This window comes from Pan troglodytes, chromosome 13, assembly GCF_028858775.2.
Source record: "Pan troglodytes isolate AG18354 chromosome 13, NHGRI_mPanTro3-v2.0_pri, whole genome shotgun sequence".
Lineage (NCBI taxonomy): Eukaryota > Metazoa > Chordata > Mammalia > Primates > Hominidae > Pan > Pan troglodytes.
The window spans coordinates 55,652,426-56,713,488 of NC_072411.2; the positions used below are offsets into that span (position 1 = coordinate 55,652,426).

Below are 1,061,063 nucleotides of genomic sequence, written 5' to 3' on the forward strand. Positions count from 1 at the left end.
TAAGGTTTTCACTGAAAAGTCTGTTGCCAAACATTTTGGATCTCTATTGTAGGTTATTTGTTTCTTTTCTCTTGCTGCTTTTACAATCCTTTTTTAAAAATAGTTGATCTTTGGGAGTTTGATTATTAAATGCCTTCAGGTAGTTTTCTTTGGGTTAAATCTGCTTGGTGTTCTATAACCTTCTTTTAATTAGATATTGATGTCTTTCTCTAGATTCAGGAAGTTCTCTATTATTATCCCTTAGAATAAACCTCCTAGTCCTGTATCTTTCTCTATCTCTTCTTTAAGGGAAATAACTCTTAGATTTTCCCTTTTGAGGCTATTTTTTAATATTCTGTAGGCATTTATTTTTATTTTTTGAGACAGATTCTCATTCTGTCACCCAGACTGGAGTGCAGTGGCATGATCTTGGCTTACTGAAACCTCCACCTCCCAGGTTCAAGTGATTCTTGTGCTTCAGCCTCCCAAGTAGCTGGGATTATAGGAGTGCATGACCACACCTGGCTAGTTTTTGTATTTTTAGTAGAGATAGAATCTCACCATGTTGGTCAGGCTGGTCTTGAACTCCTGGTCTCAAGTGATCCACCCATCTCGGCCTCCCAAAGTGCTGGAATTACAGGTGTGAGCCACTGTGCCCAGCCCTGTAGGCCTTCTTAATTGCTTTTTGTTCTTTTTTTCTTTTGTCTCCTCTGACTGTCTATTTTGAAATAGCCTGCATTCAAGCTGACCAATTATTTCTTCTGCTTGATCAATTCTGCTACGATAAGACTCCGAGGCATTCTTCAGTTTGCCAATTGTATTTTTTAGCTCCAGAATTTCTGCTTGATCCTTTTGAATTATTTCAATCTCTGTTAAATTTATCTGATAGAATTGAATTCTATGTATGTTTTATCTTGAATTTTTTTCAGTTTCCTCAACACAACTATTTTAAATTCTACGAAAAGTCCTATATCTCTGTTTCTCCTGGATTGATCACTGGGTGCCTTATTTAGTTCATTTGATGAGGTTAAGTTTTCCTGGATGTTGTTGATGCTACTAGATGTTCTTCACTGTCTGGGCTTTGAAGAGTTAGGCACTTATTGTAGTCTTCACTGTGTGGGCTTATTTGTAGCCATCTTTCTTGGGAAGACTTTCCAGATATTTGAAAAGACTTGGGTGTTGTGATCTAAGTTATATTGCTTTAGGGGACACTCCAAGCCCAGTAACACTGTGTTTCTTGCAGACTTGTAGAGCTATCACCTTGATGGTCTTAGACAAGATCCGAGAGAATTCTCTGGATTACCAGACAGAGACTCTTGTACTCTTCTTGTCCTTTCTCCCGAACAAACAGAGTCCGTCTCTCTCTCTCTCTCTCCCTCTGTCTTTTCTGAGCCACCTAATTTATAGCTAACATGCTCGAACCTACATATTTACGAAATGTTGTTACTCATAGTTATCACCGTGGAATACTTTAAGTGTATTCCAATGATGTTACCTCTCAAAACACCACAGCTATCAGTACAAATACTCACCAGTTTGGGACTTTCTTTATAGTCATACCTTACTTTTAATAAAAATAATATGACACAAAAAGATTATACAAGCACCATCCCAATGACTGTATTGGGTCAGATCTGAAGCCAGCACAGCACTGGGTCTTGCCCAAGGTTTGCTGTAACCACTCCCTGGCTACTGCCAATGTTCACTCAAGTAACTGGAACTCTACAATCCACAGGTGGCAAAGCCAGCCATACCTGTGTCCTTCCCTTCAGGGCAGCAAGGTTCCCCAGGCCCTGGATGGGCCCAGAGGTACTGTCTGGGAGTCAGAGACAACAGTCAAAAACCTTATAAGTCTATTTGGTATTCTGTTGTATTGCAGTTGAGGTGACACTCAAACCCCAACACAGTCCTTCCCACTCTTCCCTCACCTTTCCAAAGGCAGAGGAGCCTCACCCAGTACCCACGACCACCTTAAGCCACAGAGAGTACTGCCAGATTACCAGCCAGTGTTATGACCCAAGCTCCTTTAAGTTAGCTTGTGTTGAATGCTGCCTGGCCTGGAGCTCACCCTTTAGGTCAGTGGGCTCCCCTCTGGCTGAGGGAAGGTCCAGAAAAAGGCACATTGATTTTGGATAGTAATACAGAGTGAAACTTGCAGAATTACCTCAATTTTTGGAAGCAGCTTTACATTAATTAGAAGTTAGTTTGGTAAAAAAATGTGTAATTCTTTTGTGTCATATTATTTTTTCTTAAACATAAGGTATGACTATAAAGGAAGCCCCAAACTGGTAAGTATTTATGCTGATAGCTATGGTGTTTTGAGAGGTAACATCATTGGAATGCACTTAAAGTGTTCCAAGGTGATAACTTTGAGTAACAGCATTTCATAAATATGTAGGTTCTAGCATGTTAGCTATAAATAAAATAATTCTTACTATATTATAGTTCTCTCTAACACACACACATACATACACAGTGAACTTTATGCTGATATTATATATAATTTAAATTTCACAGAGATCCAAAGGTTTTATTTACAAAGATCTTAAGTGATATTGACAGGAAATTAGTCATATTCATTTATAACTATGAGGCAAGAATAAGGTTATATTTTGAGATATTCCTGAGATCTGCAAAAGTAGTTTCTTGAATAATGAAGCATTAAAATAGCCACAAAAGCACATTTTTGGCATTTCTTTAGAAATTGAGGGAGCCTGCCCTCTGGAGGTTGAGGTAAGGCAAAGATGATTTGCGTATTTAATTTATGGTCTCGCCAAAGGGCAAGGCACTGTGATTATTGGTTTCTCAGGCACACATAATAGATATGGAATTGGGCATTTCATAATTTTTTTCTAGAAAAGGAGTTCAAATATTTCAGTAAAATACAAACATTATATCCTTTATTACCCAGATATTTACTGAATTGTACACAATTTTAAAAACAACCAAATTTGTATTAATAAAATTTAACTTTTAATAGGAAAGAAACATTTATCATTTTTACAAGCTTCCATAATGAGCTCACTGGTAACTATGTTTTGCTTTTATCTTTATTACCAATATTATGATTACATTAAATGGTAGATAAATAATATGGATTATTAACCCTATATGTAAATGTAACACATGTTGTCTGGACTGAGAATGATTTCTAGGTGAATTAACAAATGATTGCAGCCACCCTTGTTGAAAATAGAAGAGCTTAGGGTAGTCTTGTAAGGTCTGTGATAATACACATTTTCTAGATTTTATGCTTTGTATGTGCATTGAAATGATATGGATATTGTGACTTCTTTATTAATTCTGATGCTTAGCTATTTATTTTTGTGTTCTCCATTGAAATAGACTCCTGAGACAGAGGCTGTTTTTCCTGCTGTAGAAATGCTATGATATGAGTGAGTGGTTTATAATTTCTATAATTCTCTTTTCACTGTAACCTATTAGGGCTCCATTCCAAGATCTATTTCTGACTCCTTTGACATTGGGAAAATTACTTTATACCCTTCCTCAACCTGCTTTCCCTCATCTGTAGAATAAGAAGACTTAGCTCTACTTATCTCAATGGGAAATGTGTTTTATTAAAGGCCTATTAGCTTCTTGAAATATAAAATTGTAGTTTTGGTGGTGTTTCCTTTACTGTGGCACTTGGCACCAAATCTTCTTTTGAAATCTTTATAAATGCTGCTCCATATAAGTGTGCTTTGCAAGGACAAGTGGAAAGTAGTTTGCTCTGCTACAAAAGAAGAAACTGCCTTTATTCTAATAACAGCTAAACCCAAGCAAGTCCCCTCCAAATGATGGCAAATATTTTTTAAGCTTTTAAAATACAATAAAAATGGCATAACTATACATACAGAATGGAACGAAATATAATTATTATGGGACTATTGTGAGATATATATTTTATATATATTATGCTTCAGTTTATTTAAAATTTTTAGCTTGAGAATTTATATAAATGAAAATATTCAAATTTATAGGGACAAGTATATCAGAGGTAAAATTTTAAAATTATTAAAAATGTTGAGTTTCCTACTTATTTTTTTATACCTTCACCAATCTAATTCCTATTTAAGTAAGCAGATATTTGTTTTATAAGTGAGGAATTAAAGAATGTTTTTTAGGGATGGTACACTCCATGGAGCCAATATACAAATTGGCTTAAATGCCGAATTTTCTGCCCATCTCATGCACATGTTGTTTAGAAAAGCACCTTCTCATCATAGGTCCCAAACTTTTTGTTCTAACCATGAACATGGCTATATTTTCTTTAACAATGAAGATGGTGTAGAGAGTGGGTGAGGGAGTTGGTTATGAGAGTGGAAGAAGAAAATGAGATATCTAATTTATTCCAGACTCTTTGTTGATTATTTGAATACATGATCCTTAAGGATTCCAAAGTTAACTGAAAAGTGGAAAGGCTTATTTGATTCCTTATATCTTACTTGAAGGCTTATGATCCCAGAGTAACTCATTCATGAACTGTAATCTCTAGGAGCCTATTTCTGTGTGACATTTGTCTTAAACTGCATTATTGGGCACAGAATCACTCCCTCCATTGTAAGAGGTCTTTACCTCTCCACGCATTGTCCTGTGAGCTGTAGTCCCTCTTTCTGGTGGAGGCTATTTTCCTGACTTTTGGATAATGGAATACAAACAAATATGACATATGTCACATCCAAACAGAATATTTGAAGGAGATCACTTAATACACCTTGGCCTCTTGCTTTTGCCCCTGCCATAAAAACAGCATGTCCCAGACAGCACCTTCACACTGCGTCCTAGAATGGGAAGACATGCAACAGAGCCAAGTAGAGTCCAACAGTGTCTCAGCAGCCACAGCCTGACCACAGCTTACATATAGTGTAAGAGAAACTTTTGAGGCAATTCACTGAGCTATGCGGGTTATTATAGCAACAAAAATGCCCACTTTAGAAAATAGCTTTCAAACCTTGTGGTCTGCTCTAACAAAGATGTCTAATATATGTGACAAAGATTTTGCTGGGCACCAGGAGGAAGAGAGACTTTTTTTTTTTTTTGAAACTGGAAAACTGTTTTTATAGAGTGGCAAAACATTTTGTAGTATTTTGTTTGAGATAGTTCAGAAGACAGTTGATATACTATAAAATGTGGCTTCGGACAAAAAAGTTTCAAAACAGTACAATACTGGCGTTTTGAGTTGATTGTGATTTGTTGCATTTGAGAAGGCACTATGAGAAGACTGAGGTCAGAATAGAATTGATGTATTTGAAAGTAGGAAAGAAAGGAAATAGATCCTAGCAATTCTAAAATTTGCAAAATTAAGAAATGAAATGATTTTTCAATTTTAGTCTAAAAATTTTAATTAGAAAGGCTTTTGAACTACAGTCTCAAGGTAAATACTAAACATGACCATGTTATGCTGCCGTTTTCCTCATAGATTAAGGTGGTCTTTCAGATGAACAAAATGGCTCAGGGGAGAGTGGGGGGAATGGGACAATTCTACAAAACCTGATAGATGAAATTACCTAAAAATTAAGAAAGAGCTATGTTCAAATACAAACAGCGGAGGTAATGATTGCATATGGTACTGACTATAATAATTACTACAAACAAACACTTTTTTGAGAAATTTATGTTAGCAGAAGTAACAAAAGCCTGTAACAAAACACTGTGACAGTTTAACATATCAGTAAGTCCTTGGGCTCCTATTATTGACAGAGAGAAGAAAGAATTTGAAGCTCAAAAAAGTCACACATGCCACAGAATTTGAAAATCTGGGAAAATGCTGGAAGAACTGCTTACCACAAAGTAGGCAGTGATATTTTACGGAGTCCCTGTTCTGTTCTGTTCATTGTTCTCCATGCATTTTGGCTCCATGCTCCAAGAAGTTCTTTCTTTTCTATTATCCTCCTTGACTGTTGCTGAAGAGAAAAAATGGAGAATCTTTATTATGATATCTTGATTCATCTCAGTCTTCTTTTTTTTTCCTGTTCTCTGCCATAAGAACAAAATACCCCAGACAGGGGATCGTTCTGCATTCTTCAGTCTGTGTTCAGAATGAGGAGATGTTGGAGGGCTGGTCAGACCCATATCAGCCATTGCCGACCTACAGCTTGCATGTAATACAAGTGAGAAATGTTATTGTTCATTTCAGCTCCCTGCTGAAATGTTGAGTTGTTCAAAACTGATCAAGGCATAATTTTTCTTATTAAATATTCACAAACTTGTTACTAGTTGCTATTACTCTTTCCATTTTACAAATCATGAAACTTGCTCTAAAATTAATATATTCTTTCAAGAATATAAGATGCATACTCCATACTGTAAGAGACACTACCTTAACTGCTCCAATTTAATAACAAAATTTCTAACTTTCACATAAACCATTGGTTCCCAGATACAGACAAGAAGCTTTGTCCAACTCACTCAATGAAGAAATATAAATTTACTCATGGAGTACACATAAGGTGAAAGGTAGAACGATGAAGAACCCAACATAAAGAGGAGAAACACAACCTAAATATTAAATAGCAACACAAAAGTGTTCACAAAATCTTGTATATGAAGATAATCAAGAAACATAGTAATTCAAAAGGAGAGATGAATACAAATTGTATTTTTCTGAATATGGGCTTTTAAAAATGCAGGATTTCTGGATGCTATGTTATGTTTTATAATGAAATTTTCTGTAAGGATTTACTGTATCTTTTGACTCCCCCCGATTATATAAACTTTTCTCAATTAAACATTTCTTCTCTGAATAGGAACATGCACTACTTATTTGTAGCTCTACTTTCCATGCTTGGCACATAAGAGGTGCTCAATAAATATTTGTTGAATTGAACTGGACTTAGAATAAAAAACTTTAAATACTCTATAGTTTAGCATCATCATTGTTGGTGAAAAGTAATTGGCTAAATCAGGGATTGACAAGCTACTGCCTGCAAGCCAGTTTCAGCATGCACCCAGTTTTTGTACAGCCCTCAAGCCAGGAATGATTAAAACAAAACAAAAACAAGAATGTGAAATAGAGACTCTATGATGCCTGCAAAACCTAAAATATTTCCTGGCTGGCATTGTATAGCCAATTTTTGCTGAGCGCTGGTTTGAATTCAAAGAATACTTCCTGGACTTAATCCCAGACGTGTGGGATTTATGCAATAACATATGTAATAATATTTCAGATTAAGGAACAACATTATAAACAGAGGAAAATGCACATGGTAAGAGGAAATTTGCTGGGAACTTCTGGGAAAATTATTTTCAGTTTCAAAAAGGGATGAGGAATAAGTGCAGCATTTTTCTCCCCTGTAGTCTTTGAGCGTTGTTGTGTGGGAATGTAATACCTGAAGGTGCTTGCAGCCATCTTGAGACTATAAAGGGACAAGCCTGATCATAAAAGCCAACACAATGAGGACTGTACACTGAAAAGATGGAAAAAGCCTTTGTCCTTAGTGATGTCATTAAGCATCAGAATTTCCAAACCTAGAAATATCATAATTATGTATCTTTCTATAAGTGAAAATATTAAAAATTTCTGGTATTTTTAAGTCAATTGATTCAAATTTTATATTCCTTGCATGTGAAAACATCCTTAGAGTTTGGTTGCAAAGTAGAATAAGTAGATATTCTTTTAAATATCTGTCTTGGGTTTGTAAACTGCTTAGAAAATGAGAGGACAACTGGACAAACGAGCAGCTTTTGTAGACTTGACATGATTTATTTAATTGCTAGATTATTATAGTAAACAAGTGAAAAACAGTGTTAGAAAAATCTAAGCCATAATGTTCCCAACACAACATAAATGATCATGAAGTAAAAGTATAAATTGGTGCAAAAATAATTGCAGTTTTTACCATTGAAAGTAATGGCAAAACCCACAATTACTTTTGCACCCACCTAATAATACTCAGACAAGGCCATTGTGCAGCCATGTTTGAGAAGACAGAAGGAGACCCTTCTCAACTGTAAACATGCCTTAAACACTGTCTGACAAAATTTTTAGGCTTGAATTCAGGTAGCGTGATGCCTCCAGCTTTGTTCTTTTGGCTTGGGATTGACTTGGCGATGTGGGCTCTTTTTTGGTTCCATATGAACTTTAAAGTAGTTTTTTCCAATTCTGTGAAGAAGGTCATTGGTAGCTTGATGGGGATGGCATTGAATCTGTAAATTACCTTGGGCAATATGGCCATTTTCACGATATTGATTCTTCCCACCCATGAGCATGGAATGTTCTTCCATTTGTTTGTATCCTCTTATTTCATTGAGCAGTGGTTTGTAGTTCTCCTTGAAGAGGTCCTTCACGTCCCTTGTAAGTGGGATTCCTAGGTATTTTATTCTCTTTGAAGCAATTGTGAATGGGATTTCACTCATGATTTGGCTCTCTGTCTGTTATTGGTGTATAAGAATGCTTGTGATTTTTGTACATTGATTTTGTATCCTGAGACTTTGCTGAAGTTGCTTATCAGCTTAAGGAGATTTTGGGCTGAGACAATGGGGTTTTCTAGATATACAATCATGTCATCTGCAAACAGGGACAATTTGACTTCCTCTTTTCTTAATTGAATACCCTTTATTTCCTTCTCCTGCCGAATTGCCCTGGCTAGAACTTCTAACACTATGTTGAATAGGAGTGGTGAGAGAGGGCATCCCTGTCTTGTGCCAGTTTTCAAAGGGAATGCTTCCAGTTTTTGCCCATTCAGTATGATATTGGCTGTGGGTTTGTCATAGATAGCTCTTATTATTTTGAAATACGTCCCATCAATACCTAATTTATTGAGAGTTTTTAGCATGAAGGGTTGTTGAATTTTGTCAAAGGCCTTTTCTGCATCTATTGAGATAATCACGTGGTTTTTGTCTTTGGTTCTGTTCATATGCTGGATTACATTTATTGATTTGTGTATATTGAACCAGCCTTGCATCCCAGGGATGAAGCCCACTTGGTCATGGTAAATAAGCTTTTTGATGTGCTGCTGGATTTCGTTTGCCAGTATTTTATTGAGGATTTTTGCATCGATGTTCATCAAGGATATTGGTCTAAAATTCTCTTTTTTGGTTGTGTCTCTGCCCAGCTTTGGTATCAGGATGATGCTGGCCTCATAAAATGAGTGAGGGAGGATTCCTTCTTTTTCTATTGAATGGAATAGTTTCAGAAGGAGTGGTACCAGTTCCTCCTTGTACCTCTGGTAGAATTCAGCTGTGAATCTGGCTGGTCCTGGACTCTTTTTGGTTGGTAAGCTATTAATTATTGCCACAATTTCAGAGCCTGTTATTGGTCTATTCAGAGATTCAAATTCTTCCTGGTTTAGTCTTGGGAGGGTATATGTGTCGAGGAATTTATCTATTTCTTCTAGATTCTCTAGTTTATTTGCATAGAGGTGTTTGTAGTATTCTCTGATGGTAGTTTGTATTTCTGTGGGATCGGTGGTGATATCCCCTTTATCATTTTTTTTTTTTTGCGTCTATATTGCATCTACCTGACTTCAGACTATACTACAAGGCTACAGTAACCAAAACAGCATGGTACTGGTACCAAAACAGAGATATAGATCAATGGAACAGAACAGAGCCCTCAGAAATAACACCACATATCTACAACTATCTGATCTTTGACAAACCTGAGAAAAACAAGCAATGGGGAAAGGATTCCCTATTTAATAAATGGTGCTGGGAAAACTGGCTAGCCATATGTAGAAAGCTGAAACTGGATCCCTTCCTTACACCTTATACAAAAATTAATTCAAGATGGATTAGAGACTTCAATGGCTGTCCTCCACAATGGCTGAACTAGTTTACAGTCCTATCAACAGTGTAAAAGTGTTCCTATTTCTCCACATCCTCTCCAGCACCTGTTGTTTCCTGACTTTGTAATGATCGCCGTTCTAACTGGTGTGAGATGATATCTCATTGTGGTTTTGATTTGCATTTCTCTGATGGCCAGTGATGATGAGCATTTTTTCATGTATCTGTTGGCTGCATAAATGTCTTCTTTTGAGAAGTGTCTGTTCATATCCTTCACCCACTTGTTGATGGGGTTGTTTTTTTCTTGTAAATTTGTTTGAGTTCTTTGTAGATTCTGGATATTAGCCCTTTGTTAGATGAGTAGGTTGCAAAAATGTTCTCCCATTCTGTAGGTTGCCTGTTCACTCTGATGGTAGTTTCTTTTGCTGTGCAGAAGCTCTTTAGTTTAATTAGATCCCATTTGTCAAGTTTGTCTTTTGTTGCCATTGCTTTTGGTGTTTTAAATATGAAGTCCTTGCCCATGCCTATGTCCTGAATGGTATCGCCTAGGTTTTCTTCTAGGGTTTTTATGGTTTTAAACCAATAATATCAGTAGTCCTACTTTAATCCCCTACCTCTTAGGATAAAAATTCAGGTATTCATTGTTGTCACCTTTGACAATGTCCAAGGCAAAACAGCATCCTTTGTCCCTCTTAAGAATTATCAAGCTCTAATCTGAATCCTCTCCCAAGTCCCTCTTACTGATATGCTTCCAGAGTTCCTCTGAGTTTTGTTTTTCCTGCTGTAAAAAGCTAAAGAAACCTAACAGTCTTTACTACAGATTTTTTCCTGGTGATTAAAACAAATTAATAGACTTTTTGAAAAATCAGTTTTAAACTCATAGAACAATTCAGCAGAAAGTACAGAGTTCCCATATACTTTGTCCCTAGCCCCCCCTGAGTTTCCCCATTACTAACATCTCACATTACTGTGGTAGATTTGTTACAATTGATAAACTAATATTGATAAGCTACTATTAACTAAAGTCTATAGTTTACATTCCTTTGTGTCGTGGGGTTTTTTGGCCTGTACCAAATGCAAAATGTCATGTATTCATCCATCATTGCAGTATCATATACAATAGTTTCACTGCCTGAAAAATCCCCTGTGCTCCACCTGTTCATCCTTCCCGAACCCCACCCCTTATCCCCTGGAAACCACTGATTCTTGCACTCCCTCTGTGGTTTTACTATCTCAATAGTTTTGCCTTTTTCATAAAATAAAACATATAGGATACAATTTGAATCATATAGCATGTAGCCTTTTGAGAATGGTTTCCTTTATTTAATAATATGCATTAAAGATTTATCTGTGTTTTTTCATGATTTGTTAGCTCATTTATTTATTTTTTATTTCATTTATGTATTTATTTTTGAGATGGAGTCTCACTCTTTTTGCCCAGGCTAGAGTGAGGTGGGGCAATCTCAGCACAATGCAACCTTCACCTCCTGGGTTCAAGCAATTCTCCTGTCTCAGCTTCCCAAGTAGCTGGGATTACAGGCACACACCAATAAGCCCAGCTAATTTTTTTGGTACTTTTTTTTTAGTAGAGATGTGGTTTCACTATGTTGGTCAGGCTGGTCTCAAACTCCTGACCTCAAGTAATCCGCCCGCCTCGGCCTCCCAAAGTGCTGGGATTACAGGCGTGAGCCACCATACACAGCGCCATCTATTTTTATATTAATAAATAATATTTCGCTGCATGGTATACCATAGTTTGTTTGTTCCTTTATACCTATACAAGGCATCTTGGTTACTTCCCAGTTTGGGAAACTGAAATTCAAGGAAATGGCTAAGCATACCTTTAATTTCCAACATATACAAAATAGAAAATATAATCTATGTTTCCCCTATCCCTCAGGTTGTATTTGTGTGCAGTTCAATTCATATTTCTGAATCACACAGCTGAGGATATAAAGTATTCTTCTTAGAAGAAATAAATATGCTTAAGCTAGACATAAAATAAGACATTATCTCACCAAGTAGTCATTTTTTTCCCATTCAATTTACTCCCTTTCACCATTGTAGATGATAATAAACTTGAGCAAATACTAGGTTTTTTCCTTTCAAAGTTTTAAGAATGTTTCATATAGATAGATTCTAGATATATGTTATTTACAGACATTTTGAAGCCATCACCTCTTCCAAGAAATGCCTCCTCTTTGTTTGCCTACTACAATATTTTTCACCATAGGAGACATTTATCACCTGGTGGTGAATTACCTGTTGTAGTTTACCAGCTTGTTCCTCTTTGCCATGTTTTTCAGGAGTGGCTAGCTAAGGTGTCCAGTGAGTGATCTATTTCCAAGGATAGTCTTCTTAGTGTATTTTCAGAATTCCCCAATCTTTGGAACTGTGATGCTAGAGATTTATGAAAGTCTTTATTATGGCTTTGGCATCCTGTATAAAAGCCTCTGAATTTTTCATAGCAAAACATTTATAGTACTTTTTTCTCTAGCATTATGGTTTTATAAATATCTTATTATAATCAATAAAGTCTGTGGACAGAACTGTCAATCTTTTCTTTTAATAATTTCTGATGTCTGACTTAAATTCTACAGACCCTAAAGATTTAAAAATCAAATTAGCTACCTTTTGAGTGCTGTTGAATTAAAGATCATCATTTTCCATCGTCTCATTGAAAGATGTCAGATGTAATGCAGAAAAATTTCCATAACTTTGTGTGGCATATTGGTGAATTGTCAGGAACACAAACAGAAGTTATACAGGGAGTCAGTAGTCCAGAACCACCGGGAAAATTATTTAGTAAATGAGTCACACATAATTTTAAGTTTTATGATTTTATGCAGAAAAAACACTTGAACATAACTAAGAAAATAAGCATAAGTAATTAACCAAATTAGAACTCTTACCTTTTATGTAACCTACACTTATATTCAGAAGAGCACTTTCGTTGAAAATTGTATGAATCATGAAAGTAATAGAATGTAGTACATGTCTATTCAACTCACACTTCTTTCTGTTAATACACTGATGGGACATTTTATAATTGTTCTTGATGACATCTACTCTGAGAGGTAAAGACATGAAATCCATACTCCTAGACTCTCTTCTTCATCCATTCATCCTTGGGAGAAGTGGTTCATTATGATACTAACTTTTGAGTTTGACTTAATGATTGAAAAAAGATGGAAATCTTTTTTTTTTTTTTTTTTTCTGAGATGGAGTCTCGCTCTGTCACCCAGGCTGGAGTGCAGTGGTCCGATCTCGGCTCACTGCAACCTCCATCTCCTGGGTTCAAGCAATTCTTCTGCCTCAGCCTCCCGAGTAGCTGGGACTACAGGTGTGCACCATCACACCCGGCTAATTTTTGTATTTTTAGTAGAGACGGGGTTTCACCATATTGTCCAGGCTGATCTTGAACTCCTGACCTCGTGATCTGCCTGCCTCGGCCTCCCAAAGTGCTGGAACTACAGGCGTGAGCCACCATGCCCAGCTGAAAATCTTTACTGAGCACAAATTACACACTAAGCACTGCTATAGATTTTTTTTTTTTTAACTTGCTTTCTCCTCCTGTGGTTCTATCTTACCTCTGGGAGGCAGGCATCTTGATCTCTAATTTGCGAATGTGAAAACTGAAGTTGAGAAAAATTAGGTGCTAAAGCAGAGTGATTTTAGAAAGCATTAGTTTCTAAGAAGTGTGGAACTGATAACTACTTTAGAGGAAATTTGTTCTTGAAAGCAGGGGGAAAAAAAACCACTTTCTAAGAAAGGCAAATGGAGGTGAGACTCTTGAAGCAAAGCATGTGCTTTATTATTTTCCTTTGATCCTTTGGTAGACCCAGTTTAGGCTTCCTGCCCAGTTGAAACATTTTTTTCTGAGAAATTTTGCCATCCCTCAAGTGGAAATCATAAAAGATAGTACACTACCTTTCCACAATGCATTTTCTTTTGCTTCAGGTAATTTGAAGGGAGTTCCTGGTATTTGCAACCAAGAAACTTTAAACAGATTTTTTTCTAGAACTCTCTACTCATAGTACAGTAAATATATATATATATATACACATATATATGTATATGTGTATACGTTTGTTTTTAACTTACCTTTCAGTCTTCAAGATTTAAGAAAACAATTATTTGGATGACTGTAAGAAATTTCGTGATACTAAAAGTAAATTAGGGCAAGAAGTTGGAAATGTAGATATTTAAAAGTTTATAGCCTAGGATGAATTCTCCAGAGTTGAAGAGGCACCACCCACTGTCTTGGAACTCATTCGTATCTTTGGATACGGAAAGGTCAGGTGGCTCTGTGTCCACAACTACTCTGTGTAACTCCACTAATTTTATGCTACTGACTGGAAATATTCAAATATTGCATATCTGTGGTTTCCCTGTAGCATAAGTCAGTAAACTTCAAAGACTTCACTGATAAGTTTGAGGCTTTAATTTCTTTCTAGTATCATGTTTTTTTTTGTACATGTTTAAGAAAAGGGATTTTGAAATTTCAGATGCTTTGAGGCAGGGGTAAAAAGAAACATAAGAGAAAATGCCTTGTTTGAATGATGTATTAAATAGAAGCTAAATGTGTAAACTTGAAGGATGTATGTGTGTTGATGTGGGATGAGAACACTGTGAAGAGGAAATTCCGAACTCCATGCATTTCTATTTCACATTTGGTGATTACATTTTTAGCATGCTGGGAAAGAAATCAGACACAAAACGCCCGTTATATAAAAAGATTTTTTCTGTCTAATTCCCCCCTTCACCATGCTAACTACATACCCACTTATATTTAATTCCACACACTCAAAATGCAGTCACATTTTGAAGGGGAAAATAGTTTAAACTAAGACAAGCAATTACCTAGTTATTTTTTAATATTCCCCTCTGCTCTCTATTACTGACTTTAATGAAAACCAGAACAGCATATACTACATTTTAAAAAATTAAATATGTCCCAGTGAATAGGTACAGAATCATACTTTATTTAATAGTTTTCAACTGTTTTAAAAACAGAAAGGTGGTATCCTCAGTTGATATTAATGTGTAAAAAGGCTTCTCGTAGTTTTTATTTAATAGGCAGAATTTCCTTTTTGACTGCGGTTAGCAGAAAATAATAATAGTTACAGTTACAAAATGCTTTAAATTCAAACGTTCTCCCACCCCAATCAAAGATCTTGTTAGATAAAATAGGATATTTCTGGTTTTTAAATTTGGAGAAATTGAAGCTCAGTTTTGCAAACTCAAGGAACCTCTCATCAATCATCAAAATAGTGCTGGAATCCAGGCTTCTCTTCCTTCTAGTAGGGCCAGGGCTCTTACTGCTTTCCTAATGCTGTGTACCATTTAAACCCTCTGAAATAACATGTTCAAATATTTGTTCCTCCATTGCTAGGAATTTAGAGGAAAATAGAGAAGAATTAAAGAAATTATTATGGTAAGAAAGTAGAATCTTTGAAGGCAAGATAAATCAGTTGACATAGTCTAGCCTGGAGAGGATAAGGTTAGAAGGTGACTTGATACATGTCTTTAAGTAAAATGATCCTGTGAAGAGGTGCTCTGTATCTCTGTCAAGGTGATAGTATGAATTACAGTGATGAACTACTGGGTCAAATATAAGGTATATTTTATTGACAGGGACTGCATTAAATTCAATAATAGGCACCAAAAAAAGGTGAAATGTCCTTTTACAAAGAAATAAAGAAAATAAGGTCTGAAACTCCATTTTACCTGATTAAATTATAACATCATTTATGGTTATTCAGGCTTGTAATAGCATATCTCTGGTCATATACCAAATTGCTAATCTCTAAAATGCTCGAATCTTATGAATGAGCGTATCTATATGATGTATTAATTCCCTTTGAAGTCCACATTGCCTCATTTCAATTGAATTGAATATTCTAACTGGAAGGAAGCACAAGATACTGCAATCTACCACATGATCTTTAATTAACTAACAGTACCTCAGGGTGAATCCAAAAGCTGTTCTTATGCAGTGGAAATTCCAATTTTGGCTTCCTTTTCCTGCCTTGTTTTGTTTTTTCTTCAGTTATTCTTCATCTACATTTTGTTACTGATAAACCTCTCTAGATAGCAGGATAGAATAAAGAAAAACTGAGAATTCAAGCTTTCCTAATGTTATTACTTCTTATCAGGCTTGTTTTTAAAAAGAGAACACAGGGAGGAGAGAGAAATATAACAGCAAGTTTTTTGCATTTTCTTGGAGCCTTTAGATGCATGTAATCAATGAGTATTTTATTCTATATGCAGAATTTTATGAACACCTGTCAGAAATTGTGTGCTATTAAAGCGCTGTGTGGAGTGTGAAATAAATCTAGAATATAATCTGTGTATGTGTGGAGTTTATAGTAGCTATTGATAAAAATAACCATATGTAATTAGGTGCCAACTGACATGATACAGACTTTAAGTATTGTAGAATCTCACAAGAGAAAATGATTGATTCAGTCATTCAATACGAATTGGGCAAATACTATGTTCATTCATTTATTTCTGTAGTCAATAAAATTTTGTACAGTGCCTACCAAGTACCAGGCATGGAAAATAGAGCCATGAATTCTTCCCATTATGGAGCTAAGTTTTAGTAAGGGTTGCGGGTAAGAAGACAGACAATGAATAAATAGGCTAATAAATAGTCATATGTTGGTAAGTGTTATGAAGGTAATGAAACCAAATTAAGCAGGGGAGGGATTAAGGTGAGATGTGGAAAGGGGTTTATTTGATGTAGGTGGCCAAGAAGGTCTCACTGATTTCCCAAACAAGCTGAAGGAGTAAACCTTTCAGATACACTGGAAAGGGCATTCCAAGAAGAGGGAGGGGAATGGCAAAATCCTGGAGGTATAATGTATGTTTGGGGTGGCTGGAATAGAGTGAGTTGGGATCAGAGGAGATCAGAGATGTAGTGATAGGCAGATCATTTGGCACCTTATATATCATTGTAAAGATATTCATTGGATCTCCAGGAAGGCAAATCACTGGAGGAATTTCAGCAGAAAATTAACATAATCTGACTTGTTTGTAAACAAAATTGCTTTGGAAGCTCCCTTGAGAATGGGAAATATGAAGGCAATAGAGGAAGCAGAGGGATACAAGGAGATAATGCAAAAATCCAGGCAGGATTCACTGCTTGCCTGGACACCAGGGATAGTAATAGAAATAGTAAAAAAGTAGTACAGTTAAGGATATATTTTAAAGGTAGAACATGCAGCAGTGCTGATAAAGAACGGATGAAGTAGGGGGATGGAAGAATTGCTAGAATAGTACATCTCTGAATAGGTGAAAGGGGATGAAATCTAGTACACAAGGAGAAGGAGTGATTGTGAGTAGGAAAATGAAGAGCTTCTCCATAGCAACAAGAGCCAAGGAAAAGTACACAGCCCAACCCTAATCCTGACCTTAAACTTAATTTATATGGCCACTGTCACAGGTAGGTAGGTAGATATACTGGTAAGAATTTGGTGGGGTGGGGGTGTGTGTTCTCTTTTGACACCTCCATTTTCTCAGTGGAAGAGGAATAAATGTCGTTGGCTAAGAGTGAAGATACGCAAGAGATCCTAGTGATTTAAAGAAAATGAAAAAAGTGTCAATTTTTATTAAGGAGAGTAAGAGAGTAAATGGACTAAAACAATGAGGAAGGATTGCTGAGCAGGACCAAGAGTCCCTTGAGCTCATAAAATGTCAACCAGCGAACACATGCGGTTTTCTCCAGTCATGTTCAGTTGCATAGGTCTAGATAGAGTAGTTGGAGAGTTGTTTTTTTTTGTTTTTTGTTTTTTGTTTTTTTTTTTTGGTCAGGCACTGCTGTGAAGAGAGGGATGGTAAAGAGATCAGTAAATACAAGAGGGTGATTGCAATGATGGTACATGTTTTTTAATAGATGAAGAGAGAAGGAAAGGCATGAGGTATGTTAGGTCCAATGAAAAGGAGTTAGGATTAATTGTTCGATATCTTGGTGTAATTAGGCATTTATTGAAGTTAAAGAACAAAATGGGTGGGCTAGAAGAAAAGACACTGGTGAGTGGAAGGGTTAAGATGCAAGAAATTATAATTTTGGAGAGAATACAATAATTGATAATGCCAAGGTTTCTAAGAATATAATTATGAGGAGGCGAAATGAATAATAGAATATGGGAAGAGAGGAATTCAAGGAACTGGGTGGCTAAGAATTTGAAAGACCATGTGCATGAACATTAAAATCACCAAGAATAAAACAAGGTTGTTTCTGACAAGAGTGATAGCAATGTGCAAGAAGTCAATGAGTGAGAGAACGTGACTGTGACATCACTGGCCAAAGAGTCAAAGGTAAGATAATGTAGGAAAGGAAGAATTCTCTGAAAGTGCCAACAAGGACCAATCCATTCCATCGGAAAAACTCACAATAGAGGAGGATGCAAGTGTAAACATTCTCCACTTGTGAGGACTGTAGTTTTAAACTGATTTTAGTTAAAAAACTAAAGGGAAGGAAAATTGTATTGAGGAATTTGAGAATGTAGGAAATTTTGCTGATCACTGGGTACAACTATGAAAATGTTTCAGGAGCTGGACAGGTTTCGGAAATGGAGTCAGAAAAGTTTATGTAGAAGGCAATCTGAGGACTAGAGTCTTCATGGTAAGGGATGACCTGGAAATTCTCGGCTTCCTGTAGTGATATGTCCAGGGATCAAGGGAATAATGGGATTTGTCCTGATGGTCTCAGTGCAGATGCCCATAGAGGGGCTATGAGAGCTAGTAGGAACGTAGGGTGAAGCAGTTGCCAATTCCATTCATTTCTGGAGGCCTGACTTGACCTAGTAATGGTGACATGGAGGTTGGAAAAAGAAGTTTGGTCTCGAATAAAGCACCGAGATCTCTGTGGCTCCCTCTTGTCTCTATCTCTAGAAGATGAGGAAGCTGGAGAATGATAGTTTTTACTGAAGCTCAAAGAGCACCAATATTCCCTCCTGGCTCCTTCCAAAGGAAACCTCTTGTCAGCATAAGACTATTTCATCCAGAGGTAATTGACTACTCCAAGTGTGGAGATCAGAGGCCATATGAGAAACATCTAAGAAAGAGTGGTGGTCCATACTGTTTTTGAGAAAGATTTCATTGTGGAATTACAACTGAGCTCAAATGATCACTACATTTGGATCATAAAAACACAGTATAATTCAATGAGGAGACTAGCGTCAAAGACGTTGCTCAGGGTATAAGAAGTTTGTCAGGGCCCGGCATGGTGGCTCATACCTGTAATCCTAGCACTTTGGAAGGGTGAGGTGGGAGGATCACTTAAACCCATGAGTTTGAGACTAGCCTGGGCAATATAATGAGACCTAATTTTTTTCTACAAAAAATTAAAAATTAGCTGAGTGTGGTGGCACATGACTGTAGTCCCAGCTTCTCAGGAGGCTGAGGCAGGAGGATCACCTGAGCCTGGGAGGCAAAGAGTGCAGTGAGCCGAGATATTGCCACAGCACTCCAGCCTACGTGAAAGAGTGAGACTGTGTCCCAAAAAAAGTTTGTCAGGTGGGAAGTGGTCTGCTGCAGCGGAGATACACATTGGGAAATAGTAGAGAAGAATAATGTTAGCTTAACAAGTGGCAACTTTCTTACTAATTTTGGGAAATTGTAAGGTACAAAGATCATAAAATAGAATTTTTTTTTTCAGCTCTTCATCTTGTCAGGAGACCAAAGACTGAAGGGGAAATCTCTTTGTGGAGTCTAAATGGTATCTCTTTCAGCAGTTTTAGTCTAGGAGCTGAAATATATAAAATAGCAATGGTTCAAGCATTCTTTGCTGAAATAATCTTTTCTTGTATCTAACCTTGTATTAAAGTAACTATTCCTTATGAACCTACTCAATGATAATAGGCACTTCAAACATTATTTCCTTTAAATCTCTCCTTAATTCTATGAGTTATTGTACAGGCTGGGAAACGAAGGGTCTACTCTAATGTAAGCGTAAGAGCCACCCTCTTGTTCATGATACCACATCCTGTATGAAACAGTGTCTCACAGTTGTTAGGTCCGTTAGAAATATTTCTTAAGTGGTTAAAGTTAAGTAACTTAGCCAAACTGACACAGAGAATTAAAAATCATTTAATTTCCATGGATAATAATTGATATTTTTATTGGTTTATAAAAATATTAGTACCATGTTAAGTTTGACATTTCATTTGTTAAAGGTGTTGCTTCCTTTAACCTGAAGGTATTGTTCTCACTCATTCTCCCCATCCCATTTGGAATTGCCCAAGCTAAGAAGCAAGCGATACAAATTTTGACTAGTTGAATTCCATGTTACTGCCTGCTCCATGTTTACTTGTAAGCAGGATCCACTATATGTTAAATGATTATACTTACTGGTGTGGGTCTCAGAGCAGCCCTGTTAATTTATATGGATTTCCCTTATGATTATCAGCTTCTGTTATGCTGAAACAAACATTCACATTTCTGCTTTTCTGAAAAAATATTTTAATTTTCTTTAAGAAAATAAAATATTTTCCTTTGATTATTTTTAACACTTCAAGAAATCTACAATTTATTTGGAAATGTAGAATGAGAATACAGATCAAACTGTATTCTTCTTTTCCAATTTATTAACCAATTATTCCTGTTATAAGTATATTCTATCTCATTCATAACATTCTAATTATAAAATATATGTCATAAAATTATTCTATTTAATAACATTTTTCAAGGATTTAGCATTTTGCTTCAATCATATGTCAAATTATCAAACTTAGAGTTTTTGGTATATATTTTCTATTATCTTCAATAGATTAGGTTACTGTGTCTAGGGGAAGTACTAAGCTATTTAAATTATTTTATCTTCATACCCTACCTTAAAACCTGGATTTTCGAGCCCTCACTCATTGTCAACTCATTGTCATTATTTTCTAATATGTTCTTTACTATGTTAGTCTATTTATTCCAGGCTACTTAAAAACTTTTGATTTTTATTAATTCTTAATAAGTATTTAATGCTTTTCCAAGGTTCTTAATATATTCATGTGGTCTTGTTTGCTTGTGTGTGCACATATGCGTGAGTTACTTTTCAAAGCATTTTATTCTAATACTATATTTTATTTATAAGACACATTTAATATATAAGAACATGGAAAAATCTAAACAAAGAATAAAAATAGAGCAGACAAATACTATAAAAATAGTAGGATGCGGGGCCGGGCGCGGTGGCTCACGCCTGTAATCCCAGCACTTTGGGAGGCCGAGGCGGGCGGATCACGAGGTCAGGAGATCGAGACCATCCTGGCTAACACGGTGAAACCCCGTCTCTACTAAAAATACAAAAAATTAGCCGGGCGTGGTAGCGGGCGCCTGTAGTCCCAGCTACTCGGGAGGCTGAGGCAGGAGAATGGCGTGAACCCGGGAGGCGGAGCTTGCAGTGAGCCGAGATCGCGCCACTGCACTCCAGCCTGGGCGACAGAGCGAGACTCCGTCTCAAAAAAAAAAAAAAAAATAGTAGGATGCAGCTATTTTAATCAGACAAAATAAATGTCAACAACAGTCATTTTACTCCACATTGAAGAAAGGTATAATTATCCAAAAAGATAAAAGAAATTCTAAAATGGTGTGTATCTAATAACATATTTTTAAAAACATATAAAACAGGGCTTCACAAGACTACAAATTGTGAAAAATACAAATTTTGAGAAAAACACAAATTCACCATTATGAAGAGAGATTTCATAGCAGTTTGCAATTTATTGATAGAGCAAAATTCAACAATTATTGAGCAACAAAATAACAAGCTTTCCTTAATTGACAAATATAAAATTTGAACCCACAATTGAAGCACATCTCATTTTATTGTAACCTTTACAAAATTTGCTCATGAACTAGGTAATAAAGCAATTTCTGACAAATTTAAAGTGTGGATCTGATTAGACCAGTTCTTCAATAAAATTTATTTATATTAGAACTTGAAACATATATAAAAACCCATATATTTTAAATTAAGAAACACACATCTAAATAATTGATGTATCAAGACAATTTAAAAAAGAAAACAAAAATCATTATAATTGACTAGTTATTTAAATGCCACTTAATATAATCTGTGAGGTGTAGTAGCTTTAGAAAAATGTACAAATATTAACTTTTATATTAGAAAAATAGTTAATAAAGTTTGAAAAATATAAGTAAATGCAAAAATGAGAAGATATGCAAAATCAAGAGCAAGAATTAATAAAATGGAATATAACAATGTAATAAAGTGAATTCACAAAGAAAAAACATTTTTCTGTAATGACTAGTAAAATAAACAAATTTCTAGTAACTGTGATGTACAAAAGATGGAAAAAGCAAAAATAAGCAATACTTTAGGGTTTTAAACATGGCTATAACTGCATATACAGCAGAAGATAAAGGATCAATAAAAATATCATAAATAACCACATGACAAATATTAAAATAGTACGTGGAAAAATTTCTGAAAAATATAATTTAACAAAACCAATTCTAGATTTGTAAAAGTCAAAATAGTTCTATAAACACTAAATAAATGGAATTTCCTTTAAAATCTGAGTTCAAAGAAACCACCAGATTCATATTCTACCAAATTCTCAAAAAATAAGTTAATCCAATCTCCACAAAATTTCCATATTATAAAAAAAAGTAAGAGTCTAAGAATTATTCTGAGATATTAACATCATCTAATAACGGTTAGAAAAAAAGAGTAGACATGTAAGTCTGATCTCATTTAGCAATGTAGATGAAAAAATTAAAAAGTATTCACAAACTTTTCAGAGTATATCAGAAAATAAATATATCACAATAAATTTTAGTTTACTCTAAAAATGGAATGGTGGTTTGATATTATAAAATCATTTAATGTAATTTATTGTATTACCATATCATTTCAATCTATGCAGAAAAACTTTTTGATAAAAAAGAGTCCTTCACTATAAAAAATTTTGGCAAACTGGCAATGGAAATTTTCTCAACTTCATAACGAATAACAAGAATCTGCAACAGTCATCTTAGCTGTTCTCTTTAACATTCTCTTTAATATCAGGAAGAATGCAAGACTATCTAACTATCACGATTTCTTTTCAACACTGCTCAGGAGATCTTATCAGTATGGTAAAATAAGAAAAGTAAAAAAACTACGAGGAATAGAAAGGAGGGACACTGTCATTATTTGTAGGTGATATGATTGCTTAAATAGGAAACCAAAGTATCTACAAATACATTATTTAAATAAAAATGCTGGCTATAAGAACAATATATAAAATAAATTACATTTTATACATAAGTAATGCAAATTTTTAGTCATTAAGGCTGAAAGCATCCTATCTAATAAATATACAGGAAATAAAATATATTCTGAATAAGAGAGTTCCTTAACTATTTTTCCTCCTGAATAATGAAAATGCATTCTTATGTGGCCCTTTCACCATTCAATTTGATTTTGTTGAAATATTCCCCTCATCTCTGAAGCTTAATGGCTAGGTAGTGTAAGATCATCAGACCAGTTCAGTTATTGCTGTCTCAGTACTGTGGGAAGGAAACTGGAGCTGTTAGCAGTACTAGTAGAGGGAGCTCGGATTTTTGTTTTTTCTCGTGATTATTGATTCCCATGGTTCAGGATATTCAGCATACTACTTGTCCTGGCCCCTACTCTAGCTATAAGGTATATAACTGTCTGACACTCCCCGGCCTCCACCTACCTCTACCCCTTCACCAACCCACCCTACTTCTTGATTCACTGACTTTGACTATCAGTCTTATCGTAAATTCCTACTACGTTGGAATTCCAACCACTTATACAAATGCATTCTCAAGATCAGGTAAAGTGCATAAAAATTCTAGATTCAGATAGGTCCGAGCCAATGATAGGACCTATTTGTCACCATTAAGAGTCTCTTCTTTGGCTTTTTATATTGTTTCTTCTGTCCATTATTCTTCACAAACTAATATGTCTATGGGACAAAATCTGTCAGTATGATATCCTACATATGCCTTCTCTGTACTTACAGTCTTGTTTTTACTATTTCAACATTATGATGAAACATTTGTCAGTGTTTCTTCTTTTAAAATTCATATAAGAGAAAACTATCTGCATATGGCAAGTCCCCAGATCCTCACTATTGTGAAACATTTTCCCTAATTAAAAACATTCATAAAAATTAACTGCAAAGAGTTAGAGGCAAGGTTACTTGAGATTACATCTTATAAGAATATGAAGAAAAATATGCGCTTCATGGTATAATGCTCTCTGCTGAGCAAGAGGCTAGATGTGGCTTTGCTCAAGGCATGAGTTATATACTTAATTTTATACATTAAAATTTAACCACCTTTTAAATGTAATATGCCTTTAACAAACAGCATTTTTTCTTTTCCAATAGCATAATTTCATAGTATTGTAGAAATAATAGTTTAGAACATAGTTGATTTTTTTCTGTATACATTTAACTATTTTTATTAATTTTCAAAAGGTTTTTCTTTAATGGCACTGCCAGTTTTTCCAGTTCTGACAAAATTCTGAGATAAAATGATTTAAAACATAATATATTTCTTTTGGCTTAGAGAAAAATTAAAATTATGCAAATAGAATACTTTTTATTGACTCGTTAAGTCTATCATTACATGTGTATACAGAGCTGTTTTTTCACTCATCATGATTTATGGATTTTGTATATTAAGATGAACTTGGATTAGAGAAAGTGTATTTTGAAATATGTCTCAAGAGGCTTTCAGGGACAACTGAAATAGAAAAAAAGCATTTTTTATGTGGGAGAAATGCTTTCACAATGCACTTATTCCCAAATATTCCTGGCAAGCTTTCACAGGATCTTCATTTTACATTCCTTTTTCCTGTGCAATTTTTTGTTTCCCAGCCAACAAATGAAGTAGTGAAAAGAGGGTTACAGAGCAGCAGGGAGAATTGTTGTTATACCAGGTAGCTAGGCAACCAGCACCCATTCTAGTATTTTACACAAAATGTTACTAAAATTTTACATTTGTGGAGAGTGTTTTACATTTTACAAAATGGGTTCATGCTTACATGATCTCACTTGACTCCTGTTTTGTGAGGTATGCAGAAAAACTATCATTATTTCTATTTTGGTGTAATAATGCCAAAGATGGAGTAGATTGAGGCTATTTTTGGATATTATAGTAAATGGTGAAGATACAACTTAACTCAGGAATTCTGATTTTATATTTATTGTTCTTCCTGTGTACCTTGCTACACACAGTGAAATTGCGAATAGCTGAATGACTGATCACAAACAATATTTTCCCAAAGTTCAAAAGCCTTTATAAGTAATCTTAAGAATATTAGTGACCCCTGAAAAATATTATTTACTAAGATTATAGTTTTAAGACTTTGAAGACATCTGTATCTGCATTTTTATTGACATGGTTATTTACTCCAATTATGAAGGAAAAAGTTCAGCAAGTAAGATAAAACAATTCTGAACTCTGTGCAAGTATTGAAGTTACAATTATTTCTCTTTTTTTGCTTTTATATATATATATATTTTATTATACTGTAAGTTCTAGGGTACATGTGCACAACGTGCAAGTTTGTTAAATGTGTATACATGTGCCATGTTGGTGTGCTGCACCCATTAACTCGTCATTTACATTAGGTATATCTCCTAATGCTATCTCTCCCCCCTCCCCCTACTCCACAACAGGCCCCGGTGTGTGATGTTCCCCTTCCTGTGTCCATGTGTTCTCATTGTTCAATTCCCGCCTATGAGTGAGAATATGTGGTGTTTGGTTTTTTTGTCCTTGCGATAGTTTGCTGAGAATGATGGTTTCCAGCTTCATCCATGTCCCTACAAAGGACATGAACTCATCATTTTTTATGGCTGCATATTATTCCATGGTGTATATGTGCCACGTTTTCTTAATCCAGTCTATCATTGTTGGACATTTGGGTTGGTTCCAAGTCTTTGCTATTGTGAGTAGTGCCGCAATAAACATACATGTGCATGTGTCTTTATAGCAGCATGATTTATATTCCTTTGGGTATATACCCAGTAATGGGATGGCTGGGTCAAATGGTATTTCTAGTTCTAGATTCCTGAGGAATCGCCACACTGACTTCCACAAAGGTTGAACTAGTTTACAGTCCCACCAACAGTGTAAAAGTGTTCCTATTTCTCCACATCCTCTCCAGCACCTGTTATTTCCTGACTTTTTAATGATCACCATTCTAACTGGTGTGAGATGATATCTCATTGTGGTTTTGATTTGCATTTTTCTGATGGCCAGTGATGATGAGCATTTTTTCATGTGTCTGTTGGCTGCATAAATGTCTTCTTTTGAGAAGTGTCTGTTCATATCCTTCACCCACTGGTTGATGGGGTTATTTGTTTTTTTTCTTGTAAATTTGTTTGAGTTCTTTGTAGATTCTGGATATTAGCCCTTTGTCAGATGAGTAGATTGCAAAAATTTTCTCCCATTCTGTAGGTTGCCTGTTCACTCTGATGGTAGTTTCTTTTGCTGTGCAGAAGCTCTTTAGTTTAATTCTATCCCATTTGTCAATTTTGGCTGTTGTTGCCATTGCTTTTGGTGTATTAAACATGAAGTCCTTGCCCATGCCTATGTCCTGAATGGTAATGACTAGGTTTTCTTCTAGGGTTTTTATGGTTTTAGGTCTAACATTTAAGTCTTTAATCCATCTTGAATTGATTTTTGTATAAGGTGTAAGGAAGGGATCCAGTTTCAGCTTTCTACATATGGCTAGCCAGTTTTCCCAGCACCATTTGTTAAATAGGGAATCCTTTCCCCATTTCTTGTTTTTCTCAGGTTTGTCAAAGATCAGATAGTTGTAGATGTGTGTTATTATTTCTGAGGGCTCTGTTCTGTTCCATTGGTCTATATCTCTGTTTTGGTACCAGTACCATGCTGTTTTGGTTACTGTAGCCTTGTAGTATAGTTTGAAGGCAGGTAGCGTGATGTCTCCAGCTTTTTTCTTTTGGCTTAGGATTGAATTGGCAATGCGGGCTCTTTTTTGGTTCCATATGAACTTTAAAGTAGTTTTTTCCAATTCTGTGAAGAAAGGCATTGGTAGCTTGATGGGGATGGCATTGAATCTGTAAATTACCTTGGGAACTATGGCCATTTTCACAATATTGATTCTTCCTATCCATGAGCATGGAATCTTCTTCCATTTGTTTGTGTCCTCTTTTATTTCATTGAGCAGTGGTTTGTAGTTCTCCTTGAAGAGGACCTTCACATCGCTTGTAAGTTGGATTCCTCAGTATTTTATTCTCTTTGAAGCAATTATGAATGGGAATTCACTTATGATTTGGCTCTCTGTTTGTCTGATATTGGTGTATAAGAATGCTTGTGATTTTTGCACATTGATTTTGTATCCTGAGACTTTACTGAAGTTGCTTATCAGCTTAAGGAGATTTGGGCTGAGACGATGGCATTTTCTGAATATACAATCATGTCGTCTGCTAACAGGGACAATTTGACTTCCTCTTTTTCTAATTGAATACCCTTTATTTCCTTCTCCTGCCTGATTGCCGTGGTCAGAACTTCCAACACTATGTTGAATAGGAGTGGTGAGAGAGGACATCCCTGTCTTGTGCCCATTTTCAAAGGGAATGCTTCCAGTTTTTGCCCATTCAGTATGATATTGGCTGTGGGTTTGTCATTGATAGCTCTTATGATTTTGAGATAAGTTCCATCAATACCTAATTTATTGAGTGATTTTAGCATGAAGGGCTGTTGAATTTTGTTGAAGGCCTTTTCTGCATCTATTGAGATGATCATGTGGTTTTTGTCTTTGGTTCTGTTTATATGCTGGATTACATTTATTGATTTGCGTATGTTGAACCAGCCTTGCATCCTAGGGATGAAGCCCACTTGATCATGGTGGATAAGCCTTTTGATGTGTTGCTGGATTCGGTTTGCTAGTATTTTATTGAGGATTTTTGCATTGATGTTCATAGGGATATTGGTCTAAAATTCTCTTTTGTTGCTGTGTCTCTGCCAGGCTTTGGTATCAGTATGATGCTGGCCTCATAAAATGAGTTAGGGAGGATTCCCTCTTTTTCTATTGATTGGAATAGTTTCAGAAAGAATGGTACCAGGTCCTCCTTGTACCTCTGGTAGAATTTGGCTGTGAATCCGTCTGGTCCTGGACTGTTTTTAATTGGTAAGCTATTAATTATTGCCTCAGTTTCAGAGCCTGTTATTGGTCTATTCAGAGATTCAACTTCTTCCTGGTTTAGTCTTGGGAGGGTGTATGTTTCAAGGAATTTATCCATTTCTTCTAGATTTTCTAGTTTATTTGCACAGAGGTGTTTATAGTATTCTCTGATGGTAGTTTCTATTTCTGTGGGATCAGTGGTGATATCCCCTTTATCATTTTTTATTGAGTCTGTTTGATTCTTCTCTCTTTTCTTCTTTATTAGTCTTGCTAGCGGTCTATCAATTTTGTTGATCTTTTCAAAAAACCAGCTCCTGGATTCATTAATTTTTTGAAGGGTTTTTTGTGTCTCTATGTCCTTCAGTTCTGCTCTGATCTTAATTATTTCTTGCCTTCTGTTAGCTTTTGAATGTGTTTGCTCTTGTTTTTCTAGTTCTTTTAATTGTGATGTTAGGGTGTCAATTTTAGATCTTTCCTGCTTTCTCTTGTGGGCATTTAGTGCTACAAATTTCCCTCTACACACTGCTTTAAATGTGTCTGATAGATTCTGGTATGTTGTGCCTTTGTTCTCATTGGATTCAAAGAACATCTTTATTTCTGCCTTCATTTCATTATGTACCCAGTAGTCATTCAGGAGCAGGTTGTTCAGTTTCCATATAGTTGAGTGGTTTTGAGTGAGTTTCTTAATTCTGAGTTCTAGTTTGATTGCACTGTGGTCTGAGAGACAGTTTGTTATAATTTCTGTTCTTTTACATTTGCTGAGGAGTGCTTTACTTCCAACTATGTAGTCAATTTTGGAATAGGTGTGGTGTAGTGTTGAAAAGAATGTATATTCTGTTGATTTGGGGTGCAGAGTCTGTAGATGTCTATTAGGTCTGCTTGGTGCCGAGCTGAGTTCAATTCCTGAATATCCTTATTAACTTTCTGTCTCATTGATCTGTCTAATGTTGAAAGTGGGGTGTTAAAGTTTCCCATTATTATTGTGTGGGAGTCTAAGTCTCTTTGTAGTTCTCTAAGGACTTGCTTTATGAATCTGGGTGCTTCTGTATTGGGTGAATATATATTTAGGATAGTTAGCTCTTCTTGTTGAATTGATCCCTTTCCCATTATGTAATGGCCTTCTTTGTCTCTTTTTATCTTTGTTGGTTTAAAGTCTGTTTTATCAGAGACTAGGATTGCAACGCCTGCCTTTTTTTGTTTTCCATTTGCTTGGTAGATCTTTCTCCATCCTTTTATTTTGAGCCTATGTGTGTCTCTGCACGTGAGAAGGGTTTTCTGAATACAGCACACTGGTGGATCTTGACTCTTTATCCAATTTGCCAGTCTGTGTCTTTTAATTGGAGCATTTAGCCCATTTACTTTTAAGGTTAATATTGTTATGTGTGAATTTGATCCTGTCATTATGATGTTAGCTTGTTATTTTGCTCGTTAGTTGATGCAGTTTCTTCCTAGCACTGATGGTCTTTACAATTTGGCATGTTTTTGCAGTGGCTGGTAGCGGTTGTTCCTTTCCATGTTTAGTGCTTCCTTCAGGAGCTCTTTTAGGGCAGGCCTGGTGGTGACAAAATCTCAGCATTTGCTTGTCTGCAAAATATTTTATTTCTCCTTCACTTAGAAGCTTAGTTTGGCTGGATATGAAATTCTGGGTTAATACCCAGGCAAACAGGTCTGGAGTGGCCCTCCAGCAAAATTTTTTTTAACTAATGACTGTTTTAAATTACTTTAAACAAAATGCACATTTCATCCAAGTTTCGGAAGTATAAGATTAAAACTTGGCCATGATGTACCTTCGTATCTTTTATAAATAAACCTGTAACTTTGGGACTAGCTTTACCAATGTCTGAAGTGGGAGTTTTTATCTGATTGCTGTGAGAGAACAAAATCAAGGGTACAGGTGAAGTAGAAAATTTCGCAGACCAATGGACATAAAGTCTATTATTCAAAATAAATAACTTATAGAGATTTACTGTATGGCATTGTCCCTATAATTAACAATACTGCATTGTACACCTAAAGTTCTTTAAGAGGGTAGATCTCATTTTAAGTATTCGTACCACAATAAAGTAACATTTGAAAAGGAGAGGTTGTGGAAGAAGCAGAAGTGTTGGGATACAGAATATTAAACAAGAGTCTAGAGAATTGATAGGGACCAAAAGTGAGAATCAATGTCATAGAATAAAGTCTGATTCCAGGATGAGAAAATAATTGATAAATATGAATGAGAACCAATTTGGTGGAAGAAGGCAGAAGCCAGGGTTCATACCTAATTATATGGAGCAACTGTTGTTACTTGTAACATTGTGATTGAATGAACAAAAATAGCTCAATGGCTTAGGGCAGTATAGACAGTATCATGTCCGTTGTTCTTTCAATATCTCAGCTGCATTCTCCTTCTCTGGTGGAAGATATCCTGAGCCCACCTGCACACAGCAATTAAATAATTTTTATCATTCCTAAGTAGACAATATACTTGAAATGCAAATTATTCTAAGCATGGGAAGGACAAATCCTCATCACAGTAGTTGGTTGGCATTGAAGCTGACCATAGGGCTGGTGGAACGTACAGTTTCTAATAATGTATTATTTTTCCTTATAGTAACAGATCTGGGCAGAGGTTGAGAAATGGTGATGTGTTAGGAATTTAGGATCCTGACAAGATAAGCAGAAAAGCAAAATGCCATTGGATTGACTATTCATTTCCTAAAATGTATCAGGTGATGATCTTACAGTTTTCATCAAGCAAGAAGATGTGGTATATTTGTTGTATCTGTTATTTTTACATATAATTCTGGTTACCAACTTCAACATAATGTTTGCATAAATTTTTCAGCACCAGTGGATGCTTCTTAAGTGAATGACCTGTAAGCTTCCCGGGTACTATCTAGCTGGTGGAATTCCAAGTGGTGAATAAGTGACTGTTAGAACTCAGGATACAGCAGCAAGAGTTATCATCATTTCAAAAATTTTTTCCACCTAACCTTAATCTAGTCCACTCTAATCTACATATAAATAAAATTATTTCATGTATGTTGCATAGGTCATGCATAAAGTTTGACTAATTACATTTTTATTTCGGTAATATATCTTAGGGTTTAAACAATATATTTTATTATAAATTAGTTCGTTCAGATAATATTTGAACCTATTCTAAAGGTTGTAAAAGTATTTTACAATTAACTTAAACTTGATAATTTTATGAAACAAATGGACTTATAAATTTAGGGGCAGAGGCTGCAGACGGTGACTCATGCCTGTAATCCCAGCACCTTGGGAGACTGAGGCGGGAGGATCACCTGAGGTCAGGAGATCAGCTTGCCCAACATGGCAAAACCCTGACTCTACTAAAAATATAAAAATTAGCCGGGCGTGGTGTCATCTGCCTGTAATCCCAGCTACTCTGGAGGCTGTGACAGGAGAATTGATTGAACCCAGGAGGCGGAGGTTGCAGTGAGCTGAAATTGCGCCACTGCACTCCAGCCTGGGCAACAGAGTGAGACTCTGTCTCAAAAAAAGAAAAAAAATTAGAGACAGAAAGATCAGTAACCATGACTGACACGCACCTCTGCACCCTTGCTGTTAGTTTGAAAATAAAATGCAAAGTCTCACCAGTTTGTCCAAATGTAATTGTCTTCATATGTATTTAGAAATTCTTTCTAGTTCCTTCACCGTCTGATGCAGAATTTCTGCCTCAGCTCTAAAATAAAAACAGCTATATTGAGATTAATACTAAATTGTCAAAGAATTTATAGGTGAATCAGTAAAAAGTTCATAGAAAATATAAAAATGTTCCCTTCTTTTCTTCCTTTAAAAAAACTTAGTTGTAGCTGTTCATAATAAAAATGAGGTAGTATAAGATATATATATATATATGCACACACAGATACATACATATATGTATATGAAAATATATATGGATTTGTATATCGGAAATACATACCTTAGGTGGCAGATAATCCTGAGAGATTAGCCTTGCAATTGAGTCAGGCAGTCAGGTAATTTGAGTTCCAAATTTATCTACTATTTTTGTTATAAGTTGGTTTCTCTAGAACAGATGCTGAAATAACAATTGGGATAAAATACGTTTGTTAGGGATCAACACATGTGAAGACAAGGAGGGGAAGCAGAATTGGATAGAAGAAGTCAAGTGATTCAAGCTCAGCAAAGCTTCAGCTAATCCACTAGGGAGCTTTAGAGAGAGAATTGCCCTTCAGAGAGTCCTACACTGAGATAAAATGGCGAGACCTTCATAAACCTTTCGCATTCATTCATCGGGCATGGGCTTCCCTGGGAAAACCATGACCTTGAGTGAGAAATTATTGTGAAATTATTTAGTTGTTCTAAGGATTGTGCTTGTGTTTGAAAAGGAATCGTATTTTTTAGAATACTTACTAAAATATTTATGGATATAATTAGATGTTGTGTGAGATAAAGTTAAAAAAACAAAAACAAGACAAGGGCCAAATTGCAATTGGTTTCCAATGACCAAAGCTGGGACAATTTGAGTATGCTCTCGCTCCCCAGAAAAAGACCACAAAGTATCAAAACACCTAAAGTCTATGAGTATACATGAGTTCAACATTTGAAAATAACATCATATCACGTGGTTGCTTTAACATCTAATTCATTACTTTGTAAATAAATAAGAGAAACAGCCTAACATTTTTTCTGCCTATCTTATATGAATATATTTTGGAATAATCAAATATTTGAAAAAATTTTATACAAGAATTTCATGTCATAGAGAATAAATGTTAGAATAGAAAAATTATTTTTAACAACCCTTAACAAAATAATGGATTTAGGCAATGATCATCAAAGGTTGCTTAAACATTAAGTAAAATATTGACGTAAAAACTAATTGATGAACCAGGTTGAAGCTACTGAACCACTTGCCCATTTGGGACAATCATATATATTATGCACCCTCCTGATAAGATGCATTAAGATACACATGGCACCCCCCATGTAAAGTAGTGTGATCAAGCCTCTTGATCTAACCGTGAGTACGAAATATGGGAGATAGAGAAACAATGTAAATAGCTGCAAAATCCAAATCCTAAAGAAATGCAGAAAACATTACAAAACACAGTTTTTTCAACAAATAATTGGTGTGAAAAATATAAGGATGAAGAATTATTTTAAATTTAAATAGTCTTATAAGACATACTAACCAAATGCAATTGTGTGGATCTTACTTGGATTCTGATTTGAGCAAATCAACTATATAGAAAAATTGTATCATGGCAAAAGTATTGATGATATTATGAAAATATCATCATTTTTGTAGGTGAGATAATGTCATTGTGGTTATGTTAAAAGGTTTTATTTGTTTGAAATGTACACTGAGTTATTTGTGGGTGAAGTATTTATAGTATACAAAAATCCACATTTTTAAATTGTACACCACCTAAAATAACTTTGTTTACTTCTACCAGCAATACTTCAGTGTAGTATCTCTCCATCCACACAGTCCACATCTGAGGATTCAACCAACTGAGGATCAAAAATATTTGAAAAAATAATAACAATACAGCAATTAAAATCATACAAATAAAAATACAGCATAATTATTTATATAGTATTCACATGGTATTCATTATTATAAGTAATCTAGAGATTATTTAAAATATCCAGGAGCATGTATATAAGCCATATGCAAATACTATGCCATTTACAAAAAGAACTTGAGCATTTGTGGATTCTGGTATAGGGAGCAGGTGATCTTGGAGCCAATTCTCCATGGATACCAAAGAATAACTCTGTATCTATGTGGCACCTGAATCCTTGCCACTTCCACACTAGATATAAGTTCCTGATGTCAGACAGATCTTGCTGTTCTGGTTCCCCATCCCCTAGCATAGCACCTAACTCGTGTTAAGTATTAAGTAAATGGTTCTTAAATGAATAAATACATTTAACTAGTATAACTTGCAAATTCATATTATCAATTTTGATCAACTTTTAGATTAAGGAGAGGTATTATTGAAGTAACTCCTTTTCACACCAAATTCTCTGAATTCTGCATTGGTCAGCACTGCTCTGATTTTTCTTAAGAAAAGCACAGGTTTAGATTGTAGAGTTGATTTATTTATTACACATAATTTATCCACCCCAAAATACTTGAGATATTAAACATTTTTCTGTGTTTTCATTGATAGAATGTAACAATGCTACCAAGCATATAATTTCATCATTTTTAAAAATGTCTGATGACTTTTAACTAAAACGTGATTCTACAGGTGCATTTTCTCTGTACAAATTATGGTCTTAAATTTTAGTATCCCTGACAACCACTTTTGATCCTTTGATTTAAGAGATTTATAGAGGTTTTTGGCAAAATAATGTTGAAATGCTCTAAAATGAGAGATACATGTATTTGTGATTACCAATAAATCGATCCAAACCAATGAACATGAGAATCGTGGATAGCTATGGGTTTGAAAACTCTTATCCTAACTATCAAGAAGAATGGTTCACATGATGACGGGGCAGGTTTTGAAACTCATTCAGAATTATTGATAACTTGAAAATATGAGAATAGAGTATTTATACACTTATGTTCAGAAGGAAACTGAAATCTGGCATTTGATAGAAGCTGGGACATATAGAAACTGATATACCTTCTATAGCTTAATTATTTCATATAAGAAAAAATCTCACTATTATCACTAGAATATTTGAGAAATGTTTATTTCCTTGTTTGCTATTGCTTGGGAGGGGAAGAGTAGTTGAAAACTAGAAAGTGAGACTAAGGTAGATGTTACAAAGTGAGTAAATTTACAGCCAGCAAACATATAATATGATCTGAAACATATCTAAAAGTAAGTCCTTTAATAGGTATAATGTCTTCACATACCAAAAATTCCTACTAGTATTTCACTTACTCTTTATCATTTGAAAGCTTGCCCGCTTTGTTATGCAAACTGTGAATGGTATGTCTCCATAATTAAACATTTTAATTGGCTTATGAATTAAACTCAAAATGTCTTAGTACTATCTAATTTTAAAATGCTGTCAATAGGCTTGCTAATTCTGCATGTATTTACTTAGCACCTATTCTATAGAAGATGTTCTGTCAGATAATGAGGAATAAAGTGAATAAAACAAAAGACAATGAGCACACATTTCAACTATGGAGATTATCCCGGTGCATTGTGATTGCTTTGTTATATGTTTGACCACTTTTGTTTGACTTAAAGAAGTGTGTGTGTGTGTGTGCACATATGTGTGTGTGCATGTGTATGTGCATTCTAAATTATGTAGAAAGTATTCCAACTGTGATCATAAAAAAAAAGTTTGAAAAATACTGCACTTAGCTGTGAGTCGCCTGAGAATAGAGACTATTTCAACTATTTTATCTGTTTCTCTTGAAACCAACACTATAACTGGAATATTGTAGGTACTCCATATTTGTTGAATCTTGGGCAAAAGAAAAAAGGAAACATTTTTGTTAGTATAGTGATAAAGTTCTTGTAGTCATTAAACCTCAAGACAAAGATGTTAGAGCAATAAGGTTGTGTTATTTTTGTTGTAAATGCCATCTAGATTATTTGAAGGCTACCCTTTAGGGAAAAGAAATGTCAAGAAAAAGTTCTATCACGATGGAGAGTGTTATTGGGAGGTGCTAGGTGAGCATGTCAGCTAGGGCTGAGCAGGAGAACCGCGGCATCAAATCTGGTTTGAACTTTCTTGAGAAAGTGGGAAACAGTCACACATTGGGATGAAGTCTAAAAAGAGAGGTTAAAGCGCTAAGGTGCAAGAGGAATAGGAGGTGCAACCCAGCTTTTAGGAGTTGGGGGTTTGGCAGCTATAGCAATGGGAAAGAAAAATTAAGAAGGCAAAGGCAGGATCCTAGATCTTCAGCTGGCTGAGTGACCAGATGCTGATGAAGGAAATGGGGAAAAATGGAAAAGGGATGACTGAGTCTTATAGCGGGGTTGGGCATAGCAGTGAGCATCAGATCTCTATGAAGTTATGGGCTCTACCATAGTAAACACAGAGCATATTGAGATAATGTGAAATCCGTTCAGTCTGGCTCAAACAAAGAGATAGTCTAGGACGATACAAAGGAAAGACAGGTTTTTGATAGGAAATCCGAGGTAAGGAATGGGGGATGTTATTTACAGAAATGGGGGAAGTTATTAAATTTTTTGAATGGGAGAGTTAGAATATGATATGTATGCATTTTGGCAGTGTCCAGAATGAGCAGAAGAGGGAAGAGATAGAAAACAGTAGGGAACTATTGCAATAGATGGTAGAAATAATAACCTTTGCTGTGTGACAGGCATGGTACTTAGCATTATGTGCCTTACCCACATTTAATCTACAATAATCTTATCAATTAGATACTGATTTCACCCCCATTTTACAGTTGAAGAATCTGAAACAAAGACTACATGACTTGCTAAGGTAAAAGAAGCTGGAAGGCAGGAGAGTAGAGTCAGGAAGCAATGCCTGAGGGTATAAACTGAGCCCTCAATTACCAAGCCACATTATCTCTATAGATATCATTCTACATCCAGTATTATATTCCTCATACATTTTAGAACAAAATAGCTCTTTCAATGAAGTTTTTCAAGTTTAAGTTAACTTCTTTTTAAATCTCCAATTAGTCTCTTGTAGCATAAACCAATTAGGCATATGTTTGAGAATAACTTGGCAGATTTCACTATAATATAGCAAGCCTGGGCTCTTATTATCCCTTCCATGTGTGTCCTTTAGAGCCTTAGACACAGTCTTTGGCTGACTTTGGGTATTGATTCCATTTTGCTGCCAACATTCTTCAATTGATGTAGAAAATCCAGGCTGATCTATTAATATACCTAAGTCTGCCTTCTGCAGCATAGGGTTGAAGTGAATTTTTAAAGAACATGTTTGTAGTCAGCTGTATTTCTAGACCTTTTTACATAGGATCACCAACAATAAGGTCCAAAAATTAGATGTCTGACTCATTCAAGACCCCTTCTCAGGGTTCTGAATTCTCATTCAGAATTTTGTATTATAAAACCTCTGCAGCCACAGCTTTCCTATTATTGTACATAAACCATTCATTCTACCTTCTGGCCAAGTTATCCTCTGTTCTTTAAAATGCTTGACTTCTATGCTCCTTTTTCATATATTTACTGCTTATCTGAATTCTATTCATTGTTCAAAGCCAGCATCACATCCCACTTCTGCCAATGGCCAACTACTGAGCCCTGGTGTTATTTCTTATTCACTTCCATGGCACTGATTAGAAGTAGCGCTCATTAGTAAGTATATCTTTGACTCCCTTATGTGGTTAAGCATATTTTTATGTGACCATGTCACTCTTAGTTCAGTAGGTGATAGACACTCCCTTCCCCAACTATAGCAGGGTCTTGGCCTTAGCATTAATTTATATTTCTGATTAGCATATACCATTTTACTTCACACACTGCAAACATACAAGTACTTTTATTTAGCATTTTTAAAAATTATCAAATAGTGCTTATTTTCTTATGATTAAGTACAAGAGAATATGTGACATCTTTATTATAGGAGTTCTAAACTCAGGGAAAAGATAGATAAAAATTTAGCAAGTCATTTGGAGATTACATATGTTGTATAAAATGGGAAAAAAATACTGCAGTATAGGACTGCAGGTGCAAAACTGCCAGACTTTGCTTGCTTTTTTTTTCTTTAAGACAATCCAGAAATTCACATTTTCTTGTAAAATTTATTCAATGTTCAATATTTGCTGAAACAAGTTTTAAATACTATGCAAGAAAAAATAAACACATCTGTTGACCCATTTATCAGCCCACATTTGTGCCTTCTAATGTATATATATTTGTCATTTCAATATAATATTTAGAACACTGTACTCACAAGCATGAAAAAATAATTGAATTTATTAACATACACTATTTGTTTCTATAAACCATAACGTAATACAAAATAAAAAGGACTGAGAACTATTACAAAATTTTATTCCACACATGTATTTCAACAAGATTTTATGAACAATTTTGTATTGCACAGAAATGCAGTACTGATGGGAAATTCAACCATCAATTATAGCATGAATTACTGTATCATTTATAGAAGTATTAATATAGACATTTTTGGGGGCCTAATAGTAGTTGCCAGATTCTATATCTGCAAGAATCAAACATTTCTGTGAAGACTCAAAGAAGTGTGATCATTGCATATCCCCCCCATCCCTTGAGATTAGATTTCAGTTCATTTCAACCAACATATATTAAATGTCTGCTTTGAGTAAGACCTCATCATGGTAGATGCTACAGATAACACAAAAATGAGTAATATACTTTACCTTCTCTGTACTTCTGTTCATATCTTTGCCTATCTAAATTCTTCCTCTTCCTTCAAAGCTTAAGTCTTATTTAACCTTTCCTAAATCTAGTTGATGGGCAAAACACATAATCAAATAAGTATAGTACAAAATACACTATGACAAGTTCTTTAAAGACGACATCCAAAAAATTATCTGGGTGCACAAAAATTGCAAAGTGAGCCTCTACTGGTTTTACCACGATTCAAACTTATTCATTCAAATTATCAGTTGCAATCACATGCAAAGAAAGCATATCCCTGCAAAGACAATGGAAAGCAGCTTTCTGCTGACTCTGAGCGCACTGCCTGTAAGTTAGCCCTGCTCCACAAGGAGCAGTAAATAAAAATACATTTTTTAAAAGAGAAAAAAGCAGCTTTGTACTAATAGGATGAGGAGGCTTGTGATATAATATGAATAACTAAGCCAACAACCAGCCCAGGAGATAGTCTAAAGTATTCTAATTGACATTTCAATATGTTAGAGATGAAATATATTGTTATTCAATCATCTATTAAAAATGCTGGTTGTCTTCCATGGGCCTTACACTATTCTAGATGCTGAAGATGCAGCTGTAAGTAATACTGCCAAGGTTCCCTCTTCCTGGTACATATATTATAGTGACAAAGACAGATAAGCAAGAATGATAATTTCAGTTGGAAAGAAATGCTTTGGTGAAAATAACACAGCATAACATAATAGAAAGTGACCAGGGGAGCAATAGGATTGGAGGACATATATAATATTATATATTATAATATATAATATGGAGTATATATATATATCATATGATAATATATATACATTATATATATATATACAACCCTTGAAATATCTATGGCTTACAAGACCATTTTTCATTCAGATTACCTGTCAGCTGCTACAGTTAAACCACTGTAGATGTGTTCTGTGTGTCATTTTAACCCAAGGCCACATTGAAGGAGCAGTCCCTATTTGTGATTTATTATCCTTATAGCAGAGAGAAAAGAGCAAGAGGTAGAGCCTTATCTTGAAATTGTTCTTAAAGTTTCTGTCAGATGTGATGTAGTCACATATATTGCCATTGGCCAAGGCAAGTCGTATGACCAAGCATAGCAATGGGATGGGACAGCATTGGAGGCACTGCCAGTGAAGCAGCAACATGCTAGTGTACACAGTACTTCACAGAGGAGGGAGTGCATAGCTGGAGGTGATGATATAATCTACCAGGATAGGTATAAATAGGGGAAAAATTGTTGATGAAAATGGCTTCAGCAGTGTACAAATCTCCAGCACTGGATTCTAGTTACAGGTGAAAGAATTATCTAGTATCTAACCTGGCTTTGCCACTAGCAAACTTGTAATCCTGTCCAATTCACTTAACCTGCTTGAGCTTCCTTTTTATCTGTAAAATACTAAGTTTATACTAGAATCACGGAATATTATCTTGGCTTTCAAGAGTTCTTGATTAACAGTGGGTTCACCTAATGACATATAAACATTTTATGATATCTGAGTAGGTACATTTTCTGGAGAAAGGCTACTCAGCTGCTCCAAATCACTGGGACCTGAAGATAACAAATAACTTAAAAACAATACATGATTTGTAAGATTCACAGTGAGCTTTAAATGTCTAGATTCACACCTGCCAAGGCATATCACATCCCCAAGTTTAATGAATCTTTTTTCCAATTCCAAATTTTTTTAGTGAAAGCATACTAATTGTAAGAAGAAAAACAATACAAAGGAACAATTAGCAGTCTCCAAACACCATCTAAATAATTGATATCAACTCCCTGGTATGAATTATTCTATGTTATTTTCCATGAAGATACGGGCATATATGGCCACTTCTATAATGCATAATTTATATCTTGCTTGCTTCATACAAAAGGGATAATGCAAATGAGTTTGGACTGGATATTTTCTGCAACTTATTTCTCCACATAATATGTCATCAATATCCTTCCAGCATAGTATATATAGATTGAATTTATCTTCAATACCTTTATATTTGTTCATGGTGTGCATATTTGTAATACTTTAGACCATTTACCTATTAAAGGACATTAAGATTTTCTTCATAACATTTTCATCATAAGCATGTTGATAGAAATATGTTTGCACATGCATCTTTACACATATGTCTTTATATCTTGGGATAGAGTCTTTCAAGTGGGATTGCTCTGCCAAGAAAATGTGTACTCTTAGTTTTGTTGGCATCGTAGATGTAGATCGTGCACTGCACAGATCTTCCCTTTGGGTCTGTGGCATTCATTTCCAAACTGCTAGGAATGTTGACGTCCGACATCTCTCAGCTGAATTCCTCTCTGGTACTTGTTTTTCATTAAAGAGAGCTGAATAAACCAGGGTTGTAATCTTTTCTTGGGGGCATCCCACACCAAAAGATTCGTTGATGCAAGGGTACAAAGGTCTCATTTTTCCTCCAAATTGGGATAACTCTAAAGGGCTATCCCATGTCCAGATCTCCTGATATGATTGGCTGGGCTTTTGTTGCAACTGCAGCAAAACTCAACCTATCTTTCTGCCCACTTGTGTTTCCTTCATTCTCCCACATATACTTATACAAAGATTACTTTCCAATAGACTTGGTGCACATTAATCCCAGTAATCTCCATCTCTGCTCTGCAGGGAACTTAGCCAGTGACGATGGCAGATTCATGTCTGTAATTACTGCTCAGGCTTCTCTGGCAATCAGGAAGTCAAACCTAACAGCATTAGTCTTGAGGCTTATCAACATAGTGTAGTTTCTATAGGATGAAGCATCCTATCACACAGATTTTCTCAGCACCAACTTGTCTGATTGAAATGAGTCTTCTATAATGAAAATCCACTACAGTGAATGACTTGTTTACTTTGTCCAGTTTCTATAATCAAATTGCCTCTCTGTAGGACATTTATATAATACATTTACTTGATATGAATTTTTTTCTTCAGTGAGCTGTGGGTTTACTATTTACTGTGAATGAAGCAAACATGCTTAGAAAGTACTTACAAAGCCAGAATTTCTGTTTACTAGGTATGGAAAACCAAAAGTCAATGTCTTTAAGATTGCTCTCAATTTCTGTGCACAGCTAGTTTTCCACCATTTTGTCTAAAACCTCAATCTATTCCTCAGAGTTAGACAATTACGTAGGAACTTTCCAAGCAATCCACTCCTGTAGCAGCCTTTTCAAGGTGCTCCCCAACTCTTTTGTGAATGCAACATACAGAATCCACAAAGGGAGACTTGTGAGAGGAAGGAAGAAGAAAGGAAAATAACAAGGATGGGAAGAAGAAACTCCTTTGAAAGCAATAGTAGAAATAAACTCCAGTTGCTTTCTTTGTGAGTAGCTGAATATCCAGTGATAAATTTATCAGAATATTTGATGTTTCAGTAGACATACTTAATTTTAAAAACTTCTATAACCACCAAATATTACCTTTAAAAATGTAAAAACAATGCAAAGCAGATGTATCCAGAAGCCTGTGAAATGTGCTCTGTAAAATCAACAATGGAGTATAGAATAATAACTCTAATGTCATAAAACTAGACTTTTTAAGATTTACTTTAAGTGGGTAAGAGGAGGCCAATGTTGAAAGAATATACTTTAAGTTGATAAGCTTCCTTGTAATGGTCGATAATAAATCACCATTTAATTTTGCCCATGTCAGAAAAAAAAAGTGAAAAGAAAATCTTTACTGAGCTTCAAGCTATTCCATGTGCTGCACAGAAATACAATAGATCAATTTCATTACCTGAAAGTCAGTGATTGACGTTTTGAGTGTCAGTTTGAAATATGGCTGTGACAAACCTCATCCAAGTAAAGAATATCCCCACTCCCAAAGAAAAATTTTCTGCAGCTCCAAACTGGGGGACATCATTGTGCTTATGATAAAGTCCATGGCAGTAGCTGACATTAGAGTTCTCCTTTATTGTCTACATAGTGCCTTGCTAATTAGCTCAGCTTCACTCTGGGAAGAGCTGTCTATCTGGAGTAGGAGAAGTTATTCTTTCTCAGTGCCAGATTGCTCCTAATTCCTTTCTGAAAAGAAAGTGTCAGTCATGCTTAATTGTATTAAATTAGGTGTGATGTTTTAAAACAGCACAGCCTCCTTAAAGCTCAACTAAATCATGCAAATTTTTATTTGCAAGTTTTTATTAGGGATTTCAAAAGGGGAGGGGGTACGAATAGGGAGTAAGTCACAAAGATCACATGCTTCAAAGGGCAATAAAGATCACAAGGCAAAATTAGAATTACTGATGAGGTTCCATGTCCCGCTGGGCACGTATTGTCTTGATAAACATCTTAACAAGAAACAGGGTTCAAGAGCAGACAACTGGTCTGACTAGAAATCACCAGGCTGGAATTTCCTAATCCTAGCAAGCCTGAGGGCACTGCAGGAGACCAGGGCATATTTCATCCCTTATCTTCAACCACGTAAGACAGACACTCCCAGAGTGGCCGTTCATATACCCACCCCTGGGAATGCATTCCTTCCCCAGGGTTATTCCTTGCTGGGAAAAGAATTCAGTGATATTTCTCCTATTCACTTTTTGCAAAAAGAGAAATATGACTTTGTTTTGCCTGGTCCCGCAGGCAGTCAGACCTTATGGTTATCTCCCTTGTTCCCTGAAAATCGCTGTTATCCTGTTCTTTTTTAGGATGCCCAGATTTCATATTGTTCAAACACACAGGTTTTACAAACAATTTGTGCAGTTAACGCAATCATCACAAGGTCCTGGGGCAACATACATCCTCAGCTTATGAAGATGATGGGATTAAGAGATTAAAGTAAAGACAGGTGTAGGAAATTATAAGAGTATTGATTGGGGAAGTGATAAATGTCCATGAAATCTTCATAATTTATGTTCAGCAATTGCAGTAAAGACAGGCATTAAGAAATTATAAAAGTATTAATTTGGGGAACTAATAAATGTCCGTGAAATCTTCACAATTTATGTTCTTCTGCCACGGCTTCAGCCAGTCCCTCTGTTCGGGGTCCCTGACTTCCCGCAACAACGAGTCATGTAAGTGTGCCATTTTACAACTAATTCACCTAGCCCACTTACACCCCTGCCAACATCTGACTGCAACCAAATGAGAATTGCCCTTCCCAAACTTCTGGACCACAAATGGTAAACAAAATGAAATAGTTATTATTTTATACCACTAAACTGGAGTACAATTTTATAGGCAGCAATGGTAACTAGAACAAAAATTTGGTACCAGAGTATGGCAGTCAAACTCACAGAAATATTGAATACCTGTCTAGTTTCTACTTATCATGCTAGTGTATAAACAGGCAAGGAAGAAGTTTTACTCTACTAGCTGGGTGATTGATCCTCACTTTCAATGGGGACTAAGATGCTTTATACAATGGAACTGAGGAGAAGAATGTCTAGAATGGAGAATATCTCCTGAAGTGCTTCCTCTTATGTCCTGTGGTAAAAGTCAAGAAACAATAACAACCCAATATAGGCAGCATTGCTAAAGATGCAGACCTTTTAGAAATGAAGGTTTGGGTCACCCACTAGGAAAGGAAGCATGACCAGCTGAAAAGCTGACTGAGGGCAAAGAGAAAGTAGAATGGGTAATAAAGAAAATTATAAATAATAGCAGAAACAAGAGTCTGCAATAGTTATAATATTTATTCCTTATTGTCTATTAATATATATGTGTAGATGTGAATCAATTCTCTTCCCCCACCACCTCCCCCTATCTAGCATAGAATGTATTAATTCTAGTTATCCTCATATCTTATTACTTAAATTACAAAATATCAAAAGAGGAGAGTGACTCTGCTAGAAGAAGAATACCCATCATTTAAAGATAAAAAGGGGGTGAACAAATGGATGACCAGACTCTGGTCTGAAGTAGGGAGAAGCTGGAAGCCCTGAATGGGGTTGCCAAGCACTGGGACTAATTCCTAGCCCCAAGCAACTCCTAGGGAAGGGTTGAGTTAGACAGGCATGGAGTGGCCTACTTCTGCATGGAACTCTGGAATCCTAGCCGCAGGAGACCCCACAACCCCCATGGAAATTGGAGTTGGCAAGGAGAACTGCTTGGAGAGTTGGCAGGAACAGGACTCCAGGCAGTGTGGAGCCCAGAGTTTTTGGTGCAGGTGTGGCTGCAGTGAAGAATGGACAGGAATGCCCATCCCTCAATGCTTGCCCTGCTCCTCTAGGCAGGTTTGGCTTTTGTTTACTGTCAGATACAGACAAAGCATGGCTGTCTTGCCCATGGGATGAGGTTAGTATGATCTGAACAACCCTCTATCTGACAGGCTCTCCTGGGGTGCCTGCCTGGCCATGTCCACTTGCAGTGCAGCCTTCATTACCCAACCAGGGTGCTTCTCAGTGGCCACTTCCATAACTCCTTTATCAGCAGAACCTGCCTATCCATCAGAGAGCTTCTGCAGGTGGGCCCTCACCCGCACTCACCCACCTGCAGCCTCCCCAGATTGCTTTGCCAGCACATGATTGCCCATTGCCTACCCCTTGCCACCATTGGTGTGCACACACAATTGCAGACCCTGATACCACACTGTCTTCCTGCAACCATCAGCATGCAAGCACCAACCCCACTGTGCCACCGTCCTGCTGCTCCTCGTGTGTACATGCATGCATAAGAGTGGACCCAGTGCCATTGCCCCAAGAAGTGCTTTTGCTAGGACTCCCCATTGGAGTGGTGTTGCCAGCAGACCAGGAAAATCTCAGCCCCTCCAGCACAGCAGGTGCTTAACCTTAAAGGGTCAGAGAACAGAGTGCTGAGCTGAGCCTTGGCCCCCTGAAATTGTCCAGAAATGAAGCTAGTCAACTAAACCCAAATTATACCACCATCGAACCCTCAGATGCATCAAAGAATATAAAATCAAAAAGCCCTATCCAAAGGGCAGCAACGTCAAACCTTAAAGGAACATTGGCCCACACAAATGAGAAAGAACCAGTGCAAGAGCTCTGGCAAGTTAAAAGCCAGAGTGTCTCCTTACCTCCCAATGACTGGACTAGCTCCCCAGCAATGGTTTTTAACAAGGCTGAGATGGCTAAAATGATGGACTTGGAATTCAGAATCAGGGTAGAAATGAAGATCATAAAGATTCAGGAGAAAGTTGAAACTCAACACAAGGAATCTAAGGAGTCCAGTAAAATACAAGAGATGAAAAACAAAATAGCCATTTTAAGAAAGAAAACTCACTACAAGAATTTTATAATACAATTAGTATTAATAGCAGAATATACCAGGCAGGAAAGAATCTCAGTGCTCAGAAATCACTTCTTCAACTCACTTCAGTCAGAAAAAAATAAAGAAAAAAGAATAAAAAAGAATTAATAAAACCTCCAAGTGATATGAGATTATGTAAAGGCCAAACCTACAACTCATTGGCAACCCTGAAAGAGGGAGAGCGATCAAACAACTTGGAAAATATATTTGAGGATATCATCCCTGAACATTTCCCCAGCCTCACTAGACAGGTAAACATTCAAAGTCAGAAAATTCAGAGAACCCCTGCAAGATACTATATAAGACAACCATCCCTAAGACACATACTCATCAGATTCTCCAAGGTCAACATGAAAGTAAAGGCAGCTAGAGAAAAGTGGCTGGTCACCTATAAAGGGAACCACACGAGGCTAACAGAAGGTCTTTCATGAGAACCTCTACAATCCAGAAGAGATTGGAGGTCTATATTCAGCACTCTTAAAGAAAAGAAATTCCAACCAATAATTTCATATCTAGCCAAACTAAGCTTCATAAGCAAAGGAGAAATAGGATCCTTTTCACATAAGCAAATGCTAAGGGAATTTGTTACTGCCGGATCTTCCTAACAAGAGGTCCTTAAAGGAGTGGTAAACATGAAAGTGAAAGACCATTACCAGCCACTACAAAGATATTCTTAAGTACATAGAGCATTGATGCTATAAAGCAACCACAGAAACAAGTCTACAAAATACCCAGCTAACAACACGATGACAAGGTCAAATCTGCACATATCAAAGCTAGCTTTGAACATAAATGGCTAAATTCTCCACTTTAAAAGACAAAGAGTAACAAGCTGGGTAAAGAAGCAAGACTCAACTGTATGCTGTCTTCAAGGGACCCATCTAACAATCAGTGACACCTGTAGGCTCAAAATAAAGAGAGAAAAATCTACCAAGAAAATGGAAAACAAAAAAAGCAGGGGTTGCTATTCTTCAGACAAAGCAGACTTAAAACCAACAAGATCAAAAAGGACAAAGAAGGGCACTACATAATGATAAAGGTCATTACATAATAATTATATATATTCTAAATATATATGCACCCAACACTGGGGCACTCAGATTCATTAAGCAAGTTCTTAGAGACAACAAAGACATTTTGATAAGCACACAATAATAGTGGGAGAGTTCAATGCCCCACTGACAGTATTAGACCATTTAGACAGAAAACTAACAAAGATACTCAGGACCTAAACACAACACTTGACCAAGGGGACCTAACAGACTCCTGCAGAACACTCCACCCAACAATTATAGAATATACATTCTTCTCATCTGTATGTGACACATACTCTAAAATTGACCACATACTTACCTATAAAGCAATTGTCAAAAATTCAAAAAACTGGTCATATGAACTGAAATCTCAGACTATAGTGCAGTAAATAGAGAAATCAATACCAAGAAAAGATATCTCAACATGAGAGGCAAGATGTCCAACTAGATGCAGCTAGGAGGAACACTTGCCACTGAGGAACTGGGACACAAGAAAGACTGACATACTCCAAGTAGATCTTCAGAAGGAGGACATTGAGAGTGGATGGAGGGAGGAAAGAGACACTAGGATGAAGGGAAGGAAGCTGGGAACCAAGCACAGGGCTACTGTGCCCTAGGATGTGTTCCTGGCCCCCACCTACTCCTGGGGAAGGTGTGAGTTGAATAGGTAGGCAGCGACCCACACATATCACAGACCTCTGGATTCCTGGCAGCAGTGCACCCTAGGATCCCCACACACTTGAGATGGCAAGGAGAGCTTCTTACAGAACGGATAAGGAAAGGATTCCAGGCTGTTCAGAGGCCTGAGGGTTTGGCATAAAAACATCTACAGGGGAGCATGGCCAGGGATACCTATCCACCAAGTCTCACCTTGTTCCCCTACAAGACTTTAGTATAAGGGGAACTGTAAGATCAGGACAGAGCAGGAAAATCTTGCATGTGAGATGGGCCCTGTCTGAATTGAGTGCCTTTCTGTCTGCTGGTCTTTCCCAAGGTCCCAGCTTGGCCATGCCTGCTTGCAGTGAGGCCTCAGATGCCCAAGTGGCTGTCTCTTGGGGGCCTGCATTCTAGCTCCTGCACTGTAAGGCCATGCCTGACCATCAGAGAGCTCCGGCAGAGTGGCCCCACCAACACACACCAGCTCATCTGCACCCTCCCCCAACCACAGCCTCCCCATACCACTTTGTTAGCATGCACTCATCCATGGCCACCACCCCCTGCCATTGCTTCGATGGTGTACATGTGCACATGTGAAACTCACCTTCCCTACCACCCCAGTGCATGCATGTGTGTGCACCCCACCATGCCATTGCTTGCCAGTGTAAGTACACTTCTCCCCACATCCACACTGCTGTCTATTGGGTATTATGCTTATTACATTGGTGATGAAATAATCTTTACACCAAACACTCATGACACACAATTTACCTATAAAACAAACCTGCACATGTATCCTTAAGACTAAAATAGAAGTTAAGATAAATAAATTAAATTAAATTGAAAAAAGAAGACTAGCAGTTGCTTCCAAGATAGCCAAATAGGAACAGCTCTGGTCTACAGCTCCCAGTGAGATTGATGCAAAAGACAGGTGATTTCTGCATTTCCAACTGTGGTATCTTGTTCATCTCACTGGGACTAGTGGGTGCAGCTCACAGAGGGAGAGCCAAAGCAGGGTGGGGCGTTGCCTCACCCAGGAAGCACAAGGGGACAGGGGATTTCCCTTTCATAGTCAAGGGAAGCCATGAGTGACCGTACCTGGAGGAATGGTACACTTCTGCCCAAATACTGCACTTTTCCCACAGTCTTTGCAGCCAGCAGACCAGGAGATTCCCTCCTGTGCCTGGCTCGGCAGGTCCCACATGCATGGAGCCTTTCTCGCTGCTAGTGCGGCAGTCTGACATCAACCTGGGACACTGGAACTTGGGTAGGGGGGAGGGGCATCTGCCATTGCTGAGGCTTGAGTAGGTGGTTCTATGCTCACAGAGTAAACAAAGTGGCAGGGATACTCAAACTGGGCAGAGCCCACTGCAGTTCAGCAAGGCCTAGTGCCACTCTAGATTCCACCTCTGGGGGTAGGGAATATCTGAACAAAAGGCAGCAGACAGCTTCTGCAGACTTGAACTTCCCTGCCTGACAGCCCTGAAGAGAGCAGTGGTTCTCCCAGCATGGCGTTCGAGCTCCGATAATGGACAGACTGCCTCCTCAAGTGGGTCCCTGACCCCTGTGTAGCCTGGCTGGGAGACACCTCCCAGTAGGGGCTGACAGACATTTCATACAGGTGGTTGCCTCTCTGGGATGAAGATTCCAGAGGAAGGGTCAGACAGCAATATTAGCTGTTCTGCAGCCTCCGCTGGTGATACCCAGGCAAACAGGGTATGGAATGGACCTCCAGCAAACTCCAACAGACCTGCAGCTGAGGAGCCTGTCTGTTAGAAGGAAAACTAACAAACAGAAAGGAATAGCATCAACATCAACAAAAAGGACATCTACACCAAAACCCTATCCATATGTCACCAACATCAAAGACCAAAGGTAGATAAAACCGCAAAGATGGGGAGAAACCAGAGCAGAAAGGCTGAAAATTCTAAAAACCAGAATGCCTCTTCTCCTCCAAAGGAACACAGCTCCTCACCAGCAAAAGGATGAAACTGGATGGAGAATGAGTTTGACAAGTTGACAGAAGTAGGCTTCAGTAGGTCTGTAATAACAAACTTCTCTGAGCTAAAGGAGCATGTTCTAACCCATTGCATGGAAGCTAAAAACCTTGAAAGAAGGTTAAACGAATGTCTAAATAGAATAACCAGTGTAGAGAAGAGCTTAAATGACCTGATGGAGCTGAAAACCACAGTACGAGAAATTCGTGAAGCATACACAAGCTTCAATAGCTGATTTGATTAAGCAGAAGAAAGGATATCAGTTATTGATTATCAAATTAATGAAATAAAGCAAGAAGACAAGAATAGAGAAAAAAGTGAAAAGAAATGAACAAAGCCTCCAAGAAATATGGGACTGTGTGAAAAGACTAAATCTACATTTGATTGGTGTACCTGAAAGTGACGGGGAGAATGGAACCAAGGTAGAAAACACTCTTCAGGATATTATCCAGGAGAATTTCCCCAACCTAGCAAGGCAGGCCAACATCCAAATTCAGGAAATACAGAGAACACCACAAAGATACTCCTCAAGAAGAGCAACCCCAAGACACATGATCGTTAGCTTCACCGAGGTTGAAGTGAAGGAAAAAATGTTAAGTGCAGCCAGAGAGAAAGGTCGGTTTACCCACAAAGGGAAGCTCATCAGACTAACAGTGGATCTCTCTGCAGAAACCTTACAAGCCAGAAAAGAGTGGGGGCCAATATTCAACATTCTTAAAGAAAGGAATTTTCAACCCAGAATTTCAGATCCAGCCGAACTAAGCTTCATAAGTGAAGGAGAAATAAAATCCTTTACAGACAAGCAAATGCTGAGAGATTTTGTCACCACCAGGCCTGCCCTACAAGAGCTCCTGAAGGAAGCACTAAACATGGAAAGGAACAACCGGTACTAGCCACTGCAAAAACATGCCAAATTGTAAATACCATTGACACTATGAAGAAACTGCATCAATTAATAGGCAAAATAAACATCTAGCATCATAATGACAGGATCAAATTCACACATAACAATATTAACCTTAAATGTAAATGGGCTAAATGCTCCAATTAAAAGACACAGACTGGCAAATTGGATAAAGAGTCAAGACCCGTTGGTGTGCTGTATTCAGGAGACCCATCTGATGTGCAAAGACACACGTAGGCTCAAAATAAAGGGATGGAGGAAGAGCTACCAAGAAAATGGAAACCAAAAAAAAGCAGGGGTTGCAATCCTGGTCTCTGATAAAACAGACTTTAAACCAACAAAGATCAAAAGAGACAAAGAAGGCCATTACATAATGATAAAAGGACCAATTCAACAAAAAGAGTTAACTATCCTAAATATATATTCACCCAATACAGGAGCACTCAGATTCATAAAGCAAGTTCTTAGAGACCTACAAAAAGACTTAGAATCCCACACAATAATAATGGGAGACTTTAACATCCCACTGTCAATATTAGACAGATCAGAGAGACAGAAAATTAACAAGGATATCCAGGACTTGAACTCAGCTCTGGACCAAGCAGACCTAATAGACATCTACAGAACCGTCCACCACAAATCAGTAGAATATACATTCTTCTCAGCACCACATTGCACTTATTCTAAAATTGACCACATAATTGGAAGTAAAACACTCCTCAGCAAATGTAAAAGAACAGAAATCACAACAAACTGTCTCTCACACCACAGTGCAATCAAATTAGAAATCAGCATTAAGAAACTCACTCAAAACTATACAACTACATGGAAACTAAACAACCTGCTCCTGAATGACTACTGGGTAAATAATGAAATGAAGGCAGAAATAAAGAAGTTCTTTGAAACCAATGAGAACAAAGGCACAACATACCAGAATCTCTGGGACACAGCTAAAGCAGTGTGTAGGGGGAAATTTGTAGCACTAAATGCCCACAAGAGAAAGCAGGAAAGATCTAAAATCGACACCCTAACATCACAATCAAAAGAACTAGAGAAGCAAGAGCAAACAAATTCAACAGCTAGCAGAAGACAAGAAATAACTAAGATCAGAGCAGAACTGAAGTGGTGGATAGAGACACAAAAAACCCTTCAAAAATTAATGAATCCAGGAGGTGTTTTTTTTTTTTGAAAAGATGAACAAAATAGACCGCTAGCAAGACTAATAAAGAAGAAAAGAGAGAAGAATCAACTAGACACAATAAAAAATGATAAAGGGGATATCACTACTGATCCCACAGAAATACAAACTACCATCAGAGAATACTATAAACGGCTCTATGCAAATAAACTAGAAAATCTAGAAGAAATTGATAAATTCTTGGACACATACACCCTCTCAAGACTAAACCAGGAAGAAGAGGAATCTCTGAATAGACCAATAACATGTTCTGAAATTGAGGCAATAATTAATAGCCTGCCAACCAAACAAAGTCCAGGACCAGATGGATTCACAGCCAAATTCTACCAGAGATACAAAGATGAGCTGGTACCATTCCTTCTGAAACTATTCCAGTGAATAGAAAAAGAGGGAACCCTCTCTAACTCATTTTATGAGGCCAGTATCACCCTAATTCCAAAGCCTGGCAGAGACACAACAAAAAAAGAGAATTTTAGAACAATATCCCTGATGAACATCAATGCAAAAATCCTCAACAAAATACTGGCAAAACAAATCCAGCAGAACAACAAAAAGCTTATCCACCACGATCAAGACAGCTTCATCCCTGGGATGCAAGGCTAGTTCAACATATGCAAATCAATAAACGTAATCCATCACGTAAACAGAACCAACAACAAAAACCACATGATTATCTCAATAGATGCAGAAAAAGCCTTCGTCAATATACAACAGCCTTTCATACTAAAAACTCTTAATAAAGTAGGTATTGATAGAACGTATCTCAAAATAATAAGAGCTATTTATGACAAACCATGCCAATATCATACTGAATGGGCAAAAGCTGGAAGCATTCCCTTTGAAAACCAACACAAGACAAGGATGCCCTCTCTCACCACTCCTATTCAACATAGTGTTGGAAGTTCTGGCCAGGGCAATCAGACAAGAGAAAGAAATAAAGGTTATTCAGTTAGGAAAAGAGGAAGTCAAATTGTCTCTGTTGCAGATGACATGATTGTACATTTAGAGAACCCCATCATCTCAGCCTAAAATCTCAAGCTGATAAGCAACTTCAGCAAAGTGTCAGGATACAGAATCACTGTGCAAAAATCACAAGCATTCCTATACACCAATAACAGACAAACAGAGCCAAATCATGAGTGAACTCCCATTCACAATTACTACAAAGAGAATAAAATACCTAGGAATCCAACTTACAAGGGATGTGAAGGTCCTCTTCAAGGAGAACTACAAACCACTGCTCAATGAAATAAAAGAGGACACAGACAAATGGAAGAACATTCTATGCTCATGGATAGGAAGAGTCATTATTGTGAAAATGGCCAAACTGTGCGAGGTAATTTATAGATTCAATGCTATCCCCAACAAACTACCACTGACTTTCTTCACAGAATTGGAAAAAAGTAGTTTAAAGTTCATATGGAACCAAAAAAGAGCCCGCATTGCCAAGACAATCCTAAGCAAAAAGAACAAAGCTGGAGGCATCATGCTACCTGACTTCAAATTATATGACAAGCCTACAGTAACCAAAACAGCATGGTACTGGTACCAAAACAGATATATAGACCAATGGAACAGAACAAAGGTCTAAGAAATAATACCATACATCTACAACCGTCTGATCTTTGACAAACCTGACAAAAAAAGCAATGGAGAAAGGATTCCCTATCTAATAAATGGTGCTGGGAAAACTGGCTAGCCAAATGTATAAATCTGAAACTGGATCCCTTCCTTACACCTTATAAAAAATTAACTCGTGATGGATTAAAGACTTAAATGTAAGACCTCAAACCTTGAAAACCCTAGAAGAAAACCTAGGCAATACCATTCAGGAGATAGGCATAGGCAAAGACTTCATGACTAAAACACCAAAAGCAACGGCAACAAAAGCCAAAATTGACAAATAGGATCTAATTAAACTAAAGAGCTTCTGCACAACAAAAGAAACTATCATGAGAGTGAACGGGCAACCTACAGAATGGGAGAAAAATTTTACAATCTATCCATCTGACAAAGGGCTTATAACCATAATCTACAAAAAACTTATACAAATTTACAAGAAAAAACAACCCCATGAAAAATTGAGCGAAGGATACGAACAGACACTTCTCAAAGAAGACATTTATGCATCCAACAGACATATGAAAAAAATGCTCATTATCACTGGTTATCAGAGAAATGCAAATCAAAACCACAATGAGATACCATCTCATGCAAGTTAGGATGGTGATCATTAAAAAGTCAGGAAACAACAGATGCTGGAGAGGATATGGAGAAATAGGAATGCTTTTACACTGTTTGCAGGAGTGTAAATTAGTTCAACCATTGTGGAAGACTGTGTGGTGATTCCTCAAGTATCTAGAACTAGAAATACCATTTGGCCCAGCAATCCCATTACTGGGTATATACCCAAAGGATTATAAATCATGCTACTATAAAAACACATGCACACGTATGTTTATTGTTGCACTGTTTGCAATAGCAAAGACTTGGAACCAACCCAGATAGTCATCAATAATAGACTGGATAAAGAAAATGTGGCACATATACACCATGGAATACTATGCAGCCATTAAAAAGATGAGTTTATGTCTTTGCAGGGACATGAATGAAGCTGGAAACCATCACTCTCAGCAAACTATCATAAGGACAGAAAACCAAACACCGCATGTTCTCATTCATAAGTGGGAGTTGAATAACAAGAACACATGGACACAGGGAGGGGAACATCACACACCAGGGCCTGTTGGCAGGTGAGGGGCTGGGGGAGGGATAGAGTTAGGAGAAATACCTAATGTAAATGAGAGTTGATGGGTGCAGCAAACCAACATGGCACATGTATACCTATGTAACATACCTGCATGTTGTGCACATTTACCCTAGAACTTAAAGTATAATAATAATAAAAGAAGACTATATCTCAAAACTTTAAAATTACATGGAAATTAAACAAGCTGCTTCTGGATGACTGTTGGGTAAACAGTGAAATTAGGGCAGAAATCAAGAAATTCTTCAAAACTAATGAAATCAAAGATACAACTTACCAAAATTTTTGGGACATGGCTAAAGCAGTGCTAAGAGGAAAATTTATAGGCCTAAACACCCACATCAAAAAGTTAGAAAGATCTCATATTAACAACCTAATATCACACCTAGAGGAACTAGAAAAACAGGAGCAAATCATTCCCAAAGCTAGGAGAAGAAAAGTAACAACTACAATTAGCTGAACCATATAAAATTGAGACACAAAAAGCTTTAAAAGATCAATGAAATAAAAAATTAGTTTTTTGAAAGATCAACTAAGATTGTAGACCATTATCTAGATTAATAATGAAAAAAAGGTGAAAAGAGCCAAGTAAACACAATCATAAATGACCAAAAGGACATTACCATCAATTCACCATGAATACAAAAAACCCTCAGAGATTATTATGAACGTCTCTATGCATACAAATTAGAAAATCTAGAATAAATGTATATATTCCTGGAAATATACAACCTCCCAAGATTGAACCAGAAGAAATTGAAACCCCGAGCAGACCGATAATGAGCTCCAAAATTGAATCAGTAAGACAAAGCTAGCCAACCAAAAAAAGTCCAGGACCAGACAGATTCATAACTGAATTCTACCAGATGTATAAAGAAGAGTAGATACCACTCTTACTGAAAGCATTCCAAAAAATTGAAGAGGAGGAATTCCTGCCTAGCTCATTCTATAAGGCCAGAATTATCCTGATATCAAAACCTGGCAGAGACACAACAGCAAAAAATGTCAGGCCAATATTGCTGATAAACATAGAGGCAAAAATCCTCAACAAAATAGTAACAAACTGAATCCAGCAGCACATCAAAAAGCTAATCCATTATGATCATAGTGGATACTTGATCAAGTAGCCTTTCTCCATGGATGCAAGGATGGTTCAACATATGCAAATGAACACATGTGATTCATCACATAAACAGAACTAAAAACAAAAACCACATCATTATCTCAGTAGATGTAGAAAAGGCCTTAAATAAGAATTCAACATCCTTTCATGTTAAATAGCCTCAATGACCTAACCATTGAAGGAACATAACTCAAAATAATGAAAACCATCTATGAAAAAAACACAGCTATAATCATACCGAATGGGCAAAAGCCAGAGACATTTTGCTGGAGCTGGAACAAGACAAGCATGGCCACTCTCATCACTCTTATTCAACATAGCACTGGAAATCCTGGCCAGAGAAATCAGGCAAGATAAAGAAATAAAAGGCCTTTAAATTGGAAAAGAGGAACTCAAAGTATCTCTCTTCAAAGACAATATAATTCTATACCTAGAAAACCCTATAGTCTCTTCCCAAAGGCTGCTAGATGTGGTAAACAACTTCACCAAAGTTTCAGGTTACAAAATCAATGTATAAAAATAGGTAGCATTTCTACATACGAATAACATTTGAGCTTGGAACCAAATCAAGGACACAGTCCTATTCACAATAGACATACACACACACACACACACACACACACAATACCTATGACTACATTTAACCAAGGAGGCGAAAGATATACACAGTGAGAATTTTAAAACACTGCTTAAATAAATCAGAAATGACCCAAACAAATGGAAAAACATTACATATTCATGAATAAAAAGAATCAATATTGTTAGAATGGTCATACTACCCAAAGCAATTTATAGATTCAGTGCTATTCCTATAAAACTACCAATGGCATTTTTCACAGAATTAGAAAAAAAAAACTATTTTACAATTTATATGGAACCAAAAAAAAGCCTGAATATCCAAGACAATCCTAAGCCAATGGATGAAGCTGGGGACATCACGTTATTCAACTTCAAACTATACTACAAGGCTACAGTAAACCAAACAGCATGGTACTCTTACAAAAATAGACACAGACCAATGAAGCTGCACACTTACAACCATCTGATCTTCAACAGAATCGACAAAAACAAACAATGGGGAAAGGACTTCCTATTCAATAAATGGTGATAGTGTAACTGCCTCGTCATATACATAAGATTGAAACTGGACCCGTTCCTTTTGCCTTATAAAACAATCAACTCAACTTGTATTAAAGCCTTAAACATAAAACTTAAAACCATAAAACCCTGGAAGAAAACCTAGGAAATACCATTCTGGACATAGGTCCCAGCAAAGATTTAATGACAGGCTCCAAAAGCACTTGCAACAAAAACATTAATTGACAAATGGTAACTAATTAAGCTAAAGATATTCTGCTAAGCGAAAAAACAAAAAAACAAAAGAAACTCTCAACACAGTAAACACACAACCTACAGAATGGGAGAAAATATTTGCATCTATGCATCCGACAAAGGAATATATATATGTATATATCCAATATATCCAAAGGAATATAAATGATTCTGCCATAAAGGCACATGCACACATATGTTCATTGCAGCACTATTCACAATAGCAAAGACATGGAATCAACACAGGTGTCCATCAGTGGAAAAGTAGATAAATAAAATGTGGTACATATACCCATGGAATTCTATGTAGCCATAAAAAAGAACAAGATCATGTCCTTCTCAGCAACATGAATGGAGCTGGAGGCCATTATTGTAAGTGAATTAATGCAATAACAGAAAACCAAATGCTGCATATTCTCACTTATATGCGGGAGCTAAACATTGAGTACACATGGACACAAAGAAGGAAAAATAGACATGGGGGCCTACTTGAAGGTGGGGCATGGAAGGAGGGTGAGGATTGAAAAACTGATCAGGACTATGCTCGTTACCTGGGTGACAAAATAATCTGTATGCCAAACCTCCATGCAATTTACTCAGGTAACAAACCTACACATTTACCTCTGAACCTAATATAAAAGTTGGAAAGGGGGGAAAAAAAGATGGAGAAATGGACTTGCGTTGTGTCAAGTGGAAGCACAGTTGGCTATTGTATTTATTTATAAGCTTTAAGGATGGTTAAAAGAGTATGGTTTAAATATGATTCAAGTAAGTTGTCAAGGGACAGACGGGTAGGTTTGTACTATGTCAGCTTAGCTAAATTGGAACTACATATCCCAGAATTCCCTCCCTATATGCTTCCCAGTAGGCCACAAAAAACAATAATTGTTGAGAGTATGGAAAATGGAAGTGAAGAAGCAGTCATCTCTTTATTCCATTGGATCTCTCCTTCCTCAGCTTCTCTGGGCCAGGAGCATGAGCAGTCAGGTTATTGTGCGTCCTACCTATGTTATCATGATTGAGGTTGTGAGAGACAAGCATGAGTACTAGCTAGTTTTCAGGGGTTCTTGTTTGTCCTCATGGATTCCAGCTGTTCCTTGCTTCCCACTACATATGTCTTTATTTCCTTCGCAACAGCCAGCCTGTTGACTTCTAGAAAATACCAGATACACAGATAACAGCATTACACTAGACTGCCTAAGCAGCTCCCACAAGTACATTAAGTCTAATTCCTATAATAAATTCCTTGTTCTGTAATACTCACAATGATTATGTTTCTCTGATCAAACCATGACTGATACAACTTCAAAAATTTATAGTAGTAGTTTAATAAAGAGAATTCTGGACTTGTGTTTCTCCTCTGTCTATATAATTCACCCACTACATCATGGCAAATGTCTTTGCCTGAGTTTCTTCATTTTGAAAATGACAACATAAACTCAATCCATCTAAAAAATGTACATGCATTAGGCATAGTACGTGTGTTTCATTTTTTCTATCATGAGTTTTGACAAATCTGTCCAATTATAGTCCTGTTAAACAGAAGACATCTGTGGATGTCTTCACCTTATTATCCTTTCTGAATCTTAAATACATCATATCCAAAAATAAATTAAAAATTTCTCCCACAAATCTTCCACCAATCTTCCACCTTTTTAAAAACTGCCAGCTATATCATGCTTTTACCAGTAATTTAGACCTCAACAAATTATTTTAATTCTGCAAATTATTATGTGCATCCTTTGAATTTGGGACACGATATAACAAATTATCTCATGTGCATTCTTTCTCCATTTTCTCCTCTCTCCAGAGGCCATCCTTTAATCTCAATCCAAATTCAGTGTCTTCAATGAGTCTTGCTTAAACTTTCCTTGGTACTATTTCATACCTGTAAAACAATTTCAATTCAATAACATTTTTCATTATTCTGAATTCCATAACATAGTTTTATCTTCAGTATAAAATTTATAATCTTCCCTATATTATATTGTTTCATATATTTGTCACTTGTCCTTCTACCTTCATCCCACAAGACTAGGGTAGACAACATGCTTCATCTTCCGTTAAGAAGACACTAAATAAATATGTGTTGAATAAATAGATAAATGAATAAATAAATGAATATAGGGGATGTGAATAAAGAAGAGAAATTTTAAAAATGAGTGGAGTACATTGTAAAGTGGGTAAATATTGTGTAATGCCATATGACAGATGAAGAATGGAGTTATGTAAATATATTAGCTGTCTTATCTCTGATTCCACAGAGAGAGAAAATAAATGAGTCTGTTTCTACTACCCTATGGGAAATAAAAAAAAATTCCTTTCCCCTACCTGGAGAAAAAATGATTACAGTTTACAAAAACAGAAGACAATAAATACCAGGTATCACTGTACAAAAATATGTGGGAACTAGGATCAAATTGGAGTTTGCATAAAAGAGAATAAAAATAAACTCAGTTTATAAGTGATAAGATACAGAAATTATAGATCCCCTCCCCTCATAAACTTGCACAAACATATATATACCTTTAAGAAATTTTGGATTGCCCATAGGCTGTCTTAAACTTGATCACATCTGATTTAAACATGAATAAATGCATTTCCTAACTCCTGCTTACACAGTCAGTAAGAGTGATCATGAAAATTCTCAATTGACTGTGGGTGTTATTTTCCTACCTCTCTGTCCATATGGCCCACATTCAGTATGTTCCTGTGCCACAGTCCCTTTCTCTTATTCAAGACTGTAATATTTGTCCATCCTTTAAGAGCTGTAAGAGGTGACTGTGTATGACTAATTTACTATTTTGTTATTTTCACCATGAGTTCACATAATTAAAACAAAGGTTAGAAGTATGCTGTACATAAAACTCAGATACCAATCACTATTAGTTTTTCAGGGATAGCCTTAAGGAAGTTGGATAATGCCTTATTTTCTATCTTCAGGGCCGTAGGCCAAGACCCTACCTCTGGGTCTGAGAAGACAAGGTTATAGAGAAGTCCTCCAACAAAATGGTGCCAAGTCGGCCAAATTCCCTAATGGCACCTGCACACTGCAATAATTCCTCCATTAAGCTAGAAAAGATGCCCCAATTTGTCTGACAAGGCTACAGAAACATTGTAAATAGAGAAATGAGGACAAAGCCCCAGTCCTGCAGGAATTACACCTGCCATAAATTGATGCAATTTCCTTAACATGTGATACCTTCCAGTAGTTAGCCCAAACCAAGTAGATACTAGATCCTGTACTGAAATGACACAATTGTGACCTTGGATTATGTCATGATAATATTAATCTCAAAGATATCTGGGAAACTGGACCATTTCTAAAACTACTTCTCTGAAGTTTTCTTGTGAACAAGAAATCTAATCTTTTCTGGAAAATTATTTTAATATTTAATACCCATTTTCTCTGTTTAATATTCTCCTCTTGAATACTAACATCCTTTAAGTCTACAAATATGTTTATCTCCCCACTCTCTATCATTAAAAGACATGAACGGAATTTTAAAAAGCAACAGAAAGACAACCAAACTTTTCTCTTTATGCTATCACACCATTCTCAATTTCCTGTCAGTATCTCTCTCCTCAGAGAAGTCTTTTGCTACCTCTCTTTCCTCATTCTTCCCCTTTATCACTCATTATTTGACACTTTGCATGTGTCTTCTGTTTTCAAAATCCTGTTTAAAAACACTCTTTTTTATCAGCATTATTTTCCCCACAGTGGCCATGGGGAATAGCCTCATTCAAATAGTTCCAATTTAAAACATAAGCACCAAAGGCATAGCGTTGAGTTTTGCTACACAAGAGAAAATGTTCTAGGCTTAATATGCTGCAGAGCATAGAGTTCTTACAAAAAGACACACAAGAAATTTACTATCACTCAATACTTAGTTTCGGGAGATTATTCTTGATTACCATCTTTAAGCTGTTTCTCCTATGTACCAAGCATAGATGGTGTGAATCTTTCTATTGAGTAAAGCTATCACAATTCTTGCGCTGGCAACTAAGTATTGTCCTGAACGTTCAATGTCGTGGCATATACTGTATACTACTATGCACCATGTGCTATTTGACTTTGGAGAATTTTGTTGAGATCACCTGAGTACATGTTTGGTGGCTTGCCCATAGATGCCCCAAAAATTATTTATTCCTGTATACTTTGCTCTTCTGTCATATTTATGGCATTTTTGTATCAGTTGAAAGGGTTACAACTCCCTTTTTTCAGTCTCCAATTTCTTTTCTTTAAACCCTCCTGCTGATTTCGATTACCCAGACGTCTTCTGTAATATCCTAGTCATATTTTCCTCTTATTTTACTGTCATTCCCCTATCATGTAACTTTGGCCATCAAGTTTATACAGATTCCTAAATCAATATCTTACAAAAGGCTTTCTTCTTGAACGCCAGCTCAGGCATCCAACTGTTTACTTAATTTATTCACGTGCTTATATCACTCCCTCTGCAAACTGTGCACACTTTTCTATCCTCCCAAGACAGTCATAACACCTGCTCTCACATAAATAAATCTAAAACAGATAATGTAGTTCCTTGGAAAAGAATATTCAACATTTTCATCAATGATTACATAAGACCACAAGCGACTTTGTCATGAAATTTGCAGATGGCTTAGTTGTTATCTTGAAATATTTAGTAGATCAAAATTATTTGATGTTTATGATAATATGAAATCTATTTGGACAAAAAGTTAAATCCTCCTCTTGGTCCTAACACATACACCTAACTACAGAAAATGTAATGGCTAAACCGCATGGCTTAAGTATTCTAAAGTAACAAGATTTACTTGTTTTATTTAGTTTAATTAGAAATGAAGTGACTAGCAGACAGGGCACACCTTTCTGGATGCTAAATGGATTAGAATGCATCTGGATTATTATAGTGATTGTTTCTAAATGTAGAGATCTTTTACAAATGTAAAGAAGGATGTTATGAAATCCAGGTGAATGATTAGGAAAAAAAAGGAAAAACAAAATTGAGAATACCTGAAGCAGAAATATGATGCGGCTCCATTGATTAAGATCCTTAAAAGGGTTGTATGCAGATCAGGTAGATATATGGCACATAACTAATGTTTGAGCTCTGATGTCAGAAAAACTTGGGTTCAAATCTTGGTCATCACATTCCACAGTTATGTGAAATTTGAACAAGTGATTTAACTCTCATCCTTCAGTTTCCAGCACTTCATAAAGTGATTGGAAGTATTAAAATGAATAATACAGGCAAAGCGCTAGACACAGTGCCTAGCACATAATAAAATGGTCAATAATTATAAGTTATTATTATCAGTGAATGGAATTTAGAAAAGCAGATTTTAGCTTAACAAATTTTTTTATAAAAAATTGTGGTTTGCATATACCTAAATGGAAAGCCTCACTTTAAAAATTTTATCTTGAGAAAGTTCAAGGTTAACTTCATCTCAACAACTTTTCAGTGTTTTTGAGGGGATTAATTGTACTACACAATGCCTTATGTTTGTTATAATTTAAATCCATTATGATTCTTAAGTGTTAGATATCTAAGACAACATATTTTATTGGAAGAAATGAGTAGATGAGATTAACGTGAAGGCTAGTGAGGGAAATGCCCTTGGACTTTTGATGCCTCTCAAATTGTCCTGAGTCCCAAGGAGGCTCTCTCTGCCCCTGGATACAATCTGCTAACATAGGCTTTGAACTAAATGGTGAAAATATCTTTTGCCAGTTTCCATCGTTTCTAATCTTTTGGGAGTAACTACTTTTTCTAGGATCTGTCTAGCTTCAACAGTAAATGCTTTGATATTTCCTAGGAACTTTTGTGTTTTCATTTTAAACCAGTGATGGCAGAAAGAAGCAAATAAATGGATAAACATGTGTGACAAGAAACAATTACCTCTCACCTCCAGCTATCACTGTCCTTCAGCAACTGGAAGTCAGCATTAAAAAATCACCTGATGGGAATTTCAGGGAAATTAGCAGCTCTCACTAAAGTCCTATATCAATATTTCCTCTTCATGATAATACATATATATATATCCCAGGCCATGGGAATAATCAATGTATTTATTTAAAAGATCCTACATCATTTTACAGGTAGCCTGGGAGAAATTATAATTTGATGTGAAAAATACATAACAAGTGAGATTAGTAGAAGAATGAAATTTGTTATGACAATTGTTGGTATGAATTTTTATATGTTTTCTTTATGTTATTTCCATATTGTTCCTAGCCTATTTCCATAATAGTTTTCTGGGTTACTGTGTCTATATTTTGCCTCCTCTAACTGTCATTATGTATGAGCTCTTCATTGCTTCATAAGAAAAAACAGTATTTTATTCCAGATATATGCTACAATAGGAGTAATGTAACTATTTTTTTTCTGCCTAGGAGTCATGTCACATTGCCTATTAAAATATTTAACTTGAATATCAGGAAGGTCCATTAAGCATTTAGCCATGGGGAATGGTGTCAGGTGATGTGAAATACCAGTAGAATACACATTTATTTGGCCACAATTATTCCCTCAAATTGTGTGTTTATTCCTGATTGATTTCCTTGTTGATGGTGTCAGAAGAATTTTTTTCTGTTTTTTAAATTTTTTTAACTTTTATTTTAAGTTCAGGGGTACATGTGCAGATTTGTTATATAGCTAAACTTGTGTCTTGGGGGCTTGTTGTACAGATCATTTCATCACCCAGGTATTAAGCCTAGTATCCACTAGTTATTTTTCCTGACCTCTACTGCCTCCCACCCTCCATCTTCCAAAAGGCCCTATTGTGTGTTGTTCCCCTCTATGTTTCCTTGTGTTCTCATAATTTGGCTCCCAATTGTGAGTGTGAACACACAGTATTTGTATTTCCGTTCCTGTGTTAGTTTGCTAAGGATAATGGCCTCCAGCTCCATTCATGTCCCTGCAAAGATATGATCTCTTTTTTTTTAAGGCTGCATAGTATCCATGATGTTTATGTATCACATTTTCTTTATCCAGTCTATCATTACTGGGCTATCATTTAGGTTGATTCCATGTCTTTGCTATTGTGAATAGTGCTGCAATGAACATATGTGTGCGCGCCTCTTTATAGTAGAATGATTTATATTCCTTTGGGTATATACCCAGTGGATAGTTGGGTCAAATTGTATTTCTGTCTTTAGGTCTTTGAGGAATTGCCACACTGTCTTCTGCAATGGTTGAACTAAATTACATTCCCACCAACAGTATACAAGTTTTTTCTGGTATACTCCTTTTTCTCCACAACCTAAACAGTATCTGCTATCTTTTGACTTTTTAATAATAACCATTCTGAGTAGTGTGAGATGATATCTCATTGTGGTTTTGATTTGCATTTCTCTAATGATCAGTGAAGTTGAGGTTTTTCCATATGATTTTTGGCCACATGTAAGTCTTCTTTTGAAAAGTGACTGTTTATGTCTTTTGCTCATTTTAAACAGGGTTGTTTATTTTTTTCTTGTGAATTTGTTTAAGTTCCTTATAGATGCTGGATATTAGACCTGTGTTGGATGCATAGTTTGCAAAAATTATCTCCCATTGTGTATGTTGCCTGGTTACTCTGTGGATAGTTTCTTTTGCTGTGCAGAAGCTCTTTAGTTTAATTAGACCCCATTTGTCAATTTTTGCTTTTGTTGCAATTGCTTTTGGCAATTTCATCAGGATATCGTTGCCCATGCTTATGCCCTGAATGGTATTGCCTAGTTTGTCTTCTAAGGTTTTTATGGTTTGGGGTTTTACATTTAAGTTTTCAATTCATCTTTATAAGGTATAAGGAAGGGGACCGGTTTCAATTTTCTGCATATAGCTAGTCAGCAGCATTTATTGAACAAGGAATACCTTCCTCATTGCTTGTTTTTGTCAGGTTTGTCAAAGATCAGACAGTTGTAAGTGTGCGGTCTTATTTCTGGGTTCTCTGTTCTGCTCCATTGGTCTGTGTGTCTGTTTTTGTACCAGTACCACGCTGTTTCAGTTACTGTAGCCCTGTAGTATAATTTGAAGTCAGTTAGCATGATGTCTCCAGCTTTATTCTTTTTGCTTAGGATTTCCTTGGCTGTTCGGGCTCTTTTTTTGGTTCCCTATGAATTTTAAAATGATTTTTTTCTAGTTCTGTGAAGAATGTCAATGGTAGTTTAATAGGCAAAGCATTAAATCTACACATTGCTTTGGGCAGTATGACCATTTTCACAATATTGATTCTTCCTATCGAGGAGCATGGAAAGTTTTTCCATTTGTTTGTGTCATCTGTGATTTCTTTGAGCAGTGGTTTGTAGTTCTCCTTGAAGAGAACTTTCACCTCCCTAGTTAGCTGTATTCCTAGGTATTTTATTATTTTTGTGGCAACTGTGAATGCTAGTTCATTCCCGATTTGGCTCTCAACTTGACTGTTGTCAAGGCATGTTAGTGATTTTTGCACATTGATTTTGTATCCTGAGACTTTGCTGAAGTTGTTTATCAGCTTAAGAAGCTTTGGGGCTCAGACTATGGGTTTTTCTAGATATAGGAACACGTTGTCCACAAACAGGAATAGTTTGACATTTTCTCTTCCTATTTGAATCCTCTTTATTTATTTCTCTTGTCTGATTGTCCCGGCCAGGATGTACAATACTATGTTGAATAGGAGTGGTGAGAGAGGGCATCCTGGTCTTGTGCGGTTTTCAAGGGGACTGCTTCCAGCTTTTGCCCATTCAGTATGATGTTAGCTGCGAGTTTGTCATATATGGTTCATATTATGTTGACTATGTTCCCTTTAATACCTAGCTTATTGAGAGTTTTTAACATGAATGGATGTTGAATTTTATCAAAAGCTTTTTCTGCATCTATTGAGATAATTATGTGATTTTTGTCTTTAGTTCTGTTTTTGTGATGAATCACATTTATTGATTTGCATATGTTAAGCCAACCTTGCATCCAGGGATAAAGCCTACTTGATCATGGTGGATAAGCCTTTTGATGTGTTGCTGAATTTGGTTTGCCAGTATTTTGCACAGGATTTTTTACATCGAAGTTTATCAAGGATATCGGCCTGAAGTTTTATTTGTGTGTGTGTGTGTCTCTGCCAGTTTGGTATTAGGATGATGCTCTTCTCATCAAATGAGTTAGGGAGGAGTCCCTCCTCCTCAATTTTTTGAAATAGTTTCTGTAGCAATGGTACCAGCTCTTCTTTGTACACCTGATAGAATTCAGCTGTGAACCCATCTGGCCCTGGGCTTTTTTTGGTTGATAAGCTATTTAACACTACTCAGTTTCAGAGCTCGTTATTGGTCTGTTCAGGGATTCAATTTCTTCCTGGTTCAGTCTAAGGAGGAATGTATGTACCCAGGAATTAAGCCATTTCTTCTAGATTTTCTAGTTTATATGCATAAACTAGATGTTCATGATATTCTCTGATGGTGTTTATATTTCTGTGGAGTCAGTGGTAATATCCTCCTTGTCATTTCTGATTGTGTTTATTTGAATAGAAGAGTAAATATTTATCTCTTCTGTAGAATGCATTTAATTTCTTTTCCACCTTTTAAAATTTTTTATTTAGCCTGTCACTTATTCATGTCAGTACAGTGTTTTCACAAGTATAACAATTAATAGTAATTTACTAAATCTATGATCCTGAGGGAGCTTCAATAACGCTCTTTACAATAACATAGATCCGAGTGGAATACACCAATCCTATCAAAAGGAAATGATGATTTAGCCTATACTGACGAAGCCTTCTGTCAGCTCCCAAATGTAAGTACCTTTAGGAATTAAAGATTTCAGACTGCCTTACCAAGTTACCAAAAATAAAGAAAGAAAGTAGCAGTAAAAGACAGATTGTGGTATTTTCTTTAGATCTAGCCTTTCACATTTTAATTTATGAAAATTAATAATATTCAATATTTCATATTTACAGAAATACCATAGGAAACAAGTAAATACTAGCATTAACCTCAAATATTGCTAATATGCCAAAGTAACTACACAGTTATTGTTGCTGTTAATTTCAGTAAAATTCTCAAATTATATTTAGGTTGTTAACTTTAATTTAGAATAGAGGTCAGCAAATCATGGTCTACTTCCTGTTTTTTATAAATAAAATTTTATTGGAACATAGCCCCATCTATTCATTTACGTATGGTTGATGGCTGCTATAAAGTACAGTGGCAGAGTTGAGTAGTTGTAAGAGACTGTGTGACCTACAAAACCTAAAATATTTACTACTTGGTCTTTTACAGAAAAAGTTTGCAAATCTGGTCTTAGAAACTTCTTTTGGGAGAAAACTTTCATAGAACATGAATAGCTTCAGAGGCTATTATGTTCTGTGTGACTTTTCCAAGTTATTAGACTCTCAATATCACTAAATACTTTTACTACTTAATATTTTAAAATAAGATATTTTAGTAAAGCCTCTTTTGAAATATGTTTCCAGAAAGTACACACATCATTAGTATATAGTGTATAGTTCAGTGAAATTTTACTTAGTGAACATATCTGTATATTCTTCAGATTAAGATATATAGTATTACAACATAGGTTTTTCTCTTGTTCTTTGAGTCATTATCACCCAAAGGTAGCTCTAAAATTCTAAAATTCTGCCTTGTCTATCCATAGATAAGGTTTGCTGATATCGAACTTCAAGTAAAAGGAATCACACATTATGTTACCTACTTATATCTGGCTTCTTCATTAAACATGTTTGTAACATGCATTCATGTTGTTACCTGTAGCAGTGGTTTGTTTACCTTTTACTGACTTGTGTTCAATTTTATAGATGTAATACAATGTGTTGTTTTATCTTGATGAATATTTAGGTTGTTCCCAGTTTTAGTGCCTGTTGTCAATATTATTGTTGTTACCTTTCTTGAGCATGTATTTTGGTGAACTTCTGCTGAGTTCCTGTTGCGTATATACCGAAAGTGCAACTGTTAGGTCATAGGTAGAGGTAGGGGTGTGTGTTTGTGTGTGTGTGTGTGTGTGTGTGTGTGTGTGTGTTTAGCATTAGTAGATATTGCTAAACCGTGTGTGTGTGTGTGTGTGTGTGTGTGTGTTTAGCGTTAGTAGATATTGCTAAACCATTTTCTGATGTTAATGAACCAATTAATCTTCCTACCAGTGGTAGAAATGTTACTGGTATGAAATATCAGTTAATCCACATTCATGCCAAAACTTTGTATTCCCATTTTCATTCAGATGTGTATGTCAAATAATATGGATTTAATTTATATTTTCCACATGATATATAAGATTAAACACATTGTCATATACTAGGCTATTTGGATATATTCTATTACTTAGTCCTTTTACATATTATCTATATGTTTCTACTGGATTTGAAGGCATTCTTTATATAATCTATTCTAGACATAAGTACTTTGCTGGTTATAATTATTAGAAATAGCATTTCCCATTCTGTGGTTTGCCTTTAATAAATCCCATTTAATAAGTGTTTGTCTAATTCAAAATCATGAAGATATACTTTTTTATCTTCTAGCAATATTACATATTTTGTTCTTCAAATTTAAATCTATAACGCTATGAATTAGATTTTTGTTTGTGGTGTCAGGTAGTTTCATATCTTTCAGCCTTTTAAATATGTGATTCCAATGATTCTTCCTTTATATAATTTCTAATGAAGTCAGAGATCATGCTTAATGTTTTTCCTTTGTAGATGATATGTGGTTTTTCCCTGACTCTTCAAGACTTTCACTTTGTCTTTGATTTCTGCCAGTTTTTCCACAGTTTGCTTAGATGTGTGTTGTGAGGAGCGGGAATGGTGGTGGGCTTAGTTTTCATGGAGAATCTTGAATCTGTTTTTTTCTAAAAGGGACATTCATTTTGTATCTCTTCAGACTTTTTTTGTCTTATTCCCTCTCTCTTTTGTTGTCGCTGTAATTAACATGTACTGGGCCTTTTAAACCATTTTTATCCTCTTTACAATTTATGCTTCAGTATGGATTTGTTAGATTGACCTGCCTTGCAGTTTTCTAATTCTGTTTTCTGATCTGTAAAATCTACAATTAAAGCTATCTATTGAATCTTTTAATTTCAGCAGTTGTATTTTTCAAATCTACTGTGCTCATTTGATTCTTTCCTTATAGATTTCATCTCTTTGAAATACGTCAAATTTTCACATAGTTCCTGAATATATTACTGAGATATTCTGTGCCTTTCAATTGTCTACTTGTACCCTTGTTATTTGCTACTTATACTATTTCCTGAAATACCTGATAAGTGCTGGATATTGTTTTGAAAAACTCAAAGAGGATTTGATGATGCTATCTTTCTTCAAAAATATTTAACTGTCTTCATGCTGGTATTTATAGTCAAGCCTCTCTGATCCAATACAGAATAAGCACAGTTTGAAGCTGGGTTCAAGATTTGTGAGAGATGGTCTGTTTCTGGCTTCAAGAATCTCAATTTAAAGCTTGAAGTAATTTGCTGGGTACGACCTTAAAAATTATGACCAGGAGGTACCCCAAATGCTACCCTGGTCTACCAGAGTGATGGGGACTTACAAAGGTCAGATGATAGATTTATAGACTAACTTATCTTACAGTGGACTTAACACATCCCCAAAACTGTGTGTGACTCTTTGTTTAGTTCCTGAATACTTAATGAACATCTTTGGTGCAGAAATCCCATGCAATAAGAGCTTTTAAAATACAGAGACAAATCTCTCATGGTGTTGTGGTGAATGAGAAACAAATATTCCCCTAAAAAAGGAACCCAGTCTCAAAAACAGGCTTGGCTTCCTTTTAAGACACTGCCAAAATTTGCAGACATATACTGCAGGATGCTAAAGACCTAACATGAAAACACCTGGAGGGTAGAATAATACCCTCCAGACCTGCAAGAGGGTCCTACAGGCTTTCAGGGCTAAAGAGAGCAAACAATCCATTAAGCTCTCAATCAAATGTCCAGGAGAGTCATGCCTGAGGAAGATGGGTAGACCAGACTTGAATGGTCTTACTGCACTTGTAAACCAGCCCTGATCCAGCTCAATCGTGATTGACTGGCTTTCCACTCCTTTTGTATATTTACATTTCATGGCTTGTAGTATTGCTTGTGGAGTACTATAAGCAATGGAATTGACCAATCTGCAACTATGCCCAATTTTATGAATAAATCTCTGAACATAATGTTGAGGCAAGTAAGTCAGAGACAAAATATTATGTATTATATATTTTCACTTATATAAAGTATAAAAACTGACAAAAATATTTTTTGCTGGAAATCAGAATTATTTACCTTTGCCGGGGAGAGAGACTGCAAGACAGTGTGAGGGATATGCAGGATGCTCTTTCTTGATCTAGGTACTATTTACATGGTCATATTCAGTATGTGCACAATTAGTAGGCTTTTGATGTATGCTCCTTTCCCTATGCATATGATACTTCATTAAAAGCTTTTAAGTCCACTGACAGTGTCAGAATATATTTTGATCCTTTTTTTAAATAAAGAACTTGTAACAAGAATGTATAAAAATTCCTATGTGTCAACCTGAAAAAGATAACCATTAGTGAAAAAAATGGGCAAAAGGCTTAATAGCCACTTAATGAAAAAATTAGCCAAAAGACAAATAAACACAAGAAAAAAACCCTCAATTTTATTTGTTATCTGAAAACCACAATATGATACCACTATACACATACCAGAAGGTCTATAAGTGAAAAAATAGAAAATAAATTTTGTTAAGGATGTGAAGCAACTAGAACTCAATACACTACTGGTGGTATTGAAAATTCGCACAGTCACTTTGGGAAACAATTTTTGGCAATAAATAAATATATATACATGCTTTGTAAAAAATTTTATTCCTGGGGAATATGCTCAACAGAAATCCGTACTGATATTCTTAAAAACACATGGATTATAATGTTCAAAGCAGTATTGTGTGAATTGGGTAAAAATGGAAACAGCCCAAACACCAATTTGGAGAACATTGGCTAAATGACATGTAATATGTTTATATAGTGGAATATTATACCACACCACATGTGTATGGAAATGAACAATCTATATCTCCACACACAATGATAGGGATGAATCTCACAAATACAATATTGAGCAAATGAAACAAGCACAAAGGAGTAAATACTACATTATTCCTTTGGTATAAATTATATAAACATATTGTTAGAAATGAGGCTAGGGTTCACCCTTGGGGTTGGTAGTGACTAGAAGGGAGCGTAAAGGGGGTTTCTGAGACACTAGTACTGTTCTGTTTACTCGGAAGCTGGTTACATTTTGTGTTTGTTCTTAAAATTTTATCAAGCCATACACTTAAGAGCATTCCAATTATGTATAATTTAAAAAAACAATAATGAATCCCTGCAAATATCATAGAAATTGGTGCCATCTTCAAAGACTTGAAAGATACATATATGTGATTATTCCTTTTGGTCAGTAGAGAAGACAAACAGGTCTTGGAAACTGCCGGTGTGTTATCATAAAATTAATCATGTCTTGACTCCAGTTGTTGTTATTCCAGATATTGTTTCTTTAGTTGGAATAAATCAACTCAGGCTCTAGTTCCTGTTAGACAGTTATTGATCTGGTGAAAGCTATTTTTTTCTATTGATTAGCAATGGCCACCAGAAGCGATTTGCTTTCATCTAGCAGTGCAGTAGCATACTTTCATTGCCTTACCTCTGGTTCTTTGTTTTAATCTAGTACACAGCAACCTTGATCAACTTCTCATTCCACATATATTGAGGGCATATATATTATCCACTATATTGATGTTATTTTGTTATTTGAAAATGAACAGGTTTCCTGGATGCCTTCATAAGACTCATGTACCAGAGAGTGGAGAAGAGTAAGACTCATGAAAACTCATGGGGTTGCTATTGTGGGGAGGTTTCTAGAAATCCAGATAAAAGGCTTATGTTGAGTTATTACTTCCAAATGAAAACCAATATTTCACATTGTTCTCCCAACATTAAAAAAAGGCTCAAATATTTGTGGGACTTTTTAATACTAGAGGCAATATATAGCAGAACCAAATGTGTTCTACAATACATTTCATATTTAATCCAGCTTTGAGAGCATCCCAGAGAAAGAAAAGACTCTGAAGCTGGTCCCAGAGAGAGTATAGGTTACTCTGCACTGGAATAGTCTAATCCAGCAGATCTCTGGTACTTGAAATTTATGTGGCAGTTAGGAGTGCTGTCTATGATTTCTTGCAAGCCCCAATGGTGGAATCACAATACAGACTTTTGAATTTTGAGAAAAGTCATGGCTGCTCATTTGACTAACTACTCTTTTTGTGAAACATATTCGGATTTAGCCCTGGGATCTAGGAGATATGAGAAGTCTATTGTCAATGGGTTTTACCCTTCTTATCAAATCATAAAATTAGGTGTATATAGCAGTACTGGTGCATCACATGCATCTTAAATTGGGCTAAGCGGGATCTATAGGTTGTAAACCAAAAAGTGACTGAGGCAGATCTCAATTGATTTAAAGGTTTATTTTGCCAAGGTTAAGAATGTGACTCGGGGGAAAAACACACGTTACAATAGAATTCGTGGCCTGTACTTTTTCCAAAGAAGGTTTTGGGAACTTCACTATTTAGAGGAGAAAGGGCAAGCAGGAGGATAAGGGGGAAAAAGGGGAGAGAGGGTACGTGATGAGCCAAGTGGTTACATTCTTGTGAGGCTTTGATTAGCTCTATTCAGTGAATCCACATTTTACATGTAGAAAGAAGGGAGTTTGGGGAAAAGGCAGTAATGCATTCATCTCACGCTCAGTAAATCTATATTTTACATCTAATAAAGCAATCGGCTGGGCGCGGTGGCTCACTCCTGTAATCCCAGCACTTTGGGAGGCCGAGGTGGGCGGATCATGAGGTCAGGAGATCAAGACCATCCTGGTGAAACCCTATCTGTACTAAAATTACAGAAAAAAATTAGCTGGGCGTGGTGGCGGGCGCCTGTAGTTCCAGCTACTTGGGAGGCTGAGGCAGGAGAATGGCGTGAACCCGGGAGGCAGAGCTGGCAGTGAGCCAAGATCATGCCACTGCACTCCAGCCTAGGGAACAGAGTGAGACTCCATCTCAAAAACAAACAAACAAAAAAGCAATCGTGAAATTACTGCTATCTGTTTGGGAACAAATGGAAGGTAGTTTCTTTGTGTAACTCAGTCACGAAGTGTAACTTTCCCTTCGGCCTAGCGAGTTTGGGGTCCTGAGAGTTTATTTTTCTTTCACAAGGTACAAGGAGGCTGTATGCATAGGTGACTCTAGGAGTCCATGGATCTATGTTCATTATTTTGCCTATTCTCTCAAACTACATGTATTACATCATGAAGAATTTCCGATGATCAATTGATAGAACAACTAAAAAGTTCAGGACTGGTTCATTATGTATGATGAAATATAGCAATTGATAAAACTAGTACTATACATAATAACATAGATAAATCTCACAGATATAATGAATGAAAGAAGCCAGGCACAAAACAGGACATATGTATGATTCTATTTTCATGACTTTTGGGAACAGACACAACTAATTTATGGTGTTAGAAATCAGAATAGTGTTTACCTTTGGGAGAGTCTTGATAGAATGATACATGAGAAAACCATCTATGGTGTTAGAAATATTTAATATTTTGCTCTGGGAGAGTTGCACATATTTGGTAGAAAGCATTGAGCTGCATCTTCAAATTTGATTTGCTTAAGTAAAAAAATTTTAAATAAAAATGAAAGATGAGAGAATTTTTACAAATCTGTTCTCCACTTCTATGTGAAGGGAATATCTAAGATACTATGTCTGGACAATAAAGTTTTAAAATCTATGTTTTAAAAATAAGGAACTATTACAGCTACTGGTATGGGAGCCCCCAAATCAACCCCCAGATTCAATGAATTGCTAGGAGAATATATAGGACTCAGCATATAGTTTTACTTACAGATATGATTTATTATAACAAAAAGATACAAGGAAAAATCAGCAAAGGGGAACAGGTACATGGAATGAAGTCCAAAGAAAACCAGGCACAAGTTTCCAAGTGACTTCTCCCAGTAAGTAACAAAGATAAACTAAAGTCTTCCAATGACAAGTTATAACAACACCTGTAAAATATTGCCTACTGGGGAAGCTCAACAGAGACTCAGTGCCCAGGGATTTAATTGGGAGCTTTTCACTGAGGGACCATGTAGGCATGTATCAAAATTCTAGACTCCCAGAGGAAATTAGATATTCAGCATAAACAACATTGTTTATACAAATAGTTTAGGCAAAGTGACTCACTCTTATCAGGGAATGGTGGGAACCCTCTCAAAAATACAAGTTTCTAGATACTAGTCAAGGGCCTAACTTGCAAACAGGCCTTTCTAAATGTAAGTCTTTCTAAGTTTTAGGCCTGATAGATTACCTCTCTTCTGCACAGCAACCACATATGGGCAGGTCTACAACAAGCTCTAATATTTCAGGAATGATTATTTGATTTAGCCCATTAAGTAAGAAGCATGATCAGCGGAATTGATGGGTGAAAGGTTAAGGACACCCTAAATACATGTAGAGGAGAGAAGATATAACTATCCGTTATGGCTTTATGACCAATTTCACTTTCAGAAAGGAGGAAATCAGTAGTGGGTGTTCTCTCCCTAACATTTTAATAAAGTTATTGTTGATTTAATCTATAGATTAAATTATATTTTTATAAATGTTGATTGTAACTAAATTGGAAGGAATAAACATTACACAGAGGATGATATTGGAGTCTCTTTTTGAAGAAGTAAGCACATTTTTATTTCACAAGAGTTAACTGTATCATGTTAGGCAGAAACACATTGCTCTAGATAATTTTTGTTTTGCAAGGATAATGGAGTATACCCTCCTATCCACAGAAGATATGTTTTAAAATCCCCAGTGGGTGCCTGAAACCACAGATAGTATTGAATCCTCTACCTACTCTATTAGTCAGGGTTCTCTAGAGGGACAGAACCAATAGGATAGACGTATATATAAAGGGGAGTTTATTAAGGAGTATTGATACACACAATCACAAGGTAAAGTCCCACAATAGGCCATCTGCAAGCTAAGGAGCAAGGAAGTCAGTCCAAGTCCCAAAACTTCGAAAGTAGGGGAGCCGACAGTGCAACCTTCAGTCTGTCGCCAAAGGCCCAAGAGCCCCTAGCAAACTACTGGTGTAAGTCCAAGAGTCCAAAAGCTGAAGAAACTGGAGTCTGATGTTCGAGGGCAGGAAGCATCCAGCATGGGAGAAAGATGAAGGCCAGAAGACTTAGCAAGTCTGTTCTTCCCTCTTCTGCCTGCTTTATTCTAGCCAACCTGGCAGCTGATTAGATGGTGCCCACCTAGAATGAGGATGAGTCTGCCTCTCTCAGTCCACTGACTCAAATATTAATCTCCTTTGGTAACACCCTCACAGACATACCCAGGAACAATACATTGTATTCTTCAATCCAATCAAATTGACACTCAATATTAACCATCACACCTACTAAGTTTTTTCCTATACATACATGTCTATAATAAAGTTTAATTTATAAATTGGGCACAATAAGAGATTACCAATAGTACTACTAATAAAATAGAGTAATTACAACAATACGTTGTAATATAAGTTATGCATATGTAGTCATTCTCTCTCTTCTCTATCAATCAAAATACGTTTGGACTGCAGTTGACCATGGATAACTGAAACTGCAGAATGCAAAACTGCAGATAAGTGGAGGGGAGGGCACTATTTTATGGTTAGAATATAGATGCTGAGTAGCCTACATAGGGAACTATGCTACTTTTTCTTTCTGGGAAACGCTATCCCTTTCTTGCCTTCTCTCTTTTGATGGGTTGTAAATGTGAGATCTACATTTCTTAGACTCCCTTGTTTCTAATCTAAATTCTGCCACATTTTGCCAAGAAAATACACTCTCAAAAGAAATTATAGAAAAACAGGAGTCAAAGCCATTTTCTAAAAGTAATAACAGTTGTGTGAGCTCCTGAAAATCTGAGGGTTTGCAGAAGCCTTTATGTGTTTCCCTGCAGGAAACCTGCCCCATTGCTGCAGGGCATCTGTGATTTCAGAGGTAGTTCCTCACAGTTCTGTCTAGTGCAGTTGCAGCAATTTCTTACTTATTCATACCACAGTGGCTGTGTTGAGCCTCAAAGCTAGCAGTGGTCTCTTCTGTCTGTTGATCCTCTAGCACCTAATTCCTGATGCTGAATTCTATTTACAATGCCTCCTATGGTGTCTGCTTTATAAGATGTTTAGTCTATGTTCTCTTTGGTTATGAATTCTGCAATCTTGTCACTTCCCCAAATGAACACATTTCCATATTTACCACAGCCAGATAAGAGAGAGATAAGAGCATCCTGGCTCATTCCATAAGTGACATCCCTTTTTGTTCCTATAACTAGTCACAGTCACATGGCCCCCCAAAATTTCAAAGGCCCTGGGATGTGTCACCTCCATCGGCTGAGAAAAAAAAAATGGAGAACTGGATATTTCTGAATGTGATGTGTGAATATGTAAGAGAAAAATATTCTAAACAAGGAAAGAAGCTAAACTGTAGGTTCTTGAGGCAGAAGACTATCTCTAATATTCAAGAAGCAGTGAGAATGCTGTGTGTCTGGAGCTTAGCAATTGAGGCTATAAGTAATATGTGATAAAGTCAGAGGTAATGGGGTAGAAGTGGAAAGCTGATCACAAAGCAATTTAAAGGTCCTAGTAAGAATGCTGGCTTTCAATCTGAATGACATGCGAATGTACTGGAGAGTTTGAACCTAGGGGTGACATGATCTGACTTGTATTTTAACACTCACTTGCATTTGCCACTCTGGCATTGAGACAAGCAGTTGGGAATTTATTGGCATAATCCAGGTGAAAGATAATAATGACTTAGGCCCAAGAAGAAAGTGGAGGCCAATATTCAACATCCTTAAACAAAAGAAGTTTAAAGCCAGAATTTCATATCTGGCCAAACTAAGCTTCATAAGTGAAGGAGAAATAAAATCCTTATCAGACAAGCAAATGCTGAGGATTTTGTCACCACCAGGCCTGCCTTGCAAGAGCTCCTAAAGGAAGCACTAAATATGGAAAGGAAAAACCAGTTCCAGCCGCTGCAAAAACACACCAAAATATAAAGAGAGATAACACTATGAAGAAACTGCATCAACTAGTATGCAAAACAACCAGATAACATTATGATGACAGAATCAAATTCACACATAACAATATTAACCTTAAATGTAAATGGGCTAAATGCCCCACTTAAAAGACACAGACCAGCATATTGGATAAAGACTCAAGACCCATCAGTGTGCTGTATTCAGGAGACCCATTTCCTGTGCAAAGACATACATAGGCTCAAAATAAATGGATGGGGAGGAAAATTTACCAAGCAAATAGAAAGAAAAAAAAGGCGTCACAATCCTAGTCTCTGACAAAACAGACTTTAAACTAGCAAAGATCAAAAAAGACAAAGAATGGCATCACATAATGGTAAAGGGATCAATTCAACAAGAAGAGCTAACTATCCTGAATATATATGCACCAAATACAGGAGCACCCAGATTCATAAAACAAGCTCTTACAGACCTACAAAGAGACTTAGACTCCCAAACAATAACAGTGGGAGACTTTAACATCCCACGGTCAATGTTAGATCAATGAGACAAAATTAACAAGGGTATTCAAGGCTCGAACCCAGCTCTGGATCAAGTGGACTTAACAGACATCTACAGAACTCTCCACCCCAATCAACAGAATATACATTCTTCTCAGTGTTACATGGCACTTATTCTAAAATCAACTACATAATTGGAAGTAAAACATTCCTCAGCAAATGCAAAAGAACTGAAATCATAACAAAAAGTCTCTCAGACCACAGTGCAATCAAATTAGTACTCACGATTAAGAAATTCACTCAAGGGGCTGGGCGTGGTGGCTCACACCTGTAATCCCAGCACTTTGGGAGGCCGAGGCGGGCGGATCACGAGGTCAAGAGATCAAGACTGTCCTGGTCAAGAGATCAAGACCATCTTTACTAAAAATTACAAAAATTTTCCGGGCATGGAGGTGTGTGCCTGTTCACAGCTACTCGGGAGGCTGAGGCAGGAGAATCACTTGAACCGGGAGGCAGAGGTTGCAAAAAAGAAAAGAAAAAAGAAATTCACTCAAAAATACACAACTACATGGAAATTCAACAATCTGCACCTGAATGACTCCTGGATAAATAATGAAATTAAGGCAGAAATCAAGAAGTTCTTTGAAATGAATGAGAACAAAGAGGTAACCTACCAGTATCTCTGGGACACAGCTAAATCAGTGTGTAGAGGGAAATTTGTAGCACTAAATGCCCTTATCGGAAAGCTAGAAAGATCATAATTTGACACCAAAACATCACAATTAAAAGAACTAGAGAAGCAAGAGCAAACAAATCCAAAAGCTAGCAGAAGACAATAAATAACTAAGGTCAGAGCAGAACTCAAAGAGATAGAGTCACGAAAAATCCTTCAAAAAATCAATGAATCCAGGAGCTGGATTTTTGAAAAAAATTAGCAAAATAGATAGACTGCAAGATAGACTAATAAAGAAGAAAAGAGAGAAGAATCAAACAGACACAATAAAAAATGATAAAGAGGATATCACCACTGACCCTACAGAAATACAAACTAACATCAGAGAATACTATAAACACCTCTATGCAAATAACCTAGAAAATCTAGAAGAAATGGTAAATTCCTGGACACACACAACCTCCCAAGACTAAACCAGGAAGAAGTTGAATCCCTGAATAGACCAATAACAAGTTCTGAAATTGAGGCAGTGTTTAATAGCCTACCAACCAAAAAAAGCCCAGGACTAGATGGATTCACAGCCGAATTCTACCAGAGGTACAAGGAGGAGCCAGTACCATTTCTTCTGAAACTATTCAAAACAATCGAAAAGGAGAGACTCCTTCCTAACTCATTTCGTGAGGCCAGCATCATCCTGACACCAAAATTTGGCAGAGACACAACAAAAAACCCCCAAAACTTTAGGCCAATAACCTTGATGGATACCAATGCAAAAATCTTCAATAAAATACCGGCAAACTGAATCCAGCAGCACATCAAAAAGCTTATCCACCACCATCAAGTTGGCTTCATCCCTGGGATGCAAGGCTGGTTCAGCATATGCAAATCTATAAATGTAATCCATCACATAAACAGAACCAATGACAAAAACCGCATGATTATCTCAATAGATGCAGAAAAGTCTTTTGATAAAATTCAACATCTCTTCATGTTAAAAACTCTCAAACTAGGTATTGATGGAACATAACTCAAAATAATAACAGCTGTTTATGACAAACCCACAGCCAGTATCATACTGATTGGGCAAAAGCTGGAAGCATTCCCTTTGAAAACTGGCACAAGACAAGGATGCCCTCTCTCACCACTCCTATTCAACATAGTACTGGAATTTCTGGCCAAGGCAATCAAGCAAGGGAAAGAAATAAAGGGTATTCAAGTAGGAAGAGAGGAAGTCAAATTGTCTCTGTTTACAGATGACATGATTCTATGTTTAGAAAACCCAATCATCTCAGCCCAAAAACTCTCTAAGCTGATAAGCAACCCCAGCAAAGTCTCAGGATACAAAATCAATGTGCAAAAATCATAAGCATTCCCATATACCAAAAATAGACAAGCAGAGAGCCAAATCATGAACGATCCCCTATCCACAATTGCTACAAAGAGAATAAATTACCTAGGAATATACCTAACAAGGGACATGAAGGACCTCTTCAAAGAGAACTACAAACCACTGCTCAAGGAAATAAAACAGAACACAAACAAATGGAAAAACATTCCATCCTCATGGGTAGGAAGAATCAATATTGTGAAAATGACCATACTACCCAAAATAATTTATAGATTCAATGCTATTCTCATCAAACTGCCATTGACATGCTTAACAGAATTAGAAAAAAAAAAACTACTTTACGTTTCATATGGAACAAATAAAAGCCCATATAGGGAAGACAATCCTAAGCGAAATTAACAAAGCTAAAGGCATCATGCTGTCTGACTTCAACCTATACCTCAAGGCTACAGTAACCAAAACAGCATGATGCTGGTACCCAAACAGACATAAACACCAATGGAACAGAACAGAGACCTCAGAAATAACACTACACATCTACAACCATCTGATCTTCAACAAGCTTGACAAAAACAAGCAATGGGGAAAGGATTCCCTATTTAATAAATGGTGCTGGAAAAACTGGCTAGCCATAAGCAGAAAACTGAAGCTGGACCACTTCCTTACACTTTATACAAAATTTAATTCAAGATGGATTAAAGACTTAAATGTAAAGCCCAAAACCATGAAAACCCTAGAAGAAAACCTAGGCAATGCTATTCAGGACATAGGCATGGGCAAGGATTTCATGATGAAAATGCCAAAGCAGTTGCAACAGAAGCTAAAATTGACAAATGGGATCTAAATAAACTAAAGAGCTTCTGCACAGCAAAAGAAACTATCAACAGAGTGAACAGGCAACCTACCGAATGGGAGAAAAGTTTTGCAATCTGACAAAGGTCTAATATCCAGAATCTACAAGGAACTTAAATTTATGAGAAAAGAACAAACAACCCCATCAAAAAATGGGCAAAGGATATGAACAGACACTTCTCAAAAGACATGTATATGGTCAATAAACACATGAAAAAAACCTCAACATCACTAATCATTAGAGAAATGCTAATCAAAACCACAGTGAGATACCACCTCATGCCAGTCAAAATGGCAATTATTAAAAAGTCAAGAAACAAAAGATGCTGGTGAGGCTGTGGAGAAACAGGAATGCTTTTACACTGTTGGTAGGAATCTAAATTAGTTCAACCACTGTGGAAGATAGTGTGGCTATTCCACAAGGATCTAGAACAAGAAATACCATTTGACCCAGTAATCCCATTACTGGGTATATACCCAAGGGAATATAAATTATTCTACTCTAAAGACACATGTACATGTATGTTTATTGCAACACTATTCACAATAGCAAAGACATGGAAACAACTTAAATGCCCATCACTGATAGACTGAATAAAGAAAATATGGTACATATACACCATGGAATACTATGCAGCTGTAAAAAGGAATGAGATCATGTTCTTTGCAGGGATGACTGGCAAAGCTGGATGGATGAAGCTGGAAACCATCATCCTCAGCAAACTAACATAGGAACAGAAAACCAAACACCACATATTCTCACTCAAAAGTGGGAGTTGAACAATGAGAACACATGAACACAGGGAGGGGAACAACATACACTGGGGCCTGTTGAGGGTTAGGGGCAAGGGGAGGGAACCAAGATGATGGGTTAATAGGTGCAGCAAACCACCACGGCACACGTATACCTGTGTAACAAACCTGCACGTTCTGCACATGTATCCCAGAAATTAAAGTAAAATTAAATAAATAAATAAAAAAAGCTTAGGCCTGTATGGTAGATAAAAAATAATAGCTTAGGCCAGGATGGGGAGAAGAGCTTCTGTATATAGTTTGAAGATTTAGACAACAAGATTGATTGATGGACTGGACGTGGTATATGGGAGAAAAAAATAAATCAAGGATGACTTCAAGTTTTTGGCTAGAACAACAGGAATAGTAGAATTGCTATTAGCTTGAAAACACAGTCATTCAAGGAAGCAATGGGGAGAGTGGATATTAAAAGCTTGGTTTTAGACATGCTAATTTTGAGATGAAAAACCAAGCAGGAAGATTAATATATGAGTCTGATATTAAGGACTAAGATCTGTAGTAAGGAGATATACTTTGAGGTAATTAAACATTAGATGGTAATTAAAGGCATGAAATCAGGTAAGATCACTTGATGAGCATAAAAAGACCAAGGATTAAGCCCTGGCACTTTCATATTAAGAAGCTGGGAAAATGAGGAGGACCTAGCAATGAGACTGGGAAACAGATGCCATTGAAGTAAGAGAAAAGCAAGGGAAGTGGGGTCTCCTGGAAGCCAAGTAAGGGAGACGTTTACAGGGGGTGAGTGATTACATGAGTCAAGGGATGCTGATAATCAAGTAATATGAGGCTTGGGAATTGACACTTAGCTTTTGCAATGTGAAGCATCTTAATAATAGCAGTTTGTATGAAATGGTCTGAGTTAAAATATCATAGATGTGTCTTCTCCATACACATTTAATCTTTCCAAATGCTTTACTGTCTTTGTTGTTTGTCTCATCATTAAAATATAATCTTAATTTTTTTATTATAAGTTACTGATTCCATTGCTTACTGTATCTTGTTTATTTAATATTTCATAAGGGTATAAGTGTTATGTTTAATTTGCTTTAATCTTTTATTCTTGTTTCATATTCAGGTTCTTTCCCATTTCTAGATAATATAAACTTCGCTTACGTAAATTTTTCTTCTATTTCCTTGGGATTATGTTTTTTTTTTCTAAAACAGGTTTTTCATCTTTCCTTTCCTCTTTCTTTCTTCCCTTACTTGCAGCCATTTTTCCTGCCTTCCTTTCTTAGTACTTCCAAAGAGTTGCTCTTCATTTTGCATAGCTTGTTCATGAACATCTCTTGTTAGGATTTTATTACCTAAATGTAGGGTAGTTAGATAGTCCTTGATATCTGTTTCTTCTTTTCCCGCCTTGCCTGGTTTCTATGTTTAGCCTTACCAAACCAAGCTGAAAGTAGAATCTAATTAATTTCAGCCTGCATTTCCTTTTTTTAACATGTATTGGAAAAATAGCTCATAGATAGCAGAATATGCTCTGCTTAGAGACTGTGTCAAATATTAGAGAGAACACGCATCACTTCTATTGTGGAACAGCAGTCAAGTCACCTTAATCACTTTGGTGCAGTTTCTTCACAGTAAAATAAAAATATAAAATTTGATTATTTTTAAAGACCTTCCCAGATGAAAATTTCTATGTTTCTAATAACATTAACTTACTCCTCAGTCCTACAGAATACTCTATTTTTCCAGTTCCACAAATGTTTTATTATATTTTTCAGTATATCTTGAAAACACCAGTACATTTTATTCTTGTTAAAAATCTACCCTATAGATTTGTTAATATGGTAAGAATTAGAAAAAAATGACTCACTTTATATATAAGGCATTCCATTATTCAAAACTTTATCTTTCTCATTACTAGAACATTAAAAACCAAACATCACTCAACATTTTGACTCATAGAGGACAACTTTTGGTCCAATTACAAAAATGTATGATTAAATGCTAAACTATGTATAGATATATTAAGTGGGCTTTCTTTCTTACTTTAAAAAATTATAATTAAGGAAAATAAGCCATTCACTGATTGACACTAAGCATGGCTACATTATTTGAGCATCATATTAACTTTTCCTGAAATACTTTCAAATTACCTCTAATTTTATTCTAATTTTCACTGCAAAGTGAGTGGCATAACTATAATTTTCTCATTGAAAATATAATATACTTCTCTCTCAATGTACAAATGCACCTCAGTTTTCAATGCAAGAGTGAAAATCTTTCTTCTTAAAGCTTTGGAGCTTATTGCAATTATAATGAAATAACCAAAGTGGCTATTGTTTGAGTGTGCATGTGATTTCAGAGAACTGTTTTGGAATGAATGATATTTTCATTTTTCTGCTTCTTAACAACAGCTACCTCCTTTCTGAGATATAAATTCCATCTGAACCCATGACTTATTTCCAATCAGATAGAAAATGTAGGCTGAAATCTTGCAGTTAGGTTAATAGAAACCCAAATATTTTCATACAGATTAACAGCACAAAGAATTTATTGCAGCATGAGAATAGAGCATTACGTTTCCAATATTTTTAATAAATGTAATAAGCAGATCCCAGAGGACTGACATCAAGTAAGTTATTAGATGCACTCCTCAGTCGTGTGATAAATATTAACAGTTAAGCTAGAAATGTGGGGAAAATTCAATAACCTCATTTATACTGATAGTTAATTTTGGAATGGTCATGTCAACCACCACAACACTGCATACCTCAGCATTCTTTACAGCAGCCAAGTATATTTGACTGTAGTAAATATTTTGTTGTGTGTATAGATTTAACAGCAGCTGTTGATTTGGTGCAGAAACTTGTACCATATACATAATGCAGATAGTTGACAAATAGTAGGATTTAAAAGAAAAACTTGAAGATAAAAGTTGATTTTTGAAATATGGCTCCACTGACTAGTCTTGAGTAAGTCACTTTCCTCAGTTTCCATTTTTTTCCTGTAAAATAAAGATGATAATACTTTCTGCCCTCTCTAAGTCATAAGGCTTTTAATGAGAGACATAACAGCATTTTCAAGATATTTTATAAAGAAGTTTCTGTTCATTGTTGGAGGTAACACTGTTAAAAGAAAAAGTGATGAAACTATTGCATTTGATAGAAACTACCAGAAAACCCAGTGAGTCACAATAATATTTGTTTATTTCTCTCTTACGTATCTGCAGTTGGCTGGAGTTCAGCTGATCTAGGCTGGGTTTGTTGGGTTTGGCTCCAAACTATAGGTTAAGTTCAGGTTGGTTTCACATGTCTCTCATTCTCCTTGGACAAACAGCTATCTGAAACATATCTGAAACTCAAGGGAAAAGTTAGGCACACAAGAATACAAATTCAGTTGCACAAACACATTTCAGGCCTTTGATCCTGGCACTTCTGCTAACATTGTATTGTCAAAGCAAGTCACATGTTCCAGACAATCCACAATGGAACAAAGAAATATTTTCCACTTCTTATGGGAGGAGGTGCAGAGTCACATGACAGAGGTCATGGATCAGAGGAGAGGAAAGAATTGAGAACAATATGCAGGTAACAATAGCAGGAATTTTGCTTAGCACTATTTCTCTTCAACATTTAGAAATCTATTTAAAATAGCATTTGTCAGAGTATCTTCCTTTTCAACTATCTTTTGCAAAATATATACGCTTTGTATTGAGGACTATATATATATATATATTTTTTTTCTTTATTTTGAGACAGAGCCTAACTCTGTCGCCAGGCTGCAGTGCAGTGGTACGATCTCGGCTTACTGCAACCCCTGCCTCCCGGGTTCAAGCAATTCTCGTGCCTCAGCCTCCACATTAGCTGGCACTACAGGCCTGCCCCACCACGCCCAGCTAATTTTTGTATTTTTAGTAGAGACGGGGTTTCACCATGTTGGCCAAGATGGTCTGGATCTCCTCACCTCCTGATCCACCCACCTCGGCCTTCCAAAGTGCTGGGATTACAGACGTGAGTTACTGCACCCAGCTGAGGACTATATATTTTACTGCAGTCAATTATTTAAATGTATTTCAAAAGGCTACTACCCCATCTCCAAGACCACTGTGAAGAATGACCTTTAAAAATGAAAGCCCACTACAAAGTTGTCTTGAAATTAAAACTGTGGGAATCATATTTCAACTAGAGATTAATGTATTAGATAATTTAAATTTATCAAATGACTTCATTTTAACATTTAACATTACACTACCAGTGAAATGGACAGAGCAAGGCCCTACTCCTCAATCATTTCCAGTAAAGTATACGTGTGTGCACATGAATATGCATATGCAGGAACAGACTCAGTTGGTTGCTTTATGAAATAGACCTTTACATTTCTGGACATATATTTCATATCTGTCTAGCTGAACCCCTTTCTTTGTTGTCTTCCCTATTATTTTTACTGTGCTTATTTTCAACTTCCATTTCAAATTGCAATTGTTCCTTCCCAATATGGCATAGTGGAAAACAAGGAAGGTTGTAGAATCAAGTCCTCTGCACTTATTATTTCTTCAAAACTGAATAAACTACCTAGACTTTCTGAATTGGTTTCCTTAAAGTAACTTGAGGAAAACAAGACTAGTATGATTTGGCTGTCTCCCCGCCCAAATCTCATCTTGAATTTGTATTTGTTGAGGGAGGGATCTGGTGGGAGGTAATTGAATCATGGTTCATGATAGTGCTGTTTTCATGATAGTGAATAAGACTCACGAGATCTGATGGTTTTAGAACGAGGAGTTCCCCTGCACAATTTCTCTTTCTTTGCCTGCTGCCATCCATGTAAGATATGACTTGCTCCTCCTTGCCTTCCACCATGATTGTGAGGCTTCCCAGCCACGTGGAACTGTAAGTCCAATTAAACCCCTTTCTTTTGTAAATTGCCCAGTCTCGGGTATGTTTTTATCAGCAGCATGAAAACGGACTAATACGAAGACCTGGATTGTAAAGTTGTAAGAATAAATGTCTTGGTTTCTAGAATAGTTCCATTGGTCAAAGGTAAAAATGCCATATGCTTGATCTTTATTATTATACACATCATTCATCCTAATACTGAAAAAAGCCAAACCAACCTATAGAGAATCTTGATTATATTTGTGGTTGCTATGAAACATCCATATTTACAAAGATATTTTGATGCACACCTCCTCAGATAAAAGCCCTTCCATTTCCTAGCTTCCTTTATGCATGGATACAAGCATGTGACCTACATTCTACCAATCAGATGCAATAGCACAGTAGTTCAATGTATGTGCTAACACATCTGTGACCCCTTTGCCTCTCCACTGCTGTACTGCCTTGTACAAGCTCACTTGAGAGAGTCACTTTCAGAGAGAAGCAAGTTCTCTTCATGCTCCTCGTCTACCACTTCTTATTATCTGCAAGTCTATCACTAGAGTCATAGCCCATCATGTTCTGTGGGGCCAATTACAAATTCAAACTTGAGAGGGGAACATATCCATGGATAAAACCTGGATTATATGTGTGAGTATGGACTCTGAGGGTGTTAGACCAGGGAGGAATATAATTTAGATCACACTGAGGTTATTTATCTGAGTGTAGTTCCAGAAGGCTTCTGGACAGAATGCATGACCTCAAGCAAGTGGGCCTACTATACCTTATTTTGATTAATTAGACTGAGAAAATTAATCTCTTATGGGCTCCATTAAATGATATTAAGATGCCATAAATTCTTTGGAACAATGAGGAGAATGGATTCATCATGTTAAAATGGTTCTTTCCATACCCCCTACCCACAAGTCTTCCCTCATAGAGTGAGCTCTGGTTCACTTTTATTTCCGTCACCAATTTCTGTATTCTATATAGGGCCCACCTTTGGCAATCTTCATTTTGGAATGAAAAAAAACTATTTTACATCATAAGAGAGACTTAGACTAGATGACAACTACTGGTGTATGTTCCCTTTACATAAAAAGTCTGGATAATGATAATGATATGAATCTCACAGTCTTCATAGGGACATCAAAACAGCTTCCTTCTCCTAGACAATTCTACTTCTGTGGAGTGTGTATGTGAGAGGGCGAGTGAAAGTTTATGACAGGGTGTAAAATAAAACTATCCTCTATTCTTAACTGTTATACAGAATAGTCATAATTATGCATTTGATTGGCTGTGTATCAGGTTAGCTTTATTTTATAGGTATGCACCTCAAAACCTATCATGGCAATCAGTCTTTAAACTTTATCAGGTGAACTAATCACCTGATGAGAATCTTAAAAAAATTGAAAGGACTGTGGCTTTAGTGTAAATCAATGGTTGTCAGGATTCCCTTGCAGTCTTGAAATATTTTGAAGACCCAAAGAGATTTTGTTTATACAGATTTATCTATTTGTATTTAACAATTAAAAATAAAACTCAAAAACAACAAAGCTGGAGGCATCACACAACCTGATTTCAATCTACTGTATACTACAAAGCAATAGTAATTAAAACAGCATGGTACTGCTGTTTTATAAACATTGGCACATTGACCAATGGAATATAATAGAGAACCCAGAAATAAACCTGTATATGTTCTGTCCATTGATTTTGACAAAGATGCCAAAGGGGAAAGGACAATCTCTTCAATAATTGGTGTGGGAAAAACTGGATATCCAAATGCAGAAGACTGAAATTGGGCCTTATCATACACAATATGCAAAAAATCAACCCAAAACGGATTAAAGACTTAACATAAAACTTGAACCTTTAAAGCTACTAGAAGAAATCAGGGGAAAAATTACATGACATTGGTCTGCGCAATAATTTTTTAAATTTGACCCTGAAAGCACAGAGAATGAAAGGAAACCTAGGAAAAATGGATTACATAAAACTAAAAAGATTTGTATAGCAAAGGAAACAGCAAGGTCAAGAAACAATTTACAAATTGGGAGAAAATATTTTCTAACCACTTACATCTGAATGCAAAATATCTAAGGGACTCAAACAGATGAATAGCAAAAAACAACAACAACAACAAAAACAAAACAAACAAAAAAACCCAACTAAAAGAAGGGCAAAAGACATGAATAGACTTTTCTCAAAAGAAGACATATAAATGGCTAACAGATATATTAAAAAGTGTTCCATATCACTAATCATTAGGGAAATGAACATTGAAACCACAGGATATCACCTCACATCTATCAGAATTAGCTATTATTAAAAAGTCAAGTGATAGCGAGTGTTGGTCAGGAGGTGGAGGAAAGGGAATTCTTGTACACTGTTGGTGGGGATTAAATTAGTGCAGCCATTATGGAAAACTGTATGGAAGTAACTCAAAGAAACAAAAACAAGAATTATCATATGATTCAGCAATCTCACTTTTGGGTATTTACCCAAAAGATTTGAAATAAATATGTCAAAGAGATGTCTGCACTCCCATGTTCATTGCAGCTCCATTCACCATAGCCATGTTATAAAATCAACTTCAGTGCCCATCAACAAATGGATACAGAAAATGTGGTATATATATATATGTAATGAAATAATATTCAGCCTTAAATAAGTTCTGTCATTGTGACAACATGGATGAACCTGGAGGACAGCATGCTAAGTGAAATAACCTAGTCACGGAAAGGCAAATACCACATGTCCTCATTTATAAATGGAATCTAAAACAATCAAATTCAAAGAAGCAGAGAGTAAATTAGTGATTACCTGAGGCTGTGGGGTGGACGCAATGTGGAAATGATGGTCATAGGGTACAAAGCCTCAGGCAGAAGAAATAATTTCTTTCTTAGATCTATTGCACAGCATGGTGAATATATTTGATAATAGTGTATTATACATTTCAAAGCTGCTATGAGAATAAATTTCAAATGCTGTCACCACAACAGATGATATGTATGTGAGGTGATAGATACATTAGTTACGTTGATATAACTATTCCACATTGTATTCAAAATCAACACATAACTTCGTACCTAAGAAATCCATACAACCACAATTTGTCAATAAAAATAAAGTAAGCTGAGAACTTTTAAAACATGAAGATACAAAAGTGAACATTCCATTAGCTGTCAAAGAGATGATGTCATCACACGTAACTTCTGAAAAAATCACAGACACTCAGAAAATGAGAGTGAAAAAGTAAAATAATATCTCGATACTATTATGAAAATATTTTTGACCTTGTGGATCCCCAGAAGGATCTCAATAAGTCCCAAGAGTTCAGAAGTTCTTGAACCACATGTTGAGAACAACTGGTGTAAGTAATTTTCTTTCTTCTGAACCCAAATATAATTACCATCCAAACTGCGTACATTAACCTTTAAAGGAGAAGGAATGTATATTTTGATTTCCCTATTAGAATATAGCTCCTAGAGAGCTTATCTTTAAGTTTTTTTCTCTACTGAACGATCATACAACCATCCAACAATCCTTGTTTGTTTCCTCCATATGTTGTTTATTATAATATTACCCAGTTGTCAATAAAGTAATTATCATATACATTGGGAACTATTTAACTGATCAATGAATATGTCATTGATACTACCTAGTTGATACATTTTCTTTCTTACAGATATTGTGTATTTTATTTTTTTTAAACATCGAGTGGTCTTTGACAGTACAACAAAAGCAATGTATAACACAAAAGGTCACTATCCTTCAGTACACTTTTTATTAATCTATTTTCTTTATGAATAAAAATTTTATATGATAGATTTGATGTTTTTAAAAATATAAGCAAATAACACTTTCACTCTAAGTAAAAACATTTGACTTTAAAACAATATTTTAAACCCCTTTTCTCTGAGCCTTGCCACAGGAACTTTGTTGTATAATTACTTAGCTCTAAATTCAGCTCTCCAAACCATTTTCAGTTACTACTAAAGCCAAGTTTTTGAAAGAGTCATTTATCAAAATTACTAAGCTCAGGATGCTGAAATGAATTTATAAAAATTGCTATTATAATTTGGCCTAAATCTATGGCTTTATAACATGCATAGTATATATGGGCTTACATTAGTGGAAACATTAACTAAAATCTGGCCTCAAGTTAGAACTTGATGCCATCATAAGTAACTTGAAATAGCTCAAGCTATAGGCTTCTCTAGGAGATAATTATAATAAAAGCTACTGTATACTGCATAGCTCAGTACCATGTACTAGGAACTATGCCCAGCCCTTTACATCTCTCATTGTAATCCATGCGGCCATGCCTAGAAGCAGCTATCATAATCCCCATTTCATAGGTAATTAAATGGAAGTTCAGAGAAGGTAGGAATCTTGGCAGTCACCTGGATTTCCACCCAGGTTTGACATGAAAGCTGTGTATTCTAATTCCTTAATACAAAGAAGTTAAGTAATTATATGGATCAGAAGTTTAGTTAGTAGTAGTACCAAATAAAGCTGAATTCACAACAAAGATCTGTAGCTCACTTGTGCTACATGTCCATCATGGGTTAGCTGTGGGCTCTCTTCCATGTTTTCGTTACTCAAAAATGCAAGTTAATAAGGGTCCATCCCCTCTATTATCAGTTGTTGCTGCAACAGGGAAAGAGGACATGAAGAATTGTATGCTGGCTGTTAAAGGCATCACGTTTATTCACATTTTATTTGCCAAGTCAAATGGCTAGGCCTGCCTTCAAGAAGGTGAATCCCACTACATGCTGAGAAGAAAACAAGTGATAATCAAAGCAGTCTTTTTGAAATTTTGAGTAAAATACGCTACTTCTCCAAATGTTAGTTCTTTTGACACAACCTGAAATAAAAAATAAAATTGGTTTGGGTTTGTGATCTTTTTTATGAAAATAGACAATTATACCTGAAATTGTAATCATATTCCTTCTTTAGAAACTTCAAGGGTAACTAGTCATAAAATACCTGGAAAAATTATGGAAACTTGTTCTTATACTTCCAGTCCTTTTTAGCAAGATAAAAAATGTGCTTCAATTAGAAGTATAATGTTTATATTATTTCAGTGTGACAGTTATGCTATTAGATGTGACATTCTTAGAGATTACAGCTTGCCTTTTGAAAGAAGCTACTGATTTACTAGTCTGTCAAAGAAATAGCTCACTGAGATTTAAGACATTATATATATTTTTTGTCTCCTTTCTCAACCCTTAGCCAACATCACTCCCTTCTTGCCCTAGGTTCTTATCAACATTGGAGAGTCAGTATCAGGATAAGTTTGTCATCTGCAAGAAAAAAGAACCTCAGTATATTCTTAAATTTTTAGTTCATTTAAAAAAAATGAGCAAATAAGTTATTGGGTTTCAAGTGAATAGGTAGGACATTATGGTAGCGTAGAAAAGTCTAGGGCCTTTTGCCTGGTGATCTGTGTTAAAACCTGTTTCTCTTGTACTTGCAGAGGTGAGACTAGAAAAAAAGGTCTGCTACTCCATTAAATGATTATTTTTCAAATTCACAAGCAACTTTGAGGTATACTACATGGAAATGATCTTTTTAAGTGTAACAGAGACGTCTTTCAAGCCATGGCCATCTCATCTACTATCATTATGAAAGCCATCATTGGAGCAGGTAGTCAGTATCTAACCACTGAAGCTGACCTGGAGAGTCAGCCCAGGCAAAACTATCTGTGCCCCATAGAGATCAAAACATGTATCGGTCCACCATTTTGAAAATCTAATCATACCCTGCCCCACCGGGGAATATTAAATGAATGGATCTATTTCAGCCATTGTAAAAGAATAAGTGGAGTCCAACCAAGTAAGCAATCTGTGCTGTGGGAACCTGTTGTCCAACTGTATAAAAACTACTTCCAAAGCCAATATATAGGTGAGTCACTTCAGGCATTCTGTTAATGGCCTGAAACAAAGTATATGGCAGATACGGAATTTAAATTGTAGAGAAGTTTATATATATGTTAAATATTAGCTGGTATAGTAATATTGTCCCTAAAACTAGTACAAGTACCTCCAAAAATACTTTTATTTTTTAGGTAAAAGATAAAATACATTATAACACTTCCCTTTGTATGAAATAAATAATACCCTTATTCATTTCTCCTGGACTAACTGGCTTGAGAGCCAGCAAAACATAAGCAGCTCTCACAGTGCTATCAGACTCAGGAATATCACTGAAGCTACAAACATCCTGATTCCAGGGTTTCCTTCCTCCTCACTGATGTCTCTTACATTATGATTTTGTTGAAGTCAGTTCTTTTCTACTGGTGACTCTCATGGTTCCATGTTCTGCCATAAGGAGACCATGTCTTTTTTTTTTGAGTTGGAGTCTTGCCCGTTACCCAGGCTGGTGCAGTGGCATAATCTTGGCTTACTGTAGCCTCCACCTCCCAAGTTGAAGTGATTCTCCTGCCTCAGCTTCCTGAGTAGCTGAGACTACAGGTGTACGCCACCACACCCAGCTAACTTTTGTATTTTAAGTAGTTACGGGGTTTTGCCATGTTGGCCAGGCCAGTCTTGAACTCCTGACCTCAAGTGATCCACCTTCCTTGGCCTCCCAAAATGTTGGGATTACAGGCGTGAGCCACTACGCCTAGCCAGGCTATGTCTTTTAGTGCCTATGGAACATTAAAATCAAACATCAATCAAATAAAAACTGTCATCCAGACAACTATTGTACTGCCACTTAGATCTCAAACTCCCCATCCTCCCAAAATGATACAATTTGCTGCCATTTTCATATCCTGGATAGCAACATCCCTGAAGAGTGTAGAGAGTGACCCCACTTTCTCTAGCAATGAATACTACATGCTAAATATTCCTAAGTCTTAGGGAAAGTTCCCAGGGGCTATGCTGAGGGCATTAGATGATACCAGTGTTGTACTGAAACATCACATCTCCATGCACAAATTCCTCAAACCTTTCCTATATCACGGTGAGTTCTTGCTAACTTGGGACATTCCAGGTCCAGAGATTTAGACATGTTTGTTGTCTTTTTCATTTAGAATTGATAGTCCGACTGAGACAGAACACATTTATCATTACCATAATCATCATTGCTTTTTCTCCTAGGAGGAGAAAAATTTTCTCCACATGTAAGAAAAAAAGCTAGAGACCTGTTCTATGTCAAAGAGTTCTCAAAGTCAGTTATTAAATATATAATTAAATAAAATACACAATAGGCATGTATATGGATATCATGTTTTTGATTTTAATAAAGTCTACCTTTTTCTCACCTATTTTACTGCATGCTTTCAAAAATGCTCCGCACATTCAAGAAAACCATCTTCTAATATGTACCTTTAGGCTCTGCCAACCATATTTCTCACTATTCTAAATTAAATGAATATATCATAGCCAGAGACCAATTTTTTTAATGGTGAAACACTGGAACTGTTAAGCTTAAACAATTTGCAATGTTATAATTAAGGTAGAGAAAAATGAACAATTATGAAGTGTTAAAAACACAAAGTACTCAATGTACCTATTCAAGCTTCCAAGAGCTCCCACCAGCCAAATGAAGCAAGGCAAAATGGAAATGGCAAAAGCTAAATCATAGGTCTATACCCTTTGGGGTTCCAATTCTTGTGTGTTATGTCATTCTAATAATTAGTCTGAATCTAGAGTATAAAGAAAAAGAAAACAGAGTAATACTACTTCATACTTAGCCCTTACCTCCTTCTTTTCATTCATTTGAGTCTCAAAGAGTCTGAAATACCCGTGTTAGGGAATACTGCCATAAGCTGTTGAGAGCTAATTAAAATTCAAATGCTACTTGGAAATTTTACAATCTTTTTCTTTAGTTTATCCATAAATGTAAAATATGTGTCTGAAGTAGCTCATTCTCTCTGTGTCTGTCATTCCATCGCACCATGGCTCTGGGGGCATCATTCTTAGTGAACTATCAGCTTGCAAAGAATAGGAGGCATCAGGATTTCACACTGGCCTCACCTCAAAATCCAATTGCTGGCCTCACACAGCTCGGTTATTAACTTCACTGGGATGTGTATAATTTATTATTTATACTGACCTATTAGGGCTAATTGTAATCAGGGGTATTTTTGTGTGCCTACTAAGTGTTAATTGCTACCAGTAGCTGAGGTGGTAATTGGATCTGGGAATGAAGTCTAGAACAAACTGTCTTCAGAAATACCCAGAGCTTCAGAGGTAGCGGCTGATTGCTTTGCAGCCCTCCAGTCTCCTTAGCTCCCGAGGGTTTCAACTGGCTTTGGCCCTTCCACAGTGTGTCAGCAGCTCTCTCAACTGTGACTGGTGCATTGCCTTTTAGCAGCTTTAAATGGTAGATGCTAATGGCTTTGCAGCCTTGCAGTTCTCCCAGCAGGTTTCCGTGCCTTATATTACTTTAAACACAAAGCACTTTGAAAACATACATAAATTAAGACTATAATTCCATCTCTAGTCTTTGGCATGTACTACTTGTCAACTTTTCAAACAGCAAATGGCTGATATAAAGCATTCCAGCAGGCTTGGCTCAGAGTATTCCTTCTCTCTGCTTCCCATTTAGGCTCTAGCCCTTCCATCTTTAATCCACCCATTGCTCTCTCCTTATCATATATTAACATCCTCAATTCTCAGTTCACTTTTCTTTTAGGTTTACATGCTAGCTCCCTCTTTTCTTCTTCTTCTTCCTTTTTTTTTTTTTTTCTGACTCATGGCTTGGATATCAGAGCTGTAACCAGCCACAATTGCAAACTGATGTCTTTTCATTTTACATACATATAGGGAAGAGGGCCAGGACACAGTTTTCTGGGTTAAGGATTTTGGGATCCTGAGCTCTGTTTTTGTTTTCATATTGTTGAAAGGGTAATGATAAACGTTTCATTGGTAACAAAAGTTTGAGAATCGAGAACTAAGAGAAATACAACAACAACAAAAACCTTGCTTGTCTGAGTATCCTTTGAGCTGATTATTTTCTCACCTGTAGCAGGGCCTATCACTGTAAAGTAAAAGAGTGAGTTTGGGAGCCCGAGAGAAAATCAGATGAAACTTAGTTCCATGGAAGAGCTTTAGTCACACTGAATATCTCAGATCCTTGCCAGCTTGTCCAACCCATGGCCCACTGGCCACACATGGCCCAGGATGGCTTTGAATGCAGCTCAAACAAATTTGTAAACTTTCTTAAAACATTATGTGATTTTTTTGTGTGGGATTCTTTTTGTTTTGTTTGCTCATCAGCTATCATTGGTGTTAGTGTATTTTATGAGTGACCCAAGACAATTCTTCTCCTTCCAGTGTGGCCCAGGGAAACCAAAGATTGGACACCCCTGAAAAGCTCACTCAGTGGGAATTGATAGCTCCCAAGCAGCCAAGGCAGCTAGTAATGACATTTCATTCTGAAGTTCAGAAAAACCTCTATGAGTAAGCAATAATCTGAATTGCACACATCTCAGATTAAAATTTTTAATTGTATTGTTGTAGTCATATTGTAATATAGTCTTGCATTTAGGGGTCATTCCAATGACCACCAGAGACCTTTCAATGGTTCACTAATAATTTACTGAGTTTTGAATACTATCCCACTTAACACTACAAAATAACTAGTTATTTCTAATAAACAGGCCTGTGAGTGGTAAAACTACTCTTAATCCCATAGAAAGTAAACTAAAAAATAAACAGCTTTACGCTTTTTGGTTTCTAAAGCAAACCTAATGGAAAGGCCCCCTACTGCAAGCGTGAAACAGAAGGGAAATATTTTCATGTTCTTCTTAAAGAGAATCTGTTCCTTTCAAGATGAATCCTGAATCTTCCTAAAACCACTGACTCTAAATAATGTTAGTTTGCCTGCCTGTCATCTAGCATGCTCTGAACCACACCCTTCTCACTTCATCTATAGCAGGAAGGATTAAGGCATAAGAGGTGTTTTCATAACCATTCAGTATTGCTGGGGCCCTTTGGAAGCACTGTAGCTTCCTTGCCTGGGTGGCAGTGTTTATTCCCCTGACATAAGAGCATTCCCCAATGAACATCTCAAAATAATAAACATTCTGCTTTGCCAATTTTCCCCCTTCTGTTGGCTGTTTGTTGTTCCTAATTGCTAGCAGTGTTGCCACATAATGAAAATAAAAGCGTGTATTAGCAAGTTTCACTTCCATTCTGCAGGGATTTCATTCCACTTTAGTATTTTTTTAGACAATAAGGGAAGCAGACTTTCTGCTACTGCTGTGGCATTTTTAGTAGAGATTTAAGCATCTATTGAGGAAATAACTTCTAAACTCTTGCAGGATACCAATTTATGTACTTGTAGGTAGAATATATTCTGAGCTACCACTCCTAATTTATTTAGCTTTTTTTTTTCTCAGAATAAAACCTTGTACATGGTATTATGTAGAGGATGAACACAATTCAAAAATTATGTTAACGTTATTGCTTATATAAGACAACACAAATTGCGTTCTTGTATTTTATATTTATAGTTAATTTTAAATCTTCTACATATTTTAATTCTTTCTAGACTGGTAGTACATTTCATGCAAAAAAGAAGCACAAATGTTTAATATTTCAATAACATGCTGAGTTTTTAAGGACTGAGGCTTTTGTAATGACTGTTAAACCAATCTAACAGTAGTTGGTTAACTGGATTACTTCGAGTAAAAATTTAAAAGGCTGTAAAGCAACTAGCCAGAAGTCTTATTCAACCATGAAATCAGAATTTTCTCAGCATTTGGTGCTTGGCCATCAATTATTTATGCTAAATTTACTTACCAAGTTCTCAAACCTAGTAGAGAAAATAAATAAAAATATCTAAAAATTAGTTTTTTTTTTAATTCAAAGCCACAGGATGTCTGCAAACCCTCTCCTTTGGTGTTGCTCTGGAATCATTTGAAAATTCTGAGAATATGGCTCACCTCTTCTTTTAATTTAACGATGTCAAAAAAAGATTCATTAGTGTTCTCACTTAATTAAAAAGTCCACACTTCTTAGAATTTTGAAGATAGATTAAAAATCTAGTTTCATCATTGTTACTATTAGAACACAAACCAAAAACATGCTTAAAAAAAAGCTAGGACCATAAAAGAGACGAAACTGTTTGTTAATGGTCCAATGCAAAACACAGAAAACAAACAAACAAAAAAACAGAATTAAGATTGATCCAAAGCCAGGACACAAAGTAAGGTAGTGAAATTTGTCTTGGGTGCCCTTTAATGTCTCTCTTAATCACCCATGTCTGTTCCTGCTCAAAGGTATTCTGGGGCAAGCTTAAAGGGTTTTTTTTTTCATGTTTTTGTTTTGTTTTGTTTTGTTTTGTTTTTAATTTTAGAAGTTATTCTTTAAACATTAGGACGCCTTTAAACTCAACAGGAATAAATCCCTGTTCTGGAGTTTGAGGCTCATAAAAGTAATAGAGGTGAAATTTGCAGCTGATGGGCCTTCTGGTGGCCCACAAGTCACGTTTCATAGCCATCTTCATATTCTTCTAACGCAGTGACATGAGGAGGCAGCAGGTGTCAGGACGGAGCATTAGAAGATTGAGGACTTTTTTCTACCCTCACCAGCTGTGAGAAGTTACAGAGAATAGTGCTATGAACTCTAGCTTTCTCATCTATATGTTGTTAAGAACAATTCACATTCTGCTGACCTCACAGTGTTGTGAAGGTCAGGTTTACAATACACTTTGAAAATTAGAAGGCATTTTAGAAGTATAATGTGCTGTTATTGAATGGAGCATTTAAAGTTTGTATCCAAACCGTATGTTTTTACACTACGTCTAATTAAACACGGGGGTGCTCTGTTTATATAAGAAGAAATGCCGTGAATTCTACCCTCAAAGTCCAGAGAAGGATTTTCCACTGGTCATCATTAACTGTATTAGGTTAACTCCCACTGAGACCCCTACTCTGTTCTTATTCCACTGAATCTCTGTTGATGATGGCAAGGCACCTCAAGCCTTGATTTTCTGTCTTCATATTTAATGTTGATACTGTTAAGTTCATTACAACAACCATCTGATCAATAGTGGCTTGAAGAAGCTGAGGATGCGTAGCTTGGAAAAGGGAAGACCAGGAAAATCAGGTAGAAATTATGGCTTGGGAGTTACCAGCTGTCTGAATTCCTACTACATAAAGATACTTAACTTATCTATAGTCCCCTCTAACTCACTATATTGTATGTTCAACTTACAAAGAACATTTTCCTGAGGGCTACATTGACACTGACTGAAAGGTACCTCTTCAATTTGTAATTGATGATCAGGTATTTGCTTCCATATTTGTTCAAAGTCTCTTTGAAAAAAGCTAATGTGACTAAGATGCAGTAGTTCTTCTTTTCAAAGTCCAAAATAATATAAAATAATGGGAAGCTTTCAAATGATAAATGATAGGGAATAGCTGAGAAAATTTTAAGAAGATTTTTTGGAAAAATGTAAAGTTTATGATATTCTACCCCATAGTGTCCAAAAATCTGGTCCCATGCCACCAGCTTCACAGATGCTACTTTTGAGGAAGATGGATGCCACTGGCAGCTGGTTCCAAAAATATAATTTGAAACTTTAATTGGCATTCCTAATGTGCTGCACAGCTTAATCATATGAAAAAAGAAGTGTTTCATGAATATCCACTTTGTGGAATATTCACATTGTGCTGAATGTTTAAATGATCTTTCCCCCCTCTTTGTGAAATAAATTATAAAACATTATTTATACTATCTTTTGTGTGTGTATACAGTTATCTTAATTAGTATAATAATTTTTAAATTATGCTTTTAATAATTTTTCATATGAAGTGTTACTAGGAAATCCATAGAGTAGCTATTTCTTCTTTAACAACAATATTTGATTATTATGTAAGGTATTATTCTATTGATGAGTATTTTAATGCCAACATAATCTTAAAATAGAGACTTCTGAAAAAAATTTAACATTTTCATGTATATTTGGAATGGCTTTTATAGTCCTTTCTAGAGGTACAAATACACATATTCACATGCATATACAGAAAAATTACAGAAATGTGGTAGACATCACTATATAAATGAACTTTACATATTAGTTATTCAAAATTATAATTTGAGACATTTGGAAAAGTTTAATTCGAATGATTGACTGAAATGTTAAGTCAGTGCTGTCTTTAGTAACTCTCATAGATGTAACTCGTGTCTTTTTAAAAAAAATTGCAAGTTTTTTTTCATGTGGAATCAGTACCTTAGGTTAATTTTTCTTTAACCATTCCTTCATGTAGCCATAATTTGAATGTAATAAAATATGACTTTGTGAGGCACATTTTAATAAAATTCCTGCAAAGTAAATTTGATAAAAGGTACTCCATTCTAGGTGTTGATAGGCAAATAAAACACTTTCAGACAATGAATGCCTAAACTTCTACCTGCTTATTTTCCACATAAGAAATCTCTTTATTTTAAAGATATGTACGAATAAACCACGTCATTTGGCTCATGTACCATTTTTTCCTTGTTAAGAAACATGTATGGCCAGGCGCGGTGGCTCATGCCTGTAATCTCAGCACTTTGGTAGGCCGAGGGGGCGGATCACAAAGTCAGGAGATCAAGACCATCCTGGCTAACACGGTGAAACCCTGTCTCTCCTAAAAATACAAAAAATTAGCCGGGCATGGTGGCGGGCACCTGTAGTCCCAGCTACTCGGGAGGCTGAGGCGAGAGAATCGTGTGAACCCGGAAGGCAGAGCTTTCAGTGAGCCGAAATTGTGCCACTGCACTCCAGCCTGGACAACAGAGCGAGACTCCATCTCAAAAAAAAAAAAAAAAAACCACACACACACACACACACACATATTAGGTTGCTAGCCTGTTTCCTATTCAAAGAGAGTATCAGTAAACCATTGGGTCCAAACTGCTGATCTGAAATCACACAATCATAACTTCACATAGTAATATTGAAACCTATAAAACATTAACTACTATATAATTTTCAGTTATTGGATGTAGACTTTAAAGCTTACCTTTTTTGGAAAGCTGTAGTTAAAAATAACATAATCAAGGTGTTTCTGATTTCTCACATAATATATTGGTTTTGCCTGTTTGGGAGTTTGCCTGAATAGAATTGTTTAGTGTGGTTTCTGGTTTATTTTGCTTAACAAAAGGTTTGTGAGATTTGTCCACATTTTTGTTTGTAGTTGTACATCATTCATTCTCATTGTTGTATATTTCATTTTGTTAAGAGGCCACAATTTATCCATTCTACTGTTGATGCATTTGGTACTTTTTTAAATTCTTTTCTGTAATAAATAGCGCTTTCATGAACATTCAAGTGTACACATTTCTGTTAGAATTGGAATGAAGTAGAGTTGCTATATCATACAGTGTATATAACTGGTCATCTTTAGTAGCTACTGTCAAAGAGTCTTGTAAAGTGACTTTACCAATTGCCATCCATACCACTCATCTATAAGAGTTCTAGTTGGTCTATAGCCTAACACTGGATATTTTCTCCATTTTCTATTTTAGCTATATTTTGGGTGTATAAAACAATCACCTGTGATTTCACCTTATGTTTCTTAATAACTAATGAAGTCAAGCACTTTTTTTCTTTTTTTTTAACTTTTACTTTAAGTTCTGGGATAAATGTGCTGAACATGTAGGTTTGTTACATAGGTATACATGTGCCACGGTGGTTTGCTGCGCCAATCAACCCGTCATTCAGGTTTTAAGCCCGTATGCATTAGGTATTTGTCCTAATGCTCTCCCTCCACTTTCCCCTTACCCACTGACAGGTCCCTGGTGTGATGTTCCCCTCCCTGTGTCCAGGTGTTTGCATTGTTCAGCTCCCACTTATGAGTGAGAACATGTGGTGTTTGGTTTTCTGTTCCTGTGTTAGTTTGCTGAAGATGATGGCTTCCAGCTTCATCCATGTCCCTGCAAAGGAGATGAACTCATTCTTTTTTATGGCTGCATAGTATCCATGGTGTGTATGTGCCACATTTTCTTTATTCAGTCTATTATTGATGGCCATTTGGGTTGGTTCTAAATCCTTGCTCTTCTAGATAGTGCTGCAATAAACATACGTGTGCATATGTCTGCATAGTAGAATGTTTTATACTCCTTTGGCTGAGTCAAATGGTATTTCTGGTTCTAGATCCTTGAGGAATCACCACACTGTCTTCCACAATTGTTGAACTAATTTACACTCCCACCAACAGTGTAAAAGTGTTCCTATTTCTCAACATCCTCTCCAGCATCTGTTGTTTCCTGACTTTTTTAAAGAAGTTATTTGAAACCAATGAGAACAAAGAGACAATGTATCAGAATCTCTGGAACACAGCAAAAACAGTGTTAGGAGGGAAATTTGTAGCGCTAAATGCTCATATCAGAAAGCTAGAAAGATCACAAATCGACACCCTGAAATCACAATTAAAAGAACTAGAGAAACAAGAGCAAACAAATCCAAAAGCTAGCAGAAGACAAGAAATAAGTAAGGTCAGAGCAGAACTGAAGGAGCTAGAGACACAAAAAACCCTTCAAAAAAATCAATGAATCCGGGATCTGGTGTTTTGAAGATTAACAAAATAGATCACTAGTCAGACTAATAAAGAAGAAAAGAGGGAAGAATCAAATAGACACAATAATAGTGATAAAGGGGATATCACCACTGATCCCACAGAAATACAAACTACCATCAGAGAATACTATAAACACCTCTATGCAAGTAAACTAGAAAATCTAGAAGAAATTGATAAATTCCTGGACACATTCACCCTCCCAAGACTGAACCAGGAAGAAGTCAAATCCCTGAATAGACCAATAACAAGTTATGAAATTGAGGCAGTAATTAATAGTGTATCAACCAAAAAAAGCCCAGGACCAGACAGATGCATAGCTGAATTCTATCAGAGGTACAAAGAAGAGCTGGTACCATTCCTTCTGAAACTGTTCTCCGCAATAGAAAAAGAAGGACTACTCCCTAACTCATAGCCAATATCATACTGAATGGGCGAAAGCTGGAAGCATTCCCTTTGAAAACCAGCTCATTTAGATGTCTTCTTATGTAGAGTATCTTTAAAACCCTTTTTCCATTGGATTTCTGACTTCTGTTGATTTGAAAATTATTTGGATATTTTAGATATGAAAACATGTCTTTTCAGATGTACATATTTTTAATATATTTCTTCTTCTGTGGATTAAATGTTCAGTCTCTTAATGCTATACGTTAACAATCACAGGCTTTTAATTTTAATATAGTTTAATTTATCATTTTAAAAAATTAAGGTTACTGATTATTGTGTCATGTTAAGAAATACTTGCCTATTCCATCACAAAGTTACTGTGCTGTGTTTTTTACTAAAAGCTTTCTACTGTTACTTTTGTATTTATATCTGTAATCCCTCTGGAGTCAATTTTGATGTAAGGGTTCGAGTCAAAATTTACTTTGCCCACTTTCACTATTCCTATTTAACATAGTACTGGAAGTCCTAGCTAGAGCAATTAAAGAGGAGAAAATGTAAAAGTCATCCAGATAGAAAAAAGAGGAAGTATTCTGACGACATGATCTTATACCTAAAAAATCCTAAAGAGTCATCCAAAAGATAACTAGATGTGATAAATGACTTCAGTAAAGCTTCAGTATGCAAACCAGTATTCAAAAATCAGTAGCAATTGTATACACCAAAAACAATCAAGCTGAGAACCAAATTAAGAACCCATTTACAATAGCTACAAAAATAGTAAAATATCCAGAAAGAGAACCACAAAACACTGATGAACGAAATTATAGATGACGCAAATACATGCAAAAAAAATCCCATGTTCGTGGAATGGGAGAATCAATATTGTTAAAATAACCACACTGCCCAAAGCAGTCTACAGATTCAGTGCAACGCCTATCAAATTACCAATGTCATTTTTCCCATGATTAGACAAAACAATTCTAAAATTCATATGGAACCGGAAAAAAAAATCTGAATCGTCGAAACAATCTTAAGCAGAAACAGCAAAGTGGGAGGCATCACATTACCTGACTTCAAATTATACTACAAGACTATAGTACCCAAAGAGCATGGTACTGGTTTAAAAATAGATACATAGATCAATTGCAGAGTAGGGAAACTAGAAATAAAGCCACACATCTACAACCAACTGATTTTTGACAAAATTGACAAAATAATACAAATATAACTGGAGAAAGGACACTCTATTCAATAATTGGTACTAGAAAAATCGGATAGCCATAAGTAGAAGACTGAACTGCTTTCTGTCACCATATACAAAAATCAACTCAAATGAATTAACAAATTAAATATAAGACTTGAAACTTTAAAGGTCCTATAAGAAATCATAGGAATAATTTATGACTAAGATCTCAAAAGCAAATGTAACAAAATAGACAAATGGGATTTAATTAAAAAGCTTCTTCACAACAAAAGAAATTATCAACAAATAAACATACAATCTACAGAAAGGATAAAATATTTGTAAACTATGCATTTGAAAAAGAACTGCTATCCAGAATCTATAGGGAACTCAAACAACTCAATAAGAAAAAAACAAATAAGCCCATTAAAAAGTTGGCAAAAAACATAAGCACACATTTCTCAAAAGAAGACATACAAGTGACTAACAAATAAAAATGCTCACCATCACTAATCATCGAAGAAATGTAAATTAAAACCACAGTGAGATATTATCTTACACCAGTCTGAATGACTATTATTAAAAAGTCAAAAGACAACAGATGTTGATGGGGATTCAGACAAAAGGGCACTGTTATACACTGTTGGTGAGAATGTAAATTATAATATATCTCCTGCATTCACACATTTATTGCAGTACTATTCTCAATAGCAAAGTCATGAAGTCAACCCAAATGTCCATTATTAGATGATTGGATAAATAAACTATTATATATATATATATGTGTGTGTGTGTGTATATGTTTGTGTGTGTGTGAATGTCATATATATGACATATATGTGTGTCATTTGTATTTCACGTATATGATGTATTATATAAAACATATTGTCATATATATGTTGCCTTTTGCAGCAACATGGATGAAACTGGAGGCCATAATCCCAAATAAAATAACTCAGAAAATCAAATACTACATGTTCTCATGTATAAGTGGAAGCTAAGTGATGTGTACACGTGGACATATAGAGTGGAATAATAGACATCAGAGATTGCAAAAAGTGGGACGTGGGTGAGGGATGAGAAATTATCTACTGGGTACAATGTACACCATTTGGATGATGAGTACACTAAAAGCCTAGACTTTACCACTGCATGATATATCTTTGTAGCAAAACTGTACTTGTACACCCTGAATCTATTACTGATAATATAATAATAATGTGTAGTGTCCATGGCTCCATTAACTTACTCATTTTGCCATGTCCTCATCCAACAGTGAAGCAGGATATTACTGATGCGTATTACATGACACAGGACTATAAATATAGGATTCAAACTTTACTTGTAGGAGGCATTGGTTGATTAAATATACTTTTTAGATAAGTATTAATTGTTATTGCAAAACTAAGGTTTCAAGCGAAAAATTGGCATAGGAAATATTTTATATTTGCCAATTTTATATTTTGACATTTTTTTTTCTGCAGTGCAGAGCTGCTATAAACTACTATTGAGAAAGACGCTCTCTAAATAAAACTGGAGAACAGATCCTTGCCAGATATAAGACTAAATGCAGACAAGTGTTTTGTGTTGTTTTGTTTGTTTTATATAAAGTAACGTGTTCTACTGTGGTATGTAGCACAAAGACTGATGCTCCGAGAGCTTATAAATAGTGATAAAGTCATGTGTTGCTTTTTTGAAATAAATAGAATGCTCTCTTTTCTCATTTTAGAAAAAGGAACTACATTGTGAGTTTTTGAATTATCTGATACTCTACAGGAGACATACAATGAGTAGCAGATCTCAGAAAATGTATCATTCAGAAAGATTTTCTGGACTAAAACTATCATTAGGTTATATGTAAATTTAGATAAATTTATATATCCTAAATCCATAGTAGGTCATTAAGTGGGGTTCAAGGATACATCTCTAACTTTTCGAGATGGGTCTCACAGAAAACAAATGATACCTTCTTGTTTCAGTGTCTTTTGAGTTCACATTTAGTAGTTTTGAATCATTTGCCTAACTGATGTGATTTAGTATTTGCCTAATTCGTGAGCATGTGAGTGTATAGTACTAATAATATTGAAAGAATATGAACAGAACATTATATATTATAATTTTGTTTGGGATCAGTTACCACCACAGTTGATTCTCATATGTGGTTAATGAGGCAGAGGGCATGGATTTAATTTTTGGAGAGACCAGGTAGTTTTTGTATTGTAATATAACAATGAACTGTACCCTAGCACCTTTAAGACTTAAAAATGTGTACAACGGCTGAATCAAGGTCAAGACCCTTGTAGGAAGGTAAAAATGTGTCTGTTATACTATGCATATAATTTCAAGTATAAACAAATGAGAACATATTCATGTAAGTTGAAGAATCTGCAAATGAGTATTAAAATATGTACAGAAACTATGATTGCTTATCCAAGTATTGTCTTATGAACTAACCCATCTCTGATTATTTTTTAGGTAACAAGTTGGAAGACTTTGGATCTCAAGAAAAGTGGATTTTGCCTCTACCCTAGAGATAGGTATGTGATCCAATACTAGCCAATAAAATATAAGGAAATGTTTGTTAGTAGGAACTTATGGGATGTTTTGATTTGTAATAAAAATAGAAAGACAGAGAAGAACCGCTTACTCTCCTAGCTTTTCTTCCTGCCTTTGAAGGTAGTTGTGTTTCTTTTGAGTTGAAATAGCCATATTGCAAACATGAGGCAACATATCTAAGGATAAAAATTCAACATGTAAAAATGTCAGAGTGGAAGAGTAGAAAGAAGATCTTGATGAATCATTGAGAAGATAAGCTAATGTCAACTACTACTTACCTTCGTATTTCTTGTAATGCAAGGAAAAATAGACCCTTGTTTGTTTGTTTGAAAAACAAACCCATCTGCTTGTTATTATGGGTGAAAGTATTTCTGTCAAACAAAACATTAGCACAATTGGGCTATAGATAATCTCAGTTCTTCATTTATCATGTGTTCATCGACGTAGATTAGAAAATGGAAGAAATTAAGCTACTGAAGTTAGCCTGCCCTTCATGTTGTTCTGAAAACTTCAAGGGTCTGTATTTGTTTATTCATATGCAGCTACTAACACAGTTCCTTATAGCTTCAATAAATATATGTAGAATGATTTTCTTTGTGCCATAGTGAGAAAAATCAGTTGGATACAGCCCCTCTTTTTCCTAATTGTCTCTCCCAATACCCCCACGCACACATATTAGCACATTCATCCTGCCATGTTTCATGATGAACTCTCTATAAAAGGGCTATTTCCTGCAACCTTGCAATTCTGCCCTTTTTAGCAAAGACTTTTAGAATGAATGTTATTAGATCTTAAAGTGGCTTCCTCTCTGTGTAAGGCATTTAAAGCTGCTATTGGGCAAATGGTTATTGGCAGTAACGTGATGGTGGAAAGTGGAAGCCACTGCAGGCACGTAGTGGTAGTATTCATTTCACAGCAGTGAACATGTGGAGTAAGACTTAATCTAAGTCAAATAATTTTGAATAAAGCAACAGTATGAACTCACGGCCTTTAGTGGATTTTCCAGCAGACCATCCTTTTAAAACATCTAAATCCCCTCTGCTACGCAACAGTGTTCTTTCAGATTGCTGAATTCGTCTTAGAGTCATCCCCTTTTTATTTCTTCAATGTCTACATTGTCTTTCTCAGGAAAGCAGTCAGGTTACTTGATTGTCTTAGAAACATTGGTACAGCTCAGGACCGTGTTGGTTGTCTATTTCATTGGTTAAATCATCATGTCAGGTGACTGCCCTAAGGTCAGAAGCCATGTTCCATGCAACTCAATTAAGTTTTCTGGCTTCTGGTGGCCCCCGTGAACACTCAAATGTGCTTGTTTTTCATGTTGCACTTTGAGGTCCTCTCTTCTACACTGTAAGACATTGACCAGTTTTCAGTTTTCATGTGTTATAATGAACACATTTGTTTTGCCCTTTTCTCTCATGTGTGAACTCTTCCTGATAGTATTTACTAGGTAAATCATAGCTTGCAGTGGAAAAACAAAGAGGCAGTCACCTGAATTGTAATTGTTTTGACTTATTGACTTACCAAAACACAGATCTGATAAGTCTAATCTGAATTTCGTGTAGGCAAACAAGAATGGAGTGGAATCTGAAGAAACATAAACAAGGGATCAGGGATAAATTTGCATACAGAAGCAGCCTTCTTAAACTGCAGGCCCTCTAGCTATTCAGTGTTACGCGTTTATATTAGATTGGTACAAACGTAATTGCAGGTTTGCCATTAAAAGTAATAATAATATTTTCGATTGGCTGCAAAAGGGATGGATTCTGCCCTGTAAGTCAGAGCTACTTTTCCTTTTAGGAGAAGCAATGTGGCTTAAACCTGCATGGCACTGATTCCTCCTTAGGCTGTGACTCTAGATGCAAGTGTATCCTGTGCTACTTTTGAAGTCAGAAATTATATTCTGATTACGCTGACATTTTTTGGCCTAATTCATAGTTGAACATCTTGAGATGTAAGTTTTATTATTTTCCCATAATTGTTGGCATTCTGTTTTTAACTGGAAATACCAGCTTTTGCATTTTGGAGAGTAACCTCCTAGAGGGCCAAAATCAAAATGTAGAGCTGTCTTTTCTCTTGCACCTACCTGAGTACCTGACAATGTGGCCTTGAACCGTGACAACTCCTTCAATACCTGTAGCTTCCTGGCTGCCAGACAAAGTGAAAGAACCACTGCTTGATATTACCTGAGGACAAAACATAAGTCACAGCTGCAGGGCTTCCACTCTGCAGTGTTCCATGCCTTGTTTGGAGCTGCATTTCTAAATTTTTATTTTCAGAGAGTTTAATTAATATACATGGGCATGCTCTACCTGATTTTATTTCTGAGAGCCAGTCTTGTTCAACTGAATTTTTAAAGTAAAAGAACTTTGAATTTTGTCTCTAGGGCTTACTATTTTGTTTTTTTAATGGTTTTAGTTTGTTGTTCAGCAGAGAGTATATACTTTTCCCCCCAAGATTTCATGCATCAAAGGCATTAAGTTGTCACTACATAGATTGTAGTGAGTGACACACAAAATAAGCTGCCTTTTTAAGGGGTTGCAATGAAAAATAGGTAAAGTTGATATTACTGAAAAAAATTGTAAATATTCTTTTTAGCATGTTATGATGATACTGCTAGGCCATCTTGATATGGACAGGCACAATGAATTTGCTTTTGTAATAACTATGGTAAGATGACCACCATAATTCCACAGATCTTGCTCAGGCTTCCCCAGTTGTCCTAACAAGGGTCTTTATAGGTAACAGATCCAATCCTGGATCATGTGCCACATTCCATTTTCATATTTGTTGAGGTTCCTTCAATCTAGAAGGTATTCCCAGTTCCTCATTGACATTTAAGATCCCATTGTTGTTTAAGATCGCAGAGCAATAATTTTGCAGAATATCCCTCAACCTGGTTTGTCTGCTTTCCAGGATTAGATTTGGGCCATTTATTTTGGACAGGAATATCACAGAAGTGATGCTGTGTTCATTCCATTGCTTTCTACCAGGTAGTGCATGATTTTAATTTGTCCCATTACTGGTGATGTTAACTCTGATCACTGATCACTTGATTTAAGTTGGTAGTTACCAAGTTTATCGTCTGTAAGATTATTCTTTCCCTCTTTGGAATAAATGTTTTGTGAAAGGGTACTTTGAAACTATGTAAACATTCCATGCCTTATCAAACTTTCATCTACTAATTCCAGCATCAGATAATGTTTTTTTAGTCGAAACAACAATCACCATGACAGTTGCCAAATGATGATGATTCTTCATTTCCCTCATCATTTCTTCTACATTTCTTCAGTTGGCACTCCATCCATCATAGATAAAAGCTTTGTTTCCTCTGCATTTATTTATTAACCCATTCATTTAAATCAGCCTGCACTCATGGATTCTCACTCTACTCCATGGGTTTTAGTCTGTTGCTACTGTTATTTTGATGTCCAAATTATCTCATATTTTGGCCAATGGGAGCCCTTCAGGGTAGCTCCTGTGTCCTTTTGACATGCTGCTTCAATCTTTAAGATGTTGCAAGTTCACCTGTGGTTTCCCTACTTCCCCAAGGTAATCAAGTATTTCTTCCTCTCAAGAACATTGGTTCCTTTTAATAGTGAATTCTGTTTAAAAACAAAGATCTGGGCACTAGATGTGTTTATTGTTATTGGTATATTGCAGTTCCTTGTGCCCTATCAATGCACCAAACTTAAGAACATGTATATGTTCATGTATATTAGCACCCAAACATCCACATTTTCGTACGTATTTCTCTATATCATTCTCTAACTATCTGTCTGTCATTTATCCATCTATTTCTCTATCATCTATTGTTAAAACTTTAGGTTCACACTGACACATCCAAATTGAACCTAACACTAGAGGGTTCATTTTACATTTTACCTTCCCAGGTATTCTTGTTTCTTCCTTCCTTCTTTGACATTATCTTCAGTCTATTTTCATTTTCTTCAGTCTCCCTGCATACAACCTAGCTCCTGTGACTGGCTGCCACCACCACCCACCCCCGCCAAATGGATGCCCTCCTCATGTGGCCACCCACTCCGAGTGCAGTTTCCCTTTTCCATCAACCTCTGACATTCTATGCAGAATTGCTTCTGCCTTTCCCACTGCCACCATCACTCTTCTGGGAGGGCAGTCCTCTGCAAGCCCACTTGGGATCCAATATTCTATGTTGTTCTATCATCGGGCTGGCCCACATATCCACTTCATCCTGTTTATGTTCCAGCAGTCCACACTGGGCCATGCTGGGCCTTTCAAGCATGCGTGCCTGGTGGCTTATGAACCTAACTATTCAGGGAGGAAGAAACAAGCACAGACAGGCAGAAAGGGAGAAAGGGTAATAGGAAGAAAGAGAATTTTAAATGATCAGGAAAGTCAGAACCTAAGAGGTCTTTATGAAAGTGTTGTTATATTTTTTAATGGTTCGATTTTGAGGGTTTTTTACTCTTGTTTTCTCTACTCTTATTACCTTTGTTCAAATATGCTGTTTTTCAGCCTGTCTTGTATATATTTATTGGAATTGTGGTTTTTTTTCAAGGTTTTTTATTTTGGTGGCCTCGTGTATTATCAATTTTTGGACATTCCTTATGTTATTTTTAAAATAAAGCACATTTTTTGTTTTCATTGTGTAACATATATAAATATCTCCTAGGTTGCATACATTCATTATAATATCCAGATTTTCTTCTTCCTTACTTATGTTTATCTACTCTATTTTTAAAAACTTAGGAAATGTATCAAAGTCTTCCTTACATAACAATTCTATTTCGATATCTCCTTCATCGTCTAGTAGTTTTGTTTCATATATCATGAAAAGATATTATTTAGCACATAAAGTTCCAAGAGAGTTTAGCATAATGTTTAAGAGCAGAAAACAGGACTCAGACTTACCTATTGTGTTACTTAAACTACAGTTTCCTCACCTTTAAAATAATAATTATAATTACCTCATGGGTTTTTTATTTGTATCCAATTGCTGTAAAGTTCCTAGAATAATGTCCAAGTTCTAATATAGGCTACTTAAGTTCTATTATAGAAATAAATGTAAGTAATATGTTTATGGGAATTATATATTTAACAAATATACCAAACCATGTTAATCATTTGCTGGTCTACTTAATATAGTCTATCTTGTGTTTAACTATATCTAATGTTAACCTTTCTATCTCCCTTGTTCTGTTTTGTTTTGCTCTTGGTTTTCATTTTTCCAGTATTTCTGCGAAGATTTTTATTTTTCTGAATCTTTTTTCCTCTTACTTAGAACATTATGTGGGTTTGTTTATTAATCATGTTAAACTCCTTGCTTTTAATACATGAATTGAATATACCTGTGCTTATTTTTATAACAAAATTTGAACTATTTTCATTGTAATTTACAGTTTCTGTTTTTATTCTTACTAGCTCTTTCTTTCTATTTCAACCTTTTACTACATTTTCCATGTTTTATTGAAAGTAGCTCCGTGCTCCCCATGTCCCAACATGGAAATTTGAAAGTTGCATAGTTCACTTCTGTTAATCTCATGATTACTTTTAAAGCCTTACATATTTGTGTGTAAACTTACACTTTTTATTTAGCAACTTCTGAAATGTTGCCTCCCTTACGAACTATTTAAAAACTTAATTTGTATTTCTTCCTACTTTCTCTGTCTGTGCCACCTCTGATTTCTCCACAATAGACAATGAGCTTTTTGTTTCACTCTCTTAGTATTGCTCTTTTATTTACATTGGTTTATGCTTTTCAAAAATTGTATGTATATGTTATTTTACAATTAAAATGTAAAAAATATGATATCTACACAACTTCCTTCTTTCTATTGGTTGAATTGTGTCTTTGAGTTGATTTTTTAGGACAAATACATATGCAATAGAGTTTTTGGACTCTTTAATATTTGAGCATTTGTATCTACTGCCTATACATGTTATAATAAATTTATCTTAGTATATAATCCTGGAGTCACCCACTACCCTCAGAACATTATAGAAATTGTTCCATTGTCTTCTTTTTCCTTCAGTTTTTTTTATTATAAAAATGTCCATATGTAGAGCCAAGTCAAAAGAATTTTACAATGAACACCCCAAAACTAACCACTTAGCTTCTACCATTAGCACTTTACCATCTGTGCATGATCACACATGCATCCATCTATACATCTGTGTATCTATTCATTCATCCATTTTATTTTGGGATGCTTTTGAAATAAATTGAATGTAATAGTACATTTCTCCCTCCAAATACTTCACATTTATATAACTAACTGGACTCTAATGTGTTTATAACTTTTAAATCAATAAATTACATTCAATGAAATGTATAAATCTTAAATCCATATTTGCAACATTTTGGCAAATGGATTTATCTGTGTAACCCGACCTCCTCTTTAGACACAGATTACTATTGCCATCACAAAGAGTTCCCTAATACCTCTCCCAAGTAAATTCACATCCTAGTCCCCTGAGTGAATAATTAACAACTGCTTTTTTTGTATCAATATATATTAATTCTGTATTTTTAGATTCCATAAAAAATGGAATTATATACTCTGTATTCTTGTGTGCAAGGTTTTCTTCATTTTCCATACTTTGAAGATGCAGCTAGTTATGAGTATTACTATATACTTTCATATTTGGTCTTCTTGAATTAGATTTTTATTTTATTTATTTATTTATTTTTAATTTTTTAATGTATTTATTTTTATTTATTTATTATTTTATTTATTTATTCATTCATTATTTTATTTATTCATTTTTTAAAAATTAGATTTTATTTATTTATTTATTTTATTTTTATTAATCTTTAATGTATGTTACATTAATTGATTTATCAATGCTATCACATAAACTTACTTTGGATACATTTTACTTGATCATGTATCCATGTATGTTGTTCATTTTGATTTCTTAATATTTGGCTAAAAATTTTTACAACTATTGTCATGAGGTATATTGGTGTATAATTCTCTTGTGGATAATATATCAGGTTTTGGTTATAGGTTTAGGCTAGATTCTATCTTCTAATACAGTTTGAGTTATGTCATTTTTCATTTATTAAATATTTAATAGAACTCACCAATGAGAACATTTGTACTTGGAGTTTTATTTGTGGAAATGTTTTTTCTTCATAAAAATTCTATTTCTTCAATAGGATATAGAAGTATTCAAATTTTCTGTGTGATCTTGTGTCAATTCTGGTATTTTGCAAATAAATGTCTATTTTATTTAAGTTCTAATAATTATTTGCTTAGAGTTCTTCAAGCTTTCTGAATCTTTAAATTTGTCTTTTGCTATACTTGTGAAATTATCTTCAAATATATTTTCAACCTGGTTACTTCTCTTCTACTGGGACTCTGATTACATCTACACTATGTGGTTTGATATTGATGACACAAGTCCCTGAGGCACTGTTCATTCTTTATAAGTTTTGTTTCTATTTTATTCATGTTGGATCAATATTCAAGGTCACTGATTGTTTTCTCTTCTACTGTATTCTGGTATTAAACCTATCCGTGAATTTTAAATTTTAGATATTATATTTTAAGCTCTAGAATTTTTATTACATATTTCTACTCATAACTTGAAAATTCTTACTTTTTCATTAATTGCAAGCATATTTCCTATTACTAAATGGCTGCTTTAAAATTTTTGTGTGCCAATTCCAACATCTAGTTCATTTTGGCATTTGTCTTTTCTCTCGTCTTATTAAATTTTTCTGTACCATTATATGTATAATTTTGGATTGTATCCTGCGCCTTATGAATGTTTTGTTTGTCTGTTTCCTTTTTTTGTGGAGACTTATGTCTGGTAATATTCCTTCGGAGTTTTCGGTGGTTTTAAAAGGCAATTAACTTCATTTAACTCAAATTGCAAACACTGATTTTTGGGTGACAGCTCAAAAGTTGAGTGACAGTTGGGCTAGTTTGTGAATGCTCTGCATATATGCTTTGTTCATTTTCCGTCAGGTACTTGAGCAGAGTTTATGCATATCATTTGGGGCAGCCCCCTTTTAGCTCTCTCCTTTGCAATATTCCTCTTTTACTTTCCGCTCTCCTCTTAGATAAACTGAATTTTCTACCAGTGTTTTAGCCTTTCTGTGCAGTGTGTGCACTTCAGCTAAAAGTTATAAAAGTGGGAGTGTTAGCCACACTAGAAGCAAAAGTCCTACTCCATTGTTTTCTGTCATTTAATTTTGATTAATAAATGAATGCAAGTATCCTCCTTATTTCTCCAGCTTCTTCTATCCATATTTCCTGAGATTCTTTCTTTGATTTTTAAATTTGGTAAATTCAACAATGTAAGTCTCACTATCATATTTTATTTTTTTCTGGATTACTGTGAACTATTTCAATCTATTTATTTATAAATACTATCTGTATTTTCTATCAAATGTACTTTCCTATATCATTATTTCAATTTTCTTCTTCAGTCATATCAACTATCCATATATTAATATGCTTTGCCTTTCCATTCTATCAGCTCTTCTCTAAATCTTTCATGTCTGTCTTTTCCTCTGCTCTTTAAGATATTTTTCTTCAATCGCTCTTATGTAAAATTATACTCTGATTCTCAGAGTTTTTAAATCTATCTTTGACACAATGGTTTTGCATATAGTCTATGTTTATTTTCTTCATTTCTTGGTATTTCTTGATTCCTAATTACCAGGGAATATGAGAAGTACTTAATACATCTCAGTTGCTGAGTAAAGAATCCAGTATATATTAAATTAATGTTTCCCACATTTTATAGTATAGAGGCTAGAACCAATGCCTAATTTCAGTGTTGCTACTGAATACCACTTGTATTTTTGTTTCTATTTCAAGCTGATTTGTAGAGGTAAATTGTAAATCTGTGCATATATCACCATTTTCCCTAGAAATGTGACTTTTAAATTTTTCTATACAACATCCTAATCTGAATAGATAACAATTTGGTGAGTATTCAAACTTCATCTCTTTTTAAAAATTAATTAATCCATTTTATTATAAATTGACAGATCATAGTTGTATAGATTTCCAGGGTACAAAGTGATGTTATGATTTATAAATGTACTGTGGAATAATTAAGTCAAGCTAATTAATATAGCCATCATTTCAAATGCTTATCATTGTTGTAATTAGAACATTTGAAATTTGTTCTCAATGATTTTGAAATGTACAAGATGTGATTATTAACTATATTCACCATACTGTGCAATGGATTTTAAAAAAAATCGTTATTCCTCTCCTTTGATGCTTTGTACCTTTGAACCACCATCTCCCCATTAACCCCAATCCCCAGCCTCTGTAAATCACCATTCTACTTTCTGCTTTTTTGATGTATTTGATTGTTCTAGAGTCTACATGTGAGTGAGAACATGCACTATTTGTCTTTCTGTGACTGGCTTCTTTTACCTTCATATAATGTCCTCCAGGTTTATCCATGTTGTTGCAAATAACAATAAATTCGTAAATTTTTTTTATTTTTTAAGGCTGAATAATACTTCATTGTGTATATATATACCACATTTTCTTTTTAGAAACCTTCTTTTAATGAAAGCAAATTTTTCTTTCTCAAAATTAGTTTAGATTTAGGGGGTACATATGCAGGCTTGTTACATGTATACAATGCATATACATAGAATGGTTTTGCAATATGGTTTGGGCTTCTAGTGGACCCACCCCAAATAGTAAACATTGTACCCAATAGTGATTTTTAAACCCTGACTCCCGTCCTATGCTTCTCCTTTTTCAGGTCCCCAGTGTCTATTATTTCCATCTTTATGTCCACATGTAATTTAGCTCCCACTTATGTGAGAATGTGTGGTATTTGATTATCTGATTTTGAGTGATTTCACTTAGGATAATGGCTCCAGCTCCTCCCATGTTGCTACAAAGGGTGTGATTTCATTCTCTTTTTATGGCTGCATAGTATTTCATGGTACATATATACCACATTTTCTCAACCAGTCAACGTTGATGAACACTTACATTGATTTCATGACTTTGCTGTTGTGAACAGTGCTTTGAGAAACATACTAGTGCAGTTGTTATTTTACACAATGATTTCTTTTCCAAGGGAAGGGAAGGAAAGGGAAGGGGAGGTGAGAGGAGCGGAGGGGAGGGGCAAGGGGAGGAGAAGTGGGGGGGGAGAGAGGGGAGAAGAGAGGAGGGGAGAAGGTGGGGGAGGGGAGGGGAAATGAGGGGGAGGGGAAAGGAGGGGGAGGGGAAAGGAGAGGGAGGATAAAGTAGGGGGAGGGGAAAAGAGGGGAGGGGGAGGGGTAGTGTGGTGGGATTGCTGGGTGGAATGGTAGTTATATTTTTAGTTTTTTGAGAAATCTTCATACTCTTTTCCGTAGAGGTTGTGTTAATTAAAATTCTCACCAACTGTATGAGAATTTGCATAGAATTTACAGGCGTTTTCTTTTCTTCACATCCATGGCAACACATTTTCTTTATCCATTCATTGTTGGATAGACACAAGGTTGATTTGATAACTTGGTTGTTGTGAATAGTACTGCAATGAACGTGGAAGTGCAGACATCTCTTTGGCATACTGATTTCATGTCTTTTGGGTAAATACTCAAGAGTGGGATTCCTGAATCATATAATTCTATTTAGTTTTTTTTAATTTAAATTTAATTTTTTTGAACCTACTTTATTTCAAGAGCACTTTTCTTTGAAGCTTTTTATTTATTTATCTATTTTTATTTTTGCGGGTATATTATAGAGGCATATATTTATGAGGCACATAAGATGTTCTGATACAGGCATGCAAAGAATAATAATCACATAGTAGAAAAGGGTTACCCATCTCTTCAAATATTGACCCTCTGTGTTTCAAAATATTCAGTTAAATTATTTTAGTTATTCTAAAATGTACAATTAAGTTATTATTGACTAGAGTCACCCTGTTTTGCAATCAAATAGTAAATCTTAGTCATTCTTTCTATTTTTTGTACCCATTAACCTTCCCCACTTCCCACCTCTACAACACTCCATGACTCTTTCCAGCCATCTTTCTTTCTACTCTCTTTCTCCATAAGTTCAATTCCTTTGGTTTTTAGATCCCACAAATAAGTGAGAATAGGCCTGTTCATCTTCCTGTGCCTGGCTTATTTCACTTAGCATCATGACCTCCAGTTCCATCCATGTTGCTGTGAATGATAGGATTGTATTCATTTTTATGGCTGAAGAGTACTCCAATCCATTATGTATATGTACAATTTTTTTAATCCATTCACCTGTTGATGGACACTTAGGTTGCTTCCATAACTTGGTTATTTTGAATAGTGTTGCAATAAACATGGGAGTATAGCCATCTATTCAATATACTGATTTTCTTTCTTTTGGGTATATGCCCAGCAGTGAGATTGCTGGATCATATGGTAACTCAATTTTTAGTTTTTTTGAGAAACCTCCAAACTGCTCTCTATAGTGGTTGTACTAATTTACCTTCCTACCAACAATGTGCAAGGGGTCCCTTTTCTCCACATCCTCACCAGCATTTGGTATTGTCTGTCTTTTGGATAAAAACCATTTTAAATGGGGTGAGATGATATCTCATTATAGTTTTGATTTGTGTTTCTCTGATTATCAGTGATGTTCAGCACCTTTTCATATGCCTATGTCCCATTTGTATGTCTTCTTTTGAAAAGTATATATTCAGATATTTTGCCTATTTTTAATCAAATTATTAGATTTACACCTACAGAGTTGTATCTTTTCTCAGCTTTTCCTCTCTCTTAGCTCCGTCTCAATGTCCAAGTGGGCAAGATTTGGTAAACATTGTCAAGGATGGGAAATTCCAGGTTGTTTCTCATCTTGTAGCATCCTGAGCATGACCGAGACCAAAAAAGATACATTCTTTTTAAAATTTCTGCCTTCTTCTCACTAGAGTTGTCATATGGGCCAGATTGAGATGGTTGGGACACAGAGATGGAACAGATCCACTGGAGTTTGAATGCTTTTTGGAAATTGGCAGTATGAGGAATTCTGGATAGACAGATGCATAACAAATGTCAGACTGAGAGTATCTTCCCAGGTGAGGTGAGCTGGTTGGAAAGCCATTAGCATTGATGGAAGTCCAGGTAGGGACACGAAGGCTTGGTGAGGAGTGAGTGACAAGTGAGTACCCTGGTTTGCAGGCAGAGCATGGTTTCAGAAAATCTTAGGATGAACAACAGACCATTGTTCAGAGAAACATAGGCTATCAGCACCAAGCAAATATAGTGAGAATTGATAGACTGAGATCCATTAGAAAAACAGGAAAGGAACACAGATTTTTGTCCAGACAGTGCTTGGAAGTGAAAGAGGACACCAAACAGAATACTCTTGGAGAGATCACTCAAAACAGAAACCCAGTAATGAGAATTGGGTGGTTAGACAAAAACTGATTAACAATGAAGAAGCGAGAGCTGGTTATAAAAACAGGTTATGTACAAAAAAGAGCTGGTTATTTAAAAAATAACAGTAGTTTATAGAAATCGAGTCCTACAGGACTTACGAAACTACTTAATTCTTTGATAGAACTTTTTAAAAAGTTTCCTTAGCTATTTGATTCCAGAATCTGTGGTAGGGCTGAGCCTGTACATTAAGCTTAGTTAGCATTTGGTTTGGGCACCTGATGAATGCAGAGAAATGTGTTAGCTTCCTGAGGTTCCTTTTGAGGTTTTTTCCTCTCATTCTCGGCAGGTAATTTTTATTATTTCTGCAATTTCCATTTCTAAATTCACTGAAAGAAATTCTCAAATGATTGATTGAGCCTGAAATTCTAGTTTTGGATTTATTCTTATTAAGCAAAAGTTTATTTAACATTAAACTTCAAATATTAAGCATAGGTTAACATAGGCCAAAATATCATAATTTGTTTGTTTGAAGCTCCTATTTTTGGTTTGTTGTTTGTTTTTTGAAACATGGTCACACTCTGTCACCCGGACTGGAGAGCAGTGGGGCAAACATGGCTCACTGCAGCCTGGACTTCCTGGATAATCAAGCGATTGTCCCACCTCAGCCTCTCAAAGTGCTGGGATTACAGGCTGGAGCCGCCATGCTTTGCCTGAAGCTGCTGTTCTGTATATTGCAGTTTAAATATTTCACCAGAGTTGTGATTAACATCAGAAAACCTGAAACTGCTACTTATGATACATGGCCATAATATGGTACTGGTTTCCCAGAATGCAATAGAAAGTACGTTTTTAAAGATGTATATACCACCCTTACAATAGTGATACACTATGCTTCAATGAATAAAAGTAAAATTTCTTAATACATTCATTTTATAAATGACATTTTCTGCTCATTGAATTGTGATATACATGAATAGCAGTACAAATATCACAAGTGTACAGCTCAACAAATTTCCAAAACCTGAACACACCTACATAGCCAGAGCTCAAATTATTTTTTAAAAACAAAAATACCAAATAATACCAGCCCCTAGTAAGTATATACCTCCCAAAAGTTACCACTATCCTAATTTGTGGTATCATGGATTATTTAGCTAATGGATTGGTTTTGTTATGAAACATTAATGGTTTTGTTGTGATATATATATGTAGCTATGTATGCAATTATTGAATCATATAGTGTGTCTAAATATTTCTCCCAATATTGTTTTAAAATTCACCTGTAATGTTAAAGAGATTTATAGTTCATTTAATCTTGTTGTGTAATATTTTATTTGGCATATATGCCACAGTTCATTTACACTAATGAACATCTGGGTGGTTTCTGATTCAGCACTATTATGAATAGTGCTGCTATGAACATTTTAGTACATGTCTTTTGGAGAACTCGTGTATTTCTGTTGGGTGCAGTGGAATTTCTGGGCCGTAGGTTATACTTATATTAAATTCTTAGTGGAAGCTGCCAAATAGGCAGGGCTTGAGAGTTTAAGTTATTCTGTATCCTTGTCAATAATTATTACTTTCCATTATTACAATTTTAGCCATTCCAGAGCCTGAGTACTCATGTTATTTGGGGTTTCAACTTTCATTTCTCTAATGGCTGATGAAGCTGAACAACTTTCAGTATGTTTATTAAATATTTGGATATAATTTCTGTAAAAAATATTTGCTCAAGGCTTTTGTTCATTTTTGTGTTTGGTTGCCTATTGTTTTTTAAAATTGATTTTAAGTCTTTTATGTAATTTGATATGAGTCCTTTGTTGATTATTTATGGCACGAATGTCTTCTCCAACTCTCTGGGTTGCCTTTTAATTTTTTTGTAATATTTTAAATCTTTAATCTTCGTGGGTTCATAGTAGGTGTATGTATTTATGGGATACATGAGATGTTTTGATACAAGCATGAAATGTGAAATAATCACATCATGGAGAATGGGGTATCCATCTGCTCAAGCCTTTATCCTTTGTATTACAAGCTATCCAATTACATTCCTTAATGATTTTTAAAAGTACGATTATCATTGACTATAGTCACCCTGTTTTACTATCAAATAGTAGGTCATATTCATTCCTTCTATTTTTTTGTACCCATTAACTTTCCCCACATCCCACCCCCTGAAACCCCCACTACCCTTCCCAGCCTCTGGTAATCATTTTTCTATTCTCAAATCTCCAAAAGTGCCTTTGGTGTTTTTTTTGTTTGTTTGTTTGTTTTAGATAGAGTCTCGCTCTCGCCCAGGCTGAAGTGCAGTGGAGCAATCTTGGGTCTCTGCAACCTCCGCCTTCTGGGTTCAAGCAATTCTTCTGCCTCAGACCCACCGGAAGCTGGGATTATGGGTGCACGCCACCATGCCCAGCTAATTTTTGTATTTTTAGTAGAGACAGGGTTTCACTATGTTGGCCAGGCTGGTCTTGAACTCCTGACCTCAGGTGATTTTCTGCCTTGGCCTCCCAAAGTGCTGGGATTACAGACGTGAGCCACTGCACCTGACCCAATTGTTTTGGTTATTAGATCCCACAAATAAGTGAGAACATGGCATGTTTGTCTTTCTGTGCCTGGCTTATCTCACTTAACATAATGATCACCAGTTCCATTTATGTTGTTGCAAATGACAGGATCTCACTCTTTTTGTGGCTGAATAGTATTCCATTTTATATATGTACCACTGTGTCTATGTATCTGTTGTTAGACACTTAGATTGCTTCCAAATCCCAGCTCATGTAAATAGTGCTGCAATAAACATGGGAATGCAGATATCTTTTTGATATACTGATTTCCTTTCTTTTGGGTATATGCATTGTAAGTATATATAAAATATTAGTTTGGTGCAAAAGGAATTGTAGTTTTTGCCATTAAAAGTAATGGCAATTTAATCTTGTGCAATATTTCATTTGGTATATATTCCACAGTTCATTTATCCTAAGGAACATCTGGGTGGTTTCTGATTCAACACTATTATGAATTTGGAGATTCCTCAAAGAAATAGTTTTAGTTCTTTAGAACTTGTGTGAGCAACTTTCAATATGTTTATTAAATATATTCAAAAGTTGTTCATACCCAGCAGTGGGATTGCTGGATTATATAGTAATATAGTTTTAGTTTTTTTAGGAATCTCCAAATTGTTTTCCATAGTAGATGTAATAATTTATATTCTCACTGAAAGTGTACAAGAGTTCCCTTTTCTCCACATCCTCACCAACATTTGTTATTGTCTGTCTTTTGGACAAGTCATTTTAACTGAGGTGAGATGATATCTCATTATAGTTTTGATTTGCATTTCTCTGATAATCAATGATGAGTACCTTTTCATATGCCAGTATGATATTTGTATGTCTTCTTTTGAGAAATGTCTATTCAAATGTTTTGCCAATTTTGTATTGGATTATTAGATTTTCTTCTATAGAGTTGTTTGAGCTCCTTATGTACTCTGGTTGTTAATCCCTTGTCAGATGACTAGTTTGCAAATATTTTCTCCCATTTTGTGAGTTGTCTCTTCACTTTGTTGAGTGTATCCTTTGCTGTGCAGAGCTTTTTAACTTTATATGATCCCATTTGTCCATTTATGCTTTGGTTGCCTATGCTCATGAGGCATTACTCAAGAAACTTTTTCCACCCTTATTATAATGATACCTGGAAAAAAAAAAGAAAGAAAGAAAAGTTTGCCAAGACCAATGTCCTGGATTTTCTCCCCAGGGTTTTCTTGTAGTAGTTTCATCGTTTGAAGTCTTAGACTTAAGGCTGTAATTCATTTTGATTTGAGTTTTGTATATGGTGAGGGGGAGGGTTCTAGTTTCATTCTTCTGCATATGAATATCCAGTTTTTATAGCATTATTTATTGAAGAGACTGACTTTTCCCTAGTTTATGTTCTTGACACCTTGGTCAAAAATGAGTTGACTGTAGGGTGTATGGATTTTTTTCTGAGTTGTTTATTATGTTCCATTGGTCTATGTGTCTGTTTTCATGACAGTACCATACTGTGTTGATGACTATGACTCTGTAGAATAATTTGAAATCAGGTAATATAATTCCTCCAGTTTTGTTCTTTTTGCTCAGCATTGATTGCTTTTACTCAGATTATTCTGAGTCTTTTATGGTTTCGTATAAATTTTGGCATTGCTTTTTCTACTTTGAAGAATGTCCTTGATATTTTGATAGAGAATTGTATTGAATTTGTTGATTGCTTTGCGTAGTATGGACATTTTAACAATATTCATTCTTCCAATCTATGAACATGGAATACATTTTCATTTTTTGCTATCCTCTTCAATTTCTTTCTTCAGTGTTTCATACTTTTCATTATAGAGATTTTTCACTTCTTTGGTTAAGTTCATTGCTAGGTATTTAACTTTATATGTGGCTATTGTAAATGGGATTCCTTTTTTATTTCTTTTTCAGATTGTTCACTGTTGGCATATAGAAATGCTACTTATTTTTGTATGTTGATTTTGCATCTGGCAACTTTGGCGAGTTTTTCAATTCTAATGCTTTTTTTGTGGCATCTTTAGATTTTTTCAAATATAAGATCATATCATCTGCAAATAAGGATAATTTGACTTTGTCCATTGCAGTTTGGATGCCCTTTATTTCTTTTATCTGATTGCTTTAGCTAGGACAACCAATACTATATTGAAAGTGTGCATTCTTGTCATGTCCCAGATCTTAGAGGAAAGACTTTCAGTTTTTCCCCATTTAGTATGATACTAGCTGTGGGCCTGTCATATATGGCTTTTATGTTGAGGTATGTTCCTTCTATCTTCAGTTTTTTATTTAGGGTATTTTATCATGAAAGGAAGTTGAATTTTATCAAATGCCTTTAATCATCAATGAAAGGATCATATGATTTTTATCCTTCATTCACTTGATACAATGTATCACACTGATTAATTTGAGTATCTTGAGTCATCTTTGCATTACAGAAATAATCCCCCTTGTTCATGATGAATGATCTTTCTAATGTATTAATGAATTGGTTTGCTGGTGTTTTCTTGAGGACTTTTGCATCAATATTCACCAGAGATATTGGCCCATAGTTTTCTTTTTTTGATGTGTGTTTGTCTGGTTTTGGTATCACGGTAATACTGGCCTCATAGAATGAGTTTGAAAATGTTCTGTCCTCCTCTATATTTTGGAATAGTTTAAGTAGGATTTGTATTAGTTTTTCTTTAAACGTTTCATAGAATTCAGCATTGAAACTAAGTCCTGGGATTTTGTTTGCTGGGAGAATTTTTATTACGTTTTGATATTGTTACTTGTTATTGGTGTGTTCACCTTTTGGATTTTTTTTTTATGGTTCAGTCTTTGTAGGTTGTATGTGTCTAGGAATTTTACCATTTCTTCTAGATTTTTCACTTTGTGGACTTACGTTGCTCATAGAGGCCACAAATAATCCTTTGAATTTCTGGGATAGCAGTTGTAACATCTCCATTTTCATTTCTGATTTTATTTATTTGGACCTTTTCTCATTTTTTCTTTGTCTGGCTAAAGTTTGTCAATTTTGTTTAATTTTTAAAAAAACAACTTTTTGTTTCATTGATTTTTTTTGTTTTTTATTTCAGTTTCATGTATTTCCGCTCTGATCTTTATTATTTATTTTCTTCTAATTTTGGGTTTGGTTTGCTCTTGCTTTTATAGTTCTTTAAGGTTTAGAATTAGGTGTTTTTTGAAGTTTTTTCTCTTACTTGTTGTAGGCACTTAAAGCTACAAGCTTCCCTCTGAGTAGTGCTTTTGCTGTATCCCATAGGTTTTGGTATGTTTTGCTTCCATTGTCATTTATTTCAAGAAATTTTTTAGTTTCCTTCTTAATTTCTTCATTGACCCACTGGTCATTCAGGAGCATATTCTCTAATTTCTATGTATTCGTATAGTTTCCAAAACTCCTATTGTTATTAATTGCTAGTTTTATTCCATGGTGGTTAGAGAAAATGCCTGATATTATTTCAATTTTTTGTGTGTTTTAAGACTTCTTTTGTGACCTAACATATGATCTGTCCTTGAGAATGAGCCATGTGCTGAGGAAAAGAATGCATATTGTGCAGCTGTTGGATGATATGTTCTGTAAATATCTATTAGATCCATTTGGTCTCTAATGCAGTTTAAGTCTCATGTTTTGTTTTGTTTTGTTTTTCTCTTTTTCTGATGTTCTGTTTGGAAGATCTATCCAATGCTGAGTGTGGGTTGTTGAAGTCTCCAACTATTATTGTATTGGGGCCTATCTCTCTCTTTAGTTCTAGTAATATTTGCTTTATATATCTATGTGCTCTCATGTTGGGTGCATATGTATTAAAAATTGTGATATATTTTTGCTCTATTGATGCTATTATCATTATATAGTGACCTTTTTCTCTTCTTACAGTTTTTGTCTTGAAATCTACTATGTCTGATATAAGAATAGCTACTTCTGTTCTTTTTTAGTTTCTATTGGCATGGAATATCTTTTTCCATCCCTTTACTTTTAGTCTACATGTGTCTTTTTATGTAAAGTGTATTTACTGTAGGCAATAGATCAATGGGTCTTGTTTTTTTTTCATTCACTCAGCTAGTTGATATCTTCTGATTGGAAAGTTTAGTCCACTTACATTCAATGTTATTATTTATATGTAAGAACTTACTCCTGCCATTTTGTTATTTGTTTTCTGGTTGACATGTGACTTTCTTTCTTTCTTTCCTTCCTGTCTTTTTTTAATAGAGGTAATTTTCTCTGGTGATATGATTTTCTTTCTTGCTTCTCATTTTTTGTGTATTCATTGTATGTTTTTTGGTTTCAGGTTATGTCGAGGCTTGTAAATACTGTCTTACAACCATTATTTTCACCAGATAACAATTTAACACTATTTGCATAAAGAAACAAACAAATAAAACTAATAAAAACTGTATGCCTTAACTTCACCCTGCTTTTAAATTATTGTTATTTCTATTCATATCTTATTTTACAGTTGTGTCTTGACAAGTTGTTATAGTTATTATTCTTGATTGGTTCATCATTTGGTCTTTCTACTTAGGGTAAGAGTAGTTTACACACCACAGTTACAGTGTTACAATTTCTGTGTTTTTGTGTGTGTGTGTACTTGCTATTACCAGTGAGTTTTGTTCCTTCAGGTAACTACTTATTGTTCATTAATGTCCTCTTCTTTATGATTAAAGTGATCCCTGTAACATTTTTTACAGGACAGGTCTGGTGTTGATGAAATCCCTCAGGTTTTGTTTGTGTGGGAAAGTTTTTATTTCTCCTTCATGTTTTAAAAATATTTTCACCAGATATACAATTCAAGGGTAAAAGCTTTTTTTGTCCTTCAGCAGTTTAAATACGTCATGCCACTCTCTCTCTTCTGGCCTGTAAGGTTTCCACTGAAAATCTGTTGCCAGACATATTGGATCCTCGTTGTATGTTATTTGTTTATTTTCTCTTTCTGCTTTTAGAATCTCTCTTTATCCTTTATCTTTGGGAGTTTGATTATTAAATACTTTCAGTTAGTCTTCCTTGGGTGAAATCTGTTTGGTGTTCTATAACCTTCTTGTCCAAGGATATTGATATCTTTCTCTAGGTTTGGGAAGTTCTCTGTTATTATATATTGGAATAAACTTTGTACCTCTATCTCTTTCTCTGTCTCCTCTTTAAGGCCAATAACTCTTAGATTTGCCTTTTGAGGCTATTTTCTAGATCTTATAGGCATGTTTCATTGCTTTTTATTATTTTTCCTTTGAACTCCTTTGTGTATTTTCAAATAACCTGTCTTCAAGCTCATTAATTCTTTCTACTGCTTTATCATTTCTACTATTAAAGGACTCTGATGCATTCTTCAGTATGCCAGTTGCATTTTTTAGCTCCCGAATTTCTGCTTGTTTCCTGTTAATTTTTTCAATCTCCTCCTTAATCTGGTAGAATCCTGAATTCCTTCTTTGTTGTCTTGAATTTCTTTAAGTTTCCTCAATACAAGTATCTTGAATTACCTATACAATAGGTCACATAATTCTGTTTCTCCAGGATTGGTCGCTGGTGCTGTATTTAGTTTATTTGGTGAGGTCACGTTTTCCCGGATGGTCTTGATACTTACAGATGTTCATCTGTAGCTGGGTATTGAAGAGTTAGGTGTTTATTATAGTCTTCACAGCCTGGGCTTGTTTGTATCTGTCCATCTTGGGAAAGCTTTCCAGATATTTGAAATGACTTGAGTTTTGTGATCTAAGATGTATCTGTCCATCTTGGGAAAGCTTTCCAGATATTTGAAATGACTTGAGTTTTGTGATCTAAGATGTATCTGTTTATGGTGCATCCAAAACCCATTAACACTGTGATTCTTGTAGATGCACTGAGGTCCTACCTTGATGGTCTTGGACTAGACCCAGGAGAATTCTCTGGATTACCAGGCAGAGATTCTTGTTTTCTTCCCTTACTTTCTCTCAAACAAATGGAGTCTCTCCCTCTCCCTCTGTTCTGACCCACCTGATCCTGGGGGGTGGAGTGACACGAGCACCCCTGTGGCCATTACCAATAGGACTGGGTCTTGTCTAAGGTTTGCTGTAACCACTTCCTGGCTACTGCCTATGTTCACTCAAGGCCATGAGGCTCTACAGTCAGCAGGTGGCAAAGCCAACCGTGCCTGTTTCCTTCCCTTTAGGGCTGTGAGGTCCTGCAGGACCTAGGCAGGTTTAGAGGTGTCATCCAGTAGTTAGGGACTAGAGTCAAAAACCTTAAACATTTACCTGGCATTCTATTTTACTGCAGCTGAGCTTGTATGCAAACTACAAGATAGAGCATTTCCCAGTTTTCTCTCCCTTTTCTAATAACAGAGGAGCCTCGCCTCATGGCCTATGCCACCACAATTCCACTGTAAGACTACCATCAATGTTTCCTTCAGGGCCAAGGCCTCTTCAGTCAGCTTGTGGTAAATGCTGGTGGCTGGGACACTCCCTTCAGGGCAGTGGACTACCCTCTGGCCCAGTGCAGATTCAGAAATGCCATTCAATACCAAGTCCTGGAATCAGAGACCCCAAGAGCCCACTTGGTGTCTACCCACTTGTGGCCAGGCTAGTACCTAAGATGCAAGACAAAGTCTCTTTCACTATTCCCTCTGCTTTTCTCAAGATGGAGTCTCACATCAAAGCCACAACAGCTGGGAATGTGCTCAGTCTCACCTGAAACCAGCAAGTCTCTGACCCTCAATGTAGTACCTGGGGATATTGTCGGTTATTCAGAGCCCAAGGGCTCTTCAGTTTGCAGGTGATAAATCCTACCAGGACTGGATCCTTCCCTTCAAGACACTGGGTTCCCTTCTGGCCCACAGTGTCTAGAAAAGTTGCACAGGAACTAGGACCTGAAATGTCAGCCTCACAACTCTTGACCAGTGCCTATCCTGTTGTGGCTGAGTTGGTATCCAAAGTGCAAGACAGTCCCCCCACTCTTCCCGCTGCTCTGCTCAAGCAGTAGGAAGGAGTCTCTTTTGGAGCTGTGAGCTGTGCAGCCTGGGGTTAAAGGAGGGATGATGTCAGCACTGCCTTACCTTCCCTGGCTGTCTTAGTAATTTGTGTGCCCTCTGAGTCCTCTGGTTCTAGGCCCAGTTCAACCCTAGGACTCACCTAAAAGTTGTAATCCTTGTTGTCTAAGCTGCCTTTCAAGTTTATCAGCGCCCCAGAGGAGAGCTTTAGCCCACAGTGGCAAGGCTTTCAGGAAGTCAAATTCTGCCTGCTGGAATTGGCAATTTTCCTCTGTCTAGGGCTTGTTTAAATGCTTAAATGCTCCCTCCATGGGTGGATGCCAGCTGAGTTTGATCCAGTTTTGCTTTCTTCTATAACAGGATAGCACTGTGTTCAATGCCTCAAAATTGCTGCACTCTCCCTCTCTCTATTGCACAGAAACACTCCACACCACACTGTTGCTGCCAGAGAATGAGGGAAGAGCGGTGTCTGTAATTTGAGACTGTTTTCTCTACCTCTTCAGTACCTCTTTCAGTGATATGAAGTTAAAACCAACTACGATTGCTCATCTGACTTTTTGTTCTTATAAAGGTTTCTGTTCGTTTGTGTTTGTTTGTTTTTTAATGTAGACAGTTGTTAAATTGATATCCTTGTGGTTGAGATGACAGGAGAGGTTTCTCTTCTGCCATCTTGATCCATCCCTCTCGTCTATTTTTAGTTTTTTGAGGAACTCTATACAATTTTCCATAATGGCTGTGCTAATTTGTATTCCTATCAACTGAGTAATCAATTTCCCATTTGTCCACATCCTGGCCAACACTGTTATCTTTCATCTTTTTCAATATATGCATTCTGACAGGTACTAGATAATAGCTTACGGTTTTAATGGGCATTTCTCTAATGATTAGTGATGTTGAGCATTTTTTAATTTATCCATTGACCTCTTGAATGTTTTCTTTTGAAAAATACCTATTCAGGTCCTTTGTCCAGTTTTAAATAATGTTGTTTTCTTTCTATAGAGTGTTTTGAGTTACTTATATATTTTGTATATTAACCCCTTATCTGATGCATGGCTTTCAGAAATGTTTCCTGAATCTGTAGTTTGTCTCTTCACTCTGTTAATTATTTCTTTTGTGGTGTATTTTATTTTTTTCTTTAACTAGACTACATTATTGTGGTTGGTTATTTAAAATATCTCCTTCAACATACTTACTAGTCCTCCAAGATATCATTAAAATAAGTACCCAAATCTTTATCTCGAACATACCCTCCTCACCAGGCAAAAAGTAATGGACATTTTCTGTAGTCTTAAGTGATTATTCCTGATTAATGTTTATGCCATATTGATTTTGCAAGAAGTTACTTCTGTCATTCTCCGCAACATTTTCAACAAATAATGCCATTAAGCAGCCTTGGAAAAATATATTCCTATAAAAGTCTTTCATCTGTAAGGTAAAAATAACTTATAAGATTATATAGTATAATTGAAGAAGTCTTGTAAGTACACATTATGTCTTTCTTACCTTCTCTGATTTGATTGGGAAATAAATAGCATTTAAGCATGCAATAAAAAAGATGGTCTTCAGAGAGCAATTATGTATAAGATCACACTTATGAATACTATACTATGATCAATTTAATATCTTTTGTGGAAAAGTCAATTATTAAAATAAGCATTTTACCTTATTTAGATTAAAAAGAGAAAAATGCTTTGGTGACAAAGAAAACATATTTATAAACCAAGTAAATAAATATGGGAATATAAGTGCTTATAAGTTGTGCTTTGCTCTGTTAAATGAACCATTTAAAGGAGACAGAACTAGTTGCCATAGCTATTTTATAAAATCAGACATCGATTTCAGTTTACTTTTGTATCCTTGTAGTAGAACTTAATAAGACCAGTAACTCACATTTTATCAGTTCAATTGATTGAAACTGGATTTTTGCTTTTAAATCACATGTTAAGATTGCAAAGAGATGAAACTTGCTTCAAATACCTTATTTTATTTCTACTCATGTTGGACATGAGTGCCTTTATCTTTTAATTATGAGAAACATTTTTCTTTTTTTTGTTTTTCAACATCCTTTCTGCTTTCCAGGTTTACCATTTTAGAATGTACCATTGACTAGACTTTCCATTCCAAACTAGTATCTTCAAAATACTCAGTGAAATTTATCAGTTCTGTATCTTCAGGAAATACAGCTGGGCCTTCCTTGGCCAAAATGTAAACTATCTGCTCCAGTTCTCTAGGCTTTTTTTTCTATTATCCTATTTTTTTCCAGGTGTTTTTGTTTGTTTGTTTTCTCACCTAACCAGTATACCTTTCACCCACTAAACACTTGTGTCACAAATATAGAATCTCTTCCTTTTTTAGACAGTATTTTTTAAAGAACATTTATTTATTTTTGTTAGCTATTGACAAATTATAATTGTATGCACTTATGGAGTACAAAGTGATGCTATAATATTTGTATACAATATGGAATGATTGAATTGAGCTAATTAACATAACCATCACCTCAAAAATTATTTATTTCTCCTGTCTAAATGAAACACTGTACTCTTTTATCAATATCCACCTATTACCCTCCTCCACAGTCGCTGGCTTCTGGTAACCACAGTTCTGCTTTCTTCCGTGTTAGCTTCTTAGCTTCCACATACAAGAACATGTGGCCTTTGTCTTTCTATAGCTGGCTTATTTTACTTAGCATAATGTCCTCCACACTCATATATGTTGTTTCAAATGATATAATTTCCCTCTTTGTAAAGGCTGAATAGAATTTCATTCTGTGTATATACTACGTTTTTGTCCATTAATTGACTGATGAAGGTTTATTCCAAAACTTGACAATTATAAATAAAGCTACAATAAACATGGAAGTGCAGGCATCTCCTTGACATACTGATTTCAAATCCTTTAGATATACTAGTGAAATTGTATTTTTACTTTTTTCAGGAACCTCCATACAGTGTTCACCAATGGTTGTACCAAATTACATTCCCAACAATAGTCTAGTAGGGTTCTCTTTCTCCACACCCTCCCCTACACTTGTTATCTTTCATCTTTTTCATAATAGCTATCCTGATAAGTGTAAGGACATACCTCATTGTTTTAATATGCATTTCCCCAATGATTAGAGATGTCGAACATTTTTTAAATGTATCTGTCGGCCATTTGAATGTCTTCTTTTAAGAAATATCTGCTCTGATCATTTGCCCATTTTTTTAATCAGGTTATTTGTTTGCTTTCTATTGAATTGTTTGCATTTCATATATATTTTGAATATTAACTCCTTATTAGATGTATGGCTTGCAAATATTTTCTCTCAATTCATAGGCTGCATCTTCATTCTGTTAATTTTTTTCTTTACCCTACAGAAGTTTTAAGTGTGGTATAATCCTATTTCTCTATTTTTGGTTTTGTTCCCTGAGCTATCATGGTCAAATGTAAAACATTGTCCAGACAATTATTGTATAGTTTTCCCCTGTTCTTTTTCTCTTTTAGTAGTTTTACAGTTTCACTTTTTACATCAATTTTTAACCCATTTTGAGTCGCTTTTGTATATGGCATGAGATGAGGGTTCAATTTTATTCTTTTGCATGTGAATACCCAAATTTCCCCATATCCTTTATTGAAGAGACTGTCTTTTTTCTATATTGTGTTTTAGACACCTTTATCAAAAATCAATTGACAGTAAATAAATGGGGTTTTTTTTTTGGCTCTGTATTCTGTTCCATTGGTTGATGGATGTGTCTATTCTTATGCCAGTACCATGCTGTTTTAATTACTATCATTTTGTAATATATTTTGAATTCAGATAGTGTAATGCCTCCAGCTTTGTTTGTTTCGGTGTGCAAGATTGTCTTGGAAATTTGTACTTTTTTGTGGTTTTATAGAAATTTTAGTTATTTTTCCATTTCTGTGAAAAATGAATTTACATTTCGGTAGAATTTTCATCAATATGTAGATCACTTTGAGAAATAGGGACAGTTTGTTTATTTATTTATCTACTGAGACAGAGTCTCACTTTGTCACCCAGGCTGGAGTGCAATGGCATGATCTTGGCTCACTGCAACCTCCACCTCCCAGGTTCAAGCAATTCTGGTGCCTCAGTGTCCCAAGTAGCTGGGATTACAGGCCTGTGCGCCACACCCAGCTAATTTTTTGTTATTTTAGTAGAGACAGGGTTTAATATGTTGGCAAGCCTGGTCTTGAACTCCTGTGCTCAAGTGATCCACCCATGTCAGCCTCCCAAAGTGCTGGGATTACAGGCATGAGCCACCACACCTGGCTAATAGTGACATTTTAACAATATTAATTCTTCCAACTTGTGAACATAAAATATCTTTACATTTACTTGTGTCATCAATTTCTTTCATCAAAGCTTTGAAATTTTTAGTGTGCAAATCCTTCACATCCTTGGTTAAATGTATTTCTAAGCACTTTTTATTCTTAGTAGCTGCTGTAAATGAAATATATTTCTTCATTTCTGTTTCAGATTGTTCATTGTTAGTGCATAGAAACACTACTGACTTTTATATGTTGATTTTTTTATCCTGCAACTTTACTATATTCATTTATTAGTTCTAACAGTTTTTTTTGGAGTCTTTAGGTTTTCATACATAAGATCATGTCATCACCAAACATGAACAATTTTCTTAATCTTTTCCCATTTTGAAGTATTTTATTTGTTTCTCTTACCTAATTGTTCTGGCAAGGAGCGCTATAGTCACTTTCAGTACTATAGTGAAGAGGTGAAATTAGACATTCATGTCTTGTTTCTGATCTTATAGGGAAAGTTGCCATTGTTTTCATCATTAAGTATAATGTTAGCTGTGGCTTGTCATGCATGGCTTTCATTGTGTTGAGGTACATTCCTTCTATAGCTAATCCATTGGGAGATTTTATCATGAAAGGATGCTGAATTTTGTCAAATGCTTTTTCTGCCTCTAATGAGATTGATCATATGGTTTTTGCCCTTCATTCTATTAATGAGGTATATCATTCTTATAAATTTGGATTATATTGAATCATCCTTGCATCCCTGTGATAAATTCTATGTGATCATATTAAATGATTAAATGATTCATTTAATACACTGTTGATTAGATATTGCTAACATTTTGTTCGGGATTTTTGCATTTATTTTCATTTGGGATATTGGCCTGTAATTGTTTTTCTTATAATGTCCTTGTCTGGCTTTGGTACCAGGATGATTCTACCCTCATAAAAAAAAAAAATTGGAAATACTCATTTTTGTAAGAGTTTGAGATGGATTTATATTAGTTCTCCTTTAAGTGGTAGAAATAAGCAAAGCCATCAGATCCTGAACATTTACTTCATGGGAGACTTTATTACTGATTCTCCCTTTAATGGTTATTTTTTATATATTTTCTATTTCTTCATGATTCAGACTGAATAAGTTGTATGTATCTACGAATTTATCCATTTCTTCTAATTTATTTATTGGTTGGCATACAATTATTCAAAGTAATCTCTTATGATTCTTATATAGCTATACTATCAGTTGTAATTTTTCTCTTTTTTCTGACTTTAGTTATTTGAATTGACTCTCTTTTTTGTTAGTCTAGGTGAAGTTTCATTTACTATGTTTATCTTCTCAAAAAACTTATTGATTTCATAGATTTTCTTCTATTGTTTTTCTAGTCTCTATTTGATTTATTTCTTTTCTAACATTTATTTTCTTATTTCTTCTAACTTCGGGCTTAATTTTTTCTTCTTTTTTCTTTTATTTGAGGTGTAACATTAAGTTATTCATTTGAGATTTTTAAATATAGAACTGTTTTTGTTGTATCCCATAAGTTTTGGTATGTTGTGCTTCCATTATTGTTTGTCTTAAGTTTTTAAAAATGTCCCTTTTGATTTCTTCTTGACCCATTGATTATTCAAGAATATGTTGTTTAATTTCCACATATTTGTGAATTTTCCAAGATTTCTTCTGTTTTTGATTTATAATTGCATACACTTGGATTAGAAAAAATATTTGATATGTTTTCAATTTCTTCAATCTGTTCAGACTTGTTTTGTAGCCTAACATGTAATCTATCCTGCAGAATGTTCCATGTTCCCTTTCAAAGAACATGTATTCTGTTAAATGGAATGTTCTGTATATGTCTATTACATCCGTTTGGTCTAAGGATATTTCAAAGCTAATGTTTTCATATTTATTTTCTGTCTGAATGATTTGTCCATTGTTGAAAGTAGGGAACTGAAATCCTCACTCTGATTGTATTGCATTTGATATCTCCCTTCAGATCCTTTAAGATTTCCCGTACATATTTAGGTGTTCCAACGTTGGGTGTATTATGTATTTACACTTGTTATATCTTCTTGATAGATTTATCCTTAAACATTATGTAATAAACTTCTTTATCTTTTTTTACTGTTTTTGATTTAAAGCCTACTTTAAGTATAGCTAACCTTGGTCTCTCTCTTTTGGTTTTCATTTGCATAGAATATTATTTTTCATCCCCTCACTTTCAGTCTATGTGTGGCCTTAAATGTGAGTTGAGTCTATCTGGGTAGCATAGAGCTGGGTCTTGTTTTTTAAATCAAGTCAGTAATTCTATGTCTTTTTATTGGACAATTTAATTCATTTACATTCAAAGTAATTAGTGATAGGTAAGAACCTACTACTACCATTTTGTAATTTATTTTCTGCTTTTTTGAGCTTTTATATTTGTTTACTTATTATTTAATTTTAAAAACATTATTATAATTGAGTACTAAAACAAAAACAATAGCAGGTAGTGAACACATTATGATTACAATCCTTCATTCACTCACTACTGCTCATCAAATGCCAGGAGTGAGTGTTACTCACTGGTCCGTTTATGAAGTTTGGCAGTGAACACCACCTCTGGGATGATGTTTATCATCCTCACATGTTTCTCCATTGTAATAGTGCTGTTTTTCCTGATTTGAATCAAAGTACACTAGTTCTAACTTGATCCATTTCATCAATCTCTTCTATTTCCTTCCTGTCAGGTAGGAGTTTACCCAACTAAGAGAGCTTATCATGAGACAGAAAACCATTCTCAGGAAAGTTTACCTTGAATTTGATGATTAGGTGATGCTTTTCATATGGTCTATGAAAAACTGGCATGACTTGATTTAGCACACATTTGATATCTCCATATTTGACAATGTGACCTGGGTGAGAGGTGATGACTATAGTTCAGTAGTCAAGAGTGGATATTGGTTTTTGGAAACCACACAACATTTTAACCAGCTGTCTGTCCATAGACATAAACTAGTCTTTTTGTCAAGTAAAAACAGCATGGTCCTTTTCATCTAACTCAATGATAATATCTCCTGGCTCCAATCCTGGTTCTTTGGCTCTTTCACCATGAAATGTTATCTTCTGGCCATATTTCATGTCTTTGTCAACATGAACTTCTAGAATCTTTTCCCCTCAAACTATCCTTCTTCCATTTCAGTGTTTACATCTGTCTTTAGGACTGATTCATTCTCCATGACCGTGGCACTCCATGCATGCATAGAGACTAAGTATGCTGAACCATCCCAGGCCCTATTGCATGAATTCTCATTTACAGTCCAGTAACTTGGCAACTGGGACAACACTATACTTCTCTCCTCTTTTTTTCCCCACTTCTGTCTTCACATTAGTCACAAATTACATTCTTGTGAAGTACCAATTTTCTTGTTGTACCATCACATACATTTTTTAAGGTTTTTGAGAGCTGATGCACAACAATGTTACTCCTCTTTTCTCTCTGCATTCTTCTTCCTCCATAAATAATTATATTGAAGATGTCCATAGGGGACCCAGAACTGCCACTTGCTCAGCCCTCTTATTTACCTGTTATCTTCCTTTGTTATACAATTCCCTTTTTGTGGCATCAGAAATAACTTTTTAAACTTGAGAAATCTGTTTAAACTTCTCTCCATTTGGATTTTTATCAGGGTGGTACTTCAAGGCCAGTTTCCTATAAGCCTTTTTCAGTTCTTCCTTAGTGGTACTTTGTTTGACCCTCCAAAAATCATGGAAACTGGTTTATTTCACCATTTTCTACAGCTAGTGAGTAGGATGAGGCCAGTGTGAGAAAGCGGAAAGGACTGTAGTAACTTTTTGAAGCTTGGGCAGTTTCCACTTCTCTACATCTCACTGAGTATTCTGGAAAGTTCGGCCCAGTGAACTGAAGCCCTTGTCTTTTGTCTTCTGCTTGTGTTTTATATACATTTTTTCTTCCTCTATTGCCATCATCATTTGTGACTTAATGGTTTTCTGTAGTGAATTGTTTATATTTATATTTTAAAAATCTAGTATAGATATTTGCCTTTTTGTTATAAGACTTACATAAAACATACTTATAACAAACTATTTTAAGCTGATAACAATTTAACTTTGATTGCATTTGCTTTTGTAGAGTTACAAAACTCTACACTTTTATTATGCCCACATTTTATGTTTTTGATGTCAAAATTTAAATTATTATATAATTTGTATTCCTTGAAAATTAAATTTTACCTATTGTTGTTTTGGTGTATTTTTATTAACTATCATACTGAGATAAAACTGGTTTAAACATCACCATATCAGAGTATATTGAATATGATTCTGTATTTCTTCTACCATGAATTTTTATGCTTTTGTATGTTTAAGTTAATAATTAGTGGTCTTGGTGCATTTTAAAGAAGGTCCTCTAGTCATTCCGGTAGGTCAGGCCTAGTGTTAGTGAACTATCTTAGTGATATGATTTGGCTGTGTCTTCACCCAAATCTCACCTTGAATTGTAATAATCCCCATGTGTCAAGAGCAGGGCCAGGTGGAGATAATTGAATCATGGGGGCAGTTTTCCCCATACTGTTGTCATGATAGTGAATAAGTCTTATGAGATCTGATTGTTTTATAAATGGGAGTTTCCCTGCCCAAGCTCTCTTGCCTGCCACCATGTAAGACGTGATTTTGCTCCTCCTTTGCCTTCTGCCATGATTGTGAGGCCTCCCCAGCCATGTGGAACTGTGAGTCAACTAAATCTCTTTCCTTTATAAATTACCCAGTCCCTCATATGTCTTTATTAGCAGCATGAGAACAGACTAATACAGTAAATTGGTACCAGGAACTAGTGGGGTACTGCTATAAGGATACCCAAAAATGGGGAAGAGACTTTGGAATTGGGTAACAGGAAGAGGTTGGAATACATCAGAGGGCTTAGAAGAAGGTAGGAAAATGTGGGAAAGTTTAGAGCTTTCTAGAGACTTGGAGGGCTCAGAAGAGGAGAGGAAGATGTGGGAAAGTTTGGAACTTCCTAGAGACTTGGAGGGCTCAGAAGAACAGAGGAAGATATGGGAAAGTTTGGAACTTCCTAGAGACTTGGAGGGCTCAGAAGAACAGAGGAAGATGTGGGAAAGTTTGGAACTTCCTACAGACTTGTTGAATGCCTTTGACCAAAATGCTGATAGTGATATGGACAATGAAGTCCAGGCTGAGGTGTTCTCAGATGGAGATGAGGAACTTGTTGGGAACTGAAGTAAAGGTCACTGTTGCTGTGCGTAGAGATCGGCGGCATTTTTCCCATGCCCTACAAGTCTGTGGGACTTTGAACTTGAGAGAGATGATTTAGGGTATCTGGTGGGAGAAATTTCTGAGCAGCAGATCATTCAAAAAAAGCAGAGGCTGGGCATGGTGGCTCACACCTGTAATCCCAGCACTTTGGGAGGCCAAGGAGGGCAGATCAACTGAGATTAGGAGTTCAAGACTAGCCTGACCAACATGGAGAAACCCCATTTCTAATAAAAATACAAAATTAGCCAGGCATGTTGGCACATGCCTGTAATCCCAACTACTCAGGAGGCTGAGGCAGGAGAATTGCTGGAATCTGGGAGGTGGAGGTTGCAGTGAGCCAAGATTGCACCATTGCACTACAGCCTGGGCTACAAGAGCAAAACTCCATCTCCAAAAAAAAAGCAGAGCATAAAAGATGAAAGTTGGAAAAATTTGCAGCCTGACGATGTGATAGAAAAGAAAACCCCATTTTCAGGGGTGAAATTCAAGCTGGCTGCAGAAATTGGCATAAGTAAGGAAGAGCCAAATGTTAATCACCATGACAATGGGGAAAATGTCTCCAGGCCATGTCAGAGACCTTCACCTGTAGCCCCTCCCATCATAGGTCCAGAGGCCTTGAAGTAATAAATGGTTTTGTGGGCTAGGCCCAGGGCCCCCTGCTGTGTGCAGCCCAGGGACTTGGTGCCCTGAATCCCAACTGCCTCACATCCAGCCATAGCAAAAAGGGGCCAAGTATGGCTCAGGCCATTGCTTCAGAGGGTGCAGGTGCAAGACCCATGCCTTGGCAGATTACACCTGGTGTTGGGCCTGCAGGTGCACAGAAGTCAAGAATTGAGGTTTGGAAAACTCCACCTAGCGTGCAGAAGATGTATGGAAATGCCTGGATGTCCAGGCAGAGATGTGCTGCGGGGACGGAGTCCTCATGAAAAATCTTTGTGAGGGCAGTGCAGAAGGGAAAGTGGGGTGGGAGCCCCCACACAGGGTCCCCATTGGTGCACTGCCTAGTGGAGCTGTGAGAAGAGGGCCACTGTCCTCCAGACCCCAGAATGGTAGAGCCACTGACAGCTTTCACTGCACCTGGAAAAGCTGCAGACAACGCCAGCCTGTGAAAGCAGCTGGGAGGGGACTGTACTCTGCAAAGCCACAGGGGTGGCACTGCCTAAGCCCATGGGAGCCCAACTCTTGCACCAGCGCGACCTGGATGTGAGACATAGAGTCAAAGTAGATCATTTTGGAACTGTAAGGTGTAATGACTGCCCTATTGGATTTTGGACTTGCATGGGACCTGTAGCCCCTTCATTTTGGCCAATTTCTCCTATTTGAAACATGTGTAATTACCCAATGCCTGTACCCCAATTGTATCTAGGAAGTAAGTAACTTGCTTTTGATTTTACAGGCTCATAGGCAGAAGGGACTTGCCTTGTGTCAGATGAGACTTTGGACTGTGGACTTTTGAGTTAATGTTGAAATGAGATAAGACTTTGGGGGACTGTTGGGAAGGCATGATTGTGTTTTTAAATATGAAAAGGGACATGAAATTTGGGAGGGGTCAGGGGCAGAATGATATGGTTAGGCTGTGTCCTCATCCAAATCTCACCTTGAATTGTAATAATCCCCTCATGTCCAGGGTGGGGCCAAATAGAGATAATTGAATCACAGGGGCGGTTTCCTCCATATTGTTCTAATTGTAGTCAGTAAGTCTCATGAGAGCTGATGGTTTTATAAATGGGAGTCCCCCTTCACAAATTCTCTTGATTGCCACCACGTAAGATGTGACTTTGCTCCTCCTTTACCTTCTGCCGTAATTGTGAGGCCTCCCCAAGCATGTGGAACTGTGAGTCAATTAAACCACTTTACTTTATAAATTATCCAATCTCAGTTATGTCTTTATTAGCAGCATGAGAACAGACTAATACACTTAGCTTTTGTTTATCTGGACGTCTTTATTTTTGTCTTATTTCTGAAAGACAACTTTGTTGGATAAAATATTCTTGGTTGGCATGTGTTTTTTTTTCCTTTAGCAGTTTGAATATATTACTTCAGTCTTGCCTGGGCTCTGAGGTTTCTGCTGAACCATTCTCTTATAGCCATATTGGGACTGTTTTCTATGTGATATGTTCCTTATCTCTTGCTATTTTCATAACTTTTTTCTATGTCTTTGACGTTTGATAGTTTGATTATTACGTCCCATGACAATCTCCTCTTTTGGTTGAATTTAACTGGAGAATTTGGGGATTCTTGCGCATAGTTGTTGGCATTGTTACTTAGATTTGGGAAAATTTTAGCTATTATTTCTTTAAACATGTTTTCTGGCCCTTTTATCCATCTTCTCCTTCTTAAAATTCTATTATGCATGGATTAGGCCTCTTGATGATGTTCAGTAATTTTCACAGACTTTCTTCATTCTTATTTTTTTCTTGGCTTATTTTACTGGTTAATTTCAGATATTCTGTCTTCTAACTAATTCTTTTCTCTGTCTGATCAAGCCTGTTGAAGCTTTCTATTGCACTTTTTCTTACATCCATTATATTCTTTATTCTAGGATTTCTATTTGTCAGTTTTTTTAATGTTTAAAATTTCTTTGTTAGTGTTCTCATTTTGTTCATTTATTACTTTCAAATTTCACTTAATATTTTATTATTTTTACATGTATTCTTGAAGTTAATTAAACTTATTTAAGAGGATTATTCTTAATTCTTTGTCTGCCACTTCATAGAACTCCATTTCTTTAGAGTCCATTATTGGAGTTTTCTTATTTCTTTTCACTTTTTTATTTACTTTATTGTTAAATTTCTCTTACTGTTTTCTAAATGTAGTTTAGATTTACGGGATACATGTGCAGGCTTTTTTACATAGGTATATTGTGTACTGATGGGGATTGGGCTTCTGGTACATTCGTTAACCAAATTTTGAACATTGTATCCAAAAGGTAATTTTTCAAAACTCACCCCATATCTATTACTTTGGAGTCCCTAGTGTCTATTTTTCTAACTATTTATCTATCTATCCATGTATACCCATTGTTTTGCATCCACTTATAAGTGAGAACATGAGGTATTTGGTTTTCTGTTTCTGCATTATTTTGCTTAGAGTAATGGCCTCTAGCTCTATCCATGTTGCTGCAAAGGACATGATTTTATTCTTTTTATGGCTGGGTAGTATTCCATGGTGTATAGATACAATATTTTCTTTATCCAATCAATCTTTGATAGACACTTAGTTGGCTTAATGACTTCACTATTGTAAGTTGTACTGCAATGAATGTATGAGTGCAGATGCCTTTTAATATAATTATTTCTCTTCTTTTAGGTGCATACACACTCATAGGTTTGCTGGGTCAAATAGGAGTTATATTTTTAGTTCTACAAAAAATCTCTGTACTGTTTTCCATAGAAGTTGAACTTATTTACATTCCCACGAACAGTATGTGAATGTTCCCTTTACTCCACATCCATAACAACATATGCTGTCTTTTTACAGTTTAGCAATAGCCATTTTGAATGGCTTTACATGATATTTCATTGTGGACTTAATTTGCATTTATCTGATCATTACTGATGTTGAGCATATTTTTATATGTTTGTTAGCCACTTGTATGTCTTCCTTTGAAAATAGTGTAGTTCATGTTCTTTGCTCACTTTTTAATGGGTTTTTTTTTTCCCTGTTTAGTTGTTTGAGTTCCTTGTGGATTCTGGATATTAGTTCCTTGTCAAATGTATAGTTTGCAAATATTTTCTCTGATTATTTAAGTGGTCTATTTACTCTGTTGATAATTTCTTTTGCTGTGCAGACACTTTTTGGTTTAATTAAATCCCATTTGTCTATTTTTGTTTTTGTTGCATTTGCTTGTAGGGTGTCATCATAAATTTTTTGTCTAGGTTAATGCCCAGAAGAGTTTTTCCTAGTTTTTCTTCTATGATTTTTATAGTTTCAGGTCTTACTTTTAAGTCTTTAATATTCAATTTTGTTTATCCATTCAAAACACCAACAACTGAGTCCAAGAAATTATTTGTTATAATTTTGAGTTTTCTGAATTGATTAAGACTTGCTTTATGGCCAAGTATACGGTTAATTTTGGAGAATGTTCCATGCACAGATGAAAAGAACGTATATTCTGTGGTCATTGGATGCAGTGTTGCATAAAGGTCTTATAGGTACATTTGCTCTATAGTCCAGTTTACACCCAGAATGTCACTGTTGATTTTCTGCCTTGATGATCTGTGTAGTGATGTCACTGGGGTGTTGAAGTCCTGTACTATTATTGTATTGCTATCAGTTTGTTTTCTTAGGTCTAGCAGTATTTGTTTTTTGAATCTGGGTGCCCCAGTATTAGATGCATACATATTTACAATAGTTAAATCTTCTTGTTCTATTGAAACGTTTATCATTATATAATGCATTCTTTGGTGTGTTTTTACTATTATTTAAAATCTGGGACAGGCACAGTGGCTCACGCCTGTAATCCCAGCACTTTGGGAGGCCAAGGGGGACAGATCATGAGGTCAGGAGATTGAGACCAGCCTGGCTAACACACGGTGAAACCCCATCTCTACTAAAAATACAAAAAATTAGCTGGGCATGGTGGCGGGCACCTGTAGTCCCAACTACTCGGGAGGCTGAGGCAGGAAAATGGTGTGAACCCAGGAGGCGGAGCTTACAGTGAGCCGAGATCGCGCCACTGCACTCCAGCCTTTGTGACAGAGCAAGACTCCATCTAAATAAAATAAATAAAAAATAAAATCTGTTTTATCTAATGTAAGGGTGGCTACTCTGGCTCATTTCTGTTCTTCGTTTGTGTTATATATATATTTTCTATCCTTTTACTTTGAATCTGTAGCTGTCTTTAGTCATTACGCCTGTCTCTTGTATACAGCAAATGGTGGAGACTTATTTTTTAACCCAACTTGCCACTCTGTATTTGTTAGGAGTATTGAGGCCATTTACATTCCAGGTTAATATTATTATGTGGGATTTTGTTCTTGTCATAGTGTTGTTAGCTAGCTGTTTTGGCATTTCAGTTGTATGTAATGTTTTCTAGGATTTGTAATTTTTGTACTTAAGTGTTATTTTATGATGGTGAATACTATCCCTTCATTTCCATCTTTACAACCTCTCTGAGCCAGTCAAGTAGTGACAAATTCCCTTAGCTTTTGTTTGTCTGGAAAAGACTTTATTTATTTTTCATTTATGAAGGTTAGTGTGGCAGGATACAAAGCTGTTGGCTAGCTTCCCCCTCCCCCACCCCAGTGCTAAAAATGACCTCCTAAGCTCTTCTGGCTTACAGAGTTTCTGCTGATAAATCTGTTATTAGTCTGATAGAATTTCCTTTACAGATGATGCTTCTCTATTGCCACTCTTAGCATTTTTTCCTTCCTGTTGACTTTGGATAGTTTGATTATCATATGCCTTGGTGTGGTTCTTCTTGGATTGTATCTTTTAGGAGTTCTCTGAGCTTCTTGTGTCTGAATATTTAAATATTTCCAAAAGCCAAGAGATTTTTCCTGAATTATTTTCTAAAATATATCTTCCATACTTTTTTGCTTTTTTCTTCCTCTCCCTCTGGAATACGTATAACTCATAAGTTTGAACACTTTACACAGTCCCATATTTCTCAAAGGATTTGCTCAGTTTTTAAAATTCTTATTCATTTTTGTCTGAGTTAATTCAAAATGCCTCTCTTTCAGCTCTGAAATTCTTTCACTCAATTTAGCCTATTGTTAAATATTTCAGTTGTATTTTGTAATTCCTTTAATGGATTTTTCATTTCTAGTTCTGTTTAGTCTTTTTGTAATGATGTCAATCTCTTCTTTATATTCTGAATTGCTATTGTGATCTATTTGTGTTGCTTTTCAGCTTTCTCTTTGATCTCATTTAGCTTCTTTAAAATGAACATTTTGAGTTTTTTATGTGGTATTTCAAACATTTCATTTTGGTTAAGATCCATTGCTGGAGAGTTAATGTAGTGCCTTGAGGGCAGTGTGACACTTTGGTTTTTTCCTACTTTTAGAGTTCCCACCCCCCCACCCCCACCCCGGCTTTTTCTCCTCTGGATAATTTATCTCCCCTTATTTTTTGAGTTATATTTCATTTGGATGAAATTTCCCACCCTACCCCTCATTGTGGAGGTGGCTATAATGTATGTTGTCTATGGTCCTTTGACTTTGGTCTGGTTGCTTTCAGTGACCAAGAGTCTGTTTTTAAGTTCCTTGGTTATAGATAGCCCTTTTATAGTGCCTTTTCTAAATTCTGGTTGTAGTAGTCATGTTCTAGGCATATGAGCAGGTTCACTGGCACCTATGAGGCTGAAGTGATATTGGTATCAGGAAGCTTATCTTGCTACCCAGTGCTATGCACTGGTGTTGAAAGATTTCCTATTGTGTTATGCTGTTTCTCCTCGAGGCCAGTGGGTGGTGCTCATGGGTAAGAGCCAGAGAACTTCTCCAAGTAAACAAGGATCAAGTATATATTCATTTGCATCAAGGATCAAGTATATACCCATCTACATCATCAGTCACAGCTGATACACATAGGTATGTATACTTATTCCTTGTTTACTGGGAGAAATTTTCTATTGTCTCAGACAATGGGCTGATCTGTATAATGCACAGTAGTCTGAGCTCCGTGCTCAGCCCTGGAGGGAAGGACCAAGATGACTGGGGCAGAGCTGGGCAGACCCACCTACAGGTTCCCAAATGGTAGGCATAGGCATCATCTTTGAGGTGTGGTCTTGTGGATAGCCATCAAGCACCTAGAGGTGTGCCTAGGCATGGAATTGGAAGACCCACATTGCCCTAAGTTCTCTGCATGGGAAGGGGGTGGCCTAAACTTCTAATCTAGAAGAGTTGGTGATCCAGACACCTGGAGATATGTCTGGGTGTCAAGCAGAAAGAACACCACTGCACTAACATCTCTGCAACTGAAAGGAAAGGTGGCTCAGGCTCCTAATCCATGCAAGTAGATGTGCCTAATACATGGAAATATGCCCCAGCAATGATTGGAAAAACTGCTGTTACATGGGCTTTACAAGGGATGGGAGAAAGTACTTAAGTTCCTAATCTGGTTGGGGGGCAGATGTGTCTCAAGGTGGGTGATATGCCCAGGGAAGGAGCAGAGAAACTGCCACCACAACAAGATCTTTGTATAGGAAGGTCAGGGCAGCTCAAATACCTAATATGTGAGAGTGACTGTGCTAAATGCTTGGAGTTACATCCAGGTGTGGAGCAGAAGAAGTGCCACTGCACCAAGTCCTTTGCATGGGAAGGAAATGGTACCTCAGGCTCCTATTCCAGGAAGGTAGGTATACCAAAAACCTGGAGATATATCCAGGTGTGGAGCAAAAAGTTTACCTTTGCACCAAGATTTCTGCAAAGGGGATTGTGTAGTCTGCTAATCTAGGGTGGCTCAGTCTCCCAATCCAGGTGAGTGTTTACTTCGATTGCCTGGAAATGTGTCCCTCTGTGAGAAGGGAAGTTATTACTGCTACAAAAAAGATTTTGTAGGAAAAAGGAGGGGCACCTCAGGCTGATAATCCAGGTGAGCAGGTGTGTGCTGAATGCCTGGAAATATGTCTAGGCATAAAGCGGAGAGGACTCCAGTGCCCCAAAATCTCTGCACAGAAAAAGAGCAAAAACTTACTAATCCAAGTGAGTGGGTGATCCAAATGCCTGGGAATATGCCTGGGTGTGAGGTGGAGAGAGGTTCACTGCACACAGATGCAAGAGAAGGATGGGTTGGACCATACTCCCAATTCAGGTGAGCAGGACTAGAGTCTGCCTTGCTCTTGCTCCTCAAGACTGGTGGGGCACTCTACCCTGGTTGACCAAGGGAGCAGTCCAGGGCACCCAGCAATGGCATATGTAGGCTGGTTCCAAGTCACAAATCTGTCTCTGGCTGCAAATTCCAGATTAAGTCTTGGCTTGAGCAACTCTTCTTGCTGCAGTCTTGTGGCTGGAGAGAGCTGATTCCAGTGCTTACCACTGAGGTGCTCTCCACACTTGCCATTCAATTCTGGCTGTGAGCATTATTCCTCCGTTGCAGAGCAACTACTCCAATCTCTGGCCCTTGACCAAAATGCCTGCAGTGGCTGCCGCTTCCAGGTTACCAAACAACGACTGATGTTCTATAAGCCTGAATTGAAAATGATTTCCTCCTTTCAGTTCTGGGCATCGGAAAATGCCTACAGCTTTTCCCAATATCTTTTCCTCTGTCTGTCTCCTCAAGTTTTCTCCAGGGCTTCAGAGGAACTAGGTGCTCTCTCTTGGCCTGGGTTGCATGGAACCCGAGTGGGAAGGTGAATCACAGCAGGAGACTCTGCTTCCTCATGTACTGGTGCTTCTCTCACTTTTATCAGCTGAATGCCATCACGGGGCTGCTTGCCCACTTTCTCCTCCCTGCGATCTGGGTTGTTGCTCACTATTCCAGTGAATTCTCATTTTCCTTCTTGAATTAAAGCTCAAAGAGTTTATCTTTATGCACTGTTTTGCTATTTCCAAGCGGCTGAGACATGCTAAAAGCCTCCAGTACGCCATCCTGGGGAAAAAAAGGTTTTATTAGCTTTTTCTGGAGCTGTTGTGATCTCCTGATCCCTTATAGTCTTCACGTCCTTGCAGTAATGTCTACATTCGTAGAGACAGCCACTCCTCTGGCTTTTATAGGTATTCTTCTGGCAGAGATAGACCTTGCCTATTTAGTCTAGCCTATGATTCTAGATGGGCCAGATGGTAACAACCCTGGGCAGGCAGGGCTTGTTTTAGGCTCTCTACATGGCTGGGCTGCTGCCCCTGCTCTGATTTTAGGTGAGACTGCTCGCTGGACTCTCTCTGCAGTGAAACCACTGGCTGAGCTCTGCAATTGAAGAGAGCTGCAGGGTGGCCACTACAGTTGCCTTTGACTGGGCCAGGCCACAGAATGTGACTCTGCAATTGGCCACAGCTGCTGGATGGCCACTGCAGTTGCCCCTGATTGGATCTGGCCAATCAGATCTCACTGGGTCTGGCCTGGTATTCCTTGACCAGGTGGTACTGCTATTTGATATTTGTAATTGGACAAGGTTGCAGACTGGGCCCTGAAACTAGGCAGAGTCACTGCTTGGGATGGATGGGACCAGTTTCTATGCTCAGTAGAAATGACAGGTTGAGGTTTGCTTCCCTACCTAGTTCGGGTGGGCTTTGAGGCTGAGCTGAAAGCTCCCAGTGTAACAGAACTCGTTCTGGCACTTGCTGTAATGCGCTGTGGCAAGTTGTCTACCTCTCTGGGCAGGTGACATTCTTCATTTATCAAACTAATTCTACTATAGTATTGGATACCAAGTCAGTCACTTGCCACTTTAATTTGAATAGTTTAGATCAGTGAGATTTTTGTAGTATTGTGTATTTGCATTTAAGCTCTATGTGGAATAGAATATAGATGTCCTTTATTGAAGTAATTTTAGATGTCAGGAAGAAAAGATTTCCCCTCTTTTTCTAGGTTTTTTTTCTCTTTCCCTTACTTTTCAAGAGAAGAATGGTTGTCATATCATTTCCAGTCAATGTAATATAAGAGGTTAACCTCTCTGGAGAAAATATTGCCACTTTTATACTTTAATAAGAATATCTGATACAGTTGTAGGAAGAATGGCATCATAATAGGCTGTGGAAGAAAAGGTAGAATGGAGAGATTTTTGAAGACCTCAACTTACATCTAACTCACAGTTGAACAACTATTTATGGTCTGTCTCTTTTTAACTTTAACTTTTATCTTATCCCAAGACAATTATATATAGCTCAAATTATAAAACTGACCCTAATCTTAACTCTACCTGCAAATTCAACTCCAACTCTAACCATGAACACTATATTAATGTACACTGATGTGCGTTCATTTATTTCTGACTGATATATATTGATATAATCAATTGATGATTGATTAGAATGAATCATACTTTGCCGATGGGGTATAATTTGAATTTTAACAAACAATTTTTCTGGAAAACTAGTTGAAATACATATTCATGTTTTTATATTATAGAAACTATGGTATATTTACAGCCTTTTAATCATGTATATAAAGAATTTTTATTGATTAAAGTAATCAATAAATGTAATACATCATAAATACTAAATCATAAATATTATCTTGAAAAACTCAAGAGTAAATGCTTAGTAAATATTGCTAGATATTTATGGGCTTATAGGTGATGTTTCTTTTCTCTCTCTCCCTTTTCTCTTTTTTCCATATTTTTCTAATATGTACAAATTAATTTTATAATCAGAAAAATAATAGGAGAAGATGGCATTGCAATTATGAAAAAAGTAGAAGCTAAATTATATATCAGTTGGGTTTTATATAAAGACAGAATGCAGAGTTCAAGTAAATGCAGAGTTTAGTTGATTCATCAAACCGTTTATATGGGTAGAAAATCTATATTTATACTTCCCTATAATCCCTTTGACAAGAAAACTTTTTTTTGGTAAAATTATTCTTGTTGAAATTTAGTCAAGAACAAAGATAGACTGGGCATGATGGCTCACACCTGTAATCATAGAAGTTTGGGAGGCTGAGGCAGGAGGAGTGTTTGAGTCCAAGAGTTCAGACTAGCCTGAGCAACAATGAAACCTCATCTTTACAAACATTTAAAAACAAAACAAAACTAAACAAAAAAACAGGCATGGTGGCATGCACCTGTAATCCTAGTTACTCAAGTAGTTGAGGCAGGAGGATTGCTTGAACCCAGGAGGTCGAGGCTGCAGTGAGCTATCATTATGCCGCTGCGCTCCAACCTGGGAAACAGAATGAGATCCTGTCTCTACAAATTAAAATTACAACAATAATTTCTGGTGTTGTACTTCTGATCAAATACTGCACATGCTCAAGCACATTCTCTGACAGTAGAAAACATCCCAATCATGTGTCATTATTACAGAAGTAAAAATTAATTTTTCTGATGCTTTATTATAGAAAGATAAATATTGCCTTAATGACTCAAGAAGTAATGCAAATTTTCCTTTTTTAAGAATAAGTAGATAGGAGAGGATGGGGTAGGGTTTAGAGACAGAGGAGGAGGAAGTTTCTTTACTCTTTAGGACACCTAATATATCACTAAAATAATGTCATACTGACTTATAAAAATAGATCACAAATGCTTTCACTTTCCAAAACTTAGGGCATTCATTTGGATACCATACATTGATAGAAGCAAAACCAAGTCAAATATTAACACAAAATACATTATTAAAAATTTATTCATTTATTAAGTCAACTTTGAAATTTAGTTTTTCAATATATTGCCAGAATTGATATAGAGGTTTCATAATAACTCCTTCCTGCCTCATTCATATGTTGATATATTCTACTTACTTTTCAGATTTCTATTGAGGGCAAAATCCCAAGTTATTAAATGGAAATCAGTCATGTTATCATGCAAACTATTCTCTTACTAAAAATGACTGAAATTTTCTATAAACTTTCTTAATTTTTTTTCATTATAAAAGATACATAATTCCCAAGTAAGATTAGGGACACTAAGTCTAATATCTTTTTCATCACGTACTCAGCTTATGTAATTTTAGTAATCTAATACATGTAAATATAAGTAATATGCCTTTATGCTGCCTTAAAAATATTCAAAGTTGTGCACTTATTTAAGAGCAAGAATCACATCATCTTTCTAGAGCCTTCTTTGGACACAGTGCAACACACTGAATAATATTGAATGACTATGTCTTGTATAATTACTAGAAATTAGGTTCACACTAAATATACTGCTCCAAGATTTGTTTGAAATTTTATTCTTTCTTTTTTTAATCTGCTTTCTACTTGTGTCTTTATTAAAACTCTAAGATTATTCATTAGAAACTTTGTCCATAATAAATTATAAAATCACCTTTGAAATTAGGTGGTGACCTTCTCATTGCAAATCCAAGTGAATCAATAGGAAACTTCGAAGAAATATTTTAATGCAGATACTATAATAAACAATAAGAAAAACCTATTATATCTGTTCAAACACTCTTTTAACTCAGAGATTTGACATAGATGTGAAATATTGTTGTAGAAATAAATCAAAAAACAAATAATGAAATCTGCTGTTTCCTTTGTGGTGCATTTTAAAAAGTGGTTGAAAGTAAACTATTTTTGAAAATTTTATCCAGAATTGTTTTAAAAAACTAAGACACAAAAGAGGGAGAGTTGTTTATGTTTTACCCATCACAGTTGGTTGTGAATACAACTGTACAAGTCTGGTGTTCTTACTCTAACTCAGCTTTGAGAGGCTATAAAATTTCCCTTGAAATGTGTTCAATAAGGCCAAAGAGCACAATGTTTAGATTTCCCTGTTTATCCTTCCCATAGCACCCTAGCTGTCTCCAAGGACAAAACATCTTTGGTGCTTCACTACAGCTATTAAGTTATTTTTTGTAGCTTCAAAATGTCAATTCCAACAAAGCATTAACATCCTAAAGAAGCTTCTTTCAATTTCTCACTTGCCCATGTCTTTCATTCCTGATGCTATCTACCCCCAAAGATTTTTGAACTAACTACCTATAAAGCACACATTTATGAAAGCATTTGTAAAGTGAATGTTTTTTAAAAAAAGACTGTCACCTTCTATAACAATCTTTGTAGCTTCTCTTCTCTGTGCAGCTCTGACATTTCAGTAATTGCTTCAACCTTAGTGCAGCCGGGCTTTGTGCTTTTCCTAGATGAAACATTTCCTTGACTCCTTATTTTAGAACTTCTCTACTTTGATTATTAAGGCACTAAGTTTCTCTTCCTTGGCCAACGCTGCTTTTAGCCTGTCAACATGTCTGAATCAAGTTTTTCCTCAGTGAACAGGGGAGTCTCATGGTGAAAAGTGGTTCTACCATTTCTTGTCTTTTAAGGCTCGTTCTGGATGAACTAAACATACCTGTGGAAGTGTTTTTCCTGTTTTTTGTTTGTTTGTTTGTTTTGTTTTGTTTTAAATTTGATGAAGTAGATGGACATTTTGTAAAAACTACAAAGCTACTGAAAAGACATAGCTATAATATGCAGATCAGATGTTAGTGTCTTCTTTATGGTTTGTGGATAGTCAAGATTGTTTCAAATTGAAATAAAATCCTGCAAGTGAATGTTGATGTTTGAGGAGGAAATAAGCCAAAACAAAACAAATGAATAAGAAGTCACCTCTATTATCTTTGTTTAGGGCAGCAGACACTTTCGAGTTTTTCTGTTACCTGTTTGAGAGGTGGGATGGGGTGGAAATACAGAAGACTTAGATTCAGTGCATTTCAAAGAGGATGCTATGGTCTGAATGTTTGTGGTCCTCAAAAAGTCATATGTTGAAACTTAATCACCAATGCAATAGTTTAAGGAGGTGGGGCTGTTGGTTGGTGATCAGGTCATGAGGCCTCCATCAATCATTATGGCAGAAAAGAGGCAGCTAGGGGATTGAACAGACAATTCATTGTGCCCATGTACAAAACTGACACATTTCTCTTCTACTCACATTTTATTGGCCAATGCAGTAATGTCGAAATGGGAAAAGCTCCTTTGTACCCCTCGCAGGGTGTGCAATGGGGGTGTGGCTTGCTTCTTCAGTGCCTCACTGCTCACACCTCTAGGGGAGCATACAGACAGCAGGCTTCGGGGCTTTGAGACCACAGCAGTGTCTAGGGGTGGATGTTTACAGCTCCTGAAGCCCCAGTGGGTGTGTGTTACAGAGTGCTCTTTTAGTTTAGCCATCCGTAGGTGGCTTGGGTTAGTCAGCTCAGTTAGACTTTCTACCTTGTTGCAAGGACAGAGGGCTTTCTGTATCCCGGGTTCTTGCCTTGGTGTACTGGAAGAATCAGATCACACATCAGCTTGGAGAATGAGTGCAAGGTTTTATTGAGTGGAAGTAGTTCTCAGCAGATGGGAGAGCCAGAAAGGAGATGATTTTCCCTTGGAGTTGGGCCACTTAGCTGCCCAAGCTCTCCTCCGACTGCCCTGGCCAAACTGCCTTGTTCCACAAGTCAGTGGCCTGCTGGCATGCCAGTGTGCTCCTATGCCGGTGTGCTCCTATCCTGGTGTGCTTCTATGCCGGTGTGTTCCTCTCGATGTCCAGCTGTCTGTGTGTTCCTCTGCTGGTGTGCTCCTCTCGACATCCAGCCACCTATGTGTCTGCCTGCTATAGTCTCAGAGTATTTATAGGCACAGGATGGGGGCATGGCAGGCCAGGGTGGTCCTGGGAAATGCAACATTTGGGCACCAAGGCAGGAGTGCCTGTACTCACCTAGGTTTGTAGGCACAGGCCTGGGGTGGAGCCCTAGCCAGGGACCACGCCCTCCTCTACCCAGTACTTCCCTTCACCCCTTCTCCATCATTTTAAAGAACCATGCCCTTCCCTTCCCAGAACTTCTGTATCAACATGACAGGCTAAATTAAAGAGGTGAGGAAGTGCAATTCTCCATTCATAAGGAGAAGAGATAATGGAAACAGTAGAAATGTCTACATCTTTTATGTAACCTACTAAACTCTATTTACAAGTATCTTATGACTCATAATAGAAGACACTTAATACAAAAATGATCACATTAAAAGACTTTTAGCCCTATTCTCTCTGCTAAATAATTCCAACTCTTCTCAATCTCGATTATAATCTCAACTTCTAAACTTTTTAAAAAATTTGTATAAATTTAAGCAGTACAAGTGCAGTTTTGTTACATGGGTATATTGTGTATTAGTAAAGCCTGGGCTTTTAATGTAACCATCACCCAAATAGTTTTTCTTCATTATTTTTCTGTACTCCTCTTTGAAAGCTAGATATTAATTTATATAGCAAAGTGAGAAGGTAGAAAAGCAGAGTAATAGGAAAGCAGGTAAGATTCATATTCAAATCCCAGCTCTAAAATTGACTAGCTGTGTGGTCTTGGACCCATTACTTAATCTCTCTAAACTCAGCTTCCTCAGCTGAAATTTAGGGTGACCTATTATTAAGGTTTTGCAAAGAACAATTAATGTTTGTGAGCTCCTAATACAGTGCCTAGTACATAATAAGTACTGAATAAATGAACTAACTTCAGAGATGGGCACATATCCAGGACAATGTATCTTTCCTTTTTTTTTCTGTGAATAACTCTTGTTCTAGACGCAAAACATATAATTTCATTTATGCTATTTGTTAAAAGTTTGACTTTTGTTCTGAGCCTGTGAAGAGATGCTAGTAAGTAATTAAAGTGTGGGAAGTTGTGTGGTGTTTCTATTAAAAGCAGAGCCAATGGCCCTAACACAATTTTCAAGTTATAGACTTGACACAGTTACTACAAAGACATTGATTCTGCTTCTCAGGCACCTCATTTTACAATGCACTGTTGTGGTTTAATTCTTAAAGTGCATATTCCATATTACACTTGGATTTTAAAACTTTGATAAAATTAAGTACAATAGAATTCATGTAAACTCTCTTTTAACTTCAACTACTGTGATCTACAAGAAAGATTTTTAAAATAGTATATTTATTATTTCATATTCTTATAAGCAGGAATTTCAATGTTAGTCCCAAATGCATTGCTATGTTCCACTTTTATATTATAAAAATAATATGGAAGGCAAAGCTGATCTGTGTATTTCCAGACTCACAATAAAAAGGTAATTTCTCATGAGTGATGGTTTTACTAGAGACCACAGTTTTCATAAAACATCTGGATTACAATAGCTAAACGGGTTCCAATTTTTCTTAGATGTAAATACAATATCCATATGTAGCACAACATGAAGATTTTCAGCTTTTCTTTCTTTTCATCAGCCTCTGAAGTCTCTGAATAAATCAAGAACTGTTTACATTTTCTTCACTGTTCAGCTTCATTTCCATCTAGTTTAACATGTGTGGTGAACGTAATGTATTCATTTTTTTCAAGAAAATTCTCTATTTTTCTGACACCATGCATGATTCAGCAAGACACCATCAGAGTCAATAATAGCTCGGGTGAACTGCCTTCTTATCTCAGTTAGACTTCCTGAATACACTCTTATAAAGTAGCCTGCACGTTTTCTCTCTCATGACAATGATCAATTATATAATGGTTCCATACAGCTTTTATCTCAAATCATCCCATCCTAGGTAACATAATCTTCTTTTGGAAAGAATTGGAAGATATATATTTATACATATATATATCAGAAGCTATCATTCTGTACATTTGACCTTAATATAATTCCTCCTAAGCCTCCGTTTAACCTACTTCTGGAACCACTAAAGTCCTTTAAACTAGCAAAGTGGGCTGCTGATCCCTCAATGCTGTTCTCCGTAATCACATCAGGCAGTCCTTGCTTATGGCTAATCTCTGATTGCTACAAATCTTGCTCAACTTCAAACCCTTGGTTCTGTATTTCCAAGTTTAATCATATTTCTGGTTCTAAGGATTTAGTAGAAATCTTTGCTTTTACCAGCACACTTATATGAAAGAAACTCTTGCTCCGTCTACCCATATCTTCTTGATGTTTACACAGTCATGCTCTAACACTAACCACTAGATCATACCATTGCAGGTATTACAAAATAAGACATCCACGTGGAGGAACTACAGAATACACAATGAATATTTTTTGGGGGGAGATATGCCCCCAAATATATGATATGCCCAAAATAATAGCCTACTTTCCACTCAAATTTGAGAACAGCAAAAATATTGCCTGCTCGTTGTGGCAATAGATTGAGGGGTTATTATGTGCCTAGCACTGAGTTAAGTGCCAGGGATACAGTGATGGCTAAGAGAGACATGATTCCTGTCTCCTCAGGACTTACTTACAGTTTAATGGGTAAGATGGATAATTAAACATGAGGTTACAATGCCATGTGATAAACTCTATGATAATTTGTTGGTGAATGCATGGAATGACCATGTGCCTGTTTCTAAAGAACAATTACATAAACTTGGTCCTGAGAGGCAATTAGGTATTAACAGAGTGAAGTGGTGGGCTTGCAGTAGAGGGTGACAGAGGTTAATAATCCAGGCAGAGGGAACATCATATGCAAAGGCACTAAAGATTTTGGTTCATTCGATTCCATTGAATTTAAGTTTTGTTGCAGAAGATACTAAAATTATCACATAGCCTAAATATTATATTTTGCCACTTTGAGATGCAGCATATTGGATTGAGAACAATTGTGATGTCAGAACCTATAAAACTGTTAGATTAGCTTTGCCACTGAGCAGGTACAGAGATGTGAAGTGACTTTCTATTGCCTCATTTTGCTCATCCTCACCCTGCCATCTTGTCCTGTTACAAGAAAATGCGCTTACATACTTTTTGGTGTCACAGAATTAGAATGAACACATCTGTCGAGAATTGATTCATTTCCTTTCTAGTTGAGATGTATACCATGCACTGGATGATGAAGCTTTGGTACGCATGCTGGGCAAGAATAAGTAGTCAGCTACTCCCTGAAGTGTGAATTCCCTCTCCATGGCAAGAAAAACTCTCTGCCATTAGAAAAGTGGGCTTTTGTGTATACAAATACACAAAATATTTTTTATGTTTACATATCTCAGAAAAAGTACTAAAGATGAGGCACTTTTTAAAATTAAAAACTTGTCTTTGAGTTTAAAAAAAAACTAAATGTAGCAGATTTAACATTTTCTGTTGTTCCACAATTAGTCAACAAAAATCAAAGTTGAGGAAAAGAGATGAGAATTACTCTAAATTCTATAGAGAATTGCAAATGATTTGGATTAGACATCACTTCCAATTAATAGAATATGGAAAATGTCACTTCCAAGATTAGGTTATGAAAAAGTGCTGACTTTGTTTGCTTACTCTCTCTCATTATTTCTCTTGCTTACCTTAAGCGAAACCAGCTACCATGTTGTGACCTGCGTGGACAGGTCCATGTAATAAAGAACTAATGTCTATAGTCAACAACTCAAGAGAGATCTTGAGGCCTGCTATTCTGGGTTGAATTTCATCCCACCACCCCCTAAATTCATATGTTGAAGACCTAACTCCTAGTACCTCAGAATGTGACTGAATTTGGGGGCTGAGTATTTACTGAGGTACAGTCATATATGGCTTAATGATAGAGACACATCTGAGAAATGCCTTCATTCATTGATTTTGTCATTTTGTAAATATCATAGATCTTTCTAGGCATCATAGATCAAATATTTCAGAGATACATTTTACACAAGCTAGATCACATTTCTCAGTTGTATCTTACACAAGCTAGATGATATAGCCTACTACACACCTGGGCTATATGGTATAGCCTATTCCTCCTAGGGTATAAACTTGTACAGCATCCTGTTCAGTTCCTGTAATGAATACTGTAGGAAATTGTAACACAATGGTATTTGTGTATCTTTACACATCTAAACATAAAAAAGATACCATAAAGTACAATATTATAATTGTATGGGACCTCTGTTGCTTATGTGGTCTGTTGTTGACCAAAATGTAGTTATGCAGTGAATGACCAATTAAGTTAAAATGGGTTATTAAGGTGAGTTTAATCTAACATACCTGATATTTTAATAAGAAGAGAAAATTTGGACACAGACAAAGAGAAGACAATGTGAAGATATAGGAAGACAATGGCCATCTACAAGCCATGGAGTCTTGGAACAAATCCCTTTCTCATGGCTCTCAGAAGAAACCAATCCTATGAACACCTTGATCATGGTCTTCTACCCTTTGGGAATCATTATAAAATAAATTTCTGTTGTTTAGACTACCCAATCCGTGGACTTTGTTATAGCAACCCACGCAGACTAAAATATCTGCCAACAACCATGTGAGCTCACTCACTCACATGGTTAGTGAGCTCTTTTGAGGCCTGTCAACACCCAGGTGAGCGTGCTTGAAGGAAACTTCTCTCCCAAGCTGAACCTTTGGAAATGGTTACAGACATACTGGAAACAGGTAGGCCCAGAAGGGGAATCTAGAGTGAGTGAAAATTGAGGATGGTTTGGGCTTAGTGTAAAGGTAGAAGTGAATTCATCCAAAGTGCTGATGGATATTTAAATCTAAAGTTTAAGAGTGAAGCCAGTTCATATTGATATAAATATCTAAATTATGAGGATACATTTCTGAGCTAGAAAATACATATCATGAAAATCAATGTGGCAATAATAAAGCTTTGGAAAATATGCAGTTTGCAGTTTTAGTGTTATAGTGGGAGAGAGGAACCATCAGGAAGCCAAGGAAAGAAAAATCCCAGAGGTTACATATGTCTTGAAACCAAGAGGAAATGACTTCATCTTAAAATTAACAAAATAAAAGAATCATCTAAGAGATTTCTGTTTTTGTTTTTTTTGTTGTTGTTTGTTTGTTTTTCCCAGATGAGAATGTATACCAGAGAAGTCTTTTATAAACCTCATTTTCCTCACCTTCCATATTTCATCAGTCACCTTCAATGGTACCATATTTCTTCAGGCTCCATTTTAATCTCAACCTGGACTTCACACCCTTTTATCTGTTGTCCAGGGCCAAGCTTATAGGGTTTCGCTGTGTGCCCACCCAGAATCTCATCTTGAATTGTAATAATCCCCATGTGTCAAGGGCGGGACCAGGTGGAGATAATTCTATCATGGGAACAGTTTCTCCCATACTGTTCTCATAGTGCGTGAGTTCTCATGAGATCTGATGGCTTTATAAAGGGCTTTTCCCTTCATTCAGCTCTCATTCTTCTCCTTGCTGCCACTATGTGAAGAAGGATGTGTTTGCTTCCCCTTCTACCATGCTTGTAAGTTTCCTAAAGCCTTCCCAGCCATGCTGAACTGTGAGTCAATTAAACCTCTTTTCTTTATAAATTACCCAGTCTCGGGTATGTCTTTGTTAGCAGCATGAGAAGTGACTCATACAGTAAACTGGTACTGCAGAGAGTGGGGTGCTGCTATAAGGCTACCCAAAATGTGACCCATAAATGTTCCAAAGCAACTTTGGAACTGGGTAACAGGCAGAGATTTTAACAGTTCGGAGGGCTTAGAAGAAGGTAGGAAAATGTGGGAAAGTTTCGAACTTCTTACAGATTTGGAGGGCTCAGAAGAAGATAGGAAGATGTGGGAAAGTTTAGAACTTCCTAGAGACTTTTTGAATGGCTTTGACCAAAATGCTGATAGTAATGTGGACAACGAAGTCCAGGCTGAGGTGGTCTCATATGGAGATGAGAACTTGTTGAGAAATGGAATAAAGGTAGCTCTTGCTATGCTTTAGCAAGCAGACTGGTGGCATTTTGCCCCTGCCCTAGAGATCTGTGGAACTTTGAACTTGAAAGAGATGATTTAGGGTATCTGGCAGAAGAAACTTCTAAGCAGCAAAGCATTCAAGAGGAAGCAGAGCATAAACGTTTAGAGAATTTGCAGGCTAATGACGCAATAGAAAAGAAAAACCCATTCTGGGGGGTATATTTTAAATATTGCTAGGCCGTCAAAACAACTACAGATTGATGCATGTCCTTAATTTTCCTAAGTCTTAGGTGAAGTCTAGGCAGAGCAGCCACTCAGGCACACCCAGAGCCCCAGGAGCTTTAAATACCCGGGCTTCCCAGCAAAAGAGGCTGCAACTCTGGCAAAGTAGAAGGTTAAACTCACATACATACCCCTAGGGTTGAATCCAGGGGGCTGCACAGTGACGTCTATAGGCCCCACTTCCACAACACCTCGCAGGATAAGACACACTGGCTTGGAACTCCAGCCAGCCATGGGTGACTACATTACACCTCCCTGAGGTGGAGCTCCCAGAGGGACAGGTGGGCCACCATCTTTGCTGTTTAACTGACTTAGTCGTTGTTGCCTTGGGGCTCTGGGGAATCTGAGACAACTAGGGACTGAAGTGGTCCCCTGTCACAGTACAGCAGCTCTGTGGAGAGATGGCCAGACTCTAGTCCTAGATCTTGGTTCTCTTCACTAGGTGCAGTCTCCAGACTGAGGTGAGGTCTACAACCACCCTCATCAATTTTTTCCAGCCAGCAGCAGTTCCAAACCACCTTGGAATGGAGCTCCCAGAGAGAGTGGCCAAGCTCCATCTTTGCTGTTTCTCAGCCTTAGGTGCTGTTGCTTTCAGGCTTTGGAGAGTCTGAAGCAACTAGGGGCTGGAGTGGACCCTCAACACAGCACAGCCGCTCTCTAAAAAGTGACCAGACTGCTTTTTTATGTGAGTCCCTAATCCTGTTTCTCCTCACTGGGCGGGACCTGCCAACTGGGGTCCCCAACCACCCTGGGCAGTGGGTTCAGATGGGTGACAGGTTTGTGCCTCCCTGGAGTGCAGCTCCCAGAGGAAGGGGCAAGCTGCCATTTTTGCTGTTTCGTAGCCATCACTGTTGATATAGCCTTTAGGTACTGGAAAATCTGAGGCGACTACGGACTGGAGCAGACTCCCAGTGAAATGCAGCAGCCCTAAGGAAGTGGCCAGACTCTTTGTTATGTGGGTCCCCAATCCAGTATCTCCCTACTGGGTGAGTTCTACCAGCACTGCAGTGGCAGTGGCAGAGGGGCTTTCAATTGCCCCTGGGGGCTCCACCTCAAGGAATTTGGAGCCACTGTTACTGGGAGTGTTCAGCCAGTGAGGTGAAGCAGCTGCACTGCTGGCATAAGCTTGGGGGCCTGCTTGCTGGGGAGCTTGTTGGGTCTCCAGCCACACCCTCTAGGGCTATTGAGCCTGTAGCAGCTCTGCAACTCCCTGTGACAGAGCTCCCAGTGTGGGCGTGGGGGATGCCATATTTGCTGTTTCATAGCCCTAGTCCTTGCTGTCTCCAGGCTCCGGAGAGTCCTTGGGGACCAGGGTTTGGTCCTGACCTCCAGCACAGAGCAGCCACCTCACAGAAAAGTGGTCAGACTGTTCCCCATGGAGGCCTGACTTCTAGGGGAGACCCAACAAGCTCCCCAATGAGCAGGGCCCCAAGCTTATGCCAGCAGTGCGGCTGCTCCACCTCACTGGCTGAACACTCCCAGTAACAGCGGCTCCAAATTCCTTGGAGGTGGAGCCCCCAGGGGCAATTCCTCACTTCTCACTGGGCAGGGCTGCCTGATATGGGACTCCATCACAACCACCCTGCCTGTAACTCACCACTTCAATCAGAGGCAGCCCAGCATTTCTCTGAAGAGGAAACCCCGAGTCAACCAACAACCCTTCTGGCACTGCAGTTATAGTGGTATTTATTACCCTAACAGTCCTTGGGATGGGGAAAGAACAAAGAACAAAGTGCGTAGTCACTACGTTGACACCTCCAGCACACTGCAGCCACCATTTGGAGAGGAGTCCAGCCCCTCTTCACCAGTTGGGACTCCTGGCTCATGACTGTGGACCAGTCACCCTACACGGCTGAGCATACTCACTTCTAGTGGCCCAGAGTTTTCCTGGAAAGAGGCTCCCAGAGGCATTTGACAACTCCTCTGCCACTGCCACAGCAGCACTTTAATCCCTGCTGCCCTTGTGGAAGAAACAAAGAGCCTAGGGCTACACTGAGCTTACAGCAACCCACAATTATGACACTGAGAGGAGATCAGTCTCTCCTCCTGGTGAGCCTTTGACCCCCTCCTCCCCAAAAAGCAGGGCCCCAAGCTCATGCCAGCAGTGCAGCTGCTCCACCCCACTGGCTGAACACTCCCAGTAACGGCGGCTCCAAATTCCTTGGAGGTGGAACCCCCAGTGGCAATTGAAAGCCCCTCTGCCACTGCCACTGCAGTGGTACTACCCCTGCTACCCTCAGACTAACAAAGGAGCAAAGACCATAAGTATCTGTCCACACCTCCAACAAATAGCAGTTGATCCAAGGATAGGAGGCCGGTCCATCTTCCATGGGTAACACCCACTCCCACTGTTCATAAATAGGCAGGGAACCGCTGGCTTGGGTCCACAGCACAGGACCCCCATCTTGGGCTAATCACGCTGAGTGGTTGCTAACCTGAATCTCCTGGGGTGGAGCTCCCAGGAGACAAGTAAAAGACCTTCAGCCACAACCACTGCTAAGGTCCCTTCCTCTGCTGCCTCCAAGTTGGGGAGAAAACATAAACCCTGAGATTATACCAGAGATATGATGGGAAGCCCAGGAGTACTAAGCTGTGATCTATGTCCAGCACTCAAATGGGAGGAGAGCCCACACTGTCAGAGCACCAAGAGGGAGAACAACTGCAAATGTGAGGAAATATAGGGGAGCCACACAACTGAGCAAAAGCCTACCAACTGACCGCTACACTTAAGTGCCACCTACTGGATCACACCTCAAAGCTTCAACACCAAAACTACCTCACTAGCATAACCCCCTGTGAAACCAAATATAAGTCAGCTACAAATAAAGACCCTGTACAAAGGCTCAGTCCTGTGAAGATTCAGAAAATAAGCCTACTGACTGTACTCAATGTATATGACATTTAAAGAAATACCCACATTCAGAGATGAGAAACAAACCAATGCAAGAACTCCAGCAACTAATTGGCCAGAGTGTCTTATGTCCTCCAAACAATTGCACTAGTTCTCCAACAAGCATTCTTAACTAGGGTGAGTTTGCTGAAAATACAGAACTGGAATTCAGAATATGGATAAGAATAAAAATCAAAATTCAGGAGAATACTATAACATAATCCAAGGAAACTAAGTATCACAATAAAACAATACAAGAGCTGACAGACAAAATAGGTAGTATAAAAAAGAACCTAAATTATCTGATAGAACCAAAAAACATATTACAAGAATTTTGCAATGCAATTGCCAATATTAACAGCAGAGGGAACCAAGCTGAGGAGGAATCTCAGAACTTGAAGTTTCGCTGTCTGAAACAATACAGTCAACAAAAATAAAAAAGAACAAAAGGGAACAAGCAAAACATTTGAGACATAGGAGATTATGTAAAGAAGCCAAATCTACAAATCATTAGCATCCCTGAAAGTGACAGGGAGAAAGCAAACAACTTGAAAAACACATTTCAGGATATTATCCATGAGAACGTCCCGAACCTAGCTAGGGAGGCCAATATTCAAATTCAGGAAATGCAGAAAACCTCTGGCTTGGGTCCATTCAAAAATAGATCATCCTCAAGATACATAATCATCAGATTCCCCAAGGTCAAAATGAAAGAAAAAATAATAAAGGCAGTAAGAGAGAAAGGACAGGTCACCTGTAAAGGGAAGCTCATCGAACTAAAAGCATACCTCTCAGCAGAAACCCTGTAAGACCGAAGAGATTGCAGGCCTATATTCAGTATTCTTAAAAAGAAAAGTAACTCCAACCAAGACTTTCATATCCAGCCAAACTAAACTTCATAACTGAAGGAAAAATAAGATCCTTTTCAGCCAAGTAAATGCTGAGGGAATTTTTTTTTTTTATCACCAGACATGCCTTACAAGAGCTCCTAAAAAAATTACTAAATCTTGAAAGTAAAGCCCATTACCAACCACTACAAAAACACACTTAAGTACACAGACCAGTGATACTATAAAGCAACCACACAAACAAGTTGACATAATAAACAGCTAATAACACAATGACAGGATCAAATCCACACATATCAATATTAACCTTTAATATAAACATGCTAAAAGCCCCAATTAATAGGTAGAGAATGGCAAGCTGGATAAAGAAGCAAGATCCAATTGTATGCTATCTTCAAGAGATCTAACTCACATGCAATGACACCCAGGCTCAAAATAAAGGGATGGAGGGAAATCTGCCAAGGAAATGGAAATCAGAAAAAAAGCAGAGGTTGCAATCCTAACTTCAGACAAAACAGACTTTAAACTAACAAAGATCAAAAAAAGGCAAAAAGGGCATTACATAATGGTAAAGGATTCAATTCAACAAGAAGACCTAACTATCCAAAATGTATATGCACCCAACACGAGATCACCCAGATTCATAAAGTAAGTTCTAAGGACCTTCAAAGACACTTATATTCTCACACAATAATAGTGGGAGACTTTAACACCCCACTGACAATATTAGACAGATCATTGAAGCAGAAAATTAACAAAGATATTCAGGATCTGAACTCAACATTGGACCAAATGGATATGATAGATGTGTACAGAACTCTCCACCCCGAGACAACAGAATATATATTCTTCTTATTGCCACATGACACATACTCTAAAATTGACCACACGCTGAAACATAAAACAATCCTCAACAAATGCAAAGAACCGAAATGACACCAAACACACTCTCAGACCACAGCAGAATGAAAATAAATCAAGACTAAAAATTAATCAAAACTATACAATTACAGGAAATTAAACAGCCTGATCCAGATGACTTTTGGGTAAATAATTAAGGCAGAAATCAAGAAGTTCTTGGAAGCTTGTAGAACAAAGATGCAACATGCCAGAATCTCTGGGATATAGCTAAGGCAGTATTACTAGGGAAATTTATAGTACTAAATGCCCACACCAAAAAGTCAGGAAGATCTCAAATTAACAGCCTAATATCACAAGTAGAAGAACTAGAGAAGCAAGATCAAACCAACTCCAAAGCTAACAGAAGATCACAAATAACCCAAATCAGAGTTGAACTGAAGATCAAGGCACAAAAGTGTATTAAAAAATTCACCAAATCCAGGAGATGGTATTTTGAAAAATAGATAGGCCACTTGCTAGACTAACGAAGAAAAGAGAGAAGGTCCAAATAAACACCATCAGAAATGATAAAGGAGATTTTACCACTAACCCCCCAGAAAAACACATAACAATTATAGGCTGATATGAACACCTCTATGCACACAAACTAGAAAACCTAGAAGACATGGATAAATATCTGGACACATACACCCTCCTGAGACTGAAGCAGAAAGAAATTGATTCCCTGAGCAGACCAATAATGAGCTCCAAAATTGACTCAATAATAAATAGTCTGCCAAGCAACAAAAGGCCCAGGACTAGGCAGATTCACAGCCAACTTCTACCAGATGTACAAAGAAGAGCTGGTAATATTCCTACTAAAACTATTTCAAAAAATTGATGAGGAGGGACTGCTTCCCAACTCATTCTGTGAGGCCAGCATCACTGTGATACCAAACCCTGGCAGAGACAAAACAAAAAAGAAAACTTCAGGCCAGTATACTTGATGAACATCTGTGCAAAAACACTCAAGAAAATACTTGCAAACTGAATCCAGCAGCACAAGAAAATGCTAATCCACCACAATCAATTAGACTTTATCCCTGGGATGCAAGGTTGGTTCAACATACACAAAGCAATAATGTGATTTATCACATAAACAGAACTAAAGATAAATATTACATGATCATCTCAATAGATGCAGAAAAGGCTTTCAATAAAAAGCCTTTATTATGTTAAAAATAATATAGGCTTTATGTTAAAAAACTGTCAATAAACTAGGTATTGGAGGAACATACCTCAAAATAATAAGAGCCATTTATGACAAACCCAAAGCCAACATCATACTGAATGGACAAAGGCTGGAAGTATTTCCTTTGAAAACTGGCACAAGACATGGATGCCATCTCTCACCACTCCTATTCAACATAATATTGGAAGCCCTGACCAGAGCAATCAGGCAAGAGGAAGAAATAAAAGGAATCTAAATAGGAAGAGAGGATGCCAAACTATCCCTGTTTGCAGATGACATGATTGTCTAACTAGAAAATGCAATAGTCTCTGCCCAAAAGCTCCTTAAAATGATAAACACTTCAGCAAAGTTTCAGGATACAAAATCAACATGCAAAAATCACTGGCATTTCTATACACCCACAAAAATAAATCTGAGTGCCAAATAAGGAATGCAATACCATTCACAATTGACACAAAAAGAAATAAAATACTTAGGAATACAGCTAACTATGGAGGTGAAATATCTCTAAAATCAGAATTACAAAACACTGCTCAAAGAAATAAGAGATGACACAAACAAATGGAAAGATTTCATGATGAAGATACCAAAAGCATGGCAACAAAAGCAAAAATTGGGGATCTAATTAAACCTAATTGTTTTCTGCATGGCAAAATAACTTATCAACAGAGTAAATAGGCATATTACAAAATGGAGAAAATATTTGCAAACTATCCATCTGACAATGATCTAATAACCAGCATTTATAAGAAACTTAAACAAATTTACAAGAAAAAAAGCAAACAACCCCATTAAAGTGTGGACAAAAACCATGAACAGCCTCTTCTCGAAAGAAGACATACCTGTGGCCAACAATAATATGAAATAAAAGCTCAACATCCCTGATCATTAGAGAAGTGCAAATTGAAACCATAATGTGATACCATCTCACACCAGTCATAATGGTTATTATTAAGTTGGTGCAAAAGTAACGTGGTTTTTGCCATTAGTTTTGCACCAACCTAATATTAAAAAGTCAAAAAATAACAGATGCTGGTGAGGTTGTGGAGAAAAGGGAATGCTTATACATGTTGATTGGAGTGTAAATTTCCTCAACCATTGTGGAAAGCAATGTGGCGATCCCTCAAAGAGTTAAAAAGAGAACTATTCCATCCAGCAATCCTATTGCTGAGTATATACACAAAGGAATATCAATTTTTCTACCATAAAGACACATACATGTGTATGTTCATTCCAGCACTATTTACGATAGCAAAATATGGAATCAACCTAAATGCCCATCAGTGGTAGAGTGGATAAAGAAAATATGGTATGTCTACACCATGGAATACTGTGCAGCCATAAAAAAGAACAAGATTATATCTTCTGCAGGAACATGGATGGAGTTGAAGGCCATCATTCTTAGCAAACTAATGCAGGAATAGAAAACCAAATATCACATGTTCTCATTTATAAGTGGGAGCCAAATGATGAGAACACATGGACATAAAGTGATACTGGAGCATACTTGAGGGTGGAAGGTGGAGGAGGGGGAGGATTAGAAAAAATAGCTATTGAGTATTAAGCTTAGTACCTGGGTGATGAAATAATCTGTACAACTAACCCCAGTGACAAGAATTTACCTATATAACAAATGTACACATGTACCCCTAAACCTAAAATAAAAGTTAAAACATGGAAAAAAAAATATTGTTTGTAATCCTACTACATGTTGGTAACCACCATAAACTTTTGGCCTTTATCTTTTCAGTATTTTTCTATATGTATGTAATTAACATCAGTCCTCTGTATTTGGTGGGTTCTACATCCATGTATTCAACCAACTGAGGATTGAAAATATTTTTAAAAAAGATAGTTCCATGGTTGCATTTATACTGAAAATGTACAGACTTTTTTTCTTGTCATTCTCCAAACAATATAACAACTATTTATATAGGATTTACATTGTTTTATGTATTATAAATAATCTAGAGGCTATTTAAAGTATACAGGAGGATGTGCATGGGTTATATGCAAATACTACACGATTTTACATAAGGGACTTGAGCATTTATAGATTTTGGTATTCACAAGGGGTCCTGGAACCACTTCCTAAAGAAACTAATGGCCAATCCTCTTGATTTATTTTAATTATTTAATTTGGGATTATATTTTATATTGTATGATAACCTGCTTTTATCACTTAAAATTCATGCTGAAAATTTTACACATTTTCACATTTTTCCAGGCATGATTTTTAATAGCTACATAATAAATACTTGTATGGGTATACTCTAATTGGTATAATCTGTTTGCTACTTATTGGTCATGAAGGTGATTTTCCTATATCATAGAAATCCTCATTTGTATTTTACCCTCTGTCATTGAGAGAAATTCCTAGAAGAGAATAGGAATATTCTTAAGGCATTTGATTTGTATTGTCAAATTGTTCTGCAAAAATGTTGTATGACATATTTGGGAAGAATTGGGATATTTACAAAATGCATGCTTCCTAACAGAAACATACTAGGTCTCTCCATTTATTTGATTCAACTTTGGTGTTCTGAGGTAACATTTCTTTTCTTTCCTTTTTTTTTTTTTTTAAGATGGAGTCTCACTCTGTTGCCCAGGCTGGAGTGCAGTGGTGCGATCTCAGCTCACTGCAATCTCTGCCTTCTGGGTTCAAGTGATTGTCCTGCCTCAGCCTCCAGGGTAGCTGAGACGATAGGCACATGCCACCATGCACAGCTAATTATTTTGTGTTTTTAGTAGAGACGGGGTTTCACCATGTTGGCCAGGATGGTCTTGATTTCTTGACCTTGTGATCCACCTGTCTCGGGCTCCCAAAGCTCTGGGATTACAGGTGTGAGCCACCGCACCCGGCCCTGAGGTAACATTTCATAGGTCTTAAAGGCTTTAAAAAAAATACAGGTTTTTCTACATTTTGTGTTAAGCTATGCATTTTTTATATTGTTCTTTGAGATAAAAATGTTCTTGCACTTTCTCTTTACAGTCCAAACCCAGGACATCTTTTAAAAACCGAGCACAATATTAGGTACTCTAAAACTTAGCTTCTTAATCCTTTAATGGTGCAGTAGAGTTTCCCAACCCACAGCTCCTCAAATGACATGGGCAAACTATATTATTTCATATTGCTCCTTGACTCTGTTCTCTCACTTCTGAAATCAAAGTTATAGAACTGAAACCTAATATTTTCAGTTAGAAAACACTCTTCTAAAGTTAGACAACAGTGTTGTTATTTTGCTTTAAAAAAAAAAAACTAGAAAATGCCCTTCCCATATTACATGTTATGTATCAAAGGAAAATTCAAATCTTCAGATTTAAGAACTAGTAATCCACCCTGGAAGGGTACAATGAAAGGGAAAGAGCATTTTCTTATACTTTATCCACACAATATTTCATTTTTCTCTATAATACCTATAATAATGCAAGCAAAATAGAAACACATGTTAAACAAATGAATAAATACTCTAGAAAGCTGGTGGTCACAATGATGTAATCTCCCACAGTGTATGTATATTTTCTCTTATAAGGAGGTTGGTCTTGTTAATGCTATATACAGTATATTGTAACACCTCTTAGGGCGGACTACTTTGAGTTTTCAGAAGGTAGAAGGATTGTTCCTTTTGCTATAAAGTATCTGTTTTAACTTTAAATATCAAAGAGTTTAGTTACATTTTAGTCTGGAAGCCAAGAAAAAAAGCATGGGCAGTTTTAATCTTGAAATTCAAAACTATTCATCACAAAGAACTTAATTCTGAGATCTAGGTTAATAAACTTTTAAATTAAACTTCATCTAAAATTTAAAAAATAGAAAAATTTTGATTTAAAAATTATAAACATTAAATCATTATGTAAGGCAATATTTTAGTGTTCTACTTTTCTTTTAATTTAGGAAATTTTACTGGTGGTTCCCTTAAAATGTCTCTCTCTCCTAAGTCATTTATCTTTTAGAGTTAGTTTATTATTAGTTATTCAGAAAAATGTACAGCACCATAAAAGAAAATTTCATACAGCAACCTGCAGCTAAACACAATTGTGTTTAAAAATTTTAAAACCAATGAGTGTTGGCTTGTTTTCCAAGAATACACTGTGTTTGGTCAATTAGAATAACTTTTTTTTTTTTTTTTTTTGAGATGGAGTCTTGCTCTGTCACCCAGGCGAGAATGCAGTGGTGTGATCTCAATTCACTGCAACCTCTGCCTCCCAGGTTCAATCAATTCTCCTATCTCAGCATCCTGAGTAGCTAGGATTACAAGCGCCCACCACTGCACCCAGCTAATTTTTGTATTTTTAGTACAGACGAGGTTTCACCATCTTGGCCAGGCTAGTCTCGAACTCCTGACATCGTGATCCACCCGCCCTGGCCTCCCAAAGTGCTGGGATTACAGGTGTGAGCCACCGTGCCCAGCCTGGATAACTTTTTCTTAATGTGATACTTCAGAAATTTTTTGAAGCAGAAATAAAACAAATTTAAGCAATGATAAATGTGGTTAGAAGAACTGTCATTCATATCTGGTAAAGAAATATTTTATTTATAGACAAAATAATGCTCCAGTAGAGTTAGTTCCATTTTTTTCTTTGCCATAGTTTCAAAACACAGGTAACACTTAAATTAAAAAGAAAGAAACAAAAGGCTAAACAGACCTCACAGGTTTGGCTTTCAGCTGAGCTGGGGAGGGTGGTTGTGAGTGCCCCAGATTTGTGAACTTTTCCTCACCATGTTAGTTTGTACTCATTTCTCTTTCAAATAATTGCACTAGAAATATCTTGCTAGTGATTGACAATTCATTTATAATATTTTAATTTTATAGACAAAATAATGCTCTCACATTATTTAAAGGATTTAGTTTGATTGGAAATCTGCTGAAAATTGAGTCAATTTTTGGAAAATAATTGTACCGTACGTGATTTTGTAGAGACATTCCTTGACTAAGGTAGTGGAAAATGTGCTCCCTGTTTGCTTCCATCAAAGCTAAAAGGGACATTGTCAGTGGAGAAAACCGAGCTGAATTACCGGACCTTGGAACTGACACACACCTGCCAGTGACATGAAACTACCTGATGACCTCCTGGGCCCAAATCAAGTGATTTATTTAGAAAATCAAATCCCAGCTAGGTACTTTTTTTTGTTCCTTTTCTTTAGCTTTTGGAGGGAAAAATGTATCCTGTTTAAAAATAAAAATCAAACTTTGGAAGTTTACTTTATGACCTCTACATAAAATATGCTTAATATACTCTTGGATTCTAGTCAACTTTAGGTTACAATTGATTCCTTGAAGACAGATATTCATGGAAATCCACTGTTGAAAAGATTATTTTACATTTTTACCATCAGTTCTGTTGACTTGTTTGTGTTTTCAATGGCAAAAGATTACTCTCAATTTGATAAGCTTCATACGTTCTCCTACTATATCAAAGAAGAGAGAGCTACGAACACACGCAGTCAATTCACAATTATTTACTTAAGCTATCTGTGGCATATTTTATACCCATAATATGGTATGTATCTTGGAGTGTTCTCTTAGAATTAGTACATGCTCTTTCCTCTGTTCTTGCGTGTTTTCACCTGCAGATCAAATTGTGCCAGAATGCAAGTCAAGAAGAAAGCCCTCACCTGCACCCTGTAGAGTGTTCTTAGTCCAGGTCAGAGAGTTAAAGCGTTCACTTCTACTTCTTTTCCACATACTTGCTACTTTAGCAATGGTGGCCTTTGTGTGAAGATGATTAGTTTTATATAGATGAAGTATTTAATACAGGAAAAGACCCATTATAATGCAAGAGCATCAGTATTGTCTACTTGACTCATTTCCCATGGTCAGGTTTCTGGGATGGCACAGACTGGGAGAATGTGGTGTCAATTATCACAAGAAGAGAGAAAACGCAAGAGTGGGGAGCATTTTCTCCCTAATGCAATGTGTGCCACACACAAAACATGCGAATGGTGACCTGTGCTGGGATCCTGCTTTATGCATTATTTAATAAAATGTATTATATCTGTCATAACTCAAATGTTTAAATTCCAAAAGCAATCAGATGACTTGGTGAAAATGATCATGTCATGTTGGAATAACTAATTTGAAGCTCTATTTTATCAATTGCCATGGTAAATCATCTTTTATAAAAATAAATATTACAGTAAAGTATAACAAAAATTATATCACAAATTTAGTACATTGAGATTTAAAGAAAGCATTCTTGGCAGTATAGAGTGAAATTCAATACATGTATCCAAAAAAATTAGACAATATTGCCATAAAATATATTATTTGGTCAAAATATTCTCTGTTTCTAATGTAGTAAAGTACATATCCATAGAAGTTTGTGTAGCATCTCAGGAAGGCAAAAGTAGACGTGTTGTTTCACAGTACTTTCTTTGGTGCCATAAATTTTAAAAAATATATAATGGCAGGTCTTCTCCTGCCACTTTAGAGTTAACTCAGCTTTTCCATTATGGACAAAAACCATATTTTATAATTTCCACAGATAAATGTAAATCATTAATGGGAGAAAATGAGAAAATGTATCTTCTCCCACGTGTTTGATGCAATAAGTTAAAGAGTTTATTTCTATCATTAATTTCACTTTAGTCACGTTTTTTGATAAATGGAAAGGAATGTTTAAAGCTTTAATCTTATATGATCTGTATTATCAAAGGAAGAGTTAATAATGCATTTAATGAGTATTAACATGAAAGCTAGCACTCAGGCCACAATTAATGCCTACTTCGTCAGCAGATGTAGAAGACAAGTAAATAACAGAGAGCCTAATGGCAAGTCTGTTAGATGTGTCATGGACAGAGGCTTTTTGAAATTCAGTAAAAGCATCTAGTACTCAGTTTCAATCTGAAAGAACAAATGTCCGGAAGCATTGCAATTGGGCTATAAATAACTATTGGAAAGAGGTATGCTATATTTCCATAAATGGTTAGAAAGAATGACTTGGTGATGCTCTTAGTCTTCTTTAAGGTGTTACATTATAATGTGAGCAAAGGCCCTTTTTGAACTATTCTCCGCACTGACAAAATAACAGTCACTTTATATGGGTCACAGAAGCTCATCCATCCTAAAAACTAATCACATTGGCTCAACATGTTTAATCTCAAGGGATCCCTCGAGGACTTTTCCTATCACTCTGCTTCCTATGTCACCTCTAGTCTGCATGGGTAGAGATCAAAGGCTTAATGTGTTTCCCTGAAGAACCCATCAACTACATTTCTTTTGGTAACTGGAAGTGTGTTATAAAAGAATTAGAAACCTCCCCTTGTGATGAGAGGCTGGTACTCCTGTGGGATTCAGTTACATCTTTAGACAAGAAGCTTTGAAGTAAAGATAAAATTATGATAAAGACAGGCAGTGCAGAAGCCTGCTGTTTGACCTTGCTGAGACTCACACTCCATGCTATTGCTGGCCTATGCCCACTGAAGTATACCCATAAGCAGACTGGAAATACAATGATTTTTTTTGTCCAAAGGTGAGGTGGAATGCCTTCTATATTTTACTGTGTTTTTCTGGAGTAACTCTGACATAAGCCCTACCATCATCTAGCACCTGGCTTTTCATGGGCCACAGCATCAGCATTACTTGGAAGCTTGTTAGAAATTAAGAATCTCAAGTTATTTCAGACCTACTGAAGCAGAATCTGCATTTTAAAAATATCCCCAGAATATTTGTGTGCATGCTGAAATTTTAGAAGCCCTGCTCTGCATTGTCCCTATTTGATTGAAGTCAACACAACTCCTTTTGCGCTAGCTGGTAGTTTATCTTGATCTTACAATTCAGGATTTGCTGTGCTTATTCTCCTACTACCCTTTCCCTCTTCACTGGATAAATAGAAAATATTTGATGAGGGAACAGTTTAGCATTTACTTAAATTATTTAGTTTCCAATTAAATATTTGAACAATTTTTACTATTGTATGATAATATGTATAATATAGTTTGAGTAGAGCAATTAGAGGTAAAAGGAAATGTATAAGTGAACTGAATACTTTCTGAGTTTATTACTATATATGTTCTGGTTGCATCACTGTCCAATCATTTATGTTTTATGTGAATTCATCTACTAAGATAAATGCAGTGTTTACTTATACTGACACAATAATTGCAAATTGAATTATAAAATATTTATATGCAAACTTGGAATTTTAACAGGTACAGCATAAAAATGTCCTGGTTTAAGATACAACCAATTACCTCCTGTTTCCTAATAAACAGGGAATAATTCAAAGAAAAACTCCCATGAAGAACCAGTTTTAATGAGAAAAGCTCACTCTAGTGTTGTATATGGAGAAATTATTTTATCTAAGTTGTTATATAACAGATGCATCAATTTTCAAATTGAACTCTTAAAAAAGTTGTCATACTTCTGGTGTATTTCCATGTTATGGTTAATTAATCGTTATTTAGGTTTTACTACCTTTTACTTAGAAGTAGTTAAACTGTTATCTCCACATTTCTATCTGCATAACATTAGCACTATTATTGCTGATATTTTAAAGGTGATGTTACAAATGTTTGTGTATAAGCATGTGTACCCGAGAAATACTGACATATTATTTTCACATCATCTAGATACAAACTCTGTATTTGTTTACTAGTTCTAATAGGTTTTAAGGATTAAAATTTTACAGGAGATGAAATGCAAGCTCACAGGCTGCCTCACTGGGTGACTTAACAGGTGTCCATATGAAGAAAAAGTGGGCATTGTGACCCCCATAAGAAGAAACACAGATATAAATAAATATCATGTCTTTTGGATATTTTCCATTAAAATTTAGTATTTGTGTTTTTTCTATGGTTAGTGTTTAGTTTGTTCTATTTTTGTGTTCTTGCTAAATGTAAAACATTCATCTTGCTTCATCGACCTGGAAAAATGAAAAGGACAGCTGCATAGAGCAGGGATTCTTGGAACTTCTTCAAGTGCTTTCAGACCCTGTGTACCTTCCCCAGCCTCCTCAACCAGAATGGCTTCTATAGTTACTAGAAATTGTATTCATTTATCGACATGCATACCCTGATAGTGTTTGTATATGCTAATAAAACTGGGAGTAATGCAAAGGAATTGGACAAATACCCAGGAGTCTCAACAATCACCATGTCAGGTCTCAGAGGCTGGAAAATCATCCAGAGCACAAGAATTGTCAAGTAGGTGTCCATTGCTTCCTATTCAAATGCTCTGCCATTATAGTAACTATAGTCAGTTATATTATTCTCAGAAGTTATTTGCTATCCATCCCTATTAAATAATTACATTGTATTGGCCTATATCACCCTATCAGGTATGATTCTATGACTTAGTTTGGCCTATTAAATGTGAGAAAACAATTGACAAATGGCATTTCCAAACACAGCCTCTAAGTGCTACCAGTCTTTTTCCTTAGCCATGGGAATGATATGTACCATAGGGCCCGGTCATTCAGCCAGAGTCCTGAAATGAAGGAACGGAACAAAGCTACAACTGAGACACATTGGTATATATTTGAGGGAGAAATAAGCATTTGTTTTTGTTAGGCATCGAACATTTGTGCCATTTGTTACTGTAGCATTATCTTGCCTAGAATGACTGGCATGGTCATCAGCTATTCTATGTTGCTATCAATTGATTTCTCTTATGCTTATTCCATTTAATTTGCACTCTCTCCCTCTCTATCTGTCTCTCTCTCTACACCCCCCACCACCACACACTCATGCATATCTCAGAGAAATTGCAGGTTTGTTTCCAGACCACTGCACACTTCAATAAAGCAAATATTGCAATAAACCAAGTCACATAAATTAGGGGGGCTTTCTTAGTACATATAAAAATTATGTTTACCCTACACTGTACTTTTTTATGTGTGCAGTATTATTATGTCTATAAATTCACATACCTTAAAGAAAAAATAATTTAATAAAAAATCCTAATGATCATCTGAGCCTTCAGTTAGTTGTAATCACATTGCTGGCAGAGGATCTTGCCTCAATATTGATGGCTGCTTACTGATCAGGGTGGTGGCTATGAAGCTTGGAGTGGCTGTGAAAATTTCTTAAAATAAGACAATAATGAAGTTTGCCATATGGATTGATGCTTTATTTCATGAAAGATTTCTCTGTAACAGGAGATGCTGTTTGATAGCATTTTGCTCACAGTAGAATTTCTTTCAAACTTGGTATCAATCTTCTCAAAACCTGCAGCTACATTATCAATTAAGTTTATGTAATATTATACATCATTTGTTGTCATTTCAACGACGTTCACAAGCATCATCACCAGTAGAACCTAACTCAAGAAACCGCGTTCTTTGCTCATCCAAAAGAAGCAACTCATTCGTTGAAGCTTTATTGTGACATTGCCTCAATCCAGTCAGATCTTCAAAGTCTACTCCTAATTCTACTTGCTATTTCCATTACATCTGCAGTTACTTCCTCCACTGAAGTCTTGAATCCCTCAAAGTCACAAAGCTATTACTTCCACATTGAAAATCTGTTGCTTAGTATATCCACCTTTACAAATTATTTTAGCTACATATTCCAGATAACTTGCTACAGCTTCTCCATCAGCACTTGCTACTTCACCTTGTACTTTTATGTTATGGAGATGGCTTCTTTCCTTAAATCTCATGAACCAATCTCTGCTAGCTTCCAACTTCTCTTTGGCAGCCTTCTAATCTCTCTCAGCTTTAATAGAATTAAAGAGAGTTAGGGCTGTGTTCTGGATTAAGCTTTGCCTTAAAGGAATGTTGTGGCTTGTTTGATCTTCTGTCCAGATCACTCAAACTTTCTTGATATTAGCAAAAAGGCTGTTTTGCTTTCTTATCATTCCTGTGTTCTTTGGAGTAGATTTTTAAATTTTCTTCAAAAGTTTTTCCTTTACATTCACATCTTGGCTGTTTGGCTCAAGATGCCTAGTTTTTGGCCTATCTTGCTTTTGACATGCCTTTTTTTTTTCTATGCTTAATCATTTCTATATTTTTGATTTAAAGTGAGAGATGTGTGACACTTCCTTTCACTCGAACACTAAGAGGCCATTGTAGAGATATTAATTGGACTACTTTCAATATTGGTTTACTCAGAGAATAGGGAGGCCTGAGAAGAGTGAGATGAATGAACAGCTGGTAGGTGGAGAAGTCAGAACACACACACATTTATCAATTAAGTTTTTCTCTTGTATGGCCACAATTCATGGCACCCCAAAAGAGTTACAATAGTAACATCAAAGATTACTAATCACAGATCACCATCACAGATATAAAAATAATGAAAAGTTTCAAATATTGTGAGAATAAACTAAATGTGACACAGAGACATGAACTGAGCACACATTGTTGGAAAATTGGTGCCAATAGGCTTGTTGGACTCAGGGTTGCCACAAACTGTCAATTTATAAAACACACAATATCTGAAAAGCATAATAAACAAAGGTATGCTTATGTATGGCTTTTTTTGTATTTATTGTTTCCACTTATGTATGGTATGTATTTCTTCGTGTATTCTTTCACTGTGATTTTATTATTTTGTGTCTCCTGTGTCTTTCTGCTTCTAATTTGTACTGTCCACTCTCTAAGTTTCTCATTAATATTCTCAAGAAAATTAGTCATTTTATCATCCTGGCTGAGCAGAATGTTCATGCCTGTCCAGTTTATTGGCCATTAGTCAGCCATTATAGTCGTGTATCTGAGGACTTTTGTGGCATGTCATTTACTACATGGAGAATATTTTGGTAACAATTTTCATGATAGGTAAAATGTCACATGCCCTTAAGTTTTCTTAGAAATCATGAGTAGTTATTAAAATATCTTTCTTTAAGACTTTCTCAAAATGTTAGCACCTATAAATGGAATAATTGTATTATTGCCATGGATTCTATTCAGGAAATCAGATGTAATCGGAAGCTAAAATACAATTAAAAGAAAACTGAGTGTTTCTAATAAGCTTTCTCTTTATTAACTAAAATACATATTATAATGAAAATCACATTGATCTCTCATTTTAGGATATTTGGTTTGGTTCGTTCTACTATTAGTCACTCTATTAGTCATAGGAGATGAATGATTTCATTCTTTTCCATTTTCTCTGTTATCATTTTCTTGCAAACTTTATAGTAGAGAAAAAGAGTTCTATATAATCTCCAGGCTCTGCTCACTCTGCTGTGCTTATGAGTCCATCTAATCCTTACAACCACATTTCAGGTTGACAATTGTTAAGACATCAGTGGATATGGATGCCAATTTCATGAAATATCCCTGAGAATAACACATCCTGAATTATTTTTGAAACTTAAGGTATTCATCCTGCAGAGGAGAAATAGCTTCAACATTCTTTCATTTCTGTTCAATCAATTTCCACAAATTTGTATTCCAAGGCAAGCCTCTTTCATTTAGTCACAGCATTACAGAAACCAAAAGCTCAAAATACCTCTAAAACTACTGAATGGAATCCTGTCAAAATAGAAGCTCAGGCTCATGCCTTAGCATCTGCCCTCAGAAAAACTGTGAAGTTTTTAGTGGCAACAGAGGAAGAGAGGATGCATTAGAAATAGCACTTGGCCTCACATATTTTTAGAGGAAATCTTGATTCTGCTACTTTCTGGCTGTGTGATCTTCACAACTCAGTGCCCTTAACAAGAACACAAATTAGATTTAATATTCATTACATTCAACTGAAGATTCTTATTTTGATGCCATCCTGGATTCCTCTATTTTAATGCCTGTAATTTCAGGGTGCCACTGGTAAGCTCAGTGTTCCCCTCAGGACCACAGTCTATGAGCCTCAAGCTCGTCTTACCCCATGTCCGAAATTCAGATGGATATTTTCATTGTTTTATTTCAAATAGTTTATTTCAGTATATTAATGCTACAGACGGAATTGTGTCCCCCAAAATTTATATGTTGAAGCCCTAGCCCCCAATATAATTACATTTGAAGATAGAGTTTTTAGGAAGTAATTAAGCTTAAATGAGGTCAATAAGGGTCTGTTCATAATCCAATAGAATTGGTGGCCTCATAAGAAAAGGAACAGGTCTGGCGCGGTGTCTTATGCCTGTAATCCCAGCACTTTGGGAGGCCAAGGCGGGCGGATCATGAGGTCAGGAGATCGAGACCATCCTGGCTAACACGGTGAAACCCCGTCTCTACTAAAAATACAAAAAGTTAGCCGGGCGCGGTGGTGGGCGCCTGTAGTCCCAGCTACTCGGGAGGCTGAGGCAGGAGAATGGCGTGAACCCTGGAGGCGGAGCTTGCAGTGAGCGGAGATAGCGCCACTGCACTCCAGCCTGGGCGACAGATCGAGACTCTGTCTCAAAAAAAAAAAGAAAAAGAAAAAGAAAAAAAGAAAAAAGAAAGGAAAGGAACAGAGAGAGATTGATCTCTCTCTCCATGAGCACGAAGAGGTCATATGAGCACACTGCACAATGGGGGCCACCTGCAAGCCAAGAGAAAAGGCTTCAGAATGAAACCTATCTTGCCAGCACCTTAGTTTTAGACTTCCAGCCTTTATAACTGTGAGAAATAAATTTCTGTTGTTTAAGCCATCCAGTCTGCGGTATTCATTATGGCAGCCAAAATGAACAAATAGAATTAATCCCTACCCTTTCATCCCTCGAACATTTAACCTGCTGCTGGAGTGACCACATCTGCATTTGTCAAGAGCCTCTTTAGACATTCTTAAAACAATGAAATGACATTAACAGAAGAAAAGGAATGTTGGGATTGAGACATGTCAATGAAATAGAAATTAGGGTTAAAATAAAGAAAATCAAGACAAATATAAGTAAGGTTTTTGTTGTTGTTGTTGTTTCTTTTTGAGATACAGTCTTGCCCTGTGGCCGAGGCTTGAGTGGAGTGGTCTGGTCATGGCCCACTGTAGTTTCAACCTTCCTGGCTCGAGTGATCTTCCTACCTCAGCCTTTCCAGTAGCTGGACCACAGGCATGTGCCATCATCAGCTAATTTTCTTTTTATGTTTTAATTTTTTGGTAGAGATGGAGTCTCACTAGGCTGCCCAGATTGGTCTCAGTCTCCTAGGCTCAAGCTATCCTCCCACATCAGCATTCCAAAGTGTCGGGATTATAGGCATGAGCCACAGCACCTGGCCAGTAAAATTCTAACAAAGGGGAATGAGTGAAAGGTGACAAAAGTTATTAGTGAAAACATTATATCTGATGGCTTTCCTGTTCTCTTTCCTTCATTTTCATTAAAAAAACTCGTGACTAATTAAAAGTGAAAAGGAAGAGTGCATTTATTTTTTACCTGTTTAATTATTTTTTTCTTTGAAGAAGTTCAGAGTAAATAACATGGAAATAACTACACAAACAAATTGTAACTGATTTCATGTAAAAATGAGTGATACTTAAGTGTAATGTAAAATCCTATACATTTTATTATAATAAAAGAAAATAAAGAGCAGAATCATGTCTACATAAAATGAAAGCACACCAGAAAGACATGCTTATATAAAACATGCAATTTTACATTTTCTTTCTAAATTAGTGAGAAGACAAGAAGGTTGTAAAATAAAGGAAACACTGTTAATAAGAATTAGAAAAGTTTAGAACGTAAGTGGCAGAACCTAAAAATTTATTACATAGAAAATATTACTTAGAAATTAAAGTAGTCTAAATAAAACACAAGAGTAAATGAGCATAAATTATGAAATATATATGTAATTACGGTATACATAGATTGATATATATGAATTGTTAGATAGAATATAATGTAAATTATGAAACAGAATATTAAAATGAGAAAAATTTAAAAAGAAATGAAAAGGTTTGAGGAGGAAATGAGAACAATTGATAGTCAAAGAAAGCTCAACGTTTAGATAATATGAATCTCTAAAGGCAAAAAAAATCAAAGCAAGGGTATAGAAAAATACTAAAATACAATAAGTAACATATAATGAAAATAATTATATTTTCATCAAAAATTTTAGCACCAATAATTTATTCCAAAATGAAATTGAGTAATAAAATACTCAAGAAATTAAAATGTGAGCCACTAATTTTGTATCTAGCAAAGTTGATTTTCAAATATAAAGGTCACAGACAAACTTTTTGTGACATGTAAAAACTCAGTAAATTGTTTCCTTTTCTGAAGAATCTACTAAAGGGAATGATTAGGCAATCAAAATGACTAGAGAGACATTGACATAACTAGTGATGAACGTTAACTATATAGTTACTTGTAGAATGAATCCTACATGAGTGTTACAAGGAGGAGAATATAATATGCTCAGACCCTGTAGATGTAGTACAACGATAGCAAAAAGCGAGGTGGGGATTATAGGAATAATATATGTAAAAATAGTTTTGAGAGTTCTCAGTGGATGTGGTGATATTAATATTGTTAGTCTAAAACTATGGTATATGTAATGTGTGAAAAATTAGTACTTATGAGATTTACTAATTCTGTAATTCATTGTCCTTTGAAAGTAGGATTCTGATTATGAAGAAGAAAGCAGATACAAGTGTAATACATGTGATTAATTTGAAAAGCCTCTAGTACTAAATTTGAAATGGAAGTATAAATATGGAATTAAGAGTATCCTGATTTATACATATATAAACATATATAATATAGTGTGTGTATGTGTATATATGGTGTATGTATGTGTGTATATTCCTAGCTTTCCTACCAAAGAGCCTAGAAACAATGACCACCTCAGAAACAATGTATATCCCTAGCATCTGACATCTGGGTAGTCTTAAAATACTGTTTCTCATGAAAATACTAGGATTGCTTGAAAAATGTCTCATGATGTATCTGCGGCAGCAAATGTCCAAGCTAAGTCTAAAACATCTTGTTATACCAATTGGTAATAAATCTATCAAAGATTACTAGAGTAATGTTAAAAATTAGTAGATTTATGTCAGAAGGAGACAATTTGAAGAAGCTCCCACTAGCCAAAGATAGAATAATTTGTACTTTAATAAGGATAATTGCAAATGACTTAAATCCATTACTATACTATATTGACAACAGATCAATAAGGGGAAATAAAAAGCATTTATCTTATACTACTGGGTGACTAAATAACAGAGGAGAAGCGTGTCTCTTTATAATAATATTCTAACTAAAATATAGGCGGGAAATTATATAAATGAAATATCACTAATTTGCAATCCCCATTGAATTAATCAATTTAAGCATTGAATATCAACAGCTGCCAATGTCACAGAAAGAAAGGCAACCACAAATTATGTGGCTCTCTAGGAAAGAAATCAATATCATTATCATGATGTCAAAGGGGTTGAACATGAGTCTGATAAAGAGCCTGGATTTACCTGTCAATTTGTAAAAAAAAAAAAAAAATAGGCAGAGGAACATACAAAGCTTTACCATGAGTATAAAATCAGTAAACTTTAGACTCTTTAATGCTGTAGGCCAAATGATTCAGATTCTTCAACAGGTAAATAGTAAGGGAAAGGAATAGAAGGGAACCTGTAGATTAAAGGAACTTAACGACATGCCGAATTTTTAAAAGTTAGTCAATGCCACAGAGCTACAGTGTTTCAAGATGTACACTTTGGTGAAAAAAAATTATAATGAAACATAGAAATGATTACCATAAAAGCTAAGAGCATAATTACTTTATGGGGAAGGCGGAAAAGTGAAGGGGATTGGGAAGGAATAGGGTTTCGGAGGTAGCTGGCAATGTTCTTTATCTGCGTGTTGGTTACAAGGGTACTTACCATCATCATTATTTATGCCCAATCCGTGTAGTAACAGCACAAAATAAAAAGTTAATTTCCTCTTTTAGCAACTCCATCCCTCTTCTCTCATAAGTTATCACTTATGACATACTCATGTATATCCTCCCAGATATTTTTCTGACCTTTTATATTAGATAGATAGACATATATATATACATGTACATATGCAATAATGTATAAATATAAACTTGAATAAGGTTTTTATGTATTTTTTATAGAAATGCAATCAGCCTATATATATTATCCTTTGACTTCCTTTTCTCACTGAAAAATATGTCTAAGCTACATTTTCTATTAGACAACTACCTTTGCCTCATCCTTTTGAATGGCCATATGATATTTCTTAGAATGGCCACACAATTATTTAACTGTTTTACTAGATATTGTATATGTATAAAATATTTATAAAAATATGAAAAATATAAAGACCAGTGATGTAATGAAAACTCCCATCATTAGTTTAAAATATAGCTCAATATCTTTGAAGTTTGCTGTGTATGCCAGACATTATCCCATCCTCTTTCCTGAGTTATTTTACAGTATCAGATTGATTATCCTCAAAGTTTAGTGTTTTGTATTCATATCTTCAAGCTTTTATTACATTTCTTTAAATGTGTTATAATATTTATTTAAATTCTATGTTTGATAATTTCAATATCCATAGTCTTGAGTCGCTGAGATTATTGTCCTGTATTTCATTTGTCCATGAAACTTTGTTTCCTTGTGCATTTTGTGACTTTTTGTTTACTGTGAGTTCATAACTTTTTGGATCTTTATTTATAGGAACTCAGTTTTAGGCATGAGTTAAAGCCTTCGGTTATTTTCTTAGTGGTAATTTTCATATGATTTTGATAAATGCCTAGCTAAGTTACTAACCTGAAACCACTTTCAACTGAATTATCAACTTCACTTCAAACTTTCTCATCACTGGCTCTTTAATGTGCACTTAGGAGCACATGGAACAAAGTGCAAAGTCAATGCAATAGCTCAAAGCGCTGTAGTTAATACTGTGATAGGCAGTTTAAAATATAAGTTACAGAAATGTGACTATGTTTTTTCTTCTATAATACTGGAAGCTTTTGGGGGCTTTCTGTATTATTTCATTCTATACTGAAACTACCTAAAAGGTCAATATTAGCAATATTCTATAGTTCAGCAAACTGAAGTGTGTAAAATTAGGCTATTTTTTTCCCACGGCATTTTCAACTGGTGCTTGTTTTATCTACCACATCCCATACCATAAGCCTAGAGGTAGTATAATTGTCTTTCTTATTTCTCATTACCATTTTCAGCCCATTTTTTCTTTCTACTCTTCAAATCTTGGGTTCTTTGAAGTACCTGCTTGCAGACTAGATCTGCTATTAGCTCTCCTTTTTGCTGTCATCTAATCTCCAGGGTTCTCCCCTCGGTTTTTAACTATCTTAATATCCAGCTCATTCCCTTTCTAACTTTATTCCTGACATTATTTCTTGTGACTTCAGTCTCTTTTGTTGATGTCTTTAATACTTAGCTTCTCAGAAAATCTCATATATAAGAACCCTACTCTGACCACTACATGCTGTCTTTCAAGTTCACATTAGCTTCTTCTCTCCAACAACTCTTTTGCCCACATTGAAACATCCAATGCTTTGACCCAACCTATTTTTCACTGTCATCTGCCTTATCTTTTTTCTTAATTTTCTCTTTACCTATATTAGCCTCCGTGATTAATCACTTTAATCACTGTCTTGCAGAGGCCCTCAACTCCTTGCCTTTCCCTAATGTGTTCAAAATGTGCCTGGCAAAATGCCAAGCCTGCTTAAACTCATAATTCTGCTTATTCTGTGCATACGCCTGAATATCTGAACATGGGTAGAGAAAAAGCACAACCACACTGACTGTTTTACCCTTAAATTTATAGTCACTAATCTTTTGTGGGCACTCAGTAATGCTAAGCATTCCTATTATATTTCCCTAGTAAATTGACTTGCTTTGTCATCAAAATGACTCTCAAATTTTCTCTCTCTCAATCACCTTAAGCTCTCTTCACTGACGGTAAAATCTATTCTTGCTTCACTGATAACATAGATGCCACCAGAATAGAATGCTCTTGTCTTTTTATCATCGAATCTTTCAGTCTACATTAATATGCACACATTATTCGTTGAAACATTTAGGATGTTTTCTCCAACAATCAGCAAAATACACTATGAAAATTCATTTTAAAATGGGTTTTAAAATATCACATTAAAGAAAAACAGAGATGTGTGGTTTCAATATTGATTAGTTCCATGCTTAAAAATATTACAGCTCTGGGTGGCTTCTCTGTGATTCTCTTGGCTATAAGATGGTTGGCACAGTTCCAACATCATGTCCTAACACATCAAAACATAGATAGTAGGAGTTTCTCTTTGCATGTATCTGCTTTTAATCAAAAAACAAAACAACTTCCCAAACTTTTGAACAAACTTTTGCCTGTATATCTTTGAGCAATTTTAATCATATGCCCACCCCTAAACCAATCATAATCAAAAAGGAAATGTGATTGGTTAGGTCCAGTCCATTGAAGTGGGTCTATTAATCCTAGGCATATCTTAACATAATTTGGATCATTTTAGAAAAGATAAAGGAGGAAATAACAATTTTAGAGATAACCAATATTATGTACTACACCTTTATATTTTGCTTTCTCTGTTGTTATAATGGATGACTTGTCTCTATACTTTATTAAAGATCAACTTCACTTACACACTCGATCCCATCTTCTCTTGCTTGCTCAAGGATTTTGTCTCTCAACCCCTATTTTCTCTGTATCAACAATTTCTCCCTTTCCAAACATTTGTTGCCATTAACATATAAATATGCTATAACATTTCTTTGTTTTTTGTTTTGTTTTGTTTTGAGACAGAGTCTTGCTCTGTCATCCAGGCTGGAGTGCAGTGGTGCAATCTCAGTTCACTGCAAGCTTCTTCTCCTGGGTTCACACCATTCTCCTGCCTCAGCCTCTCGAGTACCTGGGACTGCAGGCACGCGCCACCACGCCCAGCTAATTTTTTTGTATTTTTTTAGTAGAGACAGTGTTTCACCTTGTTAGCCAGGATGGTCTCAATCTCCTGACCTCATGATCCACCCACTTCAGCCTCCCAGAGTTCTGGGATTACAGCCGTGGGCCATGGCTCCAGGCCAACATTTCTTAGCTAATTCTTTTGACTTGAAAATCCCCTACAATTACGCCAGAGAAAAAAATTTTTTCAAAGTGTTGTGCGTAATCATTGTCTCTATTTTTTCCTTATTCTCCATAGTCAGATTAAATTACTGGTATCTACATTACATATTAAGAGGTTTAATCTAATTAAAGTTATTATAATTATTGTGGTTTGCTGTCATCACAAGTTCACTGAATGAATGTGTTTTTTTACGTTCCATCAACTTTATTTTCTTGCTTATACATTTGTTATTTTACAATTGTACCCATTCTTTCAATTAATACCAAATAGAAAAAATAAAGCTGGGGAGAGAGAATTGAAGAATAAAGAGATAAAGGAGCTCTAAACAATAGTAGCAAAACGTTTGGAAAAGTATAGGAAAGGATGGGGTAAAAGGAAGACATATTTATATGAAGGTCTGTCAGGGCCATTGATTGGCCTTAGAGAGTGGTAGTCTTTTATCAAATCAAGGAGGAATGCTATATACATTTTTGTGGATCCTCATTTATCTATTAAAATGCTGTGCTTATAAGTAGGTACAGGACACCTATTTGTCAAATTTAAGTTTTCAAATTGTAGAGTATTTTCAGAAAAACTAACCAAACATCACATGTGATTTGTACAACCACTTTGTGAGGTAAAATAAAAAAGAATAATTGTCATTGTTTTACTATATTTGTGATTTCAGGCCAGTCATTTAACCTTTTTGAGCCCTAATTTCATCATCAGTAAAATGCAGATAATGCCCCTATTACTAAGGCTGTGGTGAGAATTGAATTAATTCAGTACCCAGCACGTAGCAAGGATATTTATGTTAGCTATTATTACTATCGTTATCATTATTATTTTAAAGACAGGGAAACGGAGGTTCAGAAAGGTTAGAAATACCCAACTGGAGAATGATGAGTTCTTGAGATCAAAATCCAAGTCTTTTCATTTCGATCTAATGACCTCTCTACTTTACGATACTGTTGGACAAAGTGGGTATCACTTAGGATGGATTATAACATAAATTCAATTCCAGACAAATTTCTTTCCCTTAGGAGACTGACATTTGTCTTCTTTTCTGACAATGGGAATTAAAACACTGATTAGCTTTACCTCTGTTTACTGGTTGCTGAGAAACTGAATCAAATTTAAAGTGTAATCATAGCAATTATCTGTCTTTATTGACTTTATCTTCATTTCCTTTATATGTGTCTTATTTGTGTTCTGATTTGTCTTGGTAATTACTTTTTACATGTACTTTCGTATTAACTGTACTCAGTTTCTTAGGAGGATTGCTCAGCATTGTTGAACAAATAAATCTTTGCTACTACTCTTGTTGGGACTTGCAACATAGAGTGGCCCATGTGAGAAGTAGAGAAATTGCAAGCCAAAGCCTACAGTTTGGAGCTTCCACCCTTGTGGCTCCTTATTTAGAGCTCACAATTGAAACCACTATTTGTTTTCTCTGTGATGTCTTAATATATGCAGAATGATTCTTCCAATTGTCAGTCACACAAGCCTCTTTTGATTTCTAAGGCTCAGCTGCTCTGGGGTACAACAGTAAGTGTTCACACTAGGGTTCTCCAAAATTAACACATTTGCCTCAGAGCTTATATGTTTTCTCAATCTCTATCTCTTTTTAAATTGAGATATAATAAACATATAGCAAACTGTATAAAGTACATTACTCTTACTGATGCAGTTTAAGAATTATTTGCATATGTTTGCATTCTTTTAGCCATCACCTAGATCAAGATATAGAACACTTCCAGCATGCTATAAGGTTGTTTTGTGCCCTATCTTGTCCACACAACCTCCTCCAGGAGGTAACTTGTATTGTGACTTCTGTCATCAACAATTAGTTTTGCCTGTTCTTAAATTTTCTGTAAATAAAATCATGCATATTGTATGAACATTTTTGTGTGTCTGGCTGACCTCTTTTTTATTATTCAACACATCTAAGATTTATCCATGTTTTCTCTTGTATGTGTATTTTGCTGTTTTTTACTTTGTACATTCTATAATGGACATAAATCTATATGATGCAAGAAAAGGCAAAATTATGGAAACAATTTGTTTTTGTTTCCTTTATTCTTAGGTTTCTATTGTTAATTTCCTTAATCCTTTATGTAAAATATATGATAAATATGGAGGTCTTGCAAGGGAAAGAGAAGAGAAACTAATACTTAAAATACCAGAGTTAGAAGGATAGGAGAATTTCACTTACTATTAAAAATATTTCTGTACACATTTATTCATAATAACAAAACTAGTAGAAATTTTAGTTTTTCTTTATAGCCCATTCTTACCTTATTTACTTTGCACCCACAACACAATAGAGGGAAGAGAATGCTTATTTAGCTGTGGCCATTCCTACAGATTATATTTCTTCCAAATTCTAACTTATAGTCCATTCCCTTTAATATTTTCCCCTCTTTCCTTTGTTTATCTCAGGTGGAGGGAAAGGATACCCAGAGCTTTTCCAGCACTGATATTATCTGGACCACACTGGTGATTGCTCTCTACATAAATATCCTGCTTTCCCTATGCGCACAAAGTGTTTTCTTTCTAATCTTATGTAAATGGTGATATCTCACAGGAATGTTGACTGTAAAAGATCCTCCAGGGTTTCTTCTCCTTACAAAATTAGCTGAACCATTCTACATACAGGTTTTGTGTTATCTTTTTCACTGATATTGCTGAGAGATTAAAATGTATAAAAATGATCAAAGTGGTTTCCCCTTCACTTTATCTTTTCTTTTTATCTATACGCTTCATTTCTTATCAGTTTTAATAAAAATCTGATTTCTTGTTGGGTTCATCATCTTATTGTCATTTCTCACTTAGGTTTGAGACTGTATATGAGTTTTGAATTCTTATCTGTTTTCAGTGATTCAGAGTCTAAGTATACACTTTTCTGTTACAAATGAGTAAGCTAATATTACTGAGGTAGAGGTAGGGGTTTGGGGAAGAGTGAACGAGTACGACATACTCTTGTTTAGGATTCCCTGGGAATGAATTTGCATACTGATAAAACAATCTTAAGATATAAAATATTTGCATTGGTAAGTTACTTAAAGTATATATTAAATATTGCTACGCTATCAAAACAGCTACAGATTGATGCATGTCCTTAATTTTCCTAAGTCTTGTAGCCATGCAGCTATAGGTCTCTTCTAGAATCAGAAAGTAGCAGATCACCCAGACCAATTCCCCATTATGAGTTATGGAGAGGGTGGGAGGAAGACATACCTTATCTCATTTTTTTTTCTGTCATCAGAGGACCTAGAAAGGTATTCCTATAGTATTCAATTATTAGAAAAGACCTCAGAGGCCATCCGGTCTGACCTTACCTATCCTATACTAATTTATTTTCTACAACTTCCCGCAAATGATTATAGAATCTCTTCTTGAATACTGCCAGTGGCTGGAAATCTCAATCTGATACAACACATGTGCTGATCATAAGCAGCTAGCATTTCAGAAATCTATTGATATAGCACAATACCATATCATGACTTTAACAACTATAATTTATTATTTCTTACAATTATATAGGTTAGGAATTTGGGCAAGAATTAATAGGGCTGTTTTTCTAGTTTGCATGTTGCCAAGGGGATCACTCGCTCAGCCAAATAGGGCCCAAAGATTCAAGATGGCTTTATACCTGGCACTTTGGTGCTCCCCGATGTAGTCTGTCTCTTTCTCTGTAGTGTCTTATCCTTCAAGCTCTATGTGGCTCTATCTTCAGCATGGGAATCTGTAACTCCTTGTAGCATGGCAGCTGGCTTCCAAGAGAGAACAAGAAAGTAGCAGGCATCTGAAAATCTAGATTCAGAACAGTCACCGCATCACCGATCACTTCTTTCATACTCTTAGTTAAAACAATTTGGCCGGGCGCGGTGGCTCACGCCTGTAATCCCAGCACTTTAGGAAGCCGAGGCGGGCGGATCACGAGGTCAGGAGATCGAGACCATCCTGGCTAACATGGTGAAACCCCGTCTCTACTATAAATACAAAAAATTAACTGGGCGCGGTGGCGGACGCCTGTAGTCCCAGCTACTGGGGAGGCTGAGGCAGGAGAATGGCGTGAACCCGGGAGGCGGAGCTTGCGGTAAGCCGAGATAGCGCCACTGCACTCCAGCCTGGGCTACAGAGCGAGACTCTGTCTCAATAAATAAATAAGTAAATAAATAAATAAATAAATAAATAAAACAATTCATGACCATCCCTGATTTGAGGCGTGAGGAAACAGAAATAGACTCCACTTTTTGAATACAGTAGCCACAAAGCCTCATTGCCAAAGTTGTAGGACGGGAGCTACCATTGCAGCTACCTTTGGAAACACCTACCACATCCAGAAAGTAATGCATCACGCAGAAAGGCCTCCTCTCCCTTACCTACTGCCAATCAATGCTCCTGATTGTTTTCATTATGATGCTCCCTCCAGCCGTTTCAACGATCTTCCAACTCAGGCCTTATAAACTGTAATCCTGATTTCTAATTCTAGCCCAGCTGAATTTGATATATACATGTATTATTCTAAAACACAGTTTTGCTCATTCTTTTAAGTGTTGGAGGTAGAAAATTCCATATCCCAGAGCAAGGAAGGGATGAGAACAATGCTCTTCATGTCATGTTGAGACATCTTTAACTGTCAAAAAATTTTTCTGCATAGAGAACTACAATTCAACCCCCTGTAAATATTATTATTTCCTAGTTCTATGTGTAGGAGATATTTAAATGCTAAATACAGCTAAAATATTCTCAGACAAGCTATTGCCTACTCTTTGCTAAACAACCCTGTCTTCGGTCATTGTTTCCAAACCCTCTGCTAGCATAACAAGTCTTTCTCAGATGGACTTCATTTGGCTGATATATATCTTAAAGCAGACACAGTTTACTTGGAGAGATGATGTTATTTATATTCTAGTTCTGGACACTATAAATCTATTGCCACTGCTGTCTTATTTTGAGCTGGTGATCAAACAAAATCTTTCAATTTTGTTCATACTTTCTGTTCACTCATTTATCTCTCATTCTATAGTTAATATATCCACATTGTTGCATATAAACCTGATATGTATAAACTCAGGTGAAGTGCCTGGAATATTTGGGGGATGTAAACTCACTTTATTCCATTCAGGTAGAGCCCAATTACCAAATTAAGAAATATGCACATCTTCAGATAAAAATTTCTAGATGATACAATTACAATTTTTAATTTCCCTAAGATTTATTCCTTCAGTATCCTTACTCTCCAAACATACAAATCTTGAATACTTTTAGATTGTAGCTGTAAGCTACTTCATAACACGGGAGGGGAGGTGCAGGCCTAGTCATTAGGCAAGATCATTAACTCTGCATGTCTTACAATAACAGTTTTTCCATTCTTAATTTTTTTTCTAAAAGTAATAAATCATTTAGAAAATGGTCTCAAGTAGTCATTTGTCATAATATCTTGAGGAAAGTTTCTCTTATAGGTCTCAATTTCTATTGTTTGGTTTCATTAAAATGTGCTGAAGGTTTATTCTTTTGTATTAAGAAAAGTCTTCACATCAGAAATTATTCATTCTAATACTCACCCAAGGTTTTAACCCTACATCCTAGGATATGTATATTTATTCAGCTAACATGTCAGTCTCTTCTTTCTGCAAGATGACTACCTGTGATTATTCCTTCAGTTTCTCCATTCACTCACTCACAAGTATGCTTGCTGGAGGGTCATACCTGAGAGTCAGAAAGGCCAGTTCCATGTTCTGTGAGGTTTACATTCTTATGGAAGAAAATAAATATGTAAACAAAGAAATATGTACTGTGATTGTGGTTATAAGTTCTACAGAGAAACAAAATTAGAATAAGTAATCAAAAGCTAGGAAAAGTGAATGGGGTAGGAACTACTTTAAAGGTAGTCAGGGACAAGAGCCAACCAAATCTGAGGTCATGATGTTTGGACAGATATCTGACTCCTGGGCAGGAGTGAGTCTGAGGAGATGTGTGGGTGGAGTATTCAGCTCAGGGGTACAGAGGGTGACATGGCCTCAGGATGGATCAACTTTCGTGTGTTCCAGAAGTACCAGGAAAGTCATGGTAAGCAATGAGAAGTGGTAAGAGATAAAGTGTAAGAAATAGTGGGGAAGGGCAGTTCATGGAATGATTTTCATGCTATTGGACATATTTAGCTTTTAGCTTAAATGCAGTGAAAACTGTAGCAGGCACTGCTGCTGCCACATTTAGAAATATTTTCTGATCCATTTATCAGGTGTATTAGGGTTCCCCACAGAGACAGAACCAATACAATGGATGGATGGATAGATTAGATAGATATATTAGATAGATAGATAGATTATAAAAGATTGATAATTAATTATCACATCAGATTACTTAGAAGGCTGCTACTTTTGAGTAGGATCTATAGCAAGAGACAAATTTGTGGCAAGGTCAGATTTTAGGTCAGTCTTACTGCTTGGTCCATATGACCTGGCAAATTCCAAAATTCTAAAAGTATCCACAGTAAATAATGGTAATATGTCACATCTCAGGCCAGCACCAATATATAAGTTAAAATGCAGACTCTTTGGGTTCTGAAGCAAGGTCACACGTTATGCAGAGGAGAGATGTTCACTGTTTAAAAAGCTCCCTTGGAATGGTATTGAGCCCCAGTAGAGACAGTGCCTGACCATGGAACATCAAATGTCTATGTAACCAGAGCCACCCATTTTAAGCTAGTTATTTTCATCCACCATGTTATAAGGTGTGGCAGAAAGAGCAACAGTGCATCATATAAAAGAAGTGCTACATTTAAGATCAGCCCTAAGCAAATGGCTCAGAACTTCATGACATCCCTTGCACCAATGACTCTTCCTCAGTGTAATTACAAGTGAGTTTTCATGGGATGTTCATCAGGACCATCTGATAGAGGAGGTAAAACCTGACCAAGTTCAGAGGTGGGTTTACCCACTGACAAAGACTCTTTGCTTGGCCAAACTTTAGTCAGGCTTTTGAACCTTCTAGGCCTATCTGCATACTTTCTCATAAAATTCAGTTTTAGCAAAGAACCCTGATAAATCAGTTTAGCAAGAAATCTTCACCCTTGATATCTGATCATCCTTCATATCTGACTGGGTTTCTCATCCCCCACCATCTCCCAGGTGATGTCTGATCACCCTGACCTGTCTTCAGCAAAAATCCTGTTAGGATGGTTTAGCCAGAATCTCCCTTATCCCTGATGTTTCCTCTTAGTAATTTTCCATCCACTGACCCCCATTCTGCTCCTCTGCTATAAATTCCCACTTGCTGATACTGTTTTTGGAGGTGGACTGCACCTTTCTCCCCTATTGCAAGATCTCTCTTACAGTGGCCCCTAAACTTATTACAAAGGTCCTGAGTAAAGTCTTTCTTAAGATGCTTTAACAAGTGTCATCGAATAGTTATTTTCCTTAACACCACATAAAATTTTGTACATAAATATTCATAGTAGCATTATTTATAATACCCAAAAAGTATAAACTACCCAAATTTATACCAACTGATTAATAAGGAAAACATGGTATAACCATAAATGGTATATTATTCAACCATGAAAATAAATTAAGGAGGGGGAGGTTCAAGCTGGCTGACTAGAAGCAGCTAATGTGCACTGCTCGCATGGAAAGGAAACAAAGAGTTTGAGTAAATACCACCTCTTCAGGTGTATCATCTAAGAGATCATGCTGGGATTTACCAAGGAAGTGACAGGACCCACAGAGAATGGAGAGGAATAAAGCTGGGCAGCTGCCCACTCAGAACTGGCATGGAACCAGGGGAAGCTCCCTAATATAGGGAAAAGATTAGGTGAGTGAGAGACCCCAGAAGATCCATACTTCCACCATTGATCTTTGCAATTCTGGGAATGAGAGGACCCATGGTTTCCCCCCGAGGGACTCCGGATTGACAAAGAAAGCCACCTGCAGTCTTTGTAGAGTCGCTGCTCAAGCCTATGTGGAGCCCCACAGGTCTTGGATCCCTAAGCAGCTTGGTGCCAGCTGCTGTATCCCCAATAGAGGCCACAGCCACAGTGCTGAAGAGTGGCCAGATTGCCCTGACTACCCCACTGTTTCTCACCAGGCAAGGCTCCCTGTGCAGCAACTCTACCTCTGTCTGAACACCGGGGACACTTCTGGCCCTGTGCTCCTCCAGGAAGTGCCCAGACAACAGACTGTGTGACCCCTGCCCCAGCTGCACCTTGCCAGGCAGGGCTCGTAGGCTTGGGGTCCCAGCATAGTGACTCTGCCCCTGCCGGAACACTGTGGTCAGTCATGGCTCTGCTTTTCTCTGGTACAAAACTCCAAGATAACAGGCAAGGCTTGGCACCACCTTTGTGTGCCCGCAACAGTGAAGTGGGAGAGAAATGCAAGTGTGTCACATGCCTGGCAGCCACCAGTCTCTATTGGCATAGCTAAAGGGTCCTGCCCTCCCCGGTAAAGGCCCACAACACAGCCACCCTGCTCCATCTGAGCATTTTACCTGCATCCCAGAGCCCTTCTGAAAACTCAACCCCCACCAGTCTGTAATATTCCCTCAGGAGGCTCCCACTACCTAAGTATCCTACTTAACCCTGCTTGAAAGTTCAGCCAGTGACCTGAGGACCAGTCCACCCCTCCCCATCACAGCCAGCACCTGAACTTTGGACCAGCCAGACCTGGGTCCAGCTCCTTCAGGACACATACACATTCTCCAGCGGGCCATGTATTGTGCTAGGGACTGAGGAACTCCCTACCCCATTCTAACTCTGTAGCATCTGATCATTTCTCCCAGGGCCTGAGCTCAGGCCGACTCAACCATCCAATATCACCACACCATTACCAACATGTATGGACCCAAAGGTGGAGCCCCCCTTTAAAGAAGCAGCAGTACTGCTATATTTGAGAACAGATAAGCCATAAAGCTACCTGTATCAGGCTGAGTGATGAGGTAATGCCCTAAAACCACACCCACAGAGGGTTGCAAATTCATCATTTCCCATGGCTCTCAATCACATTGTGGTCCAGAGATATGCTACAATGTGCATATGAACTAGGAGTCACAAGCCCTGGAACAAGAATGTGATAGGGAAACATCAAGTTGCTGCCTATCAAGGAAGGGGAACCAGTGCAGCTCCCTCACTCCCACACAGAGACTTCAGTGCACTTCACCAAGGCCTCCTCCAAGCCACCCTTGTCAGGGCTGGTACCTGCACTTGCCATCAGGACATTTGTGGGCAAGTCAGGGGCTCAGCTCTGCCCAGCTCTGTCCCCTTACCCACATGGAACAACACTGTCTAGCCCTTCACCTGAAACAACAGAGAACACCTCACAGTAAAAAAGGATCAGATACATACTCACCTGCTATGCCACAGCTAGTTCTTTCCTGCAAGCACCATCTACTGGCCAGTCCATCTAACCACACAGCCCAATATAAATCCTGTCAATAGAAGTGCATAGGGCTTTACAAGCAAAGCCAAAGATCCTGCCCAACACACTCCTCTCCAGATGGGAAGAAACCAGTATAAGAATTATGTTATCATGAGGAATCTGAATGTTGCAACACCACCAAAGGATCACTCTAGCTCTTCAGCAGTGGGTCCTAATCAAAATGGAAACTCAGAAATGACAGATACAGAATTCAAAGCAAGGATTGGAAGAAAGCCCAATGAGATCAAAGAAAGGGTTGAAAATTGCACAAAGAAACTTCTGAAGCAATCCAGGAAATGAAGAAAGAGATAAACATTTTTAAAAGAAGCTGATTAGAGCTACTGGAATTGAAAAACTCACTTAAGGAATTTCAAAATACAATTGAAAGCTAGACTAAGCAGAAGAAGCAATTTCAGAGTGTGAAGGCTGGTCTTTTTTAAAAACAAACATTCAAGAAAAAACAATTTTAAAAAATGAACAAAGTCTTCAAGAAATATGAAATTAGTTAAAGTGCCAAACATACAAATTATTGGCATCCCTGGGAGAGGAGAAAAAGTAAACAACTTGAAAAACGTATCTGAGAGAATAATTCAAGAAAATTTCCCTAATATGGTTAGAGAGATAGACATCAAGATACAAGAAATCTAGAGAACACCTGCCTGATAATATACAAAATGGTCATCACTAATGCAAATATTCACCAGGCTAAGGTCAATGCCAAAGAAAAAATCTTAAGGACAGTTAGAAAAAAGATCAGATCCCATACAAAAGGAATACCATTAGACTAACAGCAGACTTCTCAGCAGAAACCTTACAAAACAGAAGAGATTAAGGCCCTATTTTCAGCATTCACACACAAAAAAGAAATTTATATCCCACCAAACTAAGCTTCATAAGTGAAGACGAAATAGAATCCTTTCTACACAAGCAAACACTTAGAAAATATGTTACCACTACACCAGCCCTTAAAAGAAATTCTTAGGGGAGTTCTAAACATAAAAACAAAATAATAATACCTGCTGCCACAAAAACACACTTAAGTATATAGCAAACACACCCTATAAAACATCTACACAATCAAGTCTACGAAACAACCAGCTACAAATATGACAAAAGGATCAAAACCTTACATATCAATATTAACCTTGAATATAAACAGTCTTAACATCCCACTTAAAATGCACAAAGTAGTGAGTCAGATAAAAAAACAAGAGCCACTCATTCACTGTCTTCAAGAGATCCATCTGACACGTAATGACACCCATAGGATCAAAGTAAAGAGTTGGAGAAAGATCTATCATGCAAACAGAAGACTTAACTATTCTAAATATATATGAACCCAACATTGGAGCACCCAGATTCTTAAAACAAATACTTATAGACTTATGAAAAGATTCATACAGCCACACAATGATAGTGGGGAGCTTCAGCACCCTACTGCCAGCATTAGACAGATCATCAAGGCAAAAAACTAACAAGAAATTCTGGACTTAAGTTCAACATTTTATCAGTTGGACCTCAGATATCTACAGAATACCCCACCCATTAACCACAGAATATACATTCTTCTCATCTGCACCTGAAACATACTCTTAAGATCGACCACATGGTTGGCCATAAATCAAGTGTCAATGAGTTCAAAAAGTCAAAATCATACAAACTATACTTTTTAGATCACTGTAGAATAAATAATATAAATCAATACCAAGAAGATATCTCAAAACCACACAATTACATGGAAATTAAACTTCTCCTGAATGACTTTTGGGTAAGCAAAAAAATTAAGGCAGAAATCAAAAAAATTCTTCAAAGTTAAGAAAACAGAGACACAGCATACCAAAATCTCTGGGATGCAGCAAAAGCAATGTTAAGAGGAAAATTATAAATGCTAAATGCCTATATCAAGAGGTTAAAAAGATGTCTACAATCTAACATTATACCTAGAAGAAATAGTAAAACAAGAACAAATTAGCCCCAGAGCTAGTAGAAGAAAACAAATAACTAAAATCGGAGCACTGAACAGAATTGTGACCCAAAAATCATATAAAGTATTAATGAAATCAAAAGCTAATTCTCTTAAAGGGTAAACAAGACTGATAGACCACAGTCTAAATTAACCATGAAAAAGAGAGAGAAAATTCACATAACCACAACCAGAAATGACAATGGTGACATTACAACTGATTCAAAAGTAATACAAAGGATCCTCAGAGGCTAAGGAACTCAACTCTGTTCACACAAACTAGAAAATCTACAGAAAATGGATAAATTTCTGGAAACACACAACCTCTCAAGACCGAATCAGGAGGAAATTGAAACCCTGAACAGACAAGTATGAGCTCCAAAATAGAATCAGTAACAAAATAAAACAACCAGCCAAACAGAGCTCTGGACCAGATGGATTCACAGCCAAATTCTATCAGACATACAACGAAGAGCTGGTACCAATCCTACTGAAACTATTCTAAGAAATTGAGGAGGAGAGACTCTTCTGTAACCCATTCTACAAAGCCATCATCCCTCTGATATCAAAATCTGGCAAAGAAACAACAATAAAAGAAAACAGGCAAATATTCTTGGTTAACATAGATGCCAAAATCCTCAGCAAAATACTAGCAAGCCAAATCCAGCAGCACACCAATAAGTTAATTCAACACAATAAAGTAGGCTTTATTCTGGGGATATAGGGTTAGTTCAACAAATACAAATCAACAAATATGACTCACCACATAAACAGAATTAAAAATAAAAGCCATATGATTATCTCAATAGACATATAGAAAGCTTTTGATAAAAATCTCAAATCCCTTCATGATAAAAATCCTGAACAAACTAGGCATTAAAGGAACATACCTAAAATAATAAAAGCCATATGTGACACACTCAAGCCAACATATACTGAATGGACAAAAGCTGGAAGCATTCCTCTTAAGGACTGGAACACTGAATGGACAAAAGCTGGAAGCATTCCCCTTAAGGACTGGAACACTGAATGGGCAAAAGCTGGAAGCATTCCCCTTAAGGACTGGAACAAGACAAGGATACTCACTCTCACCACTCCTGTTCAACATCATATTGGAAGTCTTAGCCAAGCAATCAGGCAATAGAAAGAAATAAAAGGCACCCAAATAGGGAAACAAGAAGTCAAATTATCTCTATTTGTTGATATGATGCTATATCTAGAAAACCCTACAGACTTTGCCAAAAGGCTCTTAGAACTGATGAACAACTTCAGTAAATTTTCTGATTACAAAATAAATGTGAAAAAAATAGTAGTATTTATATAGATCAATAATGTTCAAGCTGAGAGTCAATTCAAGAACATATTCCCATTTACAATTGGCACACACACAAAATAAAATGCCTAGGAATACATCTAACCAAGGAAGTGAAAGTTCTGTACAAGGATAATTATAAAACACTGCTGAAAGAAATCATAGATGGCACAAACAAATGGAAAACCACTCCAAGCTCATGAATTGGAAAAATCAGTGTCTTTAAAATAGCCATATTGCCCAGGACAATATACAGATTCAAAGCTATTCCTATCAAGCTACCAATATCATTTTTCACAGAAATAGAAAAAAATATTCAAAAATTCATACGGAACTCAAAAAGTGCCTGAATAGCCAAAGCAACCCAAAGTGAAAAGACCAAAACCAGAGACAGCAGATTACCAAACTTCAAGCTATGCTACAAGGCTACAGTAACCAAAACAGCATGGTACTGGTACAAAACAGACACATAGACCAATGGAAAAGGATAGTGAACCCAGATACAAACCCTCACACAACCATCTGATCCTTGACAAAGTTGACAAAAGCAAACAATGGGGAAAGGACCCCCTATTCAATAAATGAAGCTGGGATAACTGGCTAGCCATATGCAGAACAATCAAATTAGACCCCCAACCTTCACCATATACATAAATTAACAAAATATGGATTAAATACTTAAATGTAAGACATACCACTGTAAAAACATTTTGAGAATACCTAGTTAATATCATTCTGGACATAGGATTTGCCACAAATGTATGACTAAGCCCTCAAAAGAAATTTTGACAGAAACAAAAATTGACAAGTGGGATCTAATTAAACTAAAGAGCTTCTGTACAACCAAATAAATCATCAACAGAGTAAATAGATGACCTATACCATTGTAGAAAACTTCACAAACTATGCACCCAACAAGTTTTAATATCTTGAATCAATAAGAACCTTAAACAATTCAACCAACAAAAACCAAATAACCCCATTAAAATGTGGGCAAAGGATATAAAAAGATACTTCTCAAAAGAAGGCATGCAAGTGAACAACAAACATGAAAAGAATGCTCCACATCACTAATCATCAGAAAAAATGTAAGTCAAAACCACAATGAGACATTATCTGAAACCAGTCAGAACGGCTGTTATTAAAAAGCCATAAACAACAAATGCTGGTGAGCCTGCAGAGGAAAGGGAAGGCTATACACAGTGTATGTGTGTATATATATATATATATATATATATATATATATATATATATATAGCTATATACACTGTATATAGCTGTACATACTATATACACTGTATATAGCTATACAGCAGTTATACACTGTTGGTGTATAACACACACACTGTTGGTGTGTAACTAATATAAATTAGTTCAACCACTGTGGAAGCAGTTTGGAGATTTCTCAAAGAACTTAAAAGAGGACTACTATTTTACCCAGCAATCCCATTACTGGGTAAAATAAACAAACAAAATAAATCATTTTACCAAAAAGACAAATGCACTTGTCTTTTTGGTAATTATATCCAGCATAATATCACCTTGGACCAAGGAATCCACATTTGTTCAGGGAGTTGTGACAATGGGCATATGACCCTGGGATCCACCACTCCTGTCTTCTAGTATATCATGAAAAAGCTGGTGGATCGATAGAGTAAACATTGAGATGATGTGGGAGGCAAAATTCTAAGATGGATCCCCAAGATTTCCAGTCCCTGGTGTTTTTTCACATCTGATATGATTTGAATCTGTGTTCTCATCCAAATCTCATGTTCAGTTATAATTCCTAATGTTGAAAGTAGGGCCTGGTGGGAGGTGATTGGATCATGGGGGCAGATTTCCCCCCTTTAATGCTGTTCTCATGATAGACTTCTCACGAGATCTGATTGTTTAAAAGTCTGTGGCACCTCCCCTACACCTCTCTGTCCCTCCTGCTCCAGCCGTGTAAGATGTGCCTGCTTCTCCTTTGCTTTCTGCCATGATTGAAAGTTTCCTGAGGTCTCCCCCAGCCATGCCTTCTGTACACCCTGTAGAAATGTATAAATTACCAGTCTCAGGTAGTTCTTTATAAATCACCCAGTTCTTTTCCTTATAAACTACCCAGTCTCAGGTAGTTCTTTATAGCAGTGTGAGAATGGACTAACACAACATCTTCCCCCAGGTGTTCAACCAAATGCTAATCTAGGTATTGCTGTGAAGGGGTGTTACATGTTTGGCAATATTTGAAGACGTTTTTGGTGATCAGAGCTTGATGAGAACTATGCGACTCACATCAGTGGGTTGAAGTCAAAGATGCTGCTTAATGTTCTATAAGGCACAGGACATCCCTAATAATAAATAATTATATGACCCAAAACGTTAATAGTACTGAGGTTGAATAACTCTAACTTAGATCAACATAAATGCTAACCAGTTTTAAAGGGAATATACAAACAGTGGTAGGAAGGAGATTATAAGTAACAATTTCAGCATTAGAATCAATTATAGCAATGGCTCCTGTTGTATTTGTGTATTTAGGGGCTACAACAAGCCACTATCTTAGAATTAAGTAAGTTATTAATAGATTAGCACAGTGCAAAAGTTATACTGTCAGTTAGCTCTCAATGTCTCATCCTTGGTCTCTGGCCACTTAAGTTTTTTAGGAATGCAGGTATGACTTGCAATTACTAGTATCTGTGACTCTTTCCATGAGTGCTGTGTGTGTGTGTGTGTGTGTGTGTGTGTGTGTGTGTGTGTGTGTATCCACTGAAACCTGCTGCACCTGAGTTTTGGGCAGGCCAGAAATGCCAGGGAATTAATCCCTATATCCCCCAGCGAATACCCTTTGCAGGAACAGCCTGAAAAACGACTAAAAAGAGCTGGCTTCTTTGCTCCTCCAGTGGGATAACTGAGATAACATATTCTACACTGCTTCTAGCATTTTGTATGAAGTTCATTTCCACTTCCTCAAAGTGGTGTCTTGCTTGGTGTCTTAGTCTACTTTCTGTCACTTATAGCAGATACTTGAAATTGGATAATGTGTTTATCCTAGCTCCCTGGTACCTCTGCATCAGCAGCTTTCTCCTCCTCATTTTCTCTAGAACATGTCTAATTACTCATGCCAAATTCTGATACCCTTCTCTATCCCCATCTCTTTCATTAGTGTACTCAGTTTCTATCCAACACTACCCAATACATAAAATTTATTTTTTATACTTCTGGAGGCTGGGAGGACCCAGGTCAAGGGCTTGCATCTGGTGAGGGCCTTCTTTCTGGTATAGACTCCTTGCAGAGTCCCAAGGTGGTGCAGGGTATCACATGATGAGGGGGCTGAACATAGTCTCTCAAGCCTCTCTTCCTTTTCTTATAAATCCACCAATCCTGCTGCCTTGATTATAGCCCAGTAAGCCATTATTAAGCCAGTAAGCCATTAACCCATTACTCCCTTACTGAGGGCAGAGTCATGTCTTCTCATGACCCAGTTATTAACACATCTTGAGTGCCTCACCTCTCAACAGTCTCATTGTGGATTAAGTTTTAACATGAGTTTTGGAGAGGACAAACATTCAAACCCTAGCAATTGGTAATATACAATTTATGACTTTATTCCTTTTATTGTCTTATTTCCCCTACAAGTGTTCCCTGGTATTACCTGTCAAATAAATTCTTATACTTTAATCCTTATCAAGGTCTGCTTCTGGAGAAACCCAAAGTAAGACAGAAAATTTTAAAGAGTTTTAAACCAGGAAATGACATGATCTAAATGATATTTTTAATGGGCCCTATAGCTATTTTATGACAAATGAATGTCTGGGAAAGGGTATAATCAGAGAAACTAGATGAAAAGCTCTTTCACTTGTTCAAGAGAGATACAGGGGGCTTGGACTCAGGTAGAAGCATTGGATGGGTAGTAACTAGATACACTAATGCAAAAGTTGGGGATACAGAAGAGTGCCAGATTTTGGCAGTAGTAATTAGGTGTGTTCTAGAGAAAATGAGGAGGAGAAAGTTGCTGATGCAGAGGTACCAGAGAGATAGAATGAAACGGAAGGAAGACAAAATTGTTTTTTGACATGTTCATTTTGTGAACTCAGACTTTGTATTAGTCTGTTTTCACACAGCTGATAAAAACATCCCTGAGACTGGACAATTTACAAAAGAAAGAAGTTTATTGGACTTAGAGTCTCACATGATTGTAGAGGCCTTACAATCATGGCGGAAGGCAAGCAGGAGCAAGTCACATCTTATGTGGAAGGCAGCAGGCAGAGAGAGAGAGCTTGTGCAGGGAAACTCCCGCTTTTAAAACCATTAGATCTCCTGAGACTTATTCACTATCATGAGAACAGCACAGGAAAGACCCACCGCGATGATTCAATTACCCCCCACTGGGTTCCTCCCATGACACATGGGAATTGTGGGAGTTACAATTCAAGAAAAGATTTGGGTGGGGGCTGGGCACGGTGGCTCACGCCTGTAATCCCAGCACTTCGGGAGGCCGAGGTGGGTGGACCACGAGGTCAGGAGATCGAGACCATCCTGGCTAACACAGTGAAATGCTGTCTCTACTACAAATACAATAAAAATTAGCTGGGGGTGGTTGTGGGCACCTGTAGTCCCAGCTACTTGGGAGGCTGAGTGGGGGAGAATGGCGTGAACCCGGGAGGCGGAGCTTGCAGTGAGCTGAGATCGTGCCACTGCACTCCAGCCTGGGCAACAGAGCGAGACTCCGTCTCAAAAAAAAAAAAAAAACGATTTGGGTGGGAACACAGCCGAAGTATATCATTCCACTCCAGCTCCTCTCAAATCTCATGTCCTCACATTTCAAAACCAGTCATTCCTTCCCAGCAGTCCCCCAAAGTCTTAACTCATTTCAGCATTAATTCACAAAGGTCCACAGTCCATAGTCTAATCTGAGACAAAGCAAGTCCCTTTCACCTATGAGCCTGTAAAATCAAAAGCAAGTTAGTTATCTTCTAGATACAATGGGTGTACAGGCATTGGGTAAATACACCTGTTCCAAATGGGAGAAATTGGCCAAAACAAGGGGGTTACAGGCCCCACGCAAGTCTGAAATCCAACAGGGCAGTCAAATCTTAAATCTCCAAAAGAATCTCCTTTGACTCCATGTCTCACATCCAGGTCACGCTGATGCAAGAGGCAGGTTCCCATAGTATTGGAAAGCCCCGCTGCTGTCGCTTTGCAGGGTACAGCCTCCTTCCCAGCTGCCTTCATGGACTGGCATTGAGTGTCTGCAGCTTTTCCAGGCACGCAGTGCAAGCTCTCAGTGGATCTACCATTCTGGGGTCTGGAGAATTGCGATGGGCCTCTTCTCACAGCCGCACTGTGCCCCATAGGGACTCTGTGTTGGGGCTCCAACCCTACATTTCCCTTCTGCACTGCCCTAGCAAAGGTTCTCCATGAGAGCCCCACCCCTGCAGCAAACTTCTGCCTGGGCATCCAGGAGTTTCTATACATCCTCTGAAATCTAGGTGGAGGTTCCCAAGCCTCAAATCTTGGCTTCCATGCATCCACAGGCTCAATACCATGTGAAAGCTGCCAAGGCTTGGGGCTTGCACCCTCTGAAGCCAGGGCCCAAGTTGTACCTTGGTCCCTTGTAGCCACAGCTGGAGTGGCTGGGACACGGGGTACAAAGTCCCTAGACTGCACACAGCATAGAGACCTTGAACCTGGCCAATAAAACCATGTTTTCCTCCTAGGCCTCCAGGCGTGTGATGGAAGGGGCTGCTGTGAAGAGCTCTGATATGCCCTGGAGATATTTTCACCATTGTTTGGGGATTGACTTGGGCTCCTCGTTACTTATGCAAATTTCTGCAGCTGGGCTTGAATTTCTCCTCAGATAATGGAATTTTCTATTCTATTGTATTTTCAGGCCTCAAATTTTCTGAACTTTTATGCTCTGCTTCACTTATAAAACTGAATGCCTTTAACAGCACCCAAATCATCTCTTGAATATTTTGCTGCTCAGAAATTTCTTCCGCCAGATACCCTAAATCATCTCTCTTGAGTCTGAAGTTCCACAAATCTCTCAGGCAGTGCCAAAATGCCACCAGTCTCTTTGCTAAAGCATAACAAGAGTCACCTTTGCTCCAGTTCCCAACAAGTTCCTCATCTCCATCTGAGACAACCTCAGCCTGGATTTCATTGTCCATATCATTATCAACATTTTGGTCAAAGCCATTCAACAAGTATCTAGGGAGTTACAAACTTTCCCACATTTTCCTGTCTTTTTCTGAGCCCTCTAAACTGTTCCAACCTCTGCTTGTTACCCAATTCAAAAGTCACTTCCACATTTTTGGGTATCTTTTCAGCAGCACCCCACTCTACTGGTACCAATTTACTATATTAGTCTTTTTTCACGCTGTGGATAAAGGCATACCTAAGACTGGGTCATTTACAAAAGAAAGAGGTTTAATGGACTTACAGTTCCACATGGCTGGGGAGGCCTCACAATCATGGCAGAAGGCAAGAAGGAGCAAGTCTCATCTTACATAGATGGCAGCAGGCAAAGAGAGAGAGAGCTTATGCAGGGAAACTTTCATTTTTAAAATGATCAGATCTCATGAGACTTATTCACTACCGCAAGAACTGCACAGAAAGGACCTGCCCCCATGATTCAATTACCTCCCACTGGGTTCTTCCCATAGCACATGAGAATTGTGGGAGTTACAATTCAAGATGAGATTTGGGTGGGAACGCAGCCAAATCATATCTGACTTCCATAGTTAGATGCCAAGCAGACAGTTAATTGTGTGTATCTGGAGCTCAGGAAAGAGGTCAGAAAATATAGTTTAGAATAATTAACCTACAAATGGCATTTAACTGATTATTTAACCTAGAAAATAAAGTTTCAAAATTAATATTTGGCAAATTCTATTTGCTGTAAAATGCTTGCATGTTGAATTGAACAGAACTAGAAGCTGATATTTAGAAGAGACTTAATTCCTTTATTTTATTCGTTATTGCAAAGAAAGTCTCAGTCTTTACATTTTGTTTTGAGGGAATAGTGGGGAGATCTATTTGCTCTGAGAATGATTTTCAAGTTCTGAGTATATATTTCCTTTAAACAGATGTGTACTAAAAATTGTATATCTTAGTATTTCATTTTATGAATGGAAAGTTTTAAAAGTATTTTTAGAAGTAAAACAATCATTCACTATTCTGAAATGATTATTTTTATGTATTACCAAGACTCATACCAGAAACATTATTTTGTATTTTGCTTTTTTAAATTTGCATGTTTTGAAAAGTTTCCAAGTTTGTCAGATGTGTATTTTTAGAACATGCTTTTCAAAATCTGCATAATATTTCATCACATGGCACTACCATAACTTTCTTATTGTTAGATATGTAATAAATTCACAATTTTCTTTATTATTATGAAGACATTGAATTTCACATCCTCAAGACTTTGACTGTACATTTGTTCATTTTCTTAGGTTAGATTCCTAGAAATGGGGAAATTCTTTAATTCTAAAATTTTTTTAAGGGTTTAGGACATATATTGCTATTTTGTCTACTGAACAAGCTGTGCACATTTACTACTGTCAGCTGAGCATGGGAATGCCTTTAATATTGCCAGTATTAAGTAGTATTGCCTTTGTCAATTTCATACCAAAAAAGGATACATTTTTATTTTATCTATATCTCTCTAATTGCTAAAGAGGCTTAATTTTTATATGTTCTTTATTTTTAACTTTCTCTTTTACTGTTTGCTCCAATCTTTTGCTCATTTTTCTAAGGAGAAAGGTTTGCATTTGTATTCATTTATAATTTTTTTGGCTGCCAAGAACTGTTATCTCTTTTTGCACAAATTTGTAAAACTTGTTCCTAGGTATCATTATCCCTTTCATTTTTGCTTTGATAACTTTGCTTTCAGAATTATACATTATATCTAATCAATGTAACTCTTCCTTTAATGTTTCTCTTTATATGTTTCTCTTTATATTCTTTCCTCATGCTGAATCCAGTAAATAATAACCATTTTTTAAATATTTTATTGTCTTCATTTTACACACTTGAAATCTTAATTCACTGAAAATAAAATTGGTTTGAAATGTTATACATAAGAAAAGAATATCTCAAATTTCTTTCTAGCAGCATTGGTTGAAAATTATTTTACAATTTAAAGACATGATAGAGTCTGTTTCAATAACTTATTTAATTAATTTACAATACAATCATGTTATGGTTTGGAGTATCGTTTCTCATGCATTTTCATGTCCTTAATATAAAACTACTGTTATTATACTTGTTGACAAACTTTGCCTCTTTTTTTCCTTCAAATTTCAGTTCAACTTAAGTTATCATTATTCTATCACCCCAATCCACTTATATCTATTAATGTACTTAGGAAAAGTGCCCTGCTCCTTAATGCTGGAGGTAGGACTCTGAAAACTACATTTCCTTTCATAGTGTCTCTGTCTGAGTCTGCTAATAAGAAGTGCTAGCAGGAGGCGGCAAGGACAGGATCATGGGGCTTGCTTCTTCTCATCGGCTTCCTGTGGGAATTGTGCTCTTCTCTTCCCATGAGTATCTTCCTAGAATGCTTCTTCCCTTTGGTAGCAGCAATTCCTTCTTGTAGCAGCCACTGTATCCATTTTGCAGATTTCCGAACCCTCACAGAATCAGCCTCATCACGCCTCAGCACCCAGAAACCCAGCACCGTTGCCAATGCCCTCTCTTGACTCTGTGGGAGGCCCTCCTCGACTTCAAATTAATAATAAATCCAGCGTCTTCCCTGTTTCCTCAGCCTTAGCAGTGTTAACTGCTTCCGTTGGTGCTATCTCTGTGTTTCTACAGTTCTCTTTTGAGTCACCCAGTTGGCAGCTTCCTACTTCTACGTCCTGACTGGGTTCATTTGCTTTCCTGAGTGGACTCTCGCTAATAACTGGAAGCATAGCATATCTCTTCATTTATTGTCTTCTTTGAACTCTGTTAACAGAAATTTATAGTTCTTGTTCTATATTCGTGTGACATATTTCTAGTTAATTATGAGGTACTTTATATTTTGTTGTTTGTGTGTATGGGCTAGCTTTGTCATATATCTTTGAGCAGGTCATTGCCAGAATAAAGGAAAACTTTTAATTCCATGTCGACTTTAAGTAATTAATTTTTTTCTGAAGTTTAATGAAAGAAGAGAACTGTATGTTTCAGAGCATAATCACTGGAGATGTTTGTAGCTATGTTAAAAGTTTATGCTAATAGCATAAATGAAGTCTACCTGGTTCCATCAATGCCTGAATAATCTGACTGTATCACAATTGACATTCACTGGGAAAAAATGAAGAAGGCATAATGGAGACTAACAAAGGACAAGGAAGATCACAACAGACTTTGCTAAAAATAAAAATTATTTCCAAAAGAAATGCTATTCATAGTGAATTACATATGTTATTGGTGATGATCTGTGAAGGCATAAAATAAAATTTCATTATTTTAGTATGAGAGTCTCGATAGGTCAATTTTGCCATAATCAAAACAAGTTCAAAAATAAGTGGAGTTTTTATGGGATTTAAGTTGTTCAGGGAATTAGGTATGTAGTTGTAAAAGATCTTTATTTTGACTCCACTACTAATCCGGGGAGTGTGACTAACATAAAATAAAAGTTAGTAGTTTTAGTTACAAAATGGCAGAGTTGATTGTTTGCTAACAGATTTCAATATGAATAAATAATACTGATGATATTGTTTTGTAGCTCTTCATTTCAGCTAAGGTCAAAATGAAGTAATTAAATTAAAGCTGCAGCAGGAGACTTTAGATCAGGTAGAAGGAGCACTTCTGCTACAAGGGCCATTTTGTAATGTATTTTGGGTACCTAGTTATGTTTTTCTTTAGAAAAGGGATAGACAAGCCTTTCCTGTAAAGTGTCAGTAAATATTTAGGCTCTAAAGCCAGACAGTCTCTGTCACAGCTATGCAATTCGGACTTTTTAATGCAAAAGCAGCCACAGGTAATACTAAACACATAGGCATGGATATGTCCCAACAAGGCTTTATACAGTAGTCCCCTTTTATCCTCTATTTTGCTTTCCATGGCTTCAATTGCCTGTGGTCAAGCTTGGTCTGAAAATATTAAATGGGAAATTCCAGAAATAAACAATTCACGAGTTTTAAGTTGCCCACCATTCTGAGTAGCCTGATGAAATCTTGCACTGTCCCTCTCCATCTTGTTCAGGATGTGAATTATCTTTCTCCAGCATCTCCACGCCGACTATGCTCCCTGCCACCTAGTCATTTAGTAGCCCTTTTGGTTATCAGATCACCTATCCTGGTATTGCAGTGCTTGAATTCATGTAATCCTTATTTTACTTAATAATGTCACCAAAGCACAAGCATAGTGATGGTGGTAATTCTGACATGATAAGTAGAAGCTGTAACACACCTTTTTTAAAAGTAGAAACATGAAAGTTCTAGACTTAATAAGAACAAAAATTGTAATTTGAGGTTGCTAAGATCTACAGTAAGAACAAATCTTCTATTTAAAAGTAGAAACATGAAAGTTCTAGACTTAATAAGAACAAAAATTGTAACTTGAGGTTGCTAAGATCTACGGTAAGAACAAATCTTCTATCTGTGAAATTGTGAAGAAAGAAGTCTCACAGTATAATGTTTTAATTGTTCTATTTTATTAGTAATTGTTGATAATCTCTTAGTGTATCAAATTTAACTGAAACATTATCACAAGCATGTATGTTTTGGAAAAAACATGATGTACATACGGTTCAGTACTACCAATGTTCTTAGGCATGCACTAGGCGTCTTGAAATGAATCTTTCATAGACAAGGGAAAACTACTTTATACGAAACAAGCAGCAGGCCAGATTTGGGTCATAGATTGAATATTGCCAACCCCTGTTTTAGAAGACTGGAAACAGAAATTGTAAAATCAACTCTCCAGGTAGAACCATTTTGGGAGATTTATATTTTGCCACGTCTCAAAATATGGTGGTAGCTTGGGGATTCTATGCCACCAAGCTTTCTATTCCTTTTTGATTCCCTTCTTAGTATAATATTGGACAGCCATACCTTTCAGTCTTCAGAATTATCACTCCAAAAAGAGTGGTGTGATTTCTTAACAATGTTACTGATAAAAAATTAATTTTTTTTTGTGATTTAGGCATACTCAATTTTGTTTTTATCATATTAAATTGAAAAAGTTAATATACCGGCTTGCCTGTCTTCACCCCCTTGTAAGGAAATTTGTACCACTTGTAGCTGTTTTTAGTTAGGCGGGTATATTTTCTGTTGTAAAGCTCTCTCACTCCCAGGACCCAGAGAATGTGCTTAATCTAGGGAAGCCCTACCACAGGCTGGACACCATGCTAAAATGAGACTGCAAGATATGCAAACTGGAAAGTTGCCAGAGGCCAGGCAGATAATATAAAAGAATGAAGGAGGCCAGATTAAACAGTAGTTCACTTTCTTCTGCTTAGAAGCTCTTCTCTAAAATATGCCAGGGCATAAAGACAAAGATAAAAGCCAAAGAATCTCAGCCTTATTCTAAGAGTTGGGAGTGGTGGCAACCTGGAGAGCACAGGCTCTGTCCAGGGGACTGTAGCTAATGAGCGCCAAGTAATTGTTAGCATAAACAAAATGCCAAGTGTTGCCAGCTCTTGTTTTTTCAAGGGATGGCAAAAATTAGGATATTTTGGTAAAAGTTACCAATTTATAAATATTGGGAGTTAATTCAATTTTTTAATACTTTAGTGGAGGGGAGGCAAGAGTATCTATGCTCAAAACATATCTGAAAGTTTAAAATGACTATTGAGTCACCATTTACAACTTCTATAGTACACATTGATTTTCTTTTTGGGGAACTTGAATTTGGAAAGATAATGAGGCATACAACAGGCTTATATAACATGTATAATGGGAGGAAAGGAACTGACAAAACATGAGGTGGAGTTGGAGCCATGGCAAGATGAAGCTGCCTGTACCTAGAACATAGTCCATGCCTTGTAAATATTTGCTTTTCAATGGGGATAAGCATATTTTCAACTTAAATATTTGAACAACCATGAAGTGTGAGTAAGCAGAGTTAAGTCAATTGGTAGAAACTCAATTGAGAGAAGAGCAGAAAAGACACGCAAAGAAAAATTGAAACTCAAGAGGAGGTAATTAAGTCTGTGAAAAAGAAGAGAAGACAGTCTGGTCCTTGAAGTTGCCTCCTCTCATGGTACTTTTTCTTTCTAGTTCTAGACTTTTTCCTCTTGTAATCTTACAGCAAAACTTCTTATCCTGAGCTGACTTGGATGGATTTTTTTAATATATATACTTAAAAGAACCTGAACCAAGCATAAAACATTATAGCATATATCTGGTTGTTTTAGGTAGTGAGTACAGGGTCATGGTGGTTAATCTTACATGTTGTATCCCAAGAAAACTCACATGCAAGATAGATACAATTGCAAAACACAAGAATTATTTATGTCCAACAATGTACTTTCTTATTAATTCACTTAAGATTATAATATTTGTTACCTGTCATTCAAAGCATCTGATGCAATATTTGGTACCAGTGATAGTTTGAGTAATAAAAAATAATTAGAATAAAGAATGCAGTCATTTAAAAAATACAAATTTAATGAAAGGGGTTTTGGTTCTATGATGAAATGGTTTTAATGTTATAGTTTCTGGGAAACTGGAATCTTGAAGGTTTTGCTTTAAATTCCTTTAAATTGAAATTAATAAACTTAAAACTTACTTTTAAAATATAGAAATACTTTGATAAAACCCAATTTGTCTATGCTTCATAATATAAAAGAGTGAATTTCATCTACTTATCACATATATTTACATGATTATTTTAGTGCTATCACTTCCTGTCATATTAAAATACTTTAAATATATGTTTCAATAACAAATTTTGGATTTATGGAAACCAGCAGATTAACTCTTATATTTTGATGGGTAATGAGCTCACTTGCTCCATATGACTTGAGTAATCTGGCCATTCTAAGATTGAATATCAGATTACTCTTCTCTAAGTAATATGTCCATTTTAGCTTTGCCATTTTGGGGGGAATAGTGAACCTATCAAAAGCATTGAGTTTGCCTTAATGTGCTCTATGTTATGAAGCTAATATGAATTTATCTTGTCCCCTGATCTATGGTTAAGATAAAATAATTTTAGGAGTCTTTAATCCTAGACTTTCAATCCCAAATTGGCAAATTACCTAAATATATCTGGAAAAGATGCAATCTCAGCTATGTCTTTGACATCTGAATGCAATGAAGGTGAAATAACACATGGGGCAATTTATTGATGTGATAAGACAAGGAGAAAATGTTTTTATTGTATATATTTAAAGTGCACAACCTGATATTTTGATATACCTATATATTGTATAATAGTTACCATAATCAAGCTTATTATCGCATCTATCATCTCATACAATTGCCATTGTTTTCTTGCGGTTAGAACACTTAAAATCTACTCTTAGCAAATTTCAAGTACATTATTAACTATTGTCATCATGCTACACATTAGATCTTCAGAATATATTCATCTTAGAAAGTTTGTACTATATGACAGAAATTCTCTTATTTCCTCCCCCATCCCATAACCTGGCAACCATTGTTCTTTTTTTTTATATTTATTATACTTTAAGTTTTAGGGTACATGTGCACAATGTTCAGGTTAGTTACATATGTATACATGTGCCATGCTGGTGTGCTGCACCCATTAACTCGTCATTTAACATTAGGTATATCTCCTAATGCTATCCCTCCCCCTCCCCCCTCCCCACAACGGTCCCCAGAGTGTGATGTTCCCCTTCCTGTGTACATGTGTTCTCCTTGTTCAATTCCCATCTATGAGTGAGAACATGCGGTGTTTGGTTTTTTGTCCTTGCGATAGTTTACTGAGAATGATGATTTCCAATTTCATCCATGTCCCTACAAAGGACATGAACTCATCATTCTTTATGGCTGCATAGTATTCCGTGGTGTATATGTGCCACATTTTCTTAATCCAGTCTATCATTGTTGGACATTTGGGTTGGTTCAAAGTCTTTGCTATTGTGAATAGTGCTGCAATAAACATACACGTGCATGTGTCTTTATAGCAGCATGACTTATAGTCCTTTGGGTATATACCCAGTAATGGGATGGCTGGGTCAAATGGTATTTCTAGTTCTAGATCCCTGGGGAATCGCCACACCGACTTCCACAATGGTTGAACTAGTTTACAGTCCCACCAACAGTGTAAAAGTGTTCCTATTTCTCCACAACCTCTCCAGCACCTGTTGTTTCCTGACTTTTTAATGATTGCCATTCTAACTGCTGTGAGATGATACCTCATTGTGGTTTTGATTTGCATTTCTCTGATGGCCAGTGATGATGAGCATTTTTTCATGTGTCTGTTGGCTGCATAAATGTCTTCTTTGGAGAAGTGTCTGTTCATATCCTTTGCCCAGTTTTTGATGGGGTTGTTTGTTTTTTTCTTGTAAATTTGTTTGAGTTCATTGTAGATTCTGGATATTAGCCCTTTGTCAGATACTCACCTGGCAACCATTGTTCCATTCTGTTTCTATGAGTTCAGCATTTTTAGATTCCATGTATTTAACTGAGATTATGCAGTATTTGCCTTTCTGTTTCTGGCTTATTCCACTTAGCATAATGTTTTCTAGATTCATCCATTTTATTGCAAATCAGTATTTCATTCTTTTTCTAGGCTGAATAATATTCTACTCTATGTAACTATATCTATAGATAGACATCACATTTTCTTTATCCATTCATTTGTCAATGAATATTGAGGTTGATTCTACATCTTGGCTATTGGGAATAATGCTGCAATGCATGTGGGAATGCAGAAATCTCTTCCAGATACTAATTTTACTTTCTTTGCATATATTCCCAGAAATAGGTTTGCTGGATCATGTGGTAGCTATAATTTTAGTGTTTTAAGGAATCTCCTTACTTTTTTCCATAATGGCTATACCAATTTATATAATAGTTTCAATAATGTACAAGTGTTTCCTTTTCTCCAATCCTCACCAATATTTATTATCATTTGACTTTTTAATAATAACCTTTCTAACAAGTGTGAGGTGACATCTCGTTGTTTTGATTTGCAATTCTTTGATAATTAGTTGAGCACCTTTTCATATACATGTTGGACATTTGTATATCTTCTTTGGATAAATTTCTATTCAGGTCCTTTGTCCATTTTTAACTATTTTGCTACTGTGTTGTATGAGTTCTTTATATATTTCGAATGTTAAACACTGTCAGATATAAAGTTTGCAAATATTTTGTCCCATTCTATAAGTGGCCTTTTCATTTTGTTGATTTTTCCCTTTCCTCTGCAGAAACTTTTTAGTTTGATGTAGTCCCACTTGTTTATTTTTGCTTTTGTTGCTTGTGCTTTTGGTGTGATATCCAAAAAAGCATTGTCCAGACCAATGTCATGTGGTATTCCCCCTATATTTCTTCTAGGATTTTTATGGTTTCAAACCCTATATTTAAGTCTTTAGTTCACTTTGAGTAGTTTTTGTATGTGGTGTAAGATAAGGGTCCAATTTTATTGGATATACCCAATTTATTTTTGGGTATATCCAGTTTTCCCAGCCCCTTCATTGAAGGGACGGCCCTTTCCCCATTGTGTATTTTTGATGCCTTCATTGAAGATTAGTTGAGTTTGTATGAGTTTTTATTTTCCTTTATTTTGAGCTCTCAATTCTACTCTATTGGTGCAAAAGTCTGTTTTAATGCCAGTTCCATGCTGTTTTGATATAGCTTTATAAAATACTTTAAAATCAGGTAGTGTGGTGCATCCAGTTTTGTTCTTCTTGTTCAAGATTACTTTTGGTCTTTTGTCTACTCAGGGATCTATTCAGGAACTCTTGTGCTTCCACACAAATTTTAGGATTTTTTTTCTATGTCTGTGAAAAATGTCTTTGAAGTTTTGATAGAGATTGAATTGAATCTTTAGACAACTTTAGGTAATATGGACATTTTAACAATATTAATTATTCTAATCTATTAACAGAATATATAATTACATTTGTGTCTTCTTCAATTTTTTATCTTTTTTTCTAAGTTTCTGTGTATAGATCTTTCATCTCTTTGGTTACATTTATTCATAAATATTTTATTCATTTTGATATAAATGGAATTATTTTATTAATATCTTTTGGGTAGTGTGTTGTAGTGTATGTAAATGCAACTGTTTTGTAGGTTGATTTTGTATTCTGCAACTTCACTGAATTTGTTAGTTCTAACAATTTTTTTGTGCATATAATGTTTAGAGTTTTGTATATATAAAAATCATGTCATGAGCAGAGAGTTTTACTCCTCATTTCAAACTTAGATGTCTTTTACTTTTTTTTCTTGCTTAATTGCTCTGGCTAGAACTTCTAGTACTATATTGAATAGAAATGCTGAGAATGGACATCCATATTTTGTTTCTGATTTTAGAGGAAAAGTATTCAGGTTTTCACTGCTGAGTATGATGTTAGCTGTGGGCTTGTAATATATGGCTTTTATATGTTGAAGAATATTTCTTCTATACCTAATCCACTGAGGGTTTTTAATCATGAAAAGACATTGAATTTTGTCAAATGCTTTACCTCTCTATTGAGTTGATTATAATTTTTATCCTTCCTTCTGTTAATATTGTATATTATATAAGGAAATGTTAATATTATATATTCCATAAGAAAAAAGTATTAATTATGAATTATGTAAAGTTTTTCACAATATTTCTGAAGTGGAAATCCATATAATAGATTATTCATAATTTGCAACTTCAATAGATGGTGAATTTTTCTGATCTGTTTTGAAATATACATTTGTATTTTTTTAATCATTGGTACAATTAGAGACAGGAAAATCTGGGCCCATGTTAGATGATCTTTCTATTTGAAACCACTTTGGAGACATTGTGTATTTATTATCTAAAAGACTTAGGACTTCAAAACCGGGAGTAAATAGAATACTATATTTTAAGCTAGTAAGTGTACTGCCAAAATAATGAAAAACTGACTGTTTATAGAGCCAGCAGAGGATGACTTAGTGACGGGGCAAACCTAACTTAGAATATTTTTTTTCAAAAGGTGATAGGATAGGAGATGGGGGAAGTTCCTCCTAGTAGGTAACTATACTTATTTTTCTTATTGCCAATTAATGTGGGTGGCACATTGTAGTTATTGCTTGTTTATTAACCCACATTTTTCTATGTAATGTTGCTCTAATGCATTGAAGAACTTTGTTTACAAATAGAAAAATAAACAAACTAACACATAGTTCAGTGTAAAATTCTTTGGCAATAGCATGTCATTGAACAGGTTTTGAAACACTGCTTTTCCCTCTGGGTTTTGAAAATATTTGGTGTTATGTTCCTATAATCTTAAAATATTCATTTATATAGTTTGCTTTTACATTTAAAACTACATTTTAAGAAACAAAATGTTAATATATGACATCATGGCAAGCATGATAGACTTTATGAACATACTTGAGAATCAGGTCATTCTGTTGTAATCTATATAATAAAGCAATAACCTTCTGGGCAGCAACAATATATTTATCATATTGAGAAGGAGAAAATGTTGACTAATAAGCCACAAAATTCTGAGCTCCTTTAATTTTTCCCATATGAAAGATATGGTTTCTGTGTGCATCAGGGTCCTGGCAGAAAAAAAGATGGCACATGCAATTGGGTAATTTGAGAAATGCATTATAAAGGCAGAGCATAAGTAAACCACAAAGGACAGTAGAAAATACCCTGATGCTTATAAAAGCATCTTTAAAAGCTGTGTGGTGAGAATTGCCTGACAGAAAATACAATAAAAAATAGAAAAAGCTAGAATGACCCTGGAGGGAGGCAACAGGGGGACTATATACCCTAACTTGCCTCTTATCTCCCGCTAATGTTGCTCATTGGACAAACCCAACCAGAAGTCTTTCTGGGCACAGAGTAGGATGCAGAAGCATGGCAAGTGCAATTGAAGAGGTAAATTGAACATATTCAGCACATATTCTAATCAGGTATTTCTCAGGCCTTTTTTGGGTATGTAACCTTCGAATATTACTTAAGTATTCTAGATATAAGAATTCTTAGATTTTAAATAAGAGCGCTTATGTTCTAAACTCTCATGATTCTCTGAAAAAAATGTTAGAATCAGTCTTGTCAAAATTGGCAAGGTTTTATATTACTTAATGGAATATATTTTAGTCTCATAACAATTTAAATATTTACTTTCCATTACTCTTAATTTTTAGATGCTCTTCAAAAAGAACTTTAGATATTTAATATTTTTCTTTCTATAGAGGAATTCTTTTGAACTTCATGTTATTCCTCTATAGAAATTCATCGTGTTTTATTTGTAAAAAATTACCACCTTTAAAAATATATAGCTATTCAACTGAATCTATTCCTTTATAATTTTATAGCCAAACATTCCAGCATAATTTGAATTTATTTTTAGAAACTTTTACTTCACTGAGGAAATTATTCAAAAAGAGTATGAATGGGTAGCTAATATTGACTAAGCACTTTGGGTAAAGTTGACTTTGAGTTAAACATTTTATATACATATTTCATTGAAACATACACAGTCATCATAATATATAAATATTACGATATGAATTAACAGAAAAGAAAATTGAGGAGGAGAGATATTACATTCTTGTCACATAGCAAGTGGTCAAACCAGGATTTGAGCACATGTCTATCTCATCCCAAAGCTGAAGTACTCCCTGAAATACACAGCATAATATTTCTGCTCTTCCCCTACTCTCATAATATTTATTATACAAAATGTGCCTATGTTTTGAGAAAATCACAAAAGCATCTGTATTATGGTTAGATCTCAAGTTTAATGTCTAACTTCTGAAAGTATAAAATTATTATAAGGTCCTTCTTTATTAAGTAGTCTATGTTTATAACAATATATTTTTGGGATCCAAAATTACAAGCCAACACTCAAAGCAAAGTGCACAAAAGATGATGTTTACATTTCTGATTTGTACTGTTAGCAGTTCTCAGGGTTAGAGTTCCAGCTTGTTGGTCAAAAGGAAGACAAATGAGGCTAGTACTAAAATTTTAAGGGTGTTCTTTCCTATACAAAACAAAGTACAGTGGGTGGTGGGGAGCAGGGTGGAGGGTTGGGAGAGATTCTGTTTCCCATAATGGTAAAATAGTTTATTGTGGAAAAATTCTGCTATTGAAAAAAAGTATAAAACTGTGGGATGGGGAGGTGGGGGGAGCCGGGGGAATAATCTCTCCTACAGTATCAGAGAACTAGCAAGAGGGCCAGAATATGATGAAAAGGAAGTAAACTGAAATGAGCCCAACATTCTTTATCCCTTTCTTTTCAAAATTATTTGCCAACTAATGTCACTCAGAGTTGAGAGGCTAAAACATTGAACAAAAAAGAGGCACTTGGTAAGTAAGAAACTGAGTAGAAATTTTGACAGCCCCACAGGCTGGTGAGAAAAATATTGGTGATTAGGGAGTATCAAAGAGCAGAGGTCCTGGATAATTCTCAAGATGTACATTTAGGAACCGAGAAGTGTCATCACCTAAGAGTAAGGGTGAACTAGAAACACTCAGTCTCTTACAAAAGACTAAAAAACAACTTCAAACCAACTCAGTCCTAAACTAAATGAAGGTCATCTATTTCTACACACACTGCCTGCTAAAGAGTAAAACTAGTTTTTTTTTTTTCTGAAGAAAAATTAAACTATCCAGAACCTCAATTTATCCTTCATTTTTTAAAAAACACAAGAGCTAGAATGCAAAAGTAAAAACTAAAGCATGCTGACAATGGGGCAAATTACAAAAGGATAACACACACACACACACACACACACACATGCACACACACACACACCTACACTGGACCAACAGGTAACCCAGATGCTGTAATAACCACATATGAACTTTAAGATTAATATGTCTTAGAACATATATGACAAGATTGAAGCATATCTGACAAGATTCCAGTTTTATCAAGAAACTGGCCCATATAAAATAACATATACTTGACATTCTAGAACTGGAGAAAAAGATAATAGTTTCAGATTAAATGAAGAATTTAATACATGTGTTTAGCAGCAAATTAAATATAGTGAAAGAGAACATTTGTAAACTGGAAAATATATTATAGAAAATGTCCTTACTGAAGCATAGGGGATTAAAAAAAAGATGGAAAATACATTTTTAAAAAGCTTAAGAGATATATTAGGCTATTTTTGCACTGCTATAAAGAAATACCTGAGACTGGGTAATTTATAATGAAAAGAGCTATAATTGGCTCATGAGTCTGCAGGCTTTACAGGAAACATGTTGCTGACATATGCTGGGCTTCTAGAAAGTCCTGAGGAAGCTTACAGTAATGGCAGAAGGTGAAGAAGGAGCAGGTATGTCACATCACAAAAGTAAGAGCAAAAGAGGTGGAGAGTGCCACACACTTTTAAATGACCGGATGTTGTGTGAACTCAGGGTGAGAGTTCACTTATCACCAAAGGGATGGCCCAAGCCATTCATGAGGGATCTGCCACCATGATCCAAACATCTCCCACCAGACCCCACCTCTAGCACTGGTGATTACATCTCAACATGAGATTTAGACAGAGACTACTATCCAAACGATATCATTCTACCCCTGCCCCTCCCCGCAAATATCATGTCCTTCTCACACTGCAAAATACAATCGTGCCTTCCCAATAGTCACCCAAACTCTTAACTTAGTCTGGCATTAACTCAAAAACATAAAATCCAAGGTTTCATGTGTAACAAGGCAAGTTTCTTCCACCTATAAGCCTGCAAAATCAGGTGCAAGATACGTACTTCCAAGACACAATGTGGTATAGGCATTGGGTAAACATCCCATTCCCAAAGTGAGAAATTGGCCAGAAGAGAAGGGTTACAGGCCCCATGCAAGTTTTATGGCTGACCCAGCAGGGCAGTCATTAAATCTTAAAGCTCCTAAATAATCTGCTTAGGTTCCATGTACCACATCCAGAGCATACCAGTGTAAAGCGTGGGCTCCCAAGGCCTTGGGCAGCTGTGCCCCTGTGGCTTTGCAGGGGCACCCTGTAACCTGTGGCTGCTCTCACAGGTTGTTTAGTGCCTACAGCTTTTCCAGGAATCAGTGCATCCTCCCTTTGGATATACCATTCTAATGTCTGGATGGTAGCAGTCCCCTTCATACAGCTCCACTAGGCAGTGCTCCATTGGGGACTCTTTGTGGGGGCTCCAATCCCACATGTCCCCTCCACATTGCTTTTTTAGAGTGTCTCTGTGGGGGCTTCTCCCCTGAAGCATGCTTCTGCCTGGACACCCAGACCTTTTCATGCATCCTGTAAAATCTAGGCAGAGGCCGTTCCTTCACTTTTGCATTCTGTGTACCTGCAGATTTAACACTACATGGAAGCTGCTAAGGCTTATAGCTTGCACCCTCTGAAGCTGAAGTGGCAGTTCAAGCTGTACCTAGACCCCTTTAAGCCAAGGCTGGAGCCAGAGCAGCCAGAATGTGGAGAGCATTGTCCCAAGGCTGCAAAGGATAGCAGGGCCCTGGACCAGGGCAACAAAATCATTCTTCCCCACCTAGGCCTCTGGGCCTGTAATGGAAGGGGCTGCAGTGAAGGTCTCTGAAAGGCCTTCAAAGCCTTTTCCCATATTCTTGGATAAGAGGACTTGGTTCCTTTGTAGTTGTACAAATTTCTCTAACAAGTGGTTGCTTTATAGCCTGCTTGTATTCTTCTGAAAAAGCTTTTTCTTTCTTTGCACATGGCTAGGCTGCAACTTTTCCAAACCTTTCTCTCTGCTTCCTGTTTAAACATAAATTCTCACCTTAAGTCATTTCTTTCCTCTCACATCTAAGCTTAGGCTGTTAGAAGCAGCCAGCCACATCCTGAATGCTTTGCTGCTTAGATATGTTTTCCACCAGGTACCCTTGGTCATCACTATCAACTGTAAACTTTCAAATATCCCTAGGCATGAACACAGTGCAGCCAACTCTTTGCTAAGGCATAACATATGTGACATTTGCTCCAGTTCCCAATAAGTTCCTCATTTCTATCTGAGATCTTGTCAGCCTGGATTTTACTGACAATATTATTGTCAGCATTTTGATCACAATCATTTAACCAGTCTCTAAGAAATTCCAAACTTTTCCTCATCTTCCCGTCTTCTTTCAAGCCCTCCAAAGTCTTTCAACTTTGGCATGTTACCAAGTTTCAAAGTTGCTTCCACATTTTCAGGCATCTTTGTAGCAAGGCCCCACTCCCAGTACCGTTTTTCTATATTAAGCCATTCTTGCATTGCTATAAAGAAATACATAAAGAAATACCTGAGACTGGGTAATTTATAATGAATAGAGGATTAATTGGCTCATGGTTCTGCAAGATTTTCAGGAAGCATGCTGCTGATATCTGCTCAGCTTCTAGGGAGGCCTCAGAAAGCTTACAATCACGGTGGAAAGTGAAGGGGGAGCAGGCACATCACATGGTAAAAGCAGGAGCAAGAGAGAGAAAGAAAGAAGGAATGGGGGAAGGTACCACACTCTTTTAAATCACCTGATCTTACGTGAATGAACTCAGATGAGAGCTCACTTATCACCAAGGGGATGGCCCAAGCCATTCATGAGGGATCTGTCCCCATGATCCAAACACCTCTCACAAGACCCCACCTGGTGATTTTATTTTAACATGAGATTTGGACGGGGACAGATATTTAAACTATATCAAGAGACATGATGAAAGATAAAACTTTAGTATTTTAGGGGTTCCCAGAAGGAGAGGAAAGAGAATGAGCAGAAGTGATATTTGAAGACATAATGATAAATATTTTCCAAAACTGACAGTAGACATCAAACCACAAATTTATGAATTTCTTCGAAAATGAAGCAGGGTAAATGTAAAGTACCATATTTTGTATATCACAAAAGTATATACCAAACACAAGTTATAGAAGTAAACAGGAAAAAAAATGTGTATTATTTTCAAAAAAAGAATAAACAATAAGAGCAAGAGCTGGTTTCTCAACAGAGATGAAAGAAAAAATAAGATAGTGAAATGACATCTTTGAAGTTCCGAGAGAAACTGCTAACCTAGAATTTTATGTGTAACAAAAGTAAAGGCAAAGTAATGTGAAGTCTTTTCCAGACTAACAACAATTTGATACTTTTCTTATTAGCAAATAAGCAGTAAACAGTAAAACGCAGTACCAAAGAAAGTAGTTAGGCAGAAGCAAAATGATTCCTTATGAAAACATAAGAACACAAAAATAAATTTGAATACACGGAAAGGATAAATATATGGAAAATCAAAATGAGTTGTTCTTAAAACATTAATACTACTTAAAACATTAATACGAATTGTTTCTGGTGTTTAAATATATGTAGAATTTAAACAGAGGACTGTAATATACACAAGGAAGAAAGTAAAGCGAGAAATGTTTCCAAAAATACTGCCACTGTCATTTTCAGGAAAGAGATAAAAGTAGAATGTATATTGAATGTTTATAGGTATTCACTAAGAAATATTGAGCACATTATTAAGCCAATGAGGGTTAAAAATCATGATAAATATTGTTGGTTCAATTAAAAGAAAAGGCGAACAAGTTGGGGGACTTAGGAAACATTTGTAAGATGTTAGATTTAAACTTAAGCAGAAATCACATTTAAATGTAAATGCTCTAACTAATATAATTTAAAGATCACATTAAAAGATAATATTCAGAGCTAGCAAATTTGTGACTCTCATAAAGATATGAAAATATACACTTGTTAAACAGTTTAACTCATGAGTGAACTTGACATATGTTACAAATTAGTTCAAAAGAAAATCCAAAAAACAGACTCACTTATAAATCAGGAATGATGAAATGAATATGCAGATAGAGGCAAAAATTTTTCCTACAGGGTATGAAGGAAGACAATTGCATCTGCACCAAACCAAGTAGGGCATAATTTGCATGTCTATAAATTTACAGTTACAACATAGCCTAAAGGAGAAAGGCTAGAATCAGATAACCTGAAGAGGTGTCCAAATTAAAACATATTTTTTCTCCAATAAATATTTCTAGAATGAACACACAAATAAAATATAATTTAAGCTGTTTATAAGAGACACATCTTAAATATAAGGACACCTAAAAGTTGAAAGTAAAAGGATGGCAAAATGTATTCCCTATAAAAACTAATGAAAAAAGCTAGTAAAGTCAAATTAATATAGAAAAAAGCAGATTTCTAGGATAAACAACATTATTTATGACAAAGAACACCTTTCACAATGACAAAGGGGTCTGTTTATCAGGATATATTACACAAAAATTATAATTTTAATGCATCTAATATTACCTTCTCTTCAAATTATATAGAAAGAATTACGAGATTTGAGTAAGCAGACAAAACTACGGGCAGTAATAAAAGATTCTGAATACAAATCTTTCAGTAACTTATATAAGAGACAAAGTCATTCAGAATATAGAAGATTTGAATAACATGTTTGACAAATATATGTGCTCATGCACACACACACACACACACACACACACAGAGTACATAATATTTCACCCTAAGGTAAAAAAGAGTGGAAATATAACATATTGCAATGTCTCAACAAATTCTAAAACAAAACCAGAAAAAAACGCATACAGAGTTAATTAATCAAATTGGGAGTAAGTCTAGAATCAATTGCAAAGAGACAACATGAAAATTCCTAGATATTTGGAAATTAAATAACACACATCTAAATAACCCAGGAGTAAAAAAAAATGTAATTATAATGGAAATTAGAAAATATTTTGAGTTAAGTGGTAATAAAAATAAGACGTATGTCAAAATAATGTTACCCAGCTAGAGCAGTGCTTAGAGGAAAACATGTAGAATGTTCCAAGTTGGTTTCTTCCAGAAGTGCTCCTTAATTCAACAATGTATTGAGAAATGCTTCAGAAAGAAAGAAGTACAATATTGGAGACAGCAGTTGGTGAAGTGTGAAAGTACAAAAAATATGGGATTTTACCTAAAGGTTCAGCTACAGTTTGATCCCATGGAGCGCTCTAGAACTAAAATTGCATCTCAATTTGAGTTCCATCTTGAGGCAAGAGAGCTGGCTTATGGAACTCTGAATAAGTCAGTAATTGACTATGGTCTGTTCCAGGGAGACGGAAATGTTCAGGTACTTCAAGCTCTCTCTAAATAATCAAGGCCATTCAAGTATTCCCAAGACAATTCTCTGAAAAAGTCTCAACTACAAGCCAGAAGCTGGAGGATGGGCCAAAGACACTGTAAAACAAGTATTTGGGGGAATCTGTGTGCCATACTGGTGGGATTTAAGCTTCCAAGCGCTTACAGATTTTCATATTGGTGACGCAGTTTAGTGCCCTGTGGGTAATTCTCTGAAGAAGTTTGAAGTTGCTCACTGTTAGTAGCAAAGAACACAGGAACAGGGAATTGAGCACATAGCATGGTAAAAGGGATACAAGGGAATTTACACAAGGCTTCAAAGGTGTTCACTTGGTAGTGTTAGGCTGAAAATCAATCTCTAAGATTCTGTCTCAAGAAGTCATAAAAATAAAAGTAAATTAAATGCAAAGAAGTAGAAAGCAGAAAATAATAAATATGAGTAGAAATGAATGACTCAGAGGTAAACACAAAATAGAGAAAACCAACAAAATCAAAAGTTGCTTCTTTGAAAATATTAATTACTGTAGTAAAATCTGTCAAGAAATTAAAGGAAATACAAATTTCTCAAATCAGAAATTTTAGAAAAGGTGAATATCACTACAGATCTTACAGGTAATAGAAAGATAATATGAAAAATCAATGAAAAAATGCATGCTATCAATATGAAAATTTATAAAAATATACAAACTTTTAAAAAATCTTAATATGGACACAAGACAAAATAGGCAATATGAAGCATTTATGGCAAATTAAATAATTGAATCTATATTTGATTCAATATTGAAAACCTTTCCACAAAGAAATTATAAATCCAGATGTTTTTATTGATGAATTCTACAATGTATGTATAAATTGCGCTAACATTTAAAACTCTTCCAGAGAATAGAAAATTATTTTATAATACAGCAAAATCTTGATCCCCAAAATGACAAGGACTTTACAAAAAAAAAAAAAGAGAAAATTACAGATCAACCTCTCTTATTAATCTAGCTGCAAAAGTATGTAAATATAATTACCAATCCAAATTAATAAAATATGGAAGGATACTACATTAAGACTAAGTTGGATTTATTTCAGAAATGTAAGGAAGTTTTAATACTCAACAATGTAACTTACAAAACTAACAATAAGAGAGTAAAAACCACATTATCATTTCAATACATGCAAAAAACACATTTGAGAAAAGTTAAAACATTTTAATGATAAAACTAGGAGTAGAAGAAACTATCTTAAACTGAAAGATAAAATCCTACCAAACAACATACTGAATAGTGAAATATCTAGTTTTCCCTTAGAGAATAGAAATAAGACTATAATGTCTGCTTTTCTACCTCTAATACTCGATAATGAACAGAATTCAATATTGTATTCTTGCCTAGCAAGGAGCAGCAATGACGCAGCAAAACAGAATAAAAAGAATTAAAATTCTACTTCTAAAAAATGTATGAAACAACACTTTTCAGATAATGATTATTGGTCAATGGAATACAATGATTCTGAGAAAGGGAAAACAAACAAGATAATTCCTGTAATTGCCCCAGTTTGTGGCCATAAGAATATAGGGAAGGATAACCTAGGTGTCTCCCTGAGTTGAGGGGATTGAACCAGGAGTTCTCTCTGCATTAGAACCCAGCAGCCTCCCTGAATAGAGGGGACAGAAGAAGAAGTTCAGGGAGGGCATGGTGGTACAGTTTGAAAGGCAGAGATATGGAGAGTAGACAGCTGCAAAAAAATCTTCAGAAATCTGCAATGTGTTCCTTTAAGTATTCAGGTGAGTTACGTATGAGCATATGTGGCTAAGAAACTATCTGATTCTGGGATAAGAACCACTAAAAAGAAAGGCCGGGCGCGGTGGCTCATGCCTGTAATCCCAGCACTTTGGGAGGCCCAGGAGGGTGGATCACGAGGTCATGAGATCGAGACCATCCTGGCTAACGCGGTGATACCCCGTCTCTACTAAAAATACAAAAAAAAAAAAAAAAAAAAATTAGCCGGGCATGGTGGCGGGCACCTGTAGTCCCAGCTACTCCGGAGGCTGAGGCAGGAGAGTGGCATAAACCCAGGAGGCGGAGCTTGCAGTGAGCCGAGACTGCGCCACTGCACTCCAGCCTGGGAGACAGAGCGAGACTCCGTCTAAAAAAAAAATAAAAAGAAAAAGAAAAGGAAAGAAAGGAAACATAGAGAACAAAGAACAACACTTGCCACTCACACCAGTCCAGGAATAGTTCCTGTTCCTACCAGTAAACACTGGATAGAATAATCAGCATGGTGGTTTCATCTCAGTAGTAAAGAGAAAACCCTAGAATAAAGACTGATTTGTTCCTGCCTATTGAAGCCTACAAGCAACTCTCAAAAAGATCAAACTATTTCCAAACAAATTAACCGTGTCTCAGAATGTAGCCCAAGGCAATTTATAAAAACACAAGAAGTTTTCAGAACTCAAAAGGTAGAATTAACAATGTCTGCCAATCAATCAAAAATTACCAAGAAAGAATCAGAAAAATACAATTTAAATGTGTTGAACAATCGATCAGTTAAAACGTGTAGAAAAGACATGAATCATGGTTAGTAAACATGGACATTAAAACAATTTTTAGAACTATATTCCATATATTTAAGATGGTAAAGATTGAGCATGCTTAATAAACACATAGAATATATAATAGACACCCCATCTAGAGATGGAAGCTAAAAGTTCTGGGATGAGAAAGGCACTGGATGAGATTAGCTGCAGACAATGTAGAAGAAAAGATTAGTTAAGTTGAAGAATAGCAACAGAAAGTAGAAGTAATGATACAGAGAGGTAAAAGGGTAAGAAAACTGAAAAAAAGCATTAGGATATGTGAGACATCTTCAAGTAGCCTTGGTGTAATTTGAAACTCTGAATAAGAGTGATGGTTTCAACACCCTTTTTTTCTCTGTCACCTCCAGAGAAATAAGGTGACAAAGAAAATGTTGAAGAAATAATGAAAGATTGACCAAATTTGATGAAAATTATCAGCCCATAGTTTAAGAATCTCAAAAACCTCAAGCACAAGAGAGAAGAAAACTATACCATAACTTATCATAATCAAATTGTTTAAGTGATAGAAAAATCTCAAATGTATCTAGAAAAAGAGGCCATATTACAAAGAAAGACAAAGATCAAAGTTTTGATACAATTCTTGTCAGCAACAATTCAAGCCATAAGAGAGTGAAGCAATGTATTAAAAATACTTAAAACAGTCATTTTTGAATTCTACAAGGAAAATGCCTTTCAAAAAAGTAGGCAAAATAAGAATTTTTAGAAACACAGAAAGCTAAAACAGTTACCAGAAGACCGTCACTACAGAAAATGGTATTGAAAATCTTTTAGGTAGAAGTAAAATGATATCAGATAGAATTTTGCATTTTCCTGTAATCCCTATGTTTTGGGAGGCTAAGGTTGAAGGATGACTTGAGGCCAGGAGTTCCTAGGCCATCCTAGGCAACATAGTGAGACCTTGTGTTTCCAAGAAAAAAAAAAAAGTAGCTTGGTGTGATGGCATACACCTGTAGTCGCAGCTACTTGGGAGGCTGAGGCAGGAGGATTGCTTGAGCTCAGGAGTTTGAAGTTATAGTGAGATCTCATTGCACTTCAGCCTGCATGACAGAGCAAGAACCTGTCTCAAAGAAAGAAGAACAACAACAAAAAGGAATCTACATCTATACAAATGAATTAATAGCACCAGAATTTGTAAATATATAGGTAAATAATGAAGATCATTTTCTTAGTTAAAAAAACTCTTAAGATAATAGACTGTTTAAAGGAACAAAAATGTATTGTGAAGTTTACAGCATTGAGGAAACAAAATGCATGACAAGACTAGCACAAAGGCTGGGAGGGGAAAACGAAGTATACTTTTGTAAGCTGTATACCATATGTGAATTGGTATAATATTATTTGAAGATGAGACATGATAAGTTAACGATGTATACTATTAGCCTTAAATCATTTGCCAAAATAACAGAGCGTTGCAGCTAATAATCCAAAAAATGAGAAAAAATGGAGGCATAAAACTACGGAAATTGAAAGTAGACAGAAATAGAAGTAAAAAAAATACATTGGACAAATAGTAAACAAAGAATATAGTACACTTAAACCAATATCTATAATTACATTAAATGTAAATGTCCTGAATAATTAAAGGCAGAGATTGCCACATTGGATTTAAAAACACCATGAAACGCAACAACTGTATACTGCCTACAAGAAACCACTTTAAATATATGCCAATCAAAAGAAGGCTACATTGCCTATATCAGGATTAGATAAAGTGGATTACCAAGTAAATGATATTTTCAGAAATAATAACTAACATTTTTTAGTTAATGATATTTTCAAGAATAATAAGTGACATAATGAGGTTAATTCATCTATAGGACGTAATCCTAAAATGTTTATGTATTTAATAAGAGAGATTCAAAATATATAAAGCAAAAATGTATAGAACTAAATGAGAAATAGACAAATTTACAAATAGTTGTATGTTTCAATAATGCTCTCTCAATAACTGATAGAACATATGGAAAATCAGTAAGTGTATGAAAGACTTGAAGAACACTATCAAGCAAGTTGGCTTAAAATTTATCAAACATTCCACACAACAACAGCATAATACACAATGTAAGTGGTATAACCACTGAAGAAAACAATGTGGCAGTTTCTTAAAGCTTTAAACATATAACAGCCATATAACCTAGCTATTTAACTGCTAGGTATTTAGTCAAGAGAAATGAAAGTATATATCCACACAAAGACTTGTTGTATTCGGGTTCTCTTGAGGGACAGGATTAATAGGATAGATGTATAAATGCAAGGGAGTTTATTACGGAGTATTGACTCACAGGATCACCAGGTAAAGTCCCACAATAGGCCATCTGCAAGCTAAAGAGCAAGGAAGTCAGTGTGAGTCCCATAACCTCAAAAGTAGGGAAGCCAGCAATGCTGCCTTCAGTCTGTGGCTGAAGGCTTGAGAGCCCCTGGCAAACCACTGGTGTAGGTCCAAGAGTTCAAAAGCTGAAGAACTTAGAGTCCGATCTTTGAGGGCAGGAAGCATCTAGCACGAGAGAATGATGGAGGCCAAAAGACTCAGGCAGTCTAGTCCTTCCATGTTCTTCTGCCTGCTTTATTCTAGACATGCTGGCAGCTGATTAGATTGTGCCCACCCAGATTGGGGGTGGGTCTGTGTCTCCCAGCCCACTGACTCAAATGTTAATCTCCTTTGGCAACACCCTCACAGACACACCCAGAAACAATACTTTGTATCCTTCAATCTGATCAAGTCAACCCTCAATATTAACCACCACACTTGCACACAAGTGTTAATAGCACCCTTATTTATAATAGTTAAAAACTGGAAACAAATCAAGTATCCAGCAACACGTGAATAAATAAATTGTCATATAAATTATATAGCTGAATGTATGGATTAGATAGCTAGCTAGCTAGAAATAGAGATGATGGAATATCTCCAAGAAATTAAAAGAAATGAACATGCGTAGAAACATAGATACATGCAACAACATGGGTGAATCTCAAAAAAATTATGCTGAGTAAAATAGGTTGGACAAAAGTAATATACACTGTGTGATTCAATTATATAAATATAATTATACAATTGCATAATATCGTATAATTATATAATTGTATTATACGATTGTATAATATAATTATACAATTATATAAATATAATATACACTGTGTGATTCAATTATATAAAATTCTAGAACATACAGTTCTAGTGACAGGAAGCAGAATAATGGTTTCCTAGGAATGTAAATAGGGTTAGAAAAAGAGTTATAAGAGAGGAATTATGAAAACGCATGAGGAAATTTTGTGGGCTGATGAATTGGAATAATGAACATATCCGTCCATCACCCCACAGAATTTACAATCCGTCAGCCCATAGGTATATACATATGCCAGATTCATCAAGTTATATACCTTAAATCTGTGAAGTCCATAGTATGTTAATTATACCTCAATATAACTATAAAATTAAGTGTTGTAAAGAAATACAATTGTAATTATTGCTAATAACATAATTAAGAACCTAAAAAACCCAAAGTAACCACAGACAAACTATTAGGGATACGTTGCTAGATACAATGTTGCCAGATACAAAAATTCATATATAGAAAGCAAATCTTTCTATAAATCCGAAATAATTAAGATATTTTATATAAAAAATATAATTTATATTATTAAAAAATTAGGCCGGGTGCAGTGGCTCATGCCTGTAATCCCAGCACTTTGGGAGGCCGAGGTGGGCGGATCACCTGAGGTCAGGAGTTCAAGACCAGCCTGGCTAACATGGTGAAACCCCGTTTCTACTAAAAATACAAAAAATTAGCCAGGCATGGGGGTGCACACCTGTAATCCCAGCTAGTAGGGAGGCTGAGGCAGGAGAATCACTTGAACCCGGGAGGCGGAGGTTGCAGTGAGCTGAGATCACGCCATTGCAGTCCAGCTTGGGGAACAAGAGCAAAACTCTGCCTCAAAAAAACCCCAAAAATTTATCAGAATGTAACAAAAAATATAAGACACCTTTTCAAAGGCAACTTCAAATATAATTAAAATAAGGCAAGGAAGCATAATAAATGGAAACATATACTATGTTATGTTAAAAGAGTCAATATTTTAAAGATATCAACTCTCCACAAATTAATTTATGGTTTCAATATAAATAAAATCAAGCAAATTTTTTGGTGGAAACTAACACGCTGCCTGTAAAATGTATACATAAATGCAAAGGGCCAAAATAATCAGTTCAATTTTGGAGAGGAAGAGAAATGAACAACTTCCATTACAGAAACAAAAACATTATCATTCTACATTAATTTTGACAATGTGATATTGTAGCAAGCATAGAAAGTTGATATTGTAATGACATAAATTCCATAAATGAGCCAACGTGTATATAAACAAGCCTACATGTATATAAATGATAAAGATTTCACAAACAAGCCTACGTGTATATGCTTACTAGATTTGTGACAAAGTTGGAAATGTGGAACAGTAAGAAATAGAATAGTTTCCTAATAATGCTGCTGAAATAATTAAATATTCATGTGGAAAAAGTTAATTTTAACACACACCATACACAAAAATTAATTGCAACTTATTACAGATTCAAGTGTCAAAGGTAAATAAGTAATCCTTCTAGAAATGTAACATGGGAGAACATATTTATAACCTATAGGTAGGGAAAATATTCTTTAAATGGACACCTAATGCATTAAACATAAAACAAAGAATTGAGAACTTTTATAATTGAATAATGAAAAGTAATCTGACGAAAAATGGACAAGGAAAAAACAAAACAACAACAAAAATGGGCAAAATACCTGGCTAGGCATTTCTCCAAAGAAGATTGCAAATGTCAATAAGCACATGGAAAAATGCTCAAATGCTCAACATTAGTCATCAGAGAAATGCACATCAAAGCCACAATGAGACACCACTTTTCACCCATTAGGATGGCTATAATCAAAAGGACATCATAAGTATTGTCCAGGTTGTAAAGAAATTGTAAACCTCATACATTGCTGGTGGGACTATAAAATGACACAGCTGCTTTGAAAATTAGTCTGGCAATTCCTAAAAATGTTAAATGAAGTTACCATATAACCCAGCAATTTCACTCCTAGGTATATACACAAGAAAAATGAAGACATACATCCACACAAATACTTACAAGTGAATGTTCATAGCAGCATTTTTCATAATAACCAAAACAGTAGAAATAACCTAAATGTTGAATGAATGAATAAAATGTGGTATATTTATCTGATTAAATATTTTTAATCTATAAAAAGGAATAAGTGCTGATGCATAGCACAATGTGGATGAACCTTGAAAACATTATATTAAACAAATCTCACAAATGATCGCACAGTGTTATGATTCCATTTATGTGGTAAGTGCAGAATAGGCAAATATGTAGAGACAGAAAAAATATTTCTGGTTGTCTAAGCCTTGTGAGGCATGGAGGATATAGGGAGGGATTACAGATGAATGTGGAATTTATTTGGGGGTGATGAAAATGTTCTAGACATAGTTGTGGTGATGGTTACACAGCTCTGTGAATATATTTAAAACTATTTTGCTATACAGTTTAAATGGGTGAGTTGTAAGTGTTATAAATTGTATCTCAATAAAGCTGTGATAGATAGGTAGCTAGAAATACAGATGACTGATAGGTAGGTAGGTAAATAGATAGATAGTTGTTTTAAAGTGGGAAACTTCTGTTCATTAAGGATTTCCATTAAGAACATTAAAATACAAGACCCAGAGTGGAAGATATTTTTAACACACGTGATCAATAAAGGTCTAGTATTCAGAATATATAAAAAACTGCAAACGACCAACATTAAAACATGGATCTAAGGTTTGAATGACCATTTCACAAAAGAGACTATCCAAATGTTTCAATAAGCATGTGAAAATATGCTCAATCTCACCAGTCGTCAGGAAAATGCAAATTGAAATCAAAATGAGGTAAATCAGAACTGAATGCATAAAATCTGAAAAGACAAAATTTCTTGTCTAGGTGAAGATATGGAGAAACTAGAATTTCCATACACTCTGAACAATAGTGAACATTTATACAATTACATTTGAACAATTGTTGACAGTTTCTAATAAAGTTGATTTATCCTTTGATTGGGCAGTTCTTTTCCTAGGAATCTACACCACATAAATGAGTACATGTGTTAAACTAAGGACAAGTATATGAATTTTTATAACAATATCATTGATAATAACCAATACTAGAAACAATCCAAATGATTGTCAACTCTAATGTGGATCTATAAATTATAGAACTGTATGGGATAGTATACTGCACTGAAAATGAACTACTGCAACATATGGATATATCTCATGAACACAGAATTGGGCAAAAAAAGGTATATGCAAAGGAGTGTGAATAATTCCTTTATATTAAGTTCAAAATAGGTGTTAGAAATTGGGATACTGGTTACTTTTGGGAAACTGTGAAGGGAATTTTATGGTGGGACTTGGTTTTTAGTGATATGCTATAGCCAGCTTGCATCAATGTGTAAGGATTGTTAAGTTTTCAAATTTTGCAGGCTGATCGATGTCAACTTGGTAATTTGAAATTAGCCATATTGGGAGTATTCACACATGAAAATTGAGTTTTTTCAATGCGGTGTGTTTTTCTTTTCCAGTGGAGGAGCTGGTTGTTATATATTTACCAGCGTACCACTGATACAAGGATTTATGCACCTGTGATTTGTGACCTTTTCTCTATTTATGTTATAGTTCAAGACATAAGTTAATTCATGTTTTAAGGAAGGGAATAATGAAAGTCACTGTAATTTCAAAAAAAAAATCTGTATCACATAATATAACCCAAATCCAGGGAAAATGGGGCAGCAGAACCAAGTAGGCAGCTGTGAGAGAAGCAACAGGGCCAAAGCACTCGTAAAAAATCATTGATTTCATCTCTGCTTTAACCACTTAGATCAAAGGTCATGATCTTTTGTTTTTACAGAGGTCTGATGAGTTATAGAAAAATCTTTGCATATTTATTCACATAGGAATATTCTGCACTTCCACATATATATTTTTTAAAACTTTTTCTTGAAAATCACATACCTCTTCTTGATATATCTGAAACTTGGTGATTAAAGGATTGAGAACTGATGTTGGACTGCCAGCGTTTAAATACAGGATTTTAATTTTTTTAGGTATGTGATCCTGAGCAAACTATATAACTCTTGCTTCCAGTTTCCTCATTAGCCAAATGGGGAAAATAATCATGCCCATAACTTATTCATTGAGACCAACTTTCAGAGTAAGACTTATGTGCCAGGTATGAGTCTTAGAGCAAGCAGGGTATGTAGTAAGAAGTGAAATATATGAAGATCTATTATGTTAATTTAAAACTGCCTCTATAATAGGAGGGAACACAGAGAATAAATAGGATATATAAGTAAAATCTATAGGAGGTAATAACCATGGAGGAAAATCAACTAGGAGAGAGAGATAGGTGTATCAAGGTATAAATTAGGTGATCTTAAATTAAGTGGTTAGTTTTTACTGAGAAGATGACATTTAAGTCAAGTCTTGAATGAAGAGCAACTATATGGGATAAGTGCATCATAGGAAGAGGGGACAGAAAATGCAAAGGCCCTAAGGCACAAGTAGGCCCCAATGATTTGATAACTAGCATGGAGGCCAGTGTGATTGAAGCAGAGTAAGAAAGGGTCAGAGATAGGCCACTGAAAGGACTCTGATATTTACTCAGACTGAGATGTGGAGGTGTTCAGGGTTTTAAGCAGAGTGGTAATAAGATCTAACTTGGGTTTAAGAATAGATTCAAGGAGCGCAGGGAGAGAAACAGAAGGTGATTACAGTAGTCCCCTCTTATTTTTGGTTTCAGTTGCACATGCTTTCAGTTACCTCTGGTTCACTGCAGTCCAAAAGTAGGTGAGTACAGTAAAATAAGACCATTCTGAGAGAGAGAGATCATATTTATATAACTTTTATTTCAGTGTATTGTCACAATTGCTCTATTTAATTATCAGTTTCTGTTGTTAATCACTTAATGTTCTTAATTTAGAAATTAAACCTTATCATTGGTATGCCTGTATAGAAAAAACCTAGTTTATAGGTTTTTTTACTTATTTATGATGATTATTATTATTTTTTGAGACACAGCCTCGCTTTGTTGCCCAGGCTGGAGTACTGTGGCCTGATCTCGGCTCACTGCAACCTCCGCTTCCTGGGTTCAAGCAATTCTCCTGCCTCAGCCTCCCTAGTAGATGGGATTACAGGTGCCTGCCACCATGCCCAACTAATTTTTGTATTTTTTAGTACAGATGGGATTTCGCCATATTGGCCAGGCTGGTCTCACACTCCTGGCCTCAGGTGATCTGCCCGCCTCGGCCTCCTAAAGTGCTGGGATTACAGGCATGAGCCACATGTCTGGCCAAGTTCATGGGTTTTTAAATGGCATAAGGTTAAGTACTAGCTGCAGTTTCACGCAACCATTGGAGGTCTTGGAACTTCTTCCCTGGGAAGAGGGTGTACTACTGTAGAATAATCCATGTGAGAAATGATGGCCTCTTGGTCCGGTTAGCTTCTTTTGCGTTTGGCAAAGTAGGTTCAATTTTTCTAGATCTAATTTTAAGAGAAACCAAATATATAGTATCCTAACAAATATCCTAATTTTCTGATGTTGGATTAATTTTGTTTTGTTTTCTAACACGCAAAGATACTCATACACACAATCTATATCTACAGATTTTTAACTGGAATCAATCCTGTTACTAGAATACTGTTCCTAACCCTTTTGACTGCTCTTTATGCTAAGTCTTTTTTTCATAAACCAATGAATCTCAAACCAGGGTCTGGCTTGATTTCTCTCCTTACTTACTTCATACCTTTGGTGCTGGCTTTCATTTTTCTGTCCTGAGTCTTAAAATATAACAAATTGTTTCATAAATATTTCCCTTAGTAGAAAAGACAAAGAGGAAACAAATAAGACAAATGAGAAAAATAAATGGACAAGTATAACATTGTCCAACTTTTCTTTAATATTAGGAGGAAAAAAGCAAAAACATGTATTCACCCTGAACCACACAGATGGTGGCTATGAAATACAAATTGGAGACAACTTTCTAGATATAACTGGAATATCCACCTAAATTTTGATGTAAAGAATACATATTTACTTAAAAATCTAGAAGTTATCACTTCTATACTTTTTAATGGAAGACTTTACAAAGACTTGTAGTAAATACTACCGTACATTCAGCATTAATAGTCAGAATAATTGGCTGAGAATACTACCCAAATAGTTTTATAGGAAGGTGTATCACAAGTGAAATTCATAATTTACATGTATAAAATTGGTTCCTCTTTTCATTGGTACTAATAACAAAAATGTCAATCACTAAAAGGTAGATTTTTTTGAAGGTGAATAAAGAAGTCCTATACAATCCACTTCTCAATAAAGTAAGATAATTTGAAAGTCAATTACTTTCATGTATTCATTTATTGAAAGTAAGTTACTTTCAAATACATGAATTTATTCAGACATTTTGTACTTTCTTCTGAAACTTTGGAAATTGGGTTGCCAAAAGGCAAGATATTATGATAAAATAATGCTTTGTAAAGAAGAATTCTGAATTTTCAAAATGTTGAAGTTACTATCAAAGTGCTTTGAGTCCTGACGAACAGATCATGCTTCTATTCCTGTTCCTTCTTTTCCTTCTCTTTCATATATTAGCCACTTTAGGACATCCTTGTACTTGCCCTAGTGAGCAAAGCAAAGTTCAGAACAATCGAGGGATAGAGGATATAGTTGCTTGACTATTTAGGAACAAATCAGTTGACTTCTATCCTCTTTTACTATTTAGGACCAAATCAGTTGAATTCTATCTTCTTTTACTATTTAGGACCAAATCAGTTGACTTCTATCCATATGCAAAGCTTATGGAAGGGTCAGCAGGTGGTTGTTGGGAAGCCGGTCTTCTCCATAGAGAGAAGCATTCACTTCCTAACTACAAAGTGGTTATATAGGAGACAAAAATATAGAACTATATGATGACCCATGCTATTTATCGGGCTCTCATTAAGTGGGAGGCACTCCATTCTATCTATTAGGGATATTTCTATGACCAACGTGACAAAAGTCCCTGGGGCTTACACTTTAAGTGGGAATCTGTGTGCATATGTGTGCTGATGCATGATCGTGTGTATGATACTCACACAGAGGACAAATGCAAATGATAGGAATAGTAATTAGGTCTAGGAGCAGGAGAAGGAGCTCTCATAGTACCAATGTTTATTCTGATTCTAAGTTAGGATCATTACTGAGTTTAGGGATTTGAGGAGGCAGAAAGCAGTGAGAGCAGTGATATGTATCTAAAGAGTTCTGATCACCTGGACTGCTATTCCTAAATTTTCCCCACAGCAAGGAGCATGAAACCTTTCTGGATCCAACTTAAGCCTCTTTTATATTTTGGAAATGACAGCAGTGCCTTTTAAAAATGCAAGGACTTAGACATAGCTACCATTTACTGAGTTCCTAGTCTAAGCAAGGTAATATACTAGGGAACCTCCATATACTGCATTATTTAATTCTCAAAATATCTATTATTATATGTAGTGTATACTTATTTTACCAACAAAATAACTACTTCTCAGAGGGTACATACCCAATGTCATATAGCTGTGAAATGGCAGAATTGGATATTTATTCCATGTCTGTTTTAAAGTCTACAGTTAGTTTGTGGACCCTTGGCCTGAGAACGAATGTGGTATTTAGACAAATAAAATGACAACTTTGTGTAGACTGGTGAATGAAAATGAGAATAATTGTTCATTTACTATTTTCTATGGTTTATGATGAAAATAAAAGTAGAAGTTCTGCTTTTTAAAAGCTGATTTTTTCTTTTTTCTCTTTCTTTCTTTCTTTTTCTCTCTCTCTTTCTTTCTTTCTTTCTTTCTTTCTTTCTTTCTTTCTTTCTTTTTTTTTTTTTTGATAAGGAGTTTCGCTGTTTTTGCCCAGGCTGGAGTGCAATCATAAGATCCTGGCTCACCGCAACCTCTGCCTCCTAGATTCAAGCGATTCTCCTGCCTCAGCCTCCTGAGTAGCTGGGATTACAGGTGCCTGCCACCATGCCCAGCTAATTTTTGTGATTTTAGTAGAGATGTTTAGTAGAGGGTTTCACCATGTTGGCCAGGCTGGTCATGAACTCCAGACCTCAGGTGGTGATCTGTCCGCCTCAGCATCCCAAAGCACTGGGATTACAGGCATGAGCCATCGTGCCCAGCCTCCTCTCTTTAATGGATGCCTAGAGGCCATGACACTAGGTCTTATATCAATTTTTAAAATCTAGCTAATGGTGGCTCACGTGGTTTGCAGACTGGTGGGGAGGAAGTACTATTTTCAGTTTTTACTTTTAACCACTCTAATCCCAAAAGATAATATAACAACGTATGTGTCACATGACATATTTAGTCCTATTGTATGTTCTATGAGAGGTGGCTATAAAAGTGAACTTTCCAAATTCAATAATCTTATAGCAATTACACACTTAGAAAGATAGCTCTGGGTATTTGCTTCTTAAAAATAAATTGTACTACAATTTAAAGATTCACACACACGTACACACATGCTTATATAATAACCTTTTGTTCAGAGAAGCAGCACAAAGGTGTCAGTCAAGTTGATATAACTAAAGGCCTGGAAAAAAATCTTGCAGAACTGTTTCATATATCTTGGAGCAAAAATACACTTAAATGTTTTCAATTCTATTTCTTTATAAATTTGAGTGACTCTTAATATCCTATACTATAAATTGTGAAGGGTGAATTCTCATGTTTATGGAATTCTTCATGGAGAGAATAATACTATGTTGTTTATGGCTAATAGATTTCATTGCTTTTGGATTATACTGATGACTATTTCAAGGCAATAGTACTTCAAAATAGTGTTACATATTCCACCCTAATATTTCTTTCCTAACACTCATAAATTAGGCATCTCATTTAAATATTTTACAATTTTTCCTTTTTTATGTGTTAAATTTTAATACTATTCTTATTTTACTATACCTTACATTTGTAAAACGCTTTATATTTTCCAAAGAAATATACATATGATGTATTTTATAGCATATATATATTTGTATGGTTCCTTTTCATATATGTAAGATAATTACTACATACATCTGAATTAATGGACTGTTATGCATTCTAGGCTAATGAAAAATTCTAATATGTTATATGCTTATATTTAATCTGTACTGTAATATGAACTTCTAATATTTTAAAATAAAGAATATCCCTTTATTTAGTTAGCTAAGTTTCACAAAATTCTTCATAGTTAATGGTAGTCAACTTTTCCTACTGGATGAGTCATTCTTTTTTCATTTAATGTTGAGAAAATTGCCTCTTCACATCAATTTGGCCACATAGGTGAATTTTATCCATATCGTAACCAGATATTTAGATGGGATGCAGGACCAAAATTTGTGACACTCCACTTAATACCTTCTACTTCTTCTCTGTTAAAATTGAATAATGTATTAGTTTGTCTACTTAAAATTTTCTTGTCTGGTACACTTAAGTTTTGTTTAGTACATTATGTTACGTATAAATAATTACTTTGAATGAGATAGGTGAAGCAAAATAAGCCTTATGATGAAAATCCAATATGATTCTTGGAATCCTTTTAAATATTTAAATTTAAAAAGAGGCTTTCATACTTTTCTTTGTTCCCCATATCTGACTCACTCTAACTCTATAAGTCATCAATGCACAAATGTAAAATTATTGTCTTAGGAAGTTAGAGTGAGTCAGATATAACCTATATGTTGGATAAAAGACGTAATTGTTATAGTTAGTATGCTGGAATTATGAGTAAAGCCTCAAACAACTAATTAAGACACACTAGAAAATGCTGCATATAAGAGGGAGATATTTTAAGTACAGCTTTAAAATAAAGTCCAAGTGAAAACCAATAAAATGTATTATCTATTGAGCTATTTTTGATAAACATTCATGTTTAAAATTTAAATAGTGAAGTATTAGATACTTAAACATGAAAACAGTTTTGCCATTCTAATGAATTATTCATAAGCTTTAATAAGCAATCGAAACATGCTTGACATAATTATGCAATTTAATATATATATTTAACGAAATAATAACCATGTACTATGTGCCAGATATTGTACTCAGTCCCGTGAAGCAATGATACAGTCTCTACCTTCCTAGGATTCACACTCAAAAAGAGGTATGACCATATGGTATATGTAAGTGAAAAAATCTTGAGAGATTGTGTATGTGTAATTGCTTCTTACATTGATTCCTGATGGCACTTAACATTTTACTTCATATCTGCCTTTTGATTTGCAGAAGTACACGGAAGTTACAAAGCAGCAAATCCACATTGCCATAACTGAATGCCAATACTTTTCCACATTGTCCTGATTTCTGCCTAGTTACTTATCTCTGTTTATGAATTCTGGACAGTAGTATAATAAGTCTTTTCCATATTGTCCTACTTTCTATTTAGTTACTTTTCTCTGTCAATGAATGCTAAATAGGATACATAGTCAGGCTGGCATTACCACAAATTTTGTTGGCAGTGATTTGTTGCTCTCCGTGGTATTGAAATATCATTGTGGGCTGAAAATTAGTTGTTTTTTCCTAATTCTTTGACAGGAGTGATTACTGCCCAATCAAGAACTCAAAACATGGAGAGAAAAGGTCTGATGGGGGGAAGGAAAGATCAAAAACAGAAAGTCTTAAAGGAAAGATTTAACTGTTCATCAATAAATGGTTGGATTTATTTATCCATTCAACAGGAATTTACTGTACGAAAGGCACTGTGCTTTGAATAAAGTTACAACCACCACCTCCCTATACAAACAAATAAATCTATTTTTTTTTGCTCTCATATATCCTACTGTATAGTGGAGAAAATATATACAAATCACCGTCATAGAAAAATGTAAATTTGCCACTGTGTTTGGTGCAAATGACAGATGATATAAGGCTTTATGGATCATAAGATAAACTAGAGCAAATTTGAGTGTATTAGTCTAAAGCTTAGTTTAAAACTAATTATACTTTCTTCATGTTATGAAATTATTGTTACAAAACCTATAGTAATAAGAAGATATATTGAATCATAAGACTTCCAAATAAAACAAATAAAACTTTAAAACTTTTAAGGAGATATTGCTTTCATAAAGTCAACATTTTAACAAAAGATTTTATGCTTGAAGTAGCTATATTATTTACTGATTGTGACATTTTAAATGATTGTATAATAGGTTTATCATCATAAATGATGAGAAAATTTGTTTGCACAAGTATAGGTGAGAAAGATTGTAAACATTTGCTTCTATGACCAAATATTTACATCAGTTAAAATCTTATTTAAAATATATCATCTCTACTTTTCTTTCATTAATTGATTCAAATTTTTTGTGGCTATCCATGGATTTTATCAAATCGATTCAACATAATGATAAAGCTTGAATATGAAGAATGCCCGTGCATTATAAGAACAGTCAACCTGCAGCTGACATGGTTACCACTAAAATAACAAATCAACTATATATGAAATAGAATTACTTAATCTTTATGTTGCTAAATCTTTGTGTTATTAGCTGAAGCTATACCCACTAGCAGTTTCTGCTCAACCTTGCTTTCCCACCCACAATGGGCTATACTTTGAACTGCACATGCAGGCCATTCTTCAAGAAGCCCTTATCAAGTTTCTTATGATCCAGGCTATCTAATTACGGGCCCTAGCAACTTGAGGCTACACTACTTGGCTACTTCTGATGGGTGTAGTGATTGATATGTTATGGCATATCTATAAACTATTTGTGGTGCATGAGTTGAAAAGCTCAACTCTTAGCCTATTTCAATTTTCTTCTAGAATTTATTATCACCTGACGTAAATACACACCTACTTATTTATTTGGTTAGGATAGCACTCCCCAACCTTTTTGGCCCCAAGGACCAGTTTTGTGGAAGACAATTTGTCCACAGACTGGGAGAGGGGATGGTTTCAGGATGATTTAAGCACATGACGTTTATTGTGTACTTTATTTCTATTATTATTACATAGAAATATATTATGAAATAATTATCTAACTCACCATAATGTAGAATTAGTGGGAGCCCTCGGCTTGTTTTCCTGCAACTAGATGGTCCCATCTGGGGGTGATGGGAGATAGTGACAGATCATCAGGCATTAGATTCTCATAAGGAGCACAACCTAGATCCCTCACATGTGCAGTTCACAATAGGGTTCACACTCCTAAGAGAATCTAATGCTGCTGCTGATCTTACAGGAGGTGGAGCTCAGGCAGTAATGTGAGCAATGAGGAGTGGCTATAAATACAGATGAAGCTTCACTGGCTCACCCATCCCTCACCTCCTTCTGTGTGGCCCAGTTCCTAACAGGCCATGGACTGCCATAGGTCTGTGGTTCGGGGTTGCAGACCTTTGGGTTAGGACATACCTCAGCAAAATGTAGTATTCATGAAGGCAGGATCTATATCTTTTTTCTCACTGCTAGACAGTGCTAGGCATTTTCTTCTTCTCACTGGTAGGCACTGGGAATATAGCAGTGAGCATTAGCCTTAGCTCACTGCTGTATTCCCAGTTCCTAGTAAATAACTGTCATTCTGTAAGTGCTCAATGTATATTCACAGGATGTATGACTGAACCCTAAGTTTTGTGCAGGCTGTCTTTACTTTCCTCTTTGTCTTGAAAACCTACTGCAGTGCTTAGCTCATTGTAAGTACAAAGGAGGTAAGCGGAGCCCCAGAGTACAAAGGTTCTTATAGGGCATGTTAGAGATTTTAGACAATTTCTTAAAATCAATGAGAAGCCACTTAAATGTTATAATTAGAAGAAAATATTATTAGATTTCATTTTAGAAAATAAAGTTATTGCTTTCAGTGTCCCTTAATAATGGCATCTCCATCATCCTACTCATCCAATCTTAATCTCTTAAAGTTATATATTTTCCTTTATCCATCATTCCTAATAATTTGTCAAAACCTGGTAATTTAATTTCAGCAAGACATAACTATCTCACCCTTTATTTCCCTTTAGAATGAGGGCCTTGGTTAATCACATAATGAACAATTGTAGCTGCTAAACTCATATCCCTGTCTTTAGTATACTCTGTAGCTAAGTTCCTACACATTTGGCCTTATATTGGCCAATAGACATTGTTGGCCTGGTAGCCATTGTATTGGCCTTATAGCCAAGAATTGTACAGTATTGGTCTTACCATTTATCTAAGCAAATACTTGCAAATAGCTCCACTTTGATTAAAGATAAATGCGTAACTTTCTGTTTGAAAAAATATGACTTTTTAATAACTTTCAACACTCATTCAGATAAATTATTGTGGTTATTATTCTTATGAGGTAAATAATGATAACTACCTGATTTTTAAAAAAGTATTTAAACTTCAAGAAATATTGCAAAATTACTACAAAGAATTAACATATACCCTTCACCAAAATTTACCAATGGTGTTATAAAAGGTTGCCACATTTGCATCATCATTCTCTCTATAGGTATTTCTGGACCTTACAACCTCTATGTTCTTTTTACTGCAAAATATTTTATTATATTTTTTAAAGATCAAGGGCTTTCTTATATATGATCACAATACAATTAAATTAGGATGCTTAATATTGATATAAAACTAATTTGATTATAAATGTCATACAGTTTAGATATTATAGTTTTTATTAATATTTTGAATTAGATTGTCTCAGTAATGCTCTTTATATTAATAGATATTATTCCCAGTTTGCTATCCAATTCTGGATTACACATTGCATTTAGTAGTCATGGTTTTTAAATCTCCATTAGTCTGGAATATTTCCTCAGCTTTTCTTTGACTTTCATCACAGTGACATTTTTGAAAAGTATAGGCAAGATATTGTGTAGAATTTTCCTTAATTTAAGGCTTTCTTTGCTTTCTCATGATTGCATTCAATTGTGCATTTTTTAATCTGGAATCCTAAATCAATAATGTTATGTACTTCTCAGTGCATCATATCATGAGGCTCATGATATCACTTGGTCCCATTATTGGTGACTTTAACCTTGGTCAGTTGGTTAAGGTGATGTTTACCAGATTTATCCACTACATGTAATTTATTATTCGTTTGTAATTAAGGATCTATAGTATATTATAAAAACAGCCTCAAGTTATTTTTGTGTATGCATTCTCCTTGAAATATGGCATTATAGTTTCTCCCATCAAGACATGGACTATATTATCTATGTTTGGGCCATGTAACTTCCTTGGCTAATGAGACACCAGCAAATGTACATCCACAGAATCTCAGAGTGCTCCACATTGGAGCTTGCACTCCCTTGTTGCTTTTTGGAGCCCTGCAACTACGACTACTGCTAGCCTATTGAAGGATGATGGACTAGATTAAACAAAAGACAAAACATTGCAGCTGAGTCCCACACCCTCAAGACTAATAAGTATGCCACACCAGACAAGTGAGTGAAGCCATCCTAGATCTCTAAACCAAACTGAGCTAGCCAGGGCAGAAACCAACCTGACAACCCACAGAGCTTTGAGAAATTACAGATGTTTATTGGTTGGGGCTAATAAGTTTTGGAATGGTGTGTTATGCACCAAAAGCCAATACTTTCTAGGGTGATACTTTGGGACTATGTAAATATCCAATTACCCAAATAACTTTTACCAAGTTTATGATTCTGCCTAAGTTAAATATTATCACAAAGACTGCAAAATGGAATTGCGCCTTTTTTTAAGAGATGAAACATGTAAGAATGGGGGCTTATTTGTCTTTGAAAAACATAGGACTAGTAAGTAGCTGTATCAGCATCAGAACCCCAATCTTTTACCTGGTCCACAGTTTTTCTCAGTATGCCATGTAGAGGTGAGTGACCTGATGTTAGGACTGGAATTCACTAGAGGGAGCAGTAGAGAGACATTCCAGAGTGTTATGAGTGGGACCCTGTGTACTCACACATGCACAGAAGCATCTCTGGTAAATGCTCCATAATTGACGGTAGGGCAGGATGGACAATGTAGGAGGAGACATTAATACAGTTATTAACATAGAAATTTAAATGATACTTGACTCACGAAAAGATATAAAGATAATATCTCTGGAAATTGCCTTTCATGGGTATAATCAAGAATGGCATTGACATACTAGATTATGATTAATAGTGTCATATGTTTGTCAAACGTGGCTGTTTAATATTTTTATGTAGTCGTTATATTCTCCCCCAATTCTGCCAAAAACATCCTATAAGATGTGTGAAGTGACACTGTGAGAAGCAAGGAACCCTGTCAGCCCTTATTACAAACAAGACAACTGACACCCGAAGGGCCAAAACTAGCCAAGAGCCACAGTGAATAAATTGCCAAGCAGGCACTTGAACTCGGCAATCCCAATTTCCTAGAAAAGTTCCTCTCCCATTGCAGTGGGGGACAGGTCCCAAGTCTTTCAGATGCTAATAATGTCTGCGTCTTAGGTTTCTGCCTTGTGCCAGGCACTGTTCTAAAATCTTTACATGTATTTAAACTCAGTACCATGGGGGTACTGGTACTACACATTAACTTAGACATTCATACGTCCAGGTACTTCGGAGTGGGTGTGTGTTTAATATCATACCTACTTGCCTGAGAAAGGAATTCAAAGCCCCACTTTTTTCTTTACCTCTTCATAAAAATTTGAGAGCCACAAGGAAGCGCTCTGTGTTTCCAGTACTCTTACAGTGCGTTCGGTGGCAGTAGTCACCGCCAACCAGAACACTAGGATCCTGCCAGGGTGTAGATACTGTAACCAACAAGAGGCCCACCTCCGTCCTTTCTGCGGAGGGCGCCGAAGCGTCAAGTACCCCGCAGCATCTCTCGGCTGGAGAGCCGACGGCAAGGGTGGGGTTGCCGGCGCTTTCTCCGAGGGCAGTCTCTGATCCTCCAGCTCCCCTCTAAGAGGCTCCCTGGTGCATTGGGCGAACGCGGTGCACGCAGGCCGGCTTTGGCGTTGTGGGGCCCCAAAGCGGCCAGGGGTCGCGAGGAGCCCTCCGGCGAGAGGAGCTGACCCCAGGGTTGCTCTTGGGGGCCGTGCCTGCCAAGTATCGCGGGACTTGTGCACATCGCAGAAGCGCCAGCTCCAGAAGCAGCTGGAGCGCGCTGGGTGCGCACCGCCCCAGCCCGGGGAGGAGCGGGAGCAGGGAGGGAGGAGGGCTGGGGGTGCTGGTTACGTAAATGATACTAGCCCAGTGAGAGGCCTCCAGGCTGGGGCTACGAGAGGAGGAGGGACCACGCGAGGAGGAGGGACCGGGAGGCGGCGGGCTGGGGTGGGAGGGGGGCGGGGGCCGGGGCGAAGTGACCAGGCGGCGGCGGCTCTGCTGAGGTGACAACGTGCTAGCAGCCCTCGCTCGCTCTGGGCGCCTCCTCGGCCTCGGCGTCCTCTCTGGCCGCGCTCGAGGAGCCCTTCAGCCCGCCGCTGCGCTATGAAGGCCCCTCTCTGGGGCTGGCCGAGGCTGGAGCCGGCTCCCTGTGCTCGCGGGCAAGTGTGAAGAGAGAGGCGCGGGCGGGAGCCGGGGCTGCGCGCGGCGCTCGCGGGCCGGCGCGGGTTCCAGGTGAGCGCGGACTCGGCGAGCTCCGCACTCGGCGCGGCCGGCCGGCGCCTGCTGGGCTTGATCTGAGGCTGAATCCCGTGTTTGGACCGCCGTTCCCTCTTCGCGGGATCGTTGGCCAGAATAGCAGGTCTCCGTCTCTTTCTCGCTTCCCCTCTTTTCCTCTTGATTGTCCGGGACGAGCTCCCTCTGGGCTGCTGGAGTGCCCGGGCTAGGTGCCGCAAAGTCCCGCGGCGAGTGCCAGGGCGCGGAGCCGAGCGCCCCGGGCCGGTCCCAGGGCAAAGGCAGGGGCGCGGGCGGACCTGGCGAGGCGCCCTCCCGGGAGCTCCGAGTGCGCTCGCCTGCGGGGCTGCAGGTATTGCGGGAGGACCGCGTGGCGCGGAACTTTCTGCCGCCGCCCACCTTCTGCTCTGCTTTTCTGGCTACCCCGCTGAGTTGTGGGGGGGGGGGGGGGGCGGCTCTGGCCCCCTCTGCGTTCTGGTGACGTTCCTCCGCGGGGGTGGCTCGGCCTCCAAGCCCAGACAACTTTCTCGCACCAGCTGCAGGCAGCCCCGGCTGCGTTGCGGGCATTTCTACTCGACCCGACACCAGGCGCTCCCTGGGTCTTGGGTGTCATCCTCGACGGTTGCCTTCGTATCGTGCCCCCTTTGCCTCGCTTTTTCAGAGTCCTCTTGCCTCTCATTCTCGCCCTGTGTGTCTCTGCCTCTGTTTCTCTTTCTGAGCCTTGGTCCCCTCAGTCCACACTCTCCGGCCATGTATCTGTTTTTTTCTCTTATTCTGTTTCCCTCTTTCTTTCTTGGGATGTCTGTGTCCCTGTTAATCTGTCTTTCCTCTTGTCTCTCCGTTTTGCAACATTTGTTCTCTTTCTGTGTCTGCTTCTCGCAGCTTATCTCTGTCTCCCTCTGTCATCTCCCTGCCCCGTCTTCCCGAACACCAGCCCCGCGATCCCGAAGCGCCTTGGTTAGGGGAGCAAGCCCTGGCGCATCTAATGGGTATCTCCAGGTGCAGAGATTTCCTGCGGGGTCAGTGGGGACGCGGAGGAGACAGCCTGCCCTTGTCCAGGCTGCCGTGGACCTGAAGGAGGGGCGCAAGGGGTTAGAGTGGAGGGCACCGCGGCAGGCTCCCCTTGCCGGGTCCGAGGGCGCTGCGCTGCTGCGAACCTGAGCGCACTGAGGCTGCTACTCTGGACAGCGAAAGCTGCGCAAGCCCCTCCCGCATACCCGATTCTTTGACTATGGTTAGTTGAATTTCCAGGAGGAGAGTCTGCCTCCCCAACCTTTATAGCCAGCTGCAGAAGAACGGACAGTGGGCAGGCAAACATAGACGCTTTGGGGTTCAGGGAAACTAACCTCGAAAGGGTGGGAGCTTTCTTCAGGCAAAGGTGTTGCTAGCAGAGGAGAGGAGCTTTGGGGACTGAGGTATTCCTGCCTTAAACTACCATGCATTCATTGCTTAGGAAAGCGATTTCCTCAGAGAGATCGTGGTCAGCCTTTCCTGAAACAACATAACAACATAGAGGTTTTATTCGCAAGGCTAAAGGCACTTGGCTGCCAAAGCCCCCTTGAAATTTCTGGTATCCTTGAATATTTTCAGCTTTATGTGAAAGCTGCCTTTCCTCAGAGTCTCAGTCCGTCTCTCTCTCTTTCTCTCTCTCTCTTTTTCTGTCTCTCTCTCTCTCTCGCTGTCTCCCTGTCTCTCTCTCTCTGTCTCGTTTGCGTTCATGCCCTCTAGTGTTAAAGAAACCTGCTGGTTCGAGAATATTGAAAAGTAAGGTCAACCTATTGGTTATTTACTTTTGGACCTCTCACCTTCCGGGATAATTCTCCTTGTATTACACGCATCCTTTCCTTTTCCTCAATGAATGACTTTTGCATTACATTACTAATCTTTCTTTCCCCCCGCACCCCCCTCCCGCAATCTCTGTTTTTTTTTTTTTCTTTCCCCACGTCTCCTGCAGAATAAGAACCTTCATATTGAAACCCTGTTCGTTTGATTTAGGAATTGGATAGATCTGGAGAATTTGCGTAGCCTAAGGCAGACTTTGAACATTAAAAAGATGCATTTCTCTGCACTGTTTGCCATAAACCAGGATTTCACATCTCTCCTTTAGCCCCTATCCACCTTCAATTCCATGGAGAATTTTCCTGGCTGCTTCTGCTTGTTTAAATATATGCTTTTATTTCACCATTTCTGTGATGCTTATCCCATTCCAGGGCTTAAGGTACTTGCTTAAGTAGGGGCACTGTGTCTCGGATCCGCTTTGGAGAGGAAGAATAGAAAGCTTTTCCAAAGGAATTATAGGGTGCTGCTGGTATAGATTAATTCCAGTTCGGAAAGTCGTGAGTGGGAATGTGAGAATGGAGGCTGTCTCAGATATGTAGTCCCTAGGACAGTGTGGGGAAACTAGTAAGTGCTTAATAAAACTTGTTGGTTGATTGATTAGCATGCAGCGGATCATAGGCTTCCAAGTTACGAGCTATGCTAAGGAGCCTGCAGCTAAATTCCACCTCCCCACTCCTTTTTTGGGAGGTTTCATTTAGATTTTTTATGAATGGTAATTGAGAACTAGTAGAAGGGATATTGAAACAGGAGTCTTCTGCTTCTTTGTAGTTCATGTTATTGCTTGAATTTGCCCCTTTTTGCAAGTCTACAACTTGGCTGGTGTTCTTTAACACGGTCATTGCAGAATTGAAGAAATGAGTTTAGAGGGGCCCTGAAATGTGACATCTCTCAATCTCCTTACCTGAAAGTAAGTTGGGACATGGCATCATTTTTGGGTGAATACTTTCATGTGGTTTCTAACAAGTGAAAAGTTCTCTCTTTTAATATAAAGAACGAATATATCAGCTTAAAATACTTGGGGGCTATATATTGATCTGTAAGCTGGATCACTTACCCTAAATAATTTATGGATTCCCCTACTGCTTCATATATATATATGAGATGTGTGATACTGCATGAATGTGAGAATTTCCTAAAGTACCTGGAAACATAATGCCTCCTAATTCAAAGTAATAATAGAAATCCATGGGCAGCAATACTACTTTCTTGATGATATGCTAGTCACCTCTTAAAATAGTTGCTAATTTACCATGAGTATGGTGCAGGAGCATGTTCAAAGCAATTTTTCTTTAAAAATATTATTTATAAATCACTTGATACTCTACCCAATTTTTATATTTAAAAATGGCAAAGACATAATGAAGGTGGAAAATCTGATATTGTTTGAGAGACCTTCTATTTGTTTTACAGGTTTAACTTATGCATCTAACTTTTTAACTTACTGGGCAGTCATTTCAGTTGAAACAGTTATGTCAGAGTGAACTATGTTGTTATCATGCCAAGTTGATTTCTAGAAATAGTAGTCGTAACAGGAACATTTTCATGTAATAGAGCTTGTACAGCTTATAAAAACTTTGGGATCTTAGGAAAGGGGTGAGATAAGAAGTAACAGTAACAAATGGGTATTTTTATTCTTTATGAATGGGCAGATGAAGAGAATCCTGGTGTTTCTGAATAATAACAGTCGAGAAAATGCTTGAGAATAAAGTATGAATAGAATTAAGTCTTACTGTTGAAAATAAATTATAATGCTACATATCTCTGTTACGTATTGATTGTCCTTTTAAAAATGGACACTTCATATAGTTATGACCTTTAACTAATTTGCCTTATTAGACATGATATTTTAAAGAGAAACCTCTTGCAATAAACAACACATTCTTGACAGCGACTCTTAGCACATCACCTTCTTGTATTTGTGTCCCTGTCAGAAGGAACATGTAGACATCTTAAATCTAATGGGATCTAACAGGATCACTGCTTTGAAGTCTGAATGACCATATGCCTAATTATCAAAGGATTTAAACTGGGCTTTGGTTCTAAATCCTTCCCTCTGCTCTTGTCATCAAAATAAACACATGTGAAACATCAAATCAAGTCCTACATATATATACTCATATTTATTCTGACAACCTATTTAATGACATTTCTAACAGCAACCCCCCCACACTACACACACACACACACACACACACACACATATACACACACAGTGGCTAAGCATATGTTTGAAAACGTAAATCACATTTAAAGATCTGGCACTGTCTGCTTTGATAAACCATTTATTCTTTTATCAGATTAGACTTCTGTTTACAATTTCTATCAAGGCACATTGTTGAAGGACTTCTGCCATTCAAATATATACATACCTGTGTTTGAAAAGTCTGGTTTTTCATTGTGAAATTTAGCTTTTCAAGGAAATTTATGAAAATGAATACATTTAATTCCGTAATAGTCATCCGTTTGGGGCATTATAAACAATTATATCTAGTTTTTGGGAGGAGCAGTGTAAACCAAACAGACTTTAATCACTTGATATTTGTTTCTTCTTGATTTCATATTTAGACCTGTGTCTGTGTTTTCAGTGTAGTATATCTATTATAATACATTTAATTGGTGTTAGCTTGATTACCAAGAAATGATTACAGGTGGCTAAAGACATCTGTGTGATTCTGATTACTGTGTGCTCTCATGTCCCTAAATTCATTTATAGCTATGAGCTTTTCAAGCTGTTTTTAGTATGTCTTTAGACTTATACATTTAAATGAAATTCTTAATTTTTAAAAGTTATCACTACAGAGATTGATGGGATCTAAAGTTTAAATTGTAAGTTAAAGTTGGGAGACATGCTTTTCCTTTAAGGGCTCAACTTCATTCAATGTCCACGTAATTAGAGTCCTCATGAACTGTCAGGCTCTCTCTTAATGTCTACACTACCATAATTACCTACCCTTCAGAACTGAACTCAAACACAATTCAAAATATCAGTTATTAAAAATTGTTCCAGGTTAATGGTTAATCCTCTCAAGATAGTTTGAGAGGGATGTAGGGAGAAGAATGACTATTATTACCATAGATATGAACATATTTGTTATCATCTTGTAGACTATGTGAGAAAATTAAATACAATGTCCATAATAAATACTTAGATTTCTTTCATATTTTTTAAAGATATGCTGATTGTTAAGATATATGGGGGCTGTCCAAGATATATCATGTTAAGGTTTTAACATGAAGAGGAATTAATTGGGACTCTGTTTCACATATTCCACTACATTGAATTGTCACTTAAATCTTATTTAAGCTCTTATACAACATTTTAGGAAGAGTGTGATTAATCTGCTTGTTGACACATTGGTGAACATAATGCACGTGGTGAGTAGCCACTGTAAACAGAAAGAATTTAAAAGCATAGCACAATCAAAAATCATCCAAATAACATCTTGAAGATAGTAGTAAATGTCAACTTAGTCTCTTGTCTTATATTAATTGCCTTGATATTACAAGCAAAGCACCTCTTTTTTGTTAATAAAGTGGATTTTGACATATGAGGAGGATTATGTAGCTGAGAAGCATAATAACTGACTTAATTTCCTCTTGAGATTATTATTATATAATTAGTTTCAGATAGAGAGGGTGAGATTTATATGACTATCAAAACCCCAATGAAATACAACCATTAGTTTAAATAAAGAAAAATGGAATAAAATATATGTAAAGGCGTATCCATTCCAGCTTATTTATGAAGAAGGTAAGATGGTGTATTGGGTTATAAATTGATAAAGTGGCTAAAATTTGTTGGCTGTTTACTTTGTATTTGTACTGTGGTAAGTAAACATCTGGCAGGTCTTAACATGTTTTATCTTTATAACAACAATATGAGTAATAGTATGTTACTGTTGCCATTGTATAAATGAGGCCTCACCTTCTCCGAATCACACAGCTAATATGTGTGAGCATCAAGGATGACACCAGTTTATTCTGCCTTGAAGCCAATAATCTAATAGTTCTGAGTCTGACATTTTCACTGACTGATAATTTAAAGAAATCAAGTGGTAAACTTTATGTGATTATTTTCTTTTGTACAGTAAGAATGATTGAAAAAGTCTACTTCTATCATCACAATTTTATAAAAGTGGATATTTTAACACCAAATAACATGGAAGAACTGAATCTCAAAATAAATAATAGTTATTTAAAGAGAATAAATTAAGCTCCCTGTACATTTTTCCACATTGTACTCATTTTCCTAATTTCACCCAAGACTGATGAAAATTTCATCACAAAAAATTTCCCGTAGATTGTGCTTGGATGCCCATCTTACTCTGAACCACTGTGATATGCTGCCTACTCTATGCACCCACACAGCTCTGGCCGGCATGGTCATCATATTCATGACTTGATGACATAATGCTTATAGCTTATTCCATTCTCTTCCTAGTTTCAAATAAAATTTGGACCTAGGAAAGATGCTAGCACTTGCTTTAGCCTTAGTTTACTGTGTTAATGTTTGTTGAAATGATTGGAAGATTAGGGATGACTTGTTCCTTCTTGGTAGTTAACTGCCATTTACTGACACTAAGATGGTGCCACTCTGTGTCTTGGGATTGGAAATGAATATTGGGCAATGACAAAAAGAGCTTGTCACAACTAATTTCTCCATCTTCCCTCCAAAAAAACGCATCCCAACTTGTACGGGTCAGTTTGCTCCATTTTTACTTCTTTGCCTTGGCGAAAGTGAAGCAAGTTTGCTTAGTGCTTTTATAAAACTGGCGGTTGGTTTTACATCCCAGGTTGCTTTAGATAGTGTCTATTTGGGCCATCAAAGAGGAAAAGAATACTGGTGGAGTGTGTGAAATGTGGCTAAATTGACCTAAGACATTAGTTTCATTTCTACCAAAGCAGGTTGTAAATCCAAATTACCTTGAGTTTATTTATTCATTTTAGTTACAGGTGTTCAGGTCCCACTGATACAGAGTCTCATTTAACTGGGATGGATCCACAGAATCTACCTTTATACACATTTTCCTATGTGATTCTGAGGTGCAGTGACATTTCAAGCAACTAATCTGCTTGTAGTATATCACTTAACAGATTTATTTAACAAAACACAGCAATTACTATGCTCCAGAGTTGTTCTAAGTGCTTTGCAGATATTGATTCATTTAATCATAAAGACCTTCAAAAGTAGATTTTATTAGTATTCTTATTTTAGAGACAAGGAAAGTGAGTCACAGAAAGGTTAAGTAAGTTGGCCAGTGTAAGAAGATCGGTGGAAGGGCAAGGATGATGTTAATTTTGATAAAATAATTAAAACTACCTACGTGTGTGTGTGTGTGTGTGCATGTGTGTGTGTGTTCTGAGACAGAGTCTGCCTCTGTTACCCATGCTGGAGTGCAGTGGTGCAATTATAGTTCACTGTAGCCTTAAACCCCTTGACGCAGCCTCCGAAGTAACTAGGACTACAGGCATGTACTGCCATGTCAGGCTAATTTTTAATTTTTTTTTTTTTTTGGTAGAGACAGAGTCTCACTATGTTGCCCAGGCTGGTCTTAAACTCCTGGCCTCAAGTAATCCTCCCGCCTCAGCCTCCCAATGTACTGGGATTACAGGCATGAGCCACTGATCCTGGCCGTGCTTTGAGCCACAAAACTTGAAGTAGCAGAATTGAAAACAGAACACAGATTTCTATGTCTTTTCCCTATTTGAGTAAGTTTTGCCTTTGAAAGTGAAGGAAGAAAAGCTGATATTTCTCGAGTTGGAAAATTTTTAAAAAGTTTATATTTTAGAAGTTGTTGCACCAGATTAAGAAATAAATATAATTATGAATGGGATAGTAAACATGGAAAAATCAGAGTGGTTTTCCTCAAGTAGTGTCATCATTGACTTGGCCTCTAATTAGACCAAAACAATATTAATAATCACTAATACATAATGTTGCAGACAAGAATATTTTTAAAAGATTTGGAAAATAAACAGCTGTTTGTTTCAATCCATAACAAAATAACCATATATACTTCAAATACGTAACTAAGATTTACATCTTTATACTAAATAAGAAACAATTTATTTTCCTGTAATGCTTCTCATAAGATCTTTAAGTTACATTAGGAAATATTCATATTTATGGAAGGATTGGGGAAATTCTACCTAAATTTATGGATTTTTTCTCAATAATTTTTGTAACTTTTGTATAAGATGGAATATTTGTAATTTATAATCACTTGTGAAAACTGATGTATTAATCTTTAACAAAGTACATTTTCTCCTTTCTGTTATTTAATATTTTTGTTTAATACACTAAAATAATCTTGTAAAATGGCTTTTCTTTGGCGTTTTTTAAAATGAATTTTATTTTAGACCGATGTTTGATTAAATTATGTAAATTATTTGAATTCTAAACCCCCAATAATGAGTCATTCCACTTGTGTGGTTTAAAAAAGAGTTAAAAATCGGCATTTAGAAACAATGTGATTTCCAATTCAGTAAATGATTTAAGGGTTTATGGGATTACTGACTATTCTACTTTCAAGACTCACTACCATCTTTTCTCTTTTTCTTATAGCAAATTTCACCAGGATTCCTGAGACTTATATTTCTTCGATTCTCTTGATCATTCAGTCTCAAATAGGATTATATATCACTTGTCCTGAAAAATATTAGAAACAGTCTGTCACTGAATATGGTGCAGATTTTATTCATATGTTATAGATTTTAAGCATACCTTTTGATTTTTTTCTTAAGGTAAATACTGTATTTATTATTTTTTAGTGTTCTTTTTCTTTGCTTCATATCTTGTTCTTTGTTCTTCTTTCCATTCTTCTTCATGGTGCTTTTTGCTTTAAATTGTCTCTCTTTTATGACTTAATAAATCTTCATGTAGCCAGACTGAACTATGTATTGGTTTCCTTGATTCTGGTAAAACAAAACAAAACAAAACAAAAAACAAAAAAGGAAATTAAAAAAAGCTGTTCATTTAATCATTTAGTTTCTGAATAGGTAAGAGACACTATAGCTCTTGCATCTAGGTCATTTAACAGGTGGACGGGGATGCTAAATTTGCATCTCATTACCTTTGTCTACTTTTAGAATTGTGTGCTTGGGCCCTGTGGTCAGTTGGCAGGTGGCAGGCCATGGCTCCAAAGGAATGCCGTGTTATTTGAGGGGATGCCAATTTCACTTGCCACACGGTTCTCACATTACTTGGTCAGATTTTTTAAAAATAAAACAACCAATATATGTTTCATTATTTATGCTAGATTACTGACTTCACGTCAAAAATCATTGTGATATTGATAGGCTGTGATAAATAATTTTAACAATTTATATTCTGTGGTACCCACTGTCAGACTTATGGATAGTATTTCCTCTATTTTGGTAACCTAGAGCAGACATTTTGTCAAAAATTTTTAAAAGACTTTTATTGTTGTGCACTAAAGTTGAGATGAATTGTAGGTAATTGGATGGTACAGCTGAATTAACACATTGAATTGCTAGTTACGAGACACATCATTTGCTGTTGCAGACAACAATAGGCCCGTTTTTGCTTCTACAATGCACAAATTCTTATTATCTATATAAAATGCTAATTCAAGTGGGATAACATGTATACATCATTTCCATTCCTTTTGTAAGGAAAACTAACTTCCACAAATGTAAAATATTTGCAAATATCTCAAATAATTTTGAACTTCAATTAATCTTTTTTTGCAAATGTTAATCAGTTTTCTCATTTTCCACAAACAGAACAGGATATAAGGCATTTCAAACATGAAATCAGTAGTATCAATTTTACCCTGTGTCCCTTAAGGTCTGTGCAGATGGGCAATTCACATTTATCTCAACAGAGATCCTTATTTGAATCATTCTGAAGAACATTATTACTATCATGATTATGGTGACATGCAATAGTGTAATAATTTTGTTGGCTCTTGGTTTTTTTTCATTTTAGACTTTTTAAAGTATAGCTTCTTCGTTTTCAATAGATGAGTATCCATTTTAAGAGGAAGGAATAAGAACTATTTTTATCTAAACTATCTCCTGAAAACTCATTAATTCAAGCATTAAATGGAGGGATTAAAAGTTATAAAACTGTTACAAATTGTAGAGAGTAAAGGAAGGCAAAGGAAACTGCCTAGAATGTAGTGGGGGGTCGAGGCAGGGGGAGGTGGGTTGGTGGCTTGAAGTTGAGGAGATTCACTCTGCCCATATTAAGCCCCCAAAGGCCTGAGGCTCAATAATGTTGAAAAAAGTAGAGAACAGAAATGAGAGTCTGGGGCTAAAACAAAATAATTTATCAAACATGTGTAGATGAAATAGCCTTGTATTCACAACTCTATTTTCTATGTAAACATCTCTATAGTAAGTTTTTCTCACTCACTCACCTAACTATCCACTCTTAACATGTACTAACTACCAAGGGACAGCAAGGGCAACTAAGGATGGGTCTTAGAAATACAATGCCTCTTTTATTTTGGCACTTACAGTCTTTAAGCCTAATGGTCAGCTTTTTGCTTGCCCTAAAGCAAAGTCTTTTAGTCAACAAGACCCACTCAAGTTCACAGAGATTTGCATTTTTTATTCCTTTATATTCTTTACTTTTTTTTTTTTTTCTTGAGCCAGGGTCTCTTGCCCAGGCTGGAATACAGTGGCATGATCATAGCTCACTACATGTAACCTCAAACTCCTGGGCTAAAGCAATCCTCCTGCCTTAGCCTCCCAAGGAAGTAGGGCTACAGAAACGTCTCACCACACCCAGCTAACTTTTATAATTTGTAGAAATGGGGGATCTTGCTATGCTGCCCAGGCTGGTATTCCTTCATTCTTAAATACATAAAACAGCAATCAAGGATCACAGACATTTAAGATATAATGTAGGAACAAAAATTTTAGAACATCTGCAACATGAAAAATAAAGAGACCAAGTTAAAGAAACCAGTAACAACAAAATGACTTTGCAAGAGACACACAATTAGAGGACCATAAAAGAGACAAATATATGTTATTTTTATATATATATCTATATATACACACATATATGTATATTATATATATATATAATTCTTGAAAAGATCCAGGAAAATATTGCATTCATAAAACAAGTGGATGATATAGAAAAGGAACACTAAATGAGTAAGAAAAACTCTTGGAAATTGAATATTTTCAAATATTTTAAGGGAACATTTGTGATTTTAAATGGAGAAAAATCTGTCAATTCTAACAAAAATGAAACAAGATGGAAAATATGAGTCACAATGAATCTCCATGAAGCATGACTTCCTAATTGGACGTCTAGTAAGAAAACAAAAAATACAGTTAGAGCAAGCATTAATGAATTGAGGATAATTATCAAATTTCTGAGGAAAGGTGATTTACAACTCAGCATACCATACCCAGTCAAAATATCCCGTGTCAGGGTAGAATTAAGACATTTTAAGACATATAAAGACAAACATTATCTTCTTTAAATATAACCTTTCTTGAAAAGTTACTCGAGGTTGAACCTCAGCAAACTATGGTTAACAAAAAGAGAAAGACATGGCATGATGGCTATGTGAAGTAGTCCAGGAAGGTGAACAAATTGTGTTGTTTCAACCTGGTATAGGATTAGTAAAAAGAAATGGAGGGTTTGGTTGGTGGGAGGATTTGGGACAAAAAGGGGACATTATAGAATATTTAATGTTTAAGGAGTATTTAAAAAGACAAAAAATGTACAAAGAAAAAAAGTAGAAATGTCAGGTAAAACAAAAGAATATGCAAAAAGGGAAAATAACCATAGGACTTTAGTTGGCTCCAAAATGAATAATATTTTTATATTAAATATACATGGTATTTACTGATTTTCAGTCAATCTTACTTAAAATGTGGAAGATAATTGTGGTGATAGAACAAAATGCAAATATTAAGACTGACAATGTCACGATAAACATACAGGGGGCTGAGGCTGGGAATTAGGTATGGGGACTGGAGAGAGTTGAAGGAAAGGTTAGGGATTGGAATAGTAGCATGTCACAAAATAGGAGTCAAGAGATAGTGTCTATAGTTAATATAAGAAATAGCACTGATATAGTCCTTAAAGTTACAAAGATAACCAACAAGAGGAATAATGACTACATTAGGAGGAAAGATACAGAGAAGTTCTGAATATGATGTGAAGTGACTTAGATAATGGCTAAACTACTTTGAGTTTGCTTGGTCAAAGTATGCTTTAATTTTTTTGAAAAAGAAATGTGATTATGCTTCGATGAGTGTGTACTTCCCAGATTTCCACAGATTCCAACCACTCTCTGTGGAGGCATCATGATCCATAAAGATACTGGGATTTAAAGGTTCCATTGTAGAGCTAATAAACAATTAAAAGTGAGTTCCTCTGGGGAGAGGAACTGGTTGGGGTTGAGGGGGTTTACTATATAAAGAAATATAAATTCTTGGCACTTTTGTCACTGAACGTGATAGCAATAATTCCCTATAGTACTACATTATGGGGCTAAGAGGGGAACATTGGATTTAGTCCTGATAAATCCATTAATAAACTCTATAACATGTCATTTAAGTTCTCTGAATGTCAGTTTCCTCATCTTTAAAGCAACAGGTGCTGGATTTGTAATCCCAGCACTTTCGGAGGCTGAGGTGGGCGGATCATCTGAGGTCAGGAGTTCAAGACCAGCCTGGCCAACACGGTGAAACCCAGTCTCTACTAAAAATACGAATATATATATATATATATATATATATATATATATATATTATATATATATATATTTTATATATATATGTGTGTGTGTGTGTGTGTATATATATGTGTGTGTGTATATATATATGTGTGTGTATATATATATACACACACACATTTTTTAGCCGAGCGTCGTGGCACGCACTTCTAGTCCCAGCTACTCGGGAGGCTGAATGAAGAGAATCATTTTAACCCAGGAGGTAAAGGTTGCAGTGAGCCGAGATTGCACCATGGCACTCCAGCCTGGCAACAAGAGCAAAACTTTGTCTCAAAAGATAAAATAAAATAAAATAAAATAAATAAAAATAAATCAACTGATATTAAAAACTCCCCAGTACCACTTTGTAGTCTAATGTTTATTTTATGAAGATAGGTCTATCATTTTATTGAGAATAAAGTGAACTAGAATTTTTCTAGGTATAAAGCCTAAGACTGATACAGAGCTCTTACTTGCTCTGGGTCTTTATTAGACTAAAGGTGTTCATTGCCTTCTTAACAATGATCTTCAGTCTCTGTCCTGTATCCTCTAAGTTTGATTCTTTACTTTGTGTCTAACTGACTTTACCAATCAAATCAGAATCATACATCTTTAGTTTTATGAATGTGTGTAACCAGATCCTAAATAGAATTGTTTTAATAGAACTTTTTTCATTCTTCAAGGCCTTATTTTCCCATAGCTTAATGTTTTTTTTTTTGCTGATGTAAAAATGCACATTACAAGATGATTCTTTAAAAGATCGTATCTCCATTTCACCTGTTTTCCTAAACACTTTCAAAGCACTGAGGAATAATTTGAAACAACATTTTGTAGTGGATTCCAGATAGAGGCAGTACATTTTATAGTTCTCTCTGTTTTTAAACTGTATCAGTTACTGTGAATACCTGATGTGCTTGCAAATTTACAGAAGAATTGGTAAATGAAGGATGGCCATTTCAGTGTTCACAGATGTGAAGATATTGCCATCTTAGATCAGCAGCTGCTCTTGAAATGTTCACTCCTTAGTATCCTTGGGCTAACACTAATTTTGTAGCTGATCAAAATAATTGCTGTAAAGATACTAGCTATTCCTAATTAATGTGAGCATATGGGTAGTTCCCGCAAAAAAATTTACTAACCTGCCGGTTGTTGCTGTGTATGTGTTCATGCTTCAGCATTCTTAACTATGAACATGAATCAGCAAACTAAAAAATAATCATAGTTAGCTTTCTATGGATAGAAATGGAAAGAGAGACAGAGAGAGAGAAAGAGAGAGAAATGAGGAAGTTTCTAAGTTTCCCCCCATAGTGTAGGATACGTATACCACAAAAATATATTGTGGAAAACTGAGAAAAAATACTTTATTTAGTTTATGTGGTAAAACCTAGTCTTTCATAGTATAAAAGGATAGGGGATTCTGAACTGAGAAAAAAGCAAATTAACAATGAGGCACTCTTTTTTTTAAAATTATATTTTAAGTTTTAGGATACATGTGCACAGCCTGCAGGTTTGTTACATATGTATACATGTGCCATGTTGGTGTGCTGCACCCATTAACTCGTCATTTAACATTAGGTATATCGCCTAATGCTATCCCGCCCCACTCCCCCCACCCCACAACAGGCCCCAGTGTGTGATGTTCCCCTTCCTGTGTCTAAGAAAATGTGGCACGTATACATCATGGAATACTATGCAGCCATAAAAAGTGATGAGTTCATGTCCTTTGTAGGGACATGGATGAAGCTGGAAACCATCATTCTCAGCAAACTATAGCAAAGACAAAAAACCAAACACTGCACGTTCTCACTCATAGGTGGGAATTGAACAATAAGAACACATGGACACAGGAAGAGGCACTCTTTAAAGCTGTGAATATCTGTTTTCTCTTGATAGTTTGTGATTACCGTCTCTCTTGGTCCCCTCATTTTACCATTTTCTGGGTGATCTTGATTTGAGGACAGTAACTTGTGGGCAGTTAGAGCTCTTTTGTCCTGTTATTTTATGTGGTTGGTGAATCTAGGGTCCATTAAGTTACATATTAAAGTTGAAGTTCTTGGCAATTAATTAGGACCTTTTAGCGTATTAACTTCCTCTTCATTCTAAGATAAGATAAATGTAGAGATTCAAGTTAGGAGGAGACAGTAAAACACAAGTGTTAAAGACACAAGTTTAATTTTGTGGTGCCTGGAATCACATAAATGTAGTTTAAAAATTCTTATATCTAATTACTAGAAGTATGACAGAAGACAGTTACATAGCCTGCATGGAACTTAGTTACCTCATCTTTAAAATGGAGATAATAGTCATAGTAGATAACATGAATACAACCCAGGTCTCTTACTGGGCAAGAAGGTCTCTTTTAAGTGCTTTACATAATATTAACTCATTTGATTCTCACAGCACTATGAGCTAGATATTCTCATCCACCTTATAATTGTAATGACATGAGGGTTGAGGTGACAATGCATGAAATGTACTGACTGTTGTGCTTGGCACTTAGCAGGTGCTCAATAGATGTGAGCTGTTATTTGTGTATCTCCTCTTCGATGGTCCTCTCTTGGTATCTAGTGTGACAGGTGCCTAGTAAATTTGGCCTGCTTAACCGATTTTCGAAATAAAATCTCAGACCTGGAAGAGTTATTGTAAGGAGTTACTGCAAAATTGGGCCCCAAGTGCCAATAAATAAATAGGAGTTAAAGATGGGACTGAAGCCAAGTGAAGTAGAAACAGTAAAACTGTGTTAGTAAAATATTGAGAAATCTTACTTGAGAGAAGGGAAGATAAATGTGTGAAGGCAAAGGTGCATTCATTTCATGATAAATATTATGATATTATACACATTATACACAATGATAAACAATGACCTACCACTTTGCAAAAAAGTGCATCTAGCTGAGAACAAGGATGATATCTTCTATTTGGGAATTTCCAACATCACCGCTGATTTTTATTAGGTGTTCTGCGTTAAGTGACAGCCATCTTGCATTTCCCCCTTAGTTATTTGATCTGCTTTGACTATGTTGTTTTTCTTGTGGAAGAGGCTTAGAGAAATTGAAAGATCAATGCTTTTTGTGTGTGTAAAACAGAGAACATTTTAAAACATTGCCATCCCACCCTTCATTTCTGAATGAAAAAGATGAAACATTGTATATTTCTTATTATTTAAAGACACAGATTTTATTTTCGGTATGTGATATCTAGTTTTTAATGATTTTTATACATGCTTATTTGGAGACTTTCTGCTTTTTTAATGTGGAAGAAAGCATAATTTGAAATAACAAATTGTAATTGATTTCCCATTTAGAAATATTTGAATTCCAGTTCTCTTTTCTTATCAAGTGAGGAGAATATGTTTTGAGCACTGGTATTTTGTCATTTCCTTCATAATAATTTGTGCAAATGATAATTATACATAAATTAATAAACTGCTGGTGGGAATTTAATGATGCATCATACTGTTTTTGATTTATTTCCAAATCATTTGCAGAATGTTGAAATGTACAAGGACTAAGTTTTAAATGTAACCTACAACTTCCTCAGCTCCAAAAACATATTCAGTAAAATAAAATAGTTATTTTAAAAAATGGTGGTACAGAAATAAATTGCATTATGTTTTGTGAGCTTATTATATGAGGACATTATAGGTTATTAAATAGTATTGTATTTATCTGTGTTTAAAAAATGTTTCATATTGCAAGTAAATGAATTATTTTTAAAACCTATTAGAACTTTTGCCATGTGATTCAAGCAATTTTCTAGTGCTGCCTAAAATAATGTTGGGTCCTCATTTGCATTTCCTTAGTGCTCCTGTTTCATTCCATCTTGAAGTTTTGTGTGCCACTTGAATATATTTTAAAAGTAATTAAAAATAAAATTTTGTTACAAGCTTCAATAACTTTGTAAACAATTTCTACATAAAATATATTTAAAATCAAGTACTAACTCCTGCCAATTCTGGGGACCATGCATGAGGTTAACCATTTTCAACCAAGGTTACATGTACTCACAGACAGACAATTGATTCATTTTCTTGTATTATTGCATCTATCTGCCAACATATTACACCAATTATCATTATTTTATTTATAGAGTGATAGTCAATTGATAATTAATCCTGTAAGTTCACTTTCAGAACAGTCTTCATTTTATTCAACACCAAGCACCTTGGAAGTTAGTAAGTCACAAAAGATGTTTTCCATAGTTATAAAATATTTAGCAATATGATTAATTTTACAGTGTATTTTTCACGAGCATGAAATCAAAGATACACTGTTTCCTAGCACAGGGCAGAGTTGATGCAAACTACCTGTGTGTGTGCTTTTCTGCAAAGTGCTCCTATGGAAAGTTGATTTTTCATTTTTCTAAGTTTCCTGGCAGTTTTTAAGTGTGGTCCTCCACGATCTTGGCCTTGGACACCACTAAAACTAAGTATAAATTATTGATCTTATTTTATAATTCAGATTCATTCTTGACTTTCAGTTGATTCATTAACTCTAGAGTTTATTTTGACCTGATATTAGATCAAATTAAATTTTGCCAGGGGGATTAAAAAAAAAAAAAAACGCTGCTTATCCCAAACCTTACATTCAGTATAACTTTCTTGTTAGGTTCTAATCAGTTTTAAGTTTTTAACCAACCTCAAAGCCTTCCTGACACTCTTTTATCCTTCCTCACCCCGCACTAACACACTCTAAAACTGCTACATGTAGTGGGAGTTACTTTCTGTCTGTTTGCTTTTTATAAAATCTCATATGTATTTATTACTTACCATTGAAAAATTTTATTATGTGATTTTAATCATGTTGTATTATATGCACTTGTTATTTTACTATAATTCACTAAATACCGATGCACTTTTATTTGGCCAGAGGCCTACATCTCACAGTAACTGGGTATATAAAATTGTGGGCCAGTAAAATGCTGCTACATTTTAATATAGAAATGACTGTACTTTATTGATGCATGAAATGATTCCTGCTTAAGCAGTCAGTATACATAATCAATTAATAAATGTAGCCAGTGATTTTGAGATCTACATAGTTTAAGGCACTATGTAAATGCAAGATCAGGCACTTCCAATTTATTGAGATACATACTTACCAGTGGGTTTTCAGCAGTGGGTTCATGCTCATGGCATGCAACTATTGAATGCTTTTTGCAATTATAAAACCCTGGGGGTCCACTGGCCAAAATTTAGTTTTGTGGGTGTGTCTGCACTTCTGCTTGCTTCCTGTGAAGTGTCTGCCCTACTGAAGTCTCATACTATCAAGATAATTGTTCTCTCATTCCTGCTTCTGAGAATTATTTTCTCAATCAGGAAAGAGTAACACCTGCGAAATAGAGCTACATGTTTTCATGAGGCTATTCTATCAAGAAAGGATGTCTTTGTAACATAAACAAACACAAAAATCATCTGTCTATATGAACAGTGTTCCAAATGTATGAATCATGAATTACAAATGTATAAATTACATGTTGTTATTTTGTAGAATTTTTAGTTTTCCTTTTCTGTGTTTTTTAGTAAATGTGTTCATATTATGTTATTTATGGTTGTATTTTATGGGAAAATATGTGCCTCATTCATTCACTTATCACTGTGCAGGGGTTCAAGGACAGGGAGTTTTGTTAGTATCGACAGTTGTGATCTCATGATATACTTGGCTGATTGCCATCAAACCAGTCACTCAGGGGACTTAAGAATTCTGATCTCATACACAATGTACTTGGTCTCAGGGATAAAATTCACACTGCACCCCAACTTAAAACTTTTTCCCGTGTTGCTTTCTCAATCCAGGTTCACACCTTCTATTTATTAGAAATGGTATGAGTTCCTGCCTTTTAGCTGACACTTTTAGCTGGGTCTCCCTCTGTAAGGCTAAATGCCCTTGTTAGAATGGCACAACAACAACAGCAACAAAAACAGAAGAGAAAACAAAAGGAAAGGAAAGGAGCTTGTATCCCCAGACTCATGCTGTGCGGTGGCTGGTTTGTTTCTTCTTTCTTCAGCACATCACTCCTGTGACATGCTGTGCCTCAGACTGCTTGACTGACCTTGCCGTTTAGAGCTGTTAAACCTGAATAGAGCAGAGCTTTTCTTTTCCCTTCCAGTAGGTCTCAGGAGTGAGATCTGGTCACTGGCATTTATTCTCTGACCCTTAACTGTGGTTCCCCTTGAAATGGAGCTAATCAAGGTGTTGTTCCACTTATTTATTGATGCTCATGAAGCATTCATTGTTGGTACATATAATTTTGCCTATTCCTATACTTCAATAAATTCTTTCTTCTACCTAAACTATAGATGTATGTCTACATCTATTTGCTATTTGTAGATTAGAAAATCCAGAAAGGCAGTCTAACAGAATTCTTTTTGTGCTGTACCTAGCAAAATGCTCTACACAATTAAGTCCTTACTGCATGCATTTAGCTACATGCATTTAATTAGATTGCATATGTACAGATAGGTCCCTTGGGCCTTCCAGAGCAGTAGAGGCTACTTTGCAAAATGATGCAGGCCAAAAAGGATTTAGGTCAGTCAAATTTTTATCTGGCTTTCCCAGTAGGATAGTTGAAACTGCCTTTCTACTTGCTATAAGAATGTCTTCCATGTGACTTTTTTTTTTCTTCTCAAATTCCACTGTTAGCTAGTCAGAGATTGTGCACTTTATATGCTTCTTGTCAAACTCATTTGGTATTTGAAATCACAACGCCTTTATGATTTTCACCCAAGTGGCTTCAGAGTTCTGCCACTTATGTCATTTATAAGAATTTGCCTGGAAATTGTTTCCTTTGCAGGAGACATAAGTCACAGGGTTTAAGATTGAAAAGGATCTCAAGGGCTGATTCTGTCACTCCTGCTAGCCCTCAGTCAAGGTTGTGCTTAATCTAAACCCAAGACTAACATGTTTCTCTAAAATAAAACTATGCCTCATCATTGGTTTGTTAAATACTCTACATTGTCAATAGAGGGATCTCTGAATGAGCATGTAACTCCTGGGTGTTAAAAACCTTCAAAAGCTCTACAGGTTAAATTTCAAATTCTTTAGCATATCATTCAAGGCCCTTCTTAGAGATCTATTCCAAATGACCTTTTTGGCCTTGCGTCTCACTTTTTACCCCCTCTTAATCTATTTTCAGGATTCACTGAATTGATTCTCTGTTACCTGGACTTATCATAGAAGTCCATGATTGTTTCTTTGCTCACATTGCTTTGCAGCCTTGAATTACCTAGCTGCTCATTTCAAAGATCAGCTCACATGAGCAAATCCTTTTTGAAGGATTTCTCCAAATCCCCAAGGCAAAATTATTCTATTTTCTGTGTTCCCATAGAACCTTGTTCCTATTGCTGTTGCTAACTTTCAACCTGTTACCATAGTGGTGCCCTCACATGTCTCCCATTTTAGATGATAAGCTTTTTCACAATGGAGACATCACATTTCTCATTGTTCCTCTGAGACCTACCAAAGTCCATAATACAACCATTCATTCTATAAATGTCTTGAAAAATTGTTAAATATTGATGCAGTAGGATAAAGGGCTATGAATTTAATGATGCTCTATTGAATGAATCTTTGTGACATGCCTTGTATCTTTTTCTGGAATATAATGAGGATATAAAAATATTAACATAATCTCTTGCAATGATAATCACTACAAGTTTATAAAAATCATGGGTCCAAGAGTATGCTAAAAAAAAAAACCTATTTCTTCCATCCCATGTTTATAGCACACTTCTAGTTGGACCTTTATTTGAAAGGCCCCAGATTTAAAGTTAGGTTTAAAGATGTTCTAAAATGTCTTCACTTAAAAAACAAAAAGACAAAATTAATATCTAAGCAATCTTTAATTTCTAGAAATTTATTTTTACAGTGTAGTATAAGCTCTCCTGGTACTGTTAAAGCTATTTCTTTACTTATAATTTTAAAAATAACTTTTCACATTACTAAAAACAAACTACTAAACATTTTTTTATGAAATATAAATTTCTTTATTTGGGTCATTTTTAATGTATCCTAATTTTCCAACTGTTAATTCTTTCCATTTCTGTCCTCTGTCTTCATTTTAAATATGATTCGACATGTGAACCCTAATGTATGCTAGCCAAATACTCATTAAACCCATGACAAAAACATTCTTTAATTTTATCTGCAAATTCTTAGATAATGTGTATCATTTAGGAATTGTGCTCAGTGTGTATCCAGAGTGGCCTAAAGAAATTGGTACTTTATTTTTCCCTCACAAGATATGAAGCCTTGATCTTGGTAGTCTGCTAAGATGACCTCTGTAATGTTACCAGAGATCTTGGATTCTTGCATTCATTCTAGGATTCTTGTACTCAAAATAGCTGTCAGGGTTCCAATCATTATAACTACATTTTGAACAGGCGAAGGTCAAAGAGCATAAATGTGCCAATAGCAGCTAAGAAAGGAGAGATTAGACACTGGCGAGGCACCTTTCAGGTTCAACCACATTCGTCAAAAAATCATGTTTTCTTAACTTTTGGAAAATTGATTTTGTTTCTTACTTATGTTGCAACTTTGTACTATTTTCCAGCTCTTTGTTGAAGTTCTGCCTAACTTATAGCTGTGTAATTAGTTCTTACCTATGCACTTTGTTGCTTTTTTTCACTTTCAGCTTTTAAACTAGTATTTTTTTGGATTATAACATGATATGTATTTTTTGTGGAACATTTGGAAAATTAGAAAAAGTGTAAAAAAGAATATTAAAATTACTTACATTTTTACACCATTTAGACGTAACAATGTTAACATTTCACTGTATAGTGAATTGTTATACTGAATTTATATACATATATAGGCACATATATTTACATATATGTAAATTATGTAATTTACAAAACAACTTTATTCTCCATATTATTTTAGAAATTATTGATATTGTTTTGAAGATTAGATTTCGGAATATAAATAAATATTATTTGGGACATTATTTTTATGACTACATGGCATTTCATCATGTGGACAAGCCATAATTTACTTAGTTGATCCCTAATTGTTGCTTTTATGGATTTAAAATTGTAGCATTATAAATGACACGGATGAAGTACTTTGAACATGAAATTTTGCCTGTATATCTTATTATGTCTTAGAATAACTTGATGGAAGTGGAATGGGTCAAAAAGTAAGGATATGCAAAGGAAAAGGCAGCATTTCTTCAGAAACTAGGAAATAATGAAGCAAAAGGTATAAATTATGCCACGCTTTATTGTGTGTTTACTGGGAATGGAGTGCAGTGAACAAAGCAGAAGTGTTCCAGTTTTCATCCCAGAAGACAGAAGAGCCAATATTTTCTCCTGTTTCTTCAGGTAGAGAGGGGCCAGTGGTGAAGGAGCTGTCATTGAACACTCTTCACGTTGGCTGGTGACTGCTTGGAGCAATCATTTGGCCACTTCTTTAAACATTCAATGAAAAAAAATGAAATGAAACAAAGGGAACAAAGAATTGACAGAGAACCCACTTGAATCTCTCGAGACCCCACTTGAGAACCCACAGGTCTCTGGCCTCTCCTCAACTGGTTGAATAAAAAGGAGGAATGGATGATAGAGTATTCAGTTAGGAAATGCAACAACATGGCATCTAACCATGATGTAAAGACTGGATATGGAATTACACAGTGATATAAATTGGCTGATGGAGTACAGAGAGGTTATGTTTAAATATTGGTTGTGTGCAAATCAGGGGATCCTGATTTGTCATGCCTATGATCGAAAATATCATGAGATCATTATGAAGTAGTATTTACAATAAGAAAATGTGCAAGGAAGTTAGTGGCCTTGAAGGTCAAATTAAAAGAGAGAGAGAGATGGGGGTGACAGGGAGGGAGGAAAAGAGGGAGGACATGCTAGGGATGACTTTTGAAGTTATAGATTAATCAGTTTGCTTTGATATTTATGAAAATAATAAGACAAAATGATGATTGATTTCCATACACTTCTAAGAGCAGAAAAAATGGGGTAACAGCCAACATGTCTGAGAGAAGTAAATAACTCAGAGTTAATGTAATTTTCTTCTCTAACACAATAACAGAACTTAAATATGAGAGGACAAAAAGTTCATATATCTTTACTTCGGTAAGGTTTAGTTTTTGTCTGACATGATGTTCTGATCAACTAGCAAAGAATATGTAGTCTTGTGTAAAGGGAGGCATAGCTTGTTACTTGTCCCTGAATCAGTGACCTGGTAGAGCAAACAAAGTAAGACTAAAAGTGTTTATTGGGGACTTATACTGAATAATATTTGTAATAATCTCCATAATTTAATAATACAAAATGTGGAATCTACAGACTAGGAAAATTGCTAAATCTATGGGAATTTGCAGGAATCTAAAGTGAATATGGGAATTAAAAAAGAGGGACTGAAATAAGTTGGCTGTCTATGAGAACCATTGATTAAAATGGCATTAAAAATAGTAATATCTAGTGTTGCTGAGGCGTGTTGACGCATTGTTGCTATAAATTGGTGATGAGACCTGGAATAGTTGTTTGTATTGTTCAGGGGGATTTGTAGTGTTTCCTGCCTTAATTACATCCCTTATCCTGTAATGACCATTTTTTTCTATGTTCTGAGTTTCAAGATTGTAACACATCTTCCTCTATTTGTAAGCATTTTTCTTTTTTTAGCTCAACAAAACGAATAATTATTTTACTAAAGTTGCTTTGTTTCCATGCCTTTCCGTATAAACAATTTTTCATTTCAGTGTTACCTTTTTGTGTAATCTTTTAGAAGACATTTTAAAAGGTAATTAAACTCAACATGTAGAATACCTAGAGTGCATACAAGTGAAATGAAGGCATGACCATATGCAGAACTAGGGTCAAGTTGGGGCATCAGCAGGCAACAAACACTTTGTCATGACTGTAACTGGCTGCAGTAATTGTAAAATATAACCTGATTTGGAAGATGGTCAAATAGGAAAGTTGGGTATATCAGTTTCATAAAATATGGTTTAACAAGTTTTAACAGTCTCATGCTACTTGACCCAGAAATCCCAGTTCTGGGCATTTTATCCTAAGGAAACAATCATGCTGTGGCAGAAGATATATGCACAAGGACCTTCACAGTAACTTCTTTTTGCCACAAATATTTGATGATAATTTATATTCAGAAAATAAGTAAATGATGGCATGCCATAGCAACAGGATATTAATCAGTGATCTTGCAATGTAATGATAAAAAAAGATATTGTCACACAAGAAATTCACAATTAAGTAAAAAGAGAATATAATCATGAAATAGTTTGTATGATATAATTATTTAAATAATAGTCTGCGAGTAAGAACAGGATAGTTGTTTCTGGAATTAAGGATGATTTTATATTTTTATGTTTTTTCCTAAATTAAAAAAAACTTGCCACTTTCGATTTAGAAAACTAATTGTATAAGGAAAAACCACTTATATTGGTAATCTTTAAAGACTGATAACCTTTTGTCTTTTTTCTTTAAGTCCTGACTACTTTCACTTATTTTTTGATTACCATTTTATTATTTAACTTTACATTGCTTAATTTTCTGACTATAATATAATGTTGTTTGTGTGATTTATTTTAAAACTCTAAAGTTGATTTTACATTTGTTCTCATTCTCCTGTAGTTTATATATTTAATAGGTATATATCAAAATGTAAGTTATGAATAAATATATCTTTCATTTAATCTGAATATATAAATATTAAATATCTATGAAGATGTAAATTGTATATACATAAACACTAAATGATATATAGTATGTAAGCTATCACTGGATTTCTCACTATACTAATTATTCAAAAACATTTATGATTTTGAATTATTTTTTAACCTTTACTTTTTTTCTGATTTATTTATTTTTAACTTTTATTTTAGCTTCAAGGGTACGTGTGCAGATTTGTTATATAGGCTAATTGTGTGTTACAGGGGTTTGGTGTACAGATTATTTTGTCACCCAGGTAATAAGCATAGTACCCGATAGGTAGTTTTTTGATCCTCACCTTCTTCCTACCTTTCAGCCTCAAGTAAGACCCAGTGTCTGTTGTTCTCTTCTTAAAAATACTTTCTCGATATATGTTTGAATATTATTATGTAATTCCTAAATAGAAATGTCTAGATTAAAATAAAACCTTTTATTTTTATTTTTACCTTGTTGCATAATTTTAAATTTTGACATACTTTCAAATGTACAGAAAATTTATAAGAATTGTGTTTAAGAATACCTTTTGTTCAGATTCAACAGTTGTTTACAATTTTGCCTCTTTTGCTTCATTTCTGTCTGTGCTTTCTCTCTATATACTCATGTGTGCATGTGCACATGTAGACACACCACATTTTTTTCCTGAATCATTTGAGAATAAGTTGCAGACATCATGCTTCCTTAACTGAAGTGTTTAAGTGTACATTTCCTAAGAATAAGAATATTGCCCTCTATAACCAGTGTGTAATTTTTAATGCAATATTCACAATATATTACTTGTATTGTGTAACTCACAGTATATATCCAGGATCCCAGGTGTATTTTGTTGTCTTATCATTAAAAGTCCTTTTATCTGGAACATTTCCTCAGTCTAATTACTTGGTCATTATAAGAGTTCAGATCAGATATGGAGTGCAATATTCTCAATTTGGCTTTACTGAATGTTTCCTAATGGTTAATTCTGTTTTGCATTTTTGACAGGCATACCACAAAAGTGATGTTGTGTTCTTCTCAAGTGCATCATACTTGGAGGCATGTCGTATTTGTCTGATTATTGATGATGTTGTCTTTGATCAATTTGTTAAGGTGGTCTCTGCCAAGTTTCTCCACTACTAGCTACTATTTTCCCCATTGTAATTAATAAGTAATTTGTGGGAAGATACTTTTAGACTGGAAATACCATGTTTGTCATCACACTTTCATGCGCTGGTGCTGATCCACTAATGTTTTCTTTACTGATTCAGGTACCTAAAATATTATGGTGGTTTTCTAACTCCGTCAGTCCATCTATACTTTTTAGGTGACATTATACTCGAAGAAGGAGTTTTCCCTTCTTAATTTCATACTTTATTATATTTTTCTTAATACAGTTTAATCCATTACAATAATTATTTATTTCCCAGTTGTCCCAGATTAAACCAGTAAAAGCCTCTTGAAGCTAGGACCTGTGTCCTTTTGACATATTCCCATCATTTTATAAATGCCTTACTTGCTTTTCTTCCAGAAAAAAATGCCACCTCAAATTTCATGTATTTTTAAGTCTTCTCTCTGTGTCCATGTTCTAATATGCCAGAATAGTTTTTCAGAATTTTCATAGGTTGAGTGGATTTTTTGTGAGTGATTTTCATGTCACTGTTAGGAACTCTGGTATCCTTTACCTTTTTCACAGTTTTTCTTGACCCTATATATCTCTGTATATAGTGGGAGCTTGAAAGATAGCTCTGTTAGAAATTGGTGTCTAATTTTCTGTTTACATATAATCTGACATGTTTATTATTCTCCAGCTTCCAGTTGTGCCGAAGGACTTGGATTTGTGTGTTTTAATTTGTTTTTGTTAGGTGTATATATTTTTTAGGATATGTGAACAGTTTCAGATTTAGGTGGCTCCTACTACCTGAGTTCCTCAGAATGCCAGTCCATATTTTTATGCATTCTGCAAAATATATTGATATTTGAAGACAATTGCAATATGCCATTGTTTAACCAAAATTTATGGATTGTATAGCTTTACCTTTAGCTGTTAGTGTTATCTTAATCCAGTTTATCCAATTAAATTGAAGTGTTTAATGTATCATAATTATTTTATTACATAGTATGCCTATCAATCCAGGAAATAGCTCTCTGAAAGGCATGTCCATGGTAAATATAAAATTATTATATGAGGTCTCATTCTTTCACTTGATGATGTACTAATCAATTATGTTTGTAATATTTTTCCCTTAGCTATGAAAATTATCAAATATATATTTAAAAAATAAAAAATATTCAAACCCACAAAATTTTAAAATGTATATAGATTGAAATAAGATAACCAATCAATAGCATGTGATTATAGGAATCTAGTGAAATGTAGTATTGTAAGTGGTTATTTCAATTGACAAAATACATTTTTTGAGAATAATAAAGGTAAATTCTTCCTCCAGTTGCACAGCAAAAAAAAAAAAAAAAAAAAAAAAATCATGGCAATTCTTAATAAAGGAGGGCTTGGATCTGGTGCAAAACACTCCAGTATTTAAAATTGTCAGAGTAAAAGATGGTTTGTAAAAGTAGGAAGTAGATGAGGGGCAACCATTTTTCTGTTCCATACCTGAGTCTAGCCTTATAAAAATCTTCACTTTTTCAAAAAACCTACATATGAGGATTTTTTATGAGAAATCTTCTGCTTTTGAATATTATGTAATATTTTTAAAACCATGGTGTGGGACAAACGAAATGTATCAGTAAGCCAGATGTGGTTTTCATGCCCCCAGTTTTCAATCTCTGCTCTGGATGCAACCTAGAAACTAGCAGATATTGCAGTAAGATGAAACCCAGGTCAGAAAAGCTGGTTTTGAGCCCAGGCTTGCTTCCTATTGGCTGTGTCAGACTGAGCAAGTCATGTAATTAGTGTTCACCTCAGTCTTCTTGTCTATGAGGATGAATATGCTAAAGTATGAAGAAATATAGAGATTTGCTAATTGTTATAACTTTATAATTGTATTGAATTATATGTGAAGAAGAATATATATCTTTTATTATGTTTTAAGTTTTAAACTTAGAAAATACAAAGTTTCTTGGGCATTTCTTGATTTTTTTCCATTTAACTATAAACTTGCTAACTATATTTAGTTTTCTCTGTTTGAGAGGTTCTGTGTGAAACGTTAGTGAAATCATTTATTCATGGGCCAGGTAGAGACCTGTGCAATCCCAATGTCTTTAACATACTAGAGGAAGATAAATTAGATTTTATATTCAAAATGCTTGGTCTGAATATTGAACTGTTGATTTGGTTACAGTTGGTTTTGGTGAACACAAAAGCACAACTTCTGTATTATTTAACTGCTATTTCTGCTTAGTACCATCAAGACCCAGATCTCAGCAGAAATTCTGTTTGTTGCTGAGAACTTAATATTCCTTTAAAGATGTTTGGTACTTAAGGGGATTTTTATTTATATTGTTCATAGTCTGTCTGATCTGTCTGAAAGAACACACTGTATTTTTAAAGGGAGATATATACATATACATATATATATATATATATATATTTTTTTTTTTTTTTTTTTTGAGATGGAGTCTCATTCTGTCTCCCAGGCTGGAGTGCAGTGGCACGATCTCATCTCACTGCAACCTCCACCTCCTGGGTTCAAGTGATGGTCCTGCCTCAGCCTCCCGAGTAGCTGGGACTACAGGCACTCACTACCACGCCTGGCTAATTTTTGTATTTTTAGTAAAGACAGGGTTTCGCCATGTTGGCCAGACTGATATTTTCATTAGGTTGTATTTTATTATATGTCTTTGAACAGTTCTTTTATAACACCGTATATGCTCAGTAGCGTAAAACCCATTTAATTTGAAATATTTTGAGATTCAAAATCAATATGCTCTTTCAAAACCCTACTCTAAAACAAATTAATTAATAATGCTTGATTAAATCACTTTCTCCTCATAATCACATTGATATTCTGAAACACAGAGAATGGACCTGTTTGTGTATTTTTGTGGGGTATGCAGGTCGCGTGCCTGCATTTTTCTCAGTGCATGGATTTCAATTAGAATTTAAATGCAGTTACAAAGTGAATTGGTGCAACTCTCTGGATAAATCAAGCAAAATTCTTTTCTAACTCAGTGATCCTCATATATCAGATAATAGTACCTTTTAAAAACTTGAAATATTTGAATAATCACCTCAACTCTCCAAGTATATTTACTTATGAACATCTCATATTTTTGAATTACTTTTATGCCATTCTGCCAATATTCTGGGGGCACTGTGTTTCTTGCATATAATATGAAGCTAGTATGCAGACTTCTCTTACCTCTTTCTTCAAAGTGTTCTCCTTGACTGATGTTTTGGAATATTTGCATATAGTTGGGAATACTTCTGTTCATCAGCCCATTATACTTTGGTAGATATATAGTCTACATTTTGTAAAACCTATTTTAGCACGTTAAAGTGTATAGTGTTTAAGTGTGTGTTGGTCTGTATTAGTTTTTCTGTGATCTTGACAAATTGTTTACTCTTTTGGATTTTTTCTTCCTCCACAGATGCATTTTTGTAGAAGCATTTTGAGGATGAATGTTTGCAAATCATTTTGAAATTGCCAAGTGCCACATACAGTAAGTAATATTTTTATTTTTCTACTCAATTGCAGTCATGTTCGATTAATTTGGCAGACAGTCATGAAAGAACCCATTTCTATTTACAGTCTTTGATATTGTCAACATTGTTAAAGATCAGAAGGTTGTATGTGTGCAGCATTATTTCTGGGGTCTTTATTCTGTTCCATTGTTCTGTGTGTCTATTTTTGTATCAGTGCCTTGCAGTTTTGGTTACTACAGCCCTGTGGTATAGTTTGAAGTTGGGTAATGTGATACCTCTAGTTTTTTCTTTATGCTTAAGATTGCCTTGGCTATTTTTGCTCTTTTTGGTTTATGAATTATAAAATAGTTTTTCCTAATTATATGAACAATATCGTTTGTAGTTTGATAGGAATAGTAGTGAATCTGTAAATTGCTTTGGACGTCATGACCATTTTATCAATCTTGATTCTTCCTGTCCATGAGCATGGGATGTTTTTCTATTTGTGTCATGTCTAATTTCTTTGACCAGTGTTTTGTAGAGAACTTTCTCCTCCTTGGTTAGCTGTATTCCTAGGTATTTTATTCTTTTGGGGGTTACTGTGAGTGGGATTGTGTTCTCGTTTTGCTGTCAGGCTAGATATTGTTGTTGTAGAGAAATATTCCTCTGCCCTGATGAAGTGTTCTGGCCAACACTACCCATCAGAGTAAATGAGTATTTTATGACTGAATTTCAAATTTAAAAAAATAACAATTGCCTTATATTCAGTATCAATAGAACCAATCAGCAACCCAAAATGAGTTGCCTTGAACAAAATGCTATTTGATTAGAGAAAACTTAAAAATATATAACAGCTCCTCCCCTAATGGCAGATACAATACCTTATTCTTCTATTATACTTTTCAGAATTTGCAGTGGCTGACCACAGCCTTTTCTTGCACTCCTTTTTAGTTGCTTTTTGCAGTGAAGAAGAGATTGCAATGAAGGGTTGAGCTTGACTTACCATTCTCTTCCCTCTTTATTATCTTCAGATGTGTAGTGTTCATAGTACTATCCTTTACATCACACTGGCCACATTGATGCTTTCCCTTTTGGACGCTGGTGATCTTCAAATTCTTTCACGTTAGCCATCCATTGGTCCTAACCCCTGTACACTTTATTTCTTGAAACAAATCATCAGCAACATTTTATCTGGGGACATTTTCAGAATTACTAGTATTTAAAAGATTATTGCTCTAAAATTGAATGGATTAAATCGTTCATGCTCCCACACTACTTTTGGTTTTGAGACTGAAGGATTTACGGAGGGATGAGAATGAAGAGATGAAGTCTCCATTTCTAGATTTGACCTCTGGAAGACAAAGCTAGTGATTTTGTTTAGTAATTTTATTTCCTTTGGTTCAATTAATAGTCCATGCTCCTAAATGTGAGAGGTACTGTGTTAGTAAGGACTAGAGTAAGTGGGAGAGAAAGACAAAAAGAACTCTCAAGGAAACTTTGTCGTTAGTTTGAGGAAACTATTTTTCCTCAAACTAGGAAAAAGGTATTTTTAAATGTTATTCTGGTGATATCTTCAAACTGGATTGCAGTTGGAAGACTTGTTGCAAAAAGATCAATTTTTAAGCATTTGTAGAGGGATAAGAATGAAGGGATGAGGGCAAGACCTAAGGTCATAGCAGTGGGGATGGACTGGCAGGGGTTGGAGCATGTGAGATTTATTTGGAAGTAAACAGGTTCAGGGAGTAATAGTAATAATTAATGCTTGTGCAGGATTCACTGAGTACCAGGGTTGTTTTAAATGTTAATGACTAATGTCATCCCCATTTTGTGCAAGAGGAAACTGAGAGAGGCATCATTTAAGCAAATTGTCCCAGGTCACAAAAGTAAAACATACCATGCCTGACATTTGGGGCCATTTAGTCAAGCTCCAGAGTCATTGCAGTTTACCAGTGTACCATCATTTCTCTAAAAAAATAACTGAAGCTTCCAGGATTACTGAGCTGGAAAATGATGTTGCCAATAATCAGAGAAACATATTTTGTTTACAGAGTTTACCCTTTCTTTAGATAGGTTTTTGGATAGCCAGAAAAATCTTGATCTTTAGGGAGAAATGTACCTTATGGTTAGTGATAAAGCTCTTGTATATATTCACTTGTTGGGCACTAGCAACAGTAATTTATTATATTATTCAATTATAAGTTATGATAGTAAACATGTCATCTTAATCTGATTTGTCTTCCTTCCTTAGCAGAACTTAAAAATGAAACAAGGATAGAGTGGTAAAAAAAAGATTTCGTATCTTGGGTCCGTAAAAGAAAGCACATTTTAGACTTAGTTTACCGATCATGCAAAACTAATTTTGACAAGGGAAAAACGTAACACTCAGCATATGGAGTATCTCTTTTTCTATTAGGTTGATGTAAAAGTAATTGCATTTTTGCCATTACTTTGCAAAAACTGCAATTACTTTTGCATCAACCTAATATACTGGAGAAGTAGAATAATATACTGCTTAAGACCATGGTCTCCAGGACCATTCTGCTTCATTGATTCATGTTCCAAGTAAGGCCCATTTGCTGTGTGACTTTGTGTCAATTATTGATGCTCTCTGTGTGTCAGCCTCTGTACCTTGAAAATGTGTTATTAATAGTACTGTGTCTTCTGGATATTGTGAAGCTTAAATGAGATAAATCACCTAAATGGCTCTTGGTACCAGTGAATTTTAAATAAAAGTTATGTTTATTAAAATTTATCTCAGGTAACAGTTTTCTATTTTTCAATTTCACCTACATAATTATTGCCTTTTAAGCTTTTTGCTTTGAATTTTTACGCATTAAGGAGACAGAGCAATGATTTTCACAAGCAAAGACCCATGTAACCATCACACAGGTCAAGAAATAGAACAATTGCTGCATCTCCAATCCTACTTTTTCTGCCTGCCAGCCATTACCTCCTTTCCATCAGTTTCCCGTGGATGACATTATTCCTGATATTTGTGGGAATTACTTCCTTGCTTTTCATTATAGTTTTAACTTTAAATAATGTATCCTTATATGCAAAATGTTGGTTTAGCCTGATTTTTAAATTAATGTACATAATATTCATATGACACACATTCTTCTGTGTATGGTGTCCTTTTCTGAATGTATGTTTGTTTTTAAGTTTCTTTAATGTTTTTGTGTGGTTCATTAATTTTCATTGCTATATAGTATTCCATTTTATAGAAATACTACAGAATATTTATTCATTGTATTGTTGATGGACATTTGTGCTCTTTCTAGGTTTGGGCCATTATAAATATTGCTGCCATAAACATTCTTTTAAATGTGTTTTTGCTAAATATGTACATATATTTCTCTTGAATATATACTTAGCAATGGAATTTCTTAGTCATATTGCATGCAATCTTTCAACTTTAGTAGATACTACCAGACAGTATTCCAAAGTAAGTATACTAATTTCACTTCATTCATTAGTGTGTAAGAGTTTCCATTGTTTCATCTTTACCAAAGATTAGTATAATCATTTCTTTTAATTTTAGCCATTCTGGTGAGAGTTTGGTTTACATTTTCTTGTTGATTAATATGATTATGTCATGTAGCTTAATAGCCATGAACATATTATTGTCTATAAATTTCCTGTTCATATGTGTATTTTTCTATTGTGTTGATTTTTAAAATTGTTAATATTCACAAGTTAGTTACACTAGATTAAGAGCCTCCCATCAGTTAAATATGCTGCAAAGTTCTCCTTTTCTATGATTTGGTTTTTCAATTTCTTAATGAGGTTTTTTTGATGTTCCTAATTTTAATTTTAATCATGATATCACCTCATTATGTTTATATCTTTCCACTTGCCTTCGTTTTTGTGAGTGATGTGAGGTAGAAGTCAAGTTCTAGATATCCAGTTGTTATAGAATCATACTGGACAATTCTCTCCTTTGCCCACTGTTCTTTAATGTCATATTTACTATAAATTAAATTTCTATATATGTCTGGGTCTTTTAGGAGCCAACTTCTATTTAATTGGATTATTAGTCTCTTCTTACCACTTATAACACTATTTTAATTATGGCTACTTTTTAAATATTCTTAATATCTATTAAAACAAGTTCTTCTACCACATGTTATTCAAAGGCATGTTGACTTTGCCTTCTTTCATGTAAATTTTAGAATTACTTTGTCAAGTTAACAAGAATAATTGTTGAGATTTTAGTTAGAATTGCATTCAATCTATTGTTAAGTAAATTTTTAAAGAACTGGTGTAATTACAATATTAACTGATTTCATTTATGAACATAATATATACAGCATTTCCTCCTTATTAACTGGGGACACATTCCAAGATCCCCGGTGGATGCCTGAAACTGCAAATAGTACCAAACCTTATATATAGACTATGGTTTTTTCTATATATACATACCTCTGATAAAGTTTAATTTATAACTTAGGCACAGGAAGAAATTAACAACAGCTAATAATAAAATAGAACAAGTATAACAATATACTGTAATAAAAGTTATGTGAATATAGTCTCCTTGTCTCTCAAAGTATGTTATTGTACTGTACTTAACCTGCTTCTTGTGATGATGTGAGATAATACAATGCCTACATGATGAGATGAAGTCTTGTGAATGATTTTGGTCATAACTTTCATAGTTTGAGGTACAACAGCAAAACTAACATAAATCTCTTGTTCTTTCTTCACAATTTCAAGGACAGAAGAAGCATTCTTACCATAGAGCTTAGCAACGTGAGCAAACAACTTTTTCCCTTTATTATTTTCTTAAAGGAAACACTTTATGGCTTCTCTTTGGCATATTCAAATTGCCAACATCACCAGTCTTGTAATTTGGGTCCATTATTAAGTAATATAACGGTGACTTGAATACAAGCACTGTGATACTTTAGCAATCAATCTGATAACCGATATGGTACTAAGTGGCTATTGGGTGGGTTGTGAATGTAGCATGAGGATGCTGGACAAAGGAATGATTAAAGTCCTAGGAGGAATAGAGCAGAGCCGTGGGAAATTTCATCAAGCTACACAGAACAGCACACCATTTAAAATTATAAATTGTTTATTTCTGGAATTTTCCATTTAATATTTTTGGACCACAGTTGACGATGAGTAACTGGAACCATGGAAGGCAAAACCATAAGTAAGGGGGGACTAGTGTACTTTATTTATTTTGATCTTTTAGTTTCTCTTAATCCCATGTATGGTTTTTTTTTTAATGTTGAGTTCAAGCTAATTTTTCTTTTTTTAAAAATTTTATTATTATTATACTTTAAGTTTTAGGGTACATGTGCACAATGTGCAGGTTTGTTACATATGTATACATGTGCCATGTTGGTGTGCTGCACCTATTAACTCATCATTTAGCATTAGGTATATCTCCTAATGCTATCCCTCCCCCCTCCACCTGCTCCACAACAGTCCCCAGAGTGTGATGTTCCCCTTCCTGTGTCCATGTGTTCTCATTATTCAATTCCCACCTATGAGTGAGAACATGCGGTGTTTGGTTTTTTGTCCTTGTGATAGTTTGCTGAGAATTATGGTTTCCAGTTTCATCCATGTCCCTACAAAGGACATGAACTCATCATTTTTTATGGCTGCGTAGTATTCCATGGTGTATATGTGCCACATTTTCTTAATCCAGTCTATCGTTGTTGGACATTTGGGTTGGTTCCAAGTCTTTGCTATTGTGAATAGTGCCGCAGTAAACATACATGTGCATGTGTCTTTATAGCAGCATGATTTATAATCCTTTGGGTATATACCCAGTAATGGGATGGCTGGGTCAAATGGTATTTCTAGTTCTAGATCCCTGAGGAATCGCCACACTGACTTCCACAATGGCTGAACTAGTTTACAGTCCCACCAACAGTGTAAAAGTGTTCCTATTTCTCCACATCCTCTCCAGCACCTGTTGTTTCCTGACTTTTTAATGATCGCCATTCTAACTGGTGTGAGATGGTATCTCATTGTGGTTTTGATTTGCATTTCTCTGATGGCCAGTGATGATGAGCATTTTTTCATGTGTTTTTTGGCTGCATAAATGTCTTCTTTTGAGAAGTGTCTGTTCATATCCTTTGCCCAGTTTTTGATGGGGTTGTTTTTTTCTTGTAAATTTGTTTGAGTTCATTGTAGATTCTGGATATTAGCCCTTTGTCAGATGAGTAGGTTGTGAAAATTTTCTCCCATTTTGTAGGTTGCCTTTTCACTCTGATGGTAGTTTCTTTTGCTGTGCAGAAGGGTTTTTTGTTTAGAGGTCTTATGTATTTTGGTTAATTTGTGCCTAGAAGTTTAATGCAGTTTAATATTAAGATTAGATATATACACACACACATATAATTATATACATATGTATCATATACATATAATTACATACATAATAATACATACATATTATATACACTTTTTTAACTTTTATTTTAGGTTTAGGGGTACATGAGCAGGTTTGTTATGTAGGTAAAGTTGTGTCATGGGGGTTTGTTGTACAGATTATTTTGTCACTCGAATACTAAGCCTCGTACCTAATGGTTATTTTTTTCTGTTCTTCTACCTCCTGCCACCCTCTATCCTAAGGTAGAGTTCAGTGTCTGTTTTTCCCTTCTTTGTGTCCATGTGTTCTAATCACTTAGCCTCCACTTACAAATGAGAACATGTGGTATTTGTTTTCTGTTCCTGCCTTGATTTGCTAAGGATGATGGCCTCCAGCTCCATCCATGTTACTGCAAAGGATATGATCTAATTTTTTTTTGTGTGTGGCTGTATAGTTTTCCATAGTGTATATGTGCCACATTTTCTTTATCCATTCTACCATTGATGGGCATTTAGGTTGATTCCATATCTTTGTCATTGTGAATAGTGCTGCAATTAACGTATGTGTGCATGTGTCTTTATGGTAGGATAATTTATATTCCTTTTGTATATACCCAGTAATGGGATTGCTGGGTTGAATGGTAATTTTGTTTTTAACTCTTTGAGGAATCATGACATTGCTTTCCACGATAGTTGAACTAATTTACACTCCCACCAGCAAGCAGTGTATAAGTGTTCCCTTTCGCCACAACCTTGTCTGTTCTGTTATTTGACTTTTTCATAATAGCCAATCTGACTGGTGTAAGATGGTATCTCATGGTGGTTTTGGCTTCCATTTCTCTAATGATCAGTGATAGTGAGCTTTTTCATGTGATTGTTTGCCACATTTATGAAAAGTGTTGGTTCATGTCCTCCGCCCACTGTTTAATGGGGTTGTTTACTTTTTCATTGTAATTTAAGTTCCTTATAGATGCTGGATATTAGAGCTTTGTCAGATGCATAGTTTGCATATATATTTCCCATTCTATAGGTTGTCTGCTTACTCTGTTGATAGTTTCTTTTGCCGCACAGAAGCTCTTTAGTTGAGTTAGATCCCATTTGTCAATTTTTGCTTTTGTTGCAATTGCTTTTGGTGTTTTTGTTGTGAAACCTTTAACAGGTTCTTCATCCAGAATGGCATTTTCTAGGTTGTCTTCCAGAGTTTTTATAGTTTTGGGTTTTACATTTAAGTCTTTAATCCATCTTGAGTTGATTTTTCTATGTGGTATAAAGAAGGAGTCCAGTTTCAATCTTCTGCATATGGCTAGCCTGTTATCCAAGCACACGCCCATTGAATAGGGAGTCCATTCCTCATTGCTTTCTTTTGTTGACTTTGTGGAAGACCAGATGGTTGTAGGTGTGCAGCCTTAATTCTGGGCTCTCTATTCTATTCCATTGGCCTATATGTCTGCCTTTGTACCAGTACCATGCCATTTTTTTATTGTAGCTCTGTAGTATAGTTTGAAGTTGGTAACATAATGTGTCCAACTTTGTTCTTTTTGCTTAGATATCTTGCCTTGGATATTTGGGCTCTTTTTTGGTTCCATATGAATTTTAAAATATATTTTTCTAGTTCTGCCAATAATGTTATTTATAGTTTGATAGGGATAGCATTGAATCTATAAATTGCTTTGGGCAGTATGGCCATTTTAATGATATTGATTCCTCCTATCCATGAGATCCATGAACATGGAGTGTTTTTCTATTTGTGTCATCTCTGATTGCTTTGAGCAGTGTTTTGTGATTCTCATTGTAGAGATCTTTCACCTTCCTGGTTAACTATATTCCTAGGTATTTTGTCACAGTTGTGAATGGGATTGCTTTCCTGACTTGGTTCTCAGCTTGGCTGTCATTGCCATATAGGATTTTTAATGTGATTTTTGTACATTTTTTGCTAGTTTGTACAGATTTTGCTAGTAATTTTTGTACATTGACTTTTTATCCTGAAACTTTGCTGAAGTTTATCAGTTTAAGGAGCTTTCAAGCTGAGATTGTGGGGTTTTCTAGATACAGAAACACATCATCTGCAAACAGGAATAGTTTGACTCCCTTTCTTTCTGTATGTATGTGCTTTATTTCTTTCTCTTGCTGGATCTCTGTGGCCAGGACTTTCAATACTATGTTTAATAGGAGTGGTGAGAGGGGGCATCCTTGTCTTGTGTGGCTTTTCAAGGGTAATGCTTTTGCCCATTTATGTGATGTTTGCTGTGGTTTTGTCATAGATGGCTCTTACTATTTTGAGGTATGTTCCTTCAATATGTAGCTTGTTGAGAGTTTTTAACATGAAGGGATGTTGAATTTTGTCAAACATCTTTTCAGCTTCTATTGCAATAAACATGTGGTTTTGACTTTTACCTCTGTTTTTGTAATGAACTACATTTATTGATTTGCATATGTTGAATCAACCTTGCATTCCAGGGATAAAGCCTACTTGATCATGGTGGATTAGCTTTTTGATGGCACTGCTGGATTTGGTTTGCTGGTATTTTGTTGAGGATTTTTTAATCTATCCTCATCAAGAATTTTGGCCTGAAGTTTTCTCTTTTGGTTGTGTCACTGCAAGGTTTTGGTATCAGGATGATGCTGGCCTCATAGAATGAGTTGGGGAGGAGTCCCTCTTCCTCATTTTTTTGGAATAATTGCAGTAGGAATGGTACCAGCCCTTCTTTGTATGTCTGGTAGACTTTGTCGGTGAATCCTTCTGACCCTGGCTAGGCTTTTTTTTTTTTTGGTTGGTAGACTATTTATTACTGATTCAATTTCAGAATTCATTATTGGTCTGTTCATGGATTCAGTTTCTTCCTGGTTTAGTCGTGGGAGGGTATGTGTGCTCAGGTATCTATCCATTTCATGTTGATTTTTGAGTTTGTGTGAATAGAGGTATTCGTAGTAGTCTCTGATGGTTATATATGTGTGTTTCTGTGGGGATAGTGGTTATTGCCTTTGTCATTTCTGATTGTGTTTATCTTCTATCTTTTTCTCTTTATTAGCCTAGCTAGTTTCTATCCATCTTTTTAATTTTCTCAAAATGCCAACTCCTGGATTCATTGATCTTTTGAATGGTTTTTTTATGTGTCAATCTCTTTCAGTTCAGCATTGATTATGGTATTTCTGGTCTTCTGCTAGCTTTGGAGTTGATTTCTTCTTGCTTCTCTACTTCTTTTATTTGTGATGGTGGGTTGTTAATTTGAGATCTTTCTAAGTTTTTGATGTGGGCATTTTGTGCTTCAAATTTTCATCTTAACACCGCCTTATCTGTGTCCCAGAGATCCTGGTACGTTGTAGCTTTGTTCTTATTAGTTTCAAAGAACTTCTTGATTTCTGTCTTAATTTCATTATTTACCCCAAATCATTCTGAAGCAGGTTAATTTCCATGTAATTGCATGGTTTTGAGTGATTTTCTGGAATTCTCTTTTTTTTTTGTGCTGTTGTCTGAGAGAGTAGTTGCTATGATTTCAGTTCTTTTGCATTTGCTGATTGTTTTATGTCCTATTGTGTGGTTGATTTTAGTGTATGTGCCATGTGGCAATGAGAATAATGTATATTCTGTTGTTTTTGGATGGAGAGTCCTATAGGTATCTATCAGGTCCATTTGGTCCTTTTGAGTTCAAGTCCTAAATGTCTTTGCTAACTTTCCGCCTTGATGATCTGTCCAGTACTGTCAGTGGAGTGTTGAAATCTCCCACTATTACTGCATGGAAGTCGAAATTTCCTTGAAGGTCACTAAGAACTTCCTTTGTGAATCTGGGTGCTTCTCAGTTGGGTGTATATACGTTTAGAATAGTCAGGTCTTGTCAACCTGAATCCTTTACCATTATGTAATGCCCTCTTTTGATCTTTGTTGATTTAAAGTCTGCTTTGCCTAAAATTAGGATTGTAACCCTAGTGTTTTTATATTTTCCATTTGCTTGGTAGACATTTCCCCATCCCTTAATTTTGAGCCTGTGAGTGTCATTGTATGTGTGATAGGTCTCTTGAAGACAGCATACCACTGAGTCTTGCTTCTTTATTCACCTTGCCACTCTGTGTCTTTTACTTGGAGCATTTAGCTTCTTATATTCAATGTTAGCATTGATATGTGTGGATTTGATCCTGTCGCAGTGTTTTTAGCTAGTTTTTATGCAGATTTGTTTTTATAGTTACTTTATAGTGCCACTTGTCTGTGTACTTAAATGTGTTTCTGTAGTGGCTGGTAACAGTCTTTCCTTTCCATATTTAGTGCTTTTTTCAGGAGCTCTTATAAGCGAGTTTGGTGGTAATGATTTCCCTTAGCATTTGCCTGTCTGAAAAGCATCTTATTTCTCCTTCGCTTATGAAGCTTAGTTTGTTTGTAAATGAAATTCTTCGTCAGAATTTATCTTTTTGTAAGAATGTTGAATATAGACCCCCAATCTCTTCTTGCTTATAGTGCTGTTTCTGAGAAGTTGGCTGTTAGTCTGATGGGCTTCCTTTTGTGGGTGACCTGTCCTTTGTCTCTTGGTGCCTTTATCATTTTTTATTTCAGCCTTGGAGAATATGATGATTATGTGTCTTGGGGATGGTCTTCCTGTGAAGTATTTTGTGGGGGTTCTCTGCATTTCCTGAATTTGAATGTTGGCCTCCTTGGCTAGATAGGGGAAATTCTTATGGATGATAACCTGAATCATGCTTCCCAAGTTGCTTCCATTCTGCTTATCTCTTTCAGGGATGTCAATAAGTCATAGATTTGGTCTCTTTATATAATCCCATATTTCTCTGAGGTTTGGTTTGTTCCTTTTTATTCTTTTTTCTTTATTCTTGTCTGACTGTATTATTTCAGAAAGTCAGTATTCAGGCTCTGAAATTCTTTACTCAGCTTGGTCTAATCTATTGCTTTTACTTGCTATTGCGTTATGAAATTCTTGTAGTGTTTTTTTCAGCTCTATAAGGTCAGCTTCATGCTTTTCTATACTGGCTATTTTGTCTATCAGATTCTGTGTCATTTTATTATGATTCTTAGTTTCCTTAGATTGGGTTTCAGTGTTTTCATGAACCTTGAAAATCTTCATTCTTATCCTTATTCTGAATTCTATTTCTGTCATTTCAGCCATCTGACCTCAGTTAACAACTCTTCTTGGAGAACTAGGGTGGTCACTTGGAGGAAAGAAGACACTCTTGCTTTTTTTGAGCTGTCAGAGTTCTTGTGCTGGTTCTTTCTCATCTTTGTGGGTCTGCTGTTCCTTCAGTATTTGAAGTTCCTATCATTTAGATTTTTTTTCTTTTATCCTATTTAATGACCTTGGGGGTTTAATTGTGGTATAAGGTGTATTCAGTCAATTGGATTCATTTCTGCAAGATTTTAGGGAGTCAAGGCTTAGCTCAGGACTCCCAGACTATGTTTTCTAATTCTGGGTGACTCTTATTGGGCACTGGCTTTGTTTTCTGGCCCCTCATGGTTAGGAACCTGTTGCACAGGATAGGCTGAAATGTTCCTGAACTGCTGGTCACAATACTTGTATGCATGGTGCCAGCCAAAGCTCTTTGTAGGGCAGTGGCAGTGGAATCTATCCTCATTTGCATGTGCTAGCAACAGTGGCAGCAGCAGCATGGCCAAGTGCACACTTGTCAGCTGTGGCAGGGTGGTAGTGGGTGCTGGGTAGCCAGCAGGTGTTTGCAGCAGTGGTGATGGCAGTATTACTCAGGGAGACAGGGGTCCTCCACTGGCAACTGTGCATGTGTTTATGCCAGTGTTGGTGTTAGCATGGTGGTGGGGGTGCTGGTGGGCGCATGACTGTGCATGCCCTCTATGCATGTTCACACTGGTGGTGGTGGCTGCCTAGGTTGTGGGCAAGCTGTCTGTTTTCCCTGCCTAGTTTCACTTCGGCAGCAGTGTCAGTGCAAGTGGTGGGTGCTGCTGGCAGCAGGGCAGGCGGCTTTCATGCCTGCCAATGCTCTGAGGACAATGGCAATGTGACAGGTGGGGTGGGGGGCAGCATGCATCCATGTCAACAGCAGTGGTATAGCAGGGTGCCTGCACACACATATGGTGGCAGGGAAAGGAAGGGAAGGTTTGTCTGTGCACACATGTCCTGTCTCATGGGCAAAACAGCCCTTCAGAGTTCAGGTTGGACAGTTCCCCTAAGGCTAAAGTCTCCTATGGAAGCAAGTCGAGCCCAGGGGAATGGGCAGCCCTGACCATGCTCCGCTACAGACACTCCAACACCAAACCCTCTGGGCTCTGCATTGGCTGGAGTTCTGGCTCTAACACTTTCCTAAGTTACTCTTTCTGCCAACTGAAGGGTCCATGGTGGTAGAGGGGTTTCCTACTGCTGGGATTCCAGAGGGCTGTGATGAGAGCAGCTTGCTCCTTGTGTGTTCAACTCCTACTTTCTGCAGGAGTTCTTCGGGGCCAGGAATAAGTCCTGGTGAACGGCAGTCCCATGCAGGGTGCCCAGTCCCCTCTCCCTTCAGTCCAGCATCTGTGTCTTCCCTCCATCTGTTCTCAATGCCTTGCCTCTGAAGACATGCTCAGAGGACTCCAGTCTTTCTGATGTTCTGGTCCCTTGGAGGGAGATGTTCCTCCTAGCTGTGTCTAGTTGGCCATCTTGGGGTAGGCAAGATATATCTTAAAAAATTATTTTCTCTTTGTTCCTTGTATAAAAATACATGTTTAAATATCGCCATTGCATATAGTAGATTGTAAACTCATTAATTCTAGTGTGTTTTTCAGTGGATTATTTTGAATTTTCTATGTAAACATCCATGTTGTCTGTGAAGAAAGATAGTATTACTTAACACTTTCAAAATCATATAGCTTTATTGTATTTTCTGTGTCTTATTGACTTGGCTAGAATGTCCAGAACAATGCTGAATGAACACAGGAAGAATGAACATTCTGATCTTATTCACAAATCAAAGAGAACACTGTCCATCATCTTACTATTAAGAATGATGTCCATGAGGTCAGGAGTTCGAGACCAGTCTGGCCAACACAGTGAAACCCCTTCTCTACTAAAAATACAAAAAACTAGTCGAGTGTGGTGGTGTGTGCCTGTAGTCCCAGCTACCTGGGAGGCTGAAGCAGGAGAATCATATGAGCCCAGGAGGCAAAGTTACAGTGAGCTGAGATCACGCCATTGCACTCCAGCCTGGGCAAAAGTGCGAGTCTCCGTCTCAAAAAAAAAAAAAAAGATGTTTACTGTATTATTTTGAGAAAATAGCATATATTTGATTGAGAGAATCTAGTTTTATTCTGATTTTGTTAGGATTCTTAATTATAGATAGGTTTTTAATTTTTATCAAATGCTTCTGCCTGTATTGAGATTTTCAAATTATCTCAAACCTATTGAGATTATCAAATTATCTCTTTTACTTTCTTATCCTATGATTTATATTGATATTATTCTACCCCCCAACCCCCGACAGGCTTCTTTGCTTAGTATGGTACCTGGGGCACATGATAATTTTTTCAGTGTTTTTTTTCCAACCCTTTCCGTCTTCCTTGCATGTTTGCATAGGGGAGGAGACCTCTTATTACATTCTGGACAATCCTCCAGTGGTAAATTGCTGTTGCATACTAATATACTACTCCTGGTGGGGGACAGGAGGGTGCCTGGATCCTGTCCTCCAGTCTTTATCTTAGACATGGCCTGTGCACCTGTGCCTTAGATGTATGGCTCTTACAGAATACCTACCCATTCCTCCCATGGGGCCCAAGCTCCTCCTGGAGTCTGGGATTCATGAGTGGGAGAGGTGTCCTGCTCTTCCCCCAGTGTTAGCAGACCTCTGTTTTATGTTAGCTTAAGATTCTGGGCACAAGAAAGTTACCTGCCCATTCAGCAAGGTTTGATGGATCATTCTACCCCTTCCTGAGAAACTATAGCTCTTTTCCAAGGTGCTGGGAATATGAGGATTTTTTTCACCCTAAAAGGCTAAATTTTGCTTTGTATTAGAGAAAATTTTGGGGAATTGGTAAGGATTTTGTGACTTTATACCTCCAAAGAGTTCTCACTGGTCTCTACCCTGGACTGAATCTTTCCTCATAAAGAAGTTTATGAATGAACACATGTTTATTTGTATATAGGGGATTCCTGGGTGTCTACACTGTTCTGTTGGCCAATTCTGATCCTTAAGTATTTGTTACACTTTTAGCTGTTTTCTTCTTACCTACTTTCATGGTGACTACCTCATTCTCTCTTATTCTGTTAAAAGTGAAATAGTTCATATGCCCTGTCACTCCTCAGAGTGGCTGTTACCCTCTGAAATTTTGTTCATCTCTTTGCCTGGTGACCCCTGCCCTCTGCATAGAGGAAGCCTGATCATTATCATCATGGGCTGAAATTATAGCTCCTAGATCATTAGGAATCTAGTGTCCTTTTGTAGTTCTTTTCCACAGTCTTAGCTACATAACTTCATACACAAGAGTTTTCCAGTAGTTTGAGATGACTTCTGCAGCCTAGCCATCACATGTGTGTTCTATGCAGCAAGAATGAAAAAAAAATGCAGTGACAAATGAGGCATGCAGCCAGGTGATTTACCCCTCATCAAAGAGATTACCTGGAAACTCTTTCTTATATTTTCTACCTACCCATCATTACTCTTAGTTGTAAAGGAGACTGTTGCACGTAGTGTTGTAGCTGCACACACAACTGTTTTGTTGGTTACCTAGTAAGGATGAAGGGAAAGATAGATATTTAGTAAGCTCTTAGTGGTCATAGTCACAAGGAGAGGATAGGAATTACATTGAGGTAATCTGATCTTTTCTTTTCTTTTTCCTTCCTTCCTTCTGTCCTTCCTTCCTCCCTTCCTTCCTTCGTTCCTTCCTTCCTTCCTTCATTCCTTCCTTCCTTCCTTTTTTCTTTTTTCTTTTTTTTATAACGTCTTGCTCTGTCACCCAAGCTGGAGTGCAATGGCACAATCATAGCTCACTGCAGCCTTGACCTCTTGTACTCAAGCAATTCCCTTCCTCGGCCTCCTGAGTATCCGGGATGATTGGTGTGTGGCATTGTGCCTGGCTAATTTTTAAATTTTTAGTAGCAATGAGGTCTCACTATGTTGCCCAGGCTGGTCTCGAACTCCTGGCTTCAAACGATCCTCCTGCCTCAGCCTCCCAAACTGCTGGGATTACAGGTACAAGTCACTGTGCCCAGCCTAGGTAATCCGATTTTTGAGGCAGGATGGAGTGGGTTAAAATGCACAGGTTCTAACATCATACAGAACTAGATTCTGATCTCAGTTCAGCAAATACTAGCTGTGATACCTTGAGCAAGGTTTTTATTTGGTTATACCTCCTCAGCTGTAAAAGGGCATGATATAACTGTGTTTAAATGTTTCGGTGTGGATAGAATATGATAATATATTCAAAGGGTTCATTGCATAGGAAATAGTCAAGAAATGGTATGTTTAGTTTACCTATCTTATATTAGCATAAATTCAGTTTAAGAGAGGACGGTGTCTATAAATGACTAATACAGATTGATAGAGTACAAAGGCAACTAACCTTGTTTCTCTTGAGTAGAGCTTTACCTTTTAGATAGGATTGAGTCTCAATTTCTGTTCTTTGATGTATAATTTCTATACTTTGAATTAAACTGAAAGATTGCTCAAAGTTAAGGTCTATGATAGCAGCACTTTATGTAATGTCAAACCAAGAAATAGATAAGAATTTAAAGGTTTCTCTTTAACCTTTGCCATTGGTAAGTTATGAAACTGACGAAAGAAATTATACACCTCTGGGCCTCAGTTTATTCAGCTGACAAATCACTTAGTTGATGAGATGACCTCTACCACCTATTTAACAGCTTTAAAACACCGTAATTCTGTGCATTTTTTTTTGCCTAACACAGATTCTTTTGCCAAAAGAAATATCCTTGTCTCTGTTTGTGTCTGTGTGTATGTATTTATTCATATTGCCATCATCTTTAAAATATCTTGAATATACCATATGTGTATTAAGATGTGTAAAGTACACTAATATTAAATATATGGATTGATGGGTTTTTACATAGTTATATGCCTGCATTACTGCTACCTATAGCAGTAATATAGAATCAAGAACACATAGAATATTTCTAACCCCCAATAACTTCCCTTTACATCTCTTCCCCATCAATAACCTTCTGGTTTTTATTATTTTTTATTTTGACTTTATGATAATATAATTTGAAAAAGGTATGCAGTATTTTGAGGGGTAATTCAAACTTAAAAATTTTTCTAGGAGTATTAACAATTATGATAAAACCAAAAACCTCTAAATAATGCTGAAAAGTGCAATAAACTATAACAATGATGTTATAAGTAATAAACTTAATTGCACATCCACTAGAATGAAACAGAATTGCAGTGTGAAAAATCTCTTAAAATTCTATCCAAATCTCCCACCTGTAAGCCAAAAAATAGAGCTACCACACAGGCTGGTGAGTATTCTATCAGTCATGTTGCCAGGCAACCTTAGTCAGTATGAGAGACACCCAATTGAGCAGCCTTGGAGTCAAACTAAAAGGTATCTTGGAAACAAGGGTTCAACTGATAGAGAGGGAGGAGAGAAGCAGAGAGAGAGAGAAAAAAGAGGCAGAATGTCAATTAGGCAGTTATCTGTGTTAATCATGACCACAGTTTTTTTTTTTTTTCTAGTAAAATGCAGCTAGCTTACAGCAAAATTACTTGGATTTCTACTTCCTTCTCTCTGTTTTCTCCTGCATGTACACATGTGTGAGTGCAAAGGTTTGGCAAGATGTATCATCATTACTTTTTTGGAGAGAAGGATGTTAAAAAGCATTTTTAGCATACTCAAAACATGTTAACTAGGAGTTCATTGAGATTTTATTAATTCAGGATTATGTTTGATTCAGCCATGTTTAAAATAATTAATCTGATTTTTAAATTGAAATACTGTGTGTGAAAAATTGGGAATACAAAGCAAAAATATCTACCTACCACTTGAACTGAAATCCTTGGAAGGTAAAAGAAATGGAAAGGGAGATGCTCCTAATTCTCTCTGGGTGAACTTCAGTAGAGATAACATACACCAATCAAACAGGGTGAGAATTTGGGATGACAAAGTCAAGTAAGCCCTTGACTCTGCAAAGCAACTCTTAATGTGGTTTTCTAGAGCGGTATCTTCCATTTCCCACAGTTTCATTTTCATAGCCAACCTTTGCTACTCCCCTATGCTCTAACCCACCACCACTCTTCTCCCTTCCTTCTTAACAGATCATGTGCAGAGAAAATAGCATCTGTGAGACAGGAAATTTTGAGATTCCTACTAACTTACCAGTGTCCCTAAATCCTTTTATTCTCCCCTTCTATTGATGCCTCTTCCTCTATAAACCAATTCTTTCATCAGTGCTCTGGATCCTACAGCTATCTGTGCATGTTCTAAGGGTGCTAGTTCAAATGAATATTTTCATTTTGCATGTTCAACCTTGTCCCGTTCTCCTGATTCCTTCCTCTTGGCATTAAACATGTAAAAATATCTTTCCCCTTAAAACCAAAAATGCATTTGTGCATAAATCTTCACCTTATTTCAAGTCCATTATTAGCTACACTGTAACTATTACCTCTACTCATAGCTAAATGTCTCCAAGATTTTTCAATATTTTGTGTCACATTCATTCACACCTCAACACACTGAGGCTTTCCTTGTCTGGTTGTCTGAAGCTGCTTCAAGCTCACCAAAGTTAGTTGTGTGACTTATATTGCATATAGAATATACTTCTTTGCTCCCTTAGCACAATTTTGTACTATTGATCATTCGTTCTATTTCAGAATATTATTTTTTGATGAAATCTATATTATTGTACTTCTGTCTTTCTCCTCCCTTGATAGCATTGCCCAATCTCATTTGTGTGCTTATCTTTCTTAAAATACATATTCTACAAGATTCTTTATGGCACCCTCATTTTCTATCATACTTAGATTCTCACTGAACAAATTTTATCAACTTCCATGTCTTCAATTTCCATTGACTTGCTGACTCCCTCATCTTTACCTCTTCTGATATTCAGTCCCTATACTCACCTGTCTTCTAGGCAGCTCTGCTTGTATATCCCATATGAAATTCAAAAATTATTAAAATCTACCAGCAAATTTGTGAATACCACTATTTTTTCTGTTATAAATAATTAAAATATATGTGATATTGATATATATAAACAACAAAATGAAAATAATAAAATTAATGTTCTTAACAATGATGCAGACCCCAGAAACTTTAATCTTGAGCAGGCCTTTGATTTTATTTAGAACTTCTAGATTATAAACCGTGAGGCAATGTGTCTCAAGCACCTAATGTGGGCTAGGGTTGGGAGCATATTATGTACTCAAAAATTATTTGGGAAATAAATAAAATAAATAGCTTAATATTTGAATGAATCTTAAAGGATTTTCTTTTTCCAAGTTGTGTTAACAAATTATTTTGCTCATCCTAATATTGATTACAATAATAGCAATGGCTAACATGTACTGATTAATTACATTGTGCCAGTTCCTCTGATTGTCATTTCATATATAATCTTTACCAGAATTCTATAAGTAGATATAATTCTTATTGCTATGTTATAAACATGGGAACAACTGGAGTTAACTGGGCAAATTAACCTCTTCAGTATCTTCAAACTGCATGTGTATAGGGGTTGGACTTGAATCAACATTGTCTAATACCCCATTATATATAATACAGTTATATTATATATATTATAATATATAACAGTTATATATATTATATATAGCTAAATATAATTATATATATTTATATATGAATTTTTAGAAAAAATAGTACCTTCTATATTCCTGGTTCTTTGATACAGACATTCATATTCTGATGTTTTTGCTATTAGTAGGCCTCTTCGGATTCTCAGTAGGTGCACATGACTTAGGTGTCATCAATTACGATTATAGTTTGGATTGTCTTGAAAAGATAACTTAGAATATGCATTCAGAGGCTACAGTAATCAAAACAGGATGGTACTGGTACAAAGACCAACACATAGACCAATGGAACAGAATAGACAACCCAGAAATAAGGCACCTCACCTACAACCATCTGATCTTCCACAAAGCTAACAAAAACAAGCAATGGGGAAAGGACTCTGTATTCAATAAATGATGCTGGGATAACTGGCTAACTATATTCAAAAGATTAAAACTGGGCCCTTTCTTTATACCACATAAAAATATCAACTCAAGATGGATGAAAGACTTTAATATAAGACCCAAAACTGTAAAAACCCTGGAAAACAACCTAGGAAATACCGTGCTGGACGTAGAAACTGGCAAAGATTTTATGACAAAGATCCCAAAACCACTGCAACAAAAATAAAAATTGACAAATGGGACCTAATTAAACTAAAGAACTTCTGCAAACCAAAGGAAACTATCAACAGAACAAACAGACAATCTACAGAATATGAGAAAATATTTGCAAGCTATGCATCGAACAAAGGTCAAATATCCAGAATCTTTGAGGAACTTAAGTGTATAAACAAAAAAACAACCCATTAAAAAGTGGGCAAACGACATGAACTGACATTCTTCAAAAGAAGACATATATGTGACCAACAAGCATGTGAAAACATGCTCAACATCACTGATCATTTGAGAAATGCAGATCAAAACCACCATGAGATACCATCTTACAGCAGTCAGAATGGCTATTATTAAAAAGTCAAAAAATAGCAGATGCTGGAAGATTGTGGAGAAAAGGGAATGCTTATACATTGCTGATGAGCATGTAAATTAGTTCAGCCATTGTGGAAAACAGTGTAATGATTTCTCAAAGAACTTGAAACAGAATTAGCATTCAACCCAGCAATCCCATGTTTGAGTATATATCCAAAAGAATATAAATCACTCTACCATAAAGACACATGGACGTGTATATTCATTGCAGCACCATTCACAATAGCAGACATGAAATCAACCTAAATTCCCACCAATGGTAGACTGAATAAATAAAATATGGAACATATACACCATGAAATACTATACGGACATAAAAAAGAAGATCATATCCTTAGCAATAACATGGATGGAGCTGGATTCTACTATAGTAAGTAAAATAACACAGGAACAGGAAACCAAATACTGCATGCTCTCATTTGTAAGTGGGAGCTAAACAAGAACACATGGACACAAAGAGGGGAACAACAGGCATCAAGGCCTGCTTGAGGGTGGAGTCTTGGAGGAGGGAGAGGATCAGAAAAATACCCATTGGGTACTATGTTTATTCTTGGGTGATGAAATAATCTGTACACCAGTCCCCTGTGACAAGCAATTTACCTGTATAACAAAACTGCACATGCACCCCTGAACCTAACATAGAAGTTATAATAATAATAAAAAAGAATGCTTAAGAGTTTATGTAAGAGTAAGGGAGATAGAATGCAAGTAGAAATTATGAGGAAATATTGGAATGGCCGAGAGATACAGTGTTTTCTCCATAGTAGAGGAAGAAAATACAGTAAATTTGGAAAAGATGGCAGAAACAATTGACACATGGACAAACAACTAACAAATATATCCTGCAGAGCCAATTAAAAACTGAAATATAAAATCCAGGTCAGATGGTTTTTATAATTGAAAAAAGACTATGGATGGCAAATAAGATGAATAAAAAAAGGATATTAGAAATATAATAAGGATAAACATAATTTAAATACGTTAAAATACATCTATAATTTTAAAAATATGAGGAGTGGAATAACCAGGAATTAAAATGACATATAGAAAAAAATCCATGTATCGGTTAGTGGGTTTTATTAATTTAGATTGCTGTCTTTGTACATATCTTTCCCAGAAATGTGAAGCAAAAAGGAAAATAAAATGTTGATTGCTATTCTGCTGGAGTAGAGCTGAATGGATGTGGGAAATCAGAGAATTTTTGTACTGATTATGGTTTTTTGCAGGAAGGGGAATCATACCAATATTTTCTTCTCAGTTTGAACACAGTTTCATTTCACAGAAATTAATAGATAAGATACTTTGAACTGGAGTACACCTACTGATTTCTTCTGATGTCAGTCAGTTGTTAGAATGTATTTACTATGCTTTTCAAAATCAAAAGAAAATATTATCATCATTGAGCCACATAAACAGTGGAAGATTTTCCTTGGACTAAACAGATCTTTTGATCTTGAAGCTTTATACCTTTCCCATTTAAGCTATGAAAATATATAATCTTTACAGAAAATGTATGGACTGTTTCCTTTTAGAATTTTATCCTTGTCTCAAAAATAAAGTATAATTAGAAAAGCTGTCTGTTAATAACAATTGCTTCTCCCTGCTATCAAACCAATTATAGAGACTAATTTTAAGAAAGGAAACTTTATAGTTGAGGCAAACTTAGGTAGGTGATAATCCTTCCTCCCCCAACCCTTACTCTCCACCTTCCCCCAGTCCACTATCATGTTTTGCACAGCTAACTTCTGGTGGATAATATGGAAAGAAAAATTGTTTTCAGAAATTGCTTTAATTAGCAATGACTGGCATGAAGTGATAAATGGAAATGAATATTTTAGAAACTCAGAGATATATTATTTAATAATTATATTAAAGTAATAAGGTCATTTGAAGTAGCATTTTTATTTTTATTTTTTATTTTAATTTTTAAATTTTTTATTTTTTGAAACAGAGTCTCCCTCTGTCACCCAGGCTGGAGTGCAGCGGTGTGATCTGGGCTCACTGCAACCTCCGCCTCCCGGGTTCAAGCAATTCTCCTGCCTCAGCCTCCTGAGTAGCTGGGATGACAGGCGCCTGCCACAATGCTTGGCTAATTTTTGTATTTTTGATAGAGACTGGGTTTCACTATGTTCACCAGGCTGGTCTCAAACGCCTGACCTAAGGTGATCCTCCCACGTCGGCCTCCCAAAGTGCTGGAATTACAGGCATGAGCCACCGTGCCTGGCCTGAAATAGCATTTTTAGATTAGACATTTAAAAACAGAATAAAATGTATGTATTAGTTAATAGGCTTTATTAATTCAGGTTGCTGCTTTTGTACATATCTTTGCCAGAAATGTGAAGTGAAAAGGAAAATAAAATGTTGATTGCTGTTCTGCTGGATTAATAGCAAATTATAATAGAACCAATTACATTCATTATATACTACTACTTTATTAGTTATGTACTTTTTTGGCTTTTGAATAAAATCATACTCTACCTTGCTTACTTTTAACAGGGAGAGTATTTTCTTCATGTTGATTTGATTTTGGAATCTGATTTTTTTTGTTAAATCTCAATCATGATTGTTTTTATTTTTTTTTATTATACTTTAAGTTCTAGGGTACATGTGCACAACATGCAGGTTTGTTACATATGTATACATGTGCCATGTTGGTGTGCTGCACCCAGTAACTTGTCATTTACATTAGGTATATCTCCTAATGCTATCCCTTCCCCCTCCCCCAACCCCACAACAGGCCCTGATGTGTGATATTCCCCTTCCTGTGTCCAAGTGTTCTCATTGTTCAATTCCTATCTATGAGTGAGAACATGCGGTGTTTGTTTTTTTGTCCTTGTGATAGTTTGCTGAGAATGATGGTTTCCAGCTTCATCCACGTCTCTACGAAGGACATGAACTCATCATTTTTTATGGCTGCATAGTATTCCATGGTGTATATGTGCCACATTTTCTTAATCCAGTCTATCATTGATGGACATTTGGGTTGGTTCCAAGTCTTTGCTATTGTGAATAGTGTCGCAATAAACATACATGTGCATGTGTCTTTATAGCAGCATGTCAATCATGATTTTTTTAAATTTCCAACTTTTATTTTTAAATTCAGGGGTACATGTGCAGGATGTACAGGTTTGTTACATAGGTAAATGTGTTCCATCGTGGTTTGCTGCACAGATCATCCCATCACCTTTGTATTAAGCCGAGCATCCATTAGCTATTCTTCCTGATGCACTCCCTCTTCCCACCCCCACCCTCAGATAGGCCCTGGTGTATCTTGTTTGCCACCATGTGTCTATGTGTTCTCATCCTTCAGCTTCCACTTATAAATGAGAACATGTGATATTTGGTTTTCTGTTCTGCATTAGTTTGCTGAGGATAATGGCTTCCAGCTCCATCCATGTTCCTGCACAGGACATGATCTCATTCCTTTTTATGGCTGCATAATATTCCATGGTGTATATATACCACATTTTCTTTATCCAGTCTACTGTTGATAGACATTTAGATTGATTCCATGTCGTTGCTATTGTGAATAGTTCTGCAATGAACATGTGCCTTTATGTATCTTTATAAAAGAACAGTTTATATTCCTTTGGGTATATACCCAGTAATGAGATTGCTGGATCAAATGGCATTTCTGCCTCTAGGTCTTTGAGGAATTGCCATACTGCCTTCCACAATGGTTGAACTAATTTATACTCTCACCAACAGTATATAAGCGTTCCTTTTTCTCCACGACCTCATCAGCATCTGTTGTTTTTTTACTTTTTAATAATAGCCATTCTTATTGGTGTGAGATGATATCTCACTGTGTTTTTGATTTGCATTTCTCTAATGATCCGTGACGTTGAGCTTTTTTTCATGTTTGTTGGCCACATGTATGTTTTCTTTTGAAAAGTGTCTGCTCATGTCCTTTGTGCACTTTTTGATGCCATTGTTTTTGGCTTGTAAATTTGCTTAAGTTCCTTATAGATGTTAGGTATTAGGCCTTTGTCAGATGGATAGATTACAAAAATTTTCTCCCATTCTGTAGGTTGTCTGTTTATTTTGTTGATAATTTCTTTGCTGTGCAGAAGCTCTTTAATTTAATTAGATTCCATTTGTCAATTTTTGCTTTTGTTGCAATTGCTTTGGCATCTTTGTCATGACATCTTGGCCTGTGCCTATGTCCTGAATGGTATTGCCTATGTTTTCTCCTAGGGGTTTTATAGTTTTGGGTATGTGTTCAAATATTTAATCCATCTTGAGTTGATTTTTGTATATGGTATAAGGAAGGGGTCCAGTTTCAATTTTCTGCATATGGCTAGCCAGTTGTCCCAGCACTATTTATTAAATAGGGAATGCTTTCCCCATTGCTTGTTTTTGTCAGGTTTGTCAAAGATCAGATAGTTGTAGGTGTGCAGTCTTATTTCTGGGTTCTGCATTCTGTTCCATTGGTCTATGTGTCTGTTCTTGTACCTGTACCATGCTGTTTTGGTTACTTTAGCTGTGTAGTATAGTTTGGCATCAGGTAGCATGAAGCCTCAAGCTTTTTTTTTTTGCTTAGGATTGTCTTGGCTATTTGGGCTCTTTTTTGGTTCCATATGAATTTTAAAATTCTTTTTTCTGATTCTGTGAGGAATGTCAATGGTAGTTTAATGAAAATAGCATTGAATCTGTAAATTGCTTTAGGCAGGATGACCATTTTCACGATATTGATTCTTCCTATCCGTGAGCATGGAATGTTTTTCCATTTGTTTTGTGTCATCTCTGATTTCTTTTAGCAGTGCTTTGTAGTTCCCCTTGAAGAGGTCCTTTACTTCCCTTGTCAGTTGTATTTCTAAGTATTTTATTCTTTTTGTGGCAGTTGTGAATGGAAGTTCATTCGTGATTTGGTTGTATGCCTGTTGTTGGTGTATAGGAATGCTAGCGATTTTTGCACGTTGATTTTGTATCCTGAAACTTTGCTGAAGTTGCTTATCAGATTAAGAAGCTTTTAGGCTGAGATGATGGAGTTTTCTAGATTTAGGATCATGTTACCTGCAAACAAAGATAGTTTGACTTCCTCTCTTCCCATTCTAATACGCTTTATTTCTTTCTCTTGCCTGTCAATCATGATTTTTTTCAAATTGTGGTACACTATTAATAGGAGACAACGCTTTTCTAAAGCAGAAATCACTAAGCGTCTCAGATACCTCAAGTTGCATGTGATTTTAATTTAAATAATATAAAAAAGAATAATGTTCTAGGGTCCAAGTATATGTTTTCAATATATTAAAATTTATTTACATGAGATGAATATACAATGTATTAATGTTTTTTTCTTTTCTGAAGATTTAATTGGATTTGAGGGAAATACAGGCTGCAATGGTGGGAATAGTTAAAAGTAAGTAGTCTTTTCCACTTTAAATAATCACTTTTAAATATGGTCCTGATGGATTTAAGGTTGTATTTGTTTAAACAAAAGCCACATATACAACTAGAAAGAGATAGTTCCTGAATTTTGGTTAAGAGTCCAGGTTTGAAAAGTTAGCCATTTTCTTCAAAAGAATGTGGAGTTTTAAAATAATTTCACATTTGAGGCAAATTCTTATCTTTCCAGAGACTGTAATACTAGACACTAGTAAAAGTTAGAATTTTGGAAACAGATTACTTAAATCAGGCTTCGTTTTAATGGGGAATTCTGTCTTCCTTTTCTTTCTCATTTATTCTGTTTTGTGAATAACCCTTGACAGTCCTTTGGGTCTGTTGGTCTATATTTGCACGGTTTTCATGACTGTGTGCGTGCCATGTACTCACGTACACATCGGCACAAATATCAGATGAGTCAGAAATTTAGTCCGTATCACTATTATTGGTGATTTTCTTATTACTTTAAAATAAAACATATATCTTCCCCATTATTCAGATAATAAATACTATTTCTAGTTACTATATAAAATCACAAAACGCATTAGAGAAGCACAATGAAAATTCCCACATTTACACGTTTTTCAATGCTTGTATATGAATAAGTTAAAAAACAGTTGCAATCATAGTGCATTCATAAGTAGACATTGCAATTTTTAAAAATAGTGTCATAATATCTCTTAACTTAAAGTCTTTTCTCAATATGGGGTATTTAAAACAGTGTTCAGTGGAGAAATTACTAGTTCAAAGTATATGATAATTTTTAAGAAAATGGGTCAAAAATCTTATTTTTAATAAACGCTATTTCTTTCCAAAAATGTTTTTACCAATTTATGTTTCTATCTGCAAAGAAAGAAAGGACCCATTTATCCCATCTTTGCTAAAGTATAATTTTGTTACAAATAGTATTTAATTTTGATTTATAGTCCTTTAATATGCACAATTATTAATTAAATTAATTAGAAGTTTTGCAGAATGATAGGGGAAATGTCGCTTTGTTTACAGGTTGGCTTTTCATGTGCTTGTACACATAATGGTAATCTCTGCTTACCTGTTATATCTCGCATTATATTTTTCCTTTTCTCCTATATTTATGGCAGATTTTCTTGTTTTTTAGCATCTGTGTTTTCTATTAATGGATTATACACTCCATTATATTAGTTGCTTTATATTGATTGACAAATTATCATCTTTAGCAATATTATATGACAAGTTTTCTTTGCTAATAAGAATATGAATTTTAAGTCCATGAGGACTTGAAACTTTTACTTTACTGTTAATTAATTGGAGAGTATTCAATATTTGGAATATTTAGTTCTTTATGTAATTATTTACTTCTTTCCTCTAATTGCCTGTCTTTTAAGGCACTTAACTTATGATTAACAACTTTACCAGGAAGTTTGCAGGAAAAAAACCGAAGCTCCAAGTCAAATTATTAAATATGTTTATATAAGCTTTAATGAGTTGTTTTGTTTTTTCCCCTGTGGAAGAAGACTATTTCACCTATTAATACTTTATTAACTAGTTTAAGAAAAGAGTGCATTTATTCCATGGATAAGATGTTGTTAAAAATCAATCATAAAAATATAGGAGCAGACAAATAAAACTTTGTTTACATTTGTGCAAGTTTAGTATACCTCTAGAGTACCCTGTAAAAGCCCCTTCTTCATCTCCCCTTTATGCTACTGGGGATTCTTTTGTGTCTAGGGTTCTGTGCTTTTGTTTGACTTTATTTCACTTTCTATCCCCCATTAATTGTCAACCAGACTAGTCAGAGTGACTCTGATACAATTTTACAAGATAGTATATTATTCCTCATTATTTTTCTACAAATAAATGCCCCCGTTTTGAAATGGAAGCCTAGATAAGAAATAACCACATTATTCTACATATTTCAAAGAAAGAACACTTGTAATATATTTCTTACATATTTTGTCATGAAGAATTCAGAAGCCTCAAGGCCAACTAGGAAGCTGCAGTTTAGATTTTCTAATGATTGGATGTCTCAGTGGAAACATTTATTTTCTTTTTAATCAGGAGATTTATGGCAGAAGATGGCCAGCTAGCTGATAGATGTCTACTGGGAACTGTCTAAATGCTCTAGTGTTGTTTTAAATCTCTAGTTTTATATCTACTTGAACATTCTGAATTTCTCCCTTCCCCTCTTGATGACTATTAATGAACAAGCTTGAATCATTGGTTTGCCGTGTTATAAGATGAACACTGAGCAGTCATTAAATGCTATATCAAATGAACTATGATAAATTTTTAGGTTGATGAATAGGATTTTTAAAATCACTAAATTTCATTATGTTTTTGAGGCCCATATATTCCTTTTTAAAAGCTTTCTTTATGAGGACTTCTTAATTTCATTATATTTTAATAATAATCTATTCCTTTTAAAGTCCCAATATCATATATTTTAGGTTTTGACAACCATAGCATCTTCATAGAATGAATATCCCTAAATTCAAGCATGGCTGAAGAGAGCTATGTGTAACAAATTGCCTTGACACAGGACATCTGCCTTATAAAATGTTACCGCTTTCTAAACATTCTCTGTAAATTTATCTCCACCCTTATTTCACTCACTCTATGGCCGAGTATTGTTTGTCACTTCATTCTCTCAACATTTGTAGTTATGTATAAAAACTATCTGTTAGGAGTTTTACATATTGGAATTACTCCATATGTTTCATACATCATTTTCTTATCCCTAATCCACTGCTTTTGTATATCTCCCCTCCTGGATCCTAAGACAAAAGGCAGGAATTCTGTCTTGTTGTCTGTTTTGTTTTGTTCTCATATTTATTTTTATTTAATTCAAGAGAAAAGTTGAAAATACCTCACAGTACCTGCCTATCAGACAATGTGAGGTCGAGTGGGCCACAGCACTGGCATCACCCCAGGTTATTAGACATGTGCTATCCCCGGCCTTATCCCAGCCCTACTGTACAGAAATCTGCATTTTATTTTATTTTTCTTTCCAACATTTATTTTAGGTTTACGGGGGCAGGTGGAGGTTTGTTACATGGGTAAATTACATGTTGTGGAGGTTTGGTGTGCAGATTATTTCGTCACCCAGGTAATGAGAATAGTACCCAAAAGGTAGTTTTTCAGTACTTAACCTCCTCATACCCTCCACCTTCAAGTAGGCCCTTGTGTCTATTTTTTCTTCTTTATGTCTATGTGTACTCAATGTTTAGCTTACACTTATAAGTGACAACATGCTGTATTTGGTTTTTCTGTTCCTGTATTAATTCTTTTAGGACAATGGCCTCCAGCTCCATCCACGTTGCTGCAAAAGACACGGTTTCATTCTTTTTATGGCTGTATAGTGTTCCATGGTGTGTATTTAGCAAATTTTCTTTATTTAGTCTACCAGTGTTGGGCATCTAGGTTGATTCCATGTCATTGCTATTGTGAGTAGTGCTACAATGAACATACACATATATATGTCTTAATAATAAAATGATTTATATTCCTTTGGGTATATACCTACTGATGAAATTGCTATGTCAAATGGTAGTTCGGTTTTAAGCTCCTTGAGAAATCTTCAAAATGTTTTCCCCATTGGCAGAACTAATTTACATTCTTATTAGCAGTGTATAAACATTCCCTTTTCTCCACAATTTCGCCAGCCTCTGTTATTTTTGAATTGTTAATAGCCATTCTGACTGGTGTAAGGTGGTATCTCATTGTGGTTTTGATTTGCATTTCTCTAATTATTAGTGATGTTTATCATTTTTCCTTATGTTTGTTGGTCACATGCATGCCTTCTTTTGAGAAGTTTCTGTTCATGTCTTTTGTCCGCTTTTTAATGGGGTTTGTTTTTTGCTTGTTTATTTAAGTTCCTTATAGATTCTGAATATTAGACCTCTGATGGATGCATAGTTTGCAGATACGTTCTTCCTTTCTGAGGGTTGTGAGGGTTGTCTGTTTGTTGTCTGCTTGGCAGAGGCTCTTTAATTTAATTAAGTCCCACTTGGCAATTTTTGTTTTTGTTGCAATTGCTTTTGGCATCTTCATCATGAAATCTTTGCCGGGACCTATGTCCGGAGTGGTATTTCCTAGGTTATCTCCTAGAGTTTTTATAGTTTTAGGTTTTGCATTTAAGTCTATAGTCCATCTTGAGTTGACTTTTACATATGGTGAAAGGAATTTCAATTTTCTGCCTATGACTTGCCAGTTATCTCAGCATCATTTATTGAATAGGAAGTCCATTCCTCATTGCTAGTTTTTTTTTTTTTACTTTGTTGAAGATCAGATGGCTGTAAGTGTATGGCTTTATTCCTGGGTTCTTTCTTCTGTTCCACTGGTCTATGCCTGTTTTTGTACCAGTAAGTACCATGCTGTGTTGGTTACTGTAGTCTTGTGGTATAGTTTGAAGTCAGGTAGCGTGATTCCTCTGGCTTTGTTTTTCTTGCTTAGTATTGCTTTGGCTATCTGGGCTCTTATTTGGTGCCATATGAACTTTAGAATAGTTTTTTTCTAATTCTGTGATGAATGTCCTTGGTAGTTTGATAGGAATGGTATTGAATCTGTAAATGGCTTTGGGCAGTATAGCCATTTTATCAGTATTGATTCTTCCTACTCATGGGCATAGACTGTTTAACCATCTGTGTCATCTCTGATTTCTTTCAGCAATGTTTTGTAATTCTCAATGTAGAGATATTTCATTGTCCTGGGTAGCTGTATTGCTGTATTCCTAAGTGTGTGTGTGTGTGTGTGTGTGTGTGTGTGTGTGTGTGTGTCTATTGTGAATGGGATTGCCTCTTTGATTTAGATCTCAGCTCTGACATTATTGGTGCATAAAAATGCTACTGATTTTTGTACATTGATTTTGTATGCTGAAGCTTTGCTGAAATTGTTCATCTGATCTAGTAGCCTTTTAGCAGAGACTGTAGGGTTTTCTAGTATGAAATCCTATTGTCCACAAACAGAGATAGTTTTATTTACTCTCTTTCTATTTGGATAGCTTTTATTTCTCTCTGTTGCTTGATTACTCTCACTATGACTCCCAGTATGATGCTGAATAGGAGTAGTGAGAGTGGGCTTTCTTGTCTTTTTCTGGATTTTAAGGAGAACGTTTCCAGCTTTTGCCTATTCAGTATGGTGTTGGCTGCGGTTTTGTCATAGGTGGCTCTTATTTTAAGGTATACTCATTTCATGCCTAGTTTGTTGAAGGTTTTTAAGATGATGCCATGTTGAATTTTATTGAAAACCTTTTCTGTGTCTATCAAGATGATCATGTGGTTTTTATTTTTAGTTCTGTTTATGTGCTGAAGCACATTTATTGATTCACGTATGTTGAACCAACCTTGCATCCTAGGGATAAAGCCTACTTGATCATGGTGGATTAGCTTTTCAATGTGCTGCTGGATTCAGTTTGCTAGTATGTTGCTTTTACCTCTATGAGGATTTTTACATCTATGGTCATCAGGGATATTGGCCTGATATTTTCTCTTTTCATTGTGTTTGTTTTTAGGTTTTGGTATGATAATGATACTGGCCTCACAGAATAAGTTAGGGAGGATTTCTTCCTCCTCAATTTTTGGGAAGAGATTCAGTAAGATTGGCACCAGTTCTTTATATGTCTGGTAGAATTTGGCTGTTAATCCCTCTCATCCAGGGCTTAATTTGGTTGGTAGGTTTTTTATTACTTATTCAGTTTTGGAACTCACCCGGGAATTTATCCATTTCTTCTGTTTTCTAGTCTGTGTTAATAGAGGTGTTTATAATAGTCTGAGGTTTTTTGTATTTCTGTGGAGTCAGTGATAATGTCTCCTTTGTCACTTATGATTGTGTTTAATTTTCTCCCCCTTTTTATTATTCTAACTAGTGGTTTATTAATCTTATTTATTTTTTCAAAGAACCAACTTTTGGCTTCATTGATCTTTTCTATGGTTTTTCATATCTAAATTTAATTTAGCTTAGCTCTGTTTCTGGTTATTTCTTTTCTTCTGCTTGCTTTGAGGTCAGTTTGCCCTTGTTTTACTCGTTCCTTTAGGAGTGATGTTATGTTGTTAATTTGAGATCTTTTAAACTTTTTCATGTGTGCTATAGACTTTCTTCTTAATACTGCTTTAGCTGTGTCCCAGAGATTCTGGCATGTTACTTCTTTGTTTTTCTTAGTTTCAAAGAATTTCTTGATTTCTATCTTAATTTCATGGTTTGCCCAAAAGTCATTCAGGAGCAGGTTAATTTCCATGTAATTGTATGTTTTTGATAGATCTTCTTTTTCTTTTTTTTCTTTTTTTCTGTCTTTCTTTTTTTTTTTTTTTGAGATGGAGTCTCGCTCTTGTCGCCCAGCCTCGAATGCAGTGGTGCAATCTTGGCTCGCTGTAACCTCCGCCTCCTGGGTTCAAGCGATTCTCCTGCCTTAGCCTTCCCAGTAGATGGGATTACAGGGGCCTGCCACCACGCCTGGCTAATTTTTGTATTTTTAGTAGAGATGGGGTTTCACTATATTGGTCAGGCTGGTCTCCAACTCCTGACCTCAGGTGGTCCTCCTGCGTTGGCTTCCCAAAATGCTGGGATTACCGGCATGAGCCACTGTGCCCGGCCTGACAGATCTTCTTAGTTTTGATTTCTATTTTTATTGCTCTGTGTTTTGAGAGTATGGTTGGTATGATTTCAGCTTTTTAAAAAATGTGTTTATAATTGCTTTATGGGTGAACATGTGATTGATTTTAGAGTATTTGCCATGTACAGATGAAAATTATACATCTTCTGTTTTTAAGGGATGAAGAGTTCTGTATATGTCTGTTAGGTACATTTGGTCAAATGTTGAGTTCAGGTCCTGAATTTCTTTGTTAGTTTTCTGCCTCAATGATCTGTCTAATACTGTTGGTTGGGTGTTGAAGTCTCCCATTACTATTGTGTGGTTATCTAAGTCTCTTTGTAGGTTCCTAAAAAGAGAACTTCTGTGCCCCAGTGTTGGTTGCAAATATAATATTCTTCTTTTGTCTTTTTTGATCTTTGTTGCTTTAAAGTCTGTTTTGTCTGAAATTACAATAGCAACTCAATATTTTTTTGGCTTTCTATTTGCTTGGTAGATTATTGTCCATACCTTTACTTTGAGCCTATGGGTATCATTGCATGTGAGATGGTTCTCCTGAAGTCAGCATATGCTTGAGTCTTTCTTCTTTATCCAAATCTTCACTTTGTGCCTTTTAAGTGGGGTGTTTATCCTGTTAAGTGGGGATGTTTAGCCTCTTTATGTTTAAGGTTAATACTGATATGTGTAGATTTGATCCTGTCATCATGTTGTTAGAGTAGCTTGTTGTTATGTAAACTTGATCATGTAGGTGTTTTATAGCGTCAGTGGGCTATTTATTTAAGTTTGTTTTTTTTTTTTTTTTTTTTGGTGGCCAGTAATGGTCTTTCATTTTCATGTTTAGCACTCCCTTAAAGACCTCTTGTAAAGTGGGTCTGGTGATAACAAATTCCATTAGCTTGTCTGAAAAGGATTTTATTTCTCCTTCTCTTACGAAGCTTCATTTGGCTGGATAGGAAATTCTTAGTTGGACTTTCTTTTCTTTAAGAATACTGAATATAGGCCCCACAGTGTCTTTTGGCTTATAAGGTTTCTCCTGAAAAGTCCATTATTAACCAGATGGGGTTCCATTTGTAGGTCACCTGCCTCTCCTCTCTAGGGGCCTTTAACATTTTTCTTTCATGTTGACCTTGGAGAATCTGATGACTGGATGTCTTGGGGATGGTCATCTTTTACAGTATCTCAGAGGATTTTTCTGAATGTATCTTTAATGCCTTAGCACAGTGTTGGCATTTATGTGGGCACTAAATTATATCTGTTGGATAAATGAAAGGAATATTTTAGCTTTATAATTAAGGTGGTAATTTTATTCTTAAAGTAATACATGATTGTAGCAAAAATTCAAGCTTGCAGAAGACTGTAAATTCTGTTGTTCGGAGATTACCAAGTTTAGTGAGTGTATCTATAAATTTTCTGGGAATGTGAAAATTTACACAGACAGACACACATACATATTTCCTGCTTTTTTTGTGTGTGTGATGATCTCAGGTCTGTGAAGGTTCTGGAATTTGATTCTACCTCACATAAAAGCTAAAAGTTAGCTTGTTATTATGTCATGGATTTGGGCAGAATGGACTTCTGTATTAGAGTGAAGGACATTTTTTACTCATGGCACAGGAAGTACACGAGCCATCAAATGTCACGTGTCAATGCAGTTTGTCACATATTGGTCTTTTAACACATGCTTGCATATACGGATATCCATTCTATGAAGATGCCATGACTATAAAAGTACAATATATGTTTGTGTGTGTTCCACTTGCTTCCTGTGTCCTATTGAGGGTATGTGGATAGCCCCAGTGGATTCCTACTTACATGGTGGGTTGCATTACAGAAAAAGACCAATAACCTTAGATAAGCTACTATTTTATAATAAACATTTTTCAATATTCCTTACTGCAAACACAGTTATGAAAAGTGGCCTGGCTGTTTGGGGCCTTGCATTCTTGGCATCCCCAGCAAGAAGTATTAGGAGTTTATGAGAGTGGAGGAGTGTCTCTCAATGATATCCACTTTTGATCTTTGATCATGTTGGCTTCTGGTGAAATTTCATGTGATTATGGCACTCCATTGAACACCCTAAATAATATGACAGTGGCTGGGGTCAGATGTATTTAGTTTTTCTCCTACAGTATTTATATAAGGCTATTATGAGCAGAACTTCTAACAACAGGATTAGGCCAACTTGGAGTTTTGACTTTACTCATGTTTCCCCATGGTCCGGGACTCAGTCACTGTAAATAAGTCTAAGAGGATATCAATAGGTTTTATTCTATAAAGCCAAACTGTGGTAGTCTAAGAACAGTGTATTATCCAGCACAACTGACACAAGGGAGTTTACATAGAACTGCTTATCTTTGGTTATCATTGCAGTAGATGATTTAATAGAATCTGAATTTCCATGGAGAGATAGTCCATGGCTCACTCAGCCCATATACAAACATATAGCCCAAAGGGACACAAATCTGTCCAATCAGGATTTTTTATTTAACTTTATTTGGATCATCATTACATTGGTCTGATTAAGCATGTGCCATGTCACTGAAGAGTTGTAGCCTGGATTGTTTACATGGCATAAGCCAAAGTGCTCAGACATCAGGAGAAGCAAGTGAATTTCTATCAGCCAGATAGAAACAATGTTATGCAATTCCTGTGTTTGTTTAGGTGGGAGGAAGGGTATCTTTTTGGGAGCAGCCATTTATGGCATCAGGCACAGCAGAGCAGTTTAGGACTGGCCATGCCCACATGAGTTTTTCTGTTTCATAGCACTTGGAAGAGATGACAAATGGAACAGCAGGCTGGATTGTCAGCCACAGATGCTACTTCACTCAGGCAGGCCATATGATTATTTTGCCAGGCTCTGATTCTGGATCTAGGTGACAAACAGAGCATTAATTAACCCATCCTCTTCCCCACAACTCTTGGTGTACAAGCCATTTCTTCCCCAGATGTCAGAGTTATTGCTTTCTCCACAGCCATGAAATTTTGTGTGCCCTATTTCAGTATAACTTTGCTTTACTTCTCTCCAGTCCTCTATTAATCTAACCCAGAGCTTTGATATGAAAGTATTAAATGCAAGTGGAACAGAGACATTTTTACAAAATATACAGAGACTCATTATACCTCCCATGTTTGCCCACATAGGCCATTGTAGAGGGATTCAGTTAGCAGTAGAGTTAGCTGTCTGTGTCTGCAGTTTCTGCATTCGCAGATTCAAGTAACCTTGGATTGAAAATATTTGTGAAAGAACACAATAAAAATAGAAATACAACAATAAAATCACAGATAAAAACAATTTAGCATTAACAACTATTTGCATAACACTCACATTGTATTAGGTGTTATGAATAATCTAGAAATGACTTAAGGACTACAGGAATATGTGCATAGGTTATATACAAATACTATGCCATTTTATATAATGGACTTGAGCTTTGAGTTTGGAAAATCTAATACCTTGACTATCATTTTATTATTAGGTGGCCTTTGCAACAAATGGCACAACATTGCCAGACTGTAGATGGTCTGGAAACCAGCAAATATGACCCAGTTTAGTTTCATGGGCCACAGTGGTATGGCTGGAGGTGACTGATTGGCCTGAAACAGCAGCCCTGTAACCTGAAACCAGGTAGGATGGTGATGTAGGCACCTTTATCACAGAGAGCCAAAAATAGTCTTATTCCTGCCATCCCTTCTTAGCGATGAACCATACTTGTGTTTCAGGCCAAGGATAGGATTTACAATTTATTTTAAATGTGATAGAAGCTGTTGATCAATAATGAGCAGAACAGGGAAGATATCTAATTAAATTAAATTTTTTTTTTTTTGAGACAGTCTCACTCTGTCACCCAGGCTGGAGTGCAGTGGCATGATCTTGGCTCACTGCCACCTCCACCTCCCGGGTTCAAGTGACTCTCCTGCCTCAGCCTCCTGAGTAGCTGGGACTACAGGCGTGCGCCACCATGCCCGGCTAGTTTTTTGTATTTTTAGTAGAGACGGGGTTTCACTGTGTTAGCCAGGATGGTCTCGATCTCCTGACCTTGTGATCCGCCCACCTTGGCCTCCCAAAGTGCTGGGATTACAGGCGTGAGCAACCGTGCCTGGCCATTAAATTTAAATTTTAACAGGAACCACCTGCCTTTTGTGTGAAGACTAGATTATAATGGGGGTGCATTTAAGATGCTAAGACATAGCATATGATCAAGCAATTCTACACCTAGGTATATACCCAAGAACAATGAAAACATATGTCTACAGAAAATTTGTACCTAAATGTTAACAGCTTAAATTTTTCATAATAGTCAAAAGGTAGAAACAACACAAATGTGCATCAAGTGATGAATGGATAAATAAAATGTGTATAGCTATACAATGGAATATTATTTGGCAATAAAAAGAAATGAAGTACTTGTATATGCTACAATATGAATGAACATTGAAAACATTGTGCTAAATGAGAGAAGACAGTCATGAAGGCAACATATTGTATGATTCAGTTTGTATGAAACATTCAAAATAGGAAAATTCATAGCCAATAAATCAGATTAGTAGTTACCTATGTCTATGGATGATGGTAGGATTGAGGGTTCTAGCAAAGGGGAGTGGTTTACTTTTTGAGGAAAGGAAATGCCCTAAAATTGATTGTGGTGATAGACACACAATGTGTGACTATATTGCATTGTATACTTTAAATGAGTGAATTATCAGATATATGAATTATATCTCAATAAAACTTTTTTAAAACAATCTAAGGCAGCATTTCAAAATCCTAGTGGCTGCTTGGTCTATAGTTGTAGTGGTGGAATTGGTGAAAAGTGGCACAGAATTTGCTGCACAATCAAATATGGAATGTGAAAGAAACAAGTTGCTAGAAAGGAGTACACGGTTTATGGCCAACCTATACCAAATGCTGCTGAGTATTTATGTAAGATAATGATTAAGAATTGATCATTGGATTTGACCGTGACCTTATCACATGAGGTTTCCATGTAGTGGCAGGACCTAAAGCCTGTGAAGTTTAAGAGAGAATGGGAAGATAGGGATGTATAGACATACGTAATTATTGTCAAAAGTTTTACATTAAGGGTGAGTAGATGGATGTAGGGATACCTGAAGAGAGGTGTATGGTGAAATTACTTTATTCAAAGATTATTATTAATATAACATCTTTGCATATTGGTAATAATGACTTGTTAGAGAAGATAAACTAATGCAGAAGAGAAAAGTGCATTAGTCAAATCCTTGAATATGTGAGGGCAGAGGGTATTGCATTCTTTAAAGGGACAGTTCACCAGGGTAACAGTTGGACTTGTAGAATTTGGTATGGTAGTAATGGAAACAAGCAAGCAATACATTTAACATGGCAGTATGCAAAATTCTCTTCTGATTGTTTATATGTTCTCTGTTAAATGTAGATGCATAGTGATCAGCCATGAGAAAAAGAAAGTGTGGAGATGACAGTATGAGGAAGTCAAATAAGCTGCAAAATTGTTGTCTGAAAGATGGAGATTGATTTGGACTCCACTGCAGTGTGGGCTTATAGATTTAAAATGAGAAGTGGTGGAATAATTTGGGAGTTTCATGACAGCCATGTTCACCTGTTTGCATGTAGAAGTGGAGTATAGGAAAGTGAATTTAACTAGCCAGTGTATTAGTTTGCTGGGGCTGCCCTAATGAATACCACAGACTGGGTGCCTTAAACAACAGAAATATATTTTCTCTCACATTTCTGGAGGCTAGAAGTCCAAAATCAAGATGTCAGCAGTGTTGATTTTATTCTGAGTCCTCTTTTTGTGGTTGGTAAATGGACGCCTTCTCTCTGTGTCTTCACAAGGTTTTCCTGTGTCCTAATCTCCTCCTTGAAGGGTACCAGTCATATTAGATTAGGGTCCACCCATCACACCTCACTTTGTCTAATTACCTTTTTAAATCCCCTATTTCCAAATATGGTTCCATTCTAAGATACTAGGGGTTAGGACTTGCACCCATGGATTTTTGGAATGTGGCAGGCAAGGGCAATTCAGCCCATAACAACAAATGCTGGAGTTTTAAAACTTAAATATATTGAAGTGAGAGAGGGCGTATGTAAGAGAAGCGTAATCCTGTTCTCATATAGCTTACCATTTAAGAAAGGGGGACAAATAAGAAACAAAAAACCCCCCACAATTTTTCAATAAATTGGGGGTGATAATTGCTAAGAAGGAAAATTAAGTGGGGTGAGAAGACAGTGAGTAAGGTGTGTGTGCTGTTTTGTATAGGCTGATAGGAAAGCTCGTGGTGATGTGACATTTGAGCAGGAAGGAAGGAAGATCTGAAGGAAACAAGAGCAGGGAGCCATGAACCTATGACTGGGCAGAGAAAGCACAATCGCACATGCCCTGAGGCAAGCTAGTAATTCGTATATTTAAGGAACAGCCAGGAGACCTAAGTGACTGATGTGAACATGGTAGGAAATGAGATCAGAAAGGCATGAAGTAGAAGCTCTCTTATCTGGTGAACTTGTGACTACAATTTATTTAATCAAAAGTTGATGATATCAGGGAATCATATGATACCTATTTACCTTTAAAAGGGAGGTACAATTTACATTGAGTGAAATGCACTGATCTTAAGTGCACAGTTCAATGAGTTTTCACTATTGTAAAACCTTGTGTGACTCATACCACATTAGAAACTACATCTAAAATAGTTCTGCTTTGTGGTACTTTTGTTATCCAATCCCCTGAACACCTATACACTGAGCATGCAATGATTCTGCAAGGGTGGGTAGGGAGAATCCTCATTGTTTTTTCTTGCTCTTAGAATGATGTTTCTGATGATAACAATATGTGTTACTACTAGTAATAATAACTAATCTATATTGAGTTCTTATGTGCCAGGCACTGTTATAAGAGGTTACGTGTTACATCCCTGTACTCATCCTAGCCTTACAAGGTAACTACTATTCACATTTTGTGAGTAGGAAAACCAAGGCATTAAACATTTAAGGAACTTGAATCAAGTTGCACAATTAGTGAGTGTTGGAACCCAGACTCAAATCATGACAATGTAACTCTGAAACGTTTTCTTTTACAGCCTATGTTAGGTTCCCTCCTGAGAATTGAATTTTATGGTATCATCAATATTCTCCCTTTCCTTAGTGTATATGCAAATGAGGGCATTTTTTGTTGTTGTTTTTTTCAGTTTTGTTTATTGCTTCTCTTCTACCATCTTTCAGTAAAAGGCATTTATTTAGCATTATATTTGTTGGCTTCTTTGTCTCTTAGTTTAACCTTTAGTGTGATGTGGTTATTACAGTGGACACTTTGGTTTAGGCTGTGAGTGGATTTCCTGGGTTTAACTTAAGTTTTTGTCTTTTTTTTTTTTTTTTTTTTTGACAGAGTCTTGCTCTGTTGCCCAGGCTGGGGTGCAATGGTACAATCTCGGCTCACTGCAACCTCCGCCCCCCAGGTTCAAGTGATTTTCCTGCCTCTGCCTCCTGAGTAGTTGGGATTACAGGAGTCCGCCACCACGCCCAGCTAATTTTACATTTTTAATAGAGACCGGGTTTTGCCATGTTGACCAGGCTGGTTTCGAACTCCTTACTTCAGGTGATCTACCTGCCTCAGCCTCCCAAATTGCTGGGATTACAGGTGCGAGCCACCGTGCCCGGCCAATTTCATATCTTTATTCATACAAAGATCTGTTTTCCTATCAGTCAGACCTGAAGCTAATTTATGGTATTTTTTCAGGGCTTACTCACTACGTTTATCAGCCCATAAACCAAACTGCAAAATTATCTGGTCATTAGTTCACAGAAGCTCCTGCCTGACTATTTAAAACATTTAAAGTATGCTGAGTGCCTGAAACTTCTGGAAGCATTACCAGCAGCCTTACACTAGTTTCCAGGATCCCTTGGCAGCTTCAAGGATAGCCTCATAAAATAGACTGAAAACATTTGCTCCCATTACACAATTTTCTACAAAAGAAAGTTTATGACTATAGATAAAAATATGTCTAATAGCAAGTAAAATAGATTCCCTAAGTAATAACTTCCTAATTAAAAAAGAACAACAAATAAAAAACCAAAGCAAAAACAAAAGCTTTTTTCTTCTTAATTTAACAACATAGTTACAAAACCCTAAACTTTATCTAGATTTTATTTCTTATATTTAACATCAAAATTTTTTTTTGAGATGGAGTTTCTCTCTTGTTGCCCATGCTGGAGTACAGTGGCACGATCTCCGTTCCATTACAGGCACACGCCACCTTGCCTGGCTAATTTTTGTATTTTTAGTAGTTACAAGGTTTCAGTATGTTGGCCAGGCTGGTCTTGAACTTCTGACCTCAGATGATCCGCCCGCCTCAGCCTCCCAGAGTTCTGGGATTACAGGCATGAGCCGCTGTGCCTAGCCTTAAAATCAATTTTTAATAAAGATAGGAAATATGGTACACATTTTCAAGTAAAAATCCTATAACATAGACAATCTTGCTGATACCATTACTTAATGTTTTTGAAACAATTAGGAAAAGGGTAATAGTATTGGATAGAAAAGTCTGTAGTTTATGCAAGTTGCTCATGCACTACACTGGTTTGGCAAGCCAGGGATATTGAAGAACTTGGATTTTCTGACTGAGAAACAGAACAGTATTTGCAAATAAGTAGGGGTTTCCTGGAATAGAAATATAATACAAATGCTGATTCTCTTAAATAAACCTGGGCCACCAACTGTGCTTACATTGGTTAGTATTCTGTGTTTAAAGTACCATTTTTCTGCTCAGTTTTCTTCTCTTAAGAGGAATATTGAAATACAATATATAAGATTATTATTTTATAAGTGCCAGGGGATTAGATTTCTGTGAATGATAAAGTTTAGCCTGTTTTCAAGGTGTAGGTGTTTTCAAAATATAGGTAAATTTCAAAATAAAAAAATACAAGCAGAGTCTGTTTCATAATTACATAAGAAGTTTAAACAGCAACTTAGTTTTTCACATGATATAGTTAGAATTCTTTCAGTGCTAATGTCTTAATATATAGCACTAGCAGGCTATGAAATTAGGATAATTTGAATACTGCTTGAAGTGGCAATAATATGTAATTTTGACTTTTTATCATAAATAAAGTTTAAGTTAAATTCTCAATAACCTCAACTGTTAGGCTTTTATTAGGAAATGACTTATCTTAGACATTTCAATATTTAATTAATACTGAGTGATTTCAGATTTTCTATTATAATAATATTCTTCATCTTTTCTTGAACGATTTTTTAAATTCTTTATCTTGATTAAGCCTCACAATATTTTGTGAGATTGATGGGGCAGGAAATATGTTATAAACAAATGAAGCACTGAGAAGCAAGATACCTACCTAAGGTCATCCCTTTATTTGATGACAGAGCCAGAGATGGTGCTGTTTACGTCTTCCAGGATCATTTATGTATATGGCACTCCTTATAAACTTGGGAATGGCCGTGTAGTGACCGTCAATGTTATAGGTACTTCTCCATGGAATTATTTTCTACAATAAAGTGAAAGGATCTACCCTATCTTAAGACTGAAGACAGAACATTTGATAGCTTGAATTGTTTCATATCTCAAATTTAGAAAAGAATGTACACGGTAACAGGAAATAAATATGGGATAATCATTCCTTTATTATCAGGTTTAGAGGCTGATTTCCAATATTTAGCTATCATTTTTATAGAAAATTAAAGTGGAAATGAAACAAAGTAGATAATAACATGTTACTTTTTTCTAAGAAAAAAAAACCCCAAATGTCGTGTATTCTTCGGATTTACATATATCTCTCCATTATATATATATATATATATATATATATATTCTGAATAAATGTAAATGTAATTTTTTTGTAATTACTAAAATAAAATCTGTTACAATAATTATTTTGTAACTGGAGCTTTATGTGAATTTTGAATTTGTTGCTAGTTTAGGTTGGTTATAACAGGCAACAGAATTTCTGTTGCTTTATGGTGCTGTCAGCTGCTGTTAATTTAAAGAGCTTGTGCTCATCAAATTATACTTTGATGTTTTTGAGACAAACGTTTATGAAATATTTCAAGTGTCTTTGTATTTAATACTGTTCACCCCAATTAGCTCTGTCAAAACTTCATCACTTATCTTATTCACATCAATAAGTTTACATTTTACTCGATATTATTTAAAATGTAACAAATGATATCAGATTATGTTTTGTCTGATTTACTTACTTTATAGATAAAAGTTGGTTAACCAGGTAGTTAAACAAATGTAGTAGTATAAATAAAATGCTCAATGTAGTATAAATAAAACAAATAAGTGTAAGGTATTCATTCTACACTTACCTTGAAAAATGTCTCTTAATAATTATGTACATATCTTTGTTATAGCCTTTAAATTCTTGCTCTGATTATTTTAAATCATTTATGTTAATATATTTTTCCGCTGATAAATTGGATGCGTGCTATCTATTCTAAACACACATTTATTGTAGATACTTTCTCTGCAGATCAGCTGGGATTTTAGAGGCTGTGTAATTGTTGATCGTGTCTTGCAATTGCTCTACTTAAGAATATGAGAACAATTTTTTCTGTTTTATGTATTTATTTTATTTTATTTTTATGTATGTATGTATTTTTTTTTTTTTGAGACAGAGTTTTGCTCTTGTCACCCAGACTGGAGTGCAATTGTGTGATCTCAGCTTACTGCAACCTCCACCTACCAGGTTCAAGTGATTCTCCTGCCTCAGCCTCCTGAGTAGCTGGGATTACAGGCACGTGCCACCATGCCTGGCTAATTTTTGTATTTTTAGTAGAGACGTGGTTTTACCATGTTGGCCAGACTGGTCTCAAACTCCTGACCTCAGGTGATCCGCCTGCCTCGATCTCTCAAAGTGCTGGGATTACAGGCGTGAGCCGCCGTGCCCAGCTCTGTTTTATGTTTTATTAATTATCTGTTCTGCAAGATGCTTTATAAATATGATTCTACATAATCCTCATAACAAATGAGGTTTAGCGTTGGCATTTCTATCCACATTATACAGATGAGGAAACTGTGGCTTAGAAAGTCTTCTATTCTTAGGAGATGTACAGACCCAGATGTGTCTGTCTATGAAGGCCAGATTTTAGTCACTATAATATATTGTATCCCAGGATGATTTCTATTTCAGAATTATTGGCTAGTCAGAAGTACTGAATTAGAATAAAGTCAGAATTGCACTATTTGACAACCTGGAGCTATAAAGAATATCATGATATGACTTTAAGTTCATTACAATACAACTTAAAGGAATCAAGTAGTTTGTCAAGGGCCTAGCAGAGTAGTGGCAGATCTAGTATTAGGTATTAAAATGTTAGCCAACCAGCTTGCTAGCAACTTTCATTTATTTAGGCTTTTAATTTTGGATTCGAAGGCTTGAGTACTGACATATTTGAGAACATTAAATAAGTCATACATTTCATGTTATATGTTCTTTATCCAAAAATCTATGTGTACAATTAATGAAATTTTCTTCTTTTTTTAATGCAGTGGAATGTATCCTGCTTTCATCTTGGAGTTCACCTGTGTGGCTTGGATTTATCACAGTAGCATTTGTCTTCAATCTGTGTGTTAACTAGAAATCAAGGAAAGACATGAGGAGATTTGTCTACTGCAAGGTGGTTCTAGCCACTTCACTGATGTGGGTTCTTGTTGATGTCTTCTTACTGCTGTACTTCAGTGAATGTAACAAATGTGATGACAAGAAGGAGAGATCTCTGCTGCCTGCATTGAGGGGTAAGTGCTTATGAAGCAAATACTGTTTTTATAGAGATGAGAAAAGTGGTGCCTTGACAAAATGAGAAACTTCAGAATCAGAAGAGTTTTGCCTTAGTGAGTTAGAAGAGCATTTTGGCAGCACTATTAATGCATGTTTAACCATGGGGTAGTTACTTTACCTTTCTTGGTCTTAGGCGTCTTCTTGGAAGAAATAAGAAGAGTTAGCTAACCTCTAAGATACCGTTCAACCTAATAAATTCTGGTGTTCTGTGACTGTATGAAAAGAACAGTTGAGTGAACGTTCAAACTGGGCAGAATTTTAAATCTAGGCTGCTAGAAGCCAAAAGCCTTTAAAGACCAAGCACATAACATAAAACGGAAAAGCCACTAAAGTGAGACAGGTGGCGATTTTAGCAAACGAACTGTGCATGAATGACACCGCTAAAGACTTCCAAAACAGTTGAAATAAAACAACCAATTTTTAAAACAAAACACATGGTGGTATGCAGATTTACCAGATTGCTGGCTGTATGTTAAGTGAAAAAGATAATTTCAAGTATACTATAAAATTACTTTAATTCAGTATTTTCCTCTTGAGGGACCAGTTTCAAAGACTAAATATGAATGTAAACATAATAATTTGTACGAATGGTTATTTATCAAGTAAAGCCACAGAGATTTGTTTTCTGTGAAGTTATTCCAGTTTTCTCTATGCTTTCTTTTTTGTTAACTTCAAGATCTATAAATATATTTCTAATGTATTCCTAGAAAATTCAATACTTCTAAAATATGTAAGAGTACTCAAAATTAGTTTTATTCTCATTGAACTAACATATTCTCTGTTTGGCAAAAGTTTTCTGCATAAATATGACAAAAAGCAAGCTTCAATTGAAGTATCATGACATGTTTGTACCTTTTGGAAAAGTGAATCTAAATTATCAAGTTGAGATTTACATTTATTTAATGAATATGATCTGCTTTTAATGTTATACATATTTTTGAGATATTTATTGAACAAAATATTTAATAAACAGAATCTCATTAACACTATCAGGTTACACGAAATTTAGGGAAACAGAAGAGCATTTCCAAAATTTAATTTTTGTTCAAAGAGTACTTTAGACATGTTGAGTTTGCTTTAGATTGCAAATCAAAGATTACTTTAGACAAGTTGAATTTGCTTTAGATTACAAAAATACTCTTGTTCATTTAGAGAAGTTCTGAATCGCTTCCTTGTCTTTTAAAATGGAACTTACATTTTAGATTTTGACTAATACAAATAATTTAAAAAAATTTGCAAGTGACTGATGCTAGACCCATTTAGGTAGTTTACATGCATTTTTTTATGCCTTTATACTTCAGTTATTCTGAGAGGGGAACATTATAAGTCCATGTTTTTGACAAATGAACATGGGGAATGATTTGCTGATCTTTAGTTAAAACCCCAGAATTAATCAGCCTTCTGAGCTTCTTTGTCAGAATCAGTTGAGTTGCTGCTTGGCTGAATGTAGAAAAGTGTTTTTGATGGATTACATCAGTTTGGAATGATCACTCTGTCATTTGTTGAAGGAAACCATCTAGGTTCGTCACACACAAAAAATGTTATAATCTGATTCAGCAAAACTTTGATAGCCTTTTCTGCCAGTAACACAAAGGTACAGTTTTGCTGATTTATGTCCTTAATGCTCCTTAAGTCTTAAATCTCAAAATGTGAAATTTAACAATGCAAGGCAAAAATAACTTTTCCTGGTACTTAAATTGTAAAATTAAACTATTGTTCTCTTTGTTTATAATACTTGTTATTTTACTTCATTCAGGTTGTTAAAAAAATATAGACTTGGTGGCTAACAAGGAACAGACATTTATTTCTTACAATTTTGGAGGCTGGGGATTCCAAGATGAAGGTGCTAGCAGATGCAATGTCTGATAAGGGGCTGTTCCTTATAAACAGCTGTCTTCTCACTAACCTCACTAGGCAGAATAGTTGAGAAATCTCTCTGGGGCATATTTTATAAGGGCACTAATTGCATTCGTGAAGGTTCCACCTTCATGACTTAATCACCCCCCAAAGGCCCTATCTCCTAATATCACTTTGAAGGTTAGGATTTCAGTATATGAATTTTGCAGAGACACAAACATTCAGTACATTGTACTACTTTAAAGTTTTTTATTAATACTATTTGTCTGGAATAAATGGAAAATAGACTTGAGGGTTTTAATTTCATTTTCAGTTGTCACTTGTTATTTCAGAATTTTTACTTTAGTAATTTGCGCCTTGTTTTCAAAATATTTTATTTGTAAGCAGATGATGCTGTGCAAAGTGTACCTAACTGAAATTTTCACATTTTAGGTCTGCTAAAAACAGGCTTGTTTACTTAAAAAAAGATCCTTCTGGCCCTGTGCATCTCCATTATTAAAGCAAAGGTTTTGGAGTAGGCAGTTTCTAAGTTCCCTTATATGTCTAAATTTTAAACAATTCCTAAGGACCCAATATTAACATACACTGTTAATGAATTTTTGACATATTTTCATTCATTCACTCATTCATTATTTATTAAGTTCTTACTCTATGCAAATCCTGGGGATATAACTGAGGTCCCTGATGTTTGGGACATAAGGGAACAAGGCTCCCACCTGCCGTGGAGCTTAAAGTCAAATATATAGTAAACATTTTTCTCTTTCTGTATGTATTTATGTGACTGTGTGTGTCTGTGCATGTAATCATGTGCCATATAATGATTTTTTGCTCAACAACTGACTGCATATATGATGGTGATCCCATAATATTTTAAAGTAATGATCACTGATGTTGAGTTTTTTTTTTCATATGATTGTTGGCTGCATGTATGCCTTCTTTTGAGGAGTGTCTGTTCATGTCTTTTGCCCACTTTTTAGTGGTTTTTTTTTTCTTGTAAATTTGTTTTAAGTCCCTTATAGATGCAGGATATTAGACCTTTGTCAGATGCATAGATTGCAAAAATTTTCTCCCATTCTGTAGGTTGTCTGTTTACTCTGTTGTTAGTTTCTTTTGCTGTGCAGAACCTTTTTTGTTTAATTAGATCCCATTTGTCAATTTTTGCTTTTGTTGAAATTGCTTTTGGTGTCTTCATCATGAAATCTTTTTCTGTGCCCATGTCCTGAATGGTATTGCCTAGGTTGTCTTCCAGGGTTATTATAGTTTTGGGTTTTACATTCAAGTCTTTAATCCATCTTGAGTTAATTTTCCATATAGTATAAGGAAGGGGTCCAGTTTCAATTTTCTGCATATGGCTAGCCAGTTCTCCTAGCACCATTTATTGAATAGGGAATCCTTTCCCCATTGCTTATTTTGGTCAGGTTTGTCAAAGATCAGATAGTTGTAGGTGTGTGAACTTATTTCTGGGTTCTGTATTCTGTTCCATTGGTCTATATGTCTGTTTTTGTACCAGTGCCATGCTGTTTTGGTTACTGTAGCCCTGTAGTATAGTTTGGTGTCAAGTAGCATGATGCCTCTAGCTTTGTTCTTTTTACTTAGGACTGCTTTGACTTTTGGGCTTTTTTTGGTTTCATATGAATTTTAAAATAGTCTTTTCTATTTCTGTGAAGAATGTTAATGGCAATTTAATGGGACTAAAAAAAAAAAGCTCAACATGACTGATTATTAGCTAATTGCAAATCAAAGCCGCAATGAGATTCCATCTCACGCCAATCAGAATGGCTATTACTAAAAAGTCAAAAAATAACATATGCTGGCAAGGTTGTGGAGAAAAAGGAACACTTCTTTCCTGTTGGTGGGAGTGTAAATTAGTTCAACTATTGTGGAAGACAATGTGGTGATTGATTCATCAGAGACCTAAAGACAGATATACTATTCAACCCAGCAATCCCATTATTGTATATACCCTAAGGAACATAAATTGTTCTATTATAAAGAGACATCCATGCATATGTTCATTGTAACACTATTCACATTAGCAAAGACATGGAGTCAACCTAAATGCCCATCAGTCATAGGCTGGATAAAGAAAATATGGTACATATACACTATGGAATACTATGCGCCATAAAAAAGAATGATATCATGTCCTTTGCAGGGACGTGGATGGAGCTGGAGGCAGTTAGCCTTAGCAAACTAATGCAAGAACAGAAAACCAAATAGCTCATGTTCTCACTTATAAGTGGGAGCTAAACAGTGAGGACACATGGACACGTAGACAGGAACAAAACACACTAAGGTGGAGGGCAGGAGAAGAGAGAAGATCAGGAAAAATAACTAATGAGTACTAGGCCTAATACCTGGGTGATGAATAAGTGTGTACAACAAACCCAAGTGACACATGTTTACTGATGGAACAAACCTGCACATGTGCCCCTGAACTTAAAATAAAAGTTAAACAAATTATAACATTTTACTGTACCTTTTCTATGTTTGGATCTGTTTAGATACACAAATACAATTGTGTTATAATTTCCTATAGTATTGAGCATAGTAACATGTTATACAAGTTTGTAGCCTAGGAGCAATAGGCTATACCATACAGCCTAAGTGTGCAGTAGGCTATACTATTTAGTCTTGTGTAAGTACATTCTATGATGTTTGCACAATGATGACATCGCCTAGTGATGCACTTCTCAGAAAACTTCCCCATCATTATGCAACGAATGACTGAATATATATTCAACTAAAAAGGAAAAGTAAGTTAGAAATGATTATAAAACATAATTGATATTAGGATCAGGAAGAAGAGGACACTGGATCTAGAGTATTAGATAAAATTTCTCAAGCCAGGCATGGTGGTGTGTGCCTGTAATCCCAGGTACTCAGAAAACTGAGGTGGGAGGATTGCTTGAGTTCAGGAGTTTGAGTCCAGGCTGGGCAATATAGTGAGACTTCATCTCAAAAAAGAAAACAAAAAAAACCTTCACAAAGGCTGTAACATTAAAATTGAGGTTTACAGCATAAGAGTAGGAAATAACTAGTAAAAAGCAAAAAAATACTAAAATTCTAATAGAATGATAAAGATTCCAGAAAGCCCAGGATACTTGTAAAGGAGAAAAATACAGAGTGGGGATGTGACAAGTAACAGCTCTTAAAATTTAGTGTAATTAAGGCTATATAATTGGAACAGAGAAGCACAGGGGGAGACAAATTGTCCAAAGGAAGAGAATTAGCCCTCTGATGGCGAACCACATGTGTACATATGTTTGGAACATTCTTTATATGACAGGAGAGGCACTGCAGATCAGTGGGGAAAAGAGAGGCTGTTCAATAAATGGAACCGAGAATAAAGTGGCAATCCATGTGGAAAGAGATGAAATTGGATGCCTAACTCATGTCATGAAGTTTGGATTTAGGACTTAAATGTCAAAAACAAAACTTAAACTTTAGCAGAAATATATTTAGACATCTATAAGACCTTGGAATAAAAAAATTCTTAAAACATAAAAAAATTACCGCAAAAAATATTGATAAATTTGACTATGTTAAACTTGAGAAAGTTAGTTCATTCAAATGTACCTTAAAGAAGATAAAAAGAGAAGTTAAAAATCGTAGAATATATATAAAGCAAATGCAACTGACAAATTATTAACTACGTATAAGTAACTTGATTGTTATATATATCAAGTATAAATAAAATTTTTTCTATAATTAATAAAAAAGCCCAAATAACCCAATAGAAAAAAATGGGCAACAGAACTGAAGTGACACTTCATAGAAAATGAAACACATATAGCAAATAAATTTGTGAAGAAACAATTAACATGAGCTTTACTTGGAAAAATGCAGATCAAGGCTGCAGTGATATATCACTTATATTTAGTCAGTTGGCAAAAACTATAAATGGCTGATAATACCAATTGCTAAAGGTGATGTGTCTCTACATTTTTATAATAACTTCAGATAACAGTTGGACATTATCTCTGAAATCTGAACATTCATATATAACTCAGCACTTATAGTCATATACCCAAGAAAAATTTTCACATAAACAAAATATCCATAGCACTACAATTCATAAAAATAAAGCCTGAAAATAATCCATAGATCTATTAATGGAAAAGTTGATTAATAAATGTTGGTATATCAATACAAGGAGATCTTATATAGTAGTTTAATAGTTACAATGAATGCACGTCAGAGACTTCCATCAACATGATTGAATCTTGAACATATAATAGTAAATTATGTACAAAAACTACCTATTGAGTACTATGTTCACAGCCTGTGTGACACGATAATTTGTACCCCAAACCTGAGCATCACACAATATATCCATTTAACAAACTTGCACATGTACCCCGAATCTAAAATAAAATTATAAAAAAGAAAAAAGTTGTATCCTTCAAAGATTATATACAGTATAATACTGCTTAAAACACTAAAAATAACTAAAAATTAAAAAATGCAGTATTTAAGAATATAGAAAAATACAACAAAACTTTACAAAAGCCAAAAAAGGCTAATTATGAATATGGGAATTAGGATGTTGTCTGTCATGTGTACGGGAAATTGGGGTGTGAGATGGGGGTCAAAATTTTGACTGAATGTAGGGTATTATTACAGTCCTAGATTTGATTTGGATATGGGTTTGATGTGTCTTTTTCTCTATGTGGATAACTAAATAAGTGAATAAGATACACTGAATGGATTTTAAAAGTGGGAAGCCACTGAATGGACTTAAAAATCAAACCAAACAGGATAAGAGTTGTGTCACAGAAAGATTGCTGTGGATACAATGTAGAGAATGGATTAGAGAAGAGCTATTCTTTCCAGGAGGTCTGGGTAGGAGTCTGTGGCCGTGTTCCATGTATTCTGTGTAGGAAATGATGTCTGCTTAGAGCAAAATAGTACAAAATGAGGTGTAAGAGGAGTAGGTAAAACCAAGAGGCATTTAAGATATGAGATTAAGAGAGCTGGATTGCTTGCTTGATTCTGGCAGGGGTAGGAGAGGGGAGTGTCAAGGTCAAGTCTCTGGATTTTTGCAGGAGTTTGTTTGATCCAATTTCCTGAGAGAAGGAAGGATGTAGGAGATGATTTGAGGGTGGACTTTGAGTTTGTTTTGGACACATTGAGTTTGATATGCCTGTTAGGGCTCTGAAAGGAACTGTTCAGTAGGAAGTTGGCTATATCCTTAAACTCTAAATATCAAACTTGAAAAAACAGTCACTTTAATGGACATTTTTCTAAAATGGATTACATTCTCATCTCCTTTTATTAAAGTGAAGTTTATGGACTGTAATGGAATCTTTGTTACAGAGTCAGTATTATCATTTTACACATCAATTATCGAATGATGCTGTAAAAAAGAAATGATTTCAGTGACTTTATGGGAACATGTAGATCTATTCCAATATTAGATACAGACCCATGAATGCTATTTGTTTTTCTGTTTTTTAAAGGACTGCTCTTGGGCAACATAAGTACTTGTTAGGGGATGATATTAACCCTTTCGTGCCACTCTGATGCCACCTGGAATTAAAGTGCACTAAAAATATTTCTGACTCCTAAATGGTATGGAATACTAAGTGCTGCTACTCCTAATTTGGCAGAGTTAGAATAGGTATTTGAGAGAATAGGTATTTAAAAAGCCCAATGATGCCACAGTGCACCTGCAAACACTTTGTGGAAATTTGAGGGCATGTGGTAGGTTTGCATGGGCGTTATGACATAGTGGATCCTTGTCCTGGCTCCCCCACTCATATTCTCAGGCAAGTAGATTAATCTCTCTGGGCCTCAGTTGTAATATGTAATATGAAATGAATATGAATCATGATTTTTAAAATCATGCCAGTCCGAAGTGAATGATTATATGTTTCTAGCTTTAAGAAAATAAGCCTATAGTAAACCAGCTATTTTATTATCTAGCCTTTGGTTAGTCTACAGATAATATTTGGTTTGAGATGAGAAATGGTCATGCAGAGAAGACACAATGGGAAAGGATCTGCTTAGAAACTCCAGAGGTTTCTTATTATCACAGAGGGCAAAAGGGATATGATGTTTATGATATGTATTAGTCACAGAATTATCTAGAGGGACAGAACCAATAGGATAGATGTATATATAAAGGGGAGTTTATTAAGGAGTATTGACTGACACATTCACAAGATGAAGTCCCACAATAGGCTATCTGCAGGCTGAGGAGCAAGAAAGCCAGTCCGAGTCCCAGAACCTCAAAAGGAAAGCTGACAGTGCAGCCTTCAATCTGTGGTTGAAGTTACAACAGCTCCTGGCAAACCACTGGTGTAAGTCCAAGAGTCCAAAAGCTGAAGAACTTGGAGTTCAATGTTCGAGGGCAGGGAGCATCCAGCACGGAAGACAGATGAAGGCCAGAAGACTTAGCCAGTATAGTCCTTCCACGTTCCTCTGCCTGCTTTTATCCTAACCTTGCTGGCAGCTGATTAGATGGTGCCCACTCAGATTGAGGGTGGGTCTGCGTCTCTCAGTCCACTGACTCAAATGTTAGTCTCTTTTGGCAATACACACACATATACACCCAGGATCAATACCTTGCTTCCTTCAATCCAATCAAGTTGACACTCAATATTAACTGTCACATGATATTCTAGAAGGGAAGGACACCTACCTTTCTTTGTCTTATTCTGAACCTTAAACATATGACATATGCATAGGAAATGAAATGAAAGTTACCTGAAAAAAGGGAAATAGCAAAGCAAGAATTTCTGATTCTATAGAAAAAAGATACATACATTAGTCAATAATAATAACACAATAATAATTGTAAGTATTAACTATTCTAAATTATTTACAAGTGCTACAACTAACACTACAAGTGTTAGTAAATTCTCACAAAAAAGTCTGTAAAGTTGGCATTATTATTATTATTATTATTTTACATGTGAGGAACTGAGACAAAGAGAGGGTAAAGAGATCTGCCAGAACTTTTACAACCAATGGAATGAGCTTTGGTTATTATAGTGTAAGTTCACAAAATGATTCTGTCATCAGTAAATACCAGTTTGCATTGGAATTCAAGTACTGTGTTTTCATTTGGATACCAGTGTGGAGATACACATTCTGAAAACTCCGTGTTTTGTCTTTACTCTCAGAGACACTCTACACCCTCCAGGTACCCCTAGCCTGTAGGATGTGTAAATCTCAGCCAGGAAAATATTTACTAGTGATCTTTCTGCTTGCAGATAATTAGTAAGACAGTTATCACCTTCTCTGGCATTTTAAGTTGCTCTTATTCACTTTTGTCCCTCAGACCTCCCCAGTGCTGCTCTGAATTGGGGGAAATCAAGAAAATGAGTGGAATTGCTGACCAATGACTTCAGTTCAAAACATTTACATTTTTCTTGGTGCTGCCAGGGAGGCTAAGGTTTCTTCTCATAAATCCAGGGAGACAGATGGCCTTGCTCTCTTACATGTTTGGCAAAAGGCTGTTGTGTCAGCCTTTTCTTTTTTTATTTTTTTAAATTATCTCCTCCTTATAGCCATGCACTCATTTATTAAACAGCAAATGTTTGTTGATTTTGTCTGATTGATCTTTGGTGCTTTGGGGGAGAATTCCTATGTTTACATAAGGGAGAACTAAAGAATTAAAGCAATAAATTAAATTAAAGCAATAAACTAACAGCAAATTTTTAAAATATATGGCTTCATCTTTTGCAAGATAGGTAGAGGGTACGATTGATTAAAATGCATTGTCAGTTTTGGAATTGCCCTTAATAAGTTATAATGACCACTGGAATGTTGAGATTATAATATTTATTATTGTAAAACAGTGGAATATACCCACACAATTGATTTGGATTAAGGGCATATATGTCCCAGATAATTTTCAATCAGTTCTATATACAGTTTCCCAAAATTAATAGGCCTTATAAAATTTTGACTGCTGATATTTGCTTTGCTCTTTCATACTCTTATCCACAATTCACTCTGACCCTTCTGCTCTTCTACATGGGCATAGTAATGTCAGGAATAACAATTAATTATAATCAAGATAATAATTTATTTATTTTAATAAATAATTATATTTATTGTAATAATAATTTATTATAATAAATAAATCATGAAAAATTATTAGGTTTACTGTGCTAGGTGCTTTACAAGCAATATTTTGAGTAACTTTAAAAGCATCATTAAAAGGAGGTACTATTATTATACCCATTTACAAATGAGAAACTGGGCTATGGAAAGATTATTTAAATTCCCCAAGGTTACAAACCTCTACAAGGACTCACAGCTGGTTTGTCAGACTTTTGAGCCCGTATGTTGAAATGGTAGACTGTGTTGTGCCCCTGACCCAGGCATGCCTAGACTCGTTTTTGCCAAAATAATCATAACATTTATATACTATGTATGAACTATTTATACAAACAGGAGTATTTCTGGAGGATGTAGAAAGAGGTGGCCACTGACTTTGGGTAAAAAAAAAAAAAGTCTTATTTAATAGAAAAGTGAAAAGTACCTTTGCCAGGCTCACCTAGCCTTATTTTAGACTAGCAATTTTGCATTTATTGAGTCTCTAGAGCATACTGATTAATTTAGATTGCAGTTTTTCTCAGCAGTGAGTTTTGGGGTCAACCTAACAAGTCTTAGAAAAAATAGTTAAAAATTGAAAGCAATAGTGAAACACCAATTTTTCCGCAAAGCTTAATAAAAATATTTGATACCATTCATTCATTCAGTAGAGGTACTGGAGATTTGATGTGTTCATAAATAATACATTACAAAACAGAAAGTGGTAGCTGCTGTAAGAGAAGCACCAAATAAACTTGAATAAGAGTTAAGAGGCCTTGAAATGTGTGAGTTTTATGGACATGTGAAAATTGGAAGGGAAGAGATAGCAGAAGGAAGTGAGGTACCAGGAGAAGCATCTTGCCTTTCCCAAAATATGGATATGAGAAATCAGTGAATTAGTTGATAGGAGCAGAATCAGTCATAAAAGGGTTTCTAGATTTTAGGTTGAATATCAGGAGAAAGATTTTAAAGGGCTGAGTGCTGGGGAAAGGAATTTTAACCTTGTTCTTTACAAAAAGGGATCATTGATGGTTTCTCTAAAAAAAGTGTGGATTTGATGCAGGACCGGCAAGCCCTAGAGTGGATCTTAGCCTGTAAAGGTTCTCAGTTTTGCCCAGGAAAGGATTCAAGGGCAAGCCAGAGGTGGAAGAAAACAGTTTTATTGAGCAGTGTTACAGCTCTGATGGGGTTACAGCTCTGTGACTGCCAAGGAGTGCTTGCCAACCTCCACTCTCATCTGGCCGAGAACATCCAGCTGACTACAGTTCCCCTGACTTGAAGTCCTCTGGCTCTGGGGGCCCTACCAAGGGACACGATGGACCCGAAGCAGGCAGCACACTACCATAGCATTGGTACAGGACAAAATAAGAGCTTGGCCATTGACACTGCCTTCAGCACACCCTGGCAAAAAAGGTGGGCTACAAAACAAAACCCAAAATCCATAGGCCAAAGGGAATGGAGTTGAGCAAGCACCTGCCAACCTCAAAACCCTTCTAAGCAAAAACCAAAAGCCAAAATGAGGTTACACATTGAGGAACACCAATAGCATAGAATTAAGTTATGTTGGGAGAAAACACTGTTCCCACAGACCTCTAAGACAAAATACTTTAGCATTAGGCACAACAGCAGTCATAATCAGAGGAGAAAAACTCAAAGGAGCTGACAAAAAAACTAATGGAGAGAGCTACCTGAATCTCAGAAGCTTTCAAAAGAAGTAGATCACAGGATTGAAAATAAAAATTTCTGGTAATTTAGCAAATTAATACCTTAAGAAAATTTGGTTCAGATATAGAGACCATTTTCTAAAAAGCCTGTTATAGACAGTTTCCTTTTAATACTTCCATACATTCTCCTTTACAAACTTTTCAAGACTTATGCAGATCATCTATAACATGCTAGAATGTTCTGACTTGTCCTATGCTGCCTATTTCTTAAATAACCAGTCATTTTACTCTAGGGCAAGAATTTACTATACGAGATCCCTTCTCTTATAAAATTACTCTTTCTTTATATCATTCCTTGCAAAATAATAATAAATCTTCTATTCATGACGTTCTCTACATCTCTCTTTTTTACTCACTGGCTCCCTCATATTTTGAACCTCCCCTTTAATAACTACCAAATTAGACAAAATTATTTTTCCCAATAAAGAATACATTTCTTTGGCATGTTTTATATAAACCTAGGAAGGAAGAAATCCTAGCCCACCAGACACTGGCATTGTATAGATAAGAATCATTCTATCATTTTAAGATGTTAAACCGCATAATAAGCTCACTATTTAAGCGTCTATTCCATTCTTTCACTTTTAACAGTTTTATGTAGACTATCTCCGAGAACCAAGTTGCTATGCAAATCTAGTCACCATTTAAAGCCATTTTAACCATTTTAAAGCCTATATCAGTGATTTACCAAAGTAAAAATCTTAATGTCAAATTTCAGAAGATGTAACATTATCTTCAAACTAATCAACTTTGACTAGTCATTTAATTTATGAAGATTATTTATAAACCAATTTGATAGCATGCTAGACAAAACATATATCACAATACTTGTATATATGCCTAAACAAACACATTAAATAAAGTTACCTACACAAGACAACTGGATTCAAGTTATTTACAAAATTGGAACCATCTACTTGGCCAAATTTTGTTTGCCTCAATAGGTTTGAAAACAGGAAGAGGCAGGGAAAGTGATCCAATAGCATCAAATAAGAAAGGGAGGTAGCAAACAGCATTGCTCAAGGGGAGACCCTGGAGACCCTGAACTACCAAAGAGCACAACCAGCAGTGGAGTCACTGAAGAAAAATGTTCAGGCAGCTGCTTGTCTGCCACTGTGGGAAGCCATCTGCAGGGACAATGGTCCAAGACTCCCAGTAAACTTACTTGAGTAAGACAGTTTGTGGGGGCTAGTAGAAGAAGGTTAGCTCTAGAATTGATGGAGAGCTTTTTTTCTCTCTCTTACCAGGTATAGTTAGGACATACTTATTGCCAAGGGCCCTCTTGCTTATAGTAGGTGCACTCATTCTGGCCCAGGGGCAGGCAAGTTGGGGGCTCTTGTCTAGGCATCCCATCCCAGATGCCAATTTCGTAACATTTTCTCATGATAGAGAACTCTTAGGGGGCAGGGGACTTAGGCAACTGCTAACAATTGTACTTTTTGGCTATTTCTTTTTTTTTTTTTTTTCCTATTGCCCTGAGATAGTTCTCTAACTGTGTCATAATTGACTGGCTTACCCATATACTTTTTCCTTTGCTTTTTTCCCACAACAGAGCAAGTAGATTATTTGTAAGTCATGATGAGTTAAATCAAAGAACATGGTCAACTTAACAAACTCCTCTATACACTTTACTGGATTTTCTGAAAACTTTCTATGTTTTTCCTTGTGTAAAGCCAAATTAGACATTGAAAATGGCACATGTACTCTAAGTATTCCCTCACTTCCGTTAGGTATCTCCTGCAATGGACACAGGTTTGACTTTAGGAGCTGGTATGGGGCTGACTCCTGGTGGTACTGGTTGGGCTTACTTTCTAGGGCAGCAAGGGGTATAGGCTGAGGCTAGTTGGATAAGGATGAGGTGTGCCTGATGTCCTTGGGGTATAGTCCTTCCTTAGAGAACTGGTGGGACCCCTCCCCAACCCACTGAGAGTTGGGAGACTGAGGAGACCCTGGAGGGGGAGTAGGCCTCCAAGGGGAAGCAGCTGGGAGGGGATCCTTTAGGCATGAATTTCTGTTGCCTGGAAGTAACATGAGCCAGTAAAGGTCTATAAAAGCCTGTACATAAGGGACCTCTTCCCGTTTTCTTTCAGTTTTAGAAAAGAAGTCTAATTGTAAAGTATCATTATAACATATAGAACCATGTTTAGGCCAAATGTGTTGGTTTGCCAATTTGTGTTGAACGCAAATATTATTGCCGTACTAAATGAGTTTCTTCTTCTGTTAGCCACATTTGAATTTGCTCCATTGGCCTAAAACATACCCCAGTGGTGGGTCCTCTGGGATGCTTGCTGTTGCACCCATGTCTAGTAAGGATCTCTACAGAGGGTTTTGGTTAGCCTAAGTTTAGTAAATGCCAAGTTGCTTTTTCCCTTTTACATTCCCACTTTTCATAGGTAGCAAGGTGTTACAAATTAGATTACAAGCTACAAAAAGGCAGTGGGATGTTGAACTTAAATTCCATAGAGAGAGGGTTACACAGAAAGGGAGGATAAACAAATGGCTGTGGAAGAGAGAAAGGAAAGGGTAAAACAGCGTTGCCCAAGGGGAGACCTCAGAGGCCCTGAATTGCAGGAGAATTTACCCAGTAGTGGAGACACCAAAAACAAAAATATCTGGATGGCCACTTGTCTACTGCTGTAAGTGGCTGTCCATCAGGCCAGGGGCCTAGGAACTCCCAGTTCCTTTGGCCAAGAGGGGCTTGAGCAAGGCACTTGTTAGAAAGCACACAGGAAGAACTTGCAGCTGGCTGTTGGGAAAATAATACTTCTAACTCTAAGGGCAGAAAAAGGCAAGACCAATATTCCCCTAGGAGGAGGGGCTATAACCCACAATACTTAGAAAGAATGTCAGTGCTGAAAATCCCAGAGCATATTGGGGGGTGGCCAAAAATACTAATGCTGAAAACCCAGAGTTACTGAGTATCAACCAATGAGGGTCCCCTCACCAAATGCTGAAAACCTTGGGGCAATCAGGGGGCAGCCAACAGTGAACCCAAGACCAAGTTGGGGGTCACAGAACAGTGTGACTCTGGCATCCCAGAGTCAACACAACAGGGGACCTCTAACAACCAAGTGTACTGCCTTAATTGTCCACTCACAATTAACAGAAAGTTTAAAGCAAATGTAAGAGTGCACATGAAACACATTTTAAGGCATAAATCATTTAAGAAAATAAAACAAATGGTGGAGCAATAAAATGGAGTTAGAAGACAAAGGACTTGGAGAAGGGGTGACAAGGACGTGTTTCAAGGCACCGAAACTGTGAGGAACTGACAACTTAGCCAAAGGCTTTTATTCCCTAGCTTTACCAAATATTATGAAAGGAAGGGCAGAGGGGATACCACCCATTCAGCAGAAATGGCACAGACTGTGGAACCTGGTGAAGATCTCTCCAGGATACCTCAGCTTGGGTGAGTTTGGCAGGGCTGCCTCAGAGGGAGAGGCCTGCACCAGTTTGGTAATCCACCCATTACTAGTCAGAGAGGCGGGCCCCACACAAACCAGATGGCACTATGGCTGCCCCCCACCAATGGACTTTACTGCTGGGGTGGGAGAGGCCTGTACAGGCAGGTAACTGACAGGGCTGCCTGTCAGAGAGTTGGGCCCCACACAAAGCAGACAGCATCACAGCCGTCTCACCAATGGGCTCAGCTGCCACAGTGGGAGGGGCCTGCATGGCCAGTAACCCACTGGGCTGCTGGTCAGAGAGGCAGGTGTCACATGAGGCAGCGCACTATGGCTGCTTGTTCATCTGATCATCTCCACTGCCTGCCAGGGAAAATAGTGGCTCTGAAAAGAGCTTTGGTAGTGACAGACCTCAAGTGTTACAACTCTGTTTTGCTGCCTCTCCGATCCTCAGTCTGCTAATCACTTTTTGCCACCATTGGCTCTGCTGATCACTGTCCCATTAATCCTGCCAATTGCTGCTTCCCTGATTGCTGACTGCTGCCTCATTAATCACCCATTGCCATCTTCTGTCTTTGCCCCATGTTGGGTGCCAAGCTGATGCAGGGCAGGAGAGCCCCAGAGTTGAGCTTAATCCATAAGGATTCTTGGCTTTGCCCAGGAAAGAATTCAAGGGCAAGCCAGAGGTAGAAGGAAACAGCCTTATTGAACAGACAGTGTTATAGCTCTGGTGGTGTTGCAGCTCTGTGACTGCTCCTGCAGAGCAGGCCCATCCTATAGACAGAGAGTAGCAGCCAGGGCACTTTTGCAGTCACATTTATACCCATTTTTAATTGCATACAGATTAAGAGATTAAGGGGTGGTTTATTCAGGGAAGGGGTGGTAATCATTGGGTCATTGCCATGGAAAGGGTCAGCAACTCTGGGGTATCGCTATGGCAATGGTAATTTGACATTGGCAGTGGTGGGAATGTCTGAGTGAAAGCTTCCTTTTACCTGGCCTTTTTAAGCTAGTCTTCAGTATGGTCCGGTGTCCGAGGCCTGCCTCTGTAGTTGAGTCTTGCCTCCTATCTCAGATTGATTATTTGCTGATGTTTATAATACAATAGCACTAAAATATTTTAGTATTTATTTAAATAAAGATTCATACTGAAGTTTTATTCATTAATTAAAACCACTCAAATTAATAACTAAATGGAATACTGTCATTTAAAATTTTTACTTTACAAATTAATTGGTAGGAGAAAGAAAGATTTTCATCCTGTAAAATTGAGTTTAGATATTATTTTTAAAGGTAACTACTCAAGTCCAAATTCATCAAAATGTATGCATCAAATATGTATATTTTTGTATATCAATTATACCTCAATAAAGTATAAAAAAGTAACTACTCAAAAATCTTTACTCATGTAGTATAAGATGAGACAACTTATCCAAGAAACATTACTTGAATACTGATTGTGACAAAGCCTGGAGATAGAAAGAGGAAGAATACATATTTTTGTTTTCATGTTTAGCAGGGAAGAAAGGAATTTGGAATTAAGTGAATGAAATGTCAGCACATCAATGCTGTACTATTAGGAGGAGAGAGACTATATGAAATTAAGACCAAAAAATCAATAGGATGCTATCTGTCTTTTGAAGGCAAGGTCTAATATTCTTTTTTTGTGATATTGAACAGCATATTCTATGCAAATACTTAATAAGTTATTACAGCAATGTAAATATCAGGCAGATATTTTCATTCACATTTATATAAGGCAAATGCATTAGTTAGTGTAAAGGGAGGTACTACATAATAATAAAGGTAACAGTCTATCAAGAAGACAGAACAATTTTAGACATGTATATACAACACCCTTTATATAAAATTAGGAAAAATTAGAATTACAATGAAAAAATTAGCAGACCCAACTTCATAGTTGAGTATTTAGCAAAATGCTTTCAAAAATTAATAATCTTTAAAAAATGGAAATAAAAACTATAGAAAACAAAATTTACAAGCTTGAAGATCAAATTTTCAATTCCACAAATACTTGATGGATTAGAGAGTGGGTAACAAAACTGTTTACCAAATTGTCCACCAATAAAATGGGAATGGACAAATTTTATCTCTACTCAGTAGAAATTATTGTAATTAAAGGGCCATGATGTACAGAGACAACTGGCTATAATAGAATTTTGTCCACTTCTATCTTCGTCACCTAAAACAGTGCCTGGCTTATAGTGGGTGCTCACTTAACAATTGCTGATTGAATAACGAATGCATGATAAGTTTGGTACCATTTTCATGACCATAGAGTAGCCAGTTTATGTATATGATTAAGAAACTTGATGTAACTTCATTATCATGGCCCAAATAGGCTTAAAAATTGTTTACCTTACACACGACCCAAGTGTAGAATATTTTCTTGTGTCTCTTCTTGGCCCATATAATTTGATTTATAGCACAAATTGGGCACATTTATAGCCTGGAGATGATATTTTTTCCTTCAGAACCTGCCTTATGTTACATTGCATATACTTTCACTGTCTCCACGGTATACAGAGGTTTTCATAAGATCATTGCATATTTACATTGTAGTAGTCAATAAGTCAAGAGAGTAAAGCAAGTTCTAGATGGAATAGACGTATCATGTGGAGTATGTGGAATGAATCAGTACATGGAGGACTCAGCAGGAGCACTCATGAAAATAAGATTGAGGAACTTTGAAAAAGATGGAGATAGGTGGTATGTTTGACTTACGTGTAAAAAGCAGCTAATAAATGGAGACAATAGCAAATGAAAATAATAAAGTAATCATGGAAAGTTTTAAGAGTGAAAAATTCAATCAAAAAGGAAAACTACTGAGAGTAAGGTGATTACATTGTAGAACAGAACTCATGGTTTAGCCAATAAGTAAAACTCCATGTAAGTATAGCTTTGGGAATAATTAAGGAACTTATTTCCAAAATCATCTTTATTAAGGTATATTATAGAAAGCTCCATTTTAATTTTACAGTTTCATGAGTTTGGACAAATGGATCCCAGATTTAATCTCACAATCATGACTCCCCCTGCACAATGTCCCTCATACCTCTAGGCAGCCCATTTCTCCACTTGTGGCCTGATAACCACTGATCTGGTTTTTGTGATTATTGATTACTTTTGTCTATTCTAGCAAATCTTAAAAGTTGAATTGTACTACTCAGCATAAGTGTTTTGAGATTAATAATGTTATTGGGTGTATCTGCGGTTCTGTTGCATAAAAATATTCTGTGGTATGGTTTCTTTGTTTCATGCTGCTATAACAGAACACATGGGACTGGGTAATTATTAAAGAACAGAAATTTATTTCTTACACTTTTGGAGGCTTAGAAAGCCAAGACCAAGGTGCAAGCAGGATTGTTCTCTGGTTCTAAGTTGGTGCTTTGTTGGTTTGTTCTCCAAAGAGGAGGAGCATTGTTGTCTTTATGTGCCACTATAAATCCTATTAGTAGTGGCATTAATTCTATTAATTAGGACAGAGGTCTCACTATCTAAACACCTAAAAGTCTTCACCTCCGTATACCTCCATACTGGGAAACATTTAGACCGTAGCATATGGATGGAGTACAATTATCTTTATTCTTGCACTGGCTGGTGGACATTTAGGTCGTTTCCATCTTTTCATTATTATGAATAAAGCTGCTACATTCATACACAAGTCTTTGTGTGGACATATGTTTTCACAACTCTTGGGAAAATACCAAAGGATGGAAGTGCTGAGTCATATGCCAAGTGTATGTTTAATTTTGTGAGATACTGCCAGTCTGTTTTCCCAAGTTGTTAGACTATTTTCTATTCCCATCAGCAATGTAGGAAATATCTAGTTAGTTCACATCCTTGCCAACACATCATAGCCAGAATTTTAAATTTTAGCCATTTTACTGAGTTAATTGTGCTATCTCATTGTGATTTTAACTTGGATTTCCTGATAACTATTGATACTGAGCATCAATTTCTCTCTCTCTCTGTCTCTCTCTCTCTGTCTCTCTGTCTCTGTCTCTCTCTCTGTCTCTCCGTCTCTCTCTCACTCTCTCTCTCTCTCTCTGTGTGTGTGTGTGTGTGTGTGTGTGTGTGTGTGTTTGGCCAGACTTGTTTTATGAACTATCTGTTCAATCTTTTGTTCATTTTTAAAATTGGATTGCCTGTGGCTTGCCTTTTTACTTTTCTAAATGAGGTCTATGAAAGAGCAGAAATTTTTAACTCTGATGAAATCTAACGTATTTTTTTATGCTTCTTTTATTGTTCTAGCTAAGAAATATTTTCCAATGCCAAGGCCATGAAAATTCTTTCTGGAAGACTTATGGTTTTAGATTTTAAGATTTGATTTAATTTTGGTGTAGAGGGTGAGGAGGGTTAAAGTTCCTTTTTTTTTCCCCCAAAAGAAACCCTCCATTCATTCAAAAATATATGCCCCTTGAAGATAAGAAAGGCATGAGTTTTAGAAATAAGAATAGCATTTTTGGCCGGGTCCCAGTGACTCATGCCTGTAATCCCAGCACTTTGGGAGGCCAAGGCAAGGGATTTGCTTGAGCTCAGGAGTTTGAGACCAGCCTGGGGAACATGGCGAAAAGCCATCTCTACAAAAAATACAAAAATTGGCTAGCCATGGTGGTGCATGCCTGTAATCCCAGATACTTGGGAGCCTGAGGCACAAGAGTCACTTGAACCCAGGAAATGGAGGTTGCAGTGAGCCAAGATCATGCAACTGCACTCCTGCCTAGGCTACAGAGCAAGACTCCGTCTCAAAGCAAAAAAAGGAACAGCATTTTCATATATTTCTCAGTACTCTCTTATACGTTTTTCTGTTACTAATATGAATAATTTAGTTATGAATACTGAGGTTTATTTTTAAAAATTCATTATGTATTATATGTAATGATATAAAATTCATTAGATAACTTGAAAAATATGTAATTGTTACAGACTGAATCTTCTCTAGGTATTTCATTGAAGGATAATGAAAAATATATTTTGTTAAATTTCTTTCAAAAAAGTACTATTTATTTTTCCTAATAAAATTAATATTCATTGTAGAAAAAAATAAAATATAAATAAAAATAAAGAAGAAAATTAAATTTGAATTCCACCTAGATGTTGCCCTCATAGTAAAATGAAATTTACTTTTTAAATTAATATATTATGGGCATTTTGTCTTTCATAAGATATCCTTTAAAAATATGGTTTTAATGGCCACATAATATTATATCGTATGTCTATATGGTAGTATTCATAACTATTTGTCATGAATTTTCATGTAGATTGCACCCAACTTTTTACCACTGAATAATGTTATTATAAATATTTTTATGAAGTTATCTTTGAAAATGTGATGAATTTTTTATGTAATGGAAAGTATATTTCAATATTTTTATGGATACATAACAGTTTTACATATTTATGAGGTACATGTGATATTTTGATACAAGCATACAGTGTGTAATGATGAAATCAGGGTAATGGAGATATGTATCACCTCAAGCATTTATGATTTTTTTTGTGTTAGGACCATCCCAATTCCTCTCTTCTAGTTATTTTTAAATATACAATAAATTATTGCTAACTATACTTGTCCTATTGTACTACCAAACACTATTCCTTTGATCAAAAGTGTATTTTTGTACTCATTAACTAATTTTTCTTTTCTACCCCTACCACATTACCCTTCCCAGCTTCTGATAACCATCATTCTACTCTCTATCTTCATGGGATCAATTTTTTTTAACTCCCAAATGTGAGTGAGAAAATTTAATACTTGTTTTTCTGTGCCTGGCTGGTTTTATTTCAGAGACTCTCCTCCTGTCAGAGGAGAATCTGCGAAGGGACAAATGACAAATTCTGCCATTTGTGATTACATATATAGAACAGGAGGGTCTTGTTTTTTGGTTGTTTCATAAATCCTTTCTTTTCTTCTTCTTAATGTTTTTCTTTATGGATACGTAATTTTATTTGGTAGAAAATTTTAATTTCTTGGTATTTGTTTTTTGTGTATCTATTTTAGGTTATGCTTTGTGGTTACCATAAGACTTGTAGATATTATCTTATAATCAATGATTTTAAAGCAATGACAACTTTTCTCTGGTCACAATGAAAAGGAAAAAATAAGCAAAAAAAACAAACTAAAAAACTCTACATTTTCATTCCATCCCCCTAACTTTAAGACTTCTGTTGTCTCTACTTATATATTTTATATTATCGATCTCATAACAAATTGTTTTAGTTACTATTTTTGATAGGTTGGTTTTTAATTTTCCTACTACATATATGAGTGACAGTCTGAAGTTACAGTTTCAGGGTATTCTGTATTTTTTTGTGAACTTACTTTTGCCAGTGAGTTTTATACTTTCATATCATGTTGTATTGCCCATTAGTATTCTTTTGTTTCAGATTGAAGAACTTATTTTAACATGTCTTGTAAGAAGGGTTGATGTTGAAATTCTCCCTCTTTTCTTTGTCTGGGAAAGTGTTCATTTCTCCTAACTTTTCTGGAAACAATACTCAATATTCTAGGTTGGATTTTTTTCTTTTCTTTTTTTTTTTACTTTAGCATGTTGAATATGTCATCCCATTCCCTCCTGACTTACAAGGTTTATACTGAGAAGTCTGGTCCTAGATGTATAAAAGTTTCTTAATATGCTATTTGCCTATTTGCTTTTTTTGTTGCTGTTGTTGGGATTCTTTTTTTTGTTTGTTTTTTGAGATGGAGTCTTGCACTGTCACTGCAAGCTCCGCCTGCCGGGTTCACGCCATTCTCCTGCCTCAGCCTCCCAAGTAGCTGGGACTACAGGCGCCCACCAAAATGCTTGGCTAATTTTTTTTTTTGTATTTTTAGTGGACACGGGGGTCTCACCGTTTTACCCAGGATGGTCTCGATCTCCTGACCTCGTGATCCGCCCGCCTCGGCCTTCCAAAGCGCTGGGATTACAGGTGTGAGCCACCGCGACCGGCCCCGGGATTCTTTTTTTATCCTTGACCTTTGAGAATTTGAATATTATATGCTTTAAGGTAATCTTATTTGTTTTGAATCTTCTTGGTGTTCTTTGTTGTTCTTCTACCTGGTTATTCGTGTTTTTTCCAGGTTTGGGAAGGTTTATGTTGTCATTTCTACCTTGATCCCTTTCTCTATATCCTCTTTAATAAAATAACTCTTAGATTATCCCTTTTGAGGCTATTGTCTAGATTTTGTGGGATTACTTCATTCTTTTTTTATTTTTTCACCCCTGACTGTATATTTTCATACAGTCTATCTTCAAGTTTACTAATTCTTTATTCTGCTTGATCAATTCTGCTTTTGAGAGACTGGCATTTTTCAGTTCGTCACTTGAATTCTTTATCTCTAGAATTTTTGCTTGATTTAAAAAAATTATTTCAATCGCTTTGTTAAATTTCTCTGAGAGGATTCTGAATTCCTTCTCTGTGTTATCTTGAAATTTGCTGAACTTCCTAAGACAGGTATTTTAAATTTTCTGTCTGACAGGTCACATGTCTTTGCCAATCAAGGATTGGTCACTGGTGCCTTATTTAGTTAATTTGGTGAGGCTATGTTTTCCTAATGTCCTTGATGCTTATAGATGTTTGTTGATATCTGGGCATTGAAGAGTTAGGTATTTATCACAATCTTTGCAGTCTGAGCATATTTGTACTCATCCTTCTTTAGAGAGCTTTCCAGGAATTCAAAGGGGATTGAGTGTTGTTACCTAAGCTTGTCGTCACTGCAGCTGTTTCAGCAGTAGGTGGCCCCCATAAGCCCAGGAACACTGTGGCTCTTCACTTAATTAAATACACAGTCTTGGTGGATTTGGGGAAGACAGAGTATTCCCTGTGTTCCTAGGCAAAGCCTCTTGTTTTCTCCCCTGTCTTTTCCCCAGGCAAAAGGAGTTTTTCTCCATGTGGCACTGCCTGGAGTTGAGGGAGGGGTGATGTGGGTACTCCCGTGGCTCTCACAGCTGGTATCATGAGGAGTCACACCTGAAACCACTGCCTTCCAGAGCAGCACAATAGTGGTGCTCACCCATGGACCAAATCTACTACTGTCTGTCTGCCCCAGATATTTTTGTCAAGGCCCAAGGCCACTTTAGTCAGCAGAAGGTGATTCCTGCTGAGACTTGGTCCAACCTGTCAGTGCAGTGGATTCCCTTCTGGCCCCAGTGGGTCTAGAAATGCCCTTCAGGAGCAAAGGTCTGGAATTAGGCACTTCAGAAATCTTCCTGATAATGTACTTTGCTGTGAGTGAGCTGGTACCCACGTTGCAAGACAAAGTCCTCTGTACTATCTTCTCTCCTGACCCAAGCAGAAAGAGTCTCTCCCAGTGCTGCACTGCCTACTCTTAGGAGGGATTTGACACGGGCACTCACTTGGCCACCACAGCTGGTGTTGCTCTGGTCCGTACCCCAAGTCCACTGCCTCTGAGACCAGCCTAGCACCAGAGCTGGACCAAGGACTGCAGTCACTGTGGCCTGGTTGCCACTCAAAGTTATTTGGAGCCCCAGGCCATTTTAATCAGTCACTGGTAGAGCTGACTAGAATTCAGTTTCCTCCCACTGGGGCAAAGGATACCTCTCAGACCCAGTGGTGTTCTAAGTACTCCGTCTGTGAGCACCAGCAGAATTTTTCCCTGTGTTGTGCTTTACTGTGACAGAATGGCCCTGGCTTCAATGCAAAGTCCCACACTTCCTTTGCTGTCCCTTCTTCAAGCACCCAGATTCTTTCTCCAGGCTGTGCCTCTTGGGGTTAGAGGAGGGGTGTTGTAGGCAATGCAAAACTCTTCTTCCTATCCACTTCAATGCCTTTTTCTTTGTTGCTATGCTGAACCTAGGTATGTGGTCCTTACCTGCTTATCTGGTTTTTATGAAAGTGCTTCCTTGCATAGATAGTTGTTGAATTTGATGTTCCTGTGGGCAACAATCTCTAGAGGGTTATTTTGGTCAGTTTGTTCTACCTTCCTCTGAAAAGTAGTTTCTGATTATATTCTTAGACTGGATTATTGGTATTGAATTTTTAAAGACATGAATATTCTTTTAATTCTCTTGATAGAAACTTTCACTGCTTTAAATATCCTTGTTTGTAATAGTTTAAAACAATAGTTTAATAGTTTTAATAGTTTAAAAACAAGGCTATTGATCTTCTTATCTCATCATCAGTATATGTGTATACATATCTCGCCACAGTATTTATCATTTCATTTAAACACATTTGTGAGCTAAATTACTTTATAATCAGAAATTCTTTGAGTTTTTCTTTTTTTAGTTTTTTTCACATTGAATAATTTGATCTGTATATATTTTTATTTAGAGTGATAATGAGGATGAATTTTAATTTTTTGATAATGATTCACTTGTAACATATATTGAATTGTCTTTGCTCTCATTACTTATTTGTAATGTTAAAATTAACATGTAGAAAATCTTTATGTATACCAGGGTCTGTATACTTCAAAGTCTGATCCAGATATGATCTCACTTCCTCCATTTTTTGAGGATTAAAGAGGTAAACTAAAAAAATGCGTTAGGCATCACAAAGGCCTCTAGAGAAAAATATTAATATACACACCCCATAATTTACCTGAAGTTAATAGTTTAAAAACAAATCTAATTCCTTTAATTAGAAAAACTTAAAAATTTTTTTAAATTAAAAATTACCTAAATAAAATATGTGATTTACTTTTTAGAAGACTTATTCTCCTTTTAGGTTGCAATAACACATGATCTCTATTTAAACATTTTGTTCAATATAGAAAAATAGAAGAAGAATATAAAAGAACTTATAAGTCCAATACATACAGATTGTTAAAATTATAATCTTGGTTTATTTTTTATATTTATAATAGAGATCTTGCTTTATTTCATTTTTACATCCTGCTTTTATTGTCTGAATTTATATTTTGGACATTTTCTTACAGTATTAAATTTTCCTTAAACCACAGTTTTACTGACTGTACACTATTCCACCTATTACAGTTTGCTTAAACATTTTCCTCTGGATTTTCAAAGGGATGATAAAAGTTTAAAAATCTTTCTTTACTAGTTCCTCATTCATAACTATCATTATTTTCTGCCACATAGTATGGTTCTATGTGTTTTCCTTTTCTTCTTTAATCTGTGTGTTATAATTTATTTCATTATTATTTTACTTATTTGGGGCATGCCTAATCCTACTTACTGTTTATTATTCAAGATGTGAGCTGGACCTGAAAAGATGGATTGCTGAAGGTGAGAGATTGTTCTTAAGGAAACTGGCACTCTTGTTGAATTTGAAGGTTTATGTGCATTATTATAAACATATTCACCATTATTAGAGCTACCACTTATTAGGTGTTTACTACATACCATGCCATGAATTCAAAGCACAAGTGCTGTATCACTTAGTTTTCAAACATCGCTATGGAGAAGTTCAGACAGAATCATCTTGACAAAATTTTCTGTACTCATGGTCTCTGAATTCAGTTCACAGTTTCTTTTGTAAAGATACTCCAAGCAGCTTCTTTTCACCATGACTTCATCAGAAATGCTTTTATTAAGACCACTTATTGTTTCCATATTGCTAAGTCCAGTGATTCTCAACCTTTATTTTACTTGACTGTCAATAACATCTGAAACAGTTCATCATCCCTGCCTCCTTGTATTGCTTTTGTTACTTGTCTTAGAGGCTGTCACACCCTCCTGGTTTTCTACCTCACTGACGACTTCTTCACAATATCCTTTGCAGGTTCCCTGTCTTCACCTTACCTCCTAAAGTTGAGGTAGGCCAGGAAGAAGAATTAGATTTATCTGTTCTTTTTCTGTACTTATTCCTTTAGTGATCTCTTTGAATATATTGTTCATTTATATGCCTTATCATAAATTTATCACTTCAAACTTTACATAGCCATGTTATACTCCTCTCCTAATTTTTAGACATTTGTGACCAAGGCTTACTTGATGTATCTTTTTGGATTCTAAGAAACATCTCAAACTTACCATATCCAAAACTGAATTTCTCATCTTTCGTCAAAAGCTTTTCTCTTTGTCATCTTTTCTGTGTCGATTTTTAGCAGTTTCATCACTCCAGCTGCTTAAACCCCAAAATTTCAGATATTCTCAACTTTTCCTTTTCTCTCCCATTTCACATTAGCACATCCTGTTTGCATTATTATATGCAAACTTTCTTTAAAGTATATTTAGAATTCAGACTTAAGTCAGATCATGCCATTCCTCTGCTCCAACCTCTTTGCTAGCTCCCCAATACTCAGAGTAGAAACAAAAGTTATTATGATGGCTTACTCAAGTTCTGTGCCTTGAGCACTGGAATCACATTGATTTTGGGTCTTGGTATTCTCCCCTTATTCATTCTGTTCCAGTCATGTTGGCTTTCTTGCTATTCTTGTAATGTGGCAGGTATATTTCTACCTCAGTACCTTTGTCTTGCTAACTCTTCTGTATGTAATACTCTTTCTCCAGTTTACTTCATGTCTTAATTTTCTATCTCACCTTATTCAGGCATTATCTCAAATGTCAGTGACTCAGTATAGCCCACATGGCCACACCATTCGAAAAGGTAAATTGTTCCCCATCTCTACACTCGCTGTCTTTCTTCTCTGCCTTGTTTTTTTACCACTGTATTTTTCACTGCATGACATATCATGTTTTACTTATTTACATTCTTTCTTTTCTAGTCTCCCTCTCTGCCCAATAGCAATCCTGTAAGTCTATTTTACTGCTGTATCTCCAGTATCTAGAAGTGCCTGACACATCAGATATGTGAATGAGGGAAGGAATACTGAGTGAATATTTGCTTAATGCTGTCATGATAGAAGAATCTGCAGAGCAAGAATGCAACTTTTGTTCCAATAATAATTTACCACTAGAGAGACTTATTTCAAGAATTTAACTAGAAATCTATATACAACATAAACAGAATATAAACATGCAAAATTTATAGAGAAAGCATGAAGTCTTCAAATATAGGTTTTCCAACAGCTGAAAGCATCACAACATTTGCTTTTATGATGTAATTTTATAGTGCTGATAAAAATGCATGCATTCTTATCACCTGTAAATCTTTTCATATTTTATGCAAATTGATAAAATATATCATAACCATTATAATAGGTTGAATAGTGTCCCAGAAAAAACATCATGTCAACCTGGACCCTCAGAATGTAACATTATTTGGAAATAATGTCTTCTCAGATGTAATTAGTCAAGGATTGAGATGAGATCATACACAATTAGAGTAGGCTCTAAATCCAATGACCAGTGTCCTCATAAGAGGAGAGAATGCAAAGAAATACATAGAAGGGAGAAATTTATGTGAAAATGAAGGCAGAGAGTATAGTTATGTTGTCACATACCAAGGAATGCTTTGGGGTCATCAAAGAAGATGAACGAGACAAGGAAGGAGTTTCTCCTACTGCCTCTGGAGGGAGTGCAGCCCTGCTGACATCCTGATTTTGCACTTCTAGCCTCCAGAACTGTGTGAGAGAATATGTTTCTGTTGTTTTTTTTTGCCACCAAGTTTGTGGTAATTTGTTTTGGCAGCCCTAGGAAACAAATATAGCAACGAATAACAATTTTTCAAATGTTCCACAGTCATAGAAATACAGGAAGAGTCAAAACATGCCTTGTACCAAATCGCAAAGTGATTCAGTCCGGATATTGATGTGACAATAAGAAGTCTTTACTCCTGGTTCAAGATGCTACCACAAATATCCTTCTCCATCTTTTTAACTTTAATATTAGGATAAACAATTTATAGTTCTATAAAAATATAATACTTTTTTATGGAAGTCCCCTTATTAGAAAAACAATAACTACATATTGAGAATGTATAACATTTACCAACTTATATAAGTAGGCTGCTGCTTATATTTCATAATTTGCAGTCATTACTTCTAATGACAAAAATGCTACAGATGAATTGGGGATGATGTCATAATATGTGCATATAACTCTATATTAGGTACTTGCTGTACCTAATATAAAATAGTGTATTCATATTAATATAAGGAAATTTATTGCTTCAGCTTGTGATGCAGATACTTCCCGCACCTAACATGGAGTTATATGCCCATATTATGACATATATGTCAAGGTATTTCTTCCTTTAATGAAGTAGAACTTACTAATTTAGGTAATTCAGGATAACCTATGAAGTGGCCTCACTGATAGAATTTGTGTTATGTAACACTTTAGAGTTAGTAATCCTGTGACAAAGAATAAATGAAAAGAATGATATAAAGGTAGTCATTGAGTTTTAGAACTGGTCACAATCTTAGAATTCATGTAAGCTATTTTCAAACTTCTGAAAATTCTCAATGACATAGAATACATTTTCAAATAAAATCTCATGTAAATACAATTTATTAATTGATAAAATATTTAATTCTTCTATGTAAAGAGGGGTTAGTCATTCATAGCCCCTTTTTTTTTCCTAACAAGGAAATGGAGATACGAGGAAAGTACATCAATTATCAAAGTTAGACAAGTAGTAGAGGCCAAGATAAAACTACTGAGAGCTTTGAGGATTCTGACCTAGAGCTCTATTTAAAAATTACAGTGATCGTGAAAAGACCTCTGTAATTTACAACCTTGCTTTTGATCTCATTAATTTTATATCTTTTTCTGAAATGTGTCAACATCATCCTATCTGCTGTGCCAAATATCATTAAGAGTTACTGATGTTTACAAAGAATTACCACAAATCCTTTAGTACACTATTTTTGATGTACTGGTGGAATATATTTTATAACTCAGTTACTAGCAACTCACTGAAGATTTCTGCAATGCCAAATTTACAGCAACCCATTTCTCTTCTCAACTCATATAGTACCTTATCTAAACTTCTCCCATTATAATCTTTTTATAAAAATTATAATATTTTTAGCTATTTATGTGCTTTTCTTTTTTCTTTTTTTTTTTGTGCCTTACTGACAGCAGTTTGAGTTCAGAACCTATGATTGATCTGTGATTTAAGGAAAGCATCTAACAAAGTATCTTTCATATAGCAGGTACAGAACCAACGTGAATGAATAAACTTTGATGTAGTTTGGACATCGTTTCCTCCTTTTACTTTTTAGATGTTCTTTGAAGATATTTAAGTAAGTTTTTCATGTTATTCACATGCATACCTAGTGGAATTAGATGAACATGACCATATACAGATGATCTTGTCTTACCAAGTGACTTACAGTGTCTGGTAGAGTCTGTTGATGATGGCTATGAACATTGCATGCCCTCAATAAATATTTCCTGAATGATCGTTTGTAATAAGTCCACATCTCAAGCTGAAGAACAATTTGATGTTACCAATGATTTATAGACTTTTACTTTGAACTAGTTCCTGAAATTATCTTGACATTGTGCTTTTTCCTTTGAACCTTCTTGCTGCCTTGATGTTCTTCCCCTACCAATCTTTTCTCCACACTGATGGCAGATAAATCTTCCTGAAACGCTATTTTGTGGCTGTTACTTGCCTGCTCAGTGTCCTTCAATAATTTCCAACTAATGGCAGCTCTAAGTCATAACTCCTTACTTTGGCACCAGAAACTGTCTATGGTCTGGCTAGACATAGTCTTAGCTTCAAATACTTTCCTAAATATTTACTGTATAGTGGTTAACAATCGTACTTTTGTATGAGACAGATTTGTATTTTAATCAATCTGTCATTACCTGAAGGTCTGACCTTGTTAAATTCATTTGCTATTGTGAGCCTCAGTTTTTTCATCTTGAAAATAAGAATAATGACCACATAGATTTTTATTCCTTCCTTCAGTAAATATCTATTGAGTGTTTTTTATGTGCTAGTCACTTCTCTAGGTATTGGGATGAGTCAATAAAGAAAGTAGGCAAAATTATTTTGGAGCTTGCATGCTAGTGGAGGAGATAATAAATATAACAAATAAATAACCTATAGAGTAGGCTAAAAAGCAATAAATGCTATGTAAAAAAATAAGTGGGTATGGGGCTATTAGGAATGGAGGAAAAGTTCTGGAGAAGAGGAAGGATGGAAATCAGTCTAAGCATAAATGAGATATTCTTCCTGACTTGATTTCCAGAAGTCATGGTTACCAGAAGAATTAAGACTTTTAGAGATAGACTAATTCAAGCTTCCTATTATTTGTTCTGTCAGTAGGTCCTAGGAAATTGGAGTCATGTGTAAGGAAAAGAAAGTTAGTTTTGACAGTCTTCCCATGTCTTTGTGATGTAAAATAGTCTAGAGGAAGGAAATCTGAATTTTTTTTTTCTTAAGTGATAAGTGGGAAACTTTCAGAATCTTGATTAGTGTATTATATGGGTAGCATCATTAGAAAGAATGGAAATTATTTTATACCCATTCCTTTATTTGCATATGACTGTCTTTGTTGTTTTCTTTGTGTTTTGGGTATAAATAAGCAAATTAGGTAGGAAATATTAAAAAGAATTTCAGCAAAGCTTTTATTCTTAATTTAAGGAAATGTATTTTGACATTAATGTTTTTAACCCTCATTATTAACCCTGTGATGGCATCTCTTGGCCTTCTTATCGTGCCTTCAAGTGTGTGATTATTCATTTCTAACAATGGTTACATGTCACATTTACCTGGAGGATTTGAAAACATGCTTTTTCTTAGATACCATTCACCCCTGCTCCTTTTTTACTGGTGCTTTGTCAAATTTCTCAGTTGATTCTAATATGCATCCTGACCTGAGAACTACTGACTTACATGGTCTGGCACATGCCTCTCTCTCTAACCTTATCACCTCCCGTTCTCTTTATCACTTGCCTTTCTCTGCACTCAGGCCTTTTCATTTGCCCAAATTGCAAGTTATGTTCATATCAGTCCCTTTGCATTTTCTACTCTTAACTACTCAAAATGCTTTTCCACAGAGTCATTCATTTAACACTTCAACACATATTTGTTAATTAATCACCTATTCACTCTACCATGGATGAAACTGAAAAAAAATAACAATTCCTCTTAATTTGGCTGCTTCCCTCTCATCATTAAATGATTCAATTAGAGAGTTGTTGGCCGAAAGAAACAAAGTTTCAGTTACACAGGATAAATGGGGAGATGATGTATAGCTTGGTGGCTACAGTTCAGAAAACTGTGTTGCATACTTGAAATTTGCTAAGAGAGTAGGTCTTCAATGTTCTCACAGCACCACACACACAAAAAAACGGTAACTGTAAAGCGATGGATATGTTAATTAGTTTAATTGTCATAATGATTTCACAACGTATACCTATATTAAAACATCACATTGCACGTCCTAAATATATGCAATTTTTCTTCGTCATTTATACTTCAATAAAGCTGGGGGAAAAAGAAAAATAAATAAATATCACATCCCAACATACCTCACCTGACCATTCCAGCTGACATTGCCACTTCAAAATTATTCTGTCTTCCTTATTTTATGACAGCTCTTACCTTGTTATATATTTTGATTTTGTCTTACGTATGTGTGTGTTATTGTGTTTACAACCTTTAGAGGATATGTTCTATAAAAGTGAAAATTTGTATATCTTATTAGCCATTTTATCCTCAGTGCTTAGATTAGCATTGGCTGGAACATAATGGGTACTCAATAATCAATCAATTAATTAATCAATCTGTTTTACAGTGTAACTAAATGTGGTTTCTGTAGTTCCTAAACTGAATCTTATCTACCATGAAGATACTGAAGTTTAAGGTTTAGCACCCATTTTAATCATGAATCATTTCCAATCAATTTTATCTTTGTAAAGCAGTCCTTCAAAATTCACAAATTTCAAGCCTTATAATAAAATCTGGATGTCTTCTGTTCCTAAATTTTCTTCCAAGCCAATTAGGTATTAGTTTATCAGAATAACATTTGTTTTATTTCAGTTAAAGTAGTAAAATAATTCTGCTCTAAAGAACAAGCTATATTGGAATCATGGTTTGAGTGAATAAAACATTTGGAACCAATAATAAATGGTTGAGGTAATAGCTCATTTTGGAAAACAAAAGCCATTCATTTAGCTTTTCTTGTAGAAATAGATTTTTTTGTCAATCGATTATGTTGGGTTACTTATAATAAGTAACATAGTAAATACATTTAATTCCATATTACTAAGTGATTAATTCCCACCGCACATTTGATATTTTTAGAAAATTTGCATATTTTTGTAACAATTGGCAAAAAATTAATATGGAAACATGAAAAATTATTGATATGGGTATGCATTTAAAATAAACTTGAGCTTAGTTAGGAAATAATAATTGAAATAATTCCATCTACACATTTTTTAAGCACTTGCACTATACCTCCTCTTATAATAGAGGGCATACTAGTCATAATTGAACTGATAAATCACTTTATCTTTAAGTTATTTTTAATATTGCTTTTGTCAATGAGGGAATATTTTTCTTTGAGAAAGCAATGAAAGCAAACTTTGTGCTTGACATAAAATCTAGGTGTAGTAAGCTGTCATTCAAGATCCTTTATAATTTGACTTAAATAAACCTTTCCATCAACTGCCTCTCAAGGAAAGGGTACTACTGACTTATTCAAAGCATAAATGATTCTTTTATGCCCATATACTTGCTCATATTATTTTATGTCTAGCATTACCATGCTACTTGTATTAGTATGTTCTCATGCAGCTAATAAAGACATACCTGAGACTGGACAATTTGTAAAGGAAAGAGGTTTAATTGACTCACAGTTCCTCAAGGCTGGAGAAACCTCAGGAAACTTTAAAGCAGAAAGGGAAGCAAACACATCCTTCTTCACATGGCAGCAGGAAGGGGGAGTGCTCAGCAAAGGGGGAAGCCCCTTATAAAACCATCAGATCCCGTGAAATCACTAACTCACTATCAGAAGAACAGGATGGGGGAAACCACCACCATGATTCAATTACCTCCACCTGGTCCCTCCCACGACATGTGGGGATTATGGGAACTACAATTCAAGATGAGATTTGGGTGGAGACACAGCCAAACCATATCACTATTCGAAGTGTAGTTCTCAAACCAGCATCATCATCATTGTCTCAGAGCATTTTAGAGAAATGCAAAATCTCAAGTCCCACTCAAACCCACTTAATTAGAATCTGTATATTAACAATATATCTGAGTTATTCATATGACCATTCAAATTTTAGAAGTAAGGTCCAAAATGCCCTTTTCATTAACTTTTTAATTTTTGAAATTCTAACTTCTTCTCAAGACTATACTCATATCCACTACTTATTGAAGTCTTCCTTGAATATTCTAGAGAAATACGATCTTTCAATCCTGGGAATTATTGCATTAAAAAAAACAGTGCCTTCAATTACAGCTATTTGTAGATAATCTTCCTCTTTGAGGATGCTATTCATGCCTCAGCTATCACCTAGAAAAATAGATTTAATAGCTTTTCCAAAAATGTTGTTTCATTAATTATAGTCATGCTTTCCAAAACATTACAAATGAGGTACTGAATTTAATGCAAAGTAAATTTCTCAGAGATAAGAAGATAGAATATTGTCTGTTTATTCCCTAAACTGCTGCTTTCATGCTAGGATTGCAGGTCCTCAGGGTCAGAAACTTTCTTTCTGCTTCCTGAAAGACTAAGATAGTAGCATAAGAACAGAAAATTGAAGAGGTTTCCTACATTTTCATTATGACTGAAACCTTGAATCATCATCTCTACTTGCATTCAGCCTGGGTGTGAATTTTTGCTTTCCTCTTTGTTTTGTGTGACCTTTGTCAAGTATCATAGTTTTCTATGTCTGATATGGTTTGGCTGTGTCCCCACCCAAATCTCAACTTGAATTGTATCTCCTTGAATTCCTATGTGTTGTGGGAGGGACCCCGGGGAGGTAATTGAATCATGGGGGCTGGTCTTTCCCATGCTATTCTCGTGATAGTGAATAAGCCTCATGAGATCTGATGGGTTTATCAGGGGTTTCTGCTTTTGCTTCTCTCTCATTTTTCTCTTGCCACCACCATGTAAGAAGTGCCTTTTACCTCCTGCCATGATTCTGTGGCTTCCCCAGTCATGTGGAACTGTAAGTCCAATTAAACCTCTTTTTCTTCCCAGTTTCGGGTATGTCTTTATCAGCAGCATGAAGATGGACTAATAAAATATCTTGTTTCTTTATCTATTAAATTGAGCTGGGCATGGTGGCTCACACAGGCAGTCCCAGCTACTTGGGAGGCTGGGGTGGGAGGATCCTTTGGGCCCAGGAGTTTGAGGCTGCAGTGAGCTCTCATTGCACCACTGCACTCCAGCCTGGGTGACAGGGCAGCTGAGCTAGACTCTGTTTCTTAAAAAAATAAACAATAAGGAAAGATAATAACAATACAGTAATATGCTCCTTACGTCATAGGTTTATTATTAGGATTAAATTATGTTACATCTACAGAAAATTTTGCATAGTTCTTAATATATAAGAAACACTCTGAAAGGTTAATAACAATAGTTATTATTATTATTTGAGTATTTTAAATCTAGGTTACTTTTATTGTAGCTATCCAAGAAAAGCTCACACACAATTTCTTAAAATAAACTATTTAATTTACATTTACTTATAATGAATTACCCCAAATCAATAGTTTTGTACTTTGAGGATGGTTGTTTTTTCATAAATCTTAGTGATTCAGCTAGCCACACTTATTTAAATAATATGCTGGGTTGCTGAGGGGCACAGGATCAAAAATTAATGTGGCAATAAAGGCTTCCTTGCTTTTGAACAGATCAATATCTGTAAGTGAACTAGAGGCACTTACAACTAAATATCCAGGAATGAATTAAAAATAGATTCACTGATGCTTGATGGAGTTAAGGATCTGAGATTATGGTCTTTGAGAAACTTAGTGACCTGAATACATATTCCTCTTCTACCATCCTCCTTTTCTGCAATGCTCATCAATTTCAATAGGTATTGATATGCCTGGTTGCATAAAAGGACATTGAAGATTTGAGCTCTTTATTCTAATAGATTTTAAAATACAAATGCGGATCATAATTATTCTCTAGTAGAATCTTTGTATATAACATCATATGCACAAATAAAACATTTATAAGTATGATTATAAACATTCTTCAACCTCATTACAGATCTAAGGAAGCTGACAAAGAGTAAAGAAGGGCAGATTCAGCATCTACGTGAGGCTGATATGTATGCTTTTTGCCGAGACAAAAAAGATTAAAATGTTTAAGCCTCGTCAAAAGTCTGTGAGAACCAAATGAAAGGTAGATTATATTCTTCCTCATATTCCAGATTATTATTTACTAATTCAATGGATAGAGACTGATGGAACGCTATTCAGTGCAAGACTTTAAGTTATGTGCTGTGATATGAGAGTAATCCAGAGAGTTCAGCTAATATTAAACATAAAAGTTAAAGACAGAATTGCATGTTGAATTACAATTGTGATATATATGATAGCATGTAAACGGATAATATGATCTCCTTTGTGCCAAGGCCCTAGGCAAGGAGGAATTAACAGTATTTCGGAGACAGGGAGAATGCTAATACTGCTGGAGCATAGGTGGACCAAGGAGGCTAGTGACATGGTCAAATCATTGTAGACAATATTAAGAGTTTGTTTTTAATTCTAAAAGCAGTGGAGCACCACTGAAGGATTATAAACAGGGAACCTTAAACACTAAGGTCAGATATGCACTGAAAAGGATTACTAATTGCTATGTGAAAAAATACGTTAGAGAGCATGAAAAGTGGGTGGGAAGGAAGACCCGTTAGGAGATATTAGAGTAGCTTGGAAATGTACATAATGGTAGCCTAAATAAAGTTAGTGAAAAAGAGAGGGAATAGGAAGAGTAGACTGAATCACGAAAGAAAGGTTTAGGAGGAATAATAGGCATAGTTTGGGATGTTTGTAAATTGTTTATGAGGTGTCGCATGGGTGATCATGATCTTTGCTAAGAAAATGAGTTTAGTCTTGGATAGGTTGCACTTGATGTTCCCTTTAGAGATTCATGTAAGAGTTTTGAGTCGGCAATTGGATACATATTTCTGAATCTTAGAGAACTAAGGGGCAACTTTAAAAATTGAAAATTCTTATTTTAAGACAGATGAATGGAAAAACTTCTCTACTCATATAAACCTATTAAATTTGTCTTCTCATGTTTATTGACATGTGAGTATGAAATAGAGGTAGGCTTCCAAATAATTTAGTCATGCAGTGGTTTGCAAGCTTTGTTTCTTAAAGCCGTAAGGTATCGTGAAGGTGGCTCAGAATACCTCGTATATTGAGGAGATACCTGTGTATAGGAAGCCAGGCTCTTCCTTTTCAACTAAAGGAGCTTTACTTTTATGTAAGTTGCAATCTCAAATGATATTTTATTCATTTAAAAAATTTTAAAATATCTTTATTCACGAATGGAAACTGTCTGCTACATTATTAAATAGTGAGGTATCTCAGTTCACACCCTAATTATTTGAGAATGAAGCCATGAAAGGCAACTATCATAATTATCTCCAAAATTATTTCTTTAAAGACTAAATACTAGATTGGAGCTACTGCTTATTTGGTCTCATGCAAAATTGTGTTCATCCTTGTGATATTTTAGAAATATAGTTTTTTTATTATACTTTAAGTTCTAGGGTATATATGCACAATGTGCAGGTTTGTTACATATGTATACATGTGCCATGTTGGTGTGCTGCACCCATTAACTCGTCATTTACGTTAGGTATATCTCCTGATGCTATCCCTCCCCACTCTGCCCACCCCACAACAGGCCCTGGTGTGTGATGTTCCCCTTCCTGTGTCCAGATGTTCTCATTGTTCAATTCCCACCTATGAGTGAGAACATGCGGTGTTTGGTTTTTTTGTTCTTGCGATAGTTTACTGAGAATGATGGTTTCCAGCTTCATCCATGTCCCTACAAAGGACATGAACTCATCCTTTTTTATGGCTGCATAGTATTCCATGATGTATATATGCCACATTTTCTTAATCCAGTCTATCATTGATGGACATTCGGGTTGTTTCCAAGTCTTTGCTATTGTGAATAGTGCTGCGATATAGTTTCTAGAAACTATAGGCAAAAGTTGCTTAAATTCACAGTTTAACACTTTGAATTTTGCTTTGTCACCTGAGATCAGCAATTCATTGAGCCAGGTTATCTCCTTTGGCTTTCAGAATTTTTTCTAGCTCATGGTATACAGATCTGTTGTCTATATCCAACAGTCCTCTCTCAGACATAGAATAGCCTGATATGTATATTTTTCTTGCTAGTTATTTTTTTCTCCATTATTATTATTAATTTACTATATATATTATCATGTCTATTACTATAATGTCAGTTGTGGCATTAGTGAGTAGTCTTGTCCTTTTTCTTGCTATGAAGGGCAAATAATTACCACACAAAGAATGCCCCTCTGCTAGAAACTGAAAGGTAATTTCAGCTTTCTGATGCTCTTTCAAACTGACACTCAACTGTAACAAATGTGTGCTAGGAGAAATTAACATTTTTTCTCTCATATTTCACTATAATCCACAAGAACAAACACAGTACCAACATTTATCATTTTAGTTAAGTGAAATGCTAGGAATCAAAGTGACAGGCTCTGAGAGAAGTTATACTGTGGAATAAAACTTTATGATCCATTTGCAAGGATGGAAATGTACTTGGCTCATCTTAGTAAGTAAATAATGCTAAATGTATTTAAATATTGATCTGTTTTCAGTGGAAGGGTGAAATGAATTTCAAAATATAGAGGCTGTAAATGTATACAAAGCATTTTCTACTGTACTACCAATATTGTGCTATGTCACTTTACGAATCTGTGAATAAGTTGCTGAAAACTGCAAATTTTGTTATAAGTTGTAGTAGTCATCTATCACCAAGTTTGTATGTTGAAGTCAATGTACCTAAGGAAAAATAGTGACAGAGACAGATTAGTTTCTGCATAGCATCTGTCAGTGTAGATAGCTCTCACCATTTTATAGGTGAGAAGCTTAACTATCTTTAACAGGTAATATAGGGTCTATTCTAAGATCCACTCTCTATTTCCTTTAACAAGCACCGTGATGAGGCTCTAACTTCTACCTTGATGTTTGGAGACATGTTCAATAATCTTAAGCAAACATAATACTTCATTTTTATTTTTCAAAAGATTTACAAATTATCAAATAAATTTAATTTTATACAAAAACAATCCCAAATGACAGACATATTTAATCTGTCTGGGGAAAAAAAAGAATATGCAAAAGGAAGTTTTGGTATTTTCTCTGCCGTGGTGCTGAGGATATTTAAGTTACCGGGTATATTTAAGGTGCTGAGAATTTTTGTTAGAATTTGAAGAGAAAAACACAGACGGACTAAATTTTCTTAATATATTGAAACAAGAACTATTTTTATCTGGAGATAAATTAGACAATAATAACAATTTTATAAAGTTAATTTATCAGAAAACTAAAACGACATTGAAGTAAGTCTATTCTGTTTATAAACTAATTCTGTCTTGCATAGAGTGAAATTTGATGTGAACAGCAAGTAGCAAAATTTGCTGTAGTTTCTTCAATGTTTGCTGAATTTTTGAGTAAATATGAATGTTATTTTAATCTTTATGAATTCTAGGCTGAGATAGAATTTTCAAAGAAATCTGATGCAGGGTCTTATAGTAGCTTAGAAAATATAATTACTTATGGTATGAAAATATTATCAATTCATTCAATTTTTTTATTTTAAAAAATGTATCTCAAAAGTTTCTACCTAAAAGTTGTGATAAATGGTAATTAATATTGATATTTATTTATAAACTCTTTAAGTATTAGAAACCACAACTTAGATTTTGCATTTAAAATAATGTAATTTAATTCTCTTCCACCTCTTCTCTTCCTTTAATTTTTGGGTTGGTTGGAGTTATCTGGTAAAGTGAATCTATGACATACACTGAAACATTAAATGGATGGTTTTATGTTTGCAGTAATGAAAGATTTAAGCTTTAAGTATTCTCTCAAACTCTGATTTCCAAAAATGAAAAATTAAAATGAGATTCCATTTGCATAATAAAGTAGTGACAAAGAATTTGAGTGTAATTTATTTCATTGCAACCCTTTATGTCCTTGGCATTCTATCTCATTACATAAACATGATGTTTAACATGTGGCAGTGTGTATTGGTCTAAATGGTATGAACATATTTCATTCTGTGCCCTTTGTATTGTGCCATACTGGCATTTTCAATAAAGGTATCACTTACCTTCTTCCTTCTGGAGAAAATACTGTGCTTCTTCCTAAAGGAAAGCAAAGATAATGTGAGAACAAGACAGGTAAATGTTTAATGGTATCACAGAACTGCAATAAATTTTGCTCGTTAGCTTAAGGAAAGATCTATCATATTTTATTATACCTGTCATCTTTAATTTTAAAGTCTCTTTCTATAATAAAATTCTTCTTAAGTGAAATCCATTCAGTGCTTTTTTTATTTATAGAAGCTACAACTTTAGAAGTTTAATGAAATACCCAATTCTTAAACTATATTATCATCATGGAGGTTTTACAATAATATAATCTGTTTTTGAGTTCTTGTGTCTTAACATTTATTTGGAATTTGAAACGAAAAAATCATAGGTTGGGTTTATTGCAGGCTTAAATTATTTTTATAATTGACTAGATTATTGGCAATAGTTAACATCTTCAACACAGTCATTATGTGTGCAATCTTGTACTTGTATTTGAAAGTGTATTTAGGGGCTATATAGTAAAGGATACTAGCTCCAGAAGACTGTAGTATACTAAAGGTATCCAGAGAAGTTAACATTCAAATACATCCTAACAGTGAAATTTGGAGAGACCAGATTTCTATCACTTTTAATATTATTTAAATATTATTGGAATTATATAAATTATTTTTTATTTTTATGTTAGATCAACCATCTTTTAAGCCAGATTGTGAGTTATCCATTTGGTTATTTTTTCCTTTAATCAATTTTATTGAAGTGTAATTTACAAACAATCATATACACCAATTTTAAGTGTGCATTATGATGTGTTTTGACAAATGTATACAGTTATATAAGCAACATGATGCCTTCCTCTCACCCCAAGTCCAGAAATTTACTGATCTATTTTTAATAATTATAGCTTATTGTTCTACATATTCCTGATGCTTCTCTTTACTATTTGTTTTATATTTCCTCTCTTTTTTTTCATTTTGGATAGTTTTCAACACTATCAGGTTCACTGATCTTATCTTCTGCAGTATTAAATCTGCTGTGAATTGTATCCAGTTCTTTACTTCTATTGTATTTTTCATCTCTACAAGGAGTTCTGTGATAAAATATGCATAATTTTTCGAATGACTAGGGGGTCAAATCCTGTTGCTGATGCTTTCATTTGAGGAAGTTCCTTAATTATTCAGTGCCTTGCAATCTTTTATCTGAAAAATGGGAAAACAGTTCCATCTGTGTTGTAAGATCAACTACAACTATCTATATGTAACACTTAAAAGTAAAAAGTAAACTTTCCATAAGTACCAACTATTATTTTTATTATCAGTTAGTATTTATGACTTATTAAATGCCCATTCTTAGAAAAACTAAATATGCCTATTATTTGTAATTCTCAGCTAAGCGCATCACGTTCCTAAGAAAAAGACCCTTACATCCTGCTTAACTCCTCTTCCCTCCAAAATGTAACTGTCCATTTCTCCTGAAGTCCATTTGGCTGCATCCTGCCCAGACTCTTATCTTCACTGTAATACATAGAACATACCTTTTCTATTGTTATTGAGTTGTGTCAAGAATTTCCTTCCTGTTCAGTTGTATTTCTCTTGTATATCAAGCTTTCCATTCTACTTTGGTAATTTACATATGGATTCCTTTTCATAGGACTGTGAGTGACTGGAGAGAATGGATTTTCATATCATTTGTTCTATTTTCAGCACCAAACTCAGTACCCGCCATAATAGTTACCTAATTCTGAAAGACAAAATACAAAAATAAATAAATAAATAATTATAGGAAAACAAACACATTATGACAGTTTTAGTGGACTCCATCAGCTTAATACATTAATGGGCTTGCTTCTTACCTGTCTTGGCCAACTGTGAAAATGAAGAGCTGACCCCAACCACTGCTTGACATCACATGAAAACATGTCCTGACTGAAGGTCTCCCAGAAGAGTTCCAGGCCTATTTGCCTGATGAATTTTCCTGTTTCATTATTTATTAAAATGCTATTCAGTAGGAAGCTGAATTTGATGATAGTTTGCAATGTTGCATTTTTATTGGAAATCTTTGGCTGTATTTAGTTTCCTTGGTGTAAGTTGTTACGTGATCTCAGCATAATTGTTCAGGTCAGAGCACTTTTGTCCTTTTGTGGTAGTTCTGAAACTGGCACTTGGCCAGATTAATAAGTGTATCTACAAGAAATGTGAAATTGCTAGATAGTATTACCAGTGATGAGGTACGGAAATATCGGGCATGAGACTATCTGACTCTGGCAGTAAAAAGGCTGTAACTCTGTGACTTTGCCTCCTTTTCAAATCAGTACCTCATATTTACTTTATATGCTAAAAAGCTGGCTTCAAACCGTCAAATGGTACATGCATTAACATGGAGAAGGTTTATTTTGGAAGAATCTCATGTAGAAAAGGCAACACTTTCTTTTAAAATTTTGACTTCTAAATCAGAGGAAAAATGTGTCATACTCAAAAATATATATCCCTGATTTAAAACAAAAGAGAAAGACAGGTATTGTTCTAAATGAGATATTCCTGGGTAAGTCAGATATCACACAGTAATCAATAAGTGCTAGGATTACAACAGTATACTTGGTCATATAATACACATCTGCAATATTGATACTGGGATTTGATAGTTATGCTTTTGAAAATCACTACCTAGAGTCATGATTTTGGCAGCAGTTTCTCAATTCGAATTTATGGACTTCACAATTGTAAAGTTGCTTTGAGTAGTTATTTTTTAATCCCCTGCCCTCAAATCCTTTTAGCCCAAGTTTATCCCAATCACCGTGACAAGATTTTCATGTCACAATAGAAGACTCTTTTCTGTACTAGTGCTGTAACTAGCAAAACAGCCTTTGTTTGTTGAAAGCCTCTGAAAGGGCTCAGAATGCCTAAGGAAATGAGTCATATTGGGTGTAACAAAGTGGATGAAGGGGAGAATTATAAGAGAGAACTATGAAAAGCTGGGCAAAAGGCTGCTTGTGCAGGATCTTCTATGTCCTGGTAAAACTTGTATTTCATCTGAAGTACAGTGGGAAGCCACTAAAAAATATTAACGATAGAGGAAGGGAATGAGAAGAAATAATATAATCAGATACACATTTTAAAAATTTCCTTCTGGATGTTGTTTGGCAGTTAGTTTGGAGGGAAATAAGAGAAGCGTAAGAGCCAGTAAACAGGGTATCACAGTAGTCCAAAGAGAAGAGAGGAAGGTGGTTTGAACTTAGGAGCAAGGGATTCAAATGCCTAGAGTTGATATCCATTTATACACACAATAATATGTCTTGGTATTAGATTGGATCTAAAGGATAAAGGAGTAGGAAGAATCAGGATGAGAGCCAGATCTCTGGCCTAAGCAAATGTTTAAATGCTGATTTCATTTAAATAAAATCGGGCAAGTCTGTGGGAAGAAGAATTGGCTGGGAGTAAAAAGAGATAGGGTTCTTGAGAAACTCAAGTTCGTTGTTGTCTGTTGGATTTGAGAGCCTCATAATTCATCTAGGTGGTTAAATTCTAGTCTGGGCTTAAGGGAGAGGGGCCTTTACTGCCTCTATCTTGGAAACAAGACAACTGTTAAGCAAGAAGGTACCTCTTTAGATACAAAGTAGATAAATATTATTAGACTCAATCATTGTATTGAATGATCTCACGCTTCAATGGGAGAGATTAAATATGTATACACATGTTAAATGTTCCCATAGTAAAGCCTAGTCTTATGTTTATTGTAATGAATTTGGGCATATTAACTTATGAAAGAGCAAGAAGCTAGGGATTATATTAGTCTAAGGCGTCTTTGGAGGAATCATACTACAAAATTAGGTGCTGACAATTGACCTCAAAGACTTGACCACATAGATGAAAAAAGGAAGATAGTTTGCCCTTTAACTTCCTGGGCATGGCACTAGATAGGATGATAACTCACCCTGAGTTGGGAGATAATTGACTTCAAGCATCTTTGCAGAGAAGGATGCTATGAAATCATTTATTTAGTTTTCTGACCAAAACTATTGCATTATTTGCAACAGTACTAAATTAATAGTATTGATCAAATAAAAATAGTTGCAATATTAAAAGGTCTGAAACTATTCCTACAGTTAGGATTAATCCCATAAGTATTCAGGGGAGAAGAGCACCATAGAACAGGATGTTTTAAAAACTATTTTTAAATTAATATTGTTTTGACAAATAATTGTATACATTTGAGGGTAGGAGGTGACATATATATATATATATATATACACACACACACACACACATATACAATTTAGAATGATTAAATCAAGTTAATTAACATATTCATTGCCTCTTTTACCTATCATGTTTTATGGTGAAACATTTGTAATTTACTCACCTAGTTATCTTGCAATATACTGTACATTGTCATTGACTATAGTCATCCTGCTGTACAATGGATCTAAAACTTATTCCTCTTATCAGAAACTTTGTAACCTTTGCTCAACAACTTTTCATTCCCTCTCACCTGCTGCCACCTGCCCAGCCCCTAGTAACCACCATTCTACTTTCTACTTCCATGAGTTCACCTTTTTTGGATTCTCCATGTAAGTGAAACGATGCAGTCTTTGTCTTTTGTGCCTCGCTTATGTCACTTAACATAATGTCCTCCAGGTTAATCCACATTATAAAAAATGGTAAAATATCCTTTTTTTGAGGCTGAATAGTATTCCATTGTGTATATACACTGCACTCTCCTTATCCATTTATCTTTTGATGGGCACATAGGTTGATCATGGACCATAAGTTTTAAAATATGAGCAACATTGGAATAAAGCACTGACAGTGATTATAAGTAGCTGATGTTATGCAGTTGTCAGAAGCAAGGGCATTGGTAGCCCTCTTGAGTAATATGCATCTATCTAAACCCTTGGTGAAAATTTAAGAGGATGATGAGGATCTAAATATGTAATAAAAGTGACATATTTTTAAGTCTTTGGAGTATTTATTTATATTAAGTTCAGGTGACTAAAGTATGATTTTTTTGCATAACTCAGGAAATAAATTGAGCCAAGTAAACAGTAAATGCCAGAGATGGTAGTAAAAATGGAGAATTCCTTCTCTTTTTGAGGTTCATCATGTTGAATTTAAATTGAACCTTAAAAGTGGGATAATTTATGTCAAATTTTGTTAATCTCAGCCATGCCACATGCTTGTAATAATAGATAGAGGTGCAATTAAGGAGTAAAGTTACATATTACTGTTAAATTTTTTCCAGTGCCTTAAGAATGCCTGTATCCTCTCCTAGTCAAACATTTCAAGGACATTTCTAAAGAATTAATACAAAATGATATAAAATTGAGTAAAGCAATACTTTATGCAGCTAGATTTAATCTTGTTAAACATGCGTTAACTTATTTTTTGGCCTATATAATCTAGAATCAACATACGGTCATAGATCTGCATTGTATATGTTTCAAACTCTTAAGTATAAACCTAAATCTAAAATCATATCCCTCTACTGCTTGAAAAGGCCATATCCTTTAAGGCCAAAAATTAAGAGAGAGTGGAAAGTTCTTAGTTTGCCTGATTAATTATCTATATTCCCTCCTTTAAGGCACCAATCATGATATATATGTGGTCTAAATACGTTGATAAAAGCCAACCAATATAATTTTCCTCTTTTGGGTTTGTGTGCAAGGAATCCTGGAGATTAAGTGAAGAGTACTTCGTCTTTGAAGCTAACTTAAAGGCAGAATTTAGATATCTGCAAAAATGTGGAAGAGTACTCTTGGCAAGGTGGATTACGTAAGGAAAGGTATATGGGTGTAGCAAGGCACAGGGTAATTCCAGGGAGAAAGTGAATATCACAGATAACTGTTGAGCATTTGCCATATTTATGCACACTACAAAATACTACAGCAGTCAAATATGCACGTTCCTTTTCCTGCTCTCATATGTCAGGGATTTAGTTGGAAATGCTAGGAAGTGAAAGATATTGATTGAAATGATGTTTTAAGGCATGTTGATATGATCTCAGAATGCATGGTGTTTTGGATATAGAAAAGTCCAGAGGCAAATAAATTTGTCAGAAGACAATAGAATTAACTCCAGTATCAAATGGATGATATTTACCTTCAGAGATAAAACAAAACAAAAAAGGATCAACAACATATGACAATATGCTGGTTGAAATAGAACAACATATCGAAGTAATTTTTCTTATCCCAGAGGAGTCATAGAGTAACATAAGTAGCATTTATTGGAGGCAGCTTATGAAAAATAGTTCTATATAGTATTAGTATTCTTTCATTTAATCTCTCTGTAGACTGGTGCTTTTTTTCATTTCTGTTCATCAGATGTGAAAAATTAAGGCCTGAAAAAATTAAATAACTTGCTCAAAATCAGACAATTAGTAGATGGTAGTGTTGGCATTCTGAGTCAGGCAGCTATCATTTTAAAAATGATGAGGAAGAGAAAAAGATGTAAGAAAGGTGACAAGTTGTCGCAGAAGACCAACAGAGAAGATATATTTGCCAATGGTGTGTTCTTTGTGTTATAATTTGTATTTAGAAGACTTTCCCACACTTAATTATGTGGATTGCCAATGTTAGCATCCTGTGTCTGTGGTATAAGGTCTACTTGTAAAAAATAAGTGAGTAACTAATATGCACTTTCAGTTTTTTAGAATAAAGTCTTTACACATTTAATGCAGAAATGAAAATAAGTCATCGGAGAATGATAAAGTTTAGAAATCCTTGTTACAAGGGAATTACGCTCTTTGAGTCGTATTTTGAGAATGTGTTTCAGAGTCTGGCATAACATTCATTACATTGAGTGGGGCTCTGTGACTTTGAAAATAAAACAAAAGGGTAGGTTTGAGAATATGGAATGATAAATATCCCAAAGCAGTGTTAGCAACAAGTCTAAATGAATAGTTTAATGTGCACTTTCCTAGCCATACAGCTTACAAAGCAAAACTAAAAACTTTCTTCTGCAAATGTGAACTAGTTCAGATGAATATTTTAGAAAATTGGTGTACAAATGGTGATAGCTGTTGTTTCAACATTTGAGAAGCAGATTGAAACACAAAATTAGCTATTAGCCTACAGCTTAAGTACTCTCTAGGAAGAAGAAAACAACTGAAGCTAGCAAATTGACTTTCATTTGGGAGGGGTGCCCATGGTTCTGATGAAACTCTCATGCAGTAACTTCCAAATCTCTGGGGACATATGTTCAACTGACCTTTGGGAAGTAGAGCAAAGAGAAGCTGGGCAGCTTTACACAAAATCACCCTTAGCATTTCACTCAGCAAAACCTTCTCCACCAGAACACAGCATTGCATAGATTTCAAAGAAATTGAAGCCTAACTGGGAGAAGAACATAATAATTCACTCATAATGTTTGGAATACTGTTTAACACATTCCAATAAACCACTGGCTGGGCAGGGCTAGATTGTGATGGAGCAAAAAACGTGAGAATGAGCTGACACCTGGTCAAATCGAAGGATTGAGGATTCAGGGACCTGAAGATAAGCCTGAATAGACAGCTGGAGTGAGGGACAAGGAATCTGGAAATTCAGTCCGAGTCAGATATATTATGAGATGTGAGGCTGCGCTGGAGGATGGAAGCAAGATTTGGAAGAGAAAAGAGTAAACACTGTCCAGAGGTTCCAGTGAAGGAGGAGTGTATGGGCAGGAGGATATACAACATGTCTTCTTTAGGGATTAGGCCTTGATTCTTAAAAATATATAATGAACCATCATTAGAACACTCTTTGGCCACTTTACAAGAAAAGAATGAACTTAGTGTAGGTATGGTAGTGAGGGGCTTATTAACTAGTGGTAAATATAGACATCCAAGCAAATAATTACACTGTATTTTGTTAAACAGGGACAATAGTATGAAATGGTTAAAGGGGATAGGCTTGACTATATTTAATTCTCATTTCTGCCATTACTGGTTGTGTCACCATCAAGAAATTGTTTAATTTTTTTAACATCTATTTATACTTACTTAAAAGGGGGAAATAATATTATCAATGTTACTGGGCTGTTGTTTTGGATCAGGGTGTTGAAGGTCATCATCATCTGATGATCACTCCTATTTTACTAAGGACAAGCTTGTACTTAATGCCAAAGAGAGAAATAAATAATGTGAAAAGGCTGCTGCTGGTGTCAACAATGTGTTTGAAATCATGGGAGAGTGGATCATGAAAATGAAACATTAATCTGATAATTGTTACCCTTTTAAAGGGGAAATAAACCTTTCAGGGAAATAATAATATCTGATAATTTTGTCCTAGGGCTTTATAATATAGTGACTTACCATTGTTATGTTTTTATGTTATGTTTTCAATCCGTAAGTTCTTCAAATAACTAGAAAAACAGCAACCACTATGTTGATTTAAATATTTCAGTATTGTGAAGTAAAAGAATTAGAAATGCAATGGTAATTAATAGTTGTGTGTTTTAATGTATCATATGCATGTTTATAATTAGTGTGCTAAGATTATATATGCTTGTTCATTTAACTAATTTCTAAGGGAGAAGTTCAGATACAAACTGTGCTTTGATGAAAATAAAATAAAAGTGAATGTTAGGAGTCTTTAATGCTATTTATAATGCATGTTGGCACTTTACTGTATAGGAAACATATCTGGACCTAAAATGGAACAGGACCGAGTAATTTAATGCTAAATTTTTCATTTTACATATAATTCATTGAAAAATACATGTACGAACAAAGTTCAACCTGAACACTGAATGATTTGATTGTATAACTTGCTTCTGGGCATCTAGATTCATGAAGCTGATTCCCTAATAATGGTAAGTCATTCTGGAATAAGTGTATCCCCTTCTAGTAATTTCTAAACAACAAATTGCATTTGCAATACATTGTCATGGGTTATAACTTTAGTCTGTGAAAACAATACCATGATACTTTTTAAAAAAAAATTTAGAAAATAAAGTGGAACAAAAAAGCAGAAAACCAGTGGCAGCACTAACAGTGAAAAAGTCAATCTGCTCTAAGTGCTGCCTCATCACCCTTGCCTATTAGGCAAATTATTTTTATTGATGCTTATAGAAGTAAACTAATATTCATTTTATTTGCACATCTTATATCTAATACCCAATTTTCTTTCATCATTAAAACTTTAAAATCCTACAAATATTTACTTTAATAGAAAATATACTGTGAAATTAGACATGATAGACTCTGGGGAAGCATTTATTTGATTAGGAAAGGTTAGTTCAAGCTGTTCTTTATGAAGGAATATTAATAAATTCAGAAGATGATATATTTATGACTAATATATTTTATATTTTTACCAAGTATGTGAAGTCAATTTATAAATCACAGAAAATTATCAAGATAAACACCAATCATTTACAACTATTGTATATATTAAGTTTTTATGTGCTATGTTTGACAACTTTAGATATTTACTATAAATTAAACATCGAGTTCATTCTGAATAGATGTGTACAAATAAAGTGATTGTAAATTTATTGAATAAAGTGGAATAAAGTAGTAGTAGTATTTAGAATAATATACTGAATTAAAAAATGATTTCTTCCAACATTCATAGTAGAAAGCATTATTAATATGATAAATTTGGCCAGGCACAGTGGCTCACACCTGTAATCCCAGCACTTTGGGAAGCCGAGGCGGGCAGATCACGAGGTCAGGAGATCGAGACCATCCTGGCTAACATGGTGAAACCCTGTCTCTACTAAAAATACAAAAAAAATTAGCCGGGCATAGTGGCGGGTGCCTGTAGTCTCAGCTACTCGGGAGGCTGAGGCAGGAGAATGTGTGAACTTGGGAGGCGAAGCTTGCATTGAGCCGAGATCGCGCCACTGCACTTCAGCCTGGGCGACAGAGCAAGACTCCATCTCAAAAAAAAAAAAAAACGATAAATTAAGCTAAATTCTTCTTGACATATTAGATGATTTGCAAAAGGATGCCAAATTTTGGTGGTAATGACTTTTATTCTTTTACTTTTCAAAAAATGTAGGTAAACCCCCTGTGCAACCATGATCATGCTTCAAGTACTTAGATCGTTTTTCTTTGGAATTAACTCTTGTATATTCAACAGAACACTTAATTGTTTTCTTTTTTTTGTTATTATTATACTTTAAGTTCTAGAGTACATGTGTACAACATGCAGGTTTGTTACATATGTATACATATGCCATGTTGGTGTGCTGCACCCATTAACTCATCATTTACATTAGGTATAACTCCTAATGCTATCTCTCCCCACTCACCCCACCCCATGACAGGCCCCAGTGTGTGATGTTCCCCTTCCTGTGTCCAAGTGTTCTCATTGTTCAATTCTCACCTATGAGTGAGAACATGCGGTGTTTGGTTTTTTTGTCCTTGCGATAGTTTGCTGAGAATGATGGTTTCCAGCTTCATCTAAGTCCCTATGAAGGATATGAACTCATCCTTTTTTATGCCTGCATAGTATTCCATGGCATATATGTGCCACATTTTCTTAATCCAGTCTATCATTGATGGACATTTGGGTTGGTTCCAAGTCTTTGCTATTGTGAATAGTGCTGCAATAAACATACGTGTGCACATCTTCTTATAGCAGCACGATTTATAATCCTTTCGGTATATAACCAGTAATGGGATGGCTGGGTGAAATGGTATTTCTAGTTCTAGATCCTTGAGGAATCGCCACACTGTCTTCTACAATGGTTGAACTAGTTTACAGTCCCACCAAAAGTGTAAAAGTGTTCCTATTCTTCCACATCCTCTCCAGCACCTGTTGTTTCCTGACTTTTTAATGATCGCCATTCTAACTGGTGTGAGATGGTATCTCATCGTGGTTTTGATTTGCATTTCTCTGATGGCCAGTGATGATGAGCATTTTTTCATGTGTCTGTTGGCTGCATAAATGTCTTCTTTTGAGAAGCGTCTGTTCATATCCTTCGCCCACTTGTTGATGGGGTTGTTTAGTTTTTTTCTTGTAAATTTGTTTGAGTTCTTCATAGATTCTGGATACTAGCTTTTTTTCAGATGAGTAGATTGCAAAAATTTTCTCCCATTCTGTAGGTTGCCTGTTCACTCCAATGGTAGTTTCCTATGCTGTGCAGAAGCTCTTTAGTTTAGTTAGATCCTATAACTAAACTATTTTAGAGTTGATCAACAATTTCTGTATATGCAAATAATTTAAGTGTCTATACTAATGTAAGAATATCCATGACAATATTTTTTATCTTATTGAGAAATATATATCACCATTTTATTAAAGATTTAAGCTTTCTTAGATGATTTCATGTTTTATAATACAACTAAGAAAACAATTAATTAGATTAGATCTCATCTAATATAGTTTAGTTATAAACATTTGCATATCTATATTAAATACTTTCCATGTTTTCAGCTTTTTTGTATTTAATGTAAAACCCACATATTGATAACTTGTTTAAAATGCATAAAATCAACGCCTTTGATTTGCCTATTTAATAAAGAAAATTGAACTCTCTGTTCATTTTAATTAAAACATTTATTTTATGTTTAATTTTCTACACTCAGTGCTGTGTTATACATAAAAATAAATACCACTGCCTGTTCATTTTGGAACCAAAGAAGGGTTGTATGTAAATTAATAAGAATAAGACGTTGTCATTTCTCTCAGGAGCTCAGGGGCAACTTAAAGATATTTTCAGTTATTTCATAACTATCATTTAAATTTTCTTTTTAAAAGTTTTTGTTTATATTTGGCACATAATTTTACATGTTTATAGGGTACAGTGTGTTGTTTCAATACATGTATACATTGCATGATGATCAAATCAGTGTAGTTTTGATCTATCCCTCAATGTCTATCCCTCAATCCTTGATCATTTGTCCGTGGTGGTAACTTTCAAGATTTTTTTTCTAGCTACCTTGAAATATGCAATACATTGCTATTAGCTAAAGTTACCCTATTATGTGATAGAACATCAGAACTTATTCTTCCTCTCTAACTATAACTTTGATAAACCAACCTCTACCCTACCACTCCCACCTTCTCCCTTACCTCTTCAGCCTCTACCTAAACACTATTCAACTCTCCACTTCTATGAGATCAACTTTTAGAAATTTCATCTATTAGTGAAATCTTGCGGTATTTGCCTTTCTGTACCTGGCTTATTTCACTTGACATTTTATCCTCTAGATTTATCTGTGTTGCCACAAATGACAGGATTTCCTTCTGGTTTTAATAGCCGAATAGCATTCCAGTGTGTAAATATACCACATTTTCTTTATCCATTCATTGGTTGATGGATGCTTAAATTGCTTCCATCTCTTGACTGTTGTGACCAGTGCTGCAATAAACATGAGAATGCAGTTATCTCTTCAGCATACTGATTTCATTTTCTTTGGATAAATACCCAGTAGTGAAATGCTGAATCATATAGTAGTTCCATGTTTAATTTTTTGAGGAACTTCTATACTATTTTTCTATAATGGATGTACTATTTTATATTCCAACTAACAGTGTATAAGAGTTCTTATTTCTCCACACCCTTGCCAACATTTGTTATTTTTTGTATTTTTGATAATAGCTATTCTAACTGGGATAAGGTGATATCTTATTATGGTTTTTATTTGCATTTCTTTTGATGATGAGTGTTGTTAAGTGTTTTTATCCTATATCTACTGGTCATTTGCATGTCTTCTTTTGATAAATGTCTATTCATGCCCTTTGCCCATTTTTGGATGGGATTTCTTTTTTGCTATTGAATTGTGTGAGTTCTTCATATATTCTGGATGTTAACCCCTTGTCTCATGCATAGTTTGCAAATATTGTCTCTCATTATGTAGGCTGTAACTTCAGTATGTTGACTGTTTGCTTTGCAGAAGTTTCTTAGTTTTACATAATTTCATCTGCCCATTTTTCTTTTATTGCCTGTGCTTTGCAGGATCTATCTGAAAAATTCTTCTTGAATCAATTTTGTGAAGTGTTTCCCCTATGCTTTTTTGTAATAGTTTTGTAGTTACAGGTCTTATATTTGAGTCTTTAATCCATTTTGAGTTCATTTTTGTTTATGTGAGATAGGGTCCAATTTCATTCTTCTACGTGTGGATATCTAGTTTTCCTGGGACCAATTTTCTTTAATTGAATGGACTGTCCTTTCTCCAATGTGTGTTCTCAGCACCTTTGTAAAAAGACAGTTTACTGAGATGCATGGATTTGTTTCTGGCTTCTCTATTCTATTCTGTTGGTCTTTGTGTCTGTTTTTATGTCAGTACCATGCTGTTTTGGTTACTGTGGGTTTGTAGTATATTTTGAAATCAGGTAATTGGATACCTCCATCTTTGTTTTTTTGCTCAAGATTCCTTTGACTATTCTGGGTCTTTTGTGGTTCCATACAACTTTAGGATTGCTTTTTCTATTTTTTGAATGAATGCCATTGGTGTTTTGATAAAGATTGCATTGAAATTATATATCACCTTGGATAATATGGACATTTTAATAATATTAAGTCTTCCAATCTATAAATATGTAATATCTTTTTATTTATTTGTGTCTGCTTCATTTTTTCATTAGCATTTTTTCATTACTGTTTTATAGTTTTTATTGTAGTGATCCTTTACCCCCTTGATTGACTTTATTCTTAGGGGGATATTTTTGGCTATTATAAATGGGGTTACCTTCTTGATTTCTTTTTTACATAGTTTGCTATTGCCTTAGAAAAAATGCTTCTAGATTTTCTGTGTTTATTTTGTACCGTGCAACTTTACTGATTTCACTTACTAGTTCTAACAGTTTTGTAGTGGTATTTTTAGTATTTTCTACACATATAATTATGTCATCTGCAAACAGGGACAATTTAAGTTCCTTTTAAAAATTTTTTTAAACTATACTTTAAGTTCTGGGATACATATGCAGAACGTGCAGATTTGTAACATAGGTATACATGTACCATGGTGGGTTGCTGCACCCATCAACCTGTCATCTACATTAGGTGCTTCTCCTAATGCTATCCCTTCCCTAGCCCCTGACCCCCTGACAGACCCTGGTGTGTGGTGTTCCCCTCCCTGTGTCCATGTGTTCTCATTGTTCAACTCCCACTTATTTGTGAGAACATGTGGTGTTTGGTTTTCTTTTCTTTTGTTAGTTTGCTGAGAATGATGGTTTCCAGCTTCATCCATGTCCCTGCAAAGGGCATGAACTCATCCTTTTTTATGTCTGCATAGTATTCCATGGGGTATATGTGCCACATTTTCTTTATCAGTCTATCATTGATGGGCATTTGGGTTGGTTCTAAGTCTTTGCTATTGTGAACAGTGTCTCAATAAACATATATGTGCATGTGTCTTTATAGTAGAATGATTTATAATCTTTTGGGTATATATCTAGTAATGGGATTGCTGGGTCAAATGGTATTTTTGGTTTCAGATCCTTGAGGAATCGCCACACTGTCTTCCACAATGGTTGAACTAATTTACAGTCCCACCAATAATGTAAAAGTATTCCTATTTCTCCACATCCTTTCTAGCATCTATTGTTTCCTGACCTTTAATGATCACCATTCTAACTGGCATGAGATGGTATCTTATTGTGGTTTTGATTTGCATTTCTCTGATGACCAGTGATGATGAGCTTTTTTTCATATGTTTGTTGACAGCATAAATGTCTTCTTTTGAGAAGTGTCTGTTCATATACTTCGCCCACTTTTTTGATAGAGTTGTTTGTTTTATTCTTGTAAATTTGTTTAAGTTCTTTATAGATTATGGAGATTAGCCCTTTGCCAGATGGATAGATTGCAAAAATGTTCACCCATTCTGTAGGTTGCCTGTTCACTCTGTTGATAGTTTCTTTTGCTGTGCAGAAGCTCTTTAATTAGATCCCATTTGTCAATTTTGGCTTTTGTTGCCATTGCTTTTGGTGTTTTAGTCATGAAATCTTTGCCCATGCCTATGTCCTGAATGGTATTGCCTAGGGTTTCTTCTAGGGTTTTTATGGTTTTAGGTCTTATGTTTAAGTCTGTACTCCATCTTGAGTTAATTTTTTATAAGGTGTAAGGAAAGGGTCCAGTTTCAGTTTTCTGCATATGGTCAGTCAGTTTTCCCAACACCATTTATTAAATAGGGAATCCGTAACACAAACAAATGGAAAATCATTCCATGCTCATGGATAGGAAGAATCAATATTGTGAAAATGGCCAAACTGCCCAAAGTAATTTATAGAATCATGCTATCCCCATCAAGCTACCATTGACTTTCTTCACGGAATTAGAAAAAAATACTTTAAATTTCATGTGGCACCAAAAAAGAGCCCGCATAGCCAAGACAATCCTAAGCAAAAAGAACAAAGCTGGAGGCATCGTGCCACTTGACTTCAAACTATCCTACAAGTTTACAGTAAGTAAAACAGCATGGCACTGGTACCAAAACAGATATATAGACCAATGGAACAGAACAGAGGCCTCAGAAATAACATGACACATCTACAACCATATGAACTTCCTTTTTTTTTTTTTCCAATTTGAATGCCATTTATTTCTTTCTCTGGCCAAATTGCTGTGGCTAAGACTCCCAATAGTATGTTAACCAAAAGTGGTGAAAGTGGGCACCTTTGTCTTGTTCCAGATCTTAGAGGAAAAACTATAAACTTTTCCCTATTCAGTATGTTATTAGCTGTGGGTTTATCATATAAGGCCCTTACTGTTTTGAAGTATGGTATTTCTATGCCTAATTCATTGGGAATTTTTATTATGAGGGGATGTTGAATTTTGATGTTTGATTTTTCTGAATGTATTGTAACACGTGTATGATTCTTCTGTCCTTGATTTTGTTAATGTGATTTATAAAGTTTATTTCTTTGTGTATGATGAACCATCCTTTCATCCCTGGGATGAATCCCACTTAATCGTGGAGTATATTCTTTATAATATATTGTTGATTCTGGTTTGCCAGTATTTTGTTGAGGATTTTTGCATTCATGTTTATTAGTGATACTGGCCTGTAGTTTGTTTTGTTGTTGTGTTCTTGTCTGGTTTTGGTATCAGGGTAGTGATGACCTTGTAGAATGAGTTTGAAAATATTCCCTCCCTTTAAAGTTTTTGCATGAGTTTGAGAAGAATTGGTATTAGTTCTTTTTTTTTTAATGTTTGTTAGAATTCAACCCTGAAGCCATTAGGTCCTGGGCTTGTCTTTGACAGGAGAGTCTTTCAGACTGCCCCAATCTTGTTATTTGTTATTAATTGGCTCAGATCTTCCATTACTTCATGATTTGATCTTGGTAGCAGTTAGGCAAGAGAAAGGTTGTATTTGTCCAGGAATTTACCCATTTCTTCTAAATTTTCCAATTCGTTGGTATATAGTTGTTCATAAGTATCTATTATAATTATGTGTATTGGTTATAGTACCTTCTTTTTCATCTCTGATTTTATTTAGTTGAGTTTTTACTCTTTGTTTTTAGTCTAGCTAAAATTGTATCTGTTCATATTTTCAAAAAATAACACTGTTCATCGGTCTCTTATACGTTTTTATTTCTATCTCATTTATTTCTGCTCTGATATTTGTTATTTCTTCCCTTCTACTAATTTTGGGCGTACTTTGTTCTTTTTCCTTTGTCTTGAGCTATAACATTAGGTTGTTTATTTGAAACCTTTCTTCTTTTTTGATGTAGAATTATATTGCTCTAAAATTTTCTCATAGAACTATTTTTGCTGTATCTCATAGGTTTTGGTATGTTGTGTTTCCATTTTCATTTGTCTCAAAGAATTTTTACACTAAAAATAATTCTTCATTGATTCATTCATGTTGTCAAATGTCTATGTATTAGAGTTTCTAACATTCCTTTTGTCATTTATTCCTAGTTTTATTCTACTGTGGTGAGAAAATATAATTGATATGATTTTAGCTTTTTAAAAAAATTGTTAAGACTTGTTCTGTGACCTAAAATATGGTCTATACTGGAGAATGTTCCATGTGCTGTTAAGAAGAACGTATATTTTATAGCTGATGGATTGAATATTCTGTAAATGTCTGTTAAGTCAATTTGGAAAACAGCACAGTTTAACTGCAGTGTTTCTTTGTTGATTTTCTACCTGAATGATCTTTACATTGCTGAAAATGGGGAGTTGACATCTCCTACTATTATTATATTGCAACCAATCTCTCCCTTTAGGTCTATGTATATTTGCTGTATATATTTGGGTGCTCTGGTGTAGGATGCATACATGTTTACAATTGCTATATTTTCTTGTTGTATGGATGCCTTTATTATTATATAATGGCTTAAGTTTGATATTGTTGTCATTCCTCTCTTAAATTTTATCTGAAACACATATAGCTACTTACACCCTTTTTTTAGTTTCAGTTTGTGTGGAATATCTTTTTGTGTCACTTCACTTTCTATCTTTGTGCATCTTTAAAGGTGAAGTAGATTTCTTGCAGGCATCATTTATTTACACCTTTTTAAAAAATGTTATATAGTCACTCTATCTTTTAATTGGACAATTTAATTCATTTACATTCAAAGTTATTGTTGATAGGTAAGGGTTTATTACTGACATATTTTTACTCATTACTGACTTTTTTTGATCCTTGCTATCTTTGTGGTTAAATGATTATCTTTATTAGCACATCTTGATTCTGTATTATTTTTAATGCATCTATTATAAGTTTTTGCTCTGTGGTTATCATGAAGCTTACAAAAAAATTATATAGTTATAACAGGTCATTTTAAGCTGATACCATCTTAACTTTAATTGCAAAGAGAAGAAACTGAAACGCAATCTACAGTTCAAACACCATCCCTCCACACTTTTACTTTTTGATGTTTCAATTTACATAATTTTATATTATATACCTCTTAAACAATTATGGTAGCTATTATAATTAATAATTTTTGTTTTAGTCTTCATACTAATGATAGTAGTGGTTTACAGGCCACAATTACAGTATTGGTGTATTCTTAATTTGTATGCTTTTACCACAGAGTTTTATACTTTCACATGTTGTTTTGATACATGTTAGAATGTTTTCCTTTCAAATGGAAGGACTCCTTTTAGCATTTATTCAAAGACTTGTCTGTTAGTGATGTATTTCCTTAGCTTTTGTTTTTCTGGTAAAATCATTCCCCTTCATGTTTGAAGGATAGCTTTTCTGGGTATAATATTCTTTGTTGAATGGTTTTTTGTGTGTGTGTTTTGTTCTAGCACTTCTAAAATATTATCCCAGTCTTTCTTGGAAGGTAGGGTTTCTGCTGAAAAATCTGCTGGAAGCTCTATTGGGGCTCTATTGTATTTGGTATACTTCTTTTCTCTTGCTGCCTTCAGTATTCTTTGTCTTCAAGTTTTAATAATTTAATTATGATGTGTCTTGGTGAATTCCTCTTTGGATTGAATTTAATTGTTGACTTCTGAGCTTTCTATACCTGGATGTTGTTGTTATTCTCCATATTTGGAAAGTTTTCAGCCATTATTGTCTTAAATAATCTTTCTAGGCTGTTTTTTTCTTTTGTCTCCTTCAGTAATAGAAAGGTTTATTCCCTTTATGGTGTTTCATAATGCTTGTAGGCCTTCTTCACTCTTTCTTGGTCTTTCTTTTCCTCTTCTCATTGGATAAATTTGTGTGTTCTGTCTTCAAGCTCACTGATTCTCTTCTCTTTTGGTCAAGTCTGCTGTTGAAGATTTCTGGTGAGGTTTTTAATTCATTTATTGTATCTATAATATAAAATTTCTATTTTTTATTGCTTTTGTCAAATTTCTGCTTTTATTCCTAGGTTGTTTTTCTTAATTTTCTATACATATTTTCTTGTGATTCTCTGCATTTCTTTGAGTATTATTCTGAATTCTTTGTTAGATATGTTACAGATCTTTAATTCTTCTGGCCCCATTACTGGAGCTTTGTTAATTCTTTTGGTGAAGTCATGTTTCCCTGATTTTCCCTTGTGTCTTTATATTCATTCTTGTGCATTTGCTGAAATAGCCACCTCTTCCTTCTATTGCAGTTGTTCTTTGGTGGTTTTAGACTTTTACCAATTGTTACCAGAGTTTAATCATGGGCCCATTTGTTGCTTCGAATTCTAGGGAGGCCTTATAGTGAGCATCAGAACTAAAATATGGCACCAGAACTTACTCACTGCCCTTCCGCTGTTTCCCATGCTGAGGATGACTTATTGCAGTCTGAAGAAAACTTAAGCACACATCAGAATTTAATTGGTAACCTTTTAGGTTTTGCAAGTTAGGGGATTCTTGACACAAATACTTAGGCTTTGTGAGGAACCCAGCCAGGGTTTTGGGCCTTCACATATACTAGGCTCCCTTTAGCACCAAGATACCAGGCAGCATTCTCAGCATGGCTTCCCAACTGATAGGAAAACGGAGCAGATACCAAGATTTTCATGCTTGTCACTGCAATCAGTGTCCCCAGTCTTCTTTCCAATTTACCCCACATCATTGAGCCCTGTTGGCCCTCCCATTGCTTCCTGTGGAATGAAATCAGTTTGGCCCCCCATGAAGATTCCCAGACTGGTGAGGAGATTAAACATCCACCTTTATTTCTTCCCAAGAAACTGTGAGTCTAAGGAAATTCTCTGAGAGTGGTGTTATGCCTGCTTGGGAGACGTGGGTGTTTGCCAGCTGTGGCTTCTGTCATTTTTGTGGCTCAGGGTATTTTTGTGCTTCTTTTCCAAGTTCTTGTGAACTCAAGGTGGCATTCTTGCCTTTGAATACTTTCTAGGTGTACTTTTGTTGAGGGGAGTAATGCTGAGGGGTCTTCTATCCTGCTCTCTCGCTGATGTCACTCCTCTTAATTTTCTTTTAAGTATTGTTGAATACAAAGTCTTGTTGCCTACTGATGTGGTTTGTCTCTGTGTCCTTACCCAAATCTCATGTTCTTGTAATCCCCGATGTTGGAGATTGGGCCTGGTGGCAGGTGATTGGATCATAAGGGAGGTTTCTCATGAATAGTTTAGCAATATCTCTTGATGCTGTTCTCATGATAGTGAGTGGGCGAATTGTGAGATCTGGTTGTTTAAAAGTGTGTAGCACCTTCCCCCTCCTCTTCCTCCTTCTGTGACCATGTAAGACGTGCCTGCTTCCTCTTCACCTTCCACCATTATTGTAAGTTTCCTGAGGCCTCCCCAGAGGCAGAAACCACTATACTTCCTGTACAGCCTGTAGAACCCTGAGCCAATTAAACTTTTCTTTATAAATTACCCAGTCTCAGATAATTTTTTATAGCAATGAAAAAACAGACTAATACATACCTTTAATTTTTCTAATTAAAGGACTAATACTAATACCTTTCATTAGACCTTTAATGAATTATAGACTAATTCTAATTATAGACTAATTCTAATACATTTAATTTTTCTCCATAGAATTATTACTAATTGTTATCACTTTGCTATAGAATATCCAGATAAAGTGTTTAATTTCCTTTAATTTTTTTTTGTTTTTTTTGAGACAGAGTCTTGCTCTGTCTCCAGGCTGGAGTGCAGTGGCGTGATCTCAGCTCACTGCAACCTCCACCTCCCAGGTTCAAGAGATCCTCCTGCCTAAGCCTCCCAAGTAGCTGGGACTACAGGCATGCATCACCACGCCCAGCTAATTATTGTATTTTTAGTAGAGAGGGGGTTTCACCATGTTAGCCAGGATGGTCTCGTTCTCTTGACCTCATGATCTGCCTGCTTCGGCCTCCCAAAGTGCTGGGATTACAGATGTGAGCCACCGCACCCAGCCAGTGCTAAATTTAATACATTGAAGGAGAGATTCATTTCTGACAGAACATGGAACTTAAAATGAATATGAGTCAGCCTTTCTTGCTACATATTGTAGATTGATCTCTTAGTGTTTTGATCGACAGCTAGTATCTCAGTTGTACCATAGATCAGTACTCATCTCTGATGCCACTAGTGTCACAAAAATTGATCTGCCATTACTCTGTTACCTCTGATCTTTGAAGTGGTAGGGTATTAAACTTTTCTATTGGTGAGGAACATAATTTTGGCACAGTTCTGTTTCAAATATATGTTATTGATTGCAAAGAGAATGAATCTTCACACAATGCTAAGCAAACAAATACACATACCAGGTAGATAGTGACTCAGTGATATCAGCATTTTACATATTAAATTATTGCTTGTAGTCTCAGAAAATAGTATTTAATCCCTAAAGTATACCTTTAAAATTAGAAAATATAGTATGGCAAATTTAGTAACTTTTAATAAGGGCTCAATATAATCTGTTGCTTTAGAATTCCATCACTGTGCAGAAAATTGACCTTATTTTGTGCATGTTTCATTTTTCAAATTGTTTTTCTGCATTTTACCTCTGTAATTACTACATATGTTTTGAATTTTGTCTTCAGTCATTTCAGCTAATTGAATGTAAAATTTATATGATGGTTATATTGAAAATGATTTAAAATTATTGGTTGGTGAAATTGCTGTTATATTGGTATTGATATACAAGCAATAATTACCTTACTTTGTAGAGTAATTACAAGGATGATACTCCTCTACTTATAGTTGTGGGAGTTTGATTCATATTATATTTTTTATTTGTTGCGAATTTTATTTTCAGGTTTATGCATTTATTCTGTGTGATTTTTGGCATCCTGGAAACCTGTGCCCACTATGATATTTTTTAAATACCTTAAAAAATTCTTCACTACATAATCTGCAAGACTGAAGTTCTAGTGTCTTTGATTTATTCTTCAGTTGTTTGCAATGTGGTGGAATTTATGGCCCCAAACCATAATGTGGAAATGAGAAACAACACTGGAATCTACATTCAAGCTTGGGCCCTTTGCTCTTTTCTCAGAGGCTTATCCAAGCACACAGCGAGTTTATTATCCCTTTTCATCTTGATGGGACAGCTTAAATTGACTAATTCCCAGATGCGTACAAATATAAGTAAGGGGAAAATGTTACTTAAATACTTCGATTTATTTTTTTTTGTGGTTAAAATAAAAACAACTGCTGCTATCAAGAGAAGCTAGGTATATGTTTCTTTAACTTTTGTGTGCATAAGAATCACCTGGAGAGATGGTTCGACACAGATTTCTAAGTATAACAGTCAGAGATTTTGATTCCGTACATTGAGCAGTTGGGTGCTTTAGAATTTTCCTTTTGGATTAGCTACAAGTTGCTGATGCTACCTGTCCAAGGACCATATAATGAGTAGCCCTGTGATGGATGATAAGCAATCAGAGGTATCTTCCTAATGTTTAAAACTTTGAGGAAAATGGGTACATTCATTAAGTAGCCACACAAAATATCTTCCACATATTTGGGTATTAATGATAAAGAGAACTTCTAGGGTGCAAATCTGGTGGTAACTATGCTGAACATATATTTTTTCACAGACATTTTACATTAGAATAATCCTGTGAGATTCTTAATTACCAAAACTCATTGGACTTCAAATGGAAGTTGCATTTATTAATGATTAGTTATCAAGAAAATTATTTGAATTACTGATTGTTTTATAGAGAAGATTGTTTTAAGAAGCATGTTTGATGTATACATTAAATTTTTTGCTAAATGTCCTTGGGGTTGTGGGGTATTGTAAATCAAATTTACATTAAGTGGATGATTAAAATTAAAAGCTGATTTTTAATCTGTTTTCTAATAATTCATCACAAATTTAACTAATTAAAAGAAAACTTGCTTTCAAATTGTACCAGTTGATAACTTTTTATTGATGTACTAAATCTTGTAAATTGGTTATAACTATTTGTGAATAAAATCTCATAACATATCAGAAAAATGGACTGTGGGTTCCAATAACAGTGGATTATCCAGTTGCAAATTAGCGTTTTAATGAGAACTACCAGAAAAACTGGTTAATATTTTTTAAATAAAAATAAATTTTAAAACACATCACAGCGAATGTTTGAATATCAAACAATGACCATGGTAGGGAGCACAGGAGAGGCCCAGATACTGGATTTATCTTGCAGGTAATTGTCAATTTGCACGTGAAAATTACCAGGCTAAGAAGCCGGGAAGAAGTTTTAGCAGCCTTCAAATACTATGATGTTCAGAGCATACCAAGTAGGAACTTAACTACCCAAGCTTTCAATTGATACCACTAAAGTGTTACATCTTGGAATTGAGATTGTAATGGGAAGACTTGTAAGATGGCTCCCAGTGACCCACATTTTTTGTCATTCCCTCCCTTTGAGTATGAGAGGACCTATGGATGTGATGGGATATTATAACTGTGACTAGATTCAATTTCGTGACCAAGATGAAGAGATTCTGCAGATGTATTAAGGTCCCAAATCAGCTGGATTTTGAGTTAATTAGAAAGGAGATTATCTTATGTGCATCTGATTTAATAAACTCTTCAAGGAGTGACTGAGACATTGCTTGTGAGAGAGACACTTCTACTGGCCTTGAAGTAGTAAGCTGCCGTATCATAATAGGGCCCTGTGGTGAGGCACTGTGAGTGGCCTTTAGACTTTGTGAGCAGCTGTCAACTGACAGCCAACAAGAAAACAGGGACTTCATTCCTACACCTGAAAGGATTGAATTTGTCACCAATCATGTGAGCTCAAAAGATAATTCTAAACTCCAGAAAGGAGCAAGGCCTGGCCAACACCTTGATTTTGGTTTTGTGAGCCCCTGAGCTGATGGCATTGATAAACTGCCCAAATGCCTTACCCATAGAAACTGTGGGAACCTTAAATGGAAAAATGAAAGGTTGCGATTATTCTGTATAGTTCCTTTCATTTCTAAACATTATATTTTCAAGTTGTGTTAGTGTTATATTCTGAATTGAGTTTGTTAGAATTGATTCCATATGAGGAATATGTTGTTTATTCATCAAGAAGGTATTTATATACTTAGGGAAAGGCCTAGAAATATGTTCACCAAACTCTCAAAAATTGATATTATATTTACATTATATACCTATGTTAGAGTATAGGATAAAGAGGCAATGGTTGGGAGATAGAGAAGGGAACGCTTACATTTTGTTTATGCACTTCTATACTTTAGATTTTTTATATAGAAGGAGCATTGTTTACTCTTTACTGTTTTTACACCTGAATATCAACTTTAAGACAGCAATACAACACATCAGGGACAAAATTGTTTCCATATATAGTCTTAGGTTGTCTATTACCAACTATGGCCTAATCTAGACTTGAGGACACATTAGGAAATCTATCTTGTATTCAACGCAAAGATAGAACCCTTCATATTTCCACTCCTATTCCATCCCTACCCCTCCATCAGTGCCCCCCAACTATTCTCATGGTTATCAAATTTTAGTATCTGGATGTTCATCCTCAACTTGTTATTTGCTTTATTATGCTTAATTAGAATCTCATTACAGTTGGTTGGGTCAACTAAAATTTTTCTCTCATAAGAGACAGGATCAACTCCCAAATTCCAGTACTATTTTGAATAGAAGTGGTGGGAGTGGGCATCCTTTTCTGGCTCTGGTTCTCAAAGGGAATGCTTCCAGCTTTTGCCCATTCAATATGATGTTGACTATGGTTTTGCCATAGGTGGTTCTTATTATTTCGATTCATATCTTTTCACTCAGTTCTCCCTTAGGAGTATTTGGGTTATCCATTATCTTGGAATATAATTCTATATCATTTTCCTATCTGACCTTCGTATATTACCACTTGTGCTAACAATTTCTCTCTGGGGTTACTTTTTATTATATTTTATTTTTTTAAATCTTTTATTTTAGGTTTAGGGGTATATGTACATGTTTGTTATATAGGTAAATTGTGTGTTATGGAGGGTTGGTAATACAGATTATTTAATCACCCAGGTAATAAGCATAGTACCCCATTTGTAGTTTTTTGATCCCCACCTTCCTCCCACCCTCCCTGCTCAACTAGGCCCTAGTGTCTATCTTTCCCTTCTTTGAGTCCATATGTACTTAACGTTTATCTCCCATTTATAAGTGAGAACCTGTGGTATTTGGTTTTCTCTTCCTGTGTTAGTTTGCTTAGGATAATGGCCTCTAGTTCCATCCATGTTGCTGCAAAGGACTTGATCTCCTTCTTTTTTATGGCTACATAGAATTCCATGGTATATATATGTATCTATATACCTCATTTTATTTATCCAGTCTACCGTTTATGGGCATTTAGGTTGATTACATGTATTTACTATTGTGAATAGTGCTGAGATGAATATACGAGTGTATGTGTTTTTATGGTAGAACAATTATTTTGGGGGAGTATATACTCAACAATGGGATTGCTAGGTTAAATGGTAGTTCTATTTTAAGTTCTTTGATAAATTGCCAAAGTGATTTCAAGAATGGCTGAACTAATTTACATTATGACCAACTGTGTATATAGTGTAAGGAAGGGGCCCAGTTTCACTCTTCTGCCTGTGGCTAGCCAGTTATCCCAGCATCATTTATTGAATAGAAAGTCCTTTCTCCATTGCTTCTTTTTTTTTTCAATTTGTAAAGAAGAGATGGTTATAGGTGTGCAGCTTTATTTCTGGGTTCTCTATCCTGTTCCATTGGTCTGTGTGTCTGTTTTGTTCCAGTACCATGCTGTTTTGGTTACTGTAGCCTTGTAGTATAGTTTGAAGTTGGGTTATGTGATGCTTGCTGCTTTTTTCTTTTTGCTTAGGATTGCTTTGGCAATTTGATGTCTTTTTTGGTTCCATATGACTTTTAAAATACTTTTTTTTAAAAATTCTGTGAAGATTGTCCACTGGTAGTTTGCTAGGAATAGCATTGAATCTATAAATTGCTATAAGGTGTTATGGCTTTTTTTTTTTTTTTTTTGAGGTGGAGTCTCACTCTGTTGGCCAAGTGCAGTGGCATGATCTCGGCTGACTGCAACCCCTGCCTCCTGGGTTCAACCAGTTATCCTATCTCACCCTCCCAAGTAGCTGGGACTACATGTGCCACCACCATGACTGCCTAATTTTTGTAGTTTTAGTAGAGAGGGGGTTTCACCATATTAGTCAGGCTGGTCTCGAACTCCTGACCTCAGGTGATCCACCTGCCTCGGCCTCCCAAGGTATGACCATTTTAACAATATTGATTCTCCCTATCTATGAGCATGGAATGCTTTTCCTTTTGCTTGCATCATCTCTGATTTCTTTGAGCAGGGTTTTGTAACGCTTGTAGAAATCTTTCACCTCCCTGGTTAGCTGTATTCCTGTGTTTTTGTGGTTGTTTTGTGGTTATTGTGAATGGGATTATGTTCTTGATTTGGCACTCAGTTTGGACGTTGCTGGTGTATAGAAATGTTACTGAGTTTTATACATTGATTTTGTATCCTGAAATTTTGCTGAAGTGTTTTTTAATCAAATTTAGGAGCTATTGAGCAGGAATTATGGATTTCTCAAGGTATGAAATCATATAGTTGTGAAGAGAGATGGCTTTACCTCCTCTTTTCTTGTTTGGATGCCTTTTATTTCTTTCTCTTGCCTGAGTGCCCTTGCTAAGACGCTTCCATCTTTTGCCCATTCAATATGATGTTGACTATGGTTTTCTCATAGATGGCTCTTATTATTTTGATGTATGTTGCTTCAATGCCCAGTTTGTTGAGGGTTTTTAACATGAAGGAATTTTGAATTTTTTTGAAAACCGTTTCCATGTCTATTGAGATGATCATGTGTTTTTTTTTTAGTTTTGTTTATGTGATGAATCACATTTATTAATTTGCCTATGTTGAACCAACCTTGCATTCAAGGGTAAAGCCCACTTGATCAGGGTGGATTAGCTTTTTGATGTGCTGTTATTTGGTTTGCTAGTATTTTATTGAGGACTTTTGTGTCTATGTTCATCAAGGTTATTGGCCTGAAGTCTTCTCTTTTTGTTGTGTCTCTTCCAGCATTTCATGTTAAGATGATGCTAGCCTCTTGGAATGAATTAGGTTAGAATTCCTTCTCCTCTGTTTTTTGGAAAAATTTCTGTAGGAATGGTACCAGCTGTGGTTCATATATCTGGTAGAATTCAGTTGTAAGTCAATCTGGTCCAGGACTTTTTCTGCTTGTTAGGCTTTTTACTACTCATTTATTTTTGATATTTATTATTGATCTCTTCAGGGTTTCAGTTTCTTCCTGGTTCAATCTTGAGAATATATTTTTCAATGTAATATTATATATTTCTTATATCTTTTTTAGTTTGCATCTATAGAAGTATTCATAATAGTCTCTGAGGGGTTTTTGTGTGTGTGTGTGTGTATTTCTGTGGGGTCAGTGATAATGTCCCCTATGTCATTTCTGATTGTGTTTATTTGGATCTTCTCTGTTTTTTTTCTTTATTAATATAGCTAGTAGTCTAGCAATCTTATTTATTCCACAAAAACAAACTTTTCGTTATGTGACCTTTTGTATTTTTTTTCTCAATTTCATTCAATTCATATCTGATTTTTTAAAATTTCTTTTCTTTTGCTAGTTTTTGGGTTGGCTTGCTGTTGTTTTTTGAGTTCCTCAAGCTGTTAGGTTAGGTTGTCAATTTGAGGTCTTTCTAACTTTGTGATGTAGCGATTAGTGCTGTAAACTCTCCTCTTAATGCTGCTTTAGCTGTGGCCCAGAGATTCTGGTATGTTGTGTCTTTGTTCTCACTGTTTTCAAAGAAATTCTTGATTTCTGCCTTAATTTCATTGTTTACCCAAATGTCATTTAGGAACAGGTTGTTTAATTTTCATGTAATAGTATGGTTTTGAGTGATCTTCATGGCTATTTTTATAGCACTGTGGTCTGAGAGTGTGGTTGGTATGATTTCAGTTTTTTTGAATTTGCTGAGAATTGTTTCATGGCTGATTGTGTGTTTGATTTTACAGTACATTTCATGTGCAGATGAGAAGAATGTATATTCTGTTGTTTTGCGGTGAAGAGTTCTGTAGATTATCTGTTAGGTCCATTTGGTCAAGTGTTGAGTTCAGTTCCTGGATATTTTTGTTAGTTTTCTCCCTTGATGATCTAATATCGGCAGTGGGGTGTTGAAGTCTCTGACTGTTATTGTGTGGTTATCTAAGTCTTTTGTAGGTCTCTAAAAACTTGTTTTATGAATCCGTATACTCCTGTGTTGGGTGCATATATATTTAGGATAGTTAGGTCTTCTTGTTGAATTGAATTATATGCAATTATGTAATGTGCTTGTCTTTTTGATCATTCTTGGTTTAATGTTTGTTTTGTCTTAAATTAGAATAGCAACTTCTGATATTTTTAATTTTACATTTACTTGGTAGATTTTTCTTCATTTCTTTACTTTGAGCCTCTAGGTCTCCTTGCCTGTGAGATAGGTCTCTTTAAGACAGTACTGTATAGTTGGGTGTTTATTTTGTATCCAACTTGCTGCCACTTTATGCCTTTTAATTGGGGCATTTACCCAGTTTGCATTCGAGATTAATGTTGATAAGTGGGTATTTGATTCTGTCATCATGTTGTTAGCTTAGTATTATGCAGACTGGATTGTGTAAGTGCTTTATGGTGTGAGTGGACTATGTACTTAGTTGTGTTTTTGTGGTAGCCAGTAACAGTGTTTTATTTCCCTATTTAGGACTTTCTTAAAGACCTCATGTAAGGCAGGTCTAGTGCTACTGAATTCTCTTAGTACTTGCTTGTCTGAAAAGAATTTTATTTCTCCTTCACTTATGAGGCTTAGTGTGGCTGGATCTGAAATTTTTGGTTGGAATTTCTTTTCTTTAAGAATGCTGAATATGAGTCCCCCATCTTTTCTGGTTTGAAGGGTTTCTGCTGAAAGTTTCATTGTTAGCCTGACGGGGTTTCCTTTGTAGGTGACCTGCCCCTTCTCTCTAGCTGCCTTTATTTTTTCTTTCATTATGACCCTGGAAAATCTGATAAGTATGTATCTTGGGGATGGTTGTCTTGCATAGTATCGTGCAGGGGTTCTCTGTATTTTTTGAATATGAATATTGGCCTCTCTGGGGACATGAGAGAAATTTTTGTGGACTGTATCCTCAAATATGTTTTCCAGGTTGCTTGCTCTCTCTCTCTCTTTCTGCCATGTCAATGTGTTATAGATTTGGTTTCTTCACATAATCTCACATTTCTCTGAGGTTTTGTTCATTCTTTTTTATTTGTTTATATGTCTGATTGAGTTAATTTTGAGAACTAGTCTTTGAGCTCTCAGATTGTTTCCCCAGCTTGGTCTGTTCTGCTGTTTATACTTTGTGATTATATTATGGAATTATTGTATTGTTTTTCAATTCTATCAGATTCGTTTGTATCTATCTTAAAACGGCCATTTCTTCATTCAGCTCCTGTATCTTTTTATTGTATTTCCTGGATTCTTTGGCTTGGGTTTTGACTTTCTCCAGGATCTTGATGATCTTCATTCCTATGTATATTTTGTATTCTATGTCTGTCATTTCAGCCTGGTGCAGAACCATTGCTGGGGATCTAGTATGGGCATTTGGAGGTAAGAAGACACTGGCTTTTTGTGTTACCAAAGTTTTTATGCTGTTTGTTTCTCATCTTTCTGGGCTGATGTTCTTTAAACTTTGAAGTTGCTGTCCTTTGAACGAAGCCTTTTGCTTTTATCTTCTTTGAAGCCCTTTGGTGTTTGATTATGGTATAGGGTGGCTTTAGTCTTCTGGCTTTGATTATGGAAGATTCTAGGGGGCCGGGAAGCCCCCAGCTGTGTCTTCTGGCCCCTTGAGTTTATGACCCTGACCGCTAGAGGTGCTGAAGCGTTCCTCATAAGCTGGCCCCAAAACTTTAAGGGGAATGCTGGCTGAAGCGCTTCGTAGGGTTGTTGGCAGTGGTATCAGCGCTCACCTGTGCTTGCCAGTCACTGTGGCCTTGCAGTGGAGTGCTTTTGTGTCAGTGGGGTGGTGCACCAGTATGGGTGAGGTGCTGACAGGGGCGGGCACACCGGTGTACACTGAGCTCACTTGCGCCAGAGAAGAAGCGGCACAGCGGGGGTGGGCTGCTGGTGGACGCGAGGTTCTGGAATCTGTGCACGCAGTTGCACCCACCGCTGTGCGGTGGGCTGCCCACACCTCAGCGAGGGCGCAGTGCTGGCAGGGGTGGGCAAGGCAGCAGAGTGTGCTCATGACAGCAGCGGTGGGGCAGTGGGGTGCACACTCACATGCCTGCTGTAGGAAGAGGGTTGGCGAGGTCTGTCGGCCCTTGCGCACACACTGCCAAAGCAGTGAGGAGAGGCTGCAGTGAGAAGAGGCTGTGGGTGGGCTGGTTTTGTCGGCAGAGTCCAGTCTGCTGGACTTCTGTGATGGTTAGGCATGGACTGCCAGCGAAGAAGCTATCATGAAGGCATCTGGGAAGCACCCTGGTTAGGCATTTGATGCTGCATTGCAAGCAGGAGCGATCAGGCTGGGGCTCCAGGAGAAGCTGGCAGCAGGAGAGGCTGCTCAGATAGAAATGGCTCTGAAACATGGGCAGGACCGCCCTGTTCCCAACCCGACTGTCACCCAAATGCAAAAGCCACTTAGAGGAGCATGGTGAGCCTTGGGGGATAGACATCCCTGGCCATGCTCCACTGCAGCCATTCCTCCGACAAACCTTCTGAGCTATGCCCAGGTTGGAGTCCTGGCACTGGCATCTCTCAAAGCAGCTCTCGCTGCCAGATCAAGTCGTTCGTGGGGGTCCTGAGGTCTCCTGCAACTAGGATTACGGGGGTCTGTGGCAAGGATGGGCCACTCATCACATGTTAAACTCACCCCTTCCCCAATATTCACTGGGGGCCAGGAGTGGGTCACAGGGCTCAACAGCCCCGTGCAGGATTTCCAGATTCCTCCCGCTTCAGTCCAGTATCTTCATCCTCCTTCTATCCACTCTCAATGCCTTCCCTCTGAAGGTCTGCTTGAAGTGTGCTAGTATTCCCAGTGCCTGGCTGTGTCAGGTCAGCCATCTTGGCTCTTTCCTCTGTTTTTTTTTTTTTTTTTTTTTTCTACTTTTTGTCTTTCTGATAATTCTCCTTTTTTTTTTTTTTTTTTGAGATGGAGTCTTGTGCTGTCTCCCAGGCTGGAGTGCAGTGGCGCAATCTCGGCTCACTGCAAGCTCCGCCTCCTGGGTTCACGCCATTCTCCTGCCTCAGCCTCCCGAGTAGCTGGGACTACAGGCGCCCACCACAACTCCCGGCTAATTTTTGTATTTTTAGTAGAGACGGGGTTTCAGTGTGTTAGCCAGGATGGTCTCGATCTCCTGACCTCATGATCCGCCCGCCTCAGCCTTCCAAAGTGCTGGGATTATAGGCGTGAGCCACCGCGCCCAGCCTCTGATAATTCTCTTTATCTACCTCACCCAAAATATACTTGTAGTGAAAATACACAATTTCCCTTATTGACATATACATTGAACAGAAAAATAAAGCAAAACATGCATATTATCTTCTGAAAAATATGTATCCATTTTCTATAGCTAGATAAATATTTAATGGAAGAAACAATGCCTCATATGTGTGGGCAGAAGTTAAAAAAGGAAAAATAAAAGATATAGTACTTCTTTTCTAATACCAGAGTTTGAAGTGCTTCCATTCTTATTCTACTTTGTTTTGGTTAGCAACTTAAAATATGAATTATTGCCATCAGAATAAATCTGATTTAGTGAATTTATTTTAAGTTGTATTTGAAAAAATAGCAATATTTGTTAAAAATTTAACAATAAAAAATTAAATTAGTTACTTCCTGGTCTTTGATAAGTCCTAAAGCATGACATCATTGTTGAACTTAGAAAATCTCTGTGCTGATGTAGGTACTTCCAATCATTAGGTGGGATTCTGCCACTGTATCAATAAGATGTGTCTGGTACACTGATATTTGTTGACGTCACTGATTCCTAGTTCTCTCAGGAGTCTCTCTGTGGCTTTCCAACATTCCCCTGGGAGAAAACGCAGCTATCATGGACAACTTTTCCCATTTTATTCTGAGTTTTTAAACTATTTTCTGTCCACTTGAAAATTTATGTTACTCATCACATTGCCTTCTCCTACATTAATTATACTGTGTTTGGAAGAAATGAATGAAAACTTAAATTTAAATCACATAATAATATCTATAGGAAGCATCTTACTGTCACATATTTTGAATGTTCCTAGTTGCAATTAGTTTTCACCCCCAATATTTAGCTTCTCAGTGTCATGATTTTGTACTCTCCTGCCTAAAAAGAAAATCTACATTCTTTCTTTAAATTTCAAAATTATATTTATCCTAATATTTTACGTAACTAAGAACACATGACTGTAATCACTTGAAAGGTATTGTGAAAATACGAATGTTTTAGGTACAAACTCAGAGGTGCCAGACAAAATGAAATTAATCAGTATCTACTTGTGTTGAGCAGTTACCAGCACAGATGGTAGGAAATTAGCTTATTCTTTGTCTCAATATATTAATGATGCAAAATTACATGTATTTCACTTTGGACAAATATCTGACAGACTAGCAAGCAATATTTTAGAAACATGACCCCTTGATTGATAATGGAGCGAAGCATTTAATACCTTAAGTCTAACTTAAATTTAATACATTCTATGTCATTTTAGATGCCTCCATCTAAGCTTTTTAAATTGGGACATTACACAAAGTGATCAAAATAGAGTTTCAGTGGCTTTGTGGAGTATAGAATTAGAATTTTGAATTCTTCATTCATAAACACAGGGGTGATTTTTAAAGATTATGTTTGGCACTTAAGTCTTGATGGTTGTCTCCTGAGTAGCCTCTAATCTCTACTCAGAAGATTTATATTGTACTAGATTGTGTTTTGTTTGTTTGTTTGTTTTTGACAGAGTCTCGCTCTGTCACCCAGGCTGGAGTGCAGTGGTGCGATCTCAGCTCACTGCAACTTCCGCCTCCCTGGTTCAAGTGATTCTCCTGCCTCAGCCTCCCCAGTAGGTGGGACTACAGTCATGCGCCACCATGCCTGGCTAACTTTTGTATTTTTAGTAGAGACGAGGTTTCACCATATTGGCCAGGCTGGTCTTGAACTCCTGACCTCATGATCCGCCTGCCTCAGCCTCCAAAAATGCTGGGATTACAGGCATGAGCCACTGCGCCTGGCCTAGATTGTTAAATCAACAAATCAAGCCAACAGGATGATTTGAGGATTTATATAAAACAACTAGAAAACTGAACAACAATAATAATTTTTATTTTTTAATGAAATATATCAATAATTGAATGTTAAAAGGTGTGATGTAAATGATCATTGTTGAAAAGAGAGTGATCGGTCAAGGGATTTTTGTTGTTGTTGCTATGGGCTTAAGAAATGAAGAATGTGGAATTAATGAGAAGTTGAGAATTTTCTGAGGGGGTGGGTAAGAAACTACAAGAGATATAGAGAAATACAGTATGTGAACAGAAAGTAGTCTTTTTTTCCTCTGGAAGATTAACATATAGACAAAAGAAAACCAATGAGGAACCCACAATCTTGGGAAGAACAAATAACAGAGTATCCACAGGGAGCTGTATCCCAGAAAGGGCACGAGATGAGAAATGCAGACTTCATTTTTTCATCTATAAAATGAGAACTTTTCATTCTCTTTAGTCTGACTAATATGACTTTCATGGAGATATTTTAAAATTGTAAATGATATGAAATATAATAATAGATAATAGTGGCATTATATTAGTTATAAAGTAAAATCATATCCACATATAACTTCTCACATCCTTGTATGAGTAGGAATGGGCAGCACTAGCTTTGGAGCCATAATGTCCTCATTATTTGAAAAAACTGTCAAAATCCACTCTCTTCCTAAATAATTGGTTAATATGATATTAAAAGGTAAAATGAAGAATACTCTTTGAAAATTACACGATAAGTACACCACTTTAGTACTTACTTAAAATTTTGTTCTTTATGGATTACTAGGGTGTTATTCATAAGTGCAACATTGAGAAATTTACATATTTTCCCAAGAATTTGGGAAGAATATAATGAATGTTTTTTTCTTGCTTAAAAACACTCACAAATTAATTTGCAACTTATTATTGACTATAAAGTTATTTGTATCGCTCTGCCAAATGAGTAAACCCAGTTCATATCTGAAATATAAAACTTTTCTTTCTAAATAAAGAACAAGTTTTACTGTTTTTGAAACATCCTATTTATGGCTTATCACTACGAGTTAATATGCACATTGTGGAGTTTATTTTTGTGATTCGTAGGGAGAATTTTAGGTATTGTAGCCACCTTCTAAAGATCTGAAATGAGTTTTAGTTGTGACATATATTGTCTTTAGGTTCTATTTATATTTTCAGTTTAAGTGGAAATAGTTCCTTTTTGACACGTCCACTGCTTACTTTTTGTTATTATCCTTTGCTTACTTTTATGCCTCCAAAAGTTTGTTGCTTTATAATTGATTTGCCTTTAATTCACTCTAATCTTCATTGCAATAGAATGAAGTAAGCTTGTCAGGTGTGATTCCTAGCTCTTTTTATATTTAGGAATTCAATGGCAGTAGCAACTTGAGAACTGTCTTTTCAGAAATCTCAGTACATTCGCAACTGCAATCTCATATACTCAGTAAATATATGAATGGAAACATTTTTTACATTTCCATTTGTTTTGTTACTATTCCAATTGCTATTTATTGTCAGGGTTTATTCCGTCCTGTAAACTACCACTCCCAACCATAGGAGAAGGAACCACGTTTGCAAAATGCAATTAAAGTAGCCACTTCCTCCAGCTACCTGGACACAGTAATTGTCCACACCTTGTCCAAGCTGGACCAATAAGATTCTCTCAGAATTTGGAATTGGGTCTCATAGATATCAGTCTCTGCGGTCACTTGAATTAAGTTATTGTAAACTCAAGATGAAAGAGTTCAACCTTTTTTATTAGCTTGTGTGTATAGGAAAAAAAACAGAGAATGCCAAACCAGCGAGAAGATAAGAGGATGGGGGAGAGGGAGAGGGAATGATGAAAAAGGTGAGGGGATAAGAGAGAGGGAGAGAGAATGATGAAGAGGGTGAGGGGCTGAGGGAGATGGTGAGAGAATGGTGGAAAGGGTGAGGGGATGAGGCAGACAGTATGATGAAGAGGGCGAGGGAATGAGGGAGAAAGAGAGAATGAGAGAGAAGGAGAAGAGAGGAGGGAGAGGGACGGGGATGAAGGAGAGTGAGATGGAAGATGGTAGAAAGGATGAGAGAGGAGGAGGAGGAGAGACAAGAAGAGGGGAGAGGAAAGAGAGGAAGAAGGAAGCCTGGAAAAAGAAGAAAGGAACAGGAGAGATGAAGGGAGGGAATAGAGAGAAATAACAGGGAGTAGGGAGGAAGAAAGATAAATGAGAGAGAGAGATTGACTGTAGGAAAGAGATGTATGAAGAGCAGAATCAAGACATTAGGTGTCTTCAGAGAAACAGAAAGAAGCTGAAGCTTCATGCCTCTTTTTATTTCTTGATGCTAGTGCTAGAATCTTGACTTCACTCTCTGCTCTTGGTTTCCTTGAGTTCCACCCATATTGTTTATTTATTTTGCATCACTCATTCAACCCTTAGAAACTTAACCAAGATATAAATTAAATCAAAGCTTACTAATACCATAATTTAAAAATCAAATGGATTGTTTAGGTTTTTGAACATTTAAAGCCATTTAATATCTTGTTTTGCTATAGAAATCATAATTTCTTTAGCATATTTGAAAAATACATACATGGCCAGGCACAGTGGCTCACACTTGTAATCCCAGCAATTTGGGAGGCCAAGGCAGGTGAATCATGAGGTCAAGAGATCGAGACCATCCTGGCCAACATGGTGAAACCCCATCTCTACTAAAAATGCAAAAAATTAGCTGGGTGTGGTGACGCACACCTGAGGCAGGAGGATCGCTTGAACTTGGGAGGCAGAGGTTGCAATGAGCCAAGATTGCGCCACTGCACTCCAGCCTGGCCACAGAGTAAGACTCCACACACACACACACACACACACACACACACACACACACACACACAAAGCAAGAAAAATGCACATGTTTAAATGATTTTTTTTGTTTGTTTTTTTCATTTTATTACACTTTAAGTTTTAGAGTACATGTGCACAACGTGCAGGTTTGTTACATATGTATACATGTGCCATGTTGGTGTGCTGCACCCATTAACTCGTCATCTAGCATTAGGTATATCTCCTAATGCTATCCCTCCCCCCTACCCCCACCCCACAACAGTCCCCAGAGTGTGATGTTCCCCTTCCTGTGTCCATGTGTTCTCATTGTTCAGTTCCCACCTATGAGTGAGAACATGTGGTGTTTGGTTTTTTGTCCTTGCAATAGTTTGCTGAGAATGATGGTTTCCATTTTCATCCATGTCTCTACAAAGGACATGAACTCATCATTTTTTATGGCTGCATAGTATTCCATGGTATATATGTGCCACATTTTCTTAACCAGTCTATCGTAGTTGGACATTTAGGTTGGTTCCAAGTCTTTGCTATTGTGAATAGTGCCGCAATAAACATATGTGTGCATGTGTCTTTATAACAGCATGATTTATAATCCTTTGGGTATATACCCAGTAATGGGATGGCTGGGTCAAATGGTATTTCTAGTTCTAGATCCCTGAGGAATCGCCACACTGACTTCCACAATGGTTGAACTAGTTTACAGTCCCACCAACCGTGTAAAAGTGTTCCTATTTCTCCACATCCTCTCCAGCACCTGTTGTTTCCTGACTTTTTAATGATCACCATTCTAACTGGTGTGAGATGGTATCTCATTGTGGTTTTGATTTGCATTTTTCTGATGGCCAGTGATGATGAGCATTTTTTCATGTGTTTTTTGGCTGCATAAACGTCTTCTTTTGAGAAGTGTCTGTTCATATCTTTTGCCCACTTTTTGATGGGGTTGTTTGTTTTTTTCTTGTAAATTTGTTTGAGTTCATTGTAGATTCTGGATACCAGCCCTTTGTCAGATGAGTAGGTTGCAAAAATTTTCTCCAATTCTGTAGGTTGCCTGTTCACTCTGATGGTAGTTTCTTTTGCTGTGCAGAAGCTCTTTAGTTTAATTAGATCCCATTTGTCAATTTTGGCTTTTGTTGCCATTGCTTTTGGTGTTTTAGACATGAAGTCCTTGCCCATGCCTATGTCCTGAATGGTATTGCCTAGGTTTTCTTCTAGGGTTTTTATGGTTTTAAGTCTAACATTTAAGTCTTTAATCCATCTTGAATTAATTTTTGTATAAGGTGTAAGGAAGGGATCCAGTTTCAGCTTTCTACATAGGGCTAGCCAGTTTTCCCAGCACCATTTATTAAATAGGGAATCCTTTCCCCATTGCTTGTTTTTGTGAGGTTTGTCAAAGATCAGATAGTTGTAGATATGCGGCATTATTTCTGACGCCTCTGTTCTGCTCCATTGGTCTATATCTCTGTTTTGGTACCAGTACCATGCTGTTTTGGTTACTGTAGCCTTGTAGTATAGTTTGAAGTCAGGTAGCGTGATGCCTCCAGCTTTGTTCTTTTGGCTTAGGATTAACTTGGCGATGCAGGCTCTTTTTTGGTTCCATATGAACTTTAAAGTAGTTTTTTCCAATTCTGTGAAGAAAGTCATTGGTAGCTTGATGGGGATGGCATTGAATCTATAAATTACCTTGGGCAGTATGGCCATTTTCACAACATTGATTCTTCCTACCCATGAGCATGGAATGTTCTTCCATTTCTTTGTGTCCTCTTTTATTTCATTGAGCAGTGGTTTGTAGTTCTCCTTGAAGAGGTCCTTCACATCCCTTGTAACTTTGAAGCAATTGTGAATGGGAATTCACTCATGATTTGGCTCTCTGTTTGTCTGTTATTGGTGTATAAGAATGCTTGTGATTTTTGTATATTGATTTTGTATCCTGAGACTTTGCTGAAGTTGCTTATCAGCTTAAGGAGATTTTGGGCTGAGACAATGGGGTTTTCTAGATATACAATCATGTCATCTGCAAACAGGGACAATTTGACTTTCTCTTTTCCTAATTGAATACCCTTTATTTCCTTCTCCTGCCTGATTTCCCTGGCCAGAACTTCCAACACTATGTTGAATAGGAGTGGTGAGAGAGGGCATCCTTGTCTTGTGCCTGTTTTCAAAGGGAATGCTTCCAGTTTTTGCCCATTCAGTATGATATTGGCTGTGGGTTTGTCATAGATAGCTCTTATTATTTTGAGATACGTCCCATCAATACCTAATTTATTGAGAGTTTTTAGCATGAAGCGTTGAATTTTGTCAAAGGCCTTTTCTGCATCTATTGAGATAATCATGTGGTTTTTGTCTTTGGTTCTGTTTATATGCTGGATTACATTTATTGATTTGTGTATGTTGAACCAGCCTTGCATCCCAGGGATGAAGCCCACTTGATCATGGTGAATAAGCTTTTTGATGTGCTGCTGGATTCCGTTTGCCAGTATTTTATTGAGGATTTTTTCATCGATGTTCATCAAGAATATTGGTCTAAAATTCTCTTTTTTGGTTGTGTCTCTGCCCAGCTTTGGTATCAGGATGATGCTGGCCTCATAAAATGAGTTAGGGAGGATTCCCTCTTTTTCTCTTGATTGGAATAGTTTCAGAAGGAATGGTACCAGCTCTTCTCTGTATCTCTGGTAGAATTCGGCTGTGAATCCATCTGGTCCTGGGCTTTTTTTGATTGGTAAGCTATTGATTATTGCCACAATTTCAGAGCCTGTTATTGGTCTATTCAGAGATTCACTTCTTAGTCTTGGGAGGATGTATGTGTCGAGGAATTTATCCATTTCTTCTAGATTTTCTAGTTTATTTGCATAGAGGTGTTTATAGTATTCTCTGACGGTAGTTTGTATTTCTGTGGGATCAGTGGTGATATCCCCTTTATCATTTTTTATTGCGTCTATTTGATTCTTCTCTCTTTTCTTCTTTATTAGTCTTGCTAGCGGTCTATCAGTTTTGTTGATCCGTTCAAAAAACCAGCTCCTGGATTCATTAATTTTTTGGAGGGCTTTTTGTGTCTCTATTTCCTTCAGTTCTGCTCTGATCTTAGTTATTTCTTGCCTTCTGCTAGCTTCTGAATGTGTTTGCTCTTGCTTTTCTAGTTCTTTCAATTGTGATGTTAGGGTGTCAATTTTGGATCTTTCCTGCTTTCTCTTGTGGGCATTTAGTGCTATAAATTTCCCTCTACACACTGCTTTGAATGTGTCCTGGAGATTCTGGTGTGTTGTGTCTTTGTTCTCATTGGTTTCAAAGAACATCTTTATTTCTGCCTTCATTTCATTATTTAGCCAGTTGTCATTCAGGAGCAGGTCGTTCAGATTCTATGTAGTTGAGCGGTTTTGAGTGAGTTTCTTAATCTTGAGTTCTAATTAGATTGCACTGTGGTCTGAGAGACAGTTTGTTATAATTTCTGTTCTTTTTCATTTGCTGAGGAGTGCTTTACTTCCAACTATGTGGCCAGTTTTGGAGTAGGTGTTGTGTAGTGCTGAAAAGAATGAATATTCTGTTGATTTGGGGTGGAGAGTTCTGTAGATGTCTATTAGGTCCACTTGGTGCAGAGCTGAGTTCAATTCCTGGGTATCCTTGTTAACTTTCTGTCTCGTTGATCTGTCTAATGTTGACAGTGTGGTGTTAAAGTCTCCGATTATTATTGTGTGGGAGTATAAGTCTCTTTGTAGGTCGCTCAGGACTTGCTTTATGAATCTGGGTGCTCCTGTATTGGGTGCATATATATTTAGGATAGTTAGCTCTTCTTGTTGAATTGATCCCTTTACCAGTATGTAATGTCCTTCTTTGTCTCTTTTTATCTTTGTTGGTTTAAAGTTTGTTTTATCAGGGACTAGGATTGCAACCCCTGCCTTTTTTTGTTTTCCATTTGCTTGGTAGATCTTCCTCCATCCTTTTATTTTGAGCCTATGTGTGTCTCTGCCCGTGAGATGGGCTTCCTGAATACAGCACACTGATGGGTCTTGACTCTTTATCCAGTTTGCCAGTCTGTGTCTTTTAATTGGAGCATTTAGCCCATTTAGATTTAAAGTTAATGTTGTTATGTATGAATTTGATCCTGTCATTATGATGTTAGCTGGTTATTTTGCTCGTTAGTTGATGCAGTTTCTTCCTAGCCTTGATGGTCTTTACAATTTGGCATGTTTTTGCAGTGGCTGGTACCGGTTGTTCCTTTCCATGTTTAGTGCTTCTTTCAGGAGCTCTTTTAGGGCAGGCCTGGTGTGACAAAATGTCTCAGCATTTGCTTGTCTGTAAAGTATTTTATTTCTCCTTCACTTATGAAGCTTAGTTTGGCTGGATATGAGATTCTGGGTTGAAAATTCTTTTCTTTAAGAATGTTGAATATTGGTCCCCACTCTCTTCTGGCTTGTAGAGTTTCTGCCGAGAGATCCGCTGTTAGTCTGATGGGCTTCCCTTTGTGGGTAACCCGACCTTTCTGTCTGGCTGCCCTTAACATTTTTTCCTTCATTTCAACTTTGGTGAATCTGACAATTATGTGTCTTGGAGTTGCTCTTCTCAAGGAGTATCTTTGTGGCATTCTCTGTATTTCCTGAATTTGAATGTTGGCCTGCCTTGCTAGATTGGGGAAGTTCTCCTGGATAATATCCTGCAGAGTGTTTTCCAACTTGGTTGCATTTCTCCCCATCACTTTCAGGTACACCAATCACACGTAGATTTGGTCTTTTCACATAGTACCATATTTCTTGGAGGCTTTGTTCATTTCTTTTTATTCTTTTTTCTCTAAACTTCCCTTTCTCGCTTCATTTCATTTATTTCGTCTTCCATCACTGATACCCTTTCCTCCATTTCATTGCATCGGCTCCTGAGGCGTCTGCATTCAGCACGTAGCTCTCGTGCCTTGGTTTTCAGCTCCATCAGGTCCTTTAAGGACTTCTCTGCATTGGTTATTCTAGTTATCCATTTGTCTAATTTTTTTTTTCAAAGCTTTTAACTTCTTTGCCATTGGTTCGAATTTCCTCCTGTAGCTCGGAGTAGTTTGATCGTCTGAAGCCTTCTTCTCTCAACTCGTCAAACTCATTCTCCGTGCAGCTTTGTTCCATTGCTGGTGAGGAGCTGCATTCCTTTGGAGGAGGAGAGGCACTCTGATTTTTAGAGTTTCCAGTTTTTCTGCTCTGTTTTTTTTCCCATCTTTGTGGTTTTATCTACCTTTGGTCTTTGATGTTGGCGACATACAGATGGGTTTTTGGTGTGGATGTCCTTTCTGTTTGTTAGTTTTCCTTCTAACAGACAGGACCCTCAGCTGCAGGTCTGTTGGAGTTTGCTAGAGGTCCATTCCAGACCCTGATTGCCTAGGTAACAGCAGCGGTGGCTGCAGAACAGCGGATATTGGTGAACCACAGATGCTGCTGCCTGATCGTTCCTCTGGAAGTTTTGTCTCAGAGGAGTACCCAGCCGTGTAAGTTGTCAGTCCGCCCCTACTGGGGGGGTGCCTCCCAGTTAGGCTACTCGGGGGTCAGGGACCCACTTGAGGAGGCAGTGTGCCCATTCTCAGATCTCAAGCTGCATGCTTGGAGAACTACTACTTTCTTCCAAGCTCAGTTGGAAATGCAGAAATCACCTGTCTTCTGTGTCACTCACGGTGGGTGCTGTAGACTGGAGCTGTTCCTATTTGGCCATCTTGGCTCCTCCCCCCGTGTTTAAATGTTTATCAAAAAATAAAGTTTACCTCTGATCTCACCATCTGGAAGTAGCTTTCACTAATGTTTTAGTACATTTTCTTTTACTCTTCTGTGCATGCCAGTACATACACACACACACAGACACACAACACATTCATTCTTTATGGACGCTAATCAACAGTATGTACAGTTTTACATTGTGTTATTTTTATGTAACAAAATGAAGTTTCGAAGACATGGTTTTTATTCAGTATTATCCCACTTAATTAACCGTTGTTCTATTTATAATCATTCTGGATTTTTAATTTACACAGTGTTAATTGTAGCTTCATTAGTGCTATGATTTTTTATTTCTTCATTTAGTCAACAAATCTTTATTAATTACTCACTCTGTACCAAACATTTTGACACAACTAACCAGCAAGATGTGTGTCTTGAGGAGATTACAGCTTTACAGTGAGAAAGACTAGTAAGCAATACCTTCATTCAATTCAGGTCACTCAATTCTTTGAGGGAAAGGGGGTAAGCAACTACTTCCTAGGGGGTAACTGGGTCTTGAACTGAGTCTCAATATATGAATAAATGAGAGGAGGATACATGTGAAGTAGCAGGAAATAAATTAGAAAGGCAGGCAGGACTCAGATCATGGGGAGGGAGGAGAGAGAAGGGGAGTGAAGGCTTGCTTGCCATTATATAAGGAATGGGTATCACTGAACATTGCAAATGTGCATGGTGTTTTGGGGAGGGGAGTAAGAACATAGTAGATTTGCATTTTTTAAATGATTATATGACAGTAGAAGATTGATTTCTCAGGCATAAAACTTAAAGTGGGAAGGTTACTTGAAGTGAGAAATCTACTGGAAGAGTCCACATAGGAAATGAGATCTAATATTACACTACTAGAGGAGAGAGATTAAGTTATGGCTATATTGAGAAGATAGTTTATGATATTTGACAACTAGTTGGCTGTCAGAAGGTGAAGGGTAAGGAGAGACTCAAATTGCTCTCAGTCTTCTGGCTTGCTATTATTTTATGAGGTGTAGAATATAAGAGGAGGGGCAAGTTCAGTAGAAAGTATGGATTTGGGTGTGTTTGGCCTGTGTTCCCTGTTGATCATCCAGGTAGAGGTGACTAGTTGTCAGCTAGTGCTGCCATCACAGAATATCACAGACTGGGTGGTATAAACAACAGAAGTTTATTTTCTCCATTTTAGGATCTGGAAGTCTGAGATTAGGGTGCCAGCATGGGCAGGTTCTGGTCAGAGTCTTTTTCCTGACTTGCAGTGGTCACTTTCTCTCTGTGTTCTCACATGCAGGAGAGAGTGCAAGTTATCATTCTACCTTTGTCTTCTTATAAGGTAACAGTCCTATTGGATTAGGGCCCCACTCTTATGACCTCATTTAACCTTAATTATGTCCTACAAACCCTAGCTCCAAATACATTCAAAATGTTTAGAGCTTCAACCTATGAATGAATTTGGGAGAGTAGGGATATTTCAGTCCATAACAGCTAGACATAAATCTTGAACTTAGTGACACCTAAGAATTGGAAGTATAGTTGGGTATGCCTCATCATGAGAATGGATAGGTACACCCAATCGAGCATCCGGAGAAGGAATGGAAAAGGTTCAAGAACTGAAGCATTTATGTTGTTCTCAGGAGAAGAGAAGATAGCAAAAAAGACTGAAAAGGTAGGGTCAAGGAGCTGGAGGACAAGCAGGAAGCAGGATGCCTCTGCATGTAAGGAAGCAGATAATTTTATCTAGAGTGGAAGATTCAAAAGTATTAAATGATATGTAGAATATCATATTCTTTTTACCTATCTAAACAACTATTTTACCTATCTAAGCAAGTCAGATCCCAATCTTTTGCTCTTGACAGCTTATGGTATTGGGAATATTCACTCATTCCTCACCTCTTCCTTGTTCCTAGTTTCTTTTTAGCTATTCCATCTGCCTTGTTTATCACTGTTCTGTGTTACATTGCTTGTAGTGAACAATGTCAGTAACATAACATTGGACTACTTAACAATATAGAAACATTGCTTTGTGTCTGCTTTACCATATTCAGTAGATTGATATTTTTAATGTTTGATCATTTTTAAAAAATGATCCCTGACTAGAGATAGCATGAGATTAGCAGGGCAAACTGTCGAATGGACAACATATACCTAATTAATGAAAATATGTTATAGATGAGTCACACTTCAGACGTTAATCCATAATGGGTCTCTATTTGGAGTTGTTTGAATGACATGTGAGATATATAATCCAAAAGAAATAAGCTTAGAACTGTTTAAGCATGACCTTTCCTAGGAGAAATAAAAAATAAATTAAAAAGTTATTTTCAGAAGGAAAGATATTAAAGTCATTCCTAGAGTTAAGAAAAGAATGTTAGGAAAATATTTACAAAATAAATTGTATAATATCTATAAATATCATGGGGGATAAATAAATAGGAACTGGGAATACATCTCCAGGTATTTTCACAGAACAGCTTAACGACAAAGACATTTCCTAAGGCTTAAATGTAGCATTATTTTGAATTGTAAAAAGACAACAAATTAAACAGTATTTGTTGTAAAAATGTATCTCATATATTATTACATATTGCACATCAAGAATATTTGTAAATAAAGTGAATATTATATACTCACTTTTTTGGTAAATATTGCCTAAGTAAAACATACAATTTTGGCTTTTGCTCTCAAAAACAAGCCTTGATGTGCACACAGTTAGAGCTGCGACTGTAGAGCACGATTGCCAAAGGAGGATGGTAAACTTTTCAGTAATGCGGAACCTACTAGCGTGTGAGGGCATTTAGCATACTGATAGTGATATGAACTAAAGGAAATGTTGACACTGTCCTAAACAATATTCTTTTTATTTTTAAAGTTACTTCCTTGAAGGCAAAATCACAACCTGCGTAAGCTCATAGTACATTAAGGCTTATTATTTTGCCTTTGCTATATTGCTAAGAAAATAAATTTGGTTATCCTGATAAATTTATTCTTCACAAGGCCATGAATATTATTTTTTCCCAATAGCTTATAATTTTATTATAGCTTGCAAGTTGATTGTTTTCTTTTGTTATTGGCTTCAGTATTTCCCCAAGCATAAAATTTTAGATAAGTATTCCACTTGGGGGATTATTGTGCCATCCTCTTCTTTCTACTTAAAGATGCACTTTTTAAAAAGGCAATGTATTTGTCCTTCTCTTCTTCCAAATCTCAAAAATATTCAATGAATTCTAATAAATAATAGATAAGTTTTCTGTGATTATTTTAGCCAGTTCATTAGGGAATTGGGGTCTTGCAGAAGTATATAAATTTTTTAATTGTTTAATTTGACTCATATTTTTATTAGAATTTGTTTATATTTTAATCAAGGCTTTTCATTCTGCTGCATTTTGTGGGGCATAATTATGTTTTCATAAGGACATATATGATACAACATATGAATTAATAACTAAACAGGAGACTTAGACTTATTTCCAAATCCTGTTTGAGGATAAAAAAATAATGGGAAAGAGCATCACTTCTAGCTGTAGAACAGCAAGCAAAAAAACTGGAAAGTTTGCAGATTCACAACTTTTCTTGGACTCATCAGAGAACTAAGGTCGTAGGGCAACCAACTAACCTGAAACTTAGGAGGAGACATGAGCACTTGTTTTCCTGGAGCAGATACTGCCAGATAGCAGTAAGAATTTAGCTGAATTTTTAAATCAAATTGGTAAAGCCAGTTGTGCACTAGAAAGATAATATAGCAACCCTATTGACTGCAGATATGAGGGGAATTTGCACTGCAGTCTTTTCTCCATAGACTTCAATGTATACTTAATATCTATAATATTTATAGATATTATACAATTTATTTTGTAAATCAAAAAAAAAAAAAAGATTGTCTACAGCCCTCTGAAAGCATCTCTTCTGATACAGGCATAGCGTAAGAAGTACAGGAATCACTCCGAGAAAGGCAGGAATCATCACCTGGATCCTTCTCCCCTTCCCCCTACAGAAGAAAAGCCTTAAACTGCTAAGTGTAGGACAGCTATTGTCTGAAAAACAGTGTAAAAGGAAGACCTAAAGTTGAGAGTGGAGCAGATACTCAGAAAAGAAATGGCTACCCATGTATTACCCATCCTAAACACAAGAGAATACTAGAGGAATTTGAAGCCTGTGATGCCAGGTAACTTTGGTAACAACAAATCCCAAACCTAGCTTAACTCCTGAGTAGAATGATTCAAACTGCAGATCTAGCAGAAGGACAGTCATTCTCATTTAAAGACATAAACACTATTTACTCATTCTTTCATGTCCTACACAAGATATTTAGTTTTAAACAAAATGTACAAGACATGTACAATGGCAAGAAAAAAATGGGCACACTGCCAAAATAAAAAGAATTTTATAAAACCAAAGATATGACTTACATAATAAAACTGTGAGACAGAAAAGTTTTAATTACTGTCATTAATATTTTAAAGACTCAAATGGAAAAAGTGAACAATATACACATCACATAGGTAATTTTAGCAGGCAGCTGGAAAGCATAAGAAAGAGTCAGATGGAAATACTAGAACTGAAAAACATAGCAACAAAAGTGAAGAATGCATTTGATAGGCTCATCAATATGGTTGGTACACCCGAGGACAGAATTATTATACTTGAAAACAGGTAAATTGAGAGCTGAGGTAGAATAGTGTATTTGCAATCTTCTGGGAAGTAGTCTTAAATATGTGTACTTGTAATCCCAGATGGAGAAACAGAGAACAGGACCAAAGAAATATTTAAGGAAATAATGGCAAATAATTCTCTGAAATTAATGACAAAGAAATTAATGAGGATTTAATGAGAAAAAATCAGTGAGAGACACCAAAACAGATTGAAGAAGCTCAGAGAACAATACACACATAAACACATGTATAAAAAGGAACCCATACTCAAATTGCTAAACACCGAAGATAAAAAGAAAATTTGGAAGACATCCCAAGAAAAAGACATATTATGTACAGTGGACTTGTTATCAGAAACAAGGCAAGTCAGAAGACAAAAGGGTGACATCTTGAAAGTGATGAAAGAAAACAACTCTCAGCCCCGAATTTTATAACCACGGAAAGTTATCATGATGAAGGAGAAATGAAGATGTTGTTTGACATATAAAAATGGAGAGAATTTATTGTCAGCAGATCTTCTATATAAGAAATATTAAAGGAGGTTCTTTAGGGATATGGAATGTAATACCAGAGTTAAACTTGGTTATTGATATGGTTTGGTTCTGTGTCCCCACCGAAATCTCACATCAAATTGTAATTGCCACATGTCAGGGGAGGGACCTGGTGGGCAGTTATTGGATCATGGGTGCAGATTTCCCCCTTGCTGTTCTCATGATAGTGAGTGAGTTCTCATGACATCTGGCTTTTAAAATTTGTAGCACTCCCACCTTCACTTGCCCTCTCTCCTGATCTGCTGTGGAAAGATGTACCTTGTTTCCCCTTCACCTTCTGCCATGATTATAAGTTTCCTGAGGCCTCCTAGTCATGCTTCCTGTCAAGCCTGTGGAACTGTTTGTCAATTAACCCTCTTTTCTTCATAAATTACCCAGTCTCAGTTAGTTCTTTACAGCAGTGTGAAAACAGACTATTATAGCTATACAGAAAGAAGTGAAGGGCGCTGAAAATAAAATGAATGAAGGTAAAAATAAAACATGTTTCTCATATTTTTAGTTGCTCTAGAAGATAACTGACCACTTATTAAAAAGTAATAGCAATGCGATATTTATTTATCTTACATGTAAAAATAAAATATGTGACAAAATACTACAGATGTTCTGTAGGAGAAGTAGTGGGATATAGTGTCACAACATTCTTATAATACATATTAAACAATATAACATTTGGGAGTTGACTAAAGATATGTAACTTAAACTAGGGTAAGCATTAGACACATTTTGAAAAATTATGTATTGTAAGTGAATACCAGACGTAATATGGTATCATAAAATATATTTAATCAAAAAAAGAGAAGAGGAAAAAAATAAACAACATATGGAACAAGTAGAGAACAGACAGAAAGATGATAGATTTTTAATTTAACAGTGTTAATAATTACATTAAATGAAAATAGTCTAAACACATTAATTTAAAAACTGAATGACAGATTGGGTAACAAGAGCAAGATCCAAATATATACTGTGTACAAGAAACCCACTTAATGTGTATGGATATATATAGAAAAGTAAAAGAATAGAGAAAGACAGATTATGGAAACATCAACCAAAAAAACTAGAATTGCTATATTAATATCATTAGACTTTAAATAAAATATATTAACAAGGTTAAACATGAACATTAAATAATGACAAAGAAATCAATTTTCCAAGAAGACACCTTCAGTCCCAAAAAACTATTTAAATATATATGTACTTAACAACATAAATTCAAAATATATAAGGTGAAAATGAATAGACTTGAAAGGATAAATAGATAAATCCATAATTATATTGGAAGGCTGTAACAGTCCTTTCTCACTAATTAATAAAACAACCAAATAGGAAATGAGTAAGTATAAAGAAGACCTGAGCAACACAATAAGCACGATCAGCCAATTTGATCTAATTTATATTTATATAACAGTCTAAGCAACAATGCAGCTAAAGCAACTCTTCAAGGAAAACTTTATAGATTTGATGCTTATATAATATCAGAACAGAAAAAAAAACTAAAATTCATGATCTAATCTACCATCCTAAGATACTATAAAAGTAAGTGCAAATTAAATCCAGGACAAGCAGAAGGAAAAACTAATAAATATAGAAGCAGCAATCAAATAAATTGGAAACAGACTAATCAAGAGAATGAATGAAATTAAAAGCTGGTATTTGAAAAAAGGCATTAAAATATAATAAACCTATTTTTGAAAGATATACAACACGAACTTTCACTAAAAATATAGGTTATGTGAGTAGTCCTGTTTGTATTTAAAAATCACTTAATGAAGAAGCCTCTAGGCTCAGATAGATGAACTAGTGAAGTCTATTAACCTTTTAAGAGAAAAATAATATAAATTCTACCCAGTCACTTCCAGAAAGGAGAAGTAGCACTTTCAATTTATCTAATACTGAAACCAGCCACAGACATCACCAAGAAAAGAAATTGCCAACCAACACACCAATACCTCTCATGAATATACACACAAGAATCTTCAATAAAATTTTCAGAAAAATCATCTAGTAGCATATTAAAAGGATATTATATTATGAGAAAATTGTATTTATCCAGAAAATCCAAAATTGATTTAACATTAGAAAATCAAACAATGTAATTAGTCATATTAATAAAGAAGAAAATTCGTATGATGATCTCATAAATGCAGAAAAAGCATTTGACAAAATTCAACATCTATTCCTGTTAAACTTCTCAAAATACTAAAAAATAGGAAGATAATTCGTTAACCTTAAATAAGACACTTATTATAGAAATAACTGGCATCATATTCATTAGTGAAAAGCTCAGTGCTTTTCCACTAAGATCAGAAACAATGTATATGAACCTACAGTTCCTTTTTTTTTTTTATTTACATTGTCCTTGTGGCATGCAACCTTACTAAAATCACGTATTCGTTTTAGGATTTGTTTTATAGATTGTTGGGGATTTTCTACATGGAAACCATTATTGTATGTAAATAGATATTGGGTGGGAAAGATACAGTCACAGAACAAACCTATACCATTATTATTAATTAATTTTCTTAAAAAGGTGCACAAAATTCATAGAGAAATGTATATTCAATGAACTGTGCAGAAAGCAATTAGAGATCTATATCTAAAAAATGAACATAGATCCATGTTCACACCTTATATAAAGGTTAAATCAAAATGTATTATAAGTCTGAATGTAAAGCAACATGTAAAACTTTTGAAGAAATACAATATTTGTAACTTGGAGTTCAACAAATTCTTACATATGATACCAAAGTCATCATCCATAAAAGAAAATATAAATATATTTAACTTTAACAATATAAATTTTTGCTCTTGAGAAGACATTATTAAGACAATGGAAAGCAAACCACAGACTGGGAGAACATATTTTCGAGTCAATTAATTGACAAAGGATTTATATTCAGAATATATAAAGAACTCATACAACTCAATAATAATTAAAAACTATCTAATTAAAACAAATGAATAAAAAATTAACAGGTACTTCACCAAAAAAAGACATATGGATGGCAAATAAGCACATAAAAATATGCTCAACCTCATTATCTGTTAGGAAATGGAAATTTAAAACAAAATGAGATACCACTACACACCTATTATTATAACTTTAAAAAAACTGAAAGGGGCCGAGCGTGGTGTCTTACGTCTGTAATCCCAGCACTTTGGGATGCTGAGGCGGGTGGATCATGAGGTCAGGAGTTGGAGACCAGCCTGGCCAATATAGTGAAACCCCATCTCTACTAAAAATACAAAAAAATTAGCCAGGCATGGTGGCAGGTGCCTGTAATCCCAGCTACTCGGGAGGCTGAGGCAAGAGAATCTCTTGAACCCGGGGGGTGGAGGTTGCAGTGAGCTGAGATTGTGCCATTGCACTCCAGCCCTGGCGACAGTGCAAGACTCCATCTCAAACAAACAAACAAACAAACAAACAAACAAACAAAACCCTGAGTGCTGGGGAGAACCTGGAGTGACTGGAGCCCTCAGACATTGCTGGAGAGAATGCAAATGGCTGTCATGACACTTTGGGAAACGGTTTGGTAGTTTCTTATAAAGTTAAACTTACTTTATGACTCAGCCATCACACTACAAGGTATATACTCAAGAGAAATGAAAACTTAGGTTCACACAAAATCTTATATGTAAATATTATAGCAGCTTTATTTATAATCACCAAAAATTGGAAGCAATTAACATGCATTCAACCAGTGAATGCAGAAACATATGGTGGTATAACCTTAAAATGGACACTCAGCCCTAAAACTAAATGAACTATTGATATACACACACAGGGTAACAAACTACATTTTTCCATTTATATGACATATTGGAAAATATCATGTAAATAAAATGTTTTGAACAAAATTAGAGTCAGTAGGTGCAGTTTTGGTTTCACTTGGTTTTCTATTTTTTATTATTTGTATAAATTTAAGGCATACAAGAGCAATTTTGTTACATGGATATATTGCATAACGGTAAAGTCTGAGCTTTTAGTATAACCATCACTTGAATAGTGTACGTCGTACTCATTAAATAATTTCTCATCCCTCACTACCCTGTCACACTCCCATCCTTTCAAGCTTTTCCACTGTCCATTATCCACACTCTGTGTCCATTTATTAATGTACACATTGTTTAGTTCCGACTTATAAGTGAGAAAATGTGGTATTTGGCTTTCTGTTTCTGAGTTATTTCACTTAAGATAATGGCTTCTAGTTCATCTGTGTTGATACAAAAGATATGATTTCAGTCTTTTTATGGCTGAATAGTAGTCCATTGAAAAAATGCTCAACACCGCTAAAGACAGATAACTGCAAGTTAAAACCGTCGTGAGGTATCATCTTACACCAGTCAAAATGGCTATTATTAAAAAGTCAAAAAATAACAGAACTTAGCAAAGATAAGGAGGAAATGGAATACTTATAGACGTTTAGTGGGAATGTAAATTAGTCCAACGTCTATGGAAAAAAATATGATGCTGTCTCAGAGAACTAAAAATAGAACTACCATTTGATCAAGCAACCCACTACTGGGTATATTCACTTGTATATTTATCACAGCACTATTCACAATAGTAAAGATATGGAGTCAACTAAGTGTTTATCAATGAATGATTGGATAAAGTAAATGTGAAGTATATACACACACACACACACACACATAGACACACTTGGATTTCTTATTGCTCATCTCGTCTCTTACGGTATGTGCGTTTGTATGTTTGTGTGATGCTTTTATTAGTAAGCATTTTACATTAAAATATTATTTGCCATATAAATGAATGCGAATAACCTGTAGCTTAATTATTTTTATATGGTATAAGTATTTATTAGAAATCAAATGGACGTTGAAATTTAGTATCATATAGAACTTTAAATTAACCCCGGAAGTAAGTTATATTTCCTCCACACTCGTTAATGTCACTGCAAGTTGTTTCTCCATCACAGAACTATAAATGGGAGTATATAGCAAATGTCTAGCATGCTATGTACAATAAATAATGTATGATTAATTAGTCATTTTTTCAGTGGAAAATTATTTTAAAGTAGTTTGAACTATGATTTAATTTTTAAATACACTTAAACAGTATGTTAGATTAGCAAGGGCAGAAATATTTTCATCACTTTGTTATTTATTGATGCCTAGACCAATGTTTGGAACATAGTAGACCTCTGATTACTATTTGTTGAATTATTTATTGAATACATTTGGAATAATTATACATCATAACTAAATATAACAAAACCATTTTTCTAAGGTATACTTTAGGAAAATCTAGAATAAACATGAATTTTGGGGTTGTAGCATTGTTATTTTATGAATATGGATTGAACACTCATTAATAGGAGAGAGAGGAATAAAGAATAAATAATCTTTGAGATGAAGATATTTCCATGTCTAATATTGTAGGCAACAAAAATGATAGACTTATATCTTTTAGAAAGACTTACCTGGCTTTCTATTATGTACTGCTTTTCTGATGATTTCATTACTTTAGTATTTTTAACTTGTTTCTAATAAGAGCTGATTGGTTATTTCTCCCCATAGTATATATAAATGTATCTATTCTAAATAATCATTTATTAACACAAATTACATTTTTATTTCATTTGTTGATACAGTTTGCCAGCGATTAGTGTCCGAGTTAAGAAATACTGTTATAGCAACAGCGATTTCCCTAGAGGACTTCTTAAATCATAAAGTGAGAGTATTTCAAATTATATTTGCTTCACTTAAATGTATCTGTTCTGAAAATGGCAACATTGATCCCATGATATACCTGATATATTCTAATTGCCTAGAATGTAAACCACAAATTCTGCATTGCAGATACTATCACAGTAAATGCTGCTTAACTTATGCAAAATTTATAGAATGATGACAAAACAAAAGCTTCTGAGAGGATAAGTGTTTCACCACAAGCGGTTTCTGTATCTGACTCCATTTCTAAACTGTAAATCAGCCTTAAATTATCATTGAGTCCTATGATAGACACTAGTAATGGTAAGAAAATATGCCATTTTAAGCTATATTCTTATTGACCTGTATGTTTACATGAGTGTGAATATGTGTGTACCTGTGTGTACATGTTTATGTATGCACACCTTTTTTTACACGTTATTTTTTAACTAAAATATTTTTTCTTTACTTTACTTTACACCATCATGCATTGTTACTTTGACCTCTACAACCTAACAGATATCTGCCCTCTAATCCAATGGGAAGGAACAAAATCCTGTAAGAGTGTAGGAAACCTGAGGATGGTCTACAAGGTTGGCTGCCCATTGGAAACACTTGTGGAATTTTAAAGAGATACCGATATCTTTGTTCCACCCAAGGAATTCTGATTAAAAATTTATTGTATGTACATTGGATATCAGTATTTAAAAAAAATCTCCCCAAGTGATCCTAATATGCAGTAAAATCTGAAAATCCTTCCTCTAGAATACAAAAATAAAAGTGCCTAATAAACAATGATTAGTGTGTATTCTGAAACCAGAAACAACCATTTTCTTAACCTTTTATGGTTTAAAAAAGTATGGTAGGAAAGTTATTTTAAAAGGAATTAAAGGTGATTTTTGTGCCATATGTTTATTTTTTTAATGCAGTCTTCAATATAATGGTTTTGAATTAAGGTATAACCTGTTTTTCTTGTGGAGTGTATGCAATAGAAAATCACCCAACTTAAGAGTCAGAAAACATGAGTGTGTGTGGTGGTTCTGCCACTTCTTAAATATATTGCCTTGGCTGGTTCTCCTATAAGACTTTGTTATTGCCCATGGTAGTATAATTGTTATAGCATTTCAAAAATTAAATAGTGTGTTTATAATAAAGGCTATATATAACAAACCCAAAGCTAACATGGGTTTCCCATACTGAACAGGCAAAAGTTGAAAGCATTCCCTCTAAACACTGGAACTAGACAAGGATGCCTCCTTTCACCGTTCTTACTCAACATAGCACTGGAAGTCCTAGCCAGAGCACTTAGGCAACAGAAAGAAATAAAGGTATCCAAACCGGGAAAGAGGAAGTCAAATTGTACCTTTTTGCACATGACATGATATTAGATACAGAAAAACATAAAGACTCAACCAAGAAACTCTTGGAACTGATAAATGAATTCAGTAAAGTTGTAGGATACAAAATCAACATATAAAAATCATTATCATTCATATACATCAACAATGAATTAGCTGGAAAAGAAGTCAAGAAAGTAATCTTTTTTATAATAGCCACAGCAAAAAATTACATACCTAGGATTACATTTTACCAAGGAGGTGAAAGATCTCTACAATTAAAAGTATAAAACACTGGTGAAAGAGGACATAAAAATATTGTAAGATGACTAGGCACAGTGGCTTATGCCTGTAACCTCAGCACTTTGGGAAGCTGATGCAGGAAGACTGCTTGAGCCCGGGAGTTCAAGACCCACAACATAGCAAGGGACAACTCTACAAAAATTTTTTTAAATTAGTCAGGCCTGGTTTCATGCACCTGTAGTCTCAGCCACTGAGGTGGCAGGATTGCTCGAACCCGGGAGGTTGATACTTCAGTGAGCCATATTTGTGCCACCTCACTACAGCCTGATAATAAGAAAAGAAAGAAAAAATAGTAAGACAACCCACGCTCATGGATTGAAAGAATTAATATTGTTACAATGGCCATACTACCCAAAGCAATCTCAGGTTCAATGCAATCCCTATTAAAATATCAATGACATTTTTCACAGAATTAGAAAAAATATTAACATTTGAATTGAACCACAAAACACTTTGAATGGCCAATGCCAAGCAAAAATAACAAAGTCAGAGATATCACATTACCTGAATTCAAAATATATGACAAAGGGATAAGTAACCAAGCAGCATGATATTGGTATAAAAACAGACACATAGACCAATAGAACAGAATAGAAAACTCAGATATAAATTCATGCATTTGTAGCCAACTGAATTACAAGAAAGGTGCCAAGAATGTGCTCTGGGGAATGGGCACCCTTTTCAATAAAAGCTAGGAAAACTGGATATATGCATGCAAGACAACGTAAGTAGACTCCTGCCACTTGTGAAATACAAATATCAACTCAAAATGTATTAAATATTTAAATGTAACGCCTGAAAATATAAAATCACTAGAAGAAAACATAGGAGTAATGATTCAAGACATGAGTCCAGGCAAAGATTTTATGGGTAGGACTATGAAAGCATAGGCATCAAAACAAAAATCAGCAAAAGGGACATTATAAGCTAAAAACCTTCTGTACAGCAAAGGAAAAAACCGAGTCAAGACACAACCTGCAGAATAGGAGAAAATATTTGCAAATTATTAGTCCAAGAAGGGATTAATATCCAGAATATATAAGGAACTCAAACAACTCAATATTTCCCAAACAAATGATTCTATTAAAAATGGACAAAAAAATCTGAGTAGACATTTCTCAGTAGAAGACATACAGATGGCCAATAGGCATATGAATAAATGTTCAGCATCACTCATCATCAAGGAAATGCAAATCAAAACCACAATGAGGTATCACCTAACCTCAGTTAGAATAGCTATTCTCAAAAAGACAAATAATAACAAAGGCTGCTGAGGATGCAGAGAAAAATGAAGTTTTATACTCCATTGGTGGGAACATCAATTAGTACAGCCATTATGGAAAACAGTATGGAAGTTCCTCAAAAAAACTAAAAATAGAACTACCATATGATCCAGTAATCCCACTAATGGATATTTATCCAAATGAAAATAAATCAGTAGATCAAAGAGTTATCTTTACCTCCATGGTTATTGCAACACTATTCACAATAGTCAAGATATAGAATCAACGTAAGTACTCCTCAACAGATAAATGGATCAAGAAAAATGTGATATGTATACACAATGGAATATTATTCAGCCATTAAAAGAAGGAAATCAGGTCGTCTGCAGCTACATGAGTGAACCTGGAAGACCTTATGTTAAATTAAATAAATCAGGCACAAAAAGATAAGTACTGCATGTTCTCACTCAAGTGGAAGCTAAAAAAACAAAAATGAGTTTATAGAAATAGAGAGTAGAATTATGGTTGTTAGAAGCTGGGATGGGTAGCAGGGAGGAGAGGATAGGGAGAAGTTACCTAATGGATGCAGAATTACAACTAGATGGGAGGAAAAACTTCTAGTGTTCTGTAGCACTGTAGGGTGAATATACCTAACAATAATTTATTGTATATGTTAAAAATACTAGAAGAGAGGATTTTAAATGCCTCCTACAAAAAGAAATGAGAAATATTTGAGGTGATGGATATGCTAATTACCCTAATTTGGTCATTACACATTGTATACATGTATAGGGATATTGTATGCTCCATATATATGTACAATTATTATGTGTCAACTAAAAACAAAAGAAAAAAGTGTCTATAATTATTCAGGTATAATTTTACACTGTTATCTGTAGCTTACTCTGGCCTCTTATGTTGACAAAGTGTGTTTTTTAAGTTCACTTTACTGAATGACATATTTACTGTTAACTCATTTCATGTAGTTTTTATTAAATAATTATTCAATGCCTACTACATGTCTGTCAGACACTTGATAAGTGTTGAATGCACAGTGTCACGTGAGACATGGTTCCTGTCTCCAGTGAGTTATTGTCCAGTGCAGAAGAAAGATACACACACACGCACATGTGTATTTTGGAGGATGGGGTGAACTAAAAGTCCAGGATTGCATAAGTAAAATGTGAAAATGCTCAAATCAAGAAGGTCATTGTGAGTTCTTTAAAGCCAAACCAAATGTGTTCAAATCTAAGTCATCTTTCTGATGTATCTTAGGCATTGAAGTTTTGGTGCACTGAGTAGAATACATCGTGATTATGAAATGTTTTCATTGGGAGGTAGTATAAATTAATTGATAATGGTAGAGACTTTGAAATCATATTGTCTTGGTTCAATTTTTTCCCCTCAACAAATCAACTGTATGATTATGGATAGGTTTTTAACCTTTGGGTTTCACTGTCCTCATATGTAAAGTAAGCAAATAGTGCTAATACTTCTTGGACTTGTTATGAGAATGAATAGGTAATACCTACAAAATGTTTTGAGTGTTGTCCTTACACATAGGGATTAGACAATATCCACTATTATTTTAAGGTTACTTTAATGATATTGCTTATTTGGGAAGCAGATTTTTTTTGCCTTTTCTATATCAGAATGGTTAGTTGAAAGTATTTTACTTTTAAAATAATTATTGAACTGGGAAAATGATTTCATCAGCAAGATACGGAAAAAAGTTGGCAAAGGTAAAAATACTTTTATTTTGCATCAAAATATTAATATATTATTTTTCTGATTTATGGCTCAGACCTATTCATTATTATTCCTTAGATGCTCGAATCCTCCATACAATGTGGTACTTTTAAAGAGAACATCTGTTTTTGTACAAAGTGTTGCTATGAAACTTCAGGAGGAAAACATAGCAAACACATATACAAAGTTTAGTACTGCAGCTAAGGCATGGGATTATATTGGTTTGGTTTGTTCATTAAAAAAAGGAAACAATTATTAGCTAAACCACACATTTCAGATGAATAAGGATAAGAAATTCAGGGATTTTTTTCATGGATGAAATTGGAAACCATCATTCTCAGTAAACTATCGCAAGAACAAAAAACCAAACACCGCATATTCTCACTCATAGGTGGGAATTGAACAATGAGATCACATGGACACAGGAAGGGGAATATCATACTCTGGGGACTGTGGTGGGGAGGGGGGAGGGGGGAGGGATAGCATTGGGAGATATACCTAATGCTAGATGACGAGTTAGTGGGTGCAGCGCACCAGCATGGCACATGTATACATATGTAACTAACCTGCACAATGTGCACATGTACCCTAAAACTTAAAGTATAATAAAAAATAAAAAAAAAAGAAAAAATAGCTGTGATACTATATGTAAACTTTATATCCTGATTTTTGCACTTTACATTATAATAAAAGTACTTCCCATGCTGTTAAAAAAAAAAAAAAGAAATTCAGGGATTATATTGTTCTTTGGCAAAAAGTCTTTGTTTTATAGATTTCAGTGCCTTGAAGGCTCATAGGAAATGTAGCTTCTTTTATGTCTAAATGTGTTTTGTTATAGAAATTACTCAAGCTGTCTTAAATGAAGACCTCAATTGAAGTTTTTAGACTATATTATTTTGCTTGTATTCCACAATAACTGTTATTACTTCCAATCTTTGATTCTGAGAAATCTGGCCTTTATCTTTATTTTTTAGAGAGAGAAAATCTCTTGAGAGTTTTGAGATATAGTGTAGAAATATGCAATTTTTTATTCCTTCTAAATTTCACGCTTTTATATTAGAAGATGTTCTGTGAGGTTTTTTTCTGGACAGATATTAAGACAGAATCAATCAAAACCAATGTAAACACACTGTTAAATTCACACACAAGAAAAGAGGTGTGTCATCAATTAATTTACATAAATTATCCAGCTGGCTTTGAAACCTATTGACATGTGAGAAGTTCAGAGTTCCTTCAGCATAGGGCATTCTGTTAAGAATATACATGTTTAAACAGACAAAAGAATTTATATAGATACCGTAGACATTTTCTGTAATGATATGAAGTATAATTTGTATTTACTTTCTTCAAATATGGGAATCTCTAATGTCTTTCAAAATTACCATGATGTTGAAGACAATGTTTATAGTGATATCATATACAAGTATAGATTTTACCGCTCTTTCTTCTTTGTTTCTGTGCAATCTGTTACACCAACCAAAAATAAGATTGAACTGAGATATGATTTTTAGTAAACGTGGTGCTTAGTACATTTATTTAGATACTTAGTAAATTAACTAAAATTAATTTAGTTGTTTAGTATATTTATTGAATGAAATCTAGCCTAATATTTATAACTGGAATGTTTTATAATTGATTTATAAAAATCACAAGTGATGTTCTTTTTATACAATATCTATGTCTTTATCAAGTCATAGAGATTATATACTTAGTATAAAGAGCAACATCAAAATTTTGATGGCTGGAAAGAACACTAGAGGAGGACCCCTGAATATCCATTTTCACTTAACTTATCTGAGTCTGTTACCTTGAGCATAAAACGGAAACGATGACATTACCCCAGTAATTATAGTTTTGTGTTTTTCCCCAGTCACCTTAGAAATATGTGCTGAGTACCTCATTATGTGCTGCTCATAATTTTAAATACTGTACTGAGGATTTGCTCCCTACTTTCAAAGAAATACCTTATAGTCAGTGGGGGAAAAAAAACTAGCAGACTTTTACTACAAGGTAATATGTTATGACATTATAATTTGGTTTTATTTGTTGGTCGCAGCTTAAATATCACCTCTTCAGAGGAATTTCCTGACAACCCAGTCTAAAGCAGCCTTCCAGACAATATCATAATCTTTTTTAAAGTGCACAACACTATCTAAATTTTCTTTCTTATTTGTTCATTATTTTTCTGTCTCCCCTCAAATAAAATGTCAGTCTTATGGCTGCAGATACTGTGTTATCTTTTCACTTCTTTACCCTAGTCCTTATCATTATGCCTATATATATATACATATTAGGTTTTCATTAATATTTATTGAATAAATGAATGAAAGGAAACTTAAAAATACTTGTGCCATGGCAGCATAGATAGAGACTTTATTAATTTAAATAATTTTTTTCTACTATGTTCCAGAGACATACTGTTTGCCCCGGGGAATACTTTGTTAATCTTAGTCTGGCGGGAAGGCATTGATCAGCTTTATAATTGCAAACAATTGTAAGTGCTATGGAGAAATAGTGAAGGGTGGCATATGACTATGTTGAAGAATAAGGTATTTCCCTAATATGGGAGATTAGAAGCCTTTTGAGGAAGTTTCACTTGAGCTGAAATTTGAACTGTTTGAACTAACCAAGTAAAAGCAATGAGAACATCATATGCAAAGGCCCTGTGGTGATGGCAGCAGTAGTCTTTGAAGAAAGTGAAAGAAAACCAGTATGGATTAACTGTAATGGGTGGGCACTTGGTAGAGTGGGAGAGATATGACTGAAATGCTGGACACAGAACTTGTAAGTCACTGTGCTGGCCGTATTAGTAGTTGATATCAGAAAGCAAAATGTATGCAGGAGAAACAGTGTAAATAAAGCAAAAAAGTAAAAAAAAGTTAGGGATGCATACAGTGTTTGTCCTTTGGCATAACTGGGTTACTCTGAAATATCAACATTTTCAAAATCTCTTCTGTCAACACTAGTATAAGGATGTTATATATATATATATATATATGTATACATAAAAACATGTATTGCAAATAGAAATAAGGTCTCTATTTAAAAATCTAACAGTTATTTGCTAATCACTTATTTTTATACATATAGGCATTAGAGAAAAAATAAATATTCATCAAAGTGAATTAAAAACAAGTTTACAGTATAATCAGTAGAGAATAGGTCACATTAAATACAAAATGTATAATTAAGTCAAAATATTCATTGAATGTCTGACTTGCATAGGAAGAGACACAAAGTCTAGTACTATTTTCAAAAAATCAGCTGAGACATAAAACATACATGTGACAAGCATCATAACAAACATGTGACCTACACAAATATAAAAGGAAATAGCTGAGTAAGATCTAGGCTTGGCCAGGTGCAGTGGCTTATGCCTATAACCCCAGCACATTAAGAGGCCCAGGTTGGTAGAGGGGGGCCAAACCCAGTCTGTACAAAAAATTCAAAAATTAGCTGGGTGTGGTGGTGGTGGCATGTGCCTGTAGTACCAGCTACTCACAAGGCTGAGGCAGAATATCACTTGAACCCAGAAGGCGGAGGTTGCAGTGAGCAGAGATGGCACCACTGCACTCCAGCCTGGGTGACAGAGTTAGACTCTGTCTCAAAAAAATAAAAAATAAAAAATAAAAAAATATAAGATTTGGGCTTAGTAAATATAGAAGGCTTTGTAGGGGATCAAGTTTGAATTGAATTTTAAGAAAAGAAGATGATGAATATTAATAAACAAGTGAAGTGAATGGGAGAGAGGCTAGTAATCAAAGGCATGAAGCCCAAGCCATAGAAATAAGAACTAATGAAATGTGTGAAATTAACAGATATTAATTTTATGGAAAGATAAAGCTCAAGATTAGAGACCTTGATTAAAAAGATACCTCGTCAATTATCTGAAGGATAAGGGAAGAAAGAGCATTTCAGATGGAGGCACTCCCTGCGTGAAAGCTTGGATCATTCAGTGTCAGTCATGTAGCAAGATGATGTTAGCTTGGAGATGTAGCTATGGTAGAGGCTGACCACTACTAAAGGAGCTAGGTCATTATAGGCCGGGTCATCTTGCTATAGAGCTGTAGTCTGATGCATTGAAAAAGTACTGAGTGAAACAGAAGGGAGCTAGGACATGATTACAGAGGGCTGGGAGGGAGATGATGAATATAAAGGAAAAGGGAAGTGAGGAGAGAAACTAGATGTTAGAGGTATTTAGTCAATTCAATAGGATTTAATGATTTATTGCAGACAGAATGAAGGGGAAGGAGAATGAAGGATAATTCTTATGTCTGTTTAGCTAATTGAACACTTAAGGGGAACGCTGGGCCAACAAGGTTTTTCTTTTTTTAATTTTTATTTTTTTAGAAGAGATAGTGAATTAAATGTTATTTGCATTTAATCCAAGGTAATTGAGATACACAGGATGAGATATCTAGAGGGTAGATAGTCAGGTCCAGCCTTGGTGTTACCCATTTGGAAGCCATAGCATCGTAATGGATTAGATTTTAGCTGGGCCTAGGAGGATGAGGTGTGTTATTGGTCAGTACCAGGGAAAAACAGAGGGCTTCTGAGCTGCATGGTGACATGTCCATGGAATAAGGAGAAGACAGGTATCACTGAACTCATCATGTGCTGGAATAACATGTGATAAGGATGAATCATGGATCAGTAAGGTGAGGCAAATTTATAGATGGAAGTAACAGAATAAGAGGTGCTACACTTTTTAATTGAAGCAACTTTTAGAAAAGGAAGATGAAATTACACAATGAATGAACTGCTTAAGGATGAATAATTGGGTAGACATTGGAAGACAGGACTTTATTTCAGTCAAGTCATGTGAATTGTGGTTACTGTGGTTTGAAGACATAGGAGAGGTACATAATAGCTGTCATATAAGAGACAAAGAATAAGAGTAACATGGAAATGTATGCTCAAATGAGATGGATCAATAATTGTATTCATGATTTACCGACACGAAATGCTCTTTATTGCCTGTATCCCAGGTCTACCTTGTTTCCAGTTAGCTGTGATTTCAAAGAAGATACTCCTTTGTGACCCTTGCTTCAGTCATCTTTCCATTTCTTTCTTTTCTCTTTGTTTCTGCTAACCTGCTGAGGAGGCTGACAGCTCTGGACGCAAGTGTTTTTGCTTCAGGAGTAAATGGGAGAAAAGCATGTCCTGTAGTTATAATGCTGCTTTTTCCTAGGCAGGGAGAAGCAGCCCCTAAATTCTAGAAAAAAATACTGCCTTAATTCAATGTAGCAGTTCTGATATTTCTGTGAGTTTAAGAAAAAACAAACAAACCCTTCCTCCACTCACCAAACCAAGCAATAACAAACCAACAAACCAGAAACCTTAAAGCAGAGGAAATCCAGATTGTACGTACTCTTCTTCTCACTCACGAAGAAAAGGATTCACCACATTTTTACTGTCATGGCATTATTGCCATTAAAGTCTTTTTCTTTCTCTGTCTAGTAAGTCTTTTTTTTCCGGTTCAATACAGTTTTTTTTTTTTGCTTGTTCATTTTTTTTTCCAATCTAGTGGAGAGAACATTGCAGGATTATGAATAAGAACCTGAGCTGGATGTCGTGGCTCATGCCTGTAATTCCAGTGTTTTGGGAGGATGAGGCAGGAGGATCACTTGAGACCAGGAGTTGGAGACCAGCCTGGGCAAAATAGTGAGACCCCATCTCTACCAAAAATAAAAAAATAAAAATAAAAATAGAAGATGGGCATGGTCATACATGCCTGTAGTCCTAGCTACTTGGGAGGCTGAAGCAGGAGGATTGCTGTAGCCAAAGAGTTTGAGGTTTCAGGGAGCCCTGATCATGCCACCAAGTACAGTCTAGATGACAGAGCAAGACTTTAAAAAATTAAAATTGAAAAAGGACCCTGATAACCATTTGTAGATACCAACACATTTCAAGTTGGGTCTGGTGGGCCGTTTTCCTTTAGGGTTCACCACTTGTGGTGCCATGTTGCAAAGACACAGTGCTATTTATCATGTAGCTATCTTACAGATCTTTTGTCTAATACCTAACAAACCGCTCTTTTAGTCCTCCAGGAAAAAGTTCTGGGCACTTTAAGCCCCATGCCTTGTTCAGAATTGCCCTTGCTATATGCTGTGGTCTAAACTGTGATTCTCCAAAATTCATTTCATGAAGCCCCAAAGCATAGTAGCTTAGAATGTAACCATATTTGGATATAAGACTTTAAAGATGTGACTGCTTTACTATGAGCTCAACAGGGTGGGGCCCTAATTCAACGCGACTGGTGTTCCTATAAGAAGAAAAGACACTGTGGAGAAAAGAAAGAAGAAAAGGAAGATTAAAAGCCATCTGAGGATACAGGAAGAAGGTGGCCTTCTGCAAGCCAATGAGAGAGGCCTGAGAAGAAACCAAACCTGCTGACACCTGGATCTTGACCTTCTAGCTTCCAAAACTGTGACAAAATATATTTCTGTTGTTTAGGCCTCTTAGTCTGTGGGGTTTTTTTTTTTATGTCTGTCATAGAAAACGTAATATGCAGTACTTTCTGGTGAGTAAGTTTTTATTTTCCCTGAGTGAATTTTTAGTAGCACATATCTTTTCTGTGCTGAAAATGTGAGACCTCTGATGATTTGATGAGCCCTTCTCTTACCCTAACTTGCTTTTACACTTGTAATATTATACCAAAACTAAGTGCTTTCTATTCTTATTTTCTTGTTAGTGTGATGTTTCACTTAGTTGCATTTTTCATTTTGCTAGAAATTTTGAATACATTTGCTAAAGCTGGAATGAAAATCTCAATAAATGAATAAATAATGATTTAGTGACATCTGCTGTGTGCTTGTTCACTCATTGATCTTTAAGAATGAAATTTTCCAAAAGAGACTGATCATTAGGGGTTTCTGTAGATCTTAAGTATGATGCTTTTTAAAACCTTTTATCAGAAACACGCTTCTTTGATTAACATGAATATAATATAGTGATGTAGTTAAGAGTATATGGTCTGAAGTTAATGTGCTATGGTTTAAATCCTGGCTCAGCCTCTTGGAAGCTGGGTAACAATGAGTGAGAAAATCAATTAAATTAGAGCCTCATTTTCCTCATCTGTAGAACAAGAGTAATAATAGTTGTGTTCAACTCATAGTACTGTGATGAAGATTGAATAAGTTAATAAATACAACAGCACCTGGTTCATCGTAAATGCTCCCTACATTTGGGCTATTGTTATTATTTTTCTAAATTGCTTGCTTGTCTGAACATCATCTTGGGTTAATATTGTTACTACTGGAACTTTATTGTGATATTAACTTAAAGCAGATTTCTCACCTTTGGCTCTATTGACGTTTGGGGCTGGATAATTCTTTGTTGTGAGTGCTCTCCTGTGTATGTAGCATGTTTAGCATCTGTGGAGTTTAACAGCGTCTATAAAGTCTACCTACCAGACCCTGGTAGCACACTGCCTCCTCACCCAAGTTGTGACAACTGAAAGTGTCTCTAGATGTATTCATCCATTTTCACATTGCTATAAAGAAATGCTAGAGGCTGGGTAATTTATAAAGAAAAGAGGTTTTATTGGCTCATGATTCAGTAGGCTGTTCAGGGAGCATAGTAGCTTCTACTTCTAGGAAGGCCTCAGGAAAGTTTTAATCATGGCAGAAGGCGAAGGGGGAGCAAACACTTCACATGGCTAGAGCAGCAGGAAGAGAGAGATTGGAGAGTTGCTACACAATTTTAAAAAACTAGATCTCATGATAACTCACTATCACAAGAACAGCACTAGGGGATGGTGTTAAACCATTGGACCTCCATGATCCAATCACCTCCCACGGGGTTTAGGTGGGGGCCCACCTCCAACACTGGGTATTACAATTCTGTATGAGACTTGGTGGGGACTCTGAACAAAACCATATCACCAGACATTGCCAAATGTACTCTGGGGGTAAAACTACCCCCAGTTGAGAATCCCTAAAAAACTTTGATTAACAAATAAAATACTGTTTGGGAAAATATATCTAAAATCTGCTTCTTACATGAGCTATACCTGATGCTCGATTTATTTTGACTGATAGTCTTGAGATTTTGTAAGGTAGCTTTTCTTTGAAAATATTATTAAAGGAGGTCATCTACAGTGTAACTCATAATTTCTCTCACTGTGTCATAAGGCCAGAATATCTTGATATGTCTAATTCTCTAAATTAGAATGCATAGCCATGAAAAACATAATTGACTTAAAAACTGATCAAATATGTTTTCATGAAAACATCTAGTAGCTGAAATAAATTATACCTGCCACTTATTAGAGATAACTCAGATGTTATCAGAAATGGAATTGTAATTACTTACTTATATTTCTCATGGTGCTATAGAGATTTGTCTAAAGTAGAATTGGGAGTAGGAGGGAGAAATTTAAATATTCATGGAAGTGTGATGTCATATTTCATGATTAAAGGTATGGAAAGATTAAGTATATGGATAATTTTTAAAGTACCATAGAGGTATTTTTCTAGAGAAATGAGACACATCACAGTCAAGTACATGTGGATGTATATTATCTTTATAAATTAAGATATTACGTGGAACTTACTATGGTTCAAGAACTCAGTAGGAATTTTTTAAAAAAATAAGTATGCTTGCATAAATTCCAAAGTATAATGACATCTTGTCTCTGTCATCCCTTTGTAGTCCATCAAAATGATTAATGCCTGTCAGTTGCCATTCATTACTCTTTTGCTGACTGGAAGTTGCAGTGCCTCATCTGATACACTGATACACTGATCAATGTGGAATAGGCTGAAAGTACATTTTGCGGGTTTGTGGAATTTGTCTTAATACTTACTCTAAAGTATTTAAATACTTAAATAATTAATATTTATTTTACAATAAATACTGTTTTATACTTATATGTGTGTGTATGTATATATGATATATATAATTTAAAGAATATATATCACTATATAATGATATATATAGATATATGAATATATGGATATAATGGTATATATACCATTCACTGTGGTATATATATATAATGGTATATATATTTCACTGTGATATGAAATATATATAAATATATTTTAAATATTATATATATATATATGTATCACTACAGTGTTAAAGTCAAGAAGCATGGGAAGCAAACAGATCCAGAATTCAGGGAATACACCACATATAATAAATGATATCTAGCTCTCTTTCTCCACTAAAAAATATGATTATTGTAGTTTAATAGCCTAATGGGATTTTCCACATACTTAATAGTTACCACATCATGTTATCATGCTAAGGACAGGTTTTCTGTAATCCTTTACTGGCAAGGTGACAAGCTGGAAAAGAATGGGTTGTCTATTACTGATTATGTAGTCTCTAAGAAATCTTTTTCTTTTGTTGACAATTTGAATGCCATGTCTTACAGTTTTTGTCAGTGTGAGAATTTTTTAAATTACTTATTTTATTTTTATTTTGTTGGATGCTTTTTCTGTTTGACCAATACCAGCAAGTCCTTCCAAAATCAGAATATAGCTAAACATATCTTCCTTTCTCAATTGTATTAAATGTTTATTATATTATTAATTGGGCGAATTTTTGTATTAATATGTTATTTAAAATACACCATTTAAAATTAGATTCAATATTTATGTCAGTTTTACTTTCTTTCTCTTTGTCCTGATTGTTTTATATAGTCAACATTGAAATTGAGAATAGAGAGAAAGAGAAACAAGGGATTTTAAAGGATAATAGTAATAAGCCTTTGTATAATTTTTTTCATACATGACTTTTTAAAATTTCATAATAGTGAGGTGATGTGGATGTACCTTCCAACATCATCACATTTTGGCAGTGAGGAAAGTGAGACTATGCATGGGAAAAAGGGAGGCTTAGTAAGTGAAGCAATAAAGTGGAAATGGTACTTTGTCTAGCCCCTCTGACCCCAGACCCTGTGCTCTCATGCTACATCACAGTGTCTGTGGAATAAACTTTTATCACTTTTGTTGTTGAGAAAATGAACTTGAGGTTTCTTATTATGATGTGTAATCTCCCCTGGGAAAATCCTTGATAGCTTGATAAAGACAGCCAAGAGTTTTGGAGAATGATTAAATACCACTCTTCACTTTTTTTTTTTTCTTTTAACAAGGCTTTGAGGATCTCTTCTTCTGATGCTGAAAAACAGCAGCCAACTCAAGGGGGGAATAATATGAAAATATAAATACATATTTTAACATATTTAAGTATCAGATGTTGTGGAGTACTCAAAGAGTGTTTTTGCCCGGTTTTAACATATGCACATCTGTATTTTTCTTTATAAAACAAATGTAGTGAAATAGTTTAATACTGAATATTTTATTACCTTTTTCTACACACCATCTTCAAAATTAATCAACCTTCACTTCAGGCATACTGTATGTGGTCTTATACTAGAAAATACATAAATATATTGTTTAAAGGATTAAAAGAAATGAACCACATGCCATTTGTTTCACTAACCAAAGCTGAGTAGTTTATGTCTGTTTTATAGCGCATACACAATACTTGACCTCCCCCTCCCAGGACTTAGGACAATATGAACTCTGAAATAGAAAGTCTTCTCAGAAACTTTGGGAACATTGTGTCAGACGGAGAGATAGTGCTCAGATAAGAGCCAGTGGTAGTTGTAACTCTCAGTAATAATATCCATCGTATCATCTCGTGGATCAGTGGTTGTCTTAGTGGAAATCAGAAGATAATGCCAAAGAGACATCAAATGTTCAGAAAGTCCTGCACTGTAGAGTATAACTTGTTAAATTTCACTTCTGTTTAAATCTCAATTACTGGAAGAAGCAGGTGGTGATAATTATCTTACTCCTTCTTGAAGTTTAAGCTATTTAACAATTAATTATTAATCAGGGTTAGAATCAAGTTAAATAATCTACTTCATTTAGATTTTTCCTTCTAAACCGAGTATAAATTCCCATTGGTACTGTTATTAAATGGAACAATGACATTATGATCTATAGATACTTTCCTTTCTGGATAAACATATTGTAAATTCACTGCATATAGCATTCATATAGCATGTGAGCTATATGTTCTAAGTAAACAATGTGATTCTCCTATTTAGCAAAATATTTCATTCAGTGTATTGTCTTATCCTAACTCTGAGCTTTCCAATGTATATTTAGAAATGATATTCCTTTGTAAAAGACTGTATTTCTCAGTGTGCATACCTGTTAGAAAAATCAAACATAGGGTGCAAGAAAAAGTGGTGAATGTTTTTTTTACTTGTTCCTGCAGTTATACTCATACTCCTCTGCTCATGTAAACATTTCAGCTCCCCAAATTCAACCTGACTGCTTGAAAATCTTTACTAATAATCATTACCTCTTGAATAAAATCCAGATTCCTAATCCTTCAGACTAACCTCCATGAGAGCAGACACTTTGTGGTTGTGCTTGTGGCTAATATCATCAGTGCTTGCTATTGTGCCTGTCCTACAGTAGGTAATCAGGAAATGTTTGTGAAAGAAAAAAATATCATAACCAAGTTACTATGCTATCTGACTTAAATGTACTTTCCTGAGGTCATCTTACATAACTCATCTCCATACATTCTATGTTTGAATACAATGAGACTATTTTTCTTGCACCTTCAGATGACCCCATTATCTCCATGTATGAAACACCAGTTCAAGTGTACTCTCTTCCTAAAGTTTTTCTTATCACCTCATTTAGATTTTTTTCTTCTCAAACTGTCTTAGAATTTTGTGTTTCTTTTACTAATTTTTTTCATTTTTCATTGAATCACAGTTACTAAATGTATCCTTTTTCAACTCCTTGAGTTGAGTGAGTATAAGAGAGAGGAGAGTATCTTAACTCTTCTTTCTTCAACAGTGCTCAGCATAGGACCCTCAAGTGTACTGGTGTCCAATACATGTTGGTGTGTTGTGTTGGTGTTCAATATATGATTGTTGACTGAATGGACACTTCTTTGTTCACTTTACTACAGAGTTGACTTTTTTTTTTTTTTTTGAGATGGAGTCTTGCTGTCTTGCCCAGGCTGGAGTGCAGTGGCACGATCTTGGCTCACTGCAAGCTCTGCCTCCCGGGTTCTCGCCATTCTTCTGCCTCAGCCTCCCTAGTAGCTGGGACTACAGGCGCCCGCCACCACGCCCGGCTAATTTTTTTGTATTTTTAGTAGAGATGGGGTTTCACCATGTTAGCCAGGATGGTCTTCATCTCCTGACCTCGTGATCCACCAGGCCGCCTCGGTCTCCCAAAGTGCTGGGATATAGGCATGAGCCACCGTGCCTGGCCAGAATTGACTATTTTTTAGTTATCACTTTTTCCTTTAGATATCTTAAAAAACTTCCCACAGCTGATGTAATTTGATAGAAATTCAGTTGAACTTAGTTCTTAAAGATATCTGACAAACAACTTTTGACTTGAAATATAATAAGAAAGAACACTGAACTTGGAGGAAGAATCTTGAGTTCCAAAACTGGATTTCTGTGAACTGGTTGAGTAAATTTGACATCAAAATCAATTCTTCACATTAACATCGTATGCAAAAGAATTTAATATGGTACATGGCGATAGCTATACCTCAATAAAGCCTCCTTTCATCCTTTTCCTATTATTATTTCCCTTCACTTTACTTTTTTCTTTTTCCTTTTCCTTCTTGCCCTCTCCTTTAAAAATCATAAATTTATTGAATGACTTTTAACCTTTTATGACCTAAAACTTTTCTGGCCTGGATTTTATATTAAATCAGTTCAGCCTGCTTTATTAGTTTATTTGATTTCCCATATACAAAAATTGGAAAAAAAATTCTATTTGCTTTATATTGAAAAACAAAAGACTAACCAAACAATAGTGCCTTAAGCTCCTGTGATGAAATATATAGAGTATTTTTAAAAACATCATTGGTTAGCAATATCTAGGTATGTTGCTAGCATCTACCTTCCAAATCCACTTTGGAATGGCTTTGTTGCTTAGATTTTAAAGAAACAAAATTTAAAGAAACTTATAGTTTGAATCTGGGCTGACAATGGGTGAAAGGCCAGGACTGAGCATCTTTTGTAAGGTGAGTCAATCTTCTTAATGGTGAAATGCCCATTTTATGTAGATTTTTCTTTTTCTTTCAAGTGCATCTGTTCTGTGTTTTAGGTGGTGTTTAAACACTGTTAACAGAATGGATAGATTTTCCTATTATTTTATCTACAAATAAACACCTGGTTCTTGATACTTCTCTTTCTCCTTTTATAACCTTTTGCCTAAGGAAATCTAATTTATTCATTTTGCCTGTATTTTATACTCACAATATTTTCTTTTTTGCTTTTACCTTCTGCATATAAATACAAAACATTATGTATGCTTGCACAGAGCTCTTTTTTTCTTGCAAACACATTTACTCTTAATATTTTATCTTTTGAGTCTATATTATGCTGATGGGAAGTTTTTCATATAGGATTGTTTCATTTTTATGATACAGGTTCACTTCTTTCTCTTCATTGCCTTGTTTGTAGTTTTTTTCCCTGCAGAATGTTTTGTATGCTACCTTTCTCTTTACTTTTTCCAGAATACTTTCTGAACAAGCAGATTGTGAATTTCAAATAATTCATTTTTATTTTTATGTTATGAATTGACATTCTTTTCCTCTGCTATTATTCAGATGAGGAAGAAAGATGAAAGTGATAAAAGGAACATAAATTCTGCCATAGAAGTTACCGCCAAGTGAATACGTATTCTAGTATATAGGAGTTTTACTCATGAAATATTTTGCCTTTACTTAAGAAACCTAAGTTAAATAGGAAAATGATTATTTTCATTTTTAAAAAATTAAGGTATAAATTGTGTGTGCAAGTATATGCACAGTCTCCCCAAATTATATTTTTCTGTGTAAATATTTACAAAATTGAATATCCTTCTTTTTTAATGACTCCTTCTGTGCAGACAGGAGGGAGGGTACTTCATAATTTTGGTTCATAACATCCCTTAAGGAATTCATTCTAGTGGTCAAAAGAGCAACACCTTTGTAGGAGGGAAACAGGATCAATCAAGTTAACAAAATTATTGTTATAAGTTTCTTCACAGGAAGCTTTATGAAATAAAAATTATATTCATAATAAAATAAGAAATTATTAATTATGAACTCATCTTAAAATGGTCTTTAAATGTTCTGAATGATGTCAGTGGGCCACACAACTTGTTCAGTTGATAAAATAAGATTAATTTTATCTAATTATGTTGATAAAATAAGATTATCTAATTTTATCTAATTATGTTGATAAAATAAGATATGGGACTTTTTTTTTTAGGTGAAATAATTTCCATTGTAACTTTTTGCATATGTATGCCAAATTATTCTCTTTATGCAAAGTTAATTGGAGGTTTGATCAAGAATCTAGGCTCTCTCTTGTTCAATAAATCCTACATAATTATTTATTCATATTATTTCCCTCATAAGTAGGAATTTTTGTCCTATCATTGTTATTTTGCTATGTTGCCTGTGTAGATACAGCTATCAGTTTGAAGCAGCAGTTCTGTCTATGAGAAGATAGAATAATATCTTTGATGGGTTTCTCCATGTCAGGGTTCCTTCACCTTCAGGCATGTTTTCCAACATGTAGTTCTTTTTTTTCTTCTTAATTGAATCAGTATTGCTCATAAATTACAATTGAGTGCAGATTGAAGGAAATGCATTGTCTTCTTAGGAGAGTGTGTCACCTAGTATTTATAATGTAATCACAATGTTCACAGAAATTTAAACGTATTCTTTCCCCTACAACATTTACACTTTAACAGAGACAAAACAAATATATAATCATTAAAACTGTTAAAGGTAAGCAGGTAATTATAAGATTGCATTGAAAATCAGCTATAAGAATGGGAGTGACTAATTTGAGAAAGTATCCTACAGCTATAATTTTAGGGGAGAAAGCCCTGTGGATAGAGAAGAGATGCTGTTCTAGGTAAATAAAATGGTCTGAGTAGAGCCAAGGAGGTTCACTCTTAAAAGTATAAGGAGCTAGTACAGGTAAATTTCAAAGGCAAGCTAGTATCCAGATTCAAAAACATCTTCTTAAATTATATGGTTTTCTCGCCACAGATTTAGATTCATTCTCATTAGAAATATTGCATTTTTAAGTATGGCTTTTAGAGGCTTGTGGCTTAACCAGAGCAAAGGCAGTAGGGTATGATCTAAAGGTCATTCTGCAATTTTAGCAGAGTATAACTGTCTCCTGGGTCAAGATTTGGCTATTCTCTCAAGCAAAGGAGGTTAAATGACATCTAAATGGTATTGTTAAGTAAACCAATAAGAAGTTTTATCTTTGTAGTTATAATTCTGTGACAGGCTTTTCTTCATGTCAGAATTACTGATCCCTCATAAAGACAAAAGCTTAGGTAAGAAAATGTTTTCATCTGATTTAGTTTTATTGCTTAGAGCTGTGCAATTTTTATATGCCTATTTAAAAAGGAAAAAAGGAAAAAGCTCAGAAAGTTATTTTTTTCTGGGTAAAAGATAATTGGAAAGCATTTCAACCAAAAGTCAATATAAGCCTGTTGAGTTTGTCATTCTCCAAATATGCCCTCAGTTTATTTTTAAAAAATCTTAAGTTGACAATGCATTTTATTTGGCTATAATAATTTAAGTAATATTAGACATCTAGGCTTATCATATTCATCATAGAAATATTTTGGTAGCATCTTTATATTTTTAATCTAAAGCAAAATATTGATCAGCCTATCCTAGGATGTAGTTAATACATTAGCTGATCAATTTAAATGCCATGATAACTTCAGACTCATAGATCAAGTGCTTTTTATAGTACTTTGGAAACCCTTGAGTTTTTTTATTCTTTCTTGGACTTGAATTAATTTTCAGTCTTTCTTCTTCCTGTACTTAAAGTTTTTGACAGTGGAGCCATCATTAAATGAATGGGAGTTTGACCTCAAACTTATAGCTGATATTGATAACAACTGCTTAAATTTTAGTGAAACAGTGAAATGTGTCTTTGATAAAAACATCATGACCTAGGTTCCCTGAGTATGTTAGTAACTCCAATTTGTTAGAGTTTATATGTATCATGGTGTTCCATGGGTGATAGAGTGCCAAAACAATACAAACATTTACATATTTATGGACATTTTGGAAACAGTCAATTACCTTCTTGTAATAAAATACTTAATATTAGAAAAATTGAAGAATAATATAAATTAATTTATTTTAGTTTTAGGTTGAGTTTCTTTGACTCAAGAATTTCTACTTATGTTTTTCATTTCTCTTACTACCTAAAACTAAAGAAAACATTAAGAAAAAGGCAGGAAAGGAACCTAATTCTTTTTTTAAACTTTTTATTTTTATTTTATTTTATTTTATTTTTTGAGCTGGAGTCTCGCTCTGTCGCCCAGGCTGGAGTACAGTGGCGCGATCTCGGCTCACTGCAACTTCCGTCTCCTGGGTTCAAGCAATTCTCCTGCCTCAACTTCCCGAGTAGCTAGGACTACAGGAGTGTGCCACCACACCTGGCTAATTTTTTGTATTTTTAGTAGAGACGGGGTTTCACCATGTTAGCCAGGATGGTCTTGATCTACTGACCTTGTTATCTGCCTGCCTTGGCCCCCCAAAGTGTTGGGCTTATAGGCGCGAGCCACCACGCCCGGCCCTAAACCTTTTATTTTAAAACAATTTTAGATTGGCAATATGAGTATAACCATTCAAAGAAGCAAAAACAAAATGTACTGTGAGATTCAAGGCACTGTCTTATTCCCTTTTTCTCTTCTTTTTATTCATTAAATATTTATGTAGTACTGACTTTAAGTGCTGGGGAAACTAAGGTGAATATAATAGCCATTGCCCTGGAAAATTTCATAATCGATTGTGGAATAGAGACACATTAACAGATAACCCAAATCAACTGTATTAAATGCAATAGCGGAACAAAGAGAAGTAGGATCACATAATCCAGCTCTGCAGCAGAGGTGAGGGTGGAGAGCAGCAACAAAAGAGAGCAATGGCAAGGGAATTTTTTACATTTTTGCACATGTGAAATGTCTGTATAGAAATATTTCACTAAGATTTACTCAGCAATGAGAAATTGTTTTTTGTTTGTGCCTATGTAATTGTATCATTACGATTTCAGTATCATTTAGACTTTATGGATAATCTACACACTGAATGTTTATTAGGGAAGGAAAAGTACTTTTAGAATATGCAACAATTCTGGTGACACTCAATATATTTTTGTTAAATATATTAATTTATCAGTTTATTCAACTAATATTTATTGAACAGCTGCATAGTGCTAGTCATTGCACTTGAGTCCCAGGAAGATATTGTTATGGACTGAATGTTTATGACCTTCCAAAATTCTATGTAGGCTCCTGCCCCCAATGTTATAGTATTTGGAGATAGGACCTTTATGAAGGTAGTTAATGTTAAATGAGATTATAAGTGTGGGGTCTTGATCTAATAGGAGTGGTGTGCTTATAAGAAGAGACACCAGAGAGCTCATACTCTCTCTCAACCATGTGAGGACATAGGAAGTTGGCTTTCTGTAAGTCAGAAAGAGAGCTCTTACCAGAACCCAATCATACTGCCATTCTAATCTCCTCCAGACTCCAGATCTGTGGCAAAACAAATTTCTGTTGTAAAAGCCACCAAGTCTGTGGTATTTTGTTATAACAACCTGAGCTGATTAAAACAGCCATAAATAATAAGTGTAATACATAAATAAGGTTAATATAACAATTGCATTATTAACATAAAGTGTAATACAGGTAGAATATTATAAGGCAACGACTTGTGGAACACAGGAAAAGTGGAAAAGAGATAGGGAATAGGAAGTGGTGTGATGAAGGGAATCTTACAACATTAAGTAGGAGGTCTGGGTAGGCCTAATTGAAAATATGACATTTGAGCAAACACATGAAGTTTGTCCTGTGGATATTTGGGAAGTGCGCATTCTAGGCAGTGAGAACAGCCAGGGTCCTGGACCTAAGGTGGCATCATGTCTGCTGTGTTTGAAGAGTTGCAAGGGGCCAGTTTGGCTGGAGGAGAGGGATACTGGAAATTAATTAGTAGGCAATAAATTTGGAGATCTAATAGGAGAGAGGTACCTCAGGGCCTTTTAAGCTATTATAGATTTTAGGTTTTACTTTGAGTGAAGAGAGGAACCATTGTAGGGTTTTAAGGAGAAGGGTAATGTAGTGAAGGGATTTGTCTGACTACTGTATTATGAATAGATCTTAGGAGGGGCCAGACAAAACAATAATACCAATTAAAAGGCTATTATAGTAATCCAGGCAAGAGAAGATGGTGGTTCTGACTAGGGTGGAACAGTAGAGGTGATAAGTGATTAAATTCTGTATTTTGAAATAAGAACCAAGTGTATTTACTGATGGTTAAGATTTGAGGTATGAGACAAATATAGGAATCAAGGATGACTCCAGGATTTGGAACCTAAGCAACTGAAAAACTGCGGTTACCGCAAACTGAATGAAGGAAAATATTTGTCTCCGTTCGCCTAACCTTCTGTTATTAATCACTGGTAGAATTCAGGTGGCTTTGGTTGTAGAATATAAACAGAATATTTTGAGAAAAATGAAAGGAAGATAAAAATAACTAGGGAAAATAACCATGTTATGGTATTTAAGTTGCTTTTAGCTATTTTAGTCTTCATTTCTCTTGAATGAACCTTAAGGTCTTCACCATGGCTGCAAGGAGAGTGATAAAATTCAAGTGATAATAATTTACAATATAAAGGCTTGATCAGAAATAGCATGGACTTCATTTTGTTTTTAAGGCTATGCTTCCTGTATCTACATATAAATATTTAATTCCTACCAAATTGTATATGCACCATTATGTTAAGCTATTCTGTAAAATCTTTTGAGAAAATGTGTGATGCTATCTTAACACAATTAAATTAGTTTCATCCATTTTTCATCTGCAAAACAGCCCATGGAGATATTTCAAAATGATTAATTTTTCATACTTATTCACAAAGCAGTTCTACTAATAGTTGGATTTTTGTAACATATAGTTTTAAAAATATTTCCAGTATGTAAATACATTATATTTTTCATAGTGTTTTCCTTCTTATTAGAATTATGTACCAGACAAGATGCCTGTGGGAAAGAGATAACACACTCAAAAAGAGTGACTAAGGAAGGTTTAATAAAGGTAATATTTACCAAGGTGTGGGCACGGTTAAGAGAAGTCAGCAAGGGATGGTGAAGCTTGGGGAGCTGGTAGGGACTGAATTTTTGTGTCCTCCAAAATTCATATGTTGAAATCCTAATCCCTACTGTGATGGTATTTGGAGATGGGGGTTTTGGAAGGTAATTACTTTTAGATGAAATAATAAAGGTAGGGCCCCTGTAGTGGGATTAGTGCTCTTATAACAAGAGGAAGAAAAACCAGAGCTCCCCTGCTGCCCTCCACCTATATGAGTGAACGTTTGCAAACCAGGAAGATGGCTGCCACTAGGAATTGAATTGCTAGCTCCTTGATCGTGGATTTTCCAGCCTCCAGAACTTAGGAAAATAAATGTCTGTTGTTTAAGCCACCCAGGCTATGCTACTTTGTTGTAATAGCTTGAGCTGACTAAGATAGTGAGTAGGCTCACAAGACCAAGATTGCTGTCTTGGTTTTTCAGGTACCTGGAGATAGAGTTATATCTTTATTTTTTATATTTATTTTTATGTTTTTAAGACAGAGTTTCGCTCTGTCGCCCAGGCTGGAGTGCAGTGGCGTGATCTCATCTCATTGCAACCTCCACCTCCTGGATTCAAACGATTCTCCTGCGTTAGCCTCCTGAGTAGCTGGGACTAAGAGCACATGCCACTACGCCTGGCTAATTTTTGTGTTTTTAATAGAGACAGAGTTTCACCATGTTGTTCAGGCTGGTCTCGAACTCCTGAGCGCAAGTGATTTCCCCGGCCTAGGGCTCCCAAAGTGCTGGGACCACAGGCGTGAGCCACTGCACCTAAGGCCAGTTATACCTTTAAGTGTAGCTGTATCTGTATTAGAAGACCATTGAAAAGAAGCAGTAAACTTGGGTAGAGGAACAAATCCTGGAACAGAGCTTGACCTAATGGGGCTCACACATGCTGATTCTGCTTGCATTTTTAATTGACTAAACACAAGAAAGTATATTAGGAAAGGGAACCCAATTAATATAGTTCCTACAGGTCAGCCTCCAGGGGGACACAGCAAGCTGTAGAGACCTGAAGAGTAGATTTGGAGAGACACACAGAAAAATCTAGCCGACATGAAATTATTATTTATAAAGGGAAAGTTGATTTACATCAAGATCAACAAATATATCAAGCATTATGAGTCAACACCCCTAATTGTGCTAAGTAGTCTTCTTAGCTTATATATATAAAGTTTTTATTAGAAAATATGTTCAAACTTACAAAAAAGTGGCCAAATAAGAATATTACAAAGAATATCCATATCCCCTTTAACCAGATTCACCTATTGTTAGCATTTTACTCCATATACTTTATTATATGCTCTGTGTCTCTTTTTATCTTAGTAATATATTTTATGTTATTTTTCTATTATAAAAGCATTGTCAGTTGAGGCATTGGGCTGAGTCCTTGACTGCAGCTCAGTAATTGCAATGTGTTGGCTATAAATACCAAGTCTAGTGTGGGGATGGTAGCTTTCCGCCATGTGACCTGACAGGTAAAAGCCTTTGTAATTGCCTGTAGTTAGGCCTCAAAGATCTCACTCAGGATTTTGGGTCAGAGCTGGACTCTTCAATCCTTTGTCAGAAATTTTAATTGTATCCATATTAATTTTTATTCATCATTCTTCCTCTGTTTTAGCTTTAATTCTAAAAATAAACATGGAATGCTCAACATCAGTCCTTTTTTAAAGTTTTTTCACTCCTCCCTTGGTTGGATGAAGCTCCCACCAGGTCTGTCCCCCAACGGAATTACAATTTGACATGAGATTTGAATGGGGACACAGAGCCAAACCATATCAACATTTCTAGCGTAGTTTTGATACTTCTAATTCAAAGTGTTTTTAATGACCCCAAATGTTTCAGGATGTTTAATTCAATATGGAATTTTTTTTTATTTTCATTTTCTGGCTTTATGTTTGTTTTTAGGAGAGTTTTCATTAGGAGGAATTGCTTTCATCATAATTTTAACAGTCATTTAGCATCGATGTGATCTGCTTTTTCTAACATTATTTATATTGTAAGTAGGTTCCTCACTAAGAGTATATGTGTACAACATCCCTGGGCCTTTGTACGTTCAAATCTGCTTTTTATAGACTTGATACATGAAACACAGTTTGACTGAATGTATCTTTGGCTCATACTTTCATTTTTTTTAACTTTCTTGAAAATATCACTATACTTGTACCTTGCTTTGTATGTTGTTTTTCAGAGAAGTTTGATGAAATTCCAATTATTTTGCATTTGTAAGATATTTTCTCTCTTTGCCTAACAGTGCTGAGGATGGTATCTTCAAACTCTAATAGTTTTGCCAGACATGTGCCAGAGTTTAGTGTTCTGAGTCAATAGAAATGATGTGTCATTCCTATGGGTGGAATCCAGTCTTACTTTATTTTGGGAATGTTTTTCATTATAGTTGTAATAAATTTTTATGTGATTCTATTTTCTCTTGGTAATATTTTCCTTTTATCTTTATTTCTGATATGAGTTATTCTTTTTCTATTTCTTTCTGAAGTCCATTACATTCTCTTATCTTTTCTTCTTATTTGACCATTTGTATTAGTCTGTTCTCACTCTGCTAAAAAGAACTACCTGAGACTGGATAATTGACTCACAGTTCTGCAGCCTCTACAGGAAGCATGGCTGGGAGGCCTCTAGAAACTTACAATCATGTGGAAGGCAAAGGGGAAGTAAACACCTCTCACCATGCAGGAAACAGAGAGAGAAGGAAGCGGGAAGTGCTACACACTTTGAAACAACCAGATCTCATGAGAGCTCACTCACTATCATGAGAACAGCAAGGGGAAAATCTGCTCCCATGATCTAATCACCTCCCACCAGATCTGTCTCCCAACGGAATTACAATTCGACATGAGATTTGAATGGGGACACAGAGCCAAACCATATCAACATTTCTAGTGTAGTTTTGATACTTCTAATTCAGAGTGTTTTTAATGACCCCAAATGTTTCAGGATATTTAATTCAACATGGAATGTTTTTTTTTTCATTTTTTGGCTTTATGTTTGTTTTAGGAGAGTTTTCATTAGGAGGAATTGCTTTCTTCATAATTTTAACAGTCATTTAGCATCGATGTGATCTGCTTTTTCTAACATTATTTATATAGTGAACAGCATTCCTAATTCAAGAGTATTCTTTTTTGTTATTGTTGCTGTTTTCTTTTTTCTTATTTATTTATTTTTTACAGAAGGGTGTTGGGGAGAGGAAAGAGTTAATGTGTTTTTGTCACCCTTTTTGTTTCTGCAGCAAATATGTATTCCTTATTTTTCTTCACTGCCTCATTTCAATCCCTTATATATATCACATTCTCTTAAGGAAGCAGTGGTCTTAGAAGGCCGCCACTTTGATCCTGCATACCATCAAGGGTCTTCTGTATAGCCAGTGTTATAACCAAACAAATGCTGACCCATGTTTAGTATTTTAGCATTTAATGCTGCGGTTTGTCTTTTAGGGACTGATTTGGTCTATGTTTCATTGATAACCTCTACTGTCCTCATGTTTTTCATGACATCTCTTATGCCTTCTCTTTTGCAAATTCCATACCCACAGATTGTAATACTAGGTGACTTGGTAGAAATTCTGCTGGAATTTTCTTCTTCCCTTTTCTAAAGGTCATATTTTTCTTGGTCTCCTAGTTAAATTGAAGTCCTGGGTTATGCTTGGATTATTTTGCTATTATTGATTTTATAATTTATTTGGAAGGGTGTGGAGGAGATTCAGAATCAATGGCCCCATCACTGTTATCCAACACCAGAGGTTGCTACTTATCTGTATTTTGAACTAGAGCAATCACAAATTAATTTAAAGCTATTTTGTTTAAATAATAATACAATTTTACTCTCATAAATGATGAATATTAAATGAGAGGTCTAGTTTCAAAAGCAAGAGGTTTTTTGCAGTAAAATATGAAAAATAACAACTTTTATGGGAAACAGAGCAACATGGCTGCACAGAAGCCTCCACTGATTTTCCTTCCTGCAGGGACACCAAATTTAACAACTATCTGCACAAAAAAGCAGCACCTTCATAAGAACCACAAGTCAGGTAAGCCATGATAGTACCTGATTTTAACTTCATGTCATTGAAAGAGGCACAGAAGAGGGTAGGAAAGAAAGTCTTGAATTGTGGACATCACTCTACCCCTATCTGCTGGCAGCAGCCCAGTGGCAGGGAGAATCTGTGTGCTTGCAGGATGGAGAGGCCAGTGATTATAGGACATTGCATTAGAACCCAGCACTTCCCTGTCACAACAGAAAGCAAAAACTTGTAGAACTTAGCCGACACTGATGGAAGGAGCATGTACACCAGCCCTAGACAGAGAAGAATCTTCCATCTCAGTGGTTGGAACTTGAGTTTGGCAAGCCTCACTACTGTGGTCTAAGGTGCTCTTGAGTCCTAAATAAGCATGAAAAGCAGTCTAGGCAACAAGAACTGCAATTCCTAGGCAAGTTCTAGTTCTGTTCCGGGCTGAGAGCAAGTGGAATTCGGGAGCATGTGATCTAATGAGACACTAGCCAGGGTGGCCTAGGGAATGCTTGCACCACTCCTTTCATAACTCCAGGCAGCACAGCTCACAGCTCTGAAGGCTTCTTTCTTCTGCTTAAGGAGAGGAGAGGGAAGAGTAAAGAGTACTTTGTCTTGGAACTTGGATACCAGCTCAGCCAGAGTAGGCTACAGCACTGGGCAGAGTCATGATGGTCCCATTTTAGGCCCTAGCACCCAGTGATATTTCTAGACACACCATGGGTCAGAAGATTACCCACTGCCTATAAAGGAAGGACCCAGTCCTGGTAGGATCCATCACTTGCTGACCAAAGAACCGTGGGACCCTGAAAATCACCAGTGGTAGCCACGTAATACACCCAGTGGGCCTTGGGTAAGACTGAGACATGCTGGCTTCAGATGTGATCCAGCAATTCCCAGCAGTGGTGACTATGAGGAAAGATTCCTTCTGCTTGAGAAATGCAGAGTGAAGAGTAAAGGGGACTTTGTTTTGCATCTTAGGTACCCGCTCAGCTGCAGTGGGGTGGAATACCAATCAGGATCTTGTAGTCCTCAATTCTAGGCTTTGGCTCTTGGATGGCATTTCTGGACGTGCCTTGAGCCACAGGGGAGCCCACTGCCCTGAAGGGTGAGTCCTAAGCCTGGCATTCAACACAAGCTGACTGAAGATCCCTTGGGCTTTCAGTGAACATTGCTGGTAGCCTGGCACAACTCCTTGTGCGTCTGTGGCAGTGGGGACCACAGGGAGAGACTACTTTGCTTGTTGAAAGGACATGGAAGAGTGGAAGGACTTTGTCTTGTGGTTTGGGTGCCAGCTCAGCTGCAGTAGAATACAGCACCACGTAGATTTCTATGGTCCTGACTCCAGACCCTGGTTTCTGGATGGCATTTCTGGACCTACTCAGGGCCTGGGGAACTCTCCATCCTGGAGGGAAGGACACAAGCCTGGCTGGCTTTGCTGTCTGCTGATTGTAGATCCTTTGGACCTTGAGCAAACATAGGTGGTAACCAGGTAGTTGTTACAGTGGAGCTTGACTGAGATCCAGTGCTGTCCTGACTTCAAGTCTGACCCAATACATTGCCAGTGGTGGTACCTGCCACCCCTCACCCAGCTCCAGGCAGCTTAGCACAGAGAAAGATTCCATTTGCTTGGTAGAAAGTAATGGAAGAGAACAAGCATCTCTGCCTGGTAATCCAGAGAATTCTTTTGGATCTTATGCAGTATCACCAACGCGGTACCTCTATGAGTCCACAAGAGCCATAGCATTACTGGGTTTGGGGTCCCCCTAATGCAGATATGGCTGCAGTAACCAAAACTTAGATCAAAACACTCAAGTCCATTCAAAATCATAGGAAGTCTTCCCTAGAAGGACAGGTATGAACAAGCCCAGACTGTGAAGGCTACAATTAATTCTGAATTCTGTAATGCCCAGACACTGACTAATATCCACAAGAATCAAGACCATCCAGGAAAACATGACCTTCTCAAATGAACTAAGTAAGTCACCAGTGACCAATCCCAGAGAGATAGAAATATGTGATTTTTCAGACAGAGAATTTAAAAGAGCTTTTTTGAGGAAACACAATTCAAGATAACAAAGAGAAAGAATTTAAAATCCTATGAGATAAATTTAACAAGGAGATTGAAATAATTAAAAAGAATCAAGTATAAAATCTGGAGTTGAATAATGTAATTGACATGCTGGAGAATTCATCAGCGTCTCTTAATAGAATTGATCAAACAGCAGAAACAATTAGCTTGAAGGCAGGCTATTTGAAAATACACAATCACAGCAGACGAAAGAAAAGAAGAATAGAAAAGATTGAAGCACACCTACAGGATCTAGAAAATAGCCTCAGAAGGGCAAATCTAACAGTTATTGGCCTTAAAGAGAAAGTAGAGAGAGAGATAGAAGTAGAAAGAGTTTTTAAAGGTATAATAACGGAGAACTTCCAAAACATGGAAAAAGATATCAATATTCAAGTACAAAAAGGTTATAGAACACCAAGCAGATTTAGCCCTAAAAAGACTACCTCAAGACATTTAATAATCAAACTCCCAAAGGTGAAAGATAAAAAAAAGGATCCTAAATGCAGCAAGAGAAAAGACAAATAACATACAATGGAGTTCCAAGTCTGGCAGCAGACTTTTCAGTGGAAACCTTACAGGCCAGGAGAGAATGAAATGACATATTTAAAGTGCTGAAGGAAAAAGCATTTTGTCCTAGAATAGTATATCCAGCAAAAAATATTCTTCCAACATGAAGGAGAAATAAAAATTTTTCAGTACAAACAAAAGTTGAGGGATTTCATCAACACCAGACCTGTCCTACAAGAAATGCGAAAGGGAGTTATTTAATTTGAAAGAAAAGGATGTTAATGATCAATAAAAAAATAATCTGAAGATATAAAACTCACTGGTAATAGTAAGCACACAGAAAAACACAGACTATTATAACACTTTAATTGTGGTATATCAACAATGTATATCTTAAGTAGAAAGATAAAAAATAAATCGGTCAAAAGTAATAACAACAACTTTCCAAGACATAGCCAGTATAATAAGATATAAAGAGAAACAATAAAAAGTTAAAAAGGTTGGAGACAAAGTTAAAGTACAGTGTTTTTATTAGTTATTGCTTTTCCTGTTTGTTTGCTTGTTTTTGTTAATGTAATAAGTGTCAAGTTGTCATCAGTTTAAAATAATGGGTTATAAGATATTACTTGCAAGCCTAATGGTAACCTTAAATCTATAAACATGCAACAGATACATAAAAAGAAAGAAATTAAACATACCACCAGAGAAAATCATCTTCACTAATAAGGAAGGAAGGAAAGAAAGAAGACCACAAAACCACTATAAAAGAAATGGCAAAATGGTGGGATTACATCCTTACTTATCAATAGTAACATTAAATGTAAATGGACTAAACTCTCCAATCAAAAGGCATAGAGTGGCTGAATGGATTTTAAAAAATGACCCAACAATCTGTTGCCTACAAGAAACAGACTTCACCTATAAAGACACATAGACTGAAAATAAACAGATAAAAAAATGACATTCCATGCAAAGTAAAACTAAAAAAGAGCAGGAGTAGCTATACTTATATCAGACAAAGTAGATTTCAAGACAAAACTATAAGAAGAGACAAAGAAGTTTATTATTTAATGATAAATGGGTCAATTTAACCAGAGGATATAACATTTGTAAATATGTATGCAACCAACACTGGCACAGCCAGATATATAAAGGAAATATTATTAGAGCTAAAGAGAGACAAAGAAACGTTGGACTTAATCTGCATTATGTCTCACCATATACAAAAGTCAACTCAAAGTGGATTAAATACTTAAAGCTAAGACTTGAAACTATGAAATTACTAAAAGAAAAATTTAGGGAAACTCTCCAAGATGTTGGTCTGAGCTAAGATTTCTTGAGTAATATACCACAAGTACATGCAACCAAAGCAAAAATGGACAAGTGGGATGTGTCAAGTTAAAATCTTCTGCACAGCAAAGAAGATAATCAACAAAGTGGGAAGACAACCCACAGAATGGGAGGAAGTATTTCCAAACTGTTATCTGACAAGGGATTATAAACCAGAGTATATAAGGAGCACAAACAGCTACATAGGAAAAAATCTAATAATCCAATTAAAAATGGGCCAAAGATCTGAGTTGATATTTCTGAAGACATACAAATGGCAAACAAGTACATGAAAAGGTGGACAACATCACTGATCATCAGAGAAATACAAATTGCAATAGCAATGAGATGTCATCTCATCTCAGTTAAAATTACTTCTATCTAAAAGACAGGCAATAGTAAATTCTGGTGAGGATGAGGATAAAAGGGAGCCCTCATACCCTGTTGGTCAGAATGTATATTAATACAAGTACTATGGAGAACACTTTGAAGATTCATCAAAATACTACAAATGGATCTGCCATATGATCCTACAATCCCACTTCTAGGTATATACCCAGAAGAAAGGAAATCAGTATGTCTGAGATATAGACATACTCCCATGTTTATTGCAACACTATTCACAACAGCCAGGGATTGGAAGCAACCTAAGTGCTCACAAACAGATGAATGGATAAAGAAAATGTGGTATATATACACAAAGGAGTAATATTCATCCATAAAAAAAAGAGTGAAATCCTTTCATTTGCAAATGAGGTTATTATGCAAATGAATTAGAGATCATTATGTTAAGTGAAATAAGCCAGGCGCTGAAAGAAAAGCTTCCCATATTCTCACTTATTTGTGAGAGCTAAAAATTACAACAATCGAACTCAGAGAGAGAGTGGAATGATGATTACCAGCAGCTGGGAAGGGTAGTGGGGCTGGTGGGAAGTGGAGATGATTAATGAGTACAAAAATATAGTTAGAATGAATAATCTCTAGTATTTGATAACACAACAGGGTGACTACAGTCAACAATAATTTATTGTACATTTTAAAATAACTTTTAGTTATTTAGTATCCAGTATTTTAGTTATTTAATATAATCAGATTGTTTGTAATACAAAGAAAAGATAAATGCTTGAGGTGCTGGATACCCCATTTACCCTGTTGTGATGATTATGCATTGTGTGCCTATATCAAAATATTTCATGTGCCCCATAAATATATACTCCTACTAAATACTCAGAAAAATATTTAAAAAGTAAAAAGCAAAAACAATGAAATTACGTCTTTAGAGGGCCAAAAGGAAAAAAAAGTCAATGTAGAATTCTATACTGGATAAAAATATTCTTCAAAAATAAATATTATTTAGACAAAACTGAATGCATTTATAGCAATCTTCATTACAAGAAACACCAAGAAAGTTCTTCGGCTTGAAGGAAAATATTTGTAAATGGAAGCACATAGTATACAGAAAGAAGAGAAGAGTTCCAGAATGTTCAACCATAGATACAAAGTCAATATTAAAAAAAATAACTGTACTGTTAGAGACTAGCAGCAAACGATTACATAAATAAACCCTTAAAAATGCTATTTATAATAGCATAAAATCATGAAACACCAAGAGAGATTTTAATAGATGTTTGAGACCTCTATTTTGAAAATATTAAAATAGTGCTTAGAGAATTTAATGAACAGAGAAATAAATGGAGATCATCTATAAATTTATTATGATTCTAATCTATATTTAAGCATGTTTCTTTTCTTTTGCTGGACATTAAATAATTTTAATATTTATATGAAATTCAAAAGACATAGCTAGAATAATGTTTAAGAAGAAGAATGCATATTACCAGTTTTTAGGATTCATTATAAAATTAGAATAGTTAAATGACTATGGGATTGGCACAAGGATCACATCAAGAGGTGGGATAAACTAGAGTATAGAATAGACCAACACCTATACATTGAGGAAAGGATAATGTTTACATGAAAATAGTAATTTATTCTTTCCATATATACAAATTAACTTGAAATTTACAAAATACATGTGTGTAGTAGCATTCATGTTTGTCCCCAAGTAACTAGCACATTTCAAGGCACATGATGGATATTGGATAAAGAGTTGATGAAACAGTGACAACATAAACTTCATTACTGAGAAAGTTTTATTAGAATGCACTACTAAAATAAAAGAAAAATTAAATTTAAAGAATGCACTACTAATAACAGCAATAAGACTGATCCTGCAAGTTTTCTTCTTGAGGATTGAAGAAATATAAATGAATGCTGATCCTACTGATGGTTGATATGTGGCCCTAGATTTAAATTTAAGGGGATTTACAACTGACCTCCAGTCTAGGAATTCATAGTCACTCATTTATTGAGCCTATCACAAAGTAGAGTTCTTTATTTGGTGTTGAAGGGGCCAGGGAAAGAAAGAAATGGAAAAGTGGTGTTTCATGTTGCTTCCTTGTTACTAAACATGAGAAACTGCATTATGTAAAGTGATTTCTAAAATTTCTATAGTTCCACATATTATCAGTATCAACATATACTGTCATATGGTTCCATGTATTGATAATACCATTCAAAATAGTTGACTTGAGAAGTTTTAATCTAAATTAGCGTAAAAAGCAAATATGGAAGAAACACATATGGATGAAATATTATGGAGCTGGTGTCTTTTAGTGAAGAACAGAAGAGATCATGAAAAAAGAAATAAACAAAATATGTTAAAATTCACCAAAAAGAAAAATAATAAAATGATCTGCTATCTTCTCCTCTTTTATATTGTGATAAACAGAGATTCAAGTTTTTAAAAAGAAAAATTGGGCCAGGTGCAGTGGCTCACACCTTTAATCCCAGCACTTTGGGAGGCCGAGGCAGGCAGATCACTTGAGGTCAGGAGTTCAAGACCAGCCTGGACAACATGGTGAAACCCCATCTCTACTGACAATACAAAATTAGCTGGGTGTGGTGGTAGGGGCCTATAATCCCAGCTCCTTGGGAGGCTGAGGCAGGAGAATTGCTTGAACCCAGGAGACAGGTTGCAGTGAGCCGAGATTGCACCACTGCGCTCCAGCCTAGTTGACAGAGTGAGACTCTGTTTCAAAAGAAAAAAAAAAAGAAAAGTTGGATCACTTAGCTATATATAAGGAGACAATAAAATACTTACGGATGGTTTAAAATGGATACCAATAAGGTTTTTCTATAAGTTGGATTTCTGTATTTGGTTGTCTTTTCTAAAACTTCTGGAACTAATCAATCAGGGCCATACTAATTTGCTAAAAATGAAATTTCAAAATAATATTGAAAGTTTCAAAAATCTTTTCTGATTCGTGGCTTATTTCTTGCAAGTTGGTGCTTTCTCTTTATTAATTCAAGCATCATGGCTTCTTTGCCAATATTTTATTCAATCCTGAAAACTAGCATAACTGACATCTATTTATTTTCATGAGACTGATATAGGGGGTTGATGCCATTTAGATGAAGAGCTCAGAATCAAAATTTTATAGAATTTCTGGGTCTTTGTGTTACAGCATGTGTAACAACTACTTTAATATCCTTAATCCTAATATAGGGTCACATGACCTTAAATGTAGGAAATTAGTAAATGAGTGCTTTTATTGCGGACAGAAAAAACATACATGCAATTTCATCTTTTTGTTGTGGATTATATTTTTATAATTCTAAATATGTTTGAACTTTAAATACTATGTTAGCACAGTTAGTCCTCATTATTTATGGATTTCATATTTGTGAATTTAACTACTCACTATGAAATATGTTGATAATCCCCAGGCCAATACTCATGGTGTGTTTGCTGTAATTCACGGACATGTACAGAACATTGAAAAATGTGAATTGTTCAAACCACATATTCCAGTCGTGTGAGAAGAAGGCAAAACAGCAGTCTGCCTTCTTGTTTCAGCTCTCATGTTATAAACGAGTGTCCTTTTTGTAGCCTAGTTAGTGCCAAGAGCTTTGAATTTTCGTCCTTTTACTTGGTGATTTTACTTTTAAGATGGTCTAACCATCTTAACCCAACCAGCGGTGAAGTGCTGTTTATGATGAAATAAACAAGAAGCACAAGAAGACTATGATGTGCCTTACAGTGAGAAAATATGAGTGTTAGACAAGCTTTGTTTAGCGTGAATTATAGTGCTTTTGGCTGTGAGTCTAATGTTAATGAATCAACAATACGAATTTCCAGAAAAAGGAAGAGGAAATTTGCAGAGCTGTATATGAAGTTGCTTCGTAAAGTGCAAAACTAACATCTGTACCACATGATAAAACTATGGAAAACATGGAAAAGTGGCTAAATCTGTGGATTCATAAAATGACAGGCAAGCATAGAGAATAGCATTATTTTGATGTGGATAGCCAAAGAAATTTATGCTCATGTTATTCAGGATTTTAAAGATGCTATGCTAAATCCTTCTGGACTAGTGCTACATGGCCCACATGTTTCAAAGAGTGATAGCATGAACATGATTGACTTGCAGGTGAGGCATATTCTGCAGATAGGAGGCTGTGAAAAACATTTTTAAAAGAATTCTGAATTCTTTATAATTATGTTTATGATGGAACACATTTATGTTTAGCTTCTAGTTTGTTTTTTTATGATCAAAGAGACTGGAGCTAATTGCAACTTACTCTCTTTTCATTATAGTGTATTTAAGATTTGGCTCAAAACATCAATCTAACCCTCTAGCTCATAACTATTACTGGTTTTCCAGACTCCAGACTCCAGACTAATACCTCCCTGTTTCATGCTGTCTCCTTTACAATGTGTCACCCAAAAGATTACAAAATGTTTTGAAAAACCCCTAGGACATTGCTGCCTGGTTATATGTAGTAGAGTACTGATGGTACCTATCTGTCTACTCCTTACAGCAACTGGTGGTAGGGCTGCAACTACAAGAATTAGATAAAATTGATTAATGATACTGTGATCTGCTACCAAGTTTGCTATTGGAAAATAGTTCACTGATTGTAAGGAACACAAAGAATTAAATGAAGACAGGAGAAATTTCTTCTAAAAGAATAAAATGAAGTGTAATAATTTCCTGCCTACCTCAGGGAGATAGGGATATGAAAACATTTTCATGACTTCAGGATATTAATGTGGCCTATGTCAGCGATTCTCAAATTGTGATGTATCCCTTAAACCCTTTCTGAAGGTCTAATAGGTCAAAACTTTTTAAAAATAATAATAGTATGATGGTTTTGTCTTGTTCACTTTGTTGACATGTGCACTGATTGAGACAGGAAGTAGTGGTTAAAATTTCTGATGTCTACATTTGAAGGAAGACAGTGACTACACATCATTTATAATGAAATGCAAAGTAAGTGTAAACAATACTGGCTTCATCCTCATTTGTGATGAATGTCTTGAGTAAAAGCACTTGTGCGACTGTTTGAGTTGCAAGATAAAGTAGCTAGTTTTTCGTAGAACATCATTTTTAACTGAAAGAATTACTGTGGGTAATTTAACTGAAAGAGAATCTATGGATGTTAAAACTTGGGTATTTTGCAGACATTTTCTGTGAAAATATAGGAAGTGAGTCATTCGAATAAAACAAGTAACTATTTATTGCCAATGGTAAGTCAAACTTTCAAGTGACAATTTGAATTTTAGAAAACTTGTATCCATGTTCACTGTGACCCTGATAGTTTTCCAATAAAGATTATTCTGAGAAAAGTTATAAACAAACGTATTTTCATATTGCATTTGAAATGTGTCAAAATTTGCTAAATCTGTGTAGCCCAAATAACCAGTATTTTCCAAATGACTAATGCAGAATGTTACAAAATCATGAAGAAATTTAAAAATTCATTCAAAATGCAAGATAAATCAATATATTTAACCAATTAGAGTATGAAATATTCATTGTTAGCGCTTTTATTTTCACATTGCAAGTAAACTGTAAGGAACTATTACTTGCTGAGTTTTGATGTAGTATCAAAGCAGGATATCTCAATTATCTGAAAAATCTGCCAGAATACTATTCCAATTTCTAACTGAATATATGTATGAAACAAAATAACATAACAAAAACAACATACTATAGCAAATTGAATTCAAAGGCAGATTTGAGAATCTGGCTAGTTTCTAATAAGGCAGATACTAATTTTTTTAAATGAACAAAATGCCATTTTTCTTACTGGTTTTTTGATAATAAAAGTATTTGATATTTAAATATTTTATGTATCTTAATGTTTTGGGTTTATTATTTTTACATTCAAAATTCAGAAATATTTTGAAATTATACTGTTAAATTTAATACAATAAAATGTTTATAGATGTAGCCCAAACAAATGCTCTTATAGGCCTTAATCATTTTTAAGAGGGTAAAAGTGTCCTAAGATAAAAAATTTTGAGAGCTGCTATACCACATTTTGAAAATCATAGTATAAGGTTTTATTATTATCTTAAATAAGTTATGCTTAAAAGTGAAATGGTAGTTAAAAAGGATAATCAAAAGGAAGATCTCAGAACTTGCTTGAGATTTGGAGAGCCAGTCGACTGGTATAACATGATACAAGGACTCATTTTCAAGTGTGAATTACAATGGTAACATTTATTGAGGACAATTAGGTTTTTACATACATAATTTTGTTTTCTTTTCACACAACTTGTTGAGGTAGATACTATTACCATAATTTTGTAGATTTGAAGAACATAGCTCACTGAATTTTGGTAACTTTACTGCACACAGAAGGAGAGATTTGAGAATAAGATAAGGGACACCTCCCTGACTAATTCATTCTATGAGGCCAGCATTCTCTTGATACCAAAATCTGGTAGAGATACAACAAAAACAGAAAACTTCAGGCCAATATCCTTGATGAACATAAATGTAAAAATCCTCAGTGAACTACTGGCAAATTGAATACAGCAGCACATCAAAAAGCTAATCCACCTTGATTAAGTTGGCTTTATCGCTAGGATGTAAGGTTAGTTCAATATATGCAAATCAATAAATGTAATTCACCACATAATAGATGCAGAAAAGGCCTTTGATAAAATTCAACATCACTTCATATTAAAAATCCTCAACATACTAGCCACTGAAGGAACATACCTCAAATAATAAGAGCCATCTATGACAAATCCACGGCCAACATCATACTGAATGGGCAAAAGCTGAAAACGTTCCCCTTGAGACCTGGAGAGAGACAAGATGCTCACTCTCACCACTTCTATTCAACATAGTACTGGAGATCCTAGCCACAACAATCAGGCAAGAGAAAGAACTAAAGTGTAAACAAATAGGAAGAGAGGAAGACAAGCTATCTCTCTTCATGGATGAAATGAGAGGTGAGAGGATCAAAAAACTACCTTTTGGGTACTATGCTTATTACTTGAGTGACAAAACAAGCTGTACTGAACCCATGTGACGTGCAATTTACCTATATTAGAAACCTTCACATGTACCTCTCAACCTAAAATTAGAGTTTAAAAAAAGATACTGTCAAAACAACACAGTTCTTGCTATTTCTGTTGTACCACTTTGTAATATCAAAGGGTCCTTTCTTTTCCTCTTTAGGTTTCGAGATACATCCATACCATACATAAAACCAAGTATAGTTGATTTTTATACTACTTTTTCATTATAAAATTAATGCATGTAAAAAAGTATCATTAAATATTCCTCTATAACAGTTTTAGTTACTAAGTAGAATTTAACTGTATGGCTATACCATAAGTTATTTAATTCCTGTCATTGTTGATCGAATATATTTTCAACATTTTGTTATCATAAGTGATGTAGCAATATACACTCTTCAATTATAATTTTGAATATATCTGTAATTCCTTCACAACATGATTAAAACTAGAACTATTAAAATGTACCTCTAGATTATACTGCAGAAATATTGTTGCTGTTAATATTAATCTAGTCTAATATTTATTGTCAGTTCCCTACTGGGGTAAATACTTTTGTTTTATTTTTGTTTGTTTGTTTTTATCTCTAGTATCACTAACTAACTTTGCATTGTTTCATGTGATCATAGGCTATTTGCTTTGTAAAAGTTATTCACTATTGAAATGGTATGTGTCAGTCGTTGCTCTAAGTGTTTTATATATATACACATTACATATATATACATATACATTTATATTGACACATTTATTTCTGAAAACAACCCTTTGAAATAATGTACCCATCAGATTAGGTGAAGATATGCTGATATAATGAGCAACACTAAAATCTCAGAGGCATGCAACAACAAAATTTTGTTGTTGCTCACATTACATATTTATTGTGGGCAAACAGCAGCTCTGCTCTCCCTCTTCTTCATTATAGTACCCAATCTGAAAGATTAATTCCTATTGGAATTTTTAAAATCTTACGGCAAATGGAAAAGGGAGGGGGCTTAACCACAAGATGACTCTTAACATTTCTGTGTGTAAGTGGTTCCCATCATTTTAGTGCACATTGCTTTGACCAAAAGAATTCAAATGGTTAAACACACCTTAATGGGATTATGATTTTTAGTTCCTCCATATGGAGAAGGATCAGAAATCGCGGTCATGATATCAATGAGCAACAGAAAGTATTCTTCCAAGAGGGTGGCAAATATTTGAGAACAAAGACATAATCCACATTTTGTAGATGAGAAAACTGAGATACAGAGAGTTTGAGTAACTTACCCATACTGAGAGATTTAATAAATGGTGCAGCTGGGATGCAAGCCTGAGCACTCTGGTTTCAAGGAGTGTGCTCTGGTCCGATGATAGAAGATAAAATTTATCCAGAAAAAGTTACCTAGCACCTCATAGTATTTTATAAATATGACAACCCTAGAAATTATTGTCCAAAGTTGGACCCTTTTTCTTGGATAAATGCTAAATTGGGTGGGATATATTAACTAGTTTTAACCTGGGATTGTCCCAATTAAACCAAGATGTGAGGTAAATCTTGAGGCAAATTTTATAAAACATTATACTATTGGGTAGTAATTAAGGGTTTTGGCAAGCTTGTTTAAGAAGTACCAACCAAGGAAACACTTATTATAGAGGCTTCACTGCAAAATACGTTATATAATACCCTCCAGTGCACACTAAGTTTCTGAGTTGGTTTTGCTTCTTTGCTATATTCTGTAAGTGAAACTTATTAACGTTTGCAGCATTTCCTAAGGTGGTCTCTAAAATCTGCTCTATTTTAGCACTTTTAAACTACCATTTGAAGTAACAAATATTTCTAAAGGAGGCCAAATAATAGTTGTAAAGTTTGAATAAAGCAGGATAAATAATAAAACACACTAGGAATTTATTAGTATAACAATGAAAAGAAGCAAAACTTCTAGACTTGAGCTTATATGCCTATTGTTTTGTGTGCTTAGTGGAGGAATGTATAAATGCGGCTGAGTATACAAACTATAAAATCTCTGTAGTTTTAACATTGCTTGTTTATATATTAGGAACTTTTAGGGGAGTTTTGATTTGCAAGTTTTTATAGGTTTACCAGACTTATTAATTGCCTGGGAAGAACTTTACAGGATTTCCTTTGGTTTATGTCTAATCTTTGAAATTGGAAAACTTAAAAGTGAAATATAAATTCCTCATGGAGAAGTGATCATGAGGTCTGAATAGAATCAGGTAATTCCCAAGAGACATGCAAGATAATAATAATAATAAAGACACAAAAAATTATTCCATATCATTTGTGACCTTATTTGTGAGTAAAGGGGTGGAAAATAAAATAAGATGTCATTTTCATCTATTGAATTGGCAAAGATTTTAAAATATAATATTGAATGCTTGTAAGGGAGTGGTCAAATGAGCATTCTCTTATATGGCTGGTGAGAATTTAAATAGACACAAATTTTGTGGCAAGTAGTTTAAAATGAAAAACAAACAAGAATTTATACATGTTCTTAGTCATTGACATCAAGGAATTTATGCTTTGGAAATACCCACAGATTTTAATGACATATTTATCTTCTAGAATTATTTTTAGTGTTGAAAAACTAGAGGCAATAATGAAAGGTTAAGTGAATTATGTCTGTCCACATGGGGGAAAGATACACAGCATTTTTTTTTAAATCATGCTTTCAAATAATATATCTTAGGAAATTTTAATTATTCAATCTTGAATGAAAATAGCAGTCTGCAAAATTGTTAAACAGAGAATGGTCACAATTTTTAAAAACAGAAGGAAATATAAACATGTATCAGATTAACAGCAGTTGTAAACTGTGTTGTAGAAAAATGAGAAATGTTTGCTTTTCAAAACTATGGATATTTTCCAAATACTCTGCAGTTTTCTCATTATAATCAGAAAACAGTTATTAAACAAAGTGAAAGAAATTAAAGTTTAAATTTACCAGTATAAGTTGCTTCTTTGGAGGGTATATTTTAACTTATTGACTACCATCAGTTTTACTAAATATCATAGCACGTAATTTCATTTAAATTCACCACACATTACTTTTCTATGTAGTTCATTTACCACAGGTATAGTATTGACATTTGTATTACTAGTAGAAATTATACTTAATACATTGAATTTATGCCATAGGAAAAAGAAAATTAAAATTATTTTCTTTTTGTATATGCACATATTTTCTTCTTGATAAGGGATTTCTCTCAAACAGATTGTAATGACAGGTGATAGATATAGATAGATAGATAGAGTAAACATGTAAGCTACTACAAGGATCCAATTAGAGTGAATTTAGGTTGGAAGAAGGTTCTTTCTTCATCTTTCTTTATCTCTGAATAATTTCAAAGTTGACAGACCATGGTTGCTGACATCTTTATTGAGAAAACAAGAGTTTTGCCTATGCTTATTTAAACGTACTTATATTTTCCTGTTTGCTTTACATATTACATATGATGAACTTTTGAGGATGGGGGTCATAATTTCCTTTTTTTTCTATCTTTCTGAACTAAAATACATATGTAAGAACTCAATAAATGATAGAGAATTAATTACTGAACATATGTTTGTATTCACACAGAAAGGCGGTAAATATAGAAGTTGATAGGCAGCTTCTAGAGCCAGATCACTTGTGTTTAAATCCCGGCATTGCTATGTGGCTTCAAGAAAGTTACTCAATTTCTCTGTGCCTCAGTGACTTCAATTCAAGTATAACATGAAGAAAAAATGCTACTCATCTTTGGAGTGGTGAAGTGACTTAATGCTTACCAAACACTTAGAATATGCTGGCACATGGCACATTTAGCTATTATCATTTCAAGATAATTTCCTTGCTAAGTGACTATAATGATTACAACACATAACTGTAGCTTTGAGGAATACGTACACATATTCAAAGCTGGGAATTGTTTGTTGGCAGCTCTACTGGTATATGGAGGGATACAGAAGAAAATCATCATATGTACAGCTAATCACCAAGAGATTTATGGATATAAAGAAATACATGGTAACAAGAATGTTTATTGATGAATTTATAATTAGTGAGGTAAAATTTACAAATGGTATGGGATATCATTAAAAAGCTTTTAGAAAAGGAAATTCTTATGGGGTACACAAAACAGTATGAAGATAAATATTTGTGAACTGGAAAAAGCTGGCCTTTCAATCTAGACAGGATATATTATGCAAGTAGTCTCTTAATTGAGCGTTTCCTTTTTCTGATTTAGATAATTGATAAAAATATATATATTTTTATTTCAGAGCAGGATGGAAGTTTATTTAACAGCTTTATAACAGGAAACAAAGGAAAGTACTCTTGGAAGAGACCCACACAGGCACCTTGGAGGTCAAGTGACCTGTTTAACCTTGCACCTCAAATTTTATATGCTGGACTACTTCTTTCATCTTGTACCCCTTTCCCTTCATTCGTCCCTCATGATGAGTCACCCACATGCATGGTGCCCTCCTTATACTCCAGAGATGAGCATGCAGAGTGTGATTACGAAGTTGCATGCATACTTACCTCAGGCTTTCTTCCATGATACAAAGGATATTTTTGAAATACAAAAAATAACCTTTTAAGTAATTTGCCAATGTAAGGCATTATGATGACTACTACTTTTCTTATTAATAATCATCATCGAACATAGAAAATTAAAGCAAAGTAAAATTAAATTACTTTGCCCCTCCATTTGAGAAGGAATATTAAGGAAAATTTACATTACATTTTATTCTCTTGTTTATTTTTTATATAGTTTTTGGGAGTGCATTTTTTGAAGTTGAGTATATTTGGGTATAATGTGCTTTAATACGTTGAACTTCTTCCACCCCTTTGTTTTCTAAAGGGCTTTTTTGTTGAATTTTAAAGGAAGTTTAGATTTTTAAAACCCAACATTGTTGTTAATAGAGTTGAAGATAAGTGCGTGTGTTATTTCAACAAAGGCTGCTGGGTGGAATGTGTACTGTGGGAACCTTTATTTAAGCAATTTTGCTGCTTTAGTTGCATCCTTTATTCATTCTGCAAAAAATTCACTAGCCATGAGCTGGAGTACAGCTACTCTTTTCCCATTCCCCCACTGTTGATCAAATAAAGCTATGGAAAAAGAAGAAGGAGAGGGAGAAGTAAAAGGAAAGAGAAGAAAGAAGAAGGATTAAGTATTACCTTCAGGACCACAGAGTTGAAGTATTTTCTTTAACATTTAATGAAGTAAATAAAGGGAGTAGAAAGTCAAGTAGCAAGAAAAACTTGAAATGCACGAGGGCAGGAAATTGCTCTGTAAATATGATTAAATTCTAGACCCAACATTCAGTGGAAATAAGTTTTAGAATTTTTCCATTAGAGATCATTAAAAACATTATTTCTCTCAAACAAGGTGACAAGTGGAAGAGTGTGCACTTGATTTCTAAATTGCCACCCTCCTTAGATTCTTCTGACATACTAGCAGTGGCCAAATTCCAATATACATTCATAGTTCAATGCACCTTTTCATACTGTGGAGGCACCTGCATATCCACTTTCTCCCTAATCCTTTGACTATTCAGATAATATTATCAATGCACAATTATGTCAGTGATTTTTCTTCATGAATTGTAACCCTGTGCTAGCTAAAGTATGTCACCATCATTTCAGTGCTAGTAAATATTGTGGTTCCTTGGGTGAAACTCAAAGACTTGTATTCAGGATCCTTAAACATGTTATCCATCTAGTTTCTAAGAGGGAGGACAGGAAAGGTTTAGTTTTAAAGTTTAATTTTCTGTGTTTTTCATGGCCTGTAGCATAAGTCCCCATGTTGCGTAGTCACACTGAAACTTGATATTATATTTTGTGGTTGCTATGCATCCAAGATTCCTTTATACTCCTCACATATAAACTGAGTTTTATGTCCTTACTGCCTGAATTTTCCTTAGAAGTCCTGTAATCCAAATGATTTTAGCATCAACTCCACAGAGAAGTCATGAAGCCTGTAGACCATACTCTATGTAAATCTCTGGTTCATTTCTGGTTGCTAATCTCCACCCTCGTACCCTTCCCTTGACTTTTTCACTTGTATTTTTCTTTTAAACCCCTTCCATATTTAAAACACCACAATATTGACATGTGAGCCATCTTCTTGAGAGAGAATCAGGCATTCTCTTAGCCTTCTACCTTCTGTTGCCGTTCCAAGGCTATTACTGTTTAGAGCTTAACTTCTTGTAATAACTTGCATCACTCCCCTTGTGTCCTCTTAACAAACAATCACATCACTGCTCACTCATCATTTCCCTCAATGTGACAGTATGAAGAATTCAATTTTAGTCCTTGCTATACGGGAGTGACAGTAGAAAACTGGGCCATGATGGATCAAGCATTATCAATTCCACAGATGCTCTTACCCAAAACTCAGGTCATAAATACTGTGAACGTGCCCTGAAAATACTTTCTACTTGTATCCTCACCCAAATTATACCCATTTATACCATAGCGCAATATATTCCCCCATACTACTGAGGAAATTCCTATATCTATGAGTGCTACAAGAGATCCAAGTGTAGTTTGCTTTGAAGGTAGACCATTGTCAAATGACCGTTGATTAATCTTATTTATGCTTTGATAATATGTATAATGTTTAACAGCTTGAAGTAGCCTCAATCTTTAATGGACATTTGTGGTGAAACCACAATAAAACAGTGCTTGAGCCTTGGGTTTTCATAGTCTCTAGGCTCTAATTCAAGCAATTTCCTATCCATACAACCAATAGATTCTTCAAATATCTTGTGAATATGACAAATTTCTTCTAAAATAGCATAGCTTTCTAGTTCCTAGCTTCTGTTTAAAATCTAGAAACCAATTTATTATTCCCTATCCAAATAGATTCCCTAGGTACATGACCCTATATCCAAAGGTTACAGTGTAAATATAAAGAGAACTTTATCAATGGTTTTATGATGTGTATTTTTAAATGAATTTTCTCCTTTGTTTTTTAAAACAATGTAACCTATATGAATTTAGTTTTCATCTTAAACCAAATGAAACTGAAGTAATATATCTTACCTAGGGTCAGAAAACAAAGATACAATGGAGTTGAGATTTGGCTTGGTGGTGTTGTCTTCACATTAGGGATTTGCCTCTGTCTTATGTGCCAGAGTAGTTGAGAATTCTATATGACATTAAAAATCTCTTAATTTTTAGTTCATAAATATTGAAAATTAATTTGATTATTGATTCTGTTGATTAAGGTTGTTGCACATAAACGTGCCTAAAATTCCTTAGTGCTCCTACTTTCTGAGTTAGCTGGAATGCTTGTGCTTTGGGCATACCTTATGTGCAACTCTATTGTGATGAATATTATGAAATGTAACTGTTTCTTCACTGAAAGGAACAAATGATAAATATTTCATCGAATGAATACGTACTATTGTCGTTGAGCTTTCTGAGTTGGAGAAACAGCAGACTTTCTTGAGGAAGTGGTTTCGAATCAGAACTAGAAAGATGAGAAAGACATCTTCCTTCCATTTTCCATGGCCACCTCTGCTTCAGACTCACCTTTTTTCTGTTCATATCCTTTGCCCGCTTTTTGATGGGTTTGTTTTTTTCTTGAAAATTTGTTTAAGTTCTTTGTAGATTCTGGATACTAGCCCTTTGTTAGATGGATAGATTGCAAAAATTTCCTCCTATTCTGTAGGTTGCCTGTTCACTCTGATGATAGTTTCTTTTGCTGTGCAGAAGCTCTTTAGTTTAATTAGATCCCATTTGTCAATTGTGGCTTTTGTTGCCATTGCTTTTAGTGTTTTAGTCATTAAGTCTTTGCACATGCCTTTGTCTGGAATGGTATTACCTAGGTTTTATTCTAAGGTTTTTGTGGTTTTAGGTCTTACATTTAGGCCTTTAATCCATCCTGAGTTAATTTTTGTATAAGGTGTAAGGAAGGGGTCCCGTTTCAGTTTTCTGCATATGGCTAGCCAGTTTTCCCAACACCATTTATTAAATAGGGAATCTTTTTCCCATTGCTTGTTTTTGTCAGGTTTGTCAAGGATCAGATGGTTGTAGATGTGTAGCATTATTTCTGAGGCCTCCTGTCTATTCCACTCGTCTATATATCTGTTTTGGTACCAGTACCATGCTGTTTTGGTAACTGTAGGCTTATAGTAGAGTTTGAAGTCAGGTAGCATGGTGCCTCCAGCTTTGTTCTTTTTGCTTAGGATTGTCTTGGCTGTATGGGCTCTTTTTTGGTGCCATGTGAAATTTAAAGTAGTTTTTTCTAATTGTGTGAAGAAAGACAATGGTGGCTTGATGCGGATGGCATTGAATCTATAAATTACTTTGGGCAGCATGGCCATTTTCATGCTATTGATTCTTCCTATCCGTGAGCATGGAATGTTTTTTCATTTGTTTGGGTCCTCTGTTATTTCCTTGAGCAGTGGTTTGCAGTTCTCCTTGAAGAGGTCCTTCACATCCCTTGTAAGGTGTATTCCTAGGTAGTTTATTTTCTTTGTAGCAACTCGCCTTTTTATGACTTGCACCACTGATAATTAAGTGACGTCTTTGTGTCTTCTCACCAGACAACCATGTCCCTGCCTGACCTTTCCTTTTATATGGCAGTAGCAGCAGTTCTATTTTAGTTCCTGCTGAAGTGAAGAAAGTGAAGTTTTAAAGAAAGTAATGGTTTGTGAATTGGGATGATATGACAGACTTTAGTCATAAGAGTAGTTTGCCAGCGTTGGAGAATCCTAGAAAATGAGTAACAACTGTCATGAAGAATGATTCAAACTTGATGTTTTCATTGATAGGAAGAGAGAATGATCATATTTGCAACCTAAGGACTAAAAGAGCTGATGTCTTGGGCTCCGTATCCACATAGGCTACCTCTGGAATACTAAAACAAATGTACTTCTCAATATTTACTGGAGAAGAGATGCAGCTTAAACACTACCACAGACTTAGTATTTTTAGTGTCCCAAACAATAATGGTCCAGATGTGTTATTTCAACTATAAATTTCACTTTTTATTGTAAAAGGTTAAAGAACTTTACAAAATAATTTTTATTAAGTTTCTTACATTTGTTTTTCTGGCCATTCTCTCTATAGTTTTCTAATTATAAATTAATGATGGGAAATTTATTACCAAACTGGTTAACAAGATTCTTTGTTTACATAGTTTCTACTATACCAGTTTGACCTGAATTATAAAAATTAGGTTGATATATCTCGAGTATGAAAGGACCCTTTAAAATTCAATTAAAGGGTGTGAAACAATATTACAATATTACAACTCTAAGGTAAGCCTACTAAATTTTAGGAAATTGATTTTAAGTAGAGTATAATGTAATCCCTAAATTATTTAAGTCTACTTGGAAACATATTTTATACTGTAAAACTGCTTACTACAATACTAATGCTTTCACTTGCCTCTCTTACAAATGCTGAAAAACTCATATTGAAACAAATCTATCTTTCATGCCAACTATAATACAGATATTGTGTCTTAGTTAAAATAATAGGGAAGCGTGTTAGTGCCCAGGTAAGATTTCATGCTAACAGTGCTGCCTAAGAATAACTTTATATAAAGGTTTCCTTCTTCTTTCTGAAAGTTATTTTTTAATTGCTCAACATAGACCAATCCTTAGTGACATTGTATTTGAAATTGTTTAAGAATCTTTTTATATTTTGAGTAACTTATCATGATTAACAAGTTTGAACATTTGCCTTAAATTTCTTAAGAAGGAAATTTCTATATTCTCTTTCACTGTTTACTTTTTTCTTCCTCAGTAAGGCAATTTAATTGCTTTCAAGTAATTTCAAGGTCATCCTTAGTTTTTGGTCTTGTGCATGTTCCCAAGAACTTAATTATAGAAGATTTTCTATAATGAATATGACAGAGAACCCAACTCTACACAACTGATCTATATTTATGTTCCTACTGAGGCATGGTAGTCCTCCTTCCCCACACTTGCCTGCCCATGAGATCGAAATATTTGGCAGGATTAACTCTCAAAAGATAAAAACACTCTAATTGAAGAAAAGTATCAATTCAAATCATATCTTTTAAGAAGAAATATATTCTTTACTTTCCTGCTTAAATTTGAAATAGTAGCAGTTGAAAATTGTGGATTGGAACTCATTACTGATTAAAACAAAGTACACCTATGGTTTTTAATAGAAGCAGTAAGAGTAATGTGTAAATGACTTTTCTTTGTTCAGGGAAACCATTGTGGTTTTCAGGTGCAGCTTACCTTCACAAAAGCTAATTGTAGAGATAATTACATCCAAATGCACAAATTGGGGAAAACACAGAGAAGCTTCATTCAGAATTCACTGACACTATGAAAGACAGGATGGTATAAAAGAGTTAGTGTGCTCTGAAAAAGGAAGTTCTTAAAAACTTTGGAACTCCAGAGTCTTGGGTTTGATTTCTGCTTCCATCATTTAATTGAATTTCAGGCAGGTTATCTAAACTCCGCCTCAGTTTGCTCATTGTTCATGCAACAGAGTTTCTACGCAGACTACACATAGTAATATATTTTAAGCTTTAGACATAAATAGAGTTCATTCCTCACTGACCGATTTTCTTTTAATAAATAATTCATTCTTAAAATTTCTTTTCTTGAAGTACGTTATAGGTCAGGTACAATAGCTCATTTCTGTGCCAGCAATTTGGGAGGCCAAGGTGGGAAGATGGCTTAAGGCCAGTTTTTCAAGACCTTCTTGGACAACAGAGTGGGGATCCATCTCTACAGAAAAAATTAAAATAAAAAATAAACGTAAAAAAATAAAGTATGTTGTAATTTGGCCTGTTTAATTTGACAATGCCATTAGTAGTATACACTGGAAAGCTGTTATACTATGGTTGTTGCCCATTGTCAGTAGACGACATTTCAATGAGCTGTAATGTTAAACTGAAAATACCCTTTTTCTTGAGCAATTATGTGCTATTTATATATAATATATATTATGTGATTATATATCATATAATAAAGTATATATTATATAGAATATATATTATATAGAATACATATAATACATTTACATATAATATGTATAACATTTTCTATAATGAATACGCCAGAGAACCCAATTCTACACAACTGATCTATATTTATGTTCCTACTGAGTCATGGTAGTCCTCCTTCCCCACACTTACCTGCCCATGATATCGAAATATATAATTATATAGTATACATATTATATAGCAATTATATGCATCACATAATTTTCTTTATATATCACCAATTATATTTATATTATATATGTAAATATATAGAGTATATTTATATGTAAATATATAGAATATATGTAAATATATTTATGTTATTTATATAAATCTTAAGATATAGGTATGGGCAATTTTGATTTTACAAACTTCTTCAGGGTTCTGTATATCCATTTGCATAAAGTTTTGATTGTATGCATTTTTATATGAGACACTGACTTATTTTTCATCCAATAAATGGTAAATTTCTATCCATTAGAGGATTTACCTTTGATTTCGTTTTGGTGATACTTTAAATCATAGGTCAGCTATTAGAAAACCAATTACAAATTACAACTTGGTAACTAAATGATATTTACTAAAGCAAAGCATATCAATTGATATTTTTAAGTTATATGTTAGCATACGCGCGCGCACACACACACGCGCGCGCGATAGGATCCAGATTGATGCCCTAATAAAGTAACAAGTTAGTTAAAGATGAAGTGAATTTATAAACATACCATTATATAAAACTGTCTAGATAGAACAAACAAATATCACTTGTGATGAAATACTTGAAATTTAGTTCACCACATGCACTGTTGCCATCATTTTTTTTTAATGAGAGGATTCAGCTATTGTATCAAGTGTTTGCAAGCGTGAATTCAGAATCTTGGTAGGAAAAAGGTAAAAGACAAATTGCTATCTTCTGAAAGGAGGTGTGAATTGTTCATATATGCAGATTTTACATTAACGAGAAACCTTAACTTTCTCAAAAGAAGAAAGGCATTTCTAACAATGTTACGTATAACATATTTTTGTTCTTCTGAAAACTTGTGTTTCATTTTCTTTTAGGAAAAAAAAAAGATCAGGCTCTTAGGCCAATTTTTCAGACTCTTCTATAGATTACTTGAGCAGATATGAAATCACTAAGACCTTAGGTAAACAGTATGGTACATACTTTTTTTAAGTCTCTGATACACTGAGTCTCAAAATATGTTGCACATTAACCAAAGACATGTTTGTAGAATTCATAGCACTTATTATATCTTGATTATACTGAAACATTTTTAACTTTGACAATTATAAATCCATCTTTCAGTTTCTCCAAATTCATTTTATTTTAATTAGCTATGATTTGACATCATAGTCCATTATACACTTACTTGAATAAGTCTATGCTATCAGTTTTTCTACAACCACCACTTCCTATCAGTAAATAATTGAAAGGCTTTATTCTTATAAAGCACAATTATGTTCGCTTGATCAGTAGTCTTCAACTATATCTGCTCGTGTCCCCTAAAATAATTGAGAAAAATAGTATAAAATCAATAACTTTTGAATTCAATACATTCAAGCAATGATGTCATTATATATGTGGTTCATCTTCCTGACACATGGGAGATGTTTCTCTTAGACCTCAGTGCCAGAACAGTATAATTTCAGAGCAACAATACTATTTTCTTGGAATATAAATGGGAAGCTCACAACTATTCATATTTCTCTCTTTGTCAAGAAAAGCTATAAGGTTTAACACAATTATGAAAGCCAGAATACAAATGTATTTTTGTAGCACTTTTGTAGAAATTCCTGGCTTTATGTTACTGTCTCTCACTTTCCAATAATGCTTTTTTAAAATAATAGAATTTGTTATGTGTTTCTGCAAATTGCATGATACCCTTTGTGAATGAAGTAGATACTAATTAACTATTTCTAAACAGACCGCTACAATACAGTGTGAAAAGTTTTACCATAACTGAAAATGTGTTAATAAAGAAGTGGCTACAGGCTGTGTCTCATACACTGTAATTCTTTTCAGTAGCCTTGCATCTCTAATTGATTTTGCAATACTAAGGCCTTCATTTCTTCTGTTACATTCCAATATTCTTTTCTCTTGTTTTATCTTTAGCATTAATAGATATGAAGAAAAAAACTATCCTGTACTTTAACTAGATTCAGACGCTATTTCCGTTTGTTCATTAATCCTACTTTAACTCTCTATAGTCTGTATTTTAAAAAATGTTTGTACATGCTTTCTAGAAAAGTGCTATATATCCAGCTAATCATTTCTATATACAGTTAAAAAGTAGAGGTAACAGTGCTTATTTCTTTATTTATATATTTAGAGGCGGAGCTTTGCTCTTGTTGCCTAGGCTGGAGTGCAATGGCACGATCTTGGCTCACTGCAACCTCCGCCTCCCAGGTTCAAGGGATTCTCCCACCTCAGCCTCCCAAGTAGTTGGGATTACAGGTGCCCGCCACCACACCCAGTTTATTTTTTGTATTTTTAGTAGAGACGGGGTTTCCCCACATTGGCCATGCTGGTCTCGAACTCCTGACGTCAGGCGATTCACCCACCTTGGCCTCCCAAAGTGCTGGGATTACAGGTGTAAGCCACCATGTCCAGTCAGTGCTTATTTTAAAATGAAACATCAGGAACATTTTGAAAAACATTTTTGCATAAAGTATCACGGCTATGTTTTTGTTCTTGATACCAATTGCCAGCTGATTGCATTATTGTGTTTAAAATTATCCTGGGGCATAAATTTATCCAGAGTCTGATCTAATTAATTTTAGGCTCCTTTGCAGATAGTTTTAGGGACCAATCATGTCTGAGATTTTTTGTGAACACAGGAGGGCTCTTCTTGATTTTCTCTTTACCTGATTATCTGTGGTGAGTGAATAGCTGACCCACAGTTTAGCTTGATACTCTCATGGAGCTACTATCCTCTCTTAATCTCACTTCCAAAATCTCTATTATTATTCAGAGTGCCTTCAAGTTTAACCTTCCCCACACTTTATTCCAAACAAGTGAGTTCCTTTCAGGAGAGCTTTGGAGCTCTGTTCTTATGGACTGCCTACTCCATGGGCAAAATTCCTGTGTCTCCCTGCTCTGTAGTTGGCTTCTGGACAGTGGTCTACTTCTCTCAGAGTGATACTTTGGCTTTACGAGCAGGGTATTCGGTGGAGTGATAACATCTGGTCTTCCTCTTATAGCTTGAAACTTTCCTCCTATAGCATGAAACTTTTGCCCTGTGAGTGAGTAGAGGCAAGGGTGATCAGGGCCCGCCCATTCGTTTTCTTGGCTTGCCATACCTGGAGTAGAGCTTTCACCATAGAAGTCGGGGGTCAGACAAAGGAATAAAGCCTAGACCTCTCAGCCATTGTTGCCTGGAAGAGATTCTGAAACAGAGATTTGGGAATGGGGGCTGAGAAACACTGGCGCTCTGCCCTTGAAGAGAAGATACCACCTCTCTTGACTAGGAATGGATGGATAGGGAGCCCTATGTTCTTGGCTGCACCCATCTGGAGTGGCGCTTCTCTCATGCTCAGCTGTGGGTGAGCTGTGGGTGTTTGTGGCTCAAATTCCACAGACTCTTGCTGCTCTTACTAAGATTTAGCAGAATTTCTAAAATAAATGTTTCTTCCTTTACTGTCTGCTCTTAGGACAATTTCCAGATATTACCCTTTTTTTTTTTTTTTTTTTTTTTTGGTATAACCTTCACCACTTACGGTTGTTTTGCTGTGGAGAAGGTCCACAGATTCTAGATTCTGCCATCATTCTGGAAACCATCTCTTTGCTGCCTACATTATTAACATCATTTATTGTATCTTGTTTAAATGAATACATATATTTACGTGTCAGTAATTGGGCCAGATACTAAGAGGAAAAAGATGACTTTGTCATGAGTGTTCCTTGCGAGAAGCACAAGTTTAAACTGGAAAAATGTAAACAATATTATCATTTGTGTAAAATACAAAATGATGTCAGTACATAATATCATTGTGAAAGATATCCATGCATAACAAGCTAAACACTGGGTGATAACTTTAGTGTGGAATGCTCCTTTGAAGAAATCAAAATATGGGGATATTTATGTTTATTGGAAATAAGGTGAAATAACTTTACTAATATGTTATTTTCTGGAAATAGGTGAAAGTCTACATCATTCTATGGTTCCCTTATTTTAACCTGTAATGTCAGCTCAATTTCTATTTTATGAAATGCAGATATGAATTAATCAGCTTTTATTTTATAATATTAAGAAAATATATAGATTTTAAACATTGTTCTAATAGAAATTGCTATTTTCAACAACTTAAAATTTATTTTATAAATGTAAGCCCAAAATATCAGCACAAAAGAAACGTCAAACTTGATTTACCCATTCCATTCTTTGGAAAACCTAGATTTTCTATCCTACAGAATGTACCTTCAGCACTTTTCTCAGTCTATTTTAAAATAACCTCTGTGATTGAGCTTCTACCACAGTCTCAGGAACCTGTTCCATAATTCATTTATTGTTCAGACTCAGGAAATCGCTTCAGATATTCAACTCAAATTTCCGTTACCATTATAAAAATAACTTTCCTCTATTAGGATATTTTATATTTATCCTATTCACTGCCTCTAAGTTTTTCCCATGCCACACAAACATGTATGTCACAAATATTTATATATTTGTGTGATTTAAAATATTAAAAATCTAAAATACAACATTTAAAAAACCGAATCTACAGTATTGGGTAATATTTTTGGTTATAGAAAGCAATCACAAAATTTTCACATTGGACTCTTTTGCATGAGGATTTAGGGTTCTTAATTTGATAAGCCAGACAAATTATTATCAATATTATTTACAAAGATGAAAAAAAAAACCTCAGGAAGGCCCAATTGTTTGCAGTAGCTATAAAAATGGCCTAAATTATCTTAAACTGCATAAACAGGTTATAATATTGTGATAATATGCAGTAACTGACCCTTTGTGTATTTTATTACTAGGGCTTTATTTGAAGTCTAGTGCTCAGATATTTGATGAAGGCTCTTACAATATTCTTGTTGAGAAGATCTCCATTTGGGAGTGCAGACAATGCAGTATAAGCTGGATTATGTTATGTTGTAAAATTTTATTTTTAATGTGTATAAATTTATGTACTCGTATAGCCATATAAGGAAATTTTATTTATATTTAATTTTTAATGTTCTGTTCTTACTACTGACTTGAATGAAGACAAAGAGTGTGTTTATTATGTGTGTAAAACATGGTCCATTTTGAAAGGATATTGATTATAATGGCTAAAAACTCAAGACTCAAAATAATTTTCACAAGCTAGAGAAAATAACCTTACCAATATAAATAATTTGTATTAAACATTACAAAATATACTAAAAGGATGAGTTATTACCTTTTATTATTTTTATAACATACATCATACTTTCTGAATATATTTCATTCTTAAATGTATGCCTTTGTTAGTTCTAAACACTAGAAATGAAGGTATTTATCAAATTGTTTATGTCATTTTCAGTGTCTTCTGTAATATGGGATTATTGTATTAAATCACTTATTTAATTATTTATAAAAATGTTAGTAAACTGCTTATTCAGAATCAGTCATTTCTGTTAGAAGATAAAAGTAATGGTTAAACTGAAAGGCCTTTTATTTTTTTCCACTATACTGAGGTAATTTTAACTATTCATTGAGATAAGAGATACTAACGAATGACTTTGATGAAATGAAACAAATGACTAGTTAAGGTAGGCTCTATAGTCAAAAACTAAATAGATCATTTAAATTACAGAACTGCTTTAAACTAATCAGATATTTTATTGTACCCTGAGAGTTTATTATAAAAATTTAGATAGGCAAAAGCCCCATCTGGCAACCGTGTTACTACAAGCTAAGTACAGAGAATCTTGCTGCCAGCAGAGGCATTTCATGCTTCCTGTCTGGAAAAAAAAAAAAAAAAAAAAAAAAAAAGCTATAATTTGGTTGTGTACGCTTGTTCAGATGATTTCAAGTTGGTGCTTTTGATAGTGCAAGTTCCAGCTGCTCAGGCCTATGAGTCCTCTTGTTAAAAATTATGAAATCCCAGCCAAGTTAACTGCAGTCGTTTGATAGATCTCATGTATATTGGTAGGAATTGCTCTACGTTGCTGTCTTTAGAGCTAATGTTGTTTTAAAATAAGAACTATTTAAAATCATTAAGAAGAAAATCTGAGGCAAATATTTGACATTTTGTATGCATTAAATGGCTGTGTCATTTTTGAAGGTATTTTGCTAGACTAAATGAGATGTGCAAAATGCCTGTTATAATATGGATCTTTTGGAATTTAAAAGCAGCTACCCAATTTGAAATGTGTACTCCATGTAGGCTATAGCTCCTTTAATGCTGAAAATATCTTCCCCAATTAACTTAATTAACTGGAAACTGTCACTGTTGGCACTGCACTGGCATAGCCAAATACTTAAAAATGTGAAATTATTCTTGCTAGAATAAGAAGTGGCTTGAAGGGTAACCAGGAATGTACTTAGGGGCTAGTTAACAGTATCAAGCCTAAGAGAAATTTACATTTACAGAGAAACATCATTTACTCCATCATCATCATGAACAGTGGTAACTGATGTGAGATCAGGTGAAGGAGCACGTTATTTGCAATAGGAAACATATATTGAGTGTTCTTGTGAAGTAAGAGGCATGAAGTACGACTACAGGGAATATTGTGGGGTGCAGGCAGCTGAGGGTAATTCTTTGCTTTAAAGGATTTCATGCAGAGAAAAATGACTCTAGATTCTTTGCCATGCCCAAGGAAGAAGCTGGATTTCATCCCAGTGCTTGTTCAAAAAATAAATGTAAAACGCACAACACGTCTACTTTTAAAGCACTAAGTAGAAAAAATTTAAAATATAAATTTAAGTACTTGAAGTGAAATACTCAAAAGATTTCATGTACCATTACATGAAAATAATGTAGCCCTACTTATGTCTCAATAGAATCTCAATTGTAGGAGAAATAAAATAATATGAGTAAAGAAAATGAGATGTGAGATAGGTAGTAAATGGTGAATATTCATTTTAAACTGTATCTTTTTATAAATTATTTGATTATAGGGGATTCTCTTTTACTTTCTTCTTCTATGATTACTTTTTGTAATATCTATAACTAGAATGCCAATGATTGCTGAGTGTTAAAAGAAATTCAAACATATGATTAATGTTTGGAGTAAAGAGTAATTAATGCCCATAAGCATTTTTTTCAATTTTAAATTTTAGCTAAGTACAGTTCAACAATATTTATGTAGCATCTCTAATGTACCTGCACTACACTCTACCTTCACAAAAATGAATCGAGCATAGTTGTGGCGTGTGGTGAGTGTCCAGCATACTGTGGCACCACAAAGAAGGAAAACAGTTCAAACTGACAGTTTAGAGGAAACTTCCTGCAACAGTTGCCACATTAAAGACGAAATAGATGAATAAAAAATAAATAAGTTAAATGATTAATTAAATGACCTAAAACGTTTAAAGCATTTTGCCACACATTATTTCTTTTTTTTGTTTGTTTCATCAGAATTTCAGATGCTTCACAGGATATTTTTCTCATTTTGCAAATGAGAAAATTGATAGTAATGCAGTGAACATTCTTGTCTAATGTTCGTATAATCCAGTGTACAACTAGTGTATTAAAGAGCATAACTCAAAGCCAGGTAATAATCTTGCTCTAAGTATATTCTCCCTCCTTCCCATGCCCCATCAATCTGCTTGTTAAACTCGATAAAAGCTGTCATGTAATAGGCAGTAAGTCAGCTGCCTATTGACTTGTCATACAGGTAAGATCTTTTGGTATGATGGTTTTGGTGCATATTTCCTATCTGTGGAGACTGTCACTGTTTAGAGTTTGGCATTTAATTTTCACAAGATATTGCATAGTTATCTCAGAGTTTATAAAGTATCTTTAAAACATGGTTTATGCAGATAAGTTGTTATTACTGTTTTTCCCAGGCCAATTTCTTATGTTTAATACTCAGTGTAGTTGAGCAGCTCATTAAAGCCAACTGGACAAGGTCCTATGAAACTAGGCCACTAGGCAGTTTCCAGGGTAGCAAAGTATAGTTCCTTTCCAATGAGTAAAGCAATAGGTGCAGATCGTGAAAGGAAATATTTGAGCCATGTCCTGTTCACCTCTCAGGTTGCTTGCTTAGCTGTAAGCTTTGGTGCAATGCTATACAGATTCAACATATATTCTTGTCTATCCTTTATTACTCCAAACTCTTATGGTTACTAAGGCACTCATTTTATAACACAATAGGATATAAAATAAATAAGAATTAGTTGCCAGAAGTAATCCCTGCCTTAAATTTGACAACTCAGATGAATTCTAAATGCTTATTTTGGTGAGAAAAAAGTATTTGTCCAAATGAAAAATTAAGATTTACCATTTAATTGATGTATATTCAATATTCTAATTAATCAATACTTCTCTTTTTCTATTTTTGTCTCCTTCCAAACAAATTTTTATATTTAATTTAGCACTGAGTAGTCATACATAATATTTAATTGGCAGACTACCTTTATTTTTAAAGGCAAATATTATTCATTTAACACATTCTCTTTGTTTAAATGTCAACTACTCATCTCCCAGTTAGTTATCTTGCTTACCTTCATCTTGAATATTTCCATTTTCAGATTTCTTAATCTTATGCAACTTACTTCATAAAGTCCTAATTCATGTGTTGGATTAAGGAGAAAACATGAATAAGTTAATTTTTGAACATAAATAATATAATGTATATTATTATTTTTGTCACCACATAATGCCTTCTATTGATTAAGTTCCCAATACTTATATTTTTGTATTGAATCCAGGTCCAGTTTAAAAAACTGAACTCTTTTATTTTCAGTAGAGAAAATACTTACATATGGAAGATGAATGTCTTCATCAGCTCTGCTTGATACATAATTGACTAATGTTAGAAATGTTTTCAAAGGAAGAATTCCTACTGCAAATATCCATGGCTTAATAAATCTGGCATGTATTGTTCATATACAGCCGGTTAATTGGTGTCCTGACACATAGCTTCTGTGTAATTCCTTCCGGTGTTAGTTCATTGTCCAGATGATTTAATATCTTTGAGTATCATTCGGTCTCATCCCTACTTTAAAATAACCGGAATTATTAGATCTGCTACTAGATGATGCTATAGGAGATATTTACATAGAATAATATATGTTACCGTATCACAAATTTGTGTTTTAAAAATGTTTGTGATAACTGTAGTTCAATGTAATTGGGTGTTTTTTGCAACCCTACACATTTTCACTGGAATGCCGAAGGAATCTGTGGAACAAAGAAAGGTCAAGAACCCCTATTTTAAAATTGCCAATAACAAGTTAATATTCACACGTCACCCCCAATTCATTCTTATCCTTAACTGTTTTTTTAATTATGCTTAATGCCTATGGTTTCCCTACAGAAGAGAAAAAGAAAACAACAGTTTTTTTCTTAATATGTGAATAGAATGTACTTCTATATTTATTCAGTCTTTACTTCCAAATATGCTAATTACTAAGCTTAATAAGTAACATGGATTACTTCTAGGTTAACTGAGAATTGCATAGTTTTATCTGAATGAATTTTAGGGCATTAAATAATTCACACATTTTAACATATACTGGCTTTAATATTTAAATCTTGAATACACTGGTTTTGATTTTGTCCTATGTTAAAGATTTCAGTATTGATAATGAACTCCTGAAAGTTCAATATTGTGATTTTCAAAGTGTGCTCATCAGCTCCTATAAACCACAAAATACATAGATTAAAGTAATCTCTGGATACCACATCTATAAAACATGGTCTTGTGGTCTTATTAGCAAAGTGCTGGACAAAGTAGCGATTTGAAGTTTCTTTCGACTCTGAGAACAGGTATTATATTCTATATAATGCCAATATATATGTATGTATAATAAGGATGAATATTTATATTTATTCTTAATATATCACTTTTAGTACGATACATATTTTTACACAAACAAATTGAAATTGAATTTGAAGTCTTCCAGTGGAACGTACCTAACATATTCAAATAAAGTCAAATCTCAAGTCCTGGTAAGTGTTTCATCATCCCCATCACCAACTCTGTTACTGGTATTTGGTATTAGGTACATATCCAGTCCTCTTCTGGCTTCTGGCTCTGGGACATACCCAGCTGGCATAATTGGTAGTGTGGAGAAAAGAGACAAATAGTCTTCCTACAAACCAGAAGAGGTTCATAAGAGGCATTCCACCTTTCCAACCACTGTGACATTGAGATGGCTTACAGTAATCTCATGCTCAGTTAAAAATGACAAAAATATTTCTCAACACTAAAATGATTCTCAAAGGCTTCTCATTTCTTGTATACACAAAGACTCAGAGACGTGCATACACAGATAAATTTATCATCTCTTACAGAATCTTCTCAACTGATATTCTTGCTTTTTGATTTCTATCATAAACAACCATTTCCCTTGCTACTACTGATTAGTTATAAAATGCCATCCTTTCACCATGTAGTCCAGATACTATTAATAACTTCTTGTTGGCTCCAGGACAAATTCAACATTAGTAGCATAGTTATCAAATCTTTGGTATTAATGACTATGAAGACCACCAATAAATAGCATGCTTCTTCCCTGTACAGGTTCTAAAAAATTAAAATATCTGAAAAGGTCTTAATAAAACGTGACTTTTATTAATGATAAAGATGAAGTTGGAAGATACAGCTTATTAAGAGGGCAAAATTGCCCTGTTAATTGAATCAGAGAATCAGGCAGATTTAGCCAATATGACACAGGGTATTTTTGTCCTTTGGGAGAAAAAATTCCACATCATCAAAATAAACTAGTAAGTGAATAAGAAAATAAGTAAGTAAGTAAGTAAATAAATATTTTAAAGCCTTAAAAGACATAACATCACATTCTGAATTTACTGCCAATTTTAAGAAATCTTTATTTTTATAGAGGATTTGCCATAAATATATACAATTTTTCCTTTAAATTAATGCTAGACTATTGTTTCAATGAAGTGTTATTGAGTGCTTACTATGTTCAAAGCATTAGCCTAGGTTTTAATGGAGAAACGAAGACCAGGAACATCTCTTTCCTCGCTTAATTCATAATCTAGTGGGTAAGATGAACACATAAATAAAACCCACAATAACCCAAAACCTCTTGAATTATGCTAAATATCAGAAATGCTATTACAGGTTAATGATGTGCTACACCAATAGGTGGGAAGAAAAGTTAATTTTCTGTTCAGCAACAGATCCTGCTTAAAAGAAATATGTTAAAATAAATTATAATTAAGATGAGGCCTGTTTCTGTACTTATCTTGATAAACCTAACATAAAGATAATATACACTGTTTATTAAAACAAACAAAATTATTAAAACATATCTCCAGAAATAGTTTGCAACTTAAAACTTGGGTAATGATTTAATTATGACACTTCATCCGATAATGCAGTACTCAAAATTTTTATTAAATATACATGATCCAATAACCATTAGACTCTGAAAGCTCCTTTGAAACTAGACCTTGGCTCAGAAAAAAAAAAATACATATAAGGAATTTAACAAAATGTTTTCTGAAAAATAACTTTTCACTTCTCCTTAAGAAACGTCCATTACTAGAATGTGGAAGACAAAACAAATATTTTCATTTTACAGCATAAGAAAGAGCAATAACCCCGGTAAATTTTTTCATTTCCCTCAGTTTCTTCATTAGCAGTTTCTTTACCATGTGTAGTTTAAAAATAGGAAGGTAACCTAAGGATAACAACTAATTTAATCCTGCATTTTTAAAGCTGAGAAATCTGGTGCTCAGAGGGAGTCACAGCTAGTCAGTGGCAGACTGGAGACGTGACCAAACTCTGGAGTCTCCCTTGAGTACCCTTCCTAGGAGGCAGTGGTGCTCTAGGGCTCAGTGTGTTTCTCTGCTTGTCTTTTTTTTTTTTTTTTTTGTCGGCAGTTTTAAATTTGAATCTTAATGTATCTGGAATGTCGTCAAACATTATTAAATATTTTGAACGGCACTGACATGCCATTACCATATGATGATGTTACCAGCTGAGTGAGGATTCAGATTTGGCACATGGTTATGAGGTTAACATCTCTTCAAGATACGACATGTAAACTAAGGTGTGTTTTATCCCCTGTTTATCTCCCTCCTCCTTCTATTATAAAACCTTTTGAATGGATTATTTTTTTTTCTTCGTACTCTTTTCTTACCTTTTAAGTTGACTTTATTCAACTTCTAGAACTTGTTTAAGCCCTCTTATTTTTCAATGAAAATGGTTTTGTTTACTTATTTTTAGTATTATTTTATATTTGGGGGTACATGTACGTGTTTATTACATGGATATATTATGTAATGGTGAGATTTGAGCTTCTAGTGTACCCATCTACAATAGTGAGCATTGTACCCAATAGATAATTTTTCAACTCTTATAGGTACTTTTCAGTACCTATTATTTCTGTCTTTATGTTTATGTGTACCCATTGTTTAGCTTCACTTATAGGTGAGATCATGTGGTATTTGATTTTGCGTTTGAGATATTCCACTTAGGATAATGACTTTCATTTCCATCCATGTTGCTGCAAAGGACATGATTTTCTTTTTTATTTCTGTGTAGTGTTCCATGGGGTATATATACCACATGTTCTTCATCCAGTAATCCCTTGAAGGACAGGTTGATTCCATGACTTTGGTGTTGTGAGTAGCACTGTGATAAACAAATTAGTGCAGGTGTCTTTATGTATATAATGATTTTTTTTTCCTTTGGGTAGATACACTGTAGTGGAGTTGCTGAGTCAAATGGAAGTTCTCTTTTTAGTTCTTTGAGAAATTTCCATGCCGTTTCCCATAGAGGTTATGCCAATTTACATTCCCACCTACAATGAAAAGTATCCCATTTTCTCTGCATTCGTACCAACATCTGTTGTTTTTTGACTTTTTAATAATAGCTGTTCTGACTGGTGTAATATGTATTTTATTGTGGTTTTAATTTGCATTTGTCTAACAATTAGTGATGTTGAGCATTTTCTCATTTTTATTGGCTGCTTGCATGTCTTACTTTGAGAAATGTTGGTTTATGTTCTTTGCCTACTTGTTAACGGGATTATTTGTTTTTTCTTGTTGAGCTATTTTAGTTCCTTGTAAATTCTGGATATTACTCTTTTGTCAGAGGCATAATTTGCAAATATTTTCTCCTATTCTGTAGATTGTCAGTTTACTCTGCTGATTATTTCTTTTGCTGTGCAGAAGCATTTTAGTTTACTTAAGTCCCATCTGTCTATTTCTGCTTTTGTTGCTTGCACTATCAAGGTCTTCATCGTAAATTATTTACCTAGTCCAACACCCGGAAGAGTTTTTCCTAGGCTTTCTTCTAAGATTTTTAGTTTCAGGTCTTACCATTAAGCCCTTAATCCATCTTGGTTAATTTTTGTGTATGGTGAGAAACAGGGGTCAACTTTTGTTCTTCTGCATATGCTAGCCAATTTTCCCAGCACCAATCAGGCACGGAGGCTCATACCTGTAATACCAGCACTTTGGGAAGCCAAAGCAAGAGGATTGCTTGAGCCCAAAAGTTCAAGACCAGCTCAGGAAACACAGTGAAACCCTCTCTCTACAAAAAATTTTAAGAAATTAGGCAAGCATGATGATTCATGCCTGTGGTCCCAGCTACAAGGGGAGCTGAGACTAGAGAATCACTTGAGCCTGGTAGGTTGAGGCTGCAGTGAGCTGTGTTTTCCACTGCACTCCAGCCTGGGCAACAGAGTGAGACCTTCAAAAAAATTCCAGCACCATTAATTGAGAAGAGAGTTTTTGCCCCATTGTTTATTTTTGTTGACTTTGTTGAAGAGCAGTTGGCTATAGTTATCTGGCTTTATTTCTGGGTTCTTTATTCCATTTCATTGATCTCTGTCTCTTTTTGTACCAATACCATGTAGTTTTGGTAACTATAGCCTTGAAGTATAATTTTAACTCAAGGAATTATATGCCTCTAGCTTTTTTCTATTTTCTTAAAATTTCTTTGGCTATTTGGGCACTTTTTTGGTTCCATATGAATTTTAGGATTGTTTTCCCAACTTCTGTGAAAAATGGCATTGGTAATTGGATATGAATTTAATTGAATCTGTAGATTTCTTTGGGCAGTGTGGTCATTTTAATATTGATTCTTGAAATCTTTGAGGATTGGATGTTTATCCATTTGTTTATATCATCTATGATTTCTTTCAGCAGTACTTCGTAGTTCTCCTTGTAGAGATTATTCACTTCCTTGGTTAAATATATTCCTAGGTATTTTATTTTATTGTCAGCTATTGTAAATGAGATTGAGTTTTGAATTTGGTTGGTAGCTTGAATGTTATTGGTGTACAGAAATGCTGCTGAATTTTGTATGTTGATTTTGTACCCGGAAATTTTACTGTAGTCATTTATCTAGTCAGGAGTCTTTTGGAGGAGTCTTTTGGGTTTCTAGATATAAGTTCATGTCGTAAGTGAAGAGAGATAATTTCACTTGCCGTTTTCCAATATGAATGCCTTTTATTTCTTTCTCTTACCTGATTGCTCTGGTTAGGAATTCCAGTACTGTGTTGAATAGGAGAGGTGAGAGTGGGCCTTTTTGTCTCTTTCCAGTTCTTAGGGGGAAAGTTTTCAGCTTTTCCCCATTCAGTCTGATACTGGCTGTGGGTTTGTTATACATGGCTTCTAATATTTTGAGGTATTTTCTTTCCATGCCTAGTTTGTTGAGAGTTTTTATTTATGAGAGGATGTTGGAGTTTATCAAGTGATTTTTTTATATCTATTGAGGTGTTTGTATGGTTTTTGTTTCTAATCTTATTTATGTGGTGAATCACGTTCATTGATTTGTGTATGCTGAACCACCCTTGCATCATGCAGTAGAAGCAAATTGATCAGGATGAATTATCTTTTCCATGTGTTGTTAGATTCTGTTTGCTAGTATTTTGGTGAGGATTTTTGCATCCGTGTGTATCAGGGATATTTTTGTTGTTGTTGTTGTTGTTGTATCCTTCCCTGATTTTGGCATCATGGTGATACTGGATTTGCAGACTGAGTTCGGAAGGAATGTTTCCTCCTCAATTTTTTTGGAATAGTTTCAGTAAGATTGGTACCCGTTCTTTTTGGTTGTAATAATTTTATTACAAGTTCAATTTTAATGCTCATTCTTGCTCTTTTTAAGGTTTCTATTCCTTCTTTATTCTATCTAGGAAGGTGGTATGTTTATAAGAATGTATCCATTTCTTTAAGTTTTCTAGTTTGTGCACATGGAAATGTTCATAGTAGTCTTTCGTGATGTTTTGTATTTCCGTGGTATCAACTGCACTGTTATCTTTGTCATTTTTGATTGTGCTTATTTGAATTTTGTCTCTTTTATCTTTAGTTAATCTAGCTTGTAGTCTATTGATTTTGCTTATCCTTTCCAAAATTAACTTTCAATTTCATTAATCTTAGTATCATTTCTTTATTCTCAATCTTATTTAGTTTTGATCTGATCTTTGTTACTCCTTGTCTTTTCTTAGCTTGGTTTTGGTTTGTTCTTGTTTTCTGTTTTCTTGAGGTGTGATTATAAATTATTAATTTGATATCTTTCTTTTTGATGTAGACATTTAATGCTGTAAATTCTTAGTATTGCTTTTGCTGTATCCCAGAGGTTTTGATATGTTGTTTCTCTGTTTTTACTCATTTCAAAAGATGTTTTGATATCCACTTTAATTTCCTTTTTCACCCAAAAGTAATTGAGGAGCAAGTTGTTTAGGTTCTGTGTACTTTTTTGAATTTTAAGAGTTCCTCTTGGTGTTGATTTCTCATTTTAGTTCACCCTGCTTCAATAAGGTACTTGATATGATTTTGATTTTTTAAAATTTACCAAGACTTGCTTTATTGCCAGGTATATGGTCAATTTTGAAAACTGTTACACAGATGACAAAAATGTTTATTCTGCAGTTTTGGGGTAGAATGCTTTATAAATGCCCATTAATTAGTTCCATTTGGTCTAAAGTGCAGTTTAAATCCAGAATTTCTTTGTTGATTTTCTATCTCTCTATGATAATCTATCTGGATATCCCCCTTCTACAACCACAGCTAGTGCTCTCTTGAAAGCACCACCGCCTGGCTGGAGGTCAACCAACTCAATCCATTATAGCAACTCAGAAGAGAACAACCCTGCTCCAGAGAAGGAGAAAACAATAGCTAATTCCACTGCCTGTAACACCCTAGCTAACCAGAGGTCCTGAGTCTGTCTACATGACAACTTTAGTGCTAGCATAATTAGCATTCAAGAAAACCAGTGCACTAAACATGAGGACACAAAGGCATGAGAATAGTATAATGGACTCTGGAGACTTGGGTAAAATGGTGGGAGTGGGGTGAGGGATAAAATACTACCCATTGGGTGCAGTGTACACTGTCTGGTGATGGGTGCACCAAAATCTCAGAAATCACCACTAAAGAACTTATCCAAACATCGTAACCAAACATGACGTGTTCCCTAAAGACTATTAAAATTAAAAAAGACTAAATATTGATTTCACAAAAAAAATCCAGTGAGATTAGTGAAATGTTGAAATCTCCCCCTAATATTGTCTTGCTGTCTCTTTTCTTAAGTTTAGTAATATTTGTTTTATGAATCTGAGTGCTTGGGTGTAGAGTACATATGTATCTAGGATAGTTAAACTTGTTGCATTGAATGCTTTATTGTTTTATAATGCCAGTTTAGTATTTTTATACTGTTGTTGGCTTAAAGTCTGTTTTATCTAATATAATAATAGGTACTGCTGTTTGCTTTGGTTTTCCATTTCTGATTATTGCCTTGTTGATATTTCTTTTGTATAGTATTTTCCAGGTGTTCTCTGTCTTTCTTGTATGTGATGTCTATATCTCTAGCAAGATCAAGTATTTTTTTTTCATTATTCCTTCAGATATATTTTTCTAATTTCTTTTTCTTATTATCCCTCAGGAATGCCTATAAGTCATAGGTTTGATCACACCACATAATCCTCCAAGGCTTTGTTCATTAAAAATATTTTTTCTCTATTTTCGTATGACTGGGTCATTTCAAAAGACTGGTCTTCAAGTTCTTAAATTATTTCTTCTGCCTTTTCTAATCTATTGTGAAAGCTTTGAACTGTATTTTGAAATTCCTATAGTGAATTTTCCATTTACAGAAATTGTTTTTTAAAAAATATATCTGTCTCATCTTTTATATTATGAATTGATTCATATATTATTTTGTGTTGGTTTTCTACTTTCTCTTGGATGTCTTGTGCTTTCTTATAGTCCATGTTGTCAATTCTTTATCATTTCAGAATTTATATTTTGGTTGGGATCCATTGATATACAGCTTGCATTATCCTTGGAGATATTGAAACACTCTGTCTTTTTGTACTGCTGGAGTTCTTGGGCTGACTCTATTTCATCTGAAGAAGCAGTCACCTGTTTTTGAAATTGGTATTGATTTGATAGGACTTTTAAATTTCTTATTCTTTTCTCCCTTGTGGATATCACTGTAGGGTATGTTATATATGAGCGTTTGGCATTGTTTCTAGGAGCTTTCAGAGAGCCAGTGTTCTGTTTGAGTTCCTTGGTTATTATCTTGTACAGTGGCTTTCTCAAATTCTGGTTGTTGTGGCAATGTATTTGGCGTATGAACCCACTCACCTGCTGTGGGAATGAGAATGTGGATGTCTCACAAAGCTTCTTTCATACTCTAGCATGATTTCCTTCTGTCATCAGATTTTTTATTTAGTGTTCCCATTTGGTCTCCAGTTCAGTTGTAGGCAATAAAGATTGGGTAAACCAATGATGAGTGAAAGCACCCTCCCTGACCCCTGATTGGAGTAGAGTAGTGTGGGAAGTTCATGGTGAGATGTGCTGAGGCCCAGGTGCGGGAGGAGACTACACCAGCTTGGGTGCAGACGGACACATGATCCACTTCTCTATCATGCTCCTGTATAAGGGCTTGCCATCTTCCGTTCACAGAGACACTGTCCTTTATCTTCAGGACATGATGCAACTGAGTTCCATGGGGGTGGGGGGTTGGTGGGGAGGGGTGTGGCAGGGAACCCATCTGGCAGCAGTAAAATGGCCAGGGGAAGAACCTCTTCAGTCAGTCCAAAACAGATAGATTTGCAGCTGGTCTGCCCTCCGATGCAAGGACACTTCTGCTCTGTGTAGAGAGGGAGAGGTGAGCCTTGCCCTCTGTGTGAGCACAGGCAGTGGACACACTTTTAGTGAATGTGCAGCTATTGTGAATAGCACTGGGAAGGTTGTTTTCAAGTGCAGTCATGCCAGCCTCCAGAGGGAAAAACCTTGGCTACATCCATAGCATGGACAGGGGAAGTCTTTTGAAGACTTGGACTGCATCTGTGTTTCCTTTTCTCAGGAGGTGCTTTGGCAGCTTGCCCTTTCATTTTCCATAGGAATGGCACATGCCATACACTAGATCTCCAGGTATCCCACAGCTCTCCGGGACCTACTAGTCCCTGTGTTTGCCAAAGTCAGAGTGTGTTCTAGGGTGTGTTTGTGGGAGATTTAGTGATGCAGTAACATAAAGGCTGAGATTCCCTGGTCAAAGCAGTGGCCCAGAATGGGTGCACAACCAGTATGGCACACACTGCCTCAGTTCAGGCTGCCTCAGTTCAGGCTTGTGCAGAGTATAACCACACGTGTGCAAGCAGGCCATCTGGTGCTCTGCCCCCAAGAAGTTCTCAAACTGCCACAGTGTTGCCCAGACTTGTGAGGGCAGAGGGGCTCTCTGACAATTTGGTACTCAGTAGGCTGTTGCAGGGTGAAGGGGCCAAAGAATTACTTCCACCTACCCTTTTTGAGGGACTCCAGGTTCCTTGCGGATCAGTCTCTGCCATATTCTTGCTACCCTCCTTTTCTGCACCACAGATGCTTCTTGTGGGTTTTCCAACTGGTTTTGGCACTCTGCCCTCAGCTTTCCAGTAGGGCCGTGATTGTTCACCTATGATCTCGTATCTGATGGAGGAGAACTTGTATCTGATCTCTGTAGCTAGCGATTTTGAATAAAAACTTTACTTTTGAAAATAGTCATGTACCACATAAGGACATTTCAGTCAAGAATGGGCTGATTATATGACACTGGTCCCATTAGATTATAATACCATAGTTTTTCTGAAACTTTTATTATGATTAGATATGTTTATATACATAAATGCCATTTCTTACAATATCCTACAGTATTCAGTAAAGTAACATGCTTGTAGTAAAGTACAGGCTGGTAGTCTAGTTGCGACAGGTTATACCATATAGCCATGATGTGTAGTAGTCTATCCCATCTAGATTTATGTAAGTACACTCTATGATGTTCCTAGAATGATAAAATTGCCTAATGACACATTTCTCAGAATGCATACTCATTGTTAAGTGATGCATGACTGTATTTATAATAAACTTTGACAAAAATACAAGTTTGTTTGGACAACATTAGAGAATCAAGACAGTGCTATCCCTTAGAATATTTTGCGTTGATAGAAATGTTCTAAGACTTATATTGTCCAATACAGTAGCCCCTAGCCCCATGTGAATATTGAGTACTTGAAATGTGCAGTGAAGAGACTAAATTTTTATTTTATTTCAATTAATTTAAATTAAAATAGTTGTCTCTGACTAGTACCTACCGTAGCAGACAACAACTGGATAGCGTATTTCTGAAAATTAGCTGTGGCACTCTTATATAATCAGTAAGTCAAGGAAGCAAAAAAATGACAAACTAAGAGAAACTAAAGAGACTTATGTTAGTCTCTGTCACTCACTCAGCTCTCATTCTCCCCTTTCAGTGCTATTTTGATCATTCTTTGTATATTTTGGGTAGATGTCCTTTGTCAGATATAGGTTTTGCAGTTATGTCCTCACTGTCAGTGGCTTGTCTTTTTATTCTTTTAGCATGGTATTTTTGTAGCGCAGAAGTTTTTAATTGTGATAAAGTGCAACTTATTTCTTATTTCATGGATCATGCTTTTGTTGGTATATTTACAAACTCATAATCAAACCAAAAATCATGATGATTTTACCTTACTTTTTGAGAAGATTTTTAGTTTTGCATTTTTATATTTTAGTTTATGATGCATTTTGAATTCATTTGGTAAAACATGTCAGATCTTTATCTAGGTTTATTTTCTTTTGCATATGTATGTCCAAGTTCTCTAGCACCATTTGTGAAATGACTATCTTTTTTCCATTGAATTCATATTACTTCTTTGTAAAAAATCTGTTGAATATATTTACATGAGTATATTTGGGGTTCTATATTTCTTTCTTTAACCTATGTGTCTCTTCTGCCTAATACCACAGTGTGTTGATTATTATAGATTTATGGTAGCTCTTGAAGTCAGGTAGTGTGAGTCTTACATTTTTTTTCTTTAATGTTGTGTTCCTTTTTGTGGGCCTTTCCATGTAATCATTTTTAAATTTCCAGATGTTTTACTGTAAATTGATAATTTATAATTATATATATTTATGGGGTACATAATGATGTTATGCTTCATAAGTTCAATGGGATACGTAAGTCAAGCTAGTTAACATATTACTCTGGTTTGGATATCTCTTTCAAACCTCATGTTGAAATTTGATCCCCAGTGTTTTAGGTGAGGACTAATGGAAGGTGTTTTGGTCAAGAATGCAGATCTGTCACGAATAGATTAATGTCTTCCCTTAGAGAGTGAGTGAGTTCTCACTCTATTAGTTCCCAGGATAGCTGGGTTTTTTTGTTTTGTTTTGTTTTGTTTTTCCATCTTTTGATTCTTCTCTTACCATGTGACCTTTGCACATGTCTACTCCCCTTTGCCTTCGACTTTGAGTGGAAGCAGCCTAAGGCATCACCATAAGCTGAGCAGATGCTAACACCATGTATCTTGTGCAGCATACAGAAACGTGAACCTAATAAACCTCTTTTCTTTATAAATTATTCATCTTTAGGTATTTCTTTATAACAACATAAAATAGATTAAGACAAATATCTGTTAACTAAAATGCATTTGTTATGTAAAAAAATTGAAATAGCTGGGCACAGTGGCTCATGCCTGTGATCCCAGCACTTTGGGAGGCTGAGGTGGGCAGATCACGAGGTCAGATTGAGACCATCCTGGCCAACATGGTGAAACCTCGTCTCTATTAAAAATACAAAAATTAGCTGGGCGTAGTGGCGCGTGCGTGTAGTCCCAGCTACTTGGGAGGCTGAGGCAAGAGAATCGCTTGAACCTAGGAGGTGGAGGTTGCAGTGAGCCGAGATCATGGAACTGCACTCCAGCTTGGCAACAGAGTGAGACTACATCACAAAAAAAAAAAAAAAAAAAAAGAAAGAAAGAAAAGAAATATACTCTCTTATGAATTTCCAAATATGTAATACTCTATAATTAACCATATTTATCATGAGGTGCAATAGATATTTTTTAAAAACCCACATATTCCTTCTGTTCATCTGAGATTTTCTACCCTTTGACCATCAACTCCAATTCCCTCCACGCTCCAATTTTTTTTTTCCTGTAAAAGCACTCTGTTCTCTGCCTCTATGAGTTTTATTTCTATAGATTCCATATGTTAGAGAGAACATGTAGTAATTGTATATCTATGCCTGGCTTATTTTACTTAGCATAATGTTCTCCAATTTCATGTAGTCAAAAATGACAAAATTTATTTCCTTTTAAGCATGAATATTTTGTCATTGGGTATATATACCACATTTCTTTATTCATTTGTGTGTTGATGTACACTTGGGTTGATTCCATGACTTGACTATTGTTAATAGTGCTGCAACATACATGGGGGTGCCGACATTCCTTTGACAAATTCAAATCTTTTGGATAAATACACAGAAGTGGGATTGCTTGATCACTTGTAATTCTATTTTTTGGTTTTTTTTTTTTCTTTTTTGAGGAATCTCTGTAAAGTTTTCCATAATAGCTGTAATAATTTACATTCCCACCAAGAGCATACAAGGGTTCCCTTTTCTCCACAACCCTGCAACACTTGTTATCTTTTAACTTTTTGGTAGTTGCCAATTCTGAAAGGTGTGAGATAATATCTTATTGTGGTTTTAATTTGCATTTTTCATGATTAATGATATTGAGCATTTCTTATATTTCTGCTTGCTATTTTCATTTCTTTTTTGTGAGATGTCAATTCAACTTTCTTGCCCATTTTTTTTTGTTTTTGTACTGTTGAGTTCGTTCAATTTCTTACATATTTTAGATATTAAATCCTTCTCAGATGTGTGCCTTGCACAAATTAACAGTGTGATTTTCACACTGTTAATTGTCTTCTATGCTGTTCAGTAGCTTTTAAATGTGATTTAATCCTATTTGTCTATTTTTATTTGGTTGCCTGTGCTTTTGGGGTCAAATCCAAGAAAAATAATTGGCCAGCTCTTTCTTATGTAATTATTCCGTGATTTTTTTTTTCTTCTTTTAGTTGAACAATTTCTGGTCTTATGTTTAAATCTTCTATCCATTTTAGGGTATGAGTTTTGTATACAGTATTAGGTAAGGATCCAATTTCATTTTTCTGCATGTGGATATTCAGCTTTTCCAACACTATTTATTGAAGAAACAGTTTCTTTCCATTGAGTATTCTTGGCATGTTTATTGAAAGGCAATAGATCATACGTGTGTGGGTTCATTTCTGGTGTTTTAATTATCATAGCTCTGTGGTATACAGAAGTTTGTAATTATGTATTGCAATAACTTCAGCGTTCTTTTTTTAACTCATGATTACCTTGGTTATTTGAGGGTTTTATTAGTTTCCTATGTAAATTAGGCTTAATTGTATTTATGTGAAATATGATATTAGAATTTTGATAGAGATCACATTAAGTGTTTAGATCACTTTGGGTAGTATGTGCATTTTAATAATATTAACTCTTCCAATTCATGAACATGGAATATGTTTTCATATATTTGTGTCATCAATGTCTTTCATCAAAGTATTTTAAGTTTTAGTATACTGATTTTTCCTCTCCTTAATTATTTCTTGATTTCTTTTTTAGATAGTTTGTTCTTAGTGTCTATAAATGCTACTGATTTTTGCCTGTTGAATTTGTATCCTGTAGCTTTACAGTATTTACATATTATTTCTAACAATATTTTTGGTGGTCATTTCCTATACGTAAGATCATGTCATCAGCAACTATCAACAATTTTACTTCTTCCTTTTCTATTCAGATGACTTTTATTTTTTTTTCTCTTATCTTATTGCTCTGGCAAGAGTTTAGAGTACTTTGTTTAATAGAGGTGGTAAGAGTGAGTATTATTGTCTTGTTCCAGATCTCAGAGGAAGGATTTCAATTATTCACCATTGAATATAAATGTTAGCTGTCAGCTTCTTACATATGGGCTTCACTGTTGTGTTGAAATGCATGTCTTCTATACCTAATTAGTGACGTTTTGGTGATGAAAGTTTGTTGAATTTTGTCAAATGCTTTTTCTACATTTAATGAAATAATCATATGGTTTTTGTTCTTTATTCTGTTAACATATTTATTGATGTGTGTGGGCTGAACCATCTTTGCATCCCATGGATAAATCTCACATAATCTTGGTGGATGATACTTTTAGTAAGTTGTTGATTTGGTTTACATTCATTTTGATGATTATTTTTGCATCTGTATTCTTCAAGTATATTAGCCTCTAATTTGTGCACATGTGTGTCTGTTTTTTCCTTGTTCTGGCTTTGGTAGCAGACAGTTCTTGCCTCTTAAAAAGAGTTTAGATGTATTCATTTCTTTTCAATTTTTTTGGAAGAGTTTGAGAAAGATAGATATTGTTTCTTCTTTAAATGTTTCGTAGAATTCAGCAGTGAAGGCATCATCAGGTTTTCTTTGATGGATGAACTGATTCAATCTCATTTGTTATTGATATGTTTGCATTTTGTATGTCTTCATGATTTTGTTTTTTGTTGTTGTTGTTGTTGTTTTAGTTTTTATTTCCAAAGGTTTGGGGGAGCAGGTGTGGACTAGTGAGGGTTCTCTAGAGGGACAGAACTAATAGGATATATATATATATATATATATATATATAGAGAGAGAGAGAGAGAGAGAGAGAGAGAGACAGAGAGACAGAGAGAGACAGAGAGAGAGAGGAGTTTCTTAAGTATTAACTCACATGGTCACAAGGTCCCACAATAGGCCGTCTGCAAGCTGAGGAAGAAGGAGAGCCAGTCTGAGTCTCAAAATTGAAAAACTAGGAGTCCGATGTTCGAGGGCAGAAAGCATCCAGCACAGGAGAAATATGTAGGCTGAGAGACTAAGCCAGTCTAGTCTTTTGACATTTTTCTGCTGATTTTATATTCTAGCTGGCAGCTGATAAGATGGTGCCCACCCTGATTAAGGGTGGGTCTGCCTTCTCCAGCCCACTGACTCAAATGTTAATCTCCTTTGGCAACAACCTCACAGACACACCCAGGATCAATACTTTGCATCCTTCAATCCAATCAAGTAGACACTCAGTATTAACCATCACAAGTCCACGCCTTCTCAACGTGAACTCATACACATCTCCTGAGGTTATACATAATCTTCAAATAAAGTCAAGAGTAAGGTCATAATTACTCCTAACATAATACCTTGTACATCCAGAAATGCATCAATCCTGAACCCAAATACTATTACATAAAGTTAGCAATACTTAAATAATGATATAAAGTCAATAAATCTTATGTCACATGATAAAGGAGAAAGAAAATGAAATGAAGATATTTTCCTAGTACAAGTATACACAAACATGTTTTTAACAAAAGAAGGAGGAAATACTCATGACAATTCCAGTCCTTGTTTCTTCAGCTGGTCATGTGTTCGTAGTTGGTATTGATGACTACCTTCTACTACTACCCATTCTGTATTCTATTTGCCTTCAGCAAGTACCTCAGCAGGTCATGGTTTTTTTCCTGGTGGAGTGACCCAAACTTTCATTCTTGAAGGGTCTGGGACATTTGTAGTCCTGCTTGGATTGGGCTGTTGTAGTTTCCCATTGACCTTAATCACAGGGCATGGTAATATTAAGAGACACCCTGATAGATCTCCTATATATCATGCATATTCTTCCTTACCTCTGTTGTAGAGTAGTAAACTGATTTCATCTTGATAGTCCGGGTCAGTCACCCCAGCCAACACTGTAACTCCCTTCTTGGCCTGTTGACCTAAAGGTAGGAGGAGCCCAAAGTGTCCAGCTGCCAATGTTAACTTCTAGTTTAATGGAATCATTGTGTTTCCTGGTGGCAGCATTCCTCCCTCTGGAACTAAGACCTCTAGGCCAGCAAAACGTAAGGTCACGGGAACAGGAAGCAAAAATTTTGCTAGTAGATCACTAGAGGTGATGGTCAGTGGTCCCACTTCCACTTCCACCCCTTGATTCCTGGACCGATGAATCCTGGCTTTGGGAGAAAGAGCACCATATATTGGACGCTGATTCAGAGTATACACAGCCTTCTGGAGAACTTTACCTCAGCCCTGCAAAGTATTGTCACCTAGTTGGCATTGTAATTGTGACTTCAAAAGGCCATTCCACTGTTCTATAAATCCAGGTGCTTCAGGATGATGGGAAACATGGTAAGACCAGTGAATTGCTTGAGCATGAGCCCACTGCCACACTTTTTTAGCCATAAAGTGAGTGCCTTGGTCAGAGGCATTGCTGTGTGGAATACCATGATGGTGGATAAGGCATTCCATGTGTCCAGGGATGGTAGTCTTGGCAGAAGCATTGCATGCAGGATAGGCAAACCCATATCTGGAGTAAGCATCTATTCCAGTGAAGACAAACCTCTGCCCTTTCCATGATGGAAGAGGTCCAATATAATCAATCCACCACCAGGTAGCTGGCTGATCACCCCGAGTAATGGTGCCATATGGAAATCTCAGTGTTGGTCTCTGCTGCTGGCAAATTAGGCACTCAGCAGTCACTGTAGCTAGGTCAGCCTTGGTGAGTGGAAGTCCATGTTGCTGTGCTGAGCCCACGTATAACCTCAGTACCTGCCACCATGGCCACTTTGTTCATGGGCCCATTGGACGATAACAGGAATGGCTGGGGAAAGAGGCTGAGTGGTGTCCACAGAGCGGGTCATCCTATTGACTTGATTATTAAAATCCTCCTCTGCTGAGGTCACCCATTGGTGAGCACTCACATAGCATACAAATATCTTAACAGTTTTTGATCACTCGGAGAGGTCCATCCACATCCCTCTTCCCCAAATTTCTTTGTCACCAATTTTCCTATCATGCTTCTTCCATGTCCTTGACCATCCAGCCAAATCATTAATGACAGCCCATGAATCAGCATATAATTGTACATCTGGCCATTTCTCTTTCCATGCTAAGTGCATAATCAGGTGCACTGCTTGAAGTTCTGCCCACTGGGAAGATTTCCCTTCACCCCTGTCCTTCAGGAATATCCTAGAAAGAGGCTGTAGTATTGCAGCTGTTCACTTTCAGGTGGTGCCTGCATATCGTGCAGAACCATCTGTGAAGCAGGTCCTAGTTTTCTCTTTCTCTGTCAACTGATCATAGGGAACTTCCCATAAGGCCACTGGTGCAGGCTTGGGGAGAGAAGGCAGGGTGGCCCGGAGTACAGACCATGGGCATTTGAGCCACTTCCTCATGTAACTTCCTTGTGCCTTCAGGACCTGTTCAAGCCTGATCACATATATACCACTTCTATTTAATGATGGAATGCTGCTGCACACAACCCACTTTATGGCTAGATGGGTCAGAAAGCACCCAGTTCGTGATAGGCAGCTCAGGTGGCATGGTGCCTTGATGACCCGTAGGCAAACATTCAGTTTCCACCAAAGCCCAGTAACAGGTCTAGAGCTGTCTCTCAAAAGGAGAATAGTTATCTGCAGAAGATGGCATGGCCTTGCTCTAAAATCCTAGAGGACTCTGCTCTGATCCACCAATGGGGGCCTGCCAAAGGCTCCAGTAAGCCTCCCTATCTGTCACTGACACCTCAAGCACCATGGGATCTGCTGGATGATATGGCCCAAGTGGCAGAGCAGCTTGCACAGCAGCCTAGATCTGTTGCGGAGCCTTCTCCGCCTGGATTCCACTCCAAACTGGCAGCCTTTCGGGTCACTTGATAAATGGCCCAGAGTAACAAAGCCAAATGACGAATGTGTTGCCTCCAAAACACAAATAGACCCACTGGGCTTTGTGCCTCTTTCTTGCTTGTAGGAGGGGCCAAATGCAGCAACTTATCTTTCACCTTAGGAGGAATATCTCAACAGGCCCTACACCACTGGACCCCTAGAAATTACTGAGGTAGAAGGTCCCTGAAATTCAGTTGGATTTATTTCCCATCCTCTGGCACTCACATGTCTCACCAATAAGTCTAGTGTGTTTGCTGCTTCTTGCTCACTGGATCCAATCAGCATAATGTCATCAACGTAATGGACAAGTGTGATATCTTGCAGAAGTGAAGTGATCATGGTCTCTCTCAATAAGATTATGACACAAAGCCAGAGAGTTGATATACCCCTGAGGTAGGACAGTAAAGGTGCATTGCTGGCCTTGCCAGCTGAAGGCCAATTGCTTCTGGTAGGCCTTATGGACAGGAATGGAGAAGAATGCATTTGCCAAATCAGTGGCTACACACCAGGTACCAGGAGATGTGTTAATTTGCTCAAGCAATAAAACCACATCTGGTACAACAGCTGCAACTGGAGTCACCACCTGGCTTAGCTTATGATAATCCACTGTCATTCTCCAAGAGCCGTCTGTCTTCTGCACAGGCCAAATAGGAGAGTTGAACGGGGATGTGGTGGGAATCACCACTCCTGCATCTTTTAAGTCCTTGATGGTGGCACTAATCTCCACCATCCCTCCAGAAATGCAATATTGTTTTTTATTTACCATTTTTCTAGGTAGAGGCAGCTCTAATAGCTTCCATTTTGCCTTTCCCACCATAATATCCCTCACTCTACCAGTTAGGGGGTCAATGTGGGGGTTCTGCCAGCTGCTAAATATGTCCATGCCAATTATGCATTCTGGCACTGGGGAAATGACCACAGGATGAATTCAGGGACCCACTGGACCCACTGCAAGTCAGATCTGAGCTAAAACTCCATTAATTACCTGATCTCCACAAGTTTCTACTTTAAATGGAGGCCCACAATGACGTTTTGTGTCCTCTGGAATCAATGTCAGCTCAGAGCCAGTGTCCAGTAGTCCCTGAAATGCCTGATCATTTCTCTTTCACCAGAAGTCTCCTTGGGGAAGGATGGAAGAAATATTAACAGCATAAATTGTCAGTAGTGTAGTGGGGTCCCTCCTTAAGGGGAACGGGACTCCCCTTCATTCAAGGGGTTCTGGGTCTGTAAACTGGATCAAGTCTGGAAATTGATTGAGGGGCCATGATTCTCTGTTTTTATAATCCAAATTGGTCTTTTGTCCATTTGACCTAGAAGTTTTCTGCTTATGTAAATTAAGGAGGAATGCAATAGGCTTCCTATTAATTTTACTTATAGGAACACTGTGATTAATTAGCTAATGCCCAAACTCTACACAAGTCAGAGTATTTTTAATGCTGCTTTGCCTCTGCTGTTTATTACAGTAGCTATGCTCACCTTGATTTTGATGGTTCAGTGCCACCACTTGGCTTCTGCTGCCTGGGATCCAATTATTCCCACTGTATTTAAATTTTGTAGTTGAGTGACTGTGGTTCCCACTGTTAGATCTGACATATGGAGAAGAGCAATTACAGGGTTTTTTAAAGATGCAGATGCTGCCCTCATAAACTTATTTCACAAGGCATTGGTCAAGGGTATGTCTTCTAGACACTCCCAGCCGGGATGAGTATGTCTAAAGTGACTAACCCACTTCATCATCCCAATCTCCCTAAGTCTTGGGATCTCTTCCTCTACATTAAACCAAGGGAGATCAGGCATTTTCAGCTCACTCAGTGTGGGACATATTTTAATCCATATTTTAGCTAACTAAGCAAATAAACTATTAGAATTTTTTATTTTTATCTATTTTTATTATTGTTAGTATTATTATTATACTTTAAGTTTTAGGGTACATGTGCACAATGTGCAGGTTTGTTACATATGTATACATGTGCCATGATGGTGTGCTGCACCCATTAACTCATCATTTATCTATTTTTTTTTTTTTTTTGAGATAGAGTCTCGCTCTGACACCCAGGCTAGAGTGCAGTGGCACAATCTCAGCTCACTGCAACTTCTGCCTCCCAGGTTTAAGTGATTCTCCTACCTCAGCCTGCTGAGTAGCTGGGATTACAGGCACCCACCATGACACATGGCTACTTTTTGTATTTTTAGTAGAGATGATGTTTTCCCATATCGGTTAGTCTGGTCTTGAACTCCTAACCTCAGGTGATCTGCCCATCTCAGCCTCCCAAAGTGCTGGGATTACAGGTGTGAGCCACCATGCCTGGCCTATTAGAATTTATTTTTAACTTCCTGATCTGCAACATTAAATGCAGAGTCCCTACTTAGTGGGCCCAAATCAATCAGTTCAGCCTGATCCAACTCAATGTTCCATCCATCATTATCTCACACCCTTAATATTCATTCCCATGCTTGTTATCCAGATTTCTGCTTATATATATTAGAAAACTCAAGCAGTTGTTTTCAGGTGTAGCATACCTCCTCATGGGTCACACTCTGAACCTTACCTCTAGGAGCCCGCTGGGACTCTATTCTAGTTATAGGTCTAGAGGCAAACAGGTATTAGGGTTGGCTTGTGAAGAGAATCAACATTATCTTGCCTGGCAACTGCCTCCGGGGAGGCCATGACTGTTGCCTCAGGCAGAACAGGGTTTATCTCCTTAGACAAAGGTGGAAAGGCTGATGGCAGCATGGGTCGGGGAGGGGATGTTGCCACTACTAGGGATGGGGAATCTGTTTCTTCTGGCAAAAAAGGTGCATCAGTGTTTACAAAGTCAGTGTTCCCAGCTTCATCAGAGTCCTCCCACACATCCTCATTCCAAGTTTTAGGGTGCCATTCTTTTCCAATCAATGCCCTCACTTTAACAGTAGATACCTGGTGAGGCTGTGCATGATGCACCTTTCACTGCAGGTCAGCCACTTGCATGATAAGAGCTCGTGTCCTGTTTTCCACAATTTCAGCTCTTTCTCTATAGGAGGTAAGACTCTCACTCAGGGCAATCTAAGCAGATTTGAGGCTTAGTGTCTGCTTCTGAAACAGGGAGTTGGAATCCCTGAGTTCATAATTTTCTTCCATCACTTTGTCCACTGAACTAGGAGCAACCAACCAGCTTCATTGTTTTTTGGTTCTCTACATACAGTCAAAGATATTATGTGCAGAGTCACTAAACTCCTTGCCTCACATGAGCTGTGAATCTGGAATGTCAAATGCATTTAGTTTGTATAACTCTCCAAACAGTTTACACCAAGGACTATCAGTGTTCTCCATACTATTAGAAGTAGAGTCCTTAGCATTTTGGGGTTTAATCATATTAAGCAGTCAACTTCAGAAACCCCCAAACCAATGAAAGAACACCATCCTTAATATTCTGTTTCTCTAGAATCACTCCTGGTACCAAAATTTGTATTAGTCAGTGTTCTCTAGAGGAAAAGAACTAATAAGATAGATAGATAGACATAAAGGGGAGTTTATTACGTATTCACTCACACACTCGCAATGTCCCACAGTAGGCCAGCTGCAAGCTGAGGAGCAAGGAGAGCCTATCCAAGTCCCAAAACTGAAGAACTCAGAGTCCTATGTTCAAGGGCAGGAAGCATCCAGCATGGGAGAAAAATGTAAGCTGGGAGCCTAGGCCAGTTTATTCTTTTCACATTTTTCTGCCTGCTTTATATTCTAGCCACACTGGCAACTGATTAGATGGCGTCCACCGAGATTAAGTTTGGTTCACCTTTCCCAGCCCACTGACTCAAATGTTAATCTCCTTTGGCAACACCCTCACAGACACACCCAGCATCAATACTTTGCATCCTTCAATCCAATCAAGTTGACACTCAGTCAACACTTAATCATCACAAGGTGGTATTTGGTTACATGAATAAGTTATTTAGTGGTGATTTGTGAGATTTTGGTGCACCCATCTCTGGAGCAGTATACGCTGAACCCAATTTGTAGTCTTTTTTCCCTCACCCTCCTCTCACCCTTTACCCTGCATCTCCAAAGTTCATTGTATCATTCTTATGCCTTTGCATCTTCATAGCTTAGCTCCAACATATGAGTGAGAACATATGATGTTTGGTTTTCCATTCCCGAGCTACTTCACTCAGAATAAGTCTCCAGTTTCATTTAGGTTGCTGCAAATGCCGTTAATTTGTTCCTTTTTATGACTGAGTAGTATTCCATCATAAATAGACACATTGACCAATGGAACAGAATAGAGAACCCAGAAATAAACCCAAGTATTTACAGCCAACTGATCCTGGACAAAGCAAATAAAAACATAAAGTGGGGAAAAGGACTCCCTGTTCAAAAAATGGTGCTGGGATCAATGGCAAGCCACATGTAAGAGAAAGAAACTGGATCCTTGTCTGTCACCTTATATGAAATAAACTCAAAATGGATCAAGGACTTAAATCTAAGACCTGAAACTATAATGTCTTCATTTAATCTTCTGAAATTTGCTGAGGCTTGTTTTGTTTCATAACATATGATTTATTTTGGGGAATGTTCCCTGCAGTCTTTAGAAGAATTTGTATTCTGTTGTTATCTGTTGGTTGGAAGATTCTATACATGTCTGTTAGATCCATTTTGTCTACAGTGTTTTTTGAACCAATTACTCCCTTATTAATTTTCTGTTTATAAGTAGAGTATTGAAAGTAGGGTATTGAAGTCCCACCTTGTTATTTAATTGTGATCTATCTCTCTTTTCAGCTCTTTTAATGTTTGTTGAATATATATTTAGCTTTTCCAATTTTGGGTGCATATATATTTACAACTGATATAACTTTTTGATGAATTGACCTCTTATCATTATATTATGTCCCTCTTTGTCTTTTTTTTTTTTTTACAGTTTTTTACTTAAAGTCTATTTTTTTTAAGTATAACTATGCTGTCTATCTTTTGAGTTTCACTTGTGTGGAATATCGTTTATATTCCTTCACTTTCAGTTATGTGTGCCCTTTATAGTAAAGTCAATCTCTTTTTAGTAACAGGTAGGTATTTTTTTTAATCCATTCAGTAACTCTGTTTCTTTTTGTTGAGAAATGTGATAAATTTACATTCCAGGTAATTACTGATGAGTAAGGACTTACTACTGTCACTTTGTTTTCTGATTGTTTTGTAGGTTTTTTTTTTTCTTTCTCTCTTGCAGTCTTTCTTTGTGGTTCCATGGTTTTCTATAGTGGTTCATGCTTTAAATCATGTGTGTAATTCCTGCTTTGAATGCAGGCATTCATGCTTTGAATTCATTCTATTTTTTTTTGTTTGTGCTCTACTAAAGATTTTTGCTTTTTTATTACCATGTTGTTTACTAGAACATCCTGTACTTATTGCATTCTATTTCAGTCTGATAAGAACTTAAATTTTATTGTATACAACAACTCTGGACTGTTACTCCTCCCTTCACAGTTTATGTTTTTGATGCCAGAATTGATAACATTTTTATTATGTATCCTTTGATAATTTATTTTTGCTATGGTTGTTGTTTTGCATTTTAATGCCCATACTAGGAATAAAATTGCATTACACACCTTACACACACATCATTAAAATCCTAGAGTACTCTGAAAATGTTGTTTTACTTATACCATTAGGTTTTGTGCTTTTGTATGTTATTGTTGCAATTTAAATATTAATAACTCCCATTAAGATTCCTGTAAGGCAGGTCTAGTGATGTTATTCTCCCTTAGCTTTTGTTTGTCTACAAAAGTTCTTATTTCCCCATGACTCTGAAAAGACAGTTTTACTGGATAAAGTATTCCTCATTCGCAGTTTTCTTTTTTCTTCAGCACTTTGAATATATTATTCAAATTTCTCTTGGCCTGTAGGGTTTCTTCTAAGAAATATGTTGACAGTTCTATTGCCATTCATTTGTGTGAAATGTTTGTCTTGTTTCTTGCTACTCTCAGAATAGTTTCTTTGCTTTTGATAGTTTGATTATTATGTATCTTGTTGTAGTCCTCTCTGGGTTGAATTTGATTGAGCTCTGTGCTTCCCCTACCTGGGAGTTTACATCTATCCTTAGGTTAGGGAAGTCTTCAACCATTATTTCTCTAAATATGATTTCTGGCTGCTCTTCTCTTTCTTCTCCTCCTGCAACTGTTATTATGCAAAGACTTGTTCTAGTGAAGGTGTCTGAATTTTTAAGAGGCTTTCTTTATTGTTTTTTATTCTTTTGTCTTTTTGCTCCTCTGACTGTATTATTTCAAATTGTCTGTTTTCCACTCACTGATCCTTTGATTTGTTTGTTCTATTCCGCTGTTTGAGCTTTCTGTTGAGTTTTTCAGTTCTGGTGTATTTTTTATCTCTAGGATTTCTATCTGATTCTTTTTTATTGATTCTATTTCTTTGTCAAACTAATCATTTTTGTGTATTGTTTTCCAAACTTTATTACGTTTTTCATCCATATATTCTTGTACTTTACTGAGCTTTTTAAATGAGCATTATTTTGATTTCTTTTTCAGTCATTTCAATGATATTTATTTCTTTTGGATTTACTATTGTAGCTTTATTGTACATTTGGAGATGTTATGACTCCCTAATTCCTCATAATTCTTGTTTCCTTGCATTGTTGTCTGTACATTTGTGGAGACTTCCCTCTCTTTTGTTTTTAAGTTTTTTTTTTTTTTTTGTCAGGGATAGATCTTAACTATTTAATATAGCCTGTGATTCTGGAATGGCAATCTGGTAATAACCCTGGCCTGGTAGAGCTTGCTGTCAGTTTTCCAGTTGGCTTGGCTACTACTTTAGCTGTGATGTCAGGTGGAGCTTCTGGTTGGGCTCTACTATCAAGCATAGCTTCTGTCTCAGGACTGCAGTGTCCTCTGGTCAGGCTGGTCACAGCATATATTACCTGGCTGGGCAATTCTGCTCTTTGCAATCTGCAGTTGGGCAGGGCTGCAGGCTGGGCTTTGAGTTAGGTGCAGCTGCTACTTGGAGGGACAAATAGGACCAGAGTCTATGCTCATTAGAACTGGAAGACTGAGAATAGTTTTCCCGTTAGGTTGAAGCCATGGGGTGAGCTTTTGGCTAAGTTGAGTGGCTGTTTGACTTTCCAGGTCAAACCAGTGTAGCCCGTTTATTTCTCTGGAATGTATGGAGGTAGAAGTCTCCCTGGCTCAGCAAGGTCATTGGGTGGGCTTTCGTGCTGAGTGGAGCTACTGCATAACTTCCCAGGTCAAATCAGTTTAGCCTTTGTGCTTTTTGTAAAATATACAGAGGTGGGAGTCTTCCTGTCTTGGTCAATCCAAGGGCATGGACACTAGCTGCCTAGGGACCCAAGGTAAGTTAAACTTCCCACCATATTTTTGAAGGCAACTAGGTCAGTTTTTTAAGTGCACTGAGAAGTTGACTTGTAACTCTAATCTGGTGCCACAACTGGCAGGAAAACAGAGCAACCACCAAGATTCATGCGCTAGTCACTATGACCTGCACTTCCTTCCTTTGTTTCTGTCTGAGTCTGAGTATTCTTGCCATTCTGTTTTCCCTAGTGTTCTCCATGAGGTGAATTTAGCATGGACTTCCTGGAAAGAATCTTGGAATTCTAGGGAAGCTGGAAGACTGCCTGTCATTTTCTTCTTCCTTTGTAGAAACTGTGGGTCAGGAAAATCCTCTCTGTCTGGTATTGTGCCGACTTGGGGAAGGGAATAAAGTGGTTTAGTTGAACTAAGACCATTCTTCTTACCCTTCTAATTCAGATTTAATTCTGTTCTATGGAACATATGGATGTTTCAGACATATTTCCAAGTATTGGAATTTTCAGAAGGTTATTGTGGTCTGTGGAAAGTTGCTAGGTGAACTTTCTGTTGGGGGTGGGGAAGTGGAACTTGAGACTTTCTATTTTGCTGTCTTGCTGATGCCACTATTTATTTAGTCTTTTGTATCAGTATTAATGTATATACAATAGCGTACTGACATTTTGATTGGAATTGTGTTGAATTTGTAGATCAAGTTGGGAGTAATTTATTCCACAGTGTTGTCTTCTAATCCATGAAAACACTATTTCTAAATTTATTTGGATGTTTGATTTGTTTTATCTGAATTTTGTAGTCTAACATATATAGATTTTGTACATATTATGTAACATTTACACCTAAATGTTTAATTTTTTGGTGCTATTGTAAATTTAATTGTTAAATATTAAGAGTACATTTACTAAATGTTTATTGCCATATTTTGAGTTTTGTGTATTGTGACTTTGCTATAGTCACAATACTGTAGCACCAAATACACAATACTATAGCACTATTTGCTATAGTCATTTATTGGTTTCGGGAATTTTTTTTTTCTATTGTAGATACATTGTGATTTTCTTCATAGACAATATGTCATGTGCAAGTAATGACAATTTTGTTTCTTTCTTTCCAATCCATTAAACTGATCTTTCTTTTTCTTGCCTTATTGGTCTGAGATCCAGTACAATGTTGACTAGAAGTGGTAGGAGAGGAATTCCTTGCCTTGATTCCAATCTTGTGGAGGAAACCTTCTAGTCTTTTAATGTTCATTTTGTTGGTTTAGGTTTTTGTAAACATTTTTATTGAAGTCGAGGAATTTCTACAATAGTAATTCTTGATTTCTATTGTCTGAAAGATTTTATGGTGAATTGCTGTTGGATTTTGAAATTTTATGCGTTAGTTAATAAGTTAATTTGCGAATTTTTTTGGCCTGCTTATGTGGTGGATTTCATTCATGTTTCAAATGTTGAATCGGCCATACATACCTAGATTAAATGTGTGCTACATGTTTATTTATTATATTTTTTTGTTATGGATAGATTGAAATAATCTTTTTTATTATAAATAAATTTAAGTAATCTAGGATAAAAAATAGCTTCAATTTTTATTCAAATTGGGTTTAGATTGCTGTTTTAGTACCATTTTGTCGAGGATTTCTGTGTCTATCTTCATAAGAGGTATTGGTCTATAATTTTTCTTTTTGTACTATTTTTTCTGGTTTGGTATTAAGGTAATGCTGGCATCATAAAATATTTTAGGAAGTATTTCCTCTGCTTCTTCTTTCTGGAAAAATTGTGAGGAATTGGTATTCTTTTTTCTTAACTATTTGGTAGAATTCACCAATGAAACTACTGGGCCTGGTGCTTTCTTTGTTGGAAGTATAATTATTGATTCAACTTCTACAACAGGTATAGGATTATTCAGGTTATGTATTTATCCTTGTGTATTTTGATAGTTTTGTGTGTTTTGATAGTTTTGTGTGTTTTGATAGTTTGTGTATTTCAAGAAGTTTTTTTCATTGTAACTAAGTTATAAACTTGATAGATGTAGCCTTGTTCATACTATTTCTTTATTGTCCTTTTGATGTTTATAACATCAGTAGAACTAATGATTTTCTCAAACTACAGATCTAAGTAGTGCAAGAAACACTAACAGGATAAATACTAAAAGTGTACATTTAGTCACTTCATATTCAAACTGTGGAAAACTAAAGACAAATTGAAAATCTTGAAGGCATCCAGGGGTTGGGGGTAAATGAAAAGGTAACCTCACCTGTACAGGAACATGGATAAGAAATACAGCAACTTTCTCAGTGCTAACTATGTGAACAAGAAGAGAATGGAATGGATTATTGAAGTATAGAAGGAAAAATGAATAATTTCATATCTAATGAAATTATCTTTCAAAACTGAAGAAGTAATAAACATTTTTAAACAAAAAGCTGAAGGAAGTTTTTTCTAGCAGACTTGTCCATAAGAAATTTTGTAATCTATAGAAACTTCTGAGATCAAGGAACTTGGAAATGGGACTATGGTGAACAGAAACACAGAGATGCATAGGTATGCTACCATGATGTCAGCATTGAGAAAGTATTTTTTTGTTCATGTGGACATTGTGTGTATTTCTATAAAGTTATATGTAAAACTGTTCAAGTAATGTTTCCTTGTTGATGCTACTATTATGGTTCAGTCTAGGCTGACCCTCAAATATTTGCAGGATGGGGATCAAGATGACAAAATAGACACTCCTAGTATTTGTCTAAATATTTCCTATTCATAAAATCAATAGAAAATTATTAAATATATATTAGACCCTTTAAAAAAGGCACACTGAATAACATGGCTACACACTCAATAACATGGCTAAAATTAGAATGAATGATAATATCTTGCCCTGTGAAAGGTGTGTGGAGCAGCTGGAACTCTGACACATTTCAAGTGAAAAAGTGCCTTAGAGAACGGTTTGTCATTTCTTATAAAGTTAAGAAATGTACTACCATTTAATCCAGAAAATGACTATTGATACTCTCAAAATATAGATGACTCTTAAAAAACATTATGCCAAGGGAAGGGAATCAGGCACAAAAGGCTGTATAATTCTATGTGTACAAATGCGAGAAGAAAAAATATAACTTATAGTGACAAAAGGCATATATCAGCAGGTCTGAGAATTTGCGTGGGCTTCACACAGAAGGAGCACAAGGATTCCTTTAGAGTACAATGCATATTTTCTACATTTTAATTGGAGCAGTGTTTACATGGGTATATACATTTGTCTAAACTCATTGAACTGCAAACAAAAAATATTTTCTATCTTATTGCATTTGAATAATACTTTAAATAAAGGTAGTTTGAAAAAATGTTTCTTAACTAAGAGGGCCAAGAATTAGCATTAAATTAGTGACAGATCTGGGTTTTATATTTTCCCCTACGTTGCTTGAAGGTGCACATAAATAGAATCTACATCATTTTATTTTAAAAGAGATTTAATCATCCAGATGAGACCAATCTGGTTTCCATGGATGATAAGGAAGCTGTATATCTGTTATATAGATGTGATTAAAAAAAGAAATTAAAAAGAGAGAGACATGTCCTTAGGTTTCTAGCCAGAAGGAATATGTTCATAGTCTTTGAACAATGGATTCAGAATTTGAATCGAGTATATTTCCTATTTTATATTAAATTGACTTACTCTGATGTAGCAATGTTTGCTGTTTTATATTTTGTTATAGATCTGTGTACAACAAATAATATTGCAAATAAAGCCAGTATTAAGTGGACTTCATTTCCTACAGAAATAATTATAGTTATTAAAAAATGACTTCTTTTCATTGGATGAAATATTTTGATTTTTTGATGCCTAGACCACCTGTTTTCTATTCTAACCAAGAAAAGTCATGGAATTAGAAAGTAGTAAAATATATACACTATTCTTGTAATATTACATACCTCTCACTTGTAGGGAAAGTTTAATTATTTTTAATAGGTATGGATTCTATGATTTAATATGAAAAATAATCAGTTTGGTATTAGAGACATTTTAAATCAATGACCATGAGGTTAAGTTAAATCGATTAAGAATATATTGTGCTCTGAAAATTCTTCAATGAAATGTGATACCCTTAAATTAATTTTTAATGTATACCATAGTTTTGATTAGATGAGATTCTGAATTGAGTTTTAGGTTGCTGTAGAACAAATAATGAAAGTAACTACATCAAAAGGAATACTACATAAGCCTTTCTGGAGAGATTTTGAACATTTAGTGGTAAATATTAATAACAAACTGAGGGTAGGCTGCCTGGGTTTCATTAGAATGTCACTTAGTAACTGGGAAAGCTTGGAAGATGAGTGAGTGCAAGGGGCTTTCTCTTTTGTCACACTGAGATGATTATAAATAATGCCCATCCCATAGACTTGTTATGTAGCTTAAATGAGTTAATATATGGAACATTTTAGAACAGTGCCTAGCACATGAGCACAGCATAAGTGTTACCTCTTTCGTTATTGTATATGTTGGATGGGAACACAATTGGCCATTGAAATTTTCTAGTGGTACTAGAGAGAAAGGATATCAGAGAAGAAAATGAAAACTTGTGGTAAGTGAAGTAGAGCTATGGAATATGTTAATATTTAGGCTAAGATGCAAGAAATAAAGGTAAAGGTTTTGACAGTTTTCTTACTAGCATACTCCAAGAATCACAAATAGAGGCAGGCAAATAGTAGTCAACAAATACTTGTTGAATTGAATGGAATTAATCTTTCCCAAAACTTAATGTTCAGTTATATCTGAATAGTTATAATTAAATGTGTAATTTACATAAAAATAGAACTTGGAACTATTTACTGAAAGGCTACTGCAAACTTAAAAGGAAATTATGAATTAGATAATCTGCATGTACAAAAATGCAAAAAAGTGGAGCAAAGAGGTGACAATAAGTCATTCTCATTAGATGGGAAAAAATAGAAAGGGATGGAAAAACTCTAAGGAAAAAGATTTTTTATCAATCTTAATGAATTAACTGTTAAACTTGACGAAGTTTGGTTTCATCTTGCCGGTTTCCTTTTTTGTAATGTGAATCACTAAAAGATGACCAGTAAGAATGGAGGTTGGTAAATAACTACAGGAAAACTAAATTTTATAACTCCGCTTTGGACCCCCACTCATAGCTTGCTTTAAAGTCCCAGGAAAAAATATTTTTATAAGAGTAGAATGCCTTCATTTAATGACCTCAGATTCTTTCTTACAAGGGATACAATCTACCTTCTGTAATACCTCAGCCTGGGGATCCATGACTGTTTTTCAGTGGGTGAATATCCATTCAGGAGGGAGCACATGAGGTCTGTTAATAGCCAAAACAATAGTAAGTTGCTACTATCATGTGGTTCTCTTTAGTTGGGTGTGGTTACTCAAGACACAAAGCCAATTCATTGCATCACTCTCCCTTCCCTGCTCTTTCATCAATCTACTTTTTCCCAAGACCACATAATTTTACTTTTGGAATTATCATAAATGATTGCTAAAATCATGGAGATGAATTTGCAAGACTGAATTGCAAGGTAAACTCAACTTTATTTTGTAATTAAAGGACAGCTAGGGTAAAAAAAAAATACTGGTGCCAAACAATTCTATATTCAAAACATGTTTGTGCATTAGAAATGAATTAATGGGCCAGGCGCAGTTGCTCACGCCTGTAATCCCAGCAGTTTGGAAGGCCGAGGCGGGCAGATCACGAGGTCAGGGGATGGAGACCATCCTGGCTAACATGGTGAAACCCCGTCTCTACTAAAAATACAAAAAATCAGCTGGGCGTGGTGGTGGGCGCCGGTAGTCCCAGCCACCACGGAGGCTGAGGCAGGAGAATGGCTTGAACCCAGGAGGCGGAGCTTGCTGTTAGCCGAGATCGCGCCATTGCACTGCAGCCCGGACGACAGAGCGAGACTCCGTCTCAAAAAAAACAAAAAACAAAAAACAAAAAAAGAAAAGAAAGAAATAAATTAAAGACTGGTAAATCCACAGTCTTGAGATTTTGTGATTTTCTAATTCTGTAAGATGTATATGTATGTGGTTTTTGAAGAATGCAAGGTAATGTGGGCTTAACATGCAATGCATGTACCAATGGAGGTTGACTTTTTTTTATTCACTTAGGGGTCTCCCATATGGGAGTGCATGAAATACCACAGTACATGGGAAAAAAGAGGCCAGAGTGAAGAAATAGTGATATGAGTCAAAAAAAACAATATCTGAGGGATAATGATAATGTTTTTATTATGCTGCAATGGAATAAGAACCCATATTTGATCAATAAGCAATCTTAAAGGTCATTTCTAAAAGAATACTCAGCTGCACTTTAAAAGATAATTTTTAATTGCTATTTTTACGTCTCTGGACTATAAAATTTAAAAAAAGATTCAAATTAGTTTAGTGATGCAGGGAGAAAATATTAAATAACCGAAAATTTAACAATATAATGATATATATTAGAGTTTACCCTCCCCAGTAGCATGAATAAAGAGCCACTAAGCATAAATTGCAATGGTACCTAATGGGTAGTATTAACCCATAATCTAAATAAATATTAAAGCTGTTTTAAAAAGTGACCACTGATATGTATTTCTGTAGAGATCTTAACTGATTTCTAGACGTTGGAAGCCTACTGTGCCATAATAAACTACTTTTTTCTTGCTTGAATAAATTCACACTAAACATTCCTCAGAAGGTTCATAGTTATCTTGAAAGTCAAACATTATTGCAGAATCTTCAGAAATAAATTAAAACCACATTGATTTTGCTTAAAGTAGTACAGGATTTAAACTAGCAGTGTTTATATGTAAGGAAAATTAAGTACCTCCATAAGTAGTTGTGAAGAGGTGAAGAGGAAATATCAAATATTATAAAACAAAAAAAGGAGTGTCAATAAAGATATTTTAGACCTTCTAAAAATATAGGAAGAAGTTTGGGTATGTGTGTGTAGATATGGATATATATGGTCATACATATAGTCATATATATATCCATATCCACACACACATTGTGTGGATATGGATATATGTGTATATGTGCATATATGTATATGGATATATATATCCATATACACACACAGAAACTTTTAGATTTGCATATATTTCTGCATACATATGCAGAAATATAAACCTGCATGCATATATGTATATGCATAAATATATGATATGTTTATTACATATAATCAGGTAAAATGTTAAGGATTTTAAGAGGAAACTATAAATAGGGCAAGTTTATTACTTATCCTTAGAGCACTGTGTTATTTCATATTGGTTTACAATTCTATGATGTAATCTTAACTTTTCTACAAAAGTAAGTACACACGATATGCCCTTGACCTTATGATGTAACCAAAATTATTTTATTAAAGCAAGGCTTACATAAAAAAGGCCAGGGTATGTTTGACAATGTTCTATATAGGTCTGATGAGTTGTAAGAAAGAGTATGTTCATTTAAAGATGTACCTACTGGTAATTTAGCTTTGTGTTGATGTTTATAACAGCAATTAAGTTTTGGAACTAGCATATTTCTTTGGCATACTCAGTAAACACTTATTAAATAAGTGTTTACTTATTGTTTGGAATTTTTTAGTTCCTAGAATATTTAAATACTTGAAAAAGGATCAGGAATAGTATATGACCAATTTCTTAATTTTTAATGGCATGCTTGCATTATTTAGTTAGCACATTCAATTTAATTATTTTGATTATTAAAGTAGGTTTTCCTTTTTATGGTGTATTATTAGTATCCTGGTTCTTTTTATTAGTATTAACTAACAGAAAATGTCCAGAGGCAATGAAAAACGCAAAACCCAGTGTAAATTAATAATGAACAGCAAGATTTATAATGACTGTGAGTAAATACAAAGATCAGCAGCTGGTTTATACAGATGGTCAATAAAATGTTGGAATGCCCAAAACATAAACATAAGGGGTGATGGTAGGAGGCAGGTAGTGATTAGATATGTGATCACTGAGGTTAACTGTTAGTTTTGGTAGAACACTGAGCTTTTTTTTCTTCCACTAGAAATTTCCTTCATGAAAAACATTATCAAAATGCTCCAATTCAAATTACAATGCCTCTTACAGCATGTATACATCAGTTTATTTTGATAGCCTGAAATGGCTGCTAGAGCATCTGAAAAATATCTGATTTAAAAATCAAGTAATCATTTAGGTCATAAGACATTTAGGTCCATTATTTGACAGCTAAATTGAATAATTGATATAATTTCATATTTCTGAATTTAGTGGTAAAATATGTGGGCTTCCTCTCAGAATTACATCTAGTCATTTGGAAATGCAAATCTTACAAATATTTATTAGCCTTATTTTATTGTTTTTTTTTTAGCATCACAGAGATCAGTGATATTTTAACCCTACCTCAAGCAATATATTCTGATTAATATATAAAATTAAACAATCAAATTGTACTTTTAGGATTCCACTATATGTGCCTCACCATCCTAAACTACCTTTTATGGTTTTTGTATCCCCGCCATCCCAATTACCACACACACCAGAGTACACGCATAGATACAGTACCTTAGCAAACCATATTCTATGAAAACTGACAAAGTGATTATCAGGAAAGAAAGCAAAGCATGCTGGTCATTTGAACTTTATCCCTATTTTGGCCCTCAGAAATGTCATGCAGTTAATTTTTTCTTCTTCTTGATATTGTGCCAGTAATAATAATCAGTAAGAAAGTCAACCCCATGCACAGCATGAATAGGTGAGTACTAAAATAAAATAATACCTATATAACAATCAATGCAATGTAACAGCGAAATGTCTTGAGACATGTAAAAATGTGTGTTATCATCACTTTACCTATAGCAATTTTCAAAGTATGGGGTTTGCAACCCAGGAAATGTGGAAGATGCTTCACTGAAGTGGAAAAAATGAAACACTATTTTATTTTATTTTTATATCCTTATATATTATATATAATACGTAAAGATACACGTCATCTTTATATTTATCTTTATATTTTACCTTTTAATTTTCTATTTTTGAGTTAAAGTGATACCTATGTTAATTCCCAACAAACATGATTCATTACAAATTCATACTCAAACATTTTTAATTGATTAATGAACATGGGGCCTGTTGCGAGAGGACTGTTAATGTACTCCTCCATGAGATCTCCTGATCATCAATTTTCCAATCATGTTCTTTGCAGTTCCCTTACCAGCTGGCGAACCTGTTAGCTACTGCTCACTGGTTAGTTCAGGTTCCTACCTCAAGCCATCTCTCCCTTCACACAGTGCTCAGTCAAATTTCCCCTCTAAATTTCTGCCTGATGGAATGATTTCCTTTCACTCACTGACTTGCAGGACCATGCATCAGTAGGGTTATAAAGAAGCAACTGCTAGCAGTTGCTAGCATATCGGTGAATTCTTATTTAATCTAAGCTTGCAATTTTTCTTCCTTTATTAACTGGTCATAAGGTACTCCCTGTGAAATTATAGTTGTGGTTGAGAGAGCCAACCTTAGCAACCCCACAGAGAAGAACTATGGAAATAAATGCCTTGACCTCATTCATCTTCTGTCTCCTAATACTCCATCATTGCCTTACCAACCAGGAGTCAAAGGGAAAGGGACCCTGGCTGGTATGGACATAGAGGTCAGCAACCCGAAGCACGGAGCTGGAGATGGTGCAGTCAGGCCTGTGGAGCCAAATAAATAGCATTCAGCCCAACCGCCCTCAACAAAGTTTCACAGTCCAGCATTAGATTTAATTTTATAAATTAAAATACTTTAGAGTATTTGAGGTGATCCATTTTTCGGTTCACACTTAGTCCAGTATTATTTTATTGATAATTCGTAATTGCAAATTTTGTGAAAGATATATATATTTTTTACTTCCAAAAAGGACTTGTTAGAGCCTCCTAATACTTGCCTCATGCTTTCTGTGACTAAATTAATGTTTGGAGCTCTGTTAGATATTTTATGAAGGTTTATAATAAATAAAATGTTACATCCAGAAATTATTTTAAAAATATATGTCCACTTCCTAACTAGATGCATAGTCAATGAATGCAGTACTCTTTTCTTTATGACAAAAGTGAGTATATTTTTCAAACATGATGAATCCAGATACGTGATGATATACTGCATGCTGCTCAAAGCTTACTATTTTCTATCTGTGGAATAACTCACAATGAATATTGGATTATGTAAAGAGCTTCTGTAAAATGGCCCTTGTTTTACTTGAGATGTCCTCTTCCAAAGGGCTTCTCAAAACATCCGGCAGCCAGATTGGTGCTTTTGTTTCCAAAGAATTCATGGTTGTTTCAAAAAAAAATTTTTTTTGGCAAAATGGGAAGAATGGGGAAGATAAGGATATTTCCTGTATAAAGCTGAAACTAAGGCCATTACTGGAGCTATTGCAAGATAAGGGCCTTTTAAATATTTTTTATTGAGGAAGCTCATTCTTAATACATAAGAAAATAATTTCATATTTCAGCATAATTTTATTATCTTAGTGAACACTTTAAAAGTTGGGTCAATGGTTTCTAGGAAACATTTGTGACTGTAACATGTGCCAAACAACCTCTTATTGTATATAAGAAGCGTATGAGCTTAATGTGTATTAGTAGAATATATTATAAGGATGATTGTGAAAGGAGTGGTAAACATTTTTATAGTAATATAGGAGTGTGCTTTTTCCTAAAAAGGAAACAAGGACCTTGCTACTTATTTTTTCTCAGCTACTAAATATTTTCCTTATCTGTAAATTGTAATGAATTTCCTGTGAGGAACTTATATCCTAGAACAAATCGTATTTCTTTATAGGTGCTCCTCTGCCCGCTTCTCATCTTATGTCCATTAAGAAACTGTCTTTCCATGGAACTCTGATCCTTTCTTTTTCATTCCCCAACATCTACTGACTCCACTTTGTACCTGTCACTATAAAAGCCAGGTTATATTCATTTTCACTGAAGCCAGATTTTTCGTTAATACGTAGCTAAAATTACCCTAGTGGGTGTATTAGTCAGGGTTCTTTAGAAGGACAGCATTAATAGGATAGATGCATATATAAAAAGGGAGTTTATTAAGGAATATTGATTCACGTGATCAGAAGGTGAAGTCCCACAATAGGCTGTCTGCAAGCTGAGGAGCAAGGAAGCCAGTCCGAGTCCCAAAACCTCAAAAGTAGGGAAGCCAACAGTGCAGCCTTCAGTCTGTGGCCAAAGGCCTGAGAGCCTCTTGCAAACCAGTGATGTAAGTCCAAGAGCCCAAAAGCTGAAGAGCCTGGAGTACCATGTTCGAGGGCAGAAAGCATCCAGTACAGGAGAAAGATGAAGGCTAGAAGACTCAGCCAGTATAGTCCTTCCACATTTCTCTGCCTGCTTTTACCTAACCACGCTGGCAGCTGATTAAATTGTGCCTGCCCAGATTGAGGGTGGGTCTGCCTTTCCCAGTCCACGGATTCAAAGGTTAATCTCCTTTGGCCACACCCTCACAGACACACCCAGGAACAATAATTTGCATCCTTCATCCAAACAAATCAAGTTGACACTCAATATTAACCATCATAGTAGGTAATGTACTGATTTAGAAAATATAGATAATGCAAACGAAAGATGTAAAAGGCCCTTTAATTAAATGAACCACTGCTAATCTTCATTGCTGATATATGCATATACTTCATTTAACTTTTGTTTTTCCAAAAATAGGCTTATTTTATAACATTGTTTTATAATCCTTTTTTTTTTACTTAGTATAACATGAACATCTCCCACATCATTAAATATTATTCTATGCATCATTTTAATCACTGCATAGTTTTCTTATATGAATGCAACACAATTTTTACAGTACTGTATATAAGATATTTGTGGGGGTGATGATATGTACACTTATAATGGGATCCATGCACAAACACACATGCATATACAAGCTACTTTAATCATGTATGCAGGGCTGGGCGCAGTAGCTCATGCCTGTAATTCCAGCACTTTGGGAGGCTGAGGCAGGTGGGTCACCTGAGGTCAGGAGTTCAAGACCAAGCTGGCCAACATGGTGAAACATGAAAAAATAACATGAAAAAATAAAAAAAAAATTATCTGGGCGTGCTTGTGCACGCCTGTAATCCCAGCTACTTGGGAGACTAAGGCAGGAGAATTGCTTGAACCAGGGAGGCAGAGCTTGCAGTGGGCCAAGATCACGCCATGGCACTCCAGCCTGGGTGACAGAGCAAGACTCTGTCTCAAAAAAAAAAAAAAAATCATGTATGCAGGTAAATCTTTGGACAAATCTATATATGTTTTAGAAATATTTTTAAAGGGAATTTGTGAGTCATAAGTTACAAGCTATGATTCACTTGCTTGTATAGAACAGTATGGGAAGGTGTGATGTGGGCATCCACTGTAGTGCCTATTGGCTTTGGCATATAACCTTCCATCTAAACTAAATGGTGAAATTATTTAAATATCTTATTTAGGAAGAGATTGTGAGCAAGAAGGCAGAATAAATGATCCATGATTGTACAGCAAATAGCTGACAATATTTAATAAGCCCCAGTTTGTGTTGAGGTATTGTTGAGACTCCTTTGTAGTAGTTATACAAAATATTATTTTTATTAAAAGTTACTATTGGGGCATTGAAATAAATTAATCATGGGCTTTTTAAATTTAAATGGTGATTTGCTAAATCTCTACTTATGATCTAATTTGTGATCTAATTAAACCCATTAAGTCCATAGTCTCCACACATTTTCATTGTGAGTTGCTATGATTAAAGATTTTTGAGCTTGTATTAACACATATCAATTTATTTATAATGTCTATACATATAGTAATCTCAACTCAATTCATCTAACTTTTTTTCAGTAACATAACAGACCATTTTATATATATATATATCTGAGATGGGGAAAACCCACGTTAAAAACTTCTATTCTAATTACTTTTTCATCAGTCTTTTGATAATAGAACTAGATTGTCTACAAATTGCCTTCTACTTTAAAAAAATTATTCACTGATTGAATGGACAGTGGCAAGTGCTGGGATGAGCCAAAATTGATGCACAATGCTTTGGGGAGGCTCATAGACTAACGGAGAAATGAAATAATTATATTAATAAAAATAACACTGACAAGTATAACAAATAGACCCAAAATTCTAATGGTTTAGCAAAATAAAGTTGTTGTTTTGTTTTGTTTTTCATGTAAATTTTGCAATGGATATTTCTCATGAGCAAATGGCTCTCTTCCAAGCAGTGATTCAGACATCTAGGTTACTGTTGGTAGTGTCGACTGCTGTTTTCCACACATGGCTTCCAAAGTTGCTACAGCAGGGGAAAGTACATGGAGAACCACACACGGGAAGTTTTTATGAGCCTGGCCTTGAATTGGCACATATCATTTCTATTCTCGGTTAAGGACCACACCTAACTGCAGGGCAGGCTGGAAAATGTTGCATAGCTATGTGTCCAAGAGGAACAGCAACTACATTAGTTCAATAGTTAGAATCTGTGTGATAACATGCAAAAAATGGAATTGCAACATTATGAAAAGTATAATGGAATGATGTAAAAGAGCTATAAAATTATAAAAGAGAGTTATCTTACCTGAAAGTTGAAATTGGTCTTCAAAGATGAACAGGGATTATTTGAGTGATCAGAGGTTGAAGGAACTTTCTGGCAAAAGAAATATACAGAAAGTCAAAGAGATGAGAAAAGGAATAATTCTAATACAGCATGGTTCATTTTCAATTCACCCATTAAATTTCCACTACTTTTTCAAAAGGTATTTTCAGGCAAATTTACAAAGATGTATACATAAGGAAGAATATTAATTGCATTGCTCTTTATAATAGATGTGATTGAGACCAACATAAATATTCAAAGAAAAAGCATTGGTTAAATAAATGATGGTGTATCCAAACTTTGGAATATTTTGCACCCATTAGAAAATAAGTATGGATTCACATATTTATTTGGAAAGGTTTCCACAAATGTTTTTTAAATGATAAAAATTAGCATGTACAGGCTGCGCATGGTGGCTCACGCCTGTAATCCCGACAGTCTGGGAGGCCGAGGTGGAAAGATCACCTGAGGTCAGGAGTTCGAGACCCGCCTGGCCAACATGGCAAAACCCAGTGTCTAATAAAAATACAAAAATTAGCTGGTGACGGGCACCTGTAATTCCAACTACTGAAGAGGCTGAGGCACAAGAATCGCTTGAACCCAGGAGGTGGAGGTTGCAGTGAGCTGAGATCGCACCACTGCACTCCAGCCTGGGTAACAGAGGGAGACTCCGTCTCGAAAAACAAACAAACAACAAATTGGCATGTAAAATAATGTTGAATGAAATTATAAAATTCAGCATATATGAATAGTCCTATTTTAAATACATATGTATGTTTATGTACAGATTATTGCTGACTGTTCATTCAAGCAGTAGTTTAATTGATTTTTCACTGTTTTTCTATAGTGGCTTCCTCCTTTGCTTTCTTCCTTCCTGCCTGCCTGCCTTCCTGCCTACCTTCATCCTTGTAAATGAGCATGCATTATTTTTATCATAAAAATAATATATTTTGAGTAAAAAAAAAATGTTGGTGATCAGTGTTCTCTTGTTTCTGTGGATAATCTCTCTTAGCTAGCTGATATAAAATGCTACCTTATTGATTATCTAATAGATGACACCCTTCTGAGAAGTAGTAGCTAATATATGCTAGACTTGATGCAGCCGGGGCTTGCTATTTACAACTTTCTACGTAAGAAATGAAAAACAAATCTTACTGTCAGATGTGTCAGATTTATAAAAGTTGTATATAGTTTATTTTCAAAGGGATGCTAAATGAATTGCTACTTGTCATACATTAAATAGAATAAATTTAGTTGTTTAATTTATAGGTTAACTATCATATTGATATGTGAAGTCTATTTTTGTTTCTAAGAGAAATGGGCCAAAGCAAGTGTATACTGAATCCCCTTATTTTATTAAGAATTAACCCTGAGCCACGTGTGATGGTGGGTTCTTGTAGTGTCAGCTACTCAAGGAGGCTAAGGAGGGAGGATCCCTTGAGCCCAGAAGTTCAAGGTTGTAGTGAGCTGTGACCGTGAAACTACACTTCAGTCTAGGTGACATAGAGAAAACCCCATCTCTTTTAAAACAATGAAAAAAGCAATTACTCAAATAATTATCCTTGATAAACTAGAGCCTTTGGACTGGCAAAAGAGCATGATCTGGGTAATGGTGAGTGGAGGGTAAAGTGGTTTTTGTGGTGGGGGGTGGTGGAAAAACCAGTATGGTTTTCTTATCTTCTGAGTCATCTATAAACAGATAATTGATTGACAAGACCAAAAGCATTGTTTTAGGGAAACTGATTTATTGGTAGCAGAGTATGAGTATTCAAATATGAGAGGGACTAAAAGTCAGTGTTTCTAATTTATTACAATTGTAAAATTGGAAGTAATGAAAGTGAAAGATCTACAATGCCAATGAAAAGAAAGATTTTAAAGGAAAATATACAAAAAGTAACAACTGAGTAGATCTAAGAATAGAAATACAATTTGAGAGATTTTTTTGACAAGCAAGGCATATGGGATATTATTTAGATTTTGATTCAATGTTATGCTTGTACCATTATTCATCACATATTACTATGTTCTCTAACAGAATAAAATTATTACTTTAAAATCAGTCAACTTGAAATGTTTTTTGTTGTTTGTTTTTGCTTCAAGCTTTTTCCTAGATATAGACTAGTTCATTTCTCTTTTTTTCAAAGAGACACTGCCCATTAATAAAGGGGTAATTATGCAAATAAGAAAATGTTCACAATGTAATATACATAAGCAAATAATACAATTGATAAATAGTGTTCTTTTTGGTAGATTTATCAGTTGGTTTGTTTATAATATGATCATCTTCTTTAACATTGGGAATTCTAAGATTAAAATAAATGTAAATTAAATTTTTTCAGTAGGTTCTGTGTTAGAGAAAATGAAAGGTATAAAATGATTCTGGTTTTATAATATTTCTAAAAGCTTTATAATGTCATTTTGAGTCAAACTAATTATTTTTTTAAATAATTTCACTATATAATTAGGAAGAAAATAGCTCATAGCATAATAAATTAATCTCTTTTTGAAGTCTACGCCAGCTTTGGTATTTGAACATTTCATCCATATTCAAATCAACAATAAAAAAACCACATGTAGATTTGCTTGCCTTCTGCATTACATTTGCCTGTTAGAGTAGATAAATAGCACACATATTTAAATGACAAGTGTTTTTTTTTTCCTCTGACTATGGGGAAGCATGATATTTTGTGAGTACATGAGTCTCTTTGTGTGTGTGCTATGTAAAGGAAATCAACAGGTGAGAAAAATGTATAGAAACTGATATTTAAAGGTGCTTAAGACCAGCGATAAGTCACAACACCCAACTGCTTATTCTTTCCCATTTGTTATTTATGCTATTTGAAGAATTAGAAAAGTGTTTTCTTCTGGTAAGATGCCTTCCTCCAGGTAAAAGCCAGAAAAAGTAAAAGGCTCGTTCCCCACTATAATTACTTAGCATTCTTTTTGCTTGAGCAAAGTGAAAAACACCAATAGGCCTGCTGATACACAAGCAAAACACACACACACACGCGCACACACACACATTTTAAAAATGTCAAATATATATTCATTAGAAGCTGTAACAGAAAAATGTATTTAACTCTGGGGAGAAGACGCTTAACCTGATATTCTTTAAGTTGTTACCTATTCTCCACTAAGAAAATGAGAATAATTAGGAGAATGACTACATGTTGTTGCAAGTAGTCCTTAGGTATACAGACACTGTTTATGACCATTTTAATTTCATTGATTATGATACCAAAACATGGCACAATTACTCCTGCTACCACTGACAAAACTATAACTTACATAATGTGAAAATAAAACTGTCACGCCTTTGAATATATTGCAAATATCAAATACTTCTGTGTGCTTTAAATTGACCTTCATAGCTTAAGGTGTTAGAGTTGGGCCCATGTCCTTTCCACAGAGCGAAATTTTAATCCTATCTGCTTCCTAGTCTTGGAAGCATTGTGTTGATTATGGTGACTTTCTCTGCAGCATGTCTTTTTATCAGTTTACAGACGGTGAAAGGGATCAGAACATGCATTCCCAAATATGCCGCTTTGTCATATGGGTTATTTTAAGCTGCAGGCTCTTTCTTAAGAAAGAGCACATGCAGGAAGCTGTTTCTGATCTCCCTGTTTCTGCCTAAAAGAAGGTCACAAAGTTTCCCATGATACAAATCCCCCCACCCCTTCCCACTGTATTAGAAAGCAAAAATTGTTCTCGTCACCAGAAGTTAGGAGTCAACACTGGAATGGACCTATGCAAACAAGCTCACTAAAATAACCCTAATCTCCTCATAGTTTTCCCCATATATTTCCCAGTTACAAACCCGCAGTTTACTGCCCCTAGCTCCCTACCTAAATCTCCTTTGTATTATCACTTACTGACAATTTATTATTCTTTGTTTAAAGTGATATATAAGCTTTTGGGCCTAAAAGATTCTTTGACCTTCATTTTCCTTCTGAAGACTCCTGTGTACACATAAAAATACATTTGTATGCTCTTCTCCTATTAATCTGTATTATGCCAGTTTAATTCTTATATCACCACAGAATGTAAGAGGATAAAGAAGGTTTTGTTCCCCTACAAAGATATTGTAAACAACTGTAAACAGGGAATTTCTTTCTTAATTTCCAAAAATTATTTTTAAAAATGTACCCCAAATTATTTAACCATTCAAAAGAATCACAAATTTTCAAAATGTTAAGAATCAGAATATTTTTTATACCAGGGAAAAAGTATCTCTTTTTTATGGAATTAAAGTTACAGTCCAAAATATGTTAAAAAATAAAAAAACCTAAACTGAATATTTATGGTTAATAGGAGCGCCCATGTCACCTGTTAGTGTTCTTATTTCAGAATTAGAAAGACTCACAAAGAAGCCACATATAAATTCATTTATTACTTTCTGTAGACTAAAAATTTTTTTTAATCTTACAAATGAAAGATACCTTAATGTCATTGTCTCACCGACATCACAAATTCATCCAAAGCCAAATCCAATAATGTCATCTGAGTTTAGGGATATTACATATACTAACACCTAAAGAAAATTATTTTTATTGGAATTTTATTTCTTAAATTTAGAAAAATATACCTTCTCATAAAATTTCTGCCATTGTTTCTATTTTTGCTTTTTAAAGTGAATGATAATCTTTGTAAACTTTATTTTCATGACAACTTTTTAAATAGTTTGAAATTGAATACATTTTTTTTTCTACATTCAGTGTTTCCAGTTCTAACTATTTTTATATATGTGAGAGGATTTCAAGGCCAATCACTTTTTTTTACCCATATCTAAAGGTCCTTAGAGATGCCTATTCTCTTATATGGTTTGACTCATGCCATTACAAAGTCATCAACTGGATGGTCAACTGTGTATTCATGTTAATAATACCAGTTTTGCTGTTTTGTGACTATGATGGTTGGCTCAGAGCAAAATTTGCTGGATGTGTTCTATCCTAGTTTTTACCATATTCATACATTATTTTAGAATTTATATTTTTAATGAAATGTTCTAACTTAAAAATTATTTTCATATGCATTATAGTCCTTATTTTTTTCAGTATTTCAAGGTATGCTGTGCCTAAATATGTGCCTTTTAATGTATATGGAAATTAAACTCAGTTAGATTAATGTGTTAGGAACTATAATATAGCAGAACATTGGAAGAGTCAAGACATTGGAAGAGTCAAGACCAGAACCACATTCCTTTCACTTTAACCTAATTTAATATCACTGTGAAGAGTAACTTCAGGATGCATTTGGGCCAACTGGCACTTTGTCTTATTACTATATATTAGCATGCATACAGGTATGTGTAGGCAACACACACACACACACACACACACACACCCCTTGAAACATATACTTTAGATCTAGAAGGGACTTTAGTGTAGTGATAACTTGGGAGAAGTGGCGAGAAAATTAGCCTATATATCAAATCCTGCGTTCTCTTCATGAATATTCAAGCCCAGAATATTATTGTGAAGTTTCAATTATAGAGCACGTAGTATCCAAATTTCAACTTGACATTTGAAGTTATGTGTCACCATTATGAAGCTTCTTTTGACGCAATTCAAAATGTTTTGACAAAGGAATTAAATTATTATGGGATTAAGGCTTATTAGTTTTGTTTGCCTTTATAAAGATGTAATGGCAGTAGATATGTGAAATATCAAAACATATAATTGGATGTGAAAATAAATTAATCTTAGTATTCTTTAAAGTTCTTTTATTTTGCATTATTTTGTCTGCCTAGTGTTCAACTTCAGTTTTCTCTAATAGCGTATGAAATATATGACAGAAGTTTTAAGATTGAGTATTTTGTACATTTAGAATTATTGTCTTAATGTTTAGTCATCATATAATTTATCTAAACTTGGAAGATAATACGCAGAATTGATGTTTTTCTTTAGCAGATTGTGTGGTTTATAATCAGTAAAATCTTGATCATTATATTATAAAACCTGTATGTAAATAATATGCTTCAGAATCTAATCAGACACACAAGTTTATTTATTCAGTTCATTATCTGTGTGTTTGTATGTATGTCTGTATCTCTGTATGTCTTACAGCTGTTATTTCAAGAAACCAAGAAGGGCCAGGAGAAATGGGAAAAGCTGTGTTGATTCCTAAAGATGACCAGGAGAAAATGAAAGAGCTGTTTAAAATCAATCAGTTTAACCTTATGGCCAGTGATTTGATTGCCCTTAATAGAAGTCTGCCAGATGTCAGATTAGAAGGGTAAGTTTGCATTTGTTATATAATCTTTTATATTCATGATCACCATATTTCAGAATCTCAGAACTTGAGCTAACTCAGATTATATCAATTCTAGCAATGTGTGGTTCTGAGCACCTATCACATAGCAGGAATTTATTGCGCATGCATATGCTGAAAAAGATGAACTATTTTCTTCCCTGGCAAAGCAAAATACGTTACTTGCAAAGATGCTGCAAAATACTCAGGCCAAACAGGTTTTTCTATGTGAGATGTTTTTTGTTGTTGTCATTTTGTTGTGCTTTCTTTATCATACCAGATGCAGAGCAAATATGCTCTTTAGTAGATTACAGTCGTGTATTGCTTAACACTGCAGAAATGTTCTGGAAAATATGTCATTAGGCAATTTTGTCATTGTGTAAGCATCATAGGTGTACTTACACAAACCTATATGGTATAGACTACTACATTTCTAGGTTATATAATGTAGCCTATTGTTTCTAGGCTGTAACTCTGTACAGCATATTACTGTACTGAACACTAGAGATAAATGTAACATTATGTTAAGTATTTTTGTATCTAAACATAGAAAAGGTATAGTAAAAACACGGTGTAACAGATAAAAATTTGTATACTTGTATAGGTCATGTAACATGAATGGAGCTTGCAGGACTGAAAGTTGCTCTGGGTGAGTCAGTGAGTGTGTAGTGAATGTGAAGGCTTAGGGCATTACGCTACTTGTAGACTTTATAAACACTATACACTTAGGTTATACTAAATTTATTTTTAAAATTTCTTTCTTCAGTAATGAATTAACCTTACATTACTGTGATATTTTTACTTCATAAAGTCTTGAATTTTTTCACTTTTAAACTGTTTAGTATTAATACTTACCTTAAAACACAAGCATACTATACAGCTGTAAAAAATATTTTCTTTCTTTATATCCTTATTCTATTAGTTTTTTTCCGTTTTTAATGTAATTTTTAATTTTTTCTGTTAAAAACGAAGACGCAAACATACACATTAACCTAGGTCTATTCAGGGTCAGGATCATCAAAACATCACTAGGCAATAGGAATCTTTCTGATTCTTTATAATCTTATGACACTCTCGTCATATATGTGATCTGTCATTGGGTAATGCATGGCTGTATTTGCCTTACTGCATAAAAAGGTCCATATACTTTGCTTATAAAAAGTATACCTGCATTGCTTTTCCAGCACAAAAATAGCTCGTTGTCTATATGACTCTTTCACCCTATAAAAGTGGTTTATTATGGTTTCCAGCAATTTATACTGCTGTTTATAATTAGAATGCTTAATTATCAGCTATGGAAGAAATATGCACTTGGAAATAATATTGCACAAAAAATGATGTTGAAAAATTCAACTTTTATGTGATTAACTGTAAGCTATGCTCTAGATAGTTGAACATGTTTTAAACAGATGTAATAAAATGAAAGTATTTAGTGGCAGAATTGTTATTCTAATATATGGTCCTTGTAAAACAAACTCTTGGCATTAATAAAAGATGTGTCTTGAGATTTTAGAAAATCTCCAGGTTTACAAATATACTGCAGGACACACTTCCATGTAAAGAGAAATTGTTCTTTTGAGCACTTAGTGATTTTTCTCTACATGCAATAGAACATAATTAATGCAAATAAAATTTGCCACCTCTAATGGGCTACATTACACTACTGTGTCATGATATTAGCATCATATTTACTAACTCTTATTTTTTTCTTTCTGAATTACTTCATGTAATATGAAAACCTTGGCTGGGCTTGGTGGCTCATGCCTGTAATCCTAGCACTTTAGGAGGCCAAGGCAGGCAGATCACCTTAGGTCAGGAGTTTGAGACCAGCCTGACCAATATGGTAAAACCCCATCCCCACTAAAAATACAAAATTAGCCAGGCGTGGTGTTGCATGCCTGTAATCCCAGCTACTCAGGAGGCTGAGGCAGGAGAATCGCTTGAACCTGAGAGGCAGAAGTTGGAGTGAGCCGAGATTTTGCCATTGCACTCCAGCCTGGGCGACAAGAGCGAAACTCTGTCTCAAAAAAAAAAAAAAAAAGAAAAAGAAAGGAAAAGAAAAAAGAAAACCCTGTTGAGATTCCAGGGCTTGTAATTGTCAGAGGTTTATTTGGTATCTTAGCAACTGCTTTGTGACAACCATTGTATACTTTTGAAATGTCTCTCTCAACAAAATCACAAGTAATTACATATTGTGGACATTTTTGGCCCCTGGGAAATAGTTCAACATTTAATATTAAATTTGTGCATTGCAAATTATTATGTAAAAATAATTTTACATGTAGTCCTGTGCATATGTGTGTGTGTGTGTGTATATATATATTTGTTTGTATATAGATACATTTAAAAGTACATACAATAAGCATATACAAAAAATATATACAATAAACATAGTCTTCGAAGCAATTTTGAGCATTTTAGATGCTAAGTTTATAATGTTTAAACATTGCATTTATTACTTTGTTTTATATGCTGTAGTATGCTGTAGTGCAATGGTCCCCAACCTTTTGGCACTGGGGACCAGTTTTGTGGAAGACAATTTTTCTACAGATTTGGAGGTGGTGGGTTGGGGGTTGGGGGTGATTTCAAGACGAAACTGTTCTAACTCAGTTGATCAGGCATTAGATTCTCATAAGGAGCACACAGCCTAGATCCTTCGCATGCGCAGTTCACAATAGGGTTTGTGCTCCTATGAAAATCTAATGCAGTGGCTGATCTGACAGGACACTGAGTTCAGGTGATAATGCTTGCTCTCAGGCAGCTCACCTCCTGCTGTGTGGCTGGGTTCCTATAACAGGCCAGGACCAGTACTGGTTCTCAGCCCCAGGGACCTCTGCTATAGTGTGATAAAATGAGTGGCTATGATACTTATATATTCCAGAAAACTAGGTAAACACTATTTCAAATTTTTTAAAAATCTCAACTTTCAACTGTCAGAATACAAATAAATCAGAACCATGAATTTAAAAAAAAATAAGTCTTCATTGAGCTAATGTTTAAAATATTCATAGCCAGTGATTTTTTTTTTTTTTCTTTTAAGAATCTCTGCCAGGCACAGTGGCTCACACCTGTAATCCCAGCACTTTGGGTGGGAGGCTGAGGCGGGCAGATCACCTGAAGTCACGGGTTTGAGACCAACCTGGCCAACATGGTGAAACCCCGTCTCTACTACAAATACAAAAATTAGCCAGGTGTGGTGGCCCACGCCTGTAATCCCAGCTACTCAGGAGGCTGAGGCAGGAGAATCACTTGAACCCAGGAGGCAGAGGTTGCAGTGAGCCGTGATTGTGCCACTGCACTCCAGCCTGGGTGACAGAGTGAGACTCTGTCTCAAAAAAAAAAAAAAAAAAGAATCTCTTAGCTCTAGTTTGTTGTCTTAGTCTAAGAAAAAAAGGATCCCTTAGCATACTAAGTTTATGAGTAAGTCTTAAACTGTGGAGCAATCCAACATTTTAAATGAATAATTCAAGTTGCTTAGCATGTAAAGTACATAAAATCCTGTATATACTGTGGTTATTATTGCTTGAATTTTCATATTTTACAAATAGTCTCTGAAATAATATTAATGAAAAAACTTTTCATTTTATTTTTATATAAAACTACAGTATATGTTTTAAGTAAGAAAACAGTAATACCATCCAAAATTCCTAGACAAGTCACAGTATATGACGTTTACCAGGGACATTTGCAAGTCATCTTGAATGACTCAATTGTAGGACTGCCTGGGAACAACTAATGTTGAAAAACTTACCATGAGTCACATATCCAAACTGTTATTTAAAAGATGTAGAAATGTTAATACTCATTTGATCTAGAAAATATTTCTATAATTTGATTATATGCCAGTTACAGTTCAGTTTTTGGATAATTATATCTTAAAAAGATATAGATACATTAAGCTAGCACAAGTGATGACTGATGTAAAGATGTAAAAAGAATAGGATTCTAAAATAATTAATTTAAGAAGAAGCTGAATTTATTTTAGTGGAAAACTTGAGTTGATACTTAGAAAGTGTCTGAGTCATCCAAACTGTGAATTCATTCAAATATCTAATCATATTTTACTGCGTTATACCTTTAAACTATTTTGGCTAAATTCAGAAAATTGTCCAAAATGTTTAATGTTATGTTTGACGCTAATATCAATTTACAAATATTGGAAAACGTATTCGGGGAATAAATCTAAGCATATATGCTATGTTTACACAGAGAACAGACTAGGTAAAAATAGTTTTTCTTGGAGGCAGTTGTGAATAACCATCAGGACAAATTGAAGTTCTGTTCTGTAATATCTATCCCTAGGAATGTTTAAATATTTATAAAAATTTACTTAAAGTATTTAATTTTTTAATACACGCAACACATTTGTATGTAATCCTAATTTTTTTGATAGAAGATGCTAGTTACAAAGAAATTATGTTACTTTTATATTTTAAGTACAATTAAAGGCAGATGCCTTATGAAATGTTTTACCTTCTTGAAGGCCCTTCATTTCTGGGATACTTATGTAGTCTCTCTCTCTCTCTCTCTCTCTCTCTCTCTCTATATATATATATATATATATATATATACACACATACTAAAAATTTACATATAAATTTACATATAAATAATTTATACATATAAATAAAATTTTAGACAGCTGTGACCAGCCCTCTCTCTCCTTTGCCCATTCCCCCACAAATAAATTTTTTTAAAGTAAATGTCTTAATAGCCTATCTGATTCAGAATGTTGAGAAAAATGACTATTAACTAATGGCTCAGCATTAGAGATTTGTTAGCATGTTTCTCATCAATTATGGGGCTAAGATTTGTAAATTTGTATATTTTGGATTTCAGAAGAGCAGGGTTTAAATGCTTCTGTTGTCAGAAAGTAAATAAGTAGATGCCATTTTGTTTGGCTTTTAACCTAAAGTCCTTTAGCATTTACTTGAATTCAGTCATTTAATAACACTTCAAGGGCTGGTATTGAGTGTTTTTGAAGGTTATAATGCAGCTAGCATTTAAATATTTTTCATCAGGAAAAAATTGAGAAAATAGGAAATTTATTTTAGCTTTTTATATCCTAGGCCAAATAACTGCTTCTTACATATGCACACTTTCAAGTCAATAAAGAGGAAAAGACTCTAGCAGCCTTACATTATTAGTGGAAGAGGAGCTGTAGCATACAAATTTTGAATAAGTTGCTCTCAAAGGACAAAGAATTTATTTACTACATAAAGTAGGAATAAGACATAGTATATATTTTTTCTGTGCTCAATCTCGTGAGTACGTGTTCATTTATAAGGTTTGCCTTTCCCATAAATTAAAATATGATAAATGTAGCATTGATTGCACAAAGGAGAAATAGAAAATGAGAATATTAATTGGATTTCCAATCTCTGTTCCACATCTTTTCTTTTTAATTTGAGAATTATTGCAACATTTATATGCTGGTAAAAATCTTCCCTGTGAAGATAATAATAATTTCTTTAATAATTTGATTTATGTAATGTGCTCATGTGTAGAATTAATTTCACTATCCAAATTAAAAGTGGTATGTTAGAATGCCTGTATGTTTACATATGCACAATGTATGTATATATGTATGTATGTGTGTGTATATATATATATATACACACACACACACATACATACACATACACACACACATATACACACACACTTGAGGAATGTGGATATAAGTATTATTATCATTTGGGGGATAATAATACTGTTACACTGTAAGTTTCCTTTCAAATAAGAAAGTAGGGTAACACATGTCTAGGCATGTTCTCAGAGACACATTTAAGTACATTGTATGTAGAAAACATGCCACATAACCTTTATTTACACTTGAACTACCCCTCCATAGTTTCATTATGTAATTTAATTTTCTGACACTACTACCTTCAACTTCTAAAAAAAAGTGGTATTATATACATAACATAAAATTTACCATTTTAACTATTTTAAAGCACATAGTTGAGTAATGTTAAGTATAAAGGACATCAGAATATGCTACCCTAAAATATGCGAATTTAGCATAAAGATCCTTTTGAGCTGAAGGCAATTAAGGAAAAGCAGGCACAGGAAACCTCTCTACTCTTCCCCATCTACCTAAAAGTAGGGCATACATTTGACTTATAAAAGCATCCCCCACTCTCATACCAGGAGGAGAAGAGCAACCTTTATTAGCAGAAATAGAAATGCTGTCAAGATAAGCCAGCATAAACAAATCTCACTAAATAACCTTTATTATCCATTAGTTTCCCTCCTGCATTACAGCATTTCCCACCTTAGAAGCCCCAAACCCTTTTCCTTTGTCTTGCCACTTCTCCACAATTTATCACCCTTTTTTAAAACGTCATATAAACCCACTGAGTGTAACTACTTGTTTGGGTCTTCACTTCTTTTCTATGAAGGTCTCCGTTCATGTGAAAATCAAATGATTATAATCAAATAAAATGTGTATGCCTTTTTTCCGGTTAATCAGTTTTTTGTTAGTTTAATTCACAAGCCCCAGTTATAGAACCTAAGAAGGTAGAGGAAAGATTTTTCTCTTCCCTGTAAGTGAATTTACATTGTTGTGCAATGAATCTTTAGCATTATTTTCATTTTGTAAAACTGAAACTCTATAGCCGTTAAACAGGAACTCCACATTTCCCCAGCCCCTACCAACCACCATTCTATGTTCTGACTTTCTAAAGTTGATATTTTTAGCATTTATTGGGACCTAATTGTGTACCAATGAAAACTAAAATATAAGGTTTTACATTAGAGAATGGAATGAATATATACATATATATATGTATTTGAATGGAATATATATATATTTGAATGGAATAATATATATTTGAATGGAATATATATATATTTGAAAGGAATATATATATATATTTGAATGGAATATATATATATTTGAATGGAATATATATATATGAATGGAATATATATATATATTTGAATGGAATTTTATATATATATCTCCTAGTATGTGGCAGTGTGAATTTAGAAGTGCCATTGTATCAAGGCGTGATGAAGGACAGTTTTACAGGAAGGTGTATTTGGAACCAAGCTTTGTAAGATGAATTTGTGTAGAACTAGGCTGACACAGAAAGGAGACAGCAGAAAGGAGAGTGTAGACAAGCAAGCCAGTTCTGGTTAGAGGAGGGCCAATGAAACTATTTGCTAGGAACGTGCATCATAGGTAAACAGGTATGGAGCCTGGCTACTATTTTATTTATACACTTAATAATTCATATATTCAAGTTTACCAAATACCTATTTGTTTGTTTGTTTTTGCAAATTCTAATTGAGAAAGCAGAAAATCTAATTTTCACTTTCTAAATCTACCTGGTAATCATATTTTTACTTATGTTTTTCCTACTTGAGTTATATAGCCCTGAAAGGGTTTTTAAAATATTATCCACTCTCATGGTTGTTAATGTGTTCTTGTATTTCTTTTTTTTTTTTTTTTTGCTGGGATTTTGCTTTTATTTTTTAATCTTTATTTTTTATTTTTATTATTATTATACTTTAAGTTTTAGGGTACATGTACACAATATGCAGGTTAGTTACATATGTATACATGTGCCATGCTGGTGTGCTGCACCCATTAATTCATCATTTAACATTAGGTATATCTCCTAATGCTATCCCTCCCCCCTCCCCACAACAGTCCCCTTCCTGTTCCCCTTCCTGTGTCCATGTGTTCTCATTGTTCAATTCCCACCTATGAGTGAGAATATGCGGTGTTTGGTTTTCTGTCCTTGCGATAGTTTACTGAGAATGATGATTTCCAATTTCATCCATGTCCCTACAAAGGACACGAACTCATCATGTTTTATGGCTGTATAGTATTCCATGGTGTATATGTGCCACATTTTCTTAATCCAGTCTATCATTGGTGGACATTTGGGTTGGTTCCAAGTCTTTGCTATTGTGAATAATGCCGCAATAAACATACGTGTGCATGTGTCTTTATAGCAGCATGATTTATAATCCTTTGGGTATATACCCAGTAATGGGATGGCTGGGTCAAATGGTATTTCTAGTTCTAGATCCCTGAGGAATCGCCACACTGACTTCCACAATGGTTGAACTAGTTTACAGTCCCACCAACAGTGTAAAAGTGTTCCTATTTCTCCACATCCTCTCCAGCACCTGTTGTTTCCTGACTTTTTAATGATTGCCATTCTAACTGGTGTGAGATGGTATCTCATTGTGGTTTTGATTTGCATTTCTCTGATAGCCAGTGATGATGAGCATTTTTTCATGTGTTTTTTGGCTGCATAAATGTCTTCTTTTAAGAAGTGTCTGTTCACGTCCTTCACCCAGTTTTTGATGGGGTTGTTTTGTTTTTTTCTTGTAAATTTGTTTGAGTTCATTGTAGATTCTGGATATTAGCCCTTTGTCAGATGAGTAGGTTGCGAAAATTTTCTCCCATTTTGTAGGTTGCCTCTTCACTGTGGTGGTAGTTTCTTTTGCTGTGCAGAAGCTCTTGAGTTTAATTAGATCCCATTTGTCAGTTTTGGCTTTTGTTGCCATTGCTTTTGGTGTTTTAGACATGAAGTCCCTGCCCATGCCTATGTCCTGAATGGTATTGCCTAGGTTTTCTTCTAGGTTTTTTATGGTTTTAGGTCTAAAGTTTAAGTCTTTAATCCATCTTGCATTAATTTTTGTATAAGGTGTAAGGAAGGGATCCAGTTTCAGCTTTCTACATATGGCTAGCAAGTTTTCCCAGCACCATTTATTAAATAGGGAATCCTTTCCCCATTGCTTGTTTTTGTGAGGTTTGTCAAAGATCCGATAGTTGTAGATATGCGGCATTATTTCTGACACCTCTGTTCTGCTCCATTGGTCTATATCTCTGTTTTGGTATCAGTACCATGCTGTTTTGGTTACTGTAGCCTTGTAGTATAGTTTGAAGTCAGGTAGCGTGATGCCTCCAGCTTTGTTCTTTTGGCTTAGGATTGCCTTGGCAATGCGGGCTCTTTTTTGGTTCCATATGAACTTTAAAGTAGTTTTTTCCAATTCTGTGAAGAAAGTCATTGGTAGCTTGATGGGGATGGCATCGAATCTATAAATTACCTTGGGCAGTATGGCCATTTTCACAGTATTGATTCTTCCTACCCATAAGCATGGAATGTTCTTCAATTTCTTTGTATCCTCTTTTATTTCCTTGAGCAGTGGTTTCTAGTTCTCCTTGAAGAGGTCCTTCACATCCCTTGTAAGTTGGATTCCTAGGTATTTTATTCTCTTTGAAGCAATTGTGAATGGGAGTTCACTCATGATTTGGCTCTCTGTTTGTCTGTTATTGGTGTATAAGAATGCTTGTGATTTTTGTACATTGATTTTGTATCCTGAGACTTTGCTGAAGTTGCTTATCAGCTTAAGGAGATTTTGGGCTGAAGCAATAGGGTTTTCTAGATATACAATCATGTCATCTGCAAACAGGGACAATCTGACTTCCTGTTTTCCTAATTGAATACCCTTTATTTCCTTCTCCTGCCTGATTTCCCTGGCCAGAACTTCCAACACTATGTTGAATAGGAGTGGTGAGAGAGGGCATCCCTGTCTTGTGCCAGTTTTCAAAGGGAATGCTTCCAGTTTTTGCCCATTCAGTATGATATTGGCTGTGGGTTTGTCATAGATAGCTCTTATTATTTTGAGATACGTCCCATCAATACCTAATTTATTGAGAGTTTTTAGCATGAAGAGTTGTTGAATTTTGTCAAAGGCCTTTTCTGCATCTATTGAGATAATCATGTGGTTTTTGTCTTTGGTTCTGTTTATATGCTGGATTACATTTATTGATTTGTGTATATTGAACCAGCCTTGCATCCCAGGGATGAAGCCCACTTGATCATGGTGAATAAGCTTTTTGATGTGCTGCTGGATTCGGTTTGCCAGTATTTTATTGAGGATTTTTGCATCGATGTTCATCAAGGATATTGGTCTAAAATTCTCTTTATTGGTTGTGTCTCTGCCCAGCTTTGGTATCAGGATGATGCTGGCCTCATAAAATGAGTTAGGGAGGATTCCCTCTTTTTCTATTGATTGGAATAGTTTCAGAAGGAATGGTACCAGCTCTTCTTTGTACCTCTGGTAGAATTCGGCTGTGAATCCATCTGGTCCTGGGCTTTTTTTGGTTGGTAAGCTATTGATTATTGCCACAATTTCAGAGCCTGTTATTGGTCTATTCAGAGATTCACTTCTTAGTCTTGGGAGGATGTATGTGTCGAGGAATTTATCCATTTCTTCTAGATTTTCTAGTTTATTTGCATAGAGGTGTTTGTAGTATTCTCAGATGGTAGTTTGTATTTCTGTGGGATCGGTGGTGATATCCCCTTTATCATTTTTTATTGCATCTATTTGATTCTTCCCTCTTTTCTTCTTTATTAGTCTTGCTAGCGGTCTATCAATTTTGTTGATCCTTTCAAAAAACCAGCTCCTGGATTCATTAATTTTTTGAAGGGTTTTTTGTGTCTCTATTTCCTTCAGTTCTGCTCTGATTTTAGTTATTTCTTGCCTTCTGCTCGCTTTTGAATGTGTTTGCTCTTGCTTTTCTAGTTCTTTCAATTGTGATGTTAGGGTGTCAATTTTGGATCTTTCCTGCTTTCTCTTGTGGGCATTTAGTGCTATAAATTTCCCTTTACACACTGCTTTGAATGTGTCCCAGAGATTCTGGTATGTTGTGTCTTTGTTCTCGTTGTTTTCAAACAACATCTTTATTTCTGCCTTCATTTCGTTATGTACCCAGTAGTCATTCTGGAGCAGGTTGTTCAGTTTCCATGTAGTTGAGCAGTTTTGAGTGAGTTTTTTAATCCTCAGTTCTAATTAGATTACACTGTGGTCTGAGAGATAGTTTGTTATAATTTCTGTTCTTTTACATTTGCTGAGGAGAGCTTTTCTTCCAACTATGTGGTCAGTTTTGGAATAGGTGTGGTGCGGTGCTGAAAAAAATGTATATTCTGTTGATTTGGCGTGAAGAGTTCTGTAGATGTCTATTAGGTCCGCTTGGTGCAGAGCTGAGTTCAATTCCTGGGTATCCTTGTTAACTTTCTGTCTCGTTGATCTGTCTAATGTTGACAGTGGGGTGTTAAAGTCTCCCATTATTAATGTGTGGGAGTCTAAGTCTCTTTGTAGGTCACTCAGGACTTGCTTTATGAATCTGGGTGCTCCTGTATTGGGTGCATATATATTTAGGATAGTTAGCTCTTCTTGTTGAATTGATCCCTTTACCATTATGTAATGTCCTTCTTTGTCTCTTTTGATCTTTGTTGGTTTAAAGTCTGTTTTATCAGGGACTAGGATTGCAACCCCTGCCTTTTTTTGTTTTCCATTTGCTTGGTAGATCTTCCTCCCTCCTTTTATTTTGAGCCTATGTGTGTATCTGCATGTGAGATGGGTTTCCTGAATACAGCACACTGATGGGTCTTGACTCTTTATCCAGTTTGCCAGTCTGTGTCTTTTAATTGGAGCATTTAGCCCATTTACATTTAAGGTTAATATTGTTATGTGTGAATTTGGTCCTGGCATTTTGATGTTAGCTGATTATTTTGCTCGTTAGTTGATGCAGTTTCTTCCTAGCCTCAATGGTCTTTACAATTTGGCATGATTTTGCAGTGGCTGGTACCGGTTGTTCCTTTCCATGTTTAGTGTTTCCTTCAGGAGCTCTTTTAGGGCAGGCCTGGTGGTGACAAAATCTCTCAGCATTTGCTTGTCTGTAAAGTATTTTATTTCTCCTTCACTTATGAAGCTTAGTTTGGCTGGATATGAAATTCTGGGTTGAAAATTCTTTTCTTTAAAAATGTTGAATATTGGCCCCCACTCTCTTCTGGCTTGTAGAGTTTCTGCCGAGAGATCCACTGTTAGTCTGATGGGCTTCCCTTTGTGGGTAACCCGACCTTTCTCTCTGGCTGCCCTTAACATTTGTTCCTTCATTTCAACTTTGGTGAATCTGACAATTATGTGTCTTGGAGTTGCTCTTCTCAAGGAGTATCTTTGTGGCATTCTCTGTATTTCCTGAATCCGAATGTTGGCCTGCCTTGCTAGATTGGGGAAGTTCTCCTGGATAATATCCTGCAGAGTGTTTTCCAACTTAGTTCCATTCACCCCCTCACTTTGAGGTATACCAATCAGACATAGATTTGGTCTTTTCACATAGTCCCATATTTCTTAGAGGCTTTGTTCGTTTCTTTTTATTCTTTTTTCTCTAAACTTCCCCTCTCGCTTCATTTCATTCATTTCATCTTCCATCACTGATACCCTTTCTTCCAGTTGATCGCATCGGCTCCTGAGGCTTCTCCATTCTTCATGTAGTTCTCGAGCCTTGGCTTTCAGCTCCATCAGCTCCTTTAAGCACTTCTCTGTATTGGTTATTCTAGTTATACATTTGTCCAAATTTTTTTCAAAGTTTTCAACTTCTTTGCCTTTGGTTTGAATTTCCTCCTGTAGCTTGGAGTAGTTTGATCGTCTGAAGCCTTCTTCTCTCAACTCATCAAAGTCATTCTCCGTCCAGCTTTGTTCCATTGCTGGCGAGGAACTGCGTTCCTTTGGAGGAGGAGAGGCGCTCTGCTTTTTAGAGTTTCCAGTTTTTCTGCTCTGCTTTTTCCCCATCTTTGTGGTTTTATCTACTTTTGGTCTTTGATGATGGTGACGTACAGATGGGTTTTTGGTGTGGATGTCCTTTCTGTTTGTTAGTTTTCCTTCTAACAGGCAGGACCCTTAGCTGCAGGTCTGTTGGAGTTTGCTAGAGGTCCACTCCAGACCCTGTTTGCCTGGGTAACAGCAGCGATGGCTGCAGAACAGTGGATTTTCATGAACCACGAATGCTGCTGTCTGATCATTCCTCTGGAAGTTTTGTCTCAGAGGAGTAGCCGGCCATGTGAGGTATCAGTCTGCCCCTACTGGGGGGTGCCTCCCAGTTTGGCTGCTGGGGGGTCTGGGGTCAGGGACCCATTTGAGGAGGCAATCTGCCCATTCTCAGATGTCCAGCTGCATGCTGAGAGAGCCACTGCTCTCTTCAAAGCTGTCAGACAGGGACATTTAAGTCTGCAGAGGTTGCTCTTGTCTTTTTGTTTGTCTGTGCCCTGTCCCCAGAGGTGGAGCCTACAGATGCAGGCAGGCCTCCTTGAGCTGTGTGGGCTCCACCCATTTCGAGCTTCCAGGCTGCTTTGTTTACCTAAGCAAGCCTGGGCAATGGCGGGCGCCCCTCCCCCAGCCTGGCTGCCACGTTGCAGTTTGATCTCAGACTGCTGTGCTAGCAATCAGCGAGACTCCCTGGGCATAGAACCCTCCGAGCCAGGTGCGGGATATAATCTCGTGGTGCGCCGTTTTTTAAGCCCATCGGAAAAGTGCAGTATTAGGGCGGGAGTGACCCGATTTTCCAGGTGTCGTCTGTCACCCCTTTCTTTGACTAGGAAAGGGAACTCCCTGACCCCTTGCGCTTCCTGAGTGAGGCAATGCCTTGCCCTGCTTCGGCTCACGCGGGGTGCACTGCACCCACTGTCCTGCGTCCATTGTCTGGCACTCCCTAGTGAGATGAACCCGGTACCTCAGATGGAAATGCAGAAATCACCTATCTTCTGTGTCGCTCACGCTGGGCGCTGTAGACCAGAGCTCTTCCTATTTGGCCATCTTGGCTGCTTCGGTGTGTTCTTATATTTCTAATATTTTGTTTTGTTCCCTATATTTTTGTTCCATGTGACTTAAGGCAGAAATACTCAATTATTTAAACCTCAGTAAAAATTAGAGTTCACAGCAATTAAATCTGATAGTTTTTTCCAAAAAAATAAGAAAATTTAATAAAGAAAAAGTAATTTTTAAAATGCAGAAGGTTTGGATAACCAAGGAATGGAAAATGATGATACAGTTCAGACAGAAGGTATGTGAGGCCTGTGAGAGGAGAAAACAACTCAATTAGAAAGTTGTTAACTATCTATCCAAGCTCATTGGCCTGCAGAGGATGATGAAGAATCTTAAAAACAATTTTATTTAGACATGTGATAGTAGGCAACAAGGAGATTTTAGAACAAAAACATGGTGTGATGTAAATGATATTTAGGAAGCGTTATTCTTGCAGTATTATTTAAAAGGTATTATAGATAAGAGAAGCCTGAATTTAATAAGATTCCCTATTGACTATTATAGTCACATAGATCTGATTGGATAAGGAACTTGTCCAGGACAATGGCCTTAGAAACATAAAGCAATATGTAGTAATTAATTAAAATGAAGAGAAAGGAAAAACACCGAACTTAAGATAGCTTCAGGAGGGATGGGCATGCGGTTGAATTTTCAACTTTATTTGTATGTGTAATTATTTGTGTATGTGCATTTATAGGAAAGACAGAAAGGAACTGTAAGTAAAAATTATCCTAAGTATATTTTCAACTGATTTTCCAGAATTGGTGACTTACTAGATATAAGGGAAGTCAAAATATGACTTTAATGTTTCAAATTGGGTGACTAGGAGATTTGTGGTTTTGCTGATTGTTTATGTTTGTGTGTGTGTGTGTGTGTGTGTATAAACATACATATACAAAGAGAAACACATAGATGCCACTTTTAGTATGGATAGTAGAATTAATTTCACACAAAGAACATTAGATAAATCAAACTATTATGGAAACTATTATTGTTGTCTTCAGAGGCAAGATTTTTTACCAGCTTATGAAAGCTCTAGTAATTCTCAACTTGAAAATAAAAGATGTGTACCAGAGATCAGAAATTCAATTAATATTCTCACTTCTATTTCATCTTTATGAAATCAATGCTGCCTTTATTGTATATTATTAAAATAATTGTGCAAAATATAATTTTTAAAATCAGCCTTTGAAAGTCAGTCTTTGTGGTTAAAATGTGTATTTTTTTATTCGTCTCATGGAAAAAAAATCTAATTTAAAAAGCAAAGATTTGTTTTAGTAAACATTTGCAGATTGATTCAATTTAAGAAAGCAGATAGTTCTGTTATTGCTAGAAAAATCCTATGTGGAGGAATATTTGACTTCTGTATTAAATTACTTCTCACTATTTTTTGCCCCAGATGTTTTCTGTGCACATACCAGTTTCTTAAGGGAAGGGTAAATTGTTCTAATGCCAGCTTACAGTAGTATTTTGCTGAGGGAGAATGTGATTTTATAGTTAAATAGCTTAACTCATGATAGTAAGACATAGTTTTGTTGACATGAGAGATGTTAGCATCTGTCTAAAAATTCTCGTTGTATATTATAATTAATATTCTCATCAGCTTACAAAGTCTCCCTGTAGAAGCCAGTATACTTTCTGTATGGTAATTGCTGTTTAAATTAGAAAATTTATATTTGGACTTTGAATTTTAATATTTAATGTTGCTATGTAATTTTGTTCATTAAGAATATTGAAAACAAGGCCAAAAATAAGTTGCATTTTGTTACATTCCAAGTCCAACTTGAAATAAATGGAGCATATGTAATGGTTATACTTTTAGGATAAAACTATATATGTACAAATATATTTTCTACATATATTTATGTATTGCATAATACATATATATATTCTAAGTATATTTATGTATTGCATTTATAGTGTCTTATTTTATTTTTTCCCTAACATAAAGCATTCTTTCTATTATTTTTTAATGTCTTTTATTTGTGAGTTATAGTGTAGAAACAGATAGAGACATTTTCACTAAAATGTCATAGGAGACTTTCTGGTTATATTTGACCAGATAGTTAATTTTCTAAGATAGTGTTCTATCTTCAAATAGAAATGGAAAGATCAAATAGAATGTGATTGTTTTATCATCATACTATATAAAATGGCATTGAATTCCACAATATAAATTCTTAAATTCACATTTTGTATTCATCCAGTGTCTCATTTTTAAGCTATATTTTATAAGAAATTTAAAAACAAGTGTAGCACATAGTTCCTATCCTTGATAAGCTTACATAGCATAGTGATTAGGAAGATATATTTTCCCCCATGACACAGTTTAAACACATGAATTAATAAATTATGTGATAATAGTAAATGTAGCTAAATATCAATATTTATTGAATTTTTAGTATGTATCAGCTATATATTAAGTAGTTGAACTGAATTATGACATGGAATTTTCAATCAAAGCCCAATGAAGTATATCATATGCTTTAATGTATTTGTTTATAGATTAGAAAACATACTTAGAAAGGTTAAGGAACTTCCTCAGGGTCATGCAGCTGACATTTGAAGTAAGGCTGTCTAATTCTGAGTATTTGCTCTCAACCACTACAGAACACCAAAGAATATAAAAGGGGAAAAGACAAGATAGAGAGTTACATTACTAGGAACTTCATGGAAAAGATGAGGCATGGGTTGGCCCTTGAATAAAGGTTGGAACTTATATAGATATAAGGGAGAACACAAGGGTTCCAAATGGAAAGACAAAAGTCCTTTATTATTCCATCTCCTCATGCACAGAATAGAATGATTAAATAGTGTGTTGAAGAGACTGATCTAATATAATAATGAGTTTATTTGGGAGACGGTTCATACAGTCATGCTGACTTGTCTTAAGTTAAATACTTAAATCACTACTCTGAGGCAGGCTTTAATGCTGTCCATCAGTCATACGATATTTCCCTTGTCTATCCTTTTTTCCACTTCGTAAATTATTATTTTATAAATTCATCACTCCCCTCCCTCACACCTATAATACTTCCTCTCAACCCTCATTCTCATTATCTTACCTTCTGTTTCACTGAGAAAAATAGATGCAAAGAAAACTCCCCCTAGTCTCACCATGGCATCTACCCATCTACCCACTTACTTGAATTTGTAGCCCTTTACTCTGCTTTCTCCACTGTTACTATGAATACATCGTCCATGTTTCCAGTTACAACCAGCCCATCCTCTAGGTGTCCTTTCCTCTTACCTCTTAACTGCTTAAGCACAAGTGCACTGTTCCAACAATTCTACCCACTTTTTTTTAAGAGGTGGGGTCTCACTATGTTGCCCAGGCTGTATTTAAACTCCTGGGCTCAACCAATCCTCCTACCTCAGCCTCCTAAATAACTGGGACTACAGAATCCTGCTTACTTCTTTAATCAGTTTTCTCTCTTCGGTTATTCTTACCAGAATGCAAACATGCTGTTTATCCTCCCTTAAAAACAAATGTATAAACAAAATACTTCTCTAGCGAATGCTTATCGTGGATTTGTTCATTTTTCTTTTCTTATTCCAAAAACTTCTTGAAAGAGTTGGCTGTCACTCTCTTGAGCCATCTCCCCACCACCGTTTTGTTTTGAATTCCCTGCAATTGACTTTTATCCCCACAATACAGCAAAATTGCTATTGCCAAGGTCACTAATGATTCCTGTGGTGCTATATTTAACAGTCAATTTTCAGTTCTCATATTGACTTGCCAGCATAATTTGACACAGTTGATTATGATCTCCTTTTTGAAATAAATTTTTCACTTGGCTTTTAAGTCACTACACTGGAATATAATTTTCTCCTACTTTTCTGGTGATTCCTTCCCTTCATTATTTGCTGATACCTTTTCACCCTAACCCCAAGCGTAGATATGTCCTAAGGGTAAGGCCTAAGGGTAATGAGCTGGCTGATTTTCTGTGGCAGTCATTCCCGTGGTAATTTCATGTAGTGTGTCAATGTTCAATATCATTTAATCTGCAGCCCAGACTTCTCCCCTGATATCGAGAATTGAACATCTCATGGTATTCTGGATATCTTCCCTTGACTATCCAACACTCATCTAAATCTTAAGCACCAGATAGTCCCAAACTCAGCACCAGATAGTCCCCACAAAGCCTCATATTTTCAGGAAGTTAATCCTCTTAGAAAACAGAAACTCCATTCTTTCATTTGCTCAGGCCAAACCGGGAAGTCTCATTGCACCATCTCTTTCTCTTACTATCAACATCTGACTCATCATCTCATTAAAAATATTAACTCTTATCATCATCTTCCCTGCTACTATTAATATTTTAGTCTAAGCTGCTGATATTTTTACCTGAATCATTGTAGCAATCTACTAATTGTTTTTGTTTGTTTTGTTTTGGTTTTTATTTGTTGTTGTTATGTTTAATTTTCTTTAGCACCTTTCCATCTCTGATCAACATAATAGTCACAGTGAGCCTATTAAAATATAAAGTCCTGTTAAATTGTAAATCAGTTTTGTGCTTATTTCTCTCACTCCAAGGTACAGGTGAACCATACCAAGAACAATTCTACTTTAGGACCTTTTTACTTCCTATTCTCTCTGCCTGGAGGTTTCTCCTGAATATCCACATGGTTTGCTCCCTTACCTTCAATCTCTTTAATTATGCCTGAGGTTGCAATTTTTTTGAATTTGAAAAATCAGACCTTGGCAATGACCTTGAGCAGTAGGATATAAATAACTCCCATATGCTGAGCGTTCCAGTAATGGAACAGTAGTCATAAATGGGTTAACCCATTTATCATCTCTCTAAATTCTTCTTTGGCCACATTATATAAAATTACTCCAACCCGTGACACTTTCTACTCCCTTATTCTGGTATATTTTTCTGCTTTGTACTACTGACTACCTAATATAATGAATGTTGTTTTACTTACTTCTTTTCTTTATTATGAATAAGGAAATAAAACATATTTCTTTTCTCACTAAACATAAGTTCATTTAATGCAGTGGCCTTTTTTATTATTTATTTCATTTATTTATTTATTTATTTATTTATTTATTTATTTATTTATTTTTGAGACAGTCTCACTCTGTTGCCCAGGCTGGAATGCAATGGCACTATCTTGGCTCACAGCAACCTCCTCCTCCTAGGTTTAAGAAATTCTCCTGCCTCAGCATCCCAAGTAGCTGGGATTACAGGCACATGCCACCATGCCAGGCTAATTTTTGTGTTTTTAGTAGAGATGAGGTTTCACCATGTTGGCCAGGCTGGTCTCGAACTCCTGACCTCAAGTGATCCACCCACCTCAGCCTCCTAAAGTGCTGAGATTACAGGCATGAGACAACGTGCCTGGCCAATTGCAGAGGTCTTTCTAGGGGACTTTCATCTGTATGGTGGGCACTCAATAAATATTTGTTGGGTGAATTTATAAATTAATAAATGATGATATATATTCTGATTGCACACAGAAGATGTGACAGGCAGAAAAACTTGACTTTGATTTTGTAATCAAAAGTAAACTTAATAGGTTTTTAGAGACATACTAAGATGATGAAAGAGGTATAGATCTGTATTGGGATGAGTTAGTGTTTTTTTTAATCTATTTTTTTCCCAGCAGGACAGTTTAGCCTGGAGCAGAATAAGAAAAAAAGAGAAATTGAAAATAGTCTAATGTTGGGGATTACTACAGTGTGCACTATAACAAATCAGAGTGTAATTGAGGTAGTCGGAATTTAATGATAGCTAAGAGAAGACTAACAAATTATTACAATTAAAGTTGGAAGTCCTTTTTATAGCTTCCATTTATTGAGCAACTACCGAGTGCCCTAGGTGCTAAGTCTTCTGCCTTAAATCTTCCTCTTCAATCCTTAAATTATGCTTAAAAAGTAAATTGCATTATTACCATTTTATAATTAAGGGAACTGAGGGAAGAAGAGATACTTTTATTTGGGCTGAACTATTGGAAATGCTTTCTCCTGTACTTTCCTCTAAATTTGCTGCCAGACTTCTCTTCCCAGCCTTTATTTGATTTATCTGAGGTTTTTGGCCATTTTCAGCTATTTTAAAAGTCTCGTTTTTAGATACTATGGTGCAGCCTAGTTTTTGGCTAATACTGGTTGGCCTTCATACTCTCCAATGTGGCATGCATTTATATTTTCATTTTTTGTGAGAAGCATTTTGGAGACTACTTTACTGTAAAATTTCCAGCAGACCAATGACTCCCACCTGATTTCTTTCAGTCTCTCTCAGTTCCTGCTTCAGACAGAACACCACGCAAGAACTTGCTTCTGAGGCTCTCTTACCTTATCAGACAGCCCTATAGAGGAGAGACTTGAGTGCAATAATTCTTACCATATCCACTTCCCTGTAGAATTCATGACTCCTTACCACATCCAAATTTGCAAAGGTACTTCTTCAACCACTGACTTTTCCCTACTCAGCCCTTATAATCTTTTTCAAGATGATTCCTGCCTTACATGTCTCCAAACATTAAAAAAAACCAAGTCATGTTACTATCCCATCACATTCTGTCATAACCCAAAGCGTTACTTCAGATTATAATTTTATGACCATTAAACATTTTTGCAAGAGTGAGATGCTGATTTCTTAAAAGCAGTTACAACCTCTGAAAATACATGTTTTAAGATTCCCGTCACTTGGCTTAAGAGATAAGAAGCACACTTCTTCCCTTCCCTAGAAGTAGAAAATACCACCATGTACCCAACGCCTTTAAATTCCCTTACTTCATTGAACTGTTCTTCAAATTTCTTATCTTCTCCCACATAAATTAGAGATGTATGATAGATTCACTGTTACAATATCAGTACTGCTGTCTTTCCAATGGCTTCTTTTAGAATTTGGGGGTAACTTATCATTGGCTAGCCTCACTTTTCATACTTGCTAAAATTCTAGGAAGATGAATTTTTCTTGTCTCTATGCTTACCACATTTATCTATTATCGCACAGTATACAAGCCTCAAAGTCAGGAATTGAACAAATCTCTCTGACTCCAAAGTTTTACTCTTTCTTCTGCTTCCTACTTGAGTTTCTTGAGAGGGTAAAAGACACTGAAATATGCATGCGATAAGGAGGAAATGGTCAGGATACTAAGATTATAAATGTGAGCATAAATCTGTGAAATGCTGCAGTGTTCTTGGTTCAACAACTGTATTCCCATTGTCTAATAAATGCATTCTATATTATTAATGAATTTTCTGCTAGAATGTATATTTCTTCATTTAAGAGATCTAAAAGTTCATGACAATTGCATCAAGATGATTGAAGCAGTCTGGAGTAGAAAAAAAAATAAATGTGAGTCCCACACTGGTATCATTTTAGGGAGTTCAGAATTGGTATGCATTGTGGTAGGAGTAGGGACAGGAGAGAACAACAGGAATGATTACGTGGGTGGCTGAGACAGATGGTGTGGACTTCAAATAAAGAAACCCAGAAGGTGGTGGATAAATAATGATGAGAGTAGCATCGGAGAGTAAGGAAAAATTGGACAGTTCTATCTCAAGAACTCAAGGAATAAAGGATGAAATCAGACTTTTAAATGTTTACTACCTTTAATTATTTAAATGATGTGACAACAAATAACACTTGGAAAATCATTTTTCAATGTTTTTGTTATAACCTCTTATAAACAAGAGGATTCGTTTATAGGAAAAGACAAGGCTGAGCAACATAACAAAATCAAGGGTATTTTTTTTTTTTCAGACAGTCTCGCTCTGTTGCCCAGGCAAGAGTACAGTGGAGCGATCTCAGCTCACTGCAAGCTCCACCTCCCGGGTTCACACCATTCTCCTGCCTCAGCCTCCCGAGTAGCTGCGACTACAGGTGCCCGCCACCACACCCAGTTAATTTTTTTGTATTTTTAGTAGAGATGGGGTTTCACCGTGTTAGCCAGGATGGTCTTGATCTCCTGACCTTGTGATCCGCCCATCTTGGCCTCCCAAAGTGGTGGGATTACAGGCTTGAGCCACCGTGCCAGGCACAAGTGTATTTTTTTCTTTTGAAAAATTATGTTGTGATTTTACATTCTAACATAAATACTCTATATCAGAAATAAACAACCACTAGAATGAGAAACAGAATGTCATTACACTGGAATGTGGTAAAAAAGAAATTGTTGTTGATAAAAGAACCACCAACTTGTGTATGTGGGGAAATATCTATTTAACTGTTAAAGTTTTGTGTCATGTAGAATTCTTAAATAACATAATAATTTTTTAAAAGTCACTGAGTGCCTTTCATCAACAGTTTTGATAATCTGAGAGCCTATTCACCTGTGAGTGATTTTAACCAAAGTAAATTGCTTCAACTCTGTGCTTAATAGATGGTGTCACAAGATTGTGGCCCAGAAAACAGGATGCTGAAAGACATGAGATGTACATGAGATACACATGTTTCAGTCATAGCCTGAGTATGGTAGATCTAGTCTAGGAGAACTTGGCTGGGAACACAACACCATGTCTTCATATTCATTTCGAATGAGATGGGGGTAGACAGAGATAGGGTCTTCCTAAAGAAGTATATTAGTTTGTTTTTATATATGCATTGAGTATTTGTGTCTTATAAAGAACAGTGTTAGATAAAGAGACAGAGTTAAATACTGTAAGATTTTTATTCTCACTGTGCTTAAAAATAGCAACCAAAAATATTTGTTGGCAGAATTAATCATATTATTGTCAGTTTTACCATTATAAAACAGTACTAACTAGAGTGTTAGTTTGGTGCCACTTTTAAACATATGAATGTATTTTACACCTTCTTTTTTGTGTAGATGAGGTAATGGAAGTCCACAGTAGTGAGCCGAGTTTTCCAAAGTCACTTATGAAAAAGAACAAAACTCTGTCTCAACCCACATTCTTTTTTTTATTTTATTTTTCTATTTTTATTTTCTTATATTTTTTATTATACTTTAAGTTTTAGGGTACATGTGCACAATGTGCAGGTTAGTTACATATGTATACATGTGCCATGTTGGTGTGTTGCACCCATTAACTCTTTATTTAACATTAGGTATATCTCCTAATGCTATCCCTCCCCCCTCCCCCCACCCCGTAACAGGCCCTGGTGTGTGATGTTCCCCTTCCTGGGTCCATGTGTTCTCATTGTTCAATTCCCATCTATGAGTGAGAACATGCGGTGTTTGGTTTTTTGTCCTTGCGATAGAAGGAAATAGAGACACAAAAAACCCTTCAAAAAATCAATGAATCCAGGAGCTGGTTTTTTGAAAAGATCAACAAAATTGATAGACCACTAGCAAGACTAATAAAGAAGAAAAGAGAGAAGAATCAAATAGATGCAATAAAAAATGATAAAGGGGATATCACCACCGATCCCACAGAAATACAAACTACCATCAGAGAATACTATAAACACCTCTATGCAAATAAACTAGAAAATCTCAACCCACATTCTTTAGTACGGTGTTCTGTTACCCATCTCACTGCTGTTGTCTGTTTGACTGACTGTGGCAGTTGTGCTGATTGGAGCAGTTTTCTATTTGGCCTGCAGTAGCGAGGATGGCTGTGTGTCCTTTCATATTCTTTAGCATAATCAGAATCATATCTGTACAGTAACAACCCCGAAGCTATCTTAGGATAGGGATAGTGAATATAGATGAACACCCTAAGAAATAAGTTAATAACAATGGGAAGTTAGTAGAAATGGTGGAGTTTAAGTAGGAGCACATAGAAATATCTGTCGTAAACTGGGTTTTTAAAAAAATGGACAAGAATTCAGGATAACATTTCTAAAAATAGCTTCTCTGTCATAAGCTGTTTTCCTCAGTTCTCACTCTGTATTTCATAGGTCTTAGTTTTTTTGTTTATAAAATAATAGTATTGACTTTGATATCATTCAAGGTTTCTTCTAGCTGTAGGATTTCATCTTAAAATGAAGATGTCTTAAGATATAAACTCCTCCTAATTAAGATTACTGAACCATTTGGCATGCCAAATAGTGCAAAGCTTTATATCATACTGAATCACAGATGCTGAAGTATTTATAAAACATTTTAGTAGGCATCAATGTAGGCATAGTGTAGGCATTACATAGAATTATTCTAATGTCCCAACATATGAGACAGGAAAAAATAGTTAAGAATCGAGCATGGAAAAAAAAGGGGTGAATTTAGAAATTCACAATCTTTATCAGGAAAAACTGGTAATAGGGGTAAATTACCATATAGATGATCACCCAAAAGGTGATCTTTGGGCAATTAATTGCTTAAATATAAGTGAAATATCCATAGATCATCTATAGCATTCTATTTCTGTGTAACATTAATTATATTTGAAATTTGGAGTTATAGCTTAAATTCTTCAAATATTTATAAGATTTCAACAACTAGATATATTTTTTGACAAGAGGTAGTAGAAGCATGAGATACTTGTCCTTCAAGGATAGATACGACAGATTTATTACAACACACACAAAATCTAAACTTGGTATCCAGAGAAACAACATATATAGGATGTGAGATTCAGGAGAACAAACTCTGTTGACTAAACAGAGAATTGTTATGTTAAGTTAAAAGGTTTTTTCAATTATCTACTCAAAAAGTTTATTTAGCTTTAATATTGAAAAGTTCTTTGTAAGGAACATAAGAAAACATGTGACGTGGCAGCCTCAAATACTAGAAATTTAAATTTAGAACTTGATTATAGAATGAATATTTGAATTTGAGCACACACATGTGCACAATCTATACAAATTTAGAATTCAGAAAATCAAAAAATCAACCAGGTTTATAAAAACTAAAAAACACGTTTTTGGTTTATAATAAGTCTTAAGTTTAAGGAGGACAGCAGTTGGGTCTTGTTTCTCTTTCCCCCTTTAATACAATTCTAATATCTAGCAAAGTATCTGAAAAATAGTCTTTACTGAATAACGATATCTTTAATACGTTAATAAACACACTGTTTGAAAAACTGAAATCAAAGTGAAACTCTAACACAAAATGAAAAATGTGTCTACTGTCCCAAGAGTGTTCCAAAAGCATTTCAAAGGAGAAAAGCACAGGGAAATAGTAAGATGCTACTTTCTCATTTTTAAGTGAGTGTTAATGTGAGAGAACAATCAACAAAAATATTTCTCTAAAGAATAGAATAATATAATCTAACAGGTGTCAATTAGAAGACTGATATTTTTCCTTGGGGAACTTTTACCTCCTTCACTGTCTTTTAAGACAAAAATTCATCAATAATTTGAAGGAACCATCCTGTTTGTCTGTTTTCCTTTGAGGAAAGTCCTTTCTGTTTAAAGTTTCTTTTTTTAAATTTTTCTTGTTTTCTTCACACATTAGGTAATTATCACCATTTTCAGAGATTGGTAATTAACTGAGGCATATGTACATGCTTACACTTACGGCCTCAGTATATTATCAAAATACAAATAAAATTAGCTTTAGAAAGGATGAACCATTGATTTGGGAATTTAATCATCTTAAGATGTGCTTGAATTGTTTATTAACATTTTATTATTTGTGTTTATATTAAAAATTAGTTTTCATTAATATTTAGAATTCTTGCAATTTAACTTAATAGGAATAGATGCAGCATAACATTCTGATTCCTCATAGTGAAAGAATTTAAAGGATATTCTGGATCTTTCTGTTAGAAGAAGAGGAAATCTAAAAGAAGGATTACCAAAGGGCACTGATTGTAGTTTTGAGCTGGAGAAAGTGAAATTAGACCAAGATCTGGACTCCAAGCTGAGAAGAAAATTACACGAAGAGAAAGCTATTAGCTGAACTCAGTAGAAAGGATATCACTGGGTCAAACTCCACAGGTGGAAAAGATTTTCGATTGATTACCAGTTCAAGAGAGTATTGAACAGAGTCACTTTTTGCTTGGCATCTTTGGGCACAAGGTGTTTATTATTTAAAGCTCTGTGTAAGAAGTTTGGATGTCATGATCTGTGTCTGGTACACTGGTCAATTTTTCTTAAGGTCTCACATGTCTAAACAAAATAACTTTTTATTTGTTCCAAAAGACTTGTCTAGAGGAACTCAATTCAGTCATTAAATAAAAATTGTTGGCTGGGCACTGTGGTTCATGCCTGTAATCTTAGCACTTTGGGAGGCTGAGGCGGGTGGATCACCTGAGTTCGGGAGTTTGAGACCAGCCTGTCCAACATGGTGAAACCCCATCTCTACTAAAAATGCAAAAATTAGCTGGGTGTGGTGGCATGTGCCTGTAATCCTAGCTGCTCAGGAGGCTGAAACAGAAGAATGGTTTGAACCCAGGAGGCAGAGGTTGCAATGAGCGGAGATCACGCCACTGCACTTCAGCCTGGGCAATGAAGTGAGACTCCATCTCAATAAATCAAAACCACAATGAGATACCATCTCACACCAGTTAGAATGGCGATCATTAAAAAGTCAGGAAACAACAGGTGCTGGAGAGGATGTGGAGAAATAGGAACACTTTTACACTGTTGGTGGGACTGTAAACTAGTTCAACCATTGTGGAAGACAGTGTGGCAATTCCTCAGGGATCTAGAACTGGAAATACCATTTGACCTAGCCATCCCATTACTGGGTATATACCCAAAGGATTATAAATCATGCTGCTATAAAGACACATGCACACGTATGTTTATTGTGGCACTATTCACAATAGCAAAGACTTGGAACCAACCCAAATGTCCATCAGTGATAGACTGGATTAAGAAAATGTGGCACATATACACCATGGAATATTATGCAGCCATAAAAAAGGATGAGTTCATGTCCTTTGTAGGGACATAGTTGAAGCTGGAAACCATCATTCTGAGCAAACTATCGCAAGGACAGAAAACCAAACACCACATATTCTCACTCATAGGTGGGAATTGAACAATGAGAACACATGGACACAGGAAGGGGAACATCACACTCCGGGGCCTGTTGTGGGGTTGGGGGAGTGGGGAGGGATAGCATTAGGAGATATGCCTAATGTAAATGACGAGTTAATGGGTGCAACACACCAACATGGCACATGTATACATATGTAACAAACCTGCAAGTTGTGCACGTGTACTCTAGAATTTAAAGTATACTAATAAAAATAAAAATAAAAAAGAAAAATAAATAAATAAATATTGTTAGGGGCTATCAGGTTCCAGGAATTGTGCCAGATCCTGTAATTGCAAATATGAGTAAGGCATATTCCCTGCCATTGCAGAATTTACCTTGTAGTTGAGCAAAAGTGAAAAGTACACAGAAAACACCTTGTATATTAGAAAACATAGCATGGTCAATTGATCTGTTTCTCTAATAGGCACATATAGCACTTTTAAAATTGTATTCTTCTAGGGTTGATAGAGGAATTCTATTACCAACTGAACTTTGTTGATTAAGCAACTTTCAGATATTCGAATATTTGAAAGTCTAAAAAAAAGGCAGCCTCTTCTTTGAACAAACTTTTAGGAGTGATCACTCTAACAGCAAACATCTCCTTTGCATGTAAAATTAAGCAAAAACTTTTCTTTTACTCCTTTCCTTTCCATTCCCCTTTTTTCCTACCACTTCAGCCCAAAGCCCTAAGGTGGCACTGAACACAGAGGGAGGGCAATGGTCAGTGTGAGTAGAGAGACAGAATTTAATGTAGGGAGAGAAAGGCATCCATGTGTGACCACATATGTGGGTATAAGTAGGGCAACCACATGGCATCAGAGCCCAAGCAGGTTGAGGATAGAGTCCTGATAGAAAGGCAGCCTTGCTTGGGGGGCGAGAACCTGTGCAGGTTGGTACCAACAATCCTATGGATGGTACCCTGGTATGGCATGTCAGAACCTGAGCAAGGTAAAGAAGGCATCCTTGTAGGAGGACTTTTCAAAATGCAGTGTAAGAGCCTGACCAGAGTAAAGAGTATTTTCACATGGGAAGGGTACTTTCACCCAGCGAAGTTGGAGTGCCAAAGCCAAGTCAGGTGGGGAGGGCATCAGTGCATGGAAAGAAAGCAGTCTGCCCTTCGGATCTGGAGTCCAAGTGGGGTGGGTATGTTGTCCATGCAGTATCTGGCCCAGGCAGGGTGTGGTATGGAGCCTGGCCAACGTGAAGTGGTCTGGTGTATGGGAGGGTAGTGCAGAGCAGCACGTCACAGAGAGATTTATTTTAAGGAATTGGTTCACATGATCATAGACGCCGACAACTGCAGAATCTGCAGAGTGTATCGGCAGACTGGAGACCCAGGGAAGACATGATGCTTCACTTTAAATTCAAAGGCAGCCTACCGGCAGAATTCCCTCTTCTTCAGAAGAGGTTAGTCTTTATCTATTAAAGCCCTCAACTTATTGGATGAGATGCACCCACATTATGGAAAGTAATCTGCTTTACTCAAAGTCTACTAATTGACCTAATTTCATCTAAAAATACCACTATAGAAACATCTAAAATAATGTTTGACCAAATGTTTTGGTCCATTAGTGTTGCTACAAAGGAAAACTTGAGACTAGGTAATTTGTAAGGAAAGAGATTTGGCCGGGGGTAGTGGCTCACACCTGTAATCCCAGCACTTTGGGAGGCTGAGGCAGGCGGATCACAAGGTCAGGAGTTCAAGACCAGCCTGGCCAACATAGTGAAACCTCATCTCTACTAAAAAAAAAAAAAAAAAAAAAAAGTAGCCGAGCATGGTGGTGGGTGCCTGTAATCCCAGATACTCAGGAGGCGGAGGCAGGAGAATCACTTGAACCCGGGAGGTGGAGGTTGCAGTGAGTGAGATTGCACCACTGAACTCCAGCCTGGGTAACAGTGCGAGACTCTGTCTCAAAAATAAATAAATAAAAAAGAGAAAGAAAAGAGATTTATTGGCAAATGGTACTGTAGTTTCTAGTCCATACAAGAAGCATGGTGCCAGCACATACATCTGGAGAGGGCCTCAGGCTGCCTCTACTCATGGTGCAAGGGGGAGGGGAGCCAGTTTGTGCAGAGATCACATCATGACAGAAAAGACAAGAGAGACAGACAGAAAGGAGGGAGGTGATAGGCTCCTTTTAACAACCTGTTCTCTCAGGAACTGACACTGCAACACTCCCTCACTCCCCCCTACCACCACAGGGGACATTAATCATGAGGGATCCACCCCCATGACCCAAACATCTCCCATTAGGCCTACCTCCAACCTTGGAAATCAAATCTCAACATGAGTTTTGGAGGGGAGGGGTCAAACAAACCATATCCACACTATAGCAACAAATATCTGAGTATTTTAGCCTACTCAAGTTGATACATAAAATTAGCCATCACATTTGGGAAATAGGCTCTGAGGTATAAATAGTCTCAATATGGCTGATTTTAAGCTATCAACTTCACATCACTGGATGTAAACTACAGAAGAATTATATGAACACAACCAGCTCTTGTGAGCAGGTATTAGCCAGCAGCAGCATACCACTGAGTTGACTTGAGTTATGAAGTCTGAATGGAATCTTCTTCCAATCCTATGGAGGGTTTTGAGAATGTGACACGACACCCTTCTAAACTGCCCCATATTGGCACTAGTGAGTGAGTCAGATCACTATGCCCTGAATCAATCAATCATTGGATACAGGCTGCCTTCAGAAGGGGGCAAGGCTTTGAGAAAGGCAGCTCTCTTCAATTTAGGCAGTTTTCAAAGCTGGGCTGATAACTGGAGCTGTTCACTGGCAGCACTCCCGGTAAGTTTGGTAGTAAGTTACTTAATGGTGAATGAGGATATAGGCAGCACATCGTAGCTTCATAGCACCCACCATATTCAATGATGAGTCTCCGTGATTGCGTCTCACTAAATCCATAAAAATAAATTGGAGGCTGACTCTCTCTCTCTTTCCCTTAGAGAGAGAGAGAGTAAGAGAGAGAGAACCCAGTTACATCCAGAGTTCTAGGGAGCAGAAGCACAGTGCTGCAAGGAAGGAACTTCAGCTGAATTTCAGGCAGACCAAAGCTCAAATTCTAAAAGTATTATTTTCTTATTACCAGCTTAGTTGAGTCATAGAACTAGTCTTTCATCATAGAAAGTGTATACTTTTAATTGTTAGGGCTACTGTTTTAATCAGGGTTTCCAGCTGCAGAAAAGAAAGATTATTTGCCTTTTTCCTGCCTTCTTGTTCTATCTGGGACCTTAGCCAATTGGATGGTGCCTGCCCACATTGGATGAGGGCGGATCTTCCTTACTCAGTCCACTGAGTCAAATGCTAATTTCTTCCAGAAACACCCTCACAGATATGCCCAGAAATCATGCTTTTCCAGCTATTTGAGTTTACCTTAATTCAGTCAAGTTGACACATAAAATTAACCATCACACCCACCAAAACTGTATTCAACAAGGGAAAGGTAGGATATTTGATGCTGGACTGCTATCCACGTTGTTTACAGTGACCATATATATGATTGACTCAGGTCTACACCTGCTGCCTGGAATAACTATAATAACTGCTCTTTTACTCCCCAAAGAGCCCAGTTTGAGCAATAAATTACACTGTTATCCTAATATGATTGCTTCTACAAGACAGGCAGAATAGCAAGCATAGTGCCAGATGTCACAACCTTTCACTGCCATCTGAAACCTGGGAATAATAATAATAATACCTTTTAAGACTGTCATGGGAATTAAATAAGATAAAATATGCAAAAATATACATGCTAAATTATTGGAATAGCACCTAAGTATTATTATATTTTCCTTGTGATGGCATTTTATATTGCCCCAAAATGAGTAAATATTAAAATGTCCCTACAATAGAATTCCAACATGAAAATATCCAGTGCCAATAATAAAAAGAAAGAAATGATTGATTTTTAAACAAATGAATAATACTCTGGAACAACTTGGGTAGTTTGCTGGAGAAGCTTTCAATGCAGAAGTCTTGGGTCAAACCCAAAATCTTATAAGCAGTAGTTGTTTTTGGGTAATTTGCTTAAACTTTCTCAGCCTTGGGTCTCTCAATTATTGGGTTGTAAATTATCAAAAGAATATCTTTAAAGCCCGTAGTATCTTCCTGGCCTTCTTAGACGCTCAGCAATGTTAATTTCCCTCTCCTGGCTGAAAAAAGTGACTGAGGTTAGGAATATTTTTCAGACCAAACAAATACATGGAGGGCTTGGAAGGAGTCTTCCAAACTCCTCAAAGCAGAGAGGCTTCCATCCTCAAACTCTCCTTATCAAATAATAAAATTCTCATTTATGGGGAAGGATGGGAGGGAATTAATACCACCTACTACTCTAGAAACTTGTTCTCAATTCCGCTTGCCTTCTACCTACTCCACCAGAAACATTTCCTCATGGCTTGAACGACAATATGTAGAAAAGCATACTATAAATTTGTGTGTTTTCAATTTATAAAAATGGTTTCATATATTACACCTCAGTTGAAAATCAAGACAATGCATGAGTTGTCAAATCAGGTATTAGTCCCATTTTGCAGATGGGAAATATGAAATCCCAAGAGGTTACTTGACTTGCCTGGATAATACAGTTAATAACTGGAAGAGACAGGCAGGATATGAACGTACTTTTCTGAACTCTAAAGTGAATGATTTGTCTGCTTTGGAACACTCTGAAGTCCCTGACTCTGAAATGGGAGCTCCTGGATGTGTTATTAAGACAGGCACAGTGAAGTATGAATACATAAGTGCTAAACTGTTTCTCAGCTTCACAGCTTGTTTTATCAGCTATTTCAAGACTATTTCCACTTGAGAGTTTTGTACTTCTAGCCTGCTGTGAGTCACTAATGATATAATCCATTTCGGAAATGGTGGTAAATTATGGGTTGTGGTAACTCTGTTATGAGCTTATTATTATTAATTACTTGCCATCACTTGCCATCTCAATTGTGTTTTGTTCAGTAAACATAATATACATGCTCAATACAAAAATTAAATCTTTCTCTCTCTCTCTCATACACACACACACACACACACACACACAATGCTAAGCCAATAATAAATTTTACTTGACCTTAAGTTAGAGCCTCAAATATGAATCTGGATTCCTGAAAAATTGAGTTTCTAACTATCTTTGCCAAATAAATATTTTTGAGGGTGAATTTCAAATGACCATGTCTAATAAAAATATTATTTTAAAACTTACTTTTATTTTCTACAGATGCATAATAGATGTACATAGTTTGAGGGTACATGTGATAATTTACATTCATAAAATTTGTAAAGATCAATCCATCACCTTATATATTTGTCTTTTCTTTGTGCTATAAACATTCAAATAGTTCTCTAGTAGCTATTTTGAAATCTACTATAAATTATTTTAAACTATTATTACCCTACTAATGTGTCTAACATTGGGTGTCATTCCTTCTATCATACTGCTTTTTGTACCCATTAATCAACTTTTCTTTATCCTCCCTCCCCACTACCCTTTCTGGCCTCTGGTAACCACCAATCTTTTCTGTCTTCATGACGTCCATACTTTTAGCTCCTACTCATGAGTGAGAACACGTGGTATTTATCTTTTTGTTCTTGGCTTATTTCATTTAACATGACGTCAAGTTCCATTCACGTTGCTGCAAATGATAGGATTTCATTCCTTTATATGGCTGAATAATATTCTAGAGTGTGTGTGTGTGTGTGTGTGTGTGTGTGTATGCGCATACATACAGAGCACATTTTCTTCACTTATCTGTTGATGGGCACTTACATTGATTCCATATGCTATTGTGAATAGTTCAGCAATAAACATGGGCATACAGAGATCTATACAAGAAAAAACTATACAACATTGATGAAAGAAATTGAAGAGTACACAAAAAATTGATAGATATTCTATGCTCATGGATTGGAAGAATTAATATTGTTAAAATAACAATACTACCCAAAGCAATTTATGGATTCACTGCAATCCCTATCAAAATACCAATGGCATTATTCACAGAAATAGAAAAAAAATCCTAAAATTTATATAGAACTACAGAAGACCCCAAATAGACAAAGCAATCATGAGCAAAAAAGAACATGAGTAAAGCTATAAGCATCACATTACTTGACTTCAAAAGTTACTGCAAAACTGTAGTAACCAAATCAGCATGGTATTGGCATTAAAACAGACATACGGACAAATTGAACAGAATAGAAGACCCAGATATAAATCCACGTATTTACAACCAACTTATTTTCAACAAAGGTATTGAGAACATACACTGGGGAATGAACAGTCTCTTTGATAAATTGTGCTGGGGAAACTGGATAACTATCTGTAGAAGAATGAAACTAGACCCCAATTTCTCACTATACACAAAACAAATCATTTAATTTGATTTTTAAATTAAATTTAATTAAATTTAAATTTTTTAATTAAATTAAATTAATAGATTTAATTAAAGACTTAAATCTAAGACCTGAAACAATGGAAGTCTTAAGTCTTAAAGAAAGTCTTAAAGAAAACATTTGGGAAATGATCCAGCATATTGTTCTGGACAGTATTTTCTGTGTAAGACTTTGGAAGCTCGAGTAACCAAAGAAAAATAGACAAATGAGATAACAAAGCTAAAAAGCTTCTGCACAGCAAATATAACAATCAACAAATTGAAGGGACAACCCACACAATGGGAGAAACTGTTAGTAAACAATTCATCTGACAAGGAATTAATAACCAGAATATATAAGGAGCTTAAACAACTCAATAACAAAAAATTATCTGACAAAAGGTCTGAATAGACATTTCTCTAAAGAAGACATACAAAAGGCCCTCAAGTATATGAAAAAATGTTCAACATCCCTAATAATCAGAGAAATGTGAAGCAAAACTATAATGAGACATTATCTCACTCCAGTTAAAATTACTTTTATTAAAAGACAAGGAATAATAGAAGCTGGAAGCTGGCACAGATGTGGAGAAAGGGGAATGCCCACACACTGTTGGTGAGAATGTAAATTAGTACAGCCGCTGTAGACGATAGTGTGGAGGTTCATCAAAAATCTAAAAGGAAAACCAGCATATGATCCAGCAAGTTTACTGCTGGGTATATATCCAAAAGAAAGGAAATCAATGTTCTTTGAACTTAAATTAGATATAGATAATTTAATTGTGATGAGTTTGCAATTTATGATTTTCTTGATTTGTTGTTTGCAAAGATAATTTAAGGTACATTAAAATTATGCAGTCTCAACCCTTTCACTGATTGGCTGGATGGTCTAAGTGGATTTAGCTAGACTACCTCAGAGTGTTTTCAAATGCTTAATCAAATACTGGTATTCCTGTTAAGGGAATGTGAATAGGGCAGATGCAATTACAGTTTAAGCTGGGGTGAGCAGCTCTACTCTAGGGCACTACATCTATGAAACCACACAAAAGGCAGACACTGATCTATATAGTCAAAGACTCTAAGAAACAAGTGAACTCTGGTGTGTAGAGGGTAATATTAAATTCAGGGAGATAAATCTGAGGATTTTTTAAGCTAACATAACAGTTCCATGAGCAACTTGGAAAGCATTTAATGAAATAGATACACACGACCTTTGAAAAGTGAACATTAACTTGTCTAAAATAATCCTTTCTAGTCAAAGAAGGTTTTTAAGCAAGAAGAGTTTTGGAGTGTTTGAGTTTATTAGGTTTACTTAAAGATATAACCTTTATTTCCTTTCTTCTATGTAAGGATATACAGGAAACTTGACATTTGGTTAATTGACTTTTTACATTTCTCATTGGGAAATAAGACTGAAGCTTTATGAAAATTCAAATCAATTACATATATGGGATTTTTGTTTCTGCTATGTCTCATTTTTCATTGATGACTACAATAGAATATTATCACGTTTTTCTAGCTGCACGTCTATTATAATAATAAACGTTTTCAGTCTTGGGAAATGAAGAAAATCTTCTTGTCAACATAACTATATTGCTTTCCATATACTTGATTAGAAAGCCTTTGCATATTAAAAAGAGATTTACTGAAGTTCTTATGAAAACTTGAGCTGATATTTCATTTCAATGTGGTTATAATAACTAGTATATTTTTCTTGAGCAAATAATGCATAATATTCCCTATCATTTTGTTAATTTGATTAGACGGGTTGTAAATTCAGGTTTTCTAATCTTTGAAAGAACCAGTGAGCCAAACATCTGCATATTCTTACCCAATGAATACACACCTCTGTTAGGAACTTAAGTCATAATTGGAGGAACTCTAGCATTCTCTTTTCATTTTCTGGAACATTTTAGTTTATCCAGTAAACACATCAGTACATGACATAGTTAATCTGTTCTTTTCAGATGTTCTCCTGATCAATACTGTGATCAAATCAATTTATAAACATCCACATAGATCACATAACAAGACACTTTCAATGTAATGAGATTCATTCATTCTGTGGAGAAAGACATGAGCCTTTCTACTGTCTGAATAACCACATTTCCATACAGATACTCAATATGAAAGGTGTTAGTCAGGTGACAAAACTGAAAACTATTCTGGAGGGAATAATTGAAGCTAAATGGGATTCTTAGTGCTAATTTGGAACAAGCAGGATATTTTACCAAGCTGTTTGGGGATTCTTAACCTTTAAATGCCACAGGCTCCTTGGAAAATCTTGTTAAAACTATAGATACCCTCTGAGAATTAATTTTTAAATGTACAAAATACCAAAAAATATATATATTGAAATATGGTCACCAAAATAGTTTAAAATAAATGTGTAGTAGGGTAATATATACTGGAAAATTATCTCTATCTTGAGGTACTTCTAATAACTATCATAATTTCAAAATAGTAACAAGCGTACATGATAATCCCAGACACTTGGAACTATAATGTGCTTATGAAAAATCTATGATTTATATTATGGATAAAGTACCAGGTATTGCAGTATGTCTATGGTTTGCTGCTTATAGTCATAATTAAAGTAAATGTTATTTCTTACTTAGAAATTAAGGAAACATATTTTCCCCATCCAAGTTTATGAATTCTAAACATGGACCACTGTCAAGGTAGTAAAAAAAAGGATAAGAAACCCTGTGTTAATGATTTCTCTGAGAGGCAGAAGTGATAACGAAAACATTAGACTATGCTACATAGATCAAATATACACACAGACACAAAAGAGAGAACATAACCCATTTTGTACTAGAATTTCTGGTTCTTTGTTATAAGAATCTGTGCCTCTTAGAAGTCAGCATGATGCAGAGTATGTTTGTTTAAGGTCTAGTAGAACATATATATTATTTATTTATTTATTTATTTATTTATTTATTTATGAGATGGAGTCTCGCTGTGTCGCCCAGGCTGGAGTGCAGTGGCGCGATCTTGGCTCACTGCAAACTCCGCCTCCTGGGTTCTCCTGAGTAGCTCGGACTACAGGCGCCCACCACCACGCCTGGCTAATTTTTTGTATTTTTAATAGAGACGGGGTTTCACCGTGTTAGCCAGGATGGTCTCCATCTCCTGACCTCATGATCTGCCTGCCTTGGCCTCCCAAAGTGCTGGGATTACAGGCATGAGCCACCACACCCGGCCTAGAACATATAATTTAATTAATAAATATTCATTTTAAGAATTCCTGATATCAAAAGAATAACAAGACAGCTATTTGGTTTATGGTACATATTTATTATGGATAATGGTATGAATGATGTTACATAAAACCAGGAAGAGGAAAACCATGATTAAGATGTTCATTTAGTTTGTAGTGTTTCTATTATGGCTATTGTGCTATCCATATTCCCCTAAAATGCTGATTTTTGAAAAGGTGTTTAATATATCTCATTTAACATGTCAAAGCAAAGGGAAAATTCTTAATAAAAATACTTAGTGACTTCATTTTATTTAAATATTTTCTTAGCCCAAATTTATGGTTTTGGTTATCTAGACTATTGTTACTTAAATTGTGGGCCAGGGAGCAGCAGCATCTGCAACTGCATGGGAACTTATTAGATATGCGAATTCATGAGACCCCTCTCCACTCCAAACTTACTGAGTCATCATTTGGAGGAGTATGGCTAAGGAATCAGTCTTTTAAGGACCATACATAATGTTCAACAACAATAACTGCCAATTAACTGCCAATATTTAAACTTAGAAAGATTTTATATTAAAAGAATTCAGAATTCTAATCTCAAGAAAAAAGAAACAGACAAAACAAGGATCTGCTGTGGTACATCCAGACAATGGCATATCATTCAGTGATAGAAAAAAATGAGCTCTCAAATGAGAAAAAGACATGGAGGAACCTAAAATGCATATTGCTAAATTAAAGAAGACAGGCTTAGAAAGGCTATATATAGTTGAAACTCTATGGTTTCAACTATTTGACATTGTGGAAAAGGCAAATTACAGAGACAGTGAAAAAGCCATGGTTGCCAGGAGCTGGGGAGGGGGAATGAATAGGTCGAACACAGGATTTTAGGGCATTGAAAATACTCTTGTGATACTACAATGGTGGATACATGTCATTATCCAATGGTGAATCCATAGATTTGCCAAAACCCAAAGAAAGTACACCACCAAGAGTGAACCTGATTGTAAACTATGGACTTTATAATAATGCATCACTATTGGCTCAACCATTGTAACCAAAGTAGCACATTAATGCAAGATGTTAGTAACAGGGATACTGTGCAGTAGGAATAGTGGGCTAGTGGAAAGGGAATATATGGGAATGCTCTCAATTTTTCTGTAAACCTAAAAGTAAAAATAATGCTATTTAATATATATGTACATACATGTATGTGTGTCTACATACATACATATGAGGCAGAGAAAGACCAGACCTGAAAAGAGACCTGGCAACACAGGACTATATTTTTGTGTAATTCTGCAGCTGAGTATTAGCTACCCCTTTTTGAAGGGCCAAGGACACACCAACTTGCTTCAATGCTCAACTTGCCATTTTAAGAATTTGATTTATATACTTCTGGCTTCTGAACCTTTATGACTCAAGTAATGCAAAAGCAAGTTTTAGGAGCAGAATTGGTATTAATTCATTCAGTAATTGCAAATTATTTGCTCTTGAGAACTCTGGGAGAGGATACCACTGTCACCGTCTTCTGTTACTACTGTGCTTACCTGTGATTATTGCTGCAGCTGGGCCAGGAAACATGCCAACCCTTATTCACCACTATAAGATAGGTGCTAAGATAAGGTAGAAACTTGCTGGAGGTCACACAAGTACACTGACTGGAAGAGGGTACTCAGAATCACCAGGCTATGCCAAATTGTTTCTGGTTACTTTTTCATTTGATAGATTTGGCAGGTATTTTTCAAATGGAAATTAGAATTTAGTGTGATGAAATGTTATCTAAAACATGGGAACTGCTAAGGGAATTGAGCAATGAGAACACATGGACACAGGAAGGGGAACATCACACACCGGGGAATGTTGTGGGGTGGGAGGAGGGGGGAGGGATAGCATTAGGAGATATACCTAATGTTAAATGGCGAGTTAATGGGTGCAGTACACCAACATGCACATGTGTATATATATGTAACAAACCTGCATGTTGTGCACATGTACCCTAAAACTTAAAGTATAATTAAAAATAATAATAATAATGTCTTCCTCTCGCTCAATCTGCACACGGAGTTGGTCACAAAGTCCTTAATTGTATCAATTAACATATTCTTCAAGTCTTCTCTCACTCTTCCAGTTCCATTGTCCTCATCATTTGCTGCCTGAGGGTTTGCAATAGCTTCTTAATTTATCTCCCTGTTGCCAGCATCATGGTCAATGTCCTTTCCCATTCAGCCAGCTCCAGTTTCTTTCATGAGTCTGCCAGAATTGTCTTCTAAATGCAAATAGTAATCATGTGGCTCCCTTCCTAACATCTTTCACTGATATTCTAGTCTAACTGCTTTAGCAACATTTAAAACTCCTTCAGACAGCCTTTCTAAGTTTATCTGCAGCCTCAGTCCCAAAGGTGCCTTAGGATCCAATCACACAGAACCAATCTGAGATTTTTAGAGCTCTCAGTTTTTTCTTACTGATAAAACTCTTTTACCATGGTGTTCCCTTTGGTAAGATTTCCTTTATTGCCACATCTGCCCAATAAACTCTCACTTATCCTTCATGTCCCAACAAAATTATCCCTGTCTCTGAAACTCCTTCTACTCTCTTAACTCTACCCCAGGTATGTTAAGTAGTAACCATTACCAGAACATTCTGTTTATACCAATATTATATAGTTTATTATGGTTAGTTTTACCTGTCAGTTTCCCTCATCTAGAGAATACATCAGAGACTATTTTTTGTCTATTTTCCTAGCATATAGTAAATACTCAATAAGTATTCCATGAACAAATAGATATGAGTAAATGAGTGAATGAATCTGCATGTGAAATATATAATGTTGTTTTGCTGATTTCATTACAAATAAATTGTGAAAAGGGAAATTTGCTGGTAAATTACATGTATGATTTAACTTCCTGTTGATTCTCTCATACTCATTTTAAAATTAAAAGTATATACAAAATGTTCTTAACGTCAGGAAGTGTGAGGCGAAACTGTCAAATGTGGAATATCAACTCTGAAAGCAGCCTGATTTTTGCAGCCTGATCTTTGAGTATTAAAGAACTTTACTAACATTCATTTGAAATATAATGTCTTGGGTTTTCATTTGTATTATGAAACAGGCCACAAAGACGTACTAAATGCTCATCTTTAAGGGCTTTCTTTTTCTCATCTGACCTTTATAACTGAAAGAAGCTTCAAGTACAATTTCATAAGCAGCAAAGCAGCTTCTCCAGAAATGACATTTGTCAGTATTTCTGGTTTGGGGACCCTCTTCCAAGATAAAAAAAAAAAAAAATCTTAAAAGGAGTGTTTTCAGCTAACTCAAACATGATTCTGTTTGTTGCTTGAGTGCATATCCAATCAGATACTCAGGGAGGCAGATGTTTTGGACACACGTTTCTCTATAGCTGACTTAGAGTGCATTTTATTATGTGCTTGGTTTGAAAACAAATTTCACAGCAAACTTTACAGAAGTATGCTGCTTAGTTTGTAATGCAGTTCACACACTCAGCATGAATACCAATTTATGAAGGTGTCATCAAGTTGTTTAAACCAACCCAAACACACATAATACAGATGGCATCAGTGCCTGAAAAATAATTTGTGACATCTGTAGCCTTCTCTAATCATTTCAGGTTTTTGTGCTTCTTGTTCAGTGACTCTTTTATGCCATTTCAAAATAAAAATAGACTCATAACAATATAGAAATTGTTTTTTGAGCATTAAAATGAAAATTTTATTGTATATAATTATTGTTATTTTATTATATTTACTTTAACATAGCTAGTATATTAAACATTTTGGTAGGTCTTTTTTTCTCCTTGCCTTTTATGGATCTTTTTGTCAGGCAGTTAAACAAACCACTTATTTAAAAAAAAATACAAATATTGCTTTTTAAATTTACATTTACAATTTCTTGCTGAAAGATGTACGTTTCTACAGTTATAAGTACCTGTTAAAGAATAGATTTGTTTTTTTCTGATTATAAATGTAATTAATGCATTTTGGAAACTTTTTTTAAAATCCACAACCATGTATAAGAATTCTAAAAATCACCATGCATAATAAGCATAGTTAAAATGTTGCTATTCATAATTCTCACCTTCTTTTTCTAAAATAAAGTCCCTATAGGGGTATATCTATCAGCATATCTAAATTAATCTGTGTGTTAAATATTTTATGGTAGTTGTTTTATTTTTATTTTTTCCTAATATGGTCTATATACTTAATTTCATTGCTCTTTTTTAATGTCATTAACTGGAGATCTTTATAAGCATGTTAGTGATAAAACAAGTGTTAAATGAAAATATAGTTGACCCTTGAACGACATGAGTTTGAACTGCACTGGTCCACTCATCTGCAAGGATATTTAAAAAAATAAAAACCATCAGCCCTTCCCATTGGTGGGTTCCACATCCACAGCCACGGGTGAGTGGTATTGTCAGGATGCAAAACCTGCCATAGGAAAGAGCCAACTTTTCATATCCGTGGTTTTCACAGGGCCAACTGATAGACTTGAATATGTGCAGATTTTGGTATCCACTGCATTCCTAGAACCAATTTCCCATTGATACCAAGGAATGACTATATTGCTTTGAATTTAATCAATACTTTATTGTTGTATATTTAGTCACTTTTATGATTTTGTAAACCATATTGACAGTAAAGTGTTGATTATCAGTAACACTTCGGGCAACAGATTTTAGCACTAGGATGAGAATTTAGAAGGAAATTAACAAAATAAAAATGCATCACTTAAAAGAAAAATATTTTATCCTTGAAGAGAAAACAATCCTCAGCCTTGCTACCAATAAGGCATTTATTTAATACTTATATTTATAGCATTTCTCATATTTACATTAACATTTTTCTCTCTGGCAGGTAATTGGTAAAATAACAATTTTATGTTTTATTACTTGATTTAAAGTGAGTATGTATTTTCCCCAAAGGAATAATTTAAAGTTGAAACGAAACAGTGCTATTTTGCTTTTTGAAAAACAAGTTTGATAAATTTTTATGATATGATATATATGTATAGCCTTTAAAGTTTTAACTATAAAATACATTCTTTTTCTGTTCACAGTAAATATTTACTGGATCTCATAAGTAAAAATAGAAGTAACTAATATTCTTATTAATCCTGGATGACTGCAGGTTACCTTGACATATCTCTTACAGGTTGCTCAAAGTATTTTTTCATACTTTAAAAATAAATTACAAATAAATATTTAACATAAATAATATTTCACCATTTTAGTCAGTTCCTTAGTATCTAAGCTAATATTACAAATGTCAAAGTCTACTAATTAGTGTATTCCTTAAGAACATTATTAGATTTTCTCTCTCTTTTTTTTTGTTTATATGTTATTGGTTATCATTTGTCTCTCTTCCCTTGTAAGAACTTTTAATATGAGAGTCTAATAAGATTAACAGTGATAACATAATTGAAATACTCACAGATATTTAGGGAATTCTTACCGAATATCAAACACTATGCTAACTATTATATATGTGTTGACTATTTAATTTAGAACCCACTCAACTTGTACTATTTCTAGCTCCCTTTGCTTATACAGAAACAAACGCTTATAGAGGTTAAACAAATGGCCCAACCCAGCAGTGCTAGTAAATTGAGAAATAAGAGTTTCAAGCCCAGGGTGTCTGATTCCCAAAGATATGTTAATCATTTGACTACTAAATTTGTAACCAGACAATGTTTCATTTCTGCAATGCATTTCCAGTTGCGCATACTGAAAAGCATAAATTGCTGTTTTTTGTGTGCGCATTTGGTAAAAGTACTTCTACATATTTGAAAGTTGTCAATGTATTCTAAATATCATGATCAGATATATCTGAGCTTCAAATGGCTGCTTTTTGTGTACAATAATATTGGTTCTATTTTGTGGTCATTAAGGATCTTTCTTTCCCCCTACCATGTGGAATAATAAGCCAGTAGTTCTCAAACATTCATTTAAAAATTATTGAGGAACCCAAACACTGTTTATGTAGGTTATAACTAATTTTATCTGTTTTATAAGAAATTAAAGCAGAAAAAATATATATGTATTTATTATGTGGTATATAATATATAAAAATATGTATTATATTTATATAATATAGGATAATATATTTATTATATTTGTATAACATATAAAATATATTTATTGATATTGGTGTTGACCCCTTTTTAAAATAAGAGTAGGCCTGACACAGTGACTCATGACTAATCACAGCACTTTGGAAGGCCCAAAGCTAGAGGATCACCTGAGCCTAAGATTTCAATACCAGCCTGGGCCATTTGTTTCTCAGGGACAAATCCCACTTGATCATTGTGTATGGTCTTCTTAATGTGCTGTTGAATCCAGTTTGCTAGCATTTTTCTCAGAATATTTGCTTTCATATTTATTAGCAATATTGGTCTGTAATTTTCTTTTCCTGTAGTATCATTGTTTTGGTTTGGTATCAGAATAATGCTGGTCTTGTGGAATGAGTTTAGAATTGTTCCTCCTATTTAATTTTTTTGGAAGAGATTGAGAAGCATTGGCATTGAATCTTCTTTAAATATTTGTTAGAATTCATCAGTTAAGCCATTAGCTCCTAGACTTTTATTTGTTGGGAATAAATACCAAATCAATGTTTTTAGTTGTAATTAGTATGTTGAGATTTTCTGTTTCTTCCTGGTTCAGTCTTTGTGAATTGTATGTTTATAGAAATTTATCTCTTTCTGCTAGGTTATCCAATTTGTTTGAGTATAATTGTTCATAGTAGTTTCTTATGATCCTTTATACTTGTGGACTCTCTTTCATTTATAATTGTATTTATTTGAGTCCTCTCTCTTTTTCTGTTGTTTAGTCTATCTAAAAGGTTGCAGACTGAGTATGGTGGCTCACGCCTGTAATCCCAGCACTTTGGGAGGCTGAGGCGGTTGATTGCTTGAGCCTGGAAGTTCAAGACAAGCCTGGGCAACATAGCAAAACCCCACCTCTACAAAAAAATAAAAACATTAGCTGGGTATGGTAGTGCATGCCTCTAGTCCCAGATACTTGGGGGACTGAGGCAGGAGAATCACTTGAGCCCAGGAAGTAAAGGCTGCAGTGAGCCATGATCATGCCACTGCACTCCAGCCTCGACAACAGAGTGAGACCCTGTCTCAAACAAACAAACAAATTGAAAAAAACTTGTCAATTTTGATTCTCTTTTCAAAAAAAAAAAAAATTCTTAGTTTCATTTTTCTTTTGATTGTTTTTCTAATCTATTTCATTTATTTCTGCTATTATCTTAACTATCTTTACTATGTTTTTTCTTCTGCTAATTTGGGGATTAGTATTCTTTTTCTAGTTCTTTGAAATGGAAAGTTAAGTTTATTTGAAATTTTTCTTTATTCTTAATATAGACATTAATTGTTATAGACTCCGCAGGGTCTTGCTGTGTTGCCAAGGCTGGCCTCAAAGTCCCAGGCTCAAGAAATTCTCACTTGTTATAACCTTATCATGAATTAACCCATATATTATTTGAATTTATAAATTTATAATATATTTGAACTTATAAATTTATAATAATATATATTATATAATATATATTATATATATAATATATATAATATATAATATATAATATATATATTATATATTATATATATGTTCATAAAATATATTATACGAATTTACCCATAGATTATTATAGAATAACCTTCTTTATCTCAATTGTGACAGGTTTTGTCCTATAATCTATTTTTTATATACATATACCTGCCTCTTCTCACTTTTTGTAACTCATAGAATATACTGTTTTACCCTTTGCTTTCAACCTTTGTGTGTCCTTAAGAGTAAAGTGAGTCTCCTGGATACTGTTTTTAATCCATTCAGTGACTCTCTGTGTTTGACTGAATAATTTAATTTCTTTATACTTGAAATAATTATTGATTGAGAAGGATTTATTATTGTCATGTTAATTGCTTTTCTGTTTTTTAATTCCTTTGTTATTTTTTTCCTATCTTGTTGTCTTCCTTTGTGATTTTTTTCTTTTCATAGTGATATACTTTGTTTCCTATTCTGTATCATTTACAGTTTCCTCTTTGTGATTATCATGTGTCTTAGTCTGTTTAGTGTTGCTAAGAATACCTGAGGCTGGGTAATTTGTAAAGAAAAGAGATTTATTTGGCTCATGATTATGCAGGCTATATAAGATGTATGGCAAGAGAGAAAACAAGAGTAGGGAGTAGAAGTGCCAGGCCCTTTTTAACAACGAGCTCACACCAGAACTTATAGAGCAAGAACTCACTTATTACTGCAAGGACAGTGCCAAACCTTTACATTTTTTCATATAATATATCATTTAAAAAGTTATTGCAGCTCTAGTTATTTGTAATACTTTAATCTTAACTTTTATATTAGAATTAAAAGTGATTTATATACCACCATTACAGTGTTAGAATTTTTTTAATTTGATGATATACTTACCTTTGCCAGTGAGTTTTATGCCTGCATATGTTTTGACGTTGCTAATTAGTATCTTTTCATTTTAACTAGAAGAACTTTCTTTAGCATTTCTACTAAGGCAGGTCCAGTGATGATAAACCTCCTTAGATTTTGTTTGTTGAAGAAAATAATTATCTTTTTATTTGACAGCTTTAGTGGTTATCAATTTCCTAGTGGGCAGTTATTTTCTTTAAGCACTTTGAATATGTCATTTCACTTTGACCTGACATGCAGAGTGTTGGCTGAAAAATTTACAGATAATTTTATGAAGTTTCCTTTGTTTGTGATAAATTGCTTTTCCATTACTGCTTTCAAAATTCTCTCTTTGTCTTTGACTTTTGACAATTTGATTATCATATGTTTCAGTGAAGATGTCTTTATTCTCAACTAATTGAAATTCTTTGGGCTTTATCAACCTAGATGTTCATTTCCCTATTTGTATTTGAAACGTTTTTTGTCATGAATTATTTAAATAAGCTTTCTACACCTTTCTCTTTCTCTACCCCTTCCGAGATTCTCATAGTATACATATTAATTCACTTGATAGTGTACCATAAGCCCTGTAGGTTTTCTTCACTTTTTTATTGTTTTTAATTTTTGTTTCTTTGACTGGATAATTTTAAATTATCTGTATTTATGTTCTCTGATTCTTATATTTGATTAAATCTGCTGTTAAAGTTCTCCATTGACTTTTTCAGTTCAGACATTATATTTTTTAGTTTCAGAATTTCTATTTTTTTAATAATTTTTATCTCCTTGTTGAACTTCTCATATTGCTCACTTATTGTTTTCCTGATTTTATTTAGTAATCTATAAGTTATGTTTCTAAATGATTATTTCTAAATGATTACCTACAATGAAGAATCTGACTCCATATCAAGGTACTTTCTATACTCTGCCGTATTAAAATGTATTGCCTAGCTTGTAGTTCAAATGGATATTTTCACTCATGCTAAACTTTGTAATATTATTTACTGTTCATTTGGAAAATATTTTTTACTTAATTATTACAGTCTTCCAAATATAGCATATTTCATATTACACTAGTTGGTAGATTTATGTCATAAAATTACATTGGCTAATAGCATCACCAATCTCATCAGAGAATTTTTTTTACACATTGTAATGCTTTCAAGCTCAAGGTGAATGATACAAGTATTCTTAAATTGTAATTTTTGTTTAAAATCTTGAATTTTTATTATTTTTAAAAATCTACTACTGTCAGCTCTTTACATGAATAGCAGCATTACTTTGTTAATTTTGAAGAAAATATTAGGCAAATTCCCAATTGTTAAATGATAGTTTGTCTGTCATCCATCCTTTCCAGTAACAATGTCATTAGATGAAAAAAACAGATATGTTGGTTTGCAATTCAAACAATCTCATGATTGCTTATTTTAGGCAACCATTATATTTACGTATGTAGCAGAAGTTCTTTGGGCATGCTCTCCGTTTCATCTCACAGAATTTTCAAAAGGTACATGTTGTTGCTGCTCACGTTATTTTTACTGGGAGGTGAAGTATTTAATGATCACTCGTATAGTTTGCTGCCAACTGGATTTCTCTAAGATGCCAGCAACTTACCCACCATTGATTTTACATCGTCAGTACAAATGTCAACTCTGTGACAAAGGCAAATATCTTAGTTTTGCTTTGAAACTAGTTGAGAAACTCTACAATAATCCATCAAAACTTCTTTGCTTGGTTCTACTTGAAACCATATGCCTATGTTGTTGAGCTAAAGTAAAATTGTTTTCTCACAATCCTAGTAGACTTACAGGTTAAGCCCATGACTTTGACCCTGAGTGCACAAAAGGACTAATTTAGAAGAATGTGTTGCATTAATTGTGATTATACTCTTTGCCTTCAAACTTAAACCAAATCATATAGGAAGCCAGATGTCAAAGAAGCATTCTATCATTGCTTCAAGTTTATATATGGTACCAAACTATGTATTGAGAAAGTATCTTTCTGATCATATGCCATTAAGTCTGAGTAGAAATAAGAAGCAAGATTAAATAACAGAACCAAAAAAAAAACCCAGTTTATTATGAAAATAAAATAGTATCAAAGTAATCTTACAACTTTTCTAGTTTTATCCCTCTTACAGACTCAGTCTGAATTGGTGAGTTTATTGCCCTATAGAAAACTTCATGGTTATATGAGGAAAAGTGAATTCTGGATTACCAGTTCATATTGTTTAATCAAGATCTGATAAAGCTCTTCAACTTGGTGCTTTTTGTCAAACATATCTGATTTTACTGTATTTTAAATTAAATTTAAAATATTTTAAACACATAAATGCACTTTAAAAATTATGTCTAGTATAATTTTAGTAACTTTTTTTATTTAAATATTCTTCAGAAACTTCTTGGAACAGCTAAGTGAATGAGTAAGAAAGAGATAGGAGAAAACACACACACACACACACACACACACAACTTCTAAACATGTTTGGAAACCTCAGGTGGAATCCACTCTGAGGGGTATCAGCCATAACAAACATGTTAATATATCTCTGTTCACCTCATGATGGTTTCGAAAATTTCCTTTTTTTGAATATGCAGATTTGGGCTAGTCAGCTCAATGGTACATTTATTAACATGTAAGTTTAAGTCATTGTTTTATTACTTATCCTTATTACACTGCATGACTCATTAAAGTTATAGGCATTCTAGGAAGTTAGAGAGACATGTGAGCTCAAAACTGGATGTAGACCTAAATAACTACCTGAGAGCACAGAAAATAAAAACTAGAGATGGGGAAAAGAAAGGCAACTAATTTACTGCATACATACAAGATATTAAAATGGCATTTTTAATGTTATAATTAAAATAGTTTTTTTGGTGTTTCTGTGACATTTTATTAGGGTTTTTCTGACCATAAGTGCCAGAAATGCAAACCCTACTAGTTCATCAAAAATAGATATGTAATGAAGATTGTTCTTTTCTCTTAGTATTGATGAGAAGAATTCCCTTGGTGATTTCACAGAAAAAGTAAGCCAAGAAAAGAGTAGTGATGTAGCTAGGCATCAGGCATTCTCTCTCTCTCTCTCTCTCTCTCCTGTTTTTCATTTATATTAGCTTCATTCTTTTCTCACAGCGGTGCAACTTTCCCCAAATGGTGGAAATATGACCTCCAAGATTTCCATCTCTAGTAACATGACTCTTTTGAACAGATGTACAAATGTCAGGGAAGGAACTCATTTGCCTTTGGTCAGATGAATGCTCTGTAGCCACGCAGAATAATGATAAGAGGTCAGAGTAAGGGCAGTCCCTGCTTGAACTATATGGACTGAGTACAAGATGTCAACAGTCCCCAAATAAAGAGTGGTTATTGTAGCTGAGGAAGGGATGGCTACTAGGCAGACAAAATATAAGTTTGCACTACAGAGATTCATTGTTACAAGATTTTAAAAATCAGGTCAATTAAGTTATTATAAACTATAGTTATAAGATGTATCCATGCTGAATAAAAATTAAATCCATTACTAGGCCAACTGCCAGCTGAGGAAAACAAAACACAAAAAGATGCTATGATTGTGAGCCTAGCAGAAGCTTTGCATGTAAATTAATTAGTATTTATTAATGTTAAAGCAAAAAAGATAAGAATATTAATCTCCTAACAGCAAAGAATATTTGATGAACAACAGACTATTTTCAAATTAGATTGCTGAATATTTCATTTGTCCTTGTATATAACAAATGGAGTAAGATGTGACCTTTTTTTTTTTTTAACTTTAATGTTATTTTGGAAATAAAAATTATCATGGGGAAATGTATAGGCTATTTCATTCTTAAAGTACAAAGCATATCTCATACTCAAAATATAGTATTTCATTTTTCTGCACATTTCTCTAGATAATATTTTTAAGACTGTAGTTTGACAGCTTACTATTAGGTTGGTGCAAAAGTGATTGCCTTTACTTTTAATGGCAAAAACTGCAATCACTTTTGCAACAACTTAATAACTGTAATAGTCTTGAATCAATTATTTAAATTTACTATGCCTCAGTTTCCTAACATAAAAAAAAACAGGCTTAATAATCCAATCCAAAAAAATTAAAATTTTTGAATTAGGTGATTTAAGGAAAACATTTGGAACTAAGATAATTAAAAAGCTGTTCTTATTCATATAGTTGTACTCTGACCATTCAGACTAGTGTATAGAGATGGAATGGAGATGCTTTTAATTATAAATAGGACATATAAAATTTAAAAGTTGGATAATGTTATGGACTGAATGTTTATGTCCCCAAAATTCATATGTGGAAGCCCTAACTTCCAATGTCACTGTATTTGGAGATGGAACCTTTGAAAAGTAATTAGGTTATTAGGGCAGGACCTTGGTCTGATGGGGCTAGTGGCCTTATGAGAAGAGGCACCACAGTGCTTGTTCACTTTCTCTCTTCTCACGTGCACACCAAAAAAAAAAAAAAAAAAAAGGCGTGTGAGCATGCAGCAACAAGGAAGAGAGTCCTCACGTCCGCACCTGAGCAGCCATGCTGGCACCCTGATCTTGGATTTCCAGTTTCCAGAACTGTGAGAAAATAAATTTCTGTTTTCTATGGTATTTTATTATGGCAGTTGAAGCGGACTAAGACAGATGCAAATTAGAGGTTTACATAGAAAAAAAAAGAATGATTTGAAATGGTAAACATAACAGTGCTGTCAGCTTCCATCCCAATAAATATGTCACTAACCACATTTTATTCCGCCATCCACTCCTACTATGGTGGAGTAGGATAAGAATGGATTAGTAATAAGTAAAGCTGTTTGATCTACATTAGTAAAAGTAGCCTCACCTCGTAGGAAAAAAATGGAAAAAGATTCACATTTTTATACCTATAACAGTGCTACTTAAATTGTTCTATTATTAGCTTTAATATGTAAAATACAGGTGGTTGTTAAAACCATATAAAAACCTGAATTTAAAACATTTTTTAAAGCTAAAATGTCAGGTCATAAAATACACCGTATTTGGTGTCCTTCTTGTGTGTGTTTTTCGTTATCTTGTTCTCAATGAAATTCCCTCAAATGCTCCTTAGAGGCAGGTTTGCTTGCAGCAGGGTCCATGATGTGAGAGGACTGTAACTCAATTTTCTGATTTAATAGTGCAGTGTTATTCAAGCATGAAATTACCTATTCATGTAGAGCAATGCCCTTTGCCTGGCAAGTCAAGGCTCAAAAACTTGATGTCTACTGTGATTACAGCTGTTGACCCAAACAATTGTTGCTAGAATCAGAGTTAAGTTTTTCTGTACGCCCCACTGAGGAAAATATGTCTCTGTGAACAGCTAAAAGGTGAAAATAGGTATGTAGCTCTCCTTAGAATCGCAGCACTATGTGATTAACATGCTGGGTTAAAAAGAACCAAATATGATTATAGCACAAATGGAAAGTATATTGTTTGAACTTTTATTTTAGGTTCAGGGATACTTGAAAAGTGTATTTATTTAATTGACATTCGGTTTAAACAAGTTTCTTTTAACAAAAATTCTACCAGGTTTAAGAATTACAGAGGAGGCAAAGTCCAACTCAGCTTTGTCTGTGACCATCTGCTCTATAGGAAACAATGAAAAACAATTTGGTTTTCCTCATTAACCTAATCAAACACCATAAGTGCAGTTGTTTAGCATTGCAACCTCTGAAGTATGAAAATTCAAATAGTGCAAACCTGTCCAGGAGTAATTTTGAGCCAGAAATTTTAGCTACATATGTAATTGTATTTTTTCCTAGTAATCACTTCAAAAAAGGAAACAGGTGAACCTAATTTTAATAATTTATTTTTCATTTATCCAATTATCAAAAACATGATTGCTTTCAACACTTAACAAAAAACATGTCTGATGAGATACTTTATATTCTTTTATTCATACTAAATCTTTGAAATCTGGTGTGTATTTTATACTTAATGGACATCTCAATTTGAAATAGTCATATTTCAAATGCTCAATAGCCACATGCTTCTATCATATTGGACTGTGCAAATCTACCATCCTTAAGATCGTAAAATATTCTCTCTGAACTCAAGGGTTTTCAGAACCTTTAAGTGGCAAACACTGGAGATATGAAATGATTGAGAAGAACAAACAAGGCTATCTGCTTTAATGAGGTGTTTTCAATATGATAAGCCTATCTAAAAAGTAAGTTTTCTTTTTTTATGCAATGGGAAAAGTCACAAATATTCTCTTACACACACATTTGCGCACGCACGCACACACACACACACACACACCGCTTAAATTTTTGGCTCACTGACTTCTCTTTTCCTGAGCAGAGTAATGGATTAAGAAGTTTAGATTTATTTAGACTTTAGACTAGACACCTACCATTTCAGATGAAAGAAAAGAGCTTGGAAAGCTGCACTTGGAAGCAAGAAAATTGTCATTTTTGGATGAGATTTAACAGAGTGATAGGAGAGATTGAAAACATCAACTGTAGGAAGAGAAATTCAGAGGGGTAACATTTTATTGTGCGGTATGAATGTAATCAACCTGAGTAATCCACTCCATAGTTTTTGGTAAAGTTTAAACCACTTTTCAACTTGGAGAGATGCTTAACTGATGGTTTTCTGAAAATAACGTGATACCTATGAAACGGGAAAAGTTCCCTTATCCCCCTCACAGGGCGTGCAGTGGGGTGTGGCTCGCTTCTTCGGTGCCCCACCACTCAAAACCCCTTGGGAGAGCAGGCAGATGGGCAAGTTGTGGGGCTTCGACCCCACGGCAGTGTCTAGGGGTGAATGTTACAGCTCCTGAGGCCCCAGTGGGCGTGTGTTACCGTGTGCCCTTTTAGTTTAGCCAACCGCTGTTGGCTGTGTTTATCAGCTCAGTTAGACCCCCCCCCCGCGTCTTACAGCAAGCACAGAGGGCTTTCTGTATCCCAGGGTTTCTTGCCTTGGTGTACCAGAAGAATCGGATCACATGTGGGCTTGGAGAATGAGTGCAAGGTTTTATTGACTGGAGGTAGCTCTCAGCAGATGGGGGAAGCCAGAAGGGAGATGGAGTAGGAAAGGTGGTTTTCCCCTGGAGTCGGGCTGCTCAGCAGCCAGGCTCTCCTCCAACCGCCCCGGGCAAACTGCGCATCATTTCACCAGTCATGGCTTGACGGTGCCTGTCAGTGTGCTCTTAGGCCGGTGCGTTTCTCTCCACGTCCAGCCACTTATCTTCTTCTGTCAGTGTGTTCCTCTCCATGTCCAGCCGCTTGTGTGCCTGCCCGCTAGGGTCTCGGGGTTTTTATAGGCACAGGATGGGGGTGTGACAGGCCAGGGTGGTCTTGGGAAATCCAACATTTGGGTGCGAAGCCAGGAGTGCGTCCTCACCTAGGTCTGCGGTTCCAGGCCCGGGGGTGGAACCCTACCCAGGGACCCGCCCTTCTCCTCCCAGCTCTTCCCTGCCCCACTCCTGTCTATCACCTACATTGACCATGAAGTCGGCCAGGTTTATTTGGGTTATATTTACATTCACATGGATTGAATGACATATATATATATATTTAACAGCATTATGAAATAAAGTAACTTGTCCGTTTGTGTGTGCAAACAAACATGGTGTAAAACTTCAGATTTATCTTTATAAATTTTTTTTATCTTTGTTAGCCAGCAATTAGGTCCATTTTTATAGATGTTTCTGGTAATTTGTTTGTTTTAGTCACATACTTGAAATTTTTAGAAATATTATTTAAGTTATTTAAAGGCTGATCTTGAAGGACAAACGTTTTCAGAGTAAAAATCTAAAAGTTTTAAGGTTGTTATCTTGTGATTTACTTAAGGCTTATGTGTAGCTTGAAAAAGATGTTAAAATCTCTTTGCTGTCAAGAGCTAGTTTCAATATTTTAGAAGCACATGACTTAAAAATCTGCACTAATAATTCTCATTCACAACATTGAAACTTGGGATTTGTTGAGTTCTTTAAATTGGCTATAAGTTCCATTTCTTGAGTAAAAAGCTATTGAAAAAATAATTAGAATAGTTAGAGTAAATGTCACATAAATTAAAACATTTTGACTAAACTATTAGTGTGTGTTTGTGTGTCAGATCAACATAGTCATGTGTTTCTTAGCAAGGAACTATACACATATGTTTTGCTTCTGCTCAGGATAAGAGTACAAATCCCTCTGGCTCTTTCTGAACAATTACAACAAATAATTTTATTTGAAAATATTTCATAAATAATTTATAATTGTTATACACACAAATATTATATGTGTTTATTCTTATGATTCACTTCAACTTTCTCTGACAATCTCAAATGATAACTGATATCTCTAGCTGCTTAGTTTTTTATTCTTATTAAATAGAACTCATGGACTCAGGTTTGGAGACATCCAAGTTGTGTTGTTCAGTTGCATCTCCAGAATTAGGTCATCTCTCCTTAGGGGACAGTAGATGGCCTCCCTCAGAACTAACCAGTCTGCAGTTTTGTTTCCTGAAGAACCGTGACCATGACGAAACATCACTTGAATGTTGAAAGTTTTTATTTCTCTGTAACTTTTCTCCAGCAGCCTGATTACCTCCAGATTCCTGGCCTGATCAGTGACAGCCTTGTCCTGACAGAGGCTGATGAAACACACCACCTTGTCCCAAGAAACTCTTGATTCAGTGCTGCACCCTAGTACCATAGCAATAATAACTCATGTAATTTACCTCCTCTTATTGCTTGAGAGTGAATGTCAAAAGTTTACTTTGCTTTCTAATGTTTATAGGTAATACGTGTGAGCAAGCTTCTTGGGTTTTAATACCAGCTCCACCTCTGACTATCTATACTGTTTTGGGAAAATTACCTAGCCTCCTTAACCTCAATTTCCAAGTCTGTAAAATGGGAATAATAATAGCAGCCTATTTTGGAGGATTACTGTGAATATTAGATGAGTTGAGGGCAAGATGTGTTAATTCCTGTAAACCAAGTTGAATAGGACCTGGCAAATGGTAAGCAACAAATAGATACCAGTTATTATTACCATCGTAAGATAAGTGTATTTTTGCAGCAGTGGCTCTAGACTGCACAGCAGAATCACCCGATGAAAATTTTAAAAATCAAGCTACTTGTGTCCCAGCCTAAACTTACTGAATTAGAACCTCAAGAGGTAAGTCTCATCATGTGTTTTTTTTCTTTTAAAGTTCCAAAGATGATTCTGATATTGCAGCCAATTTTAAGTCTTATTGCTGCAAGAAGATATTATAATTCTAATTGGTGTCCAGTTTTTATTAATTACAAGTTAATCATATACTAACACTGACCATTCTGTGCTTTACTGACTCTGGACCATTATTCAGTGTAATTATTAATGTAGATATCTCAAATGAGAGGTTGAGACCAATTTTTTTCCTATGCCATTTACATGCCATTTTTAAAAAGTAGAGTTGGGAGGAAGAGCCCACCAGGTTGAAGTTTAACTATGAAAATACAGTGTAGACAGAAAGGGAAACCTAGATTTTAGTTCAGCCTTAGAGTGAACAGTCATTTCCTGGGGAATTGTTGGTGAAAGGTTGAATTTACATGAACCGGATGGTAAATCTGAATTTTGTTGTATCTTTGTTTCCCCCAGTATTTCCACTGCCCCTTTAGAGCACAGTTGCACTACAGTCAGGGTAAACTTTTTCAGGTTTGCCCCAATATTGTTATTAGGTAAGATTTATTAAAGGCCCTCTGTTTTAGGGGCTTCATATGATTTTATCTCAATAATGCCACGAACTAGGAACTAATTAATATCATCATTTTACCTACAAGGAGGCTGAAGTCAGAGAGATTAAGCAACTTGCCTAAAGCTGCAAAGTTTATAAGTAGTGTAGCCAGGATATCGGCCTGGACTCTAGAGCTGTATTTTTTTTTTTTTTTTTACTTTAAGTTCTGAGATTCATGTACAGAACGTACAGGTTTGTTACATAGATATACATATGCCATGGTGGTTTGCTGCACCCATCAACCCATCATCTAGGTTTTAAGCCCCACGTGCATTAGGTATTTGTCCTAATGCTTTCCCTCCCCCCTTGCCTTCCATCCCCTGACAGGTCCTGATGTGTGATGTTCCTCTCCCTCTGTCCATGTGTTCTCAAGAGAGCAGTATTCTTAACCATTGCTCTGTACTGCTGCCTCCCGCAACTGCAGCTCTTCAGCCCATCCCACTTGAGAATAAATACATCATCTTAAAGATGACTATTTTGGGTAAACACAAATATTCTTCCTCTGGGCATTTCTTTCTCTCTCCGGACTTTTGTCTTCTGCTGCAGGTTTTGGCCACTACTCTACCTTCTTCATTAAATTTGCTTTTCTTAGCATTTCAAGTTAACAGTGCTATTAAAAACAGTTTTTCATTTTCTTTTAAAAATGTACCGTGGGAGAAATGCAGCCGTCTTTCCTTCGGGGCTCTTTCTTTTAGACATGATTAAACAATCCACATCAATAAATGACTCAACTAGGTGAAACAGAGAATTCCTAAGAAACCATAAATCTCACAAGTTCCAAAGGCTGCTACTCATTTCACATTGTTCAGAGGAAATATATCACCCTAAATTCAACTTTAATCATATTATTCTGATTGTCTTTGCTCCTTATACTTCAGGTTTTCAACACTTTGGTCTTTTTAATTTTTGGTCCATCCTTTGTTTAGTGCAAGGCCTTCCACACATATAGGAGCTCATAGCTTCTTTGTGGTAATTAAAAATGAGCCTCTTCAAATTTTGAAAAAAAAAATCTTAGCTATGGGGCTTAAATGAACTACTCTGTCTCAGGTTTCAAACAATTTGATAGTGATATTTTCCAAACACCCTGCACAGCCAAGCACTTGCAGTGAAGTGATTTTGCCACTGGGGAGCATCTATTCTGGTGCCCCAACCCCTGCTCATGGTACCAGAACCCTAACTCCATTCTGCAGAACTGTACTGCTCCTATTCATAGATCTATGATTAGGATAATATTGACACACCCAAGCTAGAAACAGAAACTGTGAAGTCCAGTCTTTTGTTCAACTTAATTGCATCAGGCCTGGGCCTGTGAGTCAGTTCAAACCAATGAGACATTGCAAATATTTGCTGGTGTCTTTTGGGTAAAAAGCTTTTCTTTCCACTGAGACCTATGAACACAATGTTACCTCTTTACTTCTGGACATTGAAATACAAGATTATAAAGCCTAGAACTGTTGCAGCTATTTCTGATAAAAAGAGAAAAGTCAGTCTTAGAAATGATCTGATACTCAAAAAAATAAAACAACTCTCATGAATTACATGTGAGAATTCAGATCAAACCATAGTCAGAGAACTCTGAGCTTTTTAATTCCTTTTTATGCTTAAGGCTGCATCATCTGTGATTTTTGGCTACATACAACATAAAGAGTTCAAATTATATTTCAAGAGAGAAACAGAAGAGTTCATGCTTGAATTATAAGTGTTCATAGAAGTTCTTTTATTTGTTTTCTTTAATTTTTTATTAATCTACTGGTGTTGGTCGTACCAAAGACACAGAGAAGTGAAATAATTAGCTATTCATAGATTCAGAGGCAGCATAAAGATAGAAATAAAAAGCAAGCTGTAACAAAATTTAATTCCTGTTTAAAGGCTTTGATTCAATCAACATGATCATTAATATGTATTTGAAAGCGTAGGTGATTCTAATAGGAAGCTACTACCGGTCACTGTTAAGTGAGTTTGTTTTCAGTTGTATAAACTTTGTGATAATTATAAATTCAACCATGTTTCAATAGTCACAATGTAATTATAGATTTGGACTTTCACAATCAAAAGCTCTTTGGTTGCTCTTTGAATTCATATTTCCAAGATTAGGTTCTACTAAAATTATCATTTCATGACCTCTTTGTTGAAGGCCCTTTGGCAATATCTTTGCTAGGTGGTCATATATCCTATGCTTAAGCATCATGGGTTCTAATCTTGATTGGTTTTTACTATTACTATATGCGTCCTTACTCTCAAGAGATGAATCATCTGATTGCTATCTCATTCCCTAAGTGCCATATAGAAATTATGTGTACACATGAAAGCCTTTTCGATGTTCAGAGATGTCCTTTATAACTTTTATTTATTTTTAAATTATCTTCAATATCTTCTCAGGATAAATTCCCCCAACATCCTTAAGTTATTTGATTTTTTAAAAAATGCCAGGCAGAGGTTGCGGTGAGCCGAGATCGCGTCATTGCACTCCAGCCTGGGCAACAACAGTGAAACTCCATCTCAAAAGAAAAAAAAAAAAGAAAGAAAGAAATGTCTCTTAAGACATTTTCTTTAAGCCAAAAACATGAATGACAGTAAAATATATAAAAGAAAGGTGGATAAGGGACCAGAAACTTTCATTATTTGTAGATAATATGTTTCTCCAAACAAAGAAGCCCAAAGAAGCCTAGGGCAATGACCACGCATTGCATTCCAGGTGGTAAAGGATGGACTTTTCAATCAACTGAGCTGATAAAGTTGACTTTCCCTATTCAATAAGGAAAAGTCTTTCCCTATTCCAAAAGAGTCTGTTAGAAGAAAATAAATGAGTACATCTACCTCACGTGATACACATAGTAAATTCCAGATGGTTAAAGACTTCAAAGTAAAAAGTAGAACACTAAAACTATTATTAATATATTTAGGAGAATGTTTTATCATTTCAGGATAAAAAAGAAAAATTTTTAAAGAACTCAGAAGAGAACATAAGCTTTGAAGTAAAAGACTGATATTTTAAATTAATTTAAAATTAAGCACATCTATTCATTGGACAGCATCCAGTAAAAAAACAAACAAACAAACAAAAAAACACTAGCCATAAATAAGCAGAAGATATGTGTAGCATATATAACTGATGACAGATTAATCCAGAACATACAAAGTCTAGTAAGTAATTCTTAAAAGACACTCATCTAGTATAAAAGTATCTAGATAACAGAAACACAAATGGTCCACAAATATATGAAAAGAAGCTTAACTTCATTGAAATCATAGAAATGCAACTAAAAACCGTAATGAAACCCAATTTTATATTCATCAGATTCGCGCAAATTAAAAAAGAAAAAAATAGCAAGTGTTGGCAAGGATGCAAATCAATAGATATTCCCAGACATAACATTGAAGAAAAAACAGCAGCAGATATATACATGTAAGATAAATTACATTTTTAAGAAATTACCTTTTTAAGAAATTAAAAAGGTAAAATGATTTTACATGTTGTTTAGGAGTACATGCATATGTATTCAAAGTAGATACAATGCATAGAAAAAACACATTTAATTCAGAGCAGTGAGTAACTATTGAGACGGTGAGATGGGGTGAGAGAGAAGCAATGCCATCAGAATAAGTTACCAGCAGGTTTAATTGTACCTCACATGCTTTAAATCTTTTATTTTCTTTTTCTTTGTTGTTTTTTGTTTTGTTTTGTTTTTTTTGTTTTTGCTTGGTGACTTTTTTATTGTGGTAAAGTATATACAACATAAAATTTACTATTTTGGTCATTTTATGTGTACAATTCAGTGGCATTAGGTACATTCATAATGATTCTGTTTTCAATAAAGTAAAATTTTTCCCCTTATGGATGTGACTACCAGCCTGGAACAGAAAATTTGGGTGGACAAGGCACTGAAAATGATTGTAACTTCTTTAACTTACAGGAAACAAGACTTGGAGTCCCTACAAGTACCCTATAAGGGGTACTTGCAGCATATAACCTTTCTGGCTGAAATTACAGAACAGAATATAAATGTTATTAACTTTTTGAAAAAATAAAAAGTAAAATGACCCAGTAACAAATTAGAATATGGGTAGGAGGGAACTGAAGGGTCAAGGACTTAATAAGGTTATCTTACAAAGTGGAGAATTAAGATATACTGTCTGTGGTTGTTATAATACAAAATAGAGGTTTAGATGTGCTACCTAAAAATATACAAATACAGTTACTAGAGTAATATAGCCTTAGTATTATAAATATATCAGAAAAAGGAGTAGGATCTAACTAAGCTAAATCTAGCATAGCAGAATTTCAGTGGTTAATGCTGACTTTTCCAACAAAAATATATGTATATGTTCCAATGGAGAAGTAAGAACAGAAAGAGGTCGAAGTGCTTGCATCTAAGGAGCTGGACTCAGGGTGGGGAACTTGATCAGGAAATTGTGGCTTTTAATGATAATTTCTTCTGTATTTTTTTTAAGTAACATGCTTGTATTCTTTGATTAAAAATAATCATCATGGTATGTTTAGAAAACTGATTCTGTTCTGCTCTGAACGTTTCTCTCAGATTTATATCTAAATTTTAATTATTTATTATTGACAGTAGTATACCTATTATAGTATTACTGTAAAAAATGGAATGCAAGAAGAAAGGGGAAGCATTTTAAGTCTAGGAAGTAGAACAAAATATGCTGCAAAAAATGTTTTAGGTTTAGTATTCCTTGAAATATAATTCAATCTTGATGTTCAAGAGAATTTTTGACTGTATCAGTCTTTGTATATAATCAAACAGAGCACAAAATGGGTACACTCAACATTAGGAAATTTGAGGTTTAGTAAATTTTCCTTTTTTAATATCTTACCAAAAATGGTTGTGTTAATTTTTTATGTTCATGCAATTTACTTCCAAGACAAGGTGGTTAACGAGGGTTTTGTAGTTGTTTGACAGTGGAAGCTAAACAAGATATGTCTCAGTGGAGTAATTATTGCTTATGTATGTATTTGAATTTATCTATTAGTAAAAAAATTCAGTCTTATAATTATGTCATAAAATTTGATTAGGGAGATAAAACTGGAGATTGTAATACAATTAGAGTGCAGGGAATCTGCAATTTTCTAAAAATCTAATTTTGGAATGTGTCTCTTTTGGATACTAAATACGGAATTTTTTGACCCTAGGGTAAGTAATCTTTTATCTGAACTCTTTCTTGAATTTTCTAAGACTTATAATAATCAAGGCTTGGATTGAAAGCATAATAAATTATTCAGAGATGCATTATATCCTTGATTTTGTAATTACCGAGCAAGAATTCCAGAGATATGCATAGTTGCATGTTCCATATAGACTCCTCAGAAATCATATCTTCAACATAAGTAAAATAACTTCCACTAGTAATTTATTTATTTTTTGTGAGGGATGGGGGGATTAATTCTTAAATATTAAGGCATTAAAGTTTCTACAAATTGTTATCCCTGTAAGATTTCATTTTAGGAGTCATGAAGACATATTGGGTAGTAAACATAAAATTAGATTTTGTCTTTGCATATTCAAGTCAGTCCTCTAAGTGTGATTGTCATTTAACTTATGTAATGCATAATTTTTCTTATCTCTTTCGAGATAAGAAAAGAATTTCAATAGAATTACTGCATTAACTATGGAGATGGGGTGGTGATTAAGGGGAATATCCCACCAAAGATATGAACTGTGGTCTGGTAAGAGTATGGCAAGAGGAATAGAAGAAATGCCACTACATTACTTTTAATGCATTTCCCATGAAGATTGTCTTAGTCTGTTTGTAAAGCTATAACAAAATATCATAGAATAATTTATAAATAACAGAAATTTATTTCTCACCTTTGGAACTTGGGAAGTTGAAGATCAAGGTGCTGTCAGGTTCAATGTCTTGTGAAGGTCCTGGTCTCCACTTCCAAGATGGCAGCTTGTTGCTGCATTATCTGGAAGAGAGGAATGCTATGTCCTCACATGGCAGAAGGTAGAAGGGCAAGAGGGCCAAGTATTGTGTGAAGTCTCTTTTATCAGAGCCTTAATCCCATTCACAAGGGAGGAGCCCTCATACCTGATCACCTCTTACACACCTCACCTCTTGCTACTGTCACATTGGCCATTAAATTTTAACACCTGAATTTTGGAGAGGACACATTCTGACTATGGCAGAGATTAAGCTGTAAAACTTGACTAACATACACGATGAGACAGTTCATCTATTAAGATTTATTTTGAACTGAAGAGGCTTTGGGAACTAGCCTAGAAAATGTATATCTTATATAATTTTGTTTTTCCAAGAAAATGCAATTCTATTTTACAACAATTAAAAGAACTTTAAGAAAATACTTTTGGAATATTATCAGTTCCTACATTTGAAGTCTCTTTATATGTATATGTGTGTGTAGTCACATCAAGTGGTATATAAAATATGCTTTGTATTAGTTTGTAAGAGCTATTATCAAGTTCAGCTAGCCAACTGAAGAAATTGTGGTCAGCCTACAAAGAGTTGTCATGTGTATTAATAATGTAATCTGAATGACTGCAGAGTGATGAAATTATACAGTTAGTAGTTAATAAAGACAATAGAAAGTCTTCCATGACTGTGTATTGATGACAGCATGAGAGAATAATTCTGTCTAGTTACACTTTGAAATCCTGGCATGTCATAGAAGCTTTGTTTGATTTGTTGCTGTTGCTTTCTTGACAGAAATTCAATTTAGGGAGAAACTCTGAGACCAACGCATCTCTTACCTGTTTTGTGAAGCATGGCATTGAATACTGTCTTATACCTATTAGCAATCATGGCAAGAAGACATTAGTAATGATGACACACATGCATAGCATCACCTTCTTACTTTATTTAAAGTGTCATGCAATTGCGCCCCTTAGATAACTATTTCAAACAGGTTTAGACAATTTTGCAGTTTAAACATACAGAGGCTACCAAAACCACTGACCGTAAAATGTTGTTCTTTAGATCACATTTTTAAAAAAGTATCCTTGGTTATCTCCTCTTTTCAAAGGCTTCCTTTATCTTCATTTTGTTTCGATAATGGTAAGAGTTAATTCTAAATGTTTTTGCCATAAGCATGTGTGTTTGGGAATTCTTTGCTTTTTACTTACAGAACAGGCATCTAATTGAGCAAGTATGTCCCAAAAGATAGATATGTGTCTGGCAGTGCTTGCCCTTCACCTAAGTCCTTGTTCCATTAGAGTGACTATTATTGACAGACAGCACCATCTTTGATTCTTCCTTGATGCTTCAAGACTCAGCGAGAGTCACCTAATTTTATTATTGCTGTTTACAATTTGTCCCTGACAGTTACATTTTTACAACTAAGACACATTGATGAAGATAACTTTCTGGCATTTATACTGCTTACCCTTAGATTTAATTCAATCCAAAATACTTTTGTGAAACACCTACTTTGTGCCTGGCTGCAGGCAAGGTTGCTCTCTGTCTAGCAGGGGAGAAAAATAACTATATTATAGAAGAATAATGCAGACATATGTAAGATGTTAATAGAGTGTCTACTGTGGAAAAGATAAAAACTTTTGCTTTCATGGGAAGGGGCTAGATTGGGGTATTCAGGAAAACCCCTGTAAGGTAATATTTGATCTAGATTTTGAAAGATATATATTTTTTAATTACATATAGTAAGTACTGTATGTTCCCTGATGAAGTTCTATTTTTCAGGGAATGCTGCTGCACTTAGCGTCCTTGAGATCACACTTCTACTTTTGGATTAGTAGAAACATGAATGGAGGTAGCATTTTTTAAGGCACATATTCTTAAGTGGACACTTTACAGATTATGATTATGACTCTCAGTATCCTCTTTCTTTAGCCATGGGCCAGGGAGCCAGGGTAACTTAAAACAATATAGGAAAATAATACATTAGAAGGCTGGAGAAAATTTAGGAGATTTTACTTGTTATCTGATGGCTAACACCAAGATCCAAGCTTTCTTCACTATGAAGATTTTATAAGCATATATTTATTAATCTCCCATCTTTCACCACCATGACACTCTATTAAAAGATATTAAGCAGCTTTGTTTATGTTTAGGTCCAGTCTCTTTTGATATCCCAAACAGGCTAAAATCATATACTTCAGCATTTCAGCCTATGTAACAATTATCCAAAATGACTACCATCGGTGATTCCAAGGTAACTGTGCATCTAGCTATCTCAGGGAAATTAATAAAAACACAGAATTCTGAGCCTAACACTGGATGTTTCGCTGCAATAGGTCTGGGCTAGGAAAATATAATAAGGATTTTTAATATGTAATTTCGGTGAATCTGATTCAGTCATTTTATGAAATGGGGCCTGGAAGCCGTTAATCTAGATTTTATACACCTGCTAACAAAAATATACTTTTGAAAGTTCCAGTCTGTACTTGTGTTTTTGGGGGCTATAACTGGCCCCCAAGCAGAAGTATCCCAGAATTTAAAACTTATTGTAACCCAGTGTGAGGCATGGGGAGGAGGGAGATACAAATTAATGAAATTCATTTTGAGCACTCATAACCAGTTAGCCATTTTCGCCTTGAGCAACCCTGGCAGAAAATTATGGGAGAATAAATGTGAGTGTTTTGTATTCCTCTTATTCAATTCCAATTCTCTTTTCATGTTTAACATCTGGATGATTAATAACTTATTAATATTCTGCAATAGGAAGCTCTCAATTTATCAATGTTGAAAGCCTTACTGTCAAGCTATCAGAATTGGCATCCCGAGTTGTAACAGAATTGTCTTTCCTATGAACTGTCTCATGTCACATTTTCTCTCTCTCCATATAGATAGAAAGATAGATAGATAGATAGATAGATAGATAGATAGATACATAGATAGATTTTTAATGACTTTTTTTTTCACTATAAAACCTCCTCCTAGTCGTGTAATTCCTTTCAAAGTCATTCAGACAAGAAGTCTGGAGGATCTCCCTAACTCCTGATTTCCAGGGAACCCCCAATTCATCCATTCCACCTCCAGTCTTCCCTGTATCAGCAAATGACAACTCCTTGCACCTGGTGCTTTGGAGAAAATTCCAGGAGTCTTTCTTGATTATTTTCTTTGATTTATACCACATCCTCAATTTCCACTACATGAAAGCCCTATTCATCCAGCTCTATAATGTAGCCTGAATTAATTCACTTCTCTTCCTTTCCTGTAACAAATCTCTGCCATTACCATTGCACCGTTGTCTACCTACAATCCATTATTTATGCAGTAACAAGAGGAGACTATATAAAAACTAAGTGGGATGGGGTCACTCCTTCAATAGTGATTCTCCAATAGGTTCAAATTGCTTTAAATAAGATGCAAAATCTTCACCTTACCTACTATGCCATCAATCTCTGACTTCTGCCCACCTCTTTAACTATATCTCTGGTTTCACATTCCCACAAGCCCATTTTGATCCAAACACACAGGCCATAATTCTGTTCTTTGGACTTTGGGACTCATTCACTCTGGACCATTGCCATCCTTTCTCTGACACATTTTATCCTGGACTGCCTCCTCATTAATAAAGTCTAAGTTCAAACATCAACCATCGTTCACTGATCAGCCTAACTGTGGTGCTACCATTCTATTCTCTCTCTCAATATATTACCCTATTTAAGTGTTTCATAGAACTTATTTTTTAATTGTATAGTGATTTAATCCAAGTTTTTCCCTCTAAAATATAAGATGTATCTGTCTTATTACTATATTTCTAAATCTAGAGAAGTCCCTTATATACTGTAGGTATGCAATAAATATTAACTGAATAAATAAAATAATACATTTCAAGGCATGATAACTTGAATTATTTATTTTCATTTTTCCAATTTAAAAGTTCCTGAATTATGAGAGGACTTTAATATTTTTTAAGACTCACAATTATTCTAACAATTCTCCTTTTCCCAGTTGAATCTCACCACATTCCATCTTCCACAGAGTTGCCAAAGTTAAATTTCTAAACCAATAAGGTGATGGACTTTTTGCCATTCTCCAAATCCGTAAGATAAAGTCAAAAGTCCTGAGCAATGTCTAAAGGCTTTTTATAATTTATTCTCCATCTGTATTTTTAGCTTCATTTTCTGCCTCTTCCCTTTGTACTCTACTATCTAACCACATAAAACTTGAGTAGTCTCAGACATATCATGTTATGTTGTGATCCATGCCTTCGCCAGTACTAGTATATTATTCCTTTTGAAGTTCACTTCAAGTGTCAGTTCTCCCCTCTTCATTGACAGTTAGCTGTTTTCACAAGCCTCTGTCTTAGTGTTTAATACAGCATATGGTAATTATTTATTTATATGCTGTGTTAGCCCTGATGGCTAACATAGTGTGCTCAGCATATGTCCCATATGTGTAAATTGAATGAGTGATGGATGAATGGGTGGATGGGTGGATGGGTAGATGAATATATGAAAGATGTCTTCTACTAATTCATAATCATCGGGTGAATAGGATCCTTTCCCATTCATCTGAGTGTTCCCTTGACACTGGGCTTTAAACATGGTAAAGACTTTACATTACTTATTAAGGGAGTGGATAAAATAACTGTACTTATTTATCCACTGTACTGTAATAAAAGTACCTATTAAGAGAGTGGCTAAAGTAATGGTATTCACATACTTTTACCTAAAGAAGCATTATCTTTGTCTTAAAAAGTTTTTTATTTGTGTGTGTTTTCCACCTGTGTTCTCTAACTGTGTAACTAGTAGCCACTAGTTATTTGAGGGTACTGAGCACTTGACATGTTGCTAGTCCAAGCCAAAGTGTGCTGTAAGTATAAAATATATACATTTAGTAGAAAAAAAGATTGTAAATTAGCTAGGCAATAACTTAACATGAATTATATATTGAAATGTTAATAATTTGGGTATATTGTCACATAGACACTGTATTACTTCATTTTCATGCTGCTGATAAAGACATACCCAAGACTGGACAACTTACAAAAGAAAGAGGTTTGTTGGACTTACATTTCCACATGGCTGGGGAGGCCTCACAATCATGGAGGAAGGCAAGGCGGAGCAAGTCACATCTTATGCAGATGCTGGCAGGCAAAGAGAGAGCTCTTTCAGGGGAACTCCCATTTTTAAAACCATCAGATCTCGTGAGACTCATTCACTATCATGAGAACAGCACAGGAAAGACCCTCCCTATAATTCAGTCACCTCCCTCTGGATTCCAAAAGATAATTTATTTTTAATTTTGGAATAGGTCCAACTTTAGTATCAGAAAAAAAATTCTCTAGTTTTCTTTGTTTAGACTTCAGCTTTCTTTATTTAAATGTTTTACTTTGCATTGTATTTTATTTACAGGCTCTGACATACATGTTTTGAAACAATTATGATTTTCCTTTTATTATTATTATTATTATTATTTTAAGACAGAGTCTGGCTCTGTCACCCAGGCGGGAGTGCAGTGGTGCGATCTCGGCTCACTGCAAGCTTCGCCTCCCGGGTTCACTCCATTCTCCCGCCTCAGCCTCCTGAGTAGCTGGGATTACAGGCGCCCGCCACCACGCCCGGCTAATTTTTCTATTTTTTTTTTTAGTAGAGACGGGGTTTCACCATATTAGCCAGGATGGTCTCGACCTCCTGACCTTGTGATCCGCCTGCCTCGGCCTCCCAAAGTGCTGGGATTACAGGCATGAGCAACCGAGCCTGGCCCTAATTTTTATGATTTTTGTAGGAAAAATTTTGGTTTTGAAATCATATATATATATAGATATATCTAGAGAGAAAGAGACAAATACACTTTTTTTTTTTTTTAGTTGAAAGTTGTGGTTTTAAAAGAATCTGCTTACTTACAAATATTTACCTAGTAAACATTCTAGGTTTGGAATCACAGTTATCTAGGGGTACAAGAGGAACGGGGGTCGGGTGCGGTGGCTCACGCCTGTAAACCTAGCACTTTGGGAGGCCAAAGCAGGTGGATCAGCTGAAGGCAGGAGTTCGAGACCAGCCTGACCAACTTAGGGAAACCTCTACTAAAAATACAAAAACATTAGCCGGGTGTGGTGGTGGGTGCCTGTAATCCCAGCTACTCAGGAGGCTGAGGCAGGAGAATTGCTTGAACCTTGCAGTGAGCCGAGATTGCCCCACTGCATTCCAGCCTGGGTGACAGAGGGAGACTCTGTCTCAAAAAACAAAAACAAAAACAAAAACAAAACAGGAAGAGGATTTGAGAGGTTAAGGAATAAGTCTAAGGTCAAGAACATGGTCATTTCACCATGCATTTCACCGTGCAAATCAGCAATCAGGATTTATTTATCAAATTTGATCATCTTTCTCATCTCTGATATCATGCCCTGTTCTAGAGCTTTACTACTTTTTACCATGATAATTTCAACAATCTCCTGTTATCCTTCTCTCCAATGTTGTCTGCATTAAATCCATGTTCCACACTGCTACCAGAGATGATTAAATATTTATAATTTAAAACTATCACTTTCCTAAGTGAGAGCCTTTGTTAATCACTAACTATGACCCCATTAAATACAGGGATAAAGTCTAAATCCCTAGCTAAGGTGTACATATCCCTGTGTAATTGAAATCTGGCTACCTCCAATATCGTGTCTTGTTTGATGCCTCCCCTAGCTCCTGCTACATGTTCTAACAACACCAATCTTGTCTTCCTCATTCTCATCTCCATAACCTGCTCTTCTCCACTTGCCTTTGCTGACTCCTTTTGTTGCTCTCCTATTAATAATCTGTTGAATTATGTATCATTTCCGTACCCAATTTTGTTATGAATCTGTTTGTTATAAATTACCCAACAAGACTGCTTGTTCTGTAAGGCAGAGATCTTGCCTTATTCTCTGTGGCTTGTTTTCCTCATCAGAAAAATGAGAATGACTCATTACTTACATTGTAGGAGGAGTGAGTTAATACATGTGCCTGGCAAATAATCAGTGGTCATTAAATGTTATATCACTTAACATAATTATTGTAATTTATCCATATTAATAGTAATTTGTTACTACCACACTGTTAAGCACTCAGTAATGTGTATATAGTAAATAAAGATCAGGTGATTAATTATATTTAGGATCCCAGGAAAAAGGGACAGGGAAGAACTGAGTTGAATTAAGAAGGAAAAAATTCAAAAAGCAAGCTTGAGACCAGAAGTCTCTAACTGGAACTACTGATTCCTCTGCCCTGGTCTAAACCTTGATCATTCAATTAGCTTACATGCTAACTGTCTCCTGAGGAGTCATTTTTCACATATTCATTGCAAGTTCCCTCAGAGAGCATAGTAAGTATTAGATGATGTCGCATAGGACTAAGGCAACATATGTGGCTTTGGAATAGGACTTTTCAATGTACCCTCTTCAGCATTATCCTGATTTACTTCCTGTAATTCTGCACTGCTAATTTGGCTCTTTTCTATTTCAATAATAAATACCTAGGGGATTTTTTTAAGCAACTAAGAAGGATGTTATCAATTTTTCATAAGTTCCAGTTAGATCAAAGAGGAAATCTATCATGTAGTTGGTAAAAACAAAATTAACCAAAAAGTCATTCCAGAAAAAGCTGTAAAAAGAGCAAGAAAAATCTCATATCACTTAATTGGTTATGATTTAAGTAATTAACTTGTTCTTACTTTTTTCTGGCACTAATGATATTCAGTAAGCATAATATATTGTTATACAACAGACCTAGTTCTTGTTTTTTTGAGTCATTATGAGAAAAGCAGAACTTAGAGTCAGAAAACTAATCTGCATATTGCATTTGTATACAAATAAATATATTTTACATAAAAATAAATGGAAAATCACTTCATACATATTGCTGCAAATATGTAATGTAGTGTGTGAAATCTAATATTAGGTAATAGTTACTGAGAATCTATTTTTTCATATGTAATTGTCATTATGATCTGGAGCTCAGGTTGTTTCCTGGAGTCATGCAGTGGCAGAACCACAAAATTCAACAGAGATCTGTTTGACCCTGGAGTCTGATATCTGAAGCACTGCCTTGTCTTATTTTAATCACGTTTGCGTGTCTGTGTGTGTGTGTGTGTGTGTGTGTATGTGTAGCTAATTGAACTTTTATGCCTAGAACAGTGCTGGTCTAACATTAGATAAGGACCATATACTTTTATTACCTCAAATGCCCATGAGTATCATATTTTTATAATCACTTATCATACTTCAGCTACCCAATCTCTGAAAGTACATATATTTTAATCCTATAGAATATTTTTATAATGAGATCCATGTCTGTATTACCTTCATTGAAGCACAAAGAAGTAGAAATTCTTTTTATTTCAATTAATTTTGTCTCTGTCCTGCTGCAAGAGATACCTACAATAATGGTATTTAAGGATTCAGTAAGTAGGTCTGTATTTCCCATTTACAATTTCTGTATGGCTTTATAAACATTGAAGACATCCCTTCTAAACTGCCCTAATTCCAGATCAAAGACTCATCTTCGGTGTTTTTGGTTAGAACAACAAAAACAGGAAGAATTATATTTTTCTTAAAAAAAAAAAAGGTGTTTGTTAAAGTTCAGGGAAAAAAAGAGAAAGAGTACCAATAAATGAGAGCAAGTGAAGTTTCCAACTAGATAAAATGAGAATATCCAAATCCTTCTTAAAAGCAAATTTAATTAAATCTGAGGATACAGTGGGGTTTTGTGGTGGTGGTGGTGGTTGACCTATTTTTAGGTCACAAATCTCAGTGGAGAATGTAATGAAAGCTAAGGATTTTTTCTTCCAAGCAAAATGCTTGCTTGCAAATAAATACAAACTTTTTTCATAAAATTTCAGGGAATAGGGCCCAAAGGATGGACCTTAGGTTAATAACTTCTGACTGAATCTATAAATTAGGATTCACTTTACTGAACTGAATTCAGTTTTCACTCTCTCCTGCTAATGATTGTGTCTTCTAAAGCTATAACATGTTTTACTGCTTTACCACTTGATGTCCCCTCCTATCATTTACATAATGCTGATGCTATTTCATCTCTCTAACTCTGCTAGACATTTTTTTCATTAAAAGTTTTAGAAAACATCCAGCCTTTTAAGAATTGTCCCACATGCCTACTACGTTATTTGAACATTATCTCAGAGGAGTTATTTCATGTTCCCTTTTTAAATTGTTAATTGACAAATTATCATGTATGTTTTTGTGAGGTAAATTGTGATCTTTGATATATGTACATATGTGGAATAATTAAATCAATCTAATTAACATATAAACCACCTAAAATACTTGTCATGTTTTGTGATAAGAACATTTCAAATTTAATCTCCTAGAAATTCTAAAATATACCTTAGTTAACTATAGTCACCATGCTGTGCAACAGATCTCACAAAAACTATCCCTCCTGTCTAATTGCAACTTCGTAGCATTTGTCCAACATGTCCCCCTTTTCCACCACCTCTCAGCCTCTGGAAACCACTGTTCTCCTCTCTGAGTTTGAATGTTTTAGATTCCACTCATAAGTAAGATCATGTGGTATTTGTCTCTCTGTGGCTTGCTAATTTCACTAGCATAATGTCCTCCAGATTCATTCATGTTGTCACAAATGACAGAATTAATTTATTTTTTAGGTCTGAAGAGTATTCCATTGTATATTTATACCACATTTTCCTTATCCACTCATCCATTGATGGACACTTTGGTCGATCTCATATATTAACTGTTGTGAATAGTGATGCAGTGAATAAGGGAAAGAGATACCTCTTCAGCATGCTAATTTCAAATCTTTTGGATATATACCCAGAAGTGGGATTGCTGGATTATATGGTAGTTCTATATGTAGCTTTTGAGAAACCTTTATACAGTTTCTCATAATGGCTGTACTAATGTACATTCCCACCAATGAGAAAAATATGCCTTGAAGCCAGAAAGATCCTGACACAGTTAAGGAACTGAATGAAGGCCAATGTACCTGCTCATATAAATTACTGGGAGAATGTCAGACAATGTGGTTTGATAGAAAGGCATGGTCCATATTACACAAAATCTACAGGGTCCTATTTAAGAGTTGTATTTCATTTAAATATAATGTGGGACACTTAATGGTCTTACACTGGAGATTGATATGATCATAATTTAATTTTTAAAATACCATTTTGAAGGGGTTAGGAAAAATGGAATGGAACTGGCAAATATGGTGGCAGATAAACCATTTAGGAGATTGTTTTTCTAGTTCTGATAAGAGAATTATGGTGGTTTTAGCTAAGAAAGTATAGCGATGATAGATAAAAGAAGATGGAATCAAGATATATTTAGGGAGTAGATTTGATAGTTGGGAGGTGGAAGCAATGTTAGAAATGACTCTTAGGTGTCTAGCTTAAATAATTTAATGAATGTATGTATTATTATTAGAGATGTTGAAAATACGAAGAGAGGCAGGATTTGTAGTTCAATTTTGGATATGTTAACTTTGAGATGCCTGTGAGACATTCAAGTGGATATATCTAATAGTTCAGAGTAGAAACTAGGGCTTTATATAGAAATGTCTGAGTTTTCAATATCTACACTCATGCATTGCTTAACAGTGTGAAATGTGTCCTTAGGTTATTTTGTCATGCAAACATCATAGAATGTACTTACCATATAGCCTATTACACATCTAGGCTATATGGTATAGCCTATTGCTCCCAGGCTACAAATCTGTACAGTGTGTTACTGTACTGACTACGGTAGGCAATTGTAACACAGTCATATTTGTGTATCTAAACATATCTACACATAGAAAAAGGTACAGTAGGCCTGGCGCAGTGGCTCACACCTGTAATCTCAGCACTTTGGAAGGCCGAGGTGGGCAGATCACCTGAGGTCGGGAGTTCCAGACCAGCCTGACCAACATGGAAAAACCCTGTCTCTACTAAAAATACAAAAAATTAGCCAGGTGTGGTGATGCATGCCTGTAATTCCAGCTACTTGGGAGGCTGAGTCAGGATAATCGATTGAACCCAGGAGGCGGAGGTTGCAGTGAGCCAAGATTGCGCCATTGCACTCCAGCCTGGGCAACAAGAGCGAAACTCCATCTCCAAAAAAAAAAAAAAAAAAATGAAAAGAAAAAAGAAAAGAAAAGAAAAAAAAGAAAAAGGTACAGTAAAAATGCAGCATTAAAATCGTATGAGACCACTATCCTATATACAGTTCGTCCTTGATGGAAACATTGTTATGCAGTGCATGACTGTAAATGGCATTTAAAGTTATGGTCCTAGTTAAGCTATCCCAAGAAGTGAGTATGAAAGTAGAAAACAGAATTCAATATTAGCCTTGAAGAGGTTTAGAGCATGGGTCAAGAAAGACAAAACAAAAAAGTAAACTAAGAAGAAATGAGGGTAGGTCATTTCCCACAGAGAAAGGGTAGGTCAAGAAGGCTGCGAGAAAGGAGTGGTAATCTGTGAGATATGTACCAAAGAAAAAACTAAAAATATTGTCCATTGAGTTTGGAAAATTGCATCTTTGGTGATACACTCTCCAAAGAAACTTTACTAGCATATTAAGTTGAGAAGCCAGATTGAATTGTGTTGGAAAGAGAATGAGAAGAAGTGGAGACAGGAAGTGTAGGCAACTTTTCAAGAATCTTTGTTCTGAATGTGTACAAAATGTTTTGTGGCAGGGGTGCAGGGGGTAGGGGGTAGCGTTTTGAAGAAATTCAATCAGGAATTTTTTTTTTTTTTTTTTTTTTTTTGAGACGGAGTCTTGCTCTGTCGCCCAGGCTGGAGTCCAGTGGCGAAATCTCGGCTCACTTCAACCTCTGCCTCCTGGGTTAAAGCGATTCTCCTACCTCAGCCCCCGAGTAGCTGAGATTACAGGTGCTCGCCACCACGCCTGGCTAACTTTTGTATTTTTAGTAGAGACAGGGTTTCACCGTATTTGTCAGGCTGGTCTCGAACTCCTGACCTCAGATGATCCACCCGCCTCAGCCTCCCAAAGTGCTGGGATTACAAGCGTGAGCCACTGTGCCCAGCCCAGGCAATTTAAATGTACATTCTTCTTATCTTTCTCTCTCTTCCTCTTGCTTCTTTTTCTTCCTATTCTTTTTCTCCTTTTCTTTCTCCTCCTCCTATCCCTTTTCCTCCCTTCTCTTCTCCTCCCACTTTCCTTTCTCCTTCCTCTCCCTGTTCCCCTCCTTTTTCCCCCCATCCTTCTTCTCCTTCTAAGGCAATGGATACTAAAGCAAGTTTAAATGTCTAGAGAAATAATCTGGTGGAATAAAAGGAGGTTGCCAGTGAAGGTAATATAATCCCTTAATACAATGGTTTTTTTTTCAGATTTGTGCATTTTTTTTTCACTTTGGTACACACATTTTATTAATCTCAATGGTAGAAATAGAATAGGATAGATCTCAAAGTGTTATCTGGCCTTAAAATATACAGAAAATGTAACATTCATTTGGGATGTGGAAATCAAAGGACTGAGTTAGTGTTTGAAGATCACTTTTAGAATTTGACTTAAAAAGGAAGAGTGGCTATATTTGCCTTAAAGATGAAGTATGAACTTAGGAAAAAAGGAAGTCAGGTTTTTGTTCGTTTGTCCATTTGTTTTTGAGAAGGTTCTGGCTCTGTCACCCAGGCTGGAGTGTAGTGGCACAAGCTCAGCTCACTGCAACCTCCACCCCCAACCTCAGCCTCAGTGGCTGGACTACTGGTGCATGCCACAACACCCCGCTAATTTTTGTATCTTTTGTAGATACGGGGTTTTGCCATGTTGCCCAGGCTGGTCTTGAACTCCTGGGCTCAAGCAGTATGCTTGCCCCAGCCTCCCAAATTGCTGGGATTACAAGTATGAGCCACTCTGCCCAGCCTGGTTTTCTTTATATTGAAGTTAAGGTGGTCAAATGACTTTGAATTTGAAAGTAAACGTTGCAGACAGACTAATGGAAAGCAGATTGTACATATGAATTTATAAACCATATTTATGAAGTCAGTTCCAAGTTAATATAACAGATATCTGGAAGATAGCAGATTAGAAAATAAAAAGGACTAGATGGGTATGAAGAATGAGTAAGAGAGACAGAAGAGAATCCTGCTTAGAGAGTGAAAAAAAAAAACGGAATAGACACAGGCAGACAATAAGATTTTGGATGTGTATATCACAAGAGGAGATGGTGGCTGAAACTAAAGCTTGGAAGCCATTTTTCTGAAAGAAGGGAGTGGGAAATCATGTTTTTATAACAAGATAGATAATGCTTCAATAACAGGATTGATGAGACGAATAAATATTTATTCATTATTGTTAATTTTGTATTTACCTAAAATCAATTCTCATGTTAGAATTTATTCATAATTATCTGGTAAGAGTTAGAGTAATAGTCATTCTCACGTACTTCTCTTCATCTGTTCTGCTCCTCAGTATTTTTCTTCTTAACTACACAAACTTTTCATTATATTCTCATTTAAACAATTTTGACATCAACTTTTCCAGATCTCTTTCTGAGGTCCACCTGCCTACTAGAATATTCCACTAACGTCATTATATAACTCACCAATGATGTAATGAATTATTGATAAATTATCATAATTGATGATAATTGATAAATTTCACTTGTGAATCCACTGTAAGATCCTTTCTCAGTGACTAACTCTACCATTGTCTACTCACTAACACGAGGCACCAATAGTCAATCCTTTCCTCTTTCTGACAACCAATAACCAATCCTTCATCAAATGCTGTCCAGTCTTCCTCTTTGTTCTAAGCTTGTATTGAATCCAAATGGATTTTCCATCTCCTTGGTTTCCACCCTCATTTACTACATGGTATATTAAAACATTCTACCTAGTGATCCACCTTTGCTTGTTGTACTATTGTTGTATTTGCCTCTCATTCTCATTCCCTTCTTATTTAAACAACATCATTCCAGTTCATAATTAGGGGAACCAGCCTTTCCCTATTGATATGGTTTGGCTCTGGGTCCCCATCCAAATCTCACCTTGATTGTAATAATCCCCACGTGTTAAGGGTGGGATCAGGTGGAGATAATTGAATCATGGAGGTGGTTTTTCCCCTGATGTTCTCATGATAGTGAGTGAGTTCTCATGAGATCTGATGGTTTTATAAGGCTCTTCCCCCTTCACTCAGCACTTCTTCTTCCTGCCGCCATGTGTGAAGAAGGACATGTTTGCTTCTCCTTCTGCCATAATTGTAAGTTTCCCAAGACCTCCTCAGCCCTGTGGAACTGAGTAAATTAAACCTCTTGCCTTTATAAATTACTCAGTCTCAGGCAGTTATTTATAGCAGTGTGAGAACAGACTAATACACCTATTATCAGTGTGTGTAATTGGAGTGGACTTGTGCTGGCTGTACCCTTAAGAGCAGTCTGTTTCCGTAGCACAATGCTGGATTCACAGATGACATGAATAAGATGATCTATGACAGCACTCACTCAAACTTTGATTTCGGCTGTTGGGGAAAACAATATTTTTCAGAGGTATTGCTGAGCTGTGTAGTGTATGTAAGCCAAAAGTTTCTGGTGGTTAATTCTGCAACCATATTTGAAGAGAAAAGTCAACATAGAAGAAAATCAAACCTAGATGAGAAGACAGGCACTTGACAGCATTGTTTGCACACATGGATCCAGCTGTGTACAGAGCTCTCACTCTCCCTTGACTTTGGAAGTTATATGCGCCAATAATTTCCCCTTTTATGCCTGAACTAATTTGAACTGAATCTCTGTCATATGTAGCCAAAATTTTTAATATACCACTTCTATATGTTGACCTTCCAATCTAATTTTTACTGCCACCAGACAAATATTTCTAACATAGAAACCTGGTTATCAAACCCCTCTGCTTTATTTGCATAATAGAGCCCTTGGGATAAACACAGTGCCTCACTGTGACCTGACAGATACCTTCATGATCTAACCTTTGACCTACCTTTCCAACTTTGTCTCTTGGCACTCTCCCTCCACCAAATTTGTCCACTCATTCTTCTACGTATTCTTATATTTAATTTGCTCTGCCTGAAATGTCTTTCTTTTCCAGCCAATAGGTAGTAACTATTTGCTCTCCTTTACTCATCAGGTTTTATGTTTAAAACCCTTCTTCGTATCCAGTAGCTCTTGGTACATTCCTTTATGAGACCCCATAGGATTTATTTCTCTTTCTTTCATTTAAACTTCCATAAAGGGAAGAATTTTTTTTTCTGAATCTCCAGCTCTTACCAGATCATTTGGTCTATTAATAAATGTTTACTTAATGAATGCTTGGAGGAGCAAATGAATAACAATCTTTAAAAGGCTAAAATAATAAATTTACAGTGCCTTTTCAATGGGAGCAGGTTAGAATAGTTTGCTGTGCTTCAGAAGCCTTGCTCATTTAACCTTAGGCATCAGAGTCTAAAGTTTTAGGGAAAACAAACTCTTATACATTTTGTAGTTAGAATAAATTTTAAAATATTTATATGAAAAAAGATTATATTTTAGAAATATAAAACAAATTAAATAATAATTATTTTACGTTTGATATTTTCTTTACCATTTGTTAACTTACATTACAGTGAATGTAGGCATCTTTCTTACATATTTTATTTTTGATATATACACACATATCCTTTTGAGCTTCCTGTACAACACATCTTATGTGTAGTAATGTCTAAAATATTAATGCTTTATTTAGGTTTGAAAACTCCCCAGGAAGATTTGACATTTAAGACTAGATTCAGAGTGTATTATCATGAACATTGACAGCTGAGAGTGTGACTGAAGGGTCTTTGTCCGTACAAACTAAAAGCCTATTTATAGTGCATAATGAAACACTAGAAAGCCATTTTCCTTACATGTTTCTATATACATCATTCTCTACAAAAACTTGATTGGTTTTGAGTATTTTTATTTAACAAAATTTAAGACATTGGTGAAGATGTAGTTGTTTTATAGATCCCATTTTCTCAATACGAAGCAAATTTCTTGTTAATTTTTTATTGATTATAACAAATTATGAATGTGAAATGTACATGGCTTGCACTCGAAAAATGCTTCAGATATTGCCCCTTTTTATTAAAATGAGATTAAATCAAGATGGTCTAAAATATTATAAGTTTACTTTTCTTTGTTCTTAATTTAAGACAAGTTAGAACTTTCAAATGAACCACTTTACATAGATTTATATTCATGCCCATCTGTCTGCATATAATAATTAAGAAAAAATATTAAAATGATTCATTTTCCCTACTTTAAAATTATTTTAAAAGGCAAACACTTCATTTACTTTCATTTATCTCTCTCTTTCTTTTTTTTTTTTTTTTTTTTTTTTGAGACAGGGTCTTTCTCTGTTACCCAGGCACAAGTGCAGTGGCATGATTATAGCTCATTGCCTCAAAATCCTGGGCACAGCCTCCCAGGTAACTAGGACTGGAGGCATGGACCACCACATCAAGCTATTTTTTTAAAAATTTTTTTAGAGATGGGGTCTTGCTGTGTTGCCCAGGCTTGTCTCAAACCTTTGACTTCAAGTAATCCTTCCGCCTCAGCTTCCAAAAGCACTAAGATAACAGGCTGAGCCACCTCACTAGCCTCATTTCTCTTTTTATTAAACTACTCAAGTTGCTTCTTACAAAAAGACTTTTATATTCTCTATTATTGGGGATAGAAAAAATATACCCTATCATTTGCCTTATCTCTTATGAATAGGATTCCTGAAGAACATGACAAATAACAAATAAAATGTAAACTCCAGATTCCAGCAATGAAATTCTCATTATTTTGTATATAATTCACATTTAACTTCTTATTTTGAAACATATGAATGAGCAAAGTGCCATTTCTGGAGGGGACTACATCTGGCCATTCATTTAGAAACCTGCCTAATGTGTTTGAAGGGAAAATAAAATTGTGTAAATTAGTGGAAAGAAAGGTTATCAACAACATTTTTTTAAGTTTATGTTTTAATTTTATGTATCATATGTTCTATTCTAATTTACATACTTTTTGTTTTGAATGACATCAAATGATGTTATATACATCTTCTGGCACTTGTTAGCCTCATGAGTTTTATAGACCATGCTGACGTTGTTGATCCCCTTATGTATACAAAGCTTTGGAAATATTTATCAAAAAAGGAAAAAATCTTCACTGAGGAATTAGCATTCCAGTGACATGAGAATTATGCAATGTTAAGATTAAAATAATTTTCTTTTTTCATGAGTAATGCATGCTTATAGTTATAAAAAGAAAATAAATTAAAACTGCATAGAAGTATATAAAGTGGGAAGTAAAACGAAAAATATGCTGTCCTCACAAAACATATTTTAAGATGTATTTTCAAAAGAGTGTGTGTGAACAGAATTTATATGCACTTAATCACCTCTGGACTTAGTTTAACAATCTACGCAGTTGACCGGAATGAGATCTAGGTAAGCAGTAAGGGTCTAGGAGGCTTAAATGACAGGAAAAGATCAGGATTATTTTCTGCAAGATATCCAACAAGCCTATACTTGTGAGATCATGAGGACATTTCAGTTTCCAGGAGACCAATATATCACATTAGCTTTGGATTGATATCAGATTCCAGGAAATAATAATAGAAATTTGACAAAACAGCTAGTCAATAAAAGGGCAAATATGTAGATAAGTGAACCCAGAGAATGGTCTGACTTTCATCAGTTTCTCAGCAGTGAGCCTGAGCATTAACATTCAATCAGTGTTACATTTACTGTTTCCTCAAAGGCTTCGAACAGGTGATTCCCTATATATCCTAGAATCAGCCATTGACAGAGATGTGACAGTAACTACATTTCCTCAGTCTCCAAACCCTCCTTCTCTCCTGACTCTTGGCCTGTGAACATTCTCCCATTGTTTCAGCCATCTAAAGAGGCAAACAAACCTACATACAAGAAATATGCCCTCCCTTCACCTCCAATCCTCCTCCAGATGTTGTACTATTCCTCACCTTTTCTTAAGAGCCATTGTCTTTCAAAGAGTGATTGTCTTTACTCACTCATTTCCAATTTATTACTCTACTCACTGTAATCTGGTACCCGTTTTCCAAAATCATTATTGGTGCTCCTCTCCCAAGTGTCACAGAGGGCCTCCATGTTGGGAAATCCAGCAGGCCTTTCAGTCTTTCTCTTACTGTGTACTTCTGACTAAGCTTCCATCAAATCACTTTATCTTGAATCTTAGCCATATTTTCTCAGCATTACGTTTCAAGCTCCTCCATAAGTTCCTCTTTCGCCTTTCATACCTTAAACATTAGTATTCATTTTAGATACACATTTCTTATCTATTATGCCTAATTTTGTGAACAATTGTCTGTTGATTTTCCATTATCTGTCTCAACATTTGACTAATTCCAGAGCTTCAAAGTCAAACATTTTATCTTTTGTATGACATATTGTCTTGCATCTATCCAAGTCAGATTGTGCCCTATGGTTATGCCTAAGTGCTCTCTTTTGACTCTCCCATATCAGTTCCTCATTGGGTATCTCTTATCTCTATTAATTATAATTGAAAATCTGGAGTAATCTCAACTCCTCTGTATCTTTCACCAGAGTTCAAAATTAATCACCAAGAATCTAATATCTCTTAAATGTTTTCTTAATTTTTATATGCTTCCTAGCCTATTTTAATAATGATGATAAATAAGAACTATTTTAATAATATTAGCTAACATTTATTGAGTACTGACTACAATGCAGGCACTGTAACAAGTGCTTTACATGTATTCATTCATTTGATCTCCCCTACATTCTTATGAGGTAGGTGTTATTAGTGATTACATTTTAAAGATAAGGAAATTAGTCAGAAGATGATTAAGTCACTTTACCAATCTTCTACCCCAAGTAAATCAGAGTCAAGATTTGAATTCAGGCAAATCTGGTGCCAAAGCCTGCCTTTTAATCTCCTTACCTTTCTCCATTTTCATAGTCTTACCATTCTTCAATCCTAAATCTACATGTAAATCTTTCTACCCATATTATCTTCAAGCAATATTCATACTATCTGGAAATCACATTAATAGTATATTGTGCATCACTGGCATGCCTCAAGTTCTGTTTTTTAATTTCAAAGGTGTCTTACAAATTCGCCACTTCAGCTCTTTGTTTATAATGAAGTAATAACTTACCAACCCAATCCTGCTCCAGTTGAGCAGTCTTCAGAAGGCATGGGCCAGGGGTACTTTTTGGGAATGGAACTATTACAGTACCAGAATATCTTTGTGATGTCTAGCCCTTAATGTGCCATGGTTAGGCCCCATTCCCTGATGAAGAATGCCAGTCTCCACCTGGGAAGTGATCATTCCTAGCAGACATTATGATTTGCAGAAACTTTAAGGGCTGAAGCCTTCAATCTATGGACATATATGACCTCAGATGCCTGATGCACAGAAACAGGGAGACCCTCAGCAGGGAGCAACCTAATTTCTGGTAAATGAAGAATGAATAAGGACACATATCATATATATCATATATAACTTCCAGGGCAGATCCAGGTGTGTTGTGCCTCATACTTAAACTAATTGGGGATATTCTTTAAGAAAACTAATAAAAACTCTGAATATAAAATTAGATACAGGGTACCAAATGGGCTATGCAAGCAATGGGCCCTAATGATTGAGATTCCTTGGCTTTATGGACATCTACCTCTGTCCACTTCAATGAGTACTAGAATCATGTTGACGCAATTTCCCTCATGAGTAAATGTTCCCATATATTCCAAGCACAAATTTTATCCATGAGCCATAAATGAAATATTTGGATGTGTAGTAAAAGAAAAGCTTAAAGTCATTTGTAGAAATTAGAAAGTAGAGAAAGAACCTGTAAATAGATGTTAAGATTAGTAAAAATCTTGGAATTCAAAAGACTGAAGAGAAATTAGTTATTCTGATGACATACCAAAGAACTAATCGCCTGCTTTTCAGTATATTCATTCTCAGCAATTCTAAAGTCATATTCTACTAGGTCTTAAGCTCTTAAATTAATTTCCTGACTTTCTGTTCATTTTCACTTCAAATCTTAAAAATACATGTGCACATATGCATACACACATATTTCTGAAGAAAAGAAAAGTTATTTTAACTTACATATTTATATTATGAACTTGGGATAGAAGCTGTTAAAATCTTGATCTTGTACAAATTTTTTTTATCATGGGTTTATTATTTTGCAATGCCAGTAATAAAGCAAGTTGTCATAAAAGTAGTCAACAGTGAATCATCTTATAACAATCAAGGGAGTAGGTGATACTTATTAAATCCTAGTTTTTAAAGACATTATGCTAAGAAGGCCCATTGTTTATAACATTTAATTAATGAAAGATTGCAGAAGTTTGTAAAGTTTAAATAAGACACTTGTGCTTTAGTTTCTGGCCCAAATACTTGTCCTAATTCTCCAGACTGTCACCTTTTTGTTTTAGATGAGCGCAAAGAAATAATGGCATTTTATAGACAGACCAAATTAAATTATATTAATTTGTTTACTCACATTTTAAGCACATAGTGCACTGGGGCTTAGAAAGATAAAGGAATCATTTTCTCTGGACTCCAAAAGCTTCTAATAGGTTTTTACCACTTACCAATATATTAACCAATTCTTTCCACCTGCCAGAATATTCTAGTAATAAAATGCACAAATTAGTATTGTCAGTCAATTAACTTAGCTTTCTTGAATACAGGCTGTTACAGTACTTGTTGATGCAAACAGAAAAATGCAAAAATGAGAGCCTGCTTTCCTTATCATATGAATAATTATTAATAGAAATAGTAATGTTTATTTTTCATTGTTATATCATGTATATTGTATTAGACAATAATAATTTTTAAAGTGAATGATCCTCACCACTGTGTTCAAAGCCAGGATCTATTATTATTAGAATTCTTATTTGAATAACTCCTTGACTTAGTAATTCAACTAATTACATTGTTTTGTTTTGCAGGTAGATATTTCTTTTGACTGTTGGCTTGAGGTTGATTTTGTTCCCTAAAATTAGAATCTGTAATTATAGACTAATGTAACATTTGAGATCTAAGACAGCAGCGATCTTGAATTTGTAATAATTTGACAATCACAAGTGCAGTAGGTTCTCCTTAGAGAATGAAAGGCAATTCTATTTGAGGCTTCTAGTAACAGATTCCAAAGACAACTTGTTCCTTTCTGCAGGATATGGAAAAAGGAGTTAGAGTTCAGATACTAACCCTATTCATTACTCTTGAAATCTTCCTTCTGACATGGAAATTCTCTTTTAGAGCACAGAAATTGACATTCAAATGAAGTTTGTTCTTTTCCTCAATGAAAACATTACTTGTTTATCTTATTATGAAAATTCATTTGTTTTACCGTTCATTTTTGTTTGAAATGGGGCACAGAGTAGGCTTTCCTTTTTCCCAAGACACCACACCACTGTAATTCTCAAAGAGAAATGGTGGAACCACCCCAACATTTCTCCAAAATAGTTTTCATTTCTTTTATAGTTGCTTGAATTCCAGCTCTATTTGTTATATTAGGAAAAACTTAAAATGCTATGGGTGGGTGCATTTTTCTAGCATTTCAGAAAATACACCTTTTAAAAAATATTTTTTTCTCACCATTTATTCTTTACATACCATTGTTCCATTTCTGCCTGCTCTTTTTGCACAATTTACAGGTTGATCCACTCTCCTTAGGAAAGAAAGCATTGGGTATTTTGTCTACAGATCCTATGTAAGAAGTCTTACTGAAATCAAATAATCTAGATAAAATTTAAATTCCTAAAAGAAAGTTATAATATCTTCCACAATTAATAATACAAATTATTAGCCAATGAGGCAGATCTTTGAAATGTTTCCCTACTTTTCCTCATGAGTACTATTTTATTTTCACTGAAACTATATTCTGATCAGCCAATATCATGAAAGATAAAGAGGCTTTTATAAGAAAACTGAATAGACCTTAACAGAAAATAAAACAAAGTACCTTATATTATTTTAATCCCTAAAATTATTGTTGATAAAACACAGAATGAATTTTGACCTGGCCTATTCCTTTTGTTTTTAATCTGTGATTTGTTTCATAAAAGGTGAACTGTGTAGAACCTTTGCATTTTATGGGTACATTTCCCCTACAGTAGCTCCTAGACACCCTGAAGAGGCAAGGTCAGTGATTGGAGAATTCAGAGACTTGAATTCTGGTCAAAGCACAGCCTCTAGCTATTTATAATACTTTTGTCACATTATTTTCCCTGTTTGTGATGCACTTTCCCCATATGTTACCTCCTCAATCAGGGACGGGTTGAGGATTTATGTATGAGTTCATGGAGTAAGTTGGATTCGAAAGAGAAGCATCATTGAAGTGGTACCTGTGATTGGTGTCAACAAAAGAGAGACAAACTTTTTCTTTTTTAATTCTGCTTTATTTCAAAAGGATTTAAGGACAATGTAAGCTATGCTGTTTAAATAAATAATAAAGTAGAACAAATTAAGAAAAAAATACCAGCTCTAGTTCAGAGTTTACGTGTAGCGAGACAGGAATACTTGATTTAAACATGTAACTTCTATTTATTAAACCAAAAATTATAGCTCTTGGTTAAATTATTTGAAGATAGAATCTGGGATTTCTTTAGCATATAAAACTATAAAACGGTCCACCTTTAGGTATGTAATCAAGTGGTCTTAAATCTTCAATATGATTTTAAAGGAGAAACCTATTATTTTGATATTCAATTTATTTTTCAGCCCTTTTCATAGAATACAGATGTGAAATTATTTAATAATACAATTAAATAAACACACACCATGTTTCATACAGCTAAATGTAAGAGATAGCAGTAACATATAAGGGCTTCTGGATAGATACTGTATCTATTTGGGAGTGATTAAGTTCACTATTACTTTTCACTATGTTATTGTAGATGGAAAGCTGATCCACTTTGTTGAAATTTATTATTTATTTTCTTTTCTCTTTTTCTTTTTTTTTTTTTTTTGAGACAGAGTTTTGCTCTTGCTGCCCAGGCTAGAGTGCAATGGCCGGATCTCAGCTCACTGCAACCTCCGCCTCCTGGGTTCAAGCGATTCTCCTGCCTCAGCCTCCTGAGTAGCAGGGATTACAGATATGTGCCACCATGTCTGGCTAATTTTCTATTTTTAGTAGAGACAGGGTTTCTCCCTGTTGGTCAGACTGGTCTCAAATAAATTTATTATTTCACTTTTAATAAATCATTTGGAAATTATCTTATCACAGGTAAAAGTATTTATCACCCGGGATTTTCATTCTTCAATGGTAATAGCTGCTCTTAACTAACATTACATTGAAATTAAAGATAGCTATATTTAACATTTTGATATTGATTGCAGTCAGTGAGGCATGATATTTTATATTACATTTAGCAATTACAACTGAAGCTCAGGGCATTTATGAGGTGTTCATGATGGGAAGGGAGGAGTTGACATATGGAGATTACTTTGACTTCAGTTATTCATTGCACTTCAGAAAATGCTTAGTAATAAGGTCATTCTTCAGAATTTTAGGAAAAAAAGAAGTTTACATTATTTATTTATTTATTTGTATAGCATATGTGTGTAGACAGATAGAAATAGAGAAAATTATAAAAGCCCTTTACAAAAGAGTATATACCTTATGATATCATGGCAAAATAATTATGTGGTGATAAAAAGCAAATAAGCCGTTGATTCGTAGGACAGAAAATTTCTTGTGAAGAAATGTAGCTATGATAATTCTTCACATTTTAATAGGAGTTTAGGTTACACAAGTGTAAGCATTTATCAAAACTTAGGAAATACACATTTAAGCTATGTGCATTTCATGGTATATAAATTTTACATAAAAATACTGAAACAGAAGTCAAACTCTAGTTAATAAAGCACACATCAAAATTTAGGGAGGAGTGTGCCTATACTCTGATAAGCATAAAACGTTCGATGGATCAGAATGAATAAAGGGGCTCACAAGAAAAAAACATGCTGAAATAGCTAGGAAAGCAAAGAAAAAAAGCTACAAGGGAGAATTCGTCTTGCTGGATATTAAAAGATAGTATAAAGTTTTATAATTAAAATAATGCCATAGAGGAGCATGGATAGACAAAATGAATGACATAGAAAATATACAGATAAATACAAAAATAAATGGAGGTTTAATATATGATAAAAATGACAAATCACTCTTCTAACACTAATAACTGATGCTGAAACAACTGGTTTATCATTTGATAAAAGATATAATTTGACACAAATCTCACATCAGAAGAAAAGAATAAGCTGCACATAAATCAGCGTTCTAATGTTTTTGAAAAAACTATCTAAATTCCTCTTAACCTCGGTGGAAGGAAATGCTCTCTGTCTGTGGTGATACTGCACATGCAACAGAAGAAAATATTGATACATACAACATTTTATGTAGCAAAGCAATAAGTTAAATGAAAAGACAAACGTCAAACTGATAGAAAATATTTCCAGATATGTCACAGATGGAGTGCTAATATCACTATAAAGATCTCTAAAAAATTGATAGGGTTCAAAGCAAGACAAGCAAATAAACAAAAACCCTCCAACACAATAATGAATGAAAGACTAGAAAGGACATTCACAACACACATGGAGAGATAGATGATAGATAGATAGATAGATAGATAGATAGATAGATAGATAGATGATAGATAGATAGATAGATAGGTAGATAGATAGATAGATACAGAGACTGAGAGACTGAGAGAAAATTGACGTTTCACACATTCAAAGATGTTTGACTTCATTCTTAATTTTTAAAAATGCAAGTTAAAACTGTACTGAGATACGTTTATTCACCTAGCAGTTTGCTGAAAACTTTAAAGTATGATAACACATTCTGCTTGCAAGTCTATGGGAAAACCAAAACTGTTCACACATTGATGATGTGAAAGTAAACTGCAACAACCCTTGTAGTGAGAGATTTGGCAATACCTAATAAAACTGTATATGAATTTACCTTTCATTCAGCAATTTAATTTCTAGGAATTTACCCTCAAGATACAGCTCCAAGTATGTGAAAAAATACATGCACAAGATATATGTTAAAGGAAATAGTTATCAATAGATGACGTAGGTACAGGAGAAAAACTTCTTCGCCCTCTTGAAGGTTTGCTGAAAATCGCAGACAAAGGGAGATTAATAGGAAAGAAAAGGCATACAGTTTTATTTTATCATAGTTTTACGTGATATGGAAGCCTTCAGGATAAAAGCCCAAAGATACAGGGGAAGTTTGTCCATTTTTATGCTTAGACTCAACAAAGTATGAACAGCTGTGTAGAATATGACTGGACAGAAAGGGGTACGATATAATGCCAATACACTGAGTGGGGAAACACAACAAAGGCTGTCTGTCTAGATTTTTACCTCTCTGTGCAACAGTCCTTCCTTATGGGTGTGGGGCAGGACCCTCTCCAGAATGGGGATCTTATGATCTGTAGTTAAACAACGTAGGTCAAATATTTTCTTGATGGACAATTTTTACACAAAAAGTTAAAGGGTGGGGAGTTAGAGGAATATTTTTAGGTTTTGTGACTGGCTTTGGGGAAACGGGGTTCTGTTTATTATGACCCACCTTGGAAAAGAGGGATTCTGGCTAGCCTTGGGGGAGAATGAGTGAACAGAGACAGGAGGGCAGGAGAAGGTCGGAGAAAATCTTTTATTATGAAGCCTTTGTTTTGGTGTATCGTTTTCTGAGCTCCAATAATGATATAACTGGTGAGTGAAATTTTGATAAAAATTGAAAAGTTTACAAATTCTCACCTTAAGTGATCAAAGTTAACATTAGTAATGGCACAAATCACATTCTCTGTCAACTTCTATGATGCACTAAATACACAGTATCACTTCTCTTGCATTCTTGTCAAAAAATGCTTCCCTGAATGTAATGATGTGTAAATACCAGACAAATCTCTCTTCCTCCCAAAATGATGTTCCTATTATTGTCATTTATAACAATGATTGTACTTAATGAGAATAAAATACAAAGAGAAAAAACAATGTATTTATTCTTTAAAACTGTGCATGGAGAAATATGCAAGAAGAGAAATTTATGATGCATATAATCTTTTAATTGACACTTAATTTAGCAGCAATTAAACCTTGCGATTACTATTTAATATTTTTTAAATTTTATTTTAGTAGGTAAAACAACATGATTTCTCTGCTTTAATTTTTTAACTTATTTCACACACAAAACTGATATTAATTGTTCTTGTTGATGGATTTAAAATGTTTTTGTAAATATAACAAGTAGTATTTAAGTTTTTATGCCACAAGAACAAAGTTGTTCCTTGAAACATTTCTTTAGTGTCAGAAATTCATGATATTCAATTTCAGAGTATTATTAAATACCATTTATATTGATTTTATATTTATTGGCATTAGTATATAGTGCTATATAGTTAACAAAGATAGAAATAAATGGAAACAATATCTATTCTCACAAAGCCCCCATTTTTGCTGTATGCAGAGAGACTCTCCTCATTGACCCTGCTCAAATAAAGTGCAATTATCTGCATGACTTTCTGCTCCACTTCATCTAAAGATGCAACTGTTCCTCTGGCAACAGAACATATCATCTCTCGTAGTCAGGGTGATTTAAGGACTTCTAGGCTCAGTACATCCATGCAGAGTGATCCAGTGTGTGTACTGCACAAAGACACCAGCTGAAGAAATGAGTGGGTGCACTCTGCTGATGATGTGGGGAGGGGCTGTCTCACTGAGAAAAGGGTGACTTTTTCTGGATGCAAAGGCTTCATTTGCTTTTAGGTTTGTGATAGCAGGACTCCACTGGCTACCTGGGGCACATTTTTCTTTTTTTCTTTTTTTTTATTATACTTTAAGTTTTAGGGTACATGTGCATAACGTGCAGGTTAGTTACATATGTATACATGTGCCATGTTGGTGTGCTGCACCCAGTAACTCATTATTTAACATTAGGTATATCTCCTAATGCTATCCCTCCCCCCTCCCCCCACCCCACAACAGGCCCCAGAGTGTGATGTTCCCCTTCCTGTGTCCATGTGTTCTCATTGTTTAATTCCCACCTATCAGTGAGAACATGCGGTGTTTGGTTTTTTGTCCTTGCGATAGTTTGCTGAGAATGATGGTTTCCAGTTTCATCCATGTCCCTACAAAGGACATGAGCTCATCCTTTTTTGTGGCTGCATACTATTCCAGGGTGTTTATGTGTACCTGGGGCACATTTTTCTAATCACACAAAAATAGGCTGGTTGTGGCCTTCATTCTAGCTTAACCCATTTCCCGTTTGCACCTGCAGTACTCACCAGTGGCGCTTGTGGCTGTAGCGTTTACCCTGAGATAACTTTGCCACGAAATATCTCACTTTTATTATTATATTTGCATGGCTCTAGTATATTGACTTTGGAAACAATAGACATCATTCTATTTATTGAATTCTGTTTTTAGTAGTGGTATTTCCATTTACAAAATATGGTAATTCTCAATCACTGTAAATGTCAAATCCTAGAAAACATAGCAGTCCTACGTGTGATGTTAACATTGTTCTCAAACAGTTTGCTGGCTGAAGATTCATTTGATGAATCCAATTTTTCTGAAATAGATGATTCTTATGATTCAGATGATTCTGATGTTAGTTCTGTTTAGAAATAACTCCAAAACAGTTTTTATATTTCATTTTCACATTAAAAATCAGTCAGATTTGCCTCAGCCTCAAAGAGCGTGTTTATGTAAAATTAAATGAGTGCTGGCAGAGATCTACACTTTTTTTTCCCCCCTAAATGGGAAAGGGTTAATAAGCCCATTTTACGTCTTAATTGACCCTATCTCTTTAGGTTACTGCTTTGGTCCTGAGCTCTAGTTCCCACGTTGCACTGTGATCCATGAACTGATTCTGTGTCCTGCACTTTTGTATGAATATCTTGCTGCAGCAAAATCAGAAGCCCTGTTTCTCCATGAGGGAATTATTTTCTCTGGGACTGTGATCTATTTCTGAAATCGTCCCCTGGATGTGGTCCCTGCTATTGTTACTGAAACACTAGAGGTTTGCTGTAGGACCTGCTGCTCACCTTGCAGAAAGCCAATGACTGAGAAGATTAATATTGCCAAGGAAGAAGGCTTTAATTGGGTGTTGCCACCAAGGAGCTCAGTCTCAAATCTATCTCCCTAACTGACTAAAACTAGGGGTTTTTATAGAAGGGAAGAAATATAACAATGTATGAGAAAACAGGAACTAGGGAGGAGTAAGGAAGCAAGCATGATGAATGAGGGGTCTGGAATCTCATTTTCAGGATGTGGTGATCTGGTGAGTTTCAGTTCTTTGATGCTTTTTTTTTGAGAGGCTTGAAGGTCCTTTCCTGAGGAAGGAATTTAGATAAAACAAATATAAGTTTCAAGCTTTAAGATCAGAAAAGTCAATTTCTATGTTTATCAAATGGAACAGTTGATGGGACTATTTGGGTCAGTTTCACTACCTGCTACCAAACTCTACAAATACCATCAATTTATCTGTTAGTATCTCTTCATTGTGCTTGTTGCTGTATACCTGGGGCAAGCCTCTTGTCCTTTGCCAACACTGGGCTGTTCTTAATGTAGTGTTTTTCTTGGCACTAAGGACATAATGTCAGTTCTGTTGCATTCTTGACCAAAAAAAAGAAAAAAAAATGCTTCTCTGAATGTAATGATGTGTAAACACGGGACACATCTCTCTTCCTTCCAGTCATAGCTTATCCTAATTTACTCTGGATACAGAGCTTCAATTGACAATTTGACTTTCGTTATCAATAACTACATCTTTCTTCAAGATTGTATGGCCCATAGCCAACGTTATGTTTAGTATATACTAATTCTCAAACTTTTGCTGAGTATGTAATTATATATATATATATATATATATATATAATTTTAAAAATTCTATGGGTGAATAGTCTCATTAGAAGAATCCTAAGAGGAAACGGATCTTTTCAGAGAATCTTTCATATTTTGCACTGAAAACAGTAGTTACACTACCATCAGGAATTTTCCACACACTTCAGAATGACTTCAACCTCTCAGTGAGTTTAATTGCCCAATATCCTATTTATATAAGAAGGAAAGGTGAATAAATATATAAAATATACTGGGAGATGAGGAGAGGGAATAGTTGAATGCCAATGGAGAAAATTAGGATTTCTGAGAGGAAGTGTGACTTGAGGCCTATCTTGGGTAATAAACGTGAGTTCTGCATGAAAGAAAGCATTCCAGATAGAAGGCATTCTACAGCTAGAAAGAGTTAAAAGCATGAGAGGGCTTTGTTCCCTGAAGAAGCATTGATATGTTCAACATTGCTGAAGAGTTGAAAGGCAACAGTGAAAGGAAAAGATAACATGAGATGAAGCTGATCCAGATCCTGTGAAGCCTTTAGACTTTATCATTAGGAAAGAAGAGTCATCAAAAACATTTGAATAAAGGAGTGGATGTTTTAGATTTGCGTTTTTGTCTGCCATGAGGAGAATATATTTTGAGGATCAAGAATACTCCACAGATGCACTATACTGATTCCATGCAATAATTTAAGGATTTGTTGATTCATGATGTCAGCATCACCATTGTAATGTCAACATCAAAGTTTCTGGCTTTGAACTTGGGTGGATGGTGGTTTCATTGTCTCAGAGAGGTAAAAAACATGAGCCCCTGAGTGGTCAGTTGACTGGGATAAGACCATAAATGAGAGCAGAAGCAAAGCCCAGACCAGAGTCCAGACCTGCTGATAATAAAATCCAGTGTTATTATTACTAACAAAAGTAAAAATTTAACTTATGAATTGCAGGAGGAAGTTTGCTGCAAAGTCACTTTAATTACAGTTATCACAGGCAATAAACATATTTATTCCAGGCAACTAATTGTTAACTACTTCCAATAGCATGAAAGAATTATATTCAGAGGGAACAATTCCATAAATTCCTGTTCCAAAACAACAAAGGCCACAACATTTACTTGGTGTTCTTTTACTTTTATTAATCATTTATTTCCAAAATTCAAGAGAGTTCTTCACAATAGAAAGAATATAAAACTTGCTTGCATAATACTGTAGGTTATCTCCCTCATTTTTACGTGCTAGATAAACAGGCTGTTTTAAAATCATTGACATTGTAGAAATAACTCCAATGGTAATATATGATTGTTATTTATTTAATAGAAATTATATTCATGACATTTTATTTTTAAAAATAACTTAGACATCACCCTAGTGTACCCTCTATGTTAAAGTCCAGATGAGGTCCACTGAAACCCCAGAAGAATTATCTATGGATGTTCAGAGAGCCATGCAAGATTTATTCAGTTCCCTGGTAGACTTAAGTGTTTTGTGACTGCTTTTGTTACTGCTTTCTCTGCTCCTCAGAGTTCAATCCAGATACTAAATTTGGCTTTTTTCTCACATTAATGACATTGCCATGACATTGCTAATATAATGCATTTATTAATAGGCTAAATTCAGTGGACAATAAGACAGGAGGTGGGCTTGTATTGCAAAATTGTAGTGAAACCTGAACTTTAGACAAAACTCATTTTTAGATTTCCTCCAGCTGTCACACCACCACTGAGGAGCTCACTGGCCTTTTTAGCTTCACATCATTTGACTTGCTCCTTTCCTCATCATAGTCTCTTTTTACTCCTTTCTTTAGTTTTCCCTACCGTAAGCCCCTACCCTCCTGGAATAAAGCAAATATTCCCCTTATCTCATTCAAAGCAGCTATTTCCTCGGTTTCCTGGCAATACATACCTCCTTAAAAGAAATTCTTCCTGTCAAAGGCAATTTCTTTCATAAGTGGGTTGCCAGTGCTAGTTGTTAAAATAATAATGTGTTTACTTTCTTAAATAACCTATCTGTGCTTACGATTTAAAGACATGGGGGCCTCTTCAAAGCACTCACCTTAGAAGAACTCATGTTTCTATTGGTGATGTTGCTCTTATAGATGGATTTTGTTTTGTTTTGTTTTTATTTTGGGTTGCTCTTTCATTACTACTCTGGTGAGGCACTTAATTTATTCAAAAATGCTAAAGAAGTTTTATTATTTTAAAGAACTTCAATTAGCACTTTTATTTTAAAGAACTTCAGTTAGACTTTTCAAAACAAGTCTATAAGGGGTGACTATTTGACTATTCCTTTTGAAGTTCTATTTCTACAGTTTCAGTAAAAACCACAAGGTGCAGTGGAAGATAAAATGTCTTTCCTCACCAATAGTGTTGAATTCACTGGGCCATATGCTATTAGGTTGGTGCAAAAGTAATCGCAGTTTTTGCCATTACTTTCAATGGCAAAAACTGTGATTACTTTTGCACCAACCTAATATCTAGCCTATTTTGTTTGGTTTTATTTTTGTATAGATTTTTAAAAATTCAAATAAGAAAATTATGGCTATATACAATAAAAAAGCACCATGTAATAAATTTACATATATGTTATACTATATTCTAGGCACTGGCCTACTTTACATTTACTGCCTCTTGTCTCACAACTCTGTGAGATAGATGTTATTATTCCCATTTTACAAACAAAGAAACTCAAGCACAGAGAGTTAAAACAAAAGAGAGAGAGAGAGAGAGAGAGAAGCCCAGTCTAACTCTAGGCTTATGCTGCCCTGGATCATCTCAGATAACATTCCAATTATAACAATGCTGAAATGTAATTGGTGAGTTGATCTAATAATTCATGCAATGCCTGCCTCACTGTGAAGCTTTCACTCATTCAACCTCTTATTAAATATATTTTGTGATATGAAAATACAACTAGTAAATATGTAGTAGCACATTTACAGCCTCTAAAGTTAATAGTATTGATCCTGTCAATGTTCTGCTCTGTTCTGCTTCTCTCATAGTGTCCATAAATTTATTCCCATTTGTTCCCATTTATTCCCAGTGAAGGTTACTTCACTGTTTTTAAGGCACCAGGCCTTGATGGACGTTACTGCTTTAGACTTTAAAATCATCATCACTCTAATAATCACTGTAGACTTCTTTATATCTAAGTCCTATTTATTTCCATTAAAGTATACTGCAACAAAAATAACGTACGATCTTTATTTACCATGTGGCTTAGTTAAGATGGTGATATAACTACCATTATTATCAGAAACACTATCTGAACTAGTAAAACACTGTATCCCATCAGGAAATAACTTTTGAAATCAGATTGCATGGGTTTGAAACCCAGCTCCACTACATAGAAGCAAGTTACTTAACTGATTGGAACATCAGGTTCTTTATTTATCAAGTGGGAGCAATAGTATAATTAGGTTGGGTGCAGTGGCTCAGTCCTGTAATACTAGCATTTTGGGAAGCCGAGGTGGGCAGATTGCTTGAGCTCAGGAGTTTGAGACAAGCCTGGCCAACATTGTGAGACTTTGTCGCTACAAAAAAAAAAAAAAATACAAAAATAAGTCGGGAGTGGTGGCATGTGCCTGTAGTCCCAGCTACTTAGGTGGCTGAGTAGAAGGATGCTTGAGCCCAGGAGGCGGAGGTGGCAGTGAATCAATATCTTGCCACTGCACTGCAGCGTGGATGACAGAGTGACCCTGTCTCAAAAAAAAAAAAAAAAAAAAAAAGAAAAAGAAAAGAAAAAAAGTACAAATGGTTCATAAGGAATATTGTAAGGATTATCTTTTCTGTTAACGCCACAAAAGACCACCAGAATAACCTGATGAAGAAGGAAACTGAGTTTATTTCCTGATCACCACCTTAGCAGATGTCTTAGTAGTCATAGAAAGGAGAGGCCAAGGTGGATATTTGTAGACATGGGGAATCTGGACTTAAGTAGTTTAAGGAAGGTCTTTTAATGTATTGTGTGAAGTATGTAACATAATAGTTTGGGATGGGTAGACATAATAACGAAGTTCTGGAGGTTAATTGATAAGCAACCAGTTTGTCTAGTTAGGCAATATATAATAGTCCTATGAAACAGGCTGTTTACCCACGTGAGCAACTTACCCTCCTGAGAATGAGGCTGTTTGAACAGTTTATTGTTTGAATAGATTTATTTCCTAGTAGTTCTTGATGCATGAAATGAAGTTGTTTATGACTTTTAAGCCTTATCATAGTTCTGATAGGTAATCTGTGTGGTTGCTGGAAGTCTCAGTTCTGAACAAATGGCATGATCCATATAAAACACACAGCACAATAGCTGCTATATAATTAGTATATCCACAAATGTTAGCCATTTATAACTGCCTCTTGTGTTATGATGTTTCTTAAATCAGGGCTTGATAGATGGGAGACCTAGCCTAACTCTGACAAGATGCAAAATTTGGTAACCAGACAGAACAATAGAGTGGAGAAAGTGGTCGGGGACGGTCCCAGTTGTGCTTAGTAGGAGGGGGTGCAAGATGGCAGATAGCTCATGGATGGTCAGGAGCAGGGAAGAAGCAGAGATCTAAGCAAGCAGGCAAAGTATGACCCTCTGGGTTCTTCCAGCTGAAAATATTAAACAGAGATTAAAGTGAGTAAGCTGGAAGATCTACCAGCAGGCCAGATAAATTTAGGATTAGGAGCTACACATGATTTAAAAGAGCTGAAAGGGAAAGAGGCAGGACCCTTACTCCATACTGCTACATTGGACAAACAGGTAAAGCTTCCCTCAAGCCTAGATGGTCTAGTCACCAGATCTATTACTGAAATTTTTTTGGAAATAGTGAATATGAAATAAAAGTTTGACCACAGAAATTAAAGATAAAATACAAGATATTAGAACTGTGTCAATGATCAGAGTCCTACTAGCAGCATAGCTGACCCAAATAATTTTAGAGATCTTATCTATAATATTCTGTACAGTGCTTCATATTATGAGAATATTATAATAATAAATTACATTCATATCATTCCATTATAATTTCATATGTTCTCCTCCAAACTTCTGCAATGTAGATATCGGAGCAGTTTTACTCTAATTTAGGTGATGACAAAACTGAAGCTTAGAGAGTTTAGTCACAGATTTTAAATGGCAGAATGGGGAGGAAACTACAGGTTTTCCAGACACAGATCTTGTTCCAATATGTCCAAATAGTAATTATGTTACTGAGGTTTGAGGGGAATGTGTTACAATTGGATGACTTGCAAACTCATTTTCATATACTCTTTCCCTTTCCCTTCTCTGTCTTTTGCTCATTTTTGGTTATAGAAAAAATCAATTGAAGATATGAAAAAAATGTTTTTTTAAAAAGGTATTTCTACACTTCTATTTCATCTTGTAATAATGCAGAGATATGACTGGGGAGTTGATCTGATAATTCATACAATATGACTCCTCATTGCAAACCTTTCATCCATTCAACCCCTTATTAACAATATTTTTGTAACATGCAGAATGCTAGATTCTGGAGAGGCAGAGATAAATAAGGTGAACCTTCCTTCTGTTCTACTTTTAAAGAATCCCCTAGTCTATTGGATTTGATAGATTTATTGTGAAAGAGTATAAAAAAGTAAAAGATTAAGGCATATAGAAGGTACAAGGCCAGGGAAGGGGGCCGTATATTCTAATATGGGATTAGGGAAAAGTAGAGAAATTCCTTGGCTTCCTGTTCCTATTTTGTCCAGCACCGCTATCTCCCACCTGAGATTCCTACGACATATTTCCAATGGAAGCCAAGAAGTATGGGAGCGTTGGAAGTACATCCTGCCCAATGACCCTCTCACCCCATCCCCACCAATAATCAGAAGAAAACAGAAGAAGCAAAGAATTGATCTGATAGCAAATACACCAAAGATGAGTACGGCATCTCCCTGGATTTTAAAATAAAGATGTTTGGAGCAGATGAATACCAATCTGATTTTTTAAAAATTTGAATTACCCAAGTAATTATGACATAGAAACTTACTTTTGGAAGATTTAACACATTGTAAATATAAACCAACACACAGAAACCCATGCAAAATTTAGTGCTTCATTTTACTTCAGGCCCCAAGCTGCTCAATTATTATGAAACAATCACTTTTTGGTTGCCCAAGTTTTGTTTGCATGGATGCATGGGAGAACAATGAAATTTCTCTCTCTGAATATGAATGTTAATGATTGGGAAACATAGAAACCACACAGAATTCTGCAATTCTCATAGCTCTTAAAATATATAGAGGACTTGCATTGCAAGTCTTTATTTTAATTAGTGTTATTAATATTCATTGACTGAGGTAGTAAAAGGCAACCACTGGCTCAATGAGCAGCAGTCCAACAAGTCATGCAAACTCCAGTGTTGACAGCCTTTGTTTGGAGTCCTGAATGGATTGTGTCTAACTAAATCACTGTGTAATCATGGATCCTTTGTGATTTCACATTCTCATCTTATAGTCAATTTTTATTTCTCTGATGTGGCATGTTGTGTTCAGTAGCTTATCCGAAAACATCAATATGGTTTTGAAAGGATAAAATCAAATTGTAACAGTTTATGTTTCTGTAATGTGTGCATAGCCTAGGGAAAAAGTGATAAATAGGAATACTATTTCACTGTATTGCTATGTTACAGACATTGGAAATATGATTCTGCCTCCATATTCTTTCCAAAGTAGATCAGCTGGATTTATTTTTTATGTATTTATAAATCAACAGCTAATAGACCATTAGAACAGCGTTAGTGTACATCCAGATGACAGAAGAGATTATAAAAGAAGTGGAGAAGACTTTCTGACTTTCCCTGCTTTCGTGACAGTAAATATTGTCTTCTTGCTTTTATATGACATAAAGGTAATCTTCCTACTTTTATAAGATATAAACACACAAAGAGATGTTAACCTCATGCATCATATTTTAAAATGTTGGCATAAGCCTAAAGGTTTTACATGTTTCAAAGAGTCTATCTTTATGGTAAAGTACTTGAGTAACCATTCTCAACTTTGGCTACACATTTGAACTTCCAAAGAGTTTTTAAAAAATATTTTCACCTGTAGACACACTCAGACACTTTAATCAGAATTTCTGTGACAGAAACTCTCACACCTATAGTTTTTTGAGCTCATGAGACAATTCCAATGTCCAGCCAAGATTAAGAGCCACAGATATATTATCATAGAATTAAAAAAATAAACTTTCACTTCCTTGCAAGTATTACAAATTCAGCATGTCAATATAGTGTTAACTGTTGCCATGATAAAGCTTATGATTTCACTGGAATACCAGATTTCAGGCTCTTAATTTGGACATCAAATATTCCTTTCAAATTGATGAAAATTGCTATTGCCATCTGCCACTTTTACTCTCAAAGTTAATTACATATACATTGTGCTCTACAATAATGTCAATTTTGCTAATCCCATTTAGATGTTTACATAAAAGAAAACAAATAATAACTTCATAAGACATGTTGCTAAAAGGGTTATTTGGTCTAAATATACATAATTTCAATTCAAGCTGACATTTTATACTTAGTTTTAATGAAGTGATCCCAGGGAAATTGGTATTTTCCTATCTGATATAACGATATATATATTTGAATGCAAGATTAAGGCACATTTTAATATGCTTTATTTGTTTCTAATTTTTCCAATTAATTTTTTTACAATTAATGTCATTTAAAACTTTTGATATAGCATTATAAAAGAATCTCAGGCAGAAATCATTAGTATTACTAAATTATTTTTATTGCATTATCATTACTACTTTATTATAGTACTGAAAGAACTATGCAGCTTGAGACTTGTATTCTGTGAAATGAAACTTTGAATTAGCCAACTTTGAAAGTCCTTTCCAGTTCCACCATGTGGAGATTATGAGCTTTACTCTGCAGCGTATACCAAGGAATGTCTACCATACATTTCAGATGAGACCTTTGAGATTGCCTACCTTAATCTTATTATGTAAAAGATATAAAAACTGAGGTGAAAAGTGGTGAAATTATCCTTTTCATATCACAAAGAACAAATTGTCTTGTCTCAAGTAGAATAGATTATTAGCCAAGTTCTATCTATTTGTTTTATTTTAAGTACTTATCCCCACTTCCATCATTTGTTCCTTGTTCATGTTGTTGTTCTTGTTTGTTTTGAATTGTTTCCGGAAATAACAGTGAGTTAAAAACTCTGCCAGCTTTATATATATATATATATATATGTAATATTATATATAACATATTAGATATTATTTATAATATATAGTATAACATATAGTATAAAGGTTTTTTTACACAAAACTTTAAATGCATTTTCTTGTCTAAACAAAAGAAATTATTGTATTCACATGTGTTAAGATGTGCAGTTTTTTCATTTTATGTGTCTGAAATTAGCATGAGTTTTTCAAACATGGTCACAGCTGTTCATATAGCCATTGCTTCATCTAAATTATGTGTACTCTTTGTACTGCATGTATTGAGTTTAATTGTCATTCACTATTTTTTCAAAAATATTACATTATTGTTCAATATTAGAACAAAAAGTTATTGTCTGAAGAGAACAAGATATGAAAGAACAGCAAGAATTAAATTTTATATGATTAAACAAAGATTTGTTATTGGAGGCATCATTACAATCCTACATTTGCCTGTTAATCAACAGCTGACTGATTTATATGGCTTTTTTCTTATCATGTCAGCCAAGGAGCAGGAGTGTTGGCACCACCAAGGATGGTATTATAAATGTAGAATCATGAGTTCATACCAGATCTACTGAATCAGAATCTGCATTTTAACAAGATCCGCACATAATTCATTTGCACCTTAAACTTTAAAAAGCAGGGCTTTATAGTACCAAGGAAGATATCCACAAGAGGTTGACACTGTTTTAGATTTCTTGAGTTATATGCTAAATGTTTGCCCCTCATATGATAAGCAATACTATTTAAAGGCAGAGAAAGCTTAAATACATGGAAGAAACTTCAAATCTACAGGAAAATGATGTGACTGATTCATAAGTCAAGCATAACAATATTGATAGAAATCTAAGTCCAAATTCATTTAAAAGCTTTTTCTGTAAGCTCTATTTAAGTATTAAATGGACTCTAGTGATAAGAAAGCATTGTGCTATAATTTGACCACATTTTTTTCTTTCATAATAGTAGATAAAATCATATCTTCCCATAGATGGAACATTAACTTTGGTAAAATACAGACAATAATACCAGTTCATTGTACCACAAATTCATCAGAAATAATGAAAATCATAACTCTTGCTTATATAAATCTATGCATTTAAGATAACTAGATAAACTGACATAGAAAAGAACTAATTTGTGTCACTTTAATAGTACAGAAGGAGTCTTCTTTGCTGAATGACTTTATTTATTCAGCTTTATTGAGGTATATTTGACAACTAAAAGTTATATATACTTAAGGTATACAACTTGATGTTTTGATACACATAAACATTGTGAAATGATCAAGTTAACACGTCTGCCAGCTCACATCTTTATGATTTTTTTTTGATGTGGTGAGAACTCTTAAGATCAATTTCTTAGTATATTTCAACTACAGTATACAATACAGTATTATTAATTATAGTCACCATGCTGTGCATTAGATCTCCAGAAGTTATTCATCCCCCATAACTGAACCATTTTACCCTTTGATGAATGACTGTTTACACAGGAAGAAGAGGAAGAATTAATTAAAATATTAGCCCTATTTTATTTTTATGCTACATTAAATAATGACAGTGGAAGTTTTCTCTAAGTAAACATGATAGCTACATTAACAGTAAACTAATTCATTATAATTTTGACACATAAAATGAATATAAAGGTAGCATTTGTGAGTGGATTTTTTTAATCACAAAGTAAAGCTTGATAGAAATACTTTAAGATGCTGGATCGAAATATCTGCTTTTAGTTTGACATTTTAAATCATTTATTTAATTGTTGGCATTTCGTGTAACATACAAAAAATGTTGATTGAAAAAATCTTTTTTAAAAAATGATGCTGAGTAGACTTTATTCACTGTAGTCCTTGAGTGAAGCCACTAGTTGTTGGCTGTTGGACTGCTTTTAGCCTGTTTTTCTAGTTGTACTTCTTTGAGGAGGATGATGATCTTTACCTTACTCTTGGCTTTGCATGCTGAAAGTGATTAGGTTTTTTTAATGAGGCAGAAGAATGGAAATTTGAGGAAAATGGTAGAGAGAACTCTCTCTCATTTACCAAGATGACTTTCTAAGTTTATTTAGTGATGAGCTACTTGGAGATACAAGTCAAATGATGAAGTTCATAGAAATCTTTTGAATCTTGCCACCAGAAAGAGATGACAATAAATCCAACTACTTTTCCCATGCCTTACATTTTTATTTTCTTATATGCACAGTATCTTTTGTATTATAGATGCTTAATAAATCTTTTTCAAATAAATGTATGCTGGAAAATGTTGTAATTGAGGTAAATGGACATTTTTAGCTGGCTATATTGCAGAAGACTTTATTGGGTAGGTGATCTTTTAGACGGTTTTAAAAAATAATGAAGATCTTAACTGGCACACAATCAAGTATCTATTATATGCCTTCATCTTCCACATTTTATTGTATTTTTTTCACTCCCTTGTGAAGGAAACTAATTTCAACAATGCTGTATGTGTCATGCATTAACCCATTCATAATTAGCAAGAGGTATCTGATTCAGTTTATATTATGGTACTAATTATCTAGCTCTTCAGAATATTTTACATTAAAAAAAACCTCAGGTGAATAAACTTCTGTTTCTGCTCCAGAAACCTTTTGACATTTTTTAATAATCTGTAATCACGATGACTTAAAATGACATGACAGAAATGCCTGAATGTTGACGAGTTGATGGGAGCAACAAACATCAGCCTGTTAAATTTGGGATCACCACCTACAGCACTACACATATCATTGATCCAAGTGTACCTTGATTGATTGCTTGAAAAGAAAAATCTGGACTTATTTGGATTTATAAGCAAAGTCAAAAACATTTTTCAAAATGTTAAGTTCTAAAAGTAGTAATAATTATGGTGTAGCCCCTTACTAATCAGTGTGCTCCGGGGACCAGCAGCCTCTAAATCATCTGGGAGCTTTTCAGAAATGCAGAAACTTCACCCTAGACCTAGTGAATTAGAATCTGCATTTGAATAAATCTCCAGGTGATGCTGAAATGGGAAAAGTTGCCTTCTCCCCCTCACACGGCGTGTGATGGGGCTGTGGCTTGCTTCTTCAGTGCCCCTCTGCTCAAATCTCTAGGGCAGTATATGGACGGACGGGCAGGTTGTGGGGCTCCGACCCCACAGCAGTGTTTAGGGCCCTAGTGGGAGCGTGCTACCGTGTGCTCTTTTAATTTTGCCATCTATAGGCATCTTGTGTTAACCAGCTCAATTAGACCCTCTACCTTGTCACTACCTTGTCACAAGGACAGAGGACTTTCTGTATCCGGGGTTCTTGCCTTGGTGTACCGGAAGAGTCACATCACACTTGGGCTTGGAGAATGAGTGCAAGGTTTTATTGAGTGGAGGTAGCTCTCAGCAGATGGGGGAAGCCAGAAAGGAGATGGAGTGGGAAGGTTTTCCCCTGGAGTCCGGCACCTCAGCGGCCTGGGCTGTCTCCTCTGACTGCCCCAGCCAAATTCCGCCTCCTCCTACTGGTCAATGGCTTGCTGGCTTGCCGGTGCCTGCTGGTGCATCCCTCTCCATGTCCAGCCGCCCGTGCCTTCCTCCGCTGACTTGCTCCTCTCCACATCCAGCTGTCTGTTTCATCCAGCTATCTGTGTCTTCTTGGGCAGATCTGCTCTTCTGGAAGTCCAGCAGCTTGTGTGTCTGCCTTCTAGAGTCTGGGGGTGGTGGAGGGGGGGTGGTTATAGGCACAGGATGGCAGGCCAGGGTGGTCTTGGGAAATGCAACATTTGGGCAGGAAATGCCTGTCCTCACCCAGGGTCTGTAGGGGTGGAGCCCTAGCCAGGGACCACGCCCTCTTCTACCCAGCACTTCCCTTCCCTTCTTCCCTGTCATTTAAAGGGACCACGCTCTTACCTTCCCAGCACTTCCATATCAATGACTGTGCACATTACAGTTTGAGAAATGCTGGTAGTCCATTCCCTTTCCTGATCTCCAAAACATAAGGAAATTTTAGAGGCCAGGATGCATTTAGTAGATTCTGAATCTAGAGGAAACCTAAATCTTTCCTTGGAAGTAGACATTGTTTATAGCATCCTCAAATGGAATTAAAAGCATATATGACTAGATTTAGAACAGAAAAATCTGTTTTACATACTTCAAAACCCTTTGGACCCGTGTCTGTTTATGTTCCTATGACTTCTTGAGTTATACATTTTTATTAACAAATGATAAAATTATATTCACTAAATGAACTCGTTTGTACCTGTTTTACCAGTTTCAGAATGTTATTTTATATTTCTTAGGTTTTTCTTAGACTTGTAGAAATCATGCTGCTTTGTTCCCTGCAGGAGTTAAAATAAAAATATTAGTAATTATGCATATTTAATTTTCAGAATGCCAACTGATTACTCACAGCACTTATAAAAGGGAAATGATTTTAGATATTCATAAAACATTTCCTTAGTAAGGGGCTTTCAAGTCTGAAGTTGTGTTATTATGGATATTTCTTTTTATAATAATCAGGATAAAAAATGCATTTATTAAGATCCCTCTTCTTTTTTCTTTTTCAGATGTAAGACAAAAGTCTACCCTGATGAACTTCCAAACACAAGTGTAGTCATTGTGTTTCATAATGAAGCTTGGAGCACTCTCCTTAGAACTGTTTACAGTGTGATAAATCGTTCCCCACACTATCTACTCTCAGAGGTCATCTTGGTAGATGATGCCAGTGAAAGAGGTACAAACTGGTTTTTTGTTTTTGTTTTTTTGTTTTGTTTTGTTTTGTTTTATATTAGAAAGCTTTATTATGGCCAAAAAGATAACTAGGCAATTATCTATATTTGCATTATAATTTTACTAGCCCTGCCACAGCCTATCAGATTCTCATCAATAACCTCATCAATGCCAACTCTAGAAGCAAATAACTAATTCTTTCACTTTCTCTCATGATTCTATATGGTTCTTACTAACCTAAAATTTCAGCCAAAATGATTTTCAAAAATATATCTTTTTTTCCAACTCAATTGATTATATTATTGAGCATTCTCATATGATTTTATGGATACTTGACATTAATTAACTCATGAAATCTCTATTATTTTATATCTAAGGCAATAAATACTGATAGGAATTGGCCACCATTTCTGTGTGTTGAATTTCCATCTTGGTAGTATCTCTGCTATTTCTTAAAACAGTTTCAAAAATTTTTCTTATAAATTCTTATACATGTTACAGATTTTCTCAAGTTGACATTAGAGAATTACGTGAAAAATTTAGAAGTGCCAGTAAAAATTATTAGGATGGAAGAACGCTCTGGGTTAATACGTGCCCGTCTTCGAGGAGCAGCTGCTTCAAAAGGGCAGGTCATAACTTTTCTTGATGCACACTGTGAATGCACGTTAGGATGGCTGGAGCCTTTGCTGGCAAGAATAAAGGAAGACAGGTAAGAATTTATGTGTTCTGTCTGCCTGGGTTATGACTGAACCTCTTAGGACAGTTCCAGATGTCCATCAGAATTTCTCTTCCAAGTTGCTGTTTTTAGAAGGTTTATTTTATAGCTTTTCTTAAAAGCAAGTTTTCCCACTTGCTTGATAAATAAGACTGCCGTATTCATGCTGGACATAGATAGTTGATTAAGAAATAGTGAAACAATTCAAATAATAAAAACGTGTTAAATTACTTTTTAGGTGAAGGAAATAAATATAATCTAAAATAGTATAATTGTGTTACAAAGCACATTTTCAAAGCACCTTTTTGTGTTCTGACAACCACCCTGTGAGGTAGGTACTGTAGATATTCTTATCTATAACTTATAATGAGGAGGAACAAAGAAGCTACATCTAACTTGCTCCAGTCATTGGAAGTGCTGGGAACAACAATTCAGCTCTTTCCAGTTCTCTGCCAGTGTTCTGTAAACTACACGAGCACCCTTAGTCAGTCTAGTTCAAATTCACCTGGAATGTCTTAAAAATGCACACACACACGTACACACACAGCACTGAAAAAATTATAATTAAAAAAAGAAACATAAGAGCACAGCTATAAGAATATGTTTAATTATTTCAACAATATTGTCACCTTATACATACACATTTTGAAATCTGGAAAATTGAATAAATAACACTTATAGAAATTAAGAATCCTTATACATACCTGAAATTCCTTCTGTTGTTGATGAAGTACAAGCATTTTTTAGCAAATATTTATAAACACTGGTGATAAGAGAGTATAATTTCTAAATACCTAATGAAGATAACTAACATTGAATGCTATCTGATACAATAACAAAACATTACATAACACCATACTTGCATAGTCATTTCATCTATAGTAGAAAATTCCTTCTAGAATTGACATTTTTAATTAGACACTCAAGATAGGAGCTACTTAGTCTGAGCTAGTCCAGCCACATCACTTAAACAGCAGGATTTGGTACTTGCCAGGAAGATGGATGGAAGCTGTCAGTAAAATGAAGCACAGCAGTTGAAGAAAGCAGTAGGAACCCTTTAGTCCATAGAGTGTTGTACATGGCTAATAACATTTTTCCACTCTGTGTATTGTACAGTACCCACAGGACAATCAGACTGGCAAAGTAAAATGAACTTAAAAATGAATTTCCTGGCAAATTTTGGTATATTATGTTGTTTTTTTTTTCCACATGTGTTTCATATTCAACTGAATGAGCTTTTAATGTTTCAATACGGTCATACATAGGCTATTTATTTTTTGATCTAACAAGATAATTGCACTGTATTTGCATATGATGAACCCTATTGTCTTGTCCTGATTATAAATTTTAAAACTACCCTAAATAGACAGTCTGTTCAAGATTTTTAGACCTAATTTCTTCTCCTCACAAGTTAAATCATTAAATCTAATAAAGGAAGTGAGAAAAATGTTGATTTTTCTGGGGTCCAGAGTCACCAAGAAGGTTTTCCAAGGCTAGAGGAGTCTTGTTGATTGCAGATAAGTTGAGGCTCTGGTCAGTTGTGTGGAATATAAGACTTCAATTGAAAATAAGTATTGGTGAAACTGGTGTTACAAAACAAGTATGAATAATGGACATTTATGTGCTTTTCATATCTAGGGATGATTCAGAAGCTTATTTGTGTATTTACCTCCTACCAAATATGAAAAACCAACTCTGGTCTTCAGAATTAGCTACAACCAATACAATTTGAGTAGGCCTGAACATTTACTTGTGGAAATCACAGAAGGTTGGTCCCATAATAAAATAAATGAACAGGCGTTAGATCAAGAATTAGAGAAGGCACAACATGGATTAAAAGTATACCTAATGATTTTCCCAAATGAAATTTTCTACCATAGAAAGCTACCATTAAGAACACCAACCTTTTGGCTCTTACTTTAAGAAAAATGGGATAGGCCAGGTGCGGTGGCTCACACCTATAATCCCAGCATTTGGGAGGCCAAGGCAGGTGGATCACCTGAGGTCAGGAGTTCGAGACCAACCTAGCCAACATGGTGAAACTCTGTCTCTGCTAAAAATACAAAAATTAGCCAGGTATGACGGCAGGCACGTTGGGAGGCTGAGGCAGGAGAATTGCTTGAACCTGGGAGGCAGAGTTTGCACTGATCTGAGATCTCCCCACTGCACTCCAGCCTGGGTGACAGGGCAAGGCTCTGTCAAAATAAATAAATAAATAAATAAATAAATAAATAAATAAATAAATAAAACACCAGAGATTAAAGTTGCTTATCTTTCCCTATCTTAAGCTATCATCTAGATTATACATGTAAACTCTTAATTTGAGGACATTTTACTCAGAAACGGTCATGACCCTATCATCTTTCATCGGAAACATTTACTTATACTGACGGATTATGATTTTTGTTGTTGCTGTTTGTTGATTTCTGTTTGTTTTTCCTAGTAGGTGTTTTCTCCATGAAGATGTTCTCAGAACGCTCTAAACTAACGTACCCTACTTGAAATGCAAACTACCAGATCTAATTTGCCATCATCCCTTCTTACCTCCCTGAATGCTATTGCTTTTCAATGGATTATAGCTAAAATGATGCATAATCTCAAAGCAGCTCTACTAATCATGCTGTGGGTGGAGGTTTTATAAAAAATAGACCCTGCTCATCTTGCTGAGTTAGTACTTAGAATGCGTTTGGAAATAAACTTGTTTAGATTTCAAAAGATAGCATAAAGTAAACTGTAAGGAATATGTAGTCAAAGGAAATAGTTCCATGGACTAATAGGATAAAATGAAGCTAAAGGCATATTAAAGTAACAAAATAATTAAATTTCCTCATATCAGCTATAATCAGTTTGAAGAAGATAATGTAACATTTTAATTATCATGTGTCTATAAATTGGTTTTAATTTCTCTGCAGGAAAACGGTTGTCTGCCCTATCATTGATGTGATTAGTGATGATACTTTTGAATATATGGCTGGGTCAGACATGACTTATGGGGGTTTTAACTGGAAACTGAATTTCCGCTGGTATCCTGTTCCCCAAAGAGAAATGGACAGGAGGAAAGGAGACAGAACATTACCTGTCAGGTATGTAGATCATATCTCTTGAAGATTATGTATATCCCCCTAAAAATTAAGGAATATTATAGATTTCTGTTCTAATGTTTAATTATTTAATTGTATCCTTATTATTCAATATACATATACATTATGACCTTTACATAATCATATAAGGATCAATGACAATATTAAATCTAATTTAAATTAGTATAGGCAAACTTAAGTATTGGCAAAAATGCTAAATATCTTTTGAAAGTTTATGTATTCTTGTATTCAAAATATATTTACTGTGAATTTTCTATGTGACAGAAATGTGCTAGCCTTGACACTTCAAGTAAATGTGTGTCTTACCTTAAAGTATAGATTTATAATAGAAATGTTCTCAAAACTGAAATAGCCAAAAATGTTTTGGTAAGTATTCTAAATATACCACCTTTAAAAGGTTATCTTCCTTATAGATTCCATAGGTCCATTTGGAAAATATTAATGTATTCAAAATTATGAAGGGCTTATTATCCCAAATTACTTCAAATACTACTTAAGTTGAAATACTGATTAGTAAAATATGTGCTTACTTGTAATAAAAAATATCATATACATCTCGAATTGTCTGTATAAGCATTACCCACTTTATTAACACAAAAGTATCATCTTCCTACTTAAACACATTGTGGACCTCTTACCTGAAACTAAAAATCGATTTCCTGAAAAATACTTTCGGAAGTATTCACTAGTTTAGTTCTTTAAAGATGAATTTGGCAAATCATCCTTCCTTTGGAACATGAGAGAAATACCCTAACATTCTAGAAACATACACTTTAAGTCCTCACTTAGCATTGTCAACAGGTTCTTGGAAACTGCAACTTTAAACAAAATAACAAAAACACTGTCATCAATCTTATAATGGAAGGACATTGAACTAAAGGATGTTACTCGAGGACCTTTTGTTTGTCATTTCACTTAAAGTTGCAACAACATTAAGTGAAGACTTACTGTATGTAAAATCCATGATCTGAACAAGAATGTCTGGTAACCTACTGAAGGGATGACTTATCTATTGTCACCTACTTAATTATATAAAGAATTAATTAAAATTAAACTCTAAAAATAGGCTAATGGAAGAGAATGGCTAAAGGTATTTGTTACTGAACAATTAAATATTAGGGATGTTAACTTCTAAAGAAGATCTATTACATCAAAGAGAAAAATAAAATGTGACTTCTAACATTTGTATAAAGTCATGTAAGTTATCCTGTCAGTATTTAATATGTAACTTAGTAGTCTTAAGTCTTGTATAATCTTCAAATTCACCAAGTCTTATTGATACTTACCTTTAACAAACTGGGAAAATATAGTGGCTCATGTTACCATCATTTATTAGATATTCTATTTTCCCAAATTGTTTTCATTTAGTGTTAGCTGATTTTTAAACTTTAGATTCCAAGTGAAAACTATCAGAATGCTTGACCAATACATTTACATATAGATAATGTTTTTATTCATTTGAAAATGCTGTTTATAAGAAGGCATGTTTATACTCATTTAAAAAAACACATTGGCAAAATCATGCTTTATTTACGTTCTCACAGAGTCAAACGGAAGATAACTAAGAGGTAGCCAGCATTCACAGTAAGAAATTACTGATCTCATTCATAAAATAAAGATCTATGTAGAAATCAATCATTATTACTCATCTTTCATTAACTAAAACAAAAGATGAATCATCTAACTTCCTATATTTTAACCATAATTTATGTGGTTGTATTGCAGTAATATGAGATCTGATAAAATCTCAGTATATTTTGTTTGCTGCAGTAACTGCACATCATTTTATTTTCTAACATGCTGAGGAAGCTGAAGCGAGAGAAACAGAGAAACCTCAGTCTTTGCTGAAGTTTCTAGATTTTTGTGGCAAAAGGTTAATTAATTCATGGGTTCGGTTGTAACAGCCTGCAGGTAATTTTCATCAGCATAGCTGTAATGTGAACGTTCCTTCTACTTGTAATCTATTGCTTGAAGATGTGATCATTTTTCTCACATTCGTACAAATAGATAAATCATTCTAGATGTTGAAGACAATTTTTTTCCTACTTGATTAACAGAATTCTGAATAGCTAAAGTGATGAAAATGAAGCTGAAATTTTAGTTTTCTTAGTGGAATACTTCATTTAAAATGTCAGTTATGACAGAACTTTGTAGTCACCATAATTGGCTAGTCATCATTTAGAAATACAATCATGCATCTGCTTACGTTGAAAGCCAAGTTGAACTTGTGACCTAAATCAGTTATACTACATCTAAAGTAAAGCTTAACATGGTCATTCTTATTTTTCTGGGCTTTGGTATTTTCATTTTCATAATAAATGGAGTTTGTGAAATACTTGTTAATTTTCATATTATAACTATGGAATAATATACATAATTACGAATATATATTTTCCTTTAATCAGTAATATATAGTTTCCTTTAATCAGTAAACTTTCCTTGACATTTAATAATCAAATTATATGACTTTTCAAAAATATTTCAATTATATGTGCAACAAATAGTACTTTTTAAACTGGAGGTCATAAACTAGGACGTTTTGACCAAATATTCTCTGTAGAAGTGTTTTATTTGGCATACATAGTGTTTTACATTTTCAAAAATTACCAACACTTTAAAAATGAGATATTTTAAATAAAAATCTGGATTTCCATCTACTAATAAGTCAGAAGATCTTGCTACAATGGACCAGGATTCTTACCTGGCACCATCAGGTGGAGTTTAGTAGAAACTGCCCATGTAGAAATGGCATAAAAACTTATCCCAATCTCCACAACTCCTTCTTAATTATGTTCCTGACTCTGAGGCTGAGGGTCATTTGACATTTGTCAATATTCTTGAAATTGAAGAAATATTTCTCTGCACCTGTGTCTTGAGGAAAGGGGGAAAATATATTTATTGTAACAAATCCACTTTATATAATTATCTTTATCTGGCTATAATCTTTTAAAGTTTTGACCCTGGTCTTAGAGGCTACTGCCTGGGAAATGGCTGAGTTTGAAACTCATCAAGCATATCACCCCTGTATAACTATGCATATATATTACCTAATAGAGTAGGCAACTAGTAGCAAAGTTACTTGATAATGCAAATAATACTCTAGATCATTTAATTAATTTGGGGATGAGTTATGCATTTTTTCCTAACACATACAAATGGGAGGTGATTTGGTTTAGGCTATTGAAATAAGTTTGATTCCATACAAAAACAAACATACAAACTGTTCTATTTGTATTCCATGCATACAAACTGTTGGGCGCTGTGCTAAGTTCTGCACGTACAAGCATGGATAAGGCTACCTATGCTGTAAAGTTGCTCACTGTCTGGCACTGGCCACAGGTATGCTCGATGAGGGAAAGAGTCTAGTGTAAATGGTCCAAGTGTGGATGTACAGGAATAATTATGTCTACTACTAAAGTGGTGTGGACCTCTAGAAAGGAGCCTGGCTTAAGTCTTATTGATTGCTTTAGTCTCTTAATTATGCCCTGTAAGTGAACCTCAATAAATAATTATGAAGATATTCATTTCCACTTTAATTTCACACTGATTAAAATAGATTTTTTAAATGAAAAACCTACTGGTAATTTCCAAGTGAATTTAACTTTTTTCACCCTTCACATCTTACCTTATGGACTCTTTTACCTTTAATCATCATTAATATTTTTAATATGACTGCCTTCATTTTTACTTCAAGTGCCATGTTGAGTATATTTCTAAAGTAAAACAAAAGAGTTTTAGATGTTCTTTTAATTCTGATATAGTAATAAATCAAACATAAATGTTATTGGTTTTTATTTCAGACCTATTTTACCTAATTTTATATTCCTTTTTATTGACATTCAGTTGATTTCATGCATTTATTTTTCACTCAATTAGAATTAGGAGTTTATGAAGATCAAATAAATCAAATAACATCATTAGTATCTCTGATTATAATTGTATTTTATTGTGAAAAACTCATAGAATGTTCACATATATTATCTCCTCTATCATTCTAGTGTGATCATAGAAGAAGCATTGAAACTAGCCTTGGAGGATCTAGTTTTATTTCAAGCTCCTCCAATTGAGAAATTACCTAGTCTTCTCAACTATAAAATGGAAAATTATTCTCCCTGCTTTGCTTAACTCATGAAGTGCTATAAAATATTGAAATGAGCAATGTCCTTGATATGAATTAGGTTTTAAATTTATATCTGATAATGTAACATATAAATATTGCAAAATAAATGTGACAAGTACCCAAAAGGATGAAGAAGCAGAACACCAATGAGCCATCTCTTTTAGAATTTGGTTGTATTTGCTTCTAAGGCTTTTCTATTCAATTTCTCTACAATGTAAATTTGATATATCATCAATATTTTTCTATGCCATTATTTTTCCCCACATAGGTTTTAATGGCTGCTAATGTCTCAATTACTTACGATGTTTCTCTATTTTTTTTGTTGACTAAAGTTCATCAAGAGTTTGTTTGCACTTCAATTTTTTTATCAATTATTTCTTCACCTAGTTTTTGCATACAAAGTGATTGCTTTAGAATTATGCATTTGAATATGAAATTTGTTTTAATATTCCTGACACCTTCTGCCAATTTAATTCCTCCCCAAAAATATTATCACTGAATCAATTTATAATTTCACTAAGTATAATAAATTAAAAACACAAATGTTACTCTTTAACATCTTATACAAATATAAGACAAAGTTTCTTATATTTAGTAGTAACAAATAATTTACTTCTTAATTTTTATCAGATTGTATTAGACTTTTCTCAATCCAACCATAATATACGTTTGCATTTCAGGAAAGAAACAGAAATAGATATCACCAAAGCCTTTAAAACACTTCTATAAAATAAAAGATATGAAAACAACAGCACAGGGAAAGGTCAACGCTGTGAGCAGAACAAAGACTGAAAGAAATAACTAACTTTGGAATGCTCAGCTAGTCAATGCTCTTGCTTACTCCTGTTAAAATCTAATGTATGTTGATTGAGAGAAGTAAAAAATTATCTCCTCAGATAAAAATATTTGAATCTATATTCTATGAAAGAAAGAGTACTTTTATATTATATTACTTTCTAATAGTTTAGGGGATAATTTGTGAGACTTTCTTAGCAGCCTGTTGGGATGAGAAGAAAACTAGAGTAAACTCTAGAAAACTAGAGTGCTAAGTTAAATATTACATTTATATACTGAATAATTTTGTCACATTAACCAAAATATTTTATGACATCTGATCCCAGCTGGCCCCATTGTTTATTTTGATCCCTCGTGAGCATGAAATGAAAGTACAATGAAAGATTAAAATTTGCACCAATTACTCTACATCCTTGTGGAAGCTTAGGGTTTTATCAGGTCCTAGGAATTATTAAAAAGGATTTAGGGAAAAAAATAACTACTCCTTTATTGGAAATATAGATGTTTAAGCACAAGTTTAAGTATTTGATTCTCATGCTTATTGGTAAGTGGGTTCTTTGGCAGCAAAACAAATCATTTGCCCATACTAAGCAGAACATTATATTTTTCTTATTCCTTAAAAATGACACAAATTGTTTGTGTTTCATCGACTCTGCAGGATTTTAGTAAGCTTCCATGTCTAGAGCCTAAGCCAGCATAAAGTCTTAAAGTAACAATTTCTTCTCTACAGAAAGCCACATCTTCATACCCAAACACAGGTTCAGATGATTGTAATAGTGTGCGGTATCCACCAAACTTCCCATTTTTATCAGTAAAAACTTTAATTACATTCAGCATTTAATTATTCATCACTCTGATATAAAAGCATTTGTGCCTCTGCTTCCTTTCTCTTTCCTCTGCTTTCTATTTTGGTTATAGTGCATAGAATAAGGAAGAAAGGAGAGAAACTCATAGCATTTCATTTCCTTTGGGTTCCTAAACCTACAAAATGATTAACCTAATAAAGCCATTAGATTTTATAATTTAAAAAAAATCAGACGTGAAGATTTCACCTATTCATGCTCATATTTGTAAATGTAAAAAAACCTTATTTTTATTACTTATCTTTATTAATTTTATAATCTATGGAAAATGTAATTAACACAGATCTAAATACTAACAGTGTAGATATTGTGTTATTTGAACATTATAAATAATAGCCTAGAACTAAGCTGTGGTCTCTCAAACATTCTTAGGAGTTTTTCCTCCAAGGCCCTGGATTATTTGCCAAGTAAGATTAAATACAATCCTGATGTATCCAAAGAAAAAAATAGAAGGAATGATGTTTCCAGAACTTTGAAATTGTTTATGAAGGGCAGTCCAAAAATTCACAGGAAAACATGGTACATAAACATGGAGCTTGAAATCAGGAAACATGTACTATTTTAATTTATTTTATTTTATTATTATTATTTTTTTTTTTTGAGATGGAGTCTCGCTCTGTCGCCCAGGCTGGAGTAACAGTGGCGCCATCTTGGCCTACTGCAAGCTCCGCCTCCCAGGTTCACGCCATTCCCCTGCCTCAGCCTCCCAAGTAGCTGAGACTACAGGCGCCCGCCACCACGCCCGGCTAATTTTTTGTATTTTTAATAGAGACTGGGTTTCACCGTGTTAGCCAGGATGGTCTCGTTCTCCTGACCTCGTGATCCGCCTGCCTCAGCCTCCCAAAGTGCTGGGATTACAGGCGTGAGCCACCACTCCCCGCTAGGAAAAATGTATTTCTAATTAACTACCCCCAAATATTTTGCTGTATAAGGTATATGGACGAATGGAAAAAGATAGATAGATAGATAGATAGATAGATAGATAGATAGATAGATAGATAGATAATAGATAAGGAAAGGAGAGGAGAGAAGAGGAGAGGAGAGGAAAGGAGGAAAGAAAGAAAGATGACTTTTTTATCCATGCTACCAACTAGTTAGGGGTCCTTGAACAAGGGACTTAAACACATTGCAACTAAATTTTTTGACCAAAACTGTAGGGATTTTAGAGCTCTGAAATATTACATATCTGAAAATTAATTGGACCCAGAAAACAATAAAAATGAAGCAACTTATAATCTTGGTAAACAGAGATGTTTCTCCTTTTTTGATAGATAATATCTAAAATGTATACTATAAGCTTTGTGCTGGTATTGTGTCAAGACTGTTACATGTATTAACTCACATGATCCACATTTTATAGGTGATGAAACTGAGGCACAGAGTTTAAGTGACTCAATGACAGTCAAACACTGTGGGGCTGGGGTTTGAATCCAATCTAGCTATGAAGTCCAGACTTCTAACAGCTAAATTTGGCTGCCTCTTGGGGTCTCATTACCTCTATACAGGGTGATTATCCCAGCGTGAAATACAGGATATGTTGTCTTCTTGGTGAAAATACAGACATTATATTTTAGCATTACTGAATAATTAAATGTATTCTGTCACAATTTCTGTTGATTTACCAACTTCTGGTGAAAAACTCCAGCATTTTTCCATGTCAAATGCATACTTTTTTGAGACTTTTACTATTTTACATAGTTACAAAGCTTCATATCTTAAATTCTAAAATACTATCACAAACTAGGCACTGTAGCATGCACCTGTCATCCTGAGACAGGAAGATAGCTGGAGGCCAAGAGTTCGAGATTATCCTGGGCAGTATAGTGAGACCCAGTCTCAAAGTATAACTAACCAAATAAATAAATAAAATACTATCAAACTCAACCCCTAAAACTCCTATTAGATGATAGAGCCTTTGAAAATCTTGCAATTAGTGAAATCATCTTTGTTACTCATCAATTTAGCAGGTGCGAGCAAAGAACATTTTTGGAATTTCAGAAATAAAATTGCAGATAATTTTAACTTTCAAATAGATTGTTCTGTGGCTATAGAGATACATTACTCATTTGTTTGTTATTCAGTAAATACCCATTAATAGTCTAATACTATTAAACCAATGTACTGGGTATGCTTATAGAAGTGGTGAAAAGTACACAAATAAATATAATACTATATACAATAAGAAATGGCCAGTTCCTTGAGATACACAGTGATAAGGGCTTATAGAAGAAGGTGGAAGGGGAAGAATATGTCTTGATTGAGGGAGCAGGGGGACGGGGCAGTGGTGTTGAAGGCAGGCTGCCTAGAGTGTATAACATTTGTATTAGACTAAGAATAATCAAATTTGAACATATAAGGGGAGTTTTCAAAGAAAAATCCAGGTGACCAATGGATGTGAACAAATATACCAAGGCACAAAAATGTAAAGCATTTACCAGTAACAGCTAAACACTTTACATGCAGGGAAATAGTTAAAGGGGGTTGAGAGGAGCTCGTTGGGTAGCCCCATTGTTTATTTTGATCCCTCGTAATCAAATGGCTAGATTACTGATGCCAGGATAAGAAGCTAGATTTATTTCCTTAACATAGATTTTTGAACATCTATTAACATTTTTAGAGGATCATCGATTTAGAGAAATTAATCTGGCTATGGTTTTTAGGATAAATTTCAGAAGCAGAAGAATCTAGAGGCATCCAGATCCTCTCAGCATCTAAGCATCTTAGCATCTAAGAGGACCCCATTATTAGCAAACATAGAAGACTAAAAGTATCACTATGATAACAGAGATGAGTCAAAAATACTTCAGAAAAAAAAGAAGTATTTTGGAAATAATTGAATTAGGCACAAAAAAATGTGGTTTTTCATTTTATATTAAGAGACTGGAAAGAAATATAAGACATTAAAAGAGAGGCAGATAAGTAGCAAATTTTCAGGTCTATGATGTACACACTGAACAGAGTCAAAGGAGTTTTTTGGAGGAATCATCTAGCGAGTAACTGAAAAAGCACAACTTATGCAGAGGAAACAAGTATGGAAACACAGTTTAGGAGTGAACCATAAAGGTGACAGTGAAAGGTATGTGATGAATGATCTGATCTTACCCACATAAAGAGCATAGAAGGAGAAAAGTGCCCCTGAGAGACCCTTGGGAGGACTAATTTCAGATGAGAGAAGAAATTATTAAATGCATATATCCACAAAATAATATTATAATGGTATATTGCACCCACGTGATAGATATGAAACTAAGAGCTTGTCCAAAGTCTGACAGCAAGGAAAAAGGAGGGGAAGGGGATGTCAATAAGAATCATAAAATTAACAATCAGATTAGTAGAAGGGAAACCTCTACAGAACAATGCAATAGGAGCTAGAAACAAAAATGATTTCAAGCAGGAAGCCTGATGTATTGTGCTATATACTTTCAGAGGAAAAAGTTAAGGACAGGTTATTGGAGTTCAGAATCAATGGGGACCTTTCAGAAAGAAGTTATTGTAGAGGCGGGAGCAGGATCTAGCTTCTAGTTGAAGGTTAAAAGTTGCTAAGGGGGTATGTAGAAAGCATCCTTTCAAGAAGGTTACCAGGGAAGGGAATAGAAAATACATGTCTCTAGTTTAACAGAGTAGTAAGGTGGAATGAAAATGTTTTTTGGTTTAGGATAGAACTTAATTCAGCAGGCTTGTAAGCTCAAGGGAACAATCTAGAAATCCAAGGCATAAAACATAAATGTTAATAGTCGATGAGCAAGGGCCTGAAAGAGTAGTCAGGAGTCTGTTGAGGCCACAAGCATGAATGCTAGCCCACAATGAGAGGAAAGGAGCTATTCTTTTCTATGAGACAGGAGGAGAGAGGAGGCCATGAGGAAGACACATTTTTAAACATGTTGAGCTAGAGATTGAAGGAGTTTAGATTTCATGATTGAGAGAATTTAGATTTCATGCATTTCCTTGATCCCCAGATGGTTGAGAAGAGTCCAAAACTTTTGGAAAGACTCAGGCCAGGTGTGGTGACTAACACCTGTAATCCCAGCATGTTGAGAGGCCAAGGTGGGCAGGTCATTTGAGCCCAGGAGTTCAAGATCAGCCTGAGCAACATAGCAAAACTCTGTCTCTACAAAAAATACAAAAAGATAGCTTGGTATGGTGGTGCATGCCCGTAGTCCCAGCTATTCTGGAGGCTGAGGTGGGAGAATCATCTGAGCCTGGGAAGTCGAGGCTGCAGGGAAATCTGATTGCACCACTACACCACTCCAGCCTGGGTGTCAGAGTGAGACCCTGTCTCAAAAAAAGAAAAAAAAAACTCAGTTAAAAATAAGGTAAACAAATAGAGAGCAGGATTGTTAGCAGTTTGTGAATTAAGCAGAGAATCAATAATGTGGACTTGTCCTATAACCAGTTAACCACATCTTATTACTTTCCCAGTGTCTTAATAGCAGAAGTAAATGAAGTGAAAGGTAGATTCACCCAAGCACCAAAATTAAAAAAAAAAAAAGCGAGAGAGATAATTGGAAATTGCAGAAAAGCAAGCACAGAGAACCAAAGTTCCTAAGCTAGTGTTTTGCTGACATGGCAGAGCCTTGGAAATGGATTGGAAGAAGGCAAGAAGAAATTCCTGAAAGTTGTTATTAATGTGAGACTATGGATTAACTAAGGAACCATAATCACCAATAAGGGATAAAATGACTTCTTATGAAAATAGGAGGGGTTAAAGAGTAAGAAGTTATGCTCTGAGGCAAATTTCAGTCAACATCTTGGATATGAGGTAGTTCTAAATGGTTTTGAAACCTAAAGTGAGGGTATATAGAGAGAGAGGAGCCCAAATTAAATGAAGGACAGCAAGGATTTTGCTTAAATGATTAACATCAATAACAACAACAACAAAGATAAATTACCTACCCTTATTAACTGTTGGTTATGTGTTGAGAACTGTGTTAAGTGCTTTACTTCTGTTAACTCAGTTCATCTTTCCTACTTACTATGTGTGGTAGGTAGTGTTCACAGTCATTGAGCTGACTATTCCCCTCTCGTTCAATTGACTGTTGGGTTGCTTGGTTTGACATTGTTTAGACACAACCTTGAAAAGCAAATAATTTCAGTTAATTTAACCATAATCAAGATTTTTCATTTTCTAGATGCTCTGAACACTTAAGGTGCACATGGGCATATGTAAATATTTTATTAGGCATATTACAGGGCAGTTAACTTAGAACAGAACGTGTTGCATAACATTGGCTATGGCTATAGGTATTAAACATTATAAGGCACAGTCTCCAATCTGAGAGAGCTAACTGATATTGCAAACACAAAAAAAACTATCCAGGAGTATCTGTCTTCAGAAAATACAGGAGTTTCTTGAAGAATTGTAATTTTATCTTATTATTTTTATTATTTTCAAGCATAAGTAAAAGTTATTTGAGTCTTTCTCAATAGTATAAATAGCCACTTATACATTTCTCACATAGAAGAATGATGACCAACTGTAAGCCGAAATTCAATACATGTTATTTAAATTAAAATGTGCCAGTACTTTATCAGTAAGTAGATAAGTAGATGGGCACTCTGAACTGATTATTAAAAATGCACCACTTAACAATATTAAGCATTTGGTTACATTATGATAGGATAATTGCAGCAATATTGGTTCCTAATTTTATCAAATAGACTCTCCAGCACTGTAATATCTTATATAGTTATTGCCATAGTGTTCCAAAACCCACATCAGGTGAGGGTCATGGCTACTTCCTAATAACCATCTGTTTAGCTTTGTTAGTGTTTCTCATTATAACTCAGAAGGTCAATGATACTGTTCATGATAGGAACCCAGCAAGACGAAAAGTAATAAAATAGCTCTGAGACTAAGCAAGGCTCTGCTACTCCAACTGATGGACAGTTAATTACCTGAGCATAAAACAGTGAGAGCACTGGGAGAAATAGAGAACTTTGCAATATGGTAGATGTCCAAGTGCAATATTATTTGGTGGTTTTTCAATGAACAATTCTGTTTAATTAAAACATGAGCATAACCTTTGGCAGAGGAGAATGTAATTTTGACAAAAGCAAAACATTTGGTTTTTAACAACCTCACAGACTACTTAGATGAGCATTCCAAATCTAAGTTTCTATAGCAGTTTCTCACCCTTGGCAGTACATTAGAAATACATAGAAACTTTATATAATACCAAAGTCGGGCCCCACCCCAAGCCAATTAAATCTAAATCTGTGGAGGGTGGAAATTAAACATGCCCATCTTTTTTTTTAAAGGTGGCTCAGATACTGCTTTTGTGCTTTGAAGGTTACAAACCACTATATTACAACTAACATTCAAAAGTCGTCATTGCCATTATGGATCTATTTGTGAACAACTACAATCTTCTTTTTAACCTCTAATTTGCACTGCTTTTATATAGAAAGACTTGTGTAGCTCACTCATTAACCATTGTCTTTAATTTGTCTTTTAAATTATCAACTAATTAATCTTTTAAAAACTTCACATCTGACTTCTCAGCTCCCATGGAGGAATTTTGAACGTGAAAACCAAAAGGCATTTATTCCTAGAAAAAAGTTTTAGAATCCCTTCGAAGTGTCCTTTCAAACCTCTGAATAACAGAAATCCCATAAATCCTATGGGATATATGTTTATCCATAGAATTAGATGATTAATTCTATCATTTTAATTAGTAAAGAGAAGAATAAACAATTAGATGTAAAGCCCTTATGTTAAAAAAATACCTTTGTAACTATCACTAGATACTTATTTTCTATAAACATTTTATAGAATTTATTTTTTTTTATTTTTAAATAGGCTATGGATCTTTTCATGGTGAAACCATGTCCACAGATTTCTAGAGTTTACATAAAAATGATTTACATTATGTGACCTAAGTTGACACCTGATAGTTTCATGACCAGCTAACCACTTCAAGGACAGTGCAAAGGGCAGAAACCTCTCTTCGCTATGATTTTCAGAGGGAATATAGAAGTACCAGTCTTCCATGGCCAGTGTCACTTTCATCTATCTATTTGATCACCTGTAAAAAAAAAACAAAAACTAATATGGGTTTTAAAGAAAATGTGAAAAAAATGCTATTTCTTAATTTTAAAACTTCTTACACCTTGACTTTGTGTTTTTAGTTTGAGATTTTTTAAATATTTAGAATGTCTCAAAAATACGTGCTACAGTCTCATTAAACTCCACACATTGTTTTCAAAAGATATTCTTTTCTTTTTGTTTTTTTTCAACTAGGACCCCTACTATGGCTGGTGGCCTATTTTCTATTGACAGAAACTACTTTGAAGAGATAGGAACTTACGATGCAGGAATGGATATCTGGGGTGGAGAGAATCTTGAAATGTCTTTTAGGGTAATTGCATTTTATTTTATTTTTTGACGCTGAACATACAATGCTGTAGCATGCACATACCAGACCCAGTAATTTACTGTCAAATCATTTTTGCTGAGTGATGCAAATTACTGATCAATTGGTCATCTTAATTCACATTTAGATTTGACAGAGCCCTATTGCATGCAATATTTACTTCTAAATGGGAAATTATAGGTAATTTTTGTTTTCAAAAATAATGTTTTTATTCACAGTAAAAATACATTAGGACTTTCAATTGCTGAAATAAAGAAGGGTTTTATTTTTTAATAAAGTGTTGCTCTATAAAATCACTTTGTGTTTTTGAACTGAAACTTGGAAGTATTTATGTAATCTGAATTTGCAACTACTGCCTCAGGTTGTTCTCAGAAAACTTTAAGAATGAACTGTGGTCAAATGAATTTGGATAATTCTGCAAGTAGTATGACCATTTTCACTAACATTATTGTTGGATAAGTCAGTTTGAATAAAGCAACTTCATTTAATAAATGGCCTTCCACGTAAATAAAAATTGAGGAATAAGTCCTTACAAATATGTTATTAGGAAATGTTTAATAATAATTTAAATAATATTTTGTTATATTCAAAAAATTTAAAAATGAACACATAAGTTTTCTTTCATGCTAAGCAATTGATAAGCACTGACATAGTGGTTTTGTTTTTCAAATCACTGCTTTTTTTTCTACCTAAAATTCAGTGTAAACTATTTGTGAGTGTTTTTTGTTATTGTTGTTGTTGTTTTTTGAGATAGAATCTCCATCACCCAGGCTGGAGTGGTACAGTGGTGCAATTTCAGGGCTCACTGCAGCCTAGACCTCCAGGGCTCAGGTGATCCTCCCACCTCAGCCTCCCTTGTGGCTGGGACTAGAGGTGTGCAACACTACTCCTAGCTATTTTCTTTTTCTATTTTTTGTAGAGACAGGGTTTTGCCATGTTGCCCAGGGTGGTCTCAAATTCCTGGGCTCAAGCAATCCACCCCCCTCTGCCTCCCAAAGAGTTGCGATTACAGGCATGAGCCACCACACCCAGCTTCAGTGTAAAATATATGAGACATTCCATCTTCGCCCAAAATATTTGTACAATAAAATTATTAGAGTTTAGATATATTTATCTATGAAGTTTAAAAATTATGCCTTTTAATTTCTCATTTCAAAAGTAAAGTTTGTTTTTCATTATCATAATATAAATATGTGTGATGTTGTGTAAGAAAATGTTAAAATTTGAGAATGAGTTACCTTGAATTTCTCTACTGTAGAATTCAGTGGAACTTGGATAAATTATTTTAAAATCAGTAGGATGGCCTAGTTATATTACTATTTTGCCTGTAAACTTTCCTGATAGCCAGATGTCTGAGACAAACCTTAGTTAATGGAATTTTATTATTTTTGCATTTGTCTATATGCTTATATTCTCATGAAACTTGCCAAACCAAACTCAGCACCACACTCAGGAATATCTTCTTGCCTTCAGGTCCATGGACAGTAAATCTTTGCAGAAATTTTGAGGACATTTAAGAACCCAAAATTATTACCTGTTATGGTTCTTATGGTGAAAGAAATAAGAGGTAACAGAAAAAGAAAAGAAATCAGTATATTCAAAAGTTTAGAAATCACTTTGGGAGGCCGAGGCGGGCGGATCACGAGGTCGGGAGATCGAGACCATCCTGGCTAACACGGTGAAACCCCGTCTCTACTAAAAATACAAAAAATTAGCCGGGCGTGGTAGCGGGCGCCTGTAGTCCCAGCTACTCGGGAGGCTGAGGCAGGAGAATGGCGTGAACCCGGGAGGCGGAGCTTGCAGTGAGCCGAGATCGCGCCACTGCACTCCAGCCTGGGCGACAGAGCGAGACTCCGTCTCAAAAAAAAAAAAAAAAAGTTTAGAAATAATTTGCTTCTATTCTTAGAAGTAATAATGAGAGAATTTACTCATTCATTAACTGATATTCTTCGGGTGCTATGCTGGGTTACGTAAGAAATAAAATCAACACAGAAATACTGCTACTATATAGGATCCTCTTGCTATTTTTTCTCTTGTCTTCCTAAAATTAGAATTCACCTCTTTCCTCCCTACCTGTTAAGCTTGATTTTCTGCCAATGTACTCCTGTTACTTTTATCACATATCTCCCAGATTGGAGGGATGCTCTTTATCTAACTGGTTGAAAGTAGAATTCAGAAAGAATTTAGTGGAATAATATGATAAACAAGGAGGACCTGATCAGGAAATGTAACAGAGGTATAAATGTATAAAAAGGAAGACTTGAGGATATGATAGATGATGCAGATACCAAGGGTACAGAAGGAATGCAGCTAGGGGCTGTAAGAATAATCAAATCCCTCAAAAATGACACAGGAGGTTTTCTGTGATTGGTTATTGGGATTATTAGGAAATAAAATACTTATCAGTGACTATTTTAAAACAATATCAAGTGTTTTAAAATGTATTATTATCTTTAGTTTCCATATGACTTTAATAGAAACAAAATATGCATTTTGCTTTTTATTAGACTCTTAATTTATGTTTTACTTTCTTCTCTGTGACATGAATATGTTTGCTTAATAGTTTGTACTGTAGCTGAGGTAGACATTGATAAGGAAAAATGCTAGAATAGTGCATTAACAAAAGATTGAGACCACTCATCTCTCTTTAATTTCATGACTTGACTAAATGAGAATATGTTGAGCATTTATAATCACAGGGTTTGAATCTAATATCCAGCTCAATCATTACACAACAAACATACATTGAGCAAGTGATATGTTTCCAGGTGCTGACTTTACAAAGATGAGTAAAGCATGATGCTTCTTTGCTCTCAAAGAACTGCATTCCTGTGACAGAGATGCGTAGGTGTTATTGTCAAGAAAATGTGATAATTTCCTTTATAAATTTATGTGTGAGGTTTTTTGTCTCTGTCATGTGAGTATAGGTGGACATAAACTCAACTGTAAAAAGGTGATTATAATAATAGTGAAGTTATTGTGGTTTTGTAGCTGTGGTCTACATAGGTTCTAGTCTAAGTAAAGAAGATAGAAATATTTAGGGCTTGCAAAATGTTAAGATTCTGACTCACCCCAAGGTATTTTAAGCCAAACCAAAGGAATACATTGCAAAGACTTATTTGTAACATATCACTTGATCGCTGTACTTAAAGACATTTGAAAATTTTATGAAAGCTGTAGACTTCCTAAGGAAGATGTTTCCAACCTTTTAAAGACAACAGATTTAAATACAGTTTCAAAGTGTTTAAAAATCTCTTGAAACCTTAGGAGAAAGATCCTTGGCATATAATAATAGTGACTATTAGTATTTATAGTAGCTAGTAAGTGGAATAGCTAAGAGTTGACCCGCAGCATTCTGACACCAGGGACTGTGCTGTTAAATACCATACTGTTACCTCCTCATTAAGGTTCATCTCTCCATAACATAACGAACCTAACAGTTGATGGTATTATTAGGAGAAAAAAAGACGCTAACATGCAAATACAAGCTTCCTCCACAATTCTGAGATGGTTCTCTCATCTATAATCTTATCTTCCTCTTATAGGCTATAGCCTCTAATGGAAGATAATACACATTCAATAGCAGTGAGAATATCAGGTATATCTACCAGAGAACAGCAGTTAGGTCTTAATGCTTCTGAAAGCTGTTTCAAATATTTCTCCCTACTGCATTACACAACAATCACTGCAATAACATAAATCCTAACAGCACTGTCTAAACATAAGCATTAATTAATTATGTTTAGACAGTGTTATGTATCTGCTGGGGATACAGTAATGAACAGAACAGACAAAACTTTGTGCTCTTATGGAACTTAGATTTTGGAGAAAGAGACAGACAATAAACAAAATAAATAAAATTTATTAAAATATCAGTTATAGGTGTTAAAGAAAAAATATAAGGAAGGAAAGATTATATGAAGTGTTGGATTTTGGAGGATACATAGGGGTTGAAATTGTAGACAAGAACTGAGAAATTGATACCCAAATAAAATAGTGATAAAATGAACCAAGACAATTATGAATTACCATCAAAAAGTATCCTCTATCTTTAAATAATAACCGTGTTTCAGGATAAGTATCAACCAACAAGCATCACCACCAAAAGTCCTTGTCTTTTATAAGCAATATCATGGGGAGCAGCATTCCCAAGAGTACAGATCATTTTGCCCATTCTAAAATGAAGAAAACTGCCACTATCCAATCAACTCAGAGCATGGGAAAAAATAAATAAAGGAGCTTGATGACAGCAAAGGACACAGAAATCTGTCTCACAGCCATGAATGGTTACAAGTATGGACTGGGATTCAGATAGCCTGCATTCAACACCCAGCTCTGGCACTTACCATCTGTGTAAGCTTAGGTAAGATAGCACATATTCTAAGCTTTAGTGTGTCCATCTCTAAAACAGAAAGATAACAGTACTTTCCTCATATTTTTAGAGAAAGATTAAATGATATTATGTATATTGTGCTGAGTACTCCACTCAGCACATAGTGTGTCATTCATGGCAGCTGTTGTGGTGATTGTTATAAGCTGTGCAACTCTGGGCAAGTCATAACATTCCTGAGAATCACCTAAAAACAATCTTACCTTTAATAATTTGGCTTTGATCATGGTTAATCACAAGAGAGAATGTAGAGAAAAAGTCATTTAAACCCAGAAATGCAATATACATTAAAGTATAATTATACTAAGTGTTAGTTGAGATGTAGTGCTAAGGCTCCCCTGCTCAAAAAATATATCAAATTTTAAAAAGGAAAAGAAAAAACACACACAAAAAAATACTTTTTATACTTCCACGACATCATTGGAGTTAATTACTGACATCTAAGAATCTAGGGTGGAAAACATTTTTCTACACTCATAAATCAGTTGGAATGAAACAGTTGTTAATTTTTAAAAGTATGTATCATCTAGACTTGGAATAACAAGTACTAGATTTACCATTCTCCCCATCATTCACCTGAATAAATTAAAAAATGGACAAAAATACATGAAATAACACTTTCAAGACATTGAACAGCAGTCACCCTGAGAGATGGGAAACAAACAAGGAAAGCCTTACAATTGCCTCAGCTTACTGCCTTGTGAAAGATTCTAGGCCTTAGTGATAAAAGGGCTAGATCCTGACAGACTCCATGACTTGAGGAGATGAAGCTGAGTGTTTGGGGAGACCAAGCCTGCTGGAATTTGGTGAACAGAGTAATGGAGTTCTGGGCAGAGCATTCAAGAGATATACAGAGGTTTCTGTGGGAGTATTCAGCTGTGTCTTCACACGTGTGTGAGCAAACAATCCAAGTCTGAGGAAAGAACCTTCAGAAAAGATTAGAGGTCTCATTGCCCAGTGATGACTCAGGAAAGTCAATAGTATCTGTATCCTCCAGACAGATTGATTCATGAGGTAAGGGGTAGAGGAAATATTGAGAAACTACATAACATACTTCTTAAAAACCCATGGATAGGCTGGACGTGGTGGCTCATGCCTGTAATCCCAGCACTTTGAGAGGTCGAGCAGGCAGATCACCTGAGGTTAGGAGTTCAAGACCAGCCTAGCCAACATGGTGAAACTCTGTCCTTACTAAAAATACAAAAAAAAAAAAAAAAATTAGCTGGGCATGGTCGTGGACTCCTGTAATCCCAGCAACTCGAGAGGCTGAGGCAGAAGAATCGCTTGAACCCAGCAGGCAGAGGTTGCAGTGAGCCGAGATCATGACACTGCACTGCCGCCTGGACAACAGAGCGAGACTCTGTCAAAAACAAACAAACAAACAAAACCCACAGATTAAAGAACAAGTAAAATTACCACTATTTGGAATGTAATGAAAATGAAAACATAGCACATCAAAATGTGTAGTAACACTAAAGCAAACTTAGGAATTATTTATAGCACTAAATGTCTATATTAGAAAAGAAAAAAAAAAAAGAGCTAAAATCAATGACCTTAGCTTCCACCTTCAGAAACTAGAAAAAGAAGAGTTTTAATGCCAAAGTATCTAAGAAAAAGGAAATAATAAAGATAACAGCAGAAATAAATGAAATATAAAAGGAATATATATAATATTCCATATATATGATACCTATATGATAAAAAAATATATTTATGGAAAAGCAATGAAACCAAAATTTGTTTCCTTGAGATCAATAAAATAGATGATATTTTAGCCAAATTTGGGAAAAATAGAGAGATGACACAAATTATCAATGTTGGAAATCAGAAAGGTGGTATGACCACCATGGATTCTACAGATGGCTAAAAGGATTGGAATGGAGCATTATCATTCTCATTATGCCAATAAACTTGACAACTTAGATAAAATGGACAACTTCATTAAAAGATACAAATTATCAAAGCTCACAGAAAGAAAAAATAGACCAAACAGCCCTGTATCTAGTAAATAAATGAAATTTATTCTAAAAATTTATAATTTTTAATACTTTAAAAATAATTTTTACAAAGGAAACTCAATGGCCAGATAACCTAACTGGTGAACTCTACCAAATGTTTTGGGTAGAAATCAGAAGAGTTCGGGCCAGGCTCAGTGGCTCATGCTTGTAATCCCAACACTTTGTGAGGCTGAGGAGGGCAGATCACCTGAGGTCAGGAATTCGAGAACAGCCTAGCCAACATGATGAAACCCTGTCTCTACTAAAAATACAAAAATTAACCAGGTGTGGTGGCGGGCACCTGTAATCCCAGCTACTTGGGAGGCTGAAACAGGAGAATCACTTGAACCCAAGAGGGAGAGGTTGCAGTGAGCCAAGACTGCACCATTGCCCTCCAGCCTGGGCAAGAAGAGCAAAACTCTGTCTCAAAACAAACAAACAAACAAATGCTTCCACAAAATTGAAAGGAGGTAGTACCTCCCAATTCGTTCTGTGAGATCAGCATTACACAGATACCAAAACTTGACAAAGTCGTTACAAAAATAGAAAACTAAAAATTAATATTCCTGGTAAACATTGATGCAGAAATTCTAAATAAAATTAGCAAATCAAGTTTCTCCGTATGTCAAATAAATAATATATCAGATTAAGTAGAGTTCATTGCAGAAATGCCAGGTTGGTTTAGCATTCAAAAATCCATCAAGGTAATTCACCGTATCAAGAAACTAAAAAAAAATTGATTGGTCATCTGAATAGAGTCAAGAAAAGTATATAACAAACTCAGTCTACTCCTGAATTTAAAAAGAAAACAAAAAACAAACAAACAAACAAAAGCCCTGAGCAAACTATTTATGGAAAACTCATCAACCTGATAAAGGGTTTGAGCAAAAAAACCTACACATATTTAATGTTAAAACATTGAATGCTTTCCCTCTAAGATCAGGAATAAATAAAGATTTTGGATCTTACTACATCTACTTAGCATTATACTGGAAGTTTTAGGCACAGCAACAAGGTCAGAAGAATAAATTAAGCCATCCATATTAGGGAGGAAAAATTAAGACTATAATACCAGAAGACAAGATTATCTACAAAACCCAATGGAATCTACAAAAGTATTGCTGAAACAAATAAGACAGTCTTCTTATCAAGGTTGTAGAATATAAGAACAATGTATAAAAGTCAACTTTATTTCTATACACTAGCAACAAACAGCAGAAAACTGATATTAAACATTATCTAAAATAATGTAAAAAATATGAAAAAGTGATAAATCTGACAAAAGATGTGCAAGACCTCTATGCTAAAAACTGCTGTATATTACTGAAATTAAAGAAGACCTACATGAATGAAGATAAATACTATTATTTATTAATAGTTAGTAGATTCAATATGATATTAAGATGACAATTCTCCCTCAGATCAATATAGATTCACTGCAATAGCAAGTGTATTGTATTTACTTACTATTGCATATCAATATAGATTCAATGCAATAGTTAAGTGTATTGTATTTACTAAACTATTGCATTGAATCTATATTGATAAGCAATAGTAAATAAAACTTATTTTGTTAGGTAGAAATTGACAAGTTGATTCTATCCATATAGATATACAAGGGATGTATAATAGCTAAAAATGCATTAATAAAGAAAAAAGTTAGAGAATTAACAAAGTAGGATTTAAAATGTATTATAAAGCTATAATAATCAAGACTGTGTGTTATTAACATAAAGACAGACAAAGGAACAGAACTGAAAATCTGGAAATAAACTTACACATATATGGACAACCGATTTCTAACAAATATGCAAAGGCTGTTTAGTAGAGAAAGAATAGTAGTTTCAATAAATATTATTAGAACAACTGAATATCTATGTGGGGGGGGGAAAACAACTCCAATCCATAACTTATACCATGAAAATATTAATTCAAAATGTAAAAATATAAAATTATAAAAGAAAACATAGGAGAAGAACTTGTGTAACCATTGATTAGACAAATATGCCTTAGATATGACACCAAAAGTATGAGTCATAAGAGAATGGATTGGTAAATTAGATATCATTAAAATTTAAAAACTTGTGCTTTTCAGGCCGGGCATGGTGGCTCACGCCTGTAATCCCAGCACTTTGGGAGGCCAAGGTGGGCAGATCACTTAAGGTCAGGAGTTTGAGACTAGCCTGGCCAACATAGTGCAACCCCATCTCTACTAAAAATACAAAAATTAGCCGGGCGTGGTCGCGGGCGCCTGTAGTCCCACCTACTTGGGAGGCTGAGGCAGGAGAATCACTTCAACCTGCGAGGCGGAGCTTGCAGTGAGCCGAGATAGTGCCACTGCACTCCAGCCTGAGCAACAGAGTGAGACTTCATCTCAAAAACAAACAAACAAACAAAAAAACTTGTGCTTTTCAAAGCCACTATTAAAAGAAAGAGAAGTCAAGGCACTGACAGAAAAAAGAAGTTAGCAAATTATATATCTGATAATGGATTTGTATCTTGAAAAAAAACTCTCAAAACTCAGTAATAAGAAAACATTCAACTCAATAAAAAATGAGCAAAATAACTTGAATAGACACTTCACTAAGAAAGGTCTACAAATGGCAAATAAGCAATTGAGTAAATCCTCAGCAGTTAGTGGGGAAATGAAATTTAAACCACAATGAGATTACACTATGCATTTATTAGAAAAAGAAAGGTTAAGAAGGCTGACCGTGTTGGTGATAATATGGAAGAACTGCACCTGCAATGCTGGTGACGATGTACAATGGTACACTAAACTCCAAAAAACAGTTTTAGTACTTTTTAAACACTCTTGAGTATTTACTCAGTGGAAAGGAAAATGTATATTCATACAAAGAGTTGTATGCCAATATTCATAGCAGCTTTATTTGTAATACCGAAAGCCAGAAACAATCCAAATGTCCATCAGCAGGTCAATGAATAAACTATGCTTTGTCCATACAAAGAATGTGTGCAAACTATTAATGCACCCTACAACTTTGGTGAATTTTGTAATAATTATGCTGAATGAAACAAGCCAGGCAAAAAGATTACATACTATATGACTTCATTTGTATAAAATTTTAGTAAATGCAAACTAATCTATGAAATCAGATAACTTGTCTGGGGACACGAGATTGAGGTGGCAGAGGGAGGATTGCAGGGAGGGATTACCAAGGGGAGCATGAAAACTTTTAGTGGTAATGTATGTATTCATTATCTTGATTGTGGTGACAACCTCACAAGTTTCACATATGACAAAACTTCTTATTGAGTGGTACAATTTAAATATATGCAGTTCATTATATGTTAGTTATGCTTTAGTAAAGCTATTAAGAATTAAAACACACACACACACACACACACACACACACACAGAATGAGAGAGAGACAGAGAGAGAGAGAGGCATACTCCAAAGAGAAACAAATGAAGGAAAAATGTAGTTCAGAGTATCTACTTAACAGTAAACCTCTATACTTCAGGTTAGATTCTCAATATATCATAGTCCAGTTACTTTTAAATATCCCTGTTGATCTGATTATAACAGTCTACCTCCCAGGACAACTGTATTCATTAAATGAAGTAATACTCATTAAAGCTGTTTATAAACTGTATGGCAATGTTACTTTTTATTATCGTTACCCTTAAAATAAGCTCTTTTGTCAGTAACTAATATTTTAATTAACAAGATCGAATTTACTTCAAGTACCCCAATTTTCTTTTGCTTGCAAATCACAATGAAAACAATAGTATATTTACCTGAAGAATATAGCCAAGTGAAATGTCTTCTCATGTGAAATCCATGTATTTCCAATTTGTACAAGCAATGAAGTGGAAAAGAAATGAGAACTGACATAATAAATAGTGGAAAAATGAAAAGCAGGGGTTCCTATTGAACAGAATAGTATGGTAAATGAGACAATGAAATTTGTCAGCCTTTAGGGGCTTATAGTATCCAGACTTTTTAAAAATACTTAAAGAAAGTAAAGAATTTTCTAAGCAATGTCTACACAATTCAAATTTTGACAAGTGAAAACATCAGCCATAATAATTTATTAGAAATCATTTTAGACAAAAATCCAGCTGATTTATTTCTCTTAGAGTTCTTTGCCTTTTTGTAAACTTAATTCATACAAATCTGATGAAAGTAAGTTATTTGTCAGTGTGTAAAACTTGACTGGTTTTTTTTTTGGATCAGTCATAGAAACCAAACTATAATAGAAATATGGAGATGGTTTTGCAGGATACTTTTCTTTAAATATGATAAATCACTCTCTTAATGGTAATATAGAGATTTATTAGCCTTTTTAAAAAATCCTATGAAATCATAAACTGACATCATGTGTGTGTAGTCTCCACAGAGAATGCAGACCAATCTTAATGATTTGGTTCAGCAAATGTTTCTCTTGTTCCCCATTTGGTGCAGGCTGAACCTTAAACATATTGAAGAATAGCTTGAATTTTTAGCTTCTGTGCCTGCAACTAGTTTTTCTGTCATCTCGGCCACCACTTTGCTTTGAACCATTGTTTAAACATATAGTTTCATTCAAAGAAGGCTTTTTAAATTTAAACCACAGAATAAAAATATTTCTAGATAAGAGGCAATGAGACAGTGCTACTAAAGACTGTCATATATATATGTGTATATATATATATGTGTGTGTGTATATATATATATATATATTTCTAAAGCACAGGGTGAGTAGGTGTCACAGAATAATATTTCATTATGGTTCCTAATAGAATTCTGTTTATCCAAAACAAATGTGTTAGAATTTTATTTTGAATATTAACTGCTATAAATAACTGGCTTCGTATGCTCCTTTAGAAAAAATAAGTGAACAACAGGTAAATTAGACATTAATCAAGCTTTAGAAGAACATTAGCAAACATTAACAAAACTTGTATTGCTCTTAAAATTATAATAGCATAAGGCATCGTAATTTCAATAACTACATTCCTCCATTAATATTTTTGGTTCAGAAAACTGGAATATGAGAAGAGCTTTATATTAGCCTTTGATATGATGCTTTACCTTGTAAACATTCAATTTGGAGACATGCTTATAGTTTTAGAAACATAAAGCACTTAAAGTTGTTTAGATGCACTAAAACTTGGTATTAATCTCTGGTTCTCTTTTATATTCATTTAATTATTTCTTAAACTAATTGAAAATAATTTTGAGGCGGTCGGTACCACCCATAATTCGTTTTTAAAGCACAACCACTTATTTGTACCTTTTCTATTATTTCTAAAATCATCCTAAGAGATTACTACCATGAAAATTCACAATTGAAATGATTCAAAACAAAGCAACTGAGAGGAAAGATGAAAATGAAGGGCAAGGGAAATAAAGTAACAGGAAAATGGGATAAACTAGTCACATTGAATAATCAATAACTTTATTCAAATATTCCTGACAGCTAAAGTGAAAATAAATTAGTAAATAAAATTGCACTGAACCTTTTTTTTTCTTCAGATGAAAGGAACTAGATTCTGAAAGGCATTGCCCAGTAGACACAAAGCAGTTGATACGTTAGACCATGTTTTAGCAAACATCCACTAATGCCTTTAAATGGATAGTGGGTTTCTTGGGTGCACTAAGAGAAAATTATCAATTTTATTGCTTTCCAGTGATTTGATCTCATAAAGGAATATATCTTGAAGACAGAGTATCATTTGGGGTTTTTCTGTAAATAAAACTTATCTAAATTCAGTCGAGCTTAAATGTTGGTCAATTCACATTTGAATTATGTTAGCATTCTTTTCTCTTAATAAAAATAGAACTCACATACACAAGATGCAGGGATGTAGATACTAACATTAGTGGCTGGTCATGAAAACTATGATATAAACTTTTTCTCCTACTCAGACCCATCACATTTCTTCACAGGTTTGGTTCACAGGGTTGCTTGTGAATAATGTTATTAGAGAATGGATTTGCTTGGATACAACTTGGTAAAGAGATTAAAATGTAATAAAGATACAAATTGTCTAGATATTTTTGGTTATGCTATTTGTTATCTGTGCAACGCATAGAATAATTGGCCATTACTGGCTACAATGAAATATCTATGCCAGCTTGTAACAGCTGTCTTGGAACTAAACAAACTAAAAATTTTGGAGAAGTTAAATATGAGCTTTGTTAGGCAATTTCATGAGGATTTAGATGGTAAAACAAATCCTAGAGTTATGAGAAGATAGGTGATGTTTGAACTGAGAGTTAAAGAACTGACAGAAGTTAGCTATGTCAGGAATAAGAAAGGCATTTGAGGAACAGAATACCACATCTATGGAATTAGAATATGTGTCATAAACCTAGCCCTCTTGCATTAATAACATTCATTTCTTCTCTTTCATGACCTCACAAAATCTCATCATTTGAGTGTTTCTCTGGAGAATTGTAAGCATATACTGTATTGGTAAACCAACAAAAATACTCATCTACTATCTAACCAATCATGAATACTATCTGTTTATTTTATTCATCTATATATATCTATCTAATTTATGTGCATGTGAGTCTATGTTAGCGTAAAAACTAAATACTTATGAAGGCCCAAAATGTAAGTCTCTAGTGGTAGTTACTGTAGAAGCTATGTTGTAACAATGATATATGGATAAAAATTTTACAGTATTAGATGTCTCTATAAAAATAAATGTTGAATGGTACTCGCAAGACATCCTGAATGAGTTGGAACTAGGATAGTAAAGGAAATTATAAAATTATGGAACCCTGAAAGATGGACAGGAATTAAATGCATAAAAAGAAAAAAGAAATTGAATGAAAATTATACAAAAATAATAATGTATAAAGTATACATTTTCATTTCCATTAATAAATAAAGAAGTGAATGATATTTTATAGGGCTTATCCAGAAATACACACTGGAAATGTTTTGTTGGAAAAATCAATCTAATTGAGAAAGTTTTTCTGTCTTCTTGAATGATACCATTAGATGGAAATAAAGGTACACACAAGAAAAATAAACAATTAACTTCTGAACCATGATAAAAACACTTTTGAAAATATTATTCTTTAACAGATACAAGGATATTTTAAACATACTAAGCAGAATGTCCCTGTATATAGCAATAAGCCAGGAATACCTGGCTTTTTAGTGAGTTTCAGTACATTAAGTAACCAACACTCTTATTAGAGACCAATGTCTAAAATGTCGACTTTGAGAAACATACTTCATTGCTGTGGCTTTCTGACCCTTCTCTGCTCATATGAACAGATATTCCATGTGCATGTTACCCTTAAAAGTCTTTATAATCTTTCTGATCCCAAACATGAAGGACTTAAATTCAGCGGTTTGAATTTATGGCAATAAAAACAGCTATATGAAGAATGTTAATGTGCTCAGAATTAGTGAACAGACAAGTTTCATATCCCCTTAAGGCCAAATTTCACTAGAGCCTCCCATTGAGTGTGCTTAATCAAACAAAATGATGCTGAAAATTAAGTCAATTATCCTGCTGATTTACATTTGAAATGTCCCTGAAATATTCTAATAAAGAAATGTTTAACTTTCTTTTAAATCTAAATATATGCTGCTGTGAATTGACTTTTAGCTATTTATTTTACAAATTAGGGTTTCATTTTTCTTACATGGAAAGTGAAAGTTAAAGTAAATAACTTGTAAAAAAATAGCTTTAAAATTTTAAAAAGCATTTATACAGATTGGGTTTGATTAATGAGCTACAACTGCCATTAAATTCAAATGAAATGTGCAAATAAGTTTAAGTCAGGAAATTTACTGGTTAATTTTAAAATGTTTGTCAGTTCTTGGGCATACTCAGTCCCTGGTCTCGGTTTCCTAGAACTTATGCTAGAGGGAGACCATAGACAATAAACGAGTAAGCAGAAATATTATTCTGTTAATTTCAGATAAAGTCAAGTGCCTAGAAGAAAATAAAATAAAGTAAAATGTTGTGAATGACAGAGGTGGAGGATGAAGGGTAGAGAACTACATTACCTAGAGTGGTCAGAGAAACCCTCCCAGGGGACATTTGGGCTGATACCAGATGACAGGAAGCATCTATCTATGCAAGGATTTGCAGGGGGGAACATTCAACATAGAAAAAAATGATAAATGCAAAAGGCCTTATGCAGCTATGAAGTGAGCTCAGTTCTGTTCCAAGTCTATAGGATCACAAATAGCCTAAAGAATTGGGAGGGTTAGGAGAGAGGTCATCCTCTCAGAATAATGTTTTGGTTGACTGATTTGTTCAGCATACAATTAATGTGTACCTATTTGCCACATACAATCACACACTACATAATTGTGTTTTGGTCAACAATGACACATATACAATGGTGGTCCCATAGGATACTACTGTATTTTTACTATATCTTTTCTATATGTAGATATTTTTAGATACACAAATACTTACCATTGTGTTACAGTTGCCCACAGCATTCATTACAGACACGTGCTTTTCAAGTTTGTAAGCTGTACCATCTAGGTTTGTATAAGAACATTCTCTAATGTTCACATGATAATGAAATCACCTAATGGTGCATTCCTCAAACTGTATCCCAGTCTTTCAGTGTTGCATGTACACCGAGTACAGTTACAAAAGATGTACAAGAGATGTTTTCTAAGAGTTTATATTTTGATGAAGCCTTACATTTGAATAATACATAATAAATAAATAATAATAAAATCATTTTACAACTATTGTTATAATGGATCTAGTATAGATTAAATATATAAGAAGGTTTTTTCTCATTATTTTGTTTCTTATCTTGAATGCATTTTGTAACATTTGCATTATACTTCAGATCACCTCTAAGTATCAGCCAGCTATAAATCAACCCTCATTTTACCTATCAATCAGTATAAAAATTCACATACCTAAACCTGCAATAGACCCTGTGGATGGCATATACGCAAGGTGTGGTTCTTGATTTCTTTCACTGTGTGGGTATGTAAGATAGCAAATAGCACCTGATAATGTACTAAGTTCTAGGTATCATTTGAAGATGCAGATATATAGTGCATTAAGTTCAAAGGAGGGAAAGATTGCTGTGGTCTAAGACATTCATGGAAGAATTTATAAATAAAAAATTTAAGGGTATATGTAATCTTGTGAAAAGAAGCAGAAAAGCATGGCCTGGAAATCTGTGTACTCTCAGTTTAAAAGTTCTCTGCTGCTGTGCTCCTTGATATAGTTTGGCTGTGTCCCCACCCAAATCTCATCTTGAATTGTAGTTCCTATAGTCCCCACATGTCATGGAAGGGATCCAGTGGGAAGTAATTTAATCATGGGGGTGGTTACCCCCATGCTGCTCTTGGCACTTCTTGCTTGGCATTTCTCCTTGCTGCCGCCATGTGAAGAAGGTCATGTTTGCTTCCCCTTCCACCATGATTATAAGTTTCCTGAAGCCTTACAAGCCATGCTGAACAGTGAGTCAACTAAACCTCTTTCTTTATAAATTACCCAGTCTTGGGTATGTCTTTAGCAGCATGAAAATGGACTAATACAGTAAATTGGTACTGGGGGTACCAAAAAGATACCAAAAAATGTAGAAGTGACTTTGGAACTGGGTAACAGGCAGAGGTTAGAAGAGTTTGGAGGGCTCAGAAGACAGGAAGATGTGGGAAAGTTTGGAAGTTCCTGGAGACTTGTTGAATGGCTTTGAACAAAATGCTGATAGTAATATGGACAACAAAGTCCAGGCTGAGGTGGTCTCAGAGATGGGGAACCTGTTGTGAACTGGTGTAAAGGTCACTCTTGCTATGCAAAGAGAGTGGCAGCATTTTGTGCCTGCCCTAAAGATCTGTGGAACTTTGAACTTGAGAGAGATAATTTAGGGTATCTGGCAGAAGAAATTTCTAAGCAGCAGACCATTTAAGACGAAGCAGAGCATAAAAGTTTGGAAAATTTGCAGCCTGTTGATGCAATAGAAAAGAAAAACCCATTTTCTGTGGAGAAATTCAAGCCTGTTGCAGAAATTTGCATAAGTAACAAGGAGCCAAATATTAACCACCAAGACAATGGGGAAAAGGTTTCCAGGGCATGTCAGAGACCTTCACAGCAGCCCTTCCCATAACAGGCCTGGGGGCCTAGGAAGGAAAAATAGTTTAGTGAGCTGAGCCTAGGGCCTCCCTTGCTTGTGTGCAGCCTTGGGACTTGGTGCCCTGCATCCCAGATGCTCTAGCTATGAGTAAAAGGAATCAATATACTGTTCAGGCCATTGTTTTAGTGGGTGCAAGCCCCAAGCCTTGGCAACTTCCACATGCTATTGGGCCTGTGGGTTCACAGAAGTCAAGAATTGAGGTTGGGGGACCTCTGCCTAGGTTTCAGAGTATGTGTGGAAATGCCTAGATGTCCAGGCAGAGGTATGCTGCAGGAGTGGAGCCATCATGGAGACCCTCTTGCTAGGGCAGTGTGGAATGGAAATGTGGGGTGCAAGCCCCCACACAGAGTCCCCCCTGGACATTGTCTAGTGGATCTGTGAGAAGAGGGCCACTGTCCTCCAGACCCCAGAATGGTAGCTCCACCAACAGCTTGCACTGTGTACCTAGAAAAGCCCCAGACAATCAGCCCCAACCCATGAAAGCTGACAGGAGAGGGACTATCCCCTGCAAAGCCACAGGAATGGAGCTACCCAAGGCCGTGGGAGCCCATCTCTTGTATCAGTATGACCTGGATGTGAGACATGGAGTCGAAGAAGATCACTCTGTAACCTTAAGGTTTAATGACTGCCCTGTTGGATTTTGGGCTTGCATTGGGCCTGTAGCTTCTTTGTTTGGGCCAATTTCTCCCATTTGGAATGGGTGTATTTACCCAATGCCTGTACCCCCATTGTATCTAGGAGGTAACTAACTTGCTTTTGATTTTACAGGCTCATAGGCAGAAAGGACTTGCCTTGTCTTAGATGAGACTGTGGACTGTGGATTGTGGATGCTTTTCTTTTCTTTTCTTTTCTTTTCTCTTCGTTTCTTTTCTCTTTTCTCTTTTGTTTTCTCTTTTCTTTTTTTTTTATGGAGTCTCACTCTGTTGTACAGGCTGGAGTACAGTGGCACAATCTCAGCTCACTGCAACCTCCTTTTCCTGGGTTCAAGCAATTCTCATGCCTCAGCCTCCCAAGTAGCTGGGACTACAGGTGTGGGCCACCACATCTGGTTAATTTTTGTATTTTGAGTAGAAACAGAAAATGCAACATCTGCATCTTCACCATATTGGCCAGGCTTGTCTTGTACTCCTGACCTCAGGTGATCCACCCACCATTGCCTCCCAAAGTGCTGGCATTAAAGGCATAAACCACCAGGCCCTGTCAGACTGTGACTTTTGAGTTAATGCTGAAACAGGTTAAGATTTTGAGTTAATGCTAAAATGAGTTAAGATGCCTCCTCATTGGGAATGCATGATTGCTTTTGAAATGTGATGACATGAGATTTGGAAGGGGCGGAATGATATGATTTATGTGTGTCCTCACCCAAATCTCATCTTGAATTGTAGTTCCCATAATCCCCTCATGTTGGAGGGATCTGGTGGGAGGCAATTTAATCATGGGGGTGGTTAGTTGAGTGCTGCTGTTCTCATCATGGTGAGTGATTCTCATAGATCTGATGGTTTTACAAAGGGCTTTTCCCCCTTTTGCTGGGTGCTTCTTGCTGCTACCATGTGAAGAAGGATATGTTTGCTTCCCCTTCCACCATGAGTGTACATTTCCTGAGGCCTTCCCAGCCATGCTGAACTGTGAGTCAATTAAACCTCTTTCCTTTATAAATTACCCAGTCTTGGGCATGTCTTTATTAGCAGCATGGGAACAGACTAATATACTCCTACTTTGTTCTTTGAGGCATATCTAAGTTTAGAGTAGAACATCTGATTTCCTGCCTTTTGTTTTCCCTATGGAAGATTACATGAATGAAGTATTACTAAAGCATTACATGTGTATCTTATAAAACTAAGATTTAAATGGCAGGATTAATAAAGTATTTATTAAAAATTCAATAAATTGAACCTATTATTTTTATATACCTATATCTGATCCCTTAAAGACATCTAGGACAAAATTCCAAATCTGTTGTTTTTGTATATGTTCAGTTAGGAAACCTACTGAACCTCGCTCGTCAAAATTAATGCATTCAAAATTGAATCTATGTATTTTTTATTAAAGAGCCAAATTTAAATCTCTATGGTAACGACTGCAATAAATGTGCAACATCTTAAGCTATGATTATATTGTCACACTTAGTGATGTCTATCTTCAGTACATGACTACCAATCGTTTTACTGTTGTTCTAGTCAACCAGCAATGTAGTTAAAAAAGGAAACCAATTATGAGATTTATTTAAATAAGACCGAACAATTTCTGCAATAACAGATTCTAGATACTAGGACTGACTCTGAGTGTGTAAGATAATGTTAAGGGGAGAATTTCATCCAACTGTAAAAAATTGACTGGTAAGTACCAATACTTAATTACTACTGAGAAATTAAGTATAATTGAAAAGCTAGTTGTTGATTTTCAGTACTACCCTTAAAAATTATATTCAACCAAACAATATTTACAACATTTTCAAAATTCCAAATTTGATGCATTAGGAATTCTAAAGATGTTTTATAATTGTCAAGCTAACCATGTGGTTACACTGCAAATATGCCAAAATTGAAATAAACATTTTTGGTGTGGAATTATTAGCATTTCTGTACTGCCACCATGATACACCTGCATGTGATAATATATTTCTGCATGCCCTACTCTATCATCAAAGTTTTGGCAACATTTTCCCACTTACTTGCTTACTCCATAGCCTAGTAATATGTGATCCCTGACCAAAATATTTTTTCTCTATTTTAAGTGGTCAACCAAATTCTATATTTACTTTTTAAAATCCTATATTTTAGTTGGTCAACCAACTTTATATTCCATATTATTAACTGGCCAATAAAAGCTATTTGCATTTGAGAAAAGCATCATAACTTATGGAATTCCTAAACTAAGATAAAAATCTATACAAAACTTTAAGCGTACTGTGTCCCACACTAATCCTGTAATGGTCTATTTGGATAGTAATTAGACCTGATGGAAGACTACTGCTCCTTGATCATTTCTCTGACCCTACAAGAGAAGACCTCAGGAACTGCAAGATTTCTTTTCATATTTGGGGAAGAAAATGGAAGCTCTTGATTCTATAAAGTTATGGAAAGTTAAAGATGTACCAGGAGCAGTTGGAAATGTGTTGCAGGGTTGAGGCAAAGGATAAGGAATTAAATGGGTGTATGAGGATTGATTAATTTGCCAAGGAAGAAAATAGGGAGAGCAAAAGAGCAAGGCATTTCCTTAGGTAGCACCTACTTTAGGGGTGGGAGAAAGAAGAAAAAGTGATTGCTAAGTCAAAACTGTCAGTGAAGAACAAATAAAATGTCACAAAAACTTAGAAAGTTATGGTGATTGTCAACAGTGTCAAATGCTACAGAGAAGTCAGGAAGTAAGAATAATGTAAGCTCATAGAAAGTTTCATGAGCAGTTTCAGATGATGGATTCAAGATAGTGGAATATAAGATGTTAAGATAATTGGATTGTGAAAACATGTAGTGGGGGAAAAATCTTTTTAAGACATTTGCCAGCAAATAAGAAGGAAAGATCATAGTAACTTTAAGGTTAAATATGAGCAAAGTAATTATTTTGTATTTTCTATCATTTCATTTTATCATAAATTTAAAATAAAATATCATCTATTATATTTTAGATAGGTAAAATATCTAAAAATGAATAAGGAACTATTTTTAAATATGAGGTGATATCTAAAAAGAAAAAGGAAGGGATAATTGATGAGATAAATACCTACAGGTATTGGACAAATGGTATAGCAATAAAGAATATCTGTGTGACACTTAGTTTACAGTGCAGTTTCACACTCATTATTTTACTATGTCCTTACCAGAACACTCTCGATGAGTTCTTATTATCATCTTATTCTATAGTTGAAGGTTCTGAGCCTCAGATAAATTGTCATGTGCCTAGAAATTGGCAGGGCTAAACATCAAACTCACATCTCCTGACTCCAAGTCAGGAACCTTAATACGAGTTCAGGAGACCAAGGGCAAGGGTGAACTTCAGAGAAGAGGATTGACTTTCTTTCCTAAAATGGAAACAAGAAACAGGATATTTGAGACATTTCGAGGTAGAAATGAGTAGAAAATCAGGTCAGCTCTTTTTGATCTCAAGGAAAGTGGAGGCAAGAGATTATTTTCAGAGAAGATAGAATTTATATGGAGCTTGATAACAGGTGAAAATTTTGGATTAATCACAGCTTCTTCAACAAGCATTTGAATGAGCATTTGATGTTCTCTATGGAGCAACTTTTAAATTTCACAAGAACAACATTTTGAAGTACTAGTGTACCAAGGAAATTATCTTTACTGGACTTTAAGCATCATATCTAAAGAAATAAACTTTGCACTCCCCTCTCCTTGTTTGTGACTGACAAGTTAGCAAAGTAATATGCCAAATGTTGCTATTTCATGGTTATTTCTTTACTCTTCTAAAGTGTAATGTAACCTTCATTGACTATTACCAATTAATTTTTTTAATAAAAAACTGTCAAAAGTAGAGTATTAATTTCCTTCTTAGGAGGTTTGTGGGTTTCTTGAATAAGTACTTGAGGTGACGTTAACATGGATATTTTTAGGTGTTTCACATTGGTTCTTGCCAAACACTATATAGCAAAAAAAAAAAAAAAGTGCCTGTAAGATGAGTTTTGAGAGGTACTCATATTTTCCATTGACAGCATTAGAATTTTAGATATGCCCCCTAGGGAAAGTACTTATTTGAAGCAAAACTTACAGCTTTAAAAAATAATGTCTTAGGTTCTTGACTAGAAACAAAATGACTCTAGCTGATTAAAAGCCAGGAGAAAGGCATCCTGTCTATCATGATGATGGGGGTGAGAAACTCTCAAGTCCCCTTCTTGTAGGCATGAGAGACTGTTTATTTATTTATTTCACTGTCAAATGCAAACTGATGACTAGACTTTAACTTTAATATGCCTAGTTTTGACATTCACAACTAGACTGGCCTGTAAGCTACTGGAGAGCTATGTATTATTATTATTCTTTTTCTATGCCACAGAGCCCAGCATTGTGCTTGACAACACACAAAGTAATTGGCTAATATATATGTGCTGAATATATGCCAGCCAGGATCTTAGAAAAAAATTCTCGAGAGGAGACAGGTTGTCCTATTTCCTCAAATTTATCACAATTCTCTACATTTGGGACACACATGACCACTTTACAAATTACACAGGAAATTTAATTGAAACTGAAATTCTGTAACTCCAATTAGGAGAGGTGGACATTTACAGATGGAGAGACTGAAGGAAAACTTTTTCTGAGCTACCAGGTTTTCTTTTCCACTCAAGTTCTTTTTATGTATTGCTGGCATCTGTGAAAGAGCAGGAGATGCCATATATTGCAGCTGGGTACCCAGGTGGTCTACTGATATTCAAAGGGGACTGGTTTGGCATGAATTCTAGGGCAGCGTCATGCAGCTGACATGAGCCACTCTGTGGCTAGAAGCAGCAGATGTTACTGATATCTGAAAGGCATTCACATCAGACATGGGAGAAGACCAATGTAAAATGCAAAGTATCTGACCTACATATCATTTAAGAAATCACACACATTTTCCATTCAGTTTTCAAATTTACATCCACATACAATTTTTTTCACAGTTGAGAGTAATTGATAGGCTTAATTATACAACGAGGAAAATAAAAATTCCAATAATTCTACTTTTAATAATCACTTAAATGTACTGAAAATACTTTCAAAGCCTCCAGGATGTATTATACCTTAACATTATTAATTATCAAAAGATGAAAAAGTGTTACTGTATCATATATTATGTTTGTTTCCTTTCTTCATGAGTTACTGTTTGAAACAATCTGTGCTCATAAAAAAGCAATGCTTGTTTATAATGTGAAAACCTAAGCATTAATTTCTTAAGCAGAACCATCTTATATTATGTAGGATTTCTAATATCTGACGGATGGCCTTACATTTTTTATTTCTTGCCTGTTATATTCATACATTTTATTTACACAGAGAACGGAAGATTTGCCATAATACAATCAGAACCATGTGTTGTATTGTTGATCTAAAGGACAACTGGGATTTTCTGAAATATCAGCAGCCCTAATAAGATGTGGAGTAATGACATGTAACAATTTTTCTGATTCCAGAAAACACAGAAGCCATAAAGTGTGGTGATCAATCCTAAAGGTCAGAAAACTCCAAGGCAAAGAAAGTTGTTGAAAGGCAAAAAGTGACAGTAGATTATACATTATGAAATGTTGGCATGTGTATTTTGGGGGTAGCTTCACTGTGTTTTTGAGCTGCTAGGAGTGGGTTTCTGGTTTTGAGAGAAGTGGGAGATGAGATTAAAGGCTCTATCTGTGATCAATACCACTTCACCATACCTCTCACACACACCGGTTCGTGCACATTTTGTTCTTAAACACATCCTCTCCTTCAACTCTACATTCAGTCTATACACACCTTTGCATTCTTTCACTCTACTTTTTCCTCTCCCTTTCCGCACCCCCACTCTGCCCCCACCAGCTGCTCCCTCAAAAGTCAGTTGCTAGGCCTTTGGAAAAGCAAAAGATAAAGTATGATTGAGAGACATCCTTTAAAAAAACCTACTTCAAGGTCAATTTGCTAATTCCTTTAGAAAATGAGTAAGTATGAAAAGGATCATTTTGAATTTGGGGTTTTCAGGAACTTCATTACTAAATTAAGACAGAAAGTACTTGATAAGGGAAAATACTTGATAATTGGACATTTTAGAAGCAAACTGACATTGGTGGGATAAATACATGGGATGGATTCAACTCAGCATTGTCTATGTTTAATGCCAACTTTAACATCTCCAAATTACCCTAATAAGGCTATGACCTGAAAAATTCTCCTAAAGGAGAACAAAAGTGCTCTTCCATTTTTTCTCATTTTAAAACATCTGTGAGCTTTCTAAACGAGAGGAATTCCCATATTTGAGGGGGAAAAACACATTTATTGCCTCATAATAAGTTTTATAGTCTCAGCTCCTTTATTCTTTCTCTTGTTCATAGAATCATATTTTTATTATGTTCTTTTAATACAACTAAAGTAAAATAAGCTTGCCTAAGTAGGAAAAGTTTTATTTAAATTTCGGAGGGTTATATCATTCCCATCTAAAAATATGATCTCTACAAGTGGTTTGTGTACCCTAGGTAAAAAGACTAATCTAAATCATAAATATATGGCCAAAAACACAAAGCCATCATCAACCTCATTCCCTCTTCTTCTGCATGTGAGTTTTCTAAGGACTCTCCAGATTAAATGACTTGTTCCAAATTCTACAATCAGTTTGTGTCTATTTCAAGAACAGAATGCAGCTTTCCAATTTTAAATGTGATGCTTTTTTATTTTCCATGCAAAATATTTTGTTTAAAAAAAAATTAAATTATCAAGTATTGGAAAGAATCCTCAGGTGTGGTGAATCTCCCTCTGGCTTCTGGCAGGTGACCACTTAAAGGCTACAATAACTTGATGTAGAAAAATCTTCATCTTGAGATGTTATCATTACCTCAGACTTCAACTCCCAAGTAACATAAATCTAGATTACACTGTGAAGTTAACAATAGGTCAAGAGTCAACCAAACAACTAACAAGGCATTCTCTCAATCAAAATGACAATGAAGAAAAAGTGGCAAGTTTCATATCAAGAATGAAGAGAAAAATGCCTACTGTAACCTTTATGCCTGTTCCATTTGAATGACTTTCATGCCTTTTGTGTTTGTGCATGCCAGTTTGTCAAGGATCATAGTGCCTTCAGCATCTCAATGAAGGCCTTTTTAGACTTTGTTTCAATTCTAAGAATTACGGGATTTGTCATCAGCCTACTTGAATATATGGAAAGTGGAGAGTTGATATACTGATAGGGATTTTTGTTATTATTTTTGAAGCAAACAGGAATATGGAACAAAATATTTTGAAAATTAAGTCACCAGTATCTTCAAGTTTTCCCTTTACCAAAATTGAGAAAATAACAGCTGTTTTTCCTGATTCCATTACATGGTAGATACATTTTGTGTGCCTTGTGTAATTTTTCTCATTTTTCTTTATCAATATTAATAGATCAATGACCAATTATTATTGAGCACTGATATGAGCTAAACTTTTTTTAGACTTTGCAAACACTGAGAGAATGGTATCTTTAATTTCCGATTTTTTTACTATGTATAAATTATACTTTGAGATCGCACCACTGCACTCCAGCCTGGGCGACAGAGCGAGACTCCGTCTCAAAAAAAAAAAAAAAAAAAAAATTATACTTCAGTTTCATAATGTAGAAACGTGATGCTTTTTCTTAAAGAGATAACATGAGTGGGGCTATAAGGCTAATATATACAAAATACACACACACATACACACATCTATATGTGTGTGTGTGTATATACACACAAGCACATACACACAGCCTCACATCCATATACATATACATGAACATTTATCTAGATGACAAACTATAGAATTGAGAACTCAATGGGGTGATATAGAGGTAGATAGATAGTAAGTTCTATAAATCAGTGAAAATTTGAGATCAATGAAAACTATCATAGTCAAAAACTGTTTATAGGAAGAAAACAAATGTGGGCTGTGCCTGATAGGGAGGACATAATAGGTAAGGGAAAGTACATATATTCTTTTATTTTTATGTTTATTTGTAATTAACACATAATAACTGTGTATATTTGTAAGATACATTGTGTTGTTAGATCTGTGTATACATTATAGAGACAATCAAGTCAATTAACATATCCATCACCTCCCCAACTTATTTTTATATGTATGTGTGATGAGATGTTAAAATTATACTATTTAAGCAATTTTGAAATACCAAATACATCATCATTAACTGTGGTCACCCTGCAGTGCAATAGATCACTAAAACTTATTCTTCCAGTCTAACTGAAGTTTTTTGTCCTTTGACCAACATCTTCTCTTTCCCCATCTCTCCCCGATTCCCTGTAATCTACTTTCTCTTTCTATGAGATTGACTCTTCTAGATTCCTCATGTAAGTGAATTTATAAAATATTAATCTTTCTGTGCCTGGCTTATTTCACTTAGCATAATGTGCTCCAGTTCCATCCATATTATCACAAATAACATAATTCCCTTCCTTTTTTCAGCTGTGTAACATGCCATTGTGCATATATATATGTGTGTATATATATATCTGTATATATATATATCTACACACACACACACACACACATATATATATATATATCTCACATTTTCTTTATCCATCCAGCCATTGATGGCAGGTGCTTTGGTTGCATCTGTATCTTGGCTATTCTGAGTAATGCTGAAATCCACATGAGAATGCAGATATCTCCTTCATATATGAATTTCAATTCCTTTGGATATATACCCAGAAGTGGGATTGCTGGATCATACCATAATTCCAGTTTTAGCTTATTGAGGAACCATCAAACTATCTCCCAAAATAGCTGTACAAATATACATTTCCACCAACAGTGTACAAGGGTTCCCTTTTCTCCACATCCTCATGTGGAGAATGAGGATTCGGAGAATAACTGTGAAATATAACACTTATTATCATTCATCTTTTTTATAATAGCCATTCTAATAGATGTGAGGTGATATCTCATGTGGTTTTAATTTCCATGTCTTTAATGATTAGTGATGTTTCACATTTTTTCATATATGTTAGCGATTCATATCTTTTTTTGAGAATTATCTGTTCAGATCACTTGCCTATTTTGAAATTGGGTTATTAGTATTTTTGCTGTTAAGTTGTTTGAATTCCTTGTTTTTGATACTAGCTCTTTATCAGACATATGGTTTGCATATATTTTCTCCCAGTCCATGAGTTGTCACCTCACTCTGTTGTTTCCTTTGTTATGCAAGAGCTTTTTAGTTTGACACAATTTAATTTGTCTCTTTTTGCATTTGTTGCCTATACTTTTGGAGTCCTAGCCAAGATATCATTGCCCAGACTAATATCATGGAGTTTTTTCCCCATGTTTTCTTTGAGTAACTTTACAGTTTCAAGTCTTATATTTAAGTCTATATTTTATCTAATTTGAGTTGATGTTTGTATATGGTGTGAAATAGTACAGTTTTATTCTTTTGCATGTGGATATCAAGTTTTCCCAACGTCACATATTAAAGACATTCTCTTTCCCTCATTATGTGTTCTTGCCACCTCTGTTGAAAATCAATTTATAAATACTTAGGTTTATTTCTGGGCTTTTGATTCTGTTTTACTGGTCTATGTGTTTGTTTTTATGCCAGTCCCATGCTTTTTTTGATTTATAATAGCTTTATAGTGTATTTTGAAATCAGGAAATGTGATGCTCAAGCTTTGCTCTTTTTGTTCAAAATTTCTTTGGGTATTCAGAGTCTTTTCTGCTTCCATATGAACTTAAGGATTATTTTTTATATTTCTGTGAAAATAACATTGCAATTTTGATAGGTTTTGCATGGAATCTGTAGATTACTTTAGGTAGTATGAACATTCTACCAATATTACCTGACCATGGGATATATTTTTATTTATCTATGTCTTCAATTTTTTAGTCAATGTTTTATAATTTTCAATAAACACATCTTTCACCTCCTTGGCTAAATTTACTCCTAAGTATTTTTTATGTTATTGTAAATGGGATTGTTATATTCCATTTCTTTTTAAGATAGCTCATTATTAATGTGTAGAAATACAAGTGATTTTTGTAGTTTGATTTTGTGACCTACAAATTTGTTTATCAGTTCTAACAGTTTTTTTGGTGGAGCTTTTAGAGTTTTCTGCGTATAAGATCATGTCATCAGCAAACAGAGATAATTTCACTTCTTCTTTTCATATATGATGTCTTTGGCTTATTCTTGCCTAAATGCTCTGGCTAGGATTTCAAGTGCTACGTTGAATATAAGTGGCAAGATTGGGCATTCTTGTTGCTGACCTTACAGGACAAGCTTTCAGCATTTCACTGTTAAGTCTGATATTAGCTGTGGCCTTATCATACATGGCTTTTATGGTATTGGGGTACATTTATTCTATACCTAGTTTTTTGAGAGTTTTAAACATAAAGGGATATTGAATTTGTCAAATTTTTCTGCTTCTACTCAGATGATCATGTGCTTTGGGTTCTTCATTTTGTTAGACATGCCTTACAAGAAATACTAAAAGGAGTTATTCAACCTAAAGGAAAACATACCCCTAAGTAGAAACAAAAATATATAAAAATATGGTCAGAGTGGATGCAGGTGTGAGAGGGTCCAGCAGAAGGAAACATGGCTGCCAGCATGTTTGAGTCTATTAACAAGTTTGGCCTGGCCTTATAGCTGTTGTAGGAGGCATGGTGAACTCTGCCTTATACAGTGTGCATGCTGGACACAGAGCTGCCATCTTTGACTGATTCTGTGGCATACAGGACATTGTGGTACAGGAAGGGACTCACTTTCTCATGCCATGGGTACAGAAACCAATTTTCTTTAACTGATGTTCTTGACCATGTAATGTGCCAGTCATCACTGGTAGCAAAGACTTACAGAATGTCAACATCATACTTTGTATCCTCTTCTGGCCTGTTGCTAGCCAGTTTGCGCACATCTTCACCAGCATCGGAGAGGACTACAATGACTGTGTGCTCCCATCCATCACTACCAAGACCCTCAAGTCAGTGGTGGCTCACTTTGATGCAGGAGAACTGATCACCCAAAGAGAGCTGGTCTCCAGGCAGGTGAGTGATGACCTTACAGGTCATCTTTGGGCTCATCCACCCACCTTTGGGCAAGCAGCCACCTTTGGATGGCATGTCCTTGACACATCTGACCTTTGGGAAGGAGTTCACAGAAGCGGTGGAAGCCAAACAATTGGCTCAGCAGGAAGCAGAGAGGGCCAGATTTGTGGTGGAAAAGGCTGAGCATCAGAAGAAGGCAGCCATCATCTTTGCCGACGGCAACTCCAAGACAGCAGAGCTGATCCCCAACTCACTGGCCATGGCGGGGACAGTCTGATTGAGCTGTGTAAGCTGGAAGCAGCGAGACATTGCATACCAGCTCTCATACTCTGGGAACGTCACCTACCTGCCTGTGGGGTAGTCCATGCTCCTCCAGCTGCCCCAGTGAGGGCCCACCCTGCCTTCACCTCTGAGGGCCCACTAGGCCACAGCCCAGTAATTCTTAACAATGCTTCCTTTTGCCCCCACCCCAGATTGGATGATTTCTAAATGACCTGTTTTCTAGTTCATCAATCCTTCTTCTGCTTGTTCTACTTGGCTGTTGAACCCCTCTTTTGAATTGTTATTATTATATTCTTCAGCTCAATAATTCCTGTTTGGTGTTTTCTAATATTTCCTATCTCCGTTTTAACGTTCAGTTTGCTCATGTGTTGCACTCCACACCTCAGTGAGCATCTTTATTACTGTTCTTTTGAACTGCCTATAGAGTAAATTCTATGTCTCCATTTCATCAGGGTTGGCTTCTAGAGATTTATCTTGTCTTTTACTTGAAACATATTTTCCTATTTCTTCATTTTCCTTGACTCTGTGGGATTCAGTACCTTAGATAAAAGAACCACCTCTCCCAGTCTTGCTAGACTGGTCTTGCGTTGGAGATATTCCTCCCAATTAGTATAGCCGGAGATTCTAGGTGCCTCAAAACACTTTGTTTGTCCAACCTGCTTTGCTGTTATTGGTCCCTGTATTAGTCCATTCTCACACTGCTAGTAAAGACATACCCAAGACTGGGTAATTTATAAAGGAAAGAGATTTAATTGACTCACAGCTCCACATGACTGGGGAGGCCTCACAATCATGGTGGAAGGCAAAGGAGGAGGAAAGTGACATCTTACATGGAGGCAGGAAAGAGCACTTGTGTAGGATAATGCCCCTTTATAAAACATCGGATCTCGTGAGACTTACTATCACAAGAACAGCAGCATGGGGGTAACCACCCCCATGATTCAAGTACCTCCCACCAGATTCCTCCCACAACATGTGGGAATCATGAGAGCTACAATTCACGATGAGATTTGGGTGGAGACAGAGCCAAACCATATTGTTCCACCTCTGGCCCCTCCCAAATGTGAGCCCCTCATGTCCTCACATTTCAAAACCAATCATGCCTTCCCAACAGTCCCCCAAAGTCTTAACTCATTTCAGCATTAACTCAAAAGTCCACAGTCCAAAGTCTCATCTGAGACAAGCCATGTCCTTTCTGCCTATAAGCCTGTATAATCAAAAGCAAGTTAGGTACTTCCTAAATACAATGGGGGTACAGTCATTCAGAAAATACAGCTGTTCCAAATAGGAGAAATTGGCCCAAATGAAGAGGCCTACAGGCTTCATGCAAGTCTGAGATCCAGTGGGGCAGTCAAATCTTAAAGCTCCCAAATGATTCCGTTGACTCCATATCTCACATCCAGGTCTTGCTAATGCAAGAGGTGGGTTTCCATGGTCTTGCACAGCTCCACCATTGTGATTTTGCAAGGTACAGGGTACAGCTCCACTCCTTACTGCTTTCACAGGCTGGCACTGAGTGCCTTTGGCTTTTCCAGGACATGGTGCAAGCTGTTGGTGGATCTACCATTCTAGGGTCTGGAGGATGGTGGCCCTCTTCTCACAGATCCACTGGACAATGCCCAGGGGGGACTCTGTGTGGGGGCTTGCACCCCACATTTCCCTTCCACACTGCCCTAGCAAGAGGTTCTCCATGAGGGCTGCACCCCTGTAGCATACCTCTATCTGGACATTCAGGCATTTTCACACATCCTCTGAAACCTAGGCAGAGGTTCCCAAACCTCAATTCTTGACTTCTTTGCACCCACAAGCCCAACACCATGTGTAAGCCACCAAAGTTTGGGGCTTGCACCCTCTAAAGCAGCAGTCTGAGCTCTACATTTGCCCCTTTTAGCCATGGCTGGGATGCAGAGCACCAAGTCCCAAGACTGCATAAAGCAATAAGGCCCTGGGCTGGCCTATGAAAAGTTTTTTTGTCCTAAGTCTCCAGGCTTGTGATGGTACCAATTTACTATATTAGTCCATTCTCACACTGCTAATAAAGAAATACCCGAGACTAGGTAATTTATAAAGGAAACGGGTTTAATTGACTTACAGTTCCACATGGCTGGGGAGGCCTCACAAAATGGCAGAAGGCAAAGAAGGAGCAAAAGCACATCTTACAAAGCAGCAGGCAAGACAGCTTGTGTAGGGGACTCCCCTTTATAAAACCATCAGATCTCATGAGACTTATTCACTTTCAAGAGAACAGCACAGGAAAGACCCAACCCCATGATTCAATTACCTCCCACTGGGTTCCTCCCACAACACATGGGAATCATGGGAGCTGCAATTCAAAATGTGATTTGGGTAGGGACACAGCCAAAGCATATCAATCCCCAAGAACTTAGTGATTGCCAAGTCATGCTATTGCCTTGAGAGAGTTGGAATAGCACCCAGTCTCTTGGGATTCAGCTAGAGAGGCTACAGTGTTAGAGGTGTGTTCCAGTTTCTTATTTTCTTGCAGAGAAGCTGAGAGCCAAAGTTTGTCCCACTTATTCTGTCCTTCACCAAGGAGACAGCCTGAAGCAGCTGCCTCTGCTCATAATCAGAATGCTCACTTTGAGTCTAGTGAGAGAGATGCTGAATATTTCCAAGTTTAAAAGTCTTTTCTTGTTCCCTGTGGTCTAGGAGACTCAGGAGTGCAGAGCTCTGTCAACTCCCATAGCTAGGTGATTTAAGAGCCATTCCCTTGGGTAAAGGCTATAAAAGTTGGGGCACTCAATGCATGCAGAAGCTACTCCCAGTAAGAGTCTGCATATCTAGATTTACTGCCGGGGCAAGTCAGGGAAAAATATGCAGGGAGAGCCCACTCTCCCATTCAAACAAGTGGAAGTCTCACACCCTCCTAGCAGGGGAAGAATGTAGTCCAGAATTATCACTGAAACAAAGCAGGGAAGAAGGTGCAGGGAATGCCTACTTTTCCAATCAGGAATGAAGAGGTCCCCCAGTCTCTCTTTAATGAGAGATTGCAGAAATTTATCTCAAAAGCAAGCCAAGGAAGGAAGCAAGGGGCATGCCCACTCTCCTGTTAAGGCAAGCAGAACTTTTACATCTCTCTTGCCGGGGTAGACCGAGATTACAGGAATTTATCTTAGGAGCAAGCCACAGAAGAATGTACATACAGGACATGCCTTCCTTTCTGTTTAAGCTGGAGGTGGCTTATTCTTTATTTGCTATGTAGGCTCCCAGATACTGGCTTGTTAAAAGGCCAGAACCACAGGAAGCTGATAGGAAAGCCTGAGACCACATTTGGGGGAATTTAGAAGCTGGGCCAATCCTCAGTGCTATAGCTGCTAGGAGGGCTCATGTTGTGTCCAGAATTGGGGGCTTCTTGGTCTCACTGACTTCAAGAATGAAGCTGCGGATCCTTGCAGTGAGTGTTACATTTCTTGAAGGTGGTGCGTCTGGAGTTTATTCCTTCTGATGTTCGGACGTGTCTAGAGTTTCCTTTTTCCGGTGGGTTCATGGTCTCACTGGCTTCAGGAGTGAAGCTGCAACCTTCACAGTGAGTGTTACAGCTCTTAAACGTGGCACATCTGGAGTTGTTTGCTCCTTCCATCCAGAGTTGTTCGTCCCTCTCGGTGGGTTCGTGGTCTCGCTGGCTTCAGGAGTGAAGCTGCAGACCTTCTCGGTGAGTGTTACAGCTCATAAAGGCAGCCCGGACCCAAAGAGTGAGCAGCAGCAAGATTTATCGTGAAGAGCGAAAGAACAAACCTTCCACAGTGTGGAAAGGGACCCGAGTTGGTTGCCACGGCTGACTTGGGTGGCCTGCTTTTATTCCCTTATCTGGCCCCACCCACATCCTACTGATTGGTCCATTTTACAGAGAGCTGGTTGGTCCGTTTCACAGAGAGCTGATTGGGCCGTTTTGACAGAGTGCTGATTGGTGCATTTACAATCCTTTAGCTAGACCCAAAATTTCTCCAAGTCCCCACCAGATTAGCTAGACACAGAGCACTGATTGGTGCATTTACAAAACCTTTAGCTAGACACAGAGTGCTGATTGGTGTGTTTACAAAACCTCTAGCTAGACACAGAGTGCTGATTGGTGCATTTACAATCCTTTAGCTAGACAGAAAAGTTCTCCAGGTCCCCACCCTACCCAGAAGCCCAGCTGGCTTCACCTCTCAATGGCACTCACTGGGGGACTTTGCGGCACCTAGCCTGGGCACTCTGGCAGCCCAGAGAGAGCTCCTCCCCCAGTCAAGCCTAGCAGGTGCTGGCCGGCCACGCTGAGTGCGGGGCCCACCGAACAACCCATGCCCACCCAGAACCCGGGCTGGCCCGTGGGCGCTGCGTGCAGCCCCAGCTCCTGCCTGCACCTCTCCCTCCACACCTCCTGGCCAGACCAAGGAGCTGGCTCCCGCCTTGGCCAGCCCCAGAGAGGGGCCCCCACAGCACAGCGGCCGGCTGAAGGGCTCCTTGAGCTCAGCCAGAGCGGACGCTGAGGCCGAGGCTGAGGAGGTGCCGAGAGCGAGAGAGGGCTGCTAGCACGTTGTCACCTCTCGATGTGATTCAAACCTTTTTGTTTTTTCCTTTTATGCTTGAGATAAATCTTCTGATGCCCTCTTCCTGTGGTTCATCAAGCTTGGTTATTGAAGAGCCAAGCCCTCTGTAAAGACTGCAAAAGTTGGCACTTTTATGTGTCGTACAAGCAAGCCCCTTACCCCTCAGGAAGAAGCTGGTAGTTGAGATTTTTCTTCTCAATTGTAAGGCTCTGTGCTCTGGGTGGAGCTAGTTTATGAGTGTATTTCTGCTTTCAATATCTATTTTGATTTGAGTATTTCTCAGTAGTCTGGCATGTATGGGTCTTTCATCTGGATTTTGGCTTTCTCTTGAAGAGAATTGACTCATGTTTAGGTGTATACTAGATGTGTCTGTGGGATGAGAGGTAGCCCAGAGCCTGCTCTTTCACCATGTTGCTGACATACCCTCATATATTATTTCATAATTTTAATTTCCCAAATTGTATCAAGTTATTAAATTCCTCTCTATTTCACTGCCATCACCTTGGGCAAAGTCATTATCATCTCTGTTCTAGATTGTTGCAATAACTCCTCAATAAATCACTCATTTACTCCATTCCAATTCATTTGCCAAATAAAAGCTAAGTATCTTTATGTGAATTAGTTTGCCTTAATCCTCATAACAATATTCTTTTACCAGGGTTGTTGGGCTAGATTCTTCTAGTTTCATTTTATTATCTGAGACCCAAATCACAGAAAAATGACATAACTGAGGTCACCCAGCTAGTAAGTTGCAGAGCTAGGATATAATATCAGGAGCTATAGCCTCTGCTCATAATCATTGTACTATATGGTCTCCATTATTGTTTGTTTTCAATAAGACTATATTAAAGGATGACTTCGTGCCAGAGATAGTATGTTTATGGGTTAGGGGAAAGATAAAGATTAATATAAAAACAAGCAGCTGCATGAATTTGGTACAACAGCTGTAAAATTAGAAACAATAGTCGCACTAGAACTGAGATTGCAAAGTGGAGCTTATGAAGTTTATGAACTTTAATTAAAATGTCACTGATGTAGGTGCCAAAAATCATGAAAAGGATAAAGTGTGTTCGTTAATTGTCTCCTAGCAGGGGAAATAGAGTAGATAATCAAATGAGCAATGGGCATTTTACATTTTGATTAAGAACCTTCTCCATCATAAGACATTTATAAAAATATCTGAGAACAAAGACAAGCTTTAATTCCATGTGGATGATAGGATAGTTTATGTTGTACACATGGTCAAATTTACTTGAAAGAGATAAAATATAAAATGTTAATCTGTTGAAAGCCTAGAAAATAACAATCTGATATACTCAGTGATACAAAGTAATTCAGATATCACTTGTTCATATGAATGAGACATCATGTTTTATTCAGCTTATACAGTTTGTTCAGACACTGTAAAATAATTTCAGGGAATAAAATGCGGTATTCTAATTAGAAGCTAATAGACTATTATTTTAGACTCTACACAGTGTACATAACTCCTGGACATTGATGTTGTAATTTTAAAGAAACACAACATTTTTAAGACCTGAATAAAATTCTTTTTAAAAAGCAAGAATCAGCTAGTAATCTATAGATGTTGATTTCCCTGAGAAATTATGGCAATAAAAGTTAAATAATATCCAAGTATCATTTTACTTCATCCCATATCAAATGCCAGGCATAGTTCCTTGTTTCTTTACACATAAAATCTTATTAGAGTCTTGGAAGTAGTCATTATTATTCCCACTTTCCACTGGGAAAGTTAAGGCCTTGAAGACTTAAATAATAATTTTCACAAGTATACATAGCATGTGACAGAGCCTGTAGAAAAATTCTGTTTGTTTATTTCATAGCCCAAGTTCTTAATGACTGGGTCATAATGTTCCTTCTTTCTTTTCTCACTGCCTTTTAAAATGTTGAGGGTACAATAAAGGAAATTATCGAGGTAGTCATTGTGGACTCCACTCAATTTGAGTTCTTTCTGCTTTAACATTAATTTTTTTCACATTACCGTGGAGTCTAAATATATGACATTTATCTGGTCAATATTTCATAAGTTAAATGTTTTATTCTTGTATTAACTTAGTATTACTATGAGTAGATATTAGCCTAATTAACACATAGTGTTATGCATTTCTACCTTAATCTTTTTATTTTTGTGCAAATTTTGAGGAGAGGCTTTACCTAGGAAATGCAATATCAGCATTTATCTACACATTCTGTGAGCACAGATGCCTGATGGGAGAAGCACTTACATTATTTCAAGAGTCAGTAGCCTATGGCATACAGGCAAAACATGAGCCAGTATCCATTGAGTTATGGAACAGTTGCCACCACTTCTTTGTATCTATCCTCAATATATTTAAGAAATGCCTTTATCTGTGAGAATCAAAGTCAGACAGGTTTTCCTTGTCTTACAAATATCAATGCTTGCAGCATTATACCTGTATATGTACATAAAAATGTCATTGCATGTCAGGAGAATAACATAAAATCTGAACTTTCGTATATCCTTATCTTTGCCAATTAAGATGGAAAGGAGTGAGACCATTGAAAACCTACTTTAAAAGATTTCAAACCAGATTTCATTTCCTGTTCTGTGTGCACGTTCAGGATGTAGGGGAAAACAAAACAATATCTTTTCCCTGCCTGTCACAAGGTTTATGACCGACACCCTTATACAAAAAACAGACAGATTCACAAAAGGAAATCATGACAAATTTATTTAACCCAAGTTTGATGTCAAATGAGAGCCTTCAGAAATGAAGACCTAAAGATCCAAGAATTTTCATCCTTAAGCATCTGTTTCATAACTCAATGACACTTTTATCCTTAGGATCCAAGAAGAATGGACAGTCATATATAAGTATGATTGGACAAAAATTAAGTGTGATCTAATGGAATTAAAGGAGGCGGGGCACTTAGCAAGGTCTGTTTGTTCAGATTCTTCTTAGCCTGCAAATATAGGGCAGAACCCCTCTGAAACTAGAGTCTTATGATCTTCTTTCAGGAAAAGTAAGTCAGAGAATTTCTTTATGGCTATACTTCAGGGTAGAAAGGTGGGAGAAGGTCAGAGTGGCCTCCTGGCTACGGCAGTTTTTTCAGTTGCCAACTTGACATATTTTGGAGTATTATGTTCAGAGCCCTGATATTGGCAGAGAACCAATAAACCCACAACCTATGGGAGGACCAAGAAGCAACAGAGTGGAAATAAAGAGCCCTGTGCATCTAACTCACACAACCATAGTGCTAATCCATGTTTGTAAAAAGGCAAATGGAGAGTCCTGAGGACAATTGTCAGTCAGTAGTTTATGTTAAACAGGGCTTAGTCTGAATTTAGTGGAGTACAGATTTAAAATGGCTTTTTTTCCCCAATTATTGCTTTTATGCTCTGAAGAATACTCGTTTTCAGTCCTTAATGTTATTTAGCACTGATTTTATAGCTTTGTAATCACTTCTTGTTATTGAAAATTCTTTTTATTTTATTTATTTATTTATTTATTTGCGATGGAGTCTCTGTCACCCAGGCTGGAGTGCAGTGGCGCAACCTTGGCTCAATGCAACCTCTGCCTCCCGGGTTCAAGTGATTCTCCTCCCTCAGCCTCCCAAGCAGCTGGGATTATAGGCACCCACCACCATGTGCCCAGCTAATTTTTTGCTTTTTTATTTTTAGTAGAGACGAGGTTTTACCATGTTGGCTAGGCTGGTTTCAAACTCCTGACCTGAGATGATTGGCCCGCCTGTGCCTCCCAAAGTGCTAGGATTGCAGGTGTGAGGAACCATGCCCAGCCATTAGAGAAAGCTCTAATGTCCACTGTAAAGCCTTGATTTTTGTAGGCACACATAGCTCACATTCTCTTCTCTCCCTAGGCCCATGATGAAAGAGGAGCTTGGAATGAGAGAGGGCAGGGGTTTGCGGGTTGCCTTCCCCAATGGGTAGGGTGAAATGGGAAGGCTAGAAAAACGGCAGGTCTTTTCTGATAAGTTTGATGATGGCTTGCCGTTGTTGGCTCCATATGGTTCCACTTGCTATTGGTGGCCTTACCCAGGTGATTATCTTCTATACATAGTTTTACTGTTTTCTTAAAACTGTGCTCAGCTTCAGTCTTTATTTCTTCTCTTTTCCAAGGGCCTTTTGGAGAGGAAGATCTTAGTCTCTATTTCACCCAACTGCCTTTCTCAAAGTGTGCCTCCTTGCTGATCTGCCATATTGTTAGTTCCATAGCTCATTCTTTCTTTTCTATGTTCCATGCTCTATAGAGCCCAGAAATGACTGAGGTCTTGTCCAGATGCTATTAAAGACCACTTCCTCCAAGGTTCACTGCATCACTGGACCTATCAATTCTGCTGGAACAACCTGTAAAATAAACCCCAACCATAGCTTCAGAATTCACTAGATTGGGAGTGGTCTCTCTTTTACTAGGGTCATGTAGCTCTCTGAACACCTTCTTCTCTGCTCTAAAGGCAGCACCAGGATAACGTGCTAATTTGCTGTACAACTGTCCAGCTGGGAGAGAAATACCAGTCTCTCCATCCAGTTAGCTCCCTTGTTTGGGTGAAGGAGGAAAGAAGCTCTTCATTTATGAGTATTCCATAGGAAGGGAGGGAAAAGCCTCTTTACCAAACACCTTGCATTTTTCACAATAAAGAGAAGACCTTAAATTCCGTCTCATGTATAACAAGTCATGTGTCATTTCTTCTGAAATTGGAGCACCTTTTACAAAAGCCTGGTCACAGAATGAATGTTGAGTACTCTACTAAATCATGTCTGAGAGAGAGAGAGGAATACAAATAAACAAGTTACAGATTGTGGTAAGCAAAGAGGGAACTAAACAGGGTTCTCTTAGAGAAAATAACTGTGGTGGGGCTAATTTATTTTTATTTTATTTTTTTAAAGATTCTTTTTTTTATTATTATACTTTAAGTCTGGGATACATGTGCAGAATGTGTAGGTTTGTTACATAGGTATACACCTGCCATGGTGGTTTGCTGCATCCATCAACCCGTCAGTAATTGGAGAAGATCTCTCTGATGAAGTGATGTTTCAGCTGAGATGACAAGTATGGCAAAGAGGTAGCCAAGGTGAAGTGCTGACAGAATTGTATTCCAGGTACAGGGGAAGGAGATTTGAGAATTTGGTGTGTGAAAAGGTATGTGGTATGTTACTCTAGAATGTGGCAGAAGGCCAGTATCACCAGTGTTTTTTGACAGAGAGGGAGAATAAGGTATGGTCTTAGAGGCCCTGCTAAATGATTTTGTTTACATTCACAGTGCAATGAGAAACCATTCAAGGATTTAAGCAGGGAAGTAAAATTAAGTAATTAAACTTTTAAAAGACCACTTTAATTTCTCACTACAAAACAAATTGTAGAAAGCAACACTGAAAGCAGCAAGACAATTAAGAGTCTGTTGAATTGACAGACAAGAGATGCTGGTGATTAGGACAAGGATGGTGGCAGCGGAAACAGAGAGGGCTCCCACAAAATTCATGTATTGAAGCCTTCAATTACCGCCTCACATATGGCCTGTGAGGAGGGAATTGAAGATAAATGAGGTCAGAAGGGTGGGGTCCTAATTTATAGGACTGATATCCTTATAAGAAGAGAAAGAAATACCAGAGTGCTCTCTCCATGATGTAAGGACATAGCAAAAAGATAGTCATCTACAAGTCAGCAAGAACACCCTTATGAGGAACTGACCATGCTGGCACCTTGATCTTTAACTTCCCAGCCTATAGAACTGTGAGAAAGAGATTTCTGTTGTTTAAGCCTCCCAGGATTTTGTTATGGCAGCACAAGCAAACGAAGACAGATGGCTATATGGAGAATTATTTTACAGAGAGCACTACTAGGATTTAATAATGGATTGCATATGCATACAGATGATGAAAGAAATAAGTCAATGATATGTTCTAGTTTTATTTAGTTATGTATTTTACTTTACTTATGTATTTATTGGTTTGACTATCTGGGTGAATGTTGGCACCATATACTATCAATTGGAAAAAAAAAAAAAATAGAAAAAAATAAGACCTGGCTGACAGAACAGGGGTTAATCAACAAACCAAGTTTGGACATTCTGTTTGTATGTTTCTGGGACATACAAGAGGAGGTATAAAGTAGATGTATGGATACACAAGTCTGGATCCCAGAAAAGAGGTCTGGGCTGAGATGTAAATTTGAGATTGTTGGCATGCAGGTCCTATGTAAATTAATAGTAACAAGTGAGACCACCCATGAAATGTATAAAGAGAGATGAAGGCCAACATTTAAATATAAATTTAAAGTAAAAGTGGATAAACATATAAGAAGAGGAAAATCAGGAGACTCCAAGAAAACAGTCAACAAGATAATAAATGCATCAAGGGATATTTGTTATTTTGACCAGAGGAATTGTGAGGAGCTACATAAATAAACAGTATTTTTTACAGTAGGTCAAAAACGAATGTAAATTGAGGAAGGGAAAGAACATATATCACTAAATACATATATAATATCACTAAATTACATAAATATAATTTATATAAATATATAATTTATATATAAAAATATATGAAATATATATAATTATATATAATATATAATTTATATATACATTATATATAAATTGTATATTATATATAATATATATATGAAATATATATATTATATATAATATACAATTTATATATACATTATATATAAATTGTATATTATATATAATATATATTTATATATAAATTATATATATTATATATTATATATATTATATATATAATATATATAAATTATATATATTATATATATAATATATATAAATTATATATATTATATATTATATATAATTATATATAAATTGTATATATAAATTATATATGTATTTTACATATATAATTTATATATACATTATATATAATATATATAATTTATATATTATATATATAATGTATATAAATTATATATTATTATATATATATTATATATATAATAATATATAAATTATATATACAATATATATAAATTATATATATAATATATATAAATTATATATGTATTTTATATATACAATTTATATATAGATTGTATATATACAATCTATATAATCTATATATACAATCTATATATAGATTGTATATATAGATTGTATATATAATTTATATATAGATTGTATATATAATTTATATATAGATTGTGTATAATTTATATATAGATTGTATATAATTTATATATAGATTGTATATTTTTTACATATATAATTTATATACAAATTATATATTATTTATACATAATTTATATATAATATATAAAATATTATTTTATATAAATTATATATAAATATTTGTTGTTGTTGAGATGGAGTCTCGCTCTGTCGCCTAGGCTGGAGTGCAGTGGCACATTCTCGGCTCACTGTAAGCTCCACCTCCCATGTTCACGCCATTCTCCTGCCTCAGCCTCCTGAGTAGCTGGGACTACAGACGCCCACCACCACACCCAGCTAATTTTTTTGTATTTTTAGTAGAGACGGGGTTTCACCGTGTTAGCCAGGATGGTCTCAATCTCCTGACCTCGTGATCTGCCCACCTCTGCCTCCCAAAGTGCTGGGATTACAGGCGTGAGCCACTGCGCCTGGCCACTAAAATATATTTTTACCATATTAGTGATACATGTTCTTTAGGAACATGGCACCATCTCTCTCTGTTTCGACTGCCAACATCCTTGTCCTAATCCCCAGCATCTTTTGTCTGTCAATTCATTAGAATCTTAATTGTCTTTCTGCTTTCACTGTTGTTTCCTAAGAACACGTATCGCTAATATACTAAAATTACATAATTCATAATTTTACCATGACAAAAATATAAAATATATATTACAGATACAAATATATATAAAATATAAAATGTAGATAAAATATATATTTTATATTATTTAATGGTAAAAGGAAACAGATAGCTAGGATATAGATATTAAACAATTGATTTTTTGTGTGTTTTATAAATTTTTGAAGCTATTTGAAAGATAGACGACTTTAGAAGGTATTATGCAAAGATAGGCATAATCTAGTAATGAGAAACATTAATATTTCAGGAGAAAAGCAAGGGAAATGACTAAATTAGTGACATCCTTAAGAAAGATACAAGGGATATAATGGAGGACTGAAAAAGAATATTGATTTATCTTTGATAGGATAGCGATTAACTGCCTCCATTTTAACAGGAAGAATGTAAAAATGTGCGTAATCAGAAGAAGGTTCGTATATTTCACGAAGCTAGGAAGATGAGGAAGTTATCAATCAATGAAATACTTTTTTTTTTTTTTTTTTTTTTTTTTTGAGACAGAGTCTCACTCTCGCCCAGGCTGGAGTGCAGTGGCGTGATCTCGGCTCATTGCAACCTCCGCCTCCCGGGTTCACGCCATTCTCCTGCCTCAGCCTCCAGAGTAGCTGGGACTACAGGCGCCCGCCACCATGCCTGGCTAATTTTTTTTTTTTTTTTTTTTCTTTTTTTAGTAGAGACGGGGTTTCACTGTGTTAGCCAGGATGGTCTCAATCTCTTGACCTCGTGATCCGCCCACCTCGGCCTCCCAAAGTGCTAGGATTACAGGCGTGTGCCACCGCGCCCGGCCTGAAATACGTTGATTATTTAAGAATGAGCTTCCCTGTCTTTTAAGGGGGAGGAAGGTTTCTATTCTTCTCGTGTATTCATCTGTATTTCAGTGTTTGTTGGACCTATTTTTCTGCTAGCATTACACTATTTAAAAATTATAAAATAAAAAAGAATAGATTTACATGAAATGCACAAACCATTATTGATTATTATGACTTATTATTTATCATCTTTTATCTTCTGATAAAAAAAGTGGTTGTCTCTTACTGCTACCCAAGTCCAATAGCAGCTCTTTTGTAAGCTAAATGTTATCCTAAGGGTCAGGTGAAAAGACAGGTTTTTTTTCTTTCTTTCTCTCTTTTTTTTTTTTTTTTTTTTTTTTTTTTTTGAGATAGAGTTTTGCTTTTGTCGCCCAGGCTGGAGTGCAATGGCGCGTGATCTCGGCTCACTGCAGCCTCTGCCTCCCGAGTTCAAGCGATTCTCATGCCTCAGCCTCCTGAGTAGCTGGGACTACAGGCGTGTGCCACCACATCCGGCTGATTTTTGTATTTTTAGTAGAGACGGGTTTTTGCCATGTTGGTCAGGCTGGTCTCAAAGTCCTGACCTCACATGATCTGCCCACCTTGGCCTCCCAAAGTGGTGGGATTACAAGTGTGAGCCACCGCACCTGGCCAGAAATGGCCAGAAAGATATTTTTCTTTCAAAAAAAAGTAACTCTACTTAAATCAGATATATCAAATGAAAACAATGTTAGTTATAGTATAAAACCATGTTTTCCAAATTTTTTATAACACTAACTATGACTTCTATTTATTGTGACAAGAAAATCTGTAGCATATATGTAATATATATATATATAATTGTATGTATAGTATTGTGTGTGTATGCACATATATAGAGAGAAACAGTATAAGCTATGATTATACAATGTAATTTCATAGAAATCAGTATTTTATGGCTAGTTTGCATAATACTTAGCCTCAAATACACAGTGAATTCTAGGATACTAAGAAATATATGGTATATTTTCTAAGAATTTATAGTTTTAAAGGAGTGATAAGGAAGTGAATAATTGTAATCAGTCCTAAAAGCATGCTTAAAATACAAAAGGTACACATTACTAAATCTCCCCCCAGAGCTTTCTAGAAGAAATGATCTTGGTGAAGATGAGTTTTGAAGGATATGTAGACCTTGAGCACCTATAAAGGTGTCCTAACACATCTTAATAATAAATCCAAAGGCTTAAGATGCAAGGTATATGACCAGCTTAGAATGAATGATCATTTATAATTCCAGATGGATGGAGAATAACTGATTTTTCTCCAAATCAAATTTAGTTTTTGACAATGGCATGTAACATGTACAGATTCATTAATAGCAGATTTGGGTACCAAATCTACTAACTAGCAATTAGGTTAACTACTAGAAACTAGAAATTAGGTATTCTAATAAAGAGACATACATTAAATGTATCTTACCTCCATAATTCCAATGCTACAAGTATTTAAATATATCAAGATCTTCCAAATTCGCATCCTTTGCCAAAAGTAAGTATAGTGTACTAGTTCTAAATTTTGCATCAGATATTTGCTTGAAACATGTGAAATACGAAGATTTGGCCTAAGCTTCAGTTGCTTCGTCTCATACAATATTATTGCGTTATTTACAATGATTGTTCCTTTTCCCAGATTTGGCAATGTGGAGGCTCCTTGGAGATTGTTACTTGCTCCCATGTTGGTCATGTTTTTCGGAAGGCAACTCCATACACTTTTCCTGGTGGCACTGGTCATGTCATCAACAAGAACAACAGGAGACTGGCAGAAGTTTGGATGGATGAATTTAAAGATTTCTTCTACATCATATCCCCAGGTACACAATTCTGACATTTTTCTTTCTCTACAGGAGAAAATAAAATTGAAACATACTGAATATGTGTTTCATTATTGCTGTTATTCTTCTAGTTAAAATATTGTTTATTACCATAATATTGCAGAAAACGGCATATGAGAAAGTTGTACTATGAAGTAAATTTTGATGTAAAATAAGAACTGTATTTCAAACACCTAAATATTATCTTTTTTTTTTTTTCTCAACCCAAGTGTTATGCTGGAAAAATGGAGCAAGCCATACAGAGAGATCTATATTTATTATTAACTCGAATTAAGAATATTTTTAAAAATATTTTAGTAGGGGAAGATTAAATGACTTCGTACAGAAACAAGATGGAAAATTATGCAGATATTTAAATTTATATTTCTGAAGAACATAGTAAATTATTTATCAATAAATATGTGTGAAAAATAATATGATTAAAACGTTTTCATACTTTAGTTACAGAGAAGTATATATATTGAAATAGAAGTAAACATAGGCTATCAGTGGGTGGTAGGATTATGGGTAATTCTTTTCCCTATATTTTTATATATTTTCTAATATTCATACATTACTTATTTTAAGAATTGAAAGTCATTAAAAAGGAAAAAAATGAGAAAATCCTATTACTGGGTGGTGGGATTATTAATGATTACATTCTCTATAATTTTCTAGATTTCTGCAATAGCTACATTACTTAAAACAAAACAAAAAAAGCCCAAAACTGAAGCATTTAAAAAGGGAGAAAAATAAGGATACAAAAGGACTCAGTTTTTATATAGGCCTTATGGTCATTAGTGTCATTATTGTCATTATTATGTAACCCATCAGGACAACAACAAAAATCCAGGCCTACATCCTCTTTCTGTAATACAATCTATTAGCTGGCTTAGAAAAGCCTATTTCATTTTAATTGGCATGCTCTGATTTTTGAAGGTATATTTAAGTGTCAATGAAAAGAGTCAAACTCTGTAAAACATTTAGAGCTTTACTCTGAACCAAATTTGAGTGAACCTGGCCCAAGGCACAGTCTGGAGAGTTCCAGAGAACATGTGCCCAAGATGGTTGGGTTATAGGTTGATGTTACACATTTTAGAGAGACGTAAGACACATCAGTGAACTCATATGAGGCATATATTGGTTTGGTCAAGTTATTGTCTAAATACCTAGACTCAATAGGAAAGAGTGACTGGGTTAAGATAGGAGATTGTGGAAACCAAGGTTCTTATTATGCAGATGAAGTATCATTGGTGGCCACCTTAGAGGCAATAGTTGGCAAGTGTTTCCTATTCAAACCTTTAAAAGGTGCTAAACTCTCAGTTAATCTCCTCAGGTTTGGGAGGGACTGGAAGGGGAAAGATCTAGATGCAGATTTTTCCCCTACAAAAGATGTCTTTGCAGGGCCATTTCAAAATATGGCAAAGAAATATACTTTGGGTTCCTTCTTTATCTGTCATATGTTTTTATGCCAGAATGAGATTGGCAATGAAGCGGCTACGTTGTCTGGAGTAAATACTGGGGGTTTGTCCTCTCATGCCAAGAAAATTTAGGACAGGGACACACACGAGGAGTTTTGGAGTGGAGGTTAAATAGGCAGAAGAAAGAAAAAGGAGGACAGCCCTCTCTCTGGTGAGAGAGAGGGCTTCCGAAAGGGAAAGACCACCAGAGTCGGACGCGCGCGATTTTAGAGGCAGGCTTGAGGGGGCTGATTTACTAGGGCCCACAGAATGGTTGGATCAGGTGCGCCCTTTACATAGAGTGCGGGAAGGCTGGCCACCCCACCCTAATCTTATTATGCAAATAGACTTTCCACTCCACTGGCGCCATCTTGTCTGCTCCTTACTGTACATATGGCTGCCAAAGAGAAAAGGGAAGATGGAGTCGCTGTTTTGAACATGATTGGCCCAGCTGCTAGCATCTATATCTGCAGTTCAATTTTACAAACTGCTCTTTGTTAGAAAATGATTTTAGGGCTGCTTTTCATTAAAAAGGAAAACCTTACCGAGGACTCCTGTACCCTCACTGTCTGCCTAAGTAATTTCATCTTAACTCCTATATCAGCGACTAACCCACATTACACAGGGTTAAATAAACCCATCTGATGAGATTGTATGGTCAATAGGGCATGATAGGAACTTGGACAAGAGAGGAAAAGGTCCAAGTTTAGTCCTCATAAGGAAATTCAAACTTTTTTTTTTTTTTTTTTTTGAGATGGAGTCTAACTCTGTTGCCCAGGCTGGAGTGCAGTGGTGTGATCTCGGCTCACTGCAAACTCTGCCTCCCGGTTCAAGGGATTCTGTGCCTCAGCCTCTCCAGTAGCTGGGATTACAGGCGCCCGCCACCATGGCCGGCTAATTTTTGTATTTTTACTAGAAACGGAGTTTCACCATGTTGGCCAGGCTGGTCTTGAACTCCTGACTTCCAGTGATCCGCCTCTCAGCCTCGCGGAGTGCTGTGATTACAGGCTTGATCCACCGCGCCCGCAAAAACTTTTTTATATATAAGTACCTAGAAGAGAAGGAGCAGAAGGAGCAATATGAAGTTTCTTATTAAGATCCAGCATCGCTATATAAAGAATGGGGGCATTGTATGTTTAAGTGTGTGATTAGGAAAAGGACTTTTTCACACGTTTTCAAGCCTCTTCTATGTTAAAAAGCTATTACGAGGAACACCATTTCATGCATAGATGTATTTCCCTTTACAGTAGAAATCTAGTCCATATGTTCAGAGTTGAATTCAGCAAGAGCGTGTAATATTCAAAGCAAGGCAGTGACATTTATATAACCTTTTCATTTTCTTTTGATGATACTTTTTGAATTCAAATCATTACTTGTAGAAATATATAAGTTCAAATATGAATAAAGGAGTAATGGAGGAAAAAAGTGTGTTATGTGTGATTGCATGCAATGTACATTCAGGAATATGAGTAATTGAGAATAATTATAATCACATGTATTATATTCATCCATGATGAATATTTGTGAAAAGTAATGTGCTAGTCTTTTGTATAATTTTCCACTGAATGAAAAAGGCAGATAAATGATGGAACCATTTCTCAAATTATAATGAAATGAATAACTTTAGAATGTAAAGCATGGGAAAAAATGCCTGCTATCTGGAACTAATGACTTTATGTTGCACAATAGGGACTGTTTGTATATCCTGGAAAGTGCAGTTTTTACATTACAATAAATAATATTTGGGGTTATTGTTTTATAAAATGGATTTATTTAAATCTAGAAAAGTAGTTTGGGAGGCAGAACAAGGACTTTTGGGGAATGTGTTGAAGATATCTAAGAACTTCCTAAAGGGCGTTTATGTTTACGTGTGTCTCAGAGACAGTCAGTGCAGCTAAACAATGTAGAATCCACCAGCAATAGTGTGGGCAGAGGGAGGAAACCCCAAACCTGAAACACAAAACAATGAATTGCTTCTCCCTGAAAAAGGAAGAATGGACGCAGGCTGGAAACTAGTACTGGATGTCTAAAACAATTTGAGCCCTGGGAAGATTTCAGATCATCCAAAAACAGATAAAACAGGTTGCATTCAGGAAGTCAGAAATCTATTATTTTTATGACAACAATTTCAGCCATTGTTAATTTAGGCTAAAACAGCAGTGGTCATTTTAATTTAAAATCAAAATCATACACTTCTTTGCTATCCTCTGGAATTTTTGATTTTCTGTTTTTCATCACTTTGGGAATGGATGAGTTTGTAAAGAGAGAATCTGGTGTGTATGTTCAGGAAGGAGGGGTGGGAGCTACATGCATTCACATCCACAGTTAGGACTATATCCTTTACTATAATACACACGCACACACAAACACACACACACACACGTATTTATGAAAAACTCTAAAGAGTTTATGAGTTTATATTGAGCTTCCCAGAACTTCCTTAACATGGTGAAATAAATAATACTTGTTCTTTCTAGAAACTCCTCTATATATTTGTTAATTTTTCCAATATGTTTTGTGAGATTTCTACTTTTTACATGTGGGCTTCTACTCTGAGATTGTATTCTTCACTTAGGCAGTTTCTCAAACTTCAGTCTTTAAGTGCTGAGCCTTTATAACTTGAATTATGACAATAACTTACTTACTTTCAATATACTCTATAAAATATCACCTGCCTACTGTATTGGTTGGCTTCAGGAATGTTTCAGCTCTATCTGTCTTGAACTGTCTGGGCATTCTTTCTCTCTTTGTATTCCTTGAAGTTTGATAACATGGGCAAACCATCATCACTTCTTACCATATTGTTTTAATTTTTATTACTTGTCTCTATATCCAAAGTAGTTCAGAGACAACTATTTACAGTGCCTAGCAACTTTCCTGTCATTTTGTTTAAAAAAATTTTGTTGAATAACTGGAAGAATGAATGAATGAATAATTTTTAAAAGAGAGCCACATTTGTTTCTTTCTGCTGAATTATCCATGGGTGTCTGGTTTATACCAGGGAGACTCTTCACAAGAATTGTGGCAAATAAGCCTTCGTCCCACCTCTCTGATCCAGCCCTGGATAAGGACCCTCTGTTAAAAGAGAGGTGAAGGGTCTTCCTCATAAATCTCTTTTATTATTATTATTATTATTATTATTATTATTATTTTATACTTTGAGTTCTGGGATACATGTGCAGAACATGCAGGTTTGTTACATAGGTATACACGTGCCATGGTGGTTTGCTGCACCCATTAACCCGTCATCTACGTTAGGCATTTCTCCTAATGCTATCCCTCCCCTAACCCCCAACCCCCAACAGGCCCCGGTGTGTGATGTTCCCCTCCCTATGTCCATGTGTTCTCATTGTTCACCTCCCACTCATGAGTGAGAACATGCAGTGTTTGGTGTTCTGTTCCTGTGTTATATCATTCTGTAACCACACAGCAGGTTCTCCTTGCCCACTGCCCAGACATAGCTGATTTATCAAGACAGGGGAATTGCAATAGATAAAGACTTTAAGTCACATAAAGCTGGCTGTACAGGAGATCAGAGTTTCATTATTACTCAAATCAGTCTCCCTAAAAATTCAGGGATCAAGGTTTTTAAGGATAATTTGGTGGGGGGGGGTCAAGAAATGGGGAGTGCTGATTAGTCAGAGATGAAATCATAGGGTATTGAAGTGGGTTTTTCTTGCAGTCTTCTGTTCCTGGGTGGGATCACAGAACTGGTTGAGCCAGATTACCCATCTGAGTGGTATCAGCTGTTGCATCAAAATGTAGGGTCTGCAAAATGTCTGCAGCAATGATCTTAGGTTTTACATCACAACAGTGATATAATCCCCAGGAGCATTTTGGAGAGGTTCAGAATCTTGTGGCCTCTGGCTGCATGACTCCTAAACCATAATTTTTTATCTTGTGGCTAATTTGTTAGTCCTACAAAGGCAGACTAGTCCCTAGGCAAGAAGGTGGTTTGTTTCAGAAAGGGCTGTTATTTTTTTTTTTTTTTTTTAGCGTTACACTAAATTCACTCCCAAAATTAGTTTGGCCTGCACCCAGGAATGAACAAGGACAGTTTGGAGGTTAGAAGCAAGATGGAGTTGGGTAGGTCAAATCCCTTTCACTGTTACAATAAAGGCAGTTTCAATTCCTCTGAGTTTTCCGTAGGAAAAGAAAATTCCTTTGGTTTACATTTGTGCTTAGGGTTTTATGATTTCACCATAATCATAGGTACACACTGTAATATAATCTTACCCTCCAGGGCTAATACAAAAGTCTAACAGGCACAATAAAAGCAGACAATAAAATTGTCTAACAGAGCAACATCATAATACAAGAGCCCACAAACCAAAATAAGGTTACTTTTATACATTTTGGTATTTATATTTCTTATGACTCCCAATTAATTTAAAGTTAAAAATGAGATGTATAAATAGCTTCATGTGTGAATACCTTTATCTGAGTTTTTTCACAATATTTACTATATATCCTAACAGTCTTGGCCTATGCTCATTAGCCGTTTGGTAATACTGACAAAGTTGGTAGAGTCTACTTATGTCTTCTAAATAGATGTGTAAATAAAGAATAGACATACTTTGAAATAGTGTTCAAGAATAGATTTTTTTTCACATTTGTTTAGTTTGATTTCTGGCTGTCTTCTTAAGGATGCAAATACTATATAGCATCAAATATTATAGCATCATTTATTTTTAAAGCCCTGTAGGCGGTTAAAGCCTATGGCAGTTTTTACAAGTAATTGAGCTGTTTCAGCTTGAACCAATCTGATTGTCCTAGCAAATCCTTTGAAGTGAAGTTATGTAAGCAAAAACTGCTCTTCACAGAATACCACATTATAAAAAGCAACATTTTCTTTTCCTCTTGGTCACAGGTAAAAAGCTTAAGAACTTTAAGATAAACTATAGTCATAATACTTTCTGTATATTTGATATGCTGGATGTTTTATAAATAGTGGTTTTCTTTTGAGGGGAAGGTAGATCTCTAGCTGTAGATCAACAGGCATGGTGATTAGAAGCAGCAGTTTTTATATAACGCCCAGGTTCTTCTTCCTTTACTTGATGGACACTCTTGTTTTGAGCAGAAACATATTAAAATTAAATTTAAAGGATCCCAAAACATACCTTAAAAGGTATTTATATGTGACTTGGAAAAATACATTATTTTTTCTTTGGCAATATTGTAGTTTGATCTGTATTCCAGTTGAACACAAACCACACAATTACAGAGGACTCCTTGAACTTACTTTGAAGGTTAACTCCCTATTCGTTAACCTTTTAAAAATGCTTAAGAAAAATCAACTCACCAAAGGCAGCCTTTGTTAGCAGCATCTTTGCATTGTTATTAAAGTTTAAAGCCTATATTCATTTCCATCTCTTGAAATTTCTATCTATGAAATACTAGTGTTTTTGACATGCTGATATTTTGAAAAATACAATATTTAATAACCAGCTCTTTGAATGTGGGGCCTAATTTCTTCTGTAAGTCATGAAAATGTTCCAGGCTGATTTTGCAACCACATTTTGTTTCCAGCAAAATGTGCAGTGTGAATATTTTTGTAATAATCTAGGAATATTAGCTTTTGGTTGGATTAACAGGAATTCATCTGAAAATAGTATAGCACTTCTGAAAATAAAGTACATTTGTACCCATGAGTTTTGAACTTTTATTTTTTAATACATGCTTTTTCAGCAGCAGCAGCAGCCGTAGTATCAATCAGGGATTGTGGTATGATGAGGAGAAAATTCTAAATTATTTTAATGTGCCATGTTATAATAACACATAATACATTATTTGTGTGATGCCCTAAAATGCTAAATATTGAAAATAAAGAATGACAGCTATATTCATCAACTGCTTTTCCTTGCTACAATCATATAAAACAGTTTTGGATTCTATAATTCTTAAAGGCATTGGGTCAACATTTATTATTGGTCCTTTTATTGGTATTCTGTGGGATTTTATTTGTATTTTTATAATAAGGATACTGCCATGCTCTGTCTTCACTTGTTAAGTGCTTATTAAGTTCTTGTTTGTTACTATGTCAAGTAGGAGGGACTATGAACACTTTTAAAATGTTGTCTTTGCCATTAAAGAGTAAACTATCTACATAAGCACATGTAATTAGTTTAAATGAAAAATAAGATTAAATGCTTAATACATGGGAAACACATTTTCAAGAATTAATGTGATTCTTATGTGAACTGCTTACATTTTCCTAGATTCTTCCTTCTCGCCCACAGTCTTCAAATGAATCTCCAACTCCTTTCTTTTCCACCTTCTAATTGCTCTCAAATCCATTCATTTGTCTTCATTTCCAGATTCACCTTCATGCAGACAACCTACTGATTATCCTGATGGGGCTCTGTCCTAGTCTGTTTTGTGTTGCTATAACAGAATATATGATGCTGGGTAATTTATAAAGATAAGAAGTTTGACTCACAATTCTGCACGCTGGGAAGTCCAAGATCAGGCAGCCCATCTGGTGAGGGCCTTGTGCCACTTCAACTCATGGCAGAAGGTGGAAGGGGAAATGGGTATGTGCAAGGAGACCAAACATGAGAAGAAACAACTCACTTTTGAAGTAACTAATCCAGTCTTGTGAGAGCAAGAACTCACTCCATGAGATGGCATTAATCTATTCATGAGAGATCCACTCCCATGACCCAAACACCTCCCACTGGGGCCTACCTTTCAACACTGCAACATTGGGAATCGAATTCAACATAAATTTGGGCAGGAACAAACCTCATCCAAACCACAGCAGCCTCCCTTCTCAAAGCTTGCCTACTCCTCTTAGAGCGCTGCTGGAGGACCTTCCCAAACCAAATTATCACTGGTCTCTTATTTTCCTAACAACCTTTTAATGACTTAACACAAAGTCAAAAGCCATGAACATGGCCAATAAGGCCCTGTGAGATCCAATCCTTGCCCAACTTTCCAGTCTTTTCTTGTACACTTTCTTCCCAAGAATTCCACATACCTGCCACGTGGAACTACATTCATTGGGTCTCCAAGCTTAACATGCTCCCTTTTACCTTGAAGGTTTTCTGTATGTCTAAAAGAGTATTTGAGTAGTTAATGAATACTGCCACCTTTGCTTAAAGTACCATAATCATCCACCCCTATCAGTTGGGTTTGATGTAATTCCCCCCAGGGACTCCAGTGGTTCCTGTAATTTCCCTAATGTAGCATTTATGCACGTTTCAAGTATTTCTTACCCCCACTAAATGATGTGAATAAAAGGACTATATCTGTTTTATTGTTTTTTGTTTGATTTTGTCTTTAGAGCTTACTGAGCTCAAATCTATTATTTTTGTACTATTTTATAACCTATGTCAGAGGCAAATGAAATATATAAGTCCCAATCACCATTACCATGTATCCTTCAAATCTTTTTCTTATGCATTTACATACATATACAGACACATATTCATATACATAAAAAAACAGTATTGTTGTAACTCCTTTACTTCTACCTTAATATTATGTCCTGCAGTGTTTTACATACTATTTGCTTAGAATTATTATTCCATTTTGTAGAGAAATAGTTTTATATTGCATGGATATATCAAAACTTATTTAATCATGCCAATATTGATAAGCAGTTAGGTAGGTTTCAATTGTCCCTTACTACAAAAAAGTTACAGAAACCCTCCTGTAACAACTTCTTTGTGAACCCAAGAGGATATTTCTGAGGGATGTGGAAGCATTAAGAATGAGAGCACTGGAGGCAGACTACCTGGGTTAATTCAAATCCTGACTCTACTTAATCTCTCTTTACCGAATCTCTGCACTTAGTTTGTTTGCTATAAAATGGGGATTATAAAAATATGGCCTTCCACATAAAGTTTTTTGAGAGTTAAATGAAATAAGATATATAAATCACTTAAGACAATGTCTGGCAAGTATCAAACAATTAGCTGTTATTATTATTCATATATATTCATAGAATATTCTATGAATATATATGAATGACAACACAAAGTTTACTTAAATTTATTAGATCAATGGATATGTAGATTTATATTTTGGTAGATATTGTCAAAAATTCTTAACTTCTTGAAGTACTTTTTTATCACTCTCACCAACAATGCTTGAGCACTTACTGTATACTATCAACATTCTAGATTATCAATCTTTTTGTTTTTGCATATATATGTGTATAGACATATATGTACATATTTATTTATATTTGTATAGATAATTGCACAGATATATCGGGGGTCCTGCCCCGATAATCACGTAGGTTCTTTTCTATTTTCCTAAGCGTCAACTGGCTTGAGAAATAAAAGGACAGAGTACAAAAGAGAGAAATTTTAAAGCTGGGCGTCCGGGGGAGATATCACACATTGGTAGGATCCGTGATGCCCCACAAGCCACAAAAACCAGCAAGTTTTTATTAGGGAGTTTCAAAAGGGGAGGGAGTATATGAGTAGGTGTGGGTGACAGACATCAAGTACTTAACAGGGTAATAGAATATCACAAGGCAAGTGGAGACAGGGCAAGATCACAGGACCACAGGACCGAAGTGAAATTAAAATTGCTAATGAAGTTTTGGCACCATTGTCATTGATAACATCTTATCAGGACACAGGGTTTTGAGATCAACCAGTCTGACCAAAGTTTATTAGGAGGGAATTTCCTCTTCCTAATAAGCCTGGGAGCGCTATGGGAGACTGGAGTTTATTTCACCTCTGCAATTTCGACCATAAGAGACAGGTACGCCCTGGGGGGGCCAGTTCAGAGACCTACCCCTAGGTGCGCATTCTCTTTCTCAGGGATGTTCCATGCTGAGAAAAGGAATTCAGCGATATTTCTCCCATTTGCTTTTGAAAGAAGAGAAATATGGCTCTGTTCTGCCCGGCTCACTGGGCGGTCAGAGTTTAAGGTTATCTCTCTTATTCCCTGAACAATTGCTGTTATCCTGTTCTTTTTTCAGGGTGCCCACATTTCATATTGCTCAAACACACATGCTGTACAATTTGTGTAGTTAACGCAATTATTACAGGGTCCTGAGACGGTATACATCCTTCTCGGCTGACAGGATTAAGAGATTAAAGCAAAGACAGGCATAGGAAATCACAAGGGTATTGATTGGGGAAGTGATAAGTGTCCATGAAATCTTTACAATTTATGTTTAGAGATTGCAGTAAAGACAGGCATAAGAAATTACAAAAGTATTAATTTGGGGAACTAATAAATGTCCATAAAATCTTCACAATCCACATTCTTCTGCCATGGCTTCAGCCGGTCCCTCCGTTTGGGGTCCCTGACTTCCTGCAACACAGATAATCTGTTTTTTTTCCCCAATTGCCGGTAGCAATGAACATCTTTTGCAATTTTCTATTGACATTGGGATTTCTTCTGTAAAGGCTAGTCATCCTTTTTATTCATATGCTTTGTTCATTTTGCCATTGAATATTTTTGCCTTACTTTTATCTATTCGTAGATCTTCATGTATTCTGGTGATAAATTATTTGTCTGTTATATACATTGTCAAGGATTTTCTCTGAGGTAATTACATGTGTGTGGTAATTTGATCGATATACAAAAAGATATTTTAAAAGAATTTAATTGTTGAAGTAAAGTCTATCTTAGCCTTTATGGCTTTTTTGGTTTATACATTGTTAAAACAATCTCCCCCAAGTATAGCACATTTTATGTGCCCCAGAAATATTTGTTAAATGATTTAGGCTTGAGTTGAACAAAATTAATGCTTTGCTTGTTTGTTTGATTTTTAGTAAAGTCAGTGGTCTCTCCGGGCAATAACCATGAAGAGAATACCAGAATCAGATATCTTTCCTTATGAAAAGGGGCTTTGTTTGTATACATGGAACAAAAATAAAATTATTAGCTTGACAGTTAAAGTTTTAAGTAAATCTATTAATGTGATTATATTACAGTAATTCTTCCTAAATATCTTGAATTGTATTCATGAAATAGAACTAATAAGCAGACGGTATAAATATTATTTGTTGAATATTACAAAAATATTGAATTGAAGATGGGTAGACCATTGCATCCTCATCAACTTTGATTAGCATTTCAACAATTATTTTGAATAATTATGTTCTCAAAATAATTTTATCATAATGAAATCTGGATAGTTTCCAACTATTTCTAAAGTGAATAGAACTTAAGTTCTAGTGTATATATACACATATGTGTATATATATACACACACACTATATATATATTTCTGCATATGTATATATATATATACACACACTAGAACTTAAGTTCTATTCACTTTAGAAATAGTTGGAAACTATCCAGATTTCATATATATACACACTATATATATATATTTATACATATATATACACACTATATATATATATTTATACATATATATACACTAGATATCTATATACACTATATTTATATATGTATATATACACCCAGTAGAGAGAGAGAGAGAGATATACACACACACACAATATATACAAATACATATATTTAGATGGAGTCTCACTCTGACGCCAGGCTGGAGAGCAGTGGTGTGATCTCGGCTCACTACAACCTCCACCTCCCGGGTTCAAGCGATTCTCCTGCCTCAGCCTCCCAAGTAGCTGGGACTACAGGCATGCACCACCATGCCCAGCTAATTTTTGTATTTTTAGTAGAGATGGAGTTTCACCATGTTGGCCAGGATGATGTTGATTTCCTGACCTCGTGATCTGCCCACCTTGGCCTCCCAAAGTGCTGGGATTACAGGCGTGAGCCATCATGCCTGGACCTAGTATATGTTGATTCACAGAATAAGTACTACCTTCTAGGGTTCAGATACCATGATCATTTATATATCTTGCTTCTGATTCTCCTTCAAAGAAAACATGGATACCTCTAGTCTAATCATTTTTTTGTATGTGCAACCAATGCAATAGTCTGAAATTTTATATTAATAAATTCTACCCCAATTGGATTGGATGGGCCCTGATTACTTTCCATTACCCTAAACCTGCTGAATTAGTCAAGGTAGGAAATTACAAAATTTTTCAAATGATCAAGAACACTTATGAAAAATGCATGGATTTTTGGTCAGTAGTTGGCTGAGTTTTTGTTTGATGTAGGAGTACTACGTCTGAATTAAATATTATTCAAATACATACGGAGGCTTTATTATAACTCCTTTCATCTTTCAACCTACTCTTCAGAGTACCTCAGTTTTACTAGTTAAATCTAAGGTAACTAAAACTGAATAGCTTAAAATTATATGAGTAATTACACTAAATTTCAATTCTAATTTCTTAACAAAATTGAAGAGATCACTCTGACACTTAGTAGCAGTCATTTATATAATGTTATTGGTGTAGGTGGTTACACATTGCAGATTTCTTATCTCTCATACTCTCAGCTAAGTCCCCCAAATTAGATATTCTGGTGGATTGCATTTGTTTGGATTTATACTCATTGTCTTAGTCTGATTGTGTTGCTATAAAGGAATACCTGATGATGAGTAATTTAAAAAGAAAAAAGGTTTATTTGGCTCACAGCTCTGCAGGCTGTACAAGAAGCATGGCATCAGAATCTGCTTGGCTTCTGATAAGGGGCTCAGGCAGCTTCTACTCACGGTGGAAGGTAAAGGGGAGCCAGCATGTGCAGAGATCTTGTAGGGAAAGAAAGGAAGCGAGAGTGAGGGAGATGGGAAGTGCCAGTTTCCTTTTAACAACTAGCTCTCAGGGAAACTAATTGAGTGAGAACTCAGTCATTACTGCAAGGATGGCACCAAGCCATTCATGAGGGACATACCTTCCTTCACTTCCCATTAGGCCCCTACCTCCAACATTGGGGATCAAATTTCAGTATGAGGTTTGGAGTGTCAAATAGCCAAACTATAGCACTCATCTTTGCCTGGATTCCAATGTTGAAACACACTCTTCTTTGCCTAAAACTCTTCTTTGCCTAAATTCCTATGTTATACTCATTTTTTGGCTATTTTAAATATAATTTGAGTTCACATCTGGAATGACCCAGCTACACATACTCTTAGGAAAGTGATGCAAGAATGGCTTAAAGAATTAAGAAACCCAGTCTTTTCTCTACCAAATAATAATATAAGATGGATAAATTTCTCAGATGTGCTAAATTGTCCCTTTAAAATGGTCACTTATAAAAACAAAACAAACAAACAAACATACCACAAACTTTTTTACAGGACATTAAACTCTCAATGACAGATTATCTCAGGACCCTAATAATTTACATTCCCTTGGTAGCAGTTCTTCCTCAGGATATTAATACAAATTATCTAGAAAATAAAAATTCTATACTTATTAGATATCTTTATCAAGTGGGATTATGAGTTTGAGAGCATTGCAGTAAATCTTCAATAGGAAAGAATGCTAGACAATGGATCCAAGCTGGGATGAAAAGTTGCATCAGGGAGGCAGGGCTAGGGCTTTAAAAACAGAAGGGGAAACAATTTCTGAAATAAGAAGTTTATTTAACAAATAAGCCTTCTGCCTGATTTTATCAGAAGCACTATTAATGTGGAATTCTTGATGCCTAAAGGCTGGTGCATAACTGCCTTGCTATGAAATATCTGGTGTGAAAGGTCTACTTAAGACACATACACACACGTATACATGATTCGTTAACACATCCTCAGTGTGGTAGGTACTAATTGTATATTGATTGCCTAAAAATGTTTATGTTTTAATTACAGGAAACATTCACCAAAATTAAATGATGGTTATATTTTACAAATTGATTTAACTGGAGTTTCAAAATAATGAAAGACTTATTGTTGGTTACTTCAGTTCAGCAAGTGAATTGTAAATTACATATAATATTTGCATGCTGAATTAAGATATATTCTACGCACACAGGGACACTGATAAAATGTATCAAACCGGATCACAAGGTCAGGAGTTCCAGACCAGACTGACCAACATGGTCAAACCCTATCTCCACTAAAAATACAAAAATTAGCTGGGCGTGGTGGCAGACACCTGTAATCCCAGCTACTCAGAAGGCTGAGGCAGTAGAATCGCTTGAACCCTGGAGGCAGGAGTTGCAGTGAGCTGAGATCGCGCCACTGCACTCCAGCCTGGGTGACAGAGTGAGATTCAGTCTCAAAAAAATAAAAAAGAATTTTTAAAAATCAAACAGTTAAATGTTTATAATTCATATCATTGAAAATAAGATAAATGAAGTTAGAATGATACTATTATTATTACTGAAAGGTGTTGTGTCAGAATTGTCATTAGTAAGTGAGCTGTATTATGCCATTTTAACTTTCTAATTGTTTTGTTTTATAAACTTTGCACATTCTTAGTGTAACGTCTGTCGTTAACAAAAACAGAGCAATACATTTGAAAATTGTGATCAACTAGGAATTTTGTACAACTTAAAAATTTAGAAAATTTTGTCATTTTAGCATGATTTAATTATGTTTTCAACAAAATTTTTTTATTAAAATTAAGGAATATAGATTACAAGTTCCTGACTAAGTTTTCAGTTTTTCAAAGTGAACACAAAATCAAATATAACTAAATATAAAACTAGCTGTCTCAGTCCATTTTCTTTTGCTGTAACACAATACCCGAGAGTGGGTAAATTATAAAGAAATGAAGTTTATTTAGCTCATGGTTATGGAGATTATGGGAAGTCCAAAAGCATAGTGTTGGCCTCTGTTGAGGGCCTTCTTGCTGCATCATAGCATGGCAGAGGGCAAGGGAATGCTCGTCAGCTCAGGTCTCTTTTCTTCTTCTTTTGCCACAAGTCCCAGTGTGGGGGTCTTACCCTGATGACTTTATCTAATCATAGTTACCTCCCAAAGGCCCCCCTCCAATCAGCATATAAATTTGTGGATTAATTTTCTAACACATGAAATTTGGGTGACACATTTAACACATTCAGCCTTTGCCTATGTTATATAAACAACAGTGAAAGGAATGGAGCTTTGACTTGAAAATACAGGTGGGCCAGCTGCGGTGGCTGATGCCTGTAATCCCAGCACTTCGGGAGGCCAAGGCGGGCAGATCACTTGAGGTAAGGAATTCAAGAGCAGCCTGGCCAACATGGTGAAACCCCCACTCTACTAAAAATACAAAAATTAGCTGGGCGTGGTGGTGTGCACCTGTAGTCCCAGGTAGGAGGCTGAGGCAGGAGAATCTCTTGAACCTGAGAGGCAGAGGTTGCAGTAAGCTGAGACTGTGCCACTGTACTCCAGCATGGGTGACAAAGCGAGACATCTCAAAAAAAAAAAAAAAGAAAGAAGAATGGTGTAGGGTTTTTACTAAAAGGAGCTCTTATGAGGAAGAGCTTAGACATTTGTACAGATTGAGAAGATAAGAACATAGATACAATTTTAAATTCTAGATCAATAAGCTTTCCAGAAAATGTTGTATTCGGAATTGATTTTTAGTGCAGTAAGCTACAAATTGAGTAATATCTAGAAATATTCAAAGGCTAGATGTTAATCTTTTAGCGATGTTCTAGTGAGAATTGAATAAGAAGCTGGATTTGATTTCTTATCCAAACTTTCTAACTCTCAAATTCTACCATCATAGAAACTTATATATCAATGAATAAAATCACATTATATTTTTTCTAATAGACTCTATTAAAATGGAAAGAAAATGGATTTCGACTCAGCACGAGAATCTTCTAATAAAAAGCTTTTCAACCATGGGACAGGAATCTTTGAAAGAAGGCAGCTATACATCCCTGTTTCTCTGGGACTCCTGGTTTATGCTTGTTTCTGAAGATAATGATATATAGCTCCTCCATTCACTCACCACAGTGTCCTGATTTTTGAACAATAAATTACATAGTCATTCTACTTATAAGGCATGGAGCACACTGACCCTGGAGGTAACTCTCTCTAGAATGGACTAAGTGGACTGTCAAGGATAACAATCATTCTGACATTGAACAGGACATAGACTCTTATTCATCCAGATTCTTGTCCTACCAAAATCTAAAAAAAAAAAAATTATATAAGTCATTTAGGCTTTTGCAGACTATCAGTTTGTAGATAACTGCTCTACCTCAGTAAATTTCTTGATACACAAGACAAATGCCCTTCTTTAAAATACTACCCAGAAAGAGGTAATAATTAAAAATACGCTATCTCTTTGGACATAAAATTATATCACTGAGTTTTGACAATTTTTTGGAAATGTATTTGCTCTCATTTTCTTATTAATTTGTGTGATTGATTATCCCTGGCTTTATGATAATAAGAAGTCAAGTTCTAAATGGAATACTAATGTTTCTAAGTTTAAAGTTTGTGATACCTCAAAGTATCTGCAAACATTTCTACAGGAATTTAAATATTCCAAAACGCCTTAAAAAACTTAATGAATATTACAATGCAATTTAGTTCATGATATAACATTAGAACGAAGGAAGGAGTGATGAATTAGTAATTTCACAGATTAAACCACAGGATGTGGTAGCTTAAAGAAATTTAGAAATTATTAGATTAGTCTGGGTGCAGTGGTTCACGCCTGTAATCCCAGCACTTTGGGAGGCTGAGGCAAGTGCATCACCTGAGGTCAGGGGTTCGAGACTAACCTGGCCAACATAGTAAAACCCCATCTCTACTAAAATACAAAAATTAGCCAGGCGTGGTGGCATACGCCTGTAATCCCAGCTACTTGGGAAGCTGAGGCAGGAGAATCGCTTGAACCCAGGAGGCAGAGGTTGGAGTGAGCCAAGATTGCACCATTGCACTCCAGCCTGGGTGACAGAATGAAACTCCATCTCAAAACAAAAAAAAAATCGTTAGATTAAAATATGATCTGAAAAACAGAAAACAGCCAGGATTAGTGGATTCAATTATTCATGGAATCACCCAATGGTTAAACATGGTTGTACATGCCTCTACATTTTATCTGTATTTTAAGTATACACACGCGTGCGCACACACACGCACACACATATATATACACATATATATACACACATATGTATACAGAGAGCATATAATAATCATCCAATGAACTGGTAAGTAAAGACTAATTGAATATTCATTGTACTGGTAAAGTTCAAAATGAAGGCTAAATAGAGCTATTTCTTTTCACCACAGTTTTTGTTTACTTAAGTGCAAGTGAGGTACATTAAAAAATAAAAACTCAATGGACACCACACATAACCCACGTTAATTGTTTATATTTAAACTTATCTGTGTAAAGTATGGGGAAATTATGAAAATAGAATAGGAATCTGAGAAGTTAAAAGTACATAAAATAAATGTATACGGACATTTGAACAACAGGAGCTTTTGTTTCACATTTAAAAGCATAGGGAAAATGAATACTAATACATAATTCAAACAAATGAGTATACAAATTACTGAACAATTCTATAGTGAATGTTACTGGAAGAATTGGCTAGCATTCCTTTTGATCAATCCTTAATATAGGCCAAGTGTAGTGGCTTACGCCTGTAATCCCAGCATTTTGGGAGGCTGAGGTGGGTGGATCACTTGAGGTCATCAGTAAAAGACCAGCCTGGGAAATGTGGTGAAACCCCATCTCTACTAAACATAAAAAATTAGCTGGGCATGGTGGTATGTGCCTGTAATCCCAGCTACTTGGGAAGCTGAGGCAGGAGAATCGCTTGAACCCAGGAGGCAGAAGTCGCAGTGAGCCGAGATCACACCACTGCACTCCAGCCTGGGTGACAAAGCAAGACTCTGTCTGAAAAAAAAAAAAAAAAGAAAAATATTTCTTAATAATGTGATCCCATTTTAACTGAAATGTTGCTTCGATGATACTTTATTCTAAAAATATCAGTTAAATTGAGCATTAGTTGAACAATAAGTATTATATTGAACTAGAAATATTACTCTTTTCATTCAGTAACATATTTTGATTTATTTTGTTTGTAGTAGTTATTTTTTCATCATTTTTATATACAGTAATTTAAACTTTCACTTCATAAAAAATGTAATCTTATTTGACTTCTTACTTATAGCAGACATAAAAGAAAAACTAGAAAGACTAAGTGCTGACATATATATACATATCCCAATATATTATATATATTATGCATATATATATATATCCCTCATATATCATGAGTCCTAATTTTGAGTAACTTATGTAATAACAGACTATTATTTCTATGGATACTGTGGATCTGACTCTTAAAAAATGGACATTTTTAAGGGTAGCTATTTACCAAGATGAGGTTTTTCTCTGCCAAATGATTAAATGTACAATCAGAACATATTTATCGTTTAAAGTTAAAGTTAATGGTTTACCAATCTAGAATCTGCACCTTTAACAATGAAAATATAATTTCTTCATTGTCAAGGGAAAATAAGGAAACTTGGAAGTCAGTATTAAAGAGCAAAAGAACCACCTACTAAGACATTACATTTACTAAGTTCTATTTTCTTCCATTATACTTTCCCATGTTTAGAGTCCTTATGTATTATTAACATGGAAGTAAACAGAGAAAGTAAGCAATTAATTGATGGGCTTCTTATCAGCCTTCTGAGTATAAATTCAGTAGGGATGTTGCCCAGAAATGTTTATTTTTGTTAGGGGCTACATTGTGCTCACAGAAGTCTTTTTTTCCACTGCTGTCAGTAAAGAGTAGTAAAGAGTGGTGGCTGTGTGGGAAAAATTTCCAATGCATGATGTACATGAACAATAGCATAAAAGTTGTGTTTTATTGTAGAGTCACTGATGTCCTCCATGACTGACCTTCTCCATTCTCACAGTCCCAGGCCTTCTTAATCATCTTTCAGGGACCACTCTAGCCTGCCTTACGCATGGACCAGAAAGGCTGAAGAAGGCTCTTTCTTTTTTCTACTTTCAGATGCCATCTTATTCTGGTATTCACAGCCAGATCTTTCTCTGTATAAACCTAATCATCCAAAATGCTAATTGGCAATGAACTTTATCCCAAATCAGACTCCTAGGGACAGTAACATTGAAAAGATCTTCTTTTCACCTTGTAGTAACTTTTCCAATAAGAATTACTTGATATTCAGATTTTTTATTTTCTCTGGTATTTATTGACCTCATTCTGGAAAATCCTCAAATATAGGTGGGAAAGGCAATACACAGGAACCATCTTGGGAAATGTGTTAGCAACTGGCATCACAAGGGCACTTTGCTGAGTTGCCCAGGAAAATGGAAAGATGAGAGGGGATACAAGGATCTGCAGTAGGCAGTTAAGGGAAAGTAGAACAGGGAGGAGTAGAGGTACAGGAGGAAAAAAAGACCATGGTGTTGTAATTCAGGGCTCAGCCTGGCTACATCATGATGGACACTAAACCTAGATGAACTAAGATTTGGAACAATAGTAGCTGTCTTTCACAGGTGGAGCTTTGGTCATGTGACTCATGGTCTTTCTTTCTCCTATCCTATAATCTTTGTCAAGTGATCCCTATATTGCCATAGCTGCTTTCAATGAATTGCATTCTACCATCTTTTAAAAATGCAATTTATTTGAATATAACCAATAACTGCTATTCCTTTTCATCCCTTTGTCTGTAAATTAAGACTTTAACAGAAAAAAAATTTAACTTTTTTGATCAAGCATGTATTAATACAGAAATAAAGTCATAATTCAATACTAGCAATGTAACCTTGGACAAGTTACCTAATATCTGTATACTCTAGTTGCTACCTCTGCAAAGTAGGAATTTTAATATTTACCACAGAGAATATTTGTGAGTATTAATGAAATAAAGTATGTTAAGATATTGAAACTGTATCTGAGACACACTAAAGACTTACTGAATTGTAAATAATATATTAAAAATATCTGGAGAAAATAAGGAAGCACTGGCTAAGGATCAAATATTTGATATATGTGTATATATTGTATTATGTTTAAAAGCCATTATTTAAAATGTCATTAAGTAACATATATGTTACATTTTTGTGCATAATAAAATGACACATTCATTTATATAAGCATATATTTCTGGATTTCTTTAAGGTGATGTTTCTTAACCTGGGGCAGGGATAACAAACTGAAAATCTGATAAAGTCTGTGAAATTATTCCTAGGTATATACATATTTGCCCAACTTGATTTACACAAATTTGGCATTCATGGAAGCTTTGGTTCCCATTTATGGAATTCACAGGAGTCTAAGACCAAAGGCCTAGGATTCTAAAGGCAAGAAAGTAACTTAGAAATTTTGAGTTTGAGTTTACTTTCTAAAATATGCACTTTTTTTTTTTTTTTTTTTTTTTTTTTGATATTCTGGGATACTGACCTAACCTCACAGGCTTTAAATATTTTCATTTAAATTGGCAGTTGTAAAGGATTATTTCTAATTCCAACTTCACCTTCTATATTCTTATGCAATAACTAGCTTCTCCAATCCTTTTGAAATACAAGACCATTTTCTCCCACTTGATCATGCTGGTATGAGTGGGATGATTCAGCAGCACTCACTAAAGAAGTGCATCTTCCTCTGACTCTGGCCTTTTAAATTGGGACATGGCACTAGGGGCAAGAGCCAAAAGTAGAAAAGACAAGAGGCTTGCTCACAGAGACTAAAAGGACAATTGAATAAGGATGTAACTGTATAACTACATATCAGTGGCAGCCTTGGTTTGGAGGAGTCTGACTCAGAGTGGGAAACAGCTTTTAAGTGTGTTAATATCATTTTGTTTATATTTGACTTTTAGTCCTTCGTATTTTTAATCCCTGACTCCTTGTCTTCAAAACTAGTGGTAGTCAGGTTGTGTTGTTTGTCTTGGTTCTAGTTTTCTCTTACTATATAACAAATTACCCCAAAAATTAGTGGCTTAAAATAACATTTTATTATATGGCAGGATTCTGTGGGTAAGGAGCTTAGGCTGGACTCGACTGGATGATTTCTCTCCCGAAGCCATTGACTAAAGTCCCTCAGTGGTATTCAGCTGGCAAATGGGCTGTTCTGCAGGATCCAAGATGGCTTTACTTACATGTCTGGCATTTTGATGTAATGGCTGGAAGACTTGGCTGACCTAGAATGGTCAACTGAAATGTTTATCTGTGACTTCTCCAGAATAGTAATCTCGGGGTACTCAGATAACTTTAAAGGAACCTGGCTTCCCCTAGAGCAAATGTTTCAAGGGGCCTGCACAGGAGCTACAAGAATTCTTTTGAGCTCATCTCAGAAATTCTAAAATGACTCAGATTCAAGGAGATGGATTATAAACGCCATGTTTCAAAGGAAGGAGTAGCAGCTGAGCATAATGACTTCTGCCTGTCATCCTAGATACTTGAGAGGCTGAGGCAGGAGGATTCCCGGAGCTCAGGAGCTTGAGCCTACAGTGAGCTGTAATTGTGCCATTGCACCTCACTCCCTAGTGAGATCCTGTCTTTAAAAAATAAAAAAGGAGAGGAGTAGCAAAGTATTTGTGTCCATCTTTAACCTACCACAGTTTTTCCCCCTAAACTTTGAGTAAAGAGGGTTGAGTTCTCAGTTTATTGCACATTAACATTTTGGTCCCTAAATAGCTTATTTGTTTGCTTTATCCCCCATTATAGACAACTATTGCATTTTGTTTAATATGTATATTTTATTTGAATGTTTTACTGAAAAATGTGTATTGTTTGGGGTTGATTTATTTTGGATTAGCATGAATGGCATTGAGTTATGTATCTTACTACTCTTCTCTTTATCATACAACTTTATGTGGTTAAAATTAATTCCTTGTTTCTAAGTGTGCATCTTTGTGTTGCAAAGTCCACAGTAGTGGGAATCCACTGCATTTTAACTATTCACCCTTCCAGTGATAGTTACCCAGAGTATCTCCAACTTCCTGTTACCATTAGTTTCAACAAATAACATCAATAATTTTCTGTGTTCGGGCACTATTCTAGGTAAAAGCAGCATACGTATTCTTATGGACATATGTCCATAAGAATGGGGAAGGTGGATTTCTTTCTATGAGCAAAAGTTCTGAGTCATAGAAGTTTGTCAGACGGTTTTGCAGCATCCCAGCAAGTATTATCTCCCAGGTGCCAATTAACTTTGTCCATGGTGTTTATTTTATTAAACAAGATTCATTTAAAAAAATTTTAAATACCCATCCTATTTTGGATGTATAATACATTCACATGATTCCAAAGTAAAAACAATATAGCAAGATCAACATTTAGAAATCTTAGTGCCATCCTATCTCTACCTACTCCACTCTTTTCCCACACCTTGTATTCATTTCTTCTCTATTGTTCCAATGAGAATTCCTCGATTTTGTTGAAATTGATTTTTTTTTTTTTGTCTTTTGGTTTATGCTCTTGAATTTTTTTTAGAACATATTTTTAGGGTTTTTAAATTATTTTAACATTTTGGTTCTTCGTCTTTTTATTATTTTATTGTCTTTAATAGTCTCAATTAAGTCTTGTTTCTAATAATTTTAAAATTACATGCAAAGGGTATAATTTTGTTTTATTATTTTTTACTAGATAAAATCTCAACTTTGTCCTCTGGAGGATATTCAGCAATACAACATGTGATGATTTTGTATATTTATATTGTGATATATTTAACTTACTAATTTTGAGAAGCTTCTTGTGAATTAGTTGGCAAATGCTACCTCTACATCTTTTATGAAGCTTTGGTCCATGCGGATAGGGTAGGTTGATTTGCATGAGGAGTCTATGGTTTTCCTGAAAAGAAGGAATCATTTCTCTCCAAGTTTCAGGTTTAAAGGGTTAAATTAGGGTGGCTACAAGGAAAGTAGGTTGCAGAGAAAATAGGGAGAACCAGTGGGCCAGTCTTGCCTCTAAATCAGAAAAGTGGAAATAGAAAGAGTGGTCCTGGTGCACAGAGCAAAAGATGAGATCACTGATTATAACTGAGAGCCTCCAGGACCAGATGCTCACCGGCAGGAGTGTGGTTGCTTGGCACCAGCCAGTGGGTCTATTTATAATAGGTGGAAATTCTTCTGCCTCACCACAGTGGTCTGGAGATGGTCCTGAGAAGCTCCGGAAGTAGTATGTGTTTTTCAGTGAAGAGACGCAACCTTATTTGTAAGATGTCTCACCCTGTTAATAAGTTTGCCTTGTTTTCTTTTGTTCGTTCATGGGAGACCCAGCCTTCATTCTTCCCTGAGCTCTGCATGCAGTGGCACTGTTTCACTGTAGCTGGAATCTCTATCATCTCATCTCCATGAGGCCAAACCTTGGGGCATCCTAGTTCCCTGTGTGAGTGGCTCAGTGAGAAAGTAAAAAAAAAAAAAAAAAAGCTTCATATTAGAGAGCTGGGGCCAGTTTGAACAGGAACATCCTTATCCCTGAACCTAAACCTATGCCTAAAAAATGATGAGGCCCTCCTCACAGGAGAGGAAAATACCACCTGTTTTCATGGTCATCCCAAACAGAAAACTTTGCTTCTGTTCTAAATGTGAAATGATTATTCAAAGCCATCTTAAGCTCTGTTACCAGAATTCTCCACCACTTCCACATTACAGGAACTAGATCGGGTTCCTCCAGATTAAGGCCCTCAAATACACTAGAGTATGTTAAGGTAAATGAGGTGAGGCCTTGGAATGGGATAGATCTTGCTACTACTGCTACTGGGGTACTACAATCTAGGAATTGAGTTATATCATTTGTACTTGTACTTTTTACTTATATTAATCATGTATCCCCCTAATTATAGGTATTTAGATTTTTCTTTTAACCTTTATTTTTTTAAATTTTAATTATTATGGATACATAATAATTGTATACATTGATGGGGTACGTGTGATGCTTTAATATAGTCATATAATGTATGTCACAAACAAGAGCAATTGAGGCATCCATCACCTCATGCATTGTAACTCATTTTTAAAACTAGATACTTTTATTTAATTATATATAATCAAGCATATATTTCATTTTTTAATTTTACTCTTTCAATATGGTATATAACTAGCTTAGGCATATAGAGATCAGCTGTGAGGGTAACTCATCCACTAATTCTGGATTCTCACATTAGCAAAATGAGCACCACCTGGGAACTTATTAGACCCAAACTCCGAGGGCGGGGCCCAGGAAGCTGTGTTTAATAAGCCCACCAGGTGATTCTACATGCACTAAATTTGGAGAACCACTGTGCTCATCCCCTTCTATTCAGTATGTGTTGTCATCATCTGTGCTTATTAGTCAGGCACAGTCTAAGGCCCCATTCCAGGCCCACAGCATCAGAATCTGCATTTTAACAAGATCTCTGGTGATTCTTGTGGACAGTTGAGAAAAACTAGTCTGATAAAAATTGTTTGTTCTCATTTTTATCTGCTCTGGTTGGCCCTGTCTGGTGTTGCCCTTCTGGCCTCTGTAATAAATGCACAGGTTTTTCCAACATTGAATCCTTTAATTCTAAAATCACTGAGCTTCAAAATATGATTATATAGAAGGGGATTTCTGCAAAAAAAAAAAAAATACAAGTTAAATCTGAATGTCAGATCAACAGTAGATAATGTTTTAATGTATATATGTTTCATGTGACATTTGATACTTGGAACATAGTTGTACAAATAAATTATTACTTGTTGATGTGAAATCCAAATTTAACTTGGAATTCTGTGTTTTTATTTGCTACATCTGGAAATTCTACATATATATATAAATTATCTCCTAGGAGAACCAGTAATTTCTGCCAACATCAATATGAATATTTGCTAAAACAGCCCTGTCTTGTTACATAACAATTTTTCCGTTCCTTTGGAAAAAAATGGAATCTGAAATTCTGATCTCTACTTCTAATAAGCCAGAATCTATATCCCTTTTTATACTTACAAAAGATAAAATCGAGCTTAGCCTTATTATCTTAAATAAGAACTGACCTAAGAATCAAAATAGTCTGCTATCTGAAGCTAGTAAGAGGGAAGGACAAAAACAAAAATCATTTTTGAGAAGCATTGTCTAACACATAAAAATTAGTATCAACTAATTCTCTGCAGTAAGTTAAATTTTTCAGGTGTTGAGGTCACATTTTACAACTAAGTCATTTTGGTTCGTCCATCAGGAGTTCCTATGGATGCAAATTTGATACTTTCTGCTGGATTATTTCTTAGAGGTCTGATATGGTTAGGCTTTGTCTCCCCAACCCAGATCTCATCTTGAATTGTAATCCCTATAATCCCCACAGGTCAAGGAAGGGACCAGGTGGAGGTAATTGAATCATGGGGCAGTTTCCCCCATGCTGTTCTCACTATCACTATCCCATAATAGTGAGTGAGATCTCACGAGATCTGACGGTTTTATAAGGGGCTCTTCCTCCTTCGTTCCTTTGTTCGGCATTTCTCCTTCCTGTCGCCTTGTGAAGGTCGCCTTTGCCTTCCACCATGGTTGAAAGTTTCCTGAGGTGTGCCCAGAATGCTGAACTGTGAGTCAACTAAACCTCCCTCCTTTGCAAATACCCAGTCTCGGGTAGTTATTTATAGTAGTATGGAAACAGACTAATATAAGGTCCCTCTGGTCTTGGAGGTTAACTGGTAACACCTGTTCTGACTTCTTGTTTTTTAAGTTAAAATTGTCTGCTATGATCCAAGTTGGGGATTTGCAGGTTAACACAGGTTTGGTGACAGAGGGGAACTAATTCACTTCCCTAAAGAAACCTCTTATTGGTCATCCTTGGGCCCAACTCTATGTAGATATGAAGTGCACTTTTATTTGGATGGAGTACTCTTTAATTTTAATAATATATTCTGAAGCCTGTCCTGCTTATCTGGTTTCCAGAACTTACATAAGTGACCTTAATCGACAATATCACATTACTGCAATTTAAACTCTTACACAGGAATACTACTGATACATACTTTGTATTTTCTACCAAAAGTCTTACAGAAGACAATTTAAGGGATATACTGCTAACAATGTACTCCTGTACATTTAAAGACAATCATTGGATCAAATTAGAATACCAGAGAGCTGTAAATTTGATATTACCTTGGAAGAATCTTCCTTTCTAAATTAGCTTTTTAAGTTTTCCCTTCAAATTTTATCAATTGTCACACAAGATATAATTTCATACATTTTGATTTTCACTTTATATTTTGTTAACCTCACTCTCCTATTTTATACACTTGTATTTGTTATATTTTTAAAAGGAGCATAGTGTATAGCACTTCTGTTTTTTTATTATAAAAACATTCATATGATAAAATGCACTTTAAAGAATTACACGAAAATGAATATCTTTGTCCCCAGCATGCTGTTTTAAAAACTAGGTACTGATTGTACCTTAAAAGCACCTTTTCTGCATCTTAATTGTATCATGTTGATCATCCTGCTGCTAGGGTTAAGTGCTATCTTGAAAATTGTAATAAACTTTCTTTTGCTTTCTTTCCTTATTGAGTTTATCACACATATGTTTGCTTGCTTTTGATCTTTTATATAACTGGACTTTATATTGCACTGAGATTTATTTTTTGCTCAACATTGTTTTTGATACTCATCCACACTGATTCATTTTCACTGGCATATAATGTTCTATGGTGTTACTGTATCATAATTTATTTTTCCCTGCTGCCAATTATGGATATTTGCATTGTCTCAAACTATATGTTATTGTAAATGATGCTGCTGTGATCATTATTTTTCATGTTTTCTGGTGCATAGCTACCAGAGATTCTCTGGGGCTTGGTACTGAAAGTGTGCAGTCCAGGGACTAGCAACATCAGCATCACCTGGATCTTGTTAAAAAATGCTCCACCCTACATCTACTGAATCAAAATTTGTATTTCAATCAATCATTCCATGGCATATACCTACAGGTGGAATTGCTGAACATGTTTGATTTCACAAGATAATGCCCAGTGTTTTTCTAAAGTTGTGCCAACATTACTACCCACAAAGTCCTCCTTGCTCCAACATTTTCTCCCACAGTGGCATTCTCAGGCTTTAAAAGTGTAATGTGAAAATGAGAAGATGATCTTGTTAAAAATGTTTGTATCAATTCTGTCTGTAAATGCAATTGATGTGCTTCTGTGCAGCCATCTTGTTCATGACATTAAGCATCAATTATTTTTCAGACCATCAATATTTCTCCCTCTCTTGAAAGACTGCTCACAATTTCGTTCATGTTTTATTTGTATTTTATCTTTTCCTTATTGACCTTAAGGTATTCTGTATACTTTGTACTACTACTTTGTTGGCTTATAGGTGTTGAAAGTGTTTTTTACCCAGTTTGTGGTTTGCAATTTGGTTCCATTTTTCTTTTTGTTGAGATGAATCTAGCTCTGTCACCCAGGCTAGAGTGCAATGGTGCAATCTCGGCTCACTACAACCTCTGCCTCCCTGGTTCAAGAGATTCTCCTGCCTCCACCTCCCAAGTAGTTGGGACTACAGGTGCTTGCCACAATGCCAGGCTAATTTTTGTATTAGTAGAGACAGGGTTTCACCATATTGGTCAGGCTGGTCTTGAACTCCTGACCTCAGGTGATCTACCCGCCTCGGCCTCCCAAAGTGCTGGGATTACAGGCGTGAGCCACCATGCCCAGCCTGAAATTTTATTCTTTATGCTGTTGTTGATTAAAGTTATTTTTAAAACATAGTCAAATTTATCAGTTTTTTATGTGGTTATCAGTGTTTTGTGCTTTGCTTTTGCCAGTTTGGTTTCTCTGGACATCTAGTTTTTCACATTTTGGAAACAGAAGACATGGTGAATTTCTTATAGTGCAACCCACTTCATATCCCAGCAGCTATAGTTGGGATGTTTGTCCCCTCAAACTTCATCTTGAAATGTGATCCCAGTGTTGGAGGTAGAGCCTAATGGGAGGTGTTTGGGTCATGGGGGGTGTATCCCTCATGAATGGATGAAATGTCCTTCCTAGGGGAGGGGTGTGAGTGAGTTCTCACTCTGTTAGTTCCTGAGAGAGCTGGTTGTTAAAAAAAAGGCCTGGCACCACACCTCTGCCTCTTTCCTTCTTTCTCTCTCTCCTGTGATCTCTGTGCAGAATGGCTCCCTTTCACCTTCTGCCATGGTTGAAAACAGCCTGAGGCCCTCACCAGAAATAGATTCTGGTGTAATGCTTTCCTACAGCCCACAGAACCATGAGCCAAGTAAACCTCTTTTCTTTATAAATTACCTGGCCTCAGGTATTTCTTTATAAAAACATTCAATAGACTAAGATATCAGCCAATTAGTTCCCAGTAGAAGTACTATACACACAAGGAAATAATAGCCAAATGGGAAATATCACCTTATGGTAGCCAGGCAGATGATATGCACCCATCCTCAAAGCAAGGAGACACAATCTCATCTAGGAACCCAGGCTAGTAAATTTTAAAAATGCATTTTAAATACAGAGAGAATGACCAGCACATGTTTTCTAACCACAAGGGAGCAGCAAGTGCTGGAGGGGCTAAAGCCTCTATTCCTGATTGTCGAGTCCAGGAAATCCATTCGTTAGTATAACACCCTCAATGAATGTTTGGGAACTGAGACCAGTCAAATTTGCAATGCCTTCTTCCACAGCCAGGGAACGAGAGAACCACAAAGGCAATGAAATGAATATAAGTGTTCTCATGTTCCTTTACCTGTTGGCCAAAGCTAAATATGGTAAGACAGACAGATAGTAATCACCTTGCTCCCTAATTTATATACAGCTGATTTCTCTTTTCTCTCTTAACTGACGAGGCTGTGGTTAACTAAGAGAAGCTTCTCTGATTCCCAGCTTGATAATGCTCCTCCCCTGCTCCTTCTGATTATCCAGGGACCAGTGATTTGGCCATTCAGCACTTGCTTCCAGAAATCTCTGAAACAGATCTTAATAGGATATTAACATTTCACTCAGACCACGCTACACCATGGATCAAAAATTCATAGTTCTAAACCCAAGTTTACAGTGGGTTCCATTATGCTAATATAGTGAACCTGAAACTGCACCAGTTCAAATAACAAAATGAATAATGTTCTAAATTTAAACAACATAACCCTTCCTCACATTAATAAGTTTCTACTGACTGTTCTAAAATTCCCTTTGATATCATGTAAATTCAAAGGAATTGTAGTACAACTTAATTTTCATTCACAATTTATGATTTCCCTAGTCTCAGCTGGAAGAGTGATAAGGACAAAAGATATAGGAGTAAACTTGAAGTAATTAATATGCCTGGACACTGTTTTGTATGTTTGTAAACATTATGAGGACTTTAAAACTTACAGCTCATTATACATATTCCCTTTATAATATCCCCTTTACAATATTGTGCCATATTATTAAAATGCTACGCAAAATAAAAATTTAATCAAGGCAGTGGCTATACATGAGATAAAAGTAATACAAGCTTTAGAGAAGGGGGAAATATGTGGCAACAAGCTGAAAAGATTATCGTCTGAAATAATCTCCACTAAAAAAAAAATCTATTCAGTAACTACATTTTTTTTTAACTGTTCCCCTATGTCTATTAAAAGCACTCTTCATTGCAAGTAACAAGCTGCCTGGTTTGGAGTGTGGTAGAATTATCATAGCTCACTGCAACCTCCAACTCCTGAGCTCAAGCCATCCTCCCACCTCAGCCTCTCCAGTAGCTGGCATCACAGGTATATGCCACCATGCCCACATAATTTTTTTTTTTTTTTAATGTAGAGACTAGGTCTCGCCATGTTGCTCAGGCTGGTCTCAAACTCTTAGCCACAAGTTCTACCTCGGCCTTCCAAAGTGCTAGGATGACAGGTGTGAGGCACTGTGCCTGTCATGAAATTTTCATGAAAATAAATTTCTAGGGAGTTAGTTCAGAAGAAGGTAAAGCTATCTAATTTTGACAAGGTAATGTTAATATACTATTTTATGTAGTTTGGATATGTGAGTTTATTAATAACCAGGATACATTACATGTGGGCCTCTGTCTCAGAGTAGTGAGTACTAATTTTAAATGACTTTTTAAACTTTTTTTTTTCTCCACAACCCCATATATCTAGCTCTTGGAATAAGCTGATAGCCACTTCTTGCTACAGAAATAGAAAACTGTAAATGTGTTATTTGCGAAAGACACAAGAGCTCTGGAAGCAAATGCCCAAGGCAGTCTTTATTAAGGAATAAATTCATTTGACTGGTTTGAATAATTTGAATAGCAATGTGCTGTCTCCATGTGATCTATTTCAGGCTTGAATGCTGTTGTACTGGGTTGAATAATTTACAGAAAATATTTGAAGCTATTACCTCTGGCATTCAAAATACCATGCTTCTCATACATGGATAGCAATCCAGACACACTTAGCCTCTGTATCTTTATATACCCTTATGACCTTTTCTTTTATCTCAAAAAAGTAAAAAGGAAAAACTGGAGGAGAAAAGAATTGAGGTTGTCCTTGAGTACATATGTTTTATAAGAGACAGAGAGATTGTGTTTTCTACCTCTGCTGAGCCTAAAAATAACAAACATAAATGCTGACCTTGAGGCCAGAATGTTCAAAGCTTGGTTTTTACAAGAGTTCCCTAGTTTTGATAAATTCTTGAATCTCAGTGAGTCTCCTCGGCAACATCTGTAAAATGGGAACTGATTCTGCCCCTTGCTATCCCACCAAAAAAATTGAGTATCTAACCAGGTAAGATGTTAAAAAGACATGAGGGGTGGTCTACAAAGCCCTCCTGCATGGTTTAAAATGAAATTAAAAAAATAATATTCTTTATGGGACCCATTTGTCTACACACTGAATGCTCAAACCACAAGTTGAGGAACCTCTTTATAAGACACCTACGTCTTCTAGTTTTTCACCCAGCAACAAATCTCTCCAGAACATGAATCTGTCTTCCGGCTATGTGAGCTGGTTGCCCTGTTTACAGACTTGCCAGTAGCTGTGGCCAGTGCCTCCTCTTTCCCAGAGAAATGTTACTGATTGAGCAAAGTTATGAAATGATATTTAACTCAATCCTAAAGGCAAATGCTGAAAAGCCATCAGTTTTCTTATGTGATAAAAGCAAATGAATGAAGAATAAGAACTCTATCTTCTCATATACATATTTTCACTACTTTCAGTTATCTGAATGTTTTGTCGTAGAAACACAAAAAACCCATAGGTGTATGCCTCTTGGAATCTTCCCTACACATCATATATCCTTTTCCTAATTTTTCCTAAGCAGAATTAATCACTTCATTCTCAGTGTTTCTGGAGAATGCTTCTGTAGAGTTACCTTGGTTTTCAAACGTCACATGGCTTTAGAATGACCTTTTGATGAGCCTACCTTCCCCCCAATTAAGGAATGATTTCTAGGAGCCCCATCTTTTTCTTTCTGTATTGCCAGGACCTCCTTAGCCCTGCACCTGTGACTCAGTAGAGCCTAAGGACACCTAGAGGTTAGAAAATAAATACAAGAATTTTCAGTGATTATCACTGATATTGGAGTTATAGTTGTATTGGAAACTATATATAAATGTATACATATATGTAAAAAAATACATAAATGTTTTTCTAAATAGAGACATGTTTTATAAAAGAAATATGAATTATTAAAATAGTTAAATATTTTATTGATTATACAAAGCGATTCTGTAGCCAGAGATTCTAGTCCTGCGTTAAAGAACATGTATAACTCTTTTATCTAGAAAGCTTTATTCTTTGAAAGTAGGAAACTCAATTACATTATTGGGTTTGAAATAATGATGTTTCTCATTTGCCATTAGTTGAACAAAATAATTGATGAAAGCAAAAACAAATTTCACATCTTCAATTGTGTAAAACATTTTCAATGACTTGTCTTTCCCCTATTTTATATTAATTTTTAATTCACTTGAAATAGCAATGAATTCTTTATACCTGTTTATAAAAATGAAAAATGTTTCAAAATATCAGTTGGGCAATGACTAATAGCAATTATAAATGCACAGCTCTTGCTATTGTAAAGGGAGTTGGCAGCTTATCCCTCCTCCTAGACAAATTAAAATGATGACTATTTCTCCCTGTTAAGAGAAAATGATAGTAGTTCTACTAAATCTGCAAGTGGCAGCTCGTGCTTCATTTGAGACTAGGCTTTTGTTTTTAACAAATGAAAATAATCCAGTGTCTTTGCTTGGATACTAATCATGGAAGATAATATCAAATTGGCCTATTTCTACAATTGTCGTAACTTGCAAAGCTTCACAGACAGCTGAGTTCATTATGTTGAAATTGTCAATCACACAGGCAGTCGTTTATATTCCTTTTGAACTCTGTTATGTTTCCTCATGGATGACTTTTTTTTCTCTTTTATATGATGTTAAAACATTCCATTCTATCTCCTTTACATTGACATTCTAGAAAATACCCATAAGATTTTCTTTGCCTTAACAGAGAAATACAATACTTTGTTCATTCAACTAATGTTAGAGATATGATTCCTTAGGCTAATCTCAAACTTTTGAAATCACATTTTACTATTACATTGAGAATTTCTTTCTACCTGCCTTATGAAAAACTATAGGATGCAATAGCATTCGACACCCTGTAAATTCATTATAAATTCACATAGCATTCACCAAGGTAACTCATTTATATCTATGAAATCAATAGACAGCCTTTAAACTAAACTGGAACTGAAAGTATTATCAATACTACAGAAATTTTTAAGCTGTAAATATGATGGAGAGAGCAATGTTGAATAGCTGATGTGGGTTTTTAGTTCTGATCATCTAACCTCCACTACATCAAAACAGTTTTGTGGGGTCCCCATTTCAGACAAAGGCAGTAACCACTTATTTGCTTGCATCAGAAAACTTGCCATCATTCTTCTCAGTTACAAACTTTCTAGCAATCACTACAGTTTGTTGTTCCTAACGCCAGAATATTCCTGGACTTTGTGTATATCTCTCCATTCTCACTACACAGGTTTGGGCAATCAACATTGATACTTGGTTTATTATAATACACCTTGCATCCTCCAATCTTCTCTCCACTCCAATTCCTTTTCCAGGTAACAGCCAGAGTGATTCATTTTCCACCTGTTTCCTTAATTCACACCCAGTTGCCCTTTGAGATAAATTTCAGGCTGCTGCTTAACTCTTCCAGTGATATTAAATTTCTCATTTTTGGTTCCTAGACAGCATCATACTCTTAATTCTCTGCAGGGACAAACTGTGATCCTTCTGGCAGAAAAACTACATTTTCCCACTAGTCGTCTTTTACCTAGCTAACTTATGCTCAGCATAAAAGTCTCTTCACTCAGAAAAACTATTATGAGCTCCTACAAGTATTTTCAGAAGACTTCCTATATGTTCTCTTGTACATTTTCATTCTACACCCTACTTTTCAACTGCATCCTAATTGTTTATTTACTTGTCTTTATTTACTTCTATGTGGTAGCATTAAAGAAGATTTGGGGTATAATATTTTCTTCAACTGTTGAAGAAAAAAAGAATGGAGTCACGATTTGACAGCAAAAGGCATTATTAATATACATTTCATCATAACTCGAATGTATTGACAAATGAGCAGAACTATCTAATTTTCTTCCAGCTCAGGACTTTCAACTCCTTAGCCCTATCCAGGTATCTAAAATAATGTCATTATTACAAAGGCTTTGCAGTTCTTTTATATTGTTCCAAATGTGTTTTCTCCCCTTTTCAGGGGGTGGGGAATTTTCTGCTTTCTGGACAAATAAAATCCACTTTTCTCTCACAATCAAGTTTCCTGTTGTATAGGTGAGTTATTACACTGCCAAAACACCAAGGATATTAAATACAATAGACTCCTGGGACCCTTCTCTGTAATGGCCCTTTGTTGTTCTTCTAGGTAGAGGAAAAAACAATGCATATACATTGAACATTTTTTGTTAGAAGTTATATTTATGCTTCATTAATTATAACGCATAATATTATATGGATTAATCAAAATTATTTATCCAAACCCTCATTACTAGGATTCTCGGTTATGTAAATCTGTTATAAAGAGCATAACAATGAATATTTTTAAAGTAAATGTTTGCCCATTCCTAACATGTAAATTACTAGAAGTTAAACTGCTGGAATAAGTAACAAATATAACCAAAAGAAGCAAGTTTCCTCTTGATTTGGCAACTTTATCTCTTATATTTCCACTGTCTAAATTTATGTATTTCTTTTAGTGTTTACACCTTAGGTATTTACTTGGTACTTTGTTAGAAATCTTTTAGGAATTCAAAGGTGACTAATATATAAAAATGCATATACCTATTAGGATTAGTGACAAATACAGAATACCAAAAGACTGAATCCACGTGAATTGTGGATTAGAGAAATAATCCAGTGTCATCCACATATAAAATTTCCTAGCACACTTACAAGTCTAGTTGATTAAATAAGCTCCTTGCTTTGTTTGGGATTAAAAGAACAGACTGTGTGGGGCAATCCAAATGGTTAATGGTAGAGATATTTTAAATAATCATTGCAGTTTATGAAGACCAGAGCCACAGACTGTCTGGTCTTTTGAAAGTGGTCCTAGCCTAACCTACTCAGTGATCATCAGGAATACCACAGGCCTTTCCCAATCCAGAGAATTAGAAACCATGCCCATCAGTGAGGACTACTGCATTCACGTCAGAGATATTCTTGGCTTCCACCTCATTCATGAGACCACAGGGGCCAATTTAAATTTCAAATCATCAATAGGGCTCATTTCATTTAGAATCTCCTATGAAGCATGGAAAGAAATGCAAAGTTACTGTGTTGGCGAAGCATTTTATTTAAAGTATGGTTATATTTAAATAATGCTTTTATAATTTAATTTTGAATTCAGAAATCCTGGAAAATGCCCATCAAGCAAATAATAAAACCACAGATCTTTTTTACTATAATTATAAAATTAGTTTCACAAAGGTCAAATTTATTTTCTTAGTAAAAGCCCTTTGTAGTAATAGTAATTATAACTTGGAATTTGGTTGTGGTTGTTTAAAGTTTTAATGTCCTAATGCTTATTAAGGAAATCTACGGTGAAATTACTTCTAGTTAACTTAGCACTCTCTCTGCAGTGGGACTTCTTGACTACAAGGTCCTTTTGGTACACAACTGGGTAAACCACTGAGATAAGAATCCTAATTTGTTCAGAATATTAGACTTTTTTCTGGTTCAATTTTTTGAATAATATCTAAGCAGAAGTTATTATAATCAGAGTAACTTTTCAAATATACCATCTCCAATTATTAATATAATTTTTAAATTGTTAAATTATTTCTCTATAAAAAGATATACATGTATGCCTGTTAAAATAGGCCTGATATGCCTGGCAGTTTCTGGTAAAGTACCAGGCCCCCCATAACAGGTATTCCAAGTTAGGGGCAAGGTTTAAATTGAAATGCTTAGTTAATAATTTGTAAAATGGAATATAGTGATGCAGGCTCATGTTAGTTCAATATGAAGAGACATTGTAATACCATACCAAGTAAACTTAAAATGTGGTCTTACTGATTACAGAGTAATATATGTTCACTGTAGAAACCTTTCTAAAAAGTACATATGAATGATAATTGCTTTATTGGTAAATTATGATGAGGAAGGAACAGGATTAAGTGAAGCTTTTAGCTATGTTTCAAATATTTTATTTTTTAAAAAGACAGAAAACTCTGAAGCTAATATGTTAAAATAATTGACTTTGTTACATCTAGATCATGGGTATATAGTTTAATTTCTCCATTTTTGAAATGTTTTAAAATTTAAAATATTTTAAAACCCATAAGCATACCACATAGTGATAATTATTAACATTTTAGTGCTTAGCATTTCAGCTTTTGTTGTATGAATTTAAATGTACATTTTGTTATAAATATGGAATTATAATTGTTAAATATTTTTGAGCAATGTATTTTACATTTTTCCATAGGCCATATACAGTAACTATTAATTGCCCAAGTCAAAATAAAAATATAAACACAAATCTAAATTTAACATTCTTTTGGGAAGAAAGAATTGCAATTTGATGCATACATAAAGACCAGGTGGTCTTTATGTCTGAAGAACAAGAGAAAATTGGGGGTATTATAAAAAAGAATGTTGTCGGTGGTTGGAGAGAAAGCTCATTTATATTAGTAAAGCTTTGGGGAACTCGCAAGCTTAATTGGTGGGTGATGGCAGCAAGCAAAATTAGTTCCTAGACTTGCAGCAAGTTATCTCAGTAGTTATAGATAAAACTGGTCTCAGGTTATAACAGGCAGTTTCAGCAGCCAGACTTGCAGAGAATTTCTTTTCTAGAGCAATGCTGTGTGCCCTGAGTACCTTGTCCCCCTGGCCTCTAGACTCTGATTTAGTTGAGTATGATAAAAATAATCCAATTTGCATGATCAACTTTCACATAATATATTTTTAACAGCACACTATTCCATTAGGCATTTTAGCTAGCTTTTTAAAATTAGAAGCTGAGTTAATTCCTGCAATATTGGTTTAAGTATTACCAAAGTGTTCTACAGTGTTTGTACCAAATTATATACAGAATAACCAATTTAAAATCTTAGTCAACTTTATACGTGAAAAGTCTTTCATTGTTTTTTTTTCCCTACTTTTTTTTCCCAATATGTGGAGTTGTTTCATTGCCAGCGTTTTGAATAGAAACATTTTCATTGAGGAATTATGTTTTAAGGCTACCTAGGATTTGTTTCAATTAGGGATGGCCAGATAGGCAGACATGGAAATTACTATCTTGAAGGGAGGAGTTTTACTGTACTCACAGATTCCTGGAAACAGGAGGCATGACACACCATGCAGGGCCACATGAGGCAGCCCCAGGGTCAGTCAGGAGGCAGAGGGAGGTGGTAAAATGTGGGCAAGAGCCCCTATTGTGGTTTCCATGAGAAGAAATGAGCAATGACCAGGTTTAGGATCAGCTAGTTTGAATAATTTCCGTAGGCATAAGGACAGTTCCTAGTTGTCTGGTACCAGGGCCTGGGAAATTTAGGGCTGGTGGATAATGGCCTAGAATTTGAGAGCCCTATAGAGAAGGTAGTTAGGGTGTGGGGTCTGTCATGGTTGCTTTGCATTTGAAAGGCAGGCTCCCTCATGAGTTGTCTACTATATCTAGGAATTGGCTAACTAGGGTCTGCAGGGCCTTATACCTCAAAGTATCAGAACATAGAAAATAGAAAAACATGGTTAATGCAAATTGGTTTTAAATATGATATTTCTAAATCCTGAGCAGAGGTGCATAATGCACTTTGGAGAAAAGAAATTAGACCAAAGATAATACGGTTGAAAAAATTCTTTATTAACTCATTAGGCAAATGTTTACCAAGCATCTACTACATATTAGGCATTCAATCATGGGCAAAATCAGATCCGCATACTGCTCTTACACTCTGAATTTCATTTTCAAATACATTATACTGGTGTGGATTTCTCATAGTTTCTATTAAAATATTTCAAAACCAAGAGTAACTAATATGCAGTTGGTATATCTATCATTATCTTCTGTCTTCTACATAGGATGGTTTCTCCAGACTTTCAGGTTTCCCTTAGTCTTAACTGTAATAATACTGTTGTATCATTGGTTGCTTCTAATTTGGAGGAACTTTGGATAAGTAACAAATTTTTCTTTCAGTGACTCAAAAAAATAGTGGGTGTACTTTAGGCTAGAATTAACTCTGTGATGTGCTTTAGTACTTGCCACCCTCTGTTAATAAGAACTGTGTTGGCCAAATGTGATATTTGAAGTATAGTCATTATTTGGAAGGAAATTGCTGGAATTTTAAAATATAGTTCTTATAGAGACATGTTTGATTGGAAATAATTAAATGAACATAAGGAATAGCATTTGCTGTGAAGTTTTACAAAGAGTTTTAATATTGAATTGTGCTCAGTTCACACACAGAAATGGGTGTCTACTTTAGTGACAATGGATATTAAATGATTAGGTTTTTTTCAATTATTTAAATTCTGATTTCCAAGGAATCATTTGAACAGCTTTTAGTAGTAAAAAACTTTATTTTGATAATCAATTTTGGTTCCTGAGCTTTCTCTCTCTGTATATGACAGATTTTCTCAAATTGATGGCTTATTTTGCAGTGAGTGGCTGGAAAGGATTTTATGTTCAAACTGCTAGAGGTTTATCAGCAGGTGAAATATACTGTCAGTTGCAATGCATGTTTTGTAAATATATATTTTATGTTTTCTACCACAGAGGTATTTTGCAGGTGTATTAGGTCATATTACACAAACTGATTTTTAAAAGTGTCTATTCTAATTCTGTCTTCAAAATGGTAGAATGGAAAGAATCACAATGTTGTATATGGCTTTCAAATAATAGACTCTGACATTTCCTAAGACAGCCAGGCATAGTATTATTTCCATTGGCTGTGCAGATCACTATTGCTCCAACTCTCTAACTTGGTCAAAATATGTTTCCCTCATTCTTTATGTTCTACTTGCATCTTCCTTAATCCTCTTTTCTCATCCTTCTTCATTTATTTGCTTATTTACCTTTTAGAGACAAGATCTCACTATGTTACGCAGAGGGCCTAGGACTCTTGAGCTCAAATGATCATCCCACTTCAGCCTTTCCTGTAGCTGGGAACTACAGGTGCATGCCACTGTGCCTGGCCCTCCTCACTGATAAAACATACATATATTCTCCAAATGCAATGCAGGAAAGTTGTTTGGCTCTTAATGTCACTTCACACTGAGTTTTCTTGATGATGACTTCAATTTAATAAAATGTTTTTTTGATTCATTTCTTTATTATTCCGTGTGTTGCCTGATATAATATATTGCTGTTGATGGTAAAAAGGAATTTTTCTAAGTCTCTTCTTCCTTTTCTTCCATAGCTGAGGAAAAATCATTATACCATCATCCTAAATTTAGATTCAGAACTAGTCCCACATTAAATTCACATGACAAAGTCCATGGGACAAAAATAAATATGTAAATGTAATTGAGTTATTGCCTAACCTAAAAAGATTAGTGTAAAAATACATAGTATCCTCCCTTGGTAATGATCTAACATTGAACAACTAATAGTTTACCAAATATCCTTAACACGTTTATAAGATTTTATCCTTCCAATAATAGTTAAGTTAGGCAGTCACAGATATCTTTGTTCTTTGTGTGTATGTGAGTGTGCGTGTGTGTGCCAGCGCGCTGCGCACGCCTGTATGTGTGTGTAGTATGTGCATGTATGTGTACATTTATGCATATATTCATATATAACACATAGATATTTTAGTCATAAAGATAAAATTTCAAGTCATAGACTTTTGAACTGACCCAAGAAGGCACACATATAAAGTAACATATCAAGGGCTAGAACTCAACATTTGTGTATCTTGATTTAAAGTCTGCACTAGCTTTTTTTCCTTTCTAATAAAATATACAGGCATGTACAAAGGAAAAAAATAAAGATCACCCACAATGCCTGTATGAAAAGGTGTTCACTTACCCAGCAAATATATTTTAAATTCCTACTATGCCACTTTGCTACTAGAGAGAGCCATAGTGAAACAGGTTTTAAAAAATCTATGCTCTTGTATAGAGTTCACATTCTAGTGGCAATGATTTAAATCGCTAAAATGTGCAATATACATTAAGTGATAATGTGATGGAAAAAAATGAAGCTGCTGAGATGGAGGTGTGGAATGCAGTGTTAAAAGATCCATAATCAGGGAAGGCCTCGTTGGGAAAATAATGTTTAAGCGAAAAACTTTGTTACAAAAAAAGATAGTATATTCCAGACATAGGTGGGACTGTCATGTTTCAAAAATATCAAGGAGACCCATGTGACTGCAGCAAAGTGAGAAGTTGTGGAACATGGGGTCAGACAAGTTGGGGAAGAAGGAGGAGAGGAAAAGAGGCACATAGGCCACTGACATAGGGCTTTGTAGGACACAGCAAGTACTCTGGCATATTTTTCTGAGAAAATTATCTCCTGTTCTGGAAAAAGGAGTGACATGATGTAACTTAAGTTGTAAGAAATCACTCTGAATCCTCTATGGAAAATAGACTGTAAATAGCTGAGGGTAGAACATCAAGAGCAGTTGGTCTTATTGTGATAATCCAGGTGAGAGATTATGATAATAGTAACAGATGTCATGAAATGATTGTATTCGAGATATATTTCCCAAAGATAGAGCCAAGAGTGTTTGCAGGTTGAACAGATATGTGTTGTAAAACAAAACATTTAAATATGACTCAAAGTTTTGAGCCTGAACAAACAGAAGGAAGATTGGGATAGAAAGACTTGGGGAGGAGACTGGTTTAGGAAGAAGATTGAGTCTAGTTTTGGATGTGTTCAGTTTGAGATGTATTCATATAATAAAAACTCAACGTCTTCATTTGAGTGGAGTCCAGGGTTTAGGAAAAAAGTTCAGGCTGGAGATATAAATTTGGGATCCATCAATGTTTAGATAATTTTAAGGTCAGGGCACACTGGATGAGCTCACCAAGAGAATGGAGGTAGGAAAAAATGATCTAATAAGGGTTGAGTACTAAGGTAATTCAAAGATACTAACAATAAAAGAGTTATTTCACCTCTCAAAATGTGATTGAGTTCTTAAGTCAGCACATAAGAAAGACAAACTGTAAACATTAATCTTAAACTCCTTAAATCACCTCTAAATTTCAGTATATGTGGCTTGGTTTATACCAGAGGTTAACTATGGCCATAGAACAAATCGAGGCTGCTGTCTGCTTTTGTTTTGTTTTTTTATGGCCTATGAACTGAGAATTCGTTTTACATTTCTAAATGATTTTTTAAAATCAAATTAAGTATATTATATCAAAATTCTATCAAATTCAGATTTCAGTATTCATAAAAAAACTTTAATTACAACACACATGCTTATTTGTTTCTGTGTTATGTATGACTGTCTCAGCTCTACAACAGCAAAGTTGAATAAGTACAACAGAGACTGTATGTCTCGCAAAGGCTATTTACTCTCTGGCCCTTTACAGACAAATTTGCCAACCACTGGTTTATACAATTTTATACAGTTGTATCTATATATACAGTAAAGTGTATTATATAATTAAGAGTGTGCGTGTGTGTGTGTGTGTGTGTGTGTGAATTTCTTAGGGTATTTAAGCTTTAAAATATTTAAAGCATTTTTTTCTTATGGAGCTCACTGTTTCAGTTGCCTGAGGTAAGCTCACTGTTAGTACCATATTTGAACATCTGTTTACCAAGTACATTGCAAGCATTATATTTAGTATGAATTTGCCACGCCCATTTTAGAGACAAAGAAGTCAAGGATCAGAGAGGTCAAAATATTATGAGAATACAAACTTGGGTGGATCTGGGTTTTACATCTGGGATCTCTTTTACTTTACCACAAACCCTACCCTGCCCTTTGGAGCTAAACATGGGGGCATCAGCTCTCGTTCCAGCCAGGTCTCAAGGAAGATACCAGAGACTTGGAGGATATTCTGAGATTTAGATTTGAAAACTCAATGAAATTAGTTTTAAAAAGAAAATGTTAAGGAATTGTTACCTGCCTCAAGAGATTGGAGCTATCTGTTTAGGGAAGGGGAACAACTTAGTAAATATATATATTTGCTTATTCATAAACTTGTTTTAAGAAAGTGGTTGTTACTGGAGATAAAATGGTGAATGACACATTAGGAAAACTTTCAAACTGGCAAGCAAACAAGCAACTTCATTATGCAAGAGATACAAATAGGATGTGATCTCATAAGCCTACTATTATACAATAGAGTGCTAGAGCTTTTATTTTTTAAAGAGTATATTTGAGTATTCATTACTAATGTTTGAAACTTACATCAAGTCAGTCAATAAACTACAGGCATGCCCCTGTCCAGCATGCCTTTTGTTGCACAGTTTTTTTGACTTGAAACTTACCTATGTTGATCTTGAAGATCCAAGATCTTCTTGAATATGTGATCTCAAATCATGGCTGTAACATTGATATATACAGTGAATCAAGTTCATCCCTAACTACTGATATAATCAGAAAAGGACAAGAGTCCTTCCAGGGATTTTGGTTGAATGAAATGAGGTAATAGATTAAGAAAATATTTTAAAAACTTTATGAGCTATTCAAGCTTGGGAAGATAGCTGCTCTGACTGTTTTTACTGTGACTAATTGAACCCCTAAGAAGAACATTTTGCATTTTGAGAGGATATGTGATTCTGTCACTTGTGTCTATTTATAGATAGAATATTTCAGCAAGTGGCACCTTAGTGGCTTGGAAATATGAATACAGCTCAAAAGGGACAGTCTTTTCTCTCTCCTTGTGAGTCTTATGACCCATTACTTGATAAAATATGTTTCTAAGAAGGATTTTATGTATTCTGTCTCTATGATCTTTACAAATTCCTTAGTAGATAGTGTCATTAACCTCAGATCTAGAATTTTCTGCTTTTAAAACACAAAAGACTGTTTGCAAATTGCATAATCACATAGTAGGCATTTACTAAATTTAAAGAAAATTAATGCTACATAGTTAACAAATAGAAGGAGATCTTGCCTGTTGACTCGCCTGACAAAGACTTCCAGCAAACCATCATGTTATTGTTCTGTCATCCTTTTATCTTCCAACTAACAAATAACATTCTGACAGTGTTAAAGGACATCAGAATTTTTCGCAGAAAACAGCCCTGAGCTGACATCAATGCTTTCACAAAGGAATAAAATAAAACTGTGAAGATATTAGCTTGACATCATGGGGAAAAAATTGTTGAAATGGATTTACATCTAAATCCATTATCCCATTTAATCTTCGCAAAAGACCCTGTGATGTAAGTGTTGTCTTCATTTTTCCTATGAAGATTCCAGCTCAAGCTGGTTTAATAATGCCTGTGGATACATAATTAAGAAATTGTGGAGAAACAAGACCTAGGTCTCTTATTCTAGTTTTTGTTCCCTTTAAATGATACAATCTTGCAATACTACCACCCCCACAACCAGAAAATCTAAATTCTCTTATTTCTAGAGCGTCTCGTTATGCCATCACTATTAATCATGAATTGCTCAGGTAAGAATTAGTGCAAATAGAATTTGAGAAAGGTATATTTTGAATTCTAGATGGAGGGAGAGAGAAGGAAAGATTAATTTTGAGCTTTTAGAAGAGTTAACTGGGAATTATTGATGGGATCTATGCCCACTGGAGGACACCTTAGGACTCCTCCAAGCACTGTGTGGCTAAAAATAGGGGCAAAAATATAAGAAACTCAGAATATGTGGCTGTTGCTAAAAAACAAACTCCACATGCTTTACAACTTTATCTCTAATTAGAAATGCCTTAGGATCCACTATATGGGGAATTGAGACAACAAGGACAGAAATTCTTAGGAGCAGCTTTTGTATATCTCCTAAATAAGGCTTTGAAAAAGACCTTAGATAAATAAGTGCTTCACTCCTAAAGATATTGTTGATTAATGAGTGATTCATACTTGCCACTACTATTCTTTCTTGACCTCTTAGTAGCCAGAAAGTTCATAATAATCCTGAAACACGTAGAGCAAAAGACCGATGGTCCCTGAGATCAAGAATAACCTCACAAAAGGATTCAAGCTCACCAAATGGTTCAACAGTTTTCCATGTTCCCCAGGTTGAAGGTTTCCTCCTTAGAAAAAGCAGCCATAATCTAGGAAAGTTGTTGCTCAAGAGAACATTCTGTGATAATGAAAATGTTCTATAAATTTGCACTGTTCACTATAGTAGTTACTAGCTATACCTGGCTTCTGAGTGCTTAAAATGTGCCTAGATTGATTAAAGAACTGAATTTTAAATTTTATTTACTTTAAATTTAAATGTAATTATTCAGACAGCACAGTTCTAGAAAAAAGAAAGGGTGATATGCTAGACCCAGAGCATACCCTAAAATTGAATTGCTTTTGAGACCCACTGAGGAATGTTTGAGTGACACAAACTCCTAATAATTATAGAAATTCAGCCTCTTCTGGGAACTCCACCTAATTCTGGAATGGAGATCCTTGGAGATAAATCATAACTATAGGCTCAGGTACAAATGCTCATTTCTATTGTAAAGACTTTCAGGTGAGAATTTCCAGACCATCGTCTCATTCACTTCTTTAGCAATCAGTAGGACCTTTTACTGTAATATTCTCAAGAGAATAAAAGCTAAAGAAAATATTTGTAGATATTATCTTTCTCTTTCTACTGCATCCAAATTATACTAAACCTCTATTCAAAATTTCCATTTTAGCCTATAGTAACACTCCATTCCTATAACTGAAGCTCATATATTAATATTTTTATTACAGTCCAGCATCATACAAAGTATAGAACCTTTAGTTCTGAGACTCAGGTTCAAGCCTAGCTCAAGTCTTTGCTGTCCCTCTGAATTTAGTGTAACCATTTAACCTCGCTCAGTTTTAATATTATCTGTAAAAGGGAAATGATATATATATATGTCTTTTACAGAATTATTGAAGGAATTAAATAAGATAAATATTTATGTATTTATTTTAAATAAGAGAAATAAATGCTTTCCAAAACTAAATAAATAAAATGCTAGGAAAATGTCAACAAATATAATTACTGTCAACCATCTGTCCTCTCTCTCACAAACTGAACCTTCTTCCCATTTCTAAAGTTATATCCTGATACAGTTTGGCTGTGTCCCTACCCAAGTCTCATCTTGAATTGTGGCTCCCATAATTCTCACATGTTGTGGGCGGGAGCCAGTGGGAGATAATTGAATCATGGGCATGGTTTCCCCATACTGTTCTTATGGTAGTGAATAAGTCTCACGAGATCTGATGATTTTATAAGGAGTTTGCTCTCTTGCTTGGCTCTCATTTTCCCTTGTCTGCCACCATGTAAAGTGTGCCTTTTGCCTTCTGCCATGATTGTGAGTCCTCCCCAGCTATGTGGAACTGTAAGTCCATTAAATGTCTTTCCTTTATAAATTACCCAGTCTCAGATATGTCTTTATTAGCAGCATGAGAACAGACTAATACATATCACTAATAATATCCTATATTCACATAGAACACTATATTCACAGTCTGCTTTTAAATATAAGATACTGCATGTATTTACTGCCTAATGTCACCTAGATTCTCTCCTAGACCCTGGTCAAATAGCCGTGCAAATTACATCTTCTAGAAATATTCTGAAAATAGATTTGATACATAATTGTTGTATACAGTAAACAACCGTGGGTTTCATGTGTTCTCATCCTGGTATGAAAATTTTTGTCAGCTACTCCAAAGCTGTTAATCTAATATCTAATTATTTTAAGTAGCAATTCCAGTTAAAAATAATATTACCTCATGCAGAAAATTTGAAAGTTAGGGAAAATACAATGCTAGAAAGTTAGCATTTCATTGGGCCTCACCACCAGCAATAATGATTGTTAAAATAATTAACAAGTAATTAATGCTATTATTTAATTTCTATGCTTGGATTAATAAGTTCTAGAGATTTTGCTTTGTTTGTTCAGTACTTGTATTTCCTCTTCTATATACTCTGCATCCTTGCTATTGCCCGTTTATTTGTCAGGACCTTAGTATATTGATTATCAATTCATGGGAGCACATACTGCATAAAAGATGATAATACCACTTGATCTTTCATGTTTGTTATAATATTTTATTCCCAATGCCTTTTTAAAGCTTTTAACATAAGTTGAGGATCTAATTTTTAAATTTTTATGTACTTAAATCTGCAATTATGCTTCTCTCTAATTTTTTTCTTTATTTTGTAAATTATCTGCTCTCCAGTAATTTGACCAATTGTCAGATTTGGTCTCTCCATACCAATATGTCACCTATAGATTTTGTTTTTTCTCAACTGTCTTTGCTCATAATATTGGAGCAAATACAATTAAGAGCTCAAATTGTCAGACAAAGTCATAGAAGGAAAATGTTTGGTCTTTTCAATTCTGCCCAACTTGAAATGATGGACAAAGTTTATAATCATAGATTTTCAGTGAAGGCAAAAGGGACTAGCCACATACTGCTGTAGGTGTGTGGTATGTGTGACCTTCTTTCATGTTCAGCACAACTCTCAGAAGTAGTTAGTATTCTTATTTACATGGTAAGAAACTGATGCTATGAGGGACTAAGTAATATTCTAAGATCATACTGCTAGAAATTAGTGGATCTGGCTTCCTTATCCAGGTTCAGTTGGTTCAAAGTCAGTATGCTCTTCCCTGGACTGTGATATTTGGAAGGCCACTTACCTTATCAGAGGTGTTTTTAAAAAATCAAGTACATTCATATTAGTGATTCGGTAATAACCACTAATTATCAAACTTTACTAAGAAGGAGTTCCTGCTTAAGACCTGTCATGCTTTATCTTATTTGAGATTGACTGTAATTCTATAGCATTGTGTTATATCCCTGTGTTAAAGATTAGGAAACAGAAGCCCAAGGTCACAGAATTATCAAGTATTGGAGAGAGGCTTATAATCTTGGTCTTGGTTCTAACTCCTGGCGCTTAACCACTGTGCAATCCTGCCTCAAAGTACTGTATACTGTGTCATACTTTAAATGACTTCCCAGTCATTTGAGAGTGGGAAGAACCTACCCAAATGAATGGCTACCCAAACAGCTACTTTAGCATATTTGATAAATTAGGCACTTGTTGTATACTCACTTCCATTTGAATAGTGTTAATAGTGGTTAATAGTTTCTCGGTGTTACAGTGTGCTTTGGTTGGTTGGTTGGTTTTAAGTATACTTTCTATTAGTCAGAGATTAGAGTCAAAAGGGAAGAAACACCCACACAGTCATAGGTTTCCTGGCATGTCCTAGAGCTCCTTTGAAAAATGTGTTCATTCCCTCCTGACAGGAGCCCTGACCCCGAAGTCTATCATATTCATAACAAAGCCATGGCATCTATTTTATGTTTGGGGCTGGCCCATCTCTCATGTGCTATCACTTGCTTCCCAAAGGTGCATCCCAGCAGGGGAATCTATTTGAGGAAGTCCCAATGTCATTTTATACTAGATGGTAGGAAAACCTTCACAAAGCACTCTTTGTCACTGTTATTCTACAAGGTCCTGGAAATACACTTGAATATCTAGCGCTCCGGAGTTTGCATGTTATTCAGAGGTGAGCATTCAGGATGAAAGTGCATAGTCAGAATCAAACAGAGCCTTTCCAGAACTTTTTAAAGGGTCATGGAAATGAAAAGACTAGTGAATTCTTTCAGAGAATTCTGCCTTTCTACATTTCTCACTAGATTTTTAGAAATGAACACTGAAATTTCAAGATAACATTTGTTGCAGGTTCACTAAACTACCTTAAATACCAAATTATTTAAAATTACCACAACATTTAAGAGATTGTAACAACTCATATGTGCTGTATTAATCAAATGCAATTTTAGAGAGTACCAAGAATGTCTCCACAAATGTCCACATGAGCAATCGTCAGTAAACAGGCACGTATAATCCCAGGAGAGAGCTATAAAGCAAGAGCCTAAGGATCTACATTTGATTATCATCATCATTAATAATTAGACACATAATTGATGGGATATGTCATTAGATTTACCCTGTTAAATTTTCCTATCCATGAAATGTGGATAAAATACAACTGTTTTAACTGGTTTACAAGAACATTGCAAGGATCATCTAAGTACCACCTAAAATAGTTTAAAGCACTTTTTAAATGAAAGAAACTAATTTCTAGGTTTTGCTCCTCCCTGACCAAAATATAAATGAACAAGCTATAAGTCTTGAATCATAAATATATCCCTTAGAAACTGGAAAAGTCAGAATGTTCTATTGCATAAAATCAAATTATTCACAAACAACATTGCTGTTAGGTCAAACACTAAAGCTGCCACAAGTCATCTTTTAGTATGTGGATGAGCATGGCAATTTACTATGATATCATTCAAATTGGGAAAGGCCCTAGAAATGGATGTAAATCCAAACCCTAGGTTGACACAGGTGCAGAGAGAGAAGCCAGGAAGGGAGGAGATGGGCATATCCAGAATCAGATGCTGGGATGATGTCCAAGCCAGTAAACAGACTTAATAACCTAAATCTCTGGACACTGATAAGTAAGTGCCATTCAGGCCCACAGGCAATATAAATTGGGTCCAGTGTTAAGTAACTCAATCTTCTTGCACATGTTTGCCAAGCATGGCAATGCTGGATGGAAAGCAGAAGTAGGACCATATTAGAGGAGTCCAATGGAAGTATCAGGAGTCTAGCCATTAGACTGTGCAGTTCAAAAACAGATGTCAGTTCTAAGTGTTGCTAACAGCAAGGTAGGATTTTGGTAACCTAAAGTCTATGGGATTCAAGGACAAAAGAATAAACCAGAAGAAATTTTTATCAAAAATAGAACGTTAGTTCAGAGTGAGAATAGTAGTGTCTAGTTTATTCATTTGTGCATTCAACAAACATCCATTAACTCCTGTGATGGTTAATATTGAGTGTCAACTTGATTGGATTGAAGGGTGCAAAGTATTGTTCCTGGTTATGTCTGTGAGGGTGTTGCCAAAGGAGATTAACATTTGAGTCAGTGGACTGGGAGAGGCAGACCCATCCTCAATATGAGTGAGCACCATTTAAATCAGCTGCTGGCACAGCTAGAATAAAGCAGGCAGAAGAACGTGGAAGGACTAGACTGGCTGACTCTTCTGGCCTTCATCTTTCTCCCATGCTGGATGCTTCCTACCCTCCAACGTTGGACTCCAAGTTCTTCAGCTTTTGTATTCTTGGACTTACACCAGTGGTTTGCCAGGGGCTCTCGGGCTTTCAGCCACAGATTGAAGGCTGCGCTGTCAGCTTCCCTACTTTTGAGGTTTGGGGACTTGGACTGGCTTAGTTGATCCACAGCTTGCAGACAGCCTATTGTGGAACTTCACCGTGTGACTGTGTCAGTCAATACTCCTTAATTAACTCACTTTACTGTATATATCTATCCTATTAGCCCTATCCCTCTAGAGAACTCTGACTAATACACTCTCTACTATGTGCAAATGAATATGCTAGTTTCAGTAATGTGTGGCGGGGGAAGGTACAGTAGCCCTCATATGCTCATGAGGGTGAGCAGAGGGCAATTAGCATTGTGTAGCGGCAGTGGAAGGCAGTGGGGACCAAGCAAAAACTTAAGAGAACTTCACACTTGAAGCAGGTGTTCAGTGATAAGTAGAAACTAGCAGTTCTACTTTGAGAAGAATATTTAGAGCAGAGAAAATGTGTTTTTAAATTCCTGTGTTATTGGAGAACAGTAAACAGTTTGATGTTGATGAAGATTAAGGTAGGTATGGGAAACGCAGTGGAGCTGGTGGCAGGGTAGTTGGGGACACAGGATTTGCAGCTGCAAAGACAGGAAACTTACAGGTCCGTGAAGGTTCACGTGTGCCATGTAAGAGCTTTAGTCTGCATCAGGAAGCACATGAGGAGGCCCTGAAGGACTTGCAACAACAAAGAATGACTTTGCACTTTGGCTGTGATTCAGTCAAAGCTTTAATGGCAAGACCATGGAATATCTTTTGGAAATGGTGTCATAAAGCTTGATTTTATTATGTTGAAGGATCTCAGAGTGAGTAAAGCTGAATTTGTCATTTGGAAATAAGAATTAACTTTATCATATTCTTCTTGCATCTTGTTGATGTTTGCCGTTGTGAGCTTCAAGAACTGAATTGAAAAAAAAATGCAATAGACCAGAGCTCTGGCCGGGCGCGGTGGCTCACGCCTGTAATCCCAGTGCTTTGGGAGGCCGAGACAGGCGGATCACGAGGTCAGGAGATTGAGACCATCCTGGCTAACACGGTGAAACCCCGTCTCTACTAAAAATACAAAAAATTAGCCGGGCATGGTGGCGGGCACCTGTAGTCCCAGCTACTCAGGAGGCTGAGGCAGGAGAATGGCGTGAACCCTGGAGGCGGAGTTTGCAGTGAGCTGAGATGGCGCTACTGCAGTCCAGCCTGGGCGACAAAGCGAGACTCCGTCTCAAAAAAATAAAAAATAAAAAAAAAGCCAGAGCTCTATTTTATGAGATCACTCTGTCACTTGTATACAATACATTTTGTATAAGACCATATCGATCTATGTATCTATCACAAGGAATAGTGTAAGTTCTAAACACTTTGATCAATAAAACAAGTAGTTTTATATATGCATGTAAAAAGGAAGAAATAAAACATATTAATCAAGCATAGACTATAAAAACTTCACCACAGGGTTCATTTTTCTTTGAAACAAACTACTAGATGTTTTAGGAAATCTAATTTCATGTGAAGTTTTGCTGCATTTTAGTTCCATGAGGAAAATTTTTCATTCATACTTTTTCAGTGTCATTTGATAACAATACAAACTAGTTCATGTATTCTTTTAGAGAATGTACTTACACAATTTGATTTGGTTGCAATGTTCATAATATGCTACCAAAAAATTAGTATCCCTTTTAATAAATAAGTTGAAGTTCAAGGAAATACCCAGTATTGCTGCACCTGCCTCAATCCCATTTCTTTACATGAACCGGCCTCATCTGTGCACTAATAATAAAGCTGAACCATGGACATGCCACTGCAGTTGGCCTCCCATAGCTCTGCACTACCTGTTTCTGTTCTGGGACAGTTTATAAGATTATGCCAAGACTGGTTTCCCCCAAACTTGTCTTTGAGTCTCAGGTAGATAAAACAGGTATTTACTTTTCAGAAAAGTAAAGTCCATAGCTATTTATTGAATGCTTGCTAATATTGTTAGACACAGTTCTAGGTGCTGTTCATGCATTGTCACATGTAAGGCTCACAATCAATGAGGTAGGTACTTTTATTACTCCCAGATTACAAAGGAGAAATTTGAGGCTCAGACAGGTGAAATAACTTCTCAAAGTCACCCACAGAAGAAGCAGTTGTATACAATGAGCTTGAATTGAATGCAAGTTAGTCAGGCTCCATAGCTCATAACTTGCCAACACCACATTCTTCTTATACTGTGGTCAATACTATGAGAAATGTTTCCCACACTACATAAGTTTCTTCAATGTACCTCCTAGGGTTAGTACTTTCAATGTGCCTCCCACTTAGGGTACCTAGTCAGTGTCCTCACTGTCTTTCAGCTCTGTCTACTGAAATTTAGCCTCTCCTTGGTTTCTGTGGAATTTGGCAAGTCCAGTGCAGTGTCTAACTGGGACCATCTCCTTTTGGCAGCATCAAGTTAGGCTTACTGTCAGTATCCTCCAAACTTGTTGCTCTGGTTTGCTGGCAGCTGGAGTCTAGCTTTGACAGTTACTCAGAAATGGAGCATTGGCCTTTTTTCTCTAGTGACTCGGTAGTTCTTTGAAGAAAGTCATGGGAAGAATATGAGCTTTACACTACAATGACCTGAATGCAAACATCAACTCAGCCATTTATTGTTGTGCAGCTTTTGTCAAGTGATTTGACCTCTATGAGCCTCAGTTTATCATCTATATAATGGATATTAAAATATATACATCATTAGGCTTTTTGTCAATTTAAATTAAATAATAGAATCTCTCTATATTCATGGAACCCCTGTATAGTTAGCACTCAATGAACCTGCCTTGTTATAACTTTAAAAAAATTATATTCACTTAAAAAAATTGGGTATAACTGAGGTTTACATATGAAGTTATGGGATACATATAGATAGTAAAATGGTTATTACAGTGAAGCAGACTAACATATCCATCACCTCACATAGTTACGTGTGTGTGGTGTGACAGGAGCAGCTAAAATCTAGATATTTAAGAAAGATCCCTAATACAATACAAATTTATTAATAGTCCTCATGTTGTATATTACATCTCTAGACTTGTTCATCCTACACATCTGCTACTTTGTATTCTTTGGTATTTCCCCATTTTCTCTCCTCCACCCTGGGCCCTGTTAGCCCTAGATTTTTTCTGCAAGTTTGACCTTTTTATTTTAATTTCACATGTAATTGAGATCATGCAACATTTTTTCTTTCAGTGTCTGGCTTATTTCACTTAGCATAATGCCCTCTGGGTCCATCCATGTTGTGGCGGATGGCAAGATATCCTTTATTCTTGCTGAATAATATTCCATTGTGTAGGATGGGTATATATATGCCACATTTCCTTTATCCAGTTGACTTTGGTCGTTTCCATGTCTTGGCTATTGTGAACAATGCTGCAGTGAACATGGGAATGCAGATATCTTTACAAGGTGGTGATTTCATCACCTTCAGGTATATATCAAGAAGATGGATTGCTGGGTCATATGGTAATCTATTTTTAACATATTTAGGAACCATCATACTGACTTCCATAATAGCTACACCAATCAACATTTTCACCAACAGTGTATAGGGGTTTTCTTCTCTCTACCCCCACCACCGTTTGCTATCACTTGTCTCATTGATAAAAGCCATATTAATGGGTGTGAGGTGATATTTTTATAGTGGTTTTCATTTGCATATCCCTGATGATTAAACATACATTTTCATATACCTGTTGGCATTTTTATATCTTCTTTGGAGAAATTTCTGTTCAGGAATTTTGCACATTTTTTAATTGGGTTGTTTTTCTGCTATTGAGTTGTGAGGGTTTTAAATTTTGAATATCAATCCCTTATCAGATATGTGGATTACAAATATTTTTTCCACTCCACAGGTTGCCTTTTAATTTTGTTATTTCCTTTGCCAGACAGATAGGTGCCTTTTAGTTTGATGTAGTCCTTTTTTTTTTTTTTTTTTTTTGCTGTTGTAGCTGAGCTTTTGGTGTGATATCTAAAAAATCTTTGCCATGGCCATGTCAGTTTTTCCTCTACGTTCCCTTCTAAGACTTTTATGGTTTCAGATCTTACATTTAAGTCCTTTGTTCATTTTGAGTTATTCTTTGTGGATGGTGTAAAATGGTGGTTCAATCTCACTTTTTTTTTTTTTTGAATGTGGAAACTCACTTTTGCAAGCACCGTTTATCGAAGAGACCACCCTTTTCCCCATTGTGTTCTCTTGGTGCCCTTGTTGAAAATTAGCTAATCATAAATGTTTGGATTTATTTCTAGGTTCTCTTCTATTCCACCGATCGATGTTTCTGTTTATCTGCCAGACATCATACTTGCAGACATCACACTTCGTGATTTTAAATTATAATTTGTAACCTTAGTTTCTCACAGCAATTCTCTCTACTGCTTCTTCATGTCAGGGTTCTTCTACTCGAATGCCAGTGTTTCTATACATAGAATTTCCCATTGTTTTCTCTGACACTAACTTTCTACCTGACTGGATTTCTGCCATTGCCTGCCATAACCCTTCCCATTCAGAAATTAGATTCAGTTGGAATTGAATCACAATCCATTTAATTTTTACCTTTTCTTTTGTGGACTGATTTTGGCCTTACAAATGACCTTAAGCTTTTCAGACCCCACTCAACTGCCATTAGAATACTACACAGCAGCTTTGTCCCCAAGCCCAGCCACATGTTTTTCTCCTTCCCAAGCTCAGATTGTATAGCCTGTAGATATTCATACCTGACCAAGTACTTTTGGATGTGCCATCTCATTTAATTTTTGCAGTAATTCTGTTGAAGAACTGTAAAAGGTCACATGAGATAACGGAGACTTGCCTTTTAAAAATATTTAGTTAAACCACATGACATGGCTGATATTTGGATATCTTTGACCTACAAAAACAATTTCTTAGGATTCAATCTAATCCTTCCTTGAATATGCAAGATATGAGTTCTTAAATAGTTTTAGTTCACGAAGTGCATCAGCACAGGTACATATAAATGTCACACTTCATTCTGATATTGTATTTGCCACACTAAAATGAGGAAAGGCATCTTATGTTTTCTTTTGGCATAAAGCACAGGATTCCAAGGGACTAAGATATAATATGATATAATAAAAGCTCATTGTAGAGCTGGGAAAAGTAAGTCATTCATTATCATTACTGCTAATATGTGTAACTGATAAGCCCAGAGTTTATTTATAAATGTAGCAAGTATTTCTCACAGCATCCACAAGACAGTTTTTAGTTCGAGAGGCTGCATAAAATGAGTACTTTCCCAATACCCATTTAGGCAAAATTATCCACTCAATAAAAATGTTCTAGAACTTTGGACACTGTGTTCTGAGGTCGGATTGTTTTTGATAATGGACTGTGAGGTCATGTTTTTCTCTTGTACCAGTGTACCAAGAAGAGGATTTAAATTTTCTTAGTGACAGGAATCTCAGTCTGGGCCTTCTGACTTTCTTCCTGCCAGTATCTTTAATTGCCATGTGTTCTTATTGAGAAGAAAAGTTGTCATCAGGTTCCCTTTGATATTAAAATGGTTTCAGACACCTCGATTTGATTTAATTTAGGTCTGATATTACTAAGCCTCTACTAAACACAATTTCAAATGATTTCTCTTTGATCACTATTCTATTGGTGAGATAAACTTCTCAGAAGTGGCTTAAAATATGTTTGCTTTGTTTTTTGACAAAGTTATCTACAGATTTGCCCATTAGCTTTTTCCTATTAATCAAGTTAATTTAAATCTAACTGCTAAGTAGGTTTTCCTTAGAAATCTTTTTAAAAAAACTATTGAAGAAATGTGTCTCTGGTGGATTATTCTGATTTCCTAAACTCAGACTCTAAAATTGTGTGTTTTCATTTAAGATTCTGAGAATTGCTAGTGTTCAATTTGCTCAGATTGGATTTTAGTTATGAGAAATCTGGACACATGGAAAAAAAGTGCTTTTTAATCAGTTCTTGCAATCAATATAGCAATAAAGCAATACATGAGAAATAAATTATTTTGAAAAAAATTGTATAGGGTGGATGTCACAGAGTATTCTACATGAATACTCATTTCATATCTTGCATGAGGTACTTTATCATTTACACTAAATTATTCTACTTAGGAAACTTCATCACTGGCACATCTTTTTGTAAATAACTACCTTTCCTCAATTTTATATGTCCAATGTATTCTACTTTAGGTCAGTTTTTCCCAAACCTCCGCCATTAATTTACTTACCTTTTTATTACCTTTGCCATATTCTAATCCATATTTATTTGTTTCTTTAAATTGATTTTCAATCTTCTTATACTTCTAACTGAGCCTTAAACTATAAAACTATATGTTGATGCATATTTTTCAAATGTACATTAAATAAATACTTTGCTGTTAGCACATAAATTGATAACCATGTACTACCTATAGTTATTATGTCTTCCACTAGACTAGATACCATAGGTATCTGTTTAGGAAAAGCTTTTGGTGGTCTTATATGATCTATATAAATATAGATATTTGATAATACCTGTTTTTATTAACCTGAAGATTGATTGAAATGAAATAAAACTGTGGGAACTTAGTGTATAAAAAAGAACATTATATTTGGTATTACATGAACTAGAAGATCTATCTTCTAATTGCTTTTGTACCTCTTGCTTGCAATATAGTTTTGGGGACGTACATTTCCAAGGTCAAATCAGTTGCTGCATCTACACATTAAAGACATAGAATCATTAAAATAATCTCTAAGATCTCTTTTAGCTCTTAACTTTCTAGGAGAGTCAAAAATTCTTTGTAGCACTCTTGGATGACTTATTTGGGGCAATATGTATTCTAAGCTGCATTACTGCTATATTTTGTAATTAAAATATTTTGTATTACTGGTGAGTATTAACCTTTAATTTTCATATTTCATGTGAGTTGTCTTCTCTTTATTAGAGTTAGATGTTTGTCCTGGTGTCCCAGTTCTATTCCCACTTTCTCATTCAACTACATGCACAGTGTAAGAAGTGGGGTGCTGCTGACATTTAAGGCGTGTAAAAAGGCATGCAAATTATTTAGCTAGCTGAGTTTAGTCACTAGCAGGTAGTAATCATGAGCCATTGTGCATAGTGGATGACAACGGCAAAAATACCTGACTTGTATCTTTCCTATGACATTAGGCAAACTTATCAAATATTCTGATCCTCCATGTTGTCACCTGAAACAAAGCTTCATTACTGAAGGATATGGGTCAAGGGATGACTGGTCATTCACTGGGATAGTCATGATACTCATTTATATCCCAGTATCAGTCACATTTGACATTCAGCTGGAGTGATGGCAGATGTAGATAACATCGGTCTTTCAGTGTATGCTTCATTGAGGATAATGATGGTTTGCAGCTATTATGTTCAAATGGGACTTAGAAAATAGCCTACTAATTAAATGACTAAATCAAATAAAACTACACATTTTAAAATTTCTCCTTTATTTAAACTTAGCAAATTATATTTTTTGATCTTCTATACTGAGTTTCTGACTTACTCATCTCAGCACAATTTGTGTATATCTGAGCTTTGAGTGGAATGTGCCCTTCCAAACTATAATACTTCTATAGAATGTGAATATTTTTACACGTTGCTTATGGAACACTCGACTTCTTGAAATTCTCATCTGATTTGCTTTGCTCTTACACAAATTACATGTGCTACACATATATACATTGAAACAAAGCCACTTTTCCAAACAGCAAGTTCTCTTACCATGGAAGTGTGATCCAGTTATCTTTGATATTTCATTTCTCTTAAATATCTTTTAGCAACACACATCTTAGAAAGTGTTGTCATTTTTTATAAGGTGATATATTTTAGGTGAATTTTCATATTTGCAGAAATCTATTTTTTCCACTCTTCACTAAATGAACTCAGATTTGGTTACTCATACTAAATGCTCTGGCTAAACATCAACGAACAGAAATCATTTATCAGTCTAAACCAACTTTATATGCATTTATAGAATATATTCACTTTCATATAAAATTTTACTATTCCATATATATTAAAGCACTATCTGGACTCAAAATCACTAAATTTGAAGTTTCTATGTAATATAATAACTTCTAAAATGGGAGGTTTATACAATACTACAAAGGAAAATCATATTTGGATCTATGGGTTTTATTTGCTTTTTTGATTTTTTTTCTTTTCAGGATTACAAACAATAAGTCTTACTGTTTTTCAAATTATATCCTTATTTGCTAATTTGATTTACAAATGCACATGATCTTTGAGCACATTTTCTTTGCATCATTCCAATGTTTACGCGGCTAACTTAACTACTTAGATACTTGCCACGTACAGTCTCTAGCTCTTTATGAGAAGCTACAATGGAAGAAATGTGTGACTTGCATTCATAGTACTGTGAATCTGTTCACTCACTGAAATTCACTAAAAACAGAACCTGTTTTCAGCCATTCCTTGTTTCAATCTGCATTCCTTGTCTGAATAACTGTAATAAAATAGGACAAAACAAATTTTGATGGGCAATTTCATCGTAGCCCATCTGTTCAGTTATGCTGGGAGGCAGGAACCTAGTCTTATCTGTCCTGCTGTTTGCAGGGCTGTCTTAATAAAGTTTGGTGAATCAGAACTACAAGGTATTTCATTTACTTCTATGTGTATTCCTGTGTTTTGACTTTCCTTCCCCTGCCCTTCACAGTGGAGTTAAAGCAGGAATCTAGTGGCATCAGAGATAGGAGTCTAAATGAGGTTGAAACTAGACCGGGTATCCTATTCAAGGTAGTCTTGAAAATAGAGCACCAGCGGGACAAGTCCCAGGTAGCCACTAGGGAAAACTGAGATTCAAACACTAGGAAACCAAATATATACTCCAAGTTCAAATGACAAGAGAAATTTAAAGTGAAGTTTCAGAGCCAAGAGTGAGCAGGTGGGCAGAGACCAGATCAGCTCTGGAGCTGACCATAATCCAGTAGGGAGAATTGCTGCCTGTAGCCATGGGTCCGGGAACTACCGTTCACCTACTGGAGGCTTCCTAGAATTGAAAGATCATGAAAATGTGAACAACTACCTTAAGAGCTAAAACGAGGCAAAGGTGAGACTTATGGTCATCTCTTACCTTCCTGGTAAAATTTCTCAGATCATCTGATACAATGTAAGACAATCTGCTTGTGAGCCATAGGCCACTCGTTCTTCCTCCAAAATGGCCTTGTACATGTTATTATATTTTATTTGAATGTAAACACAATTACCAAGCAGTAAATAATGATTTTCCTTACCCATTGATTAGTGCATGTTGATACTGAAGATGCATTGATTTGTACAAGCCTAGCTTGAAATGGAGCAGATGGGTATGTAAAGGTTTACTCAAAATCAATGTGAATTAGATTGCTGCTCCTCAGTAAAATGAATTATAAGTTAGAATGGCTATTTTCTTTAACTTAATGTAATAGAATGCTGTCTAAGGCAATCTGTTAAGGTAGACTTACTGAAAATGTAGCCTTTGATCTCAAAAATAAGCATTCCCAAAACAACATGATTTAATGAGCAAAGACAATATTATGTCTAAGAAAATGTAGTTAAGGCATTGTAGCAAATGTCCTGGAAAAATGTTTGACAATAAACTTGTTTTCTTTTAAAAAATAATAATCATGTTCTTTCGAGTTATACAGTATTGCACTGACTGCTTTTTTTCCTTGATTGTTTGTAAATATTCACATATACATATGTTACAGTGGTTTAATCACTGTACTGCTCACAATGCAACAGTGCTGATGGATAGCTTTTGTTAAAGAAATATCATTAACATTTATATCCTTGTTTACTGCTGTTGCTTACAATGTAAAGAAAACAATAATCCATTTATAGTCCACTGGCTGTATATTCAGGCTTTGTTCATTCCTTTAAAAAGAATAGTCCAACCATTCATGTTCCTGAAATATTAAGGGAATAGGCCATTCTTTGTCCAACTTCTTAAATAGATCTTTGAGTTTCGGAAAAACTATAGGGGAGAGAAAGGTGTCAAAGGAAGTACCACAGACTGTGTTTTATCCCAGTATAGGGTGCTGCTTTCATAGAAAAGCGAAAAACATTCCCAAATAAGAGTATCTTTTTGTTTTTCTACTGGAATTATTCCTCAGATGGCTTGTGCCTGTTTTTAGAGTGATACAAATTTGCAACGTGTACCTATGTGTGGATGGATGTCTCATAAGTCTATTGTCATAAATGTGACTATTCAGTGTATCTTTATTGAGCACGTATGTTGTACCAAGTAACATACTGTGTACTAGAAATTTAAAGAAATAGAAAGCACAGCTCCTGCTTTCAAGGAACTCAGTTTGATGTGGCACCATGATAGCTCTCAGGCAATTTAAGTCTATACAAGAATTCAGAGAAGGAAGGATGAGATTAATCCAGCCAAAAAGGGTTGAGGCATTTGACTTGGGATTATAAAGATGAATCATACTTTAGAAGCATGGGGAAGGGGAGTGAAGATGGGGTTGGTTAAAAACCTAGGAAATTTGAAAACAAAAAATGAAAATACAAAACACAATTTGGAAAGATGGGTTATGTAAAACAATTGGAGTATGGAGTGAGTGGTGGGGAAGAAAGTAAAGTGATCTTGCATAAATAGCCTAATTTCTCTACATATTTTTCATATTAAACACCCAAAAGAACAGCTTATTTTTGTCTGATATTTGTTATGTTTATAAAGATTTTATTGAGCAGAATGTGATCAACACTGCTGGTATTACAAAGCATAGGGGCATATTGTAAATTAATTTGTATGATGTATCCATATACGGTTTATATGCATATATAGCATAAACGCTTCCTTCAAGATTGGTATATGTGTAACCTAAATTAGTCTCTAGCTCCAATTCTGATATTGTTTAAGTATGTAACATTGGCTAAGTTATAACATTTCTAAAATGTAACTAGACGGTCTATAATTCTTTCAGCCAAAACCTTTTGGAGTGATCTTATGACTTTGTGATTCAAGGCTGAATATTTGGAATCAGACTGTCCTGGATTGAAATCCTAGCTCTCCTGCTTGCCAGTTGTGTAAACTTTATCATTTTGCTGTAATACAGTGTATTCTCTAATCCTCAAATCCCTCTTATATAAAACTAAAAATAGTGTCTATCTCATAGGATTGCCTTTAGATTTAGTGTAAAGTGCTTAGCCCATTTCTGTCACATAGTGAGTACTTAACAGATGCTGCCTATTACTATTGTGCGATTCCATACTGATTAGTAAAAGAATCATATCCACTTAATTTCTGGGCCTTTGAATGTCAAAAACTAGGCCTGTGTCATTCTAATAAGCATGATTAGGCTTTTTAAATAAACATTATTCACCTCAGTCTTGGGCAGTGATTCCTCATGCTTGAATTTTAGTTCTGGCTTTCCTAAGACTTCATAGTTTAGCTTCTGGCACTCTTTCCAAGACTTATTTATTTTGGAAAACTAATACGACTCATCTCTCAAGATAACTGGCCCTTGACTGCCATACTTGATTTAGTTTGCCCACAGTTCTTGGTAAAAGATCCTGCTACTACTGAGCCCAGTCCCATGGAATCAGCGCTAACTAAGCTATCACTTCAGACATAGAAGAGTAAAGAACAAAGAGTAAAGAAGGCAATGAAGATAAACAACTGAGTGTCCACAGGAACTGGTGGCACCTATTTTCACAAAAGAATTGGCATTAAGAATTGGAATGGTCCTTGGAAGTTTCTATTCTAACACATATTTTCAGAGTGTAAAAAATGATCACAAATTCTACCCCCACCCCCACCCCACCCCACATCAAGAAGTGAGTCTATCTAGTTTCTCGCTTCTTGAGTCTGGACTAGTCTTATTACTTGCTTTTCTGACATACATGACATAGAATAAAATAGAGTAGGTTTTGATTCTCAGACTAAAGATTTGTATATTTCATCTGTGTCTCTCCCCCACCTCTCCTTTCATCTTTTCCTCTCTCTTTCTCTTTTTCTCTCGGAGAATGTTTAGCATATGAGCAAGCCAGTTTAACCTATTGGTGGGTGAGAGACCATGTGTAGAGAGGTCCCATTCATCCCAGTCTTTCTAGTCAAAGTCATCTTAAACTAGCCAACCCCCACCCAACCCAAAAGCTCTTGCCAAATGCAAGAGAAAACTTGATATACAAGAAGAAAAAATAAAGCCCGGCTAAGCCCAGACAAATTGTTGACTTACAGAATTATGAGCTAAAAAAACTGGTCATTGTTTTATGCAATAAGTTTTGCATAACTGCTATACTAAGCAATGCATGAATCACCTCTAAAATACTGCCTACAAGTGGCCAAATAGCTATTGCATTAAGGAAGAAATTTTCTCCCCACATTCATTTTCATGAGTGTGAGGATACTATATGGCTCAATAATTAGCGTAGGTCAACCTTTCAAACCCTTTAAAGTATTAAAGTAATCACGTGAGTTTTCATTATAACAGATTTAAATCACAAATGAAATTGTCAGTTTATTTTTGAGTTACCAAATTCCTTACACAGCTTTTAAAGTTTCATTGTACACTGTTTTGCTTTCTCATTTACTTTAACCCAGAAATACTTTCTAAGCTTAAGTACATTCAAAACTTGTTTTTTCTCACCTGATTCTACTGATCTCTGGGATTTGTTATTTTCAGAATCCATTGTTTTTCTAACTTTTTCTCGCACTGTATTACCTTTCTTGGCTTAAAAACCCAATAGGCTTGGTAAGCCAGATGTACGCCTGTCCAACCAGCTCACCCCAGTTTGAATCACTACTCTTTCATCTTCTCTGCCTTCCCAGTATGGCTTAGATATTCTCAAGCCTTGGCTTGCTTCCAGTCTTTTCAGAACAGTATTCTGAATTATGTCTATAGCATTTGTTTTAACTTTTTTTTGTGGAGTGGGGGAAGCTCAAATGTTCTGATTATTTATTCTGTGGATTTCTGCAGTGGACCAGTGAGGATTCTGCCTGTCATAGTTATCTCCATCAATCCATCAGCTAATTGCACGACCTTTTCTTAAAAATGCAATTTTGTTGCAATCACTGTTCTGCACACTCTGACCCATTATGGTGATGAAAGAAAATTAAACCACATTCTAAAATATGAAAAAAAGCAAAGAACAGTATGATGAAATGAAATGGTTATGTCTATATGCTGAAATGTAAATGTGGGCAAATTCTTTTTCTGTAGGGAGTTTTTATGTGAAGCTCTTTTGGAATAAATATAACAGATAAAGACTGGAGTTAAATAGAAGTGTTGAATTGACTCCCCAGACCTATGCCTTCCACATCATGTTTATGCAATTGTGTTTTTAAGTCAATGTCTATATTTATCTGAAAATATCACCCAAGTGCTTTATCCCATCTACAAAAAGAATCATATTTGAGAACTGCCTAGTGGGTAGGCATAGACGTCTCAATCCCTGCATAGCCTTGAGATGAAAATATCTAGGGGGTCTAAAAAATGAAAGTCTTCAACATATATCTTTCAATAATTATTTTTTGTGTTAAGAACATTAAAAATCCATCATCCTTGAATTAAAAATTGCATGAGCTAAAAATCACACAGGTTATATATTGAATGGAATAAAATGAGAAGTATACTATATTGACCAGAGATAAGATACTGTTGTATTATCCTTACAGAATTTAAATGAAATCATAATTTCTATTTATAGGCAAGCTGTATGGTATTGAGACAAGGAAATAATTTACAACTGTTATAGTAATAGAAAGGTTATTTCTAATTTTATCTCATGGAGTTAAAATAGAAACTTAATTTTAAGTTAATCTCACTTTTGGGAGTGTAATAGTGCAACCTCTTTGTTAGCAAGAATATTTTTAACCTAACTGTATAAAGCATTAACACATTGTGTAATATCACTTATCCTGTAGGAAATCATCAAAATCTGATGATTATGGAAGACTGGCTTTACAAGTTCAAGGGAGAATATCTCGACTCCAGTAAATTCCATCAAGACTGAGAACAGTGTGATGGGCAGTTAGAAAGTATAGCAAATTCATATCCTTAGGCTGCTTTCTAAGGATATTAGTGAAAATGAAATCAGACCTTTCTTAAAATGCTGTTTTCTAACACAGTATTTTAGAATTAAACTTTTAATCTGTTTTCTTATATGACTATTGAGTATTGTTATCCTTCACTTTTGTTGTTTTGTTTTGTTTTGTTTTGAGACGGAGTCTCACTCTCTCTCCCAGGCTGGAATGCGATGTCGCGATCTTGGCTCACCGCAACTCCACCTCCCGAGTTCAAGCGATTCCCTTGCCTCAGCCTCCCAAGTAGCTGGAATTACAAGCTCCTGCCACCATACCTGGCTAATTTTTGTATATTTAGTAGAGACGGGGTTTTGCCATGTTGGCTAAGCTGGTCTTGAACTCCTGACCTCAAGTGATTCGCCCGCCTCGGCCTTCCAAAAGTGCTGGGATTACAGGCGTAAGCCACTTCACCAAAGAGTTATCCTTCACTTTTTATGTACATTTGCATTCTTGTACTTTTTGCAAAAATATAACTGCCAGTTTAGCACCTACTAGACAAACTAGTTCAACATCGTTCAATTTTCACATGAAAATTAGCATCCCACCTAGTTGGGGTGATCTTCCCATTCTGTTCTTTTTTCTTTTCAAATGAGTAAAATCATTAACTTCATAGAGGCTTTATTTATCCATTTATCCTACTCACTGAACACCTTTACCAAGTGTGTTACTAGTTTAGTCTCTGGGTTTCTAAGAATAGATACGTTTTTTCCTAAGCAGGTCACAATCAATTGTTGGATATAAATGATTTTCATACAACTAATTCCCAAGCATACCCTTCAATTTAAACCAGAGCAACACAGCTACCCACCCTCAAAGACAAAAGGAAAAATATATTTGTGCTCTATCTATAAATTGCCAATATTTTAAAAAGAGAATGAAAAACTTTGACCTTATGCTAGAACTTGCCGTTTTTATTATAAAAAGTTCCACAATTTCATCTGTGCATTACTATGATTCATCCCAAAATTGTTTTAAAGGGTAAGTATTCCCAATAAAATTAAGATTCAATTTGGAAACAATATATCTATTTCATAAAGTAAGGTGGACTTCTGTGACAAGATCATCCTATAGATGAATTGAGACTTGACTGAAGTAAGGAAATGTTTCTTCACCAGCTTTATTCAGAGAAAGTGGCTTAAGTCATCGACTTAGGGTTCCATTGTCTGCATTCTTTCCTGTTAGATACTCAGTAAATATAATTAGATTGATTAACTGACTAAACAAGTCTTACTTACTGCATGAGAAGAACTATCTCTGTAAAAGGAAATCTCCCTTAGCAGCCAAATTTTCTGAATGATGTCTTCAATGTGAAGAGTATTAAGTATTTTCCTCCACAGAAACCTGACCCAATATCAGCCTGGTGAAGAGACCTAGACCTCTGGCCATTAGTGTGTGAAGTCAATGCTATTGACAATCATCAAAGATTTTCATCCTTTCCACTAGAGTACTTAAGAACTAAATATCATTGGTGAGAACTAAAGCCTGTTGATGTGTTCCTGTAATTTTAATTAATAATACATTAAATTTTTTTCCTGATTGTATGAACATATATCATTTAACAATGATTTATACCAAAGCCATTAGGAAAGATTTAGTGTCATATCACAGCCAAAGTTATTCTCTTTTCTTCTTCCTTACCCCTAAAAAATGTCCCAGATGCAGAAAGTCATAATCTGATATTCAGATATTTACATTTAAAAGGTTCCTGTCTTTTAAAGAGTTTTCAAAGTTCTATCTTTGTCTAAAATATATAGTTTAGAAAATATAATGTACATGTGTATTGCATATATGTATATTACAAATTTAAGGATGTATATGTCACTCGCTATATATGTAATTAACATATTTAATCATGAGCACTATGCCTTGCATATGTAGCACAGCCTCAGACATAAGTCATACCTAGAGAGGAGTGTGATGGAAACAACCAGAACCTCGTAACAAGATTGAGTAAACCAACTGACATCTTTTAGACTGAGATATCAAGTACAATGAGTTAAACTGTTAAAGCAAATTCAAATCTGCTCCAAGTGAGCATTAATTTTTAACATGTGTTATACATGTCACGAATTCTGAGCAGTGTTAATCAGGTGAGAATTCTCAGATGAGAACTAAGGTTATATGTCAAGGAAGCAGGAATTTGTGCACCGTGGGAAGAATTCCTCTGTATGATGGACAGAAACAGAGTTGGAGTCCAACAACGATTACTGTGTGGAAAGTGATCACCAGAGAAGAGGGAAGGCGGAAAGTATAGTTACACAAAAAAGCAAGTCTAAGTTTCAATCAGGTGATCTCAAATAAGTCAATTCCAAATGTCACTTAAGGTACAGGGACTCCAACAAACTGTGTCAAACATTTAAGGTGAGCATATAGGGACTGATTAGACTGGATTATGAATGATATATAACGGAAGAAATACCATGGAATACTCTCCCTTAGACCAGGTTGGACACTGTGAAATGAATGGGTTTCATTGTTGCTACTTTTTATGTTCATTATTTTAGTTAAATAAACTCCTTTTTTTAAAAAAAATTGAAATTATATGACAGAGTAAAAATAGAATTCACTTTATACAGTGTAGAGAGTTTCTGGTTATAAAACAGCTGAGATGTAAACCATAAATGAGGAGATGAAACATAAGTGATTCGAACATAAGCGAGATCATTCTAAAAATAACTATCAGGGAACCCAAGGGAGTTCAAGATGTTAAGATCCCTTATCTATGTGGAAAAATGGATGATAACTTTGTCAATCCCCTCTCTAGAAATGAAAACAAAGAAAAATTTAAAAATGAAAAGGTTATTAGCAAATGGCCCAGAAGTAGGCCAGGCAGTAGAAAGCATAATTTTGTTAGCCATTAGTTACATAGAGCAGGTTATGTACGTCCCTACCTGGAAAGTCATAAAACATTCCTGAAAATCCTAGCTGGCATTTCCAGCAAATTGTGAGAGAACGCAGTTTACATTCTGAAGCCCAAGAAGCATTGTTTTTTTAATATTATGTACCATTTCACTACTTACCATTTCAAGAGTATAAAATAACAATAGAATTGGCCTTCTCATTCTGATATTTTAGAAAATTCCACATTTTCACGGTTCCTATTGCAAACAAGAATAAAATCTTTTGGCAGAGCCTGACTATAAAAAGATCTAGAAGCTATTCTTATAATGTAAAAAAAGAGTATGTTTTTATGACCTTGCCAATTTCTCTATTGATAAAGAGTAGGAAGTGTGGATATGATCTATAAACATATTTTTAAATGACAGGCATAGATAAAGAATTCTCTGAAGCAGAATAATTTATGGAACAAAAGCAGTTAAGGATGAAAACATTTATCATGGGAAATGGGAATACTGTGAGTAAAAAGTTCAAGAATAAAGTATGATTTATGATAATAGAGATTCTCACAATATTTTCAGAACTATAGTTGAATAAAAATATGTAATATTTGACTGAAAACCAAAACAGTGGATTAATGTAACTAGAAAAGTTTGGGTTTGGGCCAACAGCGGATATTGAAATATGAGTATATTTTTAGAATAAACATCTGTATATAGCTCCAGTGAATTCACTTTGATTAAAAGATAATTCAATGGATAAATTGGATAAAATATGTAAAAAAAAATTCTCTGGCTCTGATGACAAAAAGGCAGTTTCACAGATTTGCTATCAGAAATTACTTTTTCATAGAAACCTACATATATTTCTCTTTTATTCTGATATGAGCTTCTCATGTGAGATTAGTCAGTGCGAAGGCCAGTATAGCTCAGACAAAGCTGACCACAGCATAGAAACCCCTGCCAACACTAAGGTGGTAGCAGATCCCTCTCTGGGGGTGTGACTGACCAGATGCAGGCCTATCTTTCCCAAAGAACCATGGCTGCCACTTCTGTGGGATGAAGGCCTTTTTTAATGGAGAATATCTAGTCAAATGTCTCCGTAATATTACCTTCATTGTTCGTAGAGTAAAATGTAAAGGGTTTTAACTTCAGAGGAACTGTGCACAGGCAGGGAGGTGGGTGAAGTTGACCTAATGCAGAGATGGGGAGCCACAGCTTAGAGTCAGGTTTGTCATCTCTTAATTCTGTTTATGCCATTGACTTGTTATTGGATGGTGCACAGGTAATTGATTTATCTGGCTAAGTTTTCTTATTACTAAAATGATGTTAACATCTGCATCATACAGTTATAGGAACAGGGCCTGGGACAGAGGAAACTCTCGGTAAATGTTGGCTATTGTAATTATTACCTTAGTATGACATCCTCCCAAATTCTTCATAACTTTTTGGTAACTGGTAAGAGATGTTAAGGGGTAACAAGATCCTGCTGGGGTACCATTCTCCTTGACTTCCTTCAAAGGTCAGATTTTGCTGGCCTTAAACCACAAGTCATCAGTAAATGTACCATTGTGTTCCGGAATTGTAAAGTATCTAGTGGAGGCTTTAAGAAGACACCAAGTTGTTGTTGTTGTTGTTGTTGTTGTTTTCAGGATTATACTTAATTTAGTCAAGACAGATTTCTTGTGATGTAGGTTCCGTGTCTTGAATAAATAAGTACAATTCTGGAAAAAAAATGTTTCAAATAATGGTAATATTAGGGAGACATATAAAAAATTTAGGGAGCCCTTAAAAAGCCTGAGATAGAATTGGTTTCAGATGACACTAAGTATCTCGTATTTCCAAGGTACTTTGGGAGAGGCAGCATGGCACTATAGAAAGAGCACAAACTTTGTAAACAGACTGGACTAAGTCCTGCTCACTTACATGTAACCTGGGGTAAGATTCATTAATAGAAGCTTCAATTTTCTTGACTGACATAATACATATGTGCCTGATTTCTGTGAAAATTAAGAAATGAATGTACAATACCAAAATAATACTTAAGTGTCAGCTCTCAGGAAAGGAAAGGAAAGGAAAATCAAAGACCTCTGTTTAAGCATTGCATGTTTGCTGATACCATGTCAGTACCACACATAGCTTCCTCAAACCATTTGAGTAATTCTTAGATCCTGGATTCTCTTGGGTTCTATGGTTTGAATATTTGGCCCCTCCAAAGTTAATGTTGAAATTTAGTCCATCCATAAGGACAAAGCCCTCATGAGCCAGTCTCCTCTTAAAGTGCCACAGTGGAGATTAAGTTTCAACATGCGGTTTAGAGGGGGCAGATATTCGAATCACAGCAGGCTGCTATAACAGAATACCATAGACTAGGTAGCTTAAACAACAGAAATTAATTCCTCAAAGTGCTGGAGGCTGAGAAGACCAAGATTAAGGTGTCAACGAAGTTTCATTCCAAAGCATCTTCTCTTGGTTGATAGGCTTCTCGCTGTGTGCTCACATGAATTCTTTACAATGTGTGTGTAGAGGGGGAGAAAGATATTTAAATTTCTACCCAGTCTCTTGAAAGATCACCTTGGCTTTCATCTCATAATTCTCACCTGATTCATACTGTTCAGAAGTCTTAACATACATAATCCATTTTAGAAATGATGTGGCCATGAATCCTATTGGATTGGAGCCCTGCCCTGAGATTTCATTTTTTAAATTTTCCTCTGAAAGACTATTTTCAAATATAATCATATTGGGGGTTAGTGTTTCAACATATGAAGTTTAGGTGGGGGATACAAGTCAGTCTCATTGAAGCTAATAAGGCATAATTACTGAGGGGGATTTATATATAGGTAGAAAAGTAGAGTGGGAACAGATCTTGAAGGTCTTCTAGACTAGTCTAAGGGGTTTGATTTTATCCTAAGAGATCCAAAAATCATTGAACAGGTTTAAAACAACAGAGTCTGATATGCGTTTTTCAAAAAATTACTCTGGTGGCTATGTGGAATATTAGATGTAAAGAGGAAAAAGCATAAACAGGAAAACTAGTTAAGACTACTTCACAGTCAAAAAATAACTTGGGTGAGGACAGCAGTAGGAGAAATGGCATAAGTGAAATGGGCTAAGATATGACATAGAGTTAGTCAACAGGGTTTGTGAATAAAGTTAATGAAAGGGAATGATGAAATAAATAGAAGCACAAAGTCTTCTAAGTTTGTTATGAGCTGCTGTGTGGTTAGAGGTGCCATTTGCTAAAATGGAGAAGATTGAAGGAAGAACATTTTGGGGTTGGGTTGGGCTAGATCCAGAGTTTTGTTTTTAGATTTGTTGAGGTGCCCTTCTAGATATTCAAGTGTAGGTGTCAAATAGGCAGACTTATAAATCTTGAGTTAAATCAGGCTTAGTGTTAACTTAAGAGTTATAGATAATATTTAAATCCATGTAACAATTTGAAAATTATAGCTAGTATTTAAATCCACTGGACTAAATGAGATGCCCTAGGAAGAAAGTTTCCATTAAAACAAAAGAGTCTCAGAATTAAGTCTCAGGGCACAACATTTAGAAGGCCAACATAAGAGGAGTCACCAACAAAGAGAACCAAAGATGGCTATAAAGTTAGAAAACCAGAAGAATGTGGTGTCATGGAAGCCAAGAAAAGATAAGCTAGCAAGAAGGGAATAGGCACCTGAGTGAAACCCTGCTGAGAAGGGAAGATGAAGACAAAGAAGTGACTATGAGATCAGGTTACATGGGAGGAATTGGTGACTTAGAGGAGTTTCAATGGAGTGGTGTTGATAGAAGCCACCTAAGTGTAGATTGAAGGCAGAATAGGAAGTGTGGAAATGGAAAATGACAACATAGGCTAGTGTCCCTTAACCCCAGATCCACCCATGGAACTTTAGAGAATTTCCAATGCCTGATCCCATACCAGAAGTAGAGGGATGAGCTTGAAAGTATTTTTGAAGCTGGAGTATTTTTAATGAGTTTCCAGGTAATTATAATGTTGCTGTCAACGTTGTGAATCACTATTATAGACAAATGTTTCTAGAAGTTTTTGAGTGTGTGTGACAGCAGAGGGGTGACCATGTGGCAAGAAAAGTATATGTTGTTATTACTGTAGTTTTGATTGTATTTTTAATAGAAAATACAAGAGGATATTATGAATTCATGAGGAAAATCCTATATAAAGGGAGAGAAACTGATGATTCAGGATTAAGAGGAAACAATAGCAAAAGGAAATTTCTTGAGGAGGGCAGAGGGGACAGAAACTCTGCATAATTTTAGAAATCACATCTGATGGTAACAAGGGTAGGCATTTTCGTTTTAACCACTGGAGGAACTCAACTTGCTTGGTTTGCACCTTCTGATCCTGAGTAGGGAAAGGTAGAAAACAAGGCCTTAAGCTTTTTGTGTGTGTGTGTGTGCTTTAATTAAATCTTAATTTCCGATAGAAACATTAGTCTTGGAGTCATGATCAGGAGGTAAGTCAACATACACATAAAAATACTCACCTATCCTTTATTTAGTTAAATAAGAATGAACAGTCCATTAATCTATTTAATACAGAACTTTCCAAAGTTTAAGAACACAAGTTTAACCACTTATACCTGACATAGACAAATATATAAATAAAATGAAAATTCATTGCCTAAACTGATATTCAATGAGTTATTACAACATATTAGGAAGAGATGCTCTCATCAAGAATGGGAAATAAAGGTTACTTTTCAGTGAATAGTACAGAAAGCTTTGAAGATTCTAAAGCTTAATGTCTTTATAAAAAATTAGTCTTTTCTCAGATTGTAAAGAAGTTACCTGGATTTGCAAAGAAAAGAAATGGTTTAATTCAACCTCCAGAATCCACCAAATTGAGTGAGATTTTATTGTCACACTATTTTGAAATTCGTCTAGTTCAAGAGAGGAATAGAATTTGCTCAGGGTTGTAATCTAAAGAAGTCAAGACCTCAGCATGTGGAAGAATCCTCTAATCCCCCTGATGTACTGATTGATTTGTGCGGCTGCAAATTTTTCCTAACAACTAGAGGCAATAGAAAATAGATTTCTGGTCCCTGGAGCCCTATTAAGAAATAAGTTTGCATTCAGATATCTATGTACAAATGCATTCATGCCAATGTCATTTGTAATAATACTTGCACATGGATAAAATTTAACAATCAACGATAGGGGACCAATCAACTAAATCATGATACTTCTATTAGGTTATGATACAGCCATTGAAATATTTACAAGGTGTCTTTTATTAAGAAATTTCTTAGGAAGTGAGGTAAAATATAAACACACAAAATATAGTATGTTTTTAGCTAGCCGAAAAAGACATACAAAATAAATATCAAAGGTAATGTTACATATGCTTATTTTTGGGTAGTGAAATTGTCTGTGATTATTACTTTTTATTCTTCCCTTTCAGCATATTTGAGTTTTCACAGTGTGCATACATTGCTCTATATTTGAAAAAAAATCATTCCTTTTACACATAAACCTAAATCATGAAAATTGTATAAACTCCATTTACTTTTTGCCCTTTTCAATTGATAATTTTAAAATAAATTAAAAGATAAACCCAGTTTTTTATTTAATCATTAATACTCTGTCAAAAGAATTCTTAGAACACTTTCCTTTTTAAAGGACACTATTCCTAGGAGCTAAGATAACTGAAATTATATTTTGGTTTTAAAAAGTCAAAATATTTTAAAAAGTATTTTAATGTCAAAGTCAATTAGAGTACTGAAAACTTATATAAAAAATGAATCATTTGCAAAAATATTTCCTCAGTTTTCATACATTTTATGGTAAATCTTCAACACTTATTTATTCCAGATGCTAAGATTAAGACATCTGGTACAGTGTGAGGAAACACTATTTAAAAAGAAAAAATACATTGAATTTAGTTGTGCTAGTAACCAAATTAAGTATAAGAAATGTTATAACAAAACTGAGGTTGTATTACATATATGTACTTGTCATTTAAATTGAGGCTTGAATCATAATGGCACCAGGATTTTCTGTTCCCTTCATCTTTGATTCTGACTGTCCATGTCTTGATCATTCAAAACCTTGAAGATAATTTTAAATTCAAATTCAAAACCTTGAGAGCTGATTGTCTGGTTCAGACCTTCAATCTGCTAAGAAAAATGATGTCCAAAAAGATATATTATTTGTTGAAGAGCATATAGACAGTAAGGGATAGAACAGACAACTTCATCACTGGACTTTTTGCCCTCAAAAGATCTTGTATAAAAATCAGACCTGCTTTTAAAATAAAAGAGCATCCCATGTTTCCACTGCTTTTTATATTGTCTTTACTTACATCATCATTAAGTCAAAAGACATAAAACAGGTTTTGATTGCAGAATAGTAACAACAAACGTTTTCCCATATTGGGCACAAGTCTTCCCTTGGCCTTGTAGTAGCCACTTAACAGGTGTGGCAGGAGTACTGTTTTAAGGACTAAAGATTCTTACAGAGTGTGAACAATAACAAAGATACTCAGAGCTCTGTGGGTTTTGTTTATGTTTTGCTTTATTTTATTTAAGATTTCATACTTCTGAGTGCCATTTTTTGGTCTCAAGAAGTGAGGCTAAAGTTGTGTTCAAAATTTGCTACAACTCCTCAAAGCCTTTTGTGAGTGCCTCCTTCAGACTTGTCAACTGAGACAGTTCACCAATTATAACATGAAGTACTGTCTTTACTCCCAGCCTTCTTCCTTTCCCGGCTTCCTTCCTTCTTCACTCTTGTGCAGTATAGAATTGATGTTATGACTCGGGAGACTGAAACCTCCATTTTGCAAATTGGTAATATGATTTAATTATCTATATTGCTGAAAGCCATTGAGAAATTCATTGAGGGTGAATTTCTAATATTCGGTAAGCATCATTCAAATATTTTATCTAGATCTCCCTTTGTTGAAGAAGGAATACTTATTAATCTGGAGAAGTTGTGGTAGTTGTTGTTTTTCAAATCTTAATTAAGCATTATTGCCTTTTTGTCCTTAAAAGCATATGGGGAGACAGTTAAATGAGTTTTCAATGAAACGTGAGCTGATGGCTCTTGTTTAGTACAAGGAAAACCGATGAGCTGTTGGAAGAGTTAGAAGCCATTACCAGAGATAAGGCTCTAAATTAAAGCTGAACTATAAACTTCAAAATTGAGTAAGGAAAAAAAGGATGGGAGAACCATTACCTATCTAATTATGATGCAATTCAGTGGCAAGTATGTAAAGTTTATTTCAAGTACTCTAACTATACCAGCAGAAGTTGTCATTGCACATAATTGTTTCATTAGTTATGACTTGTAAACACATGGAAACATGATTCAACTGCCCCTTTTGCAGTCAAAGAAAAGTGTGGCTTCCCTGATGAAGTGTTGATTCCATATTGAGGTTTGAACTGACAAACCCAGCTTATACTGTACTTTGAAATGCTCCAAGCCCAGATTTTTATTTTTTTAACTACCCTTGTTTTAAATATCTTTCAAAAAGACAACGAGCTAAATAACCAATCTAATAGATGGATAGTGATTTAATTAACCTCAATGATTAAATCTGATCAGTTATTTAGAATATAGTCATTCATTTCCTGGACAGGGAAATGTAAATATAATCTATAGTTTTTCACAGAAATAATTTTGTTGTTGTTGTTGTTGAGACAGAGTCTCGCTCTTGCCCAGGCTGGAGTGCAGTGGCGCAATCTCGGCTCACTGCAAGCTCTGGTTCCCGGGGTTCATGCCATTCTCTTATCTCAGCCTCCCAAGTAGCTGGGACTACAGGCGCCTGCCACCAAGCCCAGCTAATTTTTTATATTTTTTAGTAGAGACGGGGTTTCACCATGTTAGCCAGGATGATCTCGATTTCCTGACCTTGTGATCTGCCCACCTCTGCCTCCCAAAGTGCTGGGATTACAGGTTTGAGCCACCGCATCCAGCCAGAAAAAAATTCTTAAGACTAGTAAGAAGACAGAGAGGACAGGCCCAAGATAAAAAGATAGAGCTATACATAGGGACAAGAAGGAAACACAGTCAGTCTTCACTTTAGCATCACCCTCCGGAAAAACCCTGGGCTACTTTCCTTTGCTCATTCCAGGAGGATCTAATTTAGAGTGTCCTTCTTCGCTCATTGGGTGCTTGCTTCCAAGGAACGATAATGGACGGAAAGAGATGTAACCACTAGCCTGGGAAATTTATCACTGAAAAAGGGCAACAAGAACGTGGACACTAATGCAGGAAGACAAACAAACCCACGCAGCCACCAAGAGACTAGCTTCAAGAATCAATTTATTCTTCCCATTCTCATTCACCTCATGGGGGTCAAGACAACTTGACTTTAATAATGCGATTTTCAAACCACTTACAAATCACGCAAACTGTGGTCTTTCTGATATGCTCTTAGGAGAGGGACTGTTTTTTGCACCGAGGGGTTAGCAAATCCGACTGCATGTATGCTTTTGAAGCAGCTTTAAGTTTTAAAAGGGAAAGGCTTCCATCTACTGGATACTTTGAGTAATAAAGACTATGAGAATCCACATGACAGATTTCCTTTTGTGCCGGCAATGCATAACCTGGCATGTTCACTTAGAGGTTTTGTAATTCTTTTAAAATACATTTTGTTGGAAGAACGTAGTTGTTACTGAATACGTTCAGCTTTTACAAAATACAAAGCCCACAATATATCACAAAGGAGAGACAAAAGGAATATATAATTTGCCCTTCTTTTCATTTGGAAACAATTGCATGGAACAGTTAAATACCCAACAAAGACATTCTATTTGTTAAGAAAATCCACAATAAGCATAGCTTTAACTGGAATATGAAGATGGTTGAAACAGAATGGGGTGTTTCAGTCACCTCACTTTTTATCTTTTCTAAAAATTGTATTACTTTTAATGAGCAAATCTCATCTTCATTAGAGTCTGCCTATTTTGAGTTCAGCTACTTCTATTTAATGACACATATTTTTGCTAATATATTGCATTATATAGTCAGATAAGAACACGAGTCTTTTCCTGGGCATATTTTGTAGATGGGATACATTTGAGCTAAATCATGTAATCTTTGTTCAAGTCAGCACATAAAGATAAAAAATCTTTTTTCCAGCAGATAGATTTTTTAAAAGAATGTAAGAATTTAATGCCTTTATTTAAAACAAATTTAGTTAATAAATTTTTTAAAAGTACACAGAGTGCAACATTTTAGTGTCTGAGTCTTAATGAAATCTCTTAAATTTATATAGAAGTCAAAATTAATATCAAAATTGTACTGAATATCTTTTATACCAAAGAAAACAAGCAAATTACAGGTTAATAGTGTCAACTTATAACTTAACTATGAGAATATTATGGCAAAAAGGACAAAACTGAAAAATCATGAGAATTTTTAAAATTCAAACTCATTAATATCTAGGACAGTATTATTCGTGGGTTTTCCATGTTTCCATAAAGTGAGGTTGAAGAAATAAAGCAGAAAAATCTTAAGACTTGCCCCCTAAACTATAGTAAATATCTAAGGATTTGCAGATGTGTTCTCTCAGCTTTATACCTTCCTTTATAAATTAATAAATATATAATCCCTCACACCTAGAAAAGACTAAGTCTTGCTAAAGCAGATTCCTGTCAGGGTTACTGTAGAACTTATTTTGAATATTCTTAGTACCAGAACCTGGAATATAATACAATGTTAGGATCTACCTAGTTCAGATATATCTTTATAATTCTACCTGCAGGATTACCTCAAAATAGTATTTTTGAAAACAGTGAAATGATGTGCTGAGAATAATAGGCAATGTAAATTGTTCATATTTAAATATATATTAGCTTGGTAAGTATATACAACAAATATTACAGAAGATACTATGATAATTCCTCTTTGATAAGGACCTAAATCTTTTCATTCAGTGATATCTTTTCTGGGTTGTCTGGGTTCTGTTCATTGTCTTTTTTGTGACCAAGCTTTTTTACACATTTATGGCCCATGCTGATTGACAATGGAAATGTTTATTTCATTTTTGCAACTGAAAATTTCTTGGCATTTACAGAAGAAAGAAAAGAAAGAGGATGGAAAGAAGGCAGGCAGGTAGGAAGGGAGGGAGGGAGAAATTAGCCTTTTCTTTGCACTTGCTCCTCTAACTAAATCAAGCCCAGAACTTCTAAATATAACAATAAAGGAAGAACCGCTCATAGGCTTTAGTCCATACATTCACCTCAAATTATTCAAATGAGACTTCGCTAAAGCCTAGGGGAGAACACAAAAGAAATAAAAATGAAAAGTTACATTGGCGTAGTTAATCTGACTTAAAAATAATAGTTCATTCATTCATCATTTATTATCTAATATGTCCCAGGCATTCCTCTAGGTCCTAGGGATCTAGAAGTACATGAAACAGACAAAATATTTTTTCTTCATTGTACTTACCTTCTAGTATGAAGACAGACAATAAATAAGATTATGATAGTAGCTGAGGAAATTAATAGATCATGAACAGGAACTGGGTGAAGAAGCAAAGTCATTTTAGATAGGGTAGTCAGAGAAGGCTTCACAGAAAGAGTTTAGTGTTTTTATCATATGATGCTGTGACCTAGAGGAAATCAAAGCTCAGTCTCTAAAGACGTGCCACCCTTTTGGAGTGCATTCCTTTTTGGCTGGATTATCTTGGCTTTCTTCCTTGTGACTACATTTATATGACCCTTGTCCTTATGGAGTGCCCCCAACCTCATATACGCTGCTCAGATTTCAGACCCACAGACTATTTTACCTTAAGTTCCCTGTCTGGAGAACGAACACAGAGAACGCCAATTCTCTGTAAAGGAAACACACCACATTTAAGTACAACCCACATTCAAGAGGTTCACTGGGATCGCAGGAGGAGGCTGTTCTGCCATACTTGCTCAATATTCAGATTAAGAAGTAATCATTTATCACAAACGTTACTGAGACTCCTTGGTTGACTATCTTAGGAATGATTTGAGATGTGCAGCCTTGTGCCTTCACTTGAGACAATAAGGAAATACGTAACTAATATTTTAAGTTAGGGAGAAGGACTTACTTCCACACCTCCTGCTATTAGGAAACGCTTGAGCTCTAGGAAATATATTTCAAAACCATTATCCATCTTCTCTGTTGTAGGCAACTAATTTAATGTAGTTTACACATGCACAGAATTGCATTTTATTCTGCCTATGTTTAACAATGCAGACCGCAGATTGGTTGCAACAATTTGCTGTCTTACAAAAGTATGTATCAAATGTGAGTTTTTAAGTCACAGATAATTTTTCTTCGTACCCATTGACCAACCTCTCACATTCCTCCCCTCCCGATTCTCTGGTATCGACTCTTCGGCTCTGCTTCTATTAAATCTTTTTTTTTTTAATTTCACATATGAGTGAGATTAACCCTGATTTGATCATTATACAACATATATAGTATTAAAACATCAAATCGTACCCCGTAAGTATTTACAATTACAAAGTGTCAATGGAAATAATATAAATATTTTTAAAGATACTTTTCCTTGAATGAACAATTGATCTGCACCATTTTGTCATGATGCCTCTGCTTTGGCTTGGATTGTCAAGACTCTTCTCTCTTCATTTAACATTTGATAAACTATGACTTTAAAATGTTTCAGGCCCAGTCTCAAGGAAATTTCCTGTTACAGTACGTAAAATGAAACCATAATAACGGCAGTAATTTCAGAGGACGTAGAATATGTGGCTAGAAATACATAATGTGTGCTTAATAAATGATGCTAGCCCTTTTAAAGCAGAAAACAAAACTACATTAACTATGATATTAAAAAAAACTAAATGTTATGTCATTCGCTCATCTTAGTAAAACGGTTAAAAATTTTGTATTTTCATATGATAATAAAGACATATCATATTGACTAAGGACTACCAATATGTCTTAATAAAATAAACTCACCTTGTAAAATGCTATGTAGCTTTCTCTACTTTTTTTAGAGCCTTAAACTAGATTTTCATAAACCAGGTTTTATCAAATGTTCTTAACATTTTCTTAATCTTACTACAGACTATCTTTAATAGTAGATATCATGGTTATGAAGCTATGAATGAAAATTAAGATATTGCTTAAGTGCAAATAATTTTAAAGTAATTCATTTTTGGTCTATTAACACTGTCTAATAGTCTCCTACATATTCAATTCCTTAGAAGGCTGTTTGATTCTCATGTATTTAAAACAAACTTTAAAAGTAAATTATCTAGAAACTACTTAAAATGTAAAAACATACTGATGTTTTAATAATTAATGAGTAGTCCTATAATGTCTGTGTTCTTAAATATTGAAACTCAGCATTGGTTTATTGTCAAACAGAAATCTATAATTACACTATGTAGTAACTGTACAATTTTAATGCTGTTAAAATTTACAATGAATTCTGCAACATTGCCTTGCTGAGTAACTCTTAACTCAGTAAATACTGAATCCTGGGCAGGAAAAAAATTGCAAAATTAAGTATGTATTTAAAAAGATTAAAGGAATTAAGATTACTGAACCCCATGAAAATATTAATAAAACACTTATCTTAATGACTGTTATGTGAAGTAGCAAATATCTTAATCTATGACTAAAATCACTGAAAATTGCTTTCAAATTTTTTTATCTAGCAGAAGAAATAAAATTAAACTTAAATATTTCTATTTATGTCTAAAAATTCAAAAAGTGGAATAAATAAGACAGTAACCTGTTATTAGATTATGAAATACTTTACTGTAAAGTTTTTATAACTGAACAAAAGGTATTTATCAGTTTTTTGACACGAGTTAACATTCTTTAACTCTCACTGTGCCAAATACTTTGTATATATCATTCTATTTATTTCCTCATGATAATCCCATGAAGTATTAAAAATTATATGTTTTACCCAGGAGTACAGCAACTTATAAAGGGTCATATAGCTAGCATATGATGCACCTGAAATTCATACTCAGAGGGATCATTCACATGAATGAAATTAATAATCTAAGTCTCCATTGCTTCATGGTTTTCTCCCTAATGCTTTTTAGATTCTAGGATGACATTTTGGTAAAAGGTGATAGCATATCTTTTTTAATGTAGCCTTAAATAGTTATGTGTTAATATTTCCAAAAGTTCAACTCTTAAAATATTTTTAATGTATATATTAAGAAATTAAATGATGACCTAAACAACCTTATAGTCATCCTTCCAGAATTTTTTTCTTCATTTTCTGGGAGATTTTCATAAGATGAAAAAGGACTTAATGCTCTCAGCATCAAAAGACATTCCAAGTGAAATCTGAAGACACAAAGGGGCAACATATTGTCTATTATGTACAAATATGTGTACTAAATTGCCACGAACTTGGTGGCTGAAATCCAGACATATTTATTATTTCTCAAGAGTCTAGGGATGGCCTAGCTGGGGCCTCTGCTTCAGGGTCTCTCACATGCCTGCAATTAATGTGTTGATGGGGGCTGCAATCTCATCTCATGGCTCAACTGGGGAAGAATCTGCTTCCAATTTTACATGTCAGAATTTAGTTCCTTGGAGATTGTCAGGCTGAAACCTTTAGTTTCTTGTCTGTTTGCCAGCATTTTCTTATGTGGCCCTCTCCATAAGGCAGCCTACAACATGGCAGTTTGCTTCACCAGTGCCAGAAATGCAGAGAGTAAATAGAGTTCCTGCTAACAAGATGTAATATAATCATCAAAGTGACACCTCATCATTTTTGTCCTATTTTCTGGATTAGAAGCAAGTCATAGGTTCTACCTACACTCAAGGGCAAGGGGTCACACCTAGACATAAATATCAGGAAGTAGGGGTAATAGCCTTTTTAGAGTCTCTTTGCTACAGAAAATAATGTGGAACCAAACAAGTAAACAGTCCTTGGAAATAGCCAAATAAAAACCACTTTTTATCAATAAATTCCCAAACAATTAAACCAGGAGGCACTTTCTGTAATGCTCACCCACTCTTCTCTATCTCATTTCCCCTACCTTTATATCTCAGCTCAAAGATCACTTTCCTCAGAGAAGACTTCCCTGACCACCCCTTCCTGACCACCAGTGAATCAGTTGCCTATTCTTTGCATTTATTCTCTATACATCTCTCAAATAGACTTGTAATCTCACATTTGTTAATTTTTGTGTGGGCTATCTTATTAAATCCTGATTAAGCTGATGAGGAAAGAAACTGTATAGAGGTTTTGTGGAACATTGTATCCCCATCACCTAGGACAGTGTGTAACATAAGATGCACAACAAAACGTTAGGGAAGGAACAGATGTTAAGGACACTAACCTGGAAGTCAGGAAACCTAGTTTCCAATGTGGGTTCTTTCACTTACTAGCTGTTCTGTTTCACCCAAGTCCAATCATATTTCCAAGCCTCAGGTTATTCATGTGTGAAAGGTCGTTTTCTAATGCAAATGGTTGGAACTTTGATGCAATTTTTTGATTTTATACTGTTGTTAATAGTTACATTTTTATTGTATTGAAATTTTTTCCCCAGAATCTTTTGGCAGCTGCTGCCTTCATCTTTTGACCAGTGATTTTGAGATATGCCCAAACAGTTTGCAACAGGCAAATTTAGAGGATAAGAGAAGTAATGTGAGAAGCTTAAATCAACATTTGTAAATTACATATATTTTAAGAAACACTCCTGATGCTCTTCAGAGTTTGTGCATTTGAATGCCACAGCTATGATATAATTCAAAATGTTTTCCTTTCCCCTAGACAAATGAAAACCTCACCAGAAAACAAACTACATTACACACATGTTTCCTTTCAAGATGTTGGCATCCTGCCTTCCCCTTCAGCTGCCCAATCCCCTCTATGGACACAGAGGGTTTGTTAAATTAAATGGTAGCATAGTCCTAGACCAATGATATCTTGAAACAAATATAAAGCTCTAAAAAAGAAGAGAGGCACGTTAGAATTCTCTATGTAACAGAGAACTAGACTATTATGTAGAAGAATATTTTAGCATCACAATAGTACAGCTGACATGCTTGGCCTGCTTTCATCATGACTGAATGTTACCCTTATTTAGTGATTACTGAGAAGTTCTCATACCAAGCAGTGTTAAGTTCAGTTTTTGAAGTGTATCTTATGTATGCAATAAATAACTTTGCATTGTTTTCGGTATCAATTCTTTGACATGACCAGTGCTAGAAGAAGATAAATACTGCATGGGAAACCCAGGAGCAGTATGTTACTCTACCATTCCCTGAAGTCATATGTCAAACTCATGGTTATTGAAATTTTCCTCATAGATTGTTCCACAGTTAACAGTGCACAGTGTCCTCCGGGTAACTAATGATTCTCCTGTAGCCTTTTCCAGCTTACTCATTTATAGTAGTTTAGGACAGAAGGGGAAAATTGGTTGACAATTGAGGCCATGAATACTTTTTACAATTGTTCTTTCAATCCACAAATAACATATTCTCTTAAAACGTTTTTTTTTTTTAAATATAAGTTTCTACTGTTCTTAGTAGTGTGTCTTAACTGAGAGACTGTGGTTATGGAATTTGTGTTTTTCTTTGTTACTGTGTGGCGTTTGTGTCAAAATCACCCTGGTACAGAAATGTAGATAGGAGAAATGGCAAGTGCAGAGAGGTGGGGAGCATCAGTTTCATGTTTATTAGTACTTTGGGGTTAGAAAAATCCACGGGCCAAGACCTTAAATGATACCTCTAAGAGTGCGATTCTGAGACACACTGGAGGTGAGGTATAGTATGCTGCTCATTGAAAAGACATCTGAGCCAGAGTAAGTGGTTGATTTCCCACTTCATTCATCTGGTATACAACAGAAGTACACAATCCCAGAAAATAGCCTAGCCTACTCTTCTGTTAGGAGATGATGTACCTCTTGAGGTGCATATACACAAGAAAACAACAGACATAATGGGTAACATTTAGTGAGTATTTACTATGCATGATGCACTGTTTGAGTGTTTTGTATGTTAACTCATTTCATAATCATAGTAGCACTCAGTAAAAGGTGCTATTATTAGCACTGCTGTATAAATAGAAATCTTTAGATGTTATAAAGAACATTCCTGCTGAAAAAAAAATTATATGCCCTATGTTTACAGTCTGCCTAGATAGTCAACAATTGACTATTCATAGTTATTTATTTCCTTGGTTTGAGTTAACATGTTCTATAATATAATCTCAGATGCTCCTTGAGTTGCTAAATTGTAACAACAATTCACAGTAGTCTTCCTGGGTCATACTGTGTTTTTTCTTTACTAACTCATAATTTTAAAACATAATTAGATTTTCTTAACTGCTTTGCAAAACAGAATGCTGACTAAATACAGACTAGACCAATGCACTTTAATAAATATTAAAATATTACTGTTATGATATTCTTTTATCAATGAGGCCAACTAATACTTTGAAGCCGATTTTTCATAAACTTATTGCTATCTATATAGCTATATCTATATACTACAAGAGTAATATAAAATATATATCTGAATAAGTCCAAATCACTTTTTAGTAAGTGTAGGTAGTAATTCTAAGACATAAAAGCAAATATATAGAGATATATTTCTAAAACATACATATATATGTGTGTGAGAGAGAGAGAGAATAAGACAGAAGAGAGGGCACATGACAGAGCTCTGCAAATAGTAGTTCAGCTAATATTTAGAGAATGTCTACTGACACCAGGTACTGTTTTAGGAACTGAATGTAAATACACATATCAGCAAATATGTGTTTGCTACCATTGTCTTGGTTTAATTAAAACTTTGTGATTACAACTTGTTAATGGAAGAATTTGAAAAGTACATGGAAGGAATTATGTTTTGTTCAAAAAGATTTTTCTCTAATGGGATCAATTTATGTTTTGCTAGTGACTAATATTTTTGGTTAAATATAGAAAATACAACAAAGCTGTGTTTCTCAAAATATTTTCAGTGGAGCACTGTTGTCTCAAATTCTGGAAAGCGGAAAATGAATCTAGAAAATGTGAACACCTTTGGTTATTCATGATGCACTTTACCATAGTAAAAGTTCTAAGTCCTGTTTAAAGACACCTATTTAACTTTGTTTTACCCATTCTTTCCATTAAAATATAAGCAGATTGTAAATAATTAAAGAATAAATATATTTCATCTAATTTAGACTGCCATCAATTGAAAGATCACCATTATATAATATATCTCTAAGAAAAAATTGTTTAAACTATAATGCAAAACTTCCTTTTTACCTAGAATTACTTTGTCCCTATTAAAGGAACTCTTTTAGACATAACTAATTCAAAACCAGCTTTTAAATCATATGTCATTCATATATATACATAAAAATATAAGCAAAGGAATTGATCAAACAGCTTTATATTTGCAGGATGACTCTTTTGAATCACTTTTCAATGCAAATTAACTGATGTTCATGTGTTTCCTACCCACTGTCATTCTCAGTGCCATTAAGAAGATTGACAATCCAGGCTATCTTAAAATCATGATTCAGTATTATGCCGGGGATATTCTTTCAAGTCCCTGAAACCATTCAGGAAATTTTTATCTTGGTACTTTTTAATTTTACCAGAAGGGATCAAAGGAAGCTTTTTCAAACAACAATTAGGATGCATTAAAATGTCCCCTAATTTAAATGGCCATAATGATCTACTGAAACTGCAGTTGGCTACTGATTTTAGAGATGGGAAAACATATTTGCACATGCTAAAGCAGTGACGACTACAACAAAGTTGCTTTCTCACCAACAGCAATGGTAAGATATCATTGATTATAAAACATAGCACTATTTCAGAAAGGTTCAAATAAGATAGTATGTGGCATATAACTGAAGAAACAGTTATATCTAACTAGCTTCCTGCAGCACTAGTGATGGATGGGGCACAATTTGTAAAGCACTTTAGGAAATATTTTCGTTTGTCAGTCAATTGCACACTGAAATCTTCTGGCTTGTATTTAATTGTCAGATCAATAAAGTAACTCATTATATATGAATTTAAGTTTGGGATCTTGGATCAATCACACTGATATTAGGTCAGGGAGAATTTGCAACGTGAGTCCTATCATTCAAGGGATGATAATTACCATGTTCTGTACCCAGGAAAATATTTCCCTTTATAGGTTTTTCAAACTTTCCCCAGTTTCATGACCCATTCTAGTAGAGTGAACAAGAGCATGGATTTTGATATTAGATAAAAGTGAACAACATTTGACCCTACTTCTGCTATTTTCTAAGTATACTTAATAAAGTTATTTAACCATTCAAAGTCTTAATTCTTTCATCCTTAAAACAAGTAACAATAATAATAGATTAAAATGCTATATAGACTTAATGAGAATGTGTATCCAAAAGTGCTTACTATGTAGTCGGGAACATGAAGTCCCTTAAGTAATAGTTTATCTGTTGTTCCAGTACTTCCGGTGCCTAACTAAACCATACTACTCCATGAAGGGATAGATGAGTGTCCTCTTTCAATAATGGTCCAATATGGCTTTCTACATTCTAAATTCTTATGATACATGGGAAGAATATAGAGGGATACCTCATCAATTATAAAGTTAGCAATATTTGTCAGATATAGCAAGTCAGTTGCTAAGGAAAAACACAGCTTTTCCTGCTTCTGAGTCCACAAAAGAAATTACTCTTGAGATTTCTAATAAAAACAAAATGCAAAACAATAGCAACAACATGTATGATAAGATAGTCAAAGGCCTCAGCATAACACAAAATGCTGGTACAATAACAAGTTTGGTGTCACTATTTTTTTTTGTACTGACTCTCAATATCTTACCAAGACACCAGAAATTCAGTCTTAGGTCCTGCTGGTTGCTGCACAGAAATTCAATCACCAAGACAATGAGTATTGCCAGGGAAGAAGACTTGAAATCAGTGATGCAGCTGAGGAGATGGGAGATAGTCTCAAATTCATCTCCTCAACTGACTAAAATTAGGGGTTTATATAGCAGGGGGAAAAAATGTAACCATGTGTGGGAAAACAGAATAAGGGAGGGGTAAAGAAGTGGAGTTGATCCAAAGGAAGCAGGTGGTAAGTAAGGCAATCATGATGGGTCAGTGGTCTGTCATCTCATTGTCCATATGTGGTGATCTGGTAAGTTTCAGTTCCTTGATACTATCTGGGTGGCCTGATGGTTGGTTTCCTGAGAAAGTACTCAGATAAGACAAATACAACTTTCTCAAGTTTCAAGACTGGGAGGGTCAGTTTTTATGCTTATTCAAAAGAAATGATAAGCATCAGTTCTGTGGGACAATTGGACCAGTTTCAAATGAAAACCAATATCATAATTCCAAATCCTCATTTAGACTTGATAGGGGTCAAGATAATGCTGAAATATACAGCTATATATTAGACTAAGTTAATTCTAGATAAAATTTTGATAGCCTGCAGACTGTTCAGTCTGTGTTTGTCTCAGTGGATATCAAATTGTTCGTTTATTTTAAAAGACTACTGCAAATACTCACTTTTCTTATTTCCCATATTCTCAATGATCTTGGACCAAGCATTTGAATATGAGATCTTTATTGTCAAACTGATCTGAAGTTTGAGGTAATTGCCTAGAAAACTCAGCCTCAAGACCTGCTGTAACTTTTGACTGTGGATATTAGAGTTAAATGAATTGAAAGTTGTCTGATAATCCTCTTCCTGTGTGACAGCTCTGTGCAGAAGCTATGATTTTGTAAAATTCATTATCTCATTTTTATTCCATTAAAATAAAATTGTGGTAATAATAGCAAATGATAAATTCAACAGATAATCACTATGTATTATTAGTTGGAATAGGCAATCAGCCAGTTAATGTAGTTCTGTCCACTGACATGCTAATGAGAACTTATGAGCCTGGGTAATTTGTATGGACATAGGGAATAGATAAAAAGGTAGATTAAGGGAATAGTTTTAAATTTAAAAACAACAGTGATAATTCCAAGAAATCGCCTAAACCTCTGAAACAATACAGTATCTATTTATGTACTTACAGGCTTATTCATATTTTTAATTGACAAGTTTTAACAGTAATCATAAGGCACAATGTGATGTTTTGAGATTACACCTACAGACACAAACAGTATGGAATAAATAAATCAAGCTAATTAACATAGCCATAACTTTGCTTACCTATTATTTTTAGTGATAATGTCCTAGTTATTTGAAAATACACAATGCATCGTTGTTGACTATAGTCACCTGATGAGCAATAGATCCCAAAACGTGTTTCTCCTGTCTATCTGAAATTTTATAGTCTTTGATTAATAACTCCTCATTCCTCCCTCCTCATGCCTGTAGCCTGTGGTAACCATCATTCTATTCTCTACTTCTGTGAGTACAACTGTATTAGAATCTACACATAAGTGAGGTCATGTGGTATTTGTTTTTCTGTGCCTGGTTTATTTCACTTAGCATAATGTCCTTCAGCTTCATTCATGTTGTCAAAATGATGGGATTTTCTTCCTTTTTAAGGCTAAATAGTGCTTCATTGCATAGAATACAACACTCTCTTTATCTGTTCATCTGTTGATATACATTTAGGTTGATCCCATTTCTTGGCTATTGTGAATAATGCTGCAGTGAACAAGCGAGTGCAGATATCCCTTTGACATATTGATTTCATTTCCTTTATATAAACCCAGAAGAGGAATTACAGTGTCATGTGGTAGTTCTATTTTTAGTTTTACAAGGAAGCTCCATACCACTTTTATAATGGCTGTACTAATTTATATTTCCATCAACAATATCTAAGAATTCCCATTTCTCCACATCCTTTCCAACATGTGTCTTTTATATTTCTGATAAAAGTCACTCTAACAGGTGTGAGACGATACCTTATTGTGGCTTTAATTTGCACTTTCCTAATGATTAGTGATGTAAGCATTTTTTTCATGTGTTTATGGGCCATTTGAATGTCTTCTTTTGAGAAATGTTTGTTCACAACCTTTGCCCATTTTTAATCAGGTGTTCTCTTGTTTTTGAGTTGAGTTCCTCATGTATTTCAGATTTTAATCCCTTATCAGATCCATGGCTTACATTTGTAGGCTTTCTCTTCACTTTGTTAATTGTTTCCTTTGCTGTGCAGAAGCTTTTTAGTTTGAAACCATCAAACTTGTCCATTTTTGCTTTTGTTGCTTGTGCATTTACAGTCAAATCCAAACAATTTTTGTCCAGACAAATATGGACTATTTCTCCTGTGTTTTCTTTTAGTACTTTTACAGTTTCAGATCTTAAATTTAAAATTTTAATCCATTTTGATTTGATTTTTATATTTGGTATAAGATAAGAATAAGATCTAATTTCTTCTTTTGCATGTGGATCTCCAGCTTTCCCAATACCATTTACAATTTGGTATTTAGATGCAATAGAATACAATAATTGCTAGCTGGATTAACAATGGCTTATTATTATATTATTTTAAAAAGGAGAAAAATGCAGATTCTTATTCATGAAGTTCATAATTACAATTACTGAGAGTAAATAACAAAATAAAGTCCACTTTCTATTTGGAATTTAGAAAATATCACAAAAAAATTATTAGCTTAAACTGTATATACTGGTCTACTCCTGTAATGTGAATATATATCATTAATATGACATACATAACAAACTTTATAATCAACTGCATAGTTTTGACTGTTAAAGGTAAAAAGGAGCTTTATCTCAATTTTTTATTATTTCATATATTTTAATTACAATAGCTGTATAATAAACATTCATTTGGCTTAACATTTTTCCATATTCTTATATAGACATAATTATTTTAATACGAGAGTTGTATTTTGTCAACCAGATATAACTTTGATTTACTTAAGCATTCTTTTTGTTTTGTTTTGTTTTGTTTTTGTTTTTGGGGGGGTGGTTTTTTGAGATGTGGTCTCGCTCTGTCACCCAGGCTGGAGAACAGTGGTGCCATCTCGGCTCACTGCAACCTCCACCTCCCGGGTTCAAGTGATACTCCTGCCTCAGCCTCCCAAGTAGCTGGGATTACAGGCACCCACCACAATTGGCCAGCTAATTTTTTGGTGTTTTTAGTAGAGACAGGGTATCACCATCTTGGCCATGCTGGTGTCGAACTCCTGGCCTCAAGTGATCTGCCCACCTTGGCCTCCAAAATTGCTGGGATTATAGGCATGAGCCACCGTGGCCACTTAAGCATTGTTTATTGAATAAAAATAATTTCCCTTTTAAGTTATGCTGCAATATGTATTCTTGTGCATGAAATTGTAAGTTTTAGCATGCATTAGGGTATTCTTTCTTCAGGTACTTTGATTTTAGAGAGACAGAACTATTAGACTTACTAGACATCTACTAGGGGAAGAATTTAACTGAAATAATTATTATCATTGAAATGCCAGGGGTTTGGTCTAAGGCCCATTGCTTGCCTCACAGAAGTTCAATCCCTGAGACAATGAGTATTGCCAGGGAAGAAGGCTTTAACTGGGTGCTGCAACCAGGGAGACAGGAGAGCAGTCTCAAATCCATATCCTCAATTGACTAAAATTAGAGGTTTATATAGCAGTAAAAAAAATGTAATTATGTGTAGGGAAAACAGGAATTAGTGAGGGGTATTAAAGAGGAGCTGGTCAACAGGAAGCAGTTGGTTGGTTTAGGCAGTCATGATGGGTGAGGGGGTCTGGTGTCTCACTGTCCAGATGCAGTGATCTGGTAAGTTTCAGTTCCTTCAAAATGTCTGGGTGGCCTGATAGTTGATTTCCTAAGAAAGGAACTTGGATAAGACAAATACAGTTTTCTCAAGTTTTAAGACTGAGAGGGTGAATTTCTATGTTTATATAAAAAAATCATAAATATCAGTTCTATGGGACAGTTGAGCCAGTGTCATTATGATCTTCCATCTAATATCTATTTAAAATTTAAAACATGATTTCTCTAAAGAGTGAATTTAATACTATAATGCAATAGACTTATTATGAATAAAAGACAGATTTTTTTATATTTAAATTCAGGGTGCATGTACAGATTTGTTACATGAGTAAACTTGTGTCAAGGAGGTTTGTTGTACAGATTATTTTATCACCTGGGTATTAACCCTAGTACCCATTAGTTATTTTTCCTGATACTCTGTCTCCTCCCACCCTCCATCCTCCAATAGACTACAGTGTGTATTGTTCCCCTCTATGTGTCCACATGTCCTCATGAGTTAACTCCCACTTATAAGTGAGAGCACGTGGTATGTGGTTTTCTGTTCCTGTATTAGTTTGATAAGGATAATGGCTTCCAGCTCCATCCATGTCCCTGCAAAGGACATGATCTCATTCTTTTTTATGGCTGCATAGTATTCCATGGTGTATATATACCACATTTGCTTTATCTAGTCTATCATTGATGGACATTTAGCTGGATTCCATGAAAAGACAGCTTATTTAAAAAAAATAGGAACCCATAAATTTTATCATTTACCTATTAATGAAACCTGCAAACCTGGAATTAATTAAAATACTCTTTTGTTGGTACTCATTATGCATCTTTATTTCATTGTCAAAGCCTTTACATGGCTTTTGCAAGTTCCATTGAAAGACTTGCCTTAAAAACTTATAAATTTTTGCTACAGCATGTGTCACCTTCTAATGTATTTACTGTTTATTTAGGTCTTTCTCCAGTAGAATATAAACTCCATGGAGGAAGATAATTTTGTTTTGTTCACAGATATATCCCAAGTGCCTAGAAAAGTCCCTTGTACAGAGCTTGACCACAGTAAATATCTGTTACCTTAATCTTGGCTTGGCCTCTGCTGTCTATCTTTAGATAGTCTTCTCTTTTACGCTCACACTCTATATCTTTCCATATGTGGATTTATCTTACTTCTATATTGGTGTCACTTTCATAGGCCTTTGTTGTATGGTAGCCCCAAAAACTCCAGGCTTAACTCATCTATACAGCTACCCAGTTCCAGAGGAAATAGAGTTTCAACTTTCTGATAGCCCTAGTGTATTCTCAAGGGTATGCTTTTATTAGGCTGACTGGTTTATTTGCCCATTCCTGAGTCAGTCATTGTTATCTGGGTTATATGTAAGGATGAGAAATAGAATGCTCTAGTTATTTTGGGTGCTAATCAAAATCCGGACTGAGCAAAAGCAGGATCCCTTGGAGCTTGTTAGAAATATGGACCCTAAGGCCCCCACTCCAGACCAACTGAATCAATTTGCATATTAACTAGATTTTCTGGTGATGTGCCTTTAGTCTGTGCTCACAGATGGAACTGGAAGAGTGGGGAAGGCAATGAAACCAGCCCCATCCAAGCTGAAAGTGAAGTGGGAGTGGTTTCCCAGAGAAACTCAAGTGCTTTTACCAGAGGGCAGAATGGATGTCAGGCATGCAAAACAACAGCTATCCAATGCAATATATGATGTGTATTAGCAATTATTATATTCCAGTCATTGTACTAAACCTTTTCCAGGCATTATTTATTTAGTAGTCACAATATCTTGTAAGATATTATCAGGTAGGATACCTTATCCTTCAAAAAAGATAACTCATCATCCAAAGTTTTTGTTGAGAAGGCAGTGAGCAAAGTGATCTGAAATATGATATCAGATAGTAATAAGTGCCATGGAAAAAAATTAAGCATGATAGAGGGATAAAGACAGACCTAGGAAGATGAGAGAAAGTGATCAGTTTTGATAGGAAGATCAGAATAAACCTGAAGAAGTAAATTTTCAGCAAAGACTTGGACCAAGTAAAGAACAACTCATGAAAGTTGCAGGGTAACACCATTACAGACAGAAAAAAAGAAGTATAAAGCCTTGAATTGTTGAATTATGAATGAACGTGGGATGTTTGAAGAAATGTAAAGAATGAAAAAAAAAGTGGGGCTTGAATGAAGATGTTACTGAAACACAGGGGTTCTGTCTGTGTCCTGCTGCTTGCTGCACTGGAAGTCAATCACCAAGACAACCAGTATTTACAGGGAAGAAGGCTTTAATAGGTTGCTGCAGCCAAGGAGACGGGAAATCAGTCTCAAATTCATCTCTTCAACTGACCAAAATTAGCGGTTGATGTAGCAGGGAAGACATGTAACCATGTATGGGAAACTAGGAATTAGGGATAAGGAAGAGGAATTGATCAACAAGAAACAGGTAGTTAGGCAATCATGACAGGTGAGGGGGTCTGGTGTCTCACTGTCCAGATGTGGTGATCTGGTAAGTTTCAGTTCCTTTATATTATCTGGTTGGTTTCCTGAGAAAGGAACTTAGATGAGACAAATGTAATTTTCTCAAGTTTCAAGACCAGGAGGGTCATTCTTTCATGTTTATTCAAAAGAAACCATAAACATCACTTCTGTGGGACAATTGGGCTGGTTTCAAAGTGAGTATAAATGAATTCAAAAAGCCAGCCAAGAGCTATTTTCTAAAGGATCTTCAGGCAATGGTTAAGACAGATTCAATTATTCTTAGTATTATGGAAAATCACGGTACACTTTTGGGCAGGGGAGTAACATGATTTGATTTGTATTTTAAATATATTGACTAAGGAACAGGCAATAGTGAATAAAATATAGGTAGAGGAATGTAAAATGTTTTGGGGCTAGTTAGGAGACTATTGCAATGCTAGTGTAAGCAAGAGATAGGAGAAGTTAGGACCAGGATGGTAACAGTAGAGTGGCTGAGGATATATTGTGAAGTAGAGCCAACAGGAATTCCTAATGAGTTAAAAATGTATATGTGCGAGAGAAAGAAAATTATTTGTTTTTCCTTGAGAAAATCAGTGGATATTTGTGCTAGATACTGAAATGAAGAACCTTGGAGATGGAGCAAGTTGGAGAAACAAATTTTTGTCTTGTCAAATTTGAGATGCTTAGTATAGATCCCAGTAAAATTATTGGGTAAACAATTGGATAACCTACTTTGAAGAGGTTTGAGTTGCAGATAAGAGTTTGGGGAACAAGTAAGATTACATATCAAACCATGGATCTGAATAATCTAATTCAGGCTTTACAGTCACTAAATCATACAGTACAAGAAAAGTCTCTCCATCTTGTAGCTGCACCCACTGGGATACAAGTCCTCCTCAGTCCCTGTGGCAAAGGAAAAGAAAGCTCTCATACTTGCTTTCCTGTCTTTAAAATCAGAAGTGACATAACCCCTTTCTCTCACAGTTTGTTGGCCAGGACCAGTTAGATGTCCTTACCTAACTGCAGGGACCTGAGAAATGTGGAGGAGTACATGGAGTGTTTGTGAGGACTGTTGTCTCTTAATATGTCTCACTTCTAAGAAGAAAAACATGGATTCAGAGAGAAAAAGCCATTCTCACCAAAATGTTAAGATAGCCCACCATATTTTTTTGTACATTTCTAAAGGTAATTTAGCATAATTATCTAGGATTAGAACAAAAGCAAGTTGCAGTGGAAATGCCAGGGGGCGGCTTAGAGGTGGCAGGATAAGAAGGCTTTTGCTTTATTCAGTAATCTCTATAATTCCCCATTAGCCACTTTTTGCCAAATCTGAAGTGGACAATTAATGTTTTCTCTGACCTCATATAAAATGGTATGCAAATGAAACTTTAAATTTTCATTTCAATCAGATAACTGCTCAGAAAAACCTTCTAGGACTTTATCTTTCAGAGCAGAGGTTGGCCACTGTGACCCATGTGCCAGAACCAGCTCACTGTCCATTTTTTAATGACCCAAGATCTGATTTTAAGTACTTGAGGAAAAGTCAAAAGAATAATATTTCATGACATGAAAATTATGTGAAATTCATATTTCATTGTCCATAAATAAAGTTTTATTGGAAAACACATGCACAAAGAAACCCTTCTAGGAAGATATTATGGAGCCAGAACTACCAAATCTTAACATGATGAAAAAGGGAGGATGTTGATATTAAATAAGCTACCTCAATTAAATCCACCCACCTCAAAAATGAAAACAGAACACTAAAATTGACTATTAAGTCCTCTGAAGATACAGTGTTTTGCCTCCTCACCAGGCACAATGACATCTCTTTATATGATTTTGAGGAAAATGTATTCAATTATTTCAACTGTAATAATACTTACCATAATGAGAAATTCTTCTAGTGATTTATTTTTGTAAATACTAAATTGTTTTGAGCCTCTTATTTTGAAGGTTGCATTCCGGATTGGAAGTTCTGAATAGAATTATTTCGAAAGCAAATATTTATCTGTTTAAAAAGCCCAAAGACCTTGTTTTTTCTGCCCAAACACCAGCTAGGAAAATCAATATTTTCTCTTGGAAGGAAATGGTTTGGCTGCTTCAGCATCAGAATGCTTTCTAATGACACTATGGCATTTAATTTTGAAAAAACAAAAGTTCTGAAGAGACAAGAAGGTTGGAGCTAGTGAATGATGAGTTTTGAGAGTGTTGCTGCTTTGGAAAATAGTGGCTTGGTAATGGCATTAGTTAAAGACATTTAGATTGTCTAAACACTTGCTCTATTTTAGACAACAATTGGTTGGCTTTGTTACTTGGTTGGGATAGAATATCCTAAATACTAGGCCATTTTGTGCCAGCATGTTGCATAGTGGCCTTAAAGAAGAGAGTTAAACATTGAAATATTTTCAGAATATTGTAAGAATAATTGCTGTCTTGTCACAGTTATTAGTTATTTCAATCAAATGCCAATATTAATATTGAGCAAACCAAGTTGTCATAAAATTTTATATAAAAATTAGTAGCATTATTATTTCTCAACTAGAAAACATTCTTTTCTGATTTTCAGTGGAAATATTCATTTAAATATCAAATATTCTATTATGTGAAATAAAATTAATCATTTTTCATATATACATGTGAATATATTTCTGTTCATTTGCTTGTTAGTTTCTTTACACTTAGATATTTACTAACTTTTTCAAGGACAATGGTAGCTTAGAATAACTCAATAAATCAATAAAAATTAAGTTTATGGTAACTAGATAGAAGTTCAAGAAAAAGAACATATGTACAGTCTATTACGTGAATTATTCTATATAAATTTCTTATAAAATCTACAGGTGGTGAATAAGTGACTCTATGGGGAAAGTGTGAATATTAACAAAAACATTGGCACTACTAGAATTTTTTATTAAGGAGAAACAGACATATTACACAGCTCAGTTAAGCTTTGATTATGAGATACTAAATACCAATTTACATTTAGTTAATTAATTATTTAATCTAAGTAGTACAAGTACTTGGTGATAAATATTTGTATTTGAAAAGTCATAACCAATGGGAGAAGTGTTATTTATATCTATTTAATGTACTAATTCGATGGTAGTAAAAATCCAGTGTAGTAGCAGCTGCATATGCAATTGAATTTGCTGGAATTATGAAGAAGAAAACTGATAGCAAAGTAAATGTAGTAAAACAGTACTAAAACAAAAATAGCACAAACTGATTTGTGTTTCTCTGAAAAATTCCAGGTGTTGTCAAAGTGGATTATGGAGATGTGTCAGTCAGAAAAACACTAAGAGAAAATCTGAAGTGTAAGCCCTTTTCTTGGTACCTAGAAAACATCTATCCGGACTCCCAGATCCCAAGACGTTATTACTCACTTGGTGAGGTATGAATTATTTATTTTGGTTAAGTTATAAATATATTTTGCAAATGGAGCAATTTCTAAGGAGCTCAGTATTTTTTATGTTATGAAAATGCTGTAAGGGATTTTTAATTAGATCTATTTTAAACAACTTCTCATATTTCAAGGACCATGAAGTCTTCATCATAAGGAATCATAAAAATGAGCAGAAATTTTAACATTGAACAAAAAAAAATTTTTTTTAACAGTTCTAAAGCTTTTGGTCATTTACATTCTTAAAATTTACTGTGTACCCCAAACACCTTTTGTTCATGTGGGTTACAACTATTACTAATATTTACTGTATTTAAATTAAAACTGAGAACTTTAAAACCCATTTTTTAGTAATTAAACGTTATATAATAAACAATTACATGTTAATGTAAGTAACATATTTTTGAAAAGTTAATATATTTTTTCCAAGCAAAATCAAGTAATGATAAGAGAGTACCATTGATTGTATTTTTGTAAATTGCATTAATGTCTGGCTTAATAGAAGATAGCTGGATTGTCATATGTGCTTCGGTATTCCATCTATTGCTGCAATACAAGGCAGTCTATTACAATAGCCTCTAGAAAACTCTTATACACTCAGGAGAATGTGAAAGTGAAAACTGCAAGTAATATCTTGGTACTATAACAAAAGTGGTATTGACGTTGTAGACACTCTGAGAACCATTGATCTGCACCATTCTTTTCTACGTATCTATTTTATCTTGAAATACAAAAATGACTTCATTATAACTATACAAACATGTATATAATGTATGTATAATATATAATATATTCATACTATAGATAATTATATATAATATATTCCTGTATTCATCTCATAGATTGATGATTATATATAATATATTCCTATATAGCATATATATCTCAATTGGTCAAAACAAGAATTATATTTCCTTTATGAATTATATCCTCCATATTGATAATTTTCCACTGAATAGGAATCAAAGCTACCTTAATATTGGTTGTGATTAAAGCATTTCAAGAGCAATAAATAGGCCGGGAGCGGTGGTTCACGCCTGTAATCCCAGCACTTCAGGAGGCCAAGGCAGGCGGATCATGAGGTCAGGAGATCGACACCATCCTGGCTAACACAGTGAAACCCCGTCTCTACTAAAAATACAAAAAAAAAACCTAGCCAGGCGTGGTGGCAGGCACCTGTAGTCCCAGCTACTCGGGAGGCTGAGGCAGGAGAATGGTGTGCACCCAGGAGGCGGAGCTTGCAATGAGCCGAGATCGCGCCACTGCACTCCAGCCTGGGCGACAGAGTGAGACTCCAACAACAACAAAAATAAAAGCAATAAATATGCACTTAGGAAATAATTATCAAGTAAACATATTCTTAGATTTAAAATGCCATTGTTGTAGACCATAATGGTAGAATATCTGAAAATGTATATGGTTTAATCTAATACTTTTTTGGGTCATCTGCCTTAATGCTCTGTAACTTTATAAACATATCTTACTTAACAATTAACTAGAAAAAATGAAAGAAAAAATACTTGAGGTGACTGGAACCCTAGCTGAATCGTTTTTAATGACTGATTTAAGTGCCATATTCATGCCTTATTGTCCAAGTCTCCACTTCCTCATTAGCCATATAAATATCTCTCTATAGAGCTTGATTTACATATATTTAACTTTCATCTGAATAATGTAGTGAAAAATTTCACGTGTAATAGCATTGATTTACCACTTTGTAAGTGTATGACTTTAGGCTAGTCACTTAGTCCTGTACCTCAAAGTATTTTTTTGTTTGTTTTTATTGGAGAAGGGTGTATTGTTGCTATCATTTTCAAATGTGTAACATCCTCATGTTGGCACTGATCTCACAGGGATTTATATTTCATGCAGAAAATATACTACAGTGCTTTTTAAAATAGAATAGTCCTTGCATGTTAGTTATTATAAATCACTGAAGATCTCTGATAAAATATCTAATACCCTTATCACTTTATTGAAAATTTGTTTGAACATTCATGAACCTGACTATATCCTCAGAAGAAAGGAGTTTTTCTATTCTTATTATAAAATGTTTCTGTCACTGTTGTCAGTGGACCCAAATCATTAGTAAACATCGATTCCTTTTTCTAAAAGGAGGAATGACCAAGGGCTATAACAGGACAGAAATGAGCAAAGAGGACTTTTGGAAATTCTCTGGGGCCACCAAGGTGACTCCTGAGAAAGACTCAGGGCTCTGTAACAGAACTAGATGTTTAGTTCCAAGTTAAAAATCCAATTTTATGCTGTCCTGCACTATATCAAGGAAACCTAATTCACTTTCTAAAATGTAAAAATAAAATATAGTGTGGGCAAATTCCTTTGTACAAACTACTGATTTCAAATTAGCTATCTTCTGCAATGGATCAGGTGACCATATTTTAATCTGTAGAAATACTTTAGGAAAAGATTTTAAAGAGAGGAATTGAGCCTTTCATAGCATCTAAAAGAGGCAGTATGGTGTATTGAAAACATTCCAGCCCCTGAAGTCAAGCATAGGAGGGTTCAAATCCTAGCCTTACAGCTTTGATTTTGAGTGGCATTAAGTATCCTCTCTACTATCTCTGTCAACAGAATAAAGATAATAATACTGGGTTATAGTGATGACTGAAGACATAAAACATCTAGCCCAATGCCTGACAAGAATAGTAACATACCAGTAGTTACAGTTATTATATCTACCATTTATTGATTTCCTATGCCAACAGTTATTCTAGGTGCTTTAGATGAATTAAGTAGAAATTAGAACAACTTTCATGACTTGGATTTTATTATCGCAGGGTTAATAAGGAAACTGACACACAGAAAGTTTATGTGCTTGGCCTATAGGTCACACAGCTAGTTAACTATTGAAGTTAGGATAAATTACGTGCTAGTCCAACACTAAGGCTCACTTTTTCTTATAACTAGAAGGAGAAATCGATGATTTTATTATATTTTAATCATTCAAAATGTTTTTATTAAATAAATAAGAGCATGAAACTGAGTGTGTTGGCATGTGCCCGTGGTCACAGCTATTCAAGTGGCTGAGGCAGTAGTATGGCTTGAGCCCAGGAGTTCAAGACCAGCTGAGTAACATAGTGAGAACCCATCTCTATTTAATAAAAATAAAAAAAGAACTTGAGCTATGTCTTAGTCCATTAGGGCTGCTATACCAAAATACCTTAGATTGGGTAATTTATAAATAATATAAATTTATTTGTCATAGTTCTGGAGATTAGGAAGTCCAAGATCAAGGTGCCAACCGATTTAGTGTCTGGTAAAGGCTTCTAGGATGGCACGTTGTTGCTAAGTCCTCATATGGAAAAAGAGGCAAATGATATATCCTCACATGGACAAAGGGGCAAGACAGCTCCCTTCAACCTCTTTTATAAGGGCACTAATCCCATTCATAAGGATGAAGCCCTCGTGACTTACACACTTCCTAAAAGTCTCCACCTCTTGCATCTTCTGATTCATAGTTAGACATGTTATCTCTTGGGCCACTGGTCCTCTTGGCTGCACCTCTTAATACCACTACAATGGGGATTAGATTTCACCATGAATTTTGGATAAAGGCATTCAGACCATATCAAACTAAACCTTTTGTTATATGTTGAAAATACAAAGTCAAATAAGGAAAGACCTTTACTCTTAAGCCTTTCTACCAAAATAGGGATGCAGAGGTGGGTAGGGCAAGAGAGAATCAAACAAGTAAAGAAATTCAGTAGAAGTAAAAGATGCCCTGCATGGGTTATATGGTATAACGGCTGTTTAAAAAACCTGATACATTTAAGAGATAAATTAAGTTCTGTGCTTTCTGGAGTATTAATGTACTGTAGTTTTCTACTTTAAAACTAGCCTTAAAGAAATGCAATCCAGCATCTGTTTCCATGGAAACAGAAGGACAAATTCACCAAGCACTACCTCCTAATTCAATTTTGCATGGCCACGTATACATAATTTAAGATGGACATTTTGATAATGAGTTAGAGTTGAACTGTTAATGAACAACAGTCATTTTCTAAAGCTTTTTCCTTCTTACTGCCTGTTATTAACCTTTATTGGAAAAATGTAAAAAGATAATCTTTCCTTATGTATAAGACACTTTCTCTTAAATAATTAGAGTCCCAAAGCAATATCAGGTGTTCAAGCTACTTGCCATCAAAACAAGAACAATATTTCTTTGCAGTATATTCATTTGTTCTTCTCACTGAGTTTGAAATGAAATTGTGTGGCTTTAACAATTTATATATTTTTAACTTCAATATTTTTCAAACTCTATTTGATATTGCTGTGTATTGGTGAATAAAAATGTTTCCTTGTCAATTTCCTTTTATAACTTTCCTTGCTGTATTGGAATATATAGAGGCAAATATGGTATTCAGTTTCTCTATTATATACCACCACCAAAGTCAATAGTTATTGATATCAGATATCTGTATCTTAATTTGTTTTATGTTTGCATCTTACTCAAGTAATTGAAATATTACTTTATCCAGCCCATGAATTACATGCAGTTTCCAATGGGAAGTTAAAAGCTGTGCAATTGCTTTGAACTAAAACCTTTAAGTAAGTTAATGAAGCATGTGTCTTTTAGACTCAGTAAGCAGATCATAATGGAATAAGGAAGTTGAGCTCTTTGCAGCATTAAATTCTCTCTTAACTAGCCCTGAAGCTTATGTAGATTTAACATGCTGGGTTCTGATCTTGTAAATTTAAGTTTAAGATTGAAAGAAATGGCACTCTAAAATAGAATGTCTCAGCCCAAATTTTTGGGTTATGACAGGCTTTCTGAAAAAAAAATACATTGTGAACTAAAATTGAACACAATCTGAAGGCAAATGAAGGAGATGAGGATTTCAGGAGCCAAGTGACAACTCTTGGTGCTTAAAATTTGCATTTGCATGTTGCTTTGAAGATGTTTCGACATTAGTGTACGCATTTTGTATTGTGTACTTAACCTCAGGGTTTCTTTTTCCTCTTGTATCCTTTAGCCATAGTAAGTAGTTAAAGTTCTTGCATATATTGGTATTGTATTCCTTAAATATTGCTGAAGAGCAAATTTACATAATGGAAAATAGACATCCATGAAGCTGCTAGGCTGCAGAGATTAAGGGTAAAATCAGTTACTGCCAAATGCAGAAGCTAAAACGCTTAAAAGTTTACCCTTTCTGTTGGTAATCAGATCTATTTATAGATTCACAGTCTTCTTGGCCCTTTAATAGGATGACCAGCAAGAAAGCCTTATTTTAGGTGACTTACGTAAATGCGGACATTTTTCTGTTCATTTTATTTCCAAAATTCTTGGGGACTCAGTAGCTAATTTTTATCCCAGGGTTTCTGAATATGTGTATGTGTAAGGAGAATATGTCACCCTTTATTGGATGGCTACCTTAAAGTATGTTGGGCTAGGCAACTCACCTGTGAACAAAGTGAGCTATTTTTATTACTTGAAAATATTGTATTTTTTTAACTTCATATTTCTAATAAACTAAAATTCATTCTAATTTTATTACTTAAATGTGTACTGGCACAAACAGCTGCAACAAACTATATGCCAGTTTGGCATTTATTCAATTCTCTCAGGATTTTGGTTGTCACTGTTTTTGTTATCCACCAAATAAATTAAATTGTTTATTTTGCTATGTTCTTTACTTTTGGGGGGAAGGGATTTCAGATATCAGATAACAATAATTTTTGAATCTCACAGTCATTAATCAAGGACCTTCTAAATCCAGTTCTGCATAAGTGAAGTCAACTTGAATTGTTTCAATATACAGATTTTGTTCTCATCTTTCTGATTTATTCACAATTAGATTAAACAGAAAATATACTTTAAATGCATATCCACAAGAGCAATCATATTATGGAAATATTAACATTAAGCTCTGGAATTCACTGCAAATGTGCTTATTTCTGTCTTTACAAAGAAAAGAGAAAACAAATGAGGTTGACATTTGTAAAATAATGATAAAAAATAATATGCAATTGAAGGATAAACGTATGTTGGGATAATTAAAGTAAAATAATGCTAGTTTAAGTTTAGACTGTCTTATCTTTAGAATGGATTTTCTATGAGTTTTTAAAACGGAAAGATTGGTGGTGGGGGCGTGGGCAGTATATATCTCTCTCTTTTAGAAATGGAATTCTCATTGCTACTTGCTTTTACATTCCAGCAGAGGGAGCAAAAGCTAGTGAACAAATTATATAAGTGATACGAACACTACCAATGATGCTGCAATGCACAGAAACATTTAGAAAAAGTCTTGCTGATTTCAAACATCAAAACACAAGTGGGAAAAATGCCCTCAAGTCTGTGTCATTAAGAATTGTTTTCAAGCAATAAAAGATTATGTGTAAACATAGAAATCTCAAAGCAGACAGCCAATTAAAGTTAAAACTATCTTGGCCTTGTGCCATATATTCAAAGCTCTACTGTAACATAAAGAATGAGTCAAAAAAGTTTACCAGATCTTAGAGCTACCAGTGTGCGCTACTATTTTGATTCAAGTTCTGGAACAGACTTTGTAAAGAATTTTTAATGGATAAAGTTCTTTAGTTGTTGGTTGCTTTGATTTTTCTCAGGATTAATGACATGACCAAGCCATTCTTACTGTCAGGTAATATGGTACCGGTGACAAAATTGCATCTTTTCTGAAATTTTACTTCTTCCCTTGAACAACATTCTTTGTGAATATATATTTGAGGTCTCAAGGTGTTCTTAGAAAAATTCTGATTTTAAAATTATACATGATCCTCCTAAATTTGATTATCCTTTACATCTCAAAAGATGAGATCCATAGTTTCAACTCTCCCATATGCTAGTATTGAGATACACGTTAAGATTTGTTTGTTAAGAATTGTTAGAAAACACCAGTGACCATTTTTGTATTTTGAAGACAATATAGCAGATGCCTACAGGGTTGGGCTCGCTCACTCGGGAACAATTTATGTGCTTCTATCTGCCCCTTAGGTGTGCATGGCTTTAAAAAAATCTGAATATTTTAGGCCTAGTGATAAAAACCTTTCAGATTTTAGGCCAGGCATGGTGGTTTACGCCTGCAACCTAGCACTTTGGGAGGCCGAGGCAGGCGGATCACTTGAGATCAGGAGTTTGAGACCAGCCTGGCCAGCATGGTAAAACCACATTTCTATTACAAATACAAAAATTAGGCAGTTGTGATGGAATTCCATGCCTGTAGTCCCAGCTAATTGAGAGACTGAGACATGAAAATCACTTGAACCTGGGAGTTGGAGGTTGCAGTGATCTGAGATCACACTGCTGCACCCCAGCCTGGGTGACAGAGCTGGACTCCATCTCAAAAAAAAACAAAAACGAAAAAAAAGCTTTCAGATATTGTCTCTATCCCAGGTGATATGTCCCTCTTATTTGTTTAAGATGGCAATTGATATCCTGATTTCCTGACACTCTGTCCTCCACACTGCTTATCTCTCAGGTCACCCTGGACATAGATAGAAATTATTTGCCTGACCTCAGCTCATCAGGATGGCACTAAGCATAAAGAATACTTTGTTTTTAGGCTTTTTGACCTGGTCCCAGGCCTAATACCAGGTTGCCTTTATGTATCTTGTTTCATGTGTCTTCACCTGTTGTCTAGATAACCTCTGGTTAGCTCTGTTCAAGCAGAACTGAGTCCTCCCTTGCTCCTTCCAGGCCTCCGTTCTAACAAACACTGCCTGCCTGTCTGGAAGTCAGGACTGGCAATTCCCAGACTCAATAGAATACCTTTAAGTTTTGTTTTGGCAAATTAGTTAACCTCTCTGTATCTTAATGTTTTTGTTTGTAAAACGGGAGTAATAGGTTGGCACATACAATTCAAATAGTTTCTAATTTATATTATTATTATCATCATATTGGAGGTGGTAGTGGTTGTCTCTCTTTTCTCCCTGTGGCAGGTTTCCTAAACCATTGACTCCTGTCTATTGCTATTCTCCCAGATTCTACATCCAGCCAGACTTGACTTCAGTTCCTATTTTGTATCCACTTAGCACCTGCTGCATTCTGAAGGACAAGTAATATTACACATCCACAAAGTACAAAACCACATTGAATGTGGAGTAGTTAGAATGTGCCAGAAATAGGATAGGCTTCTTTTCATGCAGTCTTCCCAAGATAAGTCTATTCTGGAATTCTGGAAAAATTGGTGGCAGCAATGACATTATGTGTGAATCTCTGAATTTTCCCATTAAAACAGAAAATGACTAGAACAGCAAAACTTAAAAAAATGACAAACAATTTTGACAACAAATTTAGGTGGCAAAGTGTTCTCACAAATTCTCAAATATGAGCTGACATTGTCATGACCCACATGATACTACAATTTTTGCAGGAGACAACAGAGGAAAGCAATGAGGTATATGATGGAAATGAGGTCAGGATAAACACCCAATTTTCTAATAGATACTCATGAGAAATTGTTTCAGGCCAATTGGATAATAGTAGCTGAAAATGGGAGAAGTACTTTGCAGGTGAGAAAAAAAACTCCTCTCTAATATCTGAAGGGTCTGAACAGTCTGCAGTCTGTGAATTCTTGAAACTCACTAGCTGAAGCTCCTTCTCAGAAGACACTTTGGGGAATAAAGCCCAACTAGAGTGGGAGGAAAAGGAAATGAATGGTCCAGATTAAAATGGGTGAGGTAAATGGGGTCAGGAGGTCTCAAGAAATAGAAGGGTAATTTTTTTTTAACACTTCAAAAACTACAGAAAATGTGTTCTATATTTGTGAAATTAGAAATGGTCTTTTGATCAATCATTTCCCCTTAAAAGACTAGGAAAATTGATCTTATGCAAAAAAGGAAAGAAGGAAGAACAAAAGGAAGAGAGAAAAGAAAAACTAGAAAAGCATGACTGATGTAAGAAAAAGATAGTAAGAAGTAGAATGGTATCTCTGCAAACAATGCAAGCACACCAGTACTTTATGCTCATAAGACAGAGGAAAAGTGTAATCTAATATTTCAAAAGATGCTAAAATAAATGCTCTAAATGATAGAATATAGAAAAGAACAACATAAATCAATTTAGAAAAACTGAAATGCGCAACTATAATGCAGGAAAGAATCAGAAATCAAAGACTAAATCATTTCAGAAATGAAGGCCAAACTTGTAAGAACACATGAGTGAATAATACCAAGAGAGCATGCCATAAGAATTTTAGAAAAGAAAAAGGAGCAACTAAAAAAATAAAAATTGGAAACTAAATTGTTCAATTGAAAGTGACACATATAGAAGATAAGCAACAAGAACCAAAATATTAGGATTTCCTAAAGAGAAAAACCAATGAAATAAAATGAACATTAATAACTCTAGGCAGGGTGCAGTGGCTCACACCTGTAATCCCAGCACCTTGGGAGGATGAGGCTGGTGGATTACCTGAGGTCAGGATTTCGAGACCAGCCTGACCAATATGATGTAACCCCATCTCTTCTTAAAAAAAAAAAAAAAAAAATTTTGACCAGGTGTGATGGTGGGCGCCTGTAATCCCAGCTACTTGGGAAGCTGAGGCAGAGAATTGCCACCACTGCACTCCAGCCTGGGCGACAGAGTGAGACTCTATCTCAAAAAATAAAATAATGACTATAATTCCGGGAAACTTTTCTGAAAATAAAATTGCAACGATATTGTGAAAAGGAACACTACATCCCTGCGAGAGTGATCCATAATGAGTAATGTCAAGATACATTGTAGTAAATCTCCCAAACTTAAAAGATAAAAAAATCAGTGTGGCTTCGAGGGAAATAGATACTTGTAAGAATGAAGGGGGGAAAATCCCAGATTGTCATCAGAGTTTTCAAAGGAATCCTTTACTCTGGAAGTAAATGGAGTAACATTTAAAAGGTAGTCAAGTTTGGTGAGTCATGGATTTTAGATCTATCAAAGTGATTTTCAAGTATAGCAGCCACAGATATAATTATCAACATGCAAGAACTCAAGACTATTGTTCCTGGTAAATAGAAATAGCATTTGCCCACTTGTTCAGGCCCAAAGCTTGGCATGTTTCTTGATGTCTTTATTTGTCTTATAACTCACATTCGATTCAATGGAAAGTTCCAGTGGCTCTACCTTCAAAATATATCTGAAATTGGACCTTCCACCCCCATTGTTATTCTGTTAATCACCATCATCTCTTGCTGGCATGACTACAGTGGCCTCCTTCCTTGTTTCTCTGCTTCCAGTCTTTCTTCCCTCTAGTCTGCTCTTTGCACAACAGCCACAATAAGCTACTATTATACCATGCCTATGCTAAAACTCTCATGTTTCCTTACATTACTTAGTCTGGGATACCTCTCTAACCTGCCCCTTGCTCACTGCAATGGTGGTACAAGGCTAGTCCGTTATTTCACTCAGTACTGTCCAACTACAGGGAGCATCCGTTTGCTGTTCCCCTGCCCAAAATGTCCTTCCATAGATGAAAATATGGTTGCTCTCCTCTTCATTAAACGTCTTTTCAAGTGTCTTTATTCCAACTGACCTTTCCTTTCTAAAATAGTACCATCTCCTTCACTTTATCTACCCTTACTATGCTTTATATTTCTTCACAGGACTTCTTGATTTTCTGACATATTACAAATCTATTTATTTGTTGCTCTCTTCCCTTCTAAAACATAAGCTTTATGAAGGAAGAGACTGTGTTTATTTTGTTCCTTTCTGTCTCCTCAGCACCTCAGGTAGTGCCTGGTATGAGATATACATTTTCCTGATACTACTACTCAATTGAATAAATGAATTCACAAGAGGTGTTACATACTAAAACATTAAAGTGTTATCTTTTGTAGAAAATAGATCAATAATAGGTTGTTACTGAAGACAAAATATTTTGGAGCCATTCTTAAAGGTTTTTCTTAATTTGTCAAAGAGTAAGAGGGCATGCATCTCCGATAAGTCCCTTTCCAGTACCACTGTCAGAGTATGTACTAGGCTGAATATGGCTTTGAATTTTCTGCTTTCCAGCAAAGAGAGAAAGCCTTACAAACAATTCAAGCTGTAACCCCTGTAATTATTAATTAGTGCCTATTCAAGTACCAAGTACCTAGCAGAGATTCTTCTAATCAGATTGCATACCTTACATCTAAAAATGAATTAGTCATTTTGTGAGATATGTATTTCTCTAAGTATAATGGCATTATACTGTCCTACACTCTTTTAGGAACTAAATGGCAATAATGTATAATCTTATTTTCAAGAAATCTTCCTTTTATGAAAAGTCAATAAAACTGATGTAAGGGATTTAAAAATAATTCAACTTATATAATTTGATCAGACTATGTGCAACCTATACCATCCTATTTACTACATCATACTACAATTTATCAGTTGTTACCTTCCTTAATCCTCTCCAGCTGCAGGTCCTGAAAGGTCTTTTGCCTATAGGTTCAATCCCTTCTAGTGTCTGGACCACCTGAAATCAGATTGAGAATATATTTCAGCCCTATATGAACTGGTACGGGTTTTGCTTCTAGAAGCCCGTGCCCTTTCCTTGTAATATTCAGTGTGCGTTTTGTCTTTTTTAATGGGTTGCTGCTCAGACTTTTTTATGAAAACACATATAACTCTGTTCTAAATCTCAGCCCCTTGAAACAGGGCTTGATGACTCTGTCCAGCTTTTTCTAACTTTTACCAAATGGAAATTCTGATCCATACTATTCTCAGTTATTGATGGGGGCCTTAATGCAAGTCATACCACTTTCCCCAACTCCAGGTACTAGTACTTGGCCATGAGGTTCTGCACCACAGAAAAAGTGAATTGTATAAACCAAATTCATCCTCTATATGTTTATGTAATAAGTTTCTCATCTTATTCATTAGCCAATGTGAGGAAACACATACTCAGAGCATAGATAAGTAAATATATGTGTCCAATAATTCTACCAAGTGAACAGTAAAATATGCATGTCTATGGTTCAGAGATACAAACTTTTCAAAAGCAGAGTGGACAAGCATAAATACATACTTGGGGTTGAGACTAAGTAAAAATCTGAAATATCCCATTTATTAGAAGGTTGAAGGTTTTTTCTTTTTTGCATTCATTTGTTCTTGATTCAGTCAGATTAGTATCTTTAAAGTCAATTACTGGTTTTGTAATTACATTTGGCACAAATATGTATTAACTTTATGTTAATTATGGGACTAATGCCATGTTAGAATGTAAACCAAGAACTTTATGTCTGTAGTCAGCAATTCAATCTTGCTTTTGAGGAATTTGTAATGTGAAATCACTGTTTAGCATTGTAATAGCTTTCCTTAGGGTCAAGCACTTCCCAATAAGTTTGACATTAGGCATGAAACAAGATGCATGAAAATGTTTTACTCACAGATATAAACAGTGTAATCTTTATTAACACACAGAATGGAACATACAGTAATGAAGCAATCTAAAAAGAACATAAATTTCAATATTTAGCCAATTTGTTTTTATTTCCTTCCATGCAATAGTATAGGAGTTCAAGAATAGTCGATGGTTATTTGAGTGGAATATGAAAAGTGTGTCCTAATTTTCAGAGGATTTGGGGAAGAATTCCTAATTCATAATATGCAGCTGCTTCCTTCTTCTGTGATACTATGCTATAAACAGGGAACGTTTCTTGATTAGATGCCAGTGCCAATTCTGTTCAAAAACTTCAGGAGGAGTTTAGAAATGTATACAGGTTAAGAATGGACACAGAAAAAGACAAATATTTAAAGCAATATGTTTTTCTTGGAGAAATTTTCTTATGAAGTTGTATTATTCAGTTAACAATAGTTAGTAACATAAGAAGGATTTGATGACTTAAATAACTGTCTGATTTATGTTTTATCCCCCCCTTTTGTGTGTTTCCTTTAGATAAGAAATGTTGAAACCAATCAGTGTTTAGACAACATGGGCCGCAAGGAAAATGAAAAAGTGGGTATATTCAACTGTCATGGTATGGGAGGAAATCAGGTAAACTCTCCCTTTTTATCAGCTTCATATTTTAGAGGAAAAATATTGTTAAAACTATCAGTGGAGACCATGGCTCACATGTTAATAACTATAAACTGAGCTTAATAAATAAATGTGCACTCAAATCTAGAACTAATTTGGCTATTTTATTGTCCCAAGGATCTTAAAGGAGAGCTGAAAAATTAAAATAAAAAGAGCAACACTTTCAGTGTGCCTACAGTTAATGAAGATATCCAAATATTTTAGACACATCTCATTTTACCATGTATTAGCAAATGAGGAGTACATTTTGTTCTGTTAACTGAATATAGAAAATAATTCCTCACTATCTGTGATGTTTTCCCGATGGTTATTTTTATCCATTTCTTTTCAGATTTTTATGTATGTTATGATTTTTAAGAGCTTTTGAAGTTTAATAAAATGTTTAAGTATATAGTTCAGTGTTGAAAGCTGACTAAAAGTCTTAGACAGCCTTTCTTGTGTGTGACAAGAGTTCTTGTGCTCTTCTTAAGCATTGGAAAATAGCTTTGCATGGTGGGCCACATGGAGGCTATTTGGCTGTGAGTCTTCAGGACAGAGCTATTTTACTGCCATGGCCACTTTGAGAGGTAGAATTTGGAGTTCCTGGGAACTATACCAACAAAGCAGAGTTTGAGGTAGCTGATCCTCTGTAAACAAGTTATCTACAGAAGTTTAGGAGAACCAAAAGTTTTTTATCCAGAGGTAGAATTTCTGAGTTAGTGTGAACCGAGGTTGCAAAAATTATCCTGTCCAGCACAATTATGGTTATATTTGTGTCAAGATTTATTACAGAAATACTTGTTGATTCTTGTACTATAAAGAAGAAAATGAACTGTGTTGAGTTTTGGCGCACCATACTTCAAACAGGGCCTGTGTTATTTAATGGAGAACATTAAAAGGAAGTTTCTCCCTTAAAAATTCTTAATTTAAAAAATCCTAATTAGTGTTCCAAACTGTCAATTTGAGCAAGAAAATATTTAAACCAAATTTCTAAATTACAGCATGGGAAATTGACCTTATGGAGGAAGAGGATAGAAACAACATAGGCAGACTAATGACAAAGCATTCAGAAATGATTCCATTTATTGTTTCACTGATTCATAATGAATGTGACGGGCCTCTACTGCCAAAAACCAATGAAGTCCTGATGAATTCAGCTGGAAACAACAAAATGCTTAACTATAAGAGGACTAAATGTGTGAGGGTTTAATTTTCTCACATAATAAGAATTCTGACATTTGTTTAGGACCTCAATGATTTCATAAAGAAACCAACAACTTTATATCTTTCCATTCTTTAGTGTTTAGAGTTAACTTTTATCATCAGCTGGTCAGAAGAGGACTACTGAAATTCCAGACATCATATCCACATTCAAGGCAGGAATATCAAAGTCAGGGAAGAACTGCAATAGCCATATCTGTTTTTCTTTTAGGAAAAGCAAAAGCCTTCCTAGAGGCTCTACACATCTCAGTGTATCTCTCTTTAGGTAAAAATGTGTTACTTGGACATCCCTAGTACAACAAAACACTGAATATTTAACCCCACACTCACAAGTAGCTGCTTCTCACAGTTCATTTACCAAGATATTGGGGGGACATTTAGAAGTGCCAGCCATAATCTGTTTAAACAACTTATGGCAAAAAAAATCAGCTAATTATCTGCTCCATAATGTCATATAGAATTTAAAGAAACACTACTTATGATATCTCTCTCATTCTATTGCTTGTGAAAATGAGAAAGGTACCCCAGATGAATTCTCTACATAGAATCATTACAGTGTCATATTAAAAATTACTTTATTCATCTGCACGTTTTCAAATACCCAGAAATAAGCTATCTCACTCTACTGCAACCTTCTTGCTGGCAGTCCTATATCTTACTCCTGTTTTCATACCCAGCACCTGCTGCTGTCTTGGGACATGGTGAGCACCTAACAAATACTAGGCAAGTAAATAGATGAAAGATTGTATGGTCAGAACAGTAGATTTGTACCTTAGAACTTTGTAGACATTGCCAAGAAATAATGAGCTGTTATTTTCATAGTAACTAAAAGTATATAAAAACAGCTCAGGGATTCATAAAGAAAGTGATCAAATAATAATAAGCATAAAATCTATCCCTACTTTTATTCTAATGTGCTCTACAAGATCAATTTAATAACAAGATAAAAATTAAAACCATTATTTTTCCATCTACATACTTAATTGCACATACACACACACACACACACACACACACACAAATGTTTTTGGAGCCCTTTTTGTTAAAACACAAACAATAGAAACAATTCAGTATTTACCAAGAGGGGAATGGTTAAATAAAGCATGGTATACACATAGTATAGAAAGCTGTATACCATCAAAATGACTGAGGGAGGTCTGCATGTGTGTAACTAGAACTTCAAAAGAGAAAAACAATCCAGACAACTTATTTTCAATAATCTCATTTATGAAAAAATATTTGAACATTTTTCTATATATAGTATCTGTATATTTATATGGATGCTATGTAATCTATTACAAATCTATAAAAATCTATCTGGAATATAGATTGTATGTGGCGAGTGGATATCTGGAAAGAAGACTGAGTTGGAAAAGAAATTTTCCTTTTTACCACACATTTTTCTGCATACAGTAGTACATGTATTTCCTTCATAATTAAATAAGAATGGGGAAATTTAAACTATTGAGACTAGAAGAACATTGTTGTGTTGCATTACCCCGATCTGATTAATTGGGTAACTTATGGCAAGTTACATAATATTTTTGAGCTTTGATATTGATTGTCCATAAAATGAACAAAAGATTTCACTCAAATTTTTTCTACCACTAGGAAAATTCATTAAAAAAATTAACACTAAACATGGCACATACTAAACATGCAATGTGTATTGATCCATTGCCATTAATTAGCTCCTTTACTTGCTATTTCTATTGATGTTGTTAATTCTCTTATTTCTGAAGTTAAAAAATGTTCGTTCAGTGGCTAATGTTACAAGCAAGATAAAAGCACAACACTTCATTTGGTACTGTTGATTTCAAAATGATGAACAACCTCTCCTGTAACTCTAACAAATACAGATTATGGAAAAATTTAACCATCATATAAAACTCAATTATTATGAATTCTGCTCTGATGGAATTCAATATTTCTAAGATAATTAATACTAGGAACCTGTTTCAGGTTTTGTCTTTCTCACTTTAATAAAAAACAGATTTTAGAATTTTATTCTCAGAATTACCCTCCCTGGTTTTATTGCTATTCTTTTATGTTACCATGGAAGCAGCATTTATTTTTACGGTTATTTAGTTTTGACTGTTTTATAAGTAGCCCCCAACCCATAAAAATCACTCAAGCTTCTCTCTCTTGCTTTTACACAAAAATCATAACAAATGTTAAAATCCTTTTTTAACTTAGTTACATTTCTAAAAAAAGGTGTTTTTTTTTTTGTTTGTCGACAATTATACCTTAACCATTTCTCCTTGCATAGGAGTTTTGATAGTTTAGGGGTTTTTTAAGGCCTTGGAAACATCAGGAAGAAACTTACTTTTCAGTAGTTGTTAGAAATAATTTTCTTAAACAGTCAGATTTCCAGCAAAATCTAAATGGAGTTAATGAAAGTTTTTGTAGCAGGAATACTGCAAAAGCTAACAACTGGAGAATTATTATTCAATTCAACATGACCATTTTGAAGTGCTCTTTTTTTAAAGCCTTATAAATAAAAAACGTCTTACTCAAAGAATAACAAAATTCAGCACTCCATTTATATCTATTCTTGCAATGATTTCTTTTCATTGTCAAGCAACTTCATGATAATCATTAACACTTTGAAAAGAATAAGAATAATTTGATTAACTTGAATATAAACTTTTACAAGTGAAAGAAGTTACAATTTACTGAAATAAAGTATAGCAGTTGTGAGAGTGTCTTCTCTGTACTTCTGAAAGATGGCATGGATTCCTGGAAGCACTTCCATGTCCCGTACAATGTTAGTGACTCAGATTTACATGTACAGCCCCAACCTCTCTCCTGAGCTCTAGAATCTATAGCCAGTTAATTATCGTTAATGTCTGCAGACATCTCAAACCCACCTGTTTCCAAACTGAACTCATTTCCTTTCCTTTCACACAATCATCCAAAATGGAAACCTAACATAGAAACTTACTTCTGAAGTCCGATTAGTCACCAAATCCCAACACTTCTATGGAAAAATGTCCCTACATCTTAGTCCTCTTATAACCAGGATCTCTGCCTTTGTTCTAGCCTATATCTACTTTTACCCATATGGATTTAAAACCTCATTATTTTCATGACTCATAATTCATGCTACATTAGTTTAACATCTCATTAAATTTTCAGCAGCTTTCCACTGCCCAAAGAATAAAAGCCAAATTCTTTCCTATGATATACAAAACCCCTCATAATTGTATCCCCATCTGGTTTTCCAGCCTGATCTACCTTGATGTCCCACCGGTCTCCTGTGCTCTAGACATATGTCTCATAATTTCTCATTCCTTGAATGCTTTCAGTGTTTTCCTATCCTAGCAGTTCACTTACACTGTTCTCTGAAATTGAGCTGTTGGCTACACTCTGCTCCACTAAAAAACTTAAGACACACTCACTGTTGAAAACCCAATAATTTAGCTTCTCATTTGCTAGCTATTCATTAGCAACTCCTTTACCTAAACAGGACACATTTTTAATGGATAAACTATAATTGATTTATTCATTGTTTTATTGTTTAACATACAATATTTATAAAAGTTCATTGTTGTAAACTAGGCCCATCAATTTCCTTGTATCTAAAATCTGGCGATCGCCAATATTTACTTCTTTAGAAATATCCCTAGAAGTACATTTGCTACAGGACACATTTTTAATGGATAAGCTATAATTTATTTATTCTTTTATTGTTTAACATACAATATTTATAAATGTTCAGTATTATAAACCAAGCCTATCAATTTCCTTGTAGCTAAAATCTGGTGATCACTAATATTTACTTCTTTAGAAATATGTCTAGAAGTACGTTTGCTCAATCAAAGGTTATGCAAAATTAGAAGGCTTTTAAGGTATAGTAACAAATTGTTCTTTTTTCTTAAGATTTCAGCAAATAAGACTAATAGCTAAAATAAAAAGGACTCTGATAAACATTTAATACAAATCACCCTCTTTGAATCTTACAATGATCTTTGAAGTAGATAGTGTTATTATCTTATTTTACTTACGAATGTAATGGAAATCTTGAGTGATTAGTATCATGATTGAAATGGTAAAGCCAGTGTGAACCTAAGTCTGATTCCACACCAGGTTTATAGTCACTGTATTTGCATTGATTTCCAACCACACTTTCCAGGATTATAATCGCAGTGGCCAACGCTGTGTATTATATATTTTTTTTGTTTTTTATCTTTGCCATTTTAGTATGGGAGAAATATTTTATCTTGTTTCAACCATATTTCTAGCATTATCAATGCATTTAATGATTTTTAAAACTGGCATTTAAACATTTCAAAAATTGTTATTGCAAATTTTCTAGTGATATTGTTGCTTATGTTTCCATTGGGGGTTGAAAGGGGTCTTTTTTCTGTTGTCATTTATAAGAATACTTTGTTAAATATTATCGTCCTTGTCATGCATTTTGCAAACATTTTTCTGACTTTTTGTTTACAGTTTTTTTTATATACAGACTTTTCAAGTTTATATATTAAAACCAATGTTTGCCTTAATACTTTCTCTTTTTTGTGTAGAAATGCCATTCATTTTTAAAGTGCTTTGAAACAACATTTATATCATCATAAAGGCATAATATCAAAATTGGTACTCAGATCATAGTCTTATTAGGAATATGTTATATCTACTCAAACTGATACTAATTTTTATTTAAAATTTACATAAAATAGCTGGGCATGGTGGTATGCATCTGTAGTACCATCTATTCAGAAGGCTAAGGCAGGAAGATCTCTTGCACATAGGAGTTTGAGTCCAGCCTGGGAAATGTAGCAAAACCCCATCTCTAGAAGAAAAAAAACCTCTAATACATAAAATATATTCATAATTAGGTAAAAATTAAATTAACGTAACATTTATAAAATAAACATTTTACTTTGAAATTAATCACTATAACAATTTTAAAAATTCAATGCTGTTTCCCTCTGAATAACAGCATATCTTTAATTAAAAATGAATAAAAATAGCCCCATACACATTGTACCTTTTCCTTTTAAAGGCAAAAAAATGTAAAGTAATGGAAAAATATTCACAACCCTAGTGAATGCATTTATAATGTTTTTTTTTCTCCCTGGAGCCACTCATTTGAAGACAGCTAGAAAGCACGTGGAAACATTCCATATAATTTATTGCGGTAAATGATTCAGAGCTATTTTTCAAGGTAGCAAGCCTTTAAGGAAGCTTATGCTAGCCATTTGTTAAAATGCTGTTTTCTGCCAAGATTAAAGAAGAGATCATTAGGTATGATCTACACTTTTATACAAATATCTCCTCCTCGTCTAACATCTGATTACTTAAATTGAATCTAATCTTATGACAGGTGTATTAAAAATTTAGAGAGTAAACAAATCCTTTGTTTCATTACAGATCCTCTCCTAGAGAAAGCTTAATTATTTTATTAATATGTTCTAATGTACTCACAGATTGTAATGAATACATTCAACAGATATGTATTCATTTTAAAGTTTGCATTTTTATAAGTACTGTAATTACTTAGAAGCCATTTCAATACTAATTTGGTCCCTTTTTAGTAGCTTGCACAGTGGAATTAAAACTTACCAGGGATTTCACAGAGTAAATTTGCAAGTTAAATAGAATGGCCTATGAGGAAAGAAGGAAAATCTACCATTCATTAAATGTTTAAATGAGTTGGATACATGCAAGCTAGAAGAAAGCAGGGTTACCACAACTTCTATAGAAACAGGAATTATTACAAGAGCCTTTCATTATCATTAATGCTTGACTGGGAGAACTTCTCTGGTCTTTGCTGACTTTGTCCTCCTGTCAGGAGATTATACTATACTTGGGATGGAATGCTGTCTTAGTCTATCTGGGTTGCTATAATAAACATACAATAAACTGGATGGTTTAAAAACAACAGAAATTTATTGTACACAGTTCTGGAGGCTGAGAAGTCCAAGATCAAGACACCAGCAGATTTGGTGTCTGATGAGGGAAAAGTTCATTGAGCCTTCTTCTTGCATGCTCACATGGTGAAAGAGAAGAGCTAGATCTCTGGGTTTCTTTCATGAGGACACTAATCTCCTTCCTCGGGGCAGAGACTTCATGACTTGATCACCTTCTAAGGGCCCAGACTTCTAATGCTATCACCCTGGGGACTGGATTTCAATGCATGAATTTGGGAGGGGGGGGACTCAAACATTTAGACTACAACAAATGATAATTTCAGTCAATCATTCATCCAACAAAACCTGATTATCCTAGTCAATAATAAACACTCTAGGTAGTATATGACTAAGGGGAAAATATCCAAAGAAAAGAAACATTTCACTTTGGCTAGCTTTTTGGGGGATCATGAGTTATCTCTTGACCCTCAAGTTCTTCAAACAATGAAGTTTGAAGTTTTCTTTCAAGTAAATCCAATAGGCCCTGTGATCATTTGATCAGTCAGGTGTCAACAAAGTCTTAGGATACTTTTACATGTCAGTGAATCTCTTATTGCCATGCTACTGTTCATTCTTGATTCTTCACATTTTATTTTTCTACAAAATTAATCCCCTCAAGTTTAAGGAGGCATCAAAGTTGTACCATATCCTGGGCTTGCAGCCATTGTTTCAAACTCAATGTGTCTATAATTACCTTATCTTTTGTCCCAAGCCTTTTGTCCTCTAATCTCTTTCTTTCATCTTTTACATTTTTCTCTCTCATCTTTCATCACCCCATGCTCACTACAAACTGGACCTAAGCCCTGGGGATTCATTCTACTAGTCTTTTTAAAATCTATTTCTTCTTTTCTTCCATTAATAACTCAGCTTTCTAAATTTGAGCCTTGATTGCCTCAGACTTGAATTGCTACAATAATTTTCAGTGTAGTTTCCCCAAACTCCAGCCTGTCCCTATCTTCATTCCACCTTCCTTAAATAATTAAGTGATGACTCCGTCGAAATTATCGCTCCCAGTTGGAAAAACATACAAGCACCAAAAAAAAAAACCCTGAAAGAGTTCCTAGTTATTACAGGATAAAATTGGCATTGTTTACACAACTTTGACCCCTTTCTGCTCTACTCCATCAACTTTATGGACCCTGACCAGACTTGTAAAAAATTGTTATTGTTAGTTGTTGTTTTTCTTATAGCTTTGCCTTTTCTTAAACCCGTTTGCCATGACCTTTCCATGCTTTTATTTTTATTTATTTATTTATTTATTTATTTATTTTTTTTTTTTTTTGAGGCAGAGTCTTGCTCTGTTGCCCAGGCTGGAGTGCAGTGACACAATTTTGGCTCACTGCAACCTCCACCTCCCGGGTTCAAGTGATTCTCCTACCTCAGCCCCCCGAGTAGCTGGGATCACAGGAACCCGCAACCATACCTGGCTAATTTTTGTACTTTTAGTAGAGACAGGGTTTCACCATGTTGGCCAGGATAGTCTCGAACTCCTGAACTCAGGTGATCCACTCGCCTCCACATCCCAAAGTGCTGGGATTACAGGTGTGAGCCACTGCGCCTGGCCACTTTTAGAACTATGTAAATTCTATCAATCTAGTAACACTTCAAAACCCACCATCTCTATATAGTGCTGTATTTTTTCTGCTTTTCAATACACATTTATATTTCCTTTGAACTTAGACTGCAGAATTTTTTCTCGTGTTTTTAACTTATATATTATTTCTCAATATTTTATTCTTTAATCATTATGTTGTCATTCAATTATGTATGTTTCATTATCCTATCTGCAAAAATAAATTGTAGTCTTTTTTGGAAGCAAGAATTTGTTGTTTTTCTTTTTTAAAAATCCCCTTACAGGAATAAATGCTTATTAAAAGAATGAACAAGTAAACAATTGTTATAAAAATGTTTAAAGTTACACAAGAGCCTGTTATCATAAAAATAGCTTCAAAATTCTGACTACATAAACTAAAATCATCTTCCTGGAGGATGAAATTGTTCCTCTAGAAATGTGTGGATTTGGGGCTTTGGTAACTGAAAAATGAATATCAAAAGATACCCATGTTCTAACCCCTGGAGCCTGTGTTTTACCTTATGTGGCAAAAAAGATTTTGTAGACATGATTTTGTTAAAGATCTTGAGATATGGAGATAATCTTGTGTTATCTAGATAGCCGTGCTACCACATGTATCCTTATAAAAGGGAAGCAGAGGGAGAAGAAAAGGTGATGTGACCATAGTGGCAGAGCTTGGAGTAACGCGGCCAATAAGCCAGGGAATGGTTGTAGTCACAAGAACCTGGAAGAAGCAAGGGCTAGATTTTCCCCCAGACCCTCTGGAGGGAAAGAGGCCCTGCTGATACCTGATTCCCATCCAGTAAAACTGATTTTGGACTTCTGGCCTCCTGAAATGTGAGAAAATAAATTCCTGTTTAAGCTTCCAAGTTTGTGATAATTTGTTTTATCAACGACAGGAAATTAAGGGCTCACAAAGAAAATTCTAGAAACAGTATAGCTCAGAGTTCATAAATAGCCAACTTCTTTGGACAAAAAGTTCTAAGATACTAAACCTTCCTTAAAGTTGGAAACATACATGATTTCATCCTGATACTTCTAAACATGTTCTGATAGCTAGAAAGAATGGACCTCTCAGTTATATAGTACTGATTCTTCAGAAAGTTTTAATTTTAGAATTTTTGTTTTTAGAGATTCTATTTTAACTCAAATTTTTGTATTCTCTACCATCATAGTAATTGTAAATAACATTGTCAATTATAAATCCTATATTAATAAAAATATAAAATAACTAAAATGAAATCCTTAAAATATTAAATGATAATGGCTCCTTCTGTTAATAAATCCTGCACAGGAGTGTTAAAATTATTTTATCCAATAATTGAGCAAAAAATCAACAAGTAACATTTTCCTAATTCAAGAAAATTATATTAGAGGAACTTCTATGAAAACTTGGAGTTGATAAAAACTTGTAGGAACTTGTGATCTGATCCTGCCGAGTGTTGCCTGGCCACAGTGTTTTCTAGCATAGAAACGTTAAATATGTCATGTTTGGCCCTTTTCTTTCCCTGACAAGAGTTACTCAAATATTGTAAGTTTTTGTTTTCTTTCTTAAGGTCTCCTAAAAATTGAAAACTAGTATTGGCTGTTTTTTAGATTTATCTTTTAAGTATTGTAGAGTCTCATTTTATGTTTCTACATTTTGATTGTTAACATCTACCATGTAAGACATTTTTTCAAAAGTGTTAGAAAAATTGTCAATTCAAGTCAATCTAGAAAACACCTTTTCCATTTTCATAAGATATTTAAAATTCATTTCATGGGATCCTACATTCATTTAAATAAGTCACAACTTTGCCTCTATGCTTTCTAGCTATGAGCACAAAGTTGGTTATATGATTCCTTGTGTCCATAATATTAAAAAACAGCTTCGTAAAAGTTCAGATATTCCTGGTGTTAAAATCATAAGGATGTCTACTGTGATTATTGATAAGAAAAGCAGTACATGGAAAAGGGACTATGGCACCAACAAGGGAAGGACACCAGACCAAATTGGAGAAGACAGTGTCTAAGAAGGCATCTTAGAAAATAGCAAAGTATGTCAGTGCAAATAGTAGGACAAAATATTATTCTGTTGATTAATTGGTTAAAGTATATCACCATCATCCCATGCATAACTGAGATTAATATTACATTTCTATAAGGCTTAAACATTAAAATGATATTCTGTTTTTTAATGTACATAAATGTGTATCAGTCTTATTAATGGGATTCCCAGAATATTTGGAAAAACTCCCCTTAAAGTGAAATATCACAGTAAGTGTATAAAGCAGAAAGTTTAATACTACCCTGGTTTAATAAAACCCCACTACATACACACACACATACACGTAGACACAAAGGCGTACCTCAACCATCAGGACAACTTTTCTTACTGAAAATGGGAATTTTACCTGAAAAATTTACTAAAAGGAAAATATTTTGCTATTAACAGCATCCACTTTGTACCCATTGCCCACCAATTTGTCTCCTCTAAAGCTCTTGTTATATACAGATGGACTGCAAGCTCTCTGCTGACTTTACCAAGATGAATTTGTCTCCATTAAACTAGATATTTATTTCCAGCAGAACTTATTACTCCTCTGTACTCTTTAATCTTCTGACCCTCATTCTTTTCTCCACCTTGTCTTCAAATATTTTTCTCCTGTTTTATGCCTAATTCGTTTTGACTTGAGGCTATAACCTTACTCATTACTGTGAAATGTATCCTTGTTCAAGTAACCTTCCGGCCAACATTTTATCATATTTAATACTTTTTTAATTAAGTGACTTGAATGCATGAGTCTACTATATGTGAAGAATATTAAGGTCTTTTGAAATACTCTTCTATTCTCCATCACCCTTAGACTAGCTGTATGCCTGTTTTTCATCGAGGACATAATTATTTTCACCATAACCATTTTAAGCACTCTATAATAGATAATATAACTTTATCTTGGCTTAATCCATGTAGTAAAAGTCAGTTTATTATTTTCTAGGTAAGGTAAATAATGTCTGTGATTTCTAAATTAACAGTGTTGCCTAGCCCACTTTTATATTCTTGAGAAGCCAAGCAGAATCCATACTTATGATTAGTTGCTTTGCTGTATCTGTGATTGTCTTCATCTTACTGCATTTGCAATTCCATCCTAGTTATTAAATTGTTACAGTTTTGGAATAAATTAGGCAAGGGTATTCCTAGTTTTTTTTGCTTTTTAAATATGAAAACTTATTTTTTCAGAAATGAAAAGATAGCACAATAAAGCCAAGATGACATAAAACTATACAAGAAATTCATGTTCAAATATTTGACTAGGCAATGATAATACTTTATCCCAGGAAGAGAAACATTAAGTTAAGAAGACATCTGAAAAAATATGCAAGTGAAATGAAGATATTTGATATATTTTATAGCACAAAATACATTTTATATTCTGTACAAGATTTTTAAAAGATTCCTTGCTTAAAACTTACCAATTTTTAAAAGGAGTCATCAAATATAAAATATTATTGAAAGTAGCCCAGTGTAAGTAGACTAATCAAGTGGAAGCTACACATCGATATGGCTAAAACACAATGTTTTAGATATGTCATTTAAAGTTAACTATATATCCCATATATATTTTGCCTTGCTACAAATATAGACGTAGTAGTCATACTATGTCAGCAAAATATCTTCTATTATAGGTTTTACATGCCCTAATTATATACTCATGATGTCAAAAAGGAATTGGATCTGAGATATCATGAGATTGTCATTTTTCTGTGTAAATGATGAAGAAAAATTATTTCTAATTTTTTTCCAAATTAATCTATTCTTAACATTAAAAGCTATCTTTATACTGAAATATGTCTAATACTTTTTTCTTTGCACAAGAAATATGTTTTCTAGGATTTTATTGCATTCTACACTAATTTGAAGCATGTGTTAGCAGTATGAAATGGGTTTTTTCTTTTAATTACATCATATATAATTACACATGCAAGAAATATATATATATTTGTTATAGATAGATATCGCTGTTTAAATCCACTTTGAAACAAGATGTAATATAAATAGGCACACAAACCATATACTCAATCTCATAGGGAATACAAAAGAATCATTAACAATACAGCAAGCATTCATAATGCTCTACAGGAGGCATTCAGGAAAAGTTCTGATAAGGACAGGAATGGGTCTAAAAGACTCCACAAAGCACTCAGCGTGCACAGAGAGCAGAGGGTGAGTAAGGACAGCAAGGACACTGCCACAAATGGAATTGAAAGTCTGGAGTGGGACAGTGGAAAATTAAGTTTTATAAGTAGAAGAGCTAAGGTTACAATAGAAGGTAAATGTCAAGCAAGGGAATTTTGACTTGAGGGGACAAAAGAAGCAATGAGCTTTCAGACTACAAAGGTTGTCAAAGGATCGTGCGTAATAAGCATCATGAAAATACTTGGACATGCACTTTTGTTATTAAAAATGACACTGTGAATTCAGCCAAATATGAAAAGGGCTTCTTATTCATGTTATTTAGTGTTGAAGTATAATTTCACAGCAAGCAGGGGCAGACTGTAGAAACTTTTTCAATTCATTTCTTTTATTCTGCTATCAAAGGATTTGATCCAATACAAAGCATGAAGCTACATGTGGTGTATACAGAAATGATACCTTTCCATTAAAGGAAAAAAGCTTCAGTAGGTAACCATGGAAACAGCCTAGTGTCCATTCCAATTTCGAATAGAAAATCTTAGTCTTCTAATGAAAACCTACCAGATAGACATACTTCTACTCCAGCTCTCTAGTTCTAACTCTCTAAAAAGGTTTGGAATATTCATTTCATTTAAGAAAGTAAAATATGTGTTTATGACTGTAATATGCAAAATTTGATTTTTTCTTTTAGCCAAAAAATTCAAAGGTGCATTTTAAGATCGTAACACCAAAGAATGATCAAAGTAGTCTTGATAGCTCACCATAGCCAGTGTCCAATTCATGGTTTACACATTACTGAGAGCAAGTGTCACTTCTGGGTGGCAGAAATTGTCATGTTCCAATCCACCTAACAAAGAGACCTGATTTTTTTTCTTCACTCAGTGAGTTAACCAAGTGACCCGTGAGGTGGACTTATTTTTTTTATTATTATTATACTTTAAGTTCTAGGGTACATGTGCACAATGTGCAGGTTTATTATATAAGTATGCATGTGCTATGTTGGTTTGCTGCGCCCATTAATTCATCATTTACATTAGGTATTTCTCCTAATGTTATCCCTCCCCCCTCCCCCCACCCCACAACAGGCCCTGGTGTGTGATGTTCCCTGCCCTGTGTCCAAGTGTTCTCATTGTTCATTTCCCACCTATGAGTGAGAACATGCGGTGTTTGGTTTTCTGTCTTGTGATAGTTTGCTGAGAATGATGGTTTCCAGCTTCATCCATGTCCCTGCAAAGGACATGAACTCATCCTTTTTTATGGCTGCATGCTATTCCGTGGTGTATACGTGCCACATTTTCTTAATCCAGTCTATCATTGATGGACATTTGGGTTGGTTCCAAGTCTTTGCTATTGTGAATAGTGCCACAATAAACATACGTGTGCATGTATCTTTATAGTAGCATGATTTGTAATCCTTTGGGTATATATCCAGTAATGGGATTGCTGGGTCAAATAGTATTTCTAGTTCTAGATCCTTGAGGAATCACCACACTGTCTTCTACAATGACTGAACTAGTTTACACTCCCACCAACAGTGTAAAAGCATTCCTATTTCTCCACATCCTCTCCGAGCTGGACTTATTTTTTAAATGTATGAATCTTAATGTGGTGTTACTTATAAATCTAACATAAATACATGGCCCCCAATTTCTTACTGAAGCTTTAAGAGACAAGTTAAAATTGATCTCTGGGATCCCTTGTACAGAAGAATTTCATATAAGTTTTGTAGCTTACTCCAGGAGGTATAACATAACCTTCCCCCTTCCCTGGCATGTGTGCTGTGTTGACTTTCTTCCAAAGATTACAATGTGGAAGAGGATAGTGGCAACTTTACAATGGAGAAATATTGGCAAATACTACCTTGAGTATGTAATCAAGATTCTATAATGTGAGTCATAGTGATTCCGTGCACCCTTGGTGTGATGGGAATGACACTGTACCTTTGTGGTCTTCCACCCCCAACCCTAGACCCCTAATCCAGCCATGAGATAAACATTAGAAAAATTCAAACTGAGAGATATTCTATAAAGTGCCTGATAAGTATTTCTCAAAACCATCATCAAAAAGATAAAAGTCTGAACATCTATCAGAGTAGGCTGAGGGCATATGATGACTAAAAATATATTGTGGGATGGGATCTTGGAAAAAAGGAGCATGGATTGGATTCGTAGGGGAATATGATGGAAAACCTAATGAAATATGAATAAACTCTAGAGTTTGAAAAGTATCACCAAGAAGTGAAATGTTAATTGTGTGGAAAGAACATGGGACTTGGAGCCTGACAGACCATAGTTCAAAGACTGGCTCTCCCACTTGCAAACGGAGTGACTTTGTAGAACTTCTTTAACCTTTGCAAACCTCATAATCCTAATTTGCAAAAAAGGAATAATACTGTATGTGCCATATCATATTTAATATACAGTATATTTTAAATGACCACTGTCTTTCGTAACACACAACAGTTGCTCCCAAAATGTTGTTTCTCCCCTTGCTTCCAGCCCAACATCAAAAGGCTAGCACCTCTGACCCTCTGGGGGTCTGTTAACCAAAAGAGGCTGCTTTGCCCATCAGTCACATTAAATTCTGCTCCCTGGAAGCTCACCTCAAGCAAAAGCTGAGGGCAGATGATGTATAAATATCTCAGCCCTGTCACTCTTTGAGGGACTGACTCCGACGTGCTTATTCTACACTGGTTGCCAGGGATCCCCAACAGAATTAAGCTCTAGTTATCCACAGTGTAACTAATTAGATAATTTACCATGTATTAGCCTTTTTCTCTTCCCTACCACCATACTTGTCTTTTCTGAGATCATATTCCTAATGAACGACTTGCACTTGAATTACTGTCTCAGTGTCTGCCTTTGGGGGAACCCAAACTAAATAGACCCTGCTCTTAGTTTGTAGCAATACTGACAGATGCTATAAGTAAATAAGATTTCTTTAAACTTGAAGCCATCTAGAAAACTTTGGCATTATTTGCACCCGATGCAAGCATTGTGGTAATAATTGCAAGGTAAATTTTGAATATTGTGTCCGGGGAAGAGTACTCTCCCTTTACAGATAGAGAGTTGTAAACAATACATAAGTATATCATTGTGCCATTTAGGATATTATAATTTGGCTTTTCAGAATCTTTATATATGTAACAATTTTATCTAATTACATGCCTGAATATATCTGGTATAGTATATACCAGAGTTTTAGGAAGTGTCTAAAGATATAAGTGAAAACTTTTAAAATTATATGAAATGTTACAAAAACACCTGTAAAAGACATTCAGATGGGATAGCAAAAAGTCTTTTATCATTATTTTTCAGCTATTGAAACAAACACTAAAATATAATAGTTTATCTAGGTGTCATGTGAATGATATATTTATTGTTGTTATGTCTGTTTTACATTCACATGCTTAGATCAGTAAGAACCTCAAAGATCAGATATCTTGCTGCATAATGGTACCAACTAATGAGACTGGCATAAAGGGAAACTATGTACGCATGTATGTTGCCCATTGCTAAAGAAGAATATCTCATTTAGGAGTCAGTGTTCTTGCCTTGAAATATATGTTCAAAAGCCAGTTCTTCATAGAATAAATACTTAAGGAATGATCCAGTTGAGAAAACATAGGTGAATATACCATCAATAGAAAGATAAGTTGCTAGAAGACCATTACAAAAAGAAGAGAGTTCAAATGAGGTTGGAATAGTGGGAGAAATTCTTACAGAAATGATAACACTCGGTTAGATGTATGTGTATCGAATTCAGCAGTTCATGAAGGTGATGTGTAATTTGGATAAACCAGACAGATTAAACACACAGAAAAGTATGTTGAATAAATAGATGATTGAATAGCTGAGAAACAGAATGATAGAGATGGGTCATGGGAGATGATGTCTCACATGGTGAGAACAATTCTAGTTTTTGCATGTTTCCTTTTTCCTGATGGTCCCGTATTCGTTTTCTATTGTTTCATAACAAATTACTACAAATTTAGTGGCTTAAAACAACACCAAATTATTATTTCACAGTTTGTAAGAGGAATTCAGGCACAGTGTGGCTGGGTTCTCTGCTCAGGGTCTCACACAGCTGAAATATAGGTGTTGGCCAGAGCTGTGATCTCAACTGAGCCTCAGGGGATTCCTCTTCCAACCTCCCTGGTTCCTGGCAAAGTTCAGTTCCTTGCAGCTGTAAGACTGACTTCCTATCTTTCTTTGTTGTCTGGCTCTCTGCCAGGGTTGCGCTCTGCCAGCAGCTACAGGCTGCCCTCCGTTATGTGCCATGTAGCTCTCTCCAAATCATGGCAGTTTTCATCTTCAGGCCAGCAGGAGAGTCCCTCTCTTCAGTGCTAACCCAAGGTTGTATCTAATATCTTTGTAATATAATGTAATGTGATCTTGAAATGACTGTGCTGTCATGGTCACAGTCTGTCTTGCACTTAAGGGAAGGAGGTTATACAGGGCATGTATACTAGGGGATAGAAACCTTTGGTCATCTGCAAATTGTACATCAGTCACATAAAAAGCAATATGTGTACATTCAAGCATAACTCGTGGGATATATTTTGGAAGGGATTCCCAACTGAGCTTAAATTTGCAATTTATATTCTTCAATACTGCAATAGTAAAATATAAGCATCTGGAGCATAATGTTTATAAATTAGATTTCCCAAATTGTAGACTTCCTTTAAAACCCTTCAGGGCAGAGTCAAGTATTAAAATTACATAAAATTTAACATTGGTAATGTTTAAAATGGGAAGATTTAACAATGAAGTAGAATAGAAATGTCAGTCACATTTTGTTATTATATTACTGCATATGGCTTATTGTATTATCTTGCACTCTTGCTCTGTTTCCCATAAAGACTAGGGAATTTCAAAGACAAATTATTTTCATTTCAATTCAATTCGTAATTGTTGGACACTACTCTCCTACTAGAACAGTTTCCATAGGGATTCAAAATATATCCTTAGCATTGTTATTGAGTCCACAAGATTTTTTTAAAAGAATATAAAAACCAATAGGAAAAGATTAGATAGAATATAATCAAATGTAGATTTTATGCATGAATATTGCACAGATAATCACTAATATTTAGATATTACTTGAGGCAAATGCTTTGTTTAGAGCTTACATGAATTTGGCTTATTCAGTCTGTAAAATAGCCTATGAAAGAGGAGGCATATATTTATCCCTTTTCTCAGATGAGGAATCCAACATTTTGACAAAGACTCCCAGTAACCCTGGTCCTGAGTCATACCTCTCAAGCTTAGGTTTGTGTAATCTTCTAGAGCTCATTGTTGCAGTATTGTCCAATTCCAAATATATACAGATATGATACCTACCTGCGGTACAATGGCAGATAAGCTATCTGGGTAAAAATGGTAAGAGAGTGCTAAATGAAAAAACTGAAGAATGTATGAAGACTTTAAGGAGATTAGCCTTTTGCTTGGCAAAGCGGAGTGGGAAGGATAGTCCTAGTGATGTGATCAGCACATACGAGGTCAGGGATGGAAGAATAAGCTGGCTTGCTGAGTGCAAATTAAGCATCACATTGTTATATATTGTTATATTGAGGTGAAAGCAGAAAAAGGGACGCTTTACAGATGATGTTGAGGACAGGATGAGAATACTGAACATAAGATGCATACCCACATCCTGTTTTTAGTTGTAGAATTTTAGAGCATTAAAGCTGTAAAAAATAAGTGATATCATCTAGATGTGTAAGAGTAAGTTAAGAGTGTACAGCTAGATGCTACTTACTCCTCCTGACCCTCTGAACAAACCGCTGAGCTAACAGCCTATAGATGAAACCTGAAATCAATTCAGGCATAGGAAAAGGTACTGTCTGGGAATAAACTTGGCAGCTCCACTGGTGACTTCAATACCATCTATGAATTCTCCATGCTGACTTCAGGATGGTGTGAATATGGAGGAAGATAATCTTTTTAAAAATAATTCACATTGCTAAAGGTATAATTTTTGTTGCTAAACAGTTATCTCTTTGATTTCAATACAAATTTTCTTGGGTTATTTTTACAGATGAGGGAGAAAATCATTATGACAAGTTTATTTTCTTACAAGTTTTATTTCTGGATTTTTGTTGACACACTTTTCAAATTGACTGCGTTCCAAATACCTAAAGAGATCTCCCAGAGGATGCAAAGGTCCAAAATGACTAAATAATGGGTGTGTAAAGAGAAGTTTAAGCACGTGGACAAATAGTGGCAAATAGCAGAGCTTCAGGTTCAGAGAGACCTCCGTCACTAAGCAGCTCGGACATATTGGGAATCCTGTAACTTCTTTGGCTTCAGTTTCACTTAGCGAAGCAGTTGGCATAATTCGATATATATCAAACTGTGAACTTTTATAGTAAATATTGTCCTGATGAACTCGCACAAGAAAAGTATTTTATAATTTAAATGTAGGGAAATCAAAACCTATATGATAGAGCTGCACCAAATATACATGTAGACATTTTGAATTCAAATATATATTCATTTGTAAACTATACCTTAATAAAAATAAAACAAAAATGAATACATGTATATGTATCTAGGCATACATTGTTTTATTACTCTTTGCTTTATTGTGCTTCACGGATATTGCACTTTTTAACAAATTGAATGTTTGTGACAACCCTACATGGAGCATGTCTATTGGCTTCATTTTTCCAACAGCATGTGCCCACTTTATGTCTTTGTGTCAAACTTTGGTAATTCTCCCAATATGTTAAACTTTTTCATCATTATTTTATCTGTTGTGATGATCTATGATCAGTGATTTTTTTTTTTTTTTTTGAGATGGAGTCTCGCTCTGTCGCCCAGGCTGGAGTGCAGTGGCGCGATCTCGGCTCACTGCAAGCTCCGCCTCCCGGGTTCATGCCATTCTCCTGCCTCAGCCTCCCACGGGCGCCTGCCACCACTAACTATTGTAATTGTTTTGTGGTGCTGCAAACTGTACCTATATAACAACAGTGAACTTAACTGATGAATGTTGTGTGTATTCTGACTGCTCCACAGACTGGCCATTCCCTATCTCTCGCTCCACAGGGCTTCCTGTTCCTGAAACACAACAATATTGAAGTTAGGCCAGTTAATAACCCTACAATGGCATCTGTGTGTTCAAGTGAAAGGAAAGTCACATGTTTCTCACTTTAAATGAAAAGCTATACAAGATTAAGCTTAGTGAGGAAGGTATGTCAAGAGCCGACACAGGCCAAAAAGTAGGCATCTTGCACCAAACAGCTGGCAAAATAGTGAAGGGAAAGGAAAAATTCTTGAAGGATATTGAAAGTGTTACTCTAGTAAACACATAAATGAAAAGGGAGCAAACAGCCTTATTCCGTATATAGAGACAGTTTTAGTAGTTTGAATAGAAGATCAAACAAGCTATGAAATGCCTTTACACCAAAGCTTCTTCCACAGCAGGGCCCTAACTCTAATTCTATGATGGGTGAGAAAGCTGCAGAAGAAAATTTGAAGCTAGCAGAAGTTGATTTATGAGTTTTAAGGAAAGAAACATAACATAAAAGGGCAAGGTGAAGTAGCAAGTGCTGAGGGAGAAGCTACAGCAAGTTATCCAGAAGATCCAGCTAAGATCATTGATAAATGTGAATACAGTAAACAACAGATTTTCAATGTAGATAAAACAGCACCCAATTGGAAGAAGATGCCATCTGGGACTTCCATAGCTAGAAAAGCGAAGTCAATGCCTAGCTTCAAAGCTTCAAAAGACAGGCTGATTCTCTTGTTAGGAAAAATATAGCGAGTGACTTTAAGTCAAAACCAATGTTCATTTATTTACCATTCCCCAAATCCTAGGGCCCTTAACAATTATGCTGAATCTACTCTGCCTGTGCTCTGTAAATGGAACAACAAGGCCTGGATTATAGCACATCTGTTTGCAACATGGTGTAGTAAATATTTTAAGCCCACTGTTGAGACCTATTTCTGAGGAAAAAAAGATTCCTTTTAAAATATTACTCCTCATTGATAATTTACTCAGTCACCCAAGAGCTCTGATGGAGATGTACAAGGAGATTAATGTTTTCATGTCTGCTAACACAATATGCATTCTGCAGACCATAGATCAAGGAATAAGTTCAACTTTCAAGTCTTACTATTTAAGAAATACATTTTCTAAAGTTCTCACTGCCATAGTGATTCCTGTAATAGATCTGGGCAAAGTAAATTGAAAACTTTATGGAAAGTATTCACAATTCTAGATACCATAAATAACATTTGTGATTCGTGGGAGGAGGTCAAAATATCAACAATATCAGGAGTTTGGAAAAAGTTAATCCCAACCCTCTTAGATGACTTTGAGGGGTTCAAGACATCAGTGGAGGAAATAATTGCAGATAAGGTGGAAATAGCAGGAGAACTAGAATTAGGAGTGGAGCCCGAAGACATCATTGAATTTCTGCACTCTCAAGCTAAAACTTTAATGAATGAGCATTGCTTCTTATTAATGATCAAGAAAAGTGGTTTCTTGAGATGGTGTCTACTCCTATTGAAGATGCTGTGAACACTGTTGAAATGACAACAAAGTATTTAGAATATTACATAAACTCAAGTCGATAAAGCAGTGTCAGGTTTTGAGAGGATTAATTCAAATTTTGAAAGAAGTTCTACCGTGAGTAAAATGCTATCAAACATCACATGCTACAGAAAAATCTTTAGTGAAAGGAAAAGTTGATTGATGTGATAAACTTCATTGTTGTCTTATTTTTTAAAATTACTACATCCACCTAACTTTCATCAGTCACCACTCTGGTCAGTCTGCAGCCATCAGCATTGAGGCAAGACCCTCCATCAGCAGAAATATTACCACTCACCGAAGGCTAGGATAATTGTTAGCATTTTTAACGATAAAATATTTTTAATTAAGGAATATACATTGTTTTTTGAGACACAATGCTACTGCATGCTTAATATGGCTACAGTATGGTGTAAACATAACTCCTATGCACAGGGGAACAAAAAAATTCATGTGCCTTGCTTTAAATGCGATACTTGTTTTATTATAGTGATCTGAAACTGAACCCACAGTATCTCTGAAGTTTGCCTTTGTATATGCATGTATATACATACACACTCACACCCCTCTTCATCTATGGATTAAAAAAAGGAAAGAAAGAAACCCTGTGGCAAGATAAAGCAAGTAAAGGGCATTTAATTCCTGAGATCTTTGCAGAAAGAGACAAGATTCAGGTCCCAATAATACTGCAATGCCTTTGCTTTCTTACTTTGTAACGTGTACTGCTGGAACAAGGTTTCATTAGCACAGGCTCATGCTAGAGATTTGAGCAAACGTTTGTTTGTAGTTTTTCTAAAGGGTCATGAAAAAAGAGTATTTTAAAAGAAGTAACTATACATATATTAGGATTTTAAACATAATACAACTGGGAAAAAAATGTGGACACCTAGTCTTTCATCATATAAAATTAATTTAACAGAATATTTTAGATCCTTCTCACAGAAGTCCTTGAAATTATTTAGATGTTTTAGGTATTTGAAGAATTGTAAAATGTCTTTGGACATTCTCCCTAAAAAGAAAAATCCAGAACAAACCATACATGTATGTGAAAAAGAAAGAATGCTTACCATCTGATATGATTTGGCTGTGTCTCCACCAAAATCTCATCTTGAATTGTAGCTCCCATAATCCCCACGTGTCATGAGAGGGACCTGGTGGGAGATAATTGAATCATGGGGGCAGGTTTTTCCCGTGTTGTTCTCATGATAGTGAATAAGTCTCACGAGAGCTGATGGTTTTATAAAGGGCAGTTTCCCCGCACACGCTCTCTTGCCTGCCACCATGTGGGATGTGCCTTTTGCTCCTCCTTCACCTTCCACCACAATTGTGAGCCTCCCCAGCTATGTAGAACTGTGAGTCCATTAAACCTCTTTCCTTTATAAATTACCCAGTCTTGGGTATGTCCTTATAGCAGTGTGAGAACGGACTAAAACATCATCTATGAAAAGAAAAATACAGAGATTAAAAGGAATTGAGATTTGAATTGGCTTTATATGTAGTATCATCCATTATAGATAGTACTCATTTGATTACAATATAAATTCAGAAGCAGAAATCATTACGACTTCAATAAAGTATACATAAAATCAGGAAATCACCTAGTCACATTATAAAACACCTTTATGAAGATACAGCTATAATATAAAAGTATTTTGAAAATGGTTGATTTTATACTATTGGAAAGTATAACTGGATGTTAAAATTTCAGCCCAGATACCAAGATACAATAAATGTGAAATGTAAAATCAGATTTCCCTATGCAAAATTTGCAATGACAATCTAAAATCAGATTTTCCTGTGCAAAATTTGCAAAGACACTTTGGAAATCTGATTTCGTGACTTTAGACACTTCAACCAGCATGAGGAGGAAAAGGAGGTATGTTGGTTTGCTGGAGCTGTTGTATCAAATTACTGCAAACTAGGTTGCTTAATAGAAACCTAGTAAATTGCTTAATAGAAATTTATTGTCTTATAGTTCTGGAGGTTAGAAGTCTGAAATCAAGGTGTCAGAAGTGCCATACTCCCTCTGAAACCTAAGGGAGAATCATCTTTTTCCTCTTCTAGCTTCCGGTGTTTGCCAACAATCCTTGGTATCCCATGGCTTGTAGATGCATCATTCCAGTCTCTACTTCCATCATCACATGGCTGTCTTTTCTCTGTCTCTATTCTCTCATAAGGACACCAGTCCTTTTAGATTAAGGGCCCATCTTACTCCAGTATGACTTCATCATGAGGACTATCTCCATAAGTGTGCACATTTTGTGGTACTGGTGGTTAGTACTTCAATATATCATCTGGGGAGCCACAGTTCAACCCATAATGGAAAGTATCAGAATATGGAGAAGATTACAAGATTTTGCCTGGAGAGATTAGTTGCCCTCCCTCTAGAGGAGATGGGCTGGGATTCTAGCTTCCAGTAAGAGGAGGATTCAAGGCCAGGAAGTTCTTGGGCTTGCAACCCATGCAATCACACAGATCCCTACAATCTTGGAATTCTTGGTAATTTTATAAAAATAAGTTCTGCATTTTCATTTTGCACTGGGACCTGCAAATTATGCAGGATGCCAGTTGGAGAGCTTGGTATATGCTTCTGGTACTTGAGAATATGGCAGGCTGTGGCCTGACTCACACATGATAAGGCTGGCTTGTGACAACTGAATACAGGGAGCTGACTGCACTGCCTAAGGTTAGCCTGCCTCCCAGAGTTTTCACAAAAAGTGGCTCACTTATAAAATATGCATTGTCCTCTCTCTTTGCACTTCAGTTAAGAGGTGCTCAGAGATGGGAATCTCTAAGAAAATCCAAATGGTCTCAGGACAGGGAGCTTTAAATCTCTGGCAGGCCAGAGAACAGGAAGGAGTTATACAAACCAGTTCAAGTAAGACCTCTCTTACAGCTTTGCCACTCTGGAAGAATAAAAAAATAAAAAATAAAAAATAAATTGATTAGCAGACTGGGTGAATTTGGGAGTGGGTAGGAACAGTGAGGAATAAAAAAAAAAAAGCTTAAGTCGTAAAACAGAAAAAGCCTTTGCCTCTGCAGGCTGCCAACATAAATTAGGCCCAATGTGAAGAAGGGGGAATTATTTGATATTACATTACATTTAGAGTTTTGATTAGTACTACTAAACAGTATATTCTAATTTCTGAATTGAATCCCAAGGTGATCTAAACAGGTTGGCCAAAAAAAAAAAAAAAAAATTCATGTACACCATGTTTTTCATTTAGGAATAAGGAAAGATATGTTATCTACTCCAATACATTGTAAAGGGTTAGTGCTGTTGTGGCCTGAATTGTGCTCTTCTAGAAATTCATATGTTGAAGTCTTAACCCCCAGTTCCTTAGAATGTAACCATATTAGAGATGAGTCTTAAAGAATTTTGGCATCATTAGGGTGCCCTAATCTAATGTAACTGGCGTTTTTATAAAAAGAGGAGATTAGGACATATGCAAACAGAGAAGGAAGACCGTGTGAAGACACATGGAGAAGATCCCTCTTACAAGCCAAAGAGAGTGGCCTCAGCAGAAACCAACTCTACTAAGATCTTGATCTTGGACTTCCAGCCTCCAAACCTGTCAGGAAATAAATTTCTGTTGCTTAGGCCACCCAGTCCATAGTACTTTGTTATGACAGCCCTAGTGAACTAATACAACAGTAAACAATAAAAACTGAGTTATTACAGTGATTAGTTTGTTGGTTTGTTTGTTTTTTTTAGAGGAGTCTCACTCTGTAGCCCAGGCTGGAGTGCAGTGGTGTGATCTCTGCTCACTGCAAATTCCGCCTCCCGGGCTCACGCCATTCTCCTGCCTCAGCCTCCAGAGTAGCTGGAACTACAGGCGCCCACCACCACACCCTGCTAATTTTTTGTATTTTTAGTAGAGACGGGGTTTCACCGTGTTAGCCAGGATGGTCTCAGTCTCCTGACCTCGTGATCCGTGCACCTGGGCCTCCCAAAGTGCTGGGATTAAGGCATAATAATCAACAAGGTCCATAAAATGGAGCATAGACATCATCACCTGTATCATTATCACCGTCTTATAAGATAGCTGAGATTAAAAGAGTTGACTCAAAAATGGCCGTTTTAGTGGTTGTTTGTAGACCTAGCTTGACTGAAGGACTACATGAGAATATATGTGATACTAGACAGCTCATAATTTTACAGTTTAGACAACATGAACATTAAGTGTGAAACAGAATTTTAAAAACACTATAAATTACTAAATCCATAGGATTCATACAAAGAGCTCTACATGTTACATTTTGCAGTACTGTAAGTTGGTATACATTCATAGAAATATAAATGTAATTGCACAATAGAAGAATAGAGCAAATTTATTTAATGTAATATATACGAAGCATAGAACACATTTTTTAAAAAAGGTAGTGTTCAATTAATGTTAACTTTCTCCCTGTTTCCTCTTTTATAATGGAAGGAAAGGCACAGAAATTGATTGTTTTTCCCTGCTTCTAGTCACCCTAGCTTAATTAAAGTGATTAGACTTTGAACCAATTAATTGTCATTAAAGTCAGGCTGCCACTGGAACAAATGGAAACATATGCTAAATCTATGGTTCATGTAACACAGTTCTGCTTTACTAAGTATTGGTAACCGATGATAAAGCAATTTGAGAGATAATTAGAAAAGGAAGAAGAATAGTTTCCATTATTTTAAGAGAATGTACAACGAGATTTTATTAATGAATGAATCAATCTTGTATAGTGTAGTTATCAGCATATGTGATAGTTTAAGGTAAAGTGCTTCATTGGTGTGCAGGTTAGAAATACTTTAACTCACAGAGTCAGGCATAAAGGTTTCAACCACAGCAAGGACAGGCTGGGCCTTACACATACTAACTGAGAGTGTCTGTGGAGTAGTGAGATGGAAAAACAAGCAACAGCTATAGGGAATAGCTGCTTCCTAGGAAATACAGCATGAGATTTGGAGATTGTCCCCAAAGTCATAAAGGAACTCATAAGTAGTTAATCTAGAGGGTCATAATACAATGCTGAAATTATCAGAAACATCTGTCATCAGGTATTATAAACTCTCTCTCGGGACTTGTGTAGTGGCCAAGGGTCAGCACAGACAGGCAAGAGCAAACATTGCTGGACCCTTATACTAAAATTTCTTGGCAGTATTGGGAAGAAATCCTCAATTTGGGATTAACTCCAAGACTGAGAATAATAACTCTAAATATCAGCTACTGAATTTTGTCTGTGTGCTAGAATCTCTGCAAAGTATTTCACATATAATGTTTTCAGTATACCCAAAGTGAATTCCATGAACCTTTCACAGTAGTAAATATGAAAAAATTTTAATAATGACAATTATGGGTTAAAAAGCTAATGGATATAAATGATAAATAATTGAGATCAAACCTAATAATTTCCAGATAAAATCAAGAAGGATATGTATATACTGACATGCACTGACTTTTTATTATTATGAAGAGTAAAAGACATCCTAGAAACAAGCATACAAACGAGATTATTTCCCAGGTACACAAAGCAAATTAATCCTGATTTTACATTAATCCAAGAAAAATAAGGAAGCATTATCTACAGATTGTTTTTAACAAAAATTGCTTGTGAGCCAAATATTTTAACATCTGTTAATTTTTTTTCAAGTACAAAGGCCAAAAAAAATTTAGCAGACATATAATTTATATACACATATAAATGCAGAAACTGTTCTACAGATATATCTTTCTTAAATGTACATTACTTATAACTGTAACAATCACAAATGAATCTAAATTAGAAATTGAGGATCAAGGGATATATGGTAGACTGCTCTCTGAAAGTTTCAACAGGTACTGTTTCCAAACTATCTTAAGAGACTGGAGAAGAATATACTGTATAAAAACGGCCTGAGCCATTAGAAAATTAAGGCTGAAATGGATGTTATGATGTTTCCTTTTACACTGGCATTTGTACACTTTAAAAGGAAGCAATTTTAATGTCGAAGACTATCCTTCAGTATTGAAATAATCCTATAATGAACAAAAGAAATTTCTCTAGAAATTTTCTTCTCTCAGCTTAAGATTCTCACTTGTGTAATTAAATACGTTTGTAATTGTGTTTAAGATAATACTGTTTGGGGAGGATATGAATATTTCTGTTTGATGGGTTTTTATTTTATTCTTCTTAGGTGACCAGATGTTCTTCATAAAACATGTGTGAACATGAAAAAGTAAAGAACCTAGAAAATTTATTTGTGAATTGAATATATGAAGTCTGTGTTATATTTTACATAATTCACTTAAATGTACTTCACATTTCTCAAATTTGTATATTATTGAGAAAATGTATAACCGTTGTGAAGAATTTTCTGGTTTTTGTTGTTGTTGTTGTTGTTGTTGTTGTTTTGAGACTGGGTCTTACTCTGTCACCCAGACTGAGTGCAGTGGTGTGATCATGGCTCAAGCAATCTGCCAACCTCAGCCTCTCCCACTCAGCCTCCCAAGTAGTGGGGACAACAGGCGTGTACCACCATGCTTGGATAATTTTCTTTTTATTATCGTTTGTACAGCTGACATCTCTGTATGTTTCCCTGGCTGGTCTCAAACTCCTGAACTCAAGCAATCCTCTCGCCTTAGCCTCCCAAAGTGTTGGGATTACAGGCATGAGCCACCGAACCACCGACCCAGCCCCTCATAATTTCCTTTTAAGCGGTTGGCGGAAAAGGGTATTTGTGTTCTGTCATTGATTTTGCCGCTTCCTCTCACCACTTCTTGTGGTTTTCATAGAAGTTCTGAGTAGCAGTGCTGCAGAGGCAACTCTTCCAAGACTAACTCGTTCAGCTTACCGAGCTCCAGAGTTTATGTTATTTGTAAAGCTGACTTCCTCAGATTTCATCAGATATCTTTGAGAAACAAAAAGACCCTGACATGACCTTTCTCATTATGTATTCTGTTGACATTGCAAGGAGAAAGAAAAACCCACAGAATACTGAACAATGCTTGTCGTAGTTAAAAGAAGAAAACACATTCTATAATTATGTGCTTAATAACCCTCATGAGGCTGGGCGCGGTGGCTCACACCTGTAATCCCAGTACTTTGGGAGGCCGAGGCAGGTGGATCATGAGGTCGGGAGATTGAGACCATCCTGGCCAACATAGTGAAACCCCGTCTCTACTAAAATACAAAACATTAGGCTGGCATGGTGGCGCATGCCTGTAGTCCCAGCCACTTGGGAGGCTGAGACAGAGAATCGCTTGAACCCGGGAGGCGGAGGTTGCAGTGAGCCCAGATCACGCCAGTGTACTCCAGCCTGACGACAGAGCAAGACTCCATCTAAAAAAAAAAAAAAAAAAAAAAAAACCCTCGTGAAACCTTAATAATCAATGTTGTAAATAAATTATTCACACCAGGAACAAAATAATAAAGATTATTATAGTTCAATTGAATTATCTAACAAAGAGTCCATAATCCACCGTGACATTTCTTGGATATTTTCAGAAGAATTGATGTAGTTAAGCTTGGGCAAACCATATTAGAGAGATAAGTGTAGAGCCTACCTTTAATAAGATCTCTAGAGAAGATACTTCTACAACTTTCAGAAGCTCACTGACAGTATTTAATAAAACTTACACGATGTACTTATGTTATCAGAAGAAAGATTTAAACTTCTGTATGAAAAAATGACATTGTAGAATTGGAGAACTGGTCATACAATAGTAGGAACAGGGACTGCCTTCACTGAGCTCCATGCAGTTTGCAAACTTTGTTTTATTTAACCTATTGTGAGCTTTATAGTGCAAGTATCATGCAAGAAATACAGTGCCAGCAAATAATGGGTATTTAAAAGTTTGTTTTGTTAAACTGAGGCCTCACCAAAACATCATAAAACAGATGACTTTGTCCCTATTTTGCAGTTGAGGAAAAAGACTCAAAGAGATGAATTAGCTTTCTCAAGATAACATACCAGCAATCGTTTGAAAACACAAGTTTATCTGATACGAAAGCTTCCATGGATAGATCTGCTCTATTGTGACATTTTAAAACATACGTATTATTTTATTAGCTGAATTTTATATTTTCAGGTATTTTCTTACACTGCTGACAAAGAAATCCGAACCGATGACTTGTGCTTGGATGTTTCTAGACTCAATGGACCTGTAATCATGTTAAAATGCCACCATATGAGAGGAAATCAGTTATGGGAATATGATGCTGAGGTATAGTATTTTCTTAATTTACTTATTATTTGATGCTTAAGCTCAGTTATATATTTCAACATTCAACATTTAAATCTTAAGCTGGTTTTTATCTACATTGGCAGAATTAGATTTTCAAGCATGCAGGCTCATATCCGGTAACATTAGGATGGCATATCATATAAACAGGTTTCACCAAATTGGTCCATTAATATAAAATATGAATGAGGACAATAAAATCAGTTTTGTGTATGACAACTTGTTATCTCCATGTACATGCCAAACATAAATTAGGCAAGAGGTAAGCTAAGCCTATCTGAGAGGTTTGTATGAAGATGTGCATACAGGATAATATTGACAATATGTCCATATTTTCAAATTTTAAATTTTACAATACTAATCACTGACATTTATGTTCCTCAACTGGAAGGAACAATATCTGACAGGATTAACAAGATTTCTTTACTGTTTACAATTGTAAATATTTTGCAGAATTCAATAAACTAATTAGTCACATAAAAAGTTGAGTAGCCTCTTCTCAATATAGCACACCTTTCTGACAGAGAAGAGGGAGAGAAAACCACAAAATTACTGTTGGAAATTTATCTCCAGGCAGTGTGTAAAAACCAGATCAGCCATCAGATGGAGCTAATAAAAAAGAAATATTTTCCTTTGCATAAGGAAGCTTACTCTTGAAAACAGCTTCATTTCTTTCAGTTTTCTTTTTTGATTAACAAAATGAATTGGTTGTCTGTGTTACATTTCCCACATTATTAAGTGGTAGGTGATTTATTTAAAAGGAAAACTAAACTTCGTTCTGCTTAAAAGATAAATGCTACTATAGAGGTAAATGAGTCTCACAGATGCAGTATTCCATGCAAGCCTAAAATTTTCTACAAGAATAACATTTTAAAAACCAATCTACAGAGTTTTTGGTATTGTTGATATTTTAGCAAGACCTTTTAAAAACCTTTTTGAATGTCATTTTAATATTTGCATGAGTCTGTAGTTTCTTAAGTTGAATATTAGAAAAATTTACTGAATTCTCATAGGATTTGAAACTGGTTATGCAGGGTTAATTTTGGGCCTAACACTCATACAGTGTTACCAGGATCTTAGGACACAAAATCATCTTCTGGGCCATAATTGAGGGCAAACACTGAGAATTCTTCCTATGTTGTACCAGTGTGTTCTATTAAGATGCTATTGCCTTCGCTATATCTTACTCACCTTGTCTGACCACCAATTTTTTTCTCTTCAACTATTATTTATTGTACCATCCTTGATATTAAGCCTACAGAAAACAGTGCCTTTGCAAAATACATGTAGGTAAATCCTTCATCAGTACTCTCTTCTATGAGGAAAAGTGCAGTAAAATGTACAGATATAGTAGAAATCCTGTAAGTGATATTTGTTTTTAAATAAAACTTGTTCTTGTTGTTGTTACTGTTCCGTTTCTACCAGGAACCTGGGACTCTACTGAGCTTATGCTAAAAATAAGAAAATCTAGAATATATTTATTAAGAAAGGGGAATGATAGTATACATTTTTATAAAAGCAAACAGTGTGGAATTTTAGAATACCACTTTTAATCTTTAAACTTTTCCATAACTCTTGAGTGAACGATGTCATAACTCAAATTCTTTCGTTTCTCAAATAACTAGTGTTAACAATTTGGTGTATATTTTGGTTTACATTTTCTGTCAGCTAGTAGCAATGCTATTGAATACTAAGGAATTTTAAGTAAAAAGTGAAAAAAAATAGGTAGCTTCACATAGGTAGATAAATAAATGATTTCTATAAATTTACTCTTTTGGATGACTAGTAGTTATCTGTTGCAGTATTTCAGAGCACTATAATATTTTGTGTCATGTTTACTTTGACTTTGGAACACACACACAAAAAGCTTATAAAATGCCATAAATATTAAGAAATTTTTATTTTAAATAATTTGATCATCTGAATTATATAGCTTAATTAAATTCTCTTATATGTTTATGTTTTCAAAATTAACTAGTGATGTTTACATTGTCTAATGACAGCACTTTGCCAAATTAAAAAATGCATAGATCATAATCTAATAAATGACACGAGAATAGAGCAATTGTAGGAATAATACATTGCCTTTCTGGAAATTTCAGCTTTGATGTGCGATTATATTTTTGAGAAGGTCGTTAAAAAGGATTTTTTTGAAACATAATTGAAATATAACATTTATTACTATGCTTTTAAGTTTTACATTTAGGGTTTCTTTAGTTCACAGAATGGTTCCACCCCTTGCTACCCACAGGGTGATTCCAGGAGTAGTAGCGTCACCTGGGAACTTGTTAGAAATGCAGGATCCGAACCCGTGCTAAACACACTGAATCCAAGTTTGTATTTTAACAAAATCTCCGATCATTCATATACACATTTACATTTGAAAAGGACAGGGTCAATTATCTATGTATCTTCCATAGTCTTTTTATACACTGATTAAAGAATGTTACAAATTTAGGAAAAGGCATGAATACAATTTGGAAAATGGCAAGGCCTCCAGAGGGGAGCAGAGAGAGGGAAAGGGAGCAAAAGGATAAGAGGTGTTGAGATGAGAAAGAAGAATAATTGCTCAGTGGTTCTATTCTTCTCATATTCCAACCTGTGGAAAGTAAATGCGCACTGCTTACTACTTTAACTCAATTCTTTATCTTTTGCTAGCAAGGACAAAATTATTCTTTGAAAAATCTCTGAGGTGGTGCAGGTTCAAGGCAGAATAAAAATTGTTGGAGTTCATAGAATTACAGAACTGAAATGTACCTTAAAGTTCTCTCCTTTAAGCCTTTATCAGGAGGAACTAAAGCGGAAAGATTACACCGCTAGCAGCAGAGCTAGGATTCAGGTCCTAATAAAGTATTCCAAGCAAGCTAGCTATCAGTACAATTGTGAATCTCACCATGTGAACAGCACAAATATTCCATCACCTTATCTCCCATAGTCCTTTCAATCTTAGAAAAGAAAGTCATAAATAGAAGCAAGATTGTTGGAATATCCAGAGAAAAATGGAAACAGTGTCATGAAGCCTCAAAAGATGGAATCTATCCAGCTACTTTGGTTTTGTTTACTTCTTAGGTGAGTGGGGGAAAAGAGAAGGAATACAGTTCAACACGTATTTATCTGTTTTCTCATGCAATTCTTACAATAGTCTTATAAGACAGATATTCTATTTTTCACATTAGTAAAATGAAGCATAGGGTAAATGCCTCGTTTAAGTTTGCACTGCCAGATTCTGGCAGTAAATCCAGCAATTTTTCTACTACACTACATTGCCTCTTGATGTTATCGAAAGACTGGAAATAATTAGATTCTTTCAGTGGTTAAGATATAATAAGCTAAATATACAGTATTTCAAATGGAATAGCTAAATGCTATCAGTTATTTGTTATGCCAAATTTTGAAATAAAATTTCTCATTTTTTTAATAGGGGGAAAGATGTTCTACAATAAATATAGTCTATTTAGCTAAATAAGCAGTCATAAAACTACTTTGTCATTTTGCTCTAATTGCTTACAAACTTCAGCTATACATATTCATAATATAATATCTAATTGCTTATCCTTGTAATTGAATGAAACTAAGCACGTGTTAGTAATAAATGCACTTCTTTGGTCAACTTTGATTTCAAATGTAGTTTCTCACACCCCTAACTAAATAGTTCTTAAATAACCACGAATTCAATTCACTGTCATCTTATATGTGGCCTAACCTGTTTGAATTGAGGGCATCCTGGGCATCATTAGCAAAATTGTGGGGTACCTACGTGGTCTGGAAGCTTAAATAAATTGCACAAACCCTTCTGTGCCATGAAATGCCTATTGCCAGGATTAAATGAAAAGAAAAAAATTCATCTCACTGAGACATTTTAAAAATTATTTTTATAAAGTGCTGTCATCCATTCATTCTATTGTTTTCAGGTGTTCTTATATTCTGTTTGAACATTATAATTATGTTCCAATCAATTTAGAATATTTCCCTATGATATGTGCACATAATTACATTTCTTTTTGAATAACTAGGCAGCTACATACAGTGTGAGAATCTAATTTTAGATCAGAACACTTATGTTCAACAAACACTATGCAACAAAGAAAAAAAGGGAGAAAAATATGCTAAAAATAACTTATTTTTCATGTGACTGAGCAAGTTGACTTAGAAAATACTTGTTGTGAATTCTATATACATCTGTATCAAATAATTTCCAGAGTCACAATATAAGGAATTTTTTTCCATAGGTGAAATGTGTTAGATTAATATTTAGACTTTACTTACACTACCATCTTTTATTTACCTTTATTAGAGAGCAGGTAAATGGGATTATAATTTCAAGGTAAGTGATCTTTAAGTGCATCCCAGCCATTCCCCTGTGTAGCATTCCTAAGAAAAACAATGGCTCAATTTACCTTTTGAAGGTTGTGTGCATTACACAGGTATTACCTTTCCATATTCCTTTTGACCCATAGCTGTGATTTCTTATTAGAAGTAGTGAGTAGGAATTTCAATAGATTAGCGTCATATTTGTAGTTCCTATATGTTAAATGATTACACTTCATATTTTATAATATTTCTGTTCAACTGAATGCGTAGATTACCTTGTCTGGAGATCATAATTAATGTTTTGAGTAACAACTTTGTTATATTAATTTTTAATTGTTATTCTATGCTTGATTAACAGAAGAACTCCTATTATCTTTGCTATTAAATTAAATATAATAGTACAAATTTATACTTATTTTGTATATGATTATATGTAATAACATAATTGATTGGGTTTTATTTTAATCTTTTACTATACCAACTTTTAAACTGAGACCTGTGCGATTGGCTCTTAAATCAACTATGCAGTCAGTTCATTAAAATATCTACTTTTTTAAATTAGTATGTTTTAATACCAAGGTATGGCCTAATTTTACAATATTAATGGCTCTTATTTTGTCACCAAAATTGTTTAGCCTGATTCCAGTTGGCTTTAAGTAGGAATTATATATTTGGAAGGGTAAAGTTAGAGATACTCCACGCTACATTTTATGTTAGTCAAACTTGCAAATATATTTAAAGGCACGAATCGTTAATATTTTTCTTATGTATTTTTACATGTTATGATTAAAATATTCTACATTGCAGGCAATACCAAGGCTTTACATTCTAGAGGAGAACAATAAAGTAATACTATATTATTAACAAAACTCAATACTATCTTAGGGTTTAGATGATCCTATTTTTAGTCAATATTTTAAATAAAGCTATAGGAAAATATATTTGGCAGTAAGTTGCATGTCAGCCTGGATGTCACATTGTCTTCAAAGTTGAGTTAATATAGCTGGATGTAGTGGCATGGGCCTGTAGTACCAGCTACTTGGCAAGCTGAGATGGGAGGATTGCTAGAGCCCAGGAGTTCGAGGCCAGCCTGGGCAGTATAGTGAGACCCTTTCTCTAAAACAAAACAAAAGTAGACTAATTAGGCATTTGCAACAAAAACAGATATAACTAAGGGTTGATATACCTAATAAAGAGCATATCAACCCTTAATTACTATACTTTTTGAAAGGGAAATAGTATACCACATATAGAAATGTGCAAGGACTTGAATAAACAGCATAGTAGAAATGTAGCCAAAGAAAATGAAAAAAAGTTTTTAAAAAACATAAATAAAAATCATTTTATGTGTGTTACTCTATTCATTTCTTGTTTATCCTTTCAATACAGCAAGAAATGTTTTTAGCAGCAACATGTAATATTGGTGAAGATGCAGTGAGACTGACACCCATAAAGTATCCTGGCAGATAGCAAGCACAAGAAGTGTTAGCTGCTGCTGCTATTATTACAAAATTACTGTTATAGATATATTTTAAAGGACTTTGCTGATATGTGTTAAAGTGTTCGTGTATTTGACCTTGCAATTTCACTTCTAAGAATCATTTCCAAAGAGATAATGACAGATGTAGACATTGATGTTCAGAGATATTTGCCATGTGTTATTAATAAGGCAAATATCTCTGAATATCAATATATTGATCAAATATCTCTGAAATACAATATATTTTTGTTATTTGCAATAGCTCCAAATTGGAAAGATATTCCCTGCAAATAAAAAAGTTAAATGGATTTTGGAAATTCATTTTAGAGAAATAGTTTATTTCTTAATAGTATGTTTGTAGATTATTTTAATGATAGAAAAAATGCCCACAACATGAATAAAAGAATATTTTATTATATGACCTCAATTATATAAATACATAAAATTATTAGAACATACATACAATATTAATAATTGTTATCTTTTCAAACAGTATACTGAGAAAAAAATGAACTATGCTTTGTTTTCAAGCAAATGAAGACACTAAATAATTTTGTGTGTTTTTAAATGAAAAATAATTTTTGTCTCAATAAGAACAAGATTTGTAATTTTTCTTCTGGGCTATGGCTTTTTAGAAGTACCTGGAATGAAAGTTCTTTGACTATTTTTTCATGGCCATTCATTTGATAAACACCTTTGGGACATATGTTACAGTCATTTTTTTTAATGAAAATTCTATATTGTATTTATGCCCTGGGGTCATGTTTCCAGAGGATAAGCAAAATCATTTTGTTTTTGTTTTATGTCATAAAAATAATTTTTCTTCTATATTCCAAATGAAATTAACATCATTTACACTAATATCTTTGATGTTAAAGTGGCATTTTCCAAGAAAATTCACTACAAGGAGAAATATCACTGAGAGTAGAGGATGATCTAGCCTAGCAGTTTTGAACAGTATGGGTGGAAAATTCATGTTTGGTTTAAAAACAAAAATATAAACTAGTCTTCTTAAAAAAATCAAGCTATATAGTTAACAATATTATTTATAGTTACAGTTTTAATATTAACTACATAGTTAATATTATGAACACAGTGTTATTTTTTCTTTCTTTACAAATTATATACTATTTTACTGTAGAAGATAAATCCTTGAAAACATAAATCCAATAATTTGTGTTCATTAAGCTGCCTGAGAGAAGTAGCTTAATTTTAACAGGATTTATTGTCTGCACTGGTCTTTCACTAAGTGTTTGAATCAACAGACTTACTTAGTGTCTCCCAAGGGCAGGCACTGAGCTTCAAGATGTAGGTGGCCATAGTCTGTGGCTTTCCTGGAGCTTATGTTCCTATGGAGGAAATAGATGGAGAGCAAGAAACAGACAGATAAATTAATGAATTAAAATTGTTTGGAGAATTAGATTAAGAGTTAATCTTTTTCTTTTTCCTCCCTTCATTATCTACCTTTCTAATTGACATCTAACAAAGGTGGCAATGTACATGTGGAACACAACCAGGTTAGCCTTGTAAAAACATAAGTGGGAGCAATTTGAGTACCATACTGTTCAAAGTAAAGCCTTAAAGCTAAATTATCCTCCGAATTTGTCCCGGATATTTATTTAATTTTAGGGTGAAAGAATGAGGAGGCCAAGGACCATAGTTGGACTAATCAACTATTTTGAATATCCACTCACAAATAACTCATCTGGTATTAAAAAGCATTGTATTACTAGGATGAAGGCTGAGAATATAATCTTTTATATCTAAAATAACCTTTTGCCAAAAATATTTCATTATTTAATCATAAGCCCCTCTCCATATTCTCAGTCTTATCTTCATTTACTCCTTCCTTATAGGGTTGATATTAAAGCCATCTAAAAAAATATGGCTCACAGCTCCATGGATACAATTATTGTGACATGTGCCTTCCATCTTTATCCAGTAGAAATTGCATGTTGCCTAGGATGATTGATTTATTACTGTCTTTGTACTTGATTTTGTCATTATTCATTATTTTCTTTGTCAAACAGACCCACACTCTTCTTCATATAATCACCCAGTCTTGTCTCTCAGTGAACAAAGTAGCTGATGGCTCCCAGCATCCTACTGTGGAAACCTGTAATGATAGCACTTTGCAAAAATGGCTACTAAGAAACTATACAAGAATGGAAATTTTTAGAAATATTTTTGGGAATTCTACTGATTACATTCTCTAATGATTTTTGGAGGTTTGTGTTGCAGATTTTATTAAATTTATTTTAGCATTTTTGTTATGTTCAGTTATTGAAATCTGGAAACTCCTTTAAAATGTGGTTAAGAAAAATTTGTGTGACCTTTTCTCCATGGAGTTAACTCTCTGTCTTTTACTTCCTAGCTACTCATTAATTTGGGGACTGCATATATTAAGTTGTGTTTAGTCTATCCTTAATGAGTAGGGTTTTTTTTTGTTTTTTTTTCTTTATTTTAAACATATATATGCATAAATATACTTGATGAACGATATTATGAAATATTAGCTCTCTTTGAGGCAAACTATAGCCATGTCTATATGACAACAGGTTCTGCGTCATCAGATATGAAAAAAATCAATTAAAAAACTAACAGGGCCAAAGAAAGTATTGTTTCTAAGACACTGAAATCATTTATTTTTGTTTCTTTTTATTCAGATACTTTGGTTAAATGCAAATATAGCATATCCTTTCTAAAGTATCTTATTATTTTAATTAAAACACTAAGCAAACACATTATTAAAGACTAAGATGTGATTTTTAATACCTTTATAAAGAAAATTATTTGTAAGCATTTCTTTGTGGTTGCCTAAGTGAAACAATATTTTTTTAAGTTGTATCTTTTATCTCTCACTTGTATGATTTTTGACTATCTTTTCAGCAAGCAATAAAATGAATCATTACACCGGTCAAGTCAACAAACTGATATGGAATTCTTGTAAAGAGTGCAAATAAGAACATGTCCTAGCTTTTAGTTTTAAAGAGTGTATTATCCAATAATTAAAGGATTTTACTTTGTCCCAGACCTTACAATGAGAACACAAGGAAGATTGGGGCATTTTTCTGGTTCAGATGAACCACTTAAAGATTGTTAGTGGAGGAAACAATTGAGCTCAGAAGTCTTGGAACAAGGCTAGAAATGAAATTATGGATGAGGGGACAACATATAGGGTACTATTTTACTTAGAACTGTATTCAAGCCAAAGACATTCCAAATGTAAGAGTTGGTGAAGCTGGAAAAGTCTAGGTCTTTTGCACAAAGAGAACTTATGTACAAAGCAATTTATGTATATTATCTTAGTTTGCTTTCAGAGCAACCGATCCTGATACGTGCAGTGCCAAAAAAGGAAGCTTAGGCTTAACTAAATATTTATTCTCACAAGTCTACTATAGAGTGCTAGAGCAGAGACCACAGAGTGCTTCTCTGCATAGGAGAAATTGGAGCAGTTCCCTTAGCAGTTCTTACAGCCTTCTTTACAGGTGAGAGTCTGTTGCAAGGAGATGAGATCCACATCAGGCAGATGTCAAAACCATCCTGGCTTATTGGCCTTATCCTCGCAGAAGATGATGTTTCCTTGTAACAACTCCATAGGCCTAGCTTCCAGGAACCAAATAAAACATTTATAATTACAAGTCTGCATTTAGAAAAGCCCGAAGTTTGCTTTTCTGTTAGTATATATATGCAATTTATCAGTTGCAGATGCAGTTTATCAATCAGAGTTCACTTTTACTATAAACAATGTAGCCTAGAAACATAGTTAACATTTTTACCCTTTCAAGGTTGCCAGGGGATTACAGTTAGATAGTTGACTGAAGGTCAAATTTTGTAAACAAAAGGGAAAAACTGTATTTGTAAGCATGTTTAAGTCTAAGTATTTTCTGACAAAGAACATGATTCCTCAGAATAATTTGAAACATGCCTGAGTGTTCACAGCCAGTAAGTAAAGGACAGGAATTTACCTGAGCCTAAAAGGTCTGGTTTTCCACTGCACTACATTATAAAGGAGAAGTATTTAGTTCTTTGTCTCTGCAGCAATGGGTTTTGACTATTAGTGAATTCCTTCAAATAAATCATATATTGTTTAGAAAGAACAATAATAACTAGTGTTTTTAAAATTATTATTTGTGCAGTTGACAACATCTATTCAACATGTTCCTTAAAGAAAAATCTCAAGTCTGTGCTATATTTTGAACTAAGGTAACTGATAATTGATCAAAGCATTCAACTACTATGATATGTGATCAATTGCAATAAGACACTGGGAGTGCTTTCCGGGGTAGCTTAATGGGCAATGACATATTTGATATATGAAAAATCATACTTTTTAAAAAAAGGGATCTAATAGAAGTATGCAATGGTAAGTGATATTTTTGAAAGAGAATATATACACAAAAGACCACAGGTATGTAACAAAAATGAAACAATTTTGTTGATTTTTAACTAGAACTGTCTAGAAAAAATACATATTGTTTTTGTTATGCATCTTTATTTTTTCAAGCGGGCTACTGGTTGAATTTCTGGCATAATAAGCATAAATCAGCCATCTTCTTGCCTATCTTTGGCCATTTATTCCTTTCTTTGTTTTTTAGTGTAAATAGCTTGATTCCAAGTTTTGAAAGAGCAGCAACAAAGGTCTAAATCTTGAAATCTCCTTTGTATCTAATTGCCTTGCTCTTTTAATTTCCTGCTTGCTGTCTCTTAGGCCTCTTCCGCCACAAACCTATTCTCCATTCCATCGTTTCTTACAACAGTGCAGTCCACGATGTTTTCAGTCCTAATCTAAGCAAACTACAATCGTCTGGCTGCTGTTCCTCTACCATTTTTATGGCCCACCCCTTACATTTACTTTCATCCCATTTTCAATGTAGTATCAAGAGCCAAAAAAAAAAACCATTTTCTTTGCCTTTAATTTTGGTAATTTGCAAAAAAAAAGTATCTAGAGTGCTATTTTCAAGATATATTTGCAAATCATCTCTCATACATTCAAATACTTCGCTTCTGGTTGGAGAGGTTTTCATATAATATGATCCTAGGTATTGCCCATGAAATAGCAGAAATATATATAATTAGTATGTATACATCATGTTGATTTAAAATGTATATCTGAAAAGTCCAAAAATGTGATTTCCAATGTACATAAAAATGCCAAAGAGAAGATATATAATGACTGGTTAACATACAATTATTGGAATTTATGAAGAAACTAAAATATAAATATAATGTTTAAAAATATGTGATCATCATGCCCCTGTTTTTATGTTATATTTTTAAGATTCTTAAAAATACAGACCAAACTATTGTAAGGATTTTATCAAGTAAGACAGATTATTTTTTGCTCTGATAATCACTTTCTACAATGAATGTCTTACAGTCACAGATACTATAGCTTGTTTAGTATTTTGAAATGGGAACATCTCTAGCAGTTTTGTTCATTTGGGTCACAGCTGTGCCATCTATTTGCATGTTTACCAAATGGTTACTGAATAACACATGCCTAAGAAAACTAAGCTTTTGCAAAAGCTTGTTAATATTTGCAGTCCTCAACTGAACTCGGAGCTCACAAATGGGCTTTTTGCAAAGGAGCCTGAATTCTTGGCAATGCTTGATAAATGTCAGTCAGTTTCTTTAGCCATCTGCAAATAAAGGTATATTAGACAATGATGACTTCATAACAGTCAAAGTTGTATAATAATTAATCCAGGGACACCTGTGCACAGTTCCTTTTACAAAGCTATCACAGTGTATTATACTATAAAAATCATAAAGGAGTTTTTAAAGAACAGATTTTTTTTTATCATACTTTAAGTTTTAGGGTACATGTGCACATTGTGCAGGTTAGTTACATATGTATACATGTGCCATGCTGGTGCACTGCACCCACTAACTCGTCATCTAGCATTAGGTATATCTCCCGATGCTATCCCTCCCCATGCCCCACCCCACAACAGTCCCCAGAGTGTGATATTCCCCTTCCTGTGTCCATGTGATCTCATTGTTCAATTCCCACCTATGAGTGAGAATATGCAGTGTTTGGTTTTTTGTTCTTGCGATAGTTTACTGAGAATGATGATCTCCAATTTCATCCATGTCCCTACAAAGGACATGAACTCATCATTTTTTATGGCGCATAGTATTCCATGGTGTATATGTGCCACATTTTCTTAATCCAGTCTATCATTGTTGGACATTTGGGTTGGTTCCAAGTCTTTGCTATTGTGAATAATGCCGCAATAAACATACGTGTGCATGTGTCTTTATAGCAGCATGATTTATAGTCCTTTGGGTATATACCCAGTAACGGGATGGCTGGGTCAAATGGTATTTCCAGTTCTAGATCCCTGAGGAATCGCCACACTGACTTCCACAATGGTTGAACTAGTTTACAGTCCCACCAACAGTGTAAAAGTGTTCCTATTTCTCCACATCCTCTCCAGCACCTGTTGTTTCCTGACTTTTTAATGATTGCCATTCTAACTGGTGTGAGATGGTATCTCATTGTGGTTTTGATTTGCATTTCTCTGATGGCCAGTGATGATGAACATTTTTTCATGTGTTTTTTGGCTGCATAAATGTCTTCTTTTGAGAAGTGTCTGTTCATGTCCTTCGCCCACTTTTTGATGGGGTTGTTTGTTTTTTTCTTGTAAATTTGTTTGAGTTCATTGTAGATTCTGGATATTAGCCCTTTGTCAGATGAGTAGGTTGCGAAAATTTTCTCCCATTTTGTAGGTTGCCTGTTCACTCTGATGGTAGTTTCTTTTGCTGTGCAGAAGCTCTTTAGTTTAATTAGATCCCATTTGTCAATTTTGGCTTTTGTTGCCATTGCTTTTGGTGTTTTAGACATGAAGTCCTTGCCCATGCCTATGTCCTGAATGGTAATGCCTAGGTTTTCTTCTAGGGTTTGTATGGTTTTAGGTCTAACGTTTAAGTCTTTAATCCATCTTGAATTGATTTTTGTATAAGGTGTAAGGAAGGGATCCAGTTTCAGCTTTCTACATATGGCTAGCCGGTTTTCCCAGCACCATTTATTAAATAGGGAATCCTTTCCCCATTGCTTGTTTTTCTCAGGTTTGTCAAAGATCCGATAGTTGTAGATATGCGGCGTTATTTCTGAGGGCTCTGTTCTGTTCCATTGATCAATATCTCTGTTTTGGTACCAGTACCATGCTGTTTTGGTTACTGTAGCCTTGTAGTATAGTTTGAAGTCAGGTAGTGTGATGCCTCCAGCTTTGTTCTTTTGGCTTAGGATTGACTTGGCGATGCGTGCTCTTTTTTGGTTCCATATGAACTTTAAAGTAGTTTTTTCCAATTCTGTGAAGAAAGGCATTGGTAGCTTGATGGGGATGGCATTGAATCTGTAAATTACCTTGGGCAGTATGGCCATTTTCATGATATTGATTCTTCCTACCCATGAGCATGGAATGTTCTTCCATTTGTTTGTATCGTCTTTTATTTCCTTGAGCAGTGGTTTGTAGTTCTCCTTGAAGAGGTCCTTCACATACTTTGTAAGTTGGATTCCTAGGTATTTTATTAAAGAACAGATTTTATCTGATGTGCTAGCGAAGCTAAAGATGAAATAAGCTGCACTGATTATTGGTTATCTTTTACAGAGACTCACGTTGCGACATGTTAACAGTAACCAATGTCTCGATGAACCTTCTGAAGAAGACAAAATGGTGCCTACAATGCAGGACTGTAGTGGAAGCAGATCCCAACAGTGGCTGCTAAGGAACATGACCTTGGGCACATGAAGATCATGTCCTCCAAGCCATGAAAGTGTCTACACTTTTGTTTTTCCATTATTTCAATTGGGGGAAAATATTAACTTCGCTGAATTGAAAGTTTTAAAAATCCTTTTAGTATTCTAAAACACAATTGTTTCTAATTCATTTCTAGAAATGTTTGCTTATTTCCCTACTAAAATTTGTATCTGATCAAAGCACATAAAAATATAAATAATAGCAAACTATTATTAAACAACAGAACAACTTGTAAAACAAATTGTGTTTGCTTTAAGAAAAATCTTTATTGCACTCATGTCATAGGGTTAATTGGAGGTTATTTTATTTTTGGTTGTCATGGTGATTGAAAGAGATAATGTAAATGCCTTATAAAATCTTCATTATGAAATATCAGTTGCTTTATAAACTCACTCTTTTTATGGATCCTTCATGGAAACATGTTTGATTTCTGTGTCTACAGCAGGGCCACATATTAAATTACTTCTGAATGGTGAATTCATCTTACAAAATGTTCCAAGTTTTGGACAAGGAAAAACATTACATTGGATATTGAATTCATAGAGCCTTTACAGAAGCATCACATTTAAACCAATGTGAATTCAAAAAAGAGAAGGAAACTTTTTAAATTCAATTTAAAGTACATAAAAAAGTCCGTGAAGCATTGAGGGGAACAAGATGAGTCTAATCCGCAGCACTTCGATCACTGTGAGAGAACTCAAAGTGGGTTGCAATCATTCCTAACACAGGCTGAAACTAAACAATCTTGCTCCCAAAGTTTATGTTGGAAACTCAATTCTTAACCAAAATCTTGGTCTCCACAAACTCTACCATCCCTTTTCTCTTCAATCTATAGACAGTGGCATGCCATTGATGCTGTACAGAATTGCAGGTGAAAGGGAGAATTTTAGACTTAATTTTTAACTCTATTGCACTTAAAGATTTTAGTTAGGTTACCACTGTCATTTTCATTTTCTATGTTAAAGAATACCTTTCAGTGCTATGCTCCAGTATCTAAAAATTTTATCACCAGGGGAATAAGCTCAATACACATTCATTAAACTTTTATTGTAATTAAACTGCTATATATTGTTTGCCATATATTATGGCCCAAGGAATATAGTTATAATCAGGCTAGATTCACATTTTCTTTTCTCATCTTAAAACCCTTTATGTTCAAAATACATTAGCAGAGGCCATGAAAATGAAAAAAAATCAGATTTTTGCTAGTAAGTTTTTATATTTGACATCATTTTAAATGCTCAAAGAGTTGCCCTATATATGCATGTTATTCATTATAAATGCACTCAGCAGCTAAGAGAAATTTGAGAGGAAAAATGGAAGAAGTGTTTTCTGGAGCAGAAGATTCCACTTCTTTGGTCCTCATCTTTACTTAAAAAGCTCTTATAGAAAGGATTAATCATTTTGACTGCATACAAACTATGTCTCTGACATGCACATACACTGCTTTATAATGAAAACGAGGACACTTTCTGATGGTCAGTAAAATCTTAAATGATTTTTGCAACTGGTATTCCTTCCTCTTTTGACTTTTTATTGGTACAACTGTAGGGAAGAATCTACAACCTGGAGCATTTCAGGTTTGCTCTTTAAATATAGACACCCCTCACCATGAGCTCTCTGTGAATCCGTGAATTTCCTAAAATTGTAAGCAAAATGTTGAATATCAGGGCATTTTTTTTTTTCTGAGGTGGGAGTATGTCACTCACAGCAAACTTGGAAAGAAGGCTATGACTCCCAAGAGGCAGTGAACCATTGCCTTAAATTAATAGCAGCCTCTCAAGTCCATTGAGGCCTCATGTAAAATTCCCATTTTTCACTTTTACACTCCTTTTCTTCCCTCATTTCCTCTTCTCCTTACTAAGGTAAAAAGACCCTGCACAGCATTATTACTTAAGTTGAAAAAGCTTCAACTCTCAAGGACTCATGTATACCATATGTTCCACTTATTGCTTTGTCAGTCAAAATGCATGTTATGTAGAAAATGGTCAATGGCAAATTTTTATAAATACAGCTACCCCATCAAAGCTGAACTTGAAACGTTTTAGCAGAATTTTAAATGTGTGAAAGTTCATTATGGTCATGGTGAGAAAACTAAAACTACATGAGTTTCATGTTAGAAAAGAATTTTTAAACAATCTTCAGATGGCTTGAACACGTGCCATTATAGTATCTAACAAAAAGTGGCATAAAATATTACAAAACATCCAACACTAGAAAGCAATGACTAACATTTAATTTGTTTACAAAAATGTTTATTGTCTTCAGTACAAAAAGTTAAAACCATGATTGGATTCATAATGCACTTGTCTTATCCCTTATTTATGGAGCTAGACTGACATATTTCAAACCAATGTCTTCTGTGGTCTTCTCCATCTCAGTTAATGCAACTTCAACCTTCCAGATGCTCAGGTCAAAAACTGAAAGTTGCTTTTGACTCCTCTATTTCTGTTTCAACTCTCATCTAATCCAACAGCAAATCCCCTTGATGCTACCTTTGAAATATAACTAGAAAAGAATGACTTGCCACCATATCCACTAGGTGTCACTACCTCTAACCTTTTTAATCGCAATATGCTTATTATTTAGTTCCCTAATTTCCCAGTCCTTGTCTTGAACAATCTTTTCTCAGTACAACAGCCATAGTGATTCTGTTAACCATGAATTTGATTGTGTCACTTCCCTGCTCACAATCTTCCAATGACTTCTCCCTCCGGTGGCCTTCAAGGTCCTTTATGAGTGTTACCCCTCTACACGTCCACACCACTCACCACACATACATACACATGCACACACACACACATGCGATTCTACCTTTTTCTAACACCATCTCTTATCTCTTATTATTCTGCATCTTACTTACCCTATTATGGCTCCCAAGAAAGTTCCTGCTTTAGTGTTTTGTTCCCTCTGCCCCAGAGAGCTCCCCTTAGTGATCTCAGTTCAAATATTATCTTATCAGTAAGACAAACCCTTCTCCCATCTGCCTTCCCTATCCCCTGTACCTGACAATCTATGAGTTTGCTTCTTTATTTCTGTCTATACTTCCCCCTCCCTGGCCCCAAACATGCCCATCACATGCCCTAGAAGGTAAGTCCCATGAAGGCAGGGGCTTTGTCAGTTTTGTTCATTTGGTATTTCTGGCATATATATTCTCTAAATATTTCTTGAATTAATGAACTGAAAAATGTGTGTTAAAGTTGCTAAGTGTTACTGTATCATACTTTTTTTGTATTTTAAATTTTAAAATAAAGGCTAATATATTTAGACAGGATTTCCAAAAACTTTGTCTTCAAATTTTAATTTTCTTCCTAATATTCTTCACATTAAACTATGGACTATAATTTTCTGGATAAAATATCCTGCCTTATGGAAATGAAATATGAAATTTTATTAAAATGCTGCTATATTATATAAGTTGCTTCATTAAGCTAAAAATAGTTTTTATTTTTTGGTTGTGCCCAATGGCCACTTGAAGGTATAAGATTTTGACTTTCAGAGGAGAGATATCACTGTCTTAAAAATTATGTATTTTCATGATTTCTTAAGAACTATTACTAAATTTATCTTCTAAGTGCAGTCAATGGAATAAACACAGAGATTTTTAAAGGACTTTACAGATGACCTTGTCTTAGTTTCTCTGTTTATAGATAATAAGGCTGAAACCCAGATATGTAATATAACTTTTGTAAGGATCATATATCTAAAGTGGTGTTGCCTGGACCCCTTATTGTTAATATAAACTAAAACTGTCACTCAAAAAATTATAGAAATGGAACAATAATGGAAAAATATCTTCATTAAACATGTTATGGGGCCAGGCATGGTGGCTCATGCCTGTAATCCCAGCACTTTGGGAGGCTGAGGTGGGCGAATCACTTGAGTTCAGAACTGCGAGACCAGCCTGGCCAACATGACGAAACCCTGTCTCTACTAAAAATACAAAAATTAGCTGGATGTGGTGGCACGCACCTGTAATTCCAACTACTTGGGAGGCTGATGTGAGAGAATTGCTTGAACCTGGGAGGCAGAGGCTGCAGTGAACCAGGATCACACCACTGCACTTCAGCCTCAAGACTGTCTCAAAAAAAAAAAATTATGATTAGTATATTGATTCTTTAGAAATATTTAAATTCTTACTAGTAATTTAAATAAAATTAGTTCTTTAAAATAATACAAGCACTAAGACCTACCGCAGAAATAAACTAGAAACAGCATGATTACAGGAACATCCAAGCGTTATTTGGCAAACTGGGTTTCAGGGAAGCAAAGCCTTTTCAGTAGTAACTAATGGAACATACTCACTTTCATTTTCCTTCTAATTATCTTCAGGTTAAAAGTAAGGTTTGGCCTACAGCTTGCACAGAGAATTAGACCATCTATTACTGTGAAGATTGGGTTCTATGTTATGGAGCTTCAAAGACTGCAGGGAAATCAGCAGAGATTTCTAGGCTTCCCAGTGGAGCTCTGTAAACTCTGGTAAACACAATTCATAAATTTGATTTTGCCATGGTGCTTAGAAACAGTCTAATAAAAAGGAAAAAAGTGTACAGAGAGAGAAAAAATAACTACACTAAAACAGAACTGTTTTTACCTTTTTAAAAAATTTGGTGGGAGGTTAGGATCATATTCTGAATTAGTTCGGTAAACCTCAAAATACTGTCTCCCACCACACATGGTTTCACCACTTAAGAAATGATGATCGTATCTGCTCACAACCATTTTACTTGCATCTCATTTACAGATGCTAAATCTAGTCTCAGAGGAGGCAAAACATGTATGCATTCTTAAGTTATAAACTGTACTGATTTCACAAATATGAAGAATTTTAGAAATTCAAGTTTTTAATGGATGTGTCACCATCTACAGCTGTCATCCTGCATGGCTGATATCTGCTGCAAATCTTGAATAAATTTCCAGTTCAGTTGGGCAGCAAAAATTCAATTAGATCTAAAGGCAGCTTGTGTTTCAGGATTCCGCCACTGCCCATTTTCCCCAATATGTCAAAATATGGAATAGGTGAAATCAGCCCCTCTTATGTATAGTACATGGACACATCTGTTGTGACTACACCATGTTCGAACTGCTACTAAATATCAGCTATTGTATGAATTTATGGTGTTGAATGAGCACCAGCAATGTGTTTTAAATAATTTGTGTATATTTGTAGCCCAGTTTGTTTTATATTGGTCAGTAAATTCTAAAGACAATTTTCACTGTATTTGTTTTAAAAGAAAAATCCCTCTGAAATACTACTGAATTCAGGCAGCTCTTTTCTTAAGGATCCTTTAAGATAAAGACCACTTCTGCGATACTTGTGTTACATTATATAAAGTTATTTTGTTTTTGTTTTTAGCTAGGGAGAACAAATCACTCAATATTCTGTTTTTAATGAGTTAGAATGAGAATGGAAAATTAGATGATTAAGGCTATATCTATAATGTTTTTTAAAAATGAGATTTTCATCATGCATTCCATTGGTGTGAAAACGAAAGTAAGCTGCTGCTTGATTCCAGTTGTACTGAAATTTCTGCTAAAAATAGCACAAGGGGGAAAAAAGAACTTGATGATTACGTCTTTTTTTGTTTTTTTTTGTATTTCAGCTTTTTTTGTTTTGTTTTGTTGTTGTTGTTGTTGTTGTTGTTTTGGTCAGTGTAGCCACAGCTAGAAAGGAGTAATTTCAAAAATGTTTTAGATATATGCTTGGCACATGGTTCTTTAACATTTATAAAAGTAGATTGTGCATAATGACAGATTTTAAATACTGTAAGCATTATTAGATGATACAATTGTTCTTTTGCTGTAAATTTAAATATTTACACATTTTTGTAGAGTTAAAATATGCCAATTTAGTTTTCCTTTGGTATATATTGCCTTTTTGGAAAATAAATGGTTAACATTTCAAATAGATAAACAATGTCACTATTTTATGCTTAACCTCCATGTTTGTAGATTATTTAAATAAATGATTAAGTGCCTATGAATATCTCCTAGCACCAAGAAAATGTTGTGTTCCCAGTACAATTTTGTTATCAAAATATATAAAATAGAAACACTAAAATATGCATGATTTTAAAGCATTTATTTTTATTTATTTTTGATTCTGAAATGATTTGAGGTGGATTTTTTTCTTTCTGTTTTATAAAAATGACTAATAGAAAAATTTAAAAGTCTCACATCAATGATAAAAATTATTTTTCAGAATATAGACCATACCCAATACCTGGCTTCTGAGACTGGAATCCTAAGACAGTCTGTCAGGGTGAGAGAAGATGGAGAGAAGCTGCCCACTCCACAGCACAGCGCAGGATCAACTCTTCAGTCTTAACCACTAAGATAATCAAAAAGAGCATTTAATTTTCTAAGGTGGAGAAAGGAAGGAAGGGAAGGAAGAGGAGGGAAGCAAGAATAAAGAAGAAGGAAAGGAAAGGAAAGGGAAGGGGAGGGGAGGGAAGGGAAGAGAGAAAGACGATTCTAATAATCTGTTTTCATAATTTCATTCTGAAGAGACTCATCTGAAATTTCCTGTTCAGAAGTCCATTGATTTGCAAACATGAACACCTCGCTAGTTTTCCACAACTTATAACTGTCAGCAAGTGCAAAGGACATTTCTAGATTTTGTCCCTTCTTGGCTTTCTGTAAACCAAGTGTGACTCCAGATACCCAACTCTGTTACTCTCTTTTCGGTTACTCTTGTCCACGCACAGCATACATTTCCAGCAGTAACCAGGTACTCGAGTATAACCTAATAAAGTAACCCCACCCACTTCAGGTTTTGATAGATCCATAACTTACCCTGTCTTGCTTTTCTTCAAGCACCTGGTAGAAACAGAATGTGAGCTCTCATGCTCAGAACTGTGCTTTCGTCTTCCTCCTCAGCCAAGGAGACTCTTAGGTAGGGTTTCTGTTGACTCACTCATTTTCTGACATCATGAATTTTTTTCCCCCGCAGGACAGAGGATATTAATCACCAATCTCTGCTTCCACTGTGGGAAAGAGGTGGTAGGTAGCCCACTGAAATTCTTTTGACAGAAGTCTCTTCACCAATTTTTTGAAGTGAAAAACTAGGTAAATATGCAAACATCTAAAACAGATTTTACAGTTTTCTCTGCAACACAAAACACCTGAACTTACTGCAGCAAGCACTCTATCTACTACATGATAATATATATAAGGTGGAGGCTGTGAAATCAACATTGTCTAAACAATTGAGGTCAGAATTTAAAATACCCTTCCTTAAGACTAATGGGACCTGTGTTCTCAGCCCTGAGCCTGCAGCTTGCTTTCCCTACCTGTGAAACATTTTGGCTTTTAAACAATGACATGAAGCTAAGTTGCATATATAAAAGCACTTCAAATTTCTTCCTTTATTTATATGGACCGAAGCGGGTGGAGAATCCATTTTTTCCCACATACTTAGCTTTTTAAAACTCTAGTTTCCATTAGTGGATTTAGAATCATTTGCCTCAGCAGCTCACCAACTCCTCCTTTGGATATTCTTTCTTCATTTTTTGGTTTTCCTTCCACCTCATTGGCCAGTGATTTCCAGTTTTCTTTGCTAAGCTTTCCCTTCTTTCTCCCATGTCTTAATATTGGAGTGCCTCGAGGTGCAGTCCTTGGCCTTCTCAATTTGCATTGACTCTTTGGTGATCTCATCCAGAAGCACATATTTCAATGTGTCCGATGCTGATGACTCCCAAATATCTCTATCCAGTTCAAAAACTGCCTACTTGACATCTACACTTGGATAACTAATAGACACCTGAAACTTGGTTTGTCCAAAACTTAACTTTTTGCCTTCTCCTACAAATCTGTTCAACCCAGAGATTTTCCATCTCAGTTGATGGCAACTCCATTTTGCCAGTTGCTCAGGCCTAAAATCTTGGTATCCTTGAAATCTCTCTCTCCATTAGAAAATCTCCTTGATTCCACCTTCACAGTGTTTGCTGAATCTGACCACTTCTTAACACCTCAGCTACTCCCATTCTGGTCTGTACCACCAACTAAATGATAGCCGGAGTCTCCTGACTGGTTTCCAAGTTGCTTCCACCCTTGCCTCCTCCATAGTCTGTTCTCAAAGAGAGCCTTAAATTTATATTTAAAAAATTGTTTAAAAGAGAACCAGAATAATGATATAAAATGTAACTCAGATATGTCTCTCTTCTGCTCAAAATTATCCAGTGGCTTCCTGTTTTGCATAAAGTAAAAGGCTATGTCCTTATAAAAGCCAACAACACTGCATGCTGATCTGGCCCCTGTTAACTCTCTGACCTCCTCCCATACAATGTTTCCCCTTATTCACTTCATCCCAAGCACTGTGTCCTTGCTGTGGATCTGAACAAGCCAGGCATGTCTTTGGTTTAGGGCCTCTACCTGGAATACTTGTTCCTAGATGTCTACGTGGGAACTCATTAGCCTTGATCACAACTAAATTCTCTATGAGATCCCCCATCTACTCTTTGTAATACTGTAGTCTAATTTACTTAGTTATCACTTTTAATGCTTAGTTGTTTATTGCCTCTCTCTCTCTACCCCTCACCCCTACCAAGCACCCTCACCCCTTGAATAAAAGGTACCGCAAAACAGGAATCTTAATTTCATTGTGATATACTGCAAGTATCTAGAATAATACCTGGCACATTCTAGGCACCCAATACATATCTGTTGAGTATCAAGTGAATTTCCATCCTTCCCTTCTATTGGTGCATTGTATTCCATGCAAGGGACTTGGGAGTTGGTGGGAAAAGGGTTGGAGGCAGAGAGAGAACTTTAACATTTTTCTTGTTCTTCTTTATATTGATACAGTTTAACCTCCACTACACTTTTTAATGTCCTCCTACTAATAGGGTTATGTCATTTATCTTCACTGCAAAACTATTAATTTTTAAGGGAATGGATGCATTTGGAACTTGAGACAATTCCATAATCATACAACTATTAGGCTAATTATATTTGATATGACCCAGATGCGCATTTTTTTCTCTAATGGAAGGATGGTTTGGGGGCATAGAATAATGGAATGTTAGCATGACAAGGCAGCTGGAGATGTCATTATAAAAAACTAAAAAAGTTGCAGTAGATTATTTGTACAAATTTATTGTGATGTCTTTCTAAGGCTTATTTCTGAAAACTACATACTTAGACATTCCTAAGGATACATATGTTTAAAGGAAATGCATAGTATAAATTTATAGATTCCAAGTTAAAATAAAATACTGAAAATTACATCCTCCCTCCTGTGCTTTTTATTAGGGTCACCATTTGTGTGCACAAGTCTCTGGAGATAGGTATGGAGATGGGCTTCTCTCTCTGATGTTTGTCAAAATCTTAGGTGGTGTTAGCTCTACACTAAATATGACATTCTCTTATCTTCCATCTACTATGGACAGATCCAGGAGGTGCTAACTATCCTACCACAATTGGCAAGAGGTGGGAGTACAGGTTCTTTTTAACTGCATTGCAGGACCAGGTTCTGAAGACAGCTGCTTAGATCTAACAGCGATTTCTTTCAGTAACAATCAAGTAGGAGAAGAGCCACATTTGCTTAGGTAACTGCTCAGTTCAGTTTTCTTTAACTTGAAATAGAATCTGACCTTTTTATCCTATAGGTAGTATAGTAGGAAGAGTATGGACTTTGAAGCCAGGTAACTAAAGTTGTCATCCCACATGGGCCACATACCATCTAAGCTGACAGTTGTACTTGTCCATATCAACACCAGTGCCCACCTCAGGCCCACCTTGAAGGGCTTTTGTGAGGGTTAGCAATGATTCAGGTAAAGTGCCTCTTGCAGCAAATGTTAGCTACATAAGTTTACTTCAGTCTTCTATGTTCATTGTAATTCTTCCATGTAGAAGACTAACTGACACAAAAGCTGCTTTTAATGAATAAGAAATATCCAGGCATTTTGTTTTTCTTTTCCCTCATTTTCCCATCATGTATAGAAATTGGCTTCTGTTTTGCATCATAAGCAGACTAAACACCCTGTGTTTTGTCCCTCTAGGCCTGCAAGTCAGTGGAGGAGGACTTAAACTACAGCACCCTGCAGCAGACACATTTTGGAACTTCAGCTATTTATGTAAGAAGCTCTTGAAATCAGCTTTTCTGAAAAGTGGCACCTTAGATTTACAGAAGTAAGCCCAGAATGCAAACGGTTTTAACCATTCTTCAGTAGCTACCATACTGATATCCAAAACTCTGTTTATGATAAGCTATGTTGATCCTTAAAGCTGTGCTTTATAGATAAATATTTTGAAAGGATTTCCAATGCTGTTTGACTTATTGCTGCTTTGTTTTTCAAAAGATGCAAGTAGCAGCAGAACTCAAATTAATGTACATGTGCCAGTACATGAGTCATTACGTAACTTACTTTTGACTTTAAGAGCTGAAGTTGCCCATGGCATTGAACTAATTGATATTTTTATCCTTAATTATTCTCAAAGACTCAAAATAGAACCATTTATTTTTCCCATAATAGTTTATTAGCATATTTTCTTTTTTTTTTTAATGTTTAATCTATTTAGAGAGAAAATCGCCAAGTCAGAAACAGTTGCCAACAGATGAATAGTACATCTTAGGTAAAGTTCATGCTTTCAAAACTCTTATTGGGTTCGAGTAAAACTCTGGATTCTCTTTTTTATTTTTATTTATTTATTTATTTTAACTTATATTTAAAGTTCAGGGGTACTTGTGCAGGTTTGTTACATAGGTAAACTTGTGTCATGGGGCTTTGTTGTACAGATTATTTCATTACTCAGGTACATTCTTTTATAAGGAAAGAAATTCTTAATTTTTAATAATCTGAATATTGCCAGAAGGCTCAGTATAGAAACACTTTCCATGCAAGTTAGTGATGACAATGCAGGATGTGAGGATTTTTTGTGGTTGTTGCGCTGTGCGTTATGATTAAACGTCAAATATTGGTTATTATGTGATTAGTTATTTAATGTCAACATGTAAGAATTAAAGAAACATGAAGACAACAATCTATTTGCATTTTAACAGTTAAATTTAAATTAACTAATCACATTGTAATCTTCAAATAGAATAAGGGAGCCAGTCAGGCAAAAGAGCTTTCTTCATTCCCTACTCAGGCAGAATATTTCAACCCCATTTTCCCTCCTCAGTGCCAACATCTGTCTCCACCTACATGTCAACCAGATGCATGTTTAGGAAGGTGATATACTTTTGGCATTCTCTGGGAATTTGCCAAGATCTTAGGCAAAAGGAATTAGGGTTAATGGGAAATAAATAGAAAAGTGAGATCTTTTTAAAAAAATGAAGTTCTCATAAATCTCAGTGAAGAAATATTATCCTGATTAAAATAACATGCATAGCTTATAAAAGATTATCATCAGCTAATCTGAGTGTATTGAAACCAAGCAGGATATATTAACATGTATCCTTATGCTTGCATGCTATGTTTTGTGATTAGAGAATACGGTTTGAAAAAATCCTTTTCAAATTAAAGCTCTTGGGCCAACAGCAATTAGATAAATCTAGTTTCTGACTAATGCTCTATATTCAGATTGCTGCTTGGATATTAAGGTGGAGATCTGATGGGTAGACAGATAGAAAGGCTCATACATTTGTTATGATGTTGATTCATTTTGTGACTTCTTGCCTATTACATCCACTATTTATTGCTCCAAAATAAGAAGTCTCTCTTCTAGGTCAAGTTTGACAGTCAGAAGAGAATGTCTGTAATATTCCTTCAGTTTAATTCAATTGTAACCTAAAACCACCACATTTATAGCAAATATGTTTTACAATAACAAGGTGTATTAGGAAGGGTAGGCTTGAAATATGTTTTACAATAGCAAGGTGTATTAGAAAGGGCAGGCTTGAAATGGATGAATCAGAATCCAACTGACAATTCTAGCAATGAGAAAGTTCTTGAAAGCTATGGTTTTCATGTGCTAACCATTGCACTGGTCCCCACCTCCTTCCCTCTGGGAACACATGATCAGGAATGAGCCAATCATGAACCCCTTTGCCCCTCTGACTCTAGTGATTGCTCCAGAGATAGACCTATGATAGAAGCGAGGCTAATTAGATTTCCGTTTTTTTCTGTTTTATAAGTGTCTTATTTGGAACTGGAGGATAATCTTCCCATTTCCTCTTATGGTGAATTAAAGAAAAAAGACTGTGTCCCAAACTCAAGCATGTGAGGTTTCCTACTCACAAAAAGTGAGTAAGAAAGTAAAAGAAAAAAAGAAAAAAACGAGAATCAAAGTTTAGGTCCCTTGAACTAAGTGCAGTGCAGTTCTGCCCTTATCGTTTCTTTTGTTTAGATAGTTTTTCAAAAAACTCCTGTCTTGCTTAAACTGGTTCAAGGTTGGGTTTAAGCACACACAGATGAACGTGTACTGGGTAATCCATTATTTAAGCTAGCTGAACATGTTTCATCATTTGAAAAACGTAAATGATAAAATGGTCATCATGGATTTCTTGTAAAAGTGTAATCTATGCAGAGAGTCTAATTGTGCATGAGTCAAGGGGGTGCTCAATGGAAATTAGTTTCCTGATGCCACTTTTATTTCCAACATGCCACAGAAAAAGAACTTGTCTAGCAGACCTTATTATATGCTCAAGTGAAATATTTACACACCACTAATATATCTAGAGTTTAAGCTAACTGGCTGTGGCTTTCTTGGAAGTGAGGGGCCTTAATTTTTAGTACTTTATCATAGTAAAAAAAAAAAAAAAAAAGTAGGCCTAGTGACACAATCCCTCTCAGTTGAGGTTACTTTTTGTTTTAATACAGAAAAAAATATTACAGATTATATTAGTTACTTTTCAAGTGTAATGCCTTGAAGTGTGAAAGTGTGCTTATTAAATAGCATCTATGGTACAGTGATTATGCACTATTATTCCCCCCACAGACCTTACCTCTCTGTTAAAGGATTGCCTTGGCCAAGGAAGCCATTATATTTCTAACTCTCATAAACTGAGTTTTCAAATGACAGCATGTGAAAAAAAGTCTTTGTAGAGGCAGGGCACAGCTAGAAATGCATTTCAGCAATGACTGACAAAGAATATGATTGAATCAGAGGGATGATGGGACCTATATTTGAAAAGAAAAAGTTAATTACTTTGCATTTGATTACAATTCATTGACTATATTCATCACAATCAAAATTATTTGTAAGCACCTATATTCTAGAGACTAAAGCTAAATTTTTTATGCATGATTTGAATAGACTGAGACCCTACTTTTTGGGAGCTTATGAGTTAAGATGGTAAAATAATGACATTAGAAACAGACATCAACATCATCAACACCTGTGCCTATCTTGATGTGCCATCTGTAAATATATTAACTTAACTATAATTTTATTTAGTATAATGGACTATATGTAATATTGGAATAGTGTAATATTATTTGGTGTAATGCCTTCAGGAAGGAGTGGCATTGGGTCAGTGTTTAAAAGATGAAACAGAAGTAATTTTGTGATAGCAAGAATGGAAAATCTCAAAGGTAATCCCTCAGATACAAAAAAAAAAAAGCTAGTGTTTTTGTGACTGATGTTTCTAGTAAAATTTAAAATCAAGATTCCTAATAGTAATAAAATGTAGGCCTAAAATCAATTAAAGAAGTCATAAATTATAAAATATTCTTAACTCCTTTTGAAGAAAAACCTTTCAAAATCACTCATCCATTATTGTGTATGCGTGTGGTTGTGTGTGTGTGTCTGTATGTGTGTATGTAGAGTATTCTTATTTAAAACATGATAAATAGGCATCTTACAGGCTTGGAAGCAGGCTAAAAATATCCGCTAAACTCCCCTAGGTTTCACGGCAGAGGCTTAGAGCTCAGAGTTAGATAACTGAATTCTGTTTTCAGCTAAACCCCTGACTTCTGAGAGTAAGGCTTCAAGGAGCTGTTGTTGTTGCTAAAGGCACAGTAAAAGGCATGAAGAACAGTGGTGCTTGCCGTGAAGATTTTCTAATGGAGGTGGTCCAACCCTGCTGTTTTCTAAGGCTACTGTTCACTCTCAAGCTGCCTTCATGATGCTTTCTCTGTGTATTAATTTCCTAGGGCTGTTGTAACACAGTAATAAAAACAAGGAGGCTTACAACAACAGAAGTTAACTCTCTCACAGTTCTAGAGGCTAGATGTCTGAAACCAAAGTGTCAACAGGGCCATGCCCTCCCTGATGGTTCTAGGGGAGAATCCTATGCCTCTTCCAACTTTTAGCATTTGCCGGCAGTCCTTGGCATTCCTTGACTTGTATGAATGTGACATTCTAGTCATGTGGCCGTCTCCTCCCTGTGATGTCGTCACATCATCTTCCCTCTGTGTCTGTCTGTCTGTGCATCCAAAATACCACTTTTATGAGGATATCAATCATAGTGGATTAGAATCCACACTAATGACTTCATTTTAACTTGATTACTCCTGTAAAGACCTTCTTTCCTTTTTTCCAAATAACGTTACCTCCTGAGGTACTGGAGGTTAGAACCTCAATACACATTTTTGGGGACACAATTCAACCCATAACATTTGGGGCTTATGCCTTCCTTTAAGGTTGACTCACAAAAATAGGAGTCTAAAGGGATTCTTGGAGCAATTTTCAGCACCTTCACTTTCCGTGCCATTCTTATTCATGTTTCTACACTTTATACATTTCTAGCCTTCTCACACCACACTCCCTTTTCTTCTAAAATCATACATACTGCATTATACTCAGAGTTTATTTTTCCTTGTAATACTCTCCTCTACCTCCCACCCCCTTGATAGAAATACTAATGACCTGCAATCAGAACTTCCTATAAAGAGTCATAAGAGGGAGATGATATTATTTTTAAGTGTGTTTCTTTCCACTCCACCTCTCACCTATGCAGTTTCAACTTCCACATGGACAGGATTGGTGAGTAGAATAGGATGGAGCACCTACCCAGTTGTATATTGGTTTCTTGCCAAAAATACTTTTCTTTTTCCACTTTGTCATGATGCACCCTAAATCCCTTACTAGAACCTCTCCAACTAAATATTGTGTTAGTCGTGCTGAGAAGTTGATATCCTTCAATCTTTGGAAGACAAGTGACACCACCTTCTGACAAATGGTGTCCAAGCAGCATTCTACTTTGCCCAGCATGCCTTATAAACCATATTCTAATTATCCATGTGTGCTGTCACATGAAGCATTGCTCTACACTGATAAAGAACAGTGCCCAGGGACTACCAGAAACCCACCCATAGTCAACCAAAATTAGGTTTATTAACCTGCTTCAGCAAAGAACATATATTGTAGTGAACACTAAGATGTGTCAGAAGTTAGTAAGCAAGGAGGGAGAACTTTCTGAGCAGAAGAAGCAAGAGATGCAAGGCATAAAGTTATGAATCATGATGATGTGATTAAGGAGCTATATGAAGTTTGCTATGGCATAAACTGGCTCACATGGAGGTAAACAGAAATGAGAAATAAGAAATAAGCTGTCTGGGACAGCTTTGCCTGCCGGATAAGGGCCTGGGACTTTTTTCCATAGGTAATGGAGTGCCATTGAAGAATTAAAAGCATGCTGGTGATATAATTATATTTGGATGTTGGAAATTGCTCTTTAAAATGAGAAGGAAGCACAGGTTTGAGGGCTTGAGACTTTCATAATAGTTTAGACTAGAACGGATGAGACCTTGAAATAGAGCTGTGGCTTTAGGAATGATTTTTGAGTTATGTCAGACAGAGATGAAATTGTATGGCTTAATAGGTGATGAGGATGAAGTAGAAGGAAGAATCTAGGGTAGGAATATTAAATCGATTTCAACACAGAATGATAACTGATGAATTCAAAGTGCCTGCTTGGAGTGCTCAGTTCAGACTCATTTTATGGCTATGGGAGTACATATTAGGAAAGCGGTGAATTAACCACAGTTTCCATGGCATGAGGAGGGAGAAGGAACACACTCATCATGTGAAAATGGCATTGTGGCTGCATAACTAGATACCATTTCATAATTCTCTCTTCCTTCCAGATCTCCAGTTTCTTTTCAGACAGCCACTTTTATATTTTATGTTCTTTAGGAAAAGGGATCATATAGGGCAACTTCAATGGATATTCATAAAATGTCACTCATCTCCTTTGCAGAGGGATTGTCCAAGAGCCTAGGCCTAAGCACATCAGCCCCCGTCACTTCCAGAAACAAAGAGGTTGGTTTAGAAGTGGGCATGTGATGCCATTCAGTTCAATGAGATGCCAAGAGAGCTTTTCCAGAGGCTTCTGGGAAATAAAGTTTCTTGCTCTTAAGAGTAAGCTGGGGGAAAAAAAAGGGTAAGCTAGGATTAAGCCAACTGTAGTAGACCAATAAATATCCATATTGTTTAAAGCAGTTTGAGCTGAGATTTCCATTACTTGTAATCAAAACACATTACTTATTGATGCTTTTGTTGTCCTTCCTGTAGCACAACTCCCAAGTTCTTATTTTCAGTGACTAGGTGGATGTTGGTTGCATTCATCAAGCTGGACAACAGAGGAGGTAAAGATTTTAATCCTAGGTTGGTTGGATTTGTGACACATATAAGACATCCAGAGAAAAATAACTAATAAATAATGTACATGCTCATCTATACTTCAAGAATGAGATCTAGCATGGAGTTTTAGATTCGAAAATTACTCACGTACAATAGGGGCTTTAAACCATTGTGCAAAATGAGACAGAATATTAACTTACAAGGTAAAGGGCAGTATTTGTGTTTTTTTCAATGACATACAACATGATACTTAGAGTTGAACAGAAGATAAAATATTAATGTATATTGAATGTAACAGGGGAAAATATTGTTTTTTAAAATTTCATTTAGTTATAAAGCTGTGTGCTCTGGATCATAATATAAGATATATTTCTTACTATAAGTAGAAGTCAAAATAGCTTTCAAAACACTGATAGAGAGGGAGAAACTTAGAAAGCTAAGAATAAAACCTGGGGACCATGAAGGGGAGAGCACGAGAAAATAATTCTAAACAGGGGAGACTGAGAAGGTAAAATCCACATAGAATGCTCTCACCATTTTAAATTCATCTGTATTTACCTTTTAGCAGAAATTTCTGATGCAACAAGAGTGATGGAGAGTCAAATTTGGGTAGGAACAACATTAGGTTTAGTAACTACTCTGTCTTACCTATCTTGCACCTAGAAGAATATGCCTTTCCTTCATGCACACTGATCCTTTACAGTTTGGACTCCTCCAGTCTCCTATTCCCCAAAACTCCATCTTTTCTCAACACCCATTTCTTTTTCCCTAGTAATGTTTGAATATTCAATAGCTCCAAAATTTTATATTCAGCTTCTTTTCATATCAGCTTAAGAAGTCTCTACTTGTAAAGAATTGTAAACTTTTTATATGACAACACCTTGGAGTGACTAGGAGTGTAAAAAAAAAGCGAGGAAAAATCCTAAGTTTTAGTTAGCTGAATTATCTTATATAAATATGACATTTTTAACAGAATTCGCCCATGTGAACCTAGATTAGACAGACTAAATCAGTTTTTTACTTGAATCATAGGAAAAACCTCATTTTTCACCTAGGAAGTGAGAATGTGAGTTATAGGAGATCCCCGGAGACTCAGTTGGATCAAAATTCAATTCTGTTTTTAAATAGATTTGAAAAGTGTGGATCACTGTTTTCAGCAGCATCCCACGTAATCATAAAAATTTCATGCTGGCATCTCACAAATCAATGGTGTTTTTCAAGACTTTCTTTTTTTTGTACATTTGTTTGAGTGGCTAGAAGGATTAATTTGTTCTCATCAGGGTACAGACCACACAATACTGCAGAATGAACATTCTAATACGGTTGTCTATTTAATGATTGCTTCTTTCTTGTATAATGTGTATTATAATTTTGAAATATATCTGAGATGTTTGATTTTTATTGTATGTTAATTTACATTTCACATGCATTCATCTAAGATTCTGTGAAGAAGAGGGGCTCATCTCAAGGAAAGAACGTAATATTTCATTATTTAAACTGTATCTGAATCACAAAAGCAAAAATAGAATATTTACAATGCATATTTTTACCCTGAAGATACAAAAAATAAAAACAAAAAGGAGCAATTTATGAACAAGTCTACTTATTACAGCATTATTTGTATAATAAATAATTTTGTAATGCAAAATTACTTTGTATAATAATTCAAATGACCTTCATTAAAGAGCAGGTTGATTGAGCTATGATATAATCGCACAATAGAATAATATCCAGCTGTAAAAATAATGAGAAAGATATGTCATTATATGACTCTATAGTAATCTCCAAGACATATTACTAGGTAAAAACATCAAGTCGCAGAATGGCAGATTGCATTTTCCAGGAGTTGTGTAACTTTTTTTCATCCAACATTCCACATGTTCTTCAGAACCCAGTTACTTCCCCTTCAATAAGTGGAGTATATGACCCCTCCCTTTGAAACTTGGGAGACTTTTTGACTGTTTCAACTAATACACTAGTGATAAATGCTACTTTCAAGGCTAGATTTTAAATAGTGATTGAGCTTCTGCCAGCCACCATGTCAATTATTTTAGATCACATTCATCATGTGAAGAGTGCACTTTATTTTCACTGGAATAGACACTAATTCTGTATGTGGAATTGCTTTTTCACAATTCTTCCAATATCACCATCCTTGCATTTACAACATGCTTTATTCTCCTTCACAATGTCTCACATGGCATCACTTCTGACAAAGAAACTCACTTTGTAGAAAATGTTGCAGTGGGTTCAGGTTTATGGCATTCATTGGTCTTACCATGTTCCTTATTACCCTGATGTATCTGGCCTGTGAGAAGGGCAGATTAGTCTTTTGAAGACTCAGTTATGGAGCCAGTTGGTTGGCCACACCTTGTGGGTGGGGTGTATATTCTTCAGGATGCAGTATATACTCTGAATGAGTGACTATGGGTACTGTTTCTCCCATATTCAGGACTTATGAATCTGAGAATCAAGGACTGGAAATGATAGTGGCCAATCTCCCTATAACCCCACAGATGTGTAGTTGCTTCCTCTGTCTGTAACACTAGCTTCTGCTGGTATAGAGGTCTTAGATTACAAAGGGAGAAATGCATCTTCTGGGACATACAGTAATAAATCAAATAGAAAGCGACAGGCAAAAATGAGATTTATTGTATTTGCTAGATTGATCTTGAATATCAATGAAAAATTGAGTGAATATCAATGAAAAATTGGGTTACTACTACACATTGGGGATAAGGAAGAGTATTCCTGAATTCAGGATATTCCATAGGGTATTGCTTAGAACTCCCATGTCCAGTCGTTAAAGTCAGTGGAAACTAGAATGACTCAATAGAGGCAGCAGTTCTAATGACTACACCTTCAAAAATAAAGATTTAGGTCACCCTACAAAGCAAGGAAGCATCACCCATCAAGGTGCTTACCCAGGTCATAGTGGATATAAAAGGTATATTGGAAAATGGTCATTATAACTATCAGCTATGACAATTTTTCAAGTTGCAGAAAGGAAATGATAATCATTAATATTTCTTCCTTATTTTGATATGAATATAAATACATACATGTGTGTATACACATATGTAACTCATTTTCTTTCTTTCTTATACATAAGTCATTTTTTTTCATTCTCCCTCCCGTACCTCTACCATCTGACATGTGTTCATAGTAGCAAGCATTATATCTAAGCATTTGAGAAAGCATGGTTCAGTAAGAAGAGGAATAAATATCAGCCAAAGATGGCTAAAAAGACTCTGAATCCTCTTTTGGGAAAGGGGAGTGAGTTTTGGTTATACAGAGTATGGTTGAATCCTATTAGGTAGACTCATGATTTTGCCATTGCATTTATTTGGGAGTTTAGTATAATTAAAAGAGGGATATATATTGGACGATGACTTCACAAAAGATAGACTGTGGTGGCTTTGTAAAGTGTCAGGTTAGTTGGATCTAAGTTTCTCAGTATTCTCTTCCATGTTCAGTTCTAAGTTAAGATTTGCCACAAGTGAAATTTGCATGGAATTTAAAGTCTAACTGGAATCCAGCAGCCAGAATTACACTCAGACCTGTGTGGGGTCACGCACTGTTGCTGCTCACACAGTTTATGACATTGTGGTGGATCTGCATAGTGCAGCAGCTTGGTTGGCAGCTTCTCAAACTGCCCCTGGATCTCCTCCTTCAGTTTTTCTGAAAGCTGCTCATGTCAGGGGCTGATGTTTTGGCAATTTGTTCAAGCTCTTTTGCAGAACATCATCAAAGTTGGAGGCTTGGAGGTGCTGAGATACCACTGCCAGTTCAGCTGAGAAACAGATATGGATGCCAAGTTTATCTTCACAGGTTCCACTTTGGTCCTGCCCTCCTCATTCCTTCCTAGTCTTACAGACTTCAAGCCCAGCTCCAGTTCTAGGGGTAGCAGGCTCACATAGCTTAACTGGCTCTCTCAATTGTGTAAGGGGTATTCCAGCAATAAATTCTTAACATTGCTTGTAGTGGTTCAGCTTCTCTGTTCAAATTCTAAAAGATTTAAGAAGAATTTTTATTGTATGCTGTTTTAAAAAGAAAAAGTGAAAGATAATCTAAAAATTAGTGAAAATAGTTACTCTGTAGAAAGAGAACAATAAGAAAGAGAGAATGCAGACTTTGAAACTCTGAAAGTATTTTAGTTCATAGTTTTGACTTTCAAATCACGTAAATATGTTTCATGAATTAATAACCCAAATTAAAAGCAAACAAAAACCAAAGTATTCTGTTATAATGGAACAGTATATAAAAAGTGTGTGTATGTATATACATATAAAAACACATGTATATATACACACATATATAGTATATTCAAAGAATATAGTATAAATTCATATATAAGCAGTTGCTATAGTATATAAAATATGTAAAATTTGCCAGGCGTGGTGGCTAATGCATGTAATCCCAGCACTTTGGGAAGCCAAGGCAGGTGGATCACCTGAGGTCGGGAGTTCAAGACCAGCCTGACCAACATGGAGAAACCCTATCTCTACTAAAAATACAAAATTAGCCAGGTGTGGTGGCACATACCTGTAATCCCAGCTACTCAGGAGGCTGAGGCAGGGGAATCACTTGAACCCAGGGGGTGGAGGTTGCGGTGACCCGTGATTGTGCCATTGTACTCTAGCCTGGGAAACAAGAGCGAAACTCTGTCTCAAAAAATAAATAAATAAATAAATAAATAAATAAATAAATAAATTATGTAAAATTGATGAAATAAACAGACATAGAACTGTTCTTTCAAATGACCTTAAAAAACACAATGCTTTGATTCAAAAGGTGGACGTACATATTCCTCAGTTTGGGATATTAAAAAAAATTTGGAAGTATATATTCTAAAATATAAAAAAGAAAAATCAGATGTTTTTATTTTAATTAAAATGTAAATAATTTTATTTTGAAACTATATAATACACATATATAAACTTATGCAACGGTGAAATGTGGCTTTCTATCTTGATCAAGATTTTCATGTAATATTAAAGGATAATGAAAGATTTTTGTTTGCCTCTTGAATAAACTCATGAAATAGAAGGAAAAGACAAGAGATAGATTGTTTGGAAAGCTAAGTCTTCCGTCTATCAATGAGTAAATGTTTTTGCCTGTGTAAAACTTTTGAGTTATCATTTTGGCTAAATGAATGACTTATTGTGACGTGGAATTCTATTTTATAATGTCAAGTGTTTTAAACCTTTAACGTATTTGATAGGCTTCCCAAAATCAAATTTCAACTTTAAAGTGGTCTTTTCTGACCTCTAACTTTGGTACAATACAGAGGGCCCCTGAAGCATCCAAAAGAGAGATAAACAGGATTATTTGGCATGTTAAGTTACATGGAAGCATTGTCAAAATAAAAAATAATGCTTAATCTTCTTCAGGTTATATTTTAGTCAATGATATTAATATATGTTCCAAAATTGTATGGAATTTCTAATAATAAAACCTTATAGACAAATCAATTTAATATTAATCAGTTTGGCCATAAGGTGAGAGTCTCACAAACCCTTTATAATCCTTTACAGATCTTTGTTTAAGAGCGGATCAGTGCTCTAAGAAAACCCTGTTATGCTGTTATTCCAACATTCAATTCCTGGGAAAACTTAACAATACCCTTTAAATTTAGCCAATATGTTCACACACAGAATTTTTTTACAAGATTATTTTTCCAAAAATCTTCCTCAACTTGCTTAAACCTTCAGCTTTATCCTAACTAATTTAAAACAATCCTTTAACCCTCTAAACTAGGAAAAAATGTATATTCCCATGACTTACAGTCTTTCACTAAAAGCACATTTTGCTTTCCTCACACACCTTGCATGTAAAACTGTTTTTTTCAGTGGTCTCAATTATATGTTACAATGTTAACTCTTAGCAATTTTTATTTTTGGTGAAAAACCTAGTAAGTGATTTTAATTATCTATTAGGTGTGGAGCCTAAGACACCAGACAAAAGTGCAGATAAAGTCTGACTCTTTCCAGCATAACCAAGGGGATTGGCTAACTCTACATGTCTCCAGGCCTTACCTAGAATCTAATAGCTCCAAAGCAGTTAAGTTGAAAATTTTTCCAAAGTCAAAGAAGCAGCTTATTACCTTAAAGCATTTAGTAAACCTAATATTTGACCTGCCTAATTTAGACCAAGTGTTTTTATTTTACCAATAATCTTTAAAATTCTTTATATTCTTTATTTCTCAAAGCTTACTAAAGTCATGTGAACTAAAAGGCATTACGGTTTTTATTTTTCTGACAATATATTTAAGTGCTTATTACTTTCAAGCCAATTAATAAGAGCTCTTTCATATCTAAACTTTATACATATAACACATATGAATACACAGAAAGACAAAAGGAGATCCAATAGTTGTAAGATTTTTTATTGGTCAGTTTTTAAATTTCTTAATCCAGTTACTGGCTTCAGGGTAGTCTTCAGAGGAACAGGGCTAGGAAAACATGCAGTTTCTAGGGCCTAATAAGCAGGCACAGCTGTAAGGCAAAACTGTACCCTTGAAATTCAGGGTAGCATTTTTATACTGGATCCTGGCCCCAAAAGAGAAAGGCTATGGAACAAGACAATGTAATGATTTCACCCTGCATTTCATTGCAAAGCAACTCAAAGCTGATCAGCCCATTCTGTGATTAACCCATCCCCACAGAAGTCTTATCGCATTGAGGGGTGGAGACATTTCCATATTTTCTAGGTGACCAAGAGCATACTTCTCTGATCCAAACGTGCAAAGAAATGAGTATTTCCCCATAACTGCCATTTGTCATCCCTAAATGTGTATTTGCCTTAGATTTCAAGAGGGATCTATCTGCTTTCAATTCCTTGGGTTTCACAAGGAAAACAGAAGTTTTTCCCAAAACAGGCTCTATGGCGTTTCCTCTGTTTTTCCCAAGGAATCCAGGCTATTAAAACTTGAAAGTTCACTTTTAATTAAGCTGGCTTTTAACCATAACACTCTTTAAAAAATATTTTAAATCTCTAATTATCCAACTTTAGCCAGGCCAAATGGCTAATATTTCTGGCTGTTGAACTTTACTAAAGGTAACCTCCCAGATGCTCAAAAGAAGGAAAATTCAAGAAGGGAAGCCAGAAGTTGTATATGGAGGGGAAGAGTATCAAGAAATGGAAAAGGTCACACAGATATCACCCAGAAAGCACTTATACCCTAAGCCAAGATTGAACCTGGGCTGCCATTGTAAAATGGCAAAGCCTTAGCTGCTGAGATGAAGCATGGGGTGGTTTCCATTGCTCTTCCCATAAGGAGCATAGAGCAGTCAATTTTGAGCTTGCAATGGCTTTTAACTGATCTAGATAATTTTTAGAGCTATCTATGGCATGAGCCCCCAAATTCCTGTTTCCTGGATGTTAGAGACCAAGAGAAATTACTATCACGTGGTTACAAGGTCAAGCCCCCAAAGACATAAAACAAAACAGGATGGAAACCTCATCCAGTTGTGTTTGTTTGTTTTGTTACCGACCAGCTTGCTGAGCTGTCTTGAACAGCCAGATTATGGAGCCTAGGCCTGCATTCCACCCTGTGGTACACCTTTTCATGGCAGAAGGATGTAGAAAGACCAGGTCATAGCATAAAGTACACCAGATTTGCTACAGCTTCAGACTAGCCTCACAAATCCTTTTTCTCATTAATTAAAACTTTGTAAGAGATAGTAATTTTTACTAGTCCTACAATCACTTTGCACAGAGGAAAGGGAAGGGAGAAAAGCATTGCCTGCAGCAGGCTGGGGAAGAGGAAGAGCTCAGGGAGGCCAGAGAAAGACCCACCCTTTGCAACAACACGGAATCAAAAGTTCAGGCAGCCGCTTGTCAGTTGCAAAGGGATCTTTTCCAGGAGTCCCATTGGCTCTCAAGTTTCTCCCTTTGAGGAGAAAAAACTCCTCATGTCCTGTGATCCCATGCATGCCTAATCCTGTCACCCATAACCATCAGCAAAGAGTGCAAGGCAGATTAATCCAAAGAGAATAGCAGTTAACATGCCATAGTGCCAAATCAATTTTTAACCAAGAGGGACTTTTCTCGGGGAAGGGTATCTAACCCAATCCCATCCTTTACCCAGGTAAAATGTACCCCATTAGTTATTCAAAGTCAGCCAATTGGTGCTGCCGTCTATATCCTTGAATCAGGATAGTAACTAAGCTAAAAGGTTAGCAGATTTAATGTTTTTAATCAATTAGTCATTTATGCTTTTTATTTGCCTTTTGTAAAGTCTTTAAATAAAAATATTGAAATTTTCTTAGATGTTTCTGCATATCAATAGGCATCCCTAGATGAGACTAATTTGGGAGCCCTCATTTTTAAATGCATGTCTGTGCAGTGTTGTTCATTTGGAACATTCCACTGTAAGTTAACTTTAGTAAGATTTCACCATTTCTGTAAGAGTTTGCTGCTTAGTTCTTCAGAAATTAAGGACCTCATTTTTAGCTCAAATATTGGCTTTACTCTCAAGTTTCCTGGATCAACTTAGCCAGTGATTTTTTCCTATCTAAGCACATAAGACAAGTGAAACAAATGAATAGGACACAAAAATTCCGGTGAATTCCCAGAAGCCAAAATTTATACCCCCTGCAATACTGGCATTTATTATCAGTTTTTTTCTAACCCAGACAGATGTAAGAGGCCTCTAGTTGGATCCAAGCCAGTTAATTACTGGATCCAATCCAATCCTGGACCCACTCTAGTTTCTGTCATGACTCCTAAACCCAGTTTGAATCAGAAATTTGCTCAAAGAAACTCAGAGGTCTCAAAACACAAATCCGTGGAGCTTCAGAATATGAGAGAGAGCTTACCACAATCCCCAGCTGCTCCAAGAGAGCAATGGGCACAATGGGCCGAGTAGGAACCACGCTCAGCGCTCCTGGGGGTTGTTAGAAGCTGTTCTTTGGATTCCACTTCTGACACCATCTGACAAAAGAAAAACTTCAGCTGAATTAAAATTAAAGGAGTTCACTTGAGCATGGACAATTCACAAATTGGGCAGCCTCCTGAGCCAAAACAGGCTCTAAGACCCCAGCACAGCCACGTGATGAAAAAAGATTTATGGACAGAAAAGGAAAGTAACGTACAGAAAATAGAAGTGAGGTAGAGAAACAGCCGGATTAGTTACAGCTATGTGTTTGCCTTATTTGAACATGGTTCAAGTAGTTGGCTGCCTTTGATTAACCAAAACTTGGTTATTTGCACAAGTGTAGGTTATGGTCTGTTTACACCTCCACCTGTTATAGTTTACAATGTACAGAGAAACTTTTAGGCAGAACTTAAAATATGTAAGGAGGCAGATTTAGGCTAAACTTGATTTAACAAGTTCTAGAAGCAAGGAGCAGCCCTTGTGCCCAGACTGTCATCTCTAAATGTAACTTTTCAGTGTAAAGAACCAGGACTCCTTGGACAAATGGCTAATCCAGAGTCTGGAGTAGAAAATGAACAAGATGAAATATCCTGTTGTATTTGAAAGCAAGAAATCCATCTAAAAAAAGGGGACACTACAAGCCACTGATCAAATACGGGAGAGCTTGAGAATCACCAGTAATAATGACTGCCATGGACTGAAACCATAAACTATGTTAACATCTATGGGTGCCTAAAACACAAGGAAAATAAAACAGACAGAGCACAAATTATAGGTCTCCTTAGGGGTTGACTAAGGGACAAATTAATTATTTTAAAAATAATTTTAAAAATGAGAAAGAACCAAGCATTTATCTAGCCTTTCTTCAATCAGCTTTCAGAATCACAAAACTGTTGATGAAGAAAGATCTTTATGTAAGAATCAAATCAAAGCAAGTAAATGCAGGAGAATGTTAAAACTAGAAGGCCACTTTTTTGCAATATCTAATTGATACAGTTTGGATTTGTGTCCCCACCCAAATTTCATGTTTAATTGTAACCCTCATATGTCTGGGGAGGGGACTAGCGGGAGGTGATTGGATCATGGAGGCGGATTTCCCCTTGCTGTTTTAGTGATAGTGAGTTCTAATGAGATCTAATGGTTTAAAACTGTGGCACTTTCCCCTTTGCTGTTTCTCTCTCTCACCTGCTCTACCATGGTGAAATGTGCCTTGCTTCACCTTCATCTTCTGCCATGATTATATAAGTTTCCTGAGGCCTCCCCAGTCATGTGGAACTGTGAGTCAATTAAACTTCTGTTCTTTATAAATTATGCAGTCTCAGATAGTTCTTAATAGCAGTGTGAGAACAGACTAATACAGAAAATTGGTACTGGGAGTGGGGCACTGCTATAAAGATACCTGAAAATGTGAAAGAAACTTTGGAACTGGGTAACAGGCAGTGATTGGAACAGTTTGGAGGGCTGAGAAGAAGACAGAAAGATGAGTGAAAGTTTGGAACTTCCTAGAGACTTGTTGAATGACCAAATTGCTGATAGTGATATGGATAGTGAAGTCCAGGCTGAGGTGGTCTCAGATGGAGATGACGAACTTATTAGGAACTAGAGTAAAGGTCATTCCCTCTATTCTTTAGCAAAGAGACTGGCAGCATTTTGCCCCTGACCTAGAGATCGGTGGAACTTTGTACTTGAGATAAATGATTTAGAGTATCTGGCGAAAGACATTTCTAAACAGCAAAGAACTCAAGAAGTGACCTGGCTGTTTCTAAAATTGTATGCTTATATGTATGAACAAAGAGATTATGTGAAACTGGAACTTATATTTAAAAGGGAAGTGGAGCATAAAAGTTTGGAAAATTTGCAGCCCAGCTATGTGGTGGAAAAGAAAAACCAATTTTCTAGGTAGAAATTCAATCCAGCTGCAGAAACTTGTGTAAGTAATGAGCAGCTGAAGGTCAATAGCCAAAACAATGGAGAAAATATCTCCAGGGTATTTCAGAGATTTTTCACCCATTATAGTCCGAGAAGCCTAGGAGAATAAAAGTGGTTTTGTGTACTGGGTCTCAGGGCCCTCTGCTGTATGCAGCCTCAGGACATGGCACCTGCATCCCAGCCACTTCAGCTCTAGCCATGGCTAAAAGGGGCGAAGATACAGCTCAGACCATGGCTTCAGAGGGAGCAAGCCCCAAGCCTTGGCAGCTTCCATGTGGTGTTGGGGCTTCAGGTTTGCAGAAAGCAAGAACTGAGTTTTGGGAACCTCTGGCTAGATTTCAGAGGATGTATGGAAATGCCTGTATGTCCAGGCATTTCCTCTGCTGCATGGGCGGAGCCCTCATGGAGAACCTCTAATAGGGAAATGCAGAAGGGAAATGTGGGATTGGAGCCCACACACAGAGTCCACAGAGTCCTCACTGGGACACTGCCTGGTGAAGCTGTGAGAAGAGGGCCACCGTCCTCCAAACCCCAGAAGGGTAGATCTACTGACAGCTTGCACCTGCCTAAGAACTTGAGAGTCTACCCCTTATATCAGCGTGGCCTGGATGTGAGATGTGGAGTCAAAGGAGATTTTGCAGCTTTAAGATTTAATGTCTGCCCTGCCTGGTTTTGTACTTCCATGGAGCCTGTAGCCCCTTTGTTTTGGCCAATTTCTCCCTTTTGGAATGGGAGCATTTATTTAATGCCTCTTTCCCCAAGTTAGTTACCTCTAAGAAACTAACTTGTTTTTGATTTTACAGCCTCATAGGCAGAGGGACTTGCCTTGTCTCAGATGAGGCTTTGGACTTGGACTTTTGAGTTAATGCTAGAATGAGTTAAGACTTTGGGGGACTGTAGGGAAGGCATGATTGGTTTTGAAATGTGAGGAGGACATGAGATTTTCAAGGGGCCCAGGCTAGAATGATATGATTTGGATTTGAGTCCCCACCCAAATCTCATGTCAAATTGTGATCCCCACATTTCAGGGGAGGGGACTGGTAGGAAGTGATTGAATCATGGGTGCAGATTTCCCCCTTGTTGTTCTCACGACAGTGAATTAGTTCTCACGAGATCTGATCGTTTAACAGTTTGGCACTTCCTCCTTCTCTCTCTCTCTCTCTCTCTCTCTCCTGCTTTGCCATTGTGAAGATGTGCATGCTCCCACTTCACCATCTGCTGTGACTGTAAGTTTCCTGAGGCCTCCAGTCATGCTTCCTATTAAGCCTGTGGAACTGTGAGTCAATTAATTCTCTTTATTTTTTTTTAAGTAAATCACTCAGTCTACAGTAGTTCTCTATAACAGTGTCAGAATGGACTAATACATGAATCAAATAATGTCTCTAGACAATTACATCAACAAATGCTAAATCCTTTAGGTGAATATTTGAAATGCTAAATCCCTTAGGTGAATATTTGAAACTCTATAAGAGTCGAATGACATTAAAGATTTCTATTACTGTTACTATTGATGAATCTTTACAATTCTAAAGTCAAACAATCAGATACAATGTATCTCTTTGTAGAATGCAGCGAGATGCTTAATTGAATGTTCGTTAGCTACCTATTTACAGAAAATTCAGAAACACAATAAGAGAGAGAAACATGTTAAACAATACCAAAGGGACATAACCTATCCAATTCAGAATGTGTTGAAATTTTTACAGGACAAATGACCCACTTTTGTAAACATATAAATGGGAGAGAGTGTATGAGTGAGAGAGAATGAGAATGAACAATTATACCATTAAAAATGATATAAGAGACATATCAGCCAAATGCCATATGTGGGTAGACGTTGTTTGGACCACAGTCTTGATAAACCAACTAAAGATGTATCAGATATTGCTATAAAATTTTTCTTAATTATATTGTCATAATATATATAAAATTTCCTTATCTGTTATATATATTACTTGAAGTATTTATAGGGAAAGCTATGTGATATCTAGAATTTGCTTTAAAATACTCCAGAAAAACATAATGTATTATGAGGATTGATAGAACATTTAGGACAGAAAGTTGATCATTATTGAAACTTGGTTAAGGGCACGTGGGAGTTTATTTGATTAGTCTCTCTACTTCTACATATATTTGCAAATGTCCATAAGAAAAAGCTGTGCATTTGTTAAAAAAAAAAAAAAAAGAAACACACACACACACACGCACACACACACAATGGTATATTTCAGTTTCTAAAAAAATCGATACAAAATTATAGCTGAAGAAATAATTCTTTTAGGAGCTATCTAATTAAAGGCTTTTGGAAAACCTGAAAATTGCATGGTTCCTTATTTCTCTTTCTTTATTATCATATCATAAAAATGGTATGTATGTTATTCTATAGTGAAAGTTTGGAATAAGGAGGATGTTGCACTTGAAATGAGAATAGAACTCAGCAATAATATTTCTAATATGTGTCCAATGTGCAGTTACTTTAAAGGAGGGCAAAACATTCTTCTAGTTCAATATATTGTTTCTAAAATTCATATTTTATAACAAACTATAAAATGAAAGACTTTTGCTTTATCTTACTTTTCAAAAATCTTTTAAAAACTTACTCATAAACACTCCTTATTTTTCAGGTATAACACTACAGTTAATTTTGTTTTTTGTTTTGGCAAAAAAATCAGATTTTGACTATTTCCCCTTTTTTGGTAATTTCTTTTAGCAATTAATTTCTGAGGATCTGTGTCTTCTTAATGAGTACATTTTACCTCATGAGCTTGAAACTGCCTTTGCAAAAGCTGTATCAGTGAGAAAATTATAACAGTAAACTAAGCTAACCCAACCCCCATCTTTCCTTTTCCTTAATTATTCCTGGGCTATTGGGCCAAGCCAACTTTGGCAGACATTTAAGCTACAATTTAAATGATAGTAGGCTTTGCCCACAACTCAGCCACTTTTGTAAAACCAATAGGAGGCCATCAGGCTGAAGGGAGGAGAGGAGCCTTAGTCTTGATAAGGTCAGCTATTATTTCAGAGGTTATAAAATATGCAACTTCCTCAATTACTCCTGCAAATAGCACCACTATTGTAGATTGGCCTTTTGAGATATCTTTTCAGGTTTTTTGTATGTCTGACTCCCAGGGCTCCACCTGGACCCACAACACCCCCCCAAACCCCCACTCCTGTGGCCCCACCTAGAAGCAATTCCACCTGCAGGAGAACAGCTTCAACCCCCTGTGATTTCATCTCTGCCCCAACATATCAGCAGCAAGCACCTGTTACCTGGCCACTCGCACCCTTCCCCACAAACTGCCCTTGAAAAACCTCTAACCCAGGAGCCTTGAAGGTGATGATTTGAGTACAAACTCCTTCTCTTACCACATGGCATGGCCATCCTTGTCTATTAAACTCTTTCTCTACTACAGTGCCATGGTCTTTCTTTAGGCAGAAGCAGGAATAACCTCTCAGGTGGTTACAAGCTTAGAATACTTGGAATATTCTATAACGATTTCAAGATTGATTGAATTTGGGAAACTCTTCCTAAAATTCCAAGTTGCCACTTTATATGTGACAGGTAATGGGAGACCAGATCAAACTTCCTAACAGAGCCAACTGCAAACCCATTTTTCTAAAAAAAGACTGTATCCTAATGATTTATTTTTAAGTACAGGATTCGTGCCTTGCTAATTGCTCTTTTTGTTCTCCAACCAACCTGAAAACATTGTACTTAATAGGTGGTCAATTAATGAATGAATAAACTAGTATGGGAAAAATTAGCGATCAGAATGCATAGTACAGCTCTAAAAGGTTAAGCAACTAACAGTTAAAAGAAAGAAATGCTGAAAAAGTGAAGCACTAATCACTACAGCCACATCAGGGAATGTTTTTCCAAGGCAGTTGCACAAATACAGTATACCCATAGGGGTGGGGCAGTTTTCACCCTGCAAATGTTTGGAAAATACATCCTGTTGGCTTCTGCTTCCTGCTGCAGATCCATAGGGTATATTAATGGCTGGCAAACAGTAGCATGCTGTGTCTGATTGCTCAAGGCATTATTTTTTTTCTCTAAAGTTTGCATCAAGGAATATTTTTCAAAATGTTTCTAAAGGTCATTTGGAATCTTCTTGAAACTAAGAAAATAATGAGATGCCTGGAAATGCTGAGAAACTTCCTTTCTAATTCATAGCTGAAAACACAATAAGCCTTTATGTATATGTCATTTTCAAGACAGCCTTCATTTTCTGCACAGATGCTCACATACCTGAAACTAAGAGTTCAGTATAATCAGGACTGAAATTTTTAGAATATATGGTTCTAAACTCCTATCCTAAAGCATTTTGCATATTTCCAATAATATAATTTCATTCCTGCCACAGGAGATTTCTAATAATTAGAAAAGAGTTACTAAAATGCAGAAGATGGCTGGGCATGGTGGCTTCTGCCTGTACTCCCAACATTTTGGAAGGCTGAGGTGGGAAGACTGCTTGAGGTCACAAAGTCCTCACAAAGGTGCAGCTAACGATTCACCCTATGTTGACTTTAAATATCTCATTCCACCACCCCCCCGCCCCAAGTAAACAGCAATATCATTTAATGTAAAATTCCCTGCAAGCAATGCTTTTCAATTCTAATGAAATCAGTAAAGATGATGCAGATGATTAAAAATGATTTTGCTTCCATTTGTGAAGTAATATTTACTTATGAGCAATTAAGTATGTGCTATTTACTGCTTATAAATTAACACAAACTATTTACTGTGCTAGCTTACAATTATTAAAAAAAACCCAAAAGTTTGACTTAATAAATTTGACCCTGTTAAAAATTGTGTCAAAGTATTCCATTCTGAGGAAAGTGTGAGAGGGAAGACATAAAAGCAACTTTAGAGCTGAGATGAACCACTGAGCTAATTTCATCTACCCTCTTACTTTTTTACAAGAGGAAACAGGAGGTCCAGAGAGGGGAATTTATTTGTTCAAAGCAATTAGTCTCAATATAGGGACTGGACCCCCTTAAATAAGGAAAACAGAAAAACAGTAAGGTTGAGAGAAGGTGGGTGTATTAACATCTCTTAGGGCATATAAATCTGGCTTTCCAACTTGGGTACAGCAGTAGCCATTCCTCTCCTCTTCAATTTGCATTTCTTCCTTCTCTGTATATTTACTCTTTATGCCATTTCTAAATGCATGGGAAATGCAAGAGGTGAAAAAGGATTGAGGCAGGGGCACTTAGATCCAAGGGGATACAGGCTTATTTGAGCTGATTAATTTAGGTTGGACCTGCTCTGTCAGTATTCACAGTAAACTCTAATTCCTCTGTGCAAATAAGAACATAAGATGGGCAAGACATAACGTAGATAACAGCTTCCTATGGATCAGATGCTGTTCCAAAGCCCTCTACATGGATAATCTCATTTAAACTGCTAAACTCTATGAAGCACTTAGCATACATGATAAAAGAAAAGCACATAAAATTTTAATTGAATTACACAAATCACCTACGTAATTAATGATTGAGTCAGAACTTCAACCCAAACCAGGTGATTCCAAAGACAGTACTCTTGGCAATTATTCCATGCCAGATCTAAAAACTATGCCAATTCTATCATTAAATATTGTACTCATAGTATTTCTATTATTTGGGTTAATAATTTCAACCACACGCAGCATGTATTTTAACATAATTCATAAGAAGTAAATGTCACTGATAGGATCTTTAGTTCCTTTGTCTTGGAGGTGGGAGGTGATTCCTGTGGAAATGAAATTCATCAGTCTATTCAACAAATAGTGCCTGTTTTACATATAACACATCAGGCATGGAAATACAATGGGAAGGAAGAGAGATAGAGAGAAGACAGAGGGTATGATGAAGAATCAGTGACAATTAAAAATCCAAGATAATTTTACCGATTTATATTATATTGAGATAATTTTCATAAAGTAGAAGTAGAAGAGATGGTAATGTGAATAAAAAAGAAAACAAGGTAATCTCTAGAAGCTGAACTATGAAGAATAATTTCCAAGTAATATTGAGTGCTGCCAACAGTGAATGTTGAAATCTCCATTCTTCAATATTGATTAGAGTAGAAGGAAGACAAAAACTCTTTTTGAAGGTATAATCTTTAGAGAGATTTCACTGGGACAGTTAGTAAGTAGAAAAAGAACATCTCTTTCTTTAGCTCTCAAAAGGACATTTTACCCATTTTTATTTCTTACTCTTCCCTGAACTAACAATGAAAAGGTCAAGAAAATTTTTTTAAACCTCCGCTATACACCTATAAGAAGTTTCTACAGCATTTGTTAAGGAATGACAACATGATTAACAGACAGTATGACCTTCTAGAACATACAGCATGAAATGTGATTTTAAAACTTTTTTTTCTCCCAAGATAAATCACAATACTAGAGGGGGAAATGAAACTTCCTATTAACCCTAAACTGGGCAACAGCAGGGGACTTGGCACTGACTTTCATTTACCTTATTCCTCTAACCCAGTGTACTTTTCCTTCATCAAACTGGAAGTAAACATGTTCATGTTCATGTAATCTCCACATAAAGTTGATTGAGAACTTCTGGGCTGTTTTCTAAAAAGATATGTGTACATGTCCATATTAGCACATTAGACTTAGATAGAAAAAAAACTGCTACATTAATTCTCTTTGTTCTATTCTAGGACAACACATGTAATTATCCTTTAACTAAAGCTTGCTGAGGAGGGTGACTCATATTCAAATATGTCTCTGCTTCCAGAGTGCAGCAGTGAAAAGAGTGATTATCACCTCCAGTCTCTGCCTACTGCTTTAAATCTCAGCTCCCAAAAAGTGGAGGAACTTAAAATTTTCCCTTTCTTTTAGTCCTTTGGGATTAATTCATTGTTAATTTAATCTTTATAAAAGAAACCACCCTTAAGGATATAGAATTGGATTCATTTGCTGTGATTTGATTGGTACTGAATGGCAATTGGGCTTTAATACAAAAAAAAAAAGAAGAAGGAAATTATAACAGTCTGTGTCATACACAAGGTTTTCACATTTAACACAGCTCCTGTACATGGTAGGTGCTTCACAAATATTTGTTTAATGAATTGATGAATCCCTTTCGGTCCAATAGTTCAGAAGTACCCTATCAAAGTGCAACTAGAGCAAGTTAAAATCAAGGCCCTTAGTGAACTGATCAGGTTAGGCCTCTACAGGGGCAGCGGAAGGTGAGCTGAGCCCTTCAAGGTTATCCACAGGCCAGTGAATTCAGAAGAGAAGATGTCAACGATGAAACACTCTCAAATTAACTGCTTTGCACAGCGCCTTGGATAGAAGGCCATAAAATCATAAAATTATGTCTGTGAACCTTGTAAATTATAATTATTTTTTGACGATGCTGGTTTTAATATTATATAAACAGGAACTGTGCCAATGATGAAATTACTGCTCTGAGAACAACACTGGCAGTGAGTTATTAGAAATGACAGTCGAGGGCTGGGCGTGGTGGCTCACACCTGTAATCCTATTGCTTTGGGAGGCCGAGGCAGGTGGATCACGAGGTCAGGGGTTCGAGACCAGCCTGGCCAATACGGTGAAACCCCGTCTCTACTAAAAATACAAAAATTAGCTGGGCATGGTGGGCCACTCCTGTAGTCCCAGCAGCTTGGGAGGTGGAAGTTGCAGTGACCCGGGATCGTGCCACTGCACTCCAGCCTGGGCAACAGAACGAGACTCTATCTCAAAAAAAAAAAAAAAAAAAGAAAGAAAGAAATGACAGTTGATGATCTGATTATCTCAGGGACAAAATAGAAAGTTATTGTGTTTAAGGCACTGCAGAGAATACAAAGAAATACAAGGAGACAAGAGGGCTTCTCCCCTGTGTAATGTACATTACCTTATTTAATGCTTGATAACAACACTCAAAATGGGTGCTATTTGCCCTTATATTACAGATGGGCAGATGAGGCTCAGACAGGTTAATTACCTTGTTTGAAGTAACATAAATAGCAAGAAAATGAACTAACAAGCCAGATGCACATTCTTTATTATTCTACTCTGAAAACCCATACTAAGCACCAATACCCTTGCAGATATCTGAGTACAGAGAAAATCCAAGGACTGTGCCATGTATTAGCAGCATCTAGGCACATAATAGGCTTACCTAAGAAGTTAGTGAATGAGGATGAGAAGCACATTTTACAAATTGGTTTTTGAAATACTTTTCACTGGTTTCTGTTACTGAGTTAGTACTATCAGAATACTCCTCCTCCAGTTTTGCCTAAATTAGCTGAATGGTTACTTTCATCTCTAGTTTCATATCACCTGAAACGATTTGGTTCATTATTTTGTCATTATGGAATCTGCATACTTTAGCTACCAAGGAATGAACTGTTTAAGGTCAAATTTAAAAATTATCTTCTTATGCTCTGATATGGTTTGCTGTGTTCCCACCGAAATCTCATCTTGAATTATAGCTTCCATAATTCCCACCTGTTGTGGGAGAGACCCAGTGGGAGGTAATTGAATCATGGGGGCGTGTCTTTCCCATGCTGTTCTCGTGATAGAGAATAAGTCTCACAAGATCTGATGGTTTTATAAAGGGGAGTTCCTCTGCACAAGCTCTCTTGCCTGCTGCCGTGTAAGATAGGACTTTGCTCCTCATTCGCCTTCTGCCATGATTGTGAGGCCTCCCCAGACATGTGGAACTGTGAGTCAATTAAACCTCCTTTCCTTTATAAATTACCCAGTCTCGAGTATGTTTTTCCTAGCAGCCTGATAACAGACTAACACATGCTCTATCCTTTAAACAATTTTGGGTTTGAATTTTCAGACACAGAAACCAAGTTTTGTTATTTCCAAAGTTACACAAGAGCATGAAATGCAGTCTTTGAAAGACAAAACTAAAAAGAAAATGCATTCTCACTCTCAGAACATTCTCAAGTTTATTAATACTTCCCATAGCAAGCTGAAACTATGATTTCAAATGCCCTTGAGGAAGTTTGTTTAAAAAGCAGGAAAGGGGGTGTGGACTTTGGGCTATTTTTATGCCTCCCTAGAAATTCTCTATGGTTTTCTCACAAAGTGCTGATAACGATGGCAATACTAATTTCTTTCTAGTTTATGAATTTATTCGTCCCTGCAGGATGCTATATTGAATTTTTGGAGAGAAAGTGAAACATGTCTGGGTCTAAGCAAGAAGTGAATATCTGCTTGGAGATTCTGTACAAGATGGTGGGGCTAGAGAAACAACCTAGAAAGCAGGTGGATTGACTTGTTACCTGAAGTACTTCATGATTCCTAGCGAGGGGAGGGCATTAAAGAATGATACCTGGGAAGTTTGCTGCTGCAAATATTTGAGTTTATAAAGAGAGAAAAAGAGTACACTAAGAATTTACCTTCCAACTCAGCATGCTTAATCACCTTTTTAAAAATGCAGCTATCGATAAAGAGTTACATGCTTTGTGCATAGGTAGGAGGAAATTCAGAGCACACACTGAAGGTGAAAATCCCATTCTAACTCTTACTAACTGGACCACCTTGAGAAGTTACTTAGTCTCTTCAGGCCTCAGTGTTTTCCTCTGTAAAATGGAGATCGTAATAATACCTACTGCATAAAATTATTTTGAAGGTTAAATTAGAGAATTCATGTTTACTAATAACAAAGTCTGGAATATGAGTGCCCAAAAATGATGACGATTATTACATTCTTGTAGAACTCAAATTGTTTATAATTATACCTATGATCTTATTTTTCCTCAAATTGGTACAAAATAAATAGTGACTTCACTTTCTGATATGGTTGCAGAATAAGATTTCATGAAACCAAGAAGGAAGTACTATATTATTTTTTCAAAAACTGTAAAATTAGAACAGAGCAAATAAGGTTTTCTTGCATTGGTGCATTTAAGGTTGTGTTGTTCTACCCTTAAAAGCTAGAGGAAGGCCATGTGCAGTGGCTCACACCTGTAATCTCAACACTTTGGGAGGCTGAGGCTGGTGGATCACTTGAGCCCAGGAGATTGAGACCTGCCTGGGCAACACTGCGAAACTCCATCTCCACAAAAAATACAAAAGTTAGCCGGGGGTGGTGGCATGTGCCTGTAGTCCCAGCTACTCAGGAGGCTGAGGTGGGAGGATCGCTTGAGCCCAGGAAATAGATGCTACAGTAAGCTGAAAACTTTTTTTCAAGATAAATCACAATACTAGAGGGGAAAATAAAACTTCCTATTAACCCTAAAATGAGAAACAGCAGGGAACTTGGCCCTGATTTTTATTTATATCACTATCACCTGGACGGCTAGTGAAACCTTGTCAAAAAAAAAAAAAAAAAAAACAATGGAAGAAGGGCTAAATAACCCCCTCTTGTTATATTTGATAGTAATGTTTAGTAAACTGTGAATAAGTGACTTCTCAGGGTCACAGAAACGTAATAACAGGTGAAGACAAAAGCCTCACGTATGTTAAATCCCCAAGGTCAAGTCTGTATTTTTATTTTTACATTGCTCTTTCTACTTCTTGACAGTTGGCTTTTTAAATACACTAATGAAATTTTGAGGCTAAGAATACTTCAGATTGTACTATATACTTATTGGGAATTATCTGTCACTACACGTAATGGCAACACAGATGATAAATAATAGGGCTCGCGATCTTTGGGGCACTGCAGGTGTATGAGCCAGACTAGTGCTGTATGCATTGAGTATCAGGCTGAGACTCTAAACCCAACAGACTTCACAACAGGGGGAAAACGTGCATTTAATATAAAAGATAGGACTGTAAGCAAAATTTGTAAGATTGCGTCTGCCACTTTAAAAACATTTTACTACTCCCTATCCTTGTGACTATGGTCTTGCACATTTTATGTGATTGTAAAGATCAAACTGGCTGAAAGCTGAGCTGCCTCTCTTGCCATGGATTTTTATTTTCAAATTACAGCGGTTATAATGTGTTATTTAGTCATCTTGGCTTGAGTTAATGTTGAATTAATCTTACCTGGTTAACTCACTTAACCTTTCAGACTTCTCTCTTCCTGTCACCTCTTAGGGATTTCGTGCTTGGTCCCCAGTCAAGGTCGGGTATCTTGCTCTAAGTGCCACTCTCCATCAATGAACAAACTCGGATCCTTTTCTTTCAGGGAACTTTTCTTCACTAGTAATTCACATTTGTTACTGTGGTTACTTCATTAATGTTCAACTACCCATTAAACTATAATTTCTGTCAGAGCATTAACTGTGTTCCTTGGCTCACAAATATTTCCCCAGTGCATTATAGTGCTGGGCACCAAGTAGACACCCAGCAAATATTTGATGAATGAACACTTGCTTTGGATTTGATGGAGACATAACTCCTGGGTTCATCATAAATAATTTACCCATGTTCATTTTGAGAGAAAAGTTTATATGGAAATAGTATTGGTTCTATGTTTTAGTCTTCAGGAAACTTCTCATCAATGAAATGTCTCAGCCCTTTCATCTAAAAATAGATCTTTTATTTTGGGTACAGGATGTCACTGAGTTTGTGTTTATAGTGGTACTCAACAAATGGATAAACCAATAAATTGAAGTGACAGACTGGTGATTAGCCACCAGTCGTTTGGTCACGGTTAAAAACTTATGCGATACTAGAAGTTGCCTCATGAGTTTTATGTGTAAGTGCAGTCCTATTACAGCCTAATGTACTCTGCCGACAGTTCCATGGAGAACATCTTGATGACTCAACCAGACATAGATATCTGAGAAATAGTAGTGCTAGCAGAAAATCAACGATCTATGCACTGCCTATGAAATGTGAGCTCTTAAATATCTTTGTTTTTACTGGTTTATTTTGGTAATTTAATTACTCTTTTATCCCAGAAATCTGCTGACTTGACAGCCCCTCAGAAGTTCCAGGGCACAACTAGGAACTCCCCAGTTGTTTCTAGGCCATTACCAAAGTGATACCTCTTGTGTACCTTCAGCTATTTCTGTTGGCTTCTGTACCACTGTAGCTTCTTCCCATTCTGCTCTGACTCCCTGTTGGATTATTTTTCCTGTTGGAGAAATTTCACTATTGTGGTGACCTAAATGAGAATGGCACTACCATGCCAAGGGCTGCCCTCCTCACCTTGCCTTCCCCGCCCACCTTCCCCGACTCTCTCTGCACCAGTAGTCAAAACGCTGGAACAGTGTTGATTTCCATGCAGGACTAGGTAGATGTTTGCTCCAACTTCTTGACATACCTACCTTCCTATCTGGGACATGAACTTCCACAGTCTCCAGGAAATGATTCCTGCAGATTTGGCCTATATTCCTACCTATAGGCACCCAATTCTATTGAACACATAAGCCAGACATACTGTCCTACACTGACTAAAAAAGGGAGGCTTATGCATGCTAGTATCTTGTCAGTTGTTTTCCTTTACCCCTCCTCCTTTCTGCTACAAAGAAAGAGTGAATGGGATATAAATACAGAAAATTGGCGCTTAAACAATTGACTTCTTTAAAATTAATTTTACTATCTTACCTTAGACAACAGTGCCTGCAGCAAGAATTTTCAGGGGTACCCTAAAAATAGACTAATTTTACCTGTCACTCCCTTTTCTCCTGCTGTTATTTCTCTTCCTTGTTAAAATTGGGACTATCTTAGTGCTCAGTGTTTAACATTGTTCCCTGAATATTTCTGGCTGTCCATGTAGCTGCATATTATTTTTTAGCCTTGAGAAGTGAAACGTTCTCTTTCTTCAGTCCTTAGCAAGCTAGGTGTGAATCTGATGTTAATAATTCACAGTAAGCAATAAAGAAGGGTAGATAGTGTCAGGAGACATTTCCATTTGAAACATTTGCTAGCACAAGTGTATTTCAGATAGAAGAATAAGTGAAAATGGTGTTATTGAGAAAAGTCATTTGCTCATTTCTTCTAGGAAGTGACACATACAGAATCAAAACTTGAATCACACAATCTCCTTGCAAACTAGGATCTCGTCATTTCACCTGATTGTGCAACACTGAGGTCATTCAGTAAAGGGAATAAGATGGGTGTTAGTTATGAGGGGTGGGATCCAGTAAAATGTTGTATTTTGAAACCTAGCATCATTTTTTTTTAATATAAAAGCACCAGTGTGAGCAAAGGAAAGTAAATTTGAGCAAAATTTAAAGAAACAAACATCTGGTTATCTTTATCAATTCTTAATTACTAATAACTTTTTATTTTAAGCCTAATTTTCTTTTTGGGGGGGTTTAGTGTTTTTCATACACAGTAAAAAAAAAATGTATATTGTTAAATATTAAATTTCCTTTATACTGTCTCTTAAGATTTTCTGTCAATGGAATTGCTTTTACTCAGATTCCCCTGAGGAGTACATCATTTTTATCCTCTAATTGCCGGAGATCCATGATGGAGACCTCGATTTCCATCAGACGGCAAACCTCCTCTCTCATTTTTAGGCTTGGCCATGAAAAAGATGGTTTGGATAGGGCTGTGGTAAGTCCATCACTACATTCATCCCCCTGTTTTTTTTTTTTTTTTTTAATCGGCCAGGAAAGCTTTTCTATGGCAACTGAATTTATCCAGTCCTTATATGCATCTATCACAGGTTATAACATGTCCAAATTTGGAGTCAAGAATTATAACAAAGAGACAGGTAAGAAGAAAAAATCCCCAGGGAGGCTTTCTTTTGTGGGAAGCAGGCCGCCACAGTGCTGAATATTGGAAACCTTTCAGCCAAGCAGGTGGACTAGAATTGGCAGAGTCCAGCAATAGCTCTTAGTCTAATTAAGAGTTTTCTTCAGTGACATTTAAAAAGTGTAAATTCAGTTAATAGTTAATAGGCAACAAACAGTAATAAGAACATTCAGGAATTCAGTCAGGCAGTTAGTTTAAAGAAGAGAAGTGAATAAGCCATAGGAGCTAAGATATTTATTATTTTATTTCATGATTGACAAAATTGTGTATATCATGTACATGTTTTTATTTGAAACATGCATATATTTTGACATGGCTAAATAGAGCTCATCTACATATACATTATCTCACACACTTAACATTTTCTGTGGTGAGAACACTTAAAATTGACTCTCCCCAATTTCCATAAATATATTGTTCTTAACTCTAGTCACAGTGTCGCATGATAGACTCCTTGAACTTATTTCTTCAATCTAACTGAAATCTTGTATCCTTTGATCAACATTTCCCTTTCACCACCCCTAGCCTCTTTTACCATTATTCTACTCTCTACTTCAAGTTCAACATTTTTAGATTCCTCATGTGAGATCATGCAACATTTGTCTTTTTGTGCCCGTCTTATTTCTCTCAACATAATGTCCTCCAGGTTCATCTATGTTGTCACAAATGACAGGATTTTCTTCTTTTTAAAGGCTGAATAGTATTCCATTGTGTATAGATCACATTTTCTTTATCTACTCATCCAGTAACTGACACTTATGTTGTTTCCATATCTTGGCTCTTATGAAGCAATGAGCACAGGAGTGCAAATATCTCTTTAACATAATAAATTATTTCTTTCTTTCTTTCTTTGGGGTATATACCCAATAGTGGAATTGCTGTATCATGTGGTTGTCCTATTTTTAATATTTTGAGGCGTTTCCATACTGTTATCCATAATGGTTGTACTAATTTACATTCCCACCAGCAGTGCACAAGGGTTTTCTTTTCTCTATCTATTCTCCAACACTTGTTATTTTTTGTCTTTTTGATGACAGCCATTCTAAGAAGTTTGAAGTGATATGTCATAGTGGCTTTAATTTCCATTTATCTGATGATTAGTTGATGAACATTTCATATACCTGTTGGCCATTTGTGTGTCTTTTCTTGAGTAACATCTATGTGGATTCTTTGCCCATTTGTAAATTGAGTTTTTTGTTTTCTTACTACTGAGTTCAATGAAAGAACTCAGATAGATATACTTTAATATTTTAATGAAAATTGAACATATAAAAGTATATTTATATACTTTTTTATATTATACACTACATATCCTAAAATATGTCACATGGTCACATAGAAAATATACTGAACTTAGATTTAAATGAGGGGAATTTTATCTTGTTTCCTCCAATTACCATCTACCTGGATAATGGAAAGCATTTCTTTTTCCAATGTACTTATCTATGAAAGGGGTTTATGTGGCCTGTCTTCCTCATAGGGTTAGTATGAAGCTCAAATGAGAGGATGCAAAAAACATGCATTTAAAATTAAGTACTAAGAAGAGGAGTAAATAAAAAAGTCCAGAACCAGTAATAAGGTGGGTGGCAGGTGTAGTGGAGTAGAGGAAGAAGTCCACAGAAGAAATTCAATTCTATATTCAGATGTAGAGAGAGGTAAGTTAGAGCAGGGCGTCCCCCCATGGTACCAGTCTGGACCATGGCCTGTTAGGAGCCAGGCCACACAGCAGGAGGTGAGCAGCAGGTGAGCGAGCATTACTGCCTGAACTCCACCTTCTGTCAGATCAGCAGTGGCATTAGAATCTCACTGGAGTGCGAATCCTATTGTGAACTGCGAATGTGAAGGATCTAGGTTGTGGCTCCTTATGAGAATCTAACTAATGTCCGATGTTCTGAGGTGGAACAGTTTAATCCTGAAACCATCTCCCCCTACCCATGAACGTGGAAAAATTGTCTTCCATGAAACCATTCCTTGGTGCCAAAAAGGTAGGGGACTGCTGTGTTAGAGAGATGTGATGAAAAAGATGATAAGCCTACAGGAACATTCTTTTGTTGCCTTGAGAGATGAAACCCAGATTATAATCACCTCTTCTCATTGTCCTGAAAATGTGAATCAATTAATCCTGGATTTCAGTACTTCATCTACTCTGTACTCTTAAAACATAATTAATGTCTCTAGATTAGTTAGAGCAATCCACATGAAGTGAAACTATTTTCTGGATGGTTGTATTAACACATAGACCACTGTAACAGTGTAGACCTATAATAAATAAAATGAAGTTTCTTGAAGTCAGGTTGTTTAATCTTTATCTGTGCACATATTTTCCCTCAGAGGATGAAAGAAACAAGCAACTACTGGGTGCCCACCCACCTTAGGTCAGGAAGTGTGCCTATCTCAGTGAGTCCTCATGCCCAATTCATAAGGAAGGTCTGTTAACATAGGGGAAGATGAAGGTCTGTTGAGGTTAAGTAGACTGACAGTAGGTCTTCTAGAGACAGTTGGAAATTGTTTTTTTTTTTTTTTTTTTTTTGAGACGGAGTCTCACTCTGTCGCCCAGGCTGGAGTGCAGTGGCACGATCTCAGCTCACTGCAAGCTCCACCTCCTGGGTTCATGCCATTCTCCTGCCTCAGCCTCCTGAGTAGCTGGGACTACAGGCACCCGCCACCACACCCGGCTACTTTTTTTTTTTTTTTTTTTTTTTTTTTTTAGTAGAGATGGGTTTTCACCATGTTAGCCAGGATGGTCTTGATCTCCTGACCTCGTGATCCACCCGCCTCAGCCTCCCAAAGTGCTGGGATTACAGGTGTGAGCCACCGCGCCCAGCCAACATTTGGAAATTCTTAATTCTGATTATGTTTTTAAAAAATTGCACTAGACAAGATGAGCAAACATTGACTTTATTCCGATACTATTGCCTGAAATAGGGCAGAGATATAGATCAAGTCTCCATACCCAACTCTGCTGAGGCAAAGGGCAGGAGGGTTTTTAAGTGCTGAGTGCTGAACTCTGAGCTAGGGAAAAAGTACTGGAGGACCTCAGGGAAGATGTTGATCAATGGGATATATTGAATGCATTGAGTTATAACTGAGTTTGCAAATGTTTTCTCTGTGATTAGGCTCTCTGTGTTTGCTAATTGGTGACTATTCCATGAAGATATGCTGCTACTCTCCCAAAATGACTGAGAAATAGGGATGCTATCGCCTCCTATGTTCAGATTTCAAAGAGATGGTTCCCAGATTCTTGAGGATGACATTTTCTGAATTATAAAACTAGCAAAATATTTACATACATTTCAAAGGGACAGAGAAAAATTTACATTTGTAAGTATTCTAAAGTAAATGTTCTAAGAAAAGAGAGTTTGGCAGCCTATTGTCAGGAAGAAACCTGTTTAATGTAGTCAAGCTTAGGCTTTTTGGGTCAATTACATTCAAAAATTGCCTAGGAAATGTAAAATGAACAAACCTACCAAAAAACAAAACAATCAAACACATAAATTCCAGGTCCTACTGTGGACCAATTAAATCTGAAAATTAGAATCTCTAGTGACCTGGGCATCAATATTTTGAAAAGCTACTCAGGCGACTGGAATATGGACTGAGCATCATATGTCTATATGCCTGTCCCATAACATTACACTCCAACACCTCTCCCCTAACTGAGCCATAATGGTCTTTAGCCCCATGATCGGCTTATTGGCTAGGATTATTTTAGATGTATTTTTAGATGTAGTGATGGTTTGTAGGGGCAAAGGGGAAGTTTTATCTCTGAAGTCCTCTGCAAATCAACTGACGAAAGGCAGATTAATAAGAGAAATGGCATAAAAATTTATTAATGCGCATAGGGAGAAATCACAGAGTAATTGCCCCATCACAAAAAGGGGTACAGATGATTAATGCACCTTTCTTCTTAGGCTAAAGGGAGATGGGGAAGTATGGATGATTTTAGGGAAGGTAGTAAGTGATTTTTAGGGGAATCCAATGGGCTTGAAGAACATTCAATGGTTTATGACAAAGTCTGTTGGGCCCACAGAGCAGGCAATGGTTCGTGACAAGCCTGTGTGTTTACAGACTTCAGTCTTTCTTTCAGGGATATGAGTTCAGTTAATGAAAACTCAGAGAAGGTACCTGGGTTAATTATTTTCTTCTGTGGCAGGCCCAGACTTTAATTACATAAGGGAACTTCAGATAACAACTTCATTCTGTGCTTTAGGAGATAAATGAGGGACAGGAGAAGAAAAGATCAGACGGACTTTGAGGCTTCTTCAGTTCAGTGAGTCAAAGCACCATATTTTGGAGTATTGGTTTCTGAGCTCAACGGTGTAGTCATTTCAGTTTGGGTGATTGCATAATCTAAGTACTTAGTTACATGAATGTGAATGTGTTCTCACAGACACTGTTGGTTGTCATCTGCCTCCCTTCTATAAACTCCTTTGATTTATAGATTCTCAGTTTTGTTTGAGCAGTAACACTCTCAGGGAAAGCATGAACCTCCACAGCTTCAGATAATATATAATGTTTGGCCAAAGACAGGTAAAGTGAATGTTTCCCCATTTGCTAAATGCCCATTTATAAGTAAACGTGGCCCAGTACTGACAAATAAGATGTAAGAGAAGTATTCCGGGGACCTTCTGGGCAGAATATTTTCCCCGGATATAAAGAAATAGTGAGAAATCTTGCCTCTTTCTTCTACTTTGGATGGGTTGTATAGCACGTAATGCTTGAGGCAGGCATCTTGCAACCAAGAGGTAACAAGCTATAATAAATGATTAAAAGTCAAGTTCTCCAGTAGAGTGGAGAGTTAGAGCCTGGATTCTTAATGATATCATGATGTTCTGTACAACAATTAGAACCACTTACTTCCAGATTATATTTTGTGTGTGTGAGATTTCTTTCTCTCATTTAAGCCAGTGTTAGTTAATTATTATTGTGCTTGCAACTGAAAGCATTCTACTTGATAATGTGTCATAACATGATGAGCAAAAGCTGAGATTTATAAAGAGGTTGCAGAAGTCATCAATAATGGAAAAGACAGTGCTTGTTCTATGTTTCTGCACATAGCCAGAATTCATCTCTCCTTCTACATCTTAATAATAGAAATACTTACCAGAGTTTCCCTTGTTTTAAAATTGTTAATGTGCATTTCTGTTCCCTACTGGACTGTGGCTCTCTGGAAAATGAAGACTATGTGCTATTTATCTTGGAGTCTCCTCCAGTTCCAATTTAATGCTTTGCGCATGCTATTTGCCCAGTAAGTGTTGAATCAAGTGAACTGAAGTTTGAGTTTGACAGCTTAGTGATTTATGAGGAGCTGAATGATATGTGAGTTGAATAAAGTTCTCATGGAGATAAAAATGTTGGTAGGATTGAACATGTCTTCTGTGAAATGAGTGACATGGAATCTCCTTAAATTGGTCTTTGTGCTATCACCATTAAACATCAGCACTTGAATTATCAGGTGTGGGTTGAATAATCTAGAATTAGTTAGAATTAATCTAAAATAATCCCTTTAACTTTTCATTTTCTCAGTAGTAAACTTCTGGTATGCCTGAATAGTTCATTAAAATCAGTGTTTATTTTTTTATTACCATTCTTTTTGAAAAGCTGTCCACTATCCTTAAGGATCATGTGAACTAAGACTGCACCTCAATCCCTTTCACCTCAGCAATAGAATCATCATGTCATTTTGGCCCATTTTTCCCTGCAAGGACAGTCATGTGCATTGATAGTGAAGTTAAAAATAACTCTCTCTGTCTGGAATTCAGGATTGGTAGAAACCTCATCAGCCTACAAGGCCACAGTCTTTCAGAACTGTCAACTGCCACTCAAGGGAGTTAACATAGCTGCAAGGCATTTTAATACCAATATTTTCCTCACAGTCTAAAATGATTCAGGATTGTGCATGAGGGAAAGAAATCCACTAAGGGTATGAACTCAAATGGTCTTCTTTGTTAAAGTCATGTGAATTTTTATTTAACATTATTATCTAATTGCACATAGAGCTCTAAGTTATCCTAGGAAGCTCTACAGTCATGTAGCCTTTTGACTCTAGGGAGATCAGTGCCTATACCATCCTCTACAAATTATTGGCTATTCAGTTTTTAAAGGTTGCCAGACAGGGAATTTTGCTAATATTAAACAGAACCTGACTCTACGTTAATTAGCATTAAAGAAGTTATTTCATCTAATCAGTTGAGCTCTGTGATACTGAAATAAATAATATATCAATATGACAAGGGCAAAGAAGTAGCCATTTTAGGTAAGTCTAAAAATAAAGTTTTAAATTTCATTACAAAAAACTTAGCAGATTCTTAGACCTCATTCTCTCTGATAATATTAGTCTCACCCCAAGTCCTTCTCAAGACAGGTCACTCCAACCATGATCCTACTACCACCCATCATTCCTACCCTTACCTACCCTTAGCAACCATATCAACATGAACCACAGGAGATTTCATTGTCTGATTTTATACACAACTGTTTGTATGAGGGGTTAAGTGTGTTTCTTTCCTCTCTATGAAATGAAGTGTATAGTTCTTGTGTCTCAGAAAATGTGTTTATGTGGTCTCTCAGCCAGAGACAGACAAATCTAACTAAATAATGTCCCAGCTCTGTACACGAAAATCTACAGAAATTTGCTGGGATAAATTTTATAAGACCCAAATAAATGGTCTTTGCATTGAGTCCAGTGACTCAATATTCTTAAGGTATCAGTTCTCCTCAAGTGGATCTGCAGATTCAAAGCAATCTCAATTAAAATTCAAACAGACTTTTTTTTTTGGTAGAAATTGACAAGTGGATTCTAAAATTTTTATAAATTTTAGAACATTTCTTTAAAAAGAATGATAAAGTTGGAGGATTGACCCTATCTGATTTCAAGACTTATTCTAAAATGACAGAAATCATGAGTATGGTGTCAAGGCTGACAAGTAGATTAATAAAACAGAATAGAAAATCTAGAAATAAATCCATATATATTTGGACAATTGATATTTGACGTTTCAAAGGCAGTTACTTGGAGAAAGAATGTTCTTTTTAACAAATGGTGCAGCAACAATTGTAGCTCTATATGCAAAAAGAGGATAAAAAGCAAGAAAGAATCTTGATTCACAGCCCACATCATTTACTAAAATTTAATTTAAAAAGTGAAGTCTAAAACTTAAATTTCTAGGAATAAGCAAAGGAGAAAGATTTGTGATCTGGGCTACGCAAGATTTCTTAGCTATGGCACTGAAAGTATAATTTACGAAAGAAAAAATGATGAATTGTACCTCATCCAAACTAAAATCTTCTGCTCTCAGAAAAACACTATTAAGAGAATCAAGAAACAAGAAACAGATTAGAAGAAAATATTTGCAAATTATAAAACATGAATTACATCCAGAATAAAAGAAGATTGTTCCAACTCACAAATATGAAAATAAAAGGGCTAATAAAAATAAGCCAAAAACTTACACATACTTTTAACTAAAGAAGATATTTGGATTGGAAAATCCAATTTCATTTGTTTTTAGACAAAGTCATTTTAAAAGTCACTCTGTGTTATCCTGAAAAGCTTATTGGGATAATTGAAATAAAAAAGACTAGCCATATCAAATATTAGCAAGGATATCGAGAAAATGGAGCTCTCGTAAGCTGCTGATAGGAATATAAGATGGTACAACCACTTTGGAAAACAGGTTGGCAGTTTCTTAAAAATAAATAAATAAATATACAACTACTATATTATCCAGCCATTCCACTCCTAGATATTTATCTAAGAGGGTATTCACACACAGACTTTTCCAAAAATATTTATAGAAGCTTTATTTGTAATAGCCTCAAACAACCCAAATGACCTTCAACAGAAGAACAGATAAGAAAATTGTAGTATAGCCACATAAGGAACTAATAGTTTCTTATATGGCTATGCTACAATAGTACTAACCCACAAAAACAAACACACTATTGATACAGACAACATTGTGAATGAATTGGCCCCAAATCATGCCATGTGTTAAAAGCCAAGAAAAGAAAGAGAATATACTATATGATTCTATTTTTACAAAATGCTAGAATATGCGAATTAATCAACAGTAACAAAAAGTAGATTAGTGCTTGTCTGGGAAGAAGGTTAGACGGTATAGGAGGATGGGATTGGTCAGGAGAAAATGAATGGGTTTGATGGATGTTAATTATCTTTATTGTGGTGACGGTTTCTTAGATAAATATTTCAAAACATATCAAATTGTACATTTAAGTTTGTGTGGTTTATTCTGTGTAAATTAGACATTGGTAAAGCTTTTTTTTTTTTAAAAAAAAAGAATCAGTAGGAGATTTTCACTAGTTGTATGTGGGCAGTAAGATTATCTGCCTAAGTTTCTACTTAGGAGTAGAATAGTTGAGTTAGCAGAGGTATATTTAGCCTAAAACTTAAATGACCACCACCACAACAAGGGTAGAGAAACAGGGTAGTTGGTAGTTATGAATGAATGAATGGGTGAATCTCTAATCTACTTACCCCTGGCAAGTTCCATTTGAGAGCAAAGAGCCAAGGAAAGAATGCTAATGAGAAGTCTTGCCTTGCTGGTGCTAGTTATCCAGCACTGGGTAAGAAAGTTCATATTTTTTTAGCCTTAGTTTCTTCACCTCAAAGAGGAGAGCCATGATATCTGCTCTGGTATAGGCAAGTTTTTGGTGATGATCAAATTTGATGATTATAGAAAATTATTCCATAAGCTATGAAATGCCATATAAACATGAGCAGTTAAAAATGTATAACCAATTTATCAAATGAAAAGGACACAGTCTGGACCCAACAGAAAATGAATTTGTTATTTTTTCCCCATTACTCTTCTTAAAAACTTGGTCAAATCCTTTTCCTATTTTCTGGATCTCTCAGATGCCTTAGGTTTTCCAGACTTTCTCAGGAATTAACAAATAATCTCATTTTTCCAGGTGTTAAAACATTAACCACATCCGTATAAAAACTCCACTCTCTCATTTGATTGGAAGCTTGGTCCTCCTCCAGTCCCTCCCCCAACACCTAGGCTTGTTGAGATCAGAACCCTGCGTGGGAAAGGCCATAAAATTTTGCCTCACTGTTTCTCTCTGTCTTCTTTGCTACTAGGGAGTTCTCTGTTTCTTACCACCACAGTTGGAAGTGGAAGGTTAGCCAATTTTGATTGGACTGGTGTTCTTTAAATTTGTGTTTGGAGTTCTCTATTTGTGAGTCCTCAAATACTGCCTTTCTCATATGGTGATTTTGTAGCTTCTTAGAGGATGTACTCCCATTTCTACCCTTTACCTCCAATAGCAGCCTTTCCTGTCTTCAGTGACACATTCATCCACCTGGCTGTTCATAACTTCTTCCTCAGCTCCTGGCTTCCATGCAGGAAGGCTTTTTCTGTTGGGTTGACCTAACCATGCAGTCAGGTCTTGTATGTTAGCATGAGCTAGGTAATTCAGTTCTAGCTCACTTCTGCAGGTGGCACAACTGGCTTTTGGAAAACAGTCACCTCTGCCCTCCCAGGTAGAAGGCTGACATGTTTCTGTTGAAGATATATTGCTTCTCTTCATTACAGTGGCAACTCCCACCAGAATTTAACCTTTAAAAATTGTATACATATGAGTCAGGTATCAGTTGTTGTGGCCACCCAACTTCAAGAACACATACCAAGCTCTCTAAGGGGTTCTCTCTTGAACACCACCCAACTTAATTGAAGAAGACAATAATAATTGCCTTCTCTGAGCAGAAAGGCAGGAAGAAAGAAAGAACCCTTTGACAATCTTCACAAAGGAATTTCCCCAGACATTTTCACTCCTGATGACTCTGAGCCTGCTTTTATGCAGCCGGAGGGTGGAAAGAGGGCCAGTTGTAACTATTGCTTTAGAAAGTGAGGGTTCATATGTTTGTTGGCTGTTTGGTTGTCTTCTTTTGAGACGTGTCTGTACGCATCCATTGCTCACATTTTAGTAGGGTCTTGTGTTTTTTTCTTGTTGACTTTTTTAAGTTCCTTATCGATTCTGGATAGGTAGTTCATTTTTGTCAACTTTGTCAAAGATCAGTTGGTTGTAGTGTGCAGCTTTATTTTTGGCTTCTGTATTCTGTTCCTTTCTTCTATGTGTCTGTTTTTGTACCAGAACCATGCTGTTTTGGTTACTGAAGCCTTGTACCATAGTTTGAATTCAGATAATGCAATGCCTCCCACATTGTTCTTTTCACTTGGGGTTGTTTTGGCAATTCAGGCTCTTTTTTTGGTTCCGGAGAAATGCAAATCAAAACCACAATGAGATACCAACTCACACCAGTCATAATAGCTATAATTAAAAAGTCAAAAAATAACAGATGTTGGCGAGGTTGTTGAGAAAAGGGAATACTTATATACTGTCAGTAGTGATGCAAATTTATTCAGCTTCTGTGGAAAGCAGTTTAGAGATTCTGTAGAAAGCAATTTGAAGAATTAAAAGTAGAGCCACCATTTGACCCATTACTGTATATCTACCAAAAAGACACCTGCACTCATATGTTTATCGCAGCACTGTTCACAACAGCAAAGACATGGAATCAACCTAGGCGCCCACAAATGGTGGGATGGATAAAGAAAATGTGATACATATACACCATGGAATAGTATGCAATCATAAAGAAGAGTAAAGTCATGTCCTTTGTAGCAACATGAATGCAACTAGAGGTCATTATCCTAAGTGAATTAATGCAGAAACAGCAAACCAAATACAGCATATTCTCACTTATAAGTGGGAGCTAAACCTTGGGTACACATGGACGTCAAGCTGGGAACAATAGACACAGGGAACTCTAAAAGGGGGAAAAGAGGTAAGCAAGGATTGAAAAACTACCTGCTGAGTACTACGCACACATTTTGGGTGATGGGTTCAATACAAGCCCAAATCTCACCATTATGCAATATACCCATGTAACAAACTTGCACATGTACCCCCGAATCTAAAATTAAAAAAAATCACAAAGAATGTAAGGGTTTTTTGGCATATCTGTTCTAAATTTACCTTAGCCAGAAACCACAAATAGTACCTCCTTTTTAAAAGACTAACATTTCATTAAAGAATGAAGCAGAAAAATGCAGTAAATGATCTGTTGTAAATTTGTATTAATGTAGTTTTTATGTGTTGGTAGCAAAGCCAAAAAATAATCTCTTTGCATTCTCTAATAATTTGTAAGACAGAGTATTATATAAAGACTATTGAGTATGCAATTTTTTGACTTGAAAATATAAAGTGAAAGGAAAGTAATGATTATGGGAAAAGATGGAGAATTAATCCATTGTTTTAGTTTTCAGACTAATTCTGGGTAGTGGAGCCTTTTTCATAAAACTTAAAATTATAAAGATAGTTTTACTTACCCTCATCATTACTATTTTAAAAGTATGAACTAGCCAGGTATCTGTAATCCCAGCACTTTGGGAGGCCAACGTGGGAGGATCCTGGGCTTGAGCCCAGGAGTCAGAGATCAGCCTGGGTGACACAATGGGACTCCATCTCTACAAAAATTTTTTTTAAAAATTAGACAATCATGGTGGTGCATGCCTGTAGTCCTACCTACTAAGGAGGCTGAGGTGGGAGGATTACTTGAGCCCAGGAGCTTGAGGCTGTAGTGAGCTGCAATTGTACCACTGCACTGCACCCTGGGTGACAGAGTGGGATTTGTCTCAAAAATAACAACAAATCTCAATAAATAAGAGCAGGAGCTAATGGGATTGATGTCAACATCAACAACAATAATTATTATTTTAAAATATTAATCTTATTGCTTTTATGTGCTATGATCAGTAAGTTTCCATATAAATTTAATACGTCAGAGGGATAGACCTATGATCGAAAGAAATGATTTACATCTGATATTGTTTGGCTGTGTCCCCACCCAAATCTCAACTTGATTTGTATCTCCCAGAATTCCCCTGTGTTGTGGGAGGAACCCAGAGGGAAGTAATTGAATCATGGGGGCAGGTCTTTCCCGAGCTATTCTCATGATAGAGAATAAGTCTCACAAGATCTGATGGGTTTATCAGGGGTTTCCTCTTTTGCTTCTTCCTCATCTTCTCTTGCTGCTGCCATGTAAGAAGTGCCTTTCATCTCCCACCATGATTCTGAGGCCTCCCCAGCCATGTGAAACTGTAAGTCCAATTAAACCTATTTTTCTTCCCAGTATTGGGTATGTCTTTATCAGCAGAATAAAAAGGGACTAATACAGTAAATTTGTAGCAGTAGAGAAGGGCATTGCTGAAAAGATACCCCAAAATGTGGAAGTGACTTTGGAACTGGGTAACAGGCAGAAGTTGGAACAGTTCGGAGGGCTCAGAAGACAGGAAAATGTGGGAAAGTTTAGTACCTCCTAGAGATTCGTTGAATGGCTTTGACAAAAATGCTGATAGTGATATGAACAATAAGGTCCAGGCTGAAGTGGTCTCAGATGGAAATGAGGAATTTGTTGGGAACTGGAGCAAAGGTGATCTTTTTATGTTTTAGCAGAGACTGGTGACATTTTGCCCCATCCTAGACATTGGTGGAACATTCAACTTGAGACAGATGATTTAGGGTATCTGGCAGAAGAAACTTCTAAGCAGCAAAGCATTCAAGAGGTGACTTGGGTGCTGTTAAAAGCATTCCATTTTAATTAAAAAAAAGAGCATAAAAGTTCAGGAAATTTGCAGCCTGATGTTGCAGTAAAAAAGAAAAACCCACTTTTTCAGGAGAAACTCAAGCTGGCTGCAGAAATTTGCATAAGTAACAAGGCAAGAATGTTAATCACCAAGACAATGAGGAAAATGTCTCCAGGGCATGTGATAGGTCTTCATGGCAGCCTCTCCCATCGCAGACCTAGAATTCTAGGAGGAAAAATGGTTTCATGGGCTGGGCCCAGGGTTCCTATGCTGTATGCGGCCTAGGAACTTGGTGCTCTGAGTCCCAGCCACTCCAGCAGTTGCTAAAAGGGGCCAAGGTACAGCTCGGCCCATGGTTTCAGAGGGTTCAAGCCCCAGACCTTGGCAGCTTCCATGTGGTGTTGAGCCTGTGGGTGCATAGAAGTCAAGAATTGAGGTTTGGGAACTTCCACCTAGATTTCAGAAGATGTATGTAAACGTCTAGATGCCCAGTCGAAAGTTTGCTGCAGGGGCAGGGTCCTCATGGAGAACCTCTGCTAGGGGCAGTGCGGCAAGGAAAGTGGGGTTGGAGCCCCCACACAGAGTCCCTACTAGGGCACTGCCTAGTGGAGTTGTGAGAGGAAGACCACCATCTTCCAGACTCCAGAGTGGTAGATCCACCGACAGCTTGCAGTGTGTGCCTGGAAAAGCCACAGACACTCAATGCCAGCCTGTGAAAGCAGCCAGGAGGGAGGCTGTACCCTGCAAAGCCACACCAGTGGAGCTGCCCAAGACTATGGGAACCCCCCTTTTGCATCAGCATCACCCGGATGTGAGACATAGAGTCAAAGGAGATCATTTTGGAGCTTTAAAATTTGACTGCCCCGCTGGATTTCAGACTTGCCTGGGGCCTGTAACCCCTTTGTTTTGGCAAATTTCTTCCATTTGGAATGGCTGTATTTACCTAATACCTGTACCCCCATTGTATTTAGGAAGTAACTAGCTTGCTTTTGATTTTACAGTCTCATAGGTGGAAGGGACTTGCCTAGTCTCAGATGAGACTTTGGACTGTAGACTTTTGGGTTAATGCTGAAATGAGTTAAGACTTAAGGGGACTGTTGGGAAGGCATAATTGATTTTGAAATGTGAGAACATGAGATTTGGAGGGGGCCAGGGGCGGAATGATATGGTTTGGCTGTGTCCCCACCCAAGTCTCATCTTGAATTGTATCTCCCAGAAATCCCACATGCTGTGTGAGGGACCCAGGGGCAGGTAATTGAATCATGGGGGCGGGTCTTTCCTGTACTATTCTTGTGATAGTGAATAAATCTCACGAGATCTGATGGGTTTATCAGGGGTTTCCACTTTTGCTTCTTCTTCTTCTTCTCTTGCTGCCACCATGTAAGAAGTGCCTTTCACCTCCCACCATAATTCTGAGGCCACCCCAGCCATGCAGAACTGTAAGTCCAAGTAAACCTCTTTTTCTTCCTTGTCTTGGGTATGGCTTTATCAGCAGCCTGAAAACAGACTAAGACAACATCCAATATCTCAAAACCGTTGGTGTATATACATAACATTTAATAAAGTCAATAAACAGAGAATGGTTGTGTTTAACATTATTTGTAAATACTTTAAAACATAATAAGTTATCCTGCCTTGATTATACATCATAGAAACAGTATTTAACATCACTTTATATATAATAAATGGATAAGTTTTGACTGCTGTTCTTCAAATCTGCTAATGTGAAAACTGTGACTTAATTGTTTACTTTCATCACTAGTCAAGGAAGAAATGTTTACAGTTTACTTACTAAGAAACTGTCATTCTGTATTCTTAGGAGGCCACCTCTTGTCAGACAACTAATGCTAGGAGGATAAAACACATGCTGGAAAAATGACACCTAAACAGCATACTTATGTTACACTTTCCACAAATTAAATTATGTGGTACTAACATCTAATCGCTCTTACTTCACTACAGGCAGTGTTTTAACGTTTTTTTGTCTTAATGTTTTAATGTCTTCTATAAACAAAGACAAGGAGGGAATTATAAAACATGTTACATATCATGGTAATTATTTTATATCTGGATCTAGACTTGGATCAAATACGGGGCACTCTTGGTCCCCACATCCTACAAATGTGGGGTTGTATAGTATTTGGCTTGACTTGGTCAATGAACAGTTAGGTAAAAACAGACTTAATTTCAAATGCCCTAAAAAAATAAAAAAATTGCAGATTTATTTTTAACTGGTTAAATTATTCATATACCAATTTCATCTTTCACATTTCCCCATTATACAGAATTGGGATTGTCTGCATTAGCTAGACCAAAACACTCCATCCTGTGGTTTTTGTTTGTTCTACCTGCATCTGTTGCTTCTCCTTTGAGGTCCACTTCCTCATCTCCTCCACATTTTAGATGTTAAAGCCCTTCTGTTCTCTTCGTGGCTCCTCCTCCTTTCAAAACTGGAAAAGCATTTATTTCATCTTTTTAAACTTGTTAATCAATAGTCTGGTCATTTTTTTTTTTCATTTCAAGGAGTTTCAGCCAAAGCTTTAGCTCAGCCAATCACTTGTCTTTCAAACTTTTCATTTCTCATCAGAAATGTGAATATCTTCAAGCATATGGCAAGGTATTTTGAGGAGCGAGTAGGTCCCTGAAATCATACTATAGCAAATTTAAAAGAATCTTGTTGAGGATTAGGATGACTACAATGTGTGGATTGGCAAGGAAGTAGGAAGGCAGAAAGACTTGTCTCCCAGATAATCTCCTCAGAAATTTTGGAATTGAGACCAACTGCATCCACAGAGCTTAATGTGGAATAAAACTACCTCTGTCAGTTTGACTGCAGCATTTATTTGAGGAGAAAGAAATGTTGGATTTCTTTTTTATGCAGAAAAAATTCTTTTGTATTTCTCTTTTATGCAGGAAAATGATGATATAAAATAATAAATGACTTTAGGAAATTCCTGAAAATCAGTTTTTCCAGACAAATAATTTCCTCATCTGAGTAAACAGGTTTAATAAAATTTTGTCCAGCAAAAGTTTAATAAACCTAACTTGAATCACTGTGACGAAACCTAAAACCCTATAAAAATCTTTATTTGCCCTCCCTTTCTGAGACACTATTGAGATTATCAAGATGTTGTTCATCCTTTCTGAAATAACTTTAATAAACTTTGCTTTGCTTGATCAACAGGGTAATCTGGTGGTCGTTTGGGAGTGGGGGAGCATTAAGGTAGCTGACAAGTCTTAAGTACATTTGTAATGGGGATTGCTTCTGCTATTATTTTTTTCTGAAATTGACTTGTTCTAGCACAGATGGCCCTGTAGGGGCCTCTAGGGCCTCTTCTCTGTGCTAAAAACACTAGGGAAATATTCTGTTTCTAAAGCTATTGCAATTTTATTTTTACAAACCTGCCCTAATTATAAACATAAACTTCTACTTCTTGGAACACTTTCCCATTTCTGATTTCTATTTCTAGAAACTACATTTCTGATAGAGTTGTCTAAATTTAGGTAATTTAAATAATCATTTCTAGCAAGGGATTTTAGGAATAGATAACAACTGAGGTTTCTTTGAATGCAAATATTTCAAGATTCTCTGAGCTTGTAATTGGATTTGTTCTCTTTATGAATAGGCAAGACACTTGGACAAAAATATCTGTCACTCAACTAATAATCGTGGTTGATTTAGCTGTTTTGCCTGACATAGATTTACTTTTCCTCTTACAAGAGCTACATGGAATCTTCCTGAATCTGAGAGTTTATTTGAAATAATAACATTTTAGTAGTGATTTATCACATTGTAGAGTTCAAAGAGCAGAACAACAAAAGCGTGTACTCCAGATTAGAGATCTGTGAGCACAATGCAATTACTTCTTTACTTTATACTTTCTACGGCCTAAATGAAATTATAATGAGAAAGCGCTCACTTCAAAATAACTTCCAACAAAAAAAAATTAGAAAGTTATCATTATTAATATGATCTAAAAATTAGTGAGGAACGGACAGGCTTCAATGAATAAACACTTTTGCACCTACATTCAGAATGATCAGAAATTACATGAAGCCATTGGGCTTTAATTTTTGGTTTATAAATACATATGTGATATGTTTCAGAAATGAAATGAATTGCAGCATATGGTACCTTGGGTTTTTTGTTTGTTTGTTTTTTGTTTTTTTTGAGACGGAGTCTCGCTCTGTCGCCCAGGCTGGAGTGCAGTGGTGCGATCTCAGCTCACTGCAAGCTTCGCCTCCCGGGTTCACGCCATTCTCCTGCCTCAGGCTCTCGAGTAGCTGGGACTACAGGCACCCACCACCACGCCTGGCTAATTTTTTTGTATTTTTAGTAGAGACGGGCTTTCATTGTGTTAGCTAAGATGGTCTTGATCATCTGACCTCGTGATCCGCCCGCCTCGGCCTCCCAAAGTACTGGGATTACAGGCATGAGCCACCGTGCCCGGCCGGTACCTTGGGTTTTAAGATAACAGAAAATATTTACAGATTAATATTTTCTGAAATTTAAAGTATTTTTATAAGAGATATACTGTTAACAAATGACTAGGAAAGAGAATGTAACTTATTTTAGAGAAAAGAATACTCAATACACAATGAATCCTACAAATAATATGAACATTTAAATGGAAAACAGGGAAAAAAAAGTTAATTATAGACATTGAAATATAAATGGTTAATAATTATATAAAAACATTTAATTTTGCTAGTAGCTACATAAAAATTAAAATATCAATCAGATAAAACTTTTCAGCAGTCATATTGGTAAAAAATTTAAAAGTGCAATTATAAAATTTTAGTGTACACATAAATACCTGGGAATGTTTTTAAAGTGCAGATTATTGTTTGCTGGGTCTAGGAAGGGACCTGAGAGTCTGTATTTCTAACAAGCTTCCGAAAGATGCTGATGTTGGTCTGAGGTCCACACACTGAGAAGAAAAAGGCTTAACAGACACTTAACCCACTAACTTAAAAAAAAAAAATTCTCCCTTAAGCCTGAAAATAGTGTCTAAAATCTCATATGCAATAGACATTCCTTTAGGTTAATTCATTATTCCTAAGAGGGCAACATTAGGTTTTACCATAGCTAGATGACATTATACAATGGAATCTCATGAACCAATTAGCATTGGACTTCATCAGATTAGCTAGTTTTTAATGAAACATGACATTGAAAGAATGGGATACAGAAAAGTTATGTTCCCATTGGAAACTGAAAAAAGAGGCAAAGATCTAGAACACAGAGATGGCTAGGTGGAGGGCTAGCAGGGCCTGTGTGGCAAAATGACAATGTCCTTCCTATCTGTACAGGGGATCTCTTAAAAGGACAAGGAGCAGCATTAGGAAAGGGAAGGGTGTTAGAGATGGATTTTCATCCTAGACATCAGCACAGAAGGAACTCTGAAAAATGTGAGTACAGTATAAACAGTGGGAATTAAAAAGGTAAACACTTTCTGGTTGTATCTGTTTTTAAAGACAATGACAACTACTGTATAATGTTGGGGTTTAAAAAAGAAGTGTTTGGAATATAAAATCATTCTTTGGTTTAAAAATACTGAATTTAATAGAATTGATTATTTTCACACTAGAAATAACCCACTTGCCTACCCTAGTGAAAAACTAAGAAATACGAGGAATTAAAAGCATGAATCAGGTTATTATTGCTTTATTCTCAAAAACCTTGTGATTACAAGCAGATTCTAAAAATTAAGTTTAAATCCACTATGTATTGTTCAGTCCAGATTCTTAAAATTAAGTTTTAATCCACAATGTATTGCTGTGCTCAACAAAGCCAGTTTAGTAGATACTGTGATTTTCTGTAATGTTCAGCATCAGCCCTCCTCATGGGTAATTCTGCTCAGGGCCCGGCATCCCAGGGAAGATAAAGCAGCAGAGCTATGTCCACTTCCTGGTTTTGTCTATATCACACTCCTCAGAACGCCCTTAGAATTCTGACTTTCCTGTCAAGAGAGGACTATACTCACAATAAGGGTCTATTGGCTGGCCTAATGTCTGAATAAGACACACAACATAAAAAGATTCAACAGGGCTGTGGTGTTTGTATTTGTATGACATCTACATAATGCATTTTTAAGAGGGATTGTACAGTAAATACAAAGATGTCAAACAGTCTCATTATCTTTCAAAGGAGGCCTGTCAATACTCCTTTGAAACAGAGCTATGGATTAAAAGCTAGCTGAGGGATAAAGAAAAGTTAAAGTGTAATCATTTTTGATGAATGAAGGGGAGCTATCAAGTGGAGTGCTAAAGAAATCCGTGTGAGACCTCACATTTAACATTTCTCACATTAATCACCCAAAAGAGAAGGTAAACATACATTAATTAAATCAGCAGATGATACTAAAGCTCATCATTAACTCCAATACAGGGCAATATTTTCATAAAAGAAACTCTTTGAGTTGGGAAATGAGAGCATAAAATTCCTAAGTCAGATTTTGTCATTTTAAAACAATGCATGTTTATCAAGGTATCAGCATCTTGCAACAGAAAAAAAAAAAAACAAAAAAAAAACTACAATGTCTTTTCCTTCTCTTCCTCCACCTCCTCCTTTCCTAACTGTTTATTATACAATGTTCACTATGGACAAAATTGAAAATATATATAATTAAAAAGAACAAACATTAATAGCTATCATCAACATTTTGCTTTTTATTTTCCAGATAATTTCCTTTATGTATATAACACATTCACTTATATTTTTTAAAGTTTCTCTAAATTTAAAATTTTTAATGGCAATGTCTTTCTCTATTAAGAAAGTTTATTTAAGTATTTTGTATCCTGTCTTCAAGATTTATCCATGTTAGCATGTGTCAGAATGTTCTTCCTTTTGAAGTCTGAATAACATTTCATTGTATGTATATACCATATTTCTTTATCCATTCATCCATTGATGAACACTTGGGTTGCCACCTTTTGACTATTTTGAATAATGCTGTTGTGAACGTGGATGTAGTCCCTGGTTTCAGTACTTTTGGAGATACAGCCAGAAGTGGAATTGTTGCATTACATAATAAATTCTGTTTATAATTTCTTGAGGAACTACTATACTGATTTCAAAAAAAGCTGCACCATTTTACATTCTCACCAGCAGTACACAAGGATTTCAACTACTTTTCTTTGAAAGATTGGCGATTCCATTTTTTTTCCACTAATATGTAGTAGAAAGCTTTCTTCCTAATATCTGATACCCTCTATTAAAATACTACATTTGCTTTAGTAGAACACTTTGCCTTTTTATATAAATAGAAAGGAACTTATAGATGATAAAGAGGTGCAAATGTAACATCTGCCAACTCGCCATTGCTTTGATACTGACCTGGTATACTCTATTTTTCAGTCTGCCAAAAAGATCCCAGATGTTTGTCAGCCATGAGGAATACAAACCTTTGTGATTAAATATTTTAAGTCTTTTAAGAAAAAGAATTCATAGAAAATTTTAGGTATAGAAAATGCACTTTGTTGTGTATTTTACTCACTGCCAAAGAGCCAAAAAAAAAAAAAAATAAGCAAGAGAAATAAATAATACTCCAGAAATTAAAACAATAGCTTAATGAAATCTATTTTGGTTCCATCTATTATTGTATAACACATAAGCATAACTATCTCTCAATTGCTTAAACATTTCTTTCTTTCAAGGCCTCTTCATAATGATCATATACGCTTCTGTGGGTATTGATTGCATGCCATTGAACAAAGGAATACATAGAACACTAATCTGCTTGATATTTTTACCTAGTACACATGTGATTTCAAATTATTTCAATTCTTGTGGCAGGTTAGTAGGGCATAACATTAATAGACGGTCAAGCACACAAAACCTCTCATCCATTTCAGTGGTTGTAAGCCATTTCAACAGATATCTGTAATTGCTGACTGCAGGGTATGCAGGAAAAAAAATAAGAACCAAATGGGAAGATTTAAACAGAACTGTGGTCAATGAACACATCAGTAAAGTGAAAGTATCAATTGTCCCATTACTGCCTACAATTAAGAAGGCTTCAAAAGATCTTGACTTTTGCTCCTTATCTAAAAATTTATATTTGACTTGATTTACCTGATTTACTAGTTTTTTATTCTAAGCTCTCAAATCAGGGTAAAATTACAGACTCCTAGTTTTGTCTGCAATAGGACTAACATATGTGGAGCATGTGGGATTTGTGAATAGTGTGCTTTGCTGGGCCAACAGCCTCAATGCCAGCCTAATTGATCCAAGTAGTAGTTTGTTCCTTAATGAAGATTCCACAACGTAATTGTTGTAGAAAAATAATGATTACTTTAGGACAGATGGCAAAGTGGCAAGATGGGGAAATTGTCCATATAATTCTGAGTCTAAATCCTGAGCTTGATGAAGGATAAGTGTTTGAATACTCCAGGAGAGGTATTTATAACAGCTCTGAATCACCGACTTACTGCTCAGCTCTTCATTCTCTTTTCCTTAAATAATGTAAGCTTTGCCTGTAGGGCTGAAAAAATGAACGACAATATTAATCTTTAAACTAATTAAATACTTTGAGTAATGCCAAAACATTGTTATATTTGTGCCTGTGTGTATTCTAAATTCCAAAATGCAAAAATAAAAAAATAAAATTTAAAGTCCAGAAAAATGTATTTTAAAAATTAAACCATAAATGGCTCACTCAACCATCTGGATTATTTTAGATTAAATGTGAATACCCCTTGTTTTGGCTTTTACATTTGTTTCTGCGGCTGTAGGCCTATGTTCAAACATCATCCAGTTCAGCACATACCTCTCCAGAACTATGAGCATACAGACACATTTTTTATTTAATGTAATAAAGGAAATATTTGGTACATTGCATCAAAAACTAATTTTTAAATGATCCATTACTATTTTTAAACCAATAATTTGCTTTTTGGCTATATCATCTACTCTAATAGAATATATGACACTGTTAAAATTTTTCTTGATGTAACTTTAAAACCCAATTAACCAAGCACAAAGGAAAGTACGGATTGATTATAGCAGAAATTTTCAAGCTAAACTGAGTAAAATACTGAAATATTATATAAAAATTTATAAATGTAAGTTTATATACACATTATTTTTCTAAAAGTGGTTTTAACATTCATTTAATTGCCATAAGAGTGGTCTGTAATTCAAATCAGATTAGGACTACCAAAATACATACAGTGTTACGGTATACATGCTTTTCAAAGGATTTTGCCTAATTGTTTCTGAGGTTCTTTTTTTTCCATGTATCTGCCTAGAGGGGACATATATAAATCAGAGTACACAATAATTATCTCATTGGTTCAGTACATGTGTTCCAATTGCTGTATCAGCCATTTTTATTAACCACCACTACTGCTTAGCTATTGACAATGTGGGTACTTTACTTCACAACCTCCCTTTGTGTTGATAGATCTGTCTAGTCATGAATGATATATTACAACACATTTCTAGCATTCATTCATTCATTTTGGAACATTTTTTGAGCACCACTAAATATCATAGGAAGTGTTCCATGAGCCAAATTAGGTGAAGATAAGATCTAGTATTAGAAAGGTAATAAGAGGTCCTACCTTCAAAAATATGCATACCAGGCTAAGGATTTGGGCATTTATTTGTAGAGGATAAGAAGGTATTGGAGGGTTTTTAGCTGAGAGATGACACATTGAATTTGCATTTTCCATGGATCATTCTGGCAGTAGAATGAAAATTGAATTTGAGTTCAGAAGCAAAAGTGTGAGAGATAGAGACAGAAAACTCACTTCTGCCAAGTGGAGGCTGGAATCTAAGAGAGTGGACTGATTTCAGGAATATTTGAGAGAGAAAATTCACAGGACATAAATCAGTTTAGCTATAATTGAGATAGAGAAGATAGAGGAAGAAATGATATTGGAAGAAAAACTAACATTTCAGTTTAGGGTTTTTGTTTTGCTTTGTGTTTTTTTTTTTTATTTTATTTCCAGTTGGAACTGTACAGCAGACATCTGCAGATGCAAATTTTAAATCTGGAGAATAAGTTTAGAATTAAAGGAAATTTGAAAATGATCATTTTTATAGTAGGTAAATCATACAAATACGTAAAATTATGAGAATACTTAGAATGAGAAGAGTAATAGGACAATATCTGAGTCCTGAATTTTATGACTTCGTAAATTTTCAAGGGTGGGCATGTGAAGAAGGGGTCCTTGAAAGAGAAAGAAAAGGAATGATCAGAAAAGTTGAGGATCAACAGAAGATAGACTATCATTAAGGCAAGAGAATAAAGAGTTTAAAGGAGGAGGGAAACTTCAATAGTGTCAAGTGATGTAGGTATGAACAGAAAAACACTTTTAAATTTGGTAGTTTATGAATTGCTACTGATCAATGAAATCATCTTCACAAATCTGCTTGCCTCTTTCAACAGACTTAACAAATTATATGAAAAAAACCTAATTTTATTGATATTATACTATTTCCATTTTATATGAGGAGTCAAACCAGTATACATGTTTATGTAATGTTATTATATATTCTATATTTTTCCAATTATGTTTACTCAGATAGTTCAATTGCTAAAATGAGTATTACGAGCTCATTCAATGAGAGATTTTATATAACAATATATCATAATTTTCCTGATGTTTTCACTTCATCATAGAAGAGCAGTTGGGGGCAGCAAGGGGGAATGATGGGATATTTACATAAGCAAAATCCAGTTATTGGATGAGGGTTGCCTTAGAGAGTGGTGTAATTTAGGACAGGCATAATTTCCCTTGACTGCTTTGGTCAAGGGAAATTCATGGGGAGGGACTAGGCTTCCCATCAGTGAGCAACACTCCCAGCACCTAGGGGAATGGTGCTCAGTCCTGAAACCAGGGTTCTGGGCAACACCACAGCATTTCCTCGTCATTCTTGTAAAATAAACACACAGAACTTGGCATATAGTATATACTTAGTAAATGTTAACTGATCTTATTACATGTTTGAATAAAATACCTAAAGACTTTACGTGGCTACAAGACTTTACATTGCCTAGCCCCTACAAAACTCTTCATCCTCAACTCGTACACTTGTTCAAGTCTCCCTCACCCCCTTCTACATTTTGTGTTTCCTAAACTTGTCATCCTCCTAGTCTGCAAATACAAAGTTTCCTTTAACTGGAATCCACCCCTACCTCCCAAATTCTTAATTACTTTCTCTTAATTCACAACTCAAAACCAAGTGTCACTCTCCAGGGAATTTCTGTTACTCCCAAAACATGGGGTTTCTCCTGCTTGATATACTTATGGCGTTATGTGACTTTTGCTTCAAAGCACATATGACCATTGAAACTAGACTGATATTTGGTTGACTGTTGATTAATATAATAGCTATTACCTCCACTAGACAGGAAGCACCATGAGGGCAGGAAATACATTTGTTTCTTGCCTCAATACCTAACAATAAAATTGTCCTTAGTACCTAGCAAGAAATAATTATTTGAAGAAAGGAGTTAATGAATAAACCCGTGTTGATTAAATGCTCTGAAATGAATAAACATTTTCTATAATATATACAATAAAATTATAATAATACTATTAATAGAACAATCAAATCCCAAAGTTCAGGATTTTGTTTCCTCTATCCGGTCTCTTTTACAACACTGTATTTAAAAAATAACACTAATGAGTGTATATATGTAAACAGGGAACTGATCCTAATTAGTTGTGATCTACTTAACTATAGGAAGGATTCATTTAGTGAAGTAAGGGGTTCCATTAAATAGCAGTAGCATTTTTTCTTTGTTTTCTATAGTGAACTAGGAAAAGTCTGCAGCTACGAGTAGGTAATTCTTGCATACCTAGCTGTAATCTGGACCATCATGACAATAAGAGTGTGTTATTCTCTTGCTAAATCTTTTTATCTTCACAGCTGAAAACATGTTTCTGTCTCTAAGATGAAATATCTCCCTTTGATCCAATTTACTGAAAAATGCTCCAATCAAATTGAGTATATATTTTCAATTACAATTGGATTCTAGTGTAATAATTAGTGCACTAAACTAAAGGTTCTTCCTGATTAAAATTAATGAGCTAGAAATGCTATAGCAGCTTGGCCTGCGAAGGGGGTTCTGGGAGGCTTTGGATGTGGGTACTAACATGAACACCAGCTTTACCCACTTCTAGAGTAGAAATATTTATAAACAGCATGAGTTAACTGCTCAGCATGAAAACTTCCTGAAAAGTTTTATCTTCCTGCTATATAACAGTCTTTGACTGTGGGCTCTCAATATTTACTATGCTTAAGAATCACCTGGAGATCTTGTTAAAAATGCATATTCTCAGTTAAAAATGCAGATTCTTAGCCCCGCATCCAGATACTTTAATTTGGTTGCCTTAACACCTTAGGTAATTCTGATACAAGTTTCCAGAACAAGGAGATTATGTTCCAGCTCCTCAGATTAATGCCTGTGGAGCTGTCTAGCCTGGCACCCACCCTGCTTCCTTCCCAACCAACTTCACACTTACAGGAAGCGCTGACCACAACATTTAGGTTACTTTATGACCTATGCCTTTCTTCATACTTTCCCCTCTGCTTTGACTGCTCATTACCACCCACCTTCTTCATATTTAGGTCCAGTTTCAAGGGTCTTCAGAAATGTCAATGATCCTTTGAAAACCTCTACCTCCTCATTGTGCACCTGTTCTGCACCACAGAGCAGAGACAGCAAATAGACAACATGCAGACTGACCCTCTCCATCCCAGGCCTATGGCAGTCATCACCAGTTGATCATGTTGTAGACTCCTTTTCACATCCTTCTAAATCATGCTCTAGTAGCTATCATCAACCTATGAAGTTTGGTAGATGAAATAAAACCTATTGGCCATTCCAGTTGTTAATTATTTTATTATAACACCTATAGTATTCTATTACATTCATTTCTTTATATATGTGTCTTCTATTAGAGAGAAATAGCTGGCACAGAGTCAACCCATAATCAAGATTTGATTAATTAATTTATAGCTGAATAATACTTCTTTCTTGCATAAAAGAATATACATTTTCCATGTTCACCTATATTTTGGAAATAGTTTCTGCTTTTATTCCTTAGATTATAGCTTCACTTAGTTAATGTCTTCATAATCATTCAACTGAAGTCAATAGCTAGATGCAAATGAGTCTGTCTGACGGATATTTTTGTTATGTCATTTGTATGTCATGAAGATCTCTAAGCCAAAATATATAGCAATGAACTCTTTCTTACTGGTGGTTTGAGTAAAGAATTTAGATTGCTCAACTCACAAGCATCAGGAATTAAAAGAAGATGAGAAATCTGAGACTAAAGGCTCCTGTGTCTTAATTCCCACTTATCTTTGGGTCATTTTATAATCATTACAGTGATAACATTTATTGAATATCTTCTAAGCCTCTGACTTTTAATATATGAAGCTTTTACACACTGACCTGCCCTTAAAGAGCTTTAATAATGCTTATTCTTTTTAATGAAGTGAGATAAGATTGCATTGGAATAGAATATGCGTAATCAGAAAAAAGGAATCAGGAGGAGCAAATGTTCAGAGCATAACAGGTACCGTTAATAAGTACTTCATAGAAGCATTAAAATTTCCAAAGACCTTGTTAATAACAAGAACAGTACCATTTAGAACATTACTGTGGATTTATATAACAAGTATCCTTCAAAAAGCTTGAAATAAAATGAATTTGCTAAAGTTGTTCAGTTGATGAGTTGTCTCTCCAAAGTAAAGTGGGTGAGGGAAAACACACACACACACACACACACACACACACACACACACACACACAACCAGTAACTTCCTGAGCCCTCAACTATGATTAGGCATCAGACAAATATTTAGTGAGAGAATTAGCTGGCAAAACATGTGCTGGTATATACATTTGTGGGATCTTTCTTTTTCTTTCTTTCTTTCTTCTTTCTCTTTCTTTCTTTCTTTCTTTCTTTCTTTCTTTCTTTCTTTCTTTCTTCCTTTCTTCCTTTCTTCCTTTCTTCCTTTCTTCCTTTCTTCCTTTCTTCCTTTCTTCCTTTCTTCCTTTCTTTCTTTCCTTCTTTCTTTCCTTCTTTCTTTCCTTCTTTCTTTCTTTCCTTTTGCTTTTTTTTTGACACGGAGTTCTGCTCTTGTTGCCCAAACTGGAGTGCAATGGCGTGATCTCGGCTCACTGCACCCTCCAGCTCCTGGGTTCAAGCGATTCTCCTGCCTCAGCCTCCCGAGTAACTGGGATTATAGTCGCGCGCCTCCACACCTGGCTAATTTTTTGTATTTTTAGTAGAAATGGAGTTTCACCATGTTAGCCAGGCTGGTCTCAAACTCCTGACCTCAGGTGATCCGCCCGCCTTGGCCTCCCAAAGTGCTGGGATTACAGGAATAAGCCACCATGCCTGGCTGTGGGATGTTAGTTTCTAAAGAGTAATGCTGCAGTTGTTCTAAAACATCAAGAGCTTCATTACAAAATAAAGGCTCTTGAAGGCTATTCTTGATTGCCGCTTTAATTGTCCTCACATCCTGTTCACCCTTCCTTCTAACATCAGACCCTATTCGTTTTGTCAGTTTAAGAATTGCTCTAAGCTGAATATTCAGGTTTAGACCACTTTGCCTAATGGAAAATACCATAGTGAGAAATTGATGTGTTTCAAAATGCTCTTTCTTTTGTCTTTAAAAAAATTATCTCAAAGTTACAATTGCCAAGAATGATTATTTGTGTCCGTGAGAGAGATATTATGAAGAATGAATAAATCAGCAGGGTTTGAGACAAATGCAGCATGGGGTAAGTACAAGGCGATTAGTCAGAGCATTGGTTATGATAGCAAGTGATTGGGAATAATCTAAATTATGAATTTCTAAATTAATCTATTGATTTCCAACTAATAACCTAAGTGTCCATCAATAGTAGACTGGCTAACAAATTGTGATACACCCATATTATGGAAAAGTAGGTAGCCATAAAAGAAAGTTTTTTCCTAAGCTTGTATTGAAAATTAGTTACAAAAACAACAAGTTATAGAGGAATATATATTATATGATACTTTCTGTTTAGAAAGCAGAGATTATATATGCACATAGATATACATATTTGCTTATGTATGCATTTTTTTTCTTTTAGGACACATAAAAATCTGCTAACATTATTAGGACAGGTACCTAATGCATGCAGGGCTTAAAACCTAGATGATGGGTTGATAGGTGCGATGAACCACCATGGCACATGTGTACCTATGTAACAAACCTGTAAGTTCTGCACATGTATCCTGGAACTTAAAGTAAAAAAATAAAATAAAATAAATTACTCAGTATAAATTGCAAAAAATCTGCTAACCGTGATGGCTAACATTTGCAATTTGAACCATGTGACTATAAAACTTTTTTCAAAAACATAGGCAAATACATTTTTAAAAATTAAATTATAAATACAAGGATACAGTTGCCATAATTTTGCCTGGGTTTGAAACCTGGATCCCCTAATTCCAGCTGTGTAAATCTGAGTAATTTCATTTAACCCTTGTGAATCATAGTCCTTATCTGCAAAATGAGGTTAATATAGTGCCTACTCCACATCTTTTGGGAAAGATTAAATGAGATGGTATATGGAAAGCATTTTCTGACAAATGATAGCATTCAAATGATATTGTCATTATTTTTATAGCATTTCAATGGGCTTATTTGCCTGGTTTAAATAATCCTTTCTTTTTCAAAAGTGGCCCAGAATTCTGACTGGCGAATTTAAAGAATTGTCCATTTCCCACCAGCCAGAAATTATAAGGAAACTGGAAAATGAAAAAGCTGCTTATGTTGAATTCCAAAATCCTTTTTTGAAAGATTTTACTGTGGTTAGTAGGTTACATACTCCTTGAAATGGAATTTCTCACTCTATGAATTTGAAATCTTGAAAGTTTCAAGTGACCTCCTAATTGTTAAAGGTAAGTTCTTTCTCTCTTTTCATTCTTTTTTTTTTTGAGACAGAGTCTTGCTCTGTTGCCCAGGCTGGAGTGCAGTGGCGCGATCTCGGCTCACTGCAACCTCCATCTTCCCGGTTCAAGCAATTCTCCTGCCCAGCCTCCTGAGTAGCTGGGATTACAGGTGCCTGCCACCATGCCCAGCTAATTTTTGTATTTTTAGTAGAGACGGGGTTTCACCTTGTTGGTCAGGCTGGTCTCGAACCCTTGACCTCGTGATCCGCCTGCCTCAGCCTCCCAAAGTGTTGCGATTACAGGCATGAGCCACCGCGCCTGGCCTCTTTTCATTCTTTAATGATTATTTTTTCAGTTTTTAATTTTGGTGGGTACATAGTAGGTATACATATTTATGGGGTACATGAGATATTTGGGTAGCGGCATGCCATACATAATAATCACATCATGGAAAATGGGGTATCTATCACCTATGTATTTATCATTTGTGTTACAAACAATTCAATTACACTGTTTTAGTTATGTTAAAACATGCAATAAATTATTATTGACTGTAGTCCCTGTTGTGCTGTCAAATATTAGGTCTTATTCATTCTTTCTAATTATTTTGTTTTTGTACCCATTAACCATCTCCACCTATCCTTTCCCACCCCAACTAGCCCTCCCAGCCTCTGATAACCATTCTTCTATTCTCTATCTTCATAAGTTCAATTGTTATGATTTTTTGATACCACAAATAAGTGAGAACATGGGATATTTGTCTTTCTGTGCCTGGCTTATTTCGCTTAACGTAATGATCACCAGTTCCATTCATGTTATGGTAAATTACAGGACCTCATTCTTTTTTATTATTGAATAGTACTCCATTGTGTATAAATACCACAGTTTTTAAGCCATTCATCTGTTGATGGACCCTTGGCTGTTTTGAACAGTGCTGCCACAAACGTGGGAGTGAAGATATTTCTTTGAAACACAGATTTACTTTCTTTTGGGTATGTACCCAGCAGTGGAATTGCTGGATCATATGATATTTCACGTGCGTCCATGTGAAGAGATCACCAAACAGGCTTTGTGTGAGCAATAAAGCTTTTTAATTACCTGGGTGCAGGCAGGCTGAGTCCAAAAAGAGTCAGCGAAGGAAGATAGGGGTGTGGCCATTTTATAGGATTTGGGTAGGTAGTGGAAAATTACAGTCAAAGGGGATTGTTCTCTGGCTGGCAGGGGTGGGGGTCACAAGGTGCTCAGTTGGGGAGCTTTTGAGCCAGGATAAGGAATTTCACAAGCTAATGTCATCAGTTAAGGCAGGAACCGGCCATTTGCACTTCTTTTTGTGATTCTTCAGTTACTTCAGGCCATCTGGATGTATACGTGCAGGTAACAGGGGATATGATGGCTGAGCTTGGGCTTAGAGGCCTGACACTATAGTTCCATTTGTAGTTTTTGTGAGGAACCTCCAAACTGTTCTTGATAGCGGTTGTACTAATTTACATTCCCACTAACAGTGTACCATGATTCCCTTTTCTCCACATCCTCGCCAGCATTAGATATTGCCTGTCTTGGATATAAGTCATTTTAGCTAGGGTGATATGATATCTCATTGTAGATTTGATTTATCTGATGGTCAGTGATGTTGAGCATCTTTTCATATGCCTCTTTGCCATTTGTATGTCTTCTTTTGAGAAATGTCTATTCAAATCTTTAGCCCATTTTTAAATCAGATTATTAGGTGTTTTTTCCTACAGAGTTGTTTGAGCCCCTTATATATTCTGGTGATTAATCCTTATCACATGGGTAGTTTGCACATATTTTCTCCCATTTTGTGAGTTTTTGCTTCACTTTGTTGACTATTTCCTTTGCTGTGCAGAAGCTTTTTTAACTTGATGTGATTTCATTTGTCCATTTTTGCTTTGGATGCCTGTGCTTGTGATGTATGACTCAAGAAATTTTTGCACAGACCAATGTCCTAGAGAGTTTCCTCAATGTTTTCTTTTAGTAGTTTCATAGTTTTGGGGTCTTAGATTTAAGTCTTTTATCCATTTTTATTTGATTTTTGTATATAGTGAGAGATAGTTTTATTCTTTTGCATATGGATATCCAGTTTTCTCAGCAACATTTATTGAAGGGACTATCTTTTCCCTCGTGTATGTTCTTTGCACCTTTGTCAAAAATGAGTTCATTGTAGGTGTGTGGATTTGTTTGTTGATTATCTATTCTGTTCCATTGTTCTATGTGTCTCTTTTCATGCCAGTACCATGCTGCTTTAGTTAATATAGCCCTGGAGTATAATTTGAAGTCAGATAATGTGATTCCTCCAGTTTTGTTTTTTTGTTTAGGATAGCTTTGGCTATGCTGAGTTTTTTGTGGCTTCATATAAATTTTAGGATTGTTTTTTCTATTTCTATGAACAATGTCATTGCTATTTTGACAGGGATTACATTGAATCTGGAAATTGCTTTGGGTAATATGGACATTTTAACAATATTGATTTTCCAATCTATGAACATGGAATATCTTTCAATTTTTTGTGTCCTCTTCAATTTCTTTTGTCAGTGTTTTATAGTTTTTATTACAACCATCTTTCTCTTTTTTGGTTAAAATAATTCCTAGGTTATTAACTTTAATTGTGGCTGTTGTAAACAGGTTTACTTTTTATTTCTTTTTCAGATTGTTCAGTGTTGGCATATAGAAATGCTACTGGTTTTTGTACATTGATTTTGTATTTTGCAACTTTACTGATTTTGTTTATCAGTTCTAATAGGTTTTTGGTGGAGTCTTTCAGTTTTTCCATATATAAGATCTTATCATCTGCCAACAAGGATAACTTGACTTCTTCCTTTCCAGTCAGTTTGGATGCTCTTTATTTCTTTCTCTTGTCTGGTTGCTCTGGCTAGGACTTCTAGTACTATGTTCATTAACAGTGGTGAAAGTGGACATCCTTGTCATGTTCCAGATCTTAGAGGAAAGGCTTTCAGTTTCTTTCCCCATTTAGTATGATACTAGCTGTGGGTCTTTCATATATGGCTTTTAATATGTTGAGGTATATTCCTTCCATACTCAGTTTTTTGAGGTTTTTAATCAGGAAGGGATGTTGATTTTGGTCAAATGCTTTTTCAGCATCAATTGAAATAATCACATGGTTTTGGTCCTTCATTCTGTTAATATGATGTATCATGTTAATTGAATTGCATATGCTGAAACTTTTTTGCATCCCTGGGATAAACCCCTCTTGGTTGTTATGAATGATCTTTTTAATGTATTATTGAATTCAATTTGCTGTTTTGTTGAGGAGTTTTTCATCAATATTCATCAGAGGTATTAGCCTATTGTTTTGTTTTGTTTTGTTTTGTTTTTTGGTGTGTCTTTAATTTTGGTACCAGAGTAATACTGGCCGCATAGAATAAGTTTGGAATTATTCCCTCCTCCTCTATTTTTCAGAATAGTTTGAGTAGGGTTGGTATTAGGTCTTCTTTAAGTGTTTGGTAGAATTCAGCAGTGAAGCCACCAGGCCTTGGGCTTGTCTTTACTGAGAGAGTTTTTATTACAGCTTTGATTTCATTACTTGTTAGTCTGCTCAGGTTTTGGATTTCTTCATAGTTCAATCTTGGTGGATTATATATGTCTAGGAACTTCTCCATTTCTTCCAGATTTTTCAATTTGTTGGCATGTAGTTGCTCATAGTAGCCACTAATAATCCTTTGAATTTCTGCTGTGTGAGTTGTAATGTCTGTTTTTTCATCTCTGATTTTATTTGGATTGTCTTGCCTTTTTTCCTAGCCAGGCTAAAGGTTTGCCAATTTTGTTTAACTTTTAAAAACCAGCCTTGTATTTAATTGATCTCTTGTGTTGTTTTCTTCATTTCAATTTCATTTATTTCTGCTCTGATCTTTATTATTTCTTTTCTTCTACTAATTTGGGTTTAGTTTGCTCTTGCTTTTCTAGTTCTTTAAAATGCATTGTTAGGTTGTTTATTTGCAGTTTTTCTTCTTTTTTAACATAGGAACTTTAAATTGTAAACATCCCTCTTAGTACTGCCTTTGCTGTATCCTAACAGGTTTTGATATGTTGTATTTCCATTGTCATGTCATTTGTTTCAAAAAAATTGTCAATTTCCTTCTTAATTACTTCATTGATCCACTGGTCATTCAAGAGCATATATTTAATTTTCATATATTTGTATACTTTCCACAATTCCTCTTATTAATTTCTACTTTTATTCTATCATGGTCAGAGAAGATGCTTGATATCATTTTAATTTTTTTGAATGTTTTAAGACTTGTTTTGTGACTTAACATATGGTCTATCCTTGAGAATGATCCGTGTGCTGAGGAAAAGAATGTGTATTCTGCAGCTGTTAGATGAACTGTTCTGTAAATATCTATTAGGTCTATTTGGTCTATGGTACAGATTAAATCTGATGTTTCTTTGTTGATTTTCTATCTGGAAGATCTGTCCAATGGTGAATATTGGCTATTGAAGTCTCCAAATATTCTTATATTCAGGTCTATCTCTTTAGCTCTAGTAATAATTGCTTTATATATCTGGGTGCTCCAGTGTTGGGTGCATATTTCTTTACAATTATTATATCCTCTTACTGAATTGACCCCTTTATTATTATATAGTGACCTTTTTTCTCTTCTTATAGTTTTGGTCTTGAAATCTATTTTGTCTGATACAAGTATAACTACTTCTTATCTTTTTTGATTTCCATTGGCATAGAATATTTTTTCCCTCCCTTTATTTTCAGTCTGTGTGTGTCTTCATAGGTGAAGTGTGTTTCTTGTGATAACAGATCATTGTGTCTTTTTTAAAATTCATTCAGCCACTCTGTCTTTTTAATGGAGAGTTTAGTTCACTTACATTCATTGTTATTGTTGATAAGCAGGGGCTTACTCCCGCCATTTTAAAATTTGTTTTCTGGTTGTTTTGTTGTCTTCTGTCTTTCTTTTTTTCTGTCTTCCTTTTAGTGAAGGTGATTTTTCTCTGGTGATATGACTTAGTTTCTTGTTTTTTATTTTTTGTGTATGTATTGTTTGTGTTTTGGCTTGAGTGTACAATGATGCTTGCAAATACTATCTTATAATCTGTACATTTAAGCTGATAATAACACTTTTTACATAAACGAGCAAATGAAAACTAATAAAAACTCCATGCCTTAACTTCATCTCCCTGCTTTTAAAATTTTTGTTGTGTCTATTTATCTTATGTTACTGTCTATGTCTTGAAAAGCTGTTGCAGTTGTGATCTTTGATTGATTCATCATTTAGTCTTTGAATATAAGATAAGAGTAGTTCATACAACACAGTTACAGCGTTGTAATTTTCTGTGTACTTACTATCACCAATAAGTTTTGTACTTAGGGATGATTTCTTACTGCTTATTAACATCCTTTTCTTGTAGGGTAGGTCTGGTGTTGAGGAAATGCCTCAGGTTTCGTTTATATGAGGAAGTCTCTATTTCTTCTTTATGTTTGAAGGACATTTTCATCAGGTATACTATTCTAGGGTAAAATATTTTTTTCCTTCAGCACTTTATTTTATTTTTTGAGGCAGGGTTTCACTCCTGTTGCCCAGGCTAGAGTGCAGTGATGCAATCATGGCTCTCTGCAACCGCTGCCTCAAGAGCTCAAGCAATTATCCTGCCTCTGCCTCCCGAGTAGCTGGGACTACAGGTGTTTGCCACCACCCCCAGCTAATTTTTGTATTTTTTGTAGAGACAGGATTTCACCATGTTACTCAGGGTGGTCTCTAATTGCTGAGTTCAGGTGATCCACCCGCCTTGGCCTCCCAAAGTGCAGGGATTACAGACTCCTTCAGCACTTTAATTATGTCACACAACTCTCTCTTGGTCTGTAAGGTTTCCACTGAAAAGTCTGCTGCCAGATATATTGAAGTTCCACAGTATAATATTTGTTTATTTTTCTCTTGCTGCTTTTAGAATTATTTATCCTTGACCTCTGGGAGTTTGAATATTAAATCCCTTGAGGTAGTCTTCTTTGGGTTAGATCTGCTTGGTGTTCCATATCCTTCTTATACTTGAATGTTGATATCTTTCTCTGGGTTTGGAAAGTTCTGTATTATTTTCCCTTTGAATAAACTTTCTACCCCTATTTCTTTTTCCACCACCTCTTTAAGGGCAATAACTCTTAGATTTGCCTTTTGGGGGCTATTTTCTAGATCTTGTAGGTGTGCTTCATTGTTTTTTATTCTTTTTTTTCTGCTCTATGTATTTTCAAATAGCCTTTCTTCAAGATCACTAATTCTTTCTTCTGCTTGGTCAATTCTGCTATTAAAAGACTGATGCATTCTTCAGTATGCCAACTGTATTTTTCAGCTCCAGAGTTTCTGCTTATTTTAAATTATTTAAACCTCTTTGTTAAATTTATCTGATAGAATTCTGAATTCCTTCCCTGTGTTATCTTGAATTTCTTTGAGTTTCCTCAAAACAACTATTTTGAATTCTCTTCCTGCAAGGTGACACATCACTGTTTCTCTGGGATGGGTCCCTGATTTCTTACTTAGTTCATTTGGTGATGTCATGTTTTCCTGGATGGTCTGGATACTTGTAGATTTTCTTCTGTGTCTGAGCATTGAAGAGTTAGGTTGTTTATTGCAGTTTTCACAGTCTGGAACTGTTTTGTACCCATCCTTCTTGGGAAGGCTTTTCAGATATTCAAAAGGACTTGGGTGTTGTGATGTAAGTTGTATCTGCTTTAGTGGGGCATCCTAAACCCAGTAATGCTGTGATTTTTACAGACTTGTAGAGGTACCACCTTGATGGTCTTGGACAAGATCCCGAAGAATTCTCTGGATTACCAGGTAGAGACTCTTGTTTTCTTCCCTTGCTTTCTCCCAAACAGAGTCTCTCTCCCTCTGTTCTGTGCCACCTGAAGCTGGGGTTGGAGTGGCAGAAGCACTCCTGTGGCCACCAGCACTAGGGCTGCACTGGGTCTCACCTAAGGCCTACTGTAACCACTCCCTAGCTACTGCCTATGTTCACTCAGGGCTCTGAAGCTCTATAGTCTGCAGATGGCAAAACCAGCCAGGCCTTTGTCCTTCCTTTCAGGGAGACAATTTCTCCCAAGCCCCAGAGTGGGTCCAGAGGTGCTGTCTGGGAGCCAGAGACTAGAGTCAAAATCCTTAAAAGTCTACGTGATATCGTATTTTACTGCAGCTGGTCTGGCACTCAAACCACAAGACCTAGTCCTTCCCACTCTTCCCTCCCCTTTCCAAAGGCAAAGGAGCTTTACCCTGTGGCCACCCCCACTGTAGGCCCAAGGGGAGTACTGCCAGACTATGGCTGATGTTCCTTTTAAGGCCCAAGGACTTGACTCATCAGTCAGCTTGTGGTGAATGGTGCCTAGCCTAGGACTCATCCTTCAGGGCAGGGGGCTCTCCTCTAGCCCAAGGAAGGTCCAGAAATGCTGTTCAAGAGCCAAGTCCTGGAACTGGGGACCCCAAGAGCCTGCCTGGTGCTCTACCGCTCTTGGCCTCAAGCTGATATCTTAGCGGCACCTTAGGGGGCAAGGTAGTATCTAAGGTACAATACAAAGTCCCTTTACTTTTCCTTCTGCTTTTCTCAAGCTGAAGGAGTATCATCCCATATCCACCACAGCTGGGAATGTGCTTAGTCTCACTTGAAGCCAGCAAATCTCAGTCTCACCCAATGCCTTTGATGTAGTACTTAGATATCACATCGGGTTATTCAGGACCCAAGGGCTCTTCAGTTTGTAGGTGATTAATCCTCTGAGGACTGGGTCCTTCCCTTCTAGGCAGTGGTTTCCCTCCTGGCCCAAGGTATGTCTGGACTTGTTGTCCAGGAGGTAGGGCCTGGAAAGGGGGACTCACAGCTCTGACCAGTGCCCTCTCCTGCTGTGGCTGAGCTGGTATCCAACTCAAGACAAAGTCCTCCCCACTCTTCTTTCTCCTCTCTTTGAACAGAAGGAAGGGGTCTCTTTTGGAGCCACAAGCTGTGCAGCTTGGGTTTAGGGGAAAGGTAAGGCCAGCCCTCCCTCACCTGCCACAGCTGGTGTCTCAGTATGTCCTCTAGTCCACTATCTCTGGGCTCAGGTCAGCCCTAGGGCTCACCTAGAAGTTGCAGCCCTTGTGGCCTAGACTGCCTTTCAAGTTTATTTGGAGCCCAAGAGCACTTTAGCCCATGGTGGTGAGGCTGTGGGAACTCCCGTTCAGATGCTGGGATCAGGGATTCCCCTCTGGCTAGCTTAAATGTTCCCTTTGTGGGTGGACATCAGCTGAGTTTGGTCTGGTTTTGTTTTCTGCTATAACAGGGCAGCACTATGTTCAGTGTCTCACAGCTGCTGCGCTTTCCCTGTCCTCAGTGCACAAAAATGCTCTCTGCGCCGCCCTGCAGCTGCAAGGGGATGGGGGAGGGGGTCACATCAGTGATTTGAGACTGGTTTTCCTATCTCTTTCAGTGATATGAAGTTAAAACCAGGTACTGTGAATGTTCACCTGGCTTTTGGTTCTTATAAAGGTGGTTTTTCAGTGTGTAGATAATTGTTAAATTGGTGTCCTTGTGGGAGGGACAATCAGTGGAGCCTGCTATTCTACCATTTTGCTCTTCCCCCTCCTCCTAAAAAGACTGAACATTAATATTAAAAATACACTAATACAAAACTAAAAATTTTGGTCCCTTATGTTAGAACAACAAGGTTTTCTTAAATTATTGGTTGGCTTTTAATAAAAATACATTTTTAATTAAAAATAAAAATTACATCTTTAAATTTTGTAATCTGTAGCTTTTTGAAATGTCTCAGATATATATCTCAGAAGTTCAATTTTTGCTGTACCTTGCTGCATGTGATTTGTGGTCATACATCATTGCCTTCTGTTCTTTCTCCTCTTAAAAAGATACATTTTCTTGTTTGTTTGTTTGACTGGGATGATAACTCTTTCCTTCAACATTTTTGTCAATTCCTGTAGCTTTTTTCCTCTGGTTCTAACTTTGCTGTCATGGCCTGATGCTGAAATGTTTATTTTGAAGGTCTAGAAAAGCAATGTTTTCTTCACATGTAATGTGATCTGTGCACCTGGCTTTGCTTGGTATGTCTAAATTGGTCAATGTAACCAGGAAGCTTCCCAAGCTGTTACTAAAAGCCATATATTTCCCATTTCAAGGTACTAGTTTTCTTGTTTACATTCCTCGAAAATATAATGTGTACTTGTAACCCTGAACACGGTCTTTCTATGTCTAATTAAATTCAAGTATCCTTTTCATCAGTTTTGACTTCCAGCTTATCCAAATGGGCTTCACTTAAGGAGCTGTAATCACAATACAGGAAGTTTTTCTGGACCTTTTTGATACTGGCATAAAAAACAAAGATTTTACATTTTATCAAGATAATTCCTGTGTTGTCTTATTTCGATTTTTTTATTATTTAGGAAAACTGAGCTTTCAAAGGTTGAGGTTTTTGTGTCTTTTGATTATTGCTCTAGTTAAATAAATAGTTATTATTTTACGATGACCTGTGATTCTGTTTCGATTAAGTGTTTTAAACCTTTTGACATTTTTGGCAGCTTTCTCCAGGATTAATATCCTAAATTAAGTCTCTTGGGTCTAAAATTAACTTTTAGATTTTCCAATTGGGCTTCTGAGGAAACTCACAAAATGTCTCTCATCTTGCAGAGATTAAATGATTAGATTATTTGGTAAATTTTATGTAAAATATTATCAAATGATAGATTACAGTAAATATATAAGCTTTTGTTATCCATAGTTATTGTTCTAAATTTTTCTTAAAAACATTTGCAGTCAGCTTCAGTCTAAAATTGCTTTTCATGAAAAAGAATCTAATAAGTATAGGTAAAAAGAGGAGACAATAATAATACAATTAATGAAAGAATATGCAACTGTATGTCCTGGTTTTATTGGATGATTATCATGTTTTTTATTTTCAATCCTTAATTCATTTTGATTTTATTAAGTATATTCTGCTATATATAATTTATAGTATCTTTGTAGTAGTTCCGTTAAATATTATGTTAAGTGCAGGAAAAGACAATGTTATGTTTGGTGCAGAATAAAGGTGAATAGGCAAAACTTCACTCCTGCTGAAAACCAAAGCACATTTCAAAGCCAATTCAGATTCAGCAGAAGAGGAGATAGTCTCCACTCATTGATGGAGAAGCAGTACAGAATTTGTGGCAGTCTCTAACCCACTACTCTTTCCTTTCAAGCTGACTACTCTCACTTAAGTTTCTCTCATTTGACAGACCCAGCCCCTTCTGCTTATCAAATCCTCTCTTTTGTATGGTTTTGGATTATGTTAGCTAAATGGGAAATTGCATGAAGTTTGGAAGGTGGAAATTAAGTAGTAATCCTTACTCTCCGAAGATCTCTAGTATTAGCTGTGGTGACAAGACAGACTCATGAATGGCAAGATTCCTGCTTGTCCTCACTTTCTTCCACTCCATGTTCAGCTCCTACAGAACTGCGGATCCTGCTAACCAAGAGTGGCCCCAAGTCCCTCGCTAGACACTGGCTGAAGACCCATAGAATCAACAGTTCCTTAAGAACTTCTCCACCAGCTCACCCTTTGTAGTTCCACCTCAGTGCCTGCACTTGCTGACTTCTTATAGTGACTGATGGGTATCTCCTCTGATTCTTCTATTCTCTCTTTCAATACTATCCTTACCCATTGCCCCCTCCAAATGTGTAAAGCCTAATTTCTATGACAAATCCCTTATCCCATAACTCTTCAGAGCTCAGCTTCTCTGATTAATCCCTGACAGATACACCCAGATAACTATCTTCTTTAAAAACTTTACAACTAATTTTTAAAATATCTGAAATGCAACATTTAGAATGATATAAGGAAGAGTTGTAGAGCATTATCATTGATTTTATTTCTATTGCAATAAAATTCTGGGGCCAATTATATTTAGGGAAAAATAAATACAAAACAATATAGACAAAAGTATTTATTGATTACAATGCTTGTATAGAGACTACACTGTATACTGAGGAGAAAACTGTAAAATCAACTGAATAAATAATCCCTTACCAAAAGTCACTTGACTAACTTAGAAGACTCTATTATTTATAATCTCAGCACCTTAACACATAAAGGTTTACTTTTGCTCTCACTATGTTTCCAGTGTAGGCCACTTTGAAGATTTGCTGTATAGCATCACTTGGGTGCACACGCCAATAGAGGCTCTACCATCTTGGAGCTGTGCCATCTGGCACAGGAAGCCTTATAGTGGTAGAGACAACTGGTGAGTTGAACTCCCACTCTTCTATACTTTTGCTCAGAAGTGACACATTTCACTTATTTTCCAGCCAAAACTATTCACATGGGTCTATCTAACTGCAAAGAGGTAGGGATATGTGAGGCTGAAGATGGAATGTTTGATGAGGGCAACTCACTCTGCCATAGAGAGGGAACAAACGTTAAAACCTGAAAGACATTTTCACAAAATATCTTAAAGTACAAATAAATAATAAAAGAAACTCTGGGAAGAATGATGAAAAGAGTGATTTAAATTAGTTGATGAATTATTATGGCTAGAAACTTTCTTGAAAAATGAGGACCACTGAGGCAAGATGCAAAGAATATGTTGAGTATGGATTAGTGTTCGTAGATAGTCAGACCCCCTGGTAAAAGCAGGAAGTTAGAGGTTGATGATGAAATGCTGGAAATTAAGTTCCTATGAGAAAAGATTCTCCTACAGGTAAGACAATAATGAGAAAAGTAGCTTAAAATCAGTCACCCAATAGTTAAGGTAGGATGGTTGATGAGAAGGGCTTTAACTGTATGTATTAGTAATTTGGCTCTGCAGGTTAAAAAATTCTAGTGGATTCTGGAGTGTGTGTACATGGCCAAACTCAAAAAAAAAAAAAAAAAAAAAAGAAAAGAAAAGAAATTAGTAAGAAATTAGTCTAGCGACCATGTGAAGAGTAGAGACAGAAGGCTGACAGTCAAATACATTAGTATGTTCTTACAGGATATTAAAATCTCATATCTGGCTGGGTGCAATGGCTGACACCTGTAATCTCAGTACTTTGGGAGGCCAAGGTGGGCCGATCACTTGAGATCAGGGTTTCAAGACCAGCCTGGTCTATATGGCAAAACCCCGTCTCTACTAAAAATACAAAAATTAGCTGGGCATGGTGGCACACACCTGTATTCTCAGCTACTCAGGAGGCTGAGGCAGGATAATTGTTTGAACCTAGAAAAAAAAAAAAAACAAACTTCTTATCGCTATGAAACAATTTTTTACTGAAACTAACTGTAAAGTTGTCTGCTGGGTTATATATAGTCTTACGTTCTTGGACAAGTATTTCCTTGAACAAACAGCTAAGTCTTGTTGACATAGGTGGCCTCAGTTCTCAGTCCTAATAGTTGAGTTGTTGATAAAAGTGGTTTCAAATCTCACAAGGAAAGTTTGTAGAGAGAATAATAAGACTTAGCAGCAAATTGACTGGAAAAGGGTTGAAGGAGTCTAAATTGACTCCAAGAGTCAATTTAAGAACTTGGAGGATCAGAGGATGCTTTACGGGAAGAGTCTGTGATCTTTATTGCTAATATAAATGACGTAGAAAAATTATATAGCCTCATGGTTATGAAAACAGGAAACTGAAAATTTAGTATTCAGTCTCCAATAATTGACAGTTGAAATCCTGTGAATGAGTGAATGTAGAAGGAAGAAGAATGGGAGTGAAAGTAGTGAAAAAATAAAGACTTGAAAATTACCTCAGGGATGATAGTAGCTAATAGCCAGTAATGAATAATAAATTAATGCCCGAAAGGGAAAGAAGATAAGAAGGAGAGTGCTATTATGGAAGTTACACACGATAGGTAGATTTATGGTATAAAATTAAAGAGATAAATGTTTGGCTGTGGTCTAGTATGAGACTTTTATTTCACAAATTAGAAAACTGAGATTAAGAATGACTGATTTAGGCAAGACCATTCCACTGGTTACCAGCAGAGCTAGAATTTAAAGCAGGTCTTAGTTTTTGGCTGGCCTGTGTAACACACCGGCTGGCCACGTCCGTGCAAGTAAGACATCAACATGTATAAGCACTTAGAAGAGAGTGCTGGCTTTGCCCTGGAGGAAAGTAATAAATGACACTCAACTTAACACTTGCTGAAAAGTTATGACAAAACAGACCTGAAAGTGCTTGCCTTGAGGAGTGAAATTGGTGAGGAGAATAAGAGGTAGTGGATAGAGACTACCTATTTGCATAGCTTAGGCAGACTGGCCTGATAATTAAGAGGCATTTGTTTGTATTTAGGTCATCTTAGCTGAATTAAGGCTTAAGCTTTTTTAAGTGAACAATGTATATATTTCATATTTTTAGAACTCTCCAGTTTTATTTCTTCCAGATTTTCTTGTGGCATAGCCTGTCACAAAATTCAACCTTAAAAAGGTCAAACCTATTATAAAGCAAAAGTGTATGAAATTTTTCCTTGATCTTTCTTTATGCTTTCTGTCTTAATTTTGAATGGTTAATTGGAAACCAACTTCAACTTCAAATGCCCAATTCTAGTTGAAGACAAATGCCCCTTGTAACATGGCTAGCTGACTGTCAGATCTGCTCAGCAAAGCTATGTCCTTACTTATTTGGGGGACCTTGAGAGTGAATTTAACCAATAAAACCTAGTTCATCAGTGTAAGGGAGGGCAGGTTTGCTTTCAGCTTTGCTGTCAGTAGATCAAGTACGAAGTAGTCCTTAAACAGTTTCCTCTGTTAGTGTTAAAAATTTCTTTGAGCTAAGGTGCCTGATTTTTACTGTAATTATGAAGGTCCCACTACTGTTAGCCCCCAAATAACCCTGAAATCTGTTTTGCCTGCAGGTATAAGGCCAGGCGCTTATACACTCAACAGTCTTTTGGGGGCAAGTTTACGCCTCTCTCTGCCTAATACCAGGGCTTGTGTTCTCAGTCAGGGAAATCCTGGATCCTTTATTTACCAGCCACTATCGTTAGTGTGAAACATATTTTACCGGGGGGCCATTGTTTTCAACTGAGCTCCTGCACTAGGCCCCAGCAGACCAGACAAAACTAAATAAGGCTTACTTGTGCAAAACGCTACATAATCGGACTGAAACTTTAAGAAAGCTGCTAAATCCCTAAACAGACGGGTTTTCCCTAAAAACAGGAGATTCAAAGCAACCAATTAGAAAAGGCACAGTCAACCTAAATTATCATAATAAGGAAATTCTCTCTGCTCTAACCCTTACAAGAAAAATAATCTGAAGTAAACTGATGTTAACCAGTCCAATTTGTTCTATTATTCTGTTTCTGTGTTCCCATCTTACAAAAACCAACTGTTCTGCCATGACCAGTGGAGCACTCATTCTATCTTGTGGAATAAAATGCTGCCCAATTCTAGAATTACAAATAAAAAACAATTAGATCTCTAAACTAAGTTTGTTGCAATTTTATCTTCTGACATTAGGTAAAACTCTCTAGTCTTTACTTTTTTCCATTTTAAAATTGAGCTAGTAATAGAACTTGTTGTGCAAGATTATGTTGAAGATTAAATGAGAACACATTTGCGAAGCCTTCAATATATTGACTAACGATGAAAGCTTCAAAACTAATAAATGGTGGAAATTGGATTCACACTCAGTTCTATATCTTTCCTTCACAGTAAATATAATATCTGTTTCATAAGTGTAGCTGGTTACTATGGCTGTAATTGTTGTGTGTAAAAAATCTGTAATTCATGTGGAATTGCAAAAGTTAATTAGACCCTACTCTTCTCTGTATCACCATAGTATATCACAATGCAGTTGAAGAGGGGGGATATTCATAAAAGTGACAAAAACTACTCAGGAGGCGGTAATATGTGCCAACTGAACAGTGGACATTGGCTGTGTGAGGGAAACTGAAACTATTTCATCCCAAAACATACTTTTTTGACATATTTCAAGATGGCTATTCAGAGGAGCTAGAAATACAAGACTAGCTAAAAAGCTGTCTTCTGAAGAAAGATTTGCATCTGTAGAGGAAATAGTAAAGTAAACGACAGATGCAAACAGACTTTCTCTGAAGGCCCCCTTGTCCATATCTAGAAACCTTTAAAGGTGTGACAAACATTTACCACTGGCTACCATCTATTCCTTCTGAGAGCTGCTACCTGTGAGAATTCATCTGTACCTTATTTAGGGAGGAGAATAGGGCCCGTAGCCAGGGAACCTAAGGATTTCCTAGAACTAAGTCAAATGGAAGCACATCAGCTATGACAGGAAACATTCTCTTCATTTACGTAGGGCGTACGCTGAGTAAAAGACTTTGTAACTTTACTTCATCCTCTTCATTTACATAGGGTATACACCAAGCAAATAACTTTGCAACTTCACTTTAGCCTCTTCATTTACATAAGGCATACACCAAGTAACCAATGGAAACCTCTAGAGGGTATTTAAACCCCAGATAACTCTGTAACTGGGCTCTTGAGCCCACTCATCCCACTCTCACTCTGTGGAGTGTACTTGCATTTTCAGTAAATCTCTGCTTTTGTTCCTTCATTCTTTCCTTGCATGTTTTGTCCAGTTCTTTGATCAAGACCCCAAGAACCTGGACACGCTCCACTGATAGCATTATCTGTATAAAAAGAATGCCTTTTCTGCAGGTCTTTCCTCTTCTTCCCATAACCTGTCTTTGCCATGATCCAATCCTCTATTGTTTCTGTAACCTCAAGATGATACAAAAGTGTCAGCATCTTGCCTTTCTTTGGGTTTTTATATTTTGTATGAATCTTGTGTATATAATAAAATTTTTATGCCCTTTTGCCTGGTAATCAGTCTATTATCAGTTTGTTTTACAGACTCAAATTATTGAAACTTCAAGGGAAAATTTTAAACGTCCCTACATGTGTTAAGATTCAGATTGAAGGAGAGATATGTGAACAGGCAAACTTCATGAAGAAGGGACTTGAGCTAGACTTAGAAGGGGTGGTCAATTTTGAATAAAAAGAATGAAAAAGGGAGAATATTCCAAGCCAGAATTAAGTACAAGCAGAGGAGCTTGTATGGACCAGGGAGATTTGGCTGCTGGAGTGATTGAGTAGAGAAACAAGGAGAAATACATAGAAAGAGAGAGGCAGTGATGAATGGTAGAGCACTTTGCATGCCAGGCTAAAAGTTTGACTTTTCCATGAACAACGGTAAATTGATAAAATGGTTAGTGCTGTTGCATATGTGTTTTATCTTCTGATCAAATTTTCTTAAAACTGCTGTCTGAATTTGTGCCATGTTTTCAGCTGGCATTGGCCCGAATCTTATTAATTAGCTAAAAATCACAATTTCTCTAAGTTTAGTAAGATTTATCTGTCCATCCATTTTATAGTGAAAGCAGAAATCAAAAATGCAGATTTGAAACCCCCTTAGAAAATATTTAAATAAACTACTACAACAGAAAAATTATGAAGAAGAAAGTTCCTGACCAAATTATTTTCGATAGGAAAAAGAAAACCTTTATTTATAGAATAACTAAAAAATTGTTTATGTGGAATATTTTCTTTAATATTGTTAGGATAAAGCTACATTAAATCTAAAGTCTAGAAACATAATATTGTCATTGTCCGCTGCTAGTTTTCTTTTCTGTTTTGTTTTTTGTTGTTTGTTTTTTTGAGACAGAGTCTCGCTTTGTCGCCCAGGCTGGAGTGCAGTGGCATGGCACAATCTTGGCTCACTGTAACTTCTGCCTCCCGGGTTCACGCCATTCTACTGCCTCCCGGGTTCACGCCATTCTCCTGCCTCAGCCTCCTGAATAGCTGGGACTACAGGCGCCCACCACCACACCCGGCTAATTTCTTTGTGTAATTTTAGTAGAGACAAGGTTTCACTGTGTTAGCCAGGATGGTCTCAATCTCCTGACCTCGTGATCCGCCCGCCTCGGCCTCCCAAAGTGCTGGGATTACAGGCATAAGCCACCACACCTGGCCCTTCTGCTAGTTTTCTATAGATTCTAACTTTGTTGACATTATAGGTGATTCATAAAACTAATCATAGATATCACTTGATCAAACAAAACCAATACTACTCCTAAGCCTACACACTCACACCCTTTCTATCATATTCTATAATTCTTTTCTTCTCCATTTTAACAAACCAATCATCTAGAATTTTTTTTTAAAGTCTGGTAAGTGTTTACAGGAATACATTCAGCTCTGTATTTAAAGTTCACCAACAATTTGTCCTTATAAGTCTCTATTTTTAGAGGTTTATCACTTAGCAAAATAGAAATACTGTTATAGTTTAAAATGTGGTGTACGTGCACTCTGTCAAGAGAAGTTGGTCACACAAGCTTTTGTTTCTCTTTAAAAGAGGTTATTTTGACTACATGTTAGTTTCAGAAAAGCTGAGCTAAAATGGGAGATTGTCATTTTTACACTTACTCTCTCACAGCTACTAAAAGAGCTCCACTTAATTGAGAAAAACCATTTTAGGTCACTACACTGTTAGGTGGTGGGAAATATATATAGCAGCAACAAGAAGTTGACATTTTAAAGGTAGATAAATTCTGAAGAGTAATAGGTTGCTGATTGACTACAAATATACATATACTAAGAAGAGTTTAAATAAGGGTTATTTCTTGAGAATATATTTTGTACCATCTCAGAGTCATAGACTCTTTTATTCAAAATTCACTATAGTCATCTATATGTGCATATGCCTTTTAATATATTTTCATTTTTTAATTCACAGAGGCTTACATTTATTTAAAGAGTATTAAAAGGCTATTGTTTGGTTATCAGGTTTAATATAAACATTTTTGTTATTCAAAGGAGAAAGGTCAGTGTTAAAAATATTATGACAAAAAGGAGTTTATTAGTAAATTGTGGATATTTGGTCACTTAAATTCTATTGATAATGTTATTTACAGTTTATAAAGCTTAATAGCTTTTAAATCACATTCTAAGAAGATTTTGTAACTTTACCTTCACAATAGTAAGGAAAACAGAAGAAATGTTATTTCCATTTTACAGTAAATACAAATAGAAGCTTCAAAATTCATACTTCCTTTTATTCAGTCACTCTTACCTTTCCCAGTAGTCTATTATGAAATCAGAGTCTATTTCTGGATATAAATATTTCATTGCTTTGTTTCTGGCATCAATAGCTCTCTCTCCTTACATCATCCATGGCCCTAATATTAGCTGGGAAATGAGGTTGAGACATTGCTTCTCTAAACAATGGGAGCATCTTGCTATCCCCCAGCCAACAGAGCTAGGTAGCCAGAAGCAGAAGGTGGGAGCTACCCTAGCTGTTTAGTCAATTTCCTCTGTCCTTATTTTGTTCAAACTTGCTTCCTGGATTAATATCCTTTCATTTTCTTCCTTACCATATTACTGCCAATTTCTAAATTACCTGATTATGCTGTGAACACAAAAACATTCAACAGTTTAAGGCAGGTTTTGTTTTTGTGTATGTAGTTAGTAACACTGCTGCAGTGGTTGTTATAGTAACCAGTTCTCTTCAGCAGGGAAAGGACTATGGACATTTGACAATGCTTAAGATTTAATAGAATGAGATTAAGTTTCTAAATTTCATATTTTATTAGGAGATGAATCCAGGGCAAATGCTGTCTTTTAAAGTCTCTATTTTTAAGTAAACAGTAAGTTAAAAGCAGGTGCTATCTATTCTTTTTCCAAAATTAACCTGGATAAATGCAGTCTCCATCAGACACTTTAATTGGTTTATGTAGTTATTCTGCAAATGCATATTCAGATATTTCACAAAAAAGTGCCCAAGTGCTATGGTTTGAATATTTGTCCCCTCCAAAACTCATGTGGACATTTAATCCTTAATGTAGCAGTATTGAGAAATTAAGCCTTTAAGAGGTAATTGGGTCATGAGGGCTCTGACTTCATGAACGCATTAAGCCATTTATGGATTAATAAACTAATGGTTTATCATGGGAGTGGGACTGATGGCCTTAGAAGAAGTAGAAGAAGAAGAAAAGAGACCTGAGTTAGCACACTCAGCCCCTTTGCCATGTGATGACCTGCCCCCCACCTTGGGACTCACATAGTCCACAACAGCAAGAAGGCCCTCACCAGATATGAATCCTCAACCTTGGTATTAACACTAAAGCAACTCCACTTTGCATGCTAACCTGCCGTCTTTGTTTCTGATTAACTCCTGTTTCAGGAAGACCTGTAAGATTTTCAGTTTGTCTATTGTTCCTTCTGTGAGAGCACATATTTACCATAAACCTTGCCCTTAGATCAAACAACATTTTACGTGATCATACTTCAGTTGTCCTACACATCCTTTCTGAGTCACCCTTTCCCTATGGTAGATAAGCCCTGGTTCTGGGGGGATAATGGCGTGGGGATCCACCATCTCTCTCTGCTGCCCGAGACACAAACATGACTTCTGTTCATAAATTCCTATTAAATGTTTCTTTCTAAGAAACGGATTCGCCAGCTTCTTTCTTCACAGAAAGTCAGCTTCCTTAGACTTTGGGGGTAGGTTTACATAGGCCTACATACTACAGAACACTTGGATTTCTCAGCCTCCATAACTGTATTAAGTAAATTCCTTTTTGTTACAAATTATGGCTTCAGATATTCTGTTATAAGCAACAGAAGACAAACTAAAGTACCAAGTTACCCAGAAAAATGAGCACATTTCATAAAGTCAGTTTTGTATGACATGGCCACGCAGAGCATACAATTTACCAAGAGCAAGCTTTGCAGTGAGCACTGCCCTCTTTTGCTTCTTTATTTTTTATTTCAATAATATTTTCTATTGGTTTGAAAAGTTCTTTACTCTCTTTTTATTCTCAATTGTCTCCCAGAAATAGCACCATTAACAGATCTATTTTTATGCAATTATAAGAATATGAATATTTAGGCCAGGCCCAGTGGCCTCCCAGCACTTTGGGAGGCCGAGACGGGCGGATCACGAGGTCAGGAGATCGAGAGCATCCTGGCTAACACGGTGAAACCCCGTCTCTACTAAAATTACAAAAAAAATTAGCTGGGCATGGTGGCTGGCGCCTATAGTCCCAGCTACTAGGGAGGCTAAGGCAGGAGAATGGTGTGAACCCAGGAGGTGGAGCTTGCACTGAGCGGAGATCGTGCCACTGTACTTCAGCCTGGGCAACAGAGTGAGACTCTGTCAAAAAAAAAAAAAAAAAATGAATATTTATAGCTGTTTTGTGCTTAAATCAATGTTTATACAAACAATAGGAATCAAAAATATTTATATTTGATCATAGGGACTTTTTATTCACCTAATATATCATGAAATAATTTCCATGTTTAAAGCTATACCTTATTAAAATAAACAGTGTGTGGTATGTTTTGCTGTAATTTATGTAAGCAGTGCCTATTAATGAAGAGTTAGGTGCTTTCTAACTTACTGCCCTGATGAATCAGGGTTCTGAGTGCTCTCATCCCCAGAATATGTATTGATAGATGAACTGCTGGATCATAAGATAGGAAATCTCATATTTTATAGAAATATTTATAAGTTGCAGTGAGCCGAGATCGTGTCACTGCACTCCAGCTTGGGCTACAGAGTGAGACTCAGTCTCAGAAAAAAAAAAAAAAAGAAAGAAATATTTACAAGTTAAGATTATAAATGATTTAACTGCTATCCAAAGTATGTCACAATTCACAGTGCTATTAATTATATATAAATGTGCTAATTTCTTCATACCTTTATCAATGACAGATAGTATCTCTCTTTCAAAAATACATCACCTATCTGGTAGGCAAAAAAAAAAAAAAAAGTTACATTGATGCCTTTACTTATACTTCCCCTTTTTTGGTTTGCTTTTAGTGGGGTGTGGTGGTTCACGCCTATAATTCCAGCTACCTGGGAGGCTGAGACAAGAGAGTTGCTTGAACCCGGGAGGCAGAGGTTGCAGTGAGCCAAGATCGTGCCACTGCACTCCATCCTGGGTGACAGAGGAAGGCTCTGTTTCAAAAATAATAATATTAATAATAATAATATTTTCTAAGCTGTTATATCTGTTCACCTAACAGAAAATTTAACATTTTTGTTGGCTGATCCTCTATCCAAATAACTTACTAAATGACTATGTTAGCTATTGTTATATTTTACAAAGTACTCGGTAATGAAAGTGTTTCTTATATTTTACCATTTAAATGCATGCTGCCATAAGTTTCTATGTGATATATTTTATCAAGTTAAGCAAGTTGTTTTTCTTATGCTAAAATACTTAAAAGCACTTGTTTGGTGTTAAGAGTGGAATCGTATGAACTTCTTTTCAAGTGAAAGCTGATTATATTAAAATTCTAGTCCCAGCAACATAGAGAAGCTTATGTTGGACTAATTCTCCCACACAAAAAGAGCATAGGCTCTGTATGAGTATATAACTTTTTGAGGACACTGAACAATATAAAAACAGAAACTAGAGGAGTTGGATCCTTGAAAGATGGGCAAAGCACTTAGTGAGATCTTTTACATGTATATGGCTTTTCCCCTGTAGCACTCTGTAGTCTCCAAGAAGGGAGATTTAGAAATGAGTTTTAAAAAAATCACTCTTTGCCTGACCGCTAAGTATACATATATAGGCACAACTCCAGGGAGCTCAGCAGAAAGCAGTAGCTTGAGGAAAAAACAAAACAAAACACAAAAAACCTAGGCATATATTTCACATTTTGCATAATTAAAGGGACATAGAGTTCAGAATATGACTTCAGCCAAGTTAGAGACTGTGTGTAAATGTCTTGGTTTTGCAATGAAAACTTATGAAAAATCACAATAGTAAACACTATGTAACAGAACAAAGGGATTTACCTTGGACTGAGGGCTAAATTGAAGTAGACAAGCATTAATAAAATTTAAATCAAGTCTCCAAAATTTCAACGTGGTCTGTACATAATTTAATAGAGCAGAATTTATACATTTCAGAGGACAATAACAGCCTGTACAATGTGTCATCCACCATAATTAGGATACAGCAAGCAGAAAATTACTAAACATGCCAGGAACAAGGTTATGCGATCCATAATATTCAAGGGGAAAAACAGTGGGTCGAAAAACAGCCACTGTGACTCAGAATTGTGATTGGAAAATAAGAAATTACAGGCAAGGATTGTCTTCATAAGTGAACATGAGGATTGGGAAATGTCAGGAGAGAAACAGATTATTATACTTTATTCTACCTGAGGAATGGAGAGAAAAAAGAAAAACAAGTCTTAAAAGACATGAGGGGCAATAAGGAGCAATTTACTAATAACATACATATGATTTAAATTGCAGGAGGAAAAGACAGATGGGACAGAAAAATATTTGAAGAAACAATGGTCTAAAATTTCCTAAATTTGGTGAATAATATCAAAAAGCTTAATGAATCTCAGTCATGATAAATGCTAGGAAAACACACCTAGGTGCTTCAATTCCATTACAAATCAAAGAGAAGAGGAAATCTTTAACGCAGCTACAGGAAAAAAATAGGATACATTTCATGTAAGGGAACAGCTATAGAAATGATGCTGACTTCCCATAAGAAAAGTTTGCGGCCAGAATAGAATGGAACACGTTTAAAATACTGGAGGAAAAAAAATCCTGTTATACTAGAATTCTATGTTCAATAAAAATATTCAAAAATGAATAATAAAGTTGTTTCAGATAAATAATAGGTGAAAAAAATTGTCAAAAGCAGAGCTGTTCTATACAAAGTACTTAAGGAAGTTTTTCAGGATAAAAGGGAATGATAGATGGAAATCAAGTTCTACACAAACAAAAATTACTAAAAAGAGTACATATGTTATCAGACAGCTTTTACTCTATTTTTATATACACATATTAATCTCATGAAAGACATTTATTTTAAAATAATAGCAAGGAACATGTATTTGAGAGGAGGTATAGAATTAATATATATGAAATAAACAAAAAGTGGGGGAATGCTAATTGGACATATAACGACATTTCTACATTGTTGTTATTTGTGAAGTAATAGAATAGTTTTCGAATGCAGACTGTGGAAAGTTACAGATCCACATTCTAAATAAACACCAAAAAATACAAAAAGGTATGGCTAAAATGTTATTAGAGGAGATAAAATGGAACATTAAAAATATTTCATTTCCATACAATGGCAGGGGCATGGGAACGGAGGAACAAAAAGCAGCTGTGACAAATAGAAATCAAATGCTAAAATGCTGAAATTACAGCCAAACTCGTCAATATTTAAATTAAATGTAAGTAGATAGAATACTTCAAGGAAAAGCTTTTCATACTGGGTTTATGAAAAACAAGAACCACCTATTTGTGTTCTACAAAAAAAAAAAATTGGAAAACACAAAAACACATACAGGTTGAAAGTAAAGTAATAGAAAGTATTAAGAAAACTGTTGTGACTGCCAATATCAAAGAAGACTTCAAGAAGAATGCCAAGTAAAGGGTTCTATCGTGATGAAAAAAGAGCCAACTAATTGAGAAAATACAACTATTAAATGGGTATGAAACCAATAACAAAGCTTTCCAATTCATAAAGAAAATTATGTCAGAACAGAAGTGAAGTATCTACAGATTTATATTAATATCAGAGATGTACTCCATTTTCAAATAGAAAAGGTAGATCCTCCCAAAAAATATAGATCTATATGATTGAACAATACTATCAACTAACTTTTTGCTAACAAACTTGCCCTAATTGACATTTACACCCAACAAAAATACTATGTGTGGCTCTTTCACCAAGACTGACCAAATGCTGAGCCAGAGTGGAATTAAATTAGAAATCAATAACAAGTAGATAACTTACACAATTCTAGAGATTTTGAAACATGGAGATTTGAAAATGAGCTACTAAATGATCCATGGACTGAAGAAAAATTATAAGGTAAATGTGAAAAAATATTTTGTGATGAAAAAAATGAGAACACAACATATAAGAATATGTGAGATTTAGGGAAAGCAGTCCTTGGAGTGACATTTAAGTTTGAAATGCTTAAAAGAAAAAAGGCTTAAAACTAATGCACTGTGCTTCCACCTTAAGAATCTCAAAAGAAGAGCAAAGTAAACAAAATTAATTTTAAAAGGAAATGATAAAAATCAGAACATAAATCAATGAAGTAGAAACAAACAATAGACTAAATCAAAGAAATCGTGATTCTTTGAAAGATTTCTAAACATGATAAGTTTCATGAGTTACAAGTTATAAAGAGAAAAAAATTTAGCAACATAAATTATGAATGAGAAGATATAAACAACTTTATAACTTAAATGATTTTCCTTGAATAATAGAAATTATAAGAATTTAATAAAAACTTTAAAATGTAATAGTTCCATATATATATTTAGAAATTGAATTTATAGGCCAGGCGCAGTGGCTCACGCCAATAATCCCAACACTTTGGGAGGCTGAGGCCAGAGGATCACGAGGTCAGGAGTTGGAGATCAGCCTGGCAAACATGGTGAAACTCCGTCTCTACTAAAACTACAAAAATTAGCCTTAGCTGGGTGTGGTGGCAGACACCTGTAATACCAGCTACTCAGGAGGCTGAGGCAGGAGAATCACTTGAAACCAGAAGGTGGAGATTGCAGTGAGCCGAGATCATGCCACTGCACTCCAGACTGGGCAACAAGAGCAAAACTCCGCCTCAAAAAAAAAAATAAATAAATTTATAATTAAACTTTCTACAAAGAAAATCCTGGGCATGTATGACTTCACTGATGAATCTTTAAAAATATTTAAGGAAGAAAAAATATCATTCCTACACAAACTCAGACAAAAGAGGCTGAAGAATACTTCCTAATTCATATTAGGAAACCACTGCAGCTCTGATACCAAAACAAATAAAAACATCCCAAGAAGAAAAAAAAATTAAGACTAATATCTTTCATGAATATAGACAAAAAAATCTTAAAATATCAAATTGTCCTACAATATGTAAAAAGGATAGTACACCTCATAAGATTGCATTCACAATAGGAATGCAAGGTTTAATATAGAAAAATTAATATAATTCATCATTTACAGACTAAAGGAAAAGTTCATATGGTCATTTAGTTAGAAGCAAAAATAAGCTTTCTAAAAAAATACATAAAAAGCCTCAGCAAACTCTGGATAGAAGAAAACCTGCTAAAGAACATTTACCAAAATCCTATAGCTAATATTGTATTTAATGATGATATATTAAATGTCATCCTCCTAAAACAGAGAGAAGGATAAGATTGTCTGTTCTATTTCTATTAATTTTGTACCGGTCATACTAACAGTGTAGGGGACAAGATAAATACAATTTAATATACAGACAGGATGAAGTAAAATAGCCTAACCTCACAAATGACATAATTTTGTAGGCAGAAAATCCTTAACCATGTACAAAGACTACTACCAATAAAACTCAAAGCATCCCACCTGTCCATCAACAGAGGAATGTAAAAACAAAATATGTTATATTGATAGGATGACAATAGTAAGCAAGAATGTACTTCTGACACAAAAATAACATGGATAAATCTCAAAAACATAATGTTGAGTTGAGTAAAAGTCCCATATTAGAGAATCCATTGGCAGGATCCTGTTTCTACAATGATGAAGAACCAGCAAATAGAAGTCAGAGCAGTGGTTGTTAATGAGTGGCAGTGTTTGAAAGGGAACATAAGGAAACTTACTGGGGTGATGGAAATTTTCCTGATCTTGATGGATTAATAGGTTGCATGAGAAATTACACGTATCAAAACTCATTGAAATTCTTAAAATTTGTGCATTTCATTGTGATATGGTTTGGCAGTGACCTCCCCTAAATCTCTTCTTGAACTGTAGCCCGCATAATCCCCATGTGTCATGGGAGGGACCAAGTGGAAGGTAATTGAATCATGGGGGTGGGTTTTTCCTGTGCTGTTCTTGTGATAGTAAGTCTCACCAGATATGACAGTTTTATAAAGGGCAGTTCCACTGTGCACACTCTCTTGCCTGCCACCATGTAAGATATACCTTTGCAACTCCTTCACCTTCCTCAATGATTGTGAGGCCTCCCCACACATGTGGAACTGAGTCCATTAAACCTCTTTTTCTTTATAAATTATCCAGTCTTGGGTATTTCTTCACAGCAGTATGAAAATGGACTAAAACAGTAAATTGGTACTAGTAGAGTAAGGTACTGCTATTAAGATACCTGAAGCAACTTTGGAATTTGGTAACACGCAGAGGTTAGAACAGTTTGCAGGGCTCAGAAGAAGACAGGAAGATGTGGGAAAGTTTGGAGCTTCCTAGAGGCTTGTTGAATGGTTTTGACCAAAAAGTCCAGACTCAGGTGGTCTCAGATGGAGATGAGGAACTTGTAACAACTGGAGTAAAGGTCACTCTTGCTATGCAAAGAGACTGGTGACATTCTGCTGCTGCCCTAGAGATCTGTGGAACTTTGAACTTAAGAGAGATGACTTAGGGTATCTAGTGGAAAAAATTTCTAAGTGACAAAACATTCCAGAGGAAAGATAGCATAAAAGTTTGAAAAATGTGTAGCCCAATGGCTGGCTGCATAAATTTACACAAGTAATGAGGAGATGAATGTTAATCACCAAGACAATGGGGGAAAATGTCTCCAGGGCATGTCAGAGACCTTCACAGCAGCTCCTCCCATCACAGAACTGGAGGCCTAGGAGGAAAAAATGGTTTCATGGGCTGGACCTAGGTCCCCCCTGCTGTGTGCAGCCTAGGGACTCGGTGCCCTGTGTCCTAGCCACTTCAGCCATGGCTAAAAGTGGTCAAGGTACAGCTCAGTCTGTGACTTCAGAGGGTCCCAGCCCCAATCCTTAGCAGCTTCCACGTGGTGTTGAGCCTGTGGGTACACAGAAATTAAGAATTGAGCTTGGGGAACATTTACCTAGATTTCAGAGGATGTATGGAAATGCCTAGATGTCCAGGCAGAATTTTGCTGCAGGGGCAAAGCCCTCATGGAGAACCAATGCTAGGGCAGTGCAGAAGGGAAATGTGGGGTCAGAGCCCCCACACAGAGTCCCCACAGGGGAACTGCCTGGTAGAGCTGTGAGAGGAGGGTCACCGTCCTCCAGACCCCAGAATGGTAGATCCACCAGCAGCTTGCACTGTGCACCTGGCAAAGCTGCAGGCACTCAATGTGTAAAAGCAGAAGGGAGGAAGGCTGTATCCTGCAAAGCCACAGGGGCAGAGCTGCCTAAAGCCATGGGAGCCCATCTCTTTCATCAGCGTGACCTGGATATAAGACATGGATTCAAAGCAGATCATTTTGTAACTGTAAGGTTTAATGACTGTCCTATTAGATTTCAGATTTACATGGGGCTGGTAGCTCCTTTGTTTTGGCCAATTCCTCTAATTTGGAATGGGTGTATTTACCCATTTCCTGTACCCCCATTGTGTACGGGAAATAACTAACTTGCTTTTGATTTTACATGATCATAGGTGGAAGGGACTTGCCTTGTCTGAGATAAGACCTTGGACTCTGGACTTTTGAGTTAATGCTGAAATGAGTTAAGACTTTGGGGGACGTTGGGAAGGCAAAATTGGTTTTGAAATGTGAGGACATGAGATTTGGAAGGGGCCAGGGGTGGAATGATATGGTTTTGCTGTCTCACCACCCAAATCTCATCTTGAATTGTAGCTCCCATAATCCCCACATGTCATGAGAGGGACCTGGTGGGAGGTAATTGAATCATGGTAGTGGGTTTTTCCCATGCTGTTCTCTTGATAGTGAATGTTTCCTGAAATCTGATGGTTTTATAAGGGGTAGTTCCCCTGCACATGCTGTCTTCTTTGCTGCCATGTAAGACATGGTGCCTTTGCTCTTCCTTCGCCTTCTGCCATGATTGTGAGGCCTCCCAGCCATGTGGAACTGCAAGTCCGTTAAACCTCTTTTTTCTTTTTCTTTTTGTTTTTTTTTTTTTTGAGACAGAGTTTTTGCTCTTGTTGCTCAGGCTAGAATGCAATGGCATGATCTTGGCTCACCGCAACCTCTGCCTCCCAGGTTCAAGTGATTCTCCTGCCTCAGCCTCCCAAGTAGCTGGGATTACAGGCATGTGCCACCATACCCGGCTAATTTTGTATTTTTAGTAGAGACAGGGTTTTTCCATGTTGGTCAGGTTGATCTTGAACTCCTGACCTCATGTGATCTGCCCGCCTTGGCCTCCCAAAGTGCTGGGATTACAGGCATGAGACACCATACCTGGCTAAACCTCTTTTTTCTTTATAAATTACCCCCTCTTGGGTATTTCTTCATAGCAGTATGAAAATGGACCAAAACGTGCTATGTGTAAATTATATACATATGAATATGCTCATGATTTATTCTTTCAATGCTCTAATCTATACAAATTAGAAATAGTGTAATGAATTCCTGTCAGTTCATTTTACAGTTTCCTAGGATTATTGCTATAATTCTTCTCCCTTTATTTATTGAATCTTAGTGTCAAAATTCATTGGAAATTCTTGGGAAGAAACTCACAGGTGTGTATGTGTGTGTGTGTGTGTGTCAGAGAGAGAGAGAAAGAGAGAGATAGAGAATCCATTTGCATGTGCTGTTTATTTTCTAGAAATTCCTCTATTTCTGTCTCATTCTGACAATGCTATCTGGTTTATAGAGTGGCTCTGGATTGATTGTGTTTTTTCATTACCTTTTCAGTCATTTCTGCATTTTTATGTTTGTTTTAAGTCAGTTATCTTGAATTTGTAATCCTGCACCCATCCCTTTTAAAATCCAGATGGAATTTCTCTTGTTTCTTTTCCCTAAATGAATGTTTTTATATGCAGGGCCTTGTGGGAGGTTTGGTGGTTTAGAGCAGCAGTTAGGTAGGAGAAAGCAGGTCTCAAGAAGATACTGCCTTTATCAAAGTGCCTACCTAACTTGTGTATCACTTATTCACATAGGATATTTTGGAAATCAGGTTTAGAAATTCTCTAGCGCTATTTAATAATATTCTTATTGGATCAAATGTATTTTAGAAATGTAAATCAAGGAAGGAGGTCAGTTTTGTTTTCCTGTACTAATTTTATTATTTTTATTTTTACATTACCCTTTCAGCACATCCCAGTTACTTTGGTTCAGGAGAAATTGCTATGTTGCCTTGGCAACATTTCATATTTTGGGCAAAATTTATTGCTAAAAATTAAGCAATTTAACAAGCTTATAAAATATTACTTTGACCAAATGCTTTTTTATAGCATGCCAAGGGAAAGATGAGTGATGAACGAGACTATTATTCTTTTGTGACTATTTAAAGTACTGAAGTGAGAAATCTGCAGCTTGAAATAGAAAACAAATAAATGTAATCAATGTTCTCATAGCAACAAATGCTCGAGCCATTGTGTTCGCTCATAAGCTACCATGGTACAGGAATGGTGTTGTGGGGTGATATTCATTGAAGTAAGTGACAACTACCCTTGTTTGGTTAGAAATACCACTATGGAATTATTAATTCTCCTACCTCTTTGATTCTTACTAAATATAATGTAGTCTTTCCAAGTCAAAAGTGTTTTGGAGTTTGCAGACCCATTATTTAACACTGATAATTTTATCCAAAATCATTCATTTTCATTTGCCATGGATTTTGGATTTTGTTGGGGATTGAGATGAGTAAGTATTTTGAATCAATAAACACAGTCCCAATCTTTTCTAGACCAGCTGCTCACTTTGAGATCTTCAGAAGGCAAATCAGTGTATTTGGAGCTATTATAAGACTAAATTGTGTGTGTGTGTGTGTGTGTGTGTGTGTGTGTGGCCTAGATTTGGTAGGGGTACAATAAATGTTGCTTACTTTTTATTTTGTTTATATGCTTTATATGAAGTATCAAGTAATCCTGCATTATTCATTCATTTATTTATTAATTAACTGAATTACCGCTTATTCAGAACTGAAGAGAAAAATAATAATATCATGGAGAAAGAGAGAAAAATGAGGGAAAATGGAAAGAAAGAAAGAAATATCAATTTGTGAAAGAAGGTCATGTGCATTCACAAAGGTTTTTATAAACTTACATACTAACAGATCCAATTGGTTGTAAATTGCAAAAAACCTTTAAAAATAAATAAAAGTAATGCTTTGGAAATAAATTCTAGGACTTCCAGTATAAACAAGGTTGACTGATCCCAAGGATTTATTTCTATTCCTTTCCCAAATCCCACTGAAAGTACAGGAAAAAATGTGATTTGAGAATAAATTAAAAATAGCACCAGCAAGCTGGAAAGGTGCCATCAGCAAGCTAGAATAGATGGGAATTCAGAAAGTTACAAAGCAGATGCTATCAACTTGAGAGAGAAACCCAAGAGAACTGAGAAATCTGCTACCTCATAAAAATGAAAATGGAAACCTCCTAAAAAGCTGCATTTCCCTGGTAGAACATCATCAGAGGTGCTGTGGGCTGACCAAAGGGGTAGAACAAGTGGAAGAACTTCAATATTTGTTACATCATTCTCCAGTTAAATTTGTGCATATAATTCTCCCAATAACCAGGGTGTTATTACCAAGGAGACTTGCAGAGTTGGCTCTGGGGCCAAAGTGGAAGAACAGTGAGAGCCACAGATTACTTAGGCCACCAGAAAGCAAATTATCATACCTAGAGTAAAAGATAAGCTACCCCCAATACTGGAAGAAAGGCTTCCTTGTGGTAAGCCTCACTTTCCCATATGGGGAAAAGGGAACCGGCTTTGGGCTTCCTGTGAAGCTCCGTTTTCTCTCATATACAACCAACACTATTCTCCTGATTAGCTCTTCTCTAATTCAACATTTCAGTGTCATCTTTTGGGGGAAGACTTCCATGACTACCCTACTTAAAGCAGACTCCTTTTTGTTATTCTCTAGCTCAGCTCTTGTTTTTTAAGTGCTTGTTATGAATCGAGATTATTTTATTTTATTGCTTGCTTATTTTACTGCAAATGGTTTGTCTGTCTTCCACAATCAAAATGTGAGCCGTATCACTGTGACCTTGTTTTATGTCCGTGGTACTATCCCCTTTCTTTCCCAGAGCTTGGCACAAAAAAAAAAAACTGCTCAACAACAGTTTGCTGACTGAATGAGTGAATGAATAAGGCACTCATAAAACATTTCAAAATAAGCCACGTTTTTAGTTACAAGAAAAGTATTTCATTAGAAATAATATAAAATATGTTTTAGTAAGCAATGTAATAGTCTAGAAATTATCTCAAAAAGATAACAAGAAATGAAACAAACAAAATCCACCTCTATCCAACTAAGCCCCTTATAAGTTAACTCTAAAGGTAAAAACAATTTCTGCTGAAATTACAGATTTTAGAAATGAATGGAAAACACTGACTGCATACAAAAACTGAAGGAATGAGCCTTAGTACATATTTTTGAAAATATGAGTTTTTCAAAAAAAAAAAAAGTTCACTTTGAGGAGCTAAGGTAGATGAAATAAAATTTAAAATACAAGAAACAATAAAAACAAGAAAACTAAAGATTAAAAATGTAAAAATAGATTTTATAAATAAAACTAAAAGTTGGTTTTAGGGAAAGGAACAATAAAATAACAAGGCTTTGGTATGTCTGATCAATATAGGTGTATTAGCTTGCTAGGACTGCCATAACAGAATATCACAGACTGGGGGGCTTAAACAATAGAAATTTGTTTTCTCACAGTTCTGGAGTCTGGAAGTTCAAGATCAATGTGTTAGTAGTTTTGGTTTCTCCCGAGGCTCCTATTCTTGCTTTGCAGATGGCTGTCTTCTCACTGCGTCCTCACATGGCCTTTTCTCTGTGTGCCCATATTCCTGGTGTCTCCTCCTGTATATACTAATCTTCTATTTTCACAAGGATTCCAGTCAGATTGGATTATGGTCCACCTGAATGGCCTCATTGATATGGTTTGGCTCTGTGTCCCCTCCCAAATCTCATGTCAAATTGTAATCCCCATGTGTTGGAGGAGGGGCCTGATGAGAGGTGATTGAATCATTGGGGGGACTTCCACCTTGCTCTTCTCATGATAGTGAATGAGTTCTCACAAGATCTGATGGTTTAAAAGTGTTTGGCACTTCCCCTTTCACTCTGTCTCCTGCTCTGTCATGGTAAGACATGCTTGTTTCCCCGTTGCCTTCTACCATGATTGTAAGTCAGGACTGTGAGTCAATTGAACCTCTTTTCTTCATAAATTACCCAGTCTCAAGTAGTTCTTTATAGCAGTGTGAGAATGGACTAATATACACATTTTAACTTAATTCCTTCTTTAAAGTGATAATATGCAAATATAGTTATACTATTAAGTACTAGGGGTTGGGACTTCAACATGTGAATTTTTTGGGGGAAGGGGACACAGTTCAGTCCCTAGCATGAGGCAACAGATGTTAAGAAACTATATTAAGTGTTAGAAGAGGGTTAGAACCACATATGTGGATAATTTAAATATCTTATTAAATTACATTAAAATTTGTTATTTTGTGAACGATTCACTAAATCTCATAAAATGAATATGTCCAAACTTGATTAGTAAAACAGCATAAAACTTGAATTCTCTGCTAGTTCCAAAAAAAACGTAAATGGTAGCCAAATCTAATACACCATCCCTAGTTTTGCCCTTAAAGTTGCTAGACCCAGGCAACATCAAGTAACATGGTTTCTATGGATATATTTTTTTTCCAAAACAAAGAAAACAGAGTTTCTCAACATGCTGTATCAATCAGTGTAATATCCTTAACTCCTCACAATAAAACAAGAATGTTAGAAATATAATATCCCAAATTAATTCAAAATAATTACAAATATTCCAAATACACAGTTGTTTATGCAATCTAGCAGAGGACTAGAGGACTAGTACAACATACCTACATAGTTATTCCAGAAATGCAAGGAGATTTAGCACTAGGCAATATGGTAAACTTAATTAGATTAATAAATTAAAGTACACACAAAAAATTCAATAAAAGATAAAAATATATTTGATATAACCTAGTAAGCCAGAAAAAGAAAATCATGTCCAAACTCAATAGAATGAAATATATGAGAAATATTATACTTAGAGTCACAATGTTAGGATCATTTTCTCTAAAGTAAATTAGTGAGTCTGGAAAAAGTCTAAATGTCCTAGCCAATTGAGTAAAGCAAGGAAAAGTGCGTATAGAGTAGATTTCTCTTTGAACAATATTCTCTCTGGGATACTGTTCTTTTAACATTGTAACCTTGACTTTAATATGCCTAAGTATTTGGGTATGTGTAGACAGACACACATATATGTATGTGTAAACATCCTTGCAATATATTTATATTTATATACACACGCGTACTTTTGCACATACGCAAGTTGTCTACCTAAATATGTAAATATTATTTGAAGTAGTTTATTTGGAAATTCATGAATCTAGTGACCATTTCATCATACGTAAGTGTTTACATGCTTTAGAAACTACTACAGTGTAAAGCACAAGCAAGGATCAAAAAGCTATTTTTAATATAAGACCTTAATGGAAGTAGCCATCAGTAGTTTGTATTACAGGTCCTATTTGTGCCTGTGGCAGCCTCAAACCAAATAGTGATGAGATATTTAAAGATCAGTTGATCTTTACTAGACCTATATTTGCTCATGGCATCATTTGCTGTTTTAAATGTGTAAAATTATTCCAGTGTAAAATACAAGCTGGTGAAAGGGCCTGGGGGTTCATCAACAACAATCTAACCCTACTCTTCTCAGAATGCTGCTTCTGATAACCATGCTAGTGTAGCACACACTTCTCATGTTATATAACATGCCTACGTACCTTAATATTTTTTCCAGGCCGGTACCGGTGGCTCATGCCTATATCCCCAGCACTTTGGGAGGCCAAGGCCGGTGGATCACCTGAGGTCAGGAGTTCAAGACCAGCCTGGTCAACATGGTGAAACCCCATCTCTACTAAAAATACAAAAAATAGCTGGGATGGTGGCGGGTGCCTGTAATCCCAGCTACTCGGGAGGCTGAGGCAGGAGAATTGCTTGAACCCGGGAGGCAGAGGTTGCAGTGCTGAGATTGCACCATTGCACTCCAGCCTGGGTGACAGAGTGAGACTGTGTCTCAAATATATATATATATCCTCCAAAATAAACCCGAAAACATAATTGCACAGTATCTCTTTAGAAATACTGCATAAATAAATGTGCCAAATATTTATCTGAGTCCAATCTCATACTCTCCTTGTGTTATGAGGGGCTAGAATTTTAAATTATATTTCTTGGACTCCCTTGTGAACTGTTTGCCGGTTAGATTCTGCCAAAAGAAGGCACTTGTTTTAGACTGAAATTTTATAAAAAGTATAGGCCATATTGTTTCTGCATAGCAGAATACTGGAGGTAGCCATTTGCTCCAACAATGGGGAAAGCCAGCAGCATCTGTGGGAGAGTGGACTTCAGGCTCCTGCAGTATCATGGTGTGCACTCATAGCTGCCTGCTAGGAAGCCACTCTGATGGCAAGGAAGCCACAAAAAGAGCTGTGGGTAACACTACTTTCTATTTCACTCTCTAAACCTCCTAACACTTTTATAGCCAATTCATCTATTAACTATTTTTTTTGTTGGAAATACCTAGAGTGGTTTCTTTTCCCCAGCGTGGACTGATATAACACAAGATAAAAAGGAATTTGAAGACTTAGGGAGTTATATAAAACAGATGTGAAATCTGAATAAACTATGACATACAGTGTTGTTAAGGCCTTGAGAATTACTCTCAAACAGAACTTACTGCAGATAGCTGTTAGTTTTAGGAGATGTCTTAGTCTGTTTTCTGTTGCTATAGCAGAATACCTGAGATAGGGTAATTTATAAGAGAAGAGTATTTTTTTTTTCTTATAGTTCTAGGGGCTGGAAAATCCAAGATCAGGCAGCCACATCTGGTAGGCTTCCGGTAAGGGTCTTGTGCTGTGTCATAACGTGATGAGAGGCATCACAGGGTGAGAAGGCAGGAGCCTGCCACTTCAGTTTTCTCTTCCTTTACTTATAAAGCCATCAGTCCCATCATGGGAGCCCCACCTTGATGACTTTATCTAACCCTAATTATCTCCTAAAGGCCCCACCTTTTAACATCATTATAATGGGGATTAAGTTTCCCACACATGAAATTTGGGGTGCATATTCAAGCCATAGCAGGAATTACAATAATTGGAATTTCTAACTCCCTGTATATAGGCTTTTCTTATACTTTTTCTATTATATAACAAATTGGTTTGGGACAGCCCTAGTAAGTTATCACATTATTGTCTACAGCTTGCATGGCTTTGCTAGAAAACTATGTTTCCCTTTGGCATGTAAAATTTTCAAAAAATGAGACTTTAAAAACACCACCCTAAAATTAGCTATAAAAAGGAAAATCTTCTTGCCAAACTATTTACCAAGAATTTATGACTCAAGATCAATATTCATCTCAGCAATTATATTTTTGTAATTGATATCAACTTGTATTAAAGTGCTTTCCATGTGGAGCTTCAGAAATCATTTGCTTTCACAAACTCCATTAATTCTAAGGAGTTTTATCTTTTCCCAAAATTTGTATAAACTTGCTTTGTTTTGTGATTTTCAGATTAAACCAGAAGCCAAAAGAAGGTCAGGGATGAGTGTGGAGAGAGGTAGGGAAGATTTCTGTACAAGAGGTTAAATTGAGGAATTACAGTATGGAGTTTTATGTGAGTTAGATGGCATAAAGGTGATGAAATTCATAGATTTTTATAACTGGAAAACTTATTATTTGAAACTGTATATCATTTTCCTAAAATATGTACTCCATATATACAGATCTGTTTCAAATGTATAGTGTTTGTTAAAATATGTGCAGAACTATAATATCATACACATTACCCAAAGAACCATATACTTCAACCTAAAGTGTTAGAATTATCCTACTGAGCAAATGACTCCTAGCAGAAGAAATAATGTTATATGAGCTATTTTTAAATAGTCGGATGTGTCACAGAAGCTCTTCAAGAAATACATATTTTAAAACCTAAGTTATATGTATATATAAAGTGTGTGCTAGTCCTCTAAATAGCATATCTTATACATAAAATAGAAACTAGTTAATTTAAGCTCTTAAAATTTCATATAACAAGTCTGCTGGAAATTTTTGTAGAGTTTGGTGATGAGAACTTGGCACAGGGATTGGGAATTTATGTTCTAAAGATGTCTAGGATTGCTTTATATGGCTCAAACCAATTGTGGTGGCTCCCTTTGCTTATTCAGGCAATGAGAAAAAAAATACCAGCCTTTCATTTTCTGGATGCAGTTTGAAAAATAAAACAAACTCTTTTATTGATGTTTTATAAGTCTCAATTTTTAAATTGAAAAAAAATAAATGCAAATAACTCTGTTAAAAAAATCCCTAAAGACTGAAATATGAAACACTCAAGTCTACAGTATTAAAACAGCTCATAATTAAGGGTGCTATCTTAATATATTCACAGTTGTTTTTCTGGGCTACATGAGGCACAGGCATTAAGAAGCACCTGTTAATAGGTTACCTAGGTTACTTCCACTCTAGTCAGGAGGAAGTGAACTTGCAGAGCTCTTTCGGTTTGGCTTGAAATGTCTTGAGCCTTGCTCAACCACAGACATAGTCTCTGGAAAATGAGCTCTTCATTGGAAGACAGGCTTCCCATTTGGTTTTCCCACCATTAAGGAAAATTATACAATATGCAGAACTTTAGCAATAATGGATTCTGGGGAAAGGATGTTTAACTTTCCTGTCTCTGATATACAAAAATATAAAATAAATGAAAATGAAGATACTAAACGATTATATACAGCATGTATGTAGAATAAAAACAATGTATAAACTTATTTTTAATCATAAAGTGTTGACATATATACTGTAAATTCTCCTCCATTTTTCACAGTTGATTGTTTTTTGCCTCATTTGCTTTTTAGCCAATAGGAAATTTGTGATGCAGAGCTCTCGGGGGAAATATCTGTGGAAAGTAAGGAAAGGGAACAAGATTGGGCAGTGGAGTAATTTGGCCAAGGGAGTAAAAAGTGGCACCTAAGTGGTTCACTTGAGTGTGAACCATGTTCTTTCATGCTCCCATTGTGTAATAGTAGCCAAACTTTCTCCAATGATCAGCGTCAGTAAATCACTTCAGAATGATGACTTTTCTATCTGCTAGTCCCTTGACATGAAGAGTTAAGTGCTCCTGTGGTATTTATAGTTTATAGTTCAATGAGATTCTTGCCAAATCTCTGGCTGAAGCATCCCCCAGCAGAATCATTCATTGTTTTGTTAGAAATTTGAGAGTTTTTAAAAGAATTTTCCAAACCAGAATATTTTGAGTAAAAAGGGGTAAATAATAATGGGCAAACTATGCTATCTGGTTACTATAATCATGTATGACAGTATAAATAATTGTGCAACTACTGCTAGAGAAGTAAACCTGGTTTAATATAATAACACGTAAGGTTATATTTTAATGGAGTCAGGTTGATTTTTCTATACTTCCATTATGTTATGTATGATTATGAATGGCAAGTTAACATGAGGTATAGATCTTTTTGTGTATTATGTTAGAACATCTATGCAAAACAAATATTTTGGTAGGTAGGTAAGCACTCAGGCCTTCTCAATTTTCACCATAACTCAAAAAAATCATTTTAGACTACGACTAATTTCATTTTCTCCAACTTATAAGAGAGCAAAACAAAGACAAAAGGAAAGAAATAATCCACTACAAATAAAGACATTCTTGCTTTGAGAATGTGATCTGAATGACTGCAAAGACAGAATATTTTCCATGGAATAGAGGACTTTTTTTATATTGCTCATCTGAATATTAATTGTCTTAATGCTTTGGAACATCTCAAAATGCTGAATGAATCAAAATTCCTCATTTGTGCAATGGAGGAATAAGAAGGAAAATTAAAAGATTATTATATTAAGAAATCATGAAGTTTATTGACATTAAAGTATTTATGAAAGTTACATAATTATGCATATATAGGTGAAAAGAAATTGTTATTGTCTAAAAGTGTGGATGTAGTTGAAGTTATACTCACTGTTGACTGGGTATACAGGAGAAACCAATGACTGATTGGAATTTTCTGGGTGTAATCAAGCACTAAATGTACTTGCACTCTTGCACTTTAAAGACCAAAGTCTATAATTTTTGACTACTGAATTGCCTTTATAATTCTCATTTTCTCATATATTCTCTATTGCTTTCCAGTGTGTTTATTTTCTTAGTTTTTCTTTTCAATACAGCATCAAGTTAACTATCTCCTGTTCTTCCAGCTTCTGGGGCAAATAAGGAAACTTTCCCCCAAAGTTAGTTTATTTGGGGTTATGTTTATAGGATATTGGCAAGTTGCCAGCATCTGCATGATAAATGTGAATGTTATACTCTCCTGACATTTCTTACAAATGATTTGTTTTTAACTATAAAAGACAGATGTATTCGTATGATCGAGTATTCTACATTTTGCATAATTTTGGGGAATGAATATTCCTATTGTGCCAGAATAACAGGCACAGAATTTTCTGTGTGAGATTTGAAAAAACCTTGTGTTTTGCCCTTATTGATAGATGAACTAAGTAACTGCAACAAAAAAGTAACCCAGTGATAATTACCACTTGTTTTGGATTCCAAATATTATTGTAGAAAAGTGACATCATCTCTACTGCCTGCTATTAAATTATCATTATTTTTTCTTATTGTAACTTTGATGTAATTTAATATATTTTTTCAAATAGGCTGCATCTCTAATTATGTATTTATAAGAGAATCTTCATTAAGGAGTTGTACTAGAAAATTTTAAACATTCAAACAATTTTTGCCAATTATTGAGCCTCAATAATAAGTGCTTATTTGGTACTAAGAGCACTTAAAAGGCCTTGTCAAAAAAATCTATCATTCCACCAGGCGCAGTGGCTCATGCCTGTAATCCCAGCATTTTGGGAGGCCAAGGCAGATGGATCACCTGAGGTCAGGAGTTGGAGACCCGCCTGACCAACATGGAGAAATACCATCTCTACTAAAAATACAAAATTAGCTGGGTGTGGTGATGCATGCCTGTAATCCTAGCTAGTTGGGAGGCTGAGGCAGGAGAATCGCTTGAACCTGGGAGGCAGAGGTTGCAGTTAGGCAAGATCACGCCATTGCACTCTAGCCTGGGCAACAAGAACAAAACTCCATCTCAAAAAAAATAAAATAAAATAGAATAGAATAAAAAATAAAAAAATGTCTGATACCTGCTCCTCTTTGTACCTCTGGCAGAGTTCGGCTGTGAATCCATCTGTTCCTGGGCTTTTTTTGGTTGGTAGTCTATTAATTAGTGCCTCAATTTCAGAACTTGTTATTGGTCTATTCAGGGACTCAACTTCTTCCTGGTTTACCCTTATGAGGGTGTATGTTTCCAGGAATTTATCCATTTCTTCTAGATTTTCTAGTTTATTGGCATACAGGTGTTTATAGTACTCTCTGATGGTAGTTTGCATTTCTGTGGGATCAGTGGTGATATCCCCTTTATCATTTTTTACTGTGTCTATTTCATTCTTCTGGCTTTTCTTTATTAGTGTGGCTAGCGGTCTATCTATTTTGTTAATCTTTTCAAAAACCAGCTCCTGGATTCATTGATTTTTTTGAAGGGATTTTCGTGTCTCTCTCTCCTTCAGTTCTGCTCTGATCTTAGTTATATCTTGTCTTCAGCTAGTTTTTTAATTTGTTTACTCTTGCTTCTGGACACAGGGAGGGGAATATCACATACCAGGGCCTGTCAGGGCATTGGGGGCTATGGGAGGGATAGCATTAGGAGAAATACCTAATGTAGATGAGAGGTTGATGGATGCAGCAAACCACCATGGCACGTGTATACCTATGTAACAAACCTGCACGTTCTGCACATGTATCCCAGAACTTAAAGTATAATAATACAAAAAAACTATCATTCCTATTAGATAAAAATGCAGGAGATAGTTTTAGATGATAAAGCTAGGTCAAAGTCAGAGGTATAAACAAGCTAGCATTTCTTCAAAAGCATAGGTCACAAGTACTTTCACATGGAATGATACACCTATTGGAGCAGTATACCTGGGATTCTTTTGAAAATTAAGGTTCATGTCTGTTATATAATTGCTTTGTGATCAGGAAACAATATATTATGAGATGTTTGGATTCTGCTAAAGTTACCAAATAAAAGATAGCTGATTATCTTCATCATTGGTGATGTAATTGGAAGTCAATTTTTTAATATTGGATAATTCTTTGATTATTTAAATAGCATGTTCCTTTTCACAGTACCACACCATCTTTTAAAAACTGCAAAAAATAAAGAGAAACTTAGCTGTTTCGTGCAATTTGATATAGATATAGACATACAATGTGTAATGAATCAGGGTAATTGGAGTATCTATCACCTCAAACATTTATCATTTCTTTGTGTTAGGAACATTCCAGATCTTCTCTTCTAGCTATTTTGAAATATACAGTAAATTATTGTTAAGTATAGTCATGCTACTGTGTTATTGAACACTAGAGTGTATTTCTTCTAACTGTATTTTTGGACCAATTAACCAACCTCTGTTTATCTCCCTGTCCTCACTTTTCTCAGCCTCTGATAACCTTCATTCTACTTTCTACCTCCATGAGGTCAACTTTTTTAGCTCTCACATATGAGTGAGAGCATGCAAAATTTGTCTTTCTGTGCTTGGTTTATTTCACTTAACAAAATGTGCTCTAGTTCCATCCATGTTGTTGCAAATGACAGAATTTCATTTCTTTTCTTATGGTGAAATAACATTCCATTAGGTATATGTACCATATTTTCTTTGTCCATTTATTCACTGATGGACAGTTAGGTTGATTTCATATTTTGGCTATTGTGAATACTACTGCAAGAAACATAATAGTGCAGATATCTTTTCAAATACTGATTTTCTTTCTTTTGAGTATATACCCAGCAATGTGATTGCCAGATCATATGGTAGGTATATTTCTAGTTCTTTGAGTAACCTCCATACTGTTTTATATAGTGACTGTATTAATTTACATTCCTGCCAACAGTGTAAGAGTGTTCCCCCTGTCTGCATCCCCATCACCAACTGTTATTTTCTTTCTTTTTGATACCATTTTAACTGGAGTGAGAAGATATGTCACTGATTTTGATTTGCATTTCCCTGATGATTGATGTTGAGCATTGTTAAATGTTCTTGTTGGTCATTTGTGTGTCTTCTTTTGAGAAATGCCAATTCAGATCATTTGCCCATTTTAAAATCAAATTATTTGGGTTTTTTTTTTTTTTTTTTTGGAGTAGAGTTGAGTTTCTTGTAATGCCTTGTCAATGGATAGTTTGCAAATATTTTCTCCCATTCTCTACATGCTCTAGGTTGTTCCTCACTCCGGACTGCCTGCCTGCTTGCCTCCCTCCCTCCCTCCCTCCCTCCCTCCTGCCCTCCCTCCTGTGCAGAAGCATTTTATCTTGATGTAGTCTTATTTGTATATATTTACTTTTGTTGTCTGTGCTTTTAAGTTCTTACTGAAAAAAAATCTTTGACCAGAACCATGTCCATAAGCATTTCTCCAAAGTTTTTATCTAGTAATTTCATAGCTTCAAGTCTTATGTTTAAGTCTTTAATGAATTTTGATGTGATTTTTTGGTATATTTTGAGAAATATGGGCCTAGTTTCATTCTTCTGCATATGGATAGTCAGGTTTCCCAGCATCATTTATGGATTAGATTGCCATTTTTCCAGTGTATGTTGTTTGCACCTTTGTTGAAAATGAATTGGCCATAAATACATGGATTTAGTTCTGGAGTCTCTATTTTGTTCCATTGGTCTATATATCTGCTTTTATAACAGTATCATACTGTTCTGGTTACTATAGCTTTTTAGTGTATTTTGAAGCTAAAATGTGATACCTCCAGCTTTGTTCATTTTTCTCAGGATTGCTTTGGCTATTCTGGGTCTTTTGCGTTTCTATATGAATTTTCTGTTTGTTTTTTTCTACATTTATTAAGATTGTTATTGGTCTTTTGACAGACACTGCATTGAGTTTGCAGATTGCTCTGGATAGTGTGAACATTTAAAAAATATTAACTCTTCCAATCCATGAGCATAGGATATCTTTCAATTGTTTCATGTCCTTTTCAATTTTTCATCAGTGTTCTATAATTTTCATTGTAGAGATCTTTCACATTTTTAGTTGAATAAATTCCTAGGTATTTTTGGTACCTATTGTAAGTGAGATTATTTTCTTGATTCATTTTGCGGATTGTTGTTGGTGTATAGACATGCTACTGGTTTTTGTATGTTGACTTTGTATCCCACAAATGTACTGAATTCATTTATCAGTTTTAACAGGTTTTTGGTGGCATCTTTAGATTTTTCTAAATATAGGCTCATGACATCTGTGAACAAGAATAATCTGACTTCCTTTGCAATTTGGATGTCCTTTATTTCCATTGCTTGCCTATTTTCTCTGGGTAGGCCTGCCAGTACTGTGTTGAATAAAAATGGTGAAAGTGTGCAACCTTCTCTTGTTCCAGAATTTAAAGGAAATAATTTTAATTTCTTCTTATTTAGTGCATTACTAGCTGTGAGTTCGTCACATATGGCCTTATTATTTTGCAGTACATTCTTACTATGCCGAGTTTGTTGAGAGTTTTTATCATGAAGGGATGTTAAATTGTATTGAATGCTTTCTTAGCATATGTTGAAATAATTATATGGTTTTTCTTCTGATTCTGATAATGTGATATATCATGCTTATTGACTGCATATGCTGTACCATCCTTGTATTCCTGGGATGAATCCCACTTGATCATGATGAATGATATTTTTAACGTTGTGTTGAATTTTGTTTGCTAATATATTGCTGAGAAATTTTGCTTTTATGTTCATCAGGGATATTTGTAGTTTTCTTTTTTTTTTTAAATTCATCCTTGTCTTGTTTTGGTATCAGAGTAATGCTAGCCTCATAGAAAGAACTTCAAAGTAGTCCCTTCTCTTCAATTTTTTGAAATAGTTTGAGTAGAATTGGTATTAGTTCTTCTTTAAATGTTAAGTAGAATTAATTAGTAAAATTGTCTGGTCTTTCCCTAGGCTTTTCTTTGATGGGAGATTTTATAACTTCTTCAAACTTATTATAATTATTGGTCTGTTCAGGTTTTCTATTTCTTTATGGTTCAAACTTGGTAGGTTCTATGTATTCAGGAATTTATCCATTTCTTCTAGGTTTTTCTAATTTGTGGGTGTATAGTTTATAATAATCTCTAATGATCTTTGTATATCTGTTGTTTCATTGTAATGTATCCTTTTATATTTCTAATTTTATTTATTTGGGTCTTCTCTCTTTTCTTTGAGTCTAGCTAATGTTTTGTCAATTTTATCTCTTTTTAAGGAAACGACTTTTTGTTTTGGTGATCTTTGTATTTTTTAGACTTAATTTTATTCATTTCTGCTCTGATCTTTATTCTTTCCTTCCATTAATATTGGGTTTGATTTGTTCTTGCTTTTCTAGTTTTTTGAAGTGCATTATTAGGCTTTTTGTTAGAAGTCTAATTTTTAATATAGGCATTTATTGCTTAAACTTCCCTTTTACATCTGTTATTTCTGTATCCTATAGGTTTCAGTAGCTTTTGTGTCCATTTTCTCTTGTCTCGAGAAATTTTAAAAAATATTTTAAAATGTCTTTATTAACCCATTTGTTGTTCAGGAGTAAGTTGTTTAATAACTATGAATTTATACAATTTCTAACTTTTTAAATTGATTTCCAGTTTTATTTCATTGTTGTCAGAAAAATACATGATATTATTTTGTTTTTTCAAAATTCATTAAGACATGTTTTGAGGACAAACATATGGTCTATTCCTGGAAAGGTTTCATCGTGACATGGAGAAAAATGTTTGTTCTGCAGCTATTGGATGGAATGTTCTATAAATGTCTGTTAGGTCCATTTGGTATAGAGTACAGTAGTATAGAGTCCAATGATTCGTTGTTGATTTTCTGTTTAAATGATCTGTCCATTGCTGAAAATGGGGTTTTGAAGTTCCCTACTATTATACTGCAGCCAATTTCTCCCTTTAGGTGTATTAATATTTGTTTTATGTATTTGGGTGTATTGATGTCAGGTGTATGTGAGTGTGTGTGTGTGTGTATATATATCTGCAATTGTTACATTCTCTTGCTGTATTGATCTGTTATTATATAATGGCCTTATTTGTCCTTTTTTTATTCTTGAATTAAAGCCTATTTTACCTGATATAAGTATAGCTACTTCTGCTCATTTCGTTTTTCATTTACATGGCTATCTTTTTCCATCTCTTCACTTTCAATCTGTATGTGTCTTCATAGGTGACGTGAGTTTCTTGAAGAAAGCACATACTTGGGCCTTGCTTTTTTAAAATATCCCTTCAGCCATCGTCTATCTTTTAATTGAATTATTTATTTCATTTATATCCAAAGTTATTTTTGATAGGTAAGGATTTACTACTGCCATTGTGTTACTTGTTTTCTGGTTGCTTTGTGGATCCTTTCTTCTTTTTTCCTTTCTTACTGTATTCCTTTGTGGTTAAGTAATTTTCCGTAGTAGTATGTTTTGATTACATGCCATTTTTTGTATCTATTATGTGTTTTTGCTTCATGGTTATTATATGGTTACAAAAAAAGTACATAGTTAAGTTATTTTAAACTGAAAATGACTTAACTTTGATTGCAAAGAAAACTAACACAAACAAATTCTGTGCTTTAACACTAGTTTATCCCCACCTTTTGCCTTTTTGATGTTTTTATTTACATTTTTATATTGCCTATTTCTTAAACAATGTGGTTATTATTGCTTTAAATAATTTTGTATTTTAGTCTTTATATTTAAGATATAAGTGATTCACTTATCCCAATTACAGTATTAGAGTTTTTCAAAGTTATCTGTTTTCTTTCTTTTGCCAGTGAGTTTTATACCTTCAGATATTTTCTTGTTACACTTCAGTGTTCATTTCTTTCAGAATGACGAACTCACATTAGCATTGCTTGCAAGACAGTGTTGGTGCTGATGAGTTCCCTCAGCTTTTGTTTTTCTGAGAAAGTTTTTAGCTCTCCTTCGTATTTGAAGAATTGGTTTTTTGGGCAGATTATTCTTTGTTGGCAGTTATTTTCCTTCAGCCCTTTAAATACGGCAATCCCCTCTCTCCTGGTCAGCAAAGTGTCTGGTAAGAAATCCACTGAAAGCCATATTGGTCCTCTGTTGAATGCCATGTTTCTTTTCTCTTGCCCTTTTGAGTATTCATTCTTTGTCTTCAAATTTTGCTACTTTGATTATGATGTGTCTTGGAGAATTAGTCTTTGAGTTGAATTTGATAGATGACCTAGGAGATTTCTGTACTTGTATGCTGCTGTATTTCTCTAGATTTGGGAAATTTTCTGCACTATTTCCTTAAATATGCTTTCTAGGCCATTTTTGCTCTCATCTTCTGTGAAAATTACTATTACGCAGAGGTTAATTTGCTTGACAATGTCCCATAATTCTTGTAGGCCTTCACTTTTAAAAATTCTTTTCTTTTCTTTTGATGGAGTCTCTCTCTGTCACCCAGGCTGGAGTGCAGTGGCATGAATGATCTCGGCTCACTGCAACCTCCACCTTCCGGGTTCAAGCAATTCTCTGCCTCAGCCACCCAAGTAGCTGGGATTACAGGCACCCTCCACCATGTCTGGCTAATATTTGTATTTTTAGTAGAGACGGGGTTTCAGCATCTTGGCCAGGTTGGTCTTGATCTCCTGACCTCATGATCCACCGCCTTGACCTCCCAAAGTGCTGGGATTACAAGTGTGAGTCACCATGCCCAGCCTTCTTTTCACTTCTATGGTTGATTAATTTTATATGTTCTGAGTCAAAGTTGCCAATTCTTTCCTTTGTTTAACCAAGTGTGCTATTGAAGCTTTCTAATGAGTTTTTCAGTTCAGTTATTTTATTCTTTATTTTTATGATTTCTATTTGTTTTTTTGAAAATTGTTTATATTTCTTTATCAAAGTTTTCATTTTGCTCCTGAATTGTAGTCTAAATTTTATTTTGTTTTCTAACTCTATTTCCTGTGATTTCTCAATCTTCTATAAGAGGATTATTCTGAATTTTCTGTCAGATATTTCATGCATCTTCAATTCTTCTGGGTCTATTGCTAGAGCTTTGCTGGTTTCTTTCGGTGGTATAATATTTCTCTGAGTTTTCATAATCCTTGAATTTTTACATTAATGCCTATGCATTTGAGGAAAGAGCCACTTTTCTCAGTTTTTGAAAGCGTTCTTGGGTGGTGTTAGAGCTTTGCTGCTTAGTATGAGAACTTAAACACTCATCTGTTCTTGCTTCATGTTATGGGCAGGACTTACAGTGAGTGCTGGAACTAAACCTACTACACTGGAACTAACTTGCTGCCCTGATGTTGTTTTCTAATATGAGGAAGACTTACAGTGAACTCTGGAACTTCAATATTTCTCCAGAACAAAATTACTGCGCCTCTGTTGTTTCCCATTCTGGGGAAGACTTAAAGTGAGCACCAGAACCTAAATGTTGTCTTAGAACTATATTGCTGCCCTGCCGTTGTTTCCAGTCTTGGGAAGAATTAGTGGACACTAGAACTTTATCCTGACCTTTTAGTTGTTTCCAGGCCTGAGGAAGGCTCCATATGAGCACCTGGGAATTGTGGAAAATCCTATTAGGTATTTTCATGGATTGTGCCCCTGGAGTGCTATAGCACTAGCCAATCTCTTCAAAGAGTTGTATCTCCATTGATTAGAGTGCAAGTAGCCATCAATATCTTCGTGACAGTCAGTGAGCTCAGCACCCCACTCTTTGTCCCCAATTCACCCCACTTGGTTCAGCCATCCTGGCACTTTCAATGGTTCAAATGGAATAGGACTGAAGTAGGCTTCCTGTGAACATTCCAAGAACAGAGGGGAGATTAAACATCCACATCTAATTCTCTCCTCTTGCTTAGAAACTATGAGTCTAGGAAAATCTGTGAGTGGAATTATGCTAGTTTCGAGGAAGGGTGACACAGTCTAAAGTAACCGTTTCTCTTACTTCTCATGGCTTCTCTTGATTCTGTGGGCCCAGTGGGTTTCTTCACTTCTCCCCAAATTCTAGTGAATTCCCGTGGTAGTCTTATCTTTGAATAGTTTCTAATTGTATTTTTGTAGGACGGAGTGATCCTGGGGTATTTTTTAATCGAAATCATGCTGACTAACTCCTTGCACTATGCAATTTTTTATCTCAGGTCAACTATCAATAACTCAGAAAAGATTTACCTAACATAAGATGTTAATTCAACTATCTAAATGTTGTATTATTACAGGTTCAACGATGTTCACTTCTTAATATTTATCACCGTTGTAATTTTACATTTTATGAAATTATTTGATAGCTGGCTCTCCCACCAGATTGTGAGCTACACCACAGACATTTTGTTCTTTGGTTTTCTTTTCTTTTCTTTTTTTGGTGGGAGTTGGTGGGAGGCAAGATGGTGATTTTATCATCCTACAACTAGTGCCTAGTAGAGTACACAATAAATAGGAAAAAAAAGTATTTATTACCTCATTGACTGAATAATAAATAAGGATTGAAAATCATTACTGATTTTAATTATCTAGGCAGTTGTGTTTAACAATGAAGAGGACCCAGTCAACATAGCATCCTGCAGTTATTTTAGTATCTCTCCATAAAACATCAGAGAAAAAAAAACAGTGAAATGTAAAGCATATAAACAATAAAAAGGATTAGTGGTCTAAACAAAAACCAATAATACAACAAGTTAAACACTTACGTAGACCAAAAGTAGAAAAAAACATATACCAGTAATCTTGGCCAATGTTTTAGACTTACTCCAAGCTTAAAAGAAGATGGAGGTGGGTAGTAAAAGGGAGCTCAAAAGCAACATTTTGGTGGCAATGTCCAAAGCCAAGAGGAAATTTATAAAAAACAGGCCAGTAAAGGCCTGTGCAAGAAATATAAAAAGATTGTGATTATTATGTGAGATCAACAGCCTTGAGCATTGGTAGCTTTTAAAGTTTCCTAAATTAATCTATTGTATTAATATTACCAAGGTTGAGAACTATAGGTCTAAGAAAAGTTATTTTTAATATATTTAAGTCAATATGTAACGTATGTGTAAAACACCTTCTACAAATAGAAACATGGACTCTTCATGCTAACATTTCAGAGAGAAGAAAATGTGTAAGTTCATAAAGTGAAAGTATATAAAAATATATTCCAATTTACCAGTAATCAGAGAAATGAAAATTAAAACACCATTGAAATATTCATTTTCAAGGACTCATAAGTAGGAAGAAAAACAGATTAAAATTGGAAAGCTTGAAGAAATAGAAATTTTATACATTATTGGTGCTAATGTAATGAAATTATGGGAACCAATGTAGGTTTATATAGTGAAATTAAAATTTTCTTAGAACTTCTCAGTTTTCTTTCTAAGCATATACTTCAGAGAAGTTCTTACTCATGTACTCAAAGGAGTCATGCTCATTGCATGCAAATTGGACACAGCCTAAATATCTATCAATAAGGAAATAAATACCTACATAGTCATATATGGATCTGATGGAATACAGGTTCATAGTTTCTTATCTGTATTAGCTTTTGCTGCATAATAATACAGGCTTAAAATTTAATCATTGAAAACAATGCCTATTTATTTAATTCATGTTTCTGTGGGTAGGCAATTTAAACCGGGTTCACCTGAAAACTTCTTTTGGTCGTGGCTGTGCTCAACCATGCATCTGCAGGCAGCTGTTGGTATGTGGCCTCATTCACAAGTCTGGAAGTTGGCAGGCTGCTGGCTGGGGAGAGGGAATAGAAGAGCCTTGTGTCTCTGATCAGCAATCAGGCAAGGCCAGGCTTTTTGTCATGGTGGTAGTCACAGGATTTCTATGAACAGCAACTAATCAAGATCTGATATGGGGTCACCTTTCAAGCTTCTGCTTGTGATCCATCACTAACCTGCTACTGGCCAAAGCAATCAAATAGCCAATCCAGACTAAAGTTGTGGATAAATACACACTACCTTCTCATATGAGGAGTTGCAAATTATTGAGGCTATTTTTTTCAGTCTACCCTTGGGGTTAGAAGTGCCTTCAAATTCAGAAATTTTTCATTTTAGAAAAGTGATTAACTGTATATATTAAATATTCACTGAGACCTCAAGCAGAATCTGGAATAGCTCTCTATATTCAAGCTCATTAATATACAGTAAAATATATAGCTATTGATAAAGGTAATAAATTACATCAATGTAAATTCAGGAGTTTTGTTAAAAAATTAGTTTTGTTATCAAATTGACAAACAACACAATAGCAAACTTTTGGATTTAGAGCTTTTGAGGTGTCAGAATTGTAAGTGATTTTGGACCTTGTAAACATGAGTTAAAACTAAATGAAGTTGATCATATATACTAACTTTGATAGAGCCGAAAACCATAGTTTAGATGAAAGAAAGCAAGTTGCATAAAGATACTTATCACAGTTTAACATTTATATATAATTTTAAAATCAGACAAAATAATTTATATATATGTGCATTAAAATATAAAAACACAAATTGAAATAATATACACAAATTTCAAGGGAGTACTTAGTCCTGAAAACAAAAACAATGACAGACCAGGCTGGGGGTAAATAGAAAAGGAAAATTATTTTAAAACAATCTAAGGCAATACAAATAAGTACAGATGGAAGCTTATTATATATTATATCATGTACTATATGATGCGAATCTCAAATCACTAGGGAAAAGTCATACTTTTAAATAAAAGGAATGAGGAATTTGATGGCCATTGGAAAAAAATTGGAAAATTGGACCCTTACCTCATACCACACACTAGAATAAAACCCAAATAAGTCAGAAATTTCAATTGTAATAATCAAGCCAAACAATTACTACAAAAATGGATTATTTTATAGACTGAGAGTGGATAAAAGCTTTCTAACTGTGATTAAATTCAGCCATGAGAATTAGGAGAAAGATCTTATATATTGAATGTGTGAGATCTTTAAGACATATTGCTGGGAGAGAAAGAAAAGTGTAGAATAATATATGTAGCATACTTCCTTTTGGATAACAGAAGAAAAGGAAATAAATAATGAAATCTATAGACCCACATAATTCACTTAGTTTCAAAAAGGAACACGTGTCTATGGCATGGGAGGAGGTAGGCAAAGTGGAATAGCAATGGATGCAATACTTCTTTTAATAGACTATTAAATATAGCTTTGACTACAACCATTTAAATGTTTTTTTCAATTAAATAATAAAATTAGTTTAAAAAGAAAACAAACCAAACCCCATACTATTGAATACAAGAGGAAGCAAATCACTAGTTTTTATCTCAAATTTACAAAAAACAAAGTAGCAAACTTTTGGATTTAGAGCTTTTGAGGTTTCAGAATTGTGAATAAGTGAATAGTCTATTTACAGTGTGATATAGTTAGGATATTTGTCCTTGCCCAGATCTAATGTTGAATGGTAATCCTCTATGCTGGAAGCCGGGGGCCTTGTGGGAAGTGTTTGGATCATGTAGGCGGATCCCTCATGGCTTGGTGCTGTCTTTGGATAGTGAGTTCTTGTAAGATCTGATAATTTAAAAGTATGTGGCACCTCCCTCACCACTCTCTCTCTTGCTCCTGCTTTCGCTATGTGATGTGCTTGCTCCCCGCTTGCTTTCTGCGGTGATTGTGAGCTTCCTGAGCACTCCCCAGAAGCAGATGCTGCTATGCTTCCAATATAACCTGCAGAACCATAAGCCAATTAAACTTCAGTCTCAGGTATTTCTTTACAGCAGTGCAAGAGTGGCCTAATACACCACATTTGTAACATAGCCACACAGACAAAAATTTCAAGACTGCACTGTGTGTATTCTTAGAGGAACATATCCTGAAGACATAAACAACAAAGAAATCTTAAACTTCAGACAGTATCTTATTTTTCATATTATGGTTGATATTCTAGAGTAAAACCATTTAATTCATACATTGTAGGCAAATTGCAGAAATTATCTTGTGATATTTTGGAAACAATGTTTTCAGAGAAAGAAAATACATATTAATATACTAGTACGCTAATAATATATTAGTGCACTGATATATGTTTATACATATATTCTAATATACAATCAACAAAATTCAGAAAAATCATTTTGATGTTTGAAAGTGAATTAGAAATACTAATGTAAACTCATTATTCTATTTTTCAAAACATATATTCTAATTTTGTCACTGAAAGGGCCTACAAACAGTAAAGCATCCCTAGGGCCCCAATCTTATTTTTTAAACGTAATATTCCATTGAAAGCAATTAGAACTCCTTCAAGAAATAGTTGATTCCAGGTCTAGGGAAGGAAATGTTCAAGATATACGTAGTATAAATTATGCCAAAAAGCAAGGAAATGCTCAAAGAATAAGGGAGTGTATCAAAAGGATATAGAAGTAAGTTTAACTACATGTTAATTGCTTTAAGTGTTGGATCCTGAAAAGACTGCCAGGACTCCAGTGGCTTCACTCATGGAATAGCTTTCTTATAGGCAAAGGAGGCAGTACAACGACTGCAGGGGAAGGATATGGATTGAAAGGGATATGGAGATCTCAGGGTTAGGCTTCTTTGATTTTCTACCACTGGGTTGCAGAGGAAGCACTGACAAATCAAGACAAATCTTCAACTTTGGATCATGGGTGGCATGCTTGTGAAGCAGCTTGGTAGCAGGAAACCCAGTTCTGCTTGTGAGAAGAATCTCTTATATTAAGCAAGTCTTATAGGTACATTCGAATTCTATAATCAACCTTAACCATCAAAACCCCTGAGTCTCTAATAAAACCATGTGTAAAACATGAGTCCAATTATCATTGCCAAGTAATGCTGATAGGCAGGTATGTCCTGCAGATCTGTAATTAAAGGACATCACTTATCTGTAGTTAATGTAATTCACAGATTGGCCAAGGGATTATCATATTCCAGGCTTTTCTGGGGCAAAGCACATGATTAATTCAAATCAGCTGAGTAACTCATGCTATGCAAAAGAATTCTCATTAGCTCAAATCAGGGCATTTCAAGCACTAAAAGAAACAGTGATAGGCAACACATAAAAAGTTTTTTAAAATTACCCATTACTCAAAATGAAAGTTTTATTCATAATTTATTATTTTTTCAGTTTTTTCTAAATATTTTAATATTAATATTCAAAAACATTGGTACACACTAAAGCAATAGTGTAATGAACACCCATATATCCAATTTTTAACACTTTGCCACATTTGCTTTATTTATATCTATATTTTTTTCTGAAACATTTCAAAGCAAGTTGCGAACATCACACTTAATTTCTAAAATTACATTTTACCACTCCTAAAATAAGAACTTACTCTTATATGCTTGTATATCATTATGTCACATAAGATAATCTTAATTGATTACAATATCATTTAATTCACAGTTCATATTCAAATTTTCCCATTGCACAAAATAATTTTTATTAATTTTTTCAATAAATCTTACTAAGTTTCATGCATTTAATTTGGCCATGATTTTGCTTCCATTTCTATCACTCTAGAATGACTTTTTTTCATGACCATAATTTTTTAAGAGAATAGGTCCATTCTCTTGCAATTATAACATTATTGGAATCATGTGATTGTTTGCACATGGTTTCATTTAGCTTTCATCTCTAATAATTATATTACACAGGCATTCTAAGCTAGAATTGAAAGCTTATTTTTTTATATGTTTTTGGCAAGAGTATTTCATAGGTCATACTGTGTATTTCATATTATATCATATCAGATAGCAGACAATGTTTAGGTGGCCCCACTATTAGTGGTAACAGATTTGATCACTTGGCTATGATAGTGATAGCCAGATTATTAGTTTTGGGGAAAGATTTTTTTTTTTTTTTTTGCATTTAGAACACAATCTACTGGATAATATTCTGCAATATCCACTTTCACTCAGCCTTTCACCTAATGGTTTTAGGATCCATTAATGATCTTTGTATGAATCAGTTACTTCATTGGGTGTTACAAAATTGTGATTTTCTAATTCTGTCATTTTTCCCCCTCATTTTAGCTGACATTGTTACCTGATAGAGTTTGATCATCAGCCACTGTGGTGAACTCCAAAGTCTTATGAAAAGGCAGACTAAATAGTTAATTTTGTATCTTTAATTTTCAATGTCAGTGTAAGGAGGTCCTATAATAATCTCATTCGTGGCATATGAATTTTTTCCTCTTTCTTTTTGATTTTCATTATGGGTTTTTAAGTATCGAGTGTGTAAATATCAACTGTAGATGCTATTTATTTGATATTTATATTTTACCTAATTTGGCCAGTGACAATTCCAGTAATAATTCCATCTGGGTCCTGGGTCCATTTGGTATAGTATCAGCAGTCTTTGAACTCTTCCTTGTCCTCTGGCATAACAAGATGTCCTACAATTAAGGTATTTTTTTCCCCCTTACATGGAATACTAATTTCTCCAGGAAGCTCTGATTTGTTTTAGTTAAGAATAATATTTAAAACCAAGATTTATATACAAGGAGCTCTCATTGCTATTGAGACAACTTCAATTCTTTTTACATTCAGAGACCAGAGCTAGAAAATTTTTTTAATCAACACCTTATGATCATATTGATTTTTTTTACTTAATTTGGTTGATTTTATATTTGCATCTTTTTTTTTTTTTTTTTTTTGAGATGGAGTCTTGCTCTGACGCCCGGGCTGGAGTACAGTGGTGCAATCTCAGCTCAGTGCAACCTCTACCTCCTGGGTTTAAGTGATTCTTGTGCCTCAGCCTCCCGAGTAGCTGGGATTACAGGTGCGTGCCACAATGCCCAGCTAATTTTTGTATTTTTAGTAGAGACGGGGTTCCACCGTGTTGGCCAGGCTGGTTTCGAACTCCTGACCTCAAGTGATCCACCCACCTCGGCCTCCAAAAATACTGGGATTACAGGCATGAGCCACCGCACCCGGCCTGCATTATTTTTTATTGCACTGAAAACCTTGTTTCCTAATATAATTAATATATTAACATAATTATTTGTTTTCTTTATTTTACACAGGTAGCATATTTGGAATAGTTTCAAAGTTACCATGGTGATAATATTATTAGCATTATACCTACTGAGTTAGATTAAAGACTTCTTTGCTGGTTTTTCTTTTCTTTCTTTTTTTTTTTCAGTCCTTCACATATGTGTCACCAAGAATATACAGAATACAGTATTTAAAAGTCTCTTGAAATAATGTTTCTGAGATTGCACCTCTGTATTAATGTGTCCAAGTTGATAAGTAGCTAGGATTGTTTCTTTCTATTCATTATTCTAAGTTTTAGCATTTGCTTTTTCATATAACTTTATATTTTTGAGTAGATAAAACATACATATGTGTCAAAATTATATAAAATATTGTATTTAGGGAAGTCTCTTTTCCTTTTTTATCTTTACCACACAGTTCCTCCTGCCCTCTGTAGTTGTCTATTTTAGCTTCTGGTGTATACTTCCATTGTGTGTGTGTGTGTGTGTGTGTGTGTGTGTGTGTTTGCAAAAATGGACAAGTATGCCTGTATTTTGTATATTTATAATGTATAATTATATACTTAATTTATATAATTTCTTTTTTATATGGAATATGTAACTACTATATGAACTGTTCAGTTCTTTGCTTTTTTAACTTTTGATACATTGAAAATTACTAGAAATTGTTTTCTAGAAAGCAAACAAAAATAAGCTCATTTATTATTGCTCTTATTTTATTATATTTATACAAAGCAGGTACATTTACAATATATATTATTCTTTTCACCTTAGTAATTGTCTTCAAAATCTTCTCACACATTAAGCTGTCTTTCCATCCCACGCTCAAAAGGTAGCTTTTCCACTATCATTAGTGCCCATGTATGAGAAATAGCTTGCTTTACTGAAATAGTCATTCTACCTATCTTTCAACAACTGATATCATATTACTCTCTTTTGAGAACTAACTGGAGTCATTAAAGTTTAAGCAAGAATCTTTAAAAAAATTCTATAAAAGTAGTATTAATTAATCAAGGCAAGAAAAAGAAAATTAGCATTGCTCTGTTAAACATTAGCATCTGAGAAAATTGCTTAATAACTCTACATCAAAAATTTTAATTTATATAATCAAAATATGACAACATTCCATGCACTATTCATTTACATTTTTTTCTTTCAAGCATGTTATTGGAATTAAATAAAATTCATATGATTATACTCAATTTGCAGTCAAATTTCAAAATGAAAGAACACAATTTTTTTCAATTTTTTGAAATTATGTCTTTTTTAAAAATCAGTTTCTTTCTAGAAGTTAAGCTTATAGCCCCAGGTACAATGATGTATTTGATTTGAATACTGTTTTTCCCTAAAATTTAGTATATAGGCCATTTCTTTAGTGAATTTAATTTACCTGGTCTACGTTTTCCTTGTATTTGAAAATTGATTGATATTCAGATCTAGTTATAATCTTGCCATGCAAAAAATAATACAAATCAATCCAAAAATGAATATTAATAGTTACAATTTATTGAAACTATATACATTTTCAAAAACTAATCCAAATAATATGTGCAATGAAGATGGGTATTTTAAATTTGCTATCTGTTTGCAATTTGTTTCAACGATTCACCTTTTGATTCATACAATACAATGATCCATATAAGGTCTGAACACATAAACCAAATTGGTAATTGCTGAACTTTTTACCCTTTCTCACTGTAGTCTGAATTTTTTTTTCCACAAAGAAAGAAATGTAAATGAGAGATAAGTTACCTCTTCACTTATAGGTCAAAACTCTTGGCTTTAAGGAAGACATAAGTAAAGCTAATATTTTAAAGAGAAAATTAAAAGTACATGAACATATATGTTATTTGCATTATGTTAATACATGTTATATAACATAAAATATATAATAATATTTTATATTAGTAATGCCATTCCAAAATTCCAGAATAGAGTGAAAAAGCCCAGATATGGGAGCCGGAAAAACCCTCACCAAGTTCAGCTGAACTTGCTGTCGCACCGGAAAATGAGATGTGCGGGGTAGGGGGCAGGGACGAGGGGGAAAGGGACCACTCGGGTCGTTTTTAAGATGAGAGAGTAGTCACAGGGGAACAGAACCAGGAGTCTAAACGAAGTAAAGCATGACGGGCGTACGTTTCCCTATACAAGGTCCTATTTAAGGGCACAGGAAAAGTTACAGAATGACAAAAGAGGTGAGCAAGAAGGTCTGCAGGGTGGCTGTTTTGAACCCACCACCAGTTTAGTTTAGAAGAGGTCCAATCACTAGGACGTGGGGTATGACAATCTAAATACCCGCAACCTTCATGGTGCCAGAAATTCCAATCAGGTGAACGTTCTTCACACCTGACTTGCCTCTGGCAGAACAGACAGGACTGTGCTGGCCAGCCTAAACGACCGATGAGAAATTTAACCTCTTGTGACAAAAAATCAGCACTAAGGACCTTGAAGAAGTTTTTATCCAGACGTCGTGGACAATATCGACGTCCTGACACGTAACACCTTGACAACCACTAAACAAGACAATAGACACCGAACAAAACAATAAACATAAAACAAACAATTGACCCTAGGGCATGTAAAGAATTATGACAGTTTTCCTATTTATTATTTTTTATTAGACAGAGAAGGGGAGGGGGTCCCGTGGTGGGATCATTCAGGTGCCTGCCCGGCCACTCCCCCTGAGGGAACTTGGGCTCCTCTTAGCATTGGCAGGCCGGTAGAAACCCCCGGCTGGGATGGAGCTATGCCTGATGCTGCCTTAAGCCTTATGAGGTCGCCACGGAACCGCAGGTGAGGGCCCACTCGAACTCCTTAGCTTTTGTCGTGGAGCTACAAACTGGAAGACAAACCGCAAGCCTTTGTCCTCCCCACTCACTCACCAGTCACACAGAGTTTATTGCAGTTTTTTTTTTTTTCTTTTAAACAAAGATACCCAAGATAAGAGGTAGGAAAAAAGAGGGAGGGAGGGAGGGAGAGAGAGAGAGAGAGAGAGAGAGAGAGAGAGAGAGAGGAGAGAGAGAGAGAGAGAGAGAGAGAGAGAGAGAGAGAGAGAGAGAGAGAGAGACCGGTCTTCCAGAAACCAAGGCTCAGCTCCCCAGTGTCCTGGGTCTTGAGATGAGTCAACGGAGGGTCCTCGTCAGGACCACTTCCCACCCAAACCAAGACACAAAGGCGCCTACCAGAAAACCAAGGCTCAACCCACTAGTGTCCTAGAGTAACAGGCTGAGTCAAAAGAGGGACACCCTCGTCAGGGCCGCTTCCCTCTTACCAGAAACGAAGTCAAATCTGAACTACCTGACCCCGGGGTCAGAAGCTGAGGACTGAGATGTTGAATTTCAGGGCACTCACACGGTAGTCGATCTGCTCTCCTCTGGAAGACGGTCGCCCTTCGGGGACCTGAAAATTCTTTTCTCAGGTGGCACCCCCCCTACAAGCCGGCCGTCCTTCCGGGGAGCCTGGAGCGAGACCGGCTCTCGCCTGGTGGCGTTAATATATCTCGCTGGGGCATCCAAAATGTTGTACCCGAGCGAGTTAGAAAAACAACACACTTTGAGACGAATTAAGAATCCTTTATTAGCCAGCGATTGAGAGACAGCTAACACTTAAAATTCTCTCGGCCCCGAGGAAGGGGCTTGATTAACTTTTATACCTTGGTTTTAGGAAGGGGGGGGGTCTAGTTAAAACAATTTTACAGAAGTAGTCAAAAAGTTAAAAGGATAAATGGTTACAGGAAAGTAAACAGTTCCAGGTGCAGGGGCTTTAAGACTATTACAAGGTGATAGACCCGGGGCTTTGGGCCTTATTAATCGGACGAATTCCTGGGAACCGCGGATATAGCTTGCCACAGTATCTTATCAGTTAATTGCATCCTTGGATGTGCTGGGAGTCAGTTTGCGCAAGTTAAGTCCTTGAGGAAGGGGCTGCCAGTGAAAGAGCCAAGGTGGAGTCTGTCTGGCTGTCTTAGCTAAGGGAGAGTCAATTCAGGTGGAAACAAGGCTAGGTGATTAAAGGAAAAGGGAGAGTCTAAAAACAGAGTTAGTAAAAACCAGGTTGGGCATTACAACAAGAATATACTATCATAGAGACAATTAAATCTCTTCATTTAGTTAACTGTTCTGAGAAACTGAGCACTCCGTTGCTTATTTTGATGAGCCTTATTGGTCATCCTACACTTGCTTATGCACCACTTATTTTTCTCAACAAAGTCATCTAGGCTTTGTTGCCCAGCTGAAGGCAAGAGAGTCAAGAATATAAAACCTATGTCCCCTTTCTCTCTGCGTTCTGTTCTGTTTGGCCTCTCAATTTACTCACTCTTCACATGAATGTGGTCTGAGAATGGGGTTTCTTTCAGCCAGTAGTAGAAGCTCTCTGCTTCTTTTAATTTACCACCCTTGGGTGGATGTGCATGAGAGTTATTAATGTTTCTTTTCTACATTTCTGTAGTGTTTTGCAAAATAAAGTTTCACATGCCCTTTCACAGTCCTAACTACCCTGAAAACTAGATAGGCAAGTATGATTATTCAAAATCACATGCTCAGAAATTTGGGTGTGAACTACTTTGAAAGAGATCCAGCTGGTAATTAATGATCAGTATGCAAATCTGCATTTCAAACACCTAGTCCAGTGCTTTTGGCAACATACAACAACAGAAGAAGTTACTGTAGTATGGGGTCATTTCTTTCTTAGCTGCCCTAAATAATATTTAAATAACTAATTTATTAAGGAAAATAATTTCCTGGCAGTTTCCTTAAAAAAGTAAACATAAGATAATATTTATCTATTGTTTTATCTTAAATTTTAAAGCAAAATAAAAGCACATGGTACCATAGGAATAAACTGCCTGCCATCCCAGTCTTAGGCTCAGTAAAAATGTTCATTAGAAGAATTTTCTCAGGATAATTCCTTAGAATCTGGAAGCTACTGCAAATGTTTTAGGTTTGGCATAGAACTGAAATCAACAGAACATTTAAAAATTGATTGGAGCCTTCTGGATTTACCTCTGACATGTAACAAGCTTAGAAGTCATTATGCCCTTCCTAATAATAAGAAAAACCTGAACAAACTGAAAACAATATCTTTATTGGACCTGTCAGGGGACTATGGTCACAGGGAAAATCACCACCCTGAAATCTGGAAAGACAGGTGAATAGAGTCACAGCTGAGATTGGCTTGCTCTGGACCCATGTTTTTTTATTGTCTATTCTGATTATTTGACATCTGGGGCCTTGCTGCTCATGGAGGGACTGCCATTCTCAGGGTTCATCAATTCCTAGAGACAGTTAACAACTCACGTGTGAGTGCACTTTTTAAATACAAACCAACCAATCCAGAGCCCACACCTCAACCACTCCCTTTAATTGAAGTCTCTTACTGAGGATGACTATCCACCTGACCTCTTTGCCACAGGCCTAGATACCAAGAACATAAAGGACAGCCTTTATGTTCAGAGTTTGCTGAAATTATTCAAACTAGCCAATCCTAAAACTGCTTACTCTGTGTTTCCTGTTCCTTCCCACAGACAAAAAACACAATAAGGCTTTTGCCAATAGTTTTCTCCTCTCCCGCTACCCCTTGACTGATCCTGATTCTTCTTCATGTGGCCCCTATGGCATGGCACACCCTCTCTTCTTGGGAATTGTAACTGTCTTGTCAGTAGCAATCATCTCCTGATATGTTGGCCTTACTGTACCTCATTTAAAAAATTAATACTGTATATTTTAAAACAAGCCATGAACTGGTAACACTTAAATAGGAATTTTGACAGATTCCTAGAGGCGGAGTGTGGACTAAACTGAGAGTGACAAACTGCTGGGGGCACTTGGTGAAGTAGCCACATTGGCTTCTCATGGTGAGGAACAGAGAATCCCACAGTGGCTCTGGCAGGTGGAGTGGAAAAGTAACCATTTTGAAATAGACCAAAGCATTCTCAATAACAGTTCTACTCACCAGGGAAAAAGACTTTACCAGGGCCTTCTCCACTGCTGCAGAAGGGAATTTCTCCAACTCTAGTACCCTTTGGCCTTCTTGTCTCCCCAGTATGGGAGAGAGAAGGGGAAGGGAAGAAGACAAAGCCAAAAAATACTTGTGAAAGTCATAACCAAGGGGGATCGGCCCATTGAAAGAGGCAAATTCAGCTATAAGATTATAGTGTGCTTCCCTTCTCTTGTACCTTACTGCTATATCAACAGGCCTTCAGTATAAAAACAGCAGATTACAATTGAAAGTACTTTAAACACATACTCCATTTGAGTAGGACTTCAAGGAAAGCCCAGAAACAATAGAGAAGATAAGAACAAAGACATTATAGGAATTTGAAGTCTCTGGCACCTACAGCTACAGAAAACATTAACCATAGGATGTCTCCTTGTCAGATTAACATAAGAACCTCACGCTAAATACTTATTTACCTCAGTTCAGTTACCCAGTTTGTTATATCCAGCTTTCAACCAAGAATTACAAGGCATTCTTAAAGGTAAGGAAAATAGTCTGGAAAGAAAAGCAAATATCAGAACCAGACTCAAATAGGAAACAAATGTGGAATTATCAAACAGTGAATTTAAATTATTATGCATATGTTAAGGGCTTTAATGGAAAGAGTGAACAACATGCAACAACACATGGGTCATGTGAGAAGAGAGATGATGGAAACTGTAAGAATCAAAAGGAAATGCTAGAAATTAAAAAACACTGTCAGAAATGAAGAATGTATTTGACAGCTTTATCAATAGACTGGACATGAACAAGGAAAAAAATCAGTGAGCTTGAAGATATGCCAATAGAAACTTTCCAAACTGAAATGCAGAGGGAAGAATGAAAATGACAGAACAGAATATTCAAGCACTATGGAACATTTACAAAAGGTATGACATACCTGAATCAAGAAATAAATATTCTGAAGAGACCCATATCTGTTAAAGAAATCGAGTCAAAAATTAATAATTTTTCAAAACAGGAAGCCACAGGCCCATATGGTTTCACTGGTGATTTCTACCATACACTTAAGGATTAAATAATACCAATTATCCAAATCTCTTCCAGAAAATAGAAGTGGGGGGAACATACCCACATTCATTCTATGAGGCCAGCATTATCCTAATACTAAAACCTAATAGAGATATTTTGAGAAAAGGAAAGACAAATATTTACTTCTGATAAATATAGATCTAAAAATCCTCAATAAAATATCAGAAAATTTATCTAGCAATATATCAAAATATCTGGTTAGTATTCTTCAAAAATTTCAAGATCATAAAAAACATGGGAAGTCTGAGAAACCATCACAGCCTAAAGGAGTCTAAAGAGACATGAGGACTAATGTCTTGTGGCATCTTAGATGGAATCCTGGAGCTGACAAAGGAGAGCAAGGAAAAACTGGGAAAATCTGAATAATGTAAGGACTTTAGTTAGTAATAAAATATCAATATTTGTTCTTTAATTGTAGTACACACATATACTGAGGTTCTAGATGTTAATAATAGGGAAACTGTGGAAATTGGAACTCTGAATTACTCTTGTAATTTTTCTGTAAATCTAAAACTTTTCTAAAAGGAAAGTTTATTTTAGAAAATATATCAAAAGTATCAGATATCAACCTCAATATTTTTCAGTGTTGTGCTTATAAGTCTTTATCACAGATTATGCCTTTGCTTGCTATTGACTATCAACTTTGGTCCATGCTCAGAGGTTCTCTATCTTTATGGTGCTTTGCTTCTTTGTTTATCACTTTTGGGTAGAGAGGAGGTGAAGAGTTTAGGAAACCTTGTTGGTATTTGTTTTCTACTGAAAGCTTGTCTTGTTTTATAAGAAAATCTGTTAGTTATAAAATTTCACACCCATTTTCAAAAAGCAAGAAACCTTTCTTAACAGTGAAAAAGCACTTTTTAAAAAATAGTAGACCAGAATGTTTCTTTATATCCATTTCTTCCATATTAGGTCTTGCCTTTTCTAGATGTGTTCAGCCACAGGCACTGAGGCCAAGTGCTAGATTCACCACTGCCTTGTTTCTGAGCCTAATTTGTTAGTCTGTTTCTGAGTCCTAATTTGTTAGTCTTCTGATATCAGCAGGGTAAAGCTCAAGTTATGGAGCCTTGGACATGGTTAGATAGCAAGTCAGTTCCCATAGACTTAATTCCCACATCCACTGGCTTCTTTCTCTTTCCAGAATTGCCCATATAATCAAAATACCATAATGCTTTCAGGCTTAATGGAAGTAATGACAAAAAAAGAGAGCAAAATATTTTGTCACAAATAGTAATCTAATCCCAGTTTCCCACGAGGGTTGTTCAATATTTGAAAATATTTATCAAGTCATTATCCAGAAATGGCTTTCCTCTAGATTAATTATGTGCATTTCTGGACTTCCACAGCCTTGATTGTATTTCCATAAAGGACATCTCTTTCACTTGTGTCTGTGTGAGGAGACCACCAAACAGGCTTTGTGTGAGCAGCAAGGCTGTTTATTTCACCTGGATGCAGGTGGGCTGAGTCCAAAAAGAGAGTCAGCGAAGGGAGATGGGGTGGGGCCATTTTATAGGATTTGGGTAGGTAAAGGAAAATTACAGTCAAAGGGGGTTGTTCTCTGGCAGGCAGGGGTGGGGGGGGGGTCACAAGGTGCTCAGCAGGGGAGCTTTTGAGCCAGGATGAGCCAGGAGAAGGAATTTCACAAGACAATGTCATCAGCTAAGGCATTTTCACTTCTTTTGTGGTGGAATGTCATCAGTTAAGGCAGGAACGGCCATCTGGATGTGTACGTGCAGGTCACAGGGGATATGATGGCTTATCTTGGGCTCAGAGGCCTGACATTCCTGTCTTCTTATATTAATAAGAAAAATTAAATGAAATAGTGGTAAAGTGTTGGGGTGGCAAAAATTTTGGGGGGTGGTATGGAGAGATAATGGGCGTTGTTTCTCAGGGCTGCTTTGAGCAGGATTAGGGGTGGCATGGGAACCTAGACTGGGAGAGATTAAGCTGAAGGAAGATTTTGTGGTAAGGGGTGATATTGTGGGGTTGTTAGAAGAAACATTTGTCGTATAGAATTATTAGTGATGGCCTGGATACGGTTTTGTATGAATTGAAAAACTAAATGGAATAAGAGAAGGAGAAAAACAGGTATTAAAGGACTAAGAATTGGGAGGACTCAGGACATCTAATTAGAGAGTGCCCAAGGAGGTTCGGCATAGCCCTGCCAGAAAAAGATTATTTATTTACTTTAAGAGTTAAGAGTGGCGGGGCCGGGCGCGGTGGCTCACGCCCATAATCCCAGTACTTTGGGAGGCCGAGGTGGGCAAATCATGAGGTCAGGAGATCGAGACCATCCTGGCTGACATGGTGAAACCCCGTCTCTACTAAAAATACCAAAAAGAAATGGCCGGGAGGGGTGGTGGGTGCCTGTAGTCCCAGCTGCTTGGGAGGCTGAGGTGGGAGAATGGCATAAATCCGGCAGGCAGAGCTTGCAGTGAGCAGAGATCGTGCCACTGCCCTCCAGCCTGGGTGACAGAGCTAGACTCTGTCTCAAAAAACAAACAAACAAAAGAGTTTAGCACCAGGAGATATCAGCTGTGATGGCTTGGGGAAACAGTGTAAACCGGCAGTGTAAACAAGAGCAGGGCATTTATGAGTAGTTGAGAATGGTGAATAGGAGTATGACTAGACAGAAGATAGTAGGGATGACCAGTTTTTTGGGTGGCAGTCCAAGTTGGTCTGGTGTCTGGAATGAGACTGGGGCCTAATGAAAAGGAGCATCTATACAGGAGCTTAAATGGGCTGTACCCTTTAGCATTCCAAGAACAGGCCTGAATTCTGAGAAGGCCAAGTGGTAAAAGTATTGTCCAGTCCTTTTTAGGTTGGTGGCTGAGCTTGGTAAGGTGTGTTTTTAAAAGACCGTTAGTCCGTTCTACCTTTCCTGAAGATTGAGGACCGTAAGGGGTATGAAGGTTTCACTGAATACCAAGAGCCTGAGAAACTGCTTGGGTGATTTGACTAGTAAAGGCCGGTCCGTTATCGGACTGTATAGAGGTGGGAAGGCCAAACCAAGAAATTATGTCTCACAGAAGGGAAGAAATGACTGCAGTGGCCTTCTCAGACTCTGTGGGAAAGGCCTCTGCCCATCCGGTGAAAGTGTCTACCCAGACCAAGAGGTATTTTAGTTTCCTGACTCGAGGCATATGAGTAAAGTCAATTTGCCAGTCCTGGGTTGGGGCAAATCCCCGAGTTGATGTGTAGGGAAGGGAGGGGGCCTGAACAATCCCTGAGGAGTAGTAGAATAGCAGATGGAACACTGAGAAGTGATTCCTTGAGGACAGATTCCCACGATGGAAAGGAAATGATAGGTTCTAAGAGACGGGCTATCAGCTTGTAACCTACATGGAAGAGGTTATGAAATGACGACAGAATAGAATGGGCTTGTGAATCTGGAAGGAGATATTTTCCTTGGTCTAAGAACCATTTGCCTTGTGTGGGAAGAGATTGATAGTTGGAAGTTTCAGCGGGGGAGTAGGTGGGAATGGCCAGATGAGAAGGAGAAAAACTGCTGTGAGGGACAGAAGTTGGGACTAGCTGCTTTTTTAGCTAACTTATCAGCATAAGCATTGTCCTGAGTGATGGGATCTGATGCCTTTTGATAGCTGCTTTTTTAGCTACCTTATCAACATAAGTGTTGCCCTGAGTGATAGGATCTGATGCCTTTTGATGGCCCTTGCAGTGAATGACTCCAACTTCCTTTGGAAGTAAAGTGGCTTTGAGAAGCATTTTTATTAAAGATGCATTAATGATGGAGGACCCTTGCATAGTGAGGAAACCTCTTTCTGCCTATATAACAGCGTGGTGGTGCAGGATGTGGAAGGCATATTTAGAGTCAGTATAAATATTGACTCATAGTCCTTTTGTAAGAGTGAGGGCTTGAGTTAAGGCAATGAGTTCGGCTTGCTGAAAGGTAGTGGAGGGGGGCAGAAAGTATATGCATCAGGTGTGAGGAAGAAAATAGATTTTGGAAGTTATGAGAACTGTAGAGGGTGAGTTGAGCATAGTTTGTGATTTTGAGGGCCTCTAAAAGCATTAAAGCAGTGGCAGCCGCTGCACGCAGACGTGAGGGCTAGGCTAAAACAATAAGGTCAAGTTGTTTGGACAGAAAGGCTACAGGGCGCAGTCCCAGCTCTTATGTAAGAAATCTGACCACACTAACCATGCCTAGGAAGGAAAGGAGTTGTTGTTTTGTAGAAGGATTGGAGTTTGTGGTATTAGCCAGACATGATAAGCAGGGAGAGCACGTGTGTTTTCATGGGAATTATGCTGAGATAGGTAGCAGATGAGGAAGAAATTTGGGCTTGACTGAAGTAATGGGGGCTGTCTGTGAAGCCTGGTGGCAGTACAGCCCAGGTAATTTGCTGAGCCTGAGGGGTGTCAGGGTCAGTCCAAGTAAAAGCGAAGAGAGGCTAGGATGAAGGGTGCAAAGGAATAGTAAAGAAAGCATATTTGAGATCCAGAACAGAATAATGGGTTGTGGAGGGAGGTATTGAGGATAGGAGAGTACATGGGTTTGGCACCATGGGGTGGATAGGCAAAACAATTTGGTTGATAAGGCGCAGATCCTGAACTAACCTGTAAGGCTTGTCTGGTTTTAGGACAGGTAAAATGAGGGAATTGTAGGGGGAGTTTATAGGCTTTAAAAGGCCATGCTGTAACAGGCGAGTGATAACAGGCTTTAATCCTTTTAAAGCATGCTGTGGGATGGGATATTGGTGTTGAGAAGGGTAAGGATGATTAGGTTTTAAGGGGATAGTAAGGGGTACATGATCAGTCACCAAGGAGGGAGTAGAGATGTCCTATACTTGTGGGTTAAGGTTGGGGGATATGAGAGGAAGATGCGAAGGAGGCTTTGGGTTGGGAAGAAGGGTGGCAATGAAATGTGGCTGTAGTCCAGGAATAATCAGGGAAGCAGATAATTTGGTTAAAATGTCTCAGCCTAATAAGGGAACTGGGCAGGTGGGGATAACTAAAAAGGAGTCTATAAAAGAATATTGTCCAAGTTGGCAAGAGAGTTGGGGAGTTTTAAGAGGTTTAGAAGCCTGGCCGTCAATACCCACAACAGTTATGGAGGCAAGGGAAACAGGCCCTTGAAAAAAGATAATGTGGAGTGGGTAGCCTCTGTATTGATTAAGAAGGGGACGGACTTACCCTCCACTGTGAGAGTTACCCAAAGCTTGGCGTCTGTGATGGTCTACGGGGCTTCCGAGGTGATCGGGCGGCGTCAGTCTTCAGCCGCTAAGCTGAGAAGATCTAGGAAGGAGTCAGTCAGAGAGCCCTGGGCCAGAGTTCCGGGGGCTCTGGGAGTGGCTGCCAGGTGAGTTGAACAGTCCAATTTTCAGTGGGGTCCCGCACAGATGGGACATGGCTTAGGAGGAATCCCGGGCTGTGGGCATTCCTTGGCCCAGTGGCCAGATTTCCAGCACTTGTAGCAAGCTCTGGGGGAGGAGGTTCTGGAGGAACCCCTGGCAGCTGCAGTTCAGGCGTTTGGAGTTCTTGGGTGCTGGAGATGTGGCTGGGGTTTGTCTCACAGTGGAGGCAAGGAATTGCAACTCGGAAATACATTGCTACTTGGCTGCCTCTACTCTATTATTGTACACCTTGAAGGCGAGGTTAATTAAGTCCTGTTGTGGGGTTCGAGGGCTGGAATTTAATTTTTGGAGTTTTATTTAATGTCAGGAGTGGATTGGGTAACAAAATATATATTGAGAATAAGACGGCCTTTTGACCTTTTAGGGTCTAGGGCTGTAAAGAGTCAGGGTTGCTGCCAAACGAGCCATGAACTGGGCTGGATTTCTATATTTGATGAAAAAGAGCCTAAACTCTATCTGATTTGGGATTAAAAAAAGGAGCATTAACCTTGACTATGCCTTTAGCTCCAGCCACCTTTTTAAGAGGAAATTGCTGGGCAGGTGGGGAAGTTCTCCACCTGTCCAGTGACCATTATATTACACTTTGCAGAACATTCAGGGCATTCAGGGAAACTCATCTTGTCCACCTATTAGCAATCAAATGCCTCACTGTTAGTAACACAGAAATGTGGGTTGAATAACCAACTTGGACACCAAAGAGTTCTAAATATCCATTGTGGTCTAAGGTAACAAAGAATGAATCCTTTAAGCTTCCCATCCATCCCAAATGTGGGGCCAAGCTGGCATTAAAGGTTGTGGAAAACAAGAAGTCTTAATCATAATCACTGAAGACTCTTAGGGTTCTAATCTGACCTTCTACAGCATTCACTCTGACCACCAACTTTGTGAACAGATGATTTTGAATCTTGGTTCCTCTGAGCTGTCTTTCTGATAACAATAATAACTAATTGTATAAATCAGGGTTTTCCAGGGAAACAGAACAATAAGAAACAGAACCCAATAAGAAATGTGTTGTAGGGGAAGGGGTGAGTGGTGTCAGTGTATATACATATATTATAGAAAGAGATTTACAATAAGAAATTTATTCATGTTATTCCAGCTCCAGCAAGCTGAAAACCTAGAAAAACCAATGGTATAGTTCCAGTCACAGTCCAAAGGCCTAGTAAGCAAGAGAGCTGATGGTGTAAGTTCTAGTCTGAGTCTGAGTCTGAAGGTCAGAGAAAACTCTTTTCTCAGCTCAAAGACTGCAAATTCTCCCTTAGTCAGCCTTTTGACCTTTTCAGGCCTTGAACAGATCAGGTGAGGCCCATCCACATTGAGGGAGACAATTTGCCTTACTTAGCCTACTGATTCAAATGTTAATCTAACCCAGACACACCCTCATAGACATACCCAGAATAACATTTAATCAAATATCCAGGCACCTTGTGGCCTAGTCAAGTTGCCAAAACAATCAACCATCACACTAATATTTACTGAGAACCCTATATATCCCTGTCACTTAAGCCGGACTCTAGTCCTATTATATTTGATTTAATCTTTTCAGAAACTCTAAAAGGTAAGGTACAATTACTGTCTCCACTTTTCCAGTGACAAATAGTAAGTACAATGTTGTTAAATATTGTTATGAACTGAATGTTCCCCCAAACCCACACCTAAAATTTATATGCTGAAATCCTAACCTACAATATGTTAGGATTAGCTCTCGTGAATGGGATTAGCACTGTCTTAAGAGGAGACATGAGAGAGATGCTTTTTTTATTTTTTTATTTTTTTATTTTTTATTTTTTTGTCCATGTGAGGATACAAGAAGACAGCCATCTGCAAAGCAGGAAAAAGGCCCTCACCAGATACCAGGTCTTGCATTTCCAGCTTCCAGATCTTTAAGAAATAAATTTTTAAGCTACCTAGTCTATGGTATTCTTTTTTATAGCAGTACAAGCTGACTTAAACAAATCTTTTCCAAAGATCACACTTCTAAGTAGTGGAACATCTGTCTAGCCCCAGAGCTGACTCAACTATTACGGACTAACTGACCCTAGTATGCTTGTTTTTTTTGAGTCCAGCTGAGCCAGCTGAAAGGACAACAATCCCAGCTTTGGTAGCAATGGTTGCTCTAATGAAAGTGAACTTCAATCACGCTATTGTTTATATATTTTGTCTGGTTAGCATGGCTGAGGACCTGGTATCCCTACTTTTCTAAGGTGACTGTGGGGAAGAAAAATCACAAGGCTTTTTGAATGGTCTAGAATGTTTATATTATAAAAAAAATCTTAACGACAACCAAATTTATACTCCATATTCTATTGCACCAAACTACTACCTGCTCACATTTCCACATTGTTACATATCTCTACTCAGTGATATACTGCAGTCTGCTCTTACCTGCTTGCAAGGGCCAACTGTGCACATTCCTTCCCCAGAGCCCATTGTTAGACATTTAGCAGCCCACCACTGACTTTATTCCTTTGTTCATGCTGATCACTTTTCTTCCATGACCTTCCTTGCCATTTTCACTGGGTTTAATTTTCAAAGGTCCTCATTCATCCTGTAAAAGTAATGTGTTGCCTATGTATTGCCTATGTAAGCAATTCTTAAACTCCTTTCTTGATGCTTTTGCAGTACTTCATGGTATGTATGTACTATTGCTTTTTTATTGTTTTAAAATTATTTAGTTGTTTGAGCTTTTGAAAGATAGAGCCAATATTTTATTTATTTTTATATTCCCAGGATATAACAGAGCTCCCAACATGTGGTTGATGCTCAGTGCATGAATCTTAGGCAGGGGATCTAATAAAAGTTTTTGAACACAGGAGAAATGTGATCAAAACACTAGTTGGAGAAAATGACTTTGGCAGTGGTAGGACAGGTGAATTAAAGTGAGGAAGATTGAAGATCAGAAGCATGGTTAAGTGTCTGAACCAGGATGGCTACAGAAGAAATGATGTTGAAAAGTCCATGAAGAAAGACTCAACAGGATTTGTTAATAATCAGCTGTGATATAAACCCTTGCTACAGCATGTGTGGAGGCTGAGCTAGCAGTATCAGCATCTCTTGGAAGCTTGTTAGAAGTGTAGAATTACTAGCCCTACTGGAAACCCAGTAAATCAGAATTTGCATTTGAACAAGATCCCCAGGTGAGTTATATGCATATTCAAGTTTGAGAATCCTTGGTCAAAGAAGAGGAAAGAGTATAAGATGACAAGCTTCAATCCTTTGTTTTTTAATCAAAGGCTTTCTCAATATTTCCTTCTTTTACAGATGCCTTTACTGATTCCTGTGAAGTGACTGTAGGACAGGGACAGGTGAAACATTGGTTCTTGCAAAGAAAAATGGAAATAATTGAGATTTTTGGTGCATGTGTGGAAAATAAAGCCCCTTTATCCATAGAATGGATGCATATCCTTAAACAGCTCATGGAAAAATGTGCTGCATTGAAGCTTGTTTTCTACTGCATTTTTGTGGCAAAATATCAACTATTATGTGTAGAGATCCCTAAGTCCACGAGTAGCCTTAATTCTCAGGTATTACAGTGTGTCCTTCAACTCAAACTTATCTTCCTCATGGGAACCGTTTCCAAATAATTTTTTAACCCATTATTTCTAGCAGTCTTGTTCCTCAAGGCCATTTTTGAAGCTAAATTCAATTAGCTAAACTGGTAGATTAGTTGTCATGTGACAATGTTAATAGTAATAGTAACAGTGATCATACACATAAAGCTTATAATACGCCAAGCACCGTTCTGAGCACTCGACATATATCAACTCGCTAAATCTTCATAACAACATTATGAAATAATTATACAGCTCTACCACCCTGAATGTGCTTGATCTCCTCTGACCTTGGAAGCTAACCATAGTTGGGGCTGGTTAGTACTTGGATGGGAGACAACACTAAGAAAATGTAGCCTACATTTTACAAAAGAAGAAACTGAAGAATAGAAAAATTAAGTGATGTGCTTATAGTCACACTCCTAAGTAGCAGGCTTGGATTCAAACTCAATGACTTAAGAGACAGTTTTCTTAATGACTCCGCCAATTGTTCTGAAACTGTAGCATGCATCAAAATTACCAGGCGAATTTGTTAAAACACAGGTATCTGCCTTCCCAAGAATTTCAGATTCAGTAGGGCTGGATAATTTGCATTTCCATAAATTTCTAAGGTGATCCTGTGGCTGCTGGTCCAGGCATCACTCTTTGAGGATCACTTAATTGTGCTACATATGACCTCTCTGTGTTTGATAAATTTTAGCTTACCTAATTATGCTTTAAAACAGCCTTTTTGTAGAAAAATAAAAACTAGACCCAAATGAATGATATGCATTGAGAATTCCCAGATGCTTTGAAGAAAACATTTTCTGATTAAGCAAATAAATCTTTTGGAGTGGCTTGTACCACAAACAATTCATTGCCTTTTCTTTACAACTAACCCTTTTTGGTAATTCCATTCCAGTGAGAAACAGGACTAGCTGGATTTCCTAGGCTATCTAAAAATCCCTAATACTAGGGAATATAATGATTTCAGTATGATGAGTTAGAAATAGCAGGTGACCTTGATACTCTACTTGTTTCTGTTTTGTCATGAATTACCTTCATGCCCCATGAAAGATCACATGACCTCTATTTCTTTACCTGTTACATGAGAGTCTTGGACTAAGTTTACTTGTTTCCTTTGTCTTAATCCCATAAATGAACAATTCAGGATTGAGGGCCAACAATCTCCCATCAGAAGGAGATTAGAGGCCCTACTGCAGAGTTACTTTATGTTGTTGCAATGATGCCCATGGCTTTCTTGTTGCCAAAAAGGAGGAAATAAAAGAGAACTCTGTCAGCAGTGTACTAATCATGAATCTATGCAACAGTGACAGTTAATCTTCTCTTCCTATTAATAGATGCAGATGCCTAAGGGCTTAACATTTTCCTACTAGCTTAATAAGGAGAAAAAGATTGAAGGGGAAGCAGAGATGCCTAATTGCATAGCCAGCAGCTATTACAGTGTTGCTCAAAGGGAGAAACTCAAAAAGAAGAGAAAGAGGCAAGATGGAAATTCAGCATTGGCCATGCCAGCAAGTTGTCCCCTAAGGAAATTAAAAGAAAGTCGTTTTGATCTGTTTTGGTGCATCTCTAGGAGAATATTCAATTAAGAACCCAGATGAGCTTTCACTCACTGTGGTGCCTGCACAGCTGTATAAAACAAAGCTGAAGATGTATTGATCTTCCTGAGTATGCCATGGAATACTTACTGCAAGTTCACAAAAGAAAAATAAAGCTAAGTCTTCCTGGCTTTACAAAACCATTTTGATTTTCAATTCAGGAAGTCATCTTACTGTGCTTAGGTGTTTCACTGGCATTTGAACATAGGAAGGTTGTGACAGGGAAAGGGACATGTATGCTTATAAAATGAAAAAAAAAATTCACGTGTGACTTTGAATTTTTTCTAGTTTCATTTATAAATTAAATGGATTTCTGTTACATCTCTAAGTACCATATTCTGACAGTCACTCTGGATTTCTCAAATAATGTATTCCCAATAGAGGAAAAATAGTACCTTAAAAATAACATATTAATTAAGAAATAGACAGTTACATAAAAAAGCTAACACATTATTTACACATTAAATATACTTACCTTTAAACAACTTCCTCACTAACGAATAGCCACTATATAGACTATTAAAATGATGCTTTGTAAGCTCCTATTCTGAGATTATAAGTAATGTCTTGATGGACCACATTGAGTAGCAATTAATCAAATTTAAATTAAACAATCATGCTTGAGTGCTTACTATTGATATTGGTGGGCTCGGAGAGGTCCCCAAATGCCAGTGGGACCTCGATCCCAGTTAGTGTTCAGGCTTTTGACACCATTGTGGGAATGAATTCCGGGCTGAGTCAAAAAATAGTGAAAGTATGACAATTTCTTGCAAAGTGAAAAGTACACACTCAAGAAAAGGGAGTGAAGGTATACTCAGAGAGTCTCATACAAGGGGGTTTGGGGCTTCTTACCTTTATGGGTTTCTTCAACCCAGGGGTGGAATATTGATGAAGATTCTTAGAAAAAGGTGAAGATTTTTTGGAACTGTGATGCCACCCATTTTTACACCAACTATAGATGTTTCCAGAACTGTCATGGCACTGGTGAGTGTGGTAATTTAGCATATTAATGACTGTGTAATGAGGTCCTAGATGAAACCTGGGTCAAATCCAACACCATGTTGGGTCCAGTGAGTGTTAGCCAGCTTGGCCCATATCTTGTTTTTCAGGATCTTATAGGCCCCTAGCTTATGAATCTATTTCAACAGTTTCCTTTTGCTAGTCATGTGAAACTGCTGCCTAGAATTTTTCTATTCTCTGGCGATCACTCTGTATTATTCCTGTCTCACTATGAGCCAAGTCTTCTGCTAGATGCTGAGCACACAGATATGAAAAAGAAAATTGCCTAGCATCCAGTGAGTTAGTGAGGAAGCAATTCCATTTAGAAATAAGAAAACCTTTGAAACCACCTTTGCACAAATTATAGAAACGAGAAAAGGATGACAGTGGAATATACCTGATCTAACCAGCCCCCAACTTACCTATAGCCTCCAAACTGCCCTTAATCATCACTAGGCTTGGGCCAAGCTAACTTTGGGAGAAATTTAGTTTATAGTTTAAATGATAATAGCCCTTCCCCAAAACTAAACCACCTTGGAAAAGTTAATGAAAGGCCTGCCAAGTTAGGAGGATGAGAGGAGCCTGAATCCTGCTAAGGTGTAGACATAAAGGATTACCAGCCATTATTCCAGAAGCTGTAAGATTTGCAACTTCCCTAATTACTCCTGCAGATAATATCACAATTGTAGAACTTAAGATTTGGCCTTTTGAGATGTCTTTTCAGGATTTTGCATTTCTGATGACCAATGGCTCCACCCAGACCGCCAACAAATCCTGTGGCCACAGGCTGGCTCAGTGCACATGAGGACCATTTTCCACACCCCTATGATTACATTGCCAACCAATCAGACGCAGACATTACCTTACCCGCCAAATTATTCTTGAAACCTCTAGCCTCTGATTTTTGTGGGAGTCTGATTTGAGTAATAATAAGGTCTCTTGTTCAGCCTGCTGTGTGTGAATTAACCTCTTTCTCTGTTGCAATTTTCCTGTCTTGATAAATAGCCTCTATCTGGGCAGTGGGCAAAATAAACCCATCGTGCAGTTACACCTTATCTACTTAACTTCTCATATTTCTCCAATGTGGGAAAGGTGTGTTTGAATTCTGGGAAGCATGAGGTGACTCATATTTGTTACAACACTAAAAAAAATTGTGAATTTTCATTATTCTGTTATTAATTTCTGCTCATGTTTTAATCTGTTGTTTGTCTAGTGTCTTACATTACTATGTCCATAATTTATTAATCTGTACTATAGTGTCTTGTACATATAAGCTCCCTGTTCTATCCAAAGTTGAGGTTCCTCATCTCTAATATAAAGATTATATAATATATTTAAGGGATTTTTATGAGAATTAATAATATCATAAAAAGAAAATGTTTTTTAGAAAACCAAAAAGCACCTTAAAATGTAGGCTTTTATACAGAAGTGTTTTGTACTATGGGCAACAATTTAAGCTCACAAGATGAATACATTATGATCTTGATAGTTTAATATTTATTTGTTATTGTGTTATATCCGAAAGAGGTTGTCAACATGGAGATGACTATTTCATTACTTTTTGTGGAAAAATGAATTTCATCAGAGTGATCACACCTTGACTGTAATTTATAAGTATTTACTTACAACTCCCCCTTTTCATTGCAACAATGACTAATCATGCGTCATCTAAGATGGATTATATGAGTGATTTAAGAAACATTGAATTATTTAACCTGATTGAGGGTTTAGATATTCAAGAGAGTTGAAATTGTCAAAAGAGATACTTGTGAATAGGAGAGATTGCATTGTTCATATTTAAAATTGTGGAGCCTAAGATACCGATTTTTTTTTTTTTTTTTTTTGAGATGGAGTTTTGCTCTTGTTGCCCAGGCTGGAGTGCAATGATGCTATCTCAGCTCACCACAACCTCCAACTCCCAGGTTCAAGCAACTCTCCTGCCTCAGCCTCCTGAGTAGCTGGAATTACAGGCATGCACCACCACACCTGGCTAATTTTGTATTTTTAGTAGAGATGGGGTTTCTTCATGTTGGTCAGGCTGGTCTTGAACTCCCGACCTCAGGTGATCCGCCTGCCTGGGCCTCCCAAAGTGCTGGGATTACAGGCATGAGCCACGGCGCCCAGCCAGAAACAGATATTTTAAACTAAACTTCTCATTCTAGTCTTGTTGACTTTGCATTAATTGCAGTTTTGTACAGATACTCTTTTGCAGTAAGAAAGAGACTTGGGGAAGTACACTCTCGTGTCATAACCAGCTCATGGGGAGAAATTACTTTGGACATTATTTGAACCAAAATATATTTATTGTTTGAATAAAAATATATTATAGGAATGAATTTCAAATTGAGATTAATATAAATCTTTTTATTCAGATACTATAAAAATGATCTATAATATATACTATATTATTTCATTTTTTAAAATGACATTTTCATAAGCTTACATAAAGTAGATTTCACCTCAACTCTTCAGTTTGCATTAACAAGTCAGTTATTATTGTGTTTAGCTGTAGGGAAACCATTAGGACATTGATAAGACATCTTAACTGTGATGAGAGCAATTGTGAATGTAAGGGGTAGCAGTTTGTAGAATGCAGTGAGATTAATCTGTAGTGTACTTCATAGGGATTGGTAAAATCAGGCAATTCACCAGGACACAGTACCTTTCCTAAATGACTCATTTCTCTGTTAGAGAGAAAATAGTTTAATAAATAAAAGACACTTTGTAAGAATTAGTTTCTTTAAGAGCAAAGACCAACATATAAACTGAAAACTTGATGCCTTTCTCTGCTCTTTTGTTTGCACTTTCTTCTTGTGGTGTTGTATTCTCCTCGTCCATCCAGTGTGAGAGTAATCTGTTTCCCAAGGACGTATGGTAATAAAATGTAAAGAGGGGTTTTTAAAGTATAACAGTGTATTTAAGCTGTCTTTTCCTTCCTATGCAAAGTTATTTACCTTTTTAAAACAATTGAATGGCCTTATGGTATTTCACAGTAACATGATTTAATGCCATTTCCCTATTAATAAAATTTTAAGCTCTTTCTGTATTTTTACTATTGGAAACAATGTGACAAGGAGCACACTTGTATTATTGTGCACAACTGACTATTTGTATAGAATAGATTCCTAAATAATCTTTCTGGGACAAAGAAATGTATATACAGAATTTCACAGATATTGCTAACTTTCCCTCCAAAAAGCTTATGCCAATTTATACAAAAATAAACAATTGAACAAGGGCAACTTACCTTCCCAATATTTTCAATCCTCTTTAAGAACTTTTTAAATATGTAGCCTATTTCTTTTAAAGCTGTGAAGTCATTATTTTACTTGATAGTTTTATGCTTAACATTATATATTTCTACAATGAAGAATTTTCTTTCTAGATAAGTTTCTTTCTAGATAGGAAATTTCTGAAGGGGGATGAGAATAGCATTGGAATTCTCCAAAAAGCCAAGTTTGTGGTTTTCGGAAAACATTCACTTGTGATATACTAACTTTGTTAAATAAAAGGTGACTTCTTAAGGTGTGTGATTGTCATTATGATGTGTATATATGAAGGATGTCTAGGATTATGTTTGAAGCATTGTATAATACTGCAATTTAACTTGTCTCTTAAGAAACAGAGAAATAAAAATTAATCTATGTTGGTTGAACCAAACATAGTGCTTACAATTATTAGTCAGACACAAGAAAATAAAGTTGTTATTCATTAAAATGGCAAATTCAAAATTGGCCTCATTTTTATACTTAAATCTCTGTATGTACATATATTTTTGCATAAAGAAAGACTTTCCTTGAAAGAAGAGGAATAACACAAAAGGGTAGATACTGTGTGATTCCATTTATATGGTATTCTAGAAAAGGCAAAATAATGAGACAGAAATTAAATCAGTAGTTGCCAGAGGCTGGGATGGGGGAAGGAGATTGACTGCACAGTGGCCTAAGGGAACTTTTGAGGTGATGGAGATGTTCTATGTCTTGATTCTGGTGTGGTTACCTAACTGTCTGTGTGTCAAAACCAATCTTACTGTATACTTTAAAAGGGGGAATTTTACTGTATATATCATATCTCAATAAACCTCCCTTAAAATCTTTTTAAAGTTTTAAAAAAAGACTTCCTTACCAAATTCCTGGGTATAAATGATGAAACAACATTTATATAAGAAGAGTGAGGAGAAGGCTGTTTTTCAGTACATTAAAATGATTTTTTTTACCCCCAGAATAGCTCCTGGCCTTATAAATTGAGACACTTATAAAAGAAATGATTCCCTAGCCTTGGTACTTGACTAATGTTATAACACTAAAGACCAGTTGACACTGCATAATGATTACATGTGACACTGGCTTTCTAAATATGTCCCTGATTTTTCCTTGAAAACCACTTTAGGTTTTAGAAACGCCAGCTCTGAATAAATGTTTCTGTAATATACTTTTACTTTCAGGTTTTGAGATTTATTCATCACAACTTGCTGTTCTGAAAGTTCTCACAGTTGCAAGTCACTAAACATTACACACGTTACTAAATAATTTTATGCAATATTAGTTCTTCTAAATAAATTTTCAATGTGTTTAAACTAAAAATGGAGTGTTTTGAGTGTGTTAATGAGATAACAATATCTCATAAGATATTATTTTAAAATTTTATTATAGAAATTATAGCACTAAATACTATAAGTAAAGCACCCATCCCCTTCAAAAGCTATTGTTAATATTTGGTGACTTTTTCTTTGTTTTTGGGGGGATGGAGTCTCGCTTTGGCGACCAGGCTGGTGTGCAGTGGTGCGATCTTAGCTCACTGCAACCTCCAGCTCCCAGGTTCAAGCAATTCTCCTGCCTCAGCCTCCTGAGTAGCTGGGACTACAGGCGCACGCCACCATGCCAGCTAATTTTTGTATTTTTAGTAGAGATGGGGTTTCACCATGTTGGACAGGATGGTCTCGATCTCCTGACCTCATGATCCATCTGCCATGGTGACATTTAAATCTAGTATTTTATTCTAGAAGAAATAAAACCATGTTTACATAAAAGATTGAATTGTCAAAACAGACTCATATGAATCACAATTAACCAAAAAAAAAAAAAAAAAAAAAACTCTCACTGGTACTACACAGAATACATATGGTCAATGACTAGAATAGTGACTAGCTATTGTTCTGTAAATCCTTAATTTCTTCAAGATTTCTATTTGTCTTTAAGTCAGTTTTTATAAGTTGGATATTTCTGGAAATTTGTCAATTTCACTCATATACATTTTCAAATTTCTTGGTATAATGTTCATTCAAATCATATTTTGATGTTTGTAATCCATATATAATCTGTAATATATAATATATACATATGTATATATAAATATGTATGTATATACTCTATATAATATGTAATCTATAGTAATGTACCCATTTTCTTTCTGAAATAGTTTTATGATGTTTCCTGTTTTTTTTTTTCCTTGCTTTCTTTTTTTCTCTCTTTTTTTTTTTTTTTTTTTTTGAGATGGAGTCTCGCTCTGTGGTGTAGGCTGGAATGCAGTGGTGTGATCTCAGCTCACTGCAACCTCCACCTCTTGGACCTAAGTGATTCTCCTGCATCAGCCTCTGGAGTAGCTGGGATTATAGGCATGTGTCACCATGCCTGGCTAATTTTTGTATTTTTACTAGAAATGGGGTTTCACTGTCTTGGACAGGGTAGTCTCAAACTCCTGATCTCAAGTGATCTGCCTGCCTTGGCCTCTGAAAGTACTGGGATTACAGGAGTGAAGCACTGCAACTGGTCCCTTTCTTGTTTCACCACAGGTGTGTAAATCTTATTTATATTGTCAGACAAATCAACTTTTAGCTTTGTGGATTCTTCATTATATGATTGTTTCCATTTCCTTATTTTCTACTTTCATTTTTATTATGTCCTTCCTTCTAGTTTCTTTTAGGATTTGTGTGCTGGGTTTTTTAATCCTCTAACTCTTGAGAAGATTGCTTTATTAATAAAATTTTTTTATTTTTATTTTTGGCCATGATAAAAAGTCAAAAAAACAGATGCTGGCAAGGCTGCAGAGAAAAGGGAATTCTTATACACTGTTGGTAGAAATGTAAAATAGCTTAGCCACTTGGAAAGCATTTTGGAGATTTTTCAAAGGACTTAAAACAGAGCTACCATTCGACCCAGCAATGCCATTACTGGATATATACTCAAGGGAAAATAGACTATTATACCAAAATGACACTTTCATGCATAGGTTCATTGCCATTCATTACCACAATATTTACAACAACAAAGACATGGAATCAACCTAGGTGCTCATCAATGGTGGATTGAATAAAGAACATGTCGTTCATGTCTATAATCCCAGCACTTTGGGAGGCCAAGGCAGGTGGATCACTTGAGGTTAGGAGTTTGAGACCAGCCTGGCCAACATGATGAAACCCTGTGTCTATTAAAAATACAAAAATTAGCCAGGCGTTATGGTGCACGCCTGTAATCCCAGCTACTAGGGAAGCTGGGGCAGGAGAATAGCTTGAACCTGGAAGGTGGAGGTTGTAGTGAGCTGAGATTGCCCCACTGCACTTCAACCTGGGTGACAGAGCAAGACTCTGTCTGGGGAAAAAAAAAAAAAAGGACATGTGGTATGTATACACCATGGAGTACTATACAACCATAAAAAAGAATGACATCATGTCCTTTGCAGCATCATGAATGGAGCTGGAGGTTATAATCCTAAGCAAATTAATGCATGAACAGAAATCCAAATGCTGTATGTTCTCACTGATATTTGGGAGCTAAACATTGCGCACTTATAGACATACACATGGGAACAATTGATACTGCCAACTAATAGAGGAGGGATAAAGGGAGTAAGACATGGGTCAAAAAACTGCCTATGCTCACTACTTGAGCGCAAAAAACCTACACATGTACCCACATATCTAAAACAAAAATTGAGAAAAAAAGTCTTCATTCATTTAATAACATAGATTTATCTTGATACTTTTCCTTCAAACTAGTATTTTAGCTGTATCTCTTGCATTTTGATATGTTGTGTTTTCATTATGGTTTAAAATACCTTTTAAGATTCTATGATCCATTTGGTACTTATATTTGTATTTGAAACCTACCAAACTTGGAATTTTCTAGTCATCTTATTGATTTCTAGCTTAATTTCATATGTTCAAAGAACCTTTAACAAGTATTCTACCACATAAATATACAAATCTGTTTACTCTTTCTATGGGTAGCATTTGGATATTCACAGATTTGTGGTTGTGTGTATGTGTTTATTCAGTAGATTTGTGGATTTGTTTTTTAGCTTTATATGACTGTAGCCTTATAGACTTTGTATAATTTATATAGTTTTGGATATAACATAAATTTATGGGTAACATTTCTTTAGACTTATATTACTGTAAAGTTCTGCTTCATTGATTTTGAAACTATTTTATTATGTTCATATACATTTAGCAATGTTATATCTCTTTGGTGAACTGAAAGATTTTTATTAGCAGTATCATTCTAAATTTCTAATTGTGCTTTTTTGAGTTCAAAGCTATTTTTCCTTTTTACTAATATAACTAAAAAGGATTTAATTTGAGCAGTCTTTGAATGTTATTTTCTATTTCTTCACATTAAACTTCTGTATGAATATGTTTTATATATATTTCTCATAAAGGACATGTAATTTTGTTTTTAAATTAAATATATCATTCTGTGCTTTTTTAGCTAGTCCATTCATTCTTGTCATTTGAAATGGGTGTCATTAATGACCTATTTCCATTTGAGTTACCCATCTTATTATATGTTCCCTGTTTGTCCCTGTAGTTCTGTGCTTGTCTCCATTCAAAATTTTTCTTTTATAGTAAGAGTTTTAATTTTTTTCTTCTGCTGCTTGTATAAAGTTATAGTATCTCCTTTTATTTTTGTTTTCATTGTAGAAATTAAAACATGCATGCTTAACTAAATATTTTCTCACAGTAGTCAATATATATTACTCTTCTCAGATGTTACAAGTATCTTTGAATATTTTAACATCATTCCCAGAGCTCTAAACGTTCTCTACCCGTGGTTATTCAATCAAACACTAATCTAGGCATTACTGTGAAGAGATTTTGCAGATATAATGCAAATCACAAGTCAACTGACTTTCAGGTGCTGAGATGATCTGGGTGAACCTGACCCAATCAGGTAAGCGCTTTAAAACCGAGAATTTTTGCTGTCTAGTGGTAGAAGGGGAAGGTAGATTCCTAATACCAAAATGATTTAATATGCTATTGCTAGCTTGAAGATGGAGAGGCTCCATGTGACAAGAAATGAAAATGACCTCAATAAGCTGAGAGCAGCTTGTGCTGTTAGCTAGCAAAAGACCTCAATCATAAACCTGGCAGGAACGGAATTCTGCCAACAACCTGAATGAACTGGATTCATCCCCACTTATTCATGCTTTTCTGTATCCTTATGTAACTGATTATACTTTTGTGTTGCCTTTGCAAAAGAATATATGAGTCATTTTTTAAGGTTGCTACCTGGATGACTGGGGGGGCTCAACTGGACCCTTTCTTAGGCAGGCTTTGGACTTCGGCTTCAGTCACGCATTGGCCCTGGAGTTCATCAACATCAAAGCTCAATTCACCACTCTGTTTCATGAATATTGATCTCCTAAAGTATATTATTTAATAGTTTCTCAACAAATTTCTGGGTTACTAAGTGCTTGCAGCTCTTAATTGTCTGAAAATATCTTTATTAGGTAGCCTTATTCTTGATGTTAGTTTAGCTTGACATAAAATTTCAGTTCAGAATTATTTTTCCTCGGCATTTGAGATTTTTTTCCTGAGATGTAGGCTATTAACTACGTGGTTTTTCCCTTCTAAGTAATCTGGCTTTTCTGATCACTAGTTTTCATGTTTTATTTCCTTTTGTACATTATTTTATTTACTTTTATAATTATACCCTAAATATAAATATGTTTCTACTAGGCGGCTTTTGTTGAATCATTTCAATGTGAACATTAATATTCTCAGTTCTGTAAAATTTCCATTCATTATCTTTTCAAGGCGCAATCTCTTTCAATCTAAAACTCATGACAGAAGTTTGAAATTTCTTCATTTCAAAATATTCATGGAGATTGTTTTTGTCTTTTGCTAATTTAAGGTGGAAATGTATAACATTTCTAACATCTAAATGGTACACTTTCTTTTTTTGTTTTTATCTTTTCGAGATGGAGTCTCACTCTGTCACCCAGGCTGGAGTGCAGTGGTGCAATCTTGGCTCACTGCAACCTCCGCCTCCCGGATTCAAGCGATTCTCCTGCCTCGGCCTCCCGAATAGGTGGGACTACAGGCATGTACCACCACACCCAGCTAATTTTTGTATTATTATTATTTTTTTTTTGAGACGGAGTCTCGCACTGTCACCCAGGCTGGAGTTCAGTGGAGCGATATCGGCTCACTGCAATCTGCGCCTCCCGGGTTCAGCCTTTCTCCTGCCTCAGCCTCCCGAGTAGCTGGGACTACAGGTACCCGCCACCACGCCTCGCTAATTTTTTTGTATTTTTAGTAGAGATGGGCTTTCACCGTGTTAGCCAGGATGGTCTCAATCTCCTGAGTTCGTGATCCGCCCGCCTCGGCCTCCCAAAGTGCTGGGATTACAGGCGTGAGCCACCATGCTCGGCTCTAAATGGTACATTTTCAATGCGTATTCTATTCTTGTTTCTCTAGATTTTTAAACCTTCTACTCTTATTTTGAGAAAACCTTTCCATTATTAATCTCTTTGATGGTTTTTGCCATAATCACATCTCCACAGTCACTTTTGACATATATGGTACTAATCTCAGGAATTAAAATGTGGATAGAGTGGTTGGGGGGCATAATTTAGTGTATGAACTCCATTTTATTTTATTGATCTATTTCTCCATCACAGTGTCTTATTTACTATAGCTTTAAAATAGATCTCAATATTCAAGAGTGGAAAAACTATTCTTATTCAAGACTGTGTCATTTTTTGCTCTTTTTATTTACATATAATTTTGAATATCAGCTTGCCAGTTTCCACACATATGTACACCTACTGAGATATTTATTTTGAATGCATAGCATTCATATATTAATTTCACAAACTTTAGCATCTACACATTTTTGTCTTTAATAATTGCATGGATTGAGAAGGTACATTTAAATTTCTAAATAATTACATCTATTTTGAAAAAAAAAAAAAACCTGTTAAAGCAGACTAGCCTTGGGGAGGTCAGAATTGTTCAGGACATGCACAATTTGTTTTAGAACATTAAATATATCTGACTCCAGTTACACATGCACTTACTGATTCAATGTTAACTTGAAATAGTTCCTGCTGGTAAACTTGCATCATCATCTTTTCTATTCACCAACTTGCTGAGGTCAACTTTCTTCCTTGGATCTTGGTTGTCTAACTTTATTCTTTTCATTTATATTTATTCCTAGCTTTTTTGTATGTGCTCCTGATGAGTATAAAGGAAACCAAAGGCTCTCAGCAAAGTTGCAAAACAAGAAAAGACTGATTTGTAAAGACATGATGCAGACATATTTTCTAGAATATAAGTGCAGAATCTCTGCAGCTTCACTACCTGTACTAAATATGTCTACAGATGCCAGAGACTTAAAAATATTTTTAAATGATTTATGTTATTTATTGAGTCAGGTTCCCTTAGAAACAGACTGAAGTGAGAATTTGTGTGCATGGAAGATATCTATTAAGGGTGATCTTAGGCAAAATCGGCAAGGAAGTGAGGGGAACTAGAGAGGATAAGGAAATAGCAGTACAAGAGCAAGGTGTCAGGGGACGTCTAGCTTCAATCTGATTCATCCAGAAACTTTGATGCTCACATTGCAATGCAGATTATGTTCTAACTGTAGTCAAAGAGGCTGGACTTCTGTAATTCAGACTAGTCTGTCATGAATATACCCTTGGCTGTGTAACCCTAAGACAACTCCCAGAGAAGTGGCTCCAAATGGCCAAGGGTGAGCCTCTGAAGAAGTTGCTGGGTAGTTACAGGTGTGAGCCTTGTGCCCACTGTGGGGATGGACACTCAGCAAGTACAAAGTTTCCTAGTTGATTTGTCCTGGAGCCAACATCATATTTTACATGTTTTATTCCATTGTGAGCTCTCTTTTACATGAACATTGCTTATAGCAAATACTGATCTCATTGTTAACCATGATTTCTCAGAGTATTTGATATTCTTTAATTGTATGAATTGATTTATAAGAAATTTATTAATCTGAAGGTATACATAATTTTAGAAGGATATTCTTTGGCTTCTTACATGTGTTTAAAAATTACATCTTGGGCTCAAACATTTTTAAAGAAACATACATTGAAATTATAATGTAAATTAATAGGGTATTAATGGAATTAAGAGGCTACAGATGACACTGGCTAGCTATTTACCAAAGCTATTTTCCTGTTCTTTCTTTTCTTCTTAAACTGTATTTCCCAGCCTACCTCTACTGAGAGAGTTGTTACGAGGTTATGCCAACAAAATGTTCATGGAAATTATGTATGCGACTGCCAAGCCTGATCTTCCATACAATCCTCAGGCTTGCTCTTTCTCTGTGGGCTGGTTGGATCTCAATGCCCAGGGTGACCAAGGGGTGGGGGATGGGGCGGATGTGTTCAAGATGGCAGAGCCTCCAGCCATCTGAGTTTCTGAATTAGTAACAGAGCATGTCACATCCCTTGCCTCTAACTGGACTCTAAAACGAGCAAGTAATGAACTTTAATTATACTAAGCTGTGGAGATTTGAGGGTGTGTAGCTAATGCAATTACTAGTATTGTCTTATTTAACATACATACCAGAATATATACACAAACGTACTTTCAGGAGATTATAGACCCTAAAAATTGTTAAACACACTTGTGTATGTATATCATTAGTATATAAGGGTAAATAGTAAAATCTTAAGATTAAAATCCTTTTCTATTATGTCATCCTTATTGGTAATGTATTTTAGAATTCTTTTCACTGTAAATACTATTGCTTAATATCTTGAAGCCAGAATCTCCCTTAGACTTATATATTCTACCTAATGCTTAAAATAATTGTTGAAGAACAAGAATAGCAGTAATTTTAGAGGTCAAAAGAAGAACATTTTAAGAATGGCTGTAAAATTTCCCATGAAGTTTTGTTTTATTTGAATTTGTCTATGCTTGATTTTTTTTTTTTTTTTCTGGTATGAAACCCTGAGCCACAGTAGGCATTCGATAATTTGTTTTTCTGCTCTCAGCTTATACAGCTAAGCAGCAAACCAGCTCCCCAAGGAAAATTGGAGAAATATCCATTCTTTCAGCTACAAATTTGACTGCAGTGAACTCACCAGGCACTTTAGGTGTCCATGATTAATGGGAAGTCAATCAGCTCAGACACAATATCTTATATTATTGACATCCCACTAATTAAAATAATTTGAGGGATAGCAAATAATTTGAGGTAGAATTTCTGGAAATATCATATGAAAATAGGATTATTAGCTGGTAACTCAGTAACATTCATTGACACAGTAGCTTGGTTTGCCAGACAAATTATCATCAATGAACAGGATATGAGATGTGATTTAGAGAGGTTTTAAGAAAGGGAACATAAAATCGAAGGTCTGTGTTCAGTTTTTTTCCTGATATCCTGGGAATAATTTGTGCTGCTTGTAACCTGATGTTGGAAAAGAACAAGTCTAGGGACTGTGGAGGACAGGACAACACCACAACTTCCTGCTACAGAATTACAGCTAGGACCAATCTTTTTTCAAAAGAAATACAGAACTTGGTTTGTCATTACATTATCTCTAAGGCATTTTTATCCATGTGGCCATGCTTGGAAATCGGAACATTTTTCAGTAAAAATCTACTTAATATGATAAAAGATGTGTTGCTAGCACCTGGGTCATTGTGACTTCAAAAAGAACATTATTTGAGGAATAATTAACACAGTTCTTCCTTTCCAGGATACGGTCCCCAGAAACATAATTTTATTCATAATTATGCTTAGAAATTATGTATGATGTTCAGGAAATTAAATGTATGTTTTATTTTGAAAGGTCAAAACATTGTTTCCAAAACTAAGTATTTATTAAATATCCCATTTAATTCATGACAAAGAATAAGAACATTCTAGAATTATAAATGTGTTTAATTTCATTTCCTATATTTAAATATGAATGTGGTGATTTGCTTTATTTCTTCAAAGGCCACTATAATAAATCTTTCTTCAATGGAAGAGTTCTAAAGATCTAAATTATGGTGGGTTTTTTTTGTTTTGTTTTGAGAAGTAGTAATTGGCTTTGTTGCCCTTTTAAGTGAATTATGTGGGAGGAATCTCTACATGTTTTCTGAGACCTAGAAACAATCAGATAGCAGTTGGCATGTCTATTTTTAGCATCATTGAGATTTTATAAAATAAAATGAAAGCCCACTTATAATTATTTTTATTCCATTGGTGAAAGGGTCACAGATTATATTTTTAATAATTTAAGCTTTTTTAAATCCTTAAGGTCATAAAAATTGCTTAGCAAATTGCTAAGCTGAGAATGAAAGATCCTAGGTTGTCATTTAGGTCTAAGCAGTGTCTGCTCTCTTAAGTAAAATAACACCTTTTCTGATAATACACAGGATATTTATCACATATCTGCTGGATATTAAATGCAAGGTATTCTTTCAAAGATGGCTATGAGATATGGTATGGTATGGTTTAGATACTAACCTAAAGATTTAATTCTGGATAATTGGATTATTTGACGGACGGCCATAGAGATTCATTTGCTCTCCTAAATCCATAGCCTTATTTAGATAAAATTTAGGTTTGGAGATGTAAGTCAAGATGCAGAGAGTGCTTTGGACATGTATGGGTGAAAGAAAAACTTATACATATTTAACTGATAGTATTTACCAAGATTTGAAGCAGGTACTTTATATACTACATTTTATGGAATCTCCGTAAGAGCCATGTGAATTAAACATTGGTTTTCCTATTATACAATAGATGATCTTCTAGTGTTACCTGTAAGAGAAATTCAGAGATATAAATTACAATGGGATCTTTTACTTGGGACCATGCCAGCCTTCTTACTTAGTGTCTTTTACCCAGCACCATCTCCTGGAGGGAAAGCACTTCTCTCTTGATCATTCTTAGGCTCTTCTTTCCTGAAATTTTCTTTTAGTGAGAGAGGGGAAACTCATTGGAGCAAATATTTGTGGCAACACTGACTAAGGCCTACTTGTTTCTTTGTGAAGCTATTTACCACCCGAGGAATTCTCACAATTGTATAACCACAGAAAAACAAACCTATTTGTGGGCTGCATGACCCAGGCAGTTCCTGTCAGGTGGCCAAGCCAGGAGGAACACTTCTGACACCCAAATTTCCCGGATGACTAGGGTTCTAGAATAGCAGGTTTCTCATATTAGTAAGGCCCAACCCTTGATCATAAAGCTCCAGGTTTTCCAACTTGATTGCATCCCCACTGCCAAATCCAACTCTTTGTAAACATGTGTTTCTAAACATAAGAGGCAGCAGGGTATGAGATCCCCTTCTAGAGAGTCCAGTTGTGGTCGACCCACATATGTCTCTCCATGTTGTACTAGAGCTTGGGGAACCCTGTCATTCACCAGCCCTGTGCCTGAGGATGTCTGTTTTGAGATTTTTCCTGTGGATTATTTGTGCTGCTTAGCTTAATTCTCAATTCAAAAATAGCTTAATGGAAATTATTTTCCCCATCCTGTTTTTTTGTGTAACTGTAGACATGGCTTGGGACAGAATTTAGGAGGAAAAACTCAATATTGACCTCTACCTGTGTAAAAAAGACAGAAAGATTTCCTTTATGCTATTTGCTTTACTATTTCTTAGCTTAGCACTTCACATTTTAAATGGAAATATTTCAAAGCAAATAAAATACCTAAAAAGTAGTCATGGCATTCTATGCAGTAAAAAGAAACCTATCAGCAGAAAGGTGGGATTTATATTTCTGCAGAGTGTACCTTCTGAGTTACATGAGCATTAAAAAAGATGGGGGAAGAGAAAGAGGTACTTCAACTATACAGGGATAAGTGTCACAGTATTTTTAATTAAGAAAAAATACTGACTAAGGAGCTAAAGGGAGAGCTCTTGTTTTGGTAGTATCAGACTGTTGATGAGAGTAGAAAATAGTCTGCATGTGCCTATTAAGTTATTTTTTCTGCACCCTGCATCAATTCATATTACAGCTGTCAGAGTTGGTACAGGTTTTCAAGCAAATTCAGGCAATGCATTCACTTTTCTTTTTCCCCATTTATTCTTCTCTCTAACATAGGGCCTTAAGTTGCCCTCAGATTTGCATCCTGCCTTATCATAACTAACCATGATATTTCTAGCAAAACTGGTGTCAACCTACTTGAAAGTACATTTCCATTTCTTCAGCAAACTAATTGTCTCCTTCAATCCAACATCTGCTTGCAGAGATTTTAAATTAAGCCCCAGAAGATTAAATAAGTTATATAGTTATTAGCAAAAGGAGATGGTACCAGAATATATCAAGAATTTAGCAAAATGCAAATGCTATACCAATATCAAGTATAACAAAGTGAGTCTTCCAAATGCAAAAGCCTAACAGAAATCTATATATTTATTTTATTGTGTAGATGTCAATATAACACTTGTTAGTATGTATGAAATGGTGATTTGGAATCTTTCCTAAAGCAGCAAATGATAATTATCCATGGATGTCTACACTATTTCCCTATTGACTGGCAATCTAATATTTAACTAAGCTAGCTTAAATTGAAGTACATTTCAATTGCACAATTTCCTTTGAGAGCAGATTGCAGTTTTAAAATTCAGTAGGCTGAGGTATATCAGATATGGCCATGCTAAGGGAGAAGACTGATTTTCTGTAACCAATTGCCTCCTAAGAAAGTGAAATAATAAAGAAATAACCTTGAGCTTTCACACTGTAGACACAGAATATTTGTTTCAAAAATAACAAAATAACAATAGCAATTAAAAAACTGAATCCCTGACTTATGAAAAGTGTATTAAGATCTATCTAAAAAAACCGATTAGACTTTGTTAAAAAATTCTTAGAGAATACCTGAGGCTATTATTTCCATAGCAAAAAGATGAAGATCTGGGTATTTACTCAGTTATTTGCTTATAGACTCTTTTCTTTATTTATGCATTAATAAACATATATTAAGCATTAATTCCTGAAACCTGGTATAAAAGGTAAAAGATTACTGGCAATTAGTTATATCAGGTTGCTAGTACCTAAAATGGTGGGAATCATAAAATAATCAAATAATAAAAAGTAACTTGTATTTTAAATTTACAAAACAGTTTAATGAATTGTTTTTATTAAATATATGTTTGTAGCCATAACATTCATATCAATATAAACAGATATATGGCAGTGCTTGACTAGTTGTACCAAGTATTACAATTTTACATTTAATTTAGCCAGAAATTGTTTCTAATATATGCTCAGAATGCTTTAAGCACCAAATGATATCACCTGCGTTCAGGCCCCCAGAACTGGGGTTTGAAGCACTAAGCTGTAAAATATATTGGGCTTCTTTTTCTTTTTCTGATGTTAGGAACATCCTAAGACTCTTTGAAATTGAGTGGTGCTATTTTCAGAAGACATTAAATGTGTGCCTTTTCAAAATCTTTTGATAGTTTATGCCACTTTTTTTTTCCACAATAATAATTTTAGAGCATTCTGGTATTTTTCAACTCATATATTTCTTCTTTCCTACTTCACAGTCTTGAAGTCTTGTCAGATTTCCCCATATGATCAACTCACTCCACATTCAGATGAATAGGTATGAGATCCATGCTGCCCAATTCTTCTATATGCCCAGCATACATAAATAAGGAGCTATCATTAAGAGCTTCACTGCTATACCACTTGTTCATATAAGTTATTAAAAACAGGAGCAATTCTGTTCCCAAAAATGTTTCCACTGACAGCTCTAGGGAAACTAGAAAGCAGTAGCTGATATGAATGTAAAAAGGGGAGTGACTTTACAATATATGTCTTTCTGTCTTTATTTCCTAGGCTATAAAACTATGTCGAATTTCAACTTCATATTTGATTTTTATTGCATTGAAAAACTTCAGTAGTTATTTTTAACAACAAATTTTTATTCTTTCCCATACATACTGGTTGAAAATAAAAGTAATCAAATCATTTCATTATATTGTTCTTCAGACTTAATGAAATAAAAGTTTGATAACTTGTGTCTTTTATTCTTTCCCCCTTCTTTATCTACTTCAGGAATATTAGATTCCTTTACAGTTTTTTAAAAATTTTAAATTTATGAGTAATACATTTCTCTATGTTTTCCAAGAGGTTTGCATCTTATACTACTTTTTTGAGTAGACATGGTCAAGTATCATTGAAGGGGCAGCCAATTCCTGCTCTGTGAGGCCATTTTAACACCGCTGTCCCTCACCCGAAAATGCTTGTGTTACCATAGACATTAATTATCAGGTCCTTCAGCAACATAATGTCAAAATACGCACTTGGTATATTCAAATAATTCATTGAAAAATAAATCGACAGATTTCTTGGCTTCAGTGGCCAGGCTTTTAAATATTCTTTTTTTTTTTTTTTTTTTTTTTGGTCGGAGTTTCGCTCTTGTTGCCCAGGCTGGAGTGCAATGTCGCGATCTCGGCTCACTGCAACCTCTGCCCACGGAGTTCAAGCCATTCTCCTGCCTCAGCCTCCTGAATAGCTGGGATTACAGGCGCCCATCACCACGCCCAGCTAATTTTAGTAAAGATGGAGTTTTGCCATGTTAGCCAGCTGGTCTTGAACTCCTGACCTTAAGTGATCCGCCCGCCTCGGCCTCCCAAAGTGTTGGGATTACAGGCGTGACGTGCCTGCCCTTAAATATTTAAATTTTTTTTTTTTTTTTTTTTTTTTTTTTTTTTTTTTTTTGAGACAGAGTCTCGCTCTGTTCCCCAGGCTGGAGTACAGTGGCGCGATCTTGGCTCACTGCTCACCTCCACCTCCCGGGTTCACACCATTCTCCTGCCTCAGCCTCCCGAGTAGCTGGGACTACAGGCACCTGCCACCACGCCCGGATAATTTTTTATATTTTTAGTAGAGACGGGGTAAATATTTAATTCTTTAGCATCTCACTTTTGTATTCTTGGGTTCATATTTATGCCCAGGTCTTGACACTGTGTCTTCAAGTAGCCTCTTGACTCCTGCCACAAATTACAGCTGTATATTATGTTATCTGAATTATCTAAAATCATGGCTATTTTCCTTTTTTAAGAAAAACAAAATCAGTTTTTGAGTACTTAGATATTGGTTTTAAACAAAACACAATAATGAGAGCCTTTACATATTCAGTAATTTAGCAGTCCAATTATGTCCTTCTGTCCTCTAAGTCAACATGTTTTAAAAGTGAGAGAATAGTAATTTTATATCTACATATGTGGAAACCATGTTTTTTTTTTTTAAATACAACCTTTTAGCTTTGATATGAGGCAATTATGTTTTTCAGTAATATCTGGGATCTATTCTACCTGTGACAATTTTGTGTGTCGTAATAAGCCACAGAAAACTGTTGTAGGAATTGGAGGGCTTGGGAAGTAATGCCTTTGACTCTTTGCTTGCATAACTCCCTGGCAGAAATTTTTCCTTCCAGTAAAAATATAATATGAAAAGCTGATTACTGCTCAAATCAGGTGTACCTGGGAGCTCGGTAGATAAAGGAGATTTGTGATAACAACTGAAAGAATGAAAAAAGGGGAAAAAGATAGTAGTTTAGAAGGTAAGTAGAATAATGATTTCAGCTTTGTTTTTAAGAAAAAAGGACTCATTCCAAATTAAATGTGGTTCCTGTTATCTGTGAAAACATTGAAAAGTTTAAGGTTTCTATTTCTGAAGTTTTTGTATTCTACTAATATCACTTCCAAGTTAAAAACCCAAAATTTTTAAGACAAAGTGTGCATATCATTTACTTTAAGGATAACTGTTGCACCTAAGAAACAACAACAAAAAAAGATATTTCTTGAAAAATTTTAATTATCTTATCCTCAAATATCTTGTGATTACATGCTGGAATCAAATACACAATATTTTTATAGATCATAAAGCAGTATACTTAATTCTATCAAGGAAAAACTATTCAACTTATATACCCTTCATATCTAAGGTTCCCTGAATCAGAAGGTTTCTAATTCAGGAGGTTGCTTGGAAAGGCCGATGTATGAAGTGCTCTAATTTCCACTTGCATTAGAATGCTGAGGTCCATTCCTTCTAAACATTTTCCAAAAACATTTTTGAGTATGTCATTTATTCATTCATCCTTTCAGTTGATCTGACAAATATTTATTGAGCTCCAACTATATCCTATGTTCTGTGTTTGGGATATCGCGGTAAACAAGAAAGGCAAAATCAATTTTGCTCTCAAGGGATTTATACTCTAATCAGGGAAATCCACATTTGTTTATATGCTTATATAAACAAATATGTTTGTATCTTTATGTGCTTATGTACGTTATAATCATATACACAAATTAATAATTAAAATAACTTTAGATATTTTAAAAAATCCTGGATATTAGCCATGATGATCTGGCAAGGCCATTTTAAGAAGAATGCATTTCAGCTGCGTCATGAATAAGAAAATAATAAGCCAGCCAAGCAAATGTCTGATGTAAGATGTCTTCAGATAGAGGAAACTACAAGAGCTAAACTTCTGAGGCTGGTGCAAGTTAAGAGATAGAAGTAGACAATAGTGGCCAGATGGAAAAAGATCTTATAGGCCTTAAAAGTAAGGAAGGGATTTCCTGGTTTCTTTGTTTATTTTCTTTTCTAATAATATTATAATAAGGATTTTAATCATAGGAAATAAGGGATTTGATTTATACTTTAAAAGATCAAATGGAAAGTGAGCTGTAATTAAACTAAATGGAAAGTGGACTAACTCTGGTAAGGTGTAGATTTAGCTATGTTAATCTATCCTAGCATTGTTTCAGTATAAAAGACAAGGTACTGTGTTAGTATAATTCTTTGCACAATCTTTCATACTAGAGGTAAGAGAAAAAAAGTTTCAGTCAGAAGCCTCTAAGAGTGTTCCTTATCTCTGGGCCTTACTAAGATATCCTTTTCATTTCTTTCTAGCCTTTCATGCCAGAACAGGGAGAAGCTTTCACCCAATGGCATAGGGACCAGCTAGTTGGTTCATGTCTCTAGCAAACTTTCCTTTTATTCCACCACCAATTCCAACCACCAAATTGGGAATCTATGAGCATTTGGTTCAAAGAGCTCACAGCCTCATTCACAACCAAAAATATTTCAGAGTGTACTCTGCAGTAAGAGCTATACCATAGTGTGAACACATTGCAAAAAAAGAAAGAAGGGAGAGAACACTTCTGTCTTGGGGAAGTTAGGGAAGACAGCATAGAGGATGTTGTGTTTGAGTGAGGCCTGAAGACATCTAAAGTGGTTTTAGGCAGAGAAAATATAAATATAAAATTTTCTCTAAATTACAAGGAAAAGTAGCATGAATTAGAGCATGTAAGTATGATCATATATGATTTTTAGGTAAATGGAAAAGCACACGGCTTCAGAAAAAGCGAAGATTTTTATGTCACTGGCAGTGGTAGGAAAGAAAATTGAAAAATTTATTATTTGTACCCATGGTACGGAATATGAGCATTAATTTTCAGGCCTTTGATGGAAAGTCTGCAAATAATTTTTGAGCATGAGGGTGACCACCAAATTTGTGTTTTACAAAGATAATGCTAAGGAAGAGTGTAAAGAATGGATTGAAGGAGCAAAAGGGCAAGAGACTAGCAGCAGAAAAACCTGTTAGAAGTCTTTAAAGTGATCTAGATTAGATATGCTAAGGGGCTGGACAATGAGAGATGGAATCAAATAGGGCAGAAGGATAAATTAAAGAACCATGTTGGTGTAGAAATGATAGGGTTCATATGTGAATCAGGTTTATCTGCAAGAATAAGTGACGTTATTGAAGTTTATAAAGCTTCAGGCTTGGACTACTTACTGCATGAGGATGCTGGCAACCTACTAACCTATGACCTGGCCCAGGTATTCCAAGGATTATAGTCATTTGATAGGCTGGAACTTCACCTAAATCTCCCCATAATCATCCTAACTTCCAGTTTCTTTTTTTTTCCCCTTGATGTTTGGTATTTGAATAATGAATGTACCTTTCTTCAAGTAAGATGCAATATGCTTTATGTTTTAAGTTGGAAATATCTCCTGCCTACCAGTTTTGCCAGTGTGTTTAATGTTTGTTTTATTTTTCAAAGATGAATTAATTTTGGTTGAGCCATTGCTCCTAATAGGCAATACAGTCACATATTGTTTTCAGTCCTCCTTTATAAAGCAGCCGTATTTTTCACTTATGGCTGATTCACATCTTCTCATGAATTTAAGTTTCTTCCATCCACATTAATTATCTAACTAAAGATGATATGGAGTTGTAATATATCAGTGACATAAATTGCCTATTACATAAAGTTAAGATATAGTCAGTTACAAACAACAAAAGAATCAACACAACTAATTTTTAATGAGAGATTTTTATGTTATATATAAAAAGAATAGTGCAACCAGCAGGTTGGTTAATTGAAAGGCTAAATATAAAGCAAAGAAACAGTTTCCTTCAATCATCTTGCACTGCTATTTTCATCACACCAGGTTATCTTTTTAAGGTATCACAGATACCTTAAAAAGACATCACCTGTTCTGATAAAAAGATACCACCTTTTCTGTGATATCACTTTTTAAGATATCACAGAAAAATGAATAATTCTTATAATGTGTCCCTTTACAAGAGTTAGAAAAACTTTACTAGATGGTGTTGTCTAGACTTCCTCTCACATCTCATTGGCCATTTATACAACACTTGCTCTGTCTAAGCCAGTCAAATGTGATGACAAGAATAATGAAACCACCATGATTGGCTTAGACTCATCCTTCTCTGAAATGCATGACCATCTAATACCTGAACAAAATCAGGGTTTTATGTGAAAAGATGCAGGAACATGGAGGATGGTTTTCTAAATAGGCTACTAATAGTATTCACCACTGCAGTATTCCTGAAGGATGTTTCTTTTGGAATATTTTAAGATTTGTCAATTACATACCATGATCTCTGGGTAGATAATGCTCCCTGAATACCTTTCCAACCTTGGAGCTTTCAGCATTAATTGGTCACTCATTTGGAGAAGACAGAGGGAAAAAAAAGTCATCAGAGTTCTTACCTATTGCAACACAGTCTCAGGAATTTGAACTGGGCATTGGCAAATTTCAATATTGGTCCTTGTTCAACTGCCCTTCCAGTGCCATCCACCATGCTATTAGGAATCTTGTCCATACATGCTGTTCTGTGGCTGCTCAGAAACTCCCTAGCAGAACTTTAAGTATTTTCTTCCAGTTAGTAGCCTTCTGTTTCAAACTCATCTATTTGACCAAAGTGTAACTGTCTTCTAGTCTCAGAAGCATTTCTGATTCATATAAGAAGCTAAGCTCTATCTTTGTATTCACTGGAAGTAATGGGTTAAAAAAATTCATTTCTCAAGCAACAGAAATGTATTTTGACAAAGATCTGAAGGTTCTAAAGATTATCCAAAAGAGGACACTGTTTGAAGCAGCATTTTCTAGTTTGCTCCCTATTTGACATTTGGCCATGCACCGATTATATCACATCTCAAAAGTAGCACTTGCTTACCTGCATTTCTGTAATATGCCATTGAAATAATACATGTGAGAGGGCACTGACATTGTGAGGGGCTGCTCCAAGAAGTTCTTGGGACCTGGGGCAGAAGCTACAGATTAGAAGACCATGACAATGATGAGTATTGTTTCAGGCATTAGCTAGCTTCAGTTTTTGGTGGAACCAAAGTGTCGAAACTCCAGGTAGTCAGAGTGGTGAAATTATTAAATTATGGAGTGATCATCTTCTTCACGTCTCCCAGAAGTCATGGAGTAAATATTTTACAAACAACTAATTTTTGATCTCCAGTTACGTAAGAATGATCTGATTAATTTCTGTGAGTGAAAAGTTGTGGTATAGTGATAACAGTCAAAAAATGAATATTCTAATGATTATTGCAAATGTCATCTCTTCATGCAGGAATATAGCATTAAAACAATTGGGGCTTACTAGCTCTGTATATATGTGGAAGCACAAAGAAATTCTAATGAAATCCCACACTAGTGTAACAAATGTTTTAGTTTTGCAATCTATATATTTCCTGAAATTCAACAGAAAGCATGTCCTCAGTGTCCTGAGCATTTAAAACAAGAAGAAAACTTTATTTAAAAGGTTTTGATGGCAGAAGAGAAAAGTTAAAGTTTCCATTTCTTTCATCCTTTTATCTCCCTTAGTTTTTCCACATTTCACATCTGTCTTTCTTCTCTGAATACCAAAAGTAATTGATGTTAACTTGATAGGGTCTCAAAAATAATTTAAATTATTAAAATGTAGTTCTGCAGATATAAAGAATTTATATGTGCCATTTTATTCTTCACTGTTTCAGAATGACGTTCTGCCCTCCTACCCATGGTGTAGCCTTCTCCACTTGTCTGAACACAAATGACATCTTTTATGTGTAAAGACTAAAGTGAAGTTCCATGAATCATTTCTTTTTTAATATTTCCCATGGAGCATTTCCTCTCCCTGTCAAATAGAAATCCACATTATTCTCTTTTAGAGTTAAACCTTAATGTATTTTCTTTTCGCTTGGAGTACTTTTCTATTTTACTTGGTTACTGCATTGCTTCTTACATCAGGCTCATTTGCTACATCACTCTAGGTGCCCACGCTATCTTTTTGTAACCTTGCCTTGTTCAGGGAAATCGTTCTCTCAAAAGCACTAAGTGTCTGAAACCATGACTGTTTATAATAGGATGGTACACAGCAAGGATCCCCAAACCCCGGGCCTACTGGTACTGGTGCGTGGCCTGTTAGAAACTGGGCTGCACAGCAGGAGGTGAGGTGAGCAGGCAAGAAAGTGTTACCGCTTGAGCTGCGTCTCCTGTCAGACCAGCGGTGGCATTCGATTCTCAGAGGAGCACAAACTCCACTGTGAACTGTGCATGCGAACGATCTAAGTTGCGTGGTCCTTATGAGAATCTACCTAATGCCTGGTGACGTGGAGTGGAACAGTTTCACCCCGATACCATTTCCCCCGCCCACTCTGACCATCGTGGAAAAATTGTCTTCCACAAAACCAGTTCCTGATGCCAAAAAGGTTGGGGACCGCTGGCACAGAGAGCCAAAACATGATTATGAATTGTAAAGTTTTATAAAATTTAATAAATGAAACCTGAGAAGTAACGATTACAATTACAAAAACAAAGTAAAGTTGTACATCTTTTAATCAACCATATGTATAGTGTAATAGAAGAAATGTTTACCATGGAGTCAGAAGATGCCCCTAACAAGCTCTATGAACTTACACAAGGCTTTTCTCAGCCTTGTCGTCTGCTTCCACATTTATAAATATATGGAAATATGTGAATCTTGAACTAAATGATCACTATGACCCTTCCAGGTCAAATGATCTTGATTATCAATATAATAATAGGTTATTTTATTTTAGGTTATTTTATTTTCATCTTAATCAACTGGAAATGGACTTTTTAATAAAAGCATTAACATGGAATGCTTCCTCTTCTTACGTGGAAACAACTCCTAAAGCACAAATTTGTAATTATGGTGCAGGAGAGTCTTATCATAGGTTGCAGATTTTTAGGCAGTTTTCCGTAATGAGTTAGAAATTATATTAGGGGAGCTTATGATGGGGTCAGTTACTTATAATGCTTATTTTGTTAGAGAATATAGTATACATTTTGATGGAATAAAAGCTATTTGGGAGGATATTGCCCTGTTCTCTCACTCCACTTCTTACATGTCTTTTATTCTACAGTTGCTGTCTAAGTCTTAATATCAAAATTTGCTCCCTATGCGGAAAATCTGTTTGGTAACTATCTATTTGCTACCTAATCTGGGTAATGTTGTAGAACAGGTCTGTTCTCCATAATATATCCCTGTCTATCCAAATCAATGTTGTCTTTAGTTTGAATAATGAATATTTAGATAAATAATTTGAATAGAAATGGATATAACTAAAACTATTCAGTTCTGGGGTTTTGGTTAGTGAGAGTTCAAAGAGCAAGGGTTTGAATGTGAAGGAGGGGTTGGGTAATATTTTCTTGGGGAAGCAGAATGCCTTAGTGAAAAGGGTACAAGAGTTCATATAAGGAAAGATAGACTCATTCAATTTCTTTTTCTTCCACTTGCTATCTGGGTGACCTGGAGCAAAGGAATTGGCCAGATATGTATGTTAGGATTCACAGTTGTAGGTAGAAGAAACAAACTCTGGCTGATTAAGTGCAACTTGATTCATTAGAAGGATTAATATATGGCTCAGAGAAGCAGTAGAAGAATAAGTGTTGCATTTCCATTATAATTACATAGAATAGTAATGATGGTGTGTGGTAAATATACAATTTTTGAAGCTGGTGTTACACTGATGCTGTTTGACATTTAGTACTAATACTTTATAAACGGCTATTCGATAAGAACAGGAAGAACTTAAATTGGACATTAGCTAGTGAATGACTAGAAATTCTATCAGGATCTGTTCATTTAATTTTGTCTTGTCCTTTCAGAAAATGAATCTATAATTTATAACTCTCAGGAAAAAATATTGAAATCTTCACATAGCTCTATTGATTCAAATTTTAAGATATATAGATGTTAAAACAATCTTATAATAAAATTATCACACCATTAAGATGGTTACCAGAAAGACTTCAGCATTTTTACTAGTTCTTTGTTTTACTTTTTTCTCTTAGTGGTTTTTTTTTTTTTTCCCCCAGTCTCTCTAATTATCACCTATTCCATCTATAGGCATCTTAATCAGTTTTGGCCATACACATTTACTCAGAATTCCAGAAGAAAATTAGATTGTATAATACATGGTTGATTTCCCTTTATGTTAGCTTGACAAATAGCAAGTGACAAGATTAGCCATCCAGGAATCCACAATTAAAGACTATGGTTTAATTATAACCATGTTAATCAGACTGGCAGAATTTTTTGCCCAGTCCTCTGATAAACCAATAACAAAAATTACCAAAGTCTTCTTTGGTATAAAGAGAGGCAAGGATAATTTGTGAAAATAATAGCTTTTGCTTGAAAGATATAGAGGTTTACTCATTATGTTTTCTAGAATGTTTTCATTATATTTTCTAAAATAAGAGAATTAGCTTATGGTGTGAGATTCGGGGTTCTGGATTTTTAGAATTTTAACTGCTTTCGATGAAAAAGATTCATTATGCACAATACTGTTGTTATGACCATTTTACTTTTTATTTTTTTATCATTTACAAACAAGGACAGCACATGTTTTAAGTGATGCTTCTTTGCACTATCCATGATCTGTGAAACTGCTATTACCATCAGTGAAAGGATGAAGGAAATCATCTAACCTTGGAAAATAGTAACCATTTACCTTTAGTCACCAACACTTTCTTGTGATGAGATGTTCTGTTAGTGGCTGTACTTATACTTGTTATCTCAGTGTAAATGACTATGTACTGTTTCCTTCATACACTGATTTGCAGATGTGCAAATTAGAGAAGTCTACTAGCTAGCATTCCTTTTCACCCAAACTGCAGAGGAGAGATGCTTTCACTCTGTTAGTTATATGATTACTTTGCTGAGACCATTTAATGCTAATATGCGCTTTTGTCTGCATTCATCTTTTTGCTTTTAGTTCTGCCAGCATAGTCAGTTGTTACCCCCTCCTCATGTGCCTCAGCCTTGCTATTGGAGCCATCTACCTAGCCAACTTAATCTCTATTTCCATAGAAAATAGACATGTACAAGTTTAGTAATTCCCTATGACATTGGCAAAAAAAAAAAAAAAAGCCCTGTAGAGACTTGTAAACTATTCTTTAAAAGCACCTAAGAATGAAATGTCACATTGCATGATAAGAATAGTTAGTGATGCCTGTAATCCCAGCACTTTGGGAGGCTGAGGCGGGCGGATCACGAGGTCAGGAGATCGAGACCATCCTGGCTAACACAGTGAAACCCCGTCTCTACTAAAAATACAAAAAAAATTAGCCGGGCGCGGTGGCAGGTGCCTGTAGTCCCAGCTACTCGGGAGGCTGAGGCAGGAGAATGGCGTGAACCCGGGAGGTGGAGCTTACAGTGAGCTGAGATAGCGCCATTGCGCTCCAGCCTGGGCGACAGAGCAAGACTCCGCAGCTCCCCCCCACCCCCCCCAAAAAAAAGAATAGTTAGTGATGTGACACAATTAATGGTCTATGCTAGAAGTGCCATAGTGAGGCTTTTCATATTTTTAGTCATCAGTCATTCATTGAATATGTATTAATACATGTGTGTATTAGAGTTCTCCAGACAAACAGAACCCATAATATATATAAAGATATAAAGAGAGAGACGTATTAGGAGGAATTGGCTCATGAAAGATTACGGAGGCTGAGAAGTCCCACAATCTTTCTGCAAGCTGGAGGCTCAGGAAAGCTGGTGGTATAGTTCCAGTTAAAACCTGAGGCCTGAGAAGCAGTGGAGCTGATGACGTGCTTCCAGTTAAAGGCCAAAATCCCGAGAAGCAGGCAGCTGCTAGTGTCAGTCCTGGAGTCTGAAGGCCCAGGAACCAAGAGCACTGATGTCTGAGGGCAGGAGAAGATGAATGTCTCAGTTTAAGCAAAGAGAGCAACTTCGCCCTTTCTCTGCCTTTTTATTATTTTCAGGCCCTCAATAGGTTGAATGGAGCCCATTGGTGAGGGCAGATCTTCTTCACTCAGTCCGCTGATTCAAATGCTAATCTCTTCCAGGAACACCCTCATAGACGCACCCAGAAATAATGTTTTACCAGCTATGTGGGCATAGCTGAACTGACACAAAAGCTGACACAAACTGACACAAAAGCTTAACTCTAACAACAACACATCTTTCTTTCTTTCTCTTTCTTTTTCTTTTCCTTCCTTCCTTCCTTCCTTCCTTCCTTCCTTCCTTCCTTCCTTCCCTCCCTCCCTCCCTCCCTCCCTCCCTCTCTCTCTCTCTCTCTCTCTCTCTTTCTTTCTTTCTTTTTCTTTCTTTCATACCATTAACTGTTCAGTCAGAAAGTAAAAGTCATAATAAAGTACTTTGATAGACAGTATAGTCTACATTCAGACAGACCTATGTTTGAATCCTGACCCATTCTCTTACTAGTAAGTTTACCTAGCTTCTATGAAATGGGTTTTACCTTTTGGGATTATTCTGAGGATATGATAAATTGATAAGCTTAAAGTGGCAACCAGGGTCTTACCGAATCTGGGTGCCACTCTTGGGTGTGTAGTTGTGGGAAATAAGCTACTTCCTGAAGCTCTAATGCAGATACATTTATATCGTAGATTCCCTGAGGACTGTAAATCACATCGCTATGTTGAAGATGTTTGGTGGCAAGGACATAGCAGTACAGGATTGTGATGCCATGGAGCTAATATAAATAGGATAAGTAGTTTCATTCTATGTATAGCCATGGGCAGGAGGAGGTGGATGTCCCTTTGGATATTTATGTCATACCTTAAAAAATCACTTTGCTTCAAAAATAATTTTCACTTTATAATTCATTTATACTTACTTTTTTATTAAGCAACTTTCAGTCATATAAAATAAAATTTACAATGGTAATGATAATAAAAATAGAAAATCACTAACTAGTAAACAAGTGATCAATATTATATATAATATAAAATTATATATTATATTATATATAATGATATTAATTATTAATTATTAATTGATATATATTTTAATATGATATGATATATATTATAAATGTAAAAATACATAGGTTTTTATGTGTGTGTGTGTGTGTATATACACACACACACACACACATATATTTGCCTTTATGTTAGTTTCCAAGCTCCTTTTAACCAGGGTAAGATTGGCAAAACAAGTTGCAGTATTTTATTATCAGAAGGGAGGACATATATATGTGTGTATATATATATATATATATATATAATTCATTCAGTTGAAATAAGAAAATTTTTCACATGGGACTTCGAAGCAGACATATAAAAGGCAATCTCATCAATGATAAATTTATGAAAAATATAGAAGCAAATTTACTATGACTATTTCAACTACTTTACAAATTCTGAAGATACAACAAGTGTTTACAATTCAGTGAGAATTATACTAAGAAGCACTAAGATAATGTGATCCAGGCATATGTCTTTCTGGTGGTCCAAGCAAGAAGTGAATGCAAATGAGAAAATACTGATTGTAGTAGATAAAGAATGGAAAGTATTTCCCTTAAACAACTTTCCATCTGCTGAAATTTTAAGAGTGAGTGATTTGATGTGGCTTAGTAATGTCAGTGTTCTACAGTGCTAAGAATAAAATTAGATTCTTTAGAGACTGAGATAACATTAGGAAAGTCAAGAAATATATCTATTGTTCTGTCTTCATTAAATATCTTCTACCTCTATGTATGTGGTTCAAGAGAATCCCAAAATTGTGTTTAATAAAGGTTTTACAAATAGCTTTTCTACATTCCTTTATCTGTTATTACATTTGATTGGTTTTTAATTGTTTTTGATTGTCTCCCTTTCCCCTTCTTGGAGCATCTCTCGCTGTACTCTCCCCCTGACTCTCAGTGATTACCCAGGTCCTACTTCCTTAGTAGATTAGGCCTGTGTTCTTTAGTTCATCAATTGCTTACACTTCTAGCTATAAACTTATCTGATTCTCAACTATCTCTGTCTCCTTGCCTTTAATCACAAATGGTGCAGGGTACTTCTCTTTCTTCAGGTCAAACCAGGTCAACTCAGGGCAATCTCCTGTGATCCTGACTTCCATCTCTTAAGAGACTGTGAGCTCTTCAAGGTCAGTTATTATGTCCTAACCACTTTGGTCTTCTCTAGCAGGTGTATAGTTGGCCTCCTTATGTCCCCTGGGCCTTACCATCTGAATCACTAAACTGGACATTCTTTGCTTGGGCTTGCTCTAGCACCTGTGCACTCTAGTCACATGCACTGCATGTGGAGATCCTAGAGAATTAATCCCTCCCTTCCCCCAACCCAGGTTCAGCCCTCAAATGATGACTTCTAAAAGTTGGTATATACATATTCCAGCCCTCTTGCTCCTTAGGTAGGATAACTAGGATGAACGTGCTCTACACTGGCTACCAGGATTCACCAGCCTGATTCAATTCTAGTTGACCCATAGTAATGCTTAATAATGTACCTTTCATCAGTTTTCATCTTTTCCCTGTTTCTCTTTGCTTTCCACTTCCCCTACCCAGGTGTTTCCCTGGATCACTTCCCAAGGAAATAACTTGCAAACAAATCTTAGTTTCTGGGTTTGCTTTCAGGGATATATAAAAAAAAAATGTTTTCTACACCCAACTCTGAGACTATCACATAGAGCATTATAAGTGTTTGTTGAGTGAATAAATGAATAAAATTAACAAATCATGAATCTTGCCATGTTACTTGAATTCATATGAGCTAAACTGTATTTTAAGGTTTTAAATAACTCAGCTACTATTCTTGCCATATTTGCACTACACGTTATTCAGTATCTTGTCTGTATTGTAGTAAACTTCGATTATCTTTGCTATAAATTGCTTTACCATGTCAATACATATTCTTTCATGTTAATATTTTTCTAGATTGTAAAACATTCCCAGATTAAAGCACGTGCAGTCTACATGCCAGGAATTGTTCACAAATAGCAGAAGTTTAAGCTAGTAATGCCAGCTTTATCTGCAAAACAGATCACAATGACAATTGCAAGCTTCTGCTGTTGATGTTGAAAACATACGTTTGCTGTGCCTCCTAAATAAAAATAAAACCTAGTCACAGAAGACACATTTGTGCTAGGCAAAGACCTCATTGGAATCCCTTATTACTTCTCAGCTATCTGGGGCCAAAATACCCTTGAATATTTTTTTGATCATTGCCTCTCTTAATTTTTCCAAAATTGTAAAGTAAGTTAGGCACCATGTAAAACTTTAGGATTTGAAGATGCTTTTTCTCTTTGTCCTCCACAGTCCAGCAGAGGGAGCAGTGTGTCACCCAGAAAAGCTTCAGCCACACACATACTTGAGCACTGGATTCTGTGAGACAGACAGATGCTTGGATTTCAGTGAAAAGTATCCTTGACATAAGCTGAGAGCAGAGGCGCAAAAATGCTAGCGAAAATGGAAAGGACAGTCACATACACAGTGAAATTTGAGAGACTGAGTCAAACATATCTCAATCAAAATCTGCTTCCTAATCAGTTCTCTTAATGCACTGAAGATTCCTTGGAAAAAAGAAAATATTGTTTAGAGGAAGAGAAGGCCACCCTAGAGCATTACGACTCATGAAAATCTTCAAATGGATTAGTCAGTAGGAAGCAGTGAGTATGATGACTAGCAAATTAAACTTTGGAGTCATGCTGTGGACTCAATTCCTGACTTTCACATATTAACTGTGTGACTTTATTCAAGTGATATAATACCTTGTACACTCACACTCTTTACCTTAAAAGTGGGGATAATAATATCAACATCATAGTACAGTCATAAGTATTAAATACCATAAAATGGCTTAGCATAAATCATCAATAGTATCTCAGTAAATGTTAGCCCTTCTTGTTCGATTGATTAAAGTTATTTACCATGACCCTCAGGAAAAGAAACAGGCCAATGTGAAATCCAGTGCAAATAATGAAAAAAGGAAAATTACACAGGTGGAAAATTCTAGGGATGAGATAAAATGATAGGTCTTGAATTTTGGAGGCTGCCCAGTGTGCATCCACCGATATTAGGCACCAGAGAGTAGAAATATGAGGGTAGGAGAGGTCACCAGAAGCAGCAGGAAGTAATAGTATTTAAGTCAAGTACTGCCTCGCTTACACATTTATCCGGCTTGATTGTGCCAGGAAAGTCTTCTTTCACTGGGACCAAAGGGTTCAAAAAGAGGGTGAAATAGCTAAACTCAATGCAGAGCTTTCTTCAAGTCAAATTTTCTTGAGTGTACAAAACATTAAAATGTTGGCAAAGGCATATGAATACTTGGCATCAAGGGCAACTAGGAATAAAGGTAGACTGAGCTTCCTTTTTTGTGTGTATCAATCTTATTTTAGCTCTGTTTGGATATGGGCCAGCCCTTGGGACACAATTTTTCTCCTGCTCTTACTTCAAAAATCATCATTGTGTCCATTATCCTTGCCTGTCTTTCAGGAGTATCCTTCCTCTGTGTTAGATTTTTTGGAGGTGTATCCACAGCTGTATGGAACCAGAAATGACCAATGCTAAAATAGTTTATCCATGCTGCAATCCGATCCTTTCCTCTTTCTCCATCTCCCTCTGACTTCTTATTCCTCCCTTGAAAATCAACTGTTTTATTTCACAGTCCGTTGCATTTTACCTGTATTTTTCCCCTCAATTTTGTGCATGTATATCGAAGGGTTGTTGCTGTGGCAACCTTCTGTGAGGAAGCTTTTGAGCTGTTCTATTACTATATATTAAGGTAGATTATAGAAGGAATCATTTTTAAAATAGAAAGAAATTTAACCAAATTTATATCTAAAAATGTTAGAGCACCAGGACTCTGAGTGTAAAAATCTTCTGTAATTGAGTTCATTATTTACAAATATTATTAGTGTTATTACTCTTTGTGTTCATTTTTACCTTGGGTTTGGAGAACCATTTTCATTTTTTTTTTCCTTTTTATCCTAGAGCATACTGCAAGTTGGCATCTGGTACAATTGTTCTCAAGTGTATTTCTCAATATGTGCTATAATAAGTGTCTCTCTCTTTATTTTCTTTAGTTTTCAATAAATATTTGCTCATAATTTTTCTTTTCCTCTTCTCAATTACTCTCTGTGTAGCAAAACTTCTATGTATAGAATGTGTACTGGATCCTCTCTTAGATGAATCTGTCATGTATCAGGCCATCATGCCCTCAGAGTGTTATGGAACAGCTGTGATTTCTGACCGTGACTCTCAGGTAGGTATCAAGAAATAGGAATATGGAAAGTGAAGTCTAGCCTTCTGTAGTTTCTGCAGTTTTTCCTTTTCCTTCATTTCCACAGCTTCTACTTATGAACTGGAATCCTCTTGTTCTTCCACCAGTGGTGTTTATGGCACATGCACACACACAAACACACACTCCTCATTCAGAGAATTGTAGAGCTGACTAAGGAATTAACATATTGCTTTCAGTGGGAAAGGTTTAAAGTGCGTCTTCCTTATGGTTTCTTCTTCATGGCTCTCTTTTATCCTCATAGTCTACATTTTTCAAGCCTGTGTCTTTAGAGTCTCATAATTTTTAGGTGCCCTAGACCAAGAATTCCTGAGAAGAGAAGTTATAGCTTTCTCATTTTTAACATACCCTAGCACAGGATCTGGCACATTAAAGGCACTTGGTAAATGATTTGTTGTGTGCCATAATGAAGGTCATACAGATACTATATATACATAATTTTAAAGAATCGTAGCCATTGTATTATGTCCATTGGAATTAACAATGTGCAACACAGTGTGTCCCCCATGTAGCAGTGGCATCAAATATATGGGCGTTGGTCAGGCCTGGTGACTTATGCTTGTAATCCCACCACTTTGGGAGGCAAAGGCAGAAGGAAAGCTTGAGCCCAAGAATTTGAGACCAGCGTGGGAAACATGGCAAAACCCCCAAAATACAAAAATTAGCTGAGTGTGGTGACACATGCCTATAATCCCAGCTACTTGAGAGGCTGAGGTAGGAAGATCACCTGAGCCTGGAGAGATTTAGGCTGCAATGAGCCGTGATCACACCACTGCACTCCAGCCTGGGTGACAGAGTGTGCAGAGTGAGACTTTTTCTTTCATATGTATATATATGTATATATGAGACAGAAAATTCATATATATATATATATGTATGGAAGTTAATTCAGTTCATTTTAATATTTGTTCTACATTTTTGGACTGATTGAATGGCTATCCTAAATAATTTGTCTTTACTAGCGTTTGTATATACATCCCTGCCAGTACTGAAATGTGTTGAAGTGGTTTGGCACTTCAAGGAATAGTTCATGAATTCTAAGGAGTAAGGCCATTACCCTACCTGACATATTTGGTACAGAAGTTTTAATCTCTAAAGTATCAAGCTTATTATTAAAATTAAGGTTTTGCTTTAGTATATATTTATATTAGAAACTTCACTTTCTCAATTCTTTGAGTTTAATATAACAAAAAGCTTTAAAATACCCCAATATATAAAAAAACTTTAATGTTGATGTTCTAATTTTAATTAACCATTTAAATTATAGAGTAAGCCATTTCCCTTCCAACTTTATCAATATCAGAATTACAGAATTGCTATTTTAATTTTTTAAGGTTAATTTTAAATTTATCTTTTTGAGACAGAGTCTTGGTCTATCACCCAGGTGGGAGTGCAGTGGTGCGATCACTGCTCCCAGGTTCAGGTGATCCTCCCACCTCAGCTCCCCAGGTAACTGGAACTACAGGCAGGCACTAACACGCCTGGCTAATATTTTAAATTTTTTGTAGAGATGGGGCCTCGCTATGTTGCATGGGCTGGTCTCAAGCTCCTGGCCTCAAATGGCCTTCCAACCTTGGTCTTTCAAAATGCTGGAATTATAGGCCTGAGCCACCATGCCTGCCTCAATTTCGATTTTGGAAAATATAAATTTAGTGCTTGCTGTTCAAAAATATCTTCCATTTTAACATTCTTGATGTGTTGGCCATCTAAGCAGTATTGTCCTATGTGCTGGCAATATATAGCTAGTGGGAAAATTAGATTTATAATTCTGTACTTTAAATTTTTTATTTCTCCTTCATCCATTTTTCAATAATTATTAAATTTGGGGTTGTGATGTTTGTTTTCCCATTATACTTTTTTCTAGGAAATTATATAAAAATCATAAGTTGTTTCTTTGACCATGAATTTTCAAATATTTCAGAATAACAGATTATAGGCACATATTCATTCTAAAGTGGACAATTTGGCAACATGGTACTAGGTTTTTGCAAATGTATGTACATATGTATTCATATTTTATATAAGGCTTAAAAAGTCATACTTTTATAATCTCTGGCCCTCACCTCTTCACCTGCAAAGTGAGGGATTCAATTGAATTGTTTTTGCACAACTGCTTCTGGGCTTTAATTGCCTTATTCTGAGAATAAATTCATCTAAAACTCATGACTACCTTTCAGTTTGACTCTCAATGCTCTTCCATTACTCCTTCTTTCACTGATTATCCCCACCATTCGTATTGCCTTATCAGTCAGAAAAAGAGTATTTCTTGAAACAGTCCTCTCTTTCTCATCTTTAATATGTTATTGACTCTTGTTTGAGTTTATTCTTCAGTGTCTTACATATGTTCCATATCCATTTCTCCATAACAGTCCAATCCATAATCATATATTGCTTGGAAAATTGCAGTAGCCGCCTAAGGGGGTCTCCTTGAATCTCTTACTCTATTCCAATCTCCTCTTAAATGGTACTCAGAGATATCGTTTAAAATTCCAATTGCTCATGTCATTTCCTGCTTGAAACACTGCATTGGGAATTAAAAAAACAGCTATGTTCACTGGTCATGCTACACCCTAATTAATCTATTCCTACTCCTATCTGTTTCTCCACTTCCATCTTGGTACATTTACTCATCTTTTTTCCTTCAGTTTTCCATATTGGATGTCTTTCAGTTCTTCAAACATGCAATATTTTCATATGTCTCAAGTCTTTTGCTACTCTCTTCTCTGTCAACATCTTATTAGCTCATCCTATTCTACTTTTACTAGTCAACTTCTACTTAGTTTCTGCTGTCCACCCCAGAAACACTTAGCTAGGGGAGACTATTGAGACTCTGTACTAGACCAAGATGCTATTACACACTCTGCTTATTTTATATGATATCTCTGCTTATTTTATATGATACCTTAATCTGCCAGAACTCATCAAAGTGCTAAATATTTTATAATTCATAAATATATTACTTCCATTAGATGAGAAACTCTCTGAAGAAGGAATTGTGTCCATTTCATTCACCATCAGGCATTAACTATTAAGTCCACTGTAGAAGTAGAGAAGAACCACCTATTGGTAAGCTGGTAATGTGTACTGCATTACAGATGACAAGTCTCAACATAGGATACAATCATCCATCCCTGTAAAAGAGAGCTTTATAAAAATAGAATTATACAGTACATACCATTTATAACCTGTTGTATTCACCTGCAAATTCAGTAGATTGTCAATATGTACATGTTCTCACAAAAATCTGCATCGATTTTTGTAAACTCTATAGAAGTTAATCATAGGAATTGAATACTCTTACTATTTTTTACCTGTTTTGTTTGCTTTGTGTTTTGATTTTTTTATTAAAACAATTACATAATCATTCAGAAAACTATATATTTATGTACTACTTTGATCATTTCAAAGAGCAGTGTTCTACAAGTTGTTCATTTGGTGTATCCCTAAGGCAGGGGAGAATAGAAGAATGCTAGCCACACCTGAAGTGGCTCTTATAATAATGGAGGATTTTATACACACATAATATACATATATTTATATTATATGTATGCTATATGTGCATACATATGTAATATTTTCTGTAAATAAAAGCAGGTAAATTTGAAATACAATTTATAATCTGTGTGTTCTGACAATATATTTGAAAGTGTTTACAAAAAATACTAATAATTGCCTTGCTGCTTCACTGTGTAATTAGTAAGATATTATTGCACTGAGTCTATAAATTTTTGAAAATGGAATCAAATTACGTGGCCTATAAGATCCAACATCCTGCTAACTTTTGTATTCTTCTTTGTATTACGATATTTCAAGAAACTAAACTCACACATATATGTATGTACAAATGACAATAACATTTTCATTACTTTATTCTTCTTTTATAATAATTCATGAAAGGGAATGGCAGATTGCTGCCAAAGGACAATGTACGGTCTTTTCAATGTACTCTTTGAGAATATCGATGGGTCTCATCTTGGTTAGATGTGAAGACACTTGAGTATTGTGGTGGATTAAAAGAATATCTCAACTACTTGTCAATCTATTTCAAAATCCAAAGCCCTCTCTCTTTCTTTTTTCTTATGCAAATAAGCCAAAATTCACTAATAATTCATGATATCCATCAGCAAGGCTTATCACTTATGAATCAAACTTGCTTTCATTGTGTTTTGTCATGTGTAGTAAAAACAGCCCCCATTTGTCACTTTTAATATGCACAATTTTAACAAAAAAACTTTAAAATTTATGAAATAAGTTAATTCAATACTTATAATTTATTATTAAGGTTGGCAAAATTTTTGTTGATCTTAACTGGATGTTTTCTCTCTTTTTTTAAGTGTTCTTTCTTTCATAAAAAAATCAATACAACACATAATTTAAAAATTTTATCAGAACATTCTTTCACATTATGTCAGCATATAGCTTCCTAGGAGAAATTATTCTTAAATTTATCTCCATTTAATTAAAAAAATATCACTTTAAAATAAATATTCAAGACTTTTTACCCCAAAGAAAAAGCATATTTTTTATTGTGTTTAATTCTATTGAGCACAATTAATAAACAAAAAAAAACCTTTGATGCAACATATATTTGATGAAAAATTATGAGGTGGATTCCGATACATAAAGGTTTGGATGAAAACTATCACTCCACAGTTCTTTAGTGTCAAGTTCATTATCTAGAAGCCTCAGATCAAGACAATGACAAACAAGATTTATGATTTTATGTACTGCATTTTCCTACCTATCTTTTCCATCAGAGTTTAAAGTTATATATCCAATTTCTATTTTTAACCACAAATCTACATTCTCAATTAAATTATACTTTTAAAGTGCGTATAAAAATTGATATTAAAATTACTAGCCTCACATGTTTTAACCTTTGCCGTTAATAAGTAACTCAAAGATAAAGTATAACTAGGCTGGGTGCAGTGGCTCAGGCCTGTAATACCAGCACTTTTGGAAGGCCAAGGTGGGATGTGGTGAGGAGATAAAGAACAGCCAATGCAACATGGCAAGACCCTATCTAAAAAAAGAAGAAGAAAAAAAGAAAAAAGCCAGGTGTGGTGGTACACACCTAAAGTCTCAGCTACTCAGGAGCCGAGGCCTGAGGATGACTTGAGTCTAGGAGTTTTAGGCCGCCGTGAGGTATCAATGCCACTGCATTCCAGCACAGACAACAGAGCTAGACTGTGTCTCTAAAAAAATAAAATAAAAAAATAAAAACTGTAACTAATTGCAACATTCACAAGGGGTTGATTTGGTTTACTGGAATATATGATTCTTGGCGCCGGGGGGTGTGAATCAAAACACAGAGAAAAATTATAAATGACAGGGACATATAAAAATATGAATTTTAGTAAACTCTTAGGACTCACTAAGAAATCACACAATCCAGCGTAATTGTGCAAAGGAGTGGAGAGTAGCCATTAGCCCAATTCACATTGACTGCATTTTGCAGGTTCATTAATATGAAAGTTCCACATTTGTCAATCTGTGCTTATAGAAATGCTACTTTTTTGATGTCAAGAAAAGAACTAAATTCTCCTGTATCAAATCAAGACGCTGATAATTTGAATATATTTTAGTATGCCATCTCACTATCTTGTAGATACACAGGAAAGTCAAGTTTGAGAAGACAATCTTAGGATACATTTTTAGAAGTGGTTTTCATCACTGGGTCAAAGGATACTTCTAATTAAGCAATTCATTTATCTTCTGAAACTGCCCATTTGAAAGGTAGTACAATTTTATACTTTCACCACTAATCAATATGTGTTTGTTTTCCTTCCTGTAACAGCATCAGTGGGTTCTTCTGCTTAATTTTTTTTATATGAAGCAATCTGTTATTATGAAGGGAAGGCTAAGGATAAAAACAGAAACAATATCGCAATTGACAGTGTGAATACTATAGAAAGAGTAAGGGTTTTTAACTTGGATATGATAATTAGGTGGACAAAATGTACATCTGTAATCCTCTAGACCTTTTCAACGATTCCCACCCAACTGTCATGGTCAAATCGTCAAAAGGCTGTTCAAATCAGCAGCAGAGTCTTGTTGTCAGCACACAAATTTATTCTGGAAAGACAAAGGAGTTATTCCTTCTACACAAAGACCATCAGTAAGTGCCACACATTCAGCATGGCCTAGTGAAATTATACCACATCTCATCTCAGCTCCACCAATACACCTAAAAGCTAGCATAATACATGGCAGAAAGCATACACTTAATATTAGAATGTATGGATGGATAAATGAAGGGGTTTGTATATGGATGGAAGGGCAGATGTCCTTAAGATGTTATATTGATTTAAAAACTTGAGTATCTTGGGCATACAATGAAGGAAAGAGAAAATTTTGAAAACCTATGTATATTTTGTCTGGTTCTTTTATTTGCTTATGACTTTTCAAAATTTGGAATATATGAAAAATGAATTTTAATAGTTTTTTTCTAAATAGAATTACCTATGTAGTCCTGAAAAATAATAAAGATAATTTATAATATTTCACTTTTCCAGGTCAAGGAATTCTATTTTGAGGGAAAATATCCAAGGAGACATTCTAAAATTACCAGTAACAGTATCAGAAAAGCAAAACCACATATTTAAATGTCCATAATTTTTTAAAACATTTAATATCAGATATTTTACCTAAGTAACAGTATAACAAGATCTTAAAAGTCTTGACAAATAGTTCTTCAGGTTTTCTCAATGTGGACAGATCTAATGTCATTTATTTTCACCTTGTGAGTTATGTCTAATGTTATATTTTATACTTCAAGATGTCTTCATTCATTTAAGCGGCACTTCTTTTTATTTCAATTTATAATTAGCCTTAATCTACACGTTCATTCTTATTAAGTAGTTGAACAGATGACAATTTTTGAAGGGATTTCATAGTACACTGCACAAAAGAAGACAAAGTTTCAGAAGGGAAATTTCTGGCAAAAGTAAAAGCCTGGGTAAGGATAAAAATATGTGTCATTGCTTTTCTTGGAGCAAGTATGGTTTAAAATTATTTCTGAAATGTCTGGAGATTAATCCTCAAACGTTGTCTACATCTCCTCCCACCAGCATTTAAGTCTGAGTTTCATATAACTCTATCTAGAGCTGAATCTCTTGATTAAATTAATAATAATAAAAGAGTCAGGTATAAATATACCATCATCAAATAAAAAAGGATAAGTTAAACATCATGAAATATTCAGCTTCAAAAAATCAGATGCACTAGCTATTTTGGTTTTGTGAGAGAATAGTGATTAAGGGCATTAATCATATTAATTTCGAAAGCTGTTTCCAGAATTTATTTTCAAAAGTGGGAATGTCTGTCATTGGATTGAAAAACATTCAAATTAAAATTAAAAACACTTTCCCACTTAGGAAAAAACATAATTCTATAGCTTCAAAGAATATGTTATCATTTCTTGCATTTCTATTCTATTTTCTCCATATGTGATATTATTTCCATATAAATATATATTTAAACTACTATCGGCATTTTTTTTTTCTATTTTGAAACTAATTTTATTAAATAAAATTGGGAAATTTGGAAAAGCATACAAAGGAGCAGTTAGAATTCTTTGTGTATATATGTTTCTTGCTCTCTCTCCCCCTTTCTCCAGTCTACACTGTGCTATATTTATGACTTAATATCCTACTTATTTTCATGTAATTGAGTAATAAGATTAGTAATTCCTCATGATCTCATAATTGTTTACAACTTGAAGAAGTGGCAGCATGATATTCCATCAACTGGAAATTATATTTAGATTGCTTCCAACTTTGCTCTTACAAACAAAACTTCAGTGCATATTTTCATAAACATATTTATGCACAAATTTCTGATTATGTTCTAGATATATGTGTAGAATAAGGTGTATGATCTTATTCTAAAAGTCTGTGTTATTTGGCAAATTGCTTTCCAGAAATATTCTGATTTATGATTATACCAACATTTGAGAGAATGCTTATCTCACAATGTGTTCGTATTATCAATCACAAACTGAAAACTATACCTCAATTTGTTTTAGTTATCATTTAAGCTGTTTATTTTTTATATTTATAAATATGAATTCCATAAATTGAATTATGTTTTTGATCCTCATAGTGTTACACTGAATGATATATATACTTTAATATAACAAGATATATGTTTTAATATATCAAAATTATGTACACATTTTAATAGATCTGTATATATTATAAATAATATGTGAATATATACTTTATGAAAAGACATTAATTTTAATCATAGGATTATATGTATACATACATCTATCTTTACAAATCTTTACACAGATTAAAGCTACATAATATCTTTGTGTTTTACTTATTTTCATCTAACAGTGTAACATTAACAATTTCTTATGGTTTTTAACACTGTTCAAAACAATGAAAAAAGGCAGCATAATATTCTATCAATTGGAAATTTATAGTGAGATTGAGTGAAATGTAAAACTTAAAATAATAAAATGACAAACTAAAAAGATGTGCAAATATAAAAACAAAAACTTTTTTGTGTTTTCCCTTCCCTGACTGCCTTTGGTTTGAGTCTCTGGCAAAGGCTGGCTCTCTTGCTGTAGGATGCTCTGAATAAATAGGTTCTGTTCCCATTTTGTGATTTTCATTTCTTTTCATTGTAACATGTATCTTGAACCTGAATACTTTGTGGATTTTTGAAATTAGAATCATATAAATTTATCATCATATATCCGGCTGTAGATTGGTCTTTTATCATTAGTTTTGTGTGGAATTCTGTGATTCCTCTTGATTTGTATATATTTTTTTTCCATATTATGTCACATATTGTTGCTTCTCTTTCTGTCTTTAGATTTCTTACTTGCAAGCATCATTCTTGTTTAGGTCTTAGATCTCAGAACTCTGTATCTTTTGTCTTCTCTGTCGTAGTTTCAACATGTCCTTTACTTTCATATTCTTTTCTGTTTTCTCTCCAAAACAGTTTGTGTACTTTTATTCTACTGTTATTAGATAAATTTGATTCTGTCACTGTCTTTTGGGATTTCCTATACTCTTATTTCATCACTCATTCTTTCAGTCTCCCTGATCCCATTTAATTTAGTTTTCATCTTACCATTATCTAGACTATGTGCTTTACAATGGTTTTGAGAGCATCATGCAGAAATCTTCCTTTTTTCCCCTATTTACTTCATGTAAGTACTTTTAAAACTGCTAGCTATAACACTAAGAAAACATTATAAAATCGTGGTTAAGAAAGAGATGGTCTTCAAGGTCAAATAACTAAAACATGACCTCTGGCTCTTCCTAATTGTGCTGGGTTGGGTCGAATTTCTTAATTTTCTCACCTGAAAGTGGGAATAATAATACTTACCTGTTTGGGACCACTGCAAATTTTTCTTTTGAAGTTTGTTCATAAGGTGGGCACTAATCAAAATATTTTTCCCGTCTTCTGTTTGTTCGTCTGTGACAGTGATTCTCAAATGTCTGCAGGCATAAGGACCACCTGGAGCACTTGTTAGACCACTACCCACCCCAGGTGGCTGGGCCCCACCAACAATTACTAATTCAGAGGGTTCGAAGTGGGCTGGTGAATTTGCATTTCTAACAAGTTCCTAGGAGATGTTGCTGCTGGTGGTCCTGTGATTCTGAGTGCACACTCTGAGAACCTCTGGGGTATGATTTTTTATTGTTGTTTTTTTGTTTCCCAAAGATGGGTTACTTGATGCATAACTCAAGCCTCTGCTTCTCAATACATTATCAACAATAATAAAGTTAGTGAACTTCCTTCTGCCTGTTGTTATAAGATTTTAATTTGATCTTTCATTCCAGTGCTACTATTTGGTTTTGGCTTTTTGGATATATTCACAGGCATTTTAAAGGAAGTGTAGAGGACAAGTATGACAACTGGAAAATCTTGCTACCATATTAACTAGGGAGTCCTATATTTCTGTACAAAATTACACCATATGTACAGTTGATTTTTTTTTCTGATTATAAATTCATTGTTAAAAAGCCCATGTTTTAGACCCAGGTAGTGATGTATTATAACTTACAACTGAGAAATGGTAAGCAAAAAGTAGTTTTATTCTTATTTCTTTGCATAGCATTTTATACTTTACCAGTTGGTTTCACATATGCAATCTCACTTAACTATCACCACAAATATGTTATTTTTGTTCTATTTTCGCCATTTAAAAGTAAAAGTACCCTGTTGGTAAATGATAGAACGTGGCAAAGCAGAGCTTATGTCCGTGATTTCTAATTCCAAGGCTCTCTCAACCACAGAGCAGGTAGTGTGTTACAAAGTTCATATAAAGACCATAGGTGAACAACACTCTCAAAAAAATAGATAACAAAATATGCCAGTCTGTAAAATATTCAGGCACAGAACTATTTGCCACATCACATTTGGCTCCTGTCCTGAGCTGTCGCAGCATACAAAGCCAATTTAACCTTGAATCTCGTATTTATGGTGATGGGTACTACAAAACCTGAAAGCCATTGTGAACAATTTGGCATTGTTTATATGACTTTTAAAATACCAGTTAAAACTTTGTGGACTATATGTGCACATATGTAAAATTTATACATATTACTTATATAGTATATGTAAGTATGTAGTACTATATACTATATTTTATACATATTACAATATAAGTAATATGTATAAAAAAGAAAAGAAATACACATAATATATATGGCATATACATATAAGTATATACATATGACTTATATAGTATATATAAGTATATAGTACTATATACTATATTTTATACATGTTACTATATGTCTTATGTATAAAAAGGAAAAGAAATACACACATTATATATACATGCCTATTATATATATGCTATATATGCCACATATATATAATGTGTATATTTCTTTTCCTTTTCTTCTGAAAATGTCCAGATTGCCTATATATATTATGTAAGTATATATACTTATGTATACTTATATAGCATATATTAATATATAGGCATATTATATATATAGGCATATATATACACACGCACACATATATAGTTTCTGTGTGTGTGTGTGTGTGTGTGTGCGTGCGTGTATTTCTTTTCCTTTTCTTTTCTCCTAAAAAAGTCCAGATTGTCTCCTTTGGTGGTTTAGCCAAATCAAAGGGGAGAGATTACAGCATATTAAACAGTTCTAAAATGTGTCTCTATTTCCCATAATTTTGGGGCCTACTTAAGTTTCTGTAGTACAGTGCCTTCTCCTCTTGCTTGCAGTGTTGGTGAGGAGATTCCATTTCTAGCCTCTCTTCTTTTGTATCGAGCTTTCTATTGTATGAATGTTTCATTCTCTTCCTCAGCATGACTCACATAAAGAGCTTTTCCCTACCTAATATGTTAACTGAAGGTGGAAGTTGGACTTGATAAATTATGAAAGCATCAAGTGTTGGATTTCTGAACTTGTTTTTACTGATAAATGGGATTTTCAAACTTTAATGAAATGTTTTCTATCTTAAGCTCCTGGGATTTTTACTATTTAGCTTTTGAGATTGGATGAGGATATGTGATTTTTATTTGCCAATGAAAGATTAATTTTTTTTGCTAAGAGGTTGATTTCATTCTGCCTTCTGAACATATTTTACTTCTTAGCTCCTGTAGGAATTTGAAAACTGGATAGCATTCCATCTCATGGTGAGTTGGCAAGGATCCCTTCACTTGATATGGAGATATTCTAGCAGTGAAAGCATAGTGTTTTAATTCATACCCCCTAAGCTGAAATTTTCTGCTTACTCCTCAGAGTAACCTTTTCATTGCTCATATAAATAGGGGCAAACTGATTATTAAAAAGCATTAATTATACTTTTAATTAGATGATTCAATCACATATAAAGCTATTCCAGGCTCCCTTTTGGGTGACTGTATAACCTACTTCTGCCTTCTCTGGGAACTACTCATTGCAGTTTCATTTGTATCATGAAATATTGTCGACCTGACCGTGACTTACTGATTAAGTTGGATTTCTGTTGGACTTCAAAATAACCTTTAATAACTTACTCATATTTTTTTTTAGGAAGTGCAAAATTTCACTGTTTTAAACATTCAGGCCTCTATTTGCTCTTGTGTATTTTTAAAATTCATTTCGAGTATACAATTCAATGATCAGATAATGTTAAATTAATAGAAAGTAGGTAAAGATAATTTACAGGTAGATAGTTTCTGAATGTTTAAGATGATTATGCACAAGTGCAAATGGTATGAGTAAAGGCTAAAATACGTTTCATCATTGGAGACCATGTGTTGACCTCAGCAATGGGCAATGAATTTTTTCACCTTTTTCAGAATGTCAACAGTTCTCCTTGGACAATAGTAAAGAAGAGGCAATTTGCATAGTGGTCAAATCTGTAGGCTGTGAAGCTGGACTGAATTCTATTACTAGTTCTGTCACACACTATCTGTGTGCCATTGCACAAGTTGTTTACATATTCCATAATTCCCTTTCTCTAAAATGTCTATAGTAGCAGTGTTTTATTTCTGAAGATTCTTATGAAATTCAACATTCAAACATTAAACATTCAAAGTGCTTAAAATAATACAGTACTGGACACATAGGAAGCATTTAATAAGTTATTATTACTATTATTATCATTATGAATGCAGAAAAAATCTAGTCTAGATTTTCCCAATTATTTTTCTTACTAAAAATGTTTAGAATTTGGATACAATATATACATATGCCTCATATAGGCTATGGAGTTTTACAGCTGTATTCTAACATATATTCATGAGGGAACGTGTGTTTTATTCAGAACTGTCTCATGATAACAATTTGGGTTTCATTTCCATCAGGCTAATTTCATCATTTTCATAAATGTGCCAGGCCTACATGGAACTCACAAATTATATTCTCATAAACCATAAAAAGGCTCCTGATCCTTGTGCCAAGACCTTCATGCAAGAAAGGGCAAAGCAACACTTTAAAAGAATTTAGCACCATTACAGAGCTACTTAGAAGTACAGCAAGTAATATTTGGCTGCAAACCATCATCTCTGTTAGCAAGCTTGGAAGCAGAATATCACCGTGTCCCACAAAGTGTTATAGCACATATGGTAACTGTTCTTTATGAAGGCTCCTGAGAGGTGATCTGTGTTTGGGTCAAGATAAGTTTGGCTCTGCCTTCTCTACTCTGCTCTGGCAAAACAGCCCCCATTATTGTAAAATGATTTTATTCTGGGAAAAGATATCCCAATACAGCTGTAGTGGAGAGACATAAAAGGCATTTTATCCATTTATGTTTTTATTGATTTTATTTTAACCCTCATTGCATTTCGTAGATATGCATATCACGTATTTTCACCTCAGCCTTAGGATGTGATAGTTTATTTTTTAGAGTTCATGCTTATCTTTATTTTTCCCTTTAGATCTAGGAGATAGCTATGCACTTTTTGAGCTTTTGGCTGGAAGAGGAGTTTCCAAGTTATTTGTCCTTGAGGATAACCTGGAGGGTGAGGTAGGATTGCCAAGTGTTACAGAGTGATGATAAAGTACCAGTGTAGTCCACAAACTAAAATCAATACAAAATCTAAGTCTTTCCTGAGAAAGTGTGGGTCTCCCTCTGGGTAGTGCCCCAAGAGATTCTGTAACTCTTTTCTTTCACAAACTTTTATTAAAACACTATTATGTTATCTGGTGTGAGAGATGCATGGGTGAATAATGCATCCTTTTTCAGAGCATTCATGATTTAAGAAGAGATCTAGATTCACAAACCTCAATTATAATATGATGCAGAACATGTGATTTGAATGCAAGACAAAGAGAGATGAATTCTGCCTGGGAGGTGAAATTGTTGCTGAGGAGAGGTTTTCAGAGAAGCTACTGAGTTAGGTGTTGAAAATAAGTAATTATTTTCTAGGCTAAAGAATGGAGCTGTTTTCCAGAACAACTAAAACTGAGGAAGAAACATACCTAACTGCATGGAGTCAGGAGGAAACATGGCATGCTTGTGACAACAGTGAGACATTCAAAGTGGTCAGAATCTAGAAACGTGTGAAAGGATAGTAGTAGAAGAAAATCAGCTTAGAGAGGTGGAATGGGTTCTGGTTATGAACAGCTGTGGAAGACATACTGAGCAATATGATTATCCTGTAGGCAAAAAGAGTGAATAACGTTTTGATTTAGAAAGATTACTATGGCAATTGTGTCTGAAGGATAGACAGAAGGGAAAAAAATCACGGCTGTGTGTTCAAACAACAGGTGATTGCAACACTCCATGTGATTGATGACAAAGATCTTGGCATATACAGTTACATAATACAAAGCAGAGAGGAAATAAATTCAGAAATATTTTTGGAAGTAGAAAAGACAATTATGCATCACTGATTGGATAACGCTGGAAATGAAAGTGGAGAATTAAACTTTCAAGTTTGAAGCTGGGTGAATGACAAGAAATGAGAATATGGGTGGACAAAGAGATAATACTAACATAGATGAGAATTTCAATATTGGACTGCTAATTTTGAGAAGCTGTTGATTCAGGAGGACATGGCATTTGGAAATAAGAATTTGGTGCTCAGTAGTGACGTCTGACATGGATATGTCAACACAAAGAGGGTCATTAGAGTGGGGGGAATATATGACATCAACCGAGGAGATACTTAGATCAAGAGCAAAATAATGACCGTGAACAGAATGATCTGATCTAATCATATGATTAGAAAGAAATGCAGAGAATGGTTTTCTTAAATGACGTGCTTTTGTATACAATGAACAAAAATACTGATTTAACCTGGCTTAATCAGGAGAGGAATTAATTATCTATAATGGGAGAATGTCCTTACCTAAACTTCCCAATTTTTGTCACAATGATTTTTCAACTTTAAACTCTTTCCTGGCCTGGCTTCCCTTATCAGTATAAAATGGCTGCCAGAAGCAATTGGGATTGTATGCATGAGAAGAGAGAGACACAGAAACACTCCCATAGCCATGAAAATAAAATCTTCCCTTCGGATGGATAGGACCAATTAAACCATCCAGTCATCCTTGGTCAAATAACAATCACTAGGGAAAGGCCATTTCAGCTCGTTGACAGGTAGTAGAGGATTAACGTAATTGGGAATAATTAGGACCTACTGAAAATAACGTACAGTAGAGGTGAAAATGCTGTGAACTTTTCTTGAGTCACATAGGACGGATGAACTGGGAGGGGTAGATTCCTAGATAAAATGTTGATTATATTAGAAAGGAGTAATAAAGGCAGTGGTTTCTAGATAAGCAATCAACATTCTCTACCATATTGGTATTGTAATAAAATGTGCATTTTATGCTTACCAACAATTACTAAAGTGCAGTCGTGTTGGTGTGCACTCTATATATAACATTAGGAATTTTTTAAGGGGTTAAAAAATTTTTAGGGCAGAAAGGAAATAGGACTGTATGTGGGACAATAACACCATGACACCACATTCGTTTTCTGAGAGCAAGACCTCAAGCACTATTTGTAGATAGTATCTCACATTTGTTAAGTGCTGTCTCAGTCCTAGATATTTTGCAAAGTTCTTTACATGGGTTATCATAGTTAATCCTTTTAACACTATGATGCAACAGTTACTCAACTTTCCATAGGACCATATCGCCAGCATATGATAAAATCAAGATTCGAACTCAGTCCAGATCAAAGAATTAGGGTCTATTCTTATTTCTGACATTCCTGTCATCATGTTCCACCACGATTCACCACCAACAAATGAAACAGGGGTTTAAAAACTATGTGAGTTATTGGGTACCCCAACAAATGGGTTGAAGTTTAAGATGGTTTGGGCAGAACCCCAGCTGACAAAAGGAGCAGCAGCCAACATGGCTGAGGTTAAGGGAAGGACACTGTGTGACCCGCAGAGAGATTTCCAGGGTTTAGCCCCATATTTGAGGCCAGATAAGACTAATGTCAAACCCGCCTGCTGAGGGATGGAAGTTCCAGTCTGAGCTTGGATTGGCTCAAGGACTTGGAGAGAACTTTCGTGTAAAGAACATAAATATGTATGTATGTATGATTGCAAAGATCTAGGGAAGATGAGTTTTGATAATGCACTCAGTCACCAGTTGCTAAGTCACCAGTTGCACCAACACTGACTAATTGACCGACACTCAGTCACCAGTTGCACAAACGCTGACTAATTGCCAGCCACCAGCCTCTATCCTCCCCTATAGAGGAGTTTACCAATAACCTCACCAACAGGTTAGAAACCACGCCAGTTCCCAAATCAAACCTTTTAGCACACTAACTTTTTCTCAGCCTCTTAACTTCCTTACTTCAAGTAAGATGAGCCCTTTTTAATCCCATAGTAAGGAATTTTTTTTTTCGTGTAATTCTGACTTGTAACTTAATATACTAATGCTATCCACTGAGTCCTCTATTGTCACCTGAGTTGCAAATTCAGGCTGGGAACATGAAGGAGGGGCCAAGATAGGCTCCTCTGGCATCCTTGTCCCTCCTTCATGTTCCCAGCCTGAATTTTTCTATATCCTCTGGTCCATGGTTCAGACCTTATTTTGAGATTCTGTTTCAAAAACTTCTAGTGTTCCTCAAACTCCTTTAAGAACTAGACATCTTCTGGCCCTCTCCCTAGGAGCTTGAATCCTGATTCATACCACAGTCATGTGTTGCTTAGCAACAGAGATACATTCTGAGAAATGTCTTTAGGCAATTTTGTTGTGTGAACACCATAAAGTGTACTTACACAAACCAAGATGGTGTAGCCTACTACATACCTAGGCTATATGGTAAAGTATCTTGCTCCTAAGCTACAGATCTGTACAGCATGTTACTGTACTATATAGGCAATTGTAACATAATGGTGAGTATTTGTGTATCTAAACATAGAAAATGTACAGTAAAAATACAATATTATAATCTTATAGTACCACTGCATATGTGATCCATCATTGACAGAAAGATAGTATTTCAATTTGCCCCGGGTCTGAATAGTGAGTGGAGGTTTCCAAACAGCTCACCTGCTATGTTGAATATTCATTACCCCTCAGGCCCCTTCTAAGTACCCATGTTATCTCAGTGGGTAATTCTAAGGCTAAGCCTAGGCTCTTCTCTGTACCTGAGATATCTGACAACAAGTAAACTACTCTGCATCACAGATGAACGCTAAGAGAAAGCACATGTCATTGTCAACCCCACTGCCTCTGTAGCCATAAATAAATTTTCAGAGTTCTATGATCCAAAAATGTGTCTATATCATTGATTTTAAAGAATACATATTATCTGAAATATACTAGTGGCTTAATATTTTATTTATTTTTTGCATAGAATTGAATTGATTTTTAAATCAAAGGCAGGAAATATAAAAAATAACTTTCAGAAGAAATTCGTATATTACTTGGACTCAATCTATTAGTTAATTTTACTTTATGTAGTTGAAAACGGAGTAATTATGCAATTTTTAGAGCTAACACAAAATTCAGCCTGGCTAGTACTATTGAAGAATCATGACTCTTCATATCTAGCAGCTAGCAAATGTTAAAAAAAAACAAAGCAAGTTAAAAACTCTAGATGCCATCTATAAAGAAAAAGATACATTTTCCAAACCACTTTAGCAAATCTGAATTTATGTCACTAACTTGGTTACAGATGAATCTATATTGCCTCTGGCTTGACAGGACCTCAGACTGCAATAACTTTGGTTCTTCTGGGATTCTGAGGCTGTCAGGAGGCCAATATTTGTGAAACATTTTAGAGAAATTATGTTTATATCAAATAGGGGCATTGTTCATACTATTGATTGTGCTTGATTTATGTTTTGTCTTTTAAGCCAGGTAAATGTTGGAAACTACTCTTTTTAATAATTTTCTTCTCCCTGGTCCACCTTATATACAGGATGGTTCAAAAAGAATCAAATGCTTTAAAACATGTATTACCCAGTAAGTCGGTCATATATGAGCATGGAGTAACAAACAATTTGAAAAGAACTAACACAGGTATTGTTACACATGTTCAATATTTGGTCTTCATTGCACGGGGCACACATCAATTTTTGTGGCCTAATCCTATATTCCTTTTATTCCTTCCTGTATCCCTTTTATTACACATTGTCTTTTATATTGTAATAGAATCCACCCTGTGTGTTTTTTACTCTCTCTAAAGCTTTGAGAAAGAAGTGGTGGAACACTAAGGTTATTAATTTATTCCTCTCATAAAGTCTTGCGGTTTGCTATCTCAGGATCTGAGTGGCAACTCTCTACTTATTGCATGCGATTGTATACACATATTTTTATTTTCAGATATATTACTCATCATAATTAGAGGTGATTATGTCTTATTACAGTAGAATAAAAGTGAAAATTGTTATATTTCTTGACCACTGTGAGAAGATATTGAACAAATATTTATCTTTCTGATTTGGCAGACAGGGTGAATAATTTCTTGAATATTGAAGGTAGGTAATAAAATAAATTAGCTTATTCTAATTGTAAATACGTTACATATAGCAAGAATAAAGGAAATTGGGAAACTGTAAAAAGTAATAATTTTTGAGATGCTATGAGAAATTAGCACTTTTTTATCATATGTTGATATACCTAGGAAGTCTTGAAAATGATCTTTCCCAATAAGCAGTCCTAATCCAAAAATGCATTGCAAAAGTGAATTATAAAAGTAGCAAGTAAAAAAAGTGCATAATTTTATATAACATAGATCATTAATTAGTTTATCACCCACAGACATAAAGTAGATGAAAAATAGTTAGAAGTTAGCAATACAAAGATGACTAGGAGAATCAAATTTGTTATTAAAATGCAAAAAAAGTATATACACTTTACCATAATTTATAAGGAAGACTTGATTAATGGCGACCCCTCAAAATTGCTAATTTCATAGAACTAAGTGATACACTATATTTTTACATCGGTGTTTTGATATAGTAGATAAACACAGAGATGGTTGTGTCAAAACCATAAGAGAAGATGTCTTTGACTCAACTTCAACTTTACAATGTAATCTCTAATTTTTATATATGCTTTACTCTTTATTCTATGTTTTCCTTAAAACCATCCAGATTTAGTCTTTGAATCGTCCAATATCTCACGATTGGAAGTCTTAAAACTATTTAGCAAATGTTTACATTCATGTGATAACAAGCATGTAGTTATATTATTGATATTATTGATATCTGTTCAATATTATAATATGGAAACATGTTACTTTTAAAAAATCATAATGCACATATTAAAAGAAAACAACTATAAAGTCAGAATAGTCTCTAAAAGTCAAATGAATGCATTTAGCTTTGCTTCATGCTCTGTGCAAGTTGCAAATTTTTAAAGGTTTCCACGATATGAAATTCACTATAGCTGTTAGAGAACAGAAGGGAAGAGACACATTAATACTTGGAGCTTGATTTTAAACACACATGAGGTAATTATTATTAGCCAAAGCCACCAACCTTGGAGGACTTGGAAAATCTAAAATGTTATCTGGAAGATTAGAATAATTGAATGGTTATTGAAGTGTTATGGTGGAAAATGAAAATATCATTTTAGTATGGTAGAAAGATAGTAATGAGAATGATTACAATTACTGAAATAAAAGCCAATACTATATACTTGCAGAATTACTTTTTCTGTCATTTCTCGTCTCCTAGGAATAGATTCCAAGTATATGCTGTATATAAGATTACCTAAAATTATCACGTAAACCAGGACACATCTGATCATGAATGGAAGTGCTATTAACAATTACTACAGACAAACTGGCATGTATGTTCATCCTAGGTGGCAAAGGTATTTTCAAAGACAGCCTAGGCTAAAATTCCATTCCAACTGTTACCAGTAGTATAACCTCTCTGGAAATGTTGCTTAGTTTCTATATGCCTCAGTTTTCTCCCCAGTGTAATGGAAATAATAATAACACGTTGGGTTGTTGTGTGGAAGTCTGGTTGTTGTGTGGAAGTCTCCTAGAATTACCATATTGTTTACTAATTTACTTTGTTTTACTAATTTACTTTGTTTCATTGCTGCTTTGTGTTCCATTAATAAATACACATAAGTTATTTACCCAATTTAGATTGTTTCCAATATTTTATTATCATAAACGATGCATCAGTGTCATTGCACTTATGTCATTTCACACATGTGAATATAAAGATGTTTGTAATTTCCTAGATATGGCATTGCTGTGTCAAAGGGAATATGCATTAAAGGTGTTTAATGAACAAACTCTAAAGTTTGTTCTTTGATTTTAAATACATAAAGATATACATTTAGTTGTGTCAGAGGTAATCTAGTCAAGGAATCATGTCATGTACACATTCAGTTCTGAACGTTTCCTGTTATAAGGATTATTGAATTTTTACATGCAGAGAATTTCATCATGGGTTTAATACTGCATTGCCAACTGATGATGTCTCATTACGTATCTTCCCCAATATTTTTTCTGCTTGTTCAACTTTCATTTTAAGCTTTTACTTTAAAGAAGTATCTGATAGAATTTTGTGTTTGAGATGGGGAATGAGGAATAGAAAAGGAAGGTAAAAGAACATGGAAAATTGGTTATAGTAGAGGAAAGATACTTTTATAACAGTAACTGCCTTTTTAATTCACATCGTTAATTCACATGGGGCTCAGAAACAATTCATTTTCTTCATGCTTGGCAGAATCATTTACATTTATTAAGTGGTTTCTTGAGCCTTGCTCATATCACTCCTAAGATGACACACTCATCCCAATGGTGTGCTTTTCATATTAAGTACCAATATCTAGCAGCTCACAGTAATTGATGCTTATTAACTATATAAAATGAAGTAAATGAATTGAGGCAAAAATCAATATATCACTATTATTGCTCAAGTAAACTTTAAAAAGCTGGGCAGGGAAAGGCCCTGGAAAGATCTGAGTCCAGTCACACATACCTGGCCTTTATGGTCAGATTCTTTGTTATGGATGTCATGCTTTCAACCCTTGTTTTCAAGCGTTTTAGTGGGCTCTAGCGTAGCCTTTACTCTAAGGCTGGTTTCAGTCCCAAGGTATGACTCTAATCAAATCTTTACTGGATGTTCCCATGCGTCCAACAAGATGTCTTCACTCTGACTGGTGGAAACTCGAATGACTCTTGGCCTTATGTGAGTTCTTGAAATTATTTGACTTACATTATTTTTCTTTCTCTTGAAGTTCTTTTCTACTCAGGCTTGTAGGCTTTCACTCTATATGTGTGAAGATTAATATTCATCCATGTACTATAGAACACTCTGTGGTCCTGATGATCTCTGCTTCTTGTTGTTAAGCCCTTATTGTCCCCTGTCCTTGAGCTTGGGCAGGACTTGTGACTGGAATCTAGCCAATAAAATATGGCAAAGGTGATGAAATGTCAATCCCACAAATACTTATGCTATGTAAGACTTTTTCTTTTGTTTTTGTTTTTGTTTTTTTTTTTTTTTTTTGAGACGGAGTCTCGCTCTGTCGCCCAGGCTGCAGTGCAGTGGCACAATCTCGGCTCACTGCAAGCTCCGCCTCCTGGGTTCATGCCATTCTCCTGCCTCAGCCTCCCGAGTAGCTGGGACCACAGGTGTGTACCACCACGCCTGGCTAATTTTTTGTATTTTTAGTAGAGACGGGGTTTCACCGTGTTAGCCAGGATGGTCTCCATTTCCTGACCTCATTATCCACCCGCCTCGGCCTCTCAAATTGCTGGGATTACAGGTGTGAGCCACCGCTCCTGGCCTACATAAGACTTTTTCTTAGCAGGCTAGAGAAGAGACTCATTCTCCTACTGCTCTTAAAGAAGGCAACAACTGTTTTTGGGAACTCCTTATCCAGAGGGCCATCAGGCAGGGAACTATGGGTGGCTTCTAGGGCCTGAGAGTAACTTCTAGCCAACATCCTGTAAGAAGCCAGGGTCCTCAGTTCTATGGCCACAAAGAAAGAAATTCTGCCAACAACCTGAGACCCATCTGAAGCATATCTTTCTCCAGTTGAGCTTTGGATGAGGCCACAGCCCCAGTAGTCCCTGATTGGAGCCTGGTGACACCATGAAGCAGGGCCTGCATTTACTACTTTAAAAAAGCTGTGAGATAATAAATGTGCATACTTGTAAGCCACTATATTTGTGGTAATTCATTATGTAGAATAGAAAACAAATAGAAATCCAAATGTAGATTTCTGGAGCTCTGTGTCTGACTAGCTATCTCCTTTCTAGTACCCTGCCCTGCAAATTTTGGCCACCTCTGGTGCTCCAACCACTGTCCCTGCAAAATATCAAGAGTGCCTACTTCTGTTTTTGTTTGACTATTCTGCATCGCAGAAATTGCCACCAGGTCAAAAACTGAAACAAATAGAAGGTTCATTTATTTGTGTCTCTTCCTGCAAGGATCACAGTTTTGTGCTGTGTGTTGCTCGGTGTTTTAAAATAGTTGTTTATGTATTTTTCCCACTTTTTTGTTTATGTCTAGCTCTGTTATTCCATCATGTCAATAAGCAGAACTTATCTTCATTTTTGAAAACTACATTCTCTGAGTACCAGTTTCTAGGTTGCAGGTTCTTCCCTTTCAGTGCTTTGAAGAAAGTCTATAATATTCTAGCTTCCATTTTATCTGCTGACAACATGGCTGTCACTTTTGTGGTTGCCCCTTTGAAGACAGTGTCTCTGTTTCTACATACAATTCTTTTTAAGATTATCCCCTTGGCATTTATGTTCAGTTATTTTGCTATGCTATTAATGTGATTTTCTTTTTATTTATTGTGCTTGTGGTTTGTATTGCTTAAGTCTGTGGCTTCATGTTTTTCACCAGTTTGAGAAAATTATTAGGCATTATCACTTCATCTATTTCTCCAGCATTGTGTTTTATCTCCTTTCTGGGACTTCAATTGCACTTATGTTAGACATTTTCACTTACTCTCATACTTTATTGTTATCATTATTTCGGTATTCCTTTTGTCACTTTGGGCATCATTATGGGTATTTTCTTATGCTCTGTATTTTAGTTCAATAAATCTCTTCACAGCCATTGGAGTTCACTGTTAAACCAGTATTTTTGAGAGAGATCTTAATTTCAGTTAGTGTGTTCTTTTTGGTTATGCACTTTGCATTTGGTTATGTTTTATGGTTCAGCTTCTTCCAGACATCTAAATCTTATATTTTATTTCCTTGAGAACATTAAGTAAAGTTATGGTGACTCCATTATATGTCTTCCTTGTGTGACAAGTGCTATTAATATCCTGCCCATATCCCCTAGGCATTTATCTCTAAATATCCAAACACTCTTCAAACATCTCTTCCTCCCAGCCTTTTCCCCTTTGTTTTGCCAGTTGGAGTATGCTTGGTTTATGCACAGTGCAAACTGCAAACATTGAAGGGGGAATGCCTGTAGAAGTAGCCCTTATCCAGTGATTGTTGGGAAGTTGATGGACAAATACAACAGCTTTCTCATCCCTCGGTTGGGATAACTCTGATACATGTTTTAAAATGTCTCCTTAAGTTTCCCAGAGAGATTGAACTCCAGTTATCCTTAGAGAGAATTGGTTCAGTAATGCATCTGGCATGAGTTTTCTTTTTTCTCTCTTTCTTACCTTTTCACTACTCTAAAAAGTTTTCTAGGAACAGGTACATACTCTCAAAAATATTTGTGCCTGATGCCCGTTCTCAGGATCTGGTTCTGAGGGAAACCCATATCACTTTGCTTCGTCTTCCTTTGTACTTTGTTAATTTTGATTGAGAGTTAGACATTATATATTTAAAAAATACAAGAAAAAAACTGAGGTTGTGAATGATGTTATCTTCCTTTAAAGATGTTTATCTTCCTTTAAAGTTGATTAAAGTTATTTGCTGGTGAGGAAACTTGTCTAAAGCAGATACTGGCAAACGTTTTCAATACAGGCCCAGGTAGTAAGTATTTTAGGTTTTGAAGGCCATGTGGTCAGTTCTGCAACTGTACCAAGAACACAGCCATAGATAAAAAATAAAAATTAAAAATTAAAAAAAAAGAATATGGCTGTTATCAAGTGAAACATTATTTATTTGTTTATTGTATTTATTTTATTTTATTTTTAAATGGAGCTTTGCTCTTGTTGCCCAGGCTGGAGTGCAATGGCCTGATCTTGGCTCACTGTAACCTCCGCCTCCTGAGTTCAAGCAATTCTCCTGTCTCAGCCTCCCGAGTAGCTGCGATTACAGGCGCCAGCCACTACGCCTGGCTAGCTTTTGCATTTTTTAGTAGAGATGGGGTTTCACCATGTTGGCCAGGCTGGTCCTGAGCTCCTGACCTCAGGTAATCCACCCGCCTCAGCCTCCCAAAGTGCTGGGATTACAGGCGTGAGCCACCGTGTCCAGCCTGAAACATAATTTTTAAAGACAGGTAGAGGGCCAGAATCTACCTATAGGCAAATCTGTAGTGTCCTGACATCTGGTCTGTATGAACTTGCAATCCAAGATAATTTTAATCAAATCAGGGATTTGGTTGAGCTAATTTAAAGCTGAGCATCTGTCTCTGTGAGAGCCAATATAGTTCTGATTTATGCTTGTTCCTGATAGACTTGGAAACCTCCTATCCAAAGCCTGGGAAGATTTTCAGTACCTCCTCCAATCCTTAGTAGCATTTAATCTTAAATTTGTAACCTTAGTCTTGGTAGTATTGTAAGTCCTTACCCTCTTAGAATTTTTTTTTTCTTCAAATATTGATGGTATCTCTTTGAGGAAAGCAATCCCAAGTTCTGGGTTACCTCTTTGGTTTTTTTCTTACCTCTGGTGGTCTTAGCTCATAATTCTTTACTGTCTTTGCAGCTCTCTAATGCTTTTAAATAAGTTTTTGTTGTTGTTGTTGTTTTTAAATATTTTGAGCAATTCTAGCTCTTCTCAATGAGAGAGTTACTCCATATTCCCCAGTCTTTCATTATAAAAATTGGAACTCCTCTACTCCCCTGTAGTCATCTGTGGTCAGGATCTCTCATTCCTTGAAGATTTCTTGGCTCACTGTCAATAATTCTTGTACTGCAAAATTAATATATATGATTTTTCCAATCTACTGCCCTTTCAGACACTTGCCCTTGTTTTTGCCAGTGATTGTGTCCTCCACCATGAATACACTGATCACTTTCATGATTGCATCTTACCTAGATATTGTCATTATTAAGAACTGCTTTTCAACCTCAGACCAATATCCCTTCTCTTTCTAGTTTATTACCTCTGGAATCCCTTCTTGGCCTTTAATGGTCTGTTTTGCTATTTCTTTCTTATTTCCCAAATCTCTAAGTACTGTATGGTCTCAGAGTTCAGTGACCTTGTTTTTATGTACACTCCCTACTTTCATGACCATTTCCAGTCCAACAGTTTCCCCTCAAAGAAAGGCAGGAATCCATAGGAGGGGGTGTTCAGAGCAAGTCAAGAGACTTGTCCACAACCCAGGAACTTGGAATTAAATTTAGAGTTGTGGATTTAAGTCTAGGTCAAAAATGGTCAGAAACAAAGATAGCAAAGAAAAATGAAGTCTTGAAACTGGAGGAAATCTTGCCTCAGATAGAAAGCTTTCTAGACAATTTTTGTTTCTGTGGGAGCAAATTAATGAAATCTTGGGGCATTATTCTAGGGAATGAATAGTATAAATGCATTGGGAAAATAATAAATACACTTAAGTAAAATAAAAGTACTTCTAAAGGCTTGCAAACAAACTTCCTTTTCTCCCCCTTACTCTGTAAACAAACCAACTAATTAGAAACAATCCTCTTTTGTAGTTTTCATTCCTTGGGATTACCAGTTATCATATTGAGGACAAAGAAAAACTGCAGATATTACCTCCAAGAAGCCACCTAGTTACATTGGATTAGGTGCAGAGTTTTCTATAAGTTCTAAACAATTCTTTCATGGTAACATTTGAAAACCTTTGTCCTAGATTAGTCCCTTTCCACTATCATAATAATAAAAAATACTAACCTATAATTGTCACTGTCTGGAGGCAAATAAAGAGCCCTTCATTTCAACTTGTGTCATCAGGGGTATCTACTCTTGTAGTTCTCAGTGAAGAATCTTGCCTTATTCTTGTGAAAGTTTGAAATGTTATGACACACGGTGCCATTCCTTCCACCCTGGAAAAGGTTCTAGGTCTATCTGGGCTCTCTGACACCTTGGATCCAGAGGTATTCCTAGAGCGGAATACTAGATTAATAATTCCTACACATCAAGGTGAAGATTCTTAAAACAAAATAAACAAAATGTAGATTATCGTCTTTTAATTCTGTTTATTAGAAAGTAGGATTATACAAAAATGCCTACATTCTTATTTCTATGAAGATAGGGAAAAGTACTATTTAAATAACATTTGACATCAGAAATCTCCCTCTCCACCCCTCATATTCTAGTGGTTAGTTGCTTCTGCTAGGTCTCCATAGCAAGTTTTCATTATTTAGGAAATGATCGGATAACAGCATGGAGAATCTACCTGGTATAAAGGCCTGCTTACATCACATAATAGCACTATACTGGAACAAATGTTTTATATTTCTGCCTAGATAAGCCGATCTGCAAATGGGTTGTAAGGATTAAATAAGATAAACACTGCAAAATGTTTCCAACAGTGCCTGGCATATAAGGAGCACTCAATTGATATAATTGATCATCATCACCATCTTCATGTTGGTAATTTTTATAATCATTATATTATCACACACTTTTGTAAAGAACAGATAAAAATTCACAAAATGTTTACAATAACTGGGAAAAATTACAATGTAGTATACTTAATGTAACTACATAAAACATGTTAGAAGGTAAAGAACCATGCAGCTATTTGCAATCATGAACACAGTTTTATTACCATGGATTTTTTCCTAATTATAGTATTTGATACATTATTGTCTTAGTTGTAAAAAATCGTAGTCTCTTCTTGCTTTTAAACTAATCTTCCTCACCTACCAATAAATTAAGTCCAACTTCATTTTCAATTTGTTCAGTGAAAATGTGCAGTGAAATTCCCCTTAGGAGAACTCTAGATTAGTGTTACTGCACTAATCCTCTATCGACCATGCTTGAAAGATATTTTAATCTCCTGGTGAATGCTTCCATGTTACTCATCCTAGGGCAGAGAGTTCTAATGGTTAGAAAATGTCTCCTTCTGCCGAACTTAAATCTCTCTCCCAGTTATGGGCATCGATTGATTCCAGTTCTGCCTTCTGAAGCTGTACCAGTAATTCTAACATGTTCTGAGAAAAATATCCCTTCACTCTTACAATAGGGGATTTTAAACAAGCCTAATCAAACAACGTGTCTATGGATGTGCGTGTCTGTTTTATTCATAACTTCAACAATGAGGAAATAATATAGTATTTACACACAATGTTATGACTACATTTTATACATCTTAGGATTCTAATTTTAATGTGATTCATAATATTAATTATGTAAAGAAATTATTTCAATAAATGTTTTTAATAAATACATTTTTCTGTTTTAAAATTTAAATGTAAATTCAAAACTAAACTTAGGTTTGCAGTTGAAATATCTTGAAAGCACTTTCTGTCATTAACTACATATAATGTGCATATTAAGGAGAGTGTTACAAGCTTCCAATTTATAGAAAATGAGGTTTTTATCTTCTCTGCTGGATCTGTAAAATTTATGTTTAATTTTTTTGAACTTCTGAAAGGAGAAATGCTTTTTGGTACACTAACCTTTCAAATGTCAGCCCAGCAGGAGAATTTTTGGAGAGCTCTGAATAATAGAAAACACAGCTTACTAATCACAGTTATCTTGCTGGTAGGTTTTCTTTTGCAAACACTGTTATACACAGTGGTTCCAAAGATTACTAAATTGCCAAAAATGGTCAGAAATTGAATCTGAAGTAGTTCTCCTAAATATTTGGTAGTTTAACCTGATTTTTATCTTGGAATGTACTAAAAGTATAACACTACCTGAACTGAACATGCTTATTTTATAAATATAGTGTTTAGCTGGAGGTTAGTGTATTTTTTATTTTAGAAAGAGGGCATTTTATTTAGTTACCCATTTTTACAGTTTTTAAAATTTACAGTTAAATAAATGGAGTAAAAATGGTACTCTTGCAGCATGGTAATTTTACTTCTTGCCAAGATTCTATGATCCTTAAGTCATATTTAGAGGTTTAGGATTTTTTTCCTTCCTTGAATACATAAAGACAAAACAGAGTAGAGAAAAGATGCAGTTTTAAAACTACATTCTGTAACAGTTAATTTATTTCACCCTTGATGTGACAAAATGAAAGGTCAATACCGTCAGTCTTATGCAAGAATCATCAGGTGGAAAGTTTTTGTTTTTTCAAAACATTTTTTTTCTCCTAATTTGGTCCCTTATGTATAGGTTGAAATTAGAGTTATTAAATTAGCCAAGAAAGAGAATTTTATGTGTTTTTATAAAGCAAGTAATTTTTTATTCAATAGACCACTGGATACAACCAATATTTTTTAAGCATCTGCTTTCTGGTAAACTAGGTATTTTTTATAAACCCATTTAATCGTATGAATGAAAATTACTATATCCATTATCAAACAAACAAACCTAGGCAAAAGGAATATATAATTTTTCTAAAATTATATAATAAATTTGGAGCATCAGTGCTAATACACATAAATCCTAACTCTAGAGTTGTGACATTTCCCTCTGAACTATGCTCCCGCTACAATAAGATACCAGATAATCAAATCAGTATGTACAAAACCGGAGTTCCTATTAAGACATTCCTGATGTAAAGCCTCTGGAAACTGTACATCCTGAACCTGTCTGACACTCTCTAAACGATTATAATATGACATAGTATTTAATGTCTTATATGGATGCAAAATATCTTTGTACATAGAATAAACACTCATTCTTGCAATAATACTGTTAATTGAATGGGATGGTTATATACTGACCACATAATTAATAGATGAGAAAATGGATGCAAAGAAGGCTTAGGGTTATCAGTATAGAATGAAAAGGGCAAGAACATTAAGAGAGTCTCAGAACATCTCCTGTCCTCCATCCCTGTTTGAAGAATCAAGATATTTCTGCATTACCACCACTTAACCTTACAAATATAGCTCTCTCTCTCTCCGTCTCTCTCTCTCTCTCTGTCTGTCTCTCTCTCTCTGTCTGTCTCTCTCTCTGTCTCTCTCTGTCTGTCTCTCTCTCTCTCTCTCTGTCTCTCTCTCTCTCCCTCTCTCTCTCTCTCTCACACACACACACACACACACACACACACAGTTTTCTTGATTTCATAACTTGGATTTGGACATGGTACCAGATGGTACTGAGCTCTGTTAGTTTTGGTAGGATCTATAGAGAATATGTAAAACTTCTTCAGAAGTTGTTTAAAGTATTTACAGGAAGTATTATAAGCAAATTTGTGTTTATTATGGCTGACATTTCAACTTTCAATTTTTGTGACCATACACACTTCTAAAAGTTCATCATAATTTTCTTAATATAAATTTGTAGTAGTTCACCGTTGATTATTACAGTACATGCAAAAAGATAAGTGCTTGGAGATACTGTGGACTGGTGAAAATTTTGTTCAATTGTTCTCTTTTTTTATATAGTTTTGAATTTTGTTGCCTCTGCCATAATATGACATGGGCATAAGGTTTGACAATGAAGGACATTTAGGTCAACAGATCCAAGAGCCCTAAAATAAAACTGTATAACACTTAAAAAGGATTCTTTCTTTTACCTTCATTTGCAAACTGTGAAATGCAAAACAACAAGTGTGCCTTAGGGATAATTTTAATATTTATCTTTCTTCCTTTAAGAACTATTTTTTCTGAATATGCATTCTCAGCAAATATCCTGTTCTTGTAGACATGGCTGAGCAATTCAGTTTTTTACTTGGTTGGGTAATTTCTTAAAATGCCTCTATAATCCAAATGTAAGTTTGAGTATAGCTTATTTCAGAGGTATTGAGTCTCAGGATCTCATCCAGCAATGAATGGAATTTACTATATTCTGATACACAAAGCACACAATATTACAGTTCTAACAGACATAAAGAATTTCATAGTGCTTCGGACTTGTAAAATTATACTCAAGCAAGCACTAGCAGCCCACTATTGTTCCCTCACCCTTTCTTAATATTCAGGGAGCAGAACATTATTTTGAGGTTTAAAAGTGGAGTGAACCCTATTTTCTTGAATGTTGAGAAATGCAGCTAAAAAGACTGGTCGAAGACAATGCTTAACAGCAGTGACACACATACATTTTTCTTGGTACCTGATCCTCTTTGTCTACTGTAGTAAAAATAAAATAATCACATTTTACTTGTGGATTTTAAATCACGTTTTACGTGATTTTATTTTTTGAGACAGAGTTTTGCTTTGTCTCTCAGGCTGGAGTGCAGTGGCACGATCTCGGCTCACTGCAACCTCTGCTTCTTGGGTTCAAGTAATTCTCATGCCTCAACCTGCTCAGTAGCTGGGACTACAGGCACACGCCACCATGCCTGGCTGATTTTTTGTGTTTTAGTAGAGATGGGGTTTCGCCATGTTGCCTAGGCTGGTCTCAAACTCCTGAGCTCAGGTAATCCACCCGCCTTGGCCTCCCAAAGTGGTAGGATTACAAGCGTGAGCCACCGCACGTGGCCTTAAATCACATTTTAAATATTAAATTTTTAATAAAGAAATCCTATCTATCATTTATCTACAGAGAATTGAACCACCATAGGTAGAGAGAGCCATTTTCCTATTTTACAGATAAGTGAAAAAAAAAAAAACCATTTACTATACCTAAAGTTAACATTAAAAGGATACTAGCTGAACGGTGGTATCACAAAAGGAAAAAGACAACCTGGTAAATGCTTGCCACATAATCTTAATAGCTAACACATGCTTTGGGTCAAAATACATTGAGATGATACATACCTTACATGTATCATCTTATTTAATAGAAGAACCATATGATAGGTACTACTATTGTTCTGATTTTCAGTGAAGACCATGAAAACTTGGAAAGATTAACTGTACAGCTCAAGTTTTTTTAGTAGTTAGCAGATCTACATCTCCAAGTTTCTCTCCCATTTCCGAGCCTATGCACTTAACCATTCAAATGTAAACTTGGGTAAATAGTGTTTTATCTTCCCTCCACTCTAGCTAACACCGTTTTGTTCCAGTTCCCAGGATAGAGGAAAGATGAGAAGGGATGAATGAGAACAACTGTTCATTAGTCCACCTTATTTCTGGGTCATTCCACAAGACCCCAAGTGTTTGGCACTTTTGTACTTTATTCTGAGATTTTGTAGGTCCTAAGGCTTTGCTTCTCGGCCTTCCCAGAATTAAGGTTTTACCTGACTGCTAGTTTTCCAAATAAAATTATTTCTAGGACTGTATAGAATCCCTCATTAGAAATGCTAAATATTAAATTTAAAATGAGATGAACAAGGTGGCCTTGGTCAAAAATATAGCTATAACATTTATTAGAGGATAAAACACAGATATTAAATCAGATGCAATTATGTGTCATTGCAGTTAGAGTCACCCTGGGTGAATTAACCAGTTAATTTAGAATGTTGCTAAATGTATATTCTTGTTTTGAGTGGATCCAATTTGTATATGCATTCGTTTGTTATTCATTAGATTAAAAAATAGTTAATGGGCTCCTACTATATTCAATAGATTGTGTCCATCATGAGAATGCAAATATGACTACTAATGAATTTAAGAGAAAAAATAAATATCAGTGTCATGAGTTTTACAAATGAGTGATCTTTTGGATATCTTTGGTAAGATGGGACAAAAACTATAAAAAATGAGAACGTAACTTCTGAAAAATTTGATGTCTTCATTTTAGTTGTAAAAATCCTCCTTTTCACATAAATGCTTACTAGCTCTGCTATAATGCTACACATATATTTGATCTGAATTTCAAATTTTGTGCACCTTCTCATGAATATTAATGTGAATATCGCTAAAAAATTTCCAAAATGGGTAACAGTAGAAAAAAAGCAAAGAAAAGAAGTTACCAGCTTGAATAAATCTCAGATTTACTAATAGAGTGAAACAAATCAAAGAGCAGAAGTCAGACGTCAGACTCTGATTTGTGGGGTAACCTTTCAAGGAGCTCACCAACCAACGAAAGAGGATACGAGATGGTCTAAAATTCTCTTTACAGTGCAATGATACATCAGAAATTTTACTGGTGCCTTAAGTCTCAGAGCTCTAACTGGCTAACTGTGAAAAAAAGAAAGAGTTTTTATGTTCATTCTTTCTTTCTTTTATTTATTTATTTATTTTTTTTAATGAGATGGAGTTTCCTTCTGTCACCCAGGCTGGAGTGCAGTGCTGCAATCTCAGCCCACTGCAACCTCCACCTCGTGGGATAAAGTGATTCTCCTGCCTCAGCCTCCTGAGTAGCTGGGATTACAGGCGCCCACCACCATTCTTTTCTTTATTTTATGTTTTAAATTGACAGATAAAATTGTATGTATTTATCATGTACAGCATTATGTTGAAGTCTATATACATTGCGGAGTGGTTAAATCTAGCTAGTTAATAAATGTATTAACTCTCACAGTTATCCTTGTGGTGAGAAGGTGTAGCATCTACTCCCTTTGCATTTCTAAAGAATACAATATATCATCATTACTATAGCCACTATGCTGTACAATAAATCTCTTTAATTTATTCCTCTCATCTAACTGTCATTATATATCCTTTGACCACTATTTCCTCACCCTGCCTTCCCTGTAATTATCAGACTCTGATAACCACCATCCTGATCTCTACTTCTATCAGACCAACTTTTTTTTAGATTCCACATGAAAGTGAAATTATGTGATATTTGTCTTTCTGGGCCTGGCTTGTTTCACTTAACGTAATGTCTTCCAGGTTCATTCAGGCTGTTATACATAAGATTTTGTTTCTTTTTCATGTCTGAATAGTATTCGATTGTGTATATGTAACGTATTTTCTTTATCCAATCATCTGTTGATCATTTGTTGATGATTTCGATGATTTCATATTTTGGCTATTGTGAATAGAGGGAAAGGTATGTCAAGCAAACATTAGGGATATGTCCTTAGCGATTGTGGGGATGGGGTTTAGATATCTGATCTTGTTAATCAGATACTCATGTGCATTTGGCCTTATTGTCTCTAAATATTTTTGTAATGAGGAACCGGGAGAAGGAGAGTTTTACTGCTGTACACTCATCTTCACTACATTGGCAATGCAATCTAATCCCACACATGGAAATCACAATTATACAACATGGTGCCACTCCCACTAAAAACTAGCTCTGGGGATTGCAGATCTGTTTATTACTGTAGTCTCATTGCTTTACTTCTATTTCTTATCATCCTTTTCTTTATTCCTGTGTCTAACTGAATGCTGAACCTAAGACTTTGTGTCTCACTCTTTACCCATACTCACCCTGGGAACAGCTTTCTGCTTTTGATCTCTTAAACTCTTATCTATGATAGTGTTTCTGATGCCACTGCATTTGCTCCTGGCAACTCCGTGTAACCACCACTGGGGAATGAAAACCCAATATTTTCCTCAAATCTCACTGTCTGACATTCACAGCAATTTTCTGCCTTCCCCAGCCTCAGCAACTCACCACCTTTCTTTTCCATCTCACACACACCACCTAAAAATGACCATATGCACAACCCAGCAGTATCTCTTAATTCCAGCTTCCCAAAAGAGGATAAACTGGAATGTCGTGGCAGACCAACAATTCAGGGTAGGTAGCTGAAAAATGATGGGGTTTCAAAATAGCAGGCAGAATTGGATTTGATTTGAGAGATGACTGCGAAAGTTTCACAGACTGAAGTGTGTATTCATAGACTTTAAAGAAAATTTGGGAGGACTACATTCACACAGGAGGCCAGGCCATTACATTAGATGATGTTTGAAGTGATAAGGAATTAGACTAAATGATTTGAACTCTGAAAGAGCTTTTGTGTTCTATTCTAGCTACCTATTTATTTTCTCTATTTACTATTGAAGCATGGATTACTTAACTGGCAGAAAAGAGTCATTTACATATAATCCCAGAGTATTTTTGCAAAATATATACTAGGTAGATTTTGATTATCAACCTCTTCCACATTTGACACATGGGGCTTTATTTTCATTGCAATTGTAGTTTCAATTGCTAGAAGTTCACAATCAAATAACGCTTGTGTTGACCGTTGAGGTCAATTTTGATTTCATCCAATTGATTTAGAAAGAATATTTCATGGAGAAATATACATTTCTGAGTGGCCAATTATTTTATTTATACTTATCACATTTTATGCTTTTTGAGTTTCCTTCGCTCCCTGAATTATCCTTGTAACTATGAATAAGTGGTTTTACTTTTATAGATGAGTGAAAGGAAGTAGCAAAGTTGTCAGTATCTCATATGCAATAAACCTTGCTAATGTAGAAAAAAATAGGTTTTCATATTATATTTTGGTAAGATCCAAAATATTGTAGGTGAAACAATGAATTATTTTCTGGTTGGGTAACATTTTTCAGGGCATTTGTGGGAAAGTTCTTATCTTGTAACAGATATGATTCGTGGCTCTCTCAGATGACCTTCCAACTAAGAATAATCACCAATAGTATGTCATGTAAAACTTAAATAAAAATGTGAAGATGAAAATTTGTACATAAACTAATTAAAATACATTATAAAAATGTGTTTAGACTCAGTATATAAAATGAAATTAAAATATTCATTTCAGAAATCATCTATTTCTAAAGTCTAATTGTTATGTATAAATAAATCCTATTGATTTAAAAGTGTTAAATAAGTCCTCATATTGCAACAATACATACTACATGTTTATAAAAAGGAGAACTTTTTTAAAAAAATGGATCTCATGCTACCTAAAAAAATAGATCCAAAAATAGTTATAAGAATTCAATATATTTCTAAGTATTTACTTGATTTCCAAATTGTTTGGCAATATGTTAACAAACCTTGTACCTTTAAAGAATTATGTAGGTGAATTAAAACATCTTCCTCAAAATTAACATAATTTGAAATAAATATAAACCTAAGTTATCTCTTACTACAGTATTATCACATCAGTTATCTCTTATCACATCAGCTTTCATACTTCAGTGACTTTGTTCACACAATTAAATGTAGCTTCCAATAACCCTTAAACTTTTTTCAGGGTTTGTAAAATCTACATATTTTTTAAAGGGTAGCTCAGATGTCATTTCTTCTTGCACACTCTTTGTGATCTGTCCTAAGACAGAATTTTGTATTTACTTCTAATTGCAAGAAAATAATCATATAATAATATCCTTTGTAGACTTAAAATATTACACAAGGATCTCTGTTTTCTAGTAGGATGTAGTGTGTTGTATCAAAGAAATGTTCACTCTACATCCTGTAAAAAACAAAACAAAAACAACAGAATTATACAAAAAAACCCATATTTTAAAAAAATGTCAGAGAGCTGTGAAATCAATGCAGACTATATCAACAAAAATGCTGGATAAGGGAAGAACTTTTCTGAGGTGAGCTGATGATTGCCTGGCAGTTTGCCTTTGAGAATACTAGAGATTACATACTTAAGTCAAGGGCCTCTACTGAGAACAAGAGAAAACAGAAAAATGTGTAGTGTTGGACAAGACTGAAGTGAACAATTTGATTTTGATGGGCCACAAATGTCCGAAATGCATGGTTGATTTTAAGCACTGAATGCTTGCTTTTTCACGAGGCTTCAAGAGAAGTTGGGAAGTTAGCCTAAATGCTTCTGAATGACAAAGGCAATTATCTGGTAGTTCCATGGCATTTAGGAAAAATTCTTCTGGGGAAAATAAGTTGGTCTAAGCCCATGATGAGACTCTCACTCAAAATGTTTGTCAGATAACTTCCATGGGGCTGGAGGTAGAAGGGCTGGACTCAGAAGTTCACATACCTGGGAAGGGCATCTGAAGAGCATAGATAGACTTCCCATGGTCTTTCAGGACTGGAAAAAGCTCAGAAGAGCTGCACCCTAGGAACCGAAGGAAATTAGAGGTAGACAGAACCTTACTATAATGTAGCACAGCCCCTCCTCAGCTCAACTACGAATATTGAGCTGATCAATCTTATCTACTTAACAGAGTAAATAAATATCTTCCTTTCTGGAATGATATCACAAGAATAACATAGCACAGCCCCTTCTCATCTCAACTACTAACGTGATTGAGCTAATCAATCTTATCTGCTTAACCGAGCAAAAAAAAAATCTTTTCTGGAATAATATCATATATATATCTCTAATATATACATATAAAAATGCAAAAATAGTCAACATAAAAATAAAGATAAATGAAGTAAAATCATGGATGACCCTGATATTGGTGAAAATGGAAATGAATATTAAAATCACTGTGTTTATTATATAAATGTAAAGGGGGAAAAGTTGCACAAAAAGAAAAGAAAGGACAATTTTACTAGATATGTTAAATTTATAAAAATAACCAAACATGCATTCTAGAAAAATAATATGTTAGTAAAGTTAGTAACTTGATATATGTGTTTAAGTGCAGATTGGATACAGCAATAGACAGAATTAATAGACTGGAAGACAATTAAGTAAATATTGTCCAACTGAAGCAAAAAGAGAAAAAAATGAAAAGAAAAATCACAGTATAAGAGACATTTGGGATCTGTTCAAAGACTTTATATGTAAAACTGGATTCTTGGAAGGAGAGCAGAGAGGAAATGAGGCAGAAGCAATACTGGAAATGTAAATGACTAAGAATTTTCCTCAAATGTTAAATTATGTATACCCACAGATTGAATAATCTTAATGAACCCCAAGTATAATAAACACAAAGAAAACCACACCCCATTACATCATAGTAAAATTGCTAAAAATCAAAGACAAAGAGAAAATCTCAGAACCAGCCAGAGAAGACACATGATCTTAAAGAGCAATAATAAAACAGACAGCTGGCTTCTCAAGAAAAACACTGGAAGCCTGAAGAAAATGAAATGGTATCTTTAAAAGGCTTAAAAAATCAACTTAGATTTCAATACTTGGTAAAAAAAATATGCTTCGAAAATAAATATAAAATAAAGCTTTTTTTAAAAAAGAGAAAAACTGAGGAAAATGCCAGATTCCTGAATAAAAAGGAATTCTAAGAGGAATTCTTTAAAGAAAAAAAAATCACGTTCAGAAATTTCAAATGAAATTAAGAACAACAGAAAGGGTAAATATGTAGATAAATATAAACGAACATTGAGAGTATACAATTATTTTTAATATTGTCTAAAATTTAAAATATATCCAGAAATAAACTGCATAGCAATAATAATACAAATAGTAGAATAATAGTAGAATAAAGTTAAAAGAGTCTAAGTTTCTAATGATAACAGGGAAATGTTAAAGCAGTGTTTTGTATGAGACAGTAAGTGATTATTAACTTTACGAGCCAACTTGATTGGGCTAAGAAGTACCCAGATAGCTGGTAAGGCATTATTTGTTGGCATGTCTGTGAGGATGTTTCCAGAAGAGATTGCTATTTGAATCAATGAACTAAGTAAGGAAGATCTGCCCTCACCTAGTGTGGGTGTGCATCATCCAATAGGTTGGGCTTAGGTAGAAAAAAAAAAAAAAGAGGAAAGGTGAATTTGCACTTTCTTTCCTGGAGCTAGGACACATATCCTTTCCTGCCCTTGGATATCAGTATTCCAGTTTCTCACACCTTTTGCCTTGGACTGAGAGTTTCACCTAGTTCTCAGGCCTTCAGACTTGAGAGTCGAGTGATGCTACTGGCTTCCCAGTTTCTCCAGTTTGCGGATGGCCTCTTGTGAGACTTCTCAGCCTCCATTATTGTGTGAGCAGTTTCATAACAAATTCCCTTTTATGTATTTACATCTATATCTATATCTACTACGGGTTCTGTTTCTCTGGCGAACTCTGACTAATAAATCGTAGTACAATAAGGTTGCGTTCCGTAATGTCTAGAGTAGTGGTGCTCATGGTCCCCAGACCAGCAGCATCAGCATAAACTGAAAATATAATAGAAATGCATATTCTTGACCTCATCCTACAGCTACTGAATTTAAAATTCTGAGGATAAGGCTTAGTAAAGCTCTGTTTTAAGCAGCTCTCCAGGTAATTCTGATTAATATTAACATTTGAAATTTGAAATTAAATCAAATATATATTCAAATCAAAGTGTATATTATATATAAATAATATATACATAAAACCTAGTATATAATAATATATAACTAAAAAGTTAATAGAAACTAAAAAGTTAATAGAAACTAAAAATGGAATAATAAAAAATGATTTATCCAAATAAAACAATTAAGGAGAGGAAAAGGACACAACCCACGTGGACCAAATTAAAATTAGATGCTAAGATGGTAGGTAAAATCTAAAATATATTAGATAGTATATTAAATGTAAGTAGACTAAGTACTCTAAGTCAAAGATTAAGATTGTCAAACTGGGTAAGAAAATAAAACTCAAATATATGTTGTTTACAAAAGCCACACTTTAAATATAGGACAAAAATATTTGAAAGCAGATGGTTGAAATAAATATATAACCTAGACATTAACCAAAAGAAAATTGGCATTTGTATTCTAATATCAGATAAAATAGCCTTTCAGTCAAGAGGCATTACTAGATATACACAGAGATATTGCTTAATCATAAAGGGTCCAATCCAAAATAAATATATCACACTCCTACTGCACTAAGTATGTTCTCTTTACCACAGTGAACTTAATCTAGAAATAAATAACAAAAAGAGAAGTTAGAAAATCAAAACTACCAGGAAATTAAACAGTATACTTTTAAATAATCCACTGATTATTTAAAATCAAAACTAAAATTAGAAAATATTTTGAACTGAAAGTTAATGAGGGCACAAGACATCAATCATGTGAGGTCCAGCTAAAGCAGGCGTTACACAGAAATGTGTAGGCTTGAATGAATCTCTTAGAAAGGAAAAAAATGACTCCTCTTATGAAGGTTGTAAAACAATTATACATCCAATTTAGGCAAAGTATTAGAAAAGAAATAATGCAAGTAATTTCAGAATTCGATAAAACAGAAAATAAATTTCTTATTGAAAAAATTAACAGAGTTGATTATTGGAAAAAAATAGACCCTAGTAAGTCTGGATTTTTTTAAAAAAGATAAAAATACACAAATCACTAATATCTAGAATTGAAAAAGATTTACTACAAATTTTAGAGACTTCAAAAAGTAAACAAGAAAGCATTAATAACATCTTTATATTGATGAATTTGAAAATATGTATAAAAAAGACAAGTTTCTAAAAACAATACAAACATCCAAAGTAGATAAACAATAAGTCTGAGGAATTTTGTGTTTATTAAGGAAATTGAATCAATTATTTAAGAAAATTTTAAAGAAAGAAAACAAGTCTGGCTTCACCAGTGATGCATTCCAAAATTTCAGGGAAGAAATCACAAAAATTTTACTCTTAATATTCCAGAGAAAAGGAAAATTTGGAACACTATCTTTTTTAATTAGTCCAGCATAACTTTTATTCAAAATTTAGCAAAAATGTTAAAAAATGAAAATTATAGATTAATTTCCTAACTAAATAGATTTAATTGATTTAAACATTTTATCTAATCAAATCAAGGAATACTTATAAAAGGAAACTGTGTCATGACTAGGTAGCTTACATTCTGGGAATTCAAGGTTGGTTTAACATTCAATAATCAATCAATAAATTTCACCCTATTAAGAGAAAAACCGGAAAAACCATATGAACATCTTGATAATTACAGAAAATAACTGATGGAATTCAACATAAACTTATTATAATACTAAATGAACCAATTTTAGCAAATAGATACACAATGTCTACCAATAAATGTATAAAAATAGTATATGTGATAATGAGAAATTGAATTATTTCCCCTCAGAGACAACAAGGTGAGTAAGCCCACTATGACTTCCTATGGAAGTCTGAGCCAGTGCAAAAAGTCAAAAGAAATAAATAATACATGAATTAGAAGTAAGGGATTAACTGTCGTTATTGTCAAATGACGTGCTTGTATCTCTAGTTGTTTACAAACTATGAGAATTATTAAGTGAGTTAGTAGGGTTTCTGGATACAAGGTCAATGTTAAAAAATCTATTAAACTGAGTGTGGTGGTATGCAGCTACAGTACCACTGCTTAGGAGGCTGAGGCAGGAGGATCACTTGAGCTGGGAGGTTGAGGTTGCAATGGGCTGTGACTGTGCCACTGCACTCCAGCCTGAGTGACACAGTCAGACCCTGTCTCAAAAAAAAATCAATTAAATTTGCATACGCCAGTCTCAAACATATAACATTATAACTTACAATAGCAGCTAAGCCCATAAATACCTAGAAATATATATACTAAAACATATGAAATATCTTTATATTAAAATATATAAAACATGTTGAGACAAATTATAGAAGACCTAAGTAGAAAAGGGATATACTTTGTGGACTGGAAGTCTAAATATTGTGAAGAAGCCAAATCTCCCAAAATTATCAATATATTTGATAGTAGCCCAATATAAATTACAACAGGTATTTTCATGGCAATTCTAAAATTCACGTGGAAATGCAAAGGTCAAGGATACCCAAGCCATCATGCAGAAGTGCAACAAACCTGGAAGTGTTATACCAGCAAGATCCAAGACATACTGTAAAGCTATAGTAATTAAGACAGTTTGGTTTTGGTACAAGTTTGGGAGGGGCAAATGACCAACAGAACAAAACAGAATCTAGAGACACTTGCTATTGTCTGAATGTTTGTGTCCCTTCAAATTTATGTGTCAAAACCTAATCTCCAAGGCAGCATTATTAAGAGGTGGGTCCTTCAGAATGTGAGGGCAGAACCCTCACGAATGGTATTGGTGCGCTCATGAAAAAGACCTTAAGGAGCTTGTTTGCTCCTTCCATGTGAGGCTATAGTAAAAGGATGTCAGACTGTGGGGAAGAGGGCCCTCACCAGACACCAAATCTGCTGGGGACTTGATCTTGGATTTCCTAGCCTCCAGAAAATGTTAGCAATAACTTTGTTTTATTTATAAGCCATCCACTTATAATATTTTTGTTACAGCAACTTGAATGGACTAAGAAAAATACCTTCATGTGCAATTGTTTGATTTGTAACAATGCAGTGTTCTTAATGTGCTGAATCAATTGGATATTTATCTGGAAAAAAATGAATCTTGACTCCTTCCTCGCACCACATACACAATTTAATTCTAGATGGATTACAGATGTAAACATAAAATATGAAACAATAAATATGATACAAAGGAAAACGTAGTAAATCATCTTTGTGACCTTAGAATAGGCACAATAGACTTATTAAATAGAGCCTGCAAATCACTAACTATAAAAGAAAAAATATTGATAAATTGGACTATATTAAAATTAAGGACTTCTGTCATCAAAAATCACAAGAGTGAATTTATAACCCTCAGAGTAGCAGATATTTGCTATTTCTGATAAAGGGCACAAAACCAGAATATATAGACAGCTCTTTAAAACCAATAACAAAAAGAAGGGACACACAAGAGAAAAATGAACCAAAGATCCTAACAGACGGTTCATAAAAGAGTATTTTCAAATACAAATAAACCTATTAAAATGCTTTTTAATAGCGATTTAACTATTGCTTATCAAGAAAATGGAAATTGAAATGGTAATAGGATGCAACCGCACACCCACCTGCATGAATAGAATGAAAGGTCTGAAAACACCAAATGTTGGTGAGGATGTAGAGCAATCAGAACTTTTATAGACAGTTGATTGAAATACTAATTTCTTGAACAAATATTTGAGAAGGTGTGCTAAAGCTAAACATGTACACCCTGTGACCCAGCCATTGCACAACTTGGTATATGCTCTCTCCTTAACTGCATGCATTATGTTAACAAAAAGATGAGTCCTAAAGTGTTCATAGAAATGCTGTATGTGATCATCTCAAACTGAGACCTATGCAAGTGTTAATTGTAAGAATAAATACATGTGGCAGATTCACACATGGAATAAATATCTATTCAGCAAAGAGAATGACTAAAATCCAACTACATATGTCCTTGCAGATAAATGTTAGAAACATAATGTTGAGCAAAAGAAACCAGACACAGAAAAGAAGTTTTTGTATGATTCTATTGAATTGAAATACAAATCAGACACATTTATCTATGCTGTTAGAAAACCACATAGAAGTTACTGTTGAGGGACATTTAGTGACTGGAATGGGACATGAGACAGACTTCTCTAGTATCAGTGTTTCATAGGGTATCAATATTTTATAGGTGTATTCAGTTTATAAAAAGCCATCAAGCAGAACACTATGGCATGCCCTTTTATATGTGTGTATTATACTTCTATAATATGTTAAATATCAGAGATTAGCTAAAATCCAATTTTACCACTATCCCTAATGATGTCTTCCTTTATCTGGGTATACCATTTCACATAATAATTTATTTTGTGTTTGCATGAGATCTACCTCATTCTTGGATAAGTTAGTTTTTCACATGCTGATGGACGCTCAGTGAGTAAATATGATTCTATTATTTGCCCTTTCAGAAAAGCCTGAACTAAACACCCTTATACACTGTTTTCTGTGTACATTATTTCTGTTTAGCCAAGGTAAATAAGTAGAAGCTGAATTGCTGTATAATACGATATGATTATTTCAATTATGATACATATTGCCAATTTGACCACCCCAGATTTATACTCTCACCAGCAGTATTGAGTACAAGTTTCTTTACACATTCATCAAACTTATCAACCTTTTTTTTTCTTTGTTTGCCATAACATTCTTGTTTTAATCTGAATTTCCATTGGCATGGTGAGGAGCTTTTCATTTGTTTGGCCTTCTAATTTTAAGGGAGAGTCTACACTGCAGTCTTCTACTCCTTATATTTAATCCATAAAAATGATAGAAAAGAACATATAAATGCATAAAGACCTAAGCCAGGAAATGAGAAGACAGCCTCTTCACAGAACAGAGGCTGAAAAATACCAAGTAGAGTTCATTGTCTCCATTCATCTTTCTTCTTCCAGGATGTTGCTCGAGTCTATATTTTAGCACCAATTTAATTCTGCTTACAACTATAGTTGGCTAGTTTTATGTCTATCGACTCCTACTAGTTAGTAAGCAAAACATTAAAAATGTTCTATTACTTTGGAACTAGCAAATATACAATAGAGCTCTGCCTATTTTAGACATTTAGGAAATATGTGTTGAGTAATATAACGTTAAGAATGGGAGAAAATCTTTCAAACTGGATATACTAGTTTTAAAAGTATCTGAATTTACTTACCAAAGCCTATTAATACTTTTATAATCCAAAACTAAATTTATTGTTCTCAGAGAACCATACAAAGCCATGTTATATTGCTTCATAATATTAAAATAATAGTTCACTGAGTGTGTAATCCACAAGACAAAGGAAAAAACACAGTGAGAAAAATATCCCTATTTCCAACAATCTCTGTGAATCAACTTTGCATGAGAAAAAGTTGCTAATACAATTTGAATATTCCATTTGCAATGTTAGCTTATGGCGGAAATACCTGGAGAAATTCCAGAGGACTTCTCCACTGTAGACATTTCCAATAAATATTTTCCTAAAATACAAATCAAACAAAGACACCCCATAGTTGAGATAGGATGAGTCTTTGCACTAAAAAGGAAGAAATATGGTGAGATGACTAATGGATGAAGATATATCTTTGAAAATTATTGTCAAATATTTAAGTTACAGTTTTTGGAGCCCAAATTGTGACCTAAAAATAAATTGTTCCTTTATCAATAACAGTCCATTTACAACCTCACAAAAAATATTGACCTAAAGGACTTATTAACATATCATACAAGAAGTTGTTTATTTTAGAAGTTATTTTAAAAGCATGAAAGGACAGAAAAGGAAGTTTCCAGTCCAAAAAAACATTATATTTTCAGCACCATAATTATTGTCATTTACAGTGCTGTAAAGCTTTAATCCAGGGGAAACTCATCAGTGGAATATGACTCAGTTTGATCTAAAAGTCCTTGAGAGGAGAACTGTCTGCAGATGGTTGCTCATCTGCATCTTGTAATTACAGTATATGTTCGTTCACACTCTAATAAACCTAAAAATATATGAGGACCAATATAGCCAATCTTCTGAATAAGCAATAACTAATGAACAAACATCTGGAAATGGCTACATGACTTATAATTGAGTAGATAATTTCCAGATCAATCAATGAAGTGTTGGCTGTTAATTTCTTAGTGTAAGTACTAGAGTACCACCTAAGCATTTAAAATCACTAGGCCTGTTTGAAACATTTATTTGTGCAAATTATAATATTCTATAATCCTAAATAAGTCTGTATGAAAGTGAACTTTTTGAAGATGGACAACTACATGGTTTGGTGAGTGACTGGAAACACCAATAAAATGCTTCTAGGAAAAACAGTCTGCTTAGTGGGAAAGTAAATAAGTTCTGTTTGCATACGTCCTGTAACTGTAGCTGAGCTACAGACAGGAGCATCCCCAGAAAAAAAGACTCAGGCCAGTCAGGAGTAGCCACAATTTCAAAGACACCTCACTTTCTGTTGCCTTTCTAATTTGGTTACACTCAACATTATTATGGCATTTGTGTAAAATGAATTACTAAACTTATTCACTGGGAATCCTGACAATCTCTAAGCTAATGATTTTCTAAATTGCTGTTTCACTTTTGTGCTCTAAGCTCTTGGTTTCCAGACTCTGCTTCAACCAGAGTAGCTCAGTTTTTACTTGTTTTGTATTTTCAAATGCTATTAGTGCTTTGTTTTTGAGGAGGCATTGTGCTACCACTGGAAAGGGTTTAAAACCTACTCTTTCTTTTTTTTAATTTATTTTAATTTTTTAAAATTATACTTTAAGTTCTAGGGTACATGTGCAGAACATGCAGGTTTGATACATAGGTATAGATGTGCCATGTTGGTGTGCTGCACCCATCAACTCGTCATTTACATTAGGTGTTTCTTCTAATGCTATCCCTCCCTCAGCTCCTCACCCCATGACAGGCCCCGGTGTGTGATGTTCCCCGACCTGTGTCCACGTGTTCTTATTGTTCAATTCCACCTATGAGTGAGAACATGCGGTGTTTGGTTTTCTGTCCTTGTGATAGTTTGCTGAGAATGATGGTTTCCAGCTTCATCCGTGTCCCTGCAAAGGATATGAACTCATCCTTTTTTATGGCTGCATTGTATTCCATGGTGTATATGTGCCACATTTTCTTAATCCAGTCTATTATTGATGGACATTTGGGTTGTAAAACCTACTCTTTCAAGTATTTTTTTATTTTAAAGAAGACAGATCAATTTTTGAAATCAACTGATGAATTATGAATGTGAAAGTTCAGGAAAATAATATGGTACACATGAAAAGTAGATGCTATTTTTTGAAAGATGGTATTTCTGGTTTTCTGATGGATTTTGCACCAGAGACAAACTTTGTAACCTGCAGGAAACATTGAGACAGCTCTCACAGAAAGGAAAGGCAATATGTAGGTTTTTCAAAGAATTAAAAATAAAACTACTATATGATCTAGCAATTCCTCTTCTGAGTATGTACCCAAAGGAAATATCTGAGATATCTGAGCTGCCATGTTCATTGCAGCATTATTCACAACAGCCAAGATATAGAAACAAATGTTTATCAATTAATCAATGCATAAAGTATTATGTGTGTGTGTGTGTGTGTGTGTGTGTGTGTAATGGAATATTATTCAGCTTTAAAAAAGGATATATTGCCATTTGGAACAATATGGATGAGCTTGGAGGATATTATACTATGTGAAATAAGTCACAGAAAGAAAAATATTGCATGATCTCACTTATGTGTGGAATCTTAAAAAAGAAGTTGAGTACATAGAAACAGAGAGTGGACTAGTGGTTGCAAGGGAGGAAGAGGAGAAAGAAATGGTGAGATTTCAGTTTGATGGTACAAACTTGCAGTTATGTAGAATAGGTAAGTCTAGAGATCTAATGTAGAGTGGGAAGATTACAGTTAATAATGTTGTATTTTATATTTAAAATTTACTGAGTAGATTTGAGGTGCACTTCTCTGTCCCACCACCCGACCACACACAATGGTAGCAATGCAAGGTAAATAATATGTTAAGTTGTTTACTTGAGTAATTTTATTATGAAAATGCATATCAAGACATCATGCTGTACAACATAAATGTATATATTACATTAAAAAAGAAAAGCACACAATGAAAATAATAATGAAAACGGCAATAATAGTAATTCTGAACTTAGATATGATTTCCACATTTTTGGTTTTCAAAACTTGAAATATTACCTCTCTAGTTTTTAGATAAAAATGAAAATGAGAAGAAACTGAAGGAGCGAGAGTCCTTTTTAAAAATCCTGTTATGGGTGTTAAGTACTTAATAGGCATTATCTTACTTAATCTTTACAGTAACTTGTTTAACCTTCGTAAAACTAGTAAATACTATTTCTATCCAATTTAATAAATAGAGAAACTTGACCTGAACAACTGGATCCTTCAAAATTTGTGACCAACAATATTTGGGTTCTAAAGTCACTTCTTTCACAGTTTTATTTTTACAAGAAGATGATTCTTGAAAAGGATTAAGAATGTGGCCTTATATAAGTAGACTAGACTTGTCTGGTCTTATGTTCATATTTTTCTTACGAATATGAACAACAACAAAAATTAATTCTGTATATTGTAGCAAATTCAAAACTTCAGTACCTGTTACTTTAGATATACAAACATGATAAAGAAAAATCTTTTCAAACTAACATAGTGGTCAATGTTTATGCTTTTCCTCATGTAGACAGTTCTCATTGCATCATTTATTTTGGAGTAGTGATGATGCAGAAGACAAAACATGCCTTTTCCTTCATGAGCTAGTAAAAGCTCCCAATTCTATACCTTAGGTTTTTAGTTTATTATAAATTTAAATTTGTATATAATATTCACCTATTTTTAATTACCAACCAGTTGCTAAGAAATAAAAATGTTTAGTTTTATTTACAAATAGATAATTTTGTTTCCTTCACTAGATATGGTCATCATTTGGTATTTTACAACAGATTTTTTTCCCTAGTCCTAACTCTGATAAATTTATTTGGATGTTATTTTAAGTAGTTTTTACCTGATAAAAATATTTTAACAGCCTTCATCTAACATTTTGGTCTTGATATTTAAAAATATCATGCTTGGTTTCTGTAGTACACATATTATCCTGGCCATGTGGTGCTGCTTTATAAGTTATTTGCTTTGATTTCATGAAACTGAAATAAATAACTTCTCTTCTAAGTTGTAGTTTATGTAGTGTATTAGAATAGTTATTATTATAAACTGAATTGTATCTCATAAAAATTCATATGGTGAAGCCCTAACCCTCAGTACCTTAGAATGTGACTGTATTTGTACCTTTAGAGAGGTAATTAAGATTAAATGAGGCAAATGTGAGAGTGCACCCCTAATCCAATATGACTGCGTCCTTATAAGAAGATGAAGAGATACCAGGGACATGTGCACATGCACAGAGAATAGGTCACGTGAGGACACAGTGAGAAGGCAGTAATCTGAGGCAGGTGCCTCATGTTGTTTCCAGGTACTTTAAAAAAGTTCATAACATTAAACAATTTCTTTGATTATCAATATAACATTGACATGACATAATATCGTATGGTATCATAAATGCCTTTTCTTTTGAATTAAAAGATATTAAGACTCTACAGGTGAGAGCATTTTTTCTTCTGCCTCATTGTAGAGTAAATACAGCTTCTCTCTTTAGAACCCTTTTGTACCAGTATCAACTGTTGATTTGGTAGTGAGGGACTTCCCTTGATATCTCTCAGATTCTGTTGAAGACAATTTCAGTTGCTAACTCAATCTTATACGTTTGTAACTGAAGCCACCCAAACCACCTCTTCCATCACTAAGCTTTTTCTTTCTACCTTTCTCTCAGGCTGCTTCGGGTGGAATGCATTTATCTTTCCATTGTGTTGTAATTCCTGTTTCCCAGTTATTGCTCATGATGTGCCTGTCAGTTGGTCCCACACATCTCTGCAGCAGAAAGCAGAGTGCCGACACAAGCCATTGCCCTGGCAGTAAGTGTCATTGAGCACTTTTAAGAACAGCCTCGCTGCAGTTGTTCTGACTACAAGGAAAGGCTAATGATGCATTGCCAAGAATTTTTCTTAGAGAAAGCAATTACCTAGCTATAACGGCTTGAACAACAGCAACATGACCTTTGGTTATGACACTCTCTTTATTAATTTTTAATTACTTCTATGCAGATACCCAATAATATTGACAAGATTTTATCTAGTAAATTTGTTTTTGTGCAACCCCTGGGTCGTAGGTAAAAAAAACTGCTGTAGCGAAATTTTAAAGGAGACGCTCATTATATATTTATATTCATCACCATATTTTAATGATAAAGCATTATTTTTACATTAATTTTGCTGACTATTGACTTCTTTTATTTTTGCCTTGGTTCTAACAGACATAAGAAAATTATTATTGTGTAATAATAAAGGACATTAGACTCTTCTGAATACTTCAAAATATTGACAACGATGTCATGTCAATACGAGGATTGGATAAAAAGTCTAATTCATAGCGTTTGATTTCTTATTTTCATTTATTACTAGTACCATTTCTGGTTATCCTTCTTCTAGTCAAATTTATTTACTTCTTTGTACAAAAACATACAATCTACATCTGATTAAAGCACAGAAGCTTAAGCTACTGGAACTTTTGGAGCCGAACATTCTGATATTTGATATATACTGGCCTTCTCACAGGCTACTCTTCCAGGATCAAGTAGACTTTAGCTCATAACATAGAGATTACTTTTATTTTTTTATCATTTAATTTTTGAAAATATATAGCTCAGCTGAATTAAAATATAGCAGGCAACATAGATTGGTGATATGTGTGTGTGTGCCTGCATATACATGCCGAGAGAGAGACAGAGAAAGACACAACACAGAGAGAGGCAAATGTGTCTATCAACTTGTCATTATCTGTGGTGAAATTTTCTTTCATATTAATTGGCAGCATTTATATTGTCACATAATTGACAGTTCCTAATCAGTTTAATGACCTGTTTGTTGACTTACTGTTTCAATTAGGAGGCCATAAATTGCAAACAACAGAGAACTCAACTTTAATTGACTTAAAAAATGAAGAAAATATTTGGTTAAGTGCATGTGTTAATGGACGGGGAAGGCCTCAGGCATGATTTCATGGAGAGGTTTACAGTATCCTGAGAGATCCAGCTCTGTATCTCTCTGTGCATCTTCTTACATTGGTTTATCTTCACGATAACTATATTAAAATGACTGCAGCAGGCCTAAGCTTCATATCTATATAAGACATCATCCAAAGAAAGAGAGCTTAGATGCAATCCTTCAATAATTCTGGGATTCACTGTTATTAAACAAGCTTAGGATGAATATTAAGGTCTGAACCCAATGACTGTGATGAAGGAAATGGGATGTACTGTGTCAAGGTCACATTTCTCACACTTGAAGCTTGGAGGATGCCCAGGTCACATTTTCCGCACCTGAAGCTGAGATGGAACCCAGCTTTCCTGAAAGCACTAGGATCTCTAAATAAAACCATCCTTTTCCTTTCAAAAGGATGAAAGGAAAGTGCATAATAAAGATATAATCAACAAAGATAGATTATAGATGCATTTTAAAAATCTGCATTGCCTGCTGTAACAAAAAAAGTCTGTAGTATTCAAACTGCCATCTTCCATTCTGTAAGGAAGGATTGACATTATTCTAAAAGATATTTTAGCTATTCCTTGTTGGTGTCAGAGAGTGGGTGTCAAAGAGGAGTTCGGCAGGGTAACAGAATGAAGAAAAAGCTGGACAATTTCCCAGCTTTCCTGAGTCAGGTCTTCACTGTATGGCTTCATTAATCTCTTTGAAGTAATTTCTCAGAACATCAGACACACATTCAAATGTTAGTACAAAAATACACTTCAAAGCCAAATGTGAATACTTTTTTATACCATGTATCACTTTGGATTAACAATATCTTTTTGATAAGGTATACCTATTTCTCCAGGATTTAGATAGGCTTAGGAGAGATATTCAAAATATTTAACAACTGCTATTTCATGAACTTCTGGCAATTATAATGTCCCCAGCAAAGCTGAAAGATGTATTGCCAGCTGATGTCACTAGCGTGTGAGTCGTGGTTGAATGACAGCCCTGGTTATGTCCTTCTGTAGGAAATCCTTGAGTTGTTATGGATAAGTCTTAAGGCCTAAAAAAAGTTATTTAAAAAATGCAAATCTAGTGGTGAAAGTGTCTGTCAAATGGTTTGATATTTGTGAGTAGAAGGTCCTCCTTTTGGCATTTTCTAGTTATTCTGGGGCTGCCTGCTTTCACCGTTGGTCTTTATTGTTGGTCCGAACTTGCTGTTCTTTAAATAGATGGTTCTCAAACATATTAGCTTTTTGACCTGTAAGAACAGATAAATTTTCCCATTATAAATTATTCCTTTTACAGTCATAACAATTTTTTGTTTTGTTTCTCATCTGTTGCTTCTATATCAATCACTTTATTTTACCTTTTGGGAGAATGCATTTGCTGAAAGAAAGTCACCATGTCTTTGGTTGCCATCCACCGATTGTTTATCTGTATTTGCAGCCCTGTCAGATTCATAGATGAGTGGTTAAAGGGTCCATACCTGAGATCCACCAAGCCATAAGAGAATGTTGATTTTGTTGGGAAACTCAACAATTCTCGGAGAGGCACTGTTGATAATTTCTGGAAAACAATTGGTGACTACAGCTTTCCAGGCACCCAAAATTTCCTGATGGCATACTCACTGTTTTCAGATTCACCACAGAAGTAAAACCCTACAGTCAGTAAAACCACTCCTTTTGATAGGTCACACAACATTTAGACATATTTCTGTGGTACATCAAGAATAAATCATAACAGCCTATAGAGATCTATTAATATCTTAATCAAATAAACTTTTATCAAAATGATTAGAGCTAGATTATTATTGACTTTAAGTATTACTAGCAAGGGCTTATTAATTGTGGCCGCCCTTAAATTCTGAAAAAAGAAAAAACAGAACGTTAGAAAAAACTGTCTGAAAGATTCTTTCTAAGTGCTAGTCATCTCTTTTTTATTTCTCCTTTTCAGACCAGGCAACACACTACTGCTATGCTTTGAATGTGTCCTCCAAATTTCATGTGTTAGAAACTTAACCCCCCAGTTCACATGTTGATGGCATTTGGAAGTGGGACCTTTGGAACGCAATTAGAATTAGATAAGGTCATCAGGGTGGTGCCCCCATGATGGGACTGGTGGCTTTTCAAAAGAGAAAAAGAGACCTGAGCTGGCATGTACCTGCCCTCTCACCATGCGATGCCCTCTGCCATGTTATGACACAGCAAGAAGGCCCTCACCAGATGCTAGCATCATGGTCTTGGACTTCCTAGCATCCAGAGCTGTGAGCTAAGTAAACTTATTTTCTTTACAAATTACCCAGTTTGCGGTATTCTATTATAGAGACAGAAAAGAGAGTAGGATTATTATTTTAAGTATAGTTAAAAGAGGCACATTTTACTTGTACTTTGAGTAAGTAAACACACACACAAACCTTTTTCCACTGCAAAATCTTATATTTACTTCTGAATTCAGCCCTTATCTCATCTCTGTAATAATTCATAGTCCTTACAACCAGCATAAGTGTTGTCAAAGAAGAGATTACTGAGTTTATCACTTCAATGCTTACTGACAAATTTATATTTGTATTCTAGACATACATATAAAATTTCTTGCATATCAAGCTCAAATGCCCAAAATGGAGTCAAAACTTGGTCCTCTTAACTGTTTCCTGTTTAGTAAATGCCAGCATCTTGTTGCCGTCATCTGTTGCTTTTGACACCTAGGAGTGAAGTCTGACCCTTCACTCTTTCTAATGCCAGCACCCGGACAATCAATTGATAATTTCCTGTCAGTTCCAACTCCTAATGTACCTCAAACCTGCCAACTTTTCATTCCTTACTGCTACTTTCCTGATCTAAGTCACTAAATCTTCTTATATCCACACCTGTCCCCTTCACTCAATTCATTCTCTCCCAGCTGCCATGATATGCATTTTAAAAAACTCAACCCTGGTAAGAACATTTAAAATTTAGTAGCTTTTAGTGATTTCCTATAGCTCTTAGGATTAAAAACAAAACAAAACAAACAAGAAAGCCATTGATCTTGAAATAAGGTTAAGATCAATGGTCCTGTATCATGGGTCCTCAGCACATGAGGTCCTGTATCTTGGATTCTCAACCCTGGCTTCATATTATAAACATCTGGAATTCTTTTAGGGTATTCCCCTTGCCCCAAGGAAGACTGACATCACTTCCTCAGCTTTATTTCTAATGTTCTGGAGAAACAGTCTGGTTGGCTTAACCAGACATACAGGTTAGAGTGGACAGGTAGAGGAATAAATGGGATGGGAGTTCCCAGAATATTATAGAGTGCTTGCAAACAAATCAATAGAAATTCCATAACCCAGCTTGGCAAGTGTTGGGACTAGAGACATTATACAATTACTGCCATGGTTTCCTGTGTGTGTGTGTGTGTGTGTGTGTGTGTGTGTGTGTGTGTGTGTGTGTGTTTGTAGGCAGAGAGAGAGAGAGATCAGAAGGGCAGGAGCTGGGGATGGGAAGGAGGGGGCTTGGATAGATAGAGATTTACTTGAAGAAATGGACTCACATGATTGTGGAGGCTCGGTGAGTCCAAAATCCGATGGAGGAGCTCAACACATTGGATACTCGGGAAACAGTTGCAATTTAGTTCCAAAGTCAGTCCACTGGCAAGCCAAGAAGAGCCAGTGTTGCAGATGAAGTCTAAAGGCAGCCTGCTAAAGAATTTCCTCTTGCTCATGAGAGGTCAGCCTTTTGTTCTATTTGGGTCTTCAGCTGATTGGATGAGGCTCATTCACGTTATGAAGGTCAATGTTCTTTGCTCAAAGTTCAGAAATTTAAGTGTAAATTTAGTTCAAAGACATCCTCATAGAAACATCCAAAAAATATCTGACCAAATATCTGAACACTGTGGCCCAGGCAAGTTGACACATAAAATTAACAGTCATACCCCATTTGTCCTCTTTCCTCCATGTAGCCTTTAAATAGACTGTTATCTGTGAAGGCATATCAAGGTATTTGTACAACTAACACAGATTGATGGAATCAGGACTTGCCTCTTTTAATAAGGGCAACGAATCATTTTCCACCTAGGAAAAGTTGAGAATAGTTTGTATTTGTTCTGAAAGAAACAAATCGTATAATAGATATAATCATTTCCTTGGAATGTTTGCTTTACTATATACAGAGTCACAATCCATCTATCTGTTTTCTGTTGTCAGCATTGCCCTGGGTTCTCAAGGACTTAAATGTACATGTTCATTAAAAGTGAGAATATACTCCAAAAACAATATTATATGACTATTTATTTATTTATTATTGTTGTTGTTGTTGTGTGGAATAGGGCATCATCCATAATGTTTGCTTGGAATGCCATTGGAAAAATAACCTTGCCTAAGCTGCTTTCACTTCCCTTGCATAATATCCAAAATTTAATTAGAATAAAATTGGATACTTGGGTCATATGATATATTATCCTGAAGAATAAAGATACACACGAGAGGAAGCTGTCTTTATTACCTTCATACAGTGAATTTGTGTATTTTTCTATAAAAGCATTTCCAAAGTCATTTTGTTAGAGCACTACTCATTTCAAAAACTCATTCAGTAGGCAAAAAGTTCATTTCATATTTTATGCTACATTGCTTTTTTAAAGAGTCATAATATGCATTAAAGAATATTAATGATTTTGGGAAGTACTCCAGTTTAAAAAATGTTTTATTTATTTTCCAAAAATGCCTCAGACTTGTTTGTCTATAAAGCCACAATTTTATATTACATTATTTAACATACTTGTTGCATATATTAGCAGATCCTGTCTTTAATGATTAATTCATTCAACAATAGCCTTTTTTGAGCTCCTACACAGCTCTAGGCAACGAATTACACTCTGAGACATAAAACTATGAATAACATAGAGTTTCTACTGTGAGAGAACCCACAGTTTGGAATTTTCAGACACATATATGGATAAATTGCAAAACTATGACCTAGATGTTTAAGAGAAGCCCAAACAGTGTGGTATAAGGGTTTGAGTTTACGTATTTGTCTTTTAGGTAAGCATGAGGTTAAAAGAAAAGTATTGTTTCAAAAACTAAACTCTTGCTGTGAGGAATGGAAACAAGAAGAGGTTTTAAAGCAGGATAGGGACAAGATCAATTAAAAATGCTTTCAGGAAGATGATTTGGCAGGAATCTGGTGGAGAGACTGTAGTGAGGAGGGCCTGGTGTGAGAAGGAACACATGGAAAGCTATTGCAATATTTCAGATAAGTGATCCTGAGTTTCTGAACTAAGGCATTTGCAGTGGAATTGAAGACAGGCCAGATTTGAGAGACATTCTGAGAAAGAACTGACAAGAGAAATTGACTTGTTGAATATGGGGAAGGGGGGTAGGAAGAAAGGGTTGTCAAAATATTACTCTAAAAGTTCTACCTTATATTTCTATACGGATGTTAATTCCAATAACTTTGCAGGACAGGGAGGAAGGGACAATGATATATCCTAGAAAAGGAGGTATTGATTTCAGTTTTGAATCCACAGAGTTTGATATTCCCGTAATGAAAAAAGATGGGCATATCCAGTTAGAGATAGAAATATTGATATGAAACTCAAAAAAGATCAGAATTGACAAAATTGATTTGGAGCTCATTAGCCTATAGATAATTAATTCTGGAGTGTGGCATCAAGAACATTAAGAGAGCATACAGAGTGAGGGAGAAACAGAAACAAGACAGGGATCTGGCTAGGACTAACATGTATAGTACAAACTACAGAGGGGGAGCCCTTGAAGGAGACCAAGATAAAGCAATTCAAAAACATGCAAGAGGAACAAGGAGAGAAATGGTATTCTGGATGATAGTGAAAAAAAGACTTTCAAGAAGTGCATTAAAGCATCCCTTAGTGAAGCACAGAGATTGTATTTCCTTTCTCATTTTCTTTTGGAGTCTCTTCTGTTGCTGGTATCCTTAGAAGCTTTTCTTTAGAGATGTTAAATATGCATCAATTTACCAATTGCAAATTGCAAAGCTGCAATTAAGCAATGCACCTTCTTTTTAATAGTTTCACTTCTCTAAATGTAAATATTTAACTATTGGCATTTATTCTGAGTAAAATCTCACATATACTTTTAAGTTAATGTCCTACTCCAATCCAAATTCAATTTTTCTGTCTCAGATAGGCATCACTTTAAAATGGTTCTGCCTCAACTGTTCTGTCGCACATGTTTTACTTGTTCTGGCCCCAGTGACTACTGTCAGGACCCATTGGGGGTAACCTATGACCAACTTCCCAATACAGGACTCCTGCCTCCTACTCTAAGGCTTCCCTTAGATGTAGAGAAGTGAGAGGTCACCATTTCTCTTTGTGTAACTGTAAGTGTTTGGCAGAGGTAGGGGTTTGGATTGATTAATCTCCTTGGGGCACATTGTTGACTAATCCGTGACAGACAGGGAGCCTAAAGATTAATTCTTCTGCTTTCTGACCCCAGGTGGAGTGTGGTGAGAAGCGGTTGCTTTTATGGCCTCTTAGAAAGTGGTCTTCCAAGGTGGAGCAGTCAGTCAACTCAGTCATTCATTCTTGCTCCCTCTGTTGGTTTTTCTCTTTCTTTGCCTTATTCCCCCTCCCTTCCCTCTTGCTGTCTTGGATTGTGCTTTTTAATAAAGGGGCATTGTATAAGTTTTTGCCTTAGGACTTGCATTCCATGGATCCAAACTTAACATCACTCATCAATAACAACAGCATCAACATTTATTAAGAACCCGTTCTTTTCTCACTAGTTTGTAATTTGTTTATACATAATAGGTTATTAGGTGGTTTCTGGGTATGTAATCTGTTCAGCTGACATTTCTTTAGTTTGCTTATGATTGTTGTATAACACATTTTAAAATCATACAGATCATTTCAGTCTACAGAATAGAAACGGGAAGAAAGCTTTCCTCAATCCACTTAGTGTCTCTGGGTAGGCCTGAAAGTAAAACTGAAAAAGTCATAGTAAAGAGAAAAGCATATACACTGATTTATTAAAAGTTTTATGTGACACAAGAACATTTGGAAAGAAAGACTCAAAGACTCAGGGAAAAGCATGTATTTGTATGCTAAGTTTGACGAAAGTCGTGGGACATGGATAGTTATGAAGAAATAGGATTAGAGAAAAAGGGGTATGATTTAATGATAATAAACGGGGTACTCAGCAGGATCTGTTTGTTCACACTTTTTTTTTTTTTTTTTTTGAGACGGAGTCTCACTCTGTCACCCAGGCTGGAGTGCAGTGGCACGATCTCTGCTCACTGCAAGCTCCGCTCCCTGGTTCACGCCATTCTCCTGCCTCAGACTCCCAAGTAGCTGGGACTACAGGCAACTGCCAACATACCTGGCTAATTTTTTGTATATTTAGTAGAGACGGGGTTTCACCACGTTAGCCAGGATGTTCTCGATCTCCTGACCTCGTGATCCACCCGCCTCGGCCTCCCTACGTGCTGGGATTACAGGTGTGAGCCACCGCGCCCAGCTTGTTCAGACTTTTTCTGCATCTCTGTGTGCCATTCCTTCCCCTTGGGTATGGCGCAGGACATCTGTCATATGAGGGTTTTCAGGGGATAAGAGACAGAGGAAGTCAGACAGTGACCTTTTTAGGTTTTATGGCTTGGTCAGGATAGAAGAATTCTAGTTTCTGTGACCCACTTCAGAGGCCCTGGAGAGACACCTTCCTGCTTCTGTGGTTTTCTTATTTTTTTCAGTTTAAAACAGTATTCTAAAATGCCATAATTTAGGGTATTTTGTTCTGAGCCACGAATATTTTCCAAATGTTCTTACTTCATCCCATCATATAGTGTTATCATTGTATTAACATTATCATATTGATTATTTATTAACATGATCAATATATGTGCCATGGTTTGAACGTGTCATCCAAAGTTTATATGTTGGAAACTTAATCCCTGATGCAACAGCGCTGGGAGGTAGATCTAATAGGAGGTGATTGAGTCATTAATCTATTAACATGCTTTGCCGTCACTAATGGATTAATGTTATCTCACGAGTGGGTTAGTTATCAGAAGAGTGGGTTTGTTGACCTCTCTTTCCCATCCACCATCTGCCATGGGAGATGAAGCACATAGGCCCTCACCAAATGCTGATGCCATGGTCTTGGATTTCTCAGCCAAATAAACTTCTATTGTTCATGAATTGCCAAATCTGTGGTATTCTATTATAGCAACACAAAGTGGGCTAAGACAATATGTGACCAATATAATGAGTATATGAATATAATGTGATAAATATATAAAGTGATCAATGGGTAATATTATCATTATATCTGTGTTTCATTCAGCATGGACCTCAAAAGCCATGAACGATGTGACAAAGTCCCTACACTTCTAAAATGAGGTGCTAGAAGTCTTTAAGACATACTCAGAGATTGTGAAATTGGCTCAGTCAACATTATTCCATTAGCCATTTCCAGCTGAATATAAGAAAACAAAGAATTATCTGAGATTAAAAATTCTGTGGTGAGAATTGCTTTCCAAACAGTTGACAGAATATGATATGACCTCCTCTCAACTGCCCATGGGAGGAAGAACAGAAAACCAAATGGAAAAAATTTCAAGATAGTACTCTGGAGCTGTTAATGTGCTTCCACTGGAGCTTGAAGACCACTGAAACAAGGACTTGTATCACACTTGAAAAGTGTAAAGAGGAAGGGCTATGCCTGAGTAGAGTACTGAGGAAGCCTGGGAAAAGGGCTTTCATGTGGAGCAAGCTATGCTTGTTTGGGCAAAGCATTTTGGGTGATGCAGCTGGCTCTGAGCCTTTTCATAAAGGACCCCAAGGATTTTCTTGCATGGAGAGCAGGAGCTGGTACTGGCAAAGGTAGAAAGCCAAGGGCGGAGTCACAGGCAGCTAGCATGTCCCATCTGCAATTGAAGGGTAACATCAGGGAAATCTAAAGTACTCAAAGAAAAAAAAAAAACCTATTCAAAATATTTTCAAAGTGGAAAATCTTCCATCAAAGAGGCTAATGCCTGTAAGGTTCAAGTCCTTTTAATTCTCTGCCACTTTATGAATATGAGGGACCTAGATGTAGGCTCTGGTGCATGCTAGCAGCAGGGCACATTAGAGCCACTCAGGGAGAAATAGGTGGCTCAAAGGGAGGCACTGCCTGAACCAGCACCTGATGGTTGCATCTGGAACACATCTGGGACACAGTTTTATCTGCCCAAAGTTCCAGCTTTGATGAGTAAGATTGTCTTATTATATATGTGACTCCCTCTCCACGAAGACAAATCTAGTCCCATGAGCACTAGGTCAGGGCAGAAGCCAGCTCTCTGCCACCTCATGAACCCAGAACACCTAGCTCCTATTGCCCCATCTGTCATCCACGTGGAGCCATAAACTTTAACAAACCAAGGCTATGGCCTCTTAGCCATTACTAAGGAGAGCAACTCCCTGTGATTTAAAGATGGATTATCCATCTAACCAGTGCTGTCCTCAGTGATTCTACAGTAATTTCTTATCTTTATTTGCCCATAACATTGTACCAGTTTTTTCCCTACCGAAGAAAGGGGGAAATCTACACATTCACTCTCTTGTTAGGCAACTGGGAGGGAAGGGCACCCACTACGTGTGAACTGCAGAGGACCATGGCTCTCTACTTGGCATAACGTGAAGTGACTGAAAAATTTCAAGAGGGGTAATGATAGGATGTGGCAATGAGTAAAGGAGGAATGTGAACATTTCTTTTCTTGAAACTTAAAAGAGTAAAGGCTACACAATCCTGTTCTATATTGCTAAGCTCCTTTTCATTGCCACTTGATCCCAACATTTTATTTTTTAATTAATGTAACTTCTGCTGTCCATCACTTTTTTTTTTAATCTTCTGGTGGTCACTCATTATTGTTAATGTATAAGTTGATGTCTAGTCTAGTAACAACCTTTTTTCTCTTTTTTCCTGCTTTGCCCGCTAAGGGAAGGGAATATACCACACAGAGAAGAAACTTCTGTATGCTTCCAACTCTGTTAGTTCTCTTGGGTTCTGCCTGAGGAATTAAGTGTGGAGCTACCTTTACTGGGCATCACATGCTCCAGATGTGATAACATCCCCACCCCCACTCTTACCATTCTGAAACTGAAAACAAGTGCATTCCATCACATAGCAGCTGGGCTAGGCATATTTTGGGTATCCCAAATGCTCAGACACCCAGGTTTTTGTTTTGTTTTGTTTTGTTTTGTTTTTTAAACAGCCCTTTCCTCTGCACTGTTACACTTTTCCACAGGGGAACCAATGCATGCTGCTTATGCTCAACCTTTGTCTTGTTTTGTTATTACAGAAATCTTAATGAAACCTTTCCCTTTTTATTTAGAATCCCACAAACCCTTTCCAACACCTGCACATTTGCAACATTCATGTATCATATTAGACCATTAGTGCCTGGATGAGAGAGATTTCACACTACAAGTAACAAAAAATAAAACAAGTAACACGAGGTGCTTCCCTGTGTGATTAAACTTTGTTACTAGCTTTTCTGCCTTATTCTCTCTTCCCTTCAAGGGGATGAGTTAGGTCTTTCATGAGATTTTCAAGTCCCTCAAGGAATTCACTTTTGCAGTCTGCCTCATCATTCATCCAAATATGAGAGAATCTCATAAGTGAGCAGAGTTTGGGATGAAGTTGGCATCTCTCCCTCAACCCCACCCTGCTTCCATCCATCTACTGATTTCCAGAAAGTGATAGAGGATGACCTTTGTCCCTCAGAACCCTTTAGTTTCTTTAGATTTCCCTTGGAGGCCACCATGAGAAAGGAGAAAGGGTCCAAGTTGGTGGCGTTTTGTGCCCCAGTTCAACAATACTAGCTCTGCTTTTATCTGTTTTATTTTTTTCTCCCTCATGAGCTTCCTTTGTAAGGAAGCGTTCCAAGAATTTTATTATTTCCCAATCCCGAATCACAGTGCTAAAAAGTGGTCAGAGTGATACGTTAGTCAACACTGATAGCTATTAGCTGTAACTGGTATTAGTGTAGTCAATCCTAACTTTTGCAAATAGATGGTGAATATCAGGCAATTCAGGAGAACATACTTTCAGGATAAAATTTGTCTTCCCCCTAAACTTTCATTATTAACAGTTGCATAAAACTAACATTACTTTTAAGTGTCCTTGCTTTTTGATATGGTTTGGCTCTGTATCCCCGCCCAAATCTCATCTCAAATTGTAATCCTCACATGTAGAGGGATGGAACTGGTGGGAGTCGATTGGATCATAGGGACAGTTTCCCCCATGCTGATCTCATGATAGTGAGGGAGTTCTCATGATATCTGATAATTTAAATGTGGCAGTTTCCCCTGCACAATTCCTCTCTCTCTCCTGCCCCCTTGTGAAGAAAGTGCTTGCTTCTTCTGCTTTCACCATAATTGTAAGTTTGCTGAGGCCTCCCCAGACATACAGAGCTATGAGTCAGTTAAACCTCACTTTTTAAATAACTTCCCCAGTCTCTGGTAGTTCCTTATAGCAGTGTGAAACGGACTAATACACTTTTGAAAATTAAATTTTCTTGCCCTAAAATATGTGTATAAAGTTTTTTCTCAGGAGATTGTATATATTTATCACTGCTACAGTCTTTGCTTTTTTGAGGCATAAGCTGTAGTTACAGTTTTTCATACTGTTTGAAAGGCACGTAGAATTGATGAATCAGTGACACTTTTTATAGTACAGCTATTTTGCCTTTAAATAGCGCCAATTTAAGTGTGTGTTATTATCTTTGGTGGTCTTAGTTTCTAAAGTCATTATTTGAAATACTCTGTGAGTGTTGCTAGATTGTTATCTGCATAGTTATTTTAATAGCCTGGTCCACCCTTATCTCTTAATTTCAAAATGTTTTTCCTATTGTGTTATTTTGTAACTTACATAGAGCACAGTGAAAGGTTAATGGTGAAAAAGCTGATGTGGTGCAGTGCCTGGTCTCTGGCTTAGTGAGGACAATATTTCTAAATGAATCAACCAAACAACTAGCAACAAATGAACAAAACCCTGAAATCAATTTATAAAGCAAGAGTCATCTGGGAGTCTCCTTGTCTCTTAGAGAACTATTCCAACTCGACTTGAACCTATGGCCTAATCCAATCTAAAACCCTCAAAGGGAGTTATTTGAGTTTTTAGGGTCTAATTCCTCCTGTGTCTCCTTACCTTTAAGTTGTTGTACCTATAAATACTGCCTTGGCTTTGCCTCGTATCAGGGTGAATGTGAAGTCTAGGTAATTCATTGGCTTCAGAAAAATCATGAGACAGTTTAGCTTTGTGAATATTGAACACTATCATGGGGAAGAGTCGCCTACCAGAGTGACAGGCCTCCTCTCCTAGTGCTGACACCTCTTCCAACTCTTCTTCTCTTCCTCTTATCCTTCTTCCTCTCAGAAGTAAAAGGCAGTTCTTCAGACCTCTCCCTGAGATAGTTCTATCCACTGTCAAATGTCCCAGAGTCTGACAGGCTCAATTTTTTTTTTTTTTTTTGAGATGGAGTTTCACTCTGGTGCCCAGGCTGGAGTGCAATGGCGTGATCTCAGCTTACTGCAACCTCCACCTCCTGGGTTCAAGCGATTCTCTTGCCTCAGCCTCCTGAGTAGCTGGGATTACAGGCGGCCGCCACCACAACTAACTTTTGTACTTTATAGTAGAGACGGGGTTTCATCATGGTGGCCAGCTGGTCTCAATCTCCTGACCTCAGGTGATCTGCCCGCCTTGCCCTCCCAAAGTCCTGAGATTACAGGCGTGAGCCACCACGCCTGGCCAGGCTCACTTCTTAAGTGTTCTGGTGAACAAGTCTTCCACCATTTCATTACAGGAAAAACTTAAGGAAAGTTTTGTTTTATTTTGCTTCTTGTAGTAGTTTTGTGGTTGTTTAGAGTTGGAGGGCGTGACAGTTTTGTTGGGTAGCTAAGAAGCCACTTCTTTTTTATATAAAGGCAAGGATTTCCTAAGTTGTGGAATATGGTCATAAGTGGATTTTCCCTTTCATCAATATGCAAAGATATTATGAATAAAAATGAATTAATGTATCTATGAAACCAGAGATAGTAAAGTCAGAGTAGGAGAATTTCAGATACAGCTAACATAAAAAAAAAGTAACAGGAAAATGGGAAAACGTAGAAAGTAAAAGCAAGCACATTCTTATTTCTGTTGAGTTGAGCTGAGAAAACATAGTTTGCAGTTTATAAACCTAGAATGTTATAAAGAAGGGAGGACACAGAACTCTTTTGAACTTAGTTATTGCTTTAATTTCACTTTATTTCTATAGCTGCGAAATCATCTGTAGGCTTAGTGGCAAATTAGAAGTTCTCCATGTGGATTTTATTTTCAAGTAATGATAATTTTAGAATTTGTTTTCACGGATCTTGAAAATATTGTGTGACAGATCTTAGGCACTATGCTTTATGTAGATTTTCTCATTTAATCCTTTTATCAAACTACCTCACAGGGGTAGGTGCTATTTCTATTTCATTTTAACAGTGAGAAAATACAAGAACAGCAAAGTTAGTAATTTGCCTA

At 35.6% G+C, this 1,061,063-nt stretch overlaps 1 protein-coding gene, 2 long non-coding RNA genes and 2 pseudogenes across 11 annotated transcripts; 2 read left to right on the forward strand and 3 right to left on the reverse strand.

The window, feature by feature from the left end:
* Positions 1 to 133,739: 133,739 nt before the first annotated feature.
* On the reverse strand, positions 133,740 to 134,937 carry LOC100615427 (dnaJ homolog subfamily A member 1-like; annotated as a pseudogene).
* A 107,347-nt stretch (positions 134,938 to 242,284) lies between these two features.
* On the forward strand, positions 242,285 to 826,996 carry GALNT13 (polypeptide N-acetylgalactosaminyltransferase 13). Of its 8 annotated transcripts, none has more exons than XM_024354859.3 (14): positions 242,288 to 242,686; positions 271,312 to 271,383; positions 314,793 to 315,038; positions 510,735 to 510,903; positions 612,568 to 612,734; positions 613,232 to 613,439; positions 616,358 to 616,528; positions 629,565 to 629,682; positions 672,958 to 673,138; positions 767,287 to 767,426; positions 780,275 to 780,373; positions 809,861 to 809,995; positions 817,835 to 818,032; positions 823,421 to 826,996. In XM_024354859.3, the coding sequence occupies exons 3-13, from the start codon at positions 314,897 to 314,899 to the stop codon at positions 818,018 to 818,020; spliced, it is 1,716 nt and encodes a 571-aa protein (XP_024210627.1). In that variant the 5' UTR covers positions 242,288 to 242,686; positions 271,312 to 271,383; positions 314,793 to 314,896; the 3' UTR covers positions 818,021 to 818,032; positions 823,421 to 826,996. The 8 variants fall into 8 exon arrangements, with proteins under 8 accessions (XP_063647279.1, XP_054535007.1, XP_024210627.1 ...); XM_024354861.3 differs by having other exon boundaries at positions 817,865 to 818,032; XM_054679032.2 differs by lacking the exon at positions 780,275 to 780,373 and having other exon boundaries at positions 242,287 to 242,686; positions 823,421 to 823,556.
* On the forward strand, positions 656,819 to 658,457 carry LOC107973798 (prohibitin 1-like; annotated as a pseudogene).
* On the reverse strand, positions 809,989 to 830,581 carry LOC104005213 (uncharacterized). Of its 2 annotated transcripts, none has more exons than XR_010150098.1 (4): positions 830,366 to 830,581; positions 829,794 to 829,901; positions 817,076 to 819,410; positions 809,989 to 815,440 (listed from the first exon to the last, which is right to left on the reverse strand). It is a non-coding gene; the product is annotated as an uncharacterized LOC104005213 (long non-coding RNA). The 2 variants fall into 2 exon arrangements; XR_678430.3 differs by having other exon boundaries at positions 817,076 to 817,153; positions 830,366 to 830,575.
* A 10,550-nt stretch (positions 830,582 to 841,131) lies between these two features.
* LOC134807984 (uncharacterized) lies at positions 841,132 to 861,933 on the reverse strand. Its single transcript, XR_010149758.1, has 4 exons — positions 861,806 to 861,933; positions 848,863 to 848,977; positions 844,586 to 844,683; positions 841,132 to 844,048 (listed from the first exon to the last, which is right to left on the reverse strand). It is a non-coding gene; the product is annotated as an uncharacterized LOC134807984 (long non-coding RNA).
* Between the last annotated feature and the right edge of the window lie 199,130 nt (positions 861,934 to 1,061,063).

What these genes read in the sequence shown, in the direction of transcription:
- GALNT13 (XM_024354859.3), top strand. Translation starts at nt 314,897, where the DNA reads ATGAGGAGATTTGTCTACTGCAAGGTGGTTCTAGCCACTTCACTGATG. An exon ending in CCAGATGTCAGATTAGAAGG is followed by an intron (nt 510,904 to 612,567) that starts GTAAGTTTGCAT and finishes TTTCTTTTTCAG; the next exon opens with ATGTAAGACAAAAGTCTACC. An exon ending in ATGGTATGGGAGGAAATCAG is followed by an intron (nt 780,374 to 809,860) that starts GTAAACTCTCCC and finishes TTATATTTTCAG; the next exon opens with GTATTTTCTTACACTGCTGA.